Raw genomic sequence first — 1,153,433 nt, 5'->3', positions numbered from 1 at the left:
TTTCAGTGGGGGGGGGGGTGTTGGAGGGTGCTGCTGGTGCCTGTGCGGCTCACCTCCTGTGTGCTGGCGGGGGTGGTGCGGCGGCCCTGAAGCCCCCTCTTGTGTGCTGAGAGTGGCTCACCTCCTGTGTGCTCTCCGGTTTATTCTTGAAACTGACCATCACCCTCACATCATCTATTCAGTCTTCTGCGTCATCTCACCTAAAGGTCCTAGAACTCTGCTTTGTTTCAGGAACTGTGGGCAACCACTTAGGTAGATAATGTTTTTATTCTTTCTTGATCTCATAAAAGTAGAATTGTGACTCAGTTAAATTTTTCAGAGATTTGAAGTTATATTCATATGTGTCTAGGCAGGAAGTTAGTCAGATAAACAGCACATAGTTGCTAAGCAATATAATACACATTTCATTAGTTGCAGCAATGACAGAATTTGCTCTTAGTGCCCAGGATATGTGGGGAACTCCAAATTAAAGTCCTAAGGAAATAGGTATAGTAAGATCCAGAAGGAATACATGTAGTATCTTTCAGTTTCATATCATTCTTTCTCCTTCTCAAGTCCCTTTTGGATCGATTTCACACTTTGTGGTCAGGAATATAATAATGAGATGTGAAAATGTGAGAGGGGGGCTGATGAACTCTTTAGCACCAAGCATGTCATCTGAGAGATTAAAATATGTGGGTTTTACTTGTGTATGTCTGTGTGTGGATGTGTGTATGGATGTAAAAGAATTTACAGATATTTGTGGCTGGATTCTAATGTTTCTTTAGGTTCTGGCTTATATATGACTCTTTCCCCAAAGCCACTCAAGACTGGATCAGGTGTCTCTCGTAATACATGTTTGTTATCATTGTTATTGCTTCTGGTTTTTAACTGAAACTGGAGAATTCCCTTCTGTGTAGTATTGGTGAGATTCCTTACTGCTCAGTTTTCAGGCTTGACCCAAGAATCCTGAATAAGCCACTCCCCTATAAGTGATTAAGATGATCTGTATTAGTTTCTTATGTCTGTTTTAACACATTATCACAAATTTTCTTGATGAAAACAATGTAAACTTATTCTGTCACAGGTTTTTTTTTTGGTATGGGGGATCGAACTCAGGACCTTGTGCTTGCGAGGCAGGCAGCAGCACCACTGAGCTAAATCCCCAGCCCATTTCTGTCACAATTTTAAAGGCCCAAAGTCTGAAGTTAGTATTACCGGGCTGAAATCAAGGTATTGGTAGGATCATGCTTCCTCCATAGACTACAGAGAAAATATGATCTTTGTCTCCTCCAGCTTTTGGTTTCTGGGGGCTGTCAGCATTCCTTGCCTTATGGCTTATGGTTGCACCACTTCATTCTCTGCCTCTGTGGTCACATTTTGCTATGTTGTTTCGTGTCACATCTTCTTCTGCTTCCCTTTTATAAGGATATATGTAACTACAGTTAAGGCCCACCCCAGTAGTCTAGATTAACCTTTGATGATCCTCAACTTAATTACATCTATAAAGACCGTCTTCCTCTTCTCTTTCCCTTTCCCTTCCTTTTCTTTACCCTACCCTCCTCTTCCTCCTCCTCTTCTCCTTTCCTCTCCCCTCCCCCTTCCTTTTTTCTTTTGCCATATAAGGTAACCTTCACAGGTTCTAAGGATTGGATATGGATTTCTTTTGGGGGTCATTTTTTAGCTTACCCCTATATCTTCAACTTATACCTCTGTAGCTCTGATGATTGATTTACTTCCCTGTCTCCCTTACAGATTGTGAACTCCTAGAGTGTAGGGAACAGGGAAAAGGGACGTTACTAGAACCTCTGCAGTGAGTCCTAGTCTCCTGTGAGCCAGGACAGCACAAGGCAAATTAATTAATTAAGACAGAAAATGAGACTTAGAGAAGAAGCTGAGCTTTGAACCTGATCAGTGCTGCTCTGGGCAGCAAAGATGAAAGACTCTGAGCTTGCTACACCTTTATTGGATACATCGGGAGTAACAGATGACTCAGAGGGTTGCAGTGATAATCGTGGAACAATGAGGAATTTATGCAGATGAATATCCTAGTTCAATAAGGAGTCTATGTTGATTAGGAATTTGTCCCTCCCCAGGATGTCTTCAGCTGATGCAATCCTGCCCAGGAGCATCACAGTATTATGGGACCATTGAGGTTTTAGCTGTGACCAGATGCAAAAATGGAGTTATGTCTGGACTTGCCATACCTGGCCTGTAGGCAGGAAAAGTAGGCCTAATTATAATTTAATTGTGAAATGATGCTTTCCCCAAAATTATGTAGAATTGCTCCTGACACTAGAGGTAAGAAGTAGTTTGTCTTCTCTGTCATTTATTCCTGCTGCTATATTTCTGGTAGGTACACAAAGTTATAGTTGTATCGAATGAGTCAGTAAACAAATTCAAGATACAATTATTATCACATCTTTTCTTCAACACAAGTTTTGAAATTTTGTAATAATCATGTTGATATATACACAGTTTCTCTGTTTAATAAAGTTAGTTTATTTTTGAACTTCTGATGGCTCTCCTTTACTGAAGAACTAAGTCAGCAGACACAAAGCATGTGGACCTCCAACCAGCTCCCAGGGCAGACTTCACTAATCTTTCCTCAAAAATCTAGCACTGTGTGAGAAAGCTTGATACAGTGTACTAGGAAGCCATTCCTATTAAGAGGAGTTGAGCTGTAAGATGAAAGTATTCATGTCATCGTAGAAGAGTAAAAAAACCCAACCTCTTCAGTATAGTCCCATAGCCACTGTCTCTGTCATTTCCAGTGTTAACTCTTAACTTTGACTAGGACCAAACATACCACATTTCTCCACACTGTTTTGTTTGCGTGTGTGTGTGTGTGTGTGTGTGTGTGTGTGGTGCCGGGTATGGAATCATCTCCCACTGTGCTACTCCCCCCTGCTGTACTTTTCCACTCTAAATTCATAATGTTCTCTCTTTTCTGTCACTAACTCCCCTTCAGATTCCAAAGCAAGTCTATGCTTCAAACAGAAGAGATTTTTCCTTAACCTTGACACATATAGTCATTTCTTTTCATGGTGCCAAATATAATTTGTTTTCTTCCCAGATCTCCAATTATAATCAGCATCTACTTACCCCAGTACGGTTTCTTTTCTCACTCCATCATACTGACATTTAATTTATTATCTCTCCTGAAAATACAGTATGTAAACACCTCAGTTCTTTTCTGGGCTTCTCAGAGGAGACGCTCATGACTGGCTCCATCAGTTGCCAAGTTCCCCCCAACCTCAACCCCTGGTCTGGTTAGTATGTGGTTCCAGGTGTGTCTGGTCCTGACCAGCCATAGACTGAACTCTATTGCTGGGCCAAGTTGAAAGGACACACAGGTCTCTTTTACCTTCTCAACAGGGCTATTTTGATGGCAAAGTGAATGGAGCAGCTTAGTTACCAATCAGTATACTCCTTTAGTATGGAGAACAGAGTAAATGTTTCCCTAAATTTTTGCTGCCTTGTGTGCTACTAAATGCACTTAACCTTAGAGAAATGAAAGTGTGGAAGTAAATTATCAAGTTGTTGTCTTTCTTCAGAGTCATGTGTTGTGGTTGTCAGATATGTAATTGTTCAACAGTCACAGAATGTAATATACCATCTTTCATACAGGAAAATAAACATGCTTATGAAACAAGCATGTTTTGGTGGCATATGCTTAAACATTTTAAAATTACCCATGGCTGCTCTAATTTTGGATGTGGTTATTTTCTTTTTGGTGATTGTTGCAATCCCTGGGATTGATTCTGATAGGAGGCATAGGACTATTGGTAATGACATCTCGATGACAGTGTGGTCAGACTCTGCTAGAAATGGCTCCAATGGCTGGTGATGGGAATCTAGGCTGGAAGAACTCTCATTCATCCAACATCATAGTTCTTCACATCTCTGGAAGTAAAATTGAGATATAAGAGGCACAGCTTGCCTTTATCAGTGTATGAGAAGACATCACAGGTGCCTACATCCTCATACTGTGGTTGGAGCACCCTCATCTGATGCCCAGAGCCTGCCTGTCCCAGTTCCAGCCCTCCTCTCTCTCTTCCCCTTCTGTCTTGTGATGCTAGCTCTCTGGTCTGAGAATCCCAAAGTTTATGAAACCATTCATCTTTCTCCCACATCAACCATAAATTAATCAATATATGAAAAAAAATTTTCTACATTTTTTTTTGAGGCATGGTCTCACTGTGTTCGGGCTGGCCTTGAACTCACTGTAGCCCAGGCTGGCCTCAAACTTGCAGCAATCCTCCTGCTCCAGCCTTTGGAGTGTTGGGATTACAGGCATGCACCACTATGCCTGGCATTTTTTCACATTTTTGCAGAGTAGAAAATCCTTTACATTTCCTACCTTTGCACTGAGTGAATGAGTATTTTTTGTTTTAATTTTTAAAGGGTTTGACTTTTTTTTTCTAGTGGCTATCCAGGGTTTTGTTTTGTTTTATTCTTTTTTTCACTCTTTTAGTCTTTTTCTCTTATTTAATAATAGTCTCCCTTTGACTTTCTTTTTAGATTTCCCATATTAGGGAGGATATGTAATATTTGTCTTTCTGAGTTGGGCTTATATCAACATAATGGTCATCAGATCTTTCCATTTTTCCTGCAAATAACATAATTTTGTTCTTTCTTATGACTAAATAACATATATAATATATGTAATATAATAACTATATATATATATATCACATTTTCCTTATCCTTTCATTGGTTGATGGGTACCTAGGCTGGCTTCATATTTTGGCTATTGATAATAATCATTCTGACTGAGATGACATGGAACCTCAATGTAGCTTTAACATGCATTTCTCCGATGGTTAAAGGTGTTGATCATTTTTTTCATACAGTAATTAGTCACTTGTACTTCTTTTGAGAGTGTTTGTTCAACTCATTTGCCCATTTATTGATTGGACTATTTGATTTTCAGGTGTTTTCGAGTTCTTTGTACCTTCTAGATATTAATCCTTTGTCAGAAGAGTAGCTGGTGAAGATTTTCTCCCATTCTGAGAGCTTGTTTGGAGGTTCTAGAAGGGGAGCGCAGATATTCGCATACCTTGACTGAGGAAATGGTCCTCCTCTATCCGAGGTGGTCGTCCTCTTTGACTGAGCACGCAGCTTTGGGAGGGACACATATGGAGCAGCAAGGGAGGAAGAGGACACCTGCCTAGCCAGCCAGATCAGCTGAATCAACAACCCTGGTAATCAGTGGGGTGACACATGTTGAAGCCAGATTGCCCTCACATCTGATTTTTTCCCATTCTGTAGGCCATATCTTCACTATGTTAGTTGTTTCCCTTGCTGTGCAAAAACTTTCTAATTTGATATATCCTCATTTGTTGATTTCTGCTAGTATTTTTCTTGTTATTGGAGTCCTTTTCAGGAAGTCTTTGTCTGTGCCTATAATTTCAAGTGTTTCCCCTATGTATTTGTTATGGTTTATATTTAGATGTCCCCTCAAAGCCTCATGCACTCATAAGTGGGATTTTTGGGAGGTGACTGGATCATGGGGGCATTATATTCATCAATGAATTAGTCCACAGATGGGTTTATAGCTAAATGTGATGTTGGAAGGTGAAGTCTAGTTGAGGTGCATCACTCGGCGAGCATGGCTTGGAAGGGTCCAACTCCCTCTCTCTCTCTCTGCTTTCCACCACCATGTGATGAACTGTTTCCCCTCTGCCATACCTTTTTGGCATGCCACCCTGCCTTGGACTCAGCCAACTATGGACTGAAACCTCTACAAACTGTGAGCCAAAATAGACCTTTCCTCCTTTAAGTTGCGGGTGTTGGGAATTTTGTCCCAGCAATGAGAAAGTAACTAAGATAGTATTCATCTAGCATTCTAAGTTTTAGGTCTTATACCTAGGTCTTTGATCCCTTTGAATTGATTTTTGTACATGGTGAGAGTTAGGGGTCTGTTTCAGTGTTCTCTAAGTAGGTAACCAGTTTTGCTAGCACCATTTGTTGAAGAGGTTGTCTTTGTTCTAACACGTTTTTGGCTTCTTTGTCACAAATCAGATGACTGTAGTTGATTGGTTTGTTTCTGTGTTCTTTGTTCCATAGGTCTGTGTCTATGTGCCACTATTGTGCTGTTTTTGTTACTGTGGCTTTGTAGTATAGTTTGAAATCAGGTATTGTGATGCCCATACCCTTCTTCTTTTTCCTTAGGATTGCTTTGTCTATTCTGGGTCTTCTGTGTTTACATATGAATTTGAAGATTTTTTTGTTTTAGTTCTGTGAAGAATGTCATTGGTATTTTGATGGGAATTGCATTAAATATGTAGATCACTTTTGGTAATATGGCCATTTTAACAATATTACTGTGATTCTGCCAATCCATGAACATAAGTGGTCATTCCATCTTCCGGTATTTTCTTCAATTTCTTTCTTCAGTGTTCTGAACTTTTCATTGTAGAAGTCTTTTTACCTCCTTGGTTAGATTGCTCCTTAGGTATTTTTTGAAGCTGTTGTGAATAGAATTATTTTTCTGATTTCTTTCTCAGCTAGTCCATTATTGGTGTATAGTAAAACTATTAATATTTTAATGTTGATTTTATATCCCATTACATTGCTGAATTCATTTATTACTCTTAAAATTCTTTAGATGGAGGGCCGGGGATTAGCTCAGTGGTGCTGCACCTGCTTCACAAGTGCAAGTCCTGAGTTCAATCCCTGGTACCAAAAAAAAATTCTTCAGGTGGGATCTTTCCACTTATAGGCTTATGTCATCCTCAAGCAAAGGTAATTTGATGTTTTCCTTATTTGTGTCTTTTTCATTTTTTTCTCTTGATTAATTGTTCTAACTAAAATTTCAACTATGTTGAGTAAGAGTAGTATGATTGAACATCCTTGGCTCACTTGGTTAGAGAGGAAATGCTTTCAGTTTTTCACCATTCATAATGATATTGGCTCTGGATTTGTTGTATATGACCTGTATTATATTGATAAATGATCCTTCAAAACCTGATTTTTTTTGTTTTTGTTTTTGTTTTTTTAAATTAATTTTATTGGTACATTTTATTGGTACATTTTAGGTATACAATTCATTTACATTTATCATTGGGTGTTGGTACCTGTACATGATGTATCTTGGTTCTTATTTTTTTCCCCATTACCTGGGTGCCCTTCACCCCCTCCACCCTTCCTTATTTACGTAGATTTCATTTCCAGTTTTTTCTTTTCTCATAGTTTTTCCTTTCCCTCTTTTCCTTTCCCCTTCCCCTCCCTTCACTCCTTCGTCTTTGGACTTTTTTTCTATTTCAAATTATCAATTATTCATTTTAACCCTTGTTTACACTATCAGTTTCTCACACTAGAGTAACTATTCGGTATTTACACATGTGTGTCCTACTTATTTCACTTAAGAGTATGGCCTCGATATGCATCCATTTAGCTATAAATGACTCTAGTTTTTCATTCTTTATGGCTGAGTAGTACTCCATTTTATAAAAAAACCACAATAGATTTTTTTTTTTTTTGGTACTAGGGATCGAACTCGGGACCTTATGCTTGCTAGGCAGGCACCGGAACCACTGAGCTAAATCCCCGGCAGAAAAACCCACATTTTGTTTATCCAGTTTCCAGTTGATGGGCACTTGGGCTGCTTCCAAGCTTTAGCTTTTACAAGCTGTGCTGCTATGAACATGGGTGCACATATATCACTGTGGTATGATTCTTTTAATTCTTTTGGGAAGATACCCAGCTGGGGAATAGCTGGGTCAAATGGGACCTCTAGTCCTAGTTCTTTGCAGTATCTCCATACTGACTTCCACAGTGGGTGCACCAGTCTGCACTCCCACCAACAATGGAGAAGGGTTCCTTTCTCCCCACAACCCCGCCAGCATTTGTTATTTGTTAATTTCTTGATAGCAGCCATTCTTTCTGGGGTGAGGTGGAATCTCAGGGTTGTTTTCATCTGGATCTCTCAAATGACTAGTGATGTTGAACATTTTTTCATATATTTGTTTGCTGCTTTTACTTCTTTGTCTGAGAAATGTCTGTTCATTTCAGATGCCCATTTTTGAATTGGGTCTTGGAATTTGGGGGTTCGGATTTTTTCAATTCTTTATATATTCTAGATAGTAGTCCTTTGTCTGAGGTACAGCTGCTAAAAATTTTTTCCCATATGGTAGGTTGTCTCTTAGCTCTGTTGGTGGTTTCTTTTGCAGTGCAGAAGCTTTTTAATAAGATGAGATCCCAGTTGTTGATTCTTTCTGCTAGTTCCCATGCTGCTGAGGTTTTGTTCATTAAGTCTTTTCCTATGCCAATGTCTTCAAGAGTTCTACCTAACTTATCTTCCAGCAAGTTTAGTGTTTCTGTCTTAATATTTATATCTTTAATCCATTTCGATCTTAGTTTAGTGCATGGTTATAGGTATGGATCTAGTTTTAATCTTTGGCAGGTTGAGATCCAGTTTTTCCAACACCATTTATTAAATAGGCTATCTTTCCTCCAATGAGGGTGGTTGGCTCCTTTGTTAAAGATGGGGTGGCTGAGCATGTCTGGAGTTGTTTCTGCATCTTCTAATCAATTCCACTGATCCTCAGGTCTGTTCTTTTGCCAGTACCATGCTGATTTTATCACAGTAGCTTTGTAGTATACTTTCAAGTTGGGGATTGTAATACCCCCAGCCATGTCTCTGTTGCTTAGAATTGCTTTAGCTATTCTAGGTCTCTTATGGTTCCAAATGAATTTTTGGATTGTTTTCTCTAGTTCTGTGAAATATATTGTTGTAATTTCAATTGGCATTGCATTGAATCTGTATAGTAGTTTTGGAAGTATGGCCGTTTTCACTACATTGGTTCTTCCTACCCAGGAGCAAGGGATGTCTTTCCATTTTCTTGTATGCTTTTTTGATCTCTTTTTACAGAGTGCTGTAGTTTTCAGTGTAGAGGTCTTTTGCTTCCTTTGTTAGATTGATTCCTAGATATTTCATTTTTTTGGATGCTATTATAAAAGGAATTGTTTCCCTAATTTCTCTCTCAGTGAGTCTGTTATTTGTGTACAAGAAGGCTATTGTTTTTTGAGTGTTGACCTTGTATCCAGCTACTCTACTGAATCTGTCAATTAAGTCTAGAAGTCTTCTGGCAGAGTTTTTTGGGTCTTCTATTATCAGTAAATAATGACAGTTTGACTTCTTCCTTTCCTATCTTTGTTCCTTTTATTTCCTTCTCTTTCCTAATTGCTGTGGCTAATGTTTCCAGAACTATATTGAACAGGAGTGGTGATAGTGGGCATCCTTGTCTTGTTCCTGATTTTAGTGTGAAAGTTTTCAATTTTTGACCATTTAGTATGATATTGGCTGTTGGTTTTTCATAGATAGCCTTAATCAGGTTGAGATAAAGACCTTCTATTTCAATTTTCTGTAGGGTTTTTATCATGACTGGGTGCTGGATTTTGTTGAATGCTTTTTCTACATTTATTGAGATGATCATGTGGTTTTTGTCCTTGACTCTGTTAATATAGTGTATTACATTTATTGATTTATGGATGTTGAACCATCCTTGCATCCCTGGGATAAATCCAACTTTGTCAGGGTGTATGATCTTCTTGATGACACTCTGCATTCTGTTTGCCAGTATCTTGTTGAGGATTTTTGCATGTATGTTCATTAGGGAAATTGGCCTGTAGTTCTCTTTTTGGGTTGGGTCTTTCCCTGGTTTTGGAATCAAAGTAACACTTGCTTCCAGGAATGAATTTGGAAGCCTTGCTTCCCTTTCAATTTCCTTGATGAGTTTAAAGAGTAATGGTGATAGTTCTTCTTTAAATGTACTGTAAAGTCCAGCAGTGAATCCATCAGGACCTGGGCTTTTCTTTGTTGGTAAATATTTTATTACATTTTCAATTTCACTCATTGTAATTGGGGTGTTTAGAATTTTTGTATCTTCTTCATTTAACTTTGTCAATTCATATGTATCTAGGAATCTGCCCATTTCTTCTGTGTTTTCCATTTTATTGGAGTAGAGGTTCTCGAAATAGATATTAATGATCCTCTGGATTTCTGTCGGATCTGTTGTGACTTCATCTTTTTCATTCTTAATTGCATGGATTTGAGCCTTTTCTTTCATTTTTTTGATAAGGTTGGCTAAAGGTTTATTGATTTTATTTATTCTTTCAAAAAACCAACTCTTTGATTCATTGATTTTTTGTATTGTTCTCTTAGTCTTCATTGCATTGATTTCTTCCTTGATCTTTATAATTTCCTCTCTTGTATGAGCTTTGAATTCATTATGCTCTTCTTTTTCTAGGAGTTTGAGGTTCTGCATTAGGTTATTTATCTGAGTTTTCTCTGTTTTCCTAATATGGGCATTCACTGCTATGAATTTCCGACGTAGAACTACTTTCATTGTGTCCCATAGATTCCTGTATGTTGTACTGGCATTTTCATTTACTTGTAGAAACTGTTTAATTTCTACTTTAATTACTTCTGTGACCCATTGGTTGTTCAAGAGGGTGTTATTCAGTTTCCATGTATTTGTTAGGGTGTTGTTGTTTCTTATGTTTTTGATCTCCAATTGTATTGCACTATGGTCTGATAATATACAGGGGGTAACTTCTATTCTTTTCCATTTACTTAGACATGTCCTATGAGCTAGCATGTGGTCTATTCTGGAGAATTACCCGTGTGCAGCCAAAAAGAATGTGTATTCTGATTTTGTGGGGTGGAACACTCTGTAAACTCTATTAAGTCCATTTGTTCAATAGCTTGGTTCAGTTCTAGAATTTCCTTGTTAACTTTTTGTCTAGATGATCTGTCTATTTGTGATAGTGGGGTATTGAGGTCCCCCATTACACTTGTGTTAGTGTTTATTTGGTTTTTCATGTCTATTAATATTTGTTTTGTATAGTTGGGGGCATTTGTATTTGGTGCACACATATTTAGGATTGTCATCTCTTCCTCTTGGATTGTTCCCTTCACAAGGATGTAGTGACCATCTTTGTCTCTCTTAATTAGTTTTGGTTTGAAATCGACTTTGTCTGCAAATAAGATTGTTACCCCTGCTTTCTTCTGGGTTCCTGTGGTGTGGAGAACTGTTTTCCATCCTTTTACTTTCAGTCTATGAGTTTCTTTTTGAGTTAGGTGTGTTTCTTGTATACAGCACATTGTTGCATTTTCCTTTTTATTCCATTCTGCCAGTCTATTTCTTTTGATTGGTGAATTGAGGCCATTAACATTGAGGGTTATAATTGACAGATATTGATTTATCCTTGTCATGATGTTTTACTTTTGTTAGCTCTTTTATTTCTTATTTTTCCCCTTTCTAAAACCTGATTTTTTAAAAGGGGTTTTATCATGAAGAAATGTTGAATTTTGTTGAAGTATTTTCTGCATCATGTGATTTTTTAATCCTGGATTCTACTTACATGGTGTATTACATTTATTCATTTGCATATGTTGAATTATCCTTGTCTCCCTGGAATGAAACCAACTTGGTCATGGTGTATGATCTCTTTAATGTATTTCTGAATTATATTTGTGAATATTTTATTGAGGATTTTTGTAATTATATTCATCAAGAATATTGGTCTATACTTTTTTCTCTGTTGTGTCCTTGTTTAGTTTTGGTATCAGGGTGATGTTGGCCTTATACAATGAATTTGGAGGCATTCTTTCCTTTTCTATTTTATGGCATAGTTTGAGGAGCATTGCTATTAGTTCTTCTTAAAAGTTTGGTAAAATTCTACCATGAACCTATCTGGTCTTAGGCTCTTTCTTGTTGGGAGATATTTTATTACTGCTTCAATCTCATTGGTTGTTATTTGTTCAGGGTTTTTTTGTATTCTCTTGTTTCAATTTTTGTGGGTCATATGTGTCTAGAAATTTGTCCATTTTTTCTAGATTGTACAGCTTATTAAAATACAGATTTTCAAAATAGTCTCTTATAATCATCTGGATTTCAGTGCTGTCTATTGTAACATCCCCTTTTCCAACTCTAATTGTATTGATTTAGGTTTTCTCTCTTTCACACACACACACACACACACATTCATGCACACACACACACACACTTTGGTTAGTTTGGGTAAGGGTTTACCAATCTTGTTTATCTATTCAAAGAACCAACTCTTTTTTTCAATCCTCTGTATTGTTCTTTTAGTCTCTGTCTCATTAATTTTGGTCCTGATCTTTTATTATTTCTTTCTTTCTGTTGAGTTTGATTTTCTTTTCTTTTGTTTTTCTAAGACCTAGAGATATATGACTGTTATTTATTTGATATTTCTCTGATCTTTTGTTTTTCCATTACATTTATTGGTAAATTTTAGGTATAAAATACAGTTACATTCATCATTGAGATCTTGTACCATTACATGAATATCTTGGTTCTTATTTTTTTCCCCTTCCCTTACCCTCCCTTCACCCCCTCCACCCTTCCCTATTTGCAAAGACTTTGTTTCCATTTTTTTCCTTTTCTCATATTTTTTCTTTTCCCTTTTTTCCTTTCCCCTACCCCTCCCACTTCCCCTGCTCCTTTAGACCTTTTCTTCCTGTTACACAATATCAATTATACGGTTTTTAAATTACAATATCAAGACCTAGGAGACATTACCACAGATTTTAAGGAATTTAAAAGGATATAAAAAGCATATTACAAAAATCTTTTTTGAAATAAATTTGACAACTTCTAAGAAGTACCTTGGAAGACAAATTAATGAAACTGACTCTGGAGGAAATATAAAATTTGAATAGCACCTATTCAAGAAAGTATATTCCTAGCTTGAAAACCTACCTATATGACAACAGCAGGCTCATATACATTTTAACTGATAAATTATATCAAACAATTAAAGCAGAAAAAAGAAGGAACACTTCTCCCCTCATTTTTGGAACTCAACGTTGTGCTAATCCTAAAACTGTATAAAGATAATAGAAGAAAAAAGGATGAACATACATAGAAATTTGTTTAACAAAAAAAACTATTAGAAGTCAGATCTGGCAGTAGGTAGAAAGTGGTTTTATTATAGGGATGGCAGTGTTGGTTCAGCATTGGAAGATCCACCCCCAAAAGTCATCATTTTATCAGAGGAAAGGGAAAAGCTATATGATCCTGTCACTAGTTGGAGAAAAAGTATTGGACTAAATTCTACAGCTGTTCATGGTAAAAGCTATCAGGAGAGTAGAAGTAGAACAGAACCTTCTCAACAGATCAAAGACATGTACTCCATACTTCCAGCAAAAATACCTTATATGAATGGAGAAGATACAATGCTTTCTCCTTAAGGTGGGGAACAAGGGCAGATATGGTTACTCTTCATCTGTCCATTAAACTTTGAAATCTAGGCCCCACCAAAATAGTCTGGCAATAAAATGACACAATTAGAATAGGATTGACAAGGTAGAAGTAAAAATCTTTATATGTAGATGAAATGATCATCTACAGAGAAAATACTGAGAAATCTCTAGGAGCCCCTAGAACTTGTATTTGAATTTAGCAGGATTAGAAAACACAAGGTATATATAAAAATTCAGGTCTGTGTATACTTGCTATAAATGAAGAATTGGATATTGAAATTTAAAAGTTATGGAGGAGTACAAAGGACCTAGAAAAGCCAAAAACAAAAACAAGAACAAAAACAAAAACAAAAACAGTGTTGGAAGATGTTTAGCACTCAATTTTAAGACTTATTCTAAAGCTACAGTAATCAAGGCAGTGTTGGTGTAAGGAAAGACATATAGATCATTGGAATAAAACAGAGAATCTAGAAATAGAACCACACATATATGGTCCACTGAATTTTGAAAGATTATTTAACATTAGCATTTTATAGAATATATACTCGATTCAAGAGCTGAGGAAGAGATAGTGTTTTCAGCAAAGGGCACTAGAACACTTGGTATCCATATATAAAAAAAATTGACCTCAACCCTTTTTTTCCATACATGAAAATAACTTGAAGGGCTCTATGAACCTAAATAAGAAAGCCTAAAAGTATAAAACTTTAAGAAGAAATTATAAGGGAAAATATTTATGAATTCAGGGTAGGCAAGAACTACCTAGGATACAAAAGACATGATGTATAAAAGAAAAAAATTGATAAATGAGATTCCATCAAAATTTAGAACTTTAAATGACATCATTAAAATGAAAAGTAGTCCTTAAACAGACCATATTTACAATGCATATAACCTATGAGCAGAATATATAAAGAATTCTTAGCGCTCATTAATAGACAAACCAATTAAAAAGCAGACATAAGAAGATGATAAATCACCAGTATAGCACAAGGAAGGTGTGCAGCTCTAGAATCAGAAAAATACTAATCAGTACATTAACAAGATTGAATTATACACTCATTAGGGAGATGAAGTTAAAAGTTTTAAAAGTCTTGTCATGACTTTTCCTTTTAGGTGGATTCTCCTCCTTTGCGTTTAATTTGTCACGCCCAATGGATTCATTCTGCTGAGTTTCCTGGGGTTGTGATCCTCATTGTTTTTTCCTAGGGTATTGTCTAAAATTTTTTGGAGTGCCGGTTTGGTATTCATGAAGTTCCTGAGGTACTCCTTATCATGAAAGTATCTTATTTCTCCATCAATTTTGAAAGATAGTTTTGCAGGGTACATCAATCTGGGTTGGAGGCTGTTTTCCTTTAGGTTTTGAAATATATCACTCCAGGCTCTTCTTGCCTTGAGGGTTTGCATTGAGAAGTCTGCTGTGATTCTGATGGGCTTTCCTTTGTATGTGATTTGTTTCTTTTCTCTCACTGCTTGTAGAATTTTGTTCTTCTGTTGGATTTCTGGAATCCTAACTGTTATATGTCCATGTGTAGTTTTATTTTTTGATCAAGGGTACCTGGAGTCCTATATGCCTCACTTATCTCTATGTCAAGCTCTTTTCCCCTCCTTGGGAAGTTTTCTGCCATCACTTCTGTGAACAGTTTTTTTATGTCATCTACACTCTCTCCTGTTTCTTCATTGACTCCAATCAGTCTTATGTTATTCTTCTTTGCGTTGTCTAGCAGCTGCTGGATTGATTTCTCATGTTCCTTTACAATTTTAAAGCAATTTTTCTTTTCCTCCTCACTAATTGCAATCTTTTCTTCTATATCTGAAATTCTATCCTCACATTGGTTCATTCTGCTGCGCAGACTTTAGATGGAGTTTTTAATCTCTTGGAAATCTGTTTGTATCTGTTTTATGGATTCCATTTGTTTCCCATGTTGGGATTCCATTATATTCCTCAGATCCTCTATTTTTTTTTATCTGTGTCCTCTCTAGATTTATTAATCATGTCTTGCACCATGAGCAAAATCTTTGCTGTTATCTGAGTAATTATTTCTGATTTCATTTTTCCCAGATCCTCTTTTGTTGCCAGCTCAGAGAGTCCAGGTGGTTGAGTATCAGAGTGTTCCATCTCGTTTCCCTTTGAGGTTGTTGTAGGTGATCCAGAAGTCTGTTTTTGAGACTTGTTTACGTGTGTTCTCATTTCCATGGGAGGGGGTGCTTCTGGCGCCCACATGGCACACCTTCTCTGCCCTAGGAGCTTGGGATGGCAGCAGGGGAGCTTCGTTCTGGGTGCTGGGACGGGCTCAGCTTCTCTGCCCTAGGAGCCTGGGATGGCTGTGGGGGAGCTTCCTTCCAGGTGCTGGGACTGGCTCAGCTTCTCTGACCTGGTAGCATGGGATGGCGGCTGGGGAGCTTCCTTCTGGTTGCTGGGACCGGCTGAGCTTCTCTGCCCTAGGAGCATGGGATGGCCTTCTCTGATCTTTTGATGTAGGCACTCATAGATATAAACTTCTCTCCAAAACTGCCTTTGCTTATCCTAGAGATTCTGGTATGTTTTATTTCCATTTAAGTTTGATTATAGGAATTTAAAAATTTCCTCTCTAGTTTCTTCAATGACTAAATCAATCTTCATGTGTTTGTATAGTTTCTGTGGCTCATCTTGCTGTTTTATAGTTTTATTCCATTAGGATCTGATAATATGCAAAAAATCATTTCATTGTTTTTTGTATTTGTTAAGATTTGTTTATGGCCTAAAATATGATCTATTTTGGAGAATATTGTCCTGAACTGTGGAAAACAAAGTGTATTCTGTAGTTGTTGGATGGAATGTTCTGTAAACATCTGTGAAGTCCAGTTGATCTAATGGTGTAGTTTAACCCTGATATTTCTTTGTTGGTTTTTTTTATCTAGATGAAATATATATTGGTAAGAGTGGGGTATTGAAGCCCATCCACTATTATTGTATTGGAACTGATGTGTTCCTTTATGTTGTGTAGTATTTGTTTTTATTAAATTGGGTGCACTGATGTTTGGTGCATCTATCTTTACAATTGTTGTGTCTTCTTGGTAGATTGTTTCCTTTACCAATACGTAATCATCTTCTTTGTCTCATCTGACTAATTTTGATTTGAAATCTGCTTGTTAGATGTGAGTAGAGCTATTCCTGCTTGTTTTTATATTCTGTTTTCATAGAATATTGTTTTCCATTCATTCACTTTCAGTCTGTATGTATCTTTGCTAGTGAAGTATGTTTCTTGCAAGCAGAAAATAGCTGGATCTTGTTTGTCAATCTAGTGTTACAGTCTGTCTTTTAATTGAAGAATTAAGACCATTTACCCTCAAAGTAATTACAGAAAGATATGTGCTAATTCCTGTCATTTTTATCATTTTTTTCTAATGCTTAATTATTTTTTACTTCTCAATAGTTTATCTATTTTTCTTCTTTTGTATGTAGGATTCCTTTAAGTATCTTCTTCAATCCTGGTAGTGATCATGAATTTCTTTAATTTATGTTTATCTTGGAAGGTCTTTATTTCTCTTTCAATTTTGAAGGATAGCTTTGTTGGATATAGTAATCTTGGTTGGCAGTTGTTTTCTTTTAGGGCTTGAAATATATTGTTCTAGATACTCCTGGCAAAGTCTGAAGTTATTCTGATGGGGTTGCTTCTTTATGATTTGGTGTTTCTCCCTTGCAACTTGCTATAGTTTTTTATTATTCTTCATTCTTGACAATTTAATTATAATGTGATGTTGAGAATTTCTTTTTTGGTCATGACTGTATTGGGTTATAAATGCTACCCATACCTTGATGAATATATCTTTTCAAGATTTGGGAAATTTCCTGTTATTACTTCATTAAATAGATTTTCTGTGCCATTAGTCCTGGTACCCTCTTTACAGTAAAAGTTTGTAAATTTTGTTTTTTAACTATGCCCCAGAGTTTTTGGATGTTTTAATTCATAATTTCTTAGTTTTTTCTTTATAAGTGTCTGTGTGTGCCAATTTCTTAATCTTATCCTCAAGCCTTGAAGTTCTGTCTTTTTCATGGTCCTGTCTCTTAGTGAGGTTTTCCACTGAGTATTTTACTTGACTAATTGTGCTTTTCGTTTCAAGAATTTCTGTTTGGTTTTTCTTCAGAATCTCTGTTTCTTGAATTGCTCCTTCATATGCTGCATCACTTTCTTTAGTTCATTCAGATATTTATTTATATTCTTTAAAAAGATATTAATCATTTTATCTTTTGTGTTCCTTGACTTTCATCCATTGTGATATCTTTGCATTCAGTTACTGAAAAATTATGGAAATTTGGAGCAGTCATGTTGCCTTGTTTTCTCATACTTCCTGTGTTTTTATATTGAGATTTGTGCATCTGTTGGGATGAATATCTCTCCCACTTTTATGTGAAGGTCTTCTTATTGTTCAGTCTTCTTTTGTGGGCTTGATCCTCAGCCCCATTGAGAGAGGAGAAAAAAAACCATATTAATGTTGATGACACAAAGAGAAAGCCAATATTGACATACAGTAAAAAGCAATTAAAAGCAACAACTATACCACCCTTAACAAGAAAAAATAATATTAAAATAAAAATAGTATCAACAATAATGACTAATACAGATACTAACATAAAATAAATACCCACTAAAAACAACCAAACAACCATAAACAGTAAAAAAGAAATCAACAATAATAAAATAGAATAAAGAAGGTAAAAATTAATAAAAGTAGTAATAATAATTAAAAAATGGGTGAGGTGGGAGAAGGATAAATGAAGTGAAAGTTTAAGAAGAAAGGAAAGGAAGATGAGAAGTAAGGGGAGCAAAAAGTGAGACAATCAATTAAATAATTTTTAAAAAGTAATTCAAATTATGTAAAAGTAACAGAAAAAACAAACTTAGAAAATGAAAAGAAAAAGAAGAAAAAGAGAAGAAAAAAGGAAACAACAAAGAGCAAAACAAAATATAAACATCCCTAAAAATAAACACAGAAAAAGAAATGAGTTCAGAAAATTCCTCCATGACAAGTGTTTGAGTGTGTAGTTTGTTTCTAGGGCCTGTAGTATTGGAATCCACCAGATATGGGAGAAGGATAGTGAATTAAAACTGAGGCCGGTTGTGTTTCCATGTTTATTTTTTTCTGTGTAAATGCTGAGTTCTGCTGCACTTTTCCTGCTAGGTGGGGTCAGCCAATGGGGTGTTGTCCATTTCAGGACTGTGTTCACTTCGAGAGACTTTTAGTGTTTATTTGTGCCCTTCTGTGTGCCAAAAGCCACTGGTATTCCTGACTACTTTGCAGACTGTCGGCTCCTGAGGTGCCTCACTTGCTCTAGAGGCCCCTCGGTCCATTCACCTAGGGATGTAGCAAAGTCCACTCAGAGGCATGTCATTGATCACATTGGTGGGTGGAGAAAGCACACAGAGCACTGAGTTCTGTGTAGAAGTAGGTAGCAAGGGGGAGCCAAAGAATCTGTTGGATTCGACCCCAGTGCCCAGCCCTCTCAAAAAACCATTCACCACAGAGGGTGAGACCACTGTGTCCTCTACAGCCTGAGCTACTGCTGTTTAAATGTCTCAGGAGTCTGTGACTAGCCCTCCATCTTTCCACGATTGTCTCCTGTGGCTATCTCCCACCCAGTCACTGTGATAGGGTGAGCCCAGCAACTGTGAAGTATGGTTGTTCTGTGATTTCTGACTCCTTGAGTAGCTTGGTGTTAAAGAATAAATCCCATCTTAAAATTGCCCCTGATTATATCACTCCTGGAAAGTGCTGCAGTGGATTTCTTTTCTAGCATTAACCTGCATTCAGAAGGAGTTGCTTTCAGAGTAAAACCCCACAGTGTATTTGCAGCTTACAATAATCATGGTTTTTCCTGGGGCTAGTGTTGCTGGTCCATTGTTCATCACTGGGGCTGCTGGCCCTCTCCAGGCTTACCTTGTTCTTGTAGAGTCAAACCTCCCTCCCAGGGTTAGCATTCCAGACTGCTTCATTCTTGTCTCTGAATTGTTTTGTTTGTCTATGGGCTTCAGCTTTCTTGTTGACTCTTTTTTTTTTTTTTCTGGTACCAGGGATCAAACTCAGGACCTTGCGCTTGCATGGCAAGTACTGGCACCACTGAGCTAAATCCCCAGCCCTTGCTGGGTCTTTCTTGATCCTGGGGGTTCTTCTCTTTCTCCTTGCAAAGTAGTTGTTTTCCTGGTATCTCAGTTCCAAGTCTTGGAGAAGCTGTGATTTGCTTCCAGCTTCTACTCTGCCTTCTTTGTTCTCTTCTGATTTTTTACAAACTCAGCTCAAAATTCATCTACCACCTTTTATCAAATCCTTTTGTGTGTTCAACTTCTCTGCCACAAGGAAGAACATCATACAAGAAGGGAAATATTGTCATCTGTTGGCTTCAGACTTCCAAAGGAATGGAGACAACTGACCTAGCTTTAGTAACCTTTCCCTTCTCTAGTCCTCTTTTGGAGGCACTGTCGATGAGGAAAAAAATGTTCAAAATAAAGTTGCCCATGGGACCAAAGAATGGCAAGAGGGAATCCTGGGCAGGATGGTCTCCTTGAGTGACAGAGCAGGACAAAACCCTTTAACTACTTTGCATAATAAGGTAGGCACATGCTAAATGAACAATGTTTTATAAACAATTTTGGCGTTGAGATAGTCAAAATCTCTAACATAATTGAAATGATGCTTCCCTTGTTTTAGATGAAGAAAACATCTCTATTACCTAAGTATCTGAGGTTAATATTCTTTGTGTGTGTGTGTGTGGGGGTATAGGGCAGATTTTAGCTCCAGCACTTAAAAGGTCCCTAAAGCAATTTCTAAAACACAATTTCTGGTTGCCCTCCAGACCTGAATCAGAAAAATTAGAAATTAGACCTTGTTGTATTATTTGATTTTCAACATCAAAATATGGAAGTGTTGCTTATCCTTAGGTTGTTTTCCAGTGCACAATGCCAACCATCTGATATTTGTGCTAAGGGGGATTACTGAGAGAAATATCAGTAGGGCAGTTTCCAACATGACAGACTGTGGGGAGGTCTCTGAGTGACAGTAAATGGACATTTGGATTCTCCAGTGTCCATCCAGAAAGGGAGGTGAGGGCTATGTTTTCCTGGGACTTTTGGATGCAGTCACACATAAACATCTGGTCAAGCCTTTGAGGCAGGCAGGCAACCCTAATTAGAGTTGTTTATAACAGATAAATGAAGGACTTTAATTTGAAAAGAAGCTATTTGGTTTTCCCCCAATTATCTGGTTTCAGGAAAACAAGAATGTTCTCTGACAAAGGATTCCTATCAAATATTGGATTCCTAAAAGATGAAGGCATGATAAGAGGAAAGACCTTGCAGGGACATGGCTCTCATTGTTTGCAGTGCTTTTCAATCTTGAATGTGCTCACCACTAAACCAAAGACAGTTCTGTGGTAGATTCTGAGTTGGAATGGATCTTACGTGACAGTGAGGCAGAGAAAGTATATATAAGAACTAACTGGGGAAAATTCTTTTAGAATGTATTCCTCTCTTCCCCAAGCAGCACTGTCAATTTGGGCATAAAGAAGAGAATATGTATTTTCTTAAGGTGTTATTGAGACATAGCTCTCATTCTATAAAATCCACCAATCGAGTGTATATTTCAGTGATTATTAGTATTAGTCGTACAACTATCACCACATCTTATTTTAAATAATATCTATCATCTCCAAAATAAGCCTCATCCTTGTTTATTTCTACCCCCAGTTCTCAGCAACTATTAATCTGTGTAATATCTTTACAGATTTGCCTTTTCTGAACCTTTCATAGAAATGTAATTATACAATATGTGGCATTTGGGTCTAGCTTCTTTCATTTAGCAGTTTTTTCTTTTCAGTACCAGGGATCGAACTCAAGACCTTGTGCTTTCAAGGCAGGCACAATGCCACTGAGCTAAATCCCCGGCCCAGCAGATGTTTTTGAGACTCATCCATGTTGCAGCATGTGTCAGTACTTTTTCCCTTTTAAGGGCACAAGGTCTTTTATAAAACTTTTCGGAGTGATTCAGTGACCACCTGGTTGAGGACTGATTTCCTACATCTGTTTAGAAATCATCATCTCTTTTCAAATTGAGAAGGCAGAGCAGCTAAACAACTGCATGGAATTATTATTATTGAAACCATCATCTTTTTTTCTGTCTTTCTTTCTTTCTTTCTTTTTTTTTTTGTACTGGGTATCAAACTCGGGTCCTTGCGCTTGCAAGGCAGGCGCAGAACCACTGAGCTAAATCCCTGGCCCTCTGTTTTTATTTCTTTCTTGGTACATATTTGCAATACATATTGGTTATGGCAGTTAGTACATGAACATAACACTTCTTAATTCTCTTCTTCATCCCCTTCTTCCTTCTTCCCTCCATCTTTTGGACTCCTTCTCTTCTGAAAAAGATCTATTCCCTTTTTCCTATGATCTATCTTTTCTTTCGCTCTTTATTGATATTTCTGGTTTCGCATATAAGAGAAACTATGTGATGATTAAGCTTGTGTGTCTGATTTATTTCACTTAAAATTGGGGTCTCAAGGTGCATCCATTTTCCTACAAATGACTCGTTTATTTTTCATTATGAGAGAGTAGTACTTCATTGTGTTTAAGTGCCACATTTTCTTTATCCATTCATGTGTTAATTGACATATAGGCTACTTCCAAGATTTAGCTGTTATGGATTGTGTTGCTATAAACATGGGTATGCATGCATCACTATAATATGATGTTTTTAACTCTTTTGGGGAGATACTTAGAAGAGGAATAACTGGATTGAATGAAATTTTTATTTTATTTATGTTTTTGTTTGGCAAGTCATTCATATATATATTTGCCAGAGTCAGTCTCATTTATTTATAAGTTCTTATAAAGATAATTAACACATAGATTAACAGACATACTAACTGGCCCAAAAACAAAATACATAGGACAATTATACTAAATCAAGGTACAATTTCAGATACATTGTCTATTCTGGATTACTATAGTTTTTCTTTTTATCTTTTTTCCTATTGTCTTTTATTTTGTACTCTATTTATATATTGAGTTTTTCCACATTTAAGCTTGTGTATCTGATTTACTTCACTTAACATTATGGTGTCAAGGTGCATCCTCAGATGGAATTTTTAGTTTTAGTTTTTGAGGGATCTCCATATTGTACTATTTTACATTCCCACCAGCAGTGTAGAAGGGTTCCTCTCCCCACTCCCCAGGCTCACCAGCATTTATTATTTTTTGACTTCTTCCTGATAGCCATCTGGAGTAAGATGGATCTCAGTGTTGTTTTAATTTGCATTTTTCTAATGGCCAGAGATGTTGAACATTTTTCCATGTATTTATTGGCCATTTGTACTTCTGAAAAGTATTCATTTCAATCATTTTTTTGACTTCAAGCCTAAGGTCTCTTCCCTGATGCGCTCTCTAGGAATCCAGCCAGTAACAGGTACGAGGTGACCCCAGGCACAAGTGCTCTTCTAGAGCTCACCAGAATTAAGAGTTTGCAAAGGTCTTAGCAAAGTGTGGCAGTTAAAAGCAATACACTTCTAACTTCAAGAAAACCTCGTAAAAGGATTTTAGTTTTTCTTGAAGTCTCTGAATGAGGTACAGACTCCAGCTTGGGTTGGCCGACTTGTTTTCTGCTACCTTCTTCAGGAAGCTGTGATTCTCTTTGGTCCAGGCGCTCCATTCCCTTTGCTTTCTTGGCCATATTTTCCCTTCTCCATTTGTATCTTTACTCATTTCTCAGAAGTGTTTCTCTAAGAATCTGAGAGAGTGGAGAAGGCTATGACCAGTTTTTATTTTTTCTGTCCTGTCGCACAAGTGTTGGAGGTGAGTTATATTCTGGGCCCCACAGCCCAGCTATTGAAGAGGTGGGGGTGGGGAGGCGACAGACGTTAATGAGGATGGGGCATATTCCAGTTTGAAGAGGGAAAAAATCCATTCATCGTCTTGCCTGACCTTCCTTAGCTGCTGCCATCCCAAGACTCCTGTTTTAGTCAGCTTTCCTTCAGTGTGATGAAACATCTGTGATAATTTGTTTCAGAGGCTCCAGTCTGTGATCAATTGGCCCATTGCTTTGGTCTGTGGTGAGGCAGCACACCTTGGTAGGAGTGTGTGGCAGAACAAAACCACTCACTTCATGGCCAGGAAGCAAAAGAGAGAAAAAGGCTAGGGTCCCCCTCTCCCCTTTAAGGACCTCCCCCCATGACCTAAAGACCTTCCACCACGCCCCACCTCTTAAGGTTCTACTACTTCTCAAGAGCAATATCCTAGGGACCAAGCCTTCAACACACAGCCTTTGGGGTACACCAATACCCAAATTATAGCAACTCCCCAATTTTAGGCTAGAATCAACCGGTTTTGGGAAATACCTAGTAACAAAATAATTACTTAAGGAACTTGGTCTTTTAAACATTTAATAGTTTTCACTTCAATTCAATCTAACAGTTTTCCTCTTGTTCTGGATCCAGATGAACTGTTAAAGTGGGTCTTGTAATTTATCCTTCTATCACAGAGCAGAGTGACTTGATAATTTGACAGTTTTAATATCTCCGATCCCTACTTCGCCCGTGACCTGAGAGCTCCTGCCTAGAGCTTGGTTTCCTGATTTGAAAATGAAGATCTTAGATCCTCAAGATCCCAGAAAAACAGTCAGAGGAATCCTTAGAACTTATCTTCTTAAACACTGTCATTTTCTAGGTGTGGAAACTAAGACCCTCGGGGGTGAAGTGTCTTCCAATTATTGTCAGCATTTTATCTGTGTGCGTGTGTGCACGCATGCATGCATGTGTGTATGTTTGTGTGTGTATGCACATGCAGTCATGTGTGTCTAGCTTACATGAGAAGCAGAAAGGAAGACATAAAAGACATGAAAGAGATACATCAGAGCAAGAAAAACAATAATATTAGAAATGGATGTAAGTTACCAGACAAAACTGTGTCTGTTGCATCCACCATCTGGGTCAGTGGAGTGATGAGAATATTAAGGTGCAGTGCTGGAGCTAGGGAGGTAATGTATTAGAATTTTAAGACAGAAAATGATTCTGGATAGCTTCTGGAAACTACGTGCCCAATTACTGTATACTGCCACACAGCAGGGGCTGAATAAATATTTGTTGATCAACAAAAATAAGATTACAACAGGTAGGAATGCTTCAAAGTGTGTGCAGAATTAACAGGCTGCAATTTCTGCGTTTGGTTTTGGTGGTCTCTCCAGGGCTGCTTTTCAGGTCTCTTTGTGCCGGACTTTGAAGCTTCCCATTGAAATGAGACTATAAATGTTTACCTTTGGCAGATACAGCTATGTTTAATTCCACACTTGAGACATTGAGTACTCCTTCCTTTTAATCAACACTTCCCAGAAATTGGAACTCAGAGGGAATAGAAAGGAGAGATAGGAAATATAATGTCTCATAGGTTTGATGTTGAATTTTTGTTTAACTATAGCAATTAGAGCTTTTCAGCTTTCGAACGATCTCACATTGGTTTCCTGTTCCATTTCCTCAGCAACACTGTCAAGCCTGGCTCCTCACAACAAATGTCAGGCTGCCCAGTTCCAGGTCAGTGCCTGCTTTTCTGTGGCTCTGAGTTCTTTGAGGTCTGGCCACTCAGTGATGTTCCCGAACACTTAATCCCAACATCTCCAGCATGGCCCTTCCTGGGTGCTGCTTCTCGGCCAGTGTATCCTCTGGCAGTGCTTCCCTCTGGGTTTGGGGCCCCCACAGCTGTGGCTTCCTTGGGAGATGTTCTGTGCTCAGGGACATGAGATCATGACTCACAAGCTACAGGAAGTTCTTGGCATGCTCCCTGCAGGCTGAAAGAAAATTAAGGGCCCAGAAGTTGTGCGTGGTGAAGGAGGAGGGCACAGACAGTGGCAGTGAGGTTTCTGCCTGGAAAACACCTGCCAGACCATGGAGGTTGGTCTTGGTTTGGCAGAACTTGTGAATCTATGTGCAGTTGTGGGCCACACCTCTGTGTGGGGGTCTCAGGTGCCCCCTGCCTCCTTCGACTTGGACACCCAGTGCCCTCCTCAAAATGCTGTTGCAGATTGGTTTCCTCTCCTCTGCCTCTAACTACCAACAGTCCTCTTTCCTCTGTGAGCCTTATTCAGGACTGGGGATGCCTGCCTAGCAAGTGCAAGGTCCTGAGTTGGATCTCTGGTACTACCTGTCTGTGAGCCTTATTCAGCCAGCACTGGGGAAAGCAGCTCATTTTGCCAAGCCTCATGTAGACTTACAAAGTGTGCTTCAAAGCACCATCCATTAATTAATTGATTTATTCACTTTTTTCAAACTCTTAAAGGAGAGGCTCCAAAGGTATAGCAGCCTCTTGGAGAGCAAACCCCTGGGACACGTTTAAAAGAACCCTTCCTACCTACGTTTGTGTTTGGGGGGCTGCTTTACCTCCTGAGCCCTTGTTATTCTGTAAGGAGTTGAGAGGTAGTGTAGAGGGGTTAGTGAGATATGGGTGGGCTCTGGTGTTGCACTGTAGGGGGGGGCCAAGCCTGTCTTTGCTAAGGACTGGCTGAACATCTCAGGCAACTTACTTAACCTCTCTGTGCTTCATTTTTACCCTCTGTAAACTACTGAGGATAATAACATCACAAATAAGCCTCATGGGGTTGTTAGGAGAATTAAATAAAGTGAAATTCAGAGTCTGGCACGTAGTAAGAACTTGATCAATCAGAGTAACCATCAGTATTAAAGCAGCCCTTGTGTATCACTTTTCTGTCTCCTAGACCCAGGAAAGACTTTTCACCTTGACCTTGAGACATGTAGAAAGGTTTTAAAATGTCGCCTTCATGCTGACTCAGTTAGTTTCAAATATTACCTTCAGCTGCAAGTATCGGAAGGCCCAATCAAAAATTGCTCCCATGATTAGGGGATTTAGTATGTTGTAGAATAGGGTGTCTAGAGTTGGGGGTTCCAGGGCTGATTACTTCGGAGCTGGATGGTATTAGCCATGACTGGATCTCCTTCACCTTTCTGCTCAGAGGTTCTTGGCACCTTGTTTCATTCTTGCCCTTGTCTTTGGAGTCAGAAGATGATTGCTGCTGCCTGGTCCCCAAGGCATCGAAGGGTCACCTAGCTGAAGAAGGGGGAATTTCCTCCCAAGAAAACCCTTCCCTGGAACTCCCTCAGCCCCAGTTTCCACTGAGGACCTTCTGGCAGGGACTAGGTCACAGGCCAGCATCTGCGCTCTCTGGGAGGCTGTGATGGTAGCCGTAAGTGTTGCTGCAGCTCTGGCTGGGCTGGGAACATGGCTGGGGGTGAGCAATCTGTGCCATCTGCCTTGCTGACATTGTGGTGCCTTAGTCCAGACTCCTCTCTCATCAGCATCCCAACCTCATGTCTCTGTGTCTCTTCTACCACAAGCCCATGCTTTGTTTGCTTTTTCATGTGAGATGTTTCAAATGAATACCATCCAGTGAAATCAATGCTTTGGGGAGAAGCTTCTGGTGCAGAGAAACTACACATCTATGAGAGTGGCCTCTGTGGACCCAAGTTTGAGAAACCCAGAGGAAGTGCTCAAAAACTGTTGTTTAAAATATGTAGCAGCATTCACTGAAAGGCTTTTGAAAAGTGAAGGGATTCCAACAGAAAACTGAGAACTCCTGAATTTCAGGGTGTCACCCTTGTTATGGTAGCTGTTGTCACGGGGTAGAGTCTATATGTGAATGGAGAGAATGGTGGCTTGTCCAGGCCTTGACTAGGTGTGATTACAAATAATCACCATCCCAGCTCTGCTCCCTGCCCCAGGTGATGAGTGCGAACAATTTCTTCCATATAGTCTCTGGGGAGGGGATCTGCCTTTAACCCTAGTTGGTGGCCATCTGGTGGCAGAGCCTTCAGAGGTAGATTTAAAAATCCACTCTCTTTTGCTGAGCCATCACCATGTCCCACATTCTGTACTGAGCACTTGTCATGCACTTGGTTCTGTCGACGCCCCTGTGACACTATCAACAAGGTTCCCCCTGTTTTATGTGGGGAGGAAGTTTGAGGTAAGCACACTTGACCCAGGTCACTCAGCTCACGAGTGGCAGTGCTAGAACTGGACCCCGGGCCTAGCTCTATGAGCCTCCATATTAGGTGTGGATGTGGCCCCCATGCTTGTCAGTCCATAGCGTCTCACTTTCTCCTTGTTATCCCATGGTAGTGTCATGGCTCTGTGTTGGAACAATCATAGCGTGGTCTCTCTTGATTGGTTGTATACACACACACACACACACACACACACACATAAACACACACACAAGGGGGTGTCTGGGAGAGGCTCCCTTTCCCCACCAGCCTTCCCGCTATCTCAGCTGCCCATGCCATGGGTGCTCCCTGCCCTTCCCTCTTGCTGAACCTCGGGGAGAAGAGAGGAGAGTGGTACCCAGCTTGGCAGCACTTCCTGTGCATAACCCCAGGTGGGGAGTTTTTCGTCAGTAGGTTTGCTAGATCTATTACCACTCATTCTTAGTACTTTGATTTTTAAAAGAAGAGGAGTTTTTCAGGCAAGTGAAGATTTGTCAGGCTTTTGCAGTAATACAGCTTATCTCAGGAATTTCGCTGGTTAGGTGTGTCGCTTGCTCTGCAACAGAATGAGGGCCCAGTGACGTCCTGCTTCAGCCCATTGTGGAGGCTTTGAGGCCAGCCTGGGCTGGGGGTGGTGCTGGGAAGGCCTGTTTGTTCTTTGCTGACCAGAGAAGGCTGCAGCACACATCTGGACTTAATCAGCTGTCGGCTGGTTACTAAATACTAAAAGGCCCACAAGAGATGTCTTTGGCGTGCCTGTTTACAGCTGGGCTAAAGGTGCGTGTGTTTTGCCACCCTGGGGCATGGCATTCAATCAGAGAGGCTTGTTTTCCATGCCAGAGGTTGTCTAGAAGTTGGCTTTCCAGGGGGTTACATTTTTTTGATTTTCAACTAACTGGTTCTTTTCAAATGAGTTCCTCTTCATGGCCAGGATTTCTCTCCCTCCGCCAAGGGAATTAGTCTTCCCGGAGTTTCTGACAGGCCCCTCCTGTAAGTGCTGCAGATGAGTCATGTGGATGGGTGGATAGTGGAGGAGCTGAGCTGGCAGCTCCCAGGTGGCAGTCCAGGCCTCACCCCCACTCTGCACACAAGGGCCTGCCTGTGTCCTGATCTTCTCAGGTACACTTCCTTTGCCCATCAGAGAGGGACCCAAATACCAAGAATGACTGTTTCTCCATTGCCCTGGGCTGGGGGATCTTCCTATCAATGGTTTCTGGAGTGTGTACTGGGTATAATGCCGCACACCATGGGGATATGGAGCGGTAGAAGACAGAATCCCTGCCCTCTGAAAGGGAATAATCTTGATGGGAAGACAGCACATGCACATCTACAGTGAAATGAACAAAACATACACAACAGGGGAAGTGACATCCTCAGCTGGGACACACTTAACTGTTGAAGAAAAGCAGGAGGCTGTGACAGTAGGCTGAGCTCCCTGTGGTGGGCAGGAGAAAGGAAGGTCTCATGAGGAGGTGGAAAGAGCTTCCACAAAGGGGATGAACCATGCTGGTCTTTGAAGACTTGTGGAATTTGGACAATGGGATACTAGTAATAATGATGGTGGCCATTTAGAGAACACTTAGAAGTTACAAGTGCTCTGATAAACACAATGCAGATATGTAGACTATTTAGGCTGCAATGACTTTATGGTGCATGCCCCCATATCTGTTTTATAGATGCTAAAAGTAGATCAGAGAAATGAAGAAACACATTCAAAGTCACACAACTAGCAAGAAGGGATCTAGTATTCAAACAGAAGTGAGTCTATCTCTGAAGTCTCTATTTTTATCTTCTGGTGGTCGTTAAGGGATAACTGTCCAAGAGTCTCTTGCATTTCTGCAGGTCTTGTAAGTGGTACTTTTTTTCCCCAAAGATGTTTGTATACTGACCAGTTTCCAAAGATTGCAATAATGTCTTCTAATAGAATGAGGGACAGGCATGCTCACTGCTCATAAAAGATTCAAGTTCCCTGAGCATTGGTTCCTCCTCTGTCGTGCAACCCCATGGCATTAGCAAGTGTCAACTGGCATTCCTCACATTGCCCTGTGGGATTCAGAGGTCAGGGAATCACCAAATATGCTGATGCTCACGCTCTTTTCTTTTCCCCTGAGTAAGACATCCCTGTATTACTGTATTGTTCCTGACCCAGGAGTCTTGTGTCTTCTGCCTGTATCCATGGAATTGTGGCAGACTAAGCTGTCAGTTTTTAAGTACAGCAAAAAGTCAGACCCTTCATAGTTCTTGGCAGCGGTGTGGTGTGTGTTTGTGTGTGTTCTTGCACATGGGAGCCAGATGGCATGGGAATAGGAGGTGAGAGGGAGAGGGTAGAGCTTTGTAGGTCAAGATGGGGAGGCAGAGAAAGGAAACCATTGTTGAAGATCAGTGTGTACATGAGTTTGCCCAGCACGGAGAGCTTCTGTGAAGGAGAAGTGAGAGTTAAAGCTTAATAAAAACATTAAGGATAGTTTGTGAACTTTCTACAAACTGAAAACAAGTGCATTAATAAGGAAAACCTGCCAGAGACAATACTAGAGCCTGGGCTGTCTCTTTAGTACCACATAGCGATGAACTGAATGTAGTCTGACAACAAGTTCTAACAACATACTCTGAGCACATGGCTGCAAGGATGACAACAGCCAGACCTCGGTCTTGCCATGTCCAGCTGCCCCATGGCTTATGTTCCAGATGTAGCCCTGACTTTCTCATGCATACTGGCCCCCTTTTTTGTTCCCAGACAAATCTGAGCTTCAGTGGAAAACAGTTAAACAGCCTCAGCAACCCAGTGTCTGATGTAGAGCTGTGGTTTGAAATATTTTTCTCTGTCTGGACCACTGGTTTTCAAGAACTGTGCCTTTCTGTTGACAGCCAGCCTGCACCTTGACCAGCTGACTCCTGCTTTTAGCCTTCCTTGTCCTAGGTCAGTAATGTGAACCTTTTAGAGGCAGTGTCAAACTGCAGCCCAAAACCCACTTAGTTATTGCCAAGTGCCAACACTGCAGTTAAACCTGAATACTGAGGTTTTAGTTTAGAAAAAACCCTCTACATTAACATCTTTTGTCTTAGAGGAAAAACACCATAACACACGTGCCATAGGTTTGCAACCACTGCCCTAGGCAATGTCCAATCCGTCCATCAGTCTATTGTCTGCCTGCCCAGCCTAGGGTATAAATTACAAAGTGTCACTGACCAATACCCAGATGGACAGTGACAAAGATGAAGAGGACCTCAGGTGTCTAACTGCACAGCAGGAATGGAAGCCAGCTAGAGATGTTTATACAGCCTTTCCCATTGTATTGGTCACTTTCCCATCCCTGTGAGAAAATACCTGATACAGCTTACAAAGAGAAAAGGTTTACATCGTTGTTTCAGGGGATTCAATCCATGACTGGCTGGCTGCAAGGCAGAAATGGCAAGGTGAAAGGCATGGTGGAGGAAGCTGTTCAACCCATGGCAGCCCAGAAGGAGAAAGAGGAGAAAGAAGAGAAAGAGGAGAGAAGAGGAGAGGAGACAGAGAGAGAGAGAATATAAATGGATGAGGGGCAGGGACAAGAATATAGCCTTCCAGGTCATACCCCCAGTGACCCACCACTCTAAGCAGGCCCCACCTTCTTCATCAGTGGACTAACCCACCGAGGAGTATAGCATCCCCACGATCCAGTCACCTTCCAAAAGCCCCACTGCTGAACACAGATTTTGGATAACATTCTAAGTTATCCAAAACCCATAGCCCAGGTTACACCTAGGATTGTTTCTTCGTTTCTTCTCTTTCCCCTTCCTTCTGATCTGTGATGCATTCCTTCCTGGCTCAGTGCTCTAGGGTCAGAATTCTTTACCTTGGTAAGGTGGTGCCCCTGGATTCTCAAACGATTGTAATGTTGGTGTAGAAGGTGTTGGGGGACCTGGTCGGGGCAGGGCAGGGCAGCTCTGGTGTTGGCCTGTACCTCCTTGGCCTCACTGTGTCCATTCATTTTGCTCTCCTTCCAACTAAGAGGAGGAGCAGTGGGAGATGAGGAGCAGTGTGTGCATCCCACCCTGGCCCAGCGATGGGCACTTAAGGGCTAGCAGGCCCCAGTGGTAGAAGAGGATAAATTTGAGTCCTGGCCTCTGAATGAACAACTTAATCCCAAAGTATTTGTCTTTTAGAGCCTTTGAATGAAAATGAAATTATTTGAATGTTGTTCTATGTTTGCCAGAATGGGACACACATTTGTATGAAATGAAGTCTCAACTATACCCCAAAGAAATATACCCCAAGTAATGGGAAGAATGTGATATGAATAGCAACATGAAATAGAAGGGGAGAAATATTTTCCTCTCATCTTTATTTTTAATTAATATAGTTGTAAATATATAGATTTATATCTGTGACTGTTAATCCTGTTATATCAACTTCACTGGATTAAGAACTGGCTAGCAGATCAGGAAAATACAGTCTTGGGTGTGTGTTTGAGTGGGTCACGGAGGCAGGGTACTTGGGTATTCTATGTGGTCCCTTCCTCTTCCTCTCTGGGTCTGTTCTCCTGCTCTACTTCCCGGCTACCATGGACTAAGCTGCTTTGCTCCACCACACCCTTCCTACATGAGGTTCCTGCCTTGGAGTCAGCTGACCATGGACTAAATTCCTTGGAATTGTGAGCCAAATTAAATCTCTCCTATAAATTGTTGGTGTTGGGTATTTTGTCTCGGCCACAGGCAAACTAATTTAGTATCTGAATTTTCCCCAGTATCTCTTCTGAAAACTCCTTAACATTTATTTTCATATTCAATCCTTACAAAAGATTCTGTAAGGAAGATGGGCTGATACCATGATTCTATATATTATTTTGTCTCTCAAACTTCAATTATTTGCTTACTACTTTCAAGATTATTGTATACTCTCTTCTCCATTTTTTAATTTGAATCCATTTAATATATTTTAAAACCAAACATTGTATTACTTGTTTGTAAATGAAGAACCAGTATTATCTTCATAAATAATAGGTTCTCATAATAATAAATACAATAAAGAGTAAAACATTAAAAATTTTTGGCTACTGCTGTCTGTGGAACATAATAAATATAATATTGAGTAAAAGGTTTAGAACCTTTAGCTGTTGTGTGTTGTCTGAAGTGGAGTACTGCTCTGAGAAAAGACATCAAGTGTTAGAGGCTTGTTTAAGGTTACCACCAAATGGAAACTTTCTCCTTGACATAGTTGGAAGATCTGAAAGGGATCTGAAAAAAGAATACTCTCTTTCTGATTGTCATTTAATCCTTAGAGTTGTAAGCCTGAAAACACTGCTGTGGTCTGAATGTTTTTGGCCCCTTCTTCCTCAGATCCATGGGTTGAAACAATCCCCAGTGTGACCGTGTTAGGAAATGGGGCTGTGAGAAGTGATTTGGTCGCCAAAGGGCAGTAATCTGCCCTAGGAAAAGAGGCCTGAGGGAGACTCCTCAGCCCTTCCAAGTGAGGACACAGGAAGAAAGTGCCATCCATGAATGAAGAAAGGGGTCATCACTAGACATAGTATCTGTGGTGCCTCATTTGGGGACTTTTCAGAATTCAGAATTCTCACAATTGTGAGAAGTAAATTTCTATCGTTTATAAGCCACCCAGTTTATGGTATCTTGTTACAGCTGTCCCAACACAATAAGGAAACATCTTTTGTATCTTGCTTCTCCCACGTGGAAAATGCTGCCATCTCTATCTGTCTATGTATCTGTGACGTACAGATAGCTGCTTGTTTTCATCTCTGTATTTCCAGTATTAGCATGGTTGAGAAACAACATAATGAGTGAATGAATGATGATTTATTGAAAATGCTCAGACACTTTGGCTGTTCAAATTAGGAGCAGAATTACATTTGATGAACTCAAGCCCTATGTGTTCTCTTCTGGATTGGTCAACATTTGGACTTCCAGAGACAACCCTCTCTTTCAAGAGTTACAGGTTGGATCTTCTGGAAGGCAAAAATTAATCAGTCAGTCCCAGGACTTTTCTCAGGCCTAGGGCTGATTTCTTCCTTAACTGGCTCTTGAGACAAGCCAGATTGTGCTTCTGCTGTTTTGGGGCTATTTACAAAGCTAAGAATTAGCCCTTAAATAATCTCTTCTTTAAAAACTTCTGAATAATAAATAACAGAGAGGTTACTGCTGAGTTTCCATTGGGGAAAGAGCAAATCCTAGAGGGCTGTGCTTCAACTTGCCTGCTCTAAAACCTCGTGACGTAGAGAATGCCAGAAGAATGTTGCCGAGACTGGGCCTAAAATCAAAGTAATTAAACAAAATCTTCCTAAGGAACAAAAGCGTTTCATAAGGAACTAATTGTTAGGAAATCTTTAGTTACTAAACTGGTTCATATTAGTTGGGGCTGAGGCAGGTCTGCCCACACCCTACCGAGGTCCTGAGTCACGGGGAACACACCGAATCAGCCCGCGCCCTGGCAACAATCCACTGGACCCCCCGCCCAGCTCCTCTATACAGCCACCTGGTTCCACACTACAAAGACGCAGAGGACACCGGGCCACCAGACCACGGAACTGAGTCCTGCTGCTCCCGGCCCAGAGGTAGGGGCTTCTGAGCCACCGTCCCACTGCTCCCGGTCCAGAGGAAGGGGCTTCCCGGCGACCATCCCTCTTGCTGCTCCCAGCCCAGAGGAAAGGGCTTTTGGGCCACCTTCTGTCCCGCTGCTCCTGGACCAGAGGAAGGGGCTTCCGGGCCACTATCCCTCCCACTGCTCCTGGCCCAGAGGTAGGGACTTCTGAGCTGCCATCCCACTGCTCCTGGACCAGAGGAAGGGGCTTCCCAGCCACCCTCCCTCCCCCTGCTCCCAGCCCACAGGAAAGGGCTTTTGGGCCACCATCCCTACTGCTGCTCCTGGCCCCGATCCCACCTCTCCCAGCTCAGAGGAGGTAATCTGTGCAGGTGCCAACAGCCCCCCAGTCGAAATGAGAAAACATGTAAATAAGTCTCAAAACCAGACTTCCAGATCACCTACAGCAACCCCAAAGGGAAATGAGATGGAACACTCTGATACTCAACCACCTGGACCCACTGAACTGGCAACAAAAGGGGATCTGGAAACAATGAAATCAGAAATAATTTCTCAGATAACAGGAGAAATTGTGCCCCTAGTGCAAGACATGATTAATGAATCTAGAGAGAAGCTCAGGAACATGATGGAATCCCAACATAAGAAACAAATGGAATCCATAAAACAGATGCAAATAGATTTCTAGGAGATGAAAAACTCCATTAAAAGTCTACACAGCAGAATGAGCCAATGTGAGGACAGAATTTCAGATATAGAAGATAAGATTGCAATTAGTGACCAGGAAAAGAAAAATTGCTTCAAAATTAAAAGGGAACATGAGAATCAATCCAGCAGCTGCTAGATGATGCAAAGAAGAATAACATAAGACTGATTGGAGTCAATGAAGAAACAGGAGTGCAGATGACATAAAAAATTTCACAGAAATAATGGCAGAAAACTTCCCAAGCATGGGAAAAGAGCTTGACATACAGATAAGTGAGGCATATAGGACTCCAAATAGCCTTGATCAAAAAAAATCTACACATAGGCATATAATTGTTAAGATTCCAGAAACTCAACAGAAGAACAAAGTTCTACAAGCAGTTAGAGAAAAGAAACAAATCACATACAAAGGAAAGCCCATCAGAATCACAGCAGACTTCTCAACACAAACCATCAAGGCAAGAAGAGCTTGGAGTGACATATTCCAAGCCCTAAAAGAAAACAGCCTCCAACCCAGATTGATGTACCCTGAAAAACTATCTTTCCAAATGGATGGAGAATTAAGATACTTTAATGACAAAGAGCACCTTAGGAACTTCATGAATACCAAACCAGCACTCCAAAGAATTTTACACAACATCCTAGGAACAGACGTTGAGGATCACAACCCCAGGAAGCAAAGCAGAATGAACCCATCTGGCATGAGAAGAAATTAAATGCAAAGGGGGAGAACACAACAAAAAGAAAAAGTCATGGCAATGACAAGTCAATACGTTTCAGTTATAACCATCAATGTTAATGGTCTCAATTCACCAATCAAAAGAAATAGACTGGCAGAATGGATCAAGAAGCAAGATCCAACAATATGCTGCATACAAGAAACACTTAATTCAAAAGGAAACTCATAGACTGAAAGTTACAGGGTGGAAAACAATACTCCATGCAACAGGAACCAAAAAAAAGCAGGAGTAGCTATCCTCTTTGCAGATCAAGTAGATTTCAAACCAACAGTGATTAAGAGAGACGAAGAAGGACACTACATTCTTATAAAGGGAACAATCCAAGAGGAAGAGATGACAATCATAAATACCTATGCACCAAACACTAGTGCACCCAACTATATAAAACAAATACTAACGGACATGAAAAGTCGTATATGCACTAATACAGTTGTAGTGGGGGACCTCAACACCCCACTGTCACAAATAGATAGATCAACTAGGCAAAAAAATAAATAATGAAATACTAGAACTCAATCGAACTCTTGAACAAATGAACTTAACAGATGTTTACAGAGTGTTCCACCCCACAAAATCAGAATACACATTTTTCTCAGCTGTACATGGGTCATTCTCCAAAATAGATCACATACTCACACATAGAACGTGTTTAAGTAAGTACAAAGGAACTGAAGTTATCCCCTGTATATTATCAGACCATAGTGAGATGAAATTGGAGATCCATAGCATATTAGCTGGGGCTAGTTTCCTTCATTGCTTCCCTTTAAATATTTTGACTATTTTTACTTAGGTCTTTTTCCACTTGCTGCCCCTCTTTGTGTCCCTCTGCAGTAGCTACAACTGATTGAATTAACGAAGATTTTACTGAGGAGACTTTGCTGAATACTAGGCCCTTTGTGGGACATAAAATGTAAGTTGTGGCCTCACCCTCAATGTCACAAGGATAATAACAGTTGATTCACAATTTTCCAGTGACGTGCTAAACATTTTACATACATTATTTGATTTCATTCTCACTGTAACCTCAAGAAATAGTACTTATTGTTTCTACTTTACAGTTGGGAAAACTGCATTCCAGAAAATTGTCTAGTTTGCACAGCTAGAATTCAAACACTTATTTATTTGTTTGTTTTTTTTTGTTATCTTGAGCAGTGATGAAGGACTTTTATTTTTTTCCAAGAGTAGGAGAAGTAGGAGATAAACTTGCAAATCAACTTCTTAAATCATTGGGGTTTGAATGGTTAGAAGGTAAAAGGAATGAGGTGAGAGAGACAGGTAGATAAAGGGGAGGAATATTTGTATCTTTTTTGGGAGTGGGTGGAGATTTTCTGGGAATTTGGGCACTACTTCTTTTCACTTTTTTGTGGTTGTTTCTGGTTGTTCTCAAGGGAGTTGTCCACTATTATGGCATTGGGGTGTGTGTGTCGTGTAGCATGCAGATGGATTATAATGAAGTTAGAGGTTGTCTTGTGTTACTTTAGCAGCCATATTAGATCCAGCTGGCTTTGGGCTAGCTCACTGGAAGAGGGGCTTCTACCTGTCCCAAAAGGTAAGTGAGATTAGGGTGGGGTAGAAATTCAGTGAGGTCACCTTGGCAGTACAAGATTCAGGCAGGGTAACAAATTCTCTCTTCCTTCCTTTGCACTCCTCATTCTTGAGGGATTTTGAAGGTCAATGGAACAAGAAGAGTAAAATCCTCTGGAATACCCAGTATGCTCCCCTTCTGGCCCACACGTGTTCTGCCTAAAAATGCCAGTAAAGACCTGTAGGCCAGTTTTAAACCAAAGTCTAAAAAGACAAAGTTATCAATATTAAACTATAATGTCTAGGGATACTTACTTGGGTAATAAAAATGATAAAGCAGGTAATGAAATAATTAAAATAAAAGCTAGGAAGTTTGAGGCCGGAATAGTAAAGTAGAGGGGTTTCTGGTGTGGGTAGCAAGTTCTATTCTTGAGCTGAATGGAGTTAAGAGAATGTTTTCCTAATAGCAATTTATAATATACATTTGGCTTGTGGGTTTCCTGTATCTTTAAAAGTTTTAAAAATTAAATTAATTTTTAGTGATACATAAAGCACAAATGCTGTACATATTAATGGTGGGTACCATGTGATCTTTTAGTACATGTATATATATTTTTTTGTTTTTGGTACCGGGGATCGAACTTGGGTCCTTGCACTTATGAGGCAGGCGGTGGAACCACTGAGCTAAATCCCCAGTCCAGTACATGTATATGTTATGTAATGTTTTAAATCAGGTTAAGCATGTATGTTTTCTCGAACATTTCTTTATGGTGAAAACACTACAATTCCTTTAGTTTTTTGAAATATACAGTACATTATTGTTATAGATAGTCATCCTATTACAATTTAATATCCACTGATTGGCCTTTCCCCATCCCCTGCCACTCCCTCTGATAACCACCATGCTACTTTCAACTTCCATGAGATCAACTTTGTGTATTCCACATATGAATGAGATCTGTGCTACTTGTCTTCCTGTGTCTGGCTTATTCCATTTAACCTAATGGTTTCCAGTTCTATCCATGTTGTTGCAAGGTACAGGATTTCATTCTTTTTAAAAGCTGAATAGTATTCCATTGTGTACATCTGCCACATTTTGTGTTTTTTTTTCCATTAAGTTCATTGGTACATTTTAGGTATACAATACAGTTACATTCATCATTGGGAACTTGTACCTTTACATGATGTATCTTATGTATCTTGGTTCTTACTTTTTCCCCATTCCCCTGCCCTCCCTTCAACCTCTCCACCCCTATTTACAAAGACTTTGTTTCCATTTTTTCTTTTCTCATATTTTTTCCTTTCCCTTCTTTCCTTTCTCCTACCCCTCCCACTTCCCCTACCCCTTTAGACCTTTTCTTCCTATTTCACACGCCACATTTTATCTATTCATATCTATGGACACTTAAGTTGCTTCCATTTCTTGTTTAATATGAACAATGCTATAATAAACATGGAATGAACATGTTCCCTCTACATACTGATTTCATTTCCTTTGGATATATATGCAGTAGTAGAATACCTGTTTTTCTAATATAATCATTGGCAGTGAAAACTTTCCTCTTAGAACTACTTTTATTGTCTCCCATAGTTTCTGACATGTTGTGTTCTCATTGACACTTAATCTAGGAATTCTAAAATTTCTTTTTTAACCCACTGATTATTCAAGAATGTATTATTTAATCTCCATATTTGTATAGTTTCTGCAGTTTCTTTTGCTACTGATTTCTATTCCATTTTATTATGATCTGATAGGATATGAGAAATTATTTCAGTTCCTTTGTATTTATTTAAACATGCTTTATGTCCTAAAATATGGTCTGTTTTGGAGACTGTTTGATGAGTTTCTGAGAAGTATGTGCATTCTGCTGTTGTTGCCTGAAATGGTTTGTGGTTGTCTGTTTAATACATTTGTTCAATGGTATGGCTCAACTGTGGTATTTCTTTGTTGATTTTTTTCTCTAGCTGACACATTTATTTATTTTTTGGTACCGGGGATCGAACTGGGGACCTTGCGCTTGTGAGGCAGGCAGCGGAACCACTAAGCTAAATCCCTGGCCCTGGTTGACCTATTTTTTGAAAGTGGAATATTATAGTCCCCTACTATAATTATATCAGAATCTATCTGTCCTTTTGTGTTGAGTAGTTTGTATTTTATGAAATTGGGTGCAGCAACATTTGGTGCATATGTATTTACAATTGTTATATCTCCCTGATGAATTGTTCCCTTTACCAATATGTAGCAACTTTCTTTGTCTCTTCTGATCAGTTTGGGTTTGAAGTCCACTTTGTCAGAAATTGTGATACCTACTCCTGCTTGCTTTTGGCCTCTGGCTGAATGGAGTACAGTTTTACTTTCAGTCTATGTGTCTCTGTGTGGATTACTTGTATTTCTTCAAAGCAACACATAATTGCGTTTTGTTTTTTGATTAAGTTTAGCAGTCTGTGTCTTTTGATTGGGGAATTAAGACCATTTACATTGGGAGTTATTATTGAAAGGTATTTACTAATTTCTATAATGGTATTATCTTTCTAGTGCTAATTCCGACCCCCCCTTTGCTTAACTACTCTCTCAGTTAGTTGTATTCAGGATTCCCTTGAGTATTTTCTGCAATGCTGTTTTTTTTTTTTTTTTTTTTTTTCAGTACTGGGGATTGAACTCGGGTCCTTGCACTTGCTGGGCAGGCGGTGGAACCACTGAGCTAAATCCCCAGCCCTGCAATGCTGGGTTTTTGGTCATGAATTTCTTCAGATTATCTGTTATGTAAGGTCTTTATTTCTCCATCGATTTTGAAGATTAGTTTTGCATGACTTTAGTGATGCTGGCTGGAATAGAAGTCTGATCATCTGGGGCCACATATCTTTCCCTGGCAGCAGGGCTGGTCCAGAGACTTTATCTGTGTGTACTGCCCTGAGGATGAGAGCCATTAGGATCTGCTCGGTGCTCAGTTTTACCTGCCTGGGCCTGAGTTCTAAGGCAAAGTTCTGTGGTCATTACCCTGTCCTACTCCCAGTGAGTGGAGACTTACTCCATGTTATGCTGTCCAAGGATGGAATAGTGTCGGTGAAGGCAGTTCTTTGGCCAGGAAGACTAATGCTAAGCAGGTCCATGCCTAAGTCTCATAGCCGCAAGGACCCACATAGTCTTCGGGGTGCACTCAGGCCCACACTGCATTTGGTGGTGATACAGACAAAATCGCGTCTGTACCCCTGGACACAAGTCTCTGCCTGGTGCTGAGATGGGTCCAGAGGCTCTGTCTGCAAGCACTGTCCTGGCAATAGATGGGCCACCGAGTTTGGGAGATGAGTGGTGGAGATAGCTGCTTGGCTATTAACGGTGATGTTAAGCACACAACCTGCATGGTCTGGGTCCACACCTCAAGGCTGGCAATGATGCAGGCCAACATTCAAATCTGTCCCATCTGTGCCCTGGCCTATCTCTACCTCATGCGGAGGCAGGACTAGAGGCTCTGTGTGTGAGCTCTGGCCTTGGCAAAGACAGTGGTCTTCATTTTCTGCCCGGGACTGGGTCTCACCAAAGAATACCCAGCTCTAAGCTACAAGGCAAAGTCCCCGCCCTGACTTTCATGTCCTGCTTCCCAGTGAGGGGAGTCTTGTCCCACTCTGCCAGCTGAGGTCGGGGGAGGGGTGTTGGAGGCAGTTAGTCCCTTAACTAATGCAGTTCCAGCAGCGCAGCCTGCTGGTATGGCCAATTTATTGTTTTAATTTGGATTAGTTACTTCCTAATCTGCTGTACAACTCTCATCTGGATTTAAAAAAACATTGAGCTACCTGGTTTTGTCCCATTTATTGGATCTTATGTTTCCCTTTTTAAAATTTTTTTTTAAATTAAAATTTTTTTAATTCTTTCATTGGTACATTTCAGGTATACAATATGTTTTATGGGGAACAAGGGCATATATGCCTACTCTTAATCTGTCCATTAGACTTTGAAACATAGGTCTAAACCAAAATAGTCTGGCAATAAAATAACACAACTAGGATAGGATTGGAACGGCAGAAGCAAAATCTTTATATGTAGATGAAATGATCATCTACAGAGAAAATACTAAAAAATCTCTAGGAGCACCTAGAACTTGTACTTGAATTATCAGGATTAGAAAACACAAGGTATATATAAAAATTCAGGTCTGTGTATACTTGCTATAAATGAAGAACTGGATATTGAAATTTTAAAGTTATGTAGGAGTACAAAGAACCCAGAAAAGCCAAAAACAAAAACAAAAACTGTTGGAAGACCTTTAGCACCCAATTTTAAGACTTCTTCTAAAGCTGCAATAATCAAGGCAGTGTTGGTGTAAGGAAAGACATATAGATCATTGGAATAAAACAGAGAATCTAGAAATAGAACCACACATGTATGGTCCACTGAGTTTTGAAAGATTATTTAACATTAGCATTTTATAGAATATAAACTTGATTCAAGAGCCGAGGAAGAGACAGTGTCTTCAGCAAATGGCACTAGAACACTTGGTATCCGTATATATAAAATTAACCTCAACCCTTTTTTTCCATACATGAAAATAACTTGAAGGGATCTATGAACCTAAATAAGAAAGCCTGAAAGTATAAAACTTTAAGAAGAAATTGTAAGGGAAAATATTTATGAATTCAGGGTAGGCAAGAACTACCTAGGATACAAAATCCATGATGTATAAAAGAAAAAAAATTGATGAGATTCCATCAAAATTTAGAACTTTAAATGACATCATTAAAATGAAAAGTAGTCCTTAAACAGACCGTATTTACAATGCATATAACCTATGAGCAGAATATATAAAGAATTCTTAAAGTTCATTAATAGACAACCCAATTAAAATGTAGACATAAGATGATAAATAGCCAGTATAGCACAAGGAATGGTGTGCAACTCTAGAATCAGAAAAATACTAATCAGTACAATAATAAGATTGAATTGTACACTCATTAGGGAGATGAAGTCGAAAGTTTTAAAAGCCTTGTCATGACTTTTTCTTTTTGTTGGATTCTCCCCCTTTGCATTTAATTTGTCATGCCCAATGGACTCATTCTGCTGGGTTTCCTGGGGTTGTGATCCTCATTGTCTTTTCCTAGGGTATTGTCTAAAATTTTTTGGAGTGCCGGTTTGGTATTCATGAAGTTCCTGAGGTGCTCTTTGTCATGAAAGTATCTTATTTCTCCATCAATTTTGAAAGATAGTTTTGCAGGGTACATCAATCTGGGTTGGAGGCTGTTTTCCTTTAGGGCTTGAAATACATCACTCCAAGCTCTTCTTGCCTTGAGGGTTTGCATCGAGAAGTCTGCTGTGATTCTGATGGGCTTTCCTTTTATGTGATTTGTTTCTTTTCTCTCACTGCTTGTAGAATTTTGTTCTTCTGTTGGATTTCTGGAATCCTATTATATGCCTTTGTGTAGATTTTTTTTGATTAAGGCTAGCTGGAGTCCTATATGCCTCACTTATCTCTATGTCAAGTTCTTTTCCCCTCCTTGGGAAGTTTTCTGCCATCACTTCTGTGAACAGTTTTTTTTATGTCATCTGCACTCTCTCCTCTTTCTTCATTGACTCCAATCAGTCTTATGTTATTCTTCTTTGCATCGTCTAGCAGCTGCTGGATTGATTTCTCATGTTCCCTCACAATTTTAAAGCAATTTTTCTTTTCCTCCTCACTAATTGCAATCTTACCTTCTATATGTGAAATTCTATCCTCACATTGGTTCATTCTGCTGTGCAGACTTTCGATGGAGTTTTTAATCTCTTGGAAATCTGTTTGTATCTGTTTTATGGATTCCATTTGTTTCCTATGTTGGGATTCCATTATATTCCTCAGATCCTCTATTTTTTTATCTGTGTCCTCTCTAGATTTATTAATCATGTCTTGCACCATGAGCAAAATCTTTGCTGTTATCTGAGTAATTATTTCTGATTTCATTTTTCCCAGATCCTCTTTTGTTGCCAGTTCAGAGAGTCCAGGTGGTTGAGTATCAGAGTGTTCCATCTCGTTTCCCTTTGGGGTTGCTGTAGGTGATCCAGAAGTCTGTTTTTGAGGCTTGTTTATGTGTCTTCTCATTTCCCCCAGGGGTGGGGGCGTGTTTCTGGCACCCACGAGGCTCACCTTCTCTCCTCTAGGACCTTGGGGTGGCAGTGGGGAGCTTCCTTCTGGCTGCTGGGACCGGCTGAGCTTCTCTGCCCTAGGATCCTGGGATAGAGGTGGGGAGCTTCCTTCTGGGTGCTGGGACCAGCTGAGCTTCTGCCAGTACATTTTCATCTGACCTCTTTATTCCCAGAAACCTATCCAGTTTCTGACCTGCAGAGGCTTTCTTTATATGACATATAGTGTTCTACTCTTTCCTTCTTTATTGTCATGTCAATGTGATTTTAGAAAAGAGGGGAGGTAAAGTCCTATTTAGTCTGGCATGTTGGATCAGAAGCTTCAGTAGATAGATTAATCTCTTGATTTCCTTGAATATTTCCAAGAAAGGTTAATTTTAAGATTTCCTTGTTCTTGGCAAATAATCCATATTTTTTCAGTTAGATGGGAAGTCCTTGGCATGTCTAGATTTCCTTGCTCAAGATGGAAGTTTGGCTCACTGATTATGTAAAGCTAGTCTCTGGTCTTATCAGCGAGTACTCCATGCATCCAGGAACAAGGCACCAGCTCATCCCCAGTGTCCTCTGCCAGCTGCGCTGAGCTCATTGGTGACAGATTTCTCCCCAAATATCTTCTCCTTTGACTTTTGTGCTTGCCTGGATGTGAAATTTTAGGAAAAACTCTCTTCTCTCATCTCCAAGAAAATGTAAAAGGGTCTATTCAGTTCTTAAATGCTTAAATTCCCTCTATTCTGATAACCAAATCAAATAAGATTTTACCTTTAGGGAAGGGAAGGAAGTGGAATTGTTTCTAAAAAGTAGAAACCAGAAGACCTAAGCTTTTAGTCCTTGCCTTGTCACTTATGAGTGTGACTCCCAGGAGGTCTCTGCGCCTGTTTCAGCATCAGAAAATTGTAGTTAGGACTAATGCTTCTGCTTCCTTTACTTGGATGTCAAAAAGATAATATTTATTAAAAAGTCCCTTTGTAAACTATTATACAGATGAAAGTCATTGTTCAGAAGGATCAACACTATTGAAAGAATTCTTACAATCAACCATTAGCAACTGCCTTAACCCCATGAGCATTAGAAAAAGTGTGAATGGGGGGGAGGACTAGATTTTAGTGGTGAGGTATGATTTGTGCTGGCTCTAAAGGTGTATTTCATTATTCAACAAATACTCACTAAATACGTTCTTTCTTACTTTCTTGTCACCAAGGTACAATACCCGACACCCACAACTCTAAGGAGGAAAGGTGTGTTTTGGCTCAGTTTGTAGTTTCATTGCATAGTCCACTGGTTCCAAGGCAGGGCAGCATGGCAGAGGAGAAAGAGCTCACAGTGTGGCGCCGGGAAGCAGGGAGAGAGATCAAGGGAGGAGGGAAGGAGATACACCCTTCTAGGCCACGCCCACAGTGCCCCCCCCCTCCTATCAGACTTTACCACCCAACATCACACCCAGCTATAAACCCATCAGTGGACTAATGCAGTGATGAGTGTCACACACTCCTGGTCCAGCCCTCTCCCAAGAGCCCACCCATGAGTGCATGAGGCTTTGAGGTGACATCTAGATATGAGCTATTATACCTTGTGTATCAAGCATAGTGGGAGGCACAGGAAATTTAATGGTAAGTAGATCAGTATGGTGCCTGCCTACATGGAGCCTATTGACTTGGGGGGTGGTGGTGGAATTATCCAAATAACCACCAAAGTTGCTACAGTAGAATGGAAACCATAGAGTAGAATGGAACTCTTTTGTTACTTCTGTGTCCTCGGTGCCTACAATACTCAATGATTCTTTAATAAATATTTGTTGAATTTGTGTTCAGTTTCCAGGTAGGAAAAGTACAGAAAACCTCTAGAGCAAACATAAGGGTGGAGGGCTTCCTTGAGCAAGAGATGCTTGAGCCAAGGTCTGGGGGATGATGAAAACTTAACTAGGAATTGTTGTCGCATCCTCTGAGGGGAAGAAATTAAAGAAGTAGGAAAGAAGTGTTCCAAGCTCAGAACTTGAGGGAGGAAAGAATTTGGCATATTCTAGCAACTGAAAGGCAGTCAGAGGACTTGAAATAGCAAGAGGAGAAGTAGCAGGAACATGAGTAGGATTGGAGGGAGGAGTCATGGAGAATTATGGAACTTTAAAAATATTGTGGCCTTTGTCTTGAGAGCAAAGGGGAACCAGGGAAGGGCTCTGAGCAGGGGAAGGCCAAGATGAGATTTATGTTTTAAAACAACTCTGTGGTCTGGGATCCCAGAGAGAAACCCATTAGAAAACAATTGTTAAAATTTAGGTGAGAGAGGACAGTGGTTTGGACTGGGGTTGTCATGGGAGAAATGGAGAGAAGCAGAGAAATACATGAAATCAAGACCTGTTTGAAGTGCTATCAGCAGGACTTTGTGAGGGGTAGAGGTGAGGAGAAAGAGAGGTAGAAGAGTCAAGCTTGACTCTCAGATTTCTGTTTGTAGCTGAGTGGATGAGGATGCATGCGTCGAGGGAGGGAACTCAGTGATATGTGGACCTAATCCTTAAAAGTACCTTCTCTGAATGTGAACCCTTGAATATTGCTAAGGAATCTCTCTGTCTGAGGGTTCACCCTCATAGCCTTCTCTTCCTGCTCACCTTTTATCTCCCATCTGATTTCATACTGTAATGCAATGGTTGTCTCCAAGAATGCCACCACACAAGTTATCCCAGAACCCAGAAGGGCTCATGGAACAAATTAAGATGTTCAAATCACATGGTTTACTAAGTCAATTGAATAACATAGCAAAAAGCAAAGGGAAAGAGATGGGGCTCTTTACACACTTAGGACAGGGAGCAAAGAGCAGGCTATGCAATGTTTCTATGTCCCATCTCTCTCTGCCATGTTAGCATTTCCTTCTGAAGCTATGGTTACAAGTTGAATTTTTAGTAACAATGAATGCAAAGTACCTGGAGACAACATTCTATTGTTTTATCAGCAACAGAGGCAAGTACATGTGGCTAAATCTGTAGCTTACCAGTTAGCCAATGAATCCACTGATTTCTTCTGTTTCTCTTGCACAACAAATATGGGGCCAGAATGGGGACATTATAGGTGCCATTGATAGGTAGTCAGCTCAAATGTTCCTGGGCTGTCAGATCAAAGGTAGCAAAATGAAACTGGGTGTGGGTGGTTTATACCTATAATCCCGATACATGGGAGGCTGAGGCAAGATGATCTCTGAAAGTTTGAGGCCAGCCTGAGCTACATAGTGAGTTCAAGACCAGCCTAAACTACATAGCAAGAGCCTGTCTAAAAAAAAAAAAGTTAGTATAATTATGCCTATCACTTAGTCTTTCCACCTTTTTTGAATATATAGACAATAATCTTACTGTAGCACATATTCTATTTATTCTATTTTCCATAGTGCTGACAAGTTAATGATTTACTTAGTCTTTATATTTAAAATATCTTAAGAATTCTGCCCAATTCTCTTAAGCTACTTACTGACTCATTATGTCCTACTTTAGGCAGACAAATCTGGACTCAGACTGATACAAGAGGTGATACTTATTCACTTTATAAAGTATTGTTTCACTTTACAAATGATTCTCCATGGGAAGTTCTCCTAGTATTTAAAACCTGATTCATTTGATAGCAGCTAATATTATATCTATGACCATAGGCAACTTATATAAATGAGACACCCTTAGATCCCATAGGGCATAATTTATTTTCTCCTTCTCAGTGGCCTGTTACCTTGCCTATAGGTGGTATTTTATTTTTTTGAACAAAAAATTACAAAATGTTTTATTGAGTTACAATTCATATACCATATAATTTACCCATTTAATATTATTTAAAAAAACTGCATCTTCTTTATTTCACACACTTTAATTTCAGAACAAAATAAACAGAAAATAAGACCACAATAAGGAACAGCCAACCCTGCTGTCAAATTATGGAAGGGATGGGGCTTGAGGTCATTGTTTCCTGCCTTAGAGAAACTGAACCCATTTAATGGACTTTAGCATATTCAAAGATGCATACAACCATTATATGGGTAGTATTTTAAAGACAGAACCCAATACTACTAAAAAACATAAAACTGGACAGGAGGATATTAATTCAAACACCACTTTATTTTCTATTGCCCCAATCAGAATAGTAGTGGTTTAGATAAGAGAAAATTGTCTCTGTGGTAGCAGAATAGTGGCTGCCCTAAGAGATTCGCTCATCTTCAGAACCTGGGAATGTTATCTTAGGCAGCAAAAAGGACTTTGCAGATGTAACTAATGTTGTGGCCCTCGAAATGAGGAGCTTATCCTGGATTGCCTGGGTGGGCTCTTAAAAGTGGGAATCTTCCCTGGCTAGGGTCTGAGAAAGATGTATGATGGAAAAAGAGTCAGAGAAATGAGATGTTAGAAAGATTCAGCCTGCTACTGCTAGCCTTGAAGATGGAGGAGAGACCCATAGGACAAAGGTGGCAGTTTCCAGAAGTTTGAAAAGGCAAGAATATAGACTCTCACCAAGGGCATCCAGGAAGGAACCTAGCCCTGTCACTTCAACTGTAGCCCTGGGAAACTCACATCAGTCTTCTGAACTGAGGAATTATAAAAAATAAACTTGTATTGTCTTAAGCCACTAAATCTGTAACAATTTATTATAACAACAACAGAAAACTAATACTGATAGACTTCAGTGCCTGAAAGCTATAACCAATGTGATGTAACTAAAAACGTTGAAGTGTCATTGGTATTGATTGGACCATTAGGCAAGGGCTAGAACACTTCTGAGGAGTCAAGGCTGCCTTTAGCAGACCAATGGGAGGAATATGGATGTTAAAGTCTTTGTTATTGTGGGCTCAGAAAACTCAGAGAATACCTACGTAGTTGTGAAAGACTATTAATAGAAATCTGGATTTTTAAGGGCCACTTCTTGTGAGGACTCAGAAGGAATGAAGAACACGGTACTGAAAAGTGGAGGAAAATCGATCCTTGTTATATAGTGGCAGGAAGGTCAGCAGAACTGTGACTTGGAAAACAGAGCTTAGAGAGGATGAACTTGGATATTTAGGTGAGGAGATTTCCAAGCAAAGTGTTAAAGATATGGCCTGTTTTTATTCTTGGTGCTTCTAGTAAAATGTGAGAAGATCAAGATAAATGTAAACACAGAAAAACCAGGAGTTTAATGCGCAGCCTATCTGTATTATAAAAGATTCTAAAATTGAAGGACTTAAGTTTTAGGAAAGAATGTTAAAAAAATGCTGCACAATCTTTTGTTAAAACCTCAGAAAGACGAAAGGGTCAGAGTATTCATTCACACAAAGCCTCTTTGAAGGGTAGGACACACAGATACCTAGTCAAACCAGAACATCTAAGCAGTTTACGGGCATTGTCCCTCAGCCATCTCAGCAAAAGCAAAAATGGAGATGAGATTATCTGGCAAAGACCTGTGGACACGCCTCTTGCTGAATGGAGCGAATCCCTGTAACATACAGGTGACTTATCAGGTCCTTAGAACTTTGTATCAGCAAAAAAAGTTTGGACTGGAGGGACAGGGATGAAATGAAGGAAGGCTACCATCCTCCCCACCCCTGGCCCAAATTTTTGAGATGGCAAATAGACTGATAAAACAACTTAGCTGCTACCTTTCATGAAAAGAAGGGAGGACATAAAAGGTGGCCCTTTCTGGGTGCCCTTCCTAGACAGACTCTATAAAACAGACCTATGGTTTTGTTGTGATGAACTGTGAGTAACCCTGTAGTCATATGGTAATGGGTTGTGGTTATGTGTGTCCAGATATTGTGGGGTAGAGCATCAAGGTTATATTTATAAGTGTGTTCTGTATGCTAGTATGTGCTTATAAATATGTCTAGTATGATCAGTATTATTTTGACAGCTATAGAAGCTAGTATAGAAAGCTAGCACAGCTTTTCAGGATGGCAAAATTAGAATCATCTCAGCTCAACTCTTTGGAGAAGACAAGTTTTCATGCTAATATAAGCAGAGAAAAGGGGAGAAAGATAGCGGCATGAGTAGAGTTGACTAGTATGTCACTATGGAAGCACTGGCACTTTTAATTTTGAAATTATTTTTTCATCTAGCTTGCAACTAATTAACATATTTTCAAAGACTTGTGTATTCATTTAAAAGCAGACTAGAAATATCCTTTGTGTGTGCCAAGCCCCAAATTAGGTTCTAAGGAGAATAGTCCTCATTAAGATGCATTTTGCTGGTTATGTATAGGCTGGTGATAAATGGCCACAGATTTCTCCTCTCCGTGTATCCAGTCTCCTTATTCCTATAAATTTGCCTTTTCTCTTTTCAAAGGTGGGGGTCTACTTCACATCATGAATGTGGGCTGACCTGTGTCTCATCTTGTCCAGAGACACGTTAAGAGAGTCAGTGGGAGACCTGCACTGTGAGGTTCCAGGTCTAGCATCCTCTAGTCTGCTGCCATGGGAAGAAACAAGGCCAGCTTTGCTGGGAGATGACAGCCCACGTGGACAGACTCAGGCCCAGCCGACAGTCAGTCACAGGAGCAGGCCATTGTGTATTGTCTGTTTCTACCGAACTGCTTAACAGAAAGCCATCATGTGTGTGAGTCAGCCCAGATGAGACTATGAAATACCCGCATCTACATCTGGCCACACTGATGCCTGGTGGTATTATGAGCTAATAAGTAAATAAATTATTGTTGTTTTAAGCCAGTAAGTTTTGAGGCTTCTTTGTTTGTTTTGACAACATCTTGTTAAGCCACTAAATGGCCTAGATGAGTTAAGACCTGTGATCCTTCTGCCTTAGCCTCCCAGAGTGCTAGGATGAGGCGGTTATTATTATTATTATTATTATTATTATTACTATTATTATTTTGGTACCGGGGATCAAACTCGGGACCTTGCACTTGCGAGGCAGGCGGTGGCATCACTGAGCTAAATCCCGGGCCCTGAGGCGGTTATTATTACATCACAGTATATAGCTACTATTGATTGGCTCCTAGTCTGATGAGCATATTTCCATGGTTATTTCATTCTAAAAGGTTATTAAGAATTTCTATAGATTTGTGGTAGTTTGATTCACTGGATTTCTTACATATTCTATTTGATTTTTTTATACCTGTAGTTTAGATTTTGCTGGTTATCCCGTTGCTACTTTTGGATTTTGCTAATAAGGGTCCATTTACTGTTGGGTTTACATTGGAGTCCTACTTGGCAAGAGCTGCTTTATACCACACTGTGGGAAGCAGGGACCTGTGGGAAGGAGGGGTTGTCATTACAAGAATCAGGGCTGTGGTTCTTCTTGGACAGGGTACTTTTGGTTTCTGAACCTGGATGTTCCAAGCACTTCCTCTGGGGCTGACTATGAGAGCAATTCTGAGCAGCATTCTCCCTTATGGAAGACACTCTGTGCATTCCTACTGTTAAAATAGAATTTTACACTTCAGGTTTGTAAATGAATCCCCAAAGGACACTTTTATTGAATGGCATATAGGAGAGATTGCCTTTCTATGGTCATCAGTTAGGCAAAAATCTGTCACACCTGTCTTAGTTACTTTCTTCATTGATGAGATACAATACTTAAGACCCACAAATTAAAGGAGGGGAAGTTTTATTTTGGCTCATGTTTCAGTCCATAGTTGGCTGGCTCCAAGGCAGGACAGCATGGTAGAAGGGATGGCAGTGGAGAGCTGCTCACAGCTCAAGACAGGAAACAGAGTCAGGAGAGGAACAGAGATGGACCTTTGGGTCGGGTCCCTAGTGCCACGCCTTCGCCAGGCCCTGCCTCCCATCACTCTAAGCCCACATAATCCAATCACCTCCCGCCTATGAGCGCCTGAGTCTGTTGGGGGACATCTAGACATAAACTGTAGCAGTACCCCTCATGGAGTCTTCCCTAGCCAGAAGCAGCATCTGGGCTGGCTCCAGGAATGAATCTAGTCTGTGTCTACTTATGAAACAAAGAATGTTCTAATGCCCACAGGACCTGCGTCTTCAGTACAGAGATGTGCTCACTAGTGACTGCATGTTTTAGGCTATAAATTAACTGGGAACGAGGCTTGTAGCTAGGAGACCAAAATATTTGGGATCTTTTGTGTAATATGTCCGGCTTTTTCTAAAATTCCCATTGGTTCTCAGAAATATAGTCTTTCCCCTTGCTTTGTGTTTGTATTATATTTCTCAAGTTGTGAAAATAGAGGTATTGTAACACTTAAAATTTATTAGCTCATATTTCTCCATGAGGAATAGGAGAGAGATATCTTACACGCAGTATTACGTACTTGTGTCTAGTTGTTTAAATAAGCAATTTACAGAGGATTTTATAAGAAGAATCACACTCTTACCTCCAGTATTGTAAGGTCTTGAGAGTCACCAAGAGATGTAGTGGCCTAATGATTTTGGAATGTGTGAGGTTTTTCCATTACTCTATCAATTACTTACCCTATTTTACTTTAATCTCAGAATTAAATTAACACTCTAATATCTCAGAAGTAGATATTTGAAGAGAATAAGGCTTACTAAAATACCAGTTGAGTGTACAATAGTGTGTAGAGGATAGTACAGTAGAAATTTTATTAAATGTATGTGAAATGCTAACCTAGTTATTGCTTGAAAAAATTTAAAAGCTCATAGAGACTTCTAAGGAGCTCATTTTATGTCCAGAGAGTATTTGTATTTGGAGAAAGGATAGGATATATATATATATATATATATATATATTTTTTTTTTTAATTTCATGATTTCTTTTGAGGAAAACTGCCAGACCTATAGCTCTCTTCTGGAAAAACCAGAAGCAGACAGTTCTTTATTTTAGATCCCATCCTGTAGCCTTGGAACCCCACTGCCCTGGCTGGAGCTGATGGCATCAAGAATTAATGGATGGATGACTGATCCCAGGGGGGCCACAGGTCAGCTGAGGTTGACAGGCCCATCCAGTCCAGTTTACTTTGGGGAGAGTAGAATCCATTCACTCACAGAGATGCCAGCAGTAAAGTGGCAGAGAAGCCAAGCGACACAGAGAAGGCAGTAAGTGGAAGCTGTGAAACAACAGAAGCTACAGCGTGGGGAGTGTAGGAGAGACCATTGAGCAGAGCTCCAGGATGGGAAGCAAGGGGGCACTTCCATGACAGAACAGCCAAACATCAGTACACACTTGTGTGGCCCTTCCTCAGTTGCTAACAACCCCTTTATTCTGAGCACATCCTCCTTCCACTCTCTCAAGGGTCCTTGTGACAGCTATGTTTGTGCATCCTGGCACTTCCTCCCAGGCTTTACTTGATTGCATAGATCAAGATTGGAGTTTCCTCCAAGCTGCTCTTTGCTGGCACAGTGAAACTGCAACTGAGAGGTAGTAGTCTTTCTCTGCCTGTGACTACAGCAAAGGGATGTGGAGTTATGGGGAGAGAAGACAAAGCTGGTGTGTGGAACTGTGTTAACTTTCTGTCGCTATGACAGAAGTACCCGAGATAAACTATTTGAAAGACTGATTTTGGCTTGGTTTCACAGGTTTAGTCCAAGCATTTGGTGCATGTGGTGGGAGTGTGTGGTAGAGGAAGTTCCTAATCTCATGCTGACTAGGAAGGACACACACACACACTATATCCTTCAAAGGCACACCCCCCCCAGGGACCTACCTTCTCCAGCCAGCTTCCTCCTCTCTAAGGTTACACCACTTCCCAGTAGCACCATGAGCTGGGTTAAACCAAGCCTTAAACACCTGAGCTGCTGGAGAGTCCAGAAGCAAACTGTAACAGGACAGAAAGGGCATAAAGGGAAGAAAGGAGGGAAGGAAGGAAAGAAGGAAGGAAGGAAGGAAGGAAGGAAGGGAGGAAGGAAGGGAGGAAGGCAGGCAGATACAGACATAGAGGGCTATACTCAAAGAGGCAGAGACACTGGGTGTGTATCTTCACTTTCCATTTTCTGGTTCTGATATCTCACAGAAGTCCCTTAAGACCTCAGGATACTTACATTTTTATAATATCTACTCCCATTTTTCTTTTTAAAATGAAGTTGGCTTGAGGCAGTTCCCAAGTTTTTCAAGGGAGGCCTCAAAGAGGAGGTCAAGGAGTTTGTGTGGTAACCCGCATGAAATTTGTGTTCTCAATGACACCCAGTAGAGTAGATGTGAAGATGATTTCTTACCTCTTCCAATAAGCCCGTAGCAGAGTATCCCTCAGTTTCTTGCCACCTAGAAAGGACTAACAGACAAATATTCTTGGAGAATCTGATATCCTAATGGTGTCACGTCATACTGATGGAATAATGGGAGTACAGAACTAAGGGGTGGATTTCAAACACCAGATACTAATTGCTATTTGAGTACATTTCTGCCTCTCTCTTTTTTTTTTTTGGTACCAGGGATCAAACTCGGGTCTTGGCACTTTTGAGGCAGGCAGCAGAACCGCTGAGCTAAATCCCCGGCCCTGCCTGAAAAGTAGTCTTTTTTGTGTGCCCCTTTCTTTACAGGCATCTGTGTGTCCTTGGAAGGCAAAGGATGTCTTGATGGAGTAGGAATAGGGGACCCCATGCCCAGTTTCTCAGGCTCAGAGGTCCCCTTTCCCCAGCTGACGTCACCTTTGAGGTGAATAGATACTTTAGTACTAAAGATGGGTTCAGTGATTGTGACTTTATGAAGGGCAAGGATGGCATTGCTTATTTGTGTACCCCAGGGCCTAGCACATGGCCTAATACCTAATAGGCCTTCCATAAAAATTTATTGAGTGAAAAGACTGAAAAAGTAGTTTTTCTCTGTCAATTTAAAAGATTAAAGAGACAAAACCTAAAACCTGATACCACACCACATATTAAAAAGTACATAATCTGATCATATAAATGGATGGATGGCTAACAAGACTCTTTAGGATAATAATTATGATGATCATATTTTCGCTATGCAACTTCTTAACCCAAGGCAGGAATTCCCCAGTGTAGAAATGTAGATAAGGATATTGGGTCTTCAAGTCATTTGCCAGGAGCTTATTTTTCCTTTACCCCAGATTGTGTTTTAATTTTGAAAGAAAAGGAGCGAGCCTTGCACTACTGGGTCACACATCCCTCCACTGGATTTCCCTGGGGATGACTGCATGATTTCTCAGAGGTTTCATATCTTATATGTCAGATGAATGTTTATAGTTTTCATATAAATTTTAATGACCAGAAACATCTGTTCCCACCAGCCATGATGTTTCGCATTGGGTATAGATGGTGATCCCTTGACTGAGCACAAATCTTATTTGCTGTGTCTTGGATGCTTAGAAAAATAATGCAGATCAAAGACAAAGAAGTGGAGAGGACGGATGGAGTTGGAGAGGAGAAGGTAGAAGGGGTGACTACAAGGTGAGTGTCTGAGCAGGAATCTCTCCCTACCAGCTGTTGGTGTGTGTTTAGGCACATTCCTCTTGGCTGGTTCTGCAAGATCTCAGCTCCCCACAATCCCATACCCTGGAGAAAAGACAGTCAGTGGGCCTCAGAAGCCTCTTAGCTCCATTTATGGAGCTGGTTCCTCATAAAAATTGTGAGTATGTCCTGGCCCTTATACGGGAAAGGGTAGATGTGCACTTGTGTGTCCTGCTTCCTGTACCCACTCAATCTTAAGACTGACACAGCTTGTCCTTGTCCTTGTTTGCTTCCTGCCACCCATCACTTCAGCTCCTGCTGGAACTTTGAGTCACTGGTGTGAGACTAAACAGAGCTTTGGGGTCTCCTTCTATAGCTCCGCACTGGTTGAGGACCCGACCACCCTTCCTCACACTTAACCCTGTTCTCCCACATCTCAGATAGTCTTCGCAGGTAGTTCTTCTTGCAAGTGTATCTCCTGTCCACATGGTGGTGTGTGAACATGCATAGAACACACAGATACATATACCACCTCCAGTGCATGCACACACAAATACACTCCCCTGCTGGTTTCCATATATAAAAACGTGAATGACTCAAGTTTTCTCTGTCTTCCTGAAGCACATTTCATCATCCCTCTCATGCTGCCTACACGACTGTGAATATGCACATCTGTGATAGTATCTGTCATGTCACTTTGCAGTGATGGCTTTGGATATATGGTGATAATTTTTTTTTTTTTTTTGGTACCAGGGATCGAACTCAGGACCTTGTGCTTGTGAGGCAGGCCACTGAGCTAAATCTCCGGGCCCTGGCAAGTCAAATTGCTTATGTACAAGCTGTAGCTCTGTCACTGACCTGTGTGACCCTAGATCAAATACTTAATATCTTTGTGCCTTGGTTTCCTAATTTGTAAAACAAGGATAGTCACTATTAAATGATCAGACAGAGTTAATGAGAAAAATTTAAAAAGATGATACAAGCACATAACTTAGTGAATTACACACCTTAAGAAAGGACAGATATAACTATTAATTGCTGTTTTTCCCCCAGTCATTTGTATTGGGACTGTCTCTTGTGTATCCTTATATTCCTAGACACTAGCAAGTGATGGGTATTTGACATCTGTTTGTCAAGTTGAATTGTTGAATTGATGGCTTCCAATGACCTATTGTATTAAGTCCATGTTCTCTGGAATAAAAAAAAATTAAAGTTCAAATTATCATTTTCTGCCTACTCAGTTTCCTCCCTGATCTCTCCAATCAGGAAGAAATGTTTACGGGGAGGGGAATAGGGCAGGTGGTTTTCAAGGCCGTTTTTCCCTAGAGAAGAGATTATGACTTGCCGGAGGGCAGTAAAGGCTGTCCTGCAGGAGAGGAGAGCATGTAGTCACATCACTTCCTCTCAGTCCTTGTGTCACATCTAGCATAACACCTCACCCCATGCTGCATCAGAACACCTGATGCAGGTGTTCTGAGATGCATGCATCTCTGTCCTCTGGATCCTGAGCGGCTTCAGGATCGTGCCTTGTACCCTATGCTGTGTGCCTGCATGGCTGCTCGCTCCTATACAACCTGGTACATAGTGAGGGCCCAGCACATAGTTGCTGAACCACTTAGCTCCACAGTGTGGGATGGGAGCACATTGTGTCCAGGCTTCTTGAAGGAGACCTGGCGTGCTGAACGATCACCATGCAATACTGGATTAGGGAGTTTTCCAGAACTGACGGGATGAGGTGAGGTGCATGCTGCTCATTTATTTAGTTTTCACTTCCAGGAGCTGGGACCTAGAGAGGACATGGTATAGTCCATCCTTGCAATGGCTCCCTATCTTGGGAAAAAGGCTGACCTTTATGTGCCCCTGTATACACAAATGTATTTTTCTGATTTTCCACTCACTTCCTATTGTCCATGGGGTGAAAGCAGTGCCAATGTTTGACCTTAGGAGCTGTAGACAATCTTCTCATCTGATCAAAGGTGTAGGTAAGAGACAAAATCTGCCAATTCCTGGCTACCTTTCCCATAATCTCAGATTCCATATCCGTAAAAAGGGAATAACAGTGGCATCTACTTGGCAGGGTTGCTTTGAGGATGAAGTTAGATAATACACGTCACTGTCAGGTACACATATCGCCAATATTATTATTCCACCTGTTATCTTCACTACTATCAATAAATGTTCCATTCTGGAAAAATGATAACATTGTGCAGGCAGAGAACATATAATAATACAGTTTGTTAGTCAAAGATTGTTGCTAGATTGTAAACAGACTGTAAATAAATCTTTAAAAAAAGTAAGCTTAGATTTTCAACTTTTCATCAATTAAGGTGTTTTTTTTTCTTTTTCCCTGTACTGGGGATCAAACTCAGGACCTTACACTTTCCAGGCAGGCGCAGCACCACTGAGCTAAATCCCCAGCCCTTAATTAAGGTTTTGATTAATTTTCATTAAAACATTTTGTATGATATTTGTTTCAGTAGTGAGTTAAATACATCGTACCAAAACCAAAAAATCTTGTTGCCTATGAGGTATTGGAGAAATCATGTAATTGTTTAAATAAAGACTCAGAAATCAGGAAGATGGTAAGATTAAGGGAAAAAAACAGGCAAGGGAAAAACACTTATGACCAGTATGAAAGGTGTTATGCATGTTCTCAGTCCAGCTGTTTATTCTTTTGGCTTTTCTATCTTTATCACTGAAGAATCTTTGTATCATGATAATTGGCAAAATCAAAGCCTTTGCCTTTGATTTTGGCCAGTCTTCATCTGGGATTTGGCTCCTTAGGTTAAGTAGGTTCATTGACCTTTCTGTTTCTTGGGGAGGAACAGCAGGGAAAACATGTATTGGTTGGGAATCCAAATATACAGTGGGCCAAACCTGTTGTGTGGTTCTTAGATGATCTTGTCATGGAGTAGGTAGTTTTTGGGGAAAGGAATGCCAGACTAAACTCCTTGAAGACAGAAATATGGTCTTCTATTATTCTGCATCTCCGGAGCTTAGGATATACTCAGTAATAGAGCTCAACATGTATTTGTTTAGTTTATATTGTTGAACTACCATTTAGTTGGGCATGAAATCCCATGCTAATTTTACTAGGCATTTTTAGCTTCCTATTGAACTGTTTACTGGCTTCTTGGTTGTTTTTGAGGAGCTTCTGTCCATCCAATTGTCATTTCCCTTCTCCCCAGGAATATTTCCATTCTGAAGTCAGTGTGTCTTTTTCTTATCCATGTTATTATACTTTTACAAAATATGTGTTTAACCATAAAGGGTGTGGCATTTTAAAAGATTATATAAATTATAACCCAATTTATATCTTGCAATCTATTTTTTCAAACCACCTTTGTGGTCTTGGTATTTATCTGTGTTGATACACAGTAGATCTATGTCATTCATTTTCACTGCTGTGTAATATTTTATTGTATAAATACACCACCATGCATTTACTTACTGATAATTACTGGGTGGTTTCTGACTGCTGTTTTTGCCAACAGTGCTTTTGTGAGTATCCTTGTGTTTATCTTCTTGTGTAATATATGAGGTACATTTAGGAGTGGAATTCCTGGGGTCATAAAGGATAGATGATTGACTTCTAATGTGGCTATATGAGTTTATACTCCCACAGCTGGGCACAAGAACTTCCTTTCTTTACATTTTCATTTAATGGGGTGTCTTTGGACTTCTCCAGTATTTCCATCTCCTTTTCGTTGATGACAAAACAGGCTAAGGATGCCATGCCCAGAGAAAGAATGAGTCTAAGGGCCATGAGTCTAAGGACCTTATCCCCCGGCCTCAGAACAGGTCCTTGCATAAAGCAGATGCTCCATAGTTTTCTTGTTATTGAATGAATGAATGGAGGAAGCGGGGGAGGAAATATCTGCTTTCTCCAGGAGGTTCTGCTCCCCATCTGAGACACATTCTGCACTCGTTCTGCAGGACTGCAGAAGGCAGGCTCTGGCTATTTCTGCTTCTTTAGCTATCAAGGCCTGCAGCAGGCTAGGCTAATGGGATGATGATGGTGGGTGTGAGCTAGGAACTCAATGGGAAATTAAATCTGCTCAGCAGGAGTCTGATGAGAAGCTGGGGGCTGGTCTGAAGCAGGATGCAGCTGGAGGAGCTGTCCATCTGGCTCCTGCAGGCCTCTGGTTCTTGAGAGGTTATTCTTAGCCATCTTTACTCCAGTCTTTATATTCTCTTAATCAGGGCTCTCTTGATTTCACAATTGGAGCCCTCTGCTTTTCCTTCTTAAAGCAATGATTTTCCATATAGTAATTGTTTCCCTCTTTAGACTTTCAGAGAGAGTGGGTGGTTCCTTTTGCGCTCACACACTTTGCACACTGTATTTTTGAGGCTGGTGGGGACCTATTATATGTGCTGGGTATTTGGCCCCCATCTCCTTGTTTGTTTATAAAGAACTTAACCATACCACTTTCCTTGCTAATTATTTTTTCCTAGTAACATATAACACGAGCACATTTTCTGTCCTTTTTCCTTCCACTTCACGTGTCCTGAATTCTGCTGGATTAATTTAACCTGAGCCTGAAGAGGCAGCAAACCAAGGGCAGGTGGCTGAGCTCCAATCCTTGGCTCCTGCGTCAGAGTCATAATCACTCACATCAAGGCTGTTCTCTGTGATTAACTAGCACTTCCATATCCAGTAGGTCTTTATCCCTCAGAATAACAGAAGCTAAGGCCTCTGGGGTGCAGTGACATCCCCGGCATCACATGGCTGAGAAAAGGCAAGCCTTAGGTTTGAATTTGATTTTTTTTTGATGTTAAGTCCCCTACTTTTTCTTTCAGCTCAGGTTGAGATCAAATGCCTATAGGGGACAGGTTGATAATAAAGAGATGTGGGTTGGCGTAGAATTATTAGCTATTAGTAAGAACTGTGGGAAAGTGGATGGTGTATTAGCTTTCCCATTGCTGGGATACAAGACACAACATCCACAATTTAAAGGAGGAAAGATTTGTTTTGGCTCACAGTTTCAGAGGTTTCAGTCCATGGACACCTGGCTGCAAAGCAGAAACATCATGGTGGAAGGGTATGGTGTTGCACAGTTGCTCACTTCTTATTGGCTGAGAAGCAGAGCATGGGGAAGCTAATGAGCAATGCACCCTCCAGCTAGGGTCAGGGGATTAATCCACTGAGAAGTATAGCAACCTCTTGATCCTCTCCAGGAGCCTCAATCCAGTCAAGGTGATAATTAAGATTAAGTAGCACAGAGGACATGCTTTGCCTAATGGCATTAAAATGCAAAAACATTTGCTATAGTTTGGAAGTTGCATCCATTCTAAGGTACAAGTGGTAGAGGCTTGGTCTTTAGGCTGTTGCTGTTGGAAGACAGGATCTTTAGGAGGTAGTAGGTAGTGGGAGGTCCCTAGACCACTGGAGGGATGCTCTTGAAGGGGATTGTGGCACCCTGGTCTCTCAGTCTTCCTTCTGCTTCCTGGCTCATGAATTTAGCAGATTTTGCTCTGCCATATGCTCCTGCCATGATGTGCTGCCTTGCCAGTGTGCCAAAGCAAATGGGACCACCCAACCTTGGACTGGAGCTTCCAGAACTATGAGCCAAAACAAATCTCTTCTCTTTATAAGTTAATTGCCCCAGGTATTTCATTATTGTGACAAAAAGCTGACTAATAAAACATTTAAAAAGCAATAGAAAAAGAGAAACCCATTTATTATATCACCCATTCAGGGCCTAGTCTATAATCTACCTCCTTGTTGGTGGAAAATGGAGAGCATTTGCATAGTGTCATTGCCATTGAGCTTTACTTGATGACACTGGTAAGCACTACCATGGTTGTAGTGCAGTAATTCTGTGGCATGAGGCAGTGTAGTACGTTAAAGATAAATAAGTGAACACTTCTGTTGCTTTTAGAATAGAATTAGAGCTTTTAGAACAGAATTCCAAACCCAGACATATGAGGATCCTACCCACCATCTCTCCTCCCCTTGAGTTTCCAAGGGATGGTATTCAAAGTCCTAGTACATTAATGGTTGTGCAAGCCCCTGACACCCTTTTGCACAATCTGGTCAAAGGTTCTACTTGCCTTTCCTCACTTCTTTCCTCTTTCTGTCATCTCAATAGAGATCATGGAAACTGGTTGCTCAAGTCAATATGCTGAAAGGCAGTGACCATGACTGTGAGATGAGCAGCCCCCCAAGGGACCCCAAATTTGCCTTCTAACCCTGGGCCTGGGCCTGGAGAAGAAAGAGGGAAAAGTGTTACCCTTGCCTTGGAGGAGAGTAACCCCACCCACTAGGGAAGTGTGGCCCAGTGAAGGCCCTGGAGTTTGGTTAGTCCATAAAAACTCTCTTTTGAGGGAATTAGTGAGGGAGTGGGCCTAGTACTCCTAGGACTGGTGGGGTTAGTGTGGGAACGGGGCGGAAGTGTGACCTACTCAAGACAGAACTGGTTAAGTCTGTAGCCCCAGAGAATGCAGCTCTGCCATCTACCAGCTGTTATTTACCAGCATCCTCCAGCATTTTCACCCATAAAATATGAGTATTTAAAATATGAGGGGATGAGGATTAATCTTGAGAAGGATGTGCATTGTTCAGTGTGAGTTTTCTTGTTTTATAGTCTGCCTTGTTGTCTTCTTGAGCTGCTCAGTTTAGTGAAGACCTGAGGAAACCTTCAAAAGCTGTCAGAAAGTTTAGGGAAAAAACAATTCGTAGAACAAGAATTGACAGCAGTCTGCCAATTTTTCCTCTTCAGAACTTGCCACTTGTCCAAATGCCCTGATTCTATCTGTTTTTTTTTTTTTTTCTCTCTAGTTCCATATCCTCAGATGGTCCTAGGGCACTGGAATCCTGGGCAAGGCAGCTGGGATTCTGCTGGATAGGATTTGGCTCTCAAGTGTGTTTCTGGTGAGGTGCTACTGGGATCTAACTCCAACTTAACTGTGATGCAGCTGAAGCTCCTTTCTTCCTTTCCTTCTTCCTTCCTTCCTTCCTTCCTTCCTTCCGTCCTTCCTTCCTTCCTCTCCTGGGGATTGAAGCCAGGGCCTTCACACTGAGATACATCTCCAACCCTTTTAATTTTTATTTTGAGACAGGCTCTCACTAAGTCACGAAGTTGCCTAGCTTGGACTTGAACTTACCATCCTCCTGCCTCAGCCCCCCCAAAGAGCTAGGACAGTTGAGACTTTTCCTCAGTAGTCTTTTTCTCATTTGTCCTCATCTGGCTCCTTGTGGGACAGAAAATTTAAATTTATTCAGACACAGCATTGCACTGATACTTTCCTCCTGGCAGTCTTATTCATTTCCTTTAGCATGTTTTACATAAGACAATGAAAAATAGTTCATAGATAGTATTGGCTGACACCAGATTAGATTCTTATTAATGTGATATTCTCATCAATGTGAAAGAATAGAACTGACAGAATATATGGTATACTATAAACTCTCATTTGCTCTTAGTTTTCACCCCCATGATGTTTTCGTTGAGACCCGTTTACAGAATAAAGGCTCAGCGAGGTAAAAGCAGGAACAAGTCTGAAATGCAAGTAATTTACAAATTCCATATATTTTAGAACAGTCAGTTCTATACCCTTGGTATGATTTCTCTCTTTCTCCCTCTCTCCCTCTTTTCATTTCCCCACATCTTTAGCCATTCCCTCCTTGCTAAGCCCAGATAAAAACTTGACAGAAGTGAAGGGCATTTTCCAGGAAATCATGATCCCCAGATTCTAGTCCCAGCTCTGCAGTTCTTAGCGGAGCGACCATCACCCCGTGGACTCAGCTTTCTGAGTAGGGAGTAAATAGAGGACTGGGCTGGACCCTGAGAGGAAGGGGCTCTAAGTTGTCACTGCTCTGCCAGCTTGGGGCCTGTGGGTCTCAGCGGCTGGTCACTCAGAATCCCCAAAGCAGACACATCCTGCAGGACAAGAGAATCGGCTCAGTCACACACAGCCCGGCCACTCTAATAGACACTGGTGCCTCTGGCCGCTTCCCAGAGCCACCAGCCAAACCAGAGGCGAAGCTGGCCGGCAGAGCAGATGAGTATGTTGGAAAGCCCAACGCTGTCTCTAAACACAGCATCCTGGAAATGCCCACGTCCCCAGGAAGGGGGTCACTGAGCCCATTCGCTTGGTGGTGCAGAGCAAGCGTCAGGCAAACCAGGATTTGAACGCTGACCCTGGCTCCAGTAAGCGGCTCTCTGACCTAGGGCAGTACTCTGGCAGTGCCTCACTGTCATCCCTCGTACAATGGGGACAGTAGTTTATCACTTCGCGTTAGGGTGTCCGCAGGCTAACAGCACTGGCCAAGCGTGGGTCCCGGAAGTGCTTAGTAAACGGTAGTTGTAGCCGTCTGAGCCTTTATTCCCCGCAGTCTCTGTGGACTTGCGCCTGAGCTCCCCCCTCAAGGCTGGGCGGCTCTGGCACCCGGCCGAGACCCAGCCGTGCCAGGGCGCCCAGTTCGGAGATGCTGCCGATTGGGATGTGATTACTCCCTGACTGAGGAGCCTCAGCGTTCTGGCCCCGCGCCGGAGGGCCGGCAATATTTAGCATACTCTGCTTGAATCCCTAATTAAGTTATTTGTCAAAACTGCCCTTTTCAAGGTCTCGTCCCCTTTTCTCAACTCCTTCTGGCCCCTTCTCTCTGGGTCCCTGACAGAACAGAACAAAGCAGTGCGGGGCTCCTGGACTGCGGGGTCTGCGGAGGAGGTGACGATGGCCGAGGGGCTCGCCCGGCGGAGGACTTGCTCGCCCCAGGCCGCTCCTCTCCAGGCTGCGGCCCCTGCCGGAGGCACCGTCTCCACGCTGCCGGCGGATTCGGGTTTCCTGGCCAAGCCCGACTCGCAACTCACACCTGTGCGACTCCTCATCTTTCATCCAGACAGCTTGCCAGCGCTCTGCTGGGAAGCGCAACTAAGTCGCACTAAGTGTTTTTTTTTTCTTTCCATTTTCCAGGGTCCACCTGGTAAAAATAAAAGAAAATAAAACACAGGAAGCCCAGGATTTGTCATTTGTTTTGTAAAGGGCAGAGGTCACGTGACTGCGAGTAACCGCTCTCACCCAGCGCTGCCAGCACCTCGGGCCGCCGCAGAGCCGCCCCACCCGCGGCGCTGACGTCACGGAAAAGCCCGGCGCTCGCTATAAACCCGGCCGCGCGGTGCAGGCGGAGCACGGACGGCGGCACGGACCTCGCGGAGCGCGGACCCCGCGGAGCTCTCGGCGCTCGGCGGCCCGCTTTCCCATGCGCAGAAGCCCACCCGGCAGGCCCAGCCGAGCCGAGTAAGGGGGCGGCGCGGTCTCGGCGGCTGGGCGGCGGGCAGCGAGGGGGCGTGTCCGGCCCGCAGAACTTTCCAAGTTGATCCGGGGACCCCGGGCGTGCCGCCTGAGCCAGGGGCTTCTAGGGAGAGACGAGCCCGGTTGCAAAGGGTGCGCTCCCCACCCGCAGGCTCCTTAGCTCAGCTCAGAAGAGGCCCCTGGTCCGCCCTCAGGGACTCTACTGTCTTGGTGTGGGTGCACGTCGGCCACCCAGGGGCTACTTTGCCGTCTGCAAACCTGGCCCGGGGTCCTGATTCGTGAGCGAGGTGCCGGGGCAGGGTGTAGGGGTGAGGTCTATGCGTTCCTCGCTGTCACGCGTGGATCTTGCTGAGTCAAGTGTGAGCGATTCCACTTGCTCTCCAGCAGTCTGAGAGGACAGGCCTCGGTGCTGGGGGAGGCGGTCCTGCAAGGTGAAAGTTGAAGCAAGTTGTTGAGTGTCATTTTCAGGAGCTGGTTTGCTTCAGGAAGGTGGAGCTCTGAGTTGAATTGCAAGGAATCTCAGAGTGGACGTGGTGTGCTAAGAGTGAAGGCATTCTCTGTAAATCTGATGGGTCTGCACGGGAGCAGCTCATTCCCCTGCCAGAAGGACCAGGCGCGGGGCTGCGTGTGGTCAGCGTGGCACCTGTGCGCAGGAGGGCAGAGCTGAGGCGTAGACCCCCAAGTGAACTCGCCCCATCCTCACATAACGGTCTCTTTGGGCAGCTGAAGAGTATCAGGGCGACTTTACTAAACATGGAAGTTGTCTTAAGTCTTGTCCAGTCCAGCCAGGGGCAGTGATGTCATTGCCACGTGTTTCCCACAGAGGCACAGAAGCCTGCAAGGAGGCTGGGGCCAGTAAGAGCCATGTTTAGACAAGAGCGAGCAGCTAACCTGGCCAGCCGTGCACAGCCGCACTGACTTGTTGCTCTTTCAGCCTTCTCTAGAGGCTGTGGGTTCCTTCCAGCTGCCTGCGTGCCAGCTCTGAGTGGGGAGTCCGAGGCTTTTTTGAGGATGGAGGAAGCTTATGGGCAGTGGGTGATGTTAACGGTATTTTTCTCTATGTAAATGATGGTTTGCCAGACGAACTGGTTGCTAACAGTGAGGGTGTGTGTGTGTGTGTGTGTGTGTGTGTGTCCATCCATTTGAAAGCCTGGCTTGTTGGGGTTTGGCAACTTTAATTGTTGGTTCTGATACATCCGGTAAGATAGATGGTAAGACTGGAGAAGGGCCATGTGTTTGAGACTCCTGAACTCTCCCTCGTGTTTACTGATGCTGGCATATTGGTTGCTTTGCTTCCTAGGACCCCACGATGACTCTGAATAATGTCACCATGCGCCAGGGCACTGTGGGCATGCAGCCACAGCAGCAGCGCTGGAGCGTCCCAGCCGATGGCAGGCACCTGATGGTCCAGAAAGAGCCTCACCCGTACAACTACCACAACCGCCCCTCAGCCCCTGATGACCACTGCCGGCAGAGCTGGTCCTCGGACTCCACAGACTCCGTCATCTCCTCCGAGTCGGGGAACACCTACTATCGAGTGGTGCTCATAGGGGAGCAGGGGGTGGGCAAGTCCACCCTGGCCAACATCTTTGCAGGTGTGCATGACAGCATGGACAGCGACTGTGAGGTGCTGGGAGGTAGGTGGCCTAGCCCCAAGGGGCTTCTGTCCTCAGCAGTGGTCCAGGCAGTGACAGCCAGGTGATAGGTCATTTGTCTGTGGAGTTGGGAGCTGAGGTTATATGTTCTTAGCACTGGATGGGGAAGTGGGGCCCTGGTACAGGCCCCCAGGACAGAAAAATGAAAATACCTGTAGACAAGATCCACATCTGTTCGACCTTGGCCATAAGGGGAATTTCTGAGATTTTCAGTCTGAAGCATCTAGGGGAGGCTGCTCAACGGGACAGAGCCAGAGGTCAGGATCCACTTCTGGCATTTACTGACTCTGACCTGGATCCTATTCCAGGAGTTCAGTGTAGACATAGCCTTTTCCCATGGTTGGTCTTAAAAGCAAACCAATTTGAAAAAAGTGTTAGGAGAGCTTATCAGTTTATTTCCATCAACATTAGATACTTTTGTGGGTATAAATTAGTTCATTATCTGTATTTGAAATAGTACAATAATTTTTAAAAATTTGAAATATAACAATGATAAATGCTTTTGTAGAGTATTATAGTTTTTTTAAAGATAATTTTCCCTGTAGAGTCTCATGCCATTTATTTTTTGAAGGCTTTCCTATTTTCAAAGCTGTTTTGAGGCGACATTATCTCATGAAGTATTCTTCAACAGGTGGAGTACAGCCTTTTATCTATGACTGATATGAGGAACCTGGTAACCAACAGATTCATACAGTGTTATTATTCATACAGTCCTTATTATTATTATTGTTATTATTATTCATACAGTCCTTCAGCCACAGCTTCTGTCCTAGCACACATGAGCAGGGCCACCAGGTGTCCCGGTTTACAGCTGTGGAAATGAAGGAAGAACTGTCCAGTGCTTGCAGTGCTTCCCTAAGTCACTTGGTCTCTCTGCTCTCAGAGGCAACACAGGACTGAATCACAGGCATCCAGAGTAGGAAGATGACTTAGTGGTGACTCACTTGTCCCCACTCAGTGGGTATGAATCCTGTCTCTCACTACAATAGCCCATTTCACCTAAAGGTCTTTTTTTTTTCTTTTGGTACTGGGGATCGAACTCGGGTCCTTGCGCTTGTGAGGCAGGCGGCGAAACCACTGAGCTAAATCCCCGGCCCCTCACCTAAAGGTCTTATTCTTACTTAACTTTCTCAGTGTCATGGAGTTCAAGCTACTTCAAGAAGCAGCTCAGGAGCTGAGCTATAGATGATGACTCATTGATGTAACATCGATTTCTCTCCTCACTTCTGGAATCACAGGAACCATAGCTAAGCAAGATTCAAGGGAGAAATGGGACCAGTGTGAGACAGTGGAGTCTCTTTCTTTGTGAAGGCTGGTGGGTGGCTGTGGCTAGAAGAGAAAGAAAGAGCTAACATTGGAAGGGACATTTGCAATGGGTACGGTTTATTAGGTGTCTTATATTTGCTATTGTTTACTTTGACCCTCACAAAACTTTTTTTTTTTTTTTTTTTTTTGGTACCGGGGATCGAACTCAGGTCCTTGCGCTTGTGAGGCAGGCGGCAGAACCAGAGCTAAATCCCCGGCCCTCCTCACAAAAGTCTTGTACTCATGAGTGAATGGAGTAAAAGGGAGACCTGGTGGCTGACCTTGAGTCACCCAACGGACAGGCTGGCTTTAGATTTTGGGATTTTATGACTTTAGTTCAGTGCTTTTTCTCATTTATAGGACACCTGCTATGTGCTGTATTTCCCACATATATTTTTGTAATATAAGAATGGAACCAATATTTTATGAGTGAGGAAGTGGAGACTTACAAAGTCCACAGACTTTCCAGGGTGAAAAACCTATACATAGTACAGCCAGGATTCAAACCTAGTTGTGGTTATTCCTAAACCCTCTGCAGTGGATTTGAGTTCTGAGTGCTATTAAGTGCATACCCCAGCCACATGCCTACCTATATGCTGGGCTTGGGGGAGCTGGTGATGGATGAGGCACACCATGCACTCTTAGTAAGGAGCTCTGTGTCCGTGGCTGTAATTCAGAGCAGGGGGAAATTAAGAAATATCCTAAGAAGTAACAATAAAGTGCTTTGAGGATTGACACAAAGAAGAGATGAACTGTGAGTTTAGTCCTTGTTCTTTTTTTTTTTTTTTTCCAGGCCTATACATTGAGCTACATCCCAACCCTTTTTACTTTTTGAGACAGGGTCTCACTAAATTCCAAGGCTGGTTTTAGACTAGACTTGTAATCCTGCAGTCCTAGTGCTGGGATTACAGGTACATGCCACCATGGCCAGCCTTTTGTTTGTTTTTAAGAGGTAGAAAACACAGAGGACGATAGACTTTCAAAAATGTTTGTCATTAGAATGGGGTGGTGTGTATCCAGAGGGTGCATCCCCGTAGGCATAGAGAATTAAGACTGATTCATATCTGGAATTTCGGAAGTGGGCTTCTCTACTTGGGAGAGCTCTTTGTTGAAAGGAAGAGGAGAGAGAAAGGATCTGTATCTTATCTCCTTAAACTGAGTCTCTGACAAAGAGAAACAGCTCAGGTGACCTGTCTGTGTCCTAATTTATACCGTCAAGGATCACACCCTTTATTTGTAGATACTGTTTGGAATCATGAGTTGGCTTTGTTTTCCAAGAGGAAGGTTTTCCAATGCATACTGCTGCGTTGTCTTTTTTTTCCAGCATTAACCATAAGAAAAACAATCTACACAATATTTTCATCATTGTCTCTCCTAATAAAGATGGATGTTGTTACAGTTAATATTGCAGTAATCTTACGACTCTTTGTGCACACTCAATGCCACTCATCCATCCATTCATTCATCCATCCATTCATTCATTCCTAAGCGGTGACTGAACACACACTGCCGAACTTGATGAGGCACTATGCAGAGTCCTGGGGCCGTGTCCTTAGGGGGCTCATGGCGTGTGGTGGAGGTCAGACAGACACAAGCTGTAAATCAAGCGAGGGCATGATGAGTGTCTTGAAAGAGTTACAAGGATAAAGTTCCGTGAGAAAGTGGAATTCAGAGGAGAAAAGAGTTCTGGGTGTAGAAATCAGAGAAGGCCTTGTGGAAGAGGTGGTGTCTGAGTTGGACCCTAAAGACAAGCAGGATTTTGGAATCCTGAGCTAGGGGAGAAGGGGGTCTGTACTTACACAGGGAAGTATGGGGAAGAACACTCCACTTGGAGTCTGTTGTGTGCACTTGGACCTGCTGTGATGCAGACTTAGCTGGGCGCTCTTGGCCAAGCCACTTACCCCCTCCCCCAGGTTTCCTTGTCAGTAGTTGGGATAACTCTTCATAGGCTGTTACGAGAATTAAAGGAGGTAACATTAAGCATGTATGTAGCACACTGTTGGCACATAGGAACTGCAGAATAAACATTGGTTACCGCCAATTGGGGAGGCACCATTTTCTTCCCATGTGTGTAACTTCTACAACTATGGTTGTATTGCTCTTGGCCCCTGTCCTGTCTCTATTCCCCTTCACACCCCATCACTCTTACCTAGGATCTTTCAGATGTTCAGAGGAGACCAGGAGAAGAGAGGGCAGGGATTTCTTCCAGGGTTCCCTGGGACCCCCGGGGACCCCCTGGGCCCTGAAAGCTGAAACTGGGTGGAAAGGTCTGGAGGGTAGGTACTGGAACCTCAGAACATCTTGGGCACTGCAGGAGCCAGACCCAGCATGAGACAACTGTGCAGTTCCACTCAGCGCATGAGCCAGGTCTGGGCCCGAGAGACCTCTAAACACAAGGGGTGTCAAGGAGAAAAGTCTATGGTAGGAAGTCTTTATTCAGGGCGAATGCAATAGGCATCAGGGCTATTGCAGTGGGAGAGAGAGATTGGGCTCAACTCCAAATACAATGAGAACAAGTGGTGATTTACAGCCAAGGAGCAGGTTGGGAAGATATGTGGATGGAAAATTACTAAGAAGGGACAACAAGGTTAGGGGGACTCTTGCTAAACCAACAATAGAAGTCTTGTTGAAGTTGGGCCAAGGAGTTAGACATCAAAGGTGGGAGATGAGGAATTTGATCAGATATTACCGGTGGGAGCGGGGGATTCTCACTAAACTGACTCATCAGGATTCTGGCAGGATTCACTGAGCTGGACTGTGCAAGGGCAGACATGGAAGCTCAGGGTGAAGGCTGAGTGCAGGAGAGGGTTTGTCAGAGCCTGATGCAAGTTTGATCAGGGAGGAGCTTTTGTCGGGGGGTTCAGATGAGGAAAGCCAGACCAAACTGCCTTGGTCCAGGGAAGAGGGATGCTGACTGCGGTCCCCCTGTAGAGCCTCCTCGGCCCCATCACGGCCCCATTTTCTTGGTATGCTGAGTATGCATGAGCACCGGAGCTTTCATCCGCATGAGGACAACCCCAGACCCCTGTTGCTGGGAAGCCTTACAGGATGCTAGGCCTGGTCCCTTTCTCTAACTCTGAGCAAATTTCAGAAAGCTCTCTAGAGGTCTAGGTTCTTTGATTTCCCTTTCCCCCACCTGATTAACACTGAAAAGACTTAAAATATGAGCTGAGGACCAAGGGAGGGAGAGAAACCTTGAGCTTTGGTTGCAAGCACCTGGTTAGTGGGAGGCCGCCTGACAGGTGCAGGGGATGGTGTGCTGGGAAAGTCCTTGGGATGTATTTTTCTGGTCCCCACATCTCCAACACGGTGGCTTTTCGTACCAGGGAAACTTCCAGAATGGCAGAGCATCTAGTTTCTACTTTCACAACTGTAATCCTTAGCCTACTTTTTCTCTAGACTTTTCTTATCTGTGTTATACTAAGAGAAAGTGGGGTTCACCCTGCCCCTCAGCTGCTGGAACAGTGTGTTGCTGTGTGAACTGTGGGTCTCTTAAATCCCCTGCACTTGTTTTTGGGTGATGAGTGTCGCCAAGGGCAGAGAAAGTGACCTCTTGAGTCTTCTGGGTGCAGGGAGGGGTTTTAGCCCAATGATGAAAACTCTGTGGTAGCAAAGGGCAGTCAGCCCTGCCCGTGGGCCAGGCTCAGCCTGCGCAGGTCTGCACGCTGAGCCAGGCCCTGCTCTCTGGGAGTGCATCCACTGTGGTCTCTTTCATGCTGCCCATCATGTTGTGGGCCCACGAGCAGGATGAACATGCTAGTCCCCCCGCTGGGAAGCAGATTCCTCTGATTAGAAGAATGACACTTTTGGAGGTGGGGAAATGGACAGATAGAGCCACCTCAGGTTACCTTTCTTTTCCTTTGCTGTATTTTCTTTCCTTTCCCTCTCCTGATTTTGGTCTTTAGGTAAGGAAACATTAAACCACGAGCACTGTTTCCACGAACCCCTCACTGTTATAAAGTGCCCCCCCCGCCCCGCCCCTCCACACTCTGACACCAGGATTTACACAGAGCAGGAGTCTGCGTATGGCACGGGCCAGCTTCTCATCTGAGCACGTGATGATGGCAGCCAACACTTAGGAAGTTTCTGCTTTGTGCTCAGGCTCTGTGTGTGGTTTTCACACACCCTGAGGGGTGGATGCTCTTCTCAGTCCCATCTCACAGATGAAGAAAGCTGAGTGTCAGGGAACTGATATAAATGGTCCATTTCCACATAATTAATAAGCAAGGGAACCCAGATTCTGATTCACATTTGCTGTGGTCACAGCCACACACTGTGTTTATCATCCATCCATCCACTCACTTATTCATTCATTCACTGGACACATTTTTATCGAGCACCTGCACTGTCCCAGGTACTGTCCTGGGTTCTGGGGGCCACAGCATACAGCACAAATGCAAATCTCTGTTCTAACATTCTGGGAAGCAGGCAAAGCAAATAATAAAATAACTATGTTTCATGTATTGCATATTAGGTGACAATAAGGACAGAGAATCATAGGACAAGGAGTAAGGAATTGTTGCTGAGGGCAAGGTGTTGCAGTTTTGAATTGGTGGTCGGGATACCTTCCCCAGAAAGCAGAAAGGGAACAATCCTTGAGGATAGCTGAGGGAAGAGATTATAGGCAAAAGGGCCAACAAGAAAAATGATAAATCATTAGGAAAGTTATTACCTTTAAACAATGAAATTCAAAACAGGAAACCTCACTGTGAAAACAGAGCAGGAGAGGGTTCCATGGCACGGGGTTGATGGGAATCCTGCTTGTAGAAATCCCAGGACACCTTACTCGCCACCCCCTGGCAGATTTTTCCAAGCTGCAGCTGCTTTGGCCCATTGCTCTGTGCTTCACTCCACACAATCTGGGCTCAAAGGCAGGGAGTAGAGTTTCCATTGCCAGGGAGAGTGGGGGCTGTGCTTCTGCGCTACTCAAGATGGAAAAGCAAGCTCATTTAGTCCTAGGGAGCTGGTTAGGGTTTATTCCAAGGGAAGAAAAGTACGGTCTGAACATGGGTAGCCACAAGATGTTTTTCTTGTACTGCCGCAAAAAGGAGACATCCCTGAGCTCAGAGCTCCCGGAGTTGCCAGTGAGAGTTTAGGAACCACCCATTGAAAGGGACAGTGGATTTCCAGGTAGAGCTTATGAAAATGGGGCTCACAGTTAATGCTTACTAACAGCCTCTTCTGTTGGATGAGTCAAAAGCTCTTTTGTGATTTTAGCCTCATAAATGGTTTTCTTATGTAAAAGCTCCAAGAATGATGGCAACGAATGCCTTTTAATTCAAGCGGTTTGAGAGATCTTAGTACTGGAGGAGTATACAAAATACGTTGTTGAAGATGACAAGATTAGTAATTTATCGTTGCAGATATTTCTGCATTTGCATACTTAGTTGCATATTTAGTAAGTTTATTTTCTAGCATAGCTTTCTCTGTGATCTTCTTAGGTCAAAGTGCTGCATATTCACCTGACTCCAATGCCAATGTTCTTTCTTTTCTAGAAGATACATATGAGCGCACCCTAATTGTTGATGGGGAGAGTGCGACAATCATCCTCTTGGACATGTGGGAAAATAAGGTATGCAGAGCCTGTAGCTCTTGGCGAATATTTTTAGGGCTTGCATTTCAACAGGCTGGTGTGAGGGTGACCTTGTTCTCCATAGTGGCTGTTGCAGATGAGGCAGGCTCATTTCCTTGGTTAAAAGCGTTGACTTTTGAAAAACAAGACTGTTTTAAGGAGCAGGTCATTCACAGGTGAGCTCTGAATAGCAAACAAGTTGCAGTGCTTTGCCTTTTGTTCTACTGAAAAAACACAAAAAATGTATTTGTTTTAGGAAATATTCAAACAAGCACGCACAGTATTTTGAACCCTTAGAATCATCGTGAAGTTGACATTCTCAACACTCGTCTTCAACATTTGCCTTCTGAAGGTTTTAGATGTCTGAGCATATATGCTAGGCCTTCTGTTTATTAAGAACCTTCCTATTCTCACCAAAGGATTCTTAATTTCATCCTTGGGAAAGGCAAAAGGAAGTTTTTTTAGAAAGTCAGAAGAGGCCCATTTTTGGGTAGTTTAGATAGAAATGCTGTTTGGCAGAGTAGTTATGTAATTTTTCAACTCAAGCTCTAGAGGAAATTGGAAAGAAACAAATTTGGGCATAAGTACGATGCAGGCCAGCAATCTTCACAGCCCTCGATATCCCGTAGGCATGAAGAGCATGCATTTGGGGGCATTGTGGGTGGCTTTCCTTCTCTCTGTCCACCTCATTTCCCAGGTTGCCCTGAGCTCATGGGAGATCTTTCCTCTGTGTAGGGGGAGAATGAGTGGCTCCAGGAGCACTGCATGCAGGTTGGGGACGCCTACCTGATTGTCTACTCCATCACTGACCGGGCGAGCTTTGAGAAGGCATCAGAGCTCCGGATCCAGCTCCGCAGGGCTCGGCAGACAGAGGACATTCCTATAATTCTGGTTGGCAACAAAAGTGACCTGGTGCGCTGCCGCGAAGTGTCTGTATCAGGTAAGATGGCTAGTGCCACCCCGTGGAAACCACCCGGGGTCATAGGCACTGGCCTTCACACAAGAGCTCTTCCCTTCCTCTTGCCTGAGGCTAGAACCAGGGTCTCATTAGAGCCCTATGTGGAGCTGGATGTGTACCTTCTAAGACCGCTACAGTCCCATCTCCCTGCTGGTTGTGCTGCCTTATTTACCTGGTCTCTCTGCAGGATTCCAGTCTCCTCACTCCCAAGGGCTTTCCTGGAATTTTTTTAGGGAAGAGATCACGCTCAGGGGTTTACTGGCCATGCCCAGGTTTTTCTTTGTCCTTTCATTCTCCGAGAAGATCTCAAGAGTTTAGGAAGGGAGCATAGCATCTTGGTGTAAGAAGAATGGGGACTTATGATGCAGAGGAATTATGGGAAAAGTTTCATTGAGAAAAAGAATTAGACTCTTGCTACTGCTGGTCTCTCTAACCCTGGAAATACTGTGTCCTCCTACCCTGCCCCCGCCCCATCCCTTGCTTCCTAAATTTCAGTTAAGAGATAAGTCACATGGTGTCACATATACTTTGTCATACTAGCTCAAGGTTAATTCCTATTTGCTGAGTGGGCACCCAAGAGATCTTAGGGCCAGTGAGATTTTATTGGCCTAATATAGACAGTGTCCCTGGTACAATCATAAAAATAAAATACAGCATTGCCAGGTCCTGCTCAGGAGAAAAGAAACCCAGTCAAGACAATGTACTCACCTAGTTGGGGATGTCTTACTGCTGGGACATGACTGTCTATAGCAGTCACATCTTAAACACAGAAACATATTTGAAATTGAGACTTTCCCAGAAATGGTTGAATAATTTGATGTAACTGTATTTGTAAAATCTTGTCTTTTTTCAAAATATCTTATCACAGCTTTTTTTTTCTTTAAAGAGAGGAAAGCCAAGTAGTAGAATTCTAATTTCTTATTGAGAAAACAGTCAGGAGAAAGAATCTGGCCTGAGAATTAAACAGGATGGATTTACCATCACATACAGGATGTGTGGACTCCCTCAAGTTTTTAAAAGACACCCCTCCATTTTCCTCATCTATTTGAATGGGGGTTGTAATTTATTTTCCAAGATTGTTATGAACATTGAAAATAGAGAACTTAGCCTAGTTCTTGGCCCATAGTAAGCCTGTAATCACTGAAACTAAGGGCACAGCGTTGCCGTTATGATGACTTTCCCTGTATTTGGTGACCCTGGACCCTCGTACAGGGAAGTTGTGGTAGACCAGGCCGAAAGCCCATCTTTCCTGCTTCCAGGCATCCTCCTGCCAGACTCAGGCCTTGGGAGGGCGTGCGTCCTAGGGCTGCCCCGTCTGACCCGGCTACCATTGTCCCAGCGCAGTTTTCGGCAGTGGTCCTCCAGCGTGGCTGGGGGCCGGCTTCGCGCACCCTCTGACTCTTTCTGGCCTTTTCTCACCAGAAGGGAGAGCGTGTGCTGTGGTGTTCGACTGCAAGTTCATCGAGACCTCCGCGGCCGTGCAGCACAACGTGAAGGAGCTCTTTGAGGGCATCGTGCGGCAGGTCCGCCTCCGCCGGGACAGCAAGGAGAAGAACGAGCGGCGACTGGCCTACCAGAAACGGAGGGAGAGCATCCCCAGGAAAGCCAGGCGCTTCTGGGGCAAGATCGTGGCCAGAAACAACAAGAACATGGCCTTCAAGCTCAAGTCCAAATCCTGCCACGACCTCTCTGTGCTGTAGGCACCCAGTACTACCCAGATGTCCTCTGTTGGACATCATCGAAGGCCACTGGGACCAGTAATCTATATTAGATTGGATACCTAAGCATTGGTAGATGTAGCATCCCCCGTTGCAGCCGAGAACTAACATGTTAGCCTTGTGGGCAACAAAATGCATGGGAAATGAAAGATGTTTGCACAGTCAGTATTTATTTATAGGAAAAGCTGATCTTGCTACTTGTACAGTCAAGGCTCATTACCGGGCATATTTGATGTTAGCAAGAGTTTTCTCTCTCTTTGGATAGTAGGGAATTGGAGCTTAGGAAAGAATGCCTAGAAGAGGAATTTCATCAGTGACATTTTACCCAGGGCTCTTATGTGACTTTGAGGCCATTGGGTCATATGGACATGGGAAGCTGTCACAGGGCTTCCTCAGAAGGAGAGCTTTCTGCGTCCCTTGTCTCCCGGACCTGTCACTGCAGGACTTGGCTCATCGTGGTCACGACTATTACTGCTCCATCAAACTGTGAAAAAGAAAAGATGGACCGTGCTGGAAACTAAAGCTTAGCTCATAATTTTTGTTCAGCCCCCACAGGGATTTATAGGATGGGGAACTGCTCTATGTACCCCTTCCATGTTGAAAAACTGCATCTTTACTTATGTGTCTAATACTTCTTTATTTGGGGAATATTATTTTCATCAAATTCTACTTAGTCAAGCCACCTTTTCTGTTTTGTTATTTTTGAAATCATGGAGCCATTGTAAAAATATTTTAAAAGTCTGAATTATTCATAACCTGAATTGCAAAATGCCAAATTTTTAAGATCTGAATTTTTATAAAATATAACACAAAAACTTCCAGTAGTTTGAGTTGACCCTTGTATGTCACAGCTCTGCTCTATTTATTATTTGCAAAATATACATTTTAAGATTTGATAAAGCATATTTATGAACATATTTCTTAAGGAAAATGTCCATTTTATTACCATTTTCTATCTTTTTCAAAATATACAAGTTTTTATCTATATGTCTTATAATAAAAGAAATAAAATCTTTGAAAACAAAGTCATTCTGTCTTCCTCCCCAAACAAGATGGTTATGATTTTTTTATATATAGCCTTTAGAACAAGCGTATTCCAAAGAGACCGACCTATTACATTATTTCATTTTTTCATTAGTAGCACACAGTCGTGATCTGTTTTAAAGAGAATTCCTGACATTTCTTCTTTGGAGTCATGATTCACAGTAATGCAAAGTTATTTTTGGCTCATTCAGTTGGGAAGTATTTGGGGTCATCTAAATGCTATGCTATAATCAGAGCCAAATTGACCTTTTACGTTGGTCTGGCAAATTCCTGCCTGAACAGATGGGTCTCACTTTGTTCCCTGAAAGCTTATGGTCTTAAGCTTGGTTAAAGCTCTAGAGGAAGTTAAAAAAGATTAGGGAGAGGAAAAAAAAACCATTTTTTTTTTTGGCCTGAGATCTGGCTGGGCAAAGCTTTCCACATTCTCCTCTCTGACCCTAATGTGATCTGATGTTAGTCACATGGCATCTCTCTGAGGGTGGTGTGCAGGAGTGGGCTCCCTGGTGTCACTGGTCACGTCTTGCCCCTGTGTGCACCACTTTTACTTCCGCATCCCTGCCTCTGAGTTTGTAGCCAGATACACCAATAGGAATGACCGTGGGACTTTGCACGTTGTTTAAAGTGACACAGTTTTTAAACCGATCTATATTTTGGCCACTTCCTTTCTAAGTTGAGGGCAAAAGTTCCATCTCTGTGCACCTTGCATCTTGAATTGCTCAAGGAAATAGTGCAGGGAGGTAATAAGAGTAAAGATTCAGGTTAGACGGGCTTGGGATGAAACTTGGCTGTGTCGTTTAACGCGATGTGTCTTTGTGGGAAAGAGTAAATGTTTCTAGTGCTCAGTTTCCTCATCTGCAAAATGGGCTTGCGAAGAATGCCAACCGTATAAGGTTGTTGTAAGATGAACATCTTTCAGTCTGCTGTGCAGTACAGAGCTCAAGAAGTAGTAGTTTTCATTATTTGTTGTGCGTCTTTCCTTCTGCATAAATTAGAGGTAGTTTTGTATGTCTGCTTCCCCCAATCCAAATGGGAACTCCTTCTCATGAGTCACCACTACTTTCCCGTTTTATCCCTGTACTCTTCAGTGCAGGGCCCTGCACTTATGGACAGTTTCAGAACTGTTTCTTCTTGAATCTTGTGGATCCTCCCAGTGCCTTTAGGAGGGCAACAGAATCTCATTTCACAGCAAGCTAGTGCTGCAGGGCTATAGCGACTTAATGATGTTTGTTTAGATGTTCAGAGCTGGGCCAAGACTGGGCTCCATGTAACTCGTGGTCACTGCATATTCTAGCTTCCAAAATGTTCTTATGAACATAGCCCCTTCTTTCCCCATGTGTCACCCACAGTGCACACACATGGCACACACACTATGCATGCATGCTTCAGACACACACACACACACACACACACACACACACACACCCTACACAGACACCTTATTTGCACCATTGTCTGTTCTCAGACCCAACTTTTGCCATTTGTCTTTCAGCCTCTGCCACCCCATGGCCCACAGATCCCAAGCCTCCGGGCTGAAGGGCCCGCTCAGCCTCCTGGACTGACCCTCATGGGACAACGAAGGCTGCATTGTATCCGAGAGGCCTCTTGGTTACAAGACTTAGCCCCGGAGTCAGTCCTGGTTCTCAGCCCTTCCTGGGAATGTGATAGAGTGAAGAATGTGTTCTGTCCCAGCCTCAGCTTTCCATCCATAATGTGGGGTCAGCATCAATGGCTGCCTCCCGGGGTTGGGATGAGGGTGCGCAGGCCGCCTTCAGGGAGAATGGTGGCTGCCCCAGCTCTGATGCAGCGTCTGCACCTTCACCCCCTCACGCTTCCGCACATGGTGTCGGGTGCCCAGGCACTGACCAACGCTGGGAATCTAACGGTGACCAAGACATCATCCTTGTCCTCAGAAACCTTGAAAACAGTAGATTTGTCCTCCAAAGCCAAAGAAGGTGGCACTGGAACTAGGAGGAAAATTTTTTAAACTGTGGAAGTATTATACTTGGAAGGGATGGATTAGTCTTCATTAAATCAAATTCAAATAAAGGGAAAAATTAAAATGATTAGATTAGATGTGGGAAAGTAAATTGGGCTTTAAAAAATTCCATTTTTGGAGCTGAATGTGGTAACACACACCTGTAATCCCAGCACTTGGGAGGCTGAGGCAGGAGGATCCCCTTGAATTTGAGGTGAGCCTGGACTACATAATGAGTTAAAGGCCAGCCTATACTACATAGTGAGACTCTCTCTCAAAAAACCAAAAGAAAATAAATAAAATGTTCCCTTTTTGGGAAGTGGGAGCAATGGAGAAAGGTTGGTTTTTATGCATTCTACATTTTTGCTTACTAATATATGCACTAATGCAGGGGAAAAGGTAGTGTTAAGTGCTCCTGCTTATGCAGGGTGCTGTGGAGAGGGCACGCTGGGAGAAGGCAGCCCTGCCTTCTCTTAATATGGCTCATAGTGCCGGGAAGTGATGGTGAATGAAGCCAACTGCACAAAAACCTGGAATGTGTCGTTGATGATAATAACAGCCATCAGAGACTAGAAGTAAGGCAGTGGGAGTGTAGGTGGGAGAAAGATCTCCTTGCCTGGCTGGTGCAATCCTGGAGGTCTTCTTGGAGGAAGGGGCATTGGACTACATTTTGAAGACTGCTCAAGATTTCCAAAAGTAGAGTTAGTGGAAGGGAAGAAAAAGGGCAAGATTGGTCTATATGAAGAAAATAGCATGAAGAAAGAGAGTCAGGGACTTTAGACAAACGAGAAACGTTTGATTTGTTCAGGGCTTTCTGGCTGGCATTAAGTGAAGCACATGGTTAGATGATGATTGGAGTCAGAGAACCCTTATTTCCGAGGTAGTGGGTTGAATATTGTTCTCTTTATGTTCATGTCCACTTGAACCTCAAAATATGACCTGGTTGGGGCAAATAGGGCCTGTGATGGTTGAGCTTGTCAATTTGAGCATATTAGGAGACTCCTGGAGAGGTGATTGGGTCCTGGGGCCCTAGACTCATTAGTGGATCAATCCACTGATGTTCCTAGATGATGTGCAAAGGCAGAGGGGCCCAGTTGGATGTGGGTCGCTGCAGCTGAGCCTTTGGAACGTGTGTCTCTTGGGCACTCCTCCCCATATGCTTGGCTTCCCCACTACCACAAAGTGAGCAGATTTGCTTTGCCATGCCCTTCCGCCATGATGTTTCTGCCTTGGAGCCTGATGAACATGGACTATAACATCTGAAACCACGAGCCAAATAAAGCTCTCCTCCTTTAAGTCATGGCATTGGATATTTTGTCCAGCAATGGGAAAGTTGACTAGAAGAACTTCTTTGCAGATGTAATAAGTTAAAGATCTCAAGATGAAATCTTTCTGGATTTAGGGTGAGCCCTAAATCCAATGTGTGGCACTTTATAAGAGAAGGGAGAGATTTGGGCACAGAGGAGACACCTAGGGAAGAGGCCATGTGGAGACTGGAGGGATGGAGTTACAAGCCAAGGGATGTCTTTGACCACCAGAGCTAGAGAATCAAGGAAGCAGTGTCCCCTAAAGAAGACTTCATAGGAAGCCGGTCCTGCAGACACCCTGAGCTTGGGTTTCAAGCCTCCGGAACTGCAAGGGAATCAGGTTTTGTTGTTTTAAGTCATCAAGTTGATGTTAACCTCAGCAGCTATAGGAAAGAAAACACACAGGGACACTGTTATGGTTTATATCTGGATGTCCTCCAAAGCCTCATGTGCTCATAGAGGGACTTTGGGAGGTGGACTGGGTCATGGGGGTGTCCACTGATGAGTTTACAGCTGACTTGCTGTTAGGTCGTGAGACCTGGTAGAAAGGGGTGGACCTCTGTGGGCGTGGCCTGGAAGCGTTTATCCCTCCCTTCTCCTCCCTTGACTGCGCTTCCTGGCGCCTTGCTGTGAGCTGTTCCTCCTCTGCCTCTGTGCTTTGCTGTCCCGCCTGGGAATCAGCAGACTATGGACCAAAACCTCTACAAACTGAACTGCTTTGTAGTTACAGTGGACCCTTGGCTTATGAACTTCTTCAGTTCCTGAGGGCTGGTTGTAACTCAAGTTGGTTGTAAGTCAATCCAGCTGAGATCTGGATATGTACCTGGGTACACAGTGTAGATAACAAGAGGCAGATGAGTCTTCTATTAACCTAAATAACTCAAGTTGTTCGTATGTCAGGCCAGTCATAACTTGAGGGTCCACTGTAAACCTTTCCTTCTTTAAGTTGCAGGTGTTGGGTATTTTGTCTCAGCAATGAGAAAAACAACCAAGGTATTTCAAACAAGTTAACTTAGCTTGGATGAGCCTCAATTCCTTCATCTGAAGAACAAGGAGAATAGTGCCTTTCCTGTAGGAACATCATGAGACCTAAATGTGAAGCCCTTAGCTTGTTAGCTTATTGCCTAAGAGGTGGAGAGTGAGTAAAATGGAAAGATAAGAGTAATTGTAGGAGACAGGCTAAGTTTGAACTTGGTTCTGAAGGCAACGAGGTACTGGATATTTCTAAACCCTGTGTGGTTGATTGAAATGAGGCTGCTCAGGCCAGCACTCAGGGTTGCTGAGGTGGCTGGGACAGGAAGGAACAAGACCTGTATCTGGGAGAGCAATGAGGAGGCCGCCACCAGCTCCGGACTGGCTCGTTGAGTGAGGTGTTTCAGGCAGAAGGAAGGAAGTTGATCCTGGGGCGGGGTCACCTCACAATGTGCCTGCTGTGTGCTGGGCTGTGAGAATGCACGTCCCTGGAGCATTAAAGGTTTTGTGTGAGCAGTATTCACAAAGCAGGTAGGCCTGATGGCCAGACGGAAGGGCAAAATGGCCGAGCACACGAGGGAAGGGAAGCTGGGCAGAGACGCGTTAGTCCAGGCTCTGGTTACCAGATTTCACTGGAGTAGGGATATGGATTTTAGGGTTGCAACTGCCTGGAGAGCAGCCACCAGACAGCAAGAGAGCCCGAACCCACAGGTGCTCCAGTCCTAACCACAGAGAAATGAGGAAGTAAATACTGTTTTTCTTGTCATGAGGCCAGGGGAACATGTATGCAAACTAAGGACTTGGGGTTTTCAGCACAAGAATATACAAGTAATTCTGTGTGTGTGAGTGTGAGTGTGAGTGTGTGTGTGTGTTGGAGAACATAGTAAAGCTAGAAAGAGGGTTCACAGTTACAGAAAAAGCAGAATGCTTCAACCAGATAACTTCACATATCTACTAGACTCTTTCTTGTCTCATTCCATATTTCAATCTCTATGTTCCAGAAATGGGGCTGCTGTCAGTGGTCTTAATTATTTCAGAATCTACCAAAGACACTGAGTGTTCAAGGAGCGCACGCCCTTTCTGATACCCAAGAAAAGTCATTGTAACTTAGGTTTGCCGGGACTGTGGTCAAATAAGTAAAAACAAAAATGTTCCTGTGTATTGTACTGTACCGAAGTGTTTTAACCTCTTAATTTAAAATAGAGACACTACCCCCTTACTGTCAGGCTTTAGGAAATATCAAAATGCAGAAGGACTGAGAAGTATTCTTGCTGCTCTCACCAAAGGCCTGCAGTGCAGTTGTCTGACTGGAGAAATATGGCTGCCTTGTGGATAATTTAAAGTTCCAGAGGGCACTTTCTTGAAAGGTATTTGCAATTTTAAGCACATATTCATATATGATGTTGATATGTCTTATATCCAGAGAATATTGGGCTTGAAGTGGAAAGCCCACGTGAGCACATTATATGTGTATATAGTATACATATACATACCTATATATGTGTGTGTAATACACAGATATACACATATGCATTTAAGCCAGCCTGGTTTAAATCTAGAAAATAATTGCAGTACATGTGGCAGATATTTTGAAATAAACACCTGATGGGTCTCTATCCCCCATATACGCGTTGATGGGAGGCCCCTGCTGGGGAGGGGAGCACCAGAAGACTCAAAGGCACATGTGCAAACATCACAAAATGGGCCTAGAATTATGAAGCCTGCAGTCAGTCAGTCAGCTTTTATTTGACTAAAAAACACAATTGGATATATTTGAAAGTAGTAATTTCTTTTTCTGTAAACATCAGGCCAGACAAGGCAATGAGGTAGGAGTGGAAAATCCTATTAAAAATCTAAAGGAAATTGCCTCATGATTCATCTATTTGATTATAAGATGGAGCTGGTGGCCCGCCATGATGTGTTTCAATATTTGGAAACAGCTTGTGAGGAGCCTGGATTATTTGAGGAATGATTGGGCAAAATTATCCTGAGTTGGAGTGGAAAAATAAAAACAAGTAAAGGCAGGGCCTCCAGATGTCTTTTGGACTAGAGCTTCAGCATCTTGGATATGCAATCCAAGGGAGCAGAGGGCTGGCCTAAGCAGCCCCCCATAATACCTTTATGCAGTGCTGTGTGGTTGTCACGTGTGGATGCTTGGTCACAGCTGAGACGACGGTGACACTGATGAGGGTGGAAGTGGCCAATGTTTAGTTAGCTCTCTGTCACATGTAACACATGTAGACCTATCGGCTCTGAAAGACGACTCGAGCTTAGAGGTCCAGAGGCCTTATCTATCAGGCCCTCCTATTCCTTTTTACACACAGAAATACTGAGATTCTGAAATGGAAAGTGATTTGCTTCTAGTGACTCATAGCCCGGCTGGTCTAGAATGCAGGGTTCCGGGTCCAGGTCATTACTCATCTCACAAGAACACGCTGCAGGGCCAGGGATTTAGCTCAGAGGTTCCGCCGCCTGCCTCCAAAGCGCAAGGACTCGAGTTCGATCCCCGGTACCAAAAACAAAACAAAACAAGAACACGCTGCTGTGTCACCTGGAGCCACACCACAGCATTGGAGAGGAACCGTGGCCATCATGCTTGGGCCTGTGTTCTTCTTACTTGCCTCCCGACACTCACTTGTCCCAGGCTTTAGGCTCTTGCTGTCAGAGATGCTGATCCATCCTATATCCAGAGAACACTGGCCTTGCAGTGGAAAGCCTGAGATGCTCACGATTTGTGGCTGGTAAAACCCTCATATATAAAACAAGATTAATGATCTCCACCTTAATATGGCAGCCGGGGAAGGTGAAAGTGACGGTAATCTCTGGGGACTGAAGCCTCTGTGGGGGGGTTGTTGAAGTGCCTGCTGTGCTCACATGAAGGGGCTCGAGGGCTGCCTGCACCTCGGCCGCTCAGCAATGTGAGGGAGAATTACAGGTTCCTATCTGACAAGCCGGGGAAAAGACCTTTGGGCGTGGGTGGATCTCTCAATGTCTCCCCTACAGCTCACTCTGGTTCCAGAAGGGGACATACACTCACCTGCTGTGCTCCATATTGGACTGGCCTTGATCACTGTCCCTTGGGATATTTAAAGCCAGCCCAAAACATTAGCAATTGGGAGAAAGCCAACACGATCTCTATGGGCTTTAATTTGATTTCCTTTATGGTGTCTCTGAGAGTCTCCGGGCGGCCTGGACAATGAGAAATGCATTTTAGGTGCTGAAGATGAGGACATGCGACTGATATAAAAACTCAGTTTGAGGGTGAACTGGTCCACTCCCCCGTTGGGCCTGTCTAGCCTCACCAGTGTGCCTGGTTGTAACTGTGAGTACAGCAGCAAAGCCAAGGCAGCCACAGAGATAGTGCCTGTTGGGTGTCTGCGAGGAAGCTGCAGGCTGCGCAGCTGAGGAAAGGTGGCTGGAAAGTCGAGCTGAAGTGGCTGAGCCAGGAGTGGGTTCTGGAATCCAGCTGCCTTGTTTTGAATCCTGGCTTTCCTGAATGAAGATGTTGAAAAAAGGAATTAAAAAAGTTATTTACTTGAACTCAGGCCTGGTCGCGCATGCCTGTAAATCCCAGCACTCCCGAGGTTGAGGCAGGGGAATCGTGAGTTCCAGGTCAGCTCGGGCTACCAAGTGAGAGGCTGACTTTAAAAAATGTTATTTACTTTTTAGAGTTTTACTGGGGAACAGACTTCTTGGCCAAAGAGCTCCCCTTAGCAGCTGAGAATGGGGTGAAAATTTCCAAAAATTTCCTGTTATTAAGTTCTGAGTGGGCAAAGGGACCTGAACTCTGCAATGTCCACAATAAATGCAGAATGTCAGGGGTCATTAGCCCCCGTGCCCTTGGGCACAAGTTTTGGAGAATACCCTCAGGTATGTTGCCTGAGTTTCTTATGTCCAACTTCAGGAGCACCTCATAGATGTCTTTTTAAATGTGGGCGTGGGATAGAGAGCTTGCTGTTAGGCTCCAGGGACCAGATGTGTTCCAGCTCCCTGCCCTCCAAGTCCTCCTTGGGGTCCTGGTTTGCTGAGGGAGACGCCAGCATCACCCTTCCCTCAGTGACCGGCCCAATACATTTCTTCTCAACCAACTGGACCTTATCCCTGAAGGTCCAGTTCAAAGGCCAGCCTGTCAACCTTTCCCATAGTGTGTTCCCTGGGACCCTGGCTGTGTGCTAGTAACACAAGTTCTAATGAAAAGTGGGATTCCCGTGTCAAATATGTCCAGGGAAAATTAGGTTAAAGGGAGTAGAAAATAAGTTTTTATTTTTATGTAGTAAAATGTACCTAACATGAAATTTGCAATTTTTAACAGATCTTTGGCATTAAGTATATTTAATTGTTGTACAGCCATCACCGCCATCTATATACAGAATTTTTTCATCATCCCAAATTAAACACTGTCCCTGTTAATAACCCCCTGTTCCTTTTTCTCTCCAGCCTCTGGCAACCACCATTCTGCTTTCTGTCTCTATGAATGTGACTACTCCAGGTTTATCATATAAGTGGAGTTGTACACCATTTGTCATTTTATGACTCGCTTCTTTCACCTAGCAGAATGTCCTCAAGGTTCATCCATGTTGGAGTATGGGTCAGAATTCCCTTCCTTTTTCAGGCTGAATAATATTCCATAGTATGTGCATATCACATATTGGTTACCCATTTGTTGATAATGAACGTTTGGGTTGCATCTACCTTTTGGATATTAGGAATAATGTGGCTATGAACATGGGTGTAGAAATATTTGAGTTTCTACTTTCAATTCTTTTAGGCCTATACCCAGAAGTAGAATTGTTCAATCATATAAATCTCCTTTAAATTTTCTGAGGAAACGCCATATTGTTTTTCACAGTGACATCATTTTACATTCCTACCAGCAAGTACAAGAATTCCAGTTTCTCTACATCTTCACCAGCACTTCCTATTTTCTGTTTGTTTTTAATTATACAATAACCATTCACACTGGGTGTGAAGTGCTGTATCATTGTGTGTGTGTGTGTGTGTGTGTGTGTGCATACTGGGATTTGAACCCAGGGCCTTGCACATGCCAAGCAGGAGCTCTATCACTAAGCTACATCCTCAGCCCTTTAAAGATCTCAAGACAAGACTTCATGAAGTTGCCCAGACTGATCTCCAATTTGTGATCCTCCTTCCTCAGCCTATGAAGTAGCTGGGAAAACAGGCCTGTGCCACTAGGCTAGGCTCTTTATGGCTTTGATTTGCATTTCCCTAGTGATTAGTGATTCCACATCTTTTCATGTGTGTACTGGTCATTTATCTTCTTTGGAGAAATGTCTATTCAAGTGTTTTGTCCATTTAAAATTTTTGTTGTTTAGTTGTACTAGTTCTCTATATGTTCTGAGTATTAATCCCTTATTAGATACATGATTTGCAAATGTTTTCTCGTATTCTGTGTGTTTCTCCTCTTCTGTGGACAGTGTCATCTGATGGATAAAAGTTTTTAATTTTTATTTTTATTAGTACATGTTTGCAATACGTAATGATTCCATTCCTTATGGGAATTTGTACATGTACATGACACATCTTGATTCTTTTTTCATCCCTTCCCTTCCCCTTTCTACATTTCTTGGTCCCTTTCTCTTGTGCAAAAGCCCTATCTCCCTATTTCCTATTATCTGTCTCTTATTTTGCTCTTTATTCATATTTTGAGTTTCTCATATAAGAAAAACCATTCAATATTTAAGCTTGTGTGTCTGATTTATTTTGCTTAACATGGTCTCAAGGTGGATTTATTTTCTTACAAATGACTCAAATCTATCCTTCTTTATGGCAGACTAGTACTCCATTATACATATATAATATATATACATATATAATATATATTATATATGTATATATATATCTCCATTCATCTGTTGGATATATGGGCCACTTCCGTGATTTAGGTATTATGACTTGTGATGCTATAAACACAGCTATGCATGTATTGGTGTAATATGAAGTCTTTCTTTAACTCTTTTTTTAAAAATTAATTTTATTGGTACATTTTAGGTATACAATATAATGACATTCATCATTGGAAATTTGCACCTTTACATAATCTCTCTTGGTTCTTATTTTTCCCTTCCCCTGCCCTCCCTTCACCCCTCCATTCCTCCCTATTTACAAAGACTTTATTTCCATTTTTTCCTTTTCTCATATTAATTCCATTCCCTTCTTTCCTTTCCCCTACCCCTACCACTTCCCCTTCCCCTTTGCCCCTTTTCTTCCTATTTCACAATATTTATTATACCTTTTAGTCCTTATTTACACTTTCAGTTTCTCACACTACAGAAACTATTCGGTATTTACACATGTGTATCCTATTTATTTCACTTAAGAGTATGGCCTCAATGTGCATCCATTTAGTTATAAATGTCTCTAGTTTCTTATTTTTTATGGCTGAGTAGTACTCCATTTTATACAAAAACCACATTTTTTTTATCCAGTCTCCAGTTGATGGGCAATTGGGCTGCTTCCAAGTTTTAGCTATTACAAACTGTGCTGCTATGAACACGGGTGCACATATATCACTGTGGTATGATTCTTTTAATTCTTTGGGAAGATACCCAGCAGGGGTCAAATGGGACTTCCAGCCCTAGTTCTTTGAGATCCATAATGATTTCCACAGTGGTTGCACCAGTCTACACTCCCACCAGCAGTGGAGCAGGGTTCCTCTTTCCCCACAGTCCCTCCAGCATTTGTTATTGGTTGATTTCATGATAGCAGCCATTCTTTCTGGGGTGAGGTGGAATCTCAGCATTGTTTTCATTTGCATCTCTCAAATGACCTGTGATGTTGAACATTTTTTCATATGTTTATTTGCTACTTCTACTTCTTTGTCTAAGAAATGTCTGTTCATCTCTAACTCTTTTGAGAAGACATGTATAAAGATAATAGCTGGGTCAAATAGAATTTCTGGTTTAAATTTCTGAGGAACCTCCATACTGATTTCCATAGTGATTGCCATTGGTTACATTCCCATCAACCATATAGATCAATCATTTTTTCCCCTGGAGGCTTGTCATGATTTCTTGGTAATAGCCATTCTTTCTGGATTAACATGGAATCTCAGTGTTGTTTTAATTTGCATTTCTCTAATGACCAGAGAAGCTGAACATTTTTCCATGCATTTATTGGCCATTTGTATTTCTTCTTCTGAGAAGTGTCTATTCATTTCAGTTGCCCATTTTTTAACTGAATCTTTTATTTTTTGAGGAATTTAATTTTTTTGAGTTCTTCATTCTAGATATTAGTCTTCTGAGGAATACCTGGCAAGTATTTTTTCCCATTCCTTAGGTTGTCTACAGTACTGGCACAAAAACAGACTTGTGGATCGATGAAACAGAATAGAGGAAGCTGAAACTACCCCAGGCAATAGGCACATTCAGCTATCTGGTCTTTGACAAAGGGGCCCAAAACATAGACTGGAGAAAAGACAGCCTCTTTAATAAATATTACCAGGAAAACTGACTATCCACATGCAGAAGAAAGAATCTAGACCCATATCTTTCACCATGTACTAAAATCAAAAGATAAAATAGGCAATGCTCTTGAAGATAGAGGCGTGGGCAAGGACTTTCTGAACAGAGCCCAAATTGCCCAAGAAAAGATTTTAATTTGAAGTCCAATTATCTATTTTTTTCTTTTGTGGATGGTTCTCCTGATTTCCTATCCAAGGTGTTTGTCTGTTTGTTTGTTTTTGGCAAATCCAATATCATGAAGCTTTTCTTCTCTGTTTTCTTGTCAGAGTTATATACTTTTAGGTCTTACATTTATGTCTTTGATCCATCTGTTGTTCCTTTTCATATATGATATATGGTAAGGGTCCAACTTCATTTTTTTTGCATGTGGGAAAGATAATTCTTGTATCAACTAGAGCTCAATGGTTGCAAACAACAGAAACTGAGATAACTTAAGGAAAAAGGGAAATTATTGGAACAATTTTAAATGGTTCATAGTAATTAATCTCTGGGTGTAAAAGATTTGGGAAAGATTTAGGAATCTTCAAAACAGAAATTCCAGGACTATTTCTAAAGGTGCCGTGGGCTGAGACAATCAACTTTAATAGTGTGTGCGTGTGTGTTAAGGAAGAGGCTGCACTGTCACAAAATGACACGGGGGGGGGCCCGTGACTCTTGGACACAAACCTAGACCTTCCGGCTCTCGGGCATGTGCTGTCTGCTCAGTGGCTTGTGGTCCTCAGATTCATTTTCCCACCTAGTGAAAGCACAGCTCTCCTTTGCCGAGCACGTGCTCTGGGTCCTGCTTTAGGCTGTATCCCACCGTATGGGTGAGAGGAAGAACAGGCTCAGAGAGACCGAGTACTCGCCCAGACTCATACAGCTCGTCAGCTGTGCTACCTTCCGGAGTCCCAGGGGAGGTACAGGGGACTGTGGGCTCTGCTCTCTCAGAGTGGAAGACGCTCCCTTTGGCAGGGCCCATCCCTAGGTCGGACTGGAGGAAGAGGAGAAGCACAGAGCAGCCCAGGGAATGGTTGCAGACCTGGCACAGGAGGGCCTGTCCCAGGGTGAGGTCCTCAGGGGTCCTCGTGGGGGCTGCTGTGGACTGTCAGGGCCCAAAGGACTCCAGGTCCCAGGGACCTTGGCCCCGAGTGAGAGGCCACCCCAGGGCAGGAGTGTTGCTGTCACATCTGAGAGGAGGGGAGGTGAATCTGCTACCAGATGGAGGGTCCCTCGGGGCTTCTTCCCAGGTTCTTGGTGTCCTTAACAAAGAACTGGACAAGACACATAGAAAAGGCAGCAAAGGTGTATATTTATTGAAGGTGGAGATGTATGCTCTGTGGGGTGAGAGTGGGCAGGGGGCTCTGAGGGTAAGGGAAAGGGATCTTTCACAGTTCCTCGATTCTCACTGCGACAGTTGTCCTATTACTCACTTGGGATAATGGCCTGTGTAAACTGTCCTAGGGAAAAGTTGACTTGGATCCCTGCCATATGTAAATAAAGGATCGGGAACAGCATCTTTTGATTGGCTGTGTTCATATGGAAATGAAGAATTGCAAAGAGTATCTTCTGATTGGGCTTGTGAACAGCACCAGATTCAAATGGAGGATTGAAAGTAGCACTTTTCTGATTGGCTCTGTGTGCAGTGGTGATGGCATCCCCATATTCAGAGTCTCCCTCCCTGGGCATGTCCCTGCCCTGTTGTCCAGCTTAGGAAAAATCAGCTAAGGGTTGGACCCTCCCTGGTCTGTGCCTGGTTTCTCTGTTCCTTGCAGACCCTGGAAGCCTGACAGCTTCCGCTTAGCTTCTTGTCATCATGAGCTGAGGCTTCCTGGGTATAGAAATGGGTCAACTCACTGACACTGCCCCAAAGAGTTGTCGGAGCCCAGATCTTCATCCTGGAGAGATGCAGAGTGGCTGCCAGGTGGGGCGGGGCGCACACTCTCCTACTCCCCTTTGTTTTTAGATACTTAATCTCAGCACCATACAGGAGCAAGGCAGGTCCCAGCAGCTGTACTCTACAAATGAGGAGCCTTGAGTTTGGAGAAGGGAAATAAGTCGGCCAAGGATGCTCAGCTGAAGGGCGGCTGCTGGGCGGATTCAAACTCAAGGCGCTGTGGGTATGAGCCAGGGCTCTTCCCACCATTCGCACTGCCCCTTCCCCCTTCAACCCCACCTTGACATTTTTCCAGACTTGTAGGGTTCAGAGCAAGGGTGACAGAGAGGGAAGTGCAGGGGTCCCTCAGGGCAGGCAGGTGGCTGGGAACTGGGGCCTTAAGTAGCACTGAAAGCTGACCTGCAGGCCCTGGCTTTTAGTTATCTTGCAAGCAGCCACGATAAGCTTGGCCTCATCTGTTAGCAACAGGAAGTGTGTGGGATGTGCAAAGGCCCCGAGGGGGCCTTTTAAGGTAGCCAGCAGCTCCAGCGGTTATGGGTGGAGTAAACAGAGCTGCCCAGATCAATCTGCAGGCCGCAGGAGGGAGGGAACCAAGTCCCACAGCCCCAGGTGAGGCGGGGTGGCTGTGGAGTCCCCCTGGGGTGTCAGCGGTTTACAGAGGTGCGCAAGAGGCCTGCATCTGTGAGTCTTCAGGGACCAGGACCTAACTACTTCCATGGCTAGTGCCTGCCCACAAAATACAAGATTAATTCTTATAAAACTCCCCACACCCGGGGGCTCCACACTGGGCCTGCTTGCAGCCTGGGGAGAAGGCTTCATGTTCGATTTATTTTTGCCTGGCTGCCTGGTGCCTTGCGAAGGGCCTGCTCCTGCTGGATTCATTGCTGCCTGGCTGAGGGCCCTCAGGCTCCAAGCTCTGGAGAGTGGATTTGTGAGGGCGCCAAATACAGATGACAGACACTGAGCAGGCAGTCAGGGGAATAACAAACTTGATTGTCCTCTGTCCCACCCCCGGAGACCTGGGGCGTGAAACCAAGCCTGTTTTGTTGGAATCTGAAAGAGAAATCAGGAGGCAGTTGCCTCCCCCATGCTCAGATACTTTAAGGGTGAGATTTTGAGAGCACAGAACATTTTGACCCTGAGCTGGCAGGAGAGGGTCTGGAACAGAGCTATGGGTGGCTCTTCTGGGTTCCTGATGTTGGCTGTGACCTCTATGCGATTTGGTTTCCCTCCCTACAGCACAGGAAGTCAGCAAACAGCAGTGGCGTGCGGGGTTTGCTCTGCACTCTGAGCCCGGCACAGGGCTGGGAGAAGGGCTATGGTTGTGGGGTAAGCAGGGAGTGTTAATGGCTCCCCTGGTCCTTGGTTCCTTAGCAGAGGGACCTGTCTGGCCAGCTGGAGACAGGAACTCGGAAGCCTGGCTCTTGCTGAAAAACGTGTGGAGAGAACAGAGGGAGCCAGTGGGATGCTCACTAGTATGGAAGGTTCTAGAAGGCTGCATGGGACAGCAGCCTTGGGTCTGGGGATTCGGGATGCTTTCATTCCAGCTTCAGACAAGACCAGGATACAGGAGAGGCCTGAGAGTTTGGAGTTTCAGGAATAAATTTTCACAACTCTAACCACTGCATTAGTTACACCCGGAGAGCTTGAGTCACATGCCGGGTGGCACCTTTTGAGTCATCTTGGGGAGGTGGTTTAACCTCTCCCATCCTGTATTTCTGATAACCTGAGGGTAATAAATATCCTCCTGCAAGGGTTGGCGTGAGGGCCAGGTGGAATGGCGTCAGCATGCAGTGGGGGCTGCCGCTTCGGATGTTTCTGAGCCTCCAGCCCAGGAAAGTCCCCTTCCTTTAATCCCCACAGGCCCTTTGCACACCCGGTGGCCTGTCCCGTGTCCTGGCTTCAGAGCTCAGACTTCCAGGGGATTCTGCTTTCCTCCTGAGGACCTCTTCCTCCTCACTACATCCTCCTGCGCCCCTCCTGCTTTGACTGCCCTCCTGTGTCTCACCCTTTCCCTCTCCCTACTTCATGTGGTAGGAAAAGCATCAGTAACAAGGTGGTGTGTTCACTGAAGATTTGTGCCTAGTTGTGCTTTATAGCACAGGGCGGACAGAACCAAAGCTGAGTATTAGATGAGACCCCATTCTCTTACCTCTTAGCCATCTCAGCCCCTCTGTACCAGCAGGCTCCCTCTACAGGACACATCGTCCTCAAACTCAGGGGTTGCAGTTCTCTGCCTGAGGAATCAGCTGGGTGGCACTTCTGGTTTCGCAGGATGCTGATGTGGGTCAATGCGCTGAGCTTGCTGGGCCATGGCTGGGACCCTTGCACTCTGCTCCATGCGGCTCTGCAGCAGATTGGCAGAGGCTGGTGAATGGAGACGTGCCAGGGTCTCGAGGCCTGGGCTTGGACTGGCACTCTGCTGTGTGCTGTTGGCTGGTCAAGCCGCCTGTGTGCCCACATTCATAGGGAGGGAAGCAGACTCCACCTCCGAGTCTTCAAAGACACAGGGCACAGACGCCAGAGGAGTGAAACGCAGCATCCGTCTTTGCTGCTCACTGCACCATCTTTCCCTGTGGGTCTGTTATCGGATCTTCAGGGCTCTCATTCTGGGTTATCTAGATTTCTCTTTCTCTCTCTGCCTGTCTTTTTGTGGTACTAGGAATTGAACCCAGGGCCTACATACACAGCTACATCCCTTTCTGGTAAACATGCGAACTCCTTCCTTTAGCTTTTTGAGATACACACCGCAGAGTCACTAACTACCGTCGCCCTACCGTGGCACAGTGCGTGAGAACGTCTTCCTCTGGGGCAACCGCAGTCTGGTGCCCAGCGATCGGTCTCTCCCCTGCCTCCTCTCTCCCCTCCCCACGCTCCCATAACCACCATCTGATGCTCAACTCCTAGATCAACTCTTTCAGGTTCCACAAGCGTGAGATTATGTGCTACTTGTCTGTCGGTGCCTGGCTTATTTTACTTCACATAAGGATCTCCATTTCCATTTGTGTTGTCACAAATGACAGGATTTCATTCCTTATTTCTTTGGGGTACTGGAGATCAAACCCAAGGCCTTTGTACTCAGCTACACCCCAGCACCTTCTCCCCTTAACTTTTAAATTTTTAGGCAGGGTCTCCTTAAGTCTCTAAATTGCCCAGGCTGGACTTGAATTTGTGATCCTCCTGGCTCAGCCTCCCAGAGGACTGAGATTATGGGTGTGTACCACCAGGGCTGGGCTGGATTTTGTTCTTTTTTGTGACTGATTAGTATTCCATTATACATATGAACCACACTTTACCATTTATCAGTTGAGGGAGACTTAAATTGTTTCCATTTCTTGGCTAATGTGAATAGACCTCTAATAAACATGGGGTACCAAGTCTTTTTGACATCCTGATTTTTTTCTTTCAGATATTTGGGATTGATGGATCATCTAGTAATTCAATTTTTAATTTTCTGGGTGGCCCTCTGAGTTACCTGCAAAGTTCTAAAAATTTACCCATGCCTGGGTCACACACCCAGGTTTGGGGTGAATTTTGGATAGTTGTATTTTCAAAAAGAATCACAGATAGTTCTAGTATGAAGCTAGGATTGAAAGCAACTGGAACAAGTAAGAGTAGCATGTACATCTGAGATGAATGTTACTTTTGTAAAATAGGGACATCTAGAAGCTATTTACTTTTGGTTTTTTGTTTTTTTTGGTGCCGGCATCAAACTGGGGACCTTGTGCTTGCCAGGCAGGTGCCAGAACCACTGAGCTAAATCCCAGGCTATTTACTTTTCTTTAAATGAGTGCTTTCCTCCCTCCTGTTTGTTGGTAAAGTATCAAGGGCATTGCAGGTCCTCCCTACAATACGGGCCATCAGCATCCATGCTATTTCTCGAATTGGAAATATAAGATGGTGGTGAGGGAGGAGAGCCCTGAAGATGAGCCATGTCACCACTCCCTGCCTCAGTTTCCTCAACTATAAAATGGGGATAATTAAAATTCCTACTTCATAAATCATCATAGGGTTGTTCCGAGGATTAACTGTGTAAGTGATTCATTCACTGTATTCAATAAACAATGGCTAGTGTGTAATTGTTATTTTTTTCATTTAGCAAGCTGTTTATTAAGCTCACTTTCAGTTTGCTTTCTCTTGGGTCCAGTTTCTAAAACAAATATGACAATGACAACGACACACAGAGCAAGGTGGTTGGTGCCATGACACTGGGCTGGGACATGCTCGTGTTCGAAGAATGCATAAGAGGCACTTCCACTGGGAGGGGGAACCCTCTGCTCTGCCATCTCTTGATTATTAAGAGCATTAAGAAAATTCTTTGGCAAACTAGGATCTTCGTTATCTCTTCCAAGTTGAGTTTTCTTTAGCCTCACGTTTTTTTTTTTTTTTTTTTTTGGTACCCAGATTGAACTTGGGACCCTTGCGAGGCAGGTGGCGGCACCACTGAGCTAAATCCCTGGCCCACACTTTTTTTTTAATGGTGGCAGCCTCAGACTTGTGCAGTTATTTGAGTGGCCGGCCCATGAGCTCAGTTCAGCTGTCCTGGAGAGAGCAGATGTGAGTGATAAGGGTGCACCAGTCTGCTGGCTGCATCCTGGGCCAGGTTGAGTGCCAGCCCAGGGCCAGGCAGCGGTGTGCTGAGAGTGAGGGCTGGGGAAATTACAAGAGTGACGACTTTCATAGTGTCCATCCATGGGTTGGGTGTTGTGTTAGGGCTTTTTAATGGTATTTTGCAACTCCAAGAAGCAGGTATTATGAGCTTCTCCTTGTGGTTGAGAGAACTGAGGTTTAGAGGTATTCCAATGTCACAGCAAGTAGGTGAGGTCTCAGGTCACAGAACAGCCTGTGACACTAAAATGTTTCAGGCATCAGAATGGCATTAGAAAACCCTCTAAATTTCTGCTCACCTTGGAACAGACAGCTCGCCTACCTGCAGGTGCAGACTGAGGTGCTGTCCCATGGAATGATTTTAGGAAGACTCTAAGTTAAAAACAAATCTCTCTCCAAATGCAAAACCCAGAAAACCCAAATCTCACTTCAGTTTCTTCTCCTCTCATTCATATATGAAAATAAATACTTAATTTACAGTTTTAATTTCTGAAGAGATGGAAACATTCTTCAAAGAAGTTAGAAGTTAACGTGACCTAAAAGAGGGAACATAATATAGGGGAGTGAATGTGGGTTTCAGTATCTATTGTGTGATCTCATATTTCAAATAACCTCCTTGGGTTAAAATTGGCTAATCTAGTAAAAGTCACATAATTGGATAAATTATGGAGAAAAGGCATGGATAAAATCTTATTTGGTGGAAAAATAATAATACATTAAGAAAACATACAATTTTTTAATGGTAACAATTATGAAGAAATGTGTGTGAAATAAAAATAATAAATCTTAATAGGCCTGAGAATGCCTCCTGTGCTCAAATATTATGAAATTGGACCGCAATGCAATGTAATGGCTATGTTTTTAGGAGACCTGGGAGTTAGACTTCTTAGTGGTACCAGTTTACTAGTTGAGTTACTTTGTACAAGTTTACATTCGCTCCCTCCCTGGCCCTGAGATTCCTTATCTGGAAGATGGTGAGAAGGAGAGTGTGTACCTCTGAGTGTTGTTTTCAGATCTGAATGAGTTCGGGTGTTACTATCTTTTTTCCTGGTGAAAGATTCTCTTTACACGAATTCTTTCAAAGTTATTGCTTTATTACTAGTAATATGGTTTTGGAATTAAAGCAACCACTTTCCTGGTTTCTGATTATTGTCTTGCTATTGAAGTACTATTCTAACTTTGGTCAGATCAAAAACTAGAGAAGGAAGAGAATTCTCTTTGCCTTTTGCTGTCTGAAATTGTGGGTGGGGTGTAGAGGTGGCACATAGGGAGAAGAGAGGAAGTAGGCCACTTTCCCAGCCCAAATTCCAAGGCAAACTTTAGAAGCAGACAGCACATTGCTTCTACAGTAATCACTCCCTTGGTGTTCTGCCTTCTGAGCACACAGCCACCAGCCAGGGCAGTTCTGAGCATGAGCAAGGACATGGTTGTCCAAGGGGAACCCTGGAGCGGGTCACCGGTCTCTCAGTCACCTAGGCACTAGCTAGAGACCAAAGAGTAGCTTAGGCCTTAGCTGGCTGCACCTTGTCAGCTCTTTGGAAAACCTCTGCCATGCATTATAAGCAACCATTAGCCTAAGCTTGGGGTCAGCAGAGATTGAATGGCCTGTGGGGGGCTGTCCAGTGCCTCAGGAAAAGTCCCCAACAAATGATGCCTGCCAGGAGCACAGTGAGCTGGATGCATGGGCATCATGGCTTGCTGCCCAAGGCATCCTAAGTTACTTTAGAAGAGGAGGTTCTGGTTTGCAGGCCACCAGCTTGGACGCCCATCTGCCAGAGTGCCCCTTCCCACACTTCCCCCAACCCAAGAGGAAGCCACAGAAAACCCAAAATACCAGCTCTCACCACCATCACAGGGTGCTGCAGCCACAGACATTTTCCAACCTTCTTGTTTCCCTTCCCCACGGGGACTGTGAAGAGAAATCACAAGGATATTTGAGGACCCGTGTTCAAATGTAGCTTCTTCCACCTAATTGGATGATGGATGCAGGGCAGTCACTTAACTGAATGCAATTTTTTCATCTGTGAGAGGGAGAGATGACAATGCTTACTTCAGAGGGCTTAAAAAGAGTGTCTTCTATAAGTAATGTCTGTATTCAGAACCAATGGATGACTTTTCTCATTAAAGAAGAGACAAGATTCTTCCTTGGAACTGATGCCCAGTGACACCCAGTGCTGCTCTCCTCAGGCAGGTGGCATCTGCGCAGGGTGTCACTGACACCCAGGTGCCTCCTTCCTTCCTGTCATGACCTCACTCCTGTGTGCAAGTGAGAAACAGATGGCGATGTTAGTTTGATGTGTACCTTGCCTGGGCCGTGGTGTCTGGTTACTCCGAACATTTCTGTGAGGATGCTTTTGGGTGAGGTTGACTTTGAAACTAGTGGTAGAGCAGGTCGCCCTCCCAGTGTGGGGGCCTCACTCAACCCCTGGAGCACAGGAGTGACCTCCCCAAGTGGGATTCGACTGCAACCTCAGCTCCTGGGTCTCCAGCCTGCCCACCAACCTGCAGATTTTGGATTTGCCAGACTCCATCCTCACATGAGCCAATTCCTTAAAATTAATCTCTTTCTATAGAGACCACACTCTACTAATTCCATTTCCCCAGAGAACCCTAACTCGTCCAGAGATGTGGAGACCTCAGGAGCAGCAGCATCCTCTGCAACCTCTAGCCCCAAAGCTTCACACGATAACTGGGCTTCCAGCCCTTTCGGGAAATAGCCTTTTTTGTCTCATGCCTGCTTTTCATTTATTTGCTTCGTTGTGACAAATAGAAAGCAGAAAATGGGGGAATAGCATGGTGATCATTAGATTTCACTGTATTTAAGTGAATCTTAGATGAAGGCCAAAGACATACCTACTCCTCTTTTGAAGACAAAATAAACACAAGCCAGTTTCTGTCAGCCTAGCTCTATAATAAATACGGTATATATGATCACAGTAATAATAGATGCCACTTGGAAGCCTTACCAGTTATTGGGTGTAAACTGGTCCATCACACACACTATTTCCTGACAGAATGTAGATGCTGGAGGACTCACCCAGTGCGCTGAGGAAAACCCAGTTGCCCAAGCTACAGTGCTAAATTTCTCCCCGTCAGTAGCTTGGTATTATGAAAGGCTGTTTCCAGGTCATTTTCTAGCCCATTTTCTCCAGTCCACTTCTAAGTTTAATCTCTCCACCATCTTCAAGTGATGGAGTAAATAGGAAGGACACAGGGGGTCACATTTATCCAGATCTGGTGTCAGAAAAGCCAGTGTGGTCAGGGAATGTGACATTGGATGACCAAGTACTCTGGTTTTGTGGCTCTCAAATAACCATGTGTGGCTAGAGCAGTTGTCAGATAAATTTAATTTAATAAGATACATTTAATGCTCTGCCTCTCTGGAATCTAATTGCATCTGGGTGATGAGTCAGTCATAAATGTCTTTAGAATATCTGGCTGCCTTGGGGTCCTGTTCATGGTTATCAATTTTTATTGGATTGTATCACTACTTTCTAATCAATCGGGTGCTAAAGAAATTAGCTTTTATTGCATTACTTGCCACAAGGGGAAATGAAATGCATTTGTCTAAAATATTGTTCGAGATCTATTTAAAAATGATAGAAGGTGATGAGGAAAGGAGCTGGGAAATTCGCTGCCTCCTTTCTCGATTCCCACCAGCCCCAGCCAGGCTCTCTGAATGCTTGTCTAGATTGGCTGGCAGGTAAATGGCCGAGGCCTGAGTGGTTGTCTGAACTCACTGGCCTTCCTACTGGTGTTGGTGCCTTTACACTAGGACTGGGCACTTTACCCAGGAAATGCTGTGCATGGCCTCTGAGGTCGTGTCTGTAGGGTGCTACCCTGTGGCTCCCTAAACCCAGACACTGTATAGAGAAAGGTTTTTAGGCTGACTGCCTCAGGTTCATCAAGGAGGAGCTAGGTCACTCACCAGCTGTGTGACCCTGAGCAAGTTATGTAACTTCTCTAACCTCCTCCTCCTTTTCGGTCAAATTGTGGCACAAATACCCATGTCAATGGCAGGGTGGTGGTGGTGGTTTGTAAGTCAGTGGGGTAATTATTATAAAATGCTAGAACAGGGCCAGGGATTTAGTTCAGTGATTTTGCTGCCTGTTGCACAAGCGCAAGGATCCGAGTTCAATCCCCGGAACCAAAAAAAAAAAAAATGCTAGAACATGGCCTGGAATGATAATTCACAATGGTAGTTAGCAATTGCTATTGGCTCAGATTTCCCTCACCTTTGGAGACTAACAAAACTATAACGTCGTATCACGCTGATAAAAGCTACTGACATCCCCCATGGCTGTGGCTTAGTCTCAAGTAGGCAGAGTGCCCTGGCCTCTGCCCCCATGCAGCTGCCCCTGTACCTTCCAGGACAGGTCCCCGTTCAGGTGACGGGTTAACACTACTCAATGATAACAGGGTGGGTTGGTTCTCACATTTCCATACTTTTATTTTATTTTTTATATTTTTTGGTACTGGGGATTGAGCTCGGGTCCTTGTGCTGGTGCAGCAGGTGGGGAAACCACTGAGCTAAATCCCCGGCCTCCATACTTTTATTTTAGCACTTTGACCTCCACATTATCTTCCAGCTCAGGATTCTGTGTTCAACTTTCCTGTAAGGTTATCCCCAGAATGTGAAATCTGAGGATTCAGCACATGGTGCCATGGCTGGATCGTCTCTTGTAGGGGCAGCTGTCCAATCGGATGTGTTCATTACTGTCCTAAAGAAGTAAATGCTTTGATTAAAAAAAAAAAAATTGCTGCTCATAATCGCCCATTATGAATCCAGACATGCGTAAGAAGGTGGGAGAAGTCAGGGTGTGTGTGTGATTTGAATTTTCTCACTTTAATATTTTCTCCATAGAAAAATTAAAACATAAAGCGGGGAGAATACTCCAGTGAGTTGCCCTGTGCCATTCCCTGGCAGCCCCTGCCCACTGTTGTTGCATCTGTGCTGCCCTCGCACCCTTCAGCCCCCAATTCCATGTGGATTCTTTTGAGGCAAATTCAAGACACGACCATGCCATTCATAGCCATTTCCAGATGGGCATGGAAGTGATAAGAACTCTTTAAACACTGAAACCACATAACCATCATCCCACCTAAACGTGGTCAATATTCAAATTTCCTTCATGATATCATTTTTATCCTCCCTCCCTCCCTTCCTCTTTTCATTTCTTTGTTTTCCTTTTTTCTTTTTTGGTCCTGGGGATTGAATCCAGGGCCTTTGCACTGAGGTATATCCTCATTCCTTTTTCATTTTTGAGACAGGGTGTTCCTAAGTTGCTAAATTGCCCAGTCTGTGCTCAAACTGCGATCCTCCTGCCTTAGCCTTCCAGAGTGCCGGGAAGTTTTTTTTAAAAAGATGATTTGTTTTCATCAGGCTCCAAATGTTTCTTAAATTCCTTTTAAGTGTATAAGTTTCTTCCTCCTTCCTTTTTGCTTTTTCAGTTTATATAGGGAAGAAGTAGGATCATTTGTCCTGCAGTTTCTGTCTTTGTATTTTGCTGACTGCAACTCTGAGGTGTCATTTTGTCCTTCACTGGTTTCTCTGATCAGCATTTTCTGTAAATTGCAGACTCCAGAATCAGAGATTCGATCTGATTCAAATCCAGTGTTTTCATCAAGAACCCTTCACAAGGGCTGGGGTCGCAGCTCAGTGCTAGAGTGCTTGCCTAGCACACGTGAGGCCCTGGGTTCAATCCAGAGTACTGCTAAGCAAACAAAACACCCTTCCTAAGAGGCACTGCGTCCTTCTCTTGGGACACCGAGTGACCTGTTGAGTACCTGTGATGTAGCTGGCACTGATCTTTGCTTTGATGAATAATAATTGGATGTATTTATGAGGTACAGTGTACATGTATACAGTGCATGCATACAGTGTGTGCTGATCAAATCAAGGTAATTGGTGATATCTATCACTTCAAACATTTATTATTTCTTTGTGTTGGGAGCATTTGAAATCCTCTCTTACCTATTTGAAATTTACAATTAAATATTGTCAACTATAGTTATCCTACTCTATTGTAAAACATTAGAAGCTACTCCCACTCAGCTGCACTCCATACCTGTTAACCCACCCTTTCCTCATCCCTTCCCAGCCTCTAGTAACTTCTGTAAGATCAACTTGCTACTTCTGTAAGATCAACATTTTTGGCTTCCACATATGAGTGTTTTTCTTTCTGTGCCTGGGTTATTTCACTTAGCATGGTGTCCTCCAGCTCCATCCATCCTTATTGCCACAAATGACAGGGTTCCATTCTTTTTATGGCTGATAATATTCTACATTATACATATTGTTGCATTTCTTTATCCATTTATCTATGGATGGACACGTGGGATGATTGCGACACGAGAGGGCAGATATGCCTTCAACGTACCAATTTTCTTTTCTTGGGATGTATCTACCCTGAAGTGGGTTGCTGGATCATATGATAATTTTATTTCTAGTTTTTTGAGGTGTCTCCATACTAGCTATGTTAATAATGGCTGTACAAATTTATATTCCTGCCAACAGTGTATGAGTGTTCCCCTTTTTCTTCATCTACCAGTGTTTGTTCTTTTTTGTCTTTTTGGTCATAAACATTTCAATGTGGGTAAAATGATGCCTAATTGTGGTTTTGATTTGAATTTCCCTGATGGTTTGCGATGTTGAACATTTTTTCATATACTTGTTGACCATTCGTATGCCTTCTTTTGGGAAATGTTTATTTTGACAATTTACTCATACATTTGTTCTGTTGAGTCGGTTCCTTATTCCCTCTGCTGCAAACTATTCACTGAGTGGATATACCCTATTATTCCACCAGAACCTTATTGGTGGACATTTTGGTGGCTTCCAGGTTTTTCTGGTAATAACTACTTTGTTTTAGTCATTTTCCCATTATTAAGAGACAATACCCGACACAACGTTTCAGTCCATGGTCACCCCGCTCCAAGGCAGAAATGGCACGGTGAAGGGTCCTGGCAGAGGAAAGCTGCTTATCCTATGCCAGTCGGGAAGCAGAGAGAAAGGAGGAGCCAGGGATAGGAAAACACCCTTCCAGTGTTGTGTCTGCATCTGGGCTCCACCTCCTAACAGTAGTGTCAGCTGCTGAGCTCCTCTGCGGACAATGCACTGAGGAGCACAGCGCCCCCACAGTCCGATCACCTTCCGCACACAGGAGAATCCGAGGGACAGTTTTTTTGTGTTTTTTTTTTGTACCGGGGATCGAACTTGGTACTTTGCACTTGCGAGGCAGGCGGCAGAACCACTGAGCTAAATCCCCAGCCCCTAGGGACAGTTTTTAAAATTTATATTCTGCCTCAGTTTCATTGTATATTATTGTACAGCTTTAAGTTTTCTTTTTTCATCTTCTTGGTTCAGTTTTGGTAATTCATGTGTACTAGGAATCTTTCTGTTTCTTCTGGATTCTGTGATTTATTGGAGTTACATGTTTTTGAAGTAGTTACTAATAATATTCTGGATTTCAGTGATATTGGCTGCAATTTTGCTTTTTTCTTTTTGTACTGGTATGGGTCTTCCCCCCCCCCACCCCGCCCCCTTCTTTTGGTAAGTTTTGCTAAGTGTTCATTTACTTTGTATATTCTTTCAAAGAACCAGCTCTCTAATTCCTTCATTCTTTGTATTGTTTCTTTGGTCTCAATTTCATTAATTTCTTCTCTGATCTTTATAATTTCTTTCCTTATACTAGCTTTGAATTTGCATTGTTTCTATTTTTTAGGGCTTAAGGTACATTATTAGGTTATTTATTTATTTGGACTCACTCGTTTTACTGATGTGGTTATTCGCAGGTGTAAACTTCTCTCTTAGGACTGCTTTCATTATGTCTCATAGATTCTGCCATATTGTAGGGACATTGTTGTTTAATAGGAACTGTCTAATTTCTTCCATGACCCATTCATTATTCAGGAGTGTATTGTTTAATCTCCATGTGTTTGCATAATTTTGTGGGGTTTTTTGCCATTGATTTCTAGTTTCATTGCACTATGATCTGATAGTGTGTGGCAAATTTTTCATTCTTTACTTAGTTAAATGTGCTTTATAGGCTAATATGTGGTCTATCTTGGAGGAAGTTCCATGTGCTGTTGAGAAAAATGTGTATTCTGTTGTTGTTGAGTGGAACATTCTATTGATATCTATTAAGTCCATTTGCTCAGAGGTGTGGTTCAACGCCAATATTTCTTTGTTGAATTTTTGTCTAATTGATGTATTTGCAATACTGGGGTATTGATATTTTCCAGTATAATTGTGTTGATGTTAATTTGATCCTTTATGTTCAGTAGTGTTTGTTTTAGGAAGTTGAGTGCACCAATATTCAGTGCCTATATATTTACAATTGTTAGCTTTTCCTGTTGAATTGTTCCCTTAACTAATATGTCATAATCTTCTTTGCCTCTTCTGATCAGTTTTGGCTTGAAGTCTATTTTGTCTGATAGCTATGCCTGCTTGCTTTTGGGCTTCCATTTCATGGAATAAAGTTTTCTATCTTTTGATTTTTAGTTTATGAATTTTTTGGATTAAATATGTTTCTTGTATACCGCATACCATTTTTTCCCCTTCAATCTACCAATCTATGTTCTTTGATTTAGGAATTGAGACCATGCACATGCAGAGTTATTACTGAAAGGTATTGACTTATCCTTGTCATTACACTATCTTCCTGTTGCTGATTTCCTTTTTTCCCCTTTTCTGCTTAAAACTGCTTACCTTTTCTGATATATTCATTCCACTTTTTGGCAATGTTTACTTTATTATCTCTGTCCATAATATATTTGAGAATTTTTGGTGTGCTGGAGAATTTTTTGGAGTGCTGGTCATTCTTAAGGTATTCCTTGTCATGGAAAAACCTTATTTCTCTATCAATTTTGAAAGATAGTTTTGCAGAATATATTAGTCTGGGTTGCAAGTTGTTTTCTTTTAGGGCTTGAACACTTTATCTTAGGTTAGTCTTTGTGTCACCTAGCAGCTGTTGGATCCATTTTCCATGATCTCTTGTTGTTTTCAAGGTACCTCTGAGTATATTGTCATCGTCATCATCCTTATTTTCTAGATCTGTTACTCTCTCTTCATATTGGTTACTTCTGCTGTCCATACTTTCAGTAGTTTTTTTAATCTCCTGGATTTCTGTTTGATACTTTTTCATGGACTTTAATCTTCTTTAAACTGGTCATTATATTTTATATAATTTTGTTTAGCTCAGCTTTTTATTAGTGTCTTCTTTAAGGTTAGTGATTATTTTATTTTTTAAGTCCATTATCTGTTTAGTTATGTCATCTTTGAGCTCATGAAGCACTTTGTTGACTTTTTTTTTCGTTTTTTTCTTTTATCATATCATGTAATTCAGCCATTTGTTTTTTGATTTTCTCACCATTGATGCCCCATGTGTCAGCTTTGGGGAAATTAGGAGTTTTTGAAGACATTTTATTGCCTTGTTTTCTCATGTTTTTAGTGTTTGTGTGTGTGTGCTGGGAATTGAAGGTCAGTTAGAGTGAAAAGATTTTGTTGCTAGCATAGGAATCTCTTTAGTTAGTGGTCTGTTTTCTAGTGATGTGATTTTGGCTTTGATTGTGTTTTGATATTTATCTACCTCTTTAACCTACTCAGTTTAATAGGAATGAACCTCATCATATTGTTGCAATGAGAGAATTCCTGCTGATTATAACAATGTCAACAGATCTTACCATACATTAATCATGTACATTAAAACTTGTTTTTACATTTTCACATTTTTATTCATGCCCCATACAGATGTACTATATTGCTACTAATAGGTAGACTGGAATGTGAAGGGAGGGGTAAGAAAGAAGGAAGAGAAAAAGGAAATGGGTAAGTTAATAAGAACAGAAGGAGAAACAGGCATGGTGGTGCATGCTTGTAATCCCAGCACTCAGGAGGCTGAGGCAGGAGGATTGCTGTGAGTTTGAGGCCCGCCTGGGCAACACAGTGAGTCCATGCCTAGCCTTAACTACACTGTGAGACCCTGCCTCAAAAACAAAAACAAAAACAAACAAAAAAATACGAAGAGGAGAAAAGATAAATATCAATAGATGAAAAAAAACAGATCTGACTCTATTGGAATTATTATTATTATTATTATTTTTTGTTTTGGTACCAGGGATCGAACTCAGGTCCTTGCGCTTGAGTAGCAGGCGGCGAAACCACTGAGCTAAATCCCCAGCCCTATTGGAATTATTTTTTATAGGTGGACTAAAGGGCTAGTGTTGAGGCTGTTTGAGAGAATATTTATGGGAGGAGGAGAAAGAGACACAGAGAGGGGGAAGTATAGTTGGAGATTGGGGGAAGATTTGAGAATGTCAGAACTTATTAATATGCTGGTAGTTAGCTTATGTTTCAATCCTCTATGCATAATTCTTTTGATGGTTATCCTGACTTGTCCATGAAAGGTACTATTTAAATTAAAGCACTGGTTAATTCTTATTCTCCTTTGCGTATATACTGAAACCCCTCTGCCCATTGCCCACTCTAGGCAATGGCAATGGTCCAAACTGAGGATATCCCTGATCATGTTGGCAGGTGGGGAAAACAAATAGCCACTGAGCTCTGTGCTGGTTGTAGGCAGTGGGGTGAGAATCAAGCAGTCAGCCGTATTTATGCCAACACTTTCAGACCCAGCCCCATCCAAAAACCACACACAGTTGGCCTGCCTTCTCACTACAGAGTTTGGGACTAACATGCCTTCCTGGCCTGAGTTTGCCACTGCTTAAACTTCTAAAGGGGTCCATGTTTAGCCTGTGCCCTCTCTGCAACCGTCTCTTGTGGCCATCTCTCAACCAGTTACTATGGTAGGATGACCCTGGAAACCCTAAAGTATAGTTGTTTTGTGGCTTCTGATTCCCAGGGTAGTTCAGTCTTAAACAATTAATTCCTTCCTAAAATGACTCCTAATTAATCATTCTCAAATATAGTGGGCACCGCACTGGATTTCTTCTCCCACTTTATTCTGCAATATGTGAAGAGTCACTTTCAGAGGCAAATCCCACATTTTATTTGCTGTTTACAGTAACTGTGGACTTTTCTTGGGGCTAACAGTGTCATTGTTTCTCCCTGGGATTGCTGGTTCTCTGTGCTTATTTTGTGTTTATAGAGACAGGTCTTCCTCCCTGGGAGCTTGGGTTAGCATTCCAGCCTGCTTTCTTCTTTTCTTTTCATTGTTTTCAGTGTCTTCAGCTTCTTTGTGATTTCTAGTTTTCCTGTTGGCTGTTTCTTAATTCCTGGAGCTTTTTTTCTGTTCTCTTTGCTAAGTTGTTGTTTTCCAAGTGTTGTGAGTCCTGGTCCTAGAGAGGTTGTAATATGCTGATGAATTTTATGCTGCCATTTTCCTGACTCTAGAATTGTTGTTTTTAATTTACACCTTTTTAATTTTTAGTGAGGTACTTTTTTTTTGGTACTGGGGATCGAACTCAGGACCTTGCACTTGCATGGCAGGTGCCAGAACCACTGAGCTAAATCTCTGGCTGTGAGATACTTTTTTATATATTTGAAGCATTTTCACTTTTCCTATGAACTGTTATTCATATTGCTTGTCTTTTTAGTTATTTTTTAATTTTTTAATTTAAATTTTTGTGGTGCTCAGAATTAAACCAAGAGCCTTGTATATGCTAGGCAAGTGCTCTACCACTGAGCCAAATCTCCAATCCTTTATTTACATTTTTAGAAGCTCTTATATGTTAAATATATGATAAATACATAAATATGTTAAATATATAACCCTTTCTCTCATATGTTGCATTTAAAAAATTATCATTTCTTTTTGCTTTGCTTCTGGTGTTAATTACCATGCAAAGAATTTTAAAAAATGTTTATATATATATATATTTTTTTCTTTTTTTTTCTTGAGAAAGGGTCTCACTACATAGTTCAGGTGGTCTTGAACTCACTGTGTAGCCCAATCTGGCCTCAAACTGACAGTCTCAGCCTTTTCATTGTTGCTTCTGGATTCTGATCTATAGTTAGGGAAGTTTTAAAAATTTCCCTGGTTTTAGAATAATTCATCTATGTTTTATTCTAGATTATTCCTTTTTTTAAACATTTAAATATCTGATCTACTTGAAATTTATAATGGTGTATAGTATGATAAGTGGTTCTTTTTCCATATTCATTCAAGTTTTGGGTCAGAACTGGGCAGCAGCTGCCAGGTCAAGGTTATCCACAAGGGCTGATCAAAAATGTGGTGAATAGTGAAATTCATTAGAGAAAGGCGAATTGCCATCAATCCTGCTCAAAATACCTCTCTTCAAACACACTTATCCCATCATTCTTGCAACTTTCTGAAGCAGTTCTGGAAGTCTTGTTCCTTGAGTGTTTTTACATGGTGTGATGAAAAATTCAGTGAATGCTGTTGTCGAATGCCATCCAATGGAAAGGCAGGCTTGTAAAAACATTGTGGTGTCTTTATCTCCTATTCACAGGACATGGTGCCATGTCACTTCTGGCTTTTCCCCAAAGACAAGGTAAACATTGACTCTATTTAGGACATTGAGAGAGTCATGACAGTGCAACTGAAGACATACAGAAAGCAGTCTTTATAAAACCACATGAGGGGGTAATTAGCTTCCTGATTGTTTAGGCTAATTGCTGTGGGTTTTTGGTCTGCTTATGCTTGGGAGACAAATGAGAAAATATTCAAGATAGAAGGAATAGAGTTGAAGACTCTTTAGAAAAGTAATTTATGTGCTGGGTGTGGTGGTACATGCCTGTAATTCCAGCACTCTAGGGGACTGAAGTGGTGGAAGGAGGAAATTCAAGCCCAGTCTGGGGAACTTAGTGAGATATTGTACCAAAATAAAAAAAGGACTGGGATGTAGCTCAGAGCAAAGGCTCTGGGTTCAATCTCCAGTACCAGAAAAAACAAAACAAAACAAAAGCAATTTATGGGAAATGTTAAGACCTCTTCTTTCTGTTTTTCAATACATTCTTAAGTAACTTAGTACTATTTTGAGACAAATAGGGTTCAGTTTTCTAACAGACTCCTAATCCATTTAGTTTCCCTCCTTTAATTAGACAACTGCAGCTATGAATTCAGGAGAGGGGATGTGATATCAGGGCTTCTAGATTAAGATTTCCAAATCCATGTTGGTAATAAATATAGAGCTGAAAAAATAGTGCTGAGATTGGAATTCAGGTCTCAATTTGCCAGTCTCCAAAGTCTGCGATCTCAAAAACTATGCCTTAAAGAATTAAAGACTAAATTATTACAAAGATGAATCAAGATGGGGAGGAAAAAGTTCTCATTGCCCACATCAAGTTTGGGAAATCGGCAGTGGACAATGAGTCTCACCAGCCTGGGTCCCTGATAATTCTCCCTTCATTCCTTTACCTCATGACCGAAAAAGAAAAGGACCTCACATTCTAATGATATTGGAAAATTCGTTTGGAAATATCCAAGGTTCTTGTAGAGCAACACTAAGTTCCAAGGTGAAGGTCATGTTACTGTATTAGAGCTACAATCTTACCACACCCCTAGAGAGGATTTTCAATATTGAGAGAGGGTACATTTTTGGAAACTCACTGGGAGAAGCTACTTCAATTATTGCTGGGACTTTGATGCTCCTGGTTCTCTAGGACTTTGAATAATGTTGGTCAGTGGCGAAGCCTGATGTGATACTGAGCTGTGGTGAAGTGGACCACTTCCTTTTTAGCTGTGAGAGAGGATGACCTTCCTCCTGATGGCTGAAAAGAGAGGGACCTGGTACACGTGGGTCAGGTGTTGCTCTTTCTCCATGATGAAGGATGTCAGGGAAAGAGGTAAGGGATATCAGCTGGAGAGGAGGTGAGGCACTCTGACTCAACAGGATAAAGGGGTCAGTGTCATCAGTTTAGGAAGCGACACCTGAGCAGATTCCTCAGCTGGGCAGAGGCCCCAGTGGTGGCCAATGAGGGAGCTTTCAGGAAGGAGCACGAGGGAGGGAGGGAGGGACAGCTGGTGGGAAAGGCCTGGGGTGGAAACTTTGCTGCTTTGGCTGTGAGTCAGTTAATCTACTTAGTGGACATGGGCCACTGCTACCAGGTTCCACCCAGGTAGGTAGAGCAGTGTTGGAGGCATGTTCAGCACCTGCAATTGAGGACCACGGACGGTGCCAGTTAAAATGCTTGGATTTTTATCTCTTTTAGCCAGTCTTGGATAAAACCCTGGAGAATTTATCTTTATCTTTGTTTCTCAATTTCTTCTTCTCCTCCTTTTCTTTTTTTTTTTTTTTGAGACAGGGTCTCACTGTGTAGTCCAGGCTGACCTTGAACTCATGGTGATCCTCCTGTGTCACCCTCTTGAGTGGTAGGATTACAGGCAGGTGTTACCATATCTGGCAATTTCTTCATTTGTAAAGTAATAAGAATAACTACCTCCAGTGTTGTTGTGAAGATAAAATGAAATACAGACAGAGCAATTATGAAAGTGCCTGGTACAGAATAAACATTTAAACCAATAATTCTTACCTCGGCTTTACATTGGAACCAAGGGGAAGTTAAAAAACAGACCGTTTCACCAAAAACCAAATAAAAGCCCCTGTACTAAAAACTTGTTATTTATACTCGGGAAACTTCTAGAGGATAGAAAAGGTGGAGGAATTTGGTTAACTTTTAGCCAAGTTTTGTGGTGTTCATTATCATTGGTTTTCCTTTTCTGTTTTTCTTTGTTTGTTTTTTTAGCATGGTAGCTTAGAAAAGGCCCAGCCATGTCTCTTTTGTAAATCTGGGTGGATATAATCTTGGCTCTGTGAAATTGACTTTGTTTTTCATAAAACAAGGAGAAGAATTGGGAAGATCTGGGAATTAAAAAACACAACATAACACAACAAAAACAAACTCCTGGAGCCCTTCCTTACTGAGAAATTGGTCAATGTAATCAGGCTTAAACCAGGAGATGGGGGTAATTGGGACTTGAGCAGTGTAATTAGGGGTCCCGTGCTGACCCTCCCCCAGGCTCTTTTATAACGGGATCTAGTGGCGCTGGCTTTCCTCCCCCTTCCTCTGCATGTTGGGCTGCTTCATGGTCCTCCTTTGGCAGGGGATTAAGTGGCTTGAAGTTGTGAGATTCCAGTTTCTGTGTTTCTTCATATAGCAATGGAACATTCCAGTTTAACGTAACGTGGCTTTTCCAGAAATTCTCCTAGATTGTTCAGTGGACTGGGTTTAACATCCTTAGTGGGAAGGCCAAAGGGAGGAGGGTCTGGCTTCCTTGCCTTCTGAGTTACTAGGTTTAGTCACATAGAAAAAAAATCACCTCTTGGGGCAGGCATGGGGTTCATGTAGGGGTCAAAGCGTTTATCCAGGGTTGAACTGCCTGAGCTGAAACCCTGGGGACAGATAGGAGGGCCGCAGTGGTCACGCAGTTGTTTTCTCCTTATTTTACAGGGGGTGATGGAAAGATATGGTGAATATTTAAATTATAAAAAGGTTATTACAGAAAAAGACACATTGCCAACAACAATGGGATAAGTATGGTTCCAAGTCAGGGGGAGTAGTCTGACGGGGATTAATAACAATGTCTTTTACTGTAACAAATTTTTAAATATTCACCATATATTTCCATCACGCTGAATATTGCTCAAAGCAAAGATAATCTTTATGTCCTGAAATGTTCCTATGTGTACTAGAACAAGTACAACTCCACCAGCACCCAAAGGATGGTCCAGGAGAGGGATCTGCATGTTCTTCATGTCTGAGAGGTGCTCCAGGGATGTCCCAGCCCTCAACATAGTGCTGGACGGGGCCAAGAAGAGCTGGGGTTCTGGAGGTGCTGCTGTGGTCAGGAGGGAAGCAGAGTCCCTGGACAGAGCCCTCCCAGACCCACAGGCCTCAGAGGATGATGGTGCCATGGTCTGTTTCCAAGGCTTCCTGCCCTGACCACTGAGTCCTCTGGTCTTTGATTTGGCTGAAGCTGGATTGTGATCTTGACCCAGGGAAGGGCCTGGACAGGGGCTCAGTCAGGGGCTCAGTTTCTGTCTCTGCCAGCCCACTCTCTCTGAATGTGCATCCAGCTGGCTCAGAAATGAAGCTCCAGGTATTTGGGATGCAAGGTCAGCTGTCTTCCTGCTCTCTGAGGTCCCTAGGGTAGGTGCCACATGGTCCTAACTGGTATTTTCAAGTTTACTTTACCACAATGAGGCCTGATAACTGGCATCTGTTGCTAAGACTGCATCCAGCTCTTCAATTTCTACTTGGCCTTCAAAACCTTGGCTAAACTGGCAGTGGGGTTGGGGAGGAGGACCAGCTGGGGCAGGATGGGAGCAGCAGTGTCCTCTAAATCAGAGCCCTTGAGCCAACTTTGTTTCCAACTTCCTCCACCAAGGCTGCTGTCTCTGGCTCCCCTTCCTCCTGCATCTGTTTTTGCCTCCTCCATCAGGCTGCTCCCATGGTACAGGCTTGGAGCCTGTGTGTGCCTGCCCCTGGCCTAGGTCCTTGAGCTCCTGCAGGATTTTCTGTCCCCCCATCTCCAGAGTGGAGTCCTTTGTCCTGTTCTCAGCACCTTCGTGGAGTTGTTGAGTTCCTCTTCCTTCCTCTCCATCTGCACCATCTTTTCTTCCTCTTTCAGCAGCTTCTCAGCTTGGAAGTTATGGCTCAGTACTCTATGGTGGTGTCTGTTTTCAGGGCCCTTCTTGAAGGTGATTGCTGGTAGGCAGCAGGTGCTCTAGATAGAGAACGAGAAGGGCAGGCCCAGGTAGACCTGCTTTGCACTGCCTCTGCCAACATTGAATTTCTTTTTCAACAACTGCTCCAGGTAGCACTGGGCTTTGGAGAGCTTGAGCTCGGGGATCTTTGACCAGGAAAAGTCTGGCAGGTAGTATTTGTTTAAAACTTTTCTGACATCTTTGTCTCCTAAGGTCTCACAAGTACCAGAGAACTGGGTGGGGTCAGTATTTATACCAAGATTCTCTCTAACTGCACCGTCTCAATGTGTTAATAGTGTTTTTGAAGCACAAGAGTTCTTAATTTTTTTTTTGGTACTAGGGATCAAACTCAGGACCTTGGGCTTGCAAGGCAGGCATGGTGCCACTGAGCTAAATCCCTGGCCCAAGAGTTCTTAATTTTGATGAAGTCCAACTTGTTTTTTTCCCACTGTTTGTGCTTTTGATGTTAGCAGTAACAGATCACTTCCAAGTCGAAAATGAGAAAGATTTTCCCTTGCTATACCCTAAGAGTTTTATAGTTTTGGCTTATGCATGTACGTCTTTGACACAGTTTAATTTTTCTGAGTAGTTGTGAGATAGGAATTCAATTACATTCATGTGGATGTCTATTCTACCCTTTGTTGAAAAGTCTTAAGGGCAAAGTTTCCAGAGGCACTTAGTGTTTTGGTGTCTTTAGTGAGAAACCCATAGGTGGAGAAGGGAAATGACTATCTATTGAGTGAATAGTAGTACTCATGTCACAGAATATTTCTATGCAAAAGGAATGAAACACATGCACTTACACGTCTGTCATCTCTTTTTACCTAGGAGAGAGGCCACTGACTAACCACAGCATGCTGTCTGGCTAAGCTGTGAGGCTGCCAGGACTAGCATGAAGGCATGGTGTCCCAGGAGAAGCTTGTTTTTAAGGCATTAAAACAGTACACAGGACATTTGAGTGAACATGAACACTAGGTAGTTGGACATAGAAGAGCCCTGACTAGAAGTGAGAGCTGGGCCGAGGGAGACTTGAGACTCTGGGATGAAGATCGGAGCCTGTCTCCCAGTGTGGGTGACAACATAAACTGGGATTGGACTTGAGGGCCCAAGGAGCCCATGCATAGGATTGCAAGGGACTGCTTGAGAGGTAGAAAAAAACCAGGACACAGTACTAGTGATGAAGCCAGGGCATCAAGGGTGACTCGAGGAGAGCTGTGGATGGTGTTGAATGCTATGAGAGGTTGATAAGGTGCAGACTGGAAAGAGTCCCTTGATTATCACGAGAAGGTGGTTGTTCATCTTGGTGAATGTGACTTCAGTGGGCTAATGGTGGAAGTCACGCACAGTGAATGCAATGTGAATAAAACCTTGTTTGGTGAAATCTGTTAGAGACACAGATAGGTCTCAGAAAACCAACACAATTATTATTCTTTGGGATTTAAAGATAACCCAAGGTCAGATAAAAAGTTCATTTGATTGAGAGAAAAACTGTGGGGAGAAATACACATTCATGTCTGCCTGATCTAGCTGGCATGTTCAACATCAGACCACCTGAATTACTGGCTGAGATAATGTGCAGAAACAGATCCTATGAGGTGGGAAAAGATTAGTCTCACTTAAGTACAGACCTTGCTAAGGAATATTTACAGGCAGATAAATACAGAATTCGGAGGCTTAGTGTTTCTCATAGAAGTCCATGTTATCCTGCAACAGAAATCCAGAGTATTTAAAAGTCCCTGGGATCCCAGAACTATCGACCCATGGTGTTAGCCCAGTTTTGATAAACCCTCCAGACTTTCCAAACCTAGAAGCCTTGTGCCCAGTGTACAGCTGGTGAAGTGAATACTTTCTAGTCTTTTTATGGAACTCTACCAGTTTCATGTCGTGAGGCATGGCTGAAGGCCTCACCTCCTGGGCAGTTGCTTAGAGAAACCACCTAAACAACTACAACCTGAGCCCACTCTTGTCAGAGCAAACAGAGAAAAAATTCTTTACTAATTGCAAATTTCTTTGTTGACTATGTTTAGGAAGAGTACAAGGTGGCTATCAGCTAGGATTTTGAAACAGCATTATACATGGCTCAGTGTTTTTTTTGGTTCACCTTGATTTCTAAGTTTTAACTCCTTTAATGGTTCCATAAAGTGATCTGGTTTAGAAATTTGTCAAAAACAGAAACAAAACTGACAATAAAAAATTTACCAAACTAAATATCCTAACCCAAACAAACCAGAAACAGGCATAATTGCTACATGAAAGTGGTGATGTTTTGCTTAAATGTATCAGAAAATAAACTCTGTCCTGGCCAGTGACAATAATTAGGGAAGATTCTGTTTTAACCTAAAGCATCAACTAGCAGAAAATTACTTTCACTTCATTCTACTAAATACATGTGGAACAAATGTGTTGGTTGGAACAGGGTCCAAAATCATTCATTTGGTTGGGTTTCCATCAGCCTTGGTTGAACCTGTAGTTAAAACTGACCCTTTAGAATTATTCAATTAAATAACTGAAGGGAGTTCAGTTCTAAGAAGTATTTACTAAGAACCTGGAAGACAAAGCTTTTGCCATCATTAAGTTAATAAGCATAGGTCACATAGTAATATAAAAGTGTCATACAATTCTGTTAAGGCTTGTGTGTTGATAGACTCATGAAAAAAATGTTCTCGGAATACATATATAACATGTAATGGAAGATCATATTAAAGTGCATGAAAAGTGGAAAATATTAGCACTCATAGATTCCACTTATTTGAGTTTTAAAGCATAAAAGTAATAGAAATGCAACATACTTTGAATTTTAAGAATAATTTCACAGATTCATAAAATTTTTGTCTGGGAGTCTATCCAGATTTTATTCCTTGCTCACTAGCCTTATCCATAATTTAAGCATCACTTATATATTCTCTAGGACCAATGTTGGAGAAATGGTTAAAATATTATTCTAGATAAAAGTGCTATAATATTTTCGGTCTCATGAAACTGTTTAATTAAAAGCATTTTCTCAAGTCTTTTTAACTGTTCACTTGTTTCCATCATAAAAATATCTTCATTGCTCTGAAAAAGGGAACTATAGTTTTTATTAACTGTATTTTCCTTATTCCTATTACTGAGCACTAAACTTTTGAACTAGCAGTGTCTCACTCTTGCATGTAAATGGATTCCTAAAACATGGTGGTGTTCACCTTGAAATCTGCATGCTCTTAATCTTTGGGTTTAATCTGGAAGAATGTGTAACACATGGTGACAAGTATAAAAATGGCTCTGAGAAACATGTGAACCTTTTATCCCAGAGAGTCCAGGACAGAGTCTCATTCTGAAATGCAATCAACTGTTACAGTCTCTGATGGCTGACTTTAGCCTTTTCAGAGTTAAATATACCTGATTCTCTGAGTTGGAAGCCACAGCTAGAAGTAGTATGAAGTGTACAGGGGAGCACAGGTAGGAATGTGGCCACCTCCCAGCAAGAATGGGCTCCCACAGAGGGACTTTGTCCTTGTGGAATTTTAATTTAGCAGGCTTGAAGTTGTGTGAATTACCTGGACTTTAAAACAGACCAGAGATGGAGTCATGATTTTATCATCACAGGTTGTATGACTTGGGCAAGATGTAAACTTTTTCTGTGCCTCTGTTTATTATCTTTACACTGGAATCTATTCATAGACATGTCCTAAAGAATAACTGAAAAATATTTTTAATGGATATACTCATATGCCAGGAACATAGAAGTGTAATGTTACTAAAAAACATTAATACCTAAAAATGATACATATATGCACTTTATGTCTTAAAAACCTTATATAGACTTAAGATCACTTTTACATAATTATTAAAAAGCTTCCAGAGAAGATGCAAACCCCTTTCAGAGCAAGGCCGTGAGATGAGATGGTATTGACTTCAGGAAGTGAAATACAGCAAGTGGAAGTGAGTTGATTTTATAGAACAGGGTTATTTTATATTCGGGTAATGCAAGGGAAGAGGTGGTGAGAATTTGAGAAGTGCTTAGCCCATTTCCCTACCTGAGGGATGTTGGCTGTGAGGGAAAGGAAGGGGGGCCTTCCTGAGCCCACAGCTCCACCGAGGATACTGACCACCGAAGTGCAATGGGGTGGCTTCACTTTTTGTGTCCCCGCAGCAAACAAGGTCTCTTCTCATCAGTGGCTTAGAGGATGTGTGAAAGCTTCTCATGACACCTAGGAAGGGTGGGGAGCGGGGAGGAGAGCAGACTGGTCCTTGTACTGTCACTGGGCTGGATGCACCACAGACAAAAGGAACTTGCAAGCCCACTTTGGGAGAAGCCCAGAAATAAACCTCAGAAGGTCTGCAGAAGCAGCCCAAAGTGGGCCCAGCTGACCCAAAAGTAGATCAATTCTCTTCACTGGGGACTTCCAGAGCAACTGAATTTAGGAATCAGGACTCTAAAAGAGGCGTTGACTTCAGAAGTCCAGAAGTATTGGCTTGAACTGGGTGTGTGTGTGTGTGCGTGCTTATTTTTAGGTAAGTTCATTCCCTGAATTGTGGGGAAAACAACAAAAACAATAACAACAAAAACTTGTGCTTTTTGGGGAAGTGCTATTGGTTGTTTCATGAAGACTTTGGGGGGCACCCTTGAATTTCAGAAGCAAGGGCAATGATCATACTTTCTGAGTCATTTATGTCTCTTGTGACTCGTTATCAGTGACTTACATCATTGCTCAGACTTGGCATCCTGCATCTGTACTCCGTGTCTCCTGTCTTTGTCGTGGAATCCACACAAGTATTTGTTGACCAGGTCTCCTCTGCAGACACTGACTACACTGAATGTTGGAGTGTGCAAAATTTTAACAAAACTGTCTTTGATGTCATAGACTTCACACTCTGGAGATATGTAGTTGAATGTACAGTTTTTCTACTCTAACTTCTTGTCTTCTGCCATAATTTACTCATGTATATTAAAAAATTCAGCAACCTGTCTTGACATGCATTAGATATGAATGGGAGTTCTTTTGGTACACACACATTTCTTTCCTGGAATGAATGTAATGATACCTTTTATGATACCCAGTGTGTTCCAAAGATCAATAAAAATGTTAATGGTTAATGTTTGACTGAAGGTGAAAGGAGGGCTGGAGAGGCAGGGCAGGGCAGAGGGAGTGTTCCCCCGAGGTCCTCAAGTTGCAGCAGCGAGCGTCTCCATAACTGAATGGAAGAAAATAACTTTTAATCACCATTTTGTCGTGTATAGAAAGGTAAGGTCTTAACTATGTTGATAGCATATTTCTCCAAGACTGACAAGTTAGGTGGAGGAATGCTTAAGTTGTTGGACTAATTTATTTCTTGAGGTGGGTTACATAAGCACTGTGGGGAATAGACGTTGACTCCTCATGTGACAAATTTTGCTTGTGGAGCAAAGTTGCTTTTTTTGCGTGAGTGTGTGGTTCCTTTTTATTGGTCTGTGTTTTAGAAATCAATTTGATGGAGTAGCTTTGGTTGGATCAGATATGGCAGGGGAATTTTAAAAAAAGATATATTGGGTTTTCTGATGTTTAAACAAGTGTTACATCCATCTTTTGTGATTAACAGAAAAATGCCTGGCCTTACAATGTTCTGGAGCTCTTACATCTAGGAATTGGGGTTAGTCTCACTAAGTGTGGCATCTCTCAGGCATGGTCTCCAAAGGCTGAGCGTTCTGTCTACTTCTCAGAAAGCTTGACTCAGCTTGGGGTCTGTTGGATTGTCTGGGACAGGGTAGGGAGGGAGACACAAAAGTGAGAAGGAGCCTTTTAAAGAAAATACCAGGGTAAGGATAAAAAACAGAGCCAGACCTGCATTGACAACTGGAAAAGAAGGCTGGTGTGCATGTTGGCCATCTTCTAGGTGCTGTGTTTGGTCTTGTTAGGGGATAAACCATCTGCTAATGAGAGATTACTTTGAGATATTAAGTCACATATTGCTTGTTGGAGGCTTCAAAGGTCCAGTCTTTGCCTCTGTCTTTTTTTCCCTTTTTATCATGGCTATCTTGAAGGGAATGCATGTCCTCTGTGGTAGGGAATTTCAGGCAGAAATGCTAATGTGTTTTCTGATATTTTCTTGACTTTACTTTTCTTCAAAAACTTAAATAGCAAGCATTATTTGAAAGAAGGTGCATGTTTAGGTGACAAGGAAAATGGATGACATTCAGCTCTTGGCAGGAAACAAGATGAGTCTTTCCTGAGTGAGAATTTCAGTGGATTATGGGGCATGTAGTTTGAGTTCACAGCATTGGTCAGACAGGTCCGGCCAGATTCATCATTTACCAGGCAGGCAGCCCTGAACAGAGTGCTTTAGCTGTCTGAACTTTAATTTTTTTTAAATCCATAAAACAGACATAACATCTAACTGGGTAATTGTGGGAAGTAATTAGATAATTAGGTGAAGAGCTTACTACATGGCTGAATATGGTAGATATTCAATGAATCTTAGCTCTCTTTTCCATGAGAAAGTTTACATGGATGATTTGGATCAAATTGAGAAATTACTGTTCCTTCTGTTAAAAAGAAAAGAAAAATTAGTAATGCTACAAAGATATCATCTTCCATTGCACAAGAGAGCAGTTAATATTATGCAAAAGAAAACCGATCGAGTAGTATGAAAAAAGAATGATAAAATCCTTGAGGTTCAATAGTTAAAAGCCCCTTTAACGATTCCATATAAATCTTTGGGCGAGGTGTGAGGATGGAACCCTGTAAAACCCACTAAGATAAGCGCTAAAAAAAAAAAATTGTTGTTCAAGGTGAAAGTTGTATTTCTAGTATCTTCTTCTTTCCCTCAGAAAAGGCAAAATATACTCTGGTGAGAATATAAACTCTTGTTCAATGGTTCAAAAAATTTTCTAGGAGGGAGAACATGTCCTTACTTTTTTTCCATGTTAGGAAAGCTGGACATTGACATGCTTTCTCTGAAGGGCCACAAACCAGTGCTTGTATGGGTGCTGGTTTACAGGGCTAAAAATATATAGCTTTATTTATTGCATAAAGCTGCACTCATCCAGAAATCCCTGGTGTCTAATTTAGGCTGGGGCTAGCTGTTCTGTGGCTTACTCATTAAGGGGATATTCATTTACCTGTTTTTTACTTGTGAGAACAAACAGAAATGTTTACTTAAGTACAAGAAATATTAATTTAATCAAAGCAGACTTTTTTATTAAATTCTTTTATTGGTACATTGTAGGTATACAACACAATTACATTTCTCATTGGGAATTGTACCTTTACGTAATGCATCTTGGTTCTTATTTTTTCCCCATTCCTAGCCCTCCCTTCACACCCTCCACCCTTCCCTATTTACAAAGACTTTATTTCCACTTTTTCCATTTCTCATCATTTTTCCTTTCCCTTCTTTCCTTTCCCCTGCCCCTCCCACTACCCCTACCCCTTTGGACCTTTTCTTCCTATTTTGCATTATCAATTATTTGTTCTAATCATTGCTACATTTTAGGTATACAATATAATGACATTCATCGTTGGAAATTTGCACCTTTACCTAATCTCTCTTGGTTCTTATTTTTCACCCTTGCTCAGCCCTCCCTTCAACCCCTCCATTCCTCCCTATTTACAAAGACTTTGTTCCTATTTTTCCATTTTCTCATATTAATCCCATTCCCTTCTATCCTTTCCCCTAGCCTTCCCACTTCCTTCCCCTTTGCCCCTTTTCTTCCTATTTCACATTACCTATTATACATTTAGTCCTTATTTACATTTTCAGTTTCTCACACCAGAGAAGCTATTCAGTATTTATACATGTGTGTCCTATTTATTTCACTTAAGGGTATTGCCTCAATGTGCATCCACTTAGCTATAAATGTCTCTAATTTCTCATTTTTTATGGCTGAGTAGTACTCCATTTTATAAAAAAATCACATTTTCTTTATCCAGTCTCCAGTTGATGGGCATTTGGGCTGTTTCTGAGCTTTAGCTATCACAAACTGTGCTGCTATGAACATGGGTGCACATATATCACTGTGGTATGATTCTTTTAATTCTTTGGGGAAGATCCCCAGCAGTGGAATAGCGGGGTCAAATGGGACTTCCAGCCCTAGTTCTTTGAGGTATCTCCATACTGATTTCCACAGTGGTTGCACCAGTCTACACTCCCACCAGCAGTGGAGCAGTGTTCCTCTTTCCCCACAGCCCTGCTGGCATTTGTTATTGGTTGATTTCATGATAGCAGCCATTCTTTCTGGAGTGAAGTGGAATCTCAGCATTGTTTTCATTTGCATCTCTCGAATGACCACTGATGTTGAACATTTTTTCCTGTATTTATTTGCTATTTCTACTTCTTTGAGAAATGTCTGTTCATTTCAGATGCCCATTTTTGGATTGGGTCTTTAAATTTGGGAGGTCTGATCTTTTTAAGTTCTTTATAGATTCGAGATAGTAGCCCTTTGTCTGAGGAAGAGCAGGTGAAGATTTTTTCCCACATTGTGGGTTGTCTCTTCACACTGCTGGTGGTTTCTCTTGCTGTGCAGAAGCCTTTTAATAAGAAGAGATCCCACTTGTTGATTATTTGTGCTAGTTCATGGGTAACTGAGGTTTTGTTCATAAAATCTTTTCCTACACCGATGTCTTCAAGGGTTCTACCTAAACTCTGTTCCAACTGGTTCAGAGTTTCTATTTTAATATTTAGATCTTTAATCCATTTGTATTTTAGTTTAGTGCATGGTGAGAGATATAGGTCTAGTTTTAATCTTTGGCAAGTTGAAGGCCAATTTTTCCAGCACCATTTATTAAAGAGGCTATCTTTCCTCCAGTGAGGGTGTTTGGCTCCTTTATCGAAGATGAGATGGCTGAGTGTGTCTGGCATTGTTTCTGCATCTTCTAATCTGTTCCACTGGTCCTCAGGTCTGTTTTATTTGCCAGTACCATGCTGTTTTTATCACAGTAGCTTTGTAGTAGAGTTGCAGATTGGGGATTGTGATACCCCCTGCCATGTCTCTGTTACCTAGAATTGCTTTTGCTATTCTGGGTCTCTTCTTGTTCCAAATGAATTTTTGGATTGTTTTCTCAAGGTCCATGAAGTATGCTGCTGGGATCTCAATTGGAATTGCATTAAATCTATATAGCAATTTCGGAAGTATGGCCATTTTCACTCTATTAATCCTTCCTACCCAGGAGCAGGGGATCTCTGTCCATTTTCTGATATCATCTTCAATCTCTCTTTTCAGAGTGCCATAGTTTTCAGAGAAGAGGTCTTTGATTCCTTTTGTTAGGTTGATTCCTAGGTATTTCAGTTTTTTGGATGCTATTGTGAAAGGAATTATTTGCCCCATTTCTCTCTCAGTGAGTCTGTCCTTTTTGTCGAGGAAAGTTAGTGAGTTTTGTGTGCTGACCTTGTAACCAGCTACTTGACTGAATTTGGTTATTAAGTCTAGAAGACTTTTGGTGGAGTTCTTGGGGTCTTCTATATAGAGTATCATGTCATCTGCAAATAATGACAATTTGACTTCTTCATTTCCTATCTTTATTCCTTTTACTTCTTTCTCTTGTCTAATTGCTGTGGCTAATGTTTCCAGAACTTCAAAGCAGACATTTACCCAGGCTCTGAGGTATTAATTATAGCAGAACTTGGGTTTTTCCCCCACTTCAACATTATGAAGCAGACTACGCTGTACTTAGTGGTTACGTACATGTGGTGCAAAGGAAACTTAGTTTCTCTTAAAATCTTCTGTAAGCTTGACATCTTGAATTCTCTCAGCTATGCTATTTGTGTCAATATTTCATAGCATGTTGTTATTTTAAAACATTTGAACTTGTAGTTCTTGGGTAAGAGAATCGAAACAATAGATTGTGTCTGTAAAGGGTGCTTGAGGAGAATGCATCTTCTTCACAGGGAGGACTGCTAGCCTGCTGGTCCTGGGCTTGGGCTCTGCATTCAGATTGACACCCTTCCTCTACTTCTCCGTGCTTAGTTTCCTGCCCTGTAGGATACCAGAACCAACATCCTAAGATTGTTGTATTGTTTAAATGAAATGAGTTGCCCGAAGTGCTTAACTGACCAAGTATTCAATGAGTGTAAGCTATTCCTTTAAGGTTTCAATTAAAAAAAAAAAACTAATTCATGATGAGATTTTAGTTGTAGGGATCCTTTATTAGGTAGAATGAAATTCATTTTCCTACTCTCCTGTGCATCCCTACCATCAGCAATGATTTAATTACAGAAATCAGAGTTAACCAGCTGCACTTGGGCATGACTGCACATTTCTTTGCCATTACAACTGTTGCCTCAGGGTCACCTTGTAAATGAGCTAGTGTTACAGTAAGTGGCTTTTTATTTTTTAAATCTTTCAATGTCTAAACCGTATGAGTTGGAATCTAATTTAGATTTACCTCCGACTGAATTTCTAAGGCCAGAATGTGTGGTCTTATTATCTGGACAAAGTGCTCATCTGTGTGCTTTATTATACATGGAGAAACGTTTTCTAATACATGAAACGCTGCCAAAAATAATTACGCTACCTTCTCTGAGAAATAGCTCTTCCTATCTTCTTTTGTGGACTAGGGAACACCCTTGGGAGGTTGTTCTGCTAGGCATGGTGGAAAGGGAATCCTTCCTCAACCTCCTGCCTGGGTTTCTGACGTGTGAGCCTGCCCAGCGGGGACGTTCAGAGCCAAAGATGGCTATTTCTGTGTTGTAAAGTTCAGTGAAAGAATTGCTTACATTTATGTATGTGGAGGTGATGGGTTGTCAGTCTCCTCTCAATGCCTTTCTTCCTTCTCAACTCTAAAAATGAACCACCAGGCCGCCCACTCCTTCCTCAGGTGGAGTAATTGTTCTGAATGAGGCAGCAGCCAAGATTTTATCCTGTCTGCTTATTTCTAGCTTGTTAAGAGCCACTCTAATAGGCTCCTTAATTTGTCAAAAGTACAAATTGGTCAACAGCTCCTGTGGTTTTCTAACCCTTTAGTGATGTAATTGGTGCCAGTGATTTGTGAGTCAGACCTAAAAAGACAGGCATGATCAATCTCAACGTCACTTGATGAACAATACCAGCCTTTAATCTGATTTTTATTCATATCTGGCCTTGCCTTACAATTTAGGTGGTTCTTAGCAATACACAATGCAGATGCCAAATACATGGCACAAAGGCTATTTGCTGTTGTTTAGTCCTCATGGTATTAGGAATTCTAGTCACATCCTTTCCTGCCCTCACCACCCTATGATATTTGAAAACAAATTTTGCAGTCTTCTCCTCTTGCACCTTCTTTGTTCTTTGTAGCTGCATGATCAGCCTTATCATCAGATGAATTATTTTAATGTAAATCCCTTAGTTCTTCTTCCTCTTCCCCTTTCCTGATTTTCCTCTCCTGCTCCTCTTTAAAAAGCAAAAACAAAACACAGAGGATCGAGTCTACTTAAACTTACCTGGCACTTAGCTTTTTCGAGGTGTGTGAGGGGCTGCAGAAATCAATGTTTGCATGTTGAATTACCTGTAGGTTTAGTAATCTGGGACCTAGAAATTCCCTGTCCTCAGATAAATGTGGAAATGGCAAGAGTCCCTAAAAAATGTCTTAAAGCCTCTTGTAGGTATTGGAGCCAGCACAAGAAGCAATCAAGCTTCAACTCCCCCTTCCCTGCCCCTGAGGATGCTGTGACTGCTGCATATATAATAGCAGGGTACAGCTCTCTTTCCTTGGAGGCCAATCCTGGCCTGGCATGGCAGTGCCTTACATCAAACCAGAGTTGTTCGATGTATTGGTTTGCTAGAGCTGCTATAACAAAACACCACAGAATGAGTGGCTTAAATGACAGAAGCAGATTGTCCCACAATTCTTGAGCTAGAAGTCCAAGATCAAGATGTCTGTAGGGTTGGTTCCCTGTGAGAGCTGTGAGGAAGGATCTGCTCCAGGCCTCTCTCCTGACCTTGTGGATGGCTGCCTCATGCTCATGAGGTATTCTTCCTGTGTTTGAGTCCATCTCCAAATGTTCTCTTTTATTAGGACACCATTCTATTGAGTAAGGGTCCACCCTAAAGACTTCCTAGGGTAATGCAGCCTTTTCCTCTGGTAGTGGGCAGTGGAGGTGAGGTATTGTTAGCATATGAAGAGGAAGAGCAGCCATGAAATAAACCACAAAATGAAACTTGTTTGAATTTTTGGAAAGATGTAATGGATGAGGTGATACTTGATATCTTATTATCAGTTATTAACTTTAAAAGAATGTTCATTTTTTTTCAGCAGTAGACTAATATATGATTAAGAGGACAGGCATGGAAATTAGCCTAGCAGTGTAACCTTGGGCAAGTTTCTTAACTTCTTTGACCTTTATCTCTTGATTTTTCATGTTTAAGAGGTAGATTATAGTAGTATAGGCTTCATAGTGTTGTTCTGAGAAATCAGTGGCACAATTCATATAGAAGTCTCAGCACTGCTCATGGAAATGTGAGCTGCCCTTGTTTTGAGACCTGGTTGGACAAAGGTTGGGCCATGGGGGAATTTCCACATATTTTGGGGTGCAGTGAAGCCACGTGTCCTTTACAGCAAGGCCAACAGCCCTGGTTCCACATTTCTAAGCCGAGGCCTTGGTCCACGGCTAAAACAATAATGGTGACATTGTCTGCTGGGTGAGGTGCAGCCATATTTCTGGGACACTTCTCTTTTTTTAAAAAAATTAATTTTATTGGTACATTTTAGGCATACAATATAATGACATTCATCATTGGAAATTTGCACCTTTACATAATCTCTCTTGGTTCTTATTTTTTCCCCATTCTCCTGCCCTCCCTTCAACCCCTTCACCCCTCCCTATTTACAAAGATTTTGTTTCCATTTTTTCCTTTTCTCATATTAATTCCATTCCCTTCTTTCCTTTCCCCTCTGGGACACTTCTCTTACAAAGCTCTTCCTTTTCAGTAGCACCAACTACCTTTGACCTGTGTTGCTAAGAGCATGCTTGGCCTCTCAGATAGTCACCATAGCAATGGTCTGAATTCAGTTTCTGTACCTGAAGAAGACCCTGACAAATAGCAACAATTCCAAGCAGATGGCTGAGTCAACTATTTCAGGCAGTTTAGATAAAATGTCACTGAATTATCCACAGTTCTCCTTAAACCCTTTCCAAGCAGTAGTTGTGAGACCTAACTTATGTGGATGGCTTGGCAGTTTTAGGCAAATTTCAGTTATAAACAATGGCTTCCGGTCCATGTCATGAGGACTCAGTGTATGATATTCATTAGTGGTTCATGTCTCTGCAAAGAGGAAGTAAAAGCAAGACTCATTTGAGAGAACAAAGTCCTCTTTGGGCAGAATCCTGGCATTAGTGTGGTTTGCTCTGAATCATTTGGGCAAGGCTTTGCCTCCCACTTCATTTGACCACAAGGATATTGCTGTGGGAGCTTCTTGAGTGGTCTCCATCGAGGGCATTGAGGAAGGGGGTGAACTGGAGGGTGACGTTTAGAGTTCAGGCTAAGCAGATTTGTGCGGCAGAATGAATTCTTATTTGACAAACACTGTCCTCAGTATTAACTCATTGGATCCTAGAACTCTCAAATGTGGATAGTAAAATTATCCCTGCTCTACAGATAAATAGAGCCACAGGGCATTAGAGGACAGGACCCAAACAGTCTTAATTCCAGTCTGCTCCTAACAATAGCATGATGTGCTGGATTTGTCCTCAAATAAATCATGGCACTTTACACATGAGAGTGGAAAGCAATTACTTCTGTTTTTACCAGAAACACTTTGAGTGGTGGACTAAATTTAAATGACAAAGGATAAATACATTTCTATTAAAATATCCCATACAATGGCCTATTTTACCAAAATAAAGCATTCATTTAATTTTGATTAGCTTTTCTATCATTCACCTTGCTGTTCTTTGGAAGATTGAAAGTGCTAAGAAAATCAGTTCAAGGAAAGATGATGTATTCCAGCCATTTCTCAACTATTTACTGAGCAAAAAATTGATAGTGTACGTAATAGATAATCCTTTTCATCAACAGTAAAAATGTATTATTGTATTTTGCACCCAAATATTGCTTTAAGTCTTGAATTAGTTCCCTTTAACATGTTGTGTTTATTCTGAAAACTCTTATAGACAACAAATTAATAGGATGTCCATGTTAGACAACCATGAATACATTACAATTTAACAAACAGGTATTGAGGGCTTAATATGTACAAGATCTAGTATGAAGAGTTTTGAGAGGTTAAAATCAATTTTAAAAATAAGGCCCCTACATGAAGGATATTTTCTAGTAGCAGCAGTAATACCAACAAGTAAGTAAGTGGTAAAAAAGAAAATGTGGGGAGGAAGAGCTTCAGGAAGGGACTTTTGGCTGGAAATGAAGAAAGATTTCATGAAAGAAGTAGGAGTTAGATGGTGGCTCCATTTTGATGTCCCAGTTCTTAGTACCATATCTGGCACATATGAAAATTTGATTCGATATTTTTTAGATAAATGAGCTAGATGATAAGATGTGAGAAGCAGAAGCAGATAGGAAGAAGCATGGTCCTGATCCAGCTTCATTAAGAAAATCCCCATTGTCCATTTTCTCAGGGCCAGGCCCACACCAGGTGGGCAGAGCAGCAGAGGCTTGGATCCCAGAGGAGAGCTGGGCAAAGGGTGCTGGGGAGGGCAGCAGGTTGGGTGTGGGGAGGGAGTGGCAGATAAGGCTGGAGGATCTGGGAGCAGCGTGTGGAAGATCTTGAAGGCTGAGGAATTTGAGAAAGATACCCAAATGGGTCATTTTCGTCTATATTTTTAGTTCTTTTAAGCAAATATTGGTTGATTGCTGATCATGTACAATTTGTTAATGTAAAAAAAAAACCCTAGTTAGACCTAAGAATACCACTTTATTCATTTATATATAGTCATTTTTTAGTATTCTTAAAGATTGGGTCTAGAACCTCCAAGAATATCAAAATTCATGGATGCTTAAGTCGCTTATATAAAATGGCCTGGAATTTGCCTATAAGTTACATACATCCTCCCAAATACTTTAAGGCACTTCTAGATTACCTATACCTAATATACTGTCAATGCTGTGTACATACTTGTTATTGTTTAGAGAATAAAGCCTGTACCTGCTCAGTAAAGATGTATTCTCCCCTCCACCCAAATATTTTCAATCCAAGGTTGGGTGAATCTGTGAATGTGGAACTTGTGGATACACAGGGCCAGCTGCATTTCCTCTGGCAATATACTAGGACATGGGATTACTTGTTATTGTTACGTTGTTTCCAAACCAAATAAGTAGTCAAGAGCAGCAAAAACAAAACAAAACAAACAAAACAAACCTTTTTTTGTGCTTCATAATAATGAGTTAATTCTACAATGGCATTTTGGACATATCAACCAAATTAATCCTGTTGCAAAGCTGATTTTTAGTTCATGAATCTGAGTCCAGGAGGATTTTTTTTTTTTTTTGGTACCAGGGATCGAACTCTGGTCCTTGTGCTTTTGAGGTAGGCAGCAGAACCACTGAGTTAAATCCCCAGCCCCTCCAGGAGGTTTTTCTGTTTTTTGGGTACCTGGGATCCAACTTGGGTCCTTGCGCTTGTGCAGCAGGCGACGAAACCACCGAGCTAAATCCCTGGCCCCCGTCCTTAAAATATCCATGGAAACTTGGAATAAGTTGTTTAATTTATGTAACATATACAAATGATATATTTATATATTATATCTTTATCCACATAGCTGTCACAGTACATAGGGTCTAAAGAGGCTGGAGTTTGGATTCAACAGATCTGACTGTGCCACTTCTTAGCTATGTGTCCTTAGACAAATTGCTTAATTGGAACCTGAATTTCCTTATCTATAAAGTCAAGAAATTCCTAACTCATTATGTCTGTGAGAAAATCATAAGAGCACACATTTATTACTGAACAATTGGTAGGTATTTTCCACATGAGGAAACTGAGGTGCAGAGTGATAAAGTTGCACACCCCTGGCTGTACAGAGCTGGTTGCAGCCCAGCTGTGTGGCTCTGAATCACTTTCTACACCACTCGGTTAGGCCATTTCTAAAGGTTTCTCTGCAAATATACCTCCTAGGTGACTTTTATTTCTTTATCTGCCATAGCACTTATGAGGCTGACATGAGATAGCACTTTTTATCTTTTTAAAGTTCAGATAACAGGCAAATATAAGGCATCTAAATATTTCAGGGTCTAAATTTTTAGAGTGGGTAGAATTTTAGTAACCATTTTCCATACTGATTATATAATATGTTTTGTGTGGAATTTTTAAAAAAAAGATGAATTAAACCAGGATCATCCATAATCCCTAAAGATAATAAGTGATTGGGATTTTAGTGAAATGAATACATTTTTATGTCCTTGGTTTTTAAAAACTTGTTGTTCAGCAGTTCAGTATTATGATATAAGCAGCAAGGATGCTTTAGAGCCTACATAGAAAATTTGTCTCACATCTTAAAATCAGTCATGATAAATCCAGGGCAAAAGTTGAACTTTTAAGAAATATGAAGCATTGAACTGAAGATAATGTGGGCAGAGATGGGATTCTTATTTTGTCTCTTTTTGAGGAATAAGTAATGTTTTTCACTTGTGTGTATTGCACTGATCATAACAATATGTAGAAGACCAAAGAGGCAGCTGGTGAGCTCTTTGAATGAAGGATCGTGAACATTCTTGGGTTTTTTTCCACTTCAGGAATCTAATATATTTGCAGCTCTGACTCAGAACCACTAAATGTTTTTTTACCTAGTTATTCTGGCATTTGCCAAAACATATCTTCCCTACCCATATTACAAGTGAAAATTATTTATAAAAAAACCACAAAAAGTGAAAGTGATACCTACTCCCTATTGTTTGAGATTGTCAAATGAAGGTTATGATAGAATGAAGCTGTTAAAGAAGTGAAATTACAGATTCCTTTGGAGATGTTAACTTGTGTCTTGCTGTCGGTGAGGGATCATGTTGCTTCCAGAAGGCCAGGCTGTTGCTGGAGGAGAGCTGGTGTGTACCAATCCCATTTGACTAGGTTTGTAAATGGGTATCACCCAGTGACTCTTCCTGGTTTCAGAGACATGATTTTAACAGACTGGCAACTAATGCCTTCTATCTCTGGTTTATTCACAGGAGTTTGATAAGAATAGCAAGATGACTCCAGCCCGTCTTCACTCCCTGTGTCTCCTTGTACTTTATTTGGTAAGAGAAGGGGGTATGCTTCTCTGCTTGTTCACTGGAATATTTTCTGTCATCCTTCTGTGTACCAGGGAAAGAATGGTTTTCATTACTTAAAGGTGACCTATGCAAATAAAATTGTATAGAATGGACACAGTGGGCTCTGATGTTCTATTTCCAACGAAACGGCTACAAATCATATGCCTGTTTTTCAACTGGAGGAGACACTCTTTTCTCAGCTCTTACAAGCCAGTACCACTTAATGAGCAAGGTTTAAAACAAATATATCCTTCATGGATAACCTAGGGAATCTGGAAAGAAATTATATTGATACATGTACTAGCTTGCATCCTTTAATCTTGACTTTATTTTGACCATGAAAATTTACTACCAAAACATCAAGAAAAATCATTTTTTCTATTTTGAACTCAGTATTTCTTCTGCTTAAATTTATCTTCAGCCATTTGTTGAGTCAACCCTATTGAGCTGAATGGGAACTAGAGTCCCAGCCTGGATAGATAGCAGTGTGCATCCTTGCTCTATCCATGAAGCTCTTAAGGTTTGCAAAAGTTGCCAAAATGTATTTGTAATGAAACTTCTATATCCTTATGACTCCCATCTTGTTTCCTTTCTTCTGGGATCCAAAAATTATATACCAAGTCCTAGAAAGTTCCCTAGAGCCCATATAATTCAAAAATTTTTAGAGAGTGAAATACTCAAACTTGTGAAACTATAAGACCCTTCCTCCTGGGGTGAAAACTGCAATTCAGACTTCATGGGTCACATGTGTCCGCACAGCCCATGGGTACAAATCGAGTCTTGGGCTCATCTAAGGGCCTGGTCAGACATCCCTTTTGACCTTGCTTTTTTACCTGTGTTCTCAAATGCCCTTTCCTACCTACATTATCACAGGGTAGTAATGAAGTCAGACCTGGGTTCAAACTTGTTGCCATTTGCTAGGGATAGGAACTTGATTGAGTCATGTAAGATTTGAGACTCAATTTTTTCCCTTTGAAATGGGTCTGATAATGGCACTTGCTTTATGGGATGTTGTTGCAATTAAGTGAGATAATCCATTATAAAGTTCTTAGATCAGTGACTAGCATAGTCCCAGAGCACAATAAATATTCTATTGGTCTCACTACGGCATTTTAAATGTGCAGAGTCTACACTCATATGGACCCTAACCTCTATGTTGAAGGGACTGTGTTTTAGTCACCTTTGCAGCCTCAGTACCTAGCAAGTACCATGAACAGGGTGGAAATGAAATACATGAGTATGGACTTACATTGGGAAGCAACAGTGACAGAGAAGGAGGGAGAGATCACTCAATACTTTGGTATTAGTGGGCTTATATGGTTCGTGTACGAGGAGGGGGCATATGTTCTTGTTCCTGGCTAACAGGTGTTCTTTTCCAGTTTCTACCACACTATCCTTCCTGGGTCTGGTGGTGTGGCTTGATGACTCAGAGGGTGCACATGCATTTTGAAATCTTTATGGCCCCAATAGTCATATTAATGGCAGGAAGGGAGATTTGTTGCCTGATACCAGGATGCAACTTTGAACCCTGGAACTGCAACCTGACACTCCTTTCTTATAGGTGAGCCAGCTTGTCTCCATAGGAAAAACGCAGCCTTGCTGTTGAGGTTTCTGGCTGATGCAGTTTTCACTATTGTGATCAACTGCAAGGCTGACTTAGCTGGGATGTGCATAAAGTGATGGAGGTACCTTGCTGTTGAAAAGTAACTTTGCAGAAATCACAGTTCTTATCTTGGACCAATCATGGTGGCACAAGAGCATCTGTAGCCAACTCCTGTGCTCCACCTTCCAGAGGAGTTAATGGAGGTGGACAGGATGTGGAAAAGGAGCCAGAAGAAAGAGCTCCCAAAGGAAATCAAACTAAGATAAAGGAGATGGCTAGAAGTCGGTACAGTTATTATGTGAGTTAAGAATGCTTTTAGCTACAGTTAACAGGAAATTTGACTTTAGTGCCTCTTAAATAGAGGGTTATTTTCCTCCAATAACAGGAATTCTGAAGGGGCATTGTTAGCAGTGCCTTGATGTTATCAGAATCTTGAATTTCTTTCTCTTTTCCCTACCTTCTTTTGAATTGTTTTGTTCCTTCATGGTTCACGGTGGCTGCACCAGATGTAGATGCAGATGTGAGGTTAGCCAGAATCACAAGGACAGTGCCAGCCACATCTGTCCCTTTTCATCAAGGAAGCAAGTCTGACACCTCCAACCCCTCCATGCTCTGCAGACTTCCCTCTTGTTTAATGAACCAGAAGTGGGTGACCTGGCCACCATTCTAGCTGCAAGGGAGCCTGGGAAGGAGCTGATTGGGCTTCCCAGTCTGCATAGTGTGAGGTAGCAAAGAAGAAAGGTTAGCAGTGATCCAGGGATAGCTAATTGGAGTAGCAGCCACAACAGTGATGCAGAGATCAAATTTCAAAGCACTCTGTTTTTGTTATTGGCTTTTACCAGATAACAGTGTCAACTTAGTCAAGATTCAACAAAGGGAGAGGCCCTACAGGACCTTTTCCCCTTCACTCACATACTGATTGTTTTGGGTGAATTCCAGCTGGGATCAGTTTCCATGGGCTCCATGTACTTTCTCTCACTAAAGATAAACGGAAACAAATTCTCTTTTCTTCACCCAGTTCTTACCTTTTTGGTTTCACTTGTCTATCAAATTGCCCTTATATTTCTGATTTTAACCTATCTCACCCCAATTTCTATCATAAATGGGAGACCCAAAGAACTACCCAAGAGAGAGAGGTGGCCTGGCCAGTATCTGGTCTGGGACACTAGGTCCCTAGTCCTAGAGGGCCTTCCTCCCTGAGTGTATGGCTGACTGTCCTTCCATGCCCCTGCTTCATTCTGCCTTATATCTTCCTCCAGGGGTGCCACTGTCATCGTGCTGTGGGATGATGGAGATGGCAGGGTCACTGCTAAATGCTCCCTATCTCCAGGGTTGGAGCATGTTCCCATTGCAGTAGCCTTTCTTTCTAGGTTGTCTTGGCCATGTTTGTGCCCTCTGGTGCACAGTGGTGCACAGTGGCTGAGAGGGTAAATTCCAGAGTTGCTGGTTCGATTCCTACTTCCAGCCATGACCTGAGCAGTTAATTCTCTACACCTTAGTCTCATTACCTGTAAAATGGGGCTAATGGTAGTAATTTACACCAATAGGCTTGTCCACAGGATTAAATGTGCTTAGGACAGAGCCTCACACTTACTAACTTGCCAAGAACAAGTTCTTACTGTCTCAGCTGCTTCTACTGTTGTCCAGTCTGATTTGAGTGACTACAGAGGTGGCTTGGCCTTCAGGTTTAAGGTCTTTGGATTTTATTTATTTATTTAGTACCTGGGATTGAACTCAGGACCTTGAGCTTGGCAGACTATGCTGCTGAGCTACAACCCTGGCCCAAGGTCTTTGGGTTTCAGAACCATTGTGTGGCCCCTGCTTGAAATAAACATTGTATGATTTTATTATTTTTTTATGAGTGAATATAGACTATTAAATGTTAAAGTAGTAAGCTTTTCTTAGTTTCAGTTCAAATTCAGATTCGTATTTGACCAAAATTTACCATATTAAGTATGTGCCAAGGGAGCATTGTACTAAATATCCCCTCCATAAATTCAGCTGTCCTTCAGGTGACTGTGAACTCTAGAGCGCTGGGAATTTGTCATGAATGCCCTCATAAAATAATAGGAGCAGCAAGAGATGTTTTAAGAAGCTGATATAGAACCCTGTTGAATTTAGAAAGGGGCTCAGAGGGATGGAGGATGTGTGCTATCCCCACTTCTGTGGTTTGTTCTGGGCTGGACTCTCTAGGCCACACTGTAACATGGAGCTATTAATATTTTTTTCCCAAAGGGCGATGGCTCCAGTGGCTAAGTGAGAAAAGCAATGAAAGCCACAGCAAACTCTTTTCACATGGTAGTTCTCTTAACAAATATTAGACCCCTTTCTGTCTGTTTTGACCACATTTTCCATTTTCAGCTGTGATGGAATCCTATCTTTCATGTATTGTTTCTGGAAGCTCTCAAAAAGTCAGTAAGTCACCTACATACATTTGTAATAGATGCTAATTTTTCTCTTTCTTTGTTAACAGACAGCTGGAAATGGCCAAGATGGGAAATTTAGTGGACCCTTGAAGCCCATGACTTTTTCCATTTATGAAGGCCAAGAACCAAGTCAAGTCATATTCCAGGTAAAGGCTACCCTCGATCACTGTTATCTTGATTTCTCAGCATGTGAGTGGACTTTTACTCCCTTCTATACTATATAACAGGAAATAAAATGGAGGCATGGCGAATCCACACATCAAGGATGATTTCAGTAGCTAAGTTAAACAGAGACTGGTAGTGCCATATCATGAGTCATACCTGACATCTACATCCAGACTTCCTCAATCGTGTCTGGGGCCAGGGCTCTGGGCAGGGAGCCTGGTATCTGTCGGCCCTGGAGAGGAAAGGGCCCCTGTGTGAGAAGGAGGCGTTGGCCTCTTGCCCCATAGACTGTATGTCGGTGAGCTTCCTCACGAAGCTCTGGGAGGTGGGGCTTCCCTGGAAGTGGTGCTAGATGGGCCTCTCTGTGTGGCAAAGGTCTGTCTTTTCCCCCTACCAGCTCAGAGCCCAGGTCTTCTGGCCCTCACTGATGGGACAGCCATGAGGGGAAAAGGTTCTCTCATTAGAAATATAAGTGGAGAGAGCATCAGACCGAGGGACAGCCTGCAGGTGGATGAGGACTTCAGCTACTAAGGGCACTGGAATAATCCTGGAAATGTAACAAGAAAGAAAACATCTTGCTGCATTTACCAGACATCTCTGAAAGCTGCTTGGCCCTGGAGCATGGAGGTGCCCTGATGAGCCTCTGGGGTTGCTCATTGTCTCTCCCTGTGCCAAGCACCAGAGAACAACACAGGGTTCCTAAATGGTCTTCTAGGGTAGATGCCTGCCATCAACCACTGCGTATTTATCTTGTGGATGTGTCCCATCCACAGAGGGAAGGCTCTTTGTTGTCTCACGGCCCCCGTCCTGTTCAGGACCAGACGAGCATAAGTATGAGCTGGCAGCTGCACATGCACGCCTGGCCATCCAGCAGTGCTGGGCAGGGTGTCACAGGGCTCTTGAGCTCTCTGGCTAGGGAAGTCAGTTACTGAACAGGTGGTGAACACACTGAGAGCTGGAGGCTGTCGGGAACCAGCTTGAGAAGGAGGGGAGAGAACTGTTCAAAGACACAGCAGGGACGGCTGCCCCGTGCTGGGAGGGGACAGGGCACAGTCTGAGGACTGGCAGAGAGCCACATGGCCGGGCAGGACAGGACTAGGAGGAGAGGGTGGGAGAGGAGGCTGCAGGGACCTGACGGCCCTGCTCCTGAGGTGCTGCGGTTTCCCCGATTCCGATTTCCTTTCAGAAGAGACCCCCGTGGCAACAACCGGAAGGGGCCAGGGAGGAGGCAGCGCTCTCCGGAGAGATGAATTCCTCCTTGACTTCATCTCTGCCCTGCCTGGAAGTACTTGGTTGTAGGCTCTCTCTGACGTGTTTTGGTCCCTTCATTCGTGTACTGTGCTTCACAGGATGGCACAGACTTCACTTTCACACTGCAGTTTTAAATTAACCCTAAATGGAGCGCCCGTTGTGAAGGAGGCCCTACCCTGGGCAGTAGGACTCCAGTCAGAAGGCGAAAGCTAATGAGGAAACAAACACAGGCACCACACCGGAAAATTCGGATGGGAGTTTGATGGCCTAAGGGCAGGCAAAGCAAGAGGAACTGAGTCTATTTGTCTTTTCAGTTGACAAAAGCTGTACATGTTTATTGTGTGCAAATGTTTTTTAAAAATATTCATTGTAGAGCGGCTACATTGAGCAAGTAACATAACCTCCCATTCTCATCATTTGGGTGGTAACAAGAATGCTCATGATCTCAGAGCTGCCAATTTTCAAGAAGGATGACAGTGGATGACAACAAGGTTTTGTCAACTCCTGAACTGAGGGCTGAATGGTGGGCAGGAACTCAGGACAGGGAGCAGGCACTGACCACAGTATGTGGAGAGCATTAATGGGGGTTGAAGGTAGGAGACAGTGCATAGTCAAAGGCCTGCGTCCTTGCTGAGGTTGGCGCAGGATGGCTGACCCTTCTTGCTGTGTAGGCTGCTGGGCACCATTGGAGGGCTTCAACAAGGAATGCTCTGAATGGACGTGTGCGGGCCTACTCTGTCTGGGGTCGTGGTGAGCGTGGTTTGAAGAGGGTGAGGCCAGAGGCAGGAGGGGTCTTAGCTAACTTTCTGGTAGTCCCGTCAGAAGTGATGGTCCTGCTTTAAGTAAGGGCAAAGGGCATGCTAGGATCTGAATGTGGATGTCTTGCAGGTTCCTTGTTGAAACCTAGCCCTCTATGCAATTGAATAAAGAGGTGGAGCCTTTAGGTCAAGCAGGCAGAGTGCTCATACGTAAGATGAGTGCCCTTATAAAAAAGGCTTAAAGGAGCCTATGAGGACACGAGGAAAGTGCCATCAGAGGACAAGCCTCCCTTCAGTCTTCCTTCCTTTCTTCCTGTGGTACTGGGGATTAAACCCAGGGACTTCCCACTGAGTGACATCTCCAGGCCCCACCTACCCCTCTTTAAAAAAAATTTTTTTTTGAGACAGGTTCTTGCTGAGTCACTAAGTTGCTTATGCTAGGTTTGAACTTTGGATCCTTCTGCCTCAGCACCATCATGCCTGGCTCATTTTCATTTTTATCAGCATTGTATAAGAGTTCAGATTTTTACACATCCTTAACATTTATTATCTGGCTTTTTAATTTTAGCTATCAAAGTGTTTAAGAAGTAGGACTTATTTGTACCTTTTCTTTGCACTTCCCTAATAACTAATGGTGTTAATCTTTTCATGTGCCTGTTGGCACTCTCTATACTTTGGTTAAATGTCTACTCAAATATTTTCCCTATTATTTAATTGGATTTTTTTTTATTGTTGTAAGAGTTCTTTATATATTCTGCATGAAAATCCTGCCTTTGCAAATATATCATTAAAAAATATTTCCTCACATTTTTCAGGTTAATGTTTTTAACCTTCTTCATAGTGGCCTTTGAAACACAAACACTTTTAATTTTATGAAGTGTTATTTATCTTTTGCTTTGTGCTTTTGATATCATATCTAAAAAGCCATAGCCTTCTTCAGGACCATGAAAGTAATGTTACGTGGGGGTAGGTGTCCAATTCATCTTTTGCATATATATATATATTTTACATAGATATGCAGTTTTCCCGGTACCATTCTTTGGAAAAAACTATTGTTTCTTCGTTACCTTACCATCCTTGTCAGAAATCAGTTGGCCAGAAATGTAAAGATTTCTTTCTGAACCCCTGTGGATTCCTTTAATCTACTTGTCTATCTTAAGTATCACACTGTCTTTACTGTGGTCCTACAACTTTGTTCTTTTTCATGATTGCTTTGGCTATTCTGGGTCTCTTTCATTTCCATTTGAATTATGGGATCAGCCTGTTAATTCTTTAAACAAAGCAGCTACAACGTTAATAGGGATTGTTTTGAAGCCACACATCAATTTGGGGATTACTGCCCTTTTAATAATGTTAAAATTTCCAATCTGTAAACATGGGATATCAAGACTTACTTAGATAGTAAGACTTATTAAGGATATAAATTAAGAATAAATATTAAGGAGATTAAGGATATTAAGGATATTAAGACTTACTTAGATTCTTAATTTTTCAACAATGTTTGCAGCTTTTATTTTACAAGTCTTGATTATTTGTTTAAAATTATACGGAACTATGTTATTATTTTTTATCCTTTCTTAAATAGCATATAAGAAATATCATTTTTAGGGTGCTCTTTACTAGTGTACAGAAATACAATTAATTTATATATATTGATATTTTGCAACTTTCTAAAACTTATTAACTGTCATAATTTTAAAAAAAAAGATTTCTTGGGATTTTCCACATATAAAATCATGTCCTCTGCAAATGGAAATAGTTTTACTTTTTTCTTCCAGTATGGTTGCTTTTTGTTTGTTTTTCTTGATAATTCCTCTTGCTAGGATCTCCAGTACAAAGTTTAGTAGAAGTGGCAAGATTGGATATCCTTGTTTTGTTCTTTCTTATGGGTAAAGCTTTCTTTCACCAGTAAACATGGTATTAGCTGTGGATTTTCTTAGATATCATTTATCAGCTTGACAAATTACATTCTATTCCTAGTGTGTTGAGTATTTTTTTTTTTTTTTGTACTGGGGATCGAACTTAGGACCTTGTGCTTGCGAGGCAGGTGGTGGCACTACTGAGCTAAATCCCTAGCCCAATGTGTTGAGTATTTTTATTATGAAAGGATGTTGGATTTTGTCAAATAATTTTCTGCTCTATTGAGATACTCATGTGGTTTTTGTCCTTTATTCTATTAACAAATAATATTACATTAATTGATTTTCATGTCTTGAACCACTCTTGCATTCTGAGATAAATTCCACTTGTTTATAGTATATATTTCTTTTTATGTTGCTGGACTCAGTTTGCTGGAATTTCATTGAAATTTTGTGTCTTTATTCATAAGAGATATTGGTCTGAAGTTGTCTTTTTCTGATTTGGGTATCAGGATATACTGGACTGAAAATGATTTGGGAAGTGTTCCTTAATCTTCTAGTTTCTGGAGGAATTTGGGAAGGTATAATTTTAACTCTCTATTACATGCTAGGTACAATTTACCAGTGAAGCCCCATGGCCCCGGCCTTTTCTTTGTGGCATTTTTTTTGATTGCTAGTTCAACTTCTTTTCTTGTTGTAGTTCTATTTATTTAAAAAAATTATTCTTGAGTAAGTTTTAGTATTTTTGTCTGTCAGGAATTTGCCTATTTTTCTAGGTTGTCTAGTTTGTGGGAAAACAATTTCTCATAATATTCTCTTAAGTGCTTCTTATTTCTGGAAGATTAGGAGTAATATGCTCGCTTACATTCCTGATTTTAGTTACTTGAGGCATCTCTTTTATTTTGGTCAGGACAGATGAAAATTTGTCAATTTTGATGATCTTTTCAAAGAATCAACGTTTGGCTCTGTTGATTTTTTTTCCTTTCCTTTCATATTTTCTATTTTGGTAATTTCCATTCTAATCTTATTCTTTCTTCTATTTGCTTTGGGGTTAGTTTATCCTTCTTTGTCTACTTTCTTAAAGTGAAATACTAACATTGATTTGAGATCCTTGTTTTTAAATATAAGCATTTACATCTATCAATCTTTTAAGTACCGCTTTTATATTCATCCCATATGTAAGCTTTTTTGTTTTTCATTTATCTCAATGGTCTTCTAATTTCCATTTGAATTTCTCTTTGACCTGTTGGTTAGTAGAGCATATTTTTTCCCCACATATTTGTGTATTACTAAAATTTCAACCTATTATTAATTTCTAACGCCAATCTGTTATATAAGAGGACATATTTTATATGACTCCAGTCCTTTTACATTTATTGAGATTTGTTTATGACCTTGCATAAGATCTACCCTGGAAAATGTTCTACATAATTGGCTTTCGTTGGATGGAATATTCTATGGAGAGGTGTTAGCTTCTGGTTGGTTTATAGTGTTATTGACATCTTGTATTTCCTTGTTGATTCTCTATTCTATACATTATTGAAAGTGAAGTCTTAATCGCCAATGGTTACTATTGAATTGTTTGTGTTCCCTTCAACTCTGTCAGTCTGTCATGTATTTTGGAGTCTATTGCTAGGCACAAGTACAATTGTTAAGGTTTCCTGGTATATTGATCCTATATCATGACAGAATGTTATTTTTGTTAGTAACAATCTTGACTTAAAGTCTGTTTTATCTGATAGTAGTATAGTTAATTTCATCCTCATTTTGAAGGATAGTTTTTTTTTTTACTTTAAAAAATGTATTTATTTGCATTTAAAAGAAACTGTTGACAAAAAATAATGGGAAATAATCTTGAACTAGTGGAAAAAAGAGTCAACCCTACTGAAACACATTTTTTTTCAACTGAACAAAACCTCTTAGATGTTGTCACTGACATCAGTGAAAAAACTGACTGCTTCTTACTTTTCTAAGCACATGGCAATATAATGAACAATATTCATCACCTCTGCTCTTTCCTGAATATACAAAAATGAAAATACCAGTTAAGAAACTAATATTTTTCTCTTTAAATATTTATTACAGATACAATTTCAATATTCTCATTTAATAGTGGTATAATTTATGAAACTTTTTTCCATTCACAAGTTAAGCAATCCACCCAAAGGGAACTGATAGTCTATAGGCTCACAGTGCAAATAAAAAGTTCAGGAATGCAGCGACTGACATTTCTAAAATACAAAATGGATAAAAATTCTTAGAAGGTTCATGCAGAAAGCTTTGCTAAGCAGATGGCCACAAAACTGGAACATCCGATAATTCTGCTGGCAATACCAATAGGACTCCCAATGTTTCTTGACAACTTGAACTCTTATCTTAGGCTTTGTATTTGGCTTTTCCAGTTTCACTAATGACACAAACATGATTCAAGTCCCAGAAGTATTCATTATAGTCAAGGACATAGCCAACAACAAACTTGTCTGGAATTTTAAACCCAACAAAGTCTGGCCTTTATCCAACACTTCAAGGGGTCCTTTTCACCAGCAAGCTTGTGACCTTGGCCATCTTTGGATTATACTGCTTGAGCAAGGAAAGCAATGTTTGCATTGTTTTGCCAGTGTCAATTATATCCTCAACAATCAAGACATTCTTTCCAGTTAAAGTTGAGGGATCATCTCTGCCAATTAACTTTATGTCCACTGTTGACTGGTCATTACAGTAGCTCTTGAGTCTGGTAAAATCTACAGTCATAGGAATGGATTTATCACAATTTCTATTCAGTGCTTTAATGTAATTCAGCAGGTCAGCAAAGAATTTATAGCCCCCTTGGGAACACAGAGAGCTACAATGCGATGGCCTCCCATCTCCTTCATCACATCTCGAGCAAGCCTTTCAGTCCTGTACATAAGTAGTCCATGAGGGATGAACACCTTTTCCAAATCTTCAACATAATGATTAGGAATACAAAATGAATCTAGGTCATAGCCTGGTTCATCATCACTAATTAAGGATTCTGAGGGAAATGTGATGTAGACAGGAGAAACTGGTCAGGTCATTGCACTCCTGTGAACTTCAGTCCCTTCCAGCTAGGCGTTTTGGTGCATGTCTCTTGAAGGACAGTTTTGTTGGATTTATAATTCGTACTTGGCAGCTTTTGTTTTGGAACTTGGAGGGTTTTTTTTTTATTACTTAAATTCTTTTATTGGTACATTTTAGTATACAACACATTTACATTTCTCATTGGGAACTTGTACCTTTACATGATGCATCTTTTTTTTTTTTTTTTCTTTTTTACATGATGCATCTTGGTTCTTATTTTTTCCCCATTCCTAGCCCTCCCTTCACACCCTCCACTATTCCCTATTTACAAAGACTTTGTTTCCATTTTTTCCATTTCTCATCATTTTTCCTTTCCTTTCTTTCCTTTCCCCTGCCCCTCCCACTACCCCTACCCCTTTGGACCTTTTCTTCCTATTTTGCATTATCAATTATTCATTCTAATCATTGGTACATTTTAGGTATACAGTATAATGACATTCATCGTTGGAAATTTGCCCCTTTACATAGTTTCTCTTGGTTCTTATTTTTCACCCTTGCTCAGCCCTCCCTTCAACCCTTCCATTCCTCCCTATTTACAAAGACTTTGTTTCCATTTGTCCATTTTCTCATATTAATCCTATTCCCTCTATCCTTACCCCTACCCCTCCCACTTCCCCTTCCCCTTTGCCCCTTTTCTTCCAATTTCACATTACCTATTATACATTTTAGTCCTTATTTACACTTTCAGTTTCTTACACTAGAGAAACTATTTGGTATTTACACGTGTGTCCTATTTATTTCACTTAAGAGTATCTCCTCAATGTGCATCCATTTAGCTACAAATGTCTCTAATTTCTCATTTTTTATGGCTGAGTGCTACTCCATTTTATGAAAAAACCACATTTTCTTGATCCAGTTTCCAGTTGATGGGCATTTGGGCTGTTTCCAAGTTCTAGCGATCACAAATTGTGCTGCTATAAACATGGGTGCACATATATCACTGTGGTATGAGTCTTTTAATTCTTTGGGGAAGATCCCCAGCAGGGGAATAGTGGGGTCAAATGGGACTTCCAGTCCTAGTTCTTTGAGGTATCTCCATACTGATTTCCACAGTGGTTGGAACAGTCTATTCTCCCACCAGCAGTGGCGCAGGGTTCCTCTTTCCTCACAGCCCCACCAGCATTTGTTATTGGTTGATTTCATCATAGCAGCCATTCTTTCTGAAGTGAGGTGGAATCTCAGTGTTGTTTTCATTTGCGTCTCTCGAATGACCAGTGATGTTGAACAATTTTTCATGTATTTGCTATTTCTACTTCTTTGTCTGAGAAATGTCTGTTCATTTCAGATGCCCATTTTTGGATTGGGTCTTTAAATTTGGGAGACTGATCTTTTTAAATTCTTTATAGATTCGAGATAGTAGACCTTTGTCTGAGGAAGAGCAGGTGAAGAATTTTTCCCACATTGTGGGGTGTCTCTTCACACTGTTGGTGGTTTCTCTTGCTGTGCAGAAGCTTTTAAATAAGAAGAGATCCTATTTGTTGATTGTTTGTGCTAGTTCAAGGGCAACTGAGGTTTTGTTCATAAAATCTTTTCCTACACCGATGTCTTCAAGGGTTCTACCTAACCTCTGTTCCAACTGGTTCAGAGTTTCTATTTTAATATTTAGATCTTTAATCCATTTGTATTTTAGTTTAGTGCATGGTGAGAGATATAGGTCTAGTTTTAATCTTTGGCAAGTTGAAGGCCAATTTTTCCAGCACCATTTATTAAAGAGGCTATCTTTCCTCCAGTGAGGGTGTTTGGCTCCTTTGTCGAAGATGAGATGGCTGAGTGTGTCTGGCATTGTTTCTGCATCATCTAATCTGTTCCACTGGTCCTCAGGTCTGTTTCTTTGCCAGTACCATGCTGTTTTTATCACAGTAACTTTGTAGTAGAGTTGCAGATTGGGGATTGTGATACCCCCTGCCATGTCTCTGTTACCTAGAATTGCTTTTGTTATTCTGGGTCTCTTCTTGTTCCAAATGAATTTTTGGATTGTTTTCTCGAGGTCTATGAAGTATGCTGCTGGGATCTCAATTGGAATTGCATTAAATCTATATAGCAGTTTTGGAAGTATGGCCATTTTCACTATATTAATCCTTCCTACCCAGGAACAAGGGATGCCTCTCCATTTTCTGATATCATCTTCAATCTCTCTTTTCAGAGTGCTATAGTTTTCAGAGAAGAGGTCTTTGATTTCTTTCATTAGGTTGATTCCTAGGTATTTTAATTTTTTGGATGCTATTGTGAAAGGAATTATTTGCCCTATTTCTCTCTCAGTGAGTCTGTCATTCATGTAGAGGAAAGCTATTGATTTTTGTGTGTTGATCTTGTAACCAGCTACTTGACTGAATTTGGTTATTAAGTCTAGAAGACTTTTGGTAGAATTATTGGAGTCTTCTTTATAGAGTATCATGTCATCTTCAAATAATGAGAATTTGACTTCTTCATTTCCTATCTTTATTCCTTTTATTTCTTTCTCTTGTCTAATTGCCATGGCTAATGTTTCTAAAACTATATTGAACAAGAGTTGTGATAGTGGACATCCTTTTCTTTTTCCTGATTTTAGTGTAAAGGATTTCAGTTTTTGACCATTTAGTATGATATTGGCTGTTGGTTTTTCATAGATGGCTTCTATCAGTTTGAGGTAGAGACCATCTATTCCATTTTTTTGTAGGGTTTTTATCATAAATGCATGTTGGATTTTGTCAAATGCTTTTTCTGCATCTATGGAGCTAATCATATGGTTTTTGTCCTTGGCTCTATTGATATACTGTATTACATTCATTGATTTGTGTATGTTGAACCATCCCTGCATCCCTGGGATGAATCCCACTTGGTCAGGGTGTATGATCTTCTTGATGATCTTCTGCATTCTATTTGCCAGTATCTTATTAAGGATTTTTGCATCTATGTTCATTAGTGAGATTGGCCTATAGTCCTCCTTTTCAGTTGGGTCTTTCTCTGCTTTGGGGATCAAGGTGATGCTTGCTTCCAGGAATGAATTTGGGAGGATTGCTTCCCTTTCAATTTCATTGAAGAGTTTAAACAGTAGTGGCAGCAGTTCCTCTCTAAATGTCTTGTAGAATTCAGCAGTGAAGCCATCAGGGCCCAGGCTTTTCTTAGTTGATAAGTTTTTAATTACATTTTCAATTTCATTGGTTGATATTGGGTTGTTCAGAATTTTTAGGTCTTCTTTGTTCAACTTTGGTAATTCATATGTATCTAGGAATCTGTCCATTTCTTCTGTGTTGTCCATCTTATTGGCGTATAGGTTCTGGAAGTAGGTACTGATGATCCTCTAGATTTCTGCTGGGTCTGTTGTAATTTCACCCTTTTCATTCCTAATTGCATGGATTTGGGCCTTTTCTTTCCTTTTTCTGACAAGGTTGGCTAAAGGTTTGTCAATTTTGTTGATTCTTTTGAAGAACCAACTCTTGGCTTCATTGATTTTTTTTGTATCGTTCTCTTGGTCTCCATTGCATTGATTTCTCCTCTGATCTTTCTAATTTCCTCCCTTGTATGAGCTTTGGGGTTGTCCTGCTCTTCTTTTTCTAGAAGCTTGAGGTTCAGCATCAGGTTGTTTAATTGGGCTCATTCTGTTTTCCTAATATGCATATTCACTGCTATGAATTTCCCTCATAAGACTGCTTTCATTGTGTCCCATAGATTCGGATATGTTGTATTGTCATTGTCATTTAATTGAAGGAACTGTCTGATTTCTTCTTTAATCTCCTCTGTGACCCATTGCTTATTCAGAAGTGTGTTGTTCAGTTTCCACGTGTTTATGAAATTTTTTGAGTTTCTTTTGCTGTGGACCTCCAATTTCATCACACTATGGTCTGATAATATACAGGGGATAACTTCAATTCCTTTGCACTTACTTAAACATGTTCTATGTGTGAGTATGTGATCTATTTTGGAGAATGGCCCATGTGCAGCTGAGAAGAATGTGTATTCTGATTTTGTGGGGTGGAATACTCTGTAAACATCTGTTAAGTTCATTTGTTCAAGAGTTCGATTGAGTTCTAGTATTTCATTACTTATTTTTTGCCTAGTTGATCTATCCATTTGTGACAGTGGGGTGTTGTGGTCCCTCACTACAATTGTATTAGTGCATATATGACTTTTCATGTCCGTTAGTATTTGTTTTATATAGTTGGGTGCACTAGTGTTTGGTGCATAGATATTTATGATTGTCATCTCTTCCTCTTGGATTGTTCCCTTCACAAGGCTGTAGTGTCCTTCTTCATCTCTCTTAGTCAGTGTTGGTTTGAAATCTACTTGATCTGCCAAGAGGATAGCTACTCCTGCTTTTTTTTGGATTCCTGTTGCATGGAGTATTGTTTTCCACCCTTTAAGTTTCAGTCTATGAGTTTCCTTTTGAATTGAGTGTGTTTCTTGTATGCAGCATATTGTTGGATTTTGCTTCTTGACCCATTCTGCCAGTCTATTTCTTTTGATTGGTGAATTGAGACCATTAACATTGATGGTTATAACTGAAACGTATTGACTTGTCATTGCCATGACTTTTTCTTTTTGTTGGGTTCTCCCCTTTTCATTTAATTTCTTGTCATGCCAGATGGGTTCATTCTGCTTTGCTTCCTGGGGTTGTGATCCTCAATGGCTGTTCCTAGGATGTTGTGTAAAATTCTTTGGAGTGCTGGTTTGGTATTCATGAAGTTCCTAAGGTGCTCTTTGTCATTAAAGTATCTTAATTCTCCATCCATTTGGAAAGATAGTTTTTCAGGGTACCTCAATCTGGGTTGGAGGCTGTTTTCTTTTAGGGCTTGGAATATGTCACTCCAAGCTCTTCTTGCCTTGATGGTTTGTGTTGAGAAGTCTGCTGTGATTCTGATGGGCTTTCCTTTGTATGTGATTTGTTTCTTTTCTCTGACTGCTTGTAGAACTTTGTTCTTCTGTTGTGTTTCTGGAATCTTAACAATTATATGCCTATGTGTAGTTTTTTTTGATCAAGGCTATTTGGAGTCCTATATGCCTCACTTATCTGTATGTCAAGCTCTTTTCCCCTGCTTAGGAAGTTTTCTGCCATTATTTCTGTGAAGAGATTTTTTATGTCATCTGCACTCTCTCCTGTTTCTTCATTGACTCCAATCAGTCTTATGTTATTCTTCTTTGCATCATCTAGCAGCTGCTGGATTGATTTCTCATGTTCCCTTTTAATTTTGAAGCAATTTTTCTTTTCGTGGTCACTAATTGCAATCTTATTTCTATATCTGAAATTCTGTCCTCACATTGGCTCATTCTGCTGTGTAGACTTTCAATGGAGTTTTTCATCTCTTGGAAATCTATTTGCATCTGTTTTATGGATTCCATTTGTTTCCAATGTTGGGATTCCATCATGTTCCTCAGGTCCTCTCTAGATTTATTAATCATGTCTTGCACTAGGGGCACAATTTCTCCTGTTATCTGAGAAATTATTTCTGATTTCATTTTTTCCAGATCCCCTTTTGTTGCCAGTTCAGTGGGTCCAGGTGGTTGAGTATCAGAGTGTTCCATCTCATTTCCCTTTGGGGTTGCTGTAGGTGATCTGGAAGTCTGGTTTTGAGACTTATTTACTTTTTTTTCTCATTTCTACTGGGGCAGGGGGCTGTTAGCACCTGCATGGGTTACCTCTGAGTGGGAGAGGTGGGACAGGGGCTGGGAGCAGCAGTAGGGATGGTGGCCCAAAAGCCCTTTCCTGTGGGTTGGGAGCAGCAGGAGGGATGGTGACCGGGAAGCCCCTTTTTCTGGACCAGAAGCAATGGGATGGAGGCTCAGAAGCCCCTACCTCTGGGCCGGAGCGGTGGGAGGGATGGTGGCTGGGAAGTCCCTTCCTCTGGGCCAGAAGCAGCAGGACAGAAGGTGGCCCCAAAGCCCTTTCCTCTAGGCTGGGAGCAGCGGGAGGGATGGTGACCAGGAAGGCTCTTCCTCTGGATCAGGAGCAATGGGATGGCGGCTCAGAAGCCCCTACTCTGGGCTGGGAGCAGCGGGACCCAGTACCGTGGTCTAGTGTCCTCTGTGTCTTTGTAGTGTGGAACCAGGTGGCTGTACAGAGAAGCGGGGTGGGGGGTCCAGTGGATTGTTGCCATGGCGTTGGCTGATTAAACATGTTCCGTGTGACTCGGAACCTCAGTAGGGTGTCTGCAGACCTGCCTGTCTGCAGCGGGGTGATTCAGTGTCTTCCACGTGACTTGGGACCTCGGTAAGCAGGAAGCCCATTTAGATGTCCTGGAACCCAGTGCCACAGCATACACCAGTCAGTGCTAAAAACAATAAATAATGATTTTCCAAAGGAAAAGTAGAGTCCCCAGTGCCAATTTTTACAAAACCTTCCATTTTCTTCTCATTACAGACATGAATTAACTAACTTCTTCCTTGATCTCAGAATCTTTATTGCACTTAGACAATGAAAATTTTCGTACCACTCTACCTTTTTTTTTGGTCAATACCAAGTAGTTTTTGCCACCAAAGGCATAAAAAACTCAACAGCCTGACTTCATACAGATGTTTACTCAAAGAAAAGAGAGATTGTAAGTCATCTCATTATATTTTACATTTTATATATTATGCAGGTTGATCTCAAATTCCTGGACTCAGCTGATCCTCCTGCCTCAGGCTCCCGAGTATCCAGGATTGTAGGCATGAACCATATCATCCACCTTTTGCATCTATACTATTATTTGCAGGGCCTATCAATCTGTCAAGAAACCAAGTGTGACTATGACACATTGCTTATTAGATACTTTCTCCAAAGGATCGCTGCAGATGTGTAATGAATATCAGCTAGATGATGCAGATATTTGTTAATTTTGACTGGACTGAAGGTAGTAGGTGGGCCATAGTGACCTCCTGCTTCTTGTTCAAGCTGTGGCCTCTGATTTATTCTCAAAGGCTATATTTTATTCCTTATTTCCAAAAGAATTATATGAATTATATTTCCATCAACAATGTATTTCCTCATATCCTTAATAACATTGACATTTTATTTTTCAATTTATTAAAATATAAATTATATTTAAAATTAAGATTGAAGACATTTTTTATTTATTTTTATAATGTTTTTGATAAAATTTTATGTGATTAGTTTCATGTAAATTTTTATTTTTACAGTCTTTTAAGGTGCTATAGTTATTCCAGGAATAGAGATTGATATTTTTTTACTTCTGAAAAAGAGATTATCATATAGTATAATATTAAATTGAATCCACTTATAAATTGTTTTCCTTAATCTCCCTGCAATCTATGTTACAGGTTTTAGAAGTACTGAATGACATTTTTTTATTCAAACAATAAAGGTAACTTTTTTATTGTTTTTTAAATTTTATTGGTACATTTTAGGTATACAATATAATGACATTCATCATTGGAAATTTGCACCTTTACATAATCTCTCTTGGTTCTTATTTTTTCCCCCTTTCCCTGCCCTTCCTTTAACCTTTCTGTCCCTCTCTATTTACAAAGACTTTGTTTACATTTTTCATTTTCTCATATTAATTCCATTCCCTTCTTTCCTTTCCCCTACCCCTACCTCTCCCACTTCCCCTTCCCCTTTGCCCCTTTTCTTCCTATTTCACATTATCTATTATACTTTTAGTCCTTATTTACACTTTCAGTTTCTCACACTACAGAAACTATTCAGTATTTACACATGTGTCCTATTTATTTCACTTAAGAGTATCACCTCAATGTGTATCCATTTAGCTATAAATGTCTCTAATTTCTCATTTTTTATGGATGAGCAGTACTCCATTTGTACAAAAACCACATTTTCTTTTCCAGTCTCCAGTTGATGGGCAATTGGGCTGCTTCCAAGTTTTAGCTATTACAAACTGTGCTGCTATGAACATGGGTGCACATATATCACTGTGGTATGACTCTTTTAATTCTTTGGGGAAGATACCCAGCAGTGGAACAGCTGGGTCAAATGGGACTTCCAGTCCTAGTTCTTTGAGGTATCTCCATACTGATTTCCACAATGGTTGCACCAGTCTATACTCCCACCAACAGTGGAGCAGTGTTTCTCTTTCCCCACAGCCCCGCCAGCATTTGTTATCCATTGATTTCATGATAGCAGCCATTCTTTCTGGAGTGAAGTGGAATCTCAGCATTGTTTTCATTTGCATCTCTCGAATGACCAGTGATATTGAACATTTTTTCATATGTTTATTTGCTATTTCTACTTCTTTGTCTGAGAAATATCTGTTCATTTCAGATGCCCATTTTTGGATTGGGTCTTTAAATTTGGGAGGTCTGATCTTTTTAAGTTCTTTATAGATTCGAGATAGTAGACCTTTGTATGAGGAGAAGCAGGTGAAGATTTTTTCCCACACTGCTGGTGGTTTCTCTTGCTATGCAGAAGCTTTTTAATAAGAAGAGATCCCACTTGTTGGTTGTTTGTGTTAGTTCACTGGCAACTGAGGTTTTGTTCATAAAATCTTTTCCTACACTGATGTCTTCAAGGGTTCTACCTAACCTCTGTTCCAACTGGTTCAGAGTTTCTATTTTAATATTTAGATCTTTAATCCATTTCGATTTTAGTTTAGTGCATGGTGAGAGATATAGGTCTAGTTTTAATCTTTGGCAAGTTGAAGGCCAATTTTTCCAGCACCATTTATTAAAGAGGCTATCTTTCCTCCAATGAGGGTATTTGGCTCCTTTGTCTAAGATGAGATGGCTGAGTGTGTCTGGAGTTGTTTCTGCATCTTCTGATCTGTTCTACTGGTCCTCAGGTCTGTTTCTTTGCCAGTACCATGCTGTTTTTATCACAGTAGCTTTGTAGTATAGTTGCAGGTTGGGGATTGTGATACCCCCTGCCATGTCTCTGTTACCTAGAATTGCTTTTGCTATTCTGGGTCTCGTCTTCTGCCAAATGAATTTTTGGACTGTTTTCTAAAGGTCCATGAAGTATGCTGCTGGAATCTCAATTGGAATTGCATTAAATCTATATAGCAGTTTTGGAAGTATGGCCATTTTCAGTATATTAACCCTTCCTACCCAGGAGCAGGGGATGTCTGTCCATTTTCTGATATCATCTTCAATCTCTCTTTTCAGAGTGCTATAGTTTTCAGAGAAGAGGTCTTTGATTTCTTTCATTAGGTTGATTCCTAGGTATTTCAATTTTTTGGATGCTATTGTGAAAGGAATTATTTGCCCTATTTCTCTCTCAGTGAGTCTGTCATTCATGTAGAGGAAAGCTATTGATTTTTGTGTGTTGACCTTGTAACCAGCTACTTTACTGAATTTGGTTAAGTCTAGAAGACTTTTGGTGGAGTTCTTGGGGTCTTCTTTATAGAGTATCATGTCATCTTCAAATAATGAGAATTTGACTTCTTCATTTCCTATCTTTATTCCTTTTATTTCTTTCTTTTGTCTAATTGCCATGGCTAATGTTTCCAAGACTATATTGAACAGGAGTGGTGATAATGGACATCCTTGTCTTGTTCCTGATTTTAGTATAAAGGATTTTAGTTTTTGACCATTTAGTATGATATTGGCTTTTGGTTTTTCATAGATGGCTTCTATCAAATTGAGGTAGAGACTGTCTGTTCCAATTTTTATAGGGTTTTTATCATAAATGCATGTTAGATTTTGTCAAATGCTTTTTGTGCATCGATTGAGATGATCATATTGTTTTTGTCCTTGGCTCTATTGATACAGTGTATTACATTGATTGATTTGCATATGTTGAACCATCCCTGCATCCCTGGGATGAATGCCACTTGATCAGGGTGTATGGTCTTCTTGATGATCTTCTGCATTCTATTTGCCAGTATCTTATTCAAGATTTTTGCATCTATGTTCATTAGTCAGATTGGCCTATAGTTCTCTTTTTTTGGTTGGGTCTTTCTCTGCTTTGGGGATCAAAGTGATGCTTGCTTCCAGGAATGAATTTGGGGGGATTGCTTCCCTTTCAATTTCATTGAAGAGTTTAAATAGTATTGGCAGTAGTTCCTCTCTAAATGTCTTATAGAATTCAGCAGTGAAGCTATCAGGACCCAGGCTTTTCTTAGTTGGTAAGTTTCTTTTTTTGTAATCGGTAAGTTTTTAATTATGTTTTCAATTTCATTGATTGATATTGGGTTGTTTAGAATTTTTAGGTCTTCTTCATTCAACTTTGGTAATTCATATGTATCTAGGAATCTGTACATTTCTTCTGTGTTTTCCATCTTATTGGCATATAGGTTCTTGAAGTAGCTAGTGATCCTCTGGATTTCTGCTGTGTCCATTGTAATTTTACCCCTTTCATTCCTAAGTGCATGGATTTGAGCCTTTTCTTTCCTCTTTCTGATAAGTTTGGCTAAGGGTTTGTCAATTTTGTTTATTCTTTTGAAGACCCAAGTCTTCATTGATTTTTTGTATCATTCTCTTAGTCTCCATTGCATTGATTTGTGCCCTGATGTTTACAATTTCCTCCCTTGTATGAGCTTTGGGTTTGTCCTGCTCTTCTATTTCTAGAAGTTTGAGGTTCAGCATCAGGTTGTTTATTTGAGCTTGCTCTGTTTTCCTAATATGCGTATTCACTGCTATGAATTTCCCTCATAAGACTGCTTTTATTGTGTCCCATAGATTCTGATATGTTGTATTATCATTGTCATTTAGTTGTAGGAACTGTATGATTTCTTAATTTCCTCTGTGATCCATTGGTTATTCAGAAGTGTGTTTAATTTCCATGTGTTTATGAAATTTTTGTTGTTTCTTTTGCTATTGATCTCCAATTTCATCATGCTTTGGTCTGACCATATATAGGGGATAACTTCAATTCCTTTGCATTTACTTCATCATGTTCTATGAGAGAATATGTGGTCTATTTTGGAGAATGACCCATGTGCAGCTGAAAAGAATGTGTATTCTGTGGCTGAAGGTTTACCTCAGTGGCACCAGCACCTGCCTGGCAAGCACAAGGTCCTGAGTTTGATCTCTGGTTCCTCCAAAAGAAAAAGAATGTATATTCTGATTTTGTGGGGTGGAACACTCTGTAAACATCTGTTAAGTTCATTTGTTCAAGAGTTTGGTTGAGTTCTAGAATTTCATTGTTTATTTTTTGTCTATTTGATCTATCTATTTGTGACAGTGGGGTATTGAGGTCCTCCACTACTATTGTATTAGTGTTTATTTGATTTTTCATGTCCGTTATTATTTGTTTTATATAGTTGGCACACGAGTGTTTGGTGCATATATATTTATGATTGTCATCTCTTCCTCTTGGATTGTTCCCCTTACAAGGATGTAGTGTTCTTCCTTTTCTCTCTTAATCAGTGTTGGTTTGAAATCCACTTGATTTGCAAAGAGGATAGCTACTCCTGCTTTTTTTCGGGTTCCTGTCACATAGAGTATTGTTTTCTACCCTTTAACTTTCAGTCTGTGAGTTTCTTTTTGAATTAAGTGTGTTTCTTGTATGCAACATATTGTCGGATCTTTCTTCTTGACCCATTCTGCCAGTTTATTTCTTTTGGTTGGTGAACTGAGACCATTGACATTGATGGTTATAACTCATACATATTGACTTATCATTGTCATAAGTTTTTCTTTTTGTTGGATTCTCCCCCTTTGCATTTAATTTCTTGTCATGGCTGATGGATTCATTCTGCTGGACTTCCTGGGGTTGTGATACTGGTTGTCTTTTCCTAGGATATTGTCTAAAATGTTTTGGAGTGCTGGTTTGGTGTTTTGGTGCTCTTTGTCATGAAAGTATTTTAGTTCTGCATCAATTTTGAAAGATAGTTTTGCAGGGCACATCATTCTGGGTTGGAGGCTCTTTTCCTTTATGACTTGAAATACATCACTCCAAGCTCTTCTTACCTTGTGGGTTTGGATTGAGAAGTCTGCTGTGATTCTGATGGGCTTTCCTTTGTATGTGATTTGTTTCTTTTCTCTAACTGGTTGCATAATTTTGTTCTTCTGTTGGGTTTCTGGAATCTTAACTATTATATGCCTATGTGTAGATTTTTTTAATCAAGGCTAGTTGCGGTCTTACATGCCTCCCTTATTTGTATGTCAAGTTCTTTTCCCCTGCTTGGGAAGTTTTCTGCCATCAATTCTTTTTTGTTTTGTTTTATTTTTTTGGTACCAGGCATCAAACTCGGGTCTTTCCACTTGTGAGGCAGGCAGCAGAACCACTGAGCTAAATCCCCGGCCTGCTGCCATCACTTCTGTGAACATTTTTTTTATGTCATCTGCACCCTCTCCTGTTTCTTCATTGACTCCTATCAGTCTTATGTTATTCTTCTTTGCATTGTCCAACAGCTGCTAGATTGATTTCTTGTGGTCCCTTACCATTTAAAAAATTTTTTTCTTTTCCTTGTCACTAATTGCAATCTTATCTTCTCTATGTGATAGTCTGTCCTCACATTGGCTCATTCTGCTGTGTAAACTTTCAATGGAGTTTTTAATCTCCTGGAAATCTGTTTTCATCTGTTTTATGGATTCCACTTGTTTCCTCTGTTGGGATTCCTTCATGTTCCTCAGCTCCTATTTTTTTTATCTGTGTCCTCTCTAGATTTATTAATCATGTCTTGCACTACAGGCACAATCTCTGCTGTTATCTGAGAAATTATTTCTGATTTCATTTTTTCCAGATCCTCTTTTGTTGCCAGTTCAGGGAGTCCAGGTGGTTGAGTATTACAGTGTTCCATCTCGTTGCCCTTTGGGGTTGCTGTAGGTGATCTGGAAATCTGGTTTTGAGACTTGTTTACATGTCTTCTCATGTGTGTGTGTGTGTGTGTGTGTGTGTGTGTGCTGCTGGCAACTGCGTGGCTCACTTCCTCAGTGCTGGGGTGGGGCTGTGTTCCTCGGCACTGGGGGCTGTGGTATGTTGGCCCAAAAGGCTCAGCTCATTGGCCTTTTTAATGTTTCTTAGATGCTAGTACTATTGTAGCTTTCAGACATTCCCCTCACCAAAAATCTCCTTTAATTCCAGCTACAATATAAAGCATTAACAGGTTTAGTCAATGTACTGAATTATATTATATATTGTTTCTTGAGGGAAATGTATTTTGAATGTTATAAAACTAAGTCACAATCAAACATTTGGAATTTACTACTTTAGAGTGCTCAGAATTTCTTTAGTGATTGTGCAAATGGAAATGATGCTTGATATTGGTGACTTTCTACAAAATCCATCACATTGTTTTTCCTCATGACCTAATCTTTAAAAATCTTTTTTCTTTTATTTTTCAATTTTTTTTCCTTTTTTTCAGTTTAAGGCCAATCCTCCTGCTGTGACTTTTGAACTATCTGGGGAGACAGATGGCATATTTAAGATAGAACCTGATGGACTTCTGTATTACATTACAGCCCTGGACAGGGAAACAAGAGCCACTCACAATCTCCAGGTGAGTTGAGACCAGACAAAGGGATCTGACTCCAACTTCTGCAGCACCCCAGGTCCTACAAGCCCCATTGATACCTTGATGCCCTGCACCCCATTTCAGCTCTCTTAATTTTAACTTTGCAAACCTCATGTGAACATTTTTTACTAATGCTGGAGGAGCATATATCAATGGTACCCTCTTCCTTAACCTTTTTGACTAGAGTAATCCAATTTACATTCCTGAGACCCTCAAGTGGCCTTACACATTCAAATAAGGCCATATTCAGGCACTAGAACCCAAACCAAGCCGGTGTCTTTTTGATGCTTTACTGCTATCTGCCTGTGGCTATACTGAAGTCAGTGTCAGTGCCTTGGAAAAAGCAGAAGGAACCAATGGCCAGAGGCTGACTATCAAACCTTAGTTTCATGGTGGTGTCTGAACACCTAAGAATGGCAGAGAGCTAACTCTAAATAACAGCAAGCCAACAGCTTCCTGTCCAGCACCTTCTGGAGGCTGATCACCATAACAGCTCTGTGACAGCACATGGCCTTTCCCTAGCCTCAAGAGGTAAAGTGCTCTTCACCACCTCCAGCAATTTAAAATAGGAGCATGTTCAGTGTCCAGCACCTTCCACTGTGGTAAAGCTACTGCCATGATGACCCAGGCTTACTGACTGGACACCTATTTTAGCAGCTCCCAATTTGGTCTCTTGTGAGTTCCTCTTCTCCTACAGCCATTAAACTATTGGTTCTTTGAACTCTAATTTCTTTCAAGTGACTTCTGTGTGTGTGGTATGAAGTCTAGTCTCACCAAGGTGGTTTGTTTTCCCTCAACATCAGATTGCAGCCTTGGATGCTCAAGGAGTGACAGTGGAGGGTCCAGTCCCCATCACCATAGAAGTGAAGGACGTCAATGACAATCGTCCCATGTTTTCTCAGGCAAAGTATGAAGGCTCAGTGAGGCAGAACTCTCGCCCAGGTGAGAGTAGGGCCTGGAGATGTTCATGGAGGTCTCAGATGGAGATGCCAGATTTGTGTTACTAGCAGCTGAAGTTATCATTTATTAAACGTTTACTAGCTTAAATCTCATAGTGATCTTCTGGAAGTTGCTTTATTATCTCTATTGCTGTAGACTGGAGTTTCTCATCCTTGGTACTGTTGATATTTTGGGCCTGATAATTGTCTTTTTGTCAAGACCTGTCCTATGAATTGGGAATATTTTGCAGCATCTCTGACCTCTATTTACTAGATGCCAGTGATACCCCTACCCTGAGTTGTGATAATATAAACGTCTCCAGACATTGTCAAGTGTGTGTGTGGGGAACCACTGTTGTATGGTCAACTTTAAAAACCCTAGAACCATCTGGAAAGGTGAGCCCACTCTCCCATATCCAGGCAGGAACCTACATTAGCATAGTCACTGCTGGTTCCCAGTTCATTTTCTCTTATATTCATCTCTCAGACATGGCTCGTCCTTTCTCTATGGTGCATTGACTTTCTACCTGTTGTTTCCATAAAAGCTCTTCATCAAGGCATAAGTCCATGTGGCAGGCACTTCTGATGAGCATTGCATCATAACAGTGCACAGAACAAAACTAAAAATTAGACTTCCAAGTTCTCAGGAAGAGTCTTAGCTATTGTCATCAACTCATCATCAAGTAATTCCTTTATAATACTCAGTCTTTTCCTTTTCTCATCCTTTAGTGCCTACAACTAATAATTCAGGAAGCAATATTTATTCTACTTTATTATGTGGAGCAGTTCTGCTGTTCCTGTCCTTGACCCTGGGATTGCAAACAAAAGACTTTCACTCATGGATTCTGCTATGTAAAAATCCTCCAGGCCTTTTTTCTTCTTCACCAATAGAATCTTCTAGCGAAGTGGCTCTCAAACTTATTGGCCTCAGGACTCTTAAAATTTTTTGAATGTTTCAGTGAAATTTTAGTCACATGGGTGCCAGTGATGTTCTGGTCAATGATTACAGTTTTATTTTTGGGAGCATGTGGAGCCCTAATTTGTGGCATTTGTGAATTTCCATTATATAAAAACTCTCATCATGGCTCATGTCAAGCTGCCAATGATATTAATAATTCACTCACAAAATTTCTTAAAATTCAAAATTGACTCCCACTAGCTGACTCTGGTTCATCACTGGTTATATCTATTCCTATTTATAGTGTTAGAAATTTTTTTAAAAAGCTTATTAAATCATGTAAAAACACAAAAATATTTTAATTAAAAAACTATTTTCAAGACAAAAGTAATATAGGAAAATTAACAATGCTGAGAAGAGCACCATCATTTCAATCTTTGCAAATTTAATGTCTGGATTAAGGGAAAACAGTTGTGTTATTTCCATCTACATTTATTCTACTGCCATATGTTAATTTGGTTGAATTCATGCCTGAATAAAAACTAGTCTCAACAGACATGTAGTTGGGAAAGAGAGAAACATTTTAATAGTATTTTAAGTTTGCAGATTTTTTTGATATGATACCAAAACTTAAAAAATGATAGTTTCCTAAAGAGTCATTGCAGTACAGAATCTGAAACCATATAAATAACATATTTCTTACCCCTTAACAGTAAAATCCACTAAGTATCTTGTGGCTTGAATGGATCTACTACATAGGCATGCTTTTTAACTTTATAGACATCTTGAAATAGTCTCAGAGACCCTGAAAGATCCTCTGACCATCCTTTGAGAAACTGTATCCTAGGGGAGGGGAGAAGAATAAAGATTTATTTCTTACTGATATGAATCCATGGTGTCTTCCTCCATTGGATCTTTGTTTCTTAGAAGGCAAAAGTGGGTATGGTTGGTCTGGTTTTCAACTATATTTTTGTTTTGTTTTCTGGGTGTGTGTTGTTAAATAGGAAAGCCTTTCATGTATGTCAATGCTACGGACCTGGATGATCCAGCCACTCCCAATGGCCATCTTTTTTATCAAATTGTCATTCAACTCCCCAAGATCGACAATATTATGTACTTTCAGATCAACAACAAAACAGGAGCAATATCACTTACCCGACAAGGTAAGTCAAGGGAGCCACCCGAAACTGGGCCAGAGAAAGAGACATAGGTCTGTCACTTTCAGAGATGTTTCCTTTTCTCTGTTACCCATAGGGGCTCTGGAACTGGATCCTGTTAAGAACCCTTCCTACAATCTGGTGGTCTCAGTGAAGGACATGGGAGGCGAGAGTGAGAACTCCTTCAGTGATACTGCATCTGTAGATGTTACAGTGAAGGAGAATATTTGGAAAACACCAGAGCCTGTGGAGATTATGGAAAATTCAACCGATCCTCACCCTGTGAAAATCACCCAGGTAGTACCCAAGTGGCACCTAGCACCTACTAGATAAGTACTCAATCTGTAGAGACTTACCCTCATATCCTTCACAAACACATTTGTATTGTGCCACATGATTAAAAAGCAAATTAAGCAATCTCTGGTCCCAAGTCTCTGGAGCTCATCATCATGGGAAGAAAACTTGGATTCAGATGTATATTTGAACTTTCAGAGAAAATTTCTACCCCCCTCACCTTGAAAGCAGACACCAGGGATGTTTGTGGTTCCCTGTTGGTGGTGGGGGACATGGTGGCTTTAGTGAGTCATCTATGACACACATGTCATATACATGGTTTGAATTTAGGGTTGCAAATATTTTTAAAAAGCTATTAATCTTGTGGGGGAAAGTCAGATCCGATAGACTCAACCTCTCAGAAGCTGTGAGACAGGCACAGGAACGGCCAAGGATAAATGAGTCCTAGCGGGCGATCTTTCCCCTTGAAGAGTGCCCTACTCTGTCTCCTGTGTGTGCCTCTCTCTCCCATCCAAATGGTCTTCCTTCACTTCCGTGGAGGGTGCTCTCACCTGCAAACCTTTCTACCTTAGCTCCTGGAAATCCAACCTGGATCCTACCAACATCTGGTCTTTTTGGAAACCGGGGAGGTTTCTTATAACATGAACACTGTGGGGTGGTGTGAGAGCCTGGATTTGGATGCAGACAACTGAAACCAAGTTCTTGTCCCATTAGTTTAATGACTGATAATAAATAATTTAACTGTTCTGGGCTCCAGTTTCTCCTCAGTAAAATGGGGATAATAAGACTTCTCAGAATTACTGTGAAGAGTCACTGAAGTAGTACCTGTGAAAGTGAGTAAAAGATGTTAATGTTAAAAAGAACTCAGTTTGTCATGCCTTAAGATTTTTTTTTTTAATGATACTGTTGTAGCTAAAGGGCCCTGTATGGCCTATCCTATCTTCTCTGTTGTCTAATTGAAAGGGACTTTCATTTAATAAATGTCATCGCTTCTCGGCCTTTTGGCTAAGATCAAGTGTCATTTAATAAATGTTAAATTAATGAGTATCACATTCAGGCAAGAAAAAGAAAAAAGAATAAAAGTGGGATTTTGCTTTGGCAACTAAGAAAGCATGCCAGTACACATTCCCATGAGGATTTCAAATTCAGATACTGGATTAAAGCCTTCCTGTTCATTATTCAGATTACCCTCATTGCAATCCATAGATGTTGGGGCTGTCAAAGAAAAGAAATCCTGGGGACCCACACCCAAGTCCTAAGCCTGGAGAAAGTGCTTTGGGTGTTCTGAAACCCAGGAAGAAAAGTGACACGGCACAGTTCAAGGAATAAGAATGTAGACTGAATTTTAGGACATAGGACGAGCTCACTGTAGAATCAGTAGCGTGGCCTTAAGTGTGTACTGTAGGTGCTACTTATAAAACTGGCAAGGGACAAAGTTTCCAATTAGCCCAAGAGAATGGCTTCATGAGGAAATTTCAACTAGCTCTAGGATCTTAAACAAGACATTTAATTTTTTGGCCCCTAGTGTCCTCATCTATAAAATGGAGCTGTCAGTAGCTTCTATTTCATAGGACTGTTTGAAGAGTAAATGGGATAATCCATTAAAGTATTTAGAATTGTGCATGATATGTAGTAGTAATTCCTCCATAAATATTATTATGAATAATATAAAATATAAACTAATAATAGTTTAGGGTATCAGAGAAGCCAGGGTCTGTCCAGAAAGTTAACTGGTCTTACTATCAGGTTTATTTTTTTTTATTAGGTTGATTTAAAAACAACTCTAGGAGTTTGCAGTAACTCTTTTCCTAAAAACTGTAAGAATAAATACTTAGGGAGGACTGTGCCTTATTTATATATCATTTATCTTTCTTTAGTTGCATGGAGAAGAGTTTAAAGCGTCTCCTACTGCTCTTATTCATCTTCAGTGCTAAATTTTAGAAACTTCTCATATATCATGGCTTAGTCCTCAGACAACACTCGGTACCAAGTACATTTTGTTTGCTAACTTGATGTTTCATGAAGATGAAGCCTTCCCAGTCATACCTCTGAAAGAAAGCAGCCCACAAAGTCTTTAGGGGGCAGATCATAAAGAATTGGTTCAGAGAAGAAAAACTCCCCTGGTTTGCTTTTTTGAGCAACATAATTTTTTAATGTCTTATTTTAGGTTGAAAGTGAAAAAATGTAACTCAGTTGCTATAAGGAAGCACCGACATCTAAAGGCATTCCCAAAGGAGAACCAGTTCTCTTGCACCCCTGTGCTTTTTCTCACTGTTCTTTGGGCCCTGCAGGTGCGGTGGAATGATCCAGGTGCGCAGTATTCCTTAGTTGAAAAGGAAAAGCTTCCAAGATTCCCATTTTCAATTGACCAGGAAGGAGATATTTATGTGACTCAACCCTTGGACCGAGAAGAAAAGGATTCAGTAAGTAAAACAGGAAGAGTTGCACAGGCAGCACAGCAAGACAAAGTTCTATATCCACTTAGAGTTGAGAGCAAAATCGATTTTACTTTTTAAAAAATCTGCGTTCCAGACCCACCATATTATGGGACCTCAAAGACATGATAATTTGATAATATGGCCACCAGTCTGAGCCATGGTTTCTCATTTCCCAATTCTAAGTAAATGGAAAATAAGATGGGGCAGGGGATGACCTAGAAATGAAACAGCAATTTTCTCTGCCTTTTAAGGGGGACAATGAAGGAGTCTTGTCTCAACTCTGACCTTCCTGTTGTAGTATGTTTTTTATGCAGCTGCAAAGGATGAGTATGGAAAACTACTTTCGTACCCACTGCAAATTCATGTGAAAGTTAAAGACATTAATGATAATTCACCGTCATGTCCATCTCCAGTGACTGCATTTGAGGTCCAGGAGAATGAAGCATTGGGTAAGAAGTGAGAGCTGTTGGATGCTGTGTAGCTGCCCTCCTATGTTAACTATGTGACTCCTTTCCCCTCAGTTGGGTAGAAGGTGGACAGGGAGACCTAATAGTGGTCAGTCATCCATGTCTGGCCCAGCACAGAGATTGACCGTGAGACCATATAGGTAGAACATTTTTGGTTCAAGCAGTATCTGGGTAGTGATTTTAAATCAGAGCTTTTATAACTACTCCCACCACTAGTTATTATTACCATCTACTATTATTACCACTATCACCCTCTGCATAATCACGAGCATTACAACCATCCCACCATCATCCTGTATGCATACATGTAGGTATCTCATTGGCAAGGTTTTCCTGTAAGTTGTCTTATTTGACCTCTACTTAACTAACCTAAAAGAGATAAAATTTGCTGAACAAACACTGACTCCCAAAGTCAGATACTCTGAAATAAGTAAACAATACTGATAGAGTTGAATTTGACCTTTGGGCCTCCTTGCTATCTAGGAAGCTCATAATTCAAGAGGCTGGTGGATAAAGTTAAGCCTCACCTATTTTGTCTTTTTCCACTTAAAAAAATTGTATCTCATTATGGCTTCAAGTTTTGTATAGAAACAGCTACTATAAGAACATTGTGATTTCTGGGAATCTTAATGGCTTTCCTGGGAATCTTAATGGCTTTCCTGGATTTGGGGCAATTGTTACTTGTTTCCTCCTTGGACTTGTGCCCATTGAGTAAACTGGCTGCATTTCTTGAAATGCTTTGGTCTGTTGTGCCATGAAGTTCCCAAGGCTGACAAGCTTAGCAACCATCATCTCTAGGGCTTTGCTCCCTTTTGGTGAGATCCTTATATTCCTTGTGCACATTCTCATCAGTTTCTTTTGCTTTCTTTACTCTTCTTGCTACACACCTTTGATGAGGTAGCCGCTTTCCTGGTGGCCTGGTGGGTGTGCCAGGAGTGGCTTTCTTGCTCTTTGAACATTCTTTTCCTTTGTGCTGTCAGGAGTCATACGGAGGCTACCTTGTATTTTTCTCAGGTCCTTTCTGTTTAATTTATTCCAATTTTTGCTTCAACAAGAAGAGTTAAACAATAATTGCAAGATTTTGGTAAATTAAAAGGAAGACTTTTGGGCCAGGGATTTAGCTCAATGGTGCTGCCGCCTGCCTTGCAAGTGCAAGGTCCTGAGTTCAATCCCCGGTACCAAAAAAAGAAGACTCTTGTCATAGTGACAACTGTATAATTAATGCATAACAATAGCAAACAACACCTGTGGTATCATCCTTTATGGAAATCAAGGATGGTCTGATGCTGAATGAAGGTGTGAAACTCTTGAAAACCTTTCTATATGATACCTCAAATCTATTGCCTTAGGCCAAGCATACAGTATGTTTGTTATCCAGTGTTGTATAAGCAATTGCTCCAAAACTTTGTAGCTTAAAACAAACATTTATTATCTCATAGTTTTGTGAGTCAGGAATCTGGGTTCCATGCACCTATGTGCCTCTGATTCAGAGATACACACACACACACACACACACAACACACAAACACAGCAGGGGGGGGGAATATGAACAAGAGAGTTACAGTCTTTGTATATCCTAATCTTGGAAATGTTGGCCCATGTGCTACTCATCAGGGTAAAGTCATTAGGGTTGGCCAATGCTCAAAGGAGGAAATCATAAAGAGTTAGGAATCTTGAGAGGTGAGGGGTATTGGGAGCCATCTTTGAGGCTGCCCATCTCATTGGGAAGAAGATAGTGCTAGTTTTCTGGGAATGATAAGGAAGTTATTGTTGGGAGAATAAATTGTTCAGGGGCTCAGCATGCTACTGGCTTCTTTAAAAGTGAGAATTTATTGTTAAAAAATACAAAGTTTTTAATAGACCAAGAATTCTTATAAATATATTCTGTATGTGTAGCTTAGAAGAGGGAAAAGACAAATCCCCTGCATTTTAGAGGTTTACTACCTAGCTGAGATGTCAAGACATGCATGGATGAAAATATTAACTTACCTTCTTTTATTTACATTCTCTTGTTCAGTCTTGTATCATCCAGTATCTTGTGGGACTTCTTATTCAAAGTTGTAGCAATACTAACAATAGTTCTTAGATCCCACTTGCAGGAAATTTGGCTCTCATGCATCCCTACCACCCTAAAGTATTCCTGGATGCCCCTAAGAAATGCTGTATATGGCCCTGAATCAGCTTGGGCTGTCACTTATTCCTGCCTCAGTCAAATATGGCACTTCTTTCACTTTAGGTTCATGTGAAAAGTCTTCTTGCTCCCACCGGGAGGTGTCACCTGGTGCCAGTGGTCCTCATGGTGCCTCTGATGGCTGGAAGCTTCCTGTGGAGGGAGAGAATGGTGTTCTCAGTTGTTATGTCCACTTGCTAAGGGGAAGCATTCAAAGCAGGGCTACTCAAACACCAAAGGATCACAGATTTCAGCAGGGCACTCTTCATCCTACCACTTACTTTTCTAACAAGGACATATGCATGTCACAAAGGTAACTAAGTTGCAATGGATTCAGAAATAAGCAACAGCACACTAGACACATATTCTTTCTGTCCTGTTGCTCATGATGGCCCCTGAACCCACTCCATGTGACACACCTGTATGTATCTAGATCCACTGTAGGCATAATACAGGTATTTCCCTTCCCCACTTCCTCAAGCCAAAACCTGCTAAGTTTCCAGTCAAGCCAGTGGAGTTAAACTCATCTGGGAGAGGCACGTTAGCTAATCCACAATGGGATGAATTCAAATCTTAGCCCTGGTGGGATTATTGCTGCATGTAAAGAAATTCAGAGTTCCCATTTCAAGGAGCAGATGATTCAGAGCCTACCAGAACTCAGCACTAACAGCACAGAGCCACCCCCTGACTTCTAGAGCTCCCTGGACTGAAACATTCACAGGAACATAATTCTTAGGGCTATGAGCTGCAGCACAAGGGCAGGGTTGGAGGGGCCATGCCTGTTCTTTGCCCTGTGTTATCTTTGGGGTGGGGTCAGTCTCTGTAGTTGTTCCATAAAGGTGCTTAGTGGCAAACCAGCATTGGTTTCTCCTTGTTGGATTATGTTGTTTGCCATGTGTACTCGTGTCCCAGGACTGCCTTAATGAATCACCACAGACTTGGTTCCTTAAAACAGCAACAACAAAAAATCAGTCTCTCTGTTCTAGAGGCTGAGAGTCTGAAATCTAGGGACTAGAGCTCCTGGGGGAGAATCTATTGCCTCTTTTGGCTTCCATTGGCTGTTGGCAGAAGCATAATTCCAGTATCTGGCCTCTTTCACATCATCTCTGCTTCTGTGTGTCTCAGCATCCCCTTTTCTTATGAGGATCAGAGGGCTCCCCTAAACCAGGATAATTTCATCTCAGTATCCTTAACTGGTTACATCTACAATGACCCTTCTTTCAAAATAAAGTCCGATACTGAGGTTTTGCGTTGACAAGAACTTTTGAAGGGTACTATGGGTCATACTGTATCCCTCTCAAATTTGTATTTTGAAGTCCTAATGCCCTGTGTGTGCTGAATTGTGCCACCCCTTCATGCAGTGAAGTTCTAACCCCAAGTACCTAAAAATGTGGCTATATTTGGAGGTTGGGTCTTTAAAGAAGGAATTAAGGTAAAACGAGGTCCTCACAGTGGGCCCTAAATCCAATATGACTGGTGTCCTCCTAATAAGAGAACATTTGGATACAGAGAGGTAAGGAGAGAACATGATATAAAGCCATAGGGAGAAGAACATACACATACCAACCTTGTCAGCTTCCAGCCTCCAGAACCATGTGAAAGTAATTTCTATTGTTTAAATCATCCAGTCCATGACACTATATGACAGCCCTGGCTAATGAATGCACTATAGTAGTTAACAAAGTACACCATAGGAAGGGTAAAGGATAAAAATTAATGTAAAAGCCTTTGTCTGCTATGTAAGATTATTTAGTGCTTTCTAGGAACCTGCTTATTGAGTGAAAACAATTTAAAACAGATGACATGGGGCCTGTATGAATGGATTTTCTTTCATTCTCCATAGGAAGCAGTATTGGCATCTTTACCGCCCATGACATGGATGAAGCAAACACTATCAACAGCATCTTGAAGTATAAAATTGTGGAACAAACCCCCAAAGTTCCCATAGATGGACTCTTTTTGGTTGAAGAATATGAGGGAAAGGTCCAATTAGCTAGACGGTCCTTGAAAAAGCAAGATGCTCCTCAGTACAACTTAACAGTGGAGGTGTCTGACAAAGGTTGGTATCATACCTGTTGCCATGGTTACACATAATTATTTGTCTTCTAGTTATGATGTGTTACGTGCCTCATCATGGATACATTACAGAACTCTGCCAGTCTTTGCTTCCTTTGTGAGATACATGCTGTACAGAGAAGTAGCTCAGACAACATTGATGGGTTTTTCTGGTGCTTCCAAGAAGCAGATGGCAAAAGGGGATTAAATGTACATTTCAGGGTGTGGGGAGTCCAGAACACTTCCTCCGTCTGCGTTCATCTCACACCTCCTTTTCGGTGACATGCTTGTGAGTGCAGGGGCGTGGGGAAAAGCGGAGAATCCTCTCCCCAGAGAGACTGCATGTCAGCTATGAAGTTGTGATATGTCTGTCATTTCACTTGCCAGTTTTTTCCTGACAGATTTCTGATTTTAATGCATTATTTACAGTAAAAAATTTCTGTGATATAACTTTGGTTTTCAGATTTCAAGATCTTCTGTGCTATACAAATCAACATCATTGATATCAATGATCAGATTCCCATCTTTGAAAAATCAGATGTGAGTAGTTTTCACCATTTGTTTTTCCTATACTTTGTTCATATTACTCAACCCCTACTTCTGGGGAAAAAAACAATCATTAAGAAAAATGCCAGACATGACAGGTAGCCATTGTCACTGAGCCAGTCACAAACCCAGACACCATCTTGAGTAGAAGTCTTCAGGGAACAGTAACATTCACTGTTGTAGAATCTGGGAGTAAGTGTTTATAAACTCCTGCCAACAGCTCATTTATTCCAAGGACTGCTTAAAAGGTACAGCCATCATCATCTTCATTAAATTGAACAAATTTGAGTGGCTGCTTACAGTTTGTCATTATAGATTTTGTGTATAGGTTACTGCTGGGTCTCAAGCATTTTGAATCAAATATTTAATATTTGGATTATTGGCAACTTTAACTCATTTTGTAATAATTGGGTAAGAGAAGACCAAAAAATGAGGCTCTGGTTTAAGTTAAACACAAAATATACTCAAGACATTTGTAAGAATTAGAATTAGACAAAGAAAAAACAAATTTAGAACATCAAGAATGCAAATGCAAATTACTATTTTCTTGTCTTCAATACAGGCTTTAGTCTTGGTGATGGCTTTATCACTGTTTCCCTTAAAAGGGACGTCTAGCTTTATTAGTTTGAAGGAGAGAGAAGCCCATTTGACTAGATTGTTTTGTCATGTTTGAAGTCAATGATGAGGCAGCCTGGAGCCCTCTGATGAAGTTCATAAATCAAAATAGAAACAAGGCTGTGACAAAGAAGGGGATTGATTTATGATAGGGCTTGGAATGGTAAGAGGTGTGACTAAATATATCTTGTATAACAGGCACTGGGGTTAAGCAAGCATGAAATAAAGAATCCATTACTTCTCAGCCTCCATTCTCTTGGGCATCCATCCTTACCCAGTGTTGTGATTTCCTTGCATCTAGATAGAAGCTTTTAGATTGAGGGTAAGAATCTTGCTTTGGAAATCTCAGAGTTTAGAAATACCAATCTGGCTATAGCAACCAAAAGCCTGCTTTGTGTATTGCAGTGGTTCTCACCTAGGGCCCTCCCAGGTACCATCTTGAAGATCACACACCAAGAGAGATGGTTTGGGGGATTTTCTGGGGAGTGGGAGATGTTTTAGGCCAGCGATTAATAGCACAAGCTTTGGAGTTGGACGCACATGCGTTTAAATCTCAATTCTATGACTCATTGGCAGTGTCATCTTGGGTGAGCTTAACCTCTCCTGGTTTGCTCCCCGGTTAAGTGGAGAGGGTATCTAACATAGCTATTCAATAGGGTGTTTTATTTCTTATCTTTATTGAGTGTTGACTACAAACCAGGCATTCAAGGCTTTCTGCGCATTACTGTCTCTCTTAATCCCCACAGAAAACAGAAAGTAGGTTCTTTAATCTCTATGAATGATTAAAGAAGTGAAGTAACTGCTCCAAGTACTCAACTGACAAATGGCAAGGTTAGGACTCCTAACAGCTCTTTGACTCCAAAGTGCAAGCTCTTAACCTCTATCCTTTTGTTAAGAATTAATTAAAACAATTCACCTAGAGCATTTGTTACACTGTAGGTACTTAATACATTACAGCTATTTTTGTATCATTGGACTATAATTATAGCTATTAAACATATTGGATATGGGAGGTGAAATCTTACTAGTAGATCTCTGAGATATGTTCCTCTGTACCAGGGATTTTAGTTCATAACTACGACTGCTGTTAAAATCAACTGCACCATATTCATGAGAAGAAAAAAATATGCTTGGTAAACATTGATGTAGACTATGACTGTGTCCATTCTGAGACAAGTGTACTCTTTGGCAATTATGCTTGATGACAGTGGACATTCTCATTGTTTCCTTGCCCCGTTTCCTCCTCAGTATGGAAACCTGACTCTTCGTGAAGACACAGCTGTTGGGTATACCATCTTAACCATCCAAGCCACAGATGCTGATGAGCCATTTACTGGGAGTTCTAAAATCCTGTATCAAATTACACAGGGGGACAGCGAGGGAAGACTGGGGATTGACACAGATCCCCACACCAATGCAGGATATGTCACAGTTAAAAAGGTAAATAACCCATTAAATGAATTTGTCTTTTTGGTGGATTATTTGATTGTGTGAGGACCTATAAATAGTATTAGCAGTGAGCTCTCAGGCATGGTGATGGGCTCTTGGTGTACTCTGTCATTCCTCTCCTGACAGAAAGTCAGGGTTCTAGTCCTAGTCTGTCACTAATTAGTCAAATAACTTTTACAGTGAGATAAGATTGCCACAAAAAATATAGGCTGAATCATTTTTTGGTATATGTTCCATACAATAATTGAGACATATACCAAAAGTTGTTTCCCTGAAATTCAGATGTAAGTAGGTATTCTATATTTTAATTTGCTAAGTCTGTCAAGCTTTGTGGAAGGTGGAGCTGGGGCTCAGGGCTTCATTTCCTCCTTTGCACATGTAGGGAATTCAGGAGGATGAGCCCTGTGGCCCTTGGCTGTAGACCTTTTATTCCCCCACGACCAGCACAGACTCCTCTTAATTAGTGACTGGAAATTGTTGGATCGCCTTTCAATTTTTGATAGACAAGTTTATCCTTTCCTCTTTTTACCTTTTATAGTGTTGCTAAGCCCATTGGCTCTTGCTTTGTACCTCTCTGTTTAAGGAAAAGGTGGTCTGGAACCAAAGTATTAGTTCGTAGTTCCTGCTTCTTTTCACGAGATCTCACTATCCCTTCTTCACCCATGTCTGTCCCCCACCATGTATGCATCCCTGAGCTTTGACTCTTTTCTCTGTAGCTGCCTCATCTGTGTTGGAGTATGTGCAGGGTTTACTAGATGACTCATTTGTCATCCAACATATTTAAGTGTTTGAATACCTTCTTTGGGAGAGAGTGAAACTTTCCAGTTAGAAACGGCCAGAGAAGGGTACAGCAGTAGAGAATCTGCATGTGTGGCTAACTGCTGAAGAATTGCAGTGCAGTGGGCTGGAGGCTGCAAAGAAGCTCTGGAGGACAATTTTGAGCCAGAATACAGGAAGCTTAAGGTAGGGGCTAACAATGAAGACAAACATGGCATAATTCCACAGGGCATGGACAAAAGCAAAGGGGAAAAGAAGTGCTTGTGGACAGAATCTTGGAACTCGATCACGCTGTTGCTGTATAGCTATTCTATGACAGAAGGTCTCCCTGGGCCTCAGCCAAGAGGACTGTGTGTGGACCAACTCAAAGCACAGCATTCTGTGTGGGTCTGATATTTGGGAAAGACGCCATTACAACTTCTGTTCGTGGGGCCGGGGATTTAGCTCAGTGGTTCCGGAGCCTGCCTCGCAAGTGCAAGGACCCAAGTTCAATCCCCAGTACCAAAAAAAGAGGGAAAAACAACTTCTGTTTGTGTCTGCCTACATGGACAGAGAGAATGCCAGAAGTAAAGGATAAGGGTGGGGTGGACTTCAGACTTTGTAGGGGGTGGCTAGGCACTATGCTGGCAGCAGGTTATGCTTTGTGTTGGGTGGGGACAGCTTTCTCCCATCCTCCCCCAGGACCAGAGCTCTCTAGGACTCAAAGGAAGACAGGTCCATCCATCCCACTGAGGATGACTCCCACATGTCAACATTTTAAAGTAGTCACTTATTGTGAACCAACTTAAACTAATTTGGCCACTTGTGGTGAATGGATACTTACTAGGTATAATTGAAAAATATGATGAGTGTTTAAAAAATTATTACAGGAAAAGATATATTGCCATCAATACCCCTTAAAGTACAGGGAGTTTTCCCCTTGGGCCTAAGGACGCCAAACATGCATGATTCTAATATCAAATGGCACTCACTTGGACCTGCTGCTTCAGCTGCTCCAGAGAGAGAAAACGTGCAGTGTTCCAGATGATGCTGAAGCTGGTTGAAAAGATTCATGAAGCAAGAATTCAAAAAGGAAAAATTTACAATACAAAAATGAAAGCCAAAACTCTGAATTTCAAGAAAGGGGGTCCTAGGAGAGAAACTGAGCCAAGGCAAGGTGCAAAGAAGCCCCCTTTTTAGTCGTGCCTGACAGCACTTAACCTCAAGAGTCCCCATCTGCCCCAGAGCAGGCCAGGGCTGGGCAGCAGCAAACAGCGTGGGCAGCATTTCCACAACTGTCCACTCTGAACCAGCCTCTGGGACATCGCTTAAAGTTCCTGGGTTCCAGGCTCTCTCTGCAGCAGCTGAAGCTGCAACCTCAGGCCTGACTGAGTCCTTGAGCCTGCACAGGAGCTGTCCACTGTGCAGCCCCTGGCAGAGGAGGGGGATCAGCTGTGGCCCCGAGTGGCGCTGTGAAGTCCTGTAGAACCAGCTCCTGATGTGACAGTCAGATCCTCTCTAGGCCACCACATGTTAAGCTTCAGCTTGAAAACTTCCAGAGTTGGGAACTTACTTTTTAAGTAACTCTTTCCATTTTAGAGAGCTGTGCCTATTCAATGCTTCTCATACTAAACCAACATTGGCTTCTTAATTTCCCTTTCTGGCCCCATGTGGCATGGCCTGGAATGAGAGCAGATCATCTGTCTTTACATCATCTCTGTTGCTTCTCACACTCTCCATGAGCTTTATAAAAATGGGTGTTTGTACACATTTGTGATACATAATACATTCATTGTGGGCAGTAGGTACATGTACATAGTACACCTCATTCCTTTCTTCTTCCCTCCCCGTCCTCACCTCCCTTTCCCTCCACCCTTAGATTCCCTTCCCATCTGCAAAAGATCTACCTGTTTTGTATTGTCTTGTTTTGGTTTTTAAATTACTTATGCTTTTGGTTTCTCATATAAGACAAATTATGCATTTTAATCTTCTGTGTCTGATTTATTTTACCTAGCATTATGGTTTCAAGATGCATCCATTTTCCTAAAGATGGCTCAGATTTCTTCTTTATGGCTGAATAGTACTCCATTGTGTATATATACCACATTTTCTTTTTAAACATTGATTATATTGGAACATTTTAGATATACAATATAATGGCATTCATCATTGGAAATTTGCACCTTTACATGCTCTCTTGGTACCACATTTTCTTTATCCATTCATCTGTTGACAAACAGGCTGTTTCCATGCTTTAGCTATTCCTCCATGAGTTTAATGTGTTTTATTTTGTGATTTGTCTCCTAAGGCTGCTGTAAAATCATTCTCTATACAAATGCAGAAATCTTCATAGCATAAACAATTCCCAAGCTTTTCTTTGAGAACTGTATTGAGAATCAATACATTTCTCCTGAATGAAGGAAGTGTCCTAGAGTTAAATAAATTTGAGAATTACATTTCCTCTTTTAGGAAAGCTAAAATGTACATTAACATCTTAAAACCCTAATAAGTCCTACAGTGAAGACTTTTTCATGGTTCCATTCTGAGAAGTAGGTTTTTGGTGACACTGCATTAGGAACCGCTGTTCTATGTGAGGGTTGTATAGGAAATAAATTTTTTAAAGGAGCTAATCACCCCAAAATCATTTTCCCCTATTTTATTTCCCTCCACAGCCTCTGGATTTTGAAACAGCAGCTATTTCCAAAATTGTGGTCCACGCACAAAATCCTGAGCCTCTGGTACCTGGTGTCACATACAACTTGAGTTCTTTCGCCTCCTTCTTTCTTTTTGTGACGGATGTGAATGAAGTACCTGTGTTTTCCCAGCCTGTCTTCCAAGCGGAAGTCAGTGAGGATGTGGCTGTGGGCACTAAAGTGAGCAATGTGACGGCCCAGGATCCCGAAGGTCTGGACATAAGGTACAAGAGTACAGGGCTGGGGAGGCCAAGCGGTGTGCTGCAACCTCACAGAGGGGCTGAGGAGGGCTGGGAAGGGAGAGAAGCTGGCCATCCTCACAGCACCTGCTGGTCTGAGCAGGGGCTTCTTTGGCCTCGGCTCGAGCAGGTGTTTCAGACAAGTGGGAGGCAGCATCAGATTCCACTGCCGCCCACTTGCTGCATGGACCAGAGAGAGCTGGTGACTTCCGGGCATGGTGTCCACCTCCTGGACCCTGGGGAAGGGTTCCAGCCCAAGGAAGACCAGAGCTTCAGACAGAGCAGGAAGCACAGGCCCAAGTGAGGGGACAGGGCCAGCCTACAAAGGGAGGGGCTCTTGTGAATGAAGGTGGCTCGGTTCCCTTGGTGCTCTGGAGAGCTGGTCTAGGGCAGCAAGATGCATCCTCAGGCCACCCCTGGAGGGGCTGATGCTCAAAGTGGTGTGGATAAGCAAAGTGGGGAAATATTTCCATCTTAACAATTCAAAGTCCTTTTGAGTTCACTAGGACTAAACTGTCTTAAAGTATGCATACCCAATTATTTTTTTAATGTGCAATGATGATTAGTTTAGATATCTGAATGATACCTAGAGAATCTTTCGGGTCATATAGTTAATAAGGGGACAGATAGGACTTGAACCCAGACCTTTTGCTTCTATGTCTTGTGCAACATTATCTGTAAAGTGAATATTTCAGGATGGCTTAAACCAATGCATGTAGTTACAAATGACAATCCTTTAAGTTTCTCTAAACATTTGAAGGGGGTCTTGCCTCCCTTTGAGCGGGCCTTTAGGAACTTTAGTTTTAAGTCTTTCTGATTGTCATGTATATTGGCCTGTTGATTGCTATTATAAAATATGTGACTTTATAAAGAGAGATTTATTTAGCTCACATTTCTGGAAGCTCAAGGGTTACCAGATGGGGTCCAAGTGTCACTGGGCAAGATCTAAGGAGGACCCCCGGAGAGGAGATGAGGACTTCATTTTATCCCACCTGCAGGGTAGGTTGTAGGTTTGCTGATTTGTCATAGAAAAGAATTGCAGGATGCCTCAGTGAAAGGGATAGAAAGGTTGTACTAGGCAGAGTTAAAGAAGTGTACACTCAGAGAATGGCGAGCAGGCCTCAAGAGAGAGGCACATTATGGTAGGGGTTCAGGGCTTTTATGTGGTCTTTGGGGTGTCCTCAAGATGGCTGAGCTAGGATGTGTGGCCTGTTGTCTGTCAGGTACCCACTTAGTGGGCTAGGTTAGAATGCAAACCATCTGCATGTATTTGAACTGCAGAGAGACGCTGTCCACTTAACAGTGTGGCTTCCTTGAGGATGGAAGTCTGGAGTTTGTGGATCTATGGCATCAGAGGAAAAGTGCAGACACAGTTTACAGGTTGTCTCAGTTACTCTTCTCATTGCTGAGACAAAATACCCACCAGCCAAAGTTAAAGGAGGAAAGGTTTATTTGGCTTACAATTTGTAGAGGTTTCAGTGCATAGTTAACTGTCTCCAGGGCATCACAGAGGAGAAATAGTCCGTGGCAAAAGAAGGGCAGGCAGAAAGCAGCAAGCAAGAAGCTGAGAGCCTCTTTCTGTCCTTTACATCTTATCCAGGCTACCTGCCTTTAGGGCTGGTAGCACTCACACCCAGGGTGGGAACCTTTAATCCTATCCAGAACTATGCCAAACCAATCAGTTAGCTAATTTAGTAACCACACACCTTTAATCCTAGCATCACGTGTGCTAGATCCAACCACCTCTGAAAAAGTCCCATCAATGATCACATGAGGCTTTGGGGTGACATCTAGACACAGTCATAACACAGGTGAAAAGCACAGGCCCAATTTACAGCCTTGCTGTATCTTTTAGACCCTTAGGAATTTTTTGGAGGGCATTTCCTAGAAGGGAAAAAAGTATTATCACCTTGGGCAACTGATTGTGTTCTGAAGTTGCAGTGTTCTTAAAAGTACAATTTAGAAACTATTTTCCTTGTCCCCTTTCTATCTTTATTGCTTCTTTCCAAGGAATGAAGTCTTTTTTTTTTGGTACCGGGATCGAACTCGGGTCCTTGTGCTTGCGCAGGTGGCGAAACCACTGAGCTAAATCCCTGGCAATTGCTTCTTTCCTACCTCACGAGGCCATGTTAACTTAAGGACACCTCCCCCTCGGCCCCATCACCCAACATCACCATACTAAGACCCAAGCCTCCAGCCTGTGAACCCTGGAGCAAAACTGAACCTTATCCACACCACAGCAAGGAGCAGACTTACCACAGCCTGTTTTATGTTCTAACACTTGAGTTTCAGAGTGGGGAGGCGGGGAGATTGGCATGGGAGACTGGAAAGAAGGCATCCTGTAGATATAGCTCTGGACGACCAATCAAAAAGTATCTCAGGAATGAGGAACAATGAATAGTCCCAGATATACAAGGACCAGAGTTTGATCCCTGGTACCAAAAAAAAAAAAAGTTCCAGATGTAAGTCAGTTAAGAATTAATGATGACATCAAACTTTTAGCCAGAGCAATTTAATTCTCCAGCTCTACATATTTAGAATCAATCCGCAAATTTTATAGGTTCTCTCATTGAGGTATCCAGAATCCAGATGTTTCTCACTGCATCGGATGTGGTCCAAGCCATCACCATGTCTGCTGTGTATGCATCCTGCCATCCCCTATTGGCCCCGGGTTGATTCACGGTGCTACAGTTAGAATGAGTCTTTATAAAAGCACATTGTATCATCTGACTCCACTTCTAAAGCCCCCAAAGGTTTGCATCTCTTTCATGGTGAAGGACCAAGCACAAAGGATTTTTTGTCTGATGCCCATACACACAGTGCTTGGCATGTACTATATACTGAAAACAACGAACAACTACTGAGAAAAACTACTTTAAATATCATTCACATCATTTTTATTCCTAGACATGTAGCTTGTTTCCAGTACTTTTTATCATAGAAAATATTTTGAGTATGTAAGTATATAATTCTTTAACCTCTATTAAGTTATTTTTTATTTAGGTAAATAGTCTAATGATATGGACATCTTCCTGCCCTTATTGTTGCTTCCCAAAGGGCTGTGCCTGTTAGTTTTCTTGGGGTCCAAGTCTCGCCTCGATTCCACCCTTCACACACCTACCGAGTTCCACTGAAAGCACAAATATGACTGGGTTCCTTTCCTGCTTACCACCACTTGTGGCTGCCTTTCTTCTCATGGCATGGCTCTGCAAATCTCTGTTGCCACACCTTTGGCCACCCACTGCTTCTCAGATGTACCCCACTCCTCTACATGCACTGAGCTATTCCTTGGCTTCTCTGCTCTAGCTTGTGCATCTCCTATGGCTTGAAGTCCCCCATTGCCTGAATCAACGTATCTGTCAGCAAGACATCTCTGAATCCTATGAACCCCTCTGGGATCCCAGAGGGATCCATTGTGTATTTACCACATTTTTATTGGCATTATCTGAATGTGTCTGTCTCTTCCACTGGCCTAAGAGCCCCCCTGTGTAAGCCCTTCACCTGGCCCACTGCCTGGTACTGTTAAGTACTCATCTGATGTTTGTTGAATGAGGGATTCACTAAGCCACTGGTGGTCTGTGATTATCTACCTGTTTTACTGAATGTCTCTACCTCTGGGCATTTAGGTTTTCTTAATAGAGGGAGGTGTGCTGAGAGCTTTTTAAATGTACTTCTACGTTGCCTTAATTTGGATTGATTGCCTGGAAAGTTTTTTCTTCTAGAGTTTGCGACTATACCCTTCCAATAAAAAAGCATAAATACTACATTGTAATGATGAACTAGATTCTCCTTTTGAGGACAGAGGATGTAAAAATAAATATTTAACATGAGATAATGATCCTTGTTGTAAATACACAAGTGATAATACTGATATAATACAGTGATATACAAACTGTTTTGTTTTCATGCAGAATAATATAGGCTTTCTTCTATTTTCTTTTCATGAAGATATTCCCTGAGAGGCGACACAAGAGGTTGGCTTAAAATTGACCCCATCACGGGTGAGATCTTTAGTGTGGCTCCGTTGGACAGGGAAACTGAAAGTGTGTATCGGGTGCAAGTGGTGGCCACTGAAGTAGGTGAGCAAAATTCATGGGACACGGATTATCAGGGGGTGCATTGGGAAAACAAGAGGGAGGGTGAAGAACTCGAGCTCAAATCACCAGAATGGAACGGGCTTTAAACTAGAAGGATGTGAAGAGGACAGAAGTGTGAGGTAGTGCCCACCCTTCTTGGTTTTGTTAGAGATGAGAAGCACCTGTGAGCTGGGATGTCTCTGGGCAGTGTTGTCCCTGGATGTTGGCCAGCCTTCAGGGATGCCATTTGCTCTGTGGTTTTTTTTAGTAGGGGCTCCCACCTCTGTCAGGGAACTCCCACTGCCCCCACCTATACTACCTCCCCCCTCTAATGAGGTTGTGAGTTTCTCCTGGGAGCGAGGCCAAAGCAGTGGCCTAGTGATCTAGCCCACCACTTGCTCCTGGAGCTCACATCACAGCCCTGTAGGTTCTATCCTTTTGGAAGCAGGAAATGTTTTATGCAGTGTTCTTCACTTTGATGTGTGTCAGAATCATCTGGCGACCCTGCTTACTGGTGATCCTAGGATCCTACTCTTGAGATTCTAATTCAGTAGGTTTGTAGGGACTTGGGCATCTTGGTTTAGATGGAATAGGGTAAACTTTGGAAAGAAAAGACTATTATACAGGTAAGCTCAGGATGTTTGAATAATCCTTGCATAATCTTTGCAGCCGATGTAGTTCAGTTGTGGTGAAATATGTCATCCATTGGCTCTGAATGTGGAGTAACAGGGAATTTTTCAAATTAAAATAAGCTCACAGGAATCATATGCTTACCAGTCATAAGGCTGCTAATTAAGACATTGAATTCTTTGCATTTAAATGGAGTTTTCCAAGCCACAGTGGATATCTGTTGATCTTAAGCTGATCAGAGGCTCTAATTAGCTGGTAAATATATGCCTAGTTTACCAAGAAAAAAAAAATTGAACAAATTACACAATACATACATATACTTTTAGACCAATAAAAAGCAACTTTCAAAATGTGAAGCCCAATATTGGAGGCTGGAATGGGGAACAGAGAAGGAAATCATAAAACTGGTCCCTGTATGTGAAAAGATTAAGAAAAATAAAGTTACCACAGTCAAATGAAACCGAAGCAGGCAGAAATGCATAACTTCTGTGCCAACTTCAGAATGGCAGTGTGAGTGGATGGGCCCTCTGAGCCGGGTCAGGGGCAGCCTGTGTCACTGCCTTAGCTGGAGTGAATTCCACTGTCACATTGTGTACTCCTAACTCTTGATTTAGAGACTCCCAGTTAGTCAGCGAAAGGTTCTGGCTCCTCACCCTTCATGCCGTGAGCCCCTACATCATTCTGCAGGGCTCCATACTTCTCTGTGGATATGTTCGAGGCATTTCTCACACTTGAGAAATTTCACGAATCAACTGTCCAAACACTGGTCCATTTTCAGTTGCTGGCACTGAAATAATGTAAATAGACAAAATGACTTCAAGAACGCCAGTGGGTTTTCCCCTCTTGTTTAGTCAGGGACATAGAAGACAGTTGGGAAAGAAAACAAGAAAACAGGGTTGACTGGAACTGAAGCAAAGTCAAATTGTAGAAAGAGTGTGTTTGACGTTGGGGAGAAAATAGTCTGTTTATGTGGCACTGACAGCCTGTACTATGCACATAGTATAACAACTTACCTGTCATACAACACTGTGAGGTATGTTCTATTATGGAGCAAAATTAGTGGAGAGAGAAATCAAAGCGCCGGGCAATTAAGTAACTTGCCCAAGATCACACGGCTACCCACTGGTTGTGTAGCACATTACAGGTTTCTCCACACAATATAACACATAACATTTGTGCGGCCTTTTACTATTTTCTACAACACTCAATTCTATGTGGAATCTCCACGAAGCTACGTTTTTCAGCTGAAGAAAGGTGGTATAGATTCTGACCTGTCATTTGTAAGGCAGTGCTGAGGTCTGAAGGAGAGTTTGAGCATTAGCTAGACCTTGGGGTAGAAACCTACTTCTCACCACCTGTGTGACCTCGAGTAAGTCACACAACGTCTCTGAGTGTCAGTCTTCCCATCTGTAAATGTGCAGCAGCAGTTTTGAAGCAATAGTATACAGATCTTTGTTGGTATTATCATTAAGATTTCAGCGATAAAACCAGGTCTTTGATTCTAAGAGCTTCTCTCTACTATCTCAATAGGCATACGTGCTTAAATGTTGAACTTTTTAAAAGAAAGAAATATTCTTAGTAAGAGGACAGTGAGCATGCTGACACCACGTTTCAATCATTCCATTTCTTAGGCGGGTCCTCCCTGAGCTCCACCTCGTTTTTCCACCTGGCCCTCAAGGATGTGAATGACAACCCCGCAAGGCTGGCCAAGGACTACACAGGCTTGTTCTTCTGCTACCCCCTCAGTGCGCCTGGAAGTTTGGTGTTCGAGGCCACGGATGATGATAAGCAGACATTCCGGGGTTTCCACTTCACATTTGCCCTCGGCAGCGAAAGCTTACAGAACGACTGGGAAGTTTCCAAGATCAACGGTGAGTTGTCAAAGATACTTCAGAAAAACACGGGGGGTTGATGAAATTAGGTTTTATTTGCCTTGGGGGGTGGTTTTTCAGAACTCAGGACTGAGCTTTTTCATATGTTCCAGGAACCTTATAAGAAGTCTCCGAAGGGAAGGAAGCCCCAGGCCCACTAAGCGTTTGCTTCAGTGTAGTTGGATAGCTGGATAATTGAGCATCATGTGCAGTTTCCAATGACAGCTGAGAAACAGATTTCACAAATTTTAAAACTTTATTCAGATGTACATTACACATAGTCATTGTGTACAGTTGTATAAGAATTGGTATATGTAAAGATCACTGAAATCATCAGCACAATGAGTATTTCACCATGCCTAAAAGTTTTTCTTGCCTCATTGCAAGCCCTCCTTCCCACCTCCCCACTCCTAAGGCAACCACTGATCTCCTTTCTGATACTATCAGTTTTTTTCAATAATGTTATGTAAATAGAATATGATATGTATACATTTTTGTCTGCTTCTTCCACTTAGCGTAATTATTCTGAGGGATGTTGTTGCATGTACCCATACTTCTTTATGACTGCATCACCTGGCGATCATGTCGTTTAGGTTGTTTACAACTGCTCTGGACATTTGTTAAGTATTTTGTAGGGACATACATTTTCCTTTTTTAGTTAAATATGAGGGAGTGGAATTGGCAGGTTATATGGTTGATGTATGGTTAAATTTTTAAGAAAATATCAAATTACTTCCCAAATCATTTTTAATATTTTACATTTCCACAGATAAGAGAGTTTCAGTTGCTCAGCATTCTCCCCAATGCTGGCTACACTCAGTTTAACTTTATTCATTTGCATGTGAACAGTAGTGTCTTATGATTTTAATTTGTATTTCCTAAAGACTGACGTGCCAAGCATCTTCTCATGTGCTGGTTTGCCATCCATATATCTTCATTGGTGAAGTGTCTGGTCAGATATTGTTCCTTTAAATTGAGCTGTTCAGCTGCTATTGTTGAATTGTAGGCATTTGAAAAATACATATACTTTGTCCAATGTATCTTTTGTAAATACTCTCTCCTAGGAAATTCCATTTAAATTTTTTAGTAGTGTCTTTTAACAAGCAGATTTTTTTAAACGAACAAATTAATTTGATTTTGCTTCATCTATAATTTGTGATTTTTTAAATGTTTAAAAAATGTTTACCAAACTCAAGGTCACTAAAATTTTTTACTTTTTTTCTTCCCCCAAATTTTACAGGTTTAGCTCTTACATTAGTTCTGTAATTCCAGTTAATTTTTTAATATAGTATAGGGTAAAAATCAAGGTTCATTTTTTTTAATATGGCTAAGTTTTCTAACACCATTTATTTAAAACATTACCTTTTCCACATTGAATTTTCTTGGCAACTTTGTCAAAAATCAAGTAACCCTATATGTGGCCCTCTGAACTTTCCTTTCTGTTCCATTGATCTAGCTTCATATCAATACCCCATTGCTCTGGTTACTGTGGCTCTGTAAGATTTGAATTTAGCAGTATGATTTTTCCTTTTTCAAAATTATTTTATCACTTCTGGGTGTTTTGCATTTCCATATAATTTCAGAGTGTAGCTTGTTCATTTCTACTGAAAGCAGCCTGTTGAGATTGTGAATGGACTGGACTGAATCTACATGGAAGTTGGGGGGTGGGTCTTCTGATTCAGTATGTCTCTTCCTTACTTTCTTTCAGCAATATATTTTTCTTTCATGCATTTTTTTTTTTTTTGGTACTGGGAATAGAACTTAGGGCCTTGTCCTTGGCAGGTAGGCACTGTACCACTGAGTTACCTCCATGGTCAGCTATATTTGCTTTCAATGTAGATTTTTTTTGGCAAAATTTTCTCTAAGCATTTCATATTTGATGCTCTTTTAACTGATATTTTAAAGATTTATATTTCAAAATATTTCTAGGATATAGGAATATAATTCATGATTTTTGGATGTTGATCTTATATCCTACATCCTTGCTGTCTTCACTTACTAGTTCTTATATTTTTTAGATTCCATAGGTTTTCTACATAGACAGTCATGGTGTCTGTGAAAAGTGAGTTTTGTTTCTTCCTTTCTAATGTACTTGCTTGTTGTTTATCTTGTTTTACTGCCTACTGAAATCTTGAGTACAATATAGTATTGAATAGAGGTAGTGACAGCAGAAATATAGTACCCCGACTAAATCCAGATTTCAGGGAGAAAGCATTCAGCCTTTCACTATTAAGCATGTTAGTGATAGGCTTTTTGTAGATCATCTTACTAGGCTGAGGACTATACTTTCTATTCCTAATTTGCTGGGGTTCTTTTCTTTTAAAGCAGGCATGGATGTTAAAATTTTCAGTGTTTTTTCTCTGTTCACGAGATAATTGTATGGTTAATTTGTTTTTTTGGTTTTATGGTTAATTTTTTTAATTGGCAAATTATATTGGCTCCATTAGATCTTAAGGGCTACTTGGTGATGAAATATGAGATTTGTTAAAATTTTAAGAATTTTTTTGCATTATAGTCATAAGGGATATTGGTCTGTATTTTTTCTTATGTCTTTATCTGATTTTGGTATAATAATATTGGCCTTATGAAATGAGTTAGGAAATGCCCTACTTCAATTATCTGGAATAATGTGTGTAAAACTGGTACTATTTCCTCCTTAAATTTCAGGAAATTTACCATTGAAGTCATTTGGGATTTGAAGGTTTTAGTTTTCTTGGTTGAGCTTGTATCTTTAAAATAATTTGTTACTCTATTGGCATACAGCTATTCGTATTTTATTCTCAATATCTGCAGATATGTAGTGATATCACTTCACTTGCTCTTGGTAAATTATATTTCTGCTAAATCTGGCTGGAAGCTTATTAATTTTATTGATATGCTTAAAGAATCAGCTTTTGGTTTCATTGCTTTAGCTTGCATTTCATTGACCAAGTCTTTATTCCCTTTATCTTATTTTGTTTCATTTGTTCTTTTCCTAATTTGAAACCCATTTTTATTTATGTACATAGGCATTTGGTATACAAATTTATTTTTTAGTATTACTTGGCTGCATTCCATAAAGTTTGACATATTGTGCTTTCATTAGTTCAAAATAATTTTCCTTTATATTTCTTCTGTGATCTATGGATTATTTAGAAGTGTTAGTTTCCAAGTATTTGGGGGGGATATTTCCTACATCTTTCTGATTTCTAATTTAGTTCTATTGTGACCAGACAAAAGATATTTCTTTGTATTCTTATTTGCATTGTTTCTTTTATCATTTGTTCCCTTGGAAGTAATGTTTTTCCCCCCTCAAGATGCTTTTTTAAAAATTTATTTTATTTTTTTGGCACCAGGGATCGAACTTGGGTCCTTGCATTTGCGAAGCAGGTGGCAGAACCACTGAGCTAAATCCCCAGCTCTCAGGATGCTTTAAAAATATTCTATCACTAGTTTTCAGTAACTTGATTATCTGCCATGGTATAATTTTGCTCAAAGTTTTGTTAATTTTCTTAGATCTGAGGGTTTAGAGTTTCTATCATACTTACAAAAAAAATTTAGTTATTTCAAATACTTTCTTTTTCCACTCTTTCTTCCCTTTGAGGGATTCAATTACATATAATCAGGTCATTTGAAGTCCTCTTAAGGTTCTATGGTGTTATGTTTCTTTTTCACTTTTTCTCTGTATTTTATTTTTGATAATTTATACGTCTTAAAACTCCATCCCATGATGGAATGCTTGACAGATGAGTTTGCAGTTGCTATGTTTTTGGTATACTGGGCACAAGACAAAGAACCTATGCCAATGTCCTTGCCTCCAGCTTTGGTGCCACTGTCTAAAAGAAAAATGTGGGTTGGATCCTTTGCAGAAAAAGCTAAATATGATTAAATCTTCCTGAAAACAGGTTTACCTTCTACCTAAATAGCCCGTATTTGGGCATTATGTGACACAAAAGGACTGTGGGAGCTTTCAAAGGATCAGTTTGCTTTGGCTTTTCACTTAATCAAAAGTTAATAAAAGGTATTGATCTTCCTCACATTCTTACTCCTGAGATGATTCCACCATCAGACAGGATGACTTTACAAAAGAACATCATAGGATCAAGTCCTGTTGCAGATTTCTCTGCTATTAAGGAGCTAGATACCCTTAATAATGAAATAGTTGACCTGCAGAGGGAGAAGAGTAATGTGGAACAGGAGCTTAAGGAGAACGAAGATACTATTAAACAGAGGGCAAGTGAGGTTCAGGACCTTCAAGATGAAGTTCAAAGGGAGACTGTTAATCTGCAAAAACTACAGGTCCAGAAGCAGCAAGTACAGGAACTTCTCTAAGAACTAGATGAGCAGAAAGCCCAGCTAGAGGAGCAACTCAAAGAAGTCAGAAAGAAATGTGCTGAGGAGGCCTAGTTGAACTCATCTTTGAAAGCTGAAATAACTAGTCAAGAATCACAGATCTCTACTTATGAGGAAGAACTGGCCAAAGCTAGAGAAGAGCTGAGCCGGCTACAGCAAGAAACAGCAGAATTGGAGGAGAGTGTGGAGTCAGGAAAGGCTCAGCTGGAACCTCTTCAACAGCAACTGCCAGATTCACAGCAGGAAATCATTTCAATGCAAATGAGGCTGATGGAATTGAAAGATCTGGAAAATCATAATGATCAATTGAATTGGTGCAGTAGCCCACACAGTGTTCTTGTCAATGGTGCAACAGATTATTGTAGCCTCAGCACCAGCAGCAGTGAAGCAGCCAACCTTAATGACCCTGCTGAAGGCCCGAGCAACCTAGAGTCTGAGCCCATACACCAGGAGTCTCCAGCAAGAAGTAGTCCTGACATACCACCTTCTGATGTGACTGATGAAAAGGAAATGGTGACTGCAGCTGTTAATGAAAAAGTTTGTCCTGAAGTTGACAGTTACAGACATGTAAAAGAGGAAGATCCATTTAATGTAGAATCAAGTTCATTGACAGATCCAGTTGCATATACAAACTTGGATTTTTTCCAGTCCGATCCTTTTGTTGGCAGTGATCCTTCTGGGAAAATTGACCCATTTGGTGGTGTTCCTTTCAAAGGTTCAGATCCTTTTGCACCTAACTAAACAGTAATCCTCTACTGACCCTTTTGCCACTTCAGGTACTGACCCTTTTGGTACACCCAGCAACAGCAATAATGCATTGGTATAAACATTGAAGCATAATGATCCTTTTGCTCCTGCTGGAACAGTTGTTACTGCAGCAAGTGATTCAGCAACAGACCCCTTTGCTTCTGTTTTTGGAAATGAATAATTTGGAGATGGATTTGCTGACTTCAGCACATTGTCAAAGGTCAACAATAAAGATCCTTTTAGTTCAACTACATTGAGCTCTGTCAGCAGTATGGTCATTCCAAAATATGCATTTGAGGAAACATTGGCCCAGCACTGCCACCAAAGACTGGAACTCCAACAAGACCCTTCCTGCCACCACCTGGGAAAAGACCCATCAACAAATTGGATTCTTCTGATCCCTTTAAAGTGAATGACCCATTTCAGCCTTTCCCAGGCAGGGATAGCCCCAAAGAAAAAGATTCTGCTGTTTTATGATCCATTCACTTCTACTTCTACTACTGCCAACAAAGAGGCTGACCCAAACAATTTTGCTAACTTCAGTGGTTATCTCTCTGAAGAAGATATGATTGAATGGGCCAAGAGGGAGAGTGAGAGAGAGGAAGAACAGAGGCTTGTCCAACTGAACCAGCAGGAACAAGAAGACCTAGAACTGGCTATTGCACTTGGCAAATTTGAGATATCAGAAGCATGAAGAATTTGCTTGTCCTTTGTCAACAATACAATATTCTTCTTCCTGAATACTAAGCTATTTACCATGTGTATCAAAACTACCTATGAGCATGGAAATACAAAAGGTTTAAGGTTTCTGTAAATGTGACAAAGTCTAGGATTTTTTAAAAAATTCTATTTCACATTTGTCTCTCTATTTTTTCCTCAAAACGGTAAGTCAGATGAGACAGCTTCACAGGCTTCTGTCTGGTGTGCATTTGCTGTGAGCTTCTGCCTGCCTGTGCTATTTCACTGTACAGCCAGAGCACCCAAGCTTCTGTGTTCACCCTGTGCGACCTTGACCTGAGTTTTTCCCCTGGGAGCCAGTGAGGCTCTTACAGTGTGCAGTATTCTTCCCCGCTTTGAACAGCTGAAGGAGGGCAAGGAAAGAACCTATTTCTTTTATGTGTGGTACAAATTGGGTAGTTTAAAGTGAATTTTAAAATTTCCTTATAGTAAAATACTGTTTAATTTGTTTTTTAGAGACAAGGAAAAATATTTTGCATAGATCAACTCCACTATTGAAAAAGGATTGCTTTGGGTTGAACCATTTTAATTTGAGAGTCAAATTAAAACATCAAAGCTTCATGTGTGAAATATATTTTTAAAAACAATTTTGTCTGGATTTGAAGAACCTTAGATCAACAGATATGTTGCTAATTAACAACATCAGTTTCTTACAAACACTATTTGTACGCAAATGTTCATTTTAAGTGCCAGCAGAGAAACTTTATCACTTACTCCTAACATGCAGCCATTCTGCCTTTGCTTTGGCATTGTCCTCTTTAGTTCATGATAGGTTATTCTTGCACTTTTGCAGAAGAAACTAGCAAGCTAGCACTGGAAGGTACTTTAATTTTTCTTTCTTTAGTTTCTTATTTAATGAAGGCTCAACTACTTGAAATATAAAAACTCACTGAATACAAATGGAAAAGTGACATGTATTATATCATATTGCTTTTTGTTCAACTTTGTGGTTTAGTGTATTTACTCTCCTTGTTTTTCACCTATAAAATCGACAAACTAGCAAAAAAAGAAATTCAACTGGGAAAGAAAAGAGCCGCCAAAATATCAAAATTTTTCATGTGTTAAGAGCTCATTAGCAGACAAGCCCAGACCTAGCAGAAAGCTGAATTTGAGATAGATGGTGAAGTAGTCTGTAATTGTACTCTTGCTTTTAAGCGTGTCACTGACTTGGGTAATTTATTAAATACCAGGATAAAGAAACGTGCGCTTGAAAACTAACCGAAGTTCTCTGGGGTCACAAGTCGAGGTGGTATTGATCAGTATTAACAGACTAAGTTATTACCTAGTCTATAAATAAATGCAAAATATCTAATTTCATCTTGAAATGGTGCTGTTTTTCTTTTACACACAATTGGACAGCTGGCATTTAAAACAAACTTAAACCACTTTCTTGCACTGCTAATAAGTTTTCTACTTTTGTAAATAGAAGCATTGCAGCATAAAAAATCAAACATATGAAGCAAGACTGAATCATAATCACAAGGCTTTAATTTTGATAAACTAAATCACTGACTAAGGATTTACTGCAAACATTGATGGAGAAGGTAGCGTTGGGAGTTGTAGGTTGAATTTTCTGGGAGATTTTTTTCCTTCCCCTTACTCTTCAGGAGAAAGGTAAGTTGACTTGAACAACCTTATTTTGCACTGGGAAAATGAACAAATGTTTGAAATGCTTTTTTTTTTGGTATAGGGGGTAGAATTCAGGTCCTTATGCTTATGAGGCAAGTGGCAGAACCACTGAGCTAAATCCCTTGTTGAAATGTTTTTAAAAATATTTTTTTAATTAAAAAAAACCACTCTGGAAAATATTAAAGTGTCTGTAACTTATAAACATCAACTTTTGATGTAATAAGTGTACCTAATCTTAATGTATGTTTAACTGGATTATAGATTCTTATCTTTTGTTAAAATATGTATACTCAGTGGACCAATATAATATTAAAAGTATGTATATATTATATAAATATATATCTATATCTCCATGCTTGCTTGTGTAGGATGAATGTCTTAGAGTCATTTGTGATATTTTATGTTGTTGACCCTGGCTTGAGGGCCTGTGCTTTTAAAGGACAGATATATATTGCCAAAAGCTAAGTGGCACTACTTAGAGAGTTTTAACCATCTTCTACAAACCAGTTCAGCTTTATTTGGGCTCTCTTTATAGAATTTTCTCTTATCTTTCAAACATCTAAATTGCAGGTTGTAATTATGAAAATAATAAACTTTAATAACAAAGCATCCTATCCATAACAAAAACTCACGACTTTTTTCTCTTATTTTCAAATTGCCATTAATCCCATGTAGTAATTTTTCATATCAAATTTTATAGTTTTCATCTCTAAGTAAGTGGGGGGGCTTCATGTTTTCTATATCTATACTTAACACTGTAAATGTTTTTTCTGGGTTCCTGAACATAAATTACTATAAATAACTATTTTCTTGTCTTTGGCAACTATTAATGTCACCTTTGTATAGTTTTGATTGATTTTTCTCTTTTTCTGACATGTCTTTTTTATTAAATGTCAGGGATCTGGGTGCCAAATACTTTTATATTCCCGTAAATATTCTTGAGCCTTATTCTGAAATGCGGTTAAGTTACTTGGAAATAGTTTGATGCTTTCACATACTGTTTTTAAGTTTGGTTAGGCAAGGCCAAGGCAACATTTATTTTAGGGCTAATTTTTCCCAACTGCTGGGCCAAAAACCTGTCTGTGATCTGAACCTGATGCTCCATGAATGGTGAGGTGTTCCACTCTGACTCCCAGGACAGGAACAGTTCCTGGCCCTTTATGAACACCAGAGATTGTTCTGCCTAGTTGCTTGTTCTTTTCCCATGCCTGGGTAATTCCCTTATGGACATGCTCTGCCCTGTACTCAGTAAAAACTTGGCAGATTTGTACAGTGAGTATGTGGGCTCTTTCCCCCTCTCCCTGGTTCTCTGCTCTGAGCTCTGGTCACCTTGACCTCTCCTTATTCCAGCTCTATTGCCTAACTTGGGGTCATGCCTGGGCTCCTGTCTCTGCACTGACCTGGACATTCTATGTCGTAAGAACTTATATCATTTGTCATCTTTCAGTGATCACTGTCCTTTATCTAATGTCCGGTGTCTTTAAAACTATGGTTTCATGTATTTTTCTGTTCTTTGAGTTGGTTTTGGTGGAACGATAAATCCACCCGGATCCCTGTTAAGTCATTTTTAGGAGTAAAAGTGGAAGCCATAATTTTTAGGTCTGAAAATCTTTCCCCAAATTCTGGAAAGGTTCTAGGCATGAATGGGATGGCATTAGAAGAATGAAGAATGAGTTGCAATAAGATCAAAACTATTTTTAGAAATTGAGCCTTAAGGCAGTGCTGTTTAGGGTTTCTAAGTGCAAGAAGACTGTGATGTACCTTACAGAGATAATGATGTTAGATCCCATGTGTTGAGGCAGGAGTTCTAGTGCTGCCAACTCTCAGATCAGAGTTAACAGGATACCCTAAATAAGGCCATTAGATAAGGCATCTTTAAAGTGAAACACAGGAAACAAGCCTATATGTCCATCGCAGTTCTGTGTCTGAGGGAATAACCCTGTGTTTCTCTTAGAAGCACAGGTTTAATATTTACTAAAACAGTATTTGGGGCAAATTTATAAACACTTCTGGGAGTAATACGAACTAAATGTCTTTAGTATGCATTTCCACCAAGAATTCCTGAGCTGATCATGTAGCCTTCATTTACAATGAGAAGTTACATGTGGAAGGATGCAGGTGATACTTTGAGTGATTTGACCCATAGCTAACCCTTTCCCAGTCACCCTGAGTATATAATACAAGGAGTTCTTTCTGCCGATCCAAGAGTCTGAAGATTCATTCTGTGTCATTTCTGTTCTCCCTGTTCTGACAGGCACTTTTGCCAGGCTTTCCACGAAGCACACCAGCTTTGAGGAGAGAGTTTACAAGATACCGATCCGCATCAACGATGGGGGCTGGCCACCTTTGGAAGGGACGGTCAATTTACCAGGTCGGTATTTTGCTACAGGCAACTTAGGGTAGTATCTGTCACTGCAGGAGGTTTAGAGAATACTTGTTTTTGATATAGGATTCTGCAACTATTCACCTGAAAAGTGATCCTACCAAATGCCCTTCTGTTTTTTAGTTACTTTTTGCACCTGTGTGGAAGGCAGCTGTTTCCGGCCAACAGGTAGACAGGCTGGGATACCCACTGTGGGTCTGGCAGTTGGTATACTCCTGACCACTTTTCTATTCATTGGTGAGTGTAACTTCTCAGCTTTAAGAATTCCTATCTCTGGTTTCAGCAATGTGAGCTCATTTCAGGGCCGTCTTCAGGGCTTGGTCTGGTGGAGGCTCACATAGTAACCAAGGGATTAGTCAAAGACGAAGACCACCAGTCCACTACACCAACTTTCCTGGTTGCTTTAGAACCACCCTCTACATAGCACTGCCTTAATACTTTAAGAAATATTCCAGAAGAGGCTTTATATTAGTCACCTTTTCTTTACTGTAGCAAATACCTGTGATAGACAACTTATAAAGAGAAAGGGTTTGTTTTGGCTCATGGTTTCAGAGGCCAGTCCATGATTGATTGCCCTGTTGCTTTTGGGCCTGTGGGCAGGCAGCACATGGCAGAGCAAAGCCATTGACCTCATGGCTGGGAATACACAAGAGAAAACACTATCTCCTCTGAAGTATTCTCAACTGTTCAAGTAATTAAGCATTCTTTCAGTCATAGAAGAAAAAAACCAGATCCCAGCTGTCACATTGGACTCTATTCATGGGTTGAAAAGGGCCCTCCTTTATACCCTTTGGTCCAAACTCCTTCGGACATGAAGGCCTTCATGACATGGCTGCCACACATCCTAACATGCATGGTAATGTTATGCCTCACTGAGAACCACCATCTACTGCACACCTTTCATACAGTTCGAGCAGCTATTTAAGGTTCTACTCACCATGCTCCTTTCTACTTCTATGACTTTTATTCTTTTACCTACCCAATTTGAAAGGATTCTTTGAGTTCATATACCAAACAGTAATTTTCTTACATATTCATTTAACCTCATAAATTCAAAGAATTACAGAGGTAGAATTAATAGGCTTTTATAGTTTAATAATCTCAAGCTTATTTTGAAAAGAATATTAAAAGATTTTTAATGGACTTTTGAGCAACCAGTCCTTTCTATGATGATTTCTCCTGTGATCTTACTAATAATTTCCTTAAAACATCTCCAGTTTTCATAGTGGGCTTTGGTAGCACACATTTAGTGCTAAGATGTACAATGTAATTTTGGTAGGAGACATCTGAACTCAGATATTCTACTCAGGGTCACTCAACAGTGTACGTAGGCTGGAACTATGAGGAAGCTATCCAAGAAAATTTAGATTTGGGGTGGACACAAAGTAGGCATTAGGTAGGTGAACAGGTCAGAATGGCTCTCTGGGGGTTCTGATTGGACTGTTCTCTAGGGAAAGGGAAGAATATGTACAAAGTTCAGGAATATACTCAAGGGGTATAGGACATTGGGCCCCTTAGTTCTTGGCAGAGATCCAGTGACAGACACCAAGGTTCGATATGATTTGGGACTTGATACATACCAACTGATTAAAAGTGATAAGCTTACTTATCCAAGAATACCAATTCCTAGATTCCTTAATTCACTAGGGCAACAAAACTTTGGTGAACCACACACAAAAATAGTTATGAGTCATTTTTTTCTATCATGATACTACTTTATAAGGGACTAACAGTACATTTGAAAAGTCCATTTATTTGACACTGAATTTTCTCTTTCAGGTATAATTTTAGCAGTTGTGTTTATTCACATCAAGAAGAAAGGCAAGAATAATGTTAAAAATGCTCAGGCATCTGAAGTCAAGCCCCTGAGAAGCTGAATTTGAGAAGGAATGTTTGACTTTATACTACATCAAGTGCTATCTCAATGACACAAGTGTTTAATCTCATTTTACTTTTCATCCAACATATGCGCTGTAATTTTTTTACAGATATTCCCTCTTGCCCTGAAATATTTTACTTTTAGATAATTCATATACCATAGACGTTAGAAATATTTTCCATTTTCCCATGACATTTTTCCCCTCTGTAAAGCCTCAAACTTAACCCAAACTAAAAATGTGTGTTCTTCCCCTTTGGGGAAAGACAGAGCTGCTTAAATATTCAGGACATTTTTTTTGTTTCATCAAAGGGAGTTATCAGTTATCCATCTTACAACTTTCTGGATTCCATGAATGCTTTTTCTAATTCCATCCTATGCCCCATTTGTCCATATCTCCTTTTACTGAATTACAATAGAACAAAGTGAGGTCTTGGGAAGAAATAAAAGAGCAGCCTTCCCCCCCTGGTAACAGAAACTGTTATTAACCACCCTTAACCTAATGTGTCAGTGTTGCTCTCCTGCTTGGGATGGCCCAGGGCCCAGAAAACACCCAACACTGTTTCTGAAAAAGCTTACTTCATAAACCGGGGGGCGGAGACCAACCAGGCACCTGGGTTTACTCACTACCTACCATGCTTACATGCCACACATGTTTTCTTTTGTATATTAATAAAGTTTTGGTTATTATATATTTAACATGTGAAAGAAAATAAGCATGAAAGTGGTGATAAAAATCAAGAATAAAGGTTGGTCCTGGTTGTTTTTGTTTCCCTGATCGCTCTGCCTGGTTCTTTTCATTTGTTGATGGGAAGGACTGGATAACAATGGTTATGGTTATCTATCATTTACTGAAATTGCGTCTCTAGTCCAAGAGGAGGGGTCCACAATAAAATAAAAATCACTGCTCACATGATTGAGGTGTTCTGCCAAAAATAGTGTTTCTCATCACCCCTATAGATAGTTTCTTTTTTAAGGAGATGGGGTCTTATGTTTCCCAGGCTGGCCTCACACTGTTGCACTCAAGGGATCTTTCAGCCTCCTCAGCCTCCTGAATGGCTGAGACTATCAGCGTGTGCCACTGCACCTGACAGTTTTTGTTTTTAACCTGACAGTGTTTTTAATCAAGGAGTGGTTGTGATGTGATATTTAAGTCACTTAAAATTGGATATTACTTGCTCTGTTTTTAGGAAATCATAGCATCATTACTAAAAGGCAGTGTGCTGAGGTGAACGCAGGGTTTTCTCCTGCCTCAACTCCATATTTTCCTCTCTGGCACACCTGGCATTACCTGCTAACAGGCTGTTCACACAGAACTTCCTCATCTGAAGTCACTGATCAGCATTTATATTGCGCATGCCATTTCTCCCCTGGTTGGGTCCTTCCAACCTTCTCATCCTCCCACAACAAAATCCTACCCATTCCTAAAATTCGTTTTTATTTTTATTTTTTTGGTACCAGGGATGGAACTCAGGACCTTGTGCTTGTGAGGCAGGCAGCAGCACCACTAAACTAAATCCCCAGCCCTTAAAATCCATTTTTAAAAACTGCCCTATGTGGGAAGCCTTCTCTGATTTTCTTTTTTCTTAAAAATATATCCATTGCAAATTTATTATGCATTAGGAAGCTTAACCTAAAAACCAGCAGTAAAAAGATACGCAATTTCTGTCCATGTCTGAACAGGTTTCAAAATATATTTTCTTTTAAATGTATTCAGTCAGTACATAATCCTTTATAAAAGTTGTATATATTTTTTCTGTCAATACCTTCATTACATTTATAAATACAAGATTTATACAGCACTCCATCAAAAAAAATTAAAACCCTTACAAATATCTACATATATTTCGTACCTATAAAACTTTCAAAGGAGTGCTTTGTTAAATTGGAAGGCCCTAGTTAATGGTCCATTTACTGTGCAGCAAAATACATATAAATCTGTAAAGTTGTCTTTGTCCATAAAACATCTCAAAAAATTAGCAAGTCACTTGTGAAACTGGACTTCACTAAACCCTCATATTTTATAAAGGAATTTAATGTGCATATCCCATGAGATTCAGAAGTCTGATAAAGAGATTGCGATGAAGATTAATTGAAAACAAATGCATACTACATAGCAGTTAAGGCAGGTGTGTGATGGATGAGAAAAACTAAGGAGGAGGACATGGGAGATGTGGGAAAAAACAAATAGTAATAATGTATTACAAGAGAACTGAGATATAAACTCCACTGGTGTGCAGTAACTAACAGCCTCTCAGGAATGTTCAAATGATTAAAACCTTTCTTAGAAGTTTAGTCTTCCATTTCTTTGTTGCTATTAGAAGACTTCTTTTTTTTGTATTTTGGAGACAGGTGGTCTTGCAGTGTTGCCCAGGCTGGGCATGAATTCACAATACTCCTGCCTTAGCCTCCTAAGTAGCTGGGATTACAGGTGTGCACCATTACACCCACCTAGATGAGGTTTTGTTTTGCTTTGTAAAATCACTGTGGATCTGACCAGGATGCTAGGTGCAGTAATGTGATTTGCTATTTTAATACGATTTCAATTTGTAAGAAAGATTTCCTTCATCTGCTAAAGATGATCATTAGTCAATATTATTTGTTTAATAAGACAAGCATAGGAAATAGAAAAAAACAAAGGGAGAGTAAAACTATAGTTTTTTGTTTGGCCTTTGGACAAAGGCAATGGATCCCTGATACTGAGTGGTTACTCTTAAGAGTGGCCACTCATCAATACCTGTGGGCTAAAATTTTGGGGTGTCATCCAGAGGAGGTGGAAGGAAGAAAGAAGGGAATCTTTACCTGAAATCTTGCCCAAGATGGCAGTTCCACTACAATCCTGCACTTTCTAGTGAAAAGAGTGTAGAAAGAGCACTGTCTCTCTTACTCCAGTTATTAAAGGAAAGCCTTTTTTTTTTTTTTGAGACAGGGTCTCATTGTGTAGTCCAGGCTGGCCTTGAACTTGCTTTGTAGTCCAGGCCAGTCTTGAACTTGTGATCGTCTTGTCTTAGCCTTTGAATGCTGGGATTACAGACATGTATCACCCTGCCAAGCAGAAAGCCATTTTCTCTGAGAGATATGAACTTTTCTATTTGAGATTCAAAGTTTGGATTCCAGATAACCTTGAGAGCGGCACACTATTTGCACACTACTTTGTTCTAATGTACAAACAGAAAAAGAATGGAAAAAAAAGAACAAGAGGAGAGAGAGATAGGAGTAGAAGGAAGAAGGAATCACTTATCAACCTGGCCCCTCCAGCACCATGAAGTCTCCATGTGGTGTGGCTCCCCTGAAGGCTCTGAGAGTTGACATCTGCAGAACTCCCCTTCTTCAAGTTATAGCTCAGTACTCTGACTCCCAGACTCCTCAAAGAAGGAAAGCTCCCAGATGCTGTTGTCTTGCAGCAGTGGTTCAATGTCCTTATCACTGCTCTGTTCTGGGGTGTTGGTCAGACTACCACTGATGATGCTGTTGCTGTGTTTTTGAGCTCCAGTGGCTTTACGGTATTCAGGAATGAATAAGGCAACCAGAAAAGACATAAGAACTATACACGCTCCAAATAAAAATGGTGCACCTGGGATGACAGCTCCCTGTAGGGCACCACTGCCAGAATTCAATTCTGGGCCCAACTTGGTCAGTTCAACATGGAACATGTAGAATATGAAGCCATACAGTGCTGGCCCCAGGCCATTACGTAGTCCTCTTATTCCAGTTATGATTCCCTGGGTAAGTCCTTGTTAATCTGGCTCTGCATTCTGAAAGACAAGGGCACTGACTGCTGGGAATGTGATACTGGACATGGCGGCCACAGTCCCTGCCACCTACATCATCCAGGCTTAAGATCCAAAACCATACCAAGCCAACTGCAGCATTTGGAAGCCCAAGCCAAGAAGGACAGTGATCTTATTCCCCAGTGATCTCATCAAGATGCTAAGAAAGACTGTCTGGGCCACAATAGACAGAATTCCCACCATAGCTATGAATGCTACAATTTTAACAGATCCAAAACCTATGACCTGCCTGAGATACAGAAAAAACTTGAATACTGTCCAGCTTCAGGAAGATATGAAAGAAACACAGTGATACAGATAAGTAAGACAGTAGAATCTTTTCCAACTTTCTTCAATGACGAGAAAGGGTCTGCTTGTTTCCAAGAAATCTGAGCTCCCCAGGAAACTGGTCTTATTTTCTCCAGCAGAGATTCTGGAACAGCTACCAAGATGAAGCAGATGTCCAGAAGAGCCACCACTGTGGCCACCAGCACCACAAGGCTGTCTCCATAACTGGCAGAAAGGTATGCTCCAATGGCTGGGCTGCTGACCAGACTAGCTGCAAAGGTGGCTGAGACCCATCCATAAGCACTACTTTGTTCGTGTTCCTGAGTAATATCAGCTACATAGGCAAATACCACAGAGAATGTAACTGAGAAGACTCCAGATACAGAAATCATTGCAAAATACCACCACGGGCTGATCCTCATCAGTGGAATAGGAAAGCAAGTGAAGAAAACTGTGCCAAGGAGAAAAGGCTTTCTTCTCCACACATCAGAGAGAGCGCCTATGAGTGGGCCACTCAGAAACGACAGCAGGCCCTTTACACCTTGAATGAGACCATTCATGAGGAATGTGTATTGAGGAAATGTTTCATGCAGAACAGCCAACACTGGAGTTGTCAACAGGCCCCATGCAAAGAATTCAAGGAAGATGACAAGAACAGCATGGTAAACACTTGGCCGGCCAAAGCCTTGTAGCCAGCTGCTGCCAGCCGTCTGCGTGCCCGCGCGCTTCTCCGCCATGGCTCCCGCCTCCGGCAGCGGCGCCGCCTTCCCCTCCAGTTCCCACGCAGCCCGGCGCTCAGGCTGCTGCCATGCCCGAGCCGGCTCGGAGAGCTCCTAGAAGGCGGCGGTGCCGCGGGGGCGGTGGCGGGGCCCGCGCCTTCATGGGCTCCGTGGCCCGCAGCTTCCTGCGATTTGGGCGGTTGCGCCAGTGGCGACGCCTCGAGCTGAGAGGGAATCCGAGGCCGGAGGCGCACAGGACACAACTAGAGGCCCGCCATGACCCAGCTCTCAGGGTACCCAAGGCGTCAGTGCGGCCGCACTCTGCGGAGGCTGCTCCCGCCTCAGTCCTACAGCCCAGAGGCAGGCGCCGGCAGGCAGCAAGCCCTGCCCCCGCCCCCGCCCCAGCCAGGCCCCTTCTCTGATTTTCTCGGCCTCATTTATCCTTCTTTACTATGGAGAGGAATGTTTTTCCTGGCCAGGAGCCATTTCCTCTTTTGGTAAGAGCCATTGGGTTGCCCACTGGGAGATACTTCCCTTGACCACTGCTCAGTCTATACGGATTGTTAGAGTAAACTTCTTGTTTTCTCCATTCCTCCCAGCTCTAGAATTAGCACTTTGTCTTAGTGATATTCACTTTTACAACTTTAGTTAAAACTTTTAGAACAGTGTTCATATGGAACATTCCAGTTACTATAAGAAGTGAGTCTTCCATAGAATGAAGACCATCATTGAGATAAGGAGAAACAATCGAAGATATTTAGTATCTGAATCCGGCTGTGTCTGAAGGCAACTTTTCCCCGAATGACTTCCATCCTGTGAGTTAATACATTCCTTTTTCACTTAAAGTGCAATAGATTTCTAACCCCTGGAAACCAAAGAAATAGCTATTTGTGCCTTGTATATGGCCCTTCTCTTGTGCTACCATTTAGTGCCCATTAGATCTCCTCAACTAGTCTGAGACTTCTAGAAACTCCATGCTGCTGTTTGAGCACAAGTCTTGGCTTATAATGGTTCCCCTGTAATTTTGTATAGAAAGAATAAATGAATTGGCTGATTCATTTTGACCATTTACGTGTAGCCCACTTTATAAAATTTGAACTAAAGGAATGGTAAAACTCCTATCCTTTGTATTCACTTACAATATCCTCTAACAACCCTCAAGTCCCCCCTCTCTAGCCTCCTCTTCCCTGTACACAAACCCTGATGATCCATTCAAACATCCCCAGAATGGGCTGCAGTGGTGAATGGCCCTGTGAATGACAAAGATACTCTGTTTCTGGATGGTTAAGAAACTGCTGGGAGCACTAAGATACCTTAGCTTTGACAAAGGTGCCAAACTTTTTCACTGGGAGGAAGATAGCCTCTTTAATAAATGGTGCTGGGAAATTTGTCTTTCCACATGCCAAAGATTAAACCTAGACCCATATCTCTCAGCATGCACTAAACTAAAATTGAAATAGGTCAAAGATCTAAATATAAAAACAAACAATCTGCTGGAAGATAGAATAGGTAATACTCTTGAAGACACAGGTGTAGGCACAGACTTTATGGACAAAACACAATTCCACAGAAAATATTAGAATCAACAACCAGGATCACAGCAAATTAAAAAGCTTTTGAACACCAAAAGAAACCAACAGAGTGAAGAGACAACCCACAGAATGCAAAACGAATGTTTACCAGTTAATCCTCAAAGGACTAATCTCTAGAATAAAGAACTTACAAAAAAAAAAATCACACACCCTCAATTTAAAGACCCACTCCAAAAATGGACATCTGAAATGAATAGACACTTCTCAAATGACGTACAAACAGGAAATCAATATATGAAAAAATCTTCAACATCACTGGTCATTCGAGGAATGCAAATTAAGACAACACTGAGATTCCGTCTCCTAAAGAAAGGCTATCATCAAGAAATTAACTAATAAATGCTGGCAAGGCTGTAGGTGAAAAAGGAACCCTTCTCCATTGTTGATGGGAGTATAAATTGGTACAACCACTATGGGAATAAGTATGGAGACTCCTCAAAAAAATAACCCTAGAGGTTCCATTTGACCCAGGTACAGTGGACCTTCATGTTACTACTGGCCTGACATATGACAACTTGGGTTAATTAGGTTAATAGAAGATTCATCTGCCTCTTGTCTGTAGTGTATATCTATATAAAAATGTAGATCTCAGCTGTATTGAATTACAACTAACTTGAGTTACAACCAGCCCTCAGGAACCTATTGAGTTGGTAAGTCAAGGGTCCACTGTATTCCCCTTCTAGGTCTCTTCCTGAAAGAGTTAAAAGCATCATACCACAGTGATATATGTGCACCCATGTTTATAGCAGAACAATTTATAATAGCTAAATCTTGGAAAAGGCCACATGCCCATCAACAGATGAATGGATAAAGAAAACATGGTACTTATATACAACAGAGTACTACTCTGCCATAAAGAAGGATAAACTCATGACATTTTTAGGTAAATGGATGCACCTCAAGACCATAATCTTGAGTGAAATAAATCAGACACACATGTTTAAATTTAGCATTGTTTCTCTTGTGTGAGAAACCCAAAGAATAAATAAAGAGCAAAATGGAGGATAGATATTGGGAAGTAGGAAAAACCTGTTCAAATGGGAATGGGAACAAGGGATGGAGGAGGGGATAGGGAAGGAAGGGAAATGGGATTTAAAAGAGAATGAAAGGGAAAAAATGGAAACAAAGCTTTTATAAATGGGGAAGGGAGGAAGTGTTGGAGAGAAGGGGAATGGGAAAAACAGAATTAAGATATATTATGTGCAGGTACAAATTCCCTATGATGAATGTGATCATTACGAATGAAAAAGATGTACTAATAAGAAACAGCTGGGAGTCCAGGAGGGTTTCAGGAGTGGGGTGGATATAAGTGGTGATTCTTGTGAGAAACTATGTACAAAATCTCAGGTGCTTCTACAGAGCAGTAAATCAAGAGTGCCTCTATGAATGTGCTAATCCATTGTATAGAAAATTCACCAGTAGAAAGCTGAGATCACCTCTGAACTATCAACTGCATGGGAACAATTTGCTTCCAGGATTCTGTACAATGCAACATGTATCATAGGACTGTGGTAAACGTGGAACCCTAAGAGTTACCTGAAAAGATATAACATCTTACAACATCAACTTAAACATTTTAAAAGTGTACCATTCAATGATATTATAAATACACTGTGTGCAACAATCACCAAGATCCATCTCTAGAACGTTTCATCCTCCCAAATGAAACTCGGAACCCATTAAACAATATCTCCCCATTCCCTTTGCCCTAGACTTTGAGAACACTATTCTCATATTCTGTCGGTCATGAATTTTTACCATGCTAGGTACTTCATAAAATGGAATGATATTTGTCCACAAAATCAATATTTTGAAATAGATTTTACACTAGTAATGAAAGAAAAAGAGAAAGTAGCATTCAAGCCTACAAGAATGAGTAGACCATTTTAGAGCTTTCAATGATACAAACAGCCCACTGCAGCACACATGCCATAGGTTCACAACTAGAATAGACAATTGCAAGCTCAATGCTATTTTGATTTTTGTATGCATTCATGTGCACCAAACTATACAGCCATAAATGCATTTTGCGCACATGTAAAGATACAACCACACAATTATACAAAAATCAGTGGTTTCCAAATGTTATACTGTATGTACTCATTGCTCTCAAAGTTCTCAATGCCTGTTACACTCTGGCTGATCCCCAAGGATCACAGGTGTGTGTTGAATGACCAGCTGTCTAATTCAGGAGTCATCAATGGATAGATGATTTTTAAAAGGCATGGGTCACCTTTTTAAAAAATATTAATTCCAGGGTCCCACCTCCAATTGAATTAAGTGCCTTTAGGCATGGGGCCCTGGCCTCTGGTGACTTTAATATGCAACCACAACTGAGAACCTTTGTTCCAGACAATCCCTGAAGACAGAGTTAGGAGCAGACTGGTATAGAGTATGATCCATTTTACAGCCTGCCATGAGCTCAATGGTATGCCTTAAAAATGTGTGCCAAAGCCATAATTTCCAACTCAACTGTATTTGGAGATTGAGCTTTTAGGAAGTGCTATAGTTTGGATCTGAAATGTCCCCCAAAGGCCCACATGGCAGAGCTGTGTCCCCAGGTTCCAGTAGTGAGCTATGGAAGTGATGAAGCCTTTAAGAGGTGAGGCCCACTGGGAGGTCTTTAGATCAGTGGGTGTCTGCCCTCACAGGGATCATGGGAGCCTGGTCTCTTCCTCTTTCTGGCCATAAAGTGAGTGATTTTGCCTCTCTGTGCACGTCCACATGTTGTGCTGCCTTACCATAGCCCAAAGCCATGGTGCCAATCAGTCATGTACTGAAACCTCCAAAATGGAGCCAAAAACCAACCGTTTCTCTTTATAAGTTGATCATCTCAGGTATTTGCTATAGTGATGGAAAGCTACCACAGAGGGTAAAGTTAAATGAGGTCATAAGGGCAGGACTCTAATCTGATAGAACCTGTGTCTTCCAAAGAGAAAAGAGCTGCCAGAACTCACTGTCTCTACACACACAAAGGAAAGGCTACATGAGGACACATAGAACCACGCAGGACAGTCAGAAAATGACTCTGCTGAACCTCATCTGAAGCTTCCAGCATCTAAACTGTGAGGAATTAAGTGTTCCATTAGCTGTTCAGTCTATGCTACTTTGCTATGGCAGCCAGAGTAGACTAATACAAAATCCTATTGGGATTCTTTTTCAGAACAACATTGGCTCTTCAAACCCTCCTCAATGTCAACTTCCAGAGCACCTTTGCTCCCAGCTAGTCCTGCCCAGATTTACCCCTAAATGCTCGCATGGACTGTGACCTAGAACTCAGGGACAGTAGGGGGAACTACTGTCAGGAAAGCCATCCCTCAGTCCACAGAGATCCTTCAACCAAGCAGCCTGGGTCACAGGGCCATCATGAAGCAGAAAGAAGCTGGTTCTTTCTTGTAGGAAGGTGGGCCCCACTTTTTGGGCCAGAGCTGAGCGATGAGCAGCAATGTCTCTTTTCTCCATAGGCAGCTTCCAGAAGTGGCCCTTTTATTCCAGTGCTTGGAGAGTTGGCTATGTAAATTATTAACACAGACAATGTAAGAAAAACCCCCCAACAGTTTTCTAATGTAATTATTTCCCATTTTACTGTTTTTCCACGTCCATATTTTTATAACCAGCATGGTGCAAGCTCTATTCAACATTTCAAAACAGTTTCTTAATATCTTCTATTTTGGACATTTGAAAGCTGTCTGGGCCCATGAGACAAGGAGGATGGCCTCTGACTTGAGGGGTTGGTATTTCTGGAAGGTGAGGGTCTGGTCTGGAATCTATGGGCCATAATGCAAAGGGCTAAAGCACAAGTCCTACTCCAGGCCTCCACGTCTATTTGCCTCAAATAGTCATTGATTTCTTTGGACAGAAACCAAAGCCTGTTTCTCCACGTGTTCCTCACCCTGGGAGAGCGGGCTCAGAGGGCAGTGAGGCAGGGAGGTCAAGGGAAGAAGAGGCGGGCTACTGCAGCAAGTTTCCTTGGACTGAGGGAAGGCATGTTCACTTTTTCCACTTCAACAGTTGGGCTGATGTGTGAGTCTAGGATCTGATGGCCACATTGGCAGAGGAGGAGGGCAGGCACATGGGAGGTGGAGATAAAAATAGTGACTGTGTTTAGCCGGCATTTTAAGTTACTCTTTTGAATTAAGCATGGGACTGAGAGGAAATAGAATGTATTTTTGGTAGCAGAAGACAAAACTGGGCCTCTTTGGCTTCCGGCCAAGCTCAGGTCCCAAAGGCAGAGAGTCTTGGGGCTTTGCTCAGGCACAGCTGAAGTCAGTCATGGTTTTGGTACATGGTGGACACAAAGAACTAGGGAGAAGGTTTTGGAGTGACTAGGTCAGCTGTGGGGCAGAACCTCAGCCTTGGCAGTGTGGATCTCACACAACCATCCTGGGGCCTCCAATAGGAGGGGACAAGGATTTCTGTAAACCAATGTGGCCTGGTGGACACTCGGGGGAAATCCTGGCACCATTTGTGTGAATGCTGGTGCCTGGCTGTAGCTTCCACATTGTTTAAGCTCTCTCTGGCTGTTCCCTCACCCTCTCAGCTCAGCATCTCCTCCTGGCAGAACTCCACTTGTCCGGGGAAGAAACAGAAAATGTGCCCCGGACCAAGGTAGGGACAGGGAGCATTCTTGGAGGTGAATAGGTTAGTTTACTCCCTCCCAGAAGCAGGAGCCATGAAAGAATTAGATAGGCAAGAGTTTTATGGGGAGTTGGGGAAAAGGCCTGCGAAGGATAAATAGGAGGGAACAGGAGTAGGAGAGGAGACCCCAGGAGTTTAATGGCTCATAAAGGAGGGAGGGGAGGAAGAAGGGATAATGGGAATCTTGGGTTATGACAAAGTTCTGAAAACACCCAAGCAGGCTGAGGTGGAACCCTGAGCTAAGATGGTTTGTCAGGACCCCCACCTGTCTCTGGGGCCCACTGTGCTCCGTCTCTGCTGGGAACATGATCCTGTGATCACAAAGTTACAGCAGCCGGAGGCCACCAGCCAGCCAGCTCCCCAGCGGATCGGGAAGATCGGAGCCTGTGCTGCCATGAATGTCAGTTTCTTCATTTGCTCTTTAATTGATTCACTAAATACTCATTGAGCCTCATGACAGTCAGATCCGGAGCTGGTTACTGGGAACACAAGTAAGAACTAATATACAACATTTACAATGTGCCAGGCTCTGTTCTAAAGGTTTTCCAATAGGTTAAGCCATCGAATCCTTGCAATGACTATAAGAGACCATTAGCAGTGTCTATTGTTCAGATGAGAAACTGCCGCAAGGGAAGATGAAGCATGTAACTTGCTCAAGGTCATATACTAAGTGACCCTGTAAGTGTCCTTCTATAACCTTTGCCCACAGCTATCGTATTTCATCTAATTTAAGGCACTGCCTATTGTAAGACATGTGACTGTATGTGACATTAAGAAAAAAGCACGGTCAGTTAACTTTGACATACCATTATTGTTAAGGTGTATTCTCAATTTCAGAGATATTAAAATGTGAACTGGTAGCTGTCACCCAAAGGTGCCATGCCTGTTCTCAAGGATGTCCCAGCTAAGCAGGGAGTGCAGGCCTGAGCATCACTGAGAGAAGGGATGAACAGCTGCAATGCCAAGAGGAGAAAATCATCACTCAGGCCTGAGGTTGTCTGGGAGCCCCTCACAGCCGATTTGGCCTCTGCCTTAGGGTTTCTCCAAATAGAGAGGGAAGGGTGGGATTTGGAAGTGTATTTTAAGAAGCTATGGTTGATAATACTAATGCTAATAATCACATAGCAGTAGCTAAGAATAGCTAATAACTTACTGAATGCCTACCATATCCTGGGCGGGACTGTGATAAGGGCTTTTCCTTCGTCACCACATTTAATCCTCTCAGAAGCCCTGAGAAAGACCCGCTAGACCAGGGGAGGAACCTCCTGTTCAGGAGGTTAACTGATTTACCCCACCGCGCAGCTGGTGGATAAGAAAGCCCAGTAAGGATCTTGGCAGCATGGCTCTCAAGTCTCAGCTGTACTCCACACTGCGACCCACCTCCCAGGAGGGTGTTAATGATGAGATGTGCTCACTGAGTCACTCTCACTACTCTGTTTCTGAGGAGAAGCCCAAGTGAGGGCTGGATGTGGCCAAACACAGGGCTGAGGAGAAACCTCTGTGTGTCTCCACTTGTGCCGAAATCGGGCTGGGAGGTTCTGGAAGTGTTGGCACATAACTGGGACTTCTCAGTCAGTTTGACTGTCCAGTGTTGGCTAAAGTTCACTCTGAGAGAAGGTCTGTGCTGGGCACCTGGAGGCCACTGAAGGAAGTGCTGGGCTGAGTGCCAGATGTTGAATGAATGCTCACGACATGGGGTGGCCTTGCTGGCCTGCCTGATCTGGGTCTTCTTTCTCACCCAAACATCACCTCCTGTCTCCTTCCTGTGCTCGCCAACTTCAGTCAGCCTGGCCATCTGCCACTTCCTGGAGGAAGTCAAGCTCCTTTCATTGCTGTTTCTTGAACATACCTCTGCCTGGAATGTTCTCCTACCTGCCTGCCTCTTTCACACGGCCAGCCTTTTCTCTTGCTTTAGGTCTCAGTGTACAGGTTGCCTCTTCTGAGACAACCTTCCTGTTATTTTCTGTCACGGCACTGTGTTAATTTCCTTCCCAGGATCTTTCACAGTGTGGAACTAGTTCTTTATTAGTTTTCATCTTTGGGGACAGAGGCTTTGCTGACTGATGCCGCCCAGCAGTGAGCGTGGGGCCTGTCACACAGAAGGAGCTCCAATTTGGACCGAACAAATAGATTAGTTGAGAATCTGATGACAGAGTCAAGATGTACACCTGACAGAACACAATGAAGGGCTGAGCTGCTCACAGCATGGGAGATAGCCATGGGGTGTGAGTTTTTGAGAGTCGAACAGAGTGGGCGGAATTCAGAGTTCAGGATGACCAGGGACAAAAAACCACTTGGAGGAGAAAAAACAGGCTGTGAGGGGACAAAAAGCAATTTTCTGTTTCCAGTAGCTTTGAAGCACCTTTGTTTTCAGTGTCTGGAATCATCTAGCTTCCTAGCCTCCTGGACACCTGCTTTGACTCACTGGAACGTGGGGCTGAGACTGTAACAACAGGGCGTCTGGCCTCCGCCCAGCATGTTCTTCTGGGTTCTCTCGGGGGACCCAACCCCACACTGAGACTGAACTCACACGGGGCTCCTCAGCATAGGAGGAAGGATGTCCCGGCAAAACTGATAAGGGTGCCATCCTCGCTTTGACTTTGTATCTGGGACAAAGTGACCCCTAGTGTCCAGAAAGGCTTTCAGATCGCCTTTATTTTGGAATTCTTTCAAGGTTTTTAGAAGTAGAGATAGACCTCACCAATTACAACATGTTCTCTCAACTGTTCCTTTCTTGTCTCACATAGAGATAACAAAACACAGCATTTAATTCGCTCACTGAATTATGTATGTCTACACTTTGCATTTCATGATTTCCATACCATACATCTGGAAAGTAAAGGTCAAGACTTTTGTTCCCACTTTATACATGTCCTGGTTAACATTCTATAGACAGTTATTTATCTTAATTATCTAGAGAGCCCTCTCTCTGTAGAATGTGTACTCCCTTGCTACTGTTTCTTCAGATGCTTGCCCCCCCCAACACATCGAGCACACATTCTAGCTCCTTGAGGGGAGGAGATGGCGCCTTATTACCCTTGCTGCTCTTGAACAGAATCTGCAATAAGACAGATGCTTGGTGAATACTGAATAAAGATGGAAGAGTTCCAAAACTTTACAGTGTATCAGTTCTTTGCTCTTCTTAGCAAAGCAAGTTGCCTCAGTTTACCTGAGCCCAAAATTGTCACCTGTTAACCATATAAACCAAAATGCATCTTTCTTGTCAAAGACTATTAAAGAACAGAACTCTTGTTTTAGCCTTGACTAATCTGTGACTTAGTTTGGAAAGCTTCTCCATACCCCAAATTAGACATGATTGAAGAATTTAAAAAAAACTAAAATATAACTTTTGGTTATAGCAGAACAATTTAAAAACTAAACAAAAAACTTTGACAGAAACTCCAACATTTTTAGAAGGTTCTGGCTATTTCAGAGTTTGAAATGAATATTAATCACTATGTTTTGACCAAGGACAACACCATGCAACAGAGCTGGAAGTGAAGTCATCTGGGTATGTCTTCTGGAACCCTGCCCTGAATGGTTTTCTCTTTGACGTTTGTCTACTTCTTTAATACAGCTCAACATTAGTAATGCTCACAGTCTTTTTATAAAATCATGTTTAGAATATAAAGGCAGCATGGAAAAAGGCTCAGGGTGAGGGAAAGGAGAGAGAAAAAATAGCAAGCCTTTAGTGAAGGTAAGAAGGCATTCACTCTGCTAGTGTATGGTAAGGCCTCACAAGTTACCGTGAAGGGTGGCATGATTTGTGCTCCCCATGTTAGGAGACTCTGCATTATCTAAGGGTCACCTTCTTCAGGGCCACATTCTATTCACTTCATCCACAAATAACTTCTTATGACTTTGTTTTCCCTAAGAAACAATAAGAAAGTATTGATAACAATCACTGTAACTTCTGTTCTTGCAGTTTCTTTTCCATTAATCTTCTGGTTCAACAGACTCCTATCAGAGCTTCAGGAAGAACTTTGGCTGTTCCCAGGCTCCAAGTTCAAGGACTCTTTCACCTAATGATTACTAAGTAAGTGTTTACTGTAGTGTTTACCCATTTTGGACCATTCTTGTCTCTGGTATTTTACCACGCCAAAGCCTGACCCTAAGATTAAATGGAAAATATTTTAAGGAAACAAGATCGAAAAAGTTGTCTCTATGAGGCCAGATCTGTGGAGCTGCAGAGACTTGGTCAAATCTCCCCAACAGCTGGGAACAGTCAGTTGAGTGCTGTAGAATTCATAAACCATGTTAAGAGTTTTGGTGTCCTGGAAAAAGCTCCAAAATGTTCCAATCATTAAACTACTCAAATCACTTTCAGATGAGCAAATTCAAGACAAACATTACCAATTTTTAAACCACATCAGATGTTCTAAGAAAAAAGTGGAAAACAATAAAGTTGAATGATCTGTTCTTACCCCATTTGCTTATGCAGGTGATTTCAAATTTAGTACAAGCAGAGGACAGTCACAGACATCTCCAGTACGTCTGCCCTCAGAGACAAAAACATGAGTACATAGGAACCCTGGGCCACTGATTCAAAGGAATTGATCTTTGAATAGTTCTGCTTACTAAAGTGGTTGAAGCAGGACAGCTAATATGTGCTAGACTCTTAGTAAACGTTCACTCACTTGATATATGATTGCATAAATAAAGGACATCTGACAAATAATAAGATGAAGAATAAGACACTTTGAAAACTTTAAAGTTTTCTCAGGCTCTATTGAAAAAAAGAAGAAACAATGGCCAAAAGAGTAAGAGGAAGGCTTGAAGTCAGAAGGGATGACAAAAGTTAAAAGAGAAAGTTAAAAGAAGGAGCAAGTGTTTGCCAAGGAGTAATGCAGGAAGAGGCCTTGAAAATAGAACTGATGAGTGTCAAGTAAATTTAACAACAAATTGTCACCTGGGTGACACTACAGGCAATTTGCATATAAGATTAACTTGATAGTCTCTCAGATCACCCCTTTTCTACTTATCTTGCAGGGGGCTGGATTTAATCCTAGGGGATAGAATCTAGCAGAAGGGATGAGATACTATTTCTAATATTAGTAAGCAATAAAATCAGGGCCTCTATCTTAGGCTTCCCTTTCTTGTTGCCTTTCAATTGCTTGTTGCAGGAGAAGCCAACTGCCATGCTGTGAGCTACCCTAAGGAGAGAGTCACATGGGCAAAAGGAAAGAAAAGCCCTGATATTTTTGGTTAAGAGCCAATGAGGACCCAAGGCCTGCCAACAGCCATGTGTATCCAAGTACACTCCTGCAGTCACTTACTATGTTAGGAATATGCAGTCGTATGGAGTACTACTCCGTCATCAAGGAGGATAAACTTGAGGCATTTTTAGGTAAATAGATGCACCTCAAGACCATAATTTTAAGTGAAATAAACCAGACACACAAGTTTAAATCTAGCATTGTTTTCCTTGTGTGAGAAACTCAAAGGGTAAATAAGGAACAAAATGGAGGATAGATATTGGCAAGTAGGAAGAACATGTTCAAATGGGAAGGGGAACAAAGGAGGAGGAAGGGAAGAGAAAGGAAATTTTAAAAGAGAATGGAAGAGAAAAAGTGGAAACAAAGCTTTTTATAAATGGGGGTGGGGTGGGGAGAAGGGTTGTAGGGAGAGGTGGGGAATGGGAAAAAAGACATATTATGTACAGGTACAAATTCCCTATGATAAATGTGATTGTTATGTACGGCAAATATGTATTAATAAAACATACATGAAAAAGGGCTTTCCTTGAGTCTTTGCTGAGTACTATGCTGCATGTCCATAATATGTGGGATTCAACCAGTCCTGACCTGGAATAACCAGAGTTGTAAGCTGACGAATTCCTAGAGTTTATATAGGGTGGGGAGAAGTCTGCACTCTGAGCAGCCATGCTGAGGAGTTCTGTTTGATCACCTACTATCTGAGTGAAGATCTAAGAGGAGTCCCTTTGCAGTAATAGGTCTGTATCCTTCTTGGGATGAAGAATACTCTAGACCCACCCTAGAAAAGTAAAAAAATACTGCCGCTAGAGGGACAAAACAGATTACCACATAACTGGTTGCAAAATAAAGCCCAGAACCCTTTAAAGGGCTACAATAAAATGCAGACACTCAACAAGGAAATATTTGAAATGTCCAACATTCAATCAAAAATTGCTAGGTATGTTAAGGAGAAAAATTTGACACAGGAGGAGCAGACAGAAACAGAATTGAAAATAATAGACATAAAAGAACTAGCAGACAAGGATGTTAAGTAGCTATTTTAACTATATTCAAGTATTTAAAGGAAAAAATGTAGGGAGAACAATAGAATATATAAGAGATCAAGTGTAAATTATAAATGAGCCAACATATATATTTAAAAATTTACTTGATGGAATTAATAGGCAATTAGGCAACACAGAAGATAAATAAACTTGAAGACAATATAAAAATCAACCCAACCAAAGCAGAGAGAGACAAGAATTTTAAAATTAAACAGTTCAAGCAAATGAGAAGCCAAGCCACATAATGGGAGAAAATATTTGTGAAAGATATTTCTGACAAAGGAATGTAATCCAAAATATACAAAGAACTCTTAAAACTTAGCAATAGAGAACCCCTATTAAAAATGGACAAAAGATCTGAACAGATCTCACAAAAGAAGTTATACAGATGGCAAATGACTACCTGAAAAGAGGCCCACTATTATATAGTATTAAGTTACTGAAAATTAAGACAATGAGATACCATCACACACTTATCAGATAGGCCAAAATCCAAAACACTTACAAATGCTGGTGAAGATGTGGAGAAAGAGGAAATACTCATTCATTGCTGGTGAGAATGAACACTGGTATAGCCATTGTGGAAGACGGCATGATAGTTTCTTACAGAGCTAAATATGCTTATATTATTACAGTAAAAGACACAACAGCATTCACCATACTTTTTATCACATCTTGTAAAGACACACATGAAAGGATTTCCAGAACCGCTTCAGAAAGTGGCAAGAACATAGGATAAGTGTGTTTGAGGAGAGGGGAAATATTTTAAGGGATATTAATGGCAATGTGTCATTTACTGTAATAACTTTTTTAAAAAATTAAACATTCACAGTGTATTTTGATCATACTTTGTACATCTAACGTTTTCTATGTCTCCTGTTTGCATCAAGACACCATATTGAGTGATTGACTTGTCCCATCTATGCTTGTGAGTATAATTCAATGATGTTCATGCAATGATGCAGTTGCCTAATGATACATTTCTCAGTGCTTCCTTGTCCCTAAGCAACACATGACTACTCAAGCCAAACATGACAAGAAAAGAAAAAGGCAAAGTATATGGAACATAGAAAACACTTAGTTAGGTAGTAGATTTAAACCCAACTACACAGATAATTAAAATAACTAGTTTAAAGAATACAATTAAAAGTATTATCAGACTTGATTAAAATGTAAGGTCCAAAAAAAAAAGTAAGGTCCAAATTTATGCTGTCTACAAAAAAGTCACTTTAAATATAAAAATGGTAAAAAGTAAAAGGATTAAAAATTATGTATCATGCAAACGTTAAAGACAGGAAAACTGAAGTGGTTATATTAATATCAAAGTAGAATTCAACATGGGAACTATTATTGCACATACAGAGACATTTATAGTAATAAAAGTCAATTCACCACAAAGAAATAACAGTCTTCATTAAAAGAATCATACCACAGTGATATATGTGCACCCATGTTCATAGCAGCACAGTTTGTGATAGCTAAAACTTGGAAACAGCCCAAATGCCCATCAACTGGAGACTGGATAAAGAAAATGTGGTTTTTAAAAATAAAATGGAGTACTACTCAGCCATAAAAAATGAGAAATTAGAGACATTTATAGCTAAGTGGATGCACATTGAGGCGATACTCTTAAGTGAAATAAATAGGACACACATGTATAAATACTGAATAGTTTCCCTGGTGTGAGAAACTGAAAGTGTAAATAAAGACTAAAATGTGTAATAGGCAATGTGAAATAGGAAGAAAAGGGGCAAAGGGGAAGGAAGTGGGAGGGCTAGGGGAAAGGAAAGAAGGGAATGGGATTAATAGGAGAAAATGGAAAAATAGGAACAAAATCTTTATAAAGAGGAATGAAGGGGTTGAAGGGAGGGCTGGGCAAGGGTGAAAAATAAGAACCAAGAGAGATTATGCAAAGGTCCAAATTTCCAATGAGGAATGTCATTATATTGTATACCTAAAATGCACCAATGATTAGAATGAATAATAGATAATGCAAAATAGGAAGCAAAGGTCCAAAGGGGTAGGGGTAGTGGGAGGGGCAGGGGAAAGGAAAGGAGGGAAATGAAAAATGATGAGAAATGGAAAAAATGGAAATAAAGTCTTTGTAAATAGGGAAGGGTGGAGGGGGTGAAGGGAGGACTAGGAATGGGGAAAAAATAAGAACCAAGATGCATTATGTAAAGGTACAATTCCCAATGAGAAGTGTAATTGTGTTGTATACCTAAAATGTACCAATAAAAGAATTTAACAACAAAAAAAGAAATAACAGTCTTCGATGTGTATGTACTAAAGAAATAGCTCCAAAATATGTAAAGTAACAAATCAAAGAACTCAAAGGGAGAATAGAAAAACTTATAATTATATTTGGAAATTTCAATATCCTTCTCAATAATTCATGGAACAAGTAGAAAGAAATCAATAAATAAGTAAAATATTTGATCACTTTTATCAACTGGCTTGATCTCACTGATGTTTATATACTACTACACAATAGCAGAATACACATTCTTTTCAAGTGTGTATAAAACATTCAAGGGATAACATACACTAAGCCAAAGCAAAACTCAAACTATCTAAATGAATCAAAATAATGCAAAGTATATCTTTTGATTATAATAAAATTAAACTAGAAATAAATAAAGGGAAGATATATGGGAAATCCCCAAATTAAACCACACACTTAACTGTACAATGAATAGTTAAAGCGAATCATGATAAAATGTTTTGAACTAAGTGAAAATGAAAGCAAAACACATTAAAATGTGTGGAAATTGAAATTAAAAAATTAAAATGATTGAAAACTTAGATGAAATGGACATATTCTTTGAAAGATTCAAATAACCAAAAGTGATTCAGAAATAGATGATTCTTATCCAATCAACATAGCCCTGATCCATTGAATGCTACTGAAAACCAATGGTTTAGCTTTGATTTTATCTAACATGTCAGTGAACCAAAATCATAGAGGAGTTAAACAGGATTAGACTGCCCAAATAAAGCCAAACAACTTACTGAATAATAAAATATACAATTACAGTTGTTGATTACCATATCACCAAACAAATCTCCAAAGATCCTTTTCACTGACTTGACTGAAAAACTTGAATCAGTTATAGAATTATATAAAAATAGTCTTCAAGATTCAGAAGTGAGGCACTGTCAGTTGGCTTACCCAACACCCATTCCCAATAGCCCTCTTCCTTGCTTACTTTCAGAGCCCCCCTTACAGCTAGGTAATGGTGGCACATACCATCCTTACCATTCTGGCAAATAAGTACAGTAAGTCCCTGACTTATGAACATTCAAGTTGTGAACTTTCACAGATACCAATGGACCGACCTCACATTACGTGGATGCAAGCAAACTGTGGAAGTAGCTCACATGTCTATTGGACACTGTCATAGTTGTACTGCTGTGTGCTTACTGTAAAGAGTGATAGTGTACAGTAGTACAGTGCTCAGTCAGAGCCCAGGATGTCTGGAAGAGGAAAAGCAATGGTGATGTGGAGGTTTGGTTTTTTATGCTTCACACTGTACATTTGTGTCAAAGGTGTATAAGACTTATTTTATTAGACTTACAAATGAATCTGACTTATGTTCTCCTGGAACAAAACTCATTCGGTAATTTGGAGACTTACTGCATAAGCAGATATCTGTTAGGATGGGGAAATATCTTGCTAAAATGAGGATCAATGTTCACCAGTAGCCATCTTACAAATGAAAAAAATTAAAGACAGCAGACCTGACATTAATGAGGTGTGAATCAATAATTAACTCCCTCTTGATTCTGTTGATGTTCTGAGAAAAAATTTTCTATTTTTTAAAATGATTATAAGTTGGGTTTTCATTTACTTGCAGCCATACAGTGTTTTGATAGAACACTGTGATGTATTTATGTAACTCTCAAAAAGCAACCTTGGCAAAAGGGAAGTTCTTTCTTCAACTGGCTGTAAAATTCTAGCACCGTCCATTAGCATCAATGAACCAGAATTGTTTTATCAATAGACAATAATAACAATAACAGCAGCAGCAGTACTATCTGGTAAAGATAGGGCTCAAAGAAAGCAGGGGTTTCATGCTTTCTTTTGGCCACTGCAAAAACAGTATGCCAATGTGAGAAGCCCTTACATCAGAATCTTTGTGTCTAGGCTGTCATTCTCCATGTAGCACATGGAATTTCATTAAGCACCAGTTTAGCTTGGATTTGAAGAGTTTTGAACTAGTTTAGCATCCCGTACACTGAGATGAAGCCAACCCTTAAGAGGATCAGGAAAAGTAAATCAGGCACATTCAGTGTTTTTCTAACAGAAGCCTGTGACAACATTTTACTTGATGGAATCTGTCTCTGGGATTCATTTCGCAAATCCCATGACCCATGTTTCTTTTCACATGATAAACCACCAGGGTTCTGAGAAAAACTCTTTGTTCAGCAGATATTTGTGGTCAAGGTTTAGAGAAGATTTTTACCCATAAATGGCTTATGATCTATCCAGTCTGGAAAAAATGAGTGTTCACAGAATTTCACAGGACAGCTAATGCCCAGGAGAAATCATGCCAATCAGCTGGACATGTAAATAAATGCAATGAGACCCAGTTGCTCACCATTTGCAATTGAGAAGGAGAGGGGCATTGGATTGGAACCCACGCAAGCACGGTGCCTTACCTCTCTCTTTTTTTGCATGGAGTTCATCATTCTGACTTCTTATATCAAAAATATTAAGTCTCTGATATCAACCAGCTGTACCAGTTTCTACCACAGGTCTACCACTTTTTTTGTGTTGACATTAGGGAAATAATTTAAATATACAATTTCCTCATATGTAAAATTAAAATGATGGCCTCTCACTATTGAGCACTCACTGAATACAGAATACTGTTTTAAGTACTTTAAACATATCAAACTATTCTTAATAGCTCTATAACAGACTTCATTATTATCACCATTGTTACATTTTAAAATTAAGAAATTTTTAAATGGGTAGGAATCTTTAATTTCTTAAGTTTTCATGGCTGGTAAATGGCAGTGACAATACAGGTTGCTGTCAGGATTGAATGAAATAATACATTGAAAGTCATGCCTAGCACAAAGTAAGTATGTGTCATAATAAATGCTTATTATTCCTAGTTGATGTCACTTTAAAAATAATTACAGAAGTTTCCTGGAGATCGTGAGTGGTAAAAATAACACAGAGTAAAGCACTGGACCTTTCTATTGAAAACAAATTTAGTGGGCTACTAATACATCAGGATAGCACAATTATCAATGCTGCTTAAATATCTGTTGAGGAGAAACAGCCAGCACATGCAACATATGGAGCCAGTATAAATGGTGAACTCAAGGTAAGGTCAGAACAAAAGCTGAGTCCTCACCCTGATTGGGGGATCGGGGGTGGGGGGGTATGAGGTCATGAAAAGAGGGTAACCTTGCAAAGGAACTTTCCCAATCCTTCCTAAAATACTCTGCATTGGTCTAATCCTTTTGTTCTGGTGTTTCATAACTAGAAAGCCATGTGTATCTTTCTGCCTTACAGATGACTCCACTGTTAATATTTTTTCCATTACCCCAGATATACTTAACTCTAATCCAATCCTTGATCTCCTCTTTCACCAAGTTGAATTTTATACATCTTTACTTGTATTGCCTCCAATCCTGTTTAAAACTTTTCACGGTTTTCCCATTTTCTCAAAGCCGCAATCAAAAAGATTTATTTTGTAGATGAACTTCCATGGAAATTGTTTTTTCTTTCTTTTTCGCAACCATCCAGCACAGATTTGTGATGTTTTTAGAAATGGAACATTAGGGACTGTTTTGTGATTTGTGACGTCCTTGGAGAGAGGCCTCCCTCCTCCAGCCAGGGTCACACCTACCCCGGCTCTGTCCTCCTCCTCCTCCAGTTCTGCTCTTCCTATTCCCTCCCACATCATCTATTTCCCCTTCCACCTCGCCTTTCCTGCAGTCTCACAGACCCATCTCTTTTCATCCTGCTGGTCCCTCCAGCTTTCTGTCTATCTTACTTCCTGCAGTGGCCGGTCCTCTCCCTTCAGTGTTGTCCTCTGTAGTTTCATCTTGTCACTGCCTCCATCCTGTTACCCTCTGGAAGCCTCTCCCCTTGGTGCCCCATTTGTCCTGGCCAATAGCTTGTTCCTGCTTTTTTCTCCATCGTCTCGGAGCAGCCTTGGTGCTGTTGACCCCATCCTTCCCTGAAATTCTCCTCTCCCTGGAAAAGGTGCTTCCTCTAGGTAGACATCCTTGATTCCCCCCAAACAAGAAGAATCCTGTGTGCGTTCCTGTCATGCCTGTCCTCAGAGATGATAACTTCCTCATGGGCAGTGGCCTAATTTTTCTGCCTCCACTCCCTAATCCCACATCAGTACCTAATCGCCTGCAGCTAATTTAGGGCCCTGCTCATAGTAGGCATCTAGCAAACATCAAGCTCAGAAATAAAGATGGTCTCAAAATGTGAGACAGGATGCAGCTGAAGGCGAGTTTGACAGCCCTATGATTTTTAAATATTCCAGATAGTTATCAGCATTTAAAAATGACTGTATTTTACATAAAAATTTGTTTCTTGGTTTTAACACATGTTATCTAATCCATGCGGCACAGTGGGATGTGCGTCCTCAGTTTTCTGCTTTACTTAGCGACATGTCCTTTGTTTTTCGAGCCTTTGATAAATGAATTTAAATAACCAGGTAAAGGAGAGATGGACTCTTGTTCAGCTTTCCCACCAGCTTGTAAGGGCCAGAGGGAACAGAAAAGTGGCCATCATCTGAACTCCTTGTGATCTGCCTGGATCAGGAAAGAATGTTTCCTCTGCGAAGCCTTCCAGGGTTGCTCCAGCCTGAGGAGCTTCTCCTGGCCCTGTTCCCCGGCGGCAGCACTTTGCCTGGCTAACGCAGGCCCAGGAGCACCTCTGTGCACACACCACATGGAGCCCTGGCCCTGACTGTCTGCGAAGTTCCGCTGTGGCTGCGCCTGCCAGGGTCACCCTACCCACCTCTCACCCCGGGGAGGGCTCGAGGGTTGGCCTGGGAGGGGCCTCCTTGTGCTGGGGTCTGACTGTGGGAAGACTCTCCATGCTGAAAGTAGAGTGGATGACGGCGTGGAAAGAAAGGACAGAGCAAGGCCAGGGATTTAGCTCAGTGGTGCCTCTGCCTGCCTCGTAAGCGCAAGGTCTGCAGTTCGATCCCTGGTGCCAAAAAAGAAAAGAAAAGAAAGGACAGAGCAAACACGCTGACACTTGAAGAAGCCCCTCTGGGGTCCCCCAGAAACAAAGGGGTACACTTGTCTGAGGCCCTACCATTATGCAGATGGGCCACACAGTCATGGAGCATCAAGTCCCAGCCGTTCCCTTCTCCATTTACTGGGATGTGAAGTTGACTTTTCATGTGGTGACAAGCGGGTTACAATTCTCAACTCCCAGACTTCTTTGACAACACATTTATGTCCAGCACGATCGGGACAGTTGAGGGGCACTGCCCTATCGAGGACCGAAAAAGTAATTACAGAAACCATCCTTTCTTCCCCTGAGCTAATGCCCTCTTTCCCTTATCTAAATCTAAAGAGCCTCTTCTGAGGCCTAAGCCAGAGGGAGACCTTGACAATCTGCAACTTTGATGTACACCGTCACCAAACAGGTGTTCTGTACCCTCACTGTGCGATTTCTCTCTTGGAAACTTGCCAATGGTCCCTCTTGATGGCATGCCCAGTGATCTAAATAACCTGTCTTTTCTCTATTCCTTGTTTATTGGTTAATTCTGTTACCAAACCTCTCTCACCAGCCCTCTGTGTACTATATGGCACAGTACTTCACAAAAGGACCTAAATAGCAGTGATTTAAATCAAAAGTTAAGCACTGGGAGTGGTGGCATGTGCTTGTAATACCAGCACTCAGAAGGCTGAGGCAGGAGAATTACCAGGAGTTCAAGGCCAGTCTGAACTACATAGAGCCTGTATCAAAAAACCCAAAAAACTCAATAAGTGAAAAGTTGACTTCTGTCTCAGGTAAAAAGCCCAGGGGCATGGTGTAGGCTCCAGAATTATCAGGGCCCAGGCCCCTTCCACCTTGCTGCTCTGCTGTACTCAATGTACTTTCTGCCTCATGTTTCTAGATGGTATCTCCAGCTCCTGCCATCATGTCAACATTCCAAGCAACAGCAAGAAGAGGACAAAGGGTAGGAGACTTTGCTTTTTTTGGAGGCATACCTGATAGGTTACTTAGATCACTCTCTCTTATATCCCATCAGGTAGAATGTTGCTGTAAGTCCACCTGTAGCTACAAAGCATACTAAGAAGTTCAGGATTTAGTTAATCATGAGCCAAGTTACAAATTCTATCACCTCAGAAGGGGAGAATGAATACTGCATTTCACCTAGAAGTTTCCTTCACAGCATCTGTGTCCATTAACCTGGAAGCACATTGAGGACCAGGCCTCTGGGCAAGTGGAGCCCCCCCAACACTAATCTGTATGCACAGTCAATGGTCCATAAGCCAAACCTGCCACGGCATACTGCTCTTGCCACTGGTTCCCATGGGCTGACCATGGTGGGTCATGCACACCTCTGAGCCTCACAGGATCAAAGTCTCCTCTATCTCACTCAGTGTGGGTCCTGCAGCAAGTTAGCCTCGACAGAAGACTCTTCAGAAATTCAGTGGGAATAACAACACCTGCTGTCACAGGTTATATGATTAAAGTTTAGTATCTATTCAGTGGGTGTACAAGAAATGCTTTTCCAAATGAGACCATCCCAAGGCAATGCCATGGAGGGGCCACACGCGGGGTCCTAGGCTATCTTGGCAGAACACACAGCCATTGGCCAGGACTACAGCATAGTTCTGGGATGGTATGCACATGCTTTAGGCAACCCAGTTTATAATTATCTTTATAAGCAACCAAGGAGAAACCTCAGCCAGCAGCATTAGGAAACCAATAGTCTGAATCGCTCATAGATTTATACTAAGTGTTTTTCTCAGCAGGGCTGTTTGCCAGGTATCAGGAGAGGGTGGAAATCATCTTCTCCCATAGCCTAAGGGAGCTAGTGAAGGACAAAGGGGTTTTCAATTAAAGGTTTGTCCTTGCTGCAGAATTCTGATCCTGTGGGCAGGCAGCTTGGACAATAGGCTCCTGGCCTGAGGGTTTCCAGCCAGCACTGCAGGCCTCTCCTGTTTCCAGGCAGACAGGATTCTTGGCTCCAAGGCTGCACTTAGCTTGGGAACTCTCAGGTTGTTGGCTCCTTTTCTCCCCTCTAGAAAGCTGAGTGTCTAGACTTCCTTCTAAATCACTTAGAGTTATAGCATCAGCTCTGCAAGTCACTCTTCCCCAAGGTGTTGCCAGAATTTTTAAAAAGCTATATGGCCTCGAGCATGTCACCTGCAGAAACAAGAGTCATATTAACAAAAAGTGACTTGGGAATAGTGTGGGATTTCAAAGCAGATAGACTTTGGATCAAGTCCCAGCTCTACCACTTAGCTGAGAGGTTTGGGTAAATCCTATAGAGCCTCAGTTTCCCCATCTATAGATGTGGATTAATAAACTCAGTGGGATCACTAAAAGGGTTGGAATAAAATCATATCATAAAAGCACCTTATACATGGAAAAGCTCTAAAAATAGTCAAGGTCCCCCTTTGGTTTTTCTAAAGGGACCCATGTGGGCCCTTGCACATACCACTCCACTCCTCAGCCTAAGGCCAGGATGCTATGCTGCCCTGGCTGCATCAGGGGCCCTGCCTCGGACCCCAGGGCTGCATCTGATGAGGCATTAGACTAGCTCCCTGTGGGACTGCATAACCTTTGTTCCTTTTTCTCCAGCCCCATTGTGATTAAAATGTGAGTTAATGGATGGAGATGCTTGTTAGTCTAGGGACGCTAGATAGGGATCTGTAACAGACCTAGAGTCCCAGAGTAAACTACTCAACTCTTTGTTTATCCGGAACTGATATTCCAGGCACCACAATTGTTAGAACAAGCTGCAGATGTCTGCTAACCATCAATATGTGACAGTCGACTACTAACCCTTGTCCCCTTTTCTTTAATATGTTAACTTCCCCCTCAACCCCCTATAAAAACAGCCTCGGATTCTGAGCCAGTTGCCTCTCTAAGCTATTTTGCTTTGGGAGTGCCGTCTGGCCAGACTAATAAAGGTCTGTTTTCCAACTTGTCCAGTGTGTTCCTTCCCAGGTGTTCTTCACTGTAGTCAGCTCCTCGGAGCTTTTGGTAAGGCCCTTGGTCTTACATCCCTTCTGATCTCCCAGTGCCATGTGAATCTGGACCAGTGGTTCTGTGGCCCTCTGAGTGATGGCCTGCTCAGATTCAGTAACAGACTATAGCATGGCAGTAGAATCAGAGAGACCTGGCTTTGAACTCTGCTCTCACTTGGTGGAGGCTTTGGACAAGTCACTCAGCTGTCTGACTCTGGACTTCCGAGTGGGCAAAACAAGAGCAGCTAGGATGCTTTGGGCTGCAAGTAGAGTAACAGTTCAACTTAGACTGGTTTCAACTTTGATTGTCTTATATAATGGGACAACTGGAAGAATGCAGGCTTCAAGGCTGTTGACTCAATGGCTCTCAGTGCCACCAAGGAAGCTGTTCTTCCATTCTTCTGGCTCTGCCATTTTTGTGCTGGCTCTGCCTAAACCATCGGGTGTATGGCTGCACCCCTTCAAGGTGTCAAAGATCAAGAGAACTTTTCTAAGATGGTTCTCCAGGGAACTGCCCTCTCAGGGGAGAGGTGCACATGCTCATCCCCAAGCCAGCCCCTGGGTAGGAGATGGGATTACCACAAAGTGAATTCTTAATTTAGAAATATATTTTGTGACAAGTATACAACTGATCAGATTATTCCCAAGTAAGGCAAATACCTAGCAGTGGCCAATCTGGTGATTTTGCTTTGTTCTTGGGTTCAGCCTGTAAAAGCTTTTGGCTCAAGGTGGATAGAACTCAAGACCATCATGCTAAGTGAAGTAAGTCAGACACAGAAAGTTAAATATTGCATGGTTTCTTTTATGTGAGAAGCCCAAAGAATAAACAAAGGAGGTGATGGCAGGAAACAGGAAGGCAGCCCCTTAGGGATGGAGAAAGGGGTCAGGGGTTGGGGAGGTGAGGGAAAGAGGGTTGAGATTGATGATTACCAAGATATGTTGTATGCATGTACCAATTCCCCAAAATGAACATCACTATCCTGTACTGCAAACATATACTAATAAAGTAAAAAAAATTTTAAGTAGTTTCTTGCTGATGGTGCTGAGCAGAACTCTCTGAATTTCCTCTGGTTCCGAGGGCTAAATCATTCTTTGCTCAGACAAACTCTTTAATTTCATTTGTCTAAAGTTTATGATTTAACAGAAAAATGGACAAAATGAATGCTGGGCTAGCCAGGAGTTTCCTCGGCCAGTGCTGCATCAGGGTGGTGTGAAGGATAAAGGAAATAAGATACTAAGTGGTCGATAAATTGTGCTTATTAGTATTATCGGTGCTTTATCCTGGTGCCAGCTGCCTCAGACTCAGATGTGTGATCGTGGGGATTTTCCAAAAGCGTGGCAGTTTCTGGTATCAAGAACTGTGGGACAAGCCTTCTAAGCAAAGGGGACCCAAACCCTCCTTTAAATCACAACCATCCAGAACTTTCTTATACACAGACATTGTTTGTGGGTGTCCTCCTGGCAGCCCTGAGGGCCTCCTGCTATGGTTGCTGTATCTGGGGACTCAAGGGCCTAGCTCATGCCCTCAAAGGTCGTCATAGACCTGGCAGAGAGCAGGCTTTCAGTCTTCACCACCTCCCATCCCCAAGGCCCTCACTGCTTTCTCTTTCCCAACTTTCTCCAGCACAAGAAACCTTGTACTTATGGGCCTCAATATCCTTTCTGGCTGGGTTATTTTGAGCAACATTGCGAGGGTTAATATTATGACAAAATTAATCTGATACATTTGCTTTTAGTTCTTGAAGCATAAGTCTGGGTGTTAGGCTTATTATAGAGAGTGGTACTTCTAAAAATAGCAAAGATACTGTTTTTCGTAGCCCATGCTTGGATATCAGTTTCCACATTAAAACATTCCAAAGTGTAGAATGTGTTATTTTTTGCAAGGCCATCTGGCTTAAATGCTTGCACTTAGGGAACACATTCTTCATGTTTCCCAGTGAGGGGTAAAGGAAAACAGCATTGTAAATAACTCCCTGATGAGGATCTCTATCCACATTGGATTTTTCACCTTTTTCCCTGGTCTAATTTGTATTTGTTGTACTCTTCTACCTGTCTTTCTCTTTGCTACCATTTTTCATTCCTCTAAAATTGACTCAAAGCTACTGGAGACTTCAGCTTTCCATTGGGGGACCTGGAATATATCCCCTGTGGCTAAAAGGAAACCATTGTATTTGGAAACAGTCTTTGTAGGTACTTTTAGCTAAGAGGAAGCAATATCGGACCAGGAAAGTCTCTAAATCCAATGACAGGTGTCTTCATAAGAAGGCCATGTAAGGCAAAAACACAGGAGAAAGACAACCATGGAGATGGGGACTAGAGTGCTATAGCCACAAGCTGAGAACTCCAAGGATTCCTAGGAGCCACTGGAACCAGGAAGGATTTTTTTCCCCCTAGAGCTTTTAGAACATGGCCCTGCTGCTTCCTGATTTCAGACATTTACCTTGAGAAACGTGAGAGACTGCGTTTCCATTGTCTTAAGCTACCCAGTTCCTAATCATTTGTTTCAGCAGTCCTAGAAAACTATGGCTTTATGGGGACATCTACGTCCAAGGAAATGGCACATGGTCAGCTGTTCTTAAAAGCTCTGCATGTTCTACAGACACAGCAATGCTGCAGATGTGATTTTTTCTTCTGGTTAAATTGAACAATTTAGCAGTGCTGATGAGAACATCTTTGATATTTCAAGATTTGCTGATTACCCAAAGATTAGGTCAAACAAGATTTCTGGGTTCTGTGGGCTCTCAGAGCTAATTCACTACTTGTGAAAACTTTGTTTTATTTGCCTCCAAGTAGAAGGAAAGTCTGTCAAGACAAAGCATAACACATCTTGAAAGTCAATAAATACTGCTTTATACACTGTGTTATCTGGGTTTCTTTGAGTTGCCAAGTGACAGAAACCAAATCAGACTTACTTTTATTGGCTCAGATAGCTGTGAAGATTAACACCCATCTTGTTCCTGGCAGGATTGGAGTCAGGGGCTCTTGGGAAGCTCAAAGGGAGCTGTCTTTCCATTCGAAGCTCCATTTTGGCTTCATTCTTAGGAAGATCAACAAAGACAGCCACCAGCAGCTCTTGGCTTATGTGGTCCTCACAACTGTAATGAAAGGAGAGAGGAAAATTTCTTAATTTCCTTTCATCAAAAACTGTGATGGGGTAGTAGAGGACTCTGACAACTCAGGTCACAGGATGACTGAAACACAGTGTGATGAATAAGGAGGGATATTTCTCACAAGACACCTTGGCAGGCAAAATACACACCCATTACTTGCCTAAGTTGTCCTGGCACTGCTGGTGATTGCTTATCTCTTTTATACCCTCTCTTGGTTGTCTCTTGTGGTTTCATTCTTATTCCACTCAGAAGTCAGGAGGAAACAGATCATCACCAACAAGCTTTCTAAAGCACACATCCCTGGGCTCACTCCATCCAAATCCAAATATAGTAGGACAAATTTCCAGGAATAAAAGCATCACAATTGAACCTCAGAGGTTCCTAACCTACAAAAGACTTATTTCAAGATTAGCAGACTCAAGGTCCTAAGTTTGACCCACAGTACTGAAAATAAAACAAACAAAAACCAAGATCAACAGAGCAAGGTAGCACTGCAAAGATTTTCCAAACTTCCCAACCCTGAATGAAATCAAGTAGGGTCATCAGTTTTCAAACAGAAAGGAATTTACATATAGGAAATCAAATTAAGCATTATTTGATGACTGAGAATTCTTTCTCTCAGGCTAACTATAATTATTCAATATAAATAGGATTTAAATACTGTATAAGCAAATTTGCTTTATGTTAAAAAGAAAAAATAGAGTTAGAAATTATTAACAGCAAGGATTTATCATAATATGACATTATATGTCAGGCACTGTGCTAAATACTTTATATGGAGTATTCAGTCCTCCTAACATCCCTAGAGCTCAATACTCACACAATTCTAATACAGTCCTAGGCATTTCCTCTTGGCAGTTTACCAATTTGAAAAAATTGATTAAAAATTAAATTTCTGTTGGTCATGGTGGTGCATGCCTGTAATCACAGCACTCAGAAGGCTGAAGCAGGAGGATTGCTGCAAGTTCAAGGCCAGCGTGGGCTACATCGTGAATTCAAGGTCAGCCTAAACTACATAGCAAGACCTTGTCTCAAAAAAAAAAATTAGTTTATTTTTTTTTCAACTGTAATTACTACTTTTATTTTTTTGTTTTGTTAAATTCTTTTATTGGTACATTTTAGGTATACAACACAATTACACTTCTCATTGGGAATTGTACCTTTACATAATGCACCTTGGTTCTTATTTTTTCCCCATTCCCAGCCCTCCCTTCACCCCCTCCACCCTTCCCTATTTACAAAGACTTTATTTCCATTTTTTCCATTTCTCATCATTTTTCCTTTCCCTTCTTTCCTTTCCCCGCCCCTCCCACTACCCCTGCCCCTTTGGACCTTTGCTTCCTATTTTACATTATTGATTATTCATTCTAATCATTGGTACATTTTAGGTATACAATATAATGACATTCATCATTGGAAATTTGCACCTTTACATAATCTCTCTTGGTTCTTATTTTTCACCCTTGCCCAGCCCTCTCTTCCACCCCTCCAGTCCTCCCTATTTACAAAGATTTTGTTCCTATTTTTCCATTTTCTCTTATTAACTAGATTCCCTTCTTTCCTTTCCCCTACCCCTCCCATTCCCCTCCCATTCCCCTCCCCCTTTGCCCCTTTTCTTCCTATTTCACATTACCTATTATACATTTTAGTTCTTATTTGCACTTTCAGTTTCTCAAACCAGAGAAACTATTCAGTATTTACACATGTGTGTCCTATTTATTTCACTTAAGAGTATCACCTCAATGTGCATCCATTTAGCTATAAATGCCTCTAATTTCTCATTTTTTATGGCTGAGTAGTACTCCATTTTATTAAAAAGCCACATTTTCTTTATCCAGTCTCCAGTTGATGGCCATTTGGGCTGTTTCCAAGTTGTAGCTATCACAAACTGTGCTGCTATGAACATGGGTGCACATATATCACTGGGGGATGATTCTTTTAATTCTTTGGGGAAGATCCCCAGCAGTGGAATAGCAGGGTCAAATGGGACTTCCAGTCCTAGCTCTTTGAGATATCTCCATACTGATTTCCACAGTGGTCGCACCAGTCTACACTCCCACCAGCAGTGGAGCAGGGTTCCTCTTTCCCTACAGCCCTGCCAGCATTTGTTATTGGTTGACTTCATGATAGCAGCCATTCTTTCTGGAGTGATGTGGAATCTCAGCATTGTTTTCATTTGCATCTCTCGAATGACCAGTGATGTTGAACATTTTTTCATGTATTTATTTGCTATTTCTACTTCTTTGTCTGAGAAATGTCTGTTCATTTCAGATGCCCATTTTTGGATTGGGTCTTTAAATTTGGGAGGTCTGATCTTTTTAAGTTCTTTATAGATTCGAGATAGTAGCCCTTTGTCTGAGGAAGAGCAGGTGAAGATTTTTTCCCACATTGTGGGTTGTCTCTTCACACTGCTGGTGGTTTCTCTTGCTGTGCAGAAGCTTTTAAATATGAAGAGATCCTATTTGTTGATTGTTTGTGCTAGTTCACAGGCAACTGAGGTTTTGTTCATAAAATCTTTTCCTACACTGATGTCTTCAAGGGTTCTACCTAACCTCTGTTCCAACTGGTTCAGAGTTTCTATTTTAATATTTAGATCTTTAATCCATTTGTATTTTAGTTTAGTGCATGGTGAGAGATATAGGTCTAGTTTTAATCTTTAGCAAGTTGAAGGCCAATTTTTCCAGCACCATTTATTAAAGAGGCTATCTTTCCTCCAGTGAGGGTGTTTGGCTCCTTTATCGAAGATGAGATGGCTGAGTGTGTCTGGCATTGTTTCTGGATCATCTAATCTGTTCCACTGGTCCTCAGGTCTGTTTCTTTGCCAGTACCATGCTGTTTTTATCACAGTAGCTTTGTAGTAGAGTTGCAGGTTGGGGATTGTGATACCCCCTGCCATGTCTCTGTTACCTAGAATTGCTTTTGCTATTCTGGGTCTCGTCTTCTTCCAAATGAATTTTTGGACTGTTTTCTAAAGGTCCATGAAGTATGCTGCTGGGATCTCAATTGGAATTGCATTCAATCTATATAGCAGTTTTGGAAGTATGGCCATTTTCAGTATGTTAACCCTTCCTACCCAGGAGCAGGGGATGTCTGTCTACTTTCTGATAGCATCTTCAATCTCTTTTTTCAGAGTGCCTTAGTTTTCACAGAAGAGGTCTTTGATTTCTTTTGTTAGGTTGATTCCTAGGTATTTCAGTTTTTTGGATGCTATTGTGAAAGGAATTATTTGCCCTATTTCTCTCTCAGTGAGTCTGTCATTCATGTAGAGGAAAGCTATTGATTTTTGTATGTTGATCTTGTAACCAGCTACTTGACTGAATTTGGTTATTAAGTCTAGAAGACTTTTGGTAGAATTATTGGAGTCTTCTTTATAGAGTATCATGTCATCTTCAAATAATGAGAATTTGACTTCTTCATTTCCTATCTTTATTCCTTTTATTTCTTTCTCTTGTCTAATTGCCATGGCTGATGTTTCTAAAACTATATTGAACAAGAGTGGTGATAGTGGACATCCTTGTCTTGTTCCTGATTGTAGTGTGAAGGATTTCAGTTTTTGATCATTTAGTATGATATTGGCTGTTGGTTTTTCATAGATGGATTTTATCAGTTTGAGGTAGAGACCATCTATTCCATTTTTTTGTAGGGTTTTTATCATAAATGTGTGTTGGATTTTGTCAAATGCTTTTTCTGCATCTATGGAGATAATCATATGGTTTTTGTCCTTGGCTCTATTGATATACTGTATTACATTGATTGATTTGCATATGTTGAACCATCCCTGCATCCCTGGGATGAATCCCACTTGGTCAGGGTGTATGATCTTTTTGATGATCTTCTGCATTCCATTTGCCAGTACCTTATTAAGGATTTTTGCATCTATGTTCATTAGTGAGATTGGCCTATAGTTCTCCTTTTCGGTTGGGTCTTTCTCTGCTTTGGGGATCAAGGTGATGCTTGCTTCCAGGAATGAATTTGGGAGGATTGCTTCCCTTTCAATTTCACTGAAGAGTTCAAACAGTAGTGGCAGTGGTTCCTTTCTAAATGTCTTGTAGAATTCAGCAGTGAAGCCATCAGGGCCCAGGCTTTTCTTAGTTGATAAGTTTTTAATTATATTTTCAATTTCATTGGTTGATATTGGGTTGTTCAGAATTTTTAGGTCTTCTTTGTTCAACTTTGGTAATTCATATGTATCTAGGAATCTGTCCATTTCTTCTGTGTTTTCATAGGTTCTGGAAGTAGGTATTGATGATCCTCTGGATTTCTGCTGGGTCTGTTGTAATTTCACCCTTTTCATTCCTAATTGCATGGATTTGGGCCTTTTCTTTCCTTTTTCTGATAAGGTTGGCTAAGGGCTTGTCAATTTCGTTGATTCTTTTGAAGAACCAACTCTTGGCTTCATTGATTTTTTGTATCATTCTCTTAGTCCCCATTGCATTGATTTCTCCTCTGATCTTTGTAATTTCCTCCCTTGTATGAGCTTTGGGGTTGTCCTGCTCTTTTCCTAGAAGCTTGAGGTTCAGCATCAGGTTATTTAATTGGGCTTGTTCTGTTTTCCTAATATGCATATTCACTGCTATGAATTTCCCTCATAAGATTGCTCTCATTGTGTCCCATAGATTCTGATATGTTGTACTGTCATTGTCATTTAATTGAAGGAACTGTCTGATTTCTTCTTTAATTTCCTCTGTGTCCTATTGGTTATTCAGAAGTGTGCTGTTCAATTTCCATGTGTTTATGAAATTTTTCCAGTTTCTTTTGCTATAGATCTCCAATTTCATTGCACTATGGTCAGATAATATACAGGGGATATCTTCAATTCCTTTGCACTTAAACATGTTCTATGTGTCAGTATGTGGTCTATTTTGGAGAATGACCCATGCGCAGCTGAGAAGAATGTGTATTCTGATTTTGTGGGGTGAAAGACTCTGTAAACATCTGTTAAGTTCATTTGTTCAAGAGTTTGATTGACTTCTAGTATTTCATTACTTATTTTTTGCCTAGTTGATCTATCTATTTGTGACAGTGGGGTGTTGAGGTCCCCCACTACAATTGTATTAGTGCATATATGACTTTTCATGTCTGTTAGTATTTGTTTTATACAGTTGGGTGCACTAGTGTTTGGTGCATAGATATTTATGATTGTCATCTCTTCCATTGGATTCTTCCCTTTACAAGGATGTAGTGTCCTTCTTTGTCTCTCTTAATCAGTGTTGATTTGAAATCTACTTGATCTGCAAAGGATAGCTACTCCTGCTTTTTTTCGGGTTCCTGTCACATGCAGTATTGTTTCCACCCTTTAACTTTCAGTCTATGTGTTTCATTTTGAATTAAGTGTGTTTCTTGTATGCAGCATATTGTTGGATTTTGCTTCTTGACCCATTCTGCCAGTCTATTTCTTTTGATTGGTGAATTGAGACCATTAACGTTGATGGTTATAACCTAAACGTATTGACTTGTCATTGCCATGACTTTTTCTTTTTGTTGGGTTCTCCCCCTTTACATTTAATTTCTTGTCATGCCAGATGGGTTCATTCTGCTTTGCTTCCTGGGGTTGTGACCTTCAATGGCTGTTCCTAGGATATAAAATTCTTTGGAGTGCTGGTTTGGTATTCACGAAGTTCCTAAGGTGCTCTTTGTCATGAAAGTATCTTATTTCTCCATCCATTTTGAAAGATAGTTTTGCAGGGTACATCAATCTAGGTTGGAGGCTGTTTTCCTTTAGGGTTTGAAATATGTCACTCCAAGCTCTTCTTGCCTTGATGGTTTGTGTTGAGAAGTCTGCTGTGATTCTGATGGGCTTTCCTTTGTATGTGATTTGTTTCTTTTCTCTGACTGCTTGTAGAACTCTGTTCTTCTGTTGAGTTTCTGGAATCTTAACAATTAGATGCCTATGTGTAGATTTTTTTTGATCAAGGCTATTTGGAGTGCTATATGCCTCACTTATCTGTATGTCAAGTTCTTTTCCCCTGCTTGGGAAGTTTTTTGCCATTACTTCTGCAAAGAGTTTTTTTTAATGTCATCTGCACTCTCTCCTCTTTCTTCATTGACTCTGATCAGTCTTATGTTTTTCTTCTTTGCATCGTCTAGCAGCTGCTGGATTGACTTCTCGTGTTCCCTTATAATTTTGAAGCAATTTTTCTTTTCCTGGTCATTAATTGCAATCCTATTTTGTATATCTGAAATTCTGTCCTCACATTGGCTCATTCTGCTGTGTAGACTTTCAATGGAGTTTTTCATGTCCTGGAAATCTATTTGCATCTGTTTTATGGATTCCATTTGTTTCTTATGTTGGGATTCCATCATGTTCCTCAGCTCGTCTCTAGATTTATTAATCATGTCTTGCACTAGGAGCACAATTTCTCCTGTTATCTGAGAAACTAGTTCTGATTTCATTTTTTCCAGATTCCCTTTTGTTGCCAGTTCAGTGGGTCCAGGTGGTTGAGTATCAGAGTGTTCCATCTCATTTCCCTTTGGGGTTGTTGTAGGTGATCTGGAAGTCTGGTTTTGAGACTTATTTATGTGTTTTCTCATTTCAACTGGGGGTAGGGGTGGGAGGGTGCTGCTGGTGCCTGCAGGGCTCACCTCATCCGAGCTGGGAGAGTTGGGACAGGGGCTGGGAGCAGTGGTAGGGATGGTGGCCTGGAAGCCCCTTCCTCTGCTCCAGGAGCAGCGGGACAGAAGGCAGCCCAAAAGCCCTTTCCTCTGGGCTGGGAGCAGCGGGAGGGATGGAGGCCGGGAAGCCCCTTCCTCTGGACCAGGAGCAGTGGGATGGGAGCTCAGAAGCCCCTCCCTCTGGGCCAGGAGCGGAATGATGGATGACAGCCCAGAAGTCCCTTCCTCTGGGCCGGGAGAGGCAGGATGGATGGTGGCCCCAAAGCCCTTTCTTCTGGGGTGGGAGCAGTGGGAGGGATGGTGGCCGGGAAGCCCCTTCCTCTGGATCAGGAGCAGTGGGACCGCAGCTCAGAAGCCCCTATCTCTGGCCTGGGAGCGGAGGGACCAAAAAAATTAGTTTCTATCTCTCTTATCTTTGAGTACAGAATGAGAAGCAGAAGCCACCCTAACCCACATGGACCACAGATTGATGCGATCCATGACCCATGCAAAGACAGGACTGTACCCAGCCTGACCCAGCACCCAGTGGGTGTCCCGTGGGCTTGGCACTCTTCTGTGACTCCTCACCCATCCTGTTGCCACTTCCATCTCTACAGCTGTTGCACTTGTCCTGCAGAAAATTCACACACAGTGGGAGTGAGCTGCTATGGGGAAGCAGAAACAGACCGAAAAGATGAGCTCTTCCTGAGGGAAAAGCTGGAGCCCAGAGGCTGTTGACTTCTATGAGGTAACGCAGGCTCCACTGTGGGCTGCCAGGCATCTGTCCATATCTCCTTGTTGACAGTACTCAGAGCAATATTTGATGCCCGAGTTCTCACAAAACTTAGGGTTTTTCTTTCTCAAATGCTTCTCAGGGGTTCTGCAGTTTGGGGCCAATTACAAGTATGCCTGCTATTCCAGAAATATTTTTTTGTGTATCTAAATGCCCATTAATTGTTGGGACTTGGTCTGTGAAGCAATCTTGTGCTGTGTCCTGGCTTTGGAAAATTCCACCACAGAGACTCTGTCCCTGGTGCTGTCTCTGACCACTAAAAAGTTTTGTGTTTATTTTTAACTTTGCAAAAAAGATACATACTTATTTCACAGAAGTTAGACAAAAAAACAAGTAAAAGGAAAGCAAGAAAACACTCATGATTCTGTTTATCTAATTAAGACAAGAGTTCACATCCTTTTTTGTGTGTGTCTCCCCCATAAAAGGGCTTATACAATGCAAACTATTTTGGATTTGGCTATTTAATGATATTCAAGGCAGGGTTTTTCCGTGTCCACAAATACACTACTATCCCTTCAACAACACAGTATCCCATTGTGTGGGTACAGCCCCTTTAATACATAAGTAAGGGTGAATTTGGTAGGTGTCATATGTCCCAAGAACTTCATACTAAAGCAGATACTGTAACAGCTGATTGGAAGAATTAAAAAAATTTTTTTTTAAATGGTTGTTCTTCTAATGGTATGTCACAGAATGGGTTTGGTTACTTTTTCTCTTGAGACTCATTTCTTTTTTCTTATTGCATTAACTGCTCAGTAGCTCTGAGGCTCTGTATAAAGAGCCTCCACGTGCCTGAAAAGCGTAACAAAAAAATGAGCTAAACATGACTTAGAGACCCAGGACTGACTGCTTTGTCCTCTCTTGGGCGTGTTACTCTGTCCATGAAGTGTCATCAGACCAAGGTGGAGGACACACACAGCCGGTGGTGTGCAGAGCACTCTGCCCTTGAAAAGGCTGTCTGGTCACCGAAATGGCTCTTTGTCATCTATAGAGAGAATTTCTGGTACTGCCTTTTCTGCTTTTCATTTTTCCAAATTTTAATGTGCAAGACAAAGGTCCTTTGCTTATTACAGCATTCTGAGGTTCTGAAGGGAGTAGAAGAAACAGGAGTGAGTTTGCTAGAGCTTTGGGTTGTTAGTCCAGCACTAGTTCTGTCTAGTTCTGGTTCGTGAGACAATGGCCACGCCCCGGAACAGCAGCCCCAGAGCAGTGACAGGTACATCCGGGTACTTCCGGGTGGCTTTCGCCAGCTCCTGTGACTCGCGGGCAGGCAGGAGGCGCTCCTCTCCCTGGTCTCCCCAGTCTGCACACTTGTAGAGAGAACCTCTGAAACAGCAGAGCCCCAGTTTCCCCTAACCTGGACCCCAAAGACAAGGCAATCTTTTTTGATTTGTGTTAGTGCCCAGCCCTCTGTCTGGCGTGGGCGCTGTGCCACGTCTGATTCAGATGCGCTAAGGAGCTTAGCATCACTTCAGACCCTGCACTTCTTACGATGGACGATGGACGCATGTTGGGAGTGGGAGCAGAGCGCTGTCAGAGAGAAGCTGAATCACAGGTAAACTTAGCACAAGGCCATGTGAAGGGCCCGGAGCGCTCTCAGATCTGCGTGGCCCCAGAAGACCTGCCCCGTGCTCACAGCGCCCATCAGCAGGGTGGGAGGCACCTTCTGTCTGTCTGGGCTTCACTCTGGCTAACAGGTCTCATCCTCTCCCACACTGTAACCCTCATCCCAGCTTCTCTTAGCTCAGAGGCATTTGTTTTGACTATCATTTCTAGAGTTGAGTGGTATTTCATCAACAGTCCTTGATTTTTTTTTTTTTTTTTTTTTGGTGCCAGAGATTGAACCCAGGGTCTTTGCACTGAACTATATCCCCAGCGCTTTTTAATTGAATTTTGAGACAAAGTCTTGCTAAACTGCTGAACTGCCTGGGTTGGGCTTGAACTTGTAATCCTCCTGCCTCAGCCTCCCAGAGTCCTGGGATTACAACCAGGCTTAGTCTTTGAATCTTGCTTGTGTTTCGTCTTGGCTCTTGGAGTCACACTTGACTCTCTCATTGCACTTTTCTGGCCTTGCGCTGCCACCCTGAGCTGCAGCCTTCACCCTGACCAGTTTCCTTCACCTTGTGATCTAGGCAGACGACACCACACCCTCTGCTGCCCTCTAGCCTTCCAAAAGGGCACTACAGCACTTGAATGTGAACTCAACTCCTGATGGCTGATGAAGATTCAGGTTCCTCAGTTGTCTCAGCTTCTTCTCATTAGGTTTGGGGCCTTCCTGCACAGGTGATCCTAAAGTTTGGGTGAGGCATCATTACCCACAGCCACTTGCTCCTTTTCAATACATGTATGAAATAAACAAGGAGCAGGAGGCTGAGGCAGGAGGATCACTTGAGCCCAGGAATTCAAAACCAACCTGTGCAACAGCGAGATCTCATCTCATAAAAGAAAGGGGTGGAGTAAAGGAGGAAAACGGAGACAATGGACCTGATATACATGTATAAAATGTCACAGTGAACTGCACAATTATTCTGTACAATGCTTTGTATATGCTCTCATAATATGCACCCATAATAAAAAGAATATTTAAAAAAGAAATAAATAAGAGGGTAGATGAGTAATCATGGATGCAGAATCTCCTCTCTGAATAACACAAATCTACTGGATTACGTTTGAGCTCCTTTTTCTACACCTGCTTTTGTCCTGAGGGTGACCATTACCCAGAAGGGAGAGAAAGAGCCTTGGTTTTTTGCATATTTCATTGGGACCAATTATTGAGAGATGGTACATTTAGTAAATGGACCACTCACTGACTATTGTAGTGATCTCAGCCCAAATGATCCAGTCTTTCGTGGGAATCAAAGCTTTGATGTGCATTTGAGTATAGTACAAGTCCATACCCAAGTCCAGTGCTTCTCAAACTTTACTGAGCATCAAAATCTCCTGGAGGAGGGCCAGGGATCTAGCTCAGTGGTTCTGCCACCTGCCTTGCCAGCACAGGGTCCAGAGTTTGATCCCCAGTACCCCCCAAAAAAAATCTCCTGGAGGAATTGTTAAAACAGATTACTGGGCCTCACTTCCAAAAATTTGGATTCAGCAGGTTAAGCAGGGCCTTGAGAATCTGTGTTTCTAACAAGTTCCCAGGTGAAACTTGGCTGTTCCTGGACCTCAGAGTAGCAAGCACTCCTGTCCCCATCTACCTCTGGTGGAGAAGGTGGAGGAAATTAGTATTTGTTCCAAAGGGAAAATAAAGAAGGTAACAGTCAAATTCAGAAATGCCAAGTCCAATTATGCAATGATAGAGTAATCTCACAGGCCAGGCTATTGTCTTGAGAAACAACTTTCCATATCTGGAAATTTAGCCCTTCTTCTAGCACATAAAAAGATAAATCGAACTTGAGAAGCACTGAGCTATGGAATAGAGGAAATTGCCCTTCCCACAGTTAGGATGCAATCAGAGAACAAAGACTAGGACACAGAGGACACCTTGCCTCTTTCCAGGCCTGAGACTATAGAGAGGTGGTAGGACAGAAGAGAACTGTGCATTCCTGGTTCTTCCTCCCTGAGGTCCAGCATCCGGTGCAGGACAAATGGAGGGGAGCCCCGAGGCAGGGGTACTTGTGTTTGTGGAACTCTGGGAGAAGCCCCTACTGGGGCTGGACCTGAGCAGTCTAGGATGCAGCCACATCAGTTAGAAGCACACAGTAATGCTGTGTGGTTCTGGCACGGCACAGACAGTACTGAGAAGATACCGATTTGGATAACAGTCATGTAGCTCTTCCGAGCAGGCCACAGAGCAGAGCCACAGGAATGTCCTGGCTGGGGATCACAGACACCCCTCAAGGCAGCCTCTAGTGCCTGCAAAAGCTGAGGGAGGCTGATCCAGCCTCCTGGACCCCGGGGAAGTATGGGAAGCCAATCAGTGCTGGATGGATCTCTGGCCTCAGAGTCCCACTGCAAGGGCCAGGAGGGCAGGATGCAACTAGCTCATTAAGGATCACCTGCTAGCAAACCAGAGGAGGGGAAGAGCATTATGCTCAGGGCTCTGAATACACATATGACATCTTTGTGCACATTAGAAAAGGCAAGCAAAATATTTGCCTGCCTTGTAAGTGCAAGGTCTTGAATTTGATCCCTGGGAAAGAAAGAAAAGGAAGGAAGGAAGGAAAGAAAGAAAGAAAGAAAGAAGGGAAGGAAGGAAGGAAGGAAGAAAGAAAGAACGAACGAACAAATGAGCGAGCAGAGCAAAATATGTCCCTCTGGGCTGATTTATTGGAGAGGCACCCCTTCTCCAGTGGATGCACCTCAGCCAGTTCCTGCTTGGCCTGCAAGGCATAGGCCAGGATGAAGGTCCCACTGCAGCCACACCCTGGTAAGTTCAAGACACAAATGTACACACCACACATCGCAGCTGGGCCAGACTCTTCTCTGCTACATCCCTGCCATCAGACACCATCTTAGCAAGTTAGGAAGAGTACAGATTAAGAGCATTTTTATCCCACAGAGACTTCATGTAAGTGGACTACTGAAATGACACAGTGCACTAAACTTCAAGCTGAACTAGCCACAGTGCTAAAGTGTGTCTACTTACAGAATAGGGGCTTGGCTGAGATGTGAGGTTGGTGAATGAGTGGAATTGCCTAGACTGGCTGCTGTGATTACCCCACCCCCATGCTGTCTGCAGGTTGCACATCTCTGCTGCTCCTCCCTCCCCCTGAATCTGGATTGGCCATCTGAGGGCCAGTGAGATGTTAGCAAACACAAAGCAAGCAGAGACTTGAAAACATACTTGTGGACAGGCCTGCCTTGTCCATCACCTGAGACGGGCCTGTTGCAGGACAAACTACTAGGTGCAGAGGCCCCAAAGCAGCAAAAACTCCAAGCACAAAAAGCTCAGGCTAAGCCTGCATGGAGAGACTTGGCCAAACCCTAGCACAGCTCCTAATAGCCCCACTGCTCCCTTGAGTTCCTGTGTGGACAAATTCAAGGCTTACAAGAGAACCCAGAGTGTGCTCCAGCCTCCTGACCTCACCGACTTACTTAAAACATCACCACCAACAAACTGCTTACAGTTGCGAATCCTCCCTCTGTCTGACTCCTACAACAAGTCCTCCCCCAAGCCTTGACACCATTCCTTTGAAATGAGATCATCAGGCAGGACTGGGCCCCTGTCTCCCAGTCTGTGTGGGAGAAGGCAGCTAATGGATAAGCCCAGTTATCAGACACACAGGCCTAATTATACTGACACTGAGCAGCCCTCTTGCAGGCTTTTTCTCCATTTTCACTTCTGATTCTGTGGGTTGCTGGGGCGCTACCATTCTTTCTTTAACCCAGTGACCCTGCCGCACATTAGAATAGAGGACAGCTGTTTCTCTGAATGCAACAGTTATTGAATAGAACTCTGCTTGTACTGCCCTCATTACCCAGCTTGTTATCGGTGGCAGGCCCCAGCTGCCCCATCAGCCCTTTGCCCATGGAGAGCCCAAAATACCTGAGTGAGGTTACCTTAGGCCTTCAAGTTCCCATCCAGCCAGTCCAGCCCAGAAATGCCACGCCACCCTAATCACTGTTTGAGATATAATGAAATTTGTTACTTGAATCCACTGAACTTTGGGCTGGTCTATTACTGTAAGAGCTGGATTTTAGAAGTATGGGTTTTCCCTGCAAACTTATGCTATAAAGCAAGTTCAATTTGTGACTCCATTTCACTTGTTATGATGATACAAGGCCCAACTGAAAATGTCCAAACTAAATCACCTAGGAGGGTTGGATTGCATAACAAAACACAAAGTGAATGGATTCTTAAAACCATTAAACTACATTCTGGGCTAAAAGTCTACAAGGGGGAATGAATAGTCACCCTCCAGTTGAAAGAGACCGGCAGCAAGCTAAGGACTCCACGTGCCTGTCTTAGTCTATTTGGGGGACTACAACAAAGTACATAAACCGGACAGCTTATAAGTAACAAATTCATCTCTCACAGCTCTGGTGGCTGGCAAGTCCAAGGTCCAAGGTACCAGACGATTCAGTGTCTGCTGACAGCTCCGGGGCTGGTTTGTAGAAGACACTTCTTTCTGTGCCCTCTCTTGGTGGAAAGGAAAATGGCCCCTGGGCCTCTTTTATAAGGGCATTGATCCTGTTCTTAAGGTCTCCACACTCCCAGCCTAATCACCTCCTGAAGCCCCACCTGCTAATTCCTGTTCCAGCTAAAATTCTAACACATGAAAGGGGGGACAAACATTCATTCCATCACAGTGCCTATCTATCACATACATCATCTCATCTTTTCTTAAAGATTCTTACAGAATTATAACATATCAATGTGTTTCAACTAGGAGCAAGATGGGTTTTTAAGTAACTAGTTACTAACAACTTGTTACTGGTATATGCTAATTTTTCCAAGGGCTAATTCAAATGTTAAGTGGCCTCCAGGTTCTCCCAGTAGAAAGGCTAATCTACCTCCCCTTCCCTGAGAAGTGCTTTCAGGAGTGGGTGAGAAGGATGGAGCTGCTGAGGATGCCATAGGATTTGCTTGCTACTGTGTAGGAGTTATTGGTTTCATGTCACACAGATATAAAGGAGATTAAGAGCTTTAGTCAGGTGTGATTGATTGTCATGTTTGCCAACAAGAGGCAAGAAGCACAACCCTTGTGCCCCTGACTCTGCTAATCAATATCTGAGCATATTTATCATTTTCTACTAGGCTGGGTATGAGTCTCATTCCTCAAAATGCCCACATTTTACTGTAGCTGAGAGTTCTTTGATTGTTTTGATGTTTTTAAGCAAAATTTACAACTTTTTTGCAGTGTGAGGATTAAACTCAGGGCCTTTCGAATACGTAGTTAGTGTTCTTCCACTGAGGGACACTCCCAGCCCAGCAAAATTTACAAATGCAGTGAATTAAATTACAAGTAGCCAAATCTTGCCTTCCATAAAGATGTTTGCTATAAAACTAGCTCAGTTAGAAATACATCATGGTCTTGATAACTAACTAGAGGTGAGAGAAGATGCTGGTGCTGGTTGGAAAAGTCTTTTCTGCCATGAGGTGCTTAGTAGGCTTCTGAGAGGGAAACACCTTTTTTTATGACCTGGAAAATAAGTGCCTGATGTAATTTACAAAATCAAGCAAGTTTGGAAATGTTATTGACATAGATGAAACAATTCAACTGACACCAAAGATGTAAGGATCCTGGACAAAACCCAAAAATTATTTTGCAATTTGGGAAAGATCTCAACCACTATCTGGAAGGCATACCATTCTGAAATGCTGACACTGTAGATGGGAAAACCCCCAGAAATTGGCAAAGGCAGCAAAATATTAATAAATGTATGCATTAGCATAAGGTACATAATTTTAAAGTTGCTTTCTGTGTATAAAGATTCTTTATAGCATTACTGGAATGTTCACTACATTCTTTTTTTTCCCCCTGTTCACTACATTCAACATGGAAAGCTATATCTACACAGTGCCATTTTTCATGAATATGCCACTCTGTATTACAAAGTGCTATGGTTTAAAGATGAATGTCCCCCCAAAGACTCAGGTATTGTGGGCTTGACCCCCAGTACAACCGCGTTCAGAGGTGCGGCCCAGAGAGATGATAGGACCACAAGGGTCATAACCCCACCAGTGGGTTAATCTTCTGATGAGCTCATAGCTGAATGGGCTGTAAGGAGGTGGAACCCAGTTGGAATAGGCAGGTCACTGGAGGTGTGCATTTTGTTGTTGGTGCTGGTGCTTGTGCTGGGGATTGAACCCGGGGCCTGCACACTGAGCTACATTCTCAGCCCTTTTTATTTTTTTGAGAGTCTCAGTTGCCTATGCTGGGCTTGAACTTGTGATCTTCCTGCCTCAGCCTCCTAGAGTGCTGGGATTACAGTCTGTGATACCCAGCCCTCCTAGGCCCCTTCCTCTTTGGTTCTCTTGTTCTCTTTCTGTTTCCTGGCCGCCATGAGGTGGGCAGCTTTCCTTGGCCCTGCCCTTCTGCAATGCTGTTTCTACCTGGGAGCCAGCTGGCCATGGACTGAAACTTCTGGAATCCAAACAAATCTTCCCTCCTCTAAGTTGTTTTACTCAGGTGTTTGGTCACAGTAATGGAAACTGATGAATACAGGCTGTTAACCTAGCATACGTTTACTGAGCACCTGCTGTTTTCCAGGTACTGTGCTGGGTGGTAGAGCACTCAGAAATGGGTTATCATGCAGTGTAAAGAGTTCTGTAATGGAGAGAGGTAAAACTTCCATGAGGGAGAGATGCTTTTGTGCTCATTCTACCCTTAATTTCTTACAAACATGTCATCACGTGATTAGGATTCCATTCTCTAGTCAAGGAAATGGAGCCACAAAAACACTGATTTTCCTAACATTATTCCCACTGTCATCTTCACTGATACTTCTCGAGCCCTTGCTAAATGAGTGCCCCGGCTTGATATTCATTTTCTCAGTGTTCACAGTAATGCCCAAGTTTAGAGAAATTTCTTCATTTAACACTGAGGCCCGTTGTTTCCTACGGACTGGGAATATAAGGATGAAGTCCTTGCCTTTGAAGATTTTTTTACCTAACTTGTAAGTTTTTTTTGCAAATGGGAAGGGGACCAAGAGATGCAGAGAGAGGCGAGGGAGGGAGAGGGAAAGTAAAAAGAATTAAGATGTGTTACGTACTTGTGCCAACTTCCTGTGATGAATGCAATCCCTGAGCACTGCAAACATGTACTAATAAAAATTTTAAAAATTAAATAAAGGAAAATAGAAAAAAATAGAAGACCCTGGAGCTAATGATGGCCAAGCTGGGGTTAGTACGAGAACAGGCACAGAACTGTGTTCATCCCAGGATGTTAAACACACCTCCACTGACGAACATAGTTGCTGGCTGTGTCAGCTTCTGGGCCAGGTAACAAGGAGGTTGGACTCCAGATCTCCCGCAACATGGCAGCCCATGGGACCTCAAGTTGGGCAAACACACAGGGGGAGCAGTGGTGGGCTCACGTGGATTGGAGCACCACACAGAGGGAGCCCTTTCCCAGTGGAGAGCTTCGGTCACGTGCCCTCCCACCCCTCATCCTTTACTTCTCATTCCAGGGCTGCCAGCAAGATGCCAGGGACTTACTGCAGGCTTTTCTTATTTATTTTTGTCTCCCTGAGGTTCTGCATGTGTGTACTTTCCGGTTTCCAAAGCGCTGAAAGATATACTGTCCCCTTTCCCTCAGTGGGTTGCTGTAGAGCTGTTCACAGAAATAACACATTTCAAAGAGATTGGTAGAGATGTAGCATACACTGTAATTCAGAGTCGTCCTTGTCACACTGTTGGAACCTCAGTCTTGACCTCTGGGATTTGTCTGGCCTAATGAAGGTTGCAGCAAACATGATTTTTGCCTGGAGTTTTACATTTTTGGAAGGAGGTTTAGGATTGTTTAAACACAGATTAAGTCCATCTAACTGAGTAAGCATTTTAAGGTCTTTTGAAGTGTAACCATCATTTATGGCATCTCCCAGTTAGAGGTGGTGGTGGACAGGGAGGAGAGAGGTGGTCCATGCCCTCTGTGACACTGATTTACTAACAGGAAAGTTGTTTAGTGTAGTGATCAAGAACAGGAGTTGGCAAGTTTTATCTGATCAAGGTCAGATAGTAATTATTTAAGGTTTTGTGGGCTATATGATCACCATCACAGCAACCTAACTCTGACTTTGGAGCATGAGAGCAGCCATAGACAACAGCAAACAAATGGGCAAAGCTATGTTCCATTAAAGCTTTATTTGTAAAAATTAAGCAGTGGGGCCCAAGGATGTAGCTCAGGGGTGCAGCACCTGCATGGAAAGTGTGAGGCCCTGAGTTTGATTCCTGGTACCAAAAAAGAAAAAAAAAAAAAAAAAAGAAAGAAAAGGAAAAATCAAACTGTGGGCCAGATGTGCCTGTGGGCCATACATACTTTGCTGACCTCCTTTTAGAACAAATGTCTCTATCAGCAGACTGCACATTTTACTTTCTAGGCTGTGTCTCTAACTGGACAATCCATGAATCCCTCCAAGTCTCAGGTGTCTCAACTATAAAGTAGGGATAGGAAAGGACTTGTGGGGTTGTTCTAAGATTGAATGAGATGGAGCTTCCTCAGGACAGAGCCTGGCAGAACTCAATAAATGTTAACTGTTAGTACTAAGCCCCATTGGAAGGTTCTCTGGCTTGGACACACAGTAGGATGATGGCTGTAGAAGCAGAGAAATGGAACCTTAAGCCAAAAACCTTTGCAAACAAATTGTCTTCCAAGTGGGAGACTTAGGCAAGGCCCCTTTGAAAAGGGGCACAAAGACCAGATGGCCCTTTGAGGCTTCCTCTGCCACTCCTCCCAGACCAACAGGGCTGGCTTTTTCTCTGCTTCCACTACACCTTGGCGAACCTCCATTAGGGACTTTGGAGATACCCCAGGTAACTGGTGGTCAACATCTGCTCCACAGGGAGCCCCTCTAGAGCAAGAATAGCATCTCTTCTCTGGGGGTCTCAGGAGGTGCAGCAGGGCTGGGGCATGTCACGTCACTGGTAAGTGTTTCTGTTAAATATTTTTCAGTGTTTAGCATTCGATAGAGGTAAAGAGAAAGGTCTGCTGTTACAGCCATAAAATTTGCAGAGCCATCCAGTTTAGAGGGAGCTTTGGAAGGATTTTCCAAAAATGCTGCTTGCATTCTCCTCCTTTTTGCTGCAGTTCCTAGGTCATATCTTTAACATTCTGAGTATTTTCTGCCTTTCTTTTTGAGGGTCAAGGACTGATCCCTGTAATCCTTATAGGTTCAGGACATTCTTGAATAACCAAGTTACTCTCCGATTATTACGTGAATAATCTTACACTCACAGAGCTGAAAAACAAGTTGAGACTCCAAAGTTGGGCAAACCAAGCTTGGCAATCTGATGATGGATGGAGGCCTTGCCACCATGCAGAGACCCAGATAAACAAAGTGAGAGCGAGCCAGACAGCAAGCTGTCCATCACCCATGCAGTAGGCATCCTCCAGCGCCTTTCTGGCACAGTGTGAAAAGGTAGTGCCAAACGGGGACACAGCTGACATCCACCTCAGTTTTAACAGATGCAGATCAATGGGCCCTGGCACCTGGTTCATCTCTTATTTGAATTGCTTTTGAAAGCCCATGGTGGAGAAAGCCAGGAAACCCTGCAACACAATGTGCTACTGGCATGGGCCTAATGTACTGCAGCCTCTCCACTGTGGTGAGTCATCAGGGCCCGGGGTGGAGGGAGTGGGAAGGGAAGCCTCTTTATACAAAGTGCAGAGGAATCAGGGCCACCACACCTCAGCTCTTTGTGCCATCTGGGTATTCTTGCTCACTTCTGGCCATGGAACAGAATCAGAGATGTAGCAGAAAGGACTGGAAGAGGAAGAACTGAACATGTACTGGCCCATGGGCAAACATAGCATTAGATACTGATCTCACTGAATTCCCAGAAGAAGCCTGGGTCCTTCTTGCCAGAGCATTTTGTATCTGAACTCCTAGATGATATGGCAATCATCACCTTTTAATCAATCTCAACAAGCCACCAGTTGGTTCTGTCACTGGCTCATGCTGTCTCCAGAAGTAGCCAGCTCTTGCTATGTTGGCTTTCCTCACGCTCAGAATTCTTTCTTCTTCCACAGGACCTTTGCACATGCTAATTCATATATCTGGAACTCTGCTTGACTCCCTTCCTTCAGCTTTCTACCTAGATAACTTGGTATCTGGGTCCCAGTTAAGTTTCCCTCCATCTGGCAGCATAGGTAAAGTATCTTTTAAGTTGTGTTCTTCTCTTTAGCCTTCTTACCTCAGTTTGCAATTGCATCTATATTAGAGGTAAGTAAGTAGTTGGTCTAGGAGTATTTTATCTCTATCCTTAGCATAGTTCTAGAGCCAGACTACAGGGATTTAAATCCTATCACCAACCCTTATCAGCTGTTTAGGTAAATCATTACCCCACACTTGCCCTCCATTTTTACATGCATAAAGTGGCAATCAGAATAGTGTCGACTTCACTGAGTTGCTGGGGGAATTAAGTGAATGAACACATATGAAACCTTCAGCACAATTCCTGGCCCTTACTTGAAGCTCCGTAAATGTCCGCTACTCTTATTACAGAAGATAGAACATAAACACCCTCTGAAGTGCTCATGTTGCTGCTCTTCCTTGCTGTTGCTGCTTGCATTTCTGGTTGCACAGATGGAGTTGAGACTTCCACTTGCTCCTAACTTCTTGGTCTTGACCAACTGGTTTTGCTGTCAGAACAATTCATTTCTGCCTGATGTTTCTCTTCAATCCTCAACTCTCTCTGCAGCCCCAAAGCTAACCTGGAGATCACTAGCCATGGCTCTGGTCTAGGCTGTGGCCACTGCTCCAGAGAAGCAACAGAGATGAGCAGAATTGGGCCCATCCAACTCTGACCTGGGGATAGCACGCCCACAGGATGGAAGTTAGAGTTGGAGAGCTGAGAGGCAGATTAACACTCCCAGGTGCTCCTCCAAATTGGGTCTTGTAATATTTCCGCATGTTTTTCTTTCCCTCCCCTCCCCAATCTAGGTGACATTCTGTAAGTGCTTACTTTAATCTAGACCCATGACTTCAGACTTTTGGTTCTGAAAAAGGGATGGAAGAGAATTATGTTATGGAACATTTATTATTATTATTATTATTATTCCTCTAATATGAGATTAGATTACATTTTTGAGATGATCATATTTGTATTTTAAATTAGTTTTTAATTATAGAAGAAATATAAATGCCCATGATTAAAAGTGTAAATGCATAAGAAAGTTGTAAAACTTACTAAAAGTCTCTCTCCAGTTTACCATCCTTTTCTGGAAGGTACTCGTACTATATTTTGTGTCCTTCTAGAAAAATATTGTTGCAAATACGCAATTTATGCAAACATATGCATTACACATTTTTTTTTACAAAAATGATATAGTATACATAAAGCCCAGTGCAAGGACAATACTTTCAATGAAGTTTTGTCTGTCTCCTTTTGAAAGATGAATAGAGACTGAAGGAGAAAGAAAAGCATTCAAAGTACTATTTGTCAACCTGCACTGATTCTTCTAACATTATTGATCTATGACTCATTCTTCCCAAGGTAATCAAATGCTGTTATTTCAGAAAAGGTCATCATTTTAGAACTGAAGGAAAACTTTGGTTTTAAGTAGAGATTTGATACTGCCTGTTTATAGTAGGCACTTACCAAATGTTAGCTATTGTTACTGACCATGTCATGACCACTCTTAGGATATTCTAGAGGGGAAGGCTGCTCCAGATGTATAGATTATTCTTGTCTTTGTCAGAGTTCCTTATGTACACATAGTAGTCTTGCCTATAACTCTAGATACACAGCGATGGGTTTCTACTTGTTTCCTTTTGAGTCTTTCATCTCTTTCAAGCCTAGTGCCTGGAATAAAACAAGTCAATTTTGCCATTCTTGATCCCCTTGTAATCACACAGCTTCCGCTCTTAAAATAAACAGGCAAAAAAAAAAAAAATCCAGATATCTCTGGATTGATTCATCATTTTGTGAATGTGATTTGGGACCATGCTAAGAATGTTACATATTTATAAAATTCAGTTTAATCAAAATGCAAAATATATATATATATACATATATATATACACACACAGGCAGCCGATAATCAGGAAGCCAGGCATGGGAGGCAGGAAATGGAGAACCCAACATGTGTATATATATATATATATATATATATATATAGAGAGAGAGAGAGAGAGAGAGAGAGAGAGAAGAAGAGAGGAGAGGGGAGGAGAGGAGGGGAGAGGAGAGAAGAGAATAACCAGGATGAAAGAAGTTCCAGAAGATAGTTCTGCATTGGATCAAGAAAGAAAGCAGAGAAGACAGTGTGAGCGGACATCTCCAAAGAAAAAGTTTAACTAATAGGTTATCTGATGTGTTTAACCACATTGAGGGGGACTTTTGTAAATAAATCTGGCTGTAAATTAATGATATATACATAAAAAACTAAAGATATCAAAATAGCACAATCATTAACTCCAGGAAAAACAAAAAGTTCTGTAGGAAAGAAAATTAAGTAAACAACACTTGTATAATCATAAACATGTAAACATAAGAGTGTAATTTAACAAAACTTGGGATATAAATTCACATGGAATACAGTAGAAAGGGAAAATCAGAGATCAGAGATGTATAATAAAGCTTATCTTCCACAGTATGACAAACTTATCTTCCAAAGCATAAAATTGAAAAAAGCAAGAAATATATGTAAAAGCATATTACTAAGCATGAAAGTTCCTCAAAAAATTAAAAATGGAATTACCATATGATCCAGTAATTCCACTTTTAGGTATTTATAAAAAAAAATTGGAAACAGAATTTTGAAGAGCTATTTCTACACTCATGTTCATTGAAGCATTACCCACAATAGCCAAGAGAGGGAAACAACCCAAAGTCAATGAATGAATGAATGCATAAAGAAAATGCAGTCTATATATACAGGGGATATTATGCGGCTTTAAAAAAAAATTCTGTTGTGTTACAACATGGATGAATCTTCGGATATTATGATAAGTGAAATAAGCCAGCCACAAAAAGATGAATACTGAATGATTCCACTTATTTGACATATGTAAAGTAGTCAAATGCATAGAAACAGAGAGTAGACTTGTGGTTACAGGGAACTGGGGAGGTGGAGCCAACAGAGAGTTGTTCAGTGGATATAGTGTCAGTTTTGCAAGATGAAAAAGTTCTAGAGATCTCTTGCCTGGCAGCATACAGTTAACACTATTGAACTATATACTTAGAAATAGCTAAGAGGGTAAATTTTGTGTTATGTGTTTTTTTAAACACAATTTGAAAAATTATCAAACTGTAAGTTAAAATATGTTCAATTCCTTCTAAGTAAGTGATATCTTAAAAAGTAGGAAAACACCAGAAGAAACAGCATTTTGAAGAAGTCATCTTTGGAGAAAGGGAAGAGTGAGATCAATGCTATCTTTAAATGTAAAATTATGTCCTTGCATTGACCAGAAAAAATAAAGACTAAAAATTTAAAAATCATTCAAGGACACGAGAAAACCTTAAGGTTTCAATGGAAAAATGTGCCAAGGTTACAGTTCAAGAAAGAAATACAAAGAGCTAATAAAAATAAGAAATAAGTGCTCAAACTTAGTAGTCACCAAAGAAATTGAGTGACACTATTTTTCCTAATGAGGTAGCAAATGGTAATCAAAACCAGAAACGTTCAGTGATGGCATGGATTGAATGAAGCACATAGTCCCATACATGGTTGGTACAAATTTCCCATGGGACAACTGGGGAATGTGTGTTAGGATTCTTAAAGATACGCATAACCTTTTCCCAATAGATCCATTTTAGGGATTCATCTTAAATAAACATAAAATTAAAATCTTAAAAATTTAAAAGTATGTACAAAAGGATTCATAACTGCACTATTATTAACAATGTTTTATTATGAAAAGTTTCAAATATTCATAAAAGTAAAATCCAATGAATGACAAGTATGACTCCCATATACCCAGATTCAACTACTACTGATAACATTTTTCTGTGTCTGAAAGCGAGTTGCCAACATCATGATGCATCTTCCCCTATCTTTTATGCCAGTGTTATTCATAATAGCAAAGTTTTAGAAAGAACTGAGTGTACAGCAGCAAAGGAGGTTATTTAGATTAAAGGGTAAGTATCAATACATTAAAATGACATTCATGTTACATTTTTAGTTACCTTGAAAATGCTTATAGGATTTTGTTAAATAATAAAGCAAAAGTCAAACTGTACAATCTTAGCTATAAAATACCAGTCATTACCAAGATTATGTCTTGGTTTGGGGATTATAGGTAATTTTTAGCAGAAACAACAGAAATTCCCACTAAAATTTTAAAGTCTTCCAGAGAAGTGAATTTTTCATCAACAGATGTTATTGAGTGGTTCTTTCCTACAATATCCAATGCCATCTTCACCCCCATTACTACTAATACTATTTCATATATTAAAACACCCATCTGCAGAAGCTGAAGCATGATGAGCTCTGGTTTTTTGTTGACTGGTTGCTTCAGAGAGAAGTGTGTGGACTGCACACCATTTACTTAGAAATGAAGAGTGAATGCCTACTTGGGTCAGCCCGAATTGTGTTTGTAACTATTTGTTCAACTTCTTATGGCCCTGGAAATAGTTTGAAATTCCAACTAGATGTCTCTCACGTCTGATCTGATTGCTCCCTCTGCTTGTTCCTGTCTAATACCCAGGAATTTTAACATACAATTCACCAACACTCCTGTAGGAGGCTTTGCCCAAATGCCTAGTACTTAAAAGCTGTATTTACTTGTCAAAAAAAAAAAAAAAAAAGACTCTTCACTTGGACTAATGTCCAATAGGTATCTAAAAGCAGAACAAAGCTTGACTTTCATTTTATATCTTTCTCCTTTTTTTACTTTAAAACTTTGGGCCCATCTCTGCCCATCTCTGCATATAGTTATGTTAATCATTTAGGGAGTGTCCGTCTACAAACTGGCAAAACTAAGTTGATTAGCCTTAAATTTACATAACTTATCTCATCTCCTTGAAGACTGAGGACACCAAGAGAAGAGATTTATAGGGACAATCAACTACCCATGAGTGCCCAGAAGTCTCCTGTCATTGCTCTAAAGCTACATTCACCTTGGATTCCAGCAGAATCTCCATAAAACTGAGACTACCCCAAGCAAAATAATCATTTTATGGAGATTGGATTTGAGAGAGGAAACCACTCTGTGGAATTGGGTAACTATGGGTTAACTGAGTTATTGGGCAACTATGGGTTAACTAGATAACTATACTCTTTGTGGAATGTACCTGAGTAACCATGACAGGTTCTGTAATCTGTCACCAAAGGGGCATAAAGGACTCAGAAAGTCCTGCCAGAACTCTTTGCTCTTCCCCCCTACCCACTGGTCTGCTGTGTATGAATTCTGCTTGTTATATTTCCAGGCAAATGCCAATGGAACTAAGCCTCACAGATGTAAAAAGAGGTATATAAAGAAGTGCAAACATCTATTTGAGGGCTCTCAAGACTGACAGGAGTCACTCACTGAGTCGCTGGCATTATTAAAGCCACTCTTGGCTCCTAACTCTGTGTTTGAGTGCTCTGTCTGGGATTCCTCTGCTTTTTCCTGCTGCAGATTAAATGATAAAGATTTCCCCTGGAGCCATCCTACAAAACCAGAACTGAGATAATGATCATCTAGACTTTAGCCCACCCCAACTCCTCAAGAGCTGATCCCATTCCTTTGTTAATGGACCAGTCTGATCATCTCTATCAGAGCTGTGCCCCCTTCATGATTCAAGCTGAAGTCCCTTCCTGTTTTCTCTTATTTCCTAATTTTGCCTAATAAGTCTATAAATCTGTTTATGCCTCTTACTGACAAGTCCTGAAATTCTTTTCTGTGACAATGGCAAGAACTGACAGGGGGAAAATTGAGGTGTCCATCTCCTCTTTGGACTCTATTTAATGACAAGTGGACTATGCTGCTTAGAAAATCAGTCCTTTTTCCCGGAAACTCTAAAACAACTCTAGAATATCTTCTTGGCCTTTTGAGTTTCTTAGATTTACTGACAGAAAAGCCTAAAAGAAATGCGTCGATTCTCATCCAGCCACCAAATGTGAGCTCAGAATCTCTGTCCTGCCTCTAGTCACAACCCTCACTAGAGGTGACTTTATCTCTTTCAGAGGGAGCACAGGTGTGAATGACACAGGTCTTTTTATACTAACAGTGAGCTGAATCCACTCTGGATTTCTTCCTCTCTGGATTTGTTTCCTCATTGTAAAATAAAACATAAAGTTTGGTTGATGACTTCTCAGGTCCCTTTCCAGTGAGAGAGGGAGGCAGCATCCCTGTCCTAGGTCCAGATGGGGGTAATGATGATCCCTAGAAGTTATGAGCACACCCTAGGTACCATCTCCTATTGCTTTTGGGTGTCTCTGGGCATCTAGTGGCCATAGGCTTATCTCATTTTGTAGATCCACTGCAAGTTCCCAGTTGCAGGAATGGCGCCCTATTGTTGGAGTGTTTGCTACAGCCCTGGATACAAAGTTCTACACACATAGTTGCTTAATGACTAAGGCTCAGGCACAGGCTGCTCTGCCAGCTGTCAGCTCTCGCTCTTCAGCCTTGACTCCAGGGCCTATCTAACTTGCAAGGCCACTCAGTCACTAGGAATGAGGTTGCTTCACTTGAGCAGCCAGCCAGTTTAGGGAATGGTGCTTTAGGATCTTTTTCAAAAATAGTAAATGGTCATCACATTCAAATCTCCGCACATCCTCTGTGTCTCAGCCGCCTTCACGGTGCCTTCACAAATGAGCAGATGCGAAATCAGGCAGAAAGATAGGACATCATTTAGAAGAGAGATTTATGCAAAGGTCTCTCATAATTAATCTATTTTGAAGCTTTGAGGCTGCTGCAGAGTTTGAGAGCATGTCGGGTTGGAATGAGCATTTCCTCTGACAAAATAGGAGAAATAATTACCCTGTCACTTCTCAGACGGCAGTACTATGGAAACCAAACCAGTGACCTGCTTCTGAGAGCCTGTGACTAATGTGAACTGAATTAGAAAAAGCATAATTTGCAAAAGAAGAAAAAAGGACAACAATAAAATAAAATTTATAAGTGTTTTCATAAGACTTTTCTCAATGTGTGCTTAATATAATTTTTCTTTGCTGAAATCCGGGGCATAGAGATTTAGGATCCCAACTATTTAGAATGAATTACGTATCTTATACTTTGAATGCTACTGATTTGTGACCAAAGAGAGCTGAACAAAAGTAAAACTTGTACTGTAATGAAAAGCAAAACAAAAACCATAGCACAGTGCCTTTTGTTTCAACCTGCTAGGCTGACCATTCAAGCACACATTGGCCCTTAATGCCTGGGTGTGGCTGTCTTGAAGGTGGTCAGCCCTACACTGTGGGATAAAGTTATGCTCCTAATCGGTGTCCTCCAACTGACTTCCACAGTCTGATTGCCTTTGACCTCTCCAGTAATTTAAACTCAGATGATGTTTTGTTATGGAAAGTTCTGTTCTTGGAAATATGGCCAAGCTTCTGATATAGGAAAATTTTACTTCTATTGCTTAATAACTCCCAACACACATCATAAAACTTTCATGATCTGGGTACTTTAGTTTACCTCACCAAAAATTAATTAATTAAAAACAACAAGGAAGTTTATTTTCCACAGAAAGTTGAGAGGGAGAGAAGGCAGAAGTGCTGTCGCTCCTGGGGGGCAGCAGAAAAGTTTGGACTCCTCTTATTACTTGTTGGGAAACCAAACCTCTCACTCCCTTTCTTCCTCACTTCTTTGATGCTGCTGATCTGGATGCTCAGATATGTGACCCACTGACTTTGGGTCATGTTCACCAGGACACAAGATTGCTAGGAGTTAGTGGTTCTCTTTTCTTTTGTATGTTGCTGATATAACACATAGCTGATTCAGGCCAGCTGATTCAGGGCAAACTTACTGCTGTGGTTTGAATGTTTCCAACAAAATTTGAGTTGAAATTTAATCCCTATTGTGAAGGATGAAGAGTTGGGTTATTGGTGGGACCTTTAAGAGGTGATAGTAAGACAGGAGATTAGGGCATGGCAAAGCTGGCTGAGGAAGTAGGCATGACCTATTAATTAAAAGAGCCTGGAACACTTGTAGAACAGGTCCCAAAGCCCTGCACATGGACTTCTCATGAGAACTCAAGCAGGTTTTCAATAGGATGGCCTAGACCTGACGTCAGCCTGAGGCTTGGAATCCCAGCACCACCTCTCAGTACCCATAAGTAGAAGTTCTTGTGGGTTACCTCTAGATTTGGACTGCATAAGAGGACACAGACCTCATGAAGAGCTTGCTAGCATTACTTTCTTCATGGTAGCCTGCCCTGTGTCCTCCAAGGAGTACCTTTATCTTGCTTTTCCCTCTTTAACTCGGCCCAAGTTCATTCTCCAGAGCCAGTTTCTCCCTCACTCTTCACTTACTTTTTCATATAATCTGTCGCCATTCTTTTGCTTGTTTTGTTCAATTCTTTGTTTGAGATGAGAAGAACCTGGAATCCAACTCCAAAAGGAGATGCAAGCACCACAAACCCCTGTAATGTTTATTTGGCGAGCCACTTTTTGAAGACTATCTGGTAACAATAGAGTCAGGTGGCCTTTGCCCTAGTGAATGGATTAATCCATACGTGGATCGATGGATTAATGATTGCCTTAAGAGTAGCTCTATTATAAAAGCCAGTTTGGCTCTGTCTCCTGTGTGCCCCTATCTTGTCATGTGATGTCCTCTGTCACCTCTAGACTCCAGAAAGTCCCCATCAACAAGAAAATGCTCAGCAGATGCAGCCCCTTTACAGTGGAACTCTCAGCCTCCAGAACCATGAGCTGTCTAAAGCTTTTTTCTGTATCAGTTACCCAGTCTGTGGTGTTCAGTAACAGAAAATGCCCTAAGATACCACCCATACATTTCCCTTCTGAGTGTTAAAGGATGTGAAGTCTTGTCCAGTGTTACGCTTTATAACCAGATGCCCCCCAAGAGCCTCATGCACTCATAAGAGAGACTTTGGAAGGTGATTGAATTATAGGTGTTCTACAGCTAAATGTGCGTTTAGGATGTGAGGCCTGGTCAGGAGAGGCAGGCCACCTGGTAGGGGCCATCTCCCTTCCTGGCTCCCTTCTCTCTTCCCTTCCTGGCCACCATGACACAAGCAGCTTTTCCTGTGCTATATCCCTCTGCCATGCTGTCCTGTCTTGGAGCCAGGCTACTATGGACTAAAAACATGAGCCAAAATAAACCTCTCTTCCTTTAATTTGTGAGTATTGAGTAGTATTGTGTTCCAGAGACAAGAGAGTGACTAAGATTTCCAGTTTAGGAGAGACTGTAGCAATCTCACTCTTTCTTTCATGTAGGAGCCACATAGGAACATTTTTATCCTTTGCTGCCAACCAGAGGGTGATGGAAACCTGAGATTTTGACTTGGAGATATCAGGTGACTGAGGACCTTCCTTTATACTCAGGCTCAGCCACTCCATCTAGTCCTTTCTACTTCATTTTGCACAGAATAATAATTCTCCAAAGCCAGTGAGAGTCAAGCACCAGAAGGCCTTGGTTAAAGCCCAGACCACTGGGCTCCAACCAAGGTGCATGATTCAGTGGATCAGGGTAGAACCTAAGGATCTGCAGTTCCTGGGTCATGCTCTTGCTGCTAGTCCAGGGAGGGGCTGAACTTGGAGAAGCATTGGCATAGAATTTCAGACACTGTCCTAATTATGACACAGCCATACTTTCATGTCTTATAGAAACTGTACATTCCCGAGTCACTGGCTAAATATCTTTAAGGCTTTACTCTTACTCTTGAAAAGAGTAATAACATTGTTAAATCATTCCAGAAATAGATAATGGGTTTTTTAAAGTAATAATAAGAATTCAAAGTTTTTAATCTGCAGAAGAGGCCAAAAAATCTCAAGGAGGAAGTTGGCTGTCCTCCACAGAAGGTTAACAAGGCTTCAGGGACAGTGAGAGAGGGCTCCACAGACAGGAAGAAGGGTTTCCAAGCTGCAAGGGCAATTAAACAAGCATACTAAGAGGGGTTGTGGAAATCCTATCCCCAGAGGCCTTAAGGTAGCATCAATGACCATCTCACTTGGTCGGCTTGAATCTGGAAGGAAATGCAGGTATTCAAAAGAGTAATGATTAATTTGACCCTCACTGTCTTCCAGAAGCTATGTTAAATGATCTGTGATTGTCCCTTGGAATCTGTAGAGGATGGGTTTCAGGACTCCAGTGGATACAACACCCTCAGATACTCAGGTCTCTTTTATAAAAGGGTGTAGTATTTGCATATAACCTGTACATATATATCCTCCCATATACTTTATTTTTTTCCCATTAAGTTTATTGGTACATTTTCAGTATAAAATACAGTTACATTCATCATTGGGATCTTGTACCTTTACATGAGTCTCTTGGTTCTTATTTTTTTCCCCTCCCTTGCCCTCCCTTCACCCCCTCCACCCTTCCCTATTTGCAAAGACCTTGTTTCCATTTTTTATCCTCTTCTCATATTTTTTCCTTTCCCTTTTTTCCCTTCCCCTACCCCTCCCAACTCCCCTGCTCTTTTAGACCTTTTCTTCCTGTTACACAATATCAGTTATACATTTTAAAAATTACAATATTAAGATCTAGGAGACATTACCACAGACTTCACAGAATTTAAAAGGATATAGAAAACATATTACAAAAATCTTTTTTGAAATAGATTTGACAACTTCTAAGAAGTACCTTGGAAGACAAAGTAATGAAACTAACTCTGGAGGAAATATAAAATTTGAATAGCACCTATTAAAGCAAGTATATTCCTAGCTTGAAAACCTACCTATATGACAACAGCAGGCTCATATACATTTTCACTGATAAATTATATCACACAATTAAAGCAGAAAAAAAAAGAACACTTCTCCCCTCATTTTAGGAACTCAACATTGTGCTAAACCTAAAACTGGATAAAGATCATAGAAGAAAAAGTATGAACGTAGATAGAAATTTGTTTAACAAAACAAACTATTGGAAGTCAGATCTGGCAGGATGTAGAAAGTGGTTTTGTTATAGGGATGGCAGTGTTGGTTCAGCATTGGAAGATCCACCCTCAAAAGTCATCATTTTAACAGAGGAAAGGAAAAAGCCATATGATCCTGTCACTAGTTGGAGAAAAAGTATTGGACTAAATTCTACAGCTGTTCATGGTAAAAGCTATCAGGAGACTAGAAGTAGAACAGAACCTTCTCAACAAATTAAAGACATGTACTCCATACTTTAAGCGAGAATGCCTTATATAAATGGAGAAGATACAATGCTTTCTCCTTAAGGTGGGGAACAAGGGCAGACATGCTTACTCTTTATCTGTCTATTAAACTTTGAAACCTAGTTCCCACCAAAATAGTCTGGCAATAAAATGACACAACTAGGATAGGATTGGCAAGGTAGAAGCAAAATCTTTATATGTAGATGAAATGATCATCTACAGAGAAAATACTGAGAAATCTCTAGGAGCCCCTAGAACTTGTACTTGAATTTAGCAGGATTAGAAAACACAAGGTATATATAAAAATTCAAGTCGGTGTATACTTGCTATAAATGAAGAATTGGATATTGAAAATTAAAAGTTATGTAGGAGTACAAAGGACCTAGAAAAGTTAAAAACAAAAACAGTGTTGGAAGACGTTTAGTACCTAATTTTAAGACTTCTTCTAAAGCTACAGTAATCAAGGCAATGTTGGTGTAAGGAAAGACATATAGATCATTGGAATAAAACAGAGAATCTAGAAATAGAACTAGAGAAACTAGAAATAGAACATATATGGTCTACTGAGTTTTGAAAGATTATTTAACATTAGCATTTTTTAGAATATAAACTCAATTCAAGAGCTGAGGAAGAGATAGTGTTTTCAGCAAATGGCACTAGAACACCTGGTATCCGTATATAAAAAATTAACTTCAACTCTTTTTTTCCATACATGAAAATAACTTGAAGGGATCTATGAACCTAAATAAGAAAGCCTAAAAGTATAACACTTTAAGAAGAAATTATAAAGGAAAATATTTATGAATTCAGGGTAGGCAAGAACTACCTAGGATACAAAAACCATGATGTATAAAAGAAAAAAATTGATAAATGAGATTCCATCAAAATTTAGAACTTTAAATGACATCATTAAAATGAAAAGTAGTCCTTAAACAGACCATATTTACAATGCATGTAACCTATGACCAGAATATATAAAGAATTCTTAGAGCTCATTAATAGACAACTCAATTAAAATGTAGACATAAGAAGATGATAAATAGCCAGTATAGCACAAGGAATGGTGTGCAACTCTAGAATCAGAAAAATACTAATCAGTACAAAAATAAGATTGAATTATACACTCATTAGGGAGATGAAGTTAAAAGTTTTAAAAGTCTTGTCATGACTTCTTCTTTTTGTTGGATTCTCCCCCTTTGTGTTTAATTTGGCACACCCAATGGATTCATTCTGCTGGGTTTCCTGGGGTTGTGATCCTCATTGTCTTTTCCTAGGGTATTGTCTAAAATTTTTTGGAATGCTGGCTTGGTATTCATGAAATTCCTGAGGTGCTCTTTGTCATGTCTTATTACTCCATCAATTTTGAAGGATAGTTTTGCAGGGTACATCAATCTGGGTTGGAGGCTGTTTTCCTTTAGGGCTTGAAATACATCACTCCAAGCTCTTCTTGCCTTGAGGGTTTGCATTGAGAAGTCTGCTGTGATTCTGATGGGCTTTCTTTTGTATGTGATTTGTTTCTTTTCTCTCACTGCTTGTAGAATTTTGTTCTTCTGTTGGGTTTCTGGAATCCTAACTATTATATGCCTATGTGTAGATTTGTTTTGATTAAGGCTAGCTGGAGTCCTATATGCCTCCCTTATCTGTATGTCAAGTTCTTTTCCCCTCCTTGGGAAGTTTTCTGCCATCACTTCTGTGAACAGTTTTTTTTATGTCATCTGCACTCTCTCCTGTTTCTTCATTGACTCCAATCAGTCTTATGTCATTCTTCTTTGCATTGTCTAGCAGCTGCTGGATTGATTTCTTATGTTCCTTTACAATTTTAAAGCAATTTTTCTTTTCCTCCTCACTAATTGCAATCTTATCTTCTATATGTGAAATTCTATCCTCACATTGGTTCATTCTGCTGCGCAGACTTTAGATGGAGTTTTTAATCTCTTGGAAATCTGTTTGTATCTGTCTTATGGATTCCATTTGTTTCCTATGTTGGGATTCCATCATGTTCCTCAGATCCTCTATTTTTTTATCTGTGTCCTCTCTAGATTTATTAATCATGTCTTACACCATGAGCACAATCTTGGCTGTTATCTGAGTAATTATTTCTGATTTCATTTTTCCCAGATCCTCTTTTGTTTCCAGTTCAGAGAGTCCAGGTGGTTGAGTGTCAGAGTGTTCCATCTCATTTCCCTTTGAGGTTGCTGTAGGTGATCCAGAAGTCTGTTTTTGAGACTTGTTTATGTGTCTTCTCATTTCCATGGGAGGGGGTGCTTCTGACACCCACACGGCTCACCTTCTCTGCCCTAGGAGCCTGGGATGGAGGCGGGGAGCTTCCTTCCGGGTGCTGGGACCGGCTCACCTTCTCTGCCCCCCCCATATACTTTAAATCATCTCTAGATTACTTATGACATCTAATATAATGTAAACAATATATAAATAGCTGTATATAGTATTAAGAACAATGACAAAAAACATTTGTACATATTCAGGACAGATAATTTTTTGATCTACTGTTAGTTGAATTCACAGATATGCAGCCCATGGGGATGACCAACTGTATATTACTTTATTTTATCCTGATAACAATGCTCCAAAGTTGGAATTCATAGTATCCTCATTTTACCAATATTTCATTGATTAGCCAGGCAACAATATCAGGATCCTGGCTACCTGAGGAGCAGATTACACTGAAGAATGGGGAGAAAGGAAACAGAACTCACAGTTTGCTTATTTCACAATTTTGTCAGTATAAAAGAAACTTAGTTTTGACAATGGCTTAGTCAAGTTGGGAGCCTATTTCTCACTGGTGGAGCAATTTTCCCTAGTGAAGCTGTTGGGGCCCCCAAATCTTTCTATCTCACTGTTCTCTTATCCTCAATGTGTGACTTCCATTCTGTGCTGTAGATGGCTGCTCTGGAGTCACTGCCATATTCCACTTGTTGGGACTAGAGCTGGAAGTTACACAAGTTCTACACCTTTGGCTGGAACTTAGTCATATGACCACATCTAGCTTCCAGGAAAGAAATGTACCTGTCAGGTTTTCTGCTAGGTAGCCATGAGCCTAGCTAAACATATAGGCTTCCCTTATAATGAAAAAGAGAAAGTGGACTTTGGGAGAAATACAGCAGCTGCTACACCTCAGTGGAATCTTTCAAAGTAGCCTAGGGTCCCTCCCCTTGGGTAAATCCAGAATATCATATGTACAAAATGCATTTCAAAACCTGTTCCTTCTCCTTTGTTTTCTATCACAACAAAAACCACCATTACCTGCCCAGTTACCAAACAGAAAACCTGGGAGTCATCTTCACCTTCTTTTTGTTTAGTCTCCAATAGAAAACAAGGTCCATGGGCCAGGGATTTAGCTCAGTGGTTGGCGCAAGGACTCAAGTTCGATCACCGGTACCAAAAAAAAAAAAAGAAAGAAAGAAAAGAAAACAAGGTCCATGAAGGTAGAGACTGATCCCATTGTTTTACTGTGCAGTGGTAACTTGGTACTTGTTAAATGGCTCAGGAAGGTGTGATGTACTACAAACAAAGAGTGTGATGAACACCACAAGAGGTTGTTTTGGCTGAAAGGATAGCAAGTCACCAGGCAATTGACATGGACAAGTTCTAGCTTGCACAGCAAGTAGCAAACAATGAGTACAGGGATAAACTTTCACTTCAAAATGCTTTGAGAACCAACTTTAATGAGTGTCAAAGCGTTGGAGTACCGAGGTATGAGTGTATTCCAGGCACCGTGGAAAGCCTTTCAGTGTCATTCCCAGCTTAAACCCTGTAGTCTTCATGGCTCTCCAAATGCAGTTAGTGATAGACAGACAGACAGATGATAGGTAGACAGAAAGACACACCCTTTGTGGCCTGCCTCCTGCCCAGTCTTCCCTCCTTCCTCTCTCCAACCCTCTCTTTTGCTCACTAAAATCTTTCTCACTGCCCTCCAGACCCCGTGTGGAATGGGGCCTGTTATTTCACTGCTCCAAGAATCCTCATAACTACCTGGCTCATACCGATTCCTCGAACACTTCATCCTTATTCTTCAGGACTCAGCTTACATTGCACCTTTTTCGGGAAGTTTTCTTGCATCCCAGTGTAGTTCTAAACCTCTTCTGCCCCTAGCATTTCTCCATTTTAGCACTTATCATTTCCCCATCTTCTTGAGGATAATTTTGTCTCCACACAGGTGCACGTTGACAGTGTCCCATCTCCTGTTGTACCCGACTCCCCCTCCCGGGCCCTCCCTGTAGTTGCTAGGATGTGAGATGCTCTGAAACCCCACTAGTGCCCACACTGGAACATTCTAGAATATGGGGGCCATAACCTCTGGGAAGCAGATGTTGATACTGGGAGATTAGGGCAGGTAGATAGGCTCTTCTCCCTTGCCCCACTGTCCCAAGAAGTGGTTACATATGAATTCCTGGTGGAACCTGAATATTAAAGAGCAGGGATGATCGAATCACTAATTAGGAAGAAAAAAGTGTGTCAATTCTCCCTGCTGTTTGCTGTTCAGATTCCTCCTGAGTGCATTTGCGTGTTGGTCTCTCTTGCTGTGCCTTGTTTCTCTAGCAAGAGCCAGCCCTGGGCCTAGGTGCTCACCTCATACCCCACTCTTTCTACCCCTGAATGCACTTCCTGTCTCTCCACTATGCAGCTGTTGGCTCTGTGGCCATAACAGCCACAGCTGGTGGGGTGGGGTGGTAAAATCAGGGTGATATAGTTAGCGCCGATGATTCCTGTTTCCGGGAGACGACATTCTTCATGGCTCTGCTTGCCCTGAAGTGACAGACACAGGCCAGTTGCAGGTCAGCGCCACACAGAGAAAGGGCAGTAACTGAGGAGGAAATGGCACGCTGGTGGCCAAAACCAGTCTGACACTTACATGACTCCTTTGAGGAAGTAGAATCATTTGCCTTTGCCCTTCCTAATGAGGGATGGGTCTTCATCAGGCAATAGGTTGCTGCACTACTGTTGTCATCACTGTAACTTCCAGTCTAGCCTCTCTTCAGCAGGCTTGCCAGAGTAGACAAGATGTTTACAGTGTTCTTAGGAGCCATCCAGCAGAAAAGTTAGGATTTGGGTATCCCCTGCTACAAGAGAAGGAAAGCAGTTGATCAGCATAAGTGCTGGCCCCACCTCCCATAAAACTGTTGTGAAGATGAAAAGATGGGGCCTGGGATGTAGCTCAGTGGTGCTGTGCCTGCCTTGCAAGCACAAGGTCCTGAGTTCAATCCCCGGTACCAGAAAAAAAAAAGATGAAAAGATAAATCGTAAAGATAAATAAACTTGGTAAGTACTTAGTGCACATTGTCCTGCACAAACACTCAAAACATTGTTGTGTATCTCACAGTCATTTCTTTAAATAGTACTTGAACATACACTACTAATCTCTTGAGCAAACCCTTCTCTGTCTAATGACCCAGCCTTGCACTTAGTACTTTGAGCACATCCTAGCATATTTCTGACAAGTTCCTAGAACTTCTCCCTTAATCACTGCCTCTGAAACAAGAAAAATAAACATTAAGTCAGAATTCAGTACCAAACACTTCACATGGGGTTAGGGAATGAATTAATCAATTAAAATAGGCTGATAAGAGACTAAAAAAGGAACTCTTGACAGAGAAACAAAGAGTACTGCCAAAATGGGCAGAGTCTCTTATTTTTGTGGTGCTGTTTTTTTATAATCTTTGCTAAAGAAATACCCAAAGAGGAAAGGAGAAGAGCATTTTGCAATTGGTAGGCAGGTAAATAGGGTACCTGTCGTCATTACCCTCAGCAAAACATGTATCATTACTGAAACCGAAGCAAGAAACTACTTCCAGAATCTCTGAGTCGAATGCTAAAATGAAATAACGCCCTAAAAGACAGCAAAAGAGAGTGCCATGCACCTCTGTCCTACAGCCACCCAGTTCTCCCTAAAAGTGGACAGTACTGTGAATTTCTTGTGAAATTTTTCACAAGAAATGTACAATCAAGGAAAGAAACAAAACAAAACCAAAAAACCCATTTGATAGCATACCAAATGCATTGTTCTGTACAATTATTCTATTTAGCAATGTAGCTTGATAATTGCTGTAAAATAATACATAGCACATCTTCCCTTTTATGGTTGCAGTTTTTTCTATCATATGCCTAATACCATAACTTTTTAAATAAATCCCCCATCGATGGACATTTAGGTTGTCCCTAGTCCTTAGCTAATAACTTTTTACCATTGTATTTCTCATCTGTATAGACAGCATTTTAAAATGTGTATCAGTTTTGCTGTTTTGAGGCTGAGAATCACAGATGCTCTAAGAATCTTGTAGAGGTGATGCCCCCGTAGTGGGTGCTGTTAGTGCCCTGCTCAGGTTCCCTTTGCCATGCAGGCGCACTCACCACTCTGCTAAGATGCTGCTAAGGACTCACAGCTGCCCCCTTCTCCACCTTACCTAGGAGCTGAGTCACCAACATCCCCAGCAACTTGACTGACAGAGGGCTGTATACAAGGACCAACACTATTATGATTTAAATCTAAACTGTCCCCCCAAAGTCTCATGAATTTGGAAAGTGGGGATGCTATATGCATGAGTGGATTCATCCAATGATGAGTTCACCACTGAATGTGCTACTAGAGGGGACCTGGTTGGTAGTGGGTCACTGGGGGTGTGGACTGAGTGTATTTATATCCTTGGCTCTGCCCTTTCTTCTCTGCTTCCTGGCTGTCACGGGTTGAGTACCTTTTCCTCCAGTTCATCCTTCTACTATGCTGTTTCTACCTTGAAGCCAGCTGACCATGGACTAAAACCAAGAGCCAAAAAACAAAAACAGAACCCAAAAAAACCCTCTCCTTTAAATTATGAGTGTTAGAGACTCATTGAAAGGGAAATAGGGCAAACAATTCCTTTCACAATAGCATCCAAAAAACTGAAATACCTAGGAATCAACCTAACAAAAGAAATCAAAGACCTCTTCTCTGAAAACTACAGCACTCTGGAAAGAGAGATTGAAGATGATATCAGAAAATGGAAAGACAGCCCTTGCTCCTGGGTAGGAAGGATCAACATAGTGAAAATGGCCATACTTCCAAAAGTGCTATATAGATTCAATGCAATCCCAATTGAAAACCCAGCAGCATACTTCACAGACCTGGAGAAAACAATCCAAAAATTCATTTGGAATAAGAAGAGACCCAGAATAGCAAAAGCGCTTCTAGGCAACAGAGACGTGGCAGGGGGTATCACAATCCCCAACTTGAAACTATACTACAAAGCTACTGTGATAAAAAACAGCATGGTACTGGCAAAGAAACAGACCTGAGGACCAGTGGAACAGATGAGAAGATGCCAAAACAATACCAGACACACTCAGCCACCTCATCTTTGACAAAGGAGCCAAACACCCTCACTGGAGGAAAGATAGCCTCTTTAATAAATGGTGCTGGAAAAATTGGGTTTCAACTTGCTGAAGATTAAAACTAGACCTATATCTCTCACCATGCACTAAACTAAAATACAAATGGATTAAAGATCTAAATATTCAAACAGAAACACTGAACCAGCTGGAACAGAGGTTAGGTAGAACTCTTGAAGACATTGGGGTAGGAAAAGACTTTATGAACAAAACCTCAGTTGCCCATGAACTAACACAAACAATCAACAAATGGGATCTCTTCTTATTAAAAAGCTCCTGCACAGCAAGAGAAACCATCAGCAGTGTGAAGAGACAACCCACAATGTGGGAAAAAATCTTCACCTGCTGCTCCTCAGACAAAGGTCTACTATCTCGAATCTATAAAGAACTTAAAAAATCAGACCTCGCAAATTTAAAGACCCAATCCAAAAATGGGCATCTGAAATGAACAGACATTTCTCAGACAAAGAAGTAAAAATAGCAAATAAACATATGAAAAAATGTTCAACATCACTGGTTATTTGAGAGATGCAAATGAAAACAACACTGACATTCCACCTCACCCCAGAAAGAATGGCTGCTAACATGAAATCAACCAATAACAAATGCTGGTGGGGCTGTGGGGAAAGAGGAACACTGCTCCACTGTTGGTGGGAGTGTAGACTGGTGCAACCACTGTGGAAATCAGTATGGAGATACCTCAAAGAACTAGGACTAGAAGTCTCATTTGACCCAGCTTATTCACCTACTGGGAATCTTCCCCAAAGAATTAAAAGAATCATACCACAGCGATATATGTGCACCTATGTTTATAGCGGCACAGTTTGTAATAGCTAAAGCTTGCAAACAGTCCAAGTGCCCATCGACTGGAAACTGGATAAAGAAGATGTGGTTTTTTTATAAAATGGAGTACTACTCAGCCATAAAAAATGAGAAATTAGAGACATTTATAGCTAAATGGTTGTACACTGAGGCGATACTCTTATGTGAAATAAATAGGACACACATGTGTAAATACCGAATAGTTTCTCTAGTGTGAGAAACTGAAAGTGTAAGTAAGGACTAAAAGGTATAGTAGATAATGTGAAATAGGAAGAAAAGGGGCAAAGGGGGAGGGGAAGTGGGAGGGGTAGGGGAAAGGAAAGAAGGGAAAGGAATTTATATGAGAAAAGGAAAAAATGGAAACGTCTTTGTAAATAGGGAGAGATGGAGGGGTTGAAGGGAGGGCAGGGGAATGGGGTAAAAATAAGAACCAAGAGAGATTATATAAAGGTGCAAATTTCCAGTGATGAATGTCATTATACTGTATACCTAAAATGTACCAATAAAATTAATTTTAAAAATTATGAGTGTTAGAAAACAGACATGTGGATCAATGGACAGAATAGAGGGTGCAGAAAAAAACACAGGCATGTTCAGCTATCTGATCTTTGAGAAAAGGGAAAAAAACATATGCTGGAGGAAGGATAGCTTCTTTAACAAATGGTGCTGGGAAAAGTGGTTATCCACATGCAGATGAATCATTTTAGATTCATATATCTCACCAGATACTAAGCTAAAATCAAATCAAAGCTAAAAATCTAAAAAGCTAAAGCTAAAAAGCTAAAAATCAAAGCTAAAATCAAAGATCTAAATGTTAAAACAGAAACACTGAATCTGGTGGAAGATGAAATAGGTAAAATGCTTGAAGACATAAGCATAGGCAAGCACTTTCTGAATAGAACCCCAGTTGCACAAGAAATAACATCAAGAATCAACAAATGAGAACATAGCAAATTAAAAAGCTTCTGCACACTAAAGTGAACAATCAGCAGAGTGAAAAGACAATCTACAGAATGGGAAAAATATTTTTCCAGCTATTCCCCAGATACCTAGAATATATACAGAACTCAAAAAAAAATTAGATCCCACCAAATAAAAGACCTAATAAAAAAATGGGCAACTGAAATGAATAACAATTCTCAGAAGAAGTACAAATGGCTAATAAATTCATGAAGAAATATTAGACATCTCTGGCCACTAGAAAAATGTGAATTAAAACAACATTGAGATTCCATCTTACTCCAGAAAGAATTGCCATCATCAAGAAATCAAATAGTCACACATATTGGTGAGGCTGTGAGGAAAAAAGGAATCCTCCTACATTGTTGCTGGGAATGTAAACAATTACAACTATTATGGAAAGCACTATGGAGATTCCTCAAAAAACTAAAATTAGAAATTCCATTTGACCTAGCTATTCCCATTATCGGAATCTTCTTGAAAGAGTTAAAGAAATCATATTACAGTGACATATGCATACCCGTGTTTATAGTAGCACGACTCACAATAACAAAGACTTGGAAGCAGCCTATATGTCTCCACCAACAGAGGCAGGATAACGAAAATGTGGTATCTTTACACAATGGAGTCCTTCTTTGCCATAAAGAAGGATAAACCTGAATCATTTATAGGAAAATGGATGTACTTTGAGACCATAATGTTAAGCAAAATAAATCAGACACACAAGCTTAAATATCATATGGTCTCTCCTATATGAGAAGCCCAAAATATAAATCAAGGAGCACCATGAAAGATAGATATTAGGAACTAGGGAGAGAGGTCTTTTGCAAAAGAAAGGGGACCAAGACATTGGGGGAGAAGGAAGGGAGGGGAGAAGGGGATGAAAAAAGAATTAAGATGGCTTCTGCCCATGCACCAACTCCCCAATGGAATGGGATTGCTACGTACTGCAAACATGAACTTGTAAAAAATAAAAATACAGTGTGGGTGTTGGGTATTTTTGCATTACTGGGGGGAAACGACTAAGACAAATTTTATAGTATAATTCAAAATCCAAAGTGCCTGAAGGAATCAGCTGAGACCAAACCTCTCGTGGCTTGTTTCCTTACTCATCTTTCCTTAATCGTTTTTCCAGAAATGATTCCCTTATACACCTAAATATCTGTTTTAGGCTTTTCTTGGAGGGCTTGGTCTAAGAAGGCTTTTGTCCTCAGAAAAATGCATATATACAAATATCCAGAGAAATCCTACAGATAATTTCAGGAAGTTCAATGACGTTCTGAGTCCCAGATTTTAAAACTTTATGTGGAATGGCACACAGCTCTATTGCTAAACACCCTGAAACATCCCTGGTGTTGCACACAGAAATGCCACCTCACATACAAAATTACATTATTTCTTCTATACTTCCACTCCTTTCTTTCTTTTTCAGTGGAAGATGTCAACTTGATTAATTTTCACTAGGCCTTCAAGTATCTTTAATCAATAGTTGGATTCTGTGGGTAAGAAGTGGAAATTTTTACTGTAAAATAGCCTTCCATTCTCAGATGTGGTTGCGGTGAAAATGACAAATCTTTCCAAGCTGTTTCACTATCCTGATTTCCTTTTGAGGAGAAATATGGGTATATTTTTTCAGACTTTTGAGGTTAGATGCCCCAATTTCTTTAGTGGCTGGTTCACAGAATTCTTGGGTGCACATTCTGGTGGAATTTACCCATTTCTGTTTCCCAGTTTTCAAAAATGGAAAGAAAATCCCTTCCTTAATAAGCCCAAGTGACACTGATTCTACCAACTGAGTTAAATGAATAAAAATAAATGTGTTATTGAAGGACTTTACTTTTACTAACTGTGGTATATTAAAAATATATTTTATCTTTGTCTTCAGCTCCTGTCACAAAAGTTCTCAACCCCTTCCAATTTCTTGAGTGACTGTAGAGTCTTTCATTGAAAGACATATGAAAAAATAATTAGTAAGCCAGATGTTATTAAAATTTAAAATCTTCTGCAAAAGATACTGTCAAGAGACAACACACAGACTGAGCAAAAAAATGTTTGCAAAAGACCTATCTGATAAAAGCCTATTATATAAAGAACTCTTAGAACTCAACAATTTAGCACTTGGGAGGCTAAAGCAGTAAGATCGTGAGTGTGAAATCAATTTGGGCTACAAACTGAGTTCAAGGCTAGCCTGGGCTGCATAGTAAGACCCTGTCTCAAAAAATCAAAACCTAACCCAAACCAAACCAAAACCCAACCAACACAAAACAAAAACCTTAACAATAGAAAACAAACAACCCATTAAAATAGGAGGCAAAATATTTCACCAAAGATGATATACAGATGCCAAATAGGCATGAACAAAAGATGCTCAACATCAGAAATCATCAGGGAAACACAAATTAAGACAACAGTGAGCTACCACTACGTGTCTATTAAAATGACCAAAATCTACAACACTGACATCAAATGTTGGAAAGTATGTGGAACATCAGGAACTTTTGTTCACTGCAAAATGGAAATGCAAAATGGTACAGTCACTTTGGAACACAATTTGCTGGTTTCTTTGTATATTACTTTTTTTTTTTTTTTTTTGGTACCGGGGATTGAACTTGGGACCTTGTGCTTGAGAGGCAAACAGCAGAACCACTGAGCTTTACCCCTGGCCCCAATTTGCTGATTTCTTACAAATCAAATTGACTATCATATGATCCAGCAATCACGCTCCCTGGTATTAATGAAAATAAATTGAAATTTTGTCCAGATGAGAACATGCACAAAGATATTCACAGCAGCTTTATTTTTAACTGCCCAACCTTGGAAACAACCAAGATGTCCTTCTATAGGTGAACGGAGTAGAAACAGCACCATCACTAGCATGTTAGCAGGCACTCAAAGGCAGGAAGAGGAACGGAAAAGCTTTCTACTGGGAAAAAGGGAAGACTTCAGGTGTACCCTGAAAAGAGGCTATTGGTGTGGGGGAACTGTAGTTGGATTTCTAGTTAGAAATGGCATTAGTTAGGGTACATATTTGTCTTTCTCTGGTTGGTCCTAAATTGGAAGCAAGAACATAAATTAGAGAAGCTGTCAGTTATTAATTAAGTCCTGGCCATTTTGGGGTGCGGTTACAGAAGTTATCATTTAGCATTCTGGACTGTCACTAGAGACAGCAACCCAGCTTTCTGGGCTGTTTATTATAGATAATAGAGTTGTTTTCTAGGGCAGGTGGCTGCAGGTTCTGGGCCACAGTTTTATTTTTATATGTTGTCTGGCCATTGTTTTTTTGAATATTCAGTCCTTCAGTGGGTAAACTACTCAGACAATGGAATATTATTCGGTGCTATAAAGAAATAAGCTATCAAGTCATGAAAAAATATGGAGGAAAGTTAAACGTATATTGCTAAATGAAAGAAGCCAGTCTGAAAAGGCAGCATACTGTATGATTCCACCTCTGTGACATTCTGGAGAAGACACAACTATGGAGATGGAAAAGAACAGTGGTTGCCTGGGGTCGGGGGAAGGAGGGATGGATTGGCAGAGCACAGAGGAATTTTAGGGCAGGGAAATTACTCTACGTGATACCATAATGGTAAACTCGTGTCATTGTGTATTTGTCCAGACCCACAGATTACACAACACCAACAGTGAACCCTAATGTGAACTATGGACCCAGGGTGATAATGATGTTCAGTGTTGGTTCATTGATGATGGATTCTGGTGGCAGATAGTGATAGTTGGGGTTGCTGTCGGGTGTGGGGATTATGTGAAAATCCCCTTTTCTGCTCATTTTTGCTGTGAACCGGAAACTGCTCTAAAATTAGTCTACTTAAAGAGGAAAAAAAACATTAGCACTAAACAGTGGTGATGGCTGTGCAGTGCTGTGAATGTACTAAATGCCACTGAACTGTATACTCTAAACTGACTAATTTTATATTATGTGAATTCTGCCCCAATTGTAAAGAAATGAACATACACTAAAGACAAAACACGGCGAGCACCTTTGCTTGTGCCTCAGCTGATTCCTTGCTGGGATCCAGATATGTCCAGGCCTGCCTGAGGGACTGTCTCTGCCTGGAAGTGGGGAAGAAGGCAGGTGGCTTGGGCAGGAGGTCATGGTTTGGGTGACAGAATTCCTGCTCTGACCCGGTGCTTCCATGGAGTAAGTGTCTCTTCATCCTCTGGGCCTCTGAGGCCACTGTCCCTCGACAGTAGGACATTCTGTGGGCTCCCGGAAGTGCAGGAATCTGAGGGACAGGACTGCTACCATGCTGGGCTATACCAAGGTCCCACTCTGGCTTTTCTCACACTCTCCAGGCAGCCCACCTCTTCTCTATGCCACTCAACTTCCTTCCAATACGCATCTATGAAGCCTTGCTGAAAGGGTCGCACTGCTGAAGGAATCACACCGCCGGACAGGGAGCACAGTGGTGCACCCCCGAGCGTCCTACAATCCCAGTCTGTCCACCCAAGCCAGTTTCCTGGTGGAGGCCTTCCACGAGCCTGGCCCCAGGACACACTGCCAGGCTGCAACCTCAGAACAGAGGCCTCTTTCCAGTGTTCTCTCTCCCTGAAGTCTGGAAACATCGCCACCTTTCTCCCTTCCCCTTACTCCTCTACCAACCCAGAGAAAACTAGAAGTCTGTGATCAGAAAAGCCAGGGAGGCCTAATTATATAAACATAAAGGGGGAAAAAAGCCCTCAAAAGAGCTCAAGCTCTGTAGCAATTAGAGAAATACCCAATACAACTTCCATTTTATGCCACTAGCCTGGAAAAAGTGGGAAAGTCTAATAATATCGGCTCTTGGCCAGGATGTGGAACAACAGGTGCCTGTTCCTGGGCAAGTATCAAGAATTAAATGAAATAATGGGGGCAAAGTGCCTGGCATAGAGCAAATGCTCTTGCTGCTGGCCTCAGTACCCTTATTTGATAAGGCAGAACAGCATGGCTCCTTTTTGCATCAACAGGAGTATTCTAGGCCCACCCTCATCTTCAGGTAATCTCTTTGCCAAAGCAAAGGCTCCCTGGAACAGATCTGCCCCCACCCCTCCAGACACAGGGCCCAGGGACTCTTGCTGCCTTGGCTCCGGGTGCCCTTCCTCTGAGTTAGTGTCACCAAGTGGACAGAGGGATTTCCTGCCCTCCTGCAGAGCTGAACCTGAGAACCAGCACCGGGCTTTGCAGCAACCACCGTTTTCTGGATGGGTCACAGTGATGACTGGAAAGCTCAGCTTCAACCCCAGAGAGTATAAGGGTCAATGTGGAGACAGTTGGCAACCCACACCCTGAGGGCATGGCTGTGGTGGCCTTCCCATGGTGGCTCTCAGGGCCATCTCCTGGCAGGGCAAAGCAGGGGCTGTGCTCCTTTAGGTGGCAGGCATCTCATCTGGTGTCCTCCCCTCATCTGGGCTCTAGGGAGATTGGGGAAGGCCTTGCCAGGACCAAAGAGACACTTGTGGTAAGGAAGATGACGCTGGTCCTTGTAGATGCCTCATTTTACACCCACAGTAGCATGGCATGGAGAACATCCCCAAAGGCCAAGACACTGGGCTACCCTCTTACGTGTTGGAGCTGGTTTTGTAGAATTCATGCACAGGCCTGCTTCGCACAGGGAGGCCTGTGAACCATGAGCTCCACCTGGATCTGTCTTTATAGAGATGCTCAGGTCCTTCCTTAGGCTGACTGAATGAGAATCTCTGAGGCAAGAACATTTGAATTGATTTATTTTTTTCAGGTTTGGGGATTGAACCCAGGGCCTTTGGACTGAGCAATATCCTGGGACCTTTTCAATTTTTTTTTTTTTTTATTATTTTGAGACAGGATCTTGTTAAGTGCTGCACACTGGCTTTGAATTTTTATCCCCCTGCCTCAGCCTCCTGAATCGCTGAGAATACAGGCTTTCATCAAGTTGCCCTGCTTGAATGAATATTTCAATGAATTCCTCAGGAGCCACCTGTTTTCCCACCATCAGGGGCTGCAGAGGTATCCTGTGAAGACTCCCCGTGACCTGCAATGACAGGGGCTCTATGATGCCTGCTCTGTCTCCTGCCCTCTTCTTGTCAGGCTCCTCCCCATCGAGCAGGCAGCTGCAGGCATCAAAGGGGCCCAGGGACTGTTCTGCAGGCACATTCCCTGTCAAAACACAAGCACCTCATGTCGAAATCACTTTTCAGAAGCTCTGCTTTGTAGAATGTCTTTGAGTAACACTTCAAAGACAATGTTTGCATCCCTAAAGAGGTGTCATCACCGTATTTTGCTTTAATTGTGGTATTTGTGAAACATGGGATCTGACATGCATCGTAACACAGCTTAGTCTGCTCCGTCCCAGGAGCCCCTCTTGCGACTTGTCCCCTTAGAATATGGCTTGTGGGAAGGCAAGGAGAGGCAGAAGAAGCCTTGGCCCTCGCCTCGTCCTGTACATACAGCATTTCTGGACCTGGCTGGAGGCCAGCGTGGTCTTCAGACCCCAGTGTAACCTGAACTTTTTCCACAGTCATTCTCTGTATCTTCTCCTTCCCTTCTCCAGCTCTCACTATAGCATCTCAAAAGGTAATAAGGCAAAAGAGGAACCCAAAACAGGATTTTACACATGGGTTTGGGCCTCTTGTTACACATGGTTTGGGATTGTTGCCTAGTTACCAAAAGAGTCTGGCCCGAGCTCCATGAAAGTTAGTTTGACATTAAAAACTTAAAAATGCCAGATGCACTGCAAATGTTTAGACAGGCCTGGCAGCTGAAACACACCAGAGCTGGAAAATGGTGCAGGCATGAAAGCCACTCAGAATCCTCAGACCTCTGCATTTATACTCCCCCCAACCCTCTTTTTTTCTTTCCCAAGTCATTTAATTGCCTATGGGTGGGCAACAAATCTGTGTTCTGCTGAACATTCCTCTACCTGTCAGTAATAAATCAGGTCTTTCCTAGAGATACTTCTATATTTTTATAAGACTAAGAAGTGTTTTTTATTGAAATTGTGAGCCTTGCTCTAGAAAAAGGGGTAAAGGAATTGAGAGATGAATCCTCCTACTTTTCCATGCATTAGAAAAAGCCTAGACAAGAAGAAATTGCAATTTATAGATACATACTCATTTGTATGCACCCTTGTTACAACTGAGCTATAGCACCACAGATCACAGTCGACTCAGTGACCCTGGAGGGGCCCAGGGGCTGTGCATGTTTCCCAGGTGACGCTGATGCTGCCATAGGGGACACCACTTTGAGAACCAGGGGATTCTTTCAGTCCAGGCTGCACATTAGAAGCCCCTGTGGTGTTTCAAAACTCTAATGCCCAGGGCCACCTGAGAAGAACCAATAATTACTAACAGTCACATCAGCATGTTTGAGTCTCTCTAGCTCTAGGTTCTCAAATCTTAGTGATATATTTGATCTCCTGGGAAATTTCAAAAATCCTGATGGGCAGCCTTCTCCCAACTCAGACTTTTCTGAGTCATCCGCGGTTCTCAAAGCTCTCCAGGTGATTCAAATGGTCTGCCACAAGTTTCACACCTGCAGAACTGAGTGACCACAGATTGAGGATATTCTAGAAAACATTGCCTTTGTACTGAACATGTATAGATCCCTTTCCTTGTCACTGTGCCCTAAATAGAGCTTAACAACCAATTACCTAGCATTTTTATTGCAGTATTTTTTTTTGGTACCAGGAATTGAACTCAGGACCTTGCGCTGGTGAGGCAGGTGCGGTACCACTGAGCTAGATCCCTGCTCCTTTATTGTAATATTATAAGTAATCTAGACATGGTTTAATGTAGGAGAATGTGTGTAGGTTTTATTCAAATACTAAGCTTTTCCCTCCCTACCTCCTCTCCCATTCTCCTTCCCTTTCTCCCTTTCAACAGGGCCTTGCTATTAGCCCAAAGTGGCCTTGAACGAGTGGTCCTCCTGGCTCAGCCTCCTGAGTGTTAGGACTACAGGTACGTGCCACCATGCCCAGCACTCTACTGCCCTCTTTTCTACAGGGATGTGAGCATCCACAGATTTGGTACCCACCTGCCACAGATCCGGAGGGAAGAATGTATGCAGGTGTTGTGACTGGGAACTACTGGAATTTACAACCTTTGTCACTAAGCAGATGCCATGGCTCTGTGGGGCACAGGAAACTTCAGAATCAGCCCTGACATCCCCAGGGCCCTTTACTTTTCTCCCATTAAGTGAAATGTTGCCCCCAGATCCATTGATGTTAATGCCAGAAGGTGCGGATAGCGTCATTTTAATATTATTGGAAACAGAGCATCACTAAGAGAGTCCTTCAAAGGTAGGAGAAGCAACCACTGTTGAACTCATTTAGTTTTCAGCCACCCTGTGACATGGTTCCCTGCCCTTCTCAGAGACCAAGGTGGCTGAGCTGGGACTCATTTCTGGCAGCCTGTTTCCAGAGCCCGGGCGTCACCTGCTGTCTGCTCCTGCCGCTGTGGCCACTATATATTCCCCTGAGTCCCCTGGTTGCTGTCTGTAAGCATTCTAATCCCCTTGGCCATCAAGCAGAGGCTAAAGGCTGCCCCACCTACTGTTCAACGGGAGGCTCTCCAAGTTCGTTCCAGAAGGGCAAGGCCCCTGGTTTCTGTCCCCAGTGTTGGCCACCATCCACGCCCATACAGCTGAGCAGCAAGTACCTAGGAGCCCTTTTGATGGGGAGGGCAGAGCCATGCTCACAGAGCACCACCACCTTTGGCGGCTTCCCAGAGACAGTGCAGGAAAAGCGTGTGCCTTCCTGGGCAGCAGGCCCGGGCCTCCTCCGGGCTGCATGGGTACAACCACAGCGTAGAGACTCTACTCAAATTCAAAGCACCAGGCAGGTCTCGGCATGGGCGGGAGGCAAGGAAATGGCTGGCCCTCTCTCCAGCTCAGGTGGTCTCCTGTACATTGCCAAACTCCTTCCCTGTGCAGAGACAGGAACTCTCAGGATCCCCTCTCCATCTCACTTTCTCCCCAGAAGAGACTCCCCACCTTACCTCTGCAAAGGGGCAGCGCTGGCTCCTGCCCACCCACTTGTATAAATGAGGAGGGAGAGGTTCTGCCCCCTCATTCTTACAATTTGCCTGTCAATGGCTTGGGGCTTTCTGAGGTTCTTCTTTGGGCTTTCAGGTGGAGGTCAGGGAGCACTGAGCCTCCCCAGGAGAACTGGGAACACTTTTACAGCCTGGCCACTTGTTACCTAGTTTCTACAGGAAACCACAAAGTTTTCCATCCAAGGCGACTGTTTCTCCTGTTTGCTGAACTTTCACCTTCTGCAGTCACCGCTTTATTCTAAGCTTAGCTGTGGGCCATGCCACTTGGGCCATACTGGGTTCCACTATCATGGTGCCCAGAAGTAGGTGGCTTCCCTGCCAACCTGAGGCTGCCGTGTTTACAGGTACAGTTGCACTCACTACAAGTGGCCCTTGCTTTATATCCAGGGGAGAGCACTGGATTTTGTACATACACTTATAAAAACTTCCAAGGCACCCCTTGATTTAGGTGGGGATGGCACCTACTGCTCATACTGACATCAATTTATTGGTGTTCTGTGCAAATTCTGGCTTTGAACAAGGAGACCACACTAAGGGGGAAAAAAAACCAGACTGAGCCTTTGTAGCTCATTTTATGTTTGAGAAACCTCAGCTCTTGGAGATGAGACTTCTCTGACATGGTTATTGAGCTCATTTGTTACAAAAGAATAAATATCCCTTGCAGATGGGAAGGGGTCCAGGGGACCAAGGGTGGGGGTGAGGTGGGGATAGGGAAATAGGTAGAATGAAGAGATACCAGGTACCAGGTCCTAATAACCTCAATGAATGTGGACATTGTATGCCACAAACATGAACTAAGGTCAACAACATCAGCGAGAACGAAAAGGGGGAAAAGAGAACAAGAAAAGGAGGGAAGAGGGGGAGGGAAGGGGATTAGAAAAAGAAACAACTGGGGCGGGGATTTAGTTCAGTGGTTCCGCTGCCTGCCTTGCAAGCACGAGGTCCCGAGTTTGATCCCTGGTACCAAAAAAAAAAAAAAAAAGAAACAACTGTATTATATACATGAACCAAGTCCTCAAGATGATTGTAAAACACATGTACTGCAAACATGTACTAATAAAAAAGAGAATAAACCTCATGTTTTCGGTGAAGCTGTTCATACAGAAGAAATGAGCCTGTACTTCCCCCTAGAATAACATGCAGAGAACATTTGGGCCCCTGGCCCCCACTTCCTGCCCCTTGGGCCCCGCTCTGACCAGCTGTCTTGCTTCCCAACTCGCTCAGGCAGGCGAAGGGGCATTGGTGAGGGCTCACGTTATGCTCTCCAGGCTGTATAGAAAGCAGAACATTTCCAGTCTCTGTCATTCCCCCTGCCAGGCGTTTCAAGGCCTTTCCTGGGATGTCTGAATTCCACAGGCAAAATCTAACCCTGTGGAATGTGACTGCTGTTCTTCCTAAGACTCTAGGGGCAGTTTGTTTAAGATAAGGAGAAGACAAATAGGCAGGCTTTGGAATTCCTAAAGGAAATATTGAAGAAGGATGGCACAGTCTAGACCTGACTGGCATGGGTGATGTCATCCCTCTGGAGCAGTTGCAGAAGGACTGTGGGGCGGGAGGACTCGCCTCCAAAGAGAAATGCCATTCTGAAGAGAAATGGTCCTTAACTTGTTTTCTTTCTTCCCCCAGCAATGTCCCTATATGGCTGACACTTCCCCCAAGGCAGCCATGGGGTTAGAAAGTGGTGGGAGTGGAGAAAAGCGGTTGGTTAAAGGCTCAAACTCCGAGTCAAAAGCCACTTCCAGCCCTTACTGATTTGTGGCCTTAAGCCTCCGTTTTCAATGGGGTAAGAACAATGCCTCTATCACATCACTATGTGATTAAAGAAGATAATATAACATTTTGAGGAAGAGTTGTCTGGAGTCTGCATCAACCTCCTTGTTTCATGGTGACTTCTCAGCCCTTTTCAGTGGTTTTCTGCCCCACATCTTCCCCTGCTGCCTTTGACTTTGTCCAGGTCACCAATGAGCTGCACATAGCCAAACTGAGAGGGTGCCTCCCTGGGACGATCTCCCAGGGCTCATCAGGGCTGCTGCTCCTCCTTCTGGAAATGCCTTCTTCTCTTGGGCTCCAGACAGTACCTTGCTCTTTTCCCTTTTCTCCTTGGCCTCCCCTTCTCAGCAGCCTTTCATGGCTGCTCCTTCAGCGTGGGGCCTTCTTTCTCTCCTCATCCTCTCCCAAAGTGATTCCATTCAGCTCTAGGACTTCAGGTGCCATCTGGAGCCAATGATGTTCAAATCTACAGCATCAGCCTCGACCTTCTCCAGGAGTTCCATGCAGCTGTGTTGGACTTCCTATGAGACACGGCTGCTTGGGTGTCAAACGACCATTAGGTGCTACACATGGCCACAGCAAAGCTTACTTCCTGCTCTCACCCCTGCTTCTGGTCTTGCCTCTACAGGAGCATTCTTTGGTTGTTCTTTCTTTTGCAACCCTTTGTGGTGCCAGACAGTGTACAGAGGGCTGGTGACACAGACAATAAAAGAATCTACCAATAAGGAAGGATTAATACGGAGAAAATAGCCATACTTCCAAAACTGCTATATAGATTTAATGCAATTCCAATTGAGATCCCAGCAGCATACTTCATAGACCTCGAGAAAACAATCCAAAAATTCATTTGGAGCAAGAAGAGACCCAGAATAGCAAAAGCAATTCTAGGTAACAGAGACATAGCAGGGGGTATCACAATCCCCAATCTGCAACTATACTACAAAGCTACTGTGATAAAAACAGCATGGTACTGGCAAAGAAACAGACCTGAGGACCAGTGGAACAGATTAGATGATCCAGAAACAATGCCAGACACACTCAGCCATCTCATCTTCGACAAAGGAGCCAAACACCCTCACTGGAGGAAAGATAGCCTCTTTAATAAATGGTGCTGGAAAAATTGGCCTTCAACTTGCTAAAGATTAAAACTAGACCTATATCTCTCACCATGCACTAAACTAAAATCGAAATGGATTAAAGATCTAAATATTAAAATAGAAACTCTGAACCAGTTGGAACAGAGGTTAGGTAGAACCCTTGAAGACATCAGTGTAGGAAAAGATTTTATGAACAAAACCTCAGTTGCCCGTGAACTAGCACAAACAATCAACAAATGGGATCTCTTCTTATTAAAAAGCTTCTGCACAGCAAGAGAAACCACCAGCACTGTGAAGAGACAACCCACAATGTGGGAAAAAATCTTCACCTGCTCTTCCTCAGACAAAGGGCTACTATCTCGAATCTATAAAGAACTTAAAAAGATCAGTCTCCCAAATTTAAAGACCCAATCCAAAAATGGGCATCTGAAATGAACAGACATTTCTCAGACAAAGAAGTAGAAATAGCAAATAAATACATGAAAAAATGTTCAACATCACTGGTCATTTGAGAGATGCAAATGAAAACAATGCTGAGATTCCACTTCACTCCAGAAAGAATGGCTGCTATCATGAAGTCAACCAATAACAAATGCTGGCAGGGCTGTAGGGAAAGAGGAACCCTGCTCCACTGCTGGTGGGAGTGTAGACTGGTGCGACCACTGTGGAAATCAGTATGGAGATACCTCAAAGAGCTAGGACTGGAAGTCCCATTTGACCCTGCTATTCCACTGCTGGGGATCTTCCCCGAAGAATTAAAAGAATCATACCACAGTGATATGTGTGCACCCATGTTCATAGCAGCACAGTTGGTGATAGCTAAAACTTGGAAACAGCCCAAATGGCCATCAACTGGAGACTGGATAAAGAAAATGTGTTTTCTTTTTTATAAAATGGAGTACTACTCAGCCATAAAAAATGAGAAATTAGAGACATTTATAGCTAAGTGGATGCACATTGAGGTGATACTCTTAAGTGAAATAAATAAGACACACATGTATAAATACTGAATAATTTCTCTGGTGTGAGAAACTGAAAGTGTAAATAAGGACTAAATGTATAATAGGTAATGTGAAATAGGAAGAAAAGGGGCAAAGGGGAAGGAAGTGGGAGGGCTAGGGGAAAGGATAGAAGGGAATGGAATTAATATGAGAAAATGGAAAAATAGGAACAAAATCTTTGTAAATAGGGAGGAATGGAGGGGTGGAAGGGAGGGCTGGGCAAGGGTGAAAAATAAGAACCAAGAGAAACTATGTAAAGGTGCAAATTTCCAATGATGAATGTCATTATATTGTATACCTAAAATGTACCAATGATTAGAATGAATAATTGATAATGCAAAATAGGAAGCAAAGGTCCAAAGGGGTAGGGGTAGTGGGAGGGGCAGGGGAAAGGAAAGAAAGGAAAGGAAAAATGATGAGAAATGGAAAAAATGGAAATAAAGTCTTTGTAAATAGGGAAGGGTGGAGGGTGTGAAGGGAGGGCTAGGAATGGGGAAAAAATAAGAACCAAGATGCATTATATAAAGGTACAATTCCCAATGAGAAATGAAATTGTGTTGTATACCTACAATATTCCAATAAAAGAATTTAATAAAAAAAAAGAATCTACCAATAGACAAGGAATAGAAGAAAGACAAGAGTTTGTTTAGATCACTGGGCTTGCTGTCAAGAGGGACAGCAGGTGAGTTTCCAAGACAGGAACAGGGAGACACTGGGGTTTTGTAAGGGAACGAAGATGTGGGAAAGGTCTGAGTTGGCAAATGTAGGGGTCTTAGAAATACATCTTCTGGGGCATTCTGTCCTTCATTGATCTTTCAGGAACACCTGTTTTGTAACTAAAGGTGTCCATCGAAGTTGTGAATTATCAAGGCTTCTTGCTTAGGCCTCAGAAAAAAAGGCTTTTTAGATTTGGATAACGGTATCTGTGTTAACCATTTTGGGAAAGAGAACATTAGCTCAGGGGAGGAAAGGATGTTTTTAAATTTGCTTTTATCTTGTGTTGTTTTTAGTCCCATTAGTGTAGTGCTTTATGACTGCCTGGTACATGCTGGGGAGAAATGTGTTATCAAAGAAGTTTGGGTCCTGAGAATTTTAACTCTTTGTCACCACACCCTTCCCCTTTCCTCCTGCCACCACCAGCTAACCCATCAGCCTGTTCTGTCAACTGCATCACAAAAACGTACTTCATACCCGCTTTCAATGTTAGCTCTTGCCACTAAGCCCTTTGTCTTGTACCTAGGCTGTGCCATCCCCTCCTTCCCTGTCCTCTGCTTTTGTTCCTGCCCCACCAGGTAATGATGCCCCTTACTTGCCTGTGCCTGCACCACCACCTCCTTTCATCCATCCTCTCTCTCATCCATTCCACTGCTGCCACAATGACCCTTTCTCTATTTCTTGCATCTGCGGAACTCATCTCCCTTTGCAGCACTTGCTTGAGAGGTTGACCTCTTCAGGAGCTCCACACCAACGTAGCCAACTTCCTGAAGGGCTGTCTTGTACGCTGTCTGCTCTGACAGGCTTGGCTCGTCAGTGCTGCCAGCAGAAACTGCCGTGGAATGAACATGTTTGGCCTGGCTCACGCCCATTACTCAACCCTGGACCACTCATGTGACAACTGGGACAGGATGGGACAGGACCTGACCTCCAGGCAATGGGTAGTCCCCAGAGAGAAGAGGCTTTTCTACCTCATAGGGGAGGATGGTGGACAGGATAAAACAAAAGATATCCATCCCAGTTACTGAAAGATTCCACTGTAATTCTTTGGAGATTTCCAGCTTTCCTTCATCCCCTTCCCCTGTGGCCACTTGAGTTGCCTTGGAGGCTCATCCTAAAATATTTTTAATATTGGAATGGTAAGGATAATTTAGGAACTCTCTTCCTTACTCCTGCTCCCTTTGAAAAAAGCGTCAATGTTTGCGAGCAGAGGGAATATAGATTTTAAAATGATTACATGCCCAACCGCATTTCTTTGTCTGGAATGATTGGGACCTGGATATAATTTCTGGTGAGAGAGGAGCCCAGGCACTTAGGCAAACACCTTTCCAGTTACTCAGGTGGTATGATCCAGTATGGAGGAGTTCTACAAGGTTATGAGCTCCATGACTCGGAGTGACTCACTACCCTGAGTTGGGCACAGCTCCCTCCTGATGCGGGCTCGGGGGTGGATTTCCGGGAGTAATTCAATCAACTGGGGCCCTGTGACCACGTTACCATTACATCTCTTCTCATTAAGTCTCAGCAAAGGCTCTTAAATTTAAACTTAAATTGACAGCAGGCAGACAACAGCTTTGATACAGACATTGGAAGGAAAAGAATATGCAGATCACAAGGGCTGGGATTAATTTTCTTCTCTGATATGAGGCACAGGAAATGGCATGAAGGAAACACTTCCTAGCAAGCCTGGTTGTTCTGCTCACAGGGCTTCAACCCACTCCATACTACCAGTAGTGATGCGTGAAGCCAGGGGGGCCGCAAAGGTGTGGGTCACCATTCAACATTTTTGCTGGCAGTGGCTTGAAAAGCTTCCTTTCCTTTCCTTGGGTCCTAGAGGACAAGTTTGCACTCGAGGTTGAGTTGCCAGCAACCAGAAGCATGGCTGCTGAGCTGGGCATTTTCAGATATCAACATATCTGTCCAGGAAAACAAGGGCTAGTGGCAAAAAGTGTGTGTGAGTAGCACATCCTCTGGCCAGGGAAAGTCAGAAACCAACAAAGACTGCAGAACCCTTTGGTGGAGCACATGTGATCTGCTGATTAGCAAAGACATTCTGAAAACACTCGTTCCCCTAACAGTGGAGCTGTACCATATTCGCCATCCCACATTAGCGTTGCTCTGCTTTGCTGATAAAAAGCTCATAGGCCAAATCTGTGCTTTGGGGCTAAAAAGCACAGATCTTCCAATAGTAAGTGCAGGTTCTAAAACAGCCTCAAGAATGGCTTCAAATTGAGCAAAGCATGCAGGTGCGTGCTGTACTCAGGACAGATGCATATCCAGATTGCATATATTATGGGAAGGCCCAAAATGTGCATTTTTTGCATTTTATTTTGAATTTTCCATAAAATAGAAACAGTGCAGAAAAAGAGACTAATTCCTACAAGATTTCAAATCCTCCCCTCTGGGATTGTCTTCTGGCTTTACTCGATCTCTTACATTATGTGATGGAACATTGGATTTGGGGAATGAAAGTTGGAGGGGAACTACTTGAGTTCCTCCATCTTCCTCACATCGCATCAGTCCTGTCTTTGCTCCTGCTCTCCTCAGTGCAAAACTCATTCCCCACCTGTCTGGGGAGGGGCCCTCCAGCCTGTGGATCTCTCCCCCTCCACTGTCAAAGGCAAATGCTATGACTTGTTTGTGGTCTGCTCTAGGTTGGCCCCATGCTCAACACACGACAATACTCATGAGGCTATTTCTGACACATCCATTGTTAAGTGGAAAATATTCTAAGTAAAAGATTCATTTAATAATCTCACTTTCTGAACATGATAGGTTAGCTTGATCTACCTTAAACATCCTCAGAATACTTACAGAGCTTATAGTTAGGCAAAATTAAAGTATTGAATATTTATTGAGCCCAGGGCTGAAAGTGAAAAATAATGGTGGTATGGTGTTGATTTTTATTTTTAATAAAGGTCTCTCTTGAGGGAGACCTGGAACCCTGGAAAGCACCGACTTTTAAAGAAAGAAAAGGAGACAGCCTGGGGGAGGAGCAGAAGTTTAATTCCTCTGGCACTATTCCACAATCACAAAGGAAAGAAGCAAGGCTTTTATACATGTAGGAAAGCAGCTTAGTTATTCTGGCTATCATCTTTCTGATTTTAACCTCCGGTGACAAATGACTTTAAGTGACTCATAAAAGCTACAGGCGAATTCACAAGTTCCCTGTTTCCTTTCACCAATCCCGTACATCAAAGAGCACACCGCAGCCCTCTTCTTATCAGATAGTATCAAGAGAGCAGGACATTTCAGCCAAAATCAAGCCCACCGGCCCACCATAAACATCACAGATGTGCATAGTGAGTCGTATCTCTCTTACTACCCGTAGAGTCATTGGTTCGTGGTCCTCTGATCCCGGAAAATGGTAAATAAGAAAACTAGGAAAACCTGTTTTTCTCCCGTGAGACTTTTACAAGGTCTCAAAGTTTTCTGGCATTCTTTTAACAAACAGGCTTGTGGAATTTCCCAGAAACGACTTAATTCTCTTAGTTAACAAACTTCTTGTGATCTATTCTTACAACTAGATAGCTGAATTCTACCATTTCCCACAGTACGGGTATGCTGTCACACCATCACAAAGGCAAACACTGTAAGCTGAACTATCATACATTGGCACCATCTGTTACATACAATCCTTCCATCAAATTACCCGCCCCCCCAGACAAGCGTTACTGCGTCCATTCAAGTGATGCAAAAACAAGTACACGAAGTGATGTAATTCTCTCCAGGTCTCTCAGCTACACAGGAAGGGTGTCTACCTGGCCCCAACTCTCTGTTCTCTGCACTTATTCTCTGCCACATTCCCTGGGGTGGCAGAGGGAGAATCTATTTTGTGATTTCTAGTAGATGTTTTCTGCTTAGTGGAATGGGAGGATGAGCCAGGAAAACAACATGTGTGTTGCCATCCAACTCTGATGACACAGGCCCCAGGGCTCCACCTCACAGGGCTAAGGGGCTCCCTGGGAATGTGTTCCAGGGTCATCCTTCCTCCTGCCCAGTCTCCCTGGTAGAGCTATCACACTCATGCTCTCACTTTGTGTTTCATTCACAGCACTCGGCGATGTTCCTGGCTATCTTTCCCATGCATGCTAATTTATTTACCTTCTGGTCTTCACTGTTTAAAATTCTCTGTAACAATAGAGCACGTTATACAGGGTGGAAAAGCACAATACTTAAGCACAGGCAGTTGCAGCATATGAATGAGCATGAGCTTGTGCAGACCACCTGGATTCCTATGCTATTGGCTGTGTGACCTTGGCCAAGTCGCTGAACTCAGAGGCCCAGTGGCCGTTTTTATAAAATACGACATTATGATGATGATGATGATGATATTGGTAATGTGTTTAGTGTCATGCTCAGTGAGTGCTCAATGAGTATCATCATCATCACTATGGCCATGTCCCACTTAGTAAATGAACATAGTTGTCAGGACAGTGGCATGAAGATGTGGCCCTCCACATACTGGTCTTCAGGGAAAGAATGTCAGGGCTGATAAAAATGAATTCACTGTGAGACGCTACCAAAAATTACTCTGAATCGTTTGAATTGGGAGCTCGGCAGGGGACACAGTCAGCATCACACTCAGTGTTCCTCTCTCTGCAGGTTGCACTAGTGGGTCCTCTCACCTGTCCCCAGCTCTGGTCCTTTGCTGCTTTCCTTGCCTTCCCCTGTGCCCTCCCAGCTCGGAGGGCCTGAGAAGCGGGGGTGAGAGCTTGGCCTCGCACCAGCCTCTGCCCTGGCCCCACTCTTGAGTTTGCCTGTGGGGCCTGCAGGCTGGGAGGCCGGAGGTGCCTGGTTCAGTGGGGAAAGGAGCTTGGCACAGCTGGAGGGGAAAGCCTGATGGCACCGTTTCTAGCCTCATGTGCAGGAGGAAAGTCAAGGGCATGAATTCCCCATGACCACAAGCTGGGGGTGGGCGGGATGTGACTGCGGCCTGGGGATGCCCATGGTCTGGCCCAGGCTGGCCGCAGAGGAGCAGCCTGCACTGTTTCCGATAACCCCATGGTCCTCTGGGGGTTATGAAGGTGCCTGCCCCTTCTTAGACATAGGGTCCTTCCCAACTTCATTCAAAATGGCTCTGCCAGAAATTTCAGCCACGAATTCCTCTTTGGATAAGGTGGATTCTGAGGAATCTGCTCATTTCCCTGACCACAAGTCTGTGGTTTTGCCCAAAGCGCCACCAAATCTTAAAAGCCTTTGGTCAGGCTTCAAAGGTTTTGTTAATACTAGGAAGGTGAGAGCCACCAGGCTCCTAGAAATCTGAGTGTAAAGAAGGAAAAGGGAATCCAGCTCTCAGTCACAGGGGGGAAACACATGGTAGCTTGCAAATTTAAGCATTGGAAAGGTACAAAGTTCATTAAATATGATAATTCTATGAGTCAGATAGAATTTACAATTTTCTCTCTTCTTCCACAGATGTATACAGTAAGAGCTATCATTAAGAACCACCAAAAGGACACCCTACTGAGGTCCCCAGTCATGTGGAACACACGCCGAATCAGCCCGCTGCAGACAGGCAGCCACCTGATTCCACACTACAAAGACTCAGAGGACACCAGACCACCAGACCAAGGTACTGAGTCCCACTGTTCCCGGCCCAGAGGTAGGGGCTTCTGAGCCGTTGTCCCACTGCTCCTGGTCCAGAGGAAGGGGCTTCCTGGTCACCATCTGTCCCGCTGCTCCCAGCCTAGAGGAAAGGGCTTTTGGGCCACCTTCTGTCCTGCTGCTCCTGGCCCAGAGGAAGGGGCTTCCAGGCCACCATCCCTTCCACTGCTCCCGGCCCAGAGAGAGGGGCTTCTGAGCCACCATCCCACTGCTCCTGGTCCAGAGGAAGGGATTTCCTGGCCACCATCCCTCCGGCTGCTCCCAGCCCACAGGAAAGGGCTTTTGGGTCACCATCCCTACCGCTGCTCCCAGGCCCTGTCCCACCTCACCCAGCTCAGAGGAGGTAAACTGTGCAGGTGCTAACAGCCCCCCGCCCCAGTCGAAATGAGAAAACATGTAAATAAGTCTCAAAACCAGACTTCCAGATAACCTACAGCAACCCCAAAGGGAAATGAGGTGGAAGACTCTGATACTCAACCACCTGGACCCACTGAACTGGCAAGAAAAGGGGATCTGGAAACAATGAAATCAGAAATAATTTCTCAGATAACAGGAGAAATTGTGCCCCTAGTGCAAGACATGAATAATAAATCTAGAGAGGAGCTGAGGAACTTGATGGAATCCCAACATAAGAAACAAATGGAATCCATAAAACAGATGCAAATAGATTTCCAGGACATGAAAAATTCCATTGAAAGTCTACACAGCAGAATGAGCCAATGTGAGGACAGAATTTCAGATATAGAAGATAAGATTGCAATTAGTGACCAGGAAAAGAAAAATTGCTTCAAAATTATAAGGGAACATGAGAAATCAATCCAGCAGCTGCTAGATGATGCAAAAAAGAATAACATAAGACTGATTGGGCTCAACGAAGAAACAGGAGAGAGTGCCGATGACATAAAAAATCTCTTCATGGAAATAATGGCAGAAACCTTCCCAAGCATGGGAAAAGAGCTTGACATACAGATGAGTGAGGCATATAGGACTCCAAATAGCCTTGATCAAAAAAAATCTACACATAGGCATATAATTGTTAAGATTCCAGAAACACAACAGAAGAACAAAGTTCTCCAAGCAGTCAGAGAAAAGAAACAAATTACATACAAAGGAAAGCCCATCAGAATCACAGCAGACTTCTCAACACAAACTATCAAGGCAAGAAGAGCTTGGAGTGACATATTCCAAGCCCTAAAAGAAAACAGCCTCCAACCCAGATTGATGTACCCTGCAAAACTATCTTTCAAAATGGATGGAGAAATAAGATACTTTCATGACAAAGAGCACCTTAGGAACTTGGTGAATACCAAACCAGCACTCCAAAGAATTTTACACAATATCCTAGGAACAGATATTGAGGATCACAACCCCAGGAAGCAAAGCAGAATGAACCCATCTGGCATGACAAGAAATTAAATGTAAAGGGGGAGAACCCAACAAAAAGAAAAAGTCACGGCAATGACAAGTCAATACGTTTCAGTTAGAACCATCAACATTAATGGTCTCAATGCACCAATCAAAAGAAATAGACTGGCAGAATGGGTCAAGAAGCAAAATCCAACAATATGCTGCATACAAGAAACACACTTAATTCAAAAGGAAACTTATAGACTGAAAGTTAAAGGGTGGAAAACAATACTCCATGTGACAGGAGCCCCCCAAAAAGCAGGAGTAGCTATCCTCTTGGCAGATCAAGTAGATTTCAAACCAACACTGATTAAGAGAGACGAAGAAGGACACTACATCCTTGTAAAGGGAAGAATCCAAGAGGAAGAGATGACAATCATAAATATCTATGCACCAAACACTAGTGCACCCAACTGTATAAAACAAATACTAACAGACATGAAAAGTCATATATGCACTAATACAATTGTAGGGGGAACTCAACACCCCACTGTCACAAATAGATAGATCAACTAGACTAAAAATAAATAATGAAATACTAGAACTCAATCAAACTCTTGAACAAATGAACTTAACAGATGTTTACAGAGTGTTCCACCCCACAAAATCAGAATACACATTCTTCTCAGCTGCACATGGGTCATTCTCCAAAATAGATCACATACTCACACATAGAACATGTTTAAGTAAGTGCAAAGGAATTGAAGTTATCCCCTCTATATTATCAGACCATAGTGCAATGAAATTGGAGATCCATAGCAAAAGAAACTCAAAAAATTTCATAAACACGTGGAAATTGAACAACACATTTCTGAATAACCAATGGGTCACAGAGGAAATTAAAGAAGAAATCAGACAGTTCCTTCAATTAAATGACAATGACAGTACAACATATCAGAATCTATGGGACACAATGAAAGCAGTCTTATGAGGGAAATTCATAGCAGTGAATACGCATATTAGGAAAGCAGAACGAGCCCAATTAAACAACCTGATGCTGAACCTCAAGCTTCTAGAAAAAGAAGAGCAGGACAACCCCAAAGCTCATACAAGGGAGGAAATTATAAAGATCAGAGGAGAAATCAATGCAATAGAGACTAAGAGAACAATACAAAAAAAATCAATGAAGCCAAGAGTTGGTTCTTCAAAAGAATCAACAAAATTGACAAACCTTTAGCCAACCTTGTCAGAAAAAGGAAAGAAAAGGCCCAAATCCATGCAATTAGGAATGAAAAGGGTGAAATTACAACAGACCCAGCAGAAATCCAGAGGATCATCAATACCTACTTCCAGAACCTATGAAAACACAGAAGAAATGGACAGATTCCTAGATACATATGAATTACCAAAGTTGAACGAAGAAGACCTAAAAATTCTAAACAACCCAATATCAACCAATGAAATTGAAAATGTAATTAAAAGCTTATCAACTAAGAAAAGCCTGGGCCCTGATGGCTTCACTGCTGAATTCTACAAGACATTTAGAAAGGAACTACTGCCACTACTGTTTGAACTCTTCAATGAAATTGAAAGGGAAGCAATCCTCCCAAATTCATTCCTGGAAGCAAGCATCACCTTGATCCCCAAAGCAGAGAAAGACCCAACCGAAAAGGAGAACTATAGGCCAATCTCACTAATGAACATAGATGCAAAAATCCTTAATAAGGTACTGGCAAATAGAATGCAGAAGATCATCAAAAAGATCATACACCCTGACCAAGTGGGATTCATCCCAGGGATGCAGGGATGGTTCAACATATGCAAATCAATCAATGTAATACAGTATATCAATAGAGCCAAGGACAAAAACCATATGATTAGCTCCATAGACACAGAAAAAGCATTTGACAAAATCCAACACACATTTATGATAAAAACCCTACAAAAAATTGGAATAGATGGTCTCTACCTCAAACTGATAAAAGCCATCTATGAAAAACCAACAGCCAATATCATACTAAATGATCAAAAACTGAAATCCTTCACACTAAAATCAGGAACAAGACAAGGATGTCCACTATCACCACTCTTGTTCAATATAGTTTTAGAAACATCAGCCATGGCAATTAGACAAGAGAAAGAAATAAAAGGAATAAAGATAGGAAATGAAGAAGTCAAATTGTCATTATTTGCAGATGACATGATACTCTGTATAGAAGACCCCAAGAACTCCACCCAAAGTCTTCTAGACTTAATAACCAAATTCAGTCAAGTAGCTGGTTACAAGGTCAACACACAAAAATCAATAGCTTTCCTCTACACCAATGACAGACTCACTGAGAGAGAAATAGGGCAAATAATTCCTTTCACGATAGCATCCAAAAAACTGTAATACCTAGGAATCAACCTAATGAAAGAAATCAAAGACCTCTTCTCTGAAAACTATGGCACTCTGAAAAGAGAGATTGAAGATGATATCAGAAAATGGACAGACATCCCCTGCTCCTGGGTAGGAAGGATTAATATAGTGAAAATGGCCATACTTCCAAAACTGCTATATAGATTTAATGCAATTCCAATTGAGATCCCAGCAACATACTTCATAGACCTCGAGAAAACAATCCAAAAATTCATTTGGAGCAAGAAGAGACCCAGAATAACAAAAGCAATTCTAGGTGACAGAGACATGGCAGGGGGTATCACAATCCCCAACCTGCAACTATACTACAGAGCTACTGTGATTAAAAACAGCATGGTACTGGCAAAGAAACAGACCTGAGGACCAGTGGAACAGATTAGAAGATGCAGAAACAATGCCAGACACACTCAGCCATCTCATCTTCGACAAAGGAGCCAAACACCCTCATTGGAGGAAAGATAGCCTCTTTAATAAATGGTGCTGGAAAAATTGGGCTTCAATTTGCCAAAGATTAAAACTAGACCTGTATCTCTCACCATGCACTAAACTAAAATCGAAATGGATTAAAGATCTAAATATTAAAATAGAAACTCTGAACCAGTTGGAACAGAGGTTAGGTAGAACCCTTGAAGACATCGGTGTAGGAAAAGATTTTATGAACAAAACCTCAGTTGCCCATGAACTAGCACAAACAATCAACAAATGGGATCTCTTCTTATTAAAAAGCTTCTGCACAGCAAGAGAAACCACCAGCACTGTGAAGAGACAATCCACAATGTGGGAAAAAATCTTCACCTGCTCTTCCTCAGACAAAGGGCTACTATCTCGAATCTATAAAGAACTTAAAAAGATCAGACCTCCCAAATTTAAAGACCCAATCCAAAAATGGGCATCTGAAATGAACAAACATTTCTCAGACAAAGAAGTAGAAATAGCAAATAAATACATGAATAAATATTCAACATCACCGGTCATTCGAGAGATGCAAATGAAAACAATGCTGAGATTCCACTTCACTCCAGAAAGAATGGCTGCTATCATGAAATCAACCAATAACAAATGCTGGCGGGGATGTGGGGAAAGAGGAACCCTGCTCCACTGCTGGTGGGAGTGTAGACTGGTGCGACCACTGTGGAAATCAGTATGGAGATAACTCAAAGAACTAGGACTGGAAGTCCCATTTGACCCTGCTATTCCACTGCTGGGGATCTTCCCCAAAGAATTAAAAGAATCATTCCCCAGTGATATATGTGCACCCATGTTCATAGCAGCACAGTTTGTAATAGCTACAACTTGGAAACAGCCCAAATGCCCATCGACTGGAGACTGGATAAAGAAAATGTGGGTTTTTTATAAAATGGAGCATTACTCAGCCATAAAAAATGAGAAATTAGAGGCATTTATAGCTAAGTGGATGCACATTGAGGCGATACTCTTAAGTGAAATAAATAGGACACACATGTGTAAATACCGAATAGTTTCTCTGGTGTGAGAAACTGAAAGTGTAAATAAGGACTAAATGTATAATAGGTAATGTGAAATAGGAAGAAAAGGGGCAGAGGGGAAGGGAGTGGGAGGGCTAGGGGAAAGGATAGAAGGGAATGGGATTAATAGGAGAAAATGGAAAAATAGGAACAAAATCTTTGTAAATAGGGAGGACTGGGGGGGGTTGAAGGGAGGGCTGGGCAAGGGTGAAAAATAAGAACCAAGAGAGACTATGTTAAGGTGCAAATTTCCAATGATGAATGTCATTATATTGTATACCTTAAATGTACCAATTATTAGAATGAATAATCGATAATGTAAAATAGGAAGCAAAGGTCCAAAGGGGTAGGGGTAGTGGGAGGGGCAGGGGAAAGGAAAGAAGAGAAAGGAAAAAAATGATGAGAAATGGAAAAAATGGAAATAAAGTCTTGTAAATAGGGAAGGGTGGAGGGCATGAAGGGAGGGCTAGGAATGGGGAAAAAATAAGAATCAAGATGCATTATATAAAGGTACAATTCCCAATGAGAAATGTAATTGTGTTGTATACCTACAATGTACCAATAAAAGAATTTAATACAAAAAAAAAAAAAAGAACTACCAAAAGTATTTTCGCAAAGTTTTAAGCCATTTTTGAAAAATTTCTGAAGCAAAATAATGCAGAGGCATTTGGACCAAGGATGACAAGTGCACCCTTAAGAATGAGGAGGACACAGCACCCCCTCCCCAATCCCACCAGGCCAGGGAGCTCCTCAGTAGCATAGGCTTGGATGATCCAAGCCAAACCAGATGCCCAGGGCCCAGGCCTGTGCTTTCTGTTTCATCTTTGCTGTTAACTCCTTGCAGAACCCCGTGCGTTAGCTCATAAGAAAACTAAGAAATGGTTGACTGAGCTCATTACAAAGTGTTCCTAAATAATATAATTGTTATGATGCAAGATGATACTATACATATAGTATATTGTACACACACACACACCCCAATGGAGAGATTTTAAACATGTAAACTAAGCACTAAACAAGTTCACTTCTCTTGTTGAACAGAGAAAGAAACAGAGGTATAGAAAGGTCAAGGAATTGGCCCAAGGTCACACAGTAAATTAGTGCTGAACTGAGAATGCCAGTCCAGGGTGCTTTCTCTCTGGTAAATGAGTTACAATATTCATGACATGGGGAAGTCAGTATTTGAATCTGAAGTGAAAAGTAAATTGATGTGGCTGAAGAATAGTCTTGTAAATTCTTATGAAAATCAGTGACAAATATTTTTTTTTTCCCTCCTTTGAGAAGGATTGAAAAGCAAGGAAGTTAGCATAGATTTGAAAGGCCAAGTGATAGTAAAAATAATAATAGACATGAAATACTAAGTTAGTAATAATAACAGTAGCTGATAACACGCACTAAGTATCATGTGACAGGCCTGGTGCTTATAACTTCACTTTATCCTCATGATATCCGTATGAGATTAATACTATTCTTTTTTTTTTTTCTGGGCCAAATGGAACCTCCAATTTTATTTTATTTTATTTTTCAAAATAAATTTTATTTTGTTTCATCCCTATACCCGCTCAAGCCCCCTCCCCTCCCTATGTACAGAAGCTTTGTTTCCATTTTTCCCTTCTATTTTCACTTTTTTCTTGTCCCTTCCTTCCTTTCTCCCTCCCTCCTCCTTCGTTCCCCTTCCCATTTGAACACTTTCATTTCCCAACATCCATTATACATTTCAGTCTTTATTTCCACTTTCAGTTTCTCACTCCAGAGAATGTGGTATTTAAACATGTGTGTCTGATTTATTTCACTAATGGTCTCAAGGTCCATGCATTTATCCATAAATGTCTGAAGCTTATTCTTCTTTATGGCAGAGTAGTACTCCATTGTACAAAAAATCACATCTTTATCCACTCATCAGCTGATGGGCATTTGGGCTGTTTCCAAGCTTTAGCTATTATAAACTGTGCTGCTATAAACATGGGTGTACACATATCACTGTGGTGTGATGCTTTTAATTCTTTCAGGAAGATACCAAGAAGAGGTATAGCTGGGTCAAATGGATCCTCTAGTTTTAGTTCTTTGAGGAATCTCCATAGTGATTTCCACAGTGGTTGCACCAGTCTACTCTTCCACCAGCAGTGGAGCAGGGTTCCTCTTTCCCCACAGCCCCTCCAGCATTTGTTATTGGTTGATTTCTTGATAGCAGCCATTCTTTCTGGAGTGAGATGGAATCTCAGTGCTGTTTTAATTTGCATTTCATGAAAGACCAGTGATAGTGAACACTTTTTCATATATTTATTTGCTGTTTCTGATTCATCTGAGAAGTGTCTTTTATTTCAGATGCCCATTTTTGCATTGGCTCTTTAAATTTGGGGGGTCTATTCTTATCACCATATTAGCAAAGACAAAACTGAGTTTTATGAAAAATTACCTGTTAAACGTCCTATAGGTGTAGATGGCTGCATGAACTCAATTTTGTAGTCTCCCTTTAATGGACATTAGCAAACAGAACCTTGTGCCAGACTAGAGCCCCAAAATGCCTTTCTCATGTTCCTTAACAAGTTAAGCACACACATCAACTCACTTAATCCTCTCAGCCACTGTAAGACCTAGTTACTAAGGTTTCCAGAGTTTCATTTTACAGATGTAGAAACTGAGCCAAGAGAGATCAAGTAACTTGATGAGGGAAGAGCCAGGGATCAATCATAGTTTGTCTACTTTGACCACCAGGCTCTATTTCTTCCCAATCCTCAACTCTGTCATCTGAAAAATGGGGATGTAGCAACAGTAATAAGGTTTAGAGGAGGATGACACTTCAATGGCAGATAAATGAAGGCATTTATATATACTATTAAGTACTAAAGAAACATTGTATGAAGATGAGAGCAGTTTTGTTTAGAACCGTAGAATTTAAAACTTGGAGTTTTTCTAAGCAATTTTCCCTAGTAATTAAAAGACACTTTTTTTTTTAGATACTAAACTTCTAGATGTCTCCTCGCACTTTTCCTTCTGCAGGCATTACTACAATATGCACGGACCCCCAAGATGTAAATTCAGCTTTCTTATGAAAACCATCACCAGTTAAAACATACGTCAGATTGATGAAGAGGAGAGTTAAGCATCAAAATAACAAATTGGCTCCCAAGAGTTGTTTCTGTTGACCTTGGGATTCTGGAAGAAAATAATTAAAGCAAGGCTGGTGTAGGCCTCCCTCCAAGATTTATGGACAGGAGAAGATCTCAACCATTCCACTTCTGGGTAATTGCTCCATTGCCAGTGACCTCCACAATGGAAAATGTGCGTCGGGGGCAGCAGGGGTGGGTTGTGAGTGAGCGAGGCAGCTGGAGACAAAGCAGAGGCAGGGAGAAACCTTGCTCTTGCAGAGACGCAAGGGCACTGCCGCGCATGCCCAGTGTGACAAAGCTGAATTTCAAGCTCAAGGTGGGAAAGAAGGAGATGGGAGATCCACAAATATTTTTAATAGGTATGTTCCTGTGCACTTTGCTAAAGTATTTCTTGTCTCAATTTTGACCACAGCTTCCTCCCCACTAACACACAGGCCCACACGCTTAACTTTCCCAAGAGAGAATAGTGGCTGAACTCTGAAACATTTGTTGTTTAAAATGGCACGTACTTATTAGAATTAGTGCTAATCAAAGCCAGCAGCGACTTAATGTCTTAAAACTGCCACAGTGAAGTGTTTCCAAATCCAACCCACTGGGCATTCACTTAGAAAATCGAAATCCTTCACCTCTAACCCACATTGTCACAGTATAAGTAGTGTGTTCAGCTCAGAGAATTGACCCTTATGCTTGGTTAGTGTCAAATCCTTTTTATTTTTCCTCTGTTTGTTTTAAAAAATTTGTTCTAGATTATGCTTACATGGTGCCTAACATAAATAAACAAATGGCAGAGCTGAAAGACTTCCTAGAAGGGAATATGAAGATAAGGGTACAGGTAAACTACTGGTTCCAGGACCCTCCACAAATCCCCAAGTCCAGGGAGGCTCTAGTCCCCTGTAGGAAATTGCATAGAGTTACATGTAACCTAGACAGATCCTCTTATAAACTTTCAATCATCTGTAGATGACTTATAACATCTTATATAAGGTAAATGTTAGGGAAGTAGCTATCACACTATTGTTTAGGGAATAATGACTAAGAAAAAAGTCCTCACATGTTCAGTACAGATGCATTTTGTTTTCTGAATATTTTTTATTTGTGATTGACCCACTAATACACAGGGTATTTGCTATCTCTCTCTCACACACACACACACACACACACACACACACACACACACAGAGCTCACCCTCACCTCAACCCATCCAAGGCTGAAAGTCTTACTGTATAGAAGGATCCAAAGGGGCCGGGGATTTAGCTCAGTGGTTTTGCTGCCTGCTACACAAGTGCAAGGACCCGAGTTCAATCCCCGGTACCAAAAAAAAAAAAATCTAATGACATGGAAAAAAAAATCTAATGACATAGAAGGACCCAAAGGACAGGCGTGCTTCGGACAGCTTCCTTACCCATCTCCTTATGATGTCCACTTCTTTAGCTTTGGCCAAGTGTATGTATGTATTTAGGTAGTAACCACAAATCCATTCACAGATCTTTAAAAGAGGTTATTGATTTTCTTTGTGAGCCATTTGACAGTTACCTGGGCTCAAATAGAAAACTGGTAAAGAAGCAGACATAAAAAGGGGATAGTTAGCAATTCTACTCCTAACTGTATACCTAAAAGAATTGAAACAAGAACACAAACACATACCTGCAAAACTCATAGCAGCAAAATCCACATCAGCCAAAAGGCAGAAACAAACCCAATGCCCATTAACTGATGAATGTATGGATAAAATACAGTATATCTATACGATGGAATATTATTCAGCCTTCAAAAGGAATGACATCCAGATACATGATACAACATGGATGAAAGAAGCCAGATACCAAAGGTCACATACTATGATCCAGAATAGGTGAATTTATAGAGACAGAGAGGGGACTGCTGGTTTCCAGGAGCTAATGAAGGAGTTGAGAGAAAGGTGCAGACTACAGTTCTTCTTCTACTTACCCTGTTACTACAAACTTCCTCTCCATCCTCAATTACTTTCTGAGCTCGGTTGTATTCCCAGAGCTAGGCCACTGAGCAGTGTCCAAGACCACAGAATCCTTGCTCTCCAGAAGCTCATATTCCAATGAGCAGAGACAGACAATATAAAATGTGAAAGAAGGAAAGAAAGAAAATATATTAGACGGGAGTAAATACAGGAAACAATGAGGACCCATTGGCAAGAGCCTGTCCACTGCCCTTGAAAGGTCAGACAGGTGGGTGGTTGGACTTCGGGCTCCTGTGGCAGTGACTTAGTCACCTTTTCTTTAAAATCCTCTTCATTGCTTAGTCAGATGCAATTGAATTTTAAGACGTGATATTTTTTAAACCACATCATGAGTCATGATTCTATGATACACACTGATAGTGCTTAGGCAAAATGTGAGCCACTCTCAATTCATTACTCTCCTTTGTGTCACACACACACACACACACACACACACGCTCGTGTACATAATCTATGTCAACTCTATTTCCTGAAACTTTTCATATCCGCTCTCCTCCTTCACGGAAGTCCTCTTCAGCTTCATAGCGCTGTGCTCCAGGCCTTTACCACCTCTCGCCCAGCAGCCTCCTGACGGGCTGTCCAGGCCCTGCTGTGCTCCACAGCCTTATTTTCTGGTTCTAGGAAAGTCTTCCTCTTTGCCATTCTCACCTACTGCTCCTGGCCCGGTCCTCTAGAGACTCAGTGAATAAAGTAGACCTTCTCCAGCAGGGCTGCCCTCCCAGGGACAGAACAGGACGGCCCTCTTCCTCCTCTCCAGCCTGCACTTCCCTGGCTCCTTGCCTCTGTCCTACATCTTGGGCTCCAGACCTTCCATCCTGCTAACCCCGATCCAAATGAAGTTCAGTTTACTGTAGTTTTAGAAATGTTTTCAAAACAGAACACAGTATTTCAAATGTAGGTTGAGCAAAACACGGTGGTTCTATTTCTTCCTTATAACTAGCTTTTTAAAAATAGATTTTAAGACCCTCTAAGCTGCGGCGACCAGCCCGGTGAGACAAGACAAGCACCTTGAAGCAAGCTCCGTGGCCATCCAGGGCCACGCACGGCACAGTGAGGTCCGCCTAGCCACGCACCAACGCTATCCCCCCCGCCCCGCCCCCTCACGCCCCCGCCCCGCCCCCTCACGCCCCCACCCCGTGTGCCGCCTACCTTCTGGCTTTTCTGCTACCTGGTCCCACGCTACAGAGGCACAGGAGATTATAAAGACCCTTGTCCTGAGCGCCACAACATGGAGCAGAAGTTAGTAACAGAAAGACGGTTTCTCAGGCTCCTCGAAGAAAACTGAAGCTCAGGAGAAAAGTAAAGAGAACCTCTACAATAAAGGCATATCAGACCACTGTACTTGGTCTGCTGCTGCCTTGCTGAGACTCATTGACTTGTATATGCACAGGGATTCCTGCGTTGCCCACTGTGACAGCAGACATACCCTGAAGGAGGCCCATAATTTCTATTGCTATTTGCAAAAAAGAAAAAAATTTTTTTAAATTTTTAATTCTTAATTTTTACTTTTCTTTTTTTATCTTTTCTTTCTCTCCCTCTCACTCATTCTCTCGCTGTCCCACATTGCTCCTCATCTCCCCATTTGTTCCTTTCTGCATTGAATTCGGATTTCTCACTTACTGTTCTTTTCTTCTCTTTTTCCTTCTCTTGATTATCATTAGGTTTAAAGGAAAGTAAACTTGGTATCTAGCCTCACTGTTGCTGTTAGGTGATTCTATTCACATCTTTGTTCTTTCATTCCGCCATTTTCTCTTGCCTTTAAAAACTTCTTAGAGTTTGTGTGATCTTTCTGTGTCTTCTGGCCTCACCGCTAATCTTACCTGTTCTTTCTACCTGTCCTTCCCTCCCCAACTCCTTTTAACTCCCCACCCCGAAGGGGAAAGATGCTATATTGAAGAGTTTATTCATTATAAACTTATGTTGGGTTGGTCCTCGGTTTTAATTTAACTCACATAGTTAAAAGTGATAGATTAATAACTACCACAAATTGTCATTTTCTAAGCTGTGCTTGATGCTATGGTATTGCTGACTATGTCATTTGGGTTAACATGTTGTGATTGATCTAATTAGTTTTCCTTCCTAGTATAAGAAAAATATAATAGCTTCAGAGTCATTAGAGCCTCAAAACCTAAACACAAGCTATATCTGGAAGACACCTCTGAAAAGCAATCATTCCACAAGGGTTTTAAACACAAGCAACAAAGATACCTACATTAAGCAATCTTGAAATATCAACCCAGGAATTAAATCAAGGACAGTACCAAAAACAAAAATGAGAAGACACTTAAGCAAGGCACAAATGCAGGCTTCCACACCACAAAAAGAGACTCTGGGGGAAATGAGGTAGAAAAGTCTGATAAGCAACCACTTGGACACCCTGAACTGATAACACAGGAAGTAACAAGGCACACGCATGAGGCTCTAGAAAATTTCAAAACAGAAATAATCTCCCAGATAAATACAGACATGGTGAGCAGAGTGAAAGACATCATTAGAAGTTCTAGAGTAGAAACAGATAAGAAAATAGATGAGATCAGAAACATGCTGGAAGCCATGAATGCCCAGCATAAGAAAGCAATGGAAAACATGATCGCCCAACATAAGAAATGGAATCCATGAAATATATTCAAACAGATATTCAGGAGTTTAAAAACTCCACTGAAAGCATGCAGAGCAGACTAAGAGAATCTGAAGACAGAATATCAGTTATAGAAGACAGGATTGCAGTTAAGGACCATAAAAACAGAGATTTCTTAAAGGTAGTAGGGGTCCATGAGAAATGAATCCAACAGCTGCTAGATGATGCAAAGAAGAATAACATAAGACTCATAGGAGTCCACGAAAAAACAGGAGAAAGTACAATGGACATAAAAAACTGTTCACAGAAGTAATAGTAGATAACTTCCCAGACATTCCTGAGGTAGAGAACTGGACATACAGATAAGTGAGGCATATAGAACTCCATCCACTCATGACAAAAAAAAATCTACACCTAGGCATGTAATAGTCAAGATCCCAGAAACCCAACAGAAGAACAAAATTCTACAGGCAGTTAGAGAAAAGAAATAAATCACCTACAAAGGAAAGCCCATCAGAATCACAGCAGATTTCTCAACACAAACCCTCAAATCAAGGAGAGCCTGGAGTGAAGTATTTCAAGTCCTAAAAGAAAATAACTTCCAACCTAGACTGTTGTATCCTGCAAAATTATCTTTCAAAATCAATGGGGAAATTAGATACTTCCATGACAAAGAACACCTGAGAAATTTTGTGAACGCCAAACCAGCACTCCAAACAATTTTAAGCAGTATCCTAGAAAAAGACAATGAAGGTCACAACTCCATGAGGCCCAGCAGAGAGAAGGCACCACGCAAGGTAAGACACTAAAGTGAAAGGGGGGAAAATAAGAAATAAAAGAGCCAACAACAGTAAAACATCATGACAAGGATGAGTCAATATCTGTCAATTATAACTATCAATGTTAATGGCCTCAATTCACCAATCAAAAGAAATAGACTGGTAGAATGGATTAAGAAGCAAAACCCAGCAATATGCTGTATACAAGAAACACACCTAACTCAAAAGGAAATCCATAGACTAAAAGTAAAAGGATGGAAAACAGTTCTCCATGTGACAGGAACCTGCAAAAAAGCAGGGGTAGCAATCTTATTTGCAGACAAAGTAGATTTCAAACCAAAACTAATTAAGAGAGACAAAGATGGTCACTACATCCTTGTGAAAGGAACAATCCAAGAGGAAGAGATGACAATCATAAATATATATGCACCAAATATGAATGCCCCCAACTATAGAAAACAAATATTAATGGACATGAAAAACCAAATAAGAACTAATACAATTGTATTGGGGGACCTCAACACCCCTCTATCACAAATAGACAGATAAGTAGAAAAAAAATTAACAATGAAATTCTAGAACTAAATGAAGCTATTGAACAAATGGACTTAATAGATGTTTACAGAGTGTTCCACCCCACAAAATAAGAATACACATTCTTTTCAGCTGCACACAGGTCATTCTCCAAAATAGATCACATGCTAGCTCGTAGGACATATCTAAGTAAATGTAAAAGAATCAAAGTTGTCCCCTGTATATTATCAGACCATAGTGCAATACAATTGGAGATCAATAACATAAGAAACCGTAAAACTCCCACAAACACATGGAAATTGAACAACACCCTCCTGAACAACCAATGGGTGACAGAGGAAATTAAAGAAGAAATTAGACAGTTTCTACAAGTAAATGATAATGCCAGTACAACATACAGGAATCTGTGGGACACAATGAAAGCAGTTCTACACGGGAAATTCATAGCAGTGAATGCCCATATTAGGACAACAGAAAGAACTCAGTTAAATAACTTAATGCAGAACCTCATGCTCCTAGAAAAAGAAGAGCATAACAAACCCAAAGCTTGAACAAGAAAGGAAATTATAAAGATCTGAGCAGAAATCAATGCAATGGAGCCTAAGAGAATGATACAAAAAAATCAATGACTCAAAGAGTTGGTTTTTTGAAAGAATAAATAAAATTGATAAACCTTTAGCCAACCTTATCAAAAAAAGGGAAGAAAAGGCTCAAATCCATGCAATTAAGAATGAAAAAGGTGAAACCACAACAAATCCAGCAGAAATCCAGAGAATCATCAATACCTACTTTGAGAACCTGTACTCTAATAAAATGGAAAACACAGAAGAAATGGACAGGTTCCTAGATACATACGAATTGCCAAAATTAAATGAAGAAGATATAGAAATTCTAAACATCCCAATAATAATGAGTGAAATTGAAAATGTAATAAAAAACTTACCAACAAAGAAAAGCCCAGGTCCTGATGGCTTCACTGCTGAATTCTACAAGACATTTAAAGGAGAACTATCACCATTACTCTTTAAACTCATCAAGGAAATTGAAAGGGAAGCAAGGCCTCCAAATTCATTCCTGGAAGCAACTGTTACTTTGATTCCGAAACCAGGGAAAGACCCAACCCAAAAAGAGAACTACAGACTAATCTCCCTAATGAACATAGGTGCAAAAATCCTCACCAAGATACTGGCAAACAGAATGCAGATGGTCATCAAGAAGATCATACGCCCTGACCAAGTCGGATTTATCCCGGGGATGCAAGGATGGTTCAACATCCATAAATCAATAAGTGTAATACACTATATTAACAGAGTCAAGGACAAAAACCACATGATCATCTCAATAGATGCAGAAAAAGCATTTGACAAAATCCAAAACCCATTCAGGATAAAAACCCTACCAAAAATTGAAATAGAAGGTCTTTATCTTAACCTGATTGAGGCTATCTATGAAAAACCAACAGCCAACATCATATTAAATGGTCAAAACCTGAAAACTTTCATGCTAAAATCAGGAACAAGACAAGGATGCCCACTATCACCATTCCTGTTCAATATTGTTCTGGAAACATTAGCCATAGCAATTAGACAAGAGAAAGAAATAAAAGGAATAAAGATAGGGAAGGAAGAAGTTAAACTGTCATTTTTGCTGATGATATGATACTTTACATAGAAGACCCAAAAAACTCAGTCAAATGTCTTCTAGACCTAATTGACAGATTCAGTAGAGTAGCTGGATACAAGGTCAACACTCAGAAAACAATAGCCTTCTTATATGCAAATAGCAGACCCCTTGAGAGAGAAATTCGGGAAATAATTCCTTTTACAATAGCATCTAAAAAAATGAAATATCTAGAAATCAACCTAACAAAGGAAGCAAAAGACCTCTACACTGAAAACTACAGCAATCTGAAGAAGGAGATTGAAGAGGATATAAGAAAATGGAAAGATATTCCTTGTTCCTGGGTAGGAAGAACCAATATAGTGAAAATGGCCATACTTCCAAAACTACTATATAGATTCAATGCAATGTCAATTGAAATTCCAACAATATACTTCACAGAACTAGAGAAAACAATCCAAAAATTCATTTGGAAACAGAAGAAACCTAGAATAGCAAAAGCAATTCTAGGCAACAGAGACATGGCTGGGGGCATCACAATCCCCAACTTGAAACTGTACTACAAAGCTACTGTGATAAAATCAGCATGGTACTGGCAAAGAAACAGACCTGAAGATCAGTGGAATAGATTAGAAGATGCAGAAACAACTCCAGACATACTCAGCCACCTCATCTTTGACAAAGGAGCCAACCACCCTCATTGGAGAAAAGATAGCCTATTTAATAAATGGTGTTGGAAAAACTGGATTTCAACCTGTCAGAGATTAAAACTAGACCCATACCTATCACCATGCACTAAACTAAGATTGAAGTGGGTTAAAGACCTATATATTAAGTCAGAAACACTAAACTTGCTGGAAGATAAGTTAGGTAGAACTCTTGATGACATTGGCACAGGAAAAGACTTTATGAACAAATCTTCAGTAGCACGGGAGCTAGCACAAAGAATCAACAACTGGGATCTCATCGTATTAAAAAGCTTCTGCACTGCAAGAGAAACTACCAACAGAGCTAAGAGACAACCTACAATGTGGGAAGAAATATTTAGCAGCTGTAGCTCAGACAAAGGTCTACTATCAAGAATATAAAAAGAACTGAAAAAAATCAGACATCCCAAATTCAAAGACCCAATTCAAAAATGGCCATCCGAAATGAACAGACATTTCTCAGACAAAGAAGGAAAAACAGCAAATAAATATATGAAAAAATGTTCAACATCACTGGTCATTCAAGAGATGCAGATGAAAACAACACTGAGATTCCACCTCACCCCCAAAAGAATGGCTGTTATCAAATCAAGGAATAACAAATGCTAGCAGGGGTGTGGAGAGAAAGGAACCCTTCTCCATTAATGGTGGGACTGTAGATTGGTGCAACCACTGTGGAAATCAGTATGGAGATACCTCAAAGAACTAGGACTATAGGTCCCATTTGACCCAGCTATTCCCCTACTGGGAATCTTCCCCAAAGAATTAAAAGAATCATACCACAGTGATATATGTGCACCTATGTTTATAGCAGCACAGTTTGTAATAGCTAAAGCTTGGAAACAGCCCAAGTGCCCATCGACTGGAAACTGGATAAAGAAGATGTGGGTTTTTTTATAAAATGGAGTACTACTCAGACATAAAGAATGAAAAACTAGAGACATTTATAGCTAAATGGATGCATATTGAGGCCATACTCTTAAGTGAAATAAATAGGACACACATGTGTAAATACCGAAGTTTCTTTAGTGTGAGAAATTGAAAGTGTAAATAAGGATGAAAATGATTAAAATGAATAATTGATAATTTGAAACAAGAAAAGGTCCAAGGGTTTGGGGATGGTGGAAGGGAAAGGGGAAAGGGAAGAAGGGAAAGAAAAAATTATGAGAAAAAAAAATGGAATCAAACTCTGTGTAAATAGGGAAGGGTGGAGGGGGTGAAGGGTGCACAGGTAATGGGAGAAAAAATAAAAACTAAGATACATCATGTTCTGGTACAAACACCCACTGATAAATGTAAATGTATTCTATACCTAAAATGTACCAATAAATATATATATTAAAAATAAATAAAAATAGATTTTAAGAGCAAATTTTATGAGTTTTGAAAATAAAATATACTTGTGTAACTACCAACCCAATCAAGATACAGAATATTTTCATCACTCTAGAGAGGTTCCTCATTTCCTTCCCAGTCCAGACCTACACCAACAGGAACCACTATTCTGATTTCTTCCTACAGTGTAGTTTTGCCAATTCCAGATTTCCTTATGAATGTAGAGTATGTAATCATAGAGTACGTAATCATAGAGTACATAATCATAGAGTACGTAATCTTTTGTGACTGGCTTCTTTTACTCAACATGTTTTGAGATTCAGTCATGTTGCTGCATGTATCCGTAGTTTGTTCCTTTCTAGGGCTGAATGATATTCCCTTGTATAAATACCATGATTCATTTATCCTCCTGTGTGATTTACATCTTGGGTTGTTTTCAGTTTGGGGCTATTGTAAATAACGCTGCTATAAACAAGTAGTTTTATAAACTTCTGTTATCATCTTGGATCAATACCTAGAAATGGAATTCCTGTATCACAGTAGGAAAATGTTTATAAGAAACTGAGAAAATTTTCCAAAATAGCTGTGCCAGTAATGTAGGAGAGTTTCAGTTGCTCCACATCGTTGCTGATGTGCTATATCTTTGTTTAGTGCTATATCTATTAATTTTTGCCATCCTAAAGGGCATGCGGTAGTGTTTTGTTGTGGTTTAATTTGCTGTCATTCAATGAAGTTGAGCACCTTTCATGTACTTAATGGCTTTTTACATATCTTCTTTTATGAAATGCCAGGTCAAGTCTTTTGTTGTTGTTTTTTATTGGGTTTGTCATTATATTATTGAATTGTAGGAGTTCTTTATTAGTATCTAGATAAAAATTCTTTGTTGACATGTGCTTTGTGAATAGTTCATTCAGGTGTAGTTTGTATTTTCATTTTCTTAAGGTCTTTTAATGTATACAAATATTTAATTTTTATTATATCCAATTTTCCTTCCTTTTCTCCTTTGAGCCCTGCTTTGGCCCTAAACAATCTTTGCCTGAAATGTAGTCACAAAAGTTTTCTTTTCCTAGGTTTTACTCTAGAAATTTTATGTTTGCAGATTTTATATTCAGGGCTATTACACATCTCAAATTAGTTTTTGTGTATGGTGTGAGATGAAGGGTAAGATTTGTTGTTGTTTTCCATATGTTATTCTAGCACTGTTTGTTTAAAAAGATTTTCATTACCGCAATAAGTTAGTTTGCTTATTAATATTTCTCTATTCCCAACTGGATGGGGACCTTCTCTAGACCCATGTCTTCTACTATGAAGATCTAAAAATAAGTTTCACACATATTGGTAAGTTTCTATACCTTTTTAGCCTTTACTGACTGAATATTCCATAATGGGCACGAGCCAAGAACTGAGCACCTCTTGTCCTGGAAGAGTTGACATCTGTTGGAAGATAATAAGCTAATATATAAGATTACATATAAGCTAATGATGCACAAATAAAGTCTCATATGATGAGAGCGGACTTCAAAGGCATGAGGCAGGAAGGAAGCACATCATAGTGATCAGAGATCATCAGCTTTGGATTAGGGAAGATCTACCTTATCCTGGTTGCTAAGGTAGACTTTGAGCAAGCCACTCCACCTCTTAGAGGCTCATTTCCTCAGGATTTTTGAATTTTTTTTTTTTTTGGTACTGGGGATTGAACTCAGGTCCTTGCGCTTACGCAGCAGGAGGTGAAACCACTGAGCTAAATGCCTGGCTCAGGATTTTTGAAATATTACATGACTCAAAGTACAAAAATCTCATCACATTTGCCTGGTACTCAGCTAAGTGTTCCACATGTGGTTGCTTCTTTTTAATCCCACAGAACTCAGGAAAACCCACTTGGAGGAGGAGCTTCCTCAGCTCAGCCTTGAGGAATGTTGGAAGTTATTGAGAGAAAGAAATGAAGAACATGTCAGACTGGGAAGAACAAAGATACGGAGGTGTAAATCGACATGGGTCTGTTGCTAAGGTTTAAAGTGTGAAGAAGTGAGTGGACAAAGAGATGAGGTGGGGTAGGTCACAGAGCTTTATTAGCCATGCTCAGGAGCTCGGGCAGTATTTTTCAGTCACTCCATTTGTGCATAACTAGGGGCAGCAACCCCTCTCTGCTCTTTCTTCTACACTCTCAGTTGTCCCTTGAATGCTGTATTCAACAATAGCCTTATCTGTAGGTCTAAATGTGAAGCTCACCTGAGAGCAAGGTGATACATGATAGTACCTCCCACAGGGAAACCTAGGAACCTTCTCAGGTAGGGTGAGGGCCACAGGTCTCTCAGGATGTCCAGAGAAGGCCTGGTATCCACTTCTAACTCTGCCCAAAAGCATGCCCACATTAGTCACACATGGATGGCTCTCATCAGTACCTTTCTCAAATGGACAGCCTATCTGCTCTCTATCTGTCCTCTTATTGATGGATAGAGTCTATTTCCTTTAAGCTACTATTTTAAGCATTTTCCAGACATTAGGCCTCTTATTATGTTTGACATGGAATAACTTGATTACTTTAAACCTCCCGGCAAAGCCATGAGTAGATTTTATTTTTTCAATTCACAAATGAGGAAAGTGAGGGCTCAAAAAATATTAAATAACTTGCCTACAGACGGACAGATAGTAAATGGCAGGTCCAAAATTTGAGTCATTATCTTAACACTGGTGCATTATTGTCTTTTGGTTTCTGTGCAGCCACCGAGGAAGGGATCTCCCTGCTTGCCTGCCCTACTGGGCTGCTGACTCCCTTCAGTCCTGCTCATTTCTGCCTTCCTCAGGTGCAGGGCACCTAATGTGCCCCTCTGGAACCTGCCTTCTTAGCTGAGTTACTTCAGGGTGAGGGCCTTGAAGCATCCCTGTTGTTTCTTGTTTCTTGCTTATACCATGGCTCATTGGCTGCTTCAATGGCTACAGTTTGGATTTGGGTCGAATGTGTTGGATGCTGGTTTCCTGGTATGGTGGTGCTAAGAGGCGGTAGGACCTTTAAGAGGCTGGACCTAGGGAGGCTCTGTTAGGTCACTGGAAGGGATTAAGGTAGTTCTCAGCAGACTCTTATCAGTTCTTGAAAGACAGATGTCTTTCTTGGGTTTGCTGTCTCTCCATGTGATCTCCCCCTCTCACATTGCTTCTGCCATGTTGCCATCTGCCATGAAGCCCTCACAAAAGGGTGAATTGATAGGGCCACCCAGTCTTGCACTTTCCTCTAAATAAACCCTTTTCCTTTATAAAATACAGATACTTTGTTGTGGCAACCAAAACCAGACTACTACACCAGTCTGCCCTCAGCCTGAAATGAATGCTTTATTAGGTCCATTTCACTAGTTAGATAATCAAGGTTCAGAGAGAACCATATCACATAACAGCAAATTGCAATATCAAGACTCAAATCTAGATCTCCTGCCTCCAAAACTAAGAATATGTCACACCTGGCTGCCTTTCTGGGAAGTTAAGTCACCTGTTGAGCAAGTAGTCCAATAGACATAAGAGGACAATTGGATAGAAAAGCTGTACAATTTTTTTAAAAGTTTCACAAGGCTAAGTGTTACAAGTTGGTAATTCTGCTGAATAACTGAGAATATAAGAATAAACTAAAAATAGAGGAAATAATGTGGAAAACCCCCATCACTAACATCATAACTCACCACTGTTCACTGTTCTCTATTATCTTATCACAAAAAGGTGGAATTATGGGATGAACAGCCAAGGCAGGACTCAGCATAAAATAACCCAGAACACATATAAATGTAAAGCAAGCATGGAGCCCTGATTCATATTCTCACAGGCAATAAGTATATTGGCAAGGCAGCATCCATTCCCTGTATCTGATCAGGATGAAAGTCCATCTCCAAAATAAGATCACTATGAAAAAGTAGGAGGACCACATGAGGCAGTGTGGCTGGCCAGGAATGACCCAATCTTGACGTTGAGCCAAATTTGCTGAATTTATAAAGCAATATCCAAAACCAAGCCTTTCTTGCACATCTTACCATCTGTTTCTGAGTCTGTCTGCACACCTCGAGCTTGTGGATGTCAGGTTTGAGGCCATGTTCTTCTGTCTTGACAGAGTTTTAGCTGTGCCCTGTGTATTGCAGAGTTGGAGAGCTGTGTGCAGTGGGTTAGCCTTTAAACATTCTCCATGTGATGAAGTATTCACAAGCTGGACATGCTGCTAGGGTCCAGTGCTTCCAGGAATGATGGGTATAACCCAGCAGTTCATAAGAGGGTATGTGGTGGATTTTAGCTGCTCTCGACTTTGGCTGAGGTCACTGGAGTTCTTATGAGCTAAAGTGTGATCCACAAGTTATGAGGCTCAGATCATTAAGCAGCCAAATTGGGACTTTCATCCAAATCGATAAATTCTATAAAACCATCTCCACCACAGTTTCAGAAGGTAGTTTTGTAGAGGCATTCAAAGGAATTTTGCAAAAATCATTAGCAGTGACATGGTAGTAGAAGAGACACATCCATAGTCCTTTCTAATGTTGCATATGGTTTTTTTGTTTTGTTTTGTTTTTTGGTACCAGGGATCAAACTCAGGACTTTGCACTTCCAATGCAGGCAAAGGAACCACTGAGCTAAATCCCCAGTCCCTGTTGCATGTTTTTATACTAGCAAAAAAGGATAGAAATTACTAGAAACATAGAAATGTAGCGGGTGAAATAAAAAATGTTTAACATATATTCATTCACTCTCCAATCATTTCTTGATAACCTAAATATTATGTGCAGACTCTTACTTGCTGAAGATATAGAAATAACAAACACACTCCCTTCTTTCAAGGGAGCTCATATTTAATGAAAGAAATGGACACATGTGCAAATCTAGTTGACTATGCAGAAGATACCACGGGGAGAACAGAGGAAGAATGGATTATCAGGGAAGCTGAGGGTGGGCATTTGATGCTGCAGTTGAATTAGGTCCTGAAGGGTATATAGGAGTTTGCCAAACTGAAATGATAGGGTGAGATTCCAGGGAGAGGAATTCCACATGCAAAGGCAAAGATAGAGAAGAGGAATAGTGAGTTTGGAAAACAGAAATCATTTAACATATTCCAATACTCGAATTTTGAACCACTGTAGTGAGGAAACTTAAACACTTTCTGCAAATCATATACATATATTCTAATGCCCAAGTTATCAGTTCATGGAACAGTGTGAAACAGAAAATGGGGTCAGAAAGTGTATAGGACTGAAAGAAAAAATGAGACAATCTGAGTTCAAATACATGATACCCAATTTCAGCCACTTGGGATCAAGGGTTTCCCCTAAACCCTGGTGGGAAATGACTGGATGTCGATATTACAGTTATACCATATATTATATGCAAATATACACACTATTAAGCTGCATTTATTATTTCCAAAGCATGGGTTCAGTCATTCTCAGAAATCAATTTGTTATGTTAGAATGGCCTGAGGTAAATAATGTCTTTCAAGTATTGGTAAGGATGGGTACAAAAGTAGGTAGAACTGACCGATGTGTGCCTGGTGGATAGAATAGAGAGGTCCTTACAGGATGGTTTCTATGAATGAGCCAGGACATAGTAAATACTCAATAAATGGTAGCCCAGTAGTGATAATGGGTCACATAAAATAAGTGAAAATTCACAGAGCACCCTAGGAAAGCAGTAGATTTGAGCTTGTTGGCTATGTACAGTTTTGCTGACTATGTACAGGTCAATTAAGAAACACTGAAAATGCAGACCTGTGCATGTGCACATTAGAGGCCAAATTTATACTATCTGTGAAGCACCAGAACTCCAAGTGAGAAATTAAATAAGAATTAGTAGAGGATCATTGACAACCTAGGGGGCTTTAGCAGATGTAAATATGAAACTTCTTTGTGGAGACAATTCACAGCCACCAAGTTCTTAGGACTTCCCTGGGAGGAAAAAAAAAACTTCTCTAAGGATAAGTTCATAATAAATAAAAATTGCAAACTATATGAAGAACCAAACTACCCTAAAGGAGAATGAAGAGACATAAGAGCCGAAAATAAGAGAATGCCTTCAAAATAACAAGGAATTTGAAAATGAAGCAAACAAATACATCTATAACTTTACCCACATAATAAATTTAATTGGAAGCTGGTAAGAATGATAAAATAGTTTAACGTGCAAATTATTTTGTTTTTGGTGCTGGGGATTTAACCCAGGGCCTCCTGCGTGCTAAGCACAGGTTCTACCACTGAGCGACATCCCTGACCTCCATCTGCAGATTCTTAATGGCGACCTTAAAGCTTCTTTCATGCTTCACTCTTGTGAACTGACTCACATATGAAAGTTGAAATACAATTTGTTACCAATGGAGCCAAAATCCACCCAATCTGGTCGAAAGCAGTCCTTTTAAAATTATTTTGGAAAATGCAGAGAGATGGAAAATGCCAAGACAGTTGAGTTCAAATAGACACCTCATTTTATCCTGCTAATTAAACCACCTGTGAAATTGTCATAAACAATTGCTTCCATCCATATATCATCTGGTGCTTTCACTTTGCTTAAAAGTAGACTTTATCCATTTGTTTTGTTAGTAAGAAATGTCAAACCCCAATAAAAACTAAAAACAATTTTTTGTATCTGTTTCATTAGAACGACATCCCAAAAGAACTTTATGTAGTTTGGTTTTCCCCATAGAATTTTGACTTCTTTTAAAGACTGCCAACCCTAGGGGGTGAAAGTATCAGATAATGCATTGAGGCGGGGGCCCAAATTTCTACTTATATATTTGGAATCTCTAAGTGCAGCAGTCCTAGACTGGAGCGTTCATGACTGAATAAAAATGTAGGAAACAATATTGAAGGAATTATAGAGTTGCCATCATATTATTTGCTAGATAAGAAGATTCACAATAATCATCTGTTAATATCTTTTTATTTATTTGTTTGCTTATTTATTTACTTATTGTGGTACTAGAGATTGAACCCAGGGCTTTCGCACTCAACTACATTCCCAGCTCTTATTTGGTTTTGTGACAGCATCTCACTAAGTTGCTCAGTTGTCCAGGCCAGACTCAAACTTGTGATCATCCTGCCTTGGCCTCCTAGAGTGCTGAGATTACAGGAGTATGCCACCATGCCTGGTGCATAATTTTGTTTTTAAAGTAATGTTTTAAAACAAAAAATCTTAACAAAGAATATGATCTCTGGGAAAAAGTGTCTGCAAATTTGTATGTAAGTACTTTATGAGAAAAGTACTTTATAGCACACTTGTTTTTTCCATAAACTAGTAAAATCTTGGTCATGGTTTCTGATTCAGAGTTCTCCAACTTGGGCATGTGGGGCATATGTCTCAACTCTGATTTTGAAGCACAGGCTACTGAATTCTAGAACGCATACTCACTTAGACACACACTCAGCTGTAACCTGGCCAGTCTCTATACCCCCAGATCTACCTTTATAACTAGACCAGATATAAAACTATTTGAATTTTGAGTCTCCCTTGCGGTTTCCATTGCCCTTACATATATGTTCTCTAATTTCATCTAAAACAAAACAAAACAAAAACTCTACTACGAGTAGGTGTTATATTTGCCCTTATCTTGCAGGTGAAGAAACTAAAATTCAGAGTGATCATTCCCTAATTCACCTATACATTCATACATTTGATGAGCATGTATTCAGCATTTCTGAGTCCTGTGGCACTGTGCTACCTCCAGTGAAGTTGAGATGAGTAAAACCCATCTATGTTCATAATCAAGGTCATATAGATAGTTATTGCAGAGTTAGGACAGCAGCCCAGGTATTTTGATTGCAAATACTCTGCTTCTCTAGTATTCTGCTGCCCATTGTGTCTCTTTCTCCACTGTGAATAGTTCTTGCTCCACTACACAGCCCATTCCTCCCCTGCTTGTGGTATGAGCTCTCTCCTTGGCCAGGCTGAGATTTGTGGAACTCCAGATGGGCTCCCATATTTAAACCATCATTCTTTAGACATTTGTTCAACATAAATTTCAGATGGCTGAGCAGTTGAAATGGTGTTGAAGGATGCAAAAGAGAGAAGAGGACCCAAGAGCCAGTATCCCAGCCTGTAAAACAAAAGCCCTGCAGTGAACCAGGAAGTTCAAAGACCAAGTATTAGTATCTGAACATAACCATGCTTACAAACCGTTATCCCGAACCTTCCAAGCATTTGTAGTGCTGCTCCTGAGAGGAAATCTGCTAAGTTCAATTTTTTTCAGTCCCTTATGTGCCAGTGGTGTCTTAGTTGAACTCCTTGGCTCCCCACCCCTTCATCTTTCTCTCTCCTGGCTTCTTGTTTGCAGCAGCTTTTGTTGATCACTTTACCAGAATACAGTCTCATTATCCATCACCAACTCCAAGCTGTTTTCTCAGCAGGTCTCAGCCTCTGATGGTTATACCTTGCCTCATCTGCCTGTAGGTGATTGGACTGATGGGCCCAGGCTGCATGGTGGTTATAACTTTGGATACCAATCTTACATATATTGCTAGACAGTCCTTTGCATTTATACAAACTTTGTAGGCACTCTTGTTTCATATGGCTGCCACACTGAGACATGTTAGAAGTCAGAGACAATTTATAGAGATAGTTGTAGTAGTCTAATGCAGTCTCAAGTGATGGGTCATTATATATTTGTTTATGACAGTTTTGGAGTTAAGAAGAAAAGAGAAAAATTAGCCTTAACCTGCCACTTAATTCTAGTATATCTTCTATTTAGTTCAAAATAGAATAAAAATATATCACTATGAGAATTCCAGGAAGCAGATTAATTTGGAGAAAATTTTCTCTGAAACAGCCATTAAGAGAAGCGCACCAACTCAGATTCTTGGGTGAAAGCCATATTTAATTGCTTGTTCAGTTCCTTCATTCTCTGCTAATTCTTATTCTCTTTCCCAGTTGAATGGTAGTAAGTAGAAGGCAAGATATCAAAATTCTCAATCCCCCTACTAAAATAATAGGAAACCTCAATCATAGTACTCTGAGAACTACATACTAAATCTGGTCTTGATGAAAGCCCGTGTCTCCTCAGGAATCTTCTAAGACCAACTGAAATTATGCATAGGGGCAGCCAGTGTCAGATAGTTCATACTGCACCTTGGGAACATACATTTTTGTAAACTGGGTAGATAGGAAAGACCCCAGATGTGGAAGAAGGGCGCAGAAGGGTGGGTGAAAGAGCACCTGACCTTCTTCCTTGCTCCAAAGGATGAGAATGCTCTAATGCTGCAGAGATTTATTTGTACTAACAAGCTCTTATTTCAAAATGCAATTACCCATGGGATGATTAAGCCTACAGTACTGGAGATCACATTAAACTCAATTAAGTCTTCTGCAATCAGAAACATTATTTTGGGCAAAGGAAAAAAAGATGCACATTCCAATTAAAGAGGGATGAAAAAGATAATGATCTCAGGCAGCATTTCCCAAATCTGCTGCCTAATGATTATCAAATGAGCCTGTGAAAAGTACAGATTTGCTATCCTTTCGCTCTACCTCATGCCCACTGTGATTCAGGAAATGCTGGAGTAGGGGCCAGAAGTCGGTAATTTTAAAAGCTTCCTGGGTCATTCAGTGCTGCTAGCCCAGGGATGAGCTTTGAGGAAGCACCGGTGTTGGAGGGTGTTTTGCTGCCCTTGACCAACCTTCACAGTCTGATCCTCAGCTGACAAACCCTGAACTTGATGTTGCATCAGGGCTCATGAGGGCTGATCTGCTTACAGAGTCTGCGGGAAACTCCTATATAAACCAGAGTGCCAGCTCACCAGTTCCAAGGAGGGGAAGTCCTTTTCAGAGACCAAAACGCTCCCATCTGCCACGCAGAAAGCCTAGGCAGCCAAAATTGTAATCACATGGTTGCCTGATGTCGATCTGTGAAATCTGATCAAAGGGATACTTGCTCCCGAAGGAAGTTCCATTCAGGCTGCAGGGAAGTGCAGTGAATGATCTTTTATTGTACGCCGAGATCAGATATCTTTGACCTTGGCCAGAGCTGGAGAAACACTGCCAAATTCTTGCCCTCATACATTTTTTTCCCAAGTCTCCAAAGAAAACCATTTTTTGAGTGTTCATTCTTGCTTTAAATAAGATGTATGTTATTAAATTTTCCTTTTCTTAGTTGAAGTCACATTTCATTCATGTATCTCTGGCCACCTGTACTGTACTCAATGTGTCCAGATCCCCACTGACATCTTGGGTGACTCTTTAAGTGGTTTAACACTCTGGTTTTACACTCAACCTCATGGAACTTACATTCTAGTTGGGAGGAGACATGTAATACACATATTTTAAGCATTAAAAAAAATAAAGTGTCAGTGCTTTAAGAAACTAAATTAGAACAAGGAGTGGAAAGTGACTTTCTCTGGGAGCTGGAAACTTGTAATCACATTCTTAAAGCAGGTCTCATTTTCAAGATCACAGAGGGCCTTGTATGTCACCATCATACAGGGTACTGACTAACGACAGGAGTTAGAATAGTGTTCTGTAACTTTGCTCTGTGCAACTATGGACAAAATAGTCAGATAGATAATTTGAAAACTCTTCCACCAGTACACAGAGATTACTGAATAAAATATGATAACGATTTATAGATTTACTATTTTTGAAATATAGTTTATTTAAATGAAAAGATGAATAAACAGTGAAGTCAGAAAAATCCCCAGGCAGCAAGAATAATGAGAAAATGAAAACCAGTGAGACTGACCCCGAGAGTTGAAACGACTTCGGGGAAGGGGAATGGATCCTAATCCCTGCATGGGAACAGGAGATAAAGTCTTAGCCCCAGAGACAGGAAATTGGAACTAAAACCGCAACAGGAAGCCAGGTTGAAGCAGTGCAGAATTAAAAACAAATGAGTGGAAAAAATAAGCCCACCCATCAGGGAGGAGTTTAAAAACTATCCTGTGAATATTTATAGCCATGAAACGCTCTGGTGTCCAAATCCATGCTGTGGGCGTAGTCTAGGAAACGCCAAGTTGAGATGATAGCATAAAATATGATGCTGGCAGTTAGCGCTCCTGGGGTTGTCACAAAAGTAAATGCAAAATGTCTCCTGCAAAACATCTCCTTCACGTGGCCTCTGGAGGGATTTCCAAAGATTACATTTCAGTGAAGGGAGGTTGATCATCTGAAACTGGGCATGTGAGGAAACAACACCACGAAAGAGGGTCAGCAAACAGTACAAAATGCAGAACCGGAACTTTAGGTACTAAATAGAAATAGAAATACAGTTACTTAAAGAAAAGATTTAAGAGAAATATATTAAAAAGTACAAAACAATAAAAGAGAAAGTACAAGAATCCCTGAAAAAAGATCAGTCAGACTTTGAAAATAGAACCAAATAGAACGTTTAGAAATAACAACTCAATAAAAGCTAAAAAGCAATGGAAAAAATATTTGCAAATCATAATCTGACAAGGGACCTGTATTCAGATTATATAATGAACTCTAAACTCAGCAGTAAGAAAACAACCTGATTAGAAAATAGCAGAAAGACTTAAGCAGACGCTTTCCTAAAGAAGATAGAAGTATGGCAAACAAACACAGAAACAATGTTAACATCATTAATCATCAGAGAACTACAGACTAAATCTACTCTGAGATACCACCATATACCATTAGAATGGTTAAAATAAAAATCACTGATAATGCTGAATGTTGGCAAGGGTCAGAGATACTAGACCTCTCATGTATTGCTGGTGAGAATGTAAAATTATTCAGCCACTCTGTTCATCAGTCTAGCAGTTGGTGGGGCGGGGGGGTGGAGAGAGAGAGGAGAAGGGGAGGGAGTGAGGGAAGAAAAGGAGAAAATGAATTCCTATAGACTTCAGCAATCACTCCTGAAAATTTATTCTATAGAAATGAGAACTTTTGCTCATACAAAAACCTGAACAAGATGTTCATGCAACTTTATGTAACAGCAAAAGGTAGAAACAACCTAAATACAATATCCTTCGATGGGCAAATGATTAACCTCTGGTGCATCCGAACAATGGAACATGGCTTAGCAGTGAAAAGAAATAGGCCATTGGTGCACACAACAATTTGGGTGGATCTTAAGATACTTATATTGAGTGTGTGGTGTGTGTGTGTGTAAGTGTGTGTGTGTGTATGTGTGTGTGTGTGGTTTGTGGGGGGGGTCAGTCTCCAAGGGTTACATGGATTGTGCAGATCCATTTATATAAAATTCTCCAGATTAGAACATTTTAGAGATGGAGAACAGGTCAGTAAAAGAAAAGGAGGAAGGTATGACTATAAAGAAGCAGTACGAGGGCATCCTTTTGTGGTGCCGGAACAATTCTGTATGTTAATTGTGATCACATGAACCTATAGCTGTGACAAATGTCATCACAAATATACACAGAGATTCTAAAAATATCAGTATGTATAAAAACCTTTGAAATTTGAAGCCTAGTGAATGGTATTGCACCAATCAATTTCCTGGCTTTAAAATGCATTATAGTTACTTAATAGGATACTCAAGAATATCAAAGAAAAAGAAAGCTCAAAACAATTAATATAGCTAGTTTTGCCTATTGCCAATCACAGTTCATAATTTTCTTTTCAATAAAAAACATTTGTCTGGTATTCCACCTGTATCAACAATTGAAATCTTCCACCCAAATGCATGGACACCTAGAAGGACTAGAGTTCACTGCTTTGGGTAGCAAATGAAAAACATTCTGTACTGCAAAACTTTGGTGTAATCTCATTAATAAGAGCTGAGCAAATATGACAGGCACATGATTCTAGTTGGGCGAGAATTCAGCAAACAAACTGTAAGGCTGAACCAGTCTCACTCAACTTGATTTTGCTGCTGTAAACAGGGAGTAAATCAGACCTACCAGTTCCAGCAGCCCAGCTTGTTGCACGCTTCTCCCTGGACAGTGGCTCAGTGCCAACACCCATCAGTTCATCAGTAGAGCCTGGAGAGTACAGGCTTAGTCCACGCACCTTAGCTACTTGGTCTACTGGCCACAGTTTTGAACTGCAAAAACAGAACTAATGGAGAAAGATAATATAGTCCATCTCATCTTTCTTTATTTCTTACACCAGTGGGCATAACTTTTCAGTGACTCAGGCCACTGGGGTCAAAATGTCAACCCTGGAATGATTTACAACATAGAGTAAAGGACTAAGAATGGGAAGCTCTCTCTGACTCTTCTGAAAGCTCTTGTCTCTGAATTTCGTCTTGACCCATCTCTAAAATGGCAAGTGAGTGAAACTCCAGCACACTGCTGATCTTAGAAGAAATATAGTGTTCACAAATGTCTATTATTTCACCACTTTACACCCACTCCACTTAAACTGTAGGGAGAATAGAAACCATCCATCCATTTATTTGCTATAAATGTTTATCAGGAGCTATCATTTGCCAAATTAAAAATGAAAAGACTATCCTTAAGGACTAATTGGAACCGTGTGGAATGATTGTCCAACTCAGCCTGTCTGAATTCTTGGTGAATAAATACACTAGGTCAAGGGCCATTTCCTTCAGAGCTGTACAAAAACAGGGACATGTGGAGGAAGTGGGTTCTTAAAGAAAAAGCAGTGCACAACAAATCTACTTAGGTGCACATGTCCTCACACCTGGAATTTCAGTGATCCTTTTCCATTGTACACCCTCTTATAGTCACATGTTTGGTGGCCCTGGTTGACTCTGACATACACTGTGTCTACAAGCACCAGTTAGAAAGGGGCATATTATGAACTTCTCAGTTCTAAAAGTACAAATAACAGGAATAAACTAAACAGGGAGGAAGCCTGTACCATCTCTTTCCATGTGAAAATGGTTACCTGCTCATGGATGGAAAAGGTCCCCAGACTGAAGTTTTGTATCTGGAAAGGAGGTTCTGCTCTGTTCCTGGACCAGTTGAAGTGGGTCATGTTTTCATTATGCAAAGATCACTCCAGCTCTGGCCAGAGGTCTTTTTTATTTTTTTCTAGTGCTGGAGATGGAACCCAGAGTTTTGCATGTGCTAGGTGAATGGTCCACCACTGAGCTATTCTCTGGCCCACTAGAGGTCATCTTGATGCCTCCTTCATGGAATTTTTTTTTTTTTCATTTCTGGGATTGAACCTAGGGCCTTGTGTATGCTAGGCAAGCATTCCACCATTGAGCTTTATCTCAACCCTTGGTGAAATTTTAATAAGGAAAGATTTGACCTAAAATTTGCAATAAAGACATGCAGGATTTTACTGCATCTTCACATTTATTGGCCTCCAACTGTACTGTTTTCTCATCTCTTATGCATTCATATTCTTCACCTTTCTCCTTCCTCTCCCTTTCCTCTCATTCTTTAGTTCTTGCTCTCTCACCGTTTACTCAAAGTGTTGAAGTCTTTTCAAAACTTACTGTTAAATAAAAACAATGAGGAAATGGAAAATTGCTGCCACATTTAGGCTAGGAAATGATCGAAATTCTGATTACAATATAAATATATATATGTTTTACCATCACTATACATCATACCAATAAACTACAGCTGGCTAATGTCATACTTACTTTTGGAAAGTAAACATTAGGACAGTAAAGGTTCTGAAATGATAATGGAAGTATTTAAAGTCCCCAAATTTCCTATACAGATGATGCTCAGAGTTGATATTTTGGTTGTCCTAGATAATAAATTACTCTTCCAGGTTACATCCTTCATTTACACAAACCTCCAGGCTCTGTTTGTTTCAATACTCCCTGCAGCTGTTAGGTTTTTGCTACATAATTACTGTTTATTCAAAATTTCTCACTTGTTTTGGGATTTACCCACAGAGCTCTCACATTCAGCTTGCAAAACGTGATGACTCTTATGTTTTGTTCTCTGTGGTAAATGTTGGAGGCAGCTTTTATTCCTGACCAAAATATTTGCAGAATACTAATTACATTTCTGTGGACCATCAAAATAAAGTCTGTTCAAAAAAATAAATGAAAAATATGCATCAAACTTCATAACTGCAATTTCAAATCATTCAGGAAAAAAGGATCTGGAGATTGGAGAAAGTGGAAATACTCTCCTGCCTAGGAGCGGTAAAAGTAAGAACAGCAGGCTCATTGTGACCTAGGCCTGCTCGGAGTGCATTCTTTGTTTAATCTCCAAACTACCAGTGGACATAGGCAGTACTACCAGCCATTCTACAGACAAGAGGACCACGGTATGAAGAGGATAAGTCAATTGTCCAAAGCCCCACAGGTAGGCTGTGATACAGCCCAAAGTTAACCTAGGCATTTTGCCCCCAGAACCTATATTTGCACCATTACACCACATTCTTATGAAAGCTATTTCTCTACATTGGAGTATTTTTAGAAGCTCAATATCCTCTGTACTGGATGAAGGAAGAAATACAAAAGACAGAAACCTCATTCCTCTGCCCTATTTTTTGTCCCCCTTTCAACCCACTGACCCCTCATTCCACCCTCCTGCATCATGCTAACTGGGAAGGGTTCCCACAGAGTGTCAGTTCCTTAACTGCTGCTTTCCCCACTAATGGTAATTTAAAAGATCTGGTCTCTGTTTTCTGGAAGTTTTACTCCAAAACAGAAAATACTGCAAGGAGGCATATAAAAGGAACATGCAGGCATGAAACCAAGTCCAAATCCAAGTTCCAACAGGGTTTTAGCTTCTTGAGGTGACAGTTGTGCAATGATAGCCCACACTCAGAGCGTGTAAAAGTATACCATGCACCTGGCTGTCAAAAGGCTTTTGCCTTTCTCCAGTTGGTTTTCACTGGTGCTTTCTATTCTCTTCATCTCTTCTTCTTCCTTCATGTCTGGTTTGGCCCACAAATTCATTTAACAGCTCCTTGTGAAGTGCTTGTCTTACAAGACATTGTCCAGGCAATCAGAGGGCTACAAGAGTGAAAGGGAGAGTATTCCTCACAAGGAGGCTATCTGCCACAGGGTCAGCTTCTCAACATGCAAACTGGATCCACCCACCACAGGTAAAACCCTCCAATGGCTTTCACTCGTAGGATAAACACCAAAATCTACCAAATGACTTCTGTCTGTAAAGTTCTGCCTCCTCTTCTCTGAATCTCATGCACATGCCCTGTGTTTGCCTCTCTCTGACCTTTTGTCAGTTCCTGGAATGTGCTAGACCAGGTTCTCATTTCTGTTCTTGATAGCATCTTCCTATTTTCCATTCAGAGCCCTTATCTAATTCCCAGATGTGTTCTTGTGTGGTTATTAGTGGTGCTGAGCTCCACCTCTGGACTGTAAGTTGCCTAAGTGTGGGAAAGAGGTTAGAGGTTTCATCAGGGATAAGGCAGAAATGGCAGCCGAAATCAGTGTGTGAAATCAGAGTTGCTGACATGCCAGACTGATGCTTTGGAAGTCCAGACTGTTTCTGAGCAGGGAAGCAAGGTGATCAGAACCGTGCTTTAGGAACACGGTTGAGTCTACTAGCATTAAATGAGATGAGATGCAGAAGGGCAGAGCAGAGGCCACTTAGGAGGTAAGTGCTGTTGTCTGAATGAGAGGCCACACAAGCATGATAAAGAAGAGAAAGAGGGAAGGCATTGGAGAAATGTGGTCAAATCAACAATAGATAGTTGTTTGAATGTGGAAACTGAGGAACAGGGAGAGTCCTAAGGGATTCCAAGTTTCCCAAACAGATGTCCAAGCACTTGAAAGACCTAATGAATAGAAAGAGAAAAGTAAGAGGAGTAGGGGCCCAATAGAATCGGATCTGGAACTATTCAGCTGGAAGTATAAAAAGAAAAAAGTTCACAAACTTCCTGACCAGATGTTGCATAGGTGAGCTGGAGTGCAGAAGAAAGATCATGGTTGGCACACAAGTCGTGGGCACCATGCACACCGATACTGTGCTCATGAAGGGGAAGAGAAAAAGGAGCAAAACAAGCTCAAAAGCAGGAAGGATGTTCGAAGCAAAATGAGGGAGGCTAAGAGAGAGACTCTTTGTGTGTAGGAAGCCCTGATCAGTAACATCAAGTGCGAAGAGCAGGGAGAAGATGACACCTAGGAAAAGCCGCCTGAGACCACCAGCTCAGGAAGGGCAAGAGAACCAGTTCAGCAAGTAGGATTTTAAAGGCAAACCGAAACACGGGGATTTTAAAACCACTGAAGTCACCAGAGATTCTACTGCCCTCTGCTGCTGGATTTGGTTTAATTAGATAGGGTAAATTTTAGTATTTACTGAGCACCTGCCACAAACCAGATGCTTTTAAGTCATTTTATCACCAGTGATATGAAGAAGATATCTTCCTTTATTTTAGTATCTATTATTATAAAATTTATAGTTAAGAATGAAGCTCAGGGAAGTACTATAACTTGTGTAAGGGCATAAATTCACTAGCCTTAAGTTCCACAAGGTCAGGAACCATGAGTTTTATTCACTGTCATCTATACCTAGATCACCACTTAGGTGCATTGGATGAATTTTTTGATGAAATGGGAGATGAAGAGTCCAGTACTGTAACCAGATCTGTGTGATTCCAAAATCCATAAGCTTCCCAGATACACAGTGTTTCTTCTCACACAAACTTGTTCCAATAGAAGAGATTGTCCTATTACCAATTTCTTTAAAATTTCTTCAAAAATAAGAGTGCAGAAATTGACTTTGTGAGGAGTGTAATTTCTGAGTAAAAGTATTTTAAAAACTATAATTTCACATTGCTAGTTGTCTAGATGAGAAGTCATCCAAACATTCAAGTCAATCAAAGCTGAATTAATCATAAGGCAGCTTTACTTTCTAGACCATGTGTATGTCAAGCAAATAAATATGTACAAACATTAAGTAACATACATTAGGAAGGAAGCACCCCTCACCCATCCCAATGGTCAATCATAGGCCAAATCATAAGAAATGACTTTTCATGTTTTTCTGGAGATTATTTTCCTAAGGTGGCATTCCTTCTATAGAAAACAAAGTTATGCAAATAGTGGTCATCTATTTGAAGCTGATTATTAGACTTTGAAATGAAAGAGATTCCAATTCAACTTGCATAAGGTGTAAGTTTTAAGTCTTTTTAATGGAAACACCTGAAAGAGGCATTTTCCTAATAAAAATTGAGCCACAGTGATCTACTTGTTCCTATTATGGGATTTTGGCATTATAATGATTGTCAGCTTCTTTCATTTAGTGCAGTTCAGCTGGGAGCTGGCAGGCTGCATGATTCACTAAAAGGCACCATAGGTAGTAACAAATTTCAGGTCTGCCTCTATTTAAATGCAAGGTTGGATAACACACACGACTTTCTGAACATCAGTGTTCCCACATGTAACATGAGACTAAAAATGCTTCATTATCTTGTAATTTACAAAGTTGTTTTAAAGATAAGAGCAGACAATATAAATAGTAAATTGTTTGGTAAGAAATATAAAAGCACCACAGAAATATAAAATATCATCATTGCCTCTTTCCCAAAAGATATTTCTAAACCGTTCCCATCCAGAAAGAAGAGGATCTTCAAGTAGTCATATTTGCTGTTGAGTTTTCTTTGTCTCGTCATGGTAATGAAATAGAAAATTGAATGGCTTTTGAGGAATTCTCCATGCAAGGCTGATCTTGAGCACCCCAAGAAGAATACTATCTTTACTCATCTGACAAAACCTATAGCTGCCAGTGTCTGCACCTGGTAGCTTCTAGCTGGTCCTAGGGTTTTGAATTGCCATGAAGCTTCCAGAATCATTTATTTCCTATAGATTTAAGTGTATGATTCCCCAATCCTGAGGTCCAAACCCCTATTTTGTATCTTTCCCAAACTAAAGTTGAAAGAAATCTCAGCCATGATTATTTTCAGAAGTATCTTTCAAACAAGGAAAGCTCCTGAGACTTGGAGTTTGGGATGTGATCTTGAGAGAGAAGAGGTTAGAGTGTAGTGTTTTCCCTGTGGGCTCCACTTTGGGCCAAAGAGATAGGAACAGGTCTTGCTCTCAGGGAGCCAGTTGCCTTCCTACTGGCTTGAATGTAGAAGCTGCCATCTCTCCTGCTGTTGGGCTAATGTGATCAGGGACTTCCCAATCGGGCCACCCCCTTTACGTCTCTGAGAACAATTGTAGATATGTAAATAATGTATAGGAGAGGACAAGCAGAACACAGATGGCCACTATTAGGTCCTTGGAGAAGTCCATGGTGTTAGAGTCCAGGTTCACATTTGAAAATTACCTGGAGGAAAGTAATAGTGGCCAGTAGCAATATGTATCAATAAAATAATTATCTTCTACAATAGCTCCCTTTATTTGCAGGGGATATGTTTTAAGGTGCATGAAACCTCAGATAGTACTGAAGCCTATATATACTCTATTTCATTCTTATCATAGATCTTAGCTACCTCAGCATTTTTTTTGTCCTTATGAAGCTGAGAACTTTCATCTTTTCACTTAAGAAGCAGTAAACAGCTTCTTTGGGGGCATGTTCAAGTTGCCAGTATCACTACTCTTGCACTTCAGAGGCAGGAGTAGGTAAAATGAAGGATTTGCTTGAGCACAACCCTGAGATATCATGACAGCCTGACTGATAACCAAGAAGGCTGCTAAATGACTAATGGGGGGGTAACATGTACGTCATGGATGTGTTGGACAAAGGGATGATTCATATCCCAGGTGGAGGGGTTGAGATTTCATCATCCTGCTCAGAACAGCACAAAATTTAAAACTTATGAATTGTTTATTTCAGGAATTTTCCATTTAATATTTCCAGAGCACAGTGGATCTCAGGAGGCTGAAACTTTAGAAAGTCAAACTGTGGATAAGGAGCGCTTGCGGTATTTCTGCAGCACTTCTTCTTGCCGGGAACTTCAAGTGTTCATTTACTCTTCATAATAGTTACCTCTCCTTGGTACATACTATGGTGTCTCTTTTAAGGTGAAATGAACTGAGGCATAGAATCTCATTTGCAGAAATTATTTACTGAGCATCTGGTGTTTTTTTTTTTTTTTTTATGAATGTGGTACAGTCATTGCTGTTGAAGAACCTGTGGTCACCAGGAAACTACATGCAAAATACACGATCAGTGACAGAGTTTGAGAGCCACGATTTAAATATAGATCTGTTTCACTTGAAGTTTTAGGCACTAATCATTTGTTTACTCATTCATCCAACATAAAGTACTGAGCATTACTAGGTGCTGGGCACTTTGCCAGGGGCAAATAAGAAAATGATGAGTCCAACAATTGCTCCTGCCTCATGGACCTTAAACCCTCTTCTCCTGTACCCTAACTCCTCACCAGGGAAGAGAGGCTGTTTATCCTCCCCCAAGGAGCCATAGCTCTCCCTCCTGTTTTTGGCCAGTTCTCCAAGGGTCTAGTTCATTGTAGGTATGTCAGATTCCACAGTGGGGATATTTTAGCAGCTTTTTCTTTCCATTTATGGATATTATCTTTTGTTAGAGAAAATCCAATTCTGGAGAGATGAGATCGCTTACAAATGTGACAAATGAAAGGAGAAAAAATAAATCCAATAAAAGGAACAAATTTCCTGTGTCTTCCAGAGCGTCTAACTCTTAAGGTCTGGCCTCTAGCTCTCCATGACACTGATCGTCACAGACTGAAGGTTGAAAAGGGGTGGTTTTGCCCTGGGCTGCGTCAGAGCCTCCCCAGAATCTGCACACATCATCGTGCGTCAGCTGCCCACGGGTTACTAAGGCTGAGAACGAATTTCTGTGACCTCGTTTAGGGTATTGTGCACGGCGCATGTGTTTATTTGATTAGCAAGTAACTGATGGCATTGATTTCTGCAGCTAGCCGGAAGTGGAGTGCTCCGCGCGAGGGAAGCCCAGCTCTCTGATGAATGCAAAGGGGTTAGCAGCCCCCAGCTCCCTCTGTTGACTACTTCAGGCACTGTCGCCACCCCTTCAGGAGGGCTCTCCAGCTTCCAGAAGCTGATTCTTCTGTTCCACTTTTTCTTTAGCTTTTTGAGTTCAGGATTAATTTTAGGACTAATTTATGTATGACCAACCCTTGCAATGCAGAAAATGTAATTTCATTTTTTGTCCTTAGTATTCAGAAAGGAAACAGTTGATGCCATCATGTCTTATTCATATCAGAGAGGTGGACTGATATTTATGGCTTAGGAAAATTATAACTATTTGTCACCTTTTCTGGTTGCTTCTTTTAGTTTTTTGCTGTTCCCCTCCTGGCTTTATCTTCTTTCTTAGTATCTCCCCCAACCCCTTTCATCTCTCATGCCCTCTGGTGGCTGGATATTCCCTCATTTTCTTGGGTGTGCCTGGACATATCACCACAGCAATATGTTTGCTTTGCTGTTTACTCAGATCTTCACTGATGTTCTCCCAGAGAAATATCCTAGCTTTTGTTCTGCATGTGCCACACCTCGAACCAATCAAATGTTTTGATGCATGGATGAAAGGACATTTACCCTCCTCAATCATTGCTATTCCACAACAGACAAGTACTAGTGATAAAGGTGGGATTTTTCATAGATTGCTTTCAGGTCACAGTTAGCCTTGATAGGTTGGGTTACCAGATTTAAACTTGATAGGATAAGGGGAAGTTCTTGACACATAACAAGATTTAATAAACACTATTTTCTTGGAAGAAGTCATTCAACCTGAATTGTCTTAGAAGGTATCCATTCTTAGATATGAGTGTGCTTGGACCCAAAATTAGAGGAATAGTGGCTCTGCTCATATACATTTGCATCTTTCCAAAGAATAGCTTGGGCAATTCAAGATGTCAGAATTTGTGAAATAATAGAATCCTGGAGTAAAGCATCTCTTAGAGATTATCTCTATTGACTCCCAGGCAATTTGAGTTTTTCAATACATGAGTAAATTTTAAGACAAGCAAATGAGAAAATGGTAGCTGCCCAGAAACTCCATCTTTTGACTTTTTAAAAGCACAGTCTCCAGTAAGCTGACTATTGGCTTCTGTATTACCTTCCCCAAGGAATGATCAGAATTGATCAATTCCCCTGGGTGCATCCACTTCAATGTATTTTTTGTTTTAAAAACATACCCACTGACTATGATATCTAAATGCAAGTATGCCTAAAAGAAAGTGGTTGACCCAGGGGAAAAAGTACAGGCTTTGAAGTCAGATGTACCTGGATTTGAATTCTGAGGCACTTTCTGGTTGTGGCACCTAGTGGCAAGGAAGTCAGAACTTCTTTGACCCTTGCTTTGCTCGTCTTCAAAATGGGAAAATTAATTACAATTGTTAGAGATTTCTGGGAAAATTAAATGACTTTAGGAGTACAAAGCACCTGACACATAGTAAGCACCTATACCATTCATTTATATTTCTTGTACGTTTGAAGATCACTGGATCATATAAACTCAAAAGTTGTGCTGTTGACAATAAATTATCCCCTTGAGCATGGAAAAGAGTTCAAGAGGAAGTTTTATTAGTCCCACTTAAACTATGAATTTTTTCAGAAGAAATGGGTTTCCAAATAAATACAATAATTGTACAAGAATGGCATTTTTCTTTTGTCTCAAATGATTGTCTTCTGTCTCTGCAGTATAACTAGATATGCCTTTCCTTGCACAGTACTATAACTGTACAATATTTTCTCCTTAAATTTGCTATAATTTCTGAGTACTTTTCATGTTGTCTGTTAGGTGCTTTACATTTTTCTCATTAAGTCTCCCAATAATCCAATGAAAGGTGAATTATTATCCCAGTATTACAGGTCAAACTCAGTGAAATTAAGTGACTTTCCAAGGCTACACACATTTGGCTGACTCTAGGTCCCCTTGTGATTTTAGAGGATGTGTATATGGGTGGATGGATTTCTGAAATGGGACATTTTAATGTACATGTCACTGTCTCATGATTAATCAGTCATGTATTGTGATTTCTTTTTCCATGGAAAAGTCAGGAGTTGCTCAACAGATATTTCCTGGATGTATGACTCTCCCCTTTTATTAGACTTGTAATCAGCAATATGTCTTTATATTAATAGCTATCAAGGCCCCTGGAATGGAATTTTCCCCCTATGGGTAAGATCTTACTTTCATTTTTATGAAACTAACCGTATAGCTTGGGGTCTGAAAATGCATTCAACATTCGATAAGTATTGTGTATGTTCTTATCTTACTTACGACCCTTATCTGTTTGGCCCTTGTCTACTTCCCCCGTCTCTGCACTCATTACTCCACACCCCAGCCATGCTGGGCCACCTCTAGTTTTTGAAGGCACCATGCCTCTCTAGCCTGGTTGTCTTCACCTGGAGTTCCATTTGCCTGTATCACCAACTGGTGCCACAGAATTCAGTGCTGCCCTCCCTTCATGTCTTAGCCTAAATAGTACTTCCTCTGGAAAACCTCCCTGACCTTCTGTTTCAGTTGTGTATTTTTGTATAACAAACTTCCGCAAACTTATAACTTAATGTTACCACCATTCTCTTGCCCGTGAATCTGCAATAGATTTGGGCTTGGTTTACTCACATGTCTGATATCTCAGCTAGTATGGCAGGCTGAGTCCCTCTCTCTCCCCATGAGATTTCTTCAGCTGGATTTCTTTATGTGATTGTTTGCTTTCAAGAGAGTAGAAAAAATAAAGCTATAGGGCAGCTTAATGACAATACTAGGAAGTCACCTGCTGTCCCTTCTTGACATTTTACTGATGAAAGCAAATCACAGGGTTGACCCAGACTTAAAGGTGAAAGAAAGACATCCCTTCTCTTGGAAGGGCAAGGACTTACAGACTTGGGAGGAAAACCTGGTGGCCATCTTTGCAGCAATATCCCACATGCTCCTAGACTAAGTGTGATTATGTAGAGCAGCATCCTTTTCTGTATAAAACTAGGCAATTGTAAGTACTTATTCAATATCTTTCAACATTCTCCCACCACCTCCCATTCTCACCAATAAAATCTATTAGAACAAGAATGTCCTGTCTACGTTCCTTGCTAACTACACATATGCAGTGAATGAACAAATATATGAATAACCTAGGCACACAAGACAAAGAAGTTAGCCCCCGTGCATTACATGTAGTTTTCCTTTCTTAGTGATCATAAGGTTGATATTTAAAGTCATGTGGCTCTTCCTGTCCTCTGGAAATATTGACAAACATCTCATGAGGATTGAAATTTAATAATCTCCAAGGGCTCAGAGCAGCTTAACAGTCCTTAAAGTGCTTGGAAAATTCTTGACTTCTCAAGAGGAAAAAGCAATAATCATGTTGACAGCAATCTGTCTGAAAGTTATTGCAACATGCCTTGTTTTTGGGTGCCTGGAAAGTCTTTACTGCACTATTAGAATAACTTGCCTTGCTGGTGTGTCTATAAGGGGCTGTTACAGAAATATATTGGAAAATCCCTTCCCATTTCCCCATCTGTCTTTCTTTTTTTAATATTAACAAAAACCAGAAGGTTTTTTTTTAGAACTTTGAAACCAAACATGGCTACACAGCTTTCATGGGAGTTTGTTTTAGAAGCTCACATTTCAAATGCTAAATTAACTACAGACTTATGAGAATGAGAAACAGAAAATTCTTAGAACCAGAAAAAAGAGAGTAAGTCAGGGAAATCGATCAATGTGCATTCCTTTTGATGTTCTTTTTCCTGAAAACAGAACAGGATGTGAGGCACAGGGAAATTGGGGCCTTTTTCAGCAAGAGCAGGGCTTTATAGATCTGGTTTTGACCTGTGAGTCATTTGATGCACAGATGCTGAATGTGGAGTCGGCACTGGCCACTGCCCATTTCCTTGGCCTTCATCTGCTGAACTGAGCCAAGAAGGATGACAAGCAGAAATTGGATTATCAACCACCCTTATATTGTGTCTCCTGTGTTTCTCTATATTAATCATTCTTAGATGCCAGTGGTGTTTGGAAGCATTCTTAAGATTAGATGAATGCCTCTTGGCAATAAATAATTGTTTATTGTAATTTTTAAAAAATAGCTTAGTAAGGCAGAACTCTGAGTTGCTTCAATTCACTTGTGAAAATGTGTGTGTGTCCATAGATCTCTCTACATATATTTCACATATGTATATAGGTATGTTTGTGTGTATATTTTCTTTTCCAGTCGGTTGAAAAGATAGTGTTGTAGTAGAAAAAGGCAGGTAAGCCTAACCTCTTAGCCCCATAGACAAAACACTCAGTTTTTTCTTTGGATTTCTAGGCCTGAGTTCAGCATTTATTTCTTTATAAATACCTATAAACAATGTCTCCAAGCAACCATCATTAACGAAAAGCAGTGAGTTCTGAAAAGCAGAACAATGACTTTCATTTTAGTCTTTTCTACTTAGAAAATTTCTCCCACTCCAAAATCACTCCCACCAACTGCCCACTCCCCTATAAAAGCAAATGTTATTTATAGGTTTTTGTACCACTAAAGAAGGAAAAATTTCTTGAGCCCCAATGTATTAAATATCAAAGGCAAATGTTTTCACAAAATTCTATCAGAACCCTAAATTGGCTGGTATTTCCAACTCAAACACAAATTGAAGATTGCAGGAGTTTCCATTGGCTTCTAGCATCACCTGCCTCAATACAGGCTGCTTTTATTGCTGCATGGTTGCTTAGTAACCAAGTCAGCCCCACTCCTTCCTGCTCATTTCCTTACACTGGTCCCTGAAGGTTTTTTTCTGCTTGTTTGCCCTGCAGCAGCAGCATCTGAATACCCAATACCTACAAGAGTGGTTTAGAAGAGGTTTGGGATAAGATCATGACAGCCCTTAAATGCCAAGCTGTGTGTGGAGTGTCCCTAATTTGGGAGGTGACAGGAGCAAGTGTCATTTTGTAGCAGGGTTGCAACAAGGTCAGAGCTGGCCCCTGCTCAGGAGGCTGTGAAGTAATGGTCTACAGTGATGACCATGAGAAGGACGGAAGGAAGAGGAAAGCCACATGGCTGCCATAAGGCTGTCAGGCTATGAGGGCCCTGGGGACACCCAAGGACCTGTGTGCTTCAGCCTAGGGTGGGGCTGTTTGCAGAAGTCGCAGCTCAGGAAGTCTGTGGACAGAACTGTAAGTGCCACGCTGGGCACACTCAGTCTGAAATGTCAAGGAATCAAGAGGTCAAGATGCTGACCTTCTCCCTCAGCACCCTCCAGGAGGGCTGTCCTTAGAGAGGCTATACCAAGAGCAGGTGCTTTAATATGTGACTTCCAGAAGTGGATACATTAGATAGCTTCTGACGATTTTCCCAAAGGCCCTCTGAGCCACACCTACCCACTCACAAGATTCTTTCATGACTGAGGCTGAGCCACATCTACTCACTGCTCACATGGTTGGTCTAAACTACACTCGGGTCCTGGGCTGAGGAATCAGAGTGATTCCTGGGATGTTTACAGACATGTTCTCCCGTACTGGATGCAGCCCATCTTCAGCAGGAGAGAATAAAAACTACTTTTCATGGGAAAGCAAAGATGAAAACCTGACCTGGGGGTGATCCAGCCAACTCTGAGGCCAGGCATTTTTCTGACTGGGTTATGTGACCTAATAGATTCCAGCTTCCATTTGGGGATTCAGCAAGTTCAAGATGGGCTTTTACCACTTGCAATTTAAGGAGCTCTGTGTGCTTAAATGCTACTGTGTGTAGCACTGTATTACCATTCTGATTTTACAGAAGAGGGAACTCAGGCTCAGAGGTTAACTAAATCCCTTATTATCATCCAAATACACGTTAATGTGCAAGGTTTTCAACTTGGGTTTGTCTGGACTTCAAAGCCAGTGTTCTTTTCTTCGTATCAGTTTTCCTCCCAACTAGTCCCACAGTTCCACAATTGTTGCTCTCAAGAGAAGAGGTAAATAAACAGACATATTTGGATCTCTGCACATTGCCTGTAGTTCTCTCGTGAAGCCATCTGTGATGTTGTCTATACCTAGTGTCGTGAAAGACAGGACATCTGCTTATCTTCTCCAGACTTTACAAGCAAAAGCACCTATTTCAGCTCAGGAAGAGTCTCAGGACAGGCTAATAGCAAATCTGTCACTTAAAGGGAGTGGTAGAGAACTGTTGGATCTTTATTAAGGACCAAGGGCAGAGACAGAGAAAGTGCACTGAGGGGGGCAACATTCACTTTTCAGCTCTTTAAGAAACAGGTGCTGACTCAGAAGTTGAAGAAAGCATGACAGGAATGTGGCTGTTGCAGAAACTTTAAAAACTTCTTTCTAGAATGGCCCTGATAGCATGACTCAGCTCCAGCAGCAGGCAACCTGTGAGTCTGTTCTAAGTTTCACATTCACAGGGACCAACACTGCTTGGCAGAGCACAGATCAAGAGCCAACTCCAAATTAATGAATCCAAAAGCAGAAACTAGGATCACACAGGTCAACTAGGATCATGAGGGGCAGGGGAGAGTGGGAGGAAGTTAAGTCCAGCAGTCACCCCAAGAGATGTCCACTGCAGCATGAAGGTGGCCCCTACAGACAGAGACAAGGTACTGTCATACACTATGCAGGCAGGGCCACAGAGATCACATTACTGAGAGACCATGGCAGGCACTACTCATTTGAGAGCAAATGTGAGCCCCAACCTGGGAGGTGTGGTGAAAATGAGTAGTAATCATGATTCACTCCACTTGCTTGGACATAGCCCTGTCCTCAGCTTTCTATTTGCACTCACTAACTCATTTAATTCCACCACCACCCCATCCAACAGGCACTGTTACACTCTATAAGTGAGTAAACAGTCACAGGGAGATCAATCATCTAGCCGGAGTTTACCTACAGAGGAGGTGTGGGTCTGCTTTGAACCCAGACACTGGACCCAGAGGGCCTGTGCTTACCAGGATTTTACTCAGCAACCCTAATGAAATAGGGTTATTGCTCTCCTAGAAGCCCCATCTACAGCCACAGATGACAGTCGGGCCTACTGGAGCCATTTCATTTGTGTTCTCTTGTTATTCTTATTTCAGATCAGCCTTTATCATCACATGATAAACAAAATCCAAGGAGTTTAAACAGAATGGCAGAAATCCTTCACTCTTCAAGCTCCATGTGTATTCTTACATACGAAACTGCCCACACTCTTGTGACTGTAATAGCATTTCTCTATTAATAACCTCATCCTGGTATTATCAAGTATGGCCCATTATATGCAGTCAAACCACCTGCTATGTATGGACACTCAATTATGTTATGGGCTGTGCAGGTGGACCGAAGGGTACCAAAGTCCAGATACGTTTATTCACACTACTACCCTGTCCTTTCCAGAGGTGTGTATCTGCTGGAGTGTCATGGATATTCAGAAGTGGCTGCTATTGTTGCTTTTTGCTCTTCCTGTGCATTCTTCTTATCAGTTCAGATGGCATTTACTTTAAGCTATACTCAGAACATATGCTTGTGGGTATTTCTAAGCCAACAAATATGAATTTTTTAATATATGCATCCAGAATTGGGAATGAGACTGAGGTTAGTGAGGTAGCAGCAGCTTGTACAGGCAGGTTTTTCAACAGATCAACCACTAGAGTGAGCTATAGAGGAATGTCTTCAGGGAATGGAACAATTCCCTGATTCCAAGTCCCACATGAATCAATAAATAACATCTTTACCCAGGAAGGAATATGGTCTGGGGCTACATTTCTGTCATGAAGATTTGCCATCTACTTCCTGCATGTTTGGCTAATTATATTTTCTCAGTTCTTCTTAATTACACAGACCAGCTGCTTTACAACTAGAAATAAACACGAGAGGAGAAAGAGCATCAAAGATTGTCATAAGACAAAGAGTCATAATTGAAAGAAGCCAACAAATTAAGCAGTCTAGTCACTGTCATACCTCACTCACAGTAGTCCATCTTCTTGGTCCAATTAATTTTAGTGCTACATGCAATAGTAAGCATTTTAAAAATTAGAGCTAACATATTTTTTATTGTTTTCATGCTTTTCTTTCTTGCTTCTTCTTTTCCTTTCTTTTTGGGAATAAGCAGCAAAGGAAAATACCAATGTAAATTTCCAAATTCTTTCATGGAAAAAATTCATCAGCTGGAGAATGTTGTACATAAAAACCCCTTGGCAGTGCTCATTTTTGAAATTAATTTTTAATTATACAGGCAATACATGAGTACATTCTCCCTTGTAAGGCACAGAAATGATAGTATGGTTCAAGTCCCCTTTGAATAACACCCCCAGTCCTCTTACCACCTTCCAGCTCCCCGGGGACAATCATGATTTCCTCCGTGCATTTCCTTCCAGACCTTTCTCTAGCTAAATGAAAGAAAAGAAGTAAACAGACAACTACAGTACCGTACAATAAGAAGCACAGCATGGAAGTACAGGGGCTCTGCAGTCGTAGCACCCAGGAATCAGGGAGGCTTCCTGGAGAAGGTTTTAACTGAACTTCAGTCTGAGGAATGAGGAAGAATTAATTTGAAAGAGAAGAGTTTGAGGAATGGGTCAATTTGTGGAGGTGAAGAGTATGGTTGAAGCTGTTTCTAGGCAGAGAAAATTTTATGCCCTTAAATTCACTGGCTAAAGAGAACAGAGTGCAGTTTAGAACTTTAAAAAAGAGTTCAGTAAGAGACAATATAGTTGAAACAGTGAATCTACAGGAGACGTCACTAGAGATGAGGTGGGAAAACTGACCAAGGACTGTAACACCCCATGGAAAGAGTCAGGCCAGGATTTGATAGACAATGGAGAGGGAAATCACCCCTGGCTGTAGCCAGGTAGACTGGTCAGGAGAGGAGGCCCACCCAGGCCCAGAGCCGACTGTCCTTGCCAAGAGAATGGATAAGTGACATCTGTCATAGATGCCTGGGGAGAAGAGTCCATAGTGGACCAATGGTTTTGCTCTCACACCACATGTAATGCTGTCTGGTGATATCCACGCCTCTTAGAGCTTGGATTACTGCTGAGTAGGAGGGAATAAGAGAAATAAGAAGAGGAATGAAGAGATTGTCTCAGCATTAAACCCAAGAAATAGGGAGTCTGAGAACTAAGCTAGGTCCAATGATAGGAAAATAAAGATGTTTGGGAGCACTAGACTGTAACTGCAAAATTGAAATAAAGTACATAGGAAAAGAAGGGACAACTGAGGCCAGGGATTTGGCTCAGTGGTTCCGCCGCCTGCCTTGCAAGTGCAAGGACCCCAAGTTCGGTCCCTGGTCCAAAAAAAAAAAAAAAAAGGGAAAGGAGAACTGAAAGCTAGAGTATGAAAAGGTGCACAGGATCCCAAAGTAGGCAGTCGGCAGTGATTGAAACTCAGGGACAGAAAGCCAAGTCTGTCCTGGGTTTCAAGTGGCAGAAGTGCCCCAATCTCATCCCTGAGGCTTGACACAGTTTGAAAAGAGCACAGTATTTGAGAAGAGGATTGCAAAGCCTCAGAAGAAGGTGTAGAATGTTTCTTAGGCCTGGGGGTGTGCCCTGTACCCACAGGTGTGCCTCACCTGGGTGGACTCTGGTGCCCCAGAGGTTGGGGACCGAGTACATGTTTCAAACACATTTCAACAGATGAACTGCTCCGTGGTCAGGAAGAGTAGGTGACTTTCCTGCTCAGAGAGAGGCTACTGAAAATGTTGTAACAGCCTGGGGGATCTTCCACATTACAAGAAGAAGCCTATGCTAAATGAAATATAGAATAACCAAAGAAGGCTGCAACAGCAAAGCAGTATAGAAAAAGACAAAAACCAAATCTCCACCATAAATTATGACAGCTTTTGTTGTAATCATAGCAGGGATCTGTTTCCAGCATCTAAGAACAATTCCCACTAAGTACAATAGTGAGTTGTAGAGGAGGATAATAAATAAATTGAAGGCCTGCCAATATTAGTTTTCTATTGCTGCTATCACAAATTACTACAAATTTAGTGGTTTAAAATAAGAAAAGCTTGTTATGTCATAGTTTTGGAACTCGTAAGTCCTGAAATCAAGATATCAGCAGTTTCATTTCTTCTGGAGTCTCTAGGTGAGAATACAACTCCTTGCCTTTCACAGCTTCTAGAGGCTGCCAGAAATCCTTGGCTTGGGGACCCTTCCTGCATCACGCCAAGCTCTGCACCTTTACATCTCCTTCTCTGACTCTTACCTCCTGCTTCCCTATTACAAAGACCCTTGTGATGACACTGGGACCATAGAATACTCTAGAATGTTCTCCCCACCTCAACATCATTTACCAATCACAACAGCAAGTCCCTTTTGCCATGTCTGGCAGCATATTCACAATTTCCAAGGATCAGGGTATGGACATCTTTAGGTGGCCATTACCCAGGCTGACCCAGAATGATAAAATCAAGGTCTGGTCTGCCTAGAAAAATGGGCAGCCAGAGCATTTTCCTCCTCCCTCTCCCTTTGGTCCACATTGTTCTACACACCATCAAAGATTATCAAAGCACAATTAGAAAAGAAAGGGGATTGGCAGAGGTACATCCATTCTGGAAAATGTGGTTCCTACAAATAAAGTGCTATGGGGAGGGCTAGTGACTAGAAGAACCACACAGAAGTGCATTTGGGAGTTGTCATCTGTCAAGTCTGGCTCTGTCAGAGTATCTGAGATATATAGAGTGGAGACTGAGATACAGGCTGCCCCTAGCCCAAGAGAGCTGCTTGGGGTAAATAACAGCCAGACGGAGTAGTGTACACATCCCCTACCACCCATTTGAGGAGATAATAGGTGGCTTTGGTCTCCCCTGGCTTGGTCTCCCCTGGCCTGGGAGTCCATCCATATTACAGTTCAGTGAGATCTTTTCATACCTGAACCACACCCAACAGCTAAATCCAAGTTCTAGTCTTTGACCTTCTTTAAACTGAGACCCTTCAGGGTCACAGTCTCAGAACAAGGTTAACTAGAAGAAAACCTCAGCTGTAGTGGCCTACAGCTTTGTTTCACATCACAGGTAGTCAAGAGAATCTCAAGCTTAGATTAGGGGAATCCTAGACTAATAACATACCAGTTCCCTCCCCTTGCCTGCAGTTTTGCTTTCCTCAGTTTGTTACCCACAGTTAACCATAGTCCAAAATTACTAAATAGAAAATTTCAGAAATAAACAACTCAAGTTTTAAATTGCATGCCATTCTGAGGATGGTGATGGAATCTCACCCTATTCATTCCATCCCACTCCATCCCACCAGGGACATGAGTCATCCTATTGTTCGTTGTCTCCAGGCTATCATACTACCTGACAGTCACCTGGTAGTAGTCATGGTTATCAGATTGACTGTCATGATTCCACAGTACTTGCACTCATGTAACCTTTATTTTATCCTTATTTGCGTCACAAAAGTGGCAATGCAAAGTAGGTACCAGGGCATAAAACATGAGAGGACAGACTGATTCTGATATTATACAGCAATGATGTGATGGGAAATACATATGGTATAAATTTGAAGACTCTCCAGGGTTTCAGGCATCCACTAGGGAAATTGGAACATATTCCCTGAGGATAAGGGAGGATGGCTATAGGTTGAGGCACTTAGCAAAAATAAATGAAAAACCTCTTAGCATGAACACTTCCTACCCTAGTACTCATGTTATTGCTAAACAATTTTTCAGACACTGGGCAAATATATAGTGAAAGATAACAATGCATGGTCAAAAACTAGATACCATAAATGAAAAACAGCAAAAATACCACATGATTGAAATATATACACAGGCCGGGGATTTAGCTTAGTGGTTCTGCCACCTGCCTCCCAAGCACAAGGACTGGAGTTCGATCCCCAATACCAAAAAAGAAAAAGAAATATATACACAAAGATCTAACCATTGGGATTATCATATGCAAAATACAAAACTCTCCTTCCTCTTTATAAAAATAAAATAGAGTTAAAAGTTTTTAGAGACCCAGAGACTCCGTGTTAAAATTTAACATGGAAGAGGTAGAGGAAGTGAGCCACTCCCAGTGCCCAGGAGGCTTCTGGGCTGCTGTACCACTCCCTCCCCCCACCCCCCACCCCAGCAGCAGCGCAGAGGAACTGAGCCACATGGGCGCAAGCAGCACACACACACACACCCCTTGAAATGAGAAGACACGTAAACAAGCCTCAAAACCAGACTTCCAGATCACCTAAAGCAACCCCAAAGGGAAACAAGATGGAACACTCTGATACTCAACCACCTGGACTCCCTGAACTAGCAACAAAAGAGGATCTGGAAAAAATGAAATCAGAAATAATTTCTGAGATAACAACACAGACCGTGCTCATAATGCAAGACATGATTAATAAATCTAGAGAGGAGCTGAGGAACATAACGGAATCCCAACATAGGAAACAAATGGAATCCATAAAACAGATACAAACAGATTTCCAGGAGATTAAAAACTCCACTGAAAGCTTACGCAGCAGAATGAGCCAATGTGAAGACAGAATTTCAGATATAGAAGATAAGATTGCAATTAGTGACCAGGAAAAGAAAAATTGCTTTAAAATTGTAAGGAACCACGAGAAATCAATCCAGCAGCTGCTAGACGATGCAAAGAAGAATAGCATAAGACTGGTCAGAGTCAATGAAGAAACAGGAGAGAGTGCAGATGATATAAAAAAACCGTTCACAGAAGTGATGGCAGAAAATTTCCCAAGCAAGGGAAAAGAATTTGACATACAGATAAGGGATGCATATAGGGCTCCAACTAGCCTTGATCAAGAAAAATCTACACATAGGCATATAATTATTGAGATTCCAGAAACTCAACAGAAGAACAGAGTTCTACAAGCAGTTAGAGAAAAGAAACAAATCACATACAAAGGAAAGCCCATCAGAATCACAGCAGACTTCTCAACACAAACCATCAAGGCAAGAAGACCTTGGAGTGACATATTTCAAGCCCTAAAGGAAAAGAGCCTCCAACCCAGATTGATGTACCCTGCAAAACTATCTTTCAAAATGGATGGAAAAATAAGATACTTTCATGACAAAGAGCACTTTAGGAATTTCACGAATACCAAATCAGCACTCCAAAAAATTTTAGACAATATCCTAGGAAAAGACAATGAGGATCACAACCCCAGGAAGCTCAGCAGAATGAATCCACCAGGCATAACAAGAAATTAAACACAAAGAGGGAGAATCCAACAAAAAAAAGGTCATGATAATGTTAAGTCAATACATATCAGTTATAACCATCAATGTTAATGGTCTCAATTCACCAATCAAAAGAAATAGGCTGGCAGAATGGGTCAAGAAGCAAGAGTCAACAATATCCTGCATACAAGAAACACACTTAATTCAAAAGGAACTCATAGACTGAAAGTTAAAGGGTGGAAAACAATACTCCATGCGACAGGAACCCAGAAAAAAAAGCAGTAGCTATCCTCTTTGCAGATCAAGTGGATTTCAAACCAAAATCTGAAACACTTCTGGTCCCAAGAATTTCAGATAAGGGATAGTCAACTTGTATGTACAAATCTATTGTGAACATTATGTTTTCATTCCTCTCAAGTAAAAACTTAAGAACAGAACTGTTGGTTCTTAACAGTAATCCAAGAAATTTCTATATTGTTTTCCAAAATGGTTTTATCATTTTACATTCACATTAGCAGTATTAGAAAGTTCTAACTGGTTCACATCTCAGATGACATTTGCTCTTTTAAAACTTTTAACTTCATCTCCCTAATGAGTGTATAATACGATCCTGTTACTGTATTGATTAGTATTTTTCTGATTCTAGTGTTGCACACCTTTCCTTGGGCTGCACACCTTTCCTTGTGCTGTACCGGCTATTTATCATCTTCTTGTGTCTACTTTTTAATTGGATTGTCTATTAATGAGCTGTAAGAGCTCTTTATATATTCTGGTCATAGGTTATATATATTATAAATATGGTCTGTTTAAGGGCTACTTTTCTTTCTTTCTTTTTTTTTTTTGGTACCGGGGATTGAACTCAGGTCCTTGTGCTTGCACAGCAGGCAGCAAAACCACTGAGCTAAATCCCCCGCCCTACTTTTCATTTTTTGAATGATGCCATTTAAAGTTCTAAATTTTGATCAAATCTCATTTATCAATTTTTTTTCTTTTTATACATCATGGTTTTTATATTCTAGGAAATTCTTGCCTACCCTAAATTCATAAATATTTTCCCTCATAATTTCCTCTTAAAGTTTTATAGTTTTAATCTTTCATATTTAGGTTCATAGATCCTTTCAAGTTATTTTTATGTATGGAAATAAAGAGTTGAGCTTAATTTTTTACATAAGGATACCATGTGTTCTAGTACCATTTGCTGAACACATTCTTTTCCTCTGCTCTTGAATTGAGTTTATGTCCTATAAAATCTTAATGTTAAATAATCTTTCAAAACTCAGTGGACCATTTATGTGTGTTTCTATTTCTAGATTCTCTATTTTGTTCCAATGATCTATATGTCTTTCCTTACACCAACACTGCCTTGATTACTGTAGCTTTAGAGGAAGTTTTAAAATTAGGTAATAAATGTCTTCTAACACTGTTTTTTTTTCTTTTTACTTTTCTAGGTCCTTTGTACTCCTATATAATTTTTAAATTTCAATATCCAATTCTTCATTTATAGCAAGTATACATAGAACTGAATTTTTGTATATACCTTGTGTTTTCTAATCCTGCTAAATTCAAATACAAGTCCTAGGGGTTCCTAGAGATTTCTTAGTATTTTCTCTGTAGATGATCATTTCATCTACATATAAAGATATTACTTATACCTTGCCAATCCTATGCTAATTGTATCTTTTTATTGCCAGACTATTTTGGTTTGGGCCTATGTTTCAAAGTTTAATGGACAGATGAAGAGTACACATATCTGCCCTTGTTCCCCAGCTTAGGGAGAAAGCATTGTATCTTCTCCATTCATATAAGGCATTTTTGCTGAAAGTATGGAGTACATGGCTTATCTGTTGAGAAGGTTCTGTTCTACTTCTCCTCTGGGCTCAGAGCCATGGCACGCCTACCCGGAAGCCTCCTCTATGCTGGGAGCCCTGTTATCATGTCGCATGGAGTATTGTTTTCCACCCTTTAACTTTCAGTCTATGAGTTTCCTTTTGAATTAAGTGTGTTTCTTGTATGCAGGATATTGTTGACTCTTGCTTCTTGACCCATTCTGCAGTCTATTTCTTTTGATTGGTGAATTGAGACCATTAACATTGATGGTTATAACTGATATGTATTGACTTAACATTATCATGACCTTTTTTTTGTTGGATTCTCCCTCTTTGTGTTTAATTTCTTGTTATGCCTGGTGGATTCATTCTGCTGAGCTTCCTGGGGTTGTGATCCTCATTGTCTTTTCCTAGGATATTGTCTAAAATTTTTTGGAGTGCTGATTTGGTATTCGTGAAATTCCTAAAGTGCTCTTTGTCATGAAAGTATCTTATTTTTCCATCCATTTTGAAAGATAGTTTTGCAGGGTACATCAATCTGGGTTGGAGGCTCTTTTCCTTTAGGGCTTGAAATATGTCACTCCAAGGTCTTCTTGCCTTGATGGTTTGTGTTGAGAAGTCTGCTGTGATTCTGATGGGCTTTCCTTTGTATGTGATTTGTTTCTTTTCTCTAACTGCTTGTAGAACTCTGTTCTTCTGTTGAGTTTCTGGAATCTCAATAATTATATGCCTATGTGTAGATTTTTCTTGATCAAGGCTAGTTGGAGCCCTATATGCATCCCTTATCTGTATGTCAAATTCTTTTCCCTTGCTTGGGAAATTTTCTGCTATCACTTCTGTGAACAGTTTTTTTATATCATCTGCACTCTCTCCTGTTTCTTCATTGACTCCAATCAGTCTTATGTTATTTTTCTTTGCATCATCTAGCAGCTACTGGATTGATCTCTCATAGTCCCTTAAAATTTTAAAGATTTTTTCTTTTCCTGGTCACTAATTGCAATCTTGTCTTCTATATCTGAAATCCTGTCTTCACATTGGCTCATTCTGCTGCATAGACTTTCAATGGAGTTTTTAATCTCCTGGAAATCTGTTTGTATCTGTTTTATGGATTCCATTTGTTTCCTATGTTGGGATTCCGTTATGTTCCTCAGCTCCTCTCTAGATTTATTAATCATGTCTTGCATTATGAGCACGGTCTGTGTTGTTATCTGAGAAATTATTTCTGATTTCATTTTTCAGCAGACTTCTCAATGCAAACCCTCAAGGCCAGAAGAGCTTGGAGTGATGTGTTTCAAGCCCTAAAGGAAAACAACCTCCAAGCCAGAATGATGTACCCTGCAAAGCTATCATTCAAAATTGATGGAAAAATAAGATACTTTCATGATAAAGAGCACCTTAGGAACTTCAGGAATACCAAACCAGCACTCCAAAAAATTTTAGACAAAATCCTAGGAAAAGACAACAAGGATCACAACCCCAGGAAGCCAAGCAGAATGAATCTGCTAGGCATGACAAGAAATTAAAAGCAAAGGGGGAGAATCCAACAAAAAGAAAAAGTCATGACAATGATAACTCAATACATATCAATTATAACCGTCAATGTTAATGGTCTCAACTCACCAATCTAAAGAAATAGACTGGCAGAATGGGTCAAGAAGCAAGATCCAACAATATGCTGCATAAAAGAAACACACTTAATTAAAAAAGAAACTCATAGACTGAAAGTTAAAGGGTGGAAAACAATACTCCATGTGACGGGAACCCCCAAAAAAGCAGGAGTAGCTATCCTCTTTGCAGACCAAGTGGATTTCAAACCCACACTGATTAAGAGAGACAAAGAAGGACACTATATCCTTGTAAAGGGAACAATCCAAGAGGAAGAGATGACAATCATAAATATCTATGCACCAAACACTAATGCACCCAACTGTATAAAACAAATACTAATGGACATGAAAAGTCATATATGCATAATGCAATAGTAGTGGGGGACCTCAATACCCCATTGTCACAAACAGATAGATCAACTAGACAAAAAACAACCAATGAAATACTAGAACTCAATCAAACTATTGAAGATACGAACCTAACAGATGTTTACAGGGTGTTTCACCCCACAAAATCAGAATACACATTCTTCTCAGCTGCACATGGGTCATTCTCCAAAATAGACCACATACTTGCTCATAAAACATATTTAGGTAAGTGCAAAGGAATTGAAGTTATCCCCTGTATATTATCAAATCATAATGTGAGATCAACAGCAAAAGGAACCACAAAAACTTCAAAAACACATGGAAATTGAACAACACACTTCTGAATAACCAATGGGTCACAGAGGAAATGAAAGAAGAAATCAGACAGTTCCTTCAATTAAATGATAATGACAATACAACATATCAGAATCATGGGACACAATGAAAGCACTCTTACGAGGGAAAGTCATAGCAGTGAATAATCATATTAGGAAAACAGAGTGTGCCCAATTAAACAACCTGATGCTGAACCTCAAGCTTCTAGAACTAGAAGAACAGGACAAACCCAAAGCTCGTACAAGGGAGGAAATTATAAAGATCAGAGGAGAAATCAATGCAATGGAGACTAAGAGATCGATACAAAAAATCAATGAAGCCAAGAGTTGGTTCTTTGAAAGAATCAACAAAATTGACAAGCCCTTAGCCAACCTTATCAGAAAAAGGAAAGAAAAGGCCCAAATCCATGCAATTAGGAATGAAAAGGGTGAAATTACAACAGACCCAGCAGAAATCCAGAGGATCATCAATACTTACTTCCAGAACCTATACAGCAATAAGATGGAAAACACAGAAGAAATGGACAGATTCCTAGACACATATGACTTACCAAGGTTGAATGAAGAAGACCTAAAAATTCTAAACAACCCAATATCAATCAATGAAATTGAAAATGTAATTAAAAACTTACCAACCAAGAGAAGCCCGGGTCCTGATGTCTTCACCACTGAATTCTATAAGACATTTAGAGAGGAACTACTGCCACTACTGTTTAAATTCTTCAACAAAATTGAAAGGGAAGCAATACTCCCAAAATCATTCCTGGAAGCAAATATCACCTTGATCCCCAAAGCAGAGAAAGACCCAACTGAAAAAGAGAACTATAGGCCAATCTCACTAATGGACATAGATGCAAAAATCCTTAATAAGATACTGGCAAACAGAATGCAGAAGATCATCAAGAAGATCATACATCCTTACCAAGTGGGATTCATCCAAGGGATGCAGAGATGGATCAACATATGCAAATCAATCAATGTAATACACTATATCAATAGAGCCAGGGACAAAAACCATACGATCATCTCAATAGATGCAGAAAAAGCATTTGACAAAATCCAACATGCATTTATGATAAAACCCTATAAAAATCAGAATACATGGTCTCTACCTCAATCTGATAAAAGCCATCTATGAAAAACCAACAGCCAGTATCATACTAAATGGTCAAAAACTGAAACCCTTCATACTAAAATCAGGAACAAGAAAAGGATGTTCACCATCACCACTCCTGTTCAATAGTTTTGGAAACATTAGCCACAGCAATTAGACAAGAGAAAGAAATAAAAGGAATAAAGATAGGAAATGAAGAAGTCAAATTGTCATTATTTGCAGATGACATGATACTGTACATAGGAGACCCCAAGAACTCCACCAAAAGTCTTCTCGACTTAATAACCAAATTCAGTCAAGTAGCTGGTTACAAGGTCAACACAAAAAAATCAATAGCTTTCCTCTACACCAATGACAGACTCACTGAGAGAGAAATAGGGCAAACAATTCCTCTCACAATAGCATCCAAAAAACTGAAATACCTAGGAATCAACCTAACAAAAGAAATCAAAGACCTCTTCTCTGAAAACTATGGCACTCTGAAAAGAGAGATTGAAGGGGATATCAGAAAATGGAAAGATATCCCTTGCTCCTGGGTAGGAAGGATCAACATAGTAAAAATGGCTATACTTCCAAAATTGCTATATAGATTCAATGCAATTCCAATTGAGATCCCAGCAGCATACTTCACGGACCTTGAGAAAACAATCCAAAAATTCATTTGGAACAAGAAGAGACCCAGAATAGCAAAAGCAATTCTAGGTAACAGAGACATGGCAGGGGGTGTTACAACCCCCAAATTGAAACTATATTACAAAGCTACTGTGATAAAAACAGCATGGTACTGGCAAAGAAACAGACCTGAAGACCAGTGGAACAGATTAGAAGATGCAGAAACAACGTCAGACACACTTAGCCACCTCATCTTTGACAAAGGAGCCAAACACCCTCATGGGAGGAAAGATAGCCTCTTTAATAAATGGTGCTGGAGAAATTGGGCTTCAACTTGCCAAAGACTAAAACTAGACCTATATCTCTCACCATGCTCTAATCTAAAATTGAAATGGATTAAAGATCTAAATATAAAACCAGAAACACTGAACTGGCTGGAACAGAGGTTAGGTAGAACTCTTCAAGATATTAAAAGGGGTAGGAAAAGACTTTATGAACAAAACCTCAGTTGCCCATGAACTAGCACAAACAATCAACAAGTGGGATCCCTTCTTATTAAAAGGCTTCTGCACAGCAAGAGAAACCACCAGCACTGTGAAGAGACAATCCACAATGTGGGAAAAAATCTTCACCTGCTCTTCCTCAGACAAAGGTCTACTATCTCGAATCTATAAAGAATTTAAAAAGATCAGACCTCCCAAATTTAAAGACCCAATCCAAAAATGGGCATCTGAAATGAACAGACATTTCTCACACAAAGAAGTAAACATGGCAAATAAACATATGAAAAAATGTTCAACATCACTGGTCATTCGAGAGATGCAAATGAAAACAATGCTGAGATTCCACCTCACTCCAGAAAGAATGGCTGCTATCATGAAATCAACCAATGACATGCTGGCAGGGCTGTGGGGAAAGAGGAACACTGCTCCACTGCTGGTGGGAGTGTAGACTGGTGCAAGCACTGTGGAAATCAGTATGGAGATACCTCAAAGAACTAGGACTGGAAATCCCATTTGACCCCGCTATTCCACTGCTGGGGATCTTCCCCAAAGAATTAAAAGAATCATACCACAGTGATATAGGTGCACCCATGTTCATAGCAGCACAGTTTGTAATAGCTAAAACTTGGAAATAGTCCAATTGCCCATCAACTGGAGACGGGATCAATAAAATGTGGGGTTTTTTTAATAAAATGGAGTACTACTCAGCCATAAAAATGAGAAATTAGAGACATTTATAGCTAAATGGATGCACATTGAGGCGATACTCTTAAGTGAAATAAATAGGACACACGTGTAAATACCAAATAGTTTCTCTAGTGTGAGAAACTGAAAGTGTAAATAAGGACTAAAAGGTATAATAGATAATGTGAAATAGGAAGAAAAGGAGCAAAGGGGAGGAGGAAGTGGGAGGGGTAGGGGAAAGGAAAGAAGGGAATGGAATTAATATGAGAAAATGAAAAAATGGAAACAAAGTCTTTGTAAGTAGGGAGGGATGGAGGGGTTGAAGGGAAGGCAGGGGAAGGGGAAAAAAAATAAGAACCAAGAGAGTATGTAAAGGTGCATATCTCCAATGATGAATGTCATTATATTGTATACCTAAAATGTACCAATAAAAGGATATACAAAACAATTAAAAAGAAAATAAAATCCTATTTTGATATCAAAAAGGAAATAAGAATGGATACATGTAAAATCATCAGTGGGATAGACTATATTAAGGGAAAATGTAAAGCATGAGGAGCTATTCAAGATGGTGAAAGTGGAACACACCTTTACAGAAGATAACCTTTATAGAAGAATGTTGGCATTCTTATGAGCGAGGAGGGCTTTTGTTCACCCAAGTGACTTTGGAGGATGCAGACTTGGATAACTGGGAGCTAGAGAAGAAAAATGGAAAGACACTGGATGGTTACCACTGGGGACATTCTGATTTGGAAAATCATATAAGTCCTGCCATTTTGGACTCCAGTAATAAAGTAGCATATTTCAAGGGCAGTAGTTTCTAGTACTTCAGGGATGTATGAAGCTAACACATTGATTCTAATGGAAAGGGCTAAGAATAGCCAGGGTAATCTGAAAGTAAAGGAACAAGTGCTGATGATTCAAATTCCCAAGCATCAAATATAAAGCTATAAAAATTAAGGCAGTGTGGTATTTCCACAAGGATAAGCAAATGTACCAATGGAGCAGAATAAAGTTTAGAAACAGATCCATACATGAACAGAAACTTATGACAAAAGGCAACGTTCTTTGTAGAGCAGAAAGAATGATCATTTTTGACAAATGGTGCCAGGTCAACTGAATATCTAGAGGAGGAAAAAAATATGTCTTGACCTCTGCCTCACACCATCAACAAAAATGAGTTCCAGATGAATTGCAGATCTAAATGTGAAAAAATAAAAAACTTCAAGAAAGTAACAGTAAATCTTCATTACTTTAGAGTAGGAAACAGTTTTATGAACAAAATACAAAAGGCACTCACCGTAGAGGAAAAACATTGAAAATTTATACTATGTTGGAGTAAGAACTTCTGTTCATCAAAAGACATTATTAACAGAGTAAAAAAACCCCCACAAAATAGAAGAAATTTGCAATATATATATATATATATATATATATATATATATATCCATCAAGCACTTACATCCACATTCATAATCATAAAAATCAATACAAAAACACAGATGATCAAATTAAAAAGTGAGCAAAAGATTTTAACAAACACTTCACAAAAGAGAACATTCAAATGCTGAGTAAACATATGAGAAAGCACTTGCTTCCTAGGCCATCAAAGAAATGTACCTAAAACTACCAGGAAACACCACTATATATCAATCAAAATGACAAAAATGAAAATAGAAATACCAAGTATTGGGAGGATGTGGAGCAACCATAACTCCAGAAACTACTGTTGGATGCATATGTTGGTAACCATTTTGAAAAACTGTTTGGCAGTATCTATGGCCACTAACTCTACTCCTAGGTGTATACTCAACAAAAATGCAGGAATATGTTCACAAAAGATATGTACTAGTGTTTTCATAACCATATGTTCTTAAGAACAAAACCAGAAAATTCTCTAAATAAAGAAATGGGGCATTAACACAATACAATATTATAGGGCAATGAGAATGAATGATCTAGCCTGTAACTATATGCCTTTTGGATGAATCTCATAATGTTGAGTGAAAGATCCTGGGGAAAATCATGCATACTGAATGATTCCATTTATATCAAGTATAAATACAGCTCTCTCCTTTGCTGCTGGAAGTCAGGATAATGGGACCCAGAGAGGGACAGCCAGTGAGGAGGTGGGAACATGAGGGAGGCCCCTGGGAGGTCAGGACCTCCTGTTTCTTGACCTGGGTGCTGCTTATATGTAGGTGTTTGGCTCATTAAACACTGAGCTGTGCATTTAAGATATGTGCACTTTTGAGTATGCAAATTATATTTCAGTAAATGCTTAAAAGAAGAATACATGTCACTTTTTGTAGTTACAACTATACGGTAGAGCTACTACCATGTCCACTATTCAGATGAATAAACTGAGGCTCAGAGAAATTAATTTGTTCAACATCACACAAAAAGTATGTGGTAGAACCTGAACTGGAACTGAAATCTGTCAAAATCCAAGGTCATACTCTGGCCTTCCTTAAGATTCTATTTAACTCGTCCCAATAATTTTCATAATTCTGTGTCTTCATGTCTCTATTCTACCTGGAGTGGCCTTTTTTATTTTACCAGGAAAATTTCTATCAATTTGCAAGAACTAGCTATTTCTCCACCTCTGTGAAATCTTCCCTGAGACTTTGGCCTCCTTTTCCCATCACCAGCTATTTGCAACAGTGATCCTAAACTTAAACTTCCCGCGGGGAACATCAGATTTATAAATGAGGGAAGTGGCAGAATGTGCAACAGAAGGAAGTAAAGACTGACAAAATGCAGAGGATAAACCCAGCCTACCGAAAAGAGTGATCACCCTGTTCCACCCAATTGGTGCACCTCAGGGATGTACTAGCAAGAAGTCAGAAGTCTGGCTTTGTATATTAAGTCTTCCACTTAAAGTCAAAACCAAAAAGCAAATGAAAAAAAGATAAATCATCCAAGCATATCATTTCTGAGGGCCAGATTTAGTTTTGGGGTTCCAAACTTGCAACCTCTGCTTAGATCCTGGCAGAGTCAGACTAAGTCCAGCAGTTAACTACTGACCAGACTCTTCCTTGGGGGGTTGCTTTCTCTTTGGGGCATCCTTTAGATAATGACAGGTAAGGGTCACTTGGAAAAGGCTCTAAGTTTTCATTCATACCTCTACTCGTGCCCCTAAATATGAGAGAGAGGGAGGGAGGGAGGGAAGAAACATTGTGGCTTCCCACAGCCCACTGCCATCCCCTAATGCCCCATGATGTGCTCACTCAGATACTTCCTCAGTAGTGGGTTGGTTTCTCAGAGAAAAAAAGTAAGGCAGCAACTGAAACAGAATGGAATCTGCCACATCCGGGCAGTATAACTTCATCCTGCTGCAACTGCTCACCGCCTGGGCTTGCACAGTCCCAATCACAAATCCTTGAAGAGGAGCCCTACGTGAGCAACGAGTAGAGCAGGCAACGAGGGACAGAGGCTTTTAGAGGGCAAAGGATAAATCCGGGACACTCTATTCTCTGGTTTAGAGAAAAACAGAATTTGAAAATAGCTGGGTTCACGTGGTGAGAAAGGATCAGGAAGGAGATTAGAGAACAAAGGAAACACATTATCAAGGATATTTTTGTATTTTTCCCCTAGGGATTCCAGAATGGGCAGTCTTCCTTTACGAGTTAATCAGGTGCACATCTTGTCGCTAACTCCGTTGTGCTTTGGAAACAATCTAAATGGAATCTCCTCTTATTAGCAACAAAAACTGAATTTCTTTTTCTGTCCAATAAAGGGAGAACTGAATGAAAAGACCTGAGTCAACAAAGAGGTTATTTCCAAAAGTGTGCTGTTAGGCCAATGTATGGAAGTTGGGATGCATTTTCACACAGAAACAATGTGATGTCCAAGAATTGGGTGTTCCAGTTTGTAATAGCTAAAACTTGGAAACAGCCCAAATGCCCATCAACTGGAGACTGGATCATGAAAATGTGGGGTTTTTTTTTACAAAATGGAGTACTACTCAGCCATCAAAAAAGAGAAATTAGGACATTTATTGCTAAATGGATGCACATTGAGCTGATACTCTTAAGTGAAATAAATAGGACACACGTGTAAATACCAAATAGTTTCTCTAGTGTGAGAAACTGAAAGTGTAAATAAGGACTAAAAGGTATAATAGATAATGTGAAATAGGAAGAAAAGGGGTAAAGGGGAAGGGGAAGTGGGAGGGGTAGGGGAAAGGAAAGAAGGGAATGGAATTAATACGGGAAAAAGAAAAAATGGAAGCAAAGCCTTTGTAGATAGGGATGGAGGGGTTGAAGGGAGGGCAGGGGAAGGGGGAAAAATAAGAACTAAAAGAGTATATAAAGGTGCATATCTCCAATGAAGAATGTCATTATATTGTACACCTAAAATGTACCAATAAAAGGATATACAAAAAAAAGAATTGAGTGTTCATAACTATGTCAAAAAAAACAGTTAATCCATTATGAAACTAAAGTATTAATTTGCAATTAAGAAAATAGAGAATAACACTGTCTTAAGAAAGAATAACTGAAAGCAATTTATTTAATAAGCAAACACATTGAATAATTCCATAGATTTATTAAATATTTGTTGTGCAGGATGCAAGTGAATTTGGCTTTAAAGTTTGGATCAGCAGTAGCCTGTGAAAGCAGGTTTAAGGATAAGAGGCACAAGAGCCTGATTCAAGGGAGAAAAGAAGAAAGAGGGGCTGACTGAAGAGCCAAGTGAGATTGCTCTTTGTAGGACTCTCTGAGGGCAAAGGGAAATGTTGCCATGATGGTAGGAGAATTCAGGACGAGGGGCTTCAAGCCACTGGAACTCAGTGAGTATGATTTTAGGCTGCTAAAAAGAAACCAAGACAGGGGAGGCAGAAATACAGCTTAAAGGGGGCATAATCAATGGATCAAAGACTATTAGTTGCTTTTTACCATCTGATCTCTGCTTAATAAGAGATCCTCTGACCCTTCCTTAGTAAGAGAACCTTGACTTTAATCAGACAATCAATATCCTAGCAAAAAGACTACAATCCACAGGCTCCCTTTCAGCTAGGTGTGGCATTGTAACTAAGCTCTTGCCGATATGGTATAAATAGAAATTTCAGATGAGGAATGTAGGACATTGTTAGGTCATCTAGAAGAAATCCCTTTTATCCTTCCTACTGTCAAAATATAAATATTAAAAATATAATTTCCACATGTTATCTGAGCATAAACATACTACAGCATTATTAATTAATGAGAGGAGCCAGTAAGATAACAAAACTGGTCCCATTAAAAATGAAACTCTAACACATAAACCCTGAATAACTGCTAATTTAGATAATACAAGTCGCACATGCTCTGCAAGATAATAAAAACATTTCTCCTGAGAAGAAATATATTTGCATCCATATATGTTTTCTTCAGTCAACATCTAACTTTAGAGTGTAAATCCTAATCAACAGAGCTGAAGAGTAAGTCACTCCCCAAGACTGAGATGACTCTTCGGTAGAATGGGGCAATGCTCTGGTGTGACACTGGCAGGACATGCATCATCCTTTGGCTTTATGTTCAGGGTTTGGATGCTTTTCCTGAGCGTCGCTTTTCTTTCTCCTGCTGACTGAGATATGGACACAGTGGCCAGAGCTGCAGCAGTCATGAAAATGGAAGCCATGAACTGGGATGGTGGGGCAGAAAGAGAGAAGGAGCCCAGGTGCCTGGTAGCTGTGGGGCCACCAAACTGCCCTGAACTGGCTAGTTCTTGATAACTTCTTTAAGGGAGGAGAGACTTTGTCTTTCTTAAGCCAACTGCTATTCTTTCTTTCTATTATGTGTAGCCTAATCTAATCTTTTCATGGACCAAGAAGCAGAGAGAGAAAGAGAAAAATAACTATTTAAATAATGCTAGAAATGCAGTGGGTCATTGTATAGGCAGGGATTCAGGCAGGGAGGCCTCTTAGTGAAACCTACCAAAGAACGTACTGTACGGACGGCTTAGGGCTCCCACACTGAAGAACATGAGTGAAAATGTATGGTTCATACTAATGGAAAATGATGATGTTACTACAACTTTGAAGAGAAGACTGAAGAATTAACTAAGAGAAATGGTTACGTTATCCACAAAAACTTGGATGATGATACCAAATGGGAAATCAGAATATTTACAAATTTGTGTTCGAAGAAGCTAACTTATTTTCTCAATATAATATGTTCAGAACTGCATGCGATATGCTATATATTTTACATACTATCCTGATAAAGCACACATAGATTTTATACTTATATAACACTGTCTACTTGGTATCTATGTATTATTGTGCAGGACTGTATTACCAATACCTTGTTTCACTCAGGTTTATGGGTCATTTGAGAAATCTTCTGGTATAATTATGACTATCTGTGAATTCTGCCTATGTTCTGACTTAGAAAGCTAACCTCTTCCTTAAGATGTGATTGATTCTAGAGGATCTGAAAGGGGATCTGATCGACAAGACTGATGGAGAGATAAATCTCAAAACCAGAGAGGAGGGAGATGTAAAAACAGATCAATTGGTTGGCTAGAGTAGGAAAACAAGCTCTCAGCTGACAGCCTCAACCATTTGAGTATAAAACAAGCCATCTGCTAGGGTGAGGAGGAGTGGGCAATGCGAGAAGATCTCTAGGATGTTTGAGAATGTAATGTTTTAGAATAGCTGCTGTAGGCCATGGGTTTAGTAAGATGCTAAGCAAAAGGATATGCCTAAGCTTCATATATGGCTTAGCTCCAAATCGGTGTCCTTTCCTCTCTCTCGGAATTCTGTCTCCACCACGGATGTGGGCCACAGAGAGGGAAAAGATCAAGCAGTTACCTATTAAGCCTTGTCGGCACTGAGTAAATACAGCCCAACTGAAAAATAAGGTGTGCTGTTTGATTACATTTGGCTAAGAGCTGAAGTCTTAGTCACTTGTTTTAAACTTACTTTAGAATTAAACTTAATCCCTTGTGCATAGTGGGCACTTAAAATCTTGCATGATTAGCCAAATAAATGTGGTCAGCTATTTGTAGCTGTCTATGTTCTATAGAAGCCATTGTTTAGAAGGAAATTTTGCTCAGAAACGAGCCCATAAATAATGGCAACATTCACCTGTGTCCTACCTATGAGTCTTAAGAGGTCTCTGCTACTGCTTTTCTTCTCTTTTGAGAGCATACCTTCTTTTTTCTTAACCAGTACTTCTTTTTAAGTCAAAAAGAGCCAGAGAAAGGAGTCTTGAGAGAAAAAGATCAAGCATGAATGTTAGTACCTTACATAACAGATATTTTTCATACCACAATTTAAACCTAATACCATTTTCCTTTGGTGGCTATGTTTACTTTTGAGAGCATGGTACTTTCAAATAGCATTCTGTGCTGAATTGTTCTCCACTGTTTGTTCTGCCCTGGGACTTTATGATACAATGAGTGGTTTGCCATGTTTGTGTATTTGGCAGTTTCAATACTAATGAAGCAATATGTGCCTTTTGTGGACACAGTAGAAAGCACCCTTTGTCTTCTTCCAGTTTTAGATAATTAAAATCAGAATCCAGCTGCCTCCTCTCATGATATTAAAGCTCAGCTTCTTGGTAGTCAAGGGAGGTTAAGTTCAGTTTGCCATGAGAGTACAAAAACCAATTCTCTCTGTAGAAAGTAAATTTTTCAGACACCTAAAGGAAGTTAGTAGAGCCAACATAGTGAAAGAATTACTACTTTTCAGGATGTGGGTGAAAGACTTTCTCAAAGGAGAACAGTTTGGACTTAGGACAGAGATGGCAGACTCAGTGAACTTAGTCTGGATTCTCTCGCAAGGTGACCAGATATGAACTGTGCACTCAACTTGTGTGATGTGAGCAACTTTTGCTGTATGCTACCTTCCCTGATTTTGTGCGAGAGCTGCTGATGCAACAAAGAGGCAATTTTCCCTCTGAGCTACAAGTATAGAGCTACATCATCCTCAGTGTTCCTACTATATGCCAGACTCAGAGACCAGCAAATAAAAAAGGGAAGCACCATGTTTCAAAGCCAGTCATCTGGAGAGGCCCCAGCTGGAAGAGCTGCAGGTGTGCCTGCCATCCCTGTAGCTAGGGTGGGGAGCTGGAAGTGGAGGCAAGGAGCAGCCTTCTCTTCAGAAAGGGAAGTGGGATAAATGAAGATAATGGAGAAAACCACAATGCAATGAGCAAACTGACATATGGATGCTGAACAGCAGAAGGAGGTGATATCAGGGAAAACACTAGGCACTGTCCACGGAGAGAAAAGAGCTTGCCAAAGAACAGGAACACACTTTTCATTTTTTAGAGATCCTAATTTTTAAGCACACACACAAATACACACATACATATGTGAACACACACATATATGTAAAGATGAAATCCAACACTTATGAAGTTTAGTGTGACTGAGATGCAACTGTATAAAAATTATTTGGGTGTTTCCCTATTGGCTTTCTCTTTTTTAGAAAAATTTTTATGAGTACATGTTTGCAGCACATGTTTACATTCCTTTCAGGGAGTTGGTACGTGTACATACCACATTCCAATTCCTTTTGTCATCCTTTTTCCTTGCCTCCTTCCATTCTTCTCTCTCGATCCCCTTCCTATTTAAGAAAGATTTGTCTCCCTACTTCCTATTATGTATCTTTTATTTTGCTCTTTACTTATACTTTGGGTTTCTTATGTAAGAGAAACCATGTGATATTTAAGCTTGTGTGTCTGATTTATAACATTATGGTCTCAAGGTACATCCATTTTCCTACACATGATACAAGTTTATCTTTCTTTATGACAGTGTAGTACTTTATTCTGTGTAAATATGTAAAATGTAAAACATTTTTATTTATCCATTCATCTGTTGATGGACATACAGGCTGCTTCCAAGATTTAGCTGTTATGAGTTGTACTGCTATAAACATGGGTATTGCATATGTCCCTGTAATATGATGTCTTTACCTCCTTTGGGAAGATACCTAGAAGAAGAATAGCTGGGTCAAATGGAATTTGTACTTTTAGTTTTTTGAGGACTCCTCATACTGATTTCCATAGTGATTGTACTAGTTTACATTCCCACCAACAATGTAGAAGTGTTCCTTTTTGCCACAGCCTTGCCAGCATTTATTTGTTATTAGTTGATTTTTTTTGATGATGCCCATTCTTTCTGGGGTAAAATAGAATCTCAGTGTTGTTTTAATTTGCATTTCTTAATGGCCAGTGATGCTGAGCATTTCTTCATGTATTTATTGGCCATTTGTATTTCCTCTTTTGTGAAGTGTCTACTCATTTCACTTGCCCATTTTTTGACTGGGCTTTTTATTGTTGGGGGGTCTAATTTTTTTTTAGTTCTTTATATATTCCAGATAGTAGTCCTCTGAGGAGTAGTTGGAAAAAAAGTTCCCATTCTTTAGGGTGTCTTTTCATTCTATTGGTTGTTTCTTTTGCTGTGCAGAAGCTTTTTAATGTGACACAATCCCATTTGTTGATTCTCAAGGGGGTTCTGTTCAGAAAGTCCTTGCTTGCCTGCACTGCCAAAAGCACAAACACAGAAGGGAGGAGGGAGGAAGGGGTGTACATCTTAGTTTAGACTCACTAGAGAGGACTTGGGCAAATGGAGTGTGAGCAAGCTAGGGAGGACAATGAAAGGCCCCTGACACGGCATGCTATGGGAGACCTAAGGGCAGAGTTTAAAGATTAATCATGAATTATGACTTCGAGCCTTTCTAATTTTTAGAGACTGAGTAAAACTGAAATGCCTGTTCGAGCAGTACTTCTTCAAATAGGAATCCATTCAGAGATTGAATTGTATGCGGTGTTACTCTATAAGCATCATCCAAGCAAGATAATGAGGCTGCCTTATTGCCCACTTCTGAGCAGGTTTAATCATAGAAAATCAGTCATTCTCTCTATTTCAAATACTTCCTTTGCCACCCCAGACCAACTACATGCGAACTTTTCTATACTCTACATATTATGACAGAAGACTATATCCTAGTTTTATTATTCATCTGAAATTAAGCACTTTTATGCAAGACAGTGTCCCAAGAATATAATTAAAGGGAATATAAATTCTGTCATAAGAGCAAATTTAAAAAGCAGTAACCAGAAGAGATACAGATCTCAAACCAAATAAATCAAAGGTGCACGTGTACACAATCTCTTAAAAAGGCTTCAGTTGATATGCAGACATTAACATCATCAAATTCAACACGTAAAAATCATCAAACACAGAATCTTATAACCTGTTTGCAGGAAATTATTCTAATGCAGCACAGAATTTGTTGAAAGGATTTCATGGGATGCATGAACTTTCAGTTGTGCCAAGAGGTTTCCCAACAAATATACATTTATCACCAAAACAGCTAATTAGAATGTTGCTCCCATTGTTTCAATAGCATTGAGAGAAAGATGTAACTCACAATGTAGGTGTTATGGGAAAAGAAGTCATTCACATAAAAGAAATGAAAATTCTATTTTGTAAATATTTTTATCTCTACTCTGGACTTTTAGGAAACAGAACCAGGTGACCTGAAGGCAGGAAGGCAGGGGAGGGAATTGAACTTCCATTCTTTGTCTTTTCAATTCCAGGCAATGTCCATAAGCTACCTTTTTTCTACAAGACTGATATTTTAAATATATTGAAATAATATATAAATATTATGTATAAACAGATACATTGAAATTTCATTCATCTAATAGGTACAGTGTGGGTTTTTTGCAACCACCAATTTTAGACTGTTTTTATCATCTGCATCCTCTTCCAAAAAAAAAATCAATTTATTGGCAGCCATATCTCAGTCATATCCCATGCCTCTTCTCAGACCTAGGCAACAACCATTTATCTATTTTCTACCTCTATAGATTTGCCTATTCTGGATATCCCATATAGTCATACAATAGGTGGCTTTTTGTTTACAATGTATTTTATTTAGCATACTGTTTTAAGGTTTATCAGTGCTTTATTCTTTTTTTAGTGCCAGATAACATTCCGTTATATGCATGTGCCATATTTGATATACAGTTCATCAGCTAATGGACATTTGAGTTGTTTCTACTTTAGGGCTATTACGAATAATGCTGTTATAAACACTTGTGTACACATTTTTGTGTGAACATTGTGTTTTAATTTCTACTGAATATATGCTTAGAAATGAAATTACTGAGTCATATGGTAATGTTTAATCTTTTGAGGAACTGCCAGAGTTTTCCCAATGTTGATGTTTACATTCTCAGTAGCAATGTGAGAGTTCCAATTTCCTCATAATCTTGCCAGTGTTTGTCTTTTCTGTTACAGCCTAGTGGGTTTGATCAAAGTAAAGTTATATTTCATTTTGGTTTTATTTGCATTTCTCTAATGGCCAATGATGTTGAGCATATTTCATGTGTTTATTGGCCATAATGCTTACATATATCTCCTTTAAAGAAATGTCTATTCAAATCCTTTGCCCATGTTTAAATTGGATTGTCTATCATTGGTTCTAAGTGTTCTGTATATATTTTACGTACAACTTTCCTATCAGATACATGACCTTCAAATATTTTCTTCCATTTTGTGGATCATCTGATAGTGCCCATTAAGGCTCCAAGGTTAATAATGAGGAAGTACATTTCATTTATTTTGTCACTTGTGCTTTTGGTGTCATATCTAAGAAGGCTTAATTTAATGAAAGGACATAAAGATTTATTCCTATTCTTCCTTCTAAGAGTTTTACAGTTTTAGCTCTTACATTAAGATATATGATTCACATGGAGTCAGTTTTTGTGTATGATGTAAGGAAGGCTACCAACTTCATTGTATTGCACATGGCTATCCAGTGGTACCAACACTATTTGTTGAAAAACTTCTTTCCCTCATTGAACTATCTTGGCACCCTTACTATAAACCAACTGACCATAAGTGTGGGAATTTACTTCAGGACTCTCAATTAGATGCCACTGATCTAGATGTCTATCCACATGCCAGTGACACACAATCTTGATTGCTGTAGCTTTGTAGTAAGTTTTGAAATTGGGATGTGAATCCTCCCAATGTGTTTTTCTATTTCAAGATTTATATTTTTTCATCAAATTTGGGATATTTTCAGCCATTATTTCTTAAAAATGTGTTTTTTTTCTGCTCCTCTTTCTCCTCTAATTTTAGTACTTTAAATATATATATATGTACCACATTTCTCTGAAAATTTATTTTATTTACTGTTTTTTCCTCTCCTTCAGATTACATTATCTTTATTGATTCATTTTTAAGTTTGCAGATTCATTCTTTAAGTTCAAATCTATTGTTGAGACCCTCCAAAGACGTTTTCACTTTATTATAATTTCAACTCTAGAATTTTCATTCAGTTCTAAAGATAGATAGAGAGCTAGATAGAGTTCCTGACTTACAAACACTTGAGTTGTGAACTTTCATAGGTGTACTGTATAAGACTCACTTTGTCAGATTACAAATGAATCTGACTTACAAACATTCTCCCAGAACAGAACTCATCCATAAGTTGGGGACTGATTGTAGATAGATATAGATAGATGATAGATAGATAGGGATGTGTGTGCATGTATGTGTGTACATAAAATGTATTGTCTCTTAATTGATAATTCTATTTGCCATTATACCTTCCTTTACTTCTTTTAGTTTCTTTCAGTTATTTGAACATATTTATGATAACTACTTTGAATTCCTTGTTAAGTCAGACACTTGGGTCTTCTCTCAGGAAGTTTCAGTAGCCTATTTTTCCCCCTATGAATGAGTCAAGTTTTTCTATTTCTTTATGTACCTTGTGATTTTTGTTGAAAGCTGGACATTTTAATGATATACTTCAGCTATGCTAGGTACTAATTTTTTCCTATCCTTCTCTGGGGCTACTTGTGTTTGCTTATTTATTGAATGACTTGGCTAGACTATCTATGGAAGTCAAACATCCTCACAGTGGCAAACCTTGAAGTTGCTGATCAGGGGACACAGCCTTAGACATTTGCACAGTCACCCTTCAATGAGAGTGATTTTAGCAGGCAGTCTTTGCCTCTTTCCCTGATCTCTTTATTAAGCTATCTACCTCTGTTGGCATTGCACCCAGCTATTTGGCTCCACTAATTGCATGTTGAGTCCTCTATTGTTTTTTGACAAAGTTGTACAGTCATTAGGATTGAATTATATCAGACACTGCATGAATAGCTTGAGGCTAGTCTTTGAGGTTTGCTCTAAAGCAAGGAGGACTCTCCTGAGCTATTTCTTTCTCTCATTCTCTTTAGTAAACCAGCTGGCCTATGCTTTAGTTCATTGCTTTCCTGGGGCCACTGGGCTCCTTAATTGCTTATCACCATAACCTCCAGTAATTTCAAGAGCATCCTTAGACATGAACTTCCTCAGACTTGAACTTCCTCACACTCTGTTTCAGATAAAGTCAGTTTCTTTTGAGAGAACCTATGGTGCTCTTATTTTTGTTTTGTTGTTAGGCAGGGAGTTAAACAGCAGGCTTTAGGGACAAAAGGGGGTCCAAAATAGCATGTTTTGCTAGTTATAGTTAGGTAAAGAAGTAAAGTAACGTATAATACATCTATAATCATTTGTTAAGTCTCAGACCTTTGCTTTCATCTCACTGTGGCTTCTGCTCCACCACCGCAGCGTGCTGAGGAGGACCCTAACTCTCTAGCCCCTCAGCCTCCTCAGGTATCTTGCAAAGGTCTAGCTGCCCCTCTTGTGAAGCCCACCTCTGGGGCCACTCCCTATCGCCGTACCCTGCAAAAGGCTGTGACATCGAGCAAGGCGGTTGGAGACCCTTTGTGCTTTCCTGTCTCAATTTTGCCTGATCCTGACAACTCAGAGGTGGACATGTATGTTCATGCCTCATTTGATTTTAACATCCTAAAGGAGCTCAGGCAGAGCATGCTAACTAATGGCGTCCAAAGCCCCTACACAGTTGGCTTGTTGGACAATGTACTTCACTCAGACTTATTCTCTGGTTCTGCATGATGTTTTTCACCTTGCAGAAACCTGCCTGCCCCCCACTCAGTATCTTCACTTTGAGGCGGAACTGCGTTCATTAATCAGGGAACAGGCTCATAAGAATGCTCAGGGAGATGCTCAGTCGAGAGAAGTTACTATTGATATGTTATTGGGCATGGGTGACTTTTTGGATTTAAGCAGGCAAGTCTGTTGCCCAGCGTTACTCTTTCACCAGCTAGAGGACCTGCTGAGGAGGACTTGGGCTTCTGTGCCAATTGATGGTGTGCCGACGCAATCTTTTATTCAAATCATGTAAGGGCCGTTGGAAACTTACACAGAATTTGTAGCAAGATTACAACAAACTGTTAGGAGACAGATTTCTAATTCCCAGGCAGCAGACATCCTGATCTTACAACTAGCCTAAGAAAATGCTAATACGGATTGCAAACAGGAAATAAATCCTATTCGCTCCTCTAAAGATCTTGGAGCATATATTAAGGCATGCCAAAATGTTGGGTCTCCTTTACACAATTCGGCTCTGATGGCTCAAGCCATCTCCCAACATTTACGTGGTACACACAGTGATTTAAAATGTTTTAATTGTGGAAAATTGGGGCATCTCAGAAAAAACTGCAAAATGAAAGTGGCTTTACAAGCTGACCCAGAGCCACTAGGTCAGGCATCCAGAGAAAATAAGTTACCGCCTGGCCCTTGCCCTCGCTGTCGAAAAGGCATTCGCTGGGCTAAAGCCTGCCACTCCAAATATGATAAGGATGGCACATTGCTGCCAGGAAAATGGAAATTGGGCCCAGGAAACTATAGATCAGGCCCAGTGGGCTCCAGTCCCCCTGAGTCAGTGGTTCAGACCTGTGCACAAGTACAAAATCAGTGAGCATGGGTGTCCAGAGGGACATTTCTTCCCTCGTCAGGGGAACACTGGGGAGCTCAGGAATAGATCTTCCTGCCGCTCCCAGAGTTCACCTGCTGGGAGGTGAGACTCCAGTATCTGTCCCCACAGGAATTCATGGACCCCTCACCTCCCGGAACTATTGGTTTGATACTTGGTAAATTCTCTCTAACTTTGAAAGGCATTACTGTTATTCTGGCTATTGTTGATTCTAATTGTACCTCTGAATTGTGTGTTCCTGTTAGTTCCACAGGACTTTGAGTAATAGAACAAGGAGATTATATTGCACAGTTGTTGCTTGCCTCCAACAAGTTTTGCAAAGCTCCATTCCCCTGCCTTATGAAGGGCCTGATGATCAATTGGGACATATTTGTCCTTACATAGCTCCCATACCTGTAAATTTATGGGGGCAGAGATTTATTGGAAGAATGGAGAGTCGTAGTGACTAATTTGCCCCCTGAAATCTCACTGGGTCAACACATGATGTCTAAAATGGGATATGAACCAGAAACAGGATTATGCAAGCAACTTCAGGGTGGAATGCAGCTTATAGAACAGCAACAGAAAAATAATCACCTTGGAATTGGATATGAAAAAAAATTTTTAGTTGGGGCTATTGAAGAAGTTTCTCTGCCCAAGGGAGCTTTGTCTTTACAATGGAAATTACAATTAATAGAACAAAGAATACATAACTGGAAGGTTTTTCTTATCAATTCTAACTGCGCAGTAAATTTGTTTATGCTTGACACCTCTCATTCACCTGCAGGTTTAATAGGACACTGGTATGAAAAACGGGTCTTTCCCATGGAATGGTGGTTTTTGTCAAACCAGTTAGTGAAATCTCTACAATTACATGTAGATCAAATTGCAAAAATAGTTTCCTTGGGACATAATCACACCCGACAATTATTTGGTGCTCACCCTCATTTCATCATTATCCCAATTGATAAGGCTCAAATGCAGATGCTGCTACAAACTGCTTTATATTGGTAGGTAGCCTTTGCAGATTTCATTGGGCAGATAGATAATCATTACCCAGTGATCTTCTGTTTCAGTTTTTTTTTTTTGCGACATGAGTTTATTCTCCCTAAGATTACTCAATTTCAGTCATTGCAAGGTGCCTCAATCTATTTCACCAATGGCTCCTCTCAGGGCCAAGCAGCAATTTGGAGCTCTTCCTTTAGCTATGTGTTGCCTACACCTGGTCTCTCTGCTCAGAGGTCAGAGTTGCTAGCCATTTTATTTGTGATTAAAAACTTCCCTTCCCAACCTCTTAATATTTTGAGTGATTCCTTCCTCTTGTGCAGTTTGTTTGACTCAAAGACTGGAAGGAGCTATGGTCTGCTCTACCTTAGAACCTAAATTATTAAACTTGTTTTTAAGATTACAAAAGGCCATATGTCAAAAAATTCCTCCTGCCTTAATAACTTGGGGGAGAGATTTTGCCTGTGTGCTGACAGGTAAGAATGAAACCTTGTGGCTGTCCTCCTGGATTGTGTGATCATGGGTCATGCTGGTGGAACCGCCAACATCTCAGAGACCAGGGATAGCACCCCTGCTGAGAACGATGAGCCAGCTGCACCTGAGTGACTCACCTCACCAGCGACGACCAACAAATCCACAGCGGGGTCCAGGACTGAGATGATGTCCCCAGAGGGACAGTAAATATAGATTTATGGTAAAAAATTTTAAAAAGGGGGGTACAACTTAAAAATGTTCTTTTTATATTTACAGGTGTAAAAGCACTTGCATTTCTTCTGATTCTAATCTCAAGAGATCTCTGTTAATTGACTACAAAAGTTTTTGACTAGTCATACAATTATAAACCTAAAAATCATAAAAAGGATATTATAATTCAATTTGGCCAAATATATTTGAGAGCACTCATTTTATAAATTGTCTTATACGTTTGTCTCTTGTCTGTTTGTACAGTTGAGCTCAATTTTTTTTCTTTTCTCTTTTCCTTTTCACCTTTTGAAAAAAAATTTTTTTTCCTTAAAAGATGTTCACCTATTATTGGATTGGCTTACAGATAAATGTTATTAAATTAAAGGTATGCCCTTCTTCCCCCAGGTTGCTCACTGATCAAAGTGCCATCGAGATTTATTTGTCAAAGTACATAGAGACTGTGGGTACTCCCTTTGGTGAATAAAGAAGCGGCCGCCCAGAAAATAATTATTCTGGTCTTAATTCACTAAAGGGACCCCCTAGTCATTTTCAGAATCTTATGGGAAACACACCACAACAAATACTGTCTCAACATGTTATTATAAATTGATTACATTGGTTATCATTGAAGTTTAAATTCTAAATATGTTATTATAAAATGCTTACATTGGTTAAGCTCTAAACATGTTATGTTTACATTGGTTAAGTTCTAAATATGTTATTGTGATATGTCTACATTGGTCATCCTCAAAAGATTAATTTCTGTGGCATAAACAAAAGAGTCTTATTAGAAAGATGCTTTTGATACCACACTACATTGAAGAACATAATGTTTTATATAACTGTAATATTTATTACCACTCCTTTGCTGGTGTACAAAATGTATTCATGCCCTCTAATTGTATGTCTTCTAACATTGTTTATGGTAATAACCTTTTGATTCAGATATTTGCCCTGCTCTTATGCTCCAGCCACCTATGATAATAGGCACACTTGCAGACTGATATATTTTCCTTAGATGACATCCTATAAAAAGACAGCTACTTAGGGATTCAACCACAAGAACAAACATCATTGGCATAACAGTTTTTAACTATATTTTTATTCCAAAATGCTTACTATCCAGGCAAAATTATAACAGTTGAGTTCACTGCTCCTCTTATAACACTAATGTTATTGATCTTCTCTTCTGGGTGTTCAACAACCGAAGTTTAGAGACCAAAATTGAAGAGGTATCTGGGCTAAGAAGGCAGCCAATATTTTGGCCCTGGCCCTCCAAGGTCAACAACAATAGCAAAAAGATCCAGGTCATGAGGGAACCTTCTCCAAGATCCTACATCTTTGGTGAGTCACCCAACCTCCTGATCAGGGAGGTTGCTGAACACCAAAATGGTAAGATCCAACAAAAAGTGGGCCAAAGGAATGTCACCTGGAGGAAAAAAATCTCCCATGCTTTTGCAGAAAGCAGCATGGTCAAGCAAGGCCGTGACATATCCTGATGGCTGACACTGACAGAGGAGGTAAGAGGCTCTATGCATGGTTCCAAGACAGTGCCTGTGGAGACTTAATTGACCTTGTTAGAGAGCAAGAGGTTGATTTTATTTAATATAGGTCTCACCATACCTTGGTCTTGAACACCCAGTAGAAAAGTATAACTAAAGACAGCAGTTATTTGAGTTCAACAAAAGTTTTAAGTTTTTTAGCCAACAATGTTTAAAAAAAAATTATTAGATTTTAATCCTTTTACAGCTCCAATTAAGAGAAATTATGCTTATTATAGACAGCTATCCCAGTCAAACACACTATAGATCCTCACAGTATATAGGGACAAGCCATTGTTGGGTGTGCTCACTTTTCCTAAAAATACCTTCACATAAAACAAAAAGAAAGGGAGATATGTCTGGAGCAATGCTACATAATTTTAGGGAAAAACCATTTGATTAGGCCTAGTTCTCCCGCCTACAGGCCAGCTATGGCATTCAGAGACATAATTCCATTTTGGCCTCCGGTCACAACTGAGATCCCAGTGATCCCCGGATGCTGTAATGCTCCAGGGCAAGACCACACCTGCGGGAGACCCCAGGGAGGAACCAAATCTTCATCTGCATAGTTCCTCATTGTTCTTGGATTTCTGCTGCCCCCCAGTCTTTTGTTACACCTTGTTTATCCCAATGCGAGGTACTGAACTCTCGGCAATTCATTTGTTACATTTGTTTCCCCATGTACTGAATAAAAGATGCTGCAAGCTAGGGGTCTTTGTCTTTGCTGCCCAGAGCAGCACTGATTAGGCTCTAATCTCAGTTTCTCCAACTCTCATTTTTTCTACCTTTCCTGTATAATAAGTTAGTTCGCCTTGTGCTGCCATGGCTCACAGGAGACTAGGACTTACTGCAGAGGTTCTAGTAACATCCCTTTTCCCTGTTCCCTACAGCCATCACCTTCCTTCTGATATCTGGACACCTGGCTGTCTATTTCCAAAACAAGGCACACACATTCCGGGGTGCCATGGTCTGTTCCCAGTGATATCAGAAAGGGAAAGATTCTTTAAAGACCTTCCCTCCGTGGACTGAGACCTAATTAAGATTCTTAGAGATATCAACATTCCAAAGTAACCCCTAGCCAAAAAGTCAATAGGCATATATGTTATGTAAATAAAACAATGATAATCATCATAGTTTGGTGAACCCAGGAATAACTTTTGTGGGCATAAAAATACATCCACTTACACTGGGTGTAGATGTCTTTGTGACAATGCCCGCCTTCTCATTTGAAGGTGTAACTCTTTATATCTGCTTTACAATAAATTTTACCTATACTTTCATTTATTCTTTCATCAAGGGCATAAAGAACTAGGGACCAAGGAAGTGAGGAACCAGTTCCTTTGTGCATCAGGATCTAGCTTCCTGGTGACACTCTTCCTAGGCTACAGAGCTGGGGACATGGACTGTGGCAGGCTTCTCTCAAAGTGACTCCCCAGCTTTTGTGCAGCACACTGGTTAGGAAGCCTCAGGTCTTCTTGGCTCATCTCTTCCAGCACATAACCTCTGCCCTGGAAGCAAACTGGGCAAGAGAAACTGGGGCTTGGTATTTCTTGACCTGTCATGTATAGACTAGAGCCTCTGCTCTAGCATTAGGGGATGAGTGAAGGGAAGAAGTCCCCAGTCTCTTGGCTGCATTATTTGGGCTCTACAATATGGTGCTGAGGGGAATGAAAAATGCTGGTAGCTTGCGCTCTGGGAGAGAGACTGGAAGCTGGGGAGATAAAATGGAGCTCTGAGGATTTAGCACAGTGGTTCCACTGCCTGCCTTGCAAGCACAGGTCCTGAGATAGATCCCTGGTACCAAAAAAAAAAAAAAAAAAAAAAAGCAAAAAAAGGGGAGTCCTGTATTTTTTTTTTGTACGTGTTTGCAGTACATAATGATTACATTCCTTGTGTGGAGTTGGTACCTTTATATAACATATCTTAATTTCTTTTCTCATGCCCTTTGACTCCCCTTCCTCCATGTCTTTGAGAAAGATCTATTTTCCTAGTTCCTATTATCTATCTTTTATTTTGCTCATTATTTATAATTTGGGTTTTTCAAATAAGAGAAACCATTTAATATTTGAGCTAGTGAGTCTGATTTATTTCATTTAACATTATGGTCTTGAGGTACATCCATTTTCCTACAAATGACCTGTTTATCTTTCTTTACGGCAGAGTAATACTGCATTGTGTGTAAATACCATGTTTTGTTTATCCATTCATCTGCAGATGAACAGATAGGCTACTTCCAAGATTTAGCTATTATGATTACTGTTTCTCTAAATATGGGTACGCATGGATCCCTGCACCAATCTGCAGTGGTTCTTCCATCACAGTGAATTGGGGGAGAGGAAGAGGCAAGGGGCAGGACACACAAGTGCCATAGGCTCTCATTATCCAAATTTAGTAGTTGTTTTTGACTAAATGTTTCTCCATTTGTTTTGTGTCCTCTGGACTATCTCCAGAGACATCAAGTGCCTATTTAAAAAAAATAATTTTCACCAGTCTACACTCCCACCAGCAGTGGAGCAGGGTTCCTCTTTCTCCACAGCCCTGCCAGCATTTGTTATTGGTTGATTTCATGATAGCAGCCATTCTTTCTGGAGTGAGGTGGAATCTCAGCATTGTTTTCATTTGCATCTCTCGAATGACCAGTGATGTTGAACATTTTTTCCTGTATTTATTTGCTATTTCTACTTCTTTGTCTGAGAAATGTCTGTTCATTTCAGATGCCCATTTTTGGATTGGGTCTTTAAATTTGGGAGGTCTGATCTTTTTAAGCTCTTTATAGATTCGAGATAGTAGACCTTTGTATGAGGAAAAGCAGGTGAAGATTTTTTCCCACACTGCTGTTGGTTTCTCTTGCTATGCAGAAGCTTTTTAATAAGAAGAGATCTCACTTGTTGATTGTTTGTGTTAGTTCATGGGCAACTGAGGTTTTGTTCATAAAATCTTTTCCTACACTGATGTCTTCAAGATTTCTACCTAACCTCTGTTCCAACTGGTTCAGAGTTTCTATTTTAATATTTAGATCTTTAATCCATTTTGATTTTAGTTTAGTGCATGGTGAGAGATATAGGTCCAGTTTTAATCTTTGGCAAGTTGAAGCCCAATTTTTCCAGCACCATTTATTAAAGAGGCTATCTTCCCTCCAGTGAGGGTGTTTGGCTCCTTTATCGAAGATGAGATGGCTGAGTGTGTCTGGAGTTGTTTCTGCATCTCCTAATCTGGTCCACTGGTCCTGAGGTCTGTTTCTTTGCCAGTACCATGCTGGTTTTTTTTTTATCACAGTAGCTCTGTAGTATGCTTGCAGGTTGGGGATTGTGATACCCCCTGCCATGTCTCTGTGAACTAGAATTGCTTTTGCTATTCTGGGTCTCTTCTTGTTCCAAATGAATTTTTGGATTGTTTTCTCAAGGTCTATGAAGTATGCTGCTGGGATCTCAATTGGAATTGCATTAAATCTATATAGCAGTTTTGGAAGTATGGCCATTTTCACTATATTAATTCTTCCTACCCAGGAGCAGGGGATGTCTGTCCATTTTCTGATATCATCTTCAATCTCTCTTTTCAGAGTGCCATAGTTTTCAGAGAAGAGGTCTTTGATTTCTTTCATTAGGTTGATTCCTAGGTATTTCAGTTTTTTGGATGCTATTGTGAAAGGAATTATTTGCCCTATTTCTCTCTCACTGAGTCTGTCATTCATGTACAGGAAAGCTATTGATTTTTGTGTGTTGACCTTGTAACCAGCTACTTGACTGAATTTGGTTATTAAGTCTAGAAGACTTTTGGTGGAGTTCTTGGGGTCTTCTATATACAGTATTATGTCATCTGCAAATAATGACAATTTGACTTCTTCATTTCCTATCTTTATTCCTTTTATTTCTTTCTCTTGTCTAATTGCTGTGGCTAATGTTTCCAGAACTATATTGAACAAGAGTATGGAGATACCCCAAAGAACTAGGACTGGAAGTCCCATTTGACCCTGCTATTCCACTGCTGGGGATCTTCCCCAAAGAATTAAAAGAATCATACCACAGTGATATATGTGCACCCATGTTCATAGCAGCACAGTTTGTGACAGTTAAAACTTGGAAACAGCCCAAATGCCCATCAACTGGAGACTGGATAAAGAAAATGTGTTTTTTTAATAAAATGGAGTACTACTCAGCCATAAAAAGTGAGAAATTAGAGACATTTATAGCTAAGTGGATGCACATTGAGGCGATACTCTTAAGTGAAATAAATAAGACACACATGTATAAATACCAAATAGTTTCTCTGTTGTGAGAAACTGAAAGTGTAAATAAGGACTAAAATGTATAATAGGTAATATGAAATAGGAAGAAAAGGGGCAAAGGGGAAGGAAGTGGGAGCGGTAGGGGAAAGGATAGAAGGGAATGGGATTAGTATGAGAAAATGGAAAAATGGAAACAAAATCTTTGTAAATAGGGAGGCATGGAGGGGTTGAAGGGAGGGCTGGGCAAGGGTAAAAAATAAGAACCAAGAGAGATTATGTAAAGGTGCAAATTTCCTAAGATGAATGTCATTATATTGTATACCTAAAATGTACCAATGATTAGAATGAATAATTGATAATGCAAAATAGGAAGCAAAGGTCCAAAGGGGTAGGGGTAGTGGGAGGGGCAGGGGAAGGGAAAGAAGGGAAAGGAAAAATGATAAGAAATGGAAAAAATGGAAATAAAGTCTTTGTAAATAGAGAAGGGTGGGGGGGGTGAAGGGAGGGCTAGGAATGGGGAAAAAATAAGAACCAAGATGCATTATGTAAAGGTACAGTTCCCAATGAGAAATGTAATTGTGTTGTATACCTAAAATGTACCAATAAAAGAATTTAGCAAACAAATTTTTTCATTGGTCACTCATTTTGCTGGGGAGCAATTCCAAGAAGGTCCTCACGCTACCATTCTGGAATCGGTATCAGAGCACAGAGGGTCAGGCTGAGAGCCAAAGAAAAGAAATAACTTGGAAGCCAGAAAGAATCTGTTGGTCATTGTTACTTACCTCCTTGGGATTCTGTGGCTGAATTCCCTCTGGACTTAGAGCACTTCTTGGTTGAACTACCACCAGCAAAGCTGTGGACAGTGATGTATGCCAGCCTGACACCATTGTGAGCTATGTGATGTTATGGCCAGGCTGTTCTCTTGACCACAGGCAAGAAAGGAATTGGGCTGGAGAGAGAAAGCAAATGTGGGGTAGGGTAAGAATCTCAGCAGAAGCACAAGCAGGGAAGTAAGGTCAGGGGCTGGGGTTTTGCTTGTAAAAAATTCACCTGTCAGTACCACTATTATCTCCATTTTGCAGATAGGAATATGAGGCAACAAGAAGTAGATTTCTAGGAAAGGTGAATTTGACGCACAAATCTAGGTCAGTCTCTAGGTGAGCCAGTGTGGTTCCACTGGACTACACTGCCTCCCGATTTACACGGGATAGTTAGCAACTGCTATTACTGAGCAGCAAGATAACTGTTGGCCTTTATTATCTATTAATTATGTTTGCTTATGTGTACTTTCTAATTTTCTACAATGAGTAGTATCTACATGATAGAAATAAAGTCAAATCTATTTTTAAATGGGCTTTTTATTTCCACCTGAAAATAAAATAATTTTCACATCCAAATATATAGTTTACTTTTAGCAATCAAAACAATGGACTCTTAACATAAAAATATCAATGGTGTGGAAATGTTTACAATTCAAACTTATGCCATTATTTACTTTCAGAAAAAAATGAAAAATTGATACCAAAATTATAGAAAATAAGATACTTGTTGAATTATGCTTTAAAAAATTTTTAGGGTGTAGGGGGAGAATATTGCATAGGAAAAAAATTAGTGAAATTGAAAATTAGTTCAAGCAGCAGGCATTTTCTGTAGCCTTTGTAGGCACTGGGCTAAGTGCCAAAGGATATAGGGAGGGGAAAAAAAAGATTAGAGCCCGACTGCAAAGTGTTTCTGGTTTTGTTGGATATTATATTGACTACAGAAAGTTGAATTCATATCTTCAATTTCATTCCTATTGCTTGATATTTCCATCACAGGAAGTGAGGAGAGGCTAAGTGACCTTTTTTTTTTTTTTGCTTAAATTCTTTTATTGTTACATTTTAGGTATACAATACGTTTACATTTATCATTGGTTGCTTATACCTGTACATGATGTATCTTGGTTCTTATTTTTTCTCCATTACCTGTGTGCCCTTCACCCCCTCCACCCCTCCCTATTTACATAGACTTTGTTTCCATCTTTTCCTTTTCTCATAATTTTTCCTTTCCCTTCTTTCCTTTCCCTTTCCCCTCCCACTTCCCCTACCCCTTTGGATCTTTTCTTCCTATTTCAAATTATCAATTATTCATTTTAATCCTTATTTACACTTTCAGTTTCTCACACTAGAGAAACTATTCAGTATTTACATGTGTGTCCTATTTATTTATTTTTTATTTTATTTTTTATTTTTTCCCCATTAAGTTTATTGGTACATTTTAGGTATAAAATATTTACATACATCATTGGGATCTTGTACCATTACATGAGTATCCTGGTTCTTATTTTTTTTTCCCCTTCCCCTGCCTGTGTCCTATTTATTTCACTTAAGAGTATGGCCTCAATATACATCCATTTAGCTATAAATGTCTCTAGTTTCTCGTTCTTTATGGCCAAGTAGTACTCCATTTTATTAAAAAAAAAAAAAACCACATCTTCTTTATCCAGTTTCCAGTTGATGGGCACTTGGGCTGTTTCCAAGCTTTAGCTATTACAAATTGTGCTGCTATAATTATGGGTGCACATATATCACTGTGGTATGATTCTTTTAATTCTTTTGGGATGATACTCAGCAGAGGAATAGCTGGGTCAAATGGGACCTCTAGTCCTAGTCCTTTGAGGTATCTCCATACTGATTTCCACAGTGGTTGCACCAGCCTGCATTCCCACCAACAATGGAGAAGGGTTCCTTTTTCCCCACAGCCCCACCAACATTTGTTATTGGTTGTTTTCTTGATAGCAGCCATTCTTTCTGGGGTGAATCTCAGTGTTGTTTTCATTGCATCTTTAGACTGACCAGTGATGTTGAACATTTTTTCATATGTTTATTTGCTGCTTTTACTTCTTTGTCTGAGAAGTGTCTGTTGCTAACAGGCTTATTAAAACTAGATTTAAATTATTTCTTTCTTTCATGGAAAAATTCCTTTCAGCAGAGATCTTTGAAATTGGATAGATGCCCACTTTTCTGAGATGCAATTCATTCTATGTTACTTTTTATTTTTAGGAAGAATCTTCCTAATATTGATTTTAATTTGCCTTTCAAAAAAAAGTACAGGAATAACTAATGAACCAAATTTTCATACATATGTGATCAACACATTAATTTGGGTGTGGTGACTATAGATAACCCAGTAGCTAGAGAAGCAAAGAAGGAAAACTGAGAAAGCTGAAAGTCCATTTGGGTACAGTAGAAACCAGTGTGCTTTGGTCCTTCTTATTACCAGGGAGATGGTGTGTATTCCAGTAACCAGGAAACAGATGATGCACTCATATCCCACCTTCCCACTCCCACCTCCCCTGCCCCATTTATAGGCACATGACTCAGAACAGAAGTCATCAGAGGGGACTTAAGGAATCCTGAATGTTAGGAAGGAGCCTGAGTAACAGAGGGAAAGGTTGATGTGCTGGTTTGAGGGAACCTGTGAGGTATCATCTGCATATGGCAGGCATCATGGAAAAACACCTGCACAAAGAGAGCAAACTATCAAAATCAAGTGTTTCAGCACTCAGAACACACATGTCAGATATAAAAGTGACACATGAGAAAAGGTGCTCAACTCTTAGTTGTCATGAGATAGTATTTTATACCTACTAGAGTGGCTAAAAAAACTCATACAACCCAATGTTAGTGAGAACAATGGGAACTCATACATTGCTGGTAGAGGTGTAAAATGGCTCATATATTAGGGAGAATTGTTTTTCAGTTCCTTTAAACTACAATATGTATCTACCCTATGATTCAGCAATTCACTCTTAGGTATTTAGTCAAAAGAAATGAAAGCATATGCCCACAAAAGATTTATGCAAAGATATATATAGCAGTCTTATGTGTAAAGCCAACAACTAGAAACAACCTCAATGCCACTCAGAGGCGAATGGATAAGCACACGGTAGTACAAACAAGGGAATATTATTCAACAACAAAGAAAACAAATGACAGAAAAAATGACTAACATATATAAAAACATACGTAAATCTCTAAAATATGCTGATATATAATTCCATTTCTTAATTTCTCTGATGACAGAAATCAGCATGTAGTTGTGGTCAGGGGAAGGGAATGCTGGTATGTTCATGTTAGATCACATTAGGTCATTTATTTACTAACCATACTATAATGCTTTTGCACCTGAAAATGATTTTGAGTGTTAAATGGGTGCCTTAATTCATTAATGTTGAATTTTAAGGTGTAAATAAACCTGCTGAGTGTCTCAAGAACTGGAATAGTAAATATTAAGTGAAAATTACTCAATGTGAAAGTGAAAGTGATCTGGGGTCAGGGATTGGTTAGTCAGCTGCTCCTCCCCTGGTGGAATTCTTTAATAATTTTGGAACAAAACTGGATGGATGGAGATATACATATATATATAATACAACTTGATTTTTTTCACTCAATATAACTCAGAATCTTTTCATAAGATTGCATATAGATCTACTTCCTTTTTTTAAATCTAAGGAACCTTTAAAAATGTGACATTTTTGCTCATTGCACATCTTGTTTGGCAGATATTCCAATTGGAGATACCGCCCATTCAGGAAACAGTTAAATAACCACTGTCTATGTGACTAAACTTTCAGGGGTGTAACAGATTACCCCAAATCTCGGCATCTGAAGCTGCAGTTATTTTGCACATAGTTTCTGGGGAGTTAGAATCTGGCAGTAGCTTCTCTAACTCAAGTCTCACAGGAGGTTGCAGCCCTTGAGGACTTCATGGGGACTGCAACATCTGCCTCCAAGTTTACTAATATGATTGTTGGAAGGCGGCTTAGTCCCTTTCTACACTTGTCTAGTTACAGGCTTCTCACATGGCTCCTTCTGGAGTGAGAAATCTAAGTGAAAAAGATTAAGAATGGGCAAGAAAAAGCTGCAGTGCCTTTTATAAGTTAATCTCGGAGGGACATCCTGCTGTGACTGGTGTATTCTATTGGTCACATAAACCAGTCCCGGAAGTGGATTATACAGAGTGTAAACATCAGGAAGCAAGGATGATCGGGAGCCATCTTAGAGACCGGGTACCACATATCCCTACTACTTAAAACAATGAAGAAGGGCCTGGGATTTAGTTCAGTGGTTTCGCTGCCTGCTGCACAAGCTCAAGGACCAGAGTTCGATCCCCAGTACCAAAAAAAAAAAACAACAAAAAAAAACAATGAAGAAGTCCAAGAAACACTTGCTATATTGGACTAATCAACGGGTGGCTGGCAATTCAACCTGGGTGCTGTGGCCTAAGATTTTGATGGATGATTGGTTAGGTTTCCAAGTTTAATTGTTTCAAGTTGCCCAATACCTGGTTAGAGTTTCGTAACTGTACTATAGTAACCAACAAACAGAATAAAAATATGAATGTTTGAACTAGCCATCAGGTAACTGAAATGTGACTATAGGCATATGACTAATTGTAATACGTAAATGACATAGATATTATGTTGTTTAGCCACCATTCTTTCATTTAGGATTAGTCTAGTGACCTATCCATGAGTGCCGAGAAGCCAGATCTCAGCCTGGCACAGATCTGGCTGACCTTGTTTCACACTTCTCCCACACCTGTGTAACAGCTTTTGCTTGGCCATCTTTGCTTTCTTATGCAGTGCTGGCTCCATGAGTGCTACCCGTCACTATGTATTTATTCAAAGTTCTTTTCTACTCTCTCCCCCCATGACATGTTCTAGTCACACGAGATCTTCAAACACATGGTATGGTTTCATGTTTCTGTGCCTTGACATATGCTTTGTTTTCTTTCAGGAATGTCATTCCTGGTTTTTTTCTGCCTGGCAAACCCCTTTTCGGCTTTTGAATCTCTGCACAAGCATCATCCCTTCTAAGGAAACTGTCCTAACTCTCCTGGATTTGTCTGACCCTATGGCACACTAGGAGAGAGTCATTATTCTCCTACCTGGGATTATTGTTGGAATTTCTACTTGTTTCAACTACTAAATCATTCTTAATCACTGAGGTTTTTTTTTAATACATGGGTAGTTTTTTCCCCTAAACTGTGATCTTCTTGAAGGCAGATCTTAGCTCTTAGTTACCTATACATCTAACACCTGTCCTCAATGCCTACACACTACCAAGTGAGAGACACTAGGATCCGAACCTGTAAAACATTTGTTTATATCCTACATTTGGTACACTCCATCCATCCATGGGTGGTTCCATTCCCTATATGCCATACTGCTGGGCTACCTTACTCTTTGATACTTCTGAGGATATTTGCATCTGCTTCTCAAGGGGTTGCCCATTTAATGACCACTTCTCAGGTCTTTTGGATTCTAGAGGGATCATTCTGGTTATATAAAGAGGTCTAGCAGCAGGATATGCTGATGAAACATGCAGGTTTTGAAACACAGAGATATGGGTTTGTTTGATGTATGATGATAAGTTACTTAGCTTTTTGTGCTAAGTAAACGAGGTATATAGTTCTTCAGCTTGCTTTAGGGATCATATTTGTCAGGTCTTAACTTCTCCTTAGATGGCTTAGATTATAGAGGTTTAGGCAAGGGTGAGGGAGCAATGGTTTGTGCAGCACCCAGAGACTAGCAGGAGTAGGAAGGCATTACCATCCCTAAGGTGAAAGGACAAAGGGAGGAAATAGTGTTATTTGAACCCAGTGAGACAGGAATCCTAGAAGAGGGGTGGCTTTCAGGGCACTATGGTGTGACTGATACAGCTAAGGGTTGGAATGTAGCCCAAGCTTGAAAGGAACGAGGAAGAAATATCCCAGCCTCTTCCCTATCTGATGCTCCAATCTGCTGCTGGTGTTAGCTATTGGTTGAACCAAAATGGCAGCAGGAGGCAAGTGAGGTCTGTGATGTACAGGAACAGGGTTGGCTTCCTGGTACACAGAGCTGGGCAGACAGCTGGAGAAGGGGTTGCAGTGCCAAAGACCACTACTCAAGAATGAGAAAATTCACAGGACTTGGCACATAGAACAGCTAAGGTATTATTATGGCTTCAAGGTCAGTGTACCTTCTGGTTATAGCAGATGCCATCTTAGTATCTGTAAGCAGCAGCCATGGGGATCTACCTTCATGGTTGGCAAGGCCTCACTTTAGTGAGAATTGCTGTCTCTGGTCTGCTTAGTCTCATGGCTGTTTGTTCTGACATCAAGGCCTTAATTATCTTCTCTGTTCTCATCAAGCTAATTAGGCTGTTTTAACTTATAGCAGGTTTGGAGCAAGAAAAAAAATGATTTCTAAGCAAAGTTCTTTTGAAAAATTTGTCTGTGTGGGTACCACAGATCCCTTTCCATATGGTCATCGTCAAAGGCTTTCCTTTTTCTTATCTAATGGAGACTAAATGGCCATGCTAGTAACTGTCTTGCATTCCAGCTGCTGCTGCCCTAACATTAAATATGCAAGTTCCTAACAGCTTAAAAAATGTGTTATAAAAGCCTTTCTCTTGCCAGTTTGGCTGGCTGCTGTCCTTCCTCTACTTTCCATCCCTGTCACTGGTCCAGGCTATCAGAAGATCTGAGGCTCCCTGCCCTGCAATGCCTGTACTCACTACTGTGGCTGCCGTCATTCTTTTCCTTCTCCACCTGCTTACATGTCTTGTCACATCTCCCATTCTTCTCAGCATTCATGCTAGAAGGCTGGCCTCTTACTCAACAAAGCAGGCCAAACGGTTTCTGTCCTTCAAGGAGACAACCTGATTAAGCACTACAAATGAGATAAAAATCTTGAGTTGACTCTTGGCTGCTTATTGCTGAGTGACCAGGGTCTGCGGTTTTGTAGGCTGAATGTGATCACTAACCTGCTCACCCTGCAGTAAAATTAGACTGCACTTTGGTGTCGAGTGTGTTGTGAACAAATGTCAGTGAATTGGGTATGGCTTGGAAAAACAGAACTTGACTCCTGGGCAGTCTTATCTGGAAAACTCTCCCCACCTTTGGGTAAGGGCAGTAAGATGAAACAAAATGAAATATCCAGTCCTTCAGGAGGTAGATGCTAGATGCTCCCAGAGCAATGTTCTTTGTAACACTCAAAAACCAGTTTGTTTTAGGTATCATTGGTTGTGTAAAATGAAATAATTATCAGATTAGTTTCTTGCCATCTGATTAAGATGATAACTTCTGAAGAAATATATTCTTAAAGTTCACTTTTTATGGAGTATCTCTAATGTAAAATAAAATGAATGCTGAAATTTTATTAAACAACATGGTGACTCTGAAACAAAAACAATCCATGGGCCCTACCCTCAAAGAACTGAGTCTCTACAGACAAAATTCAAAAATTACTAATATGATTTAAAACCAGATACTTTATGAACATAAATATTGGCTAAAAATAATTAAATCTAAGTCATGTGGTCATGAAAATATGTGCACTGGATAATCACTAACGGTATGTGGAGTATATGAATTTCATTCTCACTTTGAAGACTTACAATTTGAGACCTACTTAGAAAATGTGTATTATCAAAACAATCAAAAGTATAAATTGTATTGAGAACAGGACAGAGAGGATTTATTAAGAGTAAGCTTGGCTTTCAAAGTAAATTCTGTCTAGGTATGGTGGTGCATACCTATAATCCCACCATGTGGAAGGCTGAGGCAGGAGGATCACTGTGAGTTTGAGGCCAGCCTGGGTGATAGCGAGTTCAAGGCCAGAGTGAACTACATAGTGAGACCCTGTCTTAAAAAAAAAAGTAAATTCTGAAAAGAACAAAGGACATGACGACCATTCTGATGCCACTGGAACATCTTCACTTAGCTCATCCAGGAAATGGTTATGGCACATTTGCATCAACTTAAACAAGACTCAGCTTTTGAAGATCTGAAAAATTCTACAATGAATAGCAATTGTCTTATTATATATTTAAAAGGTCATAATTAAGTACTTTAACTAACGACAACACAGCTACCCAGAGCCTAGACCAGTGGTGGCGAACCTATGGCATGGGAGCCTTGGCAGGCTGTTTATACCACTGAAAACTCTACAAGATTCACTGTCACTGCCCTAGACTGAGGATGCATAGCTCCTGGACCTTCTTGCTATAACCAAGGACAAAATAACAATAACCTATATTTAGGTATGGGTTTGAGTAGTGTACAGGGAAGCTCATTCTAGGCAGCATTAATTTTATTTAATAAAAGCACAAATAATCAAATCAGTCAGCTAATCCCTGTCTTAACAGAATTTTATCCACTTCCTTCTTAATTCTTAACACCAATGTCTAATGCAGTGATGAATCAAGAGCATTAAAACCAAACTATATGTGCCTTTTTCCTGTAGGAATCATTAGCCCAGTTATATAGGCTTAATGAACACAAAATTTTTAGGGGGAAGAGGTACAGAGATGTCAATAGCAAAGGACTACTACCTAATCTCCCCAAACTTTTCACCATGAAAAATTTCCATTACTCATTCTGAGGGCATTAAAATAATAAAAAACAGTTTACCATTAAGGTATGGGACATAAAACTAACCTGTAATTTTATGTGCAAAGTTAAAGCTACACCTTAACCAAATAGAATTCTTGACAATTATTATTCTAAAAATCAGTTTAAAAGGGTGTCGGGTGGGGATAATAATGTCCATTAGCAGAGAATGAATAAACTGTGATATAGTCAAACAATGGAATGCTAGTTAGTAACAAGGAACACAGTGAGAACATAGTCAGTATGAGATTCTCAAAATATTAAACAGACACACGAGTACAGTTTTCATTTATATGAATTTCTAGAACAAGTGACACTGATCTCTGATTAGAGAAGTCAGAACAATATTTATGTAGGGAGGGGCTACGTGGAAATGGATATAATGAAATTTTCTGGAGTAATGGAAGAGTCCTCTCTTTACTGGGATGGTGCTTGCCAAATCTCACAAATTTTAAATTGTTCCATTTTATTGAATGTAAATAATACCTCAACTAAAAAGTACTATTTACTTACCAGATCCTAAAGTTAGAGATAACCTACCACTAACAGAAATCATCTAATGAATCTTGTTATTATCAAAAACCCAACATAGACGATTCAGAAAGCAGATATAAAGCTTTAATTCATTGTGGCCATTTCTCTGACCATGCTTTATATTAGATATAAACTGTTTCATATGTCTTCCCACCGATTCATCTTTTATAAGACAGTGTTCCCTTTTATAAGTGCTGTATATCATACTAACATTTCTTTTAACTAATCAAGATACATTAAATAGATCATGAACCACCAATTAAATATAAATACAGAAATTAAATATGTACGTTAGAAAGTTTAAAACAAAATTTTAAAAAGCTAAATACCATGAAAGTTTACAAGTACTGACTTTAATTCTAGATATCACACCAGTGTGACAACCAATTAAGATTAAAATTCAACTACTTTTAGATGAGTACATTCAGATTCTAACTCCCAATTATTTTCATTTTCATAATGTCAACTTCACACTTTGTTTTCCTTTCTACACAAAGTAGACCAGCTTTCCAACTTTTGGGGGTCTTGTAGACCAAACTTCTTGTGTGATAAGAATAACTACTTATGGGCCGGGGATTTAGCTCAGTGGTTTCGCTGCCTGCTGCGCAAGCCCAAGGACCCAAGTTTGATCCCTGGTACCAAAAAAAAAAAAAAAAAAAAAAGAATAACTATTTAGATCATGGTCATGGTCACAGGAAACCAAATTTATATTTCCTGTTCTATATAGAGTATCTTCAGTAGATAACTATATTCACTATATAATATGGAACTGTTCAGTGGTGGTGTTCAAAAGCAATTCAAATATTAGCTAAAAATGGGTTTTGCTACCACAATCACATATTTCATTAAAAGACAAAGTCTGGGTCAAAACATTTAGAAATAAACACATAGTACAGCCTTTACCCTTTCAAAATACCTAGAAAAAAGGGTCTAAACTAACTTAAAATACAAAAATATCTCAGAAAACGAACAGCATAAGATGTAATCTGAGCTGCAATCTTCCTGAGTCTATTTTCAATTGGAAGAAATTTTGCATCCAACACATTGATTTACTGTGCAGTCCACAGTATCCTATCTAGTTCATATCCTACAGAATTCTGAAAAAGACTCTTAAATACTCAACTAATTATACAAGAAAAAGCCCAAGTTTTATATTAAAATCTATGTGAATTTCAAACAGACTTTTTTTAAATAGTGAGTAAATGATGAAAATATATACACAGATCACCATTAAACACAGGAACAAAATGTCATTTGATGCATATCAAATAAGCCCCCAAAGAGCCAATTTGAACATATTTATTTTCATTTACTTTGACACAGTACTAGAAGGGACTGCATATAATTATGGAGACTGCTGCAAATAACACTTGATGCTAGTAAATGTTGTATTACATCAGGCATGCACAACAGTTACCTTTTAAAATTTCTCATATATATATCTAACACATATATCTTAAGCTATATTATACTTAAAGTATTTAGGGATTTTAAAGCAAATATTTTAACTGACTTATGTCTAAGTGGGGAAAATCGAACATTTCCTCCCAACTCAGTAACAAATGGTAACATTAAGCCTTGGTAACCACCCCAATTGCTAAACTCACTTATGTCATTCTTAAAATTCCAAAATTGATAAAAATTCTTATCAGTACTAAATAAGGAATATCATTTCCCAGCAGCAGTCTACCCACCATACACTTACAGCATGACAAATCTTTGAGGATTATGTAAGAGTGATGTGCCAGTGGCTACAGATGACAATCACTGAACATATCAGTCTCTTCTTTTTATTCTGTGTATCTTTATTTCAAACCAAATAGTTTTTCACTAAAACAAACTAAAAAAAATCTTTTTCTTTTGGTTAACATCAACATAGGAGTAGATACAACTAAAAAGCTTTATTGTCTTGCAGTGTGTGGAAAACCAGGAAATATTTCAATTACATCAAGAAAATCAGGCATAGGGAATATAGTGTGTTCTTTCATCTAAGAAGCATTCTGTCAGATAATAAAAAAACACAGACAAATTCAGATTGCTTGGTTCATGGTCATTTATGGCTTAAAGTACTTGATCTGAAAATCACTCAGGCTAAAATAAACTTATGTAAATAATGCATAGATTATATATCCAGAAAGTCATGCAATAAATGAATGTTCTCATGTACATTAGAATCTTAGTGAAGAAAGGGATGTGCAGGTATGAACAGTAATGCTTGTTTCCTTCTACCAAGAAAATACACATGGGAGGATCCTGGCTTTTGGCCTATTCAAGATTTTGTTTGCCAGATAGTCCTGATTTTCTCTGGTTGGTAAAAAGAAGTCAATGTCTTGACACCTGCGGTAGGAAACTGACTTGTCTCAAGTGTAGGTGCTGTGAGTGAGGTCCCAACTAGGCAGAACCAGACACTCTAGATCTTATCACCCTGCTGCAAAGTCAATAGGGAATACTGGACTACCTAGACTATTAACCAGGTAAGTGTTTAGAATGACCCACTGGAAATGTTTATTACATTAGTATCTTTTAAACACTCTGCCCTTTAGTTTAAGAATTGCCAGGTAAGAACCACTCCCTATTCCTGATTTTGATATGCCCCTACAACATGAGAATTGAACTGAACTACAATGATTGTAATGTCATCTCTGTACATCCGGGCAAGTTCTTCAGGAAGACTAAGCATTTTGGAGAGGCGCTCGTGATCAACAGCCCCAAACTCGTTGTTGCCCACAGCATGGCGAATGAGATGGGTTGCTGCATTCTGATCCTCAAATACTGAGGACATCTTGGCTCTCCTTTCTGTTAAAAGACCATGCATCTGTCCCAGAGTCACCTTGTAGCCACCAACAGCTATTGGCTGTTGGTGATGCATACCAGTTAAGTACTCACCCACAATCTTAACCACATCATGCCTATGCATGGTCTCCCACAGCCCATCAGTAGCCAACACCAAAAACTTATCCTGTGGCCTTAATCGGTGGTAAGTTACCTCCGGCTCAGCAGTGAGATAAGGAGGTGTGTGATAATTAGGAGGGATAAACTTGGTATATTCATTGTCGTTCAACTGGTCTGGGCCAGACTCTATCACTCTCTTTTGAAGATCAATGCTCCACTTGAACTTTACATCTCCAAACGCCCTAAAAGGCATGAGCAAGCCGAGCAGCCGGTCCTGTTTCACCACACTCTTGGCCTCACCCTTTGGGTGTTCCAACTTCAGCCGCTCCACTTCTCTGTCATTCTGAGCATTGTGGTCATTAGAGAGCGTGACTGCTGACCAAGAGCCATCCTCTTCTTGCACGCCCAGCATGGCTCTGCTATCCCCGGTATTTGCCACATGGAGGTCAACACCATCCACGTGGGCCACACAAGCAGTGGCCCCAGAAAATGCCACCCGGAGCACCAGGTAATTGAGGAAAGAATTGGGATCACCAACTTGAGCCTCCAAAGAGATGTCATTATCAAGTCTCTTGAAAGCGTTAATTAAAGCCTCTTTCACATCAATATCAGTTGACTCGCCAGTGTTGAGGTCTATAAGCTCTTGCCAGTAAGTCCTCAAGCTGTTGAAGTACAACTTTGACGCCTCCTTACTGAAGTAATCGTTGGGGTGCTTGTGCCACTGGAGGATGGGCAGCAGTGCCCGACCACTCTCCACTGCGTTTTCAATCTCCAGCAAAGTCTCATGGGGTAACAAAGAGACAGCAATGTAATAAAAGAGTCTTTCACTGACTGCCTGGGAGCAAGCACAGCCTGCGTGGCCATCAAAAACCCCCAGAAGCATCCCTCTAGTTTGCAAGCAGGTTGCTGCACTCCTTCGGTCCTCAATGGGTGCATTTGCAGGCAGCTGATTGCTGTCAAATCCAAGGATGGAACTGACATTTTTGCCATCAAATTCTGGCACTTTGAAACTGTATTCATTAGCTTTAAGGATACTGTTGACTTGGGGAGGTGTGAGGTAAAATTTCTGTGGTGTGGAAGCATATCTCCTCCCTTGGGTATACTGCCACCAGCTCTCCTTTGGCCTACAAAAGGTAGCATATGCTGGATGGGGTGTGTATCTCAGGCGACTCTGAGAAAGGTAGGGTGACGAACAGCAGAGATGTTTATGGTGGCAGTAACATGCAGTGCCATAGATTCTGCTCAGTTCACAGTTACGGACAAGAGGAAAAAACAATTGAGTCGGTGCTGGCATGGCATCAGAGAACAGCGGCAGGCTGGAACTTCTGACTGGGATTCCTGGACAGCAAATTAAGACAGATGTACATAAAGAAAAGAGTTACACCTCAGATTTCTTAATCTAGCTTTGCTTTTATAGAAAATATTTAGTAAGTGAATTTACATGCTAAGCCCTGTGCTAGGTACTATAATTTATACACTTATCATATACTACTTCTACAGAGAGTACCATGGTAATTAATACTCCTAATCATTCATGGAGCCAGGACTGAACTGTACTTGAACTTCACTTTTCTCTGTATTTCTTTCTGCGGTACAAACTGCGCAGAATGTACAATAGCCTTGACCAGCAAAAGCTGAGGAAATGAAGGTTATATAACATTATGTTGCAGTAGTCTACCTGGCCAATCTCTTGTCTCTATCTTTTTAAGCAAAGGCCTTGGGGGCCAGGGATTTAGCTCAGTGGTTCCGCCGCCTGCCTTGCAAGCGGAAGGACCCAAGTTCAATCCCCGGTACCAAAAAAAAAAGGCCTTGGATCTCCCACTTTGTGCAAGGACTTTTCCCATTTCTGAAGATTCTGTTTCAAGACCTGTGATCAACTGTCGGCATTTGATTACACGTGACTACTACCCTACCTCTCTAGACCACTGTGCCAACTCAGCAAGCTAAGGAGCTAAGGGACATAGGTCTATCACCAACTTACCAAATAATCCTGGAAAAGACAGTTCAATTCAGTGGGTCTCATTCTCTTAAACTATAAGTTAACATATAGAAGCAGATGCTCTCTAAGCCTCTAGGTCCTTACATTTGTTGAGGTAAGGCTTTGAAATCAAATTCACATTTCCTTTATTCACTGCTGAATTATACTATGTCCCTTGTGATAAAAAAATTAAGCATTCTAGTAGGTCTACAGCTTTGCTAGTAATATAATCTCAGTTCTAGAATTTAATTTACTTGCTATCATTGTCCTTAGCTTAGCAGTCATAAAAGAAAGCTATAGAAGTATTATTTTTATCTATATGGACCCCTAGGAGAATTTACCTCTAGAAAAATTTTTCTTATATTAAAAAAAAAAAAAATCTCTATTTGCCCAAGGAGAGCAATCAAGAATAACCATATAGTAGGTTTGGATTATAAAGGTATGGAATTATAATTACAAATTTTTAAAAATCATATGACACTAAAAATTTGCTGGGAATTCACGTGGAAAATTTAATGAATGTAAGGCATTATTCCAGATAATACAAATGTGATTTAAAAACTCCTTTCTTCCTCAGTAACAATTTTCCCTGAATTCTTAAGATACTGCATCAAATTATTTGTTGGATTATAGACTTTAACAATAGCTTAAATAAACAAATATAGTAAACAACATGGAATAAGGAAAAATAAAGCCATCTGAGTCTTAATATCAACTATTCTTTCCAGAGGCTGATCCGATTAAGAGAAAAATTTACAGATATTATAGTGTTAGCGATGTATTAAAGTATTTTCATGCATCTTTTCTATGAGAAATGTAAGTAGGGAAGCAGAGAAACTAAACACTGAAAAATCACTGTTTCTTGGTTGTTTTCCTAATGGGCACTATTTAAATGAGTCACACAGATCACCATTTCTAAGTAACAGAAAATACCATTATTTTAACTGTCCTATCTAAGAAGGGATTTGTTTACAAAAATGAATACAAGATCAGGCAATAGAAAGTAATGACCAGAATTTTGAAAATAAGAATCTATAACTCAATAAACATCTTGAAATGCAGCAATGTAAAACAGAAATTCCAGAAGAACAAGAATCTACCAGGACTAAATAACAGCACTTAAATAACAGCACTTCAAACTGAATACCTGAAAGTCATCCAAAGGTTAAGTGTAAAGGACTGAGCCAGGAGATGTGCGCAAATGTTGGCCACCTGACACTGGCCTCCAGATGCAAATCCTATCTCTTTTCAGGTTTGCATGCAGAAAACACATGAACTCATTTTTAACTGAGTATAAATATTTTTCTATTATTAAAAATGTATAATAGATGCAATATTTATAGAAATAAAATTTCCTCAGAATCTTCTAAGTCTCTATTTGTCCTCACTTTAAAACTTAAGATGGGTGGGAAGATGATAAATGCACAACAAGGTTTGACTGCAGGACATAAGCCCAGGAAACCAGCTTTTTCCTTAAATTCCCGTGTTTTGACAATATTTCTGCTTTTACAGTTGACTGCAAAATGAAGTTTATGGCAAAAGAGGACAATTCATGGAGCAGGTCCTTTGAACAATATTTAAATTCAAGCACTCAAATATTCAACTACGTTTCTCCATCAAAGGAAAAGTACTGGGGATTAAAGACAGAAAGCAGAGTGAAATTTTTCAACTGTATTTTTTCAGTTATTCAGGAGTTTAGCATACAGACTGAGAATCCTAATCCTCCAGCTCCTAACATGCCTTCAAAAGACAAATTCTTAGGGAAGGAAGAATTCATGAAAACCCAGCTCTGATTAACGAGCGTAATATCTTATCACTACAAATGGTATGTACTGTATATTTGCCCCATCATGCCAGATACCTTTAGAAGCCAATGTACTTTCAAATGCTGTGATTAACAATAAGTGAGCATGAAAAACTCTTTATCTTTCTAAGTATCTTCTGATCCAATAATAACCCTTATGGAATCAAAACTTCTGCTGATAAACTTGCTAAATTAACAAAGTGGAAGGTGCTTGATTACGCAGTGAAACATAACACGGTACAATTTTTGGTAGACTGGAGCAGTGCCAATTTTTTAAGTTATTCCTAACTACAATTTTACTGAAAAGTTCCTACCCCATGTTCCAGACACAGCCACATTATATGCAACATCTTAGTCCTAGGTAGCTTTGGCTGATTTTGCCAATGACTAATAAGAAAAGATGTGCTGCAACCAGATACAGGAAAGGGCTCCATCCATTCTTACTGATGTGATCGGCTCAGTCTGTGCCAAGATATTATTCTGTTCATCGATAAACCCGCGGCCAAATTAATTAGAAAATGCTATCAATGTACCTACTCCGGAGCTATTTACCTTTGCAGAGCTTCTGATGCAAATGAAAAAGAAATGTTAAACTAGTAATTTTGACATAACTATGTCAAAATCTCGGTTTATGTAATCTGATTACATTAAACACACTGCATAAATAGTCTTTTCGATTTTTCAGCATTTTCTGGAAATGCCGAGCCATTTCACAGCTCCCGTGAATGAAAAACTGGTTTCCTTCAGAAGACACAAAGCACCGGGCCAGCACTTGTTTGATCAGTTCCCTTTGTCCCTACCTGAAAATCGCAATTAAGGCATCAAAGCTATCCCAGTCCAGGACGCCTTTGTCTTCTTTTGCTATCTATCTCACTCCTAATTCCACGCCGACACGCCTAACATCATCCATACACAAAAGCGGTCACCATCCTTCCTGGGTACTCGGACGCAGGTAGTTAGGCGGATACCTACCAATTCGTCTGGGCCCGGGACACACACACATTCTCCTGTCATCACAACACGGAGCCGACAACATCCACAACCCGCGCGGGCAGCAGCAGCGACAGCAGCACCGGCCCATTGAAAGCAAGGCAGAGATGCTCATTAGAGGCGGCGACGGTGGGGAGGCGGGAGCAGAGGAGGGGCGAGGTCTCGCGGCAGCCCGGCGAGCGGGCCGGGAGGGGGAAGAGGATGGAGGGGGAGAAAGGGGTGGGGAGAAGGAGACCAAACAAACAAACCCACCCCGCAGTGGAAGCAGAGCGCGACCCGTGGAAGAAGAGCGCGCCCCGGCCCCTCCGCGCAGCCCGGGCGCCGAGCGCCGAGCCCATGAGCGCGCGCACCGTCCGGCCCCCCGGAGCGCCACCTCCCACGGGTGACAGCGGGAGCGGAGCCCGGAGATGGGCGACGGGCAGGCAGCGCGGCGGGGACTCTCAGAGCCCAGGCCCGCGCCGCAGACCCCGGACCGGGCACCCGGCGCGCACCTGGCGCCCTGGGCCCAGCCGGCTCGGCTCCCGACGGCCCGCCCTCCGCACGGCCGCGGCCTCGCGTCCCAGCCCCGACGCCCCCTCACAACTTCGCACCGAGGGAGGACTCCGGACCGGGCGGTTGGGGTCTGGGAGTGGAGAATACGAACCGGGCACAGCGAAAGGCCGGCCGCCTCTTCCGAACGTGCAGGCGGCGGGACACCCCCCGGGCGCTCCGTCCAGCAGCCGCTCGCAGCTACCCGGAGCGAGGAACCTCGCCCCCGCTCCGCCCGCTCCGCGCCCCTGCCCCGCCAGGCCTAACACCCTGCCCCGCCCCGCCCGCGCGCCCCGGCCCGAGCGCTCCCCGCCTCCTGATTGGCTGTGCGAGAGCGAGTGGGCGGGGAGGCGAGGAGCGCGCCGCTGCCTGGGGGCGGGGACGGAAGAGGCGCGCGCTGCCTGCCAGTTTTGTGACGTCACGGAGGTCAGACAATCCCTTCCATTCGGCGCAGGACGCCCATTGGTTCCTGGTGGCTGTCCTCATGACCGCGCCCAGTGGCGGATGGAGGGTGGATGAGTGCTGGTCTTGGGAGAAGCTGCCTGTGAGAGGTGGTGATGACTGCTGGCCGCTGGCCGAGAAGGAGGAAGCGCCCGGGCTTCAGCGCCTCTGCGCTCGTGGGGCCCTGGGGACCGTCCGCTTCCCCGCTAGGCGTGCTTCCGCGAATCCCTGGCACTTAGGTGGGGGACGCTGGAGCTGTAGGCCGGCCTGACAGGCGAGCCTGCCGCGCGGCTCTTACCGCCGCTTGGTGCGGGCTGTCCTGAGTGAATTGCAGGAGTGAATCCCAGCCCAACGGAAAACCAAACTGCCCGCAGTCCCTCCCAGCCTCTGATGTAAGGCGTGACAGAATTTCGAGTATGTCTGTTGCTTCATTCATTCACAAATTACAGATTAAAGGAACATGAGTTCGGCTGTTTCTGTCGTTTTTCTAGACAGTTCTCAGTCCCAGGGAGAAAAAGCTGGTCTGAAAAGCTTCAAGGGGGAACTTTTGATGAAACAATTCTTCCCCTTGAAGAACAGGTGTGTAGTCACCTCCTTTGAAGGACTTTGAAATCCGTATCGTCTGTTTTGTTTCTCTTGACTGGTTACAAGGAAAAAGCGTAGGATGCAGCCCACAAAAGTGGGAAGAGCCCTTCCAGTCATTCCCAGTGATGGGTGGATTTCCCTTCCATGGGACTCAGCTTCTGCCTCTGAGCTGAGGTTAGGCTTAGGTTGTCATTGGCCTGGGATGTGACTAAACAAGGCACATAGGGCCTTTCTCTCACCTCCATCCGTGCATATCTCTATAGGAAGCGGCTTCAAAAATCTTCACTTCCTGCCACTCGCAAGATCCCAACTTTATGGGATAATGTCTTCTAAAAGCTTCCTTGAAAGTATCAGGTGGTCATTGCACTTACCCTGCCTGATGTTAACCAACGAGTTGACCTTGATTTATAATCTTTAGCTCTTTACTAGCCCATAAATTTTTCCAGGTGATGTGGACTTGATATGAAAACTCACGTTAGCAATACTGTGCAGATCTATTAATCCTGAATTACCTGACTTATGTAAGAAAGGGAAAACTTGATGTATCCAAACTAGATATTCGTAATTCCTGGATCTTTCAAGCAGCCCCTTGTGAATAAATTAGTCTTTTGCTATCCTCAGGGAACTCTTGTGGCTAGTCTTCTGGCCTTCATCTAGCTTTACCTAGGTCCATTTGCCTCACTCCACCCCCATTTTTGCTTCTCAAATGAGCTTCCTATAAATTTACAAGTACCTTTTTGTTTGTTTGTTTCTTTTATCTCATTTGGTTATCTCTTTTTTTGTTGGCCCTCAGAGGCAGCATGAGATGGTGTAGCATAATAAGTAAGAACATAGCTGGAGTCAGACTGCCTTGGATTTACCCCTGCAACTTACTGTGTGGTCTTGGACAGCCTCTGCTGTGTCTCAGTTTTCTCATATGTCAGATAAAAATAAAAACTAATAACTCACTAGGTTGTATTGAGTTGACATATATCTATCTATCTATCTATATATTACATAAAAGGTAAGTAAGTGATATATGTGTTGAATATTATAGACATATCAAGTCAGTGTTTTAGATTAAGAACTTCAGAACAGGAGACCCAGGTCCCAAAGGACAACATATTCTATAGCTAAAACTAGTGTTATTAATAGAATGGAGAGTCTTGGAACCTCGGGATATCAGTTTAGTTTACATAAATCTCACTGCCTCTTAGCCCCTGCTTTGAAGCATGGAGATGAAATAACTGAGGCTGAGTGGATTATTAAGGGTTCCTGCCTGGGGGGGCTAGAAAAGAAGTTTGTAATAGACTTTTCTGTTGTCTGTAAAAGTTTTCCTAACGGTTATCAATGTAGTAATGGTCTCCAGAACCTACACATCGAAAGGAGATAACCTCTTCAAAGTTGTTACCTTAGTAGCATACACCCTTATTCCACAGTGATATCACCATTATTCAGAGTATTATATAAGGGCTGGGGATTTAGCTCAGTGGTTCTGCCACCTGCCTTGCAAGCAAAGGTCCCATGTTCGATCCCCAGTACAAAAAAAAAAAACAAACCCCAAAACAGGATACTTTCAAAATTCCCTTTTCAAATTGTTTTCACATCTGCGCAGGCAACTCTAACTTGTTTTACTATAATCAACTCTGGTTTTATAGCAGAATAGTATTGATTGCCCCTACCTTATTATTCTTAGTTCTGGATGATCTAGCTATTTCTGAAAATAATACTCACCCTAAAAAACTCTGATATTTGCCATCACTATAGTCAAAAGAATTTGTCATCAAGATTGCTAAGGTATTTCTGGAATCAGAATAAATCCTCTCCAAAGTGATGGATTTGAAATAATCTGATTTAGAGGTGTAAATTTTGTTCTCTAGTTGCAAAGTTGTGTGATTCAGTGATATGCATGCTATAAATAAAGTTCCAGTCTTTCTGTAGAGACACCAGTTGCTGGTACACTGGAGGAGGTTCTTTTGTATCCCACTTTGACTTCCTTCTGGCCTGGCCTTGTTCCTGTTTCTAGATGGAATTCCATCTGGCCACCCAGTAGGCTTTCAAAGGGTCATTTGTGACCATGTGACCATCTGACCAAGGCCGGGGAAAGACCTTGAGTTTGCTGCTCTGACCTCACAGACTGTTTTAGCAACACCTGTTGATATGTCATCGTTGAAAAGTGTGAAAAAGTAGCACTGAAACAACCCAGGATTGTTGTAGAGAAGGGACAGGCGAGAGGAAGGGGCTTCAAAAATAGTGTAATACAAAAACAGCACTAGGTAAAAATACCTGCTTTGTCTACACAAATTCTTTCTGTGATACTAAAACTGTAAGAGAGTTCCTGACTGTGACCCTTAACAGTCATTCTCTTACCTTATAACAAACCTAGAAATGAGAAAATGCTTGAGCAGATTGGCCTGGTGGTGTGGGAGGATGAATGGATTCTTGGGGATATTGGGGGTTAGCTTGGGCAGCACACCGATGATCCAGTAGCTTCAGTGATCTCAGCCAGGAAGCTTAAAATAGACCAGCAAGTGGATCTGAGATGTTTTTAGCAAGCTGGTTGCTGACTTACTGTGGCCTTTGCCAAAATCAGCAATCAGAGAAGGAAGAGAGGCTGGTTTACCACATTTCTCCTTAGCTCCTGTTTCCCCACAGGTCTCCATTAGGATATCAGCAAGTAATTACTCAGTAAGTAAACCATCTATGTTGAGTTGCTTCTTTAAAATTGGCTTACTTGGAACTATGCTGTGAGATTGGCAAATCATCTACCTAGACGCAGCGGAACATGTGTTACGGCTCATCTCCTTCAGACCAGAGGCTGTTCCAGGTGCTTTCACATTTGTCTCATTTTATATTTGAAACCTGTTCTCATCGTGTTTCAAAAGTCAGTAGGACAATTGAAGGGGAAAATAAGTCAAACTTCATTGTCTTGCAAAATTAGAAAAAAAATTCTTTTGGCTAGCAGGAAGTTTCTGTTCATTCTTGACCTGATTAAAAAAAAAATAAGTATCTGGGGTTGCTTGATTATAGAGGTTCCGGTCCTTTTAGTAAGAAGACAATATCTGTGGACCTGAAGTGGTACACAGACACCTGCAGACTTACAATGGAGTTACTCCCTAATGAACCCTTCAGAAGTTGAAAATGCATTGTACACCCCTTAACCTGCTGAACATCATAGCTTAACAGCACCGTGAACCGGGTATCAGTTGTTGCTTCTCATGCTCATGCAGCTCACAGCCTCAGCTTGCTGTCACTGTCCACCACTGAAAGGGAGTATTAGGCCATATACCTGTAGTCCAGGCAAAGGGCAAAATTCCAAATTTGAAATATGGTATCTACTAAATTATATTCCTTCACATTATCTTAAAATTTAAAAATAATTTCATCAATCAAATTAAGGACCATCAATACTTCAAAAGTTCCTGTTAATGAAGATATCTTCAAAGTTAAGAATGACATGTGGGGCCGGGGATTTAGCTCAGTGGTTCTGCCACCTGCCTCAAAAGCGCAAGGTCCTGAGTGTGATCCCTAGTACCCCTCCAAAAAAAAAGAAAGAATGACACGTATTGGTGAGAGGGGAGGAGTGAAGAGGGACTTGGTATTACTGTGTTGCCATCAGACAATCTGGCAAAGTTTTTCATTTCACATAATTTAGTATAATTCTGCAGATAGATTCCTCAAAATATAGAGGGTAGAAGTGGAAGAATGGCTCCAGGGGAGCTGAGGCTTTGGGAATTGTCAAGATTGAGGTGTATTTACAATAGGTGCAAGGTCATGGGTGCCTCAGAACCAGGTCCTGCCAATCTGAAGACTTCAGGAGTTCCCAAGTTATGACCTCAGAAATAGTAGCTGCCGATTACACACTTCTTCAAAGTGACAACTCTTTGCTTAGCTACCAGAGTATAGGCTGCTCGAGGGCAAGGACCATGTCTTTTTTTTTTTTTTTTTGGTACTGAGCATTGAACTCGGGTCCTTGCTCCTGTGGAGCAGGCGGCGGTGGAACCACTAAGCTAAATCCCGGGCCCAACCATGTCTCTTTTGTGCACCAATATAAATCTGTGGTCTGGAATTCAATGAAAGCTATCAGGTAGTGAGTGCTTCCTTCATACCACCCCCATTCTAAGAGCATTTCCTCAGAGTGAAATAGGTATTATCCCTATATCCATTTCACAGGAGAGAAAATTGAGTCTCAGTAAGGGTAAACTGCCCAAGATCTTGTAAGTCAGAAGGGAGAGGGCCATCTATTCCCAGAGCTTACCCTCTAAGGCACTATGCTATAGTGACCACTACATAGTAGGTGCTTGGTAATGAATAAGTGAACTCATTTGAAGAAAAATGGGGCATGCTGCAACAGGTGAATGCTTTCAGAATATTTCATGAATGAATGGATGAATGAATGTCACCTTTTGAAACAATGCAATGTCAGAATTGGGACTCCTGAAATTATACATTTGTGGAGCTACAGAAAGTGTCACATTTTCATTATGGATTTGAGGCAGACTACATCCTTATATTGCAGAATTTCTCCCCATGCTTATTATGTCTGTAACCAGCAGTACAGTTTGAAAAGCTAAGTGTATCACTACTTGACCAGGAGAGCACAGCGAGGTTGAGTTATGGTTTCTCAGGAGAACCAATCATTGCTATAAAAGCACACTTTCCTTGGATACCAGATATTATTTGTAGATAAATATCTAATATATTCAATTATATTCTACTGATAAACTATAGTTGATTTTAGTATATGGAGTGAACAGTCTACCAAAAGGAATAAATTAGTGTTCAAATTAAAATGCTATTTTTACTTTTAAGCAATATCAACTGGAGAGAAAATGTTTAAGGAGACAGAGAAGACAGTGAGCTAAAGGGGAACATTAATAATAGCTGTCATGTGTCTGTCGTAGTCAGTATTTGCAAGAAAACAGATTGAATGCAGGACACAGAAATCTACTAAAGTACCTTACAATATTTGCCCAGAGTCAAATGTAGAAAAAAGTACAAAAGTTCTGTCCATGCCAGAGATATGAAGAATCAAGCCAAGGGCCTGGATCCCATGGCAATGTCCCGTCCAAGTCCAGCCAAAGGCCTAGAGCCACAGCAATATCCCGCAGAGTCGCTATCAGGAGGCTGAGGAATCTCGATGAAAGACTGGAGGGTCTGCACTAGAAAGCCCAAGGGCTGGTGCTGGAGGCTGGAGAGTGCATGCAGCTGGGCTGGAAGGCCAGTGCTGGAGGCCAAAGTGTCTGTGCCGAAAGCCAGGAGGCAATGCTCAAGAGGAAGGTGAAGACCAGAACTCCTGCAGAGAACAGCAGCCATCCCTGGCAAAAGCAAGGACAGGAACTCCTCGGAAGAGAACAGCTAAAGCTTCTTTGGGGAAAATGAGTAGCAACAAAGCTCTTCCAAGGGAAACCAATATGAAATCCTCCCCACCCATTCTCCTTTTATACCATTCCAACAACAGTCCTCCTTACATGGGTCTTCCAAGCCCAGAACCATGCTGACTTGGTTCAGGTGGGTATTCCTGCTCAAGTTGACCATTAATGAATTAACCACCACAGTGTCCAATGTCTGTTCAGAACAATGGGCTCTGGGACTGTAATCAAAGTATTTAGAGATTTACTCAGGAATACTGTATGGATTGTAATTTTTATCCCTCCTTAAGACATCATGGTTCTGTGGAGTATGAGTTGGCATCATGAAGACCTGAGTTCAAATCCTGCCTCTCCATCTTACTAGCTGAATATTCTTTCAAAATTTACCCAACAGCTTCAAGTTTTTTAAAAATCTAAGGCATGTTATAAGGATTAGGAATAATGTGATGGAAAATGCCAAATGATGGCTGGTAAATAACACCAAATGTTAGCTCTTTTGGGCTCCCAATTGCTGTTGTAACAATGATCACAAGTGGAGTGTTTTGAGGCAACACACTCATTACATTTGGTTTTGCAGGTCAGGAGTCTGACTTGGGTATCAGTGAGCTAAAGTGAAGGTGTCAGCAGGCACCAGAGGAGAATCGATTTCCTTTTGTACTTTGCAAAAGTTGCCATCTTTCCTTCTTGCATGGCTCCTTTCTCCAATCTACAGCAAGCATAGTGGCATCTTCTTTTGGTACCGGGGATCGAACTCGGGTCCTTGCACTTGCGCAGCAGGCGCTGAAACCACTGAGCTAAATCCCCGGGCCCAGAGTGGCATCTTCAAAGGATCCTCTGACTCTGTTTTCTGCCTTCCTTTATAACAGACCCCTGTGATTACAGTCAGCCACTGTTCTAGTGTAGGATAGTCTTTTTTAAGATTAATTGGTTAGAAACCTTGATTTCATGTGTACCTGTGTTTCTCCTTTGCCATAGTCACAGGTTTTGGGAATTACAGCATGGGCACCTTTTATAGGGGGAAGGGACATTTTATTCTGCCTACCACAGTGCTTTGCTCTTAAAAAAAAGAAAACACAAATAATGAAAATATTCTTATCACAAGAAACCTAGTATTTAGGTAGAGAGCTTAAAAATGATCATCCACAAACAACTAACAATACAAGGCAGAATGTAACAATATTCAGAATGAGACACTCAAATTTGCGCTACAGGATTTTTGGGGAGGAATCACTTGGGGGTATGTGAGAGAAGAAAGAACTCACTGGAAATTTTATCTGTGAGCAGTAAAGAAATGAGTGACCATTAACCCCTTATTTATTCTCCCAAAGGGAGCTGTAGTCTTAGCTTTCAAGAGCCTGGGCGTGTGGCACAGGCCTGTAATCTCAGTTCTGTGAGCAGGAATTGGAGCTAGGTTTAGAGAACAAGACTGACATCCAGAAAAGAGGGTAGAGGTGGTGCATCCTGGGAGGGAAGTACAGTGCAGCGAGGCCCAGTGAGGAGCAGGAGTGAATCCCAAAGGAGGAGCTGTTTTGGGCAAAAACTGAAAGTAAAAATGGGGACCTAAGGCTGGACCTTGATTTTCAAAGGTCTAAATTCAGGAATGTTGGATTTCCTCATCTTCCAGTCAGAAGGCGACTAATCCTTAACTAAATCATCATGAAAGGAGAGAAAAGTACTGGGACAATGATATATGCCTCATGGCTCCATGGGAAAGAGTTAGATGACTTGCCTAACTATGAAAATAGAGAATTAAAGTACAGAGGTAGACAATGGCACAAAACGTAAAGGGCAGAACATATGAGAAGAGCCATTACTTAAAAAGTCAAGACTTGGAGGTGAGGTAAATAAGAAAATGTGAAAAGCAGAGGGTATGACAGAGGCCCAAAGCTTTCTACATGGGCGGCCATGAGTATGGATGTTTACGGCCACTGAGTTTATTATTGTTGTGGAAGTAATGTGAAAAAACAATGAGAATAGCCAGGGTTTTTCAAAAGAGCTGCTAGTGAGTTTATGGCAGAAAGGGGACAGTTTTTAATATTTGTGAACATGGAAAGTCATCTGTGAAGGGCAAACATTTTTTAGAAGTGAGCTGTGGTACTGGCAAGACATCATTCTGAGGGGTCAGAGTTCTCACAGGCCCTGATGTATGAGTGTGCTGTGGGCCTGCTTGGTACACTTTGTAGGCATCACCTCCTTTCATTAAGTTACCTGTGTCTCTGAAGGAGCAGCTTGAACTCTATGCTGTGTCTGCTTTAGGGCAGCACCCAAGGGAAATTCCCATCCATACTAGCACTGAGGATAATTCTATGTCTTTGAAGTAATTGGGTTTTTAAAAAACATTTCGACTCTGAACTGAATAAATATCTGCTTATGTCTTTGTGAGTGCAAAAGGGTAGAAGAAGCGGTAAGAGTTGTTACTCAAAACTTCAAAGCCAGAATTATATCCCAGTTATAGAATTCGTGTAATATATTATTTTTAAGTTTCTTTCCTGTTTCTGGTTTTCTCATTTGGTTTTCTCTTCTCTTTTCTCTCTTAATTTATAATGTATTAAATTTTATGCATCCCTGAAAGTGGCCATAAATCCATTCTGGAACAAGGGGAGGGTAAGTACAAATGCGTTTCTTTTTATATTAGTCCCTACATTATAAACGAAGAAGCAGAAGCTCAATCTGTCTAACTTGCCCAAGATCACAGTTGGTGTGTTGCCTAATGCTGGATAATAAATCACTCCCCAAATTAGCTTAAAACAACAAGCATTAATTCACTCAGCTTCTGAGGATTAGGAATGTGGGAGCAAATTAGCAGGGTGGTTCTAGCTCAGGAGCTTGCCAGGCGGCTGTGAAGGTGTCAGTCAGGACTTCAGTCATCTGAAGCCTCAGCTGGGGTTGGGGAATGTGCTTCCACTTCACCCACACGGCTGTTGGCAGAACAGTTCCATTCCTTGTCACCTGGGTCTCTCTATAGGGTCGCTCATGACATGGGAGCTCACTTTCCCTGGAGTGAGTGGCCCAAGAGAGAGAAAGAATGACCCAGACAGAAGTTATGATGTGGGCATATAATCGTCACTTCTAAGTAGCATTCTGTTGGTCACATCAACACTGGGGAGATCTGGGAGGATGTGAATCCAGCAGCACAAACCCCTGAGGGCTGTCTTGAAGGCTGCCAGCCACAGTCAGTAAATGATGGAGCTAAGCTTGCATGATGCTGCTAGGGGAATGAACACGAGCAAGTGTAATGGTCCGTGTAGCCGGTTCTTCTTCTGCTCCTGCTCTAAATTGCCATTGCTGCCACAGTTTCATCCATAAAGTTTTCTGTAGCCTCAAAACTCAACGCTTCTGAAGGTAAGTCCGAATTTGAACCTTAAACCAACACTAAGCATTTGAACTGTTGGGTACCACTAAGGAGATAAAATCATAGCTAGCATAAAACAGGATATGCTTACATGCTCAGAGCTGGTAGTATCAGAAACAGTGGATTATAATTTTACTTCCTTGTACTTAAGTTTATGGGAAATGTATGTATATAAAGGATAAAAGGTTTTGGTGGTTCCACCTTTCTTAAAGGGCAGTTGCTAACGTTAGGAGAAAACTCATAAAGGTATTTTTATGGAATATATTTTTATTGCATTGCGGAACTGTGGCCATATTTTGTCAGGGAAATAAATTAGAGAATATTGTTTTCCTGGTTTCAGGGAACTTCTGGGCTCACTGTTCAGTTTTCAGACCACAAATCCATGACTCACAAATAAACAACTTGAATAAATGAGCACTGAAGATCTCATTTAGTACTGGCCATCACCTTAGCTTTGGTAATTCTTATTCTACTCTGCTGGAAATTCCATTTTCATTTGAAAAGTGCGTAAATTGATGTTGCTATCATGTTTAAATTCAACCCCAAACCAATTTCTTAGCTGAGATTGCTTGTCTGAACAGTGGTGTTTACTAGTTGTTACAACTTCAGATTAAATTCATAAGCCACTGCTGTGTGCTGGGAGCATTTACAGATTTTTATAACCTTTATTTACTTATTTTTTTACATCTCTAGGACTTCCTTCAAGGGAGGGCCTCTGTGATATGCTCATTTGCAAATAAGATGATCCATTTTGTCTAGGGAGAGAATCCTCTTTTACATTTGACTGACTCGTGTGCAAATTAATTTGACAAAGACTCTTAGGATGTTTTATGTGTTCTAGACTTTGTGCTACATTCTGCAAATGGAGAGAAAATAAGACTCAGCCTTTGTGCCTTAAAAAACTTGTGGTATATCTACTAGATGAGCATTAGTGGGAAAATTATGAAACTGTGTGAAGTGACAGAAGTATTCACAAAATGCTTGGGGAAGAAGGAAAAAGGGATTATTTCTGCCTGGTAGTGGAGGGGTGAGATGTCAGGAAAGACTTTCTTTTTGATCAGTGGTCCCCAAATGTGAGTCCCAGAATAACAGTAGAATTTTCACTGATCTGTGGCAGAATTTGGGTGGAGCAATGATTTTTTCAAAAATAAATTCTACAAGCTAACTTTATGATTTTTAAAAATTATTTTTCCTTAGATTACTTCCATGTATTTTCTTTTATGTTGTCCTGTACTACATGAAGTGATAATGATAATATGTTATGTATATTTTCTTTAATTGTAAAATGAAATTCAACCATCTCACATCAGTCCCCATTTTTGCATGTTCATTCATTTATTGGTCCCCCAAGTGGACACCATTAGGAGGCTGGCTCTGGACGATTGCATGTGAGATGAGGTTGGAAGAGAGATACTCTCATACAGAAAGGAGCTCCTACTGTTGGCCTGCCAGCTGTTTCACTACATCTGCCTTAAAGAGAAATTCAGAAAGGAAAAGTGTATGCTTGCTTTTTACCACTGGTTTTGAGTGTTTTTCTTGTATGTGTTTGGGAGAGCATTGAGGAGAGGTGAGAAGCAAGACAGAAAATCTGTGCCCACAGTGACGGAGACTGTAGAAAGCACTGTTGCCAACATGGAACCTGGTTGGGAAGGATTTTCTCACTAGAAAATCGCACATAGCTTAGAATTATAAGACTTGCAGATTTCTATATGTTGGGTTATAAAAGAACATTTGTGTATAGAGTCCCCCATCTCCCAGATTTTCAAAGGAGAGAGGGTTAAAGCCATTGGATCTGTGTATCTAAGCAAACCAGCAGTAATGGAATCTCTTTTTTTAGCACTAGGGATTAAACCCAGGGTCTTCCTTCACACAGAACTACATCCCCTGTCCCCTCCTCCCCATCACCATTTTTATTTATTTTGAGATAGGGTCCCACAGAGTCACTAAATTGCCTGGGCTAGGCTTGAACTAGCAATCGTCACATCTCAGCCTCCCAGAGTGCTGGAATTACAAGCAAGCACCAGAACACCCAGCTGGCAGTGATAGACTCTTTAATGCCTCTCTGCCAAGGCTGACCATGCTCGGTGTTCTCATTCAGCTCACCTGCAATAGCCAGCTTTCTATCCATGTGCACAAGGATCCCTCTCCGGAACTGAACTACATCCATAATTTTAGGGAACGTGTCATCTTTGAAGAGGGATTCAAGGAGAATCACAGAGACTATTAAAAGATTGAATAATATCAAAAAGATGTTTAAGAAGAGTATAGGTTGGTATTCCTTTATCTGAATTCTGGGGGTGTTGACCTTACAGGAATTTAATCTGCCCCGAGTTCCTCCCCAACGCAACCGCTTTCAGAAATGATCAAACATTTCCTTGAAGACTTGCCAGATAATTGTAAATAACAGGCTTCCTCTTAACTTGGATGGTATCCCTGCGCAGGGTCATGCAAGAAGGCTGTGAAGTCACACGTGCTCCATTCAAATCTTATTTTGCCTCTTCTGGGCATAGTGGTAATCCCAGCACTTTAGGAGGTTGAGGCAGGAGGATCGCAAGTTCAAGCCCAGCCTGGGAAACTTAATGAGACCCTGCCTCAAAATAAAAATAAGGTGCTGGGGATGTGGGTCAGTGCAAAGGCCTTGGGTTCCATCTCCTTTACCACCAAAATCAATCAATCAATTAATCCTTGATCCACCTCTTCTTACTGTCAAGGCACAGCCATATTAAGCCTCAGTTTCCTGCTCACTATAGTGCTGATGGGACATTCTTACTTCATGGAACATTTGTAAGCAGAAGTAATATGCACAGTGTGAGTACAAATTACTACTCCTCAATACTTTAATTTCTATTATTGCTGTTTCCTTCAGAAAGCAGTGCCCTATACCAAACCAGCACTCCAAAAAATTTTAGACAATACCCTAGGAAAAGACAATGAGGATCACAACCCCAGGAAACCCAGCAGAATGAATCCACTGGGTGTGACAAATTAAATGCAAAGGGGGAGAATCCAACAAAAAGTCCTGACAAGGCTTTTAAAACTTTTTACTTCATCTCCCTAATGAGTGTATAATTCAATCTTGTTATTGTACTGATTAGTATTTTTCTGATTCTAGAGTTGCACACCTTTCCTTGTGCTGTACTGGCTATTTATCATCTTCTTGGTCTACTTTTTTTTTTTTTTGGTACTGGGGTTCAAACTCCGGTCCTTGCACTTGTGCAGCTGGTGGTGAAACCACTGAGCTAAATCCCCGGCCCTTCTTGGTCTACTTTTTAATTGGGTTGTCTATTAATGAGCTGTAAGAGTTCTTTATATATTCTGGTCATAGGTTATATGCATTGTAAATACGGTCTGTTTAAGGACTGCTTTTCATTTTCTTAACGATGTCATTTAAAGTTCTAAATTTTGATGGAATCTCACTTATCAATTTTTTTCTTTTATGGTTTTTGTATCCTAGGTAGTTCTTGCCTACCCTAAATTCATAAACATTTTCCCTTATAATTTCTTCTTAAAGTTTTATACTTTTAGGCTTTCATATTTAGGTTCATAGTTCCTTTCAAGTTATTTTTATGTATGGAAATAAAGGGTTGAGGTTAATTTTTTATATACGGATACCAGGTGTTCTAGTGCCAGTTGCTGAAAACGCTATCTTTTCCTCGGCTCTTGAATTGAGTCTATATTCTATAAAATGTTAATGTTAAATAATCTTTCAAAAGTCAGTGGATCATATATGTGTGGTTCTATTTCTAGATTCTCTGTTTTATTCAAATGATCTATATGTCTTTCCTTACACCCACACTGCCTTGATTACTGTAGCTTTAGAAAAAGTCTTAAAATTAGGTACTAAACATCTTCCAACACTGTTTTTTTTCCTCTCTTTATTTTCTAGGTCCTTTGTAATCCTACATAACTTTTAAATTTCAATATCCAATTCTTCATTTATAGCAAGTATACACCAACTTGAATTTTTATATATACCTTGTGTTTTCTAATCCTGCTAAATTCAAATACAAGTTCTAGGGGCTCCTAGAGATTTCTTAGTATTTTTCTCTGTAGATGATCATTTCATCTACATATAAAGATTTTGCTTCTACCTTGCCAATCCTATCCTAATTGTGTCATTTTATTGCCAGACTATTTTGGTGGGGCCTAGGTTTCAAAGTTTAATGGACAGATAAAGAGTAAGTATATCTGCCCTTGTTCCCCACCTTAAGGAGAAAGCATTGTATCTTCTCCATTCATACAAGGTGTTCTCGCTGGAAGTATGCAATACATATCCTTAATCTGTTGAGAAGTTTCTGTTCTACTTCTAGTCTCCTGATAGCTTTTACCATGAACAGCTGTAGAATTTAGTCCAATACTTTTTCTCCAACTAGTGACAGGATCATATGGCTTTTTCCTTTCCTCTGTTAAAATGATGACTTTTGGGGGTGGATCTTCCAATGCTGAACCAACACTGCCATCCCTATAATAAAATCACTTTCTACATCCTGCCAGATCTGACTTCTAATAGCTTGTTTTGTTAAACAAATTTCTATCTATGTTCATCCTTTTTTCTCCTATTATCTTTATCCAGTTTTAGGATTAGCACAATGTTGATTTCCTATAATGAGGGGAGAAGTGTTCCTTCTTTTTTCTGCTTTAAATGTTTGATATAATTCATCAGTTAAAATGTATATGAGCCTGCTGTTGTCATATAGGTAGGTTTTCAATCTAGGAATATACTTTCTTTAATAGGTGCTATTCAAATTTTATATTTCCTCTAGAGTTAGTTTCATTAATTTGTCTTCCAAGGTACTTCTTAGAAGTTGTCAAATTTATTTCAAAACAGATTTTTGAAATATGCTTTCTATATCCTTTTAAATTCTGTAAAATCTGTGTTAATGTCCTCTAAATCTTGATATTGTAATTTAAAAAATGTGTAATTGATATTGTGTAATAGGAAGGAAAAGTCTAAAGGAGCAGGGGAAGTGGGAGGGGTAGGGGAAAGGAAAAAAGGGAAAAGAAAAAATATGAGAAAAGGAAAAAATGGAAACAAAATCTTTGCAAATAGGGAAGGGTAGAGTGGGGAAAGGAGGGCAGGGGAAGGGAAGAAATAAGAACCAAGATACTCATGTAATGGTACAAGATCCCAATGATGAAGGTAACTGTACTGTATACCTAAAAATGTACCAATAAACTTAATGGGGGTGGGGGAGCAGTGCCCTTCTCCTACCCTTCTCGCTTCTGCTGTTTACTGACTCATCTTTGAATCTGAAGGCTCCTGATTCCTGAGGACTAGTTGTTCTTTCAGGTTCCTGAAGCCAAAGCATCTGGACAGGAATAAAAATTGTGCTGATATGTATTTATAGAGTAGGTCATATTGATTAACAGTCATATTGAAGCAAATGAACCAAAATTTTCTATCACAATATTTCTAGGTGAACAGAAATAATGCTAAATATTTATGCAAATGCAAAATTCTATCAATAATCCTCAGACCTTCCTTGCTTCATGACCTTTAGCAGCTCAGCAGTGAAAATACTGAAAGGTGAACTCACCAGGACTGATGGGTGTGTCTTTCCTGCTACTTGCTTTACAAAAAAAAAAAAAAGAGATGTGGCCTTGGGGAGTGCAGTCCTAGCCTGTCTGGCACACAGGGGTGTCCTGAAGCCTCTCTGCCCTGATGTGACCAGCTGAGCTGTTGGATGTTGAAAGAGAACTAAGAAGGCCCTTTTGTCCCCTTTCAGCCCTCCTGAGAAGTGTATTTTGCTACTAAATTAAGAGGAAGATAGGAGTCACGTGATTACATCTCCTGCTTGGAAAGTCTGGAGAAAAGTTGATTGATCTAACCTCCAATGACTGCTTTTAGTCTTTCATTCATTCAACTGATAATTATTGGACACTCAGTGTGTACCAGTCATTGTTCTGGACACTGGAGACAAAACAGGACAAAGACTCTGTTCTTAGGGAATGTGAAATCCAGTGAAAAAAAAGATAAAGAAAGAATTCCGCAGTGACCTGGCCATCTGGTGGTGACGGGATGGCCTGAGGGGGCCTTGGTGTCAGTGGCCCTGGTGCACTGCCTTTTCCATTCACTCAGAGACTTAGGTGCGTGTATGTGTGTGTGTGTGTGTGTGTGTGTGTGTGTGTGCGCGCGCGCGCGCGCGCGCAGAGCTCTTTGGGCTGATTACCAAAACACAACACTAACTTCCAGCTAACAGTATTTTTGACATCTCGAAAATGATTGTCATGGCTGTGGAGATCTATTTTTGTCCTGCTTTCTTGAGTTCATGTTTTTTGTGGCAGCCAGCAAGGAAAATACCACCTAGCTGCAAGTGTAACAGAATAACCTCTCTGTTAGCTGTGGTGTTCCAGCCTTGACATGCTGAGAAGCAAACTTGGATTTACCTACCTTCACTTTGTGCTCTGAGCACTGGGGTTACCTTCCAGGGTTTTGCTCCTTAATATACTGTACCTAACTTTCAGTATGTCTTCTTAGGTTTCAAGCTAATTTTACTGAAGGTTAGCAAGCTTGGATGAGACCCAGACCTGGATAATATTGCACATGCCTGTAAACCATGAGAATGACCTTCACATTTCTGTAGGCTGGCAGTTTGTAAAGGAGGATCAGTTTTAACCTTAACCTCACATTTACCCCTCGTATAAAGCATGTAGTGAATCAAGCATGGCGTGTTAAGTGTTGCATTTCCATAAAGGAATGATATTTCAATCCAACATTTGTTTTCAATCCTAGATATAGTGTATTAAGTCACTGAGAACAAGTGTTCTGCCATGTACCGTCTACAGATTATTAATTGTGGTGGAGGAAAATATACTTTTACAATGGGAAGATCTGGCAGATGTCTTCTAACCAATGAATGTGACATGATCAAGGTGATATCAACTGACATGATCTTCCTGATGAGAGGCAATGGGAAATACACAGATGGATAGGCTTCTCACCAAAGAATGTCTCACCCTGAATCTAATCAAGAGAAAATAAGCAAACAAATTCAGATTATAGGGTATTATGTTAGGCAGGGCAATGAGCCATTCAAAACTATTAATATGAAATTCAAAAAGTAAATACATAAATACATAAAAGCAAGGTGAGGGGAATTAAAAGAGACTAAAGAGACTTTATTTTGGGGTGTTTGGGTACTGGATCCAAACATGAAGGAAAGTACACAGGAAAGGATAGGAGGAAGGAAGAAAATATCTACAAAGGGCATTTAGGAGACAAATGGGGAATTTTGAATAAAGTCATGTTATTAGAGAATATTTTTGGTATTAAATTCCTTGAATCTGACTGTTAATGAAAGAGCATGAATGCCTTTGTTTTTTGCTGTTAGCTGGAGATACCAGCTAAAGTATCTTAGATGTGAAATCCCACGAAATCTGCAACTTTCAAATGATTCCAGAAGAAAATGAACATATGGCACGAAAGACAGAGAGGGAAACAAACACGGCAAAATGCTTGGTGAATCATGATGAAGGTGATCTATGTTTTCATTGAATTAATCTGTGGGTCTTAATTTTTTCAAAATGGCAGAATAAGACAAGAAAAGTCTCTCTGAAGGAAATACAGAAATCTGCAATGAAAGCAAAGGATGTGAGGAAACACACAGAGACACAACTTACGTGTAAGCCTCAGAGTAATAAACCCCAGGACAATGGACAGAATTCTGGAAAGGGAACCATGAGGTTCATGTTCTCCTGTCTCCTCTGCCATCACCAGCTCTGTGATTGTGGGCCATTTGCCTAAACTCTCTGTATCTACTTCTTAGGGCTGTCTAACAATGTGCCATGAATTACGTGGCTTAAGGCAACAGGAATTTATTGCCTCATGGTTCTGGAGGCCAGGAGTCCCAAATCACAGTGCCATGTGGCCATGCTCCCTCTGAAACCTGTGGGTGCATCCTCCCTTGTCTCTTGCTGGTGGCTGCCAGTAGCCTGTGGAATCTCATTGGCAGCTGCACTCCTGTCTCTGTCTCTTTGGTTACATGGTGTTCTTCCCTTGTGTGTCTCTACCTTGGTGTTTCTTCTTTTATAATAATGCCAGTCATATCGCATTAGGGCCTACCCTGACCTCATCTTAAATCTGATTACATCTGCGAAGACTGTCTTTCCAAGTAAGGTCACTCACAGAAATAGATTGTTAAGGAGTTAAACATATCTTGGTGAGGGACCATAACAATCTCTGCCTTTGTTTCTCCAACACCCAAATAGACACAGGGGAAGTGGGGGAGTTGCTGAACAAAAATGAACTCTGAGGTCCTTTCAGAGTCCCTTCAGCTCCGAGAGTCTGTGGTCATGCACCCACTCTCTACATTCAGTTAGTCAGCTTTGCACATGTAAGAAGCTCAAAGGAGAGTTGAGGAGGGTGCTTCCAGCTCATAAAACAGATAAACAGTGTGGCCTTGGTGAAGCTTAATTCATGTAAATTCTCAGCATAGTGGGCTGTTTTATTTGCTCAGCACAGTCACCCGTTGTCTTTATTTTTATTTGTCTGAATGATTGTTGGTCAAAACATTCTCTAAGCTGAATTTCCATCCTCTAAAGCCATGTAAAATGGATGAACATTTTAACAAACCTAATCGTTACATCACAAATGATTTCAGATATTGGACAGGCTGCCAGCAGCAGCAGATTAATAAGAAAAAATCAAGACTCCTTTCTCTGTCTCTGTCCTTCAGGCTAAAAAAAGCCATGATGAAAAAGAAGGACATTCTCTAATGAACAAAGGCAGCTGTACCATCAAACCAACCTAGGCTCCTCCTGCTGGGTCAGTTCTAGGTATCTGGAGGCGGAGAGGCTTTGAGGGCCTCTGGGGACTTGCAAACAGTGGAGGGAGCATAAATGGAGATGAGAAGCTCTACACTCTTTCCTGATGTCCCTGTGCTTCAAAGAGAAAAAACTATGTCAAAACCAGTGAATGGGGGAGTTGGAAAGGACATTTTTCCAAAACTCCAAGCCCATAGTTCCTACTGTGATGTGTAGACAAAGATACCTCTGCCCCACCTGCATTTCCCTCCATGTAATCTGGGACAGGTTGATGTCCCATCTGGGGCATCTCTGCCTTGGAAACAGTAAGCAAAAACCACAGTGATATGAAATCATATCCAAAGTAAGTATCACTGTTTCTCCCAACTTTCAGAAATTATTTTAATAAACAATTTGTGATCTAATAATAATAATGTTCTTATGAAAGCCTGCTCTGTTGTTTGCTTCCAAGGGTAGGTAAAAACACTGAGTCATTATTATTCTAGTCTTTCTTTGCCATTCCTTCAGCAATGGGAGTTATGGGTTTGTCAGCATTTCCATTATTGCTGCTTATTCTCAAGGCCTCTGTCTTAGTTACCGAAAATGGCCTTTTACTGGATGGAAGGCTGGAGGTAATTTCCTTTAGTGTTATAGCAGCTGCTTTCTTTTATGGTTGTGTGTGACTTTGCAAGTGATTTTAATATACTTTTTGTTAAAAAATTAATTCACACATAACACTCGACTTTCTTTAATGCATGATAGCTCATATTCAAGGCTGGGAGAGGAATCGTGAAGTAACAGTTTGCAAGGACCACACAGCTGAAGAAAGGGGCTGCCACAGTGGCACAGAAGAGCATGGCCAGGGAGTGATGCAACCGTGCATGTGATCACTGGGAGAAGTTCTTTAGGGCCACGCATTGTGTGTAGCTGAGATTCACAACATAAAAGAAAGGGGAGGAGAAGACATGGTTTTAAATTAAAAGTTAAAAGTACAGGTATTATACTCATGAAATCATATAATTTCAGTATCAGGAGAGGACCTTATCTCTTATCAATTGATTATGGATGCTTATTCCCATCAATCCGACATTCCCCTCGGATGCTTAGTCAATCAATTACACATTTCCTTTTCTGTCCTTCCATCATTGTATCAATTATCTGTTGCTGCATAACAACTCAACACAAAATTGAGTGGCTGAAAACAATAGCCATTGAGTAGCTCGAGATTTTGGGTATCAGTTTGCACTGAGTTCAACTAGATGTTTCTATTAATCCCATCTGGCCTTACTCATGGGGCTACAGCCTGCTAATCGATCCACTGGATCACTGTGGATGGCCACATTCATACATTTGGTGTTGGCTTATAGTTCAGAAGCCTACGTGTCTGCAGTACCCAGCAGGCTACTTCAGACTTTTCACTGGCTACTGTGTTCCAAAAGAAGCAAATGAAGACAGCTCCTAATGCACAAACTCTTCCCAAACTTGTTTGTGCCACATTTGCTATGTATCACTGGCCAAAGCAAATGACATGACCAAGCTCACATGCAAGGAGTTGAAGACATAAAATTCCACGTCTTGATGGAAAGGACAATAACATAAATTGAAGTGTGCATTTAAAAAAAAAGAAACTAGTGTCGCATTCCAATAGCTTCAGCCAGATTCTCTCTGGTATCCCGTCTGGCCTGAAAAGGAAGATATAGGAAGACAGTTATGGGCCTGTGTACACAAAAGACAAAAAAACCTCAGGAAAATGAGAATTCATCCAAAGAAAGGAAAGTCACTAGATTGTCCAAGAACAGTGAGTCAGTGGTAAGGGCTGGGATTATCTCAGTCTAGCCCTTGTCTGCCCTGTAGAGAGTCTAGCTCTGTCACCATATGTACCCAAGACTTAAGGAAAAGAGACTACAATAAAAAGACCAAAATAGGGTTTTAGAAAAGTTTATAGGGAGCTTACAGAGATTTAGAGGGTAAATGACTATTCCTCATTTTGAGTGTCCTGTTAGAGCTCAACTGAGGCTACTTCTGGACCAGAAGTGACATGGGGCCGGGCAGGCTTAGGCCTTTGATGGAATAATGGGAGGAACTCCCGGTTTCACCAAGTCAAGCAAGAGAGAAAATTTCTTCTCCAGTGCATACCAAATAACCCCTGAGGCCTCCCAGAATGAAGGCGGGGGGGAGTTACTGAGGGAACTGAAGTTCTATAGAGAAATGTTTTTATTGATCGTCATCCTGACCCTATTTCTAGCTTCTGGGTATTAGTTGAGGAGCAGGGATCAGAGTTATTTCTTGTGGATATGCCTGCTTCTTAACTTGGCTCCAGGCAAAACTGTCAACTGTAGTTTTGTTTCCATACATCTTAACCTCCCATATAGATTCTGTCTTTTTTTTTTTTCTTGTCCTTATCTCATCTGTATTTTATTTACTGTAACAAAGGACACTGCTTTCCCTTACTTGAAAAATGAATTCTCCCAGGCTTGAACTATTTCCCTGAGCTGAGAATATTTGCAATTATTTTTCAGAATTATAAGTTAAAGTGAGAACCAATTAGATCAAAAATAGCCAATTTATTTTTATCTAGTTACTAGAATATACTGAAGTATAAATCACATATTCTGTCTTCGAGCCACGATGTAAGTGCTACTCAGTGATACTGTATAAGCAGTAACTGCTGTACGAGGCACACCTGTTACAGGAGGGGAGCCGGGAGCCCTGAGTTAGGCTGGGTGACTGCTGGCTGCAGCAGCCTGAACTCACTGAGAGGAAGTCCAAAAGAAAGACCATCATGCTAGATTCTATTTATTTTTTTTCTTGTTTATAAGTGGCCTTAAAAGAATAGCTTAGAGGTCCATATTCTTGCTTTACCACAAGCTATACCATCAAGAAAATGGAGAACAGGATAGCAGAATAGTTCTCTTGCAACCGAGCACGTACATAAGCATGAACAGCAGCAAGAACCAGGAGGCTTGAAACAAATGTGACAATCTGTGAGCCCCTGCTTGGATTTCTGAGAAGGGAATGTGGAAATAGTGGAGGATATTGCTAGCTTAAAGACAGCTAGGGGTAAAGGACTCTTGTGCCGCCCTTCAGTTTAGACCTGAGAGAGAAGCTGCCTCACCAGGGGAGGCCACAGATGAGCAGAAATGGGAATGTGGTGGGGTCGGGCTGAGAAAGGGCCTGTATGAGGTGAGCAGGAAGCCAGACATCAACATGATAGACCTTTTGATCTTCAACCTAAATTTTCCTCTTTCCTGTGCAGCTGCCACACACATCCTGCCACCCAAATTAGTATTGATTACTCCTTGGGTGGCTCCCTTTTGATTTCAGTATGAAACCCAAGCTCCTCACAGTGGCCTTCTAGGCTCTCGATGAGCTGGCCCCACCTGGGTTGATGCTCTGGTCCACCATGACTCCTTTGTCCTTCAGCCCCAGTGCCTTTGCTTGAGTTAGCCCTACCACCTAGAATGTCATTCCCTCTCCTTTCTACCTATGTCCCTTTATCTGAAACCTGCCCTAATATGCCTACCTACTCTTACATGGTCTCCTCGATTGTCCCCTCTGTATCATGATGGAATCCCCATAGCACCAGGGACCAGGACACAGTCTAGCCTATGTTTAGCTAAGTGGTGGTGGAGTCCTGTCACCTTGGGGGCCCTCAAGCCCCTGACTGCCTATTTGAACACCTTTATCCTGCTCTTTATTCTGTAGTATCTACTTACTTGCCTGTTTCTCCATTTAACTGTGCCCTACTTTCAAACCTGTGTCTGATCATCACCACTGCTCAGCCTCTTGCAGAATTTAGGCCTCTGGAAGCATCCTCTAACTGTTTCCTAGAGGAGTCAGAGAGAACCCATTAATCCCAATTGCTTTTCTTCCAAATGGTGTGATCTTGGGAATGTTATACAACACATCTGTGACTTTGTCTCCTTACTTATCAGTTGGGCTAATAACACCTACTTATTAAGGAATATTTTTAAAAAGATTGTCAATGGAAGGGGGAAGACATGAGAGAAGACCTCTGTCACATTAGTAGTAACAAGTCACATAATAACCATAATAATAATAATAATAGCTAGAACTTTTTCAAAAGTTGTCACCTGCTAGGTGTTTCATACCATTATCTCACTAACTTCTCCCAACTCTTTGAGAAAGGGATCATTGTGCTTATCATACAAATAGAAAAACTGAGACCCAGAAAGTACAGTACCAGCCCATGAGCATAGCTGAGAATGAGAGCCAGCCTTAGAGGCCAAGCATTGGCATTTCTGTGCTCTTCGAGGGGGAGAGCTGGTAGCTGCCCTCTTGGACTTAGCTGTCCTTGTTTGACATCAATTCTTCATAACCCAGAAGATAGCGAGCAGAGTGGACCCTGCAAAGACCAGAGGTGGAAACCAAAGTGGACATGTAGAGGGGCTGGTAGGAGAAAGGAAATGGGATTCACCTTGGGGCAGTTCGGACGAAGCCACAGGGACAGCAAGGAGAGAGAAGGAGGAGAGCCGGAGGCTGAGGAGCAGCTGGGCTCCTCTGAGACGGACGGTAACTGAGCTGCTGCCCTGCAGTGCGGTGGGACTTCAGCGGCTGAGGCCATTCTGAGCAGCACTCACTGACATGCAGAGAGGTCCCGCTCTCTTCTTTTTTAAAATAATTTTTGTACATTCTTGCCATACATAATGATCACATTCATCATGAATTTGTACCTTTACATAATATTCTTTTATTCTCATTCCCTTCCTCTCCCTTCAACCCTTCTTTAAGGCCCCAGAGCTGAGAGCATCGAAGAGAAGCAGGGCACACACATACCTGTGTGGCAGGTGCACACATGTGCATAAACACGGAGAAAGTTTGATACTGAGTCCCGTGAAACCTTCATTACCTTTTTATCTTTCTTCCTCTCCAGGTCTTACCTATATGTTTCCTAATTTCCATAAGAAAAATTCTGGACATATCGCATTTATGGATTATGGAACATCAAACAGAGGCAGCAAATAAGAAACTGAAAAAAGTTTCTCTTGGACTGACCAGTGAGCCAGTCCCAAGTTCCAGATTTCTCTTTAGCCCCCAAATCTGTCCTTTCCTCTCTATCTAGAGACAATGTTGCTCAACAGCAGGAGCCCGAGTTTACTTCCTGCATAAATGTAGTTATTCTCCCTATCTGAATCTATTCCCTCGGCTGTGAGGTGGGAACACTAATAACATTGCCCTGAGAGGTGTGGAGAAAGTGGGTGCAGAAGGGCTGCTCTTGGCAGCGTCCCTCCTTGGGAACTGGAGACTATTATTTCCTTTCCATCCAACCAGGGGGCGTGTACACCATCACAGCTTGTCTGGAGGCTTCTTATTCAGATGTCTTTGGGTTTGGGGTAACCAGACGCTGGACAGATTGACAAGACAAAGCCACAGTGAAAATTAACTAGTTTGATGGGTTTCTTCTAGAGCTGGAATGAAGTGATCTCAATCTTTAGAAGACAGTATAAATGAACTTAGAGAATATAAGGCTGTGGAGCCACATTTCTATATACTTTTAGGCCTGGGACCATCAGGAAGTCCTTGTACCTGGGAACATGACAGGCAAAGCCACTCCTGAACCTCGTGGCCTGCTCTGCCCCCTCAGGCTCGGTAGCACTATCCCAAGTGCAATGTAGCACACACTATAACCTGCCCAGGAAGAGAAGGGGAAAAATTGGTTGAAGGCATTTGAGGTCTTTATCTTTTTCCATCTTTTTGGGGGGGACTTGCACAGACCCTGCTGGAAACTACAAAATGGATCTGGATGTGTTCTGCCAGCTGCATCTTAGAGAAGAAAAGGACATCAGTGCTCTGCCAGCTCGAGGGCCCTCTGGAGCATTCAGTCCAGCCTCAAAGGCTGGAGAGCTAATATTGCTTGTGTGCTGTCCCTTGTCAGAGTAAGTGATAGGCAGGCCTACTCGACACCCCAAGACCCCTCATCAGAGCCCTGTTGCTGCATAGTCCTAGGTGAACAGACTGTCTCCAGAAGTGTGGGAGAGAGAAGCCACAGGAGAATCCTTTCTTTCCAAACCCTAGCAAGGTTCATCAGAGAAAGGAAAAGCACATGCTATTATCGTCTATCTGCAGAAATGACTCAGCAAAATTAGGAGCAAGCCAAGAATGATCTTTCTCCTGATTCATGAACCTGACTCAGTTCTTGCAGCATTTGATTGAATCAATTAATAAAATGCTTACATGTACTGTTTCTCCTTTGTAATAAGCAGATAAATTTCTCCATAAATGTTCTAAAAGACTATGCCCTTGAACAGAGTGTGACCTTTATAGGTAACTTTTGTGCACATTGGAATGTCCATAGTTTAACAGTCCTATTACAAGTGTATTTATTTATTTTATCTATTTATTTTGCAATACTGAGGAGTAAACCCAAAGCTACATCCCCAGTACTTTTCTGTTCTTTTTCTTTTTCATTTTAGACAAGGTCTCACTAAATTACCTAGGCTGAGAACTTGCAGTCCTCCTACCTCAGCCTCCCAGGGTACTAGGATTACGGGTATGTACCACTATGCCAAGTTAAAAGTATTTATCGATAAGGATTATAGTGGAAACTCTTGACAGAGAATGAGGGAAGTCTGTCTTCTCCTTACCCCTTAGTTTTATCCGGCAAGCCTGCTTGAGAAGGCCTTCTGTAACCTTCTTTGAAAATATTTTCACTTAGTTTAGTCTGATGAAGATGCTGAAATGTTTTGCCAGCTTCAAGGAGCCCAGTGGAGGAGGCAGAGTTGCTGCAGCTCAGATGCATGTTGGGAGATATGTGAGGTATCTAGCATAGCCCATAAGTCCAGCATCTCTGGGGAGCATAAAATCTAAAATGTATAAGCCAGGCAAGTCACACAACCTCTCAGGAGATCAGCTGCCTTCCTTAAGTAATGGGGATATTCATAGCTGCCCTATCTGCTTCATACAGTCATGGGGATGAAATGACAATGTTTGACAAAGGGCTTTGTTGTGGCTACAAGTCACAGAGATGCAAGGGATAGTTATTATGCTGCATGGAAGCCTGCCCTTAACTGAAGCAAGTCTGGAGAATTTGACTCCCCAGGTGAAAACTTTGTTTCTGAGTTAAAATGGTTAAATTCCATCAAGGGCTACAGGACAAAGCTGTCAATCTTTCTCTCTCATTCAAAAAGAAGCAGTATCTTGGAGACAAGTCTGAATTTTATCTGTGTTCCCATTATGTCTTTTGGATTTGGGAATCATTGCTCAATAAACATCTTTTTCTTTGCCTGGTTCTGGAGAGTATTCTGCACCCACGTGGAGCTGGCCAGTGTGGAGTTGAAGCTCTCTTTCAAGAAAGCCAGACCCAAGACTTGGTTTATTAAACATTTCAAGAAAGGTGCAAGAGCTTGAGTACATGTAGCTCAGAGGGCTTCATTACATCAACCAGCTTATCACAGAATCATAAATACTAAGGTTAGAAAGTTATCTGGGCCAAACTCCCCATGCTAAAATAAGAAAATTATAGCTCAAAAATAAGTAAGCAATATGTAGGTAAGTAGAAAAAATAGGCTAAGTAATTGAGAAAGTGGTTACTTTTGTGAAACCAAGCTTTTCTGATTTCTAGGCCAGTTTTCTTCCCATTAAATTATTATTAATAGTAACAACATCCACATTCCCAATACCAGCTACTGTTTATTGAAAAATGAGTGTGTCAGACACTGTGCTAAGATGCTTGTGTATATTCACACTTTTAACCAGGCAGATGTTATTTCCATTTTACAGATGAGGAAAATGAAGTTCAGAAATATTCATTGCTTCCCACAGTGCAGGTAGTAGTATTTATATCAGCCCTCTGTGCAGAGACTAAGTAGGGGATGGGTGGGTGTTGTGGTTGTTGCTGTCGTTTACATACACAATGGTATCTACATTTAGAAAACAAGTCAGAAATGAAAAATCAAAGGCTCCAAGAAAACATACTCTGAATTGAACAGTCACACAAAACGGATCCTGAAGTATAGCCTTACTCTCTGTTGACAGAAGTTAACTGGAATGAGGATGTGTGGCTTCAACAGCCCTTCCACATACCGAACTTTCAAAACTCAGACATGAGATGAGTCATAGGAAAAATCTGCAGATTTTTGGCCACAATAGAAAAACTCATTTCCCCAATTGCTCAGCAGCAAAATACTGAAACCAATTACTTTTACGTGGTAGGAATGTCAAAAGTGTTTTTTTGTTCTTTGTGTTCCTCTTAACATAATTAAACCAACCTTTGTGACCCTTACTGGGATTTTATTATAAATATCCTACACTCAGGCTTTTTCTCCTTTTGCTTAGTGGGAGTTGGGATGAGAAACTTACTATGCCTAGGACTGGCAGCTGCAAAAATAAATTTGCCTGCTCTTTAACCTCAATATTGTATTTTACCAAGTTTCATTAAAAAGCATAATTCCTCCACAAAGTCTCTCTACACCCTGTACAAATTATAGAGCATGAATTAAAAAACCCCAAACACATACTTAATTCAAAAAATCAAAGGACACATTTTGGAAATTTTGTCATCCCTACAATGTTAACTTTACATTGAACAATGATGTGAACAAATGTCTCCAACATACTAGAATAAGTCCTTGAAATTTTTCCCCAGTACAAAATAAGAAGACAGCTGTCCCTGAAATCAGCCAAGCCTCTTCAAGTCCAAATAGAAACTGGTTGAAACTGACAAGAACAAAAGAAAAAACATCTTATGAAACCAAGTCCAGAGTTGATCATTGGCTCTCAGTGGAACACAGTGTATAATGTTCAGAAAGAGGATCATTAAAAAAAAGAGGATCGTAATATTCACCTAACAAGACAGTTAAACAGGAGAATGAACTGTGGCAAGTGGGATATACAACATCCTTTCTGCTTCCTTTGTCTTTTCCATCTTCTCTGTTTTCATATAGTATCTGTCCATGCTCAGCATTTCAACACCTAAGACTTGATTCCCTATAGGCTCTTAGGATCCCAAATTGAAACAGCAATGGTCTATACCATTGGTGGAGTCCTCTGTGGAAACAGATACTACATAGTTTGCTTTGATGAGATGCTATGCCAATAAGCAGTTAGCATCCAGGGAGAGAAAAGGAAAGGGGTTTTCCAGACAATTTGGCCATGGGGGGCAAAAGGCAAAAAGGTATGAGAGATCAGAATGAGTTAGGATGGTGACACTGGTGCAGAGGAGAAAGAGAGGAAGGAAGGGTGAACCAAAGGCGAAGGTGAGATTATGGAGGACTTTCGACTCTAGGGTAGAAATTGGGGTTACAGGGAACTAGGAATTAGATAGAGGTACCAAGGAAGGCCTGGCCTACTCAGACACATTAGAAACATAACTTGGCTAGAAATATTAAGGGCAAGTGGAAAGGAGGGAAGCTTGGAAACAGACTCTGAGAATAATAGGATCACACCAATGTATTCAGGTTCTCCAGAAAAACAGAACCAATGAGATATATGTACAAACACACACACACACACACACACACACACACAGAGAGAGAGAGAGAGAGAGAGAGAGGCAGAGAGAGAGAGAGAGAGGGAGAGAAACACATACAGTCTACTTTTAAAAATCAATCTACCAATGCAAACATGAATCTCATCCAGAAATACTCTCACAGACATACCCAGAATAATGCCTAACCAATTATTTGATCAACCCATGTCTGACTCAGATTGACACATGACCAACAATGCCAAGCCACCAACAGCCGCACTCATTGGTTTCCTGGCTGCTGCACCACCTTCCCTCTATCGGCTTCCAGAGAAATTTCACGAGTAACAGATTTGGGTCCTTCATAGGCTCCTGCAGCCTTCAGGATGTAAGGTCAGCTCCTCAGCAGGTGCAGTTTCTTGCAGCTGAGGATCCTGCTCCTCCAGTCTCTGCAAATGCATTTCCACCTGTCCTTTCATGCTAGCCATCCTCCATGGAAGGCTCTGGAATGCGCTCTGTGTCTTTCCACTGGCAGCAGCCTCAACTGGAAACATCTTGAGCCTTGCCTTCTCTCTTCCTTCACTTCCAGGTAATTCCTAACTAATTTTTAAAACTCACTATAATCCATTCTTCTGTTCTAGAAAATCTTCATTGACATCATACCCTCCCTAGTCTAGGTTAAGAACTGTTTCCAAGTCTTCCAAAGCATCTTTTTGCACTCCCATACTTGGCTCTTGTTTCACTCAATTGTAGTAGTAGCAGACCCTGCTCACCATAATCAAATACTCATGACCTGCCAAGAATTACCTCCTATAATCCTTATAGCAAATTTTGGTGGTAGGTGGTAGGAGGAACACCATTATACTGATGAGAAATCTGTAGTTCAGAGATGAGAGGTAAAATAATTTGCCCAAGACCACAATTAGTAAGTAGTAGAGCCAGGATTCACAGCCAGATAATTGGTCTCATAAACTTGCTCTTGATCATTGTGCTATACAATTAGAGTTTCTTTTCCCTAGATCATGTGCATTGTTCTTCTGTTGGGTTTCTGGAATCTTAACTATTATATGCCTATGTGTAGATTTTTTTGATCAAGGCTATTTGGAGTCCTATATGCCTCCCTTATCTGAATGTCAAATTCTTTCCCCCTGCTTGGGAAGTTTTCTGCCATCACTTCTGTGAACAGTTTTTTATGTCATCTGCACTCTCTTCTGTTTCTTCATTGACTCCGATCAGTCTTATGTTATTCTTCTTTGCACTGTCTAGCAGCTGCTGGATTGATTTCTCGTGGTCCCTTACATTTTTAAAGCAATTTTTCTTTTCCTGGTCACTAATTGTAATCTTATTTTCTATATCTGAAATTCTGTCTTCACATTGGCTCATTCTGCTGTGTAAGCTTTCAATGGAGTTTTTAATCTCCTGGAAATCTGTTTGCATCTGTTTTATGGATTCCATTTGTTTCCTATGTTGGGATTCCATCATGTTGCTCAGCTCCTCTATTTTTTTATCTGTTCCCTCTCTAGATTTATTAATCATGTCTTGCATTATGGGCACAATCTCTGTTGTTATCTGAGAAATTATTTCTGATTTCATTTTTTCCAAATCCTCTTTTGTTGCCAGTTCAGGGAGTCCAGGTGGTTGAGTATCAGTGTTCCATCGCGTTTCCCTTTTGGGGTTGCTGTAGGTTATCCAGAAGTCTGTTTTTGAGGCTTGTTTACGTGTCTTCTCATTTTGACAGGGGTGGGGTGGGGTTGGGGTTAGGGGTGCTACTGGCACCCATGAGGCTCACCTCCTCGGTGCTGGGAGTGGTGGTACAGCAGCCCGAAAGCCTCCTCTGCAATGGGAGCCAGATCATGTGCATTGTAAGGATGGAGTTGCTCCTCATATTTGTATCCACAGCACCTAGCACTAATCTTTGTATCCATAGCACCTCTATGCCTAGCATACAGAAAAAAAAGCTTATTGAATGAATGGAAATAAATGAATGAGTGGTAGAGACAAGAAGTGAAATGGAAGTGAGAAAGTAGGCAGAGCACTCACAGAGAACTCCTTCATAAATTTTGGCCAAGTAGAGAGGAAAAAAGAATCAATATAGAGTGATTGCTAAAGGATACATAAAATTGAAGGAAAATGTGTGTGAATGTGTGTGTGTGTGTGTGTGTGTGTGTGTAGATGGGATGGTCTTAATCATAATTTATGGCTGAAGAAAAGGTGCCAGTGAAATTAGAAAGAGTGAAGACAGAAGATGAAGGGACCTTGTAATGGAACAGGTACCCAGAGCTCACCTAAGGAGATGGAAACAGGCAAGGAGCTTGGATACTGGAAGTCATCCATGGGGGATCCTTTGCACATTCTAAATTCACGCATTCACTTTGTAATATTCCTCAAAGGGTGTATCTCCTTGAGCATTCCATTTATCGACTGCATAATAAATATTCACTGATGGTTGCATAAGTGAACAAAGTGAAATCACATTAATCTAATCAACCCATTTCACTCCATTTGCAGCTTCTTGTGAAAGTCAAGTCCAGAATGTGCTCAGTAATGAAAGTAAATAGGGCACAGAACATGAGAACATGAACAGGCCTGGAGAAGAGATGTCCCAAGTCCATCATTGCGCAAAGGAGGAAACTGAAGCCCAGAGAGGAAGACAAGTGACCCAGGATGACAGCTACTGAGTGGAGCAGAGTCATACCTGGCCCTGAATCTTCAGACTTCCAGCCTGAGCCTCCCAAGCCTCATCTTTTGTTGTTTGGCAAAAAGGGCTGCATAGCAATGCAAAGTCAGGTGGAACGGAGCACAGGCCTAAGCTTGGCAAATGTCCCTGAAAACCTGTTGCGATGATTAAAAGTTAATATGTGTTGGGCGCTTCACACAGTGTCTGGGCCATAGCAGATGCTCAGAAGAGGGCTGTCCATGGGAAAAGTCCACACTGGGTCATCCCAAGAAAGATGGGTTTGTTGTGCCCGTGCTTTCACCCGCATCAAGCCCACAATTACCCAGTGTCCATTCCATGAAGGTGTGGAAAAGGGTCTTTGATCAATTTAAAGATTAGTTTGGTAGTCATAGATAGATAGAGTGAATGCAACATGAAGAGAAAAGTCTCAATGTTTTTTCTAGGAACTGCTATAGGAATGAGTTTGGTGACTTTCACTATCTGAGATCCCTTATCTGCATCTCTAAGCCTGAGGCTCAGCCTGAATGAAGGACCAGTGTTTCCCCCATGTGCAGTCTGAGGCCCACTTGGAAATGCTCCCCTGGGCTTGGAAAATTCCCCAAGGGGAGAAAGATCCATGTCAGTCCCTACCCAGGGCTTCCAGCATGGAGGTGGCTGGAGGAGGCAGGCTGGCTGGCTCTGCATTCTTCATGCCCCTGTTCTCTATGGCAGGCCTCCTGCAGTCTCTGTGCTGACATTAAGTGGTCTGAGCAGTGCTGTGGGAGGACATGGTAAACTTGCCTGCTTGTAACAGAGAAGCGAGGGCTTTGGTGACTTCCAAGATTTAAGCATACATTTTTCCAAATCTTTTGGACCCTAACATGCATGGTCTGAGAACTTCTTGGCTCACTGCTGAATCCCCTTAACCCCACAGCCACCCGTTTGTTCACTGTCCTCATTATGCTCCCTCCCTGTCCCTGCCTAGGGCAACAGGAGCCTCAGAGCCTTGTATACAACCACTGTGGCTGTATTTTCCTTATTTTGATACAGAACTCACTCCAGGCTTCATTTCCTTCTCCTCCTATTTCAAACCCTCTCTTGCCTGGGACTTCCCAGCCTCAACCTTGTTGACATCACTCCCAGGTTCTCCTTTCTGGCTTTCATCTAGCTGCTTCTCAGTGCAGCATCTTTGAATCCACCCCTTCAGCAACACACTCAACAGTTACAAGCACCTGAAGTCCTGTTCTTGGGGCCAACCCAGTAACCAGATCTAGGTTGGGCTCAGGGCCAAGGTGCAGGGGAGATAGAAACGTTTCCAACAATATCTAAATTCAATTTCTGTGACAGCCAGTGTCATTGCCCTCATCCATCCCATGCCCAGTATCCTTTGGGCCCTAAAGTTTCAGTATCTACATCTTTGTACATGAGGGTTTTTACCCCTTCCTTTCCTTAGAAGTGCCACAGCCCCCAGAGTAGCTTTCAACAAACACTAACAACACTAACAAGAGGTGGTGTGTAAATACTCCAGCTTCCCTGTGCCTCAGGTGGTAAGGCTCTGAGAAGTGGGTTTCCCACCACGGTCTTTCCATGGGTTAAGGTCTCAGCCAGGGTAACTGGTTTAGTAACTCACATGTTATTGGCAGCTTTCACTTCTCTACCACACCCCTCCAGTGGACCCTACATCTTCCAAATAAACCTCTTGTGCTCAAATCTGTGTCTTAAAGTTAGCTTCCAGGGAAAGCCAAAGTAAGACAGTTTTGAAACTCATTCCTTGGTGGGAAATTGGAAATGGACCAAGACTAGAAAGGATGAGTAGGCTGTTGTCATGCCACACCGACGGAGGTGCTCAATCTGGGCTCTAAGCAGTGCCCAGCCTACACACGCGACCTTGATGGAGGTCACCCCCCTCCATGTGAAGCCCTCAGCAGCTCACCCACCTCACCCTGGTCCTGGCCCCACCTGTGGAGGAATCTGAAGTGGCATCCTGAATGCTAATTCTTATTATCTGTAATAGCATCACCAGTTTGGAGTTGCCTGATAATTTCATATCTATGCAATTATTGTTAATGTAACTATCTTCCATTTTAGAATGTGATCTCTGAAAGATCTTGTGCTAGTTTGAATCATTTTCAGATTATGTAATAGGACACTGTGAGGACTAAATTGTTTTTCCTTTCTCCCTAAATTCATCTTGGAGCCCTAAACCTCAATGTGACTGTATTTGGAGATAAAGCCTTTAATTAGGTAAGTAAGGGTACATGAGGTCATAAAGATGGGGCCCAGATCTGATAGGACTGTTGGTAACAGACACCAGAAATCTCCTCTCCTGTGCACTCAAAGAGACTCTATGTGCCCAGAGCGAGACGGTGGCTGCCCAGAAGCCAAAAGAAGAGGCCTCAGCGTGCAACCTACCTTTCCATGCCTTTCTTTTCCAGAACAATGAACAATAAATGTTTGTTGTTTAAGCCATCCAGTCTGTGGTATTTTGTTATTGGCAGCACTAGAAAAATAAGATAGATACTGTTATAAGCAATTTGGATCTAAAATAGCCCCCCAAGCCTCATGTGCTTGGAAGGTTCTATAGCTGACTTGCTTTTAGGAGGTGGGGTCTGATGGGAAGAGTCAGGTCACTGGAGGCTTGACCTGGAAGGACTTCCTCCCCAGTTCCTCCCTTCTCTCTGCTTCCTGGCCACCATGGTGTGAGCAGCTTTCCTCTGTGCCAGTCCTTCCCACCATGTTGTTTCTGTGGTGTTTGAACCTGCCAACCAGAGACTGATACTGTGAGCCAAAATAAACTCTTCTCCTTTAAATTGTGAGTGTTGGGTAGTGTGTCTCAGTGACAAGGAATGTTACCAAGACAGATTATATACATTTAAAAAATCTAACACTATTACTTTGATCCATTTATTCATTCATCTGTTTTATAAACATTAAAAGAACAGGTACTATGGATGAATAAAGATCTAATGATGCTAAAGATGCTTTGAAGAGGGTGAAAATGAGTAAGACACTTTCTGAAGTTTGACTCAGGGGCCAAGTCATCATCATCAGTATTGTTTTATTTTTTAATTCACATACAAATTGTAGACATTTATAGTGTACAACAAAATGTTTTGATATACATACCCATTGTGGAATGACTAAATCAGACTAATTAACGTAGGCATTATCTCACAAACTTACCTTTTTTGTAATGAGAACACTTAAAATAGCTCTTAAAATACCTTCTTTGTTCAACTTTGGCAATTCATATGTATTTACGTATCTGTCCATTTCTTCTGTGTTTTCCATTTTATTAGGGTACAGGTTCTTAAAGTAGGTGTTGATGATCCTCTGGATTTCTGCTAGGTCTGTTGTGACTTCCTCTTTTTCATTCTTAATTGCATGGATTGGAGCCTTTTCTTTCCTTTTTTTGATAAGGTTGGCCAAGGGTTTATCGATTTTATTTATTCTTTCAAAAAACCAACTCTTCAATTTGTTGATTTTTTGTATCATTCTCTTAGTCTCCATTGCATTGATTTCTGCTCTGATCTTTATAATTTCCTCCCTTGTATGGGCTTTGGGTTTGTCTTGCTCTCCTTTTTCTAGGAGCTTAAGATTCACCATTAGGTTGTTTATTTGAGCTCGCTCTGCTTTTCTAGTATGGGCATTTACTGCTATAAATTTCCCTGGTAGAACTGCTTTCATTGTGTTGCATAGATTCCTGTATGTCGTACTGGCATTATCATTTACTTGTAGAAACTGTCTAATTTCTTCTTTAATTTCCTCTGTGACCCATTGGTTGTCCAGGAGAGTGTTATTCAATTTCCATGTGTTTGTAAGTTCTTGTGGTTTCTTATGCTATTGATCTTCAGTTTAATTGCACTATGGTCTGATAATATACAGGGGATAACTTCAATTCCTTTGCATCTACTAAAACATGTTCTGTGAACTAGTATGTAGTCTATTTTGGAGAATGATCCATGTGTAGCCGAAAAGAATATATATTCTGATTTTGTGGGGTGGAACACTCTGTAGACTTCTATTAAGTCCATTTGTTGAAAAGCTTGGTTCAGTTCTAATAATTCGTTGATGATTTTTTGTCTAGATGATCTGTCTATTTGTGACAATAGGGTATCGAGGTCCTCCACTACAATTGTATTAGTGCTTATTTGGTTTTTCATGTCCATAAATACTTGTTTTCTATAGTTGGGGGCATTCATATTTGGTGCATATATATTTATGATTGTCATCTCTTCCTCGTGGATTGTTCCCTTTACAAGGATATAGTGACCTTCTTTGTCTCTCTTAATTAGTTTTGGTTTGAAATTTACTTTGCCTGCAAATAAGATAGCTACCCCTGTTTTTTTCTGGGTTCCTGTCACATGGAGAACTGTTTTCCATCCTTTTACTTTCAGTCTATGAGTTTCTTTTTGAGCTAGGTGCATTTCTTGTACACAGTGTATTGTTGGATTTTGCTTTAATCCATTCTGTCAGTTTATTTTGATTGATGAATTGAGGCCATTAACATTGATGGTTATAACTGATATGTACTGACTTGTCATTGTCATGCTATTTTCCTGTTGTTAGCTCTTTATTTTTCCTCCTCTCCTTTTAATTTCTTGCCTTGCCTGATGGATTTGCTCTGTTGGGCCTCATGGAGTTGTGACCTTCATTGTCTTTTCCTAGGATAGTTTTTTTTTTTTCCCTAGGATAGTTTTTAGAATTGTTTGGAGTGCTGGTTTGGCATTTATGAAGTTTCTCAGGTGTTCTTTGTCATGGAAGTATCTTATTTCCCCATCAATTTTGAAAGATAGTTTTGCAGGATACATCAGTCTAGGCTGGAGGTTGTTTTTTTAGGGCTTGAAATACTTTACTCCATGCTCTCCTTGCTTTGAGAGTTTGTGTTGAAAAGTCTGCTGTGATTCTGATGGGCTTTCCTTTGCATGTGATTTATTTCTTTTCTCTAACTGCTTATAGTATTTTGTTCTTCTGTTGGGTTTCCAGGATCTTGATTATTATATGTCTAAGTGTAGATTTTTTTTGATCATGGCTAGTTGGAGTCCTATTTGCTTCACTTATCTGTATGTCAAATTTTTTGGCTGTGTTTGGGAAGTTTTCTGTCATTAATTCTGTGAACAGTTTTTTTGTGTGTCATTTGTACTTTCTCCCGCTTTTTTGTGGGCACCTATCAGTCTTATATTCTTCTCTGTGTCATCTAGGAGCTGTTGGATTGATTTCTCATGGTCCCTCATTATTTTTAAGAGATCTCTCTTTTCATGGTCATTGACCACCATCCTGTCTTCTATATATGATATTCTGTTTTCAGATTGGCTCAGTCTACTGTCTATACTTTCAATAGAATTTTTAATCTCCTGGATATCTGTTTGAATCTGTTTCATGATTTCCATTTCTTTCCTATGCTGGGCATTCATAGTTTCCATCATGGTCCTGAACTCATCTACTTTTTTATCTGTTTCTGTTCTAGAGTCTCTAATCATGTCTTTTATTCTGCTCAGCATCTCTGTAGTTATCTGGGAAATTATTTCTGTTTTGAATTTTTCTACAGCCTCATTCATCTATTTTGTTACTTCCTGTGCTATCAGTTCAGGGTGTCCAGGTGGTTGATTATCAGACTTCCACCTCGTTTCCCCCAGAATTTTCCTTTGGTGAGCACGAAGACTGAGTTTGTGCCTTGGTTAAATGTCTTCTCATTTCTACTTTTGTTGTTGGTACATTCCTTGGTTTAACTCCTGGGTTGATACTTTCATATTGCTTATTGTAAGTATCTTTCTTGCTTGTATTTAGAACCCTTATGGAATGATTGCTTTTCAGAGGTGTCTTCAAGATATAGCTGGTCTTTAGGTTTTGAGTCTCTAATGACTCTGGGGCAATCTCATTTTCATTATACCAGGAAGGATAACTGATTAGATCAATCACAACACCTTAGGCCAAGTGATACAATTAGCAGCAATAATAGTATCAAGCACAGCTTAGACAATGACAATTTGTGGTAGTTATTAATCTATCACCTATAACTCTGTTAATTAAATCAAAATCGAGGACCAGCCCAACATATGTTTATAGTGAATAAACTCTTCAATATAGCAATGTTACCATTTGGGATGGGTACTTAGAAGGAGTAAGGACCTCTTTCTGTTGTTCACTTCTGCTCTATCTTCTGGAGCTCAGGACAATGGCCTTTATGACCCCCTGTGCCTCTGTGGTGTGGATCCAGGTACGGGTGCAGCCAGGAGGCCAGAGGCGGGGTGGGGGGTGGGGGGTGGCTGGGATGGTGCTGCATGTCCCCACACGGCTGTGCTCCTCACTAGTCCGCTCATGGCTGGAAGGCCCAGATCTTAACAATTTTCAAGTATATGATACATTATTGTCATTAACTAAAGTCAGCGTGGTGAGTAATAAATAGCTCTGTGAACTTATTCGTCCTGTATAACTGAAATTTTGTTGGTCCTTTGACCAACATTTCTCCAACCCACTCACACACTAGTCTCTGGTAAGTACCATTCTAGTCTCTGCTTCTAGGGGGTTGACTTTTTGGGAGCATTATTATTTTAAAACACAGCTGGGGACAGGGTTTAAGGCTTCTGTTGGTGTATTGTTCTTAGGAAGGACCTGGCTCTTGACCCCTTTTCAGACTTACTTCCTGTCACTCCTCTGTTTTCCTGTCACTTGTCTTTTCCTGTCCTCGGACTTCCTTTCACGCCTCCTTGTGTTTTCTCTACCCATGCCTCTTTGCTGGGCTCTTTCTTTGTTTATGATCTTGCTTGGCACCCTCTATAAGTTCTACTCATTATTCCAGATTCAAGGGAAAAGGCACTACATCCATGAAATGTTTGGATGCTTCCATGCAGAAGTAATTGCTCTCATAACTATCTTGATATCACTTTTACATCTCTACTATAGCATTTACTGTATTCACAGTTGAATGTTCATACATCTACTTTCAGAACCAGACTGCAGCAGCCTTCTTTTCTTTAACTTCTTCCTTCCCTTAGTATACAGACTTTCTCACATTTGGTGTTCAATAAGGGTAAAAAAAAAGAATAAGATTCCTTGAGAATGTAAATCCTATTAGGGTAAGCCACTTGCAAAATTACTTCATAAGTCAGACAAGCATCATTTATTTTTTAAGCATTTTAAGAGGACACAGTTTATAAAGAATCCCCATTCCTCAGCAGTAGTACAATTCATATCAATTTCTATAATATATTCATTAGGAATAAATTTGGATATAAAAAAAGAAACAAAATTAAAGTCCTCAAATAACACAGATTTAAAGAAGGCAGAAATTTAATTTTACTCATATATATAAGTCCAGAGAAGGGTATCTACAATTGAAAGATATGGTGAATGTCTGAATTTAAAAAATCTAATCACAGTAAAAGACACATTGCCAAGAATGATGGTATGTATTCTAAGCTTGGAAGAATATTTTGACTATTTTGAGGGGAGATTAATGTCAATGTATTTTTTACTACAACAAATTTTTTTATTTAAAAATACATAAAATGTATTTTATGATCAGCCTGCATTGATCAAATGTTTATAACAATTTCAGTCAAATAGAAGTAATATGTGTCCTCACCCATGTCATTCACAAGATTTGGCACTGTGCAACTTCTGATTTTTTCCCAAAGTCAAGATGACCATAAAAGGTAAACTGTTTGTTTTTTTTTTTTGGTACCAGGGATTGAACTCCGAACCGAACCCTTGCACTTGCGAGGCAGGTGGTGGAACCACTGAGCTAAATCCCTGGCCCAGCCCAAAAGGTAAACATTATTAATTGATTCAGGACATCGAGGCAGCCATGACAGCACAACCAAAGACACTCATGGAAGGTCTTCAAGAACTGGTCCAGAGCAAGGCAAGAACAATGAGAGAAGCATGTTCAGAGAAAGGGGGAGAATTTTAAGGGGGGTTAATGGTGTTGTGATTTTTACCCTAATAAGATTTTTTAACAATTTTAACATTTACTATATTTTGTGATCAGGCCACATACATCCAAACCATGATCTTCAGGGAGCCAGGTCTTTTGTGTCTTGCTTTTTTGTCATGCAATGTGGCCACCACATCTATACTCCTGCCAACTTGATGGAGGATGTGCTAAAGCCAGACATACATGCTGCCTCCACCCTGGCACTTTTGGAAGTTGCTCATAATACTTCCATTTATATTCACCAGCCAGAACCTAGTTAAAGGACCTCATCTTGCTGCAAGGGCAGCTGGAAAATGCAGTCTTTATTCTGGAGTGCCCAGGATAGTAAGTACTGGAATAGTGCATGTTCTGTTATGAAGGAAAAAGGAAAGAAGTGAATTTGAGGCAGACAATTTTCAGCCTCTGCTCTAGTCAGTTTGCATATTTCCTGGACTTTGCTTATTTGGACAGATTAAAGGTACTGAATAATTTAGGATACTTAGCACCATTTGTGTAGCTACTTCTCTAACACAGTAACTTTCAAATGAGATAATGTTCTCCAGATTTGCTCCTCTCCAATGCATTTGACACTTAATAAGTAGTAACTAAGAAAGAACAATTGAAATTCACTGCATCTTCCTGATTGAAATTGAAGTACTTACTCCCATAAAGGTCAGTTTTCTCCTTCAGAAGGTCGGATTTGATACCCATCTTCCACTAAGATGAAATGCCTGGAGCTATGGGTCAATGATATATGGCTTCTTGTTTCTGTGTTCTTGTGAGTGGCGTTAGGCCAGCATTTCAGTCCAAAACAATGGGGTGGTGTAGGATCGAGTCTCTAAACCAGCTACCTCAGGTTGAGTGTGAGTTAGAAATTCCCAGCCCAGTATCATTTTGTTATCTGTAAATTGCAAAGAACAATACTTTCATCTCAGAGATTTTGTGAGGATAATGTAAATAAATCCTAGGTGAAAGGGCTTTTGATTTTCTAAGTATATCACTGTTATAAGGCTTTGGGGGTGGTAAGCAGATTTCAAATCATTTGATACAAAAGATAAAACACAATAACATTTGTGCCAGAGAGTGATTTAAAAGGAGAAGGTCCTCTCGTATCTTGTTTGAATCTCAGGGTTGGGAAACCTTCACAGATGAGGCACATTTCTGGCATTTCAGGCCAGAGCTTCTAGAAGTTTAGGAGTTTATCATGGTCCCCAATTTTCTCATAAGTGATCTGCTTCTGCTTCCCACCCTGGAGAAAAGAGGAGAGAAAGGGAGGCTGCAGAGGTTGGGCTGCCTGGCCTCTGGCTGAATGTCAGCTCCGGAGCTGAGTTTGTTGTGGAAACTGAGGCTGGACTATAAAGTTTCTGCCCCAGCTCATGTGCCAAGTCCTAATTCCCAGGAGAAAGTCTCAGACCCCAAATCAGGAAGCTTATGTGCCAACACTAAGATTGGAAGGGTCAACACTGGGCATAAGTAAAGGGGTCATACAACAAAGAATTGGGAGTTGCAGAAGGTTGAGATCAAAGCTAAGGAGGTGAGAGGCCCGAGATTTAGCTCAGTGGTTCTGGTGCCTGCCTTGCAAGCGCAAGGTCCCGAGTTCGATCCCCGATACCAAAAAAAACAAAACAAAATGAAAAGCTAAGGAGGTGAAGGACCGGACCAGGAAAGATCAATGGGAGAGGCCAGTTCTAGGAAATCTCCTCAAGTACCTTTAGGGCCTACAAAGTATAAAGAAGTGACTTGGCTTAAAAAGCCACAAGGCCAGTGTGGAGTGACCTTAAAGTAGAAGATACCTTGTCCCAACTCTGTTACTGTAAGCTGGATTGCAGCTACAGTGGAACAAAGCTGAGCCTTGTTTTTCAGCTTGTGTGCCCCAGACAACAGACCATGTGGCTGATGTATTTCACAGATGCAAGCCAGTGGAGGGGGAAGAAGGACACCTGAAATGCAGGTCACACTTGTGTCAGCAGGCCATGCCCAAGTGTGGGGCCACACCTGCCTGGGGGAAGAGGAAGCTCAGAAGCACCTAGAGGGCTGCTCCCCTCACCAGTCACAGTAACAGAAAATGGGAGTCCTCAGCCCTCTCTTTGTGCTGTAGGTCTAAGAGGCCATGATTCAATTTCATTTATAAAACATTTTAAACTAAATGTAAAAGTATACTTGCCAAATGCACTCCATTGTATTGTTTTTTAATTTTTTATAAATGTTTAACTTATTTGAAGACTATCTGACTGTCTTGTTTGGGAACAGAGAGAGACCTTAGAACAAAGTTTCCTGCTGTCTCCAAGCACGTATCTGAACTCTTTGTCAACGTGTCACTTATTTTGAAAGTTATGGCCCTGCTTTGAGCTGTTAATCAAATTCAGGCCTGCATATATTTAAATTGTGACCTGGGAGTGGGCTGCATGGAGTTAGAAAAGGACCTCATGAGGCTGAGATTGGTCACTGAGCTTCAGCATTTGGGGTTGGAATAGAGGTAATTTTAGTGGATGGTGATGCTTGTCTGTCTTGATTCCTGTCTTGGAGGTGAGGGCTCAGAGCCAACGCCATTTTACACTTACCTCACGCAGTGATACATCCTTGCTCTGACTCTATACTCGCCATATCAGTTTGCTAAAGCGGTCATAACAAACTACCACAAATCAAGTGGCTTAAACAACAGAACTTAAGAAGCCCAAATTCAGGTGTCAGTTTTCCAGGTTGGTTCCTTCTGAGGGTTGTGGAGGAATATCTGTCCCAGGGCTGCCTGCTTGTCTTGCAGATGGCTGCCTTCTCATTGTGTCTTTTCACATCATCTTCCTTCTATGTGTGTCTGTCTCTGTGTCAAATGTCCCCTTTTTAGAAGGATTATTAGTCATGTTGCCATGAGCCCCCTTAAGACCTCACTTAATCATCTCTGGAATGACTATCTCCAAATAAGTTCACATTGTAAGGTGCTGGGGGTGCTCCAACGTATCTTTTCGGGGAGATACAATTCAACCCACAACAAAGAAATAATTTGGTGTAATGGCTTGTGTTTAGATGTTGTCTCAAAGCCTCATGTGAATGAGGTGGGTCTTTTTTGGAGGTGGCTGGATCTAGAGTGTGTGGCACTGGAATTGATTCATGGTGCAATGCTAAACTTAAGGGCATTAGCACTAGGGGTATGAGTGTTACCTGCCCTAAGTAGTCTGGATAAGATGAAAGGGGGAGGAAAACGTTGTGAAGGTCTCTTGTTGCTTTTGCTGACTTCTGCTCCCATAAACTGTTGCCTCTCTGCCATGTGCCTGCCTCCCTATCTTGGAGCCAGCCAATTATGGACCAAAACCTTTACAAACTGTGAGCTGAATAATCCTTTCCTCCTGTAACTTTGGGCATCAGGTATTTTGTCTCAGCAATGGGATAAAAGTAACTACGACATTTGGCTTCCCTGGAGATTCTCCTACATGGAGAGGATGTAGGTGCCAAGCAAAGAGAGCACTGCTCACCGGCAGTAGGTGGTGAAAGTGGGCGAAATAGAATTAGAAACAAAATTTCCTGGCAACCCATGGATCTGGACATGGGAGCAGAGGAGAAAAGAAATGGTTTTATTATTGAATAAGCATCAAAGCAACATGCAATGCATATCACAGGCAAACAGCTGCAGAGATTGCAAAGGTGGAAGGAAATCTTACCTTGTTATACAGACAAGTAGATATAACCCATCTCATACATGTTCTCAGCATTAACAGCTAGTCCTCAGGCAAGAGGGGGACTTCACAGCATCGTTTGCCACACATAGTTTATGGTTAACTCACCTGGTAATTGGTCCAACCACTCTCTTTTTGTCCTCCTCAGAGATATCCACATAAAACCAAATAAGACTCTTACCTGCTTTTCAACCCAGGAATGCCTTTCTTGAGAACTTGGGAGTATTCTCTTTGAAAGCTAATCATCAAGAAAGATAGAACCCCTCTCTTCCAGTTGCTGGGAGAGAGTGGGAGCCTACATTTCTAGTGAATTGGTAATTTTTTATCAATTTTATGAACTTTAAAAATACATTATGGGGCACCGGGGATTTAGCTCAGTAGTTCCACCACCTGCCTGGCAGGGCAAGGACCCTTAGGGTTTTGTATTCTACTGCCACTGACAGCACAAGTGCCCAACTACACCTCAGTGGGTCCAACTACTGTGACCTGGCCTGTTACCATGAGTGCCCTGCATTCCTGAGGGAAATGTGCCAAGTCAGTATTGGTCATGGAAGTAAATGGAGAGCATTGAATCAAATGGCCTCCAAGTTTCTTTGAAGTCCTCAGGCTTAAAGTCTTTTCTCCCACCAAGTCACTGCCTAGATAGGCATAGCCTGGGTTGACATTAAAGAAGTGCTTTTATCCAAAGCTGCACTTCCAACTGTGTTCTTTGAATCAGTGAAATTCAAGTATATTTTTTATTCACCTTGAATGAACTGCATTTTTAAAAAAAAATTCAGGGTTTGGTTACTGAAGCTGTAATGACACACAAAGGAGAATTTATGGGCCATGCCTGATGTGATTAGGAAAACATTCAGGCAATACTTGAAAACACACAGGGATAAACAATATTAAGGCTTGGCAGACCACTCACTGAAACTCCATTTACTGGTCTGCAATTTACTTGAAACCCAGTGGCATGGAGACTTTGTCATCTCTCATTCCTCTGCTTCTCACAGCATAACTAGATCTTCAAGGTCTTCAAACTTGCTGTGTAAAAATTACCTTTTATTTCCCTTCACAGTCCATTTTTATTTCTACTTTCTCTTGTTAGCTTCCCTCCCCTTCATTCCCTTCCTCTTGTCTAAAAATGGTCTCCCTCCTACTTTCTTGTCATCTTTTTTAGAGTCCATATATTAGGAAGAACATGCAATATTTTTCTGAGTCTAGCTTATTTTGCTCAACATAATGATCTCCAGATTTATCCATTTTTCTGAAAATGATAAAATTTTATTCTTTATAGCTTACTAACACTCCATTCAAACAACTTGGTTTTAATAGTTTAATGGTTGCAGAGCTTGCAGAAAACCTGTGATTACTGTAACCTGATGGAGTAAGGGTATGCATGATGATCCATTAGTATACAGGAAGCAAATAGGTGTTGAGTCCCCGATGTCCTTGAAGAGTCCCCAGGTAAGAGTGGGGCTCCAGAATATGGAGGATTGACGAAGACAGCCTCCCTCCTTGGTGGCTTTTCTGAGTTATTATGAGGTGTAGCAGGTTAAGTGTACCCAGTGAAGATGTAAAGTGGTCCCAACACCATGAATAAGTGGCTTAGATAATCATTGCAAGGAACCCCAAGGATAAGGCAGAGCTGGCCTTTCTCTTGCACTCAGAAGGAGCTCTTTGTCAGCCGTGTTATAAGGTGCTATGCTTTAGATCTAAACTGTTCCCCAAAAGCCTCACGTGTCCAAAGGAGGAAGGGGCTTTTGGAAGGTGATTGTGTCATAGGGCACTTTACTTATCTGTGCATTAATCCACTGAATGTGCTGTCAGGAGTATGCACCAGATCGGAAGATGTAGGTCACTGGGGGCCTGACTTGGAAAGCTGTACCTCCCTCTCCACTTCCTCCCTTCTCCCACTCTGCTTCCAGGCTGCCATGTTGTGAGCTGCTTTCCTCTGCCAGACCTTTCTACCATGCCTTCTTGCCTTACAGCCTGGCCAACTCTGGACTGCATTTTCTAAAACTCATCAGCCAAAATAAACCTCTTCTCTTTTAAGTTGTGGATGTCAGGTCCCGGTGATGAGAAATTAATTAAGACTTAAAGCGAAAGTCAAATCTGGCTAAAAGTTGGCCAAACAATTGAAATTGTGAAGAAGACAATTTGAAATGTGAAGTGCATCCACTGACATTTGCAATAAACCAAACTGTAAGGGAATAGTACATATTGGGATATTAGCCTGTGATAGTGTGAAGCCATCATGCTTATAAAGTGATTGAAAACTAAGCATTTGGAACATTATTTATAATTATGTAAGTATAATGAAAGCAAAGGGGTAATGTTAGTACAATAAAAAGTAAGATCATTTCACAAGGAGTATACATTTTATCTCTATCTCATTTTTATTCTGCTTTTGTACATGATTAAAAGTATCTATATGGAATGCACACATGTACAAATATACCTGGAAATACCATGTAAGAGAGTCACTAAGAGGAGTGTCCATGCTACATGTGACAAGGCAGTGGACTGGCCCTGTGATCAGATGTGATAAGAGAAGGAAAACAGCTGAATTAGAAGTTTTACAGACAATGAATTATTACCACAGGTATTCAAACAAAACCTAGATAGATAAACAAGTAACCTTTGGAGAATTAGACTGAACAACTTTAAAGGCCCTTTCAACCCTGATTTCTGTATTTCCATGATTCTTCTGGGTTTCAGTGTTCTTTAGTTAACTTCTTTCATGAAGTTTATCTCATTCTGCCTTTCATTATATTGATTTATGGGTATATTTATGTTTTCTGGTAGATTAAAATCACTGAGAGTAGAGGTTATCTTGTATTTTTCTTTTCATTCTTGAATTATCTGAAACCTTTCTTTGCAGACTGGAAGTATTCAATAAATGCTTATTAATTTAAATCATAAAATGTTTTCTTTTTTAGTAAAGCAAAAAGTATTGTCTGACTACTTGGAGAATAAAATGATATATCAAATACCAAAGAAATGAGTGAAGGAAATTGTTGGCAGGCTACCTCTTCTTCAGATTATTTTTGACATTAAATGCAGATCATTTTCAGTACTGAATGCACTACCATTACCAAAATTTCATCCTTTTGCAAAGACAATAGGACTGTCCCTTCACAAATAAGTCATGGCACTGCACGTTTTCCTCTCCCAGCGATAAACAATCCTCACATATTTGTTGGGCAGATATTCTGAGTCAAGAGCCAGGTTGTTCACTGTGAGAATTATATATTAAATATTAATGTGGTTTCTGTTCCTAAGGAGCCCAGAGCTTAATTCAGTAGACAAAGGAGAAGGGATGCTCAGGAAGCAGAGGATGATGAAATACCAGATATGACAACAGTATAAATCAGTTCTAATTGAATACACTAGGAACCCAGGGATAAGAGCATCCTTGCGGGCTGGAGTTATGATGGAGAATGGCTTTGAGCTGGCCTTTGAAGGCACTGCCTGCTTTGTCAGCTGCTCAGGGTGGCATCCCCCAGGAGAAGTAGCCCCTCTTTGTATCCATCCCAGACATTTATTGTCAGGATTCCAGATAAAAACTGGGCCGCAAGTCAGAAAGCTTTTCTATTATTAGAATTATCTACAATGGCCTTTGTCTGTGGCCTCGATAAAGCCCCAGACCCAATGCTTTTTTATCTGTAAAAGTGGCATATTGTGGCTGGGATGATGTCAAACATTCCTTCCAGATCTCAGAATCTATAGCTTTAAGAGAATAGATTATTTCCTGAGAGGGACAGATCCAGGCAATTTGCTTTGCCAGATGGCCTGTCTAGGTAGAGCCTGGAAAAAGAAATGAAACCTGAGGCTATGTGGAGAAGAAGAAACTGGAACTCTCCATGCTTGGTCTTCATGACAACCTAAGCTTCCAGGTGGCCCGGGTGTGGCCCCTCTGTCCTGGCCGTGCTGCTGGTGTCTACGGGATGGGTGGCCCTGTCGGGGCTGGGCAGAAGGCTTGTCTGGGCTAACCTGAGCCTGGTTGTCACCTGGTTCTGCAATAGCTGCCAGGCTGCAGCCACAGAGAAAATGGATTTGATTTTGTCCTTCAGTCAAATCCATCTCTGCTGCTAAACATAAGAGCTCAGTACTTATGGTAGAGACTGTAAAGTGACGGTTTCTGGAGGAAGTTTTTGCCATTAATGGATAAAGAGAACATAACTGCGAGCACAAGCATCACTTTTCTGCATATTCTTATCAGGGATGAAGACGGCTGCTCGGGAAACCAACTACAGGAAACGTTTGGGTTTTGCTCTTTGTTCTTTCAGTAAGCAAATAAAATTGAGAATATTGAATTATATAACTACTCACTAATTCATAAATTCAACAAACTGATATTGATGCTCTAACACATGAAGCACTGTGCTGTATGTCTGCAAAGTAAAGACTAAAATTCAGCTTTGCCTTCTGTGAGATAAGTTAGTGGGAAAGTCAGGAGAAAACACAGCAGTTACAATGCACTGTGACAAGTGAACGCCAAGGGAACACAGAGAACCAGAGGGTTACCGCAGAATGGCTGGGATGCAGAGCGTTTCTCCTGCTCTGGACCATGCGGTATGCAGAGGCGAGGCTGCTCCTGGAGTGGACATTTCAGGGACCACAAGGAAAACTGGCCAGATAGGGTTCCCCCACCCAATCCACTCAATAGAAACATTAACTACTGTGACTTGGACATGTTCATGGTTGGAAATCTGGGGAAAATTCCAGGGAGCATGTTATCTATGGTGTACTATGGCTTGTCTCTGAACATCATGTAGATGTTTAATCACCATTGTGAAGTATGAAGAGGGTGGAAACTTTAACCTGACTATGATGTTTAGAGGTGATGAGAATGAGATAAGGTCGTCAGGGTAGAGTCCCCATGACTGGTGGCTTTATGAGAGAAGGGAGAGAGATCAGCACACTCATATACACTTCCTGTCTCTCACCATATGATGCCCTGAGTTGCCTGGGGACTCTGCCAGTAAGAAGGCCATCACCAGATGCTGCCCCTCCAGAACCACAAGTCACAATACACCTTTTTTTTTCTTTAAAACTTGTCCTTTATGTGGTACTGTGTTAGTAGAACCAGAAAATGGTCTAAGAGCTAAAACCTTGGTTAAATCTGGAAAGTTTGAGAAGTGGGATAGAAGAAGAGAATCCAGACAAAAGGACAAGATTAGGCAAACTTACAGAGGGAAATGTAGTGAGCTCTCACGTTGGAATTCATTATTCAACAAATACTTGTGGTGGTGGCCAGGGTAGAGCGTCAACTTGCTTGGCTTTGAAATCTGTCCAGGGGATCGGTGGAGTATACCTCTGGCTGTGTCTCGATGGGTCACAGAGGCATGGTCTTGGAATCTATGCCCTTGCCTTTTCCTCTATGTCACTGTTCCCCTTCTCTGCTTCCTGGCTGGCATGAACCAAGCAGCTTTGCTCTATTCCACTCTGCTTTGGAGCCAGCTGACCATGGACTGAATCCCCTTAGAACATGAGCCAAAATTAAACTCTTGCCCTTTAAATTGTAGGTGTTGAGTATTGTCTCACTTTCTCAGTTATTTTCCCATTGCTGGGACAAAAGACAGACTGGGCACAGTAGAGGGGCACGGCACAGGAAAGCTGTTCAACTCACGGAAGCAAGGGAGCTGGGGACAAGAATATCCCTTTTTAAGTCACGCCTCCAGTGGCCACCTCCAACTAGGCCCCAACTCCTAATAGATATGAACTCATCAGCAGATTAATCTACTGATGAGTATAGTGTCCTATGATCCAATTACTTTCCAAAAGCCCCACCTCTGAACACATGGGACTTTTGGGGGACACTGTAGATCTAAACCTTGAGTCCAGCAACAGGAAGCTGACCAGTACAGTTGTTGAACATATATTATATGCAAGGAAGTGTTCCAGATCTTGGGGACACAGCACTGAACCCATTGTCAAAGATGCCTGCCTTTGTGGAACTGATATTCTGTTGGGCCAGACAAATAAGAAATAATGAACAAAAAAATCAGTAAAGAATGCAGCATGTTAAGTGAGAAGTGTACAAAAAAAAAAGGCAGGAAGATAGAGCAGGGTGTAGATGGGAAAAGTCCGGGACAGTCTAATGTTTCTAAAGGGCAAGATGTGAATGGGTTAGGTGGGGGACCATTTGGAGTTGCTGCTGTCCTTGACTTTTTGAATGGCTCCTGCCTGGTCCATCTTCCAAACTTTTCCTGGAGTGATCTTCCTGAAATCAATCACAACAGTCCTCTGAGTAGAATCACTTAGGGTTTGTCCACTGGTTTCAGCCTCAGCTCTAAACTCCTTGGCATGCCCTTGTGGCCTTGCCTTTGCCCACCTCAAGCTTCCTTTCTTCCTTTCTGCTGGGGTGTTGACTACTTCTCTACCATCTGTTTCCCACTTCATGCTTTGGGAGCCAGGGGATTTCAGGGAAGTTGGAGCTAACCCAGCACCAAGTGAAAACCCATCCACATCACCCACACCCTGGCGAGAGTAACTGGATATGGGTGGCATCAGATCTAAAGTGATCCAGCCAGGATTGTGCTGGGATACTGAGGACACAGTGCATGTATCCTGCTCTGGACTATGTGGTATACAGAGATGAGACTGCTCCTAAGGTGGACATTTAAGAGCTCCTGGGGAAAAACTCACCTAAAGACATTGGAAGATGGAGAGTAGAAGAAAGATCCTGGAGAAAGTCAGATCCAGAGCCTTGATGACATGGATGAAGTATAAGGATTTAAAAACATGTGGTTATCAAAGCAGCCCCCAAACCACCTGGCAATGATCAGAAATGCAAGTTCTCAGGCCCCGTGCCAGTCCTGCTGAATAAGAAATCTGTGTTTAAACAAACCAACAAGTGGTTCTAATGCTTGCTAAAGTCTTTGAGCCACCGGCCTTTACAGTTACCTCAGCCAATAAGTTAGCTTTATGGCTGAAGCCAGTTTGAGTTGGGTTTTCTGTTCCTTGCGCCACCTGTATTTTTGAACCAGTAGAACTCAGACCATGTAAAAACAAATGGAACTTCATTTGTGTCCCTGAATGTCACCGTGAATTTGCTTAGGGTGCTCTTGGCTCTGGGTGAAAATTTGGGTAGCCCCCATACCTTCTCATCCCCTCCTTTTTTATTCTTCTTTTAACAAATTTGTTTATTGTGATAAAACACCCATAACATAAAATTTTTTGTCTTTAAGTGTACAGGGCAGTAATACTAAATAATGATAAATAAATCATGACCATTGTTACCGTTTACAGTTAGATGTTCCCCCAAAGCCACATGTGCTCCTAGCTGGGGCTTTTAGCAGGTGATTGGCTCATGGATGAGTCCACTGAGTTCATAGCTAAATATGAGTTGGGAAGTGAAGCCAGGTCAGAGGAGTAGGTTAGTGGGGGCGTGGCTTGGATAGCCGTGTCTCCCTCCCGCCTTTGATCTCTTTGCTTCTTGCTACCCTGCCTTGAGCTGACTCTCCTCTACCTCGTGCCTCTGCTATTCTGCCCTGCCTTGAAGCCAGAAGACTATGGACTGAAACCTATGCAGACTGTTAACCAGAATAAACCTTTCCTCCTTTAACTTGTGGGTGTTGGGTATTTTGTCTCAGTGACAAAAAAGTAACTAAGGCAACCCCTGTCTATCTCCAGAAGTGTTTCATTCCTCAAAACTGAACTCTGAACCCATGAAACAATAACTCCCTCCCCTCCCCACCCCAGACACCAGTGTCTGGTAACCACCATTCTGCTTTCCATCTTTCTGAATTTGACTAGTCTGGGTGCCCATATAAGTGGAATGTCCCATTTGTCCTTTAATGAGTGACTTCCTTCACATAGCATAATATAGTCAAGGTTCATCCATGTTGCAGCATGTGTTAGCATCTCTTTGTAAGGTCGAATGCTATTCCGCTGTCTGTATATGACACATTTTGCTTATCCATTCACCCATCAGTATGGTAGCAATCCATACTTGGGTTGCTTCCACCTCCTGGCTATTGTGAATGATGCTGCTATGAACGTGGGTGTTCAAGTATCTGCTGGGGTCCCCACTTTCTCTTCAGGGAAGTTCTAATCACAATTCTCCTCACCTTCTTCTACTCTCTCTCCATGTGGTAAGAGGTTTTTAATGTGTTGACACTGTTTTGGGATACTTGGAATATTTCTCTTACCTTTCAAAACCTCTCAAAGAAACTCAGTACCCTGGTATACAACTGAAAGTACATGAACTGCTGCTACTCACTTGTATTAGTGTTTAATGTGACTCATAGCCTTAGCCTCAAAGAAGAAAGGAAACTCAGAAGTATTTAGAGACTACCAAGTGCTGTGTCCCGGAAATGGCTTTATGTGTTTTTATCTCTTTAAATCTATGTGACCACTCTACCAAATGAGGACTCTTACCTTTTACAGACAGGAAACTCAGCTTAAGGGAAACTCAGCCAGGAAAACAGACATAGCTCTGTGGGACTGCAGAGTAATTCCTTCAGCTCTTCATCCTATTCCAGCTTCATATCCAACCTGAGAGACAAAACTGTGAACACATAAATCACAGGATACTGGCCATAAGTCTCAGAGGAGGGAACACCAACATGCACTGTCTGATGGAAGAGTGGTCCATGTTGAAGACTGAACTTGAATAGGACCTGGGAGAATGGTGACATGTAGATAAGCAGCCTTTAGAAGAGAGAAGGTTTCCGGGGGAAGGACTATTGGAGGAGTAAGGTAAGGAGAAAGGCATCAGTATGGACTCCAAGAGAGGCAGAGCTTGGACCTCCTGAGTAAATACAGAGTGCCTGATGAAGAGCAGCAAGTGACAAGCTTAGAAGGTTCTGTGCACATTAGGACAAAACTGCAAGTCCACAGTTTTTGAAAACAGCATGGCATAACACATACAGCAGGGGTTAGACTTGCACTGGAATCTCTGCTTTGTCCGAAAGTGAAACCTTGGACAGGTCAGGTAAACGCACCAAACCTTTGTTTTCTCACCCATGGATGGGGTGATAATAGCTACTCCGTGCAGCTGTTATAAAAAGTCATGATAATCAAAGACTAGAGTGTTTGTCCCAGGTTTGGCACATGAATGTTCAGTCTCCATTCTTATCCTTAGCAGTGCGGGCCAATAGGGAAGATGGCGGTTCCTGGAAACAAGACTGGAAGACCCAGCACACCATTGGAGGGAGGCTTGTTAGCCACAGAATGCAGTCTAGATTGCTGAGGGTGACATTGGGACAAAAGGGACTATAAGAGGTCCTTAGGGTTACTGGGAGGTGAAACTGTTATCAGGGACTAGAGTAGGTGGGAGGAGCTGGAATAGAGAGAAATAAGATGGCGGAGCTCCGCAGAGTGTTGAAGTAAAGTGTTAAGGAGAGGGAGATGTCCAAAACAATTCCATGCTTTCTAGTAAGAAAGAGGAAGGGTGGGCCAGGGATTTAGCTCAGTGGTTCTGCCACCTGCCTCGCAAGCTCAAGGTCCCGAGTTCAATCCCCAGTACCAAAACAAAAAAAAAGAAAGAGGAAGGGAGCATAGTTGCCACTGGGTCAGGGACTAAAAATAAGAAAGGAAAGCTGATTGGGGAATTATTTATCACAGGGAGGCTGCTATAGCCTATTCTGGTTACATTGAGCTTGAGATTAGGATAAGATATTAAAAAGTAATAAGACCATGTGTTTCCATACATAGAGTGTGTTGGAATTGATACCAGAGAATATGGGTTGAATTCTCAGAGCCTGAAAGACAGAGCACAGGAAGTGTAGATGTGACAGGAATGAACTGGCAATAGCAGTCTGCACATTAAACAACAACAACAACAACAACTCAATGAAGCGAGGGGCAGAAAAACAGGGCACTTGTTTTATTGAGGGGGAAGCCACAGAGATCTATGCTCTCCAAGACCCTGTGTGGCCATCCTTCACTCATAGAATTGCTCCACTGGACAAAGTACCAAGGGGTGCATGCTTAAGGCTGAAGGAAGGAAAGCAGAGCCGTAGAAAGTTGTTCACTTCCACTGCTGGAGAACTCAGATCTTTTGTCTACATATTTCTCGTGAGTCAGTTAAATAACATGAACTGAATACAACTGCACTGATTCTTAAGCTAGGATGCTGGCAATTCAATGAATATCCTATCGAAAATTCCCTGAACACTTCTTGGTTGCTAGGATATTATTCAGGACCACTGCAGTGTATATTTCTTGATAGTGTTCATGTGGGTTCCCCAATACTTTTAACTGTGCCCACTATTTTTAAATTTTAAAATGGAATTCATTTGGCTTAGCAATGGTTACATGGTTTTATCCTCAGCTTTTTAGAACAAATCCTATTTCAACAAAAATGACCTAATAGAAGAGTTATTCTTGAAGTGAAAATTTTCTTTTGACTTTAAATCAAATCTGATTATTTCTAAGAAAGCACAGTGATGATCATTTCTCCAAGGAGAGCACCACAGTGTGGTCTATTTATTGTTTGAATTGAATGATATGCATCATTAATCAAATCTTTGATCTGGGTTCTATCTTATTGTTATTCTGAATTAAAGCAGATTGGAAATGAAAGTCTTTAAATTTTCTACAAGCAATACAATGTCTCCAAAAGTGCCTTCCAAGTAGAAAGGAGGAGTGTGTGTGTGTGTCAGGGGAGCGGGGAAGATTTTATTCTTGCTTTTGTTTCAGGGCCATACAGATGACCAGTGCCAACTTGGTGCAAGAGCAAACCTGAAATTTTCATATCACTGGATTTTCTGCATGGCGCAGGTTGCATTAGAATGAGCTGGAAGCCCAAGTGAAATAGAACACCAAGCCTATGAACAAATATTTTAATTTTTATTCATGGGATTTGAGTAATAATAGTTAAGATTTATTGATGATTCCTGTCTTACTTGCTCTTACTTGACCCTAGCAGTCTCTGTTGGGAGCAAGTCTACATAATTTTGCGGAAAAGTCATTTGATTAGGCCTAGTTCTCCTGCCTGCAGGCCAGCTATGGCATGTCGAGACATAACTCCATTTCGGCCAATCTGGTGATGCTGTGATGTTCCAGGACAAGATTATACCAGCTGAAGACATCTTGGGAGGAACAGAATCTTCATCTGCTTAGTTCCTCATTGTTCTAGGACACCCTCACACCCTCACACCCCCACCCTGGTCATCTGTTACATTTGTTTCTCCTGATGTACTGAATAAAGGTGCTGCAAGCTCGGGAACTTTCTTCTTTGCTGCCTGGAGCAGCATTGATCAGGCGAAAAGCTCAGCTTCTCCTCTAAGTCTCATTTTTCTATCTTCTCTGTCTAATAAACTAATTCGCCTTGCGCTGTTGTGGCTCACAGGAGACTAGGACTTACTGCAGAGGTTCTACTAATGTCCCCTTTCCCTAGTCCCTATAAGTCTCCAGCATAGAAATACTGATGTGTGTTTGTTTAGCTTCTCAGGCATTAAACTGTATGAGGAAGACACCACATCTGTTTCTTCATTATTGGATCCTCAATGGAGCAGCATAGATCTTGTGTCAAATTACAACGTGCATACAATCCATATTTGAATATATAAATCCATGAATGATCAGCAGGTTAATTTGACTAGTTACAAGAAATGCTCTGAAATATTGCTCAATTACATCAAAACAATCTTTTACATTCCCTGTTAGAATCATACAAACTTAGAGAGATAAGGGCCTTATAAGTCACGTAGTGCAGTGGTTTTCAACTTTAGATGCACACTGGAATCACCTTAGACCTATGTAGACTGCTGGCCCCTGGGTCCCACTTCCAGAGATTCTGATACAGTAGGTCTGAGAAGTAGCACAAATATTGGGAGTCTTAAAATCTCCCCACGTGATTATAATGAACAGCCAAAGTTGAGCTGTACTGACATACTACAACATGTTCCTTTTATAGATAAGCAAGTTGAGGCCTGGAAAGATTAAGTACCTTGCTATCTGTCAAAAAGGTTGTGACAAAATCTAAGTGTATTGTCTCTCAGACTAGTGTTTTTTCTATTATATTTGTGTTTCTCAATTTTGACTCATTTGCAAACCACTTTTTTTTTTGGTGGGGGAGCTATAATATGCATCACATACAACATGTTGTTTTGAAATATGTGTACATTGTAGAATGTCATAATTAACATAAGCATTGCTTCACATAATTTCTTGACTTTAAATCTATTCTCAGCATTTTTAAAGAATATAATACATCGTGATTGATTACAGTCACCATGTTGTACAATAGATCTCTGGGATATATTACTCCATTCTCACCAAAATTTTGTAACTTTTGACCACTGTATCCCTCACCCAACCCTTCTACCCAGGCACTTAGTAACAACCATTCTAGTCTCTACTTCTTTGAATTTGACTTTTTTCAAGATACCACATGTTAGATCATGTGGTATTTGTCTTTCTGTCCCTGAATTACTTCAGTTAACATAGTGTCCTCTAGATTATTTTGAATTGTCACAAATCATAGGATTTCTTTCTTTTTTAAGGTTGGATAATATTCCATTGTGTATAAACACCACGTTTTCTTTATCCATTCATCAACTGATAGACAGTTAAATTAATTGCATGTCTTGGCTATTGTGAATAACGCTACACTGAGCAGGTTAGGGCAGGTATCTCTTTCACATACTGATTTCATTTGTTTTGGATTTATATGCAGTAGTGGGGCTGCTGGATCACTGGTACTTCTGTTTTTAAATTTCTGAGGAACCACCATATAGTCTTCCATAATGCTGGCATTAACATACATTCCCAACTGTACTGCACAAAGCCTCCCTTTTTCCCACATCTGCATCAAAACTTATCCTTTGTCTTTTTGATAGTAGTCGTTCTAACAGGTATGAGATATTTCATTGTGGTTTTAATTTGCATTTCTTTGATGATTGGTGATATTGAGCATTTTTTCATACATCTGTTGGCCATGTCTTCTTTTGAGAAATGTCTTTTTATATTTTATTTTCTATTTTCTAAATGGGCTGTTTTCTTGATAGTAAGTTCTTTGAGATCCTTATATATTTTGGATATTAAACTTTTATTAAATGTATGGATTGCAAATATTTTCCCCTATTCTATAGGTTATCTTTTCACTCTGTTGATCTTTTCCTTGGCTGTGTGTAAGTTTTGTTTTGTTTTGTTTTTTTTGCTTAGTGTAATCCCATTTGTCTATTTTTCACTTTTGTTCCTTGTGCTTTTGGGTTCATCTCCAAAAAATAATTGCTCAGTCAATATCATGTAATTTCCCCATGTTTTCTTCTAGTAGTCTTACATTTTCAGGTCTTAAATTTAAGTCTTTAATTTATTTTGGAGTTGATTTTTATTTATGGTGTTGGACAAGGGTCTAATTTCATTCTTTTGCATGTGGATATCCAGTTGTTCCAACACTATTCATGAAGAGACCATCCTTTCTCCATTGTGTGTTCTTGACAACTTTGTCAAAAATCAATTGACTATGAAAGTATGAATATATTTCTGGGCTTCTTATAGTGTCCAAGTAATCAATGAGTTTGTTTTTAGCCCCACTCCATGCTGTTTGGGTTACTGTGGCTTTGCAGTCGATTTTGAAGTCAGGTTGTGCAAAGTCTCCAAAATTGTTTTGCTTGCTCAAGAGGGTCTGGGCATGTTCTGTGGTTCCATGGGAATTTTAGGATTATTTTTCTATTTCTGTGGAAAATGTCATTTGTACTTTGATAGGGATTTCAGTGAGTCTGTAGATTGCTTTGGGTCGTATGGACATTTTAACAATACTGATTCTTCCAATCCATGAACACAGACTATCTTTCCCTTTGCTTATGTGTTCTCCACTTTCTTTCATCAGTATTTTCTAATTTTCATTGAAGAGATAATTCTCCTTTTTTTGGTGAAATGTATTCCTAGATTTATTTATTTATTTAGCTATTGGAAAGGAGACTTTTCTTGATTTCTTTTTCAGTTTGTTGTTAGTGTATAGAAATGACACTTTTGAGGATAGTATTAGGGATACTGAATTTTGTGTGGTGATTTAATATTCTGCAACTTTACTGAGTTCATTTATTAGTTCTAATAATTTTTGTGGTAGAATCTTTGGGGTTTTCCATACATAATAAGATCGTGTATCTGCAAACAGGGATAATTTATCTTCCTTTTCAACTTGAATACTTTCTTATTCTTTCTGTTACCCAGATGACCTTAGCTGTACTTGTTAAGTAGAAGTGACAAGAGTGGGCATCCTAATCTTGTTCCTGATCTTAGAGGAAAAGTTTTTAACTTTTCATCATTAAGTATGATTTAGCTATGGGTTTTTCACATATGGCCTTTGTTTTCCTTTTTTAGCTACTTTGTTGAGCATTTTCATCATGAAAGGATGTTGAATTTTGTCAGATGCTTTTCCTGTATCGATTGTGATGATCATATTTGTTAGGATGGTGTACTGTATTCATCGATTTGGGTATGTTGAGCTAGTCTTGCAACACCGGGGTAAATCCCACATGATTGTGGTGAATAATCTTTAAAAGATACAATCAAAAAAATGGCAACTGAAATGAATAGACACTATTCCGAAAAAGAAGTACAAATGGCCTATACATACATGAAAAAATGCCAATGTTTCTGGCCATTAGAGAAATGTAAGCAACACTGAGATTCCATCTTACTCAAGAACAAAAATGGCTATCATCAAAAATCAAATAATACCTGGCTGAGATGTATCTCAGCAGTGCAGTGCTTGCCTGGCAAATGCTAAGCCCTGGTATCAAAAAAAAAAAAAATCAAACAATAAAAGTGGTGACAAGGCTTCAGGGAAAAATGAACCCTTCTACATTGTTTGTGGGAATGTAAATTAATCCAACTACTATGGAAATCAGTATGGGGATTCTTCAAAAAGTGAAAAATAGAAATTCCATTAGACCCAGCTATACCCCTTCTGGGCATCTTCTCAAAAAAATTTAAAACATTATATTACAGTGATACATGCACACCTATTTTTTTGGGTCCTGGGGATCGAACTAGGGACCTTGTGCTTTCAAGGCAGGTGGTGGAACCACTGAGCTAAATCTCGGCCCTCAGGCACTCCTATGTTTATCCCTGAACAATTCGTAAGAGCTAAGTCTTGGAAGCTGGCTCTATATCCATCAACAGATGAATGGATAAAGAAAACGTGGTATTTATCCTAAAGAAAGATAAACTTGAGTCATTTGTAGCAAAATGAATTCACCTTGAGACCATAGTGTTAAGTGAAATAAATCAGACACATGAGCTTAAATATCACATGGTTTCTCTTATATGAAAAACCCAAAGTATAAATAAATTAAAGATAGATAATAGGAAAAGATGAACAAGATCAACAAACCTTTAGCTAGAGTAATTAAGAAGAGAGAAGATTCAAATAGATAAAATCATAAGTGAAAGAGGAGACATTACAACTTATACCACAGAAATACAAATCATGAAGAAATAGAAACTTTGAACAGATTAGTAATGAGTAAGGAGATTGTCTTCCTTAAAAGAAAAGTCAGATGGCTTCTACAAAGCTAGCATTCAACATTTTTCTTCAAACAGCATCCTTTTTTAGAATTAAACATTTTTTTAAAATTTTCTTTTGAGATTTTTTTTTTTGCTATGCAGTTCAGGCTGGCCTCAAACTCATGGCAATCCTCCTTCCTCAGCCTCACGAGTGCTGGGACTACAGGTGTGCTCCACCACACCCAGCCAAACATTTATTTTTAAAGAAAACCCTATATCATTTGAAAAACCAGAAAATCTGTTCCACTTGCTGTGTATAGATTAAAAACTAAAAACAACAGTAAGGAAGATAAAATTTTATTAAGTTCCAGCCAGATAAAAGTGCCTGTTGAAAGTTCTTGATCTGAAACTTATTCTTTCATAAACAGAAGAGCAAGTGACAGGGAAAAATGTGGAGCTCTTATTAAATCAAGGTTTTCTCCTTGAAGTAAGGATTGGAAAAGAACTGCAACTGAGTGACTTTTTTCACTATACATGAATCATATAACAAATTGGGGGAGAAGTGATTCTTTTATTAATTAAAAAACTACTGTGTTTCTATAGCAACTGTGATGCACTGGGGCTCCATGGCAGTCCTCATCACATACTCAGCACAGTGCCACTCTGCACACATAACTGGAAGCACACATTTTACTGATATGGTCATTCGGCGATGGTCATTTGGTCAGAGTGGTCAAAGATTAATATATATGAAGGGTGGAATTGTGGCATTGAAATATATGAATATAATGAGGAAAAAAGAAAAAAAACACTTTTGGCATGCCAAAAAAAGTAAAAATCCATCAAGAATTATTTTTATTGAGCTTAAAGCTCTTTCAAATTATTAAACAATCTATTCCAATACAGATTATAAACTAATACTGTTTAAATTAATGAACTAATACTCTTCAGTCAGAAAAATAAAAAACACTGGGTGGAATGAAAATACGTAGAAGAAGGGGACAGATGACCCTACCATGACTTCAGTGAAATATAATTCAGTTACACTCATTTTCTAATTCAAATTTTTGTATGTGGAGCAATCCTTATAATTTCCATACAATGCAGACTTACTGACATTGTTTTTTGAAGGCTGCAATGTGTTTGTCTATTTTGTGCTGTTTAAAGGCTGTAGAATCAGTAACAGGCGAATGCTCTGTCCTTCCTGCAGAAAAGCCAGCTGAGATCTTTGGATCTAGCAGGGAGTGAATTATAATACATCCACTTTCCTTTCAATGCATCAGCTAGGAAATCTCCCCTGCCAGGACCTGAAAAGCTTTAATTTTGTGAATCATCAAAGCTTTTTCTTATACATGGTGTAGAATAACCTTTTCTTTTCAGAAGGCCTAATGTAATAGCCTCCCAGACCTCGGGATGTCACCAAATAGCATGTGCCTGGTGTGCAAGAAGAACAAAGAAGAAAACTATTCAAAGCTGAGCTACATATTTTGTAACATCTTGTGTTAGAAAATCCACGACCCATGAAATGCTTACCTAATTTGTGAAGTTTAAATAAAGCAGAGTGGTTCTCCTTTTTAAAGAACTGCTTTTCAGTTATCCTCCCGTCAGAATTCCAATTATTATATGACTCAGCGGGTATGTGTCTAGGTTTTCAAAAATTCTCCTTTGAGGTACTTTTTTCAGGTAAGAATGTAAAGAAGTTTTCTAAGAAGTTGGTAAAGGAAAGTCTTACATAATGATGCATTAAATTACATAAGGTTGCATTAAATACATATACGTTTTATTTCATTCTTTGAAGTAAAATGTTTTTAAAATAATATTTTAAAAATTGAGCCTACTTATAACAGAGATGAAGATTTTCTTTTTTTTTTTTTGATGAAGTTTTTCTTTTGATACAACTGAAAGCACACTAATGTACTCCTGCCTCGGGATCAGTTGATATGTGTGGGAGGAGTAAGGTATTCAGTATTTATTTACCTTTCTTGGGCCTTTGAATCAAGACTTCTAGACAAGTTGACGAAGCAGGCTGAAATTTTTATATGTATAAAAGATTAATTTTTCTTAAATTTTACAAAACCTGTGCAAAGCACTTATTAATTTTATCTGTAGCAGAGCCTGGCTAGGGCTTACCTCATCTATTTGTGCCTTCTCCTGGACAAAGAGAAACTTCTCATAAGTGGTTCTCTCTCATCCCAGTCTGCTCACTGGGTAGGAAAGGATCCAGAAGCAGAAGCAGAGCCCAGTGAAGGGTGCCCAAGTCACAAAGTGAATGAATAGTTGCTCGCCAGTCATACCCATCTATGACCTTGCACTTTGAAGAAGAGAAAAATTAAGTTTCATTGTGCTAAATCACTGAGGTTTTAGTGGTTTTGTTTGTTGCTTTTTAAACAGTAGCTCTTCATACATCACCCACTGTCCTCGCTTTTCTCCTTTGTTTTCCCCTGCTCACCTCTCTGTCTTATTCCTATGCTTTCTCACGAGCAGGTCTTTTTGATATAATGAATGTTACACCCAGTGAGAGAGAACCAACCAGAGACCGATATTAAATCCACACAGGAATTTATTACTGGCCGGGACCCAAGCTGAGCATCGGACTCGAGCCCCGACTGGGGGGAGACGAACATGTTTTATACATCTTTGAGGCCAACAGTTTCTAGGCCCCTTTATGGGATAGAAATAGTAAAGCAAGCAAAAGGTACAGAAGCAGAACGTCCTGCTGTTAGAACATTTGTAAAACAATGGTTGATTAATTGTTATTTCTAAAGAGACTTTCTAAGGGGAGGAGGTTTTTAAGCTTCCTCCTTCTGAGTTCATCTAGAGGGCAGGCAGGTGGGCCAAGCAGCAATATGGAGTCTGTCTTGCTAACTAGGGTCCTTCAATAACCAAATCAAGCTGCCCTTAGTGCATTTAAAATTAAAACCTCCACAGTGTTGAAATAATAGGAAGCCTCCGGAGAAGAAATTTAACAGATTCAACTTTTTTTTAAAGCCCACAGGTTAAATATTTAAGATAATTTTATTAGCTGTTTGACTGGAGGGGCACCTGATGTAGTTTAGTGACTACACGAGAGACTTATGGAAACTGTGGCAAACACAGTTATCTCAGCTCTAATGACCCATCAGATATGTGCATAACACCATCTTCTGAGAAGGAGGAAAGCCATGGGGCAGGAACTTGAAAATCAGCCTTCGCCCAGCCTTTGGCCAGCTGTCCTTACTTGACTGCCCTGTGGTTCTGGTGGACATGCACAGTCCCCGTAGTAGTGTCAGATTCTAACAGTGGGCTGGGAAAAGTATTAGTACTGTTTAGGATTGGGTAAGGCTTCCAAAACCTGTTTCAAAACACCTTTTTAAAAATCCAATCTGATTTTGTGTAAGCTGCTTCCTTTCACACTCTGTATGACCAACAAGCTCCCTCTTTTTCCTGTCTAGCTTCATGTTGGTGATTCTCGAACTGGGCTCAGTGATACTCAGCCAGAGGGTATCTCAAGAAATGGCCTTTGGGCAACTCAGTCTGGATTTAACCAGGAAAGCTTCATTTTGATCTGTTTTTGCAACTTGGGTTTCAACATAAACATTTATATTTGTGTGAGAAAAATTCCTTGGCTTGAAAGGGTTACAAATTGTTGCCCTAAGTTTTACCTGGACACCACATCAAAACTGTGGTTTTACAAATACCCAATGTCGCCCCCCTCCCCGCTCACCACTTTTCTGAGCCCCCACTCAAGTCCCAGTCTTATTCCACCATCCCACTTGCTGATGTGGCATATTCCTGAAATAAAGCATATCATTCTGCCTACTCTTCCTCTTAATTGATGACCTCACCATCCACTTGATTACTTCGCATAAAACTCTGACTCATCCTGACCCCCTTTCTTTACTCTCCCCATATCCACTCAGTCATTTGGTCAGATAAAGTGTCCTCAATTGTCCTTTACATATGTCCTTCAACTCCATCTTCACTGCCACTGCCTTGGAGTGGACCCTTGTCAGAATCCTTTGTCTACACAACACCACAGTCTCCTGCTCAGTAGCTACCTGGATGATTTCTCTAAAATATGGTAGAAATAATAATAGCCTACAATTTAGTTTCAGCTTTGTAGTTAACAAATTGCTTTTATGTACATTATTGTATTTAAATCTCACAACACTCCAGCAAGAAAACATCATTATTATCCTTAATTTAGAAAAGGAAACTGAGACCTAAGAAAATTGTCTTGTCCGGGGAGTCTGAAATTTGAACCCAAATCCGATGAGTCTAAAGTTTATACTGAGGACAGTAAGCCATACTACCAATATGCATCATTGCCTACAAGAGAAAGTCCAGACTTTTTAGCTTGAAAAAGCCTCTTTATAATTGTGTCCTTGGAGTTTATTTAGCAGTTCATGATACAGCTCTGGAGTTAGGACTCACATTCCATTGTGAAACCTTGAATAAGTTACATAAGCTCTATAAAGTTCAGTTTCTTAATCTGGGAAGTGAGGCTAACAATTGAACATTTCCCCCAAAGTCATTATGTGGCTTAAACATGATTGAGCATGTATTACACTGTGCTTTTCCCAAAGAAAGTGCTCAATGAATGTTGCTTGTTACTACCAAAGTTCCATACTACTTCCCATTTTACTCACCCCATACCACTTCTCTCCATCTTCTACCCTTCAAGGAGGCCACACCATACTCTGCTAACTCCCCTTTGAAGCCTCAGAACTTCTAATTGACTCCATCCCACACACAAACCACCTTGTGCTCACCTCTATGGTTAGACACTGGTCAGATAATACAGTTCTTAAAGTTAGCAGTGGAAATGCCTTGAGGCTGGTCAGTGGACCCTGAAGAATGTCTCTATCCACAACACAACATTTTTTCTGCCAACTCTCCTTGTCTCCTGCTTTTGGATTCTCATTTTCTTGCCCTGCCTCCCTCACTCCCATCCCTGCCCCTTCTGATTGCAGATTTGCTCCCAAGGCTTGCCCTGGCCCAGTTTTCCAGCCCTGCTTATGGTGACAGCTATCTGACCTCACTCTGGGCCAGTGCTGTATGCCTGGGCAAGGCTTTGGCATCTTGTCCAGCTCTCTCCGGCATCTGACCTCTGTCTGTCCCCTGTCTATAGCTTTTCTAGAACCTACAACTCCCAGGACAATGATTCTAATAAGGAGATCATAACTCTTGATGGCTCCTTCATAGCACCTGATTAAGAATAAACCTTGTTACCTAATTCAAAAATGGGCATCTGAAATCCAGACAAAGAAGTAAAAGCAGCAAATAAACATATGAAAAAATGTTCAACATCACTGGTCATTTGAGAGATGCAGATGAAAACAACACTGAGATTCCACCTCACCCCAGAAAGAATGGCTGCTATCAAGAAATCAACCAATAACAAATGCTGGTGGGGTTGTGGGGAGAAAGAAACCCTTCTGCACTGTTGGTGGGACTGCAGACTGGTGCAACCACTGTTGAAATCAGTATGGAGATACCTCAAAGAACTAGGATTAGAGGTCCCATTTGACCCAGCTATTCCTCTGCTGGGTATCATCCCAAGAGAATTAAAAGAATCATACCACAGCGATATATGTGCACCCATGTTTATAACAGCACAGTTTGTAATAGCTAAAGCTTGGAAATAGCCCAAGTGCCCATCAACTGGAAACTGAATAAAGAAAATGTGTTTTTTTATAAAATGGAGTACTACTCAGCCATAAAGAACGAGAAATTAGAGACATTTTTAGCTAAATGGATGCAAATTGAGGCGATACTCTTAAGTGAAATAAATAGGACACACATGTGTAAATACTGAATAGTTTCTCTGGTGTGAGAAATTGAAAGTGTAAAGAAGGGTTAAAATGGATAATTGATAATGTGAAATAGGAAGAAAAGGTCTAAAGGAGGTAGGGGAAATGAGTGGGGTAGGGGAAAGGAAAGAAGGGAAAAGAAAAAATATGAGATAAAAAATAAATGGAAACAAAACCTTTGCACATAGGGAGGGGTGGAGGGGTTGAAGGGAGGGCAGGGGATGGGGAAAAAATAAGAACCAAGGTGCATCATGTAAAGGTACAAGTTCCCAATGATGAATGTAAATGTATTGTACACCTAAAATGTACCAATAAAAGAATTTAAGAAAAAAAAAGAATAAACCTTGTTGAGTGAGTGGTTGTTGTTTGAATATTCTTTCCCAAACAAGCGACAGTGGAGACTCCTGCTGTTCTGAAGAGCACAAGGAGGCAGGCCTCTAAACGGCACTGTAGTCTTCTGAAATTCCTGTTACACAAGCAGACTCAGAGCAGTGGGAAGCATGTGTAACTATGGTCATCTGTGCGTTTTTAAATTTTTCACCAGAATGTAAAAGTATCCCCCTTATAGTTTTTCTTATTTCCCCCATTAAATGTTGGTACATTTCTATAAATTTGAATGTGTCTTTATTCATTCAACTTTGTTCTATACATTTCCAAGGTTAACTCTGCTTTGTACCATTGATGGTTAATATCAATCCTTCACTCTTGTATGTAAACTCCTTGAAGGAAGCCAGCCTTATCTGTATTTTCTAGTGTCATCTGTTGAGCAAACTTTTGCTAAGTATGTGGTATGTTCAAAAAATACAGTGAGGACTGTTGCCATGTGCCATCCAACAGAAAGGAGGGGATCTTTAATATGAGAAGCACTGCATCAAATCTTAGTTAACATATGCGACCAGTTTCAGCTTGTTTGGTGCAGTCAGTTGGTTATGACAGATGGTTGAGAGAAGGTATGTATTAAAGTGTGCTATAAATCATGGATCACAAACAATGCATTTCATTGGAATTGCATGACCTTGCCACTTCCAATTCCAGCTTTTTAAGAAATGTCATCATGGGGGCCGGGAATGTAGCTCAGTGGTTCTGGTGCCTGCCTCGAAAGCTCAAGGTCCTGAGTTTGATCTTCGGTACCAAAAAAAAATAAATGTCATCATGGAAGATGAAACTTGGATCTATGATTATGGTCTTGATACCAAGGTTCAGGGTTTCAATGGAAATCACCTGATTCTTCTTGTGCAAAAAAAAAAAAAAAGTGTCAATCAAGATCCAACATCAAATCAATGTTGATTGTGTTTTTTGACCTTGATGGACTTGTGCAAACTGAGTGTGTACCCAAGAATACTCTAAGGAACTCTGAATACTTAAAGGGCTTATGAGAGAGTTAAAGAAACAATGTATGCAGAAAATGGCCTGAGAAATAGGTAAATGGTTTCATCCTCCATCATGACAATTCTGTGTCACACATTGCTTCTGGTACAGTAATTTCTGTCCTTGTCTACCTTATTCATCGGGTCTGGCCCTATGCAACTTCTGGCTCTTCTGAAAGTCAAAACTGCCATGAAAGGTAAACAGTTTGAATTGAATCAGGCCCTCAAGGCAGCCATGGATACACAGGTAAGGCCTCAAAAGATAACTTCTTGAACTGCTTCAGAAAGCAGCAAGAACAATGAGATGATATGTTCAAAGCTAAGGGGACTATTTTGAGAGAGAAAATGGCGATGTTTATTACTGTAATAAATTTACAATGTACATATTTTCACCATGGTTTTTTTTTTTTTTTTTTGGTACTGGAGATTGAACTCAGGACCTTGTGCTTGCCAGGCAGGGACAGCGCCATTGAGCTACATCTCTGGCCCCACCACGCTTTTTTTTCATGTCTCCTTTATGCTAAAAATATTGCTTAAATGAAAATACACAGAAGTTTTGCAACTATAAGTTAATCACATTTTTATCTGATTCAACTATCATGACTGTCATTGGGTGTATTGTTCTCTTATTGGGCCTTAGTTATTTTTAATCTATGAAGCAATAGTGATATCTAGATAATCAGTATTTCTTTTCAATTCCAACTGTGGTGTATGGTTCTGAGATACAATCAGAAACCCTGGTGCCTTTTTGTCTCACATGATCTCAGAACTGTTAGACAAAAGTCCTAAAAATATATTGTTTCACTAAAAAGAAAAATGTACTTGGAAATTATTAATATTTGAAGACATATGCTTTAGGTAAATGCAAAGTAAGACAACAATGAAATATCACTTTTTGCCTACCTATCATCTAAAATATATATTTTAGGGAAATGTACATTATTGCAACAATGAGATATCACCAATTGCCTTGTAAAATAAATGATCACAAAAATGACCATGAAAGGTAAACATTTTGAATTGATTCGGGACATTGAGGCAGCCTTGACAGCACAACTGAAGGCAGTCATGAAAAAAGACTTCCCGAACTGCTTCAGAAAGTGGCAAGAATAGTGGGATAAGTGTGTTCAAAGGGAGGAGGGTTATTTTGGTGAGGATTAATGGCAATGTGTCTTTTACTGTAATACTTTAAAAATTTAAATATTCACCATATTTTTATCACACCTTGTATGCAGCCACAAACAAAATATGGAATGGAATGGTAAACTTTAAGACATTAGCAAAACTGTAGCCGCTAGGATTAGATACAGCAGGAAATAAAACATTAAAGGGCTCCTCTTCATAGAAACTTCATTGTCATGTGGAAATGCATAACATGCAAAACAAGCTAGTAAGAAATAATGCAAATAAATATAAAATACGTGCAAAATACTGTCACCGTGCTGGAGATACACTTTTGTAAACAAGACAGAGATAGGTAGAGATGGTCTCTGTCCTGACAGAAGTCTCAGTCCTTTCATGGATGCAGACAAGAGAACAGGCTAAGGCCGATACCACGATAAATGCTTTGAAGGGAGCAGGAATGCTATGGGATCTCAGAGAAAGGACCCTTGGCTTGGTCATGGAGAGTCAAGATAGGCAGCCCTGGGAGGAAAGTGAGTTGGGATGAGGCAGTGAAACAAGAGAGCTCTCAGAAAGAGATTGTTCAAGTCTGAGGACCTCAAGAAGGGAGGGAAGTGGGGAGAGCAGACAGACTGGCTAGATGACCCATGGACTCATTCCAGAGATTTATTATGGGGTCTGTGGCACTTAGAACTTGAGCCTGGAGGGAACAATGAAGAGAGAAGAAGCTGGAGAAGCAACCAGGGTAAATCATGAGACCATGTTAAAGAGTATTTGAATTTGACCTTGAGTGATCGCTCCAAGGTCATCACAAATGAGTGAAGGTCTCAATAAGTGGAGTTTGCCTAGTTTGTACTCTTGGGGGAGAAATCTTTCTTTAATCCTTTCTCTCTTTATGAGACATAGAGTCTTGCCCTGTTGCTCAGGCTGGTCTTGAACTCCTGGGCTCAGGTGATCCTCCTGCCTCAGCTTCTCAAGCACTTGGGACTACAGGTACACAGCACTGCATCTAGCTTAGAAACCATGTTTTTAGGTTAATATCTTTAAAACCAATTTGTGAAGAACATTGACTCACATGGGGATAAACTTTTGTTCTGATGTTTTAAGAAGTAGGTTACAAAAACATATGCAGCGTATCATCTCACTTTAAAAAAGTATAAATATGATATATACAAGTACATGACCAGTAATTGTGATAGTCAACTTGACTGGATTAAGAAACTCATAAAGCGCAGTCCTGGGTGTGTCTGTGAGCGTTTCCAGAGGTGATTGATGTGTGGGCCAGCAAACTGAAGAGGAAGACTCATCCTGGCTGTGAGTGGTACCACCCAGTAGGCTGGTGGCCAGGATGGAATAAGAGGGAGAGAAGCAGAAATCTGACTTGTGCTTTGAAGAGCTCCATTCTGCCTGAGCAGCTGCATCTTCTGCTGCCATTGCCTGTGGACATCAGACTCCAGTTTCTTCAACCTTGTACTCACATGTGCATGCATACCTGGTCATTCCTTCAGCCCCAAGAATCCTGGACTTCCCTGAGTCTTTGAGATACTTTCACTTAAAGGAGTCCAAAGAAATGCTTGATCCACTCACAAGTCTGCCTCTCCTCACTTGTTGTTATGGCTTGTATCTAGATGTCCCCCTAAAGCCTCATGGGCTCATAAGTGGGGCTTTAAAGTGGATGGATCTAGGGTGTGTAAATGTGGATTAAGGGTGTGTGATGATTGCATTAGTCCACTGACTGGTTTAGCACCATTCTTGGTAAGGATAAGGGGAAGGCCTATCCTGGGTGTGGGTGGCATCACCCAAAAGGCTTGTAGCCTGGATGGAATAAAAGGGAAAAGGAGGCTTGCTGCTTTGCTGCTTGCTGATTCAGTGCTTCATATCTGCCCTACCATGGACCATTTTTCCCCTGCAATGCTCCTCTGCTGTGCCACCCTGCCTTGGAACCAGCTGACTATGGACTGAAACCTCTACAAACTATGAGCTAAAATAAACTTCTCCTCCTTTAACTTGTGTTTGTTGAGGGTTTTTTTTTTCTTTGTTTCCTCAAAGAGAAAGTAACTAAAACACTTGTCATGGAAATTTGTTTTTTATTTGAAAAGATTGAGTTTTAGTATTGGGTGTCTCATATACTCATGGAGGGAGTGAAAATGGGACCAGTAATTATGTTATTGCCAATCAGTTAATGGTTCTTTTGCTCAACTCAGATAGAAATTACAAACTATCATAGTGCAGCTCTGCTAGCAGTGCTGATGCCTCCAATCAACATCAGTTAATACAGGATGCTGTCAGCCAACCTTCCCAGCTGCTGGTTTCTGCCTCTGCTGGCCACTGCCATTCAATGCTGGACACTGTCAATTGACTGCCAATTGCTGGATTCTGTTGCTGATCCTCACTGGCTGCTGGTCCCTGGAACTCATCAGGACCAACTGAATCTACTGTTTATTGCTCCTTATTTTAAAGCAACTGTTCTGTTCATACTCCAGGACCTTCTGAGGCTTCACTACCCAAGAAATAAATCATGAGCAGAATTATAGGGCCACTAGAAAAAGGCCTGTGTGGTAGTATGCTGGTAGTTATCAGTGCACTAGAGGGAGCCCTCCTGGACTAGCCAGAGAAATTTAAGTGGAGTGCTGTTAAATAGCAGCTTTGGGCCTATGATTGGCTCAAATTCAGGCCTGCTGATTGGCCCAAGTGTAGGCCTGTGATTGGCCCAAGTGGATACTGAGCATCCAAAACAGCTGTCAAAGCAGTAATTCAATGAATTGAGCTGTTTGATTGACAGCTGTTCCATCTCCAAGAAAAGTGGCAGGGCCCAAACCAGGGAATCTTCAGAAGGGCTAACTGTATTTATCACAGCTTATTGGTGCTTGGAGAAGTTGGAAATGTTCGTAATTGGCTCAGATATCTCCCTTACCTCTGTCACATTAGGAGCCATTTCCTTACCACTTCTTCAAATAAAGGGCAGTGTCTGGAACAGGGAGTGCTGGGAAGGGCGCCAATGATGACAGCCAAGCTGCACCTCCTGTTGGAGTGGCACAGAGAACAGACACTAAGTAACCCAGAAGGACCCCAAGGCAAATTGTCCCAGCCCATCCTTGGGAGAGGAGGAAGCAACGGGGAAGGCTGTGGCGAACCTTGGCCAAACCACCCCCTCCCTTCAGCCACCACAGGAAAAGAGAAGGGAGGGGCAGGTGCTTCTCCTCTGTCCCTATGTGACTGTCATGGAAGAAAATACACCAGATGTGGTTTGGGTTTCAAGGGTCTGATTTCGTCCTGATGTTTCCATGACTATTGCAAGCTGAAGGAAGGTCCAGACCTCCTGTTTGTATTCTTCCTACACCATCATTTCTGAAATCAAAGTTTAAAGACTAAGCTCATGAAGTGATTCTGCGAAGTCAGAGCTTTCTTTGATTATTCATGGAAATATGTGACCAAATACCAGATGAAAAAAATATTCTCTTAGCAACTGGAAAAAGGACTCCTCCTTGGAGGGGTTGGGGATGTAGGTCAGTGCTGGAGCACTTGTCTAACATGTGTGGGGCCCTGGGTTTGACCCTGAGTCTCCCTACCTCTCAAGAAGTAAAGAGCTTCTCCTTATTAGGAAAGTGCCTCTCCCATCTGAGGTAAGCCTGGGTCCGCAGAGGTTGGGTTTAGTTTGTTATTCCATAAGGAGCTTCTGGGTAAATCTGGGGTGTAGGAGAAGAAAAGTAAGAGAGGAGGAGATGCTGCGTGCTGTGCCATTTGGGACACCTGGATACTCAGACAGTTTAAAAATAAATCACAGAATTTCTTCTGGAAACTATAGTTGAGGCCAACCAGCTATAGCCTATGCCACCAGAGAGAGAAGTCCCTGGCTGCATGGGAGGGGCATGGCCATGCTCAGAGGGAGGTAGAAGCATAGACCTAGTAAACAGGGGTTGAGGTGCTGTAGGATACGTGAGTACTCAGAAAGCAAAGTGAGTTGGTTGGCGAAGAGGTACATGGACTACAGACTTGATAAAGGAACTTTCATGGTTTTGAGGGAAGGCTTGGTTGAGAGAGCTTCAAAAAGGCAGCTTATCCTGTCCAGCAGGGACTTACGGAGACAAATCCTTATAGGAAGAAGAAAAATATAATGATCACCTACCTTTAAATGGAGCTAGAAATGGCACTGTGAAACATATTGCTACAAAACAGAAGCTGTGCTTCTCCTGGGAAAATTACTATAACAGAATAGTATTCTGACCAAGAATTCAGCATCACATAAACAATAAATACAACCAGCTGGCTGTCATAAAAGCAAAACAGGAACTTGTATAACCACCAGAAACTGTAAAATTATTCTTAAATTCTATGAAAAAATTAATGTAATATAAGCATAATTTTATAAGACTCTAATATATTATACAGTGGATAGCTATAAAATAAGTAATGTAACATAAATTCAATATGAAATGTTAGCTATGATAAAATGAATTGAAAAATTAATTATAACTTTATTTGTCTTCTTAGCACTTAAGGAAAGTTTCATGGGACAGTAAGTATAACCCTTAAAAGGATGATTCAAAAAAGTTCAAATTAATACCATCTTTTCTCCAGCTGAATGTTCCTGAGTTAAGCAGTGCTGCTTGAAGTCAGCTAATTAATCAAAAACCCTTTGAGGACCATAGAAGATGCTTGCTACTCTTGTTATTGTCGCTGTTGAGAGTAATGACTTCTTTTCTGCGAAAAGAATGTGTTAATCAAACTTTTGAGACTAAGAGGTCTCTGAAATAAAGGGCCTATTGAGCTCTGTATTAGGCAGCTTTTTCATTGCTGAGATGAAATACCCAAAACTCACCACTTAACTGGGGAGAGCTTTGATTTGCTTACAGTTTCAGTCCATGATCCACTGGCCCCAAGGCAGAGACAGCACAGCAGAGGGGCAGTAGTGCAAAGCTGTCTACTTCATGGCAGCCAGGATGCCATGCACAGCAGGGGAACAGTGCTAGAGAGGAAGGGGCAAAGGACCAGACGCAAACCCCAGAGCCACACCCCCACAATCCACCCTGACACACCTACAAGTGAGAACCACCAATCATCTTGGGGGATCCCAAAGCCCATCAAGTTGAAACTCCACCCTAAATGCCACAAGCTCTTACAGATGCTAGTCAAAAGTCAAAGGACCATCCTTTGACAAATCCCATAATGTTGGGAGCAATGCTACATAATTCTAGGGATAAATCATTTGGTTAGCCTAGTTCTCTTGCCTACAGCCCAGCTACAGAATAACTCCAGTTTGGCCTCCGGTCACAACTGAGACTTCAGTGATCCAGTGATGCTGTGATTCTCCAGGACAAGAAACATCCTGGGAGAACAAACATCTGCTCAGTTCCTCATTGTTCTTGGACTGATTAACATCTTGTTTGCCGGAGATGTACTGAACTCTCTGCAAGCCTTCCGTTACACCTTGTTTATCCCAATCTGAACTGTTGAACTCTCAGCAAGTCATTTGTTACATTTGTTTCTCCCGATGTACTGAATAAAAGGTGTGGTAAACTGGGGGCTTTGTCTTTGCTGCCCAGAGCAGCACTGATCAGACTCAAAGCTCAGCTTCTTCTCAGTCTCATTTTTCTACCTTTCCTGTAATTCGCCGTGTGCTGCCGTGGCTCACAGGAGACCAGGACTCACTGCAGAGGTTCTGGTAACGTCCCCTTCCCCTGTCCCCTACACCATAAGGCACCAGCAGCATGACCAGAGAGCAGGTGGGAAATGTACACCAGACCTAAGGGGCCAGGATATTTGTAATGAAATTTTGGGAAAGAGAAACATAAAGTTTACACTGAAACTACATTGGCTATAGGTAAGAGTGGCAGGACAATGAGAAGTTGGTGAAGCTCTGGAATATGAGGCAAATCCATAAAGAGAACATTTTCCTCTTAAATGTTGGCTCCAAAAGCAGAATGGGATATGGCCTTGATGGGTGGCCTTCAACACACTGTAAAAGAATGTGGGGCAGTTTTTGTTTTCTTTGTTGATTTGTTGAAGCTATGAGTTAAAATGAACGCTTATCTCTTTCTTCCTTCCATTCTCTGGCCTGTAACTTAATTCAGGACATCGCAGAACTCTCTTCCTACAGTTACTTGGAACAAAAGCAGAGAGGGCAGGTACACAGGGGATTCTCCACTGTCACAGAATATTGATTGGGCCACAGGTGGCCACACATTCTTTTAAGAGATAGTTTATACTATGGTGTACCTGATGTGGGAAGCAGTTGTTTGGGGATATTTTATTAGTCAGGATTGCATTAGGCTGTGTGCCTGTAGTAGACACTTATCTATAATTAGGGGGTTATGGTTTCCAGTTACAAAAAGTGAAAGCAGGCTGAGACCAGCACAACCACCCCAAAGAGCCATCAAAGACACTGCTTTTCTACTCTCCTGTTCTGGGTCCTCCTGCTTCTACATCTCCAGGCTTCATGACCACATTTCAAGACAGCAGAAGGGCATAAAGTGGGTGCTGGATAAGTTTACTTCTTCTTATGATGAAACCAATAGCCTTTTCAGGATCCTTATTTAGCAGACTTCTGCTAATTTCTCTTTGGCTACCATGAAGTAAATATGTCCATAGACCTACAATAGAAATTCAGCATATTCCATCCCAAATTGAGCCAGTATTCTGTAGTAAAAAAAGAAGAGGAAATGGACATTTTATAGGGATCTAGTAATATTCTTGTCAGTTGATTTATTTGGGGATAGTAATTCAGGACTTTTCAGTGTCATGCTCCACACTGCAGGTCATGTTCAAATGGCAAAGTCAGGCTGGGTATTTAGCTCAGTGGTTCCAGCACCTGACCTACAAGTGCAAGGTCCCAAGTTCAATCCCTGGTACCAAAAAAACCCCAAACAAACAAATGGCAAAGTCATTAAAATGGCTTCAGGTACTTTATCTGATGTGCTTTTCTTAAATCCTACCCTACCTTCACTCTCATGATTGTTATCACTATTTAAAAATACATGAAACTAAATTTTAGGTTAAATGACTTGTCCAAAGACAAATGGGCTCTAATGAATATTAATTATCTTCATCCAGTGTATTACATGTAGAAGGTAATCAATCATAGACCTTGGAATTAGAGACAACAATTGGGACTATTCATGATGGAACAGGAGCCCAGAAAGTCTAACTGATTTAGCCACGGTGTAGTTATGAACTGAGACAGAACTGAAATTCAAATCTTTAACTTTCAATCTACTGGACTTTCCACTACCCAATTCTGTCTGTAAAGTGGGAGGAAAAGACATGAGTCACAGAGCTTTCACTTTACCTCCATCCATTTCAGAGTCTTTCTTAACCTAATTTTATTTACTGTCTTCTCTAGATAATCCTAATAACAAGACTTGTTACTTTATGGACATGCACACATATGTCACGGAACAAATTATATTTCCCCAAAGAGTAGAGCTATATAAATAAGAGCATCTTGTGATCCAATTAATCTCTAATCCTTGAGGAAATGTGCTTTAGGAGTTCTTTAGTACCTCAGTTCTCAGAGCTAACCATCACTTTCCCATTGCTGGAACAAAATATCTGATACCCAGAACTTACAGGAGAGGGGAGTTTTACTTTTCATGGTTTTCAGAGGATTTAGCTCATGGTCAGCTGGCTCCAAGGCAGAAACAGCACGGCAGAAGGGCTTGACAGAGGACAGCTATTCAGAAGCAGAGAGAGATGGAAAGCTCTAGGGACAAGAATCCACCTTTCCAGGTCATGCCCCTAGTGATCCACCTCGAAGCAGACCCCACATCCTAACAGATTCAGCCATGAACTCATCATAGATTCACCCATTCATTACTACAGTGCCCCATGATCCAATCACCTTCCAAATCCTCACCTCTGAATACATGAGATTTGTGGGGGTGGGGAATGGGGGGTATTTGAGATCTAAACAGTAACACAACCTCCTCTGATGTGATTTTGCTTGGGAAGTCTTCACAGGCACACTCAAGTGGCTGACTGGGAAAGGATCGTGGGATTCACATGGTTCACCTTTCCTCTAAGGCAGGAAACACCTCTCAGCACTCACTCTTGGCTCTGAGGCCATCTGTAGGAGGATCCAAATGGTAGGGAGCTGCTATTATTTGGGCAGCTCTAAATTATCTGAAAGTTCTTCCTTCTCTTGAGCTGAAACCCACCATTTCATAGCACCCATTCATTGATCTTTGTTCTGTACTCAGGAGATAAAAGGCTGTTAACTTCCTCTTTCACAGGACAAATATTTGAAGAAAGCCATCATGGTACTGGTAAATCTTTGCTCCACTTCCTTCTCTTATTCTTCATGGGGCATCTCTCGATGTGTCACCCTCCTGATTAACATCCTCTGGATAAAATCCAATTTACCAATGCTCCTTCAAATCTAGCTCACCCAGAACTAGATGCAGTACTGTAGATAAAGTTTAAGCAGCATAAAATAGGGCCGTTTCCTCATTTATTTTGGATACTCAATTAACATGGCCTTAAATTACAATAATAGCCTCACCCCAGCATTGTTCCCTATTGAGCATATTGGTCAGTGGAAACTATGGCTGCTTCTCTGGAGCACTATAGGGCTAGCTCATGGCATCTGGAGTGCCACCTCGATACTGAAACTCATAGCACCATGGAACTGCGGCAGTACTGTCCACTTTTACAGATGAGCAGCAGGCACATAGAGGTGGAAGAGTTTGCTAAGAATCCTACACAAGAAAATAGAGAAGTGAATTTTTCATAGATGGCTTTATTGGGTTGAGAAAGAGACCATCTATTCCAATTTTTTGTAGGTTTTTTTTTTTTAATCATGAATGGGTGTTGGATTTTGTTGAGTGCTTTTTCTGCATCTAGTGAGATGATCATATGGTTTTTGTCCTAGGCTCTGTTAATGTAGGTATTACATTTATAGAGTTGCGTATGTTGAACCATCCCTGCATCCCTGCGATGAATCCCAGTTGATCAAGGTGTGTGATCTTCTTGGTGATCTTCTGCATTCTATTTGCCAGTATCTTATTAAGGATTTTTGCATCTATATTCATTAGTGAGATTGGCCTACAGTTCTCTTTTTTGGTTGGATCTTTTTCTGCTTTGGGGATCAAGGTGATGCTTTCTTCCAGGAATGAATTTGGAAGGATTAATTCCCTTTCAGTTTCATTGAAGAGTTTAAACAGTAGTGGCAGCAGTTCCTCTATAAATGTCTTGTAGAATTCAGCAGTGAAGCCATCAGGGCCCAGGCTTTTCTTCATTGGTAAGTTTTTAATTATGTTTTCAATTTTATTGATTGATATTGGGTTGTTTAGATTTTTAGGTCTTCTTCATTCAACTTTGGTAATTCATATGTATCTAGAAATCTGTCTATTTCTTCTGTGTTTTCCATCTTATTGGTGAAAAGGTTCTCAAAGTAGGTATTGATGATCCTCTGGATTTCTGCTGGGTCTGTTGTAATTTCACCCTTTTCATTCCTAATTGCACGGATTTGGGACTTTTCTTTCCTTTTTCTGACAAGGTTGGCTAAGGGTTTGTCAATTTTGTTTATTCTTTCGAAGTACCAACTCTTGGCTTCATTGATTTTTTTGTATCATTCTCTTAGTCTCCATTGCATTGATTTCTCCTCTGATCTTTATAATTTTGTCCCTTGTATGAGCTTGGAGTTTGTTCTGCTCTTCTTTTTCTAGAAGCTTGAGGTTCAGCATCAGGTTGTTTATTTGAGCTTACTCTGTTTTCCTAACATGAGTACTCACTGCTATGAATTTCCCTTGTAAGACTGCTTTCATTGTGTCCCATAAATTCTGATATGTACCAGCATTGTCATTTAATTATAGAAACTGTCTAATTTCTTCTTTAATTTCCTCTGTGACTCATTGGTTGTTAAGGAGTGTATTGTTTAATTTCCATGTGTTTATGAAGTTCTTGTGGTTTCTTTTGCTATTGATCTTCAATTTCATCACACTATGATCTGGTAATATACAGGGGATAACTTCAATTCCTTGCATTTATTTAAACAGGTTCTATGAGCAAGTTGAGATTCCACCTCCCTCCAGAAAGAATGGCTGCTATCAAGAAATCAACCCATAACAAATGCTGGCAGGGTTGTGGGGAAAAAGGAACCCTTCTCCACTGTTGGTGGGAGTGTAGACTGGTGCAACCACTGTGGAAATCAGAATGGTGATACCTCAAAATACTAGGATTAGAGGTTCCATTTGACCTAACTATTCCCCTACTGGGTATCTTCCCAGAAGAATAAAAGAATGCACACCCATGTTTATAGCAGCACAGTTTGTAATAGGTAAAACTTGGAAAGAGCCCAACTGCCCATCAATTGGTGACTGGATAAAGAAGATGTGGAGTTTTTTTTAATGGGATACTACTCAGCCATAAAGAATGAGAAACTAGAGACATTTATAGCTAAATGGATGCACATTGAGGCGATACTCTTAAATTAAAGAAATGGGACACACACATATAAATATCAACTAGTTTCTCGTGTGAGAAACCGAAAGTGTAAATAAGGGTCAAAATGTATAATACACAATGTGAAACAGGAAGAAAAGGGGCAAAGGGGAAGGGGAAGAGGGAGAGGTGGGAGAAGGAATGAAGGGAAAGGAATAAATGTGAGAAAAGGAAAAATGGAAACAAAGTCTGTGTAGATAGGGAGGGATGGAGGGATTGAAGGGAGGGCAGGGGAATGGGGAAAAAATAAGAACCAAGATCTATCATGTAAAGATACAAATCCCTAATGATGAATGTCATCATATTGTATACCTAAAATGTATCAATAAACTTAATGAATAAAAGAAAAGAAAATAGGGAAGTGAAGAATTCAAAGCCTTTTCTCTTAGTGACAGTTCTACTCTGTCCCTTTGTCCAAAATATAAAGAAAACAAACAAAAAAGGGAGAGCTTTTCCAGTAGCTTTACAATACCTAAGAAGAGAAGTTAGAATAAGAGGAATAGGTTTAGACTTCTGTTTTGTCTAGTGTCTGTTATGGCTTGTGTCTAGATGTTCCCCCAAAGCCTCATGTGGTCATAGGTAGAGATTATCAGAGGTAACTGGATCTGGGGTGTGTGATGCTGGGATCAAGGATGTGTTGTGGGATTGATTCATGGTGCAATGCTAGGATTAAGGATGTGAGTGCTACCTGCCCTGAGGGTGGGTAGCCTAGATGAGACATAAGGGACAGAAAGGACTTGTCGCTTGGCTTTTGCTACTTCACTGCTAGCTGCTTCTACCTGCCCTGCTTTGCCATGGACTATTTGTCCTCTGTGATGCCCCTCTGCCATGCCACCCTGCCTTGGAGCCAGCTGACTACGGACTGAAACATTTACAAGCTGTGAGCCAAATAAGTCTTCCCTCCTTAACTTTGGTTTTGGGTATTTTGTCTCAGCAAGAAAAGTAACTAAGATAATGTCTAGGACAAAAAAATCCTCACACATAAAATACCATCATTCTTTTCCCTCTGGAGCCTAGAGCTAGAATGGCCTGCTGACTTGCAGAAATACTTAAAATGCCAAGTTAGGGTTGGGAGTGTAACTCAGTGGTATTACACGTTTTAAGCATGCAAAAGGCCCTGGGTTCAATCCTAAGCACCTAGAGAAAAAATAAGAAAACGATCCATTTAATGAATCTCCCTGCAGCTGAAACTGCTTTGCTCATGAGATACAGATAGCTAAAAAGGATGCATGGAAAGGCACCCAAATATTTATTACAAAGTTGGGAATCAAGTGCCATGAAAACACTGGTGGTAGTTATTTCCAGACAACACTGGCTTGAGTTTTAAAGCTCAGTCAGTGATATAAGAGGAAACAGAGCTTGATGATTCATTTGAGCACTATTTTTTAAAAATGCCCTGGCCTGTTTCTAGCTGTTCTTTCCTGCAGAGTTCTGTCCCTCAGCTCCTCACAATGAGTGGCTACAAAAGAAAACTGACAAACTGAAAACATGATCAGAATAATAGCTGACCCCAGAAAGGAGCAGACCCTTCCTAAACAGGATTAGGTCATTGACTTTGGCTTTGTGCTCTGAACTTGATCTCTCCCTCCTCCAGATAACGATTCACTGAAACCGTGTGTCATGGTAGCTTTGAGACAGGCTTCAGAAAATGAGAATTATTCAGGGCACTGAACTGAACCCACATTCTGCTAGCTAAAAGGAGCCAAACTAAAACAAAAACTTGATCTGTCTGCTGCAGCGAGGAAGGTCAGCACAAGAATTAGATGGAATGAAGCAGTTCGTTTTTCTTGATTTGAAACTATATGCTTGACTCTGAGCAAATCCTTTCTCCAATGCAGGGCAGTTCATTCTACAGCCTTTGTTGATGAGAATGCTTCCACCTAGGGCCTTTGTGCCTGCTCTTCTACGTGGAAACCTCCAGCTTCATTTGCATCCTATAATCTTGGCTGGCTTCTGCTTATCCTTCATATCTCAGTTAAAGCATCTCTCACAACCCTTTTCAGACTAAACTGACTATTTCAGGAATGCTGGTTTTTGTGTCCTCCTTCCACCCTGCACATAGATTGCCCTTCTGGTTTGTGGAATAATGCTTACCCCCAGACCTCAAGGGAACACTGGGGACTATTTTACCTTACATGGGAAAACGTGCTCTGCAGACATGATTAAGCTAATGATCTTGAGATGGAGAAATTATCCTCAATCATCCAGTGGTCCGTTGTCCTCACAGAAATCCTTGTGAATAGAAGAGGGAGGCAGGACAGTTAGAGAGATCTGAACATCATTTGCTGTTGGCTTTTAGATGGGTGAAGGGGCAAAGCCTAGGAATGCAGACAGATTCTAAGAGCTGGAAAGACAAGAAAATGCAGTATTTTCTAGAGCTTCCTCTAATCCAGTTAAACTACTCCAGACTTCTAGCACTCAGCATTGTAGGATAATTTTGAGTTGCTTTAAGCCACAAAATTGTGGTAATTTGCTGCAGAAGCAAAGGAAACCAACACAGTACTAATACTTGTATTTATTTGTTGTTCTGTCTTTTATGTCCAACTACAAGGTCTATAAAATTAGATGCCATGCTTATCCACCTTTGCATCCTTAGCATATAGCACAGTACCTGGCACTTGTAAGCACTGGATACACATTTGTCAATTGTTTGTGATCCAGAGAAGAGATAGTAATGGCATCATTAGATCTCACTAGGTCTCTTATATAATAGGTAATTAGGCAAACCAAAGTATTCATTTGGTCATTTCTTCCTCCAAGTGTTCCCTGGGTGTCTCTGTTATGTTCTAGGTGCAATGCCAGACAGTTGGGATAAGGCCACAAAGACAATAGACATATTTTTTTCCCTCAGTGAGGAGAATTTATACATGATTCTACCAGTTCTACTGAGGAGCTCCCTTTCCTGTTACATGGTAGTGCCCAGTTGTCCAAGATGATGGGGGGAGGAGGGATATAAACTGTTGGTGAAAAATCTTGTTTATATTTGCTCTCTGTCATTTGTAAAAACAAACCAAAAAAACTGACAATTGGAAGATACGTATAAGAAAGTTCTTTGTATGTTCAAAGAGTTATTAGGAAATTAGGGGTACGTGGCTAGAAGAGATCAGACTGAGTAACAGGCTTGTTCATATCTCTCTTTAGATGTGATTATTTTTTGTCTTGTTCTGTTTCTATCAAGGAAAAGAATGGATAAAAAAGATGCAAACTAGAAAAATAGTACCATAACAGTATTAAAAAGTACTGTAAAATACTACATAAACCAAAAATGTGGGATATGTCCATAGGCATACAGACTTTTACATGTACAAAAACATATCCCTTGTAATCTTGTTGATTTGAAGACTTGACTCATAGCAAAACACTAAAAAACTAAAAGAAGAAAGTGGTCTTTGCGGTTATATGTCTTTTGGTGAAGATTTACATTTGCAACATTAAAATATGTAGCATACAATATTAACATACAGCACAGAATGTATATTACACAATACTGTATATCTTGTTATATAAGGGAAATGACACATAGGGTTCTACGTGGGGAGACTATGTATAAAAGGGGCATTATACACTCTGGATAATAGCTTCATTTTCAAAAAGATCTCAGTGTAAATTTATATTCATTAAAATGAGAGAAAGGGATTCCATAATCATTAGATAATTTGCTCTAATTTTTTTTCTACAGTATGACTTGTTTTGTGATCCTCTTCCCTAGGAAATGGATGAAAATATATTTCTAATTTTACCATTCAATTTCCACACCTAGGTTAAATACAGCTCATCAGTAGGTAAGGAGTACACTTTATCTGAGCAGCCCAACACTCTGATGGGCGGAAGTGTGGAGGGTGGAGTGGTGGCAGCGTGGAATTCCTGCGGCTCTGCAGTCCTCTGGGCCTACACAGCTGATAGCGCAGCCCGAAGTCCTGAAGTTTAATGTGCACTCTACTGCCACCTGCTGACAACCATGGGTTGGGTCAGATACAAACTGCGAAGACTCAGGCCTTCCTGTCTTTAAGATTCATATTCAGAATAGTCCCATGGAAAGCTATGGAAAGCTACAGATGAACACTCTCCCCTCGCTCCACATAGTGAACGTAAAAGTTCATTTGTCCCACAAATCCCAGAAAGTGCATGGTATTTGAGTTTTGACATTTTGGTCTTTTTGGTGGCTTTTTGGTGATATTCTGTGGATTTATTTTGCATTCCTACAGTAACTAAGAAAGCTGAAACACTTTTCAAATGTGCTCATGGATCATTTGGAAAACTCTTTTGAGGGCTGGGTACACAAGTCTTTTCTTATTTTTCTATTGGGTTCACTGTTCCCTATTGACGCAATAACTTCTTTATTCTGGATAAGAATGCTTTGGCAGAAATGAGGAGCATGAGAAAAATAATGGGGTCTTTTGATGTATAGAGTTAATTTTAATACAAATTTAAAATTTACATTTAAGTAAATTTACATTTAATGTACAACTTACCAATATTTTCCTCTATGATTCATTTTTTGGGGGTCTTGCTGAAGAAATCTTGGCCTACATCAAAGTCCCAAATATATTGCCAGCTATTACCTTCTAGAAATTTTATCATTTCTTTCACATTTAGATCTATCCTGTACCTGAAACTGATTTTTGTGAAATTATGATGTAAGAGTAAAAACCCATTTTTTTCTATCGGGATAGTCAACTGATCATTCAAAAATCACCTCTTCTTCGTTGCATTGCTTGCTGTCCTTGTCCTAAGTAACTATATACCTGCAGCTCTGTCTTTAGATGCCATTCTAGTGGTCATTTATCCTTGGGCCACAGCCTTGTATTTCTTTGTGATAATAATTATAATAACAAATGCAAAAATAGCTGTACTAACTATATAGAAGCAAGGTTATTTCTTTAAGTTTTCTGTACTAGAGATTGAACCCAAGGCCTTGCACTTGCCTCTACTACTGAGCTATATCCTGAATGCTTTGTAAAAATTTTGAGACCAGATCTGGCTAAGCTGCCGAGGCTGGCCTTGAACCTACTATTCTCCTACCTCAGCCTCCCAAGTAGCTAGGATTACAGGTGTGCACCACTGCACCCAGCAAAGCAAGGTTCTTTTTCTTAAAACCCACAAATTCCCTTGTGACAGGCAGTTTGTTTACCACTGCTTCTAGCACACCCAGTGATATGACAGTGTCTTAACATATGCTCCTGTGGGACTAATCCATACCCCTTTTGGGGTTACATGATAAGAAGGAATCTATGAGATAGGCACTATTAACCCCTTTTTTGGATGAGGACATTTGATTATGTTGTGTCCAAATCACCCAGCTCATGAGTGGTGCAGCTGGGATTTGAACACAGGCCAGTCTGGCTCAAGCTGTACTCTCAGCCTCTAACCCTGGTGCCATACCTCTGGGCAATGTATTTCCCTGCAACCACAAAAACAGCCAAGCAACCGGGGCGGGGGCGGGGGGGGGGCGGAGCACCAGTCTCCTAGGCCAGAGACCATCCATTATCCCAGAGCAATGGAGCTAGTGAAGATTTCCTCTTGTCCTTTTGTCCATTCCCTCTCTTGGTATTTGTGTGGAATTGGTTCCAGGACCCATAGGGATAACAAAATCTCTGGATGCTCAAATCCTTTATTCAAATGAGGTAGTGCTTGTATACAACTGTTGTACATCTTCCTGTATACTTTAAATCATCTCTACATATAGTACCAAATACAAAGTAAGTGCTATGTAAATGGTTGTTATCCTGTGTCGGTTAGGGAATAAGAACAAGGAAACAACATCTGTGCATGTTCAATAAAGACAGTTTTTTCCAAATATTTCGCATCTGCAGTCGGTTGAGTCCTTGGATATGGAATCTGCAGGTGCAGAGGGCCAACTGTATTCATTTGAAGGTGAGCTAACAAATGTAGCTTGGTTAAGCTCTGCACAGCACTTCAAATGTGGCTTGATGTTAAAACCATCAATGGTATGGCTCCTGTTTGCTTTAAAGGTACATCTCCCTCCAAAACTCCCAAAGGTGCTGTTCTGTGTTCTTTTATGTGATAATCAGGCAGGTGCAGCCATAAGAGGAGACACAAGAAAAGAAGAGCTCACTGTGCTCACAGGTTCTAGAAACAGGAGGAACAGTGCACAGTGGGACAGGAGCCAGGGCAGCCTAGGCCTTTACTGGAGGCTCCAAGGAAAAGGCAAGCAGGGCAGGGTAAACAGCTTAGGACTGGCTGGTTTGAGTAAGTCCAGGGGGCTCTAAGACTTGGGGCTGGTCCTTAGTTGCTTGTTTCCTGGCCCAGGGATGATTAAGGCAGAGGAATATTGCCTCCTGGGATAGGGCTCAGGACTGATTAATTTGTATTATGGAAGGCATGCTCCCACCTGAGCCCTCACTGCTCAAAGAACTACTGGCCCCAGGAGGGACAGGTCTCACCTCAGCTGCAAAGGTTTAAGATGTCAAAACACTGTAATAACAAATTTAAAAATCAAACAGTATGTATACACTCTGTATTCAGACTACCTGTAGTGCCCCAAACTGCCATATGGTTCCTAGTTTCTGAGCATACAGTATTCCTTTCTTTGGATGCATTTGTCTTTTGGATTATCTTTAAATTTTAGATCAAATAGCACTTCTCTGCAGTGGAAGCCCTTATGACTCAGCTGCAGTTAAGACTGTTCCTTATACTCACCCTCAGCTCTTCACTGAAAGTTTTAGTTAATATTCCTGTTTCCTCTACTAATCATAAAGACCCTGCATAGGGAAGAGGTAGAGACATTGTTTGAATGAATGAACAAATGAATGAGCAAATAAAAGAAACCCTCTCCCAACATGGGGTGGTAATGCCTTCATCACCTGCTGGCATGGCTTCTTGCTTTAATAATGGAAATTAAAACTAAAGCAAGAATTTGCAGGAAAAAGCTCTAACTGGAAGGTAAGGAAGATCTCTACTTGGGGGCTAACTGAAGGGAGCATACTCTGATGAAGAGGATCAGACTGGCCCACCTACAACAGCAGGAGGCCAGCTTCCTGGGATTTGGCTGATCATCATTTCCGGCCGTTTCCTAATTCAGGTTGAAACCTTGTGACTGGAGGTGATTGGGTTTCCATGTGAGGAGTCCAATGGTTTGAAAGGCAATCTCAATCATGTGAGACTCTGCCGGCATCCAGGAGACCACAGGTTTAGGGAAATGGAGATCATGGTGTAGCTGAATGTCCCTGTAAATCTCTTATACTAGCATCCTCCGTCTTAAAGGGTACTGAGATGGGCTGGGTAGATTTGGGGCTAATAGATCTTGTTATGCCAACTTTTAGACACTCCCTACATGACTAAAATGCTTATGTGCACAGCTAAGGATCTGACCCAGAGTTTCACAAAATTAAGATCAAGTTTTGTTCTATTTTTGGTTACCACTGGGCATTTGTAGGCAGAAGCAAAGAGCCAGTTTTTAGTAAAACCCACTTTTCAATTGCTGGCTGCCTCAGAAGAAAACACAAATCATGCTTTTGATGAGTAACAGCTTAAGGGTTTAGGAGTTGTCTGTCCCTCGTCCCTATGGTGGTTTCTATGTCATTTTGCCACCCTTCACCTTGTGGCTGTGACCTCTACCAGGGCCTTTTTGGTAAGGAAAAGAGAAGGCTCAGAATTTGCACTAGTTATTGGGATCAGTTATCTGAGTTTTAATATTATGGCATTTATTCACTATCATGACAGAAAATATGTTTTGAGGCAGAAATTTGAAGATAAAATTTTTTAAAGAATTTCAACGTTCACAGTTTGATTACTGTTAAAAGCATTTTATAACTTTTTAATGTTTGGTGATGCTGAAGATTGAACCCTTAAACATGCTGGGCAACCACTCTACCACTGAGCTACATTCTCAGCCTCCTGGTGCAAGCATATTGCAGATCTAAACCTTACAACACCCCAAGTGGTAATCAGAGGCTATTACTTCCATTGTAGATACAGAATGAAGCTCTATGATGCCAAATAACATAGTTTACAGTCCCAAAGCTCCTCATAGGGGCAAAACTCTAATTTGAACCCTGCGCTTGTTACTAAATCTGAGAATTTTTCATTCCACTTGCTGCTCTTCCATTTACATTTATTTCCTGTCAGCTTATATTGGTCAATATTTCCAAACAAGGATACATGCTGGGCTGTTGATGTAACTCAGTGGTACAGCACTTGCCTAATATGAATGAGGGGTTCACTCCCCAGCACTGAAAAAGAAAAGAAAAGCCTCATCCTTGATGTTTGCAAGCGCTGAGCTGATGACCACTGCGAATGCTCCTCTGCAGAAGGAACCAGCTCAGGCTTCTCCAAAGACAGTCAGGATGACAGTGCCAGATAGCAACCATGTCAGGTCTCTTGTAACAGAGAGACTCGTCTGCAGACATATAATAGGGACCAGCCTGTGTGTTCCTAAGGATACAAACTACAAAGCAACTTAAAGAACCTCTCTAGGATTTGTTTCATTGTGAAATGATGATGAAATATAGCAAATGTTTCTAGGTTACCAGTCAACTTAGGGATAGGTGTTTCAAAAATGGAAAAGTAATGGACCCAGTGGAAAATTATGTACAGTGATTATAGAATTTTATTCAACAGTGTGAACAAATGCGTCAGTGTTTGAAAATCTGAACACACTGTTATGTATCTAACCAAAATAAAAAGTAACACTGCACAAAATTAGAATGATTTTTAAAATGTTTTCTGTTTTAACTTATTGGTGAGCTAATTGATCCTATATTTTGAAATCTACCAACAGTAGTAACTTTTCGTATGTGGAACAAAGGCTGTATTTCTTTCTCATGCTTCTGAGTGGGTGGTTTTAAAAAAATCTATGTCAGTACATTTGTGTATCTCTACAGCTTTTATGAGACAGTGTTTTACTGTGACCCTTTAGAAATTGGAGTTTCAAAGACTCAACTTACTAGCCTCCCCCTTTCTCCTTAGTCAACCTCAAGATTCAGCAAAAGGTGAAAGACACACTTTTGACAATGACTGAAAACCCTACCCCAATTGTGCTATATTCTTGAGTGCTGGTTCATGATATACATTCACCAAACAGGAAGCAGAAACATCAAATGTTTTATTATATATTTTCAGTTCAGAAATATGAACAATATTTACACAGCATTATATTTATTTACTTACAAGGCATCAATGTAAAAAGCAATAAGAGCCAGGAGCGGCACCATGCCTGCCTCACAAGAACAAGGTCCTAAGTTTGAGCCCTGGTACCAGAAAAAAACACACCAAACAATAAGAAATGCTGGTTTCTGAGTTAAGAACCATTATATTTGAAATATGAGGGCCAAGGACATGGCATACCATGAAGAAGAGTTATTATTAAAGAGTATGTTGAGGGAAAAAAGTACAGAGAATTATTAGCTACATAGTTCTGAATTTAATATTTTGAATCCAAATTTTTTCCCTTATTTTAAATTGATTATCAACAGATGAATGGATAAAGAAAATGTAATATATATACACAATAGAATATTATTCAGCCATAAAAAAGAATGAAATGCTGGTGACTGTATCTTTAGACCACAATGTTAAATGAAAAAGGTCAGGCACAGAAAGTGAAATACTGGATGGTTTCTCTTATAGTGAAAATCTAAAGTACAAATAAATTAAAAATAAAATAAAAGCGATAATAGGAAACAGGGAAGCAGACTTTTTGGAGATAGGAAGAGGATCAGAAAAAGGGAAAAAGGAAGGTTGAGCAAAAAGGGATTGATCAAAAATGATCAAGATATGAGGTCTACATATAGAAATTCCCCACAATGAATAAAACTATTATGTACTGCAAACATATACTATAAAAAAGAAAACCTTACTGATTTATAGAGCTGAAGTTTGCTTCCAATAAATCCCATCAACAGAATATGATAAATTTACACTATTATTTGCAATCTTTAAGTATAATAGAAGAAAAACTAGTTTAAAAGCAAAAATATTAAGTAATTAAAATGTAAAAAAACTATAGTGGGAGGAATGTCACACATTGTGACATAATAAATGTAAACCATGTTAGAGATGTCAACACTCCCTTGAAAGAGTGTAGTGATGCAATAATACAGGTGTATGAAAGAATACGTCTGTACTACTTCAGGAGATGTCTAACAGTGAATTAGTCCACTGCCAAACAGGGTGAGCAATTACAGCACGGTAAATTGAGTCAGCAATAATACAATTCATAATTTCTAAGGAAATATGAAAGTATTTTCAAATTTATTTAATTATAAATGTAAATAAAACATAAACACTAAACTGAAAACTGGTCTTGAACTTGGAATAAATTTGAAATTAATGTGAAAAAATGCAGGTAAATGACAGTTTATGAAATGACCCATAGAGACAAATGATGGCAATTATTTTGATTATCATTCAAAAATGTTGTGTTGAAAGGAACATTTAGATATTTTTCTAGGTCATCAGTGTTAGTTTATTAGTGAATTAAGAAAGATACATATCCACTGCCTGCCTCACAAGTGCAAGGTCCCGAGTTCAATCCCCGGTACCAAAAAAAAAAAAAAAAACATACATAAATGGGAAAATGATATTTTCCTCTGTATCACATATTTTCACAAGTTATAAAAATAAAATTTTCTGCTGGTAAAAAAAAAAAGAGTAATTCATATTACAAGTTTTTAAAAATATGGCATACCTGTATCATGACTTTTTGCCATGACTATCTTGAGTGCTTACGTTATCTAATCAATAAGTTAAATCAGAAATCTTTGATCCACCAGTGTTTTGCTTGCCAAATTCTTTTGTCCTACCGTATTACGGATAAATCTAAAAATCTGAAAAATTAAAACAACTGAGAATGAAATGAAACATAAAGATAATTATATATACACATCAATTAAAATATCTAAATTAAATTAGTTAAACCTTTCAACTATCTATTTTTATGTACCAGACATCTAAATTCTATGGTGATTCACAAAATTATTTCAAGACTATTTTCATGTTTCATAATATCAAAGCAATGTATCTTCCTGTTTACAACATGTTTTCATAAATAAATAATACCAAACTCTCATGCTTATAGGAATATACTTAAATATCAGAAAAGACAATTCTTTTCTGACTCTAAAAGCTATGGAAACGTCAAAAGAATCTACTTGGTAGGGACAGAATTTGTTCATAATCGTAAGTCTCTAACAAGGCCTAATAATAAATTACATCTTACTGACTTGTATACTTCTTTGACATACAGAGAATATTACAACATTTCAAGAAGCACAGATTTGCCATTTCTTGAAATTTCCACTTCAGAGATTTCATTCCCAGTTATTTGTTATTCATACTAGGAAGGGTGTGTGACAGTTACAAGCTAAAAGGGCTTCTGGGGCTGAGTCTTGAGTTAAATCTCCAGTGATTGCTTTTTCGTTATGAATAATTTTTAAATTACTGCTTCATTTTGGTATCTGGGAGACAGGCAGTTAAGTATCTTCCTACCAGATTTCTTTCATGTTTGCTCAAGCAATTCATGCCCTCTGCTAGATTGTAGTATATGTGTCACTGACTCTGGGGACAGAGTGCAGAACGTGGTCGGTTTCTGCTATTCCTTTTTTTTTTTTGGTAGAGTTAGTCATATTCTAAACATTTATAAATCCCTACCGTAAGTAGATATTACTCTCTGCTGTGAAAATATCTACTTCCAATATATTTCTTTTAAAAGAGACTCAGAAAGAAATGTAAAGTTACCTCTTGTTGTAGGTATGTGAGGAAGGCTGCTACAATAAAGTTCTGGCAAGCCAAATCCACAACACAGAAGAACAGCAGCTCGAAAATAAGAAGAGTGGCTTCACTTCCATAATACAACACACTGCTGAAAGAGTAACTTGCATCTATTAAAAACATTTTACAGGATATGTTAGAAATTTTAAAATGGAACAAATCTATGATACATTTCTGGTAATAAAATTAGGGTATTTAAAAACAGCATATTAGAAACTAGTAAAAAAAAAAAGGAAACTAGTACTACATACACTATTTTATGACGTATAAAAAAAATAAGCAACAGGTACTAAGATTTGCTAATCCTAAAAGGTCAAAGAATTCATAAAAACTCGCAAGACACAGTTTTAATATTAGAACTAAAGATTGGTAATTGGTAATAGTATAAATATATACCTTTCGAAGACCAGTTAATGAATATCTTTTCTCTATTTCTTTATATACCTAAAGGCTAAATTAATCTTTTAAAAGATTCTGTAAGAAGACTAATTAAAAATCAAAAAAACAGCTGGGATTCAGCTCAGTGGCGCCATGCCTGCCTCACAGGCCCAAGGTCCTGAGTTCGATCCCCAGTACCAGAAAAAAAAAATTAAGAAAAACAATTTAAAAACAGCAAGGGATAGGATAGTACATAGTATTCCAAAATTCCTGCCTCAAAGTCTCCTCAAGTTTTGCTCCAGGACTATTTCTCACTCACAAGTGGATTTTGTACTTTTTGGGAGGTGAACAACCTTTTAAAAAGATCTGTTGAATACTAGAAACCATCTGCAGGGTGTGTGAGGAGGAAGTACACCTGTGTAAATCCCACAGCACATTTCTGGTAGGTCCAGAGAACCATCTATGCCACCACAGAGACCCACGAGGATCCTGTTTTATCAGAGGGGACGTCTGGGTGCTGTTAGTGTTCTGGGGCAGGATGCTAGGTACACAGACATACTCATTTGGTAAAGTTCACTCACCTGTCAGCTATATCCTTACAAACATGTACTTCTCAATTTATATTAAATGTGTACATGTAAAGAAAATAAACCTGTTTTACATGGGGTTTTTTTGCTTAAATTCTTTTATTGGTACATTTTAGGTATACAATACATCTACATTTATCATTGGGTGCTTGTACCTGTACATGTTGTATCTTGGTTCTTATTTTTCCCCATTCCCTGTGCTCCCTTCACCCCCTCCACCCTTCCCTATTTACAAAGACTTTGTTTCTATCTTTTCCTTTTCTCATACCTTTTCCTTTCCCTTCTTTCCTTTGTTTTCCCTGGGGATCTTCAACTAATACTGCTCCAGCAATGACATCATATGATGGTAACTCCTAGCTTTTGTATGCCTTTACTTTCTCCCCAGATCTGGTCCCTTGTATTTAGTGCCTTACTAGATATCACTTCCTAAAAGTCCCAAAAGTACTTCAAGATACAACATAGTCAAACTGAATTCATCCTCTTTCCATCAAAATCTCTTCCTCCCTCTGCATTCCTTGACTTAGAGAACAGCACCACTATGACCACTTAGTCACAGAAAAAAACTCTGCATAATTTTTGTATACTCATTTGTTTTGAGATGGGGTGTCACTAGTGTCCCAGCTGGCCTCAAACTTGTATCTTCCCAGGTAGCTTGGATCACAGGCATGCACTGTGCCTGGTTTTGTCTACTCTTTTTCTCCTACCTCTTTTTTTCCTTAACATCTTTAGCAATTCTTTCTTCTTTGTCTCCATTTCTACTGCCTTAGCTCATATTCTCATCATCTCCTGATGAAGACGAGGACAGACAAAGACAGGAGGAGGAAGAAAGATAGGGGAAGGAGCAACAAAGCAAAAGGAAGAGGAAGGAGAAAAAGAGGGAAGAAGGTACAACGAAGATGACGGTAGAAATAGTAACATTTCCTCTCTGGGTGCCTACCCATGTCATATAATGTTCTGGTCAGTGGTGGCGAATCTATGGCATGGGTCTTATTTGTTTTTCTTTTAAGACAGAAGAGGTTAATGTATGAGTTGTTTTTTCTAAACTAAAACCTCAATATTCAGGTTTAATTGCAGTGTTGGAACTTTATGATAAATAAGTGGGTTTGGGGTTGCAGTTTGGGCCTTTGTCTCTAAAAGGTTCACCATAACTCATTAAGGTTCTTTTTTTTTTTTTTGGTACCAGGGATCGAACTCAGGACCTTATACTTGTGAGGCAGGCAGCGGAACCACTGAGCTAAATCCTCATTAAGGTTCTATATGGTAATCCCACAAAACTTATAGATGGTTACACCTAATTTTATGAAAAAGGTATTAAAATTCAGAAAGGTTAAGCCATTTCCTTGAGTTCACAAAACTAGTAAATGGTAGTGAGATTCTGAATCCAAGACCAGAAGAGTGTGAAAGCTTTATTTTTATTGACGAAGTTCATCTCTGTAACTCAATCTGTAACATACTGCCAGAATAACCGATCCACTTTATAAATCAGATCTGCTTAGCATACCTCAATGGTATTCATGTTCAGTAGCAGTGGCTTTCAAATTATTTTGATCATGTATCTCTATCAGAATAAAATGCTGAGATACACTCTCATGGTAGATATACTTTATTAATCATTATTCTTTATATTATGTATTTTAAAAAATATAATTTAAGAATGATAGAATTACAGATATATAAATGGTCATTTTAATATTTTCTTCTTACATCTCCATGGATCAACTTACACACATCTGATGGGGCAAGAATTTTAAAAATACGTATTTTTTGGAAATGACAGGTCTACAGGACAAGGCAAACTGAACTTCCTCGACATAAAAGGCCTGTGGGATATGGTCTCTGTGCTCTTCGCCTTTCAGGCGCTCTCCCACGCTGTGTCCAAACTCCACAAAGCCTACGTAAACACAGAATGCACTATGCACATTTTTCTGCATCTCTGTTCACTTTCTGCATGAACACCTTTGCCTCTTTCTCTTTCTTCCCTTAACCCTCTTGTTCCAATTTCTCCATGTTACCTTTCCTGGGAGATTTTTAGCGTCCTTCTGTCCCTGGCGTTACTCATGCCTGCACAGACTTCCATCCCTGGACACTCAGCTTATCCACTCACCTGCCTTGTCTCCCATCATCTACCTAACATGATAGTGAGGGAAGGACCATGGGTCTGTCTCCCAGGCCTGGCACAATAGCTGGCAGGCAACACACATGGGTAAATGATATCTGCACTGGAACGCTGGTTATACCATTTTCATTCTTACCATCCCATGCAACATGTTATTATTCATACTACAAATGACATAGATGCTATCATTTTAATGATTAAACAACCTGCTTTAAGTCACTGTTTCTGTCAAAATATCAGTGACTTTGAAGAACTTGGACAAAATAAAAAATTAGATGTCAAAGATTAATCACTTGTTATTCTTCTTTAAATGTTTCCTAAGTTTGCCACTACATTAACATTCCAATAAAAACTTATTTTCTCTTCAATGTGTAATGTTGATTCTGAAATTCAGCTTTTTACTTTCTTCTATAATCTTTTATGTATTTGATTTCTGCTGCACAGCATAATAAATAAAACAAAACTATTATAGTTCAGAGATTGAGTTCATTATGGTCCCTTGTTTTATACAAAATTATAAAAAAAACCAAAGGAAGAATAACTTGCAAGTACTTTTTCCATCAAACTTTGAAAATAGTAATAAAGTTCAGCAAAGGGATTTGAAAGATACCATTGTAAAAGATACTTTTTTCCACTGGTTCCATGAATTCCATCCCAAGAATTCTTTCAAGAAGCAATTTATCTTTTATAATGTAATCCATTTCCTTATGTACCTAATATAAGAAGACAGTCATATAAAAATAAAAGCAAAACAAATGCTTTCCAAATAATGTAAAAATCAGAAGGGCAAATGAAAAATAAATAGAACACAAAGAGAATCTGCTCTGCACAATAAATTTATTACACTAGGATTTATAACAAAATTTTCCTTATCAATGTTCTAAATTTTAAGTGCCAAAAGGATTTAGGGCTAGATATACTTAAAACTAATTTATAAGATGCTTTTCAAGAATATAATCATAAGAATTTCAATAGTGAGTAATGCAGTAATATTTTGCTATAAAATTCTAATACAAACACATTTTAAGGGACTCATCATTTGCTAAGAGACATAAAAAAAATCTCATTTTTCTTTTATATAACCTTACTTATCAAAAACTACTATTTCTAAGTATTAAATTTGATAAACAAAAGAGAGAGGGAGCAGTTCACTAACACTTTTACTTCACTTTTTAAAAACTGCTTTTGCCCCTAGCTTAAATATAAATATTGATATACGTACATGATCAATGAAAGAGCCAAGAAATTTATTCATCGCATGATATGCTTTTATACTCTGCTCAAAAGTACTTGCTGATGAACTCAATAGTCTAGCAGGGCCATTTTTCTAATATAAAAAAGAGAAGTGAATAAATACAACATGTCTTATGTTCTTGGTATTTAAATAATGTTAAATACTGGCAAAGTCTCCCTGAACTGTACTTCATACAAACCCTTGTGAGCGTCTCATGAATCCTGTCATAGTGCTGCCTCATCTGGCTGGAAACTGCAATCTGAAAAGTCTGACCATCTGTGTTGGGTACCAAACCTCTTTGGCTACACAAGTTTTCCTGAAAAGTTAAAAGATTTAAATTAAGATTGAAGTTTTGAGAAAGGGCCCATCTTAAAAGGAAAAGTGTAACATTTTTTCTTTTAGTTAGTATCATATGTTACAAGATTCAGAAGCCTAGTGAAATTTACTGGATTGTATTTAAAACACAGATCATAACATGATACCCAAGGGTCCCGTTGTTCTCTGGATTTTACTAATTTCTACTTTATTCTAATTCATATTTCCCCCATGGTCTTCACATCATCTCCTTTACTCTGCTGTACTTAGGAAAAGGAAAAGTACTAAAAGCCCAGCATGGTGATACATGCCTATAATCCTAGTACTCTGGGAGGCCGAGGCAGGAGAAGTGTAACTTCATGCCTAACCTGGGCAACTCAGTGAGCCCTAATCAAAACAAAAAATCAAAGAGCAGCTGGTGATGTAGCTCAGTGTGAAGACCCTGGGTTCTATCCCTAGTTCCATTAAAAATAAATTCACTGTATATTGAAATTTTTAGCTTTCTTTATGATTAATATTGTCACTCTTAAAAGAACGCAGAAAGTCCAGTCTTAGAATTAATACTTTTGTGATTATAAATGTTTTTTTTCTGAACACTTATAATAATTAATTCATTCCAATCAGACAGTAGCAATGCATGACTGAACAGTGAATTTTACTGAATAGGTACTCACCTCCATAAGAGTTACATTGACAACCACAAGGACCTACCATTTTACCTGCTCCACCACCTGGCCTATACATATAGCATAAAGTTGGGGTCACACTGATTTTTCATACCCTGGGCAACTCCCCAGATCATTATATAGTCTGTAAAACATGATTTTAACATCTGCTTATGATTTCACTGTAAAGGCAAATCAATTTAATTCATACTCTCCAATTTTTATGTATTTCTCTTTTACCAAAGACTTGTGTGATAAAGATCCTGAATCTAATTAGCTGTTCATATTGCTAACTTTTTCTTGAGTTAAGTTCATAAAATTAGCCAAAAATTATACACTGTTGAAAAGCTCTTGGTATATACTGTTCAAGTGCTTTCCAGAAGGTTTGTAAAAATTTATCCTGACATCTGTGGATGCCCATTTTACTGTGTCCTTGATGCTATTAAACATTCATTTTTTTAAAAAGTTTTCTAGTTTGAAGAGGAGTTTAGATTCAGTTGTTTATGAGTTACAATTTTTTAGAGGTTTACTAGTTTCTTTTTTTTTTTAAACCTTTTGTCATTTTTCCACTGGTATTTAGTGTTTTCTTACCGCCTTGTACAATTTTCAATTTTGTTATTAATAGATCTGTCATATTTGTTATAAGCATTTACCCTAATTTGCCATTTTTATTTACCATTATTTGATATATAAATATATTATGTTAATAAAGTAATACCAATTTTCCTTTTTTGATGCTTTCTATTTTTTTTTTTTTGGTACCAGGGATTGAACTTGGGTCCTTGCGGTTGTGAGGCAGGTGGTGGAACCACTGAGCTAAATCCCCGGCCCATGCTTTCTACTTTTTATGCTTTTAATGCCATTCCTCAAAAGAAAATATTCCTTTCTAGGTGATTCTGATTTCATTTTTTATATTTAACTGTTAAATTCAGCATAATTTCTAATAGTTAACCAAGTACTCCTGGTCAATGTATTAAACAAATTCTCTGAAATGTCATTATCATGGATCAAATCCTTTTGAGTCACAGGTATGGCCCCTAATCACTAAATATTCTTGCTTTTTCCTTCTCGGTGTATCTTGTTCTTTTAAAATTTTTATTGTGGAAGTTCTCAAATGTATACAGTAGAGAGAATGGTAAACCAACTCATCACCAAGCTTCAGCATTACCAAAGTTTTACCAATTTTGTTTCACCTATTCTGTCAACTTTTTTTTAATGTTAGAAGACTCTAGACCATGTCATTTCATCTGTAAATGCTTCTGTATCTATAACTAATAAGGACTTAAAAAATAACTATTGAGTTGGGCTTGGTGATGCATGCCTGTAATCCCAGCACTAGGGAGGCTGAGGCAGGAGGACTGCCTTGAGTTCGAAGCTAGCCTGAACTACATACCGAGACCTTGTCTTAAAAAGCAAGCAAACAAAAACTACCATGCCACTATCATATCTAACAAATTCATTCATTCTTTAATAATATAAGTTAATATTGAATCCTTTAGAATCTAGAGATTCTAGATTCTTCTGAACATTTTTGTTATTGTTGGTTTGTCTGAATTAGGATCCAAAGTCCACACACTGCTTTTCACTGTTTTGTTTCCTAATCTCCCTTACTATGTAATTTTTCTTCCACCACCCGCATCACCCCTCTTTCTCTTTTCATACTAGTGGTTTGCTTACAGACACTAGTCATTTGTCCTGTGTGGGATTCTATGTTTTCAATTGGGCTAGTTACTTCCAACGTCACATTATCCCTTGTACTTCCTGTAAAACAGCGGTTAAACCTCCAGACTTGACTATATTTAGGCTCAATCTTCTCAGCCATGAACGTTCCATGGATGATGTCATGTCCTTCCCACTGCATCATATCGGGACGTGGACACTGTCACTTTTCCTCATCTTTACTTCAGTCTGATCCCTCACAATAAAGCCCCTTAATAGTACTTGTTTTAGTGTTCACTGATGATAGCAGCCCATATTTATTAACCCATGGTCTTTCTAACTTAAAATTCCTTCTACTTTGTTCTTTAAGGAAGAACTTTCCCTCATGTGTCATTTATTTACTCTGAAATATAGGAACTGCAGGATAAACTTAGATTCCCTTTACCTATATTCAGGGTAATCAGTTGGTATCCTAGTAACTTTCCAAAATGATACATAAGGGTTATTTTTAAACATATCATAAATCCTAAAATAAGAAAACTCATCTCCCAACTTCAAAACAAAAAGATATAAAATACATTCATACCGCTTCTCTTTTAAGATTTATATTCATCTCTTCCATATTAGTATCTGCATGCCCATGTATCGATCTACCATGAATGTAATATCCAAAACATTTGTAGGATAACAAAAACACTGATATCTATTTAAAAAAAGAAGAAAAAGAAACAATTAGCAACTCATCTACAAAATAATAAATCAAGTTTTTCTTAAAATTTTTTCCTTTCTCCCAAAATAGTGAGGACTGAATTCTTGGAAATATACATAAGGATAATAAAGTAATAAAGGATAATTTAAAAAAGGGGCTGGGGATTTAGCTCAGTGGTTCTGGTGCCTGCCTCCCAAGCGCAAAGTTGCGAGTTCGATCCCTAGTACCAAAAAAAAAAAAAAAGTAAATGGACAGGATATTAAAAATATTTTCCAAGAAAGAAAGAAATTTTGATGTATAAAAAAATTTGTCAAGGACCATAGGACGATTAAATTATTTCAAAGCATAAAAAATTCACAATGAAATATCACAAATAAAGAAAAAAAAACTTAGGCAGTTAAGTACTAACTTGTAGCTCATTTTAACTATCTCTGGACTTAAGAGCCAGTGGACAATTAAGACTAAAAATGAAATTACACTAAATCACTTTAAAAGCCTCACTTCATGTACTCATGACCTTTAAAAGGAGAAAAGTAACAGTTGGCAGAAAAAGTCAAGAAATACTTACATTACTCACTGAGCACAAATCAACAAACTGTCGAATTTTATCCTCTACGAATCGCTCATAAAAGCCAACAAAGAACACCATCTGAAACATTAAGGCCAGTTCATGCTTATTAGCTTTTAAAATTTTAATCTTCTTTTATAGCCACACTGTAATACTTCAAGAAAAAAGAAGTTCCAAACAAGAACATAGTGGTCTCTAATGGTTCCTGTGGGATAAAATCCTACTTGTTATTTCTGACTCTACCACCAAAGGAAGGAGGATTTTGGAACTGTGTAAGTCATTTAGAGCCCATTTTGATTTTTTTTTTTTTTTTTTTGGAGGCAGGGTCTTGTTATGCAGCTTCAAATTCTCAATCCTCTTGCCTCAGCATCCTGAGTGCTGGGGTTACAGTTGTGTGCCACAATGGCCAGCCCATTTTGAATTTTAAATACTTTTCTGTGTCATTAAAACAATGTAAAGACAAACATATGAGAAGAAAGAAAAGGTCTTCTTGAAATTTAGGATAAACTGATGCATTAATGGCCAGATTTATGTCTGGTTTTGGAAGGATGCTCATCTTCTAAATACTCAAAGACTTCAGAAAACTTTCTGTTTTTCAAATAATCTCTGAGAGTATAGCACATAAAAATATATCCAATTTTCTATTTTGACTACTGGTAATGTTAAGTGTTCAAATGAAATAGTATCAAGTGTTAGATTTAATAACAATACTAGAAAGAAAAAAATTTTTTCCCTCAGCACAGGATTGGCACGAGGGCCTTTGCACTGAGCTATAATTCCCAGCCCTTTTTTCATCTTTTATTCTGAGATAGGGTCTTGCTAAGTTGCTAAGTCTCTGGGTAGGCTTGAACTTGCATTCCTCCTGCCTCAGCCTCCCAGAATGCTGGAATTACAGGTGCGTGCCACCAGGCCCAGTGGGAAATTTATAAATAAAAAGTTTCACATTGTAGACCTTTTCAGGTATGTTTCAGAGAAAGATAACATTTCCTAACCACTGTCCCCCATTCCCAGCCTCCACTCTCCATGCTTCTGTTGACCTGTGGACTATCTCAGGTCCCTGGTGAGTCTCTTCATAGCATTTGTCTAGTTTTCTTCTAGCACATCCATGCGCTCCACACAGTACCCAGTCTAGAAGAACACGTATTCATACATGGGAATGAATAAGTGAATATGCAGAAGCTGATGAGAATGATGATGATTATTACTATTATTATCTTTGAGACAGGGTCTCTCTATGTAGACCAGACTGATCTTGAACTCACTGTGCACCCTGGGCCTACCTCAAACTTGAAATCCTCCTGCCTCAGTCCCCTGAGTGCTAAGCCTACATGTGTAGGCCACCAAACCTGGCTATCCCAAACACTTTACATGCATATTTCTAAACCCTTCTGAAGAATATGAAAAGCAGCAGCAAAGTTTAAAATTTAAATGATACCACACAAAAGTTGAAGATGTTGGGTTCAGGGAAATGAAAGGAGTGAACAATAAAGCCTGGCTGACTACTACAATCTAGAAGAGTTCAGACACATTTTTGAAAATGGAACAAGTCAATAAAGGAACTCAAAAGACACTCAAGGAATAAACACTGATACTTGCAGAGCACTGCCATGGAGAGAATTGCCTTCTTGGCAGTATGATAGCAAAGTAAGAAGCAAAGGGTAACAGTGGATGGTAGCATCCACCATGATAAAGTCCTGGCCAAGGAGATGTCTAATGGCTCTTCTGAAAGACTCAGAGATAGGACGGAGAGCTGGTCTCCCCCAACTCCCTCCTGCATCAGCCCTTATGGACAACAAGGTGACCTGGCAGACGGAGTCTTCTGCAACACAGCCGAACAGCAGCCTCCTGGGACTGATGACACCACTGAGCCATCACTGCCCTACACTGCTGACCTCTGCTTTTTTTCTTCTTTGGTGAGATAAAGTTCTCTTTATTTCAGCCACTCATATCTATTTTGTTTTAGTTTTGTTATATTTGGCTGAATATGAAAAGCTTCCAATGGCGTTCCTTTAAATTTTCTACAATCAGACGACTGTGATGTAGTTACAAACACGCTGTACATGTACAAAACATTTCCTTGCTATTACATTGTTGATAAACATCAAATCCCATACTCTTGATCCCATCTAACTTCAAATTCTAGTTTCTATTTGTCCTCCTTTTCTGGGTGTTAACTCTACCTCATGAGCTCTATCCCTGTAGCTTCAATTTTGGAAAAATGTCACCAATTTATAATAAAGGTAAGCCTACAAAGTCAATTCTCGGGTTATAAAATACCATCTGGATCTAACTATAGGATAAGCTCTCGGCTGTTGTGTTCCCTCTTGCATGGTGGCCCAGCCTTGTGCTGCAGGCTGCAGTTCTTTTCCTACTTTCACTTGGTCCAACCTGGTTCTGCAGGGCCTATTTATTTTCCTACCTTTAATAAAAGTTTGCTAACCTCTGAAAAAAAAAAGAATAAGCTCTCTCAAAAGAACTTTAATCCTGGGGTGGGGGAGAAGAACTTTAATACTAAAAGATCTTTAAAAACAGGCTGTTTGGGGTAGATATTAGCCAGCAAAGAAGAAGTTAAACCTAGTCTTTCCAGGGGTTCCATTTTATTTGCTGATTGTAACAGCTAAAGGAGTTTTTAATCAAACAGAAAAGCTCTTTCTATTCATGGGAGTAGCTGAGAGCAACAGAAAGGGAGTGCAGCTATTAGAGTTAAATGCTTTAGCGACTACCTTTTTTTCCTTCACTTTTTTAACTTTAAGAAAAGAAAAAGAAGCATAGAAAAGAAGCTTGTGCCAGAGCCATAAGACCCTGGGGTCCAAAGGACTGACTTTCAGTTTTCATCATTCAGTACATAGTTCAGGGAAAATTCCCCAAGAAGTCGTAGCAATTTGAGTGAGATTAATGATATGTAAATACAGGTAAACAATAAGCTACGTTGTAAAGGAAAAGAAAATGCTTAGAATAGCACAGCAGTCACTGTAGTTATTTTTAAACCAGACAAAGAATCTGTCCTGTGACTGTGAAGTTGTAGAGTCTCAAAGACCCTTCAGAGGCCACTACTGACAAGAATGAGAACTCTGAAATCAAGCTGCCTGGGTTCAAATTCCAGTTCTGCCAACTCCTACAGCTGGCAATTATTTCACCTTCCTGTGCCTCAAGTTACCTTCCCTATAAACAAGGATGCTAACAGAACTATATCCAAGGGCTAATTAGGTAAAGATTAAGAAGTTAATATGTGTGATTAATTGATTAACACAGTCCCTAGATTATACTACAATATAGGACTTAACTATTATTACTATTGTTCTTGTCATCTTTTTGTTATTAAGTCAATGTTTGAAGGTAATCAGTATTCAAGCAGAGTTATAGAGAGGCAATGTTACTTAAAAGTATAATCTGTACTTGCCTGTGTAACTCCAATGACCAGCCAAAGAGCAGTAGACACAGCATACCTCAATATGCGGCTGTAAGGAGGTATGTAGCTAGATGGGCTTCTAGAAAGACTAGAGGATGAGTCCATTAATGCTAAGTTCTTGAATCCCACAATCTGAAGCAAAAAGGAAAAATAATTTAAACAAACATGGATAAAGAAAACGTTTCTACACTGCAAATGGAATATTCCTCCACTTCCCACCTTAAAAAAAAATCTAAGTTTGCAAACAGTAGAAAATCTAGATTAAAAATAATTCTCCAGTATTTTAATTAGGAAGTAGTCATTAAAAATATTTAGTTAGAGGGCTGGGGACTTAGCTCAGTGGTTCTGCCGCCTGCCTCACAAGCTCAAGGTCCCGAGTTCGATCCCCGGTACAAAAAAAAAAAATTTAGTTAGGGCATCTGGTTTTTATCTCAATATGACTAAAGGCCAAATATAATCCTTTTGTCCTTACACTGACAAAACTCGAACATTTCCATTAAAAGAATAAAACTTTCTTCAGTAAACTACTAATAACCAGCAGTTAATGAGTATTCTTCAGTAAACTACTAACAACCAGCAGTTAATGAGCATTTAACATGTGCCATACACTCTACTAAATACTTTTTATACTTTAGAACAGTATATTCAAAATGACCTTCTGAAGAACATACCTTATGGTTAAATAAGTTTGGTCTGCATAATTACATTCACCTACATGACTCTGACTTTTGTAGGATAAAGGCTTTGAGACGTTTTCAGTAAGGTTTCTACATGATTTTATTGAATATAGTGTTTCATAAACTTAGAAGACTATTAAACTTCTTTTTCACGTAACATCTGTTTAAATCTCACCAAAAACTCTTAAAAACACTACCACAAAAAACCCTTGAAAAATGTGAGGGAATAGATATGTTAAGTAGCTTGATTTAGCCATTCCACAATGTATACATACATTAATAATAGGTTTATACTACAAACATGTTATAATTTTTACTTGTCTATTTTTTAAAAAGCACTACTTTATCTGAATTTTTGAGGTGCTATCAATAGACACACATATTCTTCTACCAGTTTTAAAAATGGAAAGGAAAGGGGAAAAGAAAGGATGATGACAAATAGAAAGAAGACAGAAAGGGTTAATTTACATCCAACATTATTGAAAGAAAGAATTCCTGAGAAAATCTGTCACCCTTTCAAATATTTTTTTACATGTGTCTGTCCTCCTATCCAATACAGAACACTTCTTTTGATAATTCAAACAAGATCCAAGACACAACTACAAGTTCACCCTTATGTTTACTGCATCTTGTTCAGTTGTAGCCCTAGCTTTTAGCTCAAGACATAGTCCCAAAGTGGGTATTTGGGAATAAGTTCTTGAAAAAAACTTTGTAAAAATAGTAGTTCTAATGTAAGGGTGAGAATACAGATCATAGGAAGAGGGGGAGTTTTCAAAATATAGGCACCTACTCTCACCTCAAAGCTACTGAATCACAGACTCTCTAAGGATGAGGAGCATAGGTTATGTTATTTTGTTTTTTAATACAAAAGTTCCCCAAGTGATTGTGATACAAGCTAGTGGTTTAGCATCTACTTTTCACACCTAGAGTGGTCAAATTCATGGAGATGAAAACCAGGAGGGTGGTTGCCGGGAGCTGGGGCGAGGAGGAAGGAGTAATACATAGCATTGTGTAATGAGTAGAATTTCAGTTTTGCAAGATGAAGAGTTCTAGCAAAGGTGGTGAGGCATTTGCAGAACAACGAATAATGAATTATATACTTAAAAGTGGCTAAGTAGCAAGTTTTTGAAGTATTTCACTATAAATTTCTATTTAAATTTTTTTTGTTTTGTTTTATAGGAAAAAGAGAAAGGAGGCCACTGCAATTCCTTTGAAAGCCACTCTTTTTTAATGACTTGATAATAATGTTTAAACCTGTAAAAAAAACTCTTCCACTACCACGAAAAGTAGCTTAGAATTATATTAACATTTATAAGGCACCAATACGTTGCATACAGTTATATCAAACACTTTATACCTCCAAAAAGAAGAGAATGGTAAGTACTTGAAAGAGTGGATTAATTTTCCTCACAGTCTGAATCTCATTCCATTCATTTGCTACAAAATACGTTCTCCAAATGCTTACAGGAACAGTGGCAGTCCGTACACCGCCCTCACCTGGTCAGGGAGAGAAAATGAGTAAAAGCATTTCAATTCATTAGCTCTGTAAGGGTAGCAAAAGAATTCTGGTACAAATGTTTATTTCAATTACCTTCAACAGCTTTAAGAACTTTTCCTTTAGGCCGCTCCCAATCAATAAAGAATATATCTATGGTAATCTGGGATATGAGTTTATGCAAAAATTGCAGGGCCTGAGAACATGTAATAATACAAATGAAAACTATCAGCATTAAGCCTCCTTATGAAACCAATATTGATTCTTTAAGAAACACATTGTAATCACAAGAGAATGTAATTTTTACAAGTGACTTCACATAAAGCTATAATACCATTAGGGGGTCAGTAGGGGCTCATCAAATAAACCGGAATCTCCAAATTTACAAAATTGCCATACACCTATAAATTCACCTTTAAAATGAAAATATGAAAGAAATGGAGATACCCCCCCCCCCCATAGGGGCTTTGCCTAATTAACTGACACTCTTTCCCAGGGGTTGTGGATCATCTGATTTCTTTATAAGTAAAAATACTTTTTCAACTGTAACCTTAAGTAAAGTTGCAGGATGCTCTCACTGTCTTTTTAATCTCTGGTACTGAAATTTCAGATTGTAAAAAATGTGTTGCTGAAACACATCTTTATCCTTTACAGGAGCGGTATGTTTAAACTGAGGTATTCTTCTCAGTGGGTGCATTACTGATCAAGCAGAGGATAAAAACCTAAGTACGGGATGATAACTCTCCTCAAGGAGCTCTAGAGATAATTGACACCTGCCCACCACAATACAATGGGATGATTCCTGCCACAGGGGTGTGGAAAAAGCTTCACGTATAGGGACAGTGACCCCTCAAGTTGGGGAGGGGTTGGGGAGGAAGAGGAAGAGGAAAAGAATACATTATGGAGACAGAGAAAAAAAACTTCTATGATTTCAGTACTTTAACCAGAGTGTTACCCTTTACCTTTGATGAACAAAGAATATCACACTGTGAATGCATCATCAGACTTTAAGGAAGAAAGTTACACACCAAAATATCACTTTTTCAAATTAGCTACAACTTATGAGAATCCAAACACATTTATAGCTTTTTTGAAAAAACTATTTAAGGAAAACTGTTTTGAATGAACTATTATAAATACAAGCAGACTTCCTAGGTAAAATGAAATAATTCATACCTTCTTTTAAAGTCAAAGTGAATTTTACACCAAAGATTTTGAAGGCATTTTCATTTTAAAGGCTTCCTAGTTTATCAGCAGGCCTTTGAAGTTCAGTCCTTGCCTCTGAAACTTACCTTCAGAGCAAAAGCACATCCCACGTAAGTGACGAAGCGTTCTTCCTGAGCTGCCAGTGGTAGCAAAACAGAGACAGACTTCTGGGCCTGTGACAAAATTACGTGGTCAATAAAGTCATACAAGGTTTTTATTAAACACAAGTCAGAAGCTGAAGACAGCATAAGAGAGGGGGATAGTGATTAACTCAATAAATGTACACTCAGGGAATGGTAGGTTTAGGATTTGCCTCAAGACTTTTCGTGGTGCTTGGGATCTAATGCAAGGTCTTGTGTACGACAGCTGTACCTGCAGGCACATCTCAAGACTCCTGATCAGAAATGCCCCCAAGTAAAAGTAGTTCCCTTTTATTATAAAGAGTGCTAACCAGTTATTTATGTATTGGCATTTAAGTGTTTTGTTTTTTTTTTTGTATCAGGGATCAAACTTGGGTCCTTGTGCTTGCGCAGCAGGCGGCGAAACCACTGAGCTAAATCCCTGGCCCTATTGGCATTTAAGTTAAATTCAGAAACTCACTTACTTTGAAGAAGATAAGCCAATAAAGACCTGTTCCCACTGTGACGACAAAAAAGACATTGGCCAGATCGCCAGCATAGTACACGAAGAATTTCATAACTGTCTGCAATTTAAAAAGAACAATTACAGCTGTTAAAGAAAGGCTCCATCTATTAGGGGCAGGGATGTAGCTCAGTACACCTGCCTGGCAAGTGCAAGGTCCTGAGTTCAATTACTGGTACTGGGGGGGGGGGGAGACTCCATTCATTTACCACTTTTAGCAACACTATTACTTTTTTTTTGGTACCTTGAACTCAGGACCTTGCACTTGAGATGCAAGCACAGTGCCACTGAGCTAAATCCCTGGCTGTACACTATTACTTTTAATAATGTATCTTCCACCCATTTTCTCAAGCCTGAAGCCTTGTTTTATGTATCCATGCATTACCCAGGTATAAAGACACTGAGCCTCCTTCTACATTTTCCATTTGGATCCTTACTGTTCATTCCATTCCAGCAACCTCTGTTTCCTTTCAAGACATCTCACCTTTCTCTAAGAAAGTGGAAACTGTTCCAAATCTTCTCTTAGTTGGTAAGCCCAATCCCAATCTATCTTCCACACTTTCACCAGCCTTAGTTTTCTAAAATGTAAACTGTATTGTCATTCCCTTTCTTTTTAAAATTCTTTTATTCCCTTTCTTAAAAAGATACAAGGACTCCTCATTAAAACATGAATTCTTCATGCCCAAGGTCCTTTGCATCATGGACCAAAGTTAACCTTTTATTCATCCTCAGCTGCTAATTCCAACCAGTTCATAATTAACCACGCCACACTTCCGCATGGGCACTCAGACACTTGGCCCTCAGGGATGGCTGTGGAATGAACAGATAATCCATCTTAAAGTTCACTCCTCTGGGAAGCCTTTCTTGACTTCTCACAACAGTAAATGTTAACCATCCTGCTGTGATTTCTTAACACAATGGCTTTAGAGTAGAAGATAAGCTGGTTAAACAGTGAGTATATATGGCTCTTCTCACGGTCTTCATAAGCAAAACAAAAATCATAACTTTTGCTGAGTTGTAAAAAATGAGAAGAAAATTCAACCTCTGCCTCAATTTCATCATGCACAAAATGGGAATTGAATTCTTAACACTTCATAGAGCTATAATAAGGATTAAATGCGTTACATATGCAAAGCTTTAAAAAGTGCCTGGTACCCAGTAGGTATTCAGCGGATGTTAAGATAATTTTTTTAATTTAAAAAGATTAAATGAGAAAGTAAACTATAAAGTTAAATAGCATAAAATGTAAAAAGAATATCTCTTTGATGTTGAGATGGGAAGGTTTTCCTAAACAAGATACTAAAAGCAAATAACATAACACGAGAAAATATTCAGATATTATAAAATCAAAATGAAAAGTTTCTGTAAAACAAAGGGCTACATGCATATAAAGAACAGATAGATCATATTTAGAGAAAATATTACATCAAAAATCAAAAAAGGATTTATAATTAGAAAATACAAACTTTTACAAATAAAAAAAAGAAAAACTGGAAACCTGATGGAAAAATGCGCAAGGGATTTAAGCAGGCAGTTCAAGAAAAGGGAAATCCAAATGACTAAAATGCATACAAATAATAACAAAAGAAATGAAAATGAGGTCAGCTGGGTGTGGTGGTGCATGCTAATGCCAGTGCTCTGGGAGGCTGAGGCAGGAGGATCACAAATTCAAGCCCAGCCTGGGCAACTTAGTGACTTAGTGAGACCCTGTCTCAAAATTAAAAATAAAGACAAGGGCTGGGGACACTGTGTAGCTCAGTACTAAGGCCCTGGGTTCAATTCCCAGTACCATGAAAAAGAAATCAACAATGACATGTTAATATATACCACTGAAATGGCAAAAAAATGGAAAGGTTGGAGACATCAAGACTGGCTGAACAAAAACCACCAGAAACAGGAAAGGCACTGCCTGGGAAGCACGTAGATTGGCATGCACTGTGGGAAGAAAATGGGGTGTGCATTTACTCTATGACCCAGCAATACCTATCCTAATTACATTCTAGAAAAATTCAGGGTAACTACCTTACTCATCTTCTAGCTGTCTAGAATAGTCAAAAGATAAAAATATGCATTAAAAATTCTAATATTATACCTGTAGATCAATCATGGGACTCCCAATGCGTCTTTTCCACCCCGCTGTCTTCAAAAGAGATGATAAAACAGCTAGCCCACCCAACACACCCAAAGCAATCTAAAAAACAAGAAAAAGAATACTTTACACAATTATTCTTATCACTATTCAAAAGTACTGTAAATATAAGTAGTGCTCAAAAAACAGTGGGGGACATTTTGAAAGCACCCAGAAACCAAATTGAGGGAAGTTCCAATGGTCAAATTTAGCAAAATTTGAGACAAAAAAAACCCCCAAACTAATAATGGATTATAATCACCTAAATAAGTATCCTTGAATCTGCATGATTTAAGTCAATAACCATTTAAATTAATGTGGGCCAAGGGAAAACTTCTTTTTACAATAAAACTCCCATTCATAAATACAGAAGGAATGAGGGAAATAGAAAAATGTCAACAGGCAAATCCCATACTAATTAATTATAGGATGGAAGCCAAGAACTCTTTGTTGTTATGTTTAGTAGCTTATGCAATTAATTTATAAATAAAAGTTCAAAAATTCTTTTAAAAAAAATCCCATACTAATTCTTTCTGTGACAAGGATCATGAATGGATGCTAAAATTACAGGGTAAAAGAATGATGAGAAGCAAGATATTTGCATAATTTCAAAGTATCTCCCCTGAGATATTTATTAATTCCAAATGAAAAAATAGAGGTGAGAAACCATTTTAGCCAAATGGACAAAATGAACAGCACCAATAATATGACAATGAGCTCACAAGGCCCCTGACATGAGGCCTGACAAGGCCACAGCATCATTGCTGCAATATCTCTGCCAAAACTACAGGAACTTAATTTAATCAAAAGAAAATATCAGACAAGTCCAAATTGAGGGCCAAAATAACAATTCAAAAGTATTACGGTCAGAAAAGACAAATACTGGAATCTGGAGTGGGTCCTGAAACAGAAAAAGAACAGTGACCACTGTACTGTGTGGTTACATAAGATGTTAACATTAGAGAACATCAGGTAAGAGTATATAGCAAATCTATTTTGACAACTTTCTTGTACATGGAAAAAAATTTTTAATTAAAAATTACAATATACTGTTGGGTTGGGGATGAGCTCTTCCTTAGCATGTGTGAGGGCCTGGGTTCAATAACCAGTACCTCAAAAGAAAAAAAATACCACACACACACACACACACACACACACACACACACACACACACTATGTCTCTGTCCCCCACCCCCCACCCCGGCCATGTTAAAATGTACTCACATCTGTCTGGACAAATGCTTCTCTTTGATCCATTTCATATTTGACTGAGAAAGAAATCTGATATTTAAAAGGAAACAAATTAGCCATATTAAAATTATATAACACAATCCTACTTTTAACATAGAAATACATTAGCAGCTGGATTTTACCATGAATGCTACATTTTAACTATATTACTATATTACTAGAGTTGACCATTACAAATACATAGATATGCTTTTTGAGAATTATTTGTGCTGTTTTAAATGCACATGAAAGAAAGGGGTTCACTGGGAGGTAAGTTCATTAACAGCAGTTCAAACTGAAATAACGATATTTCATTTTCTGATCGATTTCTATAACTTACAAATGTGACTGAACTTGTGTACCAAGAATTTAGAAAACAATCATATCCTGAGAAGGCAGACTACTCAAAAGTCTGAACAAGAATTTTAGGGATAGCACTACATTAAGAGACAAGAGAAAGAAGAACAAATAAAGATAAGAAAAGAGGACATTGAGAGGCAGCTACTTAAGTCTTACCATGGTCACAGAATAGGGAATTTCAGAAAGGGGGAAGGAAGGGGTCAAGAGTACAGTGTCAGATATGGCATAAATGTCAAATTAAAAGAGAAATAATGCGGGCCGAGGATTTAGCTCAGTGGCACCGTGCATGCCTCGCAAGCGCAAGGTCCCGAGTTCGATCTCCGGTACCAAAAAAAAAAAAGGGAAATAAAGCCACTATATGTGGAATCCATTGCTGACCTTCATAAGAGAGGTTTTCAAAGGATTAAAATGTCAAGAGCCAGACTGAAAAATGATGAAGGTAATTGGTTGGGAAATGAAGGAAAGAAATCTAATGCCAAGTTAAGGAGCTGGCAGAACTGAGAAAAAAATAATTTCGATTTCATAATTGGTTGTTGTAGTTTGTTTTAAGGAGTTGTTTGTTTGCTGAACTTGGGGCCTTCACAATGGGGTACCTCCCCAATCCTTTTTTAATTTTTTTCTTTTTTTTTGGTACCAGGGATCGAACTCGGGATCAAACTTGCTCTTTCGAGGCAGGCAGCGAAACCACTGAGCTAAATCCCTGGCCCCCTTTTTAAATTTTTAAAAATTTTGAGACTAACTTGCTCAGGTTGAGCTTGAACTTGTAATCCAATCTGAGAGTTTTATAAGCAGAAGAAAGGAACTAGCAGAGAAGGCAACTAAATAAGGTGCTGCGGTGAAACAGGATACTGGAATGAGTTGTGAGTACAAGTAGAAGATTAGCCTAGGAGGAGGGAATTTTTCTTAGCAATAGGAAATAATGAATGAGAAAGATAACAAAACACAGAGATCCTGAGGTATTAATATGAAGGAATCACATTAGATAGTCTTGGTCTGCTCAGTAAAACAGGAACCCAGTTTATTTTCTGCAGGTGAGAGAGCAGAGACACAGCTAGATGCTTAAAACTGATGTAAATTTTTGCAATACCTGCCACAGGCAATCTAAAGATGATGAAAAAATTGTACATTTTACAATTAGAATAAATTTAAAGTGGACTTTGTCCAAGGTAGTTGCATGATTTTCTCAACTCTTTTTCTATTTTTTATTTTCTAATTTGTCACTAGTTTGTTTGGAACATTTTGGACAAGCATCATGTTTAAAGGAAAGATTCAGAAGTGCTTTAGTATTACAATAAGGACACTCTAGGCTACCCATGAATAATTACCACAGGACATTTTAAACCAAGCAGGCTTTTGTTGTTACTTAAGTACATTTTTCAGAGTCTTTGGTCTCTCATTACAGTGTATATGGTGCAAGATTAGTCAATGGAAACTAATTTTAGCAAGGTATTAGGTAATACAAATGAGGATGGGAAATTTTTAAGAGAAAAGTTATATTATGTGCCTAATCTTACTTAATTAAAGCTTGACTCCAATAGCAGCTGAGCACAAGTACATGCACAACAGGCCAAAAGCACTGGCTACAGGAAACCGAAACAGCAAAATTCAGACAAGTTTAAAATAACAGAAATGAAAAGCTATATATGAGTCTCGGAGATGATGTTTCTCCCCACTTCTCATGTTTCCAGAGAAGGAAGGAAATAGCCACTTAGGTTCCGGGAGGAAAACAGGAGCACAGAAGGACCACTTCTCATTTTTATCTCTATCCCTCTTTTCATTTACTCCTCCTCAAAGCAGGGACGTGCTGTCTGGTGAGATTGCAAGAAGGAATGAAGCATGTGTGCTCAGTCTTTTCCAGGCCCTTCCTTTCAGTGTGCCCGCCTTTGGGATGCACGAAGTCTCTCTCTTCCACACATATGCCCTCCTAGGCATGGAAGGTCTTCAGTTCTGGAGTGGATTGAAGCTGTAGGTCCAAACTACATTCTCTAGTTCACTTTAGCACTACTAGTTATAAAGCTAATAATATAAATCTCTTTTTGCCTGTTGAAGTATGTCTCTATCCAATGGGCTAGACATTGGCAAGCACACTATGCCCACTGTAAATCCTGAGTTTCTGGCTTAACTAGAGAAGAAGATTAGAAGCAAAGCGGCCAAAACCAACAGGAGCAAACAGTATATAGCTGAGATCCTTAACAGGGATGCTCAATCGATAGTGACTCTGGTAGTCAACACTTAATCCATTCTTACTTTTTCATACTCAAAATCTGTGAGAACTTAGCCGGGCGTGGCACACACCTGTAATCCCAGCACTCAGGAGGCTGAGGCAGGAGGATCACAGACAGTTCAAGGCCAGCCTGGGCTACACAGTGAGTTCAGGGCCAGCCTGAACTACAAAGGGAGACCCTGCCTCAAAAAACAAACAAAGAAACTGTGAGAACTTACCTCTTACCACTATTAGTTAAAACTAATTAAGGCTTCACTGTATAAAGAGAAGGCTTGTTTAAAACTTGAAAATGGGACTTTTTTAATATTATGTAAACAACATTAATACTTTACTTACATTTACAAGCTCACCGATTAATAAAGAACTCACCTTTACAGATTGGCGGTAGGGATCTTTGACATCAATGTCGCTGTAGGCAATTGTGATTAAGGGAGGGTATATGTTTCCATTTTTTGTGTCAGGTACAAGGTGGATGCTATTTAAAAGAAAATACATTTATAGTTACAAATATATGTAGGCCCTTAAACCTATATATTTTATTTATTATTTCTTTTAAATTTAATATAGACTATCACAATGACTTCTTTAACTGGTTGGTTCTGACCAGTTAACAGGGGCTAGAGAAGGTTAAACAAAAACTAACGTTAACAACTCAAGCTAATCTTCAGTGGGTCAAAACTTTATGTTAAAGTATACTGTCTGAGACAAATGAGAAACTGATCTGATTCAGATGCTACAAAGTGTATAAATGAAATCGCTTAAGCACTGTGAACTATCTTTAAGGAATATTCAAAAGAGCAGAGCTATAATGATGCCTAAGAAAGGCAGACAATATCCTAATTATCAAAAAAGAAAATTACTTCTAAACAAAGTATGTATCACATCTAGCAGTGTTTAAGGCATAAAGCAGGGTACACTTTGCCAAGTACAATGCATTAGCGCTGGATAGTCTCAATCCAAAAAGGAAAAATGCCAGCAGGGTTTCATCAAGAACAAGTGAAGCCTGACTAGGTATGATTTCATTTTCATTAGAGATACCACAGTAGTGGATTGAGGGAATGCTAAAAACAATACATTTAGATTTCAGTAAGTTATATGACAAAGCTTCTGTGTTGTCTACTTCATCAGAATATTATGAAAATAAAAATGAAATAACAGTGAAAAAATAAAATAGTGTACATTGAAATGCTTCAAAGTGCCAAATTAATATAAAATGAAGGCACCAATTTTTATCAGTGTATCTGGGGTACACATGGTAAAATATTAGAGTAGAAAGTCAATTAAAAGCTTAGAGATAGGATGGAAAAGACAGAGAAATATGGGCTGCATGGTACTTCTCTCAGTTAGGATCACAAGTATCCCAGGTCAACCTAAAATCTGGGTCAACCTAGAACAATAGCCATTAAAGGAAATGAGAAAGGAGGAGGCCAAACTACTAACAATCATCTATCAGGCTCTTTTTAAAATACCCATTTCAGGGGCCAGGGATTTAGCTCAGTGGTTCTGCTGCCTGCCTTGCAAGCACAAGGTCCTGAGTTCAATCCCTGGTACCAAAAAAACAAACAAACAAACAAAAACCCATTTCAGCTCACAGGTACTTGCCTTGCCTTGCTCTTTCAACCCTTGTAATTCAGCATGGGTAGAGTGTGGTCCAGAATTTGAATTTTGACCAGGATTCTCAGGCTCTTCTCATATAAAGTCCCCCTTGTCTTTTTACTGTTATTGGCCTATGCCAACCTACACAGATATCTAAGAAAACCTTATGCATTATTCTAATTCAGTTGTCCTTATTGTTTTTATCTGATAATTACTAGTAAGCACTTTCATTATAACATTTTCCCAAACATTCCATGCCTAATTTAGCCATCTAATTAGATATTTGTTTACCTCAGTGATATCTGGGTAGCAATTCGAATTACTCTTGGCTGATTTCCTAAGTCATTTTCTTGTCCACTTACTGCATCCACTAAGAAAATGCGCCGAGTCAGAAGCCACTTGCCAGAGCTACTGTCTTTTGTTACAAAAAGAAAAAGATGGAATTTTAGAAAAATCTTCAAATTATTCAAGATGGCTTTCAAGAAGTTTACTAAACAAATTTAAAATACAACATTAATATTTTGATGGCTTTAAAGAGCAAATGCTCTAAGAAATTCCTGATAATCTCCTTTCTCTATCTTACTTGAATGTCTTCGGACTGTTTGAACTTTTCATTAGTTTGAATGCAAATTACCTGGAAAAGTCAGATTTTACACCATAGGTAACAAGAAAATTAATTTGTCCAAAATGTAAATCAAAGACAGCTTGAAGAAAAAGCCTCAATTTATAGTTGTACTAATTTTCTCAACATACACGTTTTCTTTTTTTCAGTTCTGGAGATTGAACTAGGATCTTGTTTGTGCCAGGCAAGTGCTCTACCATTGAGCTACATCTCTAGCTGTCTCAGGATATACTCTAAGCAATAACAAAATTTTTGCTTTTCTTTCTTTTTTTTTGGTATTTTTGAGACAGGGTCTGGATATCTAGTTCAGGATGGTCTTGAACTTACTATGTAGCTTAGGCTGGCCTTAAACTAATGGCAATCTTCCTGCCTCAGCCTCCTGAGTGCTGGGATTATAGGCATATGCCATGACATCCAATGTAGCAACAGTGTAATTTCTTAATAGGCCTGACAATGAAATTTATAAAAATCCCTAAACATAACAGCAGTCTCATGTGGTATACTGTATAAAGCTATATAATAAGAGAATCCATGGCCTTTCTTATAATCAGTGGTTTATTAAATTATCATATTGGTTGATTTCAGCTCAGAGAAAGAATGACAAGTATGGGAGCTATCTTACCTTGATTCACAAACATTTTATAGTGTTGAAGATTTAAATTTAACACAGGTACAGCCCAAATATTTTGTTGTTGATTTTCATCAATATATTCAAGGTAAATATCATAAAATATAGGAGTGGGAAAGTCGGTTAGGATCTTAGAAAGAGAAATCTCACACTGGAAAATAAAATTTAAAATAAAAGTATTACAAATGAAAATCAGAAAACATATTTTAGTTTTGAAAAATAAACTTTTTTACATGCATTTGTATATAACTTCTAAAATATAAATTTATAAACATGATTCTTTCATAAGAGCCAAAAAAACCCCCTCCTAATAGTAAAGAACTGTTCTGCTGGTGTGGTTGTACATGTCTGTAATCCCAGCACTTGGGAGGCTGAGGCAGAAGGATCACCATGAGTTCGAGGCCAGCCTGAACTACATAGTGAGACCCTGTCTCAAAAAAAACAAAGAAAATCCCCCAAAACCCCCTGTTCTGTTCTTGACCTATAATAGTTATGAGGAAAATATGCCTTCATTCTGGATATTAAGTATACATGATTGAAAAAGTGTAGGTACTTCTCTTGTCCTATGGGATAAAGTCTCAATTCTTTCTGTTGATGCAGAACAATGTGTGATTTGGCTAACCCTAGTAGAGTAAGGTTATCGTCTATTGTTCCCTCCCAGTCTACAGTTGTCCATTCACACTCATCGACTGCAGTTCCTAACTATGCCATGCCAGTCTCTCTCTGACACTGCAAATGTGGATTCTGCCTGGCATTTTGCTCCCCACTGTGTTCTTCTGTCCAACTCATATTCATTATACAAGCCCAAGTATCATTCTGTCTGTGAAACATTTTTGCACTACCCTGGGAACCTGGTAAAAGATGCCCTAGTATCTTTTACATACCTATAGTACAACACTTACATCCTTTGCAATTCTCTATGTGGCTGTTTTGTCTATTGGGCTGTGAACTATGTGAGTAGTGGCCAGATTCAATGGAATATCATGGCTTTAAATCTAACTGAACACCAGCTCGAGTTTACCTGATGCAAGACTGAGTAAATTATCTAATCTTATGGAATACCATTTCCTCATCTGTGAAGCACAGATAATCAGTATCTCAGTTATTTAATGGATCAAATGATAAAATACTAAGCATACAGCAGTAGATACTTAACAAGTATTGACTCTATGAGCTCACAGTAGACACAAAATAACATTTATTTTTAAAAAACAAACAAAATAACATAAAAATCATTTCTGACAAAAAAAGTAAATTTTTGTTCATGGTAGAGAATTTAGAAAATATAAGAAGACAAAATTCATCTCTAATCCAATCATCCAAAGATAATCACTGTTAAAAATGTTTATTTTCTTCCAACCTGTATTCCATGATAGTATTTTTCATTGTGGTTTTGTTTTATATATGTGTAAATACACTTTATTTTTTTAAATTTTTTTATTTTTTGGGTACTGAGGATCGAACTGAGGTCCTTGCGCTTGGGAGACAGGCGGTGTAACCACTGAGCTAAATCTCTGGCCCAGTAAATACACTTTAGCAAGAAGCAATTTTAAAAACTTCTGAATGTCTTTCAAATATTTAATGGCTCACAATATTCCTCTGTACAATACAATAATTTCAAAACAAAAGGTCAGGGGAAGAAAGAGAAAGAAAGATATGGACAGAAGGGAAAGTATGAAGGAAGAGAAAAGTATGTGTTTTTGTTTGGTATTGGTGAGTAAAGTGAAGCAGAAGTAACATATTCACTAGTCACTAAAAATAAAGTAGAATTTTTAACTTCATCCCTAAATGGTCAGAAGTTGTGTTATTTTTTAAGACCTTTAAGCTTAGAAGCAGATAAACAATTGATTATGAATTTCTAACATTATAGGATGTTAGACTCTAGGTTATAGAGCTCAGTAGTAGAGCACTTGGCTAGCATGTGTAAGGGCCCTGGGTTTAAACCCCAGCACTTTTTAAAAAAAGAAAAAAGATTCTATAGATGACAAGGTAGTTTCTTCATGCTAATTAAATTAACTTTTTTTGTACCCACATAGTAAAAACTAATGAAATAATTCATTACTATTAAAATATTTCTAATTTCAAAAATTTACATATTATTCCAATTATTGCTGATGTGATATTTTCAAATACAAAGCTAAAATACAGATTGCACACTATAGCTCAAACTTACATTTTGTTGATAGGTTGTTCCAAAAGAATAAGCAGCATTTAGTCTTGCCTCTGTGTCTGGACAAAGCTACAGCAAAAAAAATATAGCTGATAAACCTCTCTCACAAATACTTCCTTTGCTTAAGGGTCAAAGTTTTCTAGTTCTCACATGGATATATGCTCTAATGTATCAAGGGCATGAAAAGTTAAGGGAATATCTTTGTTATAAATTAAAGTCATAACTTAAAAAGATACTTTTAAGAAATTCCAATTTAAAGCATCAGAAAAAAAAGTCTATGGTATGCAACTGATATTTTTCAAGCAACATCTAGTCTTTTCTGTTTGTCTTTGACATAGGCAAAAATAAAGAACATTGGCAATTCTTTAGTTAGAATCATGCTTACCTGTAAAACACCTCCTTCTAAAGTTTGCCATTTAAGAAAATTTCCTCTTATATCATAGGAAGCAGCAACAAACTTCAGTTCTGTATTCTGGTTAAAGAAAAAAACAATAACAATGTCAAATATTCTGAAAGCAATATAATGTTCTATAAAGAAATTTCCATTTTTGACTAATCTTTTCTTTTTCATTATTAACTGACTTTGGTTGAAATAGTAAATTCAACTATGTTTATTTTGAATCTAAATTAATCTAATAATCTCTGATATTAAATACGCCTAAACCACCCGGACTGGTTTTTTGCATAAAAGTTGTTATTTCAGAATTGAGTGGCAGCACTAGTGACAGATAACCTCCTTTCAAATCTGTTAAATGGGGGATGAGTGTGAGGGGCAGGGATTATTTCTTCATTCTGGAAAGTTAAAAAGACAGAGGAGAGAATTAGAACCAGTAAAGTGCTGGGAAATGTCACAGAGCCTCAATCAATCTTTTGAAGCACTTCTTAAAATTGTGGAGATTTATAAGGACAGAGATTGCCTTGCATTTGGTGATGGAAAATACTCTTCTCAATTCCACAAGTACTACCTGCTGCTATAACCATATAACCCAGAAGCATCTAAATACTCATGCAAGACAGCAATGATTACACTGTCTAATTCCAATAAGCAGCTAATATTTATATTTTAGTAACTAAATTTTTAAAAATGTCTTACAGAATAAAAGTGTGACCAGTATCTTTCTTACTATTTTTTGAAGCTGTAAATCAGAATGTGTTATTCTCTAATGATAGAGTGACTTGTACCTGGCTTTGTCTTTTAAAACTGAAATTTGTAGGAAGAGGTCTACTATTGAGTATTTGAGGTGCCAGTCCTGATTGGTCTCCATAAAACAGCCATGGAAGATTCTGTCTCCTACGAACAATCACAATTGTTTTAATAAAAGGCAAGAAATATTTTATTAGTAGTATTTATGAATACAACTGCATTGAATTTGGTCAAACTGATATTTCTTGATCACAATGTCCTTACCAAAATGAAATAGAATGCACAGTGCTCAGTCCAGCAGTATTTTCAAAGATAAACTGAAACAGTCGACATGCATCAAGAGCAGAGTCATAAGAATTCATATTCATCACACACATATTACCAAGAGCTTGGCAAGATGTTAGGTTGGCATACACCTAAGAAACAATGGGAAAGAATTATACCACACTGACAGCTTAAGAAAAAGTCAATATAAAAACTATGCTTTATTTTGTCTATCTTACTAACACTTTTGATTTTTTTTTTTTGGTACTGGGAATTGAACTCATGACCTTGTGCTTGCCAGGCAGGCATCGTGCCACTGAGCTAAATCCTTGGCTCTAATTCTTTTGATTTTAATACCTTTCCTCTAGCTTAAGTAGAAAATACACTTTCCACATAAAAAGAAGAATAAGTACTCTTTTATTGTAAATTTCAGAATACGCTATAAAGATGAGCAACTGAAAGAGCTAAAAATTTATAGCATGCTATTTTTAAAAACTATTAAGTAGAATATTTATAGTTGAATAATGTATATATTAGATCTGACACATATAAATCTAATCCATTTTAAGTAATTTGTTTTATGAACAACCAATAAGATCATCTGTTGAGTCTACCTCTTAATCATCTTTCACAATTTTCCCTATGAGGAAAACGCAACTCCATTTTTAGTTAATCAAATCAAAACTTCATAGGAACTTCATTCTGTCCCACCCATTTCTAACTCATCGGTCAATGCTGTTGGCTCAGTGTTCAGATAGCCAGAAGCCGAACATGTCTCTCGTTTCCATGGCACCACCCTCGCCCACAGTCCTAGTCTCTCTCAGGTTACTGTAATACTACCCAAATGGTCTGCCCGCTCCTGTGCTCACCCTAACAAAATCTACTTCCATGCTACAGGACTCCTGTGAAAACCTGAAGTTAGATCATGTCTCCCCTAGGCCAGACTCCCGGTCCTCACCAGAGCCCTCCTGCACCTCTGATCTCCTCTTCTCCCTGCGTCCTTGCTCAGGCTGCTCAGCCACTCCAGCCTCTTTCCCACTTCTGGAGCATAAACAAGCCACTAACTGTTGCTTTGTGTCCTCTGCTACTCCTGTGGTCTCTTCTGAGAATACTCTCTCCTAGATACTTACCCAGCTCACTTGCACCTCTTTCAGGTCTTTGCTCATGTATCACCCTCTCAGAGCTCGTATATAAAACAGCACTGCCCACCACTTTCTCTGCTCTTTGCCCTGACTTATTGCCTTCACAGCCCTTAATACAAACCGACATTTACTTACATTACAACTCAATGAGGAACATTTTTCTTTTTCTGCAATTATCTAAGTTGACTAAGAACAGGTCTGCCATACACTCAGTCATCAACAAAACTTACTAAATGACAAGTCAGTTTCCCCAAACACTCAAATGTAGCTGAATATGCTTAAAGACATTTAATCTGCTTATATTGAATATTTTCTATATTCTCTTTCAATCCACCAGAAAGTTTCTATTCTTCTTAGAAAATATAACCAAGGAAATATGTCTACTTAGAAAGCAAACTTTATCTGGGTAAAGAACGGTACCACAATTCTTCAAAGTGATATAAAACATTTTTTTTGGTACTGGTCATCAAACTTGGGACCTTCCACTTTTGAGGCAGGCGGCAGAACCACTGAGCTAAATGCCCGGACCTATCAAACATTTTTTAAAAATTCAAACGTACCCAACATGCAGCTGCTGCTGACTGCAAATACTTTGCAAACCATTCTGAAATGAAAGACATCCCCTGTAAATGAAAAGATGTTCAAATGAAGATTCCTTGAACTTACACTGTTAGAAAGATATTAATATGTATATTGCCAAGTGAAAATGAATAATGTTATTTTCTTAATGTTCGTGAAAGAAGTCAAATGCAACAGGTGTCTACTGCAGATTAAAGGCAACTAAAAAAGACTAGTTGCAATGTGGGATCCAAAACAAAGGAAAGAAATAAAAGGCACTATTGGAAAAAGTGGAGAAATCTAACAGGTATCAGATAACCCTATTGTATTATTTTAAATGTCTTGGATGTGATACTAGAAAAATGCCCTTATTGCTAGGAAATATACAGTGAAGCATTTCGAGTGAACTACCATCACGTCTACAACTCATTTTAAAATGGCTCAGGAAAAAAATGATTGTGTGTGATTGTGTGTGTGTGTGTGTGTGTGTGTGTGTATACAGATATACAGATATTTCTTATTTTTGTAGGCATTGGTTCTAGGACCCCCATAGATACCAAAATCCACAAAGGTTCTAGTCCCTTTTATAAAAAGGCACCACAGACTATACTGGAGGAGAGGAATTGTTGCCTTATGCATCAAGATCATAGATTCCAGTGGGAGGGAGAGAAGGGAAGGCAATATAAAAAGAACTAAGATGAATTACGTGTATGTACCAACTCTCCATGATGAATATAATCATTATGTACTGTAAAAATGTACTAATAAAAATTAAAATAAAAAGATTCTAAATCCTGCCCTCATTGTTGCTATCCCTCACATTCCTCCCAATCACTCCTACTTACTTAATGATGATAATTAACAACCAGATCACAGTCTGTCTGCCCAAGCTGTGTGGGTATTCTGGACATCTTCAATGTTTGTTAGTCACGTAACCCTTATTCTCTCAGGTTTGTGACTTCTTCAGTTCCAATTTCATCTGCTTCTCACTTTACACCCAAACCTTGTTATGACCTAGTGTCTGCTACAAAGGCTTTAATCCTAGTTCTCTATGCTCTCATCTATAAAACAAGCTGGCTGGACATGAATAATTCTGATTTCTCCAATGCTCACCATGTATTCACACTGCAACATAGCTATTATTATGTTTCATTTACAGACAATAAACTGAAATTTAGAAATGCTAAGCAACTTTCCCAAAGTCCAAAGATACAAAACCAATGACTGGAAAATCTAGAGTTCCAATCTGGAGTATATGATGCTCTTAACTGTATTAAACTACATCTTTTATAGGACCTGTATAGGACATTACTTTCTGTAATTCACTGAGAAAGGAATGAGCTAAGGTATGGAAGAGTACTAATAAATTATAGTGCTGAGTTGTTAGAGTAATGTTTCTTACACTGATAATTTGCTTTAAAGTGATTTACACATAATTTTCTCATTGTAGTTTAAAATTAATTATCAAAGGAAGGACTGCAGAAAGATTCCCCATAATGGAACAAAAATGTGAAATATACTTACAGGCTCTCCCTGGCGTGCAGCTGAAATTACACGTGGAGGAAAACTCCCTGAGCTGCTGAAACATAATCCCCCTGTCTTCATAAATAAAGAAGGAAGAAATACTTTGTTTATGGAAAAGAATGAGCAAATGAATTAAAAATATATACTTTATCAACTTGATTATCCTTACTAAAATGTTAGGTTCCGAACATTCACAGGACCTGCTGGCATTAATGAATGTTGGTTCACATCGGACACATCTGTTCAATATAACAAAAATAATTTTTAACATGTTAGTGAGTTACATTAAACCTAATTTAATTAAGAATTTGTTTTCCTAAATACTGGATTAGAACAGATTCATTCAGCTAAGCAATTACTTAAGCAAATATTAACACTGATTTAAATAATTTTATACCACTCTTTGCGTTATAAGGTAACCTATAAACAAATAAAATTAACCAACAATAGAAGATTATATTTGGAAATATAATGAATGAATACACTAAATAGCAAAGAAGGTAAAGTCAATCAACCAACAAAAAACCCCAACAAACTCAATATAAATGAAAGTAAGTCCATTTTAAGTAGTTATAGCAAATATACTTTCCTTATCTGTTACAAACAAAAAGGCAGCATAAGCTGAAAAGCTGAGAGTATATATATTTCTTCACCAAACCTACAACCAGTACTGTTCATCACTTCTGTTTATTTTAGGAGAATCCTTCCTATTTTCCATTAAGGAATGAGATGGAAGGAGGGAGGACACTGGGGGAGTGGTAACTCTGATGGATTTATATGGACATTCATGCAAAGGAAGATGATATAAAATGATTAATGTAACATGATATTAATAAAGTCAGCCTCTAGCAATACTACTTACGTGTTTCCTAAAGCACTGGCTGTAGTAAAAGAGTTTTCATTTCCATCACAAAGCTCACAAGTTGCTTGAGATAACAATGATCCATTAACATCTCTTTCCACTACAGAATTCAGCAGCAAAATTAAGGTGTAATTCATAGTGAGCACATAAGCTTTATATTCTTAGAAAATATCTAATCAAATTTACTTGTAATTATTAATGTAATAATACTCAAAACACATTATTTACATAAAAGGCATGTCAAGGATCTCTGTAAGATTAGAAAAATGAAGCCTTCTCCATTTCCACATGAAAAAATACGGAAACTAATTTTCCAAGTAATCATTAATAATGACTCAATAATATTTTTTCCTCAAAAATTTTCTTACCTTTTTCCTGTCATACAGGGATGGGGGAAAAAAGAATTTTCATAGATTGCTGCCAAGTTTCTATAACTTGGATGGTTTTTAATAATGTCTATTAAAGTTTTAAATTCATGTGCTTTACACAGTACCACAATTTCATTTTTAGATACAAAACAAAAATACTTTATGTGTGTGTAAGTTATACTCACTGAAACATTATTTGTTAGAAAACAATATGAATAGCTAAACATCAAAATGATGATATATGCATATCATGAAATACTACAGGATAGATTAAAAAGAATGGTGTAGACCTAACATAATATTGTTGGCTGAAATAAGTATGTAACAAAATAATATTTGGAATATGAAATACTGATTTCTTATATAATACTTCTATTTCTTGTGGGTACCATGCATATCATTATGACAAAATAGGAAAAAAATTCTAGAAGGAGACACACACCCCTAAAACAGAAACAATTACTTTGGGGTTAAGAAGCAGTGGAGACTCAGCATTGGGAAAAAAGGTCAAGAAGGACTTTAGGTGTATTCATAACGTTGTAAGGTTTTGCATGGGGCTACAAAATATTTTTGAGAAAAGTAAAGATGAACTTGTTCCTCACAGAGTCATCTCCCTCAGTAAATCCAACTCCATTTGAACATTTACTCAAGCCCCAGTCCTGCAAGTTTCCTCTTCTCACACTTCACAGTAAAAATAAAAATTGAGCTGGGCATGATGGTGCACATCTGTAATCCTAGCACTATGGAAGCCTGAGGCAGGAGGATTGCAAGTTTGAGTCCCACCTGGGCAACTTAGGAGACTCTACCACAAAATAAAATAAGAGGGCTAAGAATATAACTCTCAACATGAAAGCTCTGGGTTCAATCCCTAGTACAGAATGAACAAATGAATGAATAAATAAATAAATAAAATTTGAAATAAATGAATCTACAAATCCTGTCAACTCTCTTGTCAAAACTTATTCAGAGTGGACGGAGCTCTTGAGAAAGGAACTAAATCGTGAGAGGAAAAAGAGCAGCATATAAAAGTTTGTAGAAGCACGCTCAAGGCCCAGAGTTCAACACCCAGCACAAAAAATACTCGAAGAATACACGCAACAAAAATGTTTTATCTACGACCATTGGAAAAAAAAAATTAAAAAAAAAAAACTTATTCAGAAACTGAATTATTCTACTTCCACAATAAATACTGTGGATCAAGTACCATAATCTATGACCTGGGATTTTTGTAACAGCTTCTTAATGGGAGTGCTGCTTCCATGCTCCATGCAGAAATATAAATAAGCCTTTTAAAAGCTAACTAGAATCAGGTCGCTTCACTGTGCACAACATACCAATGGCCTTCTGTCTCTCACAGTGTCATTTCCAAGGCTGTCATCATGGACTACAAGCCCTACAAGATCTGCTCAGCATCACCCTCAACTTTTCAGATTCATCTGCTTCCATTTTCCTCCTCCTTTGCTTCAACCACATCAGTGTACTTCCTCAGCCTCGGATGCACCAAATATGCTACCATCACTGGACCTTAGCTCTCAGTATTACTTCTGTTTATCGTGATGTTCCCCAGTCATCTCAGGGCTCCGTCCCTCATTCCCTTCAAGTTTCTGCTCAGATGTCACCTTTCCTGAGAGGGCTTCCATGATCATCTGTGGTGGACTGACTAATGGGCAACTTGTAACACACAGCTGAACTGAATCAGCATAGTCTGAGCATGGAGGATCCACCTGAAGATTGTTACCAACAGCCATAAAAAGAGAACTGGAGGGGAAGATCTTGGCCTATTGATTTCCTAGGAGAAGCTTGCTGCGGATGGTTTTCCAGATGCAAACTAGGCTGTTCGCATCGGAGGAGGAGCTTGGGGCCTCACTGTCACTGGGAATAGCTGCTGTTTTCCTCAGGGGAGCTCTGATCTTTACTGTGAGCCTCACTTCCTGGCTCCAATGTGGATCCCTCAGCTTGGTGGCACAAATCCTTCATTCACCAGCACAGATTTTCTGGCTTCCACCCCTGGCCTTTGGGCCTTCCAGATGCAGATCCTCAGTACAGACAAGCATGAGACATTGCTGTGGGCTGCAGGCCACTGGATGGACTCAAGGAGGACACTGCCTTGGACTCTAAGCCTTTAGCTGGACTTGTGTGGGAAATTGCTGGCATCTAGGCCCTCAGCTGAATCTTTTGGGCTTCTAGTGTGTGGTTAATCTCTTATACTCCTTTGCATTTGACTTTTTGGGTAATTATCATAAAATAATCTTATAAGTTATGTGTCTTGTATTTAATGTGTATTCCCTTGCCAAATCCTGTTGACTACAACATCATCCATGTAAATTAACATCCTACTCTCTCTCCTTTGCTCTGCACTACTGAGAATCTCAAGGACATGACAGAAGCCTCTAAAATAGCAATACTGTTTTCGCAACTGTCCCCTAATCTCATGGGGCCATGAGGTGCCAGAGAAAGCAGCAAAACAAAAATCCCAAAATGTTCTTTCTGACTCTGACCCACAAAATTTCAAAAACATCTGAAGGATTATAAGGTCAACAACATGGTTAGAGTAATGGAATATGATGAGTGGTTTGTTATATAAGATTTCACAGGAGTTTTATATTCTTCCAGTGACTAGTTGGCTTATACGTGTAGCTGATATCAAGTGTACTTGCATGCACTTTATCTTGGTATAAATTTTTACTGTTCAATGGTCACTACTAGCCACTTGTGGTTATGGAGCACCTGAAATGTGGCTCATCAGAACTGAAATTTCAAACACTTAGTAAAGGAATGAAATGTTTCATTAATAATTATTTACCTTGATTACTTTTGAAATGTTTTACATACTAGTGGGTTAAATGAAATACATCGTTAAATTCATTTCATCTGTTTCTTCTTACCTTTTCGTTGGGGGGTGGTTTGAGACAGGGTCCCACCACACAGCTTAGGCTGACCTTGAACTCACTATGTAGTCCAGGCTGACCTTGAACTTGCAGCGATCCTCCTGCCTCAGCATCCCAAGTGCTGGGATTAGAGGTGTGGGCTACCAAGCCTGGCTCTTTTTAATGTGTAGATAAGAAAATTAAAAATTATATATTTGGTTTGCCTTATATTTCTACTGGATGGCATTTAAATAAATGTCAGCATATTTGTCCTTGGGAGTTTTTAATTCCAAATTTATAATTTAATCTCATTTACTTTCATCTTCCCTTAATCCTAAACATTTTTTAATACTAAAAGTGTTGGTAGAGATAACACATCTTGAAATGTAATAAATTTCAAATTGCCATCCAACCCATCCCTAAGAATTTTCCTTAGGCCCATCCGTAAGAATCCACTCCCCAACTGTGAGAGTCAAGTTAACCTTTTCAATGGAGGGAACAGTGCTAATAAAACTACTAAAAATCAGTAGTATGTATGAATGTAATATTTTTAAAACTTCTTAAATATTTATCAAGCCAAGATTCCCAAGCCAAGGTGGGGAAGGACCTGGTTATCCATAAGTCTGAGGACTAGGGGGAAAACACATCCAGCGGCCTCCACTTCCCAACAACTCAGTCACTCTCGCCCTCCCGGGATCTAACCTCCATCCTCAGCAACTCTATGAAACTGCAACTCTAGCACCAGTGATTCCTGGATGGACAGACCATGGTTCATCCAACCAATGTCCTCTTGATAAATTTTTAAATTGTTTACAATCTTTGTCTTAGTAAAGATATTGCAATTAAAAAAAACACACATTGGCTGTGTGTAGTGGCACCCACTTGTAATCCCAGCACTCGGGAGGCTGAGGCAGGAGGATTGCTGCAAGTTCGAGGCCAGCCTGAACTACATAATAAGTTCAAGACCAGCGTGCAATACATAGCAAAACCTTGTTTCAATAAATAAATAAATAAATTAATTAATTAATTTTTAAAAAACATACATTTACTTCTTCAGTGTATATGAACAAGAAATTTCTAGCTGATGGATTGCTGGACAAAGATGACCTGCATTTTAAACTTTGATAAATATTGTCAATATGTTCTCCAAAGAGATTCCACTAGTTTAAAATACCCCAATAATATACGAGTATTTCTCTTACAAATACATTGACAAGGTTGAAAAGGTTTAATAAAATCTTTAGGTAAAAATAAAATTTCATTTTAGTTTTAATTCACATTTTGGATATTATTTTTGTATCTAGGAAACTTTAGTGTTTATAACTTTTAGTAGTAATTACTTTGGCTCTTTCTTTCTTTCTTTCTTTCATTTTTTGTGGCACTGGGGATTGGATCCTGGGCTTTTGTATTGAGCCATATTCCCAGGGCTTTTTACTTGTAGACAGGGTCTTACTAGGTAGCTAAGTTGTCCAGGCTGAGCTCAAACCTGCAGTTCTGCTTCAGCCTCCCAGAGTGCTGGTATCACAGGATCCCTTTAGGTTTTCTGAACAATGCACCTGCAAATAACGATTTTTTTTACCTTTTCCTTTTCAATGATTACATTTTTCCCTCTTACTTGAGTGCAATAGTTTTCATCCTTTCCCTGTCCCGAAATCAACAGGAATGCTTATAAATTTTCCCTGTTAAGCATTACGTTGGCTTTTGAGTCGAGACATACATGTTTTATCATATTATGCTAAGGAAGAATCCATCTAATCCTATTCTAGTAAGAATTTTTTTTTAACCAAACAGGACATATTTTCTACGTAATGCCTGCTGATGTCTTACGCATCGCTATATTTTGCACAAAAATAATTTTTAAAAATACTACCAAGTAATCACTGAGCTATTTAATATTCTTTTTTTTTTTGGTACCGGGGATCGAGCTCCGGTCTTTGCGCTTGCGCAGCAGGCGGCGGAAAAAGTTAATATACTTTTTTGTTGGTTGGATCGTTGGTTTTTGAGGTAGGGTTCACTCTGGAGCCCAGACTGGCCTTGAACTCATGACCATAATGAGACAGCTTCCCAAGTGCTGGCTACAGGGTCCTCAACCATGCCCGGACTTAAATTTATGCTCTTTACAATTCATCACCATGATCTTATAAAGAAGCTAATTCTTACCTAAAATATGGCCAGCGGGACAGTGGCATTTTCCTTCTGCAGTTAAGCCACTAGGGCAAGAAATGCAGTTCCAGCCATCTTCAGTAACACCATTCTGAATTAGAAACAATTTTTCTCCTTATTAATTAACTTTCTTCTGAATCGAGCATGTAAGTTCAAACAGCCGTAACAGTATGTAATTTGCAATATATATTCAAGTAAATCATAATATATGAACCACAGAAAAATTCCTTAGATAGCCAATTCATACTTTATATTACAAAATTAAGCTGTAAGTTTATACTATTTAGTGATTATTAATAAAAGATAAACTCAGTAACAATTCTTTGTTCTTCAGTTCAAATGGATTTTTGCTTTCATAATTAATTTTGACATTCAGTTTTTCCATTTACAAATACAAAACACAAAAATATTCAACAGGATTGAATCAACAGAGTCAGTTAATAGTTCAGGCTTGTATGTTCTAAAATAGTTATTCTAATTTTTAAAATTGAAGTACATTAGCTTTATAAATTAAGCTGTGACTCAAAATGGGTAAATTATCATGGTATATAAATTACACATTAATTTTCAAATATTGTGAGAACAGTTCCTTTTATTCATTAATAATTTGTACTAGTAAAGGTTTTTGGCAAACTTCCACATCATTCAAAATTGAGCTTATTATATGGTTTAGGAAAAATAGGAACAATAATACAATAATTATAAATATGTGACCAAAATAGAGAACAATGATAAAAACAGACTAATGCCACAAATTATCTTAAATTTTGATTGAAAAGAGTAGACTTACCAAGAAATGCTCTTATATATGGCATTAGTCTTAAAAAGGATTACTTAAAAACTAAAATAACTTAATAATGTTACTGAAAAATAAGTCCACCCTGTCACCATTTTTTATTATCAGCTTTTTGTCATCAGTGATTCAGCTACTACCAACAATTCCAATATAACGTAAATATCAAAGTGATAATCAGACCTATAAATAAAATAGCTTTAAATTAGGACATCAGGGAACGTTATATTTAATTCCCAGATTTAATTTTTTTTAAAATATGACAATGAGAAGGAATATTACTATTAAAATTGAACTGCCAGAGACTCCAAATTATCCAAAATGATTGAAAAATGTATTTCTACTAATTGAGAATTATTCTACATAGCAAGTATTAATTTCCCCAAAATGACATAACAAAATGACTAACAAAAGAGCAAGACATTATTTAACTATTTATCAATCCAATTGGCATTACATGAACTTATTTTTTGTTTTGTTTTGAGACAGAGTCTCACTTTGTAGTTCAGGCTGGGCTTGAACTCATTGTGTAGCCCAGGCTGGCTTTGAATTCACAGCAATCCTCCTGCCTCAGGCTCCTGAAGTGTTGGAATTATGGGCATGCACCACTATCCTTAGCTTACATGAATTTATTTCACGTTAGAAATCATCATGAACCTAGATTACCATATAACCTACTATTCATATAGTAGGTATAAGATACTGAACACAATTTGTACCAAAGGATATATATATCTTCAATTGCTCTGTACATGTACTATTCACCTTTCTTTATAACTGAGTTATTCAGTGAGGAAAAATAAAAATACAAATTTTCACAGATTTGTAGAGTTTCTTAAAGTCAGATTTAGAAAGTTTTTTTCCATATGAAATTTTGCTTAAAATTTCATCCATCTCCCAAAATTTACTCTAGTAAAACTAAAGTTAATTTAATAATTTTAAAGTTTGTGGGCTGGGGATTTAGCTCAGTGGTTCCGGCGCCTGCCTTGCAAGCAGAAGGTCCTGAGTTTGATCCCGGTACCAAAAAATAAATCAATAAATAAAGTTTGTGAGGAATATTAGACTAAATATTATATTGAAGTTTTAAAAATAAAGAGGTTTAATTTACTCCTTTTTACAGTAAAATGATTTTAAAATAAGATCTCCATACCATGTTTTCTGGACACTTTTTACAAATAATGGCAGGTCCTCCATTATTAGAAATCATCTGAAATCCTGGTAAACACACACATGAGGTTCCTAAAAAGAAAGGAGCCAATTTTGTCCTTGATAAATAAAAGTAGAACTCCAAGACAATCAATCTTAAGATTTTCAGAAGCAGTAGTGGATAGTGGTTAATAACAAGATGCAAGAACTAGTACTGTCTGGGTTTAAATACAGAAATGTACTTCTCGGGTTCCAACATTAGTTCTACTAAGCTGAGTGACACTGAGCTAGTTACTGAACCCTGTGCCTTGGCTGCTTCTTCAGTGAAACAAAAAAATAACTACTTGCCTCACAGGATTAGCGTGAGTTCTGAATTAGTTATTATATGCAAAAGTCTCCCTGGGTCTGGCACACAGCTTGTATTACATTGCTACTATTTTAATTTCAAGTATAACTAAACTATCAAACTACTGAACTCTTAAAACTATTAACTGCTATAGGAAATTTTGTATTTCTATGTGGCTAAATCATATGTGAACATTCAGTGAATTAAAAATTGCCAAAACTTTATTAGAAAAGAAAATAAATCATTGTTCTCTATTTGGAAAGCCAGTAAATGTTTTAGGAAATTACTACTGAACTGGCTGCATAGCAAGGACAGCATTCTCTGTGTAGTACATCCATAGCAATCTGTGTAGCACAATGCAAACAATATCTAGATTCATAATTATTATACTAGTATCTTACATTTTAGAGCTTGAAATGCTTTCTCAGTCACATTTCTTTACCGAAACAACCTGATCTGGCTTGGTCAATGACTTAAATGAGGATAAATCAGATTGAAGGTGACAGAAAGTTAATACTGTATCAGTGATGGGAAACCTTTTAGAGCTTTCAAAGCTACAAACAGCCCACTGCAGCATGTGTGTGTAAGTTAGCCACCACTGCTGGATGATTGAGACTGAAAACACCTCAGACTTCAATATACAGGAAAAACTTATTCTGAGCAGTTTATTGCACATTTTAGGGGGTAAATTAAGTTAATCTAAAGACTTTAAGAGCAGTCAGTAACATTCAACAATAACAGGGATAAGTTCTAAGAATTCTATTATAGAGGCAAAATTATACTGGAGATACAGAGTTAGAGACTGAGGGGGGAAAAGACATGCGATCTCCCAGACGGGTGACAGATTTCACAACCTCTTCTGGGATTCAATTTCCTTATGAGTACAATGAAAAGATGGCTCTGATTGTGCTTAAAGCCTCTTCCAGCTCTAAATTTCTGGGATGGAAAAAAGCAAGACAAAGAACTATCAACATTTACAAGCGTTAGTTTGCATTTCCTCCCTAATCTTTCCTGTCATCTACACCTCTCTACCTCAGATTACTTCTTTTCTATTTATTTTCTACCTTTGATAGGCAGCTTTCTAAGTACTGCACTACAGACTTTTCCCATACATCAGGACTGGGGGATTGACCCTAAACGTAGGCGAGCAGGGTAATGGACTCCGGGTTCCCCTACCACTTTAGTGTGTAAAGTGGAGTCCTCTTAGGAAATCTTAAGTTCGGCGGCTACGTTTTCTGAAGCATTCCTTCTACAAACGAAGAGGTCGAGGCCTGGGGATAACCAAGGTGGGAGTGTTACGTTTGCACTCGTCTCACCTCGAGCATCCTGCTTCTGGTTGGCTCCACACGAGACACAGGACAGCGCCGAGATATCGAAGTACTGGTTGTGGCTGCATGTCTCTGGCTGCTGGAAAGGTAAGGAGAAGGTGAGAGCCTGTGAGACGCGAGGGAGGACCAACATGAGGAATGCAGTCAGAGCCTTAGCGGTTAAAACAGACCAAGCCGCCATTGCCGCCCTAGCCCCACCAAGCGTTTCCATGGTGCTGAGGCCAGAGACAGCGCAGTCTCCAGTGCCCCATCAGCCTCTGCGGCGACACCGCTGAGCTGATTGGACAACTCGGTTACGGAAATCCTTGCCGGCGCTCCTTAGTTGCTAGGTTACCAAACCCGCGGGAAGGTGGCTGGTTTGTTACATTTGAAAGCTCTAAAAATCCGCGAGGTTAACGCTGGAGTCAGACGGCTATTTAAAAGGTATATTTTTTAAACTCTGGGACTCAATCTTACTAGGGCGTGAAATCAATGGAAGAGGGGCTGGAAGCAATATCACACCAAAGAAAATATAATTATGTAACATTACAAGTATCTTTTCGCCGGGAGTGGTGGTTCATGCCTGTAATCCTAGCACTCGGAAGGGTGAAACAGGAGGATCGCTGCGAGTTCGAGGCCAGCCTGGGGTACATAGTGAACTACATAGCGAGACCCTGTGTCCAAAAAAAAGATACTTAAGTAATTACATCAGAATTTAACCAGTCTAATTTTCAGAGAAGACATGTCATATATTTTGTAAATTTTCAAAAACCCACTTTGAGGGGTGGGGGAGTCGCTCAGTCTTAAGAGTGATTGCCTAGCATGCCCGAGGCCTGGATTTGATCCCCAGTAGAGCAAAACAAACAACAAATAAACAGACCTCCATAAATTTAAAATGTGTAATGCTGGAGGATTACCATGGGTCAAGAACTGAAAAAACAAAAACATTATCCTTTTTATTTTTAACTTTGTTTTGAGCATAGAAAATTATGTACATAAAATAAGATCATTTCGATTGTTTTTGTCAGGTAAAAGGGCCGAAAACCAAGACCAGACCAGGCCACAACAAGCCTTTATTAGGGGAACAGATCTGCCAAGATGTCTCCGAACAAAGGAGAGACAAAAGCAATATGGCCAGGACAGCAAGTACCTTTTATAGGAGCGCGGGTGGGGCTTGTAGGAGCTGAGGTGGGGCTGAGTGAGGTAGTGGCTAGGGGATGGAGGAGCCGGTGACGTCACGAGGTAGTAGGTGAGCCAGTATTAGGTTACTCTCCAGATAGGAACAGGGGCATACTGGGAAGAAGGGTTTGTTCTTTGGTGGGAGCAACCATTTTGGCGTGACGTCACACAGGGGAGGGGACAAGGCACAATAGGAAGAGGGCAGCTACCATACATAACAGCTGCTGAGGTAGTGGGAGACCTATCAGTTTTTAAATCAAATTTACACATACATGGATATTGTTTTTCAAGTAGACATCCTTGGAGACTGTTAGCTCCGACATATTTTAGAATTGCCTTCATAGCCAGTTAATGGTCACAAAAGAAAAACTTAATGCTTAAATCTTACTTTGTTTTATTTAATTTTGTTTGTACAACTGTTATATTTTTTCTTTCTTTCCCATGAAATCACTTGTTATATTTTTTAAGCTACCTTATTTATCAAGAGTAACTTGAAATGGCTTTTTGCTTTCTTTAAAAAGTGCAAATTTTGTAATAATGTGATTTTTTTCCCTGTTAAGGTGAGCATATTCTCAATGCATCTAGAAAATGCATCTAAGGAAGTTGGATACATTTAACTTTAACCACCATTAGGGCTTCCTCAAAAGACCAACACTGACCAAATCACTAGTATCTATGACACAACAAGCGTATTTTCTGAAAATTATTCTTAAAAGAGAATTCTAAAAAATATTTTTGAATAATTAATGTGTTGTTGGAGTGGAAATTTAAAGAGGAAATAACTTATTTTTATGGATTTAAAAAAATACATGACCATATAAATGTTAATGAAAACTAAGAAAGGATGTGGGCAGAATAATTGGGATTAATCTGCAAAACCTTCATAGAGGCAAGTTTTAACTAGGCTTCCTTGATGAAATGTTATACCATTATATACTCTGTGGCAAGGATCAGGATATTTACTCACTGCTTACTATGTTATTAAGCAATAAAAAGAACGCACATTTATGATGGTGTGTGTGTGTGTGTGTGTTCCACTCCTTTCACTGTGCTAGGTGCTTGGCAACATTAGTCTTAACTCTTCATAACAACATTTTGAGGAAGTATTATCCATTATTTAGAAAAATAAGAGACTTAAAAAATTAAATTTTAGGAAGTGATGGAACTAGAGTTTGTTATTCTTCAAAACTTGTCATTTTTCAGTGCAGTAAGTGGCTCCTAAATATCAATAGAAATAGAAAAATTCTGACATTCTACTTTTTAGTGCATTATAAGTCATATACTGTGGAATTTTGTCTAAGGTCTTCGAACACCACATCTTACAAAAGTGGCCCCAGGAGCTGGAGACTTTATCTATAGTAGAAAGATTAGAAGTAAACAAATATGGTTAAGTTTGAGATAACTGTAGGTTCATTTGTGTAAACTGCCTACAAGGATAGCAGAAAAGAAATGTTAGCTAAAGCTTTTAAGCATACATTTGAGACAATATCATTAGAGGGGTTTTTTTTGTAAGTAACCAAAGTCCAGGTAGTTTAAGCCAGTTCATAACAGTTCAAACAAAAACAAACATAAACCTGGAGGCTGTTGATGTTCCTTCAGTGATACTAGGTAGTTATCTCTGCAATTCTTGTGGCTTTTCTTTCTTACTGCAGTGTGACTTCCATATACCAGATAGCAACATTCAAATCTCAAACAAGAAGGAAAGGAACTGAACCAGAAATGTTTCTTCTGTTTTCTTAATCAAGAAAGCAAATTATTTATGCCATGTATTGTGTTAAACTCTTTACCTTCAATTTCATTATTGTTAACAACCTAATGAACAGGGAATATAATTGTTTTCATTTATCAAGATTAGAAGTGTCCAATATTATTCAGTTAAGATAAGAAACAGAGATAGAGGAAGAAATTTGGAGAATGTGGTTTAATGATAGCTTAGAAAGAAGTGTACCAAAGAAAGTGAGAGAACAGGTTCAAAAAAGATAGCACATACTTTTTGAACACCTGTTGAGATAAGCACTGCACCGTGCATTACCTTACAAAATTTATCTACTAAACTATCTTCTGAAATATGCACTGTTATCATCTCTTTCTATAAATAATTAAATGGAGGCAAGAATTTGGTCTTTACCAAAAACCCCTACTTAAACCTTCAGGTAGAAATTTGTAGAAACAAACTGAATTCTGTCCCTTTGGCTGAGGGGGCTGCTTAACTGCAGTACTGTGTCTCCTATAAATGCTGCAAAAAGCAGGGGTGGGGGTAGGGGGTAGGAGGTGAAAGAGAAGGCTGAAAATGCGGTAAAGGTCTTTGGATTTGGCAACTGGATGACTGATCATTAGTCACCTTTTGGAGTACAGTATCATTACACTGGTTGGGGTAGAAGAAAATCATACAGCAGTAGTGAGAAAAAGCAGGTGCCAGATAAAAACTATTTTGAGAAGTTTGGCTTTGAAAGGAAAACAAAAGCAGTGAATGAGCAAAATAGTTCAAATATTTTTAAGGATAAGAGGTAATATGTCTATAAGCAAAGAGGTACTGATGAGTAAGGGGAGATTAAAGATAAAGAGAAATAATTGATTTTTGTCTTGAGTAAGAGGGTGTCAAGGACTGTGATGAAGAATGGGAGGAGGCCCTTTCCAGGGGAAAAATAATTCTTAGCATCTGAGAGAAAAGAGAGATCAGTGAGGATATAAAGAAATCCGTGGTAAAAGCGGAGAAGTCAAACACGATCAGTTCTTTTCGTAAGTACTTTGGATAAATGTAGGAGATATTTTGAAAAGAGTGAATAATTGGAAGGGAAATCATTTGGCAATGAAAAATTGGTAGTAAGTCTATCTTGCCTCTAAGACTAAATTATGTTGGAGGGGGAGCAGGTAAGGGGAAGGGATAGGGAAGGCCTAGGTTAGAGATGGCAATTTGAGGAGATAAGTTTGATTGCCTACTAAGACAGGGAACTGTAGCAGAAAATGAGTTTATAAGTCTAGTGCTTGACAAGGAGGTTGGGAACAGAAATCTGTAGCTGTTCCAATGGCTACTGTGTTTAGACTCTCCAAACTGAATTGAGAGGTCTAATTACCTGGAAACAGTGCTCAGAAAGTAGTTCATTCTTTTTGCAGGGAGTTAAATCATTTTTGAAACACTTATTGAGCACTTCAATGACAGACATTTTCAAAAAGAAGAGTGCTTCCCCCTCAGGGACCTCACAGTATAATAGAGAAGCAGATATGGAAACAGATCAATAAAATGTGTTGAGATAACTTCTCTAGTGGAGACCATAGAACTGGAAGATCAGTGGAAAGGTCACAGAGGAGGAAATATGATAAAACAGGACAGGCAGAAGGACCATATGGAAAAGCCAGGGGCATAAAAAGGCAGGCACATTGGTGAGTGACATGTACTTCAGTTTCCCTGTTGTATAGGTTATGCCTGGCCAATGACAGGAGAAAAGGGTAGGACGATAGGAAGGAATAAAAATGAAGGCTATTGATGCCAATATTTGTCTATCATGATTTCAAGCTTAAGATTTTTAAACAAGGGAATAATATGAACTTTATACTTTAGAAAATATCCTAGGGAAAAGTATGTGGAAATTTCTAAAGAAAACCTGAGACAAAGTGAGCAAATGCTGTCCTTGTAGATGCTGAAAGGCTATGGATGGCAGCCAAAAATTGTCTGATGCTAAAAGCATTCACTAGGGTGGGTAGTACTGCAGTTAAGGGAAAACATCTGGGGAGCTATCAGACTTGTTCAGACAGAGCCACAGAATGGCCATAGATCAGTGTGGCTGTTTCAGGGTCTACTGTTGTGCTTTTCCAGAAATAATTTTCCCTATTTTCTCAAAACTCATTAGATTTTGAGGCTAACACACTACATGTACAGAAACTGTTCAATAACAAGAATACCATGTGGTTATATCCAAATTACCTTAATCTGATTTTTTTTTTTATAATGGTATGGTCATCTGAAAAAGGCACGGAGCAAACTAGAAAGACATTCACTAGAGTGTCCTATTTGGAGAAAGTCTGTGACCAGGAGTATGGTCAGTCCAGGACAATGCGGGAGACCATGAGAGACTGGTAATGCCTAGCATGCTGTTTGAGGGACAGGGTCTTACCTGAGCAAACTTTGGCCAGGTGAGTACTACAGTAAGTGCTCATTAAATGATAGCTGTTATTTTTGTTAGGATGGATGGGAATGCCTACAGATAGTCTTAACTGAGGATCACTTTTTGAGATGAGGTAACTACTCATGTTCCCTTTCCATGCTTAGCAAACTGATAATTTGACTTCATGTAGAAAGCATATACAGACCAGGAAAGTGTTGTTCAGCTTCAGTTGATCTCCAGTTTGCTTTGCTAATGTTTCTTGTGTGTGATACTGATAACAATGATATGGTGGAATATTGCTGTGCATGTTTGTTTAAAGGGAAACTGCCTTGGGCTCAGAATCTTCTTTCTGTATAATACAGAGTAGTGGTCTCTGGAAGCAAACCATGAGGGTTTAATTCCAGGATTTATGTTGTACTACAGAATTTATGTGACCTTGGACAAGCTATGTAATTTTCTATACCTCGTTTTCCCTTATCTGTAAAATAGGAAAAATAGTCATAAGACTAAAATAAGGCACAAAACTTGGCATACAGTAAATAGTAAATAAATGTGAGCTTTTTAGGCCAGGTTCCTCAGCCTGCAAGGCCAGGACCAAACTGGATTAGCAAAATCATATCTACTCAAGGAATCCAGGACCCACAGGTAACACCCATGGCTTCTCTGTGGGTCACCTTGATGTTTGAAACAAGTCACTAATTCAATAGTTTCAGATAGTTACATTACCAACATTTGCATTCCAACAACCCTAAGAGGTGGGTACTACTATTATTCCCATTTTAGGTAAGGAAACTGAGGCACAGAGAGGCTAAGTCATTTGCCCAAATGAGTAAAAGATGGCCCTAATTCTGGTTACCATTTTTTTTGTTGTTCACTCAAACTACCGCTTCTTACAGTTATGTTAATAATTTAAGAATCAGCATTTTGCTGTGAATGATATAGGGAGTATGATATAGGGATGATATATGGACCTCCAAATAATCCAAATAATATGAGGGAAATATTACGACTTCCAACCTGCTAAATGTCCGATATGCCAAGTTTATGTTCTCTAAAATCGAATAATGAATTCTAGGAACAATGGAGGTTAAGAGGAGGAAGTAATTATTGAGAGAAAGAGCTTTTGTCTAGGAGAGACCGAAGCTGCCTGTCCAGAAAGTGGGTTGCCCACAGACTGTGTTTCTCAAAGGAGCTTTATAGAGCAAAGCCACCAGGTGGGGCCTGGTACAAGGTAGGACAAAACTATAGTCAACTAATAAGATTACGAGTAAAGTCACTTAGGTAATATTGATTAGATGGGGATCAAATGGGGAAGCAAGTGACATAGCAAGAGTACTGGGAAAGAACAAGCATTTTCCAGAAAGGAATGGGCTAGGGAGGTTTTAGTTCCCCACCCAAGGTGAAGGATGCGGTCAGTCACTGCTGTTCAGCCCTAGGGCAAGTATGTAGGTGTAGTCAAGTCTCTCTAATTTGAAGCCTTCAAAGTATGCACCTTTTAGCCACAGTTGTGATGTATTCTTATCTTCTCCATTGACTTCTTCCAGGGCCCAGCCCTGACTGCCTATAACATTTCTAATTTAGTTGTGTACAATAAAAGGAGGACTCCAAACTCTTGTTTTTCTCTTATCTGTAACGTCATACAAATGTGGTTTCTGCCTTTTTGGTGAGTTTTGAGTCTATGGATAATTGCACTGTGCAGCCCAACATGGTGTGCTGCTTTGTTACTTGCATACAATAAAAGGAAACACAAGGTTGTTCACCAGCTATTATTCACAGCACATGCCTGTAATTGTGATTTTCATTTCTCAGTTTGCAGGCCTGGTCCATGTGTTCTCTGGTTTCAAAAGACCAGAAGATGGGAACCGGAAATTTATGAAGGTAATTCACAAAGTTATTAATGTCTGTAAGACTGATAAACATACATTTATTAAACCCCTAGGTATTGGCACCCTACCTGGTAAACATCTAAGACATTGAAATTAACCATGCCCTGGCCTTTTAGTTTACAAGAATCTTTCAGAAAATGCTAACGCCACACAGTGATTACACCACTGAAAGACAAATCAATTTTTATTTTTTCATCTCGTTCTTTAACTTCTGAAAAATGTGAACATTTGTTCTGCGTACTTTAACACTGATCTACTGCTGATTTTAATTACAACAACACCCAGTTGACTCCTAACTTGGCCTTTGAATCGCACCTCCAGAGCGAGGCTCCCGGGTTGGCTACCATCTGGGCACGCGCAGAAGCTCAGCCAATCCAGGGTGCCGCCTCCCTTCCCCAACCCTTGGGCGAGCGGGCGCGTGCGCTTGCGCGGCCGAGGCGCGGGGGGGTGGGTGGGGGGTTACGCTAGGAGAGCGCATGGGCAGACAAACTACGTTCGTTTGTTGGGACGAGAGGGGTGGGTGGGCGCCATCTTCCTCTGGGCTCGCAAAAGGCTCTACCTGAGCTACGAGGAGGAGTATCCCAGCTCCCGGCCTGGTGTCTGACTTGGCAGCAGCGGTGTGTGTGTGTGTCCCTTGCAGAGTGCAGAGCTGTGACCCTCGGGGCGTCTGGGGTGGGGAGGGGCTGGCGGCCGGGGCGGAAGGACGGGAAAAGGCGGGGCCGGCGGCCGCTCAGCCTCCGGCGTCGCTGCTGCTGTTAGGGCGCCTTGTTTCCCTGCTAAACACTGACTCTCCCTCTCCCGTCAGCCTCCATGTGGTGGTGTGTGTGCGCTTCCCCGTGATCTTGACAGTGAAGAGCCCGAAGGATTTCATAGGTATTGTTTTTCTTTGCTATGTCATCGTAGTCAGTGTCGGCCGGAGACCCGGATCGTTAGGCTTCAGAGGGGCGAAAGCGATTCAGTTAGATTCGGGGCCCGCTGACCCTATGGCGAATTAAGGTGCAGTGTTTCCCCTTGGGACGGCGCCGCAGAGAGGCAGGAGGTTGGGCGGTTCTGGTTAATTTGAAGGCTGATTTTGGCCGAAGGTCTGGCGACAGCATCGGATCCCACGTAGCACCTTCGGCCTGACGCAGAAGAAAGAAGCTCTGACCCCTGGGAGTGTGGACAAAGGCTGTGGGCTATAGAATGGATGTCTTCGAATGATTCCTATTTGACGGTGATGGATGCTGAGAGAAACTCTGTGCCGTGCGGATTCGTCTTCATTTTGGCTTTGGTTTTTGTTTTAACCATCTACGTTATAAAAGGCAGATCCTCAGTAATTTTGGACTGGGGTAGGTTATTTTTTGCAGGGGAAATTCACACATAGAATTTGAACGTGCTTCATCGTAACTTTGGGTTTCAAGAGTCACAGGCAAAGAGTAAAAGAATTTCCTCACCGTTTCTGGAAAACAACTTTTTACCTGCTATTATTTAAGTGAAAAGAATCTGAGATAACCCTTAAATTCATTCTCTCCCATTTTCCTCTCAGTCTTGATTAGAAGTTGCACATTTCGTATTTAGTTAAAACGGTGATTACGTGGGATTATCACTGAATAAGGACAGGAAAGTTATTTTAAGTGCGCATATCCTTGAGTTTTTAGGGATCCACTTCCTTTTTTTCATAGTTCTAACGGAGCACTGTGTCCTTAAACCTACCTAGCATGAAAAAAATACATTCATAACTACAAAAATTTTACGCGCACGGATTTGCTTTTGTGTGTGTTGTGTGTTTTGCGTTTTGTGTAATGTAATGTGTTAAGATTCGAATTTCTGGAGAATTTGCTTAAGGAAACAACATATTGGAACTGTAGAAATACCTACTTATTTTGAAAGCTAAAGCTATTCTGGAAGTGTTGTAGAGGGTAAGTGATAGATTACTATTGAAGGGCAAAGAGGTTTATGCATTAGTTAATGTTTACCTTTTTAAATAGCTTGAATTGGAATTCATGAGATTTGTGCTTATGAAACTTAGTTGAGATAGTTTTTAGTTAAGATACTTAGTTTTTGTGTTAGGAGAATATTTTTTGAATTTACTAGAGATTTTTTGAATTTCACATAATTGTTCCTTGAAATGTCTGTTAATTTTGCTTTGCTTGTAGATGAGCTTATGTTCTTTTAAATAAAAAAAAAAATCTTAGACAAAATGACATGTCTTACGCTGCTAAGATATTTTAATTTTTAAAAAAGTAGCTAAGACTGTTTACATAGGTGTCATGGAATTTTTAAGGTGCATAAGTATTCCAGAATCCAGTTATAGTTTTTGTTGCAGTGTTAGGTGCAGATACTGGTTTGTGAAAAAATTAGGCTTAAGCTTTTTTTTTTTGTGGTGTGCAGATATTTTTTGGATGTCACACGTGCCAAATAATTTCTTGATGCTTTTGATAGTTTAGCATTTAGTTTAATCTATGGAGCCTTTCTAAAGGAAAAGAAACCTTTCAAACCTCAAGGAGTATGTCTTCAGACCCCACTTTGTGGAACTGTGGTATTAGTTGTAAGGGGTGAACTAAAGCACCATTTATTTGCAGCATTAAAAACATACTAATTATTATTTTGGCAGGTCTTAATTTATTTGGTAGGACTTCCTTAAATATTGTTAGCATGAAAGTATTTCGGTGGAAGTTTCTTAAAAAAATAATAAATTGAGTTTTTCAGTAATGAATATTGGTAATACCGGTATTCCATATTGATGAATTTTAACTGTATTTGTACTTCTCTACATTGTTATTTGGGTTTCTTCAGTTGAGTGCAATATAGTTGTTTGAAGTAGAATAGACTTTTGGTATCATAAGCGCCTTTACCTCAACATTCTATGTTTTGCTTGAGATGAACTACTGTTTTAAAAGTATCAGATAAAGAGTGGTGTTAAGATTTGATTTTAGGGATATTGGAATACTTGGCTTAATTGTACTGGAGTCATCAAATTTGGTTCTGTGTTGGTAATATTGAGAATTTAAAATTGAATCCAAATGGTAGCCATTGGCTTGGATTTATTGCTTTAAAAATTAGAATTTTTATGTATTGGAATTTCAGGCTTTGATGTTTTCATGTCATTTTGAGCGGTTGCTTTGTTAATATGATATGGTCTTATATTTTGAAAAGGAGGAAACTGGCTAGAGAGTTGGATGTAAATATGAACTAGCTGTATGGATTTTGTAAGAAGGAAGTGATGAAGGTCTTTTTTTGTTTTAAATATGTTCTTGGTGTTTTTAAGTGGATATTTAATTGAACTTTTTTTAAGTGGATATAAAACTTCTGTATATATGCAAAAATGCATAGACCTTAAAGAGAATTCAATGAGCTTTGATAAATTTATGCACCCATTTATGTACCACAACAGAACTCAGAGTGCGTTACATTTCCCCTAGGCCTTTCTTCATGCTACTTCCAATAAAGGAGTAGTATCATTTCAGCACTTTTAAAATTTTTTAATACTTTGCAGATGTCTACTTGGATTTTGTACTTCCTTTTTGCAAAAGGATAATGAATTTCCTCTTGGAACGAAGAAGACTATTTTGTAATGTCCATAATTGTGGATCTTAAGTTGCTTCATTTTTGATAGGTAATTCTGAAATGAATATCCTAATCGAGTATTGAGATAATTACAGGGTTCAAAGATTAATTATATTTCATTTTCTTTCCACAGTTAAGTTGCTTTTACAGAATTAACAGGTCTCCAAGAAATAAAAAGAAAAGGTAAGACATCCAGAGCTTAAGGCTTTTCACAGAGGCTTGACGAAAATCATATGGATTAGTATATCCTGGTACTCATGGCTTTTGTCCTTTATGTCTGGCCAGCGATGCACTAGTGGTAGGCAACTTAATATCATGAGCAGAAATGATATACTGACCATAGATGGCTTTTCTAAATTTGTAAATTTAACTGTGGTTGGTAAAAGACTTTAATCTCACTTATATTTCAGTAAGATACATGTTCTAAATGAGTCTGAAAGTAGTTTGGTCTTGTTGTGAAGAAGCATTTGGCAGATTACCAAAGGAAGAGTTGATATTTTTGATGTTCTTTATTGTATACAATGGGTGATATGAAATTTTTTCAGGGTAGTTGGTTTATTTGTATATTTAGATGGGAGAAAGCTTATTCTTTGTTTTCTTTATAGATAAGATCACTATTTTTGTGAATTTGTATCTTGTTTTCATTTATAAATGCAGAAGGAAGCAGGAACCAGATAATTATTAAGCTTAGTTTGGGCTAAGGTACTTCAAAAATAAGACTTGCTATTATGTGTACCTTTTTGTCTGCAGGTCATTATTGCTGTGGTTTGAGCTCAGCATGGCTGTAGTCATCCGTTTACTGGGGCTTCCTTTTATTGCGGGGCCTGTGGATATTCGTCACTTCTTCACGGGATTGACTATTCCTGATGGAGGAGTGCATATAATTGGAGGGGATATTGGGGAGGCTTTTATTATTTTTGCAACAGATGAAGATGCAAGACGTGCCATAAGTCGCTCAGGAGGGTTTATCAAGGATTCATCTGTAGAGCTCTTTCTTAGTAGCAAGGCAGAAATGCAGAAGACTATAGAAATGAAAAGAATTGATCGTATAGGAAGAGGGCGACCCGGATCTGGGGCATCAGGGGTTGGCAGCCTATCTAATTATATTGAGGCCATGAAAGAAGATGAAAATAATTCTGGATATGGCTCTTCAGTTAACCAAGATGCTGGGTTTCATACTAATGGTACAGGTCTTGATGATTTAAGGCCAAGAAAGACAAGGCCATCGAAGGCCGAGAATCCTTATTTATTTCTACGAGGTTTGCCTTACTTAGTAAATGAAGATGATGTACGTGTCTTTTTTTCTGGTTTGTGTGTGGATGGAGTAATTTTCCTAAAACATCATGATGGCCGAAATAATGGTGATGCCATAGTAAAATTTGCTTCATGTATTGATGCTTCAGGAGGTCTTAAATGTCATAGAAGTTTTATGGGTTCAAGATTTATAGAAGTAATGCAGGGCTCGGAACAACAGTGGATTGAGTGTGGTGGAGATGCGGTTAAAAAGGGTGAAATTCCTATGAGAGCTGAAGAACATTCTCCTCCAAGAGGACTTAATGATAGACATTTTCGTAAACGGACTCATTCAAAATCTCCCAGAAGAACACGTTCTCGTTCCCCTGTTGGATTTTATGTTCACTTAAAAAATCTGTCCTTAAATGTTAGCAAAAGAGATTTAAGAAATTTCTTTAGAGATATTGATCTGACTAATGAACAGATTAGGTTCCTATATAAAGATGAAAAAAGAACAAGATATGCCTTTGTGACTTTCAAGACTCTGAAAGACTATAATACTGCTCTGGGTTTCCATAAGACTGTTTTACAACATCGTCCAATTCATATTGATCCAGTTTCTAAAAAACAGATGCTGAAGTTCATTGAATGTTATGAAAAGAAGAGACCGGGGGGGTCAATAGACAAAGAGAGATCTGGACATGTTTCACAAAAATACTCTCAAGAAGGATACTCTGGCCAGAAGCTGTGCATATATATAAGAAATTTTCCATTTGATGTTACAAAAGTTGAAGTGCAGAAATTCTTTGCAGACTTTTCTCTTGCTGAGGATGACATTTACCTGCTTTATGATGACAAAGGAGTTGGTCTGGGAGAAGCATTGGTGAAATTTAAATCTGAAGAACAGGCCATGAAAGCTGAACGTTTAAACCGACGAAGATTCTTAGGAACAGAGGTATTATTAAGACTTATATCTGAGGCACAGATACAGGAATTTGGTGTAAATTTCCCCTTGATGTCTACTGAGAAAATGCAAGCCCGTTCACAGTCACGTGACAGAGATGATCATTCCCATTTATTTGATTCAAAAGACCTATCAGTTTACTCAGTTGGGCCTTCTGAAAACCTTAGATATGAGCTAGAGGATTTGAGGCAACAGGATAACTTCAAGCATCCCCAGGGATATTTCCGACAGCCTGATAGACGCCCTCCAGAAGACTTCCGGCACTCTCCAGAGGACTTCAGGTTCTCTCCGGAGGACTTCAGGAGATCCCCAGAGATCTTTAGGCACCCTCGGGAGAAGCACTTCAGACGGCCTCCTGAAGAAGACTTCAGGCGCCCTCGGGAGGATGACTGGAGACGGCCTCTTGAGGACTGGAGGTGGCCACTGGAGGAGGATTTCAGGCAGCCCCCTGAGGAGGACTTTAGGAGGTCCCTTGAGGGAGATTTCAGACGGCCACCAGAGGAGGATTTCAGGCGTCCTTGGAAGGAGGACTTCAGGTGCCCTCCAGATGATGACTTCAGGCATCCTAGGGAAGAAGACTTTAGGAAGCCCACCCAGGAGGATTTCAGGCATTCCCCTGAAGATGATTTCAGGCGGTCACCCATGGAGCATATAAGACGGCTGCCCCAGGATCACTTCCGGCGACCACCATCGGAGCACCTCAGAAGGCCGCCTCCAGAACATTTCAGGCAGCCACCCCCAGAGCATTTCAGACGGCCACCCCAGGAACACTTCCGGCGACCACCCCAGGAGCATTTCCGGCGACCACCCCAGGAACATTTCAGGCGTTCCCGAGAGGATGATTTCAGGCATATGCCTGATGAAGACTTCAGGGGCCCTCCGGATGAAGACTTCAGGGGCCCTCCGGATGAAGACTTCAGGCACCTTCCTGATGAGGACTTCAGGAGCCCCCAGGAAGAAGATTTTAGATGCCCTTCTGATGAGGACTTCAGGCAGCTCCCTGAGGAAGACCTTAGGGAAGTTCCAGAGGAAGACCCTAGACTTCCTGATTTCAGACCTGGTGAGGATTCTAGGAATCCACCTGAGGATTTTAGAAGTCATCGCCCTTTCGTGAATTTTGGTCGCCCAGAAGGTGGCAAGTTTGATTTTGGAAAGCGTAATATGGGAGGTTTTCCTGAGGGTAGATTTATGCCTGATCCCAAATTAAACTGTAGTTCAGGTAGAGTAACTCCTGTTAAGATAATGAATCTTCCATTTAAGGCAAATGTAAATGAAATTTTAGACTTCTTCCATGGTTACAGAATCATACCTGATTCAGTTTCAATACAGTATAATGAGCAAGGTTTACCTACAGGGGAAGCCATTGTTGCTATGATCAACTATAATGAAGCTATGGCTGCTATTAAAGATCTTAATGATAGGCCAGTTGGTCCGAGGAAGGTTAAGCTAATTTTGCTTTAGAGAGCATTTCTAAATTCAGTTACCATCCCACAGTATTGATGCAGTAAAATGCATTTTTAAAAGTGTTATTTTTTAAACATTTATTTTGACCTGTGAATAGAAAACTGTAAATAGAGTGTGAATTTGGTTTTCTTTTGCTTGCAGATTGCCATTCATTTTTTTTTTTTTTTACCTAATTTAAAATTATATATGTTGTATTTTTCTTTGCTACGGTAGTGGGAGCTAATTCTGAGTTCCTTAATTTTTGTTCCTGTTAAGGGTAAACCTCAAAAACTTACAGAGTTGTATATGGGGAAGATACATTTTATATTCATTTTTATTTCTGTAGTCAATGCTTTTTATTCAAACTGTATGAGAAAATGGTCAGTGGCCGATTGTTCAGGTTTGGCATTTTCATTGCTATCTGCTTGCAGAATTAATGCCCTCTTGTCTGAGATATTACTGTGTTAAGATCTGTTAATTATAAATAGTCATAATGGGCAAACTGTGAACTTTGAAATTTACTTATGTAAAAAGCTTAGGAAATTCTTAGTTTCCATGTTCATAACTTTGCAAAATTTTATAAAAATAAAAAATTGCAACTCAATAGACTAATTAACTTGTATTTGTATAAAAAGAAAAATTGCAGCTGGGTATTAAGTTTTTCAACAATACATTAAATTTATGATGGGAGGGACTATGCTGTCATAATGTGTAGTTGTATGGAATCTTCAACATTTTAGTAACTAGATTAACAAAATTTTCAAAACAATGCAATTATGGGTGAGGGGAGACAGGCTTATGCTGGGAAGAATGTGACAAATGGATATATAGTTTGTTTTTCTAGGAGGAGTTTACTGATGAATCTTATAACTTGTATTTTTATTATTAGGTTCTTATGAGATTTTAGCATTGAAACTTATTCAGATATGAAGTATAAGACTTGTGAGGTTGAATTTTTATTTCAGTGATATTCAATATTTAATAATATTCTGCAAATACTGGATTAGACTTTATGCAGTCATGTGAGTGGCTCACATTTACTGAAATGAGGCACTATGTGCTAGGCATTATAAGTGCTTCATATGCATGATCTCAGTATTTGCTAAGCAGTAAAGGACTTATTCTATTCTACAAGTGAGATAATGAAGTTAGAGAGGTGAAGCAACTTGCCTTCAGTCAGTTATGGAGGAAATTTCAACCCAACAGTCCACTGACTCCTGTTCATGCTGTTAATACTTCTGCTGCCTCACTTTATTAAAAGTGTTTTCAATTAAGACCGTGCTAAAAATATATTCAAGGGTAAATTATATTTTCTTAACTTTATTCTCACTTTGAATCTATCACTTCAAAAAGATAGGCTGCTCAAACATTGTTAAAAGAAAAAGCGACTTTTTATATAGCCAACATTTCTCTTGGGATACATTAGATACTGGCCTCTAATTCAGAGTTGTTCATTTTATCCAACATTTGACTTTGGCTGTTTATATAGTTTGTATAGAGCATATTTTTTTCCTCAATTCTTTGATCCAGAGATTTCCCACATTGAGTAAATAAGAGTAAAGCTGAATTTCTTTTTGAGAATGGGGTCTTGCTAAATTGCTTAGGCTGTACTCAAATCTGTGATCCTTCTGCCTCAGCCTCCCAGAGTACTGGGGTTATAGGTTTGTACTACCATGTCTAGCTTAAAATTGAATTTATATTTGGTAATTCAGTCATTTAGTAACAGGAGATTGCTGAAGTAAAATACTTTGTACTTAATACCTGTAAATATCTTTTAGTGATTTAAAGAAATCTAAGAGAAGCCTACTTAAATTTATTTTATTTTTTTAGTCAGTATCCTGCTTAACTAGTAGGAGTAAATTGGTATATTTGGTTCTAAAAAGCACCTCAGTATGGCTCTTTAAAATAGTAAACTTTTAAGTTGGAGAATGATAAGCTTTGGAATATAGTTGTTTCACATTTACTTTAGGTAGGAAAAATTAAAGAGGGTAGAGTAAGGGAGAAATTGGTGCTGCACAGCAAGTTTGAGCAGAGTAAAAACTTAAAAATAAAATAGGAAAAATAAAAATACACTGTATTCTAGAGAATATAGGGTGGGGTCGGGGATTTAGCTCAGTGGTTTCGCCGCCTGCTGTGCAGGCGCAAGGATCCAAGTTCGATCCCCGGTACCAAAAAAAAAAAAAGAATATAGGGTGGGCTAAAGTGGGGTGGCAAGTTAGTGAGAAATGGTATTTGTAGGGAGATGGTTCATTTGATTGAACTTTGAGATATGGATGGAAGACAAAAAACACATCTCAGATCCAGTACATGGCAATAAAGATAAGATGAAGCTTAAAGTAATAGATCACTTAAAGGGAGTAATTGCTTCTCAAGTGAGTGAGGTGCAATAGATAAGAGGCCATCTATGGTAAACACAAGCTCTCTGTTTTGATTTTAAAATGAAATGACATGAATATTCCAAAATATATTAGGACTTAATATTTTTTTATCTTTATCACAAAAACTGGCTTCTACTGGTTGGAGGCCAGTTTTGTATGTCTCTTTCCAACAACTCCTGTGATGTTGATAAGTTGGTCATGGTGGGAGTATGTACATCATGTAAATTGTTAAATGCAGCACAGTAGGGCATTCCCCTCCCTTCATCAGCTCAATCAGTTTACCAGCAAACACAAGTTTTAAACACATAAAAGAGAAAGTGTACTAAATCCTCATGTGCTTGTCATCTAGCTTAAATAACTGTTTTACTTGTACTTGCAGATGCGGAAGTGTACTGGTTCTTTAGCTCCATGCCCAGTGGCATTTTGTCATAAAGTCAAACATTTTTGTCTAGAAGATATCTGAAAAATATTAGATAATGTGTAGAAAATAAACTTAATCCCATAATCAAGAGATAACTAGGTTAAAGGAGTAAATTCTATCAGTTTATGGAGAACATTAAAAGCAGTATCTCTAAAACTATTACCTTGTTGCCTGTTTTAAATATTATTAAGTTGTATTAGATACATTTATATTTAGGGTCTGAAATATGAATTATCAGTTAATGTTGATAACCCTAATTTATTCCTATTTTGGAGATAAGAGATGGAGATAACACAGGCTAAGTGACCTGTTGGGTTAGTTGCCTGTTTTGTTTTTTTTTCATCAGGGAAACTAAGAATGGTTTTCATGTTTTAAAATGTGATAACATCTTAAGTGGTTGCATAAGTACCCATATTATAACCTTGATTGTCCTTCCTGGGCTACAAAGTGTAGAAAATTTATCATCTGGCCCTTTAAGTAAATATGGTCTGTTCTAAATAATGAAAATTTTATATTGATGAAAATATTCTTATTGATAGTGTTCCTTTTGATCTTAGGATATTTCTTTGCGGTAGGAAAAGCATATTTCATTCCATAATTATCTTTTTTTTTTTTTGGTACTGGGGTTTGAACACGGGTCCTTGTGCCTGCAGAGCAGGCAGCGAAACCACTGAGCTAAATCCCTGGGCCCAATTATCTATTGATTTATGAATTAGGTACTGTTTTACAGATGCTGCTTATGAGAAGTTACATTTTTCTTCTGAAATTCAACACCAGATTTAAATACTGAGAAAATAAAAACCAATTTCTTAAAAATGGCAGTTTATTCAGGTTTTAAAAAGTTTGAGTATTTTATAAAATTATCAGCACTCTTCTCAGGAAAGCAGTACTTTGTTAAAAACAGAACCGTGAATGATAAGTCAAAAACACTTTCTAGAAAGTCTTTATTTTTCTGTTGTGAATGTAGTAACTGCTTTTTCCTGTTATCCCAAATGACTATAAATTTTAGTTTTTCCATGAAGTCACAGAAGTATTCTTCACCAAAGAAACAAAAATATTAGATACACTGAAAGGTGTTGACTAAATTGTTTTATATGATTAGGAGTAAGAGTGGCTATACTCTATTATGGCCAAATTTTTATTTTTAATGATTTATTGTTTCCTAATGAGGCAACATTCCAACAAATTACTAGCTTTCCAATTTGCAGTACTATATGATTTAGTATGCAGCATTTTTGTTTTAAAACTAGAATCAAGTTGAATGTGGCTTTTTAAAGCTTGAAATTTTTAAGCCTTCTGTAGATTTATAAAATCTGATATAATGCCTCATTTACTTTATTTGAATACACTTGTTGAAAACAGTAAATTTATATATCAAATGAAATAGTAAGCTTTTAATATAAAGTATAAAAGAAAAAATATTCATGGAATAGAATTTGTATGCAATCAGACCTTTTCTGGTGTTGAAAATGTAGAGTCTTAATGTCAAAAAAGTTAAGAGAACTTACTAAACCTTTTGTTTTTAGTTACCTTCTTATTGCAACTCAACTTAGTGCATTATGAAAAGCTTTGAAATATATAATTCTTTTTTTTTTTAAAAATGGAACATACATAAAAAAATCATATACCATTAGAAAGGATGTTGAAATGTAATTTTTTTAAACCTTAATTTTTGGTCAGCATAAATTTCCTTTATTTTTACATTTATGGTGGGATTTTGTTTTGAGGTTTTCCTTATCAAGTGAGTATAAAGTTTCCAAGTCATTTAAAGATGAAAATGGACATGTGGAAATTAACTTAAAATTAATTTTCTTCTTCTGTAAAGTCTACCTCTTCATCTTCATCATCTTCTGCATGTTGATCCTTTCTTATTCGACAGGTAGATATCTGTTAAAAATTAACACATTTTTAAAAATAAAAGTACTACCTTAAAAATATTTTTACATGCTTGGTATCTTTTTTATATCCTTATAGGAAAAGGAACATAGAACAAATATCTCAGAAAAATGTCCATACATAATTTTTAGTAATGAAAATTCCCTATGGATTATTTAAGGTTGCAGACTTCTCAGTTTTTTTCATTCATTTATCATATATGTAAAATTAAACATGTGATTCCAGTTAGCTAGCTACCAGTACTTCAGTAACATAAAATAACAGTCTCAGTATATTATGAATGATAAAATGTTGAATTTTTAGTTGCAAAAACTATTTGAATGAGAATCATTGGATGGCAAAAGGAGAAGGTTATTTCACCTAAGCAGTAGAACAGAAATACTGACATAGTCTGCTTTAAAAGGAATGAGTTTCTGTCCTGTGCACTTGGAGCATCTTGGTTAAAACCTAAGAATACAACTCCCCTTTCTAAGGTGTACTCTTTCACTGTCTGGAAGCACTAGTGGTTGTCACAAGACAAGTGTATGTGTGCTACTGGCATCTTGGGGGTGGAAGCTAGGGATGCCGCTCAGTGCTGCAGAGGACAGCACACTCCCCTTCCCCAGGGACCTGGTCCCAATTCAATAGAACTGAAGTTGAAAAACCCTAGGATAATTTATTCTCAAGTGGTATACAAATGTTAGCTAACTTAGTTAACATTTTGTTAAGCAGTTAATGCTAAAATAATAAAATTGATTAGGGGGAAGAGATGCATAATTATAAAGCAGAAATGAATGCTTAGAAGAGAATCAAATAGGAAATGTTAAGTCAAATTTACCTAAAAATTATGTTTTGATAGTTTTGTGTAAATTCTGAAGGCTAGATATGAAAAGGGCATATACATCTCTAGGTTAGAGTTTAGCACGCCTGCCTCAGGCTTTCTCAATATAGAAGAAATGAGAAAATTATCCCTAAAGAGCCGTGCTCCTAGATCCATGACAGTGTAAAATAAAAGCGAGTTTTAGGTGTAATTTCTGGAGAGATCCTCTAAGATAGTAATATTCGTAACTAATTGTTTGACTTCAAAATCTGCTCTTTCATTTACCAGACAACAAATCTACATTAGCATTCTGTCTTTTTCACTTCAAGTGTTCTGTTTAAGGCAATAGTGTGTGATTATGGCATAAAAGATAAAAATGATGAAGTGCAGCTTTTCATGTTACAGAAGAGGAAAAAGGCCTAGAGTGTAAATTACATGACAGCCTATGACTGAAGAGGAACATTTTTAATTGTACTGAATAATTCCAAAAGCAGCAGCTTAAATTCCTTTATGATTTTCAGCTCACCTGTCCTGTTCCAGATACACCCTTAGCTGACAGTGATCTCTGAAGAGGTGACTTTGAATTTGCTTTTACAATATCTAAACGAGATGGATAATCTAGTGGATACAGAGAATTTCGGAAAACCTATTGCAAAGATAAAAAAAATTACAAGTAGATATTGAAGGAAAATCTGTATAGCCAAAAAAAGTTAGTGTTGGTTAAAAATTTTTAAACCCTCCAAAAGGACAAAAGTCCAATTATTATAAATTGAAAAGGAGAAAAGTACAAAAGTAATTTCAACTTAGAGATGGAAAATTGCGCAAGATAAATTGGAGCCACTATAATTTATGGATCCCAACTTCATTAGGATCTGGAATCCCAAGATGTGCCAGTTCTTTTTCCTTACAGCAGTATTTTCCAGTCTTAGCATTGTTTAAAGCCTTCCTATATCTATCTTTTCTATTTCTGTACCATTTTGACTAATAAAGGTTATTAGGTTTGAATTTATTTGAACTTCCCTCTTTTTCCTCAAACTCTTCATCCCATCCCTTTTTTAAAAATGCAAGTATCATTCTGATTTTTTCCAATGTGCATTTTACCTCTAAAACTTCAAACGTATAATAAAACTTTCATTTTCCACAGGTTCCTTCTAGAAAAACAAGCTCAAGATCAGTCTTTAAAATTATTCCAAGGTATAACTTTTTAAAAAATTCTCATATTCTAATTAATTTTTCAACAAAATACAATTGGGCTTTCACCTTGCACTAAAATTGCTCTCGCCAAAATCAATAAAATCTTTGTTTTCATTTTCCCTGACTACATTCTGAAACCTTTTATTTCTTATGCAATCACTAAACTATTGTATTGCTGACTAGCCTGTTTCTTCATATCTGTTTTTCTACTGTTGACACTTGAATTTTTGTTTGTTTTGGTACCAGGAATCGAACTCAGGACCTTGTACTTGCAAGGCAGGCGCTGGAGCCACTGAGCTAAATCCCTGGCCCAATGTTTGTTTTTTGAGATGGTCTCATTATGTGGTTCAGACTGAACTACTAGAGTTCAGACTTGAACTATGTAGCCTAGGTTGGTTTTGAATTTGCAGCAATCCTCCTGCCTTAGCCTCTCGAGTGCTGGTATTACAGGCAGGCACCATCACACCTGTCTATACCTGAAATATTTTTAAGGGTTTCTCTTAGGCCACTTTAAAAAAAAAAAAAAATCTGTTTCTCTGACAGATCTTATCTATAGTGTTTTAATGCCTAATCTTCAACTAATCAATACTCTGTATGCTCCACATACTTTGTTCTGACAGCCATGTTCATGGATCCAACTTCTTTCTGTTCTAAACCAGCACGGAACAGAACTTTCATGTTCTGTGCATATGGTAGCTGTGGTCACATGTGGCTACTTAATACTTGTGGTGATTCATGTAGCTGTAACTGATGTTTCAATTTTTTTTTTTTTGGTACCGGGGATCGAACTCAGGTCCTTGCGCTTGTGGGGCAGGCACCGGAACCACTGAGCTAAATCCCCAGCCCGCTGATGTTTTAATTTTAAATAAGTTAATATAACCTTAAATAATTACATATACCTAGTAGCTATGTGGCCATTATATTGGACAGTGCAGTAACAGATTTAATTTTATATCTTACACAAAGCTGTAAGCCTGCACATTCTCCCAAAATTTCTTAACCTGAGTTACTTCCGTTTTATTGACTAGATAGCTTTTTATAGCTTTCTAAAGAGCAAAATATTTCTCTATTAAAAAAAACAAACTTGTGGCTACTAGAGTCCAAATGGTTTAGGTGACATTCAAGGCTTAAGATCACCCAGACTTACCTACCACCCTTCTACCCTGCATACCTGTACACCGAACATACAGTATACTATACCAATGCAGAGTCCTCAGCCTGAGATCCTAGCAAACTTACCAAGTCAAATGCTGTTTTTCATTTTCCCTGTTCTATAGTCAGTAGTTCCTATTGCCTGCAAGTATAGTAGTTTTACCACTTTTTAATTAAATGTATTTTACACTAGTCTTCTCTTTCTCTAATACAAGGAGCCCTGTTTTATCTTTGCAACTCTTCCCAACAAGGTGTTAATTAAAATCACTTTTGTCCAAAGAATGATGTTAACCTGAAATCTCCATGTTGTGGGGAAGGAGAGACCTACAAATTGGTTTAAATCTTGATACCTATAGGACATAAAAGGAATCAAGGATGACATGTAGGGTGAAACTTGTGTTTTAGGACAATTTGATAAACTCAGCAGTTTACTGAGGACCCAATCCTATTTTGACACTAGACTTAGAACATGATATAATCATACCTAACTTAGGAATTGAACTGGTATTTTGAGGGGATATATTTTTGTTTCAACAGTCCTTTTTAAGCTTTTCTAATAAAGGTGAAATAAGAAAGTAGGCAATATGGAACTCTTTGGAAGAAAAAGTTAAATTTAAAATCAACCTCTTACTGCAAAACAGATTTGCAGAAAGATTAATTTATTGGCAATAATGCATTTTTTTCCAACATGATCCAAGATCTCTCCTAGGAGTGAATGTCAAGATCAGAATATTTTCTGAAATGATTGCACAGAAGTGATTTTTGAAGGGGAAAACGGGTCTGACAGTACTTTTTATGTGAAGAACAAATAAGGTAAGATGGTTTGTAATGTAACTAGAATGCCTTGCAAAAAGCTGGCTGTCGCTGGAATAAATACTGGAAGGATAGCAAGTTCTCGCTGTCTCCACATATTTTCTCCACTTGTTTCCAAGAAACTATTCACCATATCCTTCCTCTTGACACCTACTGGATATAATTTTATTTTCCTTGGTTTCACCACTGTAGTCTGCTCTGCTCTCAATTGCTGGATGCCTGTGGTTTACTGAAAAAGTGTTTGTGCCCTGCATTATGCTATTTAAAATACATTGCTTGGGCCAGGGATTTAGCTCAGTGGTTCCGCCACTTGCCTTGCAAGCAAACAAGGACCCGAGTTCAATCCATGGTACAAAAAAAATAATAAAATAAAATACATTGCTCTTTTTATGCACAACAGTATGCTCTGTGCCTGAAAGTTTTTGCCAGGCATCCTCATTGTTTCCAGCTTTTTTTTTTTTTTAAATAGGGCTGGTGGTATAAATCTTAAGTAGGCACACGATATTTATTTTTAAATGTCTGAACTCCCTGGTAGATTTTAAATGTTTGCCCCAACAACTTTGAGCATCTCACTTACAATAGTAAATTCTCAGCACTTAGAATGGTGCCTGGCACATCATAAGTGGTCAGTAAATAGCTATTAAGCAAACACCTTATGAGGAAAGTACCATGACCTCCATTTTAGGAGGCTGAACTGTAACTTGCTCAGTAGTAATCCATTAGATAAGTTGGTGTTCAAAAATGTATACCATACAGCCCTGAGACCTTTCAGCTTTTCATGGATCTGACCTCCCGCAAAGTACCTACCTTGCTGATTGAGACAGATGGTGAAGAGAAGTTGTAAAAGAAATAGTATGACAAAAAGGATATGTAGGGCCTCTAGATAAGAAAAATCTTAGGGACCAAAAATCTTGAAGGATCTTTAGCAGCAGTTAACAAATGGCCTATCAAGGGTGTTAGTAAAATGAGACAAAATGCTTTTAAAGAAGACTCCAGTCTTTTTTTTTTCTTTTGAGACAGGGTCTTGCTATGAACAGGCTGGCCTCAAACCCACGGCAAGCCTCCTGCCTTAGCCTCCCAAGTGCTGAAATTATTAGCATGCGCCACCATGCCTGGAGGAGACTCCAGTCTTGGAGGACAAGTAAGGTACCACTTTTGAACCTGCTGAGTCACTTATCTAGGACCATATTTCTGGTGATCTCACATAGAAAGGATTAAAATCATTGTAGTCCTATGTCAGAATGTGACTCCCAGCTCTGCTATTTAAGAAGCTATGGGACCTCTGGGAAATTTAACTTTATTATCCTTGGTTTTCTCGTCCATAGAAATAATGACAATAAGCACTTAAAGCTGCTGTGAGGATTAAATAGCATGGTTAAAATGCCTAGATCAGCCCACAATAAGCACTATGTAAACATTTGCCATTTTTATTTTGCAAATGTCAGATTAAAGCTTGATAATTATTTTTATATACAGAATATGAAAATGAGTGAAATTAAGAACCTTAGCTTTTAGTATTTGCAGGTGACGGCCATCTGTTGACAAACAGAAAATATATATGTGTGTGTGTATATATATATATATATATATATATATATATATAACTGACAAAACTAAAATCAGAATTTGGCACAAAACATACACAAACTAAGACGTTAGCTCTATGGTATTTAAGTTCAGCTAGGTTCCAGCTTAAGTTTCCAAGGAACCAGGGGAATATTGGGACAAAAAGGCTCAGAAGATTTCTTTGTCAGTAGTTAGAAGAAGCAGAAGAATATTGGGGGAATCTTCAAAATTGTCAAATGGCAGATGCTCCCAAAATCTTTTTTATTATTTAAAAAAAAATTTCAGTGCAATACTGCTGGCTGAACTCAGGGCCTTTGAACTTGCTTTTTTTTTTTTTTTTTAAATAAATTAAGGTCTCCCTAATAGGTTTCCCAAAATTGCCTAGGCTAGGATCACATTTGCAATTCTGCCACAGCCTCCCAGGGTGCTGGTACAGTATTACAAGTGAACACCACCATGCTGGGCTCAAATTCTATCATAGAATTCTAGTTGTAACTTGGGGGAGTACACAGCTTTTTAAACTTTTACATTAAAGATAATATATGGACAGAATATTTTAACAAAAATACTTGGGTACTACCCTTTTCTTTCAGAAAATTAAGAAGGATAGGACATTAACTTCAGATGGGTTTAATGAAAACCAGGCTTTGATACTTAATTGCATTAACTTATCTGCATTTTACTTCTTAGTACAAAACAAGCCTACATAATCCTATATTTGCATTTAACTAAACCTACATTTACTTGCATTTAATCTACATAAACCTATAAACCCATCTACAATCCTTACACACCTATTTACAAAGAAAGCCTGCATAAACCTACATTTATTTTATAACTTAATAATCAAGTTATACCAGTTGGAATCCTTATTCTGGTATTAACTAGCTAAACCTGTTTCTTTTCTAAAAGAACACTAGCACCCACCCTCAAAAGTTCCTGTGAAGATTAAGAATGCATGGAAAGCTTTGGGCATTGTGGATGGCATGAACACTCACGTTTAAATCAATAAATGGTTATTATTTTTAGTTCACCCTTAGTGGGGTTATATCACCAGTCAAAATGATAACACTATTTTTTCATGTAACGTCTTTGTGTAGATTATATTTTTCTAGCTGTAAATAATTAGCTCTTGGGACTTTTATGGTTTGAAAAATTTTTTAAAGTAAAGGGATAATCACAAAAATTCAGGTATTTGGTACTGCACAATAACAAACCACTGTAGTATCTAAGATATTTTTATCTTTATTAATGCTCTCTTTTAAATGTTTCTATACTAATAGAAGAATTGTGCTTAGTCTTACCTCTAAATCTTCATCCTCATCAATCTTTTGTATATTTTGGTAGGCAGCAGTGTAGACTTCTAAAGCTTTGCCATGAAATAACATTTCGATTGTGATAAATTCTGAAAATATATTCTAAAAAAACAGATTTGAATATAGACATATAAATTGTTTTATGAATTTAGTAAGTTTATTCCCCAGCGCAGTCAGAACATTTTGTGAAATGTTAAAGTATCTGTTTTTCTACAAGATCTTTTGCAGCAAAACTTTTAAAACATACAAAGTATCTCCTGTATCATCACCATTCACTTCCCTCTTTTTTAGTTCTTTGAACCTGGTAATTGACACTAGCAATAAAGAAATCTGACTAAAATGTTTGCTCTTGTGTACTCACATACCACATGTTCATATGTATTCTAGTTGAGTTCTGAAGCTAGTATTTTAGTAACTCGGATGGATGTTACAGAAGAGTGTACTCTGGGATGAGAAACATGTAACCACCAGTGATCACTTACTGTTGATTTAGAAAGGTGATAGAGGGCCCTGTTGTACTGGACCGGCAACTATTAAAACAGCATTCTGCTATGATAGGATTTGGGGTTTATATTAAGAATTTCCAGGGCTGGGGATTTAGCTTAGTGGCACCCTGCCTGCCTTGCAAGTGCAAGGTCCTGAGTTTGATCCTTGGTACTGAAAAAAATATATAGATTAAGAATTTCCACATACGTAAGGATACCTTGGAGGTAGAATGGCTTCAGGCCAGAGCTGGTATTTACTTTGTTAGTTATTAGTTTCCTATGAGATAGTTACTAACTAGAAAGGAGTTAAAATACCCTTTAAGAGTGAACGAAGTCCTAGAGGGAAAATAGAACTAGGAGTCAGGGACAAGCCACTTGTTTTTTGTGGTTCTTTTGGGACAAGCCACTTGTTTTCTGTGGTTTTTTTGGTACCGGGGATTGAACTCGGGTCCTTGCACTTGTGCAGCAGACGGCGAAACCACTGAGCTAAATCCCCGGCCCTCAAGCCACTTGTTTTTAGTGCTCAAGAAGTAAAACAGCCAAATTAGAAAATGTTCTTTATCCACTCATATTAAAACCTCTATGGAGTAGATTGGTAAGCAGGATACTTAAAGAGGTTATAACAGTGAGTGAGAGGAAATGACAGCTTACCAGAGTAGAAGCTATTAAATAAAGGATGTCAGTAGAATTTCCATTTGAGAAGAATAAAGTTGTGTATCTACCTCATATCACATGCAAGTCACCAGATAAAAAATGTAAAAGTTTACACTATATTTTAAAAAATCATACAAATACGGTGAGAAGACATAAGCATGTATTTATATAATTTTGGGGATAAACTCTTTGTAAGCAAGACCCCAAGGCAGAAACTAAGAGAAACAGACTTGGCAGCAAAAACAAAGCTTAAAGCAATAAAATGATAAATACATTTATAACTCATCTCTTTAAAGGATTTTTCTCAATATAAAGAATTGTTATAAATTAAAAATATCAGTATTCAATAGAAATGTGGGCTAAAGAAATAAGGTATTACAGATACGGAAAGATTATCTGGCCCAATTATGAGAATACTGGTTTGTTACCTAGAAAATTGGCTATTACTAAAAATATTGCTAGTCATTGCTGTACTTGTGCTCATGCAAGGTCTGGTAGGACAGAAGTCTTAATAATGGGTATTGCAATTGAAAGTTTGTATGTTCTTTGAACCTGAAACTCCATTTCTTGCAACTTATTCCAAGAAAATAACTAGTCCAGCACAAAAGGAATTATTTAAGGATGTTTAGTGATAGATTATTTTTCAATCCAGATGCCTAACAATTAAGATTGGCTAAACTAATTTGCATATTGTAAAATACCATGAAGATAAGCAAAAAATATTACTGGATCTCTCTTTGTGTGTTGTGTGTGTGGGTACCAGGGATTGAACTCAGGAACTTGAGCTTGCAAGGCAGGTACGGCTGGATCTCTTATTTCTTAATGTGAATATGTCTCTGATATATTAAATTTTAAAAAGATGCTATATATAGTATTGTGTTTATTTAAAACTGCATGCCTTTTTCACAAAGATGCTATAAAGACTAAACGAGTTTATCTATATAAAATCCCTAAAATAGTACCTAGAACTTAGTGCTTGAGATTTCTGTCATTATTATTACCGTATTTCTTACATATGTGCATAGGAAAAAGTCTGGAGGGATACAAACAAAAATGATAACAACGGTGATACTTGTATATTTTTTTCTGATTTTATTTAAAAGTTGTGATACTATAATAAAATGAAGCCATCAAAAATTTAGTTATTTCTCACTCATATCAGATATTTCACATACTGAAAATACAAACATTCTGTGAAGTAATGGAAACTATTTCTTTTTTGGTACTGGGGATGGAACTCAGGACCTTGCGCTTGCAAGGCAGGCGGAGGAAGAAATGAAAACTTTAAATAAATAAACATCTCATATTCATATTAGAATTAGTCTTCAGACATCAGTACTTCCTAAAATGATCTACAGAATCAGTGTAATCCTTACTCAAATTGCAGCTGACTTGTAGAAGTTGACAAGCTGATTCTAAAATTAATGTAGAATTGGAACAGATCCAGAAAAGCCAAATCAATCTAAAAAAGAAAATAGGAAGACCCACACAACCTAATTTTAAAACTTGCCGTACAGCAATGATAAGGCAGTGTGCTACTACATAAAAGACTCAGATCAGTGATCCATAAGTCCACAAATAAAAACATGTCAACTGATGTTCAACAAAGGTTCCAAGACCAATCAATGGGGAAAAAGTGGTCTTTCAACAAATGGTGTGACAACTGAATAGTCTAATGAAAAGAATGAAATTTAACTTCAGCTTCACTATTACATAACAAAATATAAATGGATCAAAGGCATATAAGACCTGAAATTATAAAACTATGAGGATGAAATAAATCATGACCTCAGATTTGGCAGTGGGTTCCTAGCTGGCTAAAGCAGAAATACCAAAATAAATTGGACTTAATCAAATTAAAAACTGGTGGTTCACATGACAACCATCAAGAAATACATGTAGCTAACTGACAGAAGGGGAGAAAATGACAAATCATTAATAAAGGACTTACAAGAAATTGTATGTTCAAAAGTGGGTATGTGTATCTTACTACTTAAAATACAAAGGATCTGAATAGCCATTTCTTTTTTTGAGACAGAGTCTCACTTTGTAGTTCAGGCTGGCCTCAAACTCATAGCAATCCTCCTGCCTCTACCTCCTGAGTGCTGGGATTACAGGCGTGTGCCACCACACCCAGCCCTGAATAGTCAATTCTTTAAGGGAAATATAAATGACCTAAAAGCATTAGGGAATGCAAATCAGAACCACAGTGAGACACTACTTGGTACCCACTAGTTTAGCTAGTTAATTCCGTTGACTAGGAAGTATTGAGGATGTAGAGAAATGAGAGCCTTAGTACATTTCAGAAGGCATATACTGTGGTTCACTGGCATTGGAATAGCTTGGCAATTCCACAAATGATTAAACAGTTATATGATCCAGCAATTCTATATGTACAAGAAAAATGAAAATATTTGTCCATACAAAAACTTGAACATGAATGTTTATATCAGCATTACTCTTAACAGCCAAAACGGAACCCAAATGTCTTAGCTGTTAGATAAACAAAACATTATTAATACCATATTATCTGGGTATAAAAGAAAAAAATATGGAATGATACTGATCTACAATATGGATAAGCCTTTGAAAGCCTGCTAAGTGAAAGCAGCTAGTTACAAATGAGCATGTATGATTCCTTTCATATGAAGTGTCTGGAATAGTCCAGTTAACAAAGATTGGTGGTTGCCTGGGTCCAGAGCCAGGTAAAGGTAAACTGTAAAAGACTGAGGTGATGAAGATGTTCTATACTTGGTGATGTTCTACACTTGGTGATGTTTGCACATATCTGTGAGTACATTTGAAACCACAGGGTTGTAGACTCTGAATTGTATCTGTTTTAAAGGTGAAGGTTTTTTTTCCTTTCTACTGCCTACCCTGTGCAACCATCAGGTGGCTTTCCTTTCTCAGGGGCATGATACTGCAAGGGCAAGGAGGAAAGCTTGCAAGCTCTCTACACCAGCTACACTGCAGTCCTTCCATCTCCTATTGCAGGAAATCTCAGGTAGTACAAATTGTAGCTGGGAATTCTGTACTCACCCTCTCTGTCCCCCCCTTTTTTTTTGGTACTGGGGATCAAACTTGGGACCTTGTGTTTTCGAGGCAGGCACAGGAACCACTGAGCTAAATCCTGGGCCCCTCTCTGTCCCATTTTTGAACTTGACTCTCAAGGAATTAATAATGCCTGTGGAGGACGTAGCCAACAAATGTGGAACACAAAAGTGAGTCCAAAGATTTAAAACAGTTTTACAGATACAAAGAACAGTGGGGGAGTAAGGAATTGGATTCTCATTACTAAGGAATAGTAGTAGCAGTGGCATTAGGCATACCTCTCAAATCTCCATTCTCAATTTTGAGATTAAAGTTAATGAGAGGACGTTAGCCATTGTAGAACTCTATGCCTTTCCCTTGTCCTAGCTTGATAAAGGCATTTGTCTCAAGGCAGTCTCTTTAGATGCTTTAATGTAAGTTGCAGTCTGCAGTTAATACAGCAGACTGCAGAGCTGTGACTGAATTGAGAGGGTGATGTTAAGAAATTCTTTGAAACTATGATAGGAAATTAAAATAACAGATGCAAATGAATATTTCATGGATTTCAGGGAGGAATTATACAACCAAGGGGCACATAGTGCTTATTTTATTGATAAGAACATAGCTCATGAAAGCAGGATGTATTCTTTGTCAATAGTAGCAAAATAACAAAAGCTTTTTTTTTAAAGTTACAGGAAAATTTTCAGCGAGCCAGAAAGACATTCCTAGATGGATTTTTAAAAGTTTACAATATAGTCATAAACTATTGTTCAGATCTTTCCAAGATATTTAATAAAAGTCACCAAGGATCTACTGAATTCCATGAGCCTAAGAAATGTTTCAAATCACCTATTGAGGGGTTACAATAATGCAATTATCATGATTTTGTTGCTTAAAAATCCTTACTATGGTGGTGGATTTAATTTATATATTTGGCTATTACCCTGCTTACTTATGTGGTAATAAGTAGATATTAGAAAGATTTATGTTATAGATATTAATAATAATATGTAAAATAAATAGATATTAGATTTATAGATATTAATGATATTATGTAAAACAGATTTTTTAAAAATTGGTTAATATTTCTCGCTGTGGTACTCTGGGTAAATTACATTGTATCTCTGCTTGTTTCTTTTCTTTTTCTTTTTTTGGTACTGGGGATCGAACTCGGGACCTTGTGCTTGCGAGGCAGGCGGCGGAACCACTGAGCTAAATCCCGGGCTATGCTTGTTTCTTAATAACTACCTCATTCTTGTGATTGCTGTGAAGATTAATACCTAAAGTACCTGGGATGGCACCTGATATGTAAAAGTACAGTAAATATTAGTTCCCCTTGATCAAACAATATTTGTGACATAAGCTTGAATATTTGGCCTCAGGTTGAGAATATAGCCCCTTTATATTCCACAGTTAACATCTGATATATTTTGATCTATGGTATCTTTTCATAAGAACTATGGGCTTAAAAAAATCAATGATTTACATTTTTCATAAATTTAAATAAAAATAAGGTTAGAAAATATTTTTCAAACCTAAGAGGAATTTAATTACCTTGATATCCTTTATTTTCTGCTTTTCAAAATTGTCAATAGTTTCCTCCAGATGACGAGTTGTTCGGGTAACATCTGTTGAAGCTATGTGTAATTCAGCTTCTGCCTATAAAAGTATTCCCCAACCAAGAATATAAAAAATTAAATCAGAATCCATTTAGTTGAATTATCGGGAGATACTACAATTTCAGTGTTTGCTTTTTGACATAATAGTAAATTACTCAGTATTACAATTTACCACATATAAAATTATCTAATAAGTCATGCAGAATCAAGAATTTTAAATCTCTTAAATGACATGACTCATGAACTCAAAAATTCTTGTTTCTATAAAACCATTTTATTACCTGAATTATTCATAAAACCCTTTCCTATGTTTTCTATTGCTTCCTCTTGTTTCACTGCCTATGCTATTTATCATATTATTCTTCTTCTGTTTCTTTTCACTTTTTCCCCCACAAGAAAAGATTTATTATTAACAAATATTTCCAGTTCTCTTAGACATTGCCAATCTGTAAAATACGATATACTTTATCACATAAGATTATTTTATGGATCAAATGAAGTAGTCTTTGTAAAGAGCTTGGAGAGTACACAGTAGAAAGACCAATTTCCAGCACTGAAAATCTCATTTTTAAAAAAGTACAGTACTTAAGGCTAATGACATATACAGTAATTTAAATCTCCTACCTTGCTTACTTTTAATTATTTTCCAAATCCAATAAATATTTTTAATTTTATCCAAGCAGAGTAGAATATACACTACAAAAAATTATTTCAGAATGAGATTTCTACTTGTAGATTCTTACAAGCCAACAAATACTATTTATTTGGCTTATGCTTACTACAAAAGTACACTAGTAGTAAATTAGATGGAAAATTTAATGTTTTGCTTTATACATGCTGACATGTACTCACACTGTAAATTTGTGTTGTGCAATTAATATGGTGGCCACCTGCCACATAAAATTAAGTAAAAATGTAAAACTGGTTGTTATGTTACTCTGGTTTCATTTCAAGAACAGCCAAATATGGTGACAACAGTAATGTTAAGTGCAGACATTTCCAATTTAATCATGTATTCTCTTTAAGCGTCTCTTTTTCAGGATAATAGTTGCTCCAAAACATTTAAAATGTTTTCTTAAAATGCAAGAGAGATTTTGAAAGAGAAATCATAAAATGATGTTTCTCAAAATAGTAACAGGTTTTAAAACACAGCCCCATTTTCTGACTAAATTATTCCTAACAGTTGATTTTTATGCTAATATATTTGCTCAAGTCTCATACACCATCATTTAATAACTAACCATGAGAAAAAACTTGCATTTGTCATCAAAGTTCTTTGACCTGTGATATTGTGACAGTCATTGCTTTATTTGTCAAGAACATGTATAAACTGAAATAAGTAAAAAGGTTTACTATAAGGATCCATTTCTTGACACCACTTTTTATTACCCACCTGTGACTGAAATTTTTCATAAAGGAAAAAATACATTTCAAAGAGAATAGAACAACTTTTTCAATAAATTAAAATCATACATTCCTATAGAATTATATACTTTTAAAACTGGGTTAACTACACAATTTCAAGATAAAGAACACTTGACAAATATATTCATTTCCAACTTTCTCTATTTTTGTATACATTTCAAATGTTACAAAGGGGGGAGCGGGATGGGTACTTGTCAGACCATGTTACAGGAAGCTGTCAGAAGTTATCCAAGGTCTTCAGGGTTTACCAGGCACAACCCTGGGATTCTCCAACCAGAGGCACTTGGGACTTCATTCTGTTTTACATATTGGCCTTCAGCATACTTCTGAATAAAGAGTCAGTTGAATTTTAATAGTCTATCCTGTTAAAAATATTCTAATGCTATGACTGAATATTTTTTATACTTCAGTGAGTGTGTACATTCCTTTATTTTCTAATCTCAGGTGGTCAAAATCCACAACTTTTAGATCTTACCCAGTGAGCAAATTAGTTCACCTGTGGCAACAATTTTGTTTCATTTCCCTGAATTCTGAATCCACAGACCTATTTCATCTATGCTGTAAGACTTCTTTCACAGCCGTAATGACAGAGGATCTGTCAGAGAAACTTTTGTTTTGGGAATACAGTCATTTCTGTGAGGGTCAATACCAGTACTCTTGATTGAGTCACCAACTGCTCAAGATTGCAGATGTTTTGTTTTGCCTGCCTTCATATAGCCCTCCCACCAGGAACAAAACAAAACAGTGTTGGTCTCTGGTTTAATTCTTTGTTTTGTTTGGTACTCAGAGTCAAACTTGGCTTTGTGCTTGCCAGGCAGGCACTGCACCAACTGGCCTACATCCCCAGCCCATCTCTGACTTCTTACACATCAGTATCTCTTCTTGGCCTCTGCCTTGATCTCTAGTTCTCAGTCATGAAATTTCCAGCATTCTCTGATTTGTCTGGCTTACTTAAAATTCACACTCTTACAAAGATCTTAAGCTTCAACAAGTGACTACATCTACCTGTTTCTGCCTCCCATGGGCACTCTCAGCCTTATGGCTGCCTGTTTGTTTAGTACAGTTTGGGTTTATGTACCTTTGGTCCAAAGGTAGACCAGGCAATTGGCCTAGCCCCAAATCATTGTTCAAGGGATTCCCCTCAGGAGTGGAGGTGTTCTGGAACCTCAAATGCCCCTAAATGTGCCAGTCCTCATGTGGTTTCTGGTTGAGTTGAGCAGTTACCTTAAGGAAGTAGGAAGGAGACACATATAAGAAAGAATGGGAAAAAAGCAACAGGGATGAGTTATTTTCTACACAGTCCTACCAGTTGCTGGCACTTAGCATCTAATATACATACATATATGTGTGTGTATATGTATGTGTGTGTATATATATGTGTGTGTGTGTGTATATATATATATATATGTATATCCTTTTTTAAGTCTTGAACAAGGTACATTGTAGTTTAAGAAAGCTATGTTTACCAGAACCACTTTGTTATAGTAGTCTCCTGTTTAGATCCCTTTGTGTCCAGCTGTGAAGGGTTTAATTATACTCTTAAAGGTCCTGAGGGTCTTTGGTTGAAAATCATAATTATGGTTTTACATAAGTTTTGTTTTATTTAAGGATGGAGGGAATTATCGAAAGATTATTTTTCTCAAAAGTGGGGCAAAGGACATTGACAGCATTAATGATAGATCTTTAATTTTATAATTAATATATAGCCATCACGCTGTGAAAAAAAACTCTAAATTTTGAATTTGTGAAAATATCTGCATTTATGAGTGGGGGATTGTTTTGTTTTTTGTAAAGTCTGTTGTGGAAAACAGTATTGCGTTTGGTGATATAATTGCCTTACAATCAGCTAATTTTTGTAGTGAGAACTCCTAAATTAGGTGTTTCATTTTGACATTTATATTAAAATTCTCTACATATTTAAAACTAGAAACATATAACTTCCATATACATTTACTTCTGTCTGCATACCTTACAAAACTTTTTAAAGACCAAACATCAAAGGATACAATTACATGTCGATCAGATGGGTTTCGTTGCCGTGTTCTTTCTAACTGAGTTAACTGCTTAGCTTCTCTATTCCTTGCTGTTAACGCTGCTTTGAGATCATCCTGCAAATGCATTTTTTTGTCAAAGATTTCTGATTTAAGAATAAAATACATTGTGTTTTAAGAATGGAAGAAAGGGGCCAGGGATTTAGCTCAGTGGTTCTGCTGCCTGCCTCGCAAGCACAAGGTCCTAAGCTCAATCCCCGGTAACGCCCCCCCCCCCCCCCCCCCCGCAAAAAAGAAAAAGAAAATACATCTTAGGGGTTCTGTGTGTTAGTATTTTGCCAGGGATTCAGCTCAGTGGTTCTGGTGCCTGCTGTGCAAGTGCAAGGTCCTGAGTTCAATACCCGGTACCAAAAAAAAAAGAATGGAAGAAAGTTGCTCATTTGGTGCAAGCTACCATTACAAGAATTACAAGTACTGCAGAATTAATGTGTGTCTATGTATGTGTCAGCATGTGTGTTTTTAAAAATATTCTCAAAATAATGACAATTCAATGTAAAACTGCAACCATAAAAATGTAATTTTGATTGTGGTGGTGGTTATATGGACATACAGTTGTCAGAACCCAATGAACACTTCAAAATGGCCGATTTATTGCATGTAAACTATACTTAAATAAAGTTGATTTTATTTTTTGTTGTTATTTTTTTTTTGGTACCGGGGATCGAACTCAGGTCGTTGCACTTGCAAGGCAGGCAGTGGAACTACTGAGCTAAATCCCTGGCTATAAAGTTGATTTTAAAGGTAGAACTTTGGCACATTCATAAAGTACAAGTGCTTTAAAACACAAATATATAAAATTACATTCATTTAGTAAAATAATGTATCCATATATTTTTTATGACTTTATATTTTTAAAATTTCAATAAAATGTCTTATCCTGCCACAGGATATTTTAATAGCATATTTATTAGCTCATTAAAAATATTTCATTATTTTTAAAAACCAGAAATTAGCTTTCACAATATATAAATGAACACGTCACTTTGTACTTTTTTTTAAAAAGGACAGTTTGAAACCTCATACTCTTTGCCACTGATTTACTTACCCGTTTCAGTTTTACAATTGCTCCATAAGCTTTCAAAGGTTCAACCACTTTGGCTTCAAGTCTTTCAACCTATTGAAAATTATTATAAAATATAACTGAAAAGAAACATACAGAGATATCAAAATTTAAACACTGAAATAAAACCTATGCTGTTTAACCTGAAATAACTACAGTACAGATTAATGTTTTAAATGAAAATACCATTGTTTTAACACATCTTTATAAGGAAAATAATCACCAGAACTTGATAGGAATCTAAACTTCAATACTTTAAACCTAGCTGAGTAAGATAGTAACAGTTAAAAGCAGAAGAGCAGCCAGTGTACAATATGACAAGAAAATAAGGTTTCTGCAGAGCACATCTTTGCCACACAATGATCTTACTTTTTTATCTTAACAATTAAGACACCACAAATTAATACAGCTATCATTTTCAGTGTGTTTAGTGGATACTTCACAGAATCTCTGAATTGTAATAGTCCAACTTTCCAGAAAAGTGAAGCTGAAAAATATGGCATACTGGAAATACTTTTTTAAAAGCCCTCAGAAGCAAAAAACAGACATTACTGTATTCACTGCATTTTTTTCTGATAACCATTTAAATTATCAAAGTTAGAGAACAACATAATTGTCTTAGTGTTGCTGATCTGTCAAATGATGATCTAGAATCAGTTTTAATCTAGCATTAGTTTTTCTTATACATTATAGTGTTTTAAAATATAATTTGAGTAATTTTACTAATGCCAATTGCACTGAAAGAATAGTTTTTAAAAACAGGCATGTATGTATATAAATATAAGGAAACGCCTTGGACATTAAAATTTTCTATCAGGATAGGTAATACAAATAGCATATACTTATTTAATTGCTTAAAATGGACATGTATTAGTTTTATACCAGAAAAAAAGACTAATGATACATGCTAATATCAGTGTACATTTCATTTCATATTGATCTTTTCATTTTTATTCAAAATGTATGAGTGTTTCATTTTAAAAGATTTTAGGAAAATGAAAAAACAAATCAAGTTCCCATCAAGCATTTAAATATTAGAAATCCTAAAATCAAAGCAATGACTATTCAGGAGAGGTTATCCTAAAGCATTTCTAATAATCTGTACACTGACTCTAGTGTAAGGGTTATTCAGAACCCCTCCCCTTTGGTTCTCCTTTTGGTTGCCTACCTTTTATCATTGTTCATTAGCATCTCCACCATTTGGTAAGCAAAGGAAATAAAAGGAGAACAAATGTAAATCAGTTCACTTTGCTCTTTGATAAATAGCATACAAGTTTTCTAGAAAGGGGAAATTACTGGCTAAAATAGGATTTCAGAAGTATCTGTGAATATGAATTAGTTTTGAAACATAACATACCCAGGTACCATGTTTAACTGAGAATTTCTTATCACAGAATCAATGTACAAGAACTCAGCATTTTTCCAAAAGGTACCTAAATGTGGTTACTACTCAAATGTTTTATTTGCATAATAATGATTCTTCTCAGCTAGCTTTTTGATAATCAAAATTTCAGTCTTAGGCTCTAAAAAAGAACCAATGAGAGGGGCTGGGGGTTTAGCTCAATAGTTCTGTAGCCTGCCTCGAAAGCGCAAGGTCCCCAGTTCCATCCCTGGTATCAAAAAAAAAAAAGAACCAATGAGAGATGAGTGTACTGATGAGAAAAAGCAATGGCGTTCTAATTGGGCAGCTTTTGACAAGTTAACCTTTGTCTTGAGACAGTATAGTGAAAGTCCTTATGAGTATTAAAGGAAATAAAGGGCTTTTAGAAAGGAATCACAAGAACAAGTATCTGGCCACTCAAAGCAAAAAACACAAAAACCAACCTTACTTCACAATGTCTCTACTGATTTACATCTATAATATAAAGCATAGCTTCCCTATTGGTCAACTTTCTAGAGCATGAAAGCATCCACAATCTTGCCTATTTATTAATAATTTGTTCTTTTATATTGCCATTCTTAACATTTTCCATCTCTAGTAATACATTAAAATGCACTTACATGCTCACAGTACTTAAGTCTTACTACTTTTCTTCCCCCATGTGTTTACTACCCTCAGAACACTGGCACCCCTTTGCCAAAGTTGGCAAATGAAGTAAATTCAAGATTTCACAGACACCCTAGTTTTGTTTGAAAACAGCAAGATAAATCATAGAAAACTTTCCTCTAATGTAACCACACGGTGTTTGGAACATGAAAAGGTATGTTTATCATCAATGTGTGTTCGTCTCTGTGGCTGGGTAGATAGTAGATAACAATGAAAATCTTCATGAAACCTCAACTACTTCCTGGGTCATTCTTAACAAATGATGCTGTGACCTCACTCCATACCTCTGCTTGTCGATAATCCTGAAGTTTGGCAAACTCATCAGCGAAATTTTTCAGGCCTTGCTTTAAATTTGGGGTCTCTGTAGAGGCATACATGTTAATTTCATTCACCAGGAGGTCTGCTTTGTCTCGCAGTCTGGCAGTTTTCCGCACATAAGCAGCAAAGATTTGGCACAGCTCCCCAAAATGCTTCTCCACATTTGTGACAGCATCTTGCAGTTGTCTGGTTTGAGCGTCCCTAGAGAAAAAAAGGTGACATAAAACGCGAAACATTCTCGTTAGAGCTGAGATGGCTTCACGTTGATTTGATAATGCAGACATTCTCAGACACTGCAGCTCTGAAGGCGCCCCCCGCCCAATAGTGCCACTGTCTCCAGGATCCCATCAGGGCCTGGCCACCCTGCCAGGTCCATGCAGGGCCGCGATGGGGCCCAGCCCGGGCGCCAGCTGCCTGCCTGGCTTCTGCACCGTAGGCCGAACCGCAGCCGAGAGGAACGGGTGGGCGGCAGAGGAGCATGGGCTTTTCCGGCTTCTGGCGCACCGCAGCCCAGGAGGTGGGCCGGGAGCGCGGTGGGGACCTTGGCGCCTCCAGCCCGGGGTCGAACTGGGCGCGAACCCCCACCCCACCCAAAGGATAACCTTCCCCGATCCCAGCTCCCGCGTACGTGCAGCCCTGGGCAGTTAGGCCCCAGGATGTTTACCGGCTTTCCAGGGTGCGCCTTAACATCTTGCCTCGCAAACGGCCAGGAGCCAGGGGCTGGAGCCCAACGACTGGGGCTCCCAGGCGCCCGACGCGCGCTGGGCGCGAGCCACACGCACACCCGAGAGCCCGCCCCGAGCGCGCCGCCGCGCCGGCCCGGGGTTTCCATGGGAACGCGACGCGCGCCCCCGCGGTCGAAGCGGGAAGCGCCTGGGGCCCCGCAGGGGTGCGACTAGGGCAGTGCGGGGAGGGACCACGGAGGGTAACGGCGAGAGCCCGCCTGCGAGCAGGATGGGGACCCTGGGCCTTTTATCCTTCACAAGCGCTGCCATTACTAGACCCCGGTCTCCGGCCTTCCAGGTGGCTGTGAGCAGAGGAGAAAAAGCCAGTCCGCCAGCAACCGGGAGGGAGATGCGAACTCGAAGGCGAACTGGGTCCGTGTTCGGCTTCGTCTACTGGCATGCTTGTCTGTGTGTTTCTCGATGTTGAATCTGAAAATGTGGTCAGATATTTATTTAGTTCCTCCTTGGTGGAAAAGATTGTGTTAGATACAAAGGCCTGAGAGTCTAATGAGACACACTTCAAATGTAAAAATACACCGAGGATACGGACCCCAGATTTTCCTTTGAACACCCGTGTCCCTTAGCACCCCTTGGAATTTTTGAGAGCTGCTTTTCCAAGTAAACCAGGTCTAAATTCAAGCGTTATCGGTCTCATTCAGGCAGCCTAGGTGCCTTTCGCCTGGAATATACTGTTGATTTTCTTCTGTCTCGAGTTCTTTCAGGTAAAGGAAATGGGTTTTGGCATAAGCTTCGAAGGAGTCATTTCGCATAAATGGACCAAGGACCTTTGTTACCCCCTTTTAAAGCTTCCCTTCCTCCCTTGTGTTACAGTGCCCGCCTCTCTTCCCCTGCATTCTTTCAGCAAGCTCTCTGTTGAATGCTTGCTATGTTGTAGGTACTATGCTGGGCTCTGAGAACCGAGTGGTAACCTAGTCAGAAGAGCCTTTGCTCTTATAGACCTCTTACACTGGGCGGAGGGATAGATGTGAATCAAACACATAGATGTAAAATTGCAGCGGAAGTATGTGCTACTGTATTGCTTTTTCTGTGCAACATATCGCCACTAAACTTAGTGGTTTACCAAACTGCTTTCTCTAGCTCAGTATTCTGTGAGCGGGCTGGGTATTTCTACTGCTTTGGTTCTGTTCGGTCAGGCTCTTTCCTACTTTATTATTAAGTTTATTGGTACGTTTTAGGTATGCAATATGATGACATTCATCATTGGGAATTTGTACCTTTAAACGACGCATCTTGGTTCTTATTTTTTTCTCCATTCCCCTGCCCTCCCCTCAAACCCTCCTCCCCTCCCTATTTACAAAGGCTTTGTTTCCGTTTTTTCCTTTTCTCATATTTATTGCTTTCCTTTCTTTCTTTTCCCCTTCCCCTCCCACTTCCCCTTCCCCTTTGCCCCTTTTCTTCCTATTTCACATTATCTGTTAAACATTTTGATCCTTACTTATACTTTCGGTTTCTCACACCAGAGAAACTATTCGGTATTTACACATGTGTGTCCTATTTCTTTCACTTAAGAGGATGGCCTCAATGTACATTTAGCTATAAATGTCTGTAGTTTCTCGTTCTTTATAGCTGAGTAGTACTCCATTTTATAAAAACAAACAAACAACCCATCTTCTTTATCCAGTCTCCAGTTGATGGGCAGTTGGGCTGTTTGCGAGTTTTAGCTATCACAAACTGTGCCACTATGAACATGGTTGCACATATATTGCTGTGCTATTATTGTAGATAGGTAAGTTAATTAGCTATCTTATAGGCACTTAGACAGGGCCATCCCTTCAGGAGCCAACATGGAGGACAGTGAAGGCACATTCACTGAAGGCCAGGGTTGTAAAAGGGGAGAAATTAGCACACCTATGTAGAATGAATAGCAGTGATTGATATTCTAAACAGGTATCAATCACCTGGGTGGGGGGCCAGGTCTTAACCCAGCCTCTCCAGGAAATATCCTTGACTCACTCTTACTGAAAATCCTTGTATGCTTGCTACATGACTTGCTCCCCTATTTGATCCCCATTTAATCAGTATTACCTGGGTGACTATTTATAATCTTATTGGTTGGTCATGGTTTTGTCCCACTTCACCCCCACCTTGTAAATTTCCATTGGGTCTTATAGTTTTGTCCCACTTTATACCTGCCTCACCACATGGCTTTGCTGTATAAAAAGTCTGAAAAGTGGGGTGGGTGGGCAACCCACTTTCCAGTCCCCTTTCAGTCTCTCTTAGACAGAAGCTTTCTTTCTCTCAATAAATTTTTCCTACTCTTTACCTCTGTTGTTCCTAAAATTTATTCTTCGACTTTAGAGAACATGAATTCGTGTTTTGGATTTGGGAGTTACGTCTCTTCCCCTATTGCAGTATGATGCTTTTAATTCTTTTGGGAAGATACCCAGCAGGGGAATAGCTGGGTCAAATGGGACCTCTAATCCTAGTTTTTTGAGGTATCTCCATAGTGATTTCCACAGTGGTTGCACCAGTCTACACTCCCACAAACAGTGGAGCAGGGTTCCTCTTTCCCCACAGCCCCGCCAGCATTTGTTATTGGTTGATTTCATGATAGCAGCCATTCTTTCTGGGGTGAAGTGGAATCTCAGTGTTGTTTTCATTTGCATCTCTCGAATGACCAGTGATGTTGAACATTTTTTCATATGTTTATTTGCTATTTCTACTTTTTTGTTTGAGAAATGTCTGTTCATTTCAGATGCCCATTTTTGGAGTGGATCTTTAAATTTGGGAGGTCTGATTTTTTAAAGTTCTTTATATATTCTAGGTAGTAGTCCTTTGTCTGAGGAACAGCTGGTAAAATTTTTTTCCCAGATTGTGGGTTGTTTCTTCACTTCATTGGTGGTTTCTCTTGCTGTGCAGAAGCTTTTTAATAAGATGAGGTCCCAGTTGTTGATTCTTTGTCCTCCCTATTTTAATCAGCTGGTGGCCGGTAGCTGCATGACTGGATGGTGCTACAGTTTGGATATGGTTTGAGTGTGTCACCCAAGGGTTCATGAGTTGTAGGCTTGGTCCTCAGTGTGGAGATGGGAAGTCATGGGCCTTTCAGGGGTGCTGTTAGGGGGAGGAGCTTGTGTCCCTGGAGGAACTGCCCTTGGCCAGGATTAAGGTATTTGTGGTGGGATCCTGGTTAGGTCTCCCCAGAGAGTTGTTACAAAGGCCTCTGTCTGGCCCTACCCAAATGTGGTCTTTTCCTCCCACACATGCTGCTTCCTGTGAGCCATGAACCATGAAGTCTTCATCAGAGCTGATCCTGTACTAGCGCCAGGCCCTTGAATCAGCAGAAGTGTGAACTGAATAAACCTTTATTTTTTATTGGCCTGCCTCATGCATTTCATTTTAGTCATGGAAACAGATTGATACATATGGCCACTCTTACGTATCTTGAGGTAGGCCACCTGAGCACAGGGGCAACACATTTCTCATTCTCCAGAACAACCAGATTCCTTATGTGGTTTCACAGTTCTGAGGCAGCAAGACAGGACAAGTCCCACTGCGCAAATGCCTTTCAAGTTCCTGCCAGCATCATGTTCACCAATATCCTATTGGTTGCTACAAGTCTCAGAGTTAGTGAGTGGGTGCTTCAGTTGTTAAGAGCAGGGGTGGCTGGTAAAGGGAGGAGAAGTGGCTACTTTTACATTCTAACTCAGGTACTAAGGGAAACTACAAGGCATCAAGAGAGAACATACTTAAAACAGAGGTTTGGTTTGAACCAGTTGAGGAAGGACTTCATTGAGAAAGTGAATTTTGGTCTGAGGTCTAAAGAATGGGAAGGAGTTAAGTAGGTGACCAGGGGGTGAAAATCGGTCTAGGAAGAGGGATAACATAGGCAAATGGCCTCCTTCCTTCTCAACCCTATTTTTGTCTCCTCACAAATTTCATATTTAAAAAATGGCACTACCTTCTGGCCGATTGTTCACATCAAAAATCCAGGAGTTGTCCTTTCTTTTCTGTAGCCACACTGGCAGTTCCATCTTCAAAATATATCCTGAATCACTCCTTCATTTCTTGTACATCCCTATAATCCAAGTTACTACCATCATTCATCCTGCTGCAGTGCCCACTTCCCTGACTGGTCCCCCCCATGCCCACTGTTATACACTGCAGTGGATAATCAAACACAGATCACCTGAACCCTCCAAAGCTCCTAGTGCACTTAAAATAAATTTTTAATTCTTATTCTGGCTATGAAGGCTCTAGCTCATTCCTGTCTACCCATTTACCTTCTCTTGCTGCCCCACTGTGCTAAGCCACACTGGCTTTCTGCTCCTAGTTCTTACCAAGCTTTTCAGAGTCAGTACTGTGTTTGTCATTCTCTCTGCCTACATTGCTGCTTCCTTGGGTCTTAATAAGTCTTTACTATATCGTAGTGTGCTTTAAAGACACAGCGAGCCTTTCTCTGATCATCAAATTACTATTATATTACTCAATTTTTCTTGAAGCATATACTGCTCTCTGAAATTAAGTCATTTGTTTATATGTTCTTTCTGTCTCCCATAACTAGAGTATATGAGGTCCTTTTCTATCGTATTCTTATATTCCTACTACTACCACAGTGCTGGAACTCAATAATTATTTGCATTTATCAATGAATAAATGAGCAAGTGAATGTTTGAAAACTCCATGAAAGAGGGAGCCTCTTGTGTGTGAAGAAATGGAAGGAAGCTGATGAGGCTGGAGTGGAGGGGCTGGCTGTGTGTTGGGATGGTAGGTAGCAGCCAGGTCATGTAGGGTATTTAGGCCATTCAAGGAGCTTAGAATTGGTTCTTGTATGAGTTAGGATTCCAGAGAAACAGAACCAAGCGTGAGTGAGAGAGAGAGAGAGAGAGAGAGAGAGAGAGAGAGAGAGAGAGTTAGTTCTAAGCAGTTGGTTCAACCAATTATGGACACTGAAAAATCTCAAGGTCTGCTGTCCATAAACTGGAGACTCCACAGAGCCAGTGTGTAGTCTCAGTCCCAGTGAAAGCACCTGAGAACCAAGAAAGCTGATTGTGTGAATTTCAGTTTGAAATCTGGCGGGCTCTAAACCCCCAAAAGACCATATTTCAGTCCTACTCAGAAAGCTGGAAAAGATTGATGTCCCAGATCAAGTGGTCAGAAGGGACAATTCCCTCTTACACAGCCTTTTTGTTCTATACAGATTCTCAGTTGATTGGATGAGGACTGCTCACTTGAGGGAGAGCAATGTGCTTTACTCAGCCTACAGATTCAAACGTTAATCTCATCCAGAAACATTCCTCGCAGTTATACTCAGAATGTGTGACTGCACACCTGTGGGCCAACCAAGCTGATACATAAAATTAACCATCACTGTCCTTATCTTAGTATCTGTGAAGGTACGGATATGCTAGCAAGAGCCAGGACTATGTTATGCATAATGTAACATAAAGCTTTTAACAAATGCCTCAGGTATACCACAGTAATTGTTGAACAACTATGCATTGAATTGCACTCCTCAGTCTCCACCTGTGCTCTAGGAAACTTTCTCCTGAAATATGAGCTTTTTGACCGTATTCTCTTGTCAACAGACATTTCAAAAACATATATCAGCATAATTTCTCTTGAGTATTTTTACTACTCAGAGATAGTTTCTTTTCTTTTTTTGTACCAGGGATCAAACTCAGGACCTTGTGCTTGTGCCAGTGAGCTAAATCTCCGGCAGACACTTTCTTTTTTATAAGTTCTACTTTCTCTTAAAACATATCATCTTATTGAAAAGGAGCTGGGGACCTGGAGGTCACATGATGACATAGTAGGAGAACTGGAATTAAATTCCTTGTCTTCTTTAATGCTTTATTTCCACAGTACCAAGACCCCCGTCCCAAGAGTATTATTTTTCAAAGTTCTTAACAAATGTTAACATTTGAAAGTTACTCTTTATTTTGAAGAGGGAGGTCATGTGTCATAGGATTGGTCCATCATTGGATGCAGCCTTCCAAAATCTCTGGGAATTATTGTTCCAGGTAACAAGCATTATAGTATGATTTTTCTTACAGTACTCCATGATACTTGTATATTATGAAAACAACATAATATTATCTTGTATAACATTTAACAAATTCTAACTTATTTAGTATGGTTTAAGCAGAGTCCACTGGAAGAAAAGAGTTGTATTAGCTTCGTTCATTCATATATTCATGAGAACTTTGTCATGTACCAGGTGCTGGATTTATCGTTTCCAAACTCACGTGCTCTGAGTAAGGCAGAATGAGACATCATGCACACAACTGAATGCACTTTTAGGGTCATTTTCCAGTCTTATTTCTTTAGAACTTTACATGTCATAATACAGTTTAAATTAGCTTGGTTTTTATTTAAATAATATTATTTTGCTAATCTGAACTTTTTTCCTCTCCTTCACTGATCCTATTTTAGAAATGAACACATGAGGGCTGGGAATGTAGCTTAGTGGGAGAGCACTTACCTAGCATGCACAAGGCCCTAAGTTTTAATCCCCAGTGTCTCTTTCCTGTCACACACACACGAAATGAATATGATGTTAAGTGACCAACTATGGTGTATTGTGTTTATTTGTTAACAGTGAGTTAGTTCATGCCTAACAATTTATCAACTTCAAATGCAACTGTTCCATGTTAAGCAGATCAAGTAAATTGTTTTAATGTTAATATATAGAAATAAAACTTTTTGGGCTGGGATTTAGCTCAGTGGTTCTGCCACCTACCTCACAAATGCAAGGTCCAGAGTTCAATCCCTGGTACCAAAAAAAAAAAAAAGGAGTAAAACTTTTCTTGAATAAAAGATTTAATTTTTTTGCTGGGGGGGGGGGTCGCCGTTGGTTTTGTTCACTTTTTTGCTTTTAAAGATTCAGTATATGAGGGGATGTAGTGCCTCCCTCTAGTGGTGAATTTAGTACATAAATTTACTTGGCCAGGTATTAGAAAGAAGTGAGACAATATGAAACTACCAAGATACCTCTTTTATGATGATTGCTTTTAGTAAAACTCACCTGTAATTGGTTTTCTTCTTAGTATAGCAGAGAGGGAGGGTGATTAAGTAATTATTTACTTGGGCTTCGGTGGGATCTGATGTCTAATAGCCAGGATTTAAGGTCTGGAGCACCATCCATCTCAAGGATTAGGATGCATCTGGATTACCAGATCCAGAATTTCTAGCTCCAGCCCCAGAATTTCTGATTCAGATGGTCTGGAGTGAGGGTGAAGAATATACTGTACATTTATAACACTTTCCCAGGTGATACTTATCCTGCTGGTACAGGGACCACACTTTGAGAACCACTGTCTTAGAGTCCTTGAGTGATGAAACTAAGTCTTACATTTCTCAAAGTTTAACCAGTGTTGTAAAGATTAAAGGCGATATTAGATGTTAAGAGCTTAACATGGTATCTGACATAGCAAGTGCTCTGTGGAGGTTAGCTTCTATTAATACCATAAATTTATCAACGCTTTCTCACTTGAAAAATTCAGAATACTGTATAATATAGACCTTTTTTTTTTAAGAGGGGAAGGGGTTTATTTGGCTTACAGTTCATAGAGGTTTCAGTCCATAATCAGCTGGCTCTGAGGCTGGGATGGCAGACAAGCATCGCAGAACAGAAACAACATGATGCACACAAGGCAGCAAGGGTAACAAGCTAGAACTTTTAAATAATATTGTTGTTGAGTCAATATTATTAGCTGAGATATATCAGTAAGTTTACTTATCACTCAGGTCTTTCTGCTTGGCACTGTATAAGCACCATTAGTGTATCTGTTAGCATTTCTTTTTGCCTTAATCTTTTTGTGCATTGATTTGAAAGATTGATACAAGGTACAGGAAGAGCATACACACACACACACACACACACACACACAGAATAAGCATAAAGGCAGTCATAAAAATTGGATTTTTGTATGTGTTTCTTTGAAATTTCCTTAGAAATTCTATATTTTTGATATTATGAAATATAGCAAATATATAGAAATTAGTTAATAGACACATTCATATTCACTGAGTAGATTTTGTTATATTTGTTTTATATTTTTAATCAAAAGTTCCAGAAAAGTTAAAGTTCTGTTCCTTTTTCCTTATAATAAACACATCCCTCTGCTCCATGCTTTCTTCTCATAATGCCTATCTTCAAGGTGGTGAGTATTCTTTCCATGCCTATTTTTATATTTCTACTTTATAAATATATATGTATATATTAAGGATACAATTTTTGTTTTTAAATTTTATATAACTTGTACAATATTTTACACATTTTTTAAAAGTTTGCTTTTTTTTTTTTTACAACATTATTGTTTTTGTTTTGCGTTTTTTGGGTTTGTTTTGTTTATTTTGAGACATTCTTGTGTAGTCCAGGTTGGCCTTGAACTCGTGATGCTCCCAAGTGCTAAGATTACAAGTAGGTGCCACCATGCCTGGTGTTTATTATGTTTTACAGAGTCATCTATATTGTTACATTTAATGCTGTATAGATTTCCAATGTATGAATAAATCACAGTGGTTGGATTCTTCTGATGGACATTGGTTGTTTCTAGTTTTTTTTATTCCAAAATATACTGCAATGCATATGAATTTGATTTTCTCTAGAGTATCTACATAGTTTGTCTTTTCATGCTATTTGTAGTAACTTTTGTAGGACAGGAGTTTTTAATTTTAGTTCTTTTATCCAGTTGGAATTTATTTCTTGCATATACTGTGAGGTAAGGATCTGATTTTATTTTTTCCATATGGATAACCATTTGTGCTAAATTGAATTATTGAATTATTCATCCCGCAACTGATTTTTATTACTATTTCTATCATATACCAAGTTTCTATACACAGGTTGGCCTGTTTTTAGGCATTCTATTCCATTGGCCAGTTTGTTTATTTTGCAAATACTAAACCATTTTAATTAGAAATACAATGTTCTGCATGGATTAAGTTACTCATAACCAAAAGAAACTTGTTTGTAGATTTGTAAGATAAATTGGCTATACATGAATGCCTGTGTTTTGGTACAAAATGTGTCAGGGTCACTTTGTACCTTCTCTGCTCAAAATTTGGAACCAGCCATCTCTCCAAGGAACACCAAGGCATCATTTTAAACTAAAAACTATACATTCTTCACTGAAGCATTCTCTTCAAGATTGTTTTGGGAATAATTTGCTTGCTGAGTAACTAATTGAAAACATCCATTTTGACTGTCAGTGCAATGGTCAATGAAACAACGTGTTTATCTTTTTAACAATAGACTATCATAGTAAAAAAGCTGGATTAAATCATACCTCTTTGTGCTCTTATACTTTTGATCTAAGTCCAGCATTCTAAAATAGTTTATTTGACATAATGCATTATTTGTACTGGAAACACTTTCATCGGGATTAACATGCTGAGAGGGTAGCCTAAAGGGAAGAAAAGAGTAATATTTCTTCAGATTACCAGTTTTAGAAATACTTCTCATTCTGTTAACAGTGTCTAATAAATACAGTGTTGTTATGACTTATAAGGCCATTGGGCTGTTGTTGTTCCAGAATGAATCATCTGTCTTCACTGCAAGTACAAACAACTGGGTCACCTGGGGTAGTCTCCCATGGCTAGTTGACTCTTTTAAACTGGTATCTTCCTTGACTCAATTTTTATTCTTCATTGCCACCTTTAAGGAAATGAGAGTTGTTCTGGTTTATTTCCAAGTTCTGTAGCTGAGTAATCTCCCTTGGGGAAGACTTCTCCCTCTTTGGTTTGAGTCAATGACTTAATTTGCTTTCTTGTCTTTGAGTTTTTTGAGGTGGGATCTAGTTTTCCTTCCTTGTGTTCCTGGACAGCTTAGCATGTATGGTTTTTGTTACCTGGAGGAATTGGCCTACATTCAGCTTGTCCCCTTCTCTCTTGGGTCTGCTTTAATTTGTCCAAAGTACTCATGCTCACGTGCCTCTGGTGGAATATGCTGGCTTGTTAGAGCACCACTACTTAACTCAATCGGTTCTCTTAACCTGCAGTGTCAGCTGAGTGGGTGCACACTACAGTTTTTGCTTTCCTATTTCAACCTCCTTTGGAGATAGACTCTCTCTGCTCTCCTTCAAAGGATTATCTGGCTCTTGGCAAGATGAGTATTGAATTCTTCAAGGTGACTGGTTAACCAAGGATCAGAATAATTGGGCCTTTCTGTACTGATGTGTAGCCATTAGGGTCTTAAATTTCCCTAGAGCTGACTAGTTATATTCTTCCTTTTGAGATTTAGTCATCCCTTCAGCAAATGTTTATAAAGATCTAAAGCCTGTGCACTGAGCTGTGCACTGAAGATTCATGATGATATTAAGATATCACATGTAACTAAGAGTAGCTAAAATGGGAAATCAGTAAATCCACTCTTATCTACAGGTTGTTCTTTGTGGGCTCACAAAGAACAACCTGTATGTAGTCTTGGACTCAATCACCCTGGAATAGAGTCTTTAGCTCTGCTGTCATTGTTATTTGATGAGGGAAGACATCTATGGAATTAGTACACCTTTCTCTTTGTGTGTGAGACTGGTAGATTCTGAATTCACATTCATATAACTTCTTAAAATGATCATAAACCTCACTGCTCAATAATGAACTAGGTCAGAGCCTACATGGACTTTTTTTGAAAAAGCATTGAGCAGAATGCTGGGCGTGTTTGCTGACGTCTGTAATCTCAGCACTCAAGAGGCTGAGGCGGGAGGATTGCTGTGAGTTGGAGGCCAGCCTGGGCTACACAGTAAGTTAAAGACCCACCTGAACTACACAGTAAGTTAAAGACCCAGCTGAACTACATAGCAAGAGCCTATTAAAAAAAAAAAAAAAAAGAAAGAAAAGAAAAGAAAGAAAAAGAAGCATTGAGCAGAAAAAATTTACTTTAGTTCCTCTTCAGAATGTATGTACATAAGATGAGCTTAGGTACAGTAGATAAAAGGCTATTAAAGACCATATATTAAAAATCAGTAGGCAATGGATTCTTTCACTATCACATGTCCTTTCCACAACTTTAGAACAGCTTGGTTTCCCCAAATTTGCCTTGCTCTCCAAGCTCCATCCCGTTCTTCTGGACTTTGCAGGCCTGATGACATCACTGCCAGACATGCTGTGCACCACTTCCGTGTGGCTAACCAATGCTGGCTCTTAGTCTGCCCTGTTGTCTTCTTCTTCATATATTTTCTCAAGAAACTGTCTGCCAAACTGGACAGGTTGACTATTCTACCAGCCAGTGTGTTGTCACAGTTATTTTTCTTATTTGGTTTTAAAATTTTATTTTGGTAAACATTTTTTCTTTTGTGTTTTTTGAAACAGGATCTCACTATGTAGTCCAGGCTAGCCTTGAATTTTGATGATCCTCCTGCCTCAGGCTCCCAAATGCTGGGATTACAAGCATGCGGCACCACTCCCAGTGGTAAAAAGTATTTCTTTTCAATGCCCTAGAATTTTAGATGGAATAATTACTATAGCTGTATAGCTACATATATATCAATAGAAAATTCTCTCTCTCTCTCTCTCCCTCCCTCTCACCTCCAGTCTCTCTCTCCCATGCATATAAAAATATACAGTGACACAAGTATATTTTTAATGGAATTGTACAGACTGCCTGCCAAATTTAAATTGGGGGAGAAAGATAATGGCAGAGTGGTAGCAAGATTCAGCCGCTCTGAGATTCAGCCACTCTGGTAGCAAAATTCAGCCACTCTGAGATTCAGAATGCAGACACTGGAAAATAAAAACTTGTCAAAGAAAAAAAGAGAAGCAGATAACTGGGAATCAGAAAGGAATTGACAGAAAATATTGAAGATACAGAAATACTGCAAAAATGGTTCACAATGGAGAGAAAAGAAGGAAAGAATTTGGACTCTTTTGATCTCATGGCTCATGGAGAAGGGAACCAGGCTCCTTACAAGCAAGATAAGCTCCTAGGACTGGCAGATCCATGGGGAAATGCCATCAAAGTGCATGGTCTTTGTGGGCAGCAAAAACAGTGTGGAGTTTTGCTCCACGGGGACTCCTTCCACGGGGTAGGCAGCATCTGGAAAGGGACTCAAGCACAGGTGCCTACCATATTGCCAGAGAGTGCTTGATCATTTCAGAAAGGGGTGGGTCATTTAAATCTGGGACTCAGACAACTAAAAAAGAACTTCACTTCAGGGCTCCTATGTTATCCTTCCACGATGACTGGCTGAGAGACAGCCTCAGAAGACAGCTGAGGACAGGGAGCAGGCTAGGAAGAGATCCCAAGATCCCCTGAGAAGTTTAAACTCAGGCAGGGAGGGACAGGAGTCCCCCCGCCCATGGTGAGAAGCCAGGCCTGGCTTGAGATGTGCTCAGAAACAGGTAGGTTTAAAAGTGCCCGGGGGGCATTAAGTATTTGAACCCTTGCCCTGGTGCCTACATCTAGCACAGATCTGAGGTTTTAGGTCCTCCCTATCCACCAATGCGAACAAGGTCACATCTTGGCATGGACATTGCCTCAGCCTGCAGTGATCAGAGGGGTCTCTGATTAGGGGGTGCAACTCACAAGTCCACTGGCTTTAAGGGTAGGTGGAGAAAGCTGAGACTTGCTAGATTCCAAGACTGAGAATCCTAGAAGGAAACCACTCTTTCAAAATTACAGATAAAAACATTTTTTCCTGTGTTTGGATTCATTTTTTCTTTCTGCTTTCTTCTTTTTCTTCTCTTTTCCTTTCTTGTCCCTTTTAATTTTTTATCCTCCATATTCTTTTTTCTTTTATCTTTTATTTTTTGTTGTTTTTTCCTGTTACCTTTATTTAATTCTATAAATATCCTTTGAATCCATAATAAGATTCATTTTCTCATTTTTTCTTCATCTACCATTAACTTTCAAAAATTTTTTGTATTTCCCATTACCAACCCCCTATATCTTTAATAGTACAACCATCAAGCTTACTCTGCTGCTACAGTTGAATTCTTTTCTATCATTAATGGAAATGCAGTTATCACATTTAGTAGATATTTTTTGTATGTCAATATTTAGGTTTGTCTTAGGGTTTAAACTATAATTGTAGATTTCTTTTCTAAGGTTAAGGGTGATACATTATTAGTTCTTATGGTATGTTACTACTCGGATGATATTGCTGATTTACTTGATATTACCAAAGTTGTGCATTTGTCTCTATTAATATGTTTTCTATATATGCCAATCCCCAGATTACCTTTGTGACATTAACAGAAATGTGGTCCATTCCCATTAAACTGGAAGCTGGGCCAATTAAACTGCATTTTCTCCTCCCATACCAACAAAGGTGATCAGATCTTGGGACAGAGGCTATAATAGGCCACACTCTGAATGTATCACTGAAAAGCTGACTAATTAAAGAGACTTCCATACTAGGAACAAAGTCTTTCCACTATAAACAAAACAAACAAACAAGCAGGCAAACAAACAAAAACAACAGAAACATGAGAAGATAAGAGAACAAAATGCCTCCCCCAAATACAAATTTTCTCAAAGCTGATCCATGGGGTGAAGGGGAGAAAAGCAAATGAGGGGAAGAAAAGCAAAAGCCATAAAACCAAATTATTTGAAAGGCTAGCAGAGGAGATTAAAAAAAATCACAATGAAATGCTCAGCAGGTACACAGAAAGTATAACTAATCAGATAATAGAGGTAATAAACAAAACAATTAGGGAGATTATAGATGACATTAAGCAAAAGCTAGCTAAACTAAACAAAATGATAAAAAACATGAATAACCCATTTAGCAAAGAACTAGAGTCCAAGAAAAGGTCCAAACAGAAATCTAAGATGTTAAAAATTATATTGAAAGTATGAGCAACAAAAGTGACCAATGTGAGGACACAGTAGCAAAATTAGAAGATAGGTATGCTTTCAAAGACCAATTACTCAGAAACCCCTGAAAAATAAGAGAACATGAAGAAAATGGATTCAGCAGCAGCTAGATGATGCAAAGAATACTAATCTAAGATTAACTGGAACAAGTGAAAAATCAAAAGACAATCTAAAGGACAAAATTAAAGATAGATAATAAGGAAAAAAGAAAAAAGAGAGATGTCAGGGGCAGGGTAAGGAAACAAATGCATCTAGGAGCAAAGGAAGGGGAAGGGACATAAAAGGAATTAAGAAATAATATGTACATTTACCAACTCAAGATGAATGTAATCATTATGTACTGCAAACATGTACTAAGAAAAAGAAAAAATTGGCACTGTATCTTGGACATTTTTCTATAACAGTATATCTATAGTAATTCATTTTACAACGTAGTATTCAATGGTATGAATGTTTCCTTATGTATTTAATCATTAACCTATTATTGAATATTTGGGTTGATTACCATTTTGGGCTATTATGAATATTCCAGAAGTGATTATTGTACTTTATTAATGTCTACAAGTGTGTGTAATTCTTTAATCTTTTTTTTTTTTTTTTGGTACCAGGGATCGAACTCGGGTCCTTGCACTTGCGCAGCAGGCTGCGAAACCACTGAGCTAAATCTCGGGCCCCAGTTTGTGCAATTCTTTAAGACGAATTCTTAGACACTGAATTAATAGGTTAAAAGATTTAAGGTATAGATTTGTAGTACCAAATTGTTCCCCAGTAAGGATTTGTATTTCTCTTAGCATTATGTATGTGAGCTTTCATTCTTCTGTACCCTTGTCTTTACTGAATACTATCTGTCCTTTAATTTTTGCCAGTATGGTATAATGCTCACTTAATTTGCATTTCTTTGAACAGTAGTGAAGTGCAACCTCTTTTTAAATACACAATTTTTATCCTTTTGAGGATATTTTATTTGGAAAAAATTTCAAATTTATTAAGCTAATTTCAAACTTATCAAAAGGTGCAAATATGAAAATAATACAAGAAACATAGTTATACTTTTCACCTAGGTTCCTGCATTGTTTATTTATCCATGGCTGTGTGTACATACATATTTTTACTGAACCTTTTGAGGGCTATATATGTTCTAGCTCTTTACTCTTAAATATTTTTGTGTATATATTTCATGAGAACAGAAATACTCTTAAGTAATCTCAATGAAGTCCCCAATTCCATAAACTTATATTGATAACAATATTTTAATCTACCTTTCATATTCCAATTTTGTTCACAGCTGGGCATGGTAGCACACATCTGTGACCTCAGCACTAGGGAGGCCAAGGCAGAAGGATCATCGTGCGTTTGAGGCCAGCCAGGGCTACATAGTGAGTTCAAGGCCAGCTTGATTTGCATAGCAAGACCCTGTTTAGGAAACAAAACAAAACAGAACAAAACAAAACAAACAAAACAAAATCAATTTTGTTCACTGACCTAATAATGTTCTTGATAGTACTTTCCTCGCCCAGTGAAGGATTCAATCTAGGTTAAGTGACTGTATTTAATTTTCTTGCCTAGTCAGTCTTTTAATATGGAACATTTTCACAGCCTTCCTTTGTCTTTTATATTATTGATATTTTATAAGAATATAGTTCTCATCCTCCCTGTCCCACTTTCTTAGTAGAATATGTATTATTTTTCCTTGTCTCACATTTCCTCATAACAGATTAGAGTCGTGTGTTCCTGCCTAGTTGATGCTGGCTCACTCTCCGGGTAACCCAGGTGGAGGCGCATGTTGTCCCACTCTACCTTATTGGTGTTGGTAATAGTCATATGCCAAGTCCTTCATGCACAGACACATGTTAAGTACTTAGTTCAAAGATAAATAATTTCTTCACCTACAAAATTACATTCTTGAGAGAAAGAAGAAATGGGAACAGGAAAATGACAATAACCTGTGTTGGGTGCTCTAATAGAGGCATGAACAAAGAAGTAACTGAATCTGCCTTCAGGCGGAACACTGGCCAGCAAAGTCGGGGAAGCTATATAGTGATAAATTACTCAAAATAAGGGATCATGTTTATGGATATTTGATCCTGTACATAACTTGCATTATACTCATTAAATAAGTATTGAATAAATCAATGAAAAAATTACATATCTCAAAATACAACTGATGTCAAAATATGATGCATGAATATATTTAATTTTATTTTTCTTTTTAGCACACCATTGATTACAGAACTGTATTGCTTTGGATGTTTTAGATGCTGAGGAAATATATTTACATGCTGAGAGGAAACGCTCAAGTAAATTATGTGCAAAACTGTGGTATATAAATTTATGATATAACCTTTTCCAAAGCAGTTTTATATCCAGCTAGAGACCTTGATCACAAAATTGAAATACATACAGAATCAGAGATCTTAATGTGGAAAAAAGATTTCAGGAGTGCATCCATTCCAACCGTTTCTCCTTGGGCAGAGGCCACTTTTACAGATGGAGCTATGGGGTGCAGAGAAGTTTGATGCCTCAACAAGGTCAAGGCTAACTGGTTATCGAGGACTCTATAAGCCTGATTCTGTGACAAACATGTTTCTGGAAATAATTAGTGCTCACTCTATGAATGCTATTCTTTGTGCATTGTGTTTTGTACTGTCCACTCTGAACTTTTAGGAAGGCCTATGATCATAGTTTCTATTTGTAGTTTCCAAGAATCACAGCTAAATCTTTACGTTACACACTAGGTTTACAAGTTCTGTTGGGGTGAACCATCTAAACAGGCATTGATGGAAATATAGCAAGAGCCATACTTATAAATTTTGTAGTAATTACAGTAAAAGGAATAACTTAGAAAAAAGAGTGCACTTAATTCTGATAGTTAATTTTGACAGGTCCATCCAAAATTTTAGCATTTCAAATTCTAAATGAAATATTGAGATATTTTATCTTCTCTTTTTCATTCTGTCTTAGATATATGGAGCATATTTAATAGTCCATCTTAATTTCAACTATCCAAAGTTCAGATGCCCAATAGATACATATAGATAGTGGCTGTTGCATGATTCAGTAGTCAAATACAGTGAACATCAAGAATGACCCTTTATAGCCTGGCGAGGTGGGGCACACTTGAAATCCCAGCACTTGGGAGGCAGGGGAAAAGGATTGCTGAGAGTTTGAGATTAGCCTGGGTACATAGTGAGTTCAAGGCCAGCCTGAACTACATAGTGAGACCCTGTCTCAAAAAAAGAGAAATCTACCTTTATGTTTTGCATTATTCATTTCCTTTGCTGTTGGGCAAATGTCTCAGAGAAGGATTTCTTCTCCCAGTGAGTCTTGACTCTGACATAACCTCAGGGTAGTGGGTCCAGATCTCTATGTAGTTCTTACATAGAATTTCAGAGTTTGGGAGATGAATGAAACAACAGAGTAGCACTTTATTAACAATATACACATATAACTGCTTGCCTCTCATGTTAGGGTATCAGTAGCTAGTTGTGATGTTCCCAAAATTAGACCGTGGATAATGTGTTTGTCTAACATGATCTCCATATCTCTTTTATAGATTCAAAACAAAATCAAAAGGAAATTGCTTGCTCTCAGATTTGAGTAAGGGAGGAAGAGAGGCAGCTTTGATGAAAATGACATTCAGATTTTTAACTTCTTCATTGATATGTCAATAGGGAACATTTTTCTTGGCTGCCATTAAAGGCAGAAGGCTTTAATCAGATAACATTTCAAATGAGTGGGTAAAGATAATGTAATAAATGATCTCAGGACAACTGAGCATCCATCTGTAGAACTATAAAATAATAGAGCAGATCCCACATTTACTCCTATACCAATATAATGCCATGTGGAACTAGGACATTTTGTCTCATATGTTGTTGGTAGGGTACAAAATTGAAGGGTGATTTGGCAATATGAATTCAAACTGTAGGTATTTATTCAGATGAATCAATACATATGCACAAAGAAATATATAAAATATAACTCACTGTACAAGTACTTATAATAACAAAAAATTAGAAAACAAGCAAATAAAACACATATATATACAGTGGCTTACTATACATTTCATTTACAATGAGACTTCTAATATCTGATTTAAAATCCACTCTCCAAGATATGTCATTAAGAGAAAACAGCAAGATATAAGATCTAGATTGAGGGCTGGCAAACAGTCTAACTCGCTGCCTGTTTCTGTCAGTTTCTGCCAGTGGTGCACACACTCTCCCCCTTGTCTATGTGTAGTCTGTGGATGCTTGTGCTCTACAGTGGTAGAGTTGAGAGTTTAAGAGTTGCTGCAGCAACTGTATGAACTGAAAAGCAGAAAATATTTACTATCTGGGCCTGTAGAAAAAATTTTGTTGAGCTCTGTATGCTATTATTTGTGTTGTATCATGCTTGCTTGTTAAGAAACCATATCAAATGATAGAAACTATCACCTCTGACATGTATACCATTTTGCAATAGTAAACCTGAAAATATTCTTAATGTTATATTATATTTGTTGAAATCCCTCACCTTTAAGGAGGTTGAAATAAACATTATCAAGGATATATTTCTACATGATTTTTAATATGATAAATTTCATTTCTCTATGATGGGTGCTATACTATGCCAAGAAAACTAATTGCAAAAATGGAAAATGCCTTCAACTAATTTATTATTTTTGTGTACAAAGTAACTAATTGGAAGTTTTTCATTTGTGTGTTGTTGTTGTGTCTTCCTGAACTCGCTATAACAACTGCACTGCCGGGAGGGAGGGGGACAATAGTAAGAATTATTAGCTAGCCCTGTAACTAATGTCTCAGGACTTCAAAGTGAGAAGACTGGACGTGATGGTGGTTCAAGCTGAGAGCTGGTAACTTTCTGTGATTGACCAAGCTCTAGCCATCTTATTACTGCCTTGTCAGGAAGCTCGCTCACCTGGCTTTGCATGCTTTGCCTGCCTTTGAAGGGGGTAGCACACCTGGGCAGGGGTAGTCTACCGGGAGCCTGCTGATTCTCTGAACATTAGGATGATGATTGCAAGAGTGGTTAGTTTACTCAGTTGGCTCTCCTTTTAATTCTAGGAGACTGTTTAGTTTGAAATTTATTCATTGAGAAGAATTGCATGTATACTGTGGAATGATTATATTTAGATAACTAGGTAACTGAAATCTTAAGAAAAAAATTATATACTAAACTTGCAATAATACCCAGGTATAACAGTGGGGTGACTGGATGAATATGGAATCCTGCTTGGGGAATTGCTCTTGTGAGGCTGCTTAGCTACGTTCTCCTCTGGCCCAAGGCTGAGCACTTTTCTTTTTCTGTCATCCTGCCTCTGGCCTTTATTCCTCTATATCTCATACAGATTGTTCTTATTTTTTAAATTTTCATTTTTTATCAATGCATGTTTGCAATAGACAATGATCACATTCCTCCTGAAGGAGTTGGTACATGTACAGAACACATTTGATTCTTTTTTCATCCTCTTTCTTTCCCTTCCTTACCCCTCCCTTGGTCCCCTCCCCTTTTGCCAAACATCTATTTCCTGTTATCCATCTTTTATTTTGCACTTATTTATATTTTGGGTTTTTCATATAAGAGAAATGATGTGATAGTTAAGGGGTGTATCTGATTTATTTCACTTAATATTATGGTCTCAAGGTGCATCCATTTTCCTAGAAATGACTCAATATTTTCTATCTTTAATACATAATAGTAGTTTATTGTCTATATATACCACATTTTCTGACACACTGATCCATAAAAACTTTTCTTCTTAGTTTAACAAAAAACTTTTATAATACTCTAAATTTTCCTCCAGAATAGAGCTATAATTATTGTAAAATTCCATGATTTACTCTGACTCTGGGTTTGTATTTACTGAATCCTTGCTTGCTCTGATCTTGGATATCTGTCAATAATATCCTAAACTCACAAGATATGGTAGTGCATGCCTATAAACCCAGCACTCAGGAGATGGCTGCAAGTTCAAGGCCAGCCTGGTTTACATAGCTCAGCCTGAACTACATAGCAAGACTGTCTCCAAGGAAAACCAAACCAAAACATGACAACAACAAAATACCCTGAACTCTGCTTGCCCAATTCCAGCCCCTGTTGATGTCCTACTTCTCAGTGTTTAGCCATGCCTGGTTAAGATCAATCTAAACAGTATTTGTTAACATCCATAATCACAAACCTGGCCAGTCCATATATCTACGGGTGTCTCCTCCAATAACTGCAGTAATAAATCTTTCCCCAACGGAAGCCCTATGATTATCTATGTGCCACAAACAGGCTGTTCTCTCATGGTTCTGTTTCAAGCTCTTCCTGTACTTGAATGTAAAATGTACTTTTTGCTCAGAAAATACTTCTTATCCTACATAATTTTTCTCTGATTCCCTGGAGAGATTTATATACTCTCATCTTCAATTCCCAACATTTTGTCCTTAAATCTAGTACTCTTTATTGTATTGAAATGATTTGTTTTTGTGCTTGACTTGTTCTTTGATCACAAATTGGGAGTTGGTTATTTTGTATATTGTGTGCCTTGGACATCAGCCATGGAGTAAGTCTACACAAAAGGTTGTTAGATGAATGTGCTATCCTTTAAAACTCCTGGCAGCCTTAAGAGTTTAAGATTCTAGGGGGCCGGGGATATAGCTCAGTGGCCGAGCCTGCAGCTCAGTGGTGCTGCGCCTCCCTGGCAAATACAAAGTCCTGAGCTCAATCCTGGCTACTGGAAAAAAAAAAAAAAGAGTTTATGATTCTATGGCTATCAAGGAAATTATGGCAGCTAATTCATTTTAGAGCAAATATTTATTAAGTACGTAGTATGTGCTAGATCTGACATAAGATCTAGGCATATACATAAATGAACAAAACAAAGGTCCCTGTGTTCTTTTTACAAAGAGTAATGCAGGTAATACAGATTGAATTCTATAGTATGTTACAAGACAAGAAATGCTACAACAAAAGAAAAGAAAACCCCCAAAACCAGGAGGGTCAGAGAGACCAGGAGTGCTGGTATCATGGCGGGCAGCTTTCCATTTCCTCACTGTTACTTTAAGCATGAGCTCTATTAATAGCCAACATTTGTGACAGATTGTAAGCACTCTATGAACTCATTTAATTCTCATACTAGCCATGTGAAATAGCTATTGTTCTTCTTATCCTTATTATATAAATTAGGAAATGAAGATAAGAGGGATTCAGTTAAATTGACTAAGGTCACACAGCTCGTACATGGTAGAGCTGCGATTTGAACCGAGGCAATCTGATCTAAAACTTCAGGTTTTTAATCAGCACTAATTAGTATCTTAATATCTATGGAAGGTGATAAATCCCCTCAATTCTCCCCTTTTTTGAATACTCAGTATAGTATTTCTGCTTTTGAAGACAGTATATCAAAAGATAAGGATCTTTCTACAGCCAGGGGGCAGCAAATGACTGCTTTTGAACTACGCATTGGCAAAGGAAAAAATGCAATGATAGCTTTTCTGTTTAACTGTAGTTAATACTCCTTGAAAAAGACAATGGGCATCTTGCCTAGTCTTTTCTTTATTCTTTTAGAATAAAATTAATTACTCTCATGCTAATAGTAACATTTAAAATATTTAAAATATTGCTTTAAAATAATAATAGATGTGATCTATTGATCTGAATCTTGATCGTCAGTTATTTCTCCACTATAACTTTTTATTTTAAGATGCCAGAATATATGTATTCTTTAAAAACATTTAAACTGTTTTCATACCCAGAAGGTGGAGTAAAAAGGATATGTATGTGTGCTCATATATTCTTAATAAATAATGGAACTTGAAATTCATGAATATAAAATATTTTTTCAAATATTAAAAAAAGAATAAAGTAGTATGGAAGAATGACCACTAACTTAAATATTATTTTAGGTTTCCTAAGCTGTAAAAAGGTATATTTAGTACATACTTTAAAAATTTATGGGACAAGGCCAGGGATTTAGCTCAGTGGTTCTGCCTCCTGCTTCACAAGCGAAAGGTCCTGAGTTTGATCTCTGGTACAACAAAAAAAAAATTATGGGACAGTTTTAGAGCATTTCAAAGGAATAATACATAAAATGGGGCATTTGATCTTTAAGGAATCTTACTACCAACTCATTAATTCTCACTTAACATAATAGGGAAACTAAGGTTTAGAAATAATTTTCCTAAATCAAAATTAGGAGAGTACTGGAATTGGGACATAGGATCCCCAGCATTGTGATGGACATGAGTGCCAAGGTGAGGAGATTCATAATTTTTTTTTGCCATCAGGTAGACACTGACTTAAATTGAGGCCTTGTAAGCATCACTGTTGAAGAAGAATAGAGGTGACTTGGCCAGGGCAGTCGACACTGAGGGGAGGGAAAGGTGGAAATGGGAGTGGACTGTGGGCTGCTGGGCACTGGGAGAAGCCTCAGCTCCTGCTTAGCCCTCCTTGAGTTGGGTTATGTACTGCACAGGCCTCGCAAGCCAGCTTTACTTCTAGCAGAGGGTCTCCTTGTACACCCCAAAGACTAAAGTGTTTCCTCTCATGAGGCCATCCCCTAGCATCCATTTGTTTAATTTAGCCATTTTTTTCATGATTTTAAGAGTAACCATAACCCTTTAAAAGTAAAAAACATGCAAAACACCAAAAAGGAAGTGGAAAGAACACCATTTTGCTAACCACAGCTATACAGGAACTTTTATAACACCTACTGACATATGCTTCAGGATGGGATGAAGGGTAGGAAATGAAAAAAGTAAACATGCTTGAAGGAATTATAACATGATCCTTATGATCCTTAAAGAGAACTAATTTTCTTGAAGTTCCTTCAGCATAGGAAAGATGTACTCTTTTTCCTAGTGCTCATCCTCTGGGTCTTAGCTTGTGAACTCCTTCCTCTTGGGACCCTTCCTACTCTGCTGTGTGGCTGTAGCTCTCCTCACAGTCTACTGTAATTGGCTGTTTACTTATTTGGGCCCCATGTTGAAGCAAGGACCCAGTCTTGTTCATACTGGCACAGACCGACCGTAAGAAAGGGAGCCCTTTCTTGAGGAAGCAGGAAGAGAAGCGTTTGCTTGCTGAGGGAGACATGCACAGATTCTGTGAGTGAGAAAGAGGGCAGTAGTAAAGTCAGAGGCCTGAAGGTGGCACGGAGGGAGCTGTGAGGAAGGGAAGGATAGATTTCATGGTATTGCTCAATGGTGGCTTTTGACAAAGTGAGAGAAAATAATTATCTGACTCTTCTGAGTTCTAAATTAATAGCAGATGCGATTTCCCCTTCCCTCTCCCACACCCATCTGGGGGGCTTTATATTTGACAAGAGCTTTCCAAATGTAAGAAGAAGCCCTTACCAAGGAAAGGGGAAATATATATTTAGTATATGTTCAAGCATATTTTATAGGCCCTAAACATCATAATATAAAATATAGCATCTATCCCATGCTCATTTATATAATATACATATTAATATATTTATATGTATCTATGAAACCTTTAACAATTACATGCTTTCCCCTTTTCAGGTCCTAACTCCACTTGGTCCCCTGAGCACTGTGGCATTGACATACACATCTCGTATAGGCAGCTCACAGTTTGGGGTCCCCCGTGAAGTGATTTTGACCCCCTATCCCACCTCACTCTGCCTGCTCAGATTTCTCAAGAATATTATTGCTTCCATTTCTGAACGGCTATAGAATTATGTTTGTTTGTCTCTTCCGCCTCTTAAAATCTTCTATGTGGTATTTATTTAAGTCCATCTCTTCCCAGCCTTTTTACTAAATTTTGAGCTTCTTCAGCTATGGATTCTTTACATAGTGAGCCTTGTATATGGCAGGGCTCCTACCTCTATGCCTTTCCAGTGACAGTTCCCTTTGCCAGGAGTGTTACCCCCAGATATCTGGAGGACTGGTTTCCTCCCTTCTGTGAAAATATCACTCAAAAAACACCTTCTCGGTTTCTGATATCCTCTTGCTTCACATCATTTCAGGTCCTCTTTTCCTGCTCTGTTTATTTTTTTACCTTAGTGAAAAATATAGCTGGCAGTCTACATTTTTAATTCATTTTTCTTATTTGTTTTCTGCCTAGATTGCAAGTTCCATGAGGACAGAGAGTTTGGTCTATTTTGTTCACAACTAAATCCCCAGAGCTTAGCACACAGTAGAAAACGAATAAATATTTAATGACTAAAGAAATAAATAGATAGCAGCATTCAATAAACACAGCAGAAATGAATCAGAGTATATAGGCATTGGATCTGAGCCTAGATCTAATGTCAAGGGAAATTAATGGCTCTTTTCCAACACATGTGGAAAGGGACTAGCTAAATTAATTCGTATTTACCTGGATCTCTTAAGTTTATGAAAAGCCAACTAATTGTTTCATTGGTGTTTACAGTCTTATTTTTTTCCTGAATAAAGAGTGGATGTATAAAGATTTCCAACCTATTTCCACATATCAAAAGGTCTTTGTCTCCTGGATTGCCAGAGAAATGATTATGCTTCAAAGACATATGTTCAGTTCATCATTTTAGTTTCCTCCCGTGGTTCGTACAATTGAGCCCATTGGTACATATTTGTTTACATAATGTGGCATATGGTATTGGTCAGCTCTGGCCATAGGAATATCCTGAAGATTTGGGGTAGGACTGGGCCTCACAGTGTGGCTTTTGTCATTGAAAAATTAGATTTCTTTTCTGGTAAACAATTGACTACTGAGCATGTTGACAAGAAATTTTAATAAAGATATTTAGATTTCTCATCCTGCTGCACAATAGCGAGTTGCAAGAAAGTTAGTGAATGAATTCTAAAGAAGTACTTCTTCCACTCATTAAAAGTATGCTTGGAGGGGCCAGGGATTTAGCTCAGTGGTTCCACCGCCTGCCTTGCAAGTGCAAGGTCGAGTTTGATCCCTGGTACCAAAAAAAAAAGTATGCTTGGATGGGGCAAATTTGGGGAACTTGATACTTCCAGACAAAGCATGGAAAATAGTGAGACTTTTGGTAGAATTTGTTAAAAAAAAAATTAAAAAGTAATTTCACTTTTCATTTATTTGAATGCAAATATTTTCCAGAAAGCTTTGCTTTTGTAAAGTTTTATAGTTTTATTCTGAAGTAAAGAAAAAAATACAAGAAATATGATACTCTTATGAAAATGATGTGGCTTTGCTTCTAAAGCAATAAGACTTTATAATTCTGATCTATTTTATTTAATGAATTTCCCTCCACTTTAATTAGAATTCTTGGTTTTGTTAAATAGAACAATCTGGGCTCAGGAGAAATTGTAGTCAAAGGATTATTGTGGGATCAGGAAGACTATTGAATAGGGAGAATGCTGCACTGTAAAACCTTGGGGCATCTCAATAGGCACAAAGGGTGTTTACAAGGGGTATGCGCAAGGTGAGAGGGAACTGGTGTGGAGAAGATGAAAGAGTGGCGTATAGGACAGTAGAGGAAAGAAATTTAAATGAGATTGGGTTAAATTATTTTGTTTCCATTGATCAGTGGGGATAAGAGATTCAGCTAATCATTTATGAATCAAAAGATTGTAATTAGGAGGTTCTGTGTCTGGTCTTATCACAGGTAAACAAGAGGCATCCATAAGTTTTATCTAAGTCCTGCAGAAAGAGTTGTTCTTTGTAGCAATCAGTTTTGTGGAACACAGAAGGACAGAAGGTGTGTGTGTGTTTGCGGGTGGGGGGTGGGGGGTGGGGTGTGTCATTTAACCTCTGATGTTTTCCAGCACGAGGCCCAGGTAAAAGTTGACCTTGTTAACTACTACATCTAGAATGGATTCAGAAAATACTCTAGCCTTGTTCTCTTTTCTTCATAAAAGGCAAAGTGAAAACAACCTGATGGCTTTTAATGTTGTCATTCAAAGTTTCTTATCTAGGGTGTTTTTGGGAAAAAAGGAGACTACTGTATATATAAAGTATTTAATTAAAATGAAAAAGTGGAACTAAGTATTTTTAGAGCTTTATAAGATAAAATACAAATTAGGGGGTGCAGTTTGCAGTTGATGTGGTGGCTGACTTGCAGAGACATTGCACATCTAATTGTAAATAAGAAGTGAAGGAGAAAATAAATCTTTAGATTATTCATTAATGAAATACTTAGGGAGTTCACTATAAAGGTAAGTACCCAGTTCATCCTAAGATACTTGCTTTTCAGAAAAATTAATGACTATTTACTGATCCTCTAGGAAATTTCATTCTATAAATGAACAAAAATGTCATGGCAGAAAGTTGCATAAAGATAGAAGTAATTAAGATAAAAAGCTAGGTGTTTCCTTTTATTGTTCTGTATTACAAAACACCATAAAATGTGAATTTACATTAAATAAGTTTATTCTTCTTAGAAATATATTGTTTTAGATACATCAGCTTACAGATAACTGTTCATTTTATTTCTTTTTCATTTATGTCTTGGTATTGAATTCTGATTTTCCTCTGAATAGCTCAAAACTGAGGAAAATGTGTAATTTTTCTAAAGCCTCTGAAATTGTAAACATTTCCAAAACAAAAACAGGCTAGAGGTGGGGACATTTGGAGCACTTAGTTGGTGTGGCTACCTTGATTGAAAATTTAATTTTGCTTTGTCCAGTCTGTGAGGAGACCTAGCATCCCACCTGGGTTTTGTCTTTCACAGGCTGTGTGACCCAAGGTCACCCCAATTCTCCTACCTTCAGCTTTCTCACCTGTTAAATGTGGACTAGATAGACTATAAGGATCAATCTAGCTTTAAATGTTTATTATATTTTCTTAAAGCTCCAAATTGCTTGATTTATGAAGGAATTAAAAGACACTGAATCATCAACAATAGCCAAAAGTTGCATACACATAGAAATCTTTCTACATTTGTAGATTTCCAGATCAAAGGATTTGTAAGAGGTCTAATTATGGAGGAGGATGGGTTAGAAAGAACAGAAAGAAATAAAGTAAATGGTGCAGGAGAAATAATTTCTCTGAAAAGAGCTAAGTGCTCAGGGAAAAAATAATTCTTGTTGGCAACACTTTCCCTGGTATCCTGCTTTCCTCTTTTCTTGCCTGGTGTCTTTATAGGTTGACCGCTTGTGCTCAGTAATTACCCCCCCTCTCTTTTTCTTCTCCTCTTCTTCCTCTGCAGTCTCTGAAGACTACTCAGCCTCTTACCAGCAAGCCGTATTCTGGTTCCCAGTCTGAGCCCTTGCCCAGGTCCTTTTGCATTCTGCAGGACTGGCTTCCATTGCTATTTCATTTCCAAACAGTAGAGGCTGCTGGTTTACTGTTCTAAAGGTCTTTTGGGTGGTCCATTTATCCGAGTTCCCAGGATTCATATATCAAATTCTGTGTTGAACCACTTTAGATATGTGTGATTTTCACTTGTTTGTAATCACATCTCCTAGGCAGTAATTTCATAAATTTATGTAAAATACAGAAATGGTGCTTCCTTATGGTGGGTATTTCTATAGAAGAGTTATTTTCTGCTTTTGATACTATTGGTGGGAAAGCTAGCTCCCTGCCTTAGAGATCTTCATTAAATCATGCCATCCTCCATATAGCATTAAAATGCTGTCTTTGGAAAAGGAGATTAAAAAAAACTTGTATAATTGACAATATCTTCCAGCTAAACTTTTGCAACTTTTGTACTAACACAGTTTTAAAAGAAACTTTTCAAATTGTATCACCCATTTGATTTTTATGCCTTTGTATATTTCCATTTCTCTTTAAGCCAGAAGACATCCTTTAATCTTAAAGGATGCAGTTGAAAATCAGTTTTCTGGAAACAGTTTGCCATTTTCTCTTTAATGCTGTGCCAACAAGCCAAAGGGCACATTATACAGCAGATATACACATCTCCATGATAGACAAACAAATCACATTGCCATCAGAACTATTGCCTAACTGTTATAAAAATTTTAAAGATGCCTTCATGGGATGTGTCTCAAGAATTTTCACAGAAAACAAAATCATAGAGAATTTGAGGGAACTTTATCTTATCATTAATAAATTCATATTTTTGTGACCCTAATGACTGACATTTCCCACATACAGTTCCATTTATTTCACTAAATGTATATTTTAAAATGTAAGTTCTATTTTGGGGCTGGGTGTAAGCATGTATTTGACCCAATACCATTTAAAGTCAAAATCCTAAATGTATGAATTGGAATAAAGAGGGCTTTAACCTTCTTAAAAGATTTTAAAAACATTTCTTAGACATGCCTTTAATTTGAGAAAAATCAATTAGTTCTTGAGGCCCTTATTTAAGAGAATAACCTACATGTATTTTAAAAGATAAATTTTTAATGAGTTCCGTGATTAGCATTAAGGATGCTTAAAGATCTCTCATATACTAGGTTCTAATCTAGAAATGGTTTTTGACGCCCTTCCCAACAAGAAGGTCTGGGAATTTCAGTTTCTTTCTTATTCTCCAATTACTTGAATGCCTTGGCATTGCACACAGTGTCTCTTGACTTAATGGTAGACTTGTATACCTGTCAGTCCTAGATTTATGGCTTCATGTGGGAATGAGCTGTTCCAGTCACACATGCCCGGCAGATCTTTCAGAACTAGCAAAAACTGTCCATCTGAGGCAAAATATTACTCTACACCTCACATCCCCACAATCCTGAGATTATGCAGGTTTTTGTTCTGAATAAAGTTAAAAATTCAAAATGACAACACAAATTCCTTAACTTCATCCTAAACTCTGCTATATTACTCTCTGGCAACAGCAACAGCTAACCCCATGACTTAGGTTTCAAACTTAGTAAGTGAGAAATCATCTTTGCAAGCCAGAATACACAAAGCAGCAGTGGCAACAATATCCTTCTAGAACACATGTTAGAAAGAACATCACAAACACATTGCCAAAATTATTAATTTTCAAGAAGAAAAACACATGAAGCAAATCTTCCTGTAGAACTAATACTACATGTCTTGAAAATTGCTCTAACTAGCAATAACATAGTTATTATGTTCAAGTCATCAAGATTCTTGTTAGTTCATACTTTATTTTATAACTCAATCTCCTTAAAGAAACCAGATATCTTTAAGCTGAAGTTCTAAGGATTCAGAACATTTTCTGGGAGCTTGAATCAGTTTCTTATATCTAGGAATGAGACAATGAAAGGGGAATGATGCAGGTAATATTTTCTTTTCTCTCTCTTTCATGCTTCTCATAATCAGTCATTATTTGATAGAAGAGTTTCACTTAGATGTTCCTGTCTTCAGTTTCAACGTCACAGACCAAAACCAATCTTCTCTCTTCCAAACTATGGTATTTTTAATCTCCTTTTTATGTTTCTTTCTTTGGGCTCAAACATCAGTGACACCTGAAATCTTTGCTCTTCTTTGTTCCTCATTTTAATCTTTATGGTTGCTAAATTCTTCCTCTAAAATGTTTGCTTTTTTTTTTTTTTGTTAAATTCTTTTATTGGTACATTGTAGGTATACAACACAATTACATTTCTCATTGGGAATTGTACCTTTACATAATACATCTTGGTTCTTATTTTTTCCCCATTCCTAGCCCTCCCTTCACCCCCTCCACCCTTCCCTATTTACAAAGACTTTATTTCCATTTTTTCCATTTCTCAGCATTTTTCCTTTCCCTTCTTTCCTTTCCCCTGCCCCTCCCACTACCCCTACCCCTTTGGACCTTTTCTTCCTATTTTACATTATCGATTATTCATTCTAATCATTGGTACATTTTAGGTATATAATATAATGACATTCGTCATTGGAAATTTGCACCTTTACATATTCTCTCTTGGTTCTTATAAAATGTTTGCTTTTTGAGGTCACCAAAATACATGCTCTAATCTCCCCTCTTTACTTGGACTTGACAGGTCTACTTCAAATACATCTATCTACAACATTGATTTTAATCTTTTTTTCTTGCCCAGAATTTAGCGAATAGAGTTAGACCCTATTGCTAGTGAGAGCAAATACACTCTGCTGGAAGGTTTTTAAAAGCTTGACCCTGTCAGTATGATTCTTACTACAATAACAATGCTACACCCCCTTGCTGCTCCCACCTCTTTCTGCACTCATTCTGCCTCTTGGCCTTTTTGCATGCCATCTCTGACTCGGTTTTTCCCTTCTTGTTCAACTCCAGGGTATTCTTCATTCTAGTCATAGGCAAATCCCAAATGCCACATTGTTTCCCCCAAAGGACCCCCATGTTCCTTGTTCCTCTGAGTTCTTTGTTGGCATCCCCAAAGTACCTTCTGTGACTTTCCCTGTGTTTCTACTTTGGCTTCATGTGACTATCTGGCATGTTTCCAAGGATAGTTCAAACTCCAGGAGGCTGAGAAGAATATTGGTCATTTTTTCCACATTGCCCACCATGTTTTTGTTGTTGATGGCATTTGTTGTCTCCCTGAAGATTCTGATGAGGACCCCTTCCAGGGCTCCTTACACATAAGTACATGGTGGTTTTTCCTTTGTAGGCTCCTTCCCTCTCCAGAGAGAGGACTGGAGTGTGATTTGACACATTGCTCTTACTGATTGCCTTTTTTTTTGGTACCTGGATCAAACTCTGGACCTTGTGCTTGTGAGGCAGGCGGTGAAACCACTGAGCTAAATCCCTGGCCAGGCACTGATTGTCTTTTCTTAACAGCTTTGTTGATTAGCTTTTCTTTAATAGCTTTGAGAATGGAATTTATGTACCATAAAATTCACCTATTTTAAGTGTGCAAATCAATGAAATTCAGTATATCTACAGTTGTATAACATCAACCAAGATCTAATTTTCTAATATTTCTGTCACCTCCCAAAGAAACCCTGTACCTATCTTCTATCATCCCCATACCTCTGGCATTTAACACACCAGTATCTTAAAACAAGGGGTGCCTAGAACATCTCCATTTGATAAAATGACTATTGATGACATAGAATGTTATTAACCAATTTTGATGGATATTTTAATCTATTATAGATTTCCCACCACTCACTAATAAAGCTACTTGGTTGGGTACTGTAGCTTAATTTTTTTTAATGTATCAAACTCCAATGTATAAGAAAGTTTACTTCTTATGCAACTGTAGATCATTTGTTTTAAACAGGAAAATTTTGTCAGTAGAGCAACTGATTCATCGTCTTGATTGAGATGAATCCATTTAATTTTTACAATATTGGCAGGGTAATTATTTGATGAAAAACAGTTGCCATTTTTATTCCAGATTGTTGAATGATCTGTGTGGATATAGTGTTATATATATTGACTAGTTTAAGAATTGGTGGCAAAGGACCTAATGTAACAAAAAACTTGAAGGGAGCATTGCTTTGGTACCTACCTGTGTGTATAGCTCCAAATCTCAGTGTTCTCGAAAATTGACATTGGTAATTTAAAGCATTTTATTAGATAGATAGGTCCAGCTTAACAAGTAAAGATATTGATTTATGGATGGCAAATCAGGAATTGTAGCTAATCTCAGTAAGTTATGTACTTTTGATTACTTCCAATACTTTAAAACTGTTAGAGGCTTACATTTTGATATTTGTTCCTTTCCTTTTTCCTTCTGTATGGTCTTATGAATAGCCTGTTGATTAACTTTTAAATATTTCTTGAATTTGTTCATTAGACTTAGGTCATTGGCAAGCTCAAGCCTTTGTCTCTCTCTTTGATTTTGCAGTATAACCTTGCATTTCTGATTTTACTCTTGTGCCCCTTCCCTACTAATTCCAACCCCAAATCTACCCTTACACCACAGCCAGTGTGATCCCTTGGAACCAAATCCATCCACATGTTTCCCATTCAATGTGTCTCTTCTAGCAGGAAAATATAGTCCACGTTTCTTAGCACAATAGATAAGGCCCTTGACTAGCCCTCTGCTGATGCCTTGACTCCATTTCCTGCCAATCTTATACATCTGATTGTTCTAATACCAATTTCCTGCTGGACAGTTCTATGCACAGACCCTAATTTTTCAGGCTTCTCTTCATATAGTGGTTATTTTTTAATCTTTTCTTTGTTTAGATATTGATTAACTTTTTCAAGACAGCTCAGGTGTTTTCTTTTTTAGAAAGCTTTTTCTTGACAATGGGTTAGGCCAAGGGCTCCTCTCCTGCATTCCAATAAGAATAGATGTGAGCTTGTGTCTTTGTGTGTGCGTGTGGGTGCGCGCGCGCGCATGTGCGTGTACTTGTGCTGCTGTTCCCCCTCTTTTTATAAAGCCACCAGTGTTCAACTTTGGGGCTTCCACTCCCTTTGTCCACTTCCATTGTATCACACATCTTATCATTTTCAGTTAATTTGTGTATACGTTCTCCACTAGTGTGCAAATTCCTCGATGGTAGGCAGCATGATTTAATCATCTCTATATGCCCAGTGTCTGGCAGATAGTCAGTATTTCATACAGATTTGTTGACCTGAAGTGAGCTTTGTTGAATAAATGACTAAAGTTCTTGGTTCATGGATTCTTTCTGTTTTTTTGTGTGCCTTTTTTCTAAGTGTTCATCTCAATTATGCCAGTCTAATTTGCAACCAATGTCTTACTAGAGCTTTACGAGTACAAAACACTTTTTCATGATGTTTATGAAAGTAAATCTGGCCTGATCTTAGGATGAAAACCTCAGTGTGGTAGTTCTTATAAGAACCATGATGGCCTTGGGCCAAAAAAAAGTTAGAGGTTTAGTAACAAACGTATATAACTTCTCATATATTTACTTTTATTTGTTGATAAATCTCTTTTGACCTGCAAGTTAGATAAAAATATTAATCATCATAATTATCATTTTTCTATCAAGTACTTACTATATGCCAGCATATATATAATATATGTATTATATATATTATATATGTAGCATTTCAGTTATTATACATAAACATCCCATTGAAAGAGGCAGAAGAAATTATTATTCGCAGTTTACATCCAGGATGAGTAGGTCTCAGAGAGGTTAACAAGTTGCCCAAGGTTATACAATTAGGGTCTAGGAGCTGCATAACCAGGATTCAAGTTAAGTAACACTGAGCTCTAAAGCCTTTGTCTTTTTCACTTAGGCTGTACCTTCTGGAGAGGCAATTTCTGGAAGAATGAACCACAAAGTAATTGTGAGTAAGGAGATGGAGAATGAGCAAGCCACAGTTGGGCTTCCCTTAGGAAGGAAGAGAATAATAGTAGATTATGACCAAGGTCGCCGGGGGTGGGAGGTGTGCCTGGTGGGAGGAAGACAAGACTTTTAAAACTGTGACAAAGTAGCATAAAGACACTTCCTCAACAGAAGGATCTTTAGATAAAGGAGTGGACCAACAAGTCAACAGTATCTCAGACTGACCAGAGACTGTTGCATTTCAGTTTGGCCTTCAGAAGCTAAATGACTTTCAACTTTAGGTGCAGACGGTAAAGAACTGAAGTGCTCATTACTCAGTGATTTGGAAATGTTATGCTTGTATAAATGTTATATAATTAATTTCCAAAGGAGTATGTATTAAGAAAAAGTCTGTAAATATGTTAATGAGGCTATTTTTCCAGCTTATAATTATTTTTTCACTCAGAAAGGTTCTTTTATGTACTTTCTGTCAACAGTACTTAAAGCTACATCTTCTAAACACAAAATATGTAAAAAGAAAATATTTATAGGAAAAAAACCTGAAAAGAACATAGAAAAGAGAGATGAGGATCCGGGAAAAGGAGGATGGTCAGGCCTCAAGTTTGCAAGCAGCTTGCTGTACCAGGAAATATTTGGATGCTTACCGCTTTTCACATGAACTAGGAAAACTGTGCATGGAAGAACCTTTCCTCTGTCCCTAAAATGCCCTCTTCCCAAAGAAAACAATGAAAAAGTAAAGTATATGTGAAATTAAAGTTAAAGAAATTAAAGAAAAATATATTCAGATTGGCAAGGAAATAAAGAAAAGTGGTAAGAAATAAGTACAACAGAGCTGAGGTTGATCACCAGATAGTTTTCTATGTAAACATCAGATCCTCTTAGAGAAGTATAATTCCTTTCCAAACTATTCTGGAGGCTTAAATTATATATGTCACTTACTATTTTCAAGAAAACTCACATGCTTAATTTTAATTTCAATATTTAAAAGACCTACAATCATCATTCTTTTTTTGCCCTTTGTGATTTTTTTTGAGGTTTTGTCTATGTCTGTTTTCTGTTACTAATAACATAATACCACAGACTTGGTAAATTAAAGAGAAAAGAGGTTTATTTTGGCTCACAGGTTCTAGCTTAAGGTCAAGAATCTGGATCTGATGACCTTCTTGGTGGCAGAGTCCTAAGGCGGCATAGGGCATCACATACTAAGAGACAAGGAATGTGTGTGTGCGTGTGTGTGTGCATGTGTGTGTGTGTGTAGATCTGTGGCACCATCTCCAGTCTTCTTATAAAGCCACCATTATTCAATAATGGAAGCTCCATTCTGATGATCTTATTTAATCCTAACCACTTCACAAAGGCCTCAACTCTAAGCATCGTGGCTGGATTATATTTCCATTCTCTTGATACTTCACAGTGGGGAGTAAACTTAAACATGATTTTTGGAGAGAAAAAATATTCAAATTATAGAAAGTCTCATTTTTTCAACATTTGACCAAATTATGGAGACAGAAATAGAAAAACATGGATTTCTTCCAAAGTATGTAAGCATTGATTTATAATTTGGTGAGCATAAGAGATAGGAAAATGGTATATAATTTTGTCTGTAAACTTTAGGCATGTTTTGAAAGTAATATGTTTAAAAATTAATAGAAAATTAAATTTATTTAATTTGAAATTAAAGTTCTCCTACCACTACCTCCCCTCATGGTCAGTTGTGTGTGGGTTTGCATCACTGCCTGGGGTGGGAGTGGGCACTCTGGTTCCACTTCATGTCTCCCATGCCATGCATGGCCCTTTTGCCACTGCTTGAACTGAGACTTAGTGCTTCAGCAACATACCCATATTGGTGGGCTCCCAGTGTGAAAGGCCATTTCCACCAACAGAGCTCACTTCAGCGAGACCTGATGATTTCCACTGCCCTCCCAGGGCTACCATTCCTATTACTGGAAGGTCCACATGGAGGGCACCCTATGTCCAGTGCTGTGTATACTACACTCAGCTGTGTCGCTATAGTATTTCCACACAGGTGTAGCCACCAGAGACAGTGGGTTTCTGGCCCTGTTGTTGTATGCTCTATGCCCAAAGCTATTAATTATAGTCAGTGAAGCTACAGGGAGATTACACTGCAGAGCACACCTGGAGTCAAAGCCAACATTGCATAACTACTTTATAAAAGTGATAGAGATAACTGATCCACTAAATCCACATAGCTCAATGAAGGATCATCAGAGCTATGAAAAAGAAGATAATTTGATGCCTCCAAAAGAACATAGTAATTGTTTAAAAACAGATTCTAAAGAAAACAATGTTGATGAAGTGTCTGATAAGAATTTAACAGAATCATTACAAAACACCTCTCTGAGATAAGAGAATACATACAGTTAAACAAAATTAGGAAAAGAATGTATGATGTTGATGAGAAATTCAACAAAGAGATAGAAGTTTTGAAAAAGAACCAAATACAAATCTTGGAAATGAACTCAATAAATCAAATATAATTGAAAGCCTCAACGCAGACTAGATCAAACAAAAGAAAGAAAGCTAAACTTAAAGCAAGTTTTTTGAAACATTCCAGTCAGACTGCTGAAAAAAAAAAAAAGAAGAAGAAGAAGAAAAAGAAAAAGAAGAGAGAATGAAGACAGCCTCTGAGACCTTTGGGAGATTAAATGAAAAAGTATTTGCCTTTTTGAGGTCCCCAGGGTGAAGAAAAGGGGAAAGGCATAGAAAACCTACTCAATGAAGTAACAGTAAAATTTCCCTAGTCTTGGGAATGCTGAGGACACTGAGGTACAGGAAGCCCATAGGACCCCAAATAGAACGACCAGAAAAGATTTTCACCATGGTGTATTATAGTCAAACTGTCAAAAGAAGACAAAGAAGATTCCAGAAATTGCAAAAGAAAAGCACCAAATCACATTTAAGAGTGCCCCCCCTTAGACTACAGCATATTTTTCAGCTATATTAGTCAGCTCTTTCCATTCTGTGACAAAATGCTTAAGATAAATAACTTAGAAAGAGGAATGCTTTATTTTGAAGCATAATGCCTACAAATAAACAAAACCTAGGAATAATTTTAACAAAGGAAGTGAAAGTCTTCTACAATAAAAATGTGAAACTCTGTTGGAAGAAATTAAAGAACAGACACATACACACAAATAGAAGGGCCCCCCATGTGCATGGAATATAATAATCAATATTGGTAAATGACCATATTACCCAAAATGATTTACAAATTTAATGCAATATCCATCAAAATGTCAATGAAATTCTTCACACAAGTGGAAAAAATAATAGTAAAATTCATTCTGAAGCACCAGAGACCTCAAATATTCAAGTAATCTTGAGCAAAAGGAACAAAGGTGGAGGTATCACACTACCTGACTTTAAAATACTACAAAGCCATAGTAATCAAACAGCATAGTATTGACTGACATAAGGACAGACACACAGACCAATAGGACAAAATACAGTGCCCACAAACAACCTTATGTATTTATACCCAACTGATTCTTGACCGAGAAACAGAAAGTGTACATCAGAGAAAGGATAGCCTCTTCAATAAATGGAGCTGGGGAAACTGGATATTCATATATAGAAAATTGACCCCTACCTCTCATCCTATACAAGAATCAACTCAAAATGAACCAAACACTTAAGTGTAAAAACTGACACTATGAAACTATTACAACCAAATATAGTAAAAACACTCCAACACATAGGAATAGGCAATGACATTTTTGATTAGGCCCCCAAAGCGTAGGACATAAAACTTAGAAAAAGAATTATATAAAACTAAGACGCTTCTTCATACTAAAGGAACCAAAGGAGTTGAAGTGATAACCTACAGAATGGGAAAAATTTTTTTGTAATTATTCATCTGACAAGGGGTTAATATCCAGAATACACAAGGAATTTAAAAATTCCATAACGAAACACAAATAATCTAATTAAAAATGGGCAAAAGGATAGGAACAGATACTTCTCAAAAGAAGAATTTCCAGTGGCCAGCTAATTTATGAAAAAATGTTCAAATTCATTAGCTGTCATAAATGCAATTTAAAATTACAATATATCATTTCACTCCAGTTAGAATGGCTGTTATCAAAAAGCTGAAAAAGCAAATGTAAAAAATAACAAATATTGGTGACAATGTAGAAAAAAGAGAACATGGGAACACACAGTGGGTGGGAATGCAAATTAGTAAACCATTATGGAGAACAGTATAGAAGTTCTTCAACAACCAAAAAAAAGATAGCTATCCTACAACTAGGTATATATCCAAAGGAAAGGATACCAGCATATCAAAAAGACATCTATATACCCATTTGTTGTTGCACTAATTCCTAATAGTTAAGTTGTGGAATCAACTTAGATGAATGGATAAAGAAAATGAGCTACATATATGCAATGGAATATTATTCAGCCATAAAAAGAATAGTTTTATCATTTGCAGCAAAATGGATGGAACTGGAGGACATTATGTTAAATGAAATCAACATGCAGAAAGACAAATTTTTCAACTTCTCTCTTATATGTGGATGTTAAAGTTGGGTGGAATGTATGTGATTACTAGAGGCTGGGTGAGGGGAGATAGTGGGAGATTGGATAACAGACACTTAGGTAGAGGTAGCAAGTTCTAGTTCTGTGGAACAGTGAGGAAACTCTAGTTCACAATAGCAACATTATATACCCAATATTATACATTTTAGGAATAACTACAAGAGAAGAGCTCAAAGGCTGCAGACACAAAGTAATGATAAGGAGATAGAAGCATTAATTGTCTTGATTTGATCAGTATACATTGTGTACACATATTACAATGTCACACTCTACCCTATATAATTATTATGTATAATCAAACCATTTAAAAAAAATTCAAAGAGATGGAAATGTTAGCTACCCTGATTTGATCTTTATGATATAGGGCAGCAAGTAATCCAAAGGGAAATATTATAACTCTCAACCTGCTAGATATCTGAAATGTGAGTTTGTGTTCTCTAAAATCGAAGAATGAATTCTAGGAACAACAGAGGTTAAGAATAGGAAAAATTTATTGAGGGAAAGATAGCTTCTGTCTAAGAGAGACAGAAGAGGGATGGGAAAATGAGTTGCCTGCCCAACCCACTTTTCAAAGATATTTTATATGGCAAAGGCATGAGGTGAGGCATATACAAAGTGGGGCAAAACTGTAAGATCAAATGGAAAATTACAAGGTGGGCATGAGGTGAGACAAAACCATGACCAACCAATAAGATTACAGGTACAGTCACTCAGGTAATATTGATTAAATGGGGATCAAATGGGAAAACAAGTGACATACAAGGAATTTCCCCATTTAGAGTATCAATCACTGATATTCATCTCTAGGGGAAGTAGTACCTCTTTTCTTTTTGTAATGCTGACCAGTGAATGTGCCTCAATTGTTCTCCATCTGGCTCCTTGAGGGCAGCCCTAACTGGCTACAAGATATCTAATTAACTTACCTGTCTACAATAATTACACATTGAATAATGTATTCATGTTAGTTGGGGTATTGAATTATTGCAAAGTACTCTATAAATTTATCTAATTAATAATTTAAAAACTGAAATTAAATTTAGATAATTTGTGAAAGTTATATGACTTGGTCCTAGAATTTTTTTTACAATAAATAAATTTCTTTTATCTTTTGAGTACTGGGTTGAAAGTTTCTGGTAATTGAGTTTCTGCCCAGTATGAGGATTGGTTTTGATAAACTGTGCTTCCCCATTGACCTTGTACAGTGAATTACAATTTAAAATAATTTAAATTTCATTTATATTCTTTTTTTTTTTGGTGCCTGGGATCGAACTCGGGTCCTTGTGCTTGTGCAGCAGGTGGGAAACCACTGAGCTAAATCCCCAGCCCTCATTTATATTCTTATAAGTTAGACTCAATCACATGCTCTTGCCTTTAGCTGTATGTCAACATAAAATAGTACATTTAAAATTGTTTAGTATGTGACACAAAATTTAAAAATTTGACGCAGGAAAATTGAACAACGGGGAGAATGAACTTCTTTTGACCTAGGATAAATGAAAAAGTGATTCGAACCAAAAATAACATTTCCCCCTGCAGAGCAGGAAAGGAATATATGAAGATACCATTGCAGCATCCAGATGTGTGATTTCAGGAAGCTGCCAGATGTTATATGTGCTCCAGGAGACCTCACAGAATTGGGTAGGAAGCGTGGAATATGTTGCCTGAGCCACAGACCAGGAGGGACCTTTGGGCCAATAAGGAAACATTGCAGCATAAATCAACACATGGACAGCTGCTGCAGAGGAGGCGCAGGAGCCCCTAGTTGCTTGCATTAAGTTTACTCAACATACAGGAGGCAAAACTAGTTCAAGTGTAGAGAACCAGATTAAAAACTTACTCCTAGTTTCCTTCCTGGTCCTCTTCCCTGAGGATGTAGACAAAAGCATGTAAAGAAACAGTTCAGATTAAGGAGAATTCACTTCGACTTAAATTTCAGGCCTTAGTGTCATGACTGCAAATGATTAGGCCCACCTGCTCTATGGGGCTTCCTTATTAGGATTCATTTACAAGTGGCTCAGTTGTTCACTCCTCACTCCCCCCTTCTCCCCTTTGTTTGCTCCTTCCTGTCTTCCCTCCCTCCCTCCTTCTTTCCATCTTTCCATCCTTTAGCTGTTGGATATTGTATTATTATTTTGCTAGGAGCTGATGAGGAAATAAGGCAGCAAGCTGGCCCACAAGGTGTCTATGAATGGGAGTCAGCATCCACGGCTGGTGAAATCGGGCTAGTTGGGGATACAGTCAGTAAATAAGTAAATGAAAGAAACTAACTTGATTATTACACATCACAGTGACTGCTGTGGAGGAAACACAAGGTATAGTGTGAGGCACCAGTGTCAAGGGGAGAGATACACAGGGTAGTCGGGGACAGCGTCTTTGAGGATGGAGGATCCAAGTCCAGACTGGAGATGAGCAGGAGCTACCTGAACTCTTTGACGTGAAGGGGCTTGGTGTTTTAAAGGCCCAGAAAGAAAAAGGTTTTCTTATCCAGCTGGAGCTTCTGGGAATAGGGAGAGAGAGTCTCTGAAAGGATGGGGAGGTGGCAGTCACATTGTGGGGGCTCCGTTCAGGTGAGGTACAGAGCCTTGCTTTCTTTGGAATGAAAAGGGAAGCTGTTCAAGGAGCTTAGGCAGGTGAGAATTATAAGCTAATTTATGTTTTGAAAAAGAAAACTGGGGCTGCTGGGTGAGAAACACGTGGAAGAAAGCAAGAGAAAAAGGAAGGAGAGCAGAAAAGAGGTTTCCGCACAGGTCTCGGTCAAAAGACAGTGGTTTGTGTCCAGTAGTGATGGGTTGGGGGAGCGGGAAGGGTGAGGTGGGGCCGATGGCGGCCCAGGAAATCTCTGGGGCTGCTGCTCTCTGCCTGTGAGCACCTGGGGGGACCCCGTGCTCTAGGAACACAGCTGGAAGAGCACTAATCTGTAGAGGGTAAAAATAATTTTTGACTGAAAATATCAGACACGCAGCAATGACCTGGCCGCACTGCCTGCCTTACCTCGTGGTTGGACCTGCTGTTCCTCTAAAATTAAGATTCTACATTATTGTACTCAAAAGTGACGAGACGGCTTTTATGATGGAAGTGTCTTTATCGAGGTGTATAAAAACTGTTTGCCACATGTTTTATTTAAAGTGTGCTGTGGAGGAAATCATTTCTAAACCCTCGACTTTCAGTTTCATGATTGACATCTCATGATGGAAAGTGGAGTTTGAGGGGACAGCTTAAACGAGGGAAAAGGCCATCCGGAGAGAGAAAGAGCAAAATGGATAGAGGCGATGATTTAATGGCACACAAATGAAACTAAATCACTTCGCTGTGCTTGATCTCGATCTTTTTTTTTAAACTATACCCCTTCTTTCAGTGAACAGTATTTGGAAGGTTAAGACGGTGGTTTTGTGCTTTTCAGGCTTTAGGCAGGGTGTGCTTCTGTATTTAATTTTGCTGCTGTAACACATGCCCTGATGGAGCACAGGCTTGATTATTGTAATTCTCTTTTAGTAGGACTTCCAGCAGGGCTTTTCTGTCACTTGCTGCTCATGCAGAATGCAGCAGCACATCTGCTGGCTGATTGGAGAATGGGCAATCATATTACCCCGTCCTGTATAATTTGATATGTGTGGGTCACCGAGGACTCCGGCGATGTTTCTTTGTTTCTCTCCCTCCCTCCCTCTCTTTCTTTTTTTTTAAAGGATGAAAATTGCATTTCCTCTGTATCCACACCTATCTATCTTTCACAATCATTTATTTTTTTCTTAGGAAGAATTGTGTGGCATTTTATCTACTCTCAAGTCACATGTCATTTAGGCTAAAGATATCCATGCTGGCTGTAACCTGAAAGACAGGGAGGGAGAGAGGAGAGGAAGAGAGAGACAAAGAGGGAGAGGGAGAGGGAGGGGGAGGGAGGGGGAGAGAGAGAGAATGAATATGAGGCACTATTTATGTCCCTGTGGAAGAATGAAGAGCTATCCTATCCTATCTGACCCTACCCTACCCTACCCTGTTCCATTCTGTTCCCCCCATTCCATCCTTCTGCTCATGATTCTTAAGCCTAGCAACTGTCTACAAAGCAGAGGCAGCTGCTTCTGACATTGCAGCTTTGCCTGTGATTGGTCATATAACTTTGTCCCGCATAGTCAGTGAATGTTAGAAAAGCTATGGATGTAGAGGCAGAGGAGTCAGGAACTATGTGTGGAACTCTCTGGACCTCCAGAGGGACATTGGGCCTAGGGTTTCCTTCACTGGCAAGTTCACTGTGGTTGAGCTGGGCATGGGGGAAGAGGAAAGACTGGTGGCTCAAATGGAGGTGTTGTACCCCCCTTAGCTTCCAGGGGGTCAAGGTGGGCTGAGCCTAGGGAGATTGTTTCCAGGGGCTTTAATTACTGAACATTTAAAAATTATAATCACTTGTTCTGTGATTTCCTGTAAAATATATTCCACTTATTCTTTTGATAATTTATAGTCACTATAGTCAATGCTAGTCTAATTTTTCAGAAGACAAGAACAAACTTTAGTAGGGAAATAGAGCCCATGTAGAATTATACCTTTTATCATTAGACATTGGTGCAATTTACCTAAGGCAATGACTAACACAGCCAAAGAGTGACCTAGGTGTAGGTGAGGGTGAGAACCTTACCTTTGAGCCTAGAGTCACAGCTCGGTGGTCATTAGTGCCTCTGTAGGTAGGTGATTTTACATCTCTGATCCTCGCTTTCCTCAGCCATTGTGAAGGCCCTGCCAATACCCTTCATCACCTCTTTCAAGCTTAATCTTGAGTTCCATGTACTTTGGAAAGCCTTCCCTGACTAATCAAGCTGCCTGAGACTAAGCGCATACTATTACTAAGTATATGTCTTGTATTTTTAACTAGTCAGGTAGTTTCTAAATTCTTTGAGAATAGAGCACATAACTTGTGATTTTTGGTGCTAGCTATTGAGCTTAGTATTGTGGGGTCTACATGAGCCACACTTAACAGATGTTTGTCTATTGATAATTTGAGTGACTTGATGCTCTTCTTTTTAAAGTTTTTTAAAATTTAATTTTATTGGTACATTTTAGGTGTACAATATAATGACATTCGTCATTGGAAGTTTGCACCTTTACATAATCTCACTAGGTTCTTATTTTTTCCCCATCCCCCTTCCCTCCCTTCAACCTCTTCATCCCTCCCTCTTTACAAAGACTTTGTTTCCATTTTTTCATTTGCTCATATTAATTCCATTCCCTTCTTTCCTTTCCACTACCCCTCCCACTTCTCCATCCCCTTTGGACCCTTTCTTCCTATTTCACATTATCTATTCTACCTTTTAGTCCTTATTTACACTTTCAGTTTCTGTCACTAGAGAAACTATTCGGTATTTACACATGTGTGTCCTATTTATTTCACTTAAGAGTATCACCTCACTGTGCATTCATTTAGCTGTAAATATCTATATTTTCTCATTTTTTATGGCTGAGTGGTTCTCCATTTTATAAAAAACCCACATTTTCTTTATCAGTCTCCAGTTGTTGGCATTTGCGCTGTTTCCAAGTTTTAGCTATTACAAACTGTGCTGCTATGAACATGGGTGCACATATATCACTGTGGTATGATTCTTTCAATTCTTTGGGGAAGATCCCCAGCAGTGGAATAGCTGGGTCAAAGGGGACTTCTAGTCCTAGTTCTTTGAGGCATCTCCATACTGATTTCCACAGTGGTTGCACCAGTCTGTACTCCCACCAGCAGTGGAGCAGGGTTCCTCTTTCCCCACAGCCCCGCCAGCATTTGTTATTGGTTGATTTCATGGTAGCAGCCATTCTTTCTGGGGTGAAGTGGAATCTCAGTGTTGTTTTCATTTGCATCTCTCGAATGACCAGTGATGTTGAACATTTTTTCATGTATTTACTGGCTATTTCTACTTCTTTGTCTGAGAAATGTCTGTTCATTTCAGATTCCCGTTTTTGGATTAGGTCTTTAAATTTGGGAGGTCTGATCTTTTTAAGTTCTTTATAGATTCTAGATAGTAGACCTTTGTCTGAGGAAGAGCAGATGAAGATTTTTTCCCACATTGTAGGTTGTCTGTTCATTCTGTTGGTGGTTTCTCGTGCTGTGCAGAAGCTTTTTAATAAGAAGAGATCCCACTTGTTGATTCTTTGTGCTAGTTCACAGGCAACTGAGGTTTTGTTCATAAAATCTTTTCCTACACCGTGACTTCAAGAGTTCTACCTAACCTCTGTTCCAGCCAGTTCAGTGTTTCTGTTTTAACATTTTGACCTTTAATCCATTTCGATTTTAGTTCAGTGTATGGTGAGAGATATAGGTCTAGTTTTAATCTTTGGTAAGTTGAGCCCCAATTTTTCCAGAACTATTTATTAAAGAGGCCGTCTTTCTTCTCCAGTGAGGGCATTTAGCTCCTTTGTCAAAGATGAGGTGGCTGAGTGTGTCTGGAGTTGTTTCTGTATCTTCTAATCTGTTCCATTGGTCCTCAGGTCTGTTTCTTTGCCAGTACCATGCTGTTTTTTTTTTTTTTTTTAATCACAATAGCTTTGTAGTATAGTTTCGAGTTGAGGGCTGTAATACATATCCCCTGCCATGTCTCTGTTACCTAGAATTGCTTTTGCTATTTCTAGGTCTCTTCTTGTTCCAAATGAATTTTGGATTGTTTTCTCAAGGTCCATGAATTATGCTGCTGGGATTTCAATTGGGATTGCATTGAATCTATTTAGCAGTTTTGGAAGTATGGCCATTTTCACTATGTTGATCCTTCCTACCCAGGAGCAAGGGATGTCTTTCCATTTGCTAATACCATCGTCAATCTCTTTTCAGAGTGCTATAGTTTTCAGAGAAGAGGTTTTTGATTTCTTTTTTAGGGTGATTCCTAGGTATTTCAGTTTTTGGATGCTATTATGAAAGGAATTGTTTGCCCTATTTCTGTCTCAGTGAGTCTGTTGTTCGTGTAGAGGAAAGCTATTGATTTTTGTGTGTTGACCTTGTATTCAGCTACTCTACTGAATTTGGTTATTAAGTCTAGAAGACTTTTGGTGGCATTCTCGGGATCTCCTATATAGAGTATCATGTCATCTGCAAATAATGACAATTTGACTTCTTCATTTCCTATCTTTATTCCTTTTATTTCTTTCTCTTGTCTAATTGTTGTGCCTAATGTTTCCAAAACTATATTGAATGGGAGTGGTGATAGTGGATATCCTTGTCTTGATATCACACTTTAGTGTGAAGGATTTCAGTTTTTGACCATTTAGTATGGTATTGGCTGTTGGTTTTTAATAGATGTCTTTTATCAGATTGAGGTATTCAAATTTTTCATAGGGTTTTTATCATAAATATGTGTTGGATTTTGTCAAATGCTTTTTCTGCATGTATTGAGATGATCATATGGTTTTTGTCCTTGGCTCTATTGATATAGTGTATTACATTGATTGATTTGGATATGTTGAATCATCCCTGCATCCCTGGGATGAATGCCACTTGGTCAGCATGTATGATCTTCTTGATGATCTTCTGAATCCTATTTGCCAGTATCTTATTAAGGATTTTTGGATCTATGTTCATTAGTGAGATTGGCCTATAGTTCTCTTTTTTGGTTGGGTCTTTCTCTGCTTTGGGGATCAAGGTGATGCTTGCTTCCAGGAATGAATTTGGAAGTATTGCTTCCCTTTCAATTTCATTGAAGAGTTCAAACAGTAGTGGCAGTAGTTCCTCTATAAATGTCTTGTAGAATTCAGTGGTGAAGCCATCAGGGCTTTTCTTGGTAAATTTTAAATTATGTTTTCAATTTCATTGATTGATATTGGGTTGTTTAGAATTTTTAGGTCTTCTTCGTTCAACTTTGGTAGTTCATATGTATCTAGGAATCTGTCCATTTCTTCTGTGTTTTCCATTTTATTGGCATATAGGTTCTGGAAGTAGGTATTGATGATCCTCTGAATTTCTGCTGGGTCCATTGTAATTTCACCCTTTTCATTCCTAATTGCATAGATTTGGGCCTTTTCTTTCTTTTTTCTGATAAGTTTGGCTAAGGGTTTGCCAATTTTGTTTATTTTTTGAAGAACCAATTCTTGGCTTCATTGATTTTTTTGTATCATTCTCTTAGTCTCCATTGTATTGATTTCTGCTCCAATCTTTATAATTTCCTCTATGTATGAGCTTTGGGGTTGTCCTGCTCTTCTTTTTCTAGAAGCTTGAGGTTCAGCATCAGGTTGTTTAACTGGACTCGCTCTGTTTTCCTAATATGTGTATTCACTGCAATGAATTTCCCTCTTAAGACTACTTTCATTGTGTCCCACCAATTCCGATATGTTGTATTGTCATTGTCATTTAATTGTAGGAACTGTCTGATTTCTTCTTTCATTTCTTCTGCGACCCATTGGTTATTCAGAAGTGTGTTGTTCAATTTCCATGTGGTTATGAAATTTTTCCAGTTTCTTTTGCTATTGATCTCCAATTTCATCTCACTATGGTCTGATAATATACAGGGGATAACTTCAATTCCTTTGAACTTACTTAAATATGTTCTATGAGCGAGTATGTGGTCTATTTTGGAGAATGACCTGTGTGCAGCTGAGAAGAATGTGTATTCTGATTTTGTGGGGTGGAACACTCTGTAAACATCTGTTAAGTTCATTTGTTCAAGAGTTCGATTGAGTTCTAGTATTTCATTACTTATTTTTAGTCTAGTTGACCTATCTATTTGTGACAGTGGGGTGTTGAGGTCCCCCACTACAATTGTATTAGTGCATTTATGACTTTCCATGTCCGTTAGTATTTGTTTTATATAGTTGGGTGCACTAGTGTTTCGTGCATAGCTATTTATGATTGTCATCTCTTCCTCTTGGATTGTTTCCTTTACAAGGATGTAGTGTCCTTCTTCATCTCTCTTAATCAGTGTTGGTTTGAAATCTACTTGATCTGCAAAGAGCATAGCTACTCCTGCTTTTTTTCAAGTTCCTGTCTCATGGAGTATTGTTTTCCACCCTTTAACTTTCAGTCTATGAATTTCCTTTTGAATTAAGTGTGTTTCTTGTATGCAGCATATTGTTGCTTGTTGCTTCTTGACCCATTCTGCCAGTCTATTTCTTTTGATTGGTGAATTGAGACCATTAACATTGATGGTTATAACTGAAATGTATTGACTTGTCATTGCCATGACTTTTTCTTTTTGTTGGGTTCTCCCCCTCTACATTTAATTTCTTGTCATGCCAGATGGGTTCATTCTGCTTTGCTTCCTGGGGTTGTGATCCTCAATGTCTGTTCCTAGGATATTGTGTAAAATTCTTTGGAGTGCTGGTTTGGTATTCACGAAGTTCCTAAGGTGCTCTTTGTCATGAAAGTATCTTATTTCTCCATCCATTTTGAAAGATAGTTTTGCAGGGTACATCAATCTGGGTTGGAGGCTGGTTTTTTTTTAGGGCTTGGAATATGTCACTCCAAGCTCTTCTTGCCTTGATGGTTTGTGTTGAGAAGTCTGCTATGATTCTGATGGGCATTCCTTTGTATGTGATTTGTTTCTTTTCTCTGACTGCCTGGAGAACTTTTTCTTCTGTTGTGTTTCTCGAATCTTAACAATTATATGCCTATGTGTAGATTTCTTTTGATCAAGGCTATTTGGAGTCCTATATGCCTCACTTATCTGTATGTCAAGCTCTTTTCCCCTGCTTGGGAAGTTTTCTGCCATTATTTCTGTGAAGAGATTTTTTATGTCATCTGCACTCTCTCCTGTTTCTTCATTGACTCCAATCAGTCTTATGTTATTCTTCTTTGCATCATCTAGCAGCTGCTGGATTGATTTCTCATGTTCCCTTATAATTTTGAAGCAATTTTTCTTTTCCTGGTCACTAATTGCAATCTTATCTTCTATATCTGAAATTCTGTCCTCACATTGGCTCATTGTGCTGTGTAGACTTTCAATGGAGTTTTTCATGTCCTGGAAATCTATTTGCCTCTGTTTTATGGATTCCATTTGTTTCTTATGTTGGGATTCCATCATGTTCCTCAGCTCCTCTCTGGATTTATTAATCGTGTCTTGCACTAGGGGCACAATTTCTCCTGTTATCTGAGAAATTATTTCTAATTTCATTTTTTCCAGATCCCCTTTTGTTGCCAGTTCAATTTGTCCAGGTGGTTGAGTATCAGAGTGTTCCATCTCATTTCCCTTTGGGGTTGCTATAGGTGATCTGGAAGTCTGGTTTTGAGACTTATTTATGTGTTTTCTCATTTCGACTGGGGGGGGGGCTGTTGGCACCTGCAGGGATTACCTCCTCTGAGCTGGGAGAGGTGGGACAGGGGCCAGGAGCAGCGGTAGGGATGGTGACCCAAAAGCCCTTTCCTGTGGGCTGGGAGCAGTGGGAGGGATGGTGGCCAGGAAGCCCCTTCCTCTGGGCCAGGAGCATTGGGATGGTGGCTCAGAAGCCCCTCCTTGTGGGCTGGCAGCGATGGGAGGGATGGTGGCCTGGAAGCCCCTTCCTCTGGACCAGGAGTAACAGGACAGAAGGTGGCCCAAAAGTCCTTTCCTCTTGGCTGGGAGCAGTGGGAGGTATGGTGACCGGGATGCCCCTTCCTCTGGACCAGGAGCAGTGGGATGGCGGCTCAGAAGCCCCTATCTCTGGGCCAGGAGCAGCAGGACTCAGTACCTTGGTCTGGTGTCCGGTGTCCTCTGTGTCTTTGTAGTGTGGAACCTGGTGGCTGCCTGTCTGCAGTGGGGTGATTCAGCATCTTCCATGCGGCTCGGGACCTCAGTAGGGCGTGCACAGACCTGCCTGTCTGCAGCGGGCTGATTCGGGGTGTTCCGTGCGACTAGGGACCTGGGTAGGGCATGGGCAGACCTGCCTGTCTGCAGCAGGCTGATTTGGCATGTTCCACATGACTCTGGATCTTGGTAGGGCATGCACAGACCTGCCTGTCTGTAGCAGGCTGATTTGGCATGTTCCATGCGACTCAGGACCTCGGTAGGGCCTGTGTAGGATTTTTTTGATCAATTCTAGTTGGAGTCTTATATCCCCCACTTATCTGTATGTGTAGTTCTTTCCCCTGCTTGGGAATTTTTCTGCCATCGCTTCTGTGAACAGATTTTTATATCATCTGCACTCTCTCCTATTTCTTCATTGACTCCAATCAGTCTTATGTTATTGTTTGCATCATCTAGCAGCTGCTGGATTGATTTCTCATGATCCCTTACAATTTTGAAGAAATTTTTCTTTTCCTGGTCACTAATTGCAATCTTATCTTCTATATCTGAAATTCTGTCCTCACATTGGCTCATTCTGCTATGTAGACTTTCAATGGAGGTTTTAATCTCCTGGAAATCTGTTTGCATCTGTTTTATGGATTTCATTTGTTTCCTGTGTTGGCATTCCATCATGTTCGTCAGCTCCTCTATTTTTTTTTTTATCTGCGTCCTCTCTAGATTTATTAATCATGTATTGCATTATGGGCACAATCTCTGCTGTTATCTGAGAAATTATTTCTGGTTTCATTTTTTCCAGATCCTCTTTCATTGCCAGTTCAGGGAGTCCAGGGGTTTGAGTATCAGAGTGTTCCATCTTATTTCCCTTTGGGGTTACTGTAGGTGATCTGGAAGTCTGGTTTTAAGGCTTGTTTACGTGTATTCTCATTTCAACGTGGGGGAAGGGATGCTGCTGGTGCCGGACAGCTCACCTCCTCTGTGCTGTGAATGGTAGTGTGGAGACCCTGAAGTCTCCTCCTCTGCTGTGGAGACCCAGAAGTCTCCTCCTCTGCACCGACTTGATGGTCTTATATGAGTAGCTTCTCTAGGATTTTCTTTGAGAATCCCATATAAACCAATGAGTAATGTCTACAGGCATTCTTAAAAGGATTCAACACTTCTCTTAGAGACTGGAACAAAGGTATAGAGTTGGAGAATTTACTTGCCTGAAAAGAGGATAGCAGCGAGCAGGAAGTCATGGCAAAAAATTTTCTTGGAGGATTTTCCTCAAATACACCACTCTCCCGGGTAGTTTGGCTTCTAACTATCATGTGACTTAATAGTGATGATGATGATAGTAACAGTAATAGTAATGATGATGATGATGGCTAGCACTTAAAATCCTTACTACATGGCAGCAATGGGCCAAGCATTATCCCATATGATCCTTAAAACCACCTTAGTAGCTAGGAATAATTATGATCCTTTTTTTTAATAGATGAGGAAACTAAGGTTTGGAGACATTAATATTGTCAAGGTCACAAGTAACTTGCTGAAGGCCACAGAGCTGATATGTCAGAATGTGCAAAAAATTGAAGGCTGACTCCAATGCTGTAGTTTGGATTATGCCTGTACTGTAACATGCATACTGGAATGTGTGTGTACATACATATATACACTCATACATACATACATGTACATTTTACACACAGCTATTGTATGATAAATTGGGTATAAATTTTTTTTTTTTTTAATGGTACCGGGAGATCGAACTCAGGTTCTTGCGCTTTCGAGGCAGGCGGTGGAACCACTGAGCTAAATCCCCGGCCCCAAATTGGGTATAAATTGCTTGTTAATTTTTGATGTATTTAATTCTAGCCATGGAATATATTTTTAGTTCAATACAGTAATTTTTTTCTTGCTCTTTGAGTTTGACTCTTCTTTTTTGTTACATAGTTTTGTCATGGCAAAATAACTGTTAAAACAGATTCCTTTCTCCTTCTTCCTTTCCTTCAGTTCTTCTTTCCAATAAATTGTCAAAGCAGACAGACCCAAAGACATTCTTTTTAATTGTTGAGGAGACCATATTAGTGTCATGTGCTTTTAGTATACCAATCAAATTCAATGAGAAAGTTGTGAAAATGTTCACTTTGATATTGTTTTGTCTTTTGAAACATAAAGTACTGTAGCTGAAGATTTATTTTATATGAATGCAGTGAAAACAATGTGTAAGAAACTAAAGCCTTCTTCATTAGAGTATGGTTTAAGAAAAGCCAAAGAAGGAGGAATCTAAGAAATAAGTGTTTAAATAGATAGATAGTCCCACTGAGATCAGAGTGTGGTTCACAGAAGGAAGTAGAAGAGGTACAATTAGTGCTAGATCCAAATAGTTAAGAGCAAGGAATTCATACATTATTTCATGCAGCAGTGAAAGCCATCCTTGCTGTGAAAATATCATTTCTGCTGAAATAAACTATACAATGTCAGTCTCAGGTTGGTGATCATAGAACATAATTCTTGGGACACTTCTCAAGGAAGGAGTACTAAAGCTCTTCAGATAGTGTTACTGCTCAAGGTTGCCCTTGGCTTTACAGACTTACAGTGATATATGACTGGGCTCTTGTAGGTAATAGAATTGGTTACTGGCTTTTGGCCAAGATGGGGGTGTTTCTATTTTGTTCATTAAAAAATGAGCAAATCTCCAGTATCAGAGCCTACAGAGGCAGGGAGCCCAGGAGGATGGCATTGTTCCTTGTGGATAAAGAGTTAGTTGAAGCTGCTCTAGGATCAGTACTTGAAATAACATATAATAAAATACTTGGAAGGCATATCCAAGAATCAGTCCCTTCATGAATCCTAATATGGGTGTAAAAAAAATTGTATGTGCCTCAGCCCGTGGTTTACAGAGGTGGCTCTGTCCCTGGGGTTCTGCATAGACTCGGATGCACATGGAATCATGTGGAGGAGACATTTTCCAGCATCAGCATAAGGACGAGAACAGGTCATGAGTGCTAGTACTGGAAGAAGTTACTTCCTCTCTGGGATCTGGAAGGGGTGGTCAAGGAAGATAGGAGCTGCAGCTTGGGAAGAAAAGGTGGGCTCAGAGGCATTGTAGATAACTTTCTAGGTCACTGTGGGGACTGTGCTCCCCACTTCTATTTTTTTAGACAGAGTCTCGCTGTGTAGCTCAGGCTGGCCTAGAACTCATGGTGATCCCCCTGCCTCAGCCTCCCAAGAGCTGGGATTACAGGCATGCACCGTCATGTCCAGGCTCAAGCTCCCCACTATTTTTTTTTTTTTTTTTTACAAATTCACCTCTGAGGATCCCCAAGGGCATTTATGTAGATTACATAGTAGGGAATGGTCTCTTATAAATACGGCTAATAAGGCCAGGGATTTAGCTCAGTGGTACCACCACCTGCCTCAGTGCAAGGTCCTGAGTTCGATCCTCAGTACCCCAAAACAAATAAACAAACAAAAATAAATAAATATGGCTAATAAATTATCTTCTAATTCTTGATATCCTAGATTGCGAAAGTCCAGAGCATCTTTCTTTTTTATTGTATTATTTTTGTTTTTTTATTATTTTGTATTATTTTTATTTTTATATTTTATATTTTATATATTTATATATATTTTATATATTTATATATAAAATTTATATATATTTTATATATAAAATTATATATTTATATATAAATTATATATTTATATATAAAATTATATATTTTTATATATAAAATTTATATATATTTTATATTTTATATTATTTTTATTTTTGTATTATTCTTTTATTGGTACATTGTAGGTATACAACACAATTACATTTCTCATTGGGAATTGTACCTTTACATAATGCATCTTGGTTCTTATTTTTTCCCCATTCCTAGCCCTCCCTTCACACCCTCCACCCTTCCCTATTTACAAAGACTTTATTTTCATTTTTTCCATTTCTCAGCATTTTTCCTTTTCCTTCTTTCCTTTCCCCTGCCCCTCCCACTACTTCTACCCCTTTGGACCTTTTCTTCCTATTTTACATTATCGATTATTCATTCTAATCATTGGTACATTTTAGGTATACAATATAATGACATTCATCATTGGAAATTTGCACCTTTACATAGTCTCTCTTGGTTCTTATTTTTCACCCTTGCCCAGCCCTCCCTTCAACCCCTCCAGCCCTCCCTATTTACAAAAATTTTGTTCCTGTTTTTCCATTTTCTCATATTAATCCCATTCCCTTCTATCCTTTCCCTTAGCCCTCCCACTTCCTTCCCCTTTGCCCCTTTTCTTCCTATTTCACATGACCTATTATACATTTAGTCCTTATTTACACTTTCAGTTTCTCACACCAGAGAGACTATTCAGTATTTACACATCTGTGTCCTATTTATTTCACTTAAGAGTATTGCCTCAATGTGCATCCACTTAGCTATAAATGTCTCTAATTTCTCATTTTTTATGGCTGAATAGTACTCCATTTTATAAAAACCATCTAGAAGTAGCTAGATGCAGAGTTTTTGTTTTGAGATTTTAGGATTATTTTATGAATTTGTGTGATTAATTTCACTTTGTTTTCATAATTTTTTGGTATGTGTGTGTTTTCACTTAGGTAAATGACAGAAAACCTTATTGAAAAACAGAAAGAGTACAAAATGGCTGGGATTTTAGCTGGGTTCTGACCTGGCCTTATTGTGGTTGTGGGCAAGTCATTTCTTTAGTCCTCATCAGCTCATTATAGAATGAGAGAACTGGCATAGGTGCTTGGATTTGTACAGCTGTGTGTAAAGTATATTATGCTGTGTGTGTAAATATGCATTTAATGTGCACACACAGTCATTTTTCCTTTCCATCCATTACTGTGAGGTGTATACTCATGCAGGGAGGGGAACAGAGTATGGGTCAGGGATGAAGAAGAAATAGACTAGAGGAGAGGAGACACTGCCTGCACTAAAGATGACAGCTCGAATGGGGTGTATTCTCAACTCAGCGGTCTTCATCATGACACCCAACATTAAAACAAAGAAACAAAAACAAAAGAAAATAAAAAACCAATGAAATACAAATAAAGAGGGCCGCAGCAGGCCATTTTGTTCCCAATCTTTAAATCTAACCTCCTAATAACCTTTCAAAAAGCAATCTTTGGGAATTGGCAAATTATATTTTGTAAGGGATTAAATTTTATTTATTGAAAATGAGTTCTTTAAATTCAATAAATTAATTTTAAAATTACTCATCATGTTCTTATTTTTCTTTGGGTTAACAACAACAACAACAATAATAATAACAACAACGTAATAAAATTTTCTCAGTGGTCACAAGTCCTAGCACTGGCATTTAGAAATCTGTGAGTCTTTCCTAGAATTACATTCTATGATTCTTGTTTGTATTTTCTGGGAGAGAACTATTCAATGAGTGCTCTTCTAGGCTTGTTTAAAATCCTGAGGGTCTAATGTCTAGCGGTGCTGTTACTCCTGGGACTGGGAGGAAGAACTGCTCTTCACTGAGTTTTAGGATCTGAGCCAAGCAGCTCTGTGTGTATGGGGGGAGCATGTGTTCCTGCTCTTGCCTTTGGAAACAGTGGGGAGCATCGAGATGGAACCTTTGCAACCCCGCTGGGAATATCATCTTTGCATCGAGTTTTACAATTAGAATGGTATGAATAACATAAATAAACGGATGGTGATTTACCTTGCTTTTTTATTTCATTTCCTGCAGTTTTATGAGTTGAGTTTTGTGAAAATCTCTATTACCAGTCGGCGGGTAGTCCACCCATCTAAAATTATTTGTTGATTGTCTGAGAAATAATTTTCCCCCAAGGAAGTCCAGCAATGCCATAGTGTTGATTTAATTGTTAAACAATTCTGCTTATTTTTCATAGATTTTTGACTGTGTGTAGCCTTTCTGAGCTCTGAGAATGCTTGATAATGAACTAGTACTGCCTGTGGGAGCCAGTGTACAGTTGAGTGGGAAAGCCTGCTTTCTGGGACCCAGTTTTTGCCTTTGTGTCTGGAGGATAACAACAATAAGGCGGTTATCTCCTGGAGGAATGCCAAGAGCTTCTGATTGTCCTCTCATAGTTCTTTAACGTATTTGGACTCACCACCAGTGTATATTTATAGTAGGGACTTTTATTAGCCAATACCATAATTTTTTGTACAAAGTTGTAAATACAGATAGTGGTATAATAATAAATGTCCCTCAAGAGGAAACTAGAAAGCACCTTGAGTGATTTCTTTTAGCACATGTGAATCCTCTAAGCTTTGGACTTCTGGTTAGCCCAGTTCATCAGGCAAGAGATCAAAATTTGACTTGGCCCAGAGGCTCACCACGCAGGGAGAGGCTGGGCAGGGGATATGTCTTCCCTTGTTTAAAGTCACACGGGGACCTTGAAAGACATCCCTCTGATATTGATACCAGGTTAGTCTTTCCGTCTAAGAGACATGTTAAGTTCATTGAGTGGAAATTTCATTCTACTTATTTCCAAATAAATGTTGTACATAATTGAGCTCACTGTCTTTAAAAGAAAAAAAAAAAATCTCAGCTGGGGATTTAGCTCAGTGGTTCCGGCGCCTGCCTTGCAAGTGCAAGGTCCCGAGTTCGATCCCTAGTACCAAAAAAAAAAAAAAAAAAGCCAATAAAAAGTTAAAAAAAAAAAATCTCATCCTGGTAATAAGGTAGCTTTGAAAAATAGCTTCTTTGTTTTGTGGAGAAAGAATCCTTCATAAGTAAGAAAACCAAAGAAAGGAGCAAGTAAAAGATTGAGGAGCTGGCACCCCAGAAAAGGATGTGTGGATTTTTTCAGGCAGGACTTCTGCCCTCTGCCCTCCGATCTTTTTTCCCCCTATAAACTGAGGCTCAGTTCTTGCCAGTCCCCAGGTCTCAGTCAATGAGCCCAAATAATTTCAGTCACCCACAGGAAAAATTTTAATCCATTAAAAGAATCTTAATCTATTTTAAAAATGTATCTATACTCTCAACTTTTCATATTTAATCATTTTACTAAATGTAGGAGATTTTCTTTTCAAATATTTCTCTTCTGTTCTCATAACTGCTTAGTACAAAATTTGGGGAAATAGCATATCCTCATGTTTGGGATATGCCATTTCCCCCAATTTTGCCACCCTCATACCACCCACTCTAGGGAGCCTTTCTAGACCTCTCTTGTCCTGTTCACAGTGCCCTATGTTTCTGAACTTATATATATATATATGTATATACCATTTAAATGCACAGTTTGGCAGCATTAAGTACAATTACAACTGTGCAATTACCACTCTCATCATCTCCAGTACTGTTTCATCTTCCTCAGTGGAAACTCTGTACCCATCAAGCCCCATTAAACATTAACTCCCAGATTCCTGTGCCCCCAGCTCCTGGCAATCACTGTTCTACTTTCTGTCTTTATGAATTTGACTGCTCTAAGTACCTCATATAGGTGGAATTACATAAGATTTTCCCTTTTGTGATTGTGTTCTATTACCTAGCTATGATAGAATAAGTACCTGTGCACAGACTTCTGAGCAGGATGTCTTGGGTTAGGGGTGCAGGGGTCTGACGTAGTCTGGGATGTCAGGCAAGGCTGTCCTCAAAAGGTCTTATATCCTGAGCACAGGAGTGAAGGTGAAATAGATTCTCAGAAGAAATAAAATTAAGAACTCCTAGTGCTCTAAAATATAAAAAGAAGTACTAGAAAAAGTTTAATTCAGTTAGCAATTGTCAGAATTTCTTTTCTTTTTAAGGTTGAGTAATATTTCATGGTATGTATGTACATTTTATTTATCCATTCGTTTATTGATGACCACTTGGGATGCTTCCAAGTTCTGGCTACTGTGAATAATGCTGTTTTGAACATGGATATACCAATACCCATTCAAGTCCCTGCCTTTACTTCCTTTGGGGATTTTAAAACTTGTAAAAGATTATTTTAGCCAATGCTACACAATGTAGTATGATTTATTTTTTCTAGAGTATTGTGATTTATCCCAGGGCCTTCGCACTGAGTTATATCCCCAGCCCCCCCACCCCCCACCCCTTTTGAGACAGGATCTTGCTAAGTCACTAAATTACTCAGGCTGGACTTGAATTTGCAGTCCCCTTGTCTCAGCTTCCAAGGTGTGAGCTGCCATGCCTGCCTAGTGTGGAATCATATATTATCTTACTTTTTGCTGATTTTTTAATACTATTTATATCTACTAAATGGTATGGGGTAGGTGCTTTATATATAGCAACAATTATAACCGCTAACACTTATTGAGCACTTACTATGTATCAGGTATTATTTTCAGGCAATACATACAGTAATATATTTAATCATCAGAAAAACCTCATTAGAAAGACATTTACTAGCCCCATTTTACAGATGAGGGAATGGAAGCACTGAGGAGTTATGCATCTTACCCAAGGACACACAATTAATAAAGGGATGCATTATGAACTCTTCCAACAACATGGAAAAACCAACATTATCATTTTCATTTATTCAGATGAGAAAATTATTGTTCAGAGCAAGTAAGTGCTATACTTTATATCACACAATTAAGGAGTGGCAGAGTTCAAGTACATTCTTGGTTTACCTGACTCCAATTTCTATGCTCCTTCCATTGCAGATAAATTCCATTTTAGTTTACCGTTTTACTAGTGCTTTTATTAGATTGCAATCATTAGGAGATTTGCTTCTGATTACTGCATATTTCCAAACTCATAGTCACTTGTCACTAAATATTTGATTTCTCATTGTTAAGTCCATAAGTGTATGAATGCATAGGAGGCAAGGTAAGGACAAAGTACTTTTGAACAGAGACTTAAGTTTGGGAACAGAGAATGGAAAGAAGTAATTTAAAACAATACTTTAACAAAGAAATTAGTGTTCCAATACCATTGTTTCTCAGAATCTATAAGAATGTCCTAATACATGGGATGCAGTGCTAATATACTGCATTCCATGCAAGAAATCTGCATTGATTATTCACAAGAATTACATTGCTCTAGTGAATTATTAAAATTTGCTAATGAGATGAGAAGCAGCCTGAAACTCCCATCAGGCTGGTGTTTTTGGCCCTGCCATGGAGGGGCCTTTTCTGGTAAGAGGGGAGAGCTCTGGGAGGACTCAGGTGGGGAGAGGAAGGCTGACAGGGAGCATCAGTGGGTGGATGGATGGCCCCACTGGGAGGAGGGCACGTGTGAATTGCGAAGTAGGATCCATCCATTATATAAAAATAAACAATAAGCAACTTTTGAATCACAGTGCTGTATTTTCTTCTGGGATTCGAATGACTACACAAACCACTTGAGCTTCATTTTTATGGTTTATGAAGCTCAAGGGAATTATATGCTCATAATTTATAGTCGGTGGTTCCACATAGTGTTTATGGCTCCGTATGCTATGTATGATGATATCGTGTGCATGCCTGTACACAAGGTTTAATTAATGACCTAGAGCTTATCCTTGGCCTGACTTATTGATGTCTCTGTATTGGAAAATATGTGCTCACATGCTGAAAAAGAAGAACAGTTCAGGGACGAGAGCAGTAACCATGGAATTGCAGTAAAATTTCACGTCACCTGATGGTTACACCATTTGCAGATCTGATCTTTGGCATTCTGCATGTGTTGTGCACCTTCTCAGCTCACCCTCCATGCTTTTGCAATAAGTGAAGCAATTAAAAGTTAAATTAGATTTGAGTCCTTTTGATTCAATTTCTTTCCCATGTGTTTTGGAGAATGCAATGGATGAAAATACAATTGATTTTTTAAGGAAAGATCCTCTTTTTTTCAGAAGAAATTAGCATTCTCCATTTCCTGAAGTTTGGGTGAGTCCTGTACTCGACTCATACAAGGATGTCCTTTGGGTTTTGAAGAGAAGAAGGAAGTTCAGGGAAACAGACTGTAATTTTTAAAGAACCCCTTAGATTTTTAGATTTTAGAATGTGGAGATGGAAAGTGACTGAATTGGATCATGCTCAGTAGTTTTGAAACATTTAAAAATCCATAGATACTTTCTGTACAGAAAGGCACAGGTAGAAGCCAACAGATAAAAGAGTAGCTACCCTAGTCCCCCTGGCTGCTGTGGTGTAGTGTGGGTCAGTAGTTGCAAGGATCAAATGTGGGCTTAGATTGCACGAGTTCAGGTCTCAAGGTTTTCCCATTTATAGCTTCTCCATCTATAAAGTGAAGATGATAAGAATAGATCCTGCTTTGTAGGGTTGCTGGGAGGATTAAGGAAAGGAGTTATAAGGTAAGCACTTGGAATAGTGTCTTGCATGTGATATTTTCTCTCAGCTACTACAGTTGTTAATTGACCTACTCAGTAGGGCTCAGAGAAGTGACTTGAAAACCTCTGAGCTACTCAGATTTTTAAGGAATACCTACCTACTATGTGCCAGGCACAGTTATAAGTTCTGGGCGATGGTGGTGAGCAGAACCAAGTCTCTACCTTTCTGGCAGGTCTAGTGCAGAGGCTGGAAAACTTTTTTTGTAAAGGGCCAGGTAGTAAATATTTTAGGCTTATGGCTGCCCTTCAGAGTGGAGGCTGAAGCAAACTTGCTAGGAGGGCATTGCATCGATCCAGATGAGAGGTGATATTGGCTCAGCAGTAAATGGAGGGACTGAGAGGAGGTCAGAATCTGGGTATATATTTTGAAGATGGCATGGATGGGTATTCTCAACAGATTGGAGGTGAAGTATGAAGAAAGAGGAGTCAAGGGTGACTCATAAGTTTGCTTACAGGATCCCAGGGTTCTGGTGCTGATCACATAGCCCCAGGACCTTCCTCTAAGGCTGGGAGATGGGAGGTATGGAGAGGGGTGACTTGCTCCAGGTCCTGCAGCATGGGGTGGATGCACCGGTCTAGGAGGCTCAGCTCTGTCTCCCTTTTCTGTTCCAGGTCATTTGTTTCCTGGGCCACTCTTCTTCTTACTCTTTTAATTAAGTGCCCCTCCCTAACTGTCTTCCTTTTTTTTTTTTTTTTTTAACTCTATCTTGTTTTTATTTCTCCTGCCACAAAAATTCTTCTGTTTTATAATTGACTGTTTTCTTTCTTCCCTACAAGGCAAGCTCATTGAGGGCTCCTAGCATAGTGCTTGGCACCTAGTAGTTGCTTAATAAATGTTTGTTGTGTAAAGAAATAACCAAGATTTTTCCAATAACCTTCCTTCTACTTACCGCTATTTAAAAATCTTATTGCTGTTCCTTTGTAGTTTTTCTCTTTCACTGACCTTTTATCCAGTGTTTTCTTTTTTTTTTCTCTTAAACTCTTTACTTGATTCATGTTTTCCACCTACGAGTTTCCCCAGAGCCTGTCACATGGAAGGGAAAAGACCTTTGATTTTCATTAAAATTACATCTGTTAAACAGTAACACATCAGGTAGTAAAGCATTTGATATTTTAAATCTCTTTTTTTACTTTCTTTTGGTTTCTCAACAAGTCTCTTGGGGGGCATACAAGTTCAGAGTGTCTTGAAATCCTGCCAGGAATGTGGCACAGTTGCAGCAGTGTGTGTAATACTTGGATGTGGGGCATGCAGCTAGATAATGCAGGCTTTACTCATGCCTACAGCATAAAGCATCTATCCATATCCTGGCCTCTCTTCTGCCATTACTCTTAGTTGAACATGTGCTACAAAACCAGCAGGTGTCAACAATCTAGGCCTCCATGCTCTGACTAAATCTTGTCAGGATGAGAGTGTACCTGGCAGAAGCATCTTCCAGAATAGCTAGGCTGCAGAGTCACATAACCCTTGCTTGTAGCTAAATTATCGCTCCACATCTTGCAAGCTATAAAAAGAGGAAATAAGGTTAAGTACAGAATAGATAAAAATCCCTATTTACTTACTGTGATGTGAAAGATGTTTTTATCCTTGCTTATCCTCTTGCATGTTACTTTTTGAGGGATATATGTCTTTTTATTGTTTTAAGAAAGGTTGTGAGATAACAATAGATTTTTTGTTGTCATATTTTTAGCTTTATGATCCTTTGATCATGGTTTCATTCTTCTAAACTCAATGATAAAATAATTGATAATGTTTGTAGCTAAGCACTGTTCTGACTATTCTGTGTATAATTTTTATTTAATTCTCATAGCAATCCTAAAATAAGGGGTAATACTATTCGCATTTTATAGATGGGGAATGAAGTAATTGGGCATAGGATAGTTAATTTTATGTGGCAACTTGATTGGGCTAAGGTATTCTCAGTGGTAGAACATTTTTCTGAGAGTGTTCTGGAGTGTGTTTCCGGAGTAGATGAGGAGTTGAATGGGTAGATCGAGTACAGATTGTCCTGGCCAGCATGGGCCAATGCTCAGCATCAGTTCTTTCAGGTCTAGATAGAGATGACAGAGGAAGGACAAATTTTCCCTCTTGTGTGAGCTGGACATCCACATCCATCTTGTTCTGCTCTTCCACATTGCTACTCCGGTTCTTGGACTTTTGCACTGAATTTGGATCTTTCTCTTTCTTTCTTTCTTTCTTTCTTTCTTTCTTTCTTTCTTTCTTTCTTTCTTTCTTTCTTTCTTTCTTTCTTTCTTTCTTTCTTTCTTTCCTTCTTTCTTTCCTTCTCTCTTTTTTTCTTTCACCAGGGATCGAACTCAGGACCTTGTGCTTGCAAGGCAGGCAGCAGCACCACTGAGCTAAATCCCCAGCCCTGGACTTATTTCTTGACTTCTCTGTTCTCAGATCTTTGGGCTTGGACTGGAACTACAGCGCTTGCTTTTCTATTTCTCCAATTTATAGACAGTAGATCCTAGATCCTTTTAACTTCCATAACCCATTGTTCATACTAAATCTTTTTATAAATTCATATGAATCTCATATTAGTTCTGTTTCTCTGGAGAACCCTGATTACTGCGTAGCACTGGACCTATTTATAATGTCCAAATGTTATCTCTCCATATCAAGAAACAGGAAATCACCATGTACATAAAAGGTTTGGTTTCCAAATCCACAATGTGTAGGTTTGAGATCTTCTAGGTCATTAGGCTATTAATTCAGTGCACTGAAAAGGAATATATTAATAGTTATCCTTGGGACCTCTAAAATGCAGACAGCATAATCTTCATCACTATGCTGTCTACCACCAAAGAGTATATTTAAATGTTAATTTGTTCATATTTCATTTGTGGGATCCTATCATATTCTCTGCATAATTACTTCTCATTGCTTAGGCAAAAAGCCACAACTGTACTTGTTAAACCTTAAAACATGTCTACAACACTTATTGTGCATCAGGTATTATTCTAAGAAATTTGCAAATCTTAATTCACTTAACTGCCTGGTGTAGGTACTCTCATCATTGTGCAGATGAAAACACTGAGGCCTCATTAAGGTTAAGTCACTTGGCCACTGTAAGACAGCAAGTCTTCATGATCTGCCTCTAGCCAGCCACAGATCTGGTCCCACTGATCCCTGCCATCCTCTCTCTCTCTCTCTGATCTTTTTTTGGTTTTCTCTGTGCCCTGTAGCCTGAGTACCACTGTCCTGAGGCTAGTATACATTCCTCTCTGTTCTGTACTCATTAGCTCCCAGTGGTGATAATATTACAATATGAATGTGCTCAGTTGTGGCAGACCTCTAATAATCACAATTCCCTTGACTGTAGGAATTGATGAACCTAAATCCAAAGGTCCAAAGTGGTTTTTTATTTCCAGCCCCCCCCCCCCCATACCTGTGACTTCCTGAATTGTCTCCAGTTCCTTTGGGAGAACTAACCCTCACCCTTGTGTCCAGCTCTACCATCTTGGAGCTTCTTTAACTCTTCTCTTGTTTCCACACACCACATCCCAGCCTTCCTACATCCCATCTGTCCTACCTTCATATCCCATTCTAACCACTCTGCTTCACTGTTACTGTGCTGATCCAAGCCACTGCAAGAGCTTGGCTCTTGGTTTCTCTTCCTCTCTTGCTCCTTCTAGTAGGTTCTCTACAGGCAGCAACAGTGATTGTGCCACTCATCTGTGCTCATCTGCAATGGATTTCTGTCACATTCAGAACACAATCCTGTGTCTCATCATAGTCTCTGAGGTTTCTTGGGTTCACAGCTTCCTTTACACCTTCATTTCTTTCATCTGACTTCCTGCTCACTGCCTTCAGGTCTGTGGAGCTCTGTCCTCCTTCTCTTATGCACACCCCCTGGGCTTCCACCTCAAAGGCCCTGTCTTCTCTCCTGTTCTGCCTCTAGGAATACTCTTTCCCCATTCTGCCTGTGGCAGCTCCTCCTAATTCTTTTCTCTGCTCAGACTTTATCATCTCGGGAATGCCTCTCCTGCCCCCATTGTTCTCTGTGCTCTAACTCTGTTTTCCTTTAAGGCACTTGGCTTTTTACTACATATTTGCCTGGTTTTCTTTTTCCTGTCTAGAATGTAGGCTCCTTGGCATCAAGGATTCAGCACCTGAGAAAATACTGGGCCCATATTACGAGTATATTAAATACTTGGAATAAATTGATGAATGAATTATTAAAGAGTGAAAAGTGAATATGGGAGAAGAGAGAGAGATTTCCAAAAGCACTTGTGGTGAGAGAAGTGTGGGAGATAGCAGGCAATCTGTGTCGGGTTGATTTTCTTCCCTTGTCAGCAAACAGGAATTTACCTCCCTCAAGGAACAAGGTGAGCCTGAGTTGAGGGAACCCTTTCTACCTGGTTTTGTTTTACACACTTGTTACTCACCTATCCCTGTCCCACCTCCTGCCATACTTTGGTTGGAAGCTCAGGGAAAACACCTGGCTTGCCACTACTGAGCAGAGCAGCTGTGCTTTTCTACATTTTCCCTGTGCTTGGGGCCTCATTGGGAGTGGGCTTTACAGAAGCTTGGTACACAGAATTATTCCCTCCTGGGGAGAATTTAGGAGGCATCAAGAGCTTATTTGTCCACTTGGGAGCAAAGTCCCTCAGGAGAAGCTTAGTACTTTGGCTGAAAAGTAGAGTCTTTCTCAGAGAAACTCTCTGAAGAATTTCTGTTCAGGCCTCCCAGGGTAAATCAGTGATTTGTAGCAGTTTTAGGTCTCTTTGTATTCTAGTTTCATCTCTCCTCATTGATTTTGCCATTTGTGGCTTATAATGGAAATGAGGATAGCAGGTACAGATGGAGCAGTTACTAGACACTTCTCTCTATCTTGGAGCTGGGGCACTCCTGGGGAATCAGTTGAATGGGTATTTGCTTTCTTAACTCTTCTCTGGGTTTCACCAAGTTGGGGTCACCCAGAAGGTGGTTGTTGATTCTGTGTATTGGCTCATGTACTACAGTGTGAAAGCACATGAAAGAATCAGGAGTATTTCCCAACATAAAACTTTCCAGGGAATTAGTTTATAAATTGTGACAATTTTTACTAATTTTAGGTATACATTCTGCTAACACAGGATCAAAAATATGTCAGGATAGATGCCTTCCACCCAGTTTGTAGGGAGTAACGAATGTTAATTTTACTGTAGTTTAATTATGATGCGGGTGTCCTAAAGAATGCTGGTATTTATTTTGCTTTAAGAAAATCCAAGATTGATATAATGCATGTAGAGGTCAGATTGGAATGTGGCTTTGATCTGACAAAGTAAATGGAAAGGCTTGTGGAGTTATAAAGCGGAAGACCTAATGTACCCGAGTTGAAGCCAGCTCCTTAGCACTTCCTAAGATCCTCACTGATTTCCATTCAGCATTCTATTCTCAACATATTCAGCTGACTTGTTTTCCAGCCCAGAGCAGTTAAGAAGCAGCAAACTGGAAGAGGGCAGAGGAGGCTGCAAGTCAAAGTCACAGGGACGGAAGAAAGAAATGACAATTGACAGTCTGACAGCCAGGAAGGTGACAACAAAGCTTAACCAGAAATGCAGCACTGCTGCTATCAGCATGAAATTGTTGGGTTTTGTTTGAAGGCCAAGACAGACGCAATGGGGGATTGCTCACAGATGTGACACACAAGAAGGGGACCGTGGAAGGAATGAAGGAAGGGCTTGGAGTAAGATGTGAATCTCTGAAAGTTGTTTATAAATTTGCCAAGTCAAAGGGCTATGCCTGGGGGCGAAGCGAAGAGAAGCAAGGAGGCAAATATGGCTTTGTTCAATACAGATACTGGAAAATCAGGACAGATGTTTCCAAGGCGTGTGGATGTAAGCATTAATACATAGAGGTAGACCAAGGTGCATGTGGGTGATTAGGTGTTTCAAAAACGAAATCCAAAGAGTTTGGATTTTTGTGGCTACATCCCTTTTCCATAGCTGTTTAAATTCCCAGCATGAGAATTCCAACATTTGTTATATCTGAGCCTGATTCTAATGATGGCCTTTTCTTTTTTGACTAGGTTTTTTTTTTTGCCTTTGGCATGCCTTGTGATTTTGGGTTGAAAGCTGGACATGCTGTATTGTGGTGTAAGGGTTTGTGTTAATCTGGCTAGGAGTCGGACTGTGTTTTAATGTTTACTTTAGCTGCAGGTGCAAGAGGCCCCAGTGTCCTTTAGTTCTCCTTGTTTTTGTCCTCTCCCTTAGCTTTGAGGGTTTTCTATACACTGCTCCTTAAGAGAGTCTGGGCCTTGTACCTCTCCCAGATGCTGTTATACACTGGAGGCTATTGCTGTGGCAGTAGTGTGTGTGTGTGTGTGTGTGTGTGTGTGTGTGTGTGTGTGTGTGTGTAGGTATAGGGGGCATTCCATAATCTTCTGCAGAACTCTCAGTCTTTTAGGGAGTCTGTGTCTTGAGGCTGTGGCCTTCACATGTATTTCCATCTCTCCTCCAGTAGTAAAGTCCTTTCCCCTTGTCCCCTACCAATCCCTGGCTGCAGCTGTCCCAGTCCATTTCTGTGAAGCCCTGTTCCTTGATGCTGTGAAAGTACTTTTTCCCCTTTAAGTGAGATGGAAAGGCTGCAAATTGTAGGTGTGAAGAGGAACTCCTTTCCTCTAGGAGACATAAGGCTTCAAAATTGTACACAGGTGACATCTTTTCCCCTTGACAGGAATGTGTTTATTTTGGAGAAGGATTTGGATGGATTTCACAATGGTTGCTCTCTCCCTCCTCATGACAGGGATAGGCAAGAGTCTCAGATCTTCACTGTAAAAACTGGTAGCTTCCTGGAGAGAAAGCCCAGGAAAATGTTCCCCCAAGGACTGTGACCCTCAGGAATTTCTTACTATCATAGCAATTCATGAAAATGACCATTTAGGCATTCCTACCAAAGAAACAGATCTTGGTTGCTGTATTGTTTGGGATATGGCTACCTTTCCAAGTTTCAGGAATGTAGTTTGTCCTGCCAACCTAGTTTTATTATAGGTCAAAAAAAGTTGTTGATTTTCAGTTTGTCCAGCCTTTCTTGTTGTGAGGATAGCAGTGGAGACTTCCAAGATCTTTGCATGCCAATGCTGAAAACTAAGTCTGATTCAACTTCTGGTCCCTCACCTTCCATACCTAAGGCCTAGTCTACTTCCAAAATATCTCCTGAAGCATCCCCAACTTTAGTTCACAAATCATGGCGTCTTGTTTGTATAATTGCAATAGTTTCCTGATAGTTTCTCTACCTCCAGTGATGTGCTTATTCAATGGATTATTAAAGTCTCATCAGGGGACTGACATTGCAAAGGTTACCTGGTGGTCTAGCCCTCCTAGCCTTGAGTATAGCAGCCTCTAGTTGTGCCTGCCTTCTAGTATCTTAGAACTTAGCAGAAAAGACCAAAGTTTTGGGGTCTGGAGATAAGGCATGTAGGTGTATTTTATGAGAACTTTAAAATCAACTCCCTAATTTTAATTGCTTTAATTAAACAATCCCTGTAAACCGGGGCACGTTTAAAGAAGTAAAAAACCCATCAAAGAGAAATAAAATTGAAATAGAGCAAGTTTTAATACAGTATATGATATTTCCATTTATTAATACAAAATGTTTCTTGATTTTTTTGGGGGGGGGTACCGGGTATCGAACTCGGGACCTTGCACTTGCAAGGCAGGCAGTGGAACCACTGAGCTAAATCCCCAGCCCCAAAATGTTTCTTTGTGATCACACTGACATACCTATGATATTTGGTACTTACATACATGAAGCTGGACGTGAATAAGGCCCACAGCATAAGCCTTTGACCTATTTGTGACCTCACACACTCTTAATTCATTTCCAAAGACCAAATGAAGTGATAACCATAATGTGTCAACAGTTCAGAATTTAGCTGGCCCTGGAGACAGTGCATTAGTGCCCTATGGGTAAGGTGTAAATGAGACGGCAGTCAGGTATGTACATCGGAGCGGTCATTACTGCGGGCAGATGCGCATAGCTAATGGATGGCAATGGGGATCGCTGCGGGGGGAATTCCTTGATAAAAATGAGTTAAAATGAGACAATGGATTATCCAGAAGGGTGCTTTTCCACAGACTACCCTTTTGTTGGTGAGGGCAATCAAAGGTAAAAAAATCAAGACATTAAAAATGAGAGCCACTATAATGTATTTATTTAATATCATCAAAGTAGCACACAACAGTATGTTATATATGAATTTTTCCCTCTTAATCTGAGTAAACTAAAGGAAATATTGCTTTTACTTTTTCCAAATAAATGTAGCTGGGAGGCTGGCACATTAAGGCAATGTAGGAACCTAATGTACAGAGGCAGAGGGACTACTTGCAAAAGAGTTAAATCTTTATGCATGTAAGCCAAACTGCCCATGATCTCATTACACCACAGAGAGCTTGAGAGCATTGCTCCCAAATCACAAAGAAAAATCAGGGCACAAGTGACCTGTGTATTAGCATCTCTGCGAATCTAAGGCAGGAGCTGAGATTTATATACACTTTACACACCCCTGAGGAAATACCCATTTTATGCCATTGATAGGCCAGATGTATTTTCTCCTGTGAAATGTGATCAGAATATAATTAGAAGAAAATACACTGTGTATTCAAAAACAAATAGACAGTATTATTTAAAACTCCTTGGCAATTTAAATTGGGCAGCAATATCAAATTAGAGGAGTTGTGTGGAAAGGTTATTATTGTGTGATTGGGCCTATGTGGTTATATTTGCTACAGTGCACTGATTTAGTTGTATAGCTATTGAGTTGAATTGAAAATTTCACATCTTAAAAACCCGTTTTTCTCTGAATATGATTACTAATGTGATAAAAAGTCTCATATTAGATAGTGTGATTTCTTGAAAATGCCAATGTCGATTTCTGTATTTTTATTTTTTTCAGAACCCATTTTATATGGAAGAAAAAATGTGAAGATGGCTTTGGGGAAAAATACACATATTTCTAATAGAACTTGCTAGAGCAATCACAAAGACTGCTATTACTTTACTGCATCAGTGCATTTTACCGTAACAAAGTGATTAATATGCCTCAAAAATTGAACTTATGGACTCAACTATTTTAGTGTCACATCATCAAAATACACAAAGCCCTGACACATCTAATTTCTATGATATCCCAAGTAGTATAAAATTATATGTGTATTTATAATGTTTAGGCATTTGAATGGATCGTGTGACATAAGCGCAGACAATTATATACAGGAACATGAATAAAACATGTTCAAGTGCATAAACAAGGCAGACACCAGGCAAAAGAATTGTACATGTGCATGATAAATTAGAATGAAAATTCGTCCTTTAATCTCTTCTAGATTTGGGCTCACAATATAGGAACTCTCTTGGGGAAAAGGGCATAATTTATAACCTATGTACTACAAGGATTTTAATCCTTAGTTTTATGTAAATCAAAAGGAGAGTAAAACATTATTAATGATTCTAAATCTCTCTAAAGAGGTCCAAGGAGAGGATAGATTAGGAGTAGTGGATTTAATGACAGGATTAACAGGAGTTGTTTCTGAATTGAAGGCATTAGGGACCGACTTTACAAAGGAGAATATTCTCACAAGTGGATTTGGACATCATTTGGGACTGCTGATGGGTTCCAAGGAACCAGTGGCCCATAGCCTTGCTCTGGTATTTGTCAAAACCTTGCAAATATGAAGACTATGTGGAGAAAAGGAAAGTTTGTAGGTGTACATTAAAATTGAGACAGGACACGTGACAGTTCAAAAATGTGGCCCCAAATTCTCTGATACTCCCCTTATTGAGAGGAGGGTTCTATGTCTCTTCCCTTTGAATCTGGGTGGGTCCAATGAATGCAGTAGAAGAAATGTCAAGTGACTTTGAGGCTTGGTTAGAAGAAAAGGGCAGGCACCTCCCACCCAGTTCTCTTGGTTGCTCTCTTTGGAAGAAAACAGCCACCATTTAAGGCAGTCCCCTCACTGTAAGGCTACTAGGCTGGAGCAGCCACGGGTACGTTCTCTGGTTGGCAGGAAGCACCAACTGCCAGCATGTGAATGAGCCACTTGGACAGGGATGTCCACTTGGTCCTTCAGGCGGCTGCACTGTGAGACCCAGTCATTGGAGAACACAGACAAACCACACTTCCGTATCTTTATTTAAGTGGCATAGCATTGTGAGAATAATAAAGATGTTATTTCCTACCACTAAGTTTTGGGTGCTTGGCTCACAGCAGTAATAACTGGGACAAGCCAGTGTTTCCCAAATTTATCTTTACTAATCATCATTTGGAGAGCATTAAAAACAGGTTCTAGGGCCGGGGATTTAGTTCAGTGGTTTCGCAGCCTGCTGCACAAGCACAAGGACCCAAGTTCGATTCCTGGTACCAAAAACAAAAAACAAAACAAAACAAAATAAAAAACCAGGTTCTCATGTTTCACCCATGGATTTCTGAGTTAATGGTCTCAGCATGGTGATGAAGGTAGTGAAAGCTTGTTTTTTTTAAACCAGTATGGAAAGTTACTTATTCTAAAATGACTCCAAGATGCCACATAATTTGTTGGCTAATTTTGATATATATGAATTTTTCATGACCAACAAATGTCTTTGATTCCTTGGAATGGGCATGCAGGCCCATTGTTTTCCTGATTCTATGATTGCTCAACACAACATGGCAAGGGATGTCTATCTTTCTAGTCCCATTTGTGAAAATGCAGTGAATAATACAAGATCTTCTAGTTTAGTACTAAATCAAAATAGTGAGAGGGGCCATGGGGTTTGGAAGAGGAAGGGGGTTGTTTGGAGGAAGAGGGGCTGGAATGAGGCCCCCGATGCAATGGTGGCATTGTACTGTATCTGGTCTAGGGAAAACAGCAGGTACTGTGGGAGGAGGATGGCAGCAGGAGGGAGAGCAGAGAATGTATGGAGAATGTATGGCTGCAGCCTAGAGCAGGGCAGAGATGCCTGGTAGGCATAGTTGGGAGGCATCCTTTCTCCCGAGTTCTCCTAGTCCATTATAGCTCCCGGAGCTCTTTATTATATGTACTTGTGTGCAGTACCATTACTTCTAACAATGTTAATGGCAATCCAGACCACCTGTGAGTGAATGTTTGCAGTGTCTGTTACTCACATCTGTCTCCTCCCTTGCTGTGCCAGATTCACATCTTACTACTTTTGTGTCCTGTGATTAGCAGGGTGCCTGGCATGTGACTGTTGTGCTCATGCATGCTTGTGAAGCAATGCTAAGAGCAAATGATAAGAGGTAGTACTTATGAGGTGCTTTCTGTGGGCCAGGCTTATGTGCTCAGCACTTTAAGTAGATTATCCTGTTTATTAGCTCTAACAGCAAACCCATCAAGCCATCTCATCAAAATGAGCTCACTACTCTCATTTTAATTCAGTGAGAACTGAAGCAGATTTGTGACTTGCCCAGACTCATGTGTGTTTTGAGCGGAGGTCCCTGCATTCTGACTTAGGTGGCTGGATGTCAGAACTTGACTCCAAATGAATTAATAAATCTGTAAAAGAGGAAGCACAGTCTTTCACTCTTGACCTCTCCACTTACTGCCTCTGCCTACAGCATCCTCTTACCTTTTTTTGACCATGTGATACCTGCTCACCCCACACTGTTCCAACCATATTGGGGCTGTGCATGCCAGGGCCTCAGCTGTACTTTTCCTGTCCCCTCTTTCATTACATTGAAGTGTCATGCCTGTCCTCTCCTGACTGGATGCATCGCAGGGTCAGGGCACATGTGCATCAGTCCCTCATCATGGCCTCCCAGAGCCCAGCACAGGGGCAGCCGGGCTCCCAGCACACTGTTCTACACTAATATCCCATATGTGGCGTGGCAATACTACCAACTAACACTCTGGCATGTGGTACATTTTGGGGCCCCCAGTTTCAGGTACTGGGGATACAGAGGTGAGGGAGATAAACTGCCATTACCAGAGAATTCAGTAGGAGATTAAGTAGGAGACTGATAAGGAAACAAACAGGTGTCATGTTTTGCAGTAGGGGCCAAGGTAAGGAAATTGTCAGGAAATGGATCCTCAAAGAGGAGATTCTTGACCTGCCCTTACAGGACGAGTACTACCTGTCAGGTGGATGTGGGAAGCAGGGCCTGGATGGGGATCCTGGGCAGAGAACAGTAAGAGTGAAGACAGAAGAAGAGGGCATGAGAAAAGTGGGAAGGCTGTGCAATGGCCCACAGGTTGGTGATGTTGAGGGCAACATTGTCCTGGGCCATCACAGGGAGTAAAGCTGTGATAGGGATGAGCCATGAACAACTCCATCAGCTGTGATTAGTTTTGAGCTCCACCCTTAAGGAGAAGGGACTGTCATTGATGAACTTATCCCAACAATTACCACAAGCTTTTAAGCAGAGGCTTGAGCAGTATGTGGCACTTGGGGAGAGCACACTGGGCAGCATCTCTGACCTTTGTTTGGAGACAGGAATTGTGCTAACACTGTGCTGCCTTGCATCCATCAATCCCATACACAAGCCCACTCGAGCCTGAGCTGAGAAACACTGCATGAGAACACCAATAACTTGAAAGAAAGCTTCTGAATATTTATAGGGTACAGGCAGTGAATGATATTATATATTTACCAAACTTTATTGGTAAGGAAGGGAAAATTTTTCTTTTGGCTCCGTTGACTGATAGGGTGCAATTTAAGAGCTGACTCTACAGAAACTTAAAACAGTAACATTTTAATTTTTGGGTCAGAACCAGGGACATTTTAATCTTTTGGCTCTTCATAAAGTTTATTGATTCACATCGTCGTTAATTTAGTCAACAAATACTTATTGAACACTCATTAATGGACAAAGCACTGTTCTAGACAAGACAGGAAAGGACCCTGCCCTTGTGCAAGAGTTTACAACCTGGAGATTAAACAGGAGAAAGATGTTCCAATTGCTTCTTCTGCAGGCAAGAATTATTTATGTGAGATCTCTGAAAATATAACTAGGGTCACATTTCTTCCTAACTAGACAAGACTGTATCCCCAAGGGTGTGTGTACTGTCTGTTCCTAGCAAGAGAGGTAGATATAGACAACATTATTAAGGCCAATAGTGAATGCATACCCAGGACTGTTTGGGGACTAAGAGAATTGAAGATTTATTTAAAATTGGGAGAAGAGAAGAGTTGGCACCTACAGGAAATCTTGCTAGCACAGTTAGTTTAGTTGTCATAGATATTTCAGTGAACTCAGTGGTTAAATGGACATTAGCATTTACCCAACTGGGTGAAAATAAGGCAAAACCTTCCTAAGGAAAAAAAAAATAAGGCAAAACCCACCCTACCAAGAATCTTTCTACAGCTAAATGGGCTTTACCTTTTTTTCAGCTCATTTGCCCATACCTCTTGGTGGGAGGCAGACAGGTAGGAGGAAGAAATGTCTGTAGGGTAGAAAGAAGGTGTTGTTATCATATAATCATAATTGTTATTTTATGTATTTTTGATCTGTGGTATATTAGATAATGTTATTCATAATTTGATGGACCAGAAGAGAGCTAAGAAAATTTCCTTTCCACTAACTCGATGGAGAGTCAGTTGGAAACTCTATGGAGAGTTATTGGGGAAGAGAACAAGGGAAGTATTTCTTGCTTACACCTGAAGCCAATGATATATATAAAAAGGAAGGTTAAAGATATTGCTGGCAGGAACAATTAACCACATTTAATGTCACTGATTGTTTATTGTTGTTGCTGGATACTTTGTTGAGATAGAAACTGTGTTTTACTGTTGTTATGCGTAAAGAGAAAGTGGCCAGTTCTTGGATCTTCTTGTCTTAGCAGAAGTTTGGGTCAGAATGAAACTTTTCTTTTTTGTTTTTAGTGAAAGTTGAGCTTTTGAAGCAGGACACCAAAGTGCCCTGGATAGCACAAGAGGTGAGAACACAGGTAAAAGAATAAAGAATACATCTTTAAAGAAGAATTAAATTATGTTATTTGTAGGAAAATGGATGGAACTGGAGATTTAAGCAAAGTAATCCAGACTCACAAGGACAAGTATTACATGTTTCCCCTAATATGTAGAATATAAAAAAGAAAAGGTAGCATGAAAGTAGAAAAGTAGAAGCGAGACTATTGCCAGACAAGTGGAAGGTAAGGGGAGGGGGCAAAGGATGTAAGAGAGAATAATAGGGAAGATGGATATGATCAAAACATGTTATATGCATATATGAAAATACCATATTGAAACCTAATATTTTGTAAAATTAATAGGCATTAATAAAAAATATATATATATATATTTTGGTACCGGGGATCGAACTTGGGGCCTTGTGCTTTCGAGGCAGGTGGTGCAACCACTGAGCTAAATCCCTGGTCCTAAAAATATATATTTTAAAACAAGAAAAAATGATGAATTTACACACACACACACACATACACACACACACGAGAGGGAACTGAGTTTCCAAGACAGGCAAGATCTTGAGTAGTGGATACTCATGCTTTATTCTCCTATGGTGGAGTCAGAAGGGAATGCAATATGGAAGGGTGGATCCTAAACACAGGGTTTACCAGTCAAGGCACAGGTTTGACACACAGCTATGGGGCCAGCATTCTTCTATGACCAAGGGGGTCTTGGGCCATAAAAAACCCAGTTGTGATCATGCAGACGGGAGACTGGAGGTCTGTCATTGCTCTCTGGGTACCACAGCTGCTTCCAGGTTTCTGTGAGATCCTAAAGAGAGAAGAGTGCCCAGAACTGAGAAAGGTCTGAGAGCTTACTGTATCTGCAAGTTGATAAGCTAACTGAATACTTTTCCATAGATCTGGCAGACATGGGACTCATGGGTTCGAGATGAAGGGTAATTTATTATTTGCAGCAGTATTAGTCAGAGTTTCCCTATTTTTCCAATGATTCCTTGAGCCTCGGTGCCCACAGGATGATGATGTGAAAAGGGCCAGATGATATCTACATATGCAATGTGCTGCATTATAGGAGAGAAAATTTGGTGTTAGGGAACCCTAAACTTTTACAATGGGCAGTAAGCATGTTTGTTTTTTCCTCCAAGAAAGATACCATCTCTATATTCCCAGGCCCTTTGCTCTAATAATATCTTTTAAAAATAGTGTCTTAGGGCCAGGGATGTAGCTCAGTGGTCCCACCCCCTGCCTTGCAAGCATAAGGTCCTGAGTCGGATCCCTGGTACCAAAAAAAAAAATAGTGTCTTAAAAAGGGCAGTGTCTCTGCTCATAAGATGTGCAGAAACATAAAAGATCCATGGAAAACTGACTCTCAACAGAAGGGACCTTCAATATTGTACTGATCGAGATTGAAATCTTCCTATGGAGAGAATTGAAATCCGATTTAATTTGGTTTAAAAAAAGAAAGAAGATATTTCTTCAAGACAGAGTCTGTGGAATAAGTTTTATTCAGGCTACCCACTTCATATAATTTATTTCACTTAAGAGGATGAGTTTTGGATTCAGACACATCTGAGTTCAAATCCTAGTGGCCACTTCTTGGGCAAGTTGTTTAACCCTGCAACTTCCTTTTCTCACCTGTAAAATGGGAATAATAAATTCTGCCCCAAAGATGACATGCAGAATCAATGAGGTGATGCCTGGAAATAACAGCACATTGTCTGGCACGGAGCAGGTGCCAAGTATTTGGGAGAAATTAATATTATTTAAGAGCTTATAATGAAATGACAACAAATGTATGTGGGGAAATAGGGTAGCTAAAGGCAGGGAAAGAGAAGAGGTTTTGTTTTCAAGGCTTCTGTCTTATCTCTGAGGCTGTCATCATTTTGAATTGAAAAGCTTTTTGACTAGGAACTTAGGTTAGAAAATAACTCACATTTTCCATACCCGCATCCCTCACGCTTTTCTTTCTTTTTTTTTGGTACCGGGGATCAAACTCGGGTCCTTCCGCTTGCGAGGCAGGTGGCGGAACCACTGAGCTAAATTCCCAGCCCACTCACGCTTTTCTTTAAGTTGATAAGCCATACAGAAACATTATTCCTTTACAGAAAAAATCAGGGTAAAGGATAGGAAGGCCTGAAAATCCAGGTTGACCCCAAAAGCAACGATTAGAACAATGGCCTCAGGATAGAGGCCAGCTAGCCTGGTAAAGCAGGGCAGTCCCCAGACCAGGCTGCAGACGTGCATTGCCAGGGTCACAGTATGGCATCTTCAGGTGAAGGGTGGCTGGAGCAGTGCCTGAGCTCACTAAAGGCCTCTCCCTGGGACACTCACCTCTCACTGGAAGCAGCTTGACCCTGAATAACAGAGATTATTATTGATGTATGCCATGATGTGAACAAGATTGGAAAGCACTGACTTAAGTAAGGATTGAGCATTTTAAATCTACAATAGGCAGGATTATCAATGGCACTGGGAAGAGATGGGATAAAAACATTGTTGAAGAGCACAAACTGAACTCAAGATTTATTATGCCGGAGCAGGGATGGGATTTGTAAACTCTAGGACTCTAGGAAAACAGTTTATTTGCCCCAGAGTTGCCCGGCCAAAGCACACTGTGAGTGGTGCCCACCAGTGGTCAGTGTGTGAGGGCCTGCCTGAATCTAGCTGTCCACTCAGATGGACGTGGAACTTCTGCTCTGGCCAGTGGAGTTGGGGGCTGGGATTTTCCTCTAGGGTAGATACTGCCACTGAGCTACAAAGCACAAACCCATTTATCTGAAACATAAGGCTCCAATGTAGAGTGAACCTGGAAACCAGAACAAAGTCCTGCCAAGTGCTTAGGTCAGTGTTTTAGGCTCGTTGGGCTCCCTAACTTAGGGCAGAGGCCAAGCTTGGTGCCAGAATAAGGCTAGATTTTAAAGAAAAGGCATAGTGAATATGGGTTTGAACATTAAGAAGGACGCCAGGCAGGAAGCTTGGAGACCACAAAGCTCACCCTTTCCTTAGGGCTCCTGTAGCTGTGCTTGTTGACTAGAATCCACTTGTCAATCATCACCTGTGTCACAGGATGCCCCTGAAAGAAAGACCAGTGGACAGCTTTGTTCCTTTCTTGCTGAAGTTCAAGAACATTTAGGGTCTGTTCTATAACATTAGATTACAAGACTTTTTAAAAAAATTGAATGGGTTAAGTAATAAGCTCAGATAATAATGTTCAGCCCTTGTGGCAGCATCTGAGTCATTTATTAATGCAGGGACATTAATCTGCTCTATTATAAATACAGGATAATTACCCATATGATGTGTGAAGCTCTTTCTAAATTTCTTTTCCTTATTTAGTCCAACATAAGAACTAACATATGGTGCCTTTGCCTTGGGTACATGTGGATGAGGTCAATTATGAAGAAAGCAAAAACTGATTGCTGAGTGGGTTGATTTTGAGAAACAGTCAATAAGTACGGTAAAGCCTTCTATAACTGGGACTAGGTATTGGGCACACAGGGCAAAAGAAGTAACAACTGTGGAAAGTAGTCCCTCAGGACTTCTAAACTACCAGGGGGAGGAGAACTAAGCTCCAGGAGTCAGGGGAGGTGAGAACTTGGAGACCCACTAGTGAGACCTCCATGTGGAGGTGCTTGGTAAGGCAGTATCTCCACAGGGTGGAGGCAGGTAGGTGCCAACCAAGAAACAGTTTATACCTTTGACTTGACAGCTTAAGGAAGGAAGTCTTTAAGACAAAATGAGTTCAATCCAGTGCCAGGTGGGTAATTGTGGAGAGTAGGATTTTGAGCTTCATTCTTTTTTAAAACAATTCATTAATTTTATTGGTACATTTTAGATATACAACATGCTGACATTTATTATTGGGAATTTGTACCTTTACATATCTTGGTTCTTATTTTTTTGGCCTCATTCTTTAGAGAAACAACATAAAGAAGGCAAAGCTTTGGTTAACTGAGCTTTGATACTGCCAGGTAAAAGAGCTGAAAACTGGCCTGGGGATTTAGCTCAGTGGTTCTGCCACCTGCTCTGCAATCACAAGGACCTGAGATCAATCCCTGGTATAAAAAAAAGAGCCCAAAACCAAGACCAGACCAGAACCACAACAACCCTTTATGGTAGGGACGATCTGCCTGGCTGTCTCCAAACAAAGGAGAGAGAACAATATGGCCAGGACAGGGAGCTCTTCTTATAGGAGCTGGGGTGGGGCTTGTAGGAGCTGGGGTGGAGTTGAGTGATGTAGTGGCTAGGGATTGGAGGAGCCTGTGACATCACTAGTTGCTAGGAAGTAGCAAACATCAGGTTATTCTTTTGGTGGGAAGAGAGGCATGTTGGGAAGAAGGATGTCTTTTGGCGGCCATCTTAAGGTGAGGGAAATCTAACAGATACTGTTTGAGAAAGCCAGAATGATAAAGCTAACATCCTGTCTTAGTTACTTTTCTCTCATTGTTAAGACAAAATACCCAACACCCAAAGTTCAAGGAAGAAAGGTTTATTTAGCTCACAGTTTGCTAAGGTTTCAGTCCACAATTGGTTGGCTCCAAGGCAGGGTGACACATGGCAGAGGGGCAACAGTTCATGGTGGTGGAAGACAGCAAAAGCAAGCAAGCAAGGGAACCTTAACAGTGTCTTTTACCCCTTGTATCTTATGTAGACTACTGGGATTAGGGCGGTGCCAAACCAACCAGTGTACTAGTTTAGTAATCACATGCCCTAAATCCCAGCATCACACACTCTAGATTCAGCCTCCTTTGAAAAGGCCACCTATGACTGGATGAGGCTTTGGGGGACATCTAGACACAAAACATATCACATCCATACTAAGAATTTGTAAGATTTCTTGACCTTCAAAGTTCTTTTAAAAAAAAAAAGTTCTCCCTACCCCGCCCCAGTAATTATAATTATGCTCTGGGAAGGAAAGAAGTTGCAGTATATTGGGGTTTGGTAGACTGTTAATGATTCTAATAGTGAGAGCTGCTTTTGGCTGAGCTGGTGTTCCTCCATCACTCACTCCCAAAGCTCTGCCTCACACTTGTGCATGTTGGTGACAGTTTGTGGGAGAGTAAAAAGGGCAAGGAAGCCACAGCTCATACTGGTGTGGATGTGGGTGGAGGAGAGATGAAGGAGGAGAGATGGTGGGAGAGTACAGTATGCCGCCCCAGTGGGATGTCCCTTTCACATATGGTTATTTAGAGAAACTACAGAGCTCCACAGACACAGGAATGGCTTCAAAAATCTGTCCTTTTGTAAAAAGAAATCAACATCAATTTACATTAGTAAAGTAAGCAAATTAAGACAGAAACACTTCTTGTGACACCCCCTCTCCCTTTCCGCTGATGAAGGATTTTTCCACAGGTAGAAGAGATTAGGGGTCAGACACCTGTGTCTTCAGAGGTGTGATCAAAGTATGGTGAGTACCATCTAACTGAAAAGCAGGCTCATAAAAACATTACAGTGTGTCCTAATCAACTTTACTTACTGGATCTGGCACCACATGATTTGGGCTCTTCCCTAAAGTCAAAATAACAATGCAAGGTAAACATTTTGAATCCATTCAGGACACTGAGGCAGCCACAACTGCACTACTAAAGATACAAAAGTGGATTTCCAGGACCTATTCAGAAAGTGGCAAAAATCATGAGATAAGTGTGTTTGAAGTAAGAGGGGAATTTTGAGGGGGATAATGGCAATGTGTCTTTTATTTAATACTTTAAAAAATTTAAACATTTAGTGTATTTTTTTAATCACACTTCATATCAAGGCACTGGATCTCTCTCTCTCTCTCTCTCATTTTCTCCCTAGCTCTCACTGTCACTCTCTCCTCTCTCTCATGCTTTCTCACTCTGTGATGTCCTCTGCCACCTTATAGCACAGCAAGAAGGCCCCTCACCAAAGCATCTTACTATTGGACTTCCCAGCCTCCAGAACTGAGGAATAAATTTCTTTTCTTTATAAATTACCCAGTTGATGACACTCTGTTAACAGCATCAGAAAAAAAAGGGTGAAGATAGATCCTAAGAACTTGCACATTCTGGGGAAATTGGGAAGACTTCTGATTTTCTTCCCACTATAGTCCTGGCTCTCATAAACCATTCAGTGATGAAGAACCCTGGGTCTCACAGCTTACCTGGGCCTCTGTTCAGGTACTTGATCTCTATGAGCCAGGCCCATCTGTGAGGCACATCACAGAGAGCCATGTAACAGCAGACCATTATTGGACTTGTCTACCTCCCCAGGTTAAATGGATCTAAGTCTCCCTCCAGGTCTGAGCCATGGCCTTTAAATCATTCCTGCCCCATAAAGATCCAGTTTGCTCAGTCTTGCTGTGACTGACACACTAAAGACAGGGGCTCCTTTTTAAGTAATAAAAATCTCCAACCTCCCAGGCCTTGCTGTTTTTCTATAGGAAGAGAATAGGGAAAATTATATTTCTATCCTCTTGTTAATGATTTCTTAGCAGAAATGAAGACAAGATGCTAATTAATTTATTAATTGTACTTCCTACTGCCTATATTTCTTTCTACCTATATTGAAATTTAAAATCAGGCCAGGGATTTAGCTCAGTGGCACCGCACCTGCCTGACAAGAGCAAGATCATGAGTTCGATCCCAGGTACAAAAAAAAAAATACCGGACAGTTTTGTGTCCTGTTTTTTTAACTCAATCTCATATCATGAACCTATCTCACATTATTAAATATTTCATAAGAACCATGATTTTATTATTTTTTGATGTTATGATGAATTCTGAAATCAGCATTTTTGAGCATAAATATTTGTTCAAAGTGTATGATCAACTTTTTACAATAAATGATGGTTTCTGCCATTGAAGATCTCACATCTGGTTTGGAAGTAGGAGCAGGGAAGGAAGACAGTGAGAGAAATAAGTTTTGTGTAAATGGTGGATTGAACAATGCAGACAGAATGTCAGGTACAATGCCAGGTACAATGGGGGAAGCAACAGCAATGATCATAATTTGCTATGACGATGTTCAGATAATTCTCTCTGAAATCCTCTGACAGTCAGTGGCATATATTTTAAATTAGAACTTAGAAGAGCAGTAACAGTCTTACTACCCAAAGTATGGCCTCAGACCAGAAGCATCGATAGCCTGGAAGTTGTTTCAAATGCAGAATCTCAGACTCCAGACATCCACAGACTGAAGATATAGCATCACTATTATTCCATCCTAAGTCTCTGTGTTCTAACCAGCTGATAAGCCTGTATTTTTAGCTTGCAGCTTAATTTCCCTTTCCATCAACACAGAGCCTATGTTTGAAAATGCATGAACAGTTATTGCTATTATGATGATGACTATTATTACTATTATCTTGATTTTATAGTGTATATTTTCTTTAAGAGCTGAGAAGTCTTAAGAAATGTCATATTGCTAATCCTTACAGTATCACTGTGAAATAGGTAGGTGGCAAATATAAACAAGTATCAATATTATGCTAAATCATACTTAAGTATATGGTTGGAAACCCTGAGCAATCTAATGAAAGCAATATCCTCTTGCTTCTGGTGAAGTATTTCATGTTTATATTTCTTATTGTAAATCTCTGAGGGATAGGGCTGGGTGACCTGTTATGTTTTCCTCTATCTCTCATGTCAATTTAGATAATATTTCCTTTGCATTTAAATGAAATTGCTTTAGGTATGTATATATTTTAAAATTCTAGGCCTGAAAGAGATTTTACAAACATGACCCCACCAATGCCTCTTCAGCAACGCACTTCTAAGGAAAACACAGAGACTTAGAATGACCAAGTTGAATTGAAATGAAAAGCTGGAATTTAATTCATTGAGCCTCTAGACTGAGGCATTTCTGAATGCAGAACAGCTCATCTTGATATCTTGCCAATTACTTCGTCTTGTTGGATCTTTCCAAACTTTAAGCCATTTGCCTATCACATTCACAAGTTCTATGATCTATTAAAAAAAACAACAGCTAGTTTTTTTAGAATGTGTTTATTTTTTGAAGCAATTATTTCTGATGATATTATTCTCTCCACTTTTTTATTGAGACACACTATTTGTACATCTTTATGGGGTACATTATGACAATCGGATACATATCTACAATGGCTAAAGATCAAACCAGGGTATTAACACTTCCAATCTCTTCAAACATCAATTATTTCTATCTCTTGGGAACTTTAGTGCTCTTCTGCCTATTTGGAAATATACCACAGATTGTTGTAGTCAAAATTTATACCACTGAGCTATAAAAAATCAGAACTAATTCTAACTGCAAAACAACTAATTAAATTAAAAATATATTTTCCTTAAGAAGAAATTACATATTAGTACCACAAATGAAACCAGTATGTATTACTTAGTATAAAGTTGATTTTATATTTTCAAAATAAACTCCTTAAAACCAAATAATATTATAAATTTTAGTTTGTAGATTTTGAGTTTGAGGCTGGTTTTTCTCTTTCTTAAAAGGAAGACTTTAGGGAAGTACTGCAGTGGTGTTAAAGATATATAGGCACCGTACTTCTCAAACTCTTTAATGAAATTGAAAGGGAAGCAGTACTTCCAAATTCATTCCTGGAAACAAGCATTACTTTGATTCCAAAAGCAGAGAAAGACCCAACCAAAAAAGAGAACTACAGGCCAATCTTCCTAATGAACATAGATGCAAACATCCTCAATAAGATACTGGCAAACAGAATACAGAGGATCATCAAGAAGATCATACAGCCTGACCAAGTGGGATTCATCCCAGAGATGCAAGGATACATAAATCAATAAATGTAATACAGTATGTTAATTATTACAGTATATTATATATTACATATATAACAGACTCGAGGACAAAAACCATATGATCATCTCAATAGATGCAGAAAAAGTGTTTGACAAAATCCAGCATCCATTCATGATAAAAACTCTACAGAAAATTGGAATAGATGGTCTTTATTTCAACCTGATAAAGTCTATCTATGAAAAACTAACAGGCAACATCATACTAAATGGTCAAAAACTAAAATCTTTCACACTAAAATCAGGAACAAGACAAGAATGTCCACTATCACCACTCCTGTTCAATATAGTTCTGGAAACATTAGCCACAGCAATTAGACAAGAGAAAGAAATAAAAGACATAAAGATAGGAAAGGAAGAAGTTAAACTGTCATTATTTGCTGACAACATGATACTCTACATAGAAGACCCAAAAAACTCTGCTAAAAGACTTCTAGACTTTTTTTTGACAGATTCAGCAGAGTAGCTGGATACAAGGTCAACATTCAAAAATCAATAGCCTTCTTTTACACAAATAGACTCACTGAAAGAGAAATAGGGAAACAATTCCTTTTACAATAGCATCTCAAAAAATGAAATATCTAGGAATCACTCTAACAAAGGAAGCAAAAGACCTCTACACTGAGTACTACTGCACTCTGAGAAAAGAGATCAAAGAGGATATAAGAAAATGGAAAGACATCCCTTGTTCCTGGGTAGGAGGAAACAATATAGTAAAAATGTCCCTACTTCCAAAACTGCCATATAGATTCAATGCAATCCCTGTTGATATCTCAACAGTATATCCACAGAACTAGAGAAATGAATCCAAAAATTCATTTGGAACAAGAAGAGACCTAGAATAGCAAAAGCAATTCTAGGCAACAAAGACATGACAGGAGGTATTACAATCCCCAAAATGAAACTATGCTACAAAGCTAGTGATAAAAACAGCATGGTACTGGCAAAGAAACAGACCCAAGGTTCAGTGGGATAGATTAGAAGATGCAGAAACAACCCCAGACACACTCAGCCACCTCATCTTTTACAAAGGAGCCAAACACCCTCACTGGAGGAAAGATAGCCTATTTAATAAATGGTGCTGGAAAAACTGGATTTCAACCTGCCAAAGATTAAAACTAGACCTATATCTCTCACCATGCATTAAACTAAAATTGAAGTGGATCAAAGTAAATATTAAAACAGAAACACTAAACTTGCTGGAAGATAGGTAGAACTCTTGAAGACATTGGCATAGAGAAAGACTTTATGAACAAAAACTCAGTAGCGTGGGAACTAGCACAGAGAGTCAACAACTGGGATCTCACGTCATTAAAAAGCTGCTGCACTGCAAGAGAAACCAACAGAGCTAAGAGACAACCTACAATGTGGGAAAAATTTTTTACCAGCTATTCCTCAGACAAAGGACCACTATCCAGAATATATAAAGAACTTAAAAAATCAGACCTCCCAAATTTAAAAACTCAGTTCAAAAATGGACATCTGAGATGAACAGACATTTCTCAGACAAAGAAGTAAAAGCAGCAAATAAACATGAAAAAATATTCAACATCACTGGTCATTCGAGAGATGCAGATGAAAATAACACTGAGATTCCGCCTCACCCCAGAAAGAATGGCTGCTATCAAGAAATCAACCAACAATGAGAAAATAGAATCATTTATAGGTAAATGGATGCACATTTAGGCGATACTCTTAAGTGAAATAAATAGGACACACATGTGCAAATATCAAATAGCTTCTCTGGTGTGAGAAACTGAAAGTGTAAATAAGGACTAAAAGGTATAATAGATAATGTGAAATAGGAAGAAAATGGGCAAAGGGGAAGGAGAAGTGGGAGGAGTAGGGGAAAGGAAAGAAGGGAATGGAATTAATATGAGAAAATGGAAAAATGGAAACAAAGTCTTTGTAAATAGGGAGGGGTGGAGGGGTTGAAGGGAGGGCAGGGGAAGGGGGAAAAATAAGAACCAAGAGAGATTATGTAAAGGTGCAAATTTCCAATGATGAATGTCATTGTATTGTATACCTAAAATATACCGATAAAATTAATTAAGAAAAAAAAAGAAATCAACCAAAAACAAATGCTGGCAGGTTTGTGGGGAGAAAGGAACCTTTCTTCATTGTTGGTAGGAGTGCAGACTGGTGCAACCACTGTGGAAATCAGTATGGAGATAACTTACAAAACTAGGATTAGAGGTCCCATTTGACCCAGCTATTCCCCTGCTGGGTATCATCCCAAAAGGATAAAAAAAAATCATACCCCAGTGATATATGCGCACCCATGTTTATAGCAGCACAATTTGTAATAGCTAAAACTTGGAAACAGCCCAATTGCCCATCAACTGGAGACTGGATAAAGAAGATGTGTTTTGTTTCTTTTTTAATAAAATGGAGCACTACTCAGCCATGAATAATAAGGATCAAAATGTATAGTAGATAATGTGAAATAGGAAGAAAGGGTCTAAAGGGGAAGGGGAAGTGTGAGGGGTAGGAGAAAGGAAAGAAGGGAAAGTAATAAATATGAGAAAAGGAAAAAAATGGAAACAAAGTCTTTGTAAATAGGGAGAGGGGAGGTGTTGAAGGCAGGGCAGGGGAATGGGGAAAACATAAGAACCAAGATGTATCACATAAAAGGTACAAATTTCCAATGATGAATGTCATCATATTGTGTACCTAAAATGTACCAGTAAACTTAATGGGGGAAACAAAAGATATGTGGGCACCAAACCACTGCCTTCTTGAGTTAATTAAGAGTATTACAGAGAGTTAACTCAGGGATTATTTTTCTGACTTTGTAGTTCAATGTTATTTAATGCCTACATGTGCTGGATCATCTCCCTTAGCACCTATTGTTTTGAACATTAATTCTCAGCTGTCACCAGGGCCATATATCCATAATTCTCCTATTATTCTTCCTTCCTTCCACTAAATACTTCTATTCTGGGCCACTGTAAAGCTTCTCCCATTTGATTATGACTTGTTTCACCATTTGAACTTTTTAAGCCTTCAAAACTGACCAAGAGGTTCCTTGATGACCTGGGACTGTGGGAATCTCATCATCTTTTAAGTTCCTGTTTCAGTATTCAGTTCATATTTATTACACACCAACTTAATAGTTGAGAACCTTCCTGTGGGAGAATATGTTTTCATAGGCAGCAAGGCGGTGAGCTTTCTGAGGGCAACATGGCATCTTGATCTCCTCTGTAGGTTGCCTTGCAAGTTGCATGTGGTTGCTAAATAATGTTGCTAATTTGAGACACAATTTCTTTGACTTTGACCTTGCTACACTTATGCCATAAGCATCCATTTGCTAACTGGGGCTGTAGCTACAATAGATTGATAGCTCTGAGAGTTTCCATTTGACTTTGTCACTCAGTTCAATGTCATTACAGCAGAAGTAGAAAATTTTAGTAGCCTGTAAATTAGAACAATAAGTTCCAATTTATTTCTGCTTTAACCTAAGAGTTATGGTTTATGCTATTTGTTGCTGTGAGCATTCTTAGAGACCTTAGGACAGTCTTGCCTAACTTAGAGAGGATAAATTAAATTAAGTTAAAATTTTGGGTTTGGATTCAATCTATTAGTCTAATCATTTAGAATTCATAGAAATCCTTCTTGAAGAGGTGAAAAATCATCTTAGACCACCTGACACAGTTTTCATTATTTAAACCATCAGATTATACTTCTGTCTTCAGTGTGCAATATTTTTCAGACTCTCCCCACCATGCTATAATTAATTTCAATTTAGTCCTTCTTTCTGGGCTCTTTTTGCCAGGTTAATTAACTACATTTATCTCAGATTCTGAAATATAATTCTTTCTGAAATTTGGATGCATTATTTGCCAAAAGATCACCAAATGTACAAACAAGTTGTTACTGCTAAAATCTTAGTATTTCACCTGGGTAAAATTGAAAATACTGGGGGCCAGAGATTTAGTTCAGTGGCACTGCACTTCCCTCGCCTGTGCAAGGTCCTGGGTTCAATCTCTGGTACTGGAAAAAAAATGAAAAATACTGGGATCATCATCTAAATACTGCTATACTTTCATTGTTTGGAAGCTCGTCTTTCCTGTTTTGAGATGTTTTGGGTTTGGTTGTACTTCATATAAGTTACTTGATGCTTATAAGAAAATTTTTCAAAAATATTTTCTTTTTTGCAGAAGCCATGTTTTTATCTGTGAAACTTTTTGCAAATAGCTCCAGAACATTTTAAACAATACAGAAAATTATTGTGAAAGATTGGAACTCACCTAGGAGCCAGAGAAGTCAAATCTAAGCAAGCTAATTCATAGTTGGTTTTCTTTATTTTTTTGTTAGAGCTGTTGAGATTACATTTTCCTGGACTTCATAAAATTGCCAGTATCTGAGGAACCTTAAAGGGTTAATCCGTTTCATTTACTTAAATATTCCAAACCATGATAGAAACATTTTTGCACCTTAGAGGAAAGATTGTGGGTGAAAAACTGAAGATACATGATTTATCACTCCCCTCACAAATAAAATTTATTCATTGCATCCACCAGCTATCACACAGATGGTCAGAAAATTGGCTTTGTGTAGGGATGTGGATTCAGGCATGAATATTAATATGAGACAGATGTAAACGCATATTAATATGCATTTGCTTTGCATGGACTGACATTACAATATTTTCATTAAAGAAACTGCATTTGAAAAGAAAGTATAGGTCACCTTTTACAAAGCATAAAATTGTATAGTGGAATGCATTTGTTGGCTCTGGAAAGCTACTGTTGATAAGAAATAGAAATATTAATGTTGAATCTGTGGTGGATGTTTACAACATGTCAGTAGAAGTATCAGACTAGTTTTGCTACTCTGGAATACAATTAAACTGTATTTTCGAACTTTAGCTCTACCAGGAATGGGCTGTTATTTGAACAATCTAGGAAGCAAAATCCTGTTTGGATATGATACACAAATATAAATTATGTGTCTGACAGAAATTATCTAGAAAGATCCATTCACATCCAAGACACAAATTTTCAGTGTGAGACTTCTGTAATGGCAGTGATTCATAAAAATATAAGATTTATGTAGGTGTGATACTTTGGGAATTTTTTCTTTTCTTTTTTCTTTTTTTTTTTTTGGTGCGGGCCAGTGTTTACGCTGACATCAGCGCCTGCATCTGTGCTGGGTTAGTATCTGCTTAGGGTGGCATTGTGCTTCCTTCCCAAGTGGAAGGAGAGAACGTGATATTGTAAAAAGCTATTCACATGCTTGCCGCTTTGTACTCACAAACCATTCACAGGGTGTTTTGCCACTAAAATATTGCTTACTGGAGAGAACAGCAGCTTTCTTCTGTTTGTGAGTCCCTTTAAAATTGCTGTGTTGGCTCTTCAGACAAACATGATTACATTCCAGTGCACAAATGTGCAAGCTAATAATTATAAATGATCTGTTATTGATTATTCACTTCAGTGACTTCACTAATCCTTACAAAATCTCCAGGAAGCTTCTGAATTCCATTCTTCAACCCTGATTTTTCCCTTGGACTTCATTGTGCCTTTCCAGCTGCCCATTGAACAAATCCAGCTGGAGGTTTAATGATGTGTTCAAAAACAGAGCTGGCATCTCTTCCTTACCCTCTACTAGAATGATTGAATGGAGTGAGCATGAGCTCCAGATTTGGGTTCAAATCCTGCCCTTGCTTCTAAGTGGTCTTGTGACCCAGGCAAATAATTTCACTTTTCTGAGCTGCAGTTTCTTATTGAGGAATCATTTTACCAGTTACCACAGCTACCTTCATATGATTGTTTGTTGAATCAAATGTGAAAACCTATGGAGAAGTGCTCAGTATGTTTGATATGTAGGAATTTCTCAGGTTTATTTGTATAACTTTCTCTCTTTGCTGGCCCTGCCATTTCTTCAGTCTCTTTTTTCACTCAATTGTTGCTCATGTTTGTTACATTAATTAATTAATTAATTAATTATTGGTATCGGGGATCGAACTTGGGTCCTTGTGGTTGCAAGGCAGGCAGTGGAACCACTGAGCTAAATCCCACGCTGTTTCATTAATCTTTGCTATCACGGTTCCTCCTTGGACTTTCCTACATCTCTCTTGGTCTTTTGTTATTTGGTGCTTTTGTAACTGGCTTCTCCAGCTTTTCATCTAGACTATGAGACAGGTTTACTTTCTCCAAGCATAGCACCAATTAAGGTTCTCCTTTGTTCAGAATCAGGGCTGTAACATTACTCATGGAGTGAAGTCCCAATCCTTAGTTGGCAGCTGAGTCTTATTTGTCAGCCTGTATTCCACCCCTTCAGGCAGTTCTTATCTTGTTGAGGACCAGCTGCAGGGCTTTCACCTTCCTGCTTTGGGCATTGCCCTGATTCTATTGGAGAGAGTGAGCCTCCATATCACCACCTGGAAGATTCCCATCCATTCAAACAACTCCTCTTCCAGGGATTGGTTTCCGCTGAAAACCCATAACATTTGCTTTCATTCCAACAAATGTGTGATGGTTAATTTCATGTGACCACTTGCCTGGGCCATGGATGCCCAGATAAATGGCTAAATATTATTTCTGGGTGAATCTGTGAGGATGTTTCTGGAAGACTAGCATTTGAATTGGTTCCCTGAATAAACCATCCTCTTCAATGAGGGTGAGCATTATGCAGTCTGTTAAGAGCCTGAATAGAATCCAAAGGCGTAGGAAGATTGTAGCGAGATCTTTCTGCCTGACTGCTTGAACTAGGACATAGTCTTCTCCTGCCCTTGCACCAGGACTTACTCCACTGGCTCCCCAGCATTGAGGCTTTTAAACTTGAATTGACCCCTAAGCTTCATGGAATTCCTCACGTCTGTATATGCATGCAGGCTAATCCCTCATGATGTATATCTCTTTTTCTCTGTCTATCCTATTTCTTCTGTTTCTCTGGAGTACCCTGACTAATATAAAATGTTTGCTGACTACTTTATAGTAGTAATTTTAAGAAGTAGTTTGACTACTACTGTGTAGTAGGTAATTTATTCAATCCTTATTTTAGTTGTACCACACATCATTTTTACAGATGAGGACTGCCACCAGAGAGTGAAGTAACTCCCTTAGTCATCCAGCAGCTGAGGTCAGATTCAAGATCCAATCCAGGTAGGATGGCTACAGAATCCATATTGTTATAATCCATATGTCTTCTATATCATCCAGCCTCTCAGCTTTAATATTTTTAATATTTCATGTGTCTTCTTACCAACTTGTACTATTACTGCTATTAAAGTACTTTATTACAGTTATCTATCAAGCCATCCATTAGTTATAATAATAATAATGTATCATTTGGCTGGATTATTAAGTCATTTAGCTTCCTTTGCCACGTTTGGATCAGAAGATTTAAACTAATGTTTGGAAGGGGTTCTGGATGAGCTATTTGAGAGCTACATATATGAGGGTATATAATAAGGTGTTCATACTATACCATATAAAACATGTATCAGGTATTTCTTCACATATTTGCTTGGTGTATTTCTTTTAAAGATTGTTGTAATAAGGTATTTTGACTCTGGTCTTGTAATTCTCGTATATCTGTTATACAGGTAGTTCCCACACTGAAGATTTTCAACAAGACAGGACACCTTATGTTAAAGCAGGCCAAAAATGGTCTCACACTTCTAGGCATCCAGTGGTTTCTGGGTGGAAAACAAGCCTGTTTTTCTCACTGCCTTATTTCCAGTGTCTAGCATATTGCCCAGAATATGGCTAGTAAACAATTGCTCATTCTCTTTCCATTCTCTTTCCTCATGTTGGTCTAAGTACTCCTAGTAATAAGTTATTTATATGTTAATGTATTCCTTCATGTTTGTTATGATCATCTTTGGTGTGCTTCCTAAAGTTCCACTACAGAGTGCCCCATCTAGTCACTTCTAAAGAAACAAAGGAATGAATCTTTATTTCCCACTTGAGAGCAGCTGAGTGTCACAGCAAATAGAGCCCAGGGTGATTACAGAATAAATTTAATAGGTCCCCTGACCCTCCTTCTCTTCACTTGTACAGGCAGTCAGTTTTTTTAAAGCAAGGGCTCCTAGTCAGGGGACATACATCCTTCAAGAGATCCATGGATGGGCTTAGTGTCCATTGGATTGCCAAAGTTGCATACAGATTTGTGTATGATTTTCTGGTGGTGGGAGAGGGTCCATAGATTTTATTATTTTAAAAAAGAATTTCTTATTATTTTATCATTATTTGCTTTTCTAATGATTAAAGTAATGTTTATACTATAAAAATTCAAACTTTACAGAAGTCTATAAAGTAAAAAATTCAACAGCACAGAAGTTTATTCATTAAAATGTCAGATTTTTTCAATCCTAAATCCCCTCCTCATAAGGCAATCATATCATAATTTTGTTTGTTAACAGTGTAAGTCCCTATTTCCATATCAGTACATATGTACTGACTTGCTTTTTGTAAAAACTTTATTTTGAATTGTAATTTCATGGAAAATTGAAAAATAAAGTACAAGAAGGTCCTGTGTTTTTCCCTAATGATAACATCTTAAGTATCATAGTATCATAATATTATAAGCATAGTATAATATCAAGAGTAGGAGGGCTGGGGATTTAGCTCAGTGGTTCTACTACCTACCTCACAAGCCTAAGGTCCCAAGTTTGATCCCTGGTACCAAAAAAAAAAAAAAAATTAAAAAATTAACATCAAGACTAGGAAACTGACATTGGCACTATGGCTAGAGCTTATTGCAATTTCACATGCATTTGTGTTTGTATGTATGTGTGTATGTGTGTGGGTGTGCGTGCGCATGTGTGTAGCTCTATGCAATTATATCATGGGATGATTTGTATAACCACCACAATCAATGTGCGGAACTATTCCTAAGTACATGGATCCTTCCTGGTACTCTTTTGTAACCACATCCACCTTTCTTCCTCCCTGCTATCCCTAATCCTTGACAATTACCAGTCTGGTCTTTATCCCTATAATTTTACTATTTCAAGAATTTTATATAAACGGAATCATATAATTTGGACTCTTTAGGAATTTGCTTATTTTCTTTCTTTCTGCTCAATCTAAGCCCCTGGAGATTCCTCCAGGTTGGTGAGAGTATTAATAGTTCACTCATTTTTATTGCTGAGTGATATACCACAGTGGATTGCACTACCATTCATTTAGCCACTGCTTGCCTAAGTTATTTCTAGTTTGGGGCTATTGTGAACAAAACTACTATGGAAATTAGTTTACAGGTTTTTGGGTGAATGTAAGGTTTGATTTCTTTGGGATAAGTGTCCAACAGTACAATTTCTGGATCATATGGAAAGTCCATGTAAAGTTTCACAAGATACTGCAAAATTATCTTTGGGCCCTACCTTTTTCATAAATTATCAAAGTTGGCTGTGACCCTAAGAAGACTGAACCAAATGTATACAATCCAAATTTGGATCGGGACCTAGGTGATATTGCTTTAAATTGTTATGGAAGGAAATTTCCCTTTTTTTCATTGTTTCTACTGTTACTCCTTGGCATTTCATATAGTCTTTGATTATATTTCCTTACAACTCTAGTACTAGGAGTCTCCATTTCTTGTTCATCTTCAGTCTTCTTATCATCAATTGTCTGCAAAAGAAATCAACTTCAACTCTTGTTTTCAAGGATTTTCATGGGATTTATCAGTTTTTATTTCTACTTAGGCATTGCACCCCTAAGTCTTCAAAGTGCAGCTCATTGAAGTCCAGTGTTGACTATCGTCCCTTTCACTGCATGGGAAAACTGAAATGAAAGCACCTCTGCTTAGACTGGTGCTGAGAGATGAAATTCCTAGGTAGAGATGAATGATGTCAAATATGGGTTACAACCAGCAGTTAATCATTTCTGCGAGGTTAAGTCTTCACTGGTGCTTCATTACTTGGAAGTGAAAAATAAATACATGATGGAGCCATTTACAATGTAAACACAAAATAATTCCAAAGATAATGAAAGAAATAGTTTGAGCTTAAAAGGGTAGCCTAATATTTAATACCCCCAATCAGTCTCCTTTTCCAAACTATTTATTGATTTCCTGTTTAATTAAACATTTTTTTCTAGTTTGTACATCGATATGGTTCCCCTTTACTCTGGGACCCAGTATCCAATGATAAGTTGTTCTCGCAGTCAGACAACTTGTGTTCTGGATAGTACTTTCAATTTGCCACACCTGATATACCAGATCCTCATTGCCACAGATCTGATTCCAGCTCGCAAGTCCTCAGCACCTACAAGTGGCTATCAAATTATATGGTGAATTTTTAAATTTAAAAAATGTATTACAGTAAAAGACACATTGCTATTAATTTCTCTCACTTGGAACACACATTTCATCATTCTTGCCATTTTCTCAAGCAGTTCTGCCCGTCCTCTTTAGTGAGTGTCTTTAGAAGGTGTGATAAAAAATATGGTGAATGCTGCTGCTGAGTGCCATCCATGGAGTGGCAGTCTCTTAAAAACATTACCGTGTATCCTCATTCACCTTATTCACCAGAGCTGACATCATACAACTTATGGCTTTTCTTCAAGTCAAAATGGCCAGGTAAATGAAAGGTAAATGTTTTGAATCCATTTAGGACATCGAGGCAGCCACAAGAGCACAACTAAAGACACTCATGAAGGAGCACTCCCCCAGAACTGCTTTAGAAAGTGGCAAGAATGATGGGATAAGTGTGTTTGAAGTGAGAGGGAATATTTTGAGGGGGATTAATGACAAAATGTCTTTTACTGTAATAATTCTTTTTGAAAAATTTAAACTGTATTTTTAGATCACACTTTGTAGGCTCTCTTTGCTTTGTATTGATTGAACCTTGACTCTATCCTAATGATCATGAGAAGCCACAGAAAGGGTCTGTATTATTTTTTTCTCCTTCTCTCTTTTCAGCTAATGTTTATCAAGAGCTAGTTAAGTGCCAATTATTGTGCTGAGCATTTTACATGCATTGCCACAATTAATATTTATATGAACAGTGGGCATTTAGTCCATGGATGTCTTTCCTGATGCTTTCCATCCCTCTAAAACATGCTGATTAGTATTTGCAGTGTATTGGATGCTCAAGGCCAGTAGGTTATTCTCTTGCCTGGTATGCTGAGCCCTCAGCTTCCCTCACTGAGGGACATGCTCAGAAGGGTTACTTGAGTTTGTTCTCGAACCTGTTCTTCAGATGAGTTGGTTTTTGAAATTGTATAAATTCATTAAATGATGTGTACAATGATGATATATGGGTAGGGAATAAAGAGGAATTGCTTTTATGAAAACTAAGTTGAATATTTGGAACATCTTGATAAGAAAAGTCACTAAGTAAGTTGCTTTTAAATTTAGTGTGGGGAGAACATTAGGAAAATCCAGAAAGATTATGCACCCAGACTATCTCACAACTGTCTATATATTGTTCCTCTTTAAGAAGGTAAAGCTTAAAATTGTGTATGGGTGTGGCTTATGGGAGAAAGATGGCGCTATGGATCTAATAAAATTTTTTTGGGTGCTAGTGAAGGAACCCAGAACCTCATGCATACTTAGTACACACTCTACCACTAAGCTACACCCACAGCCTCTGGGAGATTCTTATTTAAAAAAAGCCTTGACATTAGTTGAAAAGATTGGTGAATGTTTATATATTTTATATTACTGTAAAATGTTTCAAGTGTGCTTATATTGTTCTGGGACCCTTGTTTTAACTGATATTTTGTTAATAAAACTAATTACAGGACTGAATTGTCCAAGGTAAGGGTCCTATTATAACACTAGTACTGTGTTTTACGGGTGTAGAAACTGAAGCTTGGAGAGTCTATGTAACTTGTCTTGTTTATCAGATAATTCTATTATGCCACATGGGACAACTAAGATTGGATATATTTTGGGGTAAAATATATATTGTATATGATAATATATATATGTTTTAGATCTGTGGTCATCATCATCAGATACATATCTGCATACAAAATAGATCAAATAATTTATATCATATGGTAATAGTTGTTTATATTTCAGAGTTGTTAGAGAAGAGATTCTTTTTCTGAATTTTTTGTAGTTTTCAAAATTTTCTTTATACATATAAAACATAAAATATTTTCATAATCATTTGAAATGCTCCAAAAAAGTCAATTATAGGCTGTATATTTTTCTTTCCCCCTCGACTCCAAAAATGTGTGTATAGCCTATTATTACTGTCATCCTAATAATGGTGGCATGAAGCCAGAGAACAAGAAGGAATCATCTACAATATTTTCTCTTTGTCTGGCCTTCTGGACAAATTGGTTTAAAAAAACAGGCTTCTATTCTGACCTGCTTTTCTGTGATACCTGACAATTTGTCTCCCATGTTTTTCTCCTGGGTCTACTGATGCTTTATCAGCACTGCATTCTGAAGAATTGAATGCTGTATGCGTTGATTTAACGGAGCTTCTGTCATCCTGGATCTCTATTATGTGTAAGATTATAAGAAGTCTCCTGTCTTGTGACCTGGAATGGCCCAGCTAGGATGAATAATTCACCATATAGTCTTCTATGGTCACCTATTTATCCCTTACCTTTTTTTAAAATTGAAGTTTTCTAACAAATGAAAAAAAATACTTAAACAAAAACCATGGGTAAACAAGTTTCAGATTTCATTTCTCATACACTTTCAGTGGATTCCTGAACTATATAAACGTGCAAATGAAAGCTGCCTCTCCTTATCCACTTGGCTTTCTCTGGGTAGTTTATTTAGTTCTGTCTCCGTCTTTTCTTTCTGATGGAACAACGGCTGATGTGAGGATGAATTGTAATATGACTCATCTGTAATCTAGCTGAACAGGGTATACCTGAAGAACACAGTTATTAGGTGTGTGAGTGTGGGCTGTGTTTCTGTGTGGATAAATTTATTATCTTTTAAAAAAATCAGCATTAGTGGGAAAATTCCCAGCCAGGACATGGAGTTTCTAGTGAAGAATAAGCAAAGTACTAAGTTACAGTTTTCCACAGGAACATGATAATAATTCATTAAACTTTAACAATTTAATCAAGGAGGCAGTGATGGTGAGGGGCCCCTGTGTGAAGCACAGAAAGAAAAATCTCTCTGAGCTTTGGTGTGATTTTCTTGCTTTTCATCTGGAGCTCTGAGTGTTTCCAATCATCCTTGCTTCACAGTTGGGAGTTTTCCTTCGCAGTCTCATAGATTGTAGGAAGAATGATCAAACAGTTGTCATCAGGCTGTGTGAGGATCTCTCTCTTTTACCTTACCACAATAGGCAGGTGAGGTACAGCTGTTGTTTAATAAAGGACTTAAGACACGGGTCAGCCTGCCCTGCCTAGGGGAACACAGGCTGTAATTGCCCCAGTGGGAGACAATGTGGGACCCCAAAGCTGGTGCTCATGACATCTCTGGCTTCTCTCTCTGAGACTGCTGAGAGGCGACAGGAACGACATCTGTGGATAGATAGTGATGTGTGTTTGGGTAAGCAGGGCTGGTGGCAGGTGGCAGATTTGAGGGTCACAAAATGTTTTATTAACTTTTCCTTTGTCTCCCAGACTTAAGACATTTATGGCATAAGAACAGTCCTGAGAGTTCAGCCTTTGACTTTCCTTGAGCAACTCAGTTCTCACTGCTAATCCACCTGCCAGTCAACAACATGGAAAATATGTGAAGACAAATCAAATACCTTGTTCATTATCAAGTTTTTATAGGTGGACAACAAGAATTCACTCAGATGATTTCTCAGTACAGCATCCAAGAATATCCGCTTCCAATAATCAGATGCACAGAGTCCTAAATCTACTTCCTGGTTAGCAGGTGGCACAGGCTCACCAGCCACCTAGCTACAAGGCTGGATCCTCTCCAGTGACAACACCTGTTGGACTGTGGTGGGCAATCAAATCATGTTAGTGTAGCAGTGGGTCTAACGAAAAGAGGCACAGGAGATGAGAAAGTCTCAGTTTTGTAAAGTACTGTCACTTTTGTCTATTCTTTTAATGATAAATAAAATATGATCAATAAAAAAACTAAGAAACCCTGAAACAATAAATGAGAAATAAAGTTTCTCTGAATTGCAATGTCATACTCCAATAGTAATTCTTGCTAACATCTTGCCATATGTTTTTCTATAACATTTCTCATCCGTGTGTAAACCATCTCCTGCATGTGCAATCAAGTTATTTTACAATAATGGAATAAGCATATTTATATTGTTTGATAATCTGCTACTTTCACTTGACAATAGATCATGGTCATTATTTTATGTCAATACATTAAACATATGTCATCATTTTAAATAGCCACATAGTACTCATTTGTATAGATTTATCTTTAGTTATTTGGCTGTTTCTCTATAGATAGTCATTTAGTCTGTTTCTACTATTTTGTTATTGTAGGAAATTTTATGATGAATACCATTACAACAAATATTGTTTTGCATTTGGAAAAGTATGGTAGGAAATAGAATTTCTGGAAAAAATTGATGTTGTAGCCAAACTACCACTAAATAAAATACCACTACCTATTTATTTATTTTTAAATTAATTTATGTCCCCACAAATAGCGTATGAGAATTTCTCTCTTCTCTGAAGTCTTTGCGGTCATTAGTTTTTAAAAAATATTTGTCTGTTAGAATAAAATATTATAAATTTCTTATCCCAATTTGCATTTATTTTATTACTGAGACTGAACAAATTTATATGCTTGTATACCATTTATATTTTATTGCCTCTTTGTTCATAACTTTTTCCTATTTTTTTCATTAGCATGTTTATATTTTCCTTATTGATTTTTAAGTTTTTTTTAGTTTTAAGATTGTTAATTATTTTGTCATGAATTCTTCCCCCTAACCCCTTCTCTTTATTTTTCTAATGTCTTTTTATTTTAATTATTTTTATTTTTATTTTTTGGTACCAGGGATTGAACTCGGGTCCTTGCGCTTGTGCAGCAGGCGGCGAAACCACTGTGCTAAATCTCCAGCCTCTCTAATATCTTTAAAAATTTTTCTTTTAAATGATGTTTTGGGTCAAGTAGAAACTTTAAAAATGATATATGGGGGCTGGGGATTTAGCTCAGTGGTTCTGGCGCCTTCCTCGAAAGCGCAAGGTCCCGAGTTCGATCCCCAGTACCAAAAAAAAATGATATATGGTCAAGTGTATCCATTCTTCCCTTCATTAATAGTATATTTAGTGCAATTCCCAAGCCAAGATTACATCAATTTTACTTATATTTTCTCCTACTACTTTTGTTATTTATTTGATCCTATTTGAAACTCTAAGTAGACTGTTTCATGAGCTAGGAACTTAACTTTTTCCCCTTAATGGTTCTCCATTACTTACTGAAATTTTTTTGTTTCATTATAGTTTTGAGATGCTTTATCAGATTATAAATTCTGATTGCACACTGGGTCTAGATTTTACTTTTCTGTAAATCCATTGACTGTGTTATCAGAATCATGCCCTTTTCAAAATTGTTAGCGGAATAGATTGTCAATTTAGCTATTACATCACACCACATTTCCACAGGAGTTACAAACATGAGCTTAGTGACTGAGACTGGCTGAACTGAATCTAACCCCATCACTTACAAAATACGCAAACAAAGGCGAATTTTCTAGTTTTTTTCATTAAATAACTCATGCATTGATTTATTTCTCTGTAAAATGAAGACAATAATACATAGCTCAGAGAGTTGTGACAAGTGAAATAATCCAAATAGAGCTCTTAGCACAAGGTCTGGGATACAGTAGGTTCCACAATAACTGCTAGTTTGTAACAGGCAATTAGGACAGGGTCTCATTCATTAGTTTACTTATGAATTCATTGGAGAGATTAAATAGAGGCATAAAAAGCAAAATTAGTTAATAGTATACTACAAGGTAAATATTCACATTCCAACCCTTACTTCTAGGAAAAGGCCACCTCAGCACCACTGTGGCAGATAGAGTGTTGTGAGTAGAGTGGCTGGCTGCCCAAGCCAGAAATTTTAGGATGGCAGCATCTTGGTTTGGGCATCTTGTCCAGGAGTTGGTTCTCAAGCCTTGTGATCTAGCCGATATGGAGTTAATTCAGATCTGGAGTACTAAGTCATAGCCACCAAATATATGTTTCAGTGAATGTTACCTGATCTAAGAAGATACACAATCCTAACTAAATAAGATTCACTCCCAGATTACATGCCCTGTTCAGAAGGTATGGAGATCTGCCTTTGGCCACCATTTTTATAAGCACCACACAATCCTCATTCTTCATTGTTTTACACTACTAATCACTGGGATGCCCATTTCCCAAGTCAGCTGGGCAGTGTACCCTGCAGGTGCCCAGAGGCAATCATGACTTGTCTAATACCTTTCCCTGATGGAGTCTGTTTAGGAATATGGATTTCTTCTTATTGTAAGACTGCCTTTTATTGTCTTATGCAAAGGGTGACTGAAATATGCAGGGGATGTTTACATTTAAAAATTTTGTACAAAAAAAAGATATATTCCCATTAATCTCCCTCAAAATATTTCCCCTCACTTTATATTTGTTTCATTGTTCTTGGCACTTTCTGAAGAAGCTCTGGAAGTCCTTTTTTTCTAAGTCTCCTTACAAGGTTTGATAAAAAATATGGTAAATGCTGTTGCTGAATGTCATCCAATGTATAGGCAAACTTATAAAAATATTAGGTTGTTCCTCATCCACCATATTCACTGGATTGGGCACAGTGCAACTTCTGGCTCTTCCTACAAGTCAAAATGACCATGAAAGATAAACATTTTACATCAATTCAGGACACTGAGGCAGCTACATCAATGCAACTAAAGACATTCATGAAAGCAGACTTTCAGAACTACTTCAGAAAGTGGCAAAAATGATAGAATAAGAGTATGTGAAGCAAAAGATATTTTGAGAGGGATTAATGGCAATAGTTCTTTTAGTGTAATACATTTTTAAAATTTAGACTTTCACAGTATTCACTTCATATGGCCCTAAAACAGTTCGATATGAATTTGCTTCTTAGACTCTTTTTTCTGTCCTCAACCCAGTTGATGGTTTCCTATCCTATACTGGCCCCTCATGGCTGGATTAGTTATCTATACATCTCAAAGCAGAGTGATTCTTTCAGAAATAGAAATATTTATTTATTTATTAATGCAGTGTCTATCCCTGGTTTGCTATGGGCTGAGCACTGACACATTCACATCCTTTTCCTTTACTGCAGGTTCAGTTCTCTTTGTTGATACATCTTATGCTGGTCTCAAGTACAGTGGATTAGGATAGACCTTTCATTCCCCATGTTCTCACCCCTTAGCATTTGGGCTTGGTGGATTCTAAGTCTACCCAGCAACACGTTCACATACCAGGTCTTAGGATCACTAAAGATGCTAATCCCATGTGTGCTGACTTTTACTTTCAATAGGTGATGGTTTCCTGATCTTGTCTCCACATCAAAAGCTGTGGAAGCTTGAGCATAACCCCCATAGATCAAAGACTTTTTTTTTCTGTAGCTAAAAGGAGTTGTGTGCTCTCATAATAGTTCCATTTTCCTGGGGTGACACAAGACAAGGGACTTAGAGTTTTCACATCCATCTATCCCATAATAATGGCTTTATTGTTCTAAGCTGCTGTGTGAAGACACAGCCACTACTGAGGCATTACCTACGTATATTTTTATCACCCACTATTCATTATAGTGCCTTTGTGTTCTGTCAGTGTTATCAGAGGCAGGCAGTATTTATTAGGCATCCACTGGATGTGTGACATTGGGATAGGTGATGCCAAGGACACTTATTTAGAATGAAGCATTGCAAGGGACAAAGGTGACTATTTTTCTTTATCGCCCACCACTCTGCCTTTCACTGTGGCTTAGGTATTAGGTTGGTCGAATTATTCATTTTGTCCTATTGGCTCTGTTAGGATTTCCCCAAAATACAAGTGTATTTGTCATTTGTTTTAGATGGGCTCAGTGCAATATGGTCTCCAGGTGAACTTGGAAATGTAAGAAAAGATAGTCTCTCCCATTATATTTAAACTTTAATACATGCCAAGAAGCAGTAAGAACTACTACCTTGGACCACTGATTGGAAAGCAGCAAAGATTTCTGGGAAGGGAGAAAGAAATTACATGTGATGTACACATCATGTGTGAGTGTGGGTTTCAGGTGGTATGAAAGTTTCTACATTAATTTTAATATGTATGGTATTCAACTTAATATGAACCTTATAAACATTTCTAGCCTCACTTGCTAAAGTAAATCAACCTTACTTTATTAGAGACTATATCCTGGAATTTTTGGGAAGGTCTCAATGTTCTTTTTAGGGAGTAGTTTCTGACTTTTAGGCTTATGATCAGTAAAAATTCTTCACTCCCAATTTTCTTCTTCTTTGGATTCATCAGTCATCTCAAGTCATACAGCAGTTGTAATTTATAATCATCCCATTGGTGTAGTGGTTCTCAGGCATCTTCCAATGTCTGTACACACTGATCCTACTCTTTCCTGGTCTCTGGGTATCTATTGTTACAGCACAGAGTCCTGCTTATTACAGGTAGCAAATCTACACTGATCTCTGTTATGGTGTAGATAAGCGTTCCCCAGGGGCCCAGGTGTGAAAGAGATGGATGTTGAGGGCTGGAGATTTAGTTCAGTGGTTCTGCTGCCTGCCTCGAAAGTGCAAGGTCCCAAGTTTGATCCCTGAAAGAGAGAGAGTCTAGAAGGGGATAGTGGGACCCTGACCCTCTCCTCACTCTCTTTTGCTTTCTGGCTGTAATGTGAGTGGTTTTGCTCTGCCGTTAACTGCCAGGATTTGTTCTCTGACCATGGGTCATGGACCCGAACCTCCAAAACTATGAGCCAAAATAAATCTTTTCTCTTTATAAGTTTATCTTCTCAAATATTTTTTAAGTTGACTACCACAATCTCTTTGAAGCTTTTAATGCTTCTTTTATTATGAAAATGTTGATGGCTTGAGTTATAAGTCATTTCTCATCTTCTCTTCAGTTTTTAAAAGCGTAATTGGAACCTTTCCAGATAGAGGGCTGCTGGGACATATTCTTGAAAGGATTTACACTGTATCAAACATAGAGGCAGGTGAAGCCATTGAACAAGGCCTTTCAGTGCAATGAAACCAATTTTGATCATCATGTATAAGTGACAGTCATTATCACTAATAAAAATATTGGTAGGAAATGTCAGTGCATACAATCCCACCAGTTCACGTACTATAAAATATTAATTAGGCTTTAATTTGCAGTATGTTGTCCTTTTATTCAATGTAGACAAAGTAGATGCTGATGCTTTGTTTGGGGAGGCATCATGAGAAGTTAGAAAAAGCATGCGATGAGAACCAGACAGCAATCAGTGGTATCCCACCTTGATTCCTCCACTTGACTCAACAATGAAAATGAACATCTTACCCTCGTTGCTGAATGGGACCTGTATGTATCACTTGGGACCCAGCCAGGAAACAGCACCATGTCAGTTGTATTAACAGAGAGAATTTAATATTAGAAATCGTTAACCAGATATTGGAGAGATAAAGTGATAAAAAACACATACCAGGATGTTATGAAAAGTGGTAATGCAGGAACTAGCTACCCCTTCCTTGGCTGGAAAAGCAGAAGGAAAAAAGATCACCTAAAATAAAAGAACCAGTTAAGTATGGCAAGTGAAATGAACAGATACTTCTCAGAAGAAATACAAATGCCTAATAAACATATTTAAAAAGTTCAATATCTCTGGCCATTAGAAAAATGCAAATTAAAAAGCACTAAAATTTCATCTCATACTAGAAAGACTTGCAGTAATCAAGAAGTCAAAGAATAACAAATGCTTGCATGGCCGCAATGAAAAAGGAACCCTTTTATATTGTTGGTGGAAACTACAACCACTATGGAAATCAGTATGGAGATTTCTCAATGAAGTAAAATTAGAAGTGCCCTATGACCCAGTTATTCCCCTTCTAGGTGTCTTCCCAAGAGACCTAAAGAATTCATAGTGCAGCCATACATGCATACCAATGTTTATAGCAGCACAATTCATAATAGCTAAATCCTGGACGCAGCCTGCATGCCCATCAACAGACAAATGGATAAAGAAAAAGTGGTATCTATATATAATGGAATACCTCTCAGCTATAAAGAAGGGTAAATTTGAGACATTCGTAGGAAAATTGATGCACCTAGAAAATATAATGTTGAGTGAAATAAATCAGACCCACAAGCTTAAACACCATATGGTATCTCTCATTTGAGTGAGGCAAAGTACAAACTAAGAGCAAAATAAAGGATAGATAGAAGGAAACAAGGGGATAGATATCTTGCAAATAGGTAAAGGTCCAGGAGACCGAGAGGGAGGGGAAAGGTGGAAAGGAAGAGGAAGTAAGAAGATTTAAGAGATGCTATATACAGGCACCAAATACTAACAATGAACATAAAGATTATCTATCATAAACATAAGCTAGTAATAATAATAAAAAGAATGAAAATGGGGAACAGGGATTTAGAGGCAGAGGGATGGAGGTGGTTGGGAAGAGGAAGGGAATTAAAAAAAGAAATAAGCTGTGTTATGTACATGTATCTACTTCCCAAGATAAATGTAAACTTCAGGTACTGGAAACATGTAGTAATAAAATTTAAAAATAAAATTATAAAAAATCAACAACAACAAAATGAAATGAAATAGACTGCTGAGGAGGATATGCTGGCTGGCAGGGCTGAGGGGCAGCAGGATGAGGCTGGTTCTGTGAGTGTTAAGAAAACAACACACTTAAATCGCTGTTTCTACTGGAATGAAACTGCTACTGAAAGCTGGAATGAACTATTGCTGCCAGGACTAGGAAGTGTTACTGAGATGATGCTGACAAGAACAGGAAGTAAAACAAGAAAGATCAAACCTGTCTTCCTCATCCAGCCTGCAGTCTTTCTGGCGCCCTCTTTTGGCAAAAATAAACAGAGGGCAGCAGGCAAAGTGGAACCTGCAGGATCCCAGCCCCTGCATCATCTGAACAGAACAGTGAAGTGGGTTTCAAATTGGAAAACAATCACTGAGTAACCAGCACAGAGTGATATCACCTACTCTTTCACTTAGTTATAATTTTAGTGAACATTAGTAGTAAAAGTTATGTAAAAATCTACTATGTTGACTCGCTTATAGTCAGAGTTAAACTCATCAGTTCTTTTCAATTTTTGTTACTTTACAAAATCTACGAGCTGGCTGTAGTTGTTGAGGATGGCTACTTTCACTCTGTACTCTGGTTCCTTCAGTTTGACCCCAACCAATTCCAACCTAGTAGTAGTCATATGTAGGGCTTAGCAATGTTGGCTTTCGAATTCAGTGATTATTATCCAGGAACTTTGGGCAAGTTAACTACATTCTCTAAGCTTTGATTTACACTGTACAAGATAACATACATGGAGTTCTTAACTCCAACCTAGCAAATATGTGTTTAAAAAATTAAGCTTAAAAATACCCCTAAGCTGTCATTATTGTTATCATTATCATCATCATCACCATCATGACTAACACTATTTAGTAAGTAAGGAGCATTACAAAATAGTCCCAGTTTAAGATACAATATTTGAGAAACCAGTTTTCTCTAAAATCACTATCCTTGGTCTCTGAAGGGTAATCACTGCAATGAAAAGTATCCAGTTCTTTTTCCTCATTAAACATATCCTTTGTTTTTGGTTCCTTGAAAGAGTCCCATTTTAAAAACATCATTTCGCTGATATTTTGAAAGAAGACTATATCATCAATTTTGTTTTCCATTAGAGAATATTGAGATATGAAGTCTCTTTGAAACTTTCCATGAGTCATGAATGTGCTTGTAAAAAGGCCTGGAAGGGATTCAAGAATCCATCATTCTGCTATCAGGGACTCTTGAATTCTGAAGCGTTCCTGGCTCCCACTTGCTCAGGGATATTGAGACTGTTGCTAGTGATTCAGAATGAGTGTTCTGCATGGTAATGTGGTGCATCATTGTGAAGTCCCGAGGCAAGCTGAGGACATCCTGGATTTTATGAATTATGCATGAGAGTGTGTAAGAAATAAAGGATCAATCATCTTCTCCCTCAGATAACATTGATCATTTGCTACACGCTATTTGGATGGGCTCTGTGCTGATTTATTTTCTCCAATGAGAACAAGAAGCAGATTGCCTGTTTTCTTAATGAGCAATGACATCAATCCAGCCAAATCTATCTAATGCATTGGGTCTCTCCTCTCCTCTCCTCTCCTCTCCTCTCCTCTCTTCTCCTCTCCTCCTCTCCCATCCTCTCCCCTCCCTTTCTCTCTCCCCTCCCTTCTCCTCTCCTCCCCTCTCCTCTCCTGGCATGGTTAGAAGAAACATGGACAGCTTCTGAACAGTGTGCCAGCTCCTGTGAAGGTGGTGACAAAGTGGGAAAATTGGGTCTAATTTGAGGTGATGAAAAGTTTCTTTCTCTTTCTTTCTTTCTTTCTTTCTTTCTTTCTTTCCTGTTTTTTTTTTGAGACGAGGTCTCACTTTGTAGTTCAGGCTTTCCCTGAACTCACTATGGAGCCCAGGATGGCCTCAAACTCGTGTCGATACTCCTGCCTCAGCCTCCTGAGTGGTGGGATTACAGACCCGGCTTTTCTTGTACATTTAAAGCCATGTTTTACACTTTATTTTTCCAGATTGTATATTCTAAGAAGATGATTTTCAGAAAAGGCCAAATAAAAAGTCACTCAATAACGGGAAAGGAGTTAAATAGCATGTCGAATGCGTGACTAGGTAATGATGATAGGACTTTGAGCAGGCTACAATGGCACAAGCAATCACTGGGAGAAATAGCAAATACCAATCAGAGGAAGTGATTATGATAGTCTTTAGTCAAAACAAATGACCTTTAACAGCAATAGAATCAACATGTAGCATCCAATGAGAAACTGGAGTTGATGCCTGGCGCCTGTTGATAGTGTTCTCATTGCAGTAGCCAAAAAGCAGTAATAACATATTGGAAGGAATGGTGTGATCCAAGATTTGAAGAGAGCAAATGTCTTGCTGGGGCACACTCCCTCCCTCAGTCAGACAAGTGTGTGCGAGAGAGGTGGGGCTTTGGGTATTGCCTTGCCAAAGTTGGGCAACTTGGGAGCTGTTAGCACAGATGGCCTATGGCAGGTCTTGGCAGACTCAACCTCTCTGAAGGCTCAGTTTGCACCAGGACTAAAAGAGAGTGGGATTGCGGACCCTGTCCAGGCAGAGTAGACCAAGACAGAGCCCATCTGGGGTGGTAAATTTTATGGGCCAATTTGTCTAAGCCATGGGATGCCCAGATAGCTGATATTACCTTATTTCTAGATGTGTCTCTGAAGGTGATTTTTGGAAGAGATGAGCATCTGAATCAGTAGGCTGAGTAGAGATCAGTAGGCATCAGTAAAGATCAGTAAATAATCAGTAGGCATCATCTGATCTCTTGGGAACCTAAACAAAACAAAATGTCAGGATGAATCCTTTCTCTACTTGGGCTGGGACATCCATCTTCCACCTTTGGACATCGATGCTCCTGGTTCTCATGTCTTTGGATTCAGACTGGAACTTGCACTATCAGGCCTCTTGGTTCTCAGGCCTTTGGTCTTGGACTAAATCATGCCATCAGCTTTCCTAGTTCTCCAGCTTGCATATGGCAGATTGTGGGACTTCTCAGTCTCCATAATTGTATGAGCCCATTCCTATAAAAATTATCTATCTATCTTTCTATTTATTTATCTATCTATTACATATCTATCTATCTATCTATCATCTATCATCTGTCTATTGCTATCTCTATGTTTTGCTCCTATTGATGTTTCTCTAGAGAACCCTGTCTAATACACTAGTAGAGGAAGGCGATGTGCCAACAGGTGGTTGGAGCACAGGGTGGGGCAACATCCAAGAGGTTCTGTCAACAAGCAATGGTTGTTTGGACCCTGGAAGGATGAGTTGTGAGAATAAAGAGGGACATCCATCCTAGGCAGAGGCCAGAAAGGTGAGTTACAAAGTTTCCCGCATCATTAGCTTCCCAAGTACACTGCAATATACTTACCCCAGTGTCTCAAAGTCAAAAAGAAACGTTTTTGAAACTTCTAGAAGCTAATGTATCATAACACATGGCATCAAAGATGTACATTGTAAAATGTCAGTCTTGGTTCTATTTATTTTGCAGAAGCACAAATATGGGAGAATTTTCACCAACTAAAAATTCAGAACAAAGAAGACCCAGTTAGGGGCATGTCACAGAAGCTGGGAAGCTACTACACTAGGCTTGCTCCCTAGCCCGAAGGCAACTGCGGCAGGGTATCAGAACTGAAGCTCCAGGAATAGAGGTGAGAGACACCTAGTCACAGGACCAAGATTTCAGCGGAAGAGGGAGAGAGTGGCAGGAAGGGTCTGGAAGCTCAGCTATAATAACAGCTCACTGTGTACCATACATTGCCAAGGTTATATGCATGTTTGCAAAATATTATACTCATTCCTTCCTCCCTCCCTTCTGTCCTTCCTTTCTTTCTTCTCTGAGGAAACTAACACAGAGGAATAAACCATCTTTCCCCAGGTTATACAACAAGCAGCAGGGAGCAGCTCTCTAAGCTGTCAGTTTGAGTCCAGAGCCTGCTCTTATAAAGACTGTGAAACATCTGAGTCAGAACCCGCTTGGAGATGGCCCTGAAAGAAATAATGCCTTTCTTCCTCCTCGACACTCTCCTTTATTCATTTATGCATCTTGAGACCAGCTTATTGTTTGGGGAGTCAAACCGCAGTGCCATGTTAATGGCATTAATTTGTATCTGGTCCCCAACCTGTCCTTTTATTTTGTACCCAAATGTAGATCTGTACATTGAAGATATTGTTTAAAAATCATCTTGGTATATTTAGCCTGCTAAGACCTCTTTCAATCCATATGAATGGCAGATTCTCTTTAAATCCAATACAACATGAAACAAAACCCACAACTCTTCTGAAAGCCCCCCTCTTTCTGAGAGCTCTGACACATTCAGCAAAGATGTATTCCTTGGTGTCTGTCTGTGCTGTGTTTATTTTCTGCTTTGCCGATTTGTGGAGCGTAACTGTACCCAAATGTGCCTTTAGACAGCAAACTCTTCAGGGCAAGGGCTCTGCTCTTTGTTTTGGCACATGCTACCTATTACAGAGCTCAGTGTACACCTGAGGCTCTAGATAAATAATAACAATTCAGGAGTATTTCTCACTGGGAGAGCTGCACGGCCCCTTTCAGGAAGCATGTTAGCTCTCTTTAAAGAACATCCAAGTGACCAATTTCACCCTGATATTGGAGGTGCCTGTCTCCTTGCATCTGTTTCACCTGCTGCCCATCTGGTATCTGCCTCTTTCTTGTTTGCTGCTTCAGTGCTGCCCTTAGGAACCATTCCCGAGAAGGAGCGCTAGGGCGTGCAGATGATGCTGGTCTTTACGAATGCTTTCACCGTGACCCCAGACAGTCGGCCTCCTCTCTCTCTTCCATGCCTCAGCTAAACCCTTCCCCCATCCTGTGCTCATGCGGAAATGCAGCCCCAGATGATTTCCAGTGCATGGAAGCCAGAACAGGAGGAAGTAAAGAAGTGGTGGTGGTGGTGATGGTGGGGAGAGTTAGTTGGATTTTGGCAGAAAAACAACTAACCAAAGCCTGACTTTTCACAGATTGTAGTAAAAGTGACTTTGAGTTTGGTGTATTTCTTTCTCTTTATCTTAGAAGCTGGGGTGGGGAATTGCATCTTTATTTTGTGACCTTGAAAAGAATAGTTTAAGTATAGTTAACTGTCATGGTTTAGATCTAAAATGTCCCTAGAGGTTTCGTGTATTTGGAGGTGATTGGATTATGGGGGCGCTGTACTCTTTAGTAGATTAACCCACCAATGAATTCGTATTTGAGTGTGCTTTTGGGAGGTGGGACCTAGTCAGAGGAGGTGAGTCACTGGGGTGTGACCTGGAAGGGTGTGTTCTTGTCTCCAGTTCCTCCTTTCTCTTTTTGCTTCCTGGCTGCCATGAGGTGAGCAGCTTTCTTTCTGCTGTGATGTTTCTGCCTTGGAGATAGCTGAACATGGACTGAATTCCCTGAAAATCATGAACTAAATTAGACCTCTCCTCCTTTAAATTGTGGGCATTGAATATTTTGTTCCAGTGCTGGGAAAGTGAATAAAACATTAATATATATGCTATCATCTCAAAATATATAAAGAAAGAAATTCTGGTTGGCTCCAATGGGTTTGATAGTAAAGTTGTCTGCTTTGGTAGCAGTCAGGTTAGATTACTGCCATTCCTCAAGTGGCACTTTTGCCAACAATTACATTGGATCTTGAGGGGTCAGTTAAGATGAAGATGTCTTACACTCATACATCAACTACATTTCCTCTCAGATTTTGAATAAAAAGTTCAATTCATTGCATTGGGTTGTAGTCACATAAGGAAAGGCTACTTTTTTTTTTCCTGGTACCAGGGATCGAACTTAGGACCTTGAGCTTGTGAGGCAGGTGCAGCACCACTGAGCTAAATCCCCAGCCCTACTTCTTTTTTTTTTAAACAGGCTTCAAAGTCTTGGATTAACTTTCTTAATCTCATGACTTTTAGTTCTTTTTGGCAAACTAAACCCCATCATTAGATTGTATTTATATCCTCAATCAAATGATTTTCTAAATACTCTTTTTTATTATTCTTCCATCTTATTAACTCACCTCTATAATGGTTAAGTGATAAACTCTGTGTTAGGAAACTCCTACATTATCCTGTAGAGTGTGATATATGCTTGTAAACAGGTATTAGCTGCATGGTCACACATTTTGTTCCAAAAAGTAAATTTATTTCTAGACCAACTTTAAATTCTGTCACTGAATCATCAAACTATTTTCAAATTAAACCACTAGTTTCTTGTTCAAGATATATAAGATGGACACAGAGCAGTTCAAAATTTGAAGAGTTCAGCATTCAATTATGTCAACTGTTTTTCCCACCCAAGGTTTCTTCTGATCCTACTTGTTAATTATGCTGAGGGAGGGAATATTGTTCTTAAGATGCTGGAGGCAGAGAGAAGTCACGTTCATTTTCTCTGCTGTTAATCCTGTGATCTGTCCTGCTCCAGCCGACATCTGGTGGACTCACACAGTGAAACAACCAACCCCTTTCTCACACTGCAGGTGGCTACATTCTTCTCCTCTCTCTGGGGATTCCTTCCCTGGTAGGCTTTTAGATTTCTCATCACCTTGTCCTTGCTCTGGGCCCATGAGAGACTCACAGGTCTCCATGCTTGGCTTATGACTGGTGATGGTGTCAAGGCTACCCATCATGTCTATGTGGTCACACTACCACTTGAATCTTGGTTCTTTCACGTCTCCCGAGACGGCTTATTCTTGCAAAGACTACCACTCCCCAACTGCATCTAAAAAGTATATGACGCTTCTTTTTTTCCTCCATCTCCTCTTTCTTCTCTTTCCGCTTCTTGACTTTCCCAAACATCACTGGAAAATACCCTGGTAGCCCCCCCACCCCAAGTCCTTAGTTGTGTCAGAAGTGGAAAAGAGTCCAAAGAAAATTTCCTACTGCTCAGTTTAAAAAAACCCAAAACCTTTCATCATAGTTGGATTTCTCTGTCTTTCCTCACATACTCAAACCCCTTTGGAATGGCAGCAGAGCAGTGGGTGGCATGAGGTGGTGAGGTAGGGTGCAGCAGCTCCCTTCCTTTGGAACTATGCACCAGTCCCTTCTTTCTCACACCTGAATCTTGTACCTCAACATCAAGACTTAAGAATGTCTTCTCTCTCTTTCCAATTTCTTTCCCATGGAAAATAGTAACTCAAACTCTCATGGTCTGAATGGGGGTACTGCAAAAGGTATAACACCACATGCTGCTTGATGTCTCCCATTCTTAGTCTGCCACAGACACTTTATATTTCTTTTTGCTGTGTATGTGTGTGTGTGTTATGACAACTCTATTAACTGAAGTATTCATACAAAAAACAAAATTCTCAAGTTAAAAATACTTTCGTAAGACAAATGACAGCAAACTCATAGATATTTAGGAATTTTTTTTTTTTTTTTGGTACCAGGGATTGAACTCGGGTCCTTGCGCTTGCGCAGCAGGCAGCAAAACCACTGAGCTAAATCCCTGGCCCCAATATTAGGAATGTTAAGTATGATATCATCTAAATAACCATATTAAGAAAGAATCAGTGTATAATTTTTGTTCCTAGCAGGAAATACTCATGGCTATAGCAGGCATACAATGATTAAGTACATATCAATTTTTTTCTTTTATAGAATCTGGAAGCAATGTGAACATCTTTCTCTAATCCCAAGTCAAACCATTCAGCTAGGGACAAGGATACAACCTTCCAGGTCAGCCCCAGGGACTCCCACTAACCAGGCTCCAGGTCCTAATAGTATAGTTAGCTACTGATCTCATTAATGGAAGAATCCACTGCTGAGTATAGCATTCTCATGATCCAGTTATCTTTAAAAATAGGACAGACTGGGGGGACACTTTAGATGTAAACCATAACATGTAGTAAAAGAACTAAATGTAATTCCCTCTTTAGTGATGATTGACTCAGCCCTTCCACATTCATTGTCCAGAGTGCAGCTAAAGTGATCTCTCCAGAGAGCAAAACTGACCTAGTCACCACTCCACTGAAAACTGCAGCATTTTCTCCTGTTCTCAAAATAAATACAAATCCCCTTTCATGGATGTCAAGGCCTCATGTGGTCTAGCCTCTACTTATTGTTGCTCTCCCTCTATCCCTACCCTGATTTTCCCTTGTTCTCTTCTGCTTGCTGGGCTCCTTCCCACCATAGGACCTTTGCAGATTCCTATTGGTGGAGGCACTTCTTTGGCTTTTCAGATTTGTGGTAGTTCCAGTCCTTACTTACGCTTACTTGTGTGACTGTCATTTGACATTCAAGTCTCACACTGGACTGTGAGCTCTGCATTCCAGTTCTGCTGACCACTGTATCACCAGGGGTTAGGGCAGTGCTTGGCACATGGCTGGGGCTCAGAGAATAAATGCATAAGTGAGTGAATGAATCTAGGAAAAGATGCATTTAATCTAGATCTAGGTAGATAATCAGGAGTTCACCATGAGGCTGGGAATAAGGGTAGTCCAGAAAGCAATGAATACCATGAATAACGTAGATAAAGGGCATTGGTACATCACGGAGGCTCAGGGGAGGATACTGGGCAGCAGGGGTGGTGGTGGCGGCTGCAGATGAATCTAGGCATTACTTGAAACCTACTGGGAGTGGCTTTGTATATCTCATTAGAAAACTGGGACTTTATTTCAAGGAATGGATCCACTAAATGTTTTGAAGGAAGGAACTAACTTAATGAGATTGGAGCTAGCTTGTGTGATGATGTGGGAAAGCAGTGGGTAGCTGGGAGCCTACTGAGGAAACAATTGCTTAAAGGTAGGGAGGGGAAGATAGCCTTGGCCTAAGGAGGTAGTTGTGGGGATGCAGAAGAAATTTGGGAAGGCTCTTGGCTTGGCAATTAACTGGGTTCCCAAAAGAGGGAGCATAGAGAGCTGCAGTCCGATGACAACTTGCACAGGTGACTGATCTTCTACAAGGTCCTTTTCTGTTTAGCATCAGAATGGGGAATGGAGTTAAGTCTATGGGCAAAAGGTAGGAGGAGGGAGGAAGGACTGAGAAAGGGCACACCAGAGAACACCGTGGGAAGGCAAAGACACAAATACTAAAGCACACAGTGGAGGTGGACTGAGGGCTTCTTTGCTGCCTGGAGCCCACTAATGACTCCTGTCAGCCCAGAATACCTCGGCCCTGAGGAGTTTGGATTCCTGCCTGCCTGTATTTGTTTCTGTTACAATTTGCCTCTCCCTTTGCCTGGTAGTGAGGAGCTGCTCTGACTCTGCTGTGGCATGAAGATGTGATTTGTTGTCTTCCATGACACTTCCTGAGTATTCTGATTAGTTTGATAATTTGACATGGTGTCAGATTAGTGTTGAGATTTCTTTAGGAAGCAATTTAGGCAGTTCAGTTGCTCATCGGATGTCTGAATTATGATTAAAATCCAGAGGGGAGAAAGCAAAGAGAAATATATGACAACATAGTATTGATCCAGCAGTTAACCTCATCCAGAGATTTTGAACCAAGGAAAGCCTCTGGAACTAGCACAAGGGGTACGCAGATATGAATGTAATTTAGGAAATTTATGATGGAATCCCAGAGATAGATCATAAACTAAACACAGAGGGAAAAGTCTTTTAAACTCACAAAGATTTGAGCCATTATTTCACCTTCATAGGTTTCGAACCTTGTTAATTTTGCCTCTTCAGAGTTGGGTTATTACTGCAAAGTGGAACATACTAAAGTTTACTCTAAGAATATGATGTGGAACTCCAATGCAAAAACTAATACTAGGAAAATAAAGAAATAAAAAAGGTTTTAATGTCTTGGCTTGACCTGAAAGCATAGGATAATAAGTTTGCATCTATATGTTTTAAATTAAAGAAATGCTTAAAGTATGAGCATATATGTTTCATTTGTTTGTAATTCCTTGGTTCAATGGCGTTTTGATCCCAATCAGTGTCTGGTCCCAGTTGAATTGGATATTATTTAAGGAAGTATCAAATGTAAAAAAGTGCACAAAAAACTAACCACTGTAATCAAACTCAATGTAGGACACCTAGTAAACTGAGGTAATAAAAGATTCTGCCCCTTTTTATCATATTCATTCTAGAGTTCTGCTCATTGATTGGGTGGAATGATTTAAATTATGTTTTTTTTCCTCTCATGCATATTCTTTTGCTGAGATCATAGAATCAAATTTGCATGAATTAAGTGCACATTTACACTTTATTGTTATCTCCTTTTCACAGATGAAGAACTAAAGCTTAGAGCAGTTGAGAAACTTGACAGCTTCCCGAAGCTTTTACAACTGAGCATCTTGAAAGCAAGCCCTGGGGAATGTTTATGCTTGAATCTGAAGCTAAGAGAGCTATCATTCTGTGTTTCTTACCCATTACTGCCCAACTTGAAATCAAATTATAGTAGTCATTTTTTATTTCCCCCTCTTTTGCACCCTACCCATATTATAAATATTTAAAATCTATTCATTTCTTTAGTTTAGGTCACTATCATCTCACATAGACATTAATAAGCATAAGAGCATGATAAAAACAACTGTGTGCATATCTGTGTGTGAATGTAAAGCATTATGTGCCAAATACTGTACCTAGTCCTTTACCTACATTAACTTACCTGTAATTACTTCTTAAGGTAGCTACTATTGTGTTTCTCATCTTTAAATGGGTTTACTTACAATAGAGGCAAAAGATGATGAACATCATCCTACTTGATTTTCCAACCTTACTTTTGTCTTTTTCAACTCTCTTTCCACAATATCCTGGAGCTTTCTTTCACACACAAACAAATCTTACTATGTTGGTTAAGGAGAGTCAAAATCTTTTCCTTGCCTCCTGGCACTTGCTGGCATATTGGAAGCATATTCTGTACCCTTTTTCCATAGGACTTCAACTGTGTGAGAGTAGGAACTGATGGGAACTGAATGGTGGATGTCGGGTCCCATGGCTTGCGGAAGCAAGGCATCTTTTTGGATCAGCACCTTCTTGGTGCCTTTGGCATTCCGTATATTTCAAACATGGCTGCAGCAATATTTTCCCTCCCATATGCTCTTTGTGCATCTGGGTGGGCTCATGTCTATGGCCATTATGATATTATATGATTTTTTTTTATTTTTTGGATATTATGTGATTTCTGAAGCTAGATCATAAAAGATGGTGCAGCTTTGCACAGATCACTGGAATACTTGCTCTGGATCCCTAATCAGTAATATACTGTGAGAAAACCCAACCTAGCCCTAGCCCAGAGGCCACATGGAGAAACTCTGAGACTGCTGAGGAAAAAGACATCCACCTACCTCCAGATGCTTGGCCATTCCCAGATGTGCCAGATCTTGCCATCATCTGACTGTAACCTCATGAGAATCCATGAGCCAGAAACAGGGAGCCAAGGATGTCTCAAATGATAATCTAGAGAAACTCTGAGAGATAATAAAGTAATCATTGCTGTTGTAAGCCACTAATATTTAGGATGATTCATTATGCAGCAATACATAATTGAAACTATGTTTAGACCACTTGGGAGGGTAGCTATATGCATTAAGAGGACACTTGAAGCATTTTTATCCCTAGTTTGTGCTGGGAAAGATGAATCTCCATGCTTGTGGACAGTGTTGCCTAATGTTAAACTACAATCTTGACCTTGGCGCTCTAGAAGGGGAATGGCTGGGACAGTTTTGTGCACTGACTACTTTCAGCATATTGTAGTGTCACAGGTGGTTAAACAGATTTTGCCAATTGGTGGCTTTAGTGGCTCTCTCCTGACTCCCTAAGGTGGCTTGGTAGGGAACTGGCACAGTGGGTGGAGACAGGCCACTAGACATAGCTACTCTTCTCGACAAGAAGCTGCTTGGTCAGGTGGCCCAGAGTTGTTCTCTTTCCCCTCTCATTTCTTGATAAATATTTCCAGAAATATGGAGGTTCAGATCCTACTTCTGGAGCACTTTCCATGGAGCATCCACTGTGCAGAACCAACCACAGTCTGTGGGACAGCTCAAAGTATTCTGGGGATTCAGCTGGTGTTCCTCTTGTGTATTCTCAGAAGCCTCACTTGAGGCTTACATTATGTGTTAGTAGGGGTGTCTTAAAACTGTATTCTGTGTCCCTTGCAACAGTGAAGTAGGCTGTGTGAACTGGATTAATAGTTTCAGACTGGGAGTCTTCTACATTGTTGCTATGAGGATACTTCATCAAAATATCTCCCCAGATACCTATCTCTGTGCCTAATATTTCACTATTAAAGATTTATCCAGTCAAGTTTTTTTTTTTCTTTTTGAGACTGCACTACATGCCAGAGTCTATGCTAGGTACTGGGGACATAAAGTTGAATAAAAATAGTTTCTGTTTTCAAGGATCCTAGCATTCAGAGGGACGACAAGGAAGCTGGCAACTGCAATCAGGATGATAAGTACTGGGCTAGGACTATGGTCAGAGTATCATGGGATGGAGACGGATCAGGGTGAAGCAGGGAAGTCAGATATGTCAGCAGAGAGAAGATGTCACAACTGAGACCTGAAGATTAAGGTGAAGATTTCCGGCCAAAGAGGGAAAGACAGAGAAATGCTACCCACTCTTGGGCATTGAGAAACCACTCTGATGCTGCTGCTGGATTTTCCCAGGACTGGTGTCCCTGGAAGAGTACAGAGGAGAGTTGTTAGATGGGCTGGACAGGCTGGAAAACAGAAGGGCCTTGAAGCCATACAGGGCACATGGACCCTGCATCAAGTGCAAGAAGGAGCTGCCCATTAGTTTTATTCCGAGGAAGAACAAGACTGTAGTATGGAGAAGAATGGTTGGAGAGGAAAACCATAATCATTCAGATGAGAACAGTGGCATTGGAGATGGAAAAAGCTGACTTATTTATCATGCTTTCCAATGTGAGTTTAGAATACGTTTCTTCCCTCATCCTCTGTTATTCTCAGTCCCCCAACACAAACATCATTCTCTCATCCTGCTTGTCGACTTTTCAGCAGTGTTGGACATCTGAGCTTTCCTGCTCTTCCTTTGTCTTCCTATCTTGGCTTCTACATTTGGCAAATTCCTGTTCATCTTTCAAGACCCATGTCTTCATTTTCTCCCCTAATATTCCCATGGAAAAGTATTATTCCTTCCTTAACACTTAAGTAGATCACTGTCCTCTTTTCTACTCTTTTTTAAAAATTAATTTTATTGGTACATTTTAGGTATACAATATAATGACATTCATCATTGGAAATTTGCACCTTTACATAATCTCTCTTGGTTCCTATTTTTTCCGCATTCCCCTGCCCTCCCTTCAATCCCTCCATCCCTCCCTATTTACAAAGACTTTGTTTCCATTTTTTCATTTGCTCATATTAATTCCATTCCCTTCTTTCCTTTCCCCTACTCCTCCCACTTCCCCTTCCCCTTTGCCCATTTTCTTCCTATTTCACATGACCTATTATACCTTTTAGTCCTTATTTACACTTTCAGTTTCTCACACTACAGAAACTATTCGGTATTTATATGTGGGTCCTATTTTTTTCACTTAAGAGTATCCCCTCAATGTGCATCCATTTACCTATAAATGCCTCTAATTTCTCATTTTTTATGCCTGAGTAGTACTCCATTTTATACAAAAACCACATTTTCTTTATCCACTCTCCAGTTGAGGGGCAATTGGGCTGCTTCTAAGTTTTAGCTATTACAAATTATGCTGCTATGAACATGGGTGCACATATATCACTGTGGTATGATTCTTTTAATTCTTTGGGGAAGACACCCAGCAGGGGAATAGCTGGGTCAAATGGGAATTCCAGTCCTAGATCTTTGAGGTATCTCCATACTGATTTCCACAGTGGTTGTACCTGTCTACACTCCCACCAGCAGTGGGGCAAGCTTCCTCTTTCCCCACAGCTCCGCCAGCATTTGTTATTGGTTGATTTCATGATAGCAGCCATTCCTTCTGGGGTGAGGTGGAATCTCAGTGTTGTTTTCATTTGCATCTCTCGAATGACCGGTGATGTTGAACATTTTTTCATATGTTTATTTGCCATTTTATTTCTTTGTCTGAGAAATGTCTGTCCATTTCAGGTGCCCATTTTTAGATTGGGTCTTTAAATTTGAGAGGTCTGATTTTTTAAAGTTCTTTATGGATTCTAGATAGTAGACATTTGTCTGAGGGACAGCAAGTGAAAATTTTTTCGCACATTGTAGGTTGTCTCTTCACACTGCTGGTGGTTTCTCTTGCTGTGCAGAAGCTTTTTAATAAGAAGAGATCCCACTTATTGATGGTTTGTGCTAGTTCACGGGCAACTGAGGTTTTGTTCATAAAATCTTTTCCTACACCAATATTTTCAAGAGTTCTACCTCACCTCTGTTCCAGCTGATTCAGAGTTTCTATTTTAATATTTAGATCCTTAATCCATTTCGTTTTAGTTGAGTGCATGGTGAGAGATATAGGTCTAGTTTTAATCTTTGACAAGTTGAAACCCACTTTGTCCAGCACCATTTATTAAAGAGGCTATCTTTCCTCCAGTGAGGTTGTTTGGCTCCTTTATCGAAGATGAGATGGCTGAGTGTGTCTGGAGTTGTTTCTCCATCTTCTAATCTGTTCCACTGGTCCTCGGGTCTGTTTCTTTGCCAGTTCCATGCTCTTTTTATCACAGTAGCTTTGTAGTGTAGTTTCAAGTTGGGATTTGTGATACTCCTTGTGATGTCTCTGTTGCTTAGAATTACTTTTGCTACTCTAGGTCTCTTCTTGTTCCAAATGAAGTTTTGGATTGTTTTCTCAAGGTCCGTGAAGTATGCTGCTGGGATTTCAATTGGGATTGCATTGAATCTATATAGCAGTTTTGGAAGTATGGCCATTTTCACTCTATTAATCCTTCCTACCCAGGAGCAGGGGATGTATTTTCACTTTCTGTTACCATCTTCAATCTCTCTTTTCAGAGTGCTATAGTTTTCAGAGAAGAGGTCTTTGATTTCTTTTGGTTAGGTTGATTCCCAAGTATTTCAGTTTTTTGGATGCAATTGTGAAAGGAATTGTTTGCCCTATTTCCCTCTCAGTGAATCTGTTGTTCGTGTAGAGGAAAGCTATTGATATTTGTGTGTTGACCTTGTATCCAGCTAGTCTACTAAATTTGGTTATTAAGTCTAGAAGACATTTGGTGGCATTCTTGGGGTCTTCTATATACAGTATCATGTCATCGGCAGATAATGACAATTTGATTTCTTTGTTTCCTATCTTTATTCCTTTTATTTCTTTCTCTTGTCTTAATTGCTGTGGCTAATGTTTCCAAAACTATATTGAACAAGAGTGGGGATAGTGGACATCCTTTTCTTGTTCTTGATTTTCGCGTGAAGGATGTAAATTTTTGACCATTTAGTATGATATTGGCTGTTGGTTTTTCATAGATGGCTTCTATCAGTTTGAGGTAGAGACCATCTATTCCAATTTTTTGTAGGGTTTTTATCATAAATGCATGTTGGATTTTGTCAAATGCTTTTTCTGCGTCTATGGAGATAATCATATGGTTTTTGTCCTTGGCTCTATTGATATAGTGTATTACATTGATTGATTTATGTATGTTGAACCATCCCTGCATCCCTGGGATGAATCCCACTTGATCAGGGTATATGATCTTCTGGATGATCTTCTGCATTCTGTTTACCAGTATCTTATTAAGGATTTTTTTTATCTGTGTTCATTAGTGAGATTGGCCTATAGTTCTCCTTTTTGGTTGGGTCTTTCTCTGCTTTGGGGATCAAGGTGATGCTTGCTTCCAGGAATGAATTTGGGAGTATTGCTTCCCTTTCAATTTCATTGAAGAGTTTAAACAGTAGTGGCAGCAGTTCCTCTCTAAATGTCTTGTAGAATTTGTCAGTGAAGCCATCAGGACCTGGGCTTTTCCTAGTTGGTAAGTTTTTAATTACTTTTTCAATTTCATTGATTGATATTGGGTTGTTTAGAATTTTTAGGTCTTCTTTGTTCAACTTTGGTAATTCATATGTATCTAGGAATCTGTCCATTTCTTCTGTGTTTTTCACCTTATTGGCGTATAACTTCTCAAAGTAGGTATTGACGATCCTCTCAATTTCTGCTGGGTCCATTGTAATTTCACCCTTTTCATTCCTAATTGCATGGATTTGGGCCTTTTCTTTCCTTTTTCTGATAAGGTTGGCTAAGGGTTTGTCAATTTTGTTTATTCTTTTGAAGAACCAACTCTTGGTTTCGTTGAAGTTTTGTATCATTCTCTTAGTCTCCATTGCATTGATTTCTGCACTGATCATTGCAATTTCCTCCTTTGTATGATCTTTGAGTTTGTCCTGCTTTTCTTTTTCTAGAAACTTGAGGTTCAGCATCAGGTTCTTTAATTGGGCTTGGTCTGTTTTCCTAATATGAGTATTCTGTACTATGAATTTCCCTCATAAGACTGCTTTCATTGTGTCCCATAGATTCTGATATGTTGTATTGTCATTGTCATTTAATTTTAGGAACTGTCTGATTTCTTCTTTTATTTCCTCTGTGACCCACTGGTTATTCAGAAGTGTGTTGTTCAATTTTCGTGTGTTTCCTAAATTCTTGTGGCTTCTTTTGCTGTGGATCTCCAATTTCATCCCACTATGGTCTGATATTATACAGGGGGATAACTTCAATGCCTTTGCACCTACTTAAACACATTCTATGAGCAAGTATGTGTTCTATTTTGGAGAATGACTTGTGTGCAGCTAAAAAGAATGTGTGTTCTGATTTTGTGGGGTGGAACACTTTGTAAACATCTGTTAAGTTCATTTGTTCAAGAGTTTTATTGAGTTCTAGTATTTTGTTGCTTATTTTTTGTCTAGTCAATCTATCTGTGACAGTGGGGTATTGAGGTTCCCTACTACTATTGTATTAGTGCTTATTTGATTTTTCATGTCTGTTAATATTTGTTTTATACTGTTGGGTGTACTAGTGTTTGGTGCATATATTTATGATTGTCATCTCTTCCTGTTGGATTGTTCCCTTTACAAGTATGTAGTATCCTTCTTTGTCTTCCTTAATCAATGTTGGTTTGATATCCACTTGATCTGCAAAGAGCATGGCTACTCCTGCTTTTTTTTTGGGTTTCTGTCACACTTTCAGTCTATGAGTTTCTTTTTGAATTAAGTGTGTTTCTTGTATGCAGCATATTGTTGGATCTTGCTTCTTGACCCATTCTCCCAGTCTATTTCTTTTGATTGGTGAATTGAGACCATTAACATTGTTGGTTATAACTGAAATGTATTGACTTGTCATTGCCATGACTTTTTCTTTTTGTTGGGTTCTCCCCCTTTACATTTAATTTCTTGTCATGCCAGATGGGTTCATTCTTCTGGGCTTCCTGGGGTTGTGATCCTCATTGTCTTTTCCTAGGATATTGTCTAAAATTTTTTGGAGTGCTGGTTTGGTATTCATGAAGTTCCTAATGTGCTCTTTGTTATGCAAGTATCTTATTTCTCCATCAATTTTGAAAGATAGTTTTGCAGGGTACATCAATCTGGGTTGGAGGCTGCTTTCCTTTAGGGGTTGAAATACGTCACTCCAAACTCTTCGTGCCTTGAAAAGTCTGCTGTGATTCTGAAGGGCTTTCCTTTGTATGTGATTTGTTTCTTTTTTCTTACTGCTTGTAGAATTTTGTTCTTCTGTTTTTTTTCTGGAATCCTAACTATTATATGCCTGTGTGTAGATTTGTTTTGATTAAGGCTAGCTGGATTCCTATATGCCTCACTTATCTGTATGTCAAGTTCTTTTCCCCTGTTTGGGAAGTTTTCTGCCATCACTTCCGTGAACAGGTTTTTTAAATGTCATCTGCACTCTCTCCTGTTTCTTCATTGACTGTGATCAGTCTTATGTTATTCTTCTTTGCATCGTCTAGCAGCTGCTGGATTGGTTTCTCTGTGGTCCATTACTATTTTAAAGCATTTTTTCTTTTCCTGGTCACTAATTGCAATCTTACCTTCTATATCTGAAATTTTTTCCTCACATTGGCTCATTCTGCTGCGTAGACTTTCAGTGGAGTTTTTAATCTCCTGGAAATCTGTTTGCATCTGTTTTATGGATTCCATTTATTTCCTATGTTGGGATTCCATCATGTTCCTCAGCTCCTGTATTTTTTTTATCTGTTTCCTCTCTAGATTTATTAATCATGTCTTGCGCTATGGGACAATCTCTGCTGTTATGTGCAAAATTATTTCTGATTTCTTTTTTTCCAGATCCTCTTTTTTTGCCAGTTCAGGGAGTCCAGGTGGTTGATTGTCAGTGTTCCATCTCATTTCCCTTTGGGGTTACTTTAGGTATTCTGGAAGTCTGGTTTTGAGGCTTGTTTATGTGTCTTTTCATTTCAGTCGGAGGGCGAGGGGAGGAGAGATGCTGCTGGTGCCCATGCAGCTCACATCCTCTGTGCTGGGATCACTAGTATGGCGCCCTGGAATCCTCCTCCTCTGAGTCTATATAGATCTATTTTTAACAGATTGTTCCATCTCATTTCCCTTTGGGATTACTTTAAGTCATCTGGAAGTCTGTTTTTTTTTTTTTTTGCTTAAATTCTTTTATTGGTACATTTTAGGTATACAGTATATTTAGATTTATCATTGGTTGCTTGTACCTGTACATGATGTATCTTGGTTCTTATTTTTTCCCCATTACCTGTGTGCCCTTCACCCCCTCCACCCTTACATATTTACATAAACTTTGTTTTCATTTTTTTTCTTTTTCATAATTTTTCCTTTCCCTCCTTTCCTTTCCCCTTCCCTTCCCACCACCCCTACACTTTTGTACCTTTTCTTCCTATTTCAAATAATCAATTATTCATTTTAATCATTTTAATCCTTATTTATACTTTCAGTTTCTCATGCTAGAGAAACTATTCAGAATTTATGCATGTGTTTTTTATTTATTTCAGTTAAGAGTATCACCTCAATTTGCATCTGTTTAGCTATAAATGTCTCTAGTTTCTCATTCTTTATGGCTGAGTAGTACTCCATTGTATTAAAAAAACCACATCTTCTTTATCCAGTTTCCAGGTGATGGGCACTTGGGTTGTTTCCAACCTTTAGCTATTACAAGCTGTGCTGCTATAAACATGGGTGCACATATATCACTGTGGTATGTTTCTTTTAATTCTTTTGGGAAGATACCCAGTAGGGAAATAGCTGGGTGATATGAGACCTCTAGCCCTAGAGCTTTGAGGTATCTCCATGCTGATTTCCACAGTGCTTGCACCAGTCTATATTCCCACCAGCAGTGGAGCAGGGTTCCTCTTTTCCCACAGCCTCGCCAGCGTTTGTTATTGGTTGATTTCATGACAGCAGCCATTCTTTTTGGGGTGAGGTGGAATCTCAGTGTTGTTTTCATTTGCATCTCTTGAATGAACAGTGATATTGAACCTTTTTTCATGTGTTTTTCAGCTATTTCTACTTCTTTGTGTGAGAAATGTCTGTTCATTTCAGATGCTCATTTTTGGATTGGGTCTTTAAATTTGGGAGGTCTGATTTTTAAATGTTCTTTATAGATTCTAGATAGTCGGGGAAGTCTTTAGGTAATTGGAGGGGTTCTCTTGAAAGGGAGAGTAGGACCTGGCCTCTGCTGCCACCCTCTCCTTCCCTTGGCCATGAGGTGAGCACTTTTCCTCTGTGACATGGTCCCTGCCATTGTGTGCTGCTAGAGGCCTACAACAATGAGGCCAATTGACCATAGATTGAAACCCCAAAAACAGAGAGCCCAAAAAACTTTTTCTCTTCTTTGCATGTTGATTATCTCGGGTATTTGTTATAATTGCAGAAAGTTAACAACATTTATTCCTTACCATATGTTATCTGTGTATATATGTGTGCATATATGTTTATATACATGGACATTTATATATGTATATTAGTTACATATATCATACATTATATAATTAATACTTTATACTCATATATGTATAATATTTTTATATATTTGCACTTATATATGTTGTACATATTATACATAAATGAATGTATATATATACACATATGTATTTATGTATTTATATATGCAATGGGATTTTGGTAAATATTTACCAAGGAGTTCTCCTATTTAAATAAAAAGCACTGGTTATATCTTTGCCAATTTCTGTGGTGTAACTACTCTCAGTGTGGCCTATTTCAAGCTACTCACAGTAAGTAATTGAGCACAGAGCTGAGAAAAAATGCACAAATTTGGTCCCTTTAAACCAGAACAAGATGATCCCAACATGCCAGTTAATATAAGCAGCCTGGTGGGTGCTGGCTTCTCTCTTTCCTGCTAAAATAGCTATTTTAATGTATATTTTGGGAATTGAACACTGAACATTAAAGCTAAGATCATAATATACATATTTTCTATTTTATTTCTGTTCATTATAGTCTTTGATTTTAATTATTTTTAATAGCTCTCTCATCCCCATAATAAATACACAGTACATAATAAGCATTTATATTCATATATACTACCTAAATTCTATTAATCTTTTTGATGATGTCTAGGTATTACACAATTATGTATAAGTAGACAATACTAAAATGTGGTGTAGTTTCTCTCTCCTTTTTTTATCATAGTACTAGAAAATGAACCCAAGGGCTTTTCACTAAGTTATAGCCTTAGCTTCTTTTTTTTTTTTTTGGTACCAGGAATCAAATTCAGGACCTTGTGCTTGCAAGGCAGATGGCAGAACCACTAAGCTAAACCCCTGGCCCAGCCCTAGCCTATTTTTAATTTTAACTTTGAGACAAGATTTGCTAAGTTGCTAAGTTGCCTGGGCTGGGCTCAACCTTGTGATCCTACTGCTTCAGTCTTCCTACAAAATGATAGAATTACCGGTATGTGCCAACATGCCCCTGCTCAGATTTTCTCTTTAATAAGTAATCTACCCTTTTAAAGTGAGGAGGATTTACTCAAATATTTTCTTAAGTGATCTTAACTTCTAAGTTCTCCCTCTTTAGTGTGTCTGTATTTATGTCCAATATTTTCATTGACTAGTTATTTATTGAAGGATTTAGGGTTAGAAAAAAACCCAAATTATTAGATCATCAAGTTTGAAATGATATAAATTCAGTAAACTCAGAAATCCAGAAAGCTGTACATAGCAATTTGGTATTTAGTCAATCATAGAAAGGCTACAATGCGTTAACTGTTGACTGAATGATGAGCATCAAACATAGAGTGTAATTAACACAGACAGAAGCTTACTGCCAACAACAGTTTAAAACAATTTTAGCCCTCTATTTCCTGCCAACTTTGATATATAAAGAACCCTTCATTGCATGATTGAGAAAATTTGTTTTTGCATAGGGAATGCAGCTTGTCCCCTAAGAGGTCCAGAACAGTGGTTCTCACAGGGTAGAAACTTAATGGTTATTTGTTGGATTGAACCAAATCTACATTTACAAAAATTGGTCCTCAGATACCTCCATTCTTATAAGTAAATTCTCATTGAATTTCTTGAACTGGGGGTAATATGCTCTCTGTATCCTTATGTAGTAAATGAGCTGTTGCTAGGCTAATGAGCACTTTGAATAGAGAAAAGACAATGATGAATACTCATCTTATTCAATGAAAGCAAAACTTCCACAAAAATTTGAAGTATGTGCTGATCCAATAATTGATTTATGTTGATCAAATGTGTAAGAAGAAATATTGACTTGAAATTATTCATTATTAGTTTATCTGCTATGACTTTAGCCATATTTGCTGTGATACCTCACTGAGTCTTGGGCAACTGGCTTGAATTTGAGCTGACTGGCAAGATGGACTGGACCTGGAAAAGAACATGTGGCTGAGTAAGCTATAATAACATATGTGTATGAATGTCAAACATTAGAAAATGTGCATCATTCATTCACACTGATATACATAATTACCAGAACATAACTGGTATATGTGTCCCTTGAAGGATACAACTTTAAGTCATGAGTTGTCCCTGTGTATCTTTCTGACTTTAGCTTTTGCCAACTTATTCTTTCTTCCCATGGGCCAACATGTTGAATTACTTTCAGTTCCTTGAAACAATTAGATTTCCTTGCTATATATCACAAGTTCCTCCTACTGCTTGGTATCAGCCTCTCCCCAACTCAGACTCACCCTGCTTTACTACTATAACTCCTTCTAAACTCAGTTCACATGTCTCCTCCTCAGGATGTCACACCACTTTATACTGAATGACCATCTTGGGAGTGGCACTGAGTCCAGTAATACATACACTGGTATCTTTATCCCACTATAGTGTAGTCTTTGCTTATTTGCTTTCCTATATTTACTTTAGATTGTAAGTTCCTTCAGGGAGAAATGGATTCTTATATCACCTTTCTATTTCCAGGACCTAGCACAGTACTTGACAAAGGTTAGGTAATCCATCATTTTTTAGTACTACAATATACAAATATATACACAATATACAAAATAAAATTAGTAAGAAGTGATTTATTAGTTGAGTTTATATTCAGTGTGCACCTGATTTTATTAATTAAAATCTTTTGTTGTAATGGAAACACAACTCAAATTCACTGTAGGAAAAATGGGAGTTTATCAGTTGAAATAATTGAGCACCTAAGGATGGTGCAAATTCTGGGCATATTGGATCTAGGTTGCAGATGGTGACATTAGAAATCTGTCTCTCTCCATGTCTATTTCTTTTCTCCTTTGAGGTGTTAATATTCAGCAAGGGCTGTCCATGTGATTGCAAAAGATAGTCTTGATATCTAAAAGCTTATATAGTCTAGCTTAGCTCACAATTTCAGAAGGATAGTAAGCATTCATAACAGTCTACCCAAATGACTGTGCTAAGCTCTGCTTGAATTCCACACTCAGCCTTGGACCAACAACTATGCAAGAGTGATGGGGTATTCTGATTGAATCTCATGGAAGCACTGTGGAAAGTAGGGCTTGTTAATTAAAAACTTCTTTGGGGGTAATTTGAAAAAGGAAGTGATACAGGAAGTAAAAAGTAGAAAAGGTTTCTATACACTTTGTTGACTTTACGATATGATCAGCCAATTTATATTTTTAAAGGCCTGGTATGTGCCCAGGACAATTGAACACCTTTATGCATCTTTTCTGGGCCCACTGAGATGCACCAAGACTGACATAATACAGATGACTGGAGGATGCTCAATTTTCAAGTATTTAGATGCTGACTTCAGCTGTTAACTCTGCCTGAACATTGCTCCTTACTGCTTCCTTTTGTTCATTGCTTTAAAAAAAATAACTTCTTAATTCAAGAGAGTATAGAGTCTTCATATTCCTTCCACCAAGTTTTTTCTTTCTTTCTTTTTTTTTTGCTCAAATTCTTTTATTGGAAAATTTTGGGTATACAGTACATATACATTTATCATTAGATGCTGTACATGATGTATCTTGGTTCTTATTTTTTCCCCATTACCTGTGCGCCCTTCACCCCTTCCACCCTTCCCTATTTACAAAGACTTTGTTTCCATTTTTTTCTTTCCTCATAATTTTTCCTTTCTCTTCTTTCCTTTCCCCTTCCCCTCCCACTCCCCCTACCTCTTTGGACCTTTTCTTCCTATTTCAAATTATCAATTATTCATTTTAATTCTTATTTACACTTTCAGTTTCTCACACTAGAGAAACTATTTGGTATTTACACATGTGTCCTATTTATTTCACTTAAGAGAATGGCCTCAATATGCATCCATTTAGCTATAAATGTCTCTAGTGTTTCATTCTTTATGGCTGAGTAGTACTCTATTTTATAAAAACCCCCACATCGTCTTTATCCAGTTTCCAGGTGATGGGCACTTGGGCTGCTTCCAAGCTTTAGCTATTAGGAACTGTGCTGCTATAAACATGGGTGCACATATATCACTGTGGTATGATTCTTTTAATTCTTTTGGGAAGATACCCAGCATGGGAATAGCTAGGTCAAATGGAACCTCTAGTCCTAGTTCTTTGAGGTATCTCCATACTGATTTCCACAGTGGTTGCACCAGTTTGCACTCCCACCAACAATGGAGAAGGGTTCCTTTTTCCCATACCCCCACAAGCATTTGTTATTGGTTGATTTCTTGATAGCAGCCATTCTTTCTGGAGAGAGGTGGAATCACAGTGTTGTTTTCATCTGCATCTCTCAACAGACCAACGATGTTGAACATTTTTTCATATGTTTATTTGCTGCTTTTACTTCTTTGTGTGAGAAATGTCTGTTCATTTCAGATGCCCATTTTTGGATTGGGTCTTTGAATTTGAGGAGTCTAATCTTTTTCAGTTCTTTATATATTCTAAATAGTAGTCCTTTGTCAGGGGTACAGCTGCTAACAATTTTTCCCCATATTGTAGGTTGTGTCTTAGTTCTGTTGGTGGTTTCTCTTGCAGTGCAGAAGCTTTTTAATAAGATGAGATCCCAGTTGTTGATTCTTTGTGCTAGTTCCGGTGGTACTGAGGTTTTGTTCATAAAGTCTTTTCCTATGCCAATGTCTTCAAGAGTTCTACCTAACTTATTGTCCAGCAAGTTTAGTGTTTCTGTCTTAGTATTTAGATCTTTAATCTACTTCAATCTTAGTTTAGTGCAGTGATAGATATTAATCTAGTTTTAATCTTTGGCAGGTTGAAATCCAGTTTTTCCAACACCATTTATTAAATAGGCTATCTTTCCTCCAGTGAGAGTAGTTGGCTCCTTTGTCAAAGATGAGGTGGCTGAGTATGTCTGGAGTTGTTTCTGTATCTTCTAATCTATTCCACTGATCCTAGGGTCTGTTTCTTTGCCAGTACCGTGCTGTTTTTATCATGGTAGCTTTGTAGCATAGTTTCAAGTTGGGCATTGTGATACCCCCTGCCATGTCTATGTTGCTTAGAATTGCTTTTGCTGTTCTATTCTAGGTCTCTTCTTGTTCCAAATGAATTTTTGGATTGTTTTCTCTAGTTCTGTAAAGGATATTGTTGGAATTTCAATTGACATTGCATTAAATCTATATAGCAGTTTTGGATGTATGGCCATTTTCACTATGTTGGTTCTTCCTACCCAGGCACAAGGGATGACTTTCCATTTTCTTATATCCTTTTCGATCTCTTTTTTCAGAGTGCAGTAGTATTCAGTGTAGAGGTCTTTTGCTTCCTTTGTTAGATTGATTCCTAGATATTTCATTTTTTTGGATGCTATTGTAAAAGGAATTGTTTCCCTAATTTCTCTCTCAGTGAGTTTGTTTTTTGTGTACAAGAAGGCTATTGTTTTTTGAGATTGACCTTATATCCAGCTACTCTATTGAATCTATCAATTAAGTCTAGACATCTTTTGGCAGAGTTTTTTTGGGTCTTCTATGTAAAGCATCATATCATTAGCAAATAATGACAGTTTAACTTCTTCCTTTCCTATCTTTATTCCTTTTATTTCTCTCTCTTTTCTAATTGCTGTGGTTAATGTTTCCAGAACTACATTGAACAGGAGTGGTGATAGTGGCCATCCTTGTCTTGTTCCTGATTTTAGTGTGAAAGATTTCAGTTTTTGGCCATTTAGTATGATATTGGCTTTTGGTTTTTCATAGATGGCTTTTATCAGATTGAGGTAGAGACCATCTATTCCAATTTTTGGTAGGGTTTTTATCATTAATGTTTTGGATTTTTTTGAATGCTTTTTCTACATCTATTGAATGATCATATGGTTTTTGTCCTTGGCTGTATTGATATAGTGTATTACATTTATTGATTTGCATATGTTGAACCATCTCTGCATCCCTGGGATGAATCCCACTTTGCCAGGTTGTACGATCTTCTTGATGATCTTCTGCATTCTATTTGCCAGTATCTTATTAAGGATTTTAACATCTATGTTCATTAAGAAGATTGGCCTGTAGTTCTCTTCTTTGGTTCAGTCTTTCCCTGGTTTTGGAATCAAAGTAACACTTACTTCCAGGAATGAATTTGGGAGTATTGCTTCCCTTTCAATTTCCTTGATGTGTTTAAAGAGTAATGGTGATACAGTTTGTAATAGCTAATGCTTGGAAACAGCCCAAGTGCCCATCACCTGGAAACTGGATAAAGAAGATGTGGGGCTTTTTTTATAAAATGGAGTACTACTCAGCCATAAAGAATGAAACATTAGAGACATTTATGGCTAAATGGATGCATATTGAGGCCATAATCTTAAGTGAAATAAAGAGGACACACATCTGTAAATACTGAATAGTTTCTCTAGTATGAGAAACTGAAAGTGTAAATAAGGGTTGAAATGATTAAAATGAATAATTGATAATTTGAAATAGGAAGAAATGTCTAAAGGGGTAGGGCTGATGGGAGGGAAAGGGGAAAGGAAAGAACGGAAAGGAAAAATTATGAGAAAAGAAAAAATAATGGAAATGAAGTCTATGTAAATAGGGAAGGATGCACAGGTAATGGGGAAAAAATAAGAACTAAGATACATCATGTGCAGGTACAGGCACCCAATGACAAATGTAAACATATTGTATACCTAAAATGTACCAGTAAAAGAACTTACGAATAAAAAAAAAGAGTAATGGTGATAGTTCTTCTTTAAATGTGTTGTAGAACTCACCAGTGAAGCCATCAGGACCTGGGCTTTTCTTTGTTGGGAAATTTTTAATTACATTTTCAATTTCACTCATTGTAATTGGGGTGTTTAGAATTTGTATATCTTCTTCATTTAACTCTGGCAATTCGTATGTATCTAGGAATCTGTCCATTTCTTCTGTGTTGTCCATTTTATTGGAGTACAGGGTCTTGAAGTAGGTATTGATGATCTGCATTTCTGTTGGGTCTGTTGTGAGCTCACCTTTTTCATTCTTAATCACATGAATTTGCGCCTTTTCTTTCCCTTTTTTGATAAGGTTGGCTAAAGGCTCATCGATTTTATTTATTCTTTTGAAAAACCAACTCTTTGATTCATGGATTTTTTTGTATCATTCTCTTAGTCTCCATTGCATTGATTTCTGCTCTGATCTTTAAAATTTCCTCTCTTGTATGAGATTTGGGTTTGTTATACTCTTCTTTTTCTAGGAGCTTGAGATTCTGCATTAGGTTACTTATTTGAGTTCTCTCTGTTTTCCTAATATGGGCATTCACTGCTATGAATTTCTCTCATGGAACTGCTTTCATTGTGTCCCAGAGATTCCTGCATGTTGTACTGGCATCATCATTTACTTGTAAAAACTGTCTAATTCCTTCTTTAATTTCCTCTGTGACCCAGTGGTTGTTCAGGAGGGTGTTATTCAATTTCCATGTGTTTGTGGGGGGTTGGTGGTTTCTTATGTTTTTATCTCCAATTTTATTGCACTATGGTCTGATAATATACATGGGGGAACTTCAATTCTTTTACATTTACTTAGACATGCCCTATGAGCTAGAATGTGGTCTATTTTGGAGAATGACCTGTGTGCAGCCAAAAAGAATGTGTATTCTGATTTTGTGAGGTGGAACACTCTGTAAACATCTATTAAGTCGATTTGTTCGATAGCTTGGTTCAGTTCTAGAATTTCCTTGCTAACTTTTTGTCTAGATGATCTGTGTATTTGTGATAGTGGGGTATTGAGGTCCCCCACTACAATTGTGTTAGTGCTTATTTGGTTTTTCATGTCCATTAATATTTGTTTTGTATATTTGGGAGCGTTCGTATTTGGCGCATATATATTTATGATTGTCATCTCTTCCTCTTGGATTGTTCCCTTCACAAGGATGTAGTGACCATCTTTGTCTCTCTTAATTAGTTTTGGTTTGAAACCTACTTTGTCTGAAAATAAGATTGCTATCCCTGCTTTTCTCTTGATTCCTGATGTGTGGAGAACTGTTTTCCATTGTTTTACTTGCAATCTATGAATTTCTTTTTGAGTTAGGTATGTTTCTTGTATATAGCATATTGGTGGATTTTGCTTCTTAATCCACTATGCCAGTCTATTTCTTTCGATTGGTGAATTGAGGCCATTAACATTGATGATTATCATTGATAGATATTGACTCATCCTTGTCATGATCTTTTACTGATCTTGGCTCTTTAATTTCTTATTTTCTTCCCTTTCCCTTAAGTTTTTTACCTTGCCTAGAGGCTTCCCTCTGTTGAGCCTCATGGAGTTGTGACCTTCATTGTTTTTTTTTTTTGGATACTATTTAGAATTGCTTGTAGTGCTGTTTTGGTGTTCATGAAATTTCTCAGGTGTTCTTGTTGTGGAAGTATCTAATTTCCCCATCAATTTTGAAAGATAATTTTGCAGGATACAACAGTCTAGGTTGGAAGTTATTTTCTTTTAGGGCTTGAAATACTTCATTCCAGGCTCTGCTTGACTTCAGGGTTTGTGTTGAGAAGTCTGCTGTGATTCTGATGGGCTTTCCTTTGTAGGTGATTTGTTTCTTTTGTCTAAATGCTTGTAGGATCTTGTTCTTCTGTTGGGTTTCTGGGATCTTGTCTATTATATGTCTACTGTAGATTTTTTTTGATTGTGGCTGGTTGGAGTTCTATATGCCTCACTTATCTGTATGTCCAATTCTCTACCTCTGACTGGGAAATTTTCTACTATTACTTCTGTGAACAGTTTTTTATGTCAATTGTACTTTCTCCTGTTTTTTAATGGACTCCTATCAGTCTTATGTTATTCTTCTTTGCATCATCTAGCAGCTGTTGAATTGATTTCTCATGGTCCCTTACTATTTTTCAGAAATCTCTGTTTTCATGGTCCTTCACCACAATCCTGTCTTCTATATCTGATATTCTATCTTCACATTCGCTCAATCTGCTGTGAATACTTTCAGTGGAGTTTTTAATCTCCTGGATATCTGTTTGAATCTGTTTCATGGATTCCATTTCTTTCCTATGTTGGGTGATCATGGTTTTCATTTCTTTCTTATGCTGGGCGTTCATGGCTTCCAGCATGGTTCTGAGCTCATCTATTTTTTTGTCTGTTTCTGTTCTAGAGCCTCCAATCATGTCTTTCACTCTGCTCACCATCTCTGTAGTTATCTGGGAGATTATTTCTGCTTTGAATTTTTCTAGACCTCCATTCATCTGTTTTTTTACTTCCTGTGCTATCAGTTCAGGGTGTCCAGGTAGTTGATTATCAGACTTTTCCATCTCATTTCCCCCAGAATTTGCCTTTTGTAGGGTGGAAGTCTGAGTTTGTGCCTTGCATAAATGTCTTCTCATTTTTGTTTTTGGTATTGTACTTGGTTTAATTCCTGGGTTGATACTTCAGAGTTGCTTATTGTAAGTATCTTTGTTGCTTGTAGTTAGAACCCTTATGGAATGATTGCTTCTCAGAGGTGCCTTCCACATGTATCTGCTCTTTAGGTTTTGAGTCTCTAATGGCTCTGAGGCTATCTCATTTTCATTGTAGCAGGAAGGACAACTGATTAAATCCATCACAACACCTTAGCCCAAGTGATGCATTCAGCAACACCATAGCATCAAGTACCTCTTAGAAAATGACAATTTGTGGTAGTTATTAATCACCTTTAACTGCATGAATTAAATAAAAATCAAGGACCAGCCCAACATATATTTATAGTAAATAAACTCTTCAATATAGCAACTTTACCCTTTGGGATGGGGAGTTAGAAGGAGTTGGCAAGGGAGGGATAGGTAGATAGAAGGATAGGGGAAGGTTAACAGTGAGGCCAGAGGACACAGGCGAGAGAAGAAAAAAAAAATAAAGAAGAAGGACTAATTAGGTCCAGAATAGGAAACCAAAGAGAGATGAAGAACAATGTGGAACAGCAAAGGAGAGAGCGAGAGAGAGAGAGAGAGAGAGAGAGAGAGAGAGAGAGAGAGAGAGAGAGAGAGAGAGAGAGAGAGAAAAGAGAAAAGAAAGAAAAAAGAGAAAAAAATTTGAAGAGAGTTGAAAAAAATAAAAATTAAAACTAAGCAAAAAAATATTTTGAAAATAACAAATAAAAGATAAAAATGAAGGACCTCCTTCAGGGTATGTCTCTGCAGTCACAATAAACAACATGGACAGCAGTGTGCAGATATAAGTCAATGAGTCTCAGCAAGCTAGTCACAGACCTGTGAAATTCAGGCAGATTTCTGGCTGCAAGTCCCAAGTTGAGCTCCCTGTCCTCCTGCAGGGTTGAACTCTGCAAGGCTGTACTGCAGGTTCCAGCTGCCCTTTCCCTGAAGATAGTGCAGCTTCTGATGGGAGGTGATGATCCCTTCAACTTACCAAGTATGGTGGCCTGGTGTGCCTTTATTGCAGAGATTCTCTTCACTTTTCCAGTGGGCTTCAGTTTTCATCAAGTAGCCTGAGAGAGGGCCTCTCTCTCTTGTTCACTTCTGGAGCTCAGGACAATGGTCTTTATGCCCCCTTGTGCCTCTGTAGTATGGCACCAGGTAGCGGCCTAGCCAGGAGGCCAGAGGAGGGGGTGGGGGAGTGTGGCAGGGGGGTGGGTGTTGCAGGTGCCTGTGAGCCCAAGTTGTTTGCCGGTGGGCATGCGGAGGGGTCCTTACCATCTTGCTGGTCATGAGTGGGAGTGGCAAGCTGGACAGAGTGGGGCTCCAGACGGCCAGGGACCTCTCAGCCCATGAGCCCAAGCTGCTTGCTGGTGGGTGTGCCAAGCAAGTTTTTTCAATTGTTAACATTTCAACATGACTATGTTACATGTGTCACAACTAATGAATCAACATTGGTATGTTACTAATTAATCTCTATGGTTTATTTGGATTTCACTAGTTTTTCCCTAATGTCCTTTTTATTCTGTTCTAGGATCCCATTCAAATTCACTCTGTATTTGTCTTCTTTTCTTCCTCTGTCTGATAGTTTCTCAAGACTTCCTTCATTTTGATGACCTTGATAGTTTTGAGAAATGATGGGTAAATATTTTGTATTATGCTCCTCAATTTTGGTTGCCTAATATTTGTCTCATGATGAGACTGGGGTTAGTTCATCAGAAGACCTCAGGGGAAAAGTGCCTTTCTCATCACCTCATATCAACATAATTCTTCACTCTTGACATTGACTTTGATTACCTGAGTGCTCTAGTATTTGTCAGATTTCTCCACTGTCAAGTTTTCACTACTCTTCCCTCTTTGTAAACAAGTTACTAAGCACAGCATACACAAGAGGTGAGGATTTAAGCTTCACCTCCTTGGGGCAGGGTATGTTCAGAAATTACTTGGAATTCTCCAACACAGGATATTTTTTTTTCCCCCATTAAGTTTATTGGTACATTTTCGGTATAAAATACAGTTACATTCATCATTGGGATCTTGTACCATTACATGAGTCTCTTGGTTCTTCCCCCCCCTTCCCTTGCCCTCCCTTCACCCCCTCCACCCTTCCCTATTTGCAAAGACTTTGTTTCTGTTTTTTTCCTTTTCTCATATTTTTTCTTTTCCCTTTTTTCCTTTCCCTTACCCCTCCCACTTCCTCTACACCATTAGACCTTTTCTTCCTGTTACACAATATCAATTATACATTTTTAAAATTACAATATCAAGATCTAGGAGACATTACCACAGATTTTACAGAATTTAAAAGGATATAGAAAGCATATTTCAAAAATCTGTTTTGAAATAAATTTGACAACTTCTAAGAAGTACCTTGGAAGACAAATTAATGAAACTAACTCTGGAGGAAATATAAAATTTGAATAGCACCTATGAAAGAAAGTATATTCCTAGCTTGAAAACCTACCTATGTGACAACAGCGGGATCATATACATTTTAACTGATAAATTATATCAAACAATTAAAGCAGAAAAAGGAAGGAACACTTCTCCCCTCATTTTTGGAACTCAACATTGTGCTAATCCTAAAACTGGATAAAGATAATAGAAGAAAAAAGGATGAACATAGATAGAAATTTGTTTAATAAAACCAACTATTAGTAGTGAGATCTGGCAGTATGTAGAAAGTAGTTTTGTTATAAGGATGGCAGTGTTGGTTCAGCATTGGAAGATCCACCCACAAAAGTCATCATTTTAACAGAGGAAAGGAAAAAGCCATATGATCCTGTCACTAGTTGGAGAAAACGTATTAGACTAAATTCTACAGCTGTTCATGGTAAAAGCTATGAGGAGCCTAGAAGTAGAACAGAACCTTCTCAACAGATTAAAGACATGTACTCCATACTTCCAGCGAGAACACCTTATATGAATGGAGAAGATACAATGCTTTCTCCTTAAGGTGGGGAACAAGGGCAGATATGCTTACTCTTTATCTGTCCATTAAACTTTGAAATCTAGGCCCCACCAAAATAGTCTGGCAATAAAATGACACAATTAGGATAGGATTGACAAGGTAGAAGCAAAATCTTTATATGTAGATGAAATGATCATCTACAGAGAAAATACTAAGAAATCTCTAGGAGCTCCTAGAACTTGTATTTGAATTTAGCAGGATTAGAAAACACAAGATATATATATAAAAATTCAGGTCTGTGTATACTTGCTATAAATGAAGAATTGGATATTGAAATTTAAAAGTTATGTAGGAGTACAAAGGACCTAGAAAAGTTTAAAAAAAAGCAAAAACAGTGTTGGAAGACATTTAGTACCTAATTTTAAGACTTCTTCTAAAGCTACAATAATCAAGGCAGTGTTGGTGTAAGGAAAGACATATAGGTCATTGGAATAAAACAGAGAATCTAGAAACAGAACCACACATATATGGTCTACTGAGTTTTGAAAGGTTATTTGACATTAGCATTTTATAGAATATAAACTCAATTCAAGAGCCAAGGAAGAGCTAGTGTTTGCAGCAAATGGCACTAGAACACCTGGTATCCGTATATAAAAAATTAACTTCAACCCTTTATTTCCATACATGAAAATAACTTGAAGGGATCTATGAACCTAAATAAGAAAGCCTAAAAGTATAAAACTTTAAGAAGAAATTATAAGGGAAAATATTTATGAATTCAGGGTAGGCAAGAACTACCTAGGATACAAAAGACATGATGTATAAAAGAAAAAAATTGATAAGTGAGATTCCATCAAAATTTAGAACTTTTAATGATAACATTAAAATGAAAAGTAGTCTTTAAACAGACCATATTTACAATGCATATAACCTATGACCAGAATATATAAAGAATTCTTAGAGCTCATAAATAGACAACCCAATTAAAAAGTAGACATAAGAAGATGATAAATAGCCAGTACAGCGCAAGGAAAGGTGTGCAACTCTAGAATCAGAAAAATACTAATCAGTACATTAACAAGATTGAATTATACACTCATTAGGGAGATGAAGTTAAAAGTTTTAAAAGCCTTGTCATGACTTTTTCTTTTTGTTGGATTCTCCCTCTTTGTGTTTAGTTTGTCACGCCTAATGGATTCATTCTGCTGGGTTTCCTGGGGTTGTGATCCTCATTGTCTTTTCCTAGGGTATTGTCTAAAATTTTTTGGAGTGCCAGTTTGATATTCATGAAGTTCCTGAGGTGCTCTTTATCATGAAAGTATCTTATTTCTCCATCAATTTTGAAAGATAGTTTTGCAGGGTACATCAATCTGGGTTGGAGGCTGTTTTCCTCTAGGGCTTGAAATACATCACTCCAAGCTCTTCTTGCCTTGAGGGTTTGCATTGAGAAGTCTGCTGTGATTCTCATGGGCTTTCCTTTGTATGTGATTTGTTTCTTTTCTCTCACTGCTTGTAGAATTTTGTTCTTCTGTTGGATTTCTGGAATCCTAACTATTGTATGCCTATGTGTAGATTTTTTTTGATTAAGGCTAGCTGGATTCCTATATGCCTCACTTATCTGTATGTCAAGTTCTTTCCCCCTCCTTGGGAAGTTTTCTGCCATCATTTCTGTGAACAGTTTTTTTATGTCATCTGCACTGTCTCCTGTTTCTTCATCGACTGTGATCAGTCTTATGTTATTCTTCTTTGCATCGTCTAGCAGCTGCTGGATTGATTTCTCATGTTCCTTTACAATTTTAAAGCAATTTTTCTTTTCCTGGTCACTAATTGCAATCTTATCTTCTATATGTGAAATTCTATCCTCACATTGGTTCATTCTGCTGCGCAGAATTTTGATGGAGTTTTTAATCTCCTGGAAATCTATTTGCATCTGTTTTATGGATTCCATTTGTTTCCTATGTTGGGATTCCATCATGTTCCTCAGATCCTCTATTTTTTTATCTGTGTCCTCTCTAGATTTATTAATCATGTCTTGCACCATGAGCGCAATGTTTGCTGTTATCTGAGTAATTATTTCTGATTTCATTTTTCCCAGATCCTCTTTTGTTGCCAGTTCAGAGAGTCCAGGTGGTTGAGTATCAGATTGTTCCATCTCATTTCCCTTTGGGGTTGCTGTAGGTGATCCAGAAGTCTGTTTTTGAGGCTTGTTTATGTGTCTTCTCATTTCCACGGGGGTGGGGGTGCTTCTGGCACCAGCACGGCTCACCTTCTCTGCCCTAGGAGTTTGGGATAGCAGCGGGGGAGCTTCCTTCTGAGTGCTGGGATGGGCTCAGCTTCTCTGCCCTAGGAGCTTGGGGTGGTGGAGGGGTTAACTATTTTTTTTATAGAAGGAAATGAGTATTTTGTGTCAGAGAGCTGAGTGAGAATTTCTATAATTCTACTTCTGCACAGACAAAACATTCTTTGGAAAGTATTCTGTTATTTGGCAAGAGAGGACGAGCTATTAGAAGGGATATATATGGAAGACCATCTCAGAAATAGAAACAGACCTAGGAAGTCTCTGGTAGCCCCCTTTCTTCTTTCTTTCTTTCTGTCCTTCCTCTTTGTTTGTTTGTTTTTTTTTAAATAAAAAACCCTCTCTAAGTTTTTTGAAAACTAAAGGAGACTGACATGTAAGTAATAAGGTGCTATGGTAGGGGTTATGATATCAGTTATGACAGAGATAGGCTGAGTTACAGGAAAAAGGAGAATGTTATATCAGTTTTATCTTTGCAACTTCTCCCATAGCAGTCAATGAGAAGGAAAAGGTTTGAGAAGGAAATCAAAAGTTACTTTAGCAAATCCTGTAAACCAAATGTATTAGTCACTTTCTTGTTGCCAAACAAAATACCTGACAACCAGAAATTAAGGAGGGAAGGTTTATTTTGGCTCACAGTTTCAATGGATTAAGTCCATGATAGGTGGATCCAAGGCAGAAACAGAGTCGTAGAAGGACATGGCAGAGGAAAGCTGCTTGACTCAGGGAAACTAGGAAGCAGAGACAGCAGGAAGAGCCAGAGAAAGAGAGATACACTCTACACAGGCACATCTCCAGTAACCCATGTCTTCCAATCAGGTCTCATTTCCTAATAGCTCATTCAGTAGTAACTCATCAATGCATTAATTCACTGACAAGTACTGTATAGTGCTCCCATGTTCCAACTGCCTTCAGAAAGCCCCATTTCTGAACACATGAGATGTTTGGGGAACAACTGAGATGTAAATCATAACATTCAACTCCTTGTCCCCTAAAGGCTAGTTATCAATTTATTATAAAAAATGTATTTAGTCCATCTCTGAGAGTTGCCAAAACCTTAACAGTTTTAGCTTTGAGAAAAAATCCAAATCCCATGTTTCCTCTGAGACTGAAGGCAAACTCTTAGCTATGGGCTTCTATAAAAATCAAAAAGAAAGATTACATACTTCCAGTAAACAAAGTCAAATGGTAAGCATTCCCATTTCAAAAGTGAATAATAAGGGGTTAGAAATTATTAGGACCAGAGCAAGACTAAAACTCAACAGAGCAAACATTAAGTCCTGTAGCTCCATATCCAGCATCTAGGGCACATAGAAGTAAGAAGTGAATCCAGAGGGCTTGTGTGATCCCACCCCTTTGGCCTTGCTGGTTGCAGCCCACATGGCCTCTTCTGCTCTCTGAATCTGCTTGCTTCCTACAGGTTTTCTCAGGAGACATTATATGTTCATCACATCTCCAGCTTCCTGAGGTCTGCACTGTACATCTGGTCTCACTATCACAGCTTCATACATTGTTCTCTTACATACTCCTGGCAGGGACTTTTACCCTGTCATACCACAGTGACTAGTCCCCCAGGCCTTCCTCTGAAATCTGTGTGGAAACTTTCATGACCCCATAACCCTTGCACTCAGCATGCCTGTAACACCAGGATCACATGGATGACATCAAAGTCTGTCACCAGCTCAAGCAGTAGTTTAGCTCCTTTGGGCCATCTAAATGTCTGGATGGCTAAAGTCAGAGATAATTTTCCCTAGGCTGCTCTGAATAGAGAGAATAACTTGTGGCTCAAATTTTTCTCAATGAAAAATCTTTCAAATGAGTTTACCCTTTTACACTTTTGAGCCTGTGATGGGTGGGATCTGGCCTGATTTTTTAAAATTAATTTTAATGGTATATTTAAGGTATACAATATAATGACATTCATCATTGGAAATTTGTACCCTTACATAATCCATCTTGGTTCTTATTTTTTGAGATGCTTTCAAGGCATCTTTCCTATTGTACCTGTATAAAGTACTTGGCCTCTGTTAAATGACACTAATCTTTTCAGCATCTGCACTCTCTTTGATCCCAGTCTTACATATACTTCCCTTCCTTTCTGGCTAATATTCAAAGTTTTCAGATGCTTCAGCTTTGCTTTTTTGCTCCTAATTCTCACTGTAGATCTGACTAAAAGAACCTTGTAGCCATGTGTTACTGTTAATTTTGATAATGTTAACTTAACGAGTAAAAACCACTTAGAAGATTAATAAATTCTGGGTGTATTTGTGGATGATTGACATGTAGCCCAGCAACTTGAGGAGGGAAGACCTACCCCAGATGTGGGTGGACTAACCAATAGGTTTATAAATTAGACTGAGTAAAAAGGGAAAGAAGAAGGAAGTGTTTCCTGTTTGATGGAAGAATTTCAGGCTTTATTACTGCCTGTGGACTTTGTTCTCTAGTTTCTTCAGCCTTCCAGCACAGACTCTTCAGACTTCCAATGCAGACTCTTTGGCCTTCCTACATAGACTCACACTGGTGACCCTACAGTGAGCTTCCAAATCTTCAGCCTTCAACTGCTACTGGATTCTTTGGCTCTCCAGTGCACAGAAGGCCATTTTAGATTCATCTGCCTCTGACCTGCAGATAGCTATTAGAACTCTTCTCCTTCTGATACTATAAGCCTATCTAATAAATCCTTTGTATAATTGTACATATATTTTATATTTATTCTGTTCCTCTAGAGAACTCTAATACATATACCACCAGTTTGAGTTTCCTTGAAATCTCCTTTACCAAATTAATTTTTCCACTACTTTTTTTTTTTTTTTTTTTTTTTGGTACCAGGGATTGAACTCAGGTCCTTGCGCTTGCAAGGCAGGTGGTGGAACCACTGAGCTAAATGCCCAGCTCCTTATCTACTACTTTTAAATTCAATCTCATATAAAGTCTTAGAACATGGGTAACATGCAGATAAGTTCTTTGCCAGTATATAACATGCATAGCCTTTAGTTTAGTTCCCAACAGAATCCTCACTTTCACCTGAAACCTAATGAACCTGCCCTTTATTGTCCACATTTCTATCAGCATTCCGGTCTTCTGAGCTCCAACCAGTATCATCCATCATCAAGCAGTACTTATAACATTCTAGGGTTCCTGCAACTGAAATCTCCAAAATTTCCAAACATTTCCCAAAAATCATTTTCAAAGGCTGCTCACTTGAGAGCCAGAGAATACAGTAGCTGTTCAGTCCAAGAAGCTAGGGGTTGTAGAACAAGAGAGATCAAGGATGTAGCACTAAGTCCAAGATTGAAGGATTCTCCCTGGAGAGTCACTGGTGTAAGTCTATGTTGAAAGGCTGAAGAAACTGGAATCTTTTGTCTAAAGGCAGTGGCAGTAACAAAAGACACACTTGCTCAAACAGAATGGAGCTTTTTAAACTTAAACTGACTTCTGCCTTCTTTCCTTTTCATTCCATTCAGGTTGAAAGCCTACTGGTTGGTGCCACTCACAACAATGGTAGGCATTCCACCCACAGTTGACTAGCCTACGTGCCAGTCATCTCTGGAAACATCCCACAGGTGTTTATTAATCCATTCAAATTGATGATCATGATTAACAGTCACACCAAAGCCATAAAACAAGAGGATTAGGATGCTAGAATACTCCCTGTCCCTTATTATCTCTCTCTCATCATCTCTTCCTCACTCCCACTCTGCCGCTCACTGCTTCAAGTTTTGAAGTACTAACATAATTGAGCAGTTTAGAAGTTCACTTCAGGAAAGGTGTCTCTAGATTCTGTGATCAGGGAATAAAAACTGGTCAGGATTCTAGGATTTAAGATGGGCTGGATATGGGGAAGGAAGATGGAGAAACATGCAGGAAAGGGACAAGTAAAAAAGCCATCTGAGAGTAGGGGTGAATGATGCCAGGCTGAAAATGCAACAACTGACAGACCTGAGTCTAGCAATCATTCCACACAAGAGGCATAGCCACAGGGCATGGGCCCAAATTCTTGCATAAATTACTTAGACCTTTGGATTTCTGTTTCCTTGTCTGTAAGATGGGGAGGCTAATTGTTGTAGCTTCTTTATGAGTGGGCTATGTGAGTTAATATAAGTATAAAATTCTTAGAATAGTGTTGAATGCATAGTCAGTACTGTATGATTAAGTGTTGGCAATAACTATTTTTCGATACTGAGCACTTTCAACATGCAGGGTGTTCTAATAAATACTAGAAACTGCAAAACATATTCTAGATGTGGTTCTTCCTACAATCTTTATGAACGAATACTTGGAGCCCTTCTCTTTTGTGTTATTACTCTTCAGCAATCCAATATTTTGCTATCCCTTTAAGAAAATGATCTCTCTTTTCTATATATCTCTTCCTGTAGGCCAGCATTTTCTGTTAGGCACTATATCTGTATGTTCATTAAGCCAGGAAACACACATAACTCTGTGAAAACACCTCCTTGAAGTAGAAACATTTTCTAAGGTAATAGTACTTGGAAAATGACAAAACTCGTTTATTTGCCCAGAAGGAAATGAAATATTTAGATGTTATTTTCCAATAGCAACACCTTCAGGTGCTCTGAGGGTCTTTAATTATGATTGCCAATTGTCAAACAAAACTAACAAAAGCTTGCTGCATGCATAAAAACACTCATTTAGACATAATATGAACAGATTGGCCATGATGTAGCATTTAATAAAATGGAGGTATTTTAATTGGACACAGCATTAAAAAATAACAAAAAGATGCTGTCAGTTTAATCCAAAAAGAATGATTATTTATTATTTGCCTGAGTTTACAATCTAGGTTTCAAAGCTCAAACTGTTGAGAAGTTTATGGTTCTAGTTACAGGTCTGTTACCCATCACTTAAATTTTTCTTTAGTGGTAAAGGAGAAAAAAGTAAAATTGTTGTATTTTACTTTCCAGGAATACTAGGAAGTTAAAGGAGATAATCTTTTGGAGGTCCTCTCACACCTCAGGAGTCAAAGGATTTCAAAATAAAACTTGAGTATCTGACTCAGTAAACTACAAGTACACACTTTGCTAGATTAAACAGTACATACTTAAGACCTTTCTCTGTGAACAAAAAATCTAGAAGATAGCTTTTATCTTCAGGCGAAAATTGATATTTTTAATAATTAAAAAATAGAGGTTTTTGGTTAGTCAAAATTTTAGTTAAAAAAAGACATCTGTAAATCTGAAACACAAGGAATGGTTGCATTTAAAAAGATTTTCATGTTATCGAGAGATTTTAAAAATAGAAATATCAACATAAAATCTTGCCATTGTTCTGTTTGTCTCACAAGCAGAAATGCAAAGTACAGTATTACCTTTCATCAGGTTAATTCTGTGTACAATCTTTAGGAAATTTGATATTTCTCTCATGCCAAATTCTTCTGGCTTCTTACAAAGACTTTCAATGGCCTTAGGTTCCAAAGGAATCCAGCCAGGCATTTGAGGGCAGTTGGACTCTTTGTGCTTGAATAATTAAGTGAATACTATTTTGAAAAAAGGCTACACATTAGTAACTTGGAGGAATCAGGGTGAATGAACCACTTTTCAGAACCTGCATGACAATCTTGAAAATTAAACCCAGTTAATAGAAAAAAATGCAAAATCAATGGCCATAAAATTTAATGGGTTTATAGCAGCCTTAACACAGTAGGACTGAATTATCATGTTAATTTAATTTCCATCTCTAAATGAACCAGAAGGCACAATAAAGGTCAATTAACCAGCTACCTTCCCTGTCTTCTTTTTCTTTTACTGCTGGTTTTAAATCACATTCAGCCCCAAAGCACTGAGGGCTTCTAGGAACTCATTAGTTTTTCTTGAAATTAAAACAACAAAAAAAAGAAGACGAAGATACAAAAACTAACAACTAACCATGTGCTGAGTGAGAACAACCACTGATTGTGTTCCACAATTATGGGGATATACGTATTCAATGAAAAATCTTTACCCTTGTTGCAATGAGGCTACAGAGTCAGTTACACCAAGCCTAAGGAAACACACAAGTTAAAGGTCTCAGTTATAGTGCGTAGTAAGTGTTCATCTCCAGTGAAAAAGCTGTGTGTGCTACTCTTAGCATTTATGAGACAGAGCGGGAAGGGAACTCCATCTGTGTAATGTGGGTCTGTTGTTAGTACAGTGAGAACTTTAAGCCTCACACGGTCTGCATTTTTAGAATTGAAATGTGTCACTTTATATTAATAGATTATTTCATTACTTTAAAATTTATTTAATAGAGGGGAAAAAGAAGTTGATTTCTTCTCCCTTACTGGCAAGCAAATTCAGTTCTTGTTTTGGGTTTAATTAACTTATTATTGTAATGGATGGAGTGTAATTTGATGTAATGTGGATCAAAATTTTCAAATCTTCCAGTGTATTCTGGTGATACAAACAATATCGGAGTTAGGTCAGTGACCGAAGTGTTTTACTTTACAAACTCTTTAGGCACTAATAAAAATGATTTCTAATTTAACATGTGCCATAATTTAAAAAGTGATGTAGAGATACTGCAAAAAAGATCAAAATTTTTATTTCAATCACATAGAGACTTCTCTAAAACTGAATAAATAGTGCATGTGAAGTATCACAAGGAACTGGGTAACTTTCAATCAATGCTAACTTTTCTCTTTCTCCTTTTCAATATAAAGTAAAAAATAAAATATTCATTATTTAAAGTTTACTTGTTTGGAATTATTTCACAGGACTATAGAACTTTAAGAGAACAATGACTTCAAACATTTTACTTATCCAGTTTTAATAAATAATAAATTTAAGTGTAATTTAGAGTCAGAAATGTGAGGGTTTTACTATATGGCTAGAATCCTTTTGTCAAATAAAAAAATTAGTTCTTTCCTTTAAAATCTATTTCTTTTATGTCTTCCTTACATACCTAAGTATCTACCTATCATCTTCCATCATCTGCTTATCATCTCTTTTATCTGTCTATTCATCTGTTTATCTACCTGTCTATCTATCCATCTATCTACCGGTCTGTCTCTATCACATAAATCAAATTTAATGGTTTCATGACATTTCTGGACCAAAGTGAAAAAAATATTGCATGCAGAAACAAAAGTAAGAGTATGCATCCACAATGTACAGATTTGGCAAATAAATGTGCTCTCACACATGTAATTGACTTTGAGCTGCATTTTTTTCTTCTGAAAACTTTTCTCTGGCTAGTGACAGCATCAGCCTTTCCTTTTTGTAGAGGAGGAGTGGTGATAATGGGAATTGAACCCAGGGCCTTTGCACTGAGCTACATCCCCTGTCCTTTTTTTCTTTTTTTCTTTTTGAGACAGGGTCTCACTAAGTCATTTAATTGCCCAGACTTGGCTTGAATTTGTGATCATTCTGCCTCAGACTGCCAGAGTGCTGGAATCACAGCCATGTGTCACCACACCTGGCTGTACCAACATTTCTATAAATCGCAACATGCTTGACCCACTTTCAAAGTCCCTGTAACAGAAGGGAAAAAATTAAATTTTGTGATTAAAACTGTTTAAACTTAAAAATATAGCTGGTTTTGTTAATTGCATGTGAATAATGAGAAGGGCTTTTCTAAGAGGGAAGAGGTTTGTTGCACTATTGTGCTCTGAGACTCTATTCAGATTGACCGTAAGGTTTCACATACTAAGTGCCCAACTGCAAGCAGCTCCTCACTGAAGGCGGATCTCTTCCCTTCCTCCCTCCCTACCACATGGGGGCTCTCTGAGTGTTCCACAGTGGGAGCTTAGGGGCAAGTGTGAGCCAAGTGCCCGCTGTCACCTCTTGCCATTTGGAACAGTTTTCTGCAATGGCAAGGTCACCCTGTCATGGTGGGTTCTCAAAAATTATTGCTGATTAACAGAATGATAAGATGCAGTATGATATAATGATTGTGTCCCTGCCATTCCCCCTTCAGTTTTGAGGCCAAAAAGGTTGTTTTTGAACATTAGGCCACTGTGTCATGAATTATATTACTGAACTGTTGATAGGATTTAGCTGTTAGCATCACTGAAGTCACTGGACTGTGACTGACCATCTGTAGACAGGGCATGAAGATATAGTTTGGGTACATGGTGGAATACCCAAGGGGAGAAAAAAGAAGAGAAATGGTAGCAAAAGGAAAAAGGGACTAAGAAGAATGGGAGAAAGCTGTGGCATTTTGTGTCCTTTGTGACTGCACTTGTGAGGTGGAGTTATCCATTCCCAAGTTTACAAAGCTCTGCCTGCAACACCCCCACAATGAGCTCACGGATTGACCCCTGCTAGTATTATTGCTGATGCTACTTGCTGTGTATCAATCAGGTCCAAAGTCTGGAACTTTCTGGCTCGATGTTTTTGAGGAACTTTCTCCCAGGTAAGTAGCCAGTTGGTGTCTGTTCCCACCATTGTCCAGCACTTCCGAAGCCCCTGTCTCCCAGGACTTGCTGCTTAGAATGCAAGACTGCACATCACAGCTCTTGTCTAATGTAGGGCTTTAGGACTTCTCTTTTCTGCATCCTACTTTTTCCAAAGATGAAAAGAGGAATTTGAATTGATAAGAAACATTTGGTTCCAACCCTCTGTGGTTCTCTGATGCCCTATTTCCAGCAGGATGCAAGATTGAAAGGCAGAATCAAAATGCAGAAGCCTTCTCTTTTTCCTGTAGTTTTGGTCAAATTAATTAATAAGTGAACTGATTTTTTCTAGGTAACTGTTTGTACATATATATGTAGATCTACATGTGTACACACACAATTATATATAATTCTTTAGTAGTGTGAACTTTTGGTAATAATGCTTAGTGGTTTAAAGGAAGAATGTGAATATTGTCTAAATAAAAAGACAGTAAAAAGCAGAAAAGAGTCCGTCTCCTGACTGCTAAAGTGTTTGAACTCTCAGTGGCAATCTCTTACTGAGATTGGTCTATTGCATGTTTGTATGTGTGGGGTTTTTAGTCTCAGCCTGTCAGAAAACTGGAGAAAAATGGTACTCATTACCCACTAGGAAATATCTGTCCATGTTCATAGCATAGTACATATATATTTTTTGTGGCAATTTTTGATATTACACTGGAGACCTCCCCAGGAGAACCCAACACATCACACTAGGGGAGGGAAACTGTTTACTTTACCGTATTAAAACTGTGTTTGCTAAGAATGTATATTAGTAGGAAAATGTTTGGATTGTTTCCTTCTTTTTAAACATTTGGAAGGAATAAATAAGTATATGATGCTGGTGGGCATACTTTGTCACATTACAGAGTCACTGTCAGGAGAAGGCAACTGTGACCAGGGGCAGGGAGTGGCTCTGGGAGACAGGTGGCAGCAGAAGGGCCTGTCTGTGTGGGAATGAGATCTATTGCCTCCCTCTGGGCTCCCACACCCCTGTCCATAAGTAGCCAGAGAGACACACAGGTGACAATTCTGGGCCGTGGCCCTCTGTTTTTATTTCTTAGCTGGGGGTTGAATGCTCTTGTCTTACAATCACTTTTCTTTTCAACTCTGAGAAGAGACATGGTTTCTCTCTCTCCAAGCCCTATGATCTATACCTCTTATTCTCTGTTTCAGAATGAAAAACTAAAACAAAACCCCAAGACTATTTTGAGAAGTTTCTTAATACAGAAAACTGCCTGCAAATGTGGCTTAGCCTTGGCCATGTGTGGTGGTGCCACCTGCCTGCCTCCCGCCCAGTGTTTGGGGAGGCTGCCCAGGACGCCCACAGCCTGGGTGACAGCATGCAGGTGTGAGGGGGACTCAGCCAGGCCTAGAAAGATGAGTCTGTGAGGCCTGAGAAACAGTGAATAATCTGTAGCCTCTGGGCACCACCCTGTTGCTCTCAGTGAAAGAGTGGCTGGTCTGTCCATTATCCATGCAGTACTTTATTTATTCCTTGATCCAGTGAACCAATGTGTATTTGACAGGCCGCTTCTTGGTGGTAGGCACAGGTAGGTGCCTGCTTGGTAAAGTGGAATATGTTTACCAAGGGAAGCCACTAAACACAGTAAGAACTTCCATTTGTGAAGGTTTATGATTAGCTAGGCATTGTGCTTTTCTCATGCATCACTTCATTTAATCTTTATGGCCTTGTTTTTCAGGTTAGGAAACTCAGACTCTGAGGCTCCCAGGGGGCACACTTAAGGTCACATAACTAGTCAGCGATAGAGGCATATTTCAGTTGGGACCATCTTACACTGGAACTTCTCACAAAGAGGTCTTGCACTAGACAATGTTAAATACAACAATGGAGGCCTGCCTGGGCCTGCGGAACCAGTGATCAGTGGTTGGATCCACCTTTGGGTTTGGGGAAGCCATTTTGGAGAAAGTGCTTCTTAAGGGTAATGTTAAGGTATGGACTTGAAATGCAGACTGAGGCACCACTGGAAATGGCATCCCTCATCTTACATTCAGAGGGGAGGGGATAACTTGGAAAAATAAGTGTGCAAAGAGTTTCTGAAACTCCACCTTCAGGGCAAGAAGCAATGGGAAATGAGCCTGAAGAGGTGGAGTGGGTCCAGACCTTGGCAGATCTCTAGAACTCCCAGGCCATGTGATGAGCTTGGAGTTTGTGCAGTGGTCTGGGAAAAATCGAATTGGGGTTGAATATGGCGGACACAGTAGGGTGGAAGGAGAGAAGAAGGGGAAGACTTGGTGACTGGGAGGAAATGAGAGAGATGAAGAAATTACAGCTGTGTATTAGTCACTTTCTCATTGCTGGGACATGATACCCAATACCCATAACTTGAGGAGAAGCTTATTTTGGCTCACAGTTACAGACCATGGTCAGCCAGCCCCAAGGCAAAATGTGGCATGGCAGAGGGGCATGACAGAGGAAAATCTGCTCATGTCATGGTGACCAGGAAGCAGAGAGAGAAGGGAGGAGCCTGAAAGGCAGATAAACCCTTCCGGGTTGTGTACACAGTGACCCGCCTCTTCTGACCAGACCCCACCTCCTAATAGCAAGTCAGCGATATTGGCTCCATAATCCAATCATCTTTCAAAAGCCCTGGCTGGGAACATATGAGACCTCTGGGGGCATCTTGATCGGAATCATAACAAGGTACCTCCAAGACTTCTAGTTTGGTGTTTGAATGGGTGAGATGATCAGCAGTTGATACAGAGGATCCAGGAGATGTGAGTTTAGATGAAGGATGCTGAACACTTGTACTCTTCACCAGCCTATGATTATAACCACACGAATTTTTATTTGAAAATATTTTTGTTTATCAAGGAATAGTTCATATAGAAAAACAACCCACAAATAATAATAGTACTTAATTATGCCCTTCTTTCTGATATGCAAGAAGTAGTTTATATGCTAGTGATGCCTTGACACTGCATGCTCAATAATATAACCACATGTTATTAAATCTATTGCAGGTCAGGAATGTAATGTATAGATTTTATACTTACTATGATTTATAGTTAATTATTAGTTTCTAACTTCATAAATAAGAAACATCTTTCTTGCCCGAGGGAAATGAAATGTATTTTCTGTAATCTCAAAAATAGAAGGTAAGCCATGATTTTATGAATACTAATCATAATAACAAACACTTACTGAGCACACACTTGGTCTGGGTATTGGTCTATGTACTTTACCTACATTAGTTCTGTTCCTTATGTCTCTAGAATTTTAGTTTGAAAGTCTAAATGGAAGCCACCCTGGGATTCACTCATGTCCTATTATGAGTTCAGGCCCAGGTGTGTGGGGCTGCCAGGAAGAGTTTGGGCACAGCAAAACTCACGGCCACATGGGCTACATGACCCAGTGACTGAGACCCAGGAGGACAGCTTTGTGAAAAGAAATTAGAGAAGGCTGTTTTACTACAAGTGGCCCAAGGACGAAATTTGTACTTTCAGATTGTCTAGGTTTGTATTTCTTTTTTTTCTTTGTATATCCTTTTATTGGCACATTTCAGGTGTGCAATATAGCGACATTCATCACTGGAGATATGTATCTTTACATAATCTCTCTTGGTTCTTATTTTTTCCCCTTCCCCTGCCCTCCCTTCAACCCCTCCATCCCTCCCTATTTACAAAGACTTTGTTTCCATTTTTTCATTTTCTCATATTAATTCCATTCCCTTCTATCCTTTCCCCTAGCCCTCCCACTTCCCCTTCCCCTTTGCCCCTTTTCTTCCTATTTCACATTATCTATTATACCTTTTAGTCCTTATTTACACTTTCAGTTTCTCACACCAGAGAAACTATTCAGTATTTACACATGTGTGTCCTATTTATTTCACTTAAGAGTATCGCCTAAATGTGCATCCATTTAGCTATAAATGCCTCTAGTTTCTCATTTTGATGGCTGAGTAGTATTCCATTTTATTAAAAAACTGCAGTTTCTTTTTTCAATCTCCAGTTGATGGGCAATCGGGCTGTTTCCAACTTTTAGCTATTACAACTGTGCCGCTATAAACATGGATGCATATATATCACTGTGGTATGATTCTTTTAATTCTTTGGGGAAGATACCCAACAAGGTAATAGCTGGGTCAAATGGGACTTCCAGTCCTAGTTAGGTTTGTATTTCAACAACACCAACTAGAGGCCATGTGATCTATAGATGTTCATACCAGCATTATTCACGGTAGTCAGAAACTGGAAACAAATGTCCTTCCACTGTTCCACTGGTGAATGGATAGACATTTTGTTGAATAGTTTTCAGCAGTGTAGAGGAAGAAGCCATCAACATGTGCTTCTTTGTGAATGAGTCTCATCCTAAGTAAAAGAAACCAAGCACAAGAGAGGCCACATATTGTATGATCCATTTATAAGGAAAGCTCAGAAAGGGGTAATTTATGGGAAAAGAAAGTAGATTAATGGTTTTCTGAGATGAGAGGTAGGAAGACAGATTAGCTGTAAGTGGACATAGAGAATCTTATTGTGAAAAATGTTCTTAAATTGATTGATAGTGGAAAGGGCAACAATTTGCCAAAGCTATTAAAAATCATTTATTTGTATATGTGAAATGGATAGGTTTATGATATATAAAATACACCTCATTAACATTGTTTTTTTTTAAAAAAGAAGCTATGTGACCTTGGCCAAGACATTCAGGCTCTTTGTTTCACCTTCAGGGTGGTCAATTTTCAGTTTTTATTTGATTTTTATTTAACACCTACTTCTCCCCTCCCTTCCCTTTTCCTTTCTTGAGGAATACTTTCTTCATTTGATTTCCCTGACACTGACTTCTCCTGGTTTTCTTCATAACATAGGCTGGAGTAGAATTCTCCTTGAGGTCAGGGACTGGCTCAGCTGTTTCACTATGCAATGAATTATCCCCCTCAGAATCTGTGGCATCCATCCTTATCTAGCCTCTGGGTTTTTGTTTTTTTTTTTTTTGTACCAGGGATCAAACTCAGGACCTTGGACTTGCAAGGCAGGTGCGGCACTGCTGAGCTAAATCTCTGGCTACCTCTGGGGTTTCTGATGCTGGGATTATTCAAGATTCTGACTATCAAAATCTGAGGCTTGCTTGGAATATTTCTCTGGCACCTCCATATCACTTCAGGTTCCTTATCTCTGTCAGGCATTACTTTTGATACTATCCCATCAGTTGATTCCAGGAACTCTCTCTTGCTCAGTTTTGCTAGAAATACCTCTCCTGATTTTCTGGGAAAATTCATTTTCATTTTTACATTTTACCTGTTACTTCACTAGGGTTTTGTGAGGAAGGGTGTAGTGGATTCTTGATGTGCTGTCTGGATCCCATTTGTAACTGAGGGATTACTATTGCAGCTGCCCAAGTTTGGCTTCCTTTCTGGGACAGCCTTCATTCCATGACTTAACTGACACAGGGCTTAACCTTATCACACAGTTTGATGGGGCTCTGAGGACAGGTCACAGCCTCAGAGCTTTTCTTAGGGTTAGCAGGGGCCTTCACAGAGAATCCATCTGGCCTTGCTTCTCCTCTTGTCCTTTTTTGCTTTTTTGCTTCCTTTTCACAGGTTTGACCCCCACAGTATTCCCTAGTAAAGCTGCTTCTTCCTTCACAGCCCAAACTGGGATAGAGGACATGTGAATACATGTGTTCCTGTACGGGCACCTTCACAGCTTTTTACATGCTTTTCTACATTGCTCATTTTGAGATCCAGGGACCTTTTTACTAAGATGATAACATGAAATCAATTTTCTTCCCCCAAACCAGTTCCCTCCTCTTGGGTTTTGATCAGAGAAATAAGGCTCAGCCTGGTTCCCAACTTCCCTTTCCCTCTTCTTCCTGTCACTGGTACAATGTGATTCCTATTGTAAGCTTATAAGCTTAGGCTCCCACTTTTCACTGTCAAACCTGACTCTAAAACGAAAAACTCTTTGCCTGATTGTGTTAAGTTAGGTTTTCCTAAAGCACACCCTAAGATAAAGATTTGTATTTAAGTATTTAAGTATTTGTATTTAAGTATTTATTAATGTAAGTGTTCCCAAAAGGAATGAGAGAGAGAGAGAGAGAGAGAGAGAGAGAGAGAGAGAGAGAGAGAGAGAGAGAGAGAGAGAGAGCAGAGCAGGGAAAAGGAGGAAGCCAGGCAAGGACAAGATCTCCGGCGAAATCCCTCAGTCCCTCACATTTCCTAGCTGGTCATGTATCGAGGGTTCACATACTGTGCTCAGCAGTCAGACTGGCGGACAATGACTCTCTGTGGTGATGGTGGGACCTGGATTGAAGCTTCCAGGCAATTCTGGCTCTTTGACATTGAAGGTCAAAGCTGCTCTAGTACCAGAGGTTGTCCACTGAAGAACACACACACACACACACACACACACACACACACGACATTAGGGGTTAACAAAGGGACACTCAAAAGCAGTAGGAAAGGTACGAGGGGCAAAACAATGGCATTATCTGTTGCAGAGCTCCATCCCCGTCACCTGGTGCATCTGGTCTTGGTGCCAGGATCCAATGTTGATAGTAAGCACCGACATGAGACTTTTAAAAACTGGCATAACAAGCAGTTTGACTCTGCTGTACTAGAACTTGTAGACTATTTCATTTTGTGTTGGACTGCATTCTAATGAGGCTACTTGGATGGATTAGTTGCAAAATGTCCCATTAGATAATGAAATGAGTTAATCTTTTTATGCAGTTGCTGTGTATTTGCTATCTAAATGCTGAAGAGTGTTTGCCAAAAGAAGCAATCCTGGTACTGGTCTAATTGATATTGAGCTGTTCCTCAGATAGTAATTGCCCAACAAGTTTAGGTGCTCCTTGAGGCCACTCTCAGAATGATAATAGGAATATGACACCAGCATAAACAAGAAGGCTATGACAGGAGGTCATGGAGCCAGGTTATCAAAAGGTGTATCAAATGGTTTGGGAGGAAATTAAAGAGTAGATGGGCTAGGACATTTGTACCATTTAAGATTGCAATCTGCTATGTCAAGAGCCCATTTCCCATCCATTTTGATCTCTTTTTAGTATTACAGTAAAGGTTCCAAAGGACCATTAAAAGCCAGGAATCAATATCGAGATCATGTAACTTGGCCCATAAATGGTTTCTGTCTATAAAATCAAAGGCTGACAATAGAGTAATATAAATGCCACAAGCCTCAAATTATTTTTAACCATTTTCTCTAATAGAAGGAATAGAGTGTAGTAAAAGTCCACAATAGAAAAGCTCTAAAGTATTTGTACTCTTCCTGCAGGATATTATGTTGAGAGATCCAGGTAGGCAGTTGTGGAACAGCAAACTGGTATAGATTTTTGAATGGATATTCTGAAGGTTACCAGGTGGCAAGAAAGGATGGAAAGGTCCCCTCTTTTTCTAACAGCAGACTATTCTTTGTCTGTGTTGCAGAAATTATACTATAGCTGATTAATTCTATAATTTTGCATAGATTGGCACCTACCACTTAGAATAGGATTTATGCTGTATAGTTTCATGAAAAAAATCATTATTTGATTGAAAACTAATGAGTAGAGGCACTGGATTTGAGCTAGAGAAAGTTCTAGGATGCTTAAGCCATAAACTGAATATAACAGAGTTCTAAAAATTTTTATTTTTATTTATGTTTTGAATTTCATTTTAACTCAAGTTCATTTTGTTGTTTTTGTTTTGTTTTGTTTTGTTCGAGACAGGATCTCACTATGTAGTTCAAGCTGGCCCTGAACTTACTGTGTAGCCCAGGCTGGCTTTGAAGTTTCTGCGATCCTCTTGCCTTTGCCTGCTGAGTGCTAGGATTACAGATGTGAGCCACCGTGCCTGACCTAAAAATTTTTAAAAAGCTATAGTTACTGAATTCCTTTCAGTAAAAGCAGGTACTGTGTGCTGTGGGCTAGAGACAGGTAGTGTGATGAGAGAAAAGATGAAACAGGCAGAAGGAGAGAAAAGGGAAGAGTGGGGAGAGAGAGAGAGGAGGAAGGACAGAAGGAGACAGTGGAAAAGAGAGAGAAGGGGAGAGAGAGACACAGAGAGAGAGAGGCACGTAGAGGGAGAGAGAGAGAGGAGAGAGAGAGAGGGAGGGAGAGAGTCTTAGAGAGTGATTAGAATAAAATCAGAGTCTAAGTCATTAAGTCTAAGGCAAGGAAAAAGTGCAAGACCAAAAAAAAAAAAGGAGAAAAAAGCAAAAACCAAAAGCCAATCAACTATGAACTATAGTATTATTACAATAATATGTCAAAAATTAATAATGGATTTGCATTTTTGCTAATATTAGCAGTTTTCTTGTTAGCTATTTACATTTTTCCTAATAATTACTCTTAGTTCAACTATTATCCATGTTTTCTTAACATGATAAAGAATGTCTGAAACCAACAGCCAAACTTGTGCTAAAAGGAAAGCACCTGACGTGTTCACATCAGATTTTAGAAGTCAGAGAAAAATTCTTACTATTAACCAATATTAGTCTGGAAGTTGTGGCAACCATGTGCTGCTTGCATTACCCCCAAGAATGGATTCAGCTGCAAGAAGTGAAGTTAGCTGACATGAGTTCTGGCCACTTCAGGTTCACCTCAGCTTCCCAGGAAGCCCTAGCCAGTAACTATACCATTTAATTTTTGCCCAGCATGGGACTCCACTAATGGACATCTTCTGATCCCCTTTCCAGTGCTCCTCGTTGAGTTGGCTAAGACAGTTAGTTTGCATCATAGTTAGACCTTCCATGCTCAACGTTACTTCTTTCCTTTTAAATTTTCACAGATTTTCCCTTCCCCCTACACTTCTTGCATTTTAACACCATCTAAGTATATGCTTCTCAGAAGACCCAATTAACCAAAAAGCTTGGGTAATGGCTCATTCTCTGCCTTCCTGGTAATGAAATGTGGGGCATAGACACTATGTTACAAACTGGCAGTACAATTGCTGGAAGTGTTGAAAGTGCCTGGTTGATAGTAAGTTGCATTGACGCCCTACACAGGGATAATAAATTGAGGGTAGTTAACAAACAATTGAATATTGACAGATGTTTTCTGTAATTTTCTGAGTCTCTTATTTCCTGCAATGTGTAAGCAGAATAGGCTGAGGACCAAACTCACAGTTTTAATAGAGTTGTCAAGCTCCTAAGATTATCGAATGGTCGATGACAGGCTCATTGTGACAACATGGGGGTCCTGGTTGGGAAAATGTGGGGCCCTGACATGAGATGAGTATATCTGGATTGATGACCCTAAAGGTTTGACTCCTCAGACTCTTAAATCCTTAGAGTTGCAGAGATTGTCCACCTGCAAAACACACCTCTGTTTGAGTCCTTCTTGCCAGGCAGTTGGCCACACTCTTAGGGTCTTCCCTCACCTCCTGTCCTGACCATGAGGTTGATAACTCGGATTAAGTTGTAGCAAAAACCAGCTTGGGATACACTAGGCCTGATAAGAGAACAGAGAGAGCTGCCAAAATTTAGCAACTAGTAGGAGCTGGACTGGATTTGACGTTGCTTGACCAAGAGGTCTGGAAGATGATCCTGGACAAAAGTGAGTTTATTAACTTGGGGATATTATTTCAAGACATGGGATTTAATGCCCTAGGAAAGACCCTGAAAGTCTGCTGATAACAATGGCCCACAGTTGAAAAGTCGAAATTATTGTGGCAGATGATGGAAGGGGGGATGAGAAGGCTCACAGAACTGGACATTCTGGACTGGATAAGTTATGTGAGGTCAGAAAATCCATCTGAGAATTATGCTTCATAGAGAAGTCCATGCAACACATCAAGCTTGGGTGAGAGAAGTGTTAATGTCACTAGAAGTTCAGTGGTGGCTGAGACACTGGAATAGATGAATGGACAATGGCCACAATTTCTGCAGCAAATAGCCTAGGAAATCAAAACACAACCTTTGCAGTAGCTTTCATACAGTGCCTCATTTTCTTATTTTTGTTTCTGATTTCAACTCAGGACCAATTACCAAAGCCAATTTCTTAAGATGCCTCACTTTTTTTTTTTTTTTTTTTAAAGATGCCTCACTTCTAATTAGCTTGCCTCCGGCGCCTTCATTGCAACAACTTCCAATCAGAAAATACTGAAACCTTCCCTTTTCACTACAGTGCTTTTTGTTACGCTGGTTGCCTTTGAGTCTATGCCAAAGGCAAGTGATGGTGATTAACTCCCTTGTTGGAGCAAGCTCTGCATAAACAGCCTCTGTTTATTATCATTTGAGTGGTCTTCATCCATTTATACATGGCCCTCCTCCATGGGTAAAAACTGGTGGTAGGAGACACTGTCACAGTCCTCAGTCATACTGATAAGGACTACAGAGCATCACAGCCATAGAGGCCGGAGGGTAGCACTTACCTGTCAGAATCCAGGACATTGCAATTTTTAGGAAAACTGCCAGGGTTGAGAGGCAGCCAAAGAGGCTAAATCTTCAGAGAGCCATGGAGATATAGTTAATAGAATATAAATAATATTGCTAAAGGTAAAATAGAGGAGTCAAAAAAGTATTGCTCAATGCATATATTTATTCAAATAAAGCAATTATGGAACAGTAGGAAATGGAAGGTGGTCACCTCAATAAAAAGTCATGATCCTTTTTTTTTGTTTTAATTCTTGAACCTGAGCTGGTTTTTAGGCACAGAAGTCGGCACCTAAAGTGATAGATGGGTTCCAGTGGGAAGATTTTGGTATCACTTTGACAAGCTTATAAGGTAATAAATCTTCCATTCCTTTGCCAACAGGACCTATTGCTATTTACTTGAGTGATTATGCAATAGACTCACTGGACTTTTTGGATTCTTCTTTGGTCTCACTGGGTAGTTTTTTCTGAAGTTCCTAAGTATAAAATTGGAATTGACAAAGTTGGAAATTGAGTGCTTAATCTATGGGGCAAGAGCTATGACAATGAGGAAGACCAAGAAGAAGCATTTGAAACTGCCTGCCCACATTCCTAGCTAAGATAATAAATAAAAAGCAACATTATATCATAAGGGGCAGGTGAAGATTAGTGCCACTGAGTTAATACTACTACTTGAGTGAGTCTGTGGTAGTACACAGCCCTTCAGAATCCATCCAATTTCTGCAGGGATCAGGTTCATTAATGATATGGAAACATGATAGGAACCACCATTCCTATATCTTTGAGGTTCTTAAGGGGAGCACTAATCTTCAATTTCCTTTCATAATAGAGCTCTGAGCAGTATATCTGGATAGCCTTCCTGTGAAGAAGAAGAAATGGCCTGAGGTGATATACATATGAGCTTCTAGGAAATGATGAATGACCTGGCCAGGTGGAAAGAAAAAGATTTGAAGAACAGAGACAAGGTCTGGGGTAGAAGTATGGTGGATAGACATATGGACATTACAACAAAGTATGATTTTTGTATTATGCATGTGTGTGTTAATTAATGTTTACCTGAAAGCATGTACCATTAAAATGACACTAAAATGATCAAGAAGACAGAAAAAGTCAGATAGTTGCCATTAGCCGGCCTTTGTTATTAGCCATTTCAGAACTGCACCCTAGGTACATGAATAAAGAAGTTACAGAGGTAGAAATGAAGGCTCTACAAGGGCCAAATAGCATGGATTCTCACTTAGGAAGGTGAATGCTGCTGCTGTCACTGGCAGACCAAACCCCAGATATTCCTCACAAATGCCTGAGATGAACCAGCTCCTTGGTTGGAAATTGACTTCACTGGGTCTTTTCTGTCCTGGAAGTACCAGTGATTTTTCTCTCCGGGGAATAAATAACTATTCTGGATATGAGTTTGCCTTTTATGCCCACTGAACCTCAGCCAGTACTAATATCTGGAGGCTTCCTTGATCCTTAGCATTTGTACAATGAAGGAAATGGAAAAGCAGGCCCATTATGGGCTCTTCTGGTCATGTAGCAAGCTGGACCACCCAGAGCCCACCTACCTAACAGAGCACAGGAATGGCTTGTTGAAGATGTTGCTAAAAACCCAGCTTGGGAGCAATGATGCAAGCATGGGGGGGCCCTTGGTCAGCATATTAGGGAAGATTGTGAGATTGTGGAGTTGCTGTTCCACGGCAGACTGACATAGGCCCTCATTACCACTCTTCTGGAATATGGTTTCCCTTATAAAATGTAATAAAGTATACATCAAAATTAAATGATCTCTTTACATTCAATGATAAGAGAACAACAAAACCAAGCCAAGTGCCAATACTCAGTGACCTAGTGCTCCTTCAGAGCAATTGTCCATGCCACCAGATTCCTCAGACTCTGCTCTTTGGTTATTGCTCCACGTACGATGAGTTTACTAGAAGCACGGTTCAAATTAGCATGTGAACAACTTTACAAATGATGACATGCTTTGGAACTTTGGAGTCACTTAAAAGTGCTGAAAACCATAAATGCTGTATATGCCCGTTAAGCTTCCACTCCACTGAGTTGTGATTGCACATTTTGATTAAAAGTTGGCTTTTCCTATCACATAGCTTTCCCTAGAGTCACAGCCATCTCCCAACTCAGATCTACGCGTTCCACTTGGAAGAATCATTTCTCATCCTTGCCATCAGATTTCTTCTAGTATTATGGCTTTTAGAGGATAAAAGAATTATAGGTGATACAATAAATAGCAAGTTGAGACAGTGATTTAACACACAGAAATATAAATTGGTATGGTGAAACCTGTGTGTCTAAGGTGTGCTTGGTCTGTCTCATTGGGCATCAGAAATATTTATGGTGTGATAAGAAGTCCCATCTCTAGTATTCATTCAGATCTTAAAATTGTTTGAAATATATTCTTCCAAAATGATTACCTATTTTGAACCCAGCTGTGGGTGAGTTATTATTAATCCCCAACCCAGAAAGGAGAACTTATCTTTACACATGGGGTTATTTGGCTGGAATTAGATAGACTCAATCTCAGATGGTTTTAAAAGAGAATAATTATATTCTTAAGAGAATCTAGATGCATGTAATACTACAAAGAGATATAAAGGTATATAAAGAAAATGATATGTTAGCTACTATATTAGCATTTAATAATAGGTTAAGAAGCTTATCTCACCTTTTCCTTCCTGAAAAGTACGCTTAATTCTATAAGTTCTATTGTTATTATTCAATACAGAGTACTTTCATGTAAGTTCTTAAGCTTAAAATTTTCCAATTGTGCTATTACTCCAAACACACACACACAAAATGATGGTCAGTGAAACAAACAATTCTATAAACAGATTTTCACATAAAGACACAAAAACTTTGTAAGAAGAGGGAGAATTTGTTTTGGTGGCATTCCCTATTGGATTGGAATGGGACACTTACTTATTCAGAACAGTTTCAAAACCACATATGAAATATGGAAAATGCTCCACTTAAGATTTAATGTCAAAGCCCATCAAGGAGCCACAAGACCTTAGCTTAAAGAAAAGGTGTGAAGCCTTATTTCCCAGGGAGACAAGGAGAAGGGAGAGGGAGGTAATCTTAGCTAATGTCAATGGTGGTAAAAGAATGAAAGCATTTTCTAAGATGGCAGAGTAATTCATGGCTATATGTCTCAAGGTACAAAAGATCAATTCTGTATCCAGAATCGCTGCCTTTGAAGAGCACTTTCTCTGTTTATTTTTTTAAATTTTTTAAAAAATTAATTTTATTGGTACATTTTAGGTATACAGTATAATGACATTCATCATTGGAAATTTGCACCTTTGCATAATCGCTCTTGGTTCTTATTTTTCCCCCTTCTCCTGCTCTCCCTTCAATCTCTCCATCCCTCTGAAGGGCACTTTCTTGACAGAGAGATCCAGGTGGCCTAAAGGAAATATGCAAGGTTCTAGAGAGTACAATCTACTTAATTTTTCTTTCTTTCTTTCTTTTTTGGTACTGGGGATCAAACTTGGGACCTTGCACTTGTGAGGCAGGCTGTGGAACCACTAGCCCTCTACTTTCTAAAGTGGATTAGCTGAGCAGCTACAATGAGCTAGGTACGCCACATGATGCTCTGGGGGTTATAAAGATAAATAAAGGGCAAACTAACTTTTTTGTTTGCATTCCTACTCTATGCAAACATTTTATGGGGATTTTGTGACATGAATGTTATATTCACCATTTTTACACATAGAGAAATGGGGGAAGGGTCTCCGAGTCACATACTAAGTCCTTGGTACAAAGTAGAACCTCAAAATATTTTGCCTCTAGGAAGATTACAGTGTGTATGGGGAGTTATTTTTATCTTAATACTATTTTTAAGCTGTATTTTTTGATTACCACCTGATATGTTCAATTTAATGATATTTTAGGAACTTTTATTATGCAATTATGATAATCTTAAGCTTCTCTGAGACCATGATTTGTAACAGCAAGGCAAACTTCACTGCCCTATGTGTCTCCTTGTTTTGTGACACTGTTTGGAGAAGAACTTGGCTTCATTCTTTGGCCAAAGTGCTCATCATGCATTCATTCATTCATCAATGGAAACCACTGATGGCAGTGAGGATGAAGGTGAAAGATCCATGGTGAAGGATGATGGATGTATCAGGCAGTTTTTCATTGTGACAAAATACCTGAGAAAAACAACTTGAAAGAGGAAAGAGGTGTTTTGGCTCACAGATTCAGAGGTTCCAGTTCCTGGTCATTTGGGTTTTTTTTTTGTTTCTGGGCCTGTGGGGTAAAGGAGAGGTTCATGATGTAAGGAGAGAGGGAGAGAGGGAGAGAGGGAGGGAGGGAGGGAGAGAGAGGTCATACTGGTTGGCTCCTTCTTTCTTCTGTTTTTTTCTGACCCAGGCCTCCAGCACACTGGATGATGACAGCCTTTCGAGTCAGGAATTCTCCATCAGTGTGCTGTTCCACATGCCAATCATCTCTGGAAACAGCCTCACAGACACACCCAGAAGTATGCTTTATTACTTTCTAGTTAAGTTGACCATCAAGGTTAACCTTCCCAAAAAACAAAACAAAACAAAACAAAAAACAATAACATCAGCCGGGGATTTAGCTCAGTGGTTCCGCTGCCTGCCTCGCAGAACCTGATCCATGGTATAAAAAAAAAAAAAAAAAGATTAGCCTTCCCAAAGGATTTGCAAACAATAAGAATTTACTTTAGGTCAGTATATGGTAGATCAGAGGCTTTCAAATTTTTGTCTGAAATCTACAGATACAATTTTCAGTGACCATAGACTATGTTTGCATGCTCAGATTCCAGTCAAAGGTTTCATAAGATAATACTGGCCTTATTGGTGATGGGCTCTGACAAATCCTATCTCTTCTTACATTTTATTCCATTCCCATTTCATTTAAAAATGCTTATCACAATCACTAATTCCTGTTGATTTAATGAACTGCTGATGTGCTGTCATCCATAGTTTGAAAGAAAAATGTCTTCAGGACATTACAAAGAACTATCTAAACTTTACATCTCACAGTATCTGTCACTGTACTAAAGTAAGACTTGGGCCATCTCATATGGTAGATTGCAAAAATTGCCTCAAAACTTTACCTCCCTCTCCATATCCATGTTCTTTGCTGTGTAACTTTGTAGTATATGTCTGTAGTATATACCTGGGTCATGTGATCAGAAATGGAAAGTGTGCCTATGTTGAGGCTTGATTGTTCTTGCTCCTCTGTTGTGGTTATGAGAACAAACCCAAAAGGTTTCTAGAGCCACATGGGTCAGAGCTGAAACACGCTAGGTGTCCCACTGAGGCATCCAGGACCACTGACATGTGTTGAGAGCAGCCAAAATAAGCACAGGTATCTAGCCACCTATCTACCTCAAACATGTGAAAAGCAAACATATATTGTTAAATGCCACTAAAGAGTTTTGGTTTGTTTCCCACTTTTACAGTGGCATCAGGTAACAGACATATGGCAACACTCGGTCATGTATTGTTCATGTTTGAGTATGTGATGTATACTTGAAGTCTGGTGGAATCAGTTAAGGACTCCTCCACCCTGCCTCATTCCTACTTAAGGATCAAAATGCAGCCAGCTAGTTGATTAGGATCAGCTCCACTGTTTCAATTTTAAGAAATAGACAATGGTTCTTGTATTTTAGTGTCAATTAGATCACCTGATCTACTGATTTGAATCTAAGCTAAAGTTTAAGAACTGCTGACTTGGTGGGTTTCTTTACCTTTTTGGATTTGGAAAAAATAGGATTAATTGATAAAGATCAACAGGTGGAATATATAGTATTTTTATTCAATAAATAAATTGCATATGTTTATCTTTTTTTGGTGATACTGGGAATTGAACCCAAAGTCTTCACTCTGAGCTACATCAGTAGCCCATTTTAAATTTTTTATTTTGATACAAGGTCTCACTAAATTTTCCAGGATTGGTTCATACTTGCCATCCTTTTGTTTCAGCCTCCCAGAGTGTTAGTTTACAGGTATGTGCTGCTACGCCCAGTAAGTATGTTTATCTTACATACAACTAGTGACAACATAGCCAGTGATTAGAAGTAAAACTTCAATTCTGGTCCTTTTCTCTAGTGTTATTTCTCCAAAGGTTCTATGTGTTCTGGCTGAGAAAACAGTTGGCCGAGTTGTTATCATATCCTTAAACTGTGTTAAATACAAAGACTCCTTATTCTTCTTCTGCTTTTAAGGAAATTTAATCTCTAATGGGCAAAACATTCTACCTTTGTTGCTGTTTGTTTCTGTATTGTATCTTTCTTATGACTTTCCACTGTCAAATTGCATTTAACCTCTGCTGGGATTTTTTTCCTGGGTGTTGAACAAATTTGGGGCCAACTTGAAAATCCATTGCTCTTTGATCACTTAATCATAGTGATGGTCCAAATATGTGCAGTTTCCTCAGGAGGCTTCCATAGCTCTATGGATGTTTACAACCTCTAAACAACCCCATATTGGCCTCTGGATATGTAGCCACTGATATCATTAACATTTAAGAAGATTATTGAGGATTAATGCTGAAATAGGATAGAGTACACTATGTTGGGGTATAGAAGTGCTTTTGCATGAGATTGTTAAGAATTTAATGATGGTTTTAAGGCAGCATAGCATGACTGCCTACCTTTTGCCCCTGCTTTTTCTAGTTTTCTAGCTTTTTGTTTTAGAATTTCTCTGCTAGTTATCCTTGCCTTTATTCATTTATAAACCCCACCCCAATTCATATTCTTCATTCATTCCATGTAAAAGTTGAACAACTTGGGATATTCAAATGAAAGACATTGCTCACTGTGGAAAATGTGAAATAGATGGGAAGATTTGGATGTATTATTTGTCGTGGATATCATGAAGAAAGTATGACTGTCCAAAAGATAGTTATTACACAAAACACCAAGTACCACCCCTCTCTCTGATTTGAGAGTTGTCTCCAAGGTGGAGCCAGAGCATGTTCCTTTCAACAGCTGTGCATCTCCTGCCTTCCACCACTGACACAAGACACAATTGCTTTTCTTACTACTAATCAGCTTGGGCTTTGTCTTTCTTTTTTTCTTTTTTTGTATTAAATTATTTTATTGGTACATTATAGGTATACAACAAAATTACATTTCTCATTGGGAATTGTACCTTTACATAATGCATCTTGGTTCTTATTTTTTCCCCATTCCTAGCCCTCCCTTCACGCCCTCCACCCTTCCCTATTTACAAAGACTTTATTTCCATTATTTCCATTTCTCAGCATTTTTCCTTTCCCTTCTTTCCTTGCCCCTGCCCCTCCCACTACCACTACCCGTTTGGACCTTTTCTTCCTATTTTACATTATCGATTATTCATTCTAATCATTGGTACATTTTAGGTATACAATATAATGACATTCATCATTGGAAATTTGCACCTTTACATAGTCTCTCTTGGTTCTTATTTTTCACCCTTGCCCAGCCCTCCCTTCAACCCCTCCATTCCTCCCTATTTACAAAGATTTTGTTCCTATTTTTCCACTTTCTCCTATTAATCCCATTCCCTTCTATCCTTTCCCCTAGCCTTCCCACTTCCTTCCCCTTTGCCGCTTTTCTTCCTATTTCACATGACCTATTATACATTTAGTCCTTATTTACACTTTCAGTTTCTCACACCAGAGAAACTATTCAGTGTTTACACATGTGTGTCCTATTTATTTCACTTAAGAGTATCACCTCAATGTGCATCCACTTAACTATAAATGTCTATAATTTCTCATTTTTTTATGGCTGAGTAGTACTCCATTTTATAAAAAAAACCCACATTTCCTTTATCCAGTCTCCAGTTGATGGGCATTTGGGCTGTTTCCAAGTTGTAGCTATTACAAACTGTGCTGCTATGAACATGGGTGCACATATATCACTGTGGTATGATTCTTTTAATTCTTTGAGGAACATACCTAGCAGGGGAATAGCTGGGTCAAATGGGACTTCCAGTCCTAGTTCTTTGAGGTATCTCCATACTGATTTCCACAGTGCTTGCACCAGTCTACACTCCCACCAGCAGTGGAGCAGGGTTCCTCTTTCCCCACAGCCCCGCCAGCATTTGTTATTGGTTGATTTCATGATAGCAGCCATTCTTTCTGGAGTGAAGTGGAATCTCAGTGTTGTTTTCATTTGCATCTCTCGAATGACCAGTGATGTTGAACATTTTTTCCTGTATTTATTTGCTATTTCTACTTCTTTGTCTGAGAAATGTCTGTTCATTTCAGATGCCCATTTTTGGACTGGGTCTTTAAATTTGGGAGGTCTGATCTTTTTAAGTTCTTTATAGATTTGAGATAGTAGCCCTTTGTCTGAGGAAGAGCAGGTGAAGATTTATTCCCACATTGTGGGTTGTCTCTTCACACTGCTGGTGGTTTCTCTTGCTGTGCAGAAGCCTTTTAATAAGAAGAGATCCCATTTGTTGATTGTTTGTGCTAGTTCACGGGCAACTGAGGTTTTGTTCATAAAATCTTTTCCTACACTGATGTCTTCAAGGATTCTACCTAACCTCTGTTCCAACTGGTTCAGAGTTTCTATTTTAATATTTAGATCTTTAATCCATTTTGATTTTAGTTTAATGCATGGTGAAAGATACAGGTCTAGTTTTAATCTTTGGCAAGTTGAAGCCCAATTTTTCCAGCACCATTTATTAAAGAGGCTATCTTTCCTCCAATGAGGGTGTTTGGCTCCTTTATCAAAGATGAGATGGCTGAGTGTGTCTGGCATTGTTTCTGCATCTTCTAATCTGTTCCACTGGTCTTCAAGTCTGTTTCTTTGCCAGTACCATGCTGTTTTTATCACAGTAGCTTTGTAGTAGAGTTGCAGGTTGGGGATTGTGATACCCCCTGCCATGTCTCTGTTACCTAGAATTGCTTTTGCTATTCTAGGTCTCTTCTTGTTCCAAATGAATTTTTGGATTGTTTTCTCGAGGTCTATGAAGTATGCTGCTGGGATCTCAATTGGAATTGCATTAAATCTATATAGCAGTTTTGGAAGTATGGCCATTTTCACTATATTAATTCTTCCTACCCAGGAGCAGGGGATGTCTGTCCATTTTCTGATATCATCTTCAATCTCTCTTTTCAGAGTGCCATAGTTTTCAGAGAAGAGGTCTTTGATTTCTTTCTTTAGGATGATTCCTAGGTATTTCAGTTTTTTGGATGCTATTGTGAAAGGAATTATTTGCCCTATTTCTCTCTCAGTGAGTCTGTCATTGGTGTAGAGGAAAGCTATTGATTTTTGTGTGTTGACCTTGTAACCAGCTACTTGACTGAATTTGGTTATTAAGTCTAGAAGACTTTTGGTGGAGTTCTTGGGGTCTTCTATATAGAGTATCATGTCATCTGCAAATAATGACAATTTGACTTCTTCATTACCTATCTTTATTCCTTTTATTTCTTTCTCTTGTCTAATTGCCGTGGCTAATGTTTCCAGAACTATATTGAACAAGAGTGGTGATAGTGGACATCCTTGTCTTGCTCCTGACTTTAGTGTGAAGGATTTCAGTTTTTGACCATTTAGTATGATATTGGCTGTTGGTTTTTCACAGATGGCTTCTATCAGTTTGAGGTAGAGACCATCTATTCCAATTTGTTGTAGGGTTTTTATCATAAATGCATGTTGGATTTTGTCAAATGCTTTTTCTGAGTCTATGGAGATAATCATATGGTTTTTGTCCTTGGCTCTATTGATATAGTGTATTACATTGATTGATTTGTGTATGTTGAACCATCCCTGCATCCCTGGGATGAATCCCACTTGATCAGGGTGTATGATCTTCTGGATGATCTTCTGCATTCTGTTTGCCATTATCTTATTAAGGATTTTTTCATCTATGTTCATTAGTGAGATTGGCCTATAGTTCTCTTTTTCAGTTGGGTCTTTCTCTGCTTTGGGGATCAAGGTGATGCTTGCTTCCAGGAATGAATTTGGGAGTATTGCTTCCCTTTCAATTTCATTGAAGAGTTTAAACAGTAGTGGCAGCAGTTCCTCTCTAAATGTCTTGTAGAATTCAGCAGTGAAGCCATAAGGGCCTGGGCTTTTCTTAGTTGATAAGTTTTTAATTACATTTTTCAATTTCACTGGTTGATATTGAGTTGTTCAGAATTTTTAGGTCTTCTTCGTTCAACTTTGGTAATTCATATGTATCTAGGAATCTGTCCATTTCTTCTGTGTTGTCCATCTTATTGGCGTATAGGTTCTGGAAGTAGGTATTGATGATCCTCTAGATTTCTGCTGGGTCTGTTGTAATTTCACCCTTTTCATTCCTAATTGCATGGATTTGGGCCTTTTCTTTCCTTTTTCTGACAAGGTTGGCTAAGGGTTTGTCAATTTTGTTGATTCTTTTGAAGAACCAACTCTTGGCTTCATTGATTTTTTGTATCATTCTCTTAGTCTCCATTGCATTGATTTCTCCTCTGATCTTTCTAATTTCCTCCCTTGTATGAGCTTTGGGGTTGTCCTGCTCTCTTTTTCTAGAAGCTTGAGGTTCAGCATCAGGTTGTTTAATTGGGCTCATTCTCTTTTCCTAATATATGTTTTTACCTGCTATGAATTTCCCTCGTAAGACTGCTTTCATTATGTCCCATAGATTCCAATATGTCGTATTGTCATTGTCATTTAATTGAAGGAACTGTCTGATTTCTTCTTTCATTTCCTCTGTGACCCATTGGTTATTCAGAAGTGTGTTGTTCAATTTCCATGTGTTTATGAAATTTTTTGAGTTTCTTTTGCTATGGATCTCCAATTTCATCTCACTATGGTCTGATAATATACAGGGGATAACTTCAATTCCTTTGCACTTACTTAAACATTTCTATGTGTGAGTATGTGTTCTATTTTTGAGAATGACCCATGTGCAGCTGAGAAGAATGTGTATTCTGATTTTGTGGGGTGGAAGACTCTGTAAACATCTGTTAAGTTCATTTGTTCAAGAGTTCGATTGAGTTCTAGTATTTCATTACTTATTTTTAGTCTAGTTGATCTATTTATTTGTGAGAGTGGGGTGTTGAGGTCCCCCACTACAATTGTATTAGTGCATTTATGACTTTCCATGTCCGTTAGTATTTGTTTTATATAGTTGGGTGCACTAGTGTTTGGTGCATAGATATTTATGATTGTCATCTCTTCTTCTTGGATTCTTCCCCTTACGGGGATGTAGTGTCCTTCTTCATCTCTCTTTATCAATGTTAGTTTGAAATCTACTTGATCTGCAAAGAGGATAGCTACTCCTGCTTTTTTTCGAGTTCTCGTCACATGGAGTATTGTTTTCCACCCTTTAAGTTTCAGTCTATGAGTTTCCTTTTGAATTAAGTGTGTTTCTTGCATGCAGCATATTGTTGGATTTTGCTTCTTGACCCATTCTGCCATTATATTTCTTTTGATTGGTGAATTGAGACCATTAATACTGATGGTTCTAACTGAAATGTATTGACTTGTCATTGTCATGACTTTTTCTTTTTGTTGGATTCTCCCCCTTTACATTTAATTTCTTGTCATGCCAGATGGGTTCATTCTGCTTTGCTTCCTGGGGTTGTGATCCTCAATATCTGTTCCTAGGATATTGTGTAAAATTCTTTGGAGTGCTGGTTTGGTATTCACAAAGTTCCTAAGGTGCTCTTTGTCATGAAAGTATCTTATTTCTCCAACAATTTTGAAAGATAGTTTTGCAGGGTTCATCAATCTGGGTTGGAGGCTGTTTTCTTTTAGGGCTTGGAATATGTCACTCCAAGCACTTCTTGCCTTGATAGTTTGTGTTGAGAAGTCTGCTATGATTCTGATGGGCTTTCCCTTGTATGTGATTCGTTTCTTTTCTCTGACTGCTTGGAGAACTTTGTTCTTCTGTTGTGTTTCTGGAATCTTAACAAGTATATGCCTATGTGTAGATTTTTTTTGATCAAGGCTATTTGGAGTGCTATATGCCTCACTTATCTGTATGTCAAGCTCTTTTCCCCTGCTTGGGAAGTTTTCTGCCATTATTTCTGTGAAGAGACTTTTTATGTCATCTGCACTCTCTCCTGTTTCTTCATTGATTCCAATCAGTCTTATGTTATTCTTCTTTGCATCATCTAGCAGCTGCTGGGTTGATTTCTCATGTTCCCTTATAATTTTGAAGCAATTTTTCTTTTCCTGGTCACTAATTGCAATCTTATCATATATATCTGAAATTCTGTCCTCACATTGGCTCATTCTGCTGTGTAGACTTTCAATGGAGTTTTCCATGTCCTGGAAATCTATTTGCATCTGTTTTATGGATTCCATTTGTTTCTTATGTTGGGATTCCATCATGTTCCTGAGCTCCTCTCTAGATTTATTAATCATGTCTTGCACTAGGGGCACAGTTTCTCCTGTTATCTGAGAAATTATTTCTAATTTCATTTTTTCCAGATCCCCTTTTGTTGCCAGTTCAGTGGGTCCAGGTGGTTGAGTATCAGAGTGTTCCATCTTATTTCTCTTTGGGGTTGCTGTAGGTGATCTGGAAGTCTGGTTTTGAGACTCATTTACATGTTTTCTCATTTCGACGGGGGGGGGGTGGGGGGTGCTGTTAGCACCTGCATGGATTACCTTCTCTGAGCTGGGTGAGGTGGGACAGGGGCCGGGAGCAGCGGTAGGGATGGTGACCCAAAAGCCCTTTCCTGTGGGCTGGGTGCAGCGGGAGGGATGGTGGCCAGGAAGCCCCTTCCTCTGGACCAGGAGCAGTGGGATGGCGGCTCAGAAGCCCCTTCCTCTGGGCCAGGAGCAGCGGGACAGAAGGTGGCCCAAAAGCCCTTTCCTCTGGGCTTGGAGCAGCGGGAGGGATGGTGACCAGGAAGCCCCTTCCTCTGGACCAGGAGCAGTGGGACGATGGCTCAGAAGCCCCTACCTCTGGGCCGGGAACAGTGGGACTCAGTACCTTGATCTGATGGTCTGGTGTTCTCTGCGTCTTTATAGTGTGGAACTAGGTGGCTGCTTGTCTGCAGCGGGGAGATTCGGTGTCTTCTGAGTGACTCAGGACCTTGGTAGGGCATGCACAGACCTTCCTATGTGCAGTGGGCTGATTCGGCATATTCTGCATGACTGGGGACCTCGGTAGGGCGTGCACAGACCTGCCTGTCTGCAGCAGGCTGATTTTCATGGTTTTTTTTTTTAAATGACTGGCTTCCCTCAGGGAAAAACTTATGGGAAATTTGGAAGCCAACACAGCTCATGCAGAGTTTTGTACTGTGGATACACTACCATCCTTTAATCATGACTTCATCAGTGCTCCTTTTACTCCATAATCTCGTTCCTTGAGGTTGTCACCTTTAGCTTTTTTGTGATTTCTCCTTTTGTTACCTTCAGTTGTCAGAAGAATTAGTGTCTCTATCTATAGGAAGTAGATGGAACTCAAACAGTCTTATTTCCCAACTCCTTGGATGACATTTCATATCTCTTTACTTCAATTTCTTGAATCCTTGGGACCTAAGTGGTTTTTGGTAAATTCAGTTTCACTCAGGCATATGGTTGGGGCATGCTCTGTTCCTTGTTGTTGCTTTTTCATTGGGCACCAGAATATTAAAGGTGGCTTCCCTCAGAGTAGTGGAGCAGAAAAGAGAAAGAAAAATATTCCTAAGACCAGCAAAGGAAAGACAGGCGAGACACCAAGAACAGCAGTCCTCCTTCTGTAGCCTCTTCGGGTTCACATGATCCTCCACTGGGCTTTGTCTTTCTAAGTCAGCCAGAAACCCCAAAGAAGCCAAGCATCCTACAGGGAGGGACCCCAATACTCTGGCAGACATTCCTCATCTTACCATCTTTTTAGGTGCACTAAGTTTGCTGTCATTACCAGTTAAGCCCCAGTGACAGAACCAGGCTTACTCTAATCTTCACATTTTCCTTGTTTTCTGACTTGGATATTAATGGGTCCTCTGGGCTGTAAACCATGGACCTCAGGAATCCCTTTAGCCCAGTGTTTTTCAATCTTAGTCACATTTTGGACTCATCTCTGGAGCTTTGAAGAGTCCAGATGCTCAGGTAACCCCAAATGGATTATATCAGAATCTCTTGGGGTGAGTCTCTGGCCATATAGTTCTTTTAGAGTCCTTGGTATGGTTTCAGTGTCAGCAGAGTAGACAGTCATGGCTATAGTTCATTTTTCATCTTACATTCTAAGTTCTCTACTTTCAAAGTTGGGATGGACTAAGATTTATGTCTCTGATTTGTGGGTAGAAAGGACTCAACTATACACATTGTGCACATAAGAATTCAGTCATCGCAAGCTTCTTTCTCTTCTCTACTTTTCCTGTTTATGAAAGAAAAAAATCTCAGCCTCCTATCACTGCTAGTCAAATGATAAAATTGTTCTGTTTAAATGCAATGTGGGACCCATTTTCAAACCACTGGTATCCCAGTATAAAGTCTTAAACCCTTTATGAAATTTTAGTCTTTCAAACTTAGCATATGGTAAGAGGAAAACAGATAACTGTTAAACTAAAAAACGTGAAATTTTCTTTGTCACTCATAGCAAGTATGTTATCTCACTGAGTCTCTACATTTCTGAAACTCTCAGGTAAGTTTGCAACTTAACTGCACTGGATAGAACTGTTGCATTTTTCAGAAGGTCTAGCTCCAAGTGCTCACTGTCATCTATTTAATCTTCTATGAATGGTTAAACTCTAAGGATGCTTGCAAGATGAACACAATACTATTTTGGCAGAGAGTTTTGGGTATGTTTGTGGGTGTACGGGAGGGTGTGATACTTGGTCCTATATATCTCTTTAACATGAAAGAATTTTGGTTTATTTTGCTATTTTTCCCCTTTAAGATCTAAAAATACTCAAGAGGAAAAAGTATTATTTTTCTCTGTGGATTGTGATGGAAACTTGGAAATGAAACAACCATGTGTAGGTATGTAGGTCATGAATTCTAAAAGTCTGAAGTATCTCTGGTTTATTCATCTAAAATGAAAATATTCTTCAATCATCAAAATTTTATTTATGGCTTTTTGGGGAAAATTTATCTTAAAACCAGATATAGATTTTGGAAGAAAACCAGATTCCTGGATGGTTAAATTCACTAGGAGTTAAAGGCAAAATTGCTAGGAGATCAAGGTTTTCCTTATTAAGCCTGAAATATTCAGATTTTTAAGGCATTTTTAAGGGATACTTTAAAATACCTTCCTAAAAGTGACTGTAATCAATTTTAGATAAAAAAAGCTAGGGACTGGCTTCATTTGAAAGACTAATTGTTCAGCTCTCTAGAGTTTCCTTAAATGATTTTGAGGACCAAATTTGGAGCTTATCTCATGTGTTATTAAATCCTTTCCTTCAGGATCTGGCCAAGAAGAAATACTTATAGTCTTTTTACGTATTAATTTGGCATGTGCTTACTGAGTGCCATTATATGGCAGGCTCTGTTAGTCCTGGGAATACATCGTTGGGGGAGATGGTTCCTGTCCTTATGGAGCTTAGTGTTTGGCAAGAAATATCAGCATTGGATAGATAAGTGATACATATAGTGATTTAATTTCAGTTTTTATAAGTGGAACAAGAGGGAGATTACAGTATGCAAAGGAAACCATTACTATAGGAAGTGTTTTTTCTGGGGATTTCTAATGAATTTCCTGAGGAGTGATATTTTGGCGGGCATTAGGTAGATTAGCAGGCATAAGCTCACATGTTATTTTGCAATGGTACATTTTGTTCAAATCACTGAGAGCTGATATTTTGTGTGCCAGGTGTCCAGGATGCTTGTGTAAAATTTAATTTAGGAAATCATTACCTGTATATTCATAAAAGCCAAAGTGCCAAGAATGACCCAAAGTATAGTGATTAACTCAACAAATATCCGCACTGGGGATATAGCAGCAAACAAAACAGAAACCTGTCCACATGAAGCTTGCACTGTAATGGAATAGACAGTCATAAACAGGATAAATAAGTGATCTGCAAAGCATGTTACTACTCTGGAGGAAAAATAAAGCAGGTAGGGAGTTAGGGAGTGTTGGTGAATGTAAACGTAGCATAGCTTACTTTAGCACAAGGCTCTTGGAAGAAAATGTACCCTGGTTCTACTCACAGACCAGGTACTCAGATCATCCTTATATTATTGTGAAGAGACACTAATGTCATTTTGCTCGTAACTCATGGTTCGTAGCAATTAAAAAGGAGAGTTGTGGGCAGAGAAGTCCTGGAATGCAGCAGAGCAAGAAGCTCCTCTACAGGCTGAGTGCCTTTGTCTGTCTGTGAAATCCAGGGAGGGTAAGATGCTGTGGAGAACTGAGTGTGGCCTGATAGATCTCAAGTCAAATCCTGGTTCTGCGATTCATAAGTTACATGATCTCTAGAAAATTTACGTACTTTCCCAACTCTTAGTTTCCTTTTGGTAAAATAAATAGCCTGGACTAGGTCTGCAAAACTCTTTCAGACCTGAAGATTTCTAAGCTGCAAGGCATGAAGGTGCCTATGAGGGTCTTTAGAAACATCTCTACCCCCACAGTACTTTACCTATCTTGGTCAGTGGCCTTCTTGCCAGCAGGCAAAGAACATACTGCACTTGCATTAACATCATTTAAATAAAAACAACAAACGTTTATGTGTGTTACTTGATAGATATGTGCCTGGTGCATTTCTTGGCCTTTTATCTGCAATACTCACAGCAGACTTTAAATGTGAAAGTTATTATTTTCATTTCCACTTTAGAAATGACAAATTCAAAGAGAATAGGGAACTTGCATGCAGTCACACAGATAGTGAGGGAAAGAATAGGAGATTTATGCAGGAATCAGATCCAGGCAACCCATGTTGTGGTCTCCAAACATTTTTTAAATGTATGTCCCATTAAAAACATAATTTTGGACACTCACCTCAATCAATATATGTTTTCTGATTTAAAATTATATTAATGTTATAATAGGGTATACATTATAAAATATTGATAAAATAGAAACTAAAAATGATGAGTTAAGGTTAAATTAAAAAAAAACAACTTAACCATACAATAATGTTTGGCATTCATAAGTGAGAGTGAATATGCTGTTATTTTTTGTTTTGAATCATGGCCTTCACTGCATGATTCAGCAATTCAAAGTCTGTTTCTGAGTTCTTAGCAGAAAAAGATACCTCACAAAGATACTTGGATCCTTAGGGAGGAGGCGTGTCATTATCTACCCTTATATGTGATATGCATTTGTCAACCATCCTTTATAGAGGGGTTTTAAAAATGTTCTTTTAAAAAAATTCTCATCAGCACTCTGGGAGGCTGAGGATCAGATATACACAAAAGAAGTGGAGATACAACTCAGTGAGAAGGCCCTGGGTTCAATCTCCAGTACACAAAACAAAACAGAAGAAAACAAAACGAATAAAAAACCTTCCTTGATCAAGTGGCCCTGCAAATTCATCGGAAGGGGGTGCATTTTTACATATTTATACCTAAGATTAAAGTAAACTAATATGTTACTCTGAGGATGTTGAAGCTGCTTAGAATATTTAGAAGTGTTTTATTTAATTGACATGGGTATGAGAGATTCTAGACCACTTGGCCCTCCACATCCTGGTTTGCCCAGAAAGCTGAGCCTGAGTTTTGTGAAAGATCTCAGGGAGCAGGAGGGAGGGACAAGGAAAAGGAGAGCAATCGAGGATGTACTGTGGAGTTGGCCACATTTCCAGTGGAACAGGACTGATTGATTAATACTGAGAAATGGTTTTCTTACAGGGATAGTTGATTGCTTCTCAGGACAGCCTCAGGGAAGCAATAGTCTCAATCTCCTGTTCTCCATTGTTCAGAACTTCTCTCCATTTTGGATTGCACTATGTGTATCCTCAGGAGAGCCACTTTACACCCCTCCAGTTCAATGGGAAAGACTTGGGTGGGAGGCAAGAAAGAGACTTCTCGCGCAGGTCTGAATCAGGGAGCACATAGCTTAGGTCTACTTGAAGGAGACCGGTACACTTGCGTCATACACGGGCTGCCCAGAAGAGAGATCAAGCAGAAAGCTGAAATGATGCCCGCAAGGTGATAGATAGATAGAAACAATGCTATTGATAGTGGAAATCACAAAATTAAGCAAACATTTTCATAACCACATTCAAAATGCTCTTTTGAGCAACTTTTTTTTTAAAAAAGCATTTATTTATTCATTGTTAGAGTATCACCTGTACCTACCTAGGTGCAGTACACTGCAATGTGCTGCAATATATCAACAATAAAAGAACAAAATGGGGAGGGAAGGCTGCCCCATGAGCCATGGAAGTGGGTGCATATATTTCTTCCCCCAAGGTGCTTGTAGGGTGTATGCAAGAGGCCGCCTAAGAGACTCCTGCATTGGATTTAACCTGAAAATTAAATATTGACATAATAGTTACTTATTTTTGTTTAAAATGAATAGAAAAAGATGGTGAGAGAGAGAGAGAGAGAGAGAGAGTGCCATATCTCCCAGGAGAATGAGAGAGGATGCTGCCTACTGGTAGACAGGGTGTGGAGTGGGCGTGGGGAGGTTGGTGGATAGTTTTGACATTGAATGTAGACTGGCCTGTCTCTGGGAGTTATGTGGAGTCTGGCTGAATTTTTGGTTTTGTCTCTGAAAACTTAAAAAAATTTTTTTTTCCTTTTGAAAGTGTAAATCCACCTACCCATCCATCCTCCCTCCATTCCAAAACTTCAACAAGCAGCTTGCACAGGAAGCTTACATGAAAATCCTTTAGCTCTCATAATTTTAAAAAACATCCTTTATACTTAGATTAGGGCCACAGATGCCACAGCACTGTATTTTTTCCATCAGAACTTTTATCACTCTTTATGTGCTTTTTAAAGTATTTGCTGTCAGCCTGGAAGCTGCTTGTTCACCAGTACGTGGCCAAGGAGCCACCACTGTACTTGACCTTCAGTTTGCATGTAGTTGTCCGGATGTATATAAGCAGTACTTTGTATATGTTTGCTGAATATCGAAAAAGTTATTAGGTTTTATTCCTCAAAAAATGCCTTAAAGAATGTTGCTTTTATTTAATGGCTGTGTAAGAATGTGCAAAGATATGAAGCCCACCTGGATCCATAATGAATATTCTTTACTTCCCTGACTGCTGTTCCAAGAAACATAATAAGAAAGTATATTGGTTTTTACTTCTTTGGGCTTCACCACACACGTTTCCATGTAGTTTTGGACATTAACAACAGAAGCAGGAACTGATACAATAGTTTTGTGTATTTTGACAACAGCTTCGGTCTACAGAGCTCATTCATCTTAGGGCATGTTACCTCAAGCTGCAAGGCTTTTTCCAAGAAGCATTCAAATGCACTGAACATGTGTTTGGGTTTGCAGAGTTTGTGTATCTGACTAATACTCTAAGCTGATGTCTCAGCAGCAAGAGGGATGAATACGGCTCTGAGGCAGATGTGGCAGAAGCAGGACTCTCGCAGGAGGAGCACTGATATTTTTGATGAAGAAAACAAACCACTCACCCTCAACAGCTTCTACCTTGAGACATCTTAGTAAGAGGAATAGAGAGAACTGAAGCTTGAAAGCCATGCTTGTCTAATCTGGGGAGACAGAGCCAGTTGTTTGGTTCTATCAGAAAGCCAACAAGTGCATTTCTGGAAGACGGTACACTTGGCTAGAGGACTACATTTATAATTGCATTCTTTTTTCTTTCTTATCTAATTACTTCCCTTTTCCTATAGCTGATGAAAAGAAAACAACAGGAAAATAACCTTATTCTTTGCCCTTAACTTATGTTTAAGAGAAGAAAAATCAAAAAAGAAAATGAGCAATAGCACACTAATGAAACCACATATGTAGCAGTTGGAATTACAGTTGATGCTATCTAGAGAATAGAGGTAAGAAAGATACCCAGTTTATGACAGGACACAATTTTAAAATCAAGGGGAAAATATCTTTAGTAAAATTCCCATAGGAGATAGCAAATGAATAATCTTCTTTAGACATTGCTTAAACATTCCCTGTTGCAGTTGATTGCAGCTTTTGTTTGCTGGTGGTCCATTTTAGGCTCTTTACATCCCAGTATTTTAAGAGGCTCAAAGCTGAAAAACTCATCTTACCACATGATGAATGCAGAGAAAACACATCCTGCTCAGATTGGTATGTTGAGCCTCTGTTTGCACAAACTCTCTAACCTCTAAAACCCAATGCAGGGGATGGAAAGTATCTTGGAAAGCAATTTATATTCTTTAGCTTGGAGGAAGACAACCATCTAATTTAAGAGAGTTTAAAATGGTAAAAATAAAGGTTCTTATGCCATTATGTTTACACTACTGGCTTTTAAAAATATCAGAACTTATTGCTTCTTTGTGACTCATAAAGGATTTATATCAAGCAGAATATTGCTGTGCATAATTCTAAGTTCTCAGCATAGAGGTTGTTTTTTTATCATGGCAGCATAAATGTAGGGTTTTTTGGTAAAAGTAATCTTGAGGTGAAAAATTTTCACATGCATACCAGCATCTCCTGTCATGGACTGTCTTAGCAATGTTTCCAATGCTGGGACAAAACACCAGATACCCACAACTTAAAGGAGGGAAGGTTTATTTAGTCTCGAAGTTTCAGAGGTTTGGTCTGTAGTTGTTTGGTTCCAAGGCAGACACATCATGGTGGAAAGGCCTGGTGAACAAAAGGTGGTTACCTCATGGCAGCGGAGAATAAGAGAGGAGTCAGGGAGAGACACATCCTCTAAAGGCATGGCCCAAGTGACACATCTCTTCCAACCAGGCCCCATCTCTGAATAGCACATTTAGCTATTAACTCATCAATGAATCAATCCACTGATGGGTATAGTACCCTCATGATCCAATCACCTTCCAAAAGCCCCACCTCTGACACATTTGGAAAACATTGTAGGTCTAAATCATAACATTCAAGCCTTGGCCCCTAAAAGACTCATGTCCATCTCTTTGTATAAAATGTATTTAATTCAACTCTAAGTGTTGTCAAACTGTTGAATAGTTTCCACAGCTCTAAAAGTCCAAGTCCAAAGTTTCCTCTGATACTGAAGGCAAACTCTTAGCTGTGAACCATTGTAAAAATAAAAAATTACACAATCTGAAGGTACAATGGCACAGGGTAAACATTCCTATTCCAGAAAGGAGGAACAGGGAATAGAAAATCAGAGCAAAGTAAGACAAACCCAGCAGTGCAAACATTAAGTTCTGTAGCTCTATTTCTGGCATCTGGGACACATGATGGTGAGATGTGATTTATGGATGGCTTGAATGGCCTCATCACTAGGGCCTTGCTGGTTGCAGCCCACATGGCCTTTTAGGCTGACTGCAATTTTTCTCAGAAGACATTCCACATTCCTGGCATCTCTGACTTTCTTTGGCTTTATTCTCACGGCTTCATGCACTCCCCTTTCAGGGACTCCTAGGCCTTACTTTTAAATCTTGGTGGAAGTCTTTATGACACACCAACTCTTGTATTGTGAATGCCAGTAATACCAGCATCACGTGTACAATGCTGACATCTGCCACCAGGTTGGGCAGTAGGCAGGACTCCCCTTGGATCATGGCTGCAGTGGCCTCTGAAATTCTGGATGGCTGAGTATGGTGAAATAAGTCCTGGAGAACCAATTCCCCAGGTGATCTTTTTCGAGCAGTTGTTCAAGGGACTGTCTTATCAAATGAAAGCTTTATACTTTTCACCTGTGAGCCTGCCATGGGTGGGTCTTGCCATTTTGTGAGGTGCTGTGAAGACCTCTTGATGCAAAGTACTTGGCTCCTTTTTAATGGAGCTAATCTCTTCAACAATCAACCTCTTTTGGCTCCAAATTTATACATGGTTCCTTCTGGGCCAAAATTTAAGTTCTTCAATTTTTTTCCTGCTCTGCCTTTTCCCCAGATTCTCACTATAAATGTGGCTAAGAGCAGCCAGGAATACCCATATCACAGTATGAATGTTGAGTTGTTTTAAAATTTCCTTCACCAGATTAATTGGTCCTCTGCCCTTAATCTTAGTCTCTTGCAAGTTTCAGGGCAAAATGTTGACAAAATTTATTCTAGAGTGTAACACATATGACCTCAAGTCCAGCTGCCCATAGAGTCCTTCTTCCTACCTGAAACCTCCTGAGCCTGGCCTTAACTGTTTACATTCATATCAGCATTATGATTTTCTGAGCACCAATAGAATCATCCATCAAGCTTTTTCTGTAGTGTTCTAAGGCTCCTCCAGTCCCCATCTCTAAAGCTTTGTACACTTCTCCCATAAACGAGTTTCAAAGGCTTTTAAACCAGATGGTCAGGTAGTCACAGCAACGAATGCATTTCTCTGGTACCAGTTTTCCATATTATTCACTTGTTACTGGGAAAAAATATTCAATACCTGCAATTTAAAGGACAGAAGGGTTTATTTTGGCTCATGATTTCAGAGGTTCAGTTCATAGTTGTCTGGCTTCAAGGCACAAACATCACAGTGTAAGGGCCTGTTGGAGGAAAGCTGCTTACCTCATGGAAGCCAGGAAGTACAGAAGGAAGGAGTTGGAAAGGGAGATACACCCTGTAAAAACATTCCTTAAATGATACAACTCTTCCAACTAGGTACCACCTCCTAACAGAACATTTAGCTATAAACTTGTCAATGGATCAATCCACTGAGGAATATAGCACTCCCGTGATCTAATCACCTTCCAAAAGCCCTACCTTTGAATACATGGCACTTCTGGGCAACATTCTAGATCTAAGCCATAACACTGGTCAAGAGCTGATGACATAAGTTGCTGAAGTTTCCTTACTTAAAGTCATGCTTGAAGGGGATGGTAATGGAGGGACAGAGGAGATTAATTTCTGTTATGGTTTAAATATGAAATAGCCATCAAAGATTTTTGTATTGAAGGTTTTGTCCACAATGTAGCAATGTTCAGAAGTGAGGCCTAGTGGGGTCTTCATTGGTGGACTAATCCATTGAGATATTCATTATTTGATGGCATTATTGGGAAGTGATGGAAAAAGGAGTTTGGGCCTAGTTGAAGGAAGTGGATCATAGGAATGTGACCTTAAAGACTATAACTGGTCCCTGGCTCATTCCTTTTTGACTCTTTTTCCTCTTTCACTGTTTCTTGACTCTCACGAGGTGAGCAGCTTTATGCACCAACCTCTTCTGCAGTGATATTTCTGCCTTGGAGCCACCTGACTATGGACTGAAACCTCTGAGCCCATGAGCCAAAATAAATGTTTCCTCTTTTGAGTTGTTTATGTCTGGCATTTGGTCACAGCAATGGAAAGCTGACTAATACAGAGAAGTTACAGTGATTGTGTTAGGCTCTCCCTTAGCCACTTCTTATAACTTGATGAGAAACATTGGAACTGCAAGTTAAAAATGAAATGTTATAGATTATCCATGGGTTTGGCTTCTCTCTAACAACTGTAAAGAAGGAGACTAGTTATAAGACACAAAAGAGACCAGACAAATGACGAGGAAAATCACCATGGCAGAAATGAGGAGAAGTAGATTATGTTGGTATGAACTCACATATACCTCTCTCCTTTTCATTCTATTTCTCTCTTCTTACTCTTCTCCAAATGGAAAGATAGATCTGAGTGTATATTTAGCCCTGTCTTTTGACCTTTTTCTTTTTCCATTAATTTTTTACTGCCCTTTATATCTTAAAGGTATAAGTTATATTCAAAAGTGGATAAAAAACTGAAATAAAGACTTAATTTAAAACACATGTGAGAGAAATTTTAAGACTTTGGGGCTTTGTACAGGCTGTGTATTGTTATAAGGTACTTATTATTTACTAAATATCTTTTATGTGTCAGGAGCTTTGTTAAGAGCTGAGAATATGCAGTAGAAAAGATTCACTCCCTACCTCTGAGTAGGGACTAACTCATTGTCCACTAAGGGAAAGATACAAGAATTTCAATCACAAGTGCCATAATGAAAATATATATAAAGCACAATTGGGACTGTCAAGAAAGAGCTTTGAAATTTGGCTGGGGGAAATCATGAGATAAGTTTGTAGCTTAAAGCTGAAGTAGAAGACTATTGGGGCACTCTGGAGAAAATAAGCACCACGTACAAAGGGAAATGTGAGAGGTGTGGATGAAATGTGAGTTGCAAAGCTGGAAATGAGCAAGAAATGAATAAGCACATAGAAATGAGATCATGTTAGGTGTTTTACATCATACTTCTTCCCCTGAGCAATGGAGAACCATAGAAGAATTTAAGCAATGAATAAGTAGACTCTGGGTTGAATTTTAAAACATACTATGTGTAAGAGTGAGTGGAAAAGCACTATACTGGAAGCAGGGAGAACATTAGAATATATAACAATAGCTCCAGTAAGAAATAACTGAACCTAAATCAGAGCACTATTTTGATATGGAGTAAAGTATGGTTTTGAGAAAAATTTAAGAAAGTTAACTATTTAGGACTTATGAGGTTATTGGGTATATTGTATATCTTCTAAGAAAACTCAGGATTTGATTTGGGTGACACATAGACAATGGTCTTATTTATTCATTTGATAAATAGGTCCCATGTCATATCGTGAATGCTGAGGATATCTAGATGAAAAGACATAAGACCTGCCTCCAAGAAGTTTGCACTGCTAGAAAAGGCAGACACCTCAAGCGACAAACAGGGCACTTATATAATGGATCTATGACTCTTAATTTCAATAAGGACCCCAATAAGAGGTGTGGGTGCATGCCTTCGTTTACAGATGTGCTGATCTTAGGAAACCTATGAGATGTCCAGTAGAGATGTAGTGGACTCATGGTGATAGAGGACCAGAGCTCAGGAGACACACACTTCTGAAGATAGATCATAGTCAAGATCATGTGAACAACGATATCACAAAGTAGTGATTGGTGTCACAAAGTGGTTGGTGTCATGCAAGAAGAAGGGAAAGAAGAGAAGCAAATGTTAAGGGGTAACAGAGGGAAGAGATGCCATTGAGAAAGACTGAGAAGAAGCTGTCAGAGATAAAATGGGGGAGCATTTGCATCTTATCTCCCATTACTCTTTTAAAAACTTATTATGGTTATTATTATAATTATCCTTATCACTATTACTATTGTTATTATTATTATAGTTCTACTGGAGATTGAATCTGGGGTGCTCTACCACTGTGCTACATCCTCAGACTCCACCACCTTTTAAAAATTTTGAGACAGATTCTAAGTTGTCCAGGCTGGCCTCAGATCCTTCTGCCTCAGCCTACTAAAGCTGGGATTACAAGTGTGAGTCACCTCATCCACTCTCTTCTATCACTCATAGAAGTTCTGCTTTGGTGGTACATAGGGAGATGTACTTTTTTCTTTCTAGTACTTATTATTTAGCAGGTGCTAAAAACTGTTGACTTAATAAAATGCAATGTAGGGATTAGGAAATTAATTCTATTCTAAAATCATAATGAAGGAAATAGACATAATGAAATATGTGAAACTGAAAAAGAGCTGAACTTGGTATTTACTGAATTTGTGACCAGGATAAATTTAGCTCTAGACTTTATCACCAATTGTTGGGCAAGGTACTTGAACTTTGGTATTGCACTTGGTCTACGTCCTCTTAATAAAACCAGGGGTTTGGGCTTTTTGGTTCTCAAAATCTGAATTTGGAGATACAATTAGAGGGTCAAGCTGAAGAGATGGTGTATTATTGAATGGAGGTGTCCTGTCAGCTTTCACTGATATATTACCTTATAAAACACTGGGACATTAAATATTTGAGAGTGGAACACTGGATATTGATTTTTCCTTTCAGTCGTAAATGGCCTTTGCTTCTGAAGAATAGAAGGCATTGCAGAGTTGTTTATCCCAGTAGATTGCATCCCTGCACAAGGAATGTCAAACAGTGCATCTGGGTATTGTCTTGATAAATTACACGACCTAGTGATCACTGACCCACATTTGGTAATATGATTTTATAAAACCTGTGTGACAATGCTAATGGAGATAGATACACTGTAGTTCTTATACAGTAGAAGCCAACAGTGTTCCTGGATGAAAATGAAAATTAAAAATGTAATTACAGATTTGCTATTCTAAGATTTCATATTAAAAAAGAATGTTAGGTGGGTGGATATTTTATACAGGGAAGTTAGAATTTGAAGCAAACTTACTGAATGCCAACCAATAATACTGCTTTATCAGAATGACTGTTTCTGTGCTTCCCAAATCTCCACTGGCAGAGCACCAGGTGTGAAATAATAGGCTTGTCCTCTGTACATATGCTGTGTGCATGAGACTTTGGTTCATGCAGGCTTGTTTTGGGATTTCTGTATTATGACTTTATTTTGGTGGTGGCAGCCTACATCTGAGGATTCACAACAGAGAAAAGACTCTGACCTTATCAGTGAAGACTTTAGCCTCACTCATGAAAGAGAGAAGGGAACCTCCAATGACAAATTCACCTGTATTCACAGAAAAAGAAATAGGACAATTATAAAGATTTTTTTCTCTCTCTAAACATAGCAGCTTGTATTGTTTCAACATGTAACCTGCCAAGGCAAGAGGAATTTAGTAAATTTCAGAGTGCAAGACTTGCTCACAAAATCCCTTTCTAAACAGAACATATAAATTCCCAGAGTTTTATATGTCAGCTCCAATCCAGAATGGAGGTTTTGCTTATTGAAAAAACGCAATTATGAGTGGCAACTGAATATGATTAGAGCCACCTTTCTAATTTCATTTTTAAATTGTACCTTTATTAGATTTTACTTTTAACTGACACAGAATAATTACACATACTTATGGGGTACAATGTGATGTTTCAATACATGTTTGATCTAAAATGATCAAATTACAGTAATTAGCAATCCATAATTTCATTTTTAAAATAATGGTAGGAATCTAAAGAAATGATAACTTGATTTTTGATCACTGTTTGAGGATGGAATTTTTATTCTTTACTTGCCAAGTGTGAACTTATATTCTATTATTTTGCATCAGAGTCACATGTTGTCAGAATCAAAGTGGGTGTAGAAAGGTGAAGCCAAATAGGGAAATCAGATAATTGAGGTTCATAAAAGAAATTTTTCTTCTCAATTTTTTTGAGGCATTGAGGAGAAGGAAAATGATGAGGTGAGTTTGGTCAGTTTGAAGTTCTAAGCAGACAGCATATGCAAGCAGAGATGTGAGCCTAGAGGTCAGAGGTCATCACCCAAGTTAGCTGAAGTTTGTGTGGGGATGAGATTACTCAAGGGAGAGCTTGAGGAGTGAGGTAAGTAAAGCTCTGAGAGTAAAATCTTGGTTAAAGATCAATTTTTAAGTGGCTGGTAGAGAGAGACAAGAAAAGTCAAAAGGAAGAGTCAGTCAGTCACAAGGAAAATCTTGGAGCTTAAGCCTGAAGAGAATTTCAAAAGGAAGGAAATGGTCAACAATGACAACTGCTGCAGAGAGATAAAGTAATAATTGAACTGGAATGTGTCCATTGTGTTTGCCAACCAGGAGGATGTTACTGACCATCATGAGAGGCAGTTTAGTGGAACAGTCGTGGCAGAAACCCAGATTATATTGGATTGCAGGCTTATTGGGAAAAGAACAAGTAGAAAGAGCATATACACATTTGTTTCTAAAAAAACTAGTTTTTCCCAATGAAGTTGCAATATTGCATGTATTTTTATTTAGGGGAAAGTTGTAAATTAAGATTTCAAGGACAAGGAAGGATTTCAGTGTTGTGATGCTGGTGAGAAGTCTGTTGCAATCTGAGATGGGGGCCAGTTTTGGGATTTCTCAAGGCAAAACAATCTGTCAGAACATGGTGGTGGTTACACTAGATTTAGGATTATTTAGTTAAATTTCTTGGAAGATCATGGAAGGCAAGCAAGGAAACCGAAGGAGGAAGGCAAGGGGCCAAGGGCTGTACTGAGGTTATTCAGTGAAGCTCTTTAAAAACAATGGCTGAAGATAGTAACACATAGGATAATGGAATCCCAAGGTGTGTGATGGTCATTCTCAGAGCCCAAAGTAAAAGTTATGAGTAGCTCTCAGCACTGACAATTTTCCAAACAAAGATGACTCTGGAGGCACAGGCCAAAGAGACAGCACAGATACAGTTTGTAGTAGCAGAGGTGGGTGTCAAGGAAAGAGATGGTCCTGACAAATGTATGGAGGATACCAGGGGCAGTGCTTGAACTTGTCCTCCATGTAAGATGTCCAAGGTGAGTGGAAAGGCACTTTCAGACTTGTTTCTTGAGAAGCTATGATACAGTGGACGATCATGTAAAGAGGAGGCTGAAAGGGCTGTCTTGTTAGACATTTTATCCCCAAGCCCTATTATGGTACACATAGCAGGGATGCAACACATTGTTTTATTTTTTTGGAATAAATCCTGACTGGTATTCAAAATTTGCCTGCAATGTAATTTCTGTCTACCTTCCTTCTAACATAATAATTACATGAAAAACGTTGTCAGGAATTATTTTTGGCGACCTCATGCTGACCTCTGGTGTGTGGCTCTTTCTTTACTAAATGCATACAAATAATTGAATTAAGGATATATTTTAGCATGTTGTTAGATGTGAAAGGCAAATTCATAATCGGAGGCATTTGCTTAGCTCTGATCTTCTGGCAATTTTCCCATTCTCTCTGATTTTTTTTTCCCAGGACATGAGCAGCTGCAATAACAGCTGCAAATTGTTTTAATTGTCTTAGATGTAATGCATCTGGACTTGAACACATTTTAAAGCTGCTAGACACTTGCTTACTATCTCCCCTACTAAGATTTGTGTTCAGTCGTTTGCAGTCTCAATATTATTCTCATTCATGGAGAAGAAATGGAAGCAGAGTAGAAAGAGTATTATTCTGTGTTTTTTCTTTCTTTATACATCTTTGTAAAGCAGCTAACTCTTTGTTTTGTTATTAAAAATGCAGCTTTAAAACACAAAAGCAGCATTCTTATTTTGGTCATATATATAATCTGAGGTCTAGAAGGTTTTACCAGCACAGTTGTTGAGGTAGGAGGAATCTAAATGGGCAGACCTGCTTGTTCCAGACATTGGGAGAGATGGGGTTATTCCTTCTCCTCATGGAGCTATGATGAAATAGAGAGTGTTAGAAGCCATAATGGTATATTTCAGTTAGCCGAATCAACCTTGTCTAAAAAAAAAGTGTTAAAATAATTATCTACTTGTATGAATTGACTGTATTTCCATTCTGCTCTTCACTCCTGCCTTTTGAGTCATGGTTCTCAAACATCCTTGTATATCAAATTACTCAGAGATTCCGAACTGGTAGTAATGAAGTACATTTGTAACCAGGTAGGAACTTTGATAACAATGTTATCAGAACCAAAACCAGCTTGATCAGAATCTCTGTGAGTTGAGGCCTGGGTGGCAATGTTAACTGAAAGCTTCCACAGATTCACATTGAGAGAATTGTGAGCCACTGTCTTTAGCTCTTACTATGTGTGCTGTAACAGTGCTGTACCACAGACCAAAGGCGGATATATACCATCTTCTGCAATACAAAGCCTTTGCTCTACAAGAGAAGACAAGGCATCACACAGAAAAGTGGAAAGCAAAACTCCAAGGTAGCTTATTGGATGATTAAGAGAGGCAGAAAAGTGCCAAGGAAATTATGGGGAAAAAGCAATCATAGACTAGAGTAGTGATGGCGAACCTTTTGTAGCTTTTAATGATAACAAATAGCCTGCTGTGGCATGAGTAGCATAGGTTTGCCACCACTGAACTAGAGTCATGAGAGATGAGTCAGGCTTTGAAGAATCATATGATTAGGTGTATAGATGGGAAGGGAAGGGAACCAAGGTCTAATAGGAAGCACAGAAAGAAGCAAAATCCTGATGTCAGGAATGAGTATGAAATATTCTGGGCTATTTGACCAGATTAGCTGGAATTTAAGTTTTATTTTAGAGAATGGTCAGGCTAAAATGGAAGTAAAGCCAAAACATGGGAACTGTATGTTGTTTTGAGGCAGATTTACGGTAAAGTCTAGACAAACTTGGTGGGGTGGCACATGCCTATCTTCCCAGCACTGGCGAGAGTGAGGCAGGGGGTCTCTGCAAGCTTGAGGCTGGCCTGTGCTGCACAGTGCATTCAAGGCCATCTTGGGCTGTCTCAGAAAAAACAGACAAAAAACCTAAGCAACCCACAATCCTTAAGCATTCCCAAGTCTTTTCAAATGGAATATACATTTGGAAGAGGAGAGAAGAAGTTGATCTCATTAGCAAATGGAAGTGCTCTCCAGTGGTCAAATTCACTGTGTCACTGGTGTGCTAGTGAGTGTGTAATAATCAGCTCTCTAGGGGAAGGTAGCCTTGATTGATAGTGTTTGCCAATTTCCATGGTATAAATACTACCAGTATGAATAATTCCAAAGCCACCAACATCCCTACCCGACCCGTACTGAGATTGAATCCAGGGCATTCCCCTTGCTAGGGAAGCACTACCACTGAGCTATGCCCCCAGCCCCTTTTAAAGATCTTATTTTTAGATAGAGTCTCTAAGTTGCCCAGGCTGGCCTTGAACTTGTAAGGATAGACACACGAAGGCAGGGAAAGGTGAGGGATGTCCCCACCCTGGAAGGAGTTTTAGATAGGTGGTAGAACAGGATTAACCATCTGTGAAAAGCTGACAGCCTGTGGTCACACTTCCTCTTTATGCTTTACCTGCAAAGCTTGGTTTGCTTAGATCAAGAAGAAAAAAAAAAGAAACTTGACCCTAAGGTGTGAAAGCCCCCAGGATCCTTCCCTAGTAACAAGCCATATCAACCAATTAGCCAATCAAGTAGGGGTGCCCTCAGCCCAGTGCCAGGGTGGGCCCTCGGACCCTATAAAATAAACCCTTGAGCCCCCTTCAATGGTGGCTCCCTTTCGGGCACCCCTGCTTGTCTCGCTGAGAGAAGGCAGCTGTACTCTTGCATGCTTGCTGAATAGAGTACAACTTTGCTTCTGCGCTTTCAATCTCTATCTGAGTCTTCCACAACCTTCTGCGTCATCAGGAGAGTCAGGCCTGGGACTGCCGGGACCCTCCACCCGTCTCCGCGGGTGACAAACTTACAGTCCTTCTGTCTGAGTCTCCCAAGGAGTAGCCGGTAGTACAGTCCAGACATGCACCACCATGCTGGGCTTTGATACTGACTCCTGTAAACCAGTATGAGTTGGCTCCAGCATTGCAAGGCTTTTGTTTACATCACCTCCATCACAATAATAGCACGTTTCTGGGAAGACTGGCATTAGGCATGAAAGAACTGCTTTTAGAGGTAAATGTTCAGTTTTACCCAATTTTACGCAACTTATTAAAAGATGGAGATAGAAAAATTCCTAACACTTTCAATGCAGAGAAATTGACAGTGCCTTTAGACATCCATGTCCTAGCAAATGCCAGTCCGAAGTATCTACCTGGAGATGAAGGGGCGGTGTCCCTAGAGTGCTCGGTGGCTGGGCAGAGTCTTCTTCTTACCTTAGTCTGCTGATTTCCACAGAGTTGTTAAAAGCGTGGTGAAGAAGAAAAAGAAGGGGCGGTGGCGGGGGGGGGGGGGGGGGGAAGAGGCAGAAGAAAAAGAAAGAAAGCGAGAAAGAAAATGAGAAAGAAGGAAAGCGTGAGAAAGAAAAAAGTGCCTGAATGAGATTTCCATTCCAGGGTGCTGTAAAAGCATGGGCAAGCTTATTCCAGGCCTCTGCTAATTCTGCTGACTTCTGCGCGTCCCTGGGCTTTGGCCCTTGAGCCCGCTCCCCTCAGCTCCGGGAAGGAGCGGCTCGACCCGGCCTGGCCCGGCCCTGCCGGGTCTCGCAGACTCTGTGAGCCTTTAACTCGCTGGGGCCGTGGGGTCGCTCGGCCGCTGCAGCCTGGCCCTGCCAGCGCCCGCGCGCGCCCTCAGCCCATTTCCCGCCCCGGACGCCACCTGGGGCCGCGCGCCTGACGCAGGCCCCAAGGGCAGCGCCACCCCCATTTCCCTGTTCTTCCCCGCCTTCAAGAACAACGGACGAGTGGGTAAGAACGCCCTGTAGCCCAAGATAAAGGCTAAAATGTTTTCTTCCTTTTGATAATGCTCCTGGTTCCGTCCCTCGGTATTATGCTCCATAATGTGCCGCGCGCAGCCATTTTGTCATCGCTTTGGGTCATCCTTGCTCACAATTGGTTATTTACTCAGGGGCTTTTGAAATTATTGAGTTGACACATCTGTCAGACGGCAAAAGCAGAAATGCTAAAAGGTCACTTGGAGAGAAACCAGCTGCTCCACACAAACCTTTCTGCCTCCAAATAGCACAATCATTACAGCCTGACAGATGGGGCCTCTGCGTTCCTTGCGGGCTCTCCCCTGCCTTCAGGTACTTAGCTACACCACCTCATTGCCAGGTCAGCCCGGCCTCCTTGTAATTACCCACACAATAGGCATCTCTCTGCTTAAGAAGAACAGCTCCATTTTCTCTAAATAGGAAACCAGTTTCCCCATAGATATGAACTACTGAATGGCTGCCACAAACTTTCCTATTAACAGATTCATTTTGGCAGTGGTGAGTATGTTTCTATTACCTCTACAGCCTTCATCACACCCTGCAAGGCGAGGCTCTGAGGGAGTTAAAGATTTGGAGAGGTTTTGAGGGTGGCTGAGTGCATGGCCTCCAGGGAGTAGGACTGAGATTCCTTTTTGCGTCCACCTAAGTCTTCATCATTCATCATCCTCCCAGCTCACCTCCGTATGTGCCCTGAGGAGGGACGGGATAAAGGTGATGCCTGTTTCTGCTGTTCTGCCAGACTCAGTGTGGCCTGTGTGTGTGTGTGTGTGTGTGTGTGTGTGTGTGTGTGTGTGTGTACAGCAGTGGGAATAGACATAAAAATTAAACTGATAGCAAGCTGGTGTTGAACTTCAACCATATGAGAAGGAAAGGGATATTCTTCCATAAACAAGTTCTCCCAAACTGAGTTTGGGGGACAGTTAGTATGTCGGCAGCTGTAATAAGAGCTTATTAGTCTTTCAGAGTTAGAATAGAGAAGTTGGTTACCATAAAACTGTGTCTCTCACTTCCATGGCAGTGGGGCTGGTTTTTAGAAAACCAGCTTAAAATACGGTTTTAAGAGTAATATTACCATCAGTAAGGCAAAGGTTTATTGTCTGTTTTTAATGATACTGCAGTGCGCAAGCTGTAAAACCACTTCACTGAGTATAGGCATGAGGCTGAGAGTGGAAGGAGGTGGGCGAATGGCCTCATAATTATAACTAGAATTCTAAAATCTCAATATCCTCTTTTACACTGTTGGGAATTAGTACATAAATGAGTGGGAACTTTGAGAGTTCATTTGGAAAATGCTATCAAAGAACTTGAAACAGAAAAAACAATAATAACAAAATCTTCAACAACCCAAAACTCTGATGGTCATGACTGATGTCCTAAAATTGATGATTTCTCTTTAGTTTCCTCTGGATCTGCTACCTTGTACATTAGTCTTCAGTTTCCACTCTTTTTTAAAAAAATTTATTTTATTGGTACATTTTAGGTATACAATATAATGACATTCATCATTGGAAATTTGCACCTTTACATAGTCTCTCTTGGTTCTTATTTTTCACCCTTATCCTGCCCTCCCTTCAATCCCTCCATCCCTCCCTATTTACAAAGACTTTGTTTCCATTTTTTCATTTTCTCATATTAATTCCATTCCCTTCGTTCCTTTCCCCTACCCCTCCAACTTCTCCTTCCCCTTTACCCCTTTTCTTCCTATTTCACATTACCTATTATACATTTTAGTCCTTATTTACACTTTCAGTTTCTCATACCAGAGAAACTATTTGGAATTTATTCATGTGTGTCCTGTTTATTTCACTTAAGAGTATCCCCTCAATGTGCATCCATTTAGCTATAAATGTCTCTAATTTCTCATTTTTTATGGCTGAGTAGTACGCCATTTTATAAAAACACCACATTTTTTTTATCCAGTCTCCAGTTGTTGGGCAATTGGGCTGCTTCCAAGTTTTAGCTATTACAAATTGTGCTGCTATGAACATGTGGTATGATTCTTTTAATTCTTTGGGGAAGATACCCAGCAGAGTATAAGATACCCCAGCTGGGCCAAATGGGACTTCTAGTCCTAGTTCTATGAGTATCTCCATAATAATTTCCACAGTGTTTGCAGCAGTCTACACACCAGCAGTGGAGAAGGGTTTGTCTTTCCCCACAGCCCCGCCAGCATCTGTTATTGGTTGATTTCATGATAGCAGCCATTCTTTCTGGGGTGAGGTGGAATCTCAATGTTGTTTTCATTTGCATCTGTCGAATGACCAGTGATGTTGAACATTTTTTCATGTATTTATTTGCTATTTCTATTTCTTTGTCTGAAAAATGTCTTTTCATTTCAGATGCCCATTTTTGGATTGGGTCTTTAAATTTGTGAGGTCTGATTTTTTTAAATTCTTTATAGATTCAAGATAGTAGACCTTTGAGGAAAAGCAGGTGAAAATTTTTTCCCACATTGTGGGTTGTCTTTTCACACTGTTGGTGGTTTTTCTTGTCTCTTCACACTGTTGGTGGTTTTTCTTGCTGTGCAGAAGCTTTTTAGTAAGAAGAGATCCCACTTGTTGATTGTTTGTGCTAGTTCACAGGCAACTGAGGTTTTGTTCATAAAATCTTTTCTTACACCAATGTCTTCAAGAGTTCTACCTAACCTCTGTTCCAGCTGATTCAGCGTTTCTATTTTAATATTTAGATCTTTAATCCATTTTGATTTTAGTTTAGTGCATGGTGAGAGATATAGGTCTAGTTTTAATCTTTGGGAAGTTGAAACTCAATTTTTCCAGCACCATTTATTAAAGAGGCTATCTTTCCTCCAGTGAGGGTGTTTGGCTCCTTTATCGAAGATGAGATGGCTGAGTGTGTTTGGAGCTGTTTCTGCATGTTCTAATCTGTTCCACTGGTCCTGAGGTCTATTTCTTTGCCAGTACTATGCTGTTTTTATTGCAATAACTTTGTAGTATAGTTTCAAGTTGGGGATTGTGATACCCCCAGCCATGTCTCTGTTACCTAGAATTGCTTTTGCTATTCTAGGTCTCTTCTTGTTCCAAATGAATTTTTGGATTGTTTTCTCTAGGTCTATGAAGTATGCTGCTGGGATTTAATTGGGATTGCATTGAATCTATATAGCAGTTTTGGAAGTACGGCCATTTTCACTATATTGATCCTTCCTACCCAGGAGCAAGAGATGTCTTTCCATTTTCTGATATCATCTTCAATCTCTCTTTTCAGAGTGCTATGGTTTTCAGAGAAGAGGTCTTTGATTTCTTTTGTTAGGTTGATTCCTAGGTATTTCAGTTTTTTGGATGCTTTTGTGAAAGGAATTGTTTGGCCTATTTCTGTCTCAGTGAGTGTGTTATTTGTGTAGAGGAAAGCTATTGATTTTTGTGTGTTGACCTTGTATCCAGCTACTCTACTGAATTTGGTTATTAAGTCTAGAAGACTTTTGGTGGAGTTCTTGGGGTCTTCTATATAGAGTATCATGTCATCTGGAAATAATGACAATTTGACTTCTTCATTTCCTATTGTTCTTCCTTGTATTTCTTTCTCTTGTCTAATTGACATGGCTAATATTTCCAAAACTATATTGATCAGGAGTGATGTTCTTGTCTTGTTCCTGATTTTAGTGTGAATTTCAGTTTTTGACCATTTAGTATGATATTGCCTGTTTGTTTTTCATAGATGGCTTTTATCAGATTGAGGTAGAGACCTCTATTCCACTCTTTTATTGCATTCTTTGTTTCATTCTGGGGTTCAAACAGTATTTTGCAGTTGGCTTTAGGGCTTGTGAGCTCTAAGACTAACTACTACCAGCAGCAAAAAGAAAACTCTCTGCATTGGACCTGTGTTATCCTACAGTTATTTAGTAAAGTCCTAGTATAAACTTAACGTAAGATTAACTGTGAATCAGGAAGTAGTGAAAAGTTGAGAACTGAGACATCCATTGTCAACATTACCTGTTATTTCTAAGAAATTGTTAAATAAAACTGTCAACTAATAAATCACTTTTTTGTTTGGTTCAGGAAATTTTTACCAATTAATGTTTTTTTTTCTGGAGAGAGTGTCTGCTGGAAAAGCTTGTACAGAATGATAGATTCCTCATCTAGAAAACATTTCACTTATCAGACATTGGTTCATTAGAACTTACTTTAAGGCATGAATGTTGCTATATTCACCAATCCTAAACTATTTTGTCATAAACTTTGCCCAATCTCAACTGATTATTTACCTTGATAAACTTGCCAGACCCCAGACCTGAATCCAGAATCCTGTAGATTTAAACCAGACCCCAGAATCCTGTAGATTTCCTCTTCTGACTTGCTTCCTCCAAGCTGGTAAATCTCTGTCATGGCAGTCTTTGCTGTTAAGTGTAACAAAATTAGCTCCCCCCCCCCGCCCCCGCCCAGTTGATAGGCCTTTATGCTGGTGTTTTTGGGGAAGTTGAGTGTCAACAAAGTGGACTGGTGTCTGGTCTTGGAACAAATCAATATAAGATGAGGATTTCCTGAGGGGATCCTAGGGAAGCTCTGATGTAGTGGATTTCAGAATATGAGTCATGAAGAGAGGTTACAGGATAGAGTTTTGAGCATGTGAGTATTCTACAGTGGCTTCTAGAAATTACTCATAGAAGAAACTCTGTAAAAAAATAGACTTCCTGTGATTCATAGGACAGGATGATTTTAATAAAGTATTAAAGAATATATTATCTTATTTTGTGATCACCAACTGTTAAAACTTGAGCATACTGGATTCTTAGGCAGAAGGACATATTCTCGAACTTTTCAGGAGAGGAAGAAACTATGGGAGAAGGGAATGAAACAAGAAAGACAATGCAGGAGCTAGGGAGCATTTGGAGTGGGCTTTAGATGGATAAAGCCCCCCAAATCCCCTGTGTGGTTATGTGGGATGTAGGTGATGAGGGCATTTGGAATAGAGTAAGGCGATGGAGAAAGTGGATAAAGAATGGGCCTATGACTCAGAGCCCTGGATTTGAAGCCCAGTTCAATATGGTATAAATCAGTGATGGTGAACATTTTAGAGACCATATGTCCAAAGTACAACCCCAAACCCACTTATTTATCAAAGAGTGCCAACACTGCAGTTAAACCTGAATATCCGATGCTCAGCTGCTGGGATAACTTGGCTCACTTTGTGACAGAGAGGGCTGTGCATGCCCACTGTGACATGCGTGCTATATGTTTGCCACCACTGGTATAGGTAATCACAGGCCAGCTGCTTAACTTCTCCAAAGGGGGTAGAAAAAGGGGGATACAGATCATTCCTACTGACACCTACTTTATTGTTATAAGGATAAGATGACATGTTATATGTATGAAGTGATTAGAAAATTATGTAGATGTAGTAAAGATGGTGGCTATTATAATCATTTATTATTATTATTATTAGCTGACAATTAAAAGAAGAGAATGGAAAAAAAAGTTCAGGGCATATTCTGGGGAATACTGAAGCTTGAACTATGGTTGAAAGTATAATAGAAAACAATTCTGGAAAAGTTGGGGCCAGATGCAAATGACCTTGAATTTATATTTAAAAATGGTTCAGTAGGCAGTAGGAAGCCGATGCAGAGTTTTGAGAATGAGAATGACACAATCAGTATTGTGCTGGTGATAGGATGGGTGAGATGGGAGAAAAGTCCAAAGTTAGATGAGTTAGATGCATGAACTAGTGGGCCATAGGCAAATGAAAAGGAGTAAATCAAGGTAGCGTTTCTAATATTAATAAAAAGAAATAATGTAGTGTGTGGAAGTATTTTTTAGGTTAAAATTTTCTTTTGTTTAGTCAACTTAGGCTAATGTAAAACACATCAAATACATTTTAATCAAAACTTTAAAAGTAGTTCAACACACATATTGCAGTTTGCACGGTGATCCTTTCTGCTGTTTCACACTTGATCCTGTCATAGTTCAGGGTCTGATGAGGTCCCTGAAAGAGGAGATAGGGACCTAATGCACCCTGCAGTCCGTTCTTGACTCTTCACTGCAGAAAAAGAATTTCAAGACACATAGTAAGAGGCATGGTCAGATTTATTAGGTAGAATCATAATTTAAGAGAAAATAGGGTAGGGACTTCAGCTTGAGGAGCTGAAGAGGGGGCTCTGATGAAGAGAATCAGACAGGCCCATTAACCAAATCAAGGAGACCACTGTTTATGGATTAGCTGAGGTGAGGTGCAGACTGGTTGCCCATTATCTCAGTTGTGGTTTTCCAAGATGTCTCTGGGAGAAGTCCTGTTGCATGAAGGGATAATTCTGTCTTCATAAGATGATTTTTCCTGCTTGGGGCAGTCTCAAGTCTGTGGAGGCTCCGCTGGAATCCACAATGACTGTAGGTTTAGGGCAACAACTGGATATTTATGGGTGCTCTTTGGTTGTTGAGTGTCTGTATAAATCTCTTCTCTTGGTGTCCTCAGTCTTGAAGGAGGGTGAGACAAGTCATATAAATCCAGAGCTAATCAACCTTGTATTCTGGGGTTTTAGAAGACACTTGCTGAATGACTAACATTCCTATATGCAGACCTGACCAAAGATCAGACTCAAATTTTGAGGTAATGAAAGAGACAGATACAAAATGAAGGTCAAGCTTTGTTCTGCTTTCAGTTACCCATTGGACATCTGTGGGCTAAAGTGAAGGGTCATTTTTTTTTTTTTCCAGCAAAAGCAGCTTTCAAGTCCCTGACTGCCTGAGAAGAAAACACAAATAATACCTTTAATAAGTAACAGATTAAGGGCCCAGGAGTTTGTCCTCTATCCCTATGGTGGTCTCTATGTCAGTCCTAATAATATTAGAAATGTACAATGAAAGAGCAATGGCTGAATACCTTTGAACTCTGTTTAGCTTGTATTTCCATTGCCTAAGAAGTGACCATTGGTTTGAAGCCCTTACATAACAATATGTGCTGCCTATGTTACTACGGTTCTTCACATTGTAACCTATTGTAACATTTTATCTTATGAGTAGATAAATGTGTTGCCCTCCCTGTCCTTTCCAGAGTTCATATCAATTTGGGAAGAAAGCATTAATAAATCCACCCAATATAGTGTTTTTTGTATCAAATCTTGCCATGCTTTATCTATTGCCATTCAAATTTATTTAATTAGCAGGCTTTAATTTGCACTAAACAGAAAAACCAGGATTCAGAGCAAGCATCAGGTGACACTAATGTTATCCTAATTGGTCAGGTCTGTGTTAATTATCAGGTAACTTGGCTAGATAATACAGCCATTTACAGACAAGGACAAAGTGATGGTGAAAGTCTTAACAAGGCGTTACTTCTTTAGAATGGTCAAGTGGCCTTTAGAGACACACCGTGTCATTTACAGTGGCTCTTGTTAGAGATCCTATTTTTAGATGGAGGGTGAAAAGGATCAGGATTTAAGTGCAGAAGGTACAAATCAGAGTAAGTGGAAGACGCACAAGGGAGGGAGATCAGCTTCAAGAGTTAGGGTGATAGTTATAAAGGAAATAAAGAACATAATGTGTTTTATTCTTAATTAAGCCTTTGAAAAGATGGAGAACAACCTAAATAAAGTAAAACCCACCTTAAAAGATTAATCAACAAAAGATAATACCTCTCCTTCTACAACTGATATTATATTGTACATAAGGTGGGATTTTTCTGATCCTTTTACTTAAAATCTGTTGAGTGTTTTTACAGTGAAATGGTATTAATTATTCCTCAAGACCACTCATCTAATTTTACAATTAAACTGGCTAAATCATAGATTCTTTTTTTTTTTTTAGTTCTTTTATTGGTACATTTTAGGTATACAATTCATTTACATTTATCATTGGGTGTTTGTACCTGTACATGATGTATCTTGGTTCTTATTTTTTTTTCCCCATTACCTGGGCACCCTTCATCCCCTCTGCCCTTCCCTATTTACATAGATTTCATTTCATAGATTACTTCTTAACATTCTTACATGAGGAGGGAATTGGGAATAAAATCAAAATGGAGAGTCACTTGGAGGGTCTAAAAGGTTGAGTAGAGGTGCCCCATATACAGTAGAAGGGAGGGATGGGGCCCTATCTCTTTGTCAATCTGGGAGGCTAATAAAAATTTATGCTAGAAGGCCACCGGATGAAGCCATACCAAGCTAACTGAACCTTACTTGGATTTTTTACTCCAGGGCAGAACTCATTCAAATAACTTTTCTCTGTTTAGGTTTTAGGATAACTAATAGGAAAATATGGCCAGCAAGTTTGTTTTCACATAATCCACAATCTGGTAATGTTTTTGATATTTTTAAATGATCAAAATAGCAAAAGTATTTCACATGACCTATTATACATTTAGTCCTTATTTACACTTTCAGTTTCTCACACCAGAGAAATTATTTGATATTTATACATGTGTGTCCTATTTATTTCACTTAAGAGTATTGCCTCAATGTGCATCCACTTAGCTATATATGTCTCTAATTTCTCATTTTTTATGGCTGAGTAGTTCTCCATTTTATAAAAAAAACCCACATTTTCTTTTTTGTTTTTTTTCTTATTTTTTCCCCATTCCTAGCCCTCCCTTCACCCCCTCCACCCTTCCCTATTTACCAAGACTTTATTTCCATTTTTTCCATTTCTCATTATTTTTTCCTTTCCCTTCTTTCCTTTCCCATGCCTCCCACTACCCCTACCCCTTTGGACCTTTTATTCCTATTTTACATTATTGATTATTCATTCTAATCATTGGCACATTTTAGGTATACAATATAATGACATTCATCATTGGAAATTTGCACCTTTACATAGTCTCTCTTGGTTCTTGTTTTTCACCTTTGCCCAGCCCTCCCTTCAACCCCTCCAGCCCTCTCTATTTACAAAGATTTCGTTCCTATTTTTCCATTTTCTCATATTAATCCCATTCCCTTCTGTCCTTTCCCTTAGCCCTCCCACTTCCTTCCCCTTTGCCCCTTTTCTTCCTATTTCACATTACCTATTATACATTTAGTCCTTATTTACACTTTCATTTTCTCACACCAGAGAAACTATTCGATATTTGCACATCTGTGTCCTATTTATTTCACTTAAGAGTATTGCCTCAATGTGCATCCACTTAGCTATAAATGTCTCTAATTTCTCATTTTTTATGGCTCTAATTTCTCATTTTTTATGGCCGAGTAGTACTCCATTTTATAAAAAAACCCACATTTTCTTTATCGAATCTCCAGCTGATGGGCATTTGGGCTGTTTCCAAGTTTTAGCTATCACAAACTGTGCTGCTATGAACATGGGTGCACATATATCACTGTGGTATGATTCTTTTAATTCTTTGGGGAAGATCCCCAGCAGTGCAATAGCAGGGTCAAATGGGACTTCCAGTCCTAGTTCTTTGAGGTATCTCCATACTGATTTCCACAGTGGTTGCACCAGTCTACACTCCCACCAGCAGTGGAGCAGGGTTCCTCTTTCCCCACAGCCCTGCCAGTGTTTGTTATTGGTTGATTTCATGATAGCAGCCATTCTTTCTGGAGTGAGGTGGAATCTCAGCATTGTTTTCATTTGCATCTCTCGAATGACCAGTGATGTTGAACATTTTTTCATGTATTTATTTGCTATTTCTACTTCTTTGAGAAATGTCTGTTCATTTCAGATGTATAATAGGTAATGTGAAATAGGAAGAAAAGGGACAAAGGGGAAAGAAGTAGGAGGGCTAGGGGAAAGGATAGAAGGGAGTGGGATTAATATGAGAAAATGGAAAAATAGGAACAAAATCTTTGTAAATAGGGAGGAATGGAGGGTTGAAGGGAGGGCTGGGCAAGGGTGAAAAATAAGAACCAAGAGAGACTATGTAAAGGTGCAAATTTCCAATGATGAATGTCATTATATTGTATACCTAAAATGTACCAATGATTAGAATGAATAATCGGTAATGCAAAATAGGAAGAAAAGGTCCAAAGGGGTAGGGGTAGTGGGAAGGGCAGGGGAAAGGAAAGAAGGGAAAGGAAAAATGCTGAGAAATGGAAAAAATGGAAATAAAGTCTTGGTAAATAGGGAAGGGTGGAGGGGGTGAAGGGAGGGCTAGGAATGGGGAAAAAATAAGAACCAAGATGCATTATGTAAAGGTACAGTTCCCAATGAGAAATGTAATTGTGTTGTATACCTACAATGTACCAATAAAAGAATTTAATAAAGTACAAAAAAAATAGAAAAAGTAAAATAATACTTTGTGGCATATAAAAATTATATGGAATTGGAATTTCAGTCTCCATAAGTAAAGTTTCATTGGCATACTGCCATACCCCTTCATTTACATATTGTCTATGGCTATTTTTGTGTTACAGTGGGAGAAGTGGGTAATTGGAATGGATGGTGGATAGCCTGAAAAGTCTAAATATTTTCTGTTTGGCCTGACATCACAATGTTGACTAACAGTTGAGCATCCACTTGTCACTGAGCACGCTTGTTTCAAATAATTAATCACCGCTGATAACGGCACTGCAACAGGATTAACTTTGCATGGCAGACTAGCCTTTTGCCTCACTTCTAACTTGTCAGAGTTATATCTCATCTCACAATTAGAATAATTCATTAAGGAAAAAGCTTTCATTATGTATTTTAGTAAGCTCAGAAATAACTTTGAAATATTATGTTAACATGAAATGATACGATTTTAATGACTTTGCACATTACCTTGAAAGATCTTGGGTGATCATGAGAACTGCAATGGTAGTGGGCAAAACCACCTGTTAGTCAGTTGTTTGTTCTGACACAGATTGGAAGATCCCTGCCCTGCAGATGGTGCTATATACTCTCTCTCACACGCACACACACACAAACAAACACAAACACAAACACACATGTACTCTTGTTGAAATCCAAACTGGCCACTCTGTAGACAGTAGTGATTGTTATTCATTCAATATAATATGTATTTTCATAATGTGAGTCAGCTGAATTATGACTTCTATATCAATTCTTGTTTATATTGATTATTAATTATTCATGAAATATGGAGAGAGTAACAGTTTCATGTGTAGCATATGGTAAACACATAATAAGTCATCCATTTTATCATCTTCACTGTAATCATCAGCCACTTGTCTAACATGTGTTCAGATAACATTTGGGAGGCCAACTGATAGAATGCTACTTCTGACTCAGTGGCATAATGGGAGAATCTTCCAGGTATTAGAATTCCAGTTGTGATATGTGTCTCATAAGGTCTTGCCATACACAAAACCAAAAGTCAGGTGTTTTCATTGTACATTTAAAATAACTGAGCTACTAGAAAAGTACAGTGTGGCTTTAAAATAGTCTTGAAAGAGATTGGTTGCAGAGATTACAGACTAGGGCCCATAACTGAATCTAGGCAATGGATAACTCTAGAAAAAAGAGTATTGTTAACAAATAAATTTGTTTTTATTTTAGCCAGGGCATATATACTCTTAGATTTGCCATAGTCCTCAGTATTCCCTATTGCTTTGGCATTTTACTTGCTGTGTCACTAGGGGCATTTGATTTTATAACCCTTGTTTAGATTCATTGTTGGAAAATCCATTAGGAAGATGTTTGAAGGAATTTGGATATTTGTGTTTGTATGTGTTTGTTTCTCCATATACATACATGTAAGTGACATATTTTTGCAGCTGTGTTTTAAATTTCAAAATAGTACAGGTAAATAAGCAGTACAAGTAAAAAGAATTTAAGGCAAATCCTGTGGCACATTACTCTGTGTCTGGTAGTGAAGAAAACAAAAAAACAATACTTCACCTGTCCCCAGTTCCTTTTTTTTTTATGATTTACTGTGTTCAAAAATGAAAGTCAGGTTATCAGCCAACAGAAAGCTGGCACTCTTTGGAAAATGTGTACCTCCTTAGTGTCTTAGTTTACTCAGGCACTGTAAGAAAATATTTATAAGCTGGGGAGCTTATAAATGACAGAAATTTATAGCTCAGAGTTCTGGAGCCTGGGAAGTCCAACATGAGGGCACTGGCAGATTTGTGGTCTGATGAGGCTCTCCTGGTTCATAGATTGAGTTTTCTCACTGTGTCCTATGGTAAAGGAGTGAACTTCACTCTCAGGTCTCTTTTATAGAACATCGGTCCCATTCATGAAAGCTCCACCCTAATCACCCAAAATGCCTCACCTCTTAATATCATCTCCTTGTGGGACTGGATTGCAACATATGAATGTGGGGGGGCACATAAGCATTCAGACTGTATATAGCACTTGGGATACAAGAATTTACTCTTCTGATCTGAGGGTGCCATGATGCCCTTTAGGGAAAGAGCTGAATATTTTCCTGTCCAGAGAATTTTGAACACTAGACAAGGGAAGTGAATGTCCTCTGGAAGAATGTCGAGCCTCAGATTTATTATGTAGCCACCTATCTACTAAATACTTGTTAGACACAATTATTTTGCTCCAAAGAGGCCATGGCTAAGTCTCATTTCTTTTCTGGTCACCTCTCGTAGGATATACTAAGAAAGTAAAAAATCTTGTAGTTTCTAATGGTAAAGGAAAAACTTATTGAATAGAGCCAGTTACAGTAGTAATTTTGGTAAGAGAAGTTTTGTGCATTTACGTCATGGTTTCTGTAGCCAGAGATCACAGCAACTACTACCCACTAAGGGAAAGAAGCTGTGAAATGAAATATAGATCCTGAGTAGCAGGGCAGCTCAGGAACACATCTGTCCGCTTGGCAGGGACACAGCCCTGTTTAGACAACATGTTCCTGACCAGAAAACCAGATCCTACAATGACAAATGTATCCTTCAAACAAAGTCAGCGCTGCTTGCCTCTGGGTGGGGCACTTGAACTTTTGATTCTAAACTTGATTCAGCACCAGCCCCTTTGCCATCAGCTCTCCAGCTTGTTTGGTCTTGCTGGACACTGGTCTTCCTGTTCTTTGGTTGCTGTCATGTGTTTGCCTAGTTTGGTCTCCTCCTTCCTATCTATCCTGTATCACAGAGAACCATCTTTATCACACACTAGGCAAAGTTTTGAGGTAGAGAATAAGATAGAAACACACTTTTTTGAAGTTTACAATGAAAGAAAGGCACATGTAGGTACTAAGATAGAGATAAATGCCAAGTTAAGGGAAAATGAAGGAGGACTCTGTTCTTGATATTTACACAGTAAAATGTATTCATAAACATTTTGTTTAATCTTCCTGTTTTCTGTGGAGTGGTATTTGCTCTCACTAAAGGTGGAGATATGAAAGCTTACAGGTAAAAGCAGAAACAATGTATGGAAGGTTAGGAAGCCCTAAATGTGCTAATATTGGGAAAAACGCTGAAGAAAATAAATATTATTTTCTATATTTGGAACTAAAAAGAGAATAGGCTCATTATCGGAGGATTTAATGTTAACGTGACAGAATAAAGTTTTTGTAGACCTGTATGGTTGGTATAGCCTCTAAAAGAAATAGAAGTTCATTGACTGTCAATTCCCTGAAAAGACCAAAAAAAAAAAAAAAAAACCGAAAAAAAGAAAAAGGCCCTTTGCAAAGGAGTAAGGGAGACAACTGTTTCAGAAGTGTCTTAGTTACTTTTTTCATTGCTGAGACAAAACACCTTACACCCAAAGATATCAGAGGAAAGGTTTATTTTAGCTCACAGTTTGTAGAGGTTTCAGTCCACAGTCAGCTGGCTCCAAAGTAGGGTGGCATTGCAGAGGGGTATCGCAGAGAAGAAACGGTCCATTGCAAAGCAGGCTGGAAGTAGCAAAGCAGCAAGCAGCAAGATCAAATCTGCCTTCTTTCTGTCCCTTAATATTCCATCCAGGCTATAAGCCTATTGATTGTTGCTTTGCATACCCAGGTGGGACTTCCATTATCCAAAGGCTTAATCTCAGTATCACACCCTTAATGCACATTCACACACCCTAATCCAGGCACCTATGAAACTCCCCACCTATGACCACATGAGGCTTTGTGGGAACATTTAGATACAAGCCATAACAATAAGAAAGAGAATGAAAGTAAGATATTTATTAGTTTTGAAAGAGTCTAGTTTAAGGCATGTCTTTCAACATGGAGGCCTGACTAGGAACGGACAAAGGTCATGATATAATTGTTTAGGATCAATGGCAAGATAAGTTTTGAAAAGATACGTAATTGTACAATGAATCTAGTTGGGAGAACTATTGTCAGTAAAAGGGGCTACAGTATTTACTTTGATGAGAGTTATAAAGTTGTTCATTGTTTGGAGAAATGAATTTTTAGAAAATTCCTGAAATGAAAAACGATGTAAGTAAATATTCCTAGAAAGCTTCTTGACAAAAATTTCACAGAATATTAAAGTCATATTAGTGTAAGTAGGGGAGTACTAAAACCCTGTTAATATGGATAGCATATTATCTGATTTCAAGCAGGAAAAGTAAATAATTTCATTAAGAGTAAATTTAAGATAAATAAAGAAAATAAAATTACCTACATTTAAAAAGAATTAAATTCTTGACAACCCAGAGGAATTATAACTGTTTTGTTATAGGTATGTAAACTTATAGAAGTTTTGATATTTTATCAGATTTTTTATAAGTGAGCCAAGAGAAATTAAAGAAAATATGAAGGAAATGGTAGAATGCCAGAAATGAAAGAAAGTGGCTTGTATTTGCAGAAGGGCCATCATGTCACTTCTAAAGGTGTGTTCTCAGAGGAAGAGCCAAAGTCCTTCATTGTAGGACAAGGTATTACATAGGGCCTTGCATGTGGGTCTCTGAAACTAATGCCTTGTGGACCTTATTTCCTGATATTTTTCACCCTATTGATTTCCTTCAGATATGCTTGTACCTTTATCTTTCTGTAAATATCAAACAAGATCCTGCCTCAGGACCTTTGTGTGTGATGTCCTTATGCTGGACCATTCATTACCACCCTGATTAATTCAAGTCTTTGTGAAAATAGCACCTGTATTAGTCACATTCCTGTCATTGGGACAAAGTACCCAACACACACAACTTAATGGAGGAGAGTTTTATTCGGCTCACAGTTTTCACTGGGTTCAGGCCCAAGTTAGCTGGCAGAAACAGCATGGCAGAAAGGTTTGGTGGAGGACAGCTGCTCAACCCTTGGCAGCCAGGAATCAGAGGGGGAAGGGAGGAGACAGGAAAAAGAATATACCCTTCCCTTCAACAAAGCCCCACTTCCTAATAGCACATTTAGCTACTGAACTCTTCAGTTGACGAATCCTTCCATAGCCCAGTCACCTTCCAAACATATGATACTTTGGGGGGAACCTTTTAGATCTAAACCTTAACATCATCTTATAAATGATCTCTTCTCTAATAATCCAATATGAAAAGGTATTTCTTTTTCCACTGACCATCATATCACGAGGGGCCTTGTTAATGTTTTACTTTGGCTTTCCCTCTGAGACAAATGAGGAACCACTGCAAGATTTGGAGCAGAAGAATGACGTAATTAACATATGCTTCAACAAGATTCCTCCAGCTACTGTAGTAAAAATGGATTATAAAGAGTGTTGAAAAGAGTATTGCATTAGCCCAGGCAGTAGGGAACAGTTGCACAGATCAGGATGTGAGTAGTTAGATGTGATGAAGTTTAAGATCTATTTTAGGGCAAAGTCACAAAGATTTTCTGATGGATTTGTTATAGGATGTGAGAGAAAGAATGGAGGTAATTTCAAAGATTTTGGCCTTAGCAACCATAGAAAGATGCTGTATGCTGAGATGAGGAAGGCTGTGAGTGAGAAACATTTCCAGGGGAAGATCAGTTCAGTTTTGGACATATTGAGTTTGAGATGTCTATTAGACATCCAAATGGCAATGTTGAATGTAAGTTGTATATACAAATCTGGAGTTCTGAAGAAAGGTCTGGATTTTAGACATAAATTTGAATGTCATTGGCATATAGACAGTGTCTTAGCCCGCGTTTCCCAGAGAGCAGAGTTTGATGGTAGTAGGAGGTACAATTGCAGAGCATGGAAATGAGGGCCAAGGGGAGTAGGGTGAGGAAGGAGAGAGAGCAAAATGAAATGTGTTTCCAACCTCCTGTCTCTAGATGAGACTGACTGACTGCTTGACTGTCTCATAAGAGGTTATTCGAAGTACGTTGTAGGATAGTTTGCTTGAGGCTGTTTTAGTCATCTTGAGATGCCCTAAGAAAATGCCATACACTGGGTGATTAAACAGCAGAAATGTATTTTCCATAGTTGTGGAAGCTGGAGGTCCAAGATGAGGGTGCCAGCATAATTGGGTTTTGGTCAGGGCTTTTCCTGGCTTATAGATGATCAGCTCTTTGCTGTGTGCGCACATAGTGAGACAGCTCTGGTGTCTTGTGAGAGCACCTGCTCTAGTGGAAAACAACTTCACTCTTAGGACTTACTTTAAACCTTATCTCCACACAGGCTCCAAATACAGTCATATTGGGCACCAGGGCTTCAGCATATGAGTTTTGGGAGTACATAATTCAGTCCTCATGAATACCTTAATTTTATGTCCTTCTCACATAAAATATACATTCATTCCATCACTATAGCCCCACAAGTCTTAGCTCATTCCACTATCAACTCTGAAGTCCAAAGTCTAAAATGCCATCTGAATACCATCTAAAGCAAATATGGGTAAGACTCAAGGTATGATTCATGCTGAGGGAAAGTGCCATAGCGAGGGGAAAGGGGAGAGAAGATTTACCCATAGGCTGTAATCTCCTTTTGTGTAAAATTAACCCCCAGGGTTTGGCCTCTTCCAAACTTCCAAGCAAGCTGGATGTTCCTGGGTGCCCAGGGGACCTTGGGTGTGAGGTGAGAGGCCTACAGGGGCACAGGGCAAAGCTGTGTTACATGGTGGCTCTGTGAAGCTTTTGGGAGCCTCAGGTCCAGGTAGAGAAGGTTGCTGTGGTGGTGCCTGGGGCAAGGATTGGTGAGGGCAGAGGGACCTGACATAGTTCATCATGGTGCAGGATTACGTAGGAGTGACATTTTCCCTCTCCTTTGGCTCCCTATTCCTTAGTCAACCTAAAATGTCCGTCACCTTATGATACTGGGATTTATTTTCATATGAAACAAAACCTTTTATTCCACAATAAAGAAGTTTGAGTGGTAAATTGATATTTGAGGAAATATACTGATCAAAATTCATTACACTGAAGATAACTTTAGCAATTATGGTACAGTGACCTAAGAGCAGATTCTTTCCTGATCTGATGGAAAGTAAGGGAAGTTATCAGTCATGGGCACTGGAAAGGGGCAGGGATCTTTACCAAAGAAAGCCCCAGGAAGAAAAAAGAGATGAGACACAGTCAGCAAACATGGAGCCCTCTGTGTTTGCCAGGTGCTGTCCTAGCTCTGGAATAGAGCAGATTACAAAGCAGACAAATGCCCTGTGCACTAGGGTCAGGGCTGGAGGAGAGAGCAGACATTAAGCAAACACTCATGGAAAATATGTCAGTGAAGTGAGTTTCATGAAGAAATAGCAAGCAGGATAGGAGTAAAGATAGTAATAGCAGGGTGTTTAATAAAATAATCGAACATGCAATCTTTAGGAACAAGAGGAGGTTTTGGTAGAGATGTAAAACACTTGAGGGAAGATGTTGTGGCAATTGATGGATAAAGATTTTATGTAATTAACAGCTTTTGCAAATGCCCCGAGTTAGGAGCAGGCTTATTATCATCAAGGATCAACACAAGGTCCATTGTGTTTGGAATGGAGTGAATCAGACAACGACCTTGTGATGGAGGAAAAAAGGCAAGATTTTTTAAAGGTTTATTTATTTATTTTTGAGGTTGATATATTTATTAAGCCCTCTTTATTTCACCTGGGCACAGAGACATACAAGATGCAAGGAAAGCGTATTGTACAAGGTTTCACACACTCCCTGTGTAAAAGAGCATTTCCTGAAGCCCTGTGTGCTACTTTGCTCATAGTATTTCCTATACTGCCCTTGCTAGGTGTAGGGGAAGCAACTTCTGCTCTGGAGAGAGGGGTCTCTCGTGCTGCCACCTGCCATCCAGGACATACTGTATTTACTCTAAGGGGTCCCCCTTCCTTTATAACCTCTCAGCACAATTTGTCAGTCTTCCTGTCAGTCTGTGCTCTGGATCCCATCCTCTGAGTGTCCTTGATCGGACAACACTCACTGACCTTTTATTGTAAATGTTGCTTCTTGTATTGGTTCTTTTCCTTCAGCTTTTAGGAAGGCTTGAGTCTCACCCATCCTTAGACAATGCCCCCACGCTTGCTGACAAACTCTAGCCCTTACCGGTGCTTTTTTTTCCTTCATAGCCAGAGCCCAGACTTGTGTATAGGCATGCTCTGTACTGTTCACATCACTTCTACTCCCTTCAAAGTCTGAGTTCCATTCCCTCTCTCTGCAAAGCCCTTCTCCCGGTTCAGTAGTGACTTTCTCTGTCAAAACTGGTTCGTACCTTTTGAATTTCATCTTGTGCACATTCTGTGAAGTCATTTTTGTCAATTCTTTTTCTGCCCTCCATGATGGCACTCTCCTGGGTGTCCTTCCTTTGCAGCTGCTTCTCAGTTTTCTTTATTATTTTCCAGCTGGCTAATTGTAGACATTCTGTAGGACTGAGCTTCCCCATTAGGAAGGAGAAGTGATCCCCTCAATTCTTCCTGGGCTTGTTGCCTCAGACTTGAACTTTTTAATCTTGTTATCCCAGTAGGCTGCACAAATAGTATCAAAGACTATGTGCCTTGACATAGAAAAGGCCAGAAAGCATTGTTCTAGGATTCCATCCTCAGCCTTCCCGATTTGGTATTGTGGATAATCTTTAGTGATATCAATCATTCAACTTCTCCCCCATAGGGAGATGAATTCTAAACTCTATCTCTAGCTATCATTTTTCTGTGGAGCTCTAGATCAATACAACCTCACTAAACACCTCTTCTTGGATGGTTCTCAAACTTAACATGTCCAATATTAAACCTTTTATCTCTAATCCTATTACTGTAGGTGAATGATATCATTAACCACTACATATGTGGGAGTGATTCTTCTTTGAATTCCATTACTCTCACATCTAATCATCTATCAAATCTTGGTTCTGCTTGTGTTCCAGCATATTTCCAGCATATTTTTCCGTCATCAGGCAGATGTCACTTTAGCCTGTCTTTTTAATTCTTTACCTGAACTACTGTGGTAGGTCTTATTGTTGTTCAAAACATTTGCAGTTTTTTCTTGCAGTCCCCTTCCCTTTAGTCCTTAGTGAGACCCTATCTCAAGATAAAAATAATTTTAAAAAGGCTGGAGATACAGCTCAGTATGAAAGCCCTGGGTTTAATCCTCAGTGCCCTCCCTCTCCTCCCCAAAAAGGAAAAAAATTCAGGCAACAAAAAAGAGGAATAGAGCAAAGGCTAGAAGTGGGGATGCTTCCAAATGTAAACCTTCTGTTGTCCTCAGAATGTGTCACCCACGATCTGTAACAGACAATAGACATGGAGTTTTGCTAGCCAGGAAAGTTTTCCTGAGCTTTCGTGTTCAGAGTTTTTATTAGTGATCCATTATGTAGATATGGTTGGTTGGTTGCACATGTGGTTGGCCTAAGGCATGTACCTCAGGTCACAGGGCTTTTCTTTCTGGCATGGCCATCCCATATTCTACCACTGTTGGGTGTGTCTGGCCCCACCCTAAAGTTCACATGGCCACAGTGGCTGCCTTATATAATGGAGATTTCTTTTTCTTTGTTTTTTGAGACAGGGTCTCACTATGCAGTTCAGGCTGGCCCTGAACTCACTATGGAGCCCAGGCTGGCCTTGAACTAGCAGCAATCCTCTTTCCTCAGCCTCCTTAGTGCTGGGGTTACAGGCGTGTGCCACTGAGCCTGGTTTACACTGAAGACATTTCTATGAAGTTGGACAGGGGTTACTTCCCAGAAGCCAATGGCTAAGGCCAGATCTCCATCTAGGCAAAGCCAATCTCTTTATTACACAGACAGGAAGTGGGTTATTTCTGAGTAGAAGCCTTAAATACCATATTGGGAGATGGAATGTTTTTTCCCCTCTCTGCCCTCTGACCACCAAAGTTCTGGGTAAAGCAGGCTGGTCCTGGAGTAATGACAGCATGGGTATCAGTTGCAGTTAACCCACTGTAACACAAGCAAGAAATAAACATGGTGTTTGTAAGCCTCTGAGATTTTGAGATTGTTATGTATGGGATCAGTTAATGGACATAGCACTTAGCACCTGCCTCTCACTCTTTTTGCACTTTGATCTTCTGGTCCTGCTTGAGCCCAGGATCATGGAAGCCTGTGTTTCCAGTCTCCAGTGGTAGAAGGACCAATAGCATGCCTTTCTATCAGGCCCAGCCAAATCTCTGCCCACTTACTTCCAGCTTCTCTATGGCTACAGGCTACTTCAGTCCAGAGTAGATAGCACCTACTATTTTCAGGAAAGCCTTGTCACATTCTCTAATCATATATTTAGAACCTTCCCCTCTGGTTCCCCTTGGCTGCTGGTGTCTGCTTTCAAATAGTTAAGAATCCAGAAAGGGAAAAGTGAATGCTTAATAACCCCCAACATCAATGCTGGGCTTCAGTACTTGCTAGTGGGCAGGACTGGGGAAAGCAGCTGTTGATAGTTCAAACAGATCTCATTGTCAGTCCATTTTTCATACAGAATATTATCTAAAAACACAAAATAGACAACTATCTGTTTGCTATTAAGCAGGCAGGAAGGAGCTAGTAGGGAAAGAATAAACACTTTTGTTGGGCCATTTTCTAGGATGGGATTAATTCATAGATGAGGCAGTTGGCATTTTCAGTGGGCTTGAGAGAGGGTCCCAGTGAATTACAAGCAGGGAAGTCTGGAAGAAGCTGATGAGCTGGGTGTAGTGAGGCTGTCAAGAGGGCAAAAGAGGCCCCAAGAGAGGAGATGGAATGAGTGGGTGGCTTTGAAGAGGAGGCCAAGAGTCTATGTTTGATCTAGGAAGTAAGAGGACAATGTGGTTGAAGCAGTTCACATAAGAATTAAATTTTAGGGGAGCAAGATACTTAGCAAATTGTCTCTTTTCTTGAATGAACTGATATGAAAGGAACTTGAGTAATACATCTCAAAGGATGAGCAGTTTATTTCCAGGGGTGTTTTATTTACTGAAAAATAGATCTCGGAGAACCCAGTTGGAAATATCTTCTCATTTGCTGCGCTCTCTGTCTGCCTTGCCTTTAATAGAAAACGAGCCAGGAATGTCTTCAAAAAAAGCTGAAGACTATACAGGTACTAGTAAGTTCTACAAGGATATTTATAACAATAGTTGCAGACAGAGGATTATTCTCCAGGATTGTGGTTCCCAGGCCTCCTCGTTGAAGCAGAACAAAGTATTACTGAGTCTCATGTTTCCTATGATGTACAGAGATACCCAAATGGGATCCAGGGTAAAGGAAATATGGGCAGAAAGAAAATATCCAAAAGAGTAATTTGATTTTAGAAGTAGGAAATTCTTAACAGAAGCATGTTGAACAATTCATTAACCCCTGAATACCTACAATTTGTTTCTTTACTTTTTCTTCTATTTCTCCATCAGTACCAAACCTGCCTCCAGACCCCCAGTAACTATCCCTGGCAATGTACCAAAACCAGAACTGTCTCTAGAAGTATATGGCAGGGATTCTCAAAAGCAGCTGATGAATGACAATGCTGAATGTGTGATGACTGTTGTCTTAGTCTGTTTTCTGTTGCCTGAACAAAATTCCTGATACTGAGTAATAGTAAAGAAAAGAGATTTATTTAACTCATAGTTATGGAGGTTCAAGAGCGTGGCACTGGCATCTGCTCAGCTCTGGTGAGGGCCTTCAGCGTCATGATAAGGTGACAGATGGTATCATGGCTAGAGAGTGTGTGAGTAGGAGAGAACATATGGTCAGACAGGAAGCAGGAGATGGAGCCAAGACAGAAGAGCTCGCATTACAGGGACCCACTCTCTTGAGACCTAGCTCACTCCTACCAGACATGATTTGTCCCTGTGAAACAGCTCAACCCATTCATGGCAGTGGAGCCCGCATCACCTGATTCCTTCTACTGTGCCCCACCTCTCAGCATTGCCACACTAGGGCCCAAGCTTCCAGTTCTATAGCAGTCAGGACAAAATGAACATATGTAGAATGAGTGTCTTCCCTTCACATTGTTATCTTTATTGTCCTGTGCTAAGCTTAGCACAGAACATAGACCTCTTTTCTTTTTTCACTGAAAGGCAAAGTAGGTAGCTACCAAGGTGTTCTGTGAATCTCCCATGCTTCAAAATATTTTCTCTCCATGTTTCTTCTCAGGACCTGAAAGATACTTTTTTTGCCATTAAAATTATTTCTTGGATAGCTACTAGATACATGCATCTTTGATAAAGCCATGACAAGATGTTAGTTATCTGGTGGTAGTGAATACTTGTGTTAAGTCTAATGAGGCTTAAAATATTTTGCTTTGCTCTTTGGCATTGTTCTGTAAAAAGAGGACCTGGAGAAGTGGGTCAGAGGATTGTAGGTTTTGATGGGTAAGCCAAGGTCTGGAATATCCATATCCTGTATTTGTCAGGACCCAGTGAAGTTAATAAAAAGCCTCAGTCCAGCCCAGGATACAGAAGGACATTGAATGTGTATAAATATTTGTGAGGAATGCAGAGGGTATGGAAGGTAACAAATGGAGGAAGTGAGATTTGAAGACAAATGTTTCTATTTTATAATTTCTAAATTTCTCACCTAGCAGTAGCACTTATTTTTTGACTACACCATCTTAATTTATGAGCTTTATCTTACATGATTCTTTGATGATTTATATATTTTGTACATATGTAATTTTAACCGATACACTTATTTTTAGGGTGGTCTTAGATTTATAGGAGATTTATAGGATTTCTGTACTCACATCCCCCCTACCACACTTCCCTCTCATATTTAAGTCTTGTATTAACATGGTACATTTGTTATAATTGGTGAAGTAGTACTGATATATTATTATTCACCAAAGTTCATAGTTGACATTGTTTCACTTTTTGTGTTGTACAGTTGTATGAGCTTTGGCAAGTGAATAATGCTACAGATCCACTATTACAATATCATACAGAATAATTTCACTGCCTTAGCAATCTCTGTGTCTAATTTATTCATCCTTCCTCCAGGATTCATTTTTCATTGAATTTAGTAGCTAATGGAAGAGTAATTAAATGTACATATGTACATGTGATACACGAATATGTACATCTATAATTATACATGTATGTGTGTATTTATACACACACATAATTGTAATTAAGTGACATCAGTTCCTTCTGGCTGCTTTTAAATTATCTCCAATAAAATAAGAGGTTGCATCTATGGAAAACCTTTGTGCTTTTACCTTGTGTCTTAAGTGTTTTCTTTGATAAGAAAATGCAACAGTATTATCATTTATCATTAAATTCATCAGCATCAAACATATCACCTTGACACTTTTATGATCCTTAAGGTGTCCTTGATGTCATAGCAACTGGTGTTATATGTCAGGGTGTAGCACTGCTAAACTTCTCTCAATAAATCAGGCATAATTGGCATATATGCACTAGAATGAATTGGAAGTTATTCAACTGGAATGATTTTATATCAAGTAACATTAAGTCATTAAATTTGCTTGTCTTGGTCTTTCTTCAGTGAGGGCTTGTATACTTGTTTTGCTTATAAAAATACCTTATTTTTTCATATCTTATTTTAAGAAGAAGCTATTCATGGGTAATGTGTCTTGAAGTAGCTCAATGCATTTTTTATTTATTTGCTTTTGCCAGTTAAATTGAAATTCTGATGGATTTAGGTCAGGGAGGAGATAAATTGCAAGACTTTCTTCCCATCCTGCAGTGGACTGAAGGTGCTTGATGCACACATCAATGTACCCAGCCACTGTGTGGTTGATCGTGGAGCTAGTTAGCCATGTGGAAGGTAATTGTGAAGGGCTAGCATGCATGTGCTAGAAATGGGTAACCCACACCATCTCCTACTGTCTCCTAGGTTGTCTCCAAACATGGGGTGGAGCCAAGAAGAACTAATTATTCAAAGCCCTAAGGTACATAAGAATTAGGAAGGGAAGTTGGCAGAGTGCTGTACTAGTCAGAGTATTCAGAAGACTAGCAGATTCATCTCTTGAGATCTCATTACAAATGCAGAACCTCAGGCCTCTCCCCAGATTGGCTGAATCAGGACATTTAAAGATTGTGATCCTCAGGTGAATAGCATGTATAGTAAATTTTGAAAGCACTGGCTTAGTCAGTTATTTTCTTTTGTCACTGTTTGACTCCTTTTTTTTTTTATTCATTAAATTTATTGGTACATTTTAGGTATACAAGATGATGACATCATTGGGAATTTGTAGCTTTACATGATGTATCTTGGTTCTTATTTTTTCTTTTTTTTTTGTATTAAATTCTTTTATTGGTACATTGTAGGTATACAACACAATTGCATTTCTCATTGGGAATTGTACCTTTATATAATGCATCTTGGTTCTTATTTTTTCCCAATTCCTAGCCCTCCTTTCACACCCTCCACCCTTCCCTATTTACAAGGACTTTATTTCCATTTTTTCCATTTCTCATCATTTTTTCCTTTCCCTTCTTTCCTTTCCCCTGCCCCTCCCACTACCCCTACCCCTTTGGACCTTTTCTTCCTATTTTACATTATTGATTATTCATTCTAATCATTGGTACATTTTAGGTATACAATATAATGACATTCATCATTGGAAATTTGCACCTTTACATAGTCTCTCTTGGTTCTTATTTTTCACCCTTGCCCAGCCCTCCCTTCAACCCCTCCAGTCCTCCCTATTTACAAAGATTTTGTTCCTATTTTTCCATTTTCTCATATTAATCCCACTCCCTTCTATCCTTTCCCCTAGCCCTCCCACTTCCTTCCCCTTTGCCCCTTTTCTTCCTATTTCACATGACCTATTATACATTTAGTCCTTATTTACATTTTCAGTTTCTCACACCAGAGAAACTATTCGATATTTACACGTGTGTCCTATTTATTTCACTTAAGAGTATCACCTCAATGTGTATCCACTTAGCTATAAATGTCTCTAATTTCTCATGTTTTATGGCTGAGTAGTACTCCATTTATTTAAAAAACCACATTTTCTTGATCCAGTCTCCAGTTGATGGGCATTTGGGCTGTTTCCAAGTTTTAGCTATTACAAACTGCGCTGCTATGAACATGGGTGCACATATATCACTGTGGTATGATTCTTTGAATTCTTTGGGGAAAATCCCCAGCAGGGGAATAGCTGGGTCAAATGGGACTTCCAGTCCTAGTTCTTTGAGGTATCTCCATACTGATTTCCACAGTGCTTGCACCAGTCTACACTCCCACCAGCAGTGGAGCAGGGTTCCTCTTTCCCCACAGCCCCGCCAGCATTTGTTATTGGTTGATTTCATGATAGCAGTCATTCTTTCTGGAGTGATGTGGAATCTCAGCATTGTTTTCATTTGCATCTCTCGAATGACCAGTGATGTTGAACATTTTTTCATGTATTTATTTGCTATTTCTACTTCTTTGTCTGAGAAATGTCTGTTCATTTCAGATGCCCATTTTTGGATTGGGTCTTTAAATTTGGGAGGTCTGATCTTTTTAAGTTCTGTATAGATTCGAGATAGTAGCCCTTTGTCTGAGGAAGAGCACGTGAAGATTTTTTCCCACATTGTGGGTTGTCTCTTCACACTGCTGGTAGTTTCTCTTGCTGTGCAGAAGCCTTTTAATAAGAAGAGATCCCATTTGTTGATTGTTTGTGCTAGTTCACGGGCAACTGAGGTTTTGTTCATAAAATCTTTTCCTACACCGATGTCTTCAAGGGTTCTACCTAACCTCTGTTCCAACTGGTTCAGAGTTTCTATTTTAATATTTAGATCTTTAATCCATTTTGATTTTAGTTTAGTGCATGGTGAGAGATATAGGTCTAGTTTTAATCTTTGGCAAGTTGAAGCCCAATTTTTCCAGCACCATTTATTAAAGAGGCTATCTTTCTTCCAGTGAGGCTGTTTGGCTCCTTTGTCAAAGATGAGATGGCTGAGTGTGTCTGGCATTGTTTCTGCATGTTCTAATCTGTTCCACTGGTCTTCAAGTCTGTTTCTTTGCCAGTACCATGCTGTTTTTATCACAGTACCTTTGTAGTAGAGTTGCAGGTTGAGGATTGTGATACCCCCAGCCATGTCTCTGTTACCTAGAATTGCTTTTGCTATTCTGGCTCTCTTCTTGCTCCAAATGAGTTTTTGGATTGTTTTCTCGAGGTCTATGAAGTATGCTGCTGGGATCTCAATTGGAATTGCATTCAATCTATATAGCAGTTTTAGAAGTATGGCCATTTTCACTATATTAATCCTTCCTACCCAGGAGCAGGGGATGTCTGTCCATTTTCTGATATCATCTTCAATCTCTCTTTTCAGAGTGCCATAGTTTTCAGAGAAGAGGTCTTTGATTTCTTTTGTTAGGATGATTCCTAGGTATTTCAGTTTTTTGGATGCTATTGTGACAGGAATTATTTGCCCTATTTCTCTCTCAGTGAGTCTGTCATTGGTGTAGAGGAAAGCTATTGATTTTTGTGTGTTGACCTTGTAACCAGCTACTTGACTGAATTTGGTTATTAAGTCTAGAAGACTTTTGGTGGAGTTCTTGGGGTCTTCTATATAGAGTATCATGTCATCTGCAAATAATGACAATTTGACTTCTTCATTACCTATCTTTATTCCTTTTATTTCTTTCTCTTGTCTAATTGCCGTGGCTAATGTTTCCAGAACTATATTGAACAACAGTGGTGATAGTGGACATCCTTGTCTTGTTCCTGATTTTAGTGTGAAGGATTTCAGTTTTTGACCATTTAGTATGATATTGGCTGTTGGTGTTTCATAGATGGCTTCTATCAGTTTGAGGTAGAGACCATCTATTCCAATTTGTTGTAGGGTTTTTATCATAAATGCATGTTGGATTTTGTCAAATGCTTTTTCTGCATCTATGGAGATAATCATATGGTTTTTGTCCTTGGCTCTATTGATATAGTGTATTATATTGATTGATTTTCGTATATTGAACCATCCCTGCATCCCTGGGATGAATCCCACTTGATCAGGGTGTGTGATCTTCTTGATGATCTTCTGCATTCTGTTTACCAGTATCTTATTAAGGATTTTTGCATCTATGTTCATTAGTGAGATTGGCCTATAGTTCTCCTTTTTGGTTGGGTCTTTCTCTGCTTTGGGGATCAAGGTGATGCTTGCTTCCAGGGATGAATTTGCGAGTATTGCTTCCCTTTCAATTTCATTGAAGAGTTCAAACAGTAGTGGCAGTAGTTCCTTTCTAAATGTCTTGTAGAATTCAGCAGTGAAGCCATCAGGGCCCAGGCTTTTCTTAGTTGATAAGATTTTAATTACATTTTCAATTTCATTGGTTGATATTGGGTTGTTTAGAATTTTTAGGTCTTCTTTGTTCAACTTTGGTAATTCATATGTATCTAGGAATCTGTCCATTTCTTCTGTGTTTTCATAGGTTCTGGAAGTAGGTTTGATGAGCCTCTGGATTTCTGCTGGGTCTGTTGTAATTTCACCCTTTTCATTCCTAATTGCATGGATTTGGGCCTTTTCTTTCCTTTTTCTGAGAAGGTTGGCTAAAGGTTTGTCAATTTTGTTGATTCTTTCGAAGAACCAACTCTTGGCTTCATTGAGTTTTTGTATCATTCTCTTAGTCTCCATTGCATTGATTTCTCCTCTGATGTTTATAATTTCCTCCCTTGTATGAGCTTTGGGGTTGTCCTGCTCTTCTTTTTCTAGAAGCTTGAGGTTCAGCATCAGGCTGTTTAATTGGGCTAGTTCTGTTTTCCTAATATGCATATTCACTGCTATGAATTTCCCTTGTAAGAATGCTTTCATTGTGTCCCATAGATTCCGCTATGTTGTATTGTCATTGTCATTTAATTGAAGGAACCGTCTGATTTCTTCTTTAATTTCCTCTATGACCCATTGTTTATTCAGAAGTGTGTTGTTCAATTTCCACCTGTTTATGAAATTTTTTGAGTTTCTTTTGCTATGGATCTCCAATTTCATTCCTATGGTCTGATAATATACAGGGGATAACTTCATTTCCCTTGCACTTACTTAAACATGTTCTATGTATGAGTATGTGGTCTATTTTTGAGAATGACCCATGTGCAGCTGAGAAGAATGTGTATTCTGATTTTGTGGGGTGGAAGACTCTGTAAACATCTGTTAAGTTCATTTGTTCAAGAGTTCGATTGAGTTCTAGTATTTCATTACTTATTTTTAGTCTAGTTGATCTATCTATTTGTGAGAGTGGGGTGTTGAGATCTCCCACTACAATTGTATTAGTGCATATATGATTTTTATGTCCGTTAGTATTTGTTTTATATAGTTGGGTGCACTAGTGTTTGGTGCATAGATATTTATGATTGTCATCTCTTCCTCTTGGATTCTTCTCTTTACAATGATGTAGTATCCTTCTTCATCTCTCTTAATCAGTGTTGGTTTGAAATCTACTTGATCTGCAAAGAGGATAGCTACTCCTGCCTTTTTTGGGGTTCCTGTCTCATGGAGTATTGTTTTCCACCCTTTTACTTTCAGTCTATGAGTTTCCTTTTGAATTCAGTGTGTTTCTTGTATGCAGCATATTGTTGCATGTTGCTTCTTGACCCATTCTGCCAATCTATTTCTTTTGATTGGTGAATTGAGACCATTAATATTGATGGTTCTAACTGAAATGTATTGACTTGTCATTGCCATGACTTTTTCTTTTTATTGGGTTCTCCCCCTTTACATTTAATTTCTTGTCATGCCAGATGAGTTCATTCTGCTTTGCTTCCTGGGGTTGTGATCCTCAATGTCTGTTCCTAGGATATTGTGTAAAAATTCTTTGGAGTGCTGGTTTGGTATTCATGAAGTTCCTAAGGTGTTCTTTGTCATGAAAGTATCTTCTTTCTCCATCCATTTTGAAAGATAGTTTTGCATGGTACATCAATCTGGGTTGGAGGCTGTTTTCCTTTAGGGCTTGGAATATGTCACTCCAAGCTCTTCTTGCCTTGATGGTTTGTGTTGAGAAGTCTGCTATGATTCTGATGGGCTTTCCTTTGTATGTGATTCGTTTCTTTTCTCTGACTGCTTGGAGAACTTTGTTCTTCTGTTGTGTTTCTGGAATCTTAACAAGTATATGCCTATGTGTAGATTTTTTTTGATCAAGGCTATTTGGAGTCCTATATGCCTCCCTTATCTGTATGTCTAGCTCTTTTCCCCTGCTTGGGAAGTTTTCTGCCATTATTTCTGTGAAGAGATTTTTTATGTCATCTGCACTCTCTCCTGTTTCTTCATTGAGCCCAATCAGTCTTACGTTATTTTTCTTTGCATCGTCTAGCAGCTGCTGGGTTGATTTCTCATGTTCCCTTATAATTTTGAAGCAATTTTTCTTTTCCTGGTCATTAATTGCAATCTTATCATCTATATCTGAAATTCTGTCCTCACATTGGCTCATTCTGCTGTGTAGACTTTCAATGGAGTTTTTCATGTCCTGGAAATCTATTTGCATCTGTTTTATGGATTCCATTTGTTTCTTATGTTGGGATTCCATCATGTTCCTGAGCTCCTCTCTAGATTTATTAATCATGTCTTGCACTAGGGGCACAATTTCTCCTGTTATCTGAGAAATTATTTCTGATTTCATTTTTTCCAGATCCCCTTTTGTTGCCAGTTCAGTGGGTCCAGGTGGTTGAGTATCAGAGTCTTCCATCTTATTTCTCTTTAGGGTTGCTGTAGGTGATCTGGAAGTCTGGTTTTGAGACTCATTTACATGTTTTCTCATTTCAACTGGGGTGGGGGGCTGTTAGCGCCTGCATGGATTATCTTCTCTGAGCTGGGTGAGGTGGGACAGGGGCCGGGAGCAGCGGTAGGGATGGTGACCCAAAAGCCCTTTCCTGTGGGCTGGGAGTAGCCGGAGAGATGGTGGCCGGGAAACCCCTTCCTCTGGACCAGGAGCAGTGGGATGGTGGCTCAGAAGCCCCTTCCTCTGGGCCAGGAGCAGTGGGACAGAAGGTGGCCCAAAAGCCCTTTCCTCTGAGCTGGGAGCAGCGGGAGGTATGGTGACCTGGAAGCCTCTTTCCTTGGACCAGGAGCAGTGGGACGACGGCTCAGAAGCCCCTACCTCTGGGCCGGGAACAGTGGGACTCAGTACCTTGGTCTGGTGGTCTGGTGTCCTCTGCGTCTTTGTAGTGTGGAATCAGGTGGCTGCCTGTCTGCAGCAGGGTGATTCGGTGTCTTCTGAGTGCCTCAGGACCTCAGTAGGGCGTGCACAGACCTGCCTGTCTGCAGCGGGCTGATTCGGCGTCTTCCTTGTGACTCCTGTTCTTATTTTTTCTTCATTCTCCTGCCCTCCCTTCAACCCCTCCACCCTTCCCTAGTTACAAAGGCTTTGTTTCCATTTTTTTTTTGCGGGGGGTACGGGGGATTGAACTCAGACCTTGCGCTTGTGAGGCAGGCGCCTGAACCACTGAGCTATATCTCTGGCCCGACTTTGTTTCTATTTTTTCCCTTTCTCATATTTATTCCTTTCCCTTCTCTTTCCCCTTCTGCTTTGGACCTTTTCTTCATATTTCACATTACCTATTACACATTTTGATCCTTATTTACACTTTCAGTTTCTCGCATCAGAGAAACTATTTGGTATTTACACATGTGTCCTATTTATATCACTTAAGAATATAGCCTCAATGTGCATCCATTTAGCTATAAGTGTCTCTAATTTCTAATTCTTTATGGCTGAGTAGTACTCCATTTTATAAAAAACCAATATCTTCTTTATTCAGTTATTGCCCTGCTGGGCATCTCCCCAGAAGAATTAAAAGAATCATACTACAGTGATGTACGTGGACCCATGTTTATAGTAACATAGTTTGTTATTGCTAAAACTTGGAGACAGCTCAATTGTCCATCAACTGGAGGCTGGAATAGTCAGTTATTATAAAAACTGGTTTTCATGGGAATTAATCCAGACCCATGAGACAAACATTAATCCCATCTGAGAGTAAAGCCATCAGACCCTAATTAATTTCCACAGAGTTCTTTCGCTTAAAGATGCTACCACTTCAATACCACCACACTGATGCAAACTTCCTGTGCATGAAATTTTGGAAAATCACATCCAAGCTGTAGGGAAATGATGAACAATCTTAAAATTTAGGAAGTTCCCAGAGAGCAGAGACAGTCTAACTAAATTCCCTGGGTGATTTATAGGGCCAAGATCTATCTTACTGACACAGGTTAGCTTTGCTGGCTTTATATTTTCAAAACATCCTAGGGAATCAGGAACGCAACATCATTGCCTCATAGGTTCTCACAAAATATTAATAAGGTAAAGGAGGAGATGAGAGAGAAGCCATCTCACACTAGAATTGTAGTAGGTCATGTTTAGAAGAAAACTTGAAGGTTATTTACTACTGATATTCATGCATTTGATGTCTCAAATTATTGTCCAGCCTTTGGCTGAATACCCCCTGTCACTGAACTCAATTCTTCTACAGAATTAACTGAGGTGGCTGCTGCATGTGGGCATAGAAGTGTTTTAGAGGTTGACTGACTCAGACATTTAATGTTTGAAACTCAAAGGAACTGGAAAATTTCAAACAAATTCTCCATGTTAACAATATTTATTGAAATATCTGCTATGTTCCAGGCAACAAGTTATATGCTGGGGATAAAAATATGAATAAGAAAAAAAGACCACACTTCTGTTGAGCTCATAGTCTAGATAAGTAATGGACATATACATAATAAGTATAACATAATGTATTAAATGCAACAATAAAAGAATGAACACATTGTAAGGGAGTAGAGAAATGGGTCATTCATTTTTAGGGCATATTGGGAATTTGTTAAGAAGATGCTTCATGAACTCGGTCTTTCTTGATTGTAGGACATTTGTGCTTGCTGAATGAATGCCTGGGTATACAAATTTGTGTGTGTGTGTGTGTGTGTGTACTTGAAATTGTTCCTGTGCTCCTGAAGGTAACCATGTTAGCTTCCCATTGCTGTAACAAAATACCTGAGAAAGTCAATTAAAGGAAGAAAGGTTTATTTTGATTCACAGTTTCAGAGGTTTCAGTCCGTGGTCTTTGCTCCATTATTGTAGTGAGGTAGAATGTCATGGCAGAAGGTGTAGCAAAGCAAAGCTGCACACTTCCTGGAAGCCAGGGATAGGGAGAGGGAGAGGGAAGATGGAAGAGGGAAGAGGGAGAAAAGGAAGAGGAAGAGGAAAGAAAAGGAGAAGGAGAAGAAGTGGAGGGCAAGCAGCAGGAAGGGAGGAGGGAAGAGGAGAATAGAAGAGAGGAGAGGAGAGAGAATGGGTCAGAGCAGAAGGGAGCAGTGGCAAAATATACCCTTCAAAGAAATGCCCCAGTGACTTTCTTTATGTAATTTGTTCCTGACTCCTAATAAGTCTATTGAGATATGACTACATCAATGGCTTAAAATTTCAGAGGTGGTGAACCAATGGCATACATGCCTCAGCAGGGTGTTTGTATCATCGAAAATTCTAAAAGGTTTGCTGTCACTAGCTTAAATCGTTGGAAAAGTTAGAACCCTCATGATCTAATCACTTTCCAAGAGCCCAACCTCTGAACGCTACTGCATTGGAGACTAAACTCCCAACATAGGAACCTTGGGAATATATATCCAAACTGTAACATAGTAGATGTTTATTTTAATCCTGAGATTGGCTCATACTCCATCCTTCCTTTGCTAGATAATGTTGAAAATACTATTTCTTATCTATGAACCTCAATCTAAACAAGAGCAGTTTTCAGTGTTTTCTAATAAGCAATACTGCTTTGCAAATTCTGCTGTAAAAACTCAATGTGTCATAATAGAGATTTATAAAACACAAATAAGGTTGTTATTATATACATAAAAATCATTCTTCACTTCATAGAATAATTTATTTTCAGAATGTTTATAGATTCTCTTTAGTGCATTTCAAATGTAATTTGACTTGAAATTTTTTCTTATATTTTGCTTTTATAGCAATATATATCTCCATTTAAATGGTGTATGTGGCAAAGTAGATGTTTGAAGTAAAAGGGAAAAATAATTTGTGCTAGGAATGTATGAATCCTAGAAGCAATGGAAAAATATATTAAAGTGTTTGCATTCTAATGGTATTACTTCTACTGAGCCATCCACGAATGCAATGTATTCTAAGCCAAGAAAGACATATTTTTTTCTTAGAATTGTAATGATTTTGAGCATAATTAACTAAGAATCTCAAGGGTTGAAAAGTCTATAATATTTTCTAGTTGTTTTGAGACCTTTTTTCTCAAGAATAAAATTTGGATCACCTACATCCTTATGCATTGGAGGAATCATCAGTTAACACAAAATTACTTCAATTAATTTTTAGGTAGAAATTTGAATTTCACTATTTGCTGAAAATGAAGTGAATGTTACTCTTCAATACATCAAATGTCCACAAATTATCATTTAATATGCCTCCTACTTGATTTCAAATGTTTTATAATTTATTTGATGCATTTGACCATGTTTACCTAAGAAAAACTTCTAAATATTTGAATACTTACAAGGATGTTTTTGTCTTTTTGGACACCAAGGTGGCACAAAACAGCAGTATAAATGAAGGGATAAATGAATTAGAAACAGATGGATTATGTTTCTGTGAACAAATATAATTAAAAGTTTTAAAGCTTGGAGAAAAATATATGTGCTAAACCAAATGGTTGTACACATAGTTGTGGAGGTTTGGCTAACCCCAAATAGTTCCGGATTCATTCCTTTCCAGGTCCACCTTGAAGTTGTTTTTTTTTTTAGTTATTCACACCTGTGTCTCTCCATATCTGGTTATGAGTTATGACTACTTGGATTCTCAGTCAGAGTCCATCCAGCATGTGTGTGGAAGGAATCATACTTTAAGTCACTCTGTCATAGCTTAGACCATTAGATAGGCAGTTAGTAATCACTTCATCATTTGTAGCTCCTGGTTCTGTTGCAAGTGTCCATTTGTTGCATCCAATAATTGCTTTTATGGTATCTCAGGAGTAGACATTATTGAGTCACATTCAGGGTTGGCTCATTTGCATAAGATCAATAAGCAGCATTCACAAGCAGATCTGCTATTTGATCTCCAGAAGAGGGCAGCAGGACACAGAGATTAAAACTCACTCATCTAGTCTCTGATAACAAAAGGTTGCTAACTATTCAATGTTAAATCAAAGCCTTCCTTTTCCCTTTGGCATACCATGGGCATCATGGTGCAGTTTACAAAAGAAAATAACACTTGCTGAGCCCCTGCTATATGTTAAGCACCACCCAGGTATTTCTCACCTGTGTAATTTATGGCAATCCTAAACTATAGGTGTTATATTATTCCCACTTGTATTAATGAGAAAAATCAATATTCAGAGAGCTTCAGCAGTTTACCTGAAGTCACATGGCAAGTAGAACCAAAAGTGAAATCTGAATTTGACTACAAGTCTACTCAAGTACATCAGTGTTTGATGACTGACTCTACCACTCCTAAACTTACTGGCCATATAATTTAACCATTCAGTACTTCAGCTTTTTCATCTGTAAAATAAGACTATATCTTTACTCTGCTCTTATTCTTTTAAGAGTTCTGGATAATTTTCTCATGATCAGCTCTGTCCAAGTAGATAGATTTTATACTTGGATAGTGTTTTAACTTAGAATAAAAATTGCAGAACATTAGGTCTAGAAGGGATATAAGAGCTTAGACATGATGAGATCAATGGCTACAGTGTTCAAATGACTTTAAAGTCATAGTGACAGACAGTAGAACTGAGCGTTGGCAACTTTTATCCAGCTTTCTTTTCTTTCCTCTTTGCTTCATTTGCTGATGATACAGACATGTAAATGTTGATGATACTGCTGTTAATGAGGGTGAGGATTGCAATTAATATGCATGTGGAAATTATAGAAAAGTTACCTCATTTCAAAAGCAAGTTAGTTTATTAGGAGGTCTTGATTCCCTTGCTTCTTTCAAGAGAGAAGCCAAAACCTTTGTCTAAGATTTGCCTAAGATTGCTGGTTGAAGGAGGATGGGGAAGGTCAGGGTATGCATGTTTAGAATTTTCTTCAAAAGAGAAAGGCTAAAATGCTGCCTCCAGTCAATGGTAATCTTAGATTTATGCGATTCCCTCTTTATGTGTCAATTAACTAGCTTTCCTAAGAACCTATAATGGAGAGACTGGGTACTTGGAAGCAATGTGGGAGACTTATTTAAAGTAGCAGTGTCTCTTTTGAGAGATGTTATGTAACCAGCCATATTTTATTCTATCTATTCTAACTTGTTCTTTTATGAATGTGCTATAATACTTCTAGTTCTCAAGTCTTGCACTCCTGAGGAATTGGATGAGATGTAGAGAAAAGGAAAAAAGCAATAAGGAAAAGGAAGAAAGGAGGCATGCTTCACTCTTATCACCAAGAAGCCGAAATACCATAGCACCTTACTATGCATTTGGAGAATTCCCAAGTTCCATTGTGCACCAGTGCTAGGAAAGCTGATAACCAATTAAATGGTTTAAAGAGCGTTCTACTTTTAAATGGTAATACTTTTTAAAGGAATTGCAATTAGAATAACTGGTCTTCCTAATTCATCCAAAGGCACATTTTTTTTGTGTATATGCATTAGAAATTGTTTAAAAATAGAGATTTCTAATCATTTTTAAATGGTCTATCCCTTTGCTTGCCTTGGGTTTTCCAGATCCCATACCTTTCTCTTCATCAATAAATCATTTGGGCTTTGCCATCCCTTGCCAGGCTGGGATCAGAACTTCTCAGGGGTCTGGAGAAGGGCAGTTTATGAGGTGAGCATGAACATGTGCTCAGTGTGCTCTCTCAAGGCCATCCTGGAGGCTGAGGGAAAGGTCAGGTGGAGACCAGAGATGTCCTTGCTTCTAAACTCAGCACTTGAACATCTGCAGCACTCATTAATAATTAGTCATGAGTCAAATCCTGTTCTAATTTTCTGTTATCACTGGCTGAGCTTTGTATTTTACTTGTGTTGTATGGTTCAATACCTTGTCTTTGTTCAAAGTATGCCCAATCTAAATTCATATCCAGCACCTAGAATAGTGTTCTAAACACAAGGATTATGGTAACATTTATTAATCATCTCAAATGTTCCTCTGAACAGGCAAAAGTTCCAATCTATATGGACCGGTTGGGGAAATAGGCTTTGGGATATTAAATATGAAGAGATAAGAGAGACAGCATTGAGATGACAGCAGAACCTGGTCTCTTTGAGTGCAAGGTTTAGCATTTAACCAATCTGATAATATTGCCTGTGAAAGGTTGAAATAACCCCTGATGTGTTGCCTGCTGGATGGCAGAAAACTGTAGTACAGCTTTGCTAATGCTATGGGTATGAGAAATGATGGGTTCTGGAGACTACTGCCTGCCCGTTCTACATTGTATGTAGTGCTATTGCCTTGGGACACTATTATTTCTGCATGATAAATGTTTGATGCAAGTTGTAATAATTTTATCTCCCACAGCATTCTTGGAAGGAAGTTGATAAGACACACACACACACACACACACACACACACACAATTTTCATGAAAAAACCTCCTGTGATCCATAGAAGTTTTATAATTTTATATGTTAGAATGACCAGAGAAAATAACAGACAACACAATTTGAGAGTGAAATTATCATAGTAAGTTTTAAATGCTTGCGTTGTCTGTGATAACAGGTGAGGGCTGTTGCTCTTTAAAGCATGGTCAGTCGTATAAAAGGTTAACATGGTCAGTAGTGTTAATACAGATTAGTGATGTGTTGAGTTATGAGAAGAACAAAGGTCTGACTTTGCCATTTGTACAATAGATCCAATGATGGATATTCAGAATATCTTGTATCCCATCACTCTGTAATACCACTATCACTTTTATCATAAAAGAATTATGTTACTCCATAGATGAAAAATGCATTCTTGAACCTCTGTGAATTAGTTTTTAATGTACTGTGACCTTGGATTGCTCTGGGATATTAATACTAAATGATTACTTCTGAATGCTTTTTGAATAGCTGCATAGTGCAATTAAATGTGCAATACATCATGGATGACATAGCTAAACGCCTCTTCTGGTCAAGGAACCCAAAGAGGTCTTGGGAATGATGGTAATTCTGCATTGCTGAGAATGGGAGAGAGAAGAATTTCTTATTAGTAGTGAAATAAGTACAGACTAAAGTCGACGATAACCTTTTCCTGGGGTTAGTCAATGGGAAATAAATTTTTGGTTAATAACCATAAAGGAAGATGATTTTTGATCACTGCCATAATAATGTCCCATTATGTCTGCTAAATGCCCAAAGTGAATAATTGTCATTCATTTTGCTGAGTGGTAAGTTGCCAAACAATATGTGTGGGTATGTGTGTGTATTCCTAAGTAGAGGTATAGATAAAGGAATAAAGATTTTGGTTCATCTTTTATCCTCTTTTCCAGAATGGAATTTTATTGAATTACAATTTATCTCAATGTGCAACCTCATAAATCTTGCATTTAATCGAATCTCTTTTATTAAATTATCGGACCCTGGGAAAACATGACAGATGAGAATATGAAGAGCCATGATGAAATGGAGAACATTTTACCTACCAGCCAGTGGTTTAAACCCAACCTTGTTGGTTGGTGACTGAAAGTGATTATTGGACTGCTGGTTGTGGACAGGTAGCCAGAACCTCATTGTCAGCTGACTCCACAGTCCACAGAAGAGCCCCAATTCCGGTGGATCCCCATCAGAACTGGACTTAACTGTCTCACAGAGAGGTGATAAGAGCTACTCTGTGAAAAAGCTACTTCAAAATGGCCCAACACTAGGGATGTTGGGTGAGTGATAGGGAGATTTTAATCTCTGAACGATCATTTGGGAGAAATTTTAACTAATGCATAACCCTCTTAGTTTTTCTTTAGCAGGTAACGTTTTAAAAAGAAAGCATTAATAAAAATTTTGAGTTGATGTAATAAAAATGAACTGTGATTTTGCAAGTCAATACATCTTTGGAGTTCAGCCTAAAGTCCATCAACCCAACTAGGTCCAGCCTTGTTGTAGCCTCATACCAAACTGATTCAGGGGCTGAATCAATCCTCAGGTGCTCCATTGAGCCTCTTCCAGAGATTCCTTGGAGCTTTCATGGGCCTCACCAAGCCTGCAATGGCAAACAAGCTTCTCTATTGTCTAGAGCTCCCTCCTTCTGCAAGGACTTTTGCTTGCTGTTTGAAGATGTGACCTGGCCTTTTTATACTACTGTTTTTGGATAATAGCACCAGCTCGGTTGTACCAATACTTCTCCTGAATGAAACTGATAAAATTAAGTGTAAATATATTCATACTTTCAACTCATCTGACTGCTTCTCCTGGGTGAACCCTTCAGGACATTTCTATGTGTGCACAAGCACTATTGCTATTCTAGAGTGTGGCATTCTGGTGCTGTTTATTTGTAGAGATTTTGCATTTTGTAATTATTTGTTTGGGCATTTATCATACATCTCCCATTAGACTGCTGGCTCTAGGAGGCACAGATATTCTTTTGTTCCTCCTATCCATGGAGTAATTAGCACAGTGCTTGCTGTACAATGGGTATGTGATAAATACTTCTGGAATGAGTGAATGATTGAAGACACTCATTAGGAATATATCTACATATTGTGTGAATAGATAGCGGGACCTAGAGAAAAAAGGTTAGCCTAATTTTGCAATGAATCAAGTTATGAGTTTGGAGCTTAATTATAAAAAACACAAAATGAATTCAAGACATTCAGAGCCCTAGAATGGGCAGAGCAGAAACAGGAAAGCATCTGGCACTTCCTTGCTGGCTTGGCAGCTTACTAGCTATGAGCTAATTCCCTTCCTAAATGATGTTGAAAAGCTCTATTTCCCCCAGATTACAGAGCAGGAAACAGATCCTGTGAGTTCCAGATCCACAGTTTCTGCTCAGAATTATGGCAAGAACCTTTCAACCAACTTCTCTTGTTTAAGAGTGGCCAGCACCTCTCAGATCTCCCCTTACTGGTGCTACTGGAGAAATGTTCCCAAAATTTCACTCTGATCATGCTACTCCACAGCTGAAAAGCTTTCAATGACATCCAATTACCTGAAAAATATACACTTCTTAGCATGAGGGCATCTCCTCTCTTTCTCTTTCTCCTCTCTCTCTCTCTCTCTTCTCCCCGCCCCCCCCCAACCCCTGCATTTGCCTGGGATCCCATGCTGCTCCATCGCCATTTTTGTAAGGCCCACACTTCTCACTTCTTTTCTCAACATCAAGTTCACCTCATCCTGACTCTGCCATCTCTAGCTTCCCCTCACCAGACTCCTGTAGATCTTTCTCCTCTGTGTGACTCTGGCCTGTGCCTTCACCAGAAGCTGAACGCCTTGAGAGCAGGGCCCTCCTTCCATACCTGAGACTCTGGGGCTCATGTAGCTGCCATGGTGGCTGCTCAGAGTACCTGTGTGGAGTAAGGGGCTTACTCACTGGCCTGGCAGCACATCAGCTGGCCCTGGACAGCAAACCTTTAGCAGCAGTGAAGGCTGCGGGTCACATTTAAGGGAGGAAATGAGGGTTGGCTGATTAATTGTCAGGTCTTTGTTTTACTCATTCAGTGCTAAGTCAAAATCAAGAAAAGCAAAACTGGAAAGAAAGGAGAATGTTTGGAGTCTAGAGAGATATGGTGCACTCTAGGGATAAAAATTTTCTCCTTTAAAATGCCATATTTCAGGATAGACCTGACCTTACAGTCAGCTTAGGTCACAACCTCAGTACTTTGGTGGCTTTACAGCAACAAGGGTTTACTCCCTGCTCATGTTACCTGTTCATCATAAGTTGCCTGTGCCTTTGCTCTTTGTCAGAACCTAAGTGGATGGACAGTAACCATCCTTTCTTTCTGGGATATTGCTGGGCTCATGGCAGAGGAAAAAGAGAAAGCATTGCAAAGTACACATCTGCCTTTAATGCTTGTGCTTCAAACATTGCTTCTACCTACATTTCATTAACAAAATGAGTCCTAAGTAGAGCTATACCCTACTCCCCTGGGAGAGAAAGCAGCAAACACTGAACAATAATGTAGTTTACCACACTCCCCGACTGGAGTGTAAACTCCTGGAGGGCAAGAGCTTTTATGTCCTCTGACCCAACAGCCTGGAACTTTGTAAAAGAACATTATTTATTTATTTATTTATTTAGTACTGGAATCAAACTCGGGACCTTTCTCTTGCAAAGCAGGTGGCGGAACCACCGAGCTAAATCCCCGGCCCTCACTATTTATTTTTTTAAATTAAAAAGCAGAAGTGTTATAGTTCAGAGATAACAAAGACTTATTTAGAATATCGCTCTGTTTACTCATCTCATGTTTCATTTTGTTATTTAATTATTTATTAAATATATATATTATTTATATATATAAATTATTAATTATTATTTTTATGTTTAAGATATTTAATGCTTGATAGTAATTTGAATATGTTAATGGGTTGCTTGTGAGAGTTCTACTTCATCAATATGTGCATGTCCTACTTCCCCAACTGGTCTGCAATCAGAGGTAGTTTCTTTTATTTCTTTTGCTTATTTTAATACTTCATGAGAAAAACTGTTTAGGAAGTGACTAGATTGACAGTCTCTTGACTGTAGTTTTCATTGTTTCCTCCATAGAAAATCCCAAAGCTTAGGCCCTATACAATTTGGTGCCAACTGACCTTTCCACCATTACTCCTTGTTACTTGTGCTGGGCCTTGCTTCTAGCCATGATGAACCTCTCTCTATGTATGGTCTGTGCTTTTCTGTCTTGTATATTTGATTGGTATCACAAACATTGTGTAGATTGAGTAGCTTACACAATAAACACATATATCTTGTATAAGGCACCAGTGGGTTCTATGTCTGATGAGGGCCTGCTTTTTGCCTCGGAGACAGCTGTCTTCCTGTGTCCTCACACGGTGATTGAGAGTGAGGGAGCTCTCTGGGATCCCTTTTGTAAGGGCGCTAATGCCATACGTGAGAACTCTATCCTCATGTCCTCACCTCCCAAAGGCTCCTACTCCTAATATCATCACTTTGAGAGTTAGCATTTCAATGCTTTGATTTTGAGGGGACATAAACTTAGCACCACCTTGGTGCCTCTGGACTTGTTCCATCTGCCTGGAATGACCTGTAGCTCCATCTGCATGTGTCTGATTCCTTTCTTGTGCTCCCAGCCTTTCTCACAGTCTTCCAGTGGTCACCTAGGGAGTGTAATCAACATCTACATTTCACACCCTTTTTATTAATTTGTTTCATCTTGTCAAGTAGGTTGAGACCACAGGCTCTGCATAATTAAAACTGAATTTGGATCCTAGCACTCTGAGAGGCAAAGGCGGGAGTATCTTAAGTTCAAGCCTAACCTAGGCAACATGTCTAAAAAGAAAGAAAGAAAGAAAGAAAGAATGAAGAAAGAAAGCAAAGAAAGGAAAAGGAAAGAATAGGGCTGGGGAGGTAGCTCAGCACAAACATCCTGTGTCCAGTTTCTAGTACCACATACAACAAACAAAGAAAAAACAAAGACAATACCCAGAAAAGAACTGCACTATTCCTCTGTACTAAGGGTTTTCCAATGACCTTTTTCCGCAAGTTGGTTGAATTTCTTATCCTGTGAGTCAGTTGACTTATTTTTGAATAGGAGGTAATAATAATTATCTCACAGATATGTTTGATAAATTATGTAAATTGATTTATCCCCTTTTGGTAGTCATTACTGTATTTACTGGGTAGATTTTTTCAGTGTTACCTTTCTAGCCCACTCCATGATATTGTACAGAGTATGGACCACTTGCTGAGTGAATGAGTTAATGCATGGAATGATGCTTGAGAGATAAGTGACTCTAGACTGAGTCTTGGTTATTAGACTGATTGACAAAATTTTTAATTACTAACGTCTAGTAGTGCCTGTCCCAGAGTCAGTGGTAGGATTGAAGAGAGATAGAAATAGTTACAATAACTTTTGTTTCTGTTATTGTTTGTTTTTTTTGTTATTGGGGATCAAATTTGGGCCTTGCGCTTGCGATTCAGGCTCCAGAACCACTGAGTTCAATCCCTGGCCTGTTACCATAACTTTTGGATAATGCCCTGGTAGAAGATCAAGGAAAGTGAAATAAAATATTCTCAGAGCATATTTATAGTAAGAAATTATGATCCAGTGTCCCCAGACCAAAGTATTGTATGCATAATTTCCATAGTTGATTGAAAAAAGTGTCTTATTTTTTCTTCCTCAGACTATGGCAGACTAAATAAAAATTATTTCAAAGTCTAGGTCTAAAATTTGCATTGTAAATCCTTGTCTCAATGTGAACATTCATCGAATGCCAAGTAGCAACTCCAGAGCAATCATTTACTAGGTCAAGAGATATTGTTTGGAAAAGTTACAAGTTTTATATTTTGGAACACTTGCAGTACATTAGTGTTTTAAAATAAATACAATTTCTCTTTCATAAGCCATAAATAAAATTGCAGCTAACTTTAAAGCATTACATTCACTTAACAATCCAAAAAGTGACTCTTTTAAATCAATTTAAGCATGAACTCCTTTCTTAAATGGGCAATGCTGTCAAATCCTTGGATTGCAGTTCCTCAACAAGGTCAGCGTAGGAACCGCCTGAGCACTAGCCAAGGAGGAGGCCAGGAACTCACAGAGGTAGAAGCCCTAACCCAAAGCCAGAATACACTCGACTCCTTGTTTGTTTCTGCACAGGGAGACAACTTGATCTCCTGTCAAACTTTCAAATGAATCAGGCTATTTCCCTTTGCCTGTGTGTTTGCATCTTATTGTCACTATAGTAAAGTGTTAGAAATTTAGCATAACTGCATGTTCTTACAGTACCTGAGGTCAGAAATCTGAAAATAGTCGTATGGGATTGAAGTAAGACACCAGCATAACTGGGCTCCTGCTGGAGGCTGCAGGGGAGATTCTCTTCCACTTCTAGAGGTTGCTGGGATTCTGAGACTACTGTCTCTGTCGCGCCAGCCTGTGCTTTTATGGTCACATGGCCTTCTCCTCTCCTGTAGTCCAAACTCTTTCTCCCTTCCTCTTATAAGGACATTTGTGATTACATTTGTGCCCTGCCATATAGATTGTTTTTGTCATCCTCTGTGCTTGTATTTGCTTCTTCTATGTCCAAATCCAAGTGGTATACCTCCATAGATATGATTTTGTAGTAGGTGAGCCATCACAGGACCCACTTGCTTTTGTATAAAATGGATCTGTAGCCACTTAATGGTGTAATCAAGTATTTGTTAATGTTCTCCACCAAAAGCCCTATCAACACTATGTGATACCTTTTAAAATAGGATCACATGGAAAACCCAATAAAGTACTATTTAAAGTGGAATTGATTCTCAGTCTGAAATTAGAGCTGGAAAAATTCATCTCCACCTTTTTGTTGTTTCAATTATTGTTTCTTTCCTTATAACTCTGGGTAGAGGATAATTTAAATCTTATTTCTGATGGTTCTTAATTTTATGAGTTACATTAAAACCCCTGAGAGCCATGTAATTTTATGGAGCTCAGTGCTAATAATCCAAAATGTATTCCCTCTAAATACATTTTTACCTTCTATTATAGAGCTTGAGTTTTCATTTTAACACATATTTTCTCAGTGCTGATGCTAATTTCAGTGCTTATCTTTAAAATTGGTGTATTATTGTTATTGTTATTATTATTGTTGTTATTATTATTGTGTATTGACCAAGTTGAATGCCTCATTCTCTGGGGATTGATGTCAGAGTTATATAATACAAGAACAATGGGTGAATGTTGTTCATTTTAAATGTGAAATTATAAATCAATTACAGTGGTGGCTAAAACCCCTTCATGACATGCCACAATTTACTTCCAATGACATTTAAACCTATCTCACATGCTGAACAATCTGTAATAAATTATGATTTTTTTTGCTTCTGAAATGAAGCTATAATTATGACAGTTGAATTCTTGTTCTGGGAAATAAGGTGGCATTTAATTCCTTGAGAACAAATGACACTCACAAAAGAACAGTTAATTATTCTCAGCTGCAAAGGAAGGGAGGAGGGGAGAGAAAAATTATGAAAAAGAACATGGTAGTACTTTGTGTGAAGTATCTATTAACTAATCCTTAACTAAGGCTGAACTATAATTGAACTTCTGTGGTTGTCCTGAGCCCAGGTAACACCTTTTATGATTTCAGTTTTCAGTATAAAACCCTAATAGGAGGAAAATAGTAACCTGAAACATTTTCTGTTCTTTGGATATGAAATACAAATGCTCTCACAATCAGCCTTTGGTTCTAAGAATGCAGATTGACACTCTAACCTAGTTAAATCAGACCCCGGGGGGTATCATGGCATTAGTTTTTAATTACAGCTGTCCTAATTCAGGTCTTTAACTGCCGTAGTCATCCAATCCATACTGCAAATAAAAGGAAAGGGAAACATCATGCCCCCAGAATTTGTTGTTGTTGTTGTTTGTTTCTAGTTTACACAGCAGCTATGCTTCCACTGGCTTTTCTCTGATAGTCTTTTCCTGTTCATTCTGGCAAGAAGCCCTGATGCAATTGAATATGCCAGCAAACAGTAGGCCACTCCTCAGAGCTAGCCCTGACACCATCAGCTGCATGTTAGCAGCCTGCTATTAGAGACGCCTCCTTCTTTGACTTCCCTTTCTTCCTTGGGAGGAACAGATACTCTAGAGAAGGGCCCTGCTGAGTGGAATTCCCCATTTTGACTGCAATTAGGGATTGTGACTTGATTGATTTGGGGGCTCTCTGAAATGTAGCAGGATCAACACAGTTGCACACAAAACAAGGCATAATCCACTGGGTTAAATTAACGTTAAATCAGAGATGATTGGATTAATTGCTATTACATTTTATCTTCTGTGCACATGTGCTGTTGGCAAGCTTTCAGAGCCTTTTTAAAATTAGCTTAGAACTGGATGAAAATGGTACAGGTGCAAATGATTTGTGCAGTGGGTCTTTCAAGTACACAGTGGGCTCATAAGAAGGTGCATTTTTTGTCCAAATCATATTTTGGATGTGATTTACAAAAAAACTGTGCTGAGAATAAACTTGGCACTAACTGTATAGAAGCTTTAGATGTGTTAAATGGCAAAAGGACTCTGTTGGCTAGAAGATAATTTGGAAAATGGATCTCCTTCAAATTGGTGGCCTTGGCCTTGTCCCCCTCTTTAGTTTGCTTCCCTAACATGATTTTCTGCCCTTGTGGGAGTCTTTAGGGTTGTGGAGAATGATGCATCTGAACACTTGGAGTGGCATCTGATCTCTAAATATATCTTTCCAAAGATGTACCCCTTGAACAAATTTTAAAGGGAAAATGTTCATATGATGGGTGTTAAAAGGAACTCATGTGAACTAAGTTATCGAAACCTTCATGGAGTGATCATATCAGGGACACAAAGCAAAGATAATCAAAGGCTGATATCTTTTTCTGTACGCATTTCCCCATCACATCAGCCAGTGCCTCTGGCCCACCAAAGGACAGACTGTGAAAATCTGTTAAGCTACTCAAGGGAAAGGTTATGTTTTTATGCTTTAGAAAGCAGGGAGAATCAGCAGCTCCTTTTAAAGACATTGTGTGCACACACTATAAATAGGAATTGTGGAGGAGACAAAGATTTCATTCTGGGGCTGATCATATTTTGGCTAAATACAAATAAACTGGTGAGAATATGGTGTCTTCTTCCACGGTGTCTGTGGTCCTTTAAACTCTGCCAGCAGTTGAAGCTCGTGACAGCAGGCAATGAATATCATCATCATTTCCTCTCCTGGGTGGGCTCCCTTCTGCAGGTCTTTTGCATTCTTTGCATTTACTTTTGTCTCTTCCTGACCTGCACCCCATGGTTTCTTCTCTAGCCTCATCATCCTGCTGCAGGTTCTGTCCAGCCTGACGACCTTCTGTCCTCCTGCTCTATGTGAAAAATGTATCTCTGCTCCTCTCTTAGTTCGCACCAGCCCTATTTACCAATCATAGGCACTCGTTTCACATGTCCACGCCAGGCCTTGACGTTCCCAAAAGAAAGGCCATTTTGATACACACAAATAAGTGTCCAAAAGCGACAAACAGGGCCGGGGATTTAGCTCAGTGGTTTCGCTCCCTACTGCGCAAGCGCAAGGACCTGAGTTCGATCGCCTGTACCAAAAAAAACAAAACAAAAATAAAAAACAAAAGTGACAAACAGTTGGGAACTCGCTTTAAAAAATCATTTCAATTTTGTATATATATAAAACCTTTTTATTTATAAATTTGAAAGGGTAACTGTATAATGAAATTCACACGATGCCAGCAAGTACAGTAAAAAAAAATTCTTTCCCATCAGTGATGTCTTGTTTTCTGGTTTCTCTCTTTAGAGACAACCACTGTTTCTGGATTTTATTTTACCTTTCCTTCCAGAAACGTAACAGGCATCTATGAAACACATGTACACATATCCTTCACCTTATTTTTAAACACAGATGAAATGATAGCATATTCTGCACATTGTTCTACATCTCCTTTGACTGTTGACTTACTTGACTATAGATTGGAGATTGTCTCATGTGATGCCGTGTCTTATGTCAGGACACTTAGAGATTCCTTGTTCTTCTTGAAAGTTTCCACAGTATTCCTGGTTGTTGTATAATTTATTGGACGTGCCATGCACATGCTACAGGGCATTCAGGTTGTTTTCAGTCTATTGCCTTCACAAATAATGCTCAAACCCAAGTTTTATTATGCTTTTATATCTAAAGATTGAAATTCTTAGAAATACAACTTCTGGCTTAAGGATATTATTTAAAAATTTTAGATTCTTTTAATGTGAAGTCAACAATCATAAGAACAGAGCACAAAAATACAAATGGAACGCCCCTGTAACCCCTGCTTGGGCGTAGAAGAAGCAGTTGCCAGCAGCACCTGGGTTGGGGGTGCATTCTGTGCCTTTCTAAGGCTCACCTGTTTCTCTCCTCCACTTCCTTGACTTTAATACCAGAGTTTAGTTTTTCTTGCTTTTGAACTTTTATAATTGATTTTTACAGTGTATATTTTTTGTGTCTGAAATCTTTTGTGCTTTTGAGGGCTGACCATAATTTTTTCATGAAAATGTAGATAAGGTCACTTGTAATGGCCTATACTATTCCATTGGATGAAAATGCCACAATTCATTTATCCAGTCCTGCTCATGAACATTTGAGTTATTTAAGCATTCAGCTATTTTGAATAATGCTGCTGTGAACACACTACTATTAAGTATATACCCTAGGAATGAGATGGGTGGATCATAAAGTCTATGTATGTTCAACTTGAGTATATAAAGCCAAACTATTTTACAAATTTATATTCGTACCAGCATGTATAAAAATTCCCATTGCTTTATAAAAAGTTGGTAATGTCACTTCTTTTTCTCATTTTAGGCATTGTGGTTATTGCATACTGTCATATAATTGGAGTTTTTAAAAATTTTACTTTATTTTGGTTTTGTCTTTTGGAGAGAGGGTTTCGCTATGTAATTCAGGCTAGCTTTAAACTCACTGTGTAGTGCAGGCTGGCCTCAAAGTCACTACAAAATGATGTTGAACTCCTGCCTCGGCCTCCCTCGTGCTAGAATTGCAGGCATGCACCGCGATGCTCAGCTATAATTGGAGTTTTAATTCAAATTTTCCTAATTACTAAGTTGAATATACTATCTTACTTAGATATCTCTTGCCTGTTGAAATCTTTTGTTCATTTTTCTAATGGGTTATAAGAACTGGAAGAGTGTTTTATATATTCTGAATACAAACCCTTTGTTGACTTTTTTAGATTTAACAAAAAATTGAAGCTCAATGTGTCGTGTGCCCTTTCATGTCCTTAATGTAATTTGTTTTTTTAAAATTTTTATTTTATTTTTTTGGTGGTTTTTAATTAATTTCATTGGTACATTTTAGGTATACAATATAATGACATTCATCATTGGAAATTTGCACCTTTACATAATCTCTCTTGGTTCTTATTTTTTCCCCATTCCCCTGCCCTCCCTTCAACCCCTCCATTCCTCCCTATTTACAAAAACTTTCTTTCCATTCTTTCATTTGCTCATATTAATTCCATTCCCTTCTTTCCTTTCCCCTACCCATCCCACTTCCCCTTCTCCTTTGGGCCTTTTCTTCCTATTTCACATTGTCCATTATATCTTTTAGTCTTTATTTACACTTTCAGTTTCTCACACTAGAGAAACTATTTGGTATTTACACTTGTGTGTCCTGTTTATTTTACTTAAGAGTATAGCCTCAATGTGCATCCATTTAGCTATAAATGTCTCTAATTTCTCATTTTTTATGGCTGAGTAGTACTCCATTTTATAAAAAAACTCCCACATTTTCTTTATCCAGTCTCCAGTTGATGGGCAATTGGGCTGCTGCCAAGTTTTAGCTATTATAAATTGTGCTACTATGAACATGGGTGCATACTGTGGTGTGATTCTTTTAATTCTTTGGAGAAGATACCCAGCAGGGGAATAGCTGGGTCAAATGGGACTTCCAGTCCTAATTCTTTGCGGTATCTCCATACTGATTTCTACAGTGGTTGCACCAGTCTACACTCCCACCAGCAGTGGAGCAGGGTTCCTCTTTCCCCACAGCCCCGCCAGCATTTGTTATTGGTTGATGTCATGATAGCAGCCATTCTTTTTGGAGTGAGGTGGAATCTCAGTGTTGTTTACATTTGCATCTCTCAAGTGACCAGTGATGCTGAACATTTTTTCATGTATTTATTTGCTATTTCTACTTCTTTGAGAAATATCTGTTCATTTCAGATGGCCATTTTTGGAGTGGGTCTTTAAATTTGGGAGGTCTGATTTTTTTAAGTTCTTTATAGATTTGAGATAGTAGACCTTTATCTGAGGAACAGCAGGTGAAAATTTTTTCCCACATTGTAGGTTGTCTTTTCACACTGTTGGTGGTTTCTCTTGTTGAGCAGAAGCTTTTTAATAAGAAGACATCTCACTTGTTGATTGTGTGTGCTAGTTCATGGGCAACAGAGGTTTTGTTCATAAAATCTTTTCCTACACCAATGTCTTCAAAAGTTCTACCTAACCTCTGTTCCAGCCGATTCAGTGTTTCTATTTTAATATTTAGATCTTTAGATCTTTAGAGGGATTGTGATTCCCTCTGCCATGTCTCTGTTGCCTAGAGTTACTTTTGCTATTCTAGGACTCTTGTTGTTTCAAATGAATTTTTGGATTGTTTTCTCAAGGTCTGTGAAGTATGGTGCTGGGATTTAATTGGGATTGCATTGAATCTATATAGCAGTTTTGGAAGTATGGCCATTTTCACTATGTTGAGTCTTCCTACTCAGGAGCAAGGATGTCTTTCCATCTTCTGATATCATCTTCAATCTCTCTTTTCAGAGTGCTATAGTTTTCAGAGAAGAGGTCTTTGATTTCTTTTGTTAGGTTGATTCCTAGGTATTTCAGTTTTTTGGATGCTTTTGTGAAAGGAATTGTTTGCCCTATTTCTCTTTCAGTGAGTCTGCTGTTTGTGGAGAGGAAAGCTATTGATTTTTGTGTGTTGACTTTGTTTTCAGCTACATTACTGAATTTCTTTATTAAGTCTAGAAGTCTTTTGACAGCGTTCTTGGTGTTTTCTCTATTGAGTATCATGTCATCTGCAAATAATGACAATTTGACTTCTTCATTTCCTATCTTTATTCCTTTTATTTCTTTCTCTTTTCTAATTGCTGTGGCCAATGTTTCCAAAGCTATATTGAACAACAGTGGTGATAGTGGACATCGTTGTCTTGTTCCTGATTTTAGTGTGAAGGATTTCAGTTTTTGGTCATTTAGTATGATATTGGTTGTTGGCTTTTCATAGATGGCTTTTATCAGATTGAGGTAGAGACCGTCTACTCCAATTTTTTGTAGGGTTTTTTTTTAAATCATAAATGTGTTGGATTTTGTCAAATGGTTTTTCTGCATCTATGCAGATGATCATATGGTTTTTGTCCTTGGCTCTGTTGATATAGTGTATTACAGTTATTGATCTGCATATGTTGAACCATCACTGCATCCCTAGGATGAATCCCACTTTGCCAGGATGTATGATCTTCTTGATGATCTTCTGCATTCTATTTGCCAGTGTCTTATTAAGAATTTTTTGCATCTATGTTCATTAGTGAGATTGGCCTGTAGTTCTCTTTTTTGGTTGGGTCTTTCTCTGCTTTGGGGATCAAGGTGATGCTTGCTTCCAGGAATGCACTTGGGAATATTTCTTCTTTTTCGATTTCATTGAAGAGTCTGGTCAATAGTGGGAGTAGTTCGTCCCTACATGTCTTGTTGTATTCAGCAGTGAAGCCATCAGGACCTGGGAATTGATTGATATTGGGTTGTTTAGAATTTTTGTGTCTTCTTTGTTCAAACTTGGTAATTCATATGTATCTAGGAATCTGTCCATTTCTTCTGTGTTTTCCACCTTTTTGGCATGTAGGTTCTTGAAGTAGGTATTGATGATCCTCTGAATTTCTGCTAGGTCCATTGTATTTTCACCCTTTTAATTCCTAATTGCGTGGATTTGGGCCTTTTTCTTTCCTTTTTCTGATAAGGTTGGCTAAGGGTTTGTCAATTTTGTTTATTTTTTCAAAGAACCAACTCTTGACTTCATTGATTTTTTGTATCGTTCTCTTAGTCTCCATTGGATTGATTTCTGCTGTGATCTTTATAATTTTCCTCCCTTGAATGCACTTTGGGTTTGTCCTGATTTTCTTTTTCTAGAAGGTTGAAGTTCAGCATCAGGTTGTTGGGTTTGCTCTGTTTTCCTAATGTGAGTATTCACTGCTATGAATTTCCCTCTTAAGTCTGCTTTCATTGTGTCCCATAGATTCTGGTATGTTGTTTTGTCATTGTCATTTAATTGTAGGAACTCTCTGATTTTTTCTTTAATTTCGTCTGTGACCCATTGGTTATTCAGAAGTGTGTTTTTCAATTTCCATGTGTTTATGAAATTCTTGTGATTGCTTTTGCTATTTATTTCCAATTTCATTGCACTATGGTCTGCTAATATACAGGGGATAACTTCCTTTCCTTTACACTTACTTAAACATGTTCTATGAGCAAGTATGTGGTCTATTTTGGAGAATGACCCATGTGCATCTGAGAAGAATGTGTATTCTGATTTTGTGGGGTGGAAGACTCTGTAAACATCTGTTAAGTTCTTTTGTTCAAGAGTTTGATAGAGTTGTAGTATTTCATTGCTTTTTTTGTCTAGTTGATCTATCTATTTGTGACAATGGGGTATTGAGGTCCCCCACTACTACTGCATTAGTGCTTATTTGATTTTTCATGTCTGTTAGTATTTTTATATAGTTGGGTGCACTAGTGTTTGGTGCATAGATATTTATGACTGTCATCTCTTCCTGTTGGATTGTTCCCTTTATAAAGATGTAGTGTCCCTCTTTGTTTCTCTTAATCAGTGTTTGTTTCAAATCCAGTTGATCTGCACAGAGGATAGCTACTCCTGGTTTTTTCAGGTTCCTGTCTCATGGAGTATTGTTTTCCACCCTTTAACTTTCAGTCTATGAGTTTCTTTTTGAATTAAGTGTGTTTCATGCATGCAGCATATTGTTGGATCTTGCTTCTTGACCCATTCTTCCAGTTTATTTCTTTTGACTGGTGAATTGAGACCATTAACATTGATGGTTCTAACTGATATGTATTGTTTTATCATTGTCATGACTTTTTCTTTTTGTTTGATTCTCCCCTTTTGCATTTAATTTCTTGTTGTGCTTGATGGATTCATTCTTCTGGGCCTCCTGGGGTTGTGATCCTCGTTGTCTTTTCCTAGGATATTGTCTAAAAGTTTTTGGAGTGCTGGTTTGGTATTCATGAAATTCCTAAGGTGCTCTTTGCCATGAAAGTATCTTATTTCTCCATCAATTTTGAAAGATAGCTTTGCAGGGTATCAATTTGGGTTGGTGGCTGTTTTCCTTTAGGGTTTGAAATAGGTCACCCCAAGCTCTTCTTGCCTTGAGGGTTTGTGTTGAGAATTCTGCTATGATTCTGATGGGCTTTCCCTTGTATGTGATTTGTTTCTTTTCTCTGACTGCTAGTAGAATTTTGTTCTTTTGTTGGGTTTCTGGAATCTTAACAATTATATGCCTATGTGTAGATTTTTTGTGATCAGGGCTAGTTGGAGTCCTATATGCCTCACTTATATATATGTTAATTTTTCTTTCCCTACTTGGGAAGTTTTCTGCCATCACTTCTGTGAACAGTTTTTTTATGTTGTTTTCACTCTCTCCTGTTTTTTCATTGACTTTGATCAGTCTTATGTTATTCTTCTTTGCATCGTCTAGCAGATGCTGGATTGATTTCTCATGGTCCCTTACTATTTTAAATCAATTTTTCTTTTCCTGGTCACTAATTGCAATCTTACCTTCTATATCTGAAATTCTGTCCTCACATTGGCTCATTCTGCTGTGTAGACTTTCAGTGGAGTTTTTCATCCCCTCAAAATCTGTTTGCATCTGTTTTATGGATTCCATTTGTTTCCTGTGTTGGGATTCCATCATGTTCCTCAGCTCCTCTATTTTTTTTTTTAATCTGTGTCCTCTCTAGATTTATTAATCATGTCTTGCACTAAGGGCACAATCTCTGCTGTTATCTGAGAAATTATTTCTGGTTTCATTTTTTTCTATGTCCTCTTTCGTTGCCGCTTCAGGGAGTCCAGGTGGTTGAGTATCAGAATGTTCCATCTTGTTTCCCTTTGTGGTTGCTTTAGGTGATCTGAAAGTCTGGTTTTGAGACTTGTTTATATATCTTCTCATTTCATGGGGAGGGGGAGAGGGCACAGATGTGTGCTAGTGGCCCCTTGGGGCTCACCTCCTCGGCACTAGGGGCAGTGGTACAACTGCCCAGAAAGTTCACCTCCTCTGTGCAGGGGTTAGCTCTGCTCCTTGTGCTGGGGTCAGTGGTATGGCAGCCTGGAAGTTTCACCCCTTAATGTAATTTATTGATGAGAAAAGTTTCTAGTTCTAGTTTACAGACATTCTTTTTATATTGATTCTTTTCCTGTGGCATGTGTATTGCTGAAGAAATACCTTTTACCTCAAGGCAATGAAGATATTCTCTTATATCATATTCCAGAAGTCTCACTGTTTGCCCTTACTTACCTAGAATTTATTGTTGTGCATGGTATGAGGTAGGAGTTAAGTTTCTCTTTTTGCATAAAAACTGATTCAGCATCATTTATTGAAAAGATGATCTTTTATTGCTTCATTGCATTGCTGTATCTTCACAAAGTGTGTATATACATATAGTTTGACTTCTGAGACTTTCTATTTTATTCCATTGGTAAATAATGTAACATTTCTTAATGAGAGTAGCTTTGTTGAAATCTTGCTATCTAGTAGAACAAATTCCTTCACCTTATTCTTCAAGACAGCGTGCATATTCATAACTACTTGCATTTCCATATAGTTTTAGAATAGGCTTGTCAATTTCCTTATCAATAAATGTTGGGTTTTTAGTATGATTTCTGTGACTCTATAGAAAATCTGAAGGAGACCTGGAATCTATGTAATACTAGAATCTTGCTATTTATATGTCTTTATTAGTAAGATTGGACCATAATTCTCCTTTTTTCTAATGATTTTATCAGATTTTGTTTTAATTATGCTAGTTCCATAAAAATGAACTATTCTCATAGTCTCTGAAGGGTTTGTGTAGAGTCATACCTATTTCTTCACTAATAAAAGCTGAGCCTGGAGTTTTCTTGGCAGAATTTTTTTATTTACAGATTTAATGAATTTAATAATTACAGAACTATTTTGGTTTTTATATTTCTTCTCAGATTTTATTAAAGGATTTATGCATTTTATTACATTTTCAACACTATCTTATGATCTTTGTTATGGTTGAGATTCAAAAGCTTCATTGTGCTAAAGGCTTTAGAGGAACTGAATAGATCATAGGGCTTTAATTTCATCAAAGGAATTAGTGCATTGATGCATTCATAGCTCAATGGGCTTACCGGGACATGAATCTAATTGGATGAGGTGGGTTACTCAGGCCTTTAAAGGGTATATCTGGTCCCTGTCTCCTCCCTGTCTGGTTATTTTTTCTCATTCTACTGCCCAGATACCAACTTTCCTCTACTATGTCCCTCTTACATGACGTTTCTGCCTTGGAGCTAGCTGACCATGGACTGGAACTTCTGAAACCATGAGCCTAAATAAATTCTCCTTTAAGTTGCATTTGTCTGGTATTTTGTTCTCAGTGACAAAAAGCTCACAAACCAAATATTTTTTCACAATATATTCTTAAGGTTTTTAAATGTCTCATGATATTCCCCTTTTCATACCTAATATTGCTTATTTGTGTTTTCTCCCCTGCTCTCCTTCCCCTTCCTCCCTCCCCTTTCTCTCTCTCTCTCCATCTCATGGGATGATTATCAACTAATTGATTTTTATAATGAAATTTTTATTGTCTTGTCAATCCTCTCCATTGTTTATTTGATTTCTACTTAATTAATTTCTATTCTTATCTTTCTAGTTCTTTTTTTCACTTCATTTAGCTTTACATGTTTTACTCTTCTATTTCTGACTTTGTGAGAGGGTTTCTTATTGATTTTCAGCATTTGTTCTTTTGAAATAATACTGTACATTTCCCTTGAGAAGGGACCTACCAGCATCCTATAGTATTTTGACTATCATAAGGTAATCAACATAAGAAATGAATTTATTAATATATAAAGCATGGAGATTTTTCTAGTTATCTCTTTTGTTAGTGATTTTAAACTTAATGAAACTGTGGTCAAAGAACATATTTTGATGATTTAGATCCTTTGAAATTTGTTGAACTTTCCTTAATGGCTCAGCATATGGTTGATTTTTGCCAATGCTCGTTGTATGCGTGGAAGGAATTTGTATTCTGAAGTTGTTGGGTACTGTTTTCTACAAGCCAATTAGCTTAAAGTCTCTTAATCATGATGTTCAAATCTCCCAAATATTTACTGATCTTTTCTGTACTTTTATCATTTACTGAAAGAATTGTGTTTGTGTCTCCAACTATGCTTATTGGCTTTTCTGTTTCTTCTTGCACTTCTTTCAATGTTTACTTTCTATATTTTCAGGCTATAACATTAAGTGAAACAAATTAAGAATGAATTAGAATGGACTGATCCTCTTCACAAGTATTTGTCTCTAGTTTTGCTCTTTGTTTCTATTTGATTAATGTGCTTTGCTTCCAATGATGCTTTTGGTGTACTTTCCCTGTAATTAGTATAGTTTAACAGCATTTTTTTGGTTAATGCTTGTATGCTGTATCTTTTTCTGCCCTTTTATTTTTAACTTTTTGTTTTCTTATTTTGATATACATTATTTAGAAACAGTATGTAGTATGTTTTAAAATTTCAATCTGACCATCTTTATCTTTTAATGGGAGCATACAATTCCTGGGTGTAATTTTGGGTTTAAATCTCTTATTTTATATGTTTTCAATTTATTTAACTTGCTTTATGGTACTATTTCCTTTCTTTCTTGTTAGTTTTTTTGGATAGATTATTTTTTAATATCCTGTCTTTCCCCATCCCCCACCCCTTAGATGAACTTGGGAGCTATATCATTACAGATATATTTGAAGGTCAGCAAGGAGGCCCATGTGGCTGGAATTAGGTGAGTGTACAGAAGTCGCTGTGGATAATATCAAAAGGACAACAGGATAGTGAGGGCATTATAATAAAGTGGAAAGTTAGGAGTAATGTCACCAGGGCCTTGTAGAAGTTATTTTGACTTACTGTTATACCATAAAACCCAATTTAAGACAAGCTATGGTAGTTAAATGTAAAATATAACCTTTTTTTTTTTAGATTACACTTTTAGAGGGTTTCACATAGGCTTAACACTTCATTAAGCATCTTACATGGAAGATTTTATTTGATAACCAATATATAAAAAGAATGTAAATTTCACACAGGTTAATTAATTTACCCAAGATCTCAGATTGTTATATAGCAAGGCTAGCAGTAAATCCATGTTATCTCTTACCCACAATCCCCTATTTATCTGACTGTCCTTATTATCAATGATAGCAAATTTACCAATTCATCTGGAGAAATCTAGCTCTGAACTGTGGATAGCTAGTCTAATTTCTCTTCTTTAAGTACACACAGCACCACCAAAAGACCCCAAGACATTTGGTTGGTTTACCACATTGATCTTTAACCTGTTCTGTGTTTAACGTGAGACATTATATGTACCTAATTCTGAGCCATTGTTTTATTTTGTCCACAGGATGGAATAGGGCATTACAGGTAGGTTAATTCAAATTAAACACAATTACTGAAAAAAAAGATCATGTTCCACAAAGGACATTGGAACGTGAATTATTTTAGTCTACTACAAAATGTTTTGTCTATGTCAGAGTGACAAATTATACATCTTTCACTTTATATAATATAAAAGAAAAAGTGGATAGACTATGAAAGAAAGACATTTCTAAGATAATTCATTATTATATTTATTATGTCACAAATGAGTAGCATATGCCTTCCTTGGTTTATCTCTTTCATATCAAGCCTGATTAACCCTTCTCAGAAGGAGGGATGTTGGCTAACCCAAACCCTGTGGAACAATCAGGAGGTTGGGTAATTCACTTTATTTTGTACAACTTGTCTAGAAAACTGAAGATTTATTGATGCAATGTAAAATATTAGCTGGCAGGTAAAAATAAGCCTATTAATGAATATGATTAGAACAGCAGCTGGAGTGAATTGCAGTGTTTGCAACATCAATGGAATTAATAGACCTTAAAATATTCAGGGAATCAATTAAAAATCTTCTTTGGGATTTAAAAAAATGTATGTTTGTGCGTTTAACTTTAAAATGAGCACCAGGAGAAGAAATGGCCAAACTTTCTGTTGGAAAAGTGTTTAAAGCTTCCAAGGGCATCTGAATGCTTTTGGACCGAGCCAGCTACTGCAGGAAACCTCAGTGGTTACCCCAGCAGGTGGCTTGGAACACAGGCTCCTGACTGTGCTTCCAAGAATTAAACGAGAGGAGTGTGTGAGCGCCATTGAAATGGGTACACAGTCCTTCAAGGATTGCAACCTCGTTAACCTTTTGAGAAAAGCACCGCCTCCCACTAGGATAAAAGAAGAAAAGAAGGTGATAGTTTTGTAATCTTGTTCTTTTCTAATGGTCACCCCAAAGACCTTGAAAAGTTTCAAGCCTGAAGTTTTGAGCTGAATAATCTTGTATAAAAGTCCTTGGGAGGAATTAATTGGGCAGCATAATGTACAAGCTATTGAACATAGATATTATCTAGCAGTCCCAAAACTAGATTAATTAACCTCCATTCCCCCCACTGACAAACAAATTAAACAGGCTTTATAAGGCTAGGCCTTTATGCTTTTACCTCCAGGGAAGAGCCAAGAGAAGCATCTATTGTCCTCATAATTGTTCTATATGCAAACTTTAAAGATTTCTCTTCAAGTCAATAGGAAATAGAAACAAAATAATAGAGCTGGGAAAATTATTTAGTTCAGGCTATGCTTCTCAAAAAAAAAAAATCACTGACATGGGGAATAAATTCATGTCCCGTTCCATGTCTAAGTCCAAAAGACATCAACTGGTTCGTTCACATGTTAACTGTATCCTATATAATTTCTTTGTGGCTTTTTCTCAACCTATCATTAGGAGTTTGGGCTGGGTCAGAGATCCTGCAGTCAGAACTGCTGGTTTTATGAAGAATACTTGAGGATCTTTGAACCTGTGACACTTCCTACTGGTTTCTTATTGCCTATAGAACTCCAAGTTGCAATGTCACTCCTAGACCCAAGGAGCCAGGATACTGACTTGATCCCATACCACTCAGGGGTATCTTCTAGTTGATCTGAGGACAGGAGTCAATGGAGTTGGCCCGGGGGATGTGTCCACGCAGTGCCTGGACTTCTCTACTAGGCCATGCTGTAGGGAACTGGGACCTTGAAATTACTTCTCAGGTAGTTGCAAGCTCACTCCCAAAGCCCCAGTTTGTCTTCATGAGAGTGGACTGTAGTGCCCTAGGTGTGTGTACCCATGGATCTACATTATAACCATTCATGGTGAAAGTGAGCCCTAGGAGCAAATGAAGCCTAGATGTGTGGGAAGGGTCTCTAAAACATGCACACAGGCCCTGCAGAGGCCGAATGATGGGAGCTAGCCTGGGGATGGGCAAATGAGCTGGCCACACAGCTGGCCACATTTGGAGCCTCCAAATGTACTCTTTCCCCAGGCCTTCCTGATCTTGCCAAGCTGCCTACAGGTTACCCTATCCATGGTCACTGAAGATGTACTGTGTGATTCTTGGGTCTCCAGCAATGCTCTGAAGACACTATTTGCCTGCTCATCAATTTTCTTTGATTTTTTTTTCAGGAACTCTAATGTCCACTTGACATTTTACTGCTAAGATTATCGGAGGTGACAAATGCAAATTCTACCATTTATCCTACCTTAGATTACACTCAGAATCTTACTTCCTGTTTTAGCAGCTCCTTGGCTGCTTTTCTTTGGATATACCTTTTCTGGGAATGTTGTTTCACTGGAATATGGTTATCATATGTCACTTCCTCTTTGCCAATGGCTTTTGCTGGTTTGCCTTGGTATAACCCTCTAGTGCTTGCAATGATGTCAGGTGGAAGGGGAGTGTGGTGCCATCATGTTGTGTATAGTATGTGTGTTTTCTGGTAGCTGAGGGAGTGGAACGAGGGAAAGCACAGTGAATACTCTGAAATGCATAAGAATCTGGAAGCCAAGTATTCTTCTGAGGTTTATGATATTGGTCAGTTAACCATTTCAATACCCATAAAAGAAAAATGCGTCCTCTGTGAAGAACATTAAGGAGAACAAATTATTTTTTCCAGACAATAGCTGAAGAGTTAACACAAACTTCCTAGACAAAAGGCAAGGTCCTGTTCTGGGAACAAGAAGGATAGGAAGGCAAAAGGCATGCATAGATCTCATTAATTCAGAAAATGTACCAATTTGAGACTAAGAAGGTACATGCATTTGAATGGTGAAAAAAATACATTGAACTGTCACATCTAGGAGGACTTAATTCTCTCTCTCATCACTAACTACCCCTATGACCTGAGCAGTTTACCTAACTACTTCAGGTACCTCATTCATAAAATTAGCATAATGTCTTCCCTTATACCTTATAGGGTAGTTGTGAAGATGCAGTAAAACAATGAGCACGAAAATGCTTTGTGTACTGGATATGCTCTGTGTGCACATTTGAACCCCACATGTTCTCCCAGGTTCGGTTTGTGTGTCAGACCCAGACAGGGTCAGTAGGAATGTTGCTAATTTATGTGCTCTTTGTTCTACTTTTCTCACAAGCTGTTGTCCCCAGGACATAAAGCTTGTGGCCTAAATAAATATCAAGTAAGAGAATATTCACCTGCTTCCATCGTACAGTTCTTTATCCTACTTTTGTTTGTTTTAGTTTGTTGATTGAGATCTACATGTATTCTGGGGAGGCAACAAGATCACAGCAAGAGACCCTTCTATGGGAAGGGTATGCACTGCTGTGTCTCCCACATGGACACCTGATTCTAAGAGACACCAATGGTTTAAGGCTTAGGACAGTAGTGTGGCCACTGCCTAGGTGTGATGGGCTTTGGGTATCATATTACTTAGCCTATTGGAACCTCTAGTTCCCTATAACATTTTTTAAATCCCTAATTTCCCTACTTCTACAAAATTGATATTTTTAATAAAGTAATTTCTAGGGTTCCTTCCAGCCCTAACTTCTAGAATTCTGAATCTACCATATATATACATTGTCAGCTTTACTTTTTAAAAATGATGGTTAAACTGGGCCAGGGATTTAGCTCAGTGGTCCTGCAGCCTGTCTTGCAAGTGCAAGGACCTGAGTTCGATCCCTGGTACAAAAAAAAAATGATGGTTAAACAAAGGCAAACCCAATCTGAACCTAATAATCAAAATAATTAATTAATTAATTCAATATTTTACTCTTTCAACAATGGTGTTTTGAACATCAGTGTTATGGCATTTCTAGAGGTTGGAGACACTGAGGAAACAACAGACAAGGTCTCCAGCACTCACTGCTCAGTGGGAAAATGAGTAAACAGATAAACACATAAGAAATATCTTAATACAGAGATGGTCTATAAAGTGGGAGATTTTAGGTTCATAGGATTAACTATGTATTTTCCACCACTCTTCCCAAATTCCAAGATTTCTGGTTAAGCATCATAGTTTAAGTAAATTTATAGCATTTATTTTGCTTGCAAGGAAATGAGGAAAAGAAAACAAATTGAAAGAGGCTTATAAAATTCTGGACCTTCTTTTGAAATCATTAGTTCATTCAATACTTTGGCAGGAAAAATATTAGATACAAAAATGAACAACTCTGACTCTCAGATATAGCATTGACTTATTATAAGAGGTTTGTTTATGGGGAAAGCACTGAATAATAGAGTCATCAGTTTATAATGGGTCACAATTTAGGCATTCATTTGCATCTTGATCAAGTATATTGATAGGAAAAAGATTCTAAATGAGATGGAACTAATTGGGAAGCTCACAAAGCCTTATTAGTGCAGTGAAGCTAGTTACTATTTAAAGTTTTTTAAAATAGAGAGAAAATAGTTGTGCAGTGCTAGTAATTAAACAGAAAACTGAAAAATGAGCAAGTAGTTTTGAATTTTACATTGGATGTCAGTACTTGAAGTAAATTAGTCAAAAGAGAGTGGCATCAAATACTAGGGCGGAGGAGGGCATCATGGAGTGTGGAAGAGGTGCTGGGGTCCAGAAGCTGGGTCCTTATTTATGCTCTATTTCATTTGTAAACGTGTGGCTTTTTTCCTTTTCCTTGATTTAGTGGTGTCAGGAATGCTACTCTTAAGCCTCTCAGTCATGATTACAGTCATTTTATTTGACTCAAAAACGTTACAATATAAAGAGAAAAAAAGGACAGATACATGTTTTACAGTAAAACAGAAAGAGTTAAAGAAAGATTGGGAAGACTTAGGGATGGAAGGAGATAGGAGTGTGTGGATATTCAAAGAAGAGCTAAAATTTACTAGTGGTGAAGGGTGAAAGGCAAGGCCAGAAGAAGAGTTTGGAGAAATAAGGTCATTTATCTCAGGAGGGGAAGAAAAGTCTAGAATACTGCAGGTAGATCAGGGGAAATAACATCGAGTGACTTAATAGTTCTTAATGCAGGTGACAGATCGCAATCTGTGATTTATATTTGGAAGTCTGTGTAAATTAGTTATTGGTATGATAAAGTGTGCCTATTATTTCAGCATTTGCCTTGGCTCTACTAGTGTTTTTAGCTTCATTGCATTTTCTTTTAAGACAAGTTCAATGCTGTTGTCATTCAGCAAATCTATTGTCAGATGTGGAAGTCTCACTGACATTTTAGCATTAGCTACAATCTACTTTCTTCACTAAATGTTGAATTGGGGACTTTATGCACATAATATGGATTTAAGAAATTTTCCTGCAGAGGTTAATGTGCTTAAAGGTCAATGGAATGGGGTGTGTTTGGGAAGAATCTAGTACAAAACAGTCAAAAAATATAGATCTGACAGGTCTTTTGCAAGCCTGATTGTCTAAAATGTAATGCTTAGCTTCTATGAGATTAATATGCTCACAAAAGAAATCATTACTGGTACTTGGACAGATTGAATTGTTTCTCAAGCTATTGTAACACCAAATCCATATGGAGTATGAAGTTCACAGAGCAGCAGTGGAGGCATAACTCAGCCCTGTGTGATTATGATGTTTAAGTAGAAAGCTAGATTCAGGAAAAGTGTTTTGCAACAATGTCCCTTCCAAATAACAGAGTATTTACTGATTCACCAAGAAAGCGCCAGCTTTCAAAAAGACTGCAAGTGTCACAAGCAATTAGTGTGTCTACCAAGGATCTCCTGCAATTCCCAGAGAAGACAGGAAAACATTATATAGAATGTAAAATGTAGGGGTCATTTCAGAAGTAATGGATACTGACACAGAGCTACAAACAATTTTGAGGTTTACACATCATTCAAAGGAATTGGATTAAAGCCAGAGAAAAAGATGTCTTATAGTTTCAAAAAAATCTTAAGCACATTTGGTACAAGACAGCATAATATCTACTTTCTTTTGAAATGTAATGTACATTAATACAAAGGGTTCTGTGTCATTTCTAAGGTAAAATGTGACCATTTTGAGCATATTTTGTTTCAAAAACTATCACCTTCACAAATAGCCTAGAAATATTAAAATAGTTTACAAGTGGTATGTAAATAAAATACCTAAATTGCAGTGTTCAATAGTGTTTCTATTCCCTACCGAATGATTTTATCACATGTTATATAGCCTTTGTCTAAAATCTCAAATAGGATTGCCAATTCACAAACAGATTGCTGTTTGTTTTTCTCAGAAATACATTTAACTTGTTTAGTGTTTGATTCAGACTTGGACTAATATTTGTGGGCATCAGTTGGCTTGGAAGAACAGCTGACTCTCAGAGGCTGCATTCCGGTAGCTGTCCAGAATGCTATCTCTGGGTAGACATTGTAGTGGTTCAAATGGTGTCCCCCAACTTAGGTTCACATCCTAATTCCTGGAACCAATGGATATTAACTTATATGTATTTGCAAAATGATCTTTGCAATTACTAAATTAAAGATCTTGAAATGAAGAGATCCTCATGGATTACCTGGATGGGCTTTAAATCCAATGACAAATGTCTTAGAAGACAAAGAAAGATTTGAGACAGAAGAAAAAACACAAGAGAATAAGGCCACATGGAGACATTGAGGAGACTGAATGATGCAGCCATCAGCCTAGCAAGCCAGGAAAGGCCCAGAGCCTCCAAAAGCTGGAAGAGGCAAGGCAGGAGTCTCCCACAGAACTCCCTGGGGAAGAGGCTGGCTTGCTCTTGACTTTGGACTTCTAGCCTTCAGAACTACAAGAGAATAAACTTTGATTGTTTTAAGCAACACAATGTGTGGTAATTTGTTACAGAAGCCACAAGAAACTTTTCCAGGAGATTTTAACTCCCACAGTTTCTACATCCTTAAGAGCAAATCCAGGTACCTTGAAGAACATGGTTAGAGGCCTGTTCACCCATCATATCCTATTCTCACTCATGTGAGGTGATAACAGCACGCTTGGACATGACAACAAACATGGAGATGATCACTCTAAATTTCAAATGCCAGATGGTTAAGGTGTCAATTTTGCTATGAGGCAAGTTGGGAACATTTCTGATTGGCATATTCGTCACAGTATCTCCACTTACTTCCTTTTCACTTTCATCTTTTGATCATTTTGGTTCTGAGAAGTGCAGCTGATGCATGGAGAAAAGGATTAAAAGACAGTGAGGATTAAGGAGGAAGGAGTAACAACTGTGTGAAATATTGCAAAGAAGTGAAGCTAAGTTAAGTGCCGAAAGTACTCATTGTATTTGGTGCTAAGGACCTCACTAGTGGACTTTGTAGTAGATTTAAGGTCTTTTTGAAGGACTTAGGATCCATCAAACACTCCTCCCCACATCTGTACACATAGATATACTGTCATGTATTGCTTAATAATAAAAATATGTTCTGACAAATGCATCAGTAGATGATTCCTTCATTGTATGCTGGGGTCTTCAGTGCCTCCAGCTACTTCCATGCTGCCCACTGCAGCACTGGGGTGGGCTTTTCAGGAGCTGTTGGGGATACTGGGTGAGCTGACTTAGAACTTGGGGAAAAGTAACCTCTTATGTGGTAAATGCAAGGGATAGGAAATGGGAGGGAGCCATGCAGAAAAATCCCCTTTCTCTCCTTCCAGGAACTGTGAGCTGTTTCTCAGAACAGCCTGTCTGGAAGTACCCCAGGTGGCTGAGTAGCTGCACCTGCTGAGCACCAGCTGTGTGTCTTTGAGACTTGTGGTGATGCAGTGGGCAGGGCAGTGACTTACTGTGGCTTTCCACCTTCCCTGCCACACTTGTCTTTTCACTAACTCTTGTTGCCCTGGGACTCCACGTTTCAACTAAAGCTATCCCTGTCCAATCTCTATTTTCACCAGAACTAGGCTGAGACATTTCTTTATCTCTCATGTCCATTTAGGATGCTAGTTATTGTGGCAATACAGCAAAACTCTGACTTTTTTTGCCAGTAGCACGTTTGTCCTCCCCTTCCTGTTTGTGGCAATTGATAGAACAAGGATGTCATAGGTCTGAATGACATCAGTAACTGGCTACGATATATTTTGACTGACATCCTGCCTGTTATGAAAAAGTTAGAAAATGACCTTGAATACAGTACACACATTGTTTATTCTGCGAACATTAAAAGATCCACATGCCACCGGACTGCTGTGGCCTCAGGGTCTACTTCTTGGCTGCCTATTTCTTGGCTGTCCAACCAAACATCAGGATGAAGAAAGTGATTCTGTCAAGGCTCCACCAATCTCCTGGACCCTTCAGCACCGAGAATGAAATTGTATTCCAACTGAAACATGCAACCTTTAGATCAAGAGTAATAAATTTTATCTTCCTTGAGAGGTTGTTGGGATTGTTCTTTAGACTACTGGCAAAGTTGCAAGAGGAAAATCCACATATTTTGAAGTAGAAGGAATGAGTTCAATTCTGGGAACAGCAGCAAATCCCTTAACAGCTGGGCAGGAGTTGGAGGAAGAGTGGAAGATTTTGCATAGGCATTCCTGAATTCCACTCATATCCATGGTGGAAAATAAAGTCAGCAAGTGCCATCTTGTAATCATACAGGTTTGGTTACAAAAGTTACAAAAGTTAGGATTGTAGTTAGAGGTAGAGGGAAGTCATTTTCTTCTTCTTGAACTTTTTCAATATTAAGTAGATTTTTGTTTATTTACACACTGAGGACTAGGAGCCTGTGTTGAATTACGATGTAGCCACGCAGAGAAAATGTCTCCCTTGCTACCCAGATGACTCACTCATTTGGATTCTGATAGTTTGTGGTCATTTTGTACCTCTTACCTTTGTTTTCCTTATTTGTAAAGTGAAGACACTGTACTAGGGGGCTGGGATAAAGGAAAGCTTTTTGCTCTGTGAGGCTGGGTTGTGAACCTCGTACCCATTTGTTTTCAGTGAATAAACACAGCCCCAAGCTATTCGCAGCCTACTTGATGGAATTGAGCAAGCTCCGAGAGAGGCTATCCTTGTGTCATGGTTAGCATTTCTAGATGGATAAGGAAGAAAGTGCAGTGAGTAGGAGGATGTAGGCTTTGAAGACAAAGGAAACGATGTCCAAACCTGTCTTTTTCATTTACCAGCTGAGGAACCTTTGTGAATTGTTTATTGTTTCAGTGGTTAGTTTTCTAATTGGATAAAGAATAATAACAACCACTTTGGATAAATAGAGATGATATTTATAAGATGTCTGACACTTAGTAGGTGCTCAGTGAATGGTAGTTATTAGGATGATTTTGAAAACACCTTCAAGTGCCTTTGGTATAGCAGTTTATAGGCATAGCACATCTTCATCCATTCTGTCCCTATCTAACAGTCAACATGGTTTCCAACACATTTCCTTCTTTGAAAATAAAAATATTCAAGCTGAGATTATTTTTCTTTCCCACATGTGGTTTCTCATAGTTCTACATGTGTGGCTTGGTTTTTGGATTCCAGTCAGTTGTTATGCAACATCCTGATGTTCTAAAGATGCTGTGTTGGAAAGAGAGGTACATTTAAAACAGACACAAGTAACACAGAGTCAGGCCCATGGTGGCAGCAGGAGATGAACTTGACCAGATGTTTCCCAACCTCCCATGGGCTATGATTCACAGGTGGCTCCTGGTGCAGTGTGCAGTGGCTCAGGGGATATCTGTTCTCCCAGCCTAGTTCTCCATCATGGTTATGTCAAAGCCCTGGTGCAGCTCCAGATTTATGAGCTCCTGGCAAGGGTGAGTGCAGATGGAGGAATTTTCAACTTTAGCTTTTGTGAGAGGATCAGGAATTACCTTGAGGAATTATTGCTGCTGTGACTTATTAGACAGTTCTATACTTCTGAACCCTTTCTTCTGTGAATCTCCCTGTGCAGCTGACTTTTTCCCTTTCTCCTCTTCCAGTTCCTCTCTACAATCTCTAATTATGCCTGCAGGCGGGACCCTTTTACTTGACATGGTTGCTCTTGATATTTGTTAGAAGTTTCTTCATCTGTGTGTCATTCTGGATGGATCTGAAGTCCCACATGGTCACACATATTCCCTTTTGAATGCATAACATAGAGAGCTTGCAAACTAAAAATTTTTAGCCTTTTCTCCCTTGGTGGTCTTGACCATGGACTTGTACCACATGAATTGCATTTCTTGGGTATGTCTTGCAATGTTGATGAAATGTCCTGATATCAAACAATATGTCTTGCCATGAATGTCTTTCCTATTGGTCAGGAAAAAAAAAGAAGAAAAAAAAGAGAAATGAAGGGAAAGAAAAAATGGTTAATGTGAGTTACTCATCTATAATAGAAAATGTTCGAAATAGTATGTGGAGTGAAAACGGGTCAGATTGAGTAGAAGTAACTAATTTTCACATCCTCTAGAGATAGTCCTGTTCCACTGCTAGTGTTTTTGGTGTGTGACTCCTCAGTCTCTGTTCTAGCCAACAGCTGGTGACAATTTAGCAATGATTCTTCCCTTTAATTAATCAATTGGAGTCCACATGGAGGACGTCTGTATTTAGTGTGTCAAAATTTGGATAAAAGTATACATGCAAGGGAAGCAAGCATGCACAGAAAATCCAATTTCTTTCTAACAACATTCAAATAGTAATCAGAAAGCTGCATATTAAAAACATGCAACTGAGTGTACATGGACAATGTGTATATGTCATTTTTTTTTTTAAAGGGAGGTATGCCAGGGTTAGTGGAACAACACAACAGGACAGTAAGCCCAAGAACAGAATAATGTGTTTAGGGATAGAAAACAAAGTTCATAAACTGAAGACTTGAAATAACCCATATTTGTTAGAGAATTAGAACCATGGAGGAAAAGGAGGTTTCCTATCCTATCCCAACGTAAGCAGAAACTTAAGCAGAAAATATATCTTGTTCCAGGAGTACTATTAATAGGGGATGGTTTTGCTGATGGAAGATGAAGGACAGTGGGGGAACAGGGAGGATTGGAGCCCCAGTTTCTGACAATCTCTAAGGCTGTTGAAACATGAGAGAATGAACGCTCATCTGAAAAGGCAGCGGAAGATGGGTGAATCTGTCACATGTATATACATACATATTCAAGTGTACCATATTCTTACCACTTTTTCAAATTTGTGTTTTTTAAAAATTAAATTTCCGTGACCTCAAAACATCAGCAAAGGCTGGCAAATCCTTTTTGCCATGATGATTTCTTTGACTGTAAAATAGCTGAAGTTTAACAAACTGAAAAAGAATTGAATATAACCCAGGACACTTTCTGAACAAGTGATATATTTATATGTTGTACATGTGAATTTGTATATTTGAAAATCCTGGGCTAAATTAAAGCAGGCAATCAGGAAGTTGATGGGGCTATGTAGCAATCCTTTCGATTGTCAGGGTTTGACAGTGCATGGTTTCTACTTTTTCTCATCTGTGGTCACTAATGTCAAACAGTGCTAATTTTAAGGCCCTTCTGAGACATCTCCCTTTTGTAGGAAGTCGGAGTAGAAAAGTGGGTCAGAGTTCTGCCAGGATGTTTGGGGTACACCCAGGGTCGGGTTGGGGGGTGGGGGTGTTGTCTTTTTCTTTTGCTTCATTCATTGATTCCCCCGCTTAGACATGCCACTGCAGACAATGTTCTTCCTCGGCAGTTTCCATGCCACAGAAGGAAGCTTCCATGATCAGAGTAGTCAGCCTTGCAGACGGCAGCCCTGAGCACCTGCACCAAGCTCTGGCCTAGCTCTGTGAGGGATCAGCCTTATCCTGGCCCCAGCTCCCTCTTGGCCAGGGGGTGCTCTCACCGGACTTCCACAGACGGTGTGGTGGGGCTTGGCTAGGAGGGCAGAGGGGCAGGCAGTCTTTGCTTACACAGTGATGTGGCCTCCTAATGTACTGGCTCCTGGAAGTGTGTGAAGGCTTCTCACATGAAGAATAATGGGGCTGTCTTGCCTAGTGAGCTTTGAGAACACAGAGAGCTTGGCGTGCTGGCTGCGGCCAGAATTGGAGTCAACAGTATGTGGAAAGAAGCAATTCTGTGTGCGAGACTAACAGCTATTTCTTGAGGAATGTTCCCCAGAGCATAACCAAACATTTAGTTCAAACAGAGAGCAAAGTTACTGCCTGAAGCCCCGAGGCAGGCTAGGACATCTTGTAAGTGGTTATTAAGTGCACTCAGTGCTGTCTGGCCCCACACTCCACCAGAGGCCAGGATACCCAGAGAGAAGAGGAGTACTTGCTCCCTCCCAGAAACTATCCATGGAGAATGCCCAGAGCCAAGCACTTAGTTTCTGATTGTAGAGGATTTGCACTCTGGTAAGAATTGAGAGGAGGGTTTGTTACCTGAGGGTTGGGACCTAGGAAAGGTTCCTGAGTAATATGGATTGGATGCCAGATCTGAAAGAAATTGCAGGATTTATTCAGGTGGAACAAAGGAAGGATATGTGTCAATGAAGGGATTTTTCATTCTTCCTGCCCATGTCCATTTTGGCTATAATCACGAACCAGTGTTCAGTTCTGTTTTCTACGTGTGAAGGCCCAGGGTGTCTTTCATCAAAATACAAAGGGAAGGGTGAGAACTTGGAGCTGCACGGGTGTTACCAGAGAATACATTTCCCTCCATGTCGGAGAGCAGGACAAATATGGAACAGTGTTGTGGGAGGAGCAGAAAAAAGAAATAGGAAGAGGAGAAAGGAAACAGGAAGGGCGTGGGGAGAGGAAAGAGACACACAGTGATAGAGGGAGGGAAGAGTGGAAGTTTGGGGAGGGGTAATTACTTGAGAAAGGAGAAAGACATCTTGAGATCAGGACTTGAGATACTTGTTCTCAGAAGCCTTAGGGGAACCTCACTCCAGTGCCTTAGCTAGGGGAAAGGAAAGGGCCTAAGGACCTTCGCCTTCGCATGGTGGCATCACATGGACATGTGCTTGGTTCTAGAACCCCAGTTTTTAATTGTCAATATATTATTGTATTATTTAGAATTTTAAAAAGTTAAGTCATTTTTACTGCGCTGTTCCAATTGCACTTTTCCCTACTAGAACGCTTGTGAACAGGCTGTAAGGTACAGAACTACTTTTTTCTGTTCAGGGAATTTAAATTTTTAGGCCTCTGTTAAAGCAATGGCACTTGTAATCATTTGTGGCAGATGGGAAGGCATTTCCCCAGCTCCCCAGCCTCCTAGCTGCCATGTTTTACTTTTCTTCTCTCATTGCTGTGCATCTAATGAGCTGCCTCACTCCCCTCAGTCTCTTTCTGTACTATCTCACACCTTTCTACTCCTCTCTAAGCCTGTGGCAACTGTCCATACCAGAGCCCCAACCCTTCTTTCAGCATATCCTCCTCCTCCATTACAAACACCACCGGGTGAGCTCTGAGGTAGGATCCAGGGTTGCAGCTGTGGGTGAGATATAGTCCCTGCTTGTCAGTTGTCACTGTCTAGTCAGAAACAGGACAGATGGGTTGACAGTGTGAGTCTTGTTTTGCAGCAAAGGAGCCAGGATGTTTCCAGCACACTGGAGAGCCACCCACACCAGGCAGATGAACGGGACTGATTTTGTGGAGAAGGAGGGGAGGCTAAGCTAGTAAGTTAGAGAAGGCAGAGTGGAAAGTGGTCACCTTGCATCAGTTTGCAGGTGTACATTAGCATGACACATTTCGGGGACTGCAAGGTATTTTGAAGAATGGCGGACAGAGGCTAAACACGTGCATAGGTTCACGTTGTTGTGACGGATCATGTTGTCATTCGCCTCTCATGCAGTTATTGATCTGATTGTGGTTTAGAATATTTACCATGCACAAAGCAAGAGACTAAGCAGTTTGTTTAGGGAAACAGAAATTTTCAAAAGTTTATTACTGAAAAAGATCATCCGGGAGAGGTAGAGGTATAGAGAGAAGATGAACGCAGAAAGGAAAGGAACTTAATAGCTGACTAATGTCCTGAGCAGAGCTGTCCTCATGCCCTGTTGTCTCCACATATCACTGCAGACACAGCCACAGTGACCCTGGGAAACTAAATATCTAGTTAACTGGACTCTTTCTTTGACAAAAAATATAAATGTAGGAAAGATGATAGGGTATTCAGCAGCAAGGAAATGAGTCAGGGAGTAAGTAGAATCAAGCTAGATGGCTGAGCAATTTCCTTAAATGATATATGAGAGGAGAATCTTGAAAAGGAATGGGTTTTGACTCAACTTTATATTCAGAACTTATAAAAATGCTGGGCGGCTTGCAGTCAGCAGAGCATTGTGCTGAGCATTATGGAGCCATAATCTAGTTGAGTTTCTACAAAGTAACTCAAACCAAGAAATGAAAAATGAGGGTGTTCGATTTCTGCAGAATCAATTTTTGAAAAAAAATGTAGTGAATAATGGATGCAATAGAATAGAGTAAGTGAATAATACAATGGGAAGGAATTAGGAGCAACACCGGAAAAAGTGCTCAGAAATAATCTAATTCATGGCAAAAGGTTATAAACTACTACTTAGCAATAAAGATACTTTTGAGCCAGGGGAAAGAATAATAAAAATAAAAAAGGAATTTAAGATGGAAAAAGATAAGGAAATATAAAATATTAAACACTTGGGCAGTGCAATATTAAAAATAGAGAGCAAAATTAAAATAATTTATAAAATTTGACAGTTTCCACTTAAAAACAAAATAATGTTCCCTTACTCCGAGTCCCAAAACTAGTGTCACAGCATGGTAGCCCTTGTTCAAAGCCCTTGGATACACTAAGGACTGCTAGCTCCTGTGTCTTCCTTTCTTGGGCTCAGAGCTACCCTTCTCCCTCCACCCAGTGCTCCAGCTGCAGGGTGAGGTGTGTTACTGTTATATTTCAGGTACTCCTCCAGGTTTGGGGGATTTGGAAATAAGCACCAGTTGTTAAAACAGAATGGCTAAGGTTCTGGAGAAGAGCATGATAATGTGTGTGAATGGCAAGTTAGCTCTAAAAAGAGATGTCAGGATCTTCTGGAACCTGTGTCCTAGGGCCAATGAAATCTCTTACCTCTTTGCCTTTTCTGCTCAGACATTTTTTCTCTATCTCAGGGGTCCTTGAAGAGTGGTTCATGGAGCAGCCTCAGTATTACTTTCAGGCCCCATCCCAGACCTACTGAATCAGAAACCATTCCCAGGTGAGGTTTAGGTGTTTGTGTTTGGATGACCCCTCCACCTGATTCTGATGTATGTTCAAGTTAGAAAGCCATTGTCATATCTTCTGGCCAGGCTCCTCCTCAGGATGCTTGAATCCAGCTTTTCATACTTCCAGTCAACAAAAAAGAGAAGGGAAGAGGAGAGGCAGAGAGAGACAAAGGGAGAGACAGAGAGAGAAAGAAAAAAGAAAGAAAGGAAGAAAGCAAAAAAGGAAGGGAGGAAGGAAGGGAGGAAGGAAGGGAAGGTCGGGACTCTGGGACTTCACTGTCTTCCTCCCCTATCTCTCTGTCACATTATCCATTCTCTCATTTATTTTCTGTTTGTTAGCCTTTCCAATCCTGTTTATTTCTTCCTGAACTTATTTAGTTCTCACTTTCCTTTTTTTCATTTTTAAGCACCAGACTTCATCTCACCCATTCCTGGGTTTCTCTTCGGATGAATTTCAGGTCTATGTCTCTAGTCCTGGCCTCTTTTCTAAGCCCCAGGCCCATGGTTTAAACTTCTTGCTGGATGTCACATTCAGACCTAGCTCATTGTCCCCAGAATAAAGCTGATGGTCACCTTCCAAACCTGCTTCCTATGTAGCTGATGGTGCATGTCTCCATTCAGGGTGCTCAGTGAGGAAACCTGACCTCTCCTCTTTCCAGTTAGTCCTTCTGACTGGATGATTCTTCCTTAATGTATCCCCAGATCTGGCTTTTGGTTATGTTCCCCAATTAGATTACAGTCTCCTTTGAGGGACAAACATGATCTTATTCCCCCTAAATTTCTACACTCAGCTCACTGCTGTGAATATTGTAGGTCAAAAAATGTTAAGTGAATATATAGAGAAATTATGGAGAATAAAAAAGGTAACAATCATTATTCTTCTAGAAAGAGAAGAGAAATAGCAGATATTTTAAAGGTAAGTTAAAAAAATTTATTGACAGCCAAAGTGACTGTTAAAATGCTGGCTGAATTATTAGCCCCAGAGAAGCAAGAGGCTGGGGACCTGAAAGACTTATCAAATAATGAATCAAAGGATGGTCCCTGTAGCCTCCTGTTAAGAGGCAGAGATATTTCAACATCTCAAGTATCAAGTATTACATTCTTTTATGAGACTAGAAAAATTACTGTAGGTCTCATAAATTTCCCCCTTCTCATTGTTCCAAAGGCTTTAATTTAGGATGAGTCACTCTATAAATCTAGGCAAAGATGACTAATGATTATAATAACAATATCATAAATTATATGGTGCTTTTCCTCCAAAGGAAAAACTGTACCTAATTTATCCTTACAATATTCCTCACTGGTTTCTAGGGCCAAGGATTATTATCTCTGCTTTTTGGATATCTGGGCATGGGAATGTACATATTCATTCATCCTCACTGCCATTCGAAACCCTATGGCTACATCCTCCAGTCCACGTGGATTACTTCCAAGTGGATTCCTACTCTTTTCTCGCTTGAGCTTCTAGGATTTGAGTCGGTTTTCTTTTATTCTGTTTGTCACACCACATTCCCAATCTTACATGAGAAAATTTTGTAATTTCGTTATTGTCTAACTCATTGTTACAGAAATTCAAAGAATTTAAAGAGGAATTAAAAAGGTAGAAAACCATGAAAAATTAATTTTTGATCTATTGTCTGATAATTTTAATGATGGTTAAATTATCTCTCTCAATGGCTATTTAAAGTTACTGTAACTTTGGGTATTCTTTTAGGTATACTGTTTATTTCAAATCATTGAGCCTATTTTCTTCCACTGACAACTGCAGAAAAATAGAAAATATGAACTTTTAAAATGTGGCCTCAATCACTATTTATAAAATTGAATGAGATGGCTATTGAAGTACACATTTATTAAGTAACTTGGCTAAGGTTTTAAGGTCTGTGATACTGTTATCATAGTGTTTGGGTCATAGAACACATATCTATCTCTTTTAATAATAAGTTTATTATTTGGCTCATAAATCCATTGTATGAAAATGTAAATATAACTTAAGAGTATTTTTTCTAATAGATCTTACAAGTGAATTAATCTATGAACAATTAAGAATATGATGGCAAAAAATGCCTTGGACTTAAAAATTATTACCTTGTGAGTTCAAATTGTGTGTATATTTTTTAAAATGACTTTATAGGGTAGTAAAAAAAAAGATCACTAATTTCTTTTTTTAATTTTTTGAGATGGGATCTCACTATGTTGTTCCAGCTAGTCTTGAACTCATGATAGCCCAGGCTGGCCTTGAACTAGCAGTGATCCTCCTACCTCAAAGAGCACTAATATTTTTGCCATCTATTCATAGATGGAGTTGCTAATCCTCTTCATTGCTCCATTCATTTATTTCACAAATATGTGTCGATTGCCAGCAGTATGCCAGGAACTGTGCTGGGTGTTGAATATGTAGTAATGAACAAATCAAATGGAACTCTTGGCTTTGTAGAGCTTAGAATATAAAAAGAGATGGAGATGTGAAACAAAGAGGCACACAAAGGGATGCGTGCCTGCAGATTTTGAGAAGTGTTATGAAGTGAAAGAATGGAGGAGTTTACAATGCAGTTTATAATAAGGAGTCCAAGAAGGCCTCTTTGAGAAAAAGGCATTTGCTATGAGATTGAAGGGGAAGAGTTAGGCTGTGCGGCATGCATAGGAATCAACACTTGTGAAGGACCAGAGTGCATCTGAGAACCTGCACGGCAGAGAGCAAGGCCCAGGGGTAGAGAGCTCTCTCTGAGAGCAGAGAGCTTGCAAAATGAGATGGGGAAAGGAGGAGGAAAGGGCCCTTTCTGCATGGAGCATCAGCTTATTGTCCATGTTAAGGGCTTGAGATATTATTTTACGTACAAGGGGAAACTATCAAAAGTTTTGAAGCATGAGAGTAAGTACAATCAGATTTCCATTGTAAAAATACCACAGTGGTTCTCTGTGGGAGCATAGGTTGGAGAGGTGTTGAAGTGAATGAATTGGGATGCTCTGGATTAGTTCAGGTGAATAAATGGTGCTCACTGTAGTGGTGGACCAATTTAAAATATAATGTAGAGTCAGACGAGTGGGACTGAATGGATGAGATGGAGCCAAAATGGGGGTGAAGGACAATGAAATGTCCAGTCACGAGTCTCTGACTGTGTGAGCCAGAAGGAATCATAGTACTACCTGACTCAAGTGCCCAGTTTTAGAGAGGTAAGAAACTTCCTCACACAAATAATTATTTTACTAAAGCTAAAGAAATGAGTTTGCTAAGTTTAAGCCAATAGAACTAAATGGAATCTACTTCTACTTAGATCTTACCTCTAAGAAAAAAATACTTGGAATGACTATCATCAGAAATTCACCATTTATTTTATTTTATAAATATTTGCAATTTGTGTACATGTAGGAAAAATCTCCCAATTTGATTTCCTGTGTATTTAAGTGACTCATCAGGTGGGAGGGCCACCTCCCTGGTTGACTTTGCAGTTTAATGATGATCAGCCCACACTTTCACTTGTTCAATGTCGGACCTTCTATTTTATTTGAGGATATAGCTGTAGACAGTAGATTTTGGCCTTTTCCAAAAAAAAGAGATAAATACCTTTATTATTTAAATGAATGCATGGCAATGTTTTGCTTACTGATACAAAAAAATTTGACTGTTGAGAAATGAGTCGTAACTCTGTTTGAATGGAAGTGGTGTATTCCATGAAAATTCAATTCTTTGTTAAAAGAAATAATTTTTTATTATTGTCTTGGGAGAATAAGGGTTATAGTCAATGATAGTGATAATAATTATGTTTTAATAATGATAGCTAATACATACAGAGCCATTTCCTATATGCCAATCATTGTACCCAAGCTGTTAGCATGTATTATTTGTCTAGAGTCAGACAGGTAATGGTGACGGAGTTCGTCCAATTCCGGAGTTCACATTCAAAGCTATTCTCCATTCATTCATTTATTCATGCAATAGATATCAAGCTATTCTCTCCCAGTGTCTTAACCATTTTCCAGTTACTGTGACAAAATACCTGATACTTGCAATTTAAAGGAGGAAAACTTTATTCTGGTTCATGTTTTCAGTCCATGGTCAGCTGGCTCCAAGGCATAAACAGGATGGCAAAGAGGTGTGGCAGAGCAAAATATCATCAACCCAAGGCAGCCAGGAACAGAGATGGGAGGAACTGGGACAAGTATACACCCTTCCAGGTCATGTTCCTAGTGATATATCTCTGACCAGGCCCCACCTGCTAGCATCACATTCAGCTACTGAACTCATTAATCCATGAGTCTACTGATGAAATAGCACCCTCCAGATCCAATCACCTTCCACACACATGAGAATTTGGGGGGGGATATTTTAGATCTAAACCATAACCGCCAGGACTGTTCCAGAACCTATATATATAGCAAAAAACAAAACAGATAAACATTCCTGCTTTCACAACTTATATTCTGTTTTGGGGCAGGAAAACATAAGAAAATAAAGCATAACAAATATATAATGTGCTAGAAAATAATGAATGCTGTAGAGAAATCTTGGTTAAAGGGGGATTTGCATATTGCATAGACAGCAAGTATCACTGGGAAAGAAACATTGAAGCAATGATTTCATGGACAGGAAAGACTGAGGTCTGAGGCTATTGAAAGGAAGATCGTTCCAGGAAGAAGGAAGGACAATGCATGGCTCTCTCTCTTGTAGCTGCCCCACATGTTTGGAGATAGAGAGGCAGGGTGGTGTGTGAGATTGGAGGCAGGAAGCCGGGAATGCGATGGAGGAAGAAGCAGAAGGCCAGATCATCCTGTAGGGCTCATCAAAGCAAGGTAAAGCTTTATTTATTTATAACTTAATTTGTTAATTACTCACTTATTAACATGTAAGGCATACAGCCATAGCTATTGAGTGAGAATGCTGCCCGTCACACTTTCATGAGGCAAGCCTTACTCACACTGTGATACTGATGCCTCAGAGAAGGAGTAAGTGGTCAGGATGCTGCTCTCGCAGAATGTCTGACCCACTGAGGAAGCAATGCTGACTCCAGTAGTCAGTCATGTGGATAAAATTTTGGTAACCCAGAGTGGTTTTGGTTTTATTCAGCTTTACCACTGGTTCCTAAATCCATTTTCAGAGTGCTTCAGAGCAGTGATGGTGAAACTTGAATATGTATATTAAATACCTTGGAGATGAGTTCAAATACCTGTTCTGATTCAGTCAATCTGAGAGGGGCTTGGGTCCTGCTTTTCTGATAAGTTTCTCGTTGAAGTCAGGGCCGCCAGCCTGGGTGCCACATCTTGGGAAGCAGGGCTTTAGAGTTGGCAGACGACTTTCCCCTCTGTCATCTCATTTTAATTTGGATCTTCATCAAAACCCTGAGTTAATTGGTTCAGATGTCATCTTCATTTACAAATGAAGAAACCAAATCTCCAGGGTGAAATGACCTGGTCATCTGGCCAAATAACAGAGCTATGACTTGAATTTAGTTCCTTGGTTGTGAGACAACAGCTGCCCTGATGGCTTTTAAACTCTCATACATAAAAAGCACATGCTAATTAGTGTTTTTGGCTGATGCACGTGTACACACACACACACACACACACACACACACACACACACACACACACGGCTGCAATGGAAGAGAGTTTGGGGAGGATGATGAAGCCCCCCTTCAAGCTGCAGCTGCCCGGAGGCCAGCCTTAGCAATGGTCTCTGGAAATGATCCAAACATCAATCACAACATGCCCTGGAAATGTGCCTATCTTGCATGCAGTTCTGGCCCTACCTTGGATGTCAACATGTTCTTCACATTTGCTTTGCATGTGAGCTAAACTGCATTTCATCCACCTCTGAGGCAGTCTGGTCCCAAGTTCTTACCCAAATCAGGCTATTTACTGTCAGGCTGCAAAAGATTGTTCTCCTCACCCAAGGAGAGCGCTGTTCTCAGAGAGGAAGCCCATCGCTTCCTACTGAGCTCCAGCTTTCTGGGAAAAGCAGAAGTCTTTGAAGCGTTTCCAACCAAATCCTTGGAGAGGTAAACATATTTTTCAGCCACAGGATTCCAGGTTGAAGAAGTGTGTCCCCCACTTGTTTACAAAGCAGCGCAGCAGCTGTTAGGAGGCCTCCGCCCCAACTGGACGGACAGGCATGTGGAAGATGTGCCGAGCCTACAGTCTGCGCGGCGCCCCTTTGGGAGGAGCTCATCCCCATCAGCCACCAGCAGCGCAGAAAGCTCAGGGGCACAGGGACTGCAGATGAGACACGCCTGGCTTCTCTGGTTTCATTTCGCCGTGCTCTTTTTATTAGTGTTTAAAAACACCAAACTGCCTCTCAACTTTTTCTATAGATGATGGGTAAAGAAAAACTCTTACCTGCAGCCCCCACCCTTCGACCTCCTGCTTCCTGTTCTGGAGTAAGAAACTGTTTTGGATACAGGCATTAATTTGGATCTGTCATGAGAAGCATCTGCTTATTCCTCCTGTCTGTCCTTGCTTCAAAGTCCAGTTCTGGCCTGTGCGTTCCGCGAAGTTCCCCTTGGACACACCAGGTCGCAGTGATTGCTCATTCTCCTAATTCTAGAACACAAAAGTATTTTCACTGCTCATTAGTTGTTTGTCCTGCACTGCTTTTTAGGTTAAGAATAAGAATAATGATAACAATAGCTGACATTTATGTTTATTTAATAGGTTAGCATTATTATTCCTATTTTAAAATGAGAAAATTGAGGCAGAGTGAAATTAGGAGTAGAGTTTGCCCAACATCATGCACCTCAAAAGCACGAAGCTAGACTGAAACAAGGAATGTTTGAACCTTCATTATCTTTTAAACATGTAACAATAATATCTCTTCTATTATACTGTGATAGTTGTCAGTAAACAGTCTTTGATAAACAGCAACATTTAGTAAATATCCCCATATGGTTCTAGGTCAGACCAATCTGAGACTGACACGGAAGGCTAAATTCACGATTGTGAGCACTAAGAACTATATAAGCCTGCACCTACCTGGGGACATCTTTGCTCCCACAGAAATAAAGTCAGTCTAAGAAAGCAATATAAAAGGGTAGGGAGAGGGTGATATGGTTCTAAAGACAGATTAGAACCCCTGAACTCAGCTGGGCTTTATTTCTAGAATTTTCAATTACAAAAACAAACACATTCTCTACTTTTACTTGTGATATTTTTGAGTTGTATTTTTTTTCTTCTTGGAATCAAATGAGTCCTTATAAGCCATTAAAAAAACAAATTAAAAATAACACTTAAATTGAAGCAAATAATCCTTGATACAACAGACTTGTTTGCTTAGTAATGCTTTGCTCTTTTTGTCTAGACCAGTGTGGCCCAAAAGTACTTTCTGTGATAATTAGAATGTTCTAGAAATGGTCAAGGCCTGCATGCCATAGCCATTAGCTGCAGGTGCTATTATGTACTTTGAATGTCGCTAGTATGATTCAGTTTGATTTACATTTAATTAATTTAAACAGATAAATATGGCTGTTGGCTATCATATTGGACAGCATAAACAACCCATCTCTATACTTCATAAACAACTACAGACCAACCAACTTGATGACTCTGAAGCAGTAGATAGGATGAATTACAGCTCATTTGTTTTTTGTTTCCTGCCGAGTTCCCAGAAGTCCTTCATATCTATGATTCCAAAGCCCATGGGTTTTCCATGTATGAGACTTAGAGAGGTGAATAACTTGCTGAGGTCTTCTTACAGCAAGTACCTTATCAGCTCTGTTAGTATAAGATCATTTAAGAGAAAGCTCTTTTACTTTATAAGCATGGCTTTCCCATTCGAATCTGTCTATCCCGTGTGGTGAGACTTGATGTGAGAAAGACCTGGGGACCTCATTATAACTTGAACTCCTCAAGGTGTAGGTCATGCTGACACTTGTGGTAGAAATGCATGAAAAACAGACACAAAAATATCCAGGTGTGCTCCTATTTGTCTACAATTCTTCGTCTAAGTTTACAGAAAAAAGGCAAAGAGAAGTCCTAAGACGCTAATTTAACTAAATTCACCTAATCATCAAGAGCCTTTGGAATCAGGTAGACTGAATTTAAATTTTGATTTCATCAATTAGCAGATGTAAGACACTAATGATTTTTGCTTTTTTTAATCTATGTTTTTTAAATAGTGAATTATTGAAGTTGAAAAATGGGGCTAGTAGTGTCTATGTCATGGTTCCTTAGTGGGTAGTGAGTGAGACAATACATGCGTGGACTTAGCAGAGTGCCCAGCACATACTACTGTGGATATTTAGGGGTTGATATTGTAAGTAACCAGAACCCAAGCCATGTGGATGGTTCTGCAACAACTTCCTGCATTGCAAATCCTCAGTAGCCTGCAGCAAGATTTCAGTGTGATATTTGGCTGAATGTTTGAATGAAGTTTCTCTCCACACATTACCCAGTCTCAAGTGAGGGAAATGGAGACTTCAGAGGTCAGAAAGAGGTGAGTCTGCTTGGCACCATTACTGCTTTTCACTATTTGGCAACTTCCTTCTTGTCTTTCAAATATGTCAAGGGTTCTGGCCAGTGGAGTTTGAAAATACTCCTTACCTTTTCATTCCTGAGGGCTGAAGTGCTAAATACCTTAACAATGCAATCAAGCAATGGCTCCCTTAAAATTCTGGTGAGAAGGCCACATCCCTACCTAGTATGTCCACCTGGGTGCTGTTCAGAGTAGTTAGGTAGGAGTTCAGGAAGCACATATTCTACAAATATTTATCAAACGCATCCTACTTTCCATATATTGTGCTGGCCACTGAGGACACAGCAATGAACAAAATAGATAAGGTCTACAGCCACCCTTGTGGAGACTGTAGTCTAAAGATGTCACCTTATGACTAAGCACAGGGCATATATTGGTGTTTTGTTTTCAGGGTACTTGTCATCTTCTCAGTCACCTCTCATTAGGACAACATCTGTGGTGAAGCCTATGATGTATAAACATAGTTTGAGAGATGATTAGGTACTGAAACTGGTGTTTAGCTTTTTATTTTCTTCATGCAAAAGGAGCGTATGTTCAAGTGAAAAAGTTTAATGTCTGAATTCAGGTGTAATGGCGTATTTCTACTCATTGGAGGAAGGAAGAACTTTATGTCATATTGTCATGTATTTGAGACCTAAACATTGTCAACTGATTTTATCCAGACTGATCTATAATACTTCAAATGGGAATAGAAGTGCCTGTAGTATATAACATTGGGAAACAGTTTTTTTAGTATCAAGTATCTCACCAGTTAGAGCAGACACTTAAAGTATTTATTCTGCAAGCATCAGTGTAGTGCCCATTTTATACCTGACACTGGCTGGATTTTGAAAGCACTGAGGCTGCTTGCTTCTCAGGAAGGAAGCTGTTTGCAGTAACTTAAAAGAAGCAGAGTTTTGTGAATTTGCATGCTGACAAAAAATTCATATCTCATGATCTTTTCCAGCTTAACTCCATCACAGGTGACTGCAGAATCCAAATGAAGTCACTCAAAAGGGACAAATGTGTAAGTAGAGATTTATTTTAGTTCCTTGTACTGTCATATGCCCCTCAAGGTGTCATAAACAATATTGCAGATTTATCTGGATTCTCTTATGTCCTTCTCACTATTTTCCTCTGAGTTGAGTACTATTTTTCTTGCCATTTTATAGATGAGGATTTTGGAGGCATGGGTTAGAATGACCAGCCCAAGAAGATTGGGGCTGCATGCAAGTGTATTTGGCCCCACATATACTCCTTAAACAACTCTACTTGATGGCATAATTGTGTTGTCAATTTCTTCATAGTTGCTGCAATGCTTTGTCTATGACATGCTCTCAATAAACGTTGGTCAATTGCAGGTTTGAGGATCTACTGCAGGGTGGGATTGGAAATTCCAGCTTTAATTCAAATTTAAAAAAAATTTGTTTTCAGTATCTTAACCCAACTGTCACTTGCTATTTCTCTATACCATTGAATTTCAGATAAACTGGATTGAAATCACTAGCTTTTACATCTGGTTAATGTCTGACTGGTTAATGTCAGTTCTGATCTCAAATTTTCTTCTTTTACCCCTTTACATGTTGTTTCCAACCTCACTTGACATAAATTTTACCCCTTGCAAGTTTCCCCATAACATGTAACCTCACAGTTTCATGTTTTCTAGTACTTATTCTAAAAGTTTGGAAATCAGTTAACAATGTTTTGCTAATATACTGGTGGCAGCTGGCCCTCAAACTCACTTTCTTCTTCACTGCTCTGTGTCCTCAAGCACCCCTACTTACACACAAGCTCCCCCAGTCCTCTAAACATCCAAGCCTGAGCCCCTACCAAGACAGGCTCTTCTGGCAGCTTCTTCTTGACTATTTTCCTCTAATTTCCTTCTTTTGGAAATTGGGTAAATAAAATCCTCCACATTTTTACAATAATTGATGGCTTAAGGATGTTATGTGCATTATCCTATAATCCTTATGAACACTCTATGAATTAGATGTTGTCTTAGTTTTCTCCTTGCTGAGACAAAATACCTAATACCTACAAGCTAAGGGAGGAAAGGTTTATTTTGCTCACTGATTGTAGAGGTTTCAGTCCATAATCGTCTGGCTCCAAGGCAGAGTGGCACACAGCAGACAGGCATTGTGGAGAAGAAACAGTTCATGGTGGGCAGAAGGTAGCAAAGCAACAAGGGATGACCACAGCTCTTTCTATCCTTTATAATTTATCCAGGCTATTTAGGACAGGTAGCACTCACACCCTTGATCCTAGTGCCCTCTATCCTAGCATTGCACCATGAGTCAATCCCAGTATCACACACTCTTGATCCAGCCACCTCTGAAAAAGCCCCACCTATGACTGTGTAAGGCTTTGGGGGGATATCTAGACACAAGCCATGAAGATGTTAGTTCCTACTTTTTATAATGAAAAAACACATTAGGAGTTGTGACTTTTCCAGGCCCAGTTGTCACTAGGGGAGTTCTTTGGGGGACCATACCTCTTCTCAGGACCCTAATGCTTTTTCTAGTCCACCCTATCTCCTCAGTCTGACTGAGGTATGTGGCTAAGAAATGAAGGGGTTCTTTTTCAGCTAGCCAGCTCTAGCAGGGTTTTTCAGTCCAGTACTATGGATATTTTTGGCAGGATAATTGCTGCAAGGAGCAGTCTTGGGTATTGCAGGTTGTCTGGGTTCCCGGGCTTCCATCTACTAAATGTTTGTAGTATCTGCCACTCATTATGGCAGCTGTCAAGATGCTCCTGTGCTTGTGTGGAGGCCACCTTTTGGGGAAGGGTGGTCCACCCCCTGTGAAGACTAGATCATCTCTAGGCATGGGGTCCTCATTTCTAAACTCAATTGATTCATTGGAAGGTAGCTTCTACTAACGTTAAAATGGAAACATGAGATAAAATGGTCAGAGAAGAGAGTGATTGTAGGGAACATAACCCCCACCCCATTTAATAATGGGTCCCATGGAAAGCCAGGTTACAGGGTCATTCTCACTCCTGGAATTAGGTTGTGGATAGAATCTGAGACTACAGGGAGAACACAACAAAGAGTGGTGCTTTGGGAAACAGTAAGGGAGGAAACAGCATTTGGTGGGGACATCACTGGGTAAAGCTGAGGGGGTCTGGATAGAGTCTTTCCGTGGTCTTGGTTGTAGTAACTGCATAATCTTGGACAATTGGAAGTGCAGAATGAAGGGCTTGGATCAGTGGATGGCTGAGTCCTCCTGTTTCCTGTTGCTTGATTCAGGGACCTTCGGGGATCAGAAATGCTGCTTATTTTGTTTACTGATATTTCTTAATACTTTGGTTATTGGGTAAAGTTTAGCCTGCTAATGATTTCCATATTTCTCAGCTGCTTCAGCCTGAGTCATTTTTATCCCTCAGGAGGAAGGAAAGTCAAAGCCCATGATATGATTCTGTTCAGAAACCATAACCCTTGGGCCCATGCTCAAGGCCTGTGCTGTCCTATTTATTCCTGCTGGCAAGTTGTGAGCCCTGGATGAGAGAGATACACAGTCTTAAGTGTTAGTAGAGTCAGATGTGCTCAGTGGAAACAGTCTGGCTGACTCTCAACAGATTCCCAGCCCTCTTGGATCTCCTCCAAAAATCATGTCTGCTAGGATTTCTGCCATGGATCTGATAGTTGCTGACTTAGAGAACTTGTAAGCTGCTTGTGAATTCATGGTGATAGTCCTATTTCCAGATACAAATTCCCATTGACAGTAAGAGACTGAAAATGTATATAAAATGCACTGAAAGCTTACTTGTGAACTCTCTGTGTGTGTGTGTGTGTGTGTGTGTGAGAGAGAGAGAGAGAGAGAAAGCATATGTTATATGAAAATAATTTATATTGTTAGAGGATAGTAAAAGGAATATTTTGTAACGATAGGTACATAGGGAAAGAAGTTGGACTTGAATGATCTCTAATGATTTCCTTCACATGAAACACAACTTGACCTCACAATATTTTACTAAAATATAGCAAACTCTGCCAAATGGTTAGTGTATATAATTTTTGAAAATTAAGAGAAACAGAGTAAACAGACCCAAGGTATGGGAGAGGTGATTCAAGTTATCAAAATTTACCAGATTGGTTTCATTAACTTTGTGTTGTAGACTATCAGGTAAACTTTTGGGAAGATGATTAGATTATTTAAATTATTTTTATTTAGTACATGTTTGCAACACATAATGAATACATTCATCATGGGAGTTGGTACATCATTCTTTTTACCTCCCCCTCCTATCCCCCCTCTCACCTCTTCCTCCATCTCTAGATCACCTTCCCACTTGCAAAAGGTCTACCTCCATATTTCCTACCATCTTAGATGACTAGATTATTTTAAGGATATTTTCTGAAGTATAAATGACTTACTGTGTTTCATTTATTCAGTGAATATTACCTAGAGCCCCACTCTATCCCAGATATCATGCACTCACTGTTTTCATTTGTATAAGTTTGTGCATGAGTATGGTAAAGAGGAGAAGAGTTATGAGGATAGCAGGGAACTGGTTATATATCTTTTGTAAATTTGTTGCATGTTTTCTAAGTGATATTCCAAAGGAGCAGAGGAAAGTAATATCAATATGTAGTAATTAATTTGTGGAGTCCAGTGAAAAATGAGTGCTTGTTCAAAACTTGGTTAAGATGACAGTATCAGAGAATGAAGCCAAACATGTGGCCCTTCCTAGTGCCAGGCCGTGGGTGACAGTGGAGGTCACATATGTCTGAAGCACTACTGCTCATGGAGAATAACCCCTGAATCTCAATTCTATGTTTAAACTGGGGATGAAGTTAGCTACCCTACAGGGTGATGGTAAAGAGAACTTGAAATGATGCTTTGTAACAGTGTTTACTAATCTTATTAATGTGTTTATCAAACTTACTAAATATACATTTGGTGCTTCATAAATGATAAAATTAAAATGTGGTAGTAGTAAGTTGAATTAATAGCATAAATGAAAGTTATTTAGATGTCTTATACTGTCGAGAGTGTATTTTTGGTAGGGGGAGATATTTTACTAAGAAATCTTACTTTTGCTTTGGATTTTTTCTTTTCAAATTAATAGTCCTCTATTAATTTCTTGTTGAAAGAAAAAAGAGCTTGGCTGTGGGCCACATGCATGCCGTGAATCAATTCTTGGGTAGGAAATATATGGAATTTAGGGAAACGCTTGACTCATATGCTTAGTGGCTCACCTTGCAGTATTTGCAGTCATAAAAATGTCTACTCCAATACTTTCTAACTTGAATGGAATATCTTTGTCACAGAGTACCACCGACAAGCAATGTTCCAGGTTTTCCAATGTTGATGCCTTAGTTACTTGAGCTATTAAAAAGAATTTTTAGAGCTGAGGATTTAGCGCAGTGGTTCTGGCGCCTGTTTGGCAAGTGCAAGGTCCCGAGTTTGATCCCTGGTACCAAAAAAAAAAAAAAAGAATTTTTGAAATACTAAATCCAGAAAATTGTAAATTTCTCTTTAATATTTAATAATATTTAATAGCTTTAATATTTAATAATAGCTGAAATGATTTTTAACTCAAATCTCATCTTCAAACACACAAAACACCTTTGAAAGAAAACAATTAAATCTTTTAAGTCATAAAGAACAATTAAAAAAGTTATGAGTTAATAAAATAGGACTATTCATTTTTAAAAAAAAAACTACTCCTTTGTCATATTTTCCTTACCTGGAAAACAGAGTTGTGAATAAGTCATAGTTAAGTAGTTTGAAGATAAAGTATCTTCATTTACCTAATGAGTTATCAAGACAACATTTCAGAAAAAATAATAGAAAATCTAATACTTTATTCAAATTTAGTTCAGTGAGATGGTGGTTGGACATAAGCTCTTTGAAGTGACTGTATTTTTTTCCCTGCATTACAAAGTTGCCCCTCTTGTCTCCTCTTCAGTTTAGTGTTTCTAAATTTTCACCAGAATAGGAATGTCAAATGTTCCCACAAGGTAATCCCCCTTAACTCTGCATGGCATTATGGAAATCTGCTCCAGGGATCCAGAGGATGGACATCCTCAGGATGGACATCCTCAGGATGAACATCCTCAGGATGGACATCCTGAGGGTACTGAAGGAAATTCTTACCTAGTTCATGGAGGAGCTGATGTTCCTGGTAAAATCCTCACTTCCCAGGGGCACTAACCTTGCAGATAGGAGGGATGAGGACTTACTGTCCTTGTGCAGAGTCAGGGTGCATATGTCAACCTGTGTCCTTTAAATGTTTGCCTGAAGAAGATCTGGGATGAGACTTACCAAAGGGTACTAAAATTCTCTTTCCATCAGGTATATTTCGGTGTCTTTCTGTGTTATCCAGGAGCCTATCTCCAGGTTGTCCACTGAAGTGGTCTTGAACCTTGCATTAGTCAGCTTCCTGTTGCTATAACAAATATCAGATATAATCAAATTATGGAGGAGAAATGTTTATTTTGGCCCACAGTTTTAGAAGTTTCAGTCCACCCAGTCTGTGGTGCTTTGTTATTCCAGCCCAAGTAAATGGACCTATGGCCCCTTCTGGTAAAGCTGTCAGTTCCTTTTCTTGACCTTCTACATAGGGCTTTCAAAAGTTCAAAGCTCAGGGATGTGATAGCACACATCTATAAACCCAACACTCTGGGAGGCTGAGGCATGAGGATTTCAAGTTATGTCCAGCCTTGGCAACTTAGTCTTTTTGTCTTAAGATCAAAAATGAAAAAAAGGGGCTGAGTATGTAGCTCAGGGTGAAGGCTCTGGGTTCATTCCCCAGTACCACCAAAAAAACCCCCTAAACAAACAAAAAAAAGTTCAAAGCTCATATGGTGACAATCACTCTTTCTATACCTAACAGTATGTTGCTACCAGTATGGAAAACTTTACTTCCAGGTTCACAGCGTACAAATTTCTGCATCTTACAGGTCTCTCTGCTTTCTTGGGACCCACATTTCTGAAGAGTCTGTGGGCTGATGATGTCCTCATCTCTAGTCATGGGTCCAGCCCGGTCTTTCCTTCCAGCACAAAGTATTTGGTCAATCTCTTCAGATCATCTTTTCCTCCCCTCTGAGGCTTTATCCTAACTGGAGTGAGTGAAAGTTAGCCAGCCCTCAAATTCCCTCCAGCAAGGACAGTTACCAGTGAGTGGCCCTGCAGCTGCATCATGGTGGGTGACAGTGGACCAGTTGTGCCATCAGGGCCACAAATAAAATGTAGCTGATTCCTTGCAGTCAGATGCAATATTGTTTCCTCTGCCCTCCCTATGAGCAAGTGGTCAGAGCCATAATTACTCCTGATGGCAGGTGGCAGGTCTACATCACATCTTGACATTAGCTTTTAGCTATTTTTTTTAGAGCTGCCAGCGTTCTCAGTCAAATACCTGTCTGTCATCACAATCAGACAGGTCTTAATGTCTCTGCATTACAGAGGAGGACCTCGGCTCCCTTCCAGCCCATTTATTATGGTCCCAGTGTAGCATTTTATCACACATTCCTTACGCATAGCCTCCTCTCCACCACCACGGAAATCTTCCAAGTTGGCAGCTTTACTGTCTACTGCCATTAATCTTCACTAGGCTGGGATCTCGGGGCAAAGGATGATTTATTGCAATTACCTGTTACAGTGCAGAGCTCAGGTGAGCCTGGCTCAGATGCATTTACTGGGCTCCCTTCCATTCCCCCACAGCAAAGAAGTAAAAATGTGTCTGCTTTGTTTCCAGGTATATCTGCTTTCACTTAGCCCCTCAAATGTTAGTTAATTAACGGAGAAGTGGAGAAATAGATTTAGATAGTATTAAGGTTATGTATAGACATGGCGAAGCCAGGCTGTTGAGAGCCAGAACTGACACTGACATATGACAGTCCATTTAATTTCTTTGTTGTTTCTGCGTTTTAAGAAACATCCAAAGGAAATTCGAAATTGCACTTACCTGACACTTTCTGCACCATCTGTTCCAGGTGATTAAAACCAATCTGCATATAGTGTTGTGTTTCATTTCCAATTTCTCGCTCCCTGGGATGGCAGGGGGCAGTGCATGAGGTGGGGATAATGTGCGTTTGGGTTCTGCAAGTGAAGGAGGAAGAAGGAGGGAGGGGAGAAGAGGGATAAAAGGGGAAGAAGAAAGCTGGATGGCAAACTCTTTGCAGCAGAAATAAATGTGTTCCTGAAAGAAGCCCATTGTTTTCCCATTACTTGCTTTAATGGCAGCTTCTTGTCTGCTTGAAGTTAAAAAGCCTCAATGCTCTCGTGTCTCTGGCCTAGTAGAAAAGTGGCAATTTTCAGGATAGATTAATGGAATTAAAAAGCTTTTTTGCTATTGCATCCAAGATCTGACCATTCTCAAGTTTGACATAATCTGTAGAAGACACTATTTGGTGTCAGTTAGGAACAATAAATCATTTGTATTCTGTTGGACAGAGGAGAGTTGAACTAAGTGATTTTTAAAAGATCTCTTCTGAGTCCTTGGGATTTGAACAAAAGGTAAGTCTGGGATTGTGATCTCCTAAGAAGATGGTAGGGTGAGGGAGAGAAAGACCTTGCTGTGAGTCCCAGCTGAGATGGATATAATGTTGGCTTCTATTTCTATCTCTGCCTACAGTTTTGCTGTTAGTCTCTGGATGGGACTGTAAGAACCACAGGGACACTGGGATTCTACACAGCCTCCATCCAGTGCAGCTCCCACAAACCCTGAGCTCCATTTCTCTCATGTTCTGGTACCAATTTGGGCTTTTGAGGACCTCACAGAAGACTTGGTGAGGTTACAAAGAGCATGCCTGGATCTAGCAGACATTCCATTCTTTGGGTTTTTGCTGGTTTTATTTTTCCAAATCATTGTTCCCATACAGAGAGTATCCTTCAAGGTATAGTTGGGAAAGAAGGAATGTGTTGTTAAAAATGTCTCCGGCTAGTGAGGACTGCCTGACACCCCAGGGTCTCCACACTTAAGGTTTTATACAAAGCTTTTTCTTTCATATGTTCTTGAGATATGGTTGTGGGAAAGAGCACATTTCCTCAGTTAGAGGTTACTACTTAGATATGGTCTGCTAATTTCCATTTTTAAGGAAAAGACAGGTGAGGCAGGGAGATGTTTCTATCTTAACCATAGGAAGTGGAGTCTGTCTGGGGAAAGTTAAGTGATTTGCTTAAGGTTGCTCAGCTAATAAGTAAGGAGGCTAGCACTTGACCAGTGGGTCAGGCTGCTTCTAAAATGGCTCCTAGTGTTCACTGCTTCCTGGTATTTCTTCCCTTGATTGTTGGCTGGACCTACAGACTAGAATATAGTGCAAGTGCTGCACCTTCCATCCTAAAATCAGATTACACAAAGACTGAGCTTTCTGTCTCCCAACTACTGGCTCAAATGACGCCAACTGCCATGTTATCAGCTGCCCTGTGGAGAGGCCCATGTGGCAAGGACCTGAGGGTGGTCTCTGCCAATATCCAGGGAGAAGTGAAGCCCCTCTGAACAAAAGCCTGTGAGAAACTAATTTTTGGGCAACAGTGTGGGTCCGGCTCAAGGTCAGAGCATCTAAGTAAGCTGCATCCAGATTCCTGTTCCACAGAAACTAGGATGTAATAATTCCTGTTTTAAGCCATTATATTTTGGGGGTATTTTGTTATGCATCCATAGATAACTAATTCAGCAAGGAAACCTTAAGCACAAAGGAATCTTCCTATAATTCCATTTGCTGTAGAGAGGAATTTAGGAAGAGGTCTGTTTGTCTTGGAATTTTGTGAAGAGTTATAAATGAAATCAACAAAAGGTAATAATAAAAATGTTTAAAAATCTGAATGGCAAAGATACCAACCAGCTGTAAAGTATCATGCATACCCTGGGTACAGTGCTAGTCCTTTAGTTACTGAATCACAGAAATTTCAAGGTAGCTCTGGGACAGCAGGTAGAGCAACATGTAGCCACTTTGGAGACTTAAGGAAGAGGGTGAGTCTGAACTGGGATGAGTATGTCCACATTTTAACAATCAGAATGGCCACAGAGCCTGCTTCCTGGATGTCAGCCCAAAGGAGCTTGGTTTGGATAACATTATCTGAATCAGAAGGCATAGACCATGGAGGTAGGGTAGGGGGGTGAGAAGCCCTTTGTGTTCTTCCCTCTGACTTGCTTCGGAGACAGTCCTGGGCTCCACGGCTCCAAAAAGTCATAGCAGCTGCCTCTTTTGGTTATTAGGAAGTAGCCCACTGTAAGCCCAAAGGGTTTGGGGAAGATCTTGTCCCTTCACTGGAAACCCAGGTTTTGCTCTAACATCCTTGCCTCAGTTCTCATGCTTTAGTGTATGTGTGCAGGAGCATGGTTAAGGGGAGATCTTTTAAGCATTCAACTACATGCTTGAACTGGGGAGATCATGGCTGCCCCTTGCTTTTGATAATGTCAGTAAAATTGGTAAATAGATAAATAACTGGAGCTCAGGGTTCATTTACTAAATACCCCAAAATGTGCATGTAAGCAGTACACATCAGGCACATCAAAGGCAAATAAAAGCATCATTTAGTAATAACATGGTCTCCTGCTGCCTCCTGCTTAACTCAAATGTTAAGTTAAGAGAGGTAAATCAGGGGTTTTGAAACACAATTTTATACTTCATCTTCTTTTTCTTTCCTGAAAAAAAGAACAGGATCTGGGACCACTTCTTAGGTTAGCAGGATCTGGCACAGTTTCCCTTTCAGTGAAAGGGGAAACTTTTAAAAATAAGTGTAACAATTATTCTTTATTTACCCTTCAACTCAGGAATTTCTCCACACCAAGGAAGTGTGCTATGTTGAAAGTGAAGATATTTGAGGGACTTAAAGCATGCCCCATGGCAAGGGTTAGTGTGCAGTTTGGGTGGGGAAAAAATAGGGTGAGAACTGGATGAGAACACTGATCTGCAAAGGAAAAAAGACCCAGGAACACCTTCCGATCTACCTATACTTGGGGACATACAGGGCTTAGGCTACTTGATGGTGGGGCACATTCACACAGATAGCAGCTCCCACCTACTAACTCCTCTAGGCCTCATCTATCTCTTCCTTAAAATGAGAGTCAGTAATCCCTGACTCACAGGGTTGTTGAAAGAATTAAATGATTTACACATGTAAAATGTCTCCCATGCTGCTTTGCCTCATAGGAAGTCTTAATAATTGATACATACACGTGTGATTTAATACTACTCTATTACTGTGAGTTCTTTTGAATGTTAGATAATTTTCTACTCTTGACCTCCATACTCGGTAAGTGCCATTATTATCCCTTTTGCTTAAGTTACACAAGAAGCTCAGGTCTCCCAGGTTCATATATTGATTGAAGGAGGGTTGAATCTAGATCGGAAGTCAGAACTGGCTTCAAAGGTCTTTTTGATGAATGAATGATTTGCTTCTTCTCTCTTTCACTCTTTACTCTGGCCAAGAGCTGATAAATGGTTATGTTTCAAATGGTTTATCCTTACTAAGGGGCAGGTAGAGTGGAGAAGTCAACGTGAGTGTATTTAGGAAGGTCATCTGCTGTTGACAGTGAGTGACTCTCAGATGTCAACAAAGCAGGTTTTTAAGTACAATGGATCCTGGCAGTAAGTCTGAAAACAAACCATACCTTGGAAGATCAAGGATCGTTACTAGTGGAAGGAGCAATAGTGTAAGTAACTCAACACAAATAAATAATTTATATTTATATTTAGAATCTATTTGATTCCTATATTGGTTCATTGGAGATGTTGAATACTCCGATCATTTGAAGAGAGCATATTGTAAATATTACATCTATGACAGACTCCATACCTTTTCCTACCCTCCCATTTCCTTCTTACCATCTTCATGCCAGAAGTGACGCTACACTTTTTTCTTAAGGAGCTTCCCTGTAAGTCTCAAGTCTTCCATGTACCCTCTTGGTGATTGAAGACAAGAAAGAGGATTTGGTGTCTTTTTTTCTTAGAATATATCTAAAGTGATTTTTCAAAGGGTATAAGAGCATCCTTGGCTTTCTCTGATATGCAGTGTAGTTGAGTGAGCATTGGGGATTCCTTTGGGCAAGCTGCTCTGGACTTCAGTTTTTCATAGAAAAATAAGAATTCATAAATTCATAACTTCTTTCCTTTCTAGATAGTGCTGGGCTGCTGAAGGAAGGTGCAAACCAACAGAAAATGAAGGAATAATAGAAGGAAAGAGAACATATAGTAGAATCTTCCTGAATAAAGAAGTCACCATTCAGAATTAATTAAAAGTTGCTGCCACATCAGAAATTGCCTTATTTTGTATGAGACTTACAACCCAGAATTAGTATAGCTCTTGCTTGGTCTTTGTTTGGCCTACTCAAGTTCATATGTCTAGTGAGAGAGGACTGAATCTACATCTGAATCTAGAACCTGACTTCAGGGTCGCTGACAAATGAAAAATTTAGAGTTTCAAACATACTTTGAATTTCTTATGTCTATCAATTAGGGAATTTCAGATGAAAAACTAGATACCTGCTTGTGTTTGAAAAAATAAGAAATTCTGGCAACAGTAGGCCTGCCTTTCCACCAATAAATATTAGTTGTTCCTGAGTAACAGGAAATCCCTTAGTCAGAAGCAAGGGTTCCCAGTTGCACCCAGCCCTGGGTAAGGCAGTTTCTGTCATTTTCTAGCTCTCAGAATGAGTACATTTGCCTTTCATCTTGGCACTCATTTTATTGTTTTTGTACCATATTAATGTTCTTTTCTTTTACTTATGTACATACTGTAATCTTCCTAATTTGTGATCTCTGCTCTAGATGGATACCAAATAGATATCATTTATACGTTTAAAATTTGCACCTCCAGCCAAGAAGAAGATCCATTTTATAAGTAAAACCATGAGAAATAACTTGTATGATCTGGTACCAGAAAAGTGGTTCTAATTGCCAATTTTGGGTTCACCCAATTCAGTTATTGCTCCTGAAGACATGGAAGGGTTCTTATAACTTAAGACTTTATGAGGACAATTATTTGTGATTGGAGAATACTGTACATGATACTTGGAATGGAATGCCTAGATAGTTCACTTGTCTCTACAGTACCTAACAATGCTTTGTGCTTGGTATTGTATAAGCACATCATATCTTATTAGTTTCTCCTAATAGTCCTGTGATAATATTGTGATAACTATAACAATATTAATATTGGATAAGATCCAATATTAAGCCACATTTTATAGATGAGAGAGAAAAGGAAATTAACAGCATAATTAATTGTCTACATCACCCAGCTGGCAAGAGGCAGAACTGGAATTCTCAACCAGCAGTCAAACTCAAGGGCCCCTCTCTTAACTCCCATCTTCCCTGCCCTCCTACCTGCAGGCAGGAAGAACTAGTCGTAGCTCCGTGGCACTTCAGGCAGTCTCCTTAGGTGGACAACTTTTGAAGAGTGAAATGAATAGCAAGTATAATCTCTCTTAGGGGGTCCAGTGTTACAGGTGAAACATGTCCATGCACATGCCTCCCCTGGGAAATGGATTCCACAAAGCAGTGAAAGAGTCCATGCCCTGCTGACTCTGGTGGGAACAGGTAGCAGCACGGGCTGAGCTTCCAGCTGCTTCTCATGACCATCAATAGTCATGGTGGTCTAGGTGCTAGAAACAGAAAAGATGTCCTGGTCCTTGTGGGACTCTAATGTCATAGTGTCTGGCAGCTGCTGGTGCTCTGTGGAGTAACAATTTGACCTCCTCTATCATGAAGTATGCTGATAATGCTGGCGCTGCTGATTAGAGAGGAGCCACACTATGGTGGAGGGGTCGTTGTCTCTGTATGTTTGCTTCACTCCATAGTGCTGATTGAGCTAACAGGTAGCTTGCTAGACAGAAATTTAAGCACTGTTGTTCTGAGTCTTGCTGTAAATGTGGGAGGTCTCATGCATTGTATTGCTAGATTAGAAACCAATGTATCACTGTGATTATAAACATAATTTTAGGAGTTGAGTGGGCCTAGATTTAAGCTTTATCTTTGGTTTTTAATAGCTGTATGCCCTTGAGCTTATTAATCCATCTTTCTGGGTATCAGTGTCATCATTTATAAAATAAAAATGAATGTAAGTACCCACTCTGTTAGTATTATGATTATGATGATTAAATAAGATGCTTTTAAAAAAATTACTATGTAGAATAACTGGGTATATGGTAAATACTTTTACAAATTTTTATTTTTAAATATGATTAGAAACTGAAAAAAATTGTGGGTTTCTTTCACCTGTTATTGTCACAGGCTCTGGTAACCATATGGTTCTGATTTCAAGTCACTCATGGTAGTAACACTGTCAAATTAATACCTTTGTGGGGAACAAAGAAACATGAACATACTGAGCCACTTGTAAAGCACATCCTGATTTTAGGTGTAAAACCATGAAGAGATTGTGTCTTAGAATCATGAGCATTTTATTCATCAATTCTGAGATATACCTGGTCAAAAGACTTTGCTTTTGTAAGCTTCCAGATGCTATATCCAAAGAAATGAACTTAATTGAAGATTTTGTTCTTGTAATTTCTCTCACAAAGTCTTTGAAAAGTCTTTGATGTGCCTTTGTCCAGTCTGTTTCACACACTGAAATAGGGACAGAAAAAACTACATGCTATTCCAGGTTATGAACTCTTGGGTAAGTTCCTTTCTCTATCTAAGCCTCGGTTTCCCATCTATAAAATGGGCTGGCATCCATCTCAGGGGACTGTTGTGAGAATTAAATGTGACAACATAAACAAGTCACTGAACCTTATGCCTTACACAGAAAGGGAGCTTGATATATTCTTTTCTGCTTCCTCTTGCTTTCACACAACAGACTGTGTGCTACATGAATTAGAGCTAAATGACTTGTACATGAAGGAAGTGGCATGAGATGACATGGAACATTTCTGAATAAAACAAAAATTAGACCACTGAGAATTCTCAGCCTGTGTATTTAGCCAGCACTCATTGTGTAATGAACAACAACGTGACAAGCTGGCTGCAAAACCCCCAATTAATTATGCTGTCCAATGGAGGGTAGCCAGGAGGGTATGCTTCTGGAAGGGTCTACCTGGATCAGCAAAAGAGGGGGTTCTCTGATAAATTCATGATTGTATGGAGGCTCTGAGAGGCCAGAGCAAGCTTGGGAAGTGGTACCTGGCTCTTCTCAGAGACTCAGGCTCTTCTTTAATTTGTTCAACTATTACTTTTAAAGTTATTGTGTTAGATTCTCACTTGGTTCCCTCCTTACCCCAAATTCATATACTGAAACTTAATTGTCAGTGTGATAGTGTTGAGAGATGGGGTCTTTAGGAAGGAATTAAGACCCACAGGCAGAGCCCACCTGAATGAGATTAATGCTCTTCCAAAAGGGGTGTGCGAAAACTGTACTTTCCCTCCACCATGTGGAGACTCTACAATAAGGCACTATCTTTGAAGAAGAGAGCAAGCTCTCTCCATACTCTGAATTTGCTGGTGTCTTGATCTTGAAATTCCCAGTTGCTAGAAGTACAGGCAATAATATTGAATATAAATTACTTAGGGTGAGGTATTTTGTTATAAGAGCCCACAAGGAATAAGACAACTCATTTTAAGCCAGCTATTCTGTGAGGCTGGGTATTCACTATTACAATAAGAGATATATGGTACTTGTTCTGTGGAGTTTCTAGTCTAAAGGAGCAGGGAGACAATAAAGTGCATAGAGGCAGACAGGCAGGTCTGCGGATGCCCTACTGAGGTTGCGAGTCACACGGAACACGCCAAATCAGCCTGCGCCCTGGCAGCAATCCACTGGACATGCCCCCCCCCCCGCTCCTCTGTACAGACACCTGGTTCCATACTATAAAGACGCAGAGGACACCAGACCACCAGTCCATGGTACTGGGTCCCGCCTCTCCCAGCCCAGAGGTAGGGGCTTCTGAGCCACTGTCCCACTGCTCCTGGTCCAGAGGAAGGGGCTTCCTGATCACCATCCCTCCCGCTGCCCCCAGCCCAGAGGAAAGGGCTTTTGGGCTGCCTTCTGTCCCGCTGCTCCTGGCCCAGAGGAAGGGACTCCTGGGCCACCATCCCTACCCCTGCTCCTGGCCCCTGTCCCACCTCTCCCAGCTCAGAGGAGGTGATCCGTGTGGGCGCCAACAGCACTCACCCCGCCGCCTGCCCCAGTTGAAATGAGAAAACATGTAAATAAGTCTCAAAACCAGACTTCCAGATCACCTACAGCAACCCCAAAGGGAAATGAGATGGAACAATCTGATACTCAACCACCTGGACCCACTGAACTGGCAACTAAAGGGGATCTGGAATAAATGAAATCAGAAATAATTTCTCAGATAACAGGAGAGATTGTGCTCCTAGTGCAAGACATGATTAATAAATCCAGAGAGGAGCTGAGGAACATGATGGAATCCCAACATAGGAAACAAATGAAATCCATAAAACAGATGCAAATAGATTTCCAGGACATGAAAAACTCCATTGAAAGTCTACACAGCAGAATGAGCCAATGTGAGGACAGAATTTCAGATACAGAAGAAAAGATTGCAATTAATGACCAGGAAAAGAAAAATTGCTTCAAAATTATAAGGGAACATGAGAAATCAATCCAGCAGCTGCTAGATGATGCAAAGAAGAATAACATAAGACTGATCGGAGTCAATGAAGAAAGAGGAGAGAGTGCAGATGACATAAAAAAACTCTTTGCAGAAGTAATGGCAGAAAACTTCCCAAGCAGGGGGAAAGAACTTGACATACAGATAAGTGAGGCATATAGGACTCCAAATAGCCTTGATCAAAAAAAATGTACACATAGGCATATACTTGTTAAGATTCCAGAAACTCAACAGAAGGACAAAGTTCTCCAAGCAGTGAGAGAAAAGAAATGAATCACATACAAAGGAAAGCCCATTAGAATCACAGCAGACTCCTCAACACAAACCATCAAGGCAAGAAGAGCTTGGAGTGACATATTCCAAGCCCTAAAGGAAAACAGCCTCCAACCCAGATTGATGTACCCTACAAAACTATCTTTCAAAATTGTTGGAGAAATAAGATACTTTCATGACAAAGAGCACCTTAGGAACTTCATGAATACCAAACCAGCACTCCAAAGAATTTTACACAATATCTTAGGAACAGACATTGAGGATCACAACCCCAGGAAGTAAAACAGAATGAACCCATCTGGCATGACAAGAAATTAAATGTAAAGGGGGAGAACCCAACAAAAAGAAAAAGTCATGGCAATGACAAGTCAATACATTTCAGTTATAACCAACAATGTTAATGGTCTCAATTCACCAATCAAAAGAAATAGACTGGCAGAATGGATCAAGAAGCAAAATCCAACAATATGCTGCATACAAGAAACACACTTAATTCAAAATGAAACTCACAGATTGAAAGTTAAAGGGTGGAAAACAATACTCCATGTGACAGGAACCCGAAAAAAAGCAGAAATAGCTATCCTCTTTGCAGATCAAGTAGATTTCAAACCAACACTGATTAAGAGAGACGAAGAAGGACACTACATCCTTGCAAAGGGAACAATCCAAGAGGAAGAGATGACAATCATAAACATCTATGCACCAAATATCAGTGCACCCAACTATACAAAACAAATACTAACGGACATAAAAGTATCATACCACAGTGATATATGTGCACCCATGTTCATAACAGCACAGTTTGTGATAGCTAAAACTTGGAAACAGCCCAAATGTCCATCAACTGGAGACTGGATAAAGAAAATGTGGTTTTTTAATAAAATGGAGTACTACTCAGCCGTAAAAAATGAGAAATTAGACACATTTATAGCTACATGGATGCACAATAAATAGGACACACATGTATAATACCAAATAGTTTCTCTGGTGTGAGAAACAGAAAGTGCAAATAAGGACTAAAATGTATAATAGGTACTGTGAAATAGGAAGAAAAGGGGCAAAGGGGAAGGAAGTGGGAGGGATGGGGAAAGGATAGAAGGGAATGAGATTAATATGAGAAAATGGAAAAGTAGGAACAAAATCTTTCTAAGTAGGAGGAATGGAGGTGTTGAAGGGAGGGCTGGGCAAGGGTGAAAAATAAGAACCAAGAGAGATTATGTAAACGTGCAAATTTCCAATGATGAATGTCATTATATGGTATACCTAAAATGTACCAATGATTAGAATGAATAATTGATAATGCAAAATAGGAAGAAAAGGTCCAAAGGGGTAGGGGTAGTGGGAAGGGCAGGGGAAAGGAAAGAAGGGAAAGGAAAAATGCTGAGAAATGGAAAAAATGGAAATAAAGTCTTTGTAAATAGGGAAGGGTGGAGGGGGTGAAGGAGGGCTAGGAATGGGGAAAAAATAAGAACCAAGATGCATTATGTAAAGGTACAATTCCCAATGAGAAATGTAATTGTGTTGTATACCTACAATGTACCCATAAAAGAATTTAATAAAAAAAAATAAAGTGCATAGAATTGAAACTTTGGATAAGCATCATAAAGGGTAAGAGTGGGGCATAGGAATAACCGGAGAATATGGGATGATCAAGGAAAGACATGCAGTGGAGCTGACATCTAATCTGAGAGGTAACTGGCATAGCAAAGCACAAGGACAGGAGAGTTGTTGGCTGAGGGAACAGGAAATGTGGTCTGTGAGGTGGGAAAGAGCTTAGGATGTTGAAGACCTGAAAATAGGCCATTGGTATGAGGACAGTAACCAAAGGGAGAGTCTCTTCTTAAATGACTGATTGGCTTATTACTTCAATAATGCATGAAGGTGAATCTAAAATAATAATTATAAGATGTCTGGAAATACTTGAACTTTCAGGAGAACATGCAGGAAGAGTCACATGCAAGGAAAGTGCAAGGGGGATCGGTCATCTTTTGCTTCTCATGGCGGTGTGTCAACATATCCCGTATGTACCCTCTCTGCTGTGATTCAAGGCGAGCTTTGCCTCTGCAAAAGTGAAGGTTCAGAAAGTACATAGGGTATGTTCTCGTCTACTCAGCTGCTTAAAGTTGTCAGTGGTTCCTGGAATTGGACCAAATCATCATGCAAACTGAGTTAAGAACCCAGAAGTGCATGAGATTTTCTTCTAGTAGCAGAATATTTGAAAGCAGGTTCATTTGTTTTTCACTGGGTGACCAGTAGTCTTAAAACAGTATATTTAGTAGATGTTGGATATAAAAAGGTCTATGGAAAAAATAAGTTTGAGAAATCTTAGGGGGAGGGTGGTAAACAGTATTAGATGGCTTCATTGCAGGACTTCCTGGAGCCTTTCGGAAGCTTGGAATTTCTCAAATGTCATGATGAAGGCTTATCTTTCTGTTAAGGTAAATATCAAGTAAAAGGAAAAGCTTAAAAGTATTATTTAAACTTATCTTAAAATAAGATATTTAGAAAAGAAACAGTTTACATACCAGAATTAAGACCAAGAGTATTGGACAATTAGGAGGGTGAAATACATTATAGGTTGCAACATAAAGAATTAATGGAATGGAATTTGAGCTACAACATTAAAGGCAACCAAATTCATATATTTCAAATTGATTCCTTTCAGAAGTAAACTACACAAGCCATGGTCAGTAAGATACTTCCCAGTGAGTGTGTGAAGGTAAATGAGCCTCTCATGTAATGTGAATACATTTAAATAATGGGTATTTGGGGGGGAAGGGTGTATTGTAGATGCCTCTCTAAAAATAGGAAGTGTTGGAAAGTAAGGGAGACAGGATTATTAAGAGAGAGGGTGGAGTTGAGCCTAGCCATATGGTCAATGCCACAGCAGGCAAGCCTGTCAGGGGTAGGTGCTCTGGGAATGCAGGCGAAAGGGAATTGTCCTGAAAGAAGCACATGCATTCCGCCATGAGGAAATGAGGACAGAGGGCTGTGGGCAAGACTCTGCTCAGTGACTGACACTTGTGCTGATTGGAGCCAACACTGGATGTTGAATCATGTCTACACAAAGTTGATTAGGATGGATGGGAGCCTTCTAATGCCCTAAAAACATTCAATCCAGGGCAAACCATACTCATCCAAAGTGCCATATACAAGATTGGCTTCTGTTTTGCAATGTGTGTGACTAAATTTACTCAACTCATTAAAGGCGTATAAATAGATCTTCCAAGAAAGTCTTCTTTCTCTAACCAATCTTCATTCCAAATGTGTCTCTGTAGCTGCCATTTATCCATTAAAAATATGTTTGTTGCATTAAAATTTCAAACTTTCTCGATTGGATGGAGAAAAAATAATTTTAGTGGTATGCCTTTGTGCTGCACCTTGTTACTATGAAGACTAAGATTTGCTAACAATAGCAAAAAGACATTGTTTGACATTAGCTTCTCATCCCATCAGCAGAGAATGAGCGTGGCATTGTTACAAGAAACTTGGGAGTTGATCATCTCTCCATTTTCTATCACACTGCCTGCACACAACACTGATGAAAATGCAGCCAAATATCTGGAAAACTACAAATGAATGTGCATACTGAGTTTTCCAAACTAACTCACTTTCTTGGAATAATAGATGCACAGTGCTGTCCATTCCAACTTCTAATGTAAGAAAACAGGAAAAAGATTCTAGCTCACTCAGGTTTTGCTTTGCTACTACCCCCATCCCACCCTTCACTGTGCTAGGCATGGGCCTTTCAAGACAAATCACAAACCCCCCAGATTCTTGAGTTAACCTAATAGATCTGGCATCATTAATGAATTAGTCTCTCTCACTCACTCACACATAATCACATACATAAATTATAATCTATTAATGTTCTCCTAGAACGATTACTTGAAATTTTTGCACAAAAGAGTAATTATCACAGTTATGGTTATATTATAATATATACAAATGACCTTAATGTCATGTAAAAATGCTAGTCCCTGGGAAAACTCTTGTTTCAAACCCTAATAGCAATATTGATATTATGAAACAAGGTATTTTATGACATGGTAATGGATTAATTTTTTTCACAACATTATATTAACAGTTGCTAAAATTAAATCATCCCTTAGTTGGTGACAGTGGTTTAAAATGTCTTGCCTAAATATATTTTATTATATTGGAATATGTAATATCTGGTATAGTTTCCCAGAGACTTTGTAGTTTTCTTTCATATATAGATAGCAATGAAAATCTTTTAAAATAAATCTAGCTCCTTTTGTTGCACTTAAAATTTTAATACACGTGGTCTTGGGAGTGAAGTTCAGCTCCTCCTGTAATGTCAAAGGTGTCTCTTGACTAGTTTGGTATAAGGTTAATATCCAGAATGGCCTTGTCTGATGCTCTATACTCCCTGCTTTCAGACATTATTTGGGGCAATAAATCATGTTCCTGTTCTTGTTGTGAGTCCAGTGGTTGGATTGGATGCCAAGGCCTTCTTGTAGGATAAAAATGGATTGTCTCTTTCTTATTTGTGTGGATAGTTTTCTTCTGATCAAGAAGCTTCCTTTTGTACATTCTTGTATATAAAGTCCTTCTGGATCTTTGTTACTTTGGCTTTAGCAGGTTTTACCAAATTTACCTAAGATTGTTGCTGTCGTTCAATTCTATGTATGTGTCTGAATAAATATATCATAAACTTGTAAGTATGAAGCAGATTCAGGGAAGTGTATCACTTAATACAGAGTCACAGATAAAAATCTGGGATTTGTTTTAGTCTATACAATTCCCTGACTCAAAGAAAAAAAAAGTCTTATTCTGAGATTGGGACTTATTTGCATGTCAATGAGCCAGGTAATTTGTCTACATTATGGTGGGTTTAAGAATTATAATTATTCTCACTTTTACGAGTGAGAAACTTATAAGAAAGATGCTCCAGAAATGTGTAGAAAAGCATGTCTCCTTTCTAAATTATTGAAGCTGAACTATTTTCATATTGCATTTCTAATGTAGACATCTAAGATTATTGGGTCTTAACTTCCCCATTGGACATAATTTTTTCCTGACTAGTCTATGTGGCTTTATAAAAATTCATGTTGGGTACAGTAGTAACTCAGAATGAAGGCTGGGGTTCTCCATTTATTTATTCCTCATCTGAAATCTAGATGTTAATTGCTATTTTACTTTGAATTATTCAATTCAGTTTTTATTTATAAAGCACCAGCTGTATATCTATAGTCCTGGGTAGTATGTGAGTTCAAAACTTCGTCTCTGTTTGGGAATTTGCAGTCAAATTGGGAGGCAGGACTTTCAACAACAAAGTAATTGTAATGGCAATGTGGTACCAACACATATAGCAGAGTGACCTTAGTCCTCAAAATGTGACATGTGGGTCAGCAGCATTAGCATCACTTGGGGATTTGCTGGAAAGCAATCTTCATGTTCACAAGATCTGCTTGTTAGAGTTTAAGAAACACTCAGGTAAACAGTGAGCACCAGGGAAATCTAGCTATGGTGAGGTCGGTGTAGGCTAGAGCTGGCTGTGGGGAAAGGCTGTATAGAGAACAAATTGTTCTTGGAAGGAGGGTAGGATCTGGGAGTGTAAACCAGCGTGTCTGAAATTGTTACTTGTGTAAAAGCCACCTCCCCTAGAGTGATTGTTTAAAATGCTGTATTTTCTAGAGAATCTACATTTTTTTCCTCCAAAAGAACAAATATTGACATAGTTTTTTTTTTGTCCTCAATAATTTCTGTTTTTCCTTGTACCTCCACCCTTTGACTAGCTCAGCCTGTGACACGTAGTGCTTCTTCTGAGGCAGGACAGACCTGGGCACACTTATTCGGAATTTGGGGAAAACATTTCTTTGAGGTTTTTTTCCCTTCTAATTTAAAATTCTCCCAGATTATTACCTGTGATTCTACAATTCCATCAGAAAGTTATTAGGGATGAAATGTATCTGGGATCAGACACTTTAAGATAGATATAGATTCTTTTAATCCTTATTTATCATAAACTCCTTAATACTTTGCAGTTTGAAGATCACTTTTCTTGGTGAGAAAAAAACCCCAAGCAAAACAGGAGGCAATTCTTCATTTTCTTTATCATCTGTCAACCTTGTATCACCTACTCCAAGCAATGAGTCAATCTGTCCCTTTATATTTCTTGCTCTTCTTCATAATTTAACAACATTTTTGTTGTCCTTGGATCGTTCCCCAAGCCTCAGCTTGTCCTGGACTTAGCCAAGCAGACACAAATCCTTCTGCTTTGCGCCTCTCCCTCATATGTGATGACTGACACATTTTGATCAAGATCTTTTAGAATCTGACTTCATCAGAGAAATCCCTTTTTAGCCACATCTGCTTCTTTGCATCTTCTTTACATCTTCCTTCTCTTCATTCCTCCTATGGCCATATTTAACTTGACTGTCAGAATTTGTTTGATTATAGCCTTCCATCTGCAGAATCTGATGTCTGTGGTGATGTACCCATCATTCTCCCCACACTCACAAGCATTTTGAAGTCTGCTCACCAAAAATCAAGGATACATTTATTGAGTATGTCTTTAGTTCTTTTCATTGCAATTGAAACTTATGGTTGACACAGCTACTTTCTTTTACGGTTATTGAAGCTTCAATATTACCTGAAAATTTTCCAGAAGGAGGTTTCTGCTTAGCGGGAGGCAGTGTGGTTTGGTGAAAATAGCACAGCCTCGATGAGTTGTGTGCCCTTGGGCAATTTGGGAAACCTACCTAAGCCTCAGTGAGGTTTCTCAACTGTAAAATGGAAATAGAACTCTGTGGCAATTACTTAAGAAATGCTCTTATCAGATTACCTATTACGATGCAGGGATATTATAAAAGGCAATTAATATTTTCTTTTAAGACAAAAACAGCAGTGTTCTCAAGAGTTCAATGGATGCTCCACTTTTAGCAGAAGAAGCAACTTCCACTATCAGAGAGGCGAGAGGAAGATGGTGATAAAGACTCTATCTACCCATTATTGGAACAGTCACTGCCACTATTTATCCCTAATAGCAACCCTATAAGTAGCTAACTGTTATTTCCATTTTATAGATAGAGAAACTGAAGAATTAAAAATAAATTCAAGCAATGCCCTTAAAGTGGGAAGGCAGAGATCCAAACCCATGTGTGCCCTCCATTGAGCTTTGTTCTCTGGATGCTTGATTCTCTGTCTCCTCTCAGTGGACCTGTCCAGCTGGGCGCTCTGTGTTACTCTCCATGATGGCAACAGTCCATGCCTCCCTATTAGCCCAACTCACGTTTCTTGAGGGTGCCGGTGTCATCACCCTACTCCTCTTACACACCTGACAAAGCAGAAAGCTGATTCTGAGGCCTCAGAATATGACACTTCCCCATGATTTTGTTTTTTCTCATGTGGTTACTATTTCTGCTGGGTGGAACTCTTCTTTCTCACTTGTCTTGGTGACATCTCAGTCCAATGCCACAGGTTTCTAGCCCTGCAGGGACAAACAACACAGTTTCATTTTAGTTATTAGGATGCTGTCATACTGGTTTCTGAGCTTCAGTCTTTGATTTGATTCAAAGCTCTCTCCTCCCAAGGCAGAGAAGAGTTCTCAGCAGGACTCCATGAACAGAAAGGAGGGTTGTCTTCTTTCTTTCTTTCTTTCTTTCTTTCTTTCTTTCTTTCTTTCTTTCTTTCTTTCTTTCTTTCTTTCTTTCTTTCTCTCTCTCTCTTTCTTTCTTTCTCTCCCTTTCCTTTTCTCTGCACTGAGAGCTTGCAGTGGGGTAGGAGGAAGAGGGAAGCAGCTGGTCATTCTGCCTATTTGTAGTGATGTTCCTTTCCTTATAGCATTAGGGATGGTTAATTTTGCGTGTCAGTTTGACTAAACTACAGTTGTTTGATCAAACAGCAGTCAGATTTTGCTGCAAAGATATTTTAACAATGTGATTAACACTAAAACAGTCGACTTTGAATAAAGCAGACTACTCTCCATAATGTGGATGCCCTCATCCAATTAGTTGAAGGCCTTAAGAGCAAAGGCTGATGTTGCCCTAAGAAAGAATTCCTCTTGGAGACTGCAACATAGAAATCGTGCCTGAGTTTTGAACCTTCAGGCTCAAACTGTAACATCAGCTCTTACCTGAACCTCCAGCCTGCCACCTTGCCATACAGAGTTAATATTTACCACCCCCTACACTTGCATGAGCCAGTGCCTTCAAATGTCTATTTCTCTTTCCCTTTGTCTCGCTCTAGATACAATCACGAATTGCTTAATGATGGGATGCATTAGGGAATTTTGTCACACAAACAACAAAATGTGTACTTCCACAAACTAAAATGACTATGGAGCCTATAAGCAATATGATCTTATATATGATGTGTCATTTGATTAAAATGTTAGGCAATACAGTAACAATCCCTCAAATAGGAATTATGTATTCAGGGAAGATATAAGGTGCTCTATTAGGAAGCGGCAAGAAACATTAGAACTTCTGCCTATTATACAGAGTTTTTGTTAATCCCAAGAAATTTTAAAATATCTGCTTCACAGGGTTTAATATGAAGATCGACACTAGAACCTTTCCTGGATCTATATATCATGTACAGCCTTGAGGATTTATGGGCTAGAAGGGGAGTTCCACAAAGCACAGGATTTGCTAGTGGTAGTTATAGTCATGACTTGCATATATTCAGTCACCTTGCAATTTATTATCTAATCCTATCTGTCTGTCTCTCTGTCTGTCTGTCTATTTGTCTATCTAGGTGCTGGGGATTGAGCCACATTCTAAGCCTCACAAATGCTAGGCACGTACTGTACCACTGAGCTACATTCCTAGCCCCACAATATTATGTAAAACAATCCTGATATAATTCACAAATGGTCTCTATGATTTCTTTCAAAGAATCCATGAATTGAAGCAAAAGTTCTTAATATAATCACAAAGTAATCAGCTGAAAAAAAAAGAATGAAAGAAAAGAGAAGAAAAAGAGCACAGCAGATATATACCCCAAATGTAAGTGCTTCTTTATCTTTGTGTTGAGGTAAAGACTGGAGTCTGAGACACTTCAGTCAGAGATGACAAAAAGGTGGCCAGTTTTTCTAATATCAAGAAGACTAATATAAGTAGATTTACTTTCATGTTTTACCTTAAATTTGACTTACTGTGTAGTTCCTTCTATAATTTTGAGATAAATAGTTGAAACATAATTATCCCCTGACCCTATTCTGTTGTCTGCTTGTTTTATTCCCTGATATTATATAAATAAGTGTGTGTGTGTGAGATTCCAAGATGACTTGAGAGTTTTATAATGGTGTGTGAATAGGTGAATTATGATATAGAAAGTTTAGAACTAAATTGTAGATTATACTGCTTTTTGGTAAGTTTGAGGTCAGAAGACATCTAAGAAAAAGAATAAACACATACAATAGTACATATAAAGATGTAAGTTTATACAGAAAACAAAGGACAGGGATCAAGGGAAGAGTGCAGGGGGTGGGAGGGAAAGGAAAAGGAATGCAAAAAGAAATTCGGATGTATTATGTCTATGTACCAACTCCCCACAAGGAAAGTAAACATTATGCCCGGCAAATGTACTAATAAAAAAATAAAATAAAAAAGAAAGTCTATTTTAAAGAACTTGAAAAAATGGATTTGTAAACCCAGATTTCTGTAAATTGAAGTGTATTGCCACAATGTGCTGAAGCAATGTACTAGATCACAATTTAAAAGCCACAGATATTAACCATTGAGTGTATTTATAATTGACAACACACTGTGGAGGTGTCGGTTCCTTGGTGGTGGCATCATGCTGTTGTAATTGAACATCATGCAAATAAAACATGACATTTCCCCCAAAATGTTGTTTATGAATTTTACAAATCTAACTTTTTTGGGAATGCTTCCTCACCAGAGATACTTGGACTGGTGAGAGTATAGAATGACAGTGCCATTGTCAGCTTGGCAAGGAGAGACATCAGGACTCCTGGGAGAATCACCATGTCTACGTTAAGTTGTGTGCATTTCATTAGCCTGCAACATTTGAGCGCGTTATAAAGCAACGCCTTGAGGCTGAGGTCAGGTTCTTTCTTTTTCTTTCGGTCTATCCATGCCTATTGCCTCTCCCCTTTCAGGACTCCTCACCCCACATTATATATATCTACTCACTGCTACAGTGCTGGATGACAGTCAGCCACTGAAAGCAAGTCACGTTGATCTGAATTGAGGGTTTTGGGCACATGAGCATTAACTAGTTTGCGTTCATGGGTAAACCTAGATGTCATACAGTAGCAGTGAGAGCCCAGTGTCCTGTAGGCCTCGAAAGCATGGATTGTGCAGTCCTAGTTCTTTAAAAAAAAGAAAGAAAGAAAATATCCCAAATCACACAGTAGTATGAGGCAAAATATCTGATTACAGAGTCTAAAACTGCTTTGTGTATGTAATTTTCGAAGAGAAAAAAATTACAAGCCAGCAGCAATGAAGTGCTTAGTACAAGATTTCAGTTTTCAACCTTGCAGCTATTACATTTCAATCTGAGCAGCAGGAAGATTCTGCTGATCCTAAACTAACGAATGTCAAGAAGGAAATGGCTTTCTTTCTTCTTCCAGCAGGTGGTTATTGTTTTAAAAACGAAGAGCCTTAAACCTGGCTGAAATCCAAGGCATGTCACATAATCCTGATCTAGAGATATGCAGTGAGAATCCCCAGCCCCCAAATATTTGATTAGAGCATATGTAAATCATCCTGTGTTCTTGGCATGGGCTGAATCAGAAATGACAATGTAGATTATGATGTTCTTATACAATCAAAGGTTATTATTATTTTCCCCCCAAAGGAAGTAAAACGTGTTTAGTCAGGAGATCTGATGGTTCTTGGTATGGCAGATAATTTCTGCTCATATTCAATAAAGAAATAAGTAATGAATGGAGTAATTCATGGAATTCCATAAATACAACAGATTTCTTAAAAGTGAATAACATAGCTAACACTGAAATATGTAGTCCCAGAAAGAACTAAGAGCAAATATCTTCATTGACCCCCAATTCTTAAGGCTGTAACAACTGACCCTGAGTCCCAAATCGGAAAATTAAATATCAGAGACTCAAATATGTATCTAACCCATTTAGAAGTGAAGGATTAGTTAAAATCAGAAAGAAATACATTTTCTTGCTGTATAATTAGTTGCCAAGGAATTTCAACATTTTATCTAGTATGTGTATGTACCAGCATTGGAAGAAATGAAATGCACAGAAATCTTAAATGCTTAAATTCAAGGATTTCCAGTGAACAGCTCCATCCTCTTGCTAAGGTTTGATCCTGTGGAAAGGAGTGGGTAACCTAACTCCATTCCAAGTACGGCTAAAATAATACCAGGGGAAGCTTCTCTTATCAAAGTGATAAAGCTCAAATTTACTAAGATAATGATGTTCCTGTGATTTAGCACAACAGAAAAACAATATTATGTATATATATTTAACATTACTTGAAATATACAAAGAATTACAGTACATCTAGGGAGCATGAGATATGGGTGTTTCACATACATCTCATGCATGATTTGGACAACAAGAAACATTTTAAAATAAGGACCAAGATATATCATGTAAAGGTACAATGATAAATGTAAATGTATTATATACCTAAAATGTACCAATAAAAGAATTTAAGGAATTTAAGGAAAACAAAGAATAAAGATTGTAACATAGAAAGAAAAAAAAGAAACAAATTTATTTCCCAAAGTTGTCAGTTTTCAATAAAAGTAGGTAAAATCTTTCCTATTTGGTTCCAGAAGTAGTATTATTGAAATAAAAGAGTGTCCTACCCATAAGAATGAAGAGGGGGAAGGGATAGAACTGGATGCAGACAAGAGCCAGTCTTGCCTGGAGATAAAAATGTATGCCATGCCTCAGAACAGACAATAGAAACCTAATGAGGTAAAAAGTTGGGCATGATTGTGATCTGATTTTCACAGATTAAACTAATGTCAATAAGGAGAAAAAGAGAGTGAATGAGCCTAAATGGCTTTGAGACACCTGCAAACAATTGTCTTCCCAGCAATAGATTGTTTGGGCATTGTTTTATATAGCACTTAAGAACAGAAGGAATGGAATGAGATGTGGGGAGAGGTGATATGCTTTTCCTCCAGTTCCTCCCCGCTTCTGAAGGGTCCCCCTACTCTAAAGCCTCCATCTCCATGGATGTGACAGGAAGGAGCTGCCTATGGTTCCCACTAGCCTGTTTTTTAAAGTCTTACAATTTTATCAATAAGAAAATAAAATCACTGAAGCTGGACAGTGCATTCCAAACTTTAGAAAGTTTTTAATGCACGCATTATATAGCATGTTATCTGTGTAGTATATGGGTTGCATACTTGGCAGAATTCTAGGGGCTATTTTTGATTGAGTCGTTCATTCTTTGAGCACTGGATCAGATATTTCTGGGCACATATTTTACTCAGAATTCAAGTGAATTCCTCTTGTAATCAATTGAGAATTTTGGACAGTCCCATCTGAGGGGACATATTCCCATTCCTATGGGCAGCAGCTATAAAACAGAATAATAAACACTTCTCTCAGGGCTAGATTAAGAGAGGTAAAATCTATATAGCTGTGCTTAGGACTTGAAATCTTTTGCTACCATTTGGAAACAATAAAAATGAAATGCTTATTTTCATTGTAAGACAATTACACTTTATACTCTCTGGAAATTAATCACTAATGTGGTGTATGTGTACTGAAAACTTCATTTCAAAGTTCAACCATGTTCAGTTAAGTGACTGATTACCTTAATGTAACTTCATTTTACCAGAGAACAGTTTGAATTACCATGGAAATATAACTTGATGTTAAAGAAAGAATCAGAATCCAAGCAGGGTGACAAATTTATGTTAACTTTTCTGTGATTCTTTGTTTCTTTTAAAAAAATAAGTCAGGTTTACTGAGCTACAATTAGCATGCAATAAAATTCCCCCTCTTGAGTGTGAGTTCTGACAAACCCTTGCAGTTATTAAAGCATTATCATTAAGACAGAGCGTAAGGCTCCATACCCACAAACATATCTTCTTGCTCCTTTATATTTAACCTCTAGCCTCTGGAAATGGCTGATCTGTTTTCTGTCTTATAGTTCTATAGTTTTGCCTTTTTCAGAATGTGATCTACATGGTATACAATATATTGCCTTTTGAGCCTGGCTTCTTTCATTTATTATAATATATTAGAGATTCATCCACATTGTTATGGGTACCAGTAGTTCATCTTTATTGCTGAATAGTATGTCATGTGATTCCACTCTGATAGGTCTAGTGGCTCATTCTTCCATGTTGGTTATGATTGAGTCAGGGGCAGGGAGAGCCTTTCTTTGCTGGCATTGGGGACTTTTCTGCAAATTCTGCCATGAAAAAGCCCTGGAGGACACCTTTGAGCCTAGGTGATCCCAAACCAATGAAGCATGATGATTATAAGTATGAACTATGTTCTCATACCAATGGGGGTAATTCTGATTTGTGAAGAATGACTGGAGGTAGATAGCAAACTAAATTTCTAATGCAAATAAACCACTTAACATTTATTGTTTTCCTAAAAAAGAAAGACAGAAGGAACTATTTAGAAGGTTGGAGAATGCCTTAAAAGATGATTTAAACAGTCATTGATGAGTAAGATATTACTCTTCAAAATATGAGTGCATGTATTTACTCAGCACTTCCTAATACTGAAAGCATTTGCCACACATAGCCTCTCATGTGATGCTCACAGAGATCTCACAAGGATGGCAAGGCAGTTGTTTCTCGTAGTGCAAGAGCCAGAAATTGGAAGTTCAAAGGCACAGTGGCTTTCTTAAGACCAACCAGCTGGTCAGTGTCAGCAGCAGCTCAAAAGCTGGAGACTCCTTGCTCCCAACCCAGTGTGAACTGTTTGGACCAAATTTCCTATTAATGGCTTTAAGCAGCAATGTCAGAGTTTAGTATTTAAGGTTCTAATAGCTAAACTCATAAGAAAATTCAGCCATGAGTCTCTTGTTAATTCATAAAAGATTGGAATTTTTAAAAGGATACAATCTCACCATGTTATTAGGTTAAGTAGTTCTAAAACAAACCAGCAAACAAGAACGTATTGTAAATTAGACCATTTTGGAATTTGTGCGATTTAAATGGTTGAGTTATTTTATGTGAGAGAAGTGACTCGCATAATATTCATTAGCTAATTTTCATGATGTTTTGTTGTTGTTGTTTTTTTTTTAACACATTGGGCCAAATTACACTTTCAGAGATGACCGCAGAATTTTAATTAACATAATAGGTGTACATTCAGCTCTTTATACAGTGGCTGCCTTTTGATTCAAGGAGGTGTTGAACATTGCAGTTTCCCCTTTTGTAAGAGAAGAAAATCAGTCTTTGAAGGCTGAATCATATGCTCATATATGATAATGAGCAGGTTCCTCATAGGTGTGGGTTTATGAAAGTGAAGTTCAAGCTCTTAATATTTGGCCAATGGGAATAAAACTAGTGACGTACACATTTGTCCTGTTGAGTTGCCTAGAGAGGCTATCTTCCTTAGTTCCCACCCCTTCTTTTTCATTTTTTATAGAGATATCAAAATCATAGAAAGGATAAAGAACTGAGCAGATTGAATGAATTTGTTAAAAATATTCTCTAGACAATATTGTAATAAAAACAAAATTTTATTGTTTATATTTATCTGGCAGCTAAGGCTTTGCAAATACTTCTGCATTTATTTCTCCATCCTCCTGGGAGGAAAATAGTAGTATTGAGAAGCCAATGAGTTTACTTAAATTTAGTTTTTATGTGTATATGAATTTCAGTCAAAGTCACTTGGTGATAAAAGCAGCACTACATGAAAATTCTCTCCTGTGTTATTTTGATGCCTGTCCATTTCAAGTATTGTGTATGATTGTGTGGCATGTCATATACTGTATTCCAGGGTTACCTTTAGCATCTTAAAGCTATTTCTTGTCTTGTGGATCTATGGCTTAAAAAATACGTTAGCAGGAGCTAGGGAGCATTCAGTACTTAACATAAGCAGCTGTTAATTATAAAACTGCAGTCATTTGTAGCTTACTAAAAATGTTGATGTGTCTCTCAAAGAATTTTCAGAAAGGCATTAAATCCCTTTCATCTGCATCTGATTTCTATGTTTGCTACCTTCTTCCCCCTAAAGAATGCCCTTTCTCCCTTCAGAGCCCTATCAAAGATCATAAAACCAATAAAATATCTTTTTTGGGGGAAGCCAAAATGTATTTGAAGGAATTAGGGTTGATTTGGGAGATGCAATGCTGATGTTATAGCAAATTAGTTCTGTTAAATATGAATAGGAAGAATGTTCTCTATATTGTTCTGCCATCAAAGAGAGGGGCATGTGTATGCGTGTGTATGAATGCAGCATGCTTTGATGGAAAGCCACTTGCACCTATCAGTAGGTGTTTAATCACAGTCATGCTGCAACAAAAATGAAAGATGGGCCAAGGACAGGAAGATTTTCTGTAGATGCCGTAGACAACCAGTGGAGTATAAGATATGCTTCTTGTAGTCAAGAATGTCTTTTATTTTGTTTACACAACAAAGTTATTATGCTAATTATATAGTAATATGCTGCCTGTGAGGAATTTCTATGTTGATAGCATCTACTTTAGGATGCAGATCTGGAGCCAATATGTGATTATTACTATTTCAAAATGATATGATCAGAATGGCAGTTTTGTGGGCGTTCTCTGGCTCTTTGCCGCTGAGTGTGAGGTTTAACAATGGATAGTAGAAAAACTTCAGGAGAGTTTGGAGGATTGTCTTTTCATGCTCTTTTGAAAGAATGTGTGTGGACAATACCTTGGACTGATGACTCCAGTCAAAGGCAGTGTGTGTCTGTGTGTGTGCAGGCCTGCTAGCCCGGGCGGGAGAGCTCTCACTGATACGTGTGCAACTCACTAGGGGGAGCTCTTGGCTGGCTGTTCAGCGGCCCAACCATTGTCTGTAGGAGACAATTTTTCTTTGTTTGAAAATTTACAAATCATCAATGAAAATGCCATGAATATGGCAGAAGTTTTGGGGCAATGTCACTGGTTCCCAATTCCATCTTCAGGTGCAGAATTCCTAGATGGGACTGTGTTTTTCTCCTTGTTTCTTTACCCAGAAATCCCCATCATTTAACAGATTTCAGAGCTACTGTAAATATTTCTTTTCACCCAGAAGTAGGGCTTCTCTGCACCTCATTCCTTCTGAAAGGTTCTCGACTGAAGCTTGGTGATAACAGTGAGAAAGTATGCGTTTTCAAAAGCCCAGGACTCAGATCAATTAATTAGTGACAATAGAAACATGACTGCAACAAATGACATTGCAATGCTGGCTTAAAATCTGGGAAATATGTGAACACAAATGCACCCGATTAAGAGTTATAAGGGGGACTCAGCTAAAGAGACAGAAAAAAATATTTGAAAATCTTTATAAAGAAGTTACTTTTGGAAGGAAAAAAGAACATGTCAGTTCTAAGAAAATGGTGACTGACATAGGCTCAGACGCTTCTAGATTTTATTGTCCTTATTCTCCAAATCTTCCCCTCTAACCCCTCCTCAGCAGTGTGCCAGTGTGTATGTGTGTTTGTGTGTGTGTCTTTTTAAATTGGAGGGAAAAAAAATAAAGCAAAGTGCTTCTTTCCCTACCATGTTCCTTTCCTTTTTTTCTCCACTCTAATGACATTTGGCAGACTCGGCTGTGTAATGCTTGACTGGTTTTATTGTTGTCTGTTCCCAGTGGGGAATAGTTGACACTGCTCTCTGTTTTCAATTGATATCCATTTTCAACAATATTGCTTTCTATTAGATTCCTGCACAGTTTGTGCCAGGCAAACTGAATATTTACTGGGCTGACCTCAGAGCCTTCAAATCAACAAATAAGCAAAATATGCATTTTTAAGATCAAATGTTTTCAAATGCTTTTCTCAGAATTATTATTTTTAAATGCACTGTGAACTGCAGATTAAATGATATTATATAGCCACTTCTGGCAGCCCATTTTTACTTATTTATTTTCACACATTAAATAACAGGATTAAACATTAAAAGAATAGTTGTATATACTACTGAGACAAGGTTAAAAGCAATTCAGTTTTTTTCATAGTTAGCTATCCTTCCTTCTAAGCAACAAGCATTTTGCCCATTACTTTAATGTAGACATAGTTGATAATAAATAGAGCAGAGAAACTGAGTCTGACAGTAGAAGATAGATAGCCACTGCAAGGCTTTCAGAGTGCCAGGGGGCTCTGCATTAGAATTGAGGGGTAGAACCAGTGAATTTTTCTCACATCTTCTCTTTAATTTGCTACACAAAGTTTTCAAAAATCTTAATCGCACACCCTACCTATATCACAGCCTATCGAGCTGCAGCTGGCATGTAGGAAAGAGCTGTTTTATTTTTGGAGATAATCAAGAAAAAGGATTTAAAAAGAAAAGCATTTGGTTTTATAATAGGCACCTCAAGAACTACTGCAATACAGCCAAATATGTTTAGTTACTTGAACCGGGCTTGGTGGCACATGCCTGTAATTCTAGCTCTCTGGGAGGCTAAGGCAGGAGGACCCCAAATTTCAACCCAGCCTGGGCAACTTAGCTACTTAGTGAGATCCTACTTCAAAATAAAAAGAAAAATTTTTTTTTAAAGGCTGGAGATGCAGCTCAGTGCAGAGGCTTTGGGTTCAATCTCCAGTACCCCCCCCCCCCCGAAAAAAAGGGAAAAGACTTGTCATTCTTTTACACTAAGGTTGAAATCAAGCAGCCAACTCTAAGGAGAATATGTCTGCATAACATCTGTTGGGTACTTTGGGGTAACTATTGGTAATCCAAGCAAAGAAGCCTGCACAGTGATAGGTATTTGACTTATAAAAAGGCAGTGTTAAGAAATGTTATGACTTAAACATACCTTTGCAAATGCTACACGACCGCCAAACCCACCACACTGCAGAAGACACCATTTTACAAGACCCAGTGAATCACAAAAAGAGGATAATGAGCCAGAATTTCTACCTTAAAAGGCTTCTCCTTTGCTTTCTTTTCCTCTCCTACCTTTCATATTTATTGTCTAGATCAGCAGCCTTCTTTCTGTCAGGCTGAGACTAATTTCTGTTCCCATTACCTGTGCTCAAACTGCCAGCTGGCTCCTTGGTGCCAAGCACTTTGCATATGTGTTATCTGCCCATGATAACAGTTGGAACCTTCATTTCACTCCTCTCTTAGGATCAGTGTGTTGTAGTCCCTCAGGCTCGGCAGCCCTGGAGGCAGCTTTCTCAGGAAGCACGGTCACCTGGCTGTGCCGGCCTGGCAAGCACTGGCCTGGGTCTGATGTGCTAGTGGTTCTGGGAAAATCCCCTACTCAGCTTCATTTTTCACCATCTGTGTCTCAGCTTTTCTATTTGTAAACCAGGCATAATTAAAGCTGCCCACTGGGCCTTTCGCAAGCATGTTGGGAGGATTAGCAAGAAGCTGCAAACTTTCCTTAGTTTTTTGAATGACAGGTGCTATGAGAAATTCAAGGCAGGAGGCTTGCATGCAAGGTGTTGGATACATTTGCATTTAAACTTCCATCTTCCTAAATTAAATATGGCATTCTTTGGCTTGGACACAGGGCATAATTAATCAGTAGAATTTCAATCAAAAATACAATTTTCATGGATTCCAGGTGTGCCTGGAAGCTCACGGCCGGCATGGACTAACATGATAGATTGATGTGCTGCTGGGTGTTCTGGAAGGCCATTCCACAGACCTGGGTTCCAATCCAACACTGTCACTAACTAGCTGTGTCAACCTTGGCAAGGGACTTCCCCTCCCTCCACTTTCTCATTTGCAAAACTAATGCACTTTCTGACTGCATCATAAGGTTTAACTGGAAGGAAACTAAGGACTGTGAGAAAGAGTTTAGAATGACATCAAGAATTAGATGTGTGAAGTATGTACTATGGGTGATTTTTGAAAATGGGATGAGATAGGCCCAAACTTTCCTCTTGGCTAATTGCAATTGCATAAAACGTGCTACAAATAATTTAAAGAAGAAGAAGAAAAAAACATCCCCTCTATTGTTCCTTGTGGGGTTTTCTTATCATTAAATGTTGATTGTCTTTCTAGTTAAATATTGAGGCACCTAAAAGCAAACTACTTCTCCCAAAGCTTTATCCTAAACAGTACCTCAGATGAAAGACATCTTATGCCTATGTAAAAATTGGCATGATGTGATCTGAGAATGGTTTTCTTTATGAACATTGTCCAGGAATCTGCAGGTAAAATATACAGTGGTAGCCACACAAATGATTGTTTTATGTCCCTTGCACCATCTTAACATTCTCACATCTATGACCATATTTCCCAAGAGATATCAGAATTCAATTATGTTTTACTTGATTCTTCCTTTTGTGAATATGAATGATTATTTATCAAAGCAGTGAGCACACAAATGACAAAAAATAGAAGATAAATTTCACAGATCTGTCACATTGGTGAATATAATTTAAATTGGATTAGTAAAAGTTCTGTTTTCTCTCCATGAATTGTGAGCACCTTTACAAAGTAGACTTGATGTAAAGTTCCCTGGGAAGAGTGATGTCCTAAGGTACCTGGGATCCTTTTGGTGACAGACACTGTTAGGTCCATGGGTACAAGCTCTTATAAGATGTAAGGACAAAGATATTAGGCAAGGATATGAAGAGTGAAAGAGATCGCAGCATGTTCCTTTAGCTCCATTTATGGAAAGTTCAGCTTAAAATGAATCCCTCTGTGGGACAATAAATACAGTTTTTTTTGTTTTGTTTTTAGCAGACTAAGATGATGAAGGGGAAAAGGTACACACCCACAACCACAGAGAGAGAGGGAGAGGGAGAGGGAGGGAGGGAGGGAGAGAGAGAGAGAGAGAGAGAGAGAGAGAGAATTACATCCTATTTCTCTCCCTCTCCTCCACAAGTATCATGGGCCTGTAAGATTCCAGTTTGCTGAATGGTAGTGATGCATCCAAGGATGGAGGCCTGTTCCCACATCATGCTGTGGTGACATATAGGATCCCCAGATCTACCTTGACAATATTCCAGACCCGGGGAACATCTGGACTATGCTGGACGTGACAGGAAGCTCTGCAGCCCAGAGAGAACAGAGTGGAATGAGAGGAGCTGGGAGGGGTGAAGGCAGTGATATAGGGACACAGACTGGTGATGGCAGCGTTAGGGCAGAAGTCAGAAGGCTGTGGGACTTGGTGTGGAAGGAAGGAAGAAGCAGAAAAGTGGCCTGACATAGGCATTCAGATTGACTAAGAGGGATCACTGAGCTATCTGAAGCTCATGTGGTTCATCTCTAGAAAGTGACCTAAAAAAGGAAAAGTTGTACTTTAAAATAGTAGAGGGAGCAAGTGTAAGGGCACCTGTGAGAGCTTTTGATCCACATGCCCAATAGTGCGCACATGGAATGCTCTCTCAGAATCGAATGTGGGAGCATTGGTATAATTGTGGGAGTGGGGAGAGTGGCCTGACAGGGCTTTAGGTTTGCAATTATGGCACCTGTCTCCTGTCCTTGACCACCAGGAGCCCCTTGGCAGCTGTTGGCTGCACCGTGAGTCCCCCTAGTCAGTAAATAGAGAGGGACTGTGAGGATGAGACTCATGCAGAAAAACACTAAGAGGAAGAGCTTTTGAGATCTAAACCTCAGAAGCTCAGCCACAGGAAGCCATCCAGCAAAGCATGTCACCCACAAGGTGATGAGCAGAAAAAGGTTCACTTTAAAATATCTTCACAGAGGAAGAAAATATTATCAGCCCAGAGACAGATTCTGGAAAGGCAATAGTTTTGAGTCTGTGATTGGCCGGATTTCATAAAATGAAGCAAATCAAACCACAAGCCTGTTTGTGAAGTCGAGTTGTGATTGTATTTTTAGTTGTCTTAACGAAATAAATCCATCAGTTGACAAAAGGAAGAGTGTAGTGGATTAGACAGAGAAGGTATGATTGAAGACGTGAAGGCAGGGTCAACTCGAGACCCATTGATCACAGTCTCATTAGGCCAGGAACAGAAACAAAAATGAATTTGAAATGTGGGAAGGGAGAGAGGGAGGAGAGAAAGGGGACCAAAGGGAAATATCACTGCATTGTTCAACACTGTGATTCATAATACACGGATGAACTCAGGCGCTGAGAGGCAAAATCCATCAGTTGCATTCCTGACGGACACTGAGCTGGGTAAAACGTTTCTATCATCCTATCTCCCTCTTGTCTTTCTTAGTAAAACTCCCGGAAATAATTTTTTAGCATAGAAAAGGGATGCTACTCCTGAGAAATATTTTTAATGATGTAAGAGGAACAAATATCTTCCAAGTAAAGTCAAATAAAGACTGCTGGGAAAGAGAAAGCAGTAAGAGCCCAGGCCCAGGCTCATTATTACTATTGATAGGTCCGTCTCTGATTTAGATAGTAAGAAGCATATATTAGCAATAAAAGAGATCTATAAAAGAGCTGATTGCATATTTCATTAAGTTGGAAGTGAAGCTGATCATTAAATTTAATATTAGAAGGAACCAGAATAATTGGAGCAAAATTAAAGTAACTGTTATTAAAAACTTAAATTTAGTTTTCAAGGCCCTTCATCAGCTACCCCACTACCCTGTCCCTCATCAATCTCCATAGCTCATTATTTTTCATTTGGTGGCAAAGTTAATTCCATTCCTCAGACTAATCTTTCTTTTCCTGCCTACAGCATCTTCTCTTTGCTCCTGCTGCTTCCTCTGGCTGCCTTCTCATTTCTTTCTCCTATTTCCCCTATGTCCTCCCAGAATAGACACTGAGAGACACCTTTTCTAGGCAGTTCTCCTTGAGTAGTCCTTTCAGTGGTTCAAGGGAGCACCATGCTGAACATTGGCCTTCCCCATTTGAGTTCAGAACCAGCAGAGATATATATGGAAATAGGACAGATTATGGCCAAACTATGATCTGTCTTATAAGCCTGATATTAGAGACAGTGGCAAGTGAACCTTACATTCCAGAGTGGAAAGAAAGCACTGTCTCCACCAGAAGCAGGGCCATCCCTGCCAAGCTTGGAGTCCAACAGATGCTTCCCATGGGGCGGCTCAGCCTCAAGGAAAGAAGGAGAGGAGAGAGCTGTGCAGACCCAATTCCTTATTCCAAATTCATCTGTAGAGGATGAGACCGGATGGGGAATTCCATGGGAAGAAACATCATGGGTAGGGAAAAGTATTATTTCTTCAATAGATGACTCCATTGGAATTCACTTTTTGGGATGCTTATTCTGTCCTATGTTTCCGTGCCTCAATTCATTTGGGGCTCAGTCAGGGAAGCAGAGCCATAGCAGGTGTTAAGGGATAAGGGACTTAATGGAGATATTGGACTTCACACAATTGGAAAAACTGGGTATGTGAAGTTTCAGAGAAGGAGCGGAGGGGTCGTGTGTTCATCTCAAAGCCCTGGGTGGGTGGACAGTCTAAGGAAATCTAAGAAGCAGGACATCCTGCTGCCAAAGGAAACCATGAAGGGGGAGCACATAAGGTCTATGGGACACTGTTGCTTCTGCCTAGTGTCTCTGTGTTTAGGTTGCCAAGCATCTGGCGGTGAACCTGGGACTGCTGTGGTTAGCAGAGCCATGTGTCAGGGAGAAGACCTGGACCTGAGCCAGAGTGGGGAGCCAAGACATCTCAGAACCCTCCTGATGACTCTAGGTCTGATACTTCATCGCTTTAAAAAGCCTTGTGGCTGCTTCTCTTCCATCTCCTCCCCTGGTTAACTCCAGAAGAGGGGAATCTAGGAAGAGTAGTTCCCAGCTTAAACAAATCGATGCTAAAAAAATCCAGTACAGGCAATAACTTGAAACCTTGATACCTTGACATCCATATGTACCGCTTTTAACCAGGTTAACTTCAAAATAAGGAGAAAAATCTTTCTTCTACTTCACATGATACATTTAAAAGCACTCTAAGCCGTTCCTCAAAAGAGGGGTCAAGATGTCTAAGGTGTCAATTTGCTCATTTGGAGACATTCATCCTTCCTCTTAGTTCAGTCATATTCATCCTTTGATAGCATGTGATTTACCTATCAGAATGTTATTTTAACCTTTATGAACATAACTTATGGTAGATAGTAAGGGAACCAGAGAGGGGAAGAAAAGAAAAAAAAATTTACATCAAATTAAAGAAGAAATATTAGTAAGTACAACAGTCCTCTTTTCTTCAAGTGGCCACATGGTCTTAGTTGGTATTTATCACTTCATTCTCCTAGCAACAATTGTGTATTCCCTTTGCCCAAGAAAGCACCTCAACCTGTCCTGGTTCCTTGCTTAGCAGTGGGAAAGGGATAGAAACCTTCACTCCTGAAGGGTCTGTGCTGTTGACAGTCCCATCTATCTACGTTTATCACACAGAATGGGAGAAGTAAAAGGCTTCCACCCCACTGTGTATACAAATGTGGCATAATAAGGAAATAATGTGGGTTTTCTCTCCAGTTTCTGGCCCAGAGCTTCTGAAACCCTTCCCCAGAGTGATAAAGGTGTCAAGAGCGTCTTTTGTTCTTACAAGGTGTCTCTGGAAAGGCTCCCAGATAGCTTCATCATGGGGGCTGGTTGTCAGATGAGCCAAGCACATGGAACTAACCCCTTTCCAACTTCTGGGAGGGAGGAGATTGAGATCACCCATGGCCACTGATGTAACCAATCATGTCTGCATAATGAAACTTCCATAAGAACCCCTACATGGCTGTCTGGGAGCTTCTGGGTGGATGGACATATTCATGTCATGAGAGGGTGGTGCACCAGAACTCCACTACACCAGGTCACCAACATCTGAGGCCCTTCCAGACTTTCCCCTTGTGCTTTATTTGGCTATTCATTTGTATTCTTTATAATAAACTGCAATAGTTAAGTAGAACATTTTCCTGAGTTCTATGAGTTCTAGCAAATTATTGACCCTGAATATTTGGGTTATTGGAACTTCTAAATTTGCAGCCAAGTTGGACAGAAAGTGTGGGGTAACCTGGGGATTTGATAATTGTGACTGGAGTCTGAAGTGAAAGTAGTCTTGTAGGACAAGACTTTCTAAAACCTGAGAAGTTTGATGGCTAACTCCAGGTAGTTAATGACAGAATTGAGAACTGAATTGAATTTTAGAACACCCAGCTGGTGTCAGGATTGGTTTATAGAAGAAAAAAAAAATCTCTCAAGTGACAAACCAATTCCCCTTGATAGAATCAATCAGCTCAACCAAATCAGTTACCTGTATCTCTTCTTTGATTATTAGTATACTGGCATGAAGAGCCCAAGCTTCCTGGTGTTCCTCTGAGTCTCCAGTTTGATAAAACCATTATGGGGCACTCCTGAAAGAATTACTCCTTAGCACAAAGCTTCTAAATCATCAATGCCTGAAGTTATGAGGGATGCAAAAATTCAGATGATTAGGAATACTTTGAGAGATGCCACTGTTTTTCCAACCTTTGATTCTCAGGCTGCTGAATCCTATCTATGGGAAAAATAATACCATATATTCTCATTAATTTGGAACATTTACTGCATCCTAACAGATATCACATCAGCCCTGCAAAACCAGTGGCTCCCAGCGGAACCAGAACTGAATTTTCAAAGGCCTTGCTACCCTTGTATCAAGCTGGCTGCTTTGGGGAGACAAGGATGTTGATAAACCCAGTGAATTCCATGACCATAAGCTCATGACCCACCGTATTTATTAAACAATGAGTTTGCTTTCCAAGAGTTATATTGTGGATATGATAATGAATCCTGTAAGTCCATGATGGTGGTTTTGCATAAATATTATGGAGGGAAAGGCAAATCTATATCTGGGGATCTATTCCAGTGACAGTAAACATTGCCTTTCTATGACAGGAAAGTTGTCCAATGTAATCAGCCTGTCATTAGGTGATTGGCAGGTTCTCCAGGAAATGGTGCCATATCAGAGGCCCAGGGTTGTTCCCTGCTGTTGACAGGTTATTCAGCAACAACTATAAGCAGGTCAGTCAAATCAGCATGTTGTTGGGCCCAACACAAATTGTTGACCCACAGAGCTATGAACAAATAAAGTTTAAACCACTAATTTTTGATGTAGTTTTTTGGGTAGCAAAAATCTAACTAAAGCCGAAATTGGTATTTCAACATGGGGTACTGGTACAAGAAAAACATAAAACATGTGGCACTGGCTTTGGATCAGAAAAATTGGAAAGCTATTGCATGTGGTAAGTTGGAAGATAAAAGAAATATACCTAATATACTTGTGAATCTGGTTAAGGAAATTTCCAGCCAGAATATTAATAATATCTAGGAAGAAGGGATGAACTAAAAAAAGAACTATTCAGCTTGTAAGCAAATATGAAAGAAACATAGAGGGTTCAGCACTTTCTAGATTAGAAAATAAATCATTTTTCATTTTCAATCACTCCAGTTTGCAAAAGATTGTTACAAAAATCTAACAAAGAGTGTACCTTTAAGGCCTTTGTGAAGCTCTTAGAAAGATTTATGGTTGTTTCTAGTAGATTTGCTCAACTGGACAAATAACTTCTAAAAATTTTAAGGGTATTAATCACAAGATGCTAATATACTGACAAAAAAGAAAAGAGACTGTATCAAAAAATTGTATACATGTCCTTGTCTGGACTACAGTCTGATACATAGGAAACCCACATAGTTTTAAAGGGAAGGGTTTGTATAAACTTCCATTGAGGGGGACCAAGATGGTTCAAAATTAAAATATGATTTTGGGTCCACAATTGGGCAGGAGACAGGATAAGCAAAGCTATTCATCTGTGAAGAAGGTCATTTATTTATTTATTTATTTATTTATTTATTTATTTTGAACCGGGGATTGAACTCAGGACCTTGTGCTTGCAAGGCAGGCACAGAGCCACTGAGCCTAATCCCCAGCCAAGAAGGTTATTTCTTAAGGTGATATGCATATGACTGTATTCCTGAATTAGTAGGACCAATGACTTTTATGTGCTTCCCATTTCCCCTTTTTTTTGAATGGGATGTCTACTATGATTATCCTCTTGTCATCTCGCCATTATATATTGGGTATAGGAGAAGAATGATACAAAGGTTCTTTTGCTCAGTTGACAGATTTTTGGATTGAGAGAACCTCACCCACATCTGGGCCAGATTCAGTTCCTGAGATTTGGGACTTTATGTTTGATCATATGATTAGGTTTTGGGTAGTCTTGGAAGGAGGCACATGGGAAGGATGTAAATAATTAGACCAGTAGGTGACTACAGTAGATGAAATATGGTCACCCATTCTTTGCAGCTTATCCCATAAAGAGAGGGAGTTGCCTTTTCCATCTTTGAATTATAGTTGACTCATGGCTTGATTCCACCAACAGAGTGCAGCAAAGTGAAAGTCAAGCTGCGAATCTAAGCCTCCAGAAGCTTGCAGCCTCTGCCCTACCCTTTCTATCAAGGAACTTGTCCACTCCGTGAATAAGCCTTTTACCTTTTTTTTTTTTAATGAAGAGAAAGATTCAGCCACCCCTGACTTGCCAGCTGTGCAAGCTGAGGCCCTGATAGAAAAGTGAACTCAGCAGATAGGAAGTAGGGCAGAGACATGATGACTCAGCTGAGCCCAGCCCCTCTTGCCAACCCATGGAATCATGAGCAAATAAGTGATTATTTACCTTGCACTTTGGGGGTATTTTCTTACCTAGAAAAGTCCATTTGAAACACACTTATAGTCCGGATACACTTCATATATAAGTCTACCTTTTTACTGAGACAGCAAAACCTTGAGAGTGGTAACAATATTTTACTTTTTTGAGGCCTTCACAGCTTTTAGCAAAGGGCTGGGCATAGAGTATTTCCTTATGGGTGTTGTTCAGATGTTTGAATCTCTTATTCTTTTGTTTAAAAATACAGAGTTTGAAAAGTAAAAGCATTTCAGAAGAAAATGTTTGGGTCTCCTTAGGCGTGTCACCATGTCTGTCTTCCACCATTTTCAGAACGGGGATAAATTTAGTCTTCAACCACTGGTCTTCAGGATCCAAGTCAACCAATTTATTTCACTTATTTCTCTGTTGGACTCTCAATGGGTGGTAAAGAAGTAAATTTAAAAAACAGGCAAGATGAGGACCAAAAGGTTTTGGAAGAAGAGTGTCAGCTCCAACTCTGAATGTTATAGCCAACACCTCTGCCCATTACTGGACCTAATAATCAAATCATCAAAATACCCAGATAAATTAAAAGCAGGCCAGTGGGAACCAGAACAATTGCTTGGAATCATTATGCTTCCTTCCTGATCTGATTCGGTTCTTATTTCCTCTTGGATTCTGACCTCTGGCTTCATTTCCCATTTGCAACTTACTCCTTTCCTTTGAAGTTGGCATTGCTAAATTTTCCTGGCTTGACCATAAGTGATGTTAGCTTAGACCTATTCTTTTATTTTTTTCTCTTTCCCTCAGAGTTGCATTAGGTAAGACATCCTCACCTCATTTTAGGGTTCACAGTGGAGAGGAAATGATTTGGTGTGGGAGACAGTAGGAATGCCCTGATCACATCTGTGGACCTGCCGGGACTCCAGCTAATTCCCCTAGGATCCCAGGGGAATCTCATTGGACGAGTCTTAATACTGGAAAACCAGACGGGGATTCTCTTTTAAGCCTGCTTTCCTAATTTCCCTTTTTAAGGATTCTTCAAGCTCTGAAAGAAGAGTTGTAATCCTCTAGATTTCCTTTGTTGATTGTGGGAGGGGACCCTCAAGAGGAGCTCCTGGGGATGAATTTCATATATTTCCTGTGCTATAAGGTTTAAGTCGGCCTGGCTATCAAGACAAAGAAAAGGAAATTGAATGCTCTGCTAATACTTAAAAGGTAGAAATATAATAATTTCTCCCCATGAAATTATATGATATATATGAAGTATGATAGAAATATATGGTGACTGTCTAAATTTTTTAAAAAGTACAGTAAAAAAAAAAAGTACAGTGAAAGACACATTACAATTAGTCCCCCTCAAAAATATTTCCTTTCACTTTAAACACACATCCCATCATTTTGCCAACAGTTCTGGAAGTCCTCTTTGCTGAGTGTCTTTAGTTGCACTGTCATGGCCGTCTCAATGTCCTGAGTCGATTTAAAGCATTTTCCTTTCCTGGTAAATGACTTTGACTTTAGGGAAGAGCCAGAAGTTGCATGGTGCCAGATCTGGTGAATAAGGTGGATGAGGACAGACAGTGTTTTTAAAAACCTGCCTTTCTGTGAGATGGCATTTGGCAGCAGCATTCACCATACTCTTTTTTATCATACCTCGTAAAGACACAAATTGAAGACTTCCAGAACTGTTCTAGAAAGTAGTAAGAGGGATAAAGAGGCATAAATGTGTTTGAAGTGGGAAGGGGGATATTTTGAGGGGGGTTAATGGTAATATGTCTTTTAGTATAATACACTTTTTAAAAAATTCAATATTCGTCATATTTTTGGTCAGTCCTTATACAATGCATATTGTATACATGGGGTGGGGCTGGAGTTTATAGATCTGGTTTCCAGGCCCTACACACCCCAGAGCAGCTTGTGTCTGCAGTGTAGGGCAGAGGCTCCTGCCCCCATGCCCACAAATGTTTGGCTCTGCTTCAGTCTGCTTTAAATATGAGTGATGCATGAAAAGTCCCAGTGAAAGGATTCTGCAGGCCTGGAGAGTCCAGTGGAAGGCTCTAGATATAAATTGACATCCTTTTCATTTTCAAGCCTAGTGCAAGAACTCATCCTAAGAACTTTCCTGGTAAATATTTGTTCACTACCTGCATTAATACTGTATCTCCTCACTATAATGGCAGTAGAATTATTTTAAAGGCCATGGTATAATTTTTAATTTTGCAGCAATTTGGAATGTGACTTGTTTCCTTTATTTGAGGCATCACACAGGAATCTCTAAAGTCATAGTTTCTAAAAACGTGGGTGGGCAAAGTTAGCAATCGACAATACTGCCTTTCTGCATATGAGACCTCATTAATACTTTAGCATTCACCTAAAGAGAGAAAGGTGTGTGTCCCATCAATCCCCTGCCTCCCATTAGGTTTGGGCTTGATTATTGCAGGTGTGCAGAAGCCTTTTCTGTGCGAAGCCACATGCCTCTGCATAGGAGCTTGGGGTTTGCGAGTGCATTTATCAAACGCATGCCAGCTCCTGCAAACTCCCTGAGAAAATTGTAGAACACCTGCATACTAATGGTTTTTATTGTTGGAATTATTTTATTGCACAATCAAAAACCTACAGTCATATCGTAGGAACATGCTACATGACTCCAAGTACAGAGACTAGCTGTGAACTTCACTGCTGCTACTTTATTTCTTGTAATTAAACTTTTACTTTTATTTCACCTATTTTATCCCATAAACAGGGAAAGAAAATAAAACATATGGAGGGAACTGCAGGATGTTGTGGTTTCTTCCATGTTTTGGTATTTTTAGCTGTTCCCCAGTGAACCTATGGTCCTCAAACTTGTAACCAAAATACACTGAAAAATAAATTCATTACTTAAGGAAAATTGAAGAGCTGGTTATACATTTACTTTGGAATCTTCTTTATTTCCTTGTCTTGCAAAAAGCAACAGCTCACAATTACCTGCATTTTCTCTCCTCTTCAAAACCACTTCTGCTCCCAAGACCAGGAACCTGAACTAAAGAAACGACTCTTTCCTGCTGGTGTGAGATAATTCAGTCTCCATGATGTCTTAATCCTGGGCCTCCCTTAATTGACTTCTAACTGTGCTGAACTGTGGCTGCTAGGAGTTGTAATGCGGATCGCAATTTACAAGGCACTGGAACCGTTTCTCGTCTTCAAATTAGTCCTGAGCTATACTCCAGGAAGAAAGGGAGGGAGAAAAGAGAGAAAGGCTTCTGGCTCCTTCTGGCTGTCTTGCCACCTCAAATGAGACTTTTGTACCATCCCAGAATGGATGGTTGCCTTTTAACAACTTAGGGACAGAAAAGGAAAGCATTAGGGCTGCTGATACCTCGTCAGTTTTGTCTTAATACAGTTGCCTCACGTAGCCTATCTTGTCATGGGAAACTGGAGAACTCCTGATGGTTTTAGACTTTCCTTAAGGGTGGTCATTATGAAATCCTGTTCTGTCAGAAATCCATGGTAGAACAAAGATCACCACCTTTGCTTTCTCCATGGATGTCTATAGGGTTGATTTAGTCATTATGAAGTGTTCTAGTTTTGAGTCGTAGGAGAAAATGAAAGGAAGTTAGTTTTTCTATAGCCTCATAAATATTTAATATTAATTACTGCCCATGCTCCTTAATTTCTGCCTTTCCATCTTGAGTCCTCAACTTAGAAGCTGATGGTATAGATACATTTTCACGCCAGGGGATATAAGCACCCAGACCTTTCAGATAAATGAGATGTGACTGGAATCCTCAAACCATCATCTAGAGAGGATATAAACATGTAGATGATGATGATGGTGCAATTTGGGAAGACCCATGAGAAAAGCATTTTAGGGAGCAGAGAAGAAGATCATCTATCACAGGCTGGGGGACCAAAGGATAATTTTCTGGCTGAGATGGCAACCAAACAAACTTTTAAAACTTCAGTCAGAATCAGCTAGAGAAGAATGAGAGGAGATTTCTTGGCAGAAGGAACAGATAAGAAATACATGCGGTAGGCCAAGCAGACATCACAGAAATGCAGAGAGGGAGCTTGACAATAGAGGAAAGTATCAGGCCAGAACAAGTAGGCTTGGACTGGCTATGAGTGGTCTTATTTGCTCTACCAATAAGTCTGGACTCAATCAAATAGAAAACAGGGAGGTCTTTAAGCAGATGTTGGAATTGGTCAGATTTGTGCTTTACATATGTTGTTGCTCAGGCAGCTGAGTGCACAATGACTCTGAGCAAAGGAAAACTAAGGTTGAAGATCAGCTTGAAGGCTGGTGCAGTTGTCTAGGACAAAGCCTTAAAGTAGGGCAGTAACAGCAAAATAGAGAGGGTTTGGGGTTGAGAAATAGCTTAACTAGCAGGATTTAGGTGGATGGACTACAGGGAGAGTGACTTAGAGATTCATTAAGCCACAGAAAGTACTCTGGCTCCAAAGGGACTAGATGTTCCAATCAAGACCGGAAGAGCTTGATCAGTTGTGCAAGGCAGGTCGAATGCCTGTAACTGTGTGGGAAGGCAGGTAAGGGTGGCGCTAGGGAACCAGGAATTATGAGTACCATTCAGGTATGAAATCAATTTTTTTTTTTTTTTTTGGTACCGGGGATCAAACTCGGGTCCTTGCGCTTGCACAGCAGGCAGCGAAACCACTGAGCTAAATCCCCGGCCCATGAAATCAATTTTTATAAGAATTCCACGAAGCCTGTGCCTTTTCATCCTCAAGAACCTTGGGATGCCTTGGATAATTATTAAAGAGAACTGAGAGTGAATGGGACTGGGAAGATTGGAGCCAATTTTTAATCTATGAAGCCTAGGATTCTTGTTTCTAAGTGTTTCCTGATTGAGATCCAGGTCTTTCGTCATGAGAATGCCAAGTGGTTCCCAGAATGGTTTCTCCAAGCTTTGAGGAGAAAGCCAGAGTCCAGGACTTTGTACGCAGGTGATTTGATGGTCTGCTTCTGTCTTCGTTGTTGCTTCCTACCACTCCACACATGTCCTTCCTCCATGACTTGCCACTTAATAATTTATGGACATTTGCAAATGTTCCTACTTGTGAAATTTTCTCCCACAGTTTTTCATCAAAGTACCTTTTATTCACCTTCAAAAAGCACCATATTCTTCGAACTTTCCCCAAGACCCCAGACAGATTTATTTTTCCAGTTCCATGCTGAGACTTGTCTGCACTGTATTGTTAGGTTCCCTACACTGCCATGGTTTCTCCAGTTCTTCTGTTGTCCTATTAGGTGGAAAGGCCTTTAAGGGAAAGAGCTGTATTTGTGCACTTGTGTATATTCATGGACTTCCAGTGGCCAACACAGTGCTGAGCAAGTGGTTTTCAATGAATGCTGATATCTTGTCTTGCATCAGGTTTGGAGTTAATAAGGATTTATAAATCATGTATATAATTTAAAGCACCCTTGTCAGACAAAGTGACACATACCTATAATCCTAGCATTTGGAAGGCTGAGACAGAAGGATCTCTATGATTTTGAGGCCAGCCTGGGTTACATAGTGAGTTCAAGACCAGCCTGAACTAATAGTAAGAGCCTAGCTCAGAAAACCAAACCAAAACAAAACACCCTATAATAAAAATCCTTTAGAAAAAATATAAATATCTCACCTTTAAAAAAATGTAAAAACAATTTTCTAAGGTGTCGTATTACTGTCATTTTAATTAATGCCATGTTCATCTACTTACTCATTTGGCTTATACTTATGTTGAAAAATCTATGAGGAAAGCACAGATAAAAGATTTACGGCATGTTTAGGCAACTTACTGAGTGAAGTCTAGGTCTCTGGGGAACTAAAAGTTCAGAATTGATAGTTTTACTGATTTTTGGACAGTGTGGAACTCCCGACTGTGGTGGCAGCAGTAGGCCTTTTGGTAGGCAATCTGTCATCCCAGCTGATTGATCTGGAGTGTAATACTGTTCTAAGATTCAGGGTTCTCATCTTAAGGACCAGGTGGTGTTACAGACCTCCAGGGTCGTAAATTCATCAGAGGATAGGAGCTAGTGTGTGTGTGGCTATACTGGCATCAGGGTCAGCTTCCTGGGTTTATCATGGGTGCATCTGCCTGCCTCTCTGCTCTGCTCTTGGTTTAATGCTCTGCAGTTGCCATCTTGAAATTCTTCATAGCACTCCCAGGACAGCCCTAAATTCTAACCTGGATATTAGAAGGAAAGCTAAGGAGCCTAATGAGTATTAGCCTGTGATCCTGTCTCTATTTTGCTTTTCATAGCAGGTGAGTTGTGGCGGCGTCTATTTCCACACTTATTTCCTATGGTGCATACAGATTTTTAATTCTGCCATCCACTTCTTATTTATTTAAAAATTATATACTGAGATAATTCTTTCATCTTTTGTTTGTGTTAAATTCTTTTATTGGTACATTGTAGGTATACAACACAATTACATTTCTCATTGGGAATTGTACCGTTACATAACGCATCTTGGTTCTTATTTTTTCCCCATTCCTAGGCCTCCCTTCACCCTCTCCACCCTTCCCTATTTACAAAGACTTTATTTCCATTTTTTCCATTTCTCATCATTTTTTCCTTTCCCTTCTTTCCTTTCCCCTGGCCCTCCCACTACCCCTACCCCTTTGGACCTTTTCTTCCTATTTTACATTATCGATTATTCATTCTAATAATTGGTACATTTTAGGTATACAATATAATGATATTCATCATTGGAAATTTGCACCTTTACATAATCTCTCTTGGTTCTTATTTTTCACCCTTGCCCAGCCCTCCCTTCAACCCCTCCAGTCCTCCCTATTTACAAAGATTTTGTTCCTATTTTTCCATTTTCTCATATTAATCCCATTCCCTTCTATCCTTTTCCCTAGCCCTCCCACTTCCTTCCCCTTTGCCCCTTTTCTTCCTATTTCACATTACCTATTATATATTTAGTCCTTATTTACACTTTCAGTTTCTCACACCAGAGAAACTATTCAGTATTTATACATGTGTGTCCTATTTGTTTCACTTAAGAGTATCACCTCAATGTGCATCCACTTAGCTATAAATGTCTCTAATTTCTCATTTTTGATGGCTGAGTAGTACTCCATTTTATAAAAAAACCACATTTTCTTTATCCAGTCTCCAGTTGATGGGCATTTGGGCTATTTCCAAGTTTTAGCTATCACAAACTGTGCTACTATGGATATGGGCACACATATATCACTGTGGTATGATTCTTTTAATTCTTTGGGGAAGATCCCCAGCAGTGGAACAGCAGGGTCAAATGGGACTTCCAGTCCTAGTTCTTTGAGGTATCACCATCCTGATTTCCACAGTGGTTGTACCAGTCTACACTCCCACCAGCAGTGGAGCAAGGTTCCTCTTTTCCCACAGCCCCGCCAGCATTTGATATTGGTTGATTTCATGATAGCAGCCATTCTTTCTGGAGTGAGGTGGAATCTCAGCGTTGTTTTCATTTGCATCTCTTGAATGACCAGTGATGTTGAACATTTTTTCATGTATTTATTTGCTATTTTTACTTCTTTGTCTGAGAAATGTCTGTTCATTTCAGATGCCCATTTTTGGATTGGGTCTTTAAATTTGAGAGGTCTGATCTTTTTAAGTTCTTTATAGATTCTAGATAGTAGACCTTTGTCTGAGGAAAAGCAGGTGAAAATTTTTTCCCACATTGTTGGTTGTCTCTTCACACTGCTGGTGGTTTCTCTTGCTGTGCAGAAGCTTTTTAATAAGAAGAGATCCCATTTGTTGATTGTTTGTGCTAGTTCATGGGCAACTGAGGTTTTGTTCATAAAATCTTTTCCTACACTGATGTCTTCAAGAGTTCTACCTAACCTCTGTTCCAACTGGTTCAGAGTTTCTATTTTAATATTTAGATCCTTAATCCATTTTGATTTTAGTTTAGTGCATGGTGAGAGATATAGGTCTAGTTTTAATCTTTGGGAAGCTGAAACCCAATTTTTCCAGCACCATTTATTAAAGAGGCTATCTTTCCTCCAGTGAGGGTGTTTGGCTCCTTTATCAAAGATGAGATGGCTGAGTGTGTCTGGCATTGTTCCTGCATCTTCTAATGTGTTCCACTGGTCCTCAGGTCTGTTTCTTTGCCAGTACCTTTCTGTTTTTATCACAGTAGCTTTGTAGTATAGTTGCAGGTTGGGGATTGTGATACCCCTTGCCATGTCTCTGTTACTTAGAATTGCTTTTGCTATTCTGGATCTCTTCTTGTTCCAAATGAGTTTTTGGATTGTTTTCTCAAGGTCCATGAAGTATGTTGCTGGGATCTCAATTGGAATTGTATTAAATCTATATAGCAGTTTTGGAAGTATGGCCATTTTCACTATATTAATCCTTCCTACCCAGGAGCAGGGGATGTCTGTCCATTTTCTGATATCATCTTCAATATCTCTTTTCAGAGTGCCATAGCTTTCAGAGAAGAGGTCTTTGATTTCTTTCGTTAGGTTGATTCCTAAGTATTTCAATTTTTTGGATGCTATTGTGAAAGGAATTATTTGCCCTATTTCTCTCTCAGTGAGTCTGTCATTGGTGTAGAGGAAAGCTATTGATTTTTGTGTGTTGACCTTATAACCAGCTACTTGACTGAATTTGGTTATTAAGTCTAGAAGACTTTTGGTGGAGTTCTTGGGGTCTTCTATATAGAATATCATGTCATCTGCAAATAATGACAATTTGACTTCTTCATTACCTATCTTTATTCCTTTTATTTCTTTCTCTTGTCTAATTGCCGTGGCTAATGTCTCCAGAACTATATTGAACAAGAGTGGTGATAGTGGACATCCTTGTCTTGTTCCTGATTTTAGTGTGAAGGATTTCAGTTTTTGACCATTTAGTATGATATTGGCTGTTGGTGTTTCATAGATGGCTTCTATCAGTTTGAGGTAGAGACCATCTATTCCAATTTTTTGTAGGGTTTTTATCATAAATGCATGTTGGATTTTTTTGAATGCTTTTTCTGAGTCTATGGAGATAATTATATGGTTTTTGTCCTTGACACTATTGATATAGTGTATTACATTTATTGATTTGTATATGTTGAACCATCTCTGCATCCTTGGGATGAATCACACTTGATCAAGGTGTATGATCTTCTTAATGATCTTCTGCATTCTGTTTGCCAGTATCCTATTAAGGATTTTTGCATCTATGTTCATTAGTGAGATTGGCCTATAGTTCTCCTTTTGGGTTGGGTCTTTTTCTGCTTTGGGGATCAAGGTGATGCTTGCTTCCAGGAATGAATTTGGGAGTATTGCTTCCCTTTCAATTTCATTGAAGAGTTTAAACAGTAGTGGCAGCAGTTCCTCTCTAAATGTCTTGTAGAATTCAGCAGTGAAGCCATCAGGGCCTGGGCTTTTCTTAGTTGATAAGTTTTTAATTACGTTTTCAATTTCATTGATTGATATTGGGTTGTTTAGAATATTAGGTCTTCTTTGTTCAACTTTGGTAATTCATATGTATCTAGGAATCTGTCCATTTCTTCTGTGTTGTCCATCTTATTGGCGTATAGGTTCTGGAAGTAGGTATTGATGATCCTCTGGATTTCTGCTGGGTCTGTTGTAATTTCACCCTTTTCATTCCTAATTGCATGGATTTGGGCCTTTTCTTTCCTTTTTCTGACAAGGTTGGCTAAAGGTTTGTCAATTTTGTTGATTCTTTTGAAGAACCAACTCTTGGCTTCATTGAAGTTTTGTATCATTCTCTTAGTCTCCATTGCATTGATTTCTCCTCTGATCTTTCTAATTTCCTCCCTTGTATGAGCTTTGGGGTTGTCCTGCTCTTCTTTTTCTAGAAGCTTGAGGTTCAGCATCAGGTTGTTTAATTGGGCTCATTCTGTTTTCCTAATATGCATGTTCACTGCAGTGAATTTCCCTCATAAGACTGCTTTCATTGTGTCCCATAGATTCCGCTATGTTGTATTGTCATTGTCATTTAATTGAAGGAACTGTCTGATTTCTTCTTTAATTTCCTCTGTGACCCATTGGTTATTCAGAAGTGTGTTGTTCAGTTTCCACATGTTAATGAAATTTTTCCAGTTTCTTTTGCTATGGATCTCCAATTTCATCCTACTATGGTCTGATAATACACAGGGAAAACTTCAATTCCTTTGCACTTAAACATGTTCTATGTATGAGTATGTGGTCTATTTTGTAGAATGACCCATGTGCAGCTGAGAAGAATGTGTATTCTGATTTTGTGGGGTGGAAGACTCTGTAAACATCTGTTAAGTTCATTTGTTCAAGAGTTTGATTGAGTTCTAGTGTTTCATTACTTCTTTTTTGTCTAGTTGGTCTATCTATTTGTGACAGTGGGGTTTTGAAGTCCCCCACTACAATTGTATTAGTGCATATATGACTTTTCATGACCGTTAATATTTGTTTTATATAGTTGGGCGCACTAGTGTTTGGTGCATAGATATTTATAATTGTCATCCCTTCCTCTTGGATTGTTCCCTTTACAAGGATGTAGTGTCCTTCTTCATCTCTCTTAATCAGTGTTGATTTGAAATCTACTTGATCTGCAAAGAGGATAGCTACTCCTGTTTTTTTTCAACTTCCCGTCACATGGAGTATTGTTTTCCACCCTTTAACTTTCAGTCTATGAGTTTCTTTTTGAATTAAGTGTGTTTCTTGTATGCAGCATATTGTTGGATTTTGCTTCTTGATCCATTCTGCCAATCTATTTCTTTTGATTGATGAATTGAGACCATTAACATTGATGGCTATAACTGAAATGTATTGACTTGTCATTGCCATGACTTTTTCTTTTTGTTTGGTTCTCCCCCTCTACATTTAATTTCTTGTCATGCCAGATGGGTTCATTCTGTTTTGCTTCCTGGGGTTGTGATCCTCAATGTCTGTTCCTAAGATATTGTGTAAAATTCTTTGGAGTGCTGGTTTGGTATTCACGAAGTTCCTAAGGTGCTCTTCGTCATGAAAGTGTCTTATTTCTCCAACAATTTTGAAAGATAGTTTTGCAGGGTACATCAATCTGGGTTGGAGGCTGTTTTCTTTTAAGGCTTGGAATATGTCACTCCAAGCTCTTCTTGCCTTGATGGTTTGTGTTGAGAAGCCTGCTGTAATTCTGATGGGCTTTCCTTTGTATGTGATTTGTTTCTTTTCTCTGACTGCTTGGAGAACTTTGTTCTTCTGTTGAGTTTCTGGAATCTTAACAAGTATATGCCTATGTGTACATTTTTTTTGATCAAGGCTATTTGGAGTCCTATATGCCTCACTTATCTGTAAGTCAAGTTGTTTTCCCCTGCTTGGGAAGTTTTCTGCCATTACTTCTGTGAAGAGTTTTTTTTATGTCATCTGCACTCTCTCCTGTTTCTTCATTGACTCCAATCAGTCTTATGTTATTCTTCTTTGCATCGTTTAGCAGCTGCTGGATTGATTTCTCATGTTCCTTTATAATTTTGAAGCAATTTTTCTTTTCCTGGTCATTAATTGCAATCTTTTCTTCTATATCTGAAATTCTGTCCCCACATTAGCTCATTCTGCTGTGTAGACTTTCAGTGGAGTTTTTCATCTCCTGGAAATTTATTTGCATCTGTTTTATGGATTCCATTTGTTTCCTATGTTGGGATTCCATCATGTTCCTCAGCTCCTCTCTAGATTTATTAATCATGTCTTGCACTAGGAGAACAATTTCTCCTGTTATCTGAGAAATTATTTCTGATTTCATTTATTCCAGATCCCCTTTTGTTTCCAGTTCAGTGGGTCCAGGTGGTTGAGTATCAGATTGTTCCATCTCATTTCCCTTTGGGGTTGCTGTAGGTGATCTCTGGGCCGGGAGTGGTGAGATGGATGGCAGCCCGGAAGCCCCTTCCTCTGGGTTGGGAGTGGCAGGATGGACGGTGGCCCCAAAGCCCTTTTCTCAGTACTGAGAGCGGCGGGAGGGATGGTGGCCAGGAAGCCCCTTCCTCTGGACCAGGAGCCTTGGGATGGCAGCTCAGAAGCCCCTGCCTCTGGGCTGGGAGCAGCAGGATGGATGGCATTTCAGAAGCCCCTCACCTTTCATCTTAAGTACTATTTTTATCTCTCCCTGACTCCTTTCCCTACCAAGATAGACACATTGGGCACCAGCTGCATATAAAACCAAAATGCAAATTCCTTCTTGATTCTTCTAGTGTTTGACTTGCAGTCTTTAAAATGGTTTTAAAATACTTTCAAAATCATAACTTTTTAAAAAAAGATGTCACTAAGAATTTGTATTTGGCTCCTACCACATAAATTTAAGATGTTCATATCTTTGTTAGTCATAAATTGACTATGCATTTTGCTCAAATGAAAATTACTTGTGCCAGAAAGCTTCACTGAGTTGAAAGTTTTTGCCACAGTAATCCCTAGGGGTTAGAGGATATGAAGTACAACTATGGGAAATACAATGTTTCTTTTAAACCACTGAGCCAACAAATGAGGTCATTTGATGCTGAGAGACAGAGCATCCACGAAGGAGCTGGGTCATTAGTGACACTAAACTGCTTGGGCTGACTCATCCCTTGGTTGGTGGTGAGAATGTTATGGTTTGTTTTTCCATCAATGCTGTTTTGCTTTTTTATCCTTCCAAATTGTAGTTTATAACAAACTTATACATCAACAAAATAGGTGGCTGAGTCCATACGTGGCTAAAGCTAAGTCAACTTTTTGTTCAGATTCTGTTTACTTTTATTTATACTTTCTGACTTGAAAAGGGCAATGTGTGAGGCCTTCTACATGGAGACGATTTCAGGTATCATTTCTAAATAACAATTTGGAAATATTCACTTTGCATTCCCCTAAATGCTCTGAGATGGAAAATTGAATGAAAAGAAAAATGGGAAAACAAAACAAATTGGAATCATGCCTGGCTTGTTTACTTTAGGAAAGCTCTTAACACTCATTTTAATCAATTGAAAAGAAATGGTTCATCAGATCATAGAATTTTAGAGCCGAAAGGAGCCTCAGAGGTTATCTCAGCCAATGCTCTCATTTTATGGATGAGGAAACTAGGTCCATGGAGGGGGAGAGGCCTTCCTTGCTTCCTTGGCTAATTAGCAGCTGGGCAGAGAACCCAGGTCTCCAAATGCCCAGCCTGGAGGACTGCCTCATTTCATGCTGATTGAAAGTCTGTATATATTTCCAAATCAAAAAGGCTTATCAAAATAACTTAGCAGCATAAAAAGAATATTTTTTAGCTGAATAAGAGCTGTCAAGTATGTTGCAGAATATTGCCTTTGCTAGATAGTAAGCGGTTTTGTGCGTAGTGGACACTTAATAAATATTTGTCAATTGATAGATCTACATGAAAAAAAAGTTAATTTATTTTTTAAAAGAGGGAAAGAAACTCCCTACACAAATAAGTCTAATACCATGTAAGGAAAAATGCTTGTATCTAATATCCAAGAAAATAAATCTCAAATGAAACTGAAATTCTAAAGGCAATTTCATATGTCATTTCTCAAAATAAAAACAAACCAAAGTAGGTAGGGCACTTTTAGACTTTCTCTAGGTTTTTTACCAGTAGGGTAGACACCATATAATTTATTGTCCAAAGTGGGACACTTTGGGAGTGAAATTGGGCATTATAAATATTTTTTTGAGGCAACAAGCATAGGTTTTCAAGGGCAACTAAGATACATGGATCACTTTACATAAGAAAAAATGAGTGTCACATTGAGTAGCTACTATGTGCTAGGAAAGGCCTTAGGGACTTCCATATTGAGTATCTTTTAGACGTTGCACAAGATATCCCTGGTCTTCAGTGACATTGTATTACAAGAAGCCCAACTATCATATTAAGATATAAAGGTGTGGGATCTTATAATTTTTGTTTCTTACAATGAAAGGTCTAGAACTCTTTTCTGCTTGTGTAGGTAGAAGCCATCAAGTCTTTCCATGTGCCTCTCCCTCATGCTTCTTCCACTGCCCCATTGCCATTTCTTTTTTTAAAAAATTCATTAATTTTATTGGTACATTTTAGGTATACAATATGATGACATTCATCATTGGAAATTTGTACCTTTACATAATCTATCTTGGTTCTTATTTTTTCCCCATTTCCCTGCCCTCCCTTCAATCCTTCTGTCCCTCCCTGTTTACAAAGACTTTGTTTCCATTTTTTCCTTTTCTCATATTTTTTCCTTTCCCTTCCCTTACCCCTCCCACTTCCCCTTCCCCTTTGGGCCTTATCTTCCTATTTCACATTATCTGTTTTACATTTTGATCCTAATTTACACTTTCCTTTTCTCACATCAGAGAAACTATTTGGTATTTACACATGTGTGTCTTATTTATTTCACTTAAAGAGTATGGCCTCAATGTGCATCCATGTAGCTATAAATGATTGTAGTTTCTCATTCTTTATGGCTGAGTAGTACTCCATTTTACAAAAAACCCCCCACATATCTTCTTTATCCAGTCATCAGCTGATGGGCAATTGGGCTGTTTCCAAGATTTAGCTATTACAAACTGTTCCACTATAAACATGGGTGCACAAAAATTGCTGTGGTATGATTCTTTTAATTCTTTTGGGAAGATATCCATCAGCGGAATAGCTGGATCAAATGGGACCTCTAGTCCTAGTTCTTTGAGGTATCTCCATACTGATTTCCACAGTGGTTGCACCAGTCTACACTCCCACCAACAGTGGAGAAGGGTTCCTTTTTCCCAACAACCCTGCCAGAATTTGTTATTAGTTGATTTCTTGATCTCAGAATTATTGTCATTTGCATCTCTTGAATGACCAGTGATGTTGAACAATTTTTCATATGTTTATTTGCTGTTTCTACTTCTTTGTCTGAGAAATGTCTGTTCATTTCAGATGCGCATTTTTGGATTGTGTCTTTAAATTTGGGAGGTCTGATTTTTTTAAAGTTCTTTATAGATTCTAGATAGTAGACCTTTGTCTGAGGAACAGCTAGTAAAAATTTTTTCCCACATTGTGGGTTGTTTCTTCACTCTGTTGGTAGCTTCTTTTGCTGTGCAGAAGCCATTTCTTGCACAAGTCCCCTTTCTACATTTCTATGAGTGACGAAATTCAAATAGGATTATTGGGTGAATATTTCTGTGAACACTGCTTCCTGGTGAGGAAGATTTCTTTGTCCTGACAAGATAGGTTGCCGCTGAATTTGCTTTTCTCACTTTTCATTGGTTTTATAATAGGGTTGTTGAAAGCAATGAACAGTTTAGAAAAATACCCTTGGTGCTGTGAAATAGGGACTGTTTCCAAAGCTTGTTCAAAATCTGATTACATTAGCAATTTCTCAAATCCATTGTATTAGCTTTGTAATTTGCTTCCCTGACCTATGGAAGTCTATTGACTCAGCCAGTGACTTTTCTTTCTTTCTTTCTTTTTTTTAAAGGTAGAGAAAAAGACCTGTCTCTCCTTGGAAAATACAAACTTGAAAGAACTGGGAAACAATAGATTTCTAGATTAGCTAGAAGATAAACTTCAAATCTTCTTCCTTTGCTTGTCTTTGTTTGCAGCTCTCTGAGGGAGCTGTGTGGCTGCCTTGATAGCTCTTTCCAACTGTGCTTTAAGGAACACCTATGCTCCTGACTCCTGTGCTTTGAGAAGCGCTTTCTTTTTACTGGGAGGGAGAAATCTAGACATCTGAAAACAGCTAATGTGCTACTGAGCCTAGAACATGTGCTCAGACCTTAATACCCAGGGTTTTACTTTTATGTGTTCACTTCATCTTCAGAACAGTGCTGTGACTATGTAAACCACTCTTCACCACTGTGAGCAGGTGGTAAGCAGTGCAGATAAGCCTGGCAGGGCTCTGAGGAGAGACAGTTTTGTCTGGCTTCAGGACCGAAGGCGTTGATCTTAACTCTTCTCCCTGCTGGGCTCTCTTTGAAGAGTCTCTTGGATTTATCTCAATTTTGAAAGGGTTTTCTAAACCATCCAATGATCAGAGCCAGAACAATGTGTGTGTCTATGAGTTGAGTTGTGATATTTTAAAAGAGATATATGGAAGTCCTAACCCAGGTCCAAAGTACAAGTCCTGCAATAGAGCACGGGCCCCATGAGCCCATCTCTAAGCTTCAGGGCTGAGGTGAATCCCTCGAAGAGCTTCCTCAGACACTGGAAAGGAGAGGAGGTGGCCTGTGTGGTGGCTGCAATCTTTCCTCTCAGATTCAGATAGCCCGGGTTAAAGAAGACTCCTTCTCCTCCTCCTTCTACCCTGGGGGCTTCTAGTACTCTCTCTAGTGACATTAACTGAAGGAGAGAATGCTCTGGCACCGGCTGTTGAATAATGCACATGCTGATGATTTCTTAATAACTTAAAAGCCTTATGATGGTGTAAAGAGAAGGAGGAAAGCCATGCCCCACCTCCTGCAAAGGGGAACAAGAGCCTTCATTCAGGTCATTCACAGGATGAGCCCTGGAACTGCCAGGTGACGCCTGGTCATCTACCTGGGGGAACAACCTGGTTTTATCCAGTTCACCACTACCTCTATGCACAACTAGAAACACAACACTGCTAGGAGTTAGAAATAATAAAATGCTCAATAAATAAAAAATTATGAAGACCCAGCCAGGAATCCCTCAAACACTGCTGTTTACAGCACACCTGGCAAGTATTTTTACAGTGAAGTATAAAAATCTACCCTTTTAAATAGCACAGAACTGGTGGCACAGCACACTCGACACCATTTAAGCTTGAAGCCAGGGTCTGCAGCATTTCTGTGCTCTTTATAACCTTTTGCTGTAATCTAAAAGTTTGGAATAAGAATAGTTTGACATGCTGTAGAGGTCAAAACAAACAGCTTCTATTTCTCGTCTGAAGAAGAGAAAGCTGAAGGGATTCTATGTATTCTTATAGAATTGCTTTGGCCCAGAGGGGAAGAAATCTGTAAAGACAATTTCAGTCAGATAAATTCTATCTTCTCTTTGATTTCTACCTTGGAGTGCAGGACAGACTTCACACACACACACACACACACACACTCACACACACACGTACAAAAGAAGAGACCTTCTGTTATTTAAAGTGTTCGTAGTGGTGACCCATGGGAGGGGAACATTCATCTCACCAACTCGGCCAGTCCGGGGTTGGGGGGGTGACCCGGGGACTTTTACTCTTTCCCTTGTGTTTTCCCCATAGACTCCTCATACTCTGTGGTCCTTTCCTGATTGTGGGATCCATCCCCACCATGCCACTCTGAATTCTACTGTCTGCCATTTACCTCGAGGTCCACTTGTATTCCTTCACACTTTCTGTCAGCATCATTAACCTGGGGAGCATGCTGGTTACCCATCACTCCCTGAAATTCTTCTTTTCTCTCCAGAGCCATGGTGCCTCTTCTTTAATAGTAATATAGATTTTCTTCAACCTCCCTGTTGCAGACTGGATCCTGGGAAGAGACTAGGATGGAGACTGGGAAATGCTCTCAGGGTCATGCCGGTGGGGAGCAGTGGAAACAGAAAGGGACAGAGGGGGACTGATTGGGATACAGTCACAGCAAGAGCTCAGCTGGCCCCAGGAGAACTTGAGAGTAGCTCCAACCAGAAGCAGTAGCCTGTGTGGGCCCCCTTAGCTGCTTCCATGGCCTGCAGCAATGCAAATTGGGTGAATTATTGGTCTTGGTTCTGAATGGGAACTATTATTCATGTTCTCATTCTAGAAGTCATATTGGAGGAAAAGAAGACTTCCTAGAGATATGAAAGTTGCAAGTACAGTTAAAAGGAACCTCTTACTAATTTTTACATTTACTGGAATATCACAATGAAATATATATAAAATGTCAATGCTGTTTTACATATTATAAGTCAATAATAAGAATTTACAATTAGCCCACTTATTATTTATCCTTTTCAGGACTTACCTCCCCTTCAGTTTTAATAAGATGTTTTCCTTTGTTATATATAATATAGTAATAACTGCTGTTAATTGAACGCACGACACACCCACCCCACTCTGCAGGTCTCAGCGCCTCCACAACAGACTATTAGCTGTTACTATGGCTACGTGCTCGGCTGTTTTCACTCCCCCAATATCACACCCCCTTTCACCTCATCCCACCTAAGCCACTAATCCACCCTTAACCTTATCCATAAAAGACTCAGTTCAATAAATTTGACTTGGACTGTCCTTTGGAGTTACTCCAGGAGGTCCCTCCTGGAACCCCCAATTTCAGGCTGCCCGTGTTCTTTACTGGACGGTCACTATTTACCTAACACCAGAACAAAAGGCATGGGAGAGACATTGGGAAAATGTACCTCCACCCATCCATCCATGCAGGACAGGCTGAGTGGTTTTTCCTCAGGTCTCTGAATTGACCCAGGTTTCACTGCAAAAGCTTCAATCCACTCTCCACCATCGCCTGTCCCTTCCAAGCTCCAGGTCTTGTCTTTCAATTATTAATTGGAATGATACTGCTACTCATAAATTCAGATCTAAAATTCTCATGATAACAGAAACACAATAAATACATAAATTCCCCCTTCCTAAAATTCCAGGCATGAGGAAGAATGATCTGAAAGCGTTGTGTGTAAGTGTGTGTGTATATGTGTGTGTGTTTGTGTGTACTTATTAGAACCATCTTATGTGTTCTTTTACCAGAACATTTTCACATCTAAAATCTGATTTTCTGAAGACTGCAAGTTCCTAAAATTCGACACTTTGAGTAAAATATTTCCTATTTAATCACCTCTGAAATTCAAATTGAAATAGTCAATTCTCTGCCTTTGTCTCTTTCTCACTATATATATCAAATATATATGTACTATATTCATTGCATTTATATTATATGTAAATCTATAATTATAATGTGTAAAATTATAACAAAAGGAATCTTATCCAGTTGGCTCTATCCAACTTAATATATACCGTGTGGGCTTTAGGGAAGCCAGGATGAATTGGTAAGGCCTTTTTAATACTAGAATGGTAGAGTTAAAATCTCATTTTTTGAAATAAAAAAGAATAGATTTTCATCTGTCTGAGATAATTTAATATAATCTACCTGGAGGCAGAGGAGAATGGAGAAAATGATTCTTCTAGTCATTTCTAGCTCTATAATTATATTTTCAGAGGGAGAGAATAAAGATTCCTGCTGCTCTACACATTATTATACATTTTGAAGAGGATTCAGAGTTTAATATTTGTCATTCAGCCACTTTCCTAATTTTATGTCTAATTAGCCAAGAAATTGAAGTTTCAAAAACATTCTTGATTTGCTAAATTCCCATATGTATTTCAGCTCAACAAACATTTATTATATTTCTTCTAAGTGTAAGGGGCCCAGGGAAGGAAGCTGGATGGGGAGATGCAGGCCGGAGTCCCTCTGCAGGGATGGGAGCCTAGTGAGGCACATTCACAGTCACTCAGAGTGGCTAAATCAGCAGTGTGCAGGGCATTTGAGGGAAACAGAGGCAGGCTCCTGAAGGAAGAAGGGTGAGAGGAAGATCCGGGAGATCTTCACAAGCAGGTGACAAGGAACTTCGTCATGTGAGAGCAGAATTTACTCAGCGCTCAGGGAAGAATAAAGGAACACAAGGTTCTTTGAGCCACATCTCAGTGGCCTGTGCAATTTGCTTTCATCTGTGGAATTTCCTTTGGGAAATCTGGAAGCTCGGGGAAGGAAGGGCTGAAGCATCCCTGTTCCCAACCTGTGTTTTCAATGGGAGGTATCAGAAGCTCTGCACTTCCAACCCAGTCAGGCCTTGCGTGTGTGGGCTCAAGTGCATATGACCTCCTCCCCGCCACAATCAGAATCTGCTCCCCAGTAATCCCAAGACTATGTGGATTCTTAATGAGAATGATTTCTCTCCATCAAGACTGCCTTGACTTCATCTACAAAAACAATAGCACTGGTTCTTTCAGAATTGCCATGCCAGTGAAGATGAATCTCTCCTCCCACTCCCACATTGGTTTTATTTTGCAGGATATCATTGAAAATTTTCTTTTCATAAATAACTAACAGTAAAACCCGGGCATATTTATTTTTCCCTGTAATGAGTTCGACATTCATGGGCATAGAGGAGGAATGCTTTTGTGTGGTTTGTTGCAGCCACAGGACCACACTGTCATCTCCAGGCCAGCACAAATCTTCAGGCGGAAGGAAGTGAATGTGGACTTGAGTACAGTTGCTTTCTTTTGGCTTTCTAACTATTCAGAACCTCTCCTGGTGTTTTGATTACCGCTTTTGCACTCAGGAATCCTGAATTCCTCTATGAATCCTCATTCAGAAAATACTGCTACTTGACTGAAACAATTTAATGGAGGAACCTCAGCTAATGGTAACTGGCTGCATAGAAACATTATCATGAAGGACCTGCTGTCCAGGCATCAAAGAGGGCAAATATCTCTTCGGACTATGGTGAAAGGAGAGCATGGACTTTTAGAAAGGCCCTAGGTAGAAGCTGCCTTTTCTATATCCACAAGTCCTCATCAAATATATTTGGGCTTTGTAACTTTTAGATACCTATGGTTGGTGAATTAAACCTGCTCACCACCTTTTTTGCAGCTTCAGATAGAGAGGCACCTAAGGCATGGAGGAATGGAGGCTCTTCCACTCTGCACTTCCTTACAATTCTGCTCTCTGCTTCAGAGGACCTGTCTCCTTGCCTGCTGGAGCCTTTCTCTTCTGCTGCTTCACACTCAGAGGGAGCCTATTTCCATGTGTTCTGGATTCCACTCCCTTGCACCTCTCAGGCATCTTCTTCGTTGGTTACTGGGAGCTCTCCTGTATTTTTAAACAATCCTGCTCTATTTCCTGTGTGATTCATTGCATAAAGGGCTCACCCTCAAGCATGACTAGGAGGCCAGGGAGCCTGGCAGCCTCTGAGGGGCTCCTGCTCACCTGGCATCAGAGCTTTGGCCTAACCCTCTCCTCCAGCCACTAGGCAGCTTTTTCACCTCTCGGGAGCCCCCTCTCAAGTCTTGGACCAAAAAAAATATAGCCTTTTGCAGCAAAAGCAAAACAAAAAAATTGAAAAAAGTACAAATCCTTCTCATTCATGTGCCCACCTGTTCCTTATTTAGTATTTAAAAAGGATATTGCTTCATCTCTTTTTACTGCCTCCCCTTTTCTCTTCTCTTCTTATATATTGGCATTCGTTTCCAATTTCATATAACTCTCCTTTCTGCTGTGACCAATGACCCCCCTAAAAGGTCAGCTTTGGTGGACTCTTCACAGCAATCTTATTAGATTCCCTGCAGTTTTTAACACTGCTGATCTCTCCATGCCTTTTACATTTTATTTCCTCATTTTCTTCCCTGAGCTCTTTGTGCCTCTTTGTAGTCTTCTTTCCAGGTGTCTGTTCTTCCATGATGGCTGTAACCATTAATGCTTATCTAACTACTGTAGTAATATCATGACCTTCTCATCAGTCTATTTCTCTTCTTTAGCTCTTCTTGGGTTATTTCATTTATTGCAACAGCTTAAGACTCACCTTTTATGATTGACACTGAGTCCTCATTGTTCACTTAGACTTCTCTCCTGTGTCCTACCCAGTATATCCAAGTGTCTATGATGCAGCCACACCAGTACAATCCATTTCAGACTTACTTCACCGCCAAGTATACCTTTCCCTCTCACCTCCTTCACCTGACTCTCTCTCCTGTATCCCAGGATGATTGCAGCAATTGTCTTTCTTCATGTATTCCCTTTCTTTATCCTGCACAGTCAGTTGAATGACTACTTCATTTATCATGCCAGCCCATGACCTCTCTTGGCCATACCACTTTTTACTTCCTTACCACCACTGCCTCTATTTAGAGACCATTATTTCTTGTATTCAAGAAAATGCTGTTTTCTGTTTTTAATCCTGTCCCCCACTATCTATATACCACAGACATCAACTATACACCTCAAATTCAGAGTAGGGAGAACTATGACCACTTGAGGAAATCTAGCTCACCATGCCATTTTATAAATGGAATGTAGGTGCTCTCATTGATGGATCGTGTATGGCTGCTCTTAGGCAATGGTAGAGGTGAATAGTTGTGAGATTACAGAGACTGTGAAATCTAACATATGCCCAATCTAAAATGGCCCTTTGCAAACACACACACGCACACACACACACACACACACACACACACACAACTTTGTTTGCTCCTGGCTTGGAGTATGAACCCGATCTTCTTAGAACAGCACAAAAGATTCTCCAACATCTATTGTCTGTGGTCTTTTCAGATTCATGTTCTTTAACTTCCTCTTTTATAGAAAGCAATATTAGATTTTTTTTTTACATGAAGGTATATAACATAGTCAAAAGTTAAAAGTAGGATATAGGTCCAAGGTACTTTGCTGAAATCTCTATCTTTTATTTATTCGCTCTGTGATTCTTAGCAAATTACTTAACTTTTATGTTTGTTTTCTCCATATAGAAAATGGAAAAGAATAATATGCTGTTTAATGGCAGCCGTGAGTAAAGGAGAAGTGCTGGGTGAGGTTTCAGAAAGTTTTAGTTTAATTTTTTCATTATTTGGACAACTTTGGAAATATATTTTTTATTTTTAGTCTTATTTTATTTGTGATATAGATCTCATATAATATAACACTCATAAAATTGTGTTTGGGGCAATAGTTTATGCATTTTTGAGAGCAATATTAAACTGTTCTTCCTGGAGTAAGTCAACTTTCCTATCTCAACTGACTTATCTGATATTTTGTAGTAAAAAAATTTATGTGACAATGCAAATAGCGAAGAGATGAGAAAGGAATTTTTACATTTATTAAAAAAAGAAAAGGAAGGCCCGGGGATTTAGCTCAGTGGTTCTGTCGCCTGCCTCACAAGTGCAAGTTCCTGAGTTCGACCCCCAGTACCAAACAAAAAAAGAAAAGGTATCTCTAAAAAGAACTCCAAATATCTCAAATATATATATAATATCAGAGGAGAAGGACCAGATATATACAGGCTGTTATGCATAGACTTTTAGTATGTACCCCACATTTGATTCTCTTCATCTAAGTTCATGGGAAGGGGTTGTTGGTTTTTTTGTTTGTCTGTTTTTGTTGTCTTACATTTAGATGGGGTCTTGTGACTCTTAGCACATGAGCTATGTCATTCATTACTTCCTGAATGAAGCACTGAATTACCCATGGAAGACTAGCATTGTTTCATCCTGCTAGAGAGAGCAAAGAAGGCAGTTCTCTAGGTGGCTTATCTGTGTGATGATGGCACCCTTGTTGCCCTGGGTTGCTGAATCACTCTACAGGGAGCAGTTGCTCTGGAGTGTTGCCTGGATCCACGTTAGATTTTGTGACTGTACAAAAGGAACGTTGTTGGGTTAAATCACATTGATTTGGATTTGCTGTTATTATTGAGAACAACCCAGTCTGCTGCGGAATACTGTCATGTAAGAGAACAATGCCTTCCCCTCCTCTCAGGTTGTTCAGGTGGGCGGACTGAGTGCACCTCACCTAGGTGGATGGCACAGCTTTCCCAATCCCAAGCCTTGTGCAGGGCACCTAAGAAGCCGCTGCATTGTTTTCGGCTGATGAGGAAGGGATGCCCCTTTGTGTTTCATTCTTGGTTATTTTCCCTCTTTTAATTAGCAGTTTTTGTTATTGTACTCACCAGGGAAAGCTTTAGGAGCAAAGGCCAAGGCTTTAATGATAAATGCTTCCTCAAACATTTCCAACCTGAAAATAAAATAACATAAAACCTTGCAAATGAATGTGGTAGCAAGCTGCAAATGTCAATTCTGCCATTGTATGGATTTAAAATCAAATGTAAACAATGCTTGAGAAAACATTGACCTGAATCAGTCTTTTTTTTCACACTAGTAATTAGTCCTCCCAGCAAGCAGGCTCTGGCTGAAAGCTGGGTCAGTGCCCTTTTCCCCCAGGAAGCCGAGAAAATTCTCGCTGTGGCCAAACCATGAGATTGGGCCCCTGGGGACATTTTCTGCTGTGGTTGCTACTTTGCCCACTGCTGGTAGAGGGCAAGTTTCTTGGTACATGGTCCTCTACCTTGACTTGTTGGGAGCAGAAAGTGGGGGCAGTAATTGCAGAGGTGGGGGGAGGCACAACCACAATAGTTAGCTAAATTCTGGGAATCACATGCAGACTTAGGTGTCGGGAATAGGAGAACTAAAAAGATATTTTAATTTAAAAAGACGTTTAATGGCCACTTTGTTTTATACCTTTTTTTCATATTGTGGGACACAATGCTATGAGTCCTATTACCTGAGGGTTTCTTATTTTGATTTTTGTGCTATAGTTTCTTCAATCATCAGGGCTTTGAATAACACATTTTCCTGACCCACAAATGATGGGTAAGGATGGATGTCTTCAAACATTTAAGACTAAATTTCTAGTTTGAATTTCCCACAGAGAGCATTGTCACTTGAGGCCTGAGACACAGATGTCAAATTGTGTAAAAAAAAACAAAACAAAAACAGTTAATAAATGAGGACTCGATTTCCTGGAATTATATCTCAGAACTGTTTACAGATTCTGAGCTGTCCCTGAGATGGTCCATGCCATTTCAGAGCTTGAGAGCCTTTGGTTAGGAGAAATATTCCCGGAATATCAAGATTTTCTTCTGTGTTTTGAACTCAAAGGACCAGAAGAAAATAAGACTCTATTTAATGAGGTGGAAAAATCATTTTAAAAATCAGATAAATACCAAAGACTTCAGTATTAACAATTTATTATTATAGTGTTCACTAACTTTAGGCAGACTGGCTAGAAATGTTCTCTAAAGTGCTAAGCAGAAGAAATTTAATGATTTCAGTTTAATTCCCTGTTGCACTGGAAAGAAAAAATAAAAACCATAGTGTATATTACACTAAAGGCCTATGTCTCAAAAGCAACTCTAATTTTTAGCAGAACAAAGTATCTGAAAATGGGGCCTGAGTTTACTGAAACTTCAATGTGATTGAACAAGACTAATGTTATCAATAGCCAGTTCTTCTGTTATGACAGTAAATTAAAATACCACCCTTTGCCTTAACAAGAAAAAATGAATAAAAAGAATAAGAAGTTTAAATGACTTGCCAAATCAATTCTTTGTCTTGCTTTTTAATATTTTCTTCCTTTTCTGAGGCCTTAAGTCTGATGCCCTTCAGATAGGCAAGACAGAAGAAAATGGCTCTTACCTGTCTGCTGTTTTTGTTTCTCTTTTAATCCTCCTGGACTTTGCTCATCATTTTTTTCAGGTCATTACACCCCTTCTGGATTAATTTCTCTCATATCCCATTGGCTGGGCTCCCAAAAACTCATTTCTTCATTTCCGTGGTTTGCTTGAGGGTGGCAGTTGCTGAATCCTCTCCCACATCCCCTTTGATCTGCCTCAGATTTTATTTTTTTATAACATCTATTTCTTATTTCCTCTTTGTTTATCCCAGTGGCAGAAAAGAGGATTAATTATTTCTATGAAGCTAACACTTCTCTTTGTGTCAAAGTGCTGGGAAAGAGCACATTTACCTTAAAAAATGCATGTTTTTGTAATTTGTGCTTTTCATTTCTATATTAGACAATGGATTCACTGAGAGCAGGATCTGTTTGCTGATTCTCTTGGAAAAGCCAATCCAACAGTGACAAGCATTTGGAAGTCTAACTTCTACTACAAAGTAAGCCTCTTTATCCCTACTGCATGTCTCATGAAGAATCAGAAACTCATCCCAGAAGAATCAGAAACACAAATCATATCATATCACTCCATGATTTCAAATATTTCATGGACTCTCCACTGTTCTTAGAAGAAACCCATACTCTTTAGAATAGCATAAAGTATTTTTCCTGCATACTTCATCTGTTTTCATTCTTCCTGATCCAGTATCCCACATTTTATTCCTTCTAAAATACTATATATGGGGTTCCCATATTGGGAGCAATCTCTTTCTTCTCTGAGCTTTTGTACCTGCTCCTCTCTTTGGAGAATACCTTTCTTTCTTTTGTCTACCTGGCAAATTACTCACAGATTTTTAAGACTTGAAGTGCCTCTTTATGAATTTTCTCCCATTTGCCCAAGACCTACAGTTTCATTGTCTCCTGGCCCTTTGCACAACTCCACATGTATTCATCACATCATTGTGTACTTGCTGGCTAATCTACTAGGTTTTGAATAGCATAAGGATAAGACCTCTATCTTCAACTTTGGGACCTCCATGCCCTATTAAAGAGCTTTGCCTATTATTGTATTCAAAAATAGTGTGTACTTAGCTAAATGAATGAATAAATGAATGTTATAAAGTAACTCAAGATTTTTCATTAGTTGCAATCCATAAATTATGAATCACTTCAGTTTTATTTTTTATTTTTTTGGTAGGGAGTAAGAGTATTCTTGAACGTAGACACTTAATAATTGTTACTGTTGTCATTCTAATTAATTAAGAGTCATGCTTTGAACAGTATGAATTGATTGTTTACATAGTCGAATTTTTCAGAAATTTGTGGCTTCTTTTTTATAATTTTATAGAGGTTGTCATATTTTTCCTTGATAAACTTCACTTCTGTTGGTTTTCTGGAGAGTAAGTAGGATTTGGATTCTGTTCACTTTAAGACTCTTTTTAGTCCTAAAGAAAAATTGCATTAACAGTCTGAATTTATCAAGATGGTGTTGGGTTAAAAGTTGAATATATATATATATATATATATATATATAAAATATATAGAGATATATATTTTCCCTACTTTTCTCTGTATTTTAACATGTTGTTTTATTGTGAACATTGCACCATATTATTCAACATTCTAGGTAAATAGAATTATTGACTACATAATACATCCTTGTATGGTTATGCTTTTCCTTCATTTGTAAGTATTATTTCATTAAACTTGTACATGTGTATGTGTGTATTTTGGGGTATATATTGAAATATTTGTGCTATGTGATGTGTGAAATGCATTTCTTATTATAGATCAGGGTCAAAAATATTAAATGCCACTGACTTATGGGGTAGTTCTGAAACTACCTATACTATAGTATTTTTCTTACTAAGGCAAACTAAGAGTTTGAAAGATTGAACAGGTTTACAGCATGTATGTAGATGTTAGGATAGTAGTACCTCAGGATAATAAGATATATCATGGATAAACATAACATACTTGATATTCTTGTTTGACTTGTGAACATTGTACTTCTTATTTTTAAACCTTGACTTAGCCTCTTGATGTGAAATTTACCTCAGCAAATTGAGTATCCCTCTGTATGAGGGGTCCAAGGTGATGGACTTAGTTCAACATTATTAAGTGTTGCTTCTGTCTCTGGCCCCCCAGACCACACCCTCTGCTGTCATTCCTATTGTGTTTTATGGTCAGAACTGAGCCAGAGCTCAGAGATGAGAGGCTTCAGTTAAATAAATCAAAATGGTGGTGTCATTGCTTTACAAATTCTATCCTGTATTTCTACCTAGCAGTATGATTATTGATACAGAAAATGGATCTCTTCAGAACTCTTATATTTCATTTTTCTGCAGTAACACCTAGCACACCTCACCAATACATGACCTGGTAACTCCTCTTGTGTTTCCCACAATTTATCTTGGTGATTTGCCATTTCTAATGTTAGTAATTTACAGTAAAGAGTGATGAGCTGATACCCTGGCTGGGTGAGCCAGAGGCAGTGAGTGGCAAAGAGTACTGGAGGGATACATTCTCTGCATTCTGAAGCATCTTAATGATCCTGAGTGGTTTGGATGTTTAGAGGAAGTTCAAAGGCACTGAATCAATTGTGCATTATTTAAAAAATACAATACTTAAGACTTGGGAGCTGAAGGAATGGTATTTGTTCTCTTGTTCCGTGGACTAAAAGAATGGAAGTACAAGAGTGTTGAAGTATTGCTTTTGCTCCCTGGAAGCACCAGGTAAATGTACATTTCATTATATGTTAATGGCTGGACGAGGATGAGGGAATCCAGGCATGTTTGGGAGTGATGGGACATCCTAATATATTACTTTTTCACATATTTAACAAAGCACTGAGCATCTTTAGCTAAACACTGCTTTATATTTTTAGATTTTTAAAACTGATATATATGTATCAGAAGACGGAATCTACTTGTTTCCAAAGCTGCTTCCTCCCTCCCTCCCTCCCTCCCTCCCTCCCTCCCTCTCTCTCTCTCTCTCAACAAGGAGAGTAGTTGAATTCCTTTGGAACTGTCTTTTATAAAAAGTTATATCTTTTATAATAATGAGAAAGATATTCTATAGTTATTAAAACATACATACATTATCAGTATGTAGATTGAAACTCTCAATCTGGAGGACCAATTTCTTAATATCAGAACACAAGCCATCAATTTAATTGGCTACATTTTCCTTCCCCTCAGAATGGACCCTTTAATGTGTCTTTGTTATTAAATGGAGTAGGAAACTCTAGTGCCGGGAAACTCCTGGCAGCTATTTTTAGATCTACATCTATGTATTCCTCTAATATCCACAGAAGACATCTGAATTTCTATTCAGTGGCAGAAGCATGGCCATTGGCTTCAGACAGAATGAGCCCGAATCCTGACTTTGCCTCTGAGTGGCTCCAGGCAAGTCTCTTTAGCTCTTTAAAGTTTACTTTCTTCACTCGTGGAAATAGCCTGGTGCTATTCCTGGTTGTGATGTTGTGGGAGTTAAAGGCTAACACAGGCTGGACTGGGAGAAGAGACTCAGTGAATTGTAGCAGTTCGCTCAGACTGACCCAGCCACTCCGCTCTGTTGGGAAGCCCATGGGATTGGTCTCTGCTTAGTTCGAAGCCCATTGCAGAAGGTGCCTTGCTTTCTTTACATTAGGCATTGATGTCAGTTTCCTCACTTGCTACCACTGCTTTGTTTGCTAGTCCAAGACTATTGAACCTGTGCCCTTTAGATGTTACACAGATCTAATGCCAGCTCAAATTCAATTGTGTCCCCCTCTATGGCCACACAACAAGACTATTTTCTCCTATCAGGGTCTTTCAACTCGGCTTACTTTGCCTTGCATAAATTTACTGTATGTAAGGTAGTATCATAACTGCTGTGGTTTCCTCACTGCACCACACACTCCTGATGACAGTGGTTTTTCTTTGAATCCATGAATATGGGCTCTGTGAATGAAGAGGACTGACTAATATAATATTGTATGCGTGTGTGTACGTGTACACATACACACACTGGAAAGGGAAAGTAGACAAGGAGTAATAGAACTAGATAGATCTTGGACTTAGTTCTCTTTCTATCAGTAGGGTCCATTGATGTGTGTACTAAGACAAGTTACTTTATCTCTATGCTCCATGGTTCCCTAATATATAAAGTTGGGACCAAGTTGTCTCTCCCACAGCAACCTCTTGTTTTGGGAGTAAAATAATTAACAGACATGAACATTCTCAGTAACTTTTAAAGTGCTTTAATAATGGAAGAGATTATTATCTGGCTCATATCCAGGCAGCAGGAGTAACCAGGAGGCTAGATTTCTCATTCTATGCATGCTTGAGTATGTGGCAGACTCTTTAAATCTAGTGTTCATTCATCCATTCTTTCATTGTTTCAATATTTTAACAAACTTGTATTGAAATTGACTGTGCCTAGCCTTATGCAAGATGTCCAGGTCACAAATGAAGAAACAAGACCTGTCTCTCAAAAAGCTGGCCAGAGAAGGATAAAAATAGTCTAATCTCAATTCTAGGATCAGAAGACCTCAGGCTTCCAGTCTTGCAGCAGACCCAAGTGCTTCACCTGGCCCTAGGTCTTGAATTGACAGTGGGGATTTTTCTTTTTTTGGTATCGGGGATCGAACTCGGGTCCCTGCGCTTGCGTAGCAGGCAGCGAAACCACTGAGCTAAATCCCCGGCCCTGTGGGGACTTTTCTTTACACACACTGATTGTATATTTGTGTGTGCTTGTGTATGTGTGTAAGTGGATATGAGTGTAACCAGAGTGTGACCAGAGATATGACTGGGGGTCCAGCATACTCTGCTACTTCCACTATTTTTAACCTTTTAACCACTTTCCTCCTGCATTCATATTCATTTCCTTAGGGTCTCATGGGTATTGTGGCCCTTTCCTGGGATCTTGGTCATACTGCTTCATGAAATAAACTACCAGTGTATGGAAATAAGCGCACATCCAGATAACAGTTCCTAAGAGTTAAGTATCAGCTGAACAAAGGCACACCCTTCAGGTGAGCCCAGTGGTCCCATCATTAATAAATGCATTAACATGATTTCTTCAAGTCATTATTTATCTAGAAACATTAATTCTGGGATTTCACATGAAAACAATTCTTAGACAATGTGGCTATATGTGCAAAAATATTGTTTTAAGGTGTTATTACATTTCATCTGGCTTTTCAACTCACTTGATGGCTTATGTAAAGAAAGGAGAAAAACTGAGTTTCAAGTGGTCATCAATCCTGTCTTCAAAATACTACAAGAAAACTTGGTAATCATGTGGGCCAAATCTTTCCCTTCACAGATGAGTTCCAGAGTGCAGAACTGGATTCTTAACTTTTGATTATTTGTATAAAAGTAGACTGGCCAAATACAATACACCTCAGATCTCTTTCCTCATCTTCCTTCTCTGATGTTTTTCCTCATAAATTTGAGGGTGTTTTCCCAAATATTTGTTCCACATATTTGTTCTTTCATGCATTTGTTTATTACTCAGAACAAATTGGAACCTTACTATATGCAAGGTAGCATCTTAACTAAAATTCCTTTCCTAGAACATGTCCAATTGGGATAAATGAAGTAGATATTCTGATGGATAGTATTTTCTGGTAGTATTATATATCTGCTAAATTCCAGCAAACTCTTTCAGTATGATTAAAGGAATCAGGTATTTTTCTCCTAGTCTATAAAAGGGAAAAATCATTTGATCCATCAAGCTTTCTATTCTAACACGTGTTAAGTTTAAGATGCCATCCATCCCTAGCTTCTGATAGGATAGCCAGAGGTTAAGAGCTTGGACTCTGAAGATAGACTGCCTAAGGTCAAACTCTGGCTTTGCCAGTTTCTATCTGTGTAACTTTAGACAAATCACTATCTCCTTTACACCTCAGTTTTATGAGCTGCAGAGTGGGAATGATGGTATCTATTTCACAGGGGTCATAGGGGTATGAAGTGAAAAGTCCTATAAAGTAGTACATAGGACAGCATCTGGACTACTTTATCTATTTAATAGATGTCAGTTGTTATTTTTGTTGTGTAATGGAAGCAATTTCTTCGATTCCTGTGTTGATCTGTTAGCATGCTGGTTACTGACAGAAATTTAAGATTTCTGAGATAATATATATTAAGATATATTAATATATTAAGATATACTAGTACTTGTTTGGATGACATAAAGCCCAATGAGTTACTTATTCCTTAAGCTTTAAGTGCCAGGATGGGGCCATAGAACTGATAGGTTCTACCTCCACCACTGAGCACTGGGCAGGGTTACCTCAAAGCTGTATCTCTAAGAACAGATATACTAAGCCACAGAATCTAGGAGTGGTGAAGAGGAAAGAAAAAATAAATTTGTGGAAATTTTACTCATATTCTTATGTAATGAATGCATTGGGGTTTCACAAACATACTATTCTGTCAAAATCACTTAGAAAAAAAATTTTTGTTTTTTGCAGAGCTGGGGATCGAACTCAGGACCTTGTGCTTGCCAGGCAAACGCTGGCACCACTGAGCTAAACCTCCAGTCCCTAGAAGATTTTTAATAATATAGATTTCTGAGCTTTGACTAGGAACTAATAAGAATTTCCTACAATTTCTATTAACCTCTCCTCCAATAATTTGTATGCAACTAGCCTGATACTAGTATTTGCATATTGGCCTACACTGTAGATGATGCTTTATATCATCTATAGGTGACGGATTATGCTAAAATGCCATTATTAGGTAGATAGTTTGGATCCCGTAAAAGAGATAATTTCTCATTTAATTTGGTCTTTGTTGAAGGCATCCTAGGGCCCATGTACCTTCACTTGTAGATTGCTAACATCAGTGAGCTGAGAGGAAAAGAGACAAGTTGAGATGTGGAGTGGTGATCCCTGATTTTCTGTGGATCTCTTAGAACTTCATTTTAGAGTTTAGAAGATGTCTCACCTCTTTCCCTATCAACAGCTCCTAGCTTTATACGTAAAAGTTCCAGCAATTGTTAGCTAATGGTTATAGTATCTAGTTTGATTAAAAACACTGGGTAGCTGAAAAACAGAAACAAAAAATTGAAACACCAAAGCAAACCACCATTGTCTCAAGAAAACTGCTTGTTTTGGACATGTTATTTTATAGCTGAGAATGTAGTCCTTTCTGCCTTGACTACTAGAAAGCTCAGAGTCCGCTTAATAATTTACTTTTCACAATTATAGTGTAGGCTATTCTACCAGGCATTTTATATATTTGTCTTACTCTTGGACTTTATGTCATCTTTTCCTACCCTTATTTATTCTTTGCTACAATTTCTTCATATTTTTAAAATTCTAATTTACTATATATAGTACAAAGCAGGTAAAATTATTTTTGGGGACAAGCTGGATTTTGAACATAGTTAGATTTATGCTATGCAATTGGCACAAAAGATATCATTCCTACCCTTAGAAATTCACAATATAGTGACCAGGAAGTCACAGAAACATGTAAGTGCAATGCTGTTCTGTAAGGATTATCGAGGTAATATGTGAACACAGCATTATAAGGAGCACAACTGAGGAAGCGTCATTAATTTGTTTGGTAGTACTTATTTTGTGCCTGTTATGAGCCACCCATTCTTTTGGGGACAATATAGATTCAGCTTGCCCTGACTGCAGCCATCTTGAGTCCTAATTACCATGATTACCCCTAAGTAACTCTGGTTTATTTTCCTCACATTGTTTCCCACAACACCAGCAAAACCTTTAGAATGGTATATGGAGCTTGGCACCCAGGCCCTAGTGCTAGGAGTATGCGTGACATCCTTGATGTTAGTTTGAGGTAAACCAGGTACATTCTGGCTTGGATGAAGCCATTTTTGCTCTGACCTTTATATACAACCCTATTGCTAACTGAAAGCATGCAGATCCACCTGGCCTTTCTGTCACCCAGGGTCATGCTACTGTAAGTCCCCAGTGAAATACCCTCTGTGCAATCCTAGATCTGCCTGCCTCTTTCTTCAGGACCCTGGGATGGGCTCACACACACTAGAACTGGGTCATTTGGGCTCTGCAGACACGTCCTCTCTTTGCTCAAAAGAATTCAAGTCTATGGGGAAGACAAACATGCAAGAGAATAACTATACCAAAATGTGATTCACTCTAAAACTGAGTGTACATTAAATGCTGTGAAAACACAGATGAGGGGCAATTAATTATAACTGGGATAGGAAGTCTCAAGGATAGAGAGAGTTGCAGAGAGGTGATGACATTTCAGCTTGATCTTGTGCATAACAAATGACTTCCTATAAGATATTTTCTACCTGTTTTGAATTAACTAAAATGATTAGGTCTTAGATTTTTATAAAGGTCATCTCTCCTAGAATGGAGAAAGTGGATCACTCTTGTAAAGTAACCATTTAAAATGTGTCAGCCTGATTTTGAGTGGCTACTAAATGCATTAGTGCCAAAGTTCATAAGAAGGAAGGTTTTTGAAACTGACATGGGGACAAAATTATTAGATATTTGACAGAAAATAGTGCAAACAAATATACATTTAATTAATTATATCAAATTTAATTAAAATAAAGTAAAGCTAGCTTCCTACTGTACTAAATTGCTTCTTAGTTTGTGATTGCCTGGTTTATTCTTAACTCTAAGGGATGAAAATATCGACTCACGAAATGAACAGGAACTTTGCTAATACTCAGTGGGAGATACAATGCTATATGCTCTCCTAACTTGCTTCATTCTTCTTCTGGACCTACTGTTAGACTCTAATAATCACCACCCTTGCTGATCACTGCTAGGTCCAGACTGCCCTGTAAAGACCTTCCACATTTTATATTTTACTCTCTTGCTTCCCTTTCAGTTGGGACTTGGAGACTACAGAAGACAGTAGTCTCAGGAGATAAGAGGAGTTTGAGTCCCTGGAGTACACTCGGAGGAGAGATACTAGGAAAGCTTCTTAGCCAGGAAAATCTGCACTGTATTTTTCATGAATGACTGAGGCCTCATCTTATATTTTGTAAGGGCACTAGAATGTGGAAGTGTTTGTTGTAGCAGTTACTCTACATTAGTATACCCTCTATGAAACGAAGCAAACACATCTGCTTTTGTATTCATCTCATTTATCTCCCCTCACTCTATCCTCACAATCAAATAATATATGGTGGAAATTTAATAAATATTTGCAGAATCCATAAACTAAGATACTCACTTTAGACATTGAGAAAGGTTGGCATAGCACCTTCAATTTATTAACTACACATAAAACAGATCGTGAAAATAAGCAGAAGATGACTGAATTCTCAGAGGAGCCACATTTCATAGGCTGTGTGTGATGCTTCATTCACTTAACATGTATGGAACCTCTCCGAGTGTGGTCCCCGTGCCAGACCCGAACACATCCATGTGATGCCAGGGGACTGTCTTTTGCTGTCGTGGTGTGAACACTTGGCAGAAAGCCTTCAAGCATGTAAGGAATGAATTGGGGCACTTGGCTTTAGTCCTTGGAGGCCCAGATTTGTTTGCCAAGTCAGTAGGGTTTTTAAATAGCTGTTTCCATTACTCAGTTATGAAATTATTTCTGTGACATTCCGATGGACCCAAACACTTTATTCAGTCAAGAATATTTCGTATACAATCCCCTGCATATAAACCAGCCACTGCTCTAGTTTTTAGGAATTACACAGTGAACGAGATGTATTTGGACCCTGCCCCCAAGAATCTTATAATCTCATAAAAGAAACATATTTAAAATACAGTGGTAGATGTTATCAAGGAGACAAGCCAGAGAATATTGCATGTAGTTTGATCATTTCCTCCTATTTCTGGAAACAAAGGCTATACTTCTTGTTGTGTTTAAAATCATAGTAATGCCTAAAAGAATTTGTCTATCTGCAAAATTATTCGAATTACTAAATTTCCAAAGTTTGTTTTATCTCCTCAGTCATAATGGATGAGCCATAATGGGTGAGAGAGTTGGGAATAAGGTATGGGAGTGGAGATCATATTTTTGTCTTAAACAGGTTGATTAATTAAGGCTCTCATGAGAAATGAATATATATATATATATATTTCTGTGAATAGGTAACCATATATCTTTAGATAGGCAGCAATATATATGAGAATTTCCTTTTTATATCTTCACTATGTTACCTGGTGGCTAAGGCCTTTTAAATTCCTCAGTTATTTCTTTAATAAAGAGTCAAAATTAGTGAATTATTGAACCTATAATTATTGAATGTGATTTTCTTGCATTCAGATTCCCTGCCCCCAATACATTACTCATATTGCTGTGAGATTAGTTTCCTGAAGTTCAACTCATTCTATTTACCCTGTATGAAACACCTTTGTGGGCTCCTATTGCTTAATGAATTATATCCAAGTCCATAATAGCATTTCAGTGACCTTCACTGTCTGGCTCCATGAAGATTTTAGATCTCATCAATAATAGCCCCATGCTGCCCCCTCCCACACAACCAGTCTTGAATGCTCTCTCAGTCTTTTCCTTATTTGCACTTTTCACAGCACCCTGTGGCTGTCCCTTGTCTCCTCATGCAAGGTGCTTCCTGAATGTCATATGATCATACAGAAATGTCCTGTTGTCAGGGACTGGTACTGAAGGGTGGGTAGTGAGATCTGTACTCAGGAGTTGGTCACTGAAGAGATCACTGCAATGGGGTGCTAGAGGGTGGGTGTATGCGGATTCTAATGTAGCAAATGTCAGGGAGGCCTATTTGTCCTCAACTCTCTGGGCTCCCTTTAAAATGGGTCAGAGACCCATTCCTTACAGCCAGCATCCTCTGATCTGCTTTGTTCAGAATGGTGTGCAAGGACAGAGGCTGGGCCATGGCTGCCTAAGAAGTCAGGACCTGGAAGTCTAGCCTCTTGCTATGGCTGCTGTCAGTCACTGCCTCAGAATCATCCAGATACAGATGATATAAGATGCAGAAATCCAGGTCCACAGGAAACCAACTAAAGTAGAATTTCCAGAGCTCTGTATTTGCATTTTGAACAGTTATTCTTTGCAAGTGATTCAAGTCTAAGAGCCTCTGCTCCACAGGTAGGCAGACAATCTGAGAGAGAATCTTGGTGTCAGTCCTGTTCCTTTTACCATGACAATAAAGATTCATTTGTTTTCATTTCTTTGTCAAGTCCATGTTAGCGTTTGGCTTTCCTATTGCCTTAAGAACAGTGGAAGAATGGAGTGCAAAAAGTGGAGTGAGGGAAACTCAGAGGTATACTTCCCATGGATACCGTTTGTGACAGCCACAAGGAAAGGAGTGAAATATTACCAGGGTGAGGTGTGGGCAATTACATTGATATCATTAACACCCACTCACTGCTTTCAGGACATTAGGTACTGGGCAGGAAAACCTAAAAAGCCCACAGTCCCTGACATCTCTCACTTCTTGCTCCCCACCTCTATCTCAGTCCTGTCCACAATCCTCAACCTCTTCTCTAACTCTTGATGAGAACCTGTAACCAGTGATGAGATATCAGAAGGAATATTGAGGAATAACTCAATTAGTTATTAGTCATTGTTACTTCTTAAGATTTTATTTTTGTGTGTTTTTTGTAATATACATTATATATATGGAATCTACATATGAATAATAACACATGTTTTCAGGCTCAATGCTCACTTTTCTTTAACTTCTTTCACTCTCACATAGCTTCAAAACCTTTCCGTCAACTATCTGGACCATGCAGCAACCTGATCCTCTCAGTTGTAGCCAATGACTGGCTCCTTTTTCCTGATAACTAAGGCCTGGGAATTCTGTGCTTTGGACTCTCCCAGGGCTTTAATGAATTTCCTTTTGATGCCCATCCAATGGAACCAGCATTGCTATTTGACATTTTGAATTTCTCATTTCAGTATGTGACCTTGTAGGGTGTTGTTTTGAAGTAACCAAAATCTTAATCTTGTGAGCTTAACCCTTGCATGTCATGGCCAATTAAATACTGTGGTTATTCATGTAATGCACCAGAAAATTAAAGCTGGTCCTCAGTTAAAAGTTCATTCTTTTCCACCTATGGCTTAACTCAAATTATCTGGTATGACTATATGAATCTGAGATACAAAATATTTATATTCTTACCTTCTTGAAAGTTCATCAATTAAATGTCAGAGTATCTAGTAATCAGTAAATAACAAACAGTTATTTGTACATATAAAATTTTTACATATAAAGTGTAGTATGTATGTGAACAAGCCAGAATCACTTAATTTCTTTTTAAGTTGGACTCTTTTGGGCCCATGGATTTTAAAAATAATAGATCTAAATTTATACCAGTTGGCTACTATTTCCAGGACAGCCTTGTCACTGCCATAAATCATCTCATTTCAGCAGCTACAGTAAATAATTGGGCCCCTGAGACATTGTTTTCCATCTTCTCTGCAGAGAACGCCCTACAACATTTGGGTTCTCCCCTGGGTCTCTAGGGTGATGGTGCTGTTGCCTGTGGCCTTTTCATTTATTATTTATTTCATTTATTGCAAGACTCAGAACAAATTGGAATTGGCAAAAAAAATGGAGAGAGAGTCTGTGGAATGATAATAGCTCAGGTTCTCATGATTGCCAGAAACTGTGGGAGAGCAGAAAGGGAAAAGACAAGAACAAAATGAAATGCTTCAAATCAGAGTGCTTTCCTCTTTCTTTCTTTTCTCTCCTTTCCTTTCCCTTCCTTTTCTTCCCTTTTTCTTTCCTTCTTTCCTTCCTTCCTTCTTTCTTTCCTTTTCTTTCTTTAAGAAATATTTGTGATTTAGTGAATTTCTAGATCTTCATAACAAAAGGCTGGATTAATAAACTTTTTTTTTCTTGTTTTGTTTTGTGTTTGTTAAGTTAAAACATGACTTCAGTTGGTAGAAGACCAGGGCAGGCTGGGGCGAGGCCAGGAGCTGCATGTGCCTGGAGGTAGACACACGCTTGCAGTTTTGCCCCCTAGAGGGCAAAGCTCCCCCAATGCAAGCCTCAGTTTCTCGGGTAGTAAACATCCATGGATTGATCACTTTTTCCAGTCCCTAGTTGAGAAAAGGGTCAGCCCACTTTTAGATTACAATAAACTTTTCTCTTTGGTTTCTGATTGATGATGAAATACCTTCCAGCTTTTGTATGTAGATTAATTTGCTGCAATAAAACTTGATTACAATTCAGATTTTATCATATAACTTTAATCTTAGATTAATTCTTCTAAAAACAAGGGGCTTTTAAGTGGTTGGCTCTTAATTGATATCATGTAAAGCATTTTACTAAAGGCAGTCTAAAATACATAAAGTGCCCATCTAGCCTAGTAACCAATATAGAGTCCGTATTTAATACACAGTGTCTTTTTTGTCTTCTGGATATAGATAAAATAAATATGTGAACACACACATGCACAAGTAGGCCTGTATCCATTCTGTCTTATAATTTGAGATTGTATATAGATTCTCAAGGATCATGTAATTCAGTGATGTGAATTACAATTCGGGCACAGTTATCAGACAAACACCACTATTATCCATATTCTTCCAGTGAGGAAAATGAAATCTAGTAAGGTGAAATAACTTGGGGAATCACCTACCTAGCATTCAAACCCAGATTTATGTAACTCCAACAACTGTTTCCAACCACTATGTGAGACTGCCTCTTAGGTCACCTTTAAAATCATGCCTTCCATTTGAATGTGCTAGTTATCTATTGCTGTGTAACAAATCATCCCTAATCCTAATGACTTCATAGAACAACATTGACTTATTTTCTTGTACTGTGTCTGTGGGTCAGGAATTCAGGAGGACCTTGACCAGGCAGTCCTAACTTAGGGTCTTCCATGGAGTTGTAGTCAGATGTGGGCTGAGGCTCTGGTCATCTGAAGACTTGACTCATGTTAGAAGATTCACTTCTATGATGGCTCATTTGTGTGGCAGGTGAATCAGACATAGCTCCTGGCTGGCGACTTCTCCTGCTCCGTGTGTGGATCAGTCCATAGGACTGTGGAATGTCCAGTCTATCATTTTTACTCTTTTTCCATTTACTTTTCCTTTTTCAGAAACTACTAGCCTACTTTCCTGTAAGCCTACAATGCAGTAATTGTGTAGGAAACCTCAAACTGAGGCTGCTTTGTCTGTCTCCATTGAGATAACATGGGATAGGTTTGGTAGGGTGCTGCTTCTCAACTGATCAGAAGCTTTTTTCTGATGACTTCCTTGGGAGAAATTCTACAGTAGTTTTTAGTCTTTTGGACAGCTATAAAATAGATCTCTAATACTCTATTTCAAAGCCATCTATGAGTCAATTCTGTAATGTATAAAGAGCTATAAATATATTTATGCATTAATAATGATGATTGATTGAGGTATACAAATAACAGCATATTGGTGAATGTCTCTTTGGGAAGAAGTCCACCTTATTTTATTACCTTTACTTTATTAATATCCTTCATTCCATGTAACTTTTCATCTTATATGTAACTTGATAAAGATAAGCTGCTAAAGCACTGGTTAAGACTGGAACTGTGCTTGCCAGAAACGATGTCTGGTGTGATTTTTAAAAATGCAATGTGTTTCCAGTCTCTGCATCTCTCTTGTTCCAAGTCATTATCAATACTAATATAAATTTTTCATTGCTTGAGTCATTACAATATACAGAGAATAGATTTTTCAATTTTTCAAGTTCCACTGAGTATATTAGCAAAATTATCTGTCTGTCAGCAGGCATATGGTGACGCCAGTAGCATCTGTAATTTTGATTGTTCTAAACCTTTTTATTTTTATTTTTACAGGTCTCTAGTGGAGATAAGGCCAAGGGTTTATTTGCACACCCTTTTCTCCACTCCTTCCTCCTATCACTTTCTCTTACAGCTCTTAGTCTTGTCTGAGTGTTTAAAATGATAAATATTAAAAGCAAAATAAGACATAGGAAAAATAATGAATAATGAAGAAATTAAAAAATAATGCTTTAAGATTCTCATTTTATTAGACATTTTTAATTCTCTTGAAAGTTAGGGCAGAGAATTTATTAATAAAGAGGTTCTTAACCTGTACAAAACTCTACCAAACTTTGAGGGAAGACTCAGAATGGATCTATGTTCTAACACCCTATTTACTGACAATTCTGGATTCAGACACAGTGACTTACAGAAGCTTGAACTCTCAATCCTTCTGAAACCATCATGAACTACAAATGGTTTTCATGCATGCCTCTAGCATGAATTTGAGATTTCATTGTGGGGCAGAATGCAGTAAGAACCTTGGAGAAGGTTGTATTTGAGGAACAGGTTGAGGAACAACAAGCATTCTCAATTGAAAAGATGAAGGCCAAGTAACAATGTGATAAAATCATAGCCTGGTACATTTGAGAGATAGCTTCAGGATGTGCTTTTCAATTGCTTTTATATTAGAATGAGAGGACAAGTACCTGGCTTGATGTTGGATGGTTAAAAGATGGTGAATGGGCTTCAAGTCAACATCTGCTTACTTTCACTAACAGATTTTTCCCAATACATTGAGTTATTTCAGAAACAAGACAAAATTAATCAAGAAACATTATTTTTTAATTTTAAAATTTCAGGGTAGAAACTTAAGGAATAGATTTTTGGCTTGTTTTTTGTTTGAAATATCTGGTCTAAGTAACTAACTGCATAGATATAGTTCAACAACTGGTCTTTTATTGTTGCAGATTCTTTATATCCATCCACTGAGCTTCCACTCCTAGCACAATGTCCATGGTGTTTATCTCATCATCATGAAGACAACCTTACCAATGGATCTGAGCTCATTAACATCTGTGTTAATTTTCTACTTGCTGCTGTTAACAATTGATCATAAATTTAGTGGAACAGAAATTTATTATCTTAAAGTTCTAGGGGTCTGCAGTTTGAGGATAGATCTTGCATTGCTAATAGCGAGGTGTCAGCAGTTCTGTATTCCTTTCAGAGACTCTAAGGAAGACTGTATTTCCTGATTTCTCCATCTTCTAGAGGTTGCCTACATTGCTCTGTTCCTGGTCCCCTTCCACCAATGGCATCATTCTGACTTCTGCTGTCACCCTACCTCCTTCTCTGATGCTGATACTGCTACCTGTCTCTTATGAGGACCCCTGTGATTATATGAGAGGCATTACATGGGTCCTCCTTTGACAATGAAGGATGACCTGCCCATTTCAATATCTTTAACTTAATCGCTCTGCAAAGAGGTTGCCTGTAAGGCAATAATTTCACAGGTTCTGGGGATTAGGGTGCAGACATCTTTGTGGTGGGAAAATCTGCATTTGATATTCAATAAAAAATAATTCAGAATGATGGTAAGAGCCTTGCAGAGTTCAAAGACTTCAATGGAGTCTAATTTAGAATATACCAGCTGGATAACTTCAGGCAGCTTACTTAACTTTGATGAGCCTTAATTTCTTCATGTGTAACTCAAGAGCATACAAATAAGAGCCAAAAGGTATTATTCACTCCTTCACAATTCTTTTAAAAATATCATTGTTCCTACCTCCATGCCAGGAAGAGTGCTAGGGCTGAGGGCACAATAGGTGGCCAGTGGCCCGGGGCCTATCTCAGGAATGTGCAGGTTGTGGGAGTGGACAGTCCATTGTCATATTTACAATCCAACAAAGAATCCCAACTCAGCCAGGCATTGTGCTGTATACCTGGAATCTCAGAACTCTGGTAGGCTGAGGCAAGAGCTTCCCAACTTTGAGCCCAGCCTGAGCAGCTAAGTGACTTAGCAAGACCCTATCTGAAAATAAAAAATAGGCTGGGGATATAGCTTAGTGTGAAAACTCTGGCTGCAATCCCCAGTACTGCAAAGAGAAGAAAAATCATAAATCTTCATGTAGGACTGCTGCCTACTGTAGGGGACTTGTGTTATGTGTGAGCATAATGAAGAATTTGTCCTACAAGGAAGTTTGGGGAATTCACTCTCCGGGGAAGTGATTCCTGAATTGAAGTCTGAGGAATACGGAGAACTGAATGATGTAGAGAAAGAAGGGCAGTGTATCCTGACAGTCACAGGGATGTGCAGGTAGAAAGGCTCATGGAAGAAGGGAAGAGAGGAAGTGAAAAGGACATGAACAAGGCTGGCAATGGGGCACCATGATATGGAGTAACCATATCAGTGGCAGGCCAAGAGTTTGAAGTCATGACCCAAACTCCTACTGATGTAGGCAAGAGATCTCAGGTGACTTACTTATTTGACTTTTCTATGCCTTAGTTCTCTCATTGATAAAACAGAGATGACCACGTTGGTAGTTCTTAGAGCGTGTGCAGCTTCGATGAGAAAATGCTTGCAGTCAGTGTGCATACAGTTGTCCTAATCATGACCTCATTTATCTTCGCATCAGCCTTATGATTTAAGGAAAAGCTGAAGCAGATAAAATGAAGTAACTTGTATAGGTCATTCAGCAAGTACATGAGCGAACGGGTGGGACACATGATGTGTCTGCCCGTGTGAAGCTGGTGCTCTCCACTACAGGTGTCACCCACTCTGGAGGGTGGTTTGGCAAGATAAATGGTATCACACCCAGGGAGTATTTTGTAAAATAACTAAGCACATAAATCAAACTTTTGTGATTGTTCACATTTCCCTCCTAACCACTATTTTCCTTCTATTATTACTCATACAGTATTATAATAAAGGAAGTGTAAGCTGACCTATTTATTTCTGAATGGCTGAAGCTGACCTGTTTTATTTCTCCTCTTAGTTCATTTTTCTCTACATAAATTCCAATAAAAATGAAAGAGAACAAGAGGAAGCAATAGATGCTAAGTGTGTTCATGTCTTCATTGACTCTGGGGCCTCCTTCCTTTTGGCTTGGGTGCCAACACTTATTTCTGAGGAGACAGGAAGATTGGAATGGCTTGGTCCCCCTTGTGTGCTTATATCCTGAAAATAAAGTATTTGGGGTAATTAAAAAAATTGGTAAATTGTGTTAACTACCATTTGAGGTTTACCTACTTTTAAAGTATTAGAGTATAAAAATGTATTTAACACTATAACTCTCTAGAAGTCTATTTAATCTTCCTTTAATAAATTTGAAGACACTTCAGGAGCTGTGCTACTCCTCAGGACTCCCACCACCATGCCAATTACCACTGCCCCGGTGCAGCGCATGAGTGCTGGGTTAACAGAGGTCTTCAGCTGGTAAAGCGCCAGCTCATCACCTTTTACTGGAAGCTGTCATAGATTAAGATTTGAATTCATTGATTAATTCTGCAAATTTGGAATAATGGAGTGAGGGTTTTGAAATAGCCTCCTTTTAATTTTATCATTAGTGGAAACAATAAAAGGATTGTATCTTAAGCGGAAAATGCATAAGCCCACAATATTTTCCCAAGCAAATCAAATAGAACCCAAAAGGAAGAGAGAAGGAGCTTCCATTTCTCAAGTGACAGATTGATTTTATCATTCAGGTAGATGCCTGCCAGTGTCAGAATACAGGTCTTTACTAATTATGTGAGGCAGAAAGGCAATGAGAAGTGGATTTATCTTCACAACTATGCACAAAAACCAGGCTCACATATATTTATGGTTGTTGCTTGGTACTGAAGAAGAGATTAATATTAGATGCTTCTTCATTTTATGCCATCCTAGATCTCTAATTCCTCTTATAATTTCAGGGAAAGAAACTAACTAATGAAAATATGTGGCATAAATCGCTATGATAAAATGTATCTTTTTGTAAATTTATAAATTTTAAAATCAGGCCACTGATTAGCTGACTTAAGAGCTGAAGATGGCACAGACATTTTGAAGCCAGGCTTTCAAAGTTGGAGTCAACAGCCTAGCTTATGCATTGACCAAAATAACACAGTAAAATTCCTGTCTCTTAACAAGCTTCCTCTAGTCATGAAATTCCCTTTGTTATGCTGCAACCTCAATGTGAAAAGGAGAACATGTTCCAATATTGAAAAACCATAGGCCATTACCTACTTTATCACTCATATCAAAGACACTGAAAAGATAGCCCATGTACATTGATGGATTATTCTCATCATGAAAGTCTGATGACCCCACTTGGGTTTTCAAACAAGGCATTTAATAACCACTGCCTTGTTAAAAGGTGGAAAATGATCTGGCTGGTGGCCTGATAGGACGGGGTTTTATTGATTTTGCTGAGGCCCTTGACTTGGGAGATCACAGGCTTCTTAAGGGCAAACTTAAAAGGAAGCATTAAGATGGATGAGTAATTACCTGTGTGATGGATGTCATTCTGTAAACGTCAGGATTGGGGAGCTTCTCCTTTGGGTATCAGTTGGTGGGGGAGGGAGTGAACATAGGCAAAGTCTCTCTGTAACCACTCCTCGTCCCTTTTGTCTATTTATGTGTTAGCTTTGGCTCTGATGGAGTATGGATATAGATGATTTTAAAAAGAAATTTCTTTTCCATTTAAGTATTGGCTTACAAGGAGGAATAGATTGTTAAGGATGCTAGGATAATGTAATGATGTTTTAATTGTGAAAGAAACAAAGAGAAGAAGAAAAGGGAGAGAGAGAGAGAGTGAGAGAGCAAGAAAGCAAGCAAGCGAGCTTGATAAATCCCTTTAGCTTCCGTGGTTCTCAGGAAGGTTCTCAGGTCTCACCCTGACCTCCAGGCATCATCAGAAAAAAGACATTGATGGTGGCCTGGGAGGAGATGCTGAGTGGAAATCAGTGCTACTGAGGACATCTGGAGACTTCACAGGGCACTGGAGGGTGACAGAGATACAGTAGTGTTTTGAGGGGTTGAATATTTTTGTTGTTGTTGAGCTCTGTCTGCACAGTATCCTGTGGATCAGGAGATGGCTGCCTAAGACATGTGGAGCAGGATTCTCAGGCCTATCTCTGTTCTCCTCTTTTAATTTGTGTCCAAAGTGTGACATAACAAGGCCATGATGAGGGTGGAGAAGGAGTAGAAGAAAGAGTTGGATTTCCTGGAAATCTCTGGGCTATTGAACCTGAATAATGCCTGAAATTCCTTTAGCATTGTAACATTAAAGTAAGAAAACCTTTTAATGTTAAGGAAAGAATAGTTTTTGTTTAAACTGATATATAATGGAAAGAATATAAGTTTTGGTGTCAGTCAAATGGGGCCACCTGGTTCCCAACTCACTTCATGCCTTATCTATGAGACCTTGGGCAAGCTTTTAAATTTCTCCAATCTTACCTTTCTCTCATTTATCTGTCATTCATTTGTCAAATATCTGTTCAAAAAATGCTGTGTACTCAGTGCTAGAATCACCATTCTATGTAAGAGAGATCAACAGTGATATCAACTTGATTATTCAAAGAGCTCTTGTTTGATAGGACTGCCAACTAATTAACAAATGTCATATTTTTCTAGATGCTGTCATATACTGGATAGAAGGTATGGTTGATAGGGTGGGGACCTAAAAAAAAAGAAGTGGCTTGAGTTTTCTGAACAGAGAATGGGGCTGGAAGAAATTCAGAGAGGATGTGGTATTTAAGTGAGTCCTAGAAGCTGACACCAGGAAGCTGTGCAGGTGGGCAAGTGTGCGGCCATGGAGAAGGTTGGAGTTGGTAAGGTTCAAAGAGGATGCTCCTTCTGGGGGTGTCTCTGTGTGGGAAACAGGGTCTGTACATAGTCTAGGAGAGAGAGCAGGTAAAGGAAATTTTCCCTGGATGTAAGGTTAGATGAACCTGTGGCAGAAATTCCTTCTAAGAGTCTAAATTTTACTGGGAAGAAAAAATGTAGCATTTTTTGGAGATCTTTATTTACTTTAATGATGTGTGGCAAGTAAATTTTTGTCTTCTTGTGGGTATCCCAAACCAATATTGTTCCAGAGTGTTCAAACAGTGTACAGGGTCTCCAGCGCTAGGTAAAGAAGCTCAAGGATGGTATAATCATGATCATTGTTCTCAAAGAGATTCTAGTTTACTAGGTGCAGCTAAATGTGTAAATACATAAATAAATATGATATTGTCATGCAAAGAGTTACTTGACTATTAGGTAGCACAGCTTCCAAAGCCATAAAGGAGACACTATCTTCTGTGGTTTTTTCCGTTGTAGAAGATACCAAATTTCTTGCTCATTCATCCATGGAAGGAAGTTTTTGTTCTACAAGCAGTTGTGACTCTGCTAGTTCCCATTATATTGATTCAAGAACGAAGTTTTAATGCATGATATAGCAGAATAAATCAGCAGCGAAAGAAGTCAATGTGATATGAGAATCCTTGTGAAATATCCCATAGGTTTAACTTAATTTACACTAGATAAAAGTGTCAGCACAGCATGAATAAGCATTAGAAGAGGACAGAAAATGCTTTACCTTATTCCTTATTTGGAAATAAAATAACCTATTTTTAATAGGTTAGACCAGGAGTAACTCATGGAGGTGAGGTGCTAGGGCTGTATGTTAATTTAATCATTCTATGAATTAATAATTTTTTGTACAAAGGAGAAAAATGAATGGGACAGTACAGGGAGGAATAATCGGCTAAGGGTTGTTTTAAATATATTATAATTATAACTCCGTGATGCTATGATATGAATGATATAAGGAAGATTATATTTCTATGTAAGAAAAGTACTCAATGATTAGAATATATTGTTCTTTATATGGATTTTCATATGTGAGTGTAAATTGGCTTTTTCTGAGAAAAAAAATCAATACATAGACCTTTCACTTTGTCAGAAGCAATCTATTGTAAAGTATTGCAATAAACAATGAACATGTGTGAAGGGTATTTGAATTTTTTTCCTTCCTTTCTCTCTTGTGAATGTTATAAACTATAACTATACCATGGGACAACCTATCTTGTTGTTACCAAATTGCCAGAAAATTTTTTTTTTATTAAATTCTTTTATTGGTACATTGTAGGTATACAACACAATTACATTTCTCAATGGGAATTGTACCTTTACACAGTGCATCTTGGTTCTTATTTTTTCCCCATTCCTAGCCCTCCTTTCATGCCCTCCACCCTTCCCTATTTACAAAGACTTTATTTCCATTTTTTCCATTTCTCATTTTTCCTTGCCCTTCTTTCCTTTCCCCTGGCCCTCCCACTACCCCTACCCCTTTGGACCTTTTCTTCCTATTTTACATTATCGATTATTCATTCTAATCATTGGTACATTTTAGGTATACAAAATAATGACATTCATCATCGGACATTTGCACCTTTACATAGTCTCTCTTGGTTCTTATTTTTCACCCTTGCCCAGCCCTCCCTTCAACCCCTCCAGTCCTCCCTATTTACAAAGATTTTGTTCCTATTTTTCCATTTTCTCATATTAATCCCATTCCCTTCTATCCTTTCCCCTAGCCCTCCCACTTCCTTCCCCTTTGCCCCTTTTCTTCCTATTTCACATTACCTATTATACATTTAGACCTTATTTACACTTTCAGTTTCTCACACCAGAGAAACTACTCAGAATTTATTCATGTGTGTCCTATTTATTTCACTTAAGAGTATCGCCTCAATGTGCATTCACTTAGCTATAAATGTCTATAATTTCTCATGTTTTATGGCTGAGTAGTACTCCATTTTATAAAAAAACCACATTTTCTTTATCCAGTCTCCAGTTGATGGGCATTTGGGCTGTTTCCAAGTTTTAGCTATTACAAACTGTGCTGCTATGAACATGGGCACACATATATCACTGTGGTATGATTCTTTTAATTCTTTGGGGAAGATCCCCAGCAGTGGAATAGCAGGGTCAAATGGGACTTCCAGTCCTAGTTCTTTGAGGTATCTCCATCCTGATTTCCACAGTGGTTGTACCAGTCTACACTCCCACCAGCAGTGGAGCAGGGTTCCTCTTTCCCCACAGCCCTGCCAGTATTTGTTATTGGTTGATTTCATGATAGCAGCCATTCTTTCTGGAGCGAAGTGGAATCTCAGCGTTGTTTTCATTTGTATCTCTCGAATGACCAGTGATGTTGAACATGTTTTCCTGTATTTATTTGCTATTTCTACTTCTTTGTCTGAGAAATGTCTGTTCGTTTCACATGCCCATTTTTGGATTGGGTCTTTAAATTTGGGAGGTCTGATCTTTTTAAGTTCTTTATAGATTCTAGATAGTAGACCTTTGTCTGAGGAAAAGCAGGTGAAGATTTTTTCCCACATTGTGGGTTGTCTCTTCACACTGCTGGTGGTTTCTCTTGCTGTGCAGAAGCCTTTTAATAAGAAGAGATCCCATTTGTTGATTGTTTGTGCTAGTTCACAGGCAACTGAGGTTTTGTTCATAAAATCTTTTCCTACACTGATGTCTTCAAGGGTTCTACCTAACCTCTGTTCCAACTGGTTCAGAGTTTCTATTTTAATATTTAGATCTTTAATCCATTTTGATTTTAGTTTAGTGCATGGTGAGAGATATAGGTCTAGTTTTAATCTTTGGCAAGTTGAAGCCCAATTTCAGAAATTTTTTGATATCACACAGAAAAGAAAAGGGATGTCAAAGACTAACTTAATATATGTTTCTTATTCTTCTATATTTTAAGTCCACTACTCATTCCCCAGCTTAGGCCTTTGATGAAAGCTTATCCACAGGCTTTGTCCTAATTATTCATATCAGAGGAGATAAGTTGACTGGAATTCCTACTCCAAGGGTTGTGATTTAGCCCAGGAATATAATTCTTTCTAGTAGACTATTTCATGTTTTGCTCACATGGGAACAAATAGTGTATCCTGTTGAAAGGCAATTCCTATATATTACAAATGTGTTTCTGAGTGCTAGTCCATTTGGGAGGACATCTGTTTGGTGAAAATGTTTTGGGGCACACTTTTATAAACAATATTTAAATTTGAGCATGTGCAATATTTTTATTAAAAATTAGTAAAATTTTATTAGTTATATCTCTATTTTTAAAACACATTTATGACATGTTGGTGTTTTCTGATGAAAAAGGGTACTTGAGATGAATGAGAGTTATGAAGTGAAGGTTCTCCAGTCCTATATATCCAACTTATGAGAGACCCCCAGCTTTGCAGCAAGTAGACCTGACTAAATTCTAGCTGTACCATCTGTATGAGCCATGTCATGTTTCTTAACCTCTGTAGCCCCTGATTCATCATCAGTGAAACAGAGTTCGTCATCAGTAAAACAGAGTTAATAATATGTAATTGAAGCATATTAATAAGGGTCCTTTCTTAGCACCAGTCACATTGTGAGTTTTAGCAAATAAATGATAGTTATTATCATTAAATGTAAATTCATAAGTAGCTTTGAAGAAATCTCATCTCTCCCGTAAAGTGAACTGCTTAGATTCTGTGCAAATAACCTGGTTTATTTTCAGAATGAGTTTAACTTGAAGTTCCCTAAGAGTCTTGTTTTTAAATCACCTGCTTAGATTGGTGTGGCAATTTACCCAGCAGCCCAGCAGGACAGTTTTGCACATGGTGAGCTGACCTGAGCTATATTACATTGACCTTTAACAACTCAGACATCAATGGCTAATAAGTACCAGACCAAAAAGAAATCTATGTATAAATTTCAGGATAAGACCCCAAATATCATTACATGACAATAAAATTACTTGTATTTATTCTCATAATATGTGTTTACTGTAGAAAATTTAGAAAATGCCAATATCAAAAAAGAAGAAAAATCCTTTTTCCCACTGCTCAAATCTAATTTACAATGGTTAGCATTTCAGTATATATTGTCTAGTTTTTTTCTAAACAAGCAGCATGTTTTTTTCTAACAAACAATGGAATTATATTGAACATATTTCTTTGAAGTATTTTCTTTATTTAATGGTATATTATGACCATATTTTCATATGTTAGAGTACTTTTTAAAAAACTGAAAATACATAATATCCACCATACTTTATTATTCCCCTACTTGTGGACATTTATGTTATAGTTAATTTTTTATTATTGTAAATCATACTGTGGTAAACATTCTCATAGTTATTAGATATTTATAAGCAGCAGCTATTAAAATTCCTTAGGATATAAAAGAAGTTCGAAGTGGAATTTCTAGGTGAAATGCTATGACACTAGACATTGTTGTCATTATCCTTTCACTTCTTACTCTTTCCTGCCAAGTGTTTCATTCTCTCTGGCTTTCTATTTCTCATCCATGCAGTCTCAGTACCTAGGCAACATTGATTGAACCTAACTCCAGGAGTGACTTGCTTGGTCAGTTCCACTCTTTTTGTCAATGACTGATTCAAGACTGGTCTTGGAACCCAGAGAAAGCAAGAAAAAATTTCTGGGAGCTTCTAGTAAAGTTATTCATCCCTGTTTTGGAGAACATTTACAAGTGACTTTTGTTCTTTCTTTTGTTCTGTTTGCACATGAGACCTCAGGAACCCCAAAATTATCCTCTACTTGTCTGATGATCCAGGCCAACCTGGGGAAGACAGAGAACAAATCAGAGCTACTGGAGTAAGCCTGCAATGCAACCTGCTCAACCTTCTCATGTCTTCTTGTATGAGCCAATACATTTCCTTATTTCTGAAGCAGTACCTTTTTGGTTTTCACTTACTTGTAGTCCAAAGCACACTGACACAAAGCTGACACACTTACAGAATTTAAAATTTTGATTTTTAGGATTGTAAAATCAGAAAATTCTACCCAGAAAGTTCATATTAATTCATCCTCCTATAAACAAGTGGTACAGTTTCTTGAAAAATATTCTGAAGTTTACTTTGTGCTGCAGGAAGCTTATCAGCAGGATACATGGCAATCTGTGACTATTTTCTGTCACTGTTCTGTAATCTTCCAGAACAATCCTCTTTCCAAACAAGTTTTTTCGTTTGCTCTTCCTTCCTTCCCCCTCTCTTTCCTCGCCTTGCTTTATTTACATCAAGGCTTGATCTAAAAGAACATGAACTGGTTACCAAGGGTCATATGTTCTAATTCCCATGAATTCTCTGTGGTGTTATGTTATTGTTTAACTTTGTCTGTGACCCACTTTCTTCTCTCATCCTAACTTGGAGTGTACTTGTGTGGACAAAAGAAGCAGTAGATTCCAAGGAAGTTCTTTGACAAAATACCCAAGTACTATTTATTTTGGATCTGTCTCATGTATAGCTCAGGCCTCAACAGTGCTGCTAACAGTTTCTCTGGCTTTTCTATACTCTGGTCTTGTAAAATTCCAGGTTCAGATTCCTAAATTCTCCCCTAACAATTCTAGAATGTTTGGGGAACTTGGCACTACCTACCATGTGAGATCTACTCCTCTCTTCCTCTTCTGTTCTGCTCGATGTAGCCATGCCTTTCATCCCAGATGCTCCCTAGGGCCCAGTTATGCCAGGCACACTGCGACTGTGCTGTCCTCCAAAAGCCACCACTGTTCACAGACTGATGTTACAAAACTCACCATGGAGAGGAAACGTCTGACTTGAGAACACGTCATTTGTCAACGATTCCTATAACCCAGCATCAATCCTGCACTGAGCTTTCCATATCTTGCTTTCTGCCTCTGAATATTCTTTCTGTCCCCTCTCCCCAGAACCCACTTGTTTGTAGTTGACTCTTGTTCCTCCTTAAAAGTCTCTTCTTCCATATTTTTCTCAGCCTCAATTTTCTTGCCTCACTTCCTGGGTTCTGGGAAAAGAAGTGTAAAATGTAAAAGAAACAAAGTAAAATTAATAAGTAAGTAAATAAATAAGTGTAGTGTTTGCACACTCAACAAGCATTTATTAGCCAGGTGTGGTGGCACATGCCTGTAATCCTAGCCCAGAGGCTAAGGCAGGAGGATTACTCCTAGTTCGAGGCCAGCCTAGGCTGCACAGGGAGATCTGTCTAAAAAAACCAAAGCAAACCAAAACCAAACCCAAAAACCCAAGCATTTATTAAGTGCTTGCTAATTATGAGTACCTCAAGTCCAGGTTGGATATTTCTCTAAGAACTTCTTGTATAGCATCCTCAGATTATCATTTCATAGCAAGTATCACATTGTAGTATATTTGTCCATATCCATTCTGGATTGTGAGCTCCATGAGCACTCAATCATTGCCAGTCTCGCTTACTTTTACAAATCCCCTGCACCTGAACTCATGCATCTTCACATAGCTGTTTAATTAACACTTCAAATATCACATATCACAAACTAAGCTAGTATTCTTCCTCCAAATCTGCTCCTCTTACAGATTGTTCTCATTAAAAAGGTGGGATTTCCTTCTATCTGTTCCTCAGGTCCATGTTGACTCCTCTTTCTCATTCACATGCCGCATCATCAATAAATCCTGTTACTTCTACATCCCATATCTTACTGTCCCCACCCTGTCCAACAAGTGTGAGACTAGGGTACAGCAGCAGAGGTGCCTAGTCACATAGTTTGCACTCTCAGGGACATGAAAGTGAAGATGCCCCAGATACCACATTTGAATAGCCTGAATGCTAAGTGCTTCATTACATTAAATTTGTGCTCTTGGCGGCTCTCTTGCTTACATTCACTCCCAGGCTGCTATCAGTCCACCATGATTTCATACCTGGATGCAGCAGGAACCTCTGACTAAGTGACTCTACTTCTCCTCCAGTCCTCCTGTGGTTATTCCCAGCACAATGGCCACCTTATCCTATTAAATCATAAGTGAGATCCTGTCAGTCCTGCTCTCTGACACTTCTTATAAAGTAAAGGTAGAGGTGGTCTATTGGGTGTTATCTGACTTGGCGTGCTCTGACCACTTGGATGTAGCTAACTGGTGGAACACTTGCCTAGTGTACATGAAGCCCAGGTTTTGATCCCTAGCATCACCCCAAAAGAGAAAAATATCCCTTTAAAATATTTCATTATTATTCCAAACTCATGTACTTCACTCCACTCATGCTACTGTTTCTTGAATATGCTAGATACAGTCCTCCCACAGGATCTTTGAACTTGTTGCTCCTTCTCTTGGAAAGCTCTGTCTCCCCTTAGATGTTCTTTATTTCTTCTACTGTTTTACTTCAGCGTCACCTTCTCAGGGAGATCTGCCCTGACCAGCCTACATACAGTGTGAACACACAACCTTTGCCTCATATTTCCTTCCCTGATTTGTTTACCTTTAGCACCTACCACTTCACACACACACACACACACAGACACACACAGAGTATGATTATACAAATTGTTTTCCCCATCCCCTTCTCCTACTAGATCATATCCTTCAAGTGGGCAAGGGTTTCTGTCCTTCATTGATGTAACTAATATATGTCTTCTCCGTGCTAGGAGCTCCATAAGTACTTGCTCATTGGACACTGCATCTAAGGAAATGTTTCTCTATCTGCTGAATTATTAATTTTATTCTGTTTTGTTGCATGGTTTCTCAGAGATAGGCTGGAAGCCTAGAAAGCTGAGGCAGCCTGGCTGTACTCAGAATGGTTACCCACCCATTTCCCACTCCCATTGTGCTTCAAGCACACTCTTGAGTCTGGATACTCTGTCCTGTTCACCCTCTGTACATCTTCATGAACATCTAAATTCTGGGGCACCCCATAGCTGAGACCCCTTATGAATTTAAAGTAATAAAAAAGAATGAACCCACATATGTGATAGAATAAACTTCTTTTGTGACAAGATTAAAAAATAAGATAGCAATTAATTTTGACATTGTTATCAAACTTGTCAAGAGAGCATACACCTGGATATATATGAAAGAAAACACTTTTCTTCAAATGTTAAATTTTTTTTCTATCATGAGAAATCAGCACACTACATCTTTCATTCCTTTAAAAGAAATAGCTTATATGCAGGAATGAAAAACTGACTATGTTAAAATAAATAATATTTTTAAGAGGCTTGAATCACAGGCTTTTTGATGGGTATGCTCAGGTTGTCTCTTTCAAGCAGAATTAGTTTTCAAAATTCCTGTGATGTTCATGGAAATTGCTCACTACTTTGCTCTTCAAATGGCATCCTTGGTGCTTGAGAAAGATTATTGAAAGCCTTTATTTGATTCTTGACAGCTGTGCATTCTTCTAGGTTGCCAGAGGAGTCTCTATCTTGTCTAAATGTAAATACCTGGTTACTTCCCTCTCTGTCATGGAGGGCAGTTTATTCTTTTTGTAGGAAGCCTTGATTTTCAAGGCAGAAGAGACCAAGGGCCTTCATTATTTGGCAGGTTTCAAACTGTTTCGAGACCCTTTGTTTACTTCTATACAGCAGACTTTGTTTTACTGCTAGTAAGTTTGACAGAGCAGTAAAAATGGGCCGGTAAGTGGGGCACAGACACAGGTTGGGAGCCATTCTGGTCTCGAAAAGTAAAAGGATGCTGCTGTCCCATGACTGTGGCCCACAGTGGGTCAGCTGGGAGTGCTCTGGTTTCCTCTTTGCCCTGGACAATGAGGATCCCAGAGTGCTCATTTCAGGAGGTGGGAGGGGCAGGTTTGGAGGAAGCAGCTTTGCTTCGGTCACTCACAATCTTAACAGCTTGGATGAGGGAACCTTAGAAGTGTCTTTAATAAAATAAACACATTCCATTAATACTCATAAAGCCATTAAATATGAGTGTGTGTGTGCCTCTGAGTGTGTGTTTTGTAGGGAGTATGAAATCCCACAACTTATGCTGTCATTTCTGCAGCACATCTAGTGAAGTATCTAGATGTTTCTCCTAATATCTCTATTGCAACTTCTAAATCATAGTATTCTTGTGTTAGCTGAAAGCATTAAAACCAGAAATTACCATAATAGTGCTATTTACCCCTCATTTATGGAGCTACCAGTGTTATTTTTCCACAGACTTTTCAGAATGCATTTCAGCCAGCAGTGTTTCTGGTCCAGTTGATGAAACTCAGTTGTACTTAAAAAACACAGTTGGGCATTGTATCAGAAGACTAAAGTAGCGGGCTTGTCATTTCACAAAAAGGACTTCCAAAGGTTGCAGTCCCTGTAATCAGAGCATTTCATTTTGTATTTTCACCTGTGGACTAATGCCTTATTTTACAGCTAATCATCCCCATGTTCTTATGTAACTGGACCAGTGTTTGAATGAAGACTGCACATTTCAGTAGCACTATAAGCTGGATGTAAGAAATGCAATTTCACTTTATATATATGTTTTATAAAAAAGGACCTAAAAGTACAGGATGGGTGGGACATAAACCCTGAAAGAGTTGCTTAGCCTGAACCAAAAGGTTGAAAGAATAAAATGGTGTGTGTGTGTGTGTGTGTGTGTCTGTGTGTGTGTGATAACCCTGAGGTTGTTAGAGCAGTTTTACTTCATTGATGTTTTTATTCTCAGCTAAGGCATTAGGAAACTCTCTGAACTCACAAGCAGCCTTCATTATGGTGTTTGTGATTCTGCCACAGGGTCTTTGCATTATTTATTCCAGCCTGCTATACTCATCCAGCTTTGGGGGAATATTTTCAGATGGACTCACTAATTAGCACATATGTGGAAACTTCTCAAAGCAGTTGGGCCCCCTCCTCATTACTTTTTAATTTTTTTCTATTTGCCTAATGTATGTCAAAGAAAAATTTAAAATGATGGGTTGGGGGAATTTTCAGACTGAAACGCACACATTCCATGGGAAAATAATTAGTCAAGCAAGGGACCTTTTATATGATCAGAAAGAAAGCTATTCAACTCTGTACTAATGCAAAATGAAGTTGGTTTGGCCCATACTATGTTCTATGGTGTATTTTTTTACACCATAGGAGAGCTTTCTAAAATAGCCTTGCAAGTATTTTAACTATCTGTCAATTGTGTCCTGATTTATCAAGGAGCATCTTGACATTACTAGGCTAAATCACAGCTTCCTTCCAGTATCTTCCTGTTTTGAACTCTGTATATATAAAGTATAATTCCCTATTAGATTATAGTTCACATTTTTAAGAACTTACCTCAATTTTTTAGTTGTTTCAAAACACTAGGAATAAAGTGAAAACAAGATCTCTGTATCTTCACATCTTCTTTCTTAGTTTTTCCCCCTATCATTCTCCATCAAAAATGAAATGTCATATAGCCAAGTGCATGGTATGAAATGTGAATTCTTAGGTGTTTTATGGTGTTTTAGGTCTTATGGTGTTTCTAAGATAACAGTAATATCTGGGTTTAGCCAGAAGAGAAAATACTTGGAACTGAGAGGTGGAGAGCCCATAAGAATATTTAAAGATAGATTGTCACAAAAAACAAAATGGTGTTTTGTTCCAAATTTCAGCCAATTCAAGCCGCTCTTAATCTGTGCTGTCCAATATGGTAGCCATCAGCTAAATGTGAGTATTGAGCATTTGAAATATGTGGCTAGTCCAAATTGATGTGTGCTGTAACTATAAAAAATACATATTGGATTTCAAAGAGATGGAATAAAGAATGTAAATATCTTGTTAAATTTTTTGTTGTTTCATGTTAAAATGGTTAAGATTTTTGATGTATTGGGTCAAATGATTGGGTCCTTTTTTATGTGGCTGTTAAAAACTTGAAATTACATAAGGAGCTCACATTTCTGGCTCAAATTATATTCCTACTGGACAGTACTGCTCTAAATTAACATCTTTCATTACTTTTAATATTTAAATGATTTAAACTTTAATGACAGATTGTCCTTAAATTTCCACAATTCTGTGGAAAGAAATTCTTATTTCTTTTTTCAAAATATTTAGCTAATTTTCCAGGCTGCTTTTTGCCTTTGGATCTTTGCTCTCATTCTTCTGCTTGGAATGTCAGAATACTCTTGCCCAGCCATATAGGGAAAGCCCACTCACTCATTTTTCAATATTTGCCTCAAATATCACTGGAGTGTAGGCTTAAAACTAAGGTCCATTATGAGGTGCTGCCATGACATCTGGTAAGGTTGGCCTAACCCTCAGGCCCCGCCTCCTTTGCCCCTGTGGATAAGGTCCCCTAGCCAAGGGCAGTCCTGCTGCTTACTCTTATGAGTAGATCCAGTTCCCTGCCAATTACTCAAACAAGCAATCACATCCTCCTGTGCGCACCTGGGGGCCCCTCATCCTCTCACTACTACAAGGTCTTTCATAGCTCCTGGTTGTTTCTTCTATTCCAGAGTGCAAGCCCATATGACCTTGCATGACGTGCCATGTTTTCCTTGCCTGACTGCTGAGTATGTGTGACTAACAAACTGCTGTCTGTATCCTTCAGTGTCAGGGGCTGTGGCGTGTTCAACCACTCTCACAACTTCAGAGCATAATCTCTCCCTCATTGACCTTCTTTATAAGCCTTTCCTGTTCCCCCTCTTCCGAGGTAGAGCTGACCCTCCCTGGTGTGTTACACCCCCTGTGTCCTGTTCACCCTTCTGTCTCAGTAACCAGACCAACCTGGGGCACTAATTTGCATATGCATCATGGCCCTATTAAAAACTAAAAGCTGCTTGAAGGTAGCAACAATTTCTCTTGTGTTTTTTTAACTTTGTTTTATTTTTTATTTCTGGTTCTGAGAACAGTACCGGGGACACAGTAGGTACTCAGTACATGTTCAATGAATGAATGAATTTAGGAACCAGGGCTCTCCTATGGCCAAGTTTCAGTTCAAAACCAGCTCTTTCACTGATGTTCATGACCTCTGGCCCTGACAACCTCTGGGAGTCAGGAAAGACAGTTCACGGTTTCTATTTCTGTGCTTCAGTTCCTTTCTCAGTCTGCAGACTGTCTTCCATTTAGTATTAAATTAACTTAAAAAGAAGTGCAAGTACCTTGTTTGAAAATCTCTTCCGTTAGCTGGCAATTTAATTTTCAGCCCAGATATGATGTGGCCTCCCTGGTGGCTGGTGTCTGCTTTTCATTTGCTGGGCGTCGCTCATGGGGTCCCAGGACATCGCAGGGAGGCCTGGCCCAGCACACATGTGTTAACTTCAGAGTCTCAGGACTCATCCACCCCTCAGCCTGCTGCCATCACTGCACTTTAAAAAGGAAGCCCTGCTGTCTTTTCTGTAAAGTGTCTTGCATTATTTTTTAAACATTTCGCCTTTGATACATACCCAAACTCCACACATTTTTTCCCCTTAATTTTTAAACCCACGTACACTTCAAGGGAAATTGAATCCATATGTTTCTGATTCATTTACACACAACTCATCAAAATGTTGTTTTAAAAGAGCTAAACTAAAATCCCACGGGGGCTGAGTGGGTTTCAGGCTTGGCTGGAGGCTCTTACTTTCCTGATCAGGGCTGGCTGGATATGAGCACACCAGCTGCAGTGAAATAGGAGCCCTCACACCTTTCAAAATCTGAGCTGAATAGCACCTTTCTTGGAGGTAGAGGGGCCATGTGACTCCTTACCCTAGAGTCAGCCTTCATCTGCACAGCTGCCATGGCCTGTGCTTGTTCTCACCCAGAAAACAAACAGAAAAAGGAGCTCTTTACATTGTTCTAGCCAAGTTGGAACGATCAGATGTCTTCTAGGGGGACTAGTTAGGTATGTTATTCTACCTGATTGTAGATGTATAAAATCATATAGTTGGCAGAGACCCTGCAAAATCATGCTCCTTCCATCAAAGAGGTCTCAGAAACCCCCTAAGCAAACAGTAAAACTACGCTAATTTCTACCACAAGAAATGTTATATATTAAAGGCCAGTTCTTATTTACTTTCTGGCAATTCCGACCAGAACTCAACAACTCTCACTGTCAATAACTGTCAAATTTAGGTACATATACAAGGTTGGTGTTCTTGCCTCCAACTAAATTCTTGAGGATCTGCTAGTTCTTAGGTAATGAAGCATGCAGTTGGCTCATTGTGCCATTTGTTTCCCAATAACCATTGGAACTAGGGTGAAGACTGGTAGGGCAGCCAACAATGAGATGCTCACTCCATCCATGGTTGAGAACTATGTCTTTGGCTGAAGCTGGTCAAGTAGCTTGATTATGATGGTTGAAAGAGCTGTCACATTTCCACCTGAAAATTTTCAAGGCAATCACAGCATTAAAAACTGTGTTTGGGGTTCCATACTTTTGATGCTGATACAGAAAAGAGAAATACAAGATGTGTCAAGTACCACGGATGGACTGGCCAGGCAGCAGAGATCCACTATAGATTAGCAGGAATTACTAAATCCCCAAAGGACTCTGAGCTCTGAAGCATTGTGGTTGTTCACAGGCAAAGTTGCTCCAAAATGCAGCAGTCTCCCCTGACATCCTAGAACAGGGAACATTCTGATAGATGTTTTGATTAAATCCAATGAATGTAACTGCTCTGAAATGGTGGGGTCTCTTTAGTATCCAGAAGTTTGTTAGTTGGCATCAAAATAGCATCAGGCCCTCAGCTAAATTCCAGCTTCTCCCAGGAATTCCTGCTCCAGTTTAAATAGCCTGGGGGCTTTGACTTCACAACCTCTTCCTACATGAAACAAGGGTACCCTTGAGTGTTCACAACCCCTGACAGATGTTTCTTTACAAAAACATGCAGGCCCAACATCTTTGGAAACCTTAAGCACATGATGTTCTTTCTTTCTCTTCAAACTTTTTCTACATTATTTACACTTTTTACTAAAACCCATGCTAAGTAATCTGCTGGGCCTGGCCCTAAAATAACATTGTATGGAGATATTTTGGGCTTTTAAAATGTGTTCATTATTGTTTTTATTTTTCTCTCATTTCTCTTATGAAATTTAGAACTGTTTTTGGTAATGGAATATTCCTCTGGATGATTGTTTAGTGGCATCACAGTCTGATCTAAATTTGTTATGATGGGTTGGTTGTTGTGGCTATAAACAAAAGTACAATGGGACATGTCATGAGAGCACACTTTGTATAGGCTGGAGAGGCAGCTTTTTTTCTTTTTACATTATTAGAAAGGCACATTGCAGCTGCAGATATGATCTGACCCAAGCTGTCAAAATCTCTCCACATTGTTCTTACATGCAGTAGGAGGTCCCTTGGCCACAATGAACTGCAGCCTTGGACTCATGCTGGAAGGCAGATTTTGAAATCCTGTGAAACACCTAGTGATTGTATTCGAAGTGGGCACATTCATTTCTAAGCATCTGGGGTTTGGATAAAGTAATGTATTTTCACAAGATCCTACAGCAATTAGGATATAGTTAGGCACAGGATTTGTATCCCAACTTCTCTTCTGAAAGGTAATAATAATAGAAATATTTGCAGGTGCTACCTGTGGAGTCCTGACGTCTGTTCAGCCTATGCCCAGCATATTCTGTACATTACTGTATTAAGTAGACAGCCAGGTGAGGTGAGCATTACCTCATCTGTTCCACAGGTAGACACTGAGACTCATGGGATTTGGGTCATTTGTTCTAGACAAAGGGCAAGTAAATGGAAGAAGAGAGATTCAAATTCAAGCTTTAATGATTCTAAAGCCTGTAGAGAAATTTAAAAAAAAAAAAAAATAAAAATATTCTCAGAAATATTAAAGTGTGGGAGTTCTATTTACCATGTTTTGAGTATTTGAAAACATTTAGTAAGAGATGGTAGGGATTTGATTTTTCAATGGCTTTTACAAGGTGAATAACCAGGACACAACCAGGAAGCCACGTACTTTGGGATGTTCTCCCAGATTTCCAGGTATTGGAGCTGCTCTGTCCTTGATACAGCATCTTCCTCTGTCTTTCTACAGGACCGTTCTGTGCTGTGTTTTTGTTTCGGGGTCTTTCTCCCCTGCCAGACTCTGCCACCTTTCAAGGAGGGGGCCATGTCCTACAATATTTGTAGTGCCTGGTACAGATGTCAGTGTGGAATGGATGTCACTCAATGAGTGTATGGTGAATGGGGAATTGAAGAAGCTGATCAGAATCCATGATGCATGAAGGCAATGCAAAAAGAAAAACAGGTCAGGGAACTTGGTGGTAAATCAATCAAACCTGAGAGCTGATTAGTCTGGGAGCTTTCATGAAATAGGGAACCAGTGAAGGAATTTATGAGTAGTTTGATATAATAATTTTTCCACTTTGAAAATTCACTTTGTATATAATACAGAGAGGGGCTGGTGAAGGAAGTAATATAGCAAGATAAAATGTGTTCACAATATTTGGATTATAGATCTGGTCCTGATGGCTGCAATACAAGCTCTTAAAAATTCACCCTGTGAAGACATGGTTATTTATTATTTTTTTTTGTACCGGGGATTGAACTCAGGTCCTTGTGCTTGCACAGCAGGTGGTGGAACCACTGAGCTAAATCCCTGGCTGACGTGGTTATTTTTAAACCAGGGCCTATGGACTGGATCTAACATAAGAACGGAGCCCTGGAAGGAAGACAGGCAAAGCCTTCTTGGCCCAGGAGTTTACCACTGTCAGAGCACCAGCAACCACAATCGTTCCTTGCTAATCTCTGACCCAGGGGACATTGCCATGGGGGTTACTGCTCTGCAGGTAGGTGTCTCCTTTCTAGCTCAAACAAGACACAGTCGCTCACTTCATATGTCCTGGTGCCACTCACTACCAGCCAACTGAGGTTCCAGCACAGCTCCACATATCTCTTCAAGACACATTCAGAGGATACCTGGTGAGATTTTTAGGATTTCTTCTGCATCTCAGCTTCTGTCTTGAGTAGCTGAAGGGCATCAGGGCAAGTTACTGAAGGTTTGGGTTATTATAGTCTACCTACATAACCACCTGGCAACAACAACTTAATAAATGAGAAAACAAATGTAAAGTGCCTAGAATAGTGCCAGGTACATAGCGAATGCTCAGTAAATGATACATTCTTGCAATTTAATCATTTTGGAGCTCCTCTTTTAGGAGGAAGGAGAGATATACATGGTTCTAACTGAGGGGGCCCTGTGTAGTTCCATGGCCCTGGCTTGGTTGAGGATGTGACCAGCAAAAGGGTAAGATGTAGAATTTGGAATAATCCAGTTGCAGAAAGAGTGACAGATCCAAGATATTTTCCACAAGCAGTATTCCGTGAGGGCCTCAGGGAATCCCTGTGTGATCAAATGGATATTTTTACACAGAAGCCATCCACCTGCACGTTCTGATGGGCATGTTGTTGGAAACCAAGCTTAGGACTTAGCTGCGCATGGGAAACAGTTCACTGAAAATTTTGCTACCCCAGAAGTGAGGTAGATAGAAGTCCTGGAGCAAAGAGGTGTCATTCTCTTCGCAGTCAGACCAGGGAAGAGGGCATGCTGCCAGGAAGGGCACGTGAACCTCCCCTAATCTTCCACTTCTTCCCAGTATTCTGCTGTTATGAGGACAAGGAGTTTATGACTTGCTTTTTTATGGTGATAAAATAACATAACAAACAGATTATCATTTTAGTCATTTTAAAGTGTGCAATTCGGTGGCATTTTGTACATACACAAAGTTGTATAACTCTCAGCACCTAGTTCCGGAACTTTTTGTCACCTGAGATGGAAATCTATACCCATCAAGCAGTCATTCCACGTTTCCCCTTCTCCCAGTCCTTAGCAACCACTAATCTGCTTTCTATCCCTACAGATTTGCCTTTTTTCGACATTTCATAAAAATGGAATCATACAATATGTGGCTTCTTGTGTTTGCCATCGTTCACATAGCAAAATATTTTCAAGGTTCATTCAAGTTGTAACATGTACCAGTACTTTATTGTTTTATGGCTGAATAAAATTACATTATATGAATGTACTATGCTTTATTTATACAATCATCATGGTTAGGTTTGTGGGGAATTGGTCAACTTCTCTCCTTAAACAAAAATGACCCATGGCTGCCAAGCAGGTCCCATGTTGTCAGACCTTCCAGTATTCTAAGAATCACTAGAAATCCCCATGTTTTCTAATTTTTTAATGCTGTCCATGATTTCCAACTTAAAAAATCACAATGTGGACCATCTTCTGTGTGTTAAAAATAAAGTATTTTTAGGCAAGCTCTGGTTATCAGGTAGTTAAGAGTTCTCGTCTGTCTTCTATATAAACAGCCTCTCTTGATGATGTATTCAAGGCTATGTGTCTGTATTTAGTTACCAGACAGAATTTGTCCAGCATTTTTCTATGTAGAAGATTTGGTACATTGCCTGGTAATATAAAACAGCTGTGATATTTGTGGAGAAAGTTCTCACCTTTGTGCTATGTGGACTATTAAAATCATCAATGCTTATTAAGAACTTATTTATTTAGACAAAAAAACATCAAATCCTTGCCATGCCAGGCTTTTTAAAAAATGAATGCTGGTGGCTGTTCCCAGCACAGTCTTTTGGTACAATCCAATTGACACTCCTTTACTTTCAGAACACAGTACATGACACAAGCGGACAAGCAAACATAATTAAACACTGGCCCAGATAGGGTTTTCCTTAATTAGTTGTGAGTTTGTATAATGAAAAAACCTGGAGATTTATCTGACTTCAAAGTCCCATTAAAGCTGTGCTGCTTTTGTTGCTTTGAAAATTTGGGAGTTTAGGACTCCTCACCTCATGCTTCTTAATGATGATAATTATATGATATGCTTAAAAGTGCTTTTGATCTTGGCCTCTCAAAGCACTCAAGTGAGGCTTCAATTCCCTCAGTCCCACTCTGAGGCAGGCCTTCCTTGTTTACGGACAATGTGTGCTGACATGTATGTCACAAACATTGCTGCTTCACAGAATCTGCCAACAGCATCAACGAAAGTGCTGTTACACATCTATAAACTTCTATCCAGTTGTTGGAGTAACTGTAGTACTTCACACTTGTATAATGCTATACATAGGCCTTTATCTCATTTAAACAATAACAAAAAATTTTCATAAAGGCACCAAATAACACAGCACACATTGCAGCTATAAAATGGGTCATGAAATTCCTCTTTCTTTTCGTTTGGTAGTTTGCCAACCAGGTGACAGGTGAATTGGATAAATCTCAAGCTACATGTGGCAATTTTCTAACTTTTCTGCAGTTTCCAAACTTGTTAATGAAACAATCTACAGACTCCAGTGGATTTCTTTGTGCATCTGTAACTGATTTTGTTGACTTTGTTCTTTGCCTAAATGTTAGCTTCTCTGGTTTCTTCATCCTTGAGGTAGGCTACAAATAGAAATTAATACCTATTACAGAAAAATGACCTAGGAGTAATACATTTAGGGCTTGATCCTGACATCATCTTTTCAAGAAAATAAACTTTCTTAGGAAGGGGTTGATATTAGTGAGATTCTCTTCTACCTGCTACTTGAATTTGTACAAATGATTCAATAAGTAGTAGATTTGAGCAGCCTGCCCATGGGTTTAATTTGGAAAGGTCTGTCAAATCCCACACACAAGAGAACTTGATATACTGGCTTTAAGAATAAGAATATTAAGAGAATATTAATTAGAATATTAATATTAATCAGAATATTAATATTAAGGATATTAAGTTAAGAATATTAATGGTATTCTTATTAAGAATAAGAGCATACTTGCTTTTTCACAAGCAGATCCTAGAGTACATGGTGTCCTCCCAGTACTGTCTTTGAAGTGAAGAGAATCAGAGTTGACATCAGGGTTGGATGTTATAAACACATGGAACCACGTAGAACCACTACATTTGCAGAAAAGACTGATGTAAACAATGCATACTCATTTCACAGCTCCAGATATGAAACGGAAAAGTTAAAGAATCAAATGAAAGTAAGAATAAAAAGCACTACAAGACAGATCTTACTTGAAATTTACTTAATTTTTACTAAAAGTAACAATGCAATTGTTGTGATCATTCTACCTGCGTGTATTCTGCATGAAATCTATGTGTTTTAAATCTCAGAGGTGCTGACTGCTATTTTCTCTGTGTTGAGAGGTTTATAAAATTAAGAAAAGGGACCAAGAGCTGTTATTTACTATATTCCTTTACCATTACAGAATTGTTCTAAGCACCCAAATGTGATCTTCATAACAGAGGTACCATGCAGATGTTATTTCTCTAAAGATGCAGAAACTGAGATTCAGAAATGTTAACTAAGTTGCTAGAGGACAGTACTAATAAAAGAGCCAGGATTATTACTTAGAGCAGTCTAAAACAAAACCTTGCATTTTTGTCTAGTAGATTACTCTGCCTGGAGGATGCAATTTTAGCTAGAAGACAGGGGACCTGAAACCAATAATGTTAGCAGAAGAAAAATCCATCTCATATGTTGTTCCTTCTGTGGAAAAATAAACACACACTCACACACACACACACCCACACACACAGAACATTTTATTTTGTAAGACAAAAAAGACTTTATAGACTAGCCCAATATTCTAAAGCTATCACAGTGGGTATGAAATAAGTACTCAAAAAGGAGCTAATAAACAAGTTTTGGACATAATAACTTAGGTACCTTTTTGAATTTTGGTCATTCTGGTCTTTGGACCAGATTGTGTCAACTCAAGTAAATAACAACCAGCTAAATTGGCTCAGCATAGTTCTGGGTGTGAAAGACCCACCCTAGGGAGGATTGTCACCAGAATGCTATAAAAGGGAAACAGAGGAGGAAGGATGGCTTCTGTCTTCTTCGGAGCTCCAATCTTCACTTTCACCTTAGACATCATCTCCTGGCTTTCAGTGCAGACCCTTCAGCCTTCAGTATCGACTTTTCATCCTTTCAGAGCAGACTTCTCAACCTTTCAGCACAGATCCTTTGGCCTCCTGATACGAATTTGCAAGGGACACCACATGGAGCTCCAGGCCTCTTTCTGGACTCTTCAGATCTTCAGTGCACACACTGACCTTTTGCACTCTTCCACACTCGACTCCGTGGGTGGGCATCATGAGGCAATCCATACATTCTTGTATATTTGCATATCTTGTATTATATCTCTTCTCTGGTAAACGCTGACAGAAACAGTTATGAGTCCTTCAGCCTCATACTAGAATGTTGTTCAGTAGCTCTCCTCAGGATTGAGTATTTATTTTAACTCCTATTTATTTACTTGTACTTGTACCTGGTAGACATTTAGCATTTCAGTATGTACTAAAATGTTTCAATATATGAAGACTTCTTCACATGGGCATAAATACACATCAGATTTTCTGCAAGTTTGGAGAGGGATGTATTGTTATTAGCACATCAACAGTTTGTTGTGATTTTCTATTGCTGCTAATCTTGTTTTAGAATTATAAATTACTGTTAGTTTAGCTTCATCATTACTAATTTTAGTATGATGTGGGTTGTCTGGTAAACCCTACAATATGTAGCTCTGAACATTTGCATCAATGTTATTTTGGTCTCTGTCTTATAATATCTTGATTTTAAGGTGCTTCTGGGGTGAGATCAAGGATGAATCATGAATGCATCTAGAGATAAGGCAAACACATCCATGCATTATCTGCCAAATTTTGCTGCCTTCACTAGTCATGCACTACTTTTACATTTGTTTTATTCAAATACATGCACCATCAAAGTAGATGTAACAAAAGTACTAGGCTATTTATAACTTTTTGTCATCATTTTATAACAAAAATCTGTATGCAAGCATATAATTAACCTGTTAATTTTTTCATTATCTTTTGTTAATTGTGGGGGTTCTTTATTCATGAAAAGGTAGAAGCAAATAGGAAAGGAGGGTCTTCAGCCTTCTTAAATGGACTGTGATGTCTTCTGGGTTCACAATTCGGTGTGAGAATTGATGTTTCAGAGCTAAGATTTTTAGACTGTTGTCAAAAACAGTACCTAAAAAGGCACCAAGGAGCCTCAGATCTTCAGAGAATACCTCTGTGTTCATGTTCTTTCTCTCTAATGTGATCCTTCTTTCAATTATTTTCCTGCGGCTGCTGTAACAAACCACCACAAAATGGGTGGCTTAAAATATCAGAAGTTAATTTTTTCACAGTTCGGGAGGCTAGAAGTATGAAATCAAGTTGTAAGCAGAGTGGTTCCTCCTGGAGGCACTAAAGGAGAATCCATTTCATGCCTACCTCCTAGCTTCTGATGGCTAGCAGAGCAAGACTTGCCTGTAGATGTATCGCTGTAATCTTTCCTTTATCTTTGTGTGTTGTGCTCCTCTGTATGTCTGCACCCGTGTCTGTGTCCAAATTCTCTCTTCTTCTAAGGACACTAGTTATTAGATTAGGTCCATCAGAAGCTAGGAGAGAGACATGAAATGGATTCTTTCTCACAGTCTCCGGGAGGAACCACTTTAATCCACTCTGACCTCATCTTATCTTGATTGCATCTACAAAGACCTCGTTTTTATGTAAGGTCTCAGGCACAGGTACTGGGGATTAAGACTTGATTATATCTTTTGGGTTGACACAATTTAACTCACAGCATTCTTATTTATTCTTTTCGTGGTATTAGTCCTCTTGGTTCAGTGTCCCTTTCTACCGTCAATTAACCCAAGTGAGCTGGAGTTTGAAGGCTTCCAGAACATTTCAGTTTGACTCTCACCCAACATCTTTCAACCTACTCACATCCAAGGTAGAACTATGCTTGCACAGACTAGGACTTTGGTAAACATCTGCTGGTATGATTTAGTGGTTCCTAAGCTCTCCAAGTAATTTTTTCCTTTTAGAAAATCAATACAGTAGAATGACTATTCAAAAGAAATCACTACTCACAAAATGATTATGGTTTAAATATTTTATTTTTCCCCAGAAAATAGCTGTATTACAAAGGCTTCTAGACAAAGCAAAGTATGTGTTATTGGTTCATTAATGCACTAATCCTCTGTGGCTTGGTGCCTACAAAATCATGTATAATGGCTCATTTATATGACACACCCTATCCTATTTTTAAATTGGGCTTCAGAAAAGTTGTTAAACTACATACAGTGGACCCTAAAATTACAATGGCTTGACATATGAACAACTTGGATTAATTAGGTTAATGGAGGATTCATCTGACTCTTGTTATCCATAGTGTATACCCAGGTAAACATCCAGATCTCAGCTGTATTGACTTACAACCAACTTGAGTTACAACCAGCCCTTGGGAATGGATCAGGTTCATAAGTCAAGGGTCCACTGTATGTTGCTACACTACATTTTGATAGTGACTATAAGGAAATTTTTATTTCTTATGCTTACTGGTATTTTTAAAAGGATATTCTAATCTGTCAAAATGAATCTCTTGACATCCCAGATAATGGTTGCAGAGTTAAAGGTGGACCTCTCTTAGCTATTTGCTTTCTATATGCCAATCAATGCACACAATGCCTGGATATTTTGTTTGAAGAAAGCACTGGGATTCTTTACTAGTCACAGTAGAGGTGTACTTGAAGCTTGGCATCATCAGGAGATATTTATCAAATATGTATTGTTATCTTGGTATTTGTCACTTTATACTGAAATTATCTGTTTATATCAGTCTATACTCTTCAGTTTTAAGGTATTCAGGAAAACATACCATGTTTTACTTGATTTTGCATTATTAATAGAGTGTCTGATATATGAGTCATTTAGTAAATGTTTGTGGAAGTGAGTTGAAGAATTTTCAAATGCATTACCCAAGATGAAACAGTGTGCGGGATCATCCAGAGAGACAAAACGGCCTCCCATGTTATTCTTCTAAATGTTATCTAAACAAGACAAGATCAAAGAATAATTACAATGAAAGGTTGAGGGTAAAGCCATGGGAAAAGTATACTAGGCAAATATGAGCTAAAAGAAAGTTGAGTAGAATCGAATAGTGGACACATAGACTTAAAACTAAAAGCAGTATTTATATCAAACTGATTTCAGATAAAAATATTGAAACAACACAATAAAGTTCATGTCGTAGAGAGGAGTGGACAATGAATTCTGAAATTCATACTTTTCAAACATATGTGGAATATTTCTAAACAGCTACTTTAAGTAGGCCCAAATGCAAATCATAACAAATACCAAGAATCAGAAGAATTAAGACCATATTTTTACTATAATGAAATATTGTTTTTACCATAATAGAACTCTGAAATAAGAAAAAAATGAATTCAAAAAATGTCACATATTTGGAAACCAAAAACCATATTTCTAAACAATGCATGGATTAAAGAAGAAGAAATCATGATGAAAATAACAAAATACTTAGGAAGAAAGAATAAAACTACCAAATATCAAGATTTGTGGGATGAAGCTAAATTAGTAGTTTGGTGCTATTTATAGTGGTAAATGTTGACCTAATAAATTCAGAAAAGTTAAGGATTATAAGCTAAGTTTTTAAGTCAAGAAATTAGAAGAAAGACAGGACAGTCAATCCAAAGTAAATAGAAAGAAGGAAATATAAATCCATTCAAAATAACAAATTTAAAGAGCAATAGAAAAGATTGACAAAACCAATAACTGATATTTTTAAAAAGACTAATAAGAGTCAGAAATGTTTGGGAAAATCAATCAAGGACAAAAAGCAGAAAAGTAGAAAGCAGTAATACTATTATTTTAAAATGGGACACAGCGACAAGGAGAAAAAAACATAAAAAAGAATTCTATGTGATTTATGCAAGGAAGTACTAAACTGATTGTTTTATTAAAAAAAAAATCAACTGAGAAGATGAACCAGGAAGTATTACAAAGTCTAAATATACTAAGAAATGTGTATCAGTAATCAAAACCTTACTATGAATAATACCACACGCAGATAGTTTTACAGGAGAGTTTTCTTGAAAATATATTTTACCTATATCTCATACAATTGGTTTTGTAAACACAAAAACTGGAAAATCTTTTTATGATATTTGTGTAATAAACTTTGTGCAAAACCCAGACAATGTAAAGGAGGAATATTATAAACTGATCCCATCTATAATGATAAAAACTACAACTGACCTTTAAAATTTAGCATTTACGTGTAATATATCAATATTAATATCAAAAGCCTTATGAAGTGGGTACTGTTCTTGACTCCACTTCCAAGCCAAGGAAACAGTAATATAACAGTAAATGATAGAACTTGAATTTTAATGCAAAAGTCATAATTTAATTGAAAAAACATTAACTTACTCAAGAAAAAAAACTAGATTCATAACAAAAAGAAAACATGATGACTGCTATTATGACTATGGGTCAACACTGTACAAGAAGTTCTATCCAGAATAATACAATGAGAAAATTAGTAATGCATATATGAACTGGAAGATAAGAAATACAATTATAATTATTCATACATAATATGGTTGTCTGCATGAAAAGTTAGGGAAAATCTACAAATTATTAGAAGTAATAAGAATTCAGCAATAATAACAGATCCTTAAACCATATAAAATATAGCTTATACATACATCATATAAAAATTATTGATGTTGCTATAACCAGAAATTAAAGATTAGAAAATGTTACTGTACAAAAAAAGAACATAGCTACTAAAAATAATAATTGTAAGGGATATTTAATGGCATGGGGAAATGGACAATGATGATGTAATGATAAGTAAAAAAAGCAAACCAAAATTATATTTATATCTATATCATAATTTTATTTAAGCTACATGTGAGTTCTCAGTACATGTATATGAAGTCTAATAAAATATCAAATGACTTATGGGAATTTTAGTCATCTTTTTAATTGACAATTTCCTGCACTTTCAAATGTTTATTCTAAGCCATATTTTGAAATATTATATCTTATGTAAAAGTCTTATGAAAAAGTTATAGCTGGTTGTGTTGAATATAACCTACAGAAAACTCTTGGACAAATTTTTTGGCAAAGGAAGCTAAGGCTGGAGTGGTTATCTTAGTAATTTTTCTTGTCCCTTAGATATAATACACAACATCCACAAATTAAAGGAGGAGAGATTTACTTTGGCTCATGGCTTCTAGAGGATTCAGTCCATAGTCAATTGGCTTGAAGTCATGAAGGGTGTGGTGGAATGGTGTGGTGAGAAAAGAGAAAAAGAGAAAAAACTGAGAGAAAACTTCCTGCATCATGTTGGCCAGGAAGCAGAGAATGAAGGGAGAGCAGGGAAGGGAGATAGACTCGTCCAAGTCAAGCCCCCAGTGTCTCTCCTCTTCCCACCAGGCCCTACCTCCCCACAGTACTTAAGCTCTGACTTCACCAGGATGAATCCTCTAATGAATATAACACCCTCATGATCCAATCACCTTCTAAATGCAGGAGGCTTTGGGGACACCCCAGATGTAAACCATGACAGTGGTAGATTCTTTTTCAAGGAACAGATTTGATGGTTAAAAGGGTGAGTCTTGGCATGAAATCCACTTGGTTTGTGTCTTAGTTTTATCATTTTCTATCCACATGACCCCAGGCATATCACTCAAGGTTTCTGAGTCTTAGATGACTTATTGTAGGGGGATTATGGCAATAAAAAGTCAACAAAAGAAAGATTAAGGAGGAATTTATCCCTGGGACATGAAATATCTCTCTGCAGTCATCTTGGGTGTGTATATAGAAGAAGTATGGTTAATTTTGTGTTTTAAAAAAATAAATCTAAAGTTTTCACATACAAAAATTATAAATTTCAAGTATCTTAATGATGTGTCTTTATAAAGAACTAAATTTATCAGCAAAGGCCAAAATGATGCAGAAACAATATGATACCTAAGTGCGATGAAGACCTAAAAAGACTAAAGAGTCAAATTGAGCAGTGGTGTGCTAGTTAATCTTGATTGTTAACTCCACTGGATGAAGAGACTCGTGAGGGAGGAGTGGATGGGGGAGGTGCTACTCTCCTCAGTGAATTAATCCACTGACATTCATAGCTGAATGGGCTGTTAAGAAGTGGGACCCATTTAGAAGAGTTGTGTTTATTGGCTGCCGTGAAGGGAATAGTTTTGCTCTACTACACCTTTCTACCATGATGTTTCTGTCTCGGAGCCACCTGGCCATGAATAGAAACCCCTGAACCATGAGTGAAATTAAACCTCTCCTCCTTTAAATTGTAGGTGTCAGGGACTTTGCCCCATCAACAGGGAAGCTGAAAATATACACAGCAACAATTTAGTGTTACTAACAAATAGGAATATTGAGTAAAACAAGAATAGTTTTTGGGTTTTTTTTTAACTATCCTCTAGTCTGTCAACCTGTATTTGTATTTATAGAAACTGATTTCCGGCTTATTAAAATGAAGTAATTGAAATATCCTTGCATCTTCCCAATGTCAGTGTGTCTTAGTCCCTCTCTCTTCCTCAGGGACTTCGCTCCTCTAATTTTTCACCTTGTGTCTCTTCTTTTTCTTCTTTTTCTCAAATATAAAAAAATACTGAGAAAGATACCATAAAAAACAACAAACAAAAACACAGAGACACAAAATAACATGCCTGAGTATGTTTACACTCTGTATTAGTTATCCTATTTTTACTCCCTTTTTAGCGGACCTCCACAGAATTGCTACACATTGTTTTTTCTTCCTGTCTCCTCTCCTCGATCTACCCCATCATATTTTATTCTCACTGCTATGCTTCACTTACAGTCCTCACCTCATCAAATCTAGCAGTCTATTTTCTGTCTAGTGTTGCTCAGCTGCTCAACGGCTTACTCTTGACTTCAAACTGACTACTCTTTGTTTAATGGAAACATGCTCTTCTCTTGATTTCTGAGACATCACATTCTTCTGCTTCTTCTTCCTTTTCCTTTGTGTGCTCAATGGTAGATTTCTCTAGGGTTCAATTTACAGGCCTATCCACTCTCTATGTCAGGAATATATTCCATTGAGTCTCATGGTTTAAACATCATGGAACATAAAGATTCCTAAATTTATGCCTCCACCCTGACCTCTCCTCAGGGCACCAGACACAGAGAACCAATGACCTACTCACTGCCTTCATGTCATGCCTCACATGGGCATCTCAGACTACACAAGTCCATACTGGAACTTTTGATACTTTCCTTGATTCTTCTCTAATTATTTTTAAAGCTAAATTAGCATGATCAGCATTAAACCATTCATTCAGGCCAAAAATATAAGAATCATTATTGCTTCTTCTTTTTCTTTTATTCCCCAAATCTAACCCAGCAGGAATTTAAAAATATCAGAGCAGTATTTTCTCACTACTTGTACCACCATCTCGGAACAAGCCTGTAGCATGTTTCCCAGCCCATTAAAATGTTCTCGAGCCTTCTGTTCTCCTTGCCCTCTTGCTCACTCAGGATTCATCTACACACAGAAATGAGACTTTTACACTTAAGTCAGATCATGTAACTCTCTTGCTCATAACTCACTGCCTGTCATCTTACTTCAAATACAGTTCTGAATCCTTCCTTTAGCATGTAAGATCCTATGTGAATTTGTTTCTGCCTGTTTTTCTATTACTTCTTATTGCTTTCCCAAATGCTTAGTACATTTTAGTCAGAGTTAGCCTTCTTGTTGCTGGAACGCGACATACCTGATTTTCCTCTGAGACTTTTATGCCTGCTGTTCCCTCTCTGTGGAGGATGCTCTTCAGGTCTTTGCACAGCTAACATCACTCATATCTTTGCTCTGGTACTGCCTTAGAAGGGATGTCATCACAGCCTACCCGATCTAAAAAAACAACATCCCCTCTCCTTTCACTCTATGCTTATATATGTAGCACCAGTTGAATTTATATTATTTATTTGATTACTTTTCTGTTTTTCCCACTAGAATATAAACTCCACATGGACAGGTACATTGTCTTACTCCCTGTTGTACCCCTATCTCTAGTACACAGAAGTAACGCTAGTAACTCGAGATAGATAAACAAAAAGAATGCATACAAATGTATATATATCTGGTTTCTTCTTTTGTAAGGGAAGAATTTTGCAATGTTCAGGGTGAATCTCTGTCTCAGTCCCAGAAAAACTGATTTAACATCCTACTGAATGAAAGACTATCTTATTTTCTCTTTTCTTTCTCATTGCAGGCTTTAAAGCTAATAGGGAGAAGGCCAACATCAAATATAGAGGGAAAAAGAGCAAAACGAAATAAAAGCAGTGACACTTTACATGCTATCAGCCCAATGTATTTGTCTTTTCTTGTCCGACAGAGTTTACATGACCATTCCTTCTTTCCTCTCATCTTGTTCCCTCTCCCCCACAGCAGTTCATTTAGAATTTGTAAGCCCACAGACCAGGGTGGCAGGTGGCAATAGCTGACAAAGAGCAGGTATATTGCTACAGGGCACACTGTAATTTAATATACCAGTAAAACATGTCTGCTGATTTATGGATTGATGGATCACAGGCACTGCCTGGATATATATTGGAAAGGTAGCATCAAAACCCACATGAAGACTGTCTGATGCACAAACCATTATGCATTTATTAAAGCAACTGAAAGTTTTGATGTTTCTTTCCACTCAAAATCCAAATAAAAGTAAATCTACAGGCTTTGATGATCAAAGATGTTTTCATCTGTACAAGACCGCAGGTACCTTCTTGCCTAAACTTCCTCTTGTGTATGTGAAGAATCTCACATAGAAAAGCTAGGAGATTTGCTCACTCTCTCACAACCAGCTGAGAATGTCCCTCTACATACATGTTGGGTCCTGTACCAATCCCTGGATACTGTGGTATCTATCCAATGTCTGGTTGCCTCCAGAATATCTTCCCATTGGAGTTACATGTCCTTGAACTATTATTTCCTATCATCCCCCTATATGTATTTCATGTTAGCTGTATCAAATTCCTTTGGCTTTGGATTCATTAACATGGACACTGTGTTTATCATGAAGCTAGTAACTAAAATCCTCGACATGATGACTTGGCATAGTGACTGCTTCTCTCCCATAAGCAAAAAAAAAAAAAAAAAAAAGCAAAAACAAAACCAAACTGTGTTGGATTAATCTTTATAAAGAATGTCAAGCCATTCCTTCATTTCCATGCAAATGGCTAAGAGGGAGTGTAACATGGTGGTTGGATATAGACCTTGCATTCATACCCCAAGGCCATCTTCATTATTTTATCATTAGTAATTACTAGCTTTGTGATTTTAGGAAAGGTATTTAATCTTTCTACGTCTCAATTTTCTTTTTTATTTTTTTAATTGTCATGGAAATTTTATTGGTCATTCACAAACCTGGGGAATGGGTTTGCATTAAGTCTAAGTTCCACAATAGAAATTAATTTCTAGTACATGTAGATACTTGCTTTCTATATCTTTCAGTTTTCTTAGTAATAAAATAAGAAAAAATAAAATTCTTATGTACCTTACAAGAATTTTTTGACTTAATGAAAAGAACACATTTGAATAACATCTGGCACATACTAAATGCCACATACATGTTACCAATAAATGAATATCTTTAGTGATCAAATACTTTCCAAGGAGTCTTTATCCTACTACGCTTAAATATGTACTCCAAGGAATATGGTATATTTCATTTAGATTGTCTTTCCCAGGATATAACTAAGCAGTATACATCATAGCCACTGAAATTTCCACAAGTTTATAAGAAAAGAATTCAGTTATAAAATGATCCTACTGAATATACCCATTACCAAAACTAGAAATGCAAACATAAGGCAGGAGCAGAAATTGATGTAAAATACTTATTATTTTGACATTGTAGGAAATGTCTTTGAACAATTTGAAAATAGAATCTTATTTAACATTTTGAAAACAATTAAAAAGAATAAAGGGAACTTGACAAATCATCATAAGATTTGTTTTAGTAAAAGCATCATGTAGCATTCAACAAAAGTTGTGGGTTCATTTCAGTTTTCTCCAAGTAAGAGTTCAGTAAAGTAAGAAATGTAGAATTTATCTGCAAAATTAATTTGTTTCAATGTTCAGATTTGAAAACAAGCTGCAAGAAAAGCCCCATTTTACAGAGCAAAGGAAATAGAAAGAAAGTAAGTCATAGAAAGTTCTGAAACTTGTCTAAATTCTTATTGTTTGTAAATGAATCCAATCTGGGACTCAGAAAGCCAAGCTCGTAGTTGTCTCAGTTACTTTCCCATCACTTGGAAAAAGTACCTTACAGCAGTTGCTTAACTGAGGAGAGGTTTATCTTTGGTCATAGTTTTAAGAGTCCCTAGCTCATGGTTGGCTGGCCTCAAGACAGAAACATCATAGCAGAAAGGTGTGGTAGAGAAATGCTTCTCACCTATGGCAGCCAGGAAGCAGAGAGAAGAGGGAGAAGCCCGAGATAGCATCCTTTCCAGGTCATGTGCTGCCTCTGTGGCCCACTTTTTCTGGCCAATCCCTATCTCCACACCGCATAGTCAGCTATGGACTCATCTGTGGATGAATATATGGATGAGTCCATAGCACCCCAGTGATCCAGGCACCTTCCAAAGACATGAGACTTGGGGGGGGGGGCATTTTATATTGAGGATATAAAAGTATGGATTCTGAAACCAGAACCACTGGCTTCAAATCCTAGCTGTATTTCTCTGTTTCCTTTCCTGTAAAGATAGTAATGTATCTAGGATTGTTCTGAGAATTAAATGAGTTAAGAGATGTAAAACTTGGCACATAGTGAGTATACGTCTTAGTTCTTATTAATGTATTAGTTTTTTGTGAGAAATATATTTTTTCAAAGGAATTAGGAAGAGAAACCAGAAAGTGAAGAGGAAGATGAAGAGTAAATGGGAGGAGGGTAAGGAGATGTTGGAAAGAAGGAGGAGAAAGAGAAGAGGAAAAGGAGGAAGAGAAGGGAGGAAGGAAAGAAAGAAGGAAGGATGGATGGAACTCGGGAAGGCTGATACACTACGTGGCGTCATAAATGCTTACTTTTCCTAGCAGCAGATCCTGTAGGAGACTCCTAGGAGACACAGATAAACAAGGAGCTGAAGCAGAACCATGAAAGATAGGAAGCCAAGCGAGAGCAAAGTTCCAGCTGCCCCCCCATCCTACAGAGGAACTCTGGAGTATAAATTACACTACAGAATTTGCTCCAGCGCAGGCATGTGGTTGGAGCAAACCTGTCAGCTGTTGCCTGACACACCCTTGCAGATATTGTAACTTCCAGGCATGTAAAGCTCTCTGTACAAATGAGCAAAACTGTGTAGTATCCCAGTGAGAATTCTCCAAACTTTCCAGGTGGGATGGTCAGAAGGAAATCTCAAAGAGAAAGCAGAAATCTTTAAAAGGCTCTGAGAGACCTGGGGGATACCACCGGGTTCTATTTCACAGGTTTTGCCTCAGTCAATTGTCCCCCTGAAAGCTAATGAAGGGCTGTAGGTTGAGTGCTGGTGAAGCTCAAGTGTGAAGAGAGGCAAAACCTGGCCAGGAAGGCTACTGCTCAGTGCATTCACTGTCCTGAAGTGTAGACATTCAAACCAAGGATATCTATAGATTCCAGTCATTGGAGGTTTTTGAATAGTTTCCATGGTCTGTCAGAGCAGTAAGAAACTTTCAAAAGAAAGCAAACCAATATGTTGGTTGATTTTCAACTGGAATTTTTCATTGATTCATTCTCCGACTTTTTTTAATGAGCTCAGCGAGGGAATGATGTTAATTTTGTCTTGTGTATAATATATATAACATTTCACTAGACGATCTGAGTCACACTCCTCACACTCTACATAGTAACAGAACTCATTCAGATAGCATGTTTTGGTATTTAGGAAGTGGCATCTATATTTATATATTACTATGTGTATATAAATACATATGTGTATAGATATAAATATATGTGCATCTACATACTTTTCATTTGCATACACATACACAGATATATGGAGCAATATATCATAGGCCAGAGTGCAATTCAAGATGAGCTTTTTGGATTCAGTTTCTGGGTACCAAGCTGTTTATCAGATTACAAATTCATAATCCTCTGCACTCTAACATTCCTTATCGAACTTAGACACTCGCTAAGCAAATTCAGAGAGCAATTAGTCTTTTCCTTGTGCCTGAAATTTTCTGGCAAACTTTATAATGTCAAGTCATAAAGTAGCTAAGAAAAGTGAGTCTCAACCTATACTATTTGCCATCACAAATTAAGATAAGCTTAAGTTTAACTTCAGGGAAATAAAGTGAAGACATTTACATAAATAGTTTTATCATCAAGAAATAAATATGTTATGAGCTGTCCTGAATGTGATTATAAACATAATATTATAGGGGAAGCAGAAGATTTAGGTTGGAATCAGCTCTGACACCTCTTACAGATGACTTGGGGCAAGTCAACTTTTTGGAACCTCATCTGCATAGGGATGACAATAGTAAATACCCTTTAGAGTAGTTTTTAGAATTAAATGAAATGATATGGAAGACAGCACTTTACAAATTCTGAAGTGTCACATGAGTGTACAATTTTAGAAATGTAATAACCATATTTATAATCAAGGTCAAAGTGATAATGGCAAGAGAGACACCTAGCCCCTGGAACTAATTTATATTCTTCAGGTGGAAGCTCTGAAACTGACACAGAGATTCATTTTATATTTGCATGTCCATAAAAATTCACAGTGAAAAGCAATATTTCTAAATATTTGTGTTATATGTAATATTTCCACTGTTTTCTGTCTTATTTTCAAAGTACAATAATATTTATCATAGTAATGACATTATATGCATCTTTTTTTTAAGCAGGAAAACACATTCTGGAGGAGTTGTGATTTTTAGTAAATCTTTAATTTGTCTCGATCTATGTAAATATCCCTCTACTTGCCATACTTGGCACAGATAGAAGGAAATTTTGGTGATATTTTCTTGATATTTTGGTGCTGTAGGGGTTTTAGAAATCAATTTAATTGCACAAATTTCAAACACCAAGGACACAAAGTCCCTCAGTCATTTTCTAAACTTTTACGAAAATTACCCATAGCCATTCTCACCCCGCTGACTTGTACCCAGCATGAGCGAGTGTGATTGTGTATGGTACTCAGTTACCTGTGCATATTTGGGCAGCTGGGGCAGTTCACGCTTCAGTTCCTTATCTGTAACCATGAGGCAATAAGATGCCCCTCACAGGCTCAGATGCTGTGAAGACACAGGTCATCCTGGTGCTTGGCACACAGTAGGCATTCATGGAATTTCAGATTTCTTCTTTCTTTCCCCTCCTGATCCTCATCCTCCTATTCCTCTTTGCTTCCTCATCATTATGGATGGTCTTCAGTAACTCTTTCTCCTCACCCACTATTTGCTCATTTTCTACAGTCCGAAATACGCTGGGATAATGAGGCCTGTGGCTTAGCTGCTATCTAGCCCAAGGGTCAAGGAGCATGTGCACTCATTCTTAGCAAAAAGCAAAGATCGACATTGGCCTGGAAAGTGGAGAACCTTTTTTCAAAGGCCAGTTGGAAATTTGACCATGAACCCTCTCTTTACCTACTCAGGTCCTTGAAAAAGGTGACGGTGTTGCTAACACATTGTGAGAAAGCTGACAGCACCAGTGATTATTCTATCCAGCCATCACTGGTCACTGGTGGAGAGTAGGTTGTCTGTCAGGTGTGACCCTGAAGCATAGCTACACAGGTTAAAAACACCAGAAGGCACCAGGTGGATAAATGAGATGCTGTCCTGTGGTCAGGCACAAAGGAAATGGAATTGTCCTACATAATAAATGAGAAGTTGGAGTTTCTGGGAGAGGCTTCCTGCAGAGAGCCAAGACAGGTTAGGAAAATTTAATTAAGAGCGGTGAGAGTCAGGTTATGAGGGAGAACGGCTTGAGCTAATGGCAGCAAGCTTGTTCTTTATGGGGCTTATGAAATTCCAGATCATAAAGAACAAAATGCTCAACAGGCTTTAGGCAAGTGGTGTTTACTATTCACTTTCAAGAATGACCCTCATTGTTCTATGTTTTAAAGCCCCTTAGTCACTCAACCATGAGTTTATGTTTGTATCATACAAAAAAAGCAAAAAAGAGGTGACCTCATGAGTGAGTGAGAATAATGCCTCGCCATAGAAAGTTTCAGTGCAGACAGATTCAAGAGACACATAAGCCACTCTCACCTTGACAAAATGCTTTGGTGTTCATCACAAACATATCACGAGTATTCTCATTTTTTTCTTTAAATGTTAAAGAAAGATGTGACCTCGTGACCTTGTCAGTGGACACATAAGTGTGAAGTAATCAGAAGCAGGGTGTTTGTTGAATCAGGTCCACCTGTGTTGCCTAAGCCTCTGGGTATGCTAAGTAAGGCCTCCCATGAGTGCCAGTGGAGGAGACTGAGAAAGAAGAGTAAACAAAGCTTTTATAGGTGCTTATTCGAAGAGGGAGGAAGGAGGCAGGGATTGACTTTAGGAAATTGATTCATATGATTGTAGAGGCTGGAAAGTCTGAAATCTATAGGGTAGGACAGCAGGAAGATTCCCTTCTTTTTGGGAAGACTTTCATTTTTTTCTTTAAGATTTTCAACTGATTGGCTACCTCGCTCCTATTATGAAGGGTGATATGCTTTACTCAAACTACTGAAAAATATCTTCACAGCACCATCTAGATTGGCATTTTACCAGTTAAACTAGGTACCATAGCCCAGCCAATGAGACACATAAAATTAACCGTCACAAGTGATATTTTTAGGCTGGACCAGTGAACAAGAACAAATAAAGGAATGTCAGGCATAATTAAGGACCCAGATGAGGTTGGAGACCCCTCATTCATTGTATCACTACTCCATGTGGTTGCTGAGATTTTCTCAGGCAAAGTTCAGCTGTGGGATGTAGAGAAGATAAACTATGGCAATGTCCTAGGGATGAGGTTAAGGTCTGACAAGGTAAAGAATGTCTGTTGATAGGATTCTTACACAAATTAATAGATCCAGAACTACAAACCATAGGTCAAGACTGGTCAGAAAGAGAAGAGAGTCTGGAAGGCTTAATGCCACAACATCCTCGGCATGTGAGGTATGGGTTACTTACATTAAGGATGGCCTAAGGGAAGCAACTTAACAGTTTTGGCAAAGGACAAGATGGGAAAGAGTTATTTTCTGTTGAGTTTGAGATGTAAGTGGGAATTAGGAAAGCACAATTAAAATCTGTTGAAGCAGTGGGTGTCCTAAAATTGCTATGCAGGAGAGTAGAATGTTGGCTGGTGATGAAGGAGTGGAGCATTGTCTCGAATCTATATCTGCAGAGCAGTGCTTTGCTTGGATTGCTGAATGGCGAAGCCTCTATAATCCACTCCTTGGCTCCTCTGCTTGCCCGGATAGGGGTGCAGAAAAGGCCAGAAGAGCTCAGACAACAGAATGGAAGACTTGTGGGGTCGATATTTTAGCTCGTAGTGTCAATCTATTGAAATGAGCTGGTACCCTGGTTCTAAGCATTTTTGATAACAGTGTCAGAACACAATTGTAGCAGATGAGCATGTGTTGTGGAGGGGGCATTGTAATGGCCATGCTAAGGTAGAGTCAAGTTTAGGGTCAGCACGTCAAGGACCTGGATACTTGGATCATTTGAACTTGTATTCCAGAACTCAGTTCAAAAGTCACTTGATACAGAATGATTTGGGGATTTTCTCATTAAAAATGATAGTTTTCTTCTTTGCCTTGAGCATGTTTTTATCATAGCTGTTACAAAACTTTGGGTTATGTGTCTGTCTCTTATACTTGACTCTTAAATTCCTTGAAAGCAAAGTGATTTTTGTTTGTTTGATTTTCAGTATTAGAATCGAACCCAGGAGCACTGAGCCCTTTTTCAGCCAGTGCTGCAAAAGAGGATTCAACAAGCTACCCTTGTCTGACTGATGAGCCTTCTTTCTCTATTTTTAAATTTTAAGACAGGGTTTTACTAAGTTGCCCAGATTGGCCTCAACTTGTGATCTTCCTGCCTTATCCTTCTGAGTAGTTGGAATTACAGACATGTGCCACAGGGCCTGAAGCAAAGGAATTATTTTATATAATGTTTTTACTATAGTATTGAGTAGCATGAGGATTAGCAATTTCACATGATGGGTGGCAACACTGAGTTAAACTCATTCATTCATTCATTCATTTGGTCAGTGACAATTTATTGAGCACCTACTATGTGCCAGCAACATGCTGGCTTAGAAATACTGAAGTGATCATGGCAGAGATGAGGCTTACTATCAAGGAAGATTCTTTATACAAGATATCTTGATATTAGTCAAAATGTACAAAGGAACAATACAAAAGGTTTGAAAAGCTATCAGTAACAATACCAAGCAGAGGTCAGACTTCATCCCGGCACCTCAGGATGCTATGGAAAGAGATTCTGATTTCATAGTTCCATTGGTTTCTTTCAAGCAGTGCTATTTTCTTCCTCAGCTTCTATCTCAAATTGTGCACCTACCTTTGCCTCTAGGCCCTCTGGCAATGACATGACCCTGAGCACATGCCTCTCTTTTAACCCAAGAAGGGTACCTATGAGGGCAGGGGGTCTAATGAGACTGGAATCAAGACTTTGGAACTATAAGGAGCTCAATGGAAAACAGACCAGGCATGGATTTTCTTAGCCAATGGGATTCCAGGTGATTCAGCAGAGGAGAAAGGGTGATCTTTCACCCTTTCACCAGTGCTCAAGATGAGTGTGGGGGAAAGTAACTTGGCCCATGTTGGACATATCCTGAAACAAAGCCAGGGGTTTAAGCAGCACCCCTCAGGCACTTGATCTGGTGAAAGAAAACAGGACCCAGATCCCAGGAGAATTGAAAGGGCACTTTGCTGGCATTGCTTCGTTGAAGCTTCTTCCCTATCCATCCTCCCTCCTTTCTGTGTATCCACCCCACATTTGAAGGTCTGGGCATTCTTGCAGGGAGAAACACTTCCAAATCTTCCAAATTCATCCATCAGCCTAGGGTGGCCTCTTGAGTCTCCTTCCCCCGTGTTGGCCAAGGAGACATGTGAAAACCAAAGCAAGTAGCCCCTTCATTGTCCCTTCAGGAAGCCATTCACCCCATGAGACTCTTAAGGGATAATCTTTACACTCTTTTCTGTTCACTCTCCCTCATAATTCTATTGTCAGCCATGTGAGTTCAGTTGTTAACTGCTTATTTTAAAAAATGATCTACCCCCCCCCATTTTCCTCAGTAACAGCGTGACAAACAAACAGCACCTGCCATTGCTCGCAGAGAAAAATATGAGAAAATAGAAAACTAAAAACGGGAAGCATTACTAATGCCTGATGACTTGTTAGTACGCACAGTGCATCCTCATATTTTTCCAGAATCTCAGATCTCTCTACTGAACCTCCACAAGTGCTCATACACACACACACACACACACACACACACACACACACACACACGTACAAAAGCATTTTGGAGCAGGCTGCATATGCCCCTCTACCCTCTGCCTGGAGCTTGATTGTCAGTCTCATACACAAACCCAGACAATGCTCTCAATAGGCATCTTTTAGGGAGACAATTACAGAAAGCATGATAACGGGATTTGTCACCCTGATGTGGCTGCTGTTTCAGCAAGCGTTTCAATAATGAAAGAAAGTTTTACTAATTGTAAATGTGAATGAATTTCAGCTGTCTCTTCTTAAAAAAATTTCTCTTGGAAGAAAGCCAATTAAGATCATCTGTCTAATGCATCTATTCACCCCCACTGCAACAATATGTCAGTTATAATAGATGTCTAATAAAGTCAGACTTCTCAGGACAGGGTGCTGAGCATGCTGAAATGAGGCATAGATCACAGCTTCTACCTGCAAAATATTTGGAGGGAGCTGATGAAAACGTCTCCCTATGAAATTTTATTTTCAGTCCCTAGGGCCATGGAGCTAGAGGCATTTACAATATGCCAACACACCAAGCGGACTGCGTTTCAAAACAATGATCTGCAGTATCCAGAGTAAGCTTCTTTTGTGTTTCTGCCATGGTATACTAATTATCATCTTTCCAGGGAACTGTGAAAGGTAATTGTCAAAATCCATGGCCTGGCTACAAGTGTCTGCTACACTAACTCCAGAGGGGAAGCATTTATGTTACAAAGATAGTGCAAATGCCTCCAGGAACTGGAGCATAGTGATCAGGCTGGCAAATTGTCCTTCCAGAAGAATCTTCAAACCTCTTGAGGGATCAAGTTACTGGAAGAATACTGTGTCCTAGAAAGAGACTGCCTAAAGTCACCAGAACTTGCTAAATAGGCAGCACATCATTTACTTTGCTAAAGATGGATACACACAGTGGTTTTCAAATCACACACATACCTTGGAGGTGACAGTCCTCCCCTATGTGAACTGGAAAAATTAACTGTGGAGAAAATCCTGAGAAGATAACAAAGAAAGGACCCTTTCTTCCATTAGCTTAACTTTCATGAGATCCCAAACCCATGAGCTACCAGCTTTGTCTCCAATCCAGACCAATCCATTGTGTGATCATTTATTCTTTCATAGGTCACATCTGTCTGCCTTTTATACACTTTGGAAAGGTTTGTTGTGTAACTGTAGTTTCTGTATGTAAATCCCCTCCTTGCAAGCATGGGACTTTGTCTCTCATCTTGGCTGTACCTCTAGGCTGCTGGGATAGCTGGTATTGTTGAAGGCCAGGCTGGAGTTAATCCCATTTGGGCTCTATGGCTTGCCCTTTAGAGCCATAGTCAAAGTCTTGTCTGCCTTGCAATGTTCAAACTACCACTGAGACTGAACTTCCTTTGCTGATGTCCCCAGTCCTGCTATTCTGCTCACATTAATACCACTATTGTCTTTTCCAGTCTCAACAGCCTTCATTACCACTGCTACCACTGTGGTTCGTGCTATTACCATGGAACTTGTCAATATTTCTGCCACCATCTGCAGTACCATTATTGCCACTGTCTACAAAACTGCTTGTCAGAACCATTAATATCAGTGTGATAAGCTGAATAACAGTCCCCAAAGATACCCAAGTCCTGATCTATGAACCTGTGAATGTTCCCTTATATGACAAAAGGTACCTTGGAAATGTAATTAAATTAAGGATCTGGAGATTATAGTAGATTATCCAGAGTTTCCAATGTAATCACAAAGCACCCTTTAACAGAGAGTCAGAGTACAGAAGATAAAAAGGCAGTATAAAGATAGCAGCAGAGACTGGAATAATGAGGCCACAACCCAAGAAATGCCTGCAGCCTTAGAAGATAGAAGAGAAACACATTAACCCTTAGAAGTTCCAGAGGGAACCAGCCTTTCCCACACTTTGATTTGAACTTTGTAAGACTCATTTTGGTCTTCTGATCTCCAAAACTGTAAAAGAATAATTTTTTTTTTCCAAGCAACTAAATTTGTGGTCTTTTGTTACAGCGGCAACAGGAATTGCTGGTTAGTGATTTTACTGTTTTTAGTGTTACAGTTACCTGTTCTGTTTTTTCTTTTCTGCCTTCTGGAGAGTAGGCTGCCCAAACAGAACCTAAAGCACACAGAGGGGTGCCTAGTCTCACTCATAGGAAAGGAAGACAAGGACACAGAGCTTCTATTTTCCAATGTATAACCTTGACATTGTTCTCTACTGTGAAAGAAGGAAATTCAGATTAACAGCACAGATTAGGATTATTTCCTTTTGTACAAAAATCCTAGCTAGTGGGTCCTTCTATTTTCAACTCCACTTACTCCCATGGGTGGAGCATTAGCTTGATCTCAAGTTGAGGTAAGGGAGACTGCTCTGTATGCAAACTATGAGAAGTAGTTCCTACCTCTGCATTTAAGTCCTCCACTTGTCCTTGACCTATGTGTGGCTCCAGCCACCCACAACATATAAAGATGGTGTTGAGAATATGCGGTTGTGGCTGGGTTATGTGTACAAAAATCAATAAATGTAGGAATGGCTTTCTTGGTCTGTTTCTCTTGAAAGTAAACCTATCGAAGAAATTATCTGATGCTTCATACTCTCGCACATAAAAAGCAAGCAGCTAGGATAGGAGGAAAATAATCAATTTTGTTTATTACTATGGGCAGGATTTACTAAATGTTTATTTGCACATGACTGAGTCCCAGGCATGGTGGCCTTGCTTTCTTGGAACTACAATGAGCCTGAATAATTTAAATTAGGTGACTACACTAATTGAATTTACCACATAATTAGCTCACAATTTTCACTTCATTTTACCATGCAAATCCTTTCTAAAAAAGAAAATGTATTCTAATTTATCTGTTTTATAAATACCTTAAGTCAAGGCTTGGTCTACCAAATTATATATTTAGGTGGAGAATAAGTCCCCTTTGAGTTATACTTTTAAAGATTTCATGTAGTATTCATATAATTATTTTTTTCTTTCATAAAAGCAATATAATAATTTTGTGAACAATTTGGAGAATTGAGAAAAATGAACAGTATTTCTTGGACAAAATCATTTATAGCAATGGTTATTTTTCAGTTCATTTTTCTATGCCTTTAGCAATTATGTAATTAAAATTAGAGTGTAACTGGCATTTATAATGCTTAATAAAAGATTAAAAATGTTTGCTTTATTTTTCACTGAAAAAAATGGGTAGTCATTGAAGTCTACAAAATATTTGCCTAATACACCAATGACAAATATCAAAATTCATAATATTTAGAATTACAACAAAATGATTTTGCAGATAATTCTCTGAAAAGCAATCTCAGAAAAATGAAGGTACGTCAAACATGACTTCTTTGTCTCTATTTGGTATAAGGAATATATTTATTACCTTGAAGACAAGTGCAGTAGAACCATCACCACTGGTTACATGTAATGGAATCTTGTCTGGGTGAACCAGAGCCCTCAAACTGCCAGTAAATAAAACAACCTGTCAAGACAGGTTCAGTACATATCAATGAAATCTGAAAAATGAAGTGTTTAAAGCTAAACTTGTAAGTAGTTCCAATGGTTTTCATCTGATGTTTTGCTTGTTTGTTTTTGCCCTTAGTACTAAGGACTGAACCCAGGGGCTCCCATGGAGCTATTAACCATTCTACAAATTAAAATCCTAACTTTCATAAAGTGACTTTGACATTTTGTATATTGTACTGAATTAAAAATGTTAAGGATTAGAAATATTACTTGTGTGTGTAAGTGAATACTCTTTTCCTCTAAGAGACTCATTTGATATGTGATCAAAATTATTTCTAATCCAATCTTGCTTATAAATCTTTAAAATGTCTTCAATATAAAGCAGATATAGAATTCATCATATTTTTTCTTTGTTTCCCTTTCTCCATCAACAAAATGGATACATTTACTTCTTTTAAAATTACATTCAAAAACAATTATCTATAAAGTATTTGGAAACATATAATTTCCTTTAGAAACAAAAAAAATGCAATGAAATTCACATTTATACAAATACTCATAGCAAATATGTAGTCACAATAAAGATAAACATATTACCAAATACACATCACTGTAGCATCTTTAAGGCAGACTGGAAGAATAGAAGGGACATGGAGTTTGATGCTAGTGAATCTGGTTTTAAATACTGACTGTCCTTAGTGGGTGGTTATTCTGAGCAAGTCATCTAATTACTTTACCTCATCTGCCGCAAGCAACATGATTATTATGTGGTAGTTTTTCCAAATATGTAATCTGTGTAATGGACTTTGTTCTAGAGACATGCTCTTCAATATGGCAGCCACTTGAAACACCTGACTATTTAAATTTTAATTACCGGAAATTACATGAAATTAAAAATTCATTTTCTCCATTGCACTAGCCACATTTCAAGGATTCACAGTGTGACTAGTGGCTGCCCAGGCAGCAGAGTTATAAAAACCATTTCAAGAGTCTCACACAAATTCCTGTTGGAGAACACAGGTAAAAGTATAATTCTTATGAGAAAAAAATTGTGTTGAAATATTTGGGGAACACAGGATTGAACAAAATGAAGCATATTTCTGTAATGCAGCACATCTTGAAGACTTTGATACATGAAATGTGGACATTCAAGAGTAAGTTTTGGCAAACTATTTGTTATCTAATAATAATCTTCCTCCACCCTTTTTCTTGTAAATACAACCCAAGGTTGTAATTATCTGGGATTATGTTTTTTCTATTATTCTGTAATGTAAATGTATTATATTAATATATTAATGTATCATAAATTATATACTTAATAATATAAAAATATGTAATTCCATATATATATGAAAAGTAAAATATTTATATATATTGGGAAATGTCCTTTGATCTCAGCCTGGAGCCCCATTTGGGAAATGCTAATATATATCTGGCACATTATTTAGAAGAATCTTAACTCCTGTTAGAAGGGTTAGACCGAGGAGAACAGCATGGTGCCTTCTCATTCCCTTTCCTCTGGTCTTGAACACAGTGTCTAAGGATGCACAGTTGGGCATTCCTTGTCCTGCCTACCACAGAGGAAAGGGAAGACAATAGACTCTGGATGGAGCCCTGATTTTGTGGTGTTTCTTAATCAATGCTAGAGCCATATACCTTCATTCTGTTTATTAAGTGAATATGAAATAACGTAATATCTGTGTAGTATTCAGATTGCTGCCTGGCATATAGTATACCCATGAAAATGTTCTTATTGTTATTTATGCCACTTTTGGATAATATTCTCTGTGGATGAATATTTTATCATCTCAACTCAAAAGTGTTTTTACAGGAGGTAAATTTTGCATTACTGCCACATTAAAATACTTGTCATAACCCTCAATGTCCTCAAATAAAATCTGAGGGTTTTTTTTAAAAAGTTTGTCACGTTCTCTAACTTGTTTGACTAAAGCAGGCTTTTTGAGTTTTGTTTGCTTGTTTGCGTGTTTGTTTTTAATACTACATCCCTAGCACTTTTTACATTTTGAGACAGACTTTCACAAAGTTGCTAAGATTCTCAGGCTGGGCTTGAACTTCTGATCCTCCTGCCTCAGTCTGCTTGCCTCTTGCCTCAGAGTGCTGGGATTACAGGCATGTACCACCATACTGCCTTCCAATGCATACTTTGAAAACATTTTTGTGGGTTGAGTACTCTTAGGAACACATTATTAGACACCCTTATAAAGGTAATATAAAATACACATGTAGCCCTGAGAATGTCTTCCCAGTTAATCCATTCTTGGTAGAATGCCCTTGGTTTTTTAATATTCAAACTTCAGAATATGTTTGTGTATGTCTGTGTGTGTGTGGGGGGGTGGGTGTGTGTAAAAGAACATTTTCAGTTGATATGAATAAAGCTTCTACAAACATTCATATAAAATCATTTTCTGGATGTGTTTCCATTTCTCTTGGGTAAAATCTAAGTGATATCAGTGGGTTGTGAGCTAACTAGGGTATATTGTTGACTTTAAAAGAAATCGACAAACCATTTTCCAAAGTTGCTGGTTCATTTCAAGTCCCCATCAACAATGTGGGAGAATTTTTGCTCTTCTTAGCCAGCACTTGGCTTTGACAGTCTTTCACTATCACCATTATAATGAGTATACATCAACATATCATTGTGATTTTATTTTTATTTCCTTCATGGCTATGTTGAGTTACTTTCATGTACTTGTTGGGGTATGTGTACTGATTTGTGAAATCACTGTTCAAATATTTTGTCCACTAAACAAAAAGTTGTTTGTCTTTTTATTGTTAGAGAAGTTCTGAATAAAATTCTTGCAAGATAGGTAATGGGAATATTTTCTTTTCAATTATGACTGTTCTTAATCTTCCAAAGAGCAAAGTTTTCTAATTTTAATTAAGTTCAATTTATCATTTTTTTCTTTTACAATCAGTGTTTCTTGGGTCTCATCTAAGGAGTGTTTGCCTACACTCAGATCACAAAGACTTTCCTGCTATGTTTTCTTTTAGAAATATTATAGTTTTATTTTCCATGTATGTCTATGATCATTTTCAGACTGATTTTGCATCTGCTTCTGTGCAAGAGATAAGATTCTTTTGGATAGATATAAATAGATGAATATCCACTTTTCCTAGCACCATTTATTAAAAAGGATAATTTCTCACTGAACTACGTTGGCACCTGGGTGGAAAATCTATTCTCTATTCGCTGATGTGTTCCTTTATTTATTTATTTATTTATTTATTTTTAAGGTTTAGAGGTTTGCTGAAATCATTTTAACTTATTTCTATAGCTTACATTAAGTGTAGACATCAGGAAGTACAAAGCCTTCAATTTTATCTTTTTAAAAATCACTTTGAGGGGGCCGGGGATTTAGCTCAATGGTTTCGCCGCCTGTTGCGCAGGCTCAAGGACCCTAGTTCGATCCCTAGTACCAAAAAAAAAGTTATGTTGATGTGCTGGGCAGGGTGGAGCATGCCTGTAATCTCAGCCCTTGGGAGGGTGAGGCAGGAAGATCACTGAGTTCAAACCCAGTCTGGGCTACATAGTGAGTTCAAGGCCAGCCTGAACTACATATCAAAACCCCGCCTCAAAAAAAAAAATCATTTTGACTATTTTAGGTTCTTTGCATACCATGTGCATTTTAGAATCCTATCATCAATTTCTGTAGAAAAGGGTAATGAGATTTCAATTTGAATAAATAGAACCTCTAAATGCTTTTGGAAAAAATAGATTTCTCCACAGTATTGAGTTTTTCAGTGCATGATCTCTATTCTCGATCTCTATTAATTAGATGTTCTCGATCTCTATTAATTAGATTTTTAAAAAATTTCAGTCAGCAGAGTTTTTGATCTTGCAGATATTGAGTTAAATTTATCTTAAAATATTTTATACGTTCAGATGCAATTGAAAGTTGTTTCAAATTGTATTTTTTAATTTATTTTGCTAGTATTAAAAATACAATCAATTTTTTTTTTTTTTGGTACTGGGGATCGAACTTGGGACCTTCCACTTGCGAGGCAGGCAGCAGAACCACTGAGCTAAATCTCCAGCCCAATACAATCAATTTTATATATTGAGCTGGCATCTTGTTACTGTTGATATCACTTATTGGTCCTTCACCTTTGTTTTATTCTTTGTTTTAATCATTGTTTTTTAAAACACTATTGAAGAGCAGAGTTTTTCCCTCCCTTTTTAAACTTTACTTGTATTAGTGCATATTTGTCATACATATTGATCACATTCATTGTAGGGAATTTGCACCTGTACATAATATATCTTAATTATTTTTCCCCATTCCCCTCCCCACACTTTAACCCCTCCTCCCCTTCCCATTTACAAAGCTTTGTTTCCATTTTCCCCTTCCATTCTCCTTTTTCTTCTTTTCCCTTCCTTCCCTTTCCCCTCATCCCTCCCTTGTTCCCCTTCCCATTCGAACATTTTCTTCCTACTTCTCAGTATCTATCCCCATTTTGTCCTTATTTATGTTTTTGTTTTCTCATTATCTTTCTTTATGGCAGACTTAGTACTCCATTATATATAAAAATTACATCTTCTTTATACATTCATCTGTTGATGAGCATCTAGGCTATTTTCAAGATTTAGCTATTTCAAATTGTGCAGCTATAAACATGGGTGTGTGCATATATTGCTGTGGTGTGATGCTTTTAATTCTTTTGGTAGCATACCAAGAAGGAGAGTAGCTGGGTCAAATGGAACCACTGGTTTTAATTTTTTGAGGAATCTCCACACTGATTTCCACAGTGGTTGTACCAGTTTACACTCCTACCAACAGTGAAGAAGTGTTCCTTCTTCCCCACAGCCTTGCCAGCATTTGTTTTTGGTTGATTTCTTGATGATAGCCATTCTTTTTAGAGGAAGACCAGAACTTTTAATTTGAATGAAGCACAAATAATTAATATCTATGCCCCATTAAGAAATTGTTGCCTAAGCAAAAATAAGACCCTGTTTTGCTTTGTTTTCTTTTTAAAAAGAAGTGTCATAGTTTTGAGTAGTACATTCAAGCATATGACCCATTTTGAATAAGTTGTATATGGTATGAGGTAAAGGTTGACATTCACTTTTCTTGCATGTAGCTGTAATTATTAGGACATTATTTGCTAGAAGTAATACCCTTTGTGAATTGTTTGAATCTGACACCACTGTTAAAAATCAAATCATCCAGAGATGTGTGAGTCTATCTGCTGACTCTCCATTCTGTTTCATTCATTTGTATTTGTGTCTTTACTTCAGTACCACACTGTCATGATGCCCAGAACAAAAAACAGACTCTAAATTTCAGTAGTGTGTGGTCATCAAATTTCTTGTATTTTTACAATGCATTTGGTTGTTTTAAACTCTTGTATCTATATAAAATTCATAATAAGCTTATCAATTTCTACAAATATGACAACTGAGATTTTGATTATTATTACACTGAACCAAGAGATAAAGTAAGAAGAATTGAAATTCCAATGAATTAAAATTTTAACAATATTGAGTTTTTAAATCTAAGACATGGTATGTATCTTTATTTGTAGGAATTCCTTACTATCATGCAGTTTCCAGAGTAATAAATCTAAAGAATTTCTCCATGTGGTTGCAAATATTTCATTAAATTTATCCAAAAGTATTTTGTATATTTGGTGCTACTGGAGTAATGGTTTTTTTTTTCTATTTCACTTTAGATTGTTCATTGATATGAGATAGAAATACTATTAAATGCCTGGGGTACCATATGGTGGACCTACTCTGGCTGTCAAGAGCAGATAGCTCCTGCTCTGAGAGGCTCTGAGTGGGCTCTGCGTATCCATCCATTCACAAACTTCCTGGCATTGCTATTTCTCCAGCAATTGTTCATTGTCTGGTCTCTTGGAGTCTCACTCCGTGACTATAGATTGATGTTCAGCCAAGGCTTTAAAACGATTCTGACACGGATTTCTGGAACTCTTTCTCTGTGAATTTCCCCTCCTTTTGCTTCTCTGCCCTGCAAACCCGAGCTGTCCTGACCTTCCTTCCCAGGCTCCCATCCCTGCCCCTCACCCCAGTGAGACTTCTGCCTGGGTTTGGGCTCCTCTTTTCTGTACCACTGTTCATAAAGCACCTCCAGGCAGTCTGTGGCCACTGTGTTTTGTTTCCTTTATTTCTTTTCTCTCCAGAGTCACAGTCCTGAGTAGTCTGTTAATGTCGGAAACTGTTGTTTCAGATATATTTACCCATTTTTCTCACTGTTTTGGTGAGAACTGGTTGTATTAGCTGGCAACTTTTAAAATGTGCACCACATCAACCAAGATGTTGTATGCTGGGTTTCCCAAGTTGTGCAAAGAAAGCTGGGCTTTGTGCTTATACGAAAGAAACTGTTCATTAGCATCCATATTAAGAGCCTGATGATGAAGTGATGTTTTCAGTATTTTACATTATAATGTGGTAGTTCTGGTAAGTATTGTACTATCTTTCAGTGAATGTGGAAAACTTGTTTGTGTGTTTGGGCCCTAGTGAAAGGCATTATAATTTTTCTGATTGCAAATAATGAAAAATAGGCTTCTGTTTAGAACAAGTTAGGGTTAGGGCTAGACATTTTTGAATTACCGTTGTAAACTGGGAGATACCTGGTTCACTCTTTTTTATATTGCTATAAGGATACACACACACACATATAGAACTATACATTCTATTGTGACTTACAAGAACTGAATATATTGCATCACCTGAGACACAATTAGTTTGAAAAAAATAACATTGAATAAATGATACAATTGTCATCCTTATGACACCATGAACCCTGGGCCTGACATAGGGATATTTACAAAGAAAAAAAGTTAGAATAAAAAAACTATTTTCTATAGGCGTAAAGCTATAAACATTCACAGTAAATTGCATTAAAGTTGAAAATGGCTTCAATCTTATAGCAAACATTACCAGTCTTCATTTTGAAACTTACATTGGTTAACTGATCATTAATTCTGCATCATCCTAAATAAGAAAAGAGAAATCTTAGTTCCATTTTTCTCTTGCCAGGATGGATTGTTGATTTGTTCATTTATTCATTAAATACACATTTTTGTCAGTGACTCTATATGAGGTAATTCCTACAAATAAATACATAACTCTGACATGTGAAATAACACAGCAAAGGGATCTCAAAGCAGAGCTATCTGTTTGAGGAAATAATGTTGGCTCTTAAACTGGTTCAGGATGTTCCAGAGTTGAAAAGAGAGTGAATGCTAACATTCACAGGCAGAGAAGACATGAAAAGCGAAGATGAGGGAAAAAGGAGAAGTCAGTAATTGACCAGAGGCTGGGGTGAGAGGAAGGAAGCTTCTGGCATGGGAAACTTGGTGAACAGTGTTGCTAATGACTGAGAAGCACTCCCTGAGATGGTGAGGTACCTCTGAGCTTGGTTGAATTCTAATTGCTTGGGGCTCATCCAAGAGGAGAGCCAGGAGGCAGCTGAATCAGCAGTTCTGGAGCTCACGAGTGAAGATGATGCTGGAGCACAAACTCTTTGGTGTGTGGGTGATCTGTGAAGCCTTTGGGAGAGTCTGTGGAGGGAGATGACATAGAGAGCAGGATGACCCTTGGGTTTGTAGTTTTGGAGCACAGAGCAGACAAAGGAAGACAGAAAAACAGCTTCTGGATGCCAGGCTCAAGGAACTGGGGTTAGTTTTCTAGGTTCTGCAAAACATTTGGAAGTGTTTGTAGTGCAATGACTCCACTGAAACTTTGTTTCAATGGATTAATTTGAAGTGAAAACAGGCCAAAGGCAGATGACCCAATTTACAAACATTAAGTTTCGTTTTCAACAGACTGCAACTGAAGGGAGGGGAGACCAGGCACAGGCTTGGAAGTCTGACCTATGCTGGGGAGAGCTGTGAATGACGAACGTGAAGAATTGGGAGTTATATGAAGGGAGGACATAGCTGGCTCTAAGAATATTTCCCTAGAGAAATATGGTCCTCATGAAGGCCCGCAGGATAATAAGAAAGACTTTCAGGAGAAGAGAAAGGGCTTTGTGTTTCAATTATCGTTGACTACTCCTGGCCAACCCCTAAAGGACCAGAAGCATAAGTGATTTTGGGGGACTTGTTGATAACCGTGTTAACCTGTACACCAATTCCAAGGGTTGTATTATTTCCTTTGCCCATGATTCAAAATAGTTATTTAAAAAATATTTTCTTAAGTTTTTGTTCTTTTAAATACTGTATAATGTTTTAACTAGGGTTTGACATTTCAAACTAATTTCTTGCTAACACTGTGGCTGAGGACCGACTCATCCAAACAGCAAGGCTGGCCTCCCTACCAAGCCCGTGACAGGCCAGCCGCATCTTACTATCACTTCAGTAATATGCACACAATGCCTAATGTATTATTAACTACTGGAGGCATACTCCAAGTCCTGCCGCTTCCAGAGAACAAGTATGGCAGCCTGCATTATTTTGCAAAACACCTTTCAAAACTGACTCCCAGTTCTGTGTTACCTGCTGACATTTAAAAATAACTGAGTTGTTTACTTTGTTTTCATTTCTTGGAGCACATAAAGTAAGAATGATACTGTTAGCATTTAGGTCCTGGAGCCACAGCTGGAGATGCATTTTTTTCTTTTTCCTTCTTACTGTATATTTTTTTCTTTTTAAATGAAAGGCTGTTATTTTTGTTGATTGGCCAATTAGAGGAGTCGGTAGCTGCTACCTACTTCTAAGACTTGATTCTCTTACAAAACCTCAGAAGCTAATGCTACTTCGGTCCTGCCCTAAAGAGACATAAAAGGATACACTTGCAGTTAAGTCTCCTAGCAGAGGAAGAAACATAAGCCATTGATCACAATGCGCAATGCTGAAAACTGAAAAGGAATCCAATTTATTTTAAATAAAACTACTCTGTTCTCCAGTGACAGATTCCAGAGTCAGACAACAGAAAGGAACTGACAGCAGATGTTTTAGAGCCAAGACACAGAGAGACTGAGTAATAGTATAGAAAAGAAATTGCTTTGAACTTCACCCCTGCTTTAAATACTTCAAATCAATAGGGTCACAGAGCTCTTTAATAGAGTGATGAGGTCTCGCCCTAGCAGATCTGCACAGTGACAAGTTGATGTGCGTCCTAGCAGCAGGGTCATAAAGATGGCAGGCTTCTCCGTGAAAGGGGGCTTTGTGTGGACGCGGTCCATTTGGAGCGACTCCCCTCTATGGTCACTCTCTGGAGCCAGGCCCTAATAGTCTCCATCTAAATGGGACTGACCTCATGAATTACCTCAGGAAACTTAATCTATAAACTGGCTTCTTCTTATGCAGACTGATGAATTCTTGTTTATTCCTAAATGGCTGTCACAAGACCTATTCATCAAACCCTTAAAGGAGGAAAGGAGGCTTACAGAAGCCAGCCTCAAGTGCGGCACCGTTAAATAATCATTAGGTTTCGTGGCTGATCTTGAGACCCACTCCAAATCTACAAAGCAGGCTTCTTTTTTATTTTTTTAAACTATTCATCAGAACTGCATTTAGATGAGATTCTGACCTGATAAAGAAAAAAAAGAGTGCTTTTTGTCACTATCAGCTTCATGGCTGTGTTCTTTCTCTTTTGAGAGGTTTTTTTTTTTAAACAAAAGTAAAAGAAAATAAAGGCAGATGGCCAACTCTTTTCAATATCCGTTTGCTTTATTTGAGCAGTTTAATGTAGTGAAACAGAGTGAAATGTTGCTACTTGCTAAATGGTAAACAACACCATTACCCAGAATTCTGCTGTAGACTGGTACAAAACAGGGTACTGGTGATTAATTAAACTGTTGTTGTAATTGTAATGCATGATACATAATAGATAGTGTGCCATGTATTTTAAAAGCAGCAAATTAGCAAATAATAACTTTCCACATAGTACATCTCCATTGCTTGCCACTAATGCATAAATAATCAAATATAAAAGGCTATTATGCGACTACCTAGAAAACGAATGTTTCTGATGTTCACCAGTCTGTAAACACGTGCTAGTCGAGCTACACTTGGTGGCTGCTCTGGGTCAGATGCCCCTGGAGGCAACAGGAACAATCTTCTTCCCAGTGGCCTTTACCACATCAACTGAATTTCTCAATCTATTAGGTCTTGCATGCAGTGATCTCATATATTTGTATATAGTATGCTCTGTTGTGGATACCGGCTTAGGTTGCAGAAATGCCTGTACAAATGGCTTTTATAGAGAAATACATAAAAAAGTGCAATTTTATGACACCATATTCATTTTCTGTGTACTTTTTTATTGTGACATTTTTCACAAAATAGGCATGTCGATGTGCTTATTTCTCTTCCTACATCTTTATACCTGAAGTTCTATAACATACTGAAGGAATGGAGGAGGCCCGAGAGCACAAAGTTATCACATATATTTCTTGTAATCTTGTAATTTCTACTTCCCTAATCTCTGGCAGTGGACTTAGTTTTTTTAACCTCACAAATACAGGCTCAATAGACCACAAAAATAGCAGGCACTGACTAAAACTCTTTATCCAATTAGAACCAGAATAAAGAGCATGTTTAGCACAGCCAAAAGCAGCACCCTAAATAAGGATGTCAGATGACCAGCCCACTCTAAAAACGGTGAAATATCCACCTCAGCAGAAGATGGGATGTATGTTCCACAAAACATGGGAACATATGATAAGCTCCCCCATTGGCATGCCCTTTACCCTCCCCTTAAGAGTATCCTTTTCCTGGGTAGCCTGAGACCCCATATAAGTCAATGATCCAATGATCCTTTGTCCTCAGCAAACTTGAGAATTTTCAGTTATACGACTACCCAGATTTCTGATTTGTGCAACTCAATAAAGTCTCTTTCTCTTTGATTCCAACCCATGTCTTGGAGTGTGTATTGGTATACATCAGAGAAAAGACCCAGAAACTAATGGGCCAAAACTTTGGTAGGCAAAGAAATAGATCTAAGAGAAGATAATTGAGGCCAACCAGTGCATACTGGGTACTTATTTTAGATGCCCAAGATAAAAATGCAGATAGACAAAAGGGGCTCATGTGACTTCTATGAACATGACTAACATCCAGCACACTGTCTTTTTACTCCTTCTACTACACTGTTTAAGATGAATGATCAATCTTGCATTTTTTTCTCTTTAGCAGCTTTATTGAAGTTTACTTACATGCCATAAAATTCACTTAATTTAGTTGCACAAATCAGTAATTTTTAATAAATTTACAGAATTATGTAAGTATTGCCACAATTCAATTTTAGAATATTTTTCACAGTCTTCAAAAAAGGTCACATTCTTTTTTTTTTCTTAAATTCTTTCATTGGTACATTTTAGGTATATAATACATTTACATTTATCTTTGGGTGCTTGTACCTGTACATGATGTATCTTGGTTCTCATTTTTTCCCCATTACCTGTGCGTCCTTCACCCCTAAACCCTTCCCTATTTACATACTTCATTTCCATTTTTTTCTTTTCTCATAATTTTTCCTTTCCATTCTTTCCTTTCCCCTTCCCCTCCCACCACCCCTACCCCTTTAGACCTTTTCCTATTTCAAAATATCAATTATTAGTTATTAATCCTTTTAGTCCTTATTTACACTCTCAGTTTCTCACACTAGAGAAACTATTCGGTATTTACACATGTGTGTCTTATTTATTTCACTTAAGAGTATGTCCTCAATATGCATCCATTTAGCTATAAATGACTCTAGTAAAAAAGTTCACATTCTTATTTGCAATCAATCCCTGTTTCCACTCTCTGCCCTTGGCAAACACTAATCTATTTTGTGTCTCTACAGATTTGCCTTTTCTGGATCTCTCATATAATTGGAATCATGCAATATACAGTCTTTTATGTTTGGCTTCTTTTATTTAGCATAATTTTTTATTGCTGAATACTGTTCCATTATATAGATATATCACAATTTATTCACCAAGTGATGAATATTTGGTTTGTTTCCCCTTTTTGTTTCCTATGAATAAAGCTGCTATCAATAGTCACATACATGTTTTTATATAGACATACATTATGTTTTCATTTCTCTTGGGTATATCTCTAGGAGTGAAATTATTGGGTCATTTGGTAAATTTATTCAAATTGAAATTTTAAAATGATCCTTTTCAACTTTAATTTTTATGGAATCATAATGTAACTCATATGGAAAATGACATTGAATTCCAGGGCTAAAGAGCTGTTTAGTCAATTGTGCCCAGTTGGGACTGAGAAAGACTGGGTCTTCTCGCATGTTTAACACTTCCACCCTTTGAACACAGCTGTAGTCTAGAAGAAAATACTAACAGAGGGAGACCCCTGACAGTCCTGATGGCTTCCCTCAAACTCCTAAAGGCAAGAGGTAATTAGAAACAACCAGCTCAGACTTGCTTAGCACTACTGTTTGCATGAGTAGACTTGCATGAGACAAATATGTTGGCACATAGTAGGACACACATAGACTGGAGAGAATACCCTAGAGTCTGAAAATGGGGAGCAATAGAACCTGGAGAGTATCTGTTCCTTTGGTCTAGAACCATTCCATGAGAAGAAGGTGACTGAACTGCAAGAGCATTTATCAACAGAGAAGTTTCCTTTATGTGAAGTTATTTATCTGGGCTTTTTTCTACCACATTACATTAGACATATTCCCAGGAGATATAGTGGTCTTGGGGGGCCACACTTCCCACTTCGCTCCACCATTTATTCCTGGTGATTAAATGATCTGTTTCTTCCAGTGGCAAGGAAATCTTGTAAGACACATGGCTACCTTTGTGTTTTTTTCCCATCAGTCTTTGGGTGGATTGCTGATAAATCACATTCTATTCCACCTAAGCTCTCTGTAAATGAATATAAATAATAATTTCTCCAAATGTAGTCTTGTAAAACTGTGATTAATGCTATAAAGCAAACGTAGTTGATTGTTGCCTGGCATATAAGTAATGCATTTCAAAACTTGCTGTCCTTCTTTAATAGTCTAGGTAACATTTAGTCAAAATTAAGGACTCAGGCTCAAGGTGTGTGTGTGTATGCGCACGCGCAGTGCACGCATGTGTGCTAACGTGCCTGTGAGTGTATTATCCTTCTTTTTTGTGTGTGAGACATGAGATTCTGCTCTCTGCCCTATAGGGAAGTGCAGCAAACCTTATGAAACTAGCCAAGAGAAACAAGGACATCCTAGGAAGTGAAGGCTGTGTAAAACCCCGCAGAGTATGTTTCCCAAACTTCTGCAGGATTCAGACGTTTCATGGAACATAGACACTTCCTGGTGAGAGATGAGAACATTATATACAAATAACTCTGTTTGCACAGGGTAGGTGCCATACATGAGTTCTGCCCGGTTGTATTCATTTCTTCTATGTTCGTATGAATTTTAAAATAGTAGAAGGGCAGGATGATACTTTTACTTACATAAGATTGCTCATGCAGGGGAGGTGGGTTGTGAAACAAAGACTCCTGTCAGGTGCAAATGCACAGAAAGCAGTGCAACTAGATGCAGAGCAGCATTGTCTCAGTCACTTTGGTGATGTGAGTTTTTACCAGATTTCTTACAGGTGTCTTCCTATGTAACGTTGGCAATGTAGTTGTATTAGTCAGCTTTCCCACCACTAGACACGATATCTGACACCCACAATTTAAAGGAGGAGAGGTTTAATTTGGCTCATGGTTTTGAGGGACAGCCTGTGGTTGGCTGGCTCCAAGGCAGAAACGTTATGGCAAGAGGGCATGATGAAGGAGAGCCACTCAATCTGTGGCAATCAGGAAGCTGAGAGAGAATCAAGGAGCCACGGACAAGAATACACCCTTCCAGGTCACACCCCAGTAACTTATCTCTCCAACCAAGCTCTCCCTCTTAATGTACACAAATGCATTAGGCGGCACGCAAATGCATCAATGAATAAATCCATTTATGAGTAGGTTCTCATGATCTAGTCACCTTCTAAAAGCTCTACCTCTGGACACAGACTTTTGGGACATTTTAGAGCTAAGCCATAATAATAGCCAAGGGCTAAGGATGTACTTAGGGTGCCAAAATTTTTAATTAGTTCCATTAATCTTGGTTGCCAGAATTTGACACTCCCTGTAAGGAAAAGGAGACTTATTTTAAAGGTAATTGTAATGAGAATTGAAAGTGAAAGACTACCCAGAGCCCAGGAAACCCCAAAGGCCTATTAATTATGATCAATGTAATATCTGCCTGTCATAGTAAGTTGATCATCAATTTTTCTACATTCTCCTCTCATTCTCTACCCATTGCTGATTGGTCAGTTTCTCCATCTTCTGCAGAACTAATTAGGAGAGAATACATCTGACTGGCCGTAAGAAAACCATCACTTTTACTTCAGTAGACTGCTTTGTTCCAGATCACCTGGTAGATTATTCACCAAACTATGGGTGATTCTTAAGCCATTTCTTAAAAATGAGTGTTATTCATCAGACTTTTCTGCACCAGCCTGGACAAGCACTACCTTCTCCTATTTAGAAATAGAAAGAGAAGTTGAACACAGTTGGAAGTGGATTAATCAGCTCGGTGCAAAAAATCAAACAAAATGAAGGTCTCACTGTGTAGTTCAGGCTGACCTTGAACTCACTATGTAGTCCAGGCTGGGCTCAAACTTGCAGTGGTCCTCCTGCCATGGCCTCCTGAATGCTGGGATTATAGGCATGTGCCACCACATCCTAAAAATAAAATTAAAAATACATATAAAAATAATTGCATGTGGCATGAACATGTAGACTTTTTCTTGTTATTATTCCCTAAATAATGCAATATAACAGCTATTTATATAGCATTTTACATTTTATTAGTAACAGTAAGTAAACTAAAGGTTATTTAAAATATAGAGGAAGACGCGTGTAGGCTATATACATTATATATTTGGAGAAGATCTGGAATCAGTGTCTGGGCAAATGAATTATTTATTTATAAATGAAAACTCATGGATTAGAGAATTTGAGATAGCTTAAAACCAAAGAGCGACTAGCAGTAGAGTCAGGATTTGAACCTGTATTTTGATAGCTCTGAAATCCATGCTGTCGAACACACTGCCTTCCACAGATGGATGTGACTGTTCCACTGCATCAAGGAGCTTGAATAAGATTAGAAAAATGAAAGGAATATTCAAAGAAGAAGAAATCTCTCCTGAGGATGTACATGTCACAATATTTTCTACAAGTAAATTGTAGCGTACACATACTTTTCACTTCATAGGTACATGAAACCTAAATTTTCAGTGTGAAATGCAGTATCATTTGTGTAGTATTTGATATATGTAGTTTATGACTTTGCTTTCTTGATATAGCTGTGGACCATCTAGTGCCTCTGACACAGATGTTATCAACCTTGGTATGACCTTTAACATCTGCATTGCTTCACAGATTCCAAAGCTCTGAAAATATTCTGCCACAAATTGGTCTAATAGTGCCTTCATTTAACAATGACTATCGATAGTTTTTTACTTTTTCTGAATAAAAGAAAAAGTCTAATGCTTCTCTTTCTTAACTTAGCTAATGAGATAATTTCTAAATGGAAAAATAATTCAAAACTATGTTAAACTTAAATGATTCTTTAGTTTTTCCTCTTAATTTCAAAAATAAGAGCTGATTTCTTTTAGAAAATATACAGAAGTATTTTTTGAGGGAGTTCAGAATCTTGTCCTTCAAAATAAGGTCATTTGTAACAGAAATTCTTAATATTTAAAAAATACAAAACAAAACAACCCCACATCCATGGATATGAATCCCCTTCAGTGTGTGCAGCCCTTTCTGTGTCCTGCATGAGTCTTTTAGTGGGTGACAATAGCAGCTCCTGACCCCCATCTCCCTGAAGTCTGCTTTTTTCTCTCCTCACGGCAGCAAGGTTGCCATAGTTGCTCATTTTGGTCTTTCTCCCTTTGCGAGAGTCTTCTTTTCAAGGTGTTGTTTGACCTGGGTTCCCTTTTTAAAGTAGTTCCCTTTTTTCTGTAGTCATTCCCTACAGAGTCAGAGCTGTTCTTTCAATGTCACTGATCTATTTTAGGACTAACCTGTCCCACGGGGGGAGGAATGATTTGCTTGTCTTTTCTCCCTTCTGTGTGGACTGAGATATCTTTCTTCCAGAACTTTCTACCCTAAATAATGTTAATTTCTATTAGCTTATTTTATTATACTTTTTTGAATTTTATTGAAGTGAATTCAATGTTGCTTTGATCTCATAGAATTTCATGATATCAAAGGGTATTGTAAAAGTTTAAAAAGAATTTTATTTGGTCTTCTAAACAATACTAAGTAAAATCAAAGCCAAAATGAGCATAGAATAAAAATAGGCTATATGCCCAGGAATTTAGGTTTTCTTCTTAACTATCAGCTGATAATTTGTTGTGTTCATGGACTTCTTAATGTATGGCTGCAATCCCTAAACATTATGTTAACAGAAATTCAATTTAAATTATATCACTTTTGACCAGTGGAGAATTTTATAAGTAGTTTGTATGGCATTTATTGAACATTACTATTAAATGTCATTTTGATTACATTTATTAGGCATTATATAAAACTGCCTCCTTATATGAAATTACACTAAATTCAACTTTTAAATTTATTTAGATAAACATGAAAAATAAAATTTACATCAGTTCTATTCATTTTAAATTATAGAGCTGTTTCAAGTACAATATGATACTGATTCCTCTGATCAATCATTTGAAAGAGTTAGGAAGAGAATTTAAGTCCACTGGAGAGTAATGTTGAAACTGAGGTGAAAACAACTCAGGATTCCATTCTCTGAGTTTAATATGTACTCTTTTTTTCTAACAGTCAATATTATCGAAAAATAGCAACTTAGAGTCAGGGAGTATCTTAACAGTTCCCAGCTCTGTACTGGTCAGGAACCCACCGTACAGGGAAAGTTATATATGCCAGACCTCTCAAGGAGTTACCAAGGGATTTACTACTTGTGTTCCTATTACATGTGTGCAAACTCATCATTTTTGGTCATTGTTGTAATTCCAGCATGATTTCCCTTGGACACTCTGGTTCATCTCTCTTTGCTCCCAGTGGTGAAATGTTCAAACACCAAGTAATGAGGATAAGCCAAATACAGTTAGGGAAAGAAATTTGCTGTGAAGAAATGTTAAAAACCTTGTGCCACAAAGAACCTTGCCCAGAGCTTTGGATTCTTTGACAGGATTGATCATAGTTTACTGGCTTAAGCATCCCTAAAGAAACCCCCAAAAAATATCTCTAACAGGATTCTAGTTTTACTTATTCACAGTAATTCAGGCATAAGTTAATGAAGACTCTCCACAAAGAGTATGGTAAGAAGACTACCCCTAGAAAGTTTTACACTTCTTCCCTGCTGGAGTATCTTTCATCTAGGAGAAATCAGGTTTAGGCTGAACAGACAGACCCTAGTAGAGAAATCACATCTTTCAGAAACACAATTCAAGAAATCTTTAATTCCCCCATGTTTGATTAGGAACAAGGTTAATCAGAGGGACTCAACATGAATTTCCACATAATGAGCTTTGACATCTTCAATAACAAAAATTAATTGTAGAACAGCAAGGAAACACTTTAAAATGTTAACGAATGAGTATTATTAGTGCTTACCATGGACTTGATGTTCAGAACTTCAGTTCTCAAGTACACAGAAGATTTTTGTACAATTCAGTATAATTTTGGGTGAATATATGATGTAAAAAAGCAAGACTTATTATGCTCTTTCTCTTTACCCTCCAAGACTTGAAACTAATTGTCCTAGATTGCAGGAGGAGAACATAAAAATGAAACAAATTGAGGAGATAATGTGGATTCCTGAGAATGAAAGTGTCTTATCCCAATTCCTTCACTCCTGGAAACAGCATTTTATGATGATTAAATATGGGAGCTATGGCCCCACCCCCTAGCAACCAGTGAGCAGACAGTGAGGACCTTGCCTGTGTGGACACCTCCCCCCCCCCCCATCTCTGGCCTCCTGGCTGTGCTGGTACCTGGTCCCAGGTATACAGGTGTACAGAGGCACAGGGGGTCATAAAGGCCATTGTACTGAGCTCCAGAAGATAGAGCAGAAGTGAACAACAGAAAGAGGGCCTTTCTCAGTCTTCTTGATGGAAATTGAAGCCCACTGGAAAAGTGAAGAGAATCTCTGCAATAAAGGCTCACCAGACCACTGTACTTGGTAAGTTGGAGGGACCATCACCTCCCATCAGAACCTGGACTATCTTCAGGGGAAGGGCAGCTGGAACCTGCAGTAGAACATTGCAGAGTTCAACCCTTCAGGAGGACAGGGAGCTCAACTTGGGACTTATAGCCAGAAATCTGCCTGAATCTCATGGGTCTGCTACTAGCTTGCTAAGACTCATTGACTTACATCTGCACACTTCTGCCCACGTTGTCTATTGTGACAGCAGAGAAGTACCCTGAAAGAGGCCCTTCATTTTTATCTTTTATTTTCAAAATTATATTTTTTGCTCTTATTTTTAATTTTAATTTATTCTACTCTTTTCAAATTTTTCTTTTTTTAAATTTTCTCTTTTCTTTCTCTTGCTTTTGTTCTCTCACTGTCCCATATTGTTGTTCATCTTCCCTTTTGTTCCTGTTCTGGTCCGAATTTGGATTTCTTCTTCATTTTTCTTTTCTTCCCTTTTTCCTTCTCTCGATTGTCATTAGTTTTAAAGGAAAGTAAATACAGTTTCTAGCCTCCCTATTGCTGTTAGATTGTTCTGTTCTCATCTTTGTTCTTTCATTCTGTCTTTTCCTCTTGTTGTCAACAGTTTCTTAGAGTTTGCATGATCTTCCTGTGTCCTCTGGCCTCACTGCTAACCTTTCTCTATCCTTCTACCTATCTATCCCTCCCCCCCCATCTCTTTCTAACTCCCCATCCCAAAGGGTAAAGTTGCTATATTGAAGGGTTTATTCACTATAAATATATGCTGGGCTGGTCCTTGATTTTTATTTAATTCACACATTTAAAGGTGATAGATTAATAATTACCACAAACTATCATTTTCTAAGTTGTGCTTGATGCTATGGTGTTGCTGATTGTATCACTTGGGCTAAGATGTTGTGATTGATCTAATCAGTTGTCCTTCCTGCTATAATGAATATGAGTTAGCCTCAGAGTCATTAGAGACTCAAAACCTAAAGACCAGATATATCTGGAAGACACCTCTGAGAAGCAATAATTCCATAAGGGTTTTAAATATAAGCAACAAAAATACTTACAACAAGCAATTTTGAAGTATCAGCCCAGGAATTAAACCAAGGACAGTACCAAAAGCAAAACTGAGAAGACATTTAAGCAAGGCACAAACACAGATTTCCACTCCACCAAAGGCAAATTCTGGGGGAAACAAGGTGGAGAAGTCTGATAATCACCCACCTGGACACCCTGAACTGATAGCACAGGAAGTAACAAAGCAGATGAATGAGAGTCTAGAAAAATTCAAAGCAGAAATAATCTCCCAGATAACTACAGAGATGGTGAGCAGAGTGAAAGACATGATTAGAGGCTCTAGAATAGAAACAGATAAAAAAATAGATGAGCTCAGAACCATGCTGAAAGCCATGAATGCCCAGCATAAGAAAGAAATGGAAACCATGAAACAGAGTCAAACAGATAGTCAGAGATTCAAAACTCCATTGAAAGTATGCACAGCAGATCAAGGGAATATAAAGATAGAATATCATATACAGAAGACAGGATTGTGGTTAAGGACCATGAAAAAAGAGATTTCTTCAATATAGTAAGGTACCATGAGAAATCAATCCAGCAGCTGCTAGATAATGCAAAGAAGAATAACATAAGCCTAATAAGAGTCCACAAAAAAACAGGATAAAGCACAAATTACAGAAAAAAACTGTTCACAGAAGTAATAGTAGAAAACTTCCCAGTCAGAGGTAGAGAATTGGACATACAGATAAGTGAGGCATATGGAACTCCAACTAGACATGATCAAAAAAAAATCTACACTTTAACATATAATAGTCAAGATCCCAGAAACCCAAAAGAAGAACAAAATCCTACAAGTAGTTAGACAAAAGAAACAAATCACCTACAAAGGAAAGTCCATCAGAATCACAGCAGACTTCTCAACACAAACCCTGAAGTCAAGCAGAGCCTGGAATGAAGTATTTCAAGCCCTGAAAGAAAATAACTTCCAACCTAGACTGTTGTATCCTGCAAAATTATCTTTCAAAATTGATGGGGAAATTAGATACTTCCATGACAAAGAACACCTGAGAAATTTCATGAACACCAAACCAGCACTCCAAACAATTCTAAGCAATATCCTAGAAAAAGACAATGAAGGTCACAACTCCATGAGGCTCAACAGAGGGAAGCCACTAGGCAAGGTAAAAAACTTAAGGAAAAGGGGGGAAAATAAGAAATGAAAGAGCCAAGATCAGTAAAAGATCATGACAAGGATGAGTCAATATCTATCAATTATGACCATCAATGTTAATGGCCTCAATTCACCAATCAAAAGAAATAGACTGGCAGAATGGATTAAGAAGCAAAATCCAGCAATATGCTGTATACAAGAAACACACCTAAGTCATAAAGAAATTCATAGACTGAAAGTAAAAGGATGGAAAACAGCTCTCCCCGTGACAGGAACCCAGAAAAAAAGCAGGAGTACCAATCTTATTTGCAGACAAAGTAGATTTCAAACCAAAACTATGACAAACAAAGATGGTCACTACATCCTTGTGAAAAAAAATTCTAATTAGCTAGTAGACTCCACATAGGTCAAATTTTTTTAAATTTAAATTTCAATACAGTCATGTGACACATGATGGAAATATAATCTGAGAAATATGTTATTAGGCAATTTCATCTGAGTGTATGCAAAGTACCACAAAGAGTGCCAACTTCTAAGTGCAAACTGAGAAGGTATAAGTCAATCATCTGTGATGGCCCCTTAGTATTATCCAAATATGCAGTGAAACATGAGATACATGTGGCTACCATTGGCATAGCACCACACTCTTTTGCAGTAAACTCTTTTATATAAGTAGTATTATGCTCTAAAGGATGAAAAGCACATCATGTTATGATAAATACATAAAACAGTAACAGTCATTTATCACAGTACTGAGGACTGTGCACTGTATATAGTTGTATGTGCTTCTTCTGGAAACACACCCTTCTCTCCTTTCATCTCAGTGACTCATCCTTCCTCACCCACTGATGAGCTCCAGCCTAGTCTCTATCTACATCTCTTCCTGTAGTTTTAAGCACAATCTATATATGGATTCTTTCCAGATTCCAGCCTGTAACTCTGATCTCTCCCCGTCCCCTCCTGCCAGTCCTACCCCTTTGAACCATTTCTTCCTATTTCAAATTATAAATTATTGGTTTTAATCATGTTAATCCTGAATTACACTTTCCATTTCTCACACCAGAGGACCTATTTGGCATTTACCCATGTGTGTCCTATTTATTTCACTTAAGAGGATGGCCTCAATATGCATCCATTTAGCTATAAATGTCTCTAGTTTCTCATTCTTTATTGCTGAGTAGTACTCCATTTTATAAAAAACCCACATCTTCTTTATCCATTTAAAACAAATATTAATGGATATGAAAAACCAAATAAGCACTAATAAAATTGTAGTGGGGGACCTCAATATCCCACTATCACAAATAGACAGATCATCTAGACAAAAAATTAACATCAAAATTCTAGAACTGAGCCAAGCTATTAAAGAAATGGACTTAATAGATGTTTACAGAGTGTTCCACCCCACAAAATCAGAATGCACATTCCTTTTGGCTGCACACGGGTCATTCTCCAAAATAGACCACATGCTAGCTCATAGGACATGTTTAAGTAAATGTAAAAGAACTGAAGTTACCTCCTGTATATTACCAGACTATAGTGCAATAAAATTGGAGATCAATAGCATAAGAAACACCAAAACCCGTACAAACACATGGAAACTGAATAACACCCTCCTGAACAGCCACTGGGTCACAGAGGAAATTAAAGAAGAAAGTAGACAGTTTTTACAATTTAATGATAATGGCAGTACAACATACAGGAATCTATGGGATACAATGAAAGCAGTTCTGCATGGGAAATTCGTAGCAATGAATGCCCATATTAGGAAAACAGAGAACTCAAGTAAACAACCTAATCCTGAACCTCAAGCTCCTAGATAAAGAAGAGCATGACAAATACAAAGCTCGTACAAGAGAGGAAATTATAAAGATCAGAGCAGAAATCAATGCAATGGAGACTAAGAGAACAATACCAAAAAAATCAATGAATCAAAGAGTTGGTTTTTTGAAAGAATAAATAAAATCAATAAACCTTTAGCCAACCTTATCAAAAAAAGGAAAGAAAAGGCTCAAGTCCATCCAATTAAAAATGAAAAAGATGAAGTCACAACAGATCCAGTAGAAACCCAGAGGATCATCAATACCTACTTTGAGAAGCTGTATTATAATAAAATGGAAAACACAGAAGAAATGGAAGGTGCCTAGATACATACAAATTGCCAAAGTTAAATGAAGACAATATAAAAATTCTAAGCACCCCAATTACAATGAGTTAAATTGAAAATGTAATTAAAAATTTACCAACAAAGAAAAGCCCAGGTCCGGTTGGCTTCACTGCTGAATTCTACAAGACATTTAAAGACGAACTATGGCCATTACTCTTTAAACTCATCAAGGAAATTGAAAGGGAAGCAAGGCTTCCAAATTCATTCCTGGGAGCAAGTGTTACTTTGATTCCAAAACCAGGGAAAGACCCAACCCAAAAAGAGAACTACAGGCCAATCTCCCTAATGAACATAGATGCAAAAATCCTCCACAAGATACTGGCAAACAGAATACAGAGTGTCATCAAGAAGATCATACACCCTGACCAAGTCAGTTTTATCCCAAGGATGCAAGGATGGTTCAACATATGCAACTCAGTAAATGTAATACACTATATTAACAGAGTCAAGGACAAAAACCATATGATCATCTCAATAGATGCAGAAAAGGCATTTGACAAAATCCACCACTCATTCCTGATAAAAACCCTGTAGAAAATTGGAATAAAAGGTCTATCTCAACCTGATTAAGGCTATCTATGAAAAACCAACAGCCAGCATTATACTAAATGGTCAAAAAGTGAAAACTTTCACACTAAAATCAGGAACAAGACAACGATGCCCAGTATCAGGACTCCTGCTTAATAGAGTTAGCCACAGCAATTAGAAAAGAGAAAGAAATAAAAGGAATAAAGATAGGAAAGGAAGAAGTTAAACTGTCATTATTTGCTGATGATATGATACTTTACATAGAAGACCCAAAAAACTCTGCCAAAAGACTTCTAGAGTTAATTGACAGATTCAGTTAGAGTATCTGGGTACAAGGTCCACGCTCAAAAAACAATAGCCTTCTTATATGCAAATAACAGACTCACTGAAAGAGAAATTAGGGAAACAATTTCTTTTACAATAGCATCCAAAAAAAATGAAATAGCTAGGAATCAATCTAACAAAGGAAGCAAAAGGCCTCTACACTGAAAACTACAGCACTCTGAAAAAAGTGATCAAAGAGAATATAAGAAAATGGAAAGTCAGGCTGGGGATTTAGCTCAGTGGTTCCGGCACCTGCCTTGCAAGTCCAAGGTCCGGAGTTCAATCCCCCATACTAAAAAAAAAAAAGGAAAGTCATCCCTTGTTCCTGGGTAAGAAGAACCAATAATGTGAAAATGGCCATCCTTCCAAATGTGCTATATAGATTTAATGCAATGCTGATTGAAATTTCAACAGTATATTTCTCAGTACTAGAGAAAACAATCCAAAAAGTCATTTGGAACAAGAAGAGACCTAGAATAGCAAAAGCAATTCTAGGCAACAGAGACATGGCAGGGTGTTGCACAACCCCCAACTTGAAACTATACTACAAAGCTACTGTGATAAAAAAAAGTATGATACTGGCAAAGAAACTGACCCAAGGATCAGTGGAATACATTAGAAGATGCAGAAACAACTCCAGACATACTCAGCCATCTCATCTTTGACAAAGGAGACAACCACCCTCATTGGAGGAAAGATAGCCTATTTAATAAATGGTGTTGGAAAAATGGATTTCAACCTGCCAAAGATTAAAACTAGACCCATATCTATCACCATGCACTAAACTAAGATCGAAGTGGATTAAAGATCTAAATATTAAAACAGAAACACTAAACTTGCTGGAAGATAAGTTAGGTAGAACTCTTGAAGATATTAGCATAGGAAAAGAATTTATGAACAAAACCTCAGTAGCAGGGGAAGTAGCACAAAGAATCAACAACTGGGATCTCATCTTATTAAAAAGCTTTTGCACTGCAAGAGAAACCACCAACAGAGCTAAGAGACAACCTACAATGTGGGAAAAAATTTTAGCAGCTGTACCTCAGACAAAGGACTACTATCTAGAATATATAAAGAACTGAAAAAATCAGACTCCCCAAATTTAAGGACCCAGTTCAAAAATGGGCATCTGAAATGAACAGACATTTCTCAGACAAGTAAAAGCAGCAAATAAATATATGAAAAAATGTTCAACATCACTGGTCATTCAAGAGATGCAGATTTAAATAACATTGAGATTCTACCTCACCACAGAAAGAATGGCTGCTATTAAGAAATCAATCAATAACAAATGTTGGTGGGGTTGTGGGGAGAAAGGAACCCTTCTCCATTATTGGTGGGAGTGCAGACTGGTGCAACCACTGTGGAAATCAGTATGGGGAGACCTCAAAGAAATTGGACTAGGGTCCCATTTGACCCAGCTATTCCCCTTCTGGGTATCTTCCCCAGAGAATTAAGAGACTCATACCACAGTGATATATGTGCACCCATGTTTATAGCAGCACAGTTTGTAATAGCTAAAGCTTGGAAACAGCCCAAGTGCCCATCAACTGGAAACTGGATAAAGAAGATATGGTTTGTTTTTTTTAATAAAATGGAGTACTACTCAGCCATAAAGAATGACAAACTAGAGACATTTATAGCTAACTGGATGCATATTGAGGCCATACTCTTAAGTGAAATAGGACACACATTTGTAAATACTGAATAGTTTCTCTGGTGTGAGAAACTGAAAGTGTAAATAAGGATTCAAATTGTTAAAATGATAATTTGAAATAGGAAGAAAAGGTCCAAGTTGGTAGGGGAAGTGGGATGGGAAGGGGAAAAGAAAGAAGGGAAAGTAAAAATTAGGAGAAAAGGAAAAAATGGAACCAAAGTCTTTGTAAATAGGGAAGGGTAGAGGGGGTGAAGGGAGGACAGGGAATGGGGAAAAAATAAGAACCAAGATACATCATGTACAGGTACAAGTACCCAATGATATATACCTAAAATATACCAATAAAAGAATTTAAGGAAAAAAATATGGTAGCTATGAAAAGCAAGTCTTAGGTACAAGTAAACTGAAATTGTATTTTACAAAAAGTATAGCAACTCTTAAGAAGTTTATAATCTATTATAAAAATAGATGATAATAAATATCACAAAAATATCCAATGGTTTGTTGAAAATAATTCTGAAATCTTTTGAGCTGACTAGCTAGACCAATGCTTGATTAGGATGAAGGGTGAAATATTTGAAAGAGATGATGTCCTTTATTGTCATTAGTCTGGATGTGACTATTTAGCTTCTAGGCCCGTGATTGATTGCACAACCACAGATTCACTACTATGCATTAGTATCCCCTCCAGTACAGTTCAGTGCCAAACTAAATGCAAAGGAAGAACAACCCCTCACCCCCACCAGGGATTGAACTCAGGACTTCGTGCTTGCAAGGCAGGCATAGTGCCACTGAGTATATCTCCAGCCCCAAAGGAAGAAAATTTTATCAGTTGGAGTTTTGGGATGTAATCATTAGGAAGCAGAATTTGGCTAACTTAAAGATAACTTATTACAAGATTATGGGAAAGTTTAAGATCAAACAGAGCCCGAAAATTAGCCAGGAAAGGGCAGGAGCCAGGCAGCTTCAAGGGAGCTCAGCAACATTACTTCATGAATTACACTACAGTTTCTCCAAACACTGTAGCAGGATTGAGTCACATGCAAACATTTCTTCTCTGCCATTCAGTACATGATTTGTATTTTGGGGAGAAAAGTTTGTTCATATGCCTGCCACATGAATAGAGGAAAAACAAGGTTCCTTGACTGACAGTACCACCAAGCTTTATTTAATGGTACAAAAGGAATGCCCATCCAAAGGAAACCAGGGATCTATTACCCAAAGAAGGAGGACTTGGTGTTGCAAAGATAACTAATAACACATGTCTCTTCCAAATTATATGACATTTTGACATCTGTGAATAAACAGCAGTGTTTCCTCTGATGCCTATGCAGTAGTTCCATGTGTTTTCTGGTTTGCAGTCTTCATTTGCACAAAAGATGTCAGAACTGGGCTCAAGTGCCAATTGTGTTTAGAAGAGGGAACAATTTAACAGATCTTGAGATGCTCAGATTGAGTCTGAGCCAAAGATACTAAGTGCTGAACAATAAAATTTGGCAAGTACCATGAGATCTCCTGTATGCAGCCACACAATATATTTCTTTTTAAAAGAGAGTGAGTCCCAATCAATCTGAAAACCACACCCCAACACATCCATCATTTAATGTGGTTTTGTAAATATCTTCTTCCCATAGAAAGTTCTTCGGTTTTAAGGGAAATTGCTACCTCTTCACTCATCACTAGGAACCTAAGGATTTAGAATCCTTATTCACAATTAAGTTGACCTTATATCTAAAGTAAATGAAATATAATTACTTAAGCCACGTAATTGCTTACATTAATATCCAAAGAGTGAGACATGAGTAATTGTCATTAGTCTGAAATTTCCATTCTGTAATACATAGTCAATATTTTGACTATAGTAGTGCTTAGCATCCTAATGGACTTTCTGAACCAATGTGTTGGTTTTTCAGTGGGGCTAAAGACCTATCAACTGCTTTCTATGTAAATGCATTAATCACTCATTTATTTATACCATTTATTAGAAACCAATTATTATAGGATTCAAAACTTGCATAGGGACCAATTCATTTTAAAAAATCAATTACACAGATTGTATAGTGTACCAATTAGTCTAAATGATTTTAGGTTTTGGAAACTCTGTGATTTATATTTATAAAATATATCTCACTAAGTTAATAGAAATGATATATAAATAATTCAGAAGCTTGTATCTTTCTTCACATAACATCGTAACAGCACTAGGTAAAAATATTAGCTAGGGTAGTGTAGAGAATGCATCAGTTCCTGTTACCTAATTGTAGAGAATTTGGGAAGAGATGATAGAACTAACACCTGCTATGGGTTCCAGTCCTGTCTTGTAATCTAATCTGGAGGCATAAGACCAGAGCAATCCATCTCAGTTCCAGCTTGCACACAAAGATAACACAAAGACATCTATAGACACACACAACATATACACACTCAACAGACACACAGGGAGCAGGGAAAAGCTCACCAGATGAGGTTAAAAGAGTCAATTCTCAATCGCTTGTGAAGATGGGCAAGTTAAATCCAGTGCATGAAGCAGTTTTCTATTTTATTTCTTCTTGGCACTCATTTTGCCATTGTGTTCTTCATTGTACTGAACACAGTTCATTCACAGTAGTTGCTTAGTTGTAATTTTTAAAATGAAAATATCACTTTAAAAATCCACACAGCTTACTAATATTATTTTTACAGTAATTTCTGCAGTGCTACATTTTTTTTAAAGAAATGTAAAAGAATTAACCATTTTATTCAGTTTGATGCCTTTCCTTATTGGAAATGCTAATGAGAAATTTATAACCTCAAAGCAAGTGCTGCTACAGAAAAGCAAGAGTCCAAACATCATCTATACCCCAAGAAATCAGCTGCTGGACACTGGCAAATATGCAGTCTCCTAAATGAATACTCAAGAGTCCTATAGTGACCCACATCTTCTGTATCTGTCTGTCTGTCTGTCTGTGTCTTAAAAAATGCATGGTGAAATGTAAGCTACAACAATTTGTAGGAGAAAATCATACCAGATTTATTCAGTGTATTATAGGAATCACATGTATATCAAAGATAAATTTCATGCTCAAAATCCATGACATTCCTGATATTGCTCAGATACTCCAGTGAACTTCTTGGAATCTTGAATATTTTAACGACTATATGGCGGAAGCTACTGTTAGACACCTAAGCCTTGGCACTAATTTGCTCGGCCCTTTGATTTGCTTCTAAATATCCAGTCCTGCAAAGAATTCTGGGGAAACATTTAGATAGATTGCTAACAATAAAAAAAAATTGGAGACACTGGCAAAGTAATTTCTGCATGCTATTTTTCCAAAGTAAAAATTTAGAATGCTTCAAAATACACGATTTGTCAGCCTCATAACTTAGCAGCAAAATTTCATTCAGAAACAATAAAAAACTATATGAGAACAGAACAAATCTTAGAAATAAAGATTTGTATTCACATCCATGCGTTTTCAGAATCGGTGTCTTACATCCCAAGTAATTAGAAAACCTTTTCTGAAGGTCAGTCAACCTTATCTTTATTTTCCCTATTTTGAATGAATATGATTCAGACTTCAAACAAAACTTCTAACTCTTTTAAGTTAGTCTAGTTTATTTTGAGTGCAGTCCTGAAATGTTCCTTTTCCTCCTTCCCTTCTTGGTTTATGATTCAGATCTGCGCTTCCTTGGAGCGTGAAAAGATAGAAGAATGTACTTTAGCTTTCAGTGTGCCGAATTTAACAAATAGAAATATGGAATTCTCAGGTAATTTGGATTTCCCATTTAAAAAGGTATACTTCTTTCAAGTACGTCCCATGAATATTTGGAATAAACTTAAACCAAAAAATATTGTTTATATGACATTCAAATTTGACTGACTGCCTATGTTTTGTCTGAGAATCCACCTGGCTTCTGTGTGTTCTCTGTTTTTGAAAGTGTCCTATTTGACAGGCAACATCTTTTATACAATTTATCTTTCTTGCTGGTCAGAGATCTAGTGCTTTTCACACCCTGTGGTGACCTCGGGCTTCTCCTCGACATAAATCACTTTGCTCCTGATGACAAATAATAAAAGTCAAGAAAATGGAAGATTCCAGTGACAGACATAAAATAACTTGGTGTACTGGATAGCTTGATAAAATCCTCATTGTTTAGAATTTTAGATGTCAGTGAGGGAAAAGGAAATGAGATAGTGTTTACCAAATCTTCGTCACTGAAGTTTGGCAGCTGAGATCTGAAACCTTTTCATTTGAATTCCAATTCTACCAGCCTCAAGCCCTGTGAGCAGAAGCAAGCTATGGAACTTCTCTGAGCCTCAGCGCCCTCATTTCTAAATTGGAGATAAGGACAGGTAATAGTAGCTACTCCGGGAGGAAGACTAAATAAAATAAGACAAAGTATGCAGCACAGTCGTAGTAACAGCTACTTCTATTATTTGACTTAACATTATCACCTCTAGACTATTCCCATCACTAATATTATATGTAAGCCATGGTGGCAGACAATATAAAGGATTGTTAAAGAGCTTATAGGCTGTTTTGGAAATAGACAAGCTCCTAAATAAATAAAGAGCAACACAAGCCAGTAAGTCCTAAGTGCCAAATGAGGGCCACAGATGGATAAGCTACAGGAGCTCAGAGGAGGAAGAGATGCTGGCTGCATCCCTGGAAGCACAGGAGGATATCCCATGTATATCCCACCACTTTCCCTGGGAACTGTTCTCTTAATAGACACCTCCAAGTGTAGATAACTGATTTCTTGTTACAGCTCTGCTAGCTGCCTTTATTACCTCCAATATTACCTTCCCCAGAGAACAAATGTGTTCACCTTGAAGCTGTTATTGTTTTCCACAAAAAAACCATTTTTTGGCACTATCACGCTTCCATCTTTTTTAGTGTGTACACTTATTTCCTTGATTGGCTGTCTTCCTTCTATCCTTTGCTTGTGTGGGTGCCAGTCCCGAGGCTTCTCTTTGCTCCTTTTTAACTCCTTTTTTATGCTTCCTTCTTAGCTCATTTGTACATCTAGTGTCTTTTGTTTAACTTATATGAATATTTTGTCCCCTCCAGAGCAACCCTTTCCCGTAAATCACTAAAACACTTTCATCACTGCTACCACTTTTCATCATAGCACTGGAAGAAGAACATCCTGGTAATGTGGCATATTGATGAGAGTATTGAAAATGCTATAGTCTTAAACCAACAATGAGTTCACAAAATTGGGATTGATATAAAATTAGCATTGCAAAGTTGATAGATATCCCTCAACTAAATTAGCATTTACAATTTAATTGAATCATTTGGTAAAATTCTTTGCCTGACCCATGTAGGATGTCACTTTAGTAAACATTGAAAAATGGTGAGCTTTCTGCTTTTCTCTCTTCTTGCCTTTTACACTGACATCCATTGACCTGCTCTTGGTATTTTGTGAAACAAGTGGGCACCAGGGACCACACAGGTGTAACACCCGAAGCAAAGGTGGTGTCAGAAGTGACGGGGCTTAGGGAAGAAAAGTGATGGGGAAGTGTCCTAGCTTGTTAGTATAGGAGTCCTGGAACTTCTTAAAACAAAGTCATTTGAGTAACCTGAAGAATATTTTAGAAAGTAATATTTCTTAGCTAGGGAAGGATAAACAAGCTTTTCCATATAACCAGTTGTGTGTCCAGTCTCTTGTTTCAGATTCACTCAAGTTCTCATGAGTACTTCAAGAGGATATTAATCATATTAGATTCATAAATTGGTTTGTTAAACAAGAAACTTGTTTTACAAAACTAACAAATAAATACAACAGGTCAGTATAGGGAACTTACTGTTTAGAAAAAAACCCCTTCAAATCCAACATGAAAACAGTGAATTATGAGACTCTGCTCAGGGACTTGAGAGGACATGGAAATTAATAAACAGAAATAAAGTTATCTATCAATCAGTTAATTACTTGTATTTTAGAAGTGAGGAATTACCCAAAGATATCTCATAAGCCACTTTCCTCAGATATTTCATAGTAGAAGGATTTTTTCAGTAGAAATAAATATATGTACAGTTGACATAAAGATCTCTCATATTTGTTAGAGTTCCTGTACATACACAATGAGTGGGGCAGGCTGCATAGCCAAAGGAGTCTGGTGTTGGTTCAGCTTCTGTCATTTGCAAGGGCATAAGTTTTCTCTTACGTAAAAAGAGAGTACTAATCTCTGTTGAGATAGTTATGAGAATTAACTGGGATTGCCCAATATATTTGTTTATTGGGATCCATATATGTGTGAGGAATTAACACCTCAGTTATCCAAATTGTAAAAAATAATTGTTATTATAATTATTATTACATTAATTTTGGAACAAAAAATGCATCACTTCACATCTGTCTGACATTCAGAAATGTCTGTGTATAAAACTTATCTAGTTTATTAATCTATACACACATAAGAGGTGTAACCAAAATTTGATGTTTAAATAAAAATTTTAAAACATATTACAATAAAAGACTCATTGCCATTAATCCCCATCAAAATACTTCCATTCATTTCAAACACATTTATTCCATTGCTCCTGCCACTTTCTGAAGCAGTTCTGGAAGTCCTCTTTTGTGAGGGTCTTTTTGTGGCTGCCTCTATGTCCTGAATAGATTCAATACATTTATGGTAATTTCTGTCAAATAAAAACATTACAATATGTCCTCTTCCATCTCATTTACTAAATCTGGCACCATACAACTTCTGGCTGTTCCCCAAAGTCAGAATGGCCATGAAAGGCAAACATTTTGAATTGCAACTTAAGATCCTCACAAAAGGAAACCAGGAGAACTGCTTCACAAGGTGGCAAGAATGATGGGATAAGTGTGTTTGAAGTGAGGGGAAGTAGTTTGAGGGGACTAATGGCAATGTGTCATTTACTGTAATAAATGGTTTTTCAAAAATTTACACATTATATGTATTTTTGATCATGCCTTGTATGACAATTTTGAACATGACCTTAACAAATATTTGTTAAAAGATTATAAGCAGAGAGCCGGGGATTTAGCTCGGTGGTTTCGTTGCCTGCTGTGCAAGCGCAAGGACCCGAGTTCAGTCCCCGGTACCAAAAAAAAAAAAAAAGATTATAAGCGGGCATTGATGAATATTAAGATACTAATTTCATCAAGTAACTTTGAAGTATTATTATATGTGCACAATATAAAAGCAAAAGGCACTACTCAGCATTATAATTCAATTACATGATCACTTCTTGGGGGAACAGATTTTGTGTTGATTTATATAAGAAAGACTTACCTGTCTTTTTTTTTCTGGTACTGGGGATCGAACTCAGGCTCTTGTGGTTATGAGGCTGTTGCAGCAAAGACTTACCTGTCTTTTAAAGTCAGTATCTGTTATGACTGGCTGATGTCCATGCCAGAAATGTTAGATATTCTTCATTTCCTACCTCACAGTTATACAAAGACATTTTCAAAATTGCAAGAAATAATGACTTGACACCTAATATAGTCTCACCATGCTACATCATTTGTTTCTTTCTTTAAACAATACTCATAATAAACTTACATCTACAGTAGTAAAAAACATTCATGTCTCATGAAGATTTTGTATTTTGTACATTCTTCCTATGTCATCTACTAGTTACTAAACATTTGGATGAAAATGAATAGGTTTTAAATTTTAAAGTGCTCAAAAGTTTGGAAATATGTTTTATATTGGCTTTCTTTGTATAAGTTTTTGAGATGTTTTCAGTGTATATTCAGGTATGTGGTATGTTGATTGGTTATAAAATGTTCAAGCATTTAATTGTTCATTTTGTAGACTGCAAGTCACCAGAAAGGTTTCTAATACTGATTTTTCCCCTTTCCTTGATTTCTAATATTGCTCAAAACTAATTCCATTGCTAATCTTGTGTCATTTACAGACTTATTTATTTATTATTGCAGAACTGTGGCTTGAATTTGGGCCTTGATCGCGGTGGGCAAGCATCCCACCACTGAGCTCCACCCCCAGCCTTATTTATAATATTGATAATTTTGATTTTGTTTTCATTTTTCTTTTTTGCATTTTTAAACTGTGTAGTATTGATGGAGGGCTAAACATATACATCAGTAGAAGCAGAATAGAGAATCAGAATAAGGAAACATGAAAATGTTCAGTTGATTATTTACAAGAGTGCAAAACCAATTCAACAGAGGAAAGTTGTCTTTTAAAGTAATAGCACTAGGGCAATTAAAAATCAGGGCAAGAAGATGAAGAAGAGAAAGAAAAAGAAGAGTGAGGACGAGGACGAGAAAGAGAAGGAAGAGAAAAACAAGGATAGGAAAAAGAAGGAGGAGGAGGGGGAGGAGGAGGAGGTCATTGTCCCAACTTATCTCATAGCTTCTATGAAAATAAGCTCAAAATGGATTTAAATGTGAAACATGAAACTAGAGCAATCTTAGCAAAATACAGGCAAAATCTTGGGATCTGGGACTAAGCCAAGAGTTCTTACACTTGGCAACAATCGCACACTCTAAAAAGTGAAAAATTAATAAATCACCACAACTTAACCACTTTTACCCTTTTAAAGATCTGGTGAAGACGATGAAAACAAGATGCAGAGTGAGAAATACAGGTATATTTGCAAAACACATATCCAACTGTGTTAGCTTTCCATCACTGTGACAAATACCTGAGAAAATCAACCTAAAAGGAGGCAAAGTGTATTGTGGCTTCTTGTCTCGGAGGTTTCGGTCTGCAGTTGTTTTTCTCCATCACTTTTGGCTTGGGGCAGTACCTTAGTAGCTTAGGACAGACACGGATGATGACGGAAGTCTCATCTGGTGGCCTGGAAGCAGACAGAAAGAGGAAGAGACAGGTAAGGTGGAGCAGAGTCCCAATGTCCCCTCCAAGTTTATACCCCTCATGATCTAACTTCCTTCTACCAGGCCTGTCGCTCACAGGACCCCCCCCCCCCCGCCTACAAGGGTGACAGCCACGCCTTTAACATACGAGTCTTTAGGGGACATTTGGGACCCAAATCATAATAGCAACAAAAGACTAGTTTCTAGAGTATTTCAAAAACTCTTAAAACTCAGCAGTAAACAAACAGTCCAAGTAGGAAATGAGCAAAAGACATGAAGAGGTTTTTTTTTGAAGAAGCTGTATAGTTGGCAAATAATTGCATGAAAGGATGTTAAATATCATTAGTCATTAGGGGAATGCAAATTAAAGTCGCAATGAAATGTTGCTATATGTCTGTGAAGATGGCTAAAATAAAAAGTGACAAAGCCCAGAATGCAGGCTAGAGACAGGAAAAGTGCTATTGATACAACCACTCTGGAAGGCAGTTTGGCAGTTTTGTAAACACATGAACTTAGGAGCTGGGCATGGTGGCACACACCTGTAATCCCAGCACTTGGAAGGCCGAGGCAGGAGGATCACTGAAAGATCGAGGCCAGCCTGAGCTTCACAGTGAGTTCAAGGCCAGGCTGAGTTTTAGTGAGAGTGAATGAATAAGCAAAATGTGCCACATTCATACATGGAATATTGCTCAGCAACGAGAAGGAACAAACTAACGATGCATGAAACAAACTTGATGTATCTGTAGAGGTTTATGCTGGGGGGGAAGCATTTTATGATTTTATTTAAATAACATCCTCAAAATGACAAAATTGTAGAAATGAAGAATAGATTAGTGATGACCCAGGGCAAAGGAGGTGATTAAAGTTGGCAGGGAAGTGAAGGTGACTATAAAGGGGGAGGATCCCTGAACGGATGAAAATGTTCACTATCTTGACTGTATCAATGTCATTATCCTAGTCCTGCTATTATAGCTCTACAGGATATTACTATTCAGGAAAACTGGGTAAGGAACTGTTGCTGTATGATTTGTCACAACTGCATTTGAAACTACAACTATTTCAAAATTTAAAAAGTCTAGAAAAAAACACCCTAAAATGCATTGCATTGAAATATTTATCATGGTTACTAAGATTTCAGGATCCTCTTAAATTTTCCACCTTAGATAAGTGCCTTTCTTGCCTTTCCTAGGTCTCTATCCTGGAAACCAGAACAAATGCTAGAGGAATCCAAAAGAACATGGATCCAAAGAAATTGCAAGTTCCTAAGGAGTTCTTTGCCTGTGTATGGTGGGAATGATGACAGATGCTTTAAAATACTTAAGAAAATAAGACAAAAAGAATAGTGTAGGAAAGCAGAAAACACAAAGGAGTCAAGAAAAATTTTAGAAACAAAGAGCTTAGCAAAAGAAATTTCCTCCCAGTACTTGTGGAAAGCACAAAAGAAGGGATATTATGCAAATATAGATATTTAGAGGAATAAAACAAAACAAGGCTTGGTTGTGTTGTTCTTCCATCATTCCCTCCCTCCTGCTGTGAATCTTGCCATGAGGAATCTTGAATGCTAATGCCTCAGTATTTGACACAGCAAGTGATAATTGCACAGTAGCCCATTGATTTCTGACTCACCCCTTTGCAGATCTGCCCTGTAACTTTACATTCATTCCAAGCCTCAAGGAGTTGAGCCCAGCAACAGCAGGGCGCACCTTCACCCATCAGATAATAAAGTTTAGTCATGCAGTTTAAAATAAAATAAGCAAGAAGCAGATGGCAAAAGGACAGAATGCAGTGTATTTAATCTGTCCATGTTTGCAAGGAAGCAATTGTCTTCTTTGCTGCAGAAAACAGAGCAGGGCAAACAGGAAAGTTTCTCTTTCCTGGGCACAGATGACACAGTTGACATAGGTGATCTGGAGTTTGGGGGTAATTTGACCCTCATCTTGTTGAATTCTCTTTTTTGGAACCCAGAAACCAAGCTGGACTGGTTCTCTTGATAGGCAGCCAATGAAGGGAGGAGGGTTTAGTGGCCTGCTTAGTAAAAAGCTCTGAACAAATCTACAAGGCTGGAGTGAGTTCTTTGCCTGGAATTTATTTTTATTTCAGTTCAGATGGTGTCTGAGTATATTTTAATGATGTATCAAAGCCCATTGCTGACTGCCAGGATGGAAAGATACAGTAGAAATCTGTGTGTGAGAAAGAGGTGGAGGTGGGTGATTAGAAAATGAGAAACGTAACAAAGAGTAAATAAGGACTAAAAGGTATAATAGATAATGTGAAATAGGAAGAAAAGGGGCAAAGGGGAAGGGAAAGTGGGAAGGGTAGAGGAAAAGGAAAGAAAGGAATGGAATTACTATGAGAAAATGAAAAAATGGTAACAAAGTCTTTGTAAATAGGGAGGGATGGAGGGATTGAAGGGAGGGCATGGGAAGCGGGAAAAATAAGAACCAAGAGAGATTATGTAAAGGTGCAAATATCCAATGATGAATGTCATTATATTGTATACCTAAAATGTACCAATAAAATAAAATTTTTTAAAAAAATGAGAAACGTTGAGGAAATTGAAAGAGATGTTAGAAAGCAACTGAAAATGAAGCTCATATCTGTTATTTATTTTATTATATTTAATCATATGATAGGGAAACACTCATAAAATCTGCATGTTTTAAAAAATAGTGCATTTAAATAGGAGGATCTTTAAGAAGAGAATTGGCACTGGCAGCAGGTTTCACTCCCTCTCCGTGGACCTATATCCTGGAGGGGAGGTGCAGTCCAAACAGGGGAAATACCATGAGTTGGAATCTCAGTGAAGAAGACAATGAACAAATGGGACTCTTTCCTCTTCCCGTGATGTATCTACTCCCGAGCACTGGAAGCCTCTACCGAGTAACGGACACCTCAGTGCTCCTCTTCCTTCCCTGAGTCAGAGTGTGTGACACATCTCCGAGCACAGCTCTCTTCTGTTCTCTTTTCCATTTACCTTGTTTGTCTATTCATTTGGTCACCTGAGTTTTAGCACTAAAGTTAGCACAGAGAGCCGGTTAACAGAGAACAAAATAGCCACAGTTGCTGCTATCCTAGAACCTAGAACCTACCATCTAATAGGGGAACTGACATGTATCAGAGTGTTTTAAAAACAAGAACCCTCCCTGCAGTCTACGATTTCTCAAAGGCCATAGAGTGTGCTTAAATGGTTTCACGTAAGCACAAGTGATCTCAGGGCTTTACTGAACTTATTAGTATGGGGCTCCTAAAGTAGATTTCCTTTATAAAAATACAGGTATCAAGCTTACAGTTTGGATTATTTTCTGAGAGCAAAGCATGAGATTTTAAAATGGCGTTATTGTAAACCAGTTATTTCATGGGCATTAAAAAATGAAGTAGGTCACACTAGCAAAATGAAGGGATTGGAACATGCTGCTGACCATGGTTCTAACCATGCAGACGTTGGATGCAGAGGAAGCTGGTTACACAGGGTAAAGAAGGGAGAGACTCAGAGGGTGCAGCAGTGAGAGAAGATGACCAGCTGTCTCCAGTTGTCTGCACTGAGGCTAAGGGTTTCCCAGGACACTGGACTTTCAGTGCTAAAACCAGGAATGTTCTTGGCAAGCAGGATGCGTTGGCCACTTCCGGCAGTTTCTGGACTCACGCATCCTCCCTGCATTTGATTCTATGTGAGACACTCCTCAATTTTCTGGTGCTTGTTTGATTTGGGTTTAAGTTAACTCACTTGCAAATCAGAATCCTAACAGTAGTATTTCCCACTTTACAAAAAAAATCTTTAAGTCTGGCAATACTTCTTGGAGAAAAAGTAGGTGACATCCCCATCTTAGAGATGAGAAAATGGCTTGGGATTTCAGGAACATTTACCAGCTCACATGGCTATCAAGGCAGGCAGCAATGCTGGGCTCTCTCTCTCTCTCCAACATGGAGCCTTGTACTTCCCAAAAAGCTCTCTCCCAGAGGTCAGTGGTCTCAGCTTCGTGCAAAAAAGGATTCTGACGTGTATGAGCACTCCACCAGTCATAGTTTGCACTTTTAAAGATATTTGCACCCACACTCTTATTGCTCTAAGTTTTGGGGTTGCATATCCTTTCCATACCCTACAGCATTTAAACTACCATTGTTGTTCCTTTTCCCATTCATGGTCTTCATTGCTACTTCACTGTATCAAAAAGTAGGAAAGTAAAAGTGACTAGAACTCAAGGATTACCACCCTTTGAGGCTTTACAAATGTCTACTTTAATCCTCAAGGCAATTGTGTGACATGGGTTTTATTGTTTCTTTGTATGGATGAAGAATTTGAAGCTCAGAGGTTGCTAGCAGTTTGTCCAAGATCACATAGCAATTATGGCATGGAACCAAAATTCAAATCCAGAGCATCTGATTCCAAAGCCCATTCTTTTCCCCCGTATTTAAAGCAAACTTCTTGACATATAGGCCCCACTGTTTTGAACATATCATTTGTTTCATGGAGAGAAGCAGAGAATCTGTATGAATGCTCAAGACTGAGAAAGCCCAGGGAGGTTGTCAGATGACTCTGGATGCCAAGACTGCCCTGTGTGGTACAATTCTAGAGCTGCTAGAACAGAACAGGACCCAGATCAAATAAGTGGTAGTTTCCACTCACAATTACCTTATACTCGCTCTGGAATTTTCCTCTTCATATATTCAGAAGGCCAGAGGAATGAATGTTTCTCAAATGGAAATAAAATATTTCCAAAAGCAGATGAAGGAGAACCAGACATGATTCTTTGTTTAATGCCTATTATTTTATTTTGTCATAGATGTTGATTATAAAATTAGGATTATTGATAATAGTAGAATTTTAAAGTATTGAAAGTGGAAATGAATAAAACTGTTTGCAAAATAATCATTTCACATATACCTTCTCAAATCACTGCTGTGAAGATTTTGTTGATTACTTCTCTAGGTTGAATACACACATGCACATGCCACCTTTTATTTTTGGGTAAAATAAATTTATATATATTTAAATATTTGAATAAATTCAAGTGTTTTGTAGCAAGTTTATTTTCTTCTTAACAATAACTTGTGAATATCTGGGCCTGTTAATTACAATTATATATTTTAATGGCATAAAGAATTAATCTCCACTGAGATAAATGCCAGCAGTTACATTTTTTACCGATTGTTCCCTTTTCCTCCACCCCCACCACCAAAATTCAGGCCCATCCATGAGGATTGCAGGGTCTGATGAGCTGAAGTATTTAGTAAGCTAATGTTCACTGTCCACAGCAGGAGGCCCGCACAGCTTGGCTGATGAGAAATGAACTGCCTGAAGCGATCTTTTAATGGCAACTAATTTCCCATATTTGATTCTCAGCTTAGTCAACTAATATCTAGTTCAAGCGTGACAAGGCATTCACAGTTCCTTTTGAAAAGTTCCCTATTTGACAAGCCAAACGATGTGTTCGGGGCCATCATGACCTTCTGAGATCTTGTCCTGGCTACTTCACACCAAACTTTGATCAGCCGAGGTCAGTGATCTCATAAGAAAAAGTGTAAGGATTAGTGTCTTCATAGCTCATAGTTTCATGAGGTTTTTTTCTCTTATTTCTGTTTTCAGATTAGTGATCAGAATTACTGGGCAACAAAGTTTGTAATTGTGAACAAAGACTTCAGAGAAACCACACATCTAACTCTTAACATTCTCATTTTCTTTCTGTTTCTTCCAAATGATTTTTTTATCAAGTGGTGTTTTTCATCCATCCTTAATGCATTTAAGATATCTAATATGTGTTAAGCACCTCCATCCTTGCTTTAAACAAATCCTATTACTCTGTGATTCTATCCCATTACACAGTGATTATTTAACAGAGCTCAACTTAATTGGATACGATCATGTCCTGGTATGTAGAATTATTCAGGCAAGTTATTATTTTTAGTTGTCACCAATACCCATATTTATGGATATATTTTATATTTAATTTAAAAAAATTATGGATAGTTTCTTTTATATTGTTGGGGAGAATATATTCAAAGACCAATTGATAACAAGTTTTATAGGCAAAGAGGCAGGTACATGTTAGCTTAATGAGCACAGTGACCTGGTCTCATATGAGGGTGCGTGCATATGTGCATGCTGAAAGTTTTTGTATTGTAAGAGGAAATGCCACTTTCTACTTCCTACCTCCCACCTGTTTCTAGAAGATAGTATTCTGAAAGGGTTTTTTTGGTGGTACTGGGGATCGAACTTAGGACCTTGCACTTATGAAGCAGGGGCTGTGCCACTGAGCTAAATCTTCTGAGACATTCTTACCATTGAATCTACATTTTGATAAGAATGGCAGTCTGCAACAGTACTATAGATCATTTGTGAAAGTCCAGCTGGACATAGGGGGCACAGCAAGGCTCAAGAAGGAAGCAGGATCTGGGTGTGGTGGCACAAGCCTGTAATTCCAGTTCTCTGGGAAGCTGAGGCAGGAAGATGCAAGTTGGAGCCAAGCCTAGGCAACTTACAGCCTAAACAAGACTCTGCCTTAAAGAAAAGAAAAGAAAAGAAAAGAGGAAAGAAAAGAACTGGGCATGTAGCTTTCTGTGAAGGCCTTGTATTCAATCCCCAGTACTACACACACACACACACACACACACACACACACACACACAAAGAAAATAAAATGGAAGTAAGGAAACAAGTCATACAAGTCACAAGCTGTTGGGGACATGATAGGCCTTGAGTTCTTATTTTAAACTAGCCCAAGCATGAGTGTGTTTTTGTCCTTGGGATGATCTCAATCTACTCATTTCTGGGAGCTAATGTTTACAGAAATCTAGGCTGGAGCGGGTATTCCAGCTCTTTAGGTAGAGTAGAGACCATTGTTTGCCTTAGAGAAAGGCCAGTTCAGATACTCTTGGTCTCAATATTCCCTTAAGCAGTTTACCCTTAAACAGTTTACCTCCTGATACTCATGGATCCCCAAAGTAATTTCCTAACATCAGAATGTTTGCTCTTCTACGAAACATAAGACGTTCTGTCTTTTTTTAGGACTAGCCTTCCCTTCATGTGGTGTAAGGTCGCATCGTGCAGTAGGTGTGGCAGTAGGCTCTGGCGTCTGAGAGGTCTGGCTTCGAACTCCTTATCAGTAAAATTAGAAAAATAATAACAACCACCTCCTAAGGCTGCCATGAGGAATAAATGAAATAAAGCATGATCAAAGTTCTTAGATAAGCATCTGTGAAATGTCTTATTATTAATTGTTATAATTGTTGTATTATTATTTTTATTATTTTATCTATGCTTTCTAAGTTAAGTCAAGTTAGGCATATTTTTTAGAATATGGGATTGTAGATATTCCACTAGGTCACAGTTTCTGATTCACTGATTTTCCATCTCACATAGGTGTTGGTCTCACATCTAGTGTTCACCAACAATCAGGCTATACGTTTAAAATCCTTAGAAATGCTGTGTCTTTGTTTCCATGTTTAGTTTAAGTTTAGGCTGGATTCTAAAAGTAAATCATTGTAATGTTACATACTTATGCTTTTTTAACTTAGTGATAACAACAAGGAATAGGTAAAGTAATGGTCAAAAAACACTGTCAAAGATTGCCATAGAAAAGGAGGATTACATTAAATATTTGTATAGTATACAGGGTTGAGTTACTATATGATAAACTATCTCGCTCCTTCCTTGCTGCACTGCCCAATATGGTAGCCATTAACCACATGTGGCTTTTTAACTTTGAATAAAATTAATTAAAATTACATGAAGTTAAAACTTCATTTCTTGAATTCCCACTACTTACACTTGAAGAGTCTAATAGCTACATGTGATCTGGGTGTGTAGTACACACCTGTAACCCCAGCACTCTGGGAAGCTGAGGCAGGGGGATTTCAAGTTTGAGCCCAGCCTGGGAAATTAGCAATTTAGCAAGAACCTGTTTCAAAATAAAAAATAAAATTTAAAAAAAGGGAACTGGAATGTACTACAGTTCAAAGGCCCTGGTTCAATCCCCAGTACCAAAAATTAAAAAATAAAAAGCCACATGTGGCCAGTGGCTACCATATTGGATGGTGCAGATGATGGATGCTTCTATTATCACAGAAAGTTCTACTGGACAACATAGCTTTCTGGGTGCAGGAAGAAAAGAAAATGGCCAGCCTTCAGGTTCATTGAGGCTTAATATGTAGATGTCCACTTTCCCTTATTATTTATATTTCTTAGGCTAATGTTGTTTGATAATGGGCCAACTCTGTCAAATTTAGAAGACTCATATAGTTTGACCCGACCTTTGGGCTCCAAATTAGCCCAAAGCGGCTTTGTTAGGTCTGTAGCAAGTCAGGGAAATTGGCTTCAAACTTTCCTAGGTGGAGATGACTTCAATCTAGTTGGGTCAGCTATCAGCTAGTGATGAGAGAGGTGGAGGAGGGAAAAGACCAGCATTCATAGATGTCCCCTAGACTTCTCCTTGACCCAGGATGAGTATCAATGTGATTTACTTAGTATGGGCACTTGTAATTCAAAACGCAATGAGTAATAACTAGATTCACTTTCCAAATGACCAACATTACTATCTCCATTTTAAAGAACTATGATTCAATGTTTTTCACTGACTTGCCTATATTTGGCTTTCTGGAATTGACATGGTTAATTAATTTGGACTTTAAGCCAGGTTTTCTGATTACAAATTTTTCTGCCATTTCTCCCTATAAATTCTGATATGTTATAGCTTTAATAAGAAGAATAAAGGGCGGGAGATTTACCTCAGTAGCACTGTACCTGCCTCGCAAGCACAGGGTCCAGAGTTTGATCCCTGATACCAAATAAATAAATAAATATGAAAATAAAAATAAAAATAAAATAACAAGTATTTTTTGGCAGCATGGACAGAGAATGTGCATTTTCCTTTTGAGCTAATGACATATCTTTTATTAGCATGGGTATATCATTCACATGTGATCCCAGAATTCTTATAAAGAATGCCACACATATGACTACAATTATTTTATTTTTTAAACTAAGACACCATGGATACAAAGGAAAAAGTGCATGTGTCCTATTATCTCTCAAAAGCTCACCTGGCATATGCCAATCAGGTAATTGCTTGTGCAAATGGATCATTAGGTGCACAATTACCTCATTTGAAACACAAATTCAGGGCTGAGTGGAAGCAGTCCCTGCATGTGCAGTTGTGTAAGTGTACTAATCATTACACCCAAGATGGAAAAATTAGCCCTTAAATTCTTTTCTCACCTATGGCTTTCTGTTTTCTTCGCTGATGGTATCCATTAAAATCAAACAAACATGATGTGTTTTCTGGACATAAACAATTAGTCACTTTCCATCACTGTGACTTGAGTAAACATACACATAAAACCATGTTGTGTATGCAAACTTCACCTCATTTCATCCAGACAGGGTAGTCCTCCCCTTACCCCAGGCTTCAGTTGACATTCTATTTCATAACTGTTTGCATGGAAATGATGAAGGCTTTATTTTATTTTATTTTTTCCTTCACAAATACATTTGGCAAAATCTTCCAAGCTGTCTCCTTTATGGCAGACTATCGTCCCTGGTCCATTTATATGCTAATTGCTGAAGTGTTACCTTTTACTGACAAGTATTTACATGTTAATTAACTTTGGGAGGAGGGTTAGAAATACTAGTTTGCCCTGTTTAAAGTGATAAAGGGGATGCTCTTTCCTTTCAAGAAGAGAACAAAGACAGTATCATAAAAGGAAATTATTTAATTACCTCCTCCTAAGAATTAGAAATATGTTTTCCAACCTTTCTCTCTGTAGAGAAATTCTCCAGATTGTGACTGAAGGCAAAAGCATAGGGAGTGAACATTCTTCCTTTTAATCTGAGTTCGAGGTGAACCCATCTGAAGAAAGGAAATCTAGGTCAGTGATGGTGAAGGAGAAAAAAATGAAAGAACAAGAAAAACAAGCTTGGAAATAGTATATTTTTCATTGAAAATACCCAAACATAAACTTATTCCATGAAAACCCTATATAAACAAATTAGGAATATATTCTCTTATCCTGTTCATGCCCTGGCAATCACTGAAGGGGAGGAATCAGCAGATCTGTGATAGAAAGATGACGGGAATACAAATATTTAGGACTAGATAGGAAGAAAGGATCAAAGTAGGAGTCACAATGTGTTCAGAAGAACTGAAAAAAGAGAGTACTTTGAACTTAATGAGCCAAAGGCATCTTTACTATTATGCAGTAGGAAGATATAGCAAAATTTATTCTTGTCCCATAAAGTGTTACCAGCCAGGGTTCAAGGAGCTCTCACTAAAGGGAAGATAAGGACCTCAACTTGGATCAGGCAGGTTTATTACCAGGTTCTGGGCCACTGTGGGCACCTTCTAGAGATTCCTTCTGGGTGCATGTTGTCCTGAACAAAGAATTGAGCAAGACAAGTGAAAAAGGTAGCAACGATTTACATTTATTAAAAGTAGGAAAAGCAGCATGCTCTGCAGAGTGAGAGAGGGCCACTGAGAAAGCTGACAGTGGCTACCACGTTAATGGCAGTTATCTTTTGTGTCCCCCATTATTCAGCCTGTTATCAGAGCTAGGCCATCTTATCAAAACCTTGCTTGACTTTACAACCTGATACCTGAAGGTAGCACTTTGTGGTTGGTCCCAGGTACAGGGCTTGAGAACTGTTTTCTGCCCATGATTCCTAGATCTCTGTGATTGACAGGTCGTGTCCACTTGCTTGGATGGCTGGCCATGCCCTAATCTCCTGCCTCAGGTTCTTGAGGTCTCCTCTCAGGGCAGAAAAGCATTTCAGGATGTGTCAGTGAGGGACATTGGGCAGAGTTAGAAAGTAAGAGAAAATGATGAAGAACTTGAGCTTGAGCAGCTGAAGGGGACACATCTCCGAGGAAGAAGATCAGACTGGTCCATCAGCAAAGGAAAAGAAATATAATCCATCAACAAAGGGAAAAAAAAGCTATTAAGGAGTTGCTGGGGTGGGCTAGGGTCCGTGGATCATTAGCTCAGTTGTGGTTTTGCAAGATAGCTCAGAAGTCCTTACTGCTTGTGGGGACCATCTAGTCTCCAATGGATGATTATTTCTGCTCAGTGCAGTCTCAGTTTTATGGATGTTCTGCTAGAATCTGAAGTCATCCTTGGTTTAGGGCAATGACTGGTGACTTGTAGACACCCATTGGTAGTTGAGTATTTTTGTAAATATCTTCTTGATATCCTCAGCCTTTTTTTTTTTTTTTTTGGTACCGGGGATGGAACTCGGGTCCTTGCGCTTTCGAGGCAGGCGGCAGAACCACTGAGCTAAATCCCCGGCCCTGATATCCTCAGTCTTGAAGGATGAGACAGATTATATAAATTTAGTGCCAAACCAATCTTGTATTGCCAGTTTTTAGATAGGCACTCTCTAAACGATGAACATGCCTATATGCAGAGCTGAGCAAGGATCTGACCCAAAGTTTTAATGTTGTGAAGAGATTGATGCAAAATAAAGGCCAAACTTCGTTCTGCAGTTTTAATCCACTGAGCATCTGTAGGCCTGAGTGAAGAGTCACTGTGTTTTAGCAAAAGCAGCTTTTTAAGTCCTTGATCACAGAAGAAAATACAAATCATACTTACGTAACGGGTTAATGGCCACGAGTGTGTTTGTCCTTTGTCTCCATGATGGTCTCTGTCTTGGAAGGTGACAGTCAGTATTTATGACCTCTGAGTCTTGTAAACTCAGAAACATCTATGTTTTCCCTAATATCTGTAGAAATTTTGAAATATTCAATTAGAAGTGAATACTATGGGTTCCCAGGAATTTCTGTCTTTATCATCCTCTGGGTATCTGCCTCATATCCACTTGGGCAACAAACCCTGAAAATTTACTTGTTCCTTATCTTTAAAATGTATGCAGTTCTTGGTCTCCATTTCTGCTCCCTTTGTAGAATACTATCACTTATTGCCTCAATATTGTTAAAAATCTCCTAACTGGTCTCACTAGTTTCAGCTTGTCCAATCTCTAATTCTTTCACATTTCAGCCAGAGTGATTTGCTGAAGCCTTACTCCATTGATTTATCCATTCAGCAAACATATACAAGGAATTTTTCCCTGTCAAAGGCTTAGTGTGAGGTTTGTGTTACATGACCATGTTTTCTAAGAAATTTGAAAAAATTTGATATGCAAGTCACATATCTCTTCACCTGAGAATTTGTGATCATTTTCATAAAATATAATAAAATTTAAGAAAATGCTGTCAGCTATAAACTTTGGATTTGAGGCATTTTAGACGTCTAACTCTATATAGAAATTTTAGTAATTTGCTATAAATGAAAGTACTTAAAGTTTAAAGATTTTTTCCCTAGTAGAGATCTGACCAAGTGACAGAAGTATCTTTAGTGAGGCCACCACATAATTGAAATAGAAAAACAAAACTTGTGTACCATTCTTTCCATTATCTTTGTTATTTGAAAGGTACTTTAGGTGGTGGATGGTTTAAAGAGTGGAGTCAGTGGGGGAGAGATGTGGGAGATTGCATACATTGACCTATAGAGGACAAAAGATGAAGAAAAAAGGTAAGTTCAAGAAATCATGCATGTGTGTGATCACGAGAGGAAGAAAAAGGAAGGCCAAAAGCAGAAAGAAAAGACAAAAATAAACTCTGATTTCAAAACAGAAATGTAGTTCCTGATAGAGAACATGAAAAAATACAGAGTAAATATTTTATATGTATTTAAATATGCTTAAAATTAACTGAGTAACAGACATCCATTTGCGACTGAAGGTGTTCCCTCCCCCTTGAAAGACTCTTTGTTGTAATAAGACATGATACGCTAATAGTCTTTGTCATAAATCTAAGTAATCAATCAATCTGAATAACTATGACATCTCAGGCTTCAGCTCAGTGGAAGAGAGTGCATATCACTATTTTGTAGAAAGGAAGTGATTTTCTGATGGTGTTGAGCAAAGAACAGCATTATTGCCCCATTGTTACCTTTTTGTCTCTCTCCCTTCACATTTTGTTTGGTCTTGATCCAAAAGAAGAAACAGAGCCTAAGTGCCAGGACTTGGAAGGGTAATTAGGGCTTTCCCTCCACTGGCTGGCTGGGATTGGGCACTGAGAGCTCTTTCTCTAGGAAGTAGCAATCTGTAAGGGAAGAAAGATCGAGTGCTTTTGTTTTTTTATTTTTGTTTCTATGCCAATGTAACTCTAGTTCTAGCAGTATTTATTCCTCCAAAGAGCACTTTTCTAGACACAGAGACCTCGTAGTGAGAGGACCAATGTGTCCTCCCCAAAGCTGGTAGAAAGCCAAGGGTGAATACTGATTAATAGTAATTGGCTATAGCTGAAATTTAGTAAGATGATAGCAAATACATTTAGAGTTTTCAACAAATACTTGATGGCAGGTGCCAGATTATTTTCTAGGTAATGGGAAGATATCAATGAACCAAATTACCTACCTTTTTGAAGATGACAGTGAGGTGGAACTATTGCTTCTTTGCTTTTCCAAAAAATAAAAAATTGTGCTTTATGAATGTGTTTTAAAATAAGAATCATTACTAATTATGTTGGATTATGATCATTAATTCTAGTTTAATGGGTAAAAATTAATTGAGAGAGAAGAGAGTAATTTTTCCCTTTTAATTAAAAGTAGAAAAGCTGTTTGGACCCCAAAGTCCTAATGAAACTACCATTTTCACACTTGCAGTTGCTCCAAGTCTGTTTATTTGCAGGAAAAAAAAATCAAGAAGAAAATCCATTTTTGTCCTGCATAGAAATCCAATGCTAAGGGAAGAGAAGACTAAACCCTTTGGGAATGTTTTATTTTTGAAAAAGGATAGCTTCCTATAATACTGAATATTTTGCCTAATTTCTCTTACGATCCACACACATAAGGATTATCCTGTAATATTCTCATTTTCTGTTCATTTTTGCTTGAAAATTACATATAAAAAAGAAGAAATTATTAAAACTTTTTTTGAGACTTCAGAGTCTTTTGTATAAAAAGAGGGAAAAAACCCCAGTTCATTCTATGTCCAGTCAGTAGCTATGATAATTATTAGTATGATGAAGATGCTGTAAGATATGAATGAACGAACAATCGTCCTAATTTTTGGTAAACATTATTATTTTAAAGTCTGTGTTTCTCAAGTCTTCTATTGTTTAAAATTTTATCTCCTTTTCTCTTGAATACTAGAGTTAATGACTGAAGTGCTCACATCAGAATTTTCCCCTTTTATGTAGCCCTCTCAACCCCCACAGTTCGCATCCACTTGAAACACACATAATTATAAAAGATAAGAGGCCAATTATTATCTTCTTTCCACCTCTATATCCTCACAGGTGCCTGGCTACTTGGAGTGTGAGCTAATCACAGGGAAGATTCATTTTCAGTTCAGCTGCCTCATTTGATCAACTCAAGACTGAGTCCAACAAAAGTGGTCTGTCTAATGAAACTAATTTTCATTTTTCCTCATCAGTTTACAAGGTTTGAGGCTGTAGAAGCCTAAATGAATAAAATGTAGAAGGAAAATTTTAAAATCATCTTTTCTGATCTTTTACTAGTGTGTTCTTTTCTTTCTTTTTTAAAATTTACCTACTTGATCTTCTGTTTTTCTTTCTTATGCTGTTACTTCTTTTTCCTGATTTTTCCATTTATGAAAGGGGAATTAGGAAATTTAGGGTCTAAGTACTGAAATGGTCTGACAGGACCCTAAATTTTCAATTTTGCAGTGTATCAGAATTATATATATTCTTCACCCAGGAGCCTAATCTTGACACTACCTTCCCAGAAATCAAGAGGGGGAAGTCAAGTCATAAGAAATTCTGTGTATGTGTGTGGGAGAGAGAGAAATTGTACAAAGTTGTGTAATTATTTTTACTCTCATATAATTATGCTGCTCCACTAATTTTCTACTTAAAGACTGTTATTATGTTATTTAAAATCTATTGCCTAATAAAGCTACAGTTCACCTTTGTAATTCAGTTTTGTTCACTGCAACATAGAAGAAATTGAGCAAGTTTTGTACATTTCTTTTGTACATTCTTTTAATGCCATGATCAAAATAAAGTGATGTTGGAGAGAAATTAAGGACCTTGTTTAAAAATGTTTTTATTGTAAGATACTGAGAACTCGAGTTTAACTGACTTTAAAAAAAATAGGGAAGGATGTCTAAAAAAGTCATGAAGTAGGCAAGTCAAAGAACCATTTCTTCCCTTATCATAGCTCTCTTTTTGCCTAAGCTCAGAAGGTGGGTGCCCACATGCAGTGGAAATACATGCTCCTTATTCACATTCAGCACAAAGGGATATTATGTCTTGCAGCAGTTTTCTTGGAGAGTGATGTAAACTCTTTTCTCCATAAGTCAATAGTAAATGTATCTGAGTATCTGATTGGCCTAATTGGCCTTGTTCGCTGAAGAAATCACACAGTCAGGAGGAAGAGACTTGAACACCCATTGGCTAAGCCAATCAGGAGCTACTCATGGAGGTGGGAGTGGACTCAGTACCCTGGCTGTATGGGTGAGATTTCATACCTGAATTACAAAAAACTCAAGGAAAAGGGTGAATGGATGCTGGGAGGTTCAAAACAATACATGTTTACCTTAGGGCTGAAAATCAGAAGGGTCAGATAATTCTCAAAACTTGAATGACATTCAGAACCTCAGCCTCTGGATCAACAATTTGTCAGTCACCAAATGATAAAAAGTGGTGAAGTAAGCAAAGCGTGGATTCAATAACAATTTAAAAATCCAGTAAAATGGGTCTCACTTGTGTAAGTACATTGTCCATTTGTACATAGTAGAGAAAGTTACAGATGGAGATATCAAATAAATTTTCATTTAAACAAAGATATTCAAAAGCTGAGTGTGATGGTGCATGTCTGCAATCCCAGTACTCAAGGAGGCTGAGCCAGGAGAACTGTGAGTTCCAGCCCAATTTAGCAACTTAGGGAGACCTTGTTTCAAAATTTAAAAAAAAAGAAAGAAAAAAAGATGTTTTTACTGTGTAGAATATGCAAGTCTTACTCTATAGACATGAAGGTGTACATTCTCTATTTTTTCTGAATCAAACTAAAGCCAACTAATTTCTTTAGTGATGACAGAGATATCACTAAGGTTTGTCCTCATTTTCCTTCTTCTCTTCCTGATCTTCTGTTTTTGCCTCCATCTCTTTTCTATAACCACTGTCCCTTGAAGTTCATCAGTGTTCCAGAGTTCATGTTCCAGTAAATTTTTATCACACTTTAAAACAGGTTTTCTCACAATAAGGAAGCAAAAGGACTGGGTTATTAGTCAGAAAAGAGAAAATGCAATGAGAATAAAACACAGTTCAATAATTCAAGTCATTATATTGCCACATATTGTCATGGAGTGTACACAACAAGCAGACCAAATTTCCTATTTTATATAAGGCATTTTTTTTTACCCCCAAAGCCCTGGAATAATTTGTCAGAGGAAAATATGCAAAATCTTGAAAACTTCCTATCCTAATGAATTTAGGAGGTATCTTTCCGTCCTTCAAATTCTTCCTGCTTCTTTTAGCCTCTTGGCTTTCTGTAGGTTAGCTGCTCTGCTCCACATGAAATGCTTCCTTCCCTCCCTTTTCAGTGGTCATCGAATGCAATCCTGTTCACCCTAGGGACCTCAGCCATCCTGCCCTGCCCTAATGATCCCAGCCTTTTCTTTAGAGTACATAGAATTTGCAAATGTAAGTTGCATGTCATCAATTTGTGGATGTCTAGCCCCTCAGCCAGTCATCAAACATGGTCAATGACCATATTCTGTGCCCAGATTCCTGTGCAGTGTTTGTTTTGTAATACATGTTCCATAAGTGTTTGTAAATGACTTGTCTCACCACATAGAAAATGACTTACAAAGGAAGAAGGAGAGAAATTTTTGGAGTGCTCAGTATCATAAGAGGAATTGGTTATTATTTTATTCTCACAACAACCTGACATGGTAGATGACATCATCTTCGTTTTGCAGGGAGTGAAGCTTCTGAATTTGCTTAAACTGTGAGAGATCAGAGCTGATGTGTTTTCCTTGATTCCATTGTTAAGGTGACTTGCCTCCTTCCATCAACAGCTTCTGGCACAGTGAGTGTGAGGAACATGAAACATTTTTTCCCATTAAAAGGAATAGAAAGAAAAGGAGAGAGGGAGAGGGGAAGAGAGGGGGAGGGAGAGAGAGAGACAGAGACAAACAGAGGCACAGAGACAGAGGCAGAGAGATAGAGAGAGGAAAGAAGAGCAGGAGAAAGAAGAGGAGAGGGGAGGTGAGAGGAGGGGAAAAGAGAAGGAGAGTGGAAAGGAAAGAAAAAGAAAAAAAGAACAAACAAAAGAAAGAAAAGAAAGAAAGAAAGACTTGAACTAGCTGTGAAAATTTAAAAGACAAGTATCATTATTTTTTTCTGGAGCCCTGCTGATCAGTGTTGGCCTTCATCACAGATAGGAAAGAGGCATTGAACCTGGATCTCCAGAGAGGATAAGCTACTTTCCATGAAAGCAATTTGACTGGGATGGCTGCTCTCCAAGTGTGCCCTGGAGAACTTGCAGTCCTGAGTGGTGGGTGAGGTTCTTGGGCCTGCACTTGAGCCAGCCTCTGTGTTCTCTGCGGGCATTCACCCAGCAGAGCTCCTCCCATGCAGTCTGAGAAGTTCTCTCCAGTGTGTTGGCTTCAACCTTTCTGTCAAATGAAAGGATCACTTTGGTGGGTGCCCTTGTCAGCTGTTTTTCTGAGACCAGGTCCTTTCATAACACCTAGAAATAAGTCATTGTGTCACTGGCCTTGCTTAGTTTACATAACTGAGATTGATGAGAAGGGAAGGAAAGTATTTATAGTGCAGGAAGATTGGAATTTCAGGATTAAGTAGGAAGCAAACCAAAATGAGCTGTCTGGGGTAATTATGAAACACATACTTCATATGTTTTCACTAGCTATTTCTATTATACTACACAAGGCAAAGGAGTTTGACCAAACTACAGTTCAGTATATAAATGTATGCATAAATTACAGGGGAAGTTGTTACTTCATTACATTTCGAGAATTCTTCAGGGACATTAAATAAGTAGAAATTTAGTTATTAGGCATACTACATAAGAATAAAACTATGCTTAAGTGAGGGATGTGGAGACAAGATATCTATTCACAAATTAGGGCAGGCAAAACTTGATGATCATGGGTTGAAAAGACAAAGGCCAAGATGGAATATGTGACACAATGGAAGAATAATAACAACTCTATAGCCATTTTGACATCTATTGAAAGATAATATCCTTAAAATAATCTTTCTGTGAATTATATGAAATTGTCAACCAATTCCCATCTGCACATATGCAATTTGTACTCTTACTTTTTAAGTCCCCAGAACAAAAGGAATGATTTCTCATTATCCCAGGACACCTTTGAGGAAGCCTCAGTACACTGCAGTTATTCCTCAGGTAGCCAACAGTGAAGGTCATAGTGTCATCTGCTGTCTTTAGACATTGGGTCCCTTCATGGCCCTGAGAAAATAGGATTCCTCTAGTTCCAGTGTATTGGAAAAACAAGGCATTTTCTCTGTGTTCTCATGTTACAGTAGACCCAGAAGACTTCTGTGACCCAAGAAAGTGTGGGGATTTCTCTCCACCACTGAGCGAGCAATCAATTCTGCAGTGAACACTGGCTGGGGGTCCCTTAATACAACCCCAGTTCTGACACTACCTGGCGATTACATCGGAGGGTTCAGTGCCAAAGACTGCCCCCTCCCTTCAGATGCCATTTCCAAGCCCCAGGTTGTTTTACCTGTGCCTCTGACTGACCAGTTGTAAACAGAGTGCCCATAGCTCTCCCTTGGGTTCAATTAATTGCTAGCATAGGTTCCAAACATTTGAAGTTCATGAACTCAGGGAAACACTCCCTGATGTTCACTGGGTTAATTGTAAAGGATATTAAAAAGGATACACAACATTTGTTGTTGGTTGATTTCATGATAGCAGCTATTCTTTCTGGGGTGAGGTAGAATCTCAGCGGTGTTTTCATTTGCAGCTCTCGAATGACCTGTGATGTTGAACATTTTTTCATATGTTAATTTGCTATTTCTACTTCTTTGTCTGAGAAATGTCTATTCATTACAGATGCCCATTTTTGGATTGGTATTTAAATTTGGGAGGTCTGAGGAACACTGCTCCACTGCTGATGGGACTGTGTAAACTGGTGCAACCACTGTGGAAATCAGTATGGAGATACCTCAAAGAACTAGGACTGGAAGTCCCATTTGACCCAGCTATTCCTCTGCTGGGTATCTTCCCCAAGGAATTAAAAGAATCATACCACAGTGATACATGTGCACCCATGTGCATAGCAGCACAATTTGTAATAGCTAAAACTTGGAAGCAGCCCAGTTGCCTATCAACTGGAGACTGGATAAAGAAAATGTGGTTTTTTAATAAAATGGAGTACTACTCAACCATAAAAAATGAGAAATTAGAGACATTTATAGCTAAATGGATGCACATTGATAACATACTCTTAAGTGAAATAAATAGGACACACATGTGTAAATACCAAATAGTTTTTCTAGTGTGAGAAATTGAAGTGTAAAGAAGGACTGAAAGGTATAATAGATAATGTGAAATAGGAAGAAAAGGGGCAAAGGGGAAGGGGAAGTGGAAAGGAAAGAAAGGAATGGAATTAATATGAGCAAATGAAAAAATGGAAAGAAAGTCTTTGTAAATAGGGAGGGATGGAGGGGTTGAAGGGAGGGCAGGGGAATAGGGAAAAAGTAAGAACCAAGGGAGATTATGTAAAGGTGCAAATTTCCAATGATGACTGTCATTATATTGTACACGTAAAATGTACCAATAAAATTCATTAAAAAAAGAGGATACACAAGAGTTGCATAGGGTGGAGTATGGGAGAAGGGGTGTGGAGTTTCCACACCCTCTCTACATGGGCTACTTTCCAAGAACCTGTACTTGTTCAGCTATGTGAAAGCTCTCAGAATCCAGCCCTTGTGGGTCTTTATGGAATATTCATTGCACAGGCATGACTAAAGCATGAACAACCATGAAGAAATGTGATTTGACAAAAAGGTCTGATCTAATGTTAATATACTGGATGAGGGAATCCAGCAAGGTCTGTCTATTCAGATTCTTCTTGGCTTCTAGGTATGGGGCAGGACCTCATGAGGGTTTTACTATCCGACAAGATAGGTCAGAAAATTTCCTTATGGCCAGCTCCATAACAGAAAGATGGGGGAAGATTAGGCTTTCCATGACCTACTTTGAGGAAGAGAGATCCTATTTCTATGGCTTGCCTTGGGGAGCGAGTTATGAATCAGGAATCACAGACAACCACCAAAATGTGTATTTCATAATATCACACCCAGCTATAAGCATCCCCTTTCCTCCTCAAACATTCACTGCTAAATATTTTCCTTAGTCAGCCACTGTATCAAATTGAACTGATTTAATTCCTTCCACAAATGTTGGAGCTCCTACTAAGTGAAAAACAGAGTGTATTACTTTTCTAGGGCAGCTGTAATAAATTACCACAAACTTGCTGACTGCAAACAAAGAAATATATTATCTTACAGTCCTGGAGGCCAGAATTCTAAAATCAAAGTGTTGGCACTTGGTTACTTCTGGGGGCTATGAGAAGGCTTCCCACCTAGCTGCTGGTGGTTGCTAACAATCATCACATTGCTCTGCTTGGAGATCCATCATGCTAAGCTCTTCTGTCAACTGTATCATGCTTTTTTCCCTATGTTCCATGTCTTTCCTTCTGTGCCTTATAGGGATGCTCTCAGGAGAGTCACGACCTACTGTAATCTAGTGTGTTCTAATTTTGACCTTACCTTAATTTTATCTGCAAAGACTCTTATTCCAAATAAAGTCATTTTCTGAGGCTCCAGACATGGATGTGGGGGACATGCTGTTATATCGACTACATGGATTAAGTGGGATTTAACTTAAGAAATTTGGAACTTTGGAGATCACAAATTTGGGCTTTGCTCAATATCTCACAGATGTGTAAGATGCTAGGAACCAAATGAAGAAAGTCCATATTAAAGCTCTAAACCAGATATTTGGCTAAATCCTCTTTTCTGAGAGGATGACTCCCAGTAGGGCCTTCAAACTATGTCTAGGAGAATTCTACATCTTATAAGGGCCATCAAAGGATAGATACAAAAGGGCAAAAAGGCACTGAGGTAAATAATAGTCCAGATAAATCATCTGGGCTTTCTTGTTTTCTATGTTGTGGTTCTATACAAGAATTTATTTGTGAAAGACTATCCACTTCAGAAACAATTAATAACCAAGAGTTTCTCTTGTCCTAAAGACTTACATGTTTTTTTTCCAAAAGTATGTTTTCAGTTTTCAAAATTTAGCATGGAATTATTTCCTCCCAAGCCTCCCAAGGATATGTGGGCATGGCTCACAGTGCTGGTGAGTTTAAGAGGAGAGAAAGAAGAGGCTGCAAGGGGATATAAAAGGACCTTAAGGTGCTGCTACAAAGGGTGATCTCTTCTCATCGCTGTTTTAAAGCCACCAGCTTCAAACAGGACTGTTTCCTCAGGTCACTGATATATCCTGAGAACACAGCAAAACATTTTATAACAGGTCTGTCTCCCATGGATGTACATGGAGTGAATGTTTCCAGATTAAAGCTATGCTCATTCACGCCCATTGTCCTGGCCATGACCAGTAAACACATATCCTCTTTAGATAGATTGGGAGAAGTAGACTCAGGCAAAAGTGCCATGCCAATAATCTGGGGAGCTGCAGAAAGCTTCCATGACTCATATTTGGTTTTCTAAGCTCTTCTGCAACCCCAAAGCAGTGAGACTGTTTGAGTTATAGAGGCTTTTTGGACCCTCACATCTGTTTATGAATAACCCCAAACACTAAGCTAAACAAATCCATTTAACTCAATGTAATTATAAATATGAGCTTTTATTATTCAAATGACTTCTTCATATGCCAGGAAAACCACCTTGCAAAGGTTATTAAGAGCCACAGAACAAAAATCTTTGTTCTCAGGAATAACAGATGTCCTAAAGCAAAATAATAATAAAATACCCAACCTCTCCCAAAAGGAAGCTTTTTATACTAGATGAAGAATAAATATTTGACCTTCAAACCACTGAGTCACTGAAAGGAAAGAAGTGGCTCTTGCCCACTTGCTGCTTCATTTGATTAATAGGCTTCTCCTGCAGTCGGTTTGGGATGCTCGTAACGGACTATTTCCCTGAGATCTCAGGAAGTCAACTCTGACAGCCCCTGTCCTTCTCTTCCTTTCTCCCTCACCCCACCCTCACCACCAAATGAAGAGTAATTCTTAAATCTGCATCTCTGATATTACTTTGATCTTAAGGGCATTCTTAGTAGTGCTGGATTCTCTTTCTGTAGTTTTTAATTAGTTTTGTTGCCCTCATTTAAATTTATCTCTTTAGAGATAGGGACTGGAAAAGGAGATTAAAGAGCATGCCTCCATCGGGGTGTCTCTGCCCAGAATGAATGTAACTGTGAGTACTGGTGGCCGGGTCAGGGGCCATGTGGCAGGATGATAATGCCGCAATGGTGGCTGGCTTCCAATGGCAGGGTGGTAGGGTTTTCTATTCTCTTCAAGGGGTAGGCTTGCCAAGTGGTAGAAGACACAGGCTTTGGGTAAGATTCAGCTCCTTTTATAGCTGATGAGGTCAGGCAAGGTCCTAGGCTCTCAGCTGTGCACAGTGTATGAGTCAACATGAACAAAGCATCTGAACCCATTCCTAGTAATTGTTAGCTATGAAACAATAGTAATCTTCTGTCCTCATAATCTGCAGGATGAGTAGTTTGGGAAATTTCAGATACTGGGATGAAAGAGATGAAGAACAGGAAAGGGACAAAAGTTCCGAAAAAAGAAAAGAGCTTGGCACGAGGAAGTGAGGAAAGTATAACTGAGTTAGGAGGAAAGGGAGAAGACTGGATTAGGTAGACTAGGTGAGGGAGATGGTCTAGATCCAGATCATGCGGTCCTCATGAGCTCTGGGGAAAGAATAGATTTTATGCAAATGTACTGAGAATCCAAGAAAGTGATAGAATCTGATTTATGTTTCTAAAGATGTGTGTATATGTGTAATATGAGTTATAGAAAGGTAAAAGAAGAATTAGGAAGACTAATTAGGAGATTGGTATCTTGGAAAGGTTACAGGGGTCAGAATTTTTAAAAAATCTGTTTTTGACAACAGTGATGTGGTTTTAGGTCAGCTTTCTGAGGCTTGCTTTTCTCATTCAGAAACATGGACTGTAATAATCCCTGCCTGGGTCCAGGGATTTAGCTCAGTGGTTCTGCTGCCTGCCTCGCAAGCACAAGGACCCAAGTTCAATCCCTGGTACCAAAAAAAAAAAAAAAAAAGAATAATCCCTGCCTTACAGTGTTGTTGTAAAAATGATATAGTGTATATGGAAGTATTTGGTTAACTGTATCCATAAACAAATGCCAGTTCTTAGCTTTTTATTTTTTTAATTTTTTGCAATACTGAGGAATGAACCCAGGGCCTTCACACTAAACAATATACATTATCTGCCCTTTTTAGTTTTTCTTTGAGACAGGCTTGCACTAAGTCACTAAGTTGTCCAGGCTGGGCTCAGACTTCTGATCTTGCCTCTACTACCAAAAAACAAAACAAAACAAAACAAAATAAATCCTATTTGTTAAAAATATGAATACTACCTGCACCAGAATCATCTGAAACACAAGCATGGAAGTTTGAGTTCAGTGTTCCAAATTTCTACCTGCATTTCCTAGCCACAATACCACCCTAAATGAGGAATTCCTGTGTAGCGCTGAACAGAGTGCATGAATTGGTGCTAGCCCCGCTGCTTCCAATTCTGGCTCTCTCTCTCTCTCTCTCTTTATACTTCTTTACCTCTCTATGACCCGGTAACCTCATCTGTAAAATGGGAATGAGCGTTGGAACACTTATCTTATAGGGTTTTTGAAAAGGCTAATGAATTAGTACATATAAAAAAGTCTTGAAATGGAGATCAACTCATGGTAATACTAAATGATTGCTAACCATTGTCAACATGAAGGGTCAAATTGGGAGCAGATGTTAGCATTGAACCCAACCATTCAAGCAAGACACAGTGCTTGCTTGTGTGGTGCTTACAGCCTGCAGAGGTAACAGACTTACAAATGGATCAATACATGACAATGCATGCTGGTGGCTTTGAGTTTTAAGCTTTGAGTTGGGTCTTCCATGCTACCTTCTTATTCAGGACTAGCTTAATATTCTTCTATCTTAAGGCTCAACAAACCTGATTAACTTGCCCAGTAGTTAAGATATCATTTAAATATTTTGTTCTTAGAAATGAGTCTGGAAGAAGAAAATGGATTGTTTTACTCCTTTTATTTTTCTCACCCACTTCCTTCTAGTTTATGCACCAGTAAACATTTATATTTATAGCTGATGGAGGAAACTTGCTTCAGCCTTAAGGAATTCAGTGCAATCTGGGTTTAGCTATGAAAACAGTAACAAAGCTCAAAATATGATCAGCAAGCAGAGTATAAACTGGAGCCTCAGAGAAATTATCTTTTAGAGATTTTTGCTCTGGGTATGGACTTTCAAATTTTGTGTTGAATCTTTAATGCACACTCTTCTGCACTGAAATGGAGCCTCTCCCTTCCTAAACTTCTATGGAACTTTCCTTCTCTTTTTCATACTTTTTTTCTACCTGGAGTATCACCTCAAATATTCCCTTCTCTATTTTTTCTTAAGTGCCTCTTAAAGCCTTTCTTGATTGCCCAACTCAAAGCAATTTTTGTTTTTGAGACAGGGTCTTGGAATGTAGCCCAGGCTGACCATGAACTCACTATGTACCATGCCTAGAAGTTATGAAAATCTTCCATGAAATATTTCACTAATTTCCTACTGTGGTAGAAGACATGTTCTCGCCTTGGAAAATTCCACATGGTTTCCAGGTCTAGAACAACAAAAAGTAGTCTGTAATCCAGGGCTCTGGTGAGAGGAGGGATGTGTGTGCTATAATACTTACAAAAGGCAACAGTCCATAGACTCTTCATGAAGGACATGGTTCTTGAGCCAGTCCTCAGAAGTGGTTTAAGGGAAAAAAATACATATATATATATATTTAATATATGTTATTTATCTATATTATACATCATATATTTTTCTTTTACATATTGTATACCTATATATTATACATATTTTCTTTCTTTATTTTTTAAATGAATTTTACTGATACACTTTAGGTATACAATATAATGACATTCATCATTGGAAATTTGCACCTTTACATAATCTCCCTTGGTTCTTATTTTTCCCCCATTCCCCTACCCTCCCTTAAACCCCTCCATCCCTCCCTATTTACAAAGACTTTGTTTCCATTTTTTTCATTTTCTCATATTAATTCCATTCCCTTCTTTCCTTTCCTCTACTCCTCCCACTTCCCCTTCCCCTTTGGCCCTTTTCTTCCTATTTCACATTATCTATTATACCATTTAGTCCTTATTTAGACTTTCAGTTTCTCACACTAGAGAAACTATTTGGTATTTACACATGTGTGTCCTATTTATTTCACTTAAGAGTATGTTATCAATGTGCATACATTTAGGTATAAATGTCTTTAATTTCTCATTCTTTATCCCTGAGTAGTACTCCATTTTATAAAAAAGCACTACAATTTCTTTATCCAGTCTCTAGTTGATGGGATACTGGGATGTTTCCAAGTTTGAGCTATTACAAACTGTGCCCCTATAAACCTGGGTGCACATATATCACTTTTAATTCTTTTGGGAAGATACCCAGCAGGGAAATAGTTGGGTCAAATGGGACCTCCAATCCTAATTCTTTGAGGTCACTCCATACTGAATTCCACAGTGGTTCACGAATCTACATTCCCACCAACAGTGGAGAAGGGTTCCTTTTTCCCCACAACCCCACCAGCATTTGTTATTGGTTGATTTCATGATAGTAGCCATTCTTTCTGGTGTGAGGTGGAATCTTAGCATTGTTTTCATTTACATCTCTCTAATGACCAGTGATGTTGAGCATTTTTTCATATGTTATTTGCTATTTCTACTTCTTTGTCTGAGAAATGTCAGTTCATTTCAGATGCCCATTTTTGAATTGGGTCTTTAAATTTAGGAAGTCTGATTTTTTAAAGTTCTTTATATATTCTAGATAGTAGACCTTTGTCTGAGGAACAGCTGGTAAAATTTTTTTCCTACATTGTAGGCTGACTCTTCATGCTGTTGGTGGTTTCTCTTGCTGTGCAGAGGCTTTTTAATAAGAAGAGATCCCACTTGTTGATTGTTTGTGCTAGTTCATGTGCAACTGAGATTTTGTTCATGAAATCTTTTCCTACACCTACGTCTTCAAGAGTTCTACCTAACTTCTCTTCCAGCCAGTTTAGTGGGTTTTTTTACTATTTAGAACTTTAATCCATTTCGATTTTAGTTTAGTTCATGGTGAGAGATATAAGTCTAGTTTTAATCTTTGGCAAGTTGATATCCAATTTTCCAGCACCATTTATTAAAGAGGCTATCTTTCTTCCAGTGCAGAATCTGTATATATAATATTTTGATTGCCAAGCATGATGGCACACACCTGTAGGCAGAACACTTGGGAGGCTGACACAGGAGGATCACCATGAATTCAAAGCCAACCTGGAGTATATAGCAAGATCCTGTCTCAAAAAAAAAAAAAAAAAAGATAAAGCTAGTCAGGTACTTGGTAAATAATAAAGTATCATATGCAAGAGTAAATGGGAGGACCCTGCCCCCCCTTCGGGTATACCCAACAGCTGCCAGCATAGTCATGTGGGCACCTGCAACAATACAACACCACCCCCTCCCCTGCCTCTGGCCTCTTGGCTGTGCAGTTACCTGGTTCCACACTACAGAGGCACAGGGGAACATAAAGGCCATTGTTCTGAGCTGCAGAAGTGAAAACAGAGAAAAGGCCTCTCTCAGGCTCCCTGATGAAAACTGAAGCCCACTGGAAAAGTGAAGAGAATCTCTGCAATAAAGGCACACCAGAACACCATATTTGGTAAGTTGGAGGGATCATCACCTCCCATTGGAACCTGGACTATCTTCAGGGAAAAGGCAGATGGAACCTGCAATAGAACCTTGCAGAGTTCAACCGTACAGGAGGACAGGGTGCTCAACTTGGGACTTGAAGCCAGAAATATGCCTGAATCTCATGGGCCTGTGACTTGCTTGTTGAGACTCATTGACTTATATCTGTACACTGCTGTCCACATTGTCTATTGTGACACCAGAGACATACCTTGAAGGAGGCCCTTCATTTTTATCTTTTATTTGTTATTTTCAAAATTACCACTTTTTTTTTTTGCTCTTAGTTTTAATTTTTTTTCTTCTTTTTCTACTCTTTTAAAATTTTTATTTTTCTGTTTTGTCTTTCTTCTGTTTTTTCATTCTTTCTTTCTCTCTCCCTCACTCCCTTGCTGTGACACATTGTTCTTCATCTCCCTTTGTGTTCCTATTCTGGACCTAATTAATCTTTCTTCTTTTTTTTCTTTTCTTCTCTTTCCTTCTCTTGCCTGTGCCCTCTGACCTCACTGTTAACCTTCCCCTATCCTTCTAGCTACCTATCCCTCCCTCCCCAACTCCTTCTAACTCCCCATCCCGAAGGGTAAAGTTGCTATATTGAAGAGTTTATTCACTATAAACATATGTTGGGTTGGTCCTTGATTTTGATTTAATTCACACATTTAAAGGTGATAGATTGGTAACTACCACAAATTGTCATATTCTAAGAGGTACTTGATGCTATGGTGTTGCTCATTGTATCACTTGGGCTAAGGTGTTGTGATTGATCTAATCAGTTGTTCCTCCTAGTATAATGAAAATGAGATAGCCTCAGAGTCATTAGAGACTAAAAACCTAAAGACCAACTGTATCTGGAAGGCACCTCTGAGAAGCAATCTTTCCATAAGGGTTCTAAATACATCAACAAAGATACTTACATTAAGCAACTTCAAAGTATCAACCCAAGCATTAAACCAAGGACAGTACCAAAAACAAAACTGAGAAGACATTTAAGCAAGGCACAAACCCAGACTTCCACCCCACCAAAGGCAAATTCTGGGGGAAATAGGTGGAGAAGTCTGATAATCAAACACTTGGACACCCTGAACTGATAGCACAGGAAGTAACAAAACAGATGAATGGGGGTCTAGAAAAATTCAAAGCAGAAATAATCTCCCAGATAACTACAGAGATGGTGAGCAGAGTAAAAGACATAGTTAGAGTATCTAGAACAGAAACAGATTTAAAAAAAATAGATGAGCTCAGAACCATGCTGGAAGCCATGAATGCCCAGTATAAGAAGTGGAAACCATGATCACCCAACAAAAAAAGAAATGGAATCCATGAAACAGATCAAACAGATATTCAGAAATTCAAAACTCCATTGAAAGTATGCACAGCAGATCAAGGGAATCTGAAGATAGAATATCAGATACAGAAGACAGGATTGTGGTTAAGGACCATGAAAAAAGAGATTTCTTCAATATAGTAAGGTACCATGAGAAATCAATCCAGCAGCTGCTAGATAATGCAAAGAAGAATAACATAAGACTGATAGGAGTCCACAAAAAAACTGGAGAAAGTACAGAAGACAGAAAAAACTGTTCACAGAAGCAATAGTAGAAAACTTCCCAGACAGAGGTAGAGAATTGGACATACAGATAAATGAGGAGTATAGAACTCCAACTAATCACTGTCAAAAAACATCTATACTTGGACATATAATAGTCAAGACCCCAGAAACCCAACAGAAGAACAAAATCCTATAGGCAGTTAGACAAAAGAAACAAATCATCTACAAAGGAAAGCCCATCAAAATCACAGCAGTCTTCTCAACACAAACCCTCAAATCAAGGAGAGTCTGGAGTGAAGTATTTCAAGCCCTAGAAGAAAATAACTTCCAACCTAGAATGTTGTATCTTGAAAAATTATCTTTCAAAATTGATGGGGAAATTAGATACTTCCATGACAAAGAACACTTGAGAAATTCCATGAACACCAGACCAGGACTCCAAACAATTCTAAGCAATATACTAGAAAAAGCCAATGAAGGTCACAACTTCATGAGGCCCAAGAGAAGGAAGCCACCAGGCAAGGTAAGAAACTAAAGGGAAAGTGCCAGGGGCAGGGGGGTGGATAAGAAATAAAAGACCCAATAACAGTAAAACATCATGAAAAGGATGAGTCAATATCAATTATAACTATCAATGTTATTGGCTTCAATTCACTAATCAAAAGAAATAAACTGGCAGAATGGATTAAGAAGCAAAATCCAGCAATATGCTGTATACAAGAAACACACCTAAGTCAAAAAGAAATTCATAGACTGCAAGTAAAAGGATGGAAAACAGTTCTCCATGTGACAGGAACCCAGAAAAAAGCAGGTGTAGCAATCTTATTTGCAGACAAAGTAGATTTCAAACCAAAACTAATTAAGAGAGACAAAGATGGTCACTAAATCCTTGTGAAGGGAACAATCCAAGAGGAAGATATGACAATCATAAATATATATTCACCAAATATGAATGCCCCCAACTATACAAAACAAATATTAATGGATATGAAAAACCAAATAAGCAATAATACAACTGTAGTGGGGGACCTCAATACGCCACTGTCACAAATAGACAGATCATCTAGAAAAAAAATTAACATTGAAATTCTAGAACTGAGCCAAGCTATTGAAGAAATGGACTTAATAGATGTTTACAGAGTGTTCCACCCCAAAAAATCAGAATACACATTCTTTTTGGCTGCACATGGGTCATTCTCCAAAATAGACCACATGCTAGCTCATAGGACATGTTTAAGTAAATGTAAAAGAACTGAAGTTACCTCCTGTATATTACCAGACTATAGTGCAGTAAAATTGGAGATCAATAGCATAAGAAACACCAAAACCCGTACAAACATATGGAAACTGAATAACACCCTCCTGAACAGCCACTGGGTCACAGAGGAAATTAAAGAAGAAAGTAGACAGTTTTTATAATTTAATGATAATGGCAATACAACATACAGGAATCTATGGGACACAATGAAAGCAGTTCTACATGGGAAATTCATAACAATGAATGCCCATATTAGGAAAACAGAGAACTCAAGTAAACAACCTAATCCTGAACCTCAAGCTTCTAGATAAAGAAGAGCATGACAAATGCAAGGCTCATACAAGAGAGGAAATTATAAAGATCAGAGCAGAAATCAATGCAATGGAGACTAAGAGAACGATACCAAAAAAATCAATGAATCAAAGAGTTGGTTTTTTGAAAGAATAAATAAAATCAATAAACCTTTAGCCAACCTTATCAAAAAAAGGAAAGAAAAGGCTCAAGTCCATGCAATTAAGAACAAAAAAGGTGAAGTCACAACAGATCCAGTAGAAACCCAGAAGATCATCAGTACCTACTTCGAGAACCTATACTCTAATAAAATGGAAATCACAAAAGAAATGGACAGATCCCTAGACATGTATAAATTGCCAAAGTTAAATGAAGACGATATAAAAATTCTAAGCACCCCAATTACAATGAGTTAAATTGAAAATGTAATTAAAAATTTACCAACAAAGAAAAGCCCAGGTCCGGTTGGCTTCACTGCTGAATTCTACAAGACATTTAAAGACGAACTATGGCCATTACTCTTTAAACTCATCAAGGAAATTGAAAGGGAAGCAAGGCTTCCAAATTCATTCCTGGAAGCAAATGTTACTTTGATTCCAAAACCAGGGAAGGACCCAACCCAAAAAGAGAACTACAGGCCAATCTCCCTAATGAACATAGATGCAAAAATCCTCCACAAGATACTGGCAAACAGAATACAGAGTGTCATCAAGAAGATCATACACTCTGACCAAGTCGGTTTTATCCCAAGGATGCAAGGATGGTTCAACATATGCAGCTCAGTAAATGTAATACACTATATTAACAGAGTCAAGGACAAAAACCATATGATCATCTCAATAGATGCAGAAAAGGCATTTGACAAAATCCACCACTCATTCCTGATAAAAACCCTGTAGAAAATTGGAATAAAAGGTCTATCTCAACCTGATTAAGGCTATCTATGAAAAACCAACAGCCAGCATTATACTAAATGGTCAAAAAGTGAAAACTTTCACACTAAAATCAGGAACAAGACAACGATGCCCAGTATCAGGACTCCTGCTTAATAGAGTTAGCCACAGCAATTAGAAAAGAGAAAGAAATAAAAGGAATAAAGATAGGAAAGGAAGAAGTTAAACTGTCATTATTTGCTGATGATATGATACTTTACATAGAAGACCCAAAAAACTCTGCCAGAAGACTTCTAGACTTAATTGACAGATTCAGTAGAGTAGCTGGGTACAAGGTCCACACTCAAAAAACAATAGCTTCTTAAACACAAATAACAGACTCACTGAGAGAGAAATTAGGGAAACAATTCCTTTTACAATAGGATGCAAAAACATGAAATAGCTAGGAATCAATCTAACAAAGGAAGCAAAAGACCTCTACACTGAAAATTACAGTACTCTGAAAAAAGTGATCGAAGACAATATAAGAAAATGGAAAGACATCCCTTATTCCTGGGTAAGAAGAATCAATATAGTGAAAATGGCCATACTTCCAAAGCTGCTATATAGATTTAATGCAATGTCAATTGAAATTCCAATAGTATATTTCACAGAACCAGAGAAAACAGTCCAAAAATTCATTTGGAACAAGAAGAGACCTAGAATAGCAAAAGCAATTCTAGGGAACAGAGATTTAGCAGGGAGTATCACAATCCCCAACTTGAAACTATACTACAAAGCTATTGTGATAAAAACAGCATGGTACTGGCAAAGAAACAGACCTAAGGATCAGTGGAATAGATTAGAAGATGCAGAAACAACTCCAGACATCCTCAATCACCTCATCTTTGACAACAGAGTTAAGCACCCTCATTGCAGGAAAGATAGCCTATTTAATAAATGGTGTTGGAAAAACTGGATTTCTACCTGCCAAAGATTAAAACTCGACCCGTACATATCACCATGCACTAAACTAAGATCAAAGTGAATTAAAGATCTAAATATTAAGACAGAAACACTAAAATTGCTGGAAGATAAGTTAGGCAGAACTCTTGAAGACGTTGTCACAGGAAAAAACTTTAAGTATAAAACCTCATTAGCAAGGGAACTAGCACAAAGAATCAACAAGTGGGATCTCATCTTATTAAAAAGCTTCTGCACTACAAGAGAAACCACCAACAGAGCTAAGAGACAACCTACAATGTGGGAAAAAACTTTTAGCAGTTGTACCTTAGACAAAGGACTACTATCTAGAATATGTAAAGAACTGAAAAAAAATCAGACCCTCCAAATTCAAAGAACCAATTCAAAAATGTGCATCTGAAATGAGCAGACATTTCTCTGACAAAGAAGTAAAAGCAGCAAATAAACATATGAAAAAATGTTCAACATCCCTGGTTATTCAAGAGATGCAGATGAAAACAACACTGAGATTCAACCTCATCCCAGAAAGAATGGCTGCTATCAAGAAATCAACCAATAACGAATGCTGGTGGTGTTGTGGAGAGAAAGGAATCCTTCTCCATTGTTGGCGGGAGTGCAGACTGGTGCAACCACTGTGGAAATCAGTATGGAGAGACCTCAAAAAACTAGGGCTAGAGGTTCCATTTGACCCAGCTATTCCCCTGCTGTGTATCTTCCCAAAAGAATTAAAAGAATTGTAGCAAAGCAATATATGTGCATGGCGGCATGTCCATGTTTATAGCGGCACAGTTTATAATAGCTAAAACTTGACAACAGTCCAAGTGACCGTCAACTGGAAACTGGATAAAGAAGATGCGGGTTTTTTTTTTTATAAATTGAAGTACTACTCAGCCATAAAAAATGTGAAACTAGAGACATTTATAGCTCAATGGATGCGTATTGAGGCTATCCTCTTAAGTGAAATAAATAGGACACACATGTGTAAATACTGAATAGTTTCTCTAGTGTGAGAGACTGAAAGTGTGTATAAAGATTAAAATGAGTATAACAAATAATTGATAATTTGAAATAGAAGAAAAGGTCCAAAGGGGTAGGGGTGGTCTGAGGGGAAGGGGAAAGGAAAGAAGGGAAAGGAAAAATTATGAGAAAAGAAAAGAATGCAAACGAAGTCTATGTATATAGGGAAGCTTGGAGGGGATGAAGGGCGCACAGGTAATGGGGAGAAAATAAGAACCAAGATGCATCATGTACAGGTACAAGCACTCAATGATAAATGTAAACGTATTTATACCTAAAATGTACCAATAAAAGAATTTAAGGGGAAAAAAAGAGTAATGATACTTTTCTGGATAAGAACCAACATAAATTGAGAGAGAATATTTTAGAAGTTGTAATCCATTTCTACATTTCTGGAACTCATTTCTTCATCCCAGACAAACTGCATCACACCATTTCATGTTTTAGTTTTCATAAGGACGATACACTGTGGTGTGCTGACTATGGGCCCCAACACCATGCTGCTGTACTTGAGATTTTAAATATGTTACCTAAGGCAAGTTAGACAATCTTCGCTGATCCTCATTTTTAGGATTTACGAAAATGAGAAAAATAATAGTATTTAATTCATGGCTTTTCTAGATGTCCCCCAAAACCTCATAGGTGGGACTTTTGGGAGGTGATTGGATCATGGATGTATGATACTGGATCTTAAGTGTGTGATATTGGATTAGTCCACTGTTGAGTTTAGAGCTGTGTGTGATGCTGGGAGGTGAAGGCTGGGGGGAGAAGTTGGGTCACTGTGGGTGTGGCCTGGAGATTATCTCTATCTGTCTGTTTGCCTGTCTGTCTGTCGTTATCTCTTGCCTTCAGCTCTTCGGCTTCCTGCCTTGCCATGAACTCTTTCTCCTTTGCAATGCGTCTATCCCATGCCTGCCTGCCTTGGAACCTGCTGATTATGGACTGAAACCTCTACAAACTGTGAGCCAAAATAAACCTTTCCTCCTGTAACTTGTGGGTGTTGGGTATTTGTCCCAGCAATGAGAAAGTAACTAAGACAGGTTTTTAAATGAAAGTTAAATGAGATTAATGCATAGAAATGTTTAGCACTGAGAAAATGGTATTTTATAATCTTATTTTCAGTACTGAAATTCTTGAAATGTATTTCTTTCTCAGTAAATAACTATAATAACATGTAATCCTTATGGTCCAAATTTCTTCCTTAAAAGAAAACTAAATCTTTGATATAACTTATTCCTGGATTTTTTTTTTAGTAGATTACACTGGAAATTGAGAAAACCTTATCTCCAACTCTCACATTCTGTAATTTCTAAGGATTCGGTATTGTAGCTTAGTGCCTGCATGTACACACACACACACGCACACACAAGCGTGCACACAGACCCACATGTTTTTTCTGGTATTTTGATGATATATTTAGACATAGGGCCAGGTAGAAGTTGCAATCAAAAAAATCCAACTGGTTTTTATATTTAAGCAATACTCAAGAAAATAGATGATGCTACATTTTTCTTAAATATCATCAAGGAAAAAACTGAGTCTCAGGGAAGCTGTTGCCTTCCCAGATTTATATATTGAGTATTCAGTTAAACTAAGAATATAATTAAAGTTTCCCATTTCATAGTGTGACATTTTCCTTCCAAATGCATCCATGGCTAAGTCGTATCTATCTACTCACTGCCAATTTGACGCTTGTAGTGTGATTTCCCATTCTCATCTGCCATGGAAGGCTCTTGGAGGTCATGAGTACCCATTGAGTAAGCTAATCCTTCTTGAACCATAAACCTTAGACCTACTTGTCCATTTCCTCTATGAAATGCTCTCTAATGTGGAATTCCTTGATATGACACAGTTGATCTTTTTCCTAAATTTGTCTGTTAACATACTAGTTTTTTTTTGCCATCTCTACATTCCCTCTATGCTATAATTTAATTGGTAGTTTCTTTGCACACTGCCTTTTAAAAAGCTGAATTATATCTATTTAATAATTTAAAAAAATTCTAATGGCAATACTGTACTATGGTAGAAAAACTAGCATAAATTGCCATAAACAGATGAACATTAAGTACAATAGGATTTGAATAAAATAAATTCTTAATTTCTAGCTAGTTGCTGGTCTCTGCTGAAAACTTTGGACCTGAAATTTGTCCTCTTCATTATAGGAGGAGGGTAAAAATTATTAAAATTGTTTCTACTCTTATTACCTAGCTGAATTTTTCTCCTTAGTATCCCAAAGATGAAAATAGTGTCCTTTCCATATAATTAAATGTTACACAAAATCAAATCCACATACCCTTTAAACTAATGTTTCCAGTAGTTATCCTGGAATCATATTTCAGGAAATGCAAGCATATAGAATGACACGTAAGTTCCTCAACCTGGCACTAAAGGGCCCAAGATGTAACACAATTTTATTTCCAGCATTGCTATTATTCCTCTATGCACTTGCTGCCCTGCAGTGAAATAGAAACAGTCACTTTTCTTAAACTTTTATGGAACTTTCCACATATTCCTCATACGTTTTTCTCTACCTGGAATATCATCTCAAATGCTTTGTTCTTTCTTGTCATGTATTATGTAAAGCCTTTCTTGATTTCCTAACTGGAAGCATTTTTTAAAAAATGTTCAAAAATTTCTGCTTCTTCCAAGCTACCTCATTATTGAACTCATCATTCAATATTGTAATTATCACCTACATTACTCTTTGGTGGGGGAGGTCATGTTCCTTTAGGGCTTACTTACTCCACTCATTTTTAGCAACTGGCAGTGGACCAGCACTTAGTAGGCACTTGGAAAATATCTACAGACTTGTACAGATCTGGCAGTATTAAAGCTGGGTTGGTGTCTTAGTTACTTGGTCATTGCTGGGACAAAATACCTGACACCTGCAAGTTAAAGAAGGACAGGTTTTTTGTAGCTCACAGTTCATAGAGGTTTCAGTCCATAGTGGGCTGGCTCCAAGGCAGGGTATCATGGAAGAGGAGCATCACAGAGGAGAGAGAGCTCATGGTAAGGCAGTCAGGAAGCAGCAGTACTCAAGGGAGTAGAAGGGAAATAGATATATAGATGTAGATGATATAGATATCCAGGCCATGCCCACAGTGACCCGCCTCTTCCCACCGGCCCTTACCTCCCAACATCACACCTAGCTGTAAACCCCTCAGTGGACACACCATGATTGAATATCACACACCCATGATCCAGTCACTTCCCAAAAGCCCCCTCTATGCATGTATGAGACTTTGTGGGGACAGCTGGATATAAGCTATAACAGTTGAGTCTGGGTGAATTTGGCTTATTATATTTAGCTGTGTGCAGTGTGATAGAAAGGGAACTTAGGAAACATATCTGGCAGTGAGGACATCAGAATTTTTCTCTGCTGTCTTGAGTGTCTTTGGACAATCAATTGATTTCTGATCATTTGTGATGACACCAGATCTGCCCCTGATCATGTGTAGGGTGAGAGTTTTAGGCATTGATTATTTGTAAGGGTTGAAGGGAATGCCACTGAGAGAAGAAGGGGGTCTGGATGATGTCCAAAGGTAAACCCTGCCCTAGGATGGCCATTAGGTATTACTTTTCCTGAGTAGTAAAGCAGTTTGTGGTCACTAGCTCTTTATAGAGCTCTCCTCTGAGACACAAAACACTTGGACTCTAGGCTCAACCTAATTCATTTTTCATCTTTAAACATCCTGTTCCTCATGTAAACTGAAAGATAATAATGTTATGTACCTCCTAATGTTTAATGTGATGATTAAACGAGATAATGTGGGAAAGATGGTAATCAGTATTGAGTATATATCAGGTGTTCAATAAAAGACTGGTTTATTATTTTTTTGCATATCAAATTACATCTTAAAATCATGAAACAATTCAGATTAAACACAAGACGTATAATCTTAATGTGACACACATTTTTGTAACTAAAAAAGCTAAAGTATTTGGTTAGTAATGTTTACATTTGTTCCTGGTTATCTTAACCTCTGCCTTCCATTCTCTGCATTTCCTAAACTGCCCTTCCCTTCATGGATTGTGGTGTTAGTGAACAAATGATCCCAAGCACTTCTCATTTTTAATCAGAATAATGCTTTCTCCGTAGATTCCCACAGAAGCAGAGTCACAAGAAAGAGAGCTGCAAGAGCAGTGGGAGTGGGAGGAAGGGAGGAAGAAAGGCTCCATTCCTCCGGCTCTTCGGCATCTTGTTCTGACATGTTCCTTTACTTTCTGGATAATTTTAATCTCACCCACGACTCTGTCCGTGTTCCTCTGCTAAGCACACTCATTCATTTAAGACTGCAGCCATTTGGGCTCATGTACTTGTTGACAGAAAAAGAAGTCATAAAGCAACTCACTGTCAATACTTGAATTAGCTATTATTCTCTCTTCTATGTTTTTCTTTCTTGTCTTCGTGTCTTGTTTTCCTCCATTCCTTCTCCACCTCATTCTGTGTTTTACCAACAATCATTTGGATTTATTATAAGCTTCTCGGCTCTTTGTTCAATTTGATCTTTACTTTGTGCTCTACCCTGAAATTCGATATGTGAGTCTTCTCCCTTTATCCTCTCTGGCTTCATTCTATAACATTGCCACCTCCACTTGTTACTGTACCGGTTTCACCTGTCTCATATACTCCAGCACTTTCACTTAAATGTATGGCTACGTCTTTAATTTCTCCTGGTCACTTGTAGTCCTTATGCTCAAATATTTAACCTTCATTGATTTTCATTTGCACATTACAGTTTAGTTAAGACCATGATGTCAAATATCCTTTATAGATTTCTCATTTGTCTTTATCCTTTGGTCCTGAAGTAGCTTCCTAAGATGTGCTTACCCCCGCCTCCCACACCCTTAGGTGGTAGGCTTTCTATTTCACTGCTTACTACTTTTTCTTCTCCCTCTACTTATGTTGGATGTTGCTTTTCTTTTTCCTTTTCTCTTTTTACTCAACAATGGACATAATTTTGATTATTTATACAATCATCTGACTTAAGAAAAGTGATGAAAAATAGTGGTCAGAGATCTCTTCAGTTGCAGCTACCCAAAAACTCCTGCTACATTGTAGCAAGATTGAAGAGAAAAAAGAAACATTATTCATTAAGTAATACAGGAAGAGCTATTATGATGTTATCCATACAAGATAGAAGAAGGCCAAATGTTACCTTTATATGCAGAACTTTGACCATGAGATTATTAAGAGGTTAACTTGGGTGACTGGATCTCTGAATTTGAGAAGTAATGTGGGAATGTGCCTTGCTACTCCAAGTATAGTCCATGGTATCACAGTATGGACATCACCTAAATGCTTACTGGAAATACAGCCTGCTTGAAACACACACAATCAGAATCTTCACTGTTAAGAAATGTGTGCACATTAAAACTGGAAAGTACTGGTATAGAGGAAAGCCCCCTTCAAATTCATATCAAGCTAAGCTTTAGCACTTATACAGACTTAGAATAAGTTACTTCATCTCTTAGAATTTCCTATTACTCACCTATGACATGTGAGTAATAATACCTACCCTTCAGAGTTATTGTAAGGGTAGAAATAAAATATATACAATTCTGTAAATATTTTGACAAACATTTTTTAACATTTGACAAACATTTATTAACTGCCTGTTAACGTGCTGGGCACTTGGAAAGGCACTAGAAATTTGAAAGTGTACAAGACATAATCCTTCTATCCAGAGACTCTCTCTCTTTTGAAGAATGAGATCTACCTACCTATAATTATAGAACACAGAATAAATGCCAGGCATCACGGAAGGCACACTATGCCATTCTGTTTGTTTCCCAGGAAAACTGAGGCTAAGAAGGGCTGAGCATCTTGCCTAGGGGCACTCAGGAAGAGGTAGACCAAAAAATAATAATAATAACCCTACTAGTATAAGTTATAGAGCAAGTACTATGCAAAAAGTAGCTGTTATGGGGCCAGGTGTTTAGCTCAGTGGCACCACGCCTGGCTTGCAAGCTTAAGGTCCTGAGTTTGAGCCACAGTACCAAAAAAAAAAAAAAGTAGCTGTTATGATGAAGGCAGAAGGGCAAAATCAAGAACTGGATGAAGAGTCTCCTGCCATGGGGCCCCCAATTTTGCATCTTTTCTTAAGAAATTAATTCCTTCCACTGTGTGCTGTTTCTGTTGTACAGATGCCTCCCAGCTGGAGCTGGAACTGAGAAGTCACCTGCAGAATGTTGATACTCACTCTCCTTCCATCTCCATGTGAAAAACAAAAATTTGTGGTTAAACTTCATGTGCCTTTTAACTCCCCAGCAGCCAATTGATCTCTTCTGTTTCTGTGTTGGGGATGAATTTATTTTGTGTGTTATTTCCCCCTTAAATTTTAAGGACATAAATCTTCATGAAAAGAACAAAGGGAGAAAAACAACTTGTAAATTATCACAAGAAAAACCCCTGCTAAAAGCAATAAGTTTGTTGACAGATGGCAGAATCAGTTGAAAAGCGAGTACCATATTTACTAAGTCTAACCCATTTAGTAAGCCAAAAAAGTGTTATCTAATTCTATCCCCTGTGTATGTGTGTGTTTTGGAATAAACAGATGCCTAATGAGGAATGTGTCTAGTGTAGTTTTGGAGGAACCTGGTTAAACCCAGGTTTTGATTCAGGGTTTGATTTTGACAAATATCAGTGTGCAAAGTCGAATCTATTGTAAATAAAGTCATCAGAATAAAAACAGCATTAAAATGCTGTCAAAGCAATAACATTAATTTCAAAAAAACAACATATCCTAGATGATTGTATCACATAAATTTAATTTGAATTTTTTTGTTATTTATGTAGTTTTATGTCAACTACAAAGTACTATAAAGGACACAGGCCCTGTCACCATTAGGAAATCTGGACGTGTGCCTTATTAGTATAATCAATTTAGAGGTTATGAAGGTTCTTTGAAAACAACATGGAAATCATTCATGAAAATGTATGTTTGTTTATGTTGTGCACAATATGACCCTCACCTTGACTTCCTCCTTTCAAAAGCCTCAGTTTTCTAAAAGAAATAAATGCTAATCCCTCCACTACCTTATTTTGAATATTGAATTTTGAAACTAATCAGATGAAAATGTATCAAGATGTAAAGAAGAAATAAAGTTTGGAATACTGAATATGTAAAAGGAATTTAGAATAGACTCAGGTCTTCAGTGAGCTCATGTACCTTGGTTTCTAGAAGGCAGGTTTATTGGTTATTATTTCAGAGCCCTTGTGGATTGGTGACACATCGAGATCAATGATTTCCACAGGGTCAACTCACAGGCATGCCTTACTAGGTGGTTGGCATACATGAAGGAAAAAGTCAAATAATTTTCTCTCTCTCTCTCTCGCTCTCTCTCACTCTTTCTCTCTCTCTCCTCTTTTCTTTTGTTTAAAAGTATAGAAATATGATTATTAATCAATCAATTATTCAATTACTATCACACAAAGTAAACTTTGAAACTAGCTACAATACAAGAAAAACATGTCCTAATGATTAAAAAGCCAATCCACTAAAAGCACAATAGTAATAAAAGTGCATACATCTAATAACAAAAGTTCAAAGTATACAAAGCAAAATCCTGAAATAAAAAGACAAATAGAAAAAGTACCCAATCATAATTGAAGGTTTTTACACTCTTCACCTAGTACTTGATAGTACAAGTAGTAAATGGATCATAAAGATACAGACTATCAATTAGGGCTAGACATTTACTATGCTGTACTTAATAAATTCAGAATATGCATCCTTTTCAAGTGCATATAGAGCATGTGGTATTTCATTGAATTTTTTTTTTTTGGTACCGGGGATCGAACTCGGGTCCTTGCGCTTGGGTAGCAGGTGGCAAAACCACTGAGCTAAATCCCTGGCCATTTCATTGAGTTTTAATTTGTGTTTTTGCAACTAATGAGCATAAACATACTTTCATATGTTTCGTGGCTGTTCGGCTATTCGTACAGAAGCCATGCTCTGTCTAGATGTCCTTACCCAGGAAAGTGCAGCTTTACTTCAGCAGCTGCTGACACCTCACATGGGCCTCTCAGAGTCTCACTGTGGACTGAAGGCAGCCACCTGACCCTACGGAAGTCTTCTTGCTTGGAACACAGAAATTATGCCACTTCTCCTGAGAGAGTCCATACAGTGACTGATTGATGTTGGAAACAACAAGCCTTTTATCTGGGTGGGACAAGCACTATACTAGACATGTTCCTCATGTTCCAGAACTCCATATAGGCTATGACTGAGATAAAAAAAAGCAAGAAAGAGAATATATATAATTGACCATGCGTATGTGTGTATAATTATGTGAAGGAATTTATTAGGTATTTGTGGGAGAGTCGACAATGGCCATCTGTGCACTGGAGAGCTGAAGAATCCAGTAGCTGCTCAGTCCATGAAAATGGAAGCCACAAAACAAGAGAGGTCAGGTTGTAGTGCCAGTCCCAGGTCAAAGGCCTGGAAGTTCACTGGAGGTTTATTGGTGCAAGTGTGTTGGAAGGTTCAAGAAACTTGAGCCCGATGTCCAATGGTGATGGTGAGGACTGGGCTCCTCCGAAGATGGGAACACTTTGCTCTTTTCTCCCTTTTTTCTCCTGTCAAGTATACAAGCTTACTGGTTGGTGCCGTCCACAGCTGGGTGTGGGTCTTCTTTTCAGTTTGGTGGCCTGTATGTCAATCCACAGACATACTCGGGGATAGTGCTTTACTGATCATTTCTTAATGTATTTAAATTGGCATATCATGATCAATGGTCATAATCCAACCCTTGTAAACTTGACAACCAGACACATCTTCAACCGTACTTAATCTCCAAGTACAGCAGCCAGTTCATAATTATGGGTAACGTGATACAGCTCTCCTGCATGCATACAGAAATGTACTAATTCTTTCCCCAGAATAGAAGGTAGAGTTTTTCTTTGGATGATGCTTAGTCTTCTAAAATTCCACAACTTAAATATTATAATGTTGATTTAATAATAGTTATCAATATTCAATCTTATGTTATGAAGAAAGAAAACAAAAATATATACTTAACATATGTGTATATATGCATATACATATTAACAAAGTAGCAAAAAAATACTCGTGACTTTACAATCCTTGATTCTGTAAATGGTAATGTGGTCATTGCTGGAATTTATAAGTACTTACCTCTGTTACCCATTCTGTATTCCTTGGACTTTAGGAAGCAACTCAGTCTTTCTTGGTTCTTTAGCTGGTAGAGTGAGCCTCACCTTCATTCCTGAAGGGTCTTGACTATTTGCCATTCTGCTTGGATTGGGTTGTTGTGGGTTCTCACTGACCCTAGTAACAGGGCATGGTAATATCAAGAGATACCTTACGAGATCTCCTGCTTTCCAAATATACTTTTCCTTGTCTCCATTGTGACAGTCCAATTTTTTCCTGATATTCTGCATCAATCATCCCCACCTTTTTTCAGTCTGTTGATTCGGAGTCATGAGCAGCCCAAAATGACCAAAGGGAAGTCTTAGCTTCCAGTCCAATGGAATCATTGTTGTGCTTCCTGTGAAGCCTTTGCTGCTCTGGAACTAAGACTCCTAGGCCAGCAGAGCATAAGGTAGCAAGAATAGGAAACAAAAATTTTGGTAGTGCCTAACTAGGGATAGTGGTGAGTGGTACCATTTCAATGTCCATTCCTGCACCTGTGAATCCTGGCTATGGGAAAAATAGTACCACATACTACATGCTCACTCAGAGCATAAACAGTCTTTTGAAGACCTGTGCCCCAGGCCTGAAAGGTATTGCCACTTAGCTGGCACTGTAATTGCATCTTCAAAAGGCCCTTCTACCATCTTTATCAATCCAGCTGCTTCTGAGTTCTTCTGAGTTGGGGAACATGATGAGATCAGTGAATTCCATGAACATGTGTCCTTTGCTGCATGTCTTTGACCATGAAGTAAATTCTTTGGTCAGAAGCAATGCTGTGTGGAGTATTATGATGGTGGATGAGGCATCTTCTAAGTCCATAGATGGTAGTTCTGGCAGAAGCGTTATGTTCTGGGAAGGCAAATCCATACCCAGAACAAGTGTCTATGCTAGTAAGGACAAAATGCTACTTTTTCCATGGTGAAAGTGGTCTAATATAATCAACCTGCCACCAGGTCACAGGCTGATTACCCAGGGGAATGGTACCGTATTAGAAATGCTGTGTTGGTCTCTGCTCCTGGAAGACTGGGCATTCAGCAGTGGTGGTAACCAGGTCTAACCTGGTGAGTGGAAGTCCCATGCCTAGCCTCCATCCCTGCTACCATGCACACTTTGTTTTTAAACCCACTGGCCAAAGGCAGGGGTGACTGGCTGTGGAAAGAGGTTGCCGGGTATCCACAGAACGTGTTATCCTGTCCACTTGATTATTAAAGTCTTCTTTTGCTGAGATCAAAGTTTGGTGAGCTATACGTGGGATACGAATATATTCATATCCTTTACCTTTATGGAGAAGTCTATCCACACACTTCCCCTCAAAATATCTTTGTCTTTTTCAGTCATGTTCTTTCCTGACCATTCAGCTAAATCATTGGCTACAGCCCATGAATTAGTATGTAGTCACACATCTGGCCATACTTTCTTCCAAGCAAAGTGTATGAGCAGGGACATGGCCCAAAGTTTTGGCCACTGTGAAGATTTTCCATTACTGTCCTTTAGGGATGTCCTGAAAAGGGTCTGCAGTGATGTAGCTGTCCACTTTCAGGCGGCGGTGCTTGCATAATGTGCAGAACCATCCATAAACCAGATCCTTGTCTTCTTTCCCTCTGTCAACTGATCACAGGGTACACCCCATGAGGCCATAGGTGCATGGTGGGGACAGAAAGGAGTATAACAGGAGTAGGAACCATGGGAATTAGGACTACTTCTTGGTGTAACTTACCTGATTAGGCTAGATCACAGAGATATCATTTCCATTTGATGATAGTGTTGCTCTGCATGTCCGACTTTAGGGCTAGGTGTCAGGCCTCACCTAGTTCATGATGGGCAACTCAGGTGTCCTGAAGTTAAGCATGCAGTTTGCACTAAGGCCCAGTAGCAGGTCAGGAGCTGTATCCCAAAGGGAGAGTAGTTGTCTACAGATGATGGTAAAGTCTTGCTTCAAGTTCCTAAGGGATTCTGCCATAATTCACCTATGGGCCCTTCCAGAGGCTTCAAACACCAACCCTATTTGCCACTGACACCCAAAGAACCACTGAATCTGCTGGATTATGTGTCCCCAGTGCATTGTCAGACATCCTGCATAGGAACCTGGACCTGTTGCTGAGCCTTCTCTTGTTCTGGGCCTCAAGCAAAACTAGTAGCTTTCTGAATCACTCAGTAAATGGGCTGCAGTAACACACTAAAGGGAGGGAGGTGTTGCCTCCAAAATCTAAACAGACCCACTAGATGTTGTGCCACTTTCTTGGTTGTAAGAAGGTCCAGATGCAATAACTTATCCTTCACTGTAGAAGAGATATTTGTGTATGTGACTCTTGAATTTTAGTTGGATTTATTTCTCATCCTCTAACATACAAATGTTCACATGGTACAATCAGCATAATGTGATCAATGTAATGGACCAGTGTGGAACTTTATGGAAAACTGTTTTTAACATACTGACTTTATATCCATGTTTTGGTAAATGCTGTTAATGCTTATTCGTTAATTCACTTGGTTTTGTTACGTTGACATTCATATAATCTAATAGCAATTGTTTTCCCCCTATTTTCAGTGTCTTAATCTAATTTCTTTTTCTTAATTTATTTTGTTGACCAGAACTTCCAGAAAAGTGTTGAATAGTACTTATAGTAGAATGCAATTGTCTTATTTCTGAATTTTTGTTGTTACATTTTTTGGCATCTTTCTTGTTGAAAATTTTGTTAAAGATGGTGCCTACTCATAACTTGCAAAGGTCTATATTTAAAAAATTACCAATAAATACTGAATTAAAATTAGAAAATTTCTAAATTGTGACCTAGGACTAGGTAGTGATAAACCGCTGAGGTAGGCCAGTAAAGGCATATTGCTGGCACAGCCAGCTAGACACATATTACTTCTGGTGGGCCTTATGTATAAGTACAGAGAAAAAGCATTTGGCAAATCAATAGCAAAATGCCCAGTAAAAGAAGATGTGCTAATCTGCCCAAGCAAGAAAAACACATATGGCACAGCAGTTGCAGTTGAAGTCACCATTTGATTAAGTATACAGCAATCTACCATCATTCTCCAACATCCATCCATCTTCTGCACAGGCCAAACAGCAGACTTAAATGGGGATGTAAAAGTTGCATCACCTCTGCAACTCTCAAACCCTGGATGGTGGCACTAATCTATTTTTCCAGGAAGCAAGTCTGAAGGTTTCCATTTGGCCTTTCCCATCATAATAGCCCTCACGCCACAGGTTAGGGAACCATCATGGGGATTCTGCCAACTACTAAGTTTAAATCCCCCAATTATTAACTGGGAAAATTACCACAGAATGGATTTAAGGAAGTACTAGACCCATTATGAATGAAACTTTGGCTAAAACTCCACTGATGCTTTAGCTGATGTTCATAGGTCTCTACTCTTGCTGGAGGGTCACAATGATGTTTTATTTCTCCTAGAATCAGTATTGGTTCAGAACTAGTGTCCAGTAGTCTCCAAAATGTCTGATCATTTACTTTCCCCCAATGGACTGTTACCTTGATAAAAGGCAGCAGTTCCCTTTGGGGAAGGATGGGAAAAAGACAGCATGACTTTTGGTAGAGCAACAGGCTCCTTCATCAAAGGGACCTGACTTCCCCTTTGTTCAAGCATTTCTGGGTCTATAAACTGACTCAAATATGGGAGTTGACTGAGGGGCTGTGATTCTCTGTTGCTAGGATTTGAGGCAGATTTTTGTTTATTTGTCTTAAAAGTTTTCTGCTTATGCAAATGCAGCAAAAATTTAATAGGTTTCCTATATACTTCACTTTCCTGTATACTTCACTTCATGTGGGAATAGCATGATTAATTGGCCAACACTATAAGTCTACATGTGTCAGACCATTCCAAGCATTGCTTTGGTTTTGCTGACCATTACAGTAACTACACCTACTTTTTTGCTTTTGACAGTTGAGTAGTGCCACTTGGGCACTGCCACTGTGGAATCCAATTATACTCATCGTATTTAAGTTTCCTAATTGAGTGACTGCAGTCTTCATCATAAAGTGTGGCATATAGAGAATGGCAATGATGGAGCTCTTCAAGATCCTGGTGTTCCCCTCACAAATATGTTTCTCAAGATAGCAGTGAAGGATATGTTTTCTAGACTCTGCCAGTATGAAGGAGCAGGTTTTACCTGACAAATCCATTCCAGCATTCCCATTTTTCTAAGCCTCAAATATCCCGGTCAACAATGAACCAAGGAATATTAGGCATCTCCAGCTCATTCACAGTGTGCCATCCTTTGATCTCTATTTCAGCCAAACAACTAAATAAATTCTTAACACCTTTTAAAACACCATGAGCTGGCATATTAAATCCAGAATCTCTACTTAGTGGACCGTCTTCAGAAATTCAACCTGATCCAAGTGTATGTTTCTTTCACTATTATCCCATACTCATAAAATCCATTCCCATACTTATTCCTCAGACCTCTGCTTACAAAAGTTAAAAAACTCAAGAAGTTCTTTGGGACCATAGCAGACCTGTTCATTGGTCAGGAGCCTGCTGAGAGTCGAACTTGTTCTAGGCCTAGAGGCAAAAATGGGTAGTGAGGGTGGCTTCTGAGGAACATCACCATTGTCTTCCTTGGTAACTACATTGGGAAAATCACTACTGTTTTTATAAGCAACACAGGATGTTTCCTCAGATGGAGTGGCCAACATCACAGGGGTTGGGGGTAGGGATGCTTCTGCTTCTGAGAGTGGGAAAATTTCTCCCTCTGGCAAAATAATTTCATCAGGATTTAGGAGGCCTAGCTTCATCAGATTTTCCCAAATATCTCCATTCCCATTTATAGAATCACATTCTTTTCTGATCAGTGCCCTTACTTTATTTAACTGCACATACTCTTCAAGATTGAGCATAAAACTTGCACTATAATTCAGTCAGTTACATTACAAGGGCTTGTGTTCAGCTTTTGACAACTTCAGCCTTGGATTCTCCTTCAGGACATACTTAGAAGACTTCAGTTTGTTTAGATGTCTGAAGCTGGGAATTTGACTGTTTGAACTTCTTATTTTCTTGTATTACTTTGTCTAGAGATACTAAGAGCAGCTAGCCAGCATCGTTATATTTCTCACTCTTCCAAAAATCTTCAAAAGTATTATATAAAGCCTCACTAAATTCCTTGCATCTCACAAATGATGAATTAGGGTAATCAAATGGATCTATGTGGCATATTCTTTTAATCAGTTCACACCACTATCAATACTCTGCACCATCAGAAGGAGAGTCCATGGCAACTTCTCTAGGAACCACTAAACTGATTACAGAAATTCATCCTTACAATTCTCTTTCTCTATAGCCAATTCTGGCACCAAAATCTGCATTAGTTAAGGTTCTTTAGAAGGAGAGAATCAATAGAAAAATATATGCATAATTATGCAATGAGATTTATTAGGTAGCTTATGTGATCAGAGGTGGGAAAGTCCACAAAGACCATCTGCACACTGGAGAGCTGGAGGGTCCAGTAGCTGCCCAGCTCACAATTTAGGAGCTGCAGAACAAGAGGGGACAAGAATGCAGCACTAGTCCAAGGCCTGGAAGCACACTGAAAAGTTTCTCACTGCTGGAAGTCTGTGTTGAAAGGCAAACTAGAGTCCAATGTCCAAAGGTGATGGTGAAGACTGGTGCTCTCCAAACAAACAAACAAACAAACAAACAAACAAACAAGAACACTTCCTTTTTCCCCTTTTTGTTTTGTGCAGGCTATAGGCCTACTATTGGTTGGTGCCACCCACATCTGTGGTGGCTCTTCTTCCATCAGTTTGCTGGCCTACCTGTCAATCATCCACAGACACACCCATAACTGTTTCATTAATCTCCTAAGCATTTCTTAATCCATTCAAGTTGATATGTCATGATCAACATTCACAGAAAGGAGAGAGAGAGAGAGAGAGAGAGAAAGAGAGAGAGAGAGGAGAAAATGGCTTTTCTTCTTGCTCATACCAGCTGGGAATGAGAGCTATGTGTGTACAGGAAGGCACACATATTCAAGGCAGGGCCATTGCCAATTCTTTCATTTCAGTTCACCCAAGAGAAGCAGTGAAACAGACTAGGGCCTTCTACTCACTTCAGTCCTTGTTTCTTTAAGGTAAAAATCATTAGGAGAGGAGAAAACTTTTAGCTGCTTTTTATCAAAACAGTGGTGTGCTGCATTAGAGGATCAGAATAACCTTGATTCCCTTGGTTTGAAGCCCTAAAACATTTTTAAACCCAAGGTTACCAGCTGGGTTGGGCTAGTTTTTCAACTTGGCAGAGCTAATCCTGTAAAGCCAGTTAGCAACACACATTTTCCAGGTGGTAGCCTGTTCTTTTCCCTTTTCTTCTAAAATTAAAAGAAATAAATAAATGTAGTTTAAGATCACAGAGAAAATTATTGACATTCTTCTGGGTAGTTTCAACCAAGATTCAAATCCGGAACTTCTTTTATTTTTTCTTTTCTTTCCCGTAATTTGCTGAGCTGCGCTGTGCTGCTTGGCAAGCTACTTAACCTTTCTGAACTTGAATTTAGAAAACTCCAAAATACTTGACACATTTCTCCCAAGGCACCAGTGGAATTAGTGAGTGAATCAGCAAATGTGTTTTATGATTCCTGGAAAAGTCAGCTCACATTTAAAAAAAAATACATACTGGGTGGTGTAAAATAAGTTTTATCAAATACTTTGCCCATCTGTCCTAATGTGCTATTTTAAATGAGCACTCCAGTTTTTCTTTGTTATTTAAGGACTTGTTTTATTTATGCCTTTCAAAGTTTCTCTAGAAAGCCAACCTAGATAGCCTTCCTTTGACGAGGCAAAGCCTAGAAAAGCTGAACCTTGAGCAGAGTGCATCTCAAACTACACTGATTAGTTTTTTTAATCTTTCTGTTTGAGAAATAAAAACTATATTAGATATTTTTAAACTTCAAATATAGAGCAAGGACCAGATAGTAAATATTTTCAACTCTGTAGGGCACATAATCTCTGTCACAGCTCTTCCAATCTACCTGACATGAAAAGCAACCACAAACAATGTGAAATGAACGAGCATGGCTGTATTTACAACAACAGGGAGCAGGCTGAATGGCCTAAGGGATGTAGTTGGCCAGTTTGTGACTTAGATGGTGGGAGAATTCCACACTCATCCTACCCCTTGTGAACACACACACACACACACACACACACACAGTTTATGGTTTGGTGCTGTAGGAAATAGTAAAATATCTAATCACTCCAACCCACTTTTGCCATCCCCAACAATTGAGTCCTATCCATTAATTTTCAGATTTTAAAATTTTGTCTTTAGTTTTTTTTGTGTGTGTGTGGTACTGGGGATCGAACTCAGGACCTTGCATGTGCAAGGCAGGTACGGCACCACTGAGCTAAATCCCTGGCCCCTTTAGTTGTTTTTTATCTTATGGTTACCTTCTGTTTAAATTTGTTTTGCAAACTCTCTGTTTTCAAAAATTTCAAACTTACAGACCATAATAATGAATAGCCATATAAATAGTAATAGGAATTCATCAATTTTTGACATCTTGCCACGTGTACTTTATCTCTTTCCTATACTTTGCCAAGAATTTGAAATTAAGTTTCAGACATAAAGACATCATAATAACACTTGGTCCCTTTGTACTTCATTTCTCTCCTTACTAAAACAAGACCATTCAAACCATTGTCACACTCTCAAATGAGCAAGAGAGTACTGAGTACTGCAGAGAATGGTGCGATCTCAACACATAAATGTCCCTGGATGTCTTTCAGCTGATCCTCCCTTGTCTGCCCAGGCCGGAATTGAAACCTAATTAAGGAATACCCTTGTTGTGTATTTCCATGTCTCTTTAGTTTCCTTTAATCTAGTACAGCCTTCTTATATTTTTTGTTTGGTTTTCATAATGCATGTATTTTGAAGAGTCCAGATTAATTTTGTGGAGCATACCTCCAAATGTGGATAGCCAGTTGAGTTCCTATTACTATATTTAAGGTAAATATTTTTGGCAAAACAACTACACAGGATCTTCTCAGATTTTGTCATGTGCCACATCAGGAGGCATATAATTTATGTTTACTCATTACTGGGAATGCTAACCTTGATTTTTTGGAGCTGGGAGAACATATCTCTCAGGTTTTGGTTTGTAAACAGGAAATATTGTGTGGTATGATATCATAAAATCATGCGAATATTCTGTCCCTCGATAATGCCTGATCTTGGTGTTTGAGCAAAAGGATGATTTTCTCAATTCTTTTCAAATTTATTAGATGCCATTCTTACTGAAATAAAACCTTTGCCTTCTGTCCCTGCCCTTTTGTGGAATATTATAGTCTCAAGGATTCTTTTTGCATTCACTGTCTTATAATCTATTGCCTTTGTTATTCTTTTTGATGAAAAAATAGTAAGCATTTTGGTTAGTGGTAACCCATAAGCTAATTTTGTGTCTTTCACACATGTTCCCATCATTGACTGAGTGCTTCAGTGCAAGATTTTCCAGGATTATTTTATATTTTCACTGCCTATACTGGGAACCAAGTAAGGTGCCTTGTTTTCTTGTAGATGGGGATACTAGTAAGAAGCCAGTATCTTCACAATAGTTGTGCTTGTCGCTTCTGGGATGTTGTTAATTCTAGATTCTTTCAGTGAATAGCTGGGGTATGTATCTTTAAAAATATCAAGTTCATGTGTGTCCCTCCAATTTATCACTAGAGTTCTTCATCTTTGTCCTAGTCTTTATATTTTTTCTCCACAAAATGAGAACTCTTTTTCTCAAATATATCATTCTATTTACTTTGTGACTTTTATTACACATGAAAAGATTTTAGATTAGCACTAATAGAAACCCACTTTGTAAAGTTTAGATTTTCTTTATACTTCTCTACTTTTTACATTGTATGCCACCAAGGTTATAAAAAGATGCTACATTTGCAAGTAATGCTGTTTAATTTTTTCTTTTTCTCTATGGGTATGCTGTCAATTTGATTAAAAATTAGGTTTCATTTTTCTGTTTGTATTCAATTTTAGGGTTAGATTTTTACACATTTTCCAATTTGATTCTTATAATTTAAAATATTTATGTTTCAAGTGTTAAAACTATATTTTAAAAGGTAATTGAAAACATAGAAACAAGAGATGTCACTTCTATTTCTATTCCTTCTATCAAATTATACAACTCCTATAGACAATAATGATTATCACTGTACATTTTATCTAGTTTTAGCTTTTGCTTTTGTAAAATTAGTAGCATGGTCCAATCTATGTCTAGTGCCACACAGTGTCTCGTAAGATGGCAGAAATCATACGGGAGACTCCTGGTGGGGATAGAAAGGAATTTTAAGATTCCAGATCTTGGGCACTAATGCATTTCCTGGTGGTTTAGTAGGCATGGGTAGGAAGAACAGACTCTATGAACAGCACAGATACTCACGTTCCCAAAAAACAACCAGGCTTACCTCAGGCCCATTTCATTTGTGGTCAAGACAGAAGTTCAGACTGAATTTTTTCTAAGTCTCATGACTTGTAAGTCCCTTGAATTTTGATATAACCCAAGGTAAGAAGAGAACCTGAAAATATCACTGATATTGAACTTTTGTTTGTCAGAAGAAACCGAGAAATGAAGACAAGGTGTTCTTTACTTTTCTCATTGTGAAATAAATTCATTCCTGTTCTCAAATCATTTTTCCATATGCATTTGTGTCTATGTATATGTGTGTTTACCGAAATAGCACAGTATTCTAAATATTTATTGAGTGGCGTGTTCTCTTCTGTGTCTCATTTTTCTCACTTACTAAAATACATTGGACATCTTGTGTTGTTTGGAACACCTGCATAGCATTTTATTATATAGATGTGTATGCTTTTTGTCTTTAATATGGTACTATTAGGATAAATAAGTTAAAATATCCAGAGAATATTACATAGACCTTTTGAAGCAGAGTTTACAACTGATTATACTACTGTAAGAAAGTTTAAGCTCTAAGAAAGTTTGTATTTTTGTTTCATATGGAAAATAACTGCATAGTAGTTTTTGTATTTTGTCAACATTGACAGATGGTAAAAGAACAGCCCGGGAGGAGGAGAAGTGACCCAAATTACTTTGGTAGTGTTAGAAAAGATATCAAAGCAAAAGGCAGACATTCCTGGTGGCAAAGACTTTGTCATCTTACTCAGCTCTTTCAAACTGGTTACAAACTACTTTATTGCACTCTACTGTATCACTTTATAATAAAGTAATTCCTATTTTTTAGCTTTCACATTGAGAAAGTATCTTAGCCTATGAAAAAAAGGATCTCTTCAGTTCACAGGAGGTTGAGAATAATTGTAAAGAAAGTTGTTCAGAAATCTGTCCTATCATAACAATATGTGGAAATGGAGTATATCAATTTACCCTTCAACATGAAAAGACAAAAAGAAACTTTCCAAGGAGCATTATACTGTGGGTTTCAGGAAACACATCAGCAAGAAATTAGGAAAATTTTTTTCTTTTTGGAAAAATTTTGATATCATTTCTCTCACTCCTCACTAAGCATGTATCAGGAATGTAGTGTTTTGCACCATGCCAGGCTTAAGTTGTCAGTTGATTTACCAATGATATGAAGAACATTCTGTTTTTCCAATGGGAGTTACTTGATCCATTTTTCCTTCTTAGCATATTATGGAACTAGTTAACCCAATTGCCTTTAAGGTAAAAACGCTAAGCCACCCAATTTGCATATAGTCTTGAAAAAAATTTTTTTTCTAAAACACTGAAAATGGTTTGTGTCTACAGTGTGTGTGTGTGTGTGTGTGTGTGTGTGTGCGCGTGTGTGTGTGTTGGGGGGTAAATTATAGAAGCTTTAAAAATAGAAATCAGGTAGATTTTTATTTTTAAAATTATGTCATGAAGTTCCTTTGCCTGATTCTCTTCACATATAAAGCATCACATATAAAGCAAATCACAAATTCTTAGAAGACCTGGTTCCTCCTTCCTTCCCCTCCAAAGTGAACTCATCGTTCTTCCCCCATTTCTTACTACATCTCAGACAATTTTCCCTTTCTCTCATGATTCCTTCCAATAGGGCCTTGCCCTTGCTTAGCTTCTGCCCATACTCTTCTAGTTCCAAATAACTATCTTATTTTTACATCCAGTCCACTCAACTCTCACCTCCAATGAGATGCCTTTTCATACCATTTTATCTGGCAAACCTTCCTTCTAGTTAGATCACTCTGTTTTCTTAACATCAGTCATAACTCAATAACAATTTTGCTTATTTGTATAAATACTCATTCATTTTTCTATGTTCTATCTGCCCGGAATACATCTTATTGGAGGGTAAATGTCCAGAAGACAAGAACCATATTTTCCATGTCCACAGTTACAATTTCACAGCCTAGAACACTATGGCATGACAGATATCTACCAATTCATCACTGAATGACTGAGTAACCATTTGTATAACGGTCACACTCATTATGCCCATAAGATAGCTAGTGAAAAATGCATTAAGTCTTTTCAGGCAAAATAAATCTACAATATAGATTTTCTTGTAGGAAATCTTTATTTCCCACCTCTTACTATGTTGAGAAACATGATTCCGGTGCTCTCGTGAATGGTGATGTTTTTCTAACTGTATTGTTTATCAAAATTTATTTTATCGCATCTTGAAGCCAAGGAATTAGAAAATGTTCTTCAGAGAAAATCCAGCAGTTTTGGACTTAATCTCCCTAGTAATCTCCGTGGTATGTGTTTCGAGTGAGAGAAAGGAGATGGCTGTCCATTGAGTTCATTTTTGCCACGAGTGAAATAATCACAGGAGCAACCCCAGCCCCAGGTGTCAGACTCCCTCCATGGCCAGTGGTTAACAAATCGCACAATTCATCCTAGGTCTATAAAACACCACCTGCCTAATGCCAAGACTTGCACAGGCATTCCTTTCGGAAGCAAATCTGATGCATCCAAAGCAAGAGACATCATAGTTGAACGCAACGACCCATATCTTGAACTTCCCCTTAGTGTTTCCTTGAAAAATTCTTGACTTTGTTAGATGGTGGTCATACTTGCACTAATTCTAGCTCACCCACCCTTTCTTAGCACATCCTGTTTTAACCTCCTTCTTTAGTCTTGATCCCTGAAGATGACCATGTTTTCCCCCTTCTTTCTCCTCTTAAATGAGAGTCAGTGATCACATATACTTCAATGACCTCCTGGGTTTGAGACAAAACCTATTTGCAGCAGCACTTGGCTGTAGAGTTTTCAGAACCTGCCTTAAGGAGTTTCTGATCCTTCAAGCTGTGCTCCGTTTCACCTTGCCAAAGGGCAGCGTCAAGAGGCCATTTTGGTCTGAACACCCATGTGAACTCATAGTCTCCTTTGTGCGGATGTGCAGTTATGTGGTCCACATGTGAATCTTAGAAATGCTCTACAGACTGTAAACTTTTCTAGAGGTACCAGACTTTCCACTATAGGACCAGATTCTTTGTGCCCTTGAGCTCCAGAATAATTTTTGTGATGGAACTTGGGGACCCACATACAACCTCCATCAATTTCCAGCCACCAATGTCTGTCAGTCCATCAGAATTTCTGTTTTGTGACCTATCTAAAATTCTGAGTATTCTTCTCTCATCCTTCACATATTGTTCCTCAGTTGTTTTTCTGGTTTGGGGTAGCATGGAGTTCCCATGTACTCCAAAACCTTCCTGATTGTTTAGCGTGGGTCCAACATGATCAGACCGATATACATCAGATGCCTCAGACTTTATCATTCCAGCTCTAGTATCACTTTGTCCACATTCCTACCACCTTCTTTCTGACTCTTGCATCAGCTGCTTGCCTGGTGTCCCTCCATCCACCGCTATCCCCACCAAACTTTCTTTCTCCGAATGGATAGGTTGGATGATCTTGTCATATGTAACGGGAAATCCTGTCACTTTTCTGCTTAAACCTTTTAAAGATGTCCCACTATTGTTAGAGTGAAGACCAAACTCTTTAATATGGCCTTTAAATAGAGTGAGCATACAGTTTCCCCAGGAAACCAGAATGGATTTGAATGTGAAAGGGGTGTGCTGTTATTAATTACACTAAGATATCTGACATAACTGTGCCCTGTCTTAGACACACAAGCAAATGTCATCTTACTCTCAGCTTCTACACCTATTTGTCCAATCATTTAACTCCTGATCATTTCCTCAGCAAACTTTATCCTTTCTGACTAATGTAGCCAGTTCTTCCGTTCTGCACTCACCACATCAGTTGCCTCCCTGACAATGTGCTTACATTAGTTGAAAGTTTATATTTATGGTGTGATTATTTCACCAGGTCTGTCCCTGCTCCCCCCAGTAAACTAGCAGCAGAAGGCACAGCACTATTTTATCTGCACCTAAAAGGAGCCTGACACATGGTAGTGCCTGCTCAATCAGCAGCTGTTGAGCAATTGATTGATACTACTCTCCCAGGGTTTATGTGGGAAACCTAAGGAATACAAACAGCACACTTTGATTCAGATAATCATCTAATGTATATTTGGGTGATACTTTAGAGCATGTTTCATTTTTAAAAATATTGAATTTGAAGTATCTGAAATGCTTACCTTCATAGTTATATATCCATAGAAAGTTCTCCCTTTTTCTTTTTAAGGGAAACAAATGCTTTGGTCTGCATAAGATGAGGTTATCAACATGGAGATTAAAACTCATGGTTCAATGACTGTATTCCATATTCATGAAATGAATAGTCCATAGTATATCCAAAATTTTAACTTCAGACACATTCACAATCAATACTGATCATCAGTCTAGCTGATTGTTCAGCGATCTGTGTCAATCATGATGACAGCTGAAATTCATTGATTGGCTATGTCCTACACAGGCATAGTTGCCACTAGGAAATAAATTTTTAGGAAGGAAAGACCTTTCTTAGGCCAATTTGTGGAACAGCTGTCAATTGTCACATAAGTCCTCAGATGCTCTTGTACCCTCAGAGGATTCTTCCATTCAAGTGCCAAGTGCTGTGGATGCTTCCTCATCCTGAACCAAACCTACTTTCAGAAGATGGACAGTTTTGTGAATTGGAAAGAGAATTCTAATTTCACTTATAGAAAATTCAGAATTTTAAGTATCATCTCTAAATATGTTAAAGGAATAGGAGATTTGGAGTGGGACTTACAGGCCACTATAGTCACCTCCAAGAGAAAGTCTATTGAGCTCTGTAATGAAGAATTAGTCTTACTCTCCAAGAAAAGGTAGTTTATATTAGTGATTTTGGACTCATGTTTAGAATACTGCTTCTATTCCTTCTTAAGATTTTAAGAATTTCTTCAGACAAAACAACTCTCTTTCCTGCCTGAAGGAAAATGGATAAATTTAACATAGAATTTAATATCAAATTATTAACCAATGTTGTTTTTAGTATATATAATTAAAAAATAAAATTTCATGAACATCTTCGATTGTCACAAAATCCATTTTTAATAAGTTATTGATAACAATATCTAGTGTGTTTCTTGGGATTGGGTTATTCTCAAACAACGTGGAGTTGGTCTTATTATAGGTCAAGTGACAGGAGGTGGGGAGGAGATAAATTTTCTATTGCTTTCTCCTTCCACCTTATGCCTCACATGTGTGTGCAGGCACCGTCACACACACAGAGGCAAGCACACACACCACTGTCTCTCACTTTGTCAATGCCCAATTGCCAATACATAATTCAGAAGAGAAGATAATTAGCCAGATAAGGTCAATAAGAAAAAAAATTGTGGAGATTCTGTCATACTTTGCCATTGTACACACTGTCAAAATGTCTGGAAACAGAAAAATTTATTGGGAAAATATCATTTGCATTTCCTAGACTTTTAGAACCCCCCTTGAAAGACCTATGTAAAGTTATGCTTTCTTATGGTAAGTGTGAGAATGAGCATAATAAATGGTTCTATAAAATATGAATATTGATTACAAAGTGAAAATAAAGGAATAAATATATTTTATCCTGTAAAAACGTAACGAGAGTTGAGAGATCAAGTGGTAAGGTGAGGCAGGAAGGAGACTGAAGAGGCATTTTAGCATCACTGTGTGATTCACTTTAGCTTCATTTTTTCTGCTAAACTCATGTAAAATTAATTACAATGGGATTTAATTTAAAAGTAGCATATATAATTTCATCTTGTTCTAAGTCCTAATTTTTCCCTCAGTATGTATGATCATTCTATGTTAACAGTGATTATTTTGGAGTGGTGATATACTTGTCTAACACTACTTCTTTTTTTAGTTAACATTTTGTGGCTCATAGGATTTTTGAATTTCAAATAATAAGCATGTGTTAGGCTGGGTATTTAGCTCAGTGGTGCCGCCACCTGCCTTGGAAGTGGAAGGTCTCGAGTTTCATCCTCAGTCCAAAAAAAAAAAAAAAAAAAAAAAAAGCCTGTGTCATTTTTAAAGTACCATAAAGTCATCTAAGAACAATAAAAAAGAAAGTTAAAATATCTCAGGGGATGACATGCTTTTATTTCTACAGTGTCAGAGTAACTTTCTACATCTTCATTTTCTTTATGTAATGTTCATGGATAAAGAAGTCTTCTTTGCCATATGATGATTGATTGATTGTGTCAACTTGAGTAAGAGAAGTTTAACTACATTGGCTCAGCAATTACACACCCTAGGGTGTGGAGGACCCACTCTAGGGTGCTGGTCACCTGGATGGTGTAAAGGGGAAATGAAGAAGGACGGATATGCATCTGTTTCTTTGGAGGAGCTCCAGACTTTGCCTTCACCTTGGACATCATCTCCTGGCTCTAGCATGGACTCTTCAGCATATGGAGCAGATCCTTCAGCCTTCCAGCGAAGACCCATCGGCTTCCTGATACAGACTCCCACGGGACATTGCAGGGAGCCCCAGACCTTCGGCTAGATCCTTCGGTGGTCTCCAGTGTGCAGACAGACCCTCTGCACTCTTCTTCATCTGATTCTGTGGGCTGCCATGGTAAGCCAATCTTGCAAATTCTTATATACTTGTGTATCTTTTATTATATGTTTTTTTCTGGCAAACACTGACTGATACAGCCAATGATTAGGTTAATAATTAGTAATTCTCATATTCATAGTGTTTCTCATATTTACATGTAGTTCATTCATTCATAGACCTTGTTTCCATTTTCTCTTGTCCTATCAATGCAAAATCCTTTTTAAAACCCTAAATAGAAAACATATATACAATTCTAGTATATGTGCTGCTGAAGCAAGCACAATAGAAAACATATATACAATTCTAGACAGTTTTTCAAAAATAAAATTAGCATCTGTGTATCCAAAACACAACTTATGAAATAGAATGCTCTGAGGAATTTTGAGACCTAAATCATAATTTTTTTTCTCCTTATTGTTCATTGTCTTTGTACTCCCTAGAAAAAAGTAATTTTTCTAAGTATCTTCTTCCTTTGTTTTTACGGAAATCCATTTATGAGTGTATATAGGAGTATTTTAAGTTTAATTTTATTGAGTTGTATATAAATTAACTCACTATCTGTAATATGCATTCTTCTGTAACACTGTGTTTTGAATTATATTAATTTTACGCATTGTTTATCCTCATGACTATACTGGTTTAGTGTAAGGGTAATTCAAATTTATTAATATAATGTAAATGGACAATTGAGCTGGTTCTCAACTTTTGGCAAAGAATAAATAATGTGGTAATGAATGTTCTTTAACATGCTGAAGTTTACATTTGCAAGAATTTCTCTAAAAGTTAATTTTACTTGAGTGAAGTTGCTGGTCTTTAAGGGTTGTGTATAGCAACATTTACTGAATGATATAAAATGCCCTAATGCAATTTTTCCAATATATGTCTCCTTCAGCTACATACCATTTATCTGCATAGCTGGTGACTTGTAATGCTCCCGGTCTTTCTAATCCTACCAATCTGATTTGTGGGAAATGGAATCTCATTGTGGTTGTAATGTGCATTCTTGTGATACTTAATAAGGTTGGGAATCTTAAAAAAACAAGCAAACAGACTTTTTGTTTCTCCTCTCTGACAAAATGCTTGTTCATAATTTTTACTTGTTTCTGAGGGGAGCTTTTTGTATTTTTATTTTTTAGTTTTATTTTTTTGGTATTGGTGTTTGAACTTAGGACCTTGTGCTTGCCAGGCAGGTGCCACACCACTGAGCTACACCCCCAGTTTTTAAAAAAAATTAATACAGATTCAGAGTAATTATTTGTCTAGTTAATAATGTTTACAAGTTAAAAACATTAGAGATGTCTTCCATCCACTTGTGGCATATCTTTACTTTCTTCTTATAATTAATGGAAGTTATTTTTTCACATAATCTAAATCTTAGATTTTTCTTTTCTGATTTCTGATTTGTATTTTCTTTTCTGGTTTGTAATGAACTGCTCCCATATCCCTAGTCTCATTAAAATACTTGTCTCTATTTCTTTTTTCTTTCTTTCTTTCTATATTTTCTGCAATGCACATTTTTATTTTTTATTTTAGAACAATACAAATGAATATTAATAAAAATTTAAAAATGCACTCTTCTGTAAGATAAAACAAAATTTCATAACAAAAGAGAGAATAACAATGGTTAATACACTGGGTATCATAATCTTAAAATAATGGCCAAAATGTTACTCAGAGTACAAGTCATAGACAAAAAAGCTTCTCTCTTCTATTTCTCTCTGAAATATATATGTGTGTATATATATGTATATGGGACATATATATATGTCACACTGATATTGACTTTTGGATATGATATTACAGATTTAATTTTATAATTTTCATCAATTGTTTCAGTTATGTCTTCATTAATTTGCAGTTAAAGCTCTGTATTGAAGAGTTTCATATTTAAGGGGATCTCTTTCTGGGTTCATTATTCTGTTTATTTTCTGTATTTATCAATTAAATAATCACCAAACCGTCTTATTTACTATGACTTTATAAAAAGTCTTCACCACTAATAAACAGCTATTCTTGGTTTATAAAAATCTTTATTAAGCATTTTAGAATTATTTTAATAAGTTTCATGCACAGCTCTTAAGGTTTTTATTGCAATTGCTTAAATCTATATTATACTCTTGTCATTAATGTGGCATTTCTCATTTATTTAAATCTTTTAAATCTTTCTAATTTTTATACTTTCTTACAAAAAATCTTTTATAAATTGGTAGGCATTATTTTTCAGATCTGTATCTTGACTCTAATATAAATATAATACATAGTTTATTTTCTTTTTTAACTTAAAGATTAGCTTTATACTAATTCTTCAGTGTGTAAAGGTACATATTTTGACATGACTATATTTAAATCAACATAAATTTTTTATTCTCTAGTCAAATAATATGATTTTATAATCTTTAATGAGCATCCCTTCTTTTTTTTATCCCTTCTTAATTGATAGATAATTGTCTAGTTTTGATTATATTTTATTTTTCTTAATTCTATTCATTAGGAATTATTATAAATTTTGTATGCAATCAGTGTTTATTACTTAAATATTTACATACCTCTTTTTTCATACTTTTTTTGTAGCTTGTGTTTTATACTGGAGACAAATGTCTTCAGATCAAAATATAGTACATAAAATTTGCTCTAGTGAGAGTCTGTTAGTGGTAAACTCAGTTGTTTTTCAGAAAGTAATTTTATTTAGTCAGTGTTTTAAAAGATTGTCAAAGTATAGAATTCCAGGTATGCCATAAGCTTTCATAATATACTTGAAAATATCACCTCATGGGGTTCTAGTTTCTGCCATTGATGTCAGGATGTCAGCTGTCAGTTTAACTGCCATTCTGGGTAGCCATATTATTTTTAACCCATTACTGTCTTTAAAATGTTCACTTTGCCTTTGCTTTTATGCAATGTCATTGTAATAGGTTTGCGTCTTCGTTACTTATTTATCCTGTCTGAATGTGTTGGGCTTCCCTAATCTTAAAATTGTTCTTGCCTATCAGGTTAGTAACATTCTTCTCTTAATATTTCCTTTTCCCAATTTGCATTAGTACTTTCTGAAACACCAACTAGATACGTTACTTCCTTTCTAAATCCTCTATATCTTTTCATCTCTCTTTAAAATTTTCCATCTGTTTGTTTTTCTGGATTATAATCTGTGTAATTACTCAAGTTAAATATTCTGTTAATAAATCATCTCTCCAGCTCTGTCCAGTCTTTTTTCCCCAACTGCCCATAGAATTTTAAATTTCTGCTTTTATATGCTTAGTCTTAGGTAGGTCTTTTTTAAAAATCTGCATGGTCTTTAAAAAGTCTTTGTTCTATGCTTTGATGTGTGATCTTGCATATTTTTAAATGTTAAAGGAAGGGAAGAGAAACTATTCACAAACTATGCCTTATGAGACTTCCTATCCTTGAGAAGTTCTATTGCTCTTGACTATAAGCCCAGTTCTTTAATGTATGGAAATACTTTGATTCTGAATTGAAGTTGTGTTCCCCTAGAGAACATTACCCAGATAGTATGAATTTAGATCATAAAGATACAAAAAACCCAACTGTGTTCACAAGTTCTAAGTGATTGTATTTATTTTTCTGATCATCCAATGCCAAGGTCTGCATAGGCAATATTTTTGCTGTTCCTTCCATAAAAGAAGCTTATTTTTTATTCATTCTTTTACTGAGAGAATAGCCATTTAGGATTCTTGGTTTCTTACCAAACTGCCCACTTTGGATTTCTAAGCTCTAAGATTTCTGTCTAGTTTGCACCAAACATTGCAAAGAACACAAGTATTCTTGCGTTCAACAGTGTATTGGATGAATAAATCATGGCATATGTATGGAATGGATCCAACATAGCAAATAGAATAAACTATTGCTCGTTACTACAGCTTGTCATTCGAGCTTTCAAACAAAATGTTAAATGAAAAAATGATAAATAAAAGACGCTAGACACAAAATATTTATACTCTGTGGTTCCATTTATATGAATTTTGAAAATTGGACAAAAGTAATCTATAGATTTAGAAGTCATTTTAGTAAATACACCTTAGGGGAATAGTGGTTGGAGTTGAACAGGCCTGCTGATGGCTGGTAATATTTTGTTTCTTGGATACACAGGTGCCACACAGTATGGTTAGACAAGCATGTGCTCACTCTGTGAAAATTCATTGAACTAAACGCCAATTATTTGTTTTCTTTTCTCTGGGCATATTATACTTCAATAACAAGTGTGCTATAGATGTTTGCTCCAAAGCCAGAATTCCTTCTGCACTAATGTGTATTGTCAGATCGGATGGAGGATGGGAGAGAAAGAGAGGGAGGGTCAACCAGAATGACTGCAAATAACAGCTGAGAGAACAATTGCCTGGGTGGCCTCTCTGCCACAGGAAACCAGGCTCACCTTGAATATTGGACTCCAACTCTAAATCCTATCAGCGGCATTAGGAGCACAGCTCCTATTTGGTTTTCCCATGAAGTAGTTGCATGTTCTCTTTATCCCTTTTTTCCCTGACATGATGATTAAGTGAACAAGCACTAGAATCAGACATCCTGTGTTCAAGGGTGAACTTTGTCATCTACTAGCCAGTTTGGGTTAGACACTAACCTTTGAACCTCAGATTTCTCACTGGTCATTTCTCACTGGTCATTAAATTAGGGGAGTATTGTGATATTTAATTAGGTAATGTGAATGAAGCTTTTAGCACTGTGTCTGCATAGATAGTCCTAGAAGATTAGATATTATTATTATTATTATTATTAATCTTCTACTTTCCTTGATTTCTTCTTACATGTTCTTTCTCTCAAGTTTATTTTAACTAAAGCATCATCTATTAACAGTGTCATCCGTCCACTTTCCTCTCTCTCTCATCTACCATGCTACAGTCCAGGGCAGATGGTGGCATTGTGTCCAGAACCTTTTATGATCTCCAAGAGTGCTCTCCAAAGTGATCATGCAAATTGAAGAGAAGCAATAGCTTGATCTAAAATGACAGAGAAAGGCTCGAGTTGTCACATGTTAGAGCTAAAACTATAAAACATTTAGCGTACCTAGAACAACATTCTGTATTTAGACTCGGAGTCAAATAACATGTATTCATTGGATATTACAAGGATGAAGAGAAACTTCTGTTGTCTAGGAACTTGTATCCAGTGCAATTACAAATGACCTTCCACAGGTGCTTGTAAAGGAAGCTTTGTGTGATTAGTGGTGGTGACGTGTGTTATCATCATCTGCACTACTTAGTCTTCTGTTTTGAATTTGTGAACTTTTCTAAGTTATATAGCTTCATGACTAAATAGAAAGAGCTTTATAAAGGGAGAATCTTAACTGAAAACTTATTTCTCCTAGGGACAATGTAATGTAATCTGTTTATCAAATTATTTATGTAGAATCTTACCTACAAATGGGTATCCTATACTGGCCAATATTATAGAGGCATTATAAGGGTTACAGGAAGAAATTTGCATAAAAGTTCTGGTGCAAAATGGTGTTCAAAAGATAGTACATTCTTCTCAGGACAAAGTAAAGCATTGACTCAGCTTATCCTGGAGATATAAACAGAGAATGGAAAGGCAGGAACCCCTATACCTACTTCTTCACTTCTTGGGATTGTCTTTCTCTCATATTTTTCAAAGTACAGAAGAGCCAGAAGTGAAAAAGACCCTGATGTGGCTTTATGCTAAGCTCTGCACTATATTTCCCACTTTATTCAAGGTCCCATTTCCTGGTCACATACTGTGGTAATTAGCACTATGTTATTGACACTTTGGTGAGTGGGCTACAGATTGTTGCTGTGGTATGTACAAAGCTTATTGGAGAAATGTCTGTAGGAAAGGGGAAGGCGTTAGTCTTTTAGTGATCAATAGGATAATAAATTGTGTTTTGTTTCTTTACCTGAATTTAATGTTCACCTTTAGAATAAATGTTAGCTCATTGTTTCTCTGGTTTTCAGGACTTGCCATGTCTTAAAATAGTCTTCTTTTCACAGTCAGCAAATCTTGAGCTCCTCTGCTATACAAATAATCACCTGGGTGGAGAGAACAAAAAACTAAAGCAACGAAGAGCAAGCAGATGATTTAGGGACAAGCATGAAGCAGAACTATGCCAGTACAGTATCATCAAACAACATATGAATGTCAGATAGAACCTCCTCTCCAAATAGAAGCATCCTCTCCCATCCATTCAAAGCACACCTCACTCCTCCTCCAGGATGGCTCATTGACATTGTTTTGAAGGAATTTCCCTGTTATCACACTGTAAATAATTCATGAAAGGCAGGTTTTGCCTACTGAGAATTTAAGAGCAAATACAGATGATATTTTAAAGAGCAACTTAATTATTTTTAACTCCCCACAACTTTCTCCAGCCCAACTGTGATTAGCACTTATGATTCTATAAGAGACGGTGTGGAAACATTCATCATTAGCAAGAATGGAAGAAAGCTTTGTTCTTTCTTTTCTTCTTTGCCTCGTTTTATTAGACTTACTACTACTGAGCCAAACAACAGCAATGTTCTGAAAGATAATGACTTGGCCATAAAGAATGAGGATAGAGCAAGTGTAAGAAATTAAAAAGGACATTGTAGCATCATCTTAATTTTTCCTTCCTTTCAACCCATCTAAAAAAATAATTTATGAAATTCTTTGTCCACATAAGTATATTGGAAGTTGACAGAAACAGTTTATCACCTATTAAATAAATTCTGTCCAGGGTTGGTTGTATATGTAGATAGTCATCAACAAGTTCATTGTAATAATAGAAGTTAAAATTAAAGATGCTCAAGTATAACCAGTAATGTTTCCACACAAGTATGTATCATGGAGGCAGGCAAATGATTTAACAAATACTTATGGTGTTCCTACTCAGTGCCAGGCCCTCTTCTAGTGTCTTTAGTCAGAACATGGCTATTCAGAACAATCTGAAACCAAGAACTCAAATTACAGAATGGTTTTAATTTCCCTTGCTAATGCTATAAAGAGTGTGTCTGATTTTAGTAACCTCTCATTCTGTTGGATATATTGATACATGAACGTAGATAAAGTGTGTGTGGTTTGTACTGGGTTGCATTTATATGCCTTGTTATTTCTACATAAATATGCCCAGCCTGGCTTTTGTTAATTGCTATTTAGAGTGATGGTGATTAAAGTAAATACAGGAGTACAAATAGGAATGCTTTAAAATAATGGTGTAATCATTACTAATTCATTTTATATTTATTGTGGTATTAATTCTAATGAACCTTCTTGATATTAATGTGGGTGTTATAAGTACTCAGATTGAATATTTCACTGTGAGTCAGTACTAATTAAATGAATGGTTATTATTACCTGTGTAATGGGCCTAAAAGGGATATTATTTTGGTGTTTATAAAAATCAATAGTAATGCTTTAATAGTGAAAGCTTGTTCTTATTCTTTCTGTCTGTTTACTGGTGCTGCCTAATTAATGTTTGTTTATTGTACAATAATACAGTTTCATAGATTTCAAACTCATGACTTGTAAGATGCTCATGTAAGGTCTTCTTTATGGATCAAGGAGAGAGTAAATTCTATTAAAGTAGCCCTGAGTTGGGGCACAATGTTTTTCTAACTCTTTGAAATTGATAGCCCAATGTCCTCAATTAATCATATTATTAGAATAATCAGCATAATTTCCTGTCAGTGAATCAAATGACATGATATAAAAGAGTTTGTAACCTATAAATTACTATTTCCTTATACCTTGCATTGGTAGAATGTTTATTAGTATTCAAAGACTTTTCACAACCATTTCCATACCCTAATTATTATTATTATCATCAAAAGCATTTTTAATTAGAAGCAATGCTTTTAGTTGACTGCTGTGAAGGGTTTGGTTAAGAAAATAATTCAGAAATCCTGTTTCTGAGAATAAATCCTAGCGCTGCCCAGCTCTATGGGAATCTACTTTAAACCACATGACTTTAGCCTGTTCTAAGGCTGAGTGTTATTATTTTTTAAGGCGAAATAACACTCTGGGAGACTAAGGCAAGAAGATCACAAGTTTGAGCCCAGCCTGGGCAAGTTATCAACTTATCTAGACTTTGTCTCACAAAGAGTGGCGGAGAGGGCTCGAGATGTAACTCAGTGCAAAGGCCCTGGGTTCAACCTCCAGTAACGGGTGGTGGTGGTGGTGGGGGGTGATAACAAACCCACCGGACTCATAGATTTATGAAGCACCTCACTCAGCAACTGGCATGTCCTAAACTCTCCATTTGTGTTAATGATTGCAGTTATTATAGACAATGAGAAGAGGGGTGAACAGAGCTGGAGACTATTGACCTCCTCAAAGTTCAAGAAGAGGCATTTGGAAAATGTTGTTTTTGGTAACATGCAAAGGATATGACTAAAGGATTGAGAAGGGAGAAGAGTGCCATAAAAGAAGTGGCACGGCCATAGGAAGGCCATGACCAGACAACTCACACATGCGCAGGAGGAAACCAGCTGTGGGAGGGCAGAGCCTGCCATTTTGTCTCCAGTGGGACTGAGACCAGCACTGAAGGAACCACAGCCCTGAAATAATAGGAGGCTTTAGGAACCAGTGGGAGCACTAAGAAATTTGACCTCACCATCTACATGCTGGGAGGTGACTGAGCCAAACTTCCCAACCAGTGACCTTTCCAGAGAAGTATACAACCCAAAGTGGGATGAATTGTCATCAAATTTCATACATTGGAATTAACTGACGGTTTGATTTAGTGGAATACTGGAATAAAAAGGCAATCATTCTTTTAGTGGTACTTCTCGAATTGTGTCTTGTATTAAATAGGATTAAGATAGCTGTCAGTATGTATAAGATACATAATTTTAATGACTTGCTCGGAATAAAAACATTTTTTTGTCTTATACCAAAAGATTTTGTATATACCAAAAAAGTTCTATTATAAAACATCATAAATTAGATTTTACCTAATATAAAATGCAATGTGAGATTTTAAAACTTAGGAAGTGGTGCTTCCTAAAAATTTTTAAAATGTAGATAATTATTTAATAGCACACAAAAAGCATTTACTCTCATTTAGTTGTAATATGATTGCTTTTGCATTGGAACATGAATTGAAACTTTACCATATTTTGAGAAATTAGCATTAATGGATCAAGTATTATTTAATCTCAATATATGTGTTAAGTACATATCCTGCTGATTAATGTTCCTCATAGTTCCAATACATGGTGGCTTACAGCATAATTTAAATCCTAAAGTAAATAAAAATATTCTTCATATCTAAGCAGAAAAGTAAAAAATAAAGATGGGAGATTTCAAATGCAGAGAAAATCCGTGAAAACACCGATCAGGCTGTCACCAGCCTCAACAGAACGTAATTGGCAATAGGAGGCCAGAGCACTCTCCAGATCTGTTACAATCTAACATATTTTTACAATGCTGGTATAAGATGCAGGTGATAATTCTGTGCATTCTAATGTAAAAATAAAGGTTCTAATCTTTCTCTTTGTCTCCCTCTCCTCCTCCTCCTCTCTTTCTCCTTCTCCTGCTACTTCATCCTCTTTCTCCTTTTGCACTAGTCCACTTTTCCATTTGCCTTGGGAAATGGGCCAATGGGCCACTTACATAGATAGGCTGAAAATAAAACCCCCAAACAAAGTCATTAGGTTCTCTGTCTTTCTCTTACACATTCACACAAATTCTAATGATATTGAATTGTTTCACTAGAAAAATAAGATTCGCAACTCACCTAATATTTGAAATAAAAATGAGAACCAGATATTTATTCATAAATAAAACCAAAGTATTAAATATAGATAAATTATATATAAATCATATATAATAGTCTTTATTAAAGTGGCAGTGAAGGACGAATCATGGAAGATTAAAAGGAAAGGAAAAAAGTATGAGAGAGAGAGAGAGCATGGTGAAAAGAGATGTGTCTGAGCAGAGGGAAGGGAAGAGAAAAGAAAGAAAAAGAGTGGCTCAGTGTATGATACAGGGGATATGGTGGGGAATTCTCAGCCTGCGTTTTGGAAACTAAAAACCGGTTTCAGAGTTTTGTAATGAAAATTAAGTGTGTAATCTAATTTGTATAGCTTCTTTTGAACCGTTCTTCATGATGCCTTACTGCTTAGAATAGTGCAAGAAGTTATTCCCTGGGATTGCAGGTCACAGGAGATTATTAAATGCATTTGACAGATAGAAAAAAACCGGAATATTTTGAAATTTCTCATTAGTACAAGTCCATGCAGTATTCAAGTTCACTGTAGGTATTGCTAATATTTGTAAGTCATTGTCCCCTAGGCAAACATAAAAGAAAAATGAAACAAAAGAAACAAAAACTAGAGCCTCTCTTCAATTATTAAAATAAGCAGTGATATCTTCACGTACCTTCCAGGTAAGTCTAAGATGCTAAAATAATTCCGGTTTCACTCTATTTCCTATATTGCTAAAATCTCTTTTATTTTGTCATGAAACCAATACTCCATTTTTCTTTTGATCCTAACAGTTCTCCTTTGAAGCCAAACATGGCAAGGAGAGAACCTAAATGTCCATGTAATCAATATAACTATGGCTATTTAAAACTAATTGCTTCCCAGGGATATCTGATTCAGTCATTATTTGCATTACGCTTTGGATCAGTTATTTGCTTCTTGAATACAGTGGATGTTTGATATTTTAGAAGCTTGGATATTGCTATTGATAGACAAAATGTGGCCCAATAGGGTTACACAGGAGAATATACCATGGCTTGGCTAACACGAGGAGCAATCTGCTCCATTGCAGCAACAATGAGCAAGGTGCCTGTGACTTTTCTTTTGTTTTACTCATCCGTCATCAAGGTTGAATGTTGTAGAGCCAATAGCAAAAGTAGAAAGAGAGAAAGAAAAAGAAAGAAAGCAAGAAAGGAAGGAAGGAAGAGAAAGAAAGAAAGAAAAAGAAAGAAAAGAAAGAAAGAAAGAAAGAAAGAAAGAAAAAAAAGAAAGAAAGAAAAAGAAAAAAATTTAAAACTTTGGGTATATTTTCAGGGGTCTAATATAAGTTTCTAATAAATCTGTCATAGTAACATTTTACACCATGTTTGTTCTTAGTTTCTTTGATTTTAATTTTTTTACTTGCATTATATTTAATTTTCCATTTAATTGTCAAACTTATACTGCTCCATTTATTCTTGCTATGTATCTATGTATCTGTCCATGTATATCTATCTACCTACCTGCCTATCTATTTACTGTAGGGAAAATTAACATTTTTCTTTGAGCTTTTAGTGTTCTTTTCCCCCATATAATAGGTATAATGATATTTCTCCAGATTTTTTTTTTTTGTCTCTTACATGGGTAGTTACGAATATTCTTTTGGCCAGGGCCTGGCATATAGTATCCACACACATTCAGTGAGCCTTAGTTTGCGTTACCACTACAACTACAATGCAGTATGGATGGAAATGAGACAGTATGGATGGAAAAGAGACAGCAGACTATAACTGTTTCTATGGTTCCTCCTCTGACCAGGTGCAACAAATGTTTATAATAATATCAGATCATATACTCAAGGGAGTTCCACATTGCCTCTGATGCAGATCTGACATTGGATCCAGCTAAGTGAATTGACCATTTCTACCTACAGAGTCTTCCCTTTTGCTATCAAATGGCATCATTCATGGTTCCATGAAGCACATCTTGAACTTTGGCTCTTTAATGCCATCTCTTAAGCAATTTCTTGGATCTGACAGATGCTGCATTCTTTGAAGGGATCTCTGTGTTTTAAACGCATGGTATGCCTTTCTGAAAAATTAGTAATTACTGTACCCCACAACATTTTTATATAGGCTTTCTTATTGTTTGCATAATAATTTGACATGTAACATTATTTTTGTTTCGGAATTATTTTTTCTTTTTTCTCACCGGTGGCAAATGAAGAGAGCTGTCACACAAGGTATGACTCATTCATCCAGAGGTCAAATTCAGTGGCCATTGTTTCACAAATTCTCTTAAATATAGAAGAGTGGAGATAGAGACTTACAGGGCAAGGGAGACATGAAAAGCCTTGAGTTCCTCTAACTGCTCACCCTCCTCTTTCCAACACAAGACGAATGGTAGTTCTGCCAGCGTCGCGCAGGACCAGAACAAGTGTCACTGCAGTGACCCCCACATCCAATTGGTCAGCAAGGGTTGGCCAATTAGCTACTATAGCTTGTGTAAGCATTCGGAATAAAATGCTATCCACCTATTATCTTCAGTTTCTGTAAAAAAGCCTCCCATGGGTCTCAATGCAAATATTCATGACAGCACAAAAAACATAAAGCCTCATCACACTAGAAAATGAAGCTTACAGTCAGCAATTTATTGGAGTCTAGGAAAAAATTTCTTAGTTACAGAATTAATTAGTTTCTCTCTCTCTCTTTTAAAGCCTTTTTGAGCTGATTTGCTGAACACAGTTAGTATCCCATGGATATAAAATATCCCTGAAATAAAACATGGAACTGAACAGGTACTGCAAGAGAAGGGCTTCAGTCACTGTCATGGCTTGAAGACGTGGAGCATATGCAAATGTACATTTTCCAGGGTGCTCAAAGATGACCAGATCTGGCACGTCTTTTTCTACAATCATTCAAAGGTCACAACCCTCAGTTGAAAATACACTTAAGGTAATGAAGGCAGAGAGACAGAAAGACAGAGAGAGAGAGAGAGAGAGGTGAAATGAAAGCTGTTCACTGTTCTTTGCTGTTCTGCTTGGCCTCTGTATTGAATGTATTGAATGTTCATCCCTACTGACACTATATGCTACTGCTTTGCCTGCCACAATCCATTTCTCTCTTCAGTACCAACTTCTCTGCCTTGTCTTAGCAGGACCCTCTCTCCCACTCAATCAGCCATTTCCCCAAGTGAGAACACAGAGCCGAGATCCAGTCACCCAGGGCATTTTATCCCTCCAGTCTTAGCAAATCATTTGGAGAAAAACATTTGATCCATCTAAGTAAAAAGATCTGATTTCTGGTACTTGTGTTAAACTACTGGTAATGAGAAGCCCTTGTGCTAGGGTAGAAAACATGGTAGCAAGTGAGCCAGGGGCTGCTCTTGGACTTTATGAGAATTCTGAAGACTTTCAGAGGATTAAGCCAATGTAGTAGACAGCAGTCAGTAGATGGAGAGACAAAGTTCCTGGATCCAGCCGTGCCTGAGACCTGACCTCACTTGGACTTATCAATTCCTTGAATTATGTCAATTCCCTGAATTGATAACACAATTTAATTCCATTTAAAGAAATCCCCTAGGAATCAAAATATAATTGACAGGTCATCTTTCTCATTTTAGCTCAAGCATCATGTCCTCTGTGAAGCCATCCCTGATACAACCACAGACATGGCCACACATCTGCCCTGACTGCCCCTGGCTGGGCCATGTTCCTTGCTCTGTGCTCTTGTGAAATACTGTTCACTTTTTTATTTTGAGGTGTAATTTTACACTCTTAATTGTGGTTATTGGGTTAACACTTGTACGCTCTGTCTAATAACAATGACAATGGTGGATATATAACATGTATTGAGACCTAACCATATAAACTCCTCTCCTGGTTGAAAGCTAAGGAGCAGAGGTGTGGATGTTTTACCCCAGACTAACAGGTAAATGCTAATAGATAGATGAAATTGAGTGGGGGATGAGAAAACCAATCATCAATTCATTAACAGCATGAAGTCTGAGTGTGGTGCTAGGAATACACAAGCACTGTGTAGGCTTTAGGAGCTGGGATAGAGGCAAAGAAGATAAAAATGTAGATTTATATATGTAGACTCATCCTACAATAAGGAAGAGTTAAAAAGAATGCAAACCAATAATGTAGGGTCTTTGGGGTAAAAATGCCCTTAACTTCAGAAAAGTGGAGTATGATCTTCAAGTCTCAGAGAAAAGTACTTTAAATTTATTATAAATGGCTTATTCCAGGAAATAGAAAGACTTTCTACTTTCAGCAAACTCATTACAAACTCATAGTATATATAGAAAAGTAGCAACTCAAAAGAAATCATAATGAGAGATCAGACTGAGGTAAAAGTAAGGCTGGTATGTACAATTAAATAAGATGTTTGAAACACCAACAAAATTATGGTTAAGAATTTAAGATTAAAAATAATTGAAGCCAAACAGAAAACTCACACAATTAAAACCAACAATGGAAACACAAATGTACAGAATCGGTTTTAGAAAACAGTTACCTAATGCACTAACTGGAAATCCTCCCCATATGAAGGTGGTTATCTTGAAAACACTGCACACTCTCCTGGCTGATGACCGCACCCACCTGAGCTCAGTCCAGCCCTCTGCCAGGCCTGTGGGGGCAGGCAACCAGTTTTGGCCAATGGAGTACAGAGGTGACTTCTTGACTACCTCCTTCCCAAATAAAAAAGCAAAACTTCACTAAAAGAAAGCCTGCTTCACCTTTTTTCTCTGTCTACCTTGTTTCCTTTCTGGAATGCAGTTATGATACCTGTAGTTATAGAAACCTTTTGTTTTGTTTTGTTTTGCTGTTTTCTTGAGACAGAGCCTTCTTGTTTCGTAGTTCAGGCTGGCCTTGAACTCACTATATAGCCTATGCTGGCCTTAAATTTACTCTACTGTAAAGCCCAGGGTGGCCTTGAACTGGTGGCAAGCCTCCTGTCTCAGCTTCCTGAGTGCTAGGATTCAAGGCATGTGCCACCATACCCAGCAAGCAACCATTTAAAAAACTAACTAGCAACAAGCCAACACACTCAGGCTAGCAGAGAAGGAATTTAATACTTTGATGTTATTTTATAATCATTGCACTAATCCTGGTTTGCCAATCTCTGGCTCTCTTCTTATATGAAACAAATAATCCTATTTGTTTAATCTGTTTGCTAAATATTCTGTTATTTATATTTGAACACATAGTTAACTAATAAAAACTAAGACCTACAAGAGGGAAGGGTTAGATCAAAACAGAAAAAAGGTCACCTAAAAAGTATTAGAATTTTTCAATTAAGAAACAGAGAAAATAAAATTAATAGCAACAATAAGTTATAAGAGGAGAAAATTTGCCTGATAAAAGAAATATGAGCAAGCTTTTCAAAATGCTTCATCACATGTCAGACCAAATCAATAAGCATCGACTCAGTTCAAGACATAGATGAGTTTTTTTAATTAAAAGGATAAATAAAAAACCTCTACGAGTCAAATTAGGAAAGCAGATTATATAAAAAGTAATAAACGTTAGGACTAGTCTCTAGTCTTCCATCTTTGCAGGACTAAATTGCAGAACAAATGTAGCCATATTGACAGTTATATTAACAGCCCTGATTCAAATTCAAAACTCAGGCAAAATTTTGCCTGTGAAGACAAAAGTTATTTGCACATGCAAAAGCTCAGAAAGAAGTGTCACCCTCATATCATTACCAGAGGAAAAACATTTTTGCAAGACATTAGGTACTAAACAAAGAGAATTAAAATGATAAGTAAAACACTGAAAGAACTAGAATGACATAATTCTCTATGAGTCTTTAAATGAAGTAAATTTGTGAAGACTGCTAGAAAGATGTGAGTATATATTTGTTTTTAAATAAACACCCTCAGTAATTTTGAAAATTGCTGTCCCAGAAGCAATTTTCAGAGCAGGAGCCCCGCTTCCCGTGCTATGATTAGTCACACATTAGCCACTCCGTCACCTCCCTTTATCACTGGAGAATGATTTGAGGGAGAATTTGTCCCTTTCTGTGGTCATCCCTGGTGCTGCCATAGTTATCTCTTGATTAACTATGGTTCAACATCACAACTCTTAGTATGGCAGGCATCAAAATATCAGCTTTCTTTTGGAGCTGAGACAAGGATTCTATGAGGGCAGAGTTAATTTAGTGTATAACCCATTTCTGCTATATACTCTGATGCTTTGACACCTGGGGCCTTCCTCGCCCTGGAGGGATTTTCTCTGGGTTCCTGCCTTTGAAGGCTGACTGAGCCATCCAGAGCCACATTCTCACCATTGCCTTTCTGGGACTCTCACACTCCAGGCCTACCCAAGCCACCAGCCTTGATCACAAGGCTGATACCAGACAACTAACGGTAGCCCTTATAGTCCAGAGACCTCTGAAATTATTCCAAGCAAGCCTCAGTCTGTTCACTCTACATCTTTCCTGTATCTTCACATGGAAACTACAGTAAAGGCTCTTGTCTAGCTAGGCATGCTGTAATCTCAGCACTCTGAAGGCTGAGGCAGGAATAGTTTAAATTCAAGCCTCACCCTGGGCAAATTAGGGACTTTCAAGAGACTCTGTCTTGAAAGAAAAAATAAAAGGGCTGGAGATGCAGCTCAGAGTGAAGGTTCTACGTTCAATGCTCGGTCACACACACACACGTACACACACATGTACACACACACACACATACACACACACACACAGAGGCCTTTGCTTGAATCTCCTGGCTCCCTCTGCCTCCTGACCAATGCTGGTGTATCCTTCCCTGCATAGCAGCTGTACTTCCTCTTTCTAGGGATTTGTGAGTGTAAGAAATGTTTTTCTTCGTAAGAGAAATGTCCATGTCCACATCCATGTCCATGTGCCTTCTCATCTCTAAATCACATCCCAGATACCCTTAAAACACACCAAGTCTCCTTACCACACTACTTCCTGATGTGGATGATGCCCTCTCTCGAAGACCACTGGAATCCTCTGTGCTGGTATTGGCTTATGCTTCCTGACTTCTTTCTTGAGCCAGTGTGACACACACACTCCATCAAGCCAACTGGCACCATGCAGGATTCTCCCTTTTGCAGCCCTTTCTTTCATGGGTAACTTCAACAAATCTCAGATCTCTTTAAATCACCAGCTTGAAAGCCAGCACCAGTTTCTGTTGAGGACGCCTATCACTCACAATCTTCATTTCCTGGTTCATATAGACAACTACTACATATCGGGGCTCAGCAGACATGTGATTTCCTGTCTACCTTTACGTAGATCTCTCAGGCTCCATACAACTCTCTTAGCTCAAATTTGGCTGGGGCCAGGGGAAATGCCGTAACTGGGAGGTCTGTAACATCACATGGCCTTTTCAGTCTCCTTGGAATGGAGGTTCATTATGGGGATAATGGAGGCTGATTATTTAACATGAGGTCTGTTAATGTTGAGAAAATCCAGCACAGGGCTACCTATTACTTCTATTTGGAAGGTGGAAGTACTTTTTCTTAATTACCCTAGCTTTGAGCCTATCCCAACTATCAAGATATACCTCATTGTGCATCCTGCTTTCCCATACTTTTGTATGAGGAAATCAATGCAGTGAGAGAACTTAATATGCTGAGCTTCTAAACTACTTGAATCTTAAGCAAGTAGTTTTTGCTTTCATCAATTCCCTAGTACTAGTAAAATTTGAGGAACTTATCATTTAAAAGTCCCAAGGCATTTTTCTAAAGTGGGTGAATACAGCAATACCAAATTATTTATACCTTTGCACAATCCCATTAAAATGCACAGCACAATTCTTCGATTACCATCTCAATTTAATTCTCTAAGAAGTTTATCCTAATTGCATTGTCGATATGCACGGATGCAAAGAAGATATTGGCTGTTTCCTTTGTAGGAAATGAGTGTTTCTAATATGCATCTATCTATCCTCTTGTTAGAAAGGCTGGGGTGTTTCCACCATGTCCCCAAAAATGTTCTCTTCATCACAGGTGATATGGCTAAACTCAGAAACCGAAAGGCACACATCCGCCCCCAGAAGAGCTCCCCCACACATGCACCCACCCACCGTAAAAGAAATGCCTACAAGCACTGCAATGAACAGTAGAAAATTCCGGGTACACAGGCCCAGGGGAAGTGCGAATTGGATATTTGTGGAGCAGCACTCGCCAGAAGGTATGGGAAACAAACAACCCCCAGCTGCTATGCTTTGCTTTTGTAAAAAGATCTTAAGGTGGTTTCACAAACACAGGTGTGAAAGGAGGAGAGGGAACAGGAACAAAAAGGAGAGGAGGGGGCGGATGATATATGGAAAACTGACAACCACAAGGAGCGTAGTTAATTTCTCGGGGATAGAAAATAGATGCCTTGATACCAAGTGCCGCGCTCGTCTCAGCTGCTTCTATTCGACTTCTGAAGCGCACACTTCGTTTGGATAGATGTAGGTGTGTCTTGGGAAGAGAGAAAGCGGTTACTCAAGGGAGGGGTGTGAATAGTGAAGAAAATGTATTTTTGGTGGAGGCCAGGAATCGGCCAAATGGAAGATTTATCATTTGTAAAATTACCTCTCCTTAACATCACACTCACATTCCCATAGGAAATAAGCAAGAATAAATATTTCTGTAAAGAATTTACATATACACACATATGGACCATATTTACTCTATAGTTTATTTCACTTGACACATTTTGTCCTTCTGCAGAATACCTTTGTTGTAGAACACAGTAGGAAAGTGTGCTACAGTCACAAATCTTGTAAAATTATTTTTTTTTCTTTTCATTACTGGGAATGGAACTCAGGATCTTGCATGTTCCAGGCAGGCTCAGCGCCACTGAGCTACATCCCCGGCCCTCTTTTTCTTTTTAATCATTATGTGAGCCCAGGATTTAACTTTGCAGGTTGGATCATCAGATGCAATTTTGAAAAAAATACTTTTAATCCAACTGTCGTTGAATCTGTGGATTCAGAACCAATATTTTGCAGTACCTGTGAATACCAAGAGCCAGCTATACATATATTTGACAAAATGGAATTTTGTAGATCAGGGATCAGATACAGATTCAAGAGATCATCACCATCAATCAGATTCTCCTTTAATTTTTGACCGAGTGGGATCCACCTCTGATTCTTTATACTTCAGGGAAGTATTTCTTTATTTATATGGACATTTTGATGATTGATTCTCTCATTTTCATTGATATTTCCTGGAACATGCAGGTTTATGGAAACAAAGTCACAAAACCCCTTATTTTATCAGGGAAGAAGAAAGTAACTTTGTAAGTGAATAAATCGTCTTGACAAATTTTGGAATAATTCATCTTCTTTCCAAATACTTTAAAAATTAGGATTGCAAATTGACATATAGGCAGTACGATATTTGTTTATATTGAAGACTGTCTTCAGTACCTTCAGATGGCAGTTTCAAAAGGACAAAGTAATACATAATTGTCCCTTAGTATCTGTAAGTATTGCAAAATACTGGCTGCACGTCCTCAGATCCAACAAACCTTGGATTGAAAATATTTGAAAAACTTTGCTTCTGTACTGCACATGGACAGACATTTTCTTTGTTATCATTACTTAATATAATATCACAACTTTTACATAGTATTTGTATTGGATTAACTAATATATACGATCTAGAGATGATTTAGAGTATACTGGAGGATGGACACAGGTACCACACCATTTTATATGAGGGGGTTGAGCATCCACAGACTTTGGTATCCACAAGGGTGCTGGACCTCATTGTCCTTGGATACTGAAGGACGACTTGTCTGGTTTCTTCTGTCACCTACTCTCTATAGACATTTGAATCTTTTAATGATACTCTATCCTACCAGTTTTGGCAGCATCCTCACGTTCCTTTACAGATGCACCATCCCTAGGATTGTGAGACAAAAGGCAAGACTCCTACTTAAATCTGAATTTCAAAAAAACAATGAATGACATGTTAGGTAAGCACATCTCAAACACGCCTGAGCACATACTTATAGAATGCATCATTGTTTACTGAATTCAGATTTAACTGGCCAACTTATATCTTCATGTGCTAAATCGAGCTATTCCAACCATCTTCCACTCTGCATGCCTGAAGTTAAGGTACAATGTACCCCGTCACTCAGCCCAGGGACAAGCATGAAACCCACATTCCCCAGTCAGGCTACACCTTTCTCATAGCTTGCATTTTTCTGAAAATAAAACCCTGATTTCCTCCACTCAACTTTGAAGGCTTTTCCTTGCTATGGTGCTCCAACTCCGAATCGTATTCCTCTGCTCGTCAGATATGCCAAAACCTCTTCTCCACAGGACCCTCCTCCCTCCATCTAGCAGCTCTCCATCCGCAGTCCTCCTTTTGGTCCTAGATTCATGTTTAACCTAATTCAGAATTCTTGCCTCCTTCTCTCCTGTGGAGCTTTGTTTGTTTGCCTTTTTTGTGCTACTCAGGATTGAACCCAGAAACTTCATACTTAGCTGCATTCCCAGATCATTTTTTAATTTTCTATTTTGAAGAAAGGTCTTGCTAGGTTGCCCAGGCTAGTCTCAAACTTGTGACACTCCAGCCTCAGCCTTCCAGATTGCTGGCATTACAGACCTGCACTACCAGGCCCATCTGGTTTTCTGAGCCTTGTATGTCCTCTTGGTTATACAAATCTATCACAAGTTGTTTTACCTTTTCTTGATTTCTGAAACACTTAATATCAGTATCATTCATTTAATCACTAATTGTCCCAGGCTGCTTACTGGCCATATCTCAGTGGCCACAACAAAGGTCCAGAATGGCAAGCATTGTGTCAAAATAGGAACAAGATGTGAAAAGATAAAAAAATAAAAAGTCCAAGTGACACAGCCATGACATTGTCAGAGACCACCAGAGGGACAAAGGGCAAGCCAATTCCTGGGCCTTTATCCTGCTACGTATCATAAATCCTGATTTGCTTTTTTCTTCTGAAGCATTCAGGGACTTAAAAGTGACTTTTACTCAAAACTGTAATTCTTTACTTGTGTCTATAGATAGGTTACAATGAGTAACTAAAAGTAGAACAGAACCCAAGTTTCATTTTATAAAACTCTGAGTCAAATCCTTCTTAGCTCTGCTGATAGGTAAGTTAATAATTTACGGTATGTCAGACTAAAAGTCAGAAAAACAGACTTCTTAGCCCTATGTTCACCTGGCCTATCTCCTTATACTTCAAGACTGAGGATGCCAGGATGAAGCTTTATCCAGAGACCTTTAGCTATGATCAACAGTCACCTTGGATTCCAGCAGAGCCTCATGTGATTAATACTGCCTCTCAAGTCCTGAGGATTTCTCCCACGGGAGCCAAATTGTGCCTTAAGTAACAAAGATTCAACTTGACTTATGAAACCAGCACTGAGCTAATAATCAGGCACACCCTGGCCTACCCCAGTTAATCCTTGGACATTCTGCTTCTTTTTTGGATAGGGCCAATATGATTCTCTTTATTATTTGACAGGTAACAGGTTTTGGTGAGGTCATGAAGATAAAGGCATTATGATGCAATTGATGTCTTTGTAAGAGGAGGACAGGTCCCCGGACTGACAAAACCTGTGCTCTATGAAACCCTCCCTGGTCCAGCAGCCATCCTTCCTCTTAGGGTGTGTCTGTCTAAAAGTTGGCAAAACAGGCTTATTAGCCCTAGGTGTTCTCTGTTCTCTCTCTGTCTCTCTCTCTCTCTGTCTCTCTCCCTCCCTCCCTCCCTCCCTCTCTCTCTCTCTCTCTCTCTCTCTCTCCCCCTGCCAAGTGAGGGAGAGATCTTTCACTACATCAACCAGCATCTTGATCTTGGATATTCTAGCCTCCAGAACTATGAAAAAATACTTGCTATATTAAGCCACAAACTTCTGGTATTTTGTTATAGCAGCTAAGCTGATTAGGATATTCCTACAAATCAATAAGTAAAAGACAAATAGACAAATTGGCAAGGAGTTGGTACTGGTGTTTCCCAAAAGTGGATATACAAATAGACTGCTATTTTTCTACCAAGTTAAAGATGTGCGTATTTAATGACTCAGTGTTCTAGTTCTAAGTGGACATTTGATATAAATGTCTGCATAGATGCATCATGAGACATATATAAGTGTATTTATGGCCACATTATTAGAAAAAACTAGAAACAATCTAAATATCCATTAGTAACAGAACAGATACATTAATTGTGATGTATTCACATACTACATAAACTACTACACAGTATATAGCAAGAAAAATGTACAAGCCTCAGCTACACCTCAACTATGGATAAAGCATAATTTATATAAAAATGTCACTCAACCTAAATATGTGTACATACATACACGTGGGCATATATGTTTATATCTAAATACAGATGTTTCTAGACTTATGAAGCGCTTATGGCATCCTTCCCTCCACAAACCCATCACGAGCTGAAAATATTGTAGTCACAAATGCATTTAGCACATCGAACTTACTCAACATCCTAGCTTAGCAACACAGTACATGGAACATCAGCTGTTTCCTCTCATGATCATGTAGCAAAGGGAGTTAGGGCTCACTGCTGCTGCTCAGCATCGCAAGAGAGTAGCCCACTCTATAATGGTGGCCCAGGAAAAGATGAAAATTCAAAATTCAAAGTGTAAGTCCTACTGAATGCGTAAAAATCATTAGGGTGAGCCTTTATGAATCGAGATCATTTAAGTGCATGTGTGTTCTTGTGTGCAAGATACACACACACAGTGAGTCTATGTATATGAAGAACAAGCACACTTGGACTCTTGAGGAATGAATGTTTATATGGGAAAACACAAAGTGAAGGAGGCATTGTGATGTGTACAAAGGTATTAGTGACCTTTCATAGGAGTAAGGGGTTAACAGCAGAGAGCTGACACCAATGAGGCTCCTGGTACTCTGATAATGTCTTGTATCTTGACCAGCGTGTTGACTTCATTTATATCTTTCTTAAATCTTAAAATATTTAAAAAGGAAAAAGAAGAAGAGAGAGAGGACAAGAAAGCAAGTATGATTGATCACCATTCTCTCACTTTGCCATCTTTGACAACAAAAGAAGCTTTACCTCTTTGCACCTTAGTTTGCTCACCTTGAAAATGAATGTAATTTTCTCATAGAACTTGAACAAGAATTATGAGATTCTGTATGTGCAGTGATTTATTAAAATACGAAGTACCTTATAAAATTTGGAAAACCAGTATTCTATTAAGATCTAATGCAATTCTATAATCATTCATGAAAATCTCAGGTTTGAAGGGATCTTCATGGATTATGTAGTATGCTCATTAGAACACTCTTAGGACACAATTTAAAGTAAGAGTTAAGATTAAAATGAAAATGTTATAAAGTAGATTTCTTCCAATTGATGGACTTTTAAAATTCAGTACATAAAAATATCCCACCTTACTTCTACCGCTTCTTTATTCTGGATTCCATTATCACATTTCTATATAATCTAGCCTGTCCTGAGCTCCTTGATCTGAACCCAAGTCTGTGTAGGGAAAGATCCAGAGACTTATCAGGATGATCAAAGGATTTTGATGCAACACAGTATGTTGCAGAGTCCTACAGCACACTGGGATCATTTTGTAACCAAGCACAGAGCAGTCCTCACAGTGTCCAGAGTGGTAGCACTTAGTGAGAGAAAGACTCAGATAATTATTGAGTTGAATGGTTCACATTTCTTCCCAGTTCCTGGAATAAGCACACTTCAGGTTTTTGATCAGTCTCTAGAATTATGAAAAAGTTGATTCTAATCCAATTATTGTGAAAGTTTCCATTGCTTTTTATGGAGAAGTGGGTTTTCAGTGATTGGTAATTCCTTTCTGCTGACATACCTTTCATGTCCTCAATCCTGACATAGCTTTTTTCTACCCTATCCCAACAACTTGCCACTTAAAAATTTTCAATAGTAAGCTTGGCACCAATGTGCCAGAGCTGCCCTACTCAAGGAAATACCTCTGGTATCCTTACTCTCTTCTTTGGAGACTCCCATAGCTCTTGCCCACAGTTTCTCTGCTTCCTTGCTCACATCCTGTTTCTTTGACAGCAAACTCCAAACATTCAGTCTATTCTGTTGAGATTGGATTTCTTAGTCACTCTTATTAAGCTGATTTCATATAAATTCCTACTTAGCCAATCATAGTGCTCCGTACCCTTTTGTTCCCGAATACTCAATATTCCTTGTATCCCAAACTAAGTTTTGATTTAGATATTCATGTTCCTTGAGGTTCTCACCTCTGGGTTTGTCACTCCCATGCAACATAACTCAAAGAGCTCTTTCCCCAGTGTCAGCTGCCACAACTATGCAAAAGATTTATGAATCTCTCCAAGACTTCTCTGATCTAAACTCAAGTCATACATCTTTAATTGTCTATAAGACATTTCCACATTTATAAATCTCCATTAACCGAATCATAGCAACCTAAATGGAACACCTATGAAACTGGCACATATACGGTCACATTCAGGAAGGAAAAGAACAACCTCGACATCCAAAAGGATTCTAAAAGTAATTCAAATAGCACAGACACGACAAAGCAACCCCCCATACCTCACAGTTTCCTTAATCATAAATAGCAAAAAATCCTCTTAAAATTCTCTTCATCAATATATCTTCTGAAATTTTGAAATTGTATCATGGTAGTTAGCCAAATATCTCTGTCTCTCTATGTCTCTGCTTCTGTCTCTCTCTCAAAGGCTCCCCAGTCTCTCCTTCAAAACAGCATATTCTCGATTTTGTTCATCTTATAAGCAGCCCCACCCCATCCCATGTCTTATCTATATATGACTCTCTGTCCTTTCCAGTATGGATCAATGGGATCCAACGTCTGTCTTCTCCAGTCTAAATAATAAGGTCTAATTAATCTGACAAAGATGGAACTCTTCTTAGAAATTAATGGAGGAAAAAGATAATGTGAACAGCCATATATTATTTATTCTAACATATCACAATAGTCCAAGCTACATAAACCTTCCTTATTTCTTTCCTCAAGTGACATCCAGGCACTGGTCTCCTTGGTGATTATCATAACATGATCTTCAGGTTTTAAGTGGCTCCTCAAGACTTCATGCACATAAACGTGGAAACAATTTTAAAGAAAAAGTGCCATTATGAGTTGTTCTAGTGTTTTGTTTTAAAATATTTTTAAATGTTATTATAATGAGAAATAGTATCCAAAATAGCAATCATAGAGAAAAAATTTTTTTTTCAGTACCAGAGATCGAACCCAGGACCTTGCACTTGTGAGGCAAGTGTGGTGGCACTGAGCTAAATCCCCAGCCCGAGAAAAATTTTTTTTTTACCAGAGCAAAGGGTGCTCGCTTCTATTCAAATTATTCAATGAATTACTAAAGTGATTGTCATGCATCTAATATTTGCAGAAATGATCCTTTGAATTGGCAATAAAGGAAAATTCAGCCAAAACTTTTGAAGAAAGTGGATGTTGAAATATCTCTTACAAAAATGTGTACTAGTTTAACAGGCAAAGTAGAAGATTCTGGGTGGTCACAGAAAAACAGTAACACTGGCATATACCTAAGAGCAGGATTTGGGTACTGAACAGTTGACTATGCAGTTGGCTGCTGGCTTGGGCACATGATGAGGAGGAAAATGTTTGACATTTCAAGAAATTAAAAGGTGATATTGTGAAATACCAATGGACTAGTAAATTAAGGCCATCCTGCTGACCATTCTGGGATACTTGTACATTTCTGGTAAGTTACAGATGGTAAACATTTATTTGAAGAAAATGATTCCACTGTATATGATATTATTACTTTTTACACAAAAAAATTTCAATGGAAATGGAAAATAGAACAGGAGTTCTTGTTTTCATTATCTTATATCTTTTTAGGAAAATATTAATCACACTGACACAGATTTGATAGGCAAAATAATGAGAGAAAATGTCTGTCATATCAATGCAAATCATAAATTAGTTCATAAAATATGAATAAAATAACTACTGTGCTCTTAGTTAGCACCCATTCACTATAGCTCCATTCTTTGCACATCTTTTTTCTTTTATTTCTATTCGTTCACAAGTCCTGAAATTTTCCCTTTGAAATACATATTTTGTAGAATTCCTTTTATGAACTGAAAATCTTCAGCACTTCCTTCCTAAACTCTTCAGAATCATATAGAAATAATAACTGAAACTTTTAAGAAAAGTAACCCATACCAATCTCGAGGCAGATGTAATCTTCAGACACCAACATACAGACAAGGGTAGCCCAAAGCAGGAAAGATAGAGGAGAATCTCTAGGAATGTGGGTAGAATAAAGAGAGGAAATGTGGAAAGTAGACGAACAGAAACAGTCCGTCAGAACACCAACATATTTTTACACACATCCCGTCAGGCGATGAGGACCCCTGCCACCTTTAAATGACAATTACAGTATTTATGTGCAAAACTGAATACAGGACAAGGGTGAGCAAGGAGACCCCTTCCACTCATAAATACTTTATTTCTAGCTCTGTTCCAAAGTTCTGGCTAGTTTCCATCTTTTTGTTTGTCTAAATTTTAACTGTCTTTCCAAAATTTACTTTTATTTTATCTCCTTCAGGAAGACTTATCTGAATTCTTTGCTCAAATGTTCTTCCTACTGCATTTAATAATATTTATTTGTGCATAAGTATAATCTTCTCAAAAATCTGTTTCTAGAGAAAAGCACTTTCCTTATGTGTTTCTTTGCTCTTTGATCAAATATTAAACACATATATCAATCTAATAGATTGACTTTAAGGCATTTAACATAATTTTGCTGTACACAATGGTTATTTATAGTATAAATTAAATATATTCAACTAATTTCTGCATCAACTAAACTAAGAATCTTCTTAGTTGATATCTTTTGAGATGTTATTCTTCTTGGACTAATAACTATTAAGTACTGCCCCAAAGAACTGTTCTCTAGTGAATTACCAGACACCACCTCACTCTAGAAGCAAAACAATCTACCACACCATTGTTACTGTTGGCAATAGCTGCTTGTTAGAACTGTGTTTGGAGAATCTGGGCAGAATGTGTGTCTCTAATATCTGCTCCCACTGAAGACTTTGAGTTGGAGATCGTGCACAGGATGTTTATTACAAGTGCTTTTGGGTGCAATGAACAAAACAGAATTGGCAGAAGAAATTGAGGCATGGTGGGAAAGTTGGAGAGTTCTGTCTTTAGATGTGAATCATCTTCAGAAGCAGGCATGCTAGTACATGAGTCAGCTTTGTCTAACAGGGGCAACTCTCCTAGCACTGAAGGAATAAGTCCTACCTACTAGAAGGAGAATCTGAGTGGTCCATCATACCATTCATTACAGTTACCATTTATTTTGTTATTGTTACTTCCTGCTATTTATCCATTCAAGAGGACTTCTTTTCCTCCCAGTTAACATTACTTTGTGGATTAATACCATGTTTTATGTATCACTGTCTCACTAAACCTCAGCACAATGCCTTCTGTATTATAGGTATATAATAACTATTTGATTTGATAATTATAATCAAAGTAAGATTTATCTTAAATTCTGGTATTTCTTTAAAACTATTTTATTTTACCTTAAAGCTTAAATGAATTAAATTTTAAATTAATTATCTGAAAGAACTTTACTCAGAGAAATACAGAGTCTGAATTAGAAAGCAAAAGGAAGGAGAGTAGGTGTGGAGCATGCTCAGTATGAGGTGCTGGATATATCTTTAATATTGGGCAGTTACGGGGAATGATAACAGCTCTCTTGTTTCAAAGCTGAAAGAACTTCGGAAAGATTTTGACCACTGCCACATGATCATTCACAGAACAGTTATTTTATAGATAGCCCTTCAGATTCCATGAGTTCCAAATCAAGTGGTTTTGACAACACTGGGAAGAGTGAAAGCTGGAAACCTCCTACCTTACTACATTAACTGAAACCCTCCGCCTCTTGAGTTCACAGTTTATTCACTCAATAACATGATGCAGCGATTTTAGTTACATTTTTGGGGTCAATAGAACACCCACTGAAATTTCCGAAAGAAAAAGATCTGTACTTAATCTGTTGTGAGTGTTTAGCTGAAAGGTTAAAGAGATGGCATACAGTGTGCTTCTGAGTCACAATGATCTACATTCCACAGAGCCATCGGGTTACCATTTGATTGCAATGCTGCATTCCTGCCTCAAGGGATTCCACCATTTGTTTGCTGCCTCTTGATCTATCTGGTACCTGTTCTGGTTTCAGGTGCTTGTTCTAAATTACCAGTTGAGCTTCTCAGATCCTAAACCTTTGCTCCATTTTGGTTACACAGTGACGATTTTGGTTACAAAATCATCTTTCTGTGTCCAAGCCTAAAAGAATTATAAAATAGAATAGTAGAAGAGCTCAGAGTTCAACCTTCTTTATTTGGCTATGTGATAGATTGCCATTGCTCTGTGTACCACACTGTATGATATATTTGTTTGGGTTCAGGCCTAACACCCCCATTCCAAAATAAGAAAAATATATAAGCAACAACAACCAAACCCACACAGAAAAATGCAAATAGTGCTCATCTTAAATTACACATAGTTTCCTTAGATTAAAATCTTAAAGGAGTCTCCAACTCTAAATTATTCATTAAATCTCACTGTAGGAGGGAAAGAAAAGATCCCAGGACAGTTACATTCAGGGATAACAAAATATGGAGGAATGAATTTCTATATTCTACTTCTGATGTTAAAGATACAGGAAAGCATCACACACACACACACACAAAATCTTCAATTGCTTTCTGCCCTTGATTTGAGAAGAAAGAACTTCTGAAATTTTCATACTGAGACATCCACCATCCTAAGGGTCCAGAGGGTCAGCAAAGGGGATCCATTTCCCCATTAAGAAGAGTGGGGCTCTGCCCCCAGTAGGTAGCTGGCCTTGGAACTTGACAGTAACTAAGATAGAGGTGAAATTGGCGCTTGGGTTGGCAGAGTCTGTTTCTATTCCCAGGGGAGCTGCTGAGTCATTAAAGTACTTTGAAGGGAAGCTCCTCACCCTTTCCAACATTCGGAATCGCACTGACTGTGGAACATTGCAGAAAACTCCCTTGTCAGTGGCTGTAGACACTATAAGCTCCATGGGAGAATTTTCCTTTGGAATTCAGGTGGACATAGGCATTGTATCTTCTTCCTAACAAGTGAGAGGGGAAAAAAATAACCACACTCTTTTCTGCTGTTTTCTAGGTTTCAAAATGCCTCTCTACTACCTTTCTTAACAATGAGGCATCAACCACACTTGACTGTATTCTGTACTCACAGTAATGTATGATCTTTCAGTTTTGTTGCCTTTAATTTTTAATTTTTTGTTGCCTTTTATCTTAAAAATAAGAATGGAATTTACATATGATAGAAAATCCACATCACTAGGTGTGGTGGTGCATGCCTGTAAACCCCAGCATTCGGGAGACTGAGGCAGGAGAAGCCAGCCTGAACTACACAGTGAGACCTTCTTTCAAAAAAAAGAAAAAAGAAAAAGAAAATCCACATAGCAACAGGAGTACAGAAAAACAAGCAAGTGTTAATAAATTTCTAAGAAACATTAATCTGTTTCTGCAAATACATCCTGCTGTTCACTTAAATGGAATGATACTCTATAAATTTACCACTTCAGTCATTCTCTAAGCTATCAAAATGTAATATATAACACCTCTGATGATGAAAGTGAAAGTAAGTTTAGAAATCCAATTTGGTTCTTTCATCATTGAAGCTCTTTATTTAACTTTTGCATTCCAGGCCTCATTTTAATCAAGCTTCAATTTTATTTACTCACATTTCATGTTGTAATGCAATTATAGGTATGCTTCAAAAGTTGTCACCAAATGGTGCAATTGCTAAAAATAAAATTCCATTCTAAATCAAATATATAAAATGAGAAAAAGTATTTTATCTGTCATACTTTAAAATTTAAAACAATTTATGATTATGCTATTTGAAATTAGTAACCACGGATGGAACTAGAGGTAACCTGGGAGGAACTGGGAATAGAGGTGTATCTTTGTGGTAAAAAAATGGGAAAGGAGGAACAAGACATTTGCAGGCTCCTCCTGGTTACCATAACATGGTCAATAGATAAATCCTGGAACTGATTATAAGGGAACTGCAGATAGAATCCATCACCTAAAAGGAATAGTAAAACCACAAATGAAACTGGAAACAAAAAAATTGTATGTGATTGACTCTGGATGAAGCATGTCAGGATAAGATTAACAGGCAATAATAGAGATACTAGCTTTTCATCCTGAGATATCCTACCCTATTTGATTTTTCACTTTGTGCCTATATGACCTTAAAAATAATAGCACAAATAACAATAATCCAATGCTTTACTTGATGTTCATTTAATTAAAATCATTTTATTTCTTTCTTTATTTTAAGGGACAGATAATGAATGTGGACTTTCATAGTCTTAATTCCACCCAAATACAGTGGCTTTAAATGTTATCTCTTTTTAAAGATGCCCTTGGAGCCTCACTCAGCACTCACATACTCTAGTTTCAGCAGAAATGTATGAGCTGAATCTGATTTCACTTGGAAGACCTGGACCACCAGTCAATTTCACTTTACAGGACTCCTCAGAGGTCTTTGAGTCTGAAAGTACTCTTTTTTGGGACTTTCCTGGCATCTGCAAAATCTTACCCTGCTAGTTCGTTTCAAAATATTTAACCAGGTGGTCCAACTGCCAGCCTTCTCTCTTCCCTCCCAAATATGGATATATTCCTGGGTTCTGTTCTTTCTTCTTCCTCTTCATGACTGCTTGAAGGATCTCCACTCCAATGACTTTGCTCAGTCTTACGAGCTAAACTATTTCTTCTCACAAAATTTATATGATCAAGTCCTAAATCCAAATACCTCAGATGTAACCATGCTTGCAGGCAGTCTTTGCAGAGATCATTAAAATAAAGTGATTAGGGTGAATCCTAATACTATACTACCGACTTCTGCATAAAAAGAGAAAATTTAGACATCGGCATGCCCAGAGAAGGAAAATAATGTGAAGACATGGGGAGGAGAGCCTGGAACAGATCCCTTGCTTGTGGTACACGGAACGAACCGACCATACTGAATCCTAGATCCTAGACTTCTAGCTTTAGAAAATGAATTTGAGAAAATAAATATTTTCTGTTTAAGTCACTCAGTCTGTATGTCATTTTACAGTGGAATAAAGACTATGAAAATCCACATTCATTATCTGTCCCTTAAACTGTTATAACTACTACACTTGTGCTAATGGTTGACAAATTTATACAGCAGTTCTGACCTAACTTGCAGGTGCCAGCAGTTGGCTGCTGACCTCGTATCTCCACCTGCACATTCTATCAATTATCTTAGTGTATTAATGTGATGCCACGAGTGTTCCTATTTCAATTTTCCTTCTGTTGGTGAATAATGCCACTATCTAATTAATTATTCTAAGCCATCTTGCATTCCACACAGACGTTTCTCTTTTCTTTATTTTTTTCAGATCACTTTCTTTATTTGGACATGTTTGTAGTACATATAGTTTACCTTCTTTGTGGGGAGCTAGTACATGTACATATTATATCTTAGTTTCTTCTTTCATCACTTTCTTCCCCCCCGAATCCATCTCTTGATTCTCCTCTTCTCCTTCTTTTGTGTGTGTGTGTGTGTGTGTGTGTGTGTGTGTGTGTGTGTACATGTTTGCAGTACCTAATGTTCACATTCCTCGTTGGAGTACAGAAGACATCTTCATTCTTTTTTCATCTCCTACCCTCCTACCTCTCCTCTTCTTCTCACCCCCTGCTATTTCTTGGTCCCCTTCCCCTGTAAAAAAGATCTGTCTCCCTTGTTCCTCCTATCTATCTTTTATTTATACATTGGCTTTCTTATGTAAGAGAAGCCATGTGATATTTAAGCTTGTGTGTATGATTTATTTATTCACATTTCAGCAATCAAAGTAGCCCCTACTTTCTATCATGTCTTCCTCATATATTGTCCCAACTTCGTGTTTTTGCCCACCTTTGTTCTAGCCCAGGTCATGTCACCTCTTGACTGCTTTTGCAGTATGTTCCCAACTGGTTTCCCCATTGTCATCTTGCAATCTCTGCAAAGTGAAACTACAACGTGCTTTTCCAGCTGTCAGTGCTAAGCGTCCCTGCTATACAGTATTAATAACTGTACTGCAATGAAGTGCTCAGTGGTAAATCAGTGGGCAAGTGATTAATTTCATGTGCATGGCAGGTACTTCTAATGAGCTGGAACTCGGTTCATGAAGTTCTTTGAAAATACCAGAGTACAAATGTTCATTTTTGAGAGCTGCAATCTCAATCCCCAACACTGAGAACCAATCTCATAGCACATGACCTAAAACACTGGAGGTGAGAAGATCACCTGGTTTGCATTGCCTGCTAGTTTCCTTCCCAGAGTTGCCCAGTTAATAATATTAAACGTATCTTTTGTGAATGGTTCATCTTGACCTAGTCAATGTATCTATCTTCCACCATCTAAATTCCGCGTGGAGATAAACTTCAAGATTGCAATCTTATTTCTGTAGTAAGCAGCAGAAGTGCTGATCCTGGAAGTTATCCAACACCACACTGCATATCAGTTCATTCCAACCTGGATCAGCTGAAGCCTCCTGAAATAGATGACAGAGTCAGATTGAATTTTGTTTTAGTTGTATTATAGAAGGAACTTTATAGATTAGTAATGTGTTTCACCTTGTTATAATGTATAAAAACTATGGATGGCCAGAAAGTCTTATTTTAAATTAATATCTTCTGCAATACTTAAATTATTAATATTCATCTAAAAGTAGAGTTTATCTGGAATGTCTATTCAACCAATTACTGTAGTTGACTATTAGTTGTGCTGCTGTACACGAATTAGGAACTGCATAGACACTAATCATGTTATAGCACCTATGCATAGTGCTCTTTGGATTTGTATATGCATAGCCTGCAATGCTACATGTAGTGACCTTATAAATTCTCATTGGTTTTCATCTGTGGACTTCTGTATCACTTGCACCTTTTTGAAGGGTGTCAGGAATTTTCATTAAACCGTTTCATTTGCTCATAAGGCAGAGAATTACATTCTTCTTAATAGAAGGAGAAGATCTTTGTTTATTGTAAGAAGAAAAGAAAGAAATGGTTTACACAGTGACAGAAATGCCAGGCATGCTTAAAGGGTGCTGGGAATCAACTGAAACTAGAGGGATGCTAAATTGGATAACAGAATACAGAAGCTGGAGATGAGCTCGACTGAGAGGGACAGCAGAAGGCAATGAGTGAGGATTGGTTCCAAAGGATTACAAGCAAACAGTGAAGGTTTAACCAGGAAGTAGGAAAATATTCTCTCAAAGCTGAGGTGAGGAACAGGCGTGGGATAGGGTCTCAGGCTGATGGGTCAAGGAGTCACTCAGGCAAGTAATTTCTTTTCCTAGGTGTTTTTTTATTGTCTTATATTTCAAAAACATTTTCAGTAATTTGACATCTCCAGTTCTCTGCCTTTCTTACCCAGTTTGATGCTGACTGATTCACTATCGATATGATTGTCCACTCCATGCTTTGTCTGTGAGGAACTGACCCAAGGACATCTGTCCATTCCCATCTTTAAGCATTTTCATTTTCATGACTATTTGCAAATGGAGCCATTGTTCACTTGGGACAGAGAGAGTGGCAATCTTGAGATGTTCAAGTCTCAGCAGCTTGTAATCTAGTTCTAATGCTTGGTGTTTGATGCAGTTTCTAAGGAGAGCGGTGACACAGGGCATTAATCTGCCTCGTGACAGCATGGGGTTTTAATGCATTTTCTGCATCCACAGTAAGAGCCTCCTTTGGAGGTGGTGAAGGGAGTTATGGTGAAATCAATATCTTCATTTCACCGGGGCACTGACAATTTATAGCAATGATATAAGGGATCACTGCACAAGGAAAGCTTGTTGGACAGAATCTAATGTACAGTACATATACTTTTGAAAATTGACACAAATATTTGTTCCATGAGAAAAAAAAGATAAGTAGGCTACACATGGGGCCATTATCTTTCTAGAAATATGTAGATAACCTGATGTAATACCAATGGCATGATTTTGGAGCATCAAGGGGTCCATTATAATACTGTTTCATTACAATACTTGTTTCCACAAGGCATATAAAAAATCAATGGAAGGGCCGGGGATTTAGCTCAGTGGTTCTGCCGCCTGCCTTGCAAGCACAAGGTCCTGGGTTCAATCCCGGGTACCAAAGGAAAAAAAAATCATTTAAAAATCAATGGAAAATATCTTGGCCATACATTGAGGTACCCAAAGAAGAAGTATGATACCTAATAAGCTACTAAAGGCACGGGCCACCCTAACAAACCATATGGCAAACACTAAAGATAAAAATTGAGGCCATTTGGCTTTGTCAGTGATATTGTCAGAGGTGTTACAGGATTGAGGGATGAGTTGAGTTCCAAGTAGATCAGGCTTCCCAATCCTTTCCTAGTCACAGATATTAGATTGGATGTTAATATCAGTGCTATTTGAAAAGAAAATTGAATAGCCAATTATTGATTTTTAATGTAATTGCTCAGGTATCCCTGATTTCTGCAATATTCTAATGTCTTCTGTGTATTAGCTATGGTTAGCAGTAATACCTAAAAATATATTGCTATTTATAGTATTCCAAATAGAAAAGAAGGATGGATACACATCTTTAAAGACAAATGTTCACTGTTTTGGTATCTTCCCAGTTCCAGAGATTTAAAAAATATGCACAGAAATGCTTCTTTAGTTTATATATGGGTGTATAATCTTATTATCCATAGGAATTATTTATTTTATCCTATATATTTATGATGGGAATGGTTAGTTTTTCTATCCTTTCTGTGAAGTTTTTGTTTCTATTGTTTTTCTTCAGACAGTTAATGTTACAGAATAAAACTAAAGGTTCCTTAGATTTGGGTGCTTTTAAGATTCACTTTTCCTGAGTCATAAAAAAATATATTTTTTACTATGTCTCTCAGTTACGGTGGCTATTTCTAAAGTAGGGTAAAAACAGGATGCATATGAGATGCACATATTCAAGAAAATACAGTCTGTTGCAAAATTTCCCCAACTAATGTTCTGTGGAAAACTAGTCTCAAAAGAGTTCTATCATCAAATAAGTTAGAGAGATGCTGCACCTTATCTTCCTTCTTGTAGATTTACAGCACACTTCAGAATATTTAAAACTTTCATAAATTCTGCAGAAAAGACACTGGTTTAACAAAGCCTAGCATTTCTTGAACTTAGTTTACAATAAAAGTCATCATTAAAAATTCATAAATTACTCACTAGCATTCTGCTTAATTGTGAGGAAATTAGATGTTATATCCTGTGCCACCTTGTCCCTTTCCCATGAGCAGGATGTCCTGCACATAAACTCTTAAACTTTAACATATATGATCATTTCTGTGCAATACCCTTTGTAGACTATGGTAGAAGAAACAAATGAAATCCCTCTCACCCTCACCTGCCTTAATGGCTTCATCCATTTTCATTATCTCCTCCATTATTTCATAAAATCGCTGTGAAAAATAACCACCTAAATTGTCATTTGGCTTGTCACATTAAATGCTATAAGAATGTAATAATAATAGCGACCATTAATTGAGCACCCAGTGTATGTCAGGAAATGAAGCATCAAGCTAGACACTCAACATAAACTTTCCTTGTTCCACCAGTAGAGGAGGCATCGGTGTCTTCACTCAAAACATGAGAGTGTGGTCTTGGAGAGGCCAGACATCTTGCACAGATTCACCTGCGACCTCAGGATAAAGGCAGAATGGCATAGCCCTCTCTCTTCTGTCTCCCGCGTCCTTGTACTTTTCACTATATCACGCTGTCTCTCTAAATAATGTGAATCCAGCTAGTTCCAGTAAGATAATAAAATATGAAGTGATAAGAATAATGATGCCAATAATGGTAATTAATAACAATCAGAACGGTATTAAAACTCTACATATTGTCATTGCATGAAATTTATAGCAGTGCAATTTTTAATACTAGAGCGCCCACTCTCTTTCTTCCTTCTCCTACATCCAATTAATCACTAGCTCTGGCTGATTTTTTTCTTTAATATCACTACAATCCATCTACCATCAATAACTCTTGCTAAAATCACCTCCTTATATGCACTGGAGTTTTGCTATAATCGATGCCTAATTGCAATCCTTGCCTTGCTTCATTCTATGTACGGAAGCCACAGTGATCTTTCTAAAGTATAAATCTTGTTGATTTCTCCAGATCACTTTAAAATCTCTAAGACTGACAATAGACAATAGGCTAAAGACCAAATGCATAATGCATAAACTTCTGGGATACCACACCTTCTGGCTCTTAATACCTTTCCAGCTTCAAACCTCACATTTTCTTACCTCATTGTGAGCTTTATCAATGTCAAACTACAAAATTCATTGATTTTAAGGTGTAGTTTTATTTCATTCAGATCTTCACACTTCTGAAATTAAGATGTGTTGTAACATCAATAGTTTATCATACTTAAGTAGCAGCATTTTTTATTTCCAAATGGTATATAAAATGAAGGCCTATCTTGCAATCGTTGAATGTATAGATTCAGTAAGATGCTGTCCAGCCACTTCTCTAAGGTAGCACAATTATTTCCTGTGAAGGGGTATTTCCCTTGTTCTTTCTTTTAATGCCCCTTCACCTACCATTCCTAGTCTCAATTTTTCTATGGGAAATCTTTTCAGATTCTACAAACCTGATTTAAAGATACCACTTTTTACTCCACAGCATTGCCTTATTATGTTTGTAGATGGATCATTTTTTCTGTCTGTTTTCTTTTCTCTCTTCTTTTATGTGAAACCTAAATCTCCTACCCTTGAGTGTAAGATCTACTCAGAGACTCACATGTAGGGGATAGAATGTGGTAGAAGTCTCTGTGTGTCATTTTCAAGATTAGATCCTAAAAAGACACCATGCTTTCTTCCTTTCTGGCTTTTAGATTGCTCTCCAGAGCTGCCAGGTCATGAGGAAACTTAAACACTTTTATGAAGAAAGTTCCTAAAATGAGGAACTGAAGCCTTCAGCCAAGAGCTGTGCAAGGATCCATCTTGGAAGCAGATTGTTAAGCTCTACTCAAGCCTTCAGATAACTGCAGCTCTGTCCAACATCTTGCTTCCAATCTCCTAGGAGACTCTGAGCCAGGATTTCTGAACTAAGCTACTCCTAAATTCCTGCCCCATAGGTATTGTGAAGTGAGAAATATTTGTTGTTTTAGCCGCTAAGTTGGGGAGATTTGTAACGGAGCAGTAGATCACTAATATAATACTGAATTGTAACTTTTTTCTTGGGTGTACCTTCTTTTGGACTGAAGTCTTCTGGAGGTCATGTCTTACACTGTCACTTATTCAGTTCTTAACATAGTGTTTGGCTTGTATTATATTCTTAAAAATTGTGATGAGGTAATTCATACATAGAGAAGAATCTTGTCTCATCCAGTACTTTGATTTAGGCTGAAAGCCCTTCCCCTTTCTCACAAGGAGGTATTTGTAAGACTTGATATATGCAGTCATTTATTTATTTATGGTACAAGGCAGGCAGGAAGGAACAGGTGTTCTTATACTGTTTTATTTTCCCTACAGTAGCCAGAATGATCATTTAAAACTATTATGCTTTCTGCTCAGAAACCTTCATTGGTTTTGCATTACTCTCAGAAAAAAACTACTTCTTACAGACTACAAAAAGACTTCAGGACCCAGCTCTTGTCTAACTCTCTTGCCATTCTCTAGAGATTAATTTTCCCATTCCTCTAAAAGATCAAGCTGTTTCCTCTTCAAAGCCTTGTACTTACTCTTCCCATTCCCTAAAATTTTCTGCCTTTTTAAGAAAAGGATGAGCTGTTTTATATAAATCAGATTTATAGATTATGCCAATTCTTCAAATAAGTCCCTCCAAGCTTGCTTTTCACCTCCCCAGTTTCTACCTTTTCCAATACATGTTTTCTTGTCCTCTATAGGAAATTATTCTCTTTGTGCATTTGTTTTCTTTTTCCCTTCCTTGACTAGACATGAGCCAAATGAGTGGAAATACGTTGACTTCCCAGTTGACTCCCGTGTCTCCCAATAGTCAACACACTTGCTTGCACACCATAGGTACTAAGTAAATGTCTTTTGTATGAGTGCATAGATGAAAAGATGGATGAGTGAATGCAAAAGAAGTAGTGTGTGAGAGAGGCAGAGAGATGCCAGGATGTCCAAGATCATGTGCCTTGCCTGTGTGTCTTCTTTGATTGTATTGGAGAAGTTAGGATTAGAAGAAAATGATATTTGACAGTGTGTGGGACTTATCTTCAGTTCTGTGGCTCAGGTGAACCAGTGCAGTGAGACATAGGTGGGCCATTATCTCATTTCACAGGGAAAGGCAGCTTCAAAGAGGGGCAGCTGTGGGAGCATCAGAGGCAGTTCTTTTGGACAGAACATCAATCTCCTGAGGATGGGCCCTGCCTATGGAGGCAATAGCAAGGGTCTTCAGGCCCATGTAAGAGCAGTGGAAACTGGCAGAGGAAGCAACAGAAGAAAAAGTTGAATAAAGCAGGCACTTCGTGGTGCATGTGGGCACACGTGGGACAGTCATTAGAGGATCACCAAATATACTTGGTGAGGACGTGGCGAGGGAAGAGACTAGAAGTCCTGTTTTAGGAAAACAATAAAGAATAGAAACATGTCTCTAAGTTTTATCCATAGGCTGACAAATTTGGAAACTACCATTTCTATTGAATAGGAACAATAAGAATCAGAAATAAATCAGAGTTTAAGTTGTAGCTGTAGTTGTAGTTTAAGTTTCACTTTCTAGCTGTGTAACCTAAGGGAATTTATATGATCTTTGCAATGTCTACTTCCTCATCTAAAGCCCAAGATTACTGATATCTCCTGAAGAGTGTTGTAAGGATCAAATGAGGTAAAATTTGGAACTTTATATGCCAACATTTTGTAAAATATAAGTTATTTGTCATTGTCACATTTGGAATGACCTGCCTAGCTTATAACGATGCCTTCCAACGCTTAAAGGCTTCTCTAATTTTCCTACTTAGCAACCTCAGGAGTCATGTTTTTACTCCCTTCATCTCATTGTACTAGGAGGGACATCTCACCTAAGCTCAGCTAACTGGGTTCTTCTTCCAGAGATTTTAGAATTCGGCCTTAAAAAACTGTAATTCAGAATAAGTTAGTCTTTTGAATGACAAAGGCCTAGAACCAGGGATTAAATCCACATGTTACTGCAAGGCAGTAAAAGATAGTCAACAACCAGACAATGCAGCAGATTTGCAGAGAAAATCCCCTGGAATTCAGGGTGAATTTTAGTCCTTGGGTCCAGTTTTATTTGCCATCTCTGTGACTTAATTGTGTCTGTCTTAATTGGTTCCTGCCTTTTATTTTGCAGTACTAGGGATTGAACCCAAAGCCTTAGCACTGAGCTATATCCCAGCCCTTTTTAATTTGTTTGACAGGGTCTCACTAAATTACTAAATTTCCAAGGCTGGGCTCCAACTGAACTTGTGATGCTACTGCCCAGGCTTCCCAGAGTGCTGGGATTATAGGCGTGTGCCATCACACCTGGTCATGTCTCTTAAGTTAAATAAAGTTGATTTCTGTTCTGCTTCAATGAAAGAATCCTAACATATTATTTTAAGCACATGCTCACACACACACACACACACACACACACAGCTAGCTGTACTACTGAATGATTGTGCTCGTTCAAGAAAAGAGGTTGTGTTAAAACCTTAAACACCTGGAACTCATTTCATAACTATGTGGTACATCTGCTTTGTTGAGTTGTGGAGATTAATATCAGTATGCTGATTAGAAGTTTGTCAAAAGAAGCACTATTTGAAGGTGGTAACTATAATAACACCAATAATAGTATTATAATTTTTAATAAAAATTAGAAAGATTTTAAAGCTCCATAAATGGCCAGTGTAAAATGTTCAGCAGTGGATTATTAAAATATGAACCATCATAGCTGACTTGCTTGGCTATAACTCACTGGGCTATTGGTCATATGATCCAGACAGTACTTTCATCTGATAATATCAGGAGCTATTGCGCTTCTGTCTGTACTCCTCTTACCTTTCTTATTTAAATGAATTCCATCTATTTAGAAAGAAATTTCCTTTCAGAACCTCACAGTATCCACTTTACTAATCAGACAAAAGAAATCTTCCAATAAAAGAAAATAATAATTTTCACTCCTATTATTTTGTCCCATCATCTTCTGGAATGCCTGCAAATGTCCATACTGATCTGTGACAACGATAATAACTTTCAAGCAGGATGTTGCTTTAATATTTCAAAAATCCATGTGTTAATGAATTTCTAGGAACATATGTTACCAATACTATATATAATTTTCATCTTGTGCTTCACTAATCTTAATCTCCATGGTCTTTTGGAAAATGTATTATTCTAGGAACAATAATTGAAAATCCATGATATTTTATAAAACAAACATATATGCATATAGACATGTACATATAGATACATATATTCAAAGCTTGGACACATTTGCAGGCACACATTATGACAGTAGGAAAGCATGCCTGGAATTAAGATTGTGTTGAAGGATCTGAGACCTATAGTGACAGCACACGAATAAGAATGATCTTTATAATTTGTAGGTCAGGATGAATGCACATGTACTTTATGCATACATGTATATGAATACAGGAATACTGTTTTAGTCTATTAGGGAATTTCCCACCTTCCCCTCAAAAGAGACCTACCTGGAAAATAATCGGCCTTGAAAGCTAGAGGTCAAAATGACAGTTCCAGTCAGCCTGTCCTTGTCTTCCCTGCCATCATGATTCTTCTCCTCAGTGGTGGTGGCAGCTATTCTGTATTGCTCATAGTTCTAGAGACTGAGAAGTTCAAGATCAAAACACCAGTAGACAAAGTGTAAAGAGGGCTCACTCTGGATCATAAATGGTGCCCTTCTGCTCATCTTCACATGGTGGAAGGGCAAAAGAGGTAACCAAGCTTCCTCTGGCCTCTTTCATTAGGGCAGGAACCTTTACAAGGGCTCCACCCTCATGACGAGTCACTTCGGAAAGATCCACCTCTTAGCACCACTGTACTAGGGATTAAGTTTCAGCGTATGAATTTGAAGAAACACAAACCTTCAGACTGCCCAAACCTTTCATGAAGGCCCTAGAAAGAGTACAATTCAGTTATTCCCAAATTATTTTACAGTGATAGTTACCACTACTTTCAGGAGCTTATTTTTATTTAGATCTACTTTGATCAAAAACATTTTCACACTACAAGTAGGCTGAGTCTAGTTCACTGTTGCCTGACTTGACAAAAAAAATGATTACAATCTCAATAATGTGCATGGAGATGTATATGAATTCATGTGTAAATATGAATTTTATATAATATATAATAGTATGTTATTAGTATTCTTTCAAGTTTGTTGTTAATAAAGCCACATGTATTGCCATACATAAAAATGCTAAGATACTTTAAAACTTCTCTGAAAGTAGACATTTGTAGATAAATGGTTATATTCATTTTTTAAATGATTGCCTTGATTTATACAAAGGCAAGTAGGCCAGTTCCAACTAAACAAAAAAAAAATCGTAGAAAATATCTTTTCTTTTATTTCGCGTAATACTCTGGGCCTTTGTCCATCATTTCATATGACATATATGATTTTTCAATTTGTGAGTCCTTCTTCCAGTAGACTAAAATCTTCTTGAAGTGAGGAATAAGTGTTATTCATTTGATCACCAGTGCCTTGCATGTACTGTTTATCACAATGATCATTTGTTGAATAAATGAATTAATAGATGAATGAAAAGAATATTTAGTTTTTACTGATAATTTTCATGGTGGCTAAAGAATTACTATCATACATGGAAGGCCTTAGAAGGTGAACATTCTGCTAGCTAGTGAAGCCACATAATGAATCACCTGAAATGACATTCAATGCAGATTCTTTAAGATTTCCCCTCAAACAATTGGTTTCATATCAAGCATATTGATTGGCTTGGAAAATAGAAAGGCCAGTCCCAGGAACAAGAATGGTCAAGAAACTTCAACAGAAAGCATGGAGTGAAAGGAATTTGGGAAATTGAAGCAATATCTCATTCAGTGCCACTCAGTGTTCCTGGATTTCCACACCAAAGAACTCTGACTGCTTCCTCAAATCAAGTCCTCTGGCTAGGTTTAATGACAGTAGTATTTTGTGGACAATGACATTGCAAAGAACCATCCTTTAGTGAGCATACTCAAGAAGCATCCTGTTGCTTCTCTTCATTGTTCAAAGGGGGAGGAATCAAAGTAGAATTTACATGGTTTGTTTTCAGCTGTGGCTAGTTTTGCAAGAATGGGCTCAATTTTCCCCTCAGAGCACCTATATTTATTAATAACTTTAAGGTAACCATTAGTAGTTTTCTACATGACTTTGCACAACCATTTTACAAGGCTTGCTTATTTATTTATTTTTTAATTTGTTTATTTATTTATTTATACTCTATCTGAAATTAGAGAAGGTTAAATGTAAAAGAACCACCAATTTGTTTAGAATTTGTTCAACCCCCATGAACTGTACCTATGCCCACCACTAATTTTGTCTACCTGGTGATAATTTCCCATCATACTGGGTGAGTTCATTCCCCTAGTGGCATAAGATAGAGATCAGCTGGAGCAAATGACTGTTTCCAGGGTGGCCCTGTCTATGTGCTCAATCTTTCCACTGCTGTGTTTCTTTCCAAATCAGCATGTCAGCCTGATAACATCACAGGTGATTGTGCTGCTGTCTGTCTCTAGTCCTGTAATGAAGAGATAGAAGGTTCCTGAGCTTTACCTTGAATTTCAAGTTTTCTTTTGGCATTTGAAAAAAGTGATCTGCACGTTAAAGGGTCAAGCTGGATTCTCCAGGTCATTTCATGTGCTCACAAAAACAGCCTAGGCTTTTCAGCCTGAAGATCTTGAGATGACCCAATTGTCTTTATTGGAGGTTCCTTGGGGATTTTGCCTTTGTAGCTCTCTGACAATACTTATCCTCTGAACAGTGGATAAAATAGCAGATCTCCTCAGTTCCTCTCTGCCCTTCTAAAGCAGCTAATGAAATTGGAGCTGCTCTTTGTTATCATCTGTCCTTCTAATATATCACATGAGATAAGTTATCAGGGTTTCCCCAAGTAAACCAAAAGGAAAGAGAAACACTGAAGGATGAGAAGACAATTTGGAACAGGATAACTTGTGCCTATAGTTTACCTGTTAATTACTCAGAGTCATGATCCAATCATATGTCATGAACAAGAACAGGAAGCAAATAAATTGTAGTCAGTTCAAATTATCTCAGGTGACAGGCCAGGAGCAAGTTAATTCTTAAGCATTTAATTCAGTCCATTGGTACTTGAACAAGGAGAGGCAGAAACAAATGGTGTAGTCTTTGTAAGGTTGTTAACCTGACCCAAATTCATAAGAGAAAATTAAATTTTTCATTCATTCCCCAATTTGTCCATATTGTGAAGATGTTCATTTTCAAATGGAAGTTTAGTGTCCTCCTCTATGCTCATCTTGGGTCCCCCATTATTTACTTAGACAATTAAACTTCTTGGTTCTCCAATCTGTAAGTGGGATAATAATGGTGACAATACTTACAAGGAGTAAGAATTATAATATGCTTAAAACACCTACTAAATACTTGCTGGATTCTAGCCATCGTTATTATTTTTGTATGTTCATTGAAAAATAAAAACTATTTTCTGAAAAAGAGCAACTAAAATTTGTTTTCATCATTCTTTGTGGAGCCTGGCCTTCCACGGAGGATGGGCGTTCTTCCACATTTAGAACACAGCAATAAATTGCCATAGGTTAATGTCAGCATCTGATTGTATGGCATTTGCTCTATCACATTAAAATTAGATGTTTGTTATAATTTTAAAATGTTTTACCTCATTCTTTTATATGACAGATACTGGTATTTCACCCTCTTGGTGAGGAAAAAATATGTTGATCCTCACATTTCTGTACTTTGCTAATTCCTCTGAGAGCTGTGCCTCTGATTTCCCTTCTGCAAAGTGCCATCTGTGTATAGGGGATCTTTTGTCGGCTCCTTCTGTGAGTCACTGTGACTCTTTATTATTGCAACCAGGATGGCCTTTTTTTCTCTCTTTCCTAATAAGGAACAGAACCAACACGACTGGGATCACTTTGAACACTGGCATTTCTTCTGAATACGGTTCTAACTAGATTTGTATTTTTATGCTGTGGGTGGGAATGCCAGATAAGAAGAAACAGATGAAGACAGATGAAAGAGTGAGATGCAATGAGGAGGTCAGTTATTTGGATTTCCTTAGGTGGGACATTCGTTGCAGAAATGGCAACCTGCTCTTTTAAAAAATACATTGGAGTTCAGTGCCATTAACAATAGATAAAGAAAGGAGGCAAGTAGCTCTGTGGCATTAATCTCACCCCTCACAAATAATGGCACCAGTGACATTTGACCATGTGACAGATGAGTGAGTGGAGAGCCCTGGGACTGTGATAGTGACAGTTTTCTTTTTCTACCCTTGTAAATTATTCAGCATTGGCACAGCACTGGGAAAACACAAACCCGAGAAAGGGTAAGGGAGAAAAGGAATTCTACTGCAAATGAGAATGGCTGCTGACAAGTCCATTAAAAACAACAACCCAACATTCAAGCTGTGTCTGCTGCCTTCAAAATGTCCTTCAAAGGTTTGGTTCACTAACCTCTTTTAGAGATGCAAGAAGGTAGCAGAGAGAAGAGGAGAGCCCCTACTAAAAGCATCCCATATTGGTCTCTCTTTCCAAGTGTGTGTGCCATTATCAAAGATCAGATGGTACATACTTCTCCTAAAATCATGTGTATTATTAATGCCCAGTGTCCTATGTGCATACATATTTCCATCCCAGTAATTACATTTTGCTGACTTCAGTGTTCCTTGTTTTTGTTAGATGTGACTACTTTCCTTCCCTCTCCCTCTCCTGTATTAAAGCTGCCACCCTGGTGGAGGTGGTTTTCCTCAATGTGATTATAAAATTTCAGAGATGAGTTATAAAAATGTCATACCACACTTCTTTTCTTTTTTAAAGTGGAACATATTGTTTCTTGATGAGCTTTACTATTTCTTTTTTTCTTCTTGGAAGGGAGAAAGGACAATCTTCTCATCCAATTACTGTTAAAAAGTGGGGACCTAAAGAAGTCTCTTGAAGTGAGACTGTGAACGAGGATTCTGACTGCTGAGCCAGGCCAGTTGCTCTGCTCCACCCTCTCACTAACATCTGCTGTGCAGCTGGAAAGCTGAGAAATTGATGTTTTTACATTGGTTGTCCAGCAAGGGGGGCTAGAACCTACAATTCCATTTCTGTTGGAGATGATTCCTGTCTGGTGTCTTTGGTAACATCTTGTATTTCTATAGTAGATTTTATGTGACATTTTCAAAATATTTTACATTAATGTATGAAGCTTCCCTTGGTAAGGTATAATAACTGGGCACTTTGTCTCCATTTTCTGGAAGGCTAAGATGATACAACAGCAGGCTCGTTGAGGAGTAAATCTCTTGCAATGTCATGGGCGGCCCCCAGATGTTCTCTTCTCTCCCCGCTCTTCTCTGCAGCTCTTATATTTCTTGTCCACAGTTTTGTCTTTACAATAATGGTGTGATTTTCAAAGCATGTCATTTATCAGCCTTTTCCTGCCTGGACATATCACTATAGACTAGTAGGAGCATCACAGAAGGTTGCATGGTTTCATTTATGCAGCTGGGGAGATTAGATGGTGGCATTCCGCCATTCCTGAGTGGCTCACGTTTCATTTTAGGCTATTGTGGCTTCCCTGAGTCCCACTATAGCTAAATAACACTGATCTGATATAGTCTGGGTTGGAATGCAAATCTCCTGTGGTTTCATTCATAATTTCATTTTGTAATGTCTACTTTTCATTCCTGCCCCGCTCACCTACATCCCCAATCATCCCAACTTTACCTTAAACAGATTAAAGAGATTCCAAATAGCTTTAGGTGACATCTTTATTGTTGTTAATGAACTCTGAGACAGGTTAAGCAGGAGGATGTAAAATCCCTTTTTTGATAAGGGAAGTCTATCTAGAGGCAGGCTACTGAAACAAATGACCAAGAAAGAGGCATTGTACCTTAGAACATTAATCTGAATGTTCATGAACATGATTTGAGTCCTTTAAGGGAGTTTTCTGTAGGAAATTATCTCTGAACTCTTTACTTCCAATTAAGCTGATCCTATGATTTCTTACTCTGGATTTCTCTTAAGTTCCTATTGTGGGCCTGGAAGATAGGGTGTGGCTACAAGAGAGCTGTATATGCTTTTTATATTATACTGTTTAAAGCTTAGGAGAAGCAATAGCTAATGAGGATCTAGTTCTTGCTTATTTGAAATCAAAACTTTTTTCATTAAAGATTTATGGCTCAGTCAAAAACTAAATGCTACAAATGGTAAACAATGATTGATTATATTTTTTTCCTGAAATATTTAAGACATAGCAGTTCTTACAGACAGGCTACAGTGCATTTTTATGGGAGATCTAGTCTTTTTTGGTGGGTATAGAAAGAATGTGAAGAAATAACTGCTGAGGGAAAACCATCATGGCCTTTCCTGGTTCCAAATTGGCTCTCATCACATTTTTTGCTCCCTCTATGGGATACAGAGGACACTGACTGTTCCTTATTTGATAGAAAAGAGTCAAATATGAGCCTACCTAATGCCCTTAGACAATAAAAGTTACCTTTTGCAATCCTCATATTGACAAGGAGGAAGTAAAGTCCACTCTACCTTCTTTCTTTTCCAATCAACAATTTCTCAGGTCGCATCAATATAGAACACACTTAAGAGTCACTTTAACACTAATGAATGCCTGTTATAATAGTTCCACGAGCTTCTGATTCTCCCCACATGATTTCTAGGCTTCCCTCTGCAAATTGGTTTCATTAAGTGCCTTCTGGAGCACCTCCCTGAGAAGGACTCTTCATGGCTGGCAAGCCACCTCAGGCTACTGCTCCCAATTCTATTACTCAACAAATATTTGGTGGATCCTTACTTTGTGTCAGAAATGGCATTAAACTTGTTAATCTATATCCTTTGTTATACTTTAGAAACCTACTTTTTAACTGGTATCCCTACTACTTAAGAAAATAAGAACTTTAATTTTAATTTCTTGGTGTATAATTACTAAACTGTGATGGAAGAGGGTAGCTACATACACAAATAAAAATAGTCAGGCCACAATGGCAAGTTTTCTGCTGCCTGTCTATTCTTACCCTTGGTCATTCTACCAAATAGCTGTAGATGAGATCATGCATTCACTTCACTGAGGGCAAAATCATACACCCTTCCTATAAAATGTGAGAAAAAAGAAGTGGTTAGAAAATATCAGTTTAATAAATTTTGATAAAGTAAAAAAAAAGATGACATCTTCTCATTTGATAGGATCCAGAGAGAACCTGGTGTTTATTTTAACCTTAAAAATTGGCAAAATGAATCTGAAATTTCATTACCTGCTGGTGATCTAACAGAAGTTTTAAAATTTCTCCAACAATGCAAACATAATCAATTACTTCACCAGTCAAATGACAAACTTCTTGAGCTATGTAAGACCTGGCTCTATGAAGAAATTTCAGTTTATTCCTCCTCCAGTTACTATGTAAACCACAAGGATCTTGGTTGCTGGGAAGAATAATATAAGCATGTTCCTCCCTAAAGTATTTCTCAAAATAATATTAGAAAAATGTGCTTCCCCTGAATAATAAATTGGGAAAACCAGTTTCATGGGCATACAGACCTAAAATGTACTTTATTTTTTCACTTTAGATTCTATTGGTGGGGAGGAGGGAACAGGTTTTCAAGGTGATTCATGTCAATGAAACTTAGAAAGAAAAATAGACTTGACATTTTATCAAAGTTTCAGAAACTAACCACAGGGAGAGCTCAGTACCTAGTCTGCTTGAGCAGGTTCAAGTTTGCTGTCAGCTTTATATTTTTATGAGGTTGGAGAATTGGGGTATTGTTTCTGAGCTGAATGGATGGTGTTTTTCCTCAGAAGTTGTGTCCAAGAGATGACAGTCAAATGGAAGTGGAAACTGTAGTTCCACTCTGTAGAATAGACATTGGGGAAAATGAAGAAAGTGTTAGTGTGTGTGTGTGTGTGTGTGTGTGTGTGTGTGTGTGTGTGTAGGGACAGAGAGAGAGAGAGAGAAAGAATCACGTTTTTCTTATTTAGAACATATTTTTGAATGACTTTAAGTACTATATAACATTCTAATGCAACTCAAAGTTACCCTCTTACAATTTTATTTAAAGATATCCCTTGAATCATAATGAATATCTAAGACTAATGGAACATTTTAATTTGCACTTGAGTCCCATGCTGCATAGAATTTGGGGGTTAACCAATTCCTTCAGCCTTGAAGACTTTGAGGAAAGAGTCAATTCAGCCTTCTCAGAGATGGTGTAGACACTTCAAGGAGGATTGATGGTTGAAGGTCTAGATGCTGTTCAGAGTTGTCTGAGATATTGAAAAGCAAGGAATACTACAACATCTGCTATAGCAAAAGGTATTAGCTGCTGAAGATGGTGGGACAGATGGCTGCCTCATCAGCCAGGAGGGTACTGTCTAGGAATTAGTCTCATTTCAAGAACCAACTGCCTAACATTCAGAAGGCCATGAACTTCCACAGGTTACAGAGTGTCTATCTGGAACTAGGCCTCTGCAGTTTTTGGACATGCCAATGGGTCAGCCTTGACATCCTAGTACCCATATCTGATTCTACTTATATTCTTATTAAGAAGAAAAAATGATATTTTTTCTAGAAAAAATTCAAATGCCTGGACCCAAACTTTCCAGGCCATTTCCCAACAATTATGAAGACTTACACATCTGTTTCCCATTTGGAAGTATACAACTAAGAAAAATACAAGAAATGTATTTGGAGAATTATATATTTTTTTCTAACAGAGGAGCCTAAATCAACCTTTTAAGTGCTACTGTCTCCATTGCTGTATGTCATTTGTACTGTCTGACTTTAACCTTTATACCTGGGTATTCAGAAGCTGAACCTCACCCTTTTCCATTGCTCATCAGACTCTTGCTTCAGTCAGTCTCCATGCTGTGATCCAGATTTGACCACTTCAGCTGGCCGGCTTCCCACCTGGCACCTGCAATAGTAGCTGCCTAAGATGCCTTCATCATTTTAGGAGCAGGGACTGCTGCCTTCAATGAAATCTCCTATCTCACCCTTGGTTCTGTGTTTCTGAAAGTCTATTATGAATTTTGTGATACTGACTGTTTCTACTTTTTTTCTCTTTTGATGAATTTTGCTCAGTTACAGGGATAGCCCATGTATATTGCTTTTTTCTTCTCCATTAAGTTTGTTGGTACATTTTAGATATACAATACAGTTACATTCATCATTGGGAATTTGTACCTTTATATGATGTATCTTAGTTCTTATTTTTTCCCTTTTTTCTGCCCTTCCTTCAACGCCTCTACCCTTCTCTAGTTACAAAGACTTTGTTTCCATTTTTTCCTTTTCTCATATTTTTTCCTTTCCCTTCTTTCCTTTCCCCTACCCCTTTAGACCTTTTCTTCCTATTTCACATTATCAATTATACATTTTGATCCTTATTTACACTTTCAGTTTCTCACACCAGAGAAACTATTTGGTATTTACACACATGTGTCCTATTTATTTCATTTAAAAGTATGCCTCAATGTGTATCCATTTAGCTATAAATGTCTCTAGTTCCTCATTCTTTATGGCTAACTAGTACTCCATTTTATAAAAACAAAAAACTACATCTTCTTTATCCAGTCTCCAATTGATAGGAAATTGGGCTGTTTCCAAGCTTTAGCTATTACATGGCTATAATATTATATTCTGCTATAAACATGGGACATGGGTCAGCCTATATCACTGTGGTATGATTCTTTTAATTCTTTGGGGAAGATCCCCAGCAGTGGAATAGCAGGGTCAAATGGGATTTCCAGTCCTAGTTCTTTGAGGTATCTCCATACTGATTTCCACAGTGGTTGCACCAGTCTGCACTCCCACCAGCAGTGGAGCAGGGTTCCTCTTTCCCCACAGCCCCACCAGCATTTGTTATTGGTTGATTTCTTGATAGCAGCCATTCTTTCTGGGGTGAGGTGGAATCTCAGTGTTGTTTTCATCTGCATCTCTCAAATGACCAGTGATGTTGAACATTTTTTCATATGTTTATTTGCTTCTTTGAGAAATGTCTGTTCATTTCAGATGCCCATTTATGAATTGGGTCTTTATATTTGGGGGTCTGATTTTTTTAAGTTCTTTATATATTCTATATAGTAGTCCAGCATCTGATGAACAGCTAGTAAATTTTCCCCCACACATTGTAGGTTGTCTCTTAGCTATGTTGGGGGTTTCTCTTGCAGTGCAAAAGCTTTTTAATGAGATGAGATCCCAGTTGTTTATTCTTTGTGCTATTTCTCGTGCTACTGAGGTTTTGTTCATAAAGTCTTTTCCTATGCCAATGTCTTCAAGAGTTCTACCTAACTTATCTTCTAGCAAATTTAACGTTTCTGCTTTAATATTTAGATCTTTAATCCATTTCAATTTTCGTTTAGTGCATGGTGAAAAATACGGGTCTAGTTTTAATCTTTGGCAGGTTGAAATCCAGTTTTTCCAACACCATTTATTAAATAGGCTATCTTTCTTCCAGTGAGGGTGTCTGGCTCCTTTGTTAAAGACGAGGTGACTGAGTGTGTCTGGAGTTGTTTCTGCATCTTCTAATCTGTGCCACTGGTCCTCGGGTCTGTTTCTTTGGCAGTACCATGCTGTTTTTATCCCAGGCCCATGTATATTTCTAAAGAAACACAAAAATCCACTTTGGTAATCTAATTGAAGTTCTTAGTAGCCAGCTAATATTTTTCCTTCTCTCTTTTGGAAACGATAACCTCTCTTTTTGAAGACCAGCTAATTCTTCTTTCTGTGTGGCTTTGGATGATTTTGAAATCATATCCACCTTCACACAGGTCATAAGACAGAATGTGATTAATATATCTCATTCCCTAGCCAGAGTGATTGGTTTAGATTTTGGAATGTGAAAACTTTAGTCCAACAACAGAAAGGTTGATACTTCTGTTTAAACTATTCCTAAGGATGGGTGTGGACACGTTTCCTTTCTCACCGAACCTGGCACCAGGAGGACATAAGGCAAGAGTTGTTGTTGTCATCCTATCACCTATGGTTTAGACACAGAGGCTCTGAGTCAAGGTGACATTATTTGAGTTCCCTTAAACTAAACTTTGCTACCTCTGTTCTTTTCAGTTATATTGCTAGTAAACTGCATTTGTCCTTGTCAAAGAATAGGGTTATGAAATAACCAAAGAGTATTGACTATTTCAGGTCTCTTTTCTTCATAACTGATGGGGATATGGTGACAGTCTCTTCATACAGCCAGTATGCTGTGCTTGGACTTACTATTAAGTCACACCAAAGCTACAGATAACAGGCTGGTAACACCAGTCATGGGCTGGCCACAGTCACTGAAGGATGAATTATCCCAGGGACTGATGTTGCAGACAGTCTGCTAGAGTAAAACTAAGCAGAGAATCTTTTCTCCTTTGTGTGTTTTGAGAAACCAGAGCCACTCCTTACCCTGCTTCCACTTCCCATAAATGGTATGTCTGGAATAAAGGGCAGGGATAGCAGAAAATGTAAGAGGCAGGTCTGCTTTCCCCATTAGATCATGAAAGCTCCTTCAGGAAAAGTGGTTTGTCTAGTTTACTATTGTATCCCCAGAAACTAGATTAGTACCTGGCAAGGAGCAGGTACTCATTCAATAAATGTTGGCTGACCGAATAAGTAGAAAATGCTGGAAACAGTGCCGTGCATTGACAAACATTGCTCAATTTTTTCTGTCATCTACCCAGGGCCTTACTGCCTTCAGCTGCCCAAGACCTGTGTGGCTTTTGTGTGATATGCTCATTAGTCCTGATTAAAACCACAAACAAGTTCAGGGGAACCAGACTAGGAAGAACCCAATGCAGTCCAGAATCCATAGAAATGAACTTTCTAAGGTACCTATATAGACAGGATCCTGGGGTGCTGCTGATCTGGGAGGCACTGTATCTCATTGTGTCAAGTACCAAAATAATGAACAAATATCAGAGATATGGGTAAATGATACTTTAACTCTCTGTTCTCTATGTGGCAATGGGGGTCTAATGATCTCTTTCAGGATCTTGAAACACTCTCAGATACAGTACTTGCTCCAAATTTGGCCAGCTGCAGGCCATGGGGTTTTAGCATAAGGGAGAAAAGATGAGGATTGCTTATATTTTGTGGAGCAGAGAAGCTTGGGGCTTTTGCAAGAGGGATTACCGTGCAGGCACAAGAAGTGTGAGATGAAGTGCAGAAAGGCTGTAGCTCAGACTCAGCCTCCAGCTGGAGCTGCAGCTGGCTCCTCAGTGACCAAGCTTTCACGGCAGATCATCCATTAACTTTGTCAAGCCAATCGTGATGCTGCCCACTTATCTGTATTGATAGTGGGGCAGAACTAATTAGCAGTCTTCAGGCATCCCAAAGACCAGAGGGGCTGTAGGGCATTTTACCTTCTGATTCTGGCCATTCTTTTCAGTGCAGATGGTTTTATTTAAGTAAAGGAGAACAGGAACCAGGAACACTTGCACCTGAGAGATATGCCAAGGCTGGGACTGGGCCCAGAATTGCTGGGGCCGAGCCCAGGTGTTCAGCAAGAAGCCTTTCTTACTGGGAGGGCAGGTGAAATCAAATACCAGCTTGAGTTGCTCAGGAAGACGTGCTGGGCCTTTCTGTGATGGGAGGTCAAGTCAAATGAAGGTAAAGTCTTCCCCTCTCTGTTTTCTCTCCTCCACTGGTGTCTTGGCAGCTAGAGTCTAACTAGGGAAAACTTCAGATGATTAGCAACAACCTAAACAATGGCTTCCCTCCAAATCACGATGAAACCCTAGGGAATCTTCAAAATGTATATCTTTTCCAGGTCTCAAGTAGTTCCTAGCTCTGGAAAAAACAGCACTAACACAACAGCCCTATTCTCACTAATGTACTGAAACCGTCCTTGAAAACAAGAGTGGTGATGGAAGTTTTGCCGTGATGGCACCACCCAGATACATGGATGATGCAAAGGGCTGCTTGGATGTTGGGGAGACTGTGATGGCCCTACTCACCATATAGCTCCAAACAAACCATGTGATGCAAATAGCAGAGGCAGGCATACTCCATTTGTCACCATGCTACTTGCACTAGGGTTTCAGATGCTCATAAAAAAAGTGAAACTTGGCTTTTAAATGAAAATGTGATGTAAAAATTAGGAGAATATGTTTTGCTTTAAGAATGGTTCCATAAAAATTCCAATGCTCTGGCTAAAATGGTTTGGATATTTCCTCACATGAACAATAAACACAAACTAATCATGAAGGTGAGAAGGTAAGAGCCAAAGGGGTAATCACTGATTTTGAACTGCATTATTGAAACTACCTGGATCATCTGCAGAAGTTGTGTTATAAACTATTGTTTCAGGGATATCATAATACATGGCATTTTCTGGCTTCTTGGGGTCCTCTTAATCTCTTTGAATTTCTCTTCAGCCCACTGAGTTGTAGTTTTTGATCTCTTGGTCTTTGTTCTTCTCTTTATTAGATTCCTTATCTACTCACACATATTTAACTATCTGTATTCTTGGCAGCTGGTACTATTTCTGGCTCTGATCTCATTTGCAAACTATTGTCTTTCATCTATCCAACTGCCAAATGAGCATTTCTACCTAAATACTCCCTTTTATTTTAAACTCAACCTGCCTATGATAAGTTTATTATCCCACTTGCTCCAGTTTTAACTTCTTTTCTGATTTTTTATTAAGGCTTTCATAATATTCTCAAGTACCCAACCTCCAAAGAAACAAACCAAAAACCAAACAGAGAAAAACTTGGACCTGGTCCTTTTTATCTCGTATCACCAGTCACTGTTTTCCCAGTTCTTCTTTGTATCTTCCATTTCTTCTTTTTCCCCTTTGTACTGCCACCCGACAGTTGAGCTATTAAAGTGAACTGTGTGAAATTGCCAATCTTTATGTCAAACATGGCCAAACAGTGGCGATTTCAAATGGTTCATTCCAGTACAGTAGCCCTCTCACAGCTGTCTCCCAGGGTTATGGGAAATTAATGAAGCTTAGATTCTGGTCCCTTTAGAAAACAGCTCAACCTTTTCTTAACTCTCAACATTTGAAACATTTTCTGGTGCTCCAGAGTCCACAGAAAGACCTTGCCTTTCAGTCGTGCTTACATAATTAATTCAGGGATTCCTGTAGCCATACATCTTACCACTCCTCCCCCAAACCCCACTCCTAGATTTGGGGCAGAAGGCTCTGGGAATATATTTCCGTGACACCACTTCAAATCCTCTTTGGAAGTAGCAATGGAATAAATTTTTAATCAGTCAACCAGGGTTTTAATGACTGTACTTCACTTACTTGCTTCTGCCAAAAAGAAAAAATCTTGCGGGGGAGGGCATAGGACTCCGTTAGTTCTGCCCTCTACTCTGACACAGTCGGCTGGCCTTGAGGGCACAGTGTAAGGCCCATCTGTTCCATGGAGCTTCTCCCTGATTAACATGGGAGAACCATCCAGGTGAGGGGGTCCCTTAGATTATTATCTCCTTCTCTTTGTGCCTGTAACCAGTGACCTCTGGTGCTGCTGCCTCCTTCAGGTGACCTAAATGAACAAATGCATAAACAATGTTTTCTGTAGCAAGTATATCCGTTCCAGAAAATTTCTTCCTCAAATCCTTTGTGGAACAAGTCAGCATATAAACATATACATAAATAATGACTTTAAAATATTCCAAAGGGGAGCTTTTCAGATATTCTCAATGCTTTGAAAGCAAAATTTTTATAACTGACAGGTACTTCTATTCTAATTCCATTTGGAAAGGTGAGTGTAAAATTTTTTCAGAAAAGACTAGTAATTTTGCCTCCTAATCATTTTAAAATTTTTATCATTCAAACACATGCAACAGTAGAAAGGCTAGTATAATCAATCCCCATGTGCCCAGCATCCAGTTTTTACAACTCTACCAATGGCTTCATTTGCTCTCTTCTTAATTTTCTTAAAATATTTTAAAGTGTGTTAGTTCATTTAACCTGTAAATATTTAAAAATGTGTATCTAACAGATAAAGACATTTTAAAAATATAACTACCACCATACCATTTTCACACCTGAAATTTTAATAGCAATAAACTCATTTAAATGAGTAATCTATGTTCAAATTTCCCCATTATCTAAAAATTCCACATATTGCAAATAGCTGTGTCTCTACAGTCCATTTATTTGTTAACAATACTCTTCTTCCTCTTTTCTCTATGTCATTGAATTCCACTCTGAATTTGACGGATGACTTTGCATGGTAGTGTTTAACTTAGTATTCCATTCTCCATATTTTTTTGTGAACTGCTAGAGCTAGAGGATTTTTGTAGATTCAGTTTCAGTGTTTTAAGCAAGAATGTTTAGTAGATGATATTGTAGTCTTTTCCCGTTTCCTACTATTAGGAGGCACATAATACCTGACTATCCTGATCAACGTTGCTGAGATTAATCGGAAGAAACATCAAGACTTCTGATTCTCATCCTTGACAAAGAAACACTGAGGTGTGGTCCACACCCACTCATTCAGCAGATGCTTTCAGAAAACAAACTTCAAGCTCTGGGCTGAGTATTTGAGGACAATTGAGAAGCCTAAGAAATCTCCTATCCTTCGGACATTAGCCTTTAAGAGATTTATGTCCCCATTAGAGAGTCTGGGAAACAAGAGAGTAGCCTGAGACACGAACAAGCAACAATGTTGTCTTTAGAAAACAGTACAAACGAGGTAAAGCAATGATTAATAGCCAGAAGACTTTTACACATGCTCTTTGGTGTAGGGATACAAAAATGGGAGAAAGGAATGCAGTTGGGCAGTTTTCCCTGAGGAAGTGGGCTCCGAGCTAGCTTAGAAGGATTAGTGGGGTTTACCAGGCCAAGAGGAGGAAAGAGATGTGGTGGGTACATAAAATGACCCAGCAAAAGACCAGTGGGAGAGGAACACACAGAACATTCTAGGGCAAGTACTTAGGAGAGTTTTTCCATTAACACTGCTTCCTCATTAACTCTGTACCTGAATAAGTACTATATAAAAAGAGTCTCAGCAGGAATCTGTAGTAACTGCAGCTTTCTGAATCAAGACCCTGTGTCAGGGTCAGATGATATGGAGGATGGGTTGAGAGCTGACCTCATTTAAGGCAGAGGTTTTCAAACTTAGTAAGCTTGTTACAAGTACAGATTCCAAGCCTGACACTTCTGGTGTCTGGGGCAGGACCAGCAGTCGGCATTTTTTAAAGTACTTGGAGAGAATCTGAGGCAGGTAGTCCCAAAACTACATTTTGAGAAATGCTATCTAGGAGAATGCATGGGGTAAGAGTAGACAGTTTGCTTCAGGGTATGAAGGGGATTTTCTAAGCCTGATGATGATGATATTAGCATTTGTACGGGGGAGCTATGATAAGCTTTTCAAGTGCCTTTTTGCATTGAATTCCCTAAACACAACCTGAAAAGGGAGACACCACCTGCAGCTCCATTTTAGAAGTAAGGAGAGAGAGATGCACATACAAGAGAAATTTAAATCTTGTTTTATTTGATTCTAGAAAGAAGAATCACAATTATACTTCAAGTTTGACCTTAAAATATGCACACTTTTTTGCAAACAGTGAGAATCTCTCTCTCTAACAGTCCTCTATATTCTATGCCACCATTTTAAAGGGATGTACCAAATCTCCTGATACCGCCTCTGGCAAACAGTCACTTTTCAGTTTACCTCTTTGTGCATTAAACAATTAAGACTATGGTATTGTATGACAGAAATATGAATTCTTATATGAAGGTGTAAAAGGAAATAACGTATGAGGCTGCTGTTTGTTCAAGGGTAAAGAAACTTTCCTCAATTGCAGCAAGTTTTGCTCATTCTCTCTCACATATGAAAGACTGTTTTCTGTTTGCCACAAGAGAAATGTCATGATTTCTATAGGGACTCAGTCAATACCCCTAAATAGAGTATTTCCAAAGACCAAACTTACTTTTTTCACACATGGTTTTAGTTAAAGACAGAACTGGGGTTGAAAACTAACCATTTCAGGAAATGAAATACAATTTTTTATTTCATGGTGTCTGTAAAATACTTTATGGCATTCTAATGTGTGTATATATATACGTATATATATATTATTTTTTAGGCTCCTTTGAAATTTATAACATACTTTTGTTCCATGGAATCTAACGAGGGGAGAGGGAATTCTGCACTTTAGCACCCATCTCAGCTACTAATCAGTGTTTAATAAGATTTTGATGTCATGTCAAAATCCTCCAGGTTGGGGTGGAAGGTTGGATCTGTCACGATAACTATGGCCCATAATTGGTTTTAAAATGAGCCTCCTATGAAGATGTTTAGGGGGAAAAGAACTGCATAAATTTACCAAGTTGCTTTCCTTGAATGAAATGCTCTCAGATTTACATAAAGCAAGCCATACTTTTACTATTTATTCTTTCTATTTAATGAGATGAATAGGCATTTGGAAGGAGTCAATGATTTCACAGAATAGTTTGGATTTTGTCTTTATGTAGAAGAGAAAGGGGCCATTGAACTGCCTGATTCCGGCATCCCCATGCAGAGACATACACTTTAACTACAAAACAGCATGTTCTGAGTCTGTGTTTTCTCCGGATAGTAGTAGCAGGAACACAGTGTTCATTTAAATTAAACCAGTTCCTTGGATAATAACAAAGTAATTAAAGAAACCACCAAGGAAAAAGAGCCAATTTATTTGAATCCTGTTCATAAAAACTACATCAAGAGCCTGAAGGTACAAAATAATGTGGGTAAGATGGCAGATTGATGATTTTTTAAAATTCTGTGTGGGATGCATCTTGATATTAATTCAAATGAGTAGCCCTTGTCTGAAAACAATACAAGATGAAAATTTTTTTATCTTTCTGAAGAGAAATAAAATTCTATTAAAATATACAAATAAGAGATTGTCATATAGCTTGAGGTCCACTTGACCTCTAGTAATACCTTAAAATCACAGCATTATGATTTATTCATATTTTCTGTATCCCACTGGAATAGAGAATCCTTTGTCTTTAATGCTTTCAAGAGTTTGAAATTCATACTGATTTATCCTACATAATAGTATCTGAATCACAAAGAGATATTTTTCAGGCATCAATGAGTTCTCTATTTTGGTCAGTCACGAAAATCTAAATGGGGCTGAAAATGTGTATCATGTTTTCATATTGCCATTAAACACTGAAAGGATGAAAAAAAGTATCAGTAAAAAACCTCTCAACCTTATACTCCATCAGTGTGGCAGTGAAAAATTAAACCATAGACCCCCAAACAAAAGTTTACAAGTGTTCTTTGTGCGTTTTAGCAAAATGAGTGCTTTTTTTCAAAATAATTTTTCTCTACCTCATTCTGGTTCTTCCCCTATAATACAGGAGACTCTGGAGTGGACTGCGTATTTCAGTGTGTAGAGCAAGGAAGTGAAGAAAAGTAAGCACATGGTAGGGTCTGTCTACTTGAGGTTGCAATCCTGACTTTGAAGGACAACTTACAGGAAATTTAAGAACATAACGTGAACTAACTTCAGAGACCAGAAAGACAAGAGGTCTGACTTGTCCCTTGACAAAATACAAAGCAACAAATTTTAACTTTATTCATAAATATAAAAATACATCTTGGCTCATTACATGGAAATAAAGAAAGGTGGATTAGGAAAAGCAAAGGCAGTGGATTAGGAAAGTAGAACCAAAGAAGGAAGACAGTAAGACCCAATTTGAGAGCAAATCCTGGAAGAAGCAACAGTGTACGCAGGGGCAGGAAGAATCAAGAGAGCCTTTCTTTCCATTACCCTACTGTCTGTGATCTCACCTCCTGAATTTGCCCACCCACCCTACCCTCCACTGATTGACTCTCTTTGAAACTCAAACTCTCTGCCATGCTTGTTGGTTAGCTCAGTTATTAATCTGCATCCAGTCCCATGGGAATAACTCCTCCAAGCAAATTTCGGATGTGAAGAAGACTTTTACCTATTCAATTTTTTTCTCTTCCTGCAGGTCACACAGTTGTTTTGTTGGCCTTCAAATCAGGGATAGTTAAGAGATATTCCTAGAAAATGTGCCCCACTTGACATAAAATTCAGCTAACAACAGTATCTAGTACAACTTCTTACTCAAGCTCTAGTACACTGTAGGTTTTAAAGATGAAATGTTGCAGATATTTTATTGAAAAGAAGTTTTATATTAGAGAAGAGATTGTAGTTATTTTTCTGCTAGTCAGTTTTGTTGATTTCTTTGTAAGTAAGAATTTGTTATTAATGTTTCATAGGGCCACTCTTCTATTCATTTGTGGTTCAGAATTCTGGACCACCTGTTTTGTTTTTCTGAATCGTAGGTCAGTACCTATATGTATTGTGGATAGTAATATTTCCTATTTTAAAAGTTTTTCTTATTAGTACATGTTTGCAGTATGTAACGATTGCCTTCACCTTGGGGAGTTGGTGCATGTACAGAATATATCTTAATTCTCCTTTCCATCTTCTTTCTCTGTTTTCTCTCCTCTCTCCCTCCATTTCTTGGCTCCAATCCCTTTTATAAACAATTAATCTCATTGTTTCCAATTATCTATATTTTATTTTGCTCTTTAATTTATTTATATTTTGGGTTTCTCATGTAAAAGAAACTATGTGATATTTAAGCCTGTGTGTTTGATTTATTTCGCTTAACTTTATGATCTTTTGGTGTATCCATTTTCCTGCAGATTACTCAAAGTGATTCTTTGATTGTTCTTCTAAAGATAAGTTGAACAATCTGCTATGTTCTGGAAGATTCTGATGACACAATATTAAGCTTTGCAGATATACTAACATTCTCTTGTTAGTAAGAAAGGAAATACATAAATAGGTTTGCCAAACTTCAAAATGTTGGATGAGAGAGTCATAGATCCATATTTTCAAGACTAATGGTAAAGGACTAGGGATTTAGCTCAGTGGTTCCACCACCTGCCTCATAAGTGCAAGGTCCCAAGTTCGGTCCCCAGTACCAAAAACAAAAGACTAATGGTAAAAATTTGCAGAACCTTCAAAACAAGTCCCTGAACAATGAGACCATGTCAGTGAGATGATTTTCTGGATGCTATAGGCAATAAATGAAAACTTAATCAACTTATACTAAGTTTAATGAACTGTGTTAGATTGTGAGGATTAGAAGTGAATTTAGTCATCATCTCTACAATGAAGAATCTTGTAATAAAATGAGGATTCAGTGAAAACCCATTCTAATTTCTCTAACCTACTGTATTTTGTTGGCTTTCTAAATGTTTATATAACTCAGATGTGTATCTAGAACTTAGTTTTATTCACACTAACTTTTGTTTCAGGAGCTATAGCACTCTACCTAACCTGAATTGAGAGTTTAGAGAATCATTCTCTGTATATCAGTTTAGAGCAAACTTTCCATAATGTGTGAACAAGATTCTGTCCCCTATTTTTTCTGCATGTTGAGGTAGGCCGTGAATGTGCCCATCTCTGCTACAGTGTTTAAAACAGAAGAGATTTTCAGCAGTGAGAAAATTTCAGAGAGATGCCTGTGATAGAAAGAGGAACTATAAAAAGAGAAGTGATCCACATGTCATCCAGATATATTGTGATTGATCGACTGCACCTAATAAGAATATTGGCAGCATGGAATCATAAGTCCTATACTAGGGGTTATTATGGGACAAGTTAAGGGAGTCATCTATAAAACTAAACATCCAGATTTGCATCTATGGCTGTGCAAACGTGGGCAAATCATTTAATCCTACTGTTTTAGTCACTTTCTCTTAGTTGCGACACCATACCCGACAATCACGATTTAAAGGACAAGAGGTTTATTTTAGCTCACATTTTTAGTTTGTAGTAGGCTGGCTCCAAGACAGGGAGGCATGTTGGAAGTGTCTAGTGGAGAAAAACTGCTCATCTCATGGCAGACAGGAAGCAGAGGGTGAAGGAAGGAGCTGGAAAAGGAGATACACCTTTCTACTCCACACCCCTAGTGACCTGCCTCTTAAGACTAAGCCCCATCTCCTAACAGCACATTTAGCTGTAAGCTCACCAGTGGACCAATCCACGACGTATAGTGCCCCATGATCCAATCACCTCCTAAAACCCTGCCTATGATCACATAAGACTTTGGGGATAAGATCTAGATATAAACCAACATCCACTATATCTCATTTTCTTTTTCTGTAAAGTGCATATGAAGTTTAAGAGTCAAATTGGTTAATGCCAGTGAAGGGCTTATTATGTACCACAGAGTAGACACTACAAATATCAGTCCCCTTCCCTGCCATTCTGCAATGCTTATTGCATTTAACTGGCCTGACCCTGGAGTGGATGGTGGTGAATTGAACTAACTCTGTGATAAGTATCTGGACTATTACATGTGAAACATAATTGTTTTATAGCTACTGCAAAAAATTATCACAAATTTAGTGGCTTAAAACAACACACATACATTATATATAGTCCTTGAGGTTAAAAATCTAAAATGGTTCTCACTGAACTAAAATCAAAGTGTCTTGGTTGTGTTCCTCCTGGAGGCCCTAAATGGGAACTGATTTCTTTTGTCTGTTCCTCTTTCTAAAGTCTTTCCTCATTCCTTGGCTCTTAGTCCCCTTCTCTGCCTTCAAAGACAATACTACAGCACTTCAAATTTCTCTCTGACTCCTATTCTCTTGCGTCCTTCCCTCATTTAAAAGGACCTTTGTGATTATCGGGGTACAATCTGCCAGAACATTGAGCTCTAAATTTATCAGTGCACTAATTCACCCAGTATAGTGCCCCCTGATCCAATCTTCCCATCCAGATAATCTAGGATAATCTTTACATTTCAAAACCCTTAAATTGATCACACTCACAAAAGCTCTATTACTATGCAAGGTAACATATTCTCAGTTTCCAAGGAGTACGATGTGAACATCTTTGGGGGACCATTAGCCTGTCCATCATATATATTAGGAAATGTTTGGAAGAAACCTCATATGCTCCCCTCCCTCAAATAATAACTGCTACAACTGTTATTTCTATGGATGGAAAAGGGGGACTCAGGCATAACAGTACCCATTTGAATTAATAATATTGAACATTTTTATATACATACATTATTGTCATTCGGTTTTTCATTCATTCACTCATTCAGTAAGCATTTGCATAGCAACTTGTCTTCTTTAACCAAATCAGCTTTCTTCTCAATTATATTACAGAATCAATAAAGAAAAATCAACATCAGATTGTTACAATGACTCAAAGATTTAGCTCCTTGTCAAAACACTTCAAAGGCTTGAGTATGAGTCTCCTATGTCATGCTTCTTTGTTGCTAGGAAATGAATTTAAGCTAATGAAATTTGAGCCAATGATCAGACCCTCTGACATGAAAAAAAAAGTAGATACTATTCTTGAGATGTGAAAGTAGAAAAACAATTTAATAATGTTGTTTAGAAGGTGAGAAGTTTTTACTTTGACGTTCTAAATCAAGCAAGTATTATTACTTCAGGGCAGGAACAGTAGCATTAACGTACTTACTTGGATGGGAGACACAAAGTGGCAATCAAGGTGGTTCTAGCACGGCTGAGAAACCACCTGTGATAACAGGAACCTTAGGTCCATGCTGTGAGTTGGGTGTGGCTTCTTCATGTTGGTTTTACTTTAAGTATCAGCTAAATAGTTGTGTTAAAAAAAAAAAGGAAAAAAGACAGTGGTTCCTTCTACCATGCTGCCATGTTAGGTTGCATGGTGCTTTAAGAACTGGAACATTCTGCAATATAATTTCAATATCTGAATTAATTTGAATAGGAAGAACAGTTAAACATGGATTGTTCACAGATTATTTCAAAAGGCAAGACCTTATTATTGCCAGCCCACATGTCACTAACTGCTGAATGACACTGTGCTTCACATTTCATGGAAATAAAAGGAGAGCGTCTTTGTTGTAAATTCATTCATACACTCTTGGGAAATTAGGACACACAACAGATGTAAATCAGCCTTTAATCCAAGTCCCAGTGTGGACCATGAAGAACAGAGACGTGGCAGGAGTCAAGGGAAAAAGAAAACTCTTATGTGCCAAATAATATAACAGAATGTCCTGTTTCTTCAGTCAGGTTGGATCATTTATACACACTCTCTAATTCTATTTTATCTCTACTTACTGGATGCTCGCTTCCTTTCTCACTCACTGGAGTTGGAGGAATTCAAGTGGATGATGACTCAAGTTAGAGTCATCTCCGGCAGGACCTTCCTGGAGGAAAAAAACAGTAGGGCTTCATCTTACAGAGAAGACTTATTTTTTTAGCTGTTCCTGTAGTGTTCTCTGTCTACTAGGCATAGAATTCCTGCAGGGCAAGACACTTGGCAGGTTGCAGAAAGATTATTAGTAGACATCCTTAAAAGTCTCTCTGAGTATTGAACACCCAGAGTTGCACAATTCCCAACAGACTAAATAGCCTTTTGGGATGGGGTCTTGAAGTTAGCATCCTTTTCCTGATCCCCTTGGGAAGCCTTTCTTCCCCCTACTGAGGCTCCTCTGCCCAAGCTTGTTTCTGCATGAGCATCTCAGGGGCCAGGTAAGGTGGAGATAGTGATGCTTTACTGCTTCTGTTCAGCTGCTTGCTAGACAGTGAGTCTCCAGTGCAGTGCCTACAGATTGCCAATGCTATTCTATTAGCCTAATCACAGTATAATTCGACTTGGATGCAAAATTAGCAGCAGAATCATATTTTACTTTTAGCTTCTAATTGGCAATAGTCACATGCTTTTATTAAACTATTCCAATCAAGTGTTCCCAGCATCACACATTCTGCTTATCACTGGGCCCACCTGCAGCTAGCTCTCTTCCTGGTCTCTTATCAGCAAAGCCAATTACTTTCTCATGTGCTTGCTTTGTGGTTTTGCTTATAGACTCCACCACACCTCCACAACTAAGCCCACAGGGTATTAGGTAAATTCTATCCCTGATCCTCCGCCCCCCCCTGCCCCACATGACTTACTACCTTGAGATGGGATGTGAATTCTGCTCTGTATTCCTTTCTACAAAGAAATGTTCATAGCCTTACTTTTATTTAAACATTTTCTTACTTTGAGGGGTCTATTTATTGTTTTTTTCTCTTCTTCCTTCAGTGCTGCTTCCTTACTTTTTTTTCCCTTTCTTAGTCAAGTCTCCAAAGTATTTTTTTAACCCTCAATAAAGAATAATTTCTTTCTTTTTGTTTTTTAAGGGCAATAGTTCTCTCCAAATTCCTGTCCCAATCAACTCCACCTTTTGTAACTGACATAGGTTTCTGGGGAAGTGATAGTAATAAGAAATAGCAGGGGGTTTAGTGTTCTAGTTAACCTGTGTTCATCTGTTTCTTCATATCTCAACTGGGAACATTACCCTGCTTGTGAGGGTTTGAGGACCCTCTGAACTGTGTGGTGGGAAGTGCTGAAATATGTGAACGTCCACTGCTTTACCTTTTCTTTTCTTCAAGGGTTAGGAAGGACATTTTTAAGCGGTCCAGTCGGTGTTGTTCTAAGAAACTTTAGATGAACGCAAAGATAAATAAAATGATGTGTGGCTTGGAAAAGATTTTCATCTAACCAATAAGACCAGACGAAGCAAAGTGTAAATCAGATTTTAGGGAAAACAGAACTCTACACTCCAAGCAATTAATTGACTTAAACCTCAAATATGTTGTAACTGCAAAGAATATTGTCTTCTAGTAATTAAATTGTACAGCTAATTATTCACTCCTCTCTCTCCCCTTTCTTTCTTACCTGGAATATACACCTCAAGAAACCATGCAAGTAACAGCAATAATATTAACAATAACATAATTAATATCAGTGAAGCACTCTGAGGCAATAAAGTGGCATAGGAAATCAAAATGGTATCTATGTAATGTTCATATTAAATTTAATAACTATTTAAATATTTATAAATTATCTGGCATTTTTTATTTGCAAAATGCTTCACAACCACTTTTTATTAATTATTAGATACCACTTATCCCTTGGCACTCAAGTTTCCAGATGCAGCAGGACTGATTTCTTTTTTTTATTAATTTTAAAGAAGCATTTAGCTTTTATCAAACACTTTTCTAAGTTCTCATATCTCAAGTTTGGGTCACATGGAAACTAAAGAAATCATATCAGAGGTAGACTTTATAATTGCAGCATCTAATCTATTATCATCATTTCAGAGTTCAGAAAAGTAAAATGACTTACCCAAGGTCACAGAGCTAGTGCCATTAATGACTGAATGTGTAGAAATCCTGAATTAACTTAATCCCTGAGGTTTTATTCCCATATATAAGTCTGAAAATTTCAGCAGTGCTAATCGAATTAGTTAGAAGAGTGACTTGATAAACAAATCTAAGCAATATGCTTGCCTTTTCTCTTGGGTCTGTATAAATCAGTCTTATATACGTATAGTAATGCCTGCAACTGCTAAAATCCATGTTCACCTAAAGCCATGAATATTTTCATACTAAAAGTACTTTTCAAAATGGATCACAGCAGAAAAGAAGAGTTGGAGAAGGGGAAGTAAAAAGAATTAAGTTGTTTTATGTACATGTATCAATTCCCCATGATGAATACATTCATGTACTGCAAACATGTACTAATAAAAGTAAAAATTTAAAGAAAAATGATGTATGTTAAAAAAAAAAAACAGAAAAAAATTGGCACAGAAGCAACCTCACTCATGACTTTACCCCCTACTGCCTGAGTTCCCAAGTGCCTTGCTCTTCCTCTGTTAGAGTATTTGTCATATTCTCTAAGAGTATGAAGTCTGTTTCATATTCATCTCCCTGCACTGGACTCTGAGCTCACCTCAAACACAAGGGCTGTGTCTTACCACACCTTATATTTCCCTTCCACTTGAAGGATGACAATCATAGAGAAGCAGTCAAGTAACTTTTTTTCATTATTCCATTGATAGAAAATCCAAGGACAGGGATCTTGTTTGACTAATCTTTGCCTTTAGAATAGTGCCTGTATAGTGTCTAGTCTATAGCAAGGATTCAATGGATATTTACTCTACATATAAAATAATAATATGTAGATATATTGTTTGTCATGATTCAAGTATTATTTTTTTCCAGGTAAATTCAATTTTATTTTTATTTTTTGTTTTTGGCTTGAATTCTTTAATTGGTATATTTTAGGTATCCAATCCATTTACATTTATCATTGGGTGTTTGTAGCTGTACATGATGTATCTTAGTTCTTATTTTTTTCCCCCATTACCTGTGCATCCTTCACCCCCTCCACCCTTCCCTATTTACATAGACTTTGTTTCCATTTTTTTCTTTTCTCATAATTTTTCCCTTCCTTTCTTTCCTTTCTCCTTCCCCTCCCACTTTCCCTACCCCTTTGGACCTTTTCTTCCTATTTGAAATTATCAATTATTTGTTTTAATCATTTTAATCCTTATTTACACTTTCAGTTTCTTACACTAGAGAAACTATTCGGTATTTACACATGTGTGTCCTATTTTATTTCACTTAAGAGTATGGCCTTAATATGCATCCATTTAGCTGTAAATGTCTCTAGTTTTCAAGTATCATTTTTATAATATTATCTGCCATAAATTCAAAGAACAATGATGAATATCTAAGTAACATTTCTGCCAATAAGGAGTCAAACTAGAAGCAATCAGAAGTAAATTCCAATTTGACTTTAACATGTCTGAATGTAGCACAATATGATTTTTAAAGATTCAAGTATTTTAATATGGTAAAACAGACATAACATAAAATTTATCAATTTAACCATTTTAAAGTGTACATTCACTGCCATTAAGTACATTCACTATGTTGTGCAACCATCACTACTATCTAGTTCCAGAATAGCATGATATTTTTATGGCCTATAACACAGCTGTTTTATTATACTTGGGGTAGGAGGAAATCAAGTGTACTATAAATATAATTTGGACTTTAAGAAATATATAGGAACTAATCAAGCCACCAAACTTCTCACTAAATTTAAATGGAGTTACTCCTTTTACTCTACTATCTTATTAAATTGTACACTGAAGAGACATCTTGGCAAGAAAATAGTATAGGGGAAAATAATACTGGCGAGAACACCATCCTGTCTGATGACATTACTATTGGCCACTTAGTTTTATATGCTCAGGCTTGTTTGGTTGCCACTGACCAAATCAAAAGAAGTCATTTATTTTGATATAAAGGTAAAAGGATGTACTCAAGGCTAGCCCTGAGGAGATGGAGGGGCTGTGGGCCCAAGGTCACCATCTCCTGTGTACAGGTAAGTTAGAGCCCTTTATAGCAAGGTGGAGAGGGGAGGGAATACAATGAGTCAATAGATAAGTTCAGGCTTGTTCCATGCCTTCCTGGACCCAGACTTCTCCTTTGCTTGCCTAAGGAATTGAAACTGGACTAGACCTGGCACCAGTATTTGCATATTCTGTCCATTTATCTGGGCTGAGGTGGGGGGTAGCCATTTATGCCACAGGCTTGAGGAAGTTTGGAGAAGCTACTTGTCTCTAAAGGAAAAATAATCTAACTTGTAAAGTTCCGTTTTGAGGTTTGCTTGAATTTTGGGACCCAGAAAACTGTTATTAGTTGGAATGTAACTAGCCTGCTCATCTTCTCCATCAACACCTAAAGTCATCTCTAACTATGAACTTTATGAAGGTAAACAAAAGGACAGTAGATTATCACAACCTTCTCTACAATTGTATATGATTTAGTAAATCTTTAACTTCAACCTACTTATACATATCAAATAAAAAAATAGAGTGTGGCTTTGGGGTTAATTCCTGCATGTCATAGGGAACAGGTGGAAATTTTACTTAGGTGTGCTGTAGGGAACTACCTAAACACTAACTGCCTATATCCCATACCAACCAAAGAAATATTGGTAGTTTTCATGTGATTTAACTTTAAAAAGTCAATATTTGCTCAAAGAGAAAGTACTAATGGAAAAATATCAATGGAAATCTCTCCATTAACTCTATTTCAATGCACTTGGAAAACATCTAGTTCTACTCTCTGGGAGGTCAAGTAGTACTGACCCTGTATTTCTTTAATCTTCTCCTAAACACTAATGCAGCAATGAGAATGAGCTTTAGAATGGAAGAAACTCTTAGGTTGAGTCTGATATTAAAAATAAGGACCACTACCCTCTTTCATTCATTCAGTGAGTGGGAGTTATAATGTTGTCTGTATAGCAATCTTAAACTTCACCACTTTACAGCAGCTGTCTAGGGTCTAACTACTTAACAATTTCATTGCCATATGTGTGCAAACTATTCACTCTCAATTTGTATAAAAGTAAATTGAATAAGAATCCCAAATTGAATAAGAATCATCAGGAAATTTGCTAAAATTTAGAGCCTCTGGTTTTACTCTTAGAGCTTCTACTTTAGTAAGTCTGCCTGTGTGTGTGTATGTTCCTAATTCCCCAAGATAATTCTAATGCAGATGGCCCAAGGAGCACAGTTTGAGAAGCAACACATTCAGTTTTTCGCAAACAGTGCTAGCACTTTCAAAATTTCTTCAACTTCTGGTAACTGAGCTTCATGAAAGCTAACCTGAGAATGATAATTCCTAGCATTTTAGAACTTTTCTACATTATAGCATAGATAAACTTTTTTCCTGTAGAATAGGGATATCAAATTCACTTCACAGAGTTCTTATAAGGACAACACAGTTGGGTAATTCAAGCAAAGAGATCAAGCAAGTGCCCAGCATTGTATAAGCACATAGTTTAAAAATTTGCATTTATCTTTAAAATATGTTATCATTGGGCCAGGAATTTAGCTCAGTGGTTCTGCCACCTGCCTCGCAAGCACAAGGTCCTGAGTTCGATGCCCAGTACCAAAAAAAAAAAATGTTATCAGCATCACTATAAATAGCAATAGAACATCAGCATGGATCACCAAAGTGCACTTAGAAGACTATCTTCTCTCAGAATTTCCATTCCCATCAGCCCGGTGGGGAGTTAAGGTTACCTGAGTTCAAATTAAAGGTCATTGATCCTGGCTCCAGCCCAACACATGCCATGCCATTTGAAACTATGAAAATTACTTAGGGAGCAGATGTATCTAAGAAGGATGAACTAGGAAGTAATTTTAGTAATAGGAGAGTCTAGTGTCCCCTGAGATTATTAGGGCTGGCTTTGAGCAACAGAGATAATTTCCTCTTAGAAATTGTTGAATCAGTAAACTCTAAAGTTTTATTCTTGTCTTGCCTTTTAATTTTTATTATCTCACTTAGTTATTGATAACTTCTTATACCATCTTGTTTGTTTGGTAAAGTAACCGAGTGCAGTGGCAGAGGACCTCTCAACATGTAACCACTCTTCCCCTGGCCTTGCTCTGGGTGTCATGCTGACCACTTGATATCCTCCTCTGTAGCGGCTGCTCAGAAAGAAGCATCTGCACGAGACACAGAAGATGCAGATAGAGACCTATTTGGAAGGACTATAGCTTCCTAAGTGTCATCATACAGATTTTTTAATGAGGGGAACTGAGATTTAACGTGTGGAGATGCTCTAGTTTGCCTCTGCTCCCATAGCATGAATATAGAGAGATCGCAGATTTTTCCAAAAGTAGATTTGCAAAAAAGTACATTTGGACCTTAGTTTTAAACTCTTTGACCTTATAACAACACAAAATATCTCCTTCCTTTGCTCTTCTTTATGGTTTGAATGCTTAGTCAACAACCCTTAAAATGAAAAAAGCTTCCCTGTTTTCGAATCTTTTATAAATGGAATCATAAATATATATTTTATGTATTTTTTACTTAATGTTAAATTTTTAATATTTATCCAATTGTTTTATGAAATTTCAGTTGACTTATTTTTATTGCTTTATAGTATTTCTTTATTTCAACATACCATAATTTATTTCAATTTTATTCTTTTTTGTCTGTTTTTTGTTTGTTTTTTGGTACTGGGGTTTGAACACAGGACCTTCTGCTTGTGAGGCAGGCGCTGGCACCACTGAGCTAAATTCCCAGCCCTTCAATTTTATTCTTGATATATATTTTTCCATATATTTTATATGTTTATTTGCTGTTTGAATGTTTTCTTTTCTGAAATGCCTATACTAAAATTGAAAGGAGAATTTAAAAATGTTTGATTTTGTCACATATTATGTCACTAAATTATCTGTGGTCCTTATTCCAGTGATTGATTACTATTCACTATCCAAGTGTAGGCCCACTTGTAGTTAGCTCTAGTTAGATAAAGTAATTCCTGGCAAGTAATGACTGCTTAAAAAAATCTAATCCTTTAAAAAGTTCAGTGAAAATTTCCATTACTGGTATCCTTGTGAAACATCACGTAAAGGTTTGCCTCTTGGACAGTCACAGTGAGCATTTATAATAATAAAAGTTCTAAAGAGGGATTGAGTAAAATAACCTATTCAACATCATTTAATCCAGTTTTTCTGAAACATATTTGAATTCAGAACATAAAATACCATCTCTGTACAACTAATGGCCTCTCAGGCACATTTTGGGAAAAACCTGGTTTACAAGAGTCCCCTCTTTTTGGATTTCAACATTGTAGGTCAGTGAATGGAGACTCATGATAAAAAACAGCTTGAAAGAAGATATAATTATCTAAGAAATAAACTTACAAAGGATTGAAATTGGAAAAGTGGTTCATTTAGATTGGTTTTCTGTAGTTTCTTTAACATTTGAGTCATTAAAAAACTAATAATGAATACAAAAGAATTTGATATAGAAATGATTATAAAGGTCAGATTCATACATTAGAAAGCAGACAAATGGCAATTATATTTCCAAAATCTATTAATGGTTCAATTAATTCATAGATCAGATAATTAAATGTTATTCATTAATAGTGATGTGTGTGTGTGTGTGTGTGTGTGTGTGTGTGATGGAAAAGTATAGATTTTTAATATTTAATGGCAGGGACCTAGGATCAGTAAAAATTGCTTTTTGTTTTAACACTGTTTTGTGGATTTTTCAGTTTGAATCTGTATAGTAATTTAACTGTTACAAAATTTTCACTTGGAAATGAGAACACTTCCTGAAGTTTAAAGTTAATTCAACTTTAAAAAAACCTCAGCTGTTTTTCAGAAAGAAAAAGTTTAAAATTAACTTCCTTGAATTATAATTATTAAAGAAAACTGTCAATAAAATGAAAGCAGACTTTTGTTCATAATCACTAAAATTTTTCTATTATGGAGAATTTTGTTATTGTATTGATGATAAGGTGTGTTATCTATTCATGTTAGGATTTTTGCTGTTGTTTTGACATAACAATGATATAAAAGGGATTGCTAATTTTGCCATCAGGACATAGGTGGAACTATGTCCCTATAATGTATCCACTGGGCCTTGATAATGCATCTGTGCAGACTACACACGTCAACTGGGGTCTGGTACTAAAAACATTAGAATAAACCTAGGAGGCATCCTCTTTGGCTGAGTGTGTGACTGGAGATCACATTCACTTTTCCCTTTTAGCTTCCAGGTTCTTGGCTTTCTCTGCCTGTCACTCAGGGCAATGGTTAGTAACTGTCAGAACCGCAGCTATAATTGGGAAAAGCACTTGTTAAACACAGAAGTTTGGGGGAGGTGAGAACTCATATCCAGCCTAGCGAGTCTGGGAAGTTTTCCAATCCTCCAATGCTGTACTAAACACAAAAGCAAATTGAATTTTATTACTTAGGTGACACCAAACCATCTTTATACATGGAGGCTCACTGAGTACATCCTTCTTAAGAAACTCATTGCATTAAATTTTCCTTGTTCCCAAGATGGTCTTAAAAATTTGCATTAATTTTGAAATGCCTTCCCATTACATTCTTTACTTTGAAACATTAAAACAAAATAACAACAAGCTCATATTATTATTAAGAGAAAAACTTTTGTGATATAAATATTCTACAACCATCTGGAAAAATAAATGCAAAATTAGAAAGTGTAACTAATCTGAATGTTGTTAATGATGCTAGTTGCTAAAATGGATGGGCCTCTGCACTTGGATTTGAAAACTTGGTGTTTTTCTTGCTAAAATGGGGGATATTTTGAACTTTTGAGGCTAGACTTTGAAAAGTTCATAAACTCTATTATCATCACTGTAGTTTAATCCTCTATTGCTTTATACAGAATCATTTTATAAATGCATTTTTCCAGCTGTCCAGAAAGTTAAATCAAGAGATCTTTACTTAATTTGCCAAGGGTTTTACTTATTTAAGAGGAAAACCTTGGTAAAAAATTATTTTATGTCAAATTATTTTTCTCTTCAAAATATTTTGCCTTAGTACTTGCTGCAAATGTTTTGTGAATTATCTGTGTTTTTCCTTCTCCTTCAAATAATTTATTTCCTCTCTTTCTGTAGTAAATTTTGGAATGATTAACTCTTGTAACTCAGGTAATTAATTGGGATCTTATTCTTTTTTATTACAATATTGGGGCTGGAACCCAGGGATTTCACACTAAGCTACATCCCCAGCTCCCTTTTAAATGTTTTTATTTATAGTGTTTTGAAACAGAATGTTTCCAAGTCACTAAGTTGCCCAGGATGGCTTTGAACTTGCAATCCCAGACTCAACTTCTCTAGTCCCTATTTTTATTACATAACTAACTCATTTATACTTCTCTTGAACTCATTATTTTTCCTGATATCTCTCCTTTCTACTTGCTTTTTTATTTATATCACTCCATTAAAATATGCATTTTGAATATTGGCAATTAAAGTGTTGAACAAGAGATAATTCCTGATAAAAACTTACTTAGTGAGATATGAAAATTACAGGCTTAATAATTACAGAGCATCAATTAATTAGACACCAAAATAGAGTGAAATTATGTATATTCTCAATGTGTGTTGAGCCCAAAGTCCTTTCTAGCAAAGTTGTTCAGAAGTGATTCTTTGCCCACGATGCACCATTCTTTATGTCATGGTTAATGGGGCTTACAAGTCACTAGGCTACAATCTCTACCTTTGCCAAAAGCTTCAGCCCCAAATGAAAATCCATGGAGAATCAGGTTTTGAGGTGACCTGGCATGAACTCTGCCCACAGAACATTGTATATAGGGTAGGATGTGACAAAATCACTTTCTTCTATTTGAGACATTTGGGTAGAAAATAGTAGTTTCTCTGGTGTGAGAAACTGAAAGTGTAAATAAGGATCAAAATGTATACTAGATAATGAGAAATAGGAAGAAAAGGTCCAAAGGGGAAGGGGAAGTGGGAGGGGCTCAGGAAAGGAAAGAAGGGAATGGAATTAATATGAGAAAAGGAAAAAATGGAAACAAAGCCTTTGTAAATAGGGAGGGGTGGAGGGGTTGAAGGGAGGGGAGGGGAATGGGGAAAAAATAAGAACCAAGATATATTATGTAAAGGTACAAGTTTTCAATGGTAAATGTCATTATACTGTATACCTAAAATGTACCAATAAAATTAATTTTTTAAAAAAGAAAAATATATGGGAGCATTTTAGCAGTAGTAAAAACAGGAAAATTTCAGTTTTCAAGAAGATAAAATGACTAGAGCTGAATTTGATCTGTTATAATCTGAAACATTTCTGATGCAGCAATTAGAAATGGTAGAAATGTTAGATAAACATAATGAATATTTCTAAATAGAAAGCAAATGAAAGCCCTAGGGACTAATATGCAGAGTGATCTATAAGCCAAAGATGAGATATGGCTGCTGGACAGTAGAAGCAAGGATGCTAATGCTGTATGAGTTATAGGAATCATACACTCAGAATTTATCCTCAGAAAAACTGTGATGAACTGAATGCTTATATCCCACCCCAATTCATATACTGAAAATCCTCACCTCCAGGGCAATGGTAGTAGGAGATGGAATCCCTGGGAGGTAATAAGGTCATGGGGGTTAAATCTTTACAGATGGAGTTAGTATCTTTATAAGAAGAGACACAAGAGCTTGCTTCTTTTTGTTTTCTCCTTCATGTGAGGATATAATGAAAAGATGGCTATTTATTATCCAGGAAATGGGCCCTCACCAGACATTGCATCTGTTGGCACCTTGATCATGGACTTCCCTGCTTCCAAAACTGTAAGGAATGAATGTTTTTTTTTGTTTAAGCCACCTTTTATTGTAGCCACTTACCTGGCTAACCATATGATAAAGCAAAAAAAGAAAGCTTGCGGAGTTGGACTTGTGGATGTGGGCTGTACAGAGAGTCCTCCGTGTATGGGCCTGAATAGCAGACGTGGGTGAGTAGTCCCAAATGGGATTGATAAGGAAATTGTCAGTGTCTCAAAAGTCAAGCAAGGGATGTAGCACTTGATTCAGTGAAGAAAGCAATTCATAGTAGGTTTCTCCTAAGTAGGAGAAATTAAGTCTCAACTATTCCAAAGTTATTTGTGCTAGGGGTGCAGGCTTGGGTATACATGGTGTGTGTGGTAGGCTACTTCTAAAGAGATCCCAATAATCTTGCTTCTAGCATTGACTTTCTTGAACACTCACTTATATTTCAATCATCTTATGTGGATTGCTTCTAGTGAAGAGAAAGTGGAAAAAATTATGGGAAGTATTTTCTGAGAATAAGTTATAAAATTTATTATTTGTATCTTGTTTGCTCTCTCTCTCTCTCTCTCTCTGATGAATCAAATTGTCATGCTGAGATCTGATCTATGGAGATACTTTGTAGCAACATTAACAGCATTGAACAGAAGCCTTCAATCCAAATAATAAGATAAGACAGTTAGGCCAATGGTCCCATCACTGGGCTTGGACTTCGATCATCCCTTAGTTAAGTCTTGACTGGCCCTTGGATGGCACCCTGAGAGCCTCAAAGCCAAAAGTACCTACTAAGTCATGCTATGATTCATGACCCTGTGAAAACATATGTATTCATTGCTTTAAGCTTATTAAGTTTGGAGGAATTTGTTGTGCAGTAAGCTGTAACTGACATAGGGCACATCGTTGTTATTAGGAGGTGATACTTTCTCTGATCTCTCTTCATCTTGCAAACAAAGATTTGCATCCTTTATTACAGAATATTCACTATCAATAATTTGGAGGGGCATCCGAAAGCAGGGTAGGTAGAAGCAGAGTATGGAAATGCAACATGGAAGAATAAGGTGAGCAATCTTCTTTTCAGGGAATTCCATTCCACAGTGGAGTAGCTCAGCTATCCTCTTTGCCTTGCCTGTGTTTGCTTGATGTTTACTCTTCTGCATAGAGGAGACATTTCTGTTTATCTTTTCTTTGTTCTGTGTCTCTTGTTTTCATTTTTTGGCCACTAAGCCTTTCCTATTTGGGGTGACTCTCCAACCTTCCTTGTCTTGTACACTGATATCCACCCCCTCAATGATTAATATTCTTTATCATCAATGAAGCCTAAGGTTGTTGAATAACAAATGTTGCTTTAAAGGAAATAGCAACCAACAAAACTATTCCAAACTCTGGTATAAGAAGAATAAAGTCTAAAATCACTTTATAACATACACAGATGCACAGCATATTTTTATATACCTCAAGAGGTTTGAGGATATAATAAAAGTAAAAATTAATGGAAAATAGTAAACAAAGTGAAGGACTGATAAAATGTGGAGACTCAAATCCTCTCTGCAGAAGTAAATTGACTTTGAAAACTGACTTTTTAAATGTCAGTGTAATCAAGGCCCAAAGGGACTTCATTCATCAAGGAAGGAAGGATCAATTGATTGGGTGACAAATACAGGATATTATGTGCCAAAAATGACATCATGATTTTTTGTTTGTTTATTTATATTTCCCCTTTAGTTTTGTAAGAAAGGATATTTACCACTACACAAAATGAAGTTTTATAGCACAGCAAAAAAACCCAAAACCCAAATTAGTTCTATACTTGCAATATATTTACAAGTAAAGAGCTCAGAGTCCAGTGTTCTTAGTACATGGGCTAATAAATTAGTTTCTTCTTCAGTGATATTGAAGCCCTGAAACTCAATCCATTCCAAAAGAAATGCTTCATTCCACAAATCATGTTTATAGAGTGATATACATTTTAAAGGTTTTTAGATGACTGTTTTTAGAACATTATTTTTGAAGCCACATTTAAAGTCTTTTATATTCACAGCGTATACCTTAATATCTTTCAGATCAATAACTTTTCTTATCTCCTTGCTCCCAGTTGATGACTGAGTATACCATGTATTGGGGACTCCATGGAACTTCTATCTACTGTCTTTTTCTCTCCCTTTCCCTCTTTTCCTCCTTCCCTCTGTCTTTCCTTCCTTCCTTCTCTTTCTCTCTTCTTTCTTTCCCTTTACATTTTCTTTTTTCCTTAAATAAATCTGCTCTCCCTACCCTGAGTAAGTCAAAGCCACAAGCTAAATGCTGCCTATACTAGGTAGAGCTAAAATGACAAATTTTAATATAATCCAAGTATTTGTTTTCTTAGCTATTCAGAACAGTCCTTACATTAATATCCAAATATATTACTAAATAGTAAAATCATTTAATTTTACATCCAATATGATTGCAGAACTTAGGCCTTTCACCCTCACGTTCCAAAGGTCCTGAAAGAAAGTGAATATAGGTTGTTAGCTGTTGCTTGTTACTTTTGCCTCTTGTTGCTCCTTTGGGCTGCTTCTGGGATTTCCTTGGAAAGATGATGCTGCTATCACAAAGTGTCCAGAGGAGGCCCCAACCCTCCCTCCCTGTCTCTTAGTTCTTCATAGCAAACCTTTTTACTTTGAAACAGTTCTAGGTTTATAGGTGAGTTGCAAAGGTACTATAGAGAGTTCCTGTATATCTTTCATCCAGCTTCCTCTAATCTGACATTCTGAGTATGCTGGGAAAAACCCTATGTGACCGATAATCCTGATGTGCCAACTTCATTAGATTAAGAAATGCCTAACAGATTAGTAAGGCATGTTCCTGGGCATATCTGGTTGTGGAGGGGTGACCTTGAGGACTACACATGGCTCCTTGCCTGTTCCTCTCTGGCATTGTTTTCCCTGCTCTGCATCCTGGCTGCCATGGATTGAACAATTTTGGTCCACCATGACCTTCTGTCATGATGTTCCTGCCTTGGAGCCATGAAGCCATGGATTGACAGCCCCCCCCCATTAAACCTATACTCCTTTAAGTCATGAGTATTGTGTATTATGACTCAGCAATGGAAAACTGACTAATTCACTCTATAATTTGAAACAAGAAAGGATTCCTGTAATCCCAGCACTTTGGGAGTCTGAGGCAGGAAGATTGGAAGTTTGAGTCCAGCCCTGCCAATACACTCATTTAGAGATCCTGATAAGCACTGGAAATGTAGCTCAGTGAGAAGGCTCTGAGTTTCATCTCCAGCCACCCTCCAATAAAGTCTGCCTGAATTCCATGTATTTTCATATACTAATATGAACAAGTAGTTATTAAGCACCACTACCCACTGGGGACACAGTAGTAGACCAGAGAGAATTCCTGGCTCACAGAATTTATAGGTTCTCTTCTCTCAACCTGCTTTTTCTGTAGTCACTGCAATTGCTGTGCCCTCTGAGCCACTGAATCGCAACCAACCTCCCCCAAACTGTCATCCTTTGAATTTTACTAACACTATTGCTACAAGCTGTGGTGTGCATGTGTATAATGTGGCCTTATTTCTATAATTTCTGTTTTTCATATTGTGTTACGTTTGTTTGGGTGATTGAAATACTTAAGCTAAGTCTATATTGGGGAAAGTCTAATAAGTCATTTGTCTCTTAAATCATAAGATAACCATCATTCACTTATGCAAAATCAAAATTTATGTTTTTTAATTTATTTTTTAATTTTCATAAAAGTTGCACATATTTGTGAAGTACCGTGTGATGTTCTGATACACATACACAGGACACTGTGTAATGTTCAAATCAGGATAAGCATATCTATGCATATCAAACACTGCTTCTTTGTGATGAAAATGTTCAAAATTCTTCTAGCTTTTTTGAAATACATGATACATTATCACTGTCTATAGTTACCCTACTATGCAGTAGGTATAGAACTTATTGAATTTATTTTGAATGATACAACTGAGACAGATTCCTAAAGGTAAATTCACAAATTTGGGTATTGTGAACCTGTATCTCCTTTTTGGTTAATATTTGTACTTTTCTGTTGGATTACTGATAGAAGTACTATCACATAGCAACACCTACAAATTATTTCTTCAACAAATTATTTCTCCTACAAATTATTTCTCCTAGCTTTTTTTGAAGTTAAAATACCTATGGCTATATACAAATTAATTGGACAGCCTCATAACATTGGTATGAAAATGTGAAGTGATGAGGAAAAACTCATTTTCATGTCTCAATTTATATGTAGTTAAGTGAGATTTTAAAATGAAGGTTTCTGAGACAGATAATAGTTATAACTCCAACTTGAAGAATTATCTAAATGATTTACTTGCATGACATAATACTTGACTCAAGGCATGTGTTGATCTAGTGGCCATAAGATACATATTAATCTTTTGATAATACAGTTCTCATTTTATTTAGCACTTGGGGCTTTTCTTGGCCAATTTTTATATTTTTTTTCTTGTTCCACCTTTAAACATTTATCTTGAGTGACATGTATGTGCAAAATCATCTCACTAGTTCATTTTATAAACCATGCATCATAATTAAGCATTCCTGCTAAGAAGTGAAATCAGAACTACTTAGAAACCATCTCAAATATTTCATTTAAATGTCCCTAAAAGCAGAGAGAACTACCTCAACAATAGTCTATATTGAGGCAAGCAGAGAGTACCTCAACAACAGTTACAGAAGGTAGAGTTGGTCTAAATTGCTAACTGTACCTTGGAAATTTTATTAGCATTGTTGCCATAGATGAGGAGACATTCTTCCAACCAAGGAATGTATCAGAGAAGCTTTGGCAGAAGATGCTCTTTTAACAATTTCCTGATCGCTAATTTTTCCTGAAGTTTTAGTCTCTTGCTACCAGGACTAATGCCACTTTTGGTCAGTATTCTTCTCTTTGTCTATCAAAGTAGTACAGAGAAATTCGAGTGAGGAGCAGTGTATCCATATGAATAAAAAGGCACGGGAAAATGTTCAGGTTTCACATGGATCAGAAAGCAAATGTTCAGGGGTATAAAAATAGAATCATGGCATATAGCCACGAAGATGTTGCATATGGCCCATTATGGGAGGTATCTCATGTTCTTTGGTCAAGCATATGCATTTAGTTTTTGCAGATTTTTAAAGAAGACAACACTGTGATAGAAAATTGGGTAGGGCAAAGACTTGGCTCATCAGATCATAATCTTAAATGTCTGTGATGACATTTCCAGTATCTACGATTCTCTGAATGCATAATTCATTTGTGAAAATACTCAATAAACTTTCAAGTAGAGATTCAAGTTTCCCATGTTACTAAAGTTCTTTTCTCAGTCTATTAAAACTACTTTGTTCTTTTTACAGCAATTTCTTCTCGAGAAAGATCTTTTCCTTATTTTAATGACTATCTTGTTGCACTGGGCTTACAGGTCGTAAATTATTTTTTGGTGGCACCAGACTTTAACTGAAGATTCACACAACATTTTTCATAGAGGGGCACTGGGTTCAGAGAAAAGGTGTATTTTGTCTTTCCCATTCCCATAGGAGAGAGGTTCTGAGTGTTGACTGAAAAAAATTGAGTGGGGAAAGGTAAGCTCCTGAGAGAGATTTTTTTGATCATAAGAAATACTGAATATGAAGCTCAATACTGTTATGTGAAATTTACCTGTCTTTAACTTTTATTAGACAAAAATGAATGTAACCAAGTTTTTTTCAAGTGTTACAGTCTATACTAGCATTGCTTGAAAGCTCTACTTTTTGTCTCTTTTTCCCCGTAAGTATGAATATTTGAAAAAGGAATGTTAGTTTAAAAAGCCATTCAATAACTTGAAATTTAATTTTTCAGGGAAGTCACATTGTCAAGAAGAGTTAAAAGCCAGTGCATTGAAGCCCCATGTCTTATCTTCTCTCCACCAGGCCACCCACACCATAGCCTGGGCTTTGTTCCTATTTGCTCAGGGTTCTGCCCATGTAAATAGCTCAGACCTCGGAATTAGTGCTAACTTTGTGGTCTCTGTTCCTGAAAATTTCATAAACATGTGATTATGTTGCAATTGCTCTGTTAAAAAAAACCCATGATAACAAGTGAAATAGGGTGTTAATTAAAAAGAGAGAGAGAAAATGAAAATCCTTAATTCTTATCGCTAAACCATAGACCAAAACAGCAGGAAATGTGTAGACTGAAACTTAAAGACTAAAGAAAGAAAAGTTGTAAGATTCAAGCAGTGTTCGCAGCTGGTTGGAACATTTCCCTATGGTGCCAGCATGTTTGAACCAACAATTATTTGGAAAGAATGGGAATTATTAACAGGAAGAAATCAAACCTCTTAGGTCTTCCAAGATGGACATAATAATAAAAAAATAATTATCAGCTCTTAGAAACATCTTTAGTCCGTGGATCTCATGGTATTTATCTAACATTACTTAATTAAAATTCATACTACTACATTTGAAGGAAATAATTACTAGGTATTATAGATTGAAAAACTGATATTCAGGAGACTGTCTTGACAGTGCATACTCATCATTGTTAAAGTGGAAATGGACACCATTGTCTTTTTAAATTTTTTCTTTCTGTTTCTCATAAAACTAAGAAATAAAAGTATGAAGTGAAACAGGTAACTTTTTCAGTCATAATGGCAAAAAGTGACCATTTTGAGTTTGGGGAAGGAATTATTTCTCTTCCTTCACTGAATTGACTATAATTTTTTCAGAGCATAGAGATTTTCTGTTTATGTTTAGTCCTGAAGGTTAGTAAGTATCAGAGAACCTTTCTACGTTTCTGGGTTTGCTGAGTAAGTAATGTTAGTTAATGTGTATTTGCCAATTTCTAGAAATCAACATTATTCTGTTTAATAAGAAAGATGTATTTGAGTTTTAGTGAAATTGGCTGTATTATTGATCTGTAACCTACCCCCCATAATTTCCTTTCACATGCAAGTAGACTGGAGTCTAAGTGATAGTAATCATGCAACACAGTGATACTATTGGTGAATGTTCATCAACATTACAGTGTTTACTTTGTGCCAGGCTCTGTGCTAAGCACTTTAGTGTTTTCCTCTTATCTTCTTTTATTCTCATCTGGGAGGTAGGTTCTGTTGCTAGTAAGTAACCTACTTTTGTTCACTTGCCAGCTTTTTGGCTTCCTTCCTAGCTTTGATACCTGGAATGGGCCACTTAAACATTAGATGTTTTAGGTTCCTCAGGAATCAGAGTGATGAAAGGCTTATTGTGAGGATTGAGTGATTAATATACAGGACATCCTCAGAAAACTGATGCACGGTAAAGGGCTCAATATGCACTAACTATAATACAAACAAGGCTGCTGAGCTTCAAGGATGTTAAGTCATTTACCCAAAGTCATACATACAGGAATGGAAATGCCAGAATATAAAACTATTCTCCAACTCTGGATCCTAGAGTTATTAGTTGCTGTTAGATTCTAGGGTGAGTAGTGACTAATAGACTCTATGCTATTACTTACTATTTTTCTAATATCACACTTGATTCTGATTGTCAGTAGCCCTCATAAGGTTTGAGTTTCTTAAGAACACAGAATGTGACATATGTATCTTTATGTCCCTACACCTCAGCATCATACACATAGCTATTCTACTGCAGTGCTTAATTTGATTTAAAGTAAAAAGAAGCACTATGTTTGCTGTTTTACTGAGCAAGGACATTCTATGCACCAAAAAAGAAAAGATTACATTTTATAGCTATTCTTTCTCTTTTCTGATTCTCAGTCATTAAAGGGAATGGCTATTTACCTGATGACTACTACATTCAGTGGAAGTACTGTGTAGGGCTAGAAAAAATTAGTTCATCTCTATGCCATTAGCTGCATACAATATGCTGCAGGAAACATCACAGTGATAATTTGTATCTAATGGAGAAGCTCAATATTATTTTTGCATGATATTGAAATCTTTTGAATGATTTTTAAATAGTATTGTGCTATAAATTCTTGATAGCAATCTGAACATCTTTTTACATCTTTGAAGTCATTTAGTGCTGACCAAAGAAAATGAAGGAGAGAGGTCCCCAGTCGTGTGGAACACATGCTGAATCAGCCCGCTACAGACAGGCAGGTCCTGAGTCGCACAGAACACACGGAATCAGCCTGCTGCAGACAGGTAGGTCTGTGCATGCCCTACCGAGGTCCTGAGTCAAGCGGAAGACAGCAAATCATCCCACTGCAGACAGGCAGCCACCCAATTCCACACTACAAAGACACAGAGGACACCAGACCACCAGACCAAGGTACTGAGTCCCACTGTTCCCAGCCCAGAGGTAGGGGCTTCTGAGCCGTCGTCCCACTGCTCCTGGTCCAGAGGAAGGGGCTTTTGGGCCACCTTCTGTCCCGCTGCTCTGGGCCCAGAGGAAGGGGCTGCCAGGCCACCATCCCTCCCACCGCTCCCGGCCCAGACGGAGGGGCTTCTGAGCCACCATCCCACTGCTCCTGGTCCAGAGGAAGGGGCTTCCTGGCCACCATCCCTCCCGCTGCACCCAGCCCACAGTAAAGGACTTTTGAGTCACCATCCCTACTGCTGCTCCCCGCCCCTGTCCCACCTCACCCAGCTCAGAGGAGGTAATCCGTGCAGGTGCTAAGAGCCCCCCCGCCCCAGTTGAAATGAGAAAACACGTAAATAAGTCTAAAAACCAGACTTCCAGATCACCTACAGCAACCCCAAAGGGAAATGAGATGGAACACTCTGATACTCAACCACCTAGACCCACTGAACTGGCAACAAAAGGGGATCTGGAAAAAAGGAAATCAGAAATAATTTCTCAGATAACAGGAGAAATTGTGCTCCTAGTGCAAGACATGATTAATAAACCTAGACAGGAGCTCAGGAACATGGTATAATCCCAACATAAGAAACAAATGGAATCCATAAAACAGATGCAAATAGATTTCCAGGACATGAAAAACTCCATTGAAAGTCTACACAGCAGAATGAGCCAATGTGAGGACCGAATTTCAGATACAGAAGATAAGACTGCAATTAGTGACCAGGAAAAGAAAAATTGCTTCAAAATTATAAGGGAACATGAGAAATCAATCCAGCAGCTGCTAGATGATGCAAAAAAGAATAACATAAGACTGATTGGGCTCAATGAAGAAACAGGAGAGAGTGCAGATGACATAAAAAATCTCTTCACAGAAATAATGGCAGAAAACTTCCCAAGCAGGGGAAAAGAGTTTGACATATAGATAAGTGAGGCATATAGGACTTCAAATAGCCTTGATCAAAAAAAAATCTACACATAGGCATATAATTGTTAAGATTCCAGAGACAAACAGAAGAAGAAAGTTCTCCAAGCAGTCAGAGAAAAGAAACAAATCACATACAAAGGAAAGCCCATCAGAATCACAGCAGACTTCTCAACACAAACCATCAAGGCAAGAAGAGCTTGGAGTGACATATTCCAAGCCCTAAAAGAAAACAGCCTCCAACCCAGATTGATGTACCCTGCAAAACTATCTTTCAAAATGGATGGAGAAATAAGATACTTTCATGACAAAGAGCACCTTAGGAACTTGGTGAATACCAAACCAGCACTCCAAAGAATTTTACACAATATCCTAGGAACAGATATTGAGGATCACAACCCCAGGAAGCAAAGCAGAATGAACCCATCTGGCATGACAAGAAATTAAATGTAAAGGGGGAGAACCCAACAAAAAGAAAAAGTCATGGCAATGACAAGTCAATACATTTCAGTTATAATCATCAACATTAATGGTCTCAATTAACCAATCAAAAGAAACAGACTGGCAGAATGGGTCAAGAAGTGAAATCCAACAATATGCTGCATACAAGAAACACACTTCATTCAAAAGGAAACTCATAGACTGAAAGTTAAAGGGTGGAAAACAATACTGCATGTGACAGGAACCCGAAAAAAAGCAGGAGTAGCTATCCTCTTTGCAGATCAAGTAGATTTCAAATCAACACTGATTAAGAGAGACGAAGAAGGACATTACATCCTTGTAAAGGGAAGAATCCAAGAGGAAGAGATGACAATCATAAATATCTATGCATCGCACACTAGTGCACCCAACTGTATAAAACCAATACTAATGGACATGAAAAATCATATATGCACTAATACAGTTGTAGTGGGGGACCTCAACACCCCACTGTCACAAATAGATAGATCAACTAGACTAAAAATAAGAAATGAAATACTAGAACTCAATCGAACTCTTGAACAAATGAACTTAACAGATGTTTACAGAGTCTTCCACCCCACAAAATCAGAATACACATTCTTCTCAGCTGCACATGGGTCATTCTCCAAAATAGATCACATACTCACACATAGAACATGTTTAAGTAAGTGCAAAGGAATTGAAGTTATCCCCTGCATATTATCAGACCATAGTGCAATGAAATTGGAGATCCATAGCAAAAGAAACTCAAAAAATTTCATAAACATGTGGAAATTAAACAACACACTTCTGAATAACCAATGGGTCACAGAGGAAATTAAAGAAGAAATCAGACAGTTCCTTCAATTAAATGACAATGACAATACGACATATTAGAATCTATGGGACACAATGAAAGCAGTCTTATGAGGGAAATTCATAGCAGTGAATATGCATATTAGGAAAACAGAATGAGCCCAATTAAACAACCTGATGCTGAACCTCAAGCTTCTAGAAAAAGAAGAGCAGGACAACCCCAAAGCTCATACAAGGGAAGAAATTATAAAGATCAGAGGAGAAATCAATGCAATGGAGACTAACAGAACGATACAAAAAATCAATGAAGCCAAGAGTTGGTTCTTCAAAAGAATCAACAAAATTGACAAACCTTTAGCCAACCTTGTCAGAAAAAGGAAAGAAAAGGCCCAAATCCATGCAATTAGGAATGAAAAGGGTGAAATGACAACAGACCCAGCAGAAATCCAGAGGATCATCAATACCTACTTCCATAACCTATACGCCAATAAGATGGACAACACAGAAGAAATGGACAGATTCCTAGATACATATGAATTACCAAAGTTGAATGAAGAAGACCTAAAAATTCTGAACAACCCAATATTAACCAATGAAATTGAAAATGTAATTAAAAACTTATCAACTAAGAAAAGCCCAGGCCCTGATGGCTTCACTGCTGAATTCTACAAGACATTTAGAGAGGAACTACTGCCACTACTGTTTAAACTCTTCAATGAAATTGAAAGGGAAGAAATACTCCCAAATTCATTCCTGGAATCAAGCATCGCCTTGATCCCCAAAGCAGAGAAAGACCCAAGTGAAAAAGAGAACTATAGGCCAATCTCACTAATGAACATAGATGCAAAAATCCTTAATAGGATACTGGCAAACAGAATGCAGAAGATCATCAAGAAGATCATACACCCTGATCAAGTGGGATTCATCCCAGGGATGCAGGGATGGTACAATATACGAAAATCAATTAATGTAATACACTATATCAATAGAGCCAAGGACAAAAACCATATGATTATCTCCATAGATGCAGAAAAAGCATTTGACAAAATCCAACATACATTTATGATAAAAACCCTACAAAAAATTGGAATAGATGGTCTCTACCTCAAACTGATAGATGCCATCTATGAAAAACCAACAGCCAATATCATACTAAATGGTCAAAAACTGAAATCCTTCACACTAAAATCAGGAACAAGACAAGGATGTCCACTATCACCACTCTTGTTCAATATAGTTCTGGAACATTAGCCACGGCAATTAGACAAGAGAAAGAAATAAAAGGAATAAAGATAGGTAAGGAAGAAGTCAAATTGTCATTATTTACAGATGACATGATACTCTATATAGAAGACCCCAAGAACTCCACCAAAAGTCTTCTAGACTTAATAACCAAATTCAGTCAAGTAGCTGGTTACAAGGTCAACACCCAAAAATCAATAGTTTTCCTCTACACCAATGACAGACTCACTGAGAGAGAAATAGGGCAAATAATTCCTTTCACAATAGCATCCAAAAATCTGAAATACCTAGGAATTATCCTAACAAAAGAAATCAAAGACATCTTCTTTGAAAACTATGGCACTCTGAAAAGAGAGATTGAAGATGATATCAGAAAACGGACAGACATCCCCTGCTCCTGGGTAGGAAAGATTAATATAGTGAAAATGGCCATACTTCTAAAACTGCTATATAGATTTAATGCAATTCCAATTGAGATCCCAGCAGCATACTTCATAGACCTCGAGAAAACAATCCAAAAATTCATTTGGAGCAAGAAGAGACCCAGAATAGCAAAAGCAATTCTAGCTAACAGAGACATGACATGGGGTATCACAATCCCCAATCTGCAACTCTACTACAAAGCTACTGTGATAAAAACAGCATGGTACTGGCAAAGAAACAGACTTGAGGACCAGTGGAACAGATTAGAAGATGCAGGAACAATGCCAGACACACTCAGCTACCTCATCTTTGACAAAGGAGCCAAACACCCTCACTGGAGGAAAGATAGCCTCTTTAATAAATGGAGCTGGAAAAATTGGGCTTCAACTTGCCAAAGATTAAAACTAGACCTGTATCTCTCATCATGCACTAAACTAAAATCAAAATGGATTAAAGATCTAAATATTAAAATAGAAACTCTGAACCAGTTGGAACAGAGGTTAGGTAGAACCCTTGAAGACATCGGTGTAGGAAAAGATTTATGAACAAAACCTCAGTTGCCTGTGAACTAGCACAAACAATCAACAAGTGGGATCTCTTCTTATTAAAAGGCTTCTGCACAGCAAGAGAAACCACCAGCAGTGTGAAGAGACAACCCACAATGTGGGAAAAAATCTTCACCTGCTCTTCCTCAGACAAAGGTCTACTATCTTGAATCTATAAAGAACTTAAAAAGATCAGACCTCCCAAATTTAAAGACCCAATCCAAAAATGGGCATTTGAAATGAACAGACATTTCTCAGACAAAGAAGTAGAAATAGCAAATGAATACATGAAAAAATGTTCAACATCACTGGTCATTCGAGAGATGCAAATGAAAACAATGCTGAGATTCCACTTCACTCCAGGAAGAATGGCTGCTATCATGACATCAACCAATAACAAATGCTGGCTGGGCTGTGGGGAAAGAGGAACCCTGCTCCACTGCTGGTGGGAGTGTAGACTGGTGCAAGCACTGTGGAAATCAGTATGGAGATACCTCAAAGAACTAGGACTGGAAGTCCCATTTGACCCCGCTATTCCACTGCTGGGGATCTTCCCCAAAGAATTAAAAGAATCATACCACAGTGATGTATGTGCACCCATGTTCATAGCAGCGCAGTTTATAATAGCTAAAACTTGGAAACAGCCCAAATGCCCATCGACTGGAGACTGGATAAAGAAATTGTGGTTTTTTAATAAAATGGAGTACTACTCAGCCATCAAAAATGAGAAATTAGAGACATTTATAACTAAGTAGATGCACACTGAGGCGATACTCTTAAGTGAAATAAATAGGACACACATGTGTAAATACCAAATAGTTTCTCTGGTGTGAGAAACTGAAAGTGTAAATAAGGACTAAATGTATAATAAGTAATGTGAAATAGGAAGAAAAGGGGCAAAGGGGAAGGAAGTGGGAGGGCTAGGGGAAAGGATAGAAGGGAATGGGATTAGTATGAGAAAATGGAAAAATAGGAACAAAATCTTTGTAAATAGGGAGGACTGGTGGGGTTGAAGGGAGGGCTGGGCAAGGGTGAAAAATAAGAACCAAGAGAGACTATGTAAAGGTGCAAATGTCCAATGATGAATGTCATTATATTGTATACCTAAAATGTACCAATTATTAGAATGAATAATCGATAATGTAAAATAGGAAGCAAAGGTTCAAAGGGGTAGGGGTAGTGGGAGGGGCAGGGGAAAGGAAAGAAGGGAAAGGAAAAATGATGAGAAATGGAAAAAATTGAAATAAAGTCTTTGTAAATAGGGAAGGGTGGAGGGCATGAAGGGAGGGCTAGGAATGGGGAAAAAATAAGAACCAAGATGCATTATATAAAGGTACAATCCCCAATGAGAAATGTAATTGTGTTGTATACCTACAATGTACCAATAAAAGAATTTAATATAAAAAAAAAAGAAAATGAAGGAGATAGTTAATGAAAATAATAGAACAGATTATTCTTTTCTCATTTTGAGAGAGAACCCCCAAAATAAACTTTTGTCTTCTACTAGACAAAAATTTCGTATAAATCATCTCAGAAAGATGAGGATACAATTGTTTCTGGGAAAAATTCTACCAACTTCCTCAGACATTTGGTTCATTTCCAACTTTTAGAAAGTGTTTATTTCTTTCTAACCTATATTTCCTTTCTCTTGTTCTATGAAGGCAAATGAATGTTGGCTAAACTATATTTTGGATTTGAATATTTATTAAAAAATAGTCAATAAACAGTAATCTGTACTCTCAGCCTAGGTAAATACCTTTTTAGTCAGCTTTCCCATTGCTAAGACATAATACTCAACACCTACAGTTAAAGAAGTTTAATTTGGTTCATGTTTTCAGGAGATTCAGTCAATGATTGGCTTCAAGGCAGAACAAACATGGCAGAAAGGCGTGGTGGGGCAAAGCTGATTATTTCATGGCAGGTGAGAATCAGGTCCTGTGAACAGTGCTATGGAGGAAGGGCCCAGAGCCCATATAAGTACGTAGTCAGGCCTTTATGCCCTGCCTGGAAGTACCCAGGGGGTCACACCTCACTAATTCCTCAGTTGTATCCCATGCCAATCAAATTAACATAATTAAGCTTTTGCACTACAATCCTATATTTTTATAAAAATGTGACATTAAAATGATATGTCTATTTTTTGAAGATGTAGGAATATGGCAAAAACAGCATAACTAGTAAATAAAAAGAAAGGAAGCGTAACTTGCAATAAAATTTAACTGATCACTCTTTTGAATGTGGAAATACCTTTAGTGAAATTCAAATGAGAATATTATTATTAATGCAGAGAAGATTCAGTAGGACATACAGGAGTAGCTGCATTCCCCAAGTAAAAATCATTAATGCTCCAAGTGAATTGCTTCAAAGTATGTGGTAGTCAGTGAGCTGAAATCACTTCTGTAAGTTATGTGGGTTGAGTTGTCATTGTCATTTTGTTATTGCTGGAAATAAAGACTTGATGATATTTTCAAACAATAATCCTCACTTTAAGTGACTATTGAAAATTATGTCCTTACAGATATGTATGCATTTTTCACGGGCTTCTTTGGCCTGACTTAGAAATCGGTGTCATATAATAGTAAACCTCAGCTTTCCAAGGTTATTTTATATTTGTGTTCTGTTTCTGGTTCAGTCATCATCTTGAATTCTCAGCCTTTCTTTATTTCCTTTATTATTACTTTTGACCTTATTTTTATCCATACAGTCTTGGAGTTGAGCTAGATTACCTCTTTGGTCATCTCTAAAACCACTGTAATATGTAGAGAGTAATTCAAAAACATTCAGCATTGTCCAGCAAGATGAAACAGCACATTTCCCCCTATAGTTTCAGTTTGTTAATGTCACAGGGTGAAGCTACATCGCCACTAACAAACAACTCTGCATTCCTTGAATTTTTCTTCTACTTTACTTCTATCTTGTTTATATCATATTCTAAAATGTAAAGAAGCTTTCCCCCCTGTTATTCTGGAGGTCATATTTATTATTCAAAATACAGATCAACTATATTTTCTTTTAAATTCTAACATCTAACTTTTCCCTATTTAGTGGAAGATGAATAACCCACTCCAGAGAGGTATGCCTGGAAAACTCTCCAACTCTCTTGATATCCCTAGCAAAAATCCAGAGAACTTTAGGACCTAGAGACTATATAAAGTCAGACAAGAAGCCAACCAAAGCCCTTCAATGTGGCATCAATGGAAATTCGGATGATTTGACTTCCCAACAATGGATTTCTTTTGGAATTGCAATAGTCATCTGATCAGAAATCCATTGTCACATAAAATAGAGACTCCCTACCTAAAGTAGGCCTTTACATTTTTGATTCCTCTTTACAGTGAATGATGTCAATTATAATTCTGTCTTCTCATCCTGGTACTCATTTCTTGCTCTTATCGGTCCACAGATAGCTTTATAGAAACACTTTCATCATTATCACAACCATGGTTTCATAGAAATGAGATTGTCATGGGGATTTAGAAGTACATATTCTTTGTGGAGTTGCTGCTGAACTTTTCTTGACTTCATGAAAAGATGCAGAAGTTAGCAAAGAATTACATAGAGGGATGCAGGAGTTGGGGGGCAGAGTTAGCATTTCTCTTTTTTTTCCCTTAAATTCTTTTATTGGTACATTTTAGGTATACAATACGTTTACATTTATCATTGGGTGCTTGTACCTGTACATGATGTATCTTGGTTATTTTTTTCCCCATTACCTGTGCGCCCTTCACCCCCTCCACTGTTCCTTGTTTACATAGATTTCATTTCCATTTTTTTTTCATTTTTCATAATTTTTCCTTTCCCTTCTTTCCTTTCCCCTTCCCCTCCCACCAGCCCTACCCCTTTGGACATTTTCATATTTTAAATTATAAATTATTCATTTTAATCATTTTAATCCTTATTTACACTTTCAGTTTCTCACACTAGAGAAACTACTCGGTATTTACACGTGTGTCCTATTTATTTCACTTAAGAGGATGGCCTCAGTTTGCACTCAGCTATAAAGAATGAAAAACTAGCATTTCTCTTTATACTTAGTTGAAAGTATGACTATCACCACATCAGCCCATCCAAACATCTGAACCTGAACTATGTGAAGTATCCTTCTGTAGGGATGCCTCAAAAAATGTTAAAGAGACATAGGAGCTTCTCCCTATTAAGTATTAGAAGCTATGTAAAAATATATCCCTTTTCTCCTTGTTTTCACTTAATTATTTCCAAAATTTCTATGAAAATCTATTACTATGTAGTTCTTAGATTTCTCTGAGAGGGTGCACAGACTTGGTCACATGTGTGAATTACCCAGAGACATTCAAAAACCACTGATGGCAGGATCTAGCCCCAGAGATTCTGATTTAGTTGATCAGGAGTTCATCATTGCTTTTTGATTTTCCTAATGTTCCTTTTAAAATCTTCCCACATAACTAATGTTCTGTAAGAGCTGAGAACCAATATAGAAGAGCAATAGTAGCAAACATTTCCAGGAAAAATAGAAAATTAGTATTATTAAATATGGGCAAAATTTCATGGAGAACACAAAGATAAGGAAACCCTCAAGCAATTTATAACTTGTGAGAGGTATTGGAATGGGTCACTGTCATCAGCAAGATATAGAATCTATCAGTCTACTTTCACTTTATTGACCCTTGAGCTAAAAAATCCACAAAGGCTTGGATTGCTGGGTGTGGTGCCACAGGCCTGTAATCCCAGCACTCAGGAGGCTGACACTATGAGTTCAAGGCCAGCCTGGGCTACATAATAAGTTCAAGGCCAGCCTGAACTGAACTACATAGCAAGATCTTGTCTCAAAGAAAAAACAAATCCACAAAGACTTAGTCCTCTTAGATCTTTTAGTAACTATCTTAAGGGTTGATTATAGTCCGCCATGTAGTAGAACATATAAATTTTCTTCAAATGAATGGGGATGGGAAAGACCAAAGAATTCACTGAATTCTCCCACCAATAAATTTATGTAAGAGGAGTCAGACAGCCATGTCTTGGACCCAAAATGTCAAGCTTGTAAAAATAGTATTCTTGGGAGTTACATTTGATCATTTGTTAAATATGGGGATATAAAATGAGGAAATCCATGTGTAATGCTTCAAATCCCTAATCTGGTTTAAAAGGTCAGTTGAAGTCTAAAAGGACTTGACATTTTACCTTTAAAAGTCTGACTTTTGGACTTAAGACTTAACAACATTTCAGCCTGAATGACCCGAAGGATAAATACAAAGCTGGTTTCAATTGAACTATTTAGAAAGCAGGGGATCTTCTAATTTGTAGGATAGCATTCAGAGAGCTTTTTCCATTAAGAACTCAATCGACTGAAAAATGATTTCCTTGGGTATTCCACAATCTTTCAATGCTTGTGTAAATTTTACACAGGAGGTGGGCAGTGTGTGAAGCTCAAGATATAAAACACCATGGCACACAGGCAGAAAATCATCTTACAAGCCACAGAAAACTGATGATCACCTGTAAGCAATGCACATTTCTTCTGTTTACCAGGTGAAACACAATTCACTTACCAAATATTCATTACAGTTTCATTTCTTGAAGCAAGTTCAATGGCTTTTCCAAATGATCATTATCGTCAATTAATGTTTATTGAGCACCCACTGGGTATATATTATAAAAAGGCTGGTGGGCTATTCAACAGCAAATGTCTCACTGTAAATTATACTTTATGTATTTTTATTGTATTTCTGTAGGACCAAGTGACTATCTCTCCCTTTTGCGTAGTTTGTACTAAAATGTCACTTGTGTGAAGGGATGAAGGATTGGAACTGAAATTCTAGAAATAATTTTTGTACTCTTTGTGTGAAAATGTGTGTGTGTGTGTGTAAAATATAAACTTAGGCTAAGATTTATTGAGAGATTGTTATATATTCTGTTTTGTCAGTTATAAGGAAATCCATTCTTTACCACTGATAAGGTCACCAACATCCTTTTAATAAATGCAAATGTAGAAAGAATGAGCTAAATAAAAATGAACTATCTCATATGCTCAAAATATTGCCTTTGGTAACATGAAAATAGTGTTCTTCTGAAGGACTGGAAGTTTTCTTATCTAAAAAGGCCATTTTAAATGGAGGCTTCCATGAGAAGATTTCCAAGGATTATCAAAGTACAGACAAGTCCTATGGAAATATTTCTCTCTTACTGAAAAATACTCATTGGCTAGATTCCAAAACTGAAGAAACATTTCTTTCTTCTCACTTGGCACTATGTTTATTCAGAAAGAGAGTCTGGGTGAGGGCCATCCTAAGTAGCCTGCTCCCATATCATATAAAATAATAGAATTTTCATATATTTGTGAGCATCACTCTTTTAGTAACTACTTAATGACAATTTATTGAAAATATACTGCACCCAAGCCCCTATAATGGTCTTTGTGGGAATACAAAGATAACTCAAACACCTGTCTTACCTTGAATGTGAGTCTCTAAATTACCATACTTTATAATTTTCACATTATTTTTTGTAATTTTACACTCTATTAATCTGGCAGCACTTTGTAGAAAAAATACGTGTAGACATCTATAATCTTTCAAGTGTGGGACTGCTAACTATTAATTTGTAGAAAAGACAAATTACAGAGGCTTAAGCTAGCCAATATGAGGTTGTCCTAAATTTTCATGATTAAATGTTACATTTTCAATTGTACAATACAATAGGGTCAAGAATGAAGTTCAACAGTCTTTCTTTACACTCAAGAGATAGCTATGAGCAGTGTGGTGGAAGTTATAATCCCTTTGGAAAACTTGATAAATGGAAATTGAGGCAGGCCTCTAAAAGAGAAGGAAATGCACAGGCTGATATCCTTAATGGTGAACATCACTCTTTGAGGTTTTCTCAGTGTAACTCTGTGAGGAGCATAAAAGGAAATTAAAATTTCAATGCCGAGGGGGAAGGAAGGCTAACAGATGTACAGAGGTTCTGTGTTTTCATCTCATTCAAGGCTTCGAAGATGCACATCAAAGTGCTAAACAGAAGCACCAGTTGGTAAAAACATCTTATAAGAAAGGAATTGGACCATAGCACATCAAATTCTATTTTTAAAAATAATTATGTCAAAATCAGTCAATTGGTGTAATAGAAATAAAGTCATTTTAATAGAACATTATCACAGGATCAATGTCTTTCACTTTGAAAAAATAACTGTTTCTTGTTCACTTCGACACTTCTTTTTGATAAATGCTTCTGCTTCACCTCAGTATTAATTTCTCAGCCAGGTATTATTATGCTGTGACAACCTTCTATTCCATTGTCATTGTGTCAGGTTATTGAAAAGGATAATAGCTAGATAGATTTGCCCTTAGAATGTTAAGAAATGGCATTCCAAGTCCTTATTTATCGAAAGTACTTCTTAATTTCAGAGAGTGGTTTTAGTGATAATTACTAGACTTTTTTTTACATTGTAGAAAACTAGATTGTCAATAATACAATTTTATGGTTATGAATTCCTTTACAAATATAGAAATTTAACAATCATCATTAAAATTTCTGTATTTATTAAAATCTGAAAACAACTCCTTGTCACTTTAAGTAACCTGGTATACTGTCTCACAAGTTAAGAGACATATGAAAAAATGTTAGGAGCTTTTCTTATAATCCCACAGCAAACGGCTTATTTTTCTTTTCTATTTTCTATAGTTTCCACAGAGTAAGTTTTTCCTGTTTGTTTCTATCAGTTTTGACGAAAAAGTGTCACAACCATTATAAAAGAACTTTATATTAACTATTTGATGTGTATGTGAAAGTAGTTAAAATCAAGTAAAGAAGTAAAGAGTTGAGATATGTGATACCTGTTTTGATCCACAAACAATGTTGCACATGTTTTTCTGTAATGTTATATACTTGCCAAATTGAGGAAGGATGACATGTAGCTTTGCTCTGAAAAGGCTATCTACATTTGAAACAATTTTAAGCCACCAAGAAAAATTCCATGATCATTAGATATGCAAAAATCTTAGAGTATGACAATAATACTTTGGGGAAGATACCCAGCAGAGGAATGGCTGGGTCAAATGGGATCTCTAATCCTAGTTTTCTGAGGAATCTCCATACTGATTTCCACAGTGTTTGCATCAATCTGCACTTTCACCAACACTGGAGAAGGGTTCCTTTTTCCCCACAGCCCGGCAATAATCTGTTTTTGGTTGATTTCTTGATAGCAGCCATTCTTTCTGGAGTGAAGTGGAATCTCAGCATTGCTTTCATTTGCATCTCTCAAATGACCAATGATGTTGAACATTTTTTCATGTCTATTTGCTACTTCTACTTCTTTGTCTGAGAAATGTCTGTTCATTTCAGATGCCTATTTTTGGATTGGGTCTTTAAATTTGATTTGCTTATTTATTTATTTATTTATTTTTTGTTACCGGGGATCGAACTTGGGATCTTACGCTTGCGAGGCAGGCAGCGGAACCACTGAGCTAAATCCCTGGCCCCATGGGTCTTTAAATTTGGGAGGTCTGATTTTTTAAAGTTCTTTATGTATTCCAGATAGTAGACTTTTGTCTGAGGAACAGCTGGTAAAAATTTTTCCCACATTGTGGGTTGTCTCTTCACACTGTTGGTGGTTTCTCTTGCTGTGCAGAAGCTTTTTAATAAGAAGAGATCCCACTTGTTGATTCTTTGTGTTAATTCACATGCAACTGAGATTTTGTTCATGAAATCTTTTCCTATGCCAGTGTCTTCAAGGGTTCTACCTAACCTCTATTTCAGCTGGTTTAGGGTTTCTATTTTAATGTTTAGATCTTTGATCCATTTTGCTTTTAGTTTAGTGTGTGGTGAGAGATATAGGTCTAATTTTAATCTTTGGCAAGTTGAAACCCAACTTTTCCAGCACCACTTACTAAAGAGGCTATGTTTCCTCCAGCGAGGGTGTTTGACTCCTTTGTGAGAGATGAGGTAGCTTCTAAGTTGTTCCACTCATCTTCAAGTTCTTTGCCAGTACCATGTTGTTTTCATACCACAGCGTATATGTGCACCCATGTGTATAGCAGCACAGTTTGTAATAGATAAAGCTTGAAACATCCCAGTTGCTCATCAACTGGTGACTGGATAAAGAAGATGTGGTTTTTAAATAAAATGGAGTACTACTCAGTCATAAAGGATGAGAAACTACAGACATTTATAGCTAAATGGGTGCACATTGAGGCCATACTCTTAAGTGAAATAAATAAGACACATGTGTAAATACCAGTACCAAATAGTTTCTCTGGTATGAGAAACTGAAAGTGTAAATATGGATCAAAATGTAGAATAGATAATGTAAAATAGGAAGATAAGGCCTAAAGGGGAAGGGGAAGTATGAGGGGTAGAGGATGGGAAGGAATAAATATGAGAAAAGGAAAAAAACAGAAACAGTCTTTGTAAATAGTGAGGGGTGGAGGGGTAGAAGGGAGGGCAGGGAAATGGGGAAAAAAAATAAGAACCAAGATATAGCATGTTAAAGGTAAAAATTCCAAATTATGAATGTCATCATATTGTATAACTAAAATGTACCAATAAGCTTAATGAATTAAGAAATTTTAAAAAAGTATGATAATAAATGATGAAGATGTAGGAAAATAGGAAATCATACATATATATATATGTGAACAATTGTCTGGAATTTAATTGTGTAAATATTTTGGAGGGTAATCTGCCAATGTATAATATAGTAACAGATATGCATACTTTTGAATACTCTATAGAGATTAAAGTAATATAATTACTTTTTTCAGTCTTCAACACTAATATATTCTAAAATAAAATATATAAAACTAAAATTTTAAGAAAGATATAAATAGAAATATTACTTAGCTAATTTCTAAAGCATGCAAAATTATACTATACATTAAGTAGGTATATATAATAGAAATAATTATATGTAAATATAAACATATACTTATGTATATTTAAAATAGCCTGGAATGATGGAAACCTAGAATGATACATCCTAATTTAAGAAAAGTGGGTAGTCCTCAAGAAGAAGGAGAAAATGGGATGAGTGAGGAAAAAGGATTTTCAAAATTATTTTAGTGTTTCTTCCTCAAAGGAAAGATGCTGCCAAGGAATTAAAACAAAACATTAGTGTTTGCAGTTCTTTGTAGAAGTCAATGGATGTATGTTAAATTGCTACATCCCTTCATAAAACACATAATAAAACACAAAAACCTTAGTGAAATACACTACTGGAAGAAAAGGTCTAAAGGAGTACGGGAAGTGGGAGGCGTAGAGGAAAGGAAAGAAGGGAAAAGAAAAAATATGAAAAAAGGAAAAAAATGGAAACAAACTCTTTGTAAATAGGGAAGGGTGGAGGGGGTGAAGGGAGGGCAGGGGAATGGGAAAAAAATAAGAACCAAGATACATCATGTAAAGGTACAAGATCCCAATGATGAATGTAACTGTATTGTATACCTAAAATGTACCAATAAACTTAATGGAAAGAAAACAAACAAACAAAAAGCCTTAGTGAAATATACAAGTTGCATTTTACTCCTGTATATCCACCACTAGTACTCTCTTTTTTGAAGTATTTTTATGTGTTCAACTTTCACTAAACATTCATTAATGAAAGCACATTGCTACATTTTAGATATTCAAAGTCAAATAAGATGCCTTCAATGCCTTACAGTCTAGTTAATGAATTACATTAAAACCTTTAGTCATTCTTTAACATGCTTCCCATGCCCAACAGTAATCATTTCCTTGGTGAGGAAATGCACCATTATCTATTAATGATACTTTCTTTATTTTTTTGTGTCTCTGCTGATTTAATTTGTTGAATTAGGGTTTTACTAATGACTAGAAGATACTCTATTAGAGAGTTCTTGCATTTTATAGATAGCATTCAGTATATTGCAGGCCCAGATTCCTGAATTCATGGTTTCTAGGCTTTTCAGGTTCATATATCCTCATGGTGTAGACTTTTTGGAACTGTAATGATTGTGTGGAATATTAGAAAATAGATACAATAGATTTTAAAAGCCTTTATCTGGCTTGAGAGCATCTCCTCCCCTAACTATTGGGAGCACTGGTACAATTCTTGCATGCATGTTTATCCAATGAAGGAAGATAAAGTTACGGAGGACAATTATTTCAAAAGACATATGCAGTACTCAATAATTGACATTGATACTGACAATAACAGTTTGAAGCTACAAAAGTCTTTCATTGTTTCTAAGCACTTATATATCATTGCTCCCTACTAAATAAAATTGATGGTAGAGCCAAAGAGGAAAAGAAAAGAACAAGTGGAACCCTTACAAGTGTTGAGATTCTATGGGAAGCTATAGGATGTAACTGGTACTCAGGGCAACAATGCAAGGAAATTCTTTTTTATTCTTGAGCTCAGTGGGGTCATTGTTTTATTTAAAACTCTTTTTATGGAAGTTTAGAGGCATGACAAACCATAGATACAGGACAAGCTTAGTCTCCATTCACTTATTTCCACAATGGCACAGACAGTATTACAAAGATTTTTTAAAAAAAAATCTCCCCCGAGTTCCTGTTGCCTCGTACACAGATTAAGAGAGGAGGCTGAGTGGTTTCTGAGGTTCCTTCAAATACTACCAATGTTTAATGACTAGAAACCTAATAGTATTTTATTTTCTAAAATTATGAACCCCAAAGATGCAGGTAAATGTATATAACTCGAAAGATGGTCAAACTCCTAAATGAAAATGTTGCAAACTATGTAGAAAGCAGAATGGGAAAACCAGACCAAAGATCTTCCTTTAAAAAAAAATGAATTATAACATGTTAGTTTTTCGCCAACAGTCTGTGTAAAGAGTCTTTCACTGAAGCAGTTACCCATGAGTCGCATCGCATCCTGTTTCGTCTAGATGTGGTAGGCCAGGGTGCCGCAAGGCACATCCTCCAGATGCATTACATTTTAAAGCACTTACTCTTGAGACCCTTTTGAAGTTTGGCTGGTACTACTTTACTCATTGACTCGTGTTTAGATTACAGAAACAAATGATCAAGCTGAAACTCATTCTGAAACAAAATTCCTTCCCCCCACCATCTAGTACATAAACCAAGCTGCAGCCCTTGCATTTTTCACCATCTGGTCCACAGTGTGAGATGATATTAGTCGTATGTCAGGGAATTTTTCCCCCTCGGCTTCCTTAAAAAGAGAAATGAGAGAGAGAGAGAAAGAGAGAGAGAGAGAGAGGGAGAGAGAATCCTAATCTATAGCATGAAGAGTATTAAATGAAACATCTGCCTCACTGAATGAGTAGATGAACTTTGCAGTCTGCAAGCTGCTGGCATTTGTCAAGTGCGTGTTTACATTGCTGACTGCTGTAAATTTTCAAGATGGTGACATGAAATTGGCTTACTAAAATATCTTATTCAAATCTCTTAAAACATGGTTCATTTTATTTTTTGTCATTTTTTTCTCCTTTGATGCCCTTATTCTTGATGAAAGGCAATGCCGATTGAGACAGTGAAAGGTTGCTGAGATTGTCGTCAACCCAAAGCCTGAGTAGTGAAAGAAAAATTGCTTAAAAAAAAATCTTCCAAGAACTAGGAAGAATCTCTTGCTCTTGTACAACGACAATCCCAGATGCTAAAAGATACCAATGAAACAATTTTAGAACTTAGGCATATTCCATGAAAAAAGAGACAAAATGATGCTTCAAATACTGTCAAAGAAAGTTACTTTCTAAAATAATAATATCTGCTTGATGGCTGATTATCAACTCTGACAAATCCAGTAGTATGCAGTGAATAAATATCAGTGGGAGAAGATTTATCATAATCTTTCTAAATATAATCATTTTAAATAAAATACGACATAGCCCAAGGAAGATTTTGAGTCTTATTGAGGAGGTGCCTTAGTCTAATTTTCAAATTTCCTTCATTTTGTAACATAAGCACCCTGTTTTCTCTATTAATGCTCTGTCTACTTGCATACCAAAAATAAAGCTTTTTTTAACTTGTGCAGTATTCAAGACCCACACATTTTTATCTAATTTTCCCCATCTGTTACTATACAAAGTTGAGAACAAATTAAAAGCAAAATTTAAATATCATTAATAGACATATACTCATTCCACTCTTCACACTTGCATATAGAAGAGGCTGACATATCAACTAATTTCCAAATAAATATAATTCTTTGCAGAATACTTTTTTTTATTGGGTGTAATTATTATTTCTATTTTAAGAAAGGGTCTTGCTGTGTCATTCAGACTGATCTTGAACTCACTATGTAGCCCAGACTAGCCTCCAAATCATGGTGCTCCTCTTTTTTCAGCCTTGGGAGGTCTGATTTTATTGGTGTTCACCACCATACCTGCCTTGGATATGCATTCTTTAGGCTTTACAGCTACTGCGTTATTCCTATGTTGCTTTCTGGACAAGGAAGGGTGGGTGTAATTTCTACCCCATTAACTCCTCCTTCCTTCACTCCCTCCATCCTCCCCTTCCTTCCTTCTTTCTCCCCTTTGTTCACAAAACACAATCCTAGTATTGTAGATGACATAGATAAATAAATAAATAAATACATAAATAAATACAGAGTGAGATGGGATATATTGGGAATAATTACAGGTGATTTTGGGAATCCATAGCAGAGGAATTTATTCTAGATGTGAATGTCAGAGAAAACCTCTAGGAATAAGCATCTAGACTCAAGAGACAAATAAGATATTGTGTCAAAGGGGAGGGATGGAGTTTAGAAAATTTTGCACAAAAATTTAGTTCAAAAGAATGAAGTCAAGAAAGAACATGAATCACTAAGATCCAACAACAATCAGTGCAATTGTATAGTTAGTATTTAAGTGGAGGAATTGTAAGGAATACATTCAGACAGCTACTTAGGGACTGAGTAAAGACCAGATGAGCCGTGCCTTCCAGTGTTTTGGTTCTTGACTGGGGGCAACTGAAAATCATTGAAAATGAAATAATCATACTTTCAATTTTGCAAACTGCCTCGGTAGATATTCCCTAGGGAAAATAGTTTAGGCAATAAATATCAAGATCTAGAAGTAGTGAAAACAGCTAGGATGCCTCCTAATCATTCAAACAGGAAGGAATGATGGAAGAGGGGTTAGATATGAGCTATCTGCAAGGGTACATATCTATGGGAATGACCAGATTGGTACATGAAGAAAAGGAAGGAACTGATTCTGAGCCACTCTCATCTTATTGTGACTATGCTATCACTGCTACTCACACTGCCCTTGAGGACTGAATACCTGTTTGAAGCCACCGGGAAGATCATCAGAAGGAGGATTTAAAATTAAAGTGTATTTCAATGAAAACCAAGACTATGGCCAAAGTCATCAGGCCAGAGTACCTAATAACCATCAACCCAAAGGAACTCTTCCCACATTTTCACTTGTTCTTCAAGTCCAGCTCAGATGCCATTCAGGGTTTTGACTTCCTAAGCGGATCACTTTCTCAGTCTTGCATTTACTACTTTTTGTCAGGCACTTGAGTTATTTATTTGGATTTAATTTGGGTGTTGTGTCATGCTTTTGTTTCCCAAAAGATTGAGAGACTCCCTCAGAACAGAGATTTTGTTTTGATTCTCTCCTACTCCCTCGGCAAACCCCTAGCACAGTGACTTGCACATAGTAGATGCTCGGGATATGTTTGCTGAATTGAATTTTTCATATTTCTTTAGATTACATTTTTCCACAGCTGCTTTCAGAAGCAGCTTGCTGTTTACCTTTTTGTTTTCCATCCAAAAGGCTAACAAGCAGAGAACTAAAATTCAAGATTGTGATAAATGATACTGCCTGAGATAATAGCTGGAGCAGTATAGACTATAGATAAATTAAAAGATTTTATCCACTCACTTAGGTCTAATTGCTCATATTCTTAAAAAGTGATACTACATGGACCTGTGTGAAACAGTGAAAGAAACAAGAGATATAAATTGATTTCTAATGATCAAAAATTGATATTTATACCCATTATATTTTTCCTTTCAAGAGTCAGATTTGATATTTATGTTTCCTCTATTTCCATAAATTGCTACTTAAAGTGATGACTTAGTCTTTTCCTATGTGTGTAAGTGCATAAAAACACTGTCTCTCCTCACCAGAAAAGCTCAGAGTAACCAAGCAGACTGTTTGTTCTGTATGTTAGTTTTAGTAAAAATGCACATATTTCTTCACTTAACCAGTAACTTGTCATGCTGGAAACTATTTTAATAGCAGCCTTCAATACCTGGCATTTTCAAATAATGTTCCATGGAGTCCTATGGGCTTATGAATCCTCATGAGCCTCCAGGGGCAAAGTGAGCTGCAATTGACAGGATACTTTGGGACTCTCATTTCTATTTCAACTAGAGTATTTAGATTTTACTGCCTGTTTTTATTTTTTTGAAAGAGAAAATTTGGGAACCAACCAAAACTCAGACCTAAACAGAAATGGACCCTCTCTCTTATTGATGAGAATATTGTGGTCTAGACAGAATAGTTAAGCACCATAGTAAGGGTCTGTAGCAGAAAAATCTGAATTCAAATTCTAGCACTACTGCTTGCCAACTATCTAAATTAATTTGAGCTGCTACCACAAAATACCACAAACTAGGTAGCGTATAAACCATAAGCTTATTTCTTATAGGTCTGGAGGCTGAAAAGGCCAAGGATGGGGAGTTAGCTTTGGTACCTGGTGAGAACTACATTCTGCTCCATAGAGGCAGCTTCCTGTGTTCTCACATGGTAGCAGGGGTGAGACACCTCTCCAGGGACCCAGTCACAAGGGCACTTATGACCTAATCACCTCCCAAAGGCCCCTCTTCTTAAGATCATCACACTAGGTATCAGGTTTCAACATACGAATTTTTAGGAGAAACAACTCCAGCACCAGACAAGTGACCCTGTAAAAGTTATTTAACCTCTGAGGCTTTAGGTTCCTACTTCTCTGTACAATGGGTTTCTGAAAGGATTAAGTGAAGGAATGTCAGTAAAGCCTTTGCTACAGTCACTGGCATATAGAGAATTAATAAAATTGTATTGCTTTTGAAATTCTTGTTAAAGAAGTAGATTTTATGGGCTTTTGTCACATACAAAATTCATTTATGTGATGTGATAGATATGTTAATTTGCTTTCCTAGTAATTATTTTACTGTCTATATGTATCTCCTATCATCATAGTATAAACTTCAAATATACACAGTAAATTTCATTTAAATCAACAAGAAGCCCAAATATAGATACTGGTAATAGTGGCAGTAACAGTAGCAGAAGTTTAAACAGAACGCAGGTCTTTTTATTCTACACCCAATGCTTTTTATTATGTATCTCAACAAATAAACACCCTTTGCTTTGTTTTATAATCCATCTAAAGGAATAATAAAGTGGAGAGTTTTATTTCAGGGAAAACGAGGCTATTCACAATATACATATGTACTTTAAAATAAAGAAAGAAGTAATATAAATATATCACTCAAAAAAAACCAACTAGAATTTACTATAAAAAAGATCTTCATTTTTCTTATGCAGAAGTTTATATTTGGTGTCCTGGAAATAATTTTTGCAACATTAAAGAAAATAAAACTTCTAAACAATATTTAAGAAAGCGTAGTGAGCTTTTGCTTGTCTTTAACTTACTTTTAAGTAATTTCATATAATTAGTTCATCACAATGCATTCTTTCCACAGGATTTTAAAATTTTACTTAATGTTTGGTGAAAATGAATCAAGATTTTTTGGGGAGTTTAGATTTTGGAAGAGTAATCTTAAAAGATTAAGAAACCCCAAATTTATGCTTGAATGCTTTCTGGATCTTAAGTATGATTTCTATTCATTTTAATAAGATATCTAATATTACTTGCACAAGTGGATTAATTTTGTGATATAAGCAGAATCCCTTGGCAATCTAATCAAGAAATATTCATTTTATCTCATCTTTTCAAGGTTTAGTTATGTTTTATATATTACATTAAAAAGAGAATATTTTAGGAAAATTTCTTGGTATTTTGAGTCAAATATATGTAACATTTTATTCACCCAAGGAGAGAAAAAAAGTCTACAAATTTATTGAGTTTATGTACAGCAGTAATAAAATTGGTATAATTAAGCTTTAATCATATAATTAAGTTTTAATTGGTATAATTAAGTTATTTTTTACACAAATGTGAAAATTCTTTTATAAGATACCAAAAATGTTTTTAAGAGTCTTGTTTGGAAAAACTCTAATGGGGTAACACTTGGCATATAAAATGTATTACTCTCACTAGAAATTTAATGTTAAATGTAAAGATGAATAGTTCTATGATGTTTTCCACACAGATTGTTTTGTCTGTACTATGAATAATTGCAATTTACAGATGAATCTTAGACCCATGTCAATGATAATTTCAGTTGTTCAAGTTCAATTTTGATGTGTCCTCATTTTCTGGATTGGCTACTTCATATACACAATGGATTATTATCAATTCTGAAGATCTGAGTCATAGTAATGAAAAATCACTTCCAAAAGTTTAGACAAAATTGACTATAATAAACACACAAGATTAAATTTTGTTTCTTGTGCCAAGTTTCATTCATAAGTTGAATCTAAAAATGTTTAACTCATAGGAACAAAGAGGGTGGGGTGGAAGAAATGGTGAGAATGGGAAGATATTGGTCAAAGGGTACAAAGTTTCAATTGTAAGTTCTAAGTGTAATGTACAGTATAATGATTGCAGTTAATAATAGTGTACTGTGTACCTGAAATCTGCTAAGAGAACAGATCTTAAGTATTAACAGTATAATGATTGCAGTTAATAATAGTATATTGTGTACCTGAAATCTGCTAAGAGAAGAGATCTTAAGTATTCTCACTGCACCAAAAATGAAATGAAATATAATAATGGTAACTGTGTGAGGTGATGGATATGTTAATTAGCTTGATCTCATCGATCATTTCACAGTGTGTATTGAAATATCATTTTTATATCTTAAATAGAAGCAGTTTTTTAAATTATACCCCAATAAAGCTGGAAATGATGAATAAATAAAACCCCACCACCCCAAAACCCTCATAAACACTCATCTAGAAACAGGTATGTGACTGAGTGCTATTTTGGTCTTTGAGGATGCAGCTGTTGAAAAAATAGACCAAAATGCTATCTCCAGCATCAAACATCCTGGTGGAAGTAAGAGAATATGGATAATATAATAGTAGCCAGAGATAAACAAACAAGGAATAATAAATAAATTACACAGATAAATGAGTGGCAGACTTCATTTCATAAATCCAGAATTAATTTCAGTCAAATTAAGCTGTTAAAGTTTATAAATAAAAACTATAAAAGAATATTTAAAAGCAAATTAAACAACCTACAAATGAAAAAGTCGAACACATTGGACTGTATAAACATTACACACTTTTCTCTACACTAAACAAATTAATAAAACTAACATACAGGTGGAAAATGTGAAATAAAATAACTATTATAACAATAGAGAACTAAAATTTAAAGAACACAAATCAATGAGAGAAGTATATAATATAAAATATAATATTAAAATATAATATATAAATATAATATAAAATGTATCACTATAATAGAAAAATACTGCTAAGTTATCCATATGACAAAGCTAGCTTCCTTGTAATCAAGATATAAATTTTAAATTAACATCATATACAGAAGAAAAATTTTAAAGTGTATACTGTTGACAAGGCTGCAATGCAATGATTAGTTTTATACAGGGTAGGAATGAGTCAGTGTCTTTGTCAAAAAAGAAAAGAGAGAGAGAAAGAAAAAGGTATCTATCCAGGATCCTAAAGAAGCTCATTCTCTTTGACCCACCAAGGATACTGAAAAAATACTACTAATTTTGAAAATCACCATGAAAATACAGGGAGAAAGCACACCAAAATCTAGGTATATTCATCGCTAAGATATAGGATTCTTGGAGATTGATTTCAATTACCTTTTTAATACATTTTTGTCATATTTTCTCTATAAGAACATTTTATTTTCAGGAAGAAGAATAAAAATATAAGAAGAAAAAGAAAATGAAAAAGTGGAGGAAAAACAAAAGAAAATGAGAAAGATTTTCTTGACCAGTCTTTATTTATATATTCAAATATCCATTTTCTTCATACCTCAGTGATATCCTCATTATGTGTAAAGCGGCAAAATTTCTAAGAAATAGTAAGGCTCAGTGAAGAAATCACACTTTGAAAAATCATTAACAGAGCAAAAATCATAGCATATCCCCTGGTGCTAATTTTGTGAATTATTCCTCAGAGTGTAACTCTACATTATCTGGAGAAGGGGTGATGAGGAAAATGTCTTTGTACAATTTCAGTTCTGTTCTTCTCATTTCAACTTGAAGTCCACTGGGAAGATATTCAAACAGATTTCCTTGCATTTGGGCTCTAGAGACAAGAATCATGCCTTTATTGGTGTGTTGTGGTGTGTATGTGTGTGTGTGTGTGTGTGTGTGTGTGTATGTTTGTGTTGTTAATGGTCATGATGATTTATTTTTATCTTTCAAACATCCTACCTGGATTCTGATGTTAACTTCAAGATACAGCTAGCATGTTTTGGGTATTCTGTCAGATCAGTGATTGGTCTTGATATCCTGATGATAACTTCACTTAAACAGATCAATTGGAAGCTGATCTTTTGAGTTGGGTCTTCCTTGAATTAAATTATGGCACAAAACCAAAAAAATTCTGCTTATTTATTTTTTCTCCTTTAACACATTGAAGAGAATTTTTGTTTTGTTTTAGGATTAACTAGGACTTCTCTGGTAATTAAATATAAGCACATTCTGAATGTGCCAAAGGATAACTATAACTTTGAAATCAAGTATTGTGTAGAGCTTATGTTATAATACAAAAATGAACACACACAAGTTTTAGTCTAAGGTATGGTCAGTGGAAAAACCAGAGCTGATGGTTTAGTCAGTTTTTCATTTGCTGGGACACAATACTAACACCAACAAGTTAAATGGGGAGAAGTTTAATTTTATCACACTGTTCTAGGAGATGCACTCCGTGCTCAGCAGGCTGCAAGGCAGAAAATCACAGCAGAAGGGTGTGGCAGAACAAAGCAGCTCAGTTCTTAGTGATGGGGAAGCAGAGCAAGAGAACAACACCTGAAAATAAGGGGCCAGGGACAAGTAACCAGTTACACTCAGAAGCGTGCTCCACCAGTCCTCCTGGTGTTTCCCAAGCCAATTAAGGTGGTATAACCACCACCTTCAACTCCTATCATCTAGACAACAAACACATCTCCTTAAACCCATTTAATCTCCAAATAAAATAGCAAGCTAACAGTTTCACCTAACATGTTATAAGTATCCGCATGCAACTGGAAACACAATTCCTTTTCTCAAAGTCTCAACAATTCCAGCATTTTCAAAAGTCCAAGACAAGTCTCCCCTGAAACTCAAGGTAAACTTTTAGCTGTGAACTTCTGTAAAAATAAAAACACATTATATAATACCACGGTACAATGTCACAGAGTAAACATTTCCATTTCAAAAGGGAGAGATAGGAGGATAGAAAATAATCAGACCAAAGCAATACTGAAATCAAGAGTCAGACATTTTACATGTCAAGCATCCAGGACATATGGTGGTAAGATGTGAGTTCTAGGGTGCTTAGGTGGCTCCCCCTCTATGGCCTAGCTGTGCCCAGCCCACACAGCCTCTCTCTTGGGATGGGTCCACTCATGACCTGCAGCTTTTCTCAGAAAATTTTCCATATTCCTGGCATTTCTGATTTCCTGGGCTTTCCACTGCACTTTTGCCTTTATATCCACAGATTCATTGCCTGGATTCCTAAACTTTCCTTTGAAATCTAAGTGGAAGCCTCTCTAAATCTACAACTCTTGCATTCTGCATGCTGGTAAAACCAGTGTCACATGGATGTCATCAATGTCTACAGTAAGTAGCAGCAATAACCAGGCCTCCTTGGACCTTGGCTGTAGCAAACTCTGAGTACCTTCATGGCTGAGCATGATGAAATGAATGGCTGGATACCAATTCTCTGGGTGGTCTTTCTCAAGCAGGGACCCAAGGGCTCTCTTCTCAGCTGAAAAGTTTATGCTTTTGCATCTTTGAGCTTGAAATGTGTGGGATGTTGCTGATTCCTAAAATGTCCTTGAGGCATCTTGCTTCTTGTACAAAGTACCTGGCTTCTTCTTAATAGTTCTAATCTCCTCAACAGGCATACCTCCTTTGGTCCCGATTTTACATGTGGTTTCTTCTGGGTCAAAGTTTAAGTTTTTCAAGTGTTTTTACTCTGCCCTTTGTTCCAGATTATTACTGTAAATATAGTAAAAAGTAACCAGCAGTATCCATGCCACAGCCTGAACATTGGGCTGCCTTGAAATTTTCTCTGCCAGATAAATTATTCCTTCATCTTTCAGCTCAGTCCCTGCAAAGTCTCAGGACATGGGCAAAATGTAGACAAATTCCTGGCCAGAGTGTAATATATGGCTTCTAGTCTGAGTTCTTGTTCTCAACTGAAACTTCCTGAACCTGGTCTCTTCTGTCTTTATGCCCTTCAGGATGCTAATCTTCTGAGCTCCTACTAGAATCACCCATCAACTATTCTTGCAGCATTCTAGGGTTTCTCTATCCTGCACTTCCAAACCTTTCCAAATTCCTCCTGCAAACCAGTTCCAAGGCTTTTAAACCACATGGTCAGGTACAGTCACAGCAATGATCCTATTTGCTGACTTTACTGTTTCAGTTAATATTTCTGTTGCTGGTACACACTCACACCCACAGCTGTAAAAAGAGGAAAGGATTAATTTAGCTCACAGTTTCAGAGAATTCAGATCATGTTTGGAAGCCTCCAAGGCAGAAATATCAAGTGTGGCATAGCAAAGCTCCTTACTTCATAGTGGCCTGGAAGCAAACCAGGGGAATAATACTGAAGAAGAAAAAGATCATATAGAGTATCCAAAGTCATATCTCCGTGATCCACCCAGTCACACTCTCAAAAGTGTGCTCCTTCCACCAATCCCTTTGGAGACCCCTGACCCAAAAAAGTTGACACAGTGAAACCTAACCATCACCACTGGGTAGTAGTTAAAGTGGAAAAAATAGATTTTACTCAAGAATATTACAATAGGGAAAAACGACTTCACAGAAAACTGAGCACAAATTCTAAATAAAACCTGGACAAGAGGGAATTTAGGAGCCTGGATTCTTGTTGAAGCCAGGCCAGAATGATTTAGTCATCACCTGGGGCATGGTAGGACAGGAAGAACCTGATGAGATGTTAAGGGTGATCTGATATGAAAGATTGGAGGGTTTTTGAACTTTATGAGAAAGTTCACTGTGAGCCTCGGAGCAGTTTCCAGAGCCTGTTTAAAGTTTGGTCAAGCAAACAATCCATATGAGTGACTGGATACTTCAATCAAGATCTTTAAGCAGCTAGGAAATTGAAAAATAATTGAAGTAAGGTACTGCCTTAGTAGTTAGCATTCTAATAAACCCAACAATACATATTTTATACTATTAAATAATAGAACATTAATAGATATATACATTCTACACCACAAATAATTTCAGCATGCTAAAATCTCTGTACTGAAGAACCTTTGGGATTTATGGTCTCATATATTTAAAATTTTTGAGGCTATGCCTATGGTACCTGCACAAAACATGATTCCTCAGTTATAGAAGAATTCACTTATCTCTAACCTGGCCTCAACTGGAAATCTCTAAGAAGGTTAGTGATACTGATTTGGATGCTCTTTCCTTAGAAACATTTCACATAACGAAATGAAGATTATTCTTAGAGTTGCCTTACTTTAGAGAAAAATCAAGATTTTATTTCCTGGATTCCTTTCAAATTAATTAGGGAAAATTAGTGTTGAGTAATATACTGACATACACAAGGAAACTTACCGGAATAAGGGCTTTGGGTCAGATTTTCCTTTTATACTGCGATTCCATCTCTGTTATGCATTTTTTAGATGGTTTACATTAAAGACTCAATTTTCTTAATTTTCTCATAGTTTATAGCAGTAACTTCTAACATTCTTGTGAAGGATATTTTGTCTTCAAGAGCAAGAGTTTTCATCTGTTTTTTTATGTTCAATACTTAACATTTGTGAGTACCTGAAACATCATAAAATCTATTGAATGTAGGGGTAAAATTTATTATAAACATTAGAATGGGGTACAATCTAGAAACCCCACTACTAAGTATATATTCAAAACTAATAAGCTCAAAATTTCAAAGACATTGGCATCCCCATGTTCATTGCAGCATTATTCACAATAGTCAAGAAATAGAAACAACCTATGAGCACATCATCCATAAAAAGAATGAAATCCTGTCATTTGCATTGACATGGATAGAACTGAAGATCACTATATTGTTAAATAAATCAAGCACAGAAAGACAAGTACCATGTGTGCTCACTCATATATGGAGTTTTAAACAGTTGATATTATAGATGCAGAGTATACAGTGATGGTTACCAGAGGCTGGAGAGCATGTTGGGGAAGAAAAGAGAAAGACTAATCAATGTGTATTAAGTTACAGTTAGAAGCAAGATGTCCTAGTATGCTGTTGCACAATATGGTGACTATAGATGACAATCATGTACTGCACATTTTAGGAAAACTAGAAGAAATGCTTTTGAATATTTTCACCATAAAGAGGTGATATTTGAGGAGACAGATTTAGCCTGATTTAATCACTACACAATATACACATGTACTAATATATGGCATCCACTGATATGTAGATTTTTTTGTTTTTATGTATCAGTTAAAATAAATTTAAATTAAAAATAAACATTGAAATAGGATATAAATCAACACTTTCTACACTATGCGTAAAGAATTTCTGAGTCCAATAGAATAAACTGCACAATGTATACCCTGTTGATTTTTGTTAGAAAATCAATCAAAAGTTATATGCCTAATTACATTTTTAGAAATATATATGACTTTCAAGTACAACATTCTTAGTTAAATTTTAGTAATAAAATAATACATACCTTATACTTAGCTATTTTGGAAAACAATCTCTACAATAGGACTAAAATTAAACTGAAGCACTAAAATATGGAAATGTTCAATTTTATTAGTCTGTCAGTCATTATTCCTTTTAAATTACAAATATTAGATAAAGACTCTGGTAGTTGCTATCCTGAAAACTTAATGTTCCATAGCAGATTGCATACATAATGTAAGTTGGTAAATATTTCACTAAGGGCATAGTTTCTTAGCAGACTCCAATGAAGTGGCTTCTTTTAATAGTTTATCTAAAAGACACATTATGAGAAACCTCTTCCTTGTACAGGCATTTTTCTGTATTGTTTACATAGGTATCACAGAGCAATGTGCTCGATACAAATTGTTTCAGTTGGAAAGGGCTCTGCCAAAGAAAACAGACAGGCAGCTGTTTGCATAGTGGATAATTTTTTTTTGTTAAATATGGCTGCACCTGTGTAAACATAAACTTTATTTCCAAGAAGTACCCCTGCAGCTGCAAAGACTTTCAGATGTGGCCAGAGCAGTTATTTTTATTATACCATGTAATGTATGTAATAGCTTTGGGTCAGTTGTCAATCTCAAAATCATATAAGAAAGTTCATTTATTTTAATACGAAAATTTTATTGTTTTTTCTCCAAAACCTTAATATGAAATTGGCTTTATTTACTACTTGTTCTTCATAATGACTGAATTTTACAAGTTGTAATTAATCAGGGAATAATGTTCCAATCATGCAAAGCACACGAAAGAGAGCAGTTTCATTCACTCATTCATTCATGCATTCATTATCTTCTTTCATTTTCTCCAGTCAAGAAATATAACAATCTTATGCATAACTTAATGCATAAATTATTATTTTATCAAAAAAATTTTAACTTTTATTGCTAGAGGTAACCCTAATTGTATGACAAAATTATTGTCATGAGATGACCCAACAGAAGAGAGAATGTTTCCTTCCTCAAATAGCATTGTTGAAGCACTCCTCAGAAAAGGTATAAACTTCATTCATATGCACTGAGTTGTGCACCAATATTAAATTATAATGAAATATTAGAAAATACCTCTAATTTTCTAATTTACCTTATGTACTTCATGTATCATCTTATTTAATTTCATTCTTCATATACCATTTTCGACTTCATTGTGATATAATTAGAAAATTAAAATTATACATCTTTTGGTACACAATATGGTATTTTCATAAATACACATTTAAAAATGATTATTACAGTGAACCTAGTAAATTTCCATCATCTCACATAGTTAGCTTTAGTGTGTGTGTGTGTGTGTGTGTGTGTGCGCGTGCACCCATGTATGTGTGGGGGTGGGAACATTTAAGATCTACCAGAAAATTGCAAAGATAAAGTGCTTTTTTTTTTTTAGAATAACAAAAAATATTTTATTAAAACATAAGATTTACAGAAGTTTCCAGACAAGCCTTACAAAATGGTCACAAGTTTTGTTTTTGAAGGGAGGGAATCTACACTTGACAGCAAAGTCACAATGTTATTAGTGAGGGCTGTGATGTTTGTTAATATTCCCATTTTGGTTCAAACAATCAGCTTGTCCATCTACATCTAAAGTTAGACTTGGCTAGAGAGTGTATTCTAGAGAATTGGTTAGCTGCTTTTTAACCAATGCAATTAGACCACCATAAAAGGGGGGAAAAGGAGCCCATAAAATTTTGAAACTGCTTTTCCCCTCAAAAAATAAAATAAAGAATACCCATACCCCTGCAGCTAACCCTGGCAACTACCTTCCTTCACAGTGCTTTATACTTAAACCATGATGGGGGAAATGCATAAAAGCAGAGGGCCACTGCTTTTAAACATTTCAGGACAATCCCGATGATACTTTTAGCCTCTGCTCATGCTTTACAACAGTGAATCAGGACAAGACATAGATTTTGTAATGTGCATTAAATCACCAAAGGACTGAAAATGTCTGGGCTTTTATTCTGTAATGTTTCTAAGACCGTGTCCATAAATGCAAACAAAAAAGGAAGAAGTCTTGGCAGAACAGGAGAAGTGACACAAACTTGATTGGATCGACTTAAATGTTATTCATGGCATATAGCCTAGTCCATGCTCTAGCTGTTTCTATGGCTTGGGCTTCATTGGTCTTCCACTGCTCCGCTACATCGTTTGCTAATGGGTCCTCTGGATTAGGAGCACTTAACAAAGCCTGGATCGAGAACAGAATTGTGTGGATCTGCAGTGCTGGGGACCATTTATCTTTCAAAACATCTAAACATATTCTTCCCAACTTGTCTACATTAGGATGATGAATTTTGGTCACGAAACGTACTTTAGGTGCTGCCATTGGGTATTCTTCTGGAAGAAACAGTTCAAGTTTAAAAGTCCCTCCCTCAAAAGGGGAATCCTGGGGGCCAGCAATGACCACATGAGAATAACGGGCGTTGCTCTCATCTGGTTCCGCTTCAATGCCAGGAAGTGGTTCTGCCAGCAAACGTTGAGTTTCCTTGATGATCCTGAGGGGCAGCCTGGCCATCTTGTCAGATACCGTCTTCAGCCTCTGGTGCAGTCTCCAGCTCCGCTCGCCTCACGCACGAGTGGAAGTCCCCGGCTCCACTTCGGAAGGACGTTGCCTTGCCCATCGCCGCTGCTGTCGCCAAGGCCCCTCGGGAAATGTAGTCCCTGCTCCGCCCGCCCGGGCGAGCTTCCCTCCGACCTGGCCCTCCCCCTTGCTCCTGCCCCAACCCGTGCCGGAGGTGGCGGAAGTCTAAAGTGCATTATATTAACTGTAGTCACTATGCTGTACATTAGGTTTCCGGAACTTATTTGAAAGTTTATATTCTTTTACCAATGTGTCACTATTTCCACACTGCTCTACCTAACTCCTGGTAACAACTATTCTACTTTCTTTCTGTAAGTTAGACTTTTGTATATTTCTCATAGAAATGAGATCATGCAACCTTTCTGCAGACCTAGTTTATTTCACTTAGGATAGTCTCTTTTAGGATCATCCATATCACAAGTAGGAGACTTTACTTTGTTTCTTTGAACATAAATAATATTTCACTGTATCATGTATCGTATTTTCTTTACCCATTATGTTGATAGACACCTAGGTTGTTTCCATTTCCTCGTTATTGTGAATAATGTTGCCTTAAATGTGGAAGTGCTAATACTTCTTTGGGATACTGATTTCATTTCTTTGGATATATACTCAGAAGAAATAGGATTGCTGAATCATATAGTAATTCTATTTTCAATTTTTTGAGGACATTTCTTAATATTTCCATAATGGTTCCAATCATTTACATTCTAATCAGCAGCACACAAGTATTCTTTTATCTTCATATACTTGCTAACACTTGTGGAAAATTCTTTTAGTAGTGATTTTTTTCTCCTTAAATTCTTCTATTTGTACATTTTAGGTATACAATACATTTACATTTATCATTGGGAACTTGTACCTTTACATGATGTATCTTGGTTCTTATTTTTTCCCCATTCCCTGCCCTCCCTTCACCTCCTCTACCCTTCCTTATTTACAAAGACTTTGTTTCCATTTTTTCCATTACTCATAATTTTTCCTTTCCCTTCTTTCCTTTCCCCTGCCCCTCCCACTTCCCCTACCCCTTTGGACCCTTTCTTCCTATTTTGCACTATCAATTATTCATTTTAATCATTGGAACATTTTAGGTATGCAATATAATGACATTCATCGTTGGAAATTTGCACCTTTACATAATCTCTCTTGGTTATTTTTCTGTCTTCTCCTGCCCTCCCTTCAACCCCTCCATCCCTCCCTATTTACAAAGACTTTCTTTCCATTTTTTCATTTGCTCATATTAATTCCATTCCCTTCTTTCCTTTCCTCTACCCTTCCCACTTCCCCTTCCCCTTTGCCGCCTTTCTTCCTATTTCACATTATCTATTATACCTTGTAGTCCTTATTTACACTTTCAGTTTTTCACACTAGAGAAACTATTTGGTATTTATACGTGTGTGTCCTATTTATTTCACTTAAGAGTATGTCCAAAATGTGCATCCATTTAGCTATAAATGTCTCTAATTTCTTGGGTTTTTTATGGCTGAGTAGTACTCCATTTTATAAAAACACCACATCTTCTTTATCCAGTCTCCAGTTGATGGGCAATTGGGCTGCTTCTAAATTTTAGCTATTACAAATTGTGCTGCTATGAACACGGGTGCACATATATTGCTGTGGTATGAATTCTTTTAATTCTTTGGGGAAGATACCCAGCAGGGGAATAGCTGAGTCAAATGGGACTTCCAGTCCTAGTTCTTTGAGGTATCTCCATACTAATTTCCACAGTGGTTGCACCAGTCTATACTCCCACCAGCAGTGGAGCAGAGTTCCTCTTTTTTTTTCCCCACCAGCATTTGTTATTGGTTGATTTCATGATAGCAGCCATTCTTTCTGGAGTAAGGTGGAATCTCAGCCTTGTTTTCATTTGCATCTCTTGAATGATCAGTGATGCTGAACATTTTTTCATGTTTATTTGCTATTTCTACTTCTTTGTCTGAGAAATGTCTATTCATTTCAGATGCCCATTTTTGGATTGAGTCTTCAATTTGGGAGGTCTGATTTTTTTAAGTTCTTTATATATTCAAGACAGTAGACCTTTGTCTGAGGAACAGTAGGTGAAAATTTTTTCCCACATTGTGGGTTGTCTCTTCCCACTGGTGATGGTTTCTCTTGCTGTGCACAAAAGCTACAAAACTACTGTGATAAAAACAGCATGATACTGACAAAAAGATGGACCAGAGGACCAGTGGAACAGATTAGAAGATGCAGAAACAACTCCAGACACACTCAGCCATCTCATCTTCGATAAAGGAGCCAAACACCCTCACTGGAGGAAAGATAGCCTCTTTAATAAATGGTGCTGGAAAAATTGGGTTTCAACTTGTCAAAGATTAACACTAGACCTACATCTCTCACCATGCCCTAACTAAAATTGAAATGGATTAAAGATCTAAATATTAAAATAGAAACGCTGAATCGGCTGGAACAGAGGTTAGCTAGAACTCTTGAAGACATCGGTGTAGGAAAAGATTTTATGAACAAAACCTCAGTTGCCCATGAACTAGCACAAACAATCAACAAGAGGGATCTTTTCTTATTAAAAAGCTCTTTTAGTAGTATTTTGGGGGTCACCTTGTATATGAATTTCTCTTTTTTTTTTCTTTTTTGGGGTGGTGGGGAAGGTACCAGGGATTGAACTCCAGTCCTTGCACTTGCGAGGCAGGTGGCGCAACCACTGAGCTAAATCCCTGGCCCAAATTCCTCTTTTCTTAATGTTTTCAAAATTCTTTGTCTTTGACTTTGATAATTTGATTTTGATATGTGTTGGTGTAATCTTTGGGTTGATCTTACCAGTGACTTTTAGACTTTGTGAATCTGCATATTCATATTCTTTCCAAGGCTTAGATGTTCTCAGCTCTAATTTCTTTAAATACAGATACTCTTCATTTAATGACCAAGTTCCATTCCTGCAAATAGATCATTAAATTGAATTGACCATTAAACGAGGAATTTCAGATAGTATGTACATTACAATATTCAGAACAAAGAAATGGTCAAAGGAAACTCTAACTTGATGACTTTGCTTTTATTTGCATAGCTCTTACATGCAGTATTATAATGTATAACAGGCCATAAAACTATAGTACTGTACTGTGCAATACAATCAGCAAAAATTACAGGTCTGTATAAACAAGGTACACTGTTCAAAAAAGACACTGAAGCTCTATAAATATAATGTACAGAAATGTACAGAGAAACAAACAAAAAGAAAGGTAGTAAGTCTGAACAGTGGGTGGTAAGTCTGAAGAGTCTAAAACAGGTAGGTAGGTAAGCGAGGAATATCTGTAATCTTCTGCTATTTTCTCTTTACCTTCTCCTTCTGGTATTTCATGATGCATGTATTGGTTTTCTTAATGTGGTCTCATAAATTTTTGCAGGATTTCTTAACTCTTTCATTCGTTGTTCATTTTTCTCCTTTGACTGGATAATATCAAATGACTTGTGATTGAGTTCAAAGATTGTTTCCTTTTGCTCAATTGGCTGTTGAAGCTCTCTATTGCATTTTTCATTTTATTTAGTATATTCTACCTCTCTAGAAAATTTTCCTGGATCTTTTTATATGTTTTCCCTTTGATAAACTTACCACTTTGTTTGTATATTATTTTACTGATTTTGTTGATTTGACTAATTGTGTTGTCTTCAAGTTTGCTCAGATTTCTTAAAATAATTATCTCAAATTCTTTGTTAGCAATTCATATATTTCCACATCTTTGCAGTTGGTTATTTAAAAAGTTATCTGCATTTGTAAGTCATAATTCCTTGATTTTTCATGTTTCTTGATTTTTTACTTTTTTTCACATTTAAAGAAAGTGTCAAATTTTCCAGTCTTTAATGATTGGCTTTGAGACAGAAAGTCATTTGTTAGCTTGGCTAGGGATTTTTTTAAAAGTGTTTCAGTTCTTTCCTATGAATACATTTTCTTCACTCCTCTTGTTTCTCCTTGAGTTGGGGCGGGGGGAATCTTAGGATTTTATGACTTCTTTTGATCTTACAAATTCAGGCTTGGTAATGAGAATCTCTCATTTATTTTCTTTAGGACAGTTCCCTGAGTATTAAAAGTTATACACTTTCTTCCAATCCAGCAGATTCTAGATGGTTTTGTGCCTCTGTTCATCCATGATGTACAGATGCTTGTGCATTGTCTGCAGGGATGTGTACAAGGTGTCAGCTATAGGGTGATGAAGAGTAGGGAGTACCCAGGGCTCGTGTGGGCTAAAGGAGGAGTCCTATGTGTGTTGTACATAACACAGTTTATAGGTATGCTTCTTGGTGGAATCTGTGAGGTGCTTAGTAGAAATTGTGGTCTTTCTTTGATGTTTGTGCCCTAGTTTCCATGAGCCTCCAACCCTTTTCCTGATACTTTGTTGCCCCAGATTATTTGTGCTTAATCTTGATTGCCAAGTCGATTAGAAAGAGAAATGTATAGCAAATTATACATCTGAGTGTATCTGCAAGAGTGTTTCCAGAGGCAATTGGCGTGTGACAACAAATTTAGGGAGTACATTCACTCTGAATGTGGGTGGTGCTATCGAATAGGCTGAGGCCCCAAATAAAACAAGAGGATGAGGAGGAGGAGGAAGCCCCCAAGCATGGACTCTCTCTCTCTCTCCCTGTCTGTCTCTGTCTCTGTTTCTGTCTCTGTCTCTCTCTCTCTTCTTCCTGGTTGCTACGAGGTGAGTAGCTGTTCCCTGCCATTTTCAAGTTTCTTATTTGCCACATGCCTAAAACATTGGATCCAGTTGACCATAGGCTGAAAGTTCTGATAACAAGATTAAAAATAAACCTTTTCTTCTTAAACTGTTTATCTTAGGTGTTTTGTCACAGTGATAGAAAGCTAGTCAACACATCACTGAAGCATGCAGATCCTTTAGCATTTTGGGCGGGTCAAGAAAATGCAACCTCTTGGGTGGTTAGAGGAAGGTAACTACTCACTGAATCATTTTCCCTCATGGGGGAAATCTCAGACCCAGGGTTTCTGGGCTTCCATTGAGCTATGCTGCATTGAGTAGAAATGTCATGGGTAAAGCAAAAGTGATCATCTTTTCCTGTTTAATGCGTCCTTCGTGGATTTTTTTCCTCTAAAAGATTCAATTCCCAGGCTCCCACAGAAAAAAAATCCCCAGACAAAATTGTAAAAATTGGAATTTCTTTGTAGAGGGGGAAATATCAGGGTTGAAAATTCCTATTCCACTATTCTGCTGAGATACTTCCTTTACTTGGTCCCTTCATACACTTTTATATAAGGTCTACAAACATATTGGTACACTAACTACAAACATTCTATGGGAGAGTGCAGAACAGAACTATGGCCTCTGTGGGCAGTCAAGTAGATTCTATCCTGTTTCTTAGAGAAAGGACCAGCTTTTCTATATCCAAGAGTAAAGTGTGAATTGATTCTTACAACAGTTTTATAAAGACTTAGAAAAATAAACTATAGATGATCACCTCTCAAAGTACAGTCCAGGTATCACTGAGGTGTCTGCAAGGTGAAAACTATGTTTATAACACTATAAAGGCATCATTTGATAATGCAGATTGTCAAAAATCATCTAAAATCATCTAAAATAATTTCAAACCACATAAGGGACCAAAGTGTTGCAAAGAGTACAAGAAATCCATGGATAAGTTTTATATTCTACATTATAATTAACCTTCAGGAAGCTACCATTTGTTGAGTTTCAGTAACAAAGAAGGATATCTATAATTATCTGAAAAGACTATTGAAATAAATCCACTTTTTCCAACATCTGTGTGAGGCCAGCATATGCTTCAATTAAATAATAAAGCATAATAGATTGAAAGGAGAAATAGATCTAGGATTCATTTGATTTCTTCTGACCCAGACATTACTGAAAATGAAAACAAAGTCCTTCACTAATTTATATTTAGTTGTTTAGAAAACTAATAGTCATTTTATCATATACTTACTGTTCTTTAATTAATAAGGAGACATTTTAAGAATTTAACAATAATTTTCAACAGATTTGTTCATAGGAAAAATATTATTTGCATCCAAAATAATTTTTAGAGTGAAAATAATTTTGAGACCAAGAGTTTGAGATTTTTTAATAGGTTATGTTTTTATGCTCCAAAACTTTATGAAAAGAATGCTTGAAAAGATAAAACACTAAATTGACTTTTTTAATATGAAAAATAGGTATAAGACCCATGACATTATTTGTATACTCATAAATTTTTGCATAAAATTCTATAATCGTATGGGTACAAATTTATGGCTTCATTCCCCTGGAGATATATGAACTGAAGAAACAAACATAATGAAAGTGAAGTTTTGTACTACCTAATATCATGCTTCTTTCTGCAGGGCTTGATGAAGCAATAATAATATGTAACTATCTATATTATTAAAACATGAACATTTCTAATGTTACCAAAAAACATTGCGGAGAGTACCTGATTCAGCTCAATTTCTGCTTCTCCTAACATTTCAGTCAGTACAATGCACAGCATTTATGAATTTAAATTCTCTTAAACCTAGAGATCATGTTGTGATAAGTCTGTTCCTTTAGCAACAAACAGGCAATACAAGACTATAAAAGCTTAGTTACACCTATCAAGACAATGTACTTTAGTATATCTAGAAGTTATTAAAATTTTAATATTTTTAATATATATTCATATTTCTAAAGCACAATTAACAATGTTGTTTTCAGCCATAGTGTATAACAAGCAAACTCTTGAGAGGACAATCCATGGTCATTCATAAATGATTACTGGTGGAAATGTACTCTTGGCTCTCATGGATGGGAAGTCATTGCTGGCTCTGGTGTATGCTTTCTCTGTAATTTGTTGGCTTCACTACTACACTCTAAAATCAGATTTCCCAATAGGGAAGCTGTCTCAGCCTGTGTGGGGGTCAAGAAAAACCTTTCTATGATGAGAGCATGCTCCATATGTTTAAGTGTTATACTCAACATCTTGTCTTGTGATGCTCATATTATTTCCAATGTTAGCCTTTTCCACATTGATTACAGTTTACCAGTTACACATACTCAGTAGTTTTTCATTATTCCCTCTGTGATTATCTTTCCTTTTTATTTCCAGGTGTTCTTCTGTTTATTCGGTGTTTTCTGTAAATTTTCATTTTTAGGAATTTTAATTTCATTCTGGCAGAATATTTTAGGGACATTTAAAAAGAGGTGACTGTGTTCCAGGGCAATGTGGAAGATAATACAGTAAGGCATGGGGAAAATATCAGTGCTATCATTCAGATTTATTTTTGCTTCATCCTTAAAATTTTGTTTTTTGTATATATTATAGTGGTTATAGTGTATTAGTTCAAAGTGAATGCATATGACTTAAAAATACATGTTAATACATTGTGAATATGTACTAGCACTTATTTTTAATGGTATATAAAATAAAAACTATTTTGATATTTCTTAATACAAAAAACAATCCTCACACAAACTTTTTTATTTTTCCCACAAGTTTGTAGCTTGTGAACTTTGTAGTTTGAAGCTGAGTAATTTAATATTCTAAGCACCCAGTATTTCCAAGTATTTTATTCAATCCTTTTGAAAATTTTGATGTATTTTTTTCATGTCCAGAACAGTTGTTAAGTATTTTGAAGTTGGTTGGACTTCTAAGATGAATTTCAGAAATACTAACTGGAGAAAATTATCAGAAATGCCCAAATTCTTGTAAGTGATCACCGCTTGTTTGTCATTAGTGTTACCATTGATAATTTTACAATGTGGTTTTTGTGTAGCCTTTTAATTACTACTCACCTTTTGGACTTAGCAATTATATAAAAATTGCTTACCAATGCTCCCCACACTAAGCATAAATAATCACATCTCTAGTACTATATTTTCATCTTTGTAACATGGGCAACAAATATCCTGAAATCTGCGCTGTTTTGAAAGGGATACAGGTATCCAGTATTTTTGGAAGTATGTGTGGTTTTTACTAAACATAATATTAAGGTGTTCATAATAGCTTAGTTTGATTTATTATAAATAACATGGTAGAATGAAATGCAACCTAAAAGATGATCTAATTCCAATTCTGGGTTTTTATCAATAAAGAAGATATTCCTCAAAATATTAAGGAAATTATTTAAGGTTACAGAAATACTTAGCATTTAAGCCTAACCTCTCAGTTCCTAATATAGCATAAGCAATTACAACAAGAAAAAATCCAAAGTATGCTGAAGATAATGTATGAATATTGATAAGATAACAGATTTCATTGAGTTTTTATTAATTTATTCTCTGAAAATTTCAGTTATATATTTAAAATTTTCCTATATTGTTAGAGGTTAGAAGATATCTATTTATCTTACACTGTAATATAAAAACTTAATGCTCTATAATCACATTTGACCTCATAATATTTCTGAGGTGAGACAAGTCATAATTATGAAATTTTTCAATTCTAAAATATGCCCAGGATGCTTTGTATATACTTTTACTGTAAGTGAATACTTCTAATTATCTCAAATAAATTTCATAAGATTTGAGAATCCAGATCTCTTCAGTCTCACTGTCATTAGTCTAACATAAATACAGAAGAGAATACTGGAGTGGGATGGAAATGTGTGTCTTCTCCCCAAAGGTTGTTTACAAATACCTTTGACCCTGAGAGAAGGGTGCAGATTATATTTATTGAGTAGCACATCTTCTACAATAAGCATTTTACAATACCAAGCCCTATAATACTACTAAGTACTAATAATGGGCTCATTGCTTGTATAATAAAATTGCTTTTAATGGATTCTAAGTCTTCTTTTTTAAAAATAAATTTACTGGAAATTCAACTTATAGTAAATGCAATTTCATTTCTTTTTATAGTTTTAAAGAAATGTGAAAGCATGTCCCTGAGCTCACAATTCAGAAGTTTAAAATAAGTCTTTGTACCTGATTTTTATTGCAATGTGAATGTTACAGCAATTTTGGTTTCAATATATAAACTAGAGCCTGTTTTATGCATAAAATCATGTAGCTCAATCTCCAAATACATTGCCCACTCATGCATGATAATTAATTTTTTATTGAACAAAGCCTTAAAATATAAGGCATTAGTTGATTATGCGTAACCAAATGATGTTAGATGTCCAAGGGCAATTATGATAAAATACTAAAGCAATTTTATATTGAGAAAAAGATAAAAATATACAGCCACATATTCTGATTCAGTTACTTTAATTTTTTGCACATTAAAAATGTATATAAGAGCCGCCAACTCAGTTGCTTCAAATATGAAATTACTTTATTTTTGAGATACTCCAAGTTTGCTGAAGTACTTTTGAGACACTAGGACTCAAAAAAGTTGCTACCATTAAGTCTCCTCTAGCCAAGAGCAGCTTATGATCCTTTCTTTAATAATAAATTTAGAATCCTTATTAGAAAATGTGCCACAGTGTAGCACTCAGAAATAAACTATGTTGCAGTCATCTCTTGAAAAAAGATAGAAATAAGTCGCTTAATAAAGTCTAAATCATTCCTTAGGTTAGCTAATAGAAGCACCCGTGGTTATAAAATTAATCAGTCCC

At 39.0% G+C, this 1,153,433-nt stretch overlaps 7 protein-coding genes, 2 long non-coding RNA genes, 1 other non-coding gene and 3 pseudogenes across 55 annotated transcripts; 4 read left to right on the top strand and 9 right to left on the bottom strand.

Moving 5' to 3' along the window:
- The first annotated feature begins 63,206 nt into the window (after positions 1-63,206).
- Positions 63,207-75,605, top strand: Gem (GTP binding protein overexpressed in skeletal muscle). 3 transcript variants are annotated; one of them, XM_087190611.1, is made up of 5 exons: positions 63,207-63,357; positions 64,673-64,967; positions 71,828-71,904; positions 72,640-72,844; positions 74,285-75,605. In XM_087190611.1, the coding sequence occupies exons 2-5, from the start codon at positions 64,682-64,684 to the stop codon at positions 74,560-74,562; spliced, it is 846 nt and encodes a 281-aa protein (XP_087046737.1). In that variant the 5' UTR covers positions 63,207-63,357; positions 64,673-64,681; the 3' UTR covers positions 74,563-75,605. The 3 variants fall into 3 exon arrangements, with proteins under 3 accessions (XP_087046737.1, XP_004850164.1, XP_021118302.1); XM_004850107.3 differs by having other exon boundaries at positions 64,673-65,009; XM_021262643.2 differs by lacking the exon at positions 63,207-63,357 and adding an exon at positions 63,517-64,419.
- A 32,205-nt stretch (positions 75,606-107,810) lies between these two features.
- On the top strand, positions 107,811-187,870 carry Cdh17 (cadherin 17). 2 transcript variants are annotated; one of them, XM_004850106.3, is made up of 18 exons: positions 107,811-107,884; positions 127,523-127,591; positions 131,683-131,781; positions 151,946-152,080; positions 152,899-153,037; positions 154,936-155,094; positions 155,186-155,385; positions 157,674-157,805; positions 158,119-158,269; positions 162,301-162,516; positions 162,976-163,052; positions 164,922-165,113; positions 168,551-168,795; positions 172,759-172,889; positions 175,148-175,387; positions 185,088-185,204; positions 185,340-185,453; positions 186,996-187,870. In XM_004850106.3, exons 2-18 carry the CDS (start codon positions 127,544-127,546, stop codon positions 187,091-187,093), a joined length of 2,493 nt encoding a protein of 830 aa, XP_004850163.1. In that variant the 5' UTR covers positions 107,811-107,884; positions 127,523-127,543; the 3' UTR covers positions 187,094-187,870. The 2 variants fall into 2 exon arrangements, with proteins under 2 accessions (XP_004850163.1, XP_021118300.1); XM_021262641.2 differs by lacking the exon at positions 107,811-107,884 and adding an exon at positions 115,591-115,697.
- LOC106009838 (hypoxanthine-guanine phosphoribosyltransferase pseudogene) lies at positions 137,409-151,886 on the bottom strand (annotated as a pseudogene).
- On the bottom strand, positions 158,264-231,325 carry LOC110350323 (uncharacterized). Its single transcript, XR_015442829.1, has 3 exons — positions 231,028-231,325; positions 217,468-217,650; positions 158,264-160,610 (listed from the first exon to the last, which is right to left on the bottom strand). It is a non-coding gene; the product is annotated as an uncharacterized LOC110350323 (long non-coding RNA).
- LOC147824061 (epidermal growth factor receptor substrate 15 pseudogene) lies at positions 178,433-185,204 on the top strand (annotated as a pseudogene). The gene is made up of 2 exons (XR_015442828.1): positions 178,433-182,818; positions 185,088-185,204. The product of XR_015442828.1 is annotated as an epidermal growth factor receptor substrate 15 pseudogene (transcript).
- Positions 190,413-191,914, bottom strand: LOC147824060 (solute carrier family 71 member 2 pseudogene; annotated as a pseudogene).
- Positions 231,326-367,241: 135,916 nt separating the features above from the next.
- Pdp1 (pyruvate dehydrogenase phosphatase catalytic subunit 1) lies at positions 367,242-375,618 on the bottom strand. Of its 5 annotated transcripts, none has more exons than XM_021262640.2 (3): positions 375,487-375,600; positions 374,826-374,860; positions 367,242-371,409 (listed from the first exon to the last, which is right to left on the bottom strand). In XM_021262640.2, exons 2-3 carry the CDS (start codon positions 374,854-374,856, stop codon positions 369,752-369,754), a joined length of 1,689 nt encoding a protein of 562 aa, XP_021118299.1. In that variant the 5' UTR covers positions 374,857-374,860; positions 375,487-375,600; the 3' UTR covers positions 367,242-369,751. The 5 variants fall into 5 exon arrangements, with proteins under 5 accessions (XP_021118299.1, XP_087046736.1, XP_004850159.1 ...); XM_087190610.1 differs by lacking the exon at positions 375,487-375,600 and adding an exon at positions 375,434-375,451; XM_004850102.4 differs by lacking the exon at positions 374,826-374,860 and having other exon boundaries at positions 375,487-375,618.
- A 65,657-nt stretch (positions 375,619-441,275) lies between these two features.
- LOC147824059 (uncharacterized) lies at positions 441,276-454,100 on the bottom strand. Its single transcript, XR_015442827.1, has 4 exons — positions 453,750-454,100; positions 445,747-445,883; positions 444,752-444,868; positions 441,276-444,204 (listed from the first exon to the last, which is right to left on the bottom strand). It is a non-coding gene; the product is annotated as an uncharacterized LOC147824059 (long non-coding RNA).
- Positions 454,101-460,662: 6,562 nt separating this feature from the next.
- Positions 460,663-504,734, bottom strand: Tmem67 (transmembrane protein 67). 6 transcript variants are annotated; one of them, XM_021262636.2, is made up of 28 exons: positions 504,461-504,734; positions 502,803-502,891; positions 500,857-500,950; positions 495,462-495,561; positions 494,769-494,838; positions 494,600-494,674; positions 493,078-493,140; positions 491,376-491,527; positions 491,150-491,258; positions 490,353-490,439; positions 489,971-490,036; positions 487,792-487,948; positions 486,839-486,962; positions 485,321-485,426; positions 482,362-482,418; positions 481,102-481,200; positions 478,972-479,070; positions 478,454-478,540; positions 477,258-477,357; positions 477,024-477,163; positions 474,981-475,121; positions 471,581-471,661; positions 470,890-471,006; positions 467,864-467,980; positions 467,653-467,757; positions 467,041-467,143; positions 463,317-463,459; positions 460,663-462,423 (listed from the first exon to the last, which is right to left on the bottom strand). In XM_021262636.2, the coding sequence occupies exons 1-28, from the start codon at positions 504,681-504,683 to the stop codon at positions 462,415-462,417; spliced, it is 2,913 nt and encodes a 970-aa protein (XP_021118295.1). In that variant the 5' UTR covers positions 504,684-504,734; the 3' UTR covers positions 460,663-462,414. The 6 variants fall into 6 exon arrangements, with proteins under 6 accessions (XP_021118295.1, XP_004850156.1, XP_021118293.1 ...); XM_004850099.3 differs by having other exon boundaries at positions 460,663-462,406; XM_021262634.2 differs by having other exon boundaries at positions 460,663-462,406; positions 477,051-477,163.
- Positions 504,735-504,786: 52 nt separating this feature from the next.
- Positions 504,787-981,737, top strand: Rbm12b (RNA binding motif protein 12B). Of its 32 annotated transcripts, none has more exons than XR_015442822.1 (11): positions 512,059-512,236; positions 512,425-512,947; positions 515,095-515,214; positions 515,299-515,348; positions 525,444-525,493; positions 631,673-631,749; positions 648,721-648,880; positions 805,933-806,054; positions 810,674-810,733; positions 878,495-878,591; positions 974,108-981,737. XR_015442822.1 is itself a non-coding variant. In XM_013074135.3 (5 exons), the coding sequence occupies exon 5, from the start codon at positions 515,944-515,946 to the stop codon at positions 518,821-518,823; it is 2,880 nt and encodes a 959-aa protein (XP_012929589.1). In that variant the 5' UTR covers positions 504,800-504,895; positions 511,543-511,611; positions 512,425-512,492; positions 515,299-515,348; positions 515,916-515,943; the 3' UTR covers positions 518,824-519,409. The 32 variants fall into 32 exon arrangements, 9 of the variants coding, with proteins under 9 accessions (XP_012929589.1, XP_021118288.1, XP_087046732.1 ...); XR_015442810.1 differs by lacking the exon at positions 525,444-525,493 and adding exons at positions 542,724-542,865; positions 576,499-576,549 and having other exon boundaries at positions 515,095-515,348; XR_015442821.1 differs by lacking the exons at positions 515,095-515,214; positions 525,444-525,493 and adding an exon at positions 576,499-576,549 and having other exon boundaries at positions 511,618-512,236; positions 512,425-512,492.
- Positions 522,410-543,823, bottom strand: Cibar1 (CBY1 interacting BAR domain containing 1). 2 transcript variants are annotated; one of them, XM_087190609.1, is made up of 8 exons: positions 543,694-543,813; positions 542,996-543,230; positions 540,650-540,718; positions 539,560-539,661; positions 536,064-536,168; positions 530,329-530,442; positions 524,826-524,945; positions 522,410-523,491 (listed from the first exon to the last, which is right to left on the bottom strand). In XM_087190609.1, the coding sequence occupies exons 1-8, from the start codon at positions 543,717-543,719 to the stop codon at positions 523,408-523,410; spliced, it is 855 nt and encodes a 284-aa protein (XP_087046735.1). In that variant the 5' UTR covers positions 543,720-543,813; the 3' UTR covers positions 522,410-523,407. The 2 variants fall into 2 exon arrangements, with proteins under 2 accessions (XP_087046735.1, XP_087046734.1); XM_087190608.1 differs by lacking the exon at positions 524,826-524,945 and having other exon boundaries at positions 543,694-543,823.
- On the bottom strand, positions 912,648-912,776 carry LOC147824058 (small nucleolar RNA SNORA44). Its single transcript, XR_015442944.1, has one exon. It is a non-coding gene; the product is annotated as a small nucleolar RNA SNORA44 (small nucleolar RNA).
- Positions 981,738-1,142,998: 161,261 nt separating the features above from the next.
- On the bottom strand, positions 1,142,999-1,143,925 carry LOC101722074 (ubiquitin-conjugating enzyme E2 N). The gene has a single exon (XM_013074108.3). The coding sequence runs from the start codon at positions 1,143,845-1,143,847 to the stop codon at positions 1,143,389-1,143,391; it is 459 nt and encodes a 152-aa protein (XP_012929562.1). The 5' UTR covers positions 1,143,848-1,143,925; the 3' UTR covers positions 1,142,999-1,143,388.
- Between the last annotated feature and the right edge of the window lie 9,508 nt (positions 1,143,926-1,153,433).

This window comes from Heterocephalus glaber, unplaced genomic scaffold (assembly GCF_053883595.1).
Source record: "Heterocephalus glaber isolate CG9 unplaced genomic scaffold, H.glaber_assembly_v1.0 deba00001555, whole genome shotgun sequence".
In the NCBI taxonomy this organism is placed as follows: Eukaryota; Metazoa; Chordata; class Mammalia; order Rodentia; family Bathyergidae; genus Heterocephalus; species Heterocephalus glaber.
Note: the sequence above shows the minus strand (reverse complement) of the source record. Positions and strands in the feature narration are given on the sequence as shown.

Coding starts and splice junctions, on each gene's coding strand:
- Gem (XM_021262643.2), top strand. CDS start 64,384: ATGGAGGAAGCTTATGGGCAGTGGGTGATGTTAACG. Junction 71,905..72,639: donor TGGACATGTGGGAAAATAAG/GTATGCAGAGCC, acceptor TCCTCTGTGTAG/GGGGAGAATGAGTGGCTCCA. Junction 72,845..74,284: donor CCGCGAAGTGTCTGTATCAG/GTAAGATGGCTA, acceptor TTTTCTCACCAG/AAGGGAGAGCGTGTGCTGTG.
- Cdh17 (XM_004850106.3), top strand. CDS start 127,544: ATGACTCCAGCCCGTCTTCACTCCCTGTGTCTCCTTGTACTTTATTTG. Junction 131,782..151,945: donor CAAGTCAAGTCATATTCCAG/GTAAAGGCTACC, acceptor CCTTTTTTTCAG/TTTAAGGCCAATCCTCCTGC. Junction 155,386..157,673: donor ACCCTGTGAAAATCACCCAG/GTAGTACCCAAG, acceptor TGGGCCCTGCAG/GTGCGGTGGAATGATCCAGG.
- Pdp1 (XM_004850101.4), bottom strand. CDS start 374,958: ATGAGCATCTCTGCCTTGCTTTCAATGGGCCGGTGCTGCTGTCGCTGC. Junction 371,410..374,825: donor TCCCGGGCCCAGACGAATTG/GTAGGTATCCGC, acceptor TTTGCTGTCCAG/GAATCCCAGTCAGAAGTTCC.
- Tmem67 (XM_004850099.3), bottom strand. CDS start 504,683: ATGGAAACGCTTGGTGGGGCTAGGGCGGCAATGGCGGCTTGGTCTGTT. Junction 490,037..490,352: donor TAGAAGGAGGTGTTTTACAG/GTAAGCATGATT, acceptor TTTTTGCTGTAG/CTTTGTCCAGACACAGAGGC. Junction 487,949..489,970: donor GAACAACCTATCAACAAAAT/GTAAGTTTGAGC, acceptor TTTATTTTCCAG/TGTGAGATTTCTCTTTCTAA.
- Rbm12b (XM_013074135.3), top strand. CDS start 515,944: ATGGCTGTAGTCATCCGTTTACTGGGGCTTCCTTTTATTGCGGGGCCT.
- Cibar1 (XM_087190609.1), bottom strand. CDS start 543,719: ATGTTAAGGCGCACCCTGGAAAGCCG. Junction 543,231..543,693: donor AGGCGCACCCTGGAAAGCCG/GTAAACATCCTG, acceptor TTTTTTCTCTAG/GGACGCTCAAACCAGACAAC. Junction 536,169..539,559: donor CATCTGATCGACATGTAATT/GTATCCTTTGAT, acceptor ATACTTTTATAG/GCAGAAGCTGAATTACACAT.
- LOC101722074 (XM_013074108.3), bottom strand. CDS start 1,143,847: ATGGCCAGGCTGCCCCTCAGGATCATCAAGGAAACTCAACGTTTGCTG.